This window comes from Schistocerca cancellata, chromosome 4 (assembly GCF_023864275.1).
Source record: "Schistocerca cancellata isolate TAMUIC-IGC-003103 chromosome 4, iqSchCanc2.1, whole genome shotgun sequence".
In the NCBI taxonomy this organism is placed as follows: Eukaryota; Metazoa; Arthropoda; class Insecta; order Orthoptera; family Acrididae; genus Schistocerca; species Schistocerca cancellata.
Window position 1 is genome coordinate 653,385,379 of NC_064629.1, and position 1,153,433 is coordinate 654,538,811.

Consider the following 1,153,433-nt stretch of genomic DNA (forward strand, 5'->3'; position numbering starts at 1 on the left):
AGGCCTACATTGATGTTTTAAGCACCTTCTTGCTTCCCACTGTTGAAGAGCGATTCGGGGATGGCGATTGCATCTTTCAACACGGTCGAGCATCTGTTCATAATGCGTGGCCTGTGACTGAGTGGTTACACGACAATAACATCCCTGTAATGGACCCTTCTGCATAGAGTCCTGACCTGAATCTTGTAGAACACCTTTGGTGTGTTTTGGAACGCCGACTTCGTGCCAGGCGTCACCGGCCGACATCGATACCTCTCCTCAGCGCAGCACTCCGTGACGAATGGGTTGCCATTCACCAAGAACCCTTCCAACACCTAATTGGACGTATGCCTGCTAGAATAGAAGCTGTCATCAAGGCTAAGGGTGGGGCAACACCATACTAAATCCCAGCATTACCGATGGAGGGCGCCACGAACTTGTAAGTCATTTTCAGCCAGGTGTCCGGACACTTTTGATCACATAGTGTAAATGATTGGGCGGACAGGTTGGGCAGTATTGCGGTTGTTTGCTGATGATGCTGTGGTGTGTGGTAAGGTGTCGAAGTTGAGAGACTATGTTGAATGACAACTAGCTCTAAATGTGGAAAAACGTAAATTAATGAGGATGACCAGGAAGAACAAACCTGTAATGTACGGCTACAGTATAATAGTGTTCTGCTTGACACAGTCAAGTCGGTTAAACGTTTGAGCGTAACGTTGAAAAGCGATATGAGATGGAACGAGCATGTAAGAACTATGATCGGGAAGGCGAATGATCGACTTCTGTTTATTAGGAGAATTTTTGGAAGAAGTGGTTCACCTGTAAAGGAGACCGCATATACGACGCTGGTGCGACCTATTCTGAGTACTGCTAGAGTTTTTGGGATCCGTACCAAACCGGTTCAAATGGCTCTGAGCACTATGGGACTTAACATCTGAGGTCATCAGTCCCCTAGAACGTAGAACTACTTAAACCTAACTAACATCACACACAACCATGCCCGAGGCAGGATTCGAACCTGCGACCGGAGCGGTCTCGCGGTCCCAGACTGTAGCACCTAGAACCGCTCTGCCACTCCGGCCGGGTCCGTATGGTGGCTTTCGGAGTACCTATGTAGATGCAGATGTAGATGCAGAGAGTTTACACTGACGTAATTATGATTTATGACAATAAAACTAAGCGCAACCTCCCAGTATTAAGAGACCTGGAGACACTGAAAGACTTCAGCTAAAACATGCAGGGTGTCCCAGGAGTCCTTCCCTGATTACAGACGTGTATGAGGCAGAAAATATGACACAGAAACACAAATATTTTATCTCGCAGTGCAGATAACATATTCAGATTTTTGTGTACACACACACACACACACACACACACACACGCACACACACTTAATAACTTTCGATGAGTGCACATGTCTTTGCCCGAAGAATTTGCAGTCCATATTCCACTTTATTCCACTTCCACCCATGTGCTGGTCAACATTTAGTAAGAGTTGGATGTTATGACATCAGTAATTCTGTACTGCAATGCTGCAGTTTCTTTCACTGGGATTTGGTAAACGTGGTGCTTGACATAATCCTAAAGGAAGAAATCCGGTGGCGTTATGTCCAGTGCTCGTGGAGGCCAGTTGAGGGATCACCACGCCCGGTCTATCTTCCTAGAAATGTTGTATCCAAATAGGCACGAACATCTAACCCCCAATGGTTCAAATGGTTCAAATGGCTCTGAGCACTATGGGACTCAACTGCTGTGGTCATAAGTCCCCTAGAACTTAGAACTACTTAAACCTAACTAACCTAAGGACAGCACACACATCCATGCCCGAGGCAGGATTCGAACCTGCGACCGTAGCGGCCGTGCGGTTCCAGACTGTAGCGCCTTTAACCGCTCGGCCACTCCGGCCGGCTAACCCCCAATGAGGCAGCGCACCGTCTCATTAGAAAACTAAGTCTAGAATGTCCTTAACCTGTCGCGCAACGAATAACTGCAACATATCAAAATAGGTATTGGCTGCAATCGTCGTTTCAATAAGAAAAAGGGTCGTATGATTTTATTGCGGTAAGGCTACGCAACACGTCCAGCTTAGGGCTGTCTCTGACAGTCTTAAAGACGGCGTGGGGATTCTCGGACCCCAAGATCCTAGCACTGAATAGGTTGACAACACCGTTCAAATGAAATGCAGCTGCCGGCCGGTGTGGCCGTGCGGTTCTAAGCGCGTCAGTTTGGAACCGCGTGACCGCTACGGTCGCAGGTTCGAATCCTGCCTCGGGCATGGATGTGTGTGATGTCCTTAGGTTAGTTAGGTTTAAGTAGTTCTAAGTTCTAGGGGACTGATGACCTCAGTAGTTAAGTCCCATAGTGCTCAGAGCCATTTTTTTGAAATGCAGCTCCGTTCGAGAGAAGGATACGTTTCAAATAGACATCATTTTTTCTAAACCTCAGCCATCATGGCAACAGCAATGTCATAACGAGCACTGTAATCTGTTGGTTGGAGGGACTGCACAATCTGGACTTTGTAGGCACGGAAAAGAAGTTGTTCATGTGGGATGCGCTGCACTAATGTCTTCAGAATCTGCAACTCACGAGGCTGTGCGGATCATTTCTTGGGACTTCCTTACGAAAGCGTCTCTCATTGTCTAAACTGCACACTAGGTCCAGGCTTGCCTGTTCTATGGAAATCACAGACGCTCCCTGTTTCCTTAAACTTCGCATACCACATCTTGATGCCTTTAACATCTGATGCCTGTCTATGGTATGCCGTCTAGAAGTCTCTCTAGACCGTTTTCGGTGACTGTGTCTTGTGATATTGTGGGGCGCCAGGTAAAATAGTATATAATATAAATCTCCGACGTTTACAAGAGCCTGAAAACTATCTTTGCGGTCAGCCAGAAAGCGGTGGAGAACATACTGACCATAATATCCACTCTCCAAGCCCACATTACTCTTCATACTCACTGAAAGAAAATGTTCTCACTTGCTATTTACTCAGAGGGATCAGGAACTAGGACTACAAATAAAAGTTTTGAGTTATAACTGATTAATATACTCAGTAAAAGTTCACACTCACAAAAAATAATAATATTTCTGATAATACTAATAATGTCTCTATCTGAAACAGCACTATTAACAGTTCAGGGGCGACCTCTACGGGAAGATCCAAGTAAAATAGTCTATCGCCCTGACTTGCAATCGCCAAAAGTTAATTGCCCGCCTTAAAAGTTGAAAATAATCTCGCCACTTGCCACGCAGGTTTGTGAACGTTATGGGGAGGATACAAACAGTTCCTTCCACAAAACTAAGGGATCCAGGACAGTGTACAGTCCTCACGAGTTCACTTCCTACTTCTCCCAAAAACATGCATTTGGCAGGTGCCTAGATCTGACATCATCCAAGGCTGGCATTTGACTGACGTAAATACACTCCTGGAAATTGAAATAAGAACACCGTGAATTCATTGTCCCAGGAAAGGGGAAACTTTATTGACACATTCCTGGGGTCAGATACATCACATGATCACACTGACAGAACCACAGGAACATAGACACAGGCAACAGAGCATGCACAATGTCGGCACTAGTACAGTGTATATCCACCTTTCGCAGCAATGCAGGCAGCTATTCTCCCATGGAGACGATCGTAGAGATGCTGGATGTAGTCCTGTGGAACGGTTTGCCATGCCATTTCCACCTGGCGCCTCAGTTGGACCAGCGTTCGTGCTGGACGTGCAGACCGCGTGAGACGACGCTTCATCCAGTCCCAAACATGCTCTGGGATGTCTTGCAACGTGCTGTTCAGAAGAGATCTCCACCCCCTCGTATTCTTACGGATTTATGGACAGCCCCGCAGGAATCATCGTGTCAGTTCCCTCCAGCACTACTTCAGACATTAGTCGAGTCCATGCCACGTCGTGTTACGGCACTTCTGCGTGCTCGGGGGGGAGGGGGGGGAGGGGGGGGAGGGGGGGGGGAGCTACACGATATTAGGCAGGTGTGCCAGTTTTTCTGGCTCTTCAGTGTATAACCAGAGTGTTTGACTCAACACGAAGAAACATTAATACTATCGAAAATGTTGACAGAAAAAATCTATTATTTATTCATTTGGGATCAAAAACTGGAACATTCCATTCCGTAGTCTAATACTTCCTGGAACACTTGTCCCCACTGCTGTCGTCGGGAGCTATTAATAGTCATGTGTCAGTGTGATCGGTATACCGGCGCCGCAGAACTAATGTAGAACCTCCCCACAGCTTTCGCGGAAAGACTGTGGTGGTATTGGAAATTGAATACGGTGCATCTTTCATCTGGTATGTGGTGCACATGTAGCTGTTGCGCTACTGGCGAGGGTGTCTCAGTATGCTCGCAGCCGCTGGCGGCAATTAGTCTCTCGAGTCAGGTTGCAGTGACAGTCACGCATCTGTGCGTCGGTGACTTTCCAAAGACTTTCTTACCTGCACCTTATCACAGTAACTTATGAGGGCTGTCCAGAAAGTAAGTTACGATCGGTCGCGAAATGGAAACGACTATGAAAATCCGATAAAGCTTTGCAAAGATGTGTTGGGCAGTGTCTCTAGTATGACTCTAGGTAGAATTATGTCGCTCTTTTCATTCCTGAGCTCTTAGTGAGCGCGTAAAGATGTGTCTCCCGCCAAGTACGAGGGCCTGGTGAGAATTTTCCCCTGAAGCTATGCAATCAACATTATATAACTGTCGTGCGGTTTCTTCTTCAAGACAATTCGCAGCCTCATTCTGCAGGGGCAATGAAGATGTTTCTGCATCGTTTCAATTGGAAATGTTTGGTTACCCGCAATACAGCCCGTAATTGTCTCCCACTGAGTTTCATCTCTGCTCAAACGAACCGCTGGCTATGAAGACAACATTTTGGCACAGACAACGAGCTTTAGTCCAGCGTAGAGAATTGGCGGAAACCACTGGCGGCTGCCTTCTATGATGAGGGTATTGGAAAGTTGGTACAACGCTACGACGAATGTCTGAGTCAGAACGGCGACTACGTAGAGAAGTAGCTGAAAGGTGTAGCTAACTGTTACAAATGAAACATTTCGCGTTCAATCGTAACTTACTTTCTGGACAGCCCTAGTATAAACAGGTTCATTGTTATTACTTGTAACGGTTACATGCATATACTACGTGTTGCAGAGGAGTGGAGCAGTCGTATTAAGTCCTGGTCCCTTGAGTCGTTTTATTACTGATGTTAGGTTGGTGGAGCGTGATTTTTCGTGTACAAGAGAAATGCTTTAATTGAATTCTGAAATATGTAGTATTCTTGCCAATAACATCAAGCTGTGAGTATAAAAATCTGCATACGAATAGAAGAACACAAGATATGGATATTTACTGTGAGTAGCACTGGAATGTGGTTACAAGTTGGTTTACTTCCAGAAAATGATTGATTCGTGAACGTTTATTGCATTAAATTATACAAGAATAACAGGTCACAGATTATACGATTGTCTTTGAGAAGGCAGTATTGCTAGAAGACTGTAGCAACCTGCAGAGGATATGTGATTGGTATACGGACTGGGAGTTCACACTGAATGTAAGTTAATGTAGCGTGGTCTGCATAAACAGACCGAAAAATCCAATACGGTGAGCTTGCACTATTAACGACAAGTCAATAGAAACAGTAACAATAGAAAAATACTTGTAAGTAACCATCCGGAGCGACCTTAAGCGAAATGAATACATAAAACAGAATGTAGGGAAAAGCATACGCCAGGCTAGAATTCCTTGTCAGTTTCGGACTCTTAGCAGGTTACATTTATGAAAGAGGTAGGTAAAAGACAACGCCTAGCGGCACGTACGCAATCCTTTTGTCAGCGTAAGATGCGAAACAAACTCCAGTGGCGTTAGAAGTTACTAGAGAGATGTTGCTTATCGCGAAGAGGTCTATCGTTGAAAATAGAACTCCAAGGGAGTACATTCCGGACAGTATATTCCTCACATATTCATCACACAAAATGATCACAACGGGAAAATAGATCCAATACGGAGGTTTACAGACAACCTTTCTTTACACGCACGTATCGTGAATGGAACAGGGAAGGAGGTTAAATAATAGAGGTATTCTGCACCACATACCGTAAAGAGCTTCCAGTGTTATCTCTTGTATTGTAAATAGCATGGACCCTATAATAATCCTTTGACTCGTAACTATGACTACACCTGTCGATTTCGTCCAAGTTTAGAGTTCCGAAGTTTGTACAGTAACGGAAAAAATCGCAACATGAAGGAGGTATGACGTAAACTAAAGGTGGTAGGCGTCTTTCTACATCTGAAAGATAAAGTCTATTCAAATTTCGAGCCATTTCCCTAACAATGGCGCCAGTAGTGTCACTATGAGGATGCAAATCAGGTTTGCTTAAACACACGCTGTAACGATCGTGACTGTTAGTCAGATTTGATATTAGTCAAGAATGCCTTTAAGGCGACAGAGACGCCATATCAACATCTCACTGTTTCCGAACGAGGTCGTGTAATAGGGCTACGAGAAGCTGGATGTTCCAGAAAGACTTGGCAGGAATGTAGCCACTTTATACGCAATGTGATCAAAAGTATCTGGACACCCCCAAAACCATACTTTCTCATATTAGGTGAATTGTGCTGCCACCTACTGCCAGGTACCCATTTCAGCGACATCAGTAGTCATTGGACATCGTGGGAGAGCAGAATGGGGTGCTCTACGGAACTCACGGACTTCGAACTTGGACAGGTGATTGGGTGTCACTTGTGACATAGGCCTGTACGCGAGATTTCCACACTCCTAACAATCCCTAGGTCCACTGTTTCCGATGTGATAGTGAAGTGGAAAAGTGAAGGTATACGTACAGCACAAAAGCGTACAGGCCGACTTCGTCTGGCCGGCCGCGGTAGTCTTGCGGTTCTAGGCGCTGCAGTCCGGAACCGCGGGACTGCTACGCTCGCAGGTTCGAATCCTGCCTCGGGCATGGATGTGTGTGATGTCCTTAGGTTAGTTAGGTTTAAGTAGTTCTAAGTTCTAGGGAACTGATGACCTAAGATGTTAAGTCCCATAGTGCTCAGAGCCATTTTTTTCGACTTCGTCTGATGACTGACTGAGACCGCCGACGGTTGAAGAGGGTCGTAATGTGTAATAGGTAGACATCTTTACAGATCATCACACAGAAATTCCAAACTGCATCAGGATCCACTCCAAGTACAATGGCAGTTAGGCGGGAGGTGAGAAAACGTGGTTTTTCATGTTCAAGCGGCTGCTCGTAAGCCACACATCACGCCGGTAAATACCCAACAATGTCTCACTTGGTGTAAGGAGTGTAAATATTGGACTATAGAACAGTGAAAAAACGTTGATTAGAGTGACGAATCACGGTACAATGTGGCGATCCGATGGCAGAGTGTGGATATGGCGAACGCCCTGTGCACGTTATCTGCTAGTGTGTGTAGTGCCAACAGTAAAATTCGGAGGCAGTGGTGTTGTGGTGTGGTCGTGTTTTTCATAGAAGGGGGCTTGCACCCCTTGTTGTTTTGAGTGACACTATCACAGCACAGGCCTACATTGATGTTTTAAGCACCTTCTTGCTTCCCACTGTTGAAGAGCGATTCGGGGATGGCGATTGCATCTTTCAACACGGTCGAGCATCTGTTCATAATGCGTGGCCTGTGACTGAGTGGTTACACGACAATAACATCCCTGTAATGGACCCTTCTGCATAGAGTCCTGACCTGAATCTTGTAGAACACCTTTGGTGTGTTTTGGAACGCCGACTTCGTGCCAGGCGTCACCGGCCGACATCGATACCTCTCCTCAGCGCAGCACTCCGTGACGAATGGGTTGCCATTCACCAAGAACCCTTCCAACACCTAATTGGACGTATGCCTGCTAGAATAGAAGCTGTCATCAAGGCTAAGGGTGGGGCAACACCATACTAAATCCCAGCATTACCGATGGAGGGCGCCACGAACTTGTAAGTCATTTTCAGCCAGGTGTCCGGACACTTTTGATCACATAGTGTAAATGATTGGGCGGACAGGTTGGGCAGTATTGCGGTTGTTTGCTGATGATGCTGTGGTGTGTGGTAAGGTGTCGAAGTTGAGAGACTATGTTGAATGACAACTAGCTCTAAATGTGGAAAAACGTAAATTAATGAGGATGACCAGGAAGAACAAACCTGTAATGTACGGCTACAGTATAATAGTGTTCTGCTTGACACAGTCAAGTCGGTTAAACGTTTGAGCGTAACGTTGAAAAGCGATATGAGATGGAACGAGCATGTAAGAACTATGATCGGGAAGGCGAATGATCGACTTCTGTTTATTAGGAGAATTTTTGGAAGAAGTGGTTCACCTGTAAAGGAGACCGCATATACGACGCTGGTGCGACCTATTCTGAGTACTGCTAGAGTTTTTGGGATCCGTACCAAACCGGTTCAAATGGCTCTGAGCACTATGGGACTTAACATCTGAGGTCATCAGTCCCCTAGAACGTAGAACTACTTAAACCTAACTAACATCACACACAACCATGCCCGAGGCAGGATTCGAACCTGCGACCGGAGCGGTCTCGCGGTCCCAGACTGTAGCACCTAGAACCGCTCTGCCACTCCGGCCGGGTCCGTATGGTGGCTTTCGGAGTACCTATGTAGATGCAGATGTAGATGCAGAGAGTTTACACTGACGTAATTATGATTTATGACAATAAAACTAAGCGCAACCTCCCAGTATTAAGAGACCTGGAGACACTGAAAGACTTCAGCTAAAACATGCAGGGTGTCCCAGGAGTCCTTCCCTGATTACAGACGTGTATGAGGCAGAAAATATGACACAGAAACACAAATATTTTATCTCGCAGTGCAGATAACATATTCAGATTTTTGTGTACACACACACACACACACACACACACACACGCACACACACTTAATAACTTTCGATGAGTGCACATGTCTTTGCCCGAAGAATTTGCAGTCCATATTCCACTTTATTCCACTTCCACCCATGTGCTGGTCAACATTTAGTAAGAGTTGGATGTTATGACATCAGTAATTCTGTACTGCAATGCTGCAGTTTCTTTCACTGGGATTTGGTAAACGTGGTGCTTGACATAATCCTAAAGGAAGAAATCCGGTGGCGTTATGTCCAGTGCTCGTGGAGGCCAGTTGAGGGATCACCACGCCCGGTCTATCTTCCTAGAAATGTTGTATCCAAATAGGCACGAACATCTAACCCCCAATGGTTCAAATGGTTCAAATGGCTCTGAGCACTATGGGACTCAACTGCTGTGGTCATAAGTCCCCTAGAACTTAGAACTACTTAAACCTAACTAACCTAAGGACAGCACACACATCCATGCCCGAGGCAGGATTCGAACCTGCGACCGTAGCGGCCGTGCGGTTCCAGACTGTAGCGCCTTTAACCGCTCGGCCACTCCGGCCGGCTAACCCCCAATGAGGCAGCGCACCGTCTCATTAGAAAACTAAGTCTAGAATGTCCTTAACCTGTCGCGCAACGAATAACTGCAACATATCAAAATAGGTATTGGCTGCAATCGTCGTTTCAATAAGAAAAAGGGTCGTATGATTTTATTGCGGTAAGGCTGCGCAACACGTCCAGCTTAGGGCTGTCTCTGACAGTCTTAAAGACGGCGTGGGGATTCTCGGACCCCAAGATCCTAGCACTGAATAGGTTGACAACACCGTTCAAATGAAATGCAGCTGCCGGCCGGTGTGGCCGTGCGGTTCTAAGCGCGTCAGTTTGGAACCGCGTGACCGCTACGGTCGCAGGTTCGAATCCTGCCTCGGGCATGGATGTGTGTGATGTCCTTAGGTTAGTTAGGTTTAAGTAGTTCTAAGTTCTAGGGGACTGATGACCTCAGTAGTTAAGTCCCATAGTGCTCAGAGCCATTTTTTTGAAATGCAGCTCCGTTCGAGAGAAGGATACGTTTCAAATAGACATCATTTTTTCTAAACCTCAGCCATCATGGCAACAGCAATGTCATAACGAGCACTGTAATCTGTTGGTTGGAGGGACTGCACAATCTGGACTTTGTAGGCACGGAAAAGAAGTTGTTCATGTGGGATGCGCTGCACTAATGTCTTCAGAATCTGCAACTCACGAGGCTGTGCGGATCATTTCTTGGGACTTCCTTACGAAAGCGTCTCTCATTGTCTAAACTGCACACTAGGTCCAGGCTTGCCTGTTCTATGGAAATCACAGACGCTCCCTGTTTCCTTAAACTTCGCATACCACATCTTGATGCCTTTAACATCTGATGCCTGTCTATGGTATGCCGTCTAGAAGTCTCTCTAGACCGTTTTCGGTGACTGTGTCTTGTGATATTGTGGGGCGCCAGGTAAAATAGTATATAATATAAATCTCCGACGTTTACAAGAGCCTGAAAACTATCTTTGCGGTCAGCCAGAAAGCGGTGGAGAACATACTGACCATAATATCCACTCTCCAAGCCCACATTACTCTTCATACTCACTGAAAGAAAATGTTCTCACTTGCTATTTACTCAGAGGGATCAGGAACTAGGACTACAAATAAAAGTTTTGAGTTATAACTGATTAATATACTCAGTAAAAGTTCACACTCACAAAAAATAATAATATTTCTGATAATACTAATAATGTCTCTATCTGAAACAGCACTATTAACAGTTCAGGGGCGACCTCTACGGGAAGATCCAAGTAAAATAGTCTATCGCCCTGACTTGCAATCGCCAAAAGTTAATTGCCCGCCTTAAAAGTTGAAAATAATCTCGCCACTTGCCACGCAGGTTTGTGAACGTTATGGGGAGGATACAAACAGTTCCTTCCACAAAACTAAGGGATCCAGGACAGTGTACAGTCCTCACGAGTTCACTTCCTACTTCTCCCAAAAACATGCATTTGGCAGGTGCCTAGATCTGACATCATCCAAGGCTGGCATTTGACTGACGTAAATACACTCCTGGAAATTGAAATAAGAACACCGTGAATTCATTGTCCCAGGAAAGGGGAAACTTTATTGACACATTCCTGGGGTCAGATACATCACATGATCACACTGACAGAACCACAGGAACATAGACACAGGCAACAGAGCATGCACAATGTCGGCACTAGTACAGTGTATATCCACCTTTCGCAGCAATGCAGGCAGCTATTCTCCCATGGAGACGATCGTAGAGATGCTGGATGTAGTCCTGTGGAACGGTTTGCCATGCCATTTCCACCTGGCGCCTCAGTTGGACCAGCGTTCGTGCTGGACGTGCAGACCGCGTGAGACGACGCTTCATCCAGTCCCAAACATGCTCAATGGGGGACAGATCCGGAGATCTTGCTGGCCAGGGTAGTTGAATTACACCTTCTAGAGCACGTTGGGTGGCACGGGATACATGCGGACGTGCATTGTCCTGTTGGAACAGCAAGTTCCCTTGCCGGTCTAGGAATGGTAGAACGATGGGTTCGATGACGGTTTGGATGTACCGTGCACTATTCAGTGTCCCCTCGACGATCACCAGTGGTGTACGGCCAGTGTAGGAGATCGCTCCCCACACCATGATGCCGGGTGTTGGCCCTGTGTGCCACGGTCGTATGCAGTCCTGATTGTGGCGCTCACCTGCACGGCGCCAAACACGCATACGACCATCATTGGCACCAAGGCAGAAGCGACTCTCATCGCTGAAGACGACACGTCTCCATTCGTCCCTCCATTCACGCCTGTCGCGACACCACTGGAGGTGGGCTGCACGATGTTGGGGCGTGAGCGGAAGACGGCCTAACGGTGTGCGGGACCGTAGCCCAGCTTCATGGAGACGGTTGCGAATGGTCCTCGCCGATACCCCAGGAGCAACAGTGTCCCTAATTTGCTGGGAAGTAGCGGTGCGGTCCCCTACAGCACTGCGTAGGATCCTACGGTCTTGGCGTGCATCCGTGCGTCGCTGCGGTCCGGTCCCAGGTCGACGGGCACGTGCACCTTCCGCCGACCACTGGCGACAACATCGATGTACTGTGGAGACCTCACGCCCCACGTGTTGAGCAATTCGGCGGTATGTCCACCCGGCCTCCCGCATGCCCACTATACGCCCTCGCTCAAAGTCCATCAACTGCACATACGGTTCACGTCCACGCTGTCGCGGCATGCTACCAGTGTTAAAGACTGCGATGGAGCTCCGTATGCCACGGCAAACTGGCTGACACTGACGGCGGCGGTGCACAAATGCTGCGCAGCTAGCGCCATTCGACGGCCAACACCGCGGTGCCTGGTGTGTCCGCTGTGCCGTGCGTGTGATCATTGCTTGTACAGCCCTCTCGCAGTGTCCGGAGCAAGTATGGTGGGTCTGACACACCGGTGTCAATGTGTTCTTTTTTCCATTTCCAGGAGTGTAGATTGAAAGCTCGTGTGAAGTGTCTCTTTTCACTGCCTCTCTGTCTGTATTTATATTTGCGCACAGTGGACCGCCGAACGGAAAATCTGCTGCCAACCGCTCTAGGCACAGGCAGCAGCATCTAAATAGCCTCTTTCTTGGACATGTATTAATTAATATCTTCATCGTTTAACAATTTACAGTCTTCATGATTTTCTTATAATTAGGGCTAAGTTTGCTTTAGTTATAGAAAAATTTTTGCTCGGCCTCATCTAAACAATGCCTGCTAGAATTTTTGGAATGGAACCGACAGTAGAACATAACCTCTGAACTGCCCTTTTAAGATTCCTTGCAGTGTTTGTTATGTACCATAAAGTCTTGAAACTTGGTACAGCTGTATTTTTAAAAAAATTTAATCAAGTGCTATAATTAGAAATATCTATAAGAATTACAAATTATATTTAACCTATTATAAATAATAATGTTTTGTTCCAAATATAGTTTTTAGTATACAACTTGAAAACTGATAGAGGTAGCTTAATGGAGTCACATGCTTAATGTTTGTATATCAAACTGAGACTACGAACGAATTTCATCTTTCTGAGTCTAATATTTAGCGTTTTCAAATTTTCGTAAAAACGCCAGTTTGACCAAAATATTGCTCCGATCAAGGTGAGACTTGTCACTTCAGAGTGTGACATACATTTGCACATTCTGAACAAATTTTAGCTTTCTGGCTTTATTATTCAGCGACACTTTATTTATTTCTTAAAATGATGTAGTTAGCAAAACGTATTCATTCTATCATTCTGAGACTTCACAACGTTAACATTAATATACTGAAACATACACTGACAAAGTTTGGAAGTTATTTTAATTTTTAATTTCACTCTTAGATTATGGATGAGTGACCATCCGGTCTGCCGACAGCTGTTGGCAAAAGGGGTGTACTCAGCCCTTGTGAGGCAAACTGAGGAGCTGCTTGATTGAGAAGTAACGGCTCCGGTCTCGTAAACTGACATACGGCTGGGAGAGCGTGCAATTCAACTTGAAAAGTATTTCTCTGTGTGTGTGTATATGGTCATATTTCATGTGTTATGAACGTTTGTAGTCAAGGGAAGACTCCTGGGCAACCCGGTACAATGGCCGGCCGGTATGGCCCTGCGGTTCTAGGCGCTTCAGTCTGGAACAGCTCGACCGCTACGGTCGCAGGTTCGAACCCTGCCTCGGGCATGGATGTGTGTGATGTCCTTAGATTAGTTATGTTTAAGTAGTTCTAAGTTCTAGGGGACTGATGACCTCAGATGTTAAGTCTCATAGTGCTCAGAGCCATTTGAACTGATACAATGGTAAGACACATTTACAAAACCTAATTTTAAACTATAAGGCATTTCCAAGGGTAGATGTGGATCCAATCATATTTAATTGGCAGAGAACTGCAGATAAAAACTAAAAAAATAGCATAAAAGTGGGAAACCTGGGAGATGAGATTTGGATAAACTGAGAGATTCAGAGGTAGTTGAGTTCAAAAATGGTTCAAATGGCTCTGAGCACTATGGGACTTAACATCTGAGGTCATCCGTCCCGCCGGCCGCGGTGGTCTCGCGGTTCTAGGCGCGCAGTCCGGAACAGCGCGACTGCTACGGTCGCAGGTTCGAATCCTGCCTCGGGCATGGATGTGTGTGATGTCCTTAGGTTAGTTAGGTTTAAGTAGTTCTAAGTTCTAGGGGACTGATGACCACAGCTGTTAAGTCCCATAGTGCTCAGAGCCATTTGAACCAATCATCCGTCCCCTAGAACTTAGAACTACTTAAACCTAACCAACCTAAGGACATCATACACATCCATGCCCGAAGCAGGATTCGAACCTGCGACTGTAGCAGCAGCGCGGTTCCAGACTGATGCGCCTAGAACCACTCGGCCACAGCGGCCGGCAGTAGTTGAGTGTTTCAAAGGGAATATTAGGGATCGATTGACTGAAATAGTGGGAAGGAATTAAACAGAAAATGACTGGTAGCTTCGAGACATTAAATAGTTAAGATAGCAGAGTATCAAGGGGGCAGAAAGACAAGGTCCATAAGAAAACCTTGGGTCACGTACCAGACATTGAATTAAATCGACGAAAGGAAACAATATAGAAATGCAGCACATGAAACAGGAAATTAGGGTTACAGATGTCTAACAAATAAGACTAACAGAAAGTACAAAAATAGGATTGACTAAAGGAAAAATGCAAAGCTCTAGAAGCATGTATGAACAGGAGAAAGAAAGATTTCGACTGCTAGAAAATTAAAGAGAACTGTGGAAAAGAAGGAATCAACTGTATGGACATCACGAGTATAGGTGACAAGCCAACAGTGTTTAAAGAACGAAAGGCTGGAAAGTATAAGGAATAGACATAAGGGTTATACATAGAAAATCTACGTCAATACACTATATCATAAAGGGAAGAATAAGTACAGTGAGGTGACAAATGTCATGGAATACCACCTAATATCATGTCTGACCTTCTTTTGCCCTGCGTAGTTCAGCAACTCGATGTGGCATGGATTCAACAAGTTGAAAGAGTCCTGCAGAAATATTGAGCCGTGCTGCCTCTATATCCGCTCATAATTACGAAAGTATTGCCGCTGCATGATTTGTGCACGAACTGACCTATCGATTATGTCCCACAAATGTTCAATGGGATTCAAGGGGGACGATCTGGGTGGCCATTTCATTCGCTCTAATTGTCCAGAATGTTCTTCAAACCAGTCGCGAACAGTTGTGGTCTGGTGACATGGAGCATTGTCATACATAACAGTTCCATCGTTGGTTGGGAACAAGGAGTCCATGAATGGCTGCAAAGGACCTCCAATAGCGGAAGATAACGATTTCTAGTCAATAATTGGTTCAGTCGGACCAGAGGACCAAGTCTACTCCATGTAAACACATCCCATATCATTATGGAGCCACCACCAGCTTGCAAAGTGCTTTGTAGACAACTTGTGTCCATGGCTTCGTGGGGTCTGCGCGACTGTAGAACCCAACCATCACCTCTTACCAACTGAAATCTGGACTCGTCTAAGCAGGCCTCGGTTTTCCAGTCGTCTAGGGTCCAACCGATATGGTCACGAACCCAGGAGAGACGCTGCAGGCGATATCGTGCTGTCAGCAAAGGCAGTCGCGTCGGCAGTATGCTGCCATAGCCCATTAACGCAAAATTTCGCCGCCCTGTCTTAACGTACACGTTCTTCGTACGTCACACATTGATTTCTGAGGTTATTTCACCCAGTGTTGCTCGTCTGATGGCACTGACAACTCTACGCAAACGTCTCTGCTCTCGATCGTTAAGTGAAGGTCGTCGGCCACTGCTTTGTCCGTGGCGAGCGGTAATGTCTGAAATTTGGTACTCTCGGCACACTATTGACGCTGTGGATCTCGGAATACTGAATTTGTTAACGATTTCAGATATGGAATATCCCCTGCGTCTAGCTCCAACTACCATTCCGTGTTCAGAGTCTGACAATTCCCATTGTGAGGCCATGATCACGTAAGAATCCTTTCTACATGAGTCACATGAGTACAGATGACAGCTCTGGCCAATGCACTGCCGTTTTGCAGCTTGTGTACACGATACTACCGCCATCTGTATATGTGCATATCGCTATCGTATGACTTTCATCACCTCAGTGTATATGAAGATCAAACAGGAGATATAACACTGCCAGAAGTGTCTGATGGAGCACTGGAAGACCTGAAGTCTTCCCGGCCCCTGCAGCAGACTACATTCCCTTAGAATTACTGAGACCCTTGCAAATTCCAACCATGGCAAAGTTATCCCACCACGAGTGCAAGATATTTGAGGTAGGCGAAATACCCTCAGACTCCAAGAAGAATGTAAAGAACCCTATTCTGAAGTACACAGGTGCTAACAAATGTGAATATTCGAGAACCAACAGTTTAAAACGTAATTGTTCCGAATTACTGACCCGAATTATTTATATAATAATAGGGAAGACTGGCAGAAGCCAATCTCGGCGAAGATCTGTTGGGGCTCCGGAGAAATGTAGGAACACTCGAGGTGATATTGACCCTATGAGTTATCTTAGAAGATGGACTGAAGAAAGACAAGAAGCGCCAAAGAAACTGGTATAGGTATGTGTATTCTGATTAAGAGATATATAAACAGGCAGAATACTGCGCTGCGGTCGTCAACGCCTGTGTAACACAACAAGTGTCTGGAGATGTTGTTAGACCGGTTACTGCTGCTACAATGACAGGTTATCAAGATTTAAGTGAGTCTGAACGTGGTCCCACGAGCGACGGGACACAGCACCTCCGAGGTAGCGATGAAGTGGGTATTTTCCCGTACGACCATTTCACGAGTGTACCGTGAATATCAGCAATCTGGCAAAATATCAAATCTCTGACATCGCTGCGGCCGGAAAAAGATCCTTCAAGAACAGGACCAACAACGACTGAAGAGAATCGTTCAGAGTGACAGAAGTGCAACCATTCCGCAAATTCCTGCAGATTTCAATGTTGGAACCCTACACGATATTAGGCAGGTGTATGTTTATGGCATTTGTAGAGTTAGAGAAAGGGTTTGAGGATGCTGACTTGAATACATCCCTTGAAATTCTGACAGTAGCAGGGATAAAGTACAGGAAGCGAGAAGTTATCTACAACTTGTATAGAAATCAGAGTGCAGTTATAAGAGTCAAAGGACATGAAAGGGAATCAGAAGACAGCGAGACAGGGTTGTATACTATCCCCAACGTCATTCATTCTGTACGTTGAGTAAGCTGGGAAGTAAACCAAACAGAAATTTGGAAAGCGTATTAAAGATCAGAGGGGAGAAATAGAGACTGAATACTTCCTGTGACGTAATTTTGTCAGATATGGCAAAGGTCTTGGAACAGCAGTTGTAAAGAACAGATAGTGTCTGCAAAATAGATTTTAAGATGAATATCAACAAAAATAAAACATAGATGATGAAATGTAGTCGAATTAAATCAAGCAATGCTGCGGAAATTATATTATGAAGTAAAACACCAAATGTAGTAGGTAAGTTTTGTTGTTTGGACACCTAAATAACAGATGAAGACAGAGGTAAGGGGGCTATCACTAGCAATAGCATGAAAATCATTTATGAAGGAGAGAAATTTGTTAATATAAAATAAAAATTTAAATGAGTGGAAGTCTTTTTTGAAGGTATTTGTTTTCACTGTAGCTTTGTACGATTGTGAAACGTGGACAGTAAAACGTTCAGACAAGAAGACAATAGAAGCTTTTGAAATGTGATGTTACAGAAAAATTCTGAAGATTTGATGATGAACAAGCAATAAACCGTATTAGAGAAATAAAGCTTTGTGACACAACTATACTAAAAGATGGGATAGATTAGAAGGGCACATCCTGAGACACCAAGGAATCGTCAGTCTGGTAGTGGAGGGAAGTTTAGGGTTGCAGGTAGGGGGAGGGGGGGGGGGGAGAAGGAAGAGTAAAAATTGTGGAGAGTGACCAAAGCTTGACTATAGTAATCAGTTTCAAAGAATCTGATGAGCCTCTGCTTACCGCTAGACTGAATGCCGCCTGGTGGCGTTCCGAGAAAGTGACGCGGTAAGGAAATTATTTATGCGGAGCAGACTCGAATGGTGAATAATTCTAGAGACGTTACGGGCCGGAAACGGGGATATCCACTGACATAAGCAACTTTAACGAAAGGCAAGTTGTTATGGCCCAGGGCCTGGGAACGAGCATGTCTTAAACGTTGAAGCTAGTCGCCTGTTCGCGTTCTACGTTCGTGAACATCTATAGAAATACGTTGAAGTACAGTAAAACCACGTGTTTTAGATGTTCTCGCCTCATCACAGAACGGAGAAATCGGACGCTTGCCCGCTCTATAAAGTAGGATAGATGGCGATCTGTGGCAGATCTGACGACAACGTACAATGCCGCTACAAGCACCAATGTATCGGAGCACACCCTTCATTGCACATTGCTGAACATTGAGCTCCGTAACGAACACACCCTACGTGTTCCCTTAGTGACGCAGCCACACCGTCAATTGTCAATTACGATAGTAGTGGACCCAGGATAATCGAGATTGAAACGTGGATTAATGCCAACGTGCCGCCTGATCAGATGAATCACTTTTCATGTTACGCCAAGTCGATGATCGTGTCCGTATACTCTGTCCCCCAGGAGAACGGCTGCTGTGTACACTACTGGCCATTAAAATTGCTACACCACGAATATGACGTGCTACAAACGCGAAATTTAACTTACAGGAAGAAGATGCAGTGATATGCAAACGATTAGCTTTTCAGAGCATTCACACAAGGTTGGTCCAGGTGGCGACACCTACAACGTGCTGACATGAGGGAAGTTTCCAACCGATTTCTCATACACAAACAGCAGTTGACCGGCGTTGCCTAGTAAAACGTTGTTGTGATGCCTCGTGTAACGAGGGGAAATGCGTACCATCACGTTTTCGACTTTGATAAAGGTCGGACTGTAGCCTATCGCGATTGCGGTTTATCGTATCGCGACATTGCTGCTCGCGTTGGTCGAGATCCAATGACTGTTAGCAGAATATGGAATCGGTGGGTTCAGGGGTAATACGGAACGCCGTGCTGGATCCCAACGGCCTCGTATCACTAACAGTCGAGATGACAGGCATCTTGTCCGCATGGCTGTAACGGATCGTGCAGCCACGTCTCGACCCCTGAGTCAACAGATGGGGACGTTTGCAAGACAACAACCATCTGCACGAACAGTTCGACGACGTTTGCAGCAGCATGGACTATCAGCTCAGAGATGGCTGCGGTTAACCTTGATGCTGCATCACAGATACGCGCGCCTGCGATGGTGTACTTAACGACGAACCTGGGTGCACGAATAGCAAAACGTCATTTTTTGGTTGAATCCAGGTTCTGTTTACAGCATCATGATGGTCGCATCCATGTTTGGCGACATCGCGGTGAACGCACATTGGAAGCGTGTATTCGTCATCGCCATACTGGCGTATCACCCGGCGTGATGGTATGGGGTGGTTACACGTCTCGGTCACCTCCTGTTCGCAATGACGGCACTGTGAACCTTGGACGTTACATCTCAGATGTGTTATGACCCGTGGCTCTATCCTTCATTCGATCCCTGCAAAACCCTACATTTCAGCAGGATATTGCACGAGCGTATGTTGCAGGTCCTGTACGGGCCTTTCTGGATACAGAAAATGTTCGACTGCTGCCCTGGCCAGCACATTCTCCAGATCTCTTACCAATTTAAAACGTCTGGTCAATGGTGGCCGAGCAACTGGCTCGTCACAATACGCCAGTCACTACTCTTGATGAACTGTGGTATCGTGTTGAAGCTACATGGGCAGCTTTACCTGTGCTCGCCATCCGAGCTCTGTTTGACTCAATGCCCAGGCGTATCAAGGCCGTTATTATGGCCAGACGTGGATGTTCTGGGTACTGATTTCTCAGCATCTATGCACCCAAATTGCGTGTAAATGTTATCACATGTCAGTTCGAGTATACTATATTTGTCCAATGAATGCCCGTTTATCATCTGCATTTCTTCTTGGTGTAGCAATTTTAATGGCCAGTAGTGTATATGGCTACAAAAGGAAGATACAAGAGTATTGCTCCAGTTTGATTCTCACACCTTTTTAAACGTGAATGATAGAGATAATAGTTGTCGTTAGTGGTTACCTTGCTCTGTACAAAATGCGACATAACTCGAAAATGTATAGAGCGTTGCTCAAATGAAAGTCACCATGGTTTTTATCGCGTGATTCCCTATCTGTATGACACGTCACATAACCCCTTTTCCTTTGAAAATTACATGTTGCATCAAAGATGACGGCTTCTAAAATGACCGTCATCTTGACAAATTTGCCTCATAGGTACTCCAACTCTCCTACCCCATAATACTTGACTTTAAATTTCTGTCTATGCATCTGGTTTTGTTTTACGAGGGTCACTCGAAAAGAAATGCACACTATTTTTGTAAAAATACAGTTTTCATTCTGCATGTGTGAAAGTTTTACAGTGTGTAGATACATCCTTCCCGCTTGTTTTCAAGCTTAGTTCAACCTGTTTCCGTGAGTGGCGCCATCACAGCATGTCTTCAAGATGGCTGCTACACTTGACGTTCGTCAGAAACAACGTGCTGTCATAGAATTCCTGTGCTGTGGAAACGAGACAGTGGGAAACATCCACAAGAGGCTGACAAAGGTGTATGTTGATGCTGCTGTCGATCGCAGTACAGTTAGTCGGTGGGCAAGCAGGTTACGTGATGAAAGCTGGCAACGCAATATTGAGGATTGTCCTCGCAGCGGCAGGCCTCGTACTGCACACACTCCAGACAATGTGCGAAGAGTTAACGAATTGGTGACTGCTGACAGACGCATCACAGTGAACGAATTGTCACGCTACGTTGGGATAGGGGAAGGACGTGTTTGCGGAATACTGAAAGTGTTGGCGTTAAAAAAGGTTTGTGCCCGGTGGGTTCCCAGGATGTTGACAGTGGATCACAAAGAAACAAGAAAAACGGTATGCAGCGAACTTTTGGAACGGTACGAGAATGGTGGAGATGAATTTCTTGGAAGAATTGTGACAGGTGATGAAATATGGCTCCATCATTTTTCACCTGGTTTGAAGATGATGACTCCCTTGTGCACGCTGCCAAACAGTGGCTCCAACAGGTTGGTCCAGAATTTTACCATGCGGGTATACAGGCGCTGGTTCCAAGATGGCGTAAGGCAGTTGAGATGGATGGAAATTATGTGGAGATATGAAAATATTGTTCCTAAAGGATGTATCTACACACTGTAAAACTTTCAAACATGCAGAATAAAAGATGGATTTTAAAAAAATAGTATGCATTTCTTTTGGAGTGACCCTCGTAGAATGGTGGTCCTACACCTGTAAATCACCTTATAGTTTTCCGGACAATATAATATCTCTGAAGTTGTTTCCCATAACCATACAAGGTGTGTTCAAAGTTTTGTACTGGGCTACAGCCTGCCAGTTTCTCTGTCCTGCTCTTCAAACTTCACAGAACCTTTTCTGCCTCGCTAGCTTGCTGGTGTAGATCTGTTGGAAAAAATGGCATTGCTGGGAAAGATCGTGACTACAGTCTAGGTGCACTTACCAGTATGAATCTTCTACTCTACAGCGGAGTGTCCACTTTTTTGTGATTTTCTGAGAGATTAAAACTGTTCGCTAGACTGGGACTCGAACACGGAAACTCTCCTATTCCTGGTGATTCTCTTCATTCTGGAAATAACACTTAGGCTGTGACTAAGCAAGTGCATCTTTTCTTGTAGAAGTGCTAGTCGAACAAAGCATGAATGGAGAGGCTCTGTGGACTTTAGGAAGCCGGAATTGAAGCTGTGAGAGTGATACGTGAGACATGCCTACATAGCTCACAAGTCAGTCCGTTACAGCATTAACCACTAACAACAAGGTTCCGGTTTCGTGTCCCTATCTGGCACACAGTTTTAACTGTAAGGAAGTTTCGGAATAGCGCACACTCCGCTACACAGTGAAAGATTTATAAAATTGGTTTGGAAAAGATTGTGAAAAACTGAAATTCTGATTCTGGAAATCAAACGTGTTAAAACAGCCGGTGAGACTACTGAAATCGTTTCTGGGTACAAGAGTAGAGCGGAGGTGATCAAAAGAAAGACACGAGTAACATCTTCGAGAGAGTTTTCGTATTCAAATGCCAGTGGTCTGACCAACTAGTGAAGAGGGTCTAACAGCTGGAGCCGTAGGATGATTCAGTGGGTCGATACCCAATCACCACCGGAATGAAATAGAAGAGGCCTTCAGTCAGCAGTGGATGGATAACATATAGAAACAGAGAGAGACAGACATGGAGGGAGAAAGAGAGAGAGAAAAATGAATACCTGCTTCCTCGCAGTACCAAATTCGCCAACATTTTTTTTTTTTTTTTGTAATACATAACGCAGTCATCGGAATTTACTATTTAAATGTCTCACTTTACTAAGAAACTTGACCGTGAATGCATAGGACTACTCATCACCGTGTTATAACAAAAGTTGCAGCATACGCGGTAATAATATACTCTAAGGAAAAAAAAAACACGACACACCACATAGGAATTATCCGAATGAGACAGAAATCGGTAGATGTGATGTACAGACAAACGAAAGATTGCTGTGTCAGAAAAACTGTATGATTTAACTCAAGAGAAAGAGCTTCAAAATCTGAGCAAGTCAATAACACGTTGGTCCACCACTGGCCCTTATGCAAGCAGTTATTCGGCTTAGCACTGATTGATATAGTTGTTAGATATCCTCCTGACAGATATCGTGCCAAATTCTCCTACTGGTGCGTTAGATTGACAAAATCTCGAGACAGTTGGATGGGCCGGCCCTTAATGCACCAAACGTTCTCAATTGGGAAGAGATCCGGTGACCTTTCTGGCCAAGCTAGAGTTTCACAAGCATGAAAACAAGCAATAGAAACTCTTGCAGTGTGCGAGCGGACATTATCTTGCTGAAATGTAAGTCCTGGATAGCTTGCTATGAAGGGCAACAAAACGGAGCATCGAACATCGTCGACGTACCGCTGTGCTGTAAGGGTGCCACAGATGACAACCAAGGGGACTCTGCTATGAAATGAAATGAAATGGCACCCTAGATCATCACTCCTGGTTGTCGAGCAGTATGACGGGCGACAGTCAGGTTGGTATGCCACCGCTGTCTGGGGCGTCTCGAGACACGTCTTCGGCCTGGATCTCGTTCACTGGATTAGAATTGCCTTTAGTGATGAGTCTCGCTTCGAACTGAGACCGGATGACAAGCGAAGACGTATCTGGAAACGCCCTGGCCAGTAATGAGATACCAAACTGACTGTCGCCAGCCAAACGAATGGACAACCAGGAGTGACGATCTAGGGTACCATTTCATTTCATAGCGGAACCTTTTTGGTTGTCATCCGCAGTATCCTTACAGCATAGTAGTACGTCGACGATATTCTATGCGCTGTTTTCTTGTCCTTCATGGCAAGCCATCCTGGGCTTACGTTTCAGCAAGATAATGCCCGCCCACACACGGCGAGATATTTTACTACTTGTCTTCATGCTTACGAAACCCCACCTTGGCCAGCAAAGTCGCCGAATTTCTCCCCAGTTGAGAACCTTTGGAGCATTATGGGCAGGGCCCTCGAACTAACTCTGGATATTGACGATCTCACGTGCCAGTGGGACAGAATTTGGCACGATACCCCTCAGAAGCACATCCGACAACTCTGTCAACGAATGGCAAGCCCAATAACTGCTTGCATAAGGACCATAGGTGGACAATGCATTATTGACTTAATCAATTTTTGAAGCTCTTTCTCTTGAATAAATCATCAGTTTTTTCTGAAATTGTAATAATTTGTTTCTCTGTACGTGGACATCTCTAAAAAGGGCAATCACAGAATTTGGAGGGACAAACGTAGGCATAGGGAAGGTAACTGTGAAGAAACCATGTGTAACAGAACAAATACTCATTTGGTCGATGAAAGAAGGAGGTACAAAAATGTTCAAGGAAATTCAGGAATACATAAAAAGAATTCACTTAGGACGGAAACAAATAAAAAGTGCAGGCAAGATGAGGCGAAATGGCTGTATGAAAAATGTGAAGAAATTGAAAAAGAAGTGATTGTGGGAAGAACTGGCACAGCATATAGGAAAGTCAAAACAACTTTCGATGAAATTAAAAGCAAGGGCGCTAACATTAAGAGTGCACTGGGAATTCTACTGTTAAATGCAGCGCAGGTAGCGAGTAAGTGGAAAGAGTATACTGAGGGCCTCTATGAGGGGAAGGACTTCTCTGATGACATGTCAGAAGAAGAAACTGCAGTCTATAGGGAAGAGATAGTGGTTTCAGGATTAGAATCGAAACTCAGAAAAGCTTTGGAAAACTTAAAATTAAATAAGACACAAGGGACGGATAATATGTCACCGGAATTTTTTAAATCATTGGGGGAAGCAGGAACAAAACGATTATTCACGTTGGTGCGTATAATTTATGAAACTGGCGAGGTACAATCAGACTTTCGGAAGAACATCATGCACACAATTCCCAGGACTGCAAGAGCCGACAAGTGCGAGAAGTATCACACAATGAGCTTAACAGCTCATGCATCGATGTTGCTGACAAGAATAATATACAAAAGAATGGAGAAGAAAATTGAGAATCTGTTAGATGACGGTCAGTTTGGATTTAGAAAAGATAAAGGCATCAGGTAGGTAGTTCTGACGTTGCGGTTGATAATGGAAGCAAGACTGAAGAAGCCCGCCCGGCTAGCCGCGCGGTCTAACACGCTGCTTCCCGAGCAGCCCGGCGGATTTGTCTCGAGGTCCGGACTGCCGGCCAGCTTGTGAATGGTTTTTAAGGCGGTTTTCCATCTACCTCGTCGAATGCGGGCTGGTTCTGCTTATTCCGCCTCAGTTACGCTGTGTCGGCGACTGCTGCGCAAACTCTGTCTCCACGTACGCGTACACCATAATTACTCTACCACACAAACATTTGGGGGGTTACACTTCGTTTGGTATGAGACGTTCCCGGGGTGAGAGGGGGGGGGGGGGGGTCCACTGGGCCAGAACCACGCAATAACCCTGGGTCCGGTGTGGGGCGGCGGTGAGGTAGGTGGACTGGTGTGGCCTGTTGTGGGGTTGTAAGCCACTAAGGGCTGCGGCGGGACAAAGCCTCTCCATCGTTTCTAGGTTCCCGGTTTAATACACAATACAGACACAAGACTGAAGAAAAATCAAGACACATTCATAGGATTTGTCGCCCTGGAAAAAGCATTCGAGAGTGTAAAATGGTGCAAGATGATTTTGAGAAAAATGGGGGTAAGCTATGTGTAAAAACGGGTAATACACAACATGTACAAGAACCAAGAAAAAACAATAAGAGTGGAAGACCAAGAACGAAGAGATCGGATTAAAAAGGCTGTAAGACAGGAATGTAGTCTTTCTCCCCTGCTGTTCAATCCATACGTCAAAAAAGCAATCACGGAAATAAAAGTAAGGTTCAAGGGTGGAATTAAAATTTAGGATTAAAGGATATCAGTGTTAAGATTCACTGATGACATAGTTCTCCTTAGTGAAAGTGCAGAGGAATTAGAGGATAAGTTGAATGGAGTCTAATGAGTACGAAGTTTGGACTGGAAGTACGTTCGAAGAAAGGCGAAAGTAATGAGAAGTAGCAGATATGCGAACAGCGGGGAACTTAACATCGGGATTGATGATCATGAAGTACAAGCATTTAAGGAATTCTGCTACTTGGGCAGCAAAATAACCCATGACGGATGGAGCAAGGAGGACATAAAAAGCAGACTAGCACTGACAAAAAGAGCATTCGTGGCCAAAGAGAAGTCTGCTAGTATCAAACATAGGTATTAATTTGAGGACGAACTTTCTGAGAATGTACGTTTGAAACACTGCAGAGTATGGCAGTGAGATATGGACTGTGGCAAAAACGGAACAGAAAAAAATAGAAGAATTTTTGATGCAGCGGTACACAATAACGTTAAAATTTAGGTGGACTGATAAGGCATGGAATGAGGAGGTTCTCCTCAGTATCGCTGAGTAAAGAAATACGTGGACAACATTGACGAGAAGGAGGGACAGGGTGATAGGACATCTGTTAAAACCTCATGGAATACCTTCCATGGTACTAGAGAGAGGTTTAGATGGTAAACACTATAGAGGAAGACAGAGATTGGGATATATCAAGGAAATAATTGAGGATGTAGGTTGCAACTGCTACTGGGAGATAAAAAGGTTGGGACAGCAGAGGAATTCGCGGCGTACCGGATCAAACCAGTAAGAAGACTGTTAACGCCAAAAAGGAGAACGTGTACATCATATTCACCGAGCTCCGTCCCATTGGGGTAATTTTTCGGTGGTCATTTTGTTTTGTTTTTGAGTGTACAGTATTTTACTTTTACCTGCACGAACTGATATCTTTAAAATACAAACAAAGAAAAACATAAGGTTCATGTAGGTATTGCTAATGATTTAATCTATTGTAGTACTGAGTCACGTAATAACATGGCTCATAATAATAATAACTAACTCGCATTTATTCAAGCAACTACGTTTTTAATTATGCACTAAACAACGCTTATACTAATACAACTGACACTGTACAATTAAGAAATCTATTATTTTACGGCAGTGGGTGAAAAGGACGTTTGCCAAACGATATATTTTAGCACCAAACTTCAGCTTACAATTAACATGACTTTATGATACCGTGTTCTAATATAGTCCATAAAGGAAGCAACTTCTCTACACCGTATTTAATTTTCAAATTCTAAAACATGAGCGAAAAGAATACCTAACATAGCTGAATTTTTGCCGCCATGGCAGTGTTAAAGACTGCGATGGAGCTCCGTATGCCACGGCAAACTGGCTGACACTGACGGCGGCGGTGCACAAATGCTGCGCAGCTAGCGCCATTCGACGGGCAACACCGCGGTTCCTGGTGTGTCCGCTGTGCCGTGCGTGTGATCATTGCTTGTACAGCCCTCTCGCAGTGTCCGGAGCAAGTATGGTGGGTCTGACACACCGGTGTCAATGTGTTCTTTTTTCCATTTCCAGGAGTGTATATCTTCAACTGATGATCCTCAAAAATTGTCTCAAAATGAGTTAAGTGATCTCTTAGAGATTTGGAGCTCTCTAAAGCTAAGGCTGACATTTTAGCATTAAGATTGCAGCAGCGCAATTTTCTGTAAAGCAATCAAATGTTTCATTCTATCGCAGAAGAGAGCAACAATTCACCCCTTTTTTTAACATGTAAGATAGTCTTGTGGCATGTGTAGACATAAATGGTCTAATGAAGGCTCTCAGAATTAATTACAACCCTGATCAGTGGAGACTCTTTATTGATACATCAAAGGTGAGCTTAAAATCAGTGCTTTTACATATTGGTAATGAGCCTTCTTATATTCCACTTGGGCATAGTGTGCATCTGAAAGAGTCATACCAAAACATGAAAATTTTACTAGAAGCCTTCAAGTATAATGACTCTCAATGACAGATTTGTGGTACTTGAAAGTGGTTGCACTACTATTAGGTATGCAGTTAGGATACACTAAATATTGCTACTTTCTCTGTGAATGGGATAGCCGAGCTCGTGGGTCTCATTACAGTAAACACGAATGGTCAACCAGAAAATCTCTTCAACCAGGTATAAAGAATATTAAGACTGAATCTCTAGCAGACCCTAAAAAGATTCTGCTCCCACCCTTGCACATCACGTCGGGTCTCATGAAAAACTTTGTTAAGGGAATGAACAAAGATGGTGACGCGTTTAAGTTCTTAAGGCAAAGATTCCCTTACTTAAGTGATTCCCAAGTAAAGGAGGGCATCTTTTTAGGCCTCCAGATTCGAGAGTTTTTGGAGACCATAATTTTGATGGAATCAACAAGGTGATGAGAATCGTGCATAGGAATGTTTTCAGGCAATCTGTTTACAGTTCTTAAGGGACAAACGAGCAATAAATTACAAGGAGATTGTAGACAACATGCTGTCACCTTGGTTGCAACATATCATTGAAAATGCATTTCGTACATAGTCATCTTCGCTTCTTCTCCAAAGATTGTGGTAAAGTAAGTGATGAACATGGGGAGCGATTTCATCAAGATATTGCCACATTTGAGAAGGGGTATGCCGGAAAGTGGAGCCCTACTATTTTAGCAGATTACTACTGGACTGTCATAAGAGATGTTCCCGAGTATGTGTATAGTTTGAAGCCAAACGAACACGGTTATCTTCTGAATTTATCTCTGAACTAAATATGTAAGTGTATATACTGCTCATATCGACATTTAACATTTGTAATCCCTTACATACATTTGTGACCAGTTAATTTATATATTTTATTTTGTGCTTTACATAGTTCTGGTACAAAATAGACTTACAAAGTATTTTCATTCATGTAATACACTACTGGCCAATAAAATTGCTACACCATGAAGATGACGTGCTACAGACGCGAAATTTAACTGACAGGAAGAAGATGCTGTGATATGCAGATAATTAACTTTTCAGAGCATTCACACAAGGTTGGCGCCGGTGGCGACACCTACAACGTGCTGACATGAGGAAAGTTTCCAACCGATTTCTCATACACAAACAGCAGTTGACCGGCGTTGCCTGGTGAAACGTTGTTGTGATGCCTCGTGTAAGGAGGAGAAATGCGTACCATCACGTTTCCGACTTTGATAAAGGTCGGATTGCAGCCTATCGCGATTGCGGTTTATCGTATCGCGACATTGCTGCTCGCGTTGGTCGAGATCTAATGACTGTTAGCGGAATATGGAATAGGTGGGTTCAAGAAGGTAATACGGAACACCGTGCTGGATCCCAACGGCCTCGTATCACTAGCAGTCGAGATGACAGGCATCTTATCCACATGGCTGTAACGGATCGTGCAGCCACGTCTCGATCCCTGAGTCAACAGATGGGGACGTTTGCAAGACAACAACCATCTGCACGAACAGTTCGACGACGTTTGCAGCAGCATGGACTATCAGCTCGGAGACCATGGCTGCGGTCACCCTTGACGCTGCATCACAGACAGGAGCGCCTGCGATGGTGTACTCAACGACAAACCTGGGTGTACGAATGTCAAAAAGTCATTTTTTGGTTGAATCCAGGTTCTGTTTACAGCATCATGACGGTCGCATCCGTGTTTGGCGACATCGCTGTGAACGCACATTGGAAGCGTGTATTCGTCATCGCCATACTGGCGTACCACCCGGCGTGATGGTATGGGGTGCCATTGGTTACACGTCTCGGTCACCTCTTGTTCGCATTGACAGCACTTTGAACAGTGGACGTTACATTTCACATGTGTTACGACCCGTGGCTCTACTCTTCATTCGATCCCTACGAAACCCTACATTTCAGCAGGATAATGGACGACCGCATGTTGCAGGTCCTGTACGGGCCTTTCTGGATACAAAAAATGTTCGACTGCTGCCCTGGCCAGCACATTCTCCAGATCTCTCACCAATAGAAAACGTATGGTCAATGGTGGCCGAGCAACTGGCTCGTCACAATACGCCAGTCACTACTCTTGATGACCTGTGGTATCGTGTTGAAGCTGCATGGGCATCTATACCTGTACACGCCATCCAAGCTCTGTTTGAATCAATGCCCAGGCGTATCAAGGCCGTTATTACGGCCAGAGGTGGTTGTTCTTGGTACTGATTTCTCAGGATCTATGCACCCAAACTGCGTGTAAATGTAATCAAATGTCAGTTCTAGTATAATATATTTGCCCAATGAATACCCGTTTATCATCTGCATTTCTTCTTGGTGTAGCGATTTTAATGGCCAGTAGTGTATTATTTTCATTTCTTCTTAATACTGTATTTCACTTTTGTAATTGCAGAATGGCACTGAAATTTATCAGTGCATGATACATAACATAATTCAAGTATTTATTCACTTAATATTTGTTATGCTGAATCTTGGAACATTAATGCATAGTTAGTGAGTTATTTATACAAAAATGTAGATTACTGTTTTTAAAAGAACTAGAGCTAAATATTTATGAAGATGATTTTGTATCATTTTATACTGAAATAAATATAACTAACTCAAAATCAAGCAATTTACACATTTTGACTTCAGATTTGTTGTTCAGTGTAACTGGCAACTCAGTCAGTCTCCTGTAGAGTTAACTGAAATTGTTCACAATATTTTCACCTCACTTTCAGGCCATCCATGAATTACTCGACATCCAGCCCAAATTTAACACTGCTTCTTGATGCCTGTTTGCAGTGGCCTCATGCCTGTGGTCTCTCTGGGCCCTTTCTTGCGACTCTCATCCGCCACTTTTTCCTTTATTGCAAATCATTCTTTGTACATCAGTTATTTCAATTAACCGATCATTTTATCTGAAACAAACTGCTGTCACTTCTTGCTGGCACAAAATGTACAATTGCAGTTCCCTAAAACGTCTGTTGCCGCTTTAATTATTCGTCGTACTTTGAATAGCCACTGCAGTTATCAATATTTGATCCTTCCTGTCCATTTAGTTTCATACACAGTTTTGCAATATTACAAATGGTTCGATTAGTACTGTTTCTCACTCATACCAACGCTCACACTTTACTTATTCCTAGGTATCTACAAAAATATAATATTTTCAGATCGTAAAATAATCATAACAGACCTTTGACATGATGGGATTCAGAACGCAGTGCTCATTGTCTTGCGTCATCTCATCACAAATCTTATACATTAACAATATTTTGCACTCAACTTATCTGTTCTTTTCTTAACACAGAATAGAGTGCTTTCCTTTTCTTGCTCATCACTGATAACTTGAACTACTTCTGTATTTATTGTATTCTGTCCTTCATTACTTTCTCATGTACCAACATCACCTGCTAGCTGATCATCCTCCCTACTTTCCTCTTCAATATGATCATCTGAATCTTCCCCATTGTCACTTAGTTCACTGTCATCACTAATATACTCTACCTTATCCTCTTCATGTTCTTCAATATTATCGGTCACACATCTCGAACCTCTCATTTCCTACTTCTCCCCTTTCTCCATAATATTCGTTAAGAACATCGTTTCACCTGTTTATCTCTTCCTCACAGTCATTCTACATCATTTTGTAAAACTAAATATTTAGAGGGGTACTAAAAACATTTACATTACAATCACTGTTTATGTCATCTACCTTGCAATTAATTACACCTTTATCCTCATCTCTCCTATTGCTACATTCTCCCTGTTACTACTCTCCTGAAAATTATCCCTGTCAATAAATTGACATCTCGCCACGTTAAAGTACCAATTTCTTTTTGTCTTTTCGTCTTCCCTTCTTGGCGGCTGAAACTCCCTCAAACCACAACTTCTCTGCTATTTGTTCTTTGTTTTTTCTAAACTCTTACTTCATTCCCACTATTTCTCATATACGTATTTTTTGAAAAGTTTAACTGTCACTAGTTGGTTCCCTGTACCTGTAATCACTGAAACTGTGCCAGCAACCCGCACCAGTTAGGCCCGTCACAGTTGCTGGCCGGAGTTTTCCTCATTACTTCTTTCATAAAGATGTCTATTTTTGCCCCTCCAGGACTTCGTAATTCTTCCTCTTCTTCTCCATGTATCTGCTCCTATCATATGTACACTACATTCTTCGTTTTGGTTGCCTTGACTATGCCACCGAGGATTACCATGAAATTTTCTGTCACCACCTCGGTTCCAGGTGTCTGTTTCCTCTAATTTTCTCAAAAAGGATTACATATTGCAAGCTCCATCACTAAACTACCTTCTCAGATACCATGTAAACTTTCTATGCATATTCATTAGCAAATATTCTTCAGGAACTGGCACGATAACATGCTCTAATTTTCTACACAGATCATCACAATACACTTTCATTTTCCTGCTATCCCCAAATCTATAAGAAGGTGCGTCTAAAAATCATTATGCGATTCCATCTGCCTACTCTGTGACCAGTATATTTCTAAAAACTTATCCAAAAGTTGTTCCAAACTACTACAACAGATCTGACTGCCCAACTTCCTGTGTCTCCTGTAAGCCTCTGTTCTGAAATTTATATTTTATCTGTTTTAGGATATGTTTGTGGAATCATCTCCCTACATGAATCCACGAAAATTACTGGGTGAAGGGTTAACATGATGCTAAATTTTTTAGTATCGATTCTTAGGTTCCCATAAAACGCCCCTCTAAACGGAAAAATATTGTTCGTTTAACGACATTTCTCTAACAAAAATATTTTCTTCGGAATTTTTGAAGTACCATATTTTAATTTTCCTACTTCTTGAACATTCAGTTGAGAAAGCTGTCTGTTGACAGAAGCTTCCAGTGATTTATTTCTTCCATAAACATCTGTTTTAGTGCTAGACACAGTGATGCCCATCTTTTCATTATCTCGTTTCTCTTAACACCGAATATTTTCATTAGAATTGCACTCTACTATCCCAGTCTGTTCCTGAGGTTCATTTACAGACTGAGCAAGCGCCGTGCCAGTTTCGATTTTATCTGCTTTAAGTTGGCCATTTATAGCTTTTATTTCGCGATCGACTTGCCCTCTAATGAATGCATATTATTGCCCATGATTTTCAAATTCTCATTTAATGTTCCTGTTTCCCCATGCAAAAATTCCATCTTTTTATTTAAGAAATGCGCTAACTTACTGTTCGATGATTTCATTTCATTCCTCATAGCTAATACAAGGGCTATTCGGAAAGCAAGGTCTAATCGGTCGCGAAATGGAAACCTCTCTGAAAATCAAAAATGTTTTATTTCCAACAGTTAGCTACATTTTCCACCTACATCTCTACATAGACGCCGCTCCGACTGAAGCAATTTTCGTAGCATTGCACGAACTTTCCAATACCCTCGTCATAGAAAGCAGATGCCTGTGCTTTCTGCCTATTCTCTAGGCTGATCTGTAGCTTGTTGTCTGTGCCAAAATGTTGTCTTCATTGTCAGTGGTTCATGTGAGCAGAGATGAAACTCAAAGGGAGCCAAATCCGGGCTGTGTGGTGGGTGATGAAACACCTCTCATCGGAGAACTTTGGAGAACGCCCTCATTGCCCCTACAGTGTCCGGCCAACAACTGTCATGAAGTAGGAAATGCATGACAGGTATGTTATGTGGGGTTGCATGAAATCAGGTGAAATCTTTCAGCGGGAACCCACATTGCCCCTACAGTGTCCGGCCGACAACTGCCATGAAGTAGGAAATGCATGACATGTATGTTATGTGAGGTTGCATGAAATTAGGTGAAATCTTTCAGCGGGAACCCACACTTGGTGGAATACACTATTGTTCTAGGTACTTTTACGTGCTCATTGTATGTTCAGAACTGAAAAGGGCAACGTGACGCTGTTAAACTCATCTGTCCAAAACTTCACCAGATTTTCACTGTTGTTTCCGTTTTGCAATCTATCGGGTTTTACTTTCTGAACAGCCCACAGAATTACTTTCGTCAGTTCGCTAATTTCATTGGTTAGGCTCGTTTCCGATTCTGTCTTTGTATTAATTTCACCTTTTCGATCCATTACTGAAAACATTGCTTCCCCTTGATCAAAATAGTTACTCTTCTTTTCCTGTTTTGTATCTGTTAGCACACCCACATCGTAATTTATCTCTTAAAAACTTTGTTACATCAAAAACTTCTGCTTTTAGATCATTAGTTATTACTTTGTCGTCCCCACCTAGTTGTTCCTTTCCCGCTATGCTATTCTGACACGACGACTCCATTGTCAGCACGCTACACACTGTTGTCATCTGTTAATATTTTCTGCCTCCTGCCAACATTTCCAATTTATCAATGAGTAAAAGCAAGTGCCAGGTCAAAATTAACTATTGTTCTGTACCCTTCGATTCCCATGTATAACGTGACTCTCAGGATTTTTTGTTTACTAATCCTGCTTTATTACCAAATGTGACTGTCACTGCATCTGACTACCCATCGCCTTCTTATAAAAAAATTTGTAGTACACGCTGTAACAATATTTTATTTGCACAGACTGATAACTTGAAAGTAAAGGCAAGGAAAACACTGACTATAATTGGAAGGTTCACGTAGGTATTCTAATGGGGTATTCGTAATATACTGTAGCATTGAATCACATAATAATATAGAATGATAATAATGAAAGAATCACTCATACTCATTCATGCAACTACATTACTAATCATGCATTAAACAACATTGATATTAATACAAAAGATACCGTGCTGTTAACAGATCTATTATTTTACTGCAATGGATGAAAAGGACATTTTTAACTATATTCTACACTAGTGCCATACTTCAACTTACAATCAGAATGACTTTATTGTGGTGGGTAGTAAAAGAGTCCATAAAAGAAGCTAGTTCTTTACGCCGTATTTGATTTTCAAATTCCAAAACATGAACAAAACGAGTCTTAGACAAATTGCACTTCACGAAAAGATATTGTAATTAGCTGGTCTTTTTATTACGTTCCACTGTTTTTGTGTTATTTAACTTTTGAGAGAATGGTTCGCAAAAATAAAACCTTCAGTTACTAGTTTGCTCAGACGGAAAAATTACAATATTTATGTATACAGTTCCTTATGCTACCATCAGATGACCTTACTTGTTACACCTACACAGCTTTGGTGCATACATTAAAATACCCCACACCTAACTATTAAATGAAATTAACAGACAAACCAAAGAAAATTATTTTGCACCTGTGTGTTTTGAAAGCGTGTACCTTAAATGTGTGTTAATGTCTTGAATTAAATGCGTCATTAAAAGTACTTGTTAAGTTCTCTCCAGCACTGTACATCTGATTACAGAGCGATGGGTAGCAGTTGCTTCATGATTAGTTGTTCATCTAAAACTGACTTCACAGCTGCTGTACCTGTCTCACGTCGTTTCCGTCACCTGGTAAAGCGTGACATGTGTACTGTCTTTGTTTAACCTGTTCTGGCTACAAAGCTAGATGTATTACTAAGCGCTGCTCGTTATAGTTAAGCACAAAGAGGACATTGTTTGCTATGTAATTTGTTGCGCAGGGTTACAAAGAGAACATTCTTTCCGGTGATATTTGTTGTATAGAGGAACGAAACAGCTTTCCGAGTGACATGTAACTCAGCAGTACGTTTTTGTGCCTGACTCATACCGCTCGCTGAATACAATGGCTAAAGTCTACTCAAATTCTCAACAATGAAATCACCGAGACTCACGTCTCTGCAGCTTATTTTAGGAAAGTGTTTTCCTTTGGGGAATCATGCGTCACTGAGTCACAACAAGTCGGGGACTCAGCCGAAACAATAAGATGGACAGCTGACTGGAGACTTACGTCTGCACATACGTAAAACAGACTCAAGCTGAGGACCAAAGATTACATAAAGCTAGCTACGTGTAATTTTGTTAGTTTTAACGACACGTATCGAAAAAATAACGTAAGACATGGTATCCGGGTAGAGGTGCGTGACCATTCAGTCTAGTACATAACGCGCAGTGTATTTGGTTGGTAGTTATTCGTTACAAAAACAAATGCACGGTCAAGAATTTTCCTTAATGACTCAAGTGGAGCTATAGTAAAAAGTTAGGATAAGGGTGTCATTTCAATGTAATGAGAGTGATGTTGATGTCTTTTAGGTGGTAAAATTTGTGGTATGCAGATGTAAGTCTTTTCTGATTTCGTCTTTTAAAAATGAGAGACAGTGAAAACCTAGTGCAAGTTTTCGTTCCAGTTGTGTCGAAGTGGTAGTTATCCTGTGCAAAAAATACTCATAGTATTATAGAAACAATTTCAGTAAGTTTATTATTGAAACACTTTCATATTTACCTCAATCTTATGAGAAAAAATTAGTACCCAGAAAGGAAGAAATTTCGATGACTAAGGCATGAAATTTCAAGAAAGGTGAAACTCATTTACTAACGTTTATAGATGAAACATAAAATTGTATATGTTATGGGAAATGAAAAAGTCACTGTGGCTACAGGATGTATGTTATAGGACATACATCCGATTTCATCTAAACGTCTGTACTTCACCAACCTTCAGTGCACACGTGAGGTTTTAGTAGATGTCTTTCAATATCGTCAGTAGACACTTATGACAGTAAAGGCATCATGATCAGCATTATCTGATTGTCTGATAATGATGCGGAACGAATCGACCGGAAACAGTAGTGTATATTGGGAATTTTCGAGGGTTAGCTACCGAAAACACACTGACGGAAAAAATCGCAACTCCAAGAAAGGGTTGTGTGACATGCACGAAAGTTGGTAGACGTGTGTCGACATTTGAAAGACGTCTGTTGAAATTTCGCACGTAGTAGCACCACTATGAAGATGCAAATCAGGGCCGGCCGGAGTGGCCGTGCGGTTCTAGGCGCTGCAGTCTGGAACTGAGCGACCGCTACGGTCGCAGGTTCGAACCCTGCCTCGGGCATGGATGTGTGTGATGTCCTTAGGTTTGTTAGGTCTAATTAGTTCTAAGTTCTAGGCGACTGATGACCTCAGAAGTTAGTGCTCAGAGCCATTTGAACTTTTTTTTTTTGTTGCTTTAAATACACGCTGTAACGGTCGTGAGATTTGGTTACCTTTGAGACTGGACGTGGTGAGTTGATGTTAGTCAAGAATGCCTTTAACGCGACAAAGACGCTATTATCAACACCTCATTGAGTTTGAACGAGATGGTGTAATAAGGCTACGAGGACCCGGATGTTGCTTTTGCTATATTGTAGAAAGACTTGGCAAGAATGTAGCCACTGTACATAATTGCTGGCAGCGGTGGGCTCGAGATTGTACGGTCGCAAGAAGACTAGACCCCCGACGGCCACATGCCACTACCGACAGGATGAACATCATGTTCGGCGTATGGCTCTGGCCAATCGTACTACATCTGCACCAGGAGTCTGAGAAGCAGTTGACACCACAGTGACACAACGAACTGTTACAAACTGGTTACTTCAGTGATAGCCCCGAGCCAGACGTCCTACAGCGTGCGTTCCACTGACTTCAAACCACCGCCATTTCCGACTTCAGTGGCGTCAAATAAGAGCTCACTTGACGTCTGTTGTGTTTTCTGATGAAAGCTGGTTCCTCCTTGCTGTCAGTGATGGCCGTGTGTTGGTTAGGAGGCGAGTTGAGGGCCTGCAAGCAACTTGTCTGCGTGCTAGGCACACTGGACCAACACCTGGAGTTATGGTCTAAGGTGCGATTTTGTATTAGTGCTGGAACACTCTCGTGGTTATCCAGCGCACCCTGATAGAAAACTTGTACGTGAATCAGGTGATTCGAGTTTTTCGGCTGCCATTCATGAACAGCATTCCAGGGGGTGATTTCCAACAGGATAACTCTCGCCCACATACCGCTGTTGTAACCCAACTTGAGCTATAGGGTGTCAATATGTTGTCTTGGCCTACTCAGTCACCATATCTGTCTCCTATCGAGCATATATGGTACATCATCGGACGACAACTCCAGCGTCATCCACTACCAGTATTAAACGTTCGTGTACCCGTCAATCAGGTGCAACAGGCATAGTACTCCATCCCACAAACTGACAGCCGGCACCTGTACAACACAATGCATGTACGTTTGCATTCTTGCATTCAACATTGTGGCGGTTACATCGGTTATTAATGTACCAGCACTTCACATTTGCAATGACTTGTTTCGCGCTTACATTAACGTATGATCTTGCAATGTTAATCACATAAATATGTTACCTAGGCAAATTTATTCCCGAAATTTCATTACTCTACATCAATTATTTTTTGGTTCTGCGACTTTTTTCCGTCAGTGTATTTAATAGCTGACCATACTAGCATTTCTAATGTTAAGAGGGCCTAAAATGTTAACAATTATACTCTGTTACTTGGACGTTAGCGATGAACTACAATAAAAAAGTATATAGGACGGATAACGTAAACTGAAAATGTTCATTGGAATATTTTCTGGAAGTGTTGCAGTTTCGAATATAAGAGTGAGATGGTCAACAATCTGATTCTACATCTACAACATCTACATCTACAAGACACTCCTCAAGCGACCGTACGGTGTTCGGAGAAAGGTACCCTATACCGCAACTAGTCATTTCCTTTCCTGATCCACTCGCAAAGAGAGCGAGGGAAAAGTGACTATCTACTAGTATATGCCTCCGTATGAGCCCTAATTTCTCGCATCTTTTCTTCGTTGTCCTTACGCGTAATGTATGTTGGCAGCGGTAGAATCGTTTGGCAGTCAGATTCAAATGCCGGTTCTCTTAATTTTATCAGCAGTGTTTCTCGAAAAGAACGTCGCCTTCGCACCGGGGATTCCCAATTAAGTTCCCGAAGCATATCGGTAACAAATCTAGCAGCCCGCCTCGGGATTGCTTCGATGTCTTCCTGCAACCCGACCTGGTGCGGATCTGAAGCACTCAAGCAGTACTCAAGAATAGGTCGCACCACCGTCCTGTATACGGCATCCTTTATGGGTGAACCACTCTTTTCTAAAATTCTCCTGAAACGGAGTAGTTCACGTAATATGAGAATTTGTTTACAGCAGTCCTACAAAAATGGTTCAAATGGCTCTGAGCACTATGGGACTTAACATCTATGGTCATCAGTCCCCTAGAACTTAGAACTACTTAAACCTAACTAACGTAAGGACATCACACAACACCCAGCCATCACGAGGCAGAGAAAATCCCTGACCCCGCCGGGAATCGAACCCGGGAACCCGGGCGTGGGAAGCGAGAACGCTACCGCACGACCACGAGATGCGGGCAGCAGTCCTACAATTTGTATGTGTGGCTATTGGGAATGTGGAGGTATGGCTATCCCCTTTTCTCACTCATATAGTGGTAGCCAGTAAAGGAAGGAATATTGGGGTTTAACTTCCCGTCGATGACGGGTCATTTGAGAAGGCGCACAACCTTTAACTGTGGAACGTGAATCCAGTGTTCCCGGTGGAAGCAAACAACAAACAAATAACCACAAAAGTTGGGTTTATAATCTTAAACGCCGTTTTCTCGCTGCAATCTGATACCTACTGAATGTTACACCGAAGTAAGAAAAAGGCGCCTGCATTTATAAAAAGGAATATTTACATATTTACTGCGGAAAGTGACCGCACCTAAAAACTTGAAAGAAATGCATGTAAATTAAATTAGTTACGTTAGTTTTGGTACAGTGAGAAAAAATTATACTTCTGGAGAGAAAGGAAGCCTGGTCGACGACGAGATACGAATCCTTGTTGCGAAGTTTGATTCCGCCAGAGCGTAATCAGTACAAAAATTTTAAGGTTTAATGTTAGATATTGTACAACATGTTACAACTAAATTTAGTGCTAGTGTAAATAATTCTGTTTAGCAGTAGCGAAAGTAATAGCGGAAAGTCGCGTAGTATCGAGCAGGGGACTGTATCAGAGGAGACCTATTACTAAACCTTAGCGCTAGTGACAGGACTTGTCACGTCACTGCAGTGTGAACTAGGGAGGATAGAGACCACTCACCTGATCTTGGATAAAAACAATCGTCCGTATAGGAGTGCCAACATATTATCTGTTTTTAGTGAGTTTTTTGGTGCACGAAATTAACTTTGAGATCTTGTGTTTAGTTTACAAGTAAGTAATATTATATTTTTTGTATCATTCTTTGCAACTGATATTATTGTCAGTATTGCAGGCTGTGACAATGTCTAGCTCAACTCATAACAACAACTGCCAAAGCGATATGTTTCGTTAGTATAGGACAAAGAAATTTCGGGTTGTATCTGACAAAACAGTTGGCATAAAAATTTATTTTTTTCTTTAAGAGAAAAAGATGGATATTTCAGAACATAAATGGCATGAAAATAATATGAATGAAGCTTTAGAAAATGTCAGAAATCTTGGACTGACAATTTGGAAATCGAGTGAGAATTGTTCAAAGAAGTATATTGCTTGATGCATTTAAAGCATTAAGGAAAAAAAAGAGGTTGCCATGAAACCTGTTTTACGAAACAAGTATTTTAACAGCATTGCAGGAGTGTGTTAAAAATTTAGACAGCCATATTATGCCTTTGGGTAAAGATGAGTCCTTAAATCCGGTGTACAAATATGCATAGCAAATGAAAATAAAGCATCAGTTCCGACAAAAATGAAAGACATACGTCTTGTATACTATGATTTTATGAAAAGACATGTAGACTTAAGGCTGAATACAGCTGAATCCACGAGTTTGCAAGCAGCAGGTTTCAGCAAGGAACGAAGCAAGGAACGAATTGATAAATTAACAATCTGATGATCAAGTTCAAATGTATAATCATTAACGATCCAATTAAAACTTTTTGCAACATCAATGATTTTTTTTACACATAAAAATTTTATGCTGAATTCAAACCTCCAAAAATTTAAACGACCAAAATGCAACGAGTGGAAAAAATATTAAAAAATCAACGAAAATATATATTACTCGAAGTTCCTCTAATTACGAACTGGATTCGCATTTCGTGAATCCGGATTGACGTCTGCCGTTTCGACACATACAAAATTTGTACCTGGCTGAGAGTTTAACCTAAATTTCCCTCTTATCGCGAGCAAGTCGCCTTAACTACTTCGGTTATCCGAGCACACCACCAGGATCGATCCAAACTTCCACAAGTGACAAAGTCCACAACCGTTACTGTCACACATTTCGTGATCCTCGCATAGAAAGGATCAAACAGCTGACGTCAATTCAGATTTGCGCAGTGTGAATCCATTTCGTAATATTTACCACAGCCGTAATCTTCAGAACAGTGTCTGTTCCTTCAGACATATACACTTGCCTGAAAGACATTGTAATGTGTAGATACAGACACTGTATAAACACAGACATTGTAAGCATCTACTTATTGTGATTGTAATAAACACGTTGTGCCGGTCCCGTATTGAGCGAGATTCACCTCTGTGGATGCTCATTTCTCAGTTATCTAAAATTTTGGTGCAAAATGTTTTGTGGAGATAAGACACGGACATAGTATGGATGAATACTAAGCACTGTACTGTAAAACAAAAACGTTAGTGCGTACGATGATCTTGGGGCAGTTCGTTTTGACTGTCTATGTATATTTCGTCGTAACACCATATCATCTAGAACTAGAACTGTTAGATGAAACTATACTACCAAACAATACTGAATAGAACGGATAGGAGGAAACTCCTGCACCTTGCTGTATCTTTTTGTTACTGATTTCAGAGAAAAATAACTGAATGTTAAATAATTGTGTGGTTCCTTCGTTTTTAAGTGAGAGTCGAGTAAATAATCGGTGAACAGTTTTACATAATTAAGATGATAACCTTTTCGAATATTCTGACAAAGGTGGACATCTTTGATAGTTTGTTTGTTTGTGTATTTTTGTGTCTGCTGTGTTTTCTGATATTAAAGTTCATTTGACGAAAGTTTAGTATCTTTTTGACATTTTGTATTTACTGTCGTACTATCATGACCTGAATTGCGTTTCGCCTGATATGCATGCAGCCCACATAACGTAGCTGTTTCGCAGGTGCTCTAATTTCTTTACAGTACAGATAGTTGACTATACACAATGGATTGCGCAAGAGATCACTAGAACACTGTTCTTAAGGTAATCAGTCCAGATGCGAATCAACACCACAATACTGCAAGTACCAGGAAACGCGTCATTACAGGTGAGGCAGTCCTTAAAGCTTGTAAACTCAATGTTATTGCCAAAAGTGACATTTCAGAATCACTACCACACTCATTAGAATTTGAGTTCAATAACCTGTCACATGTCATTCCAGCAATCTGTAGGCAAAATTAAATATTTTTATGAACAAAAGGTTTTCAGACGATATCTGGACTCCTAAAGTTATACGACAATTCGAAGCATTTTTGCTCTTTAAAAGGCTTTCTCACACCTGTGAAATGTCGTTCCTGATACGAGTGGTTTGTCGAAACAGGATGTGGAACTAATCAGTTGAAAGTAACGTGATTAACAGCGCCAAGCACTCTATGGAATCCTCAAAATTAACGTTGTATCATCTGTAATTTCTCTGTACCCATGACAGAGCAATTATTTGTACACATCTTTGAACTTTAAATGACATGACGAACATTTTTGTTCTGGATCTGGATTAAAAACAAGCACCTATAACCATCGTAATTAAGCAAAGGTTTCGTGCCTGACCGAGACTCGATCACAGCAACATAAGTCATTGGTGACTAGGCATAAAGAGTCGCGAAATATCGAAGTTTTAGCCAGTATCAGTTAGTATATCTGAACTGGAAAATTTTTGTGGTCTGCCTGGAACCCTGTCAAGAGCCTTAGTTCCCTGTTAACTAACCACGAAAAAGCTTTAACATAATTTCAAGTAACAAATATCGCACCTGTTTAAGACTAAGTGCCATGATGTAAAGTTTAATGACGTGGACAACAAGCCAGCATGTAATCAGATTGTTAACTAAGTGAAATCAGATGTCAGATATCGAATTTTTTCACCAGCATTGAGATGTCTGAATAATTTTTTTGCCTGATCGGGAATCGAAGCCGCCACCTATCGCCTTTGTTTTCGATCAACGAATTGCTTGCTTACCAGTAGTGAGATGAGTGCATGCTGGACTAAAAGTAGCGGCACCTAGCGTTATTGTTCACAACACATGTAGATACATTAAAAATGAAATTTTTTTAGGACTAGTAGTAAGGTGTGCATATTCTAGGGCAGGACTCGGACAGCAAACGTTCTCACGGGTAAGCTGTGAGCAGCAGGGCGAGTCGAATGGAGAACCGAGTTGGGGACAGAACAGTTGCCCTCGCATGTTCGTCAGTCAGTATCACCATATAAAATATTATTGTTATAAATTAAACAAATAAACAACAATGTACACGTACTACATAATTTTATTAACGTATACTCCTACATTTTTATCAGTTTACTTTGTGAGCTGTTAACAAAAATGAAGTGATTGAAGTGTGAGATTGTCGTTCCTCTTGCACTTGTTTCCCTTAACAATTGCCTCTGTGCTCGGAGTAACTGTACTTGTGCGTTGTAGACGCAGCATACGGTTTATATTATGATCGGACAACGAGTTTCTCAGGCGCGTCTTATTACTTTTCATTGCGGAGAACAGTTGCTCACAACGTGGAACCGAACATTCATATTATTGTAGCCGCCTGTTTGTGGAAACGAGGATATCTATCCTGAGAGACACGTCTATAGAATTCCAAAATGCTTTTCTTGTACTGACATTTCTATCTATATTCTCTGTCACACTGTATGTCAATAATATTTGCTTGTAGTTCAGGACGAATCTCTTCAATATTCGCTGTATATAGAGAGGAGAACAGATCAGAAACACTTTCTGATGCCGTCAGATTTTAAAAACATTGCTCAAATTCTTCATTAAGGGTATTAAAAATATGTAAATAACGTTGAAAGCCTTTATTGAGAACAATATCTTGCACGGATAATAATTTAGAAAAATGAGCTGGATCTACTTCTTCCAGTTGCCATTTTGCTTGCCTATTGTGTGTAAACAGGTAAGATTGTACTGATCTGTTCAGTGAAGGGAAGATGCTCAATTTAAGAGAAGACCTGCTCAGTATAAGCACTGACCAAGGAAATTTGTTAACAGAATTGGACATGGAGCATATGTGATGAGTTACCCAAGGGAAAGAGCAAATTTTATGTTCGTTTCTTGGCAGATGACTGGAACAATTTTATCAATAAAATAGATGCTCTGGCAAAAGGTGAAAAAGAAGACAGGGAATATGTGTATGACAGAAGGATTGTGTTCCAGGGAAGGGAGAAAATTGTGTGAAGAAAGACAGAAATGTGTCCAATGAATGGGACTATATGCAGTATACATAGTAATTACAAGAAAAGTAATGTAATTTGTGCTTATTATTTTAAATTGTATGTTAGATGTGAAGGGGATGGAGCGAAGGTTAACATCAGTGATTTGGCGTCTATTTTAGTTACTCCAGTTTCGATATTGAGGACGAAAGTGTTACCCGAAGTGAGAACAGGTATAGAAATGGATGTAAGGGGCAACTTTGTTAGTGTCATCGAAGTTATTAATAACAAATTACTGCTTGTGAGTTTCAGCAAAGGGAGAACGCCCTAGTACGTTTCTGGTGATGATATTTTTCGATTATTGTGTATTAAATTGAACTGTTCATAGGGAGAATGTACCTGGTGTTGAGGTTTTATTGGTGACTATGCAGTGGATGGTTGAGAATTCTTCGTTTATTATTATATGGGCCCATTCAGAAGGAGCATTGGCCTGATGGTGGTGATGCAGAGGATCATGTGGGTATTCTGCGAGTCTTATGGATTTGCTTGTGCCAATAGATATTGACTGAATGAAGTTAAAGTAATTATTGTGATGAAAGTGTTGTTAATGAAATTTGCCATGAAGTAGAACTGGAAGCACAGGGTTTTTCATGGAATGTGATTATTACGTATTTCTAGATAGATTTCAGGATTAAGTGAATAAATATGAAAAAATCAGAATGGATTGAGAAAAAAAAGGACGAAAGATATCAATTATGTTGAGGTACAGAATGGGTCAAGTAAAAGAGACTTGTACCGTTTGTGGCAGCATTAACGGAGGACGAAACAACCTACAGTTACTCCAGCAGGATGGAGGAACTACCCATACAGCTGACCGAACCTTGGAGCATATTTACAGCCTGACGTAGTTGATAGCAGAGGTCAGTATGGTCGCGGCCCTACCTTGTTACCCAGGTCAGCTGATCTATCAGTGTGTGATTACTTTGTGTGGGGAACACTCAAATCTAAGGTGTGTTGCAACAAACCTCGTAGTCTTCAGTAACTGCAGCAGAACATTTCGGATGAGACTGCAGCAATTCAAGCAGTCCAGCTTCGATCCGCCTTCAGCAACTTGCTGGCCAGGGTCAAAAAGTACGAAAAGCTGAATGGTAGTCACTTTCAAGATCTACTTTAATTAGTTTAGTACTGAATTTCCTTTCCTCTGATGTGCTTCTTTGTACCCTGGAACTCTGTTCTCTGGGGCACTTTTATTTGCCCCGCCCTGTATAGGTTTATTCATCATGTCTATGTGAAACTATAATTATATTGGGGGCTGATTCATGTCAACGTATATATGTCATTATAATCATTATGGGGCTTGTTCATACCACTTAACATGTATGCATGCAATTGTTTATGGGGCTAACTAGCTTCATTGGGTATTATTGAATTAAGTGAACCTGTTGTGTGATGTATTTGTACAATTAGTATGCAAATAATGTGAGAAGTATTAGATGTAATTAAGTGCGCCTGTTATTTGGTAAATTTGAGGAGCTGGTATCGGTATATCTGAAACCTTGCTTGCTGCAATCAGGTACTAGAAGGTTTCTAGGGGAATGGCAGCCCATTGTTCACAGAGTGCTGCACTGAGGAGAGGTATCGATGTCAGTCGGTGAGGCCTGGTACGAAGTCGGCGTTCCAAAACATCTCAAAGGTCTTCTATAGCATTCAGGCCAGTCCATTACAGGGATTTTATTGTCGTGTAGCCACTCCGCCACAGGTCACGCATTACGAACAGGTGCTTGATCGTGTTGAAAGATCCAATCGCCATCCCCGCATTACTCTTCAACAGTGGGAAGCAAGAAGGTGCTTAAAACATCAATGTAGGCCTGTGCTGTGATAGTGCCACGCAAAACAAGTGGTGCAAGCCCCCTCCATGAAAAACAGGACCACACCATAACACCACCGCTTCCGAATTTTACTGTTGGCACTACACACGCTGACAGATGACGTTCACCGGGCATTCACCATACCCACGGACCGCCACAATGTACCGTGTTTCGTCACTCCTCACAACGTTTTTCCACTGTTCATCGTCCAATGTTTACGCTCCTTGCACCAAGCGATGCGTCGTTTGGCATTTACCGGCGTAATGTGTGGCTTATGAGCAGCCGCTCGACCATGAAATCCACGTTTTCTCACCTCCCGCCTAATTGCCATAATACTTGGCGTGGATCCTGATGCAGTTTGAAATTCCTGTGCGATGGTCTGGAAAGATGTCTGCCTATCACACATTACGACCCTCTTCAACTCGGCAGTCTCTGTCAGTCAACAGACGAGGTCGGTCTGTACGTGTACCTTCAGGTTTCCACTTCACTATCACATCGGGAACAGTGGACCTAGAGATGTTTAGGAGTGGAGAGATTTCGCGTAGAGACGTATGACGCACGTGACACCCGATCACCTGACCAAATTCGAAGTCCATGAGTTCCGCAGAGCGCCCCTTTCTGCTGTCTCACGATGTCTAATGACTACTGAGGTCGCTGATGTGGAGTGCCTGGTAGTAGCTGGCAGCGCAATGCACCTAATATGAAAAAACTATGTTTTTGGGGGTATCCGGATGCTTTTGATCACATAGTGTATAAAGGGGGTAGAATGAATAATTGTGCATCAGGGTATGTACATACTTGGTATATTTCAAGAATACGAGGGATTAGTTTGATTCTGTGTATATGTGGTAGTATGGGAAAGAATTATTTTGCTTGTTTTAATATTTTGTTGGATCTGTTTTAATATTTTGTTGGATCTGTGGATGCACACAGAGGTTCAGTTTCTTAACGCGTTTGTCAGTTGTAATCAGGGAAATTAATTGTCTATGGAATTGGCAGAAAACAGGTCATCGGTCCCTAACCTTACACACTACTTAATCTAACTTAAATTGACTTACGCTAAGGACGACACACACACACCCATGTCCAAGGGAGGACTTGAACCTCCGATGGGAAGAGACACGCGGACCGTGACAAGACGCCCAAGACCACGCGGCTATCCCGCGCGGCATACTGAAAACACTTCCACGTATTATTTATTATGTATTATATATTATTATGTATTACAAGTTATTGAAATTCAAAGGCTTTTGTTTATAAAATGTAATAATCATTAGCAGACATGTTAATAACACATACAACAGGCCAACAAATAGTCGATAACTGCAGTTTCTTGATGAACAAGATTGTTCTATGATATGGGCGAAAACAAACTGTTAAACAAATTATTTATAATGTTAATTAAGCTGCGATAATATATAATTCTGCTAACAGAAACTATTATTTAGTTTCAGCATGTTAACATTCGAGTAAGGGCTATTATAACTTTCCATTTGATGTTCTGCATGCTTCGTTTAAGTGTCTACTGCAAGTCTATTTAGAAATGTATGGACATCTTTTCATACAAGTTGTCTTTTCTTTGATTCTTTTCTTGAAAGTAAATTTACAAGTCAAATTTAAACCAACACATTAAGCTACTTTATTGTCTTTTGGGATACTATACTTCATATCATTTGTTAGCAATTCTGATTTCGTATATTTGAAAACATAGGCTTAATTCTGTAAAATTCCACTGACTATTATGCTAAACCACATCAGTGTTCAATTATTTGGGCCAGCAGGCATCAGTGCACAACCGATCCTTAGATGCAGTCGAGCCAGGAATATTATAGGTTGTGCTCTTGCCCAGCCACTACAGGCTGCTACTGATATGACCTCAGTCAACATGAAGTTGGTTTGCTTGTCAGAAAGTACCAGTGAGCTCTCAAAGTATACAGCTGTAGGGACATGAATGAAAAATTTGATAAATTCTCCAACTTCTTTCAGTTCTATTTTGAACTGTGCTTCCCACTCAGAAAAAGGAAAAACATGAAAATAATACAAAAAGTAGATGGATCACTCCAGAAATATTAGTCTCACTGAAGAAAAAAAGATTTCTCTATCAAATAGCCAAACAAACCAAAACTAATCCAGAAGTTGATGCTTATTTTAAAAGAGACAAACGGATTTTAAATAAATTGTCAGAAGGTCAAAAAACTAATATATAACAGTTGCATGAAAAAAGCCACAAATAAAATGATAGCTATATGGGATATTTTTGGGAGAAAACTGGCAAAGCATAATAAGAAAGACATTGTAACATTAATCTGCTTGAAAATGGAGACAAAATTATTGATCCCCACAGAGTAGCCAATGTATTTAATGTATCTCTCCATCCACACAAGCCTCAGAAGGCGCATCGTTACATAACAACCATAGTGTCACCCTCAGACAGTAGGTGTCACTGGATGCAGATGTGGAGGGGCATGTGCTCATTACACCACTCTCCCGGCCATTGTCAGTTTTCGTGATCGAAGCTGTCATTTTTCAGTCAAGTAGCTCCTCAGTTGGCCTCACAAGGGCCCATTTGCATATTGTGTGCCAGTCACACGGAAATTAAAAATCCGATTTGATTTAGATTCGTGTTTTTTATTCGGTTTTTGGCCTCAGGACAACAAAACACAATTTTTCCCATCCTATGTGATGACCTTGCCGTGGTGGATGCGCTTACGTAACTAACAGTATCACATCTATACACCCATGCAAACTGAGTAGTACAGTTTGTTTAACCGCAAACGTACACCTTAGGCATTTTTGTATGATTCATTTGTCATTTGTAGTCGATCACTATTAAATTATGATGCTTATGCCGCCATCTATTGCTACGTTTCGTAACTATTTTCTTTTCTTCTGCCACATGTTTTTGCCCCTTCTGCGACAATATTATTTTGGAGTTTGACGTCATTCTGACCAGTGGTATTATTTCTACAGCGGTTTGAAAGTTTAACTTTAATTGTAATCACCCTGCATGTTGAAGTAAATTTAAATTGTTTCCCTCTTTGAGTTATGTGTCTGAAATTGCTTTTGTTATCTGTTGCCCTATATATCAGATTGTTCTATTATTTTAGTGCATTATATTGTGCTGCTTTGTTGTACTGTATTACATGCTTAAAATTATTTATGGTTGTGAATTAATTTTACTGTAATCTAGAATGTAACTAAAACTATATATTAATGCACAAAAGAAGTCATATCCTATATGTACGATTTAATTACATGGATGGTTAATGAATTAATAAAAATTTAATCCACCTAAAATGCAAGCAGTTTTAATTACACATGGAAGACTTATTACCCTTCATTTCAGAGAATCAATTCTATCCCTTACACTAACAGATACAGAAATAACTTTTCTTTCTTCTACAGAGAACTTCAGGATAATTCTGGATGACAGGGCTGAACACACAGCTTCTGCCTGTCAGAGTGTATCAGTAACTCTCCATATACCATATACTTAAACATAAGAAAGCAGTTCCTCCTCCACTTAAAAAGAAATTTGTACAATCACTAGTGTTCTCAACTCATGATTATGGTAATGCTATTATTTTAGGACTTACAAATGAGAGCTCATGCCAGATGCAACTGGCAATGAATGCTTGTGTGCAACACATTTGTAACGTTTGTTTTTGACCAAATCACTCCTACCTATGAACAAGTACAGTGACCATATGCAGAAAACTATACAAAATTTCACACCCTATGTGTGCTCAACCAATGAACTTCTTCTTATTCATCTTCAACTACAACATTATGATCTGAACTAATAATTTTTAAAGACTACACTCATATTACAATTAATTTCATTAGAGAGGAAACAACAGAATATATTACTAACGATGTTTAACAAAGAATTATTAAGTAGTTCTCTGAAAATGAACACTCCTAAATTTTGAGAAAACATACGATATTCTAATCTCTACACCGAATGGTCATACCAACAGTTACTGTAGCATGTGAAAAGGAGTCAATAAATAGGGTAGATGCGCCAAATTTTTGAGTGTACATATTGATGAAAACCTGAACTCAAAGAAGCATATTACTGAGCTTCTGAAACAATATTAAGTTCAGGTACTTTTACTCTGTTTATTATTGTTGGTTTTGCAATCAGATCCAGACATATTTTTTGTATTTCCTTTCAGTAATGTTTTATGAAATAATTTTCTGGGGTAACTCATCACTTAGAAAGAAAGTGTTGATTACACAAAAGCGAGCATTGAAAACGATATGTGGTGTTAACCAACAGTTGTCATGTAGGTATCTCTTCAAGTAGTGAGGCATTTTAAATGCGCCATCATGATACATATATTCGCCAATGAAACTTATCATAAATAATCCGTTACAATCTCAAAAGCATAGTGATATCCATAGCTACAACACTAGAAGACAATAAGAGCTTTACTACCAATTATTAAAGCTGGCAGTGGCTCAAGGAGTTCAATATGCACCAACAAAAATGTTTGGTCATCTTCCCAGTAACATAAAATATCTGGCAGGTAGCAAAGCATGTTTAAATCTAACCTAACATCGTTTCCCCTGGACTACTCACTCTAATCCATGGATGACTTTGTATTTACAAATTGGTAGCCTGTAAAAATTGCTCTACTTTTTAAGTTTAGTTGCATGAGCAGGACCAAAAAATAATTTGTTCATTAATGTTAACACTAATTATTTGTATGTATCCTGTAAACTGACTCATTCCACATCATTTCGATAACAGAAGCGTTCAGATAGTCTATGGGGTTGGGTTGGGTTGTTTGGGGGAAGAGACTAAACTGCGAGGTCATCGGTCTCATCGCATTGAGGAAGGATGTCGGCCGTGCCCTTTCAAAGGAACCATCCTGGCATTTGCCTGGAGCGATTTATTGAAATCACGGAAAACCTAAATCAGGATGGCCGGACGCGGGATTGAACTGTCGTCCTCCCAAATGCGAGTTCAGTGTGCTAGCCACTGTACCACCTCACTCGGTTGATGGTCTATGGAATATGTAACTAAGCATAACAGAAATACTAGTTCTCAATGAAGAAAAACCCTCTCTATGCCACAAAGCAACACAACTGTGTTTTAAAAACATTTTTGCTATCAGAAACCTGATTATGGAACGATCTTTCTCAAAATTTTAAAGAAATTGGGCTCCAAAAGAGAATTAATTGTCCATTGTCCGTTGCAATAGCTGTCTCTTCAACCGGCTTATTTACAACTCACTCTATTAAATCACAGCCCTACCCATCTTCCAAGCATCTACTCCCTCTATTTTTTGGAAAGATTTCTTTATGCCTTCAGCTGCCACTCTCTTTATTTCATGACATGAAATAAAGAAAATGATGGCTGAAGGCATCAAGAAGTCATTCAAAAAATTCATCGCAGTTATGGACCCTATCACATAAAAATTATATATTTCCTCTGTCTACCTACTGTCCTATTGAAACAGTCTGTTCTTTCTTAACAGTTTTCCCCTCTATCATTATCCCATTAATTTATGATAACACTGAACACAACATCAAAACTGATAAACTAATAAATATTGTTACTTTTAATATCTGTCATTATTATTATTATTCTCTATTTTTATTTTTAATGTAATTACAGTTAAACTCATAATAATGTCTCAACTGTACATAAATTAATCACAGATTACATTTACAAATTGAGAATGTTGTGTAGTACTTTTTGTTATTTTTAATTCCAGATCCAATGTAAGTGTGATCCTTAAAGCCTTAATCTGAACAGACTAAATCAAACAATATACAAATACTTGATCCTTTTTGCTGTTTATAATACTGTATTCTATCTCTACCCTCTCTGTGGGCCACATCATTCATTTACTAAACACATCTTGTTACGAGAGTAATCCCAAAAGTAAGGTATCTTATTTTTTTTTAGTACATAGACCTACTTCAGCAACATCATCAGTGACTTATAATACATAGTCATCATCAAATAACAAAATGCAGGCACAGTGCTATAGGGGCATTAATAATAATTTTTGAAAAGAATATTTCTTTAAGTGAGTTTTCATTACATGTGAAATCAGCTGATTTCAGGAGTAATTTATGACATTACATACTACTGAGTAATTACAGCTCAACCGCTCACTGTGACATGGCACCAAAACGCCAAAACCATGTATTTAATATTTTTTTAACTTCATTGATTGCCAATCACGAAATCTGTAGAAATAACCTTAGGGCTTACAATTACATACAGTCAAATGTTGACTAGAGAATGCTATATCTATTTAGTATCAAAATTAAGATGAGCCAATACATAAGTAGCGACCAATAGCCCTCGTGAGATAATACACCCTCATTATATCTAGCCAAGGGCGACTTCCATGGCAGCTCAACCAGCCCCTCGCTAAACACCTCCAATCCTAAGTTCGTTTAACTGTTGCCACTACTACAACAGATAAATCCACCATTAGATACAAAGCAAATATTCAGTCTACAACCGAAACTTTTGGCGAGCACATGGATGCAGGCTAGTGAACGGTGAAGGAGAAACAGAATTATGTAATGCAAATACAATTATATATTTTGCAGTGTTGACTCTCGTCCACTGGCAAGGGAATATGAACTTTCGTCTTTGCAGAGCGATATAGGTCACAGTCACTTCGGACTACACGTGAAGCATTGAAACCTTCTGGCAGTGGAGGAAACATTCACACTCCTAGAACTCGACAAGTATTCAGCTTTTGTTCACAATAAGATTGCTCTCGGCTCTACAGATTCCATATGGACAATGAACGTCGGCCACTACAAATTAGCTTAGGATCCTTCCTCCCTTAAGTGAAGATCCCTTCCGTTTCTGCAGCAGGTACTCTAACATTCCATATACAGGTACACAGTCGCCACGTGGCCTTTGCTTCCTCGTTCACGCTGCACCGCCAGCACGAGGAAGAAAGGCCCAATTCCCTGTAGCCACTTGCGTCGAGGAGGTCCACCTGTCAAAACCCCGCGCCCTGCCTAATTTCAACAGATCTGGGAAATTCCCTAGCAGCAAAGATAACTAATCGCTAATAGATAGAAGTATGGACTCCAACAGCTCATAATGATTTATTTTATACTGAGAAATTACCCGTATGAACATACAAATATTTCACAGATTATTTCATTAAAATTATTGTGTCTCCACTCTCACCCCATGTCCACACTAGTTCCACCCTCCCATATGTAGTGAAAGTAGAAATTTCTATTATTTGATGCGTGGATAAGATTTTGTTTGTGAGTAAGCTAGTATTATTGAATAATTTATAAATTTCTGCAAATGATAAAAATTATTGCAATACTGTCAACATAAATGCACTTACACCTATTCAGTGAATTTCAGAAAGGAAGTAACAAGGTTTCAACTTGACTGTAGATGTTAATAAATGAACATTAACATCCATCAAAAATTAAATTACAATGTCTTTTAATGCAGTTACAGAAAGCATAATTACAAAATTCGGTATAGAATAGCTTTGGTATTTGTCATTTTTAACTAATGTGGGCAGAAGGAGTGAAAATACCAGCTTTTAAATGAGCCTTCAAGGCTAAGCATCCAACTCTTCAAATAAGAACTCTGAAACTGTAGTTGTGAGAATGTGGTATAAATACTGGAAAGATGACTAGCAATCCTCAGATACCATTACCAAATCTTGAAATGTTACTTTTAGCTCCACTCATGCCAGGACTGCATCTCTGTGTGAGTAATGGATTTCTTAATAGAACTTGAGTCACACTTCCACAAGTACTCGAAATTGGCTTCCTTTATTCGATAGTAATTCACGAATGAGTCATCGTTTATGAGTGCTACGTCCAATATAAGTTTGTTTTATGTTCCTTTGTTATTTCTGCAAAGATTTCACTTCCAAATCCAAAATTTATTCCTTCTCTTCTCCTTATAAGATTTTTAGCTTAGTTATAATGTCATAACCTGATTGACAACAGCAGTGTCCACACGCATCATTCCAGCAGACGCCATATTGAAAGACAGTGGCACTGAATGTTAACAGAAGTGTGTGGAAACAGTAGCACATGGCGCCCCTGTAGTACCAGCTGTCAAGCTACTTGCTGTGGCTGCACTTTTGCTGCATATGGAAACCTGGTTTAATATTTCATTGAACTACCCATCTGTGTGATCTGGATTTTCCAAAATATCACAAACAGCTGAGCTATCGTTTCATATTCTATTAAACTGCTAGAATAACTTGTATAAAAAATGGCTCTGAGCACTATGGGACTCAACTGCTGAGGTCATAAGTCCCCTATAACTTAGAACTACTTAAACCTAACTAACCTAAGGACATCACACACATCCATGCCCAAGGCAGGATTCGAACCTGCGACTGTAGCGGTCGCGCGGTTCCAGACTGTAGCGCCTAGAGCCGCTCGGCCACTCCGGTCAGACAATAACTTGTATACACATCGTTTATATCTTGTACTGCACTCCTGCAAACCATCTGTCCAGATTCCTGCTTAAGGACACCTCACTGTTGGAATAGTCTTTAATTGGGGCAGAAAACGATCCTGACCAGATGAGGCAACCACTCTGATGGATGGCTCTTTAGGAAAAAATGTCTTGGATATAATTTAGAAATTTTAATTTCAGTGTAAAGTACAGTAGTAATATATACTGTCGCAAAAAGGTCGCTTTATATACCACTGATATACCTAATCAGTCACAAACAAAGGTGAAATATTAAGATTTTGCTTAATACTGAACGACATGTTATTAGTGTTCCACATTTCTCAGAATACTGGTCAAAGGTGGACCAGATTGTTTCATTTACTACATCTGTCTACATACCAGCGAATAATTTCTGTACCAACAGTTACAAAATGGAGACGCCATGATTTTGTTCACAGATATAAATAAAGCTGTCATCGACTCTAAAGGTGGTTTGAACACAGGAGTGCTTAACTAAGCATGCTCTACAGGGCATGCTCTACAGGAGAAGATGTTATACGTTTACCTTTCTTCATTCTTAGAACCGTCCAACTCAGCCAGTTACAGAGGTACTTACATTTTAAAGTGGTCCTCAAACAAGGGCCCAACTTGGCATTTCTCACGTTGACAAAAAATTGCCAGAGGTTAAGGAAACGATGAGAAACAGACAAAATCCTACCAATACACATACAAAATCCTGAGACTGACAGCATCGAACTGAGATATGTGAATTTATATGTTGACACCTACCTACTTAGTCACCAAACATTGTGTTAAAACACTGTGTAAGTAACAGTGTCTCAATACAGAATCAAATATTGAGCTTATAATCACTGAAATTAGCATTACAAATGCAATTATTATTAACATCTATTGCTCGCCAAATGGGAACTTCACTTCACTTCTTAGTACGTTCCAAAGTGTAAAACGTGGCCTTTATCTTGGTACAAAATCACTACTGCTGAATGAGTACTTAGCATTGATTTTATTGTAACTAGCAAAAGGGAAAGAACAATTGCTCAATTAAAAAAAATACTTCCTACTTAATGCAAGAGACAACAGGCCCGACAAGAATCACACGAATTAATGATACTGCCATGGACCAGATATTTATAAATAAAATTTACATAAAAATATTTTTTGTGTACATTAATTTCAGTGTTCTCTCAGGCTACTTATTGTCCAGCAAAAACACTAAAAGATGTACAGCTGTAAGAAAATTAGCTACACAGAAAGTGAAAATATTTGACTACTCATGACCATAAGAAAGGTAGGTGTAAGTTTCTCAGATTCATTATAGCAACCTAAAGATTTGAAAATAACTAATATTTTCAGTGATTATTGTGATATAGCACTTCACTAAATATAAATAGTCAGTGATGCAAGCCCAAATTCAATCTCACGGAATGCAACAGGCTCATAAATTTCCAGTTACACAAATATAGCATTGCTTATTCACTGAAAAACATCATAACACATCCCCTCTCCTTAAAATTATATTATAAAATATAAATTTATAGACCAGACAAAAAAACAGCCAATGATCATATTGTAGTCAGTAAATAAAAGGAAAGCAATCTGGAAAGTAACAAGAAAGCAAGCAAATGGTTTATTCCTCAATAAGCAAAATGTCAGTCTGAGTTGTGGTAACATAAGAGTTCAGACTCACAACAACTGAAAATCTCTTCAGGTAATACTACACATGTATTATAAACAAGTTATAATCATTAAAAAGAATGGTCTTCTGTACAATCATCAGAGCAAAACAAATCATTGGCAGAATGATATTTTCACTCTGCAGCGGAGTGTGCGCTGATATGAAACTTCCTGGCAGATTAAAACTGTGTGCCCGACCGAGACTCGTACTCAGGACCTTTGCCTTTCGTGGACAAGTGCTCCACCATCCGAGCTACCCAAGCACGACTCACGCCTGGTCCTCACAGCTTCACTTCTGCCAGTACCTCGTCTCCTACCTTCCAAACTTTACAGGAGCTCTCCTGCGAGCACTTGCCCGAGAAAGGCAAAGGTCCAGAGTTCGAGTCTCGGTCTGGCACACAGTTTTAATCTGCCAGGAAGTTTCATATCAGCGCACACTCCGCTTCAGAGTGAAAATATCATTCTGGAAACATCCCCCAGGCTGTGGCTAAGCCATGTCTCCGCAATATGTTTTCTTTCAGGAGTGCTAGTTCTGTTAGGTTCGCAGGAGAGCTTCTGTAAAGTTTGGAAGGTAGGAGACGAGGTACTGGCAGAAGTGAAGCTGTGAGGACGGGGCGTGAGTCGTGCTTGGATAGCTCAGAGGGTGGAGCGCTTGCCCGCGAAAGGCAAGGTCCCGCATTCGAGTCTCGGTCCGGCACACAGTTTTAATCTGCTAGGCAGTTTCATATCATTGGCAGCTTACTATCCCCAACTATGAAACAACTCTAGAAAAAATTATCATATTACGTCATCTATTTAAAATGTATCATCAAGAATGAACAACTTTCTAAAAGTCATCGAAAAACAAAGTAGAAGCAATTACAAAATGGCGATACCGTGATTTTATTCATAGAAAAGAAGTAAAGCTGTCCTCAGCTCTAAGGGTGGCTTAAATTCATCAGTGCTTAACTAGGCATGGTCCTACAGGAGACGATGGTATGGCTTTACACTTCTGCAGCCTTAGAACTGACCACTCAGCCAGTTATAACGGTATTATACTTTGATCTGGTCCTCAAACAACGGCCCAACTTGACATTTGTCACGTTGACAAGACATTGCCAGAGGTGAAAACTGTGATACGAAACAGACAGAATCCTACTGATATGCAACATACAAATTCCTGTCCCACAACTATTGTACAAATCGGAATTAAAAGACGAATCAAATCAAAATTATTAATCCCTACCTATAAATGAAATACACTCCTGGAAATGGAAAAAAGAACACATTGACACCGGTGTGTCAGACCCACCATACTTGCTCCGGACACTGCGAGAGGGCTGTACAAGCAATGATCACACGCACGGCACAGCGGACACACCAGGAACCGCGGTGTTGGCCGTCGAATGGCGCTAGCTGCGCAGCATTTGTGCACCGCCGCCGTCAGTGTCAGCCAGTTTGCCGTGGCATACGGAGCTCCATCGCAGTCTTTAACACTGGTAGCATGCCGCGACAGCGTGGACGTGAACCGTATGTGCAGTTGACGGACTTTGAGCGAGGGCGTATAGTGGGCATGCGGGAGGCCGGGTGGACGTACCGCCGAATTGCTCAACACGTGGGGCGTGAGGTCTCCACAGTACATCGATGTTGTCGCCAGTGGTCGGCGGAAGGTGCACGTGCCCGTCGACCTGGGACCGGACCGCAGCGACGCACGGATGCACGCCAAGACCGTAGGATCCTACGCAGTGCCCTAGGGGACCGCACCGCCACTTCCCAGCAAATTAGGGACACTGTTGCTCCTGGGGTATCGGCGAGGACCATTCGCAACCGTCTCCATGAAGCTGGGCTACGGTCCCGCACACCGTTAGGCCGTCTTCCGCTCACGCCCCAACATCGTGCAGCCCGCCTCCAGTGGTGTCGCGACAGGCATGAATGGAGGGAAGAATGGAGACGTGTCGTCTTCAGCGATGAGAGTCGCTTCTGCCTTGGTGCCAATGATGGTCGTATGCGTGTTTGGCGCCGTGCAGGTGAGCACCACAATCAGGACTGCATACGACCGAGGCACACAGGGCCAACACCCGGCATCATGGTGTGGGGAGCGATCTCCTACACTGGCCGTACACCACTGGTGATCGTCGAGGGGACACTGAATAGTGCACGGTACATCCAAACCGTCATCGAACCCATCGTTCTACCATTCCTAGACCGGCAAGGGAACTTGCTGTTCCAACAGGACAATGCACGTCCGCATGTATCCCGTGCCACCCAACGTGCTCTAGAAGGTGTAAGTCAACTACCCTGGCCAGCAAGATCTCCGGATCTGTCCCCCATTGAGCATGTTTGGGACTGGATGAAGCGTCGTCTCACGCGGTCTGCACGTCCAGCACGAACGCTGGTCCAACTGAGGCGCCAGGTGGAAATGGCATGGCAAGCCGTTCCACAGGACTACATCCAGCATCTCTACGATCGTTTCCATGGGAGAATAGCAGCCTGCATTGCTGCGAAAGGTGGATATACACTGTACTAGTGCCGACATTGTGCATGCTCTGTTGCCTGTGTCTATGTGCCTGTGGTTCTGTCAGTGTGATCATGTGATGTATCTGACCCCAGGAATGTGTCAATAAAGTTTCCCCTTCCTGGGACAATGAATTCACGGTATTCTTATTTCAATCTCCAGGAGTGTATGTTTTAGTACCATCATTGCCAGTACTTAACTGACATAGCTTACAATTCCCTGTATTGAATTACACATCCACCTAAATAAGTAACCCCCATGACAGCATCTTGTGCTGAGCTGTAAGCGAGCGAGCAGACGCTGCAGGTCATAAAAGCCAGTGAGAGAAACAACCTTCAGCCGAATTCGCAGAAAGGTTGCAAGTTCACAGCCGAGGGTCCTCCCTGAGTTGTCAGAGTGGCCACGCTCTTAGGAGCTGCTCTGAGCGACAAATGCTAAAAGTCACAATGAAGATTGTATCTCCAGTTGTGCTGGGACAATGGAGTCTGTTTTTAAAGATCTATGTGGGTCAGGAGAGTGCATACCATATTTCGCAGAGACCTAGAAGAATGCCATTGTGGACAGAAAGCAGGAATTCCTTGAAATATACAGACCGCTAAAGATAACATCTGAGAGTGGAATGAGGGAAAGCACAGTTAGGACGCCTTTGAAGAGTGTCGGATACCACCACTGAACTCAGGTCCTATAAGACAAAATGTTTAACACAATGTTAAAACCACTACAATTTGGTAACAAATAATTTAGAAGAGGGAGAGAGAGAAAGAGAGGGAGAGAGATGGCCGTGCTTACGGAGGTCATCCTCATTGGCCATACACAGATAAGGAATGAGAACTGGACACAGCATCAAGCGCTACAAAGCTTGTTACTGGTTAGTCGTCTGAAACAAGAGTAGGGGAAAGAGGAGATAATCTTTTAGACAACTTTTCTCTCGTTGGAGCTTGGAATATTTGTCGTTCGGCCAATCAAAGTTACATTACGCAAGAAAACCCCAAAGGCCCGAGCCCTCCTTGTGGGAAACAGATGGCACAAAATTATTCGCGAGCCAGGAGCCATCAGGAGTTAGGCGCCTCTTTGAGAAGACTTGATCAGCAAGCCACTTTTAGGCTCATTTATGGCTGAATTGAATTTAATCACAGATGCTAGTTGTTGGCATGAAACCAATGACCGATTTTTTCGCCACTACACCCACCATCTGCAGATCAATATGCTAACATTCGGTTGCAACAGAGAAAGTGGAGTCATTTTTAATAAGATTCAGTAACTTCAGACTTCATTCTGAGGACTTGCCTACAGATAAAGGATCAATATGTTCTCAACTCCAACTATAGGTGTAAATGCACACCCTTTGTAGCAGTTTCTGTCATTAAACATTAACCCTTTGGCTATAATGGCGCGACTTCATCAAACATAATTGTTTTATCAGGATATGTGTTCATTTGAATCATATTTCAGATCCGTTGCCCAGTCTTCCAAGGCATTAGTTTGTTATTTTTAACATTTCTCAAATCATTTATTATGCATTTTAATGTAATAAACTGAAGTAATTATAATGCTTGTTTGATTTTGTAGGTAACGGATTCCTTGATCATTATTTCTGAGCACAAAGAAGTAATCATGTCAGATAAACAGGGCCTCTTTCATATATCTGACTAACATTGCAAGCATCTTCCAACCCCAGCCACTTACGATTTCTATCCTGACTTCACTCCAAATTAATCTGTGGCTAGAATCATCTATAATTTTCTACAAAATGCACTAGGAGCAGTGGAGGAACAAGTTAAATGCCACTAGCATTTTCGAAAAATGTTGATATTTTTAACCATGAAATTCAGTTGCACTTCAAAAATGGAAAACAGTAAGCAGAAGTAGAATACAAGCAAAATCATAATACAACCATTTATTTCTCAGATTCTGAAACAATAAAACTAAATGCAGTATCTCAAAGATCTATAATTAGATCAATCATTTTCAGTTTGGAAGTAAGTGACTAACATCCAAATAATGAATCACAAACAACTGTGCTGTTGATGATTCTAGGATCTTTCTTATAAAAAAAACTTCCCTTATCATCTACAGGCAGCTCTAAATAGAGGTGCAGAACAACAAAGTGACTGGTTTTATGGAAATAACTTCTTACTAAACACAGTGGACATAAATATTTGTGTTGAAGGGAACGCTTATAACCTTTTGTGGTAATAAATGTGAGCAGAATTACACCCACTCTGTATACACCCACTCTGTATACCAAAATTTCTGGCATTTGGCTTCAAAACAATCTTAAATAATAGAACTTACAATCAAAACAAATGAACCACTGGAAAAAGTATGTACAGCTTAGTAATTACTTTCCAATTAAACAAGCTTTGTCAACATTTAAATTGAGCACGCCTACTCTTACTCAAGCATTCTCAGTTGTTGTTGTTGTTGTGGTCTTCAGTCCTGAGACTGGTTTGATGCAGCTCTCCATGCTACTCTATCCTGTGCAAGCTTCTTCATCTCCCAGTACCTACTCCATCTACATCTTTCTGAATCTGCTTAGTGTATTCATCTCTTGGTCTCCCCCTACGATTTTTACCCTCCACGCTGCCCTCCAATACTAAATTGGTGATTCCTTGATGCCTCAGAACATGTCCTACCAACCGATCCCTTCTTCTGGTCAAGTTGTGCCACAAACTTCTCTTCTCCCCAGTCCTATTCAATACTTCCTCATTAGTTATGTGATCTACCCATCTAATCTTCAGCATTCTTCTGTAGCACCACATTTCGAAAGCTTCTATTCTCTTCTTGTCCAAACTATTTACCGTCCATGTTTCACTTCCATACATGGCTACACTCCATACAAATACTTTCAGAAATGACTTCCTGACACTTAAATCTATACTCGATGTTAACAAATTTCTCTTCTTCAGAAACACTTTCCTTGTCATTGCCAGTCTACATTTTGTATCCTCTCTACTTCGACCATCATCAGTTATTTTGCTCCCCAAATAGCAAAACTCCTTTACTACTTTAAGTGTCTCATTTCCTAATCTAATACCCTCAACATCACCCGACTTAATTCGACTACATTCCATTATCCTCGTTTTGCTTTTGTTGATGTTCATCTTATATCCTCCCTTCAAGACACTATCCATTCCGTTCAACTGCTCTTCCAAGTCCTTTGCTGTCTCTGACAGAATTACAATGTCATCGGCGAACCTCAACGTTTTTATTTCTTCTCCATGGATTTTAATACCTACTCCGAATTTTTCTTTTGTTTCCTTTACTGATTGCTCAATATACAGATTGAATAGCATCGGGGAGAGGCTACAACCCTGTCTTACTCCCTTCCCAACCACTGCTTCTCTTTCATGCCCCTCGACTCTTATAACTGCCATCTGGTTTCTATACAAATTGTAAATAGCCTTTCGCTCCCTGTATTTTACCCCTGCCACCTTTAGAATTTGAAAGAGAGTATTCCAGTCAACATTGTCAAAAGCTTTCTCTAAGTCTACAAATGCTAGGAACGTAGGTTTGCCTTTCCTTAATCTTTCTTCTAAGATAAGTCGTAAGGTCAGTATTGCCTCACGTGTTCCAGTATTTCTACGGAATCCAAACTGATCTTCCCCGAGGTCGGCTTCTACTAGTTTTTCCATTCGTCTGTAAAGAATTCGTGTTAGTATTTTGCAGCTGTGACTTATTAAACTGATTGTTCGGTAATTTTCACATCTGTCCACACCTGCTTTCTTTGGGATTGGAATTATTATATTCTTCTTGAAGTCTGAGGGTATTTCGCCTGTTTCATACATCTTGCTCACCAGATGGTAGAGTTTTGTCAGGACTGGCTCTCCCAAGGCCGTCAGTAGTTCCAGTGGAATGTTGTCTACTCCGGGGGCCTTGTTTCGACTCAGGTCTTTCAGTGCTCTGTCAAACTCTTCACGCAGTATCGTATCTCCCATTTCATCTTCATCTACATCCTCTTCCATTTCCATAATATTGTCCTCAAGTGCATCGCCCTTGTATAGACCCTCTATATACTCCTTCCACCTTTCTGCTTTCCCTTCTTTGCTTAGAACTGGGTTTCCATCTGAGCTCTTGATGTTCATACAAGTGGTTCTCTTATCTTCAAAGGTCTCTTTAATTTTCCTGTAGGCAGTATCTATCTTACCCCTAGTGAGATAAGCCTCCACATCCTTACATTTGTTCTCTAGCCATGCCTGCTTAGCCATTTTGCACTTCCTGTCGATCTCATTTTTGAGACGTTTGTATTCCTTTTTGCCTGCTTCACTTACTGCATTTTTATATTTTCTCCTTTCATCAATTAAATTCAATATTTCTTCTGTTACCCAAGGATTTCTACTAGCCCTCTTCTTTTTACCTACTTGATCCTCTGCTGCCTTCACTACTTCATCCCTCAAAGCTACCCATTCTTCTTCTACTGTATTTCTTTCCCCCATTCCTGTCAATTGTTCCCTTATGCTCTCCCTGAAACTCTCTACAACCTCTGGTTCTTTCAGTTTATCCAGGTCCCATCTCCTTAAATTCCCACCTTTTTGCAGTTTCTTCGGTTTTAATCTACAGGTCATAACCAATAAATTGTGGTCAGAGTCCACATCTGCCCCTGGAAATGTCTTACAATTTAAAATCTGGTTCCTAAATCTCTGTCTTACCATTATATAATCTATCTGATACCTTTTAGTGTCTCCAGGGTTCTTCCATGTATACAACCTTCTATCATGATTCTTAAACCAAGTGTTAGCTATGATTAAATCGTGCTCTGTGCAAAATTCTACCAGGCGGCTTCCTCTTTCATTTCTTAGCCGCAATCCATATTCACCTACCACGTTTCCTTCTCTCCCTTTTCCTACACTCGAATTCCAGTCACCCATGACTATTAAATTTTCGTCTCCCTTCACTATCTGAATAATTTCTTTTATTTCATCATACATTTCTTCAATTTCTTCGTCATCTGCAGAGCTAGTTGGCATATAAACTTGTACTGCTGTAGTAGGTGTGGGCTTCGTATCTATCTTGGCCACAATAATGCGTTCACTATGCTGTTTGTAGTAGCTTACCCGCATTCCTATTTTCCTATTTATTATTAAACCTACTCCTGCATTACCCCTATTTGACTTTGTGTTTATAACCCTGTAGTCACCTGACCAGAAGTCTTGTTCCTCCTGCCACCGAACTTCATTAATTCCCACTATATCTAACTTTAACCTATCCATTTCCCTTTTTAAATTTTCTAACCTACCTGCCCGATTAAGGGATCTGACATTCCACGCTCCGATCCGTAGAACGCCAGTTTTCTTTCTCCTGATAACGACATCCTCTTGAGTAGTCCCCGCCCGGAGATCCGAATGGGGGACTATTTTACCTTCGGAATATTTTACCCAAGAGGACGCCATCATCATTTAATCATACAGTAAAGCTGCATGCCCTCGGGAAAAATTACGGCCGTAGTTTCCCCTTGCTTTCAGCCATTCGCAGTACCAGCACAGCAAGTCCGTTTTGGTTAATGTTACAAGGCCAGATCAGTCAATCATCCAGACTGTTGCCCTTGCAACTACTGAAAAGGCTGCTGCCCCCCTTCAGGAACCACACGTTTGTCTGGCCTCTCAACAGATACCCCTCCGTTGTGGTTGTACCTACGGTACGGCTATCTGTATCGCTGAGGCATACAAGCCTCCCCACCAACGGCAAGGTCCATGGTTCATGGGGGGGGGGGGGAATATATTCTAAGGTAACACATCAATAGCTGTCTTTTCTTGGCTCAAAATCGAACTCTTAGAGCAATACACCATGCTCAAGAAAATAATAATTATTACTGCAGAACCCTGTTTCAAAAGGGTTTTGATACTCTGTCTCCCTTTTGCTTATAAACTAAAAATTTGTAAACATCTGAGAAATAGTTTAAAACATTAAACTAAAAACTTCAGTATACATTAATATGACACTAGGTACTAGTAACATCTACTTCCAAAATCTTAACTGTAAACCATGCTGTATAACTTCATGTTAGTCTCACATATAAAATAAATACTACTTCTTTCTCTTCAGCAAAGCTTTAAATATGTTATTATTAGACCACTGCCATAGTTATGTTCACACTTTTTAAAGCATATGAAATACAATGAACTTGAAACAAGAAACTCAAGGGAAAAAACATTCCTTAGAGTATAGCGAGGCCTCTAAAGTCAGAATAATTAGTACATTTAATTTATCATAATATCAATGATAAGATATTTTCCTTTGTGTAACTTAATGTGTGTGTGTGTGTGTGTGTGTGTGTGTGTGTGTGTGTGTACCTTAGTTATAGACAACTAGTGTGTCCTATAACAATAATGTTTATTTTGGACTAATATAGAAAAGATGCATGTGAACTCACCTTCGTCTTTAAGCTTCACATTCCTTCAAGTAAATGAAAAAGCCCAAAGCAAAACAACAGTATCATCAAACACAACATTGGCTTATAAGACAAAGCACAAATATACTAAATACAGATAAATTTCTACCTGAACAGTTATACAATATGCGACATGCACTCTTGTACTCCATTTTTAGACCCATCCATAACTACAGTTTAATCTCTCGCCATGTTAATTAATTTTCTGATTAAATTTTTTTTAAGTTCATTTGCAAGAAAAACGTCTGCAATAAAGAAAATGCTTATCTCACATTTTTAAAAATTGTATCTTATAGCTAACAATCATACACCAGACCAGTAACATACTTTATGTAATTTCATTATTCTGTAAATCTGTAGATATACTATGAAATATTAAAAGACAATTTTAATTTTCTGGTAGCTAATGAAGTATGTGTACTTGATTGCAGCAACTGTAAGTGACTTTCCAAAAACTTATTTTTTGCACCATCTATAGGAAAAAGATAGAGTTACATTAAAATTACTCTTATTTCACATCAGTTTCTAATACTGAGCTTCAGTTGAATCTCATTGCTGACATCAACTTCTGATGACAACAGTCACAGCAAATAATTTCACAGTGCTGAAAAGATTGGGAAACCTTTTTCTTATAGTGAATATTTAACAAAATTGTTGTCATTCTGATCTTTATTTTGTGATAGTATTGCCGAGTGGTAATTGTTTACCACTTCAAGATTCATACAGAAAATTGGTAGACAGACTTCCACTCAGATGAGCTAATGTAACTTATTGCTACAAGATGCATTTACTATCCTCCAGGAAAGTTGTCATGCTTTAAATATTCTTGGAACAGAGAGCTGAATGAAACACAAAGGGGAAAACTTCAAAATATTTAACAAGGCATGTAGCATGTATTGAAAATACAGATTCGTTCATTGTAATCGATAATATCGTGTCTATCGAGGTCGAAACTGAGACTGGCTGCAAAGTTTCTAGTCTTGGTGAACTCAAGTTGATTATTTGTTGTTTATATTGGATACCTGATCTCAGTGTAACAGTTGTAGAATCGTTCAAAGAAAGTCTATGCTCAGTACGATGTAAGTACTCCTGTCACGCATTATTAGTAGAAGGCGACTCCAACTTATCAACAACAGACTGGGGCATCTACAGATTCATTGTAGGTGGTATGGATACACAGTTTGGTGAAATAATTCTGAACACATTTTCTGAAAACACTCTTGAGCAGCTACCTACACAAACCACACAAAATGAAAGTGTTTAAGACATAGAAGCTACATACATGCCTGACGTTTGCAACATTGTTAATAGAGAAAGAGGATTAGTGATCATGATATCATCGTAGTAATGATGTTTACTGAACCTAATAAATCCATCAAGAAGACCAGGAAAGTATTAAGACTGGAAAGAGCAAATAAGCAGTTATTAGAATTCTATTCAGGCACTGAATGGACATCATTTTATTCCAGTAGGTTGGAAATAGAAGAATTATGGGCAAAGATTAAATAGATTGTAAATCGCAGTGTGGAGAAATGTGTGTCGAGTAAGTGGATTAAGGACAGAAAAGACTCATCGTGGTTTAATAAGAGGATTAGCAAAATATTGACGAAACAGAGATTATTGCACTCTCTGTCCAGAAAAGAACATGGAAATGTCGACAGGCAAAAGTTGTTCGAAATTCGTGTACCTATAAAAAATTGGTGCACGAAGCATACAACAACTTTCACTGTCATACCTGAGTGAAAGATCTTGTTGGGAACCCGAGAAAATTATGATCCTACGTAAAAGGGGATCGGATATTACTATAGAGTAACTCGTTGACCAGTCTAGTGTGACAGTAGAAGATAGCTATAGGAAAGCTGAATTTCTAATTTCTACATTTAAGAAATCATTCACATAGCAGGGCGTACAGATGTATCATTGTTTGACTATCGCACGAACTCCCCTATGGAAGACATAGTAATAGGCGTCTCTGCCACATAGAAGTAACTGAAAGAGGTCAGAATGAATAAGCCACCAGGGTGGGATGAAATCCCAGTCCCATTTCACAGAGAGTAATGTATGGCAATGCCAATGCGAGAAACCCTTTGTTGCCTCAGTGAGCTGTTTACTTGTTATCTGTCGCCCATAGTGGTGTCTACTCAGCTGTTGTCACTATGAACTGTTCAGTCCTTGTTAACTGCTTCGGTCACAGCAGGTGACTTCTTTGTTTAGCACTCTCTGAAGGTGGAGCTGAAAACGTGTAAATTATGGTGGGTCAGTTGCAAGAAGACATTTACGGGAATCTCATGGGTTCAAAAAACTCACAGTAAAAAGACTTGATTAGTCTTACAAACTAAGTTTTCTTGCAGCCGATTTTCTTCCTACAAGGCATTGTCTCAATTCTCGAGTGGCTAACACTTGCGAAATTCCATTATGATTTTAACTTTCATTAATACATATAATAAGTCTCTCGTTCAATTGTTTCTTAATCGCTAATGTTTAACTAAATTACTGTAAATTCCCTTTCTTTTTTATTTCAATAAATCTCCTTTTACTTCCTTTTTTCTATCCTTGAACGAGAGTTCTCAGGCAAATCCTTTTTTTAATTGTAAGGGTGCCATTACCTGGATCAATAATTTTCTCCTTTCACATGATTCCTGACAGTCGCTGGAAATAACTGGAGGTCAAAACTGACACAATCATGATGGTACCCCAATGTTCAGCTCTTAAGTTTAGGAAGTTCAAAATGGTTCAAATGGCTCTGAGCACTATGGGACTTAACATCTTAGCTCATCAGTCCCCTAGAACTTAGAACTACTTAAACCTAACTAACCTAAGGACATCACACACATCCATGCCCGAGGCAGGATTCGAACGTGCGACCATAGCAGTCCCACGGTTCCGCACTTTAGCGGCTAGAACCGTACGGCCACCGCGGCCGGCCTGTTCAGAAAGTTTTGGATTCCACTTACACTACCTTCGAAATATAGTCAGACTGTGCAATCCTCCATGGTATAATTTGGTTATCCCTTTACTTAAACTTCAATTTCTCCATTTTACCATATGACTTTTCAGAGTGTTTTCCTTTATACTTTCTCCATGTTTAAAATATTGTCTTTGTTTGATGGTCCTTCTATATAATTATAATTTAAATATTTTAAAAGTTTGGAGTCATCTCGCCTTTCTCCATCCTTTATAGTGAGTATGTTGGTCTTATTCGATGTAGAATCTTATTTTTTTTTAATGGTTGGCCTCAGTGAGTGTTAGAATTTGTGTATGTATGTGAGTGTGTGGCCACTGTTGCCTGGTTGTCTTGTTAACTAAACTAATTTACTGTGTTGCAGATTGATTCTCATACACGATCTAATTTCAGCAAATAATTATGTTGGGGGGGGGGGGGGGGGCCTTCATAATTCACCTGTTACACCCACCATGCACAGCAGCCACCATTCTAGTGCCTCCTGCCTTTCTGCCTTTGGGACAACACCACTTGTACTTTTGCCACCCTCAGCATTCACCCAGACCATCTCAGTACATGTGTCAAATATTTCTGTTTTCCTTAACCCACCACTGTACGAAGTCTCTCCCCAACGATTTCATAAGCTTGTCATTACAGAGTTCTCTCTATCTCTTTCTCTCTGTTCGCATCTTGGCACTTTGGCACTGCCACTAACTGGACAGTTTCACATAACAGCATAAATCTTAATAGGAGGACACAATACCCTGTGAGTACAAAAACATAAAAGAAACACAACAATCTCACTATATATATATATATATATATATATATATATATATATATATATATATAAATATAATAGAAAGTTAACTACTCATGCAACTAGCACTATAATTACAAACAAAGGTGCTGAGGTCTTACCTGATGAACAGCTTACTGTTGCTACTATTTTAACTGCCTTTCTCAACACCTTTGTCCAGGTCGACACAAAGTAAGAGTGGTCACCCAGAAACTTCTCTGCCTGATAGGGACCATTTAATAACTTCCATAGATTTTCACTACTTGGACAGTATGTTGGACCAGTCCTCAGAGAACATCTGACTCTCTGCTGAAGTGCACACTGATCTAAGAATGCTCTGCTCAGTTGTGCAAAACTTGGCGAGGAACAATAGGTGATCTTCCATCGAAGTCTCTCCTTGGAACAAGGTGCTGCCAAAATGCATTCAATAGCTCATGAGGACTGATCCTGATGGTGTCATTCAGCCCTAAAACTTATGAAGGGAATCAGTTGGATGCATTCTAGAATTCATTCCACTGCTATATTCCCATCTAGGATGTGTGAGTGGAACAGGGGATACCAAGATTGTGGATTACTTCCTAATAGTGAATGGGACAGCTCGTTTCTGATCGAGTTTGATTAATTCATTTCTACAGAAACAGTCGTGAATCTCTCTATAGTAGTGGATGACCCAGTTAGAGTTGTTCATTCTACCCCAGGGCCTACGACAGGTGCAGAAACTATTCTAAGTGGTGCAGACGTGAGCAAAAGCTGGAGCAGGCCAGTACACATGACAGTTTCTGGCAAAGGGGCCTCGTGCAGAGCTTTTACTTCTAACACACTGCGTGGTTCTTTGTGGTTGCTGCCTGAAGGTCTGGTGGCTGAGAATATGACTCACATGTAATAATATAGCGTGAATATAGGTAATACTACTACAATTGTTAATAAAGTTGCTATATTAATTTTCCACGAGAGATGTTTTGTAAAAATCGATGGGAAGGTGATAATCTACCAAAGGATAAAAGTGATACAAATATTAGGGATTTAATTTCCACTTCCATATTTCTTGCTAAATACCTTTGATTGATAAAGAATAAATCTATTTGTTGAAGCAATAGGACTGTAATTAGTTTTATTAATGCATTAATAATGAAATAAATATCTAAAAAAATTACTCTGGCAGTTAATGACTGAGTCTCCTTATTTTATTTGTTTGTATATCTCGTTTATCAGAGAATTTTTTGGAGTTATAATTCTCCTTATTTATAATTATAATATGTTTCAGGTCACGGTGGAGCTTGTAGTTAAGACAAGGTGGGTTACAATAGATTTTTGTATATAACGGCTTTGATGATGAAAATTTATTAATTAAGGAGGATCTGTTAGCAGTTTAATCTAGTTAATTTAACTGATATTTACTCTAAGAAGTGTACACATCGACCATAACTCTCATAACTGATTATTCAATCAGAAAGATATAATTCATTAGTAAAGTATTTAATTCATACCGAAAATTTTTCCAAGCGATTCAGAATATCATGATTATTATGTCACATTTATTTTGTTATTTTATTACTTCATAACAATTACTTTATTAGGATTTTATAGTGTTAGCATATTTTTTATTTTTATATTATGTTTCCTGGTGATGTAAATGGTTCATGAAATATTAATGTAAATTTATTTAAGTAAATTTGGTTTGTTGCAAGATTTGTTTCAGGGTTCATCAAAATTTTACTCATCTCGATATAGGTTGATTTACAAATAAGGAATATAGTTTATGAATCTTAATTATTGTTGAGTTACTTGTGGAAATAAAATGTTAATAGTTTCCTAAGATATCCAATTTCTTAAAAGAAACATTAATTTTTTATAGTTGTTATTTTATTTATTTCTTTAGATACAAATATTAACTTTTTCTTTTGGGGATAAGCTTTAAAGTTATTAACCTATAATTTGTTTATTTTGAAACGTAACACTAGGCCTTAAACTGGCTATCTTTAAGATGACATTTCAGTTCATTATTTTAAAATTTGATTTCCTAATTAAGTTATGGTTGTCTTAAGATACTTGACTTAATTTCATGGTATTTGTTATAAAGATAAAATTAGTATAGTTACATCGTTAATTTGTTATAAGGAAGTAAGCAAAATTGATTTCCACCCATTTACCAAAAACCTCTTGATAATATTTTGAACTCTGGCCTGCTCACCAAGGCAATTTTGAAGAACCACACTATTTTTACTGTGCAAAGGTAGCATAGCCATCAGTATCAGTATCAGTATCAGTGATTGGAATGTATTGATTGATGAGAAATCAATGGTCTCTTAATAAATTTTTCAATTTAAGTTTTAAGTCAAAACGCTTAAATTTTTCTCTGGGACAGAAGGACCCTACAGTGCTTAACATTTTAATTTTACATAGTTTGTAGTTGGTCTTTCTATATTTAATAGTAATGTTTTGTTGGGGTGCCATGAAGAATAAGTAAACTACTCATCATTAAATCATTAATTTATGTTTATCATGATCCACAATTTATGATCATAAGGTCAACTTGCCTCAGGGATTACGGGGTAATTGTTTTTGAGAGCTCATATAGACAAAGCAGTCTGTGACCTCAATGTTGGATTAAGGAAAAATTTTTGCACAGAAGCACAATAATTACGTTTGTTCAACTTTAAAATTCCTACATGACTAGAGTTCAGACTAGTGTGTGGCAAGTCGTTTTCCATCATACGTTTGTTTATCCACATTAGTATGAAAGGACGACACTAATGAAATATTGTTTGTATTATTGATTAACAGGGGTTGGACGTCCAACGGGCCGACTTAGAGCAGGAGAGGCACCACAGGACATTTTAATTTCCACTGTCTATACTGTTACAAATAAATTCATACAACTTTGAAAGCTGATCAGGAAGGATTCAGGGATTCATACACATAGCAGTGGAAGCTCAAAAACGTAACAAAATAGATTTTTTTACATGTGAAATTTCATCATCTTGCCACTTACTACTGGCTGCATTTGTTGGTATAGGTACACTTTTCTTCCTAAGTAAGAGAGATTCCTCGGTGAATTTTGCACAGCATACAAACTATAGTTACATGTGTATGAAACTCTAGAGCTTATTTAATTTATGAAAAAAATTAATGAACTCTTACATTTTAAACTTCATGTTTAGAAAAAACTCAAATATTATAGTTAATTATCTCCATTTTTACCACAGTTTTTGATAGATTTGGAAAATTCTAGAGTTTTATACACCTGTAAGTACTGCTTGTATGCTGTGCAAAATTCATCAAAGAATCTCTCTTACTTAGGAAGAAAAGTGTACCTACAGAAACAAATGCAGCCAGTAGTAAGTGAAAAAATGATGAAATTTCACACGTAAAAAAAGGTATTTTGCTACGTTTTTAAACTTCCACTGCTATGAATGTGAGTCCTCAATCCTTCCTGGTCATGCTGATAAAGTTCTTGCCTCTCCTGCTCCTAGTAGGTCAATCTGATATCCTACCCCCTTTAATATTAGTTGATTACTATTTTGACAGATTAATATATTAATTTCTAGTTCATTTTGCAGACTTTTTTCTGCAAATAGTGTTGATAATTAATGATTAACTTATATTTATTTTGAATTTTCTTCTTTTAGTTATATGTGTTTTATGTATATTGGAATGGAAGGTATTGGGTTATGTTCAAAATCGAAAGGGCCCATATGAAGTAGGTGTGTTAGGTTTTGCTCAGCCTTTTAGTGATACAACTAAAGTGATTTTGTAAGGAGCAACCTATACCTGTTATTTTGAGTTATTTGCATTATTATTTTCCTCCTATTCTCAATTTAATAATTTTTTAGCTGTTTTCGTAAATTACACTATCTGAATTGTATATGGTTTTATTCTTATGCATCCTTCATTTTTATTTTACCAAATTGGGTTGTATACTGTAATAATTGCTGGTTAATTACCAAAAATTAACTTTTTCATTAGGTTATTTATGTTCTGCTGCTCAGACTATTTCATATGAAGTTAGATTTTATCTGATTGTATTATTTTTAATTATTTCAGCAATTAGCAGTAATCTATATGCATTTATAAATTAACAGATTTTTTGTTGATTTGTTATTAGTTCTTGCACTTTGTCTTTAACTCGTTTTACCTCATGTGAAATTAACTGTACACCTTTTGATTTTCCTGAAGGGGAGTCTGATTTAGATTCAGGTTTTTACACTGAGCATAGTGATGGTGGTTTTACTTTGATTATTTAGCATAATGTACTACAATTGTATTTATAACTATATTATTCGCTTTAATCTTCTTAGGTGGTAATTCTTATTCTTGTATGTTTTTCATTAAGATTGCTAGGATGTCCTCTGAATTTATTTTAGTTTGAAGGATTTTACCATGATTTCGTTGTAGCAAATTAATATGAGGGAATACTCAAAATATATGGAACAATTTTTAAAAGGCTTTATATTTTCAAATTGTTTACAAAACATCACTTTCGCCTTCAGAATACTTTCCATTACTATTAATACATTTGTCCCACCAGTGAGTCCACTGTTCGAAACATTTTTGTAGTCATCATTAGAAACAGCTGACAGCTCCTCCTTCGTGTTTCCTTGACATCTTCAGTGTTGTCAAACTGGTGTCCTTTCATGCCCCTTTTCAGGTGTATAAATAAGAAATCTTTGCATGGACCCACGCCAGGCATATAAGGTAAGTGGGGCAGCAGATACATGCCATTTTAGCCCAAAATTGTGCAGCAGAGATGGCTGTGTTTGCAGGTGCTTTGTTGTGGCTGAAGAACCAGTCTTCTGCCTGCCACAGATAGGGTTTTAATTCCCTGAACTGAGCTCCAAGATAACCTACCAATCTCTAATAGTTGATCAGCTGTCTGTCAACGGTCTGTCAGAACTAGCTCTCGAATTTTTTCAATACTTTCGTCGATTTGGACCAATTGATAGACGTTCAAAACGAAGTTTGTGATCAGTCGACATGTCGTCATTTTTAAATCGAGCAAACCACTCATACACTTGAGGTTCTCCCATAGAGTCATCTTCGTAATTTGTTACAACATTAAAACAGTTTCAGAAACATTTTCACTGAGTACAAAACAATATTTCATAACTTCATGTTGTTCACATAAACTTGTCATCATACAAAACCTTACAAGACAAAACAATGGTAGCAAAAACAATCACTGCAGATGATGCATACTATGCAAGCTCTTCCCACAGCAGTGTTATTCCAATTTTTTATGGTATCCCCTCTTACATTAAGCTTGAAAGAGTTTTTATCTTTATCTTCAAATTTTTTCTTTATTGATTTAATAGTTTAATTGATTTCATTCCATGAAATAAAAAGTTAATAGAAGATTTAATCTTATGTTTCAAAACATATGCTTTTCCTAACCTAATTAATGTATTTAATGTGTATTCCTTAATTAACTCAAATCACATGTTACTACATGAACTCTGATTAACTGGTGATGTTGATATTTTAGTTTCTATATCCTGAATGTTAAATTTTAGGGGTCGAAATTATATTTATTATTACGATTTTATCTCTCATTTGTTTGAGATAAAACATTTTACTGTATTAACTGTTTTAGTGGCTATGTCTATGAGAGCTCAAATTCCCATTCCTTGTGTACTTCATGCAGCCACAGTTGCTCCTAATCTTGTTTCTGCTTTTGTTCAGTCATCTACTCTAGTAATTACTAGTGTTTAAATGTTAATTAATTTTAGTCTGATACTTGATGCTTATAGTTTTGGTGGCTTGTTGTTATTAATGATTGTATACCTCTGATTATGGAAGGTTTATGAGTTAATTTTGAACATGATTTCGAAAAAAATTATTTTCCTTTCTACTTTAAGTCAGCTTTGGTAATAAGAAATTACAGTACGTTATCCAAAGCTTGACTTTTTCATTTGTTAGCTTGCAAGCTTCTCACTCTTTCAATTTCGATCAAGAATTTAATAAAATACCAAGGGCAATGTTAATCAGAACACTAGGAATGGTTTTGGTCTACATAACAATAGATTTATACATTCTTAACATCACATGACAAAATATGGTTAAGGAAACGCCACACAAACATTTTTATTAGACAAACGCTTTCAATAATACGCAATCTATGGTTAACAAAGTGAACAGCTGTGGACCAACGCACCACACTAACAAGAACTAATTGCTTTATCTGACTTCATAAATTTGAATCCGTGGTATGGCCATGAAACTACGCTACTATCAAGCATCTATACTCTACTATTCCTTAAAGAAAAATATGGTTCCAAAGAACAGGGTACTGAGAAGCACATCTTTGACCCCTATGCCGTAGCAGCGAATATTTTACCCTTCTGCAGGTGAGGACGGCACATCACGATGCACTCAGCAACTGCAGTAACGGACAGTGACAATCTGTTATAAATGATGTGCGCCCAGAAACATGCAAGTACGCGGTCTTGCATTCGGTTGATTCGGAACGTAGATACTTCCTTACGAGCCTCTGAAACCCCAGTGCATTCTAGTGTGCAGGTGGACCCGTTTACTGGTCTGCCAGACCAATTAGACTCTGTGACATGACTATGCATGACAGAATATGTCAAATGTTTAGACGGCCGACTAAAAACAAATAAGTACACCAACTCGTTGTGTGCGTGATGCAAGAAGCAGTACTTCTGACAGTTCAGATGGTGACTGGCACAGGCTCTAAGTGGCACACTAGCAAAGGACACAAGTCTCGCCGTTTAGGTAAAGACCTGCCATTCTTTACTAGCGAAGCACATGTACAAGAGTGAACCCTTCTCTTTCTCTCCAGCTTTCCTCCACAGCTCGGTGGCATAGCACATTTACATGCTCAGACTACACCCACTTTAACACAAGCCAATCACGAGCCGGAGCTCAGCACTCGAAGATGGGAGACCATCCACTTACTCTGCAAAAATGGTTCAAATGGCTCTGAGCACTATGGGACTTAACTTCTGAGGTCATCAGTCCCCTAGAACTTAGAACTACTTAAACCTAACTTACCTAAGGACATCACGCACATCCATGCCCGAGGCAGGATCCGAACCCGCGACCGTAGCAGTCACGCGGTTCCAAACTGAAGCGCTTAAAACTGCACGGCCACACTGGCAAGCGCACTTACTCTGCATACACAGATTTGACCAACCAGCGACTTTAAAAATTAATTGGAAGAAAGAAAAAGATGCAGTATCTGCCCATTTCCAATGCGTTTATGCCACGTCTGTACTAAAAGCATGACTTGGATGGAACCACAGCCCTCCATAAAAAGATAGTTATCTCTCCTGTTGCGCATAATTCTAAGTTTCCAAAGAATGGCCATAAACTCGCTGAAAGCCTCATGCCTTCACAAACATGTTTTGTAGAAAAGTCTGGACGCCTGGGTTCCACTGTCCTGTCCCACAGAAATTCGCAGAAACTCATAGCCGCCTCATCTGCTTTCTCTATGTAACAAGGGCCCATCCTCTGCTTTATTACTGGTCATCAATGCTCTCCTCATAGCTGCAGCGACTCCTTGGCGCTAGTCAGCCTACCTGGATGCGGCCGCCGCCCGACTGGCGCCATCAAATGCATCTGCACAATGAGACCAATTGACTTGGTTGTCTGCAAACGTTTTCACCAGGTTCCGCAGACGAAAAACTTTGCTCGGCCCTCAGCCACCATACACTTTAACTGCAATAAATTGACTCAGCACTCCCTTCTTTTGAAAGCAGGTTCAGCTTATCGCTATGCGTTCTCTAGAGCACACAAGCAAGAGTGTTAACTACTACCAACCATTTCATCATATGAATGAAGTCAGATCATAACAAACACAGCAACCAAATAATAAAGATCATTATACCTAAGAACATTAAGCAGCATGACACTGCATCAAAATGAGAGTGCCCTGCAATCCCTCAAGCTCATGTGTTATATAAGGCAATATTATTTATATAATCAGCTTCAGTAATTCATAATTTAAGGAATCCTCAAGATATTTGTTTTATTGGTTCTATTGTATAGTTTATACATTTAACTTCTGTTTGTTATAATGTTTTTAGTTTATCTTTCCATGGTACTACTTTTTATCTGGTTTTTATTGAAAGGATTTAATTCTTGAGATGGTATGTCTAATATCAGTTAACTTAATTTTGTTATATTTTTGCTACTGGTTTAACAACTTCTTCATAATCTTTTCGATTTTTTTATTATTCAGTATTTGGTCATAATTTTTATTCAAGAAAAGGGTTGTAATATTACTCTTGGAATAACTGGTTTTTTGTTAACTGCTTTTTTGATTGTAGGCTTTTATCTTGATTAAGTTTCCTTGTTCCTTAGATGATTGCTTTACCTTATTATTTTAGTTCCTGGCAGTTACTGCTGTCATTTTAGGTTCTTATTTGAGTTTCCTTATTTCTAAGTTTATTTTTTATAGGATTTATTTCCTTTCAGTATCTTATCTTTTTTATATTAGCTGGTTCTATATGAGATATACCTTTCCTTTCATCTACATTTGTTAGATATTTACCCTTAAAGATAGGTTACTATTAATGAAACTCTGTTGAGTATGCTTGAGGAGAGTTATTGGCTGGACAGGGTTTAAGTCGATTATTTATATAATTGATGACATTCAGGGATGGTATGACTGTAATTTTAAGATTTCTCTTTTGATTTTGATTTTTTGAATAATTATTTTAGCTATATTATTTTGGTATAGCACCTAAATAGCTTATGATGACAGTGTGTTACTGAATATGTTAAGGAATATTTTTATTTTTGGTAGTATTTATCAAAAAAATGTATTATTTTTGCAGTCAAGCTGTAATGTTCCATTTAAACTACTAACTGTTAGAAACTTCAAAATAATTTAACTTCTAATAAAAGAAGTTAGCAGCTTTCATATTGGATTTTCAGTTCCTTAACAAAAATGCATCTCATTTTTGCTTCCGTAAATATAGAATACTCCAGGTCACAACTGATTGCAATAATTCGCTTCTTATTCTGTACACGGTTGTTTCATTAATATCAATGCATTTTGTGCAACCCTTTACTCTGCTCAGTGTGGAGCTCCCTTACTTCATTCATAGTATAGTCCTTCTAGAAGAACTTAAATGAAAAATTTTGTAGATACTGTTAAACTTATAATATTTTATGTTTTTGTGATGATCAGAATTGGTAAAATTAATGCAATTCATGCAGCAAATACTAAGAAGGTATTGGTCATTAAGAAGAAACAATGAGAACAATGCACGAATTCTGATCCTTTTGGGTCAAATCCACAATCAGAACGTTATCTTTTTTCTTGGTCATTGATTTTACAAAAAGATTGTTGTCAAAAATATTATATTTATTCGTACAACAAAACTAACCAATATTTCAGATAAAACTAGATTAATAACTTAATTAATAATGAAGCTTTGTCATTACTACTCAGATCTACTATTCATAACAGGAAAAGAATTACCTGTCTCATCAGTAACTCGTAATATGCAGGAATAACCAAACTACATCCACAAAATGTCGGTATCATACAGCAGCTTCATATCCTAAGTGGTGTCATGGTGAGAACTGAATGCCATGGTGTACTGAATGCCAAAGTAAACATTATGTTAGAAAAATTGTACTAATAATTATGTGAAGTCCATGAGAGCCAGTGGCAACAAAATACACTGCTCTTCAAATGGCTCTGGAAATGGCAAATGTTGGTTCACAGTATTTGTGTGTTTGTGAGATAGTGAAAGAAAGAATTAATAATACTGTAAAGAACAGACACTGTATAGCTTGAATATGGTTTGATTCTGTAAGTCATGTTTACCCTTGATGCAAGGACTGCTGTATTAAGTAGTGAAGTTTGTACTGAGTTAAAAGGCTGAATTCGTACTGGTGGTCATAATATTCAAAATTCAGTACTAGGTACAAATCTTTGTCAAAAAATAGGTCTGTAGTAATGAAACAAAAAATAGAATTTTAGATGCAATAATTAGAATTATGCCTAATCATAATTCAGTTGAAACGAATCATGCAGGTTATCTTTGATATGTATCTTCTAGAAACAACATCTCACCATCAGTGAAATATTGGAAGTAATATAATTCCAAATTCTGTGATGAAGAGATTAATATGAAATAGGTGAAATCACGTGGCTAGTCCTGGTATTGGAGCTATTTCTCCAATTGCTCCTGCTAATAATCAATGTCTATAATCTACTAGGTGAAATTAGTAATTTGAGTGAGTTGTTAACATTATTTTAATATTGTTTTCTAGAATACGGATTTCTTTAAATTGAGAGCACATTGGCTTGAATTCCTGTGACTGCTGATTCTAGAATGACTAATACTATTCGTCCTGTAAGTAACAGTGAAATTAAATTTCTTGTTATTGAGGGTTAATAATAATTGTCCATCAACAACATTTGCCACTAGTCATGCTGGCAATGTTCCTGGTTGAATAATATTTCTAACTCTTGAAATTACAGCTATAAATTATATTAATATTTTAAAGGTTCATTGTGGTACTAGGTGTGAAAAATATGTGATTGGTGTGGTTATTTCATCCAAATATTGTAAATCTTGATAATACAGGTAAGGGATTCTGAGAATTGGCACTAGGTGTCTAGTTCTAGTAAAAATTTATGAAAATAGTTCTATAAAATTGTTAAACAATATTAAAATAGAAAATGTGATGAAGATGAATGTTGTCCGATTTCATTATTGTGGCCCTGATAGTGTTTTAAACTCAATGTTTAAGGTAAAGTTGAATTTCTTTCAGATAACATTAATCCATGGTGGTGCCTACTAAGTAATGAATGGATTAAGAACAGTATTATCAATGTATTAATTCAAATTAATGATAACTTGAAAATGTTAGTTGATGGATCAAATGTTTAAAATAGGCTTCTTAACATTAGCAGATTAAGTTCTTTCTGTCAATTGTTCTTTTTTCTCCTCTTTAAATATCATTTAGTTTAAATTAAAAGAAGTGTATTTGTTTAAATAGATTTAAAACAGCAGAGAATGTAATAAACAGAGAAAGTTATATGAGGGGTGATGTTTCAGGAATTTACATTAATATTTCCCAAACAGAAGTAGGAAATAATTTATTATTTTATTGTTTAAGAGACCAGTACCTACTTTCAGTGGCGTGATGTTTCAAGGTGTAATAAGTTTTCCTTATTTTAGAGTGACAGTCTTAAGTTATTTCAGTTAGCTCATTACATTTTCATAGATAATCATTGGATGAATAAATTTTCTGAAATCCTTTCAAATACTGCTGGCATGCTACACAAATTCCTCAACATTTACCAAAGAATGATTTGGGTCAGTTTAATGCACATGTTCCTTGGTTTAGTTGTGTCTGTGTGGTGTCAATCATAACACCTAATACAGCTACTGCTCATTAATTTAGAACATCGAAAGAGCTAGTTAGAACTTGAACTCTATATTTTCGTGTAAAATTGTTCAGTTATCTACAGCTAGTAGCCAAAATACATCATTCTCGAAGTCCTTTATTATTATGGAAGTATCAAATTCGACATCTATAAAATCTGAATCTACATGAGTTCAGTATCACTGTCGTCCAATTATTTGACTGTAATTATTGCATCTACTGACTTATCAACTAAACATAAGAATCATAGTGAAGGTAATGCAATAAAAAGTAAGGTAATAGCTGGTCTTGTTGATCAAATGGTTTTAAATACATGTCCATAAGTTTATTTCGATTTGTGTAAGCAATAAGTAATAGAGAACTAAGAGCATAAACTACTATTACTGTAACTAAAAATAATTTAAAAAATGGTATTTACATGGAATAACGGTAATAGCTCCATTAATGGTGCAGCGCCATCTTGGAGTGATAAATTTGGTCATGTTCCCATTTGAATTTTTTCTGGTAAAAGGTTAAACCAATGCTTGTAGAACTTAAATCTACTGGACTAACTTGCCATATAGAATCTAGGAATTAATTGTGATTCTGTATGACTATGTTCTGTAGCTGGATTATTTTATAGTCATTCAGTTGATCTACTTAATATTTTAGCTGTAAACATGTTTACTCAGTTTGTAATTATTCTTTCTCATATGATTACAGTGAATACAATAATATCAACAATTTCAGTTGTAGATCCAATACTTGATACTACATTTCATCATGTGTATGAGTCTGGATAATCAGAACATCGTCATCGTATTCCTGCTGGTCATAGAAAGTGCTGAGGGATGAAAGTAAGGTTTACTCCTATAAATGTAATTGCTAATTGGATTTTTAACCATGCATAATTTATAGATAGTCCTGTAAATAGGGATATCATTGAATGACACACCCTATAATTTGCAGATATCTCTCCCACAGCTACTACATAATGGAAGTGTGCTACAATATAATAAGTGGCATGTTGGACAAAATCAGGAAATGAATTTACTAATACTAAATCTGTTAACTCTCTAATTTTGAATAAGATAGTGAATCCTAGAGCTCATAATAATGGAGTGAATAAATCTGAACTTTGCTCCACATAATGGCGTTAATCACCTGGATACCTTAATCCCTGTTGGTACAGCAACAATTATTCTTGCTGATATGTAATATGCTTGTGTACCAACAGCCATTCCTATAGTGAATACAAGGTATGCTCATACAATGAATCTTATCAATTCAATTGATAACACCATGTAAATTAAAACTAATGTTCCAAATGATTCCGTTTTTCGACCTTATCGACATACAATGTGCAAAGTAAAACAAAATCCTGTTCAAATTAAAATATAGGTTTCTGGATAACCAAAGAATCAGAATAAGTGTTGAAATAAGATATTATTACCTTCTACTGAAGGATCAAAGAGTGTGGTGCTTATGTTTCAATCAGTTATTAGTACAGTAATTGCACCTGCTAAGACTGGAAGTGATAGAAGAAGAAGGGCAGTAATGGCAACTGATCATACAAACAATGATGTTTTACCTAAAGTTATTCTTTTTGATTGTGTATTAATTGCTGTTTTAATAAAATTGACTGCTCCTAAAATAGAGTAAACATCTGCTAAGTGCAATGAGGAAATGGCTAGTTCTACTGGGACTCCGTCACAAACAACAGCTCTTGTTAGTGGGAGGTAAATTGTTCATCCTGTACCAGTAGTACCATCTACCTTATAAAATTCCTGTTGTGATAATACATTATTTATCCAGGGAAATGCTATATCAGTTGCCAATCCCACCAATTCTAAAAGCTGTTAATATGAAGAAAATTATTACAAAGTCATGAATTATACTGATAACATTATAGATTTGGTCACCTTCAGTTATGAACTGTAGTTGATCTAATTTGGCACTAAGAAGTATTCTTATTGATGATTGTACTATTCTGGTTCATGCTCCAGACAGCAATATCAGGTACAAATGTCCTTACAGTTCGCTGAAAATAATCATTTTTTAGTAAAAAGGCAGAACTTATAGTTGGTAGACTACAAATCTATTGTGAGAATTTTCTCTCTTACCATAAGTTGGTCTTCTTTCCAGTTATGATTCTAGACTGACATTCTCAAGATATAAGAATTTACTAAAGCCTAAAAGATTATGGTGTTAGTTATAACTTTGAATGTTATCAGTTTTATTTAACTCCTTAGTATCAGAAATTAAAGTCGATGTAGAAATGAAACCTATTGCGAAAAAGATAATTGTTGCTGGTAGTACAAATCTTGTTTTTTGAGACTTAATGTTCATTGACCATGAATGATCTATGCAAGATATAATGAGGCTGTGAATATGATTTATATGTAATAGTAAAGTGTGCTAATTGTTAATACTACTATAGCTGTTTTTAAAGGTGAATGTTGATTTCCATAAGCGATTATACAACCATTCTTTTGGTAAAAATCCAAGAAAATTTGATAATCCACCAAGAGAGAAGAGTGATACATTTATATAATGAATGTAATTGTGGTGTTTGTATTTCTTGCTGGAGAGACTTGATTTATATAGAACAAATTTATTTTCTGAAGCAAGAGGACTACAATTAGTCTCAATAAACAATATATACTGAAAAAGGTGTAATTTATGTCCTCTAACAATTAATGATCTAATTATTCATCATAAATGTGTAATTCATGAATTTGCTAGACATTGTTGTAATGCTTTTTTATTTAGACCTCCAGTTACTCCGACAATAATTTTAATCTTTTTACTGCTGTGGATGTTTATACACGTCCTGCTATGCCTGTGTCCAGATGTGGATGTGTATACATGCACTGCTTGTTTTTTCCTACAGTGCTATGCACATCTGTATATACACTGAGCCACCGACCTCTCACTGCTGCGGGGGAGCTACTCCCATATCTTTGTGGATTAAAAAGTATCAAGTATGTAGCACATAACATATATGCTCCACTGTGTACTATCATGTGGAGAAACCTCGTTTCAGTATCTCTAATCGTTTATAAGACATTATTATTGTTATAACCAAATGAGTCTAAATGTGCAAGGTCAAAATAGGTGCATCGAGCACATGTGTTCTTCTGATACACAACAAATTAACTCGAGAATGAAATCATATATCGTTCTGCTCTCAATTTTAAATAAAATTTCGATTTCTTACTTAGACTTCAATCATGGAAAATCTTTAAAATTTCCTACAGTGTTTTCCTTTATTTGATCCAACACAGTAAGTATGGTGGATAATAAAAAGAAATTCACTCCTTTACTGAGTGAAGATATGAGATGGTAAGATCCGCAGAAATTAAATTTTTTCATATGATAGCTTTCGGAAAATCTGATAACTGGCATTTCATATCAGTGAGAACGCTGTCACAGCACAAACACCAGTATTTGGGGAGCAGTACAGCCATAGCAAAGCAACTGGAATCACTCAACAGAGGAAAGTCCACTGGACCTGACGGGATACCAATTCGATTCTACACAGAGTACGCGAAAGAACTTGCCCCCCTTCTAACAGCCGTGTACCGCAAGTCTCTAGAGGAACGGAAGGTTCCAAATGATTGGAAAAGAGCACAGTTAGTCTCAGTCTTCAAGAAGGGTCGTCGAGCAGATGCGCAAAACTATAGACCTATATCTCTGACGTCGATCTGTTGTAGAATTTTAGAACATGTTTTTTGCTCGAGTATTATGTCGTTTTTGGAAACTCAGAATCTACTATGTAGGAATCAACATGGATTCCGGAAACAGCGATCGTGTGAGACCCAACTCGCTCTATTTGTTCATGAGACCCAGAAAATATTAGATACAGGCTCCCAGGTAGATGCTATTTTTCTTGACTTCCGGAAGGCGTTCGATACAGTTCCGCACTGTCGCCTGATAAACAAAGTAAGAGCCTACGGAATATCAGATCAGCTGTGTGGCTGGATTGAAGAGTTTTTAGCAAACAGAACACAGCATGTTGTTATCAACGGAGAGACGTTACAGACGTTAAAGTAACCTCTGGCGTGCCACAGGGGAGTGTTATGGGGCCATTGCTTTTCACAATATATATAAATAACCTAGTAGATAGTGTCGGAAGTTCCATGCGGCTTTTCGCGGATGATGCTGTAGTATACAGAGAAGTTGCAGCGTTAGAAAATTGTAGCGAAATGCAGGAAGATCTGCAGCGGATAGGCACTTGGTGCAGGGAGTGGCAACTGACCCTTAACATAGACAAATGAAATGTATTGAGAATACATAGAAAGAAGGATCCTTTATTGTATGATTATATGATAGCGGAACAAACACTGGTAGCAGTTACTTCTGTAAAATATCTGGGAGTATGCGTGTGGAACGATTTGAAGTGGAATGATCATATAAAATTAATTGTTGGTAAGGCGGGTACCAGGTTGAGATTCATTGGGAGAGTCCTTAGAAAATGTAGTCCATCAACAAAGGAGGTGGCTTACAAAACACTCGTTCGACCTATACTTGAGTATTGCTCATCAGTGTGGGATCCGCACCAGATCAGGTTGACGGAGGAGATAGAGAAGATCCAAAGAAGAGCGGCGCGTTTCGTCACAGGGTTATTTGGTAACCGTGATAGCGTTATGGAGATGTTTAACAAACTCAAGTGGCAGACTCTGCAAGATAGGCGCTCTGCCTCGCGGTGTAGCTTGCTCGCCAGGTTTCGAGAGGGTGCGTTTCTGGATGAGGTATGAAATATATTGCTTCCCCCTACTTATACCTCCCGAGGAGATCACGAATGTAAAATTAGAGAGATTATAGCGCGCACAGAGGCTTTCAGACAGTCGTTCTTCCCACGAACCATACGCGACTGGAACAGGAAAGGGAGGTAATGACAGTGGCACGTAAAGTGCCCTCCGCCACACACCGTTGGGTGGCTTGCGGAGTATAAATGTAGATGTAGATGTAGATAGCAAATGCTGGCCTCAGCATGGCATGCAGACGGCATATCAGTATCAGCGAAAGGGTTAAGACAATGATCATTCATATAAATACTCTTAATAAGATACAATATGAAAGGACTATTATAGGAGCAATTTTTTGACCTATTATTAAAGTTAAACAGTTATTTCAATTGATGCTCCTATGACTTCTGCAACTTAGAAGTGGAATGGAGCTGCACCGATGTTTGACCATAATCTAAATCGGATTATTATAGATATCATGGATTCTCTTTCCCATCCCATTTTGTAAGAAGCAATAGAATTATAAATAATAATATTGTCAATATTATTGCTTGAACAATATAATATTCAACCGACATATCAATTATTATTAGGTTTTTATTTCTGTTAATATAGGGATAAATGACAGTGAGTTGATCACAAGTTCTAATCAAACTGCAAATCAGGAATCTGATCATGTGGACACGATCGTTACTATACAAATGTTGATAGGAAGAGAAGTTTTGCAGAGTTATTCGACATTAAAAAGGAGTGGACTGATACCTCTATAACTGGGGTATGAACAAATTAGCTTAGTTAGCTTAACATTTTAAATTAATATAGTTTGTAGTTGGTAATGTTTCGTTGGTGTGCCATGAAGCATAAGTTAACTACTAATTATTAAATCATTATTTTGTGATCCATAATTTAGGATCATAAGATCTACTTGCCTTAGGGATTACTGTGTAATTGTTTTTGGGAGCTGATGTAGACAAAGCAGACTGCGATCTCAATGTTGGATTAAGGGAATATTTGGGCACAGGAGCCCAATAATTAAGGCTGTTCAACATTAAAATTTTTACATGATTAGAGTTCAGACTAGGGTCTGGCAAAGTCAGTGTCCATTACAAGTTTATATATCTACATTAGTACAAAAGGAACATGTGGATAAAATATTGTTTGTATTATTGATTAATATTAATTGATTACTAATTTGACAGATTAATATATATGAAATTGATTCTTTAAGGAGCAAACTATACCTGTTATGCTGAATTATTTGCTTTATTATTTTTCTCCTGTTCTTAATTTAATAATTTCTTTAGCTATTTTTGCAACTTTACACTATCTGACTTGTTTATGGTCGTATTCTTATGCTTCTGTATTTTTTATATTTTACTATATTGGGTTATATACTGTAATAATTGCTGGTTAATCATTAAAAATTAAATTTTTTCGTTAGGTTCTTTATGTTCTGTTTCCCAGACTATTTCACATGAAGTTAGATGAGCTCTGATTTTATTATTTTTAATTATTTCAGTTGGTAGTGATAATATATTACATTTTAAAAATCAACAGCTTTTTTGTTGATTTGTTATTGGTTCTTTCCCTTTATCTTCAGCTTGTTTTTCCTCATGTTTGGCTGAAAATAACTGTACCTCTGCTGACTTTCCTGAAGGGGAGACCAACTTACATTCAGTTTTTTATACAGAGTATAGTACTGGTGGTTTTACTTAAATTCTTTTATCATAGTATACTAAACTGTATTTATGACTATATTATTGCTTTAATCTTTTTAGGTGGTGATTTTTATTCTTTTATGTTTTTTATTAAGCTTGCTGTTATATCTTTTGGATTTATTTCAGCTTCAAGGCTTTCAGCACAATTTCACTATGATAAACCTATATATTTAGCTTGTGAGAGTTGTTTTTTACATTTGTCTTTAAATTGTTTTCTTTATTACTATATAAAATTTACTGATTTCATTTATTTAGTAAATTTCTTAAGAATTAAAAAGCTAATGGAAGAGTTAAACTTCTAGCTCCCTGTTTAGAAAACATATGCTTTTCCTAAGCTCATTTTAATGTTTATTTGTAAATTGCTATATCTCATGTGATTCGTATATGAACATTAATCAGTAAGTAAGGAAATAAGGATTGTTTGGTTTTGTTGTGCTAAAATTTTCTTCAACTGATCGTTTCCACTACATGTCAACAAACGTACAACAACTGCTATAAATTCTAAATAAAATTTCATTAACAGAGTAAAATTGAATACCCCAAAATTGTGGTCTCTCGTAAAACATTAAAGTTATTCTGACTGATAAAAGTAATCCAGTAGCACTTCCAGCATATTTGGAATTGATCATAAAATTGTGTAGGCAACTAAGAACTACCATTCTAGTAGAATGTGAGCTGGTATCACACTCTGATTGATAAAATTAATGCAGTACCACCTCCAACATGCCTGGAAATGATCATAAAATTGTGTAGGCAAATAAGGACTACCATTCTGTTAGAATGCGATCTGGTATCAGAAGAGTGTTTCCTGGCGTTAAATAAGAATCATGGAAATGTCAACTAAAGTCAAACAAATCAGTAAGATATAACAGCAAGCTTAATAAAAAAAAAGAATTGAAATTCACACCAATAACATTAAAGTGAATAATATGATCATAAAAACAATTCTAGTATATTCTGCCAAAAAGTTAAAGTAAAACCAGTTGCAACATACTCAATATTAAAACCTGAAACTATCTCAGAGTCCCTTTCCACAAAACCTAAAGGGGTACAGTTAGTTTCACCCAAACTCGATTCAAAAAAGCTAAAACTAAAGGGAAAGCACTAATAGCAATTCAGCTGTAAAACTGATAATTTATAACATCAAGTATAACAAAACTACCAATTAAAATAATAAACTAAGTTCATATAAATAGTCTGAGCAACAGATCATAAGGAATCTAATAAAGAATAATTTAAATATCATGAACAGTCATCAGTTATTACAACATATACACCCAAACAAGATAACATAAAAAGTAAGAAAATACTGTATATACGTTATATAGCAAAAAAGTACACAAAAACAGGAGAACAAATAAAGCAAATAATGTGACAATAGAAATAGGTCGCTCCTTACAGACTAGATTAATTGCATCACTAAAAGTCTGAGAAATATCTACAAAACCTACCTTATCTTGACCCTATCAGTTTGAATATAACACAAAACCTTCCATTGTAATAAAGCTAAGACATCGACACTAATGAAAACACAAATAACTAAAAGGGGATACTTCAAAATAAATCATAAAGGATCTATACTATAAATTGAAAAACTAAATGTAAATGAATTTTACATCCAGTGCAATAACCAGTCAAAATGGTAATTGATTAACATTAATCAATAATATAGAAAATTTTCATTTTGAGAGACTGAAAGGCGATCTGTTTAATTGTTAAGCATCATTCAACAGAGAAGTTTGTATTAAACATGTTTTTAATTTAAAACAACCAGTTTCAAGAGTCTTTGCTGTCACCTTCAGGTCTTAAAAATTTCGTTGTAAAACACGGAAATTTTACACTGACCTCATGTGTCTTGTGTGTGAGCTCAACATAAAATGAACATATTTTACAACTAAATGTTTCTAAGGCCTCAAGATGGCAGAACAGTCTGTTGAAACTGGCTATCTTAAATAAAAAATATATTTTATGCAATGTAGGCTGGTGAATGGTTTTTAAAAGTCTACAATATAAAGAACAGTTTATCTACATGGTCCTTTTGTAAAATGTGGATAAATAAATGGCAGTCTGGTCGCAGATGCTGTAAGAATTTTGAGGTCAAACAGAGACCAAATTTTTCCTTATTCCAACAGTGAGGTCGCAATCTACTTTGTCGACGTGAGCTGTCAAAAACAATTAGTCTGTAATCCACAAGGCAAGTTAATTTTATGATCATAATTTATAGATCATAATAAAAATTAATTAATGATTTAGTAATAAACAGTTTACTTATTCTTCATATCCCCCCTCAAAACATTACCTTTAAAAATAGAAAGACCAACTAAAAGTTACATAAACTAAAAGTTGAACACTACAGTGTCTTCTCATCCACAGAAATATTTAAGAGTTTTGACAGAAAGGTTAATTTTGAAAATTGATTAAGAGATGGTTCATTTCTAGTCAACCCATTTATCCCAGCCACTAATTAAAGACTAACGACCATACTACATTTTCACACACAAAATACAGTGGTTCTTAAAAATTTTCTCATAAAGTAGGCCAGACTTCCAAATATTGTTAAGATCATGTGTTTTTTATAACAGCCAGAAATCAATGTTTCCTAGTTCCTTGTAATAAATCAACAATAACAAATAATAATAACATGATAAACACTAATTTCTGCAGAATTATAAAGATTATAAAATTAAACCTCACATCGTAAAAAAATCATAAAATATTTACAAATGCGAATTTTAAATTAAAAAGTTAAAAGTAATGTTAAAGATACGAGGCTTAAGGAATACTATTATATTTTAAAATAAACAAATTCCTGATTTATAACTTTGGAGCTTATGCTCTAAAGAATAACTAAGGTACTATTTAGATCTAAAAAATTGAATGAGAAGAAATAACAAAAACATAGCTTTAAAAAAAACTGATATCTCAGGGAGTGGTTAACATTTCATTTGTGCAAGTAGCTCAACAATAATTTTGACACAATATCTGTAAGTTATTTATAAATCAGCCAAAATTGAGATAAATAAATTAGTACTAAAATTTTCATAAACCCACAAAAATACAACAAATTTAATTTACTTTCATAAACATAAATTAATATGCCGTAAAACACTTACATCACTAGGAAACAATAATATAAAAAATAACATTTTAAGTTAATAACAACCCAAAAACCCAAATACATTTTCCTAGATAGACTTTCCATTACATCTAGTATATGATAACTTACCTCACCTTTACTGATGCTACCTAATCAAAGTGTTTTGATGGACTGATCAATTAGGAGACTGACAGGCGATGTATACACACCTTAGAGCCAGTATGAGTTAAATTAACTAAATTACTATCAAATCTACCTTTATTACTAGTTTTTCACTATGAAACCCGTTCTAAGCAGAAATCTATTGAAACCAACTTCCCTTTAGCCACAAGCTGCATCTTGACTTGAAATATTATATAAATATAAATAAAGCAAATCACGGGTTAGGTCCCTTTGAATGGAATGAGATAATACCAAAGTCCTTGGTTTTAAAGACCTTAACTAAATGTGCCCTGAAAGTTTAATTAAAATTAACAATAATAGTGTATATAATCCTAGTTTCTTACTTAAATTTCACCAACACATGAAAAAAAAAGCCATAAAAATTTTTAGTATTTCACCTTACAACTTTATAATGTAACTATTAAATTATAAATAACTACTTTAACCAATAGTATGCACTTGCATCCATCATATCAACTTCTCCATTCTATATAAACAAAGACCAATTGGGATCTTGAATATCAATATATGTATTATATTATTATATTTATTGTTTAGTCTTTAATTCCTAGTAATAATAACGAAAGATGTAATAATATAAATCATTTAAATTAACATAAGATAAACTTTAGTAAAATATGCTAATGGCTCACAGTTACATTCATTGTAGTATTATATGTATATATAAGTGTGTGTGTGTGTGTGTGTGTGTGTGTGTGTGTGTGTATGTGCATGTCTACATACATAAAACAACAAATTTCATTGAAGTAAATACATACTTATGTTATCATAAATAAAGCAATTATTTATTACCTGTAATGATATATTGAATGAAAGGTGATATACTGAATTAAATTATTTATAATGAACAAACATTTTAAATTTATATATTAAATATCAAATAGTGGAGCTCCTGGTTAAGCAGTAACTTTATATGGTGTATGAAGTTCATAAATTTTATCTCCAGTAATATTACATAAGATAGAATTAAACTATATCTTTTAATATCAAAAACTAACATACATCATATTGCTTTGTGTAACATAGGAAAGTTAGCTAACTAAGCTTATGGCCTCATACCCCATCTATAGGGATATCAGACCTTTCCCTCTTAACAACCAACAACTCAATATATCTTCTCTTCCTATCAGCATTAATGGGAATGAACTCCTTATTTCGTGTTTGAATGGGGCTACAGACAACTCACTCCTTTTATCCCCTAGTTAACAGTAAAAAAACAGTAATAAATAATACATCATTCAAATATTTTATTGTTGAAGTAATAGCTTTTAAATTTATTGTTCAAGTTATAGCTTGAACAGTACTGCCATTTTAAATTTAATTGCTTCATATAAAATATGAAATTGAATGTGGAAGGGAGTTCATTCCGCTTACAATAATCTGATGTACTTTACTGTTAAAAATTCGAGCAGCTCCATTCCACACTGATCTCCAAATGTCATAGGAGCATCAAGTTGAAATAACAGCTTTAGATTAATAACAAGACAAAAAACTGCTCCCTTTTATTTTTAATTGAACTGACAACATTTATTTTAATCATCATTATATTAGCCCTTTCGTTGCTAAAGATATACTCGAAACTGTGGATGAAGGGCAACAGGCAGATATCTTATTTCTAAATTTCAGATAGCATTTGGTGTGGTTAACTTTAACAAAGGTACGAGCGCATGGAATAAGTTCACAGCTATGTCAGTGGCACAGAGACCTCTTCAGTAATAGAACCCAGTATGCTGTCCTCAATGGCGAATGTTCATCAGAGGCAAGGTTATCATCAGGAGTGCCCCAGGGAAGTGTGATAGATCCACTGTTGTTCTCTATATATGTAAATGATTCGGCTTCCAGGATGGACAGCAATTTGCAGTTGTTCAGTGATGATGCTGTGGTGTATGACAAGGTGTCGAAGTTGAGTGACTATAGGAAGATACAAGACGACTTAGACAAAATTTCTACTTGTTGTGATGAATGTCAGCTAGCTCTAAATGCCGAAAAGTGTAAGTTAATGCTGATGAGTAGGAACAACAGCCCTGAAATGTTCGGATACAGTAATACTAGTGTCCTGCTTGACACAGTCAAGTCGTTTAAATATATGGACGTAACGCTGAAGTTCGATATTAAATGGAACGAGCATGAGAGAGCTGTGGTAGGGAAAATTTGTGGAAGATGTACTTCAACTGTATAGAAAAAAACAAATAGGACGCTGGTGCGACGTGTTCTTCAGTACTGCTCGAATGTTTGTGATCTCGGAGGTGTGCTGCTGGATTTGTTACCAGTAGGTTCGAACAACACATAGTTGTTACAGAGATGCTTTGGGAACTGAAATGGGAATTCCTGGAGGGAGGACGACTTCCTTTTCGAGAAACATTATTGAGGAAATTTAGAGAACCGACATTTGAAGCTGTCTGTCGAACGATTCCGCTGCCGCCAACATACACTGCATGTAAGGACCGTGAAGATAAGATTCGAGAAATTAGGGCTCATATGGAGACCTATAGATAGTCGTTTTTCCCTCGCTCCTTTTACAAGTAGAATGGGAAAGGAAATGACTTGTAGTGGTACAGGGTACCCCTCCTCCCCCACCACCAACACCACCTCCACGCACCGTATAAGGGCTAGTGGCGCTGTATCTATGTAGATGTAGACGTGCTCTCTGCATTCTGTGATGAGAGCAGCTTTTGTTATGGCTGTACTGCTCCCCAAACGCTGGTGCCTGAACTGACAGATGGCGTTCCGGCTGATATGGAATACCTGTCATGCGATTTTTCGAAAACTATTAGGTGAAAAACTTTGATTTTTGCACATCTTACAGTCTGACATCTTCATTCAATAAGTAACTTAATTTCTTTTGTTATTCGCCATACTTACTGCACTGCATCAAATTAACTCAAATGTTCAACGAAATTTTAAAGAGTTTTCAGAGATCTAAACTCATTGCATAAATTTTGCACATGGTTGATTTTAGCTCATATATTGCACTGAATGAAATATACATAAGGTATAGTTTCTTTTTTTTTTACTTATACAAATATGATATTTCGGTCTCGAATTATTGGTTTTACATCCCAAGGGCGGTCGGGTCGCGAATCATATGGTCGTTAAAATCGGTATATGTCATAAACCATTAGCTATATCGAAACGAGGTTGTTGCAGATGATTGCACACAATGAGACATATATGTTGTCTGATAAATACTCGAAACCTATTTATTCGCCGAGATATGGGAGTGGCTCATCCGCAGCAGTGAGTAGTCGGCCGCTCAGGCCGCATAGAGACGTCCATCACACAAGTGATGCACAGATACATGTCAACAGCACCTAAGGGCAAGGTAGCAGGACATGTATATATGCTCACAACTGGGTTAGGAATTAGTAGTGGAGGAGTAGGTGGTCTAACTTAAATGTCATTATGACAGCTTCTAGCATACTAATCAATTAGACGTCTATCTTCAATAATTAGATCATTAATTGTTGCAGAAAGATTTTTAGACGTGTATTTTATTATTTATTCGTTTTACAATGACTAATTATAGCCTCATTGTTTAAGGGAATAAATGTATTTCTTATAAATCATATCTACTCAGTAAGAAATATAAAAGCTGATAATAATCTCATAATATTATTATAGGTTTTATCCTTTGTTGGATTACCACCTTTCGTTCGATTTTTCCCACAAAAAATAGTTATAAGACCAGTTATGGAAACCACATATTGCCTTTAATAATAGTTGAAGTAGTGTTAACCACATTCAGAATTTAGTGTTATGTGTAATCCAGATTCTCAGCTCTTATTATATCTTACAGTGAAAATTCATGATCAATGAAAATTAAATCTCAGAAAGCAAGATTCATATTACCTATAACCGTTGTAACTTCAACAATAGAATTAGTTCTACATTAACTTAAATTTCGTAATACTAAGTACTTATCTTAAATAACCTGATTACGCTCAAAATCATTATTAACAGAATAATCTTTTAGGTCTTAGTAAATTCTTACACCTCTAGAACTACATTCTAGAATCATAATTGAAGCGGAGACCGATTAATTGTTAGAGGGAAATTTCTCGTGAGTAGATTTAGAGTCACCACCTACAACTACAGCCATCTTACCTCAAAGAAGATCATTTTAAATAAATAATAAAGACATTCGTACTTTAAACTTTCTATTTGGACCATGAGCCAGAATAATAGGAACATAAATAATGACATTTGTTCCTGACAGATTGTGTCAGTCTGGATCCTTAATTGGAGATGACCAAATCTATAATTTTATCATTACCGCCCACACATTCAAAATAATTTTCCTTATACCATTACCAAATTTTAATTTCTGGGTTTGGAAATTGACTTGTACCACTAATAATCAGGCACCAGATATGGCATTGCCCTGGATAAATAATATAATATTTTTATTATTTGCCACATCATTAAATCTACTCCATACATCTTGTAAGGTAGACAATTGTACTGGTACAAGTGAAGAGTTTACCTCCCACTAGAAGGAGCTATTACTCAGTGAAATCGCAGTAGACCTATCAATTTATTATCACACTTAGCAGTCAATTTTATTACAACAGCAGATAATAATATATGACCAGGAAGAATAACTTTAGATAAAACACAATTTCTTTATGATCAGTTGCCATTACTGCCCTTCTTCTTCTCTCACTTCCAGTCTTAGGGGGTGCAATTACTATTACTAACTGAAACGTTAGTATCACACTCTTTGCTCCTTCAAGAAGGTAATCCTATTTTATTCCAACACTTATTATGATTCTTTGGTTACCCAGAAGCCTATATTTTAGTTTGACCAGGATTTTGTATTACTTCACACATTGTATGTCAAGAAGGTTGAAAAACTGAATCATATGGAACACTAGGTATAATTTATACTGCATTATCAATTGGATTGTACTGGATTGTATTCACTATAGGAATGGCTGTTGGTACATAAGCATATTTCATATCAGCAGCAATAATTGTTGCTGTACCTACAGGAAGTAAGGTATCCAGATGATCAACATCACTATATGGAACAAAATTCAGATTTATTCCCTCTATTACTATGAGCTCTAGGATTAATTATCTTATTTACAATAAGAGGGTTGACAGAGTTAATATTAGTAAACACACTGCCTGAATTGTCCCACATACCACTTATTATGCTATAGCACACTTCCAGTATGTACTAGCTGTAGGAGAGATATTTGCAAATTATAGAAGGTGTCATTCACTGATACCTCTATTTACAGAACTATCTGTAAATAATGCTTGGTTAAAAATCCAATGCACAGTTATATTTTTTGGAGTAAACCTTACTTTCATCTTTCAGCCCTTCCTAGCTTCAGCCAGAATACCATGACAATGTTCTCATTATCTGGACACATACACACCATGAAATGTAGTATCAAGTATTGGATCTACATTCGCAATTATTGATATTATTGTATTCACTGTAATCATATGAGAAAGAATAATTGAAAATGGAGTAAACATATTTCCAGCTAAAATGTTAATTAGATCAACTGAATGTTTATAAAATAATCCAGCTACAGGCATAGTTACTAAGAATAACAATTAATTTCTAGATTCTAATATGGCGAGTCCGACCTTTTGCTAGAAAAATTCAAATTCCAACATGACCAGATTTATCACTCCAATATGGCGCTGCACCATTAATAGAGTTATTTTAATTCTTTCATGAAAATACTATAGTTTTACAATTGTTAGTACAGTAATAGCAGTTCATTCTCTTAGTTCTCTATTACTTATTGCTTACACAAATGGAAATACACTAATGGACATGTATTGGAAACCATTTGAATAGCATTACCAGCTATTACCTTAATTTTTATTGCATTATCTTCACTAAGGTTCTTCTATTAACTTGATGAGTCAGCAGGTGCTATAATTACAGTCAAAACAATTGGATGACAATGTTATTGAACTTATGTAGATTCTGATTTTATGGATGTCGAATTTGATACTTCTGTAAGTCAAGAAAGAGATTTCGAGAATGATGTATTTTGGGTACTAGATGTAGATAACGGAACAATTTTACCTGTAAATATAGTGATTGACATCACATTTACACAAATAAACCAAAGAACATGTGCAATACACAGAACCAACTCATTCTTTGGTAAATGTTGAGGAATTTGTGTAGCATGCCAGTTGTAATTGAAAGAACTTCAGAAAATTCATTTATCCAGTGATTATCTATGAAAACATGATGATCTAATTAAAATATAATGTTAGAGTATCACTCTAAAATAAGGAAAACTTATTACATCTTGAAACATCACATGACTGAAAGTAAGTACTGGTCTCTTAAACCAAAAAATAATAAATTATTTCGTACTTATCTTGGGGAAATATTAATCTAAATCCCTCAAACATTACCACTCATAGGACTTTCTCTGTTTATTATATTCTCAGCTGTTTTAAATCTATTTAATCAAATAAACTTCTTTTCATTTAAACCAAATAATACTAAAAGAGGAGAAAAAGAATAATTGAAATAGAGAACTTAATCTGGAAATGGTATCAAACTCATTTTCAACACTTGATCCATCAACTAACATCTTAAATTTATCATTAATTTGAACTAGAATATTTATACTATTATTCTTGATTCTTTCAATATTTAGAAAACACCATCATGGATTAATATTATCTGAAATCAATTAAACTTCTAATAACCCTCCCTTGGCCACTAGAAAAATTATTAAGTATTCCTTATATATATATATATATATATATATATATATATATATATATATATATATATATACATTATGAAGTGATAATATAAACTTAACCTTACACAATGAGTTTAAAACACTATTAGGTCCAAAATCATTTAACTGGACAACATTCATCTTGATCTCACTTGTTTTTGTAATGCTATTTAATAATTTTAAGGGACTATTTCCATGTCTAATGTCACAGCTGCATTACGTGAATCATTAAGATTTGTATTATTTGCCTGAACTGACCACACCAACCACTTATTTACACACCCGCTACCTCAAGCAACACCTCATATATTAATATCATTTACAGTTGTAACTGCAACACTTACAAGCGTTATTCCAATAGGAACATTAGTAATATGACTAGCTGCAAATGTAATTTCTGCACATTTACTAGTTCTTTATTAACAAGTATGAGACCATCAATAACAATAAATTTTATTTCACTACTAATTATTGGACAAATACTATTATTAATTCTAGAATCAGCAGTCACAGTAACTCAAGTTTCTGTCTTCTCAATCTTAATAACTCTATATTTTAGAGAAGTATACCAAACATATGTTAACATCTCGCTCAAACCAACCATTTCACATAGTAGATTATAGACCTTGACTGTTTGCAGGTGACACTGGAGCAATAGTTCTATTATCAGAACTAGCTAAATGAATTCACTTATTTAATATTAATGTCTGCAATATTCGATTCTAAATTAAATTACTTACAACAATTCAGTGATGATGTAATGTAGTTGTAGAAGTTGTATATAAATAATTACAACCAGGACTCATATCAATTGGATTGTAATGAGGAATAATTCTGTTTATTGCATGCAAGATTCTTTGTATCATTCTTCCAAGCTTTTTTAGTAGAAGACTAGCATCTACTACTGAATTAGGAATACTGTGAGCACTATTAGTAACTCAATCTTTTAACCCAATACAAATTCCACTGCTTAATATAGGAATCCCTCTTGCATTGGGGGTAACCATGACATAAGCACATCACAGACTTGTAGAATCTAACCATACTCAAGACTACAACTATATTTCACTACGTTACAAGGATATGAGTATTGATGAGAACCTTTCACATTTGCTGGTATGGTTCATGGATTGACTTTCTTTGTTGCTACAGACTTTCATAGATTTCATGTAATTATTGTAACAGTTTTTCTAACAACATGTTTACTTCGACATTCAAGACACCACTTTGGATCTAAAGCTTTCACATGATATTACCATTTTATAGATTTAGTTTGATTACTCTTTTACATTTCAGTTTACTGAGAAGGTGCATAATTGTTTTTCTGGTATAGGTAGTACAATTGCCTTACAGTCATAAAGCTTGATTATATTGAAGGAAAACGATCCTAGTTTCATTTACAAGAACTTTTTTCGATTCATTTTACCAATAATTCTTATAAATCCTGGCACAATACTTTCAAAATAATTAATTAATTACCAAGAAAGAAGATCACCATTTGAATGTGGATTTGACCCAAAAAATTTGGCACATATACCTTTTTCTCTTCGATTCTTCTTAATAGCTTCAATCTTCTTAATCTTTTTACATAACCCTGAGGTGTGTGGTTGTGAAATAATACCAGAATGATGGAACTGCACTGACTCTATCACACACACCTTTACACCTGCTATTACATTTTAATAGCTGAACAGAACCTCTTTCTCAAAAATAACCCTAACATGGAATCCTAAGGTGGGAAACTGCTATAAATTCCTACTGAACGACTGTTTTTTACTCAGCCAACAAACAGTAATAATAATGAATCTATGGAAACTACAAGTTACTTCCAATGAAGTACAAATAAAACTAAACTAATATTTCAATATATTAAAAGAAATGACACAGCATAAGATTCAGTGAAATGACCATCACAAAAAGTGTTTGCAATAAATGTATGAAGCAACTTGGGGGATGACTACTGTATTCTAGCAGCACATTCAATCACTAATATGAATGCAAACCACCAAACGTTTTAGTTACTCCAGTGGTATATTGAATAAAAATTGAAACTATACTATTCTGGAATTGGGATTAAGGGTTCTGTGGCAATGCTACATCCCCTTTCCAAACATCAATATTCACGTATTGCAGTGCTGATGCATTCTCTCTCCAATCTGCTGTGACTGTGCACAGTCATAGTAAAGAACCAGAATCTCGCTTGTCAGGACTCTGACACTGTGATGTCCCATACACTGTCTGGACTCAGAGTCCTTGACGTCTTAAACCAGCTACCTTCCACCTTACACATCCAAACCAAGAGTGCTTGTTTTCACGTGTCCCTGATTCCGACTCTGATGTTTGCTCCTTTCCAGGAGCAACTGCCAATTAGGTAATGTTAATATTTTATGCCAGGTGCGTTAAAATTGTCACGCTTAATAAATTTCCACTACAGAATGTCTCCAGTTCCGTGGCAAGCAGAACACATCTTCCTCGTCAGATTTCTCTTGAAATTCCCATCCAGCATCAGTAGGTGATTGACGAATCAAAGTGTTGTTTATTCACTTCTTAATTTCCAGAAGTCTAACCAACATGATGGGAACTTCCTGATGCTGCTCCTCCAACTGTGGTATGCCGAGACAGTCCAAGACTTGTGGTTTCTCACCATAATTTGTTAGATGGCAGCCAACATTTGAGACTACTGTCCTCAGCCCGCTACAGAGCCAAACTGTGCCGTATACAACGAACCCCGTCTTAGCTTCATTGGCAGGGAGTTCTGTGAGGCTTCTCAGGTGGTTTCTTGATATGTGTAAGCTGAAACAATGCCTCTGAATGACGTGTAGTCTTCCCTGTTGTTCTTAGAGTTGTGTGCGAACTGAGCAGTTCTCATGCATTTGTAGAATGGCATTACAAGCTTCGATGGACAACGGTAGCATGATGACACTAAAGCAGTCGTGACAATGGCAGATGAATTCAGCATACAAATGGAAGGAAACAAGCCAGATGGCTTTTAATCTTTCATAGACTTCGCAACTGATGCTTGGTAGTGGGACAATTCTAAGCACAACTATTAGAAATTACCACCTATCAAGACTGGTTGTGGCACCCATACAAAACACTGAAATTTGCAACACAGGGTGATATAACAGGGATGAAAACAGAGTACAGTCTCCAAGTTCAACAACCAGAGGATAGCCCTCTCAAGCACACAGTTTGAATAAATTTAAACTGATCTAATGTTAATTATATTCAGCATCTGCGCCAGCAGATTGAACTAGTTCAAACGTGATCAGTGTGGCAAGGTATGGCTTTTCTACTAGTACAATTACTAGATGTGTTGAGCTACAGTTTAATATAAAGTTATCAGCTACGACTCTGACATCGTTTTTTAATTACTGTTTTTCAAATATGTGTATACTATACAAAGGTGGCAGAAGATCTGTTTATACATGACTTCACAATCCAAGTCATTCTTCCTTAATTAAGTTATAATTTCTACTTCTTTCAAGTAGAAGAGCGACCAATACATGTCCTGATAAGCTTTAAGCTGTATTGTTTACTGAAATATGTGATACATATAACCTCTTGCGAGGCATAAAGAATGAGTTGGCTGTTAAATCGGATACTACAAATATGATGAACAGTAAGTGTCAGAAAATGAAGTTAGAGATGAACAAAATGGATTAGTGCTAAGTAATTTACTGAGAAAAATGAGGTACAGTTTAGAATCATGGAGCATTAAGTTGTAGATATACAAAGAACATTATGAAAAATCTCGAGCATGCAACAGTGAAATATCGCAAGCGTGATTACGATGTTGACTGATGGTGAGCACATTATATGATTTAGGTAAAAAATGGAAATGTCGTGTGACTAGGGCCTCCCATTGGATAGACCATTCGCCAGGTGCACGTCTTTCGATTCAACGCCCCTTTGGTAACTTGCACATGGATGGGGATGAAATGATGATTAGGACAACGCAACACCCAGTCCCTGAGTGGAGAAAATCTCCGACCAAGCAGGGAATCGAACCCGGGCCCTTAGGATTGTCATTCTGTCGCACTGACCACTCAGCTACTGGGGCGGACATGATGTAGGTAAATGACACATTATTAAACTAACACTGTAAAGATATCTAAGGTTGCATCAAACACAAACAGAGCAGCACAATATGAAAGCAAATTATAAGTTTAAATGTGGATAAAAAATGGTCAGGTTGTATTGATCATGACTGTTGGTTAGAAATGATTGTGGCAAGATTCTTGTTATAGATATTGGCATTTTCATGTCCTACTGTGCTACAGCTATGAACAATATACCGAAAACGATTTTAGTACTCTCGATAAAAGGGCGCTTTATGTAATCGTTCAGAGTCTAGCGTACACTGAGACTTTTGTCAAGTATATCAAGAAAACTAGATGTACTTATCACAGTTACACGATCGCACAGAAGGGTGTGGTTCATTACACTTATGGCGGTGTGCTTTTACACAAAGTGTCGTGAATCAGAGGGCTTCATACTGGTGTGTTTGGCATCTGAGTGAGGTTCATAGCCTCTATTAGCTGTTGGATTATGTGCAAATTTCTGGAAGCGGTCTACAGATCCTAGACCAGCACTATCGCAGATAGCAGTAACAATGACGCAACTGCATCCTTTAGTCATAGCAGCCAGCACAGATATCAGGATCATCACCTGGTTGCTGTCCTCACGGCATGCTGAGTCCCATCCAGGTCGACAGCACATGTGGGGTTAACTCGTCTGTACTAACAGAGAATTGCTGAGAGCACATGTGCAAGTCAAACAGGACATGAATTAGAGTAGGGTTCTCATCATGTGTGCCCTACCTAGGGGACTGTCACTGAAAGTCTGAATGAAAATGCCACCATCTCAGCGTCATTTACTAAGGCCTGTGATCAAGTTGCACTGTCCTTGCCAGCACATGACGTGGATGGGAGGCGTGAAGTAGTCAGCTGCCATTGTTGCTATCCATCCATCAGCAACATCTGTTTTTTGACGGTAAGGGGAACCAGTGGTTTGATGGCCGACATGGTGCACCTCTGGCGGCAGCCACCAACCCCGGTAGCCGCCTGCCAGGCCGCTCCATCGCCTTGTCCTCCCACTGTTCTATGTTCGGGCCAGATTAGTGTGAGTCATCCTTGCCAGCACAGTTTTTCAGCTGGCCGTCGTGTGGCCGAATCTGCACAATACTGCGCGTTAAGTTATGGCAAAGCTGTACAACACATCATGTGACAAGCTACATGAAAAATAACAGAAATACAGAAGCAGTAGAACTAATTCCAAAACTAGATAAATTAAGCTATGTCTACATTATAACATGTATGTGTTCACTCACACGTTATTATACTACCTGGATTATTACTACCGTAATTATTCAAGCCTTCAGTCCAGAACCGCGCCGCTGCTACGGTCGCAGGTTGGAATCTTGCCACGGGCATGGATGTGTGTGATGTCCTTAGGTTAGTTAGGTTTAAGTAGTTCTAAGTGTAGGAGACTGATGACCTCAGATGTTAAGTCCCATAGTTCTTAGAGCCATTTGAACCATTTGAATTATTCAACTACCTATAACTTACGTGTTAGACATGATACAAATGTGACCCTACAAATAGGATGACATGTGGGTAAAGCCAACACAACGAACATCTGTGACTTACTTCAGTCTTGTAGTGACCTTCTCTCCTGTGCTGACGTTGCTGTGGAGGAACTAGTATAAAACATATGTTAAAACATATCATTAGGATAGTTCTTAACCTAAGCAGTTGTGTAAAATGTTGGACTGTTTCTGGAATTAAAGAAAATGTAAACATTGGTGTATTGTTTCTACTCGTAGGCCGCGTCTCCTCACTTAAAATACTGAATATTCTCTTCACCTACTATGGGGATAAAATTATTTTTCTATTATACGTGCTTCCTGGCATGACACTACACAAAACACAACAAAATCTTCGCTCTCCCGGTATGGGACCACGCAGCTGTGGCGTGGATTCGTCTCAAATCAGTATTTAACATCCTGAGAACTCGCTACAGACGCGGACGTTGCAACAAACGACAAAAAAACCAAAACTTACGATTTAGGAAAGTTCATATTTGCTGTACACACTAAAGTTTCATCAGTATTATGTACAGAAATCAGATGATCCACCCCTTCGTCACAACCAATTCAATGATAGAGGTTTTATAATAGCTGTAATACCACAGTAAAGATAACAAAGATGTCAAACAGCACGTCTTCTCTCCTCCATCATTTTTTGTAGCAGTGACTGACGTTCCTTCCTGGCGCGTTCTAACGAGGAGACACATTACTTGGGGCTCCGCATTTTACTTGTCACTACCGCTCAAGTTCTGTTTACACGGATTGCAAACGTATATCAATTTTCACCTGACATATGACATATGATAGAGGTTGGAAGGAAAAAATCTCAATATTACCTACTTAACGTAATTGCATTCTATACTATGGATTCCTACGATGGAATACTACGCAACTCAATGAAGTGTTTCAGCTGGCTGATATAGTGAATTCGCTCGTACTTCCCTGATGATTGCTGTTCGGGTTAGGTGCGCAGCGTTCAACGACTTCCCTTTGTACTCTTTGTGCACGTTGCCAACTGAGGTTCTACCTCCATCTGCGTACCCTTCTTCGTGATTCTTTCTCGTCTGTCAGGTGTTGTCTTGGTGACCAGGCACACATCTTCTTTCCCTCGTGCTCTCTTCATCCAGTGTTAATTCTAATTATCGCAGGGTATCTTTAAAGGCTTGGATATCGTTGCAACATTTGCCAAGCAATAGTTCTTGGTGGCGTGGTGGTAGCTTCATATGGCAGAAGCGGATCACTTCGGCATCGCTACATGGATTGTCAAGGAACTGTTTCTTTCTGACCACATACTTGAAAAATTTGACAGGACTCTTAATAAACCCTGAGATGACCAGATCCATGCAAAACATGCTTTCGTGTTTGATGCGTTTCTACGTCTTGGTCGACCAGTAGTTCGCCAAGAATGCATTTCTGAATTCTTTGTATGACATGCATGTTGCAATGATCATATGCACTCGTTCTCCGACACTGCCAGCAAGGTGCCCACAGACAAAACTTAATTTACACTCTGAAGGCCACTGCAAAGGTAGCGAGAGGTCGAATTGTGAGATGAAGATCTTGGGGTGCAAGATGTTCCCATTATCTTTGTAATTCTGAAATTGTCTGATGGACACAAAGCGTTTGAAGTCAAACATGTCGTCCTTTCGTGTGCACAGTGTATCCGCTGAAAGGTTGTCATGTGCTGATTACCTTCTCACAATACTGGCGTCGCTTACTACAGGACCCGCCACATTGTTCATGTGCTCATTAGTGCTACACAGTGGTATGCAGCTGTCCGCACCACTCCTCGTTCGTTCATCTCGCGATATCTGTTCCATGTGTTTCCATAATTGTGAAACATAATTTGCAGTTTCGTACAACGGACGATGCATTTCATGCTCGCTTTGTCTCTTTCTTGCTTTAAGACCTCAGAACCCCGCTCTCTTAGCTTCTTGATCTCCACGTGAGCCTTCTTCGCCTCCGTTTGCTGTCGTTGCTAACACTTGAGCTTCCAGTGCTTTTTCAAGGCACACAGCTAGTATGTGGTTCTTTGTCCATTCCTCTTTCACTTCGGCTCTAGTTTTTTCGATCACTACCTGTAGCTGCTATGTTGTCCTTCTTTCTGCTTCTTTTTCCCTTTGTGTTACCGTTCCTTCTGCTTCTTTTATCTCATTTTTTAGTATTTTCTTGAATTCTAGTTCCATCTCTACTACCTTTTCTTCCATTTTCCAAAACAATATTAAAAGATCGCCCCGCTCTATTTGCTTTCAATGCTGATGTTTCATGAGGATGTGTGTGAATTTGATCATGAGACTGGTCGGCTAGGTGTGACAGAACTTGCTTTGTCCTGGGCCTTCCCGTCCGGTCTACCTTCTAGATCATTCTCGCGTCATGATGGGGCCTCATCATCATCCTTAACTGCATTATGGTAATCTTGGTGGGCATCACCTTCACCTTTGATGATCCCACTCAAGTGCATGATCGACCCCCTTGTTTGAGACTGGCTGTACCGCAGGGATGACCATTTGATCTTCCCCTGTGTTCATGACATTGTCTGCCTAATTGTACTCTATATTCGCTATTGTGTTTACTTTTATTAGAGCTTTCTCTCCCCAAGCCTTTCTACTTGTGACCATAACATTGAATAGTAATATACATCATAACAAAATTCGCAGCATGACACAACAGATTTGCCCAACAACTGATAACCCTAAAGATACCGGTACCTAGATAATATAAATGAAGAGAGAAAGGTTACAGTATCGTTCCAAATCTCACCGCAGGTATTAAGCCGCCGAGTAATGTAGAGATGTGGGGCATAACCCATGGAACCAAATTACATAGCAAACACAAATAAATGAAAAATAGGCGCCAGCAAACTAAGACTACTCTAATTCTAGCATGGATCTAATAAAAGTCACAGTTGGTCACAAAATAGAAATCAAAAAATTAACTGTTCGCCTGATCTACTAACTAACTGCTTGAGATATTATAAGAGAAAAAGTCGGTCTGGCCACAGAATCTCCCAGAGAGCGAAGGCCGAGTAGTGTTCGTCAATTTATGCAAAACACCATTGTGTGTGGTTGTGATATCGTACTGGAATGATGGAACTGCCCAGACCTTGTGACATACACACTAAAGCCCGATGTCCAGTGGATTTGCTATCTTAAAAATGACCCTAACTTATATGTGAGTGCAGGCTTTCTCGGCGAATTTCATATATGAAGTCTTCACGGGTTGTCAGCCGAGTAGCATCGTCGTCTCGTAGCAACGTTTCGATGGAATGCGTCTCCATCATCTTCAGGCGAAGTGTTGGGATATTGTCGGTCGCGGGCTCATATCTCTGCTGTACCGCTCTCCGCTTCTCACGACCGGCCAATCACGCGCCCGCGGATTCGAAAAGCTAGCACTGGACACTGCTAAACACAAGCCAAAAGCCCTCTACAGGTACGTTGACGATACCTTTGTAGTTTGGCCACATGGCACGGACAACAGCATACATGGAAACACCAAATTTACCATGGAGATAGAAGAGAACAGAAGCTTACCCTTTCTGGATATCCTGATCACAAGAAACATGGACACGCAGTGTATAGAAAGAAAGCACACACGGACCTCTATCTTAACGCCAAAGGTGCCACCACTCTGCACAGTGCAATGCTGTACTCAACACCTTAGTGCACAGGCCCAGGTCCATCTGCGATAAGGAAAGTTTGCCAGGAGAATTGCAACACCTAAAGGACACCTTCAAGAAGAATGGATACTGATGTGTTGGCAAATGTGTAGATCAGGCGAACAGTTAATTTTTTGATTTCTATTTTGTGACCAACGGGCCCAGACGGGCGTGAGGTCTGAAACAGGATACGTTATGAATGCTATAAAGAAAAGTACGTAGCTGCGGTTATACTTAACTTCAATCCATCATTTGTATACAGCATTCTTTATGATACAAGTGAGACTCTCTATAGATATGGTTAATGGCGCCTTGCTAGGTCGTAGCCATGGACTTAGCTGAAGGCTATTCTAACTATCTCTCGGCAAATGAGAGAAAGGCTTCGTCAGTGTAGTCGCTAGCAAAGTCGTCGTACAACTGGGGCGAGTGCTAGTACGTCTCTCTAGACCTGCCGTGTGGTGGCGCTCGGTCTGCAATTACTGACAGTGGCGACACGCGGATCCGACATGTACTAATGGACCGCGGCCGATTTAAAGCTACCACCTAGCAAGTGTGGTGTCTGGCGGTGACACCACAGATACAGTGAAACAAAAATAAGGAGAGCTCTGAAGACCGACCACAAGGAGAAGAGAGACCAAATGAAGACGAAGCAATGGACTGTGCGTTCTTGCCATACGCGGGTCCTCCGACGTCCAAGATCGCGAGAATTTTCAAGAAAGATAAAGTGAAGATCATTTTGCGCGCAGAAGGAAAAATCAAAGACCTTCTCGGTTCAACCAAGGATCCACTAGGTCTGATGGCACCAGGTGTGTACAAGATCAGATGCGAAAGTGGGATGCAATATATAGGACTGACGCAGCGTTGCATCTCACAACGCCGCAGTAAACACATTAGGCATGTAAGCTTGGGTCAGACCAACAAATCTGCTGTGGCGGAACATAATATTGACGGCACACCTTCGATTTCGAGGACACAAAGAAAATATGCAGTACAAACGGATTTTGGGACTCAGTAATCAAAGAGTCCATAGAAATACGATTACACGACAACCTAATCAACTGCGACAGTGGCTACCATCTCAGCACAGCCTGGGAGCCTGCAATCAGGAAAATCAGAGAAGAACGTTCCGTTCCACCAAGGGCCGCGGACGGAGCAGACAGAGACGGACGCCGGGACTCGAACCCCGCGCACGCGTCCCTCCTCAGCACCGGCCGATCCAGGCGCATCGGGCGATTCCGCAGGCGCGTGATTGGCCGGCCGCGGGAAGCGGAGAGCGGTCCAGCAGAGATATAAGGCCGCGACCGACGATATCCCGACACTTCCCCTGAAGATGATGGAGACGCATTCCATCGAAACGATGCTACGAGACGAAGATGCTACTCGCCTGACAACCTGTGAAGACTTCATATATGACCCTAACTTGAAATCCTAAGCTGAGGAACTGCTATAAATTCCTAATGAATGACTATTTTTACTCAGTAGACGAATAGTAATAATAATGAATTGAAGGAAACCATAAGTTACTGCAATTGAAATAAAAATAAAATTAAAATGATACTTTATTAAATTAAAAGAAATAATATAGTATAAGACTCAGTAACAAAGTGTTAGACAAAGTGTTATTAGACAAAGCGGTTGCAATAAAGGTATGAAGCAATTGGGGGGAGGACTACCATATCCTTGCTGCACATTTAGTCGCTAAGCTGAATGCAGCACAGCAAATATTTTAATTACTCCAATGGTTGACTGAATAATAAACGAAAACGATACTGTCACTGGAACAAGAATTATCAGTACTGTGGCAACAGTACATCACCTTTTCAAACATCAACGCCCACCTATCCCTGGTGTTGATCCATACTCTCATAAATATGTTGTGGCATTAAGTTATAGTGAATCACTAGAATCTCACTCGTCAGGACTCTGACACCTTGACATCTCATACACATTTGAACTCAGAGTCCCTTACGTCTAAAGCAAATGACCTTTCACGTTCCACATCCAAACCAGAAGTGTCTATTTTCACATGTCCGTGTTCCTGACTGCTGTTTGCACCGTTCTGGCGGCAAATGTCAGTCAGTAAATGTTCCTGTTTTGCACCAACAGCATGAAAACTAATACATTTAATAAATTCCCACAACAGAATATCTCTAGTCGTCGGCGAATCAGAGCACATGTTCTTCACCAGTTTCTTAGCAGTTCCCGTCTGATGTCATTAGGCATTGGGCGAATCAGAGCATTATTTATACATTTCTGAATTTCGGGAAGTCCAACCAGCATGATGAGAACTCTAGGGACTTCTCTTCCCACTGTGGTATGTCCAGACATTCCAAGACTTGTGGTTGATCACCATAAATTGTTAGGTGGCAGCCATCATTTGAGACTACCGCACTCAGCCTGCTACAGAGCCGAACTGTGATGATTACCTCGAACCCCATCTTAGCTTGATTGGCAGGGGAGTTCCATAAGCCTTCTCAGGTTGTCCTTGACCTGCATAAGGTGGAACAGAGCCTCTGAATGACGTGTGTTCTCCCCTGCTGCTCTCAGAGTTGTGTGCGAAGTGAGCAATTCTCATGCATTCTTAGAATGGAAAAACAAGCCTCGACTGTCAACCACTGCAATTTTATGAAATACATTCCCTAGCATTAAATAAAATCATGGGAATTTTCACATGATTAAACTAAAGTGGTCTGCCCACCACCAGTTGTGACAAGTGGGCACATGAATTCAGAATATAAATGGAAGGAGGCATACCAGATGGTTTGTAACCTTTCTGTTTTATCAAATGTAATCATTACGAAAAAAATCAACAATTGTAATTTGTACAGTATCAACAATATTTTTAAATTTAGTCCTACAACGAGGATGATATCATAAATGAAATCGAGGAGCTCTACAATGAGCAGAGAAAAGCATTGTTGTAAAATATAACATTCATGCTGTATTCAAAAAGTATTGATAGCAATTAATCTACCTTATACTGAACAAGAAGCGAATAACTGCAGCCAGTTTCGACCTTGAAGTTCGATAAATATACCATGACCCTATATAACTGAAGCTATTATTGTTAATAACATAATTGATCAAATAAGTTTCAGTTAACGAAATGTAAAGCCAATACGAAAGCTGATAAAATTTTATATTAGCAGTAAATTCAATTAACATTTCTAATACTTACATTTTTAAATGAAACATAAAATAAAAATAAGAAAATTCTTTAACATCTTCAGTAACACACACAACTAATAAGCTATTTAGGTACTATGCAAAATAATACAACTAAAATAAATATTAAAAACACAAAAATTAAAAGATATATCTTAAAATTAGAATTATATTACATTTGAGTATAACAAGTTCTATAAATAAACTATCTATAGCCCAGTAACTCTCCCACCTGTAATCGCAAGACATTGATGAATAATAAGCCGTCATTAAAGCTAAATATCTGAAAAATTAGTAGAACCATCAGATCTTTCTATACAGAAAGACAATAAATCCTGAGAGAAATAAGATACCCCAAATAAGAATGTACAACAACAGCAGTAATTTTTAAAAATCTTCAAATGATAAGGTAAGGCAATTATATGAAGAATTAATCATGATAAAAGTCTACCATCAAAAACAATAATGAATAATAAAGCAGTTATTCCATAAATATTATAACCCTTTCATTTGAAGAAAATCTTGAACCGAAATTATTTTCACCATATATTGAATAATGAAACAAAAGACAGAAATATTTAACTGTTAAGCGAATAGCAAAAATATGTAAAAAAGTTAAACAATTAATATGTCTTAAACAAACCATCTCAGGAATTAAATCCTTTGAATAACAACCTGCTAAAAACGTATACCACATAAAGAGAGAGAACTTAAAGTTGTAAAATTTAGAATATAACGTATCAAATGAGTATCTGGGGTCTCCTTTAAATTGTTTAACTTGCACAACGAATAATAATGTCTTAAATAAAGTATCAGCTGACAAATGAAACAAAGTGAACTCTCGGTAACCTATCGCCAGAATTGCTGTTATAACCCAAACTGACTTAAACTACAAAGAGTAATAATCTTTACCAATCAAATTCAAAATTAGCTCCTAAATCTGCGAAATAGTAATTATGTAACCAATTAATAACAAAAACCAATCACAGTTGTAAGTATCAATTATCAGACTAAAATGAATTAAATAATAAACACTGGTTGTAACAAGAGCAGATGAATTAACAAAAGCAGAAACAGGAGTAGGAGCAAACATAGCTACAGGAAGTTAAGAAGAAAAAGGAATTTGGGCTCTCTTAGTTAAAATCTCCAAAGCAATTAAAGTAGTAATAACCTTTTTCAAAAGATTAAAGGTAAAAATCATAATAAAAGTAATTTCAAGCACCAAAATTTAACATTCAACCAATAGAAATTAAAACAAAAAAACAGGAATAGGATGTGATAAAGCAATTAGTAATTGCTTTATCACGTTGTATTTGTGATTTTGGGACTTTAACCTGCACTATAAGATTTTACATTTTGATAATAAATAAGCAAACAATAAGAAACCAATACAAAACCATCTCAACCTAACATACTTAAATTTATGCTAATAACTGAAACCCTTATTGAGAGAATAAATGTCAAAACAATAACAACTTAACGGTTTAAATTTTTGTCCACCGGATATACAAGGGTGGTTGAAAGAGTTCTTGGAAAGGTATAAAAAAAGGCATTGTAACTTTTTTATTTTTAAATGTAGTCTCCTTCTAGATTAATGCACTTGGTCCAACGATGTTTCAGTACCTTGATCCCATCTCAAAAATGAGTTTCATCCAGGCCAGCAAAACAGTTGTGAACTCCAGCTATCAATTGTTCGTTTGACGTGAATCCACCAAGAAAAGTTTTCAGTTTTAGGATGAGATGGAAGTATGACGGAGCCATATCAGGTGAATAAGGTGGGTATGGCAACAGTTCATACCATAGTTCGTGTAATTTTGCCTTGGCGATGGCACATGTTTGCTGACATGCATTGCCTTGACGGAAGATGACTTACTTCCTTGATAAATCTGGTCTCCTTTTCCCATGTCTTTCGTTGCAATTTGTCCAGCATGTTAGCATAGTATTCTCCAGTAACTGTTTGCCCAGTGGCGAGATAATCTACAAACAGATTTCCCTTTGCATCCCTGAAAACTGATGCCATAATCTTTCCTGCCAAAGGAATTGTCTTTGCTTTCTTTGGTGGAGGAGAATCAACATTTTTCCATTGCTTTGACTGTTGTTTTGTCTCTGGGGCATAGTAGTGCACCCAAGTTTGATCTGTGGTCACCAATCAGTACAAAAAATCTTGTTCGTTTCTCCTGAAAAGGGACCAAATATTGTTCCCATATGTCCATTCTCATGCGTTTTGGATCCAGCATCATGAGTAACAACACCAATCTTGCAGATAATTTTTTCATTTCTTATTCTTCAGTTAAAACCTGATATACCCTCTCAGATGACAACTGTCAAACGTGAGCAGTTTCACGCACTTTCAATCGACGATCTTCCATGACCATTTTGTACACTTCTGCAATTATTTCTGGAGGAGTGATACATCTTGGCCGACTACTGCGCCGATCATCATCTAAGCTCTCCTGACCAAATTTAAATTCATTTGTCCACTTGGCAAGAGTTGAATATCAAGGAGCAGAGTCCTCCAGTGTATTCTGGAAATCGGCATGAGTGTCCTTTGAATTCATAACTTTCTTTATGAAGTACTGCTCAGACCTCGATTTTTTCCATCTTCGCAAATCACTACGCAGGAACAACAACGTCACGTCGCCGTCACGCCTCTCTTCCAAGAGCACTGCCTTGGCACACGTTTACAAGCAACATTCCAATGAATAACACATGAACAACTTGTTGGGCTCGCACTGACCACTTGTAGTGATTTCAAGAACTTTTCAAATCACCCTCGTATATGTCTCTATAATCAGTCAGTCCACAGTAAATACCTAAAATAAATTACGGTTCTAGATAAAAACAAAGAAAAAACTCAATGGAAAAAATATTATACAGCAAATTCATATCTAGAAACAGGCATAGTACAATGGGCATGAAGAGGTCTTGTTGTACATAATGCTACTTTAAATTTATGTGTTAGATTAGAGTTTGTATTATTTATTACAACAGCTATAGCTACAATTCTTTTTATTTCCTTCACCAAATAGGGTGACACTTTAGGATTAAATGAAGATATTGAAAAAATTCCATTTCACCCATACTTTACAATCAAAGAATAATCACATTCATATTAATAACATCAGTACCGGCTATATTATGCTTATTAATCCTTACCCTCTAGGAGATCCTAAGAATTTGGTACCAGGAAACCGTTGTTTGATACCAGTTCACATTCAGTCAGAATGTCACATGTTATTTGCCTACACAATTATATGATTAATTCCAAGTAAGTCAAGAGTTGTTATTGTAAAAATCATAATCTCAATAATTTTACCATTTCACAACAAAACACCATTGAATGGTATTCAGTTTATCCTACTAATTAAATATTATTTTGAATTGCAATAGTTTTTGTATAGTTATTAACATTAATTAGTAAACAAGCATTTCAAGAACCTTACAATTCATTATAACAGGACAAATCCTAACAGTCATGGATTTTACCTACTTCCTAACTAATATTCATGCAGAAAACACATAAGGTAAATTTATTAAGAAATAAACGTTAAATTACTTCATTAGCTTAGGAAAACCATATTTTTTGAAAATATAAAACTAGAACTTTAACTCTTCTATTAACTTTCATTTCTCAAAGAATTTCACTAAATAAAAAGTTTAAAGAGGAGGATAAAAACTCTTTCAAGCTACATATATTAATTTATCATAATGAAACAGTGGTGAAGTTCCTCAAACTCAAATAAATCCAAAAGTTGTAACAGTAAGTTTCATAAAAAAAACTTAAGAGAGTAAAAATCAACACCTAAAAAAATTAAAGGCAATAACATAGTTATAAATACAATTCTAGTATATGCTGCTAAAAAACATAAACTAAAACCACCTGCACTATATTCATTATTAGAAGCTGATATTAACTAAGACACCTGTTCCGCAAAGTCAATAGGGGTATAGTTTGTTTCAGCCAAATGTAAAACAAAATATGATAAAGCTAAAGAAGAAGTAATTATAATGAGTCAACAATAAAGCTATAATTTATAAAGTCATATATATTAAATATATCACTAAAAATAATTACTGCTAATAAAATCAAAGCTAATCTGACATCTTATGATAGAGTCTGAGCTACAGAATATAAACAACCAAATAAAGAGTAATTTGAATTTGACGATGAACCAGCTATTATAACAGTATATACACCCAACCTAGTACAATATAAAAGAGAAACCATAAGGATAAGATAATATTAAGTTAAATAGGAAAAATTACACAACCAACTAAGGAAATTTGTAAATTAAAAACAAGAGAAAAATAATGAAACAAATAATTTGACCTAACAGAACTTGGTGGCTATTTACAAACTAATTTAACTGCATCATTAAAAGGCTGAAATATGTCTACAAAACATACATTATTTGAATATAAACTAAAACGTTTTGTTTTAATGAAGTTAAAAAACTTTCGCCAATTAAAACATAAATAACTAAAAGCAGAAAATTAAAAAAATATAAAAATATTTGCAATATCATTTATAGGGAAAATCTATATAAATGAATTCTAGAGTCAATACATTCATCTGTCATAACAGTACGCAAATAATATTAATAAATAGTATAAGAAAAATTTATCCACATGGTCCTGTTGTGCTAATCTGGATACATAAACTTAGGATAAAAATGGACCTGGCTCACACTGGTCTGACCTCAGAGCATATAAGAATATAAAGGTCGAATAAACCTAATTATTGGGCTCCTGCACCCAAATTTTCCTTACTCCAACGTTGAGGTCACAACACACTTTGTCAATATGAGCTAATGATAATAATTATGTTTTATACCTAATGTAACTTAATCTGATGATCAAAATTTCTGGATCATGATAAACATATATTAATAAAAAGTTTTCTGTGGTGTTGAGCCACAGCCATATATTACTTTTAGAAAGAATACACTGCCATTGGACTGTATATTTCCTTTACAGTTTATATTTCAGCTTTCACACCATTATCGTGCACCATGCTAAAAGTGTGAACATGCAAATAGTAGGACACACGGTAAAAAATTGAAATTTATTTTAAAATGTATTAGCTGCTCCATGTGTCCCTACTTATTATTATACATGTCTGCCAGTTTGCCTCGCTTCATATTATTAACGGTCTGATGTTTACAGGTAAATGATAGATGGAGATTCACAATGCTGCCTCCAAAAGTAACCACTTACAGTCACATGAAACCTAACTCTGGTACGTTTATATCTGTCACACTGCTACTTTTTAATGGGTCATATCTTCTAGAGTCTACATTCTTTCACATCACTTCCATAGTTATGTCTTAAAGGCAGGTGTTACTGTTTTATTTACCTACTTTGGGCTGTCTTTCCCAGATATGCTGGGCTTATACGAAAATGTACTGCATTCCTAGAAGACGTTAATTTGTACCCATTTATATATTTTAAGCAAATGGGCTGAACTCTGTATTTGTCATCCTGTACATTACACAGCAAAAGAATGTTATTAGTCCAAAAAGTAAGTGCATTTCTCATAATTGTACATCAGCTTCTGTATTTGTCATCCTGCACATTACATGCCAAAAGGATGTTATTAGCCTAAAAAGTAAGTGCATTTGTCATAATTGTATATCAGCTTACATATAATATTTTTCATTTATGACCTATATTTTGCATATTTTGCTTATAGCATTGTACTGTATAATGATGAGAAATAATGTCATGCTTACAGTCTGGAACCACACGACCGCTACAGTCGCAGGTTCGAATCCTGCCTAGGGTATGGATGTGTGTGATGTCCTTAGGTTCGTTAGCTTTAAGTAGTTCTATGTTCTAGGGACTGATGGCCTCAGAAGTTAAGTTCCATTGTGCTCAGAGCCATTTGAACCATTTTTGAATGTCATGCTGTGCAGTACATCAATGGTCTAACATGTAAGTGCATATCTTGTAATTTTATATGACTATGAATCTAATATTTATTAAACATATTTCTATTTTCCACTGCATCTTACTATTTGTATATTCTTGCTTTTAGCATTGCACTCGATAATGGCATGAAAGCCGAAATCCACACAAAAAATATACTGAAATATACAGTCAAATGGTGGCATATTAAATTCAAAAAAACATAATGAGACAATATTGAATAGTTTAAGTGTTCTTCATGTCACCTGAACAGAATATTATCTTTAAAAATGGAAAGACTAACTACAAACCATGTAAAAGTAAATTGTTAAGCACTGTAGGATATTCTTGTTCTAAAGAAAAATTACAGACTATTGACTTAAAATTTGAATTCAGAAATTTATTAAGAGGTATTTGATTTCTTGTCAGGCCATTTATTCCAGCCAACAACTAACCGACTAACTTTTATACCAGATATCAAAACATTATCAATACCGCATGTATGGTAAACAGATGGAAATAAATTTATTCTAATTCCTTATAATTAATTAACAATAGCAAAGACTAAACACAAAACTATTATACTAATTTCAACATAATTATGAAGATTATAAAGTTAAATATAATATTTTAATAAAAACCCTAAAACAACTACAAAATTTAACTTTAAATTAAGGACTTAATAAGTACTCTTGAAGACAGTTGGTTTAAAGGCTACTACAATATTTTAAAACTAACTGATTATAGATTAATAACCCTAAACCTTACTTCCAAAACAATGAATCAGGTAATACGTATATCTAAAAAAGTAAAAACAAACGAATTATAAAAAAATTAAATATTTACTTAAGATATGAAATAGCTTAGGAAATGACTAACATTTCATTGCTATGAATATCTCTACAATAATTATGATTCATTAACTGTAAGTTGTTTATAAGTCAACCTAAATTGAGTTAAGTAAACAAATGCTAAAATTTTGATAAATCCTAGTACAAAATGTATAAGAAATTAAATGTAATTTAATAAATTTAAATTAATATTTCATAAAACAGTTACATTACAAGGAAATTATGATATAAATATCAACGCTACATAATATTCTAAGTCAATAAATCCCCAAGAAATGTACTTCCAGTAAATAATGAAATACAAAAAAATCTAATATAACATAATCAGAAATCAAGATATCGTGATTTGCACAGGAAAATTTGTAGTGTAAATGAAGTATTTTACTAAAAAGTTATATCTTGAACAACTTTGTAGATACACATTCCAGTACATCTACTATGTTACAAGTTATTATTTCATCTAGAATGAAGCTATGTTATCAAAAGTCGTTCATAGAATAATCAGTAATTAGAGCGACAGGCTATATGTACACTCCTCAGATACAATGTCATTTAAGTTAACTAAATTAAATTACTATCAAATCCATCTTCCCTAATAGTTTTTCACCATCAAACCCTGATCTGCACTTTGACTTGAAATATTTTATAATTATAGATAAAAAGAAATACAACTCTTAAAAAATTAGCTGATAACGGAGATATACAAGCAAATCAATGAAGTATAGTCAATCACAAGGCAGGTTTCTCTGAGTGGAATGAGATAATGCCAAATTCTTTGGGTTTAAGGACCTTAACTGTAAGTATTCTGGGAGGGTCTAATTAACATTAAAAATAATAGGGCATCAAATCCTAGATTTCACAGATTCATAAAAAATCTGTAAAAATTTTCAGCATTTCACCTGACAAATTTATAATTTAACACTTAAATTATGAGTAACGCATTTAACCAATAATATGCACTTGCATCAGTCATATAATTGTGGCTGCTGGTACTATTATACTGTATATTAATTACTTTACTAACTCCATGCTCACTTGATAATTAAATTAATTAAATCAAACTACTTTAAATTAACATGTAGGTAAACAAAACTTGCGTATAACACGAAGAAATATTGAATAAATAAGCAAGAATATAACTTTTGAGAAATTAAAAATACTCTCCTTAAGAAGATATAGTTTATTATCTTACAAAATTTCACGAAAATGTACAATCAAAATAATAAAAAAAATAGAGCACAAAGTCTATATGTTATCAACTTCTCTATTCTGTATAATCAGAGACAAATATGGAACTTGAATGCCAATAAATGTATTATATTATTGCATTTATTGTTTAAGCTTTCATTTCTATTAACAACAAAGAAAGACAAATTAATATGAATTGTGTATATAATAATATAATATAATATAAGAAAAACTTTAGTATAACATGCTGATAACATCCAATACTTTTATATCAGTACATACAATATACTTTGATTGATGTAATTTCATTCTTCCAATAAAAATAATTGATTAAATGAATAATTGTATTAATTATAGAATGGTATGTAATATAGCATCCATTTATATTGTAAGTATTTAATTACATTAATATAAATATTTTTGTACATTATTTTCTTCCTCTCTAATAAATACATTGCTACAACTTTCAATAAATATTTTAAAATAATCAATTAATATTCATAAAATAAAACTTGTAATATATGCAATTAAATGTAATACATTAGATCCAGTTCTTTATATTGAAATTTAACGAAAAGAAAAATGATGCTCCTAAACACAAAATACAATAAACCAATATAGCATTAAACTACCTTCTAACATGCATCATCCGCCATAATATAATATAAATATGTAACTAACTAAGCTAATGGTTTCATAATTCATTTACAGAGGTATCAATCCTCATCTTTTTAATGCTTATCAACTCTACAGAATCTCTGCTGGCACTAACATTAATGATAGGAATAATCCTGTCCATGTCATCAAACTTCTGATTTGGGATTTGAATAGAACTAGACATCAACTTACTCTCATTTATCCACACACTAACATGAAAAAAAACCATTATGTTTTTGATTAAAATGAAATATTCAGTAGTAGTGGAAAGAGAATACATTCCAGCTATTACAAGAAGATCAAGCTAAAGGTTAAAATTGGAGCAGCTCCATTCCCTTTCTGATTTCAAGAAACCACTGGAGCATCAAGCTGAATTAACCTCTTAATGTTAATAACATCATACATATTGCTCTTAAACAGTTCTTTCACCAGGTACTGAATTGAGTGTTTTTATTTGAATCATCAATTTCTTAAGAATTTTTATTGGAGCAATAGGAGGTCTGTATCAAACATCATTATGACGACTTCTAGCAAACACATCAATTAGATGTCTGCAATAATCAGATCGTTAATTATTAGAGAAAATATTTAGGATGTTTTTTTCATGATATGTTCAGTATAAAGATTAGTTACAGCGCTATTGTTTAAGCAAATAAATGTATTTTTTTATAAATCAAGTCTATTCAATAAGAAGTATAAAAACCGAAGTTATCTTCATAATATCTTTTTCAATTTTATCCCTTGGTGGATTATCACCTTTCCTTGTATTTGTACTAAAATGAGTTGTTTGTATAAACAGTTAAGGAAACCAACACATCAACTTTAACAACAGTTGTAGTAATATTAACAACTATCACAATTTACTGTTACCTGTGAAACAGATTCTCTGTTCTTATTACATCTTACACAGAAAATTCACAGTCAATGAGAATTAAGGCTCAAAAATCAAGATTTAAATTACCTATGACTGGTATAATTTCAATAATAGTGTTAATTTCTACATCAAATTTAATTTCATTTTACTATAGTGTTAAGTTATATAAATTAATAGCCTTTAAAGTTATAATTAACAGAATAACCTTTTAGGCCTTAGTAAATTCTTATGTATCTGGAACTGCAGTCTAGAATCATAATTGAATATGTGGCCTACATATGATAAGAGAGAAAATTCTCATAAGTAGATTTACAGTCTACCACCTATAACTTCAGTTGACTTACTCCAAAAATCATTATTGTCAACGAACCACAAGGACATCGCAACTTTATTATTCCTATTTGTAGCATGAGCCAGAATAGTAGGAACAACAATAAGAATACTTTTTTGTGCCAAATTAGAAAAACCTCGATCCTTAACTGGAGATGGCAAAATCTATAATGTAATCATTATAGCCTGTGCATAAGTAATAATCTTCGTAGTGATACCTTTTATCATTGGTGGGATTGGTAATTGACCTCTACCACTTATAATCAGGGCAACAGATATAGCATTTCCTTGGGTAAATAATATCAGTTTTTAATTATTAACCCAACAGGAACCATTCTTCTTACATCGTATGAGTTAGATAGTGATGCTGGTACAGGACGAAGAGTTTGCCTCCCATTAGCAGGAGGTATAGCTCATCATGTACTCTCAGTAGACCTAGCCATTTTCTCAATACACTTAGCAAGTGTTTCATCTATTCTAGGAGCAGTCAATTTCATTACAACAGCAATTAATATACAATCTCCCACACTGCCTCCTTCTTTGTTGTTGATGCCAGAAGTGATAGCCTAGGCAATGTGGACTACCTTTGGACATTCCATCAAACTTCTTCTTGCACCAAGGTCAGCCCTAACACGCTAAATTTTATTACTAATCTCATCATTTCATTTTAACTCTAACTTGGCATATTGCACCGCGTTCTTTCCTAGAGTGCTTGACATAAGTTCTCCAAGAAACCATCAGTTAACTCGAATCTTGTATCCATAGCACTGAACAGTTGAGAGTGGAATGAAATTACACTGGTAGCCTCCCTCACCCATTTACACAGTGATTCGAGCATAGCCTGTTTGACTTGCAGTTGTAACAGCCTGCTTGTCTATCCCATGAAAATTCTCATCACCTGTACTCCGCTTTGATTAGATGCTCTCCTAAATGCCCTTGTTCTCGATAAGCACTTAGTAGAATACTCCTCAATTTTTTTATAACTGTAGAGCCTGCGCATATAATCAACAGGAAAATTCATCATTGTGTGCCTAAAGGGCGTCTGATAATAAATTTTTAAGTGCATCTAATTCCATGATTGCTGCTCAAACTTTGCAGCTAAATCAATACTCAATTTTGAACTTTTCGCCTAATTCTGTAGTTAGAGCAGTGAGCACTTGTCTTTTGATGACTAGCATCTGCAAGCAGCAGCATCGAGGGCAATGTAGCCTTTCCCCTGTCTTCAGTTTGTTATGATACAGTGGTCTCGGTGGCAGTGTCTGCAGCATCACACTGCCAGAGTTAACATAGGGTGTTGCGGAGGCTATCTGCAGAAACTTGTGGAAGGAGATGAAAGAGAGAATGAGATGCAGGTAATACTGTACCTTGTCCATCGTCATGTATGTGTATAATTAAAGAAAAAGGTACAGTGGGAAAGCTAAAGAACAGTAATAGCCAATAAATGCGATTAACTTTGAATGTTCTGCTGAAAAAGGCACTAATGTAAGTTAGTCTTGTTACAATATTTTAACGAATCTACTTAAAGTTCTGAGTGACTTGAAAGGCTGACACCTTACTATAGGGCAAATAATGAAATAGAAAATACATTGACACACGAAGGAAACTCAACAAGTACACAATGAGTACCAACAGAGAGTGAGGATTGTTTAACCGATACGATTGAGACATGTTAGCCATGAGTTTCGAAATACGATCACAGAGACAGATGATGAACGATGTAGTTTACCACATTATGATGAGTGGAGTCATCATGTCAGATAGCACAGTTGCATGGTAGCAACTGAAATACTTGCTGCAAGGTTGCCCCCAAGCTAACAGAAGACAACGCTTATATATCAAAATGGCTTTAACTAATTGCACTACTAGTATCTGTGATGTGAAGATATATGTGATCTGCAAATGAAATGGGCTGGAGAGTGGTTATCCCTTATATTTCCAAAGTCAGGCACCACACTGCACTGTGTGGCCATGTTTAGTGAATAGGTTCCTCTATCATATATGATAGGAATTGTGGAGGCAGAATCATAGCTTCTGCCATGGCCCAGTGAGGCTACAAGGGACTCTTGATGCTCAATTTGGAACACCTGTCTGGATGCCAATTCTTCGATTGATGGAGGAATTAGTATGTCTCCACAATGCTGTGTCATTAACTTAAATTCATATTTGATGGTTCCACGATCCTACCGATTTTCACCATTGCATACTATCTAAAATAATAGAATGATGAACTGAAAATTACTTTGCATCCTTCAACCAGTGTTCCTCCAAGTATGCCTCCTCAAAGTCTCTGTATTATAATCGCTCTCTCCAAGAGTTCGGATTGGGGAAATAGCTGTCAAAAATATTTACACACTCAAAAAAAAGCTATGTTCCCTTCAGGATTATTGCAGTAAATAAAAACATTTACAAAAATTATAATCTATTTATATAGATGGTACCATGTACTATTTATGGTTTTTACTACATTCAGCTAAAATATTTACAAAACAGTTCTATTGAAACAAGGTAAATTTTTTTAAAAGACTCTGTACTTGGTTTATGAGGCTCACTAGAATTCGTAATACTTAATTCAGTAAAGACAGCCTGTTCCAAGAGCGTCCACTAAACATAGGTAAGGAAACTACTCTGACTCTACTATGAGTCACATAACGTAATGAAAATTAGCAGTGTCCAGGATACTTTTTGTTTCTCATAATCTTTTTCTACACCATGCCAGACATGTTCGCATTATCACTGGAATAGGGGTTAAAATTCTAATTTCCCTCTCTTTCTGGTAACTGTCAGTGTCGACACACACACACACACACACACACACACACACACACACAAGTAGTGGAGCAAATCAGCCATAGTTCCTGATCAGTGGCAAAGTCCCAGGAGTGGTGCAAGGGTGAGGGAGGCGGAGGGGAAAGAACTGCATTCAGCGTGAAAGGGCGGCCAGCCCACTGAACAGAGCTGTCTGGGGGACCATTGCCATCTGATCAGCCCACGCCATAGCAGCCAGAGTGCTGCAGCTGGTTCATGGTCGTGGGTAATGCAAAACTGCCTTGGTGCCTCAATGACCTGCATACTACTTGCCTGGCACCCTGAGAAGCGTCCCCTCACACCCAGCTGTTATCGCTTTGAACCTTTCAGATCTGTTCAGCTGCTTCAGTCACTGAAGGTCACTTGATTGTTTAGCATTTTCTGAAGGAGATGCTAGCATAACACAAACTAAGGTGGTTCAGTTGCGAAAAAAGTTCCCTCTGGTTCCAGGTTTTACATTTGCATAACTCTCAAGTTTAAAAAAATATCCACAATGAAAAGTCTAAAGCAAAGAAGTAGAAACAATGATGATATATCGCTTACTCCACAAGGGTTACTAGAAATTTAAAAAACCTTAAAAAACCTCGATGTCCCTTACAAATTGAGTTTTCCCACAGTGGAACCACCTCAATTCTGGAACGCCTAACCCAGTACCAATTCCCTTATGACTGACAATTCGTTAATACAAATAATAATTCTCTCTTTCAATTGTTACTTATCAGTAACATTAACTAAATTACTATACATTGCCTTTCCTTTTTGTTTCAATACGTGTTATACAGTTTGCTCGTCATTTCCCTTTTCAATATTTTTTCTTTATCTTAGATTGTTATACTTAAACGAGAATTTCCAGGCAGATGCTTTATTGATTACAGGGATACCTTTTCATTTTCTAATCATTGAATCCTTTTCTGCAATTCCCAAGGGTCGCTGGAGGAAACTCAGGGTCGAAACTGACACAGTTGTGGTGGTACCCCAAGTGTATATGTCTTAAGTCTGAAAAGTTGTGGTTCCCATTTACACTACCTTCTAAACCTAGTCAGACTGTATAATCCTCCACTGTGTCCCCTGGTAATCCCTTTATTTAAATTTCAGTCTCTTCCCATTTTACATTACCCTTTTTGGCTGTGCTCTCCTTTCTACATTCTGGATGTTCAAAACATCATCCTTCTTGTTCAAGGATCCTTCTGGAGAGTGATCAATGAAACTTTTCAAATACTAAGAGTCTTCTCGCCTTCCTGCATCCTTACTGACGAGTATATTTGTATTATTCGACAAATAATCTTATTTTTCTATAAAAGGTTGTCCTCAGTAAATGTTAAAATTTATTTCAGTATGAAGGTGTGTATCTACTGTTAGCTTGCTGTCTTGCAGCTAAACTAATCTACTCTGTTGGGAGAATTTCAGTATTGCAAATTAATGCTGAACCCAATCTGCCTTCGAAGTATTAGTGCAGATGGGGAGGGGCAGTGCGCTTCGTAGTGTACCAATTATTACAAATGTCATGTATGACAGTCACCTCCCAGAAGCCTCCTGCCCTATGGAAACAGCCCTCATCCTGTTACCACGCTCAGAACTCACTCAGCCTACATCACAACATGCACCCAGTACTTCTGGTTTCCTTCACTCACTACTGAATCAGGTCTCTCAACTGTTTCAGAAGCTTTTCGTTACAGGTTTCTCACTATCTTTTCCTCTCTGTTCGCATCTTAGCACTACCACTAACTGGACAGTTTTATATCACAGTATAAGTCTTAATCAGAGAACACAGTACTCTGTGAGTACATAAACATACAAAGTAGAACAGCTTCACTTTTATACCTATAAAATAACGGAAGTCAACTGCCCATGTAACTAGCACAATAATTACACAACGCAAATAACAGCTGAAATACTAATCTAAAGATATGGAGGTCTTGCCTGATGAACAGCTTAATGTTGCCAATATTTTTGGATCCCTTTTCTCAACACTATTGTGCAGGCTCACAACTAGATGTCGCCCACAACCTTCTCTACCAAATATGGGCTGTCGTATACCAAGTATAACTTAGCTATTTGTTCTCAATTAGGTCATGCTAGTGATGGTTCTAAGCACAACCAGATTTACTTCCTTAATCATTGGTAACTTGGTGGCACAGTCGTGCCACACATGTCTTAAAGCTTCCATTCATTTAATCCTTCTCAGAGTAACTGATCATTTTGTCTGTAAATCCTTTTCAGGCTAAGAGGGTAATTGGGCCACTGCTCTTACAGGCATGATTATTGGTCACTCTAGAATGAGTTTGGCCAGGGAATAACCCGTGGAGTCCTGTATTAAACTACTGAAATATCGTCGAACTGCAGAATGTACTTCATCCATTTTGAATGCTTCATTGAGCAGTGAATTCATGCCAACTTTTCGACTTCCTAGAAACAACATTCGATAGAACTTGTCACCACATGATATACACTCGTTTTTGACTGGGTCAGTTAGTTTTCCAAAGTCACCTCCATAGTGTAAGCTGTCGCCACTGGTGGCATACTGTCCCAAGCATTCTGAAGTGATACATGTCACCAGTTGTTTGCCTTTCGCTTCCCGCCCCAGGTGTTAATAAGTTGGATGGATGTTGTAACGCTGCAGCCTGTGGGTTTAAATGCATATATCAATCATGAAATGTGAAGACTAGGTTGAGTGACATACAGCTGGAGAGTGAGATGGCTATGACCGATCCACAGCTAGCTGTACAACCACTTCCAGGAAATCCTGCATCATTAAACACACTGCATGGCTAAGCATCAGCAGATGGCATGCAAATGTGGTGAGTTTCTGTGTCTACAGCCAAATTATATATCCACTAAAGAACACAAAAAAACTACAGAAAGTAAATAAAAAATCCAACAGTCTCCACCAGTCACATGTAACATAGATATTAGATATGTTATCAAAGTTTAGATATGTTGTTTGTGGGTCAATCTATATGAAATCAACAAACCAAAGTATCAATTTCAACCCCACCATTTTAGATTTTTATCAAACCTTGACACAAATATAGGGTATTATGACAGATTGCCGTGTGCAATATGTTACTTGAATATTTCAATTTTCTCTTGAGTTAATGATGTCATAAAATCTGGAAGATCGATAAAATTGTCAATGCATGCTATTAGGTATTTTGCCATAACTCATGACCTATTTAACCTAAAAATGTAGTTCTTTTTGAAACTCGTAAATTAAACTTTTTTCTTCATAAAACTGTAATGAAAATCAACCATTAATTCATTTATTAACCATGCAGTGTATTCTTTGAATTAACATTATACAAAATCCTACAAAATTAAATTTCAACAAAAAACGTTGTAATTGCTCTTACAAGATGAGTTACACTCCAAGTTTGAAGTTGGAACTTTCTATACTTTACAAGAAACTAAATATTATGCAGTGTGTCCTGCTTCAATGAATGTTTAACTCACTGTGCTAAAGTTAACATACTTTTGCAACCAGATAATCACATCCATGATTTATGTGAATGTTTCGACAAAATTCTTACCTCTTGTTGAACAAATATGAGCAGATTTATTACTTTATCAGTCTCCATAGTTGTAATATTATTTGTCCTTCCTGTTGTGGTATGTAAATCAACTTTGCTGATAATGTATTTCTTATTAAGCAGATTACTATTTGGTTTCATGGGGTAGGCATATGCTGAAGCAGGTCCATTAGGATGAAGAAAAATTACTTTCACTTTGTCAGTATCCTCTTCAACGCTTAAAAGACATGCAGTCCACCACTTATTATCGTAAGTACAAACAACAAATCTTGATATATCTTTAAAATTGATTTCTTCTTGCAATGCTGTCAAGTTTTCGACATTGAATTCATCAGAATTAGAGTAGATCTTCGTTATTAATTGCTGTGAAGTAACTGGTATGAGGGTATGCAGTTTCTGAATTCCTTCCAGTGACTTCACATTTTTGAAGTCTTCTAGCAGACTAAGTTCTTCATCCCAATGCTGTTGGTCTGTTAAGTATTTAGATGTACAGCTTTTTATGTTCTCTATACGCCAGGTATAAAGCAGAAAAGGAGTCGTACTTTGATTATTGTTAGGTCGCTAAAGACTGGCATGTGCAGTCAATAGCTTCACTATTCCTGCTACACAATCTCATGGACCCTTCCCATGAAATGTTGCTTAAAAATGCCATTCAGCAGTGACTCCAGGGTCCACCTCATGGTTGCAAAGATTAATGAAGTTCTTTTTATTCTTATATTATGCAGCACATCCAACAGTAAAATAATAAATTTGTTTTAAATTTTTTTAACTTCCTAGACGGAAACGGCTGAAGATGTAATTTGAAAAGAGGTATAGGAGTGCTGTTATATGTTAAATATTCTGAAATTATTACACAGCTCATGTGGTAAAAAGTAATACTTATATCTTTGTAATACATCACAAAACGATGTACTGTTCCTTCAGAATTATTCCAGTGGTATGATTGGATTTCATTTTGCAGAACAAATGAATAATTTACTGCAAAATCACACAATAGAATGAACTCATTTTAGTGGGGTTTTGATTTCAGTACAGTCTCGAAATATTCCTGTTGTTCTGCAGTGAATGAATGGTGTAACAGAGCATTTAGTTTTTCAGTTAAAATATGAAGAAATTCTTCTGCTGAATGTGGTATTGTTTCTAAGTTTGAGTTGTCTGTACGTATCCACTGTCTATAACTTATGTCATCAACCAAATTCAATTCAGACAATTCGTAAATACTGTTTTTATGTTTTTCTTCACTAGGACATTCTTCAAACTTACTAAAATATCACTTTGGTAGAGTAGAGTTATATATTAACTGTGACAGGCAGTCCTTATTCAAGTTTAATTCAGTTTCAGAATCTGAAGTAAGTTCTTGTAAATTAGCACCTATTACCATCAATTTTACATTCTGATGTTGGATACATACACACACAGAATGTGTACGTGATGCACCAGCTAGAACTACATGCTTTGGTCTTAACACGCAAAACGTGGTCAATTCTATCTTAGTTTCTGGATGCTGCTGTTAAAATACACATATACTTCATTTAAATTGCATAAAAGTAACCGATTTTGTTTCTGCACGCTCCTGCCATCTTCTTTTACAGAGACAAAATTGTTCTTTCCAGGCAAGCATCTGCTTAAGTCATCACTAGTATAAAGTGTCTCGGCCACTTTTTCAATATCTAAACTCAATGTTCTCCCATGTTTCGGATTCAGATTAGACGATAGACGTTTTTTTACTAGACATTTTGACTTTCTAGTCATATAGTTAGAAACTTCAAATTCTTCGGTTTTTCTAATACTGCAACACTTGGGTAGCATTGTAAGTATTTGAATTTGCTCATTCCTCTCTGTAGTAGATTTAAATTTATTTTTAAGTTATGAAATTATTTCAGAGTCATATTATGTTTTAACTTCTTCACATTCATTACAGAGAATTTTAAAAATGTTATTTTCCAAGACCTTCATCAACTTCTTTGCTTTTTTCTTAGGATACTGTTTCTCTTGCAATCGCTTCTTCTTAGTAGGGGATTCCCCCACAGCCTGTAAGCTACTATTGTGCAATTCTATAGTAATTTCAGAAGTTGCAGTATCAACAATGTCATCAGAATCCTTTACCACTATATTTCGGTTCCCACTTGTTCCAATCATCAATTTCCCTTTTTCTCAATTTATAAAGCTTCAGTCTGCATTTATTACAGACTTTACAGTTTAAGTTCCCATCAGTCACCAAATTCATCATCCATTCGTGAATAGGTCTTACATTTTTCAGATCATGACTGTGTGCCTCTTCTTTGAATGGTTTACAACAGAACGGCAGCTCACATGCACTCATTGTAACAGCAAAAATATTGCACTTTGCTGAGCAGTGTTGATACAAACATCACCTCCATATTACATTCAATTATGCTGCCACCTGTGGAAAAAGTTAAAAATAAGTTTTGATTTCATACACTGCCTATCTTTCAACACAGTGTCTGTATTTTTTAGGGCAATGAACATATCATTGGACAAAATTAATAATGACTTGAAAGCTCTTTTCAGTTACAGCTTGAAACTTTCAGGTTGTATTAAAAATATGTGGACTAATATTACATTAACTAAACAAATTTTCAAATTTGTGGGATTTTCACTAAAAGCTACTCAAAATTTTGAAAACAAAATTTTTGGACAAATAATTTCTTTGTCAAATTTTAAACAAGCCTACAATTAAAACCTTTCATTTTCTCTATAAGATAGGCAAAAAATCACATCTGTATATTAAGTAGAGCTAGATTTATATCACAATATATGAATGACAGTAATGCGAATTTTGGCTAGTTTATAATATCTCAATCAACGACAGGTCTTATAGCAATTAATACAGACATCTGAAACTTTGCAGACTTTCATATCTAACTGCAAACAAGCTGTACCTAAAATATTATTGAAATGAAACAAGGTGAGGTTGTGAGATTTGTTAATTGGACATGGATTGCCCCTTATAATAAAATTACTTACGACTACATGCTTTTCACTAAACAAAAAAATATCATAATACATTGACAGAAAAAATCGCAACACAGAAAACTAATTAATGTAGAGTATCCAAATTTCTGGAATACATTTGTCTAAGTGAATATTTAAGTGATTAACGTCGCAAGATCACAGGTTAATGTAAGCGCGAGATAAGCCACTGCAAATGTGCAATGCATGTACATTAATAACCAGTGCAACCGCCAGAATGTTGAATGCAAGCATAGAAACGAGCATGCATTGTGTTGCACAGGCGCCAGATGTCAGTTTGTGGGACGGAGTTCCTTGCCAGTTGCACTTGGTTGCTCAATAATGCTCGTTCTCGATCATGCTGCAGTTTTCGTCTAATGATGTTCCGTCTGTGTCGACTGGAGACAGTTCTGGTGACCAAACAGACCAAAGCAACATGTCGACACTCTGTAGAGCATGTTGGGTTACTACTGAGGTATGTGCCCGAGTGTCACCATGTTGCAAAACGCATCCTGGAATACTGACCACGATTGGCAGCACAACAGGCCGAATCACCAAACTGAGGTACAAATTTGCAGTCAGGGTGTATTAGATAACAACGAGAGTGCTCCTGCCATCATACGAAATCGCACCCCAAATCGTAACACCAGGTGTAGATGCAGTGTGTCTAGCATGCAGACAGCTTTTTTGCAGGCCCTCAATGAGCCTCTTTCTAACAAACATAAAGCTATCACTGGCACCGAGGAAAAACCAGCATTCATCATAAAACACAACAGACCTCCATCCTGCCTCCAATGAGTTCTCACTTGACACCACAGAAATCGCAAATGGCGGTGATTTCGGGTCAGTGGAATGCACGCTACAGGGCATCCGACTCGGAGCTACCCTTGAAGTATCTTATCTGTAAGAACTCGTTGTGTCACTGTGGTGCCAGCTACTGCTCAAATTACTGCTGAAGATGCAGTATGATGTTCCAGAGCCATACACTGAAAACCATGGCCTTTTCTTTCGGTAGTGCCACATGGCCAACCAGAGTCCAGTCTACTTGCGGTCGTACATTCCAGTGAACACCAATTCTCATGACCGTTACAGCACGCAATTAAAACAAACCTGATCCGCATCCTCTTGGTTGCGCTACTAGCGCTACTGTTATGCGACTAGCGTGAAATTGTTGCGATTTTTTCCCATCAGTGTATAAAGGTTGTGTCAAGGAAAAGAGCCCACCACAATTACACTCAAATCTTAGCCTCTGCATAAATACTGTAGTTATACAATTATCTGTATTATTTATATGTATTAATAAGGCAGTCTAGTAAAATATTGTTGTGCAATCGTCATTTGTTTGCAGCAGTACCTGTAATCTATGAGCATAAAAAATTAAACTGTGAATTTCGTTAGTTTCTTGCAGTTCCGATTCATAGTGTGAAAAGTAGTATATAAAAGGGAGTTTAAGTCGGATGTAGAATTAATCTATTAATTCATATAATAATGAAATGCAATAGGAGTATCGAGATCTGATTCATGTGTTTTATGTAAAATACGTTTAAAAATTGTAAATAATTTCAGTTGGTGGTATAGGAGTTAAACACTGATGTGGCTCAAGTAGTGATCACATGATCAAGTTGTGGAAGTGGAAAGCAGTTCATGTTTGCCATCTTTTGTCGATGTTTGTTGTGAGGGAAAGAAGTGTGCAGCCTATGAGCCGCTAGTCTTAGGGTGTGATAAAGTAGTCGTCGGTCTGGACTTATTCAGTTTTGATGTAACAGTTTCCAGTTGTGGAGATGCATTTATTCGTTGTGTTAACTTGAAAAAATATTGTTAGTCTTTATTATTGGACTGTATGAACCCGGTAACTACGACGAATTAATCGACATTAGAATACCTTTGCAAAAGTCAGACGTCTGTGTGTAGGAATTGTTTGCATGCACTGCTTTACGAAAATATTTATTAAGTGTGAATAATAGCTTCTGTACAGCCATCACTTGAGGGAATGTGTTTTGTTTGAAATAAAACTGAACTTGAACTTGAATCAGAGCTAGGATAAAGCTCTGTACAAACAGACCATTCTTAGATTACTTAATGTTTTTGTAGACAAATGTGTTTTAAATTATTCATTGACTGTTCATAGGCTGATATTTTATACTGTATATTGAATTAGTACAGGACTCAAAGCAATGATGTACAACTAAACCCCTGTTTAGACGAGCCTTCTAACAGGTTCTGCACTTGACCATTTGTAACATTGCAATTGGGGCCTCATTGGGGACTGAAGTGTTATTTTCATTCTGTTTCGTGATATATTTCGGCATTTGGTGTCCCAGTAAATGTTTGGGCTTATTAACAGTCAGTGTGGGGGCTGTGAGCTATAGGCAATGCGGTAGCAGCAGTAGCTGCAGTTTCATCATTATGATTATGTGTACGCCACTTTCATGCCACTATTGTTGCGATGCAGTTTATGCTTCAAGTCTGGACCACAACGTGTTCCTGTGAGTTTTCAGAACAGCTGTGTGATGTGTTCATGGCACCACCAGTCCACACATGAGTCATAGTTGGCCTGTTCTGCCCACACTGTTGCCTGCCGGTGTCGCTGTTCCATGGCACTCACTTATCACACCGTTGTCCAAGTGTTGCTGTTTCACTGGTGTGCTGTCGGCTTCACAATCCACAGTCAAGTCACGCTGCAGTATTCCAACTGCATCCATCTCGCTGCGTGTGCTGTATCGTCTCCACGCCACAGCATCGTAAAGTGCCTCCATCTAGCCACAAGCATCGCGTTGTCGCCATACCGAGTCCATACCGTCGCCACAGCTTCTCCTCACCACAGACGACGATTCCTGTCGCCTGGTGCAAGCTGACGCCACCTCATCAACTTGTGTGTCAATAAGAGGCCGCGCAGGGTAGCCGCGTGGTGTGGGGCGCCTTGTCACTGTGCGCATGGCTCCCTCCGTCAGACGTTCGACTCCAACCTTGGGCATGGGTGTGTGTGTTGTCCTTAGCGTAAGTTAGATTAAGTAGTGCATAAGCTTAGGGACTGATGACATCAGCAATTTGGTCCCACAAGTAGTAGTACGAGGTGCATTTAAGTTCTAAGGCCTCCGATTTGTTTTCTCCATACTGGAAAGAGATAGAAACATGTGCATTGTTTTAAAATGAGACCGCGTTCATTGTCAATACATCCCAGACATGGCAGCACTGTACGGCAGATGGAATTTTACCGCCAGCGGCGAGAATGAGAACTGTTTTAAATACTTAAAATGGCGACGTTTTCCTTACTTGAACAGCGTGCAATCATTCGTTTTCTGAATTTGCGTGGTGTGAAACTAATTGAAATTCATCGACAGTTGAAGGAGACATGTGGTGATGGAGTTATGGATGTGTCGAAAGTGCGTTCGTGGGTGCAACAGTTTAATGAACGCAGAACATCATGTGACAACAAACCGAAACAACCTTGGGCTCGCACAAGCCGGTCTGACGGCATGATCGAGAAAGTGGAGAGAATTGTTTTGGGGGATCGCCGAATGACTGTTGAACAGATCGCCTCCAGAGTTGGCATTTCTGTGGGTTCTGTGCACACAATCGTGCATGACGACCTGAAAATGCGAAAAGTGTCATCCAGGTGGGTGCCACGAATGCTCATGGATGACCACATGGCTGCCCATGTGGCATGTTGCCAAGCAATGTTGACGTGCAACGACAGCATGAATGGGACTTTCTTTTCATCGGTTGTGACAATGGATGAGACGTGGATGCCATTTTTCAATCCAGAAACAAAGCGCCAGTCAGCTCAATGGAAGCACACAGATTCACCGCCACCAAAAACATTTCGGGTAACCGCCAGTGCTGAAAAAATGATTGTGTCCATGTTTTGGGACAGCGAGGGCGTAATCTTTACCTATTGCTTTCAAAGGGCACTACGGTAATAGGTGCATCCTACGAAAATGTTTTGGAGAACAAATTCCTTCCCGCACTGCAACAAAAACGTCCGGGAAGGGCTGCGCGTGTGCTGTTTCACCAAGACAACGCACCCGCACATCGAGCTAACGTTATGCAACAGTTTCTTCGTGATATCAACTTTGAAGTGATTCCTCATGCTCCCTACTCACCTCACCTGACCTGGCTCCTAGTGACTTTTGGCTTTTTCCAACAATGAAAGACACTCTCCGTGGCCACACATTCACCAGCCATGCTGCTATTGCCTCAGCGATTTTCCAGTGGTCAAAACAGACTCCTAAAGAAGCTTTCGCCGCTGCCATGGAATCATGGCGTCAGCGTTGTGAAAAATGTGTACGTCTGCAGGGCGATTACGTCGAGATGTAACGCCAGTTTCATCGATTTCGGGTGAGTAGTTAATTAGAAAAAAAATCGGAGACCTTAGAACTTGAATGCACCTCATAGTAGCACTCCATCTTTAGGCCACAAGTGACCCATCGGAACCATCCATCAACTGAGGATGCGGATATGGAGGGGCCGCTGCTGTTCGGTTGAGTAGGTCCTCAATTGGTATCACAAGGCTGAGTGCACCCTGAAAAATGGCAACAGCCATGGCAGCCCGGATGGTCACCCATCCAAATGCCGACCACGCCCGACAGCGCTCAAATTCGGTCATCTGACGGGAACCGGTGTATCCACTGCGGCAAGGCCGTTGCCCGGACCCACAAGACCTTACCACATGTTTCCAATAAGAATGAAATGATGATGAAGACAGCACAACACCCAGTCTCCGAGTGGGAGAAATATGACCCCACCAGGTATCAGACCTGGTCCCCATACACAGCATTTGTGGCGGCTGACAGTCGGCAGGCTAAAGAAGTAGGAGATGGATTGATTGGAAAACTGGAGCTGTGTGAAGTGATTTTGTGGGGCAGGTTCAGGCACAAGAACGAAAATCTAGGTTATATGGAAGGCAAACAGATGCAGAGTTCAAGTCAATCCAAATAGACATACATGAATGCAACAAGGGTATTAGAAATAGTAGTACGAAAATAGAAGGGAAAGTAAGTATTTTAAAAGAAAGTATAAGTATTGTAGCTGCTGGACAAGGAAGTGTAATGTTAGGGTTACTTATGGGACAAGGATTTCATGCTAAATCTTTGAATGGAGAGCATAAATATCATGCAGTGGATTTCCTGACTTCTTTCAAAGACAGTTTTGTTTGTACCTGGCATTGCTAAGAGTGGTAAAGTAAAACTTGTAAAAAGGCAGTTAGGAGGAGCAGCTCAAACCTGGGCTGATCAACACGCTGAGTGATTTATAGATTTCAAGACAATTGGAACAAAGTTTTTGAGTAAGTATTGAAGACAAGCTAAGCAGCTGAGTCTACAAAATGGTTTTTTACATAGGCCATAATACATTTGTTGGAAGGACTGTATGAGAGAATTCTGTGTAAAGGAACTAAACTAATTGATTCATTTGGATCAGCCTCCAGATGTGCTAAATGAAATTTCAGCTTTGAGGAAAAGGCTGCCTAATTATTTAGAATGGGAGCTAATTCGTAGTCCAACTGGTTCTATGGAAGAATTTCGTAACTGTATTGAAAATATAGACAGGGCTCTCTGTTACAGGCAAATATATGTTGAACACAATGATAGAAATCAGAATAAGGTAAGTTATAACAACTTTAAGGAAAGCAATGATAATAGATGGAGGGATGAGACAAATGGACCTAGTGATCAAGTTAGGGGTTAGAGGAATAGACAGCCTGCAGAGAATAAAAATTTTGGAAGAAGAAGGGATAATTTTTGACAAAGAATGGATAATGGGGAACAGGGGGCAAAGCAGCAGGGACCACCAAATGCTAATTTACAGAACAGACAGTTAGAAAACTAAATGAGGCCTCACTCAATCTCCACAGGGAGGCTGGTGACAATACAATGAAAAACACCAAGCGGAGATGCAATACAACGAAAAATGGGTATCACAGGCATGGCTAAGAAATGTGCACATGTCACAGGGATGCTATTATACGAAGTGACACATTTTGTGGGGAGGGGGAGAGGAGACACAAGAAATATACAGGAATTGGAATAAAAGAGAAGAATATAATCTTTAATACAACCAAATCTAAAGATCAATCCAGTTTCCGTATTGCAGAATTGTTCGACAGAAATGAAGGGACTCAGCCAATAAATGCTGAAGGCAATGTAGGTTTATGCTGAGAAAAGATTATTTAAATGTTGGAAGCATATCTAGTAGTCTTGTCAGGAGAAAAGGTATTAGCTGATGTGATTCCAAATGACAAAATTATAAATAGCAGTGAAGGCGACTGGGGGAAGAGATATAAGTGCAATATTTAGTAATGAGGAAATTTGTGCGAGTAATGAGAGTGACCATATTCCAAGTGGAATGTCTGTAACAGTGATATTATAAATGATGAAATATTGGTTGATTGCAGGAATGTGCCAATGAATGTTCATGAAATTCTAAGGAAGGTAGTGCTATTGATTGCTGCTCTGATAATGAAATTGAAAGTCATATTTCTGGAATGCTAAACATTTAGTACTGTATGGGGATGTTAACTGTAACAGATTGGGAAGAGAGGAGACTGAGTATAATGTTAATGATTGGATATCTTATGCTAAGATTCATAAAGCTTTGATACCAGAGAAGTGAGATAAATTGACGATCAAAGTAGCCAGAAAATTGAAAGAATTAGAAGGAGAACCATATATTGTGGATGCATTTAATGAATTATTTGGACGAGATACAGAAAGAAAATATGGGAGGAAATGTATATGTATATGTATATGTATATGTATATGTATATGTATATGTATATGTATATGTATATGTATATGTATATGTATATGTATATGTATATGTATATATGTATATGTATATGTATATGTACATAATGGAGAAAGAGAGTAGAAAGGAGATAGAACATGACCTATTGGAGAAAACTAGACTAAACTGGAAAACAGTTAAAAAGGTTCAGCGAGTTATAGGTATTAAGATGGGAGAAATTGAAGGTATTATTAGATTCAGGTTCAAGTATTTCAGTTGTAGTGAATCTCACCAGCAATAGATTAGAAGCAAAGAACTCATGGAACTGCCTGTAACTGGTGTAAAGATTAGAACAGGAACAGGAGCTTGTAGCAAGCCCATCAATAAGGAAATCTTCCTGGAAATTAGGCTCAGTCGTCATTATTTGAACATAAATTGTTTTTTAATCGCCAATCTGGCAATGACTGTTATATTAGGCATGGACTCTTTGTGCAAGTATGATTTTAGCATCGTAATAAGGGATAGAGTAGAATTGGATGCTGTAGGGTACAGAAAAAAATCAGTTTCGAAGAGGAATAAAAGGGAGAAGAAGCAATGGCTCACTTACAGAAAGAAGAGGATGCCGGCTTTCAAATAAAAATGAGGGCCCTCAACTACGCACTCTGAGACTCAAAGTTGAAATATTAAAAGTTTTGGCTGGTTTCGATGTATAGGGGGTGGGATACATAGTTGCCGCATTACATGCCAAATACTGCTGAGTCTATGGTATACAATAGGAATACACACATGAATTGAATGATCAAAGGTTCCCATCACTCGGCAATTGCGAATTTTGAATGTAACATAGAAATTTATAAACGAAAGATTGCAATTAAATAAAATCTGCAGGTCCTATTTTAACGACTTTAAATGACGAGTATGATAGCAGAAGTACTTTTAAGAACGCCGTTTATTTCTGGAAAACATTTATTGGTGTCCATGGTCCAGCAGTTAAATAAAATAAAAGATGAGTAACAGGGAGACAATAGATTCCTATTTCACGTAATTAGTTATGAACAACAACATAGCTCGTGAAATATTCACTTCTAAATGCATACTACGTCTTCACTGCAGAAGCCACGGAAATCTCACAAGTGTACAAGTCGGCACTACGAAATATTTCTATCTCCCACGACCATGCGCAAACATCTCAACACTCTCCAAGTATTTCATGCGACCCTCCATCACGCTTTGCTGTCCAGAACTCCCCCGTGTCCTCTGCCACCCGATGCTCCTCCCCCACTTCCATACAGTCTCTCCATTGACTTCGGTGGTCACCTATCGTAATAACGAGCGCTGTGATTGGCTAGAGCACTCCCGCCATGTCTCCAAGTCAACGCACCCTCACAAACATATTGAAACACTTACGAAATACTGGATTTACATTTAAATAACTTGAAATTAAATAAATATTCCTATGGCTGGACCATAAACACGCTGTAACACACATTATTAAATACATAAACTAATCCAATAAACATATATCAAAGGAATAGAAACCAAAGTAGGCCAGTAGCCTAATGTCTCTGTGCTTTCTAAAACACAGTACGTATTTGACAAATTTCTTCAAGAATAGTATATATCGCATATAAACAAAGACATAAACGAATAAATATACTTATAAGCATGCTGCTACCGTTTTTTCGTGTAACTGTGGAGTACTTATGGTCTGCTGCGATAAATAGTAATAGACCGCTTTGACCTCAAATAACTCATGTACTATTCAAGTTACATGCCTGTAATTCATACCAATTTAGGTTTACACTAATAACTTTCTACAGACATGTCGATCGACAAAGTTGGATGAACCGTTTAGATTTTGGAAATTCGTTGCTGGGTGTTACCTGTATAATTTACAGTCACATACTAAACTTTAAACTAATAAAGATATAGAAAGTCTGATTACACCATCTGAATTGTCGTGTAAATAATGGTAATGTGCATGTTTCTTTTTGAGGTATCATGATTCCTATTAATTTCTACCTGAACTGTGAAATGTCTGCCATTATGGTTTCACAAAGTCCGCCATCTTTGGCACTCCCAGCATATAAATCTCCTTCATTGACACAAAGCACCTTCCTCGACACAGAGTCAACATGGAATTCCCAGCCACACAGTCGGCTTGGACCAGGCACTGGGGCTACCCCACTTGCTCCGGCTACTACATCTACATCTACATTTATACTCCGCAAGCCACCCAACGGTGTGTGGCGGAGGGCACTTTACGTGCCACTGTCATTATCTCCCTTTCCTGTTCCAGTCGCGTATGGTTCGCGGGAAGAACGACTGTCTGAAAGCCTCTGTGCGCGCTCTAATCTCTCTAATTTTACATTCGTGATCTCCTCGGGAGGTATAAGTAGGGGGAAGCAATATATTCGATACCTCATCCAGAAACGCACCCTCTCGAAACCTGGCGAGCAAGCTACACCGCGATGCAGAGCGCCTCTCTTGCAGAGTCTGCCACTTGAGTTTGTTAAACATCTCCGTAACGCTATCACGGTTACCAAATAACCCTGTGACGAAACGCGCCGCTCTTCTTTGGATCTTCTCTATCTCCTGAGTCAACCCGATCTGGTACGGATCCCACACTGTTCTGCACCACTCTGTTGCTGACAAGCCCCGGGTTCCCAAGCAGCTTGTGCAGCCACGCCAACTTCGAACTTTTCAGGGTGCAACAACTCGCCCATTACCTCAAAAGGAGGAGAGAAAAGACAAATGTCGACAGAGCAAATATATGACAAGATAAGTGAAATGAATCGTTTATGTGTGGAACAGAGGGAGGACCTTATTGATTTGTTACATAGGCACAGACATGTGTTTTCAGACAGGTTGTTGATTCAAGTATTCTTTGAGAGTGCTACCACATGAAATGATAAAGGCAAAACCATTTGCTATTGCTGTGGCATGTAAAGAGGAAGCAACTACTAGGGTAAAAATTATATTGGACTGGAATGTAATAGAACTGGGCAGAAGTGAATACTGTGATTCTATTGTAATTGAAAACAAGAAGGGTGGATCTGTAAGGATTGTATTGGATGCAAGAAGACTAAATAAAATAATGGTTAAGGAGAATGATCAGCCTTAAAATGTGAATGAACTACTGCAGAATTTCAGTAATGTGAAACTCATGTCTCATGTATACTTAACCTCAAGATTTTGGCAAATTCCATTAGCTGAAAAAAACAGTAAATAATCAGCCCCTTTTGTCTGCTTGTTCAGAATAGTACTGTTTGGATTATCAATATCAGTAGCTGCATTTGTCAGAGCTTCAAATCATGTCATTGGTAGTGAACTGATGAGGAGATTGATGGCATACATTGATGATATCTTAATTACCAGTTGCACATGGAATACGCATTATAAGCTGCTAGGAGATGTGTCTAAGGTAGTTCATAAACGTTGTATGACTTAAGTTTAGTAAGTGTGAATTTGTCCAGGCAGATCAAATAATGGCTCTGAGCACTATGGGACTTAACTACTGAGGTCAGTAGTCCCCTAGAACTTAGAACTACTTAAACCTAACTAACCTAAGGACATCACACACGTCCATGCCCGAGGCAGGATTCGAACCTGCGACCGTAGCGGTCACGCGGTTCCAAACTGACGTGCTTAGAACCGCACGGCCACACCGGCCGGCTTGTCCAGGCAGAGTTAACATACTTAGAACACCAGCTGACTCAAGAAGGCATTTTGCCAAACAGAGAAAAGAGAACAGCTATTGCAGAATGTAAGAGCCCTAGAAACAGGAAATAATTAAAATGTATCATTGGACTATGCTCTTTTATAGAAAATATATTAATGATTACAATTTACATTCACCTAATTTATGTAAATTATTGGAGAAGAATGCGACATGGAGGTGGAGACTATAAAAATAGCTTATGTAACACCAATATACTGTACTATCCAGACATGACTTGACCACTTTGGAACTGATATCTCAGATAATGTAGAAGGTCAATTTTAATCCAACGAAAGATAGAACACTGAGCAATTGCATTTGCGAGCAGTATGCTGCCTACGTGTGAGATAACATCTGGGATCTCTGAAAAGGAATTATTTTCAGTAATATTTGGGTTTCATAAATTAAAAATATATTTGGAGAAAAGAAAGGTAATGGTATTTACTGGTCACAAGGCATTGAGCTAACTGCAAGAATGTGAACTGATGAATAGGAGGCTTATGACATGGGTCATGTTCCATCAACAATCTGATTATGATATTAGGCATATTACAGGTAATGTAGCTGATGCTTTATCACAGATGCTATTAAAGCAGAACAGCTATGTGGAGGAAATGGAGGAGACAGAGTCTCAAATGCTGTGAAGGGTGTGGAGGAAGAAAAGGAAAAGAAGTCGAAACATAAAGACATGAGGGGGCTGCAGAATGGTGATCAGAAACTTAAGTTTATTAAAGTTAACTCTGGATGTAAATGCTATGAAAAAATTTATGTGTGTTTAAAATTTATAGGGGAATACTATTTAGATGAAAATCATTGGATAAGGAGGAATAAAAGCTGTGCTTCCCGAATCATCATGTAGAAACTTGAATTAATTATATTCGCCACACTCATGGACATTATGGAGCAAAAAACATGTTTGGAGGTCATGCAGGAATGTGTTATACTTAACAATATGACAAGCAGAGTGAGAAAACAGATATCATCAAGTGACAGGTGTCAAAAGGTAAAATATAGCATGGTAGCAGTACAACAGGAAATGTAAAACACTGTACCAAACAGACAGGTGATCTAATAGCTATAATCCTTTCTGGACCTTACCAGCAGGTTTTGGGGACTTAAATACGATTTAGTATCAGTTGTTGTTTTCTCAAAATTTGTCAAATTATATTCTTTGGAGGGACTACAAGGAATAGCATAATTAATAAATTACAAAAAGACTTACATGTGGAATGATCGGGTCTACTGCCGGATGTATGTGTCGCTCTGGCACAATATTTCGGCCACGTAACTCGTTGCCTTCTTCAGGTGCTACCTGAGACTGACATGTTGGAGGATCTTGTCCAGCATTTATGCCCAGAGGGCTCTGGGTGCTCTCTTAGCCGTCCGCGCCCGCCTGGCGCTGCTTGTAAAGTGTTGTCTCTTCCCTGGTGCTCACTCGGACGTCCGCGCCCGACTTGGGCGCAATCTGTGGCAGTTCTCTGAGGCCTGTCCTGTGTCGGACGTTCTGTACGCGGTCCGCGCCCGGCAGGTGCTGCTCCTGAGGTTTTGACCCCTCCCTGGTGCTCCCACGGACGTCCGCGCCCGGCTCGTCCACCATCTGTGGTCGTGGCAGCTGTCTGGGGCCGGACCCGCGTTTGGCGTTCTGTTCGTGGTCCGCGCCCGCCGGGCGCTGCTCCTGAGGTGTTGCACTTCCCTGGTGCTCCGACGGTATTCCGTGCTCGGCTCGTCCATCATCTGCGGTCGTGGCGGCTGTCAGAGGCCCGTCCTGCGTCGGTAGTTGCGTTTGCGATACGCGCCCACCTGGTGCTGCTCCTGCGGTGTTACTACTTCTTGAGGAGTTTCTTGGTTCATTTCGTTGGGCCCTGATAAGCTCCAGAGCCGGACTCCACGCAGAGCTGAGCTGGTAACCGCTGTCTCGGTTTATTAGGTTGTCTGTGACCTTGATCTCGATATCTTCCTTTATGACACTGTCCCAAAATCTTGGCGTCTGTGTCACAATTTTGGTGCTGTTTTAGTCCATTGAGTGGCCGAGGTCCCGACAAGGCTCCGCTACGTCAGATTTTGTTGCCTGTCCGAGTCTGGTGTGCCTCTGGTGTTCTTTGCACATGACATCCACCGTCCTGGGTTGTCTGGCCAATGTATGACTTTTCACACTGGCACGGGATGTTGTAAATGCCTGGTTTATGTAGCCCCAGGTCGTCCTTTGCACTCCCTAGCATTGTCCCAATTTTGGAGGGTGGACAGAAGATACTCTTTATATCATATTTTGAAAAAATTCTGCTGATCTTTGCCGAAATAGGTCCAGCATATGGCAGGTATGCCACCTTCTTTGCCTCCTCTGGCTCCTCTTGTGTACCCTGTGGTAGGGTGGTAGTACGAAGTGCCCTTTGGATGTCTGTGGAGGAGTATCCATTTCTGCTGAACACCAGCTGTAGATGTTGTATCTCTGTGGCCAGACTTTCCATATCCAACAGAGCTCGAGCCCTGTGAACTAATGTTTTCAAGACTCCATTCTTCTGTGCCGGGTAGTGGCAGCTACTGGCTTGAAGGTATAAGTCAGTGTGGGTGGGCTTACGATGCACACTGTGCCCCAGAGTGCCATCTGCCTTCCTCTTGACCAGGACATCCAAAAATGGGAGCTGTCCATCCTTCTCTAGCTCCATAGTAAATTTTATACTTGGTTGGCGTGAATTTAGATGTTCCAAAAAGTCATCTAGCTTCTCCCTACCATGGGGCCAGATGACAAAAGTGTCATCGACATACCTAAGAAAGCACTTGGGTTGGTAAGTGGCTGATGCAAGTGCCTCCTCTTTGTTCCTTTCCAGTTACCACTAGTGATAAAGGGCTGCCCATTGCCACTCCTTCCATTTGCTCATAAAATTGACCCCCATAAAGAAAATATGTTGAGGTCAGACAGAGTATCTTCTGTCCACCCTCCAAAATTGGGACAATGCTAGGGAGTGTGAAGGACGACCTGGGGCTACGTAAACCAGGCATTTACAACATCCCATGCCAGTGGGGAAAGTCATACATTGGCCAGACAACCAGGATGGTGGACGTCAGGTGCAAAGAACACCAGAGGCACACCAGACTCGGACAGGCAACAAAATCTGACGTAGCAGAGCACTGTCTGGAGCTCGGCCACTCAATGGACAACAACAGCACCAAAATTGTGACACAGACGCCAAGATTTTGGGACAGTGTCATAAAGGAGGCCATCGAGATCAAGGTCACAGACAACCTAATAAACCGAGACAGCGGTTACCAGCTCAGCTCTGCGTGGAGTCCGGCTCTGGAGCTTTTCAGGGTGTAACGAAATGAACCAAGAAACACCTCAAGAAGTAGTAACACCGCAGGAGCAGCGCCAGGCGGGCGCAGACCGCAAACGCAACTACCGACGCAGGACGGGCCTCTGACAGCCGCCACGACCGCAGATGATGAACGAGCCGAGCACGGACAACCGTCGGAGCACCAGGGAAGTGCCAACACCTCAGGAGCAGCGCCAGGCGGGCGCGGACCGCGAACGGAGCGCCCAACAAAGGACAGGCCTCAGAGAGCTGCCACAGATACCCAGGCAGTGGTGTTCACACGCAGACCACTGCCACCAGATCTTCCGCTAGCCACCGTCGAGGGAAGCCCCGTCCCATGGAGCAAGACTGGCCACTACCTGGGAGTCATTCTCGATCAGAAGCTAACGTGAAAAGCCCACATCGAGGACGTCAGGGGCAGAGCAATCGGGCGCCTACGCTTTCTGTACCCTCTGCTCAACCCGTCGTCCGCCTTGCCTCACCACCACGGCATCACGCTGTACCTGGCACTGATTCGCCCAGTGCTGGAATATGCGGCCGTGGTGCGGGGCAACGCGGCCGACACACACATCAACAAACCGCAGATGGTGCAGAACAGGGCGCTCAAGCTCGCTCTGCGGCTACCGAGGCTCTATTCGACCGCTCGGCTACACCGGCAAACCAGCATCCCCTTCCTCCGCAAGCGATTTAAACAATCGGCGCAGGTCTTCTACGAGCGGGCCGTACGGTCCGACAATAGGCTCATTAGGGACTTGGGCCATCCTGTTCACCACAGGCCAACCCCGCGTTGGCCTGACCTGTAACGAGAATAATATCTCGTGACAGAGAAAGGACAACTCCCCCCAGAAAACACCTCAGGCCAATTCGGACCACGAGGAAGCCACTTCACAAATATAGGATTATGCAGGTATAGCAGTATATGCTCAGCCTGCTCCATCACGAGTCAGGGCAGACTCGTATGGATAAATGACAGTGACAGCTGCCACAGATGGAGACCAAGTCGGGCGCGGACGTCCGAGGAAGCACCGAGGAAGAAACACCACCTTACAAGCAGCGCTAGGCGGGCGCGGACCTGTGCCTGCCGCCATTGGATAAGCAGCTGCCAGCAGCAAGTCGTATACTCCTAGCTCACTTATTTGTTACCTAGTTTAATTCTTAATTTCTTTGCGTGTTTTTGGTACTTCCATTGTTTAATTCATAAATTTCGGGCATATTATAGTATTTGAGAGTTATAGCATCGCGTTTTAGTACCTGAATAGTGTAAATTCACGTAGTCGACTGTCACCTGTTTTGGTTTTGAACAGCTAGTGTCGGTTGGTCATAGCCAGTGTGCTCCCTGCCACCGTTGGATAAGCAGCTGCCAGCAGCAAGTTGTATACTCCTACCTCACTTATTTGTTACATAGTTTAATTCTTAATTTCTTTGCGTGTTCTTGGTACTTGCATTGTTTAATTCATAAATTTAGGGTGTATTATAGTATCTGAGAGTTGTAGCATCGCGTTTTAGTACCTAAATAGTGTAAAATCGCGTAGTCTCCTTCCGCCGCCGAGTAGTGTGTCAGCAGTGCGCAAGTAGCAGCATTACTGCATTTACTAGGCAATCTTCTATTTTAATAACCGTTTAAATTTTGTGTCGAATTGTTTGTGCTCTCTGTAGATTAGTTCAGACATTCTTTGCACAACAGTTTTTAGCATGGTTAGGGACTGCAACTGCTATGTTCGGATGCGGGCTGAGTTGGCATCCCTTCGCTCCCAGCTTCAGGCAGTGTTGGCTTTGGTCACACAGCTTGAGGCTGTTGCCAATGGGCGTCACTGTGGGGGTCCGGCTTGGGGTTTGTCGGGGATGGCGAGCTCGTCCCACGCATCCCCCGATCGGACTACGACTGTGGCTGCCCAGGATACTGCCCACATTGAGGCTGACCCCTCACCCGTGGTAGAGTGGGAGGTCGTCTCGAGGTGTGGCAGGGGGTGAAAGACATTCCGGAGGGCTGAACAGAACGCCTCTCCAGTTTGTCTGACGAACCAGTTTCAGGCTCTGTCTCAGGCTGATACTGATCTTTGGCTGGACATGGCTGCTTGTCCTGTTCCAGAGGTTGCCCCTCAGTCTGCAAGATCCAGGCAGTCGCAGAGGGTGGGCTTACTGGTAGTTGGGAGCTCCAACATCAGGGGCGTAATGGGGGCCCTTAGGGATATGGCAGCAAGAGAGGGGAAGAAAACCAATGTGCACTCCGTGTGAATACCGGGGGGAGTCATTCCAGATGTTGAAAGGGTCCTTCTGGATGCCATGAAGGGTACAGGGTGCACCCATCTGCAGGTGGTCGCTCATGTCGGCACCAATGATGTGTGTCGCTTAGGATCGGAGGAAATCCTCTCTGGCTTCCGGCGGCCGTCTGATTTGGTGAAGCCTGCCAGTCTCGCTAGCGGGATGAAAGCAGAACTCACCATCTGCAGCATCGTCGACAGGACTGACTGCGGACCTTTGGTACAGAGCCGAGTGGACGGTCTGAATCAGAGGCTGAGACGGTTCTGCGACCGTGTGGGCTGCAAATTCCTCAACGTGGGCCATAGGGTGATGGGGTTTCGGGTTCCGCTGGCTATATCAGGAGTCCACTACACGCAGCAGGTGGCTACACGGGTAGCAGGGATTGTGTGGCATGGACTGGGCGGTTTTTTAGGTTAGATGGCCTCGGGCAAGTACAGAAAGGGCAACAGCCTCAAAGGGTGTGGGGCAAAGTCAGGACATGCGGGGACCAAGCAGAGATCGGTATTGTAATTGTAAACTGTATTGGTAAAGTACTGGAACTTCAAGCGCTGATAGAAAGCATCGAAGCTGAAATCATTATAGGTACAGAAAGCTGGCTGAAGCCAGAGGTAAAACTCTGCCGAAATTTTTAGAAAGGATAGATTGCATGCAACCGGTGGTGGCGTGTTTGTCGCTGTTAGTAATCGTTTATCCTGTAGTGAAGTAGAAGTGGATAGTTCCTGTGAATTATTATGGGTGGAGGTTACACTCATCAACCGAGCTAGGTTAATAATTGGCTCCTTTTACCGACCTCCCGACTCAGCAGCATTAGTGGCAGAACAACTGAGAGAAAATTTGGAATACATTTCACATAAATTTTCTCAGCATGTTATAGTCTTAGGTGGAGATTTCAATTTACCAGATATAGACTGGGACACTCGGATGTTTAGGACGGGTGGTAGGGACAGAGCATCGAGTGACATTATACTGAGTGCACTATCCAAAAATTACCTCGAGGAATTAAACAGAGAACCGACTCGTGGAGATAACATCTTGGACCTACTGATAACAAACAGACCCGAACTTTTCGACTCTGTAAGCGCAGAACAGGGAATCAGTGATGATAAGGCCGTTGCAACATCCCTGAATATGGAAGTTATAGCAATTTAAAAAAAGGGAGGAAGGTTTATCTGTTTAGCAAGAGTAATAGAAGGCAGATTTCAGACTACCTAACAGATCAAAACGAAAATTTCTGTTCCGACACTGACAATGTTGAGTGTTTATGGAAAAAGTTCAAGGCAATCGTAAAATGAGTTTTAGACAGGTACGTGCCGAGTAAAACTGTGAGGGACGGGAAAAACCCACCGTGGTTCAACAACAAAGTTAGGAAACTACTGCGAAAGCAAAGAGAGCTTCACTCCAAGTTTAAACGCAGCCAAAACCTTTCAGACAAACAGAAGCTAAACGATGTCAAAGTAAGCGTAAGGAGGGCTATGCGTGAAGCGTTCAGTGAATTCGAAAGTAAAATTCTATGTACCGACTTGACAGAAAATCCTAGGAAGTTCTGGTCTTACGTTAAATCAGTAGGTGGCTCGAAACAGCATATCCAGACACTCCGGGATGACGATGGCATTGAAACAGAGGATGACACGCGTAAAGCTGAAATACTAGACACCTTTTTCCAAAGCTGTTTCACAGAGGAAGACCGCACTTCGGTTCCTTCTCTAAATCCTCACACAAACGAAAAAATGGCTGACATCGAAATAAGTGTCCAAGGAATAAAAAATCAACTGGAATCACTCAACAGAAGAAAGTCCACTGGACCTTACGGGATACCAATTCTATTCTACATAGAGTACGCGAAAGAACTTGCCCCCCTTCTAACAGCCGTGTACCGCAAGTCTCTAGAGGAACGGAAGGTTCCAAATGGTTGGAAAAGAGCACAGGTAGTCCCAGTCTTCAAGAAGGGTCGTCGAGCAGATGCGCAAAACTATAGACCTATATCTATGACGTCGATCAGTTGTAGAATTTTAGAACATGTTTTTTGATCGCATATCATGTTGTTTCTGGAAACCGAGAATCTACTCTGTAGGAATCAACATGGATTCTGGAAACAGCGATCGTGTGAGACCCAACTCGCTTTATTTGTTCATAAGACCAAGAAAATATTAGATACAGGCTCCCAGGTAGATGCTATTTTCCTTGACTTCCGGAAGGCGTTCGGTACAGTTCCGCACTGTCGCCTGATAAACAAAGTAAGAGCCTACGGAATATCAGACCAGCTGTGTGGCTGGATTGAATAATTTTTAGCAAACAGAACACAGTATGTTGTTATCAATGGAGAGACGTCTACAGACGTTAAAGTAACCTCTGGCGTGCCACAGGGGAGTGTTATGGGACGATTGCTTTTCACAGTATATATAAATGACCTAGTAGACAGTGTCGGAAGTTCCATGCGGCTTTTCGCGGATGATGCTGTAGTATACAGAGAAGTTGCAACATTAGAAAATTGTAGCGAAATGCAGGAAGATCTACAGCGGATAGGCACTTGGTGCAGGGAGTGGCAACTGACCCTTAACATAGACAAATGTAATGTATTGCGAATACATAGAAAGAAGGATCCTATATTGTATGATTATATGGTAGTGGAACAAACACTGGTAGCAGTTACTTCTGTAAAATATCTAGGAGTATGGTTGCGGAACGATTTGGAGTGGAATGATCATATAAAATTAATTGTTGGTAAGGCGGGTACCAGGTTGAGATTCATAGGGAGAGTCCTTAGAAAATGTAGTCCATCAACAAAGGAGGTGGCTTACAAAACACTCGTTCGACCTATACTTGAGTATTGCTCATCTGTGTGGGATCCGTACCACATCGGGTTGGCAGAGGAGATAGAGAAGATCCAAAGAAGAGCGGCGCGTTTCGTCACAGGGTTCTTTGGTAACCATGATAGCATTACGGAGATGTTTAGCAAACTCAACTGGCAGACTCTGCAAGAGAGGCGCTCTGCATCGTGGTGTAGTTTGCCCACCAGGTTTCGAGAGGGTGCGTTTCTGGATGAGATATCGAATATATTGCTTCCCCTTACTTATACCTCCTGAGGAGATCACGAATGTAAATTTAGAGAGATTCGAGAGTGCACGGAGGCTCTCTTCCCGCGAACCATACGCGACTGGAACAGAAAAAGGAGATAATAACAGTGGCACGTAAAGTACCCTCCACCACACACCGTTGGGTGGCTTGCGGAGTATAAATGTAGTTGTAGATGAAGATGTAGAACAGAGTCCCCGACGCGAGACGGGCCTCAGACAGCTGCCACAACTGCAGATGGTGGTCCAGGCGGGCGCGGACGTCCTTCAGAGCACCAGGGAAGTGCCAACACCTCTGGAGCAGCGCCAAGCGCGCGCGGACCACGAACAGAACGCCAAACGTGGGTCCGGCCCCAGACAGCTGCCACGACCACAGATGGTGGACGAGCCGGGCGCAGACGTCCGTGGGAGCACCAGGGAGGGGCCAAAACCTCAGGAGCAACACCTGGCGGGCGCGGACCGCGTACGAAACGCCCAACACAGGACAGGCCTCAGAGAGCTGCCACAGATTGCGCCCAAGTCGGGCGCGGACGTCCGAGGGAACACTGGGGAAGAGACAACACATTACAAGCAGCGCCTGGCGGGCGCGGACGGCAAAGAGAGCACCCAGCGCCCTCTGGGCATAACTACTGGACAAGATCCTCCAACACGGCAGTCTCAGGTAGCACCTGAAGAAGGCAACGAGTTACGTGGCTGAAATATTGTGCCAGAGCGACACAAACATCCGGCAGTAGACCAGATTATTCCACATGTCAAGATCTCGCCGGGAAAGCCTGAAGAGTTACAAAAAGACTATTTAGTAAATGTTACAAGCAAGAACACATTTTGTCTCATAATGGAGCGTAATTTCTTTCTCTTATGTGTGATCAGCTTATTGAAAGATGAGGGGTAAAACATAAAAGACTATCAGAGTACCACACAGCAATCAATCATGCTGCAAGACCCATGGGAGATTGGTAGGTTCTGCAGAACATACTGCAGCCAAAAGCACAGTGCACTGATGATGGTTAAGAGGTCAGAGAACCCAATTGCTGATAAAATAGAATTTCCACCAAAACAAAACTTGATGAAACAGGAAAGGAAGATGTTGGCAAGTGTGTGAATGACAAAAAGGGGAATTAAGTATCCTTGATGGAGAGATTACAAAACTCTCTAGTTATGCCATGGACCATTTGTGATATCTGAATTCCGCAACCAAAAATATATATGTTAGTATACTCCAAATCATACAAATCATTTTACATAAGGAATGTAACAGATTTAAAATTATGTATTGAGAATTAATGCAGGGAATCACATATATAAAGTGTATAATCATTTACCATCTTTTTAAGGTATTAATTATTTTGCAGGTATCACTGTTTAAAGTTAGATTGTGTGTATGTTGGGTGTTAGAAATATGCACAGATGATACAAAGAGGTCAGAAGTCTTGTGTGTATGGGATATGAAACCTAATATGTATGTATATTGTCCATATTTATGTGTAAAGGAGTGAGGAAAGTAAGTAAGGAAGTGGGGAGAAAATCTGCAGATTGTTAGTTTAAGAAAATGGTCACTTAAAAAGAATAATCTTATGGTGTTGGCACTTGAATTTAAAACTGTTGCTTGGGGTAGAATTGTTGCTGGTATTAGTCATGTGGGATGTAGTAGTGAATGGAAAATAGTAGAAGCATGCAGATGTTTGCATTTATATATTATGCATTTTGTGATTGTTGCCTGAATAAGCCTTGCTTAAGACCAATACACAAGAGACACATCATGATCCAGGGATGGGCTCATACAGCTTCATCACAGGAGGGTCATGGGTCTATCTACCTGAGCAAACAGTGATTGGGAAATTGGTTGTCTTGTCTGATGGTTTACCTAACAATAAATATACAGCATTGATGACTGTAAACAAGAGTGGATGCAAACAACCTACAGTGAACTGATGCAAGATGTGAGCATCATGACATGCAGGGAACATTTGCAACATAGAGTTGAATTGAAAGTAGTGTTGGTGTAATATGAGAGATGTGCTCATAAGTTATAAATCAACTAATTACAATAACAAACATAATTAATGACTTGATTTAGAAATAGCTTATTTATCTCATAGCTTATATGCATATTATTTATCTCTATACATATATTAAATTTGTGCAAATCTTTCTTTTGTTTTACCACAACAAATTCCATACACATGTTTTGGCACAATAAGAAATTAGGCAGTTTTAAAAAAAATGACAGATATTCAGTTGGTTCAAATGGTTCAAATGGCTCTGAGCACTATGGGACTCAACTTCTGAGGTCATTAGTCCCCTAGAACTAGTTAAACCTAACTAACCTAAGGACATCACACACATCCACGCCCGAGGCAGGCTTCGAACCTGCGACCGTAGCAGTCTCGCGGTTCCAGACTGCAGCGCCTAGAGCTGCATGGCCACTTCGGCTGGCTATTCAGTTGGTGATCTGGTGCTACTTTAATCACATGAAGCGGGCTAATAAGATTCAAAGTGTAGGTATGTAATGCTACAGCCTATATGCATATATCAATTATCAAATGAAAAGGCTAAGTTGAGTGGCATATAGCAGATGAGTGAGATACCTAAGACCAAGATGCAGCTAGCTGTGCAGCCACTTCCAGGAAATCCCCCATCATTAAGTACACTGCTAAGTATTAGCAGATAGCATGCTAACATGACAAGATTCTGACTAACAAACAGAAAACCACAGAAAGTAAATAAAACGTACAATAAAGTCTCCACCAGTCATGTAATTCAGATATTAGTTATGTTATTAAAGTTTAGATGTGTTGTTTATAATAAAGCCTCTGCATAAATAGTTCTACAATTATCTGTATTTCTTATATGTGTTAGTAAGACATTCTATAATCCATTCATCATAAGAATAAACCTGATGTAAACATTGAAATGAAATGATCGTATGGCATTGCTGGCAGGGAGACAACCATGTGGTAAACATTGCACTATGTTGAAATTTTCACTCTACAGCGGAGTGTGCGCTGATATGAAACTTCCTGGCAGATTAAAACTGTGTGCCGGACCGAGACTCGAACTCGGGACCTTTGCCTTTCGCGGGCAAGTGCTTTACCGACTGAGCTACCCAAGCACGACTCACACCCCCTCCTCACAGCTTTACTTCTGCCAGTACCTCGTCTCCTACCTTCCAGACTTTACAGAAGCTCTCCTGCGAACCCCTATGCAGACGAGCCATCTAGCAGGTTGTTCACTCTCCTGCTGGTTATGTTGCTGCATCATGTTTCTGTTATATTGATTGTTCTGTCAGGAATTAATGCCCTGACCCCATCCAGACTGATCGTTCACCTGTAAAGACTTTTGCGAGTTCTTATTATTATTATTCTGTGATCCGTTACTACTATGACCTAACCCTTCATATGATGGAGGGCAAGGATTATGTTTCTAATGGAAATAGTCTAGAGTGGACAAAATCTCCAGAGACTCTTCTATGCTGACAATAAGGACAGTCAGCAGCTGTCTTCGTGTCTATTCCAACATCTGATAGTAAATCACGAGTATCATTCCGTCAGGGTTAATAAGTGGCTCCAGGTGTCATTGCTAACACCTCGCACAGCATGAACTTATGAATACTTCCAGCACTTGGATTGTTACATGGAACAGTCGTCAGAGGGCCTCTGACACAATGCTGATGTCTTCCATTCCAGTACTGAGCTAAGAACTCCCTCTTCTGTTCTTCGAAATCCATGCAGTAACGACCCATGATCATCCACTGAAGACTTGCCACAGATCGAAGTGCTGGTCAAATGTATTCAATAGCTGATGAGGACTGATATTGCTGGTGTCATTTAGTGATAAAGGTTTTGAAGGAAATCAACTGGATGTGTTCTAGAATCCATCCCACTGAAATGTTCCTGGTTATGGGATGTGTATTGAATGGAGGATGCCACGGTTGTGGATTACTTTCTGCTAGCAAATAGGACAACTTGTCTCTAACTGAGTTTTGCGATTTTGTTCCCACAAAAACTGTTGTGGCTCTCTCCAAAGTAGTCTGTAACCCTGTTTGACTTGTTAATTCTACAGCAGGTTAATAATAATAATAATAATAATCAACACTCACACATGTCTAACACACCACCTGCCATTGGCACCTGAAGCGACAACCTGGACTGTGTGGACTACCTGGGAACCTACCAAGAAAGGTTTTCCCACATTGTGCTTGGAGACCTACTAGTCAGCCGCAACACTCTGAATCACATTACAAATATTATCGTCTAAATTTAATTCTAACTCGGTGTACAGCACCGCGATCTTTCCTACAACACCCATCTTAAATTCCTCCAATTTTTCGTCAGTTAATTCGAGCATTGTATCCATTGCTCTGAAAAGTTCAGTGTGGCATGAAATCAAAGTGCTGGTCCCTCCAACCGATTTGTTCAATGATTCTAGTGTAGCTTTCTGTCTGTCCCCCTACCTTGCAGTTGTAACAATCTGCTCGTCCATACCTTGAAACGTCTCATCATTTGTGCTCAGTTCTTAATTCAGTACTCTCTCAGGCGTTCTTGTTCTCGATAAGCATTTGGTACAGCACTTCTCCCTTTTTTTGTAAATCTCGAGCCTGGGCGTCGGGGCGACAGGAAAACTCGTCGTTGTGTGCCTGAAGGGCTTCTCAAAATGAGTTTTTAATCACTTCTAATTCCCACGAATACTGGACGAGCTATGTGGCTAAGTTGGAACTCAGCTTCGAACTTAGGGTGTAATTCTGTACTTAGTGGAGTGTACTGTGGTCCCACTGCGGCTAGCAACCGATCCATCATTGCCTGCATTAGCAGCAACAGCTGGTTGTGCAGTGGTACTTGCGCTTTGGTGACTACGGCTTCTGCTAGCAACAGCATCGAGGGCCGTGCAACGTTCCCATTGCTGTTAGTTCGCTGAAAACTGATGTGACGCCGGCAGTGGCTGCATTGGGGTGGCGGTGCGGCAGGACTTGTGGTTGGGCAGCGTGCTGGCGTGAAGCTGGTCTTAATGTCAACGGTACAGACCGCTCCGGTACAAATACTCCGGTTTCTTCGAAGGCTGAAGGGTGGATCAGAGAGCGTCGAGTGCATCTGTCCGGTCCCCTTCTTAATCCGCTGAACCAATTGCACTGCTCTGTAAAAGTTTCCTCGTGGCTGGGAAGTTGCAGTAAGAAACGAAAGAAAGAAAAAGGACTCTCTCTAGAATTTTAAAACATGATATAGTAGTTCTGTCGCTATCTACAATGTGGCTCGTGGGAAACGGGTAGCACTCCTTCACTCCTGTCAGCCTGGTGGCTCTGTTAAGTGTTGCCAACAACAAGAAGAAGATGTCGACTTTCCATAGCTATGGCGGGATATGTACAATCAGTACTGCCTGGAGGATTTGGTGACTGTAGAACCTAGTCGAGTCCCGCCATGTTCACTGGTCTGTTGCGACTGGTGGGAGCAGATGAGAGATACATATATACAGATAGATATGGTAATGTTTCTGTTGTCACATCTGTGGCGACTGTGGGTAAAAACCGGGAAATGTGCTGCCCACCACTGTTTCCCTGTCAGACTGGACGTTTCACTTACCAACTAATCTTCTGTTCCCAGACTGTGAAGGCATCAGACTTTGTCACTTACTGCAGGTGTTCTCTTGCATAAATTGATAGTATAATTGAAGAAAAAGGGACAATGGGAAAACTACAAATCAGTAATAGGCAGTGAATGCAATTAACTTTGAATACATTACTGAAAAAGAGAAAAATGTGAGATTGCCCTGTCACAATGTTTTAATGAATTCAGTCACAATTCTGAGTGATATGGCGAGCAGCCCCCTTGCTGCACATTAGTAATGAAATAGAAAATCCATCGAGACACGGTGGAAACTAACAAGAATACGCCCACTTCCTAAAGAGAGTGACTATTTTTAAACTGAGCTGTATCAAGATAGTCAGAGCTGTTAGCCATTAGTTCTGAAACACGATCACAAACACAGGGGCCAAACCACAAAGTTCACCAAACTGCGATCGGTGGAGTCGTGTTGCCGGACACTCACGGAGCAAACGACCTAAGGTCATGGAAGCAACCAACACATTTGCTGCAAGCTTCCTATTCTGAAACATGCTGACGAAAATCAGATGGTCTTTGCACATGGCTGCTTTCGAGGTAGCGGAAGACAGCGCATGCAAATCGAAATGGCAGTAACTGGCTCACTACTACTGTCATCGATGTGAAGACGTCCAGGATCTGCAGCTAAATGGGACTGGAGAGCAGGCCTACGTGACATTTGTAAACTCGGATGTCACACCATAGTGTGCATCCACGGTTCATCAAATATTTCCTTAATCAACATGACAGGGGATGGAGGTGGAACCGTTGCTGCTGCCTTGGCTCGGTGGTTTGACACGGGCTCTTGGTGCTCGATTTGGGACACCCATCTGCGTGGCAGTTCTTTAAACAAGGGGAGGAATTATTTTGTTTCACGATGGTGTGACTTCAATTTAAAATAAAATGTAACGGTCCCACAACTTTATCATTTTTCGCAATATTGCGTTCTTTATAAATTAATTTTGTGGCAAATGTGAAAATACCTCACTTCATCCAACAAGTGGTCCTCCATGCAGGCAAGCCATCTGTGGTGTCCGTTGGATGATGAAAATTAATCTTAATACACTCCTGGAAATGGAAAAAAGAACACATTGACACCGGTGTGTCAGACCCACCATACTTGCTCCGGACACTGCGAGAGGGCTGTACAAGCAATGATCACACGCACGGCACAGCGGACACACCAGGAACCGCGGTGTTGGCCGTCGAATGGCGCTAGCTGCGCAGCATTTGTGCACCGCCGCCGTCAGTGTCAGCCAGTTTGCCGTGGCATACGGAGCTCCATCGCAATCTTTAACACTGGTAGCATGCCGCGACAGCGTGGACGTGAACCGTATGTGCAGTTGACGGACTTTGAGCGAGGGCGTATAGTGGGCATGCGGGAGGCCGGGTGGACGTACCGCCGAATTGCTCAACACGTGGGGCGTGAGGTCTCCACAGTACATCGATATTGTCGCCAGTGGTCGGCGGAAGGTGCACGTGCCCGTCGACCTGGGACCGGACCGCAGCGACGCACGGATGCACGCCAAGACCGTAGGATCCTACGCAGTGCCGTAGGGGACCGCACCGCCACTTCCCAGCAAATTAGGGACACTGTTGCTCCTGGGGTATCGGCGAGGACCATTCGCAACAGTCTCCATGAAGCTGGGCTACGGTCCCGCACACCGTTAGGCCGTCTTCCGCTCACGCCCCAACATCGTGCAGCCCGCCTCCAGTGGCGTCGCGACAGGCGTGAATGGAGGGACGAATGGAGACGTGTCGTCTTCAGCGATGAGAGTCGCTTCTGCCTTGGTGCCAATGATGGTCGTATGCGTGTTTGGCGCCGTGCAGGTGAGCGCCACAATCAGGACTGCATACGACTGAGGCACACAGGGCCAACACCCGGCATCATGGTGTGGGGAGCGATCTCCTACACTGGCCGTACACCACTGGTGATCGTCGAGGGGACACTGAATAGTGCACGGTACATCCAAACCGTCATCGAACCCATCGTTCTACCATTCCTAGACCGGCAAGGGAACTTGCTGTTCCAACAGGACAATGCACGTCCGCATGTATCCCGTGCCACCCAACGTGCTCTAGAAGGTGTAAGTCAACTACCCTGGCCAGCAAGATCTCCGGATCTGTCCCCCATTGAGCATGTTTGGGACTGGATGAAGCGTCGTCTCACGCGGTCTGCACGTCCAGCACGAACGCTGGTCCAACTGAGGCGCCAGGTGGAAATGGCATGGCAAGCCGTTCCACAGGACTACATCCAGCATCTCTACGATCGTCTCCATGGGAGAATAGCAGCCTGCATTGCTGCGAAAGGTGGATATACACTGTACTAGTGCCGACATTGTGCATGCTCTGTTGCCTGTGGTTCTGTCAGTGTGATCATGTGATGTATCTGACCCCAGGAATGTGTCAATAAAGTTTCCCCCTTCCTGGGACAATGAATTCACGGTGTTCTTATTTCAATTTCCAGGAGTGTACATAAAATGATGGGTTTAATTTAATGACTTTTTATTGATCAACAGTGCTGCCTAATATTACTATGAATTCACTCAGAACTTTGCAAGCAACTCGAATCTGTGACTGAAATTACGAAATTAATTTTATTCAGCTCTCTTTCTCTGTGACAGGGACTGGCTTAGACAGTTGTCATAGCCTCGTCACATGCGATGTATACCTTCAAAAAGTCTCCACGTTATACAGTGACTGTGGTGGTGTAGAACATGTAATAACTGCAGAGCATACACCATTTATCTTCATTTGGTGGTGGTGGGGGGGGGGGGGGGGGGGCAGGGGTTTCTGAGGTTCTGATATGTGTCAGCTGCAGGTGATGCATAGAAAACTTGGCAGCATCAAGTCTGTCAAGAATGTTTAATTAATAGCCAAATTCTATAAATTTAGAAGCGGGATCTTAATCAGAAGGCTCAATCAGAGGTTTCAACTAAAGTACGTTCACCCAGAAAACTAAAGCATATCTCTCTCATACTTCTTTTGCAGCTCAAGGAAACCTCACACTTGATGTACCTTGCTTTAGTTCCACCAGAATATGATTTCAACCTCACTAATCGACTTATTTGTTAAAATCTTCTATCACATGACATGATGCCTTCACCTGACTCCAAAACTAATCATAAAACGTTCCTCTGTAAAAGCGTTAATAGTTACGTTCTACTTCAACAATATCTTTTTCCAGGCTCAGGACATTTCGACATTGGGTCAGGTATTAAGGCAACAAACATTTGAGCAGTTTTGATGCATATAATTTTAGGATGAGTGTCCGCTAATTTCCATACTATTCATCCAAAGCTGCTTCCTTTGTAAGTCTTTGACAGTGTAACAATTACATTATTTTCAAAAGCAAACGCATCTTCCACAGTTTCACAAATATTATTCGAATTTTCGTATAGTTCTTGTTCCATTCCATAGCCTGATGCACTTAAGGGCTATGCTCATATTTCATCAATACCTAGATATTTGTTCCCTCCAATCTCATGTAAATGTTTCTGAGTTTAAGGAGGACTGAATCTCCTGTATGATATTCTTACACTGGGTGCTCATTTTCAACTGGCCTTGTTGTTTCTGGATAGCCACAAAGTTTCTGCAAATTTTGTTTCCATCTTCTTACTGTATTTTCTGCTTGTGTTACTCGGTTACCTTTCCATGTGGTAACTGTACAACTTAAATTGATTACCTGTTAACCTATCTGTAGCATCTGTGTTACCCCTATAGAGTCCAGCCCCAAACTTCTACAGTCGTCAGCAGAGAGCCAGGCAGGATGTGGTGGTGAGGTCCTAGTTACGCTCAAGAGCGCCAAGAAAACATCATTGACAGTGACATATTTATTAGGCAGTAATAAAGCATTGTCTTTCAAAGTACCACGCCTCAGCTGGGCTAGTGGAGTAGCGCCTGATGAGTGGTGGATGGCCGGCTTGCGTTCGTCTTGCAGTATCGCCGGCACAGCGAAGCGTCAGGTGGTGGTTGCTACATCATGGGGGGGGGGGGGGGGGCGTCGACCGCAGATTCCGGCGGCCTCCAGCTCTGCATATCGATCTCCTAAGCCCTCACATGGACATCGAAGATTTACGCTCAGGAGTCTCGTCCCAGGATCACCTGAAGTACTCGTTGCCACACAGAGCTCGGTTCTCAGCCCCCATTTCGGAAACGGGAGCCAGCAGCATCAGTATCTGCCAGAGGAATGGGATGAGCAGCAGAGTGCCCACCCACTCAAAGACAGATGACGGACAGCGTCCAGATCACACGGGTCAAGTGTCCAGCAGACCTGCAGGTTGACAATGGCTTCTGCGCCCCCCTCAGTGTAGCCTCAGAAGTTGGCATGCAGCTGGCAGCAGCAGCGTCCTTCCGGCCAGACTCGTGGTTCCATGGGCGATCGACAGCTAGGCAAGCCGAGGGTTAATCTCCATACCCTCCCCTTACAATGGATAATTGCAACTGATACAAGGGCTGAGACTACACTCTGGGCAGTTGGCAGTCGGCACTCAGCAATGATACATTTGTTAAGAAGGGCGAGGTACTTATGTTAGCCACACTGGACTCGCATTCGGTAGGACGACGGTTCGGCCATTCTGATTTAGGTTTTCCGTGATTTCCCTAAATCGCTCCAGGCAAATGCCGGGATGGTTCCTTCGAAGGGCACGGCCGACTTCCTTCCCTAATCCGATGAGACCGATGACCTCGCTGTTTGGTGCCCTCCCCCAAACAACACAACCCCAACTTATGTTAGCGGTGGCGGTGGGGAAGGCTATGACATCCTGTGCCCTGGTTTTTCTTCGCTGACAGCCCTGCTAGTGACTTCAGACTTCCGCAGTTTCATCTTTCAGAGGCTCTTTTCTGCTGACTGAACACCTGGATACTTAAAGTTGAGCTGTATCAAGCCTTTCTTACGAGACTCTGCTTTGCCCCTAGCATGATGGTATTTCTCGCCTTCCGTGATATTGTTATGCTTTGCTTGCAGACTTGGACCCTCCGTCATTCCCCTGTGCTGCAATAGCTTCCATGTTTGCCGCAACTCACTCAGCATTTTCCCCTAGCTGCCAGTCTACTTGTCGTTGACAATGGCAGTTCGGCTTCCACGAGTTGCAAAGGTATAGCTCTGACGAATTTTTAGTGTCTCCCGGGGATACTATCTTGGGGCGCAACACCCTATTTAAGGTTTGTATCTGTCTCATGACATCTATTCTTTATCCAGTCTTATTTTCCATATTTCTTATTAATTTCATTTCTGAGAGCCGCCCGGAGCGGCCGAGCGGTTCTAGGCACTTCAGTCTGGAACCGCGCGACCGCTACCGTTGCAGGTTCGAATCCTGCCTAAGGCATGGATGTGTGTGATGTCCTTGATGTCCTTAGGTTAGCTAGGTTTAAGTAGTTCTAAGTTCTAGGGGACTGATGACCTCAGATGTTAAGTCCCATAGCGCTCAGAGCCATTTGAACCATTTCTGAAAGGCCTATGTTATTGCTGTTAATGATCAACACTTCTAAAATTTTTCTCATTTTTTTATTGTTCCCACTGCCTCAACTGTTATCAACAGCTGCCTCTTTTCTGACTTTTAAAATCCCAGTGTTTTTCTGCTACATTGACTACATCTCTTTTAAACCTATAGTGCATACTGCAGCATTTTTACTACATGCAAAGGGGGATCTGGTTCCACTACTGCATAGCGCCCAAATTACCAACAGTATTGATGTGACGCATCCAACATCCCTACATCATACTGGCGCAAAACATGACTCGCGCCGGCCGGGGTAGCAGAGCGGTTCTAGGCGCTACAGTCTGGAACCGCGCGACCGCTACGGTCGCAGGTTCGAATCCTGCCTCGGTCATGGATGTGTGTGATGTCCTTAGGTTAGTTAGGTTTAAGTAGTTCTAAGTTCTAGGGGACTGATGACCTTCGAAGTTAAGTCCCATAGTCCTCAGAGCCATTTGAACCATGACTCGCCCATGTTCCTGCTGAACACATGGAACTGCATGCCTGCCACAGTCAACTGTCACGATTTTAAAGCGTCAGGCAAATGAATAAAATACGAGACCATTGATCTGGGTTCCATTCCTAGTATTCCCTTACCCCCAAAACCATAGTAAGAATTTCTGTTGCTATCTTTTCAGGGTATCTACAAGCCATAGTTTGTAGGCAGCAGTCATCAGCTGGTATTGTTGAGCATGGGCGAACATTACACGGCAGATCTTTTGTTTTAGATCCTTCAGTAGTGGTGGAAGGTTCGATTGACATAGCGGTTTGTTACACTTGCTTAATGGGGGCGACTTCCTATGCTGACAACACTTCTAGTCATAAATGACAGTGTACACACATTCGAAGCTTGAATCGACCAGTCAATACATGTTGACAGACTGAACAGGTTACACAATCTGCTTTGCCCCACTCATGATTAGACATACATTACGCTATATTGAAAAAGGAAGAATGCAAGTCATGAGAGCGCTCCCTGTATTTTAGCAGGGCTAAAATATAGGGAGCGAAAGCTTATTTACAACTTGTACAGATACCAGGTGGCAATGATAAGAGTCTACAGACATGAAAGGAAAGCAGTAATTGAGAAGGGCATGAGACAAGGTTTGTAGCGTATCTACAATGTTATTCGAGCTGCACATTGAATAAGCAGTAAAGGAAACCAGAGAAGACTTTGGAGAAGGAATTAAAGTTCAGAGAGAAGAAACAAATTTTTTTGATGATCGCCAATAACACTGTAATTCTTTCTAAGACAGCAAAGGACTTGGAAGAACAGTTTAACGGAATGGACAATGTCTTGAAAGAAGGATATAAGATGAACATTAACAACAGCAAAGAAAAGGTAATGGAATTTAGTCGAATTAAATCAGCAGATGATGAGGGACTTAGATTAGGAAATAAGACATGCTCATGCAGTAAAGTAACTGACGTTGGCTGAGGTAGAGAGGATGTAAAATGTAGACTGACAATGGTAAGAAAAGCGTTTCTGAAGATGATGATGACGTTTAGTTTGTGGGGCGCTAAACTGCGCGTTTATCAGCGCCTGTACAAATTCCCAACCTTTGCTCAGCCCAATCTTGCTACTTTCATGAATGAGGATGAAATGATGAGGTTAACACAAACACCCAGTCGAGGCAGATGAAAATCCCTGACTCCGCCGGGAATCGAACCCGGGACCACGTGCTCGGGAAGCGAGAACGCGATCGCGAGACAACGACCTGCGGACGCGTTTCTGAAGAGAAATGTAGTAACATTGAATATAAATTTAAGTGTTACAAAGTCTTTTCTGAAATCATTTGTATCGAGTTTAGCCTTGTACGGAAATTAAACGTGAGTGATAAGCAGTTCAGACAAGCAGAGAATAGCTTTTGAAATGTGGTATTACAGAGTAATTCTGACGGTTAGATGGGTACATTGTGTAACTAATGAGGAGGTACTGAATAGAACTGGGGAGGAAAGAAATTTGTGCCACAACAGCACGAAAAGTAGGGCTCGGTTGACAGGACACATTCTGAGACATCAAGGAAACTTCAATTTAGTACTGGAGGGAAGTGTAAGTGTCAAAAATGGCAGAGGGAGACCAAGAGACAAGTATAGTAAGCAGGATCAAATGAATGTGGGTTGCTGTAGTCGTTCAGAGATGAAGAGAGTTGCAAAGAATAAAGTAGTGTGGAGAGCTGCACCAAACGTCTTTGGACTGAAAACCACAGCAACAATGAGACTAGTGCAACACATTTTCAGCAGTTCATATTGGGAAGCAGTTGTAAAAATACGAATTTTCTTTCAAGAAGTCTCTGCAAGACAATACGTAAGTAACATCAGACGTAATCCTCTATTCTGGAAATAATATTCTTGTAAATTAAGTTTCTTCAAACTGATTCCGTACCCCATTACTGAACTGAAATATGGAAATATGTAGAATAAGGCAGTTTCTTCACTGGTAAATCATCTCTAAGAGCAACTGTGCATATTGGTAGTGCATATGTAGCTGAACTAAGGAGGTCACTAAATTGAAGGCTGTGTGTTTTCTGATTAAGACTATGATCTACCTGTAGTGTAAACAACTTAACATGATTTATGTACTTCTTGTACATCATTGTTTGAGGGAACCATTTCTATATATTATGGACTTCTGTGAGAATTACATAATTGATTCTCATTAGTCTCAGGAAAATTTTGTGATAATCAATTTGCCTTGAATAACATTGGTCATGTGTGACTTACTCTACCGCTCACTGTCTTGGATACTTTCTGCTAACCAAACCTGTACTACTGAATTTTTTAGATAATTTTTATCAAGAAAGAGTCGTATTTTACTACCAGCAAACTACTTAGCAAAAGGCCAATGACATTTATTTATGTGTAAAAACTAACCATTGTCTAAGTCATTTCCGGAAAGTTGTAGTCAGTACATTCTTTATTTATCACTGTACAGTGGAAACTAGCTGAGGAAATTATTTTCTGAGAAATCGGGAACAACTTTGTACCACTGACACGGCAGGTCAAAGAAGCACCATAGTATTTTCATTACTTTGTTTTAGACTTGATTCAGCTTTGGATGAATCTTAATATGTTGAAAACGATTATTTTGTTATGATTTGGTACAAGTGTAATCAGAAGCTAGGAGCTCGCTCATAATCAGATTACTGTGTACTGAATATCTGAAAGAATGTTCATGAAATGGAACATTGGCTTGAAATATCACGAAATGTTTCTACTGTGCATCAGTTTCCCCACTACCTTAGAAAAAATTATGAGTAATGAAATTGGTCTATAGTTTGTGGCCAGATACTAGTTAACAACCTGACAAGAGATAAATCCAGACAGTGCTTGATAATTCTAGTGATGAAGACCTGTTAGATGAATTAATTGTTGAGGAAAGTTCAGAAGAAGATTGGGAATCATGCAGATAAAATCAAATAGAAGAGCCAGCAGCATCTACTCAGAATGAAGAGACACTTTTAAAATTACACAAAGAGTTAAAACCAATCAGCAAACAGATTGGTGTGTTTAGGATTGTACTGTCGCAGAATAAAAATTACTTGGTGTTACTAAAAGCCTTAACGATGATGGAGTAGTTGTAAATATCATGATGCCCTCTCTCAATAACTGTAAATGATCTCTAACTAAAGATCTACTTTCTCATAAATGGGAGGATATATTTGGAGGTGGAAACCCCCCAAAAATCATTAAGCAAAAGAGGCATTTCCTCAGTTCCATTTTTGGCTGATAGTGGTGAATATGTGCAAAATATTTTCCTGGTCTAGTCGCTGACACTTTGAAAAACCAACATACCAACTTATGGATCATTGGCCTTTTCTTTATTGACAAAACACTGTAAATTCAGTATTGTTTTTTCTTATATGTTAAATAAAAAAACCTGCACAATCCTGATTTTTTCTGTTTTTGCTTGATTTCCAAAACAATACATGAATGTTGGTTTACTACGGTGTTATATGCCAACACTATAAACATTGCAAGGCAAGTGGATAACATTGCCTTAAAAGATTATTCTGTATCAAAAAAATGTTTGTATTAAGTGGTGCAAAGGAGCCAGTCCCTTTTGGCTACTTTCCTCCAATTTTTAAAATATTTTAAATTTAAAAAATATCTTTTTGATGTCTTTCTATGTTGCTAGGTGGTTTTTACATTGTTTCTGAATAGACTAACCTCATTTTCAAAACCTATTTTACAAAACAGCTAGGCTTTACATGGTTTTGCTAAAAACACTGTCCAAAAATTGTGCTTAGTCACCCCACATTATGGTACTCTCTAACTCCCATGAGTGGCAGTGTCACACCTTAAATAACTGCTATCAACCCAGCCAATTTCCCTTCCTTCTTGATATGAAGGCCACAACTCATAAAATCGTATCTGGCAGTGGCATCAGCATAAACTAAACCTATTTTTGACCCATTACTGAGAAAATACATTTACTGTTTCCCTCACTGTATGTAATTTATAGATGTCTATACAGAAATTAATGTACTGTTCTATTGGGCTTGCAGCTTTACTGTATGGTTAAATGATGATGGCGTCCTCTTGGGTAAAATATTCGGGAGGTAAAATAGTCCACCAGTCGGATCTCCGGGTGGGGACTACTCAGGAGGACGTCATTATCAGGAGAAAGAAAACTAGCGTTCTACGGATTGGAGCGTGGAATGTCAGATCCCTCAATCGGACAGGTAGGTTAGAAAATTTAAAAAGGGAAATGGATAGGTTGAAGTCAGATATAGTGGGAATTAGTGAAGTTCGGTGGCAGGAGGAACAAGACATTTGGTTAGGTGAATACAGGGTTATAAATACAAAATCAAATAGGGGTAATGCATGAGTAGGTTTAATAATGAATAAAAAAATAAGAGTGCGGGTAAGCTACTACCAACAGCATAGTGAATGCATTATTGTGGCCAAGATAGACACGAAGCCCATGCTTACTGCAGTAGTACAAGTTTATATGCCAACTAGCTCTGCAGATGATGAAGAAATTGATGAAATATACGATGAGATAAAAGAAATTATTCAGGTAGTGAAGGGAGGCGAAAATTTAATAGTCATGGGTGACTGGAATTCGGGAGTAGGAAAAGGGAGAGAAGGAAACATAGTGGGTGAATATGGATTGGGGGAGACAATTGAAAGAGGAAGCAATCTGGTAGAATTTTGCACAGAGCATAACTTAATCCTGGCTAACACTTGGTTCAAGAATCATAAAAGAAGGTTGTATACATGGAAGAATCCTGGAGATACTAGAAGGTATCAGATAGATTATATAATGGTAAGACAGAGATTTAGGAACCAGGTTTTAAATTGTGAGACATTTCCAGGGGCAGATGTGGACTCTGACCACAATCTATTGGTTATGAACTGTAGATTAAAACTGAAGAGACTGCAAAAAGGTGGGAATTTAAGGAGATGGGACCTGGATAATCTGACTAAACCAGAGGTTGTACAGAGTTTCAGGGACAGCATAAGGGAACAATTGACAGGAATGGGGGAAAGAAATAGAGTAGAAGAAGAATGGGTAGCTCTGAGGGATGAAGTAGTGAAGGCAGCAGAGGATCAAGTAGGTAAAAAGACGAGGGCTAGTAGAAATCCTTGGGTAACAGAAGAAATATTGAATTTAATTGATGAAAGGAGAAAATATAAAAACGCAGTAAATGAAGCAGGCAAAAAGGAATACAAACATCTCAAAAATGAGATCGACAGGAAGTGCAAAATGGCTAAGCAGGCATGGCTAGAGGACAAATGTAAGGATGTAGAGGCTTATCTCACTAGGGGTAAGATAGATACTGCCTACAGGAAAATTAAAGAGAACTTTGGAGAAAAGAGAGCCACTTGTATGAATATCAAGAGCTCAGACGGAAGTCCAGTTCTAAGCAAAGAAGAGAAAGCAGAAAGGTGGAATGAGTATATAGAGGGTCTATACAAGGGCGATGTACTTGAGGACAATATTATGGAAATGGAAGAGGAAGTAGATGAAGATGAAATGGGAGAAACGATACTGCGTGAAGAGTTTGACAGAGCACTGAAAGACCTGAGTCGAAACAAGGCCCCGGGGGTAGACAACATTCCATTGGAACTACTGACGGCCTTGGGAGAGCCAGTCCTGACAAAACTCTATCATCTGGTGATAGATTTATGAGATAGATTTATGAGACAGGCGAAATACCCTCAGACTTCAAGAAGAAAATAATAATTCCAATCCCTAAGAAAGCAGGTGTTGACAGATGTGAAAATTACCGAACTATCAGTTTAATAAGTCACAGCTGCAAAATACTAACACGAATTCTTTACAGACAAATGGAAAAACTGGTAGAAGTTGACCTCGGGGAAGATCAGTTTGGATTCCGCAGAAATGTTGGAACACATGAGGCAATACTGACCCTACGACTTATCTTAGAAAATAGATTAAGGAAAGGCAAACCTACATTTCTAGCATTTGTGGACTTAGAGAAAGCTTTTGACAATGTTGACTGGAATACTGTCTTTCAAATTCTAAAGGTGGCAGGGGTTAAACACAGGGAGCGAAAGGCTATTTACAATTTGTACAGAAACCAGATGGCAGTTATAAGAGTCGAGGGGCATGAAAGGGAAGCAGCGGTTGCAAATGGAGTGAGACAGATTTGTAGCCTGTTCCCGACGTTATTCTATCTGTATATTGAGCAAGCAGTAAAGGAAACAAAAGAAAAATTCGGAGTAGGTATTAAAGTCCATGGAGAAGAAATAAAAACGTTGAGGTTCGCCGATGACATTGTAATTCTGTCAGAGACAGCAAAGGACTTGGAAGACCAGTTGAACGGAATGGACAGTGTCTTGAAAGGAGGATATAAGATGAACATCAACAAAAGCAAAACGAGGATAATGGAATGTAGTCGAATTAAGTCGGGTGATGCTGAGGGAATTAGATTAGGAAATGAGACACTTAAAGTAGTAAAGGAGTTTTGCTATTTGGGGAGCAAAATAACTGATGATGGTCGAAGTAGAGAGGATATAAAATGTAGAAAGCGTTTCTGAAGAAGAGAAATTTGTTAACATCGAGTATAGATTTAAGTGTCAGGAAGTCGTTTCTGAAAGTATTTGTATGGAGTGTAGCCATGTATGGAAGTGAAACATGGACGATAAATAGTTCAGACATGAAGAGAATAGAAGCTTTCGAAATGTGGTGCTACAGAAGAATGCTGAAGGTTAGATGGGTAGATCACATAACTAATGAGGAGGTATTGAATAGAATTGGGGAGAAGAGAAGTTTGTGGCACAACTTGACAAGAAGAAGGGACCAGTTGGTAGGACATGTTCTGAGGCATCAAGGGATCACAAATTTAGCATTGGAGGGCAGCGTGGAGGGTAAAAATCGTAGAGGGAGACCAAGAGATGAATACACTGAGCAGATTCAGAGGGATTTAGGTTGCAGTAAGTACTGGGAGATGAAGAAGCTTGCACAGGATAGAGTAGCATGGAGAGCTGCATCAAATCAGTCTCAGGACTGAAGACAACAACAACAGCAACTATTGAGCAATATCATTCACAAATGTAATGTTATATGCAAGAATGGTTATCATATTTATAGAAGGCAGGGTCATCTACCTAATATTTCCTATTTGCACAGCATCTAGTTCCAAGTAGCATAAAAGGCGTAGGAAAGACTTTATTATATGGAAATAAATTAAAATATTCATAAGATTCTTCCAAATCTTTTAAAATGTGGTGTGTGTAACATCATTGTAAAATTCGAGGCAGTGACAAAGAGATCGCCGACAAAACTGTTACTAACCTCCTTGTTACTGCTACTGCTTCTATGTCTTCTACCATTGGGTACAAGTACTACTTTATGGCTTCTACCAAGGATGCTGTATTTAGCTACCATCAAAGACTTGTGTCTAAAACCTGATTTGCAGCTATGGCTCTACGGAGCCAATCTCTCATGGAGAGAGCCGAAGCTGTACAATGTAGCAGACAGAAAATATGCACTGTTCAGTGGATGGTTGCCTGATATCTAGTGGCGTATGTGGTCTGCTGTGTATCTGTCAAGTGTGTAGCTGTCGCTGTCATTGATATTTCTGAGATGTGGTGAAAGTGCAAAGATTTTCTCCTTCTTGAAATTGGACAGTACTATGAGAAATATGATGAATTAAGATAAAAGATACACATATATTTCTTACTAACCCTCAGTTAAATCTTAAAATAAAACCAAAACCTGTCTGTAAAACTGTGAGATTAATAAATAAACAAACAATGGAGACATACAGGCAGAAGACTAGTGGCCTAGTCTGAAATATATAATACAGCAGATATTAACTTCAAATAAAATGTGTTTATTAAATGAGCTACATGTCTTTCTGAAGCGTTTTCTAAGAAAAGTGTTAGACAAAACCAGCGTAACTCTATATTTAAGCCACTGATTACCCAGAGCATCAAAATTTTATGTAAAATGAAAAGGGAGTTGTATACATAAAAATCCAAAAGAGTGTACTTAAAAGAGGAAACTGAGAAATCTAAAACCAAATGAAAACCATATGGAAATGTATGAAAAATGAGACAGGGAACAGTTCAGCTGTCGAAAAAATGACTAGTATGAGGAATGGGTGCAATTAAATGCAGATCCTGAACTTGTGGCTAATATTTTCTACAATCATTTCTTAACAGTTACAAATTCAGTGGGGTGTTTGGGTTCTGTAAATAAATCTACAGAATTCTTATATAACACTTCAACTAACTAAATAGATGAGATGCATGTTCAGAAAAAAATGTGAAGTAAGTACGAAAAGTAAGTCTGTCTTTAAAAAGCAAAAATTCTGCTGGGGTTTATAACATTTTCAGTAAATTATTGAAATATTGTTGTAGAGAAATAAGTAAAGTCCTGTGGCCTTTTTTTATGTCACTTGAGCAAGGAATACTCTCTGACTTACATGATCAATATATAAAAAGGGTGAAAAGGCAAATGCTACAAACTATAGATTAGTTTCATTACTCTCAGTTTTTTCTAAGGTAGTGAAGAACTTGATGCACAGTGGAATGGTTGAACATCATACTAAATACAACTGCCACGAGAATAGCCAGTTTGACTGTATGAACAGAAAATGCAGTATATCCATCTGTTGAAAATGTCTTGCAATCCATAAATGACAACATGAAGACAGCTGGCACATTTTGTGACCTGTCAAAAGCTTTGGACACCATATTCTCCTGAATAAAGTTAAAACCTTAGGAATGATGGGGACATTGACTGTGTGGTATAAATCAGCAGGTAATCATGGAAGGAATGCATGGTGGAAATGTACCTTCAGACTAGCGCTCCATTGCCACTGCAGTGCTCAAAGCTCAGTATTAGGCTCACTGCATTTTCTAATTTTACAAATGATTTACGACTGTGCACAGAACACGGAAAGATCAACATGTTTACTGATGACACCTCTACATCAGTTAATAACCCTTCACGAAATATAATAAGTGAGATAGTAAATAAGGCATTTGCAGATGTGGTAAACTGGTTTGAAATTAATGGTCTTTCAGTCAATCTGAAAAACAAAAATTATGTTCTTTTTCCTCTAAAACACTAATGATGCAGACGAAACAAATCTAAAAATTGGTGATCAGGAGATTTTAGAGATTGAGTCCTCCTAGTTTTTGGGTCTGCATAGAGACAGCAAACTGAAGTGGCACTGCCAAGTTCTATGCAAAATATTAAGCACAGCAACATTTGCCTTAAGAATAATATTTGACAGCTTGGAGATGAGCACAGTAAAACAGCATACTTTGGCTATTTTTATCCGTTTATGACTTATGATATAACATTGTGGGGAAATAAAATGCTAGCATAGAAAGTGTTCTATGCACAGAACCAAGTTCTAAGAATTGTGTGTGGAGTCTCTACTGGTTTAAAGGTCTTCAGATCTTTCCAGTAGTTCCTCAATATCTTTTACCCTTACATGCTTTGTTATTACAAGTAGCAGATTACTCGAAACCAATAATTCAAATCATAATGATACCCAGAGGAAACTTGATATTCACTATGACGTAAAAAAAGATAGTGTGGTGCAGAAGGAGGTTCTGTACGATGGCACCAAGACTTTTAATGCCCTCCCATTACCAATTAAAAGTCTCGTTGGGAACAAGCGTACATGTAAAGAAAAACCAAGGCAATTACTATTATGTGGATCTTCTTCAGCTTCTTTTGTTTCATGCGACTTTGGGGTACATTAAACCAAATAATTTTTAATGTTCTGTGCCTTTCTATTAGCCCAGTATTGTTTTATTCTTTCTTGTCTTCTTTTACTTTCTTCTTCAGATATTTGTATCATTCATTTGATTTTCATTTTACTTGGGACTGTGCTTTCTTGTTGTTAGTTACTTTTTTGCAGTTTTATCTGTGAGCATATTTCCTTTGATTTGGAGTTCTCATAAGTCCTTCTTCGTTTCCTTAAACCAATCTGACTGTTTTTTTTTTGTTGCAGAAGTAATCAGAATTTATATTTGTTAATCTATTTGGGTTCAGTCTGAGAATGAGTCCATAAAAATTAATTCTTCTTTTCCTCATTGTGTCTAAGAATTTTTCGATGGTTTGGTAGATGGTTTTGTACCTGACATGGATTATTTTCTTTGTTATTAAATTTGGGGCGAAGGATTTTTCTTAATATCTTTCTTTCTTTCATCTCCAGCCTTTAAACTGCACCATGATTGGGGTGGCTGTGTTTAGGCTACATGCACTGCTTCTGGTTTGATTAGTATATTGTAATGTCTTTTTTTTTGCATTCCGTGAGAGGGACTTCTTGTTATACATGATCCAGCCACATTAATGTGGTCACAATCTGTGTTCGACCTCAATGTGTAATAAAAACTCACCGTCATCAGGTGACAGCGCCAGCAGTACATGGTATGTGAAGCATGTAGGGGAATGCAGAAAACAGGACAGTTGTTGTCATAATGCAGGAACAGAGCGATTTATCAGATGTCCAAAAGGGTATAATCAGTGGCTTTCAGGCCAAGGGTGTAAACCCTTCCAGAATGCATAAGTTTGTAAACTGTTCACATGCCACCATGGTTAAAGTATATCATGCAGGGCAAAATGGGGCAAAACCGATGCAGAGTCAACTGTAGTTTATCAAGAGGTATAGATGTCAGGGGTGAACGACGGCTCTGGAGAATTTTAGGGACAAATAGAGATACAACTGTTAAACAGTTGACCACACAGATGAACCAAGGGGCTACCAACAATGTCTCCTCAACGACCATACAGCAAATAATGCTGTGCATGGGCCTCTGCAGCAGGCCCTTAGTCATGCACCCATGCTTCCAGCTGTTCATCAGTGACAAAGGCTGGAATTTGCACGCCATTAACGCAGCTAGACACTCACTGAGTGGTGACAGATGACCTTTTCAGATGAATCACGCTTTATGCTCCACTTGACAGGAAGCAGAGACCCTGCAACAATCTTTGGAAGGATCCAGGCCGGAGGAGGGAGCATTATAGTCTGGAGAATGTTTTTGTGGCATTCTCTCAGTGATCTCATCATCTGGAAAGGCCCAACGGATCAACGCAAGTATGCACGTATTCTTGGGGACCACGTCCACCCTTACACACAGTTCGTTTTTCCTCGACACGATGGCATCTACCAGAAGGACAATGCAATGTATCACACAGATTACAGTGTATGTGCATATTCAAAGAGAACCAGCATGAGATTAGCAGATGCCCCAAGCAACTGAAATACCTTGATTTAAATCTAACTGAGAATTAGTCTGGCCACCTCGAGGGAGCTGTTTGTGCTGTAGATCCTCAACCAAGAAACTTAGTGCAGCTGGCCACAGCACTGGAATCCACATGGGGCCACATCCAGATCATCACAGACTCTCTTCCTGCAGGTCTTGCAGTTGTCTGTGCTGTGAAAAGTGGTTGTCCAGTATTTTGACAGGTGGTTGTTACGTTAATGTGAGTGGACAGTGTTTAACTTTATGTCTTCCAGATTCCTTTGTCTTTCTCTTGAGAGTATTCCAGCTGATCCATTCTTCAAGATATTTGAGTTCTTTGACGACTTCTAGTTTTTGTTCTCTCACTTTAAAATTTAATGGGAGGTTTTTGTGTTCGTCATTATCTTGGTCATTTAGAAGGAGATTTTCAGTTCTATTTTGTCTGCTTGTTTTTGTAGTTCGAATGTCTCTTCTTTGGCTTCTTCCTAGGTCTCTGCTAGTAGGGCCATATCATCTGCAAAGGCTGGACAATTGTGATACCTTTGTTTTTTGTTCCTCATGGGATTCCACTTCGGATTCTGGTATTCATTCTGAGTAATTTTTCTAGGGCGCAGTTAAATATCAGTGGGGAGAGTCCATGTTCGTGCCCTACAACAGTTTTTATCTCAAAAGGGTCGGAGAGTTCCCCCACGAGTTTGACTTTGGAGTATGTGTTGGTAAGAGTTTCTGTGACTAGGTAGAGGTGCGGAATTCCTCTCTAGCTGAAAACGTTTGTAGCATTATGGGCAAGGACCTCAAACCATCTCGGGCTTTCGATGATCTAAGACACCAAATGGACAGAATTTAGCACAATATCCCTCAGGAGGACATCCAACAATTCTTTCAGTCGATGCCAACTCGAATAACTTCTTGCATAAGTGCCAGAGATTTTTTCCTTGAATAAATGATGCAAATTTTATGAAATTTTAGTAATTTGTTTTTCTGCATATCTATATCATATCCACCGAGTTCCGTCCAATTAAGATAATTTCTTGCTGGTTCGTGGTTTTCTTTTGGCTTAGAGTGCATTTTTGTTTATTATCAAACCATTTCCAACGTGAAGTGTGTTTTTCAAAATTGTTTTGTCTACCTTTCCTTTGTAAATTCTGAAGCCTCCTGAATCAAAACCGTTTTCATCAATGAATCTATTTCTTGTAGGGCCATTATGAGAATTTTGTATTTCTTGAGAGTGTCTTTAAGATGTATTAATTTTCCAGGTTTTGAAGAGAATTTACTTTGGAAGTAGCTGTGTAACTTTGTTTTTCATACTTCATCTCACATAAAGTTCCAAGTCACTCTGACTTGTCTCTGAGTAATGCTGCAAACTCCCCTGCACTTTGGTGCAGTTGATTGTCCAGCTGGGGTAATGTGTTTGATGTATAATATTATGTATAGGGTTGCTGTTATTGTTAGAGCCACTGGTTTACGACAACAGTTGTTAGACCTTGAGGTTTTTCTCAGATGACCCAAACCTGGGGAATAGACACTGACCGAAGGCCACCAGATTTGGGGTCAGCCACCTTTGGATTTTGATTTCCATGTTGTTCCATTGATGGTATTTTATTTCCCACCTACCCTGCATATCTACAGTGCCTTCCCCTATCCACCACCTGAGAATGTATCTGGTAGGGGAACAGAAACCCCCTGGGTTCATAGATCTTATTATAGTACAGATTAATTTCGTGGCCACAATGCATATCATTCTAATACAACTGTAATTGAAACAGGTGATTTAACAATAATGATGAACAAAGACTGTGATATATATCATCTCATATGAAACATATGTTTGTTTGTATGTTTATTTTAAAAATATGTCATAACTTGAAACGACTGGTACGAGGAGTTAGCAACTGCAAAGTAGAGGACTTTGATGTCTGTTATGTTTTTAGATTGCCTGTAATTTTAAGAAGTGAACTGTGTGGGAATATATGTGTTTGTTGCCATAAAAAATACTATGTTTCTTATATTGCATAACTGCTGTCAATAGCTTTAAAGTAGTGTATATATTATCTCTTTAGTATGCATAACACTAATTTTTGTTACGTGTGTGGTGGATTAATCATGCTTTCTTTATGTGCAGCATAACTTAAATTCAAATATGTGTATTTCTGTATATTCCTAAGTGAAGTAAGGTATTGTAGCATATATTTCAAACTATCATAAGTTCAATGTACTTATGTACTAAACAATAATTTCTAAAAACTGACTTGTTATGTATTCTGTGATCTGTTCACATATGGATCTATGGAACATGAAATAAATAAATAAACAAAAATAATATATGTTCAGAGTACAGAGCAAGTTGTGATTATAACAAAAATCTGAGGAAACACGTATCACAGGCATGTATGGGAAAGTTAAGGAATATCACTCCACAATTAAAGAGGCAAATGTCTTGTAAATATTTGTGTAGTTCATATGGTAACCCGTTCAACCCGGTGTGCAGTTTAATATACAATGGAAGAAGTGGACATGCATCAATGAATAGTTGTATGAAAATGAAATGTCCATTGTGTGGTGTTCCAGTCCTTTCGAAAATATGCTATTGGCCTATGATCACTTGTCAGTGAAATAGTCTATGTCCATCATATCAGAAGAGACTGAATTTGCATATTTTTAGGAATTCAGTGACTGTAAACAGCAAGCAGAGAGAAACACAGTCTCACTTTCTGTCAAAAAGTATGCATTGTATTGTACTGACGACAATGTCACATAGTATTTCTTTCTATGTCATCATTCAAGACGAAACGTATCTATAAGTAAGGGTAAATGCTACATGAAAACCAAAAGGACTCACAAAAATAGGAGGAAGACAAGGTTTTTCTTCCAGCATTGAAGTAACTGAAGCTGAAGATAACAGGTGCAAAGTAGAACAAGTGTTTCTTCATGTGGAACATCAAAATTAGTTGCTTAAGTTTGACAAGTGTAGAAAGAAACATGTTAGCTGTTGACATTGCAAAAAGCAAACGGAATTCTATTCTATGTGATACTCAACCAAATAAGAGACAGTTTATCTGATTCCATGCTAAAACGATTCTGCCTGGTAACACATAAAATAAAAAGTGTACAACACTGAGCAGTATAACAATCAACATTTTGATGTCACAGGTCATAAAGACAATGGCACCAGTGTAGAAATATTTGTAAACAAAGTCAATGCTATCAATAAATATTCAGTGTTGTTCTGCAAGCCACAAGATACAAGTAGCCCATGTCATCCTCTCCTGAAAAAACAGCATTTTGTCATTATTGTGAATAGTGCTCAGTGAGAAATTTTGAAGAAGCATGGCAGTGATTGGATCTGCATTGATGGAACTAGTGGTTATGGTTTTAATTTAATTACACTTTTTGCACTTGTCGATATGAAACAAGGTTTTCCTTGTGCTTTCTTTATTTCAGACAGGTCTAACCAAGAGTTGCTATCACTATTTTTTTTAGTGGAACAAAGACTCAAGGAGAAAAAATATGTGCTCAGGTGTCTTGTATCACATTTATGTGAGCCATTTTATAATGCTTAGCTTCCACAAATGGAAGAACCAGTGGGAAGTTCGGAGTTTGATACATGAAGGAGAAGTTCTAACTTTTGAGCATGTATTTCCTTTATCACTGGAGTGACTGATTTCAGGTTTTGGTACAGCTGTGTTTGGGTTGTATTGCCAAGAATATTAGTGAAAATACAGCAAGTTGTGTGCATACGTTCACAGAACCAGCAACACACACTAGTACACATATTGAAAGAATCCACAGAACACCTATACATATATTTTCATGACAAAAATTTGACACGTCTCTGCAGATATATTCACACATTAATGTCAATTCACACTGGCTGTCACATCACGACACAGCACGTCACATCAAAATGTTCCACAATTCATTTCAAATGCTAGGATTCACACAGAACATCAGTGAACTGTTCCATCACATAAAGGTTTCTCGGGAAGAACGTTTTCACGGTGGCGTCGTTTGCTAAAATCGGAAGTTAACCTATTTTCGCCACATTCACTCATGTTGTTGTAGTAGATTTAGTGCTTTTGTATCTTCGCAATCTTAATCTTTTTTATTTTTTTAAGTTGCTTTGGCCTGCTAAGGACCACATGAAATAACTTATGTATTCCTTCTTTTCTCCTTTCTTTCTGCCCAGTAATTTCTCGTTCTTTTCCTTTGTTTTACTCTTCTTTCTTCTCTCCATATTGTATCTCACTTTTTTTGTTTTCTCCTGGAAACCCTTGAAACATTTTACTTTTGCTTTGAACCTTTCTCTTTCTCCTATTTCTTCCTCCAATATTTACATTTCCCTCGAGTCTGCTTTAACTTCTTTCACTTCATTGATGTTTTGGGGTTTCTGTCAAGGAAATTAAAAATTCTTTTTGTCACTTCTTTTTCATCTAACACTTATAGGCATCCATAGAATGCAGCTCTTCTCGTCCTCATAGTGTCCGATGTTCACTCAATTTTTTCATGAACTTCTTTATTTCTTCTTAATTTCCATTTCCTGTACTCATATTTTGAGCCCAAGACTTTCCTGATTATTTTTCCTTTCCTTATTTTCTATTTCACCTCATTGTTTGGCTATATTTAAAGAAATGCGTTCTGATACATAAAGGTATTCTGGTTTAATGAGAGTACTGTAGTGTCAAAGTTTTGCATTTATGGAAACAGATTCCCTGTTACACAAGATTTTTGTTAGTTGAAAATCCGCCTCCAGTTTCCTCGCCCTTGCTAGGTTAGCTTTTGAAGCCTTTTTTTATCCTACCATAATCAGTTTCCATATAATTCGGCGACTCCTCCACATCTGTCGTGTACTCTGCTTTTTCATAAGATATATGTAGGGCTGCTTTTGAGGCTGTCTCTTGTAGGAGATTTATCTGCATTGTTGCATCTACTTTGTTTTACTATTATGCTTTGCTTTCATGGCAACTTGAAGATGTTCCATGACGATTTCGATATTTTTTCCATCGAGTGCTCTTCTACAAGCGAGATTAGATATCTGAAAGCGAAAAATTATTTAGGTTTTGCAATAACAAAACGGAGTAGACACCCACACTACATACACTGAAACACCAAAGAACCTGGTATAGGCATTAGTATTCAAATACAGAGATACGTAAACAGGCAGAATATGGAGCTGCAGTCTGCAACGCCTATATAAGACAAGTGTCTGGCGTAGTTGTTAGATAAGTTACTGCTGCTACAATGGTAGTTTACCAAGATTTAAGCGAGTTTGAATGTGGTGTTATAGTCAGTGCACGAGCAATGGGATACAGTTCTGCGAGGTAGCGATGAAGTGGACCTTTTCCTATATGACTATTTCACAAGAGTACCATAAATATCAGGAATCTGATAAAACATCAAATCTCTGACATTGCTGTGGCCGGAAAAAGATTCTGCAAGAACGGGACCAACGATGACTGAAGTGAATCCTTAAACGTTACAACCTTTCTGCAAACTGCTGCAGATTTCAATGTTGGGCTATGAACAAGTGTCAGCGTGCGAACCATTCAATGCAACATCATCAATGTGGGCTTTTGGAGCCAAAGGCTCACTCGTGTACCCTTGATGACTGCATGATACAAAGCTGTATGCCTTGCTTGAGCCCATCAACATCGGCAATTGACATGACATGACGTGACTAGTAGTGTGAATAAGCACTGATGTGACGGTGCCATGATGTGATAATACTGTGACGTGATGGTGTTGTGACAGCCAGTATGATTTGACCTTAATGAGCCTGTCAAATAATTTGCCCCTGACGAAGCTCATTAAAGGCCAACTCACTCTGGATGTCACGTGAGGGTGTATTCATAGTGTTTATCCCGTCATGTCACTTCAGTTTGCTTAGCCCAGTTCCAAACGGTGAAAGTGATATTATGAGTGACCATCCATCCAAACGCTCATCATCATCATCATACAAAAAGTGAGGAACTGACAAAAATAAAGTTTATTGATGGCCGAAGTAAACTTCATAACATATGTCCTCGATCAGATTTCTGTGGTAAAGGGCTGAGAAGTGAAACAACATTTCAAAACATCGATGTATATTTTCTACCGAAAATACATAGATACAAATGCATCACACAATATTTAGGGAATAAATAGAGGCTACATACCTTATCCATTACTATTGCCTTATGTAGTTATTAACATCATAAACAACTGTTTTTCTTCGTCAGAAAAGCAGACTTATCACTTAAAATGTTATGTAATAAAAAATTTTTCGTCAACTTATGTTCTTATTTATATATAGTATGAGTGTCAGCTTTATTCTGTTATTGCAAATCTAAATAATTTTTCACTTTCACCTCGCTTGTGGAAGAACACTCATTGGAAAAAAATATCGAATTCGTCATGGAACATTTGCAGTTTTCCACAAAAACAAAAAATAATAATAAAAAATAAAGTTTAAGAAGACGCAAAAGTGCTAAATCCACTACTGTAACATGAGTGAGAATGGCAAAAACAGGTTAACTTCCGATATTAGCAAACGACGGCAGTGTAAAAACTTTCTTTGAGAGAAACCTTGACGTGACGTGACGGTCTGTTGACGGCCAATGTGAATATCCCATTTGATATGCGTTGTGGAATGTTTTGGTGCGACATGATTTCACGGCCAGTGTGAATTCCCTTTATTGTGACAAAGGGGAAACTCGCTGGTAAAGTCCAGGATACTTGCTGAAAACACAGATTAAATGCAGAGGTGATTTGTTAATGCGTGGTTGAATAAGGATAGTCTGGTTTGTGCATTTACTTCTGAAGTGAATATCATTTATTTTGTTCAGGAAAATTTGTGTGACTAAAGCAACAAAATGATTTATACTGCATGTCAAACCTTAATAAGTCAACATACTTGCCCATGCATAGATTTAAGTACGAGATGGAATATGTGAAGCTTATTCAGTTTGCTTACCTATATAAAATAAGACAGCCAACCAGCTCAGTGAGTGTCAGTAACTTTTATATTGTAAATGACGACGTCCACTAATATACAGGGCGAGTCACTAACTATTGCCACTTAGAATAACACCGGAAGTATGATAGTAGCTGAAAAGTTTGTTGGAAAAATGCTGCATTGGACAATGGGGGCCATAATATGACGTTGGTTTTTTAGTTGCTAGGTGGAGTCACGTCAGAGATATGAAGGTCAACTCTGCTTTTTTTTTAATGGTGTGCGATAGTTCGGTACTTATTTTCTGATAGGGGCAATCGAGATGAATCCAATAATGTGTAACAGTAAGGTCTTTGAATGTCAACGAAGTTTAAAAAGTTGGCATGAACGTCCATTTATAGAAGGTGTTCGAAGTGATGACCATTGGCATCAGTGCAGTGCTGCAATCTTCTTATCGTGGATTGAGTAGTGTTCCTTATCAGATCGGCACATATAGAATCACATGCTCTGACAATTCTCTCTCGTATATCGTGCAAATAGTAAATTTTCGCCGAATACAGCATATCCATCTCAAATGTCATTGACATGTAAACACCATTCGACGGTTTCGCAATACAACACTTATAGGAACGGTAACACTAGTATCGTCGAATCAAGCGAATGTAAATGACGTATTCCTTCGAAGAACAAGTCGATATGCTTCTCATTTATGGAGAATGCTAACGAAATTCAATGAGAGCTAGAGACTTACATGCTGAAAGCTATCCTCAATGTACTCACCCTACACGTCGTACCTTTAAATATGTGTATGATAAATTGAGAACAACTGGATCTTTAATGCACCTGAAACATATCCAGCATAGGAAAGTTACTAACGAGGAAACGAAAATTGTAACTCTTGCCACTGTTGTTCGAGATCCTTGTGTTAGTTCGTGTCAAATCGCAAGGGAATCCGACATGAGCCAGAGTAGTGTTGTTCGTGTTTTGCATCGCCATATCAGTCTCCACCAAGAATTAACCGGTATAAATTGTATGTGTCACATGAATTCTGCTGATGGGCTCAACTTCAGATTCAGAGGGCTGACACATTTATTAATTTGATTTTATTTACTGATGGGGCTACATTCACGAATCATGGAAATGTTTATTTGCATAACATGCATTATTGGGCAACTGAAAATCCATGTTGGCTGCAGCAAGTTGCACTCCAAAAACTGCGGTCGGTGAATGTATGGTGTGACATTCTGAGGAACAGAAGGCAATCTTAATGGTAGGAAGTACACCACATTCTGTTATTGGAAGAAATACCTTTAGGAACAAGGAACAGAATGTGGTATCAGCATGATGGGTGTCCGGCACATGTTTCGCTGATGGCTAGAAATCAGTTGCAGAGACAATTCCCAAATCGTCGGATTGGACATGGAGAAGGTGTCGTGGCTGGCTCGTTCACCAGACTAGACGCCTCTGGATTTTTTTATTCTGGGGATTCGTAAAAGACATTGTTTAAAAAGATATTCCAACTACACCTGAATTTGTGCGAGAGAGAATTGTGAGAGCATTTGCTTCAATAAGTGCAAATGTGATAAGGAATACCACTCAGTTCTTGTTAAGAAGATTGCAGCACCGTATTGATATGAATGGTCATCACTTCGAACACCTTCTTTAAATGGACTTTCATGCCACCTTGGTGACCTTAATTAACCTTCAAAGATGTTACTGTATAACATCATTGGATTCCTCTCGATAGCCGCTATCAGAAAATAAGAACCAAACTATAGCATCCCATTTAAAAAAACAAAGTTGACCTTCATATCTCTGAAGCAATCCCAGCTAACAACAAAAAATCAACACCATATTATGGCCCCTGTTGTCCCATGCAACTTTTGTCCTACAAACTTTTCAGTTCCTATCATACTTTTGAAGTTATTCTTGGTAGCAATAGTTAGTGACTCACCCTGTATATTAGGCCTGCATGTGTGTGATGAAGGGAAATCAATAAGTGGGAAAGAAAGCATATTGGTGGAACTCAGTAGACAAAATATTCAGCCTCCACATTTAAATCAGCACAAGTTGAAACTGAAGCAAAAATTTACTGATCAGACTGACACAATTTTTCCAAGGCAACAGGAGGTTTCAGAAAGTAAAATGTCAAACCTGAAAGCTGCGTTAGCTACTGTTGGCTCCAAAGCAAATCATCAAATAAATGGACCCTGCATTGCTGCACCGAGAAGGGAACATGATATACAGCCTCAGAGATGGCTATTCTCTTTTAAAAAAGTAGAAAAATAGTGCTCCATAAGCACTTCGATAAACCATGTACTGTTGAGTTACAATGCATTATAATTTCTCTGTTACAAGGCAGGCGATAGATACTGTCTTTTACACAATTCAAATTAATCTTAACGAATTTTTTTAACGTTTCTTAGTAGTTTGCATATCGTTCTAATGTTGCTACTATACTTCAATCATTGACATAAAAATGACATTTCTGCTTGATAAATTTTAAGAACTTGAACATGCAATGTTGTGTTTTTCCTCACTCTTATATGTTTTATTTTTTTGTAGGCACAATTAAAACAGTAAAACGCGACCTCAAGAAGTTAGAGTTCCAGTGACATGGAAGAAGCTATCGTATTTTGTGTGGGACGATTCTTGATTCAGCTTCTGACACCAATAGAAAACGAGTGAGTAATACAGTAAGAAGAAATCTCCACTTTACAATTTTATTTAATTTCAGTCTTCCAGTGATATTACAGCATAGTTTCTTTATTAAGTGTTCCAGTAAAACATGTTGTTAATATGTCAATGTGTAAATTTTACTAATTTTTATGGTATTATGTTAATAGTACTAATCAGTTACATATTACAGTATCTACAGCATAGGTTCTCTTACACAAACATAAAATAATAATTACAGAAAAAACAAATATTGCAGAAAATACGATATAGAGAAATGAATATTTTTGTAGTCATAAATAGACATGGTCATAAATAATGACCTAGGAATGTATCTGAGAGTTACATGTACATGATTATTATTCACTGTGGTTCAGGAACTCCTCTACAGCTCTACAGTGTAAAATTATAAATGACCCTTACAATAGGAACTGCCTTAATGGAGGGAGGGCATTCAAAACCTTACAGCCATTTAAGTGGGCTCCCTTATGTACCATACTCAGGTTTGCATCCTCATAGTGGATACTGCCTTTTCTTCTAATATCAAGATTATGGTACACACCATCATATTTGAAAAGGGAGTGTTTTCCTTATGGGGCACACCAGGTGCAATATATATTGTTCTGTGGATGTGAAGATTTCGAGTTCCTTGAAAAGATCTCTGTATGTGGCTCTTGGGTGGACCCACTCCTCTGTCTTACAGCTCTTTTCTGTGCACGTAGCACTTTTCTAGCAAGTGGCTGATTTCCCCAAAATATGATTCCATATGCCATAATAGCAGATAAACAACCATAATAAGCAGATTTATGGTTTCCATATTTCTGTAAGAGCAGACAATGTATAAAGAATCAGTTGTAGAATTCAGTGTTTTGCTCCGTTTATTTTGATATCAGTATGCAAGCCCAGGTATTTTCAACAAGTCGCTGTAGCTATCTACTGGTCACCTAGTTTTTCTCCAATTTCTACATCTTAAGAGGTGGTATGACACTGAATATAGTTTGTTTTACTGTAATTAACAGAAAGGCCATTTATGTTAAACTAGTTCACAATAGCCCTAAAAGCCTTACTAGTTGACACCTCAATTTTGTTTATTGAATTATCGATAAGTAGTATATGTCATCGTCAGAGATGGGGAATTTGCGATTGTATGTACAAAGAGGTAGATCATTAATAAAAATAATAAAAAGTGGAAGGCCCAGAATGGAGTCCTGAGGCACGCCACGTGTGATGATAATCCATTCTGATGACGATTAGACACCTTCTCCATTATCCAGTACAACTTTCTGCTTTCTGTTTGAAAGATATGACTAGAGCTACTTTCCTGCTGCAGCATTTATTCCTAGATACACTGAAGAGCCAAAGAAACTGGTATACCTACCTACTAGCATGTAGGGCCCCATCAGCATGCAGAAGTGTCACAACATGGTGTGACATGGAATTGACTAATGTCTGAAGTAGTGCTGGAGGAAGTTGACACAATGAATCCTGCAGGGCTGTCCATATATCCATAACAGCACAAGGTAGTGGAGATCTCTTCTCAACAGCATGTTACAAGGCATCTTAGATATGCTCAATAATATTCATGTCTGGGGAGTATGGAGGCCAAGGGAAGTGTTTAAACTCAGAAGTGTGTTCCTGGAGCCACTCTGTAGAAATTCTGGATGGGTGGGGTGTCACATTGTCTTGCTAGAAGTGCCCAAATCCATCGGAATGCACAATGGACATGAGTGGATGCAGGTGACCAAACAGGATGCTTACGTATGTGTCACCTGACAAAGACGTTTCTAGACGTATCAGGGGTCCCATATCTGTCCAACTGTACATATACCACACTATTACAGAGCCTCCACCAGCTTGAACAGCTCCTTGCTGATATGCACAGTCCACAGATCGTGAGGTTGTCTCCATACCCGTACACATCCATCTACTCGATACAATTTGAAACGAGTCTCATCCCACCAGGCAACATGATTCCAGTCGTCAACAGTCCAATGTCGGTGTTGACTGGTCCCAGGTGAGGCGTAAAGCTTTGTGTGATGCAGTTATCAAGGGTACATAAGTGGGGCTTCGGCTCCGGAAACTTATATCGATGATATTTCGTTGAACGGGTCACACGTTGACACTTGTTGATAGCCCAGCACTGAAATCTGCAGCAATTTGCGGAAGGGTTGCACTTCTGTCACGTTCGACGATTCTCTTCAGTCGTCGTTGGTCCCATTCTTGCAGGATCTTTTTCTGGCGGTAGCAATTTGATGTTTTACCAGATTCCTGATATTCACGGTACATTCGTGAAATAGTCGTACCAGAAAATCCATACTTCATTGCTACCTCGCAGATGTGTCGCATCTCTCGTGCTCCGACTTTAACACCACATTCAGACTCACTTAAATCTTGAAAACCTGGCACTGTAGCAGCAGTAACTGATCTAACAACTGCGCCAGATACTTGTTGTCTTACATAGACGTATTCTGCCTGTTTACTAATCTCTGTACTTGAATATCCATGCCAATACTAGTTTCTTTGCCGCTTCAATGTAAGTAGCTTTGTGTAACAGTAATTGGTGACTGACATAGTCAGCCTCTTTTGATAGGTCAGAAATATTCCAAATACCTTCATTTTTTTGTTGATGGGCTCCAGAATATTGACAGCAAATGCAAATATTGCGTCTTCTATTGATAATCCCATTCTGAAATCCAAACTGACTTTTGCTGATGATATTATGCTCACTGAAGTGCTTAACAATCCTGGTATGCATTAGTTTCTCTAAAACCTTGGAAAAATTTCTCAGTAGTGAGATTGGCTGATGGTCTCCAGTATCTGTCTTATCTCGCTTCTTATACAGAGGTTTCCCAACTGCATACTTAAGCCTTTCAGGAACTATTTCTTGCTTAAGTGATGCACCGAAAAAGTGGCAAAAGATTTTACTTATGTGGTTGCAGCATTAATTTAATAATTTACTAGAAATGTTGTGAACTACAGTAAAGTTTTTACCTTTCAGAAATGTAATGACTTTTCAATTTCCAGACTAGTGCTTGTTATTACTTCGATCTATTGTACTGTGCTAGGCACTGTGCTCTGCAGAAAATTCATGACTTGATTTATGGAGCCTTGCGATCCCATTTTTTCTGTTCTTGTAAAAAAATTGTTTGAATAAATCAGCAGCTATTTTTTATCGCTAAGAAGAGGATCCTCATTTTTTTTTATTTCGATGTTATCAGTGCTAACTGTACATTGCCCTGTTCCCTTCTGTACAAAATTCGAGATAGTTTTTACTTTATTGCCTGAGTTATCAATTTTTGCCTTCAAGAACATGTTCTTTGATACCTGTATGGTTTTGTAAGGATAGTAGTGGGTTGTAAAGATCAGATTGCCTTCGTGCTGCACATCGCACAAATATCACTGAAATTCGTATGTCCCATCAAATCTCGGTTTGCTGCATAAAATCTTTGCACACTTCAAAAGCATGGAGGCGTAGTTGTACGAAGGGCGCTGGACACAGATCACCAAATATATGTATGTTCCACATCTTTGGCTACTACTTTGTACAAAGATTGGATGTGTCATGCAGAGATATTGATCTCAGTGTGCACTGCGCAGAGATTACTTGGGACATCTTAAAGAAGATCTGTGAAAGACGCTGATGTGCGGAAACAGTGCTGAATTTGTGGTTAGGTTGCGGTAGTTCAGCCCCCGAAAACTAGTAGTACTCTATGGTAAATATTTTATACGTGTTTTATAATCTGCCGTAGTAAATGACGAGTTACGGAATGGGCCCAAGGACTGTATCGAAGTAAGTATTTCGCAATGAATTTGATGTCTTAAGTTCTTGTATATTATTTTCTACTTAATGCTGAAAGAACTGCGATACGAATCATTATGCAGATCCATCCGTGTTTTGTGATGGGTGTGATTCATTTTAGTTATATAATTGTATGACGTCTGTCCATCGAAAACACGTATTGCATTTCATCAAATTAGTTTTGTGTGACATTTCTAATTTGAAGTACTGTAAAACGGACGTTCGGTATTTTTTCCAATTTCATTCGACGTACGTTTCCAAATTTTTTCACGGCAGTTATGAAGCTTTATCAGAACTCTTTCCGGCTCAAATCGATGTATTACTATAGCATGCGTAACCGTCCTTCTGCTGCCGCCTCCCCCCCCCCCCCGACCATTTTTTCTGCCCACTATTATTTCTTCCCTTAGTGTAAGTTACGACATATAAAGACGGAAAATTGCAACGTATTTAATACATGTTTAGACACACGACCCTGGATACCTGATCATGTAACTTAATTCTTTATGTAAGAGGAAGTTAATTGTAGATAACCAGAAAGTGAACAAAGTTATTGATTTCTTGCCTTTTTTACTGTATCGTTGTTGTACCACGTTCAACTAGTGATGTTTCATAAATTTGCAATGTTGTGTGATAAGAACAATGTAAAAATTAATGTGTGTTAGAGACTTAATAAACTTGCAATATTATTTGCAGATACCATACATTCAGTTCTTTTACTATAGCATTCTGAACTTTTTTATAGTATATGGAAAAACAAATTTTCAGAAATGCTGATCCATAAAATTTTGATTTTTTTTTTAACATGAACTCAGCACTGATGGTGCTGTTGCTGTCTTGCAGCTGGAAACTTCTATCCAGCAGCTGGTTCATGTGGTAGCATAAAATTCACTACAATCTCGTGTAACTCATAACTGGTTTGTGTCTATAATCTCTGCAAACCATCAGTCACAGTCATACACACAGGCCACAAACATCCGCCTTCTCAGGATATGAATCTGAATATTATCCTGCTGTTTCTGAGGTGTTGGCTGAACAAACAGAATTTCTTTTCTTGCAATTAAAGTGCATGCAATATGAGTTCGCCCATCACTTTGAGTCCAAAAATGTGTCTTCTCAATTCCTGTCGCAGGAGGGGTTTGTCTGGACCAGTCTTCTTTTTTCTGCTCACAAATTGTTAGATTTCCTCTTTGGACAAAAAAAAAAAAGAGGGCTGTGGATGTTTAAGATTTCATGACTGTCGTAAAACTCTCAGCATTCTGAATTGCAGCTGTATTTGGTGCGGAAAGATTGATTTTTAGCATGGTGCTTCAGCAGGCCACCTACACCATCATAAGGTCCCTTCCTGTGACCAGTAGCACTATATACCCAGTCAGTTGCACTAGCGACTTACTCAGTTTGAACTGCTGATAATGATTTTTAAAATGACTAGGAGCACCATCAGAAATAATGAACTTCTCTGGCGCTGTTTGCAGTTGAATTTTGCACATTGCTAGCAAAGCATGTGCCGAGTCATGTCGTGTGTCATCACTTATAACTGCAATGCTTGTGGTCTTGTTTTCAAAATGTGTCACTCCTATAAAAATTGAAACCTGGTCACAACTGCAATAATAGCCTTGTACTTCTTGTGGGAGAATTACAGACCATTTCTCAGCAAAATCACAGTGACACACTAAACATAGTTCTTCAGCCTGTACACACCCTTTCACTTCTGCAATATGTTGTTGTTGCAATTTCTTCAGATGCTGGTGTGCTACTGCTTTCACTGACGATTTACCAAGTTCATCAATGAAACTGTCAAAGGCAACAGTTTTCTTAATTAGTTTATTTTCCTCCCATGTCTCATATGTAATTTCTGCAGAGTTATCTGCTATGTCTTCCAGGAAAAGTGTTTGTAAAGACAGCCCTCACTTTCCAGGGCAGTCACCACATTCTGGAAACAAACAGGTCTCTCGCTTTACATCACAGGCTACTAATGAGTTCACACACCCAACCAAGGTGTCATATGTCACATGCTCCAGTAAGTTCTTCAAAGTTACTACACAAAGTTCAAAATTCGTGCAGTACACACATAAACAGACATCTCTAGGTGGATGTGGAACTACCCACATAGGTCGTAGTGTATAAAATTTTGATCTTCCAATATGTGAAGTTGTCTTATAAACTGCAGAAGTATCTTGAATGTTGCGAGTCATGTACCTCTTCACTTTCACCACTTTTTGACCTTGAGCTGTTACAGTTATAGTGTCTTTTCACTGTGGCGAGAACAGTCCCATTTATCTTCCAGGTAAAATGACTGCTCTGTTTGAACTTGAGCTGCTTCTACAGGATGATCAGAATAGGGATCTGATCATCCAAAGACTCCTTTTACAATCCTCACGTTTCTAGATTTGTCTCACATGTACTTTGATACTTATGGAATAGGGTTCAAAATTGTTTTCTTTGAAAATGTATCTAGAATAATACTCAAAACTTGCACCTTTTCACTGTAGGATGCGCAGTATTCAACAGGTGAATTGAAATTTGTGAAAAATTCCTGGCAAGAGGTGCAAGAGTGCTTTGGTTCATTTTCTTCTGAAGATTGAATTTTTACTTTGAAGAGTGTGGTCAGTTTTGCTGTAGTGTATTCATCCATAGCTTTAGTAATTTTTCTGCACATTCTTCATGCATATAGCTTAAGACTCGACTCCACTGACCACGGTTTCTTAACAGGACTAACACCTACCTCTGTAGCTGACTGATTCAGGATATTTAATTCTTCCTCTATTGATGCAAAATCTGCATCAACTGCACCATGGGAGGCTTCATGTTGTTCAGACACTATCGTTGTTGTTGTGTCAAAACATTTAGAACACAAAAAGTTGTCACTGGAAACATCTTCACTTTGAAACAGAACAAAGTCAGAAGACATTTCAAACAGTTCTTTTCACAAAACACACTGCAATTGTGTCAACTGGCAAATTCCTTGTGAAAACACAGAACTCATTGGATGGTCCTAGATTTCTTAGAAGCCTCTTCAATAAACAAATTAGAACTGAACTACTACAATACAGAAACCTGCAATGAACAACTATGACATAGAAACTGACTAGAAACTACAACAGAGTGTTAAAAATATCTGCAACAAAGAAAGTGATAAGAAATAACTGCAACAAAGACAATAGAAATAAAAATCGTAACAAAGAAATTAGTAAGCAACAACTTCAGTGAAGACATACGTTACCTGTGAAAGTTAAAAAATGATTAAAAAAACAAATAAAATAAAATAGAACCTGTCCAACTTAGAAGTGGAAGTTCTCCTTTACAGAAAATATAGTACCAGCGATCATAAAGCGGTTACGGCATCGATGATTTCAGCCGTAAATAGGAATATTAAAAAGGGTAGGAAGATTTTTCTGTTTAGAAAAAGTGACAAAAAGCAGATTTCAGAGTACCTGTTGGCTCAACACAAAAGTTTTGTCTCAAGTACAGATAGTGTTGAGGATCAGTGGACAAAGTTCAAAACCGTCGTACATAATGCGTTAGATGAGTATGTGCCAAGCAAGATCGTAAGAGATGGAAAAGAGCCACCGTGGTACAACAACCGAGTTAGAAAACTGCTGCGGAAGCAAAGGGAACTTCACAGCAAACATAAACACAGCCAAAGCCTTGCAGACAAACAAAAATTACGCGAAGCGAAATGTAGTGTGAGGAGGGCTATGCGAGAGGCATTCAATGAATTCGAAAGTAAAGTTCTATGTACTGGCTTGGCAGAAAATCCTAAGAAATTTTGGTCTTATGTCAAAGCGATAAGTGGATCAAAACAAAATGTCCAGACACTCTGTGACCTAAATGGTACTGAAACAGAGGATGACAGACTAAAGGCCGAAATACTAAATGTCTTTTTCCAAAGTTGTTTCACAGAGGAAGATTGCACTGTAGTTCCTTCTCTAGATTGTCGCACAGATGACAAAATGGTAGATATCGAAATAGACGACAGAGGGATAGAGAAACAATTAAAATCGCTCAAAAGAGGAAAGGCCTCTGGACCTGATGGGATACCAGTTCAATTTTACACAGAGTGCGCGAAGGAACTTGCCCCCCTTCTTGCAGCGGTGTACCGTAGGTCTCTAGAAGAGCGTAGCGTTCCAAAGGATTGGAAAAGGGCACAGGTCATCCCCGTTTTCAAGAAGGGACGTCAAACAGATGTGCAGAACTATAGACCTATATCTCTAACGTCGATCAGTTGTAGAATTTTGGAACACGTATTGTGTTAGAGTATAATGACTTTTCTGGAGACTAGAAGTCTACTCTGTAGGAATCAGCATGGGTTTCGAAAAAGACAGTCATGTGAAACCCAGCTCGTGCTATTCGTCCACGAGACTCAGAGGGCCATAGACACGGGTTCACAGGTAGATGCCGTGTTTCTTGACTTCCGCAAGGCGTTCGATACAGTTCCCCACAGTCGTTTAATGAACAAAGTAAGAGCATATGAACTATCAGACCAATTTTGTGATTGGATTGAGGAGTTCCTAGATAACAGGACGCAGCATGTCATTCTCAATGGAGAGAACTCTTCCGAAGTAAGAGTGATTTCAGGTGTGCCGCAGGGGAGTGTCATAGGACCATTGCTATTCACAATATACATAAATGACCTTGTGGATGACATCGGAAGTTCACTGAGGCTTTTTGCAGATGATGCTGTGGTGTATCGAGAGGTTGTAACAATGGAAAATTGTACTGAAATGCAGGAGGATCTGCAGCGAATTGACGCATGGTGCAGGGAATGGCAATTGAATCTCAATGTAGACAAGTGTAATGTGCTGCGAATACAGAGAAAGATAGATCCTTTATCATTTAGCTACAAAATAGCAGGTCAGCAACTGGAAGCAGTTAATACCATAAATTATCTGGGAGTACGCATTAGGAGTGATTTAAAATGGAATGATCATATAATGTTGATCGTCGGTAAAGCAGATGCCAGACTGAGATTCATTGGAAGAATCCTAAGGAAATGCAATCCGAAAACAAAGGAAGTAGGTTACAGTACGCTTGTTCTCCCACTGCTTGAATACTGCTCAGCAGTGTGGGATCCGTACTAGATAGGGTTGATAGAAGAGATAGAGAAGATCCAACGGAGAGCATCGCGCTTCGTCACAGGATCATTTAGTAATCGCGAAAGCGTTAGAGATGATAGATAAACTCCAGTGGAAGACTCTGCAGGAGAGACGCTCAGTAGCTCGGTACGGGCTTTTGTCAAAGTTTCGAGAACATACCTTCACCGAAGAGTCAAGCAGTATATTGCTCCCTCCTACGTATATCTTGCAAAGAGACCATGAGGATAAAATTGGAGAGATTAGAGCCCACACAGAGGCATACCGACAATCCTTCTTTCCACAAACAATACGAGACTGGAATAGAAGGGAGAACCGATAGAGGTACTCAAGGTACCCTCCACCATACACCGTCAGGTGGCTTGCGGAGTATGGATGTAGATGTACCACAGGGTACTAATAAACAGAATAAATTTAACTTTTCTGGATTTACATTTTTGAAAAAAAAAATCTGTATATTATTAAAAAAATTCAAAAGGTGACAGTAAAAGAACTTTGACATATGTGTCCAAACTGAGGATACCATTGTAATCATAAAGCAATTATCTTTCAAATAAAAAAACTCTATCAAAATATGTAGAACTGTTACAGAGATACAGCATTTTAAAATTTTCCAAAATTCTCGTCCTCAAAATGGTGTCGCAGTGTCGTCTTTCGTGGCTTGTATATCAGGGAAGGAATTTTTTTGGAGAAAACAAAAAAATTACATGTTTCTTACTTACTCCTGAATTTTAACATATGCTAAATTCAATAACATCAGATACTATGAAGATAACCCCCCTCCCACCTGAAATGATACGGATTATGCTGGATGCAACTGTCGTATAACAAATTGGAGTTAATTTTTCCACTGGATTGTTTCAGAACCCCTATAACAACTGGGACATCAGTTATAGGAGTGAAATTTGATAGTGGAGTTGTAATCGCAGCGGATATGCTTGGTTCCTACGGCTCCTTAGCAAGATTTAGGAATATTTCAAGGATTATGAAGGTCAACAAAAATATAATCTTAGGAGCTGGAGGGGATTATGCAGATTATCAGTATCTGTGTGATGTCATTGCTCAGAAGATGTAAGTATTAATAACTGTTATGTATATAGGGTATGCTTGATGTGTTGTTCTGATGCAGTAACACCACATGTGCACTTTCAGTAGTAAAAGAGTAATAACTTTAAATTTCTGAAGTCTGTATATGCTGTTATGTATGTTTCTGTGTATATGCACTAAACATTATTGAGTGGTTGATCTTCCCTTGTTTGTATTTGATGTGACTTTAGTGTTTCTGGAAATGACTTATTTTTTAATGTCAGATATGTAATTAATTACACTTTCTGCAACCTTGCGAGTTGGTGGACACTAAATTTAAGTGTGATGAAGATCTGAAATTCTTATCTTACCTTTCAGTATTAATGCTTTCAGATATTTTTTTGTTAAGACAGGCAAATGCCATGATGTGTGGCATATTCAAAATCGATACAGAATGGCCTGAAGAGAACACTTGAAAGTTCAGATGATCTAATACAGTTTTCAATGATTGACATATGCTGTGTAACAAATGGCTGATATTTGACAATAAGTTGAAGTTTTCTGAAGGGGCAAAATTCAGCCTAATTATTGAAAAACCATCTGTACCAGTGGAAATGTATCTTACTAGAGAAGATAATGAGCTATGTTCTGTGGTGTAATAGCCAAAGGCAAAGGCCATTTAGGAGGTGTGATGTAATTTTGAAGACTTGGTACGTCACTCCTTCTGCCAAAGCTTTCTTCTCCAATTTGCTAGACCACTCACAGGTGGTACTTATCTCATGACACTAAGTGCAGTAGCACAGCTTTCACTGCTTAATATTTACTGTGTGTGTGTGTGTGTGTGTGTGTGTGTGTGTGTGTGTGTGTGTGTGTGAGAGAGAGAGAGAGAGAGAGAGAGAGAGAGAGAGAGAGAGAGAGAGAGAGTAAGTAAGTAAGTAAATGGTTACCAGCTAGTTAACATTTCTTGCCTCTTGGTTGGTCAGTGTTTACAAAGGATTATATCATGACTTGAACTGATAAACTGGTTTAAGAGGATTGCTGTACTACACTTTAGACTGAACTCGTGAGACACAAAAAGACTTTCTGAGGAGAAGTGCACTTTTGTGACATAATCAGTGTATAAAATTACATTACATGTAGTTGAACTCATATTCTTGAAAGTACCATGGCACAGAAACTTAATAACATATTTTTGGTATGCATACTTTATCTTTGTTATAGAATTGATGAGGATTGTTTAGATGATGGCAACCATTTGAAACCTAAATCACTGCACTGCTGGCTAACAAGGGTGCTCTACAATAGGCGCTCCAAGTTTGATCCATTGTGGACGTCATTTATTGTGGGAGGTCTACAAGATGGAGAACCGTAAGAATTTCTATTACTTTCTATCCCTCAGCTGAGAATCTGTGTTTAATGCTTCCTTTTTGACAAGCTGTAGGAAACTCTTATGGGTTAATGGTAACAAGAAATTTAATAAAAATTTGTTTCATATTGGCTTTAGGAAAATGTTCCTGGTTGTTTGCTATAGTAAACTGCAGATGGTGTCTGGTGGATAAGAGGAAATGTGAATTATCTGTGTAACAGTTAACTTTTTTTTAGTTTATAAAATTCTGTTTGAAGCAGTCTCATGTAAGCATATGTGGAAAAAATAGTTTCAGTGTAATTAATCGTACATTGTCATATAGTTGCTTATCAGCTTTGTAACTGCTTTCTGCTTCTCTCCTCTCACTGTGTTTTATGTAACAGACACCAATAAGGTGCGTGTCATCGGAGATGCTGCCAGTTGTGGATTTTTGTGTAATGAGCCAGTCACCTTCATCTCAGTCTATGTCTACTAAACATAAACAGAATGAGGCGAAAGATTCAAAGACTCTCCCAGCTGCACCTTAATTCCTCATGGTATCGCATATTGAAGACGATCAGTCCTTTGCTATGGTTAATCCATTTATTATTCAGAAAGGTGTTGATACAGTTGCAGGCCCTGTGAAATCCTGCTCTCGTTTACGTAATGGCACATTGTTTTTGGTGACTTATTGTGATTCTCAAGAAGATCTGCTTACAGCTTCGCTCATCCACGTCTATCCTGTTCATGTGAGAAGCCCATCGAATGCTGTCTCTGATCAGGATGTCACTGCAATCCATCAGGTCTTGAAAAGTGTTGATGCATCCTTAGTGTCTACATGCACTTTTTTGCCTCATGTTTGATAGAGTAGTGCTTCCACTGAAGATAAAAGCATGCTATGAAGTCATCACAGTCCGAACGTACATCCTGAATCCAATGCACTGCTACCAGTGTCAGTGTTACAACCACACTCAATTGTCCTGTCAAAACCTGGTCAAATGTGTTACTTGTGGTAGGAATGCTCATGAGGGTGACTGCTCGCCTCCTTCTCCCTGCTGTATTAATTGCAATGGCAACCATGCAATTTCATCCCGAGAATGTTCCGTGGATCTCGATGAGCAGCCCATCCAGGAGATGAGGGTGAAGGAAAAAGTGCCTAACCCTGTCACCTGCTAGTTGTTGGCTAATTGAAAGCCCTGCATTTTACCATCTGGCACTTACAGTGCCATTCTTGCTACACCTCACGCCACAAAGGACATGCCCATGCACACTTGCGACCTTAAATTCAACACCGCAGTTGTAAAATCTCCCAGTGTCACTGTAGCATCCCCTTCTCCTTCACCTCCAACTGTGCAACAAGCCACCAAATTTTCGCCTCTGGCAGCAAAATCACCTGCTACACAAATGGCACGCCGGAAGAACAGAAGGCATACTTGTCTGAAGACTTTTTACATCCCTCAAGCCAACAATCTGAGTCTGCATCAGCCAACTGCTAAAACTCGAAGGAATCAAAGGCAAATGATCCTCTGCTTTGCTGACTCACAGATCCTCTTAAAGTGTCACCACGTGATACCCTCATCCAGCCGACCTCTGTTTCGCTGGTTTGCACTGCCAACCATTTTTCTGCCCGGGAATCTGCAGACTGACTGAGGGAGAATGCCAATGCCTCTGTAGATCTTGTGGAGCAGATCCTCCAGCCTCTGCACCGTGTAGCAGTGAGTCTTTGAGGGCTGGCCGTCAGCAGCTACTGAGATGACAACCCTTCATCCCTCCCCCCCCCCCCCCCCTGCCTTGTTCCCCATCATGACTCTCCTCCAATGGAACATTGGCAGCATTATGTCGGACAAGGAGGAATTACGGCTGCTCTTGGAATCACAGTGTCCAGTTGTTTTCTGCCTCCAGGAAACAAAATTGTGTCCTCAAGACCACTTTGACCTATCACATTTTTTTCCGGTTCACTTTGACATTCCCCCGAGGATGGCATTCCATCACTTATGGGAGTCGTGCTGCTCATCCGGGATGACACTCATAGTCAAACCATCTCATTGAACACCTGGCTGCAAGCTGTTGCAGTCCACATTTTCTCTTTGTACCGTCTACATCCCTTCATCTCTCGGTGTCACCAGAGCAGACTTTCTCCAGCTTATTGGGCAACTTCTCACCCCTTTTTGCTGCTCAGTGACTTCAATGCATACCATCCCCTTTGGGGATCGCCAAGAACCTGTCAGAGAGGTGCCCTCTTGGATGACCTTCTCAATCAACTCAACCTCATCTGCTGTAACACTGGAGCACCCACACCTATTCTCATTGGGACCTCTTGTTCTGCACTGCCCAGCTTGCCTGTTGTCTCGAGTGGTCTGTTCTCTCTGACATGTTTGAGTGACCATTTCCCGTGTTCTGTCTGTCTGTTGACCCCTACCCACCTGCATGTAAACTCAATTGGCAGCTTTCTAAGGCCGACTGGAAGCTTTGCTCCTCCCTGGAAATCTTCAACAAAAAACATTTCTCCAGTTGTGATGACCTGGTAGAATACCTTACAAACATTATCCTTACTGCTACAGAACGTACCATTCTTCACAATTCACCTTTACCTTGCCATATCCTGATCCCTTGGTGGACTGATGCGTGCCATGACGCAGTGTGCACACTTTGGCATGCTCTCCCCATTTTTAACTGTCATCCTAAAATGGCATACTGGATTCATTATAAACAGTTGTGTGCACAGTGTCATTTCACTGGATAGAAAAGAAGCTAGCAGGATTTAATTTACTAGTTCTTTTAACAGTTCTGCTCCATCCGTCATGTGAGGCTCGACTGTAGCAGATGTCATTGTGGACCTTATTGCTATCACCGAGCGAGGTGGTGCAGTGGTTAGCACACTGGACTCGCATTCTGGAGGACGACGGTTAAATCCCGTCTCCAGCCATCCTGATTTAGGTTTTCCGTGATTTCCCTAAATCGTTTCAGGCAAATGCTGGGATGGTTCCTTTGAAAGGGCACGGCCGATTTCCTTTCCAATCCTTCCCTAACCCGAGCTTGCGCTCCGTCTCTAATGACCTCGTTGTCGACGGGACGTTAAACACTAACCACCACCACCTATTGCTATCTCCGATACCTTGGGGCACTATTTTGTGGGTATTTAGAGCTCCACACACTATTGCACTGCCTTCCTCCATTAGAAATGAGTAAAACAAAACAAAACCAAGTAAAGAAGAAAGCTGACCAAAGATAATAGGTTAAAACCATAAGATCACTAACTACTGTGCCTATCCTGTAGTGAAGGCCATATTACTGACATAACATCCCAATAGAGGAACCAAATAGCATGGCTATTTGTTGAGAGACTGGTAGAGTGATTGATGTATGCGACTTTATGAAGAAAGTAAACTACCGAATGGAACAGTCCCCAGAGGGAAGCTGTCATGGTGGATTGAACACTAAGGCAATATACAGGGCTGAGTGGACCACGTAACAAATGTGATCCACATGCCACTGGTTTATTTGACCCAAAGCCCTCAGGTCAAATTAGGAGGTAGGCTGTACCTTCAGTTGACATGAGTGGTGCTTAACAATCTGGACCAGGCTCTAATTTGACTTTTTAAATACTGACTAATGGCATAAAGCCTTGCAACCTTCCACTCAGAGCAAAAGGTCATCATAAATTTAAAAAAAAAAAAAAAACAATGAAAGGTCATGGGGATTATGCTTCGACTCAATCATTCCATCGGTTTCACTTAAGTATGAGAAGTCATCAAAAGATCTTACGACAAATGGAGTTGGTCACTTAGAGCAGCCATGCTGAGGCAGGAGTGTGAACTTTAGATTCAACAATTATGAGTTGTATAAGTGTCTCTTCATGTGGTAACTGAAATTGGTACTGCCTGAAGCTTGTGGTACTGCACCTGGTCATGACCAGGTCCAACACAGAATGATGTAATATTTGTTGAACACAATCAAAGAAAACCCAAGATTGTTCTAAACTGATGTGGCAGACAGGACTATTTTTCAGCTCGTGGAGGGCAGAAATTTGAATGTTCACCTGAAACCAAGAGGAAGGCCCAAATATGCCCCACTCGCTGCAGAAACATTGATGGAATAGTCTGTGTGGGGCCCTGGAGTAAATGATCAACTGTAATATGGTTTGGATCCAAGATCAGAACCTCATTAGCTGCTCCCAGTGTCGATTTAGAGGGTGTCACTCCACAGCTGACAATGTGTCCATGCAGAAGCCAGCTAAACAGTGTCCCTTCCTATGTAGATAGTATTACACAGAATTTTTTTCCATGAAGTATGTCATTATTTGGATGTGCAGCATTCTAGGACAGCTTGACACGTGGCGGTTCTGTGGCCATCTTCCTGTCTTGCAATCCATCTTATCACAACAATTCTTAAGTTTCCAAGTTAGTCAAGTTCTGCCTGATAGTTCTGAGCAGGAGAATGATGTCCCTTGCAGAAATATTATGTTTTACCCTCTGTACTGTTAACTTGCCAGTTGCAGGGAGCCATAATTAGTGCTCTAATTTTGCAGTTTTTTGTTTATAATTTATTATGGATGGTGGGGTGAGAAAGAGTGAGTTTTCTTGCCATATTTTTAATTTTTTGACTGTCAAATGGCGGACATTAGTCTCAGGTGTTAGGAGTAGACAAGCTGCAAAACAAAAAAAGCAAGAGAAATTGTTGCTCAACTCATTATAGCAGGCTGTACCACTTAAGAGGGCCCACAGTGGGGTAGTGGGGTACCTGCAGGCAGAAAAGTGGTTGTTACACAGCTGATGCATAGGCAGTCAGGCAGCTGCACTGTAGCCTATATGACCATATGTCCACAAGTAAAGTGTTCACATAGGATCTGCATGAAGCATGAGGTACACACACCTGCTGTGGGGCTAGTAAAAACCCAAACCTGGGACTGGAAGTGCCACCGTGGTTACTGAAGAGGCTCAGAGTATTTTTAGAATGAGGAGGTAAAGAGGAAACTCTCACTACCTCATATACTTTAATTAAATGATTAGATTAGTACTTGTTCCATAGATCATGAGTATGACACTTTGTAATGATGTGATGTGGAACGTGTCAGGTTAATAAAAAGTGTCTGTACAGGATATTACATTACACAAAATATTACGACACTTAATATTTTTAATTTTTTTTGGGGGGTGGGGGGTTGTGGAAATTACCCACTTACTATATCCAAAAATTCCATCTCCATGAAGTTTCCGTGGGCAGTAGAACTATATAGCTGTATTTGCAGTTTATCTCAACCCTGTGGTTTTCCCCGATTGTTTCCTCAAGATCTGTCTACCTGAAGAACTTACTGGATATAATGCAGAATTACACAAAATCTTGAGGCAACTGGAGCAGACAAAATATCCAGGATGCCCAGTTTTCCTTGCCGAGGCTGAGGAAGTATGTATCATTGGGCAGTATGAGGGAATACAAGGAAACAAATTAGCAGATATGGCAGCCAAGGAGATGTGTATAATACATTGGGTCAATGTGCTGACCCCTTACATGCTATTTTCATATGTCGAGACCCGCTGGACACCAAGGTTGGTGCTGGAACATTCATCCTCACATTTTTTAGTGGCATTTGCTTCTAGAGAGAGTCAAAATTGTGGCTTACGACCGCAATGAGAGTCCAGATTTCCAACCCCTGCTATGGTACTTTATATGACAGTGCTTCAGGGTACTTCTTCCCAGTGAACTTACGACCCGATTTATTGAGCCTGTGTCTTGCCACGTCATGAAAATTCACCTTATACATTACCATCTGTCTGGGTCAGTTACGGGAATGACCATCCTCTCCAGTCCCAAAGTGTGCTACCCTAATTAATGAATACATAATACGGGAACTGAAAGTCTTCATTTCTCTTTCATAATTTGAAGCTCAGAAGAGAGATAATCATTTATATCCTATCTTTATGATTTTGACGTTTGCCTCTACTCTGCCCAGGACATAGGCAATAACTGCTGTATTTACTTCCTCAGTGATGACCTCTGGTAGTTGCACAAATAAATTAAACATGGGGGTGATAGGCCCTCCCCTCACATTGTTCCTGCAGCACCATCGTTGGGAACCACTCCCCAACACCCAGCCAGAATGGCAGCAGCAGCAGCAGCAGCAGCAACCTCCTCCAGTGTCTACTGGTGACAGGCCCCCTTTTCAGGAACTGTCTGCCTGGAATCCTATAGACCAGTGGCCTGACACCAGCCAGTGTCTGAAGAAGCCACTGACGGTGAGACCCATGGTTTCCCACTCCTCTTTTGCTCCTTCACCCACAGGGAACTAGTTCTCACAAGATTCTTGACCACCACAAGAGTAAAACAGTTTTTTGTTGCCTTGTACAAGATTGACATCACTGCAAAAAGTCATGGAGATAATGGGATTCCTTGTTTCAGACTGTTTCTGTGCTTCATTTTTATGTGTGTAACAATGCCTTTCAGATAACAAATGTATATACATGCAAGTATTGGTTTTCAACTGTTCATTTCAGTAAGGTTAAAGTATTTGAGCTCTCTCTCTATTCTGAAAACTCTTTATTTCATGTAGGCTAAGTGCTCACACATGTATACGACCTTTTCTGCAATTCATTCTTTGTGAAGTCACACGTAGGCAGTTTAATAAACAGTAGCAGTAGAAGCTGATGGTTATGTTAATTGATAGTGAGTTTATACACAATCATTTTACTGGATTTTTTTTATTTTTGTGATAGGTTCCTTGGAGCTGTAGACAAGTTAGGAACTGCATATGTTGATCGGCATATTGCAACGGGATTTGGAATGCATATTGCTCTTCCTATGTTGAGAGATGCACTCGAGAAGAAAGAGACACTAACAAAAGATGAAGCTGTTCAGTTAATTAAAAAATGTATGGAAGTGCTTTTCTATCGTGATGCTCGTTCATTTCCAAAGGTGAGTGTGCAAACTTTAAATGATAGAAAATAATCTAACAGTTAACACCTACACCATAGACTTCTGCCAGTTATCTTTTCATTGTCCCTTTGATAATTGTACCAATAATAAACATTATACATTATAAAAATTGTTTCTGAAGTTGACACACTACCAAGACACACAGTATACCATGATGAGCTAGAACACTATGACCACCTGCTTAATAGCATACTGGTCCATCTTTGAAATGCATTATAACAGTGATTCTGCATGGCATCATTTTGACTGGTCTTCCATAGTTTTCCGGAGGTGTGTTGCACAACATGCCTGTGCATACATCATAATTTCCTGTAAATTATATACCAATTGCTTGAGAATGTGCAGCTGGTGCCTGATAGCATCAGAGGTTTGTTCCATTGGATTAAGATCTGACGAATTTGATTGTGAAGGCATAAATGTGAGATTACTGTCATGCTTCTCAAACTTCTATAAGAAAGATTCTGGCCTTGTGACAAGGACGGCTGGAAGATGGTGCTGCCACTGGGGAAAATGTCAAGCATGAAGGGATGCATATGGTCAACAATAATGTCAATGTAGTCCACAGCTGTCATGGTGCTTTCTATTGAGCAACTGTTCACGTGAATGATGTCATATCTGGACACAGTCAGCGACATACTGTAACAAGAAATGTGGGTCATTCAGCCTGGTGACACATTTCCATTGGTTCACAGTACAGTCTTGATCACATGCCCTCTACAATCATAATTGACAGTGTCACTGTGTCAGCATGGGTGCATATAGGGGTTGTTTTCTGATGTGTTCAAAATTGTGTGCCGAACAGTGTGTTCTGAAACACTTGTCTGCACCTTCAGTGTACTGTTAGGTCTGCCACAGATCACCACCCTTGTTGCTTTACCCCCTGTGGGTCTGGGGCTAGAATAGGCCCGAGGTATTCCTGCCTGTTGTAAGAGGCAACTAAAACGAGTCTCTCACATTTTCGCCTTTATGTGATGGTCCCCTGTAGGATTTGACCTCCATTTTCAAAATTTTCTTGAGAGCGAGCCAATTTAGGAAGGCCACCTTAGATGGTGCATCGTGTCCATTGTGCATTGAGATATTTAGCCCACTTTCTCATCGTCAAATTGCAGTCCCACCCATTCTCCATCTTCTGGGTGAGGACATCTTCCTGGGTGTGTTTTCCACCATGCACTATGCAGTGTCACTTTCTGTGCAGACAGTGACCATGGACTTCTTTGCACTTCATATCCAGCTCGGTAGCCAGTCCGTTGTGGTGGGTCTGCATGTACCTGTTAGCTGTAGCCCCCTGACAACACAGGGATCGCTGTGCTGATGCCTGCGCCATAAAGTCCCCATGTATGCCAAGGAATAGATGCCCGTCACTGGGGCATTGGGACTCCCAGCAATGGCCGTGCTGCCAGGTGGCCTTTGTTGCGGCTGGGTGGCGCCTGTGGGGAGTGCCCCTGGTCAGAGTGGGTGGCATCAGGGCGGATGACACACCATGAAGTGTAGTGTGTCATCTCTTTCTGGTGGTCCGCCACCAGTAGTCTCTAAGTGGGCAAAGTCTAACTTCAATGCTAAGAAATAAAACCCTAAGTCATTCCCTGCCCTGGCCACACCTTGGGAGGAACATCAGGCTAAGGATGGCAGTGAAGCTTATTCGCTCCAGTACCTCATATGTATGAGAGTTGATGGGGAATCTTTCATGTCCATGAGACCTCAGTTTTATTTGGAGCATTTGGAGGACAAGTTTGGGGAGGTGGAGGGCTTGTCCAAAATGTGCTCTGGGTCAGTTTTGATAAAAACAGCATCCTGTGCCCAGTCACAGGCATTACTCGCTTGTGGCAAGTTGGAAAATGTTTGTTAGTGTCGTGCCTCATAAGAGTTTAAATATGGTCCACAGGGACTTTCTTTTGCAGTCTGATGAGGAGTTGCACTCCAATTCAGAGCAGCGAGGTGTTCATTTCACCTGATATCTGTAGAAGAGTGTAAGGTTGTGGACTGGGTGTGGGAGAGTGATTCTTTGGTGGAAGTGGTGTGAAGGTGCAGAAGATGAAGGTAGCCCGCAGTGACAATTTTTTGACTTCTGTGTGGGATAGGTGAAGGTACAGTGCCCACAGGATGTAGCAGTAACAGTTGGTGAATCTCTGGCTGGGGCTGGCTGTCATTGGTGTGCCTGAGTCTGCACTTTCATCAGTATAGGGCTCAGCAACAACCTTGCCAACAGCCCTTCATACTGCCTCATTGCTGTGTCAGGTGGCAGTGCACCTACTCTCATATATGTGCGATCTGGATGAGCCGACCTGGTGGTGGCCTGAGCTCAAACCTGAGAGCAGTGGCTGGCACTATTAAATCCCAGCTGGTTCGGATCAGAGAAGACATTAGCCCAGCCCCCAGCCCATCCAGGCTGCAGCTAGACCCCTAGCTGACAGTCCAATCATGATGGCGGAAGAATGGTGGTGGCCTTTCAGTGGCAGGCAACATGCAACGGGCACTGATTCAAAGCCTAGCTTTGCAACAGGCCCAGCATGGCCGGACGGCCAATTTTTATACATGACAAAGCGGGTCTTGTAGCAGTTAAGATTATGTATGCAGCATGCCAAACTCATCGAAATGGCTTAAAATGCTCGTTATGACCCCAGCACCTGGGTTATAGTTACAGAACTGCTGGCATCGTGTAAATGTTGAGCCAGCAGGTGTCGGCAAGCACTTGGATTTTGGCATTGGCCCTTGACCTCCACTTGGATTCTGGCATTGGCCCCTGACTGGAGACCTTGTCACGACACTCTTTCCGTCTTGGATTGATTTGGCTCACCAAATTCCTGACTGGACAGTCTGGCTGATACAGATGTACTGTTACCTTTATAGTTCACAAACTCCCAGTCAAAACACAAGTCTGGGGTGCAAATTGTCAGTAAGCTTCTTTATGAATGTGGAATGGTGTAAAGAGTATAAATATAAAGAGGAAATGAAGAGTATAGCCATAGGGTACCACTCTTCATTCCCCTCGTTATATCTACACTATTTAAACCATTCCACATTGATTCATAACCTATGCAATACCTCACTTTAATTCTCCAAGGCATGGTCCTTTCCTAACTCATTCTGAGACTGTCAGTATAATCCCACAGGCCAAAATACGGGAAGGGTGGGATCTGGGCAACTCTACACTTTAGGTAACAATAAACAATACCTAGTATGACAAAGATGGTGAATGCACTGATGTGGTAGTTCCTACTGCAGTGAGCTGATGCTGATGTTTGGCAAGGTATATTTTCACTGGTCCAAGCAATGTGCCAATGATTCATAGCCATTCTGGGTGGTCAGCATCTGGTCCAGAGGGGCCAGAATGGTTAGGTTTAAGTGTCAACATTGATTTATTTTATTTATTCATTTATTTATTTATTGTTCCGTGGGACCAAATTAAGGAGAAGTCTCCATGGTCATGGAACGTGTCAATACATGAAATTATATCACAATAATAGAAACAGATAAAATGAAATATAAAAAAACATATTCAGGTGACAAGTCGTAAGTTTAAATAAAGAAAATCAACAATGTATCACTGGAATTTGCTTAATTTTTCAGCTCTTCCAGGAGCTCCTCGACAGAATAGGAGTGAGCCATGAGGAAACTCTTTGTTTAGACTTAAAAGAGTTTGGGCTACTGCGAAGATTTTTGAGTTCTTGTGGTAGCTTATCGAAAATGGATGCAGCAGAATACTGCACTCCTTTCTGCACAAGAGTCAAGGAAGTGCATTCCACATGCAGATTTGATTTCTGCCTAGTATTAACTGAGTGAAAGCCGCTAACTCTTGGGAATAGGCTAATATCGCTAACAACAAACGACATTAAAGAAAATATATACTGTGAGGGCAATGTCAAAATTCCCAGACTATTGAATAAGGGTCGACAAGAGGTTCTCGAACTTACACCACATATAGCTCAAACAGCCCGTTTTTGAGCCAAAAATACCCTTTTTGAATCAGAAGAATTACCCCAAAAAATAATACCATACAACATAAGCGAATGAAAATATGCGAAGTAGACTACTTTTCGTGTTGAACTGTCACTTATTTCAGATACTGTTCTAATGGTAAATAAAGCAGCATTTAGTTTCTGAACAAGATCCTGGACATGGGCTTTCCACAACAGCTTACTATCTATCCGAACGCCTAGGAACTTGAACTGTTCCATCTCGCTTATAATATGCCCATTCTGTCTGATCAAAATATCGGTTGTGAGTTAGAAACTGTAAAAACTGAGTCTTACTGTGATTTAGCATCAAATTATTTTCCACAAGCCATGAACTTATTTCATGAACTACATTATTTGATACTGTTTCAATATTACACACAAGATCCTTCACTACCAAGCTGGTGTCATCAGCAAACAGAAATATTTTTGAATTACCTGTAATACTAGAAGGCATATCATTTATATAAATAAGAAACAGCAGTGGCCCCAGCACCGATCCTTGGGGAACGCCCCACTTAACAGTGCCCCATTGGGACTGAGCATCACTACCACTCTCAATATTGCGGAGAATTATCTTCTGCTTTCTGTTCTCAAAGAGGTGAACCAATTGTAAGCTACTCCCCTTACTCCATAATGGTCCAACTTCTGCAGTAATATTTTGTGATCAACACAGTCAAAAGCCCTCGTTAAATCAAAGAAAACACCTAGCGTTCGCAACCTTTTATTTAATCCGTCCAAAACCTCACAGAGGACAATACTTCAGTATTCTGCTAGATACCCCGTCATATCCATAAGAGTTCTTGGTCTTTAGTGATTTGATTATTAACTCAATCTCCCTCTTGTCAGTATCATGGAGGAGCATTTCAGGTAACATTCTCGGAACACTTTTTTTTAAGAGCGCTATATGATTCCCTGTTGGGACTAGGTCTCTATTTAGTTCACCTGCTATATTCAGAAAGTGATTATTAAATACTGTACATATATGCGACTTATCAGTAACACGGACATTCCCACTACGCACTGATTCTATATCTTCGACCTGTCTCTGCAGACCAGCCACTTCCTTTATGGCTGACCATATGGTTTTAATTTTATCCTGAGACTTAGCTATTCTATCTGCATACCACATACTTTTTGCCTTCCTAATAACATTTTTAAGCACCTTTCAATACTGTTTGTAATGGGCTGCTGCATTTAGATTTTGCCTGTCTCTAACGTTTTGATATAATTACCACTTTGTTCTACAATATATTCTTATCCCTCTAGTCAGCCACCCAGGCTGCCTGTTTGTGCTAGTACCCTGTTTTGAACGTTCTAACGGAAAGCAACTTTCAAAGAGCACGAGAAAAGTCTTGAGAAAAGCATTATATTTATCATCTACTGTATCAGCACTATAAACATCTTGCCACTCTTGTTCCTGGATAAGGTTTACAAAGGTCTCTACAGCAACTGGATCAGCTTTCCTAAACAGTTGATAACTATATTTAACATGTGTTGCAGCACAAAAATCTTTGAGTTAAAATTTGTGCACCATGATCTGAAAGTTCATTCACCTTTTTGCTAACAGAATGCCCTTCTAGTAATGAGGAATGAACAAAAATGTTGTCTATGGTTGTTCTACTGTTCCCTTGCACTCTCGTTGGAAAGAATATGGTTTGCATAAGATTATATGAATTAAGGTGGTCTACCAGCATCCTTTTCCTTGCACAATCACTTATGCAATTAATGTTGAAGTCACCACATATAACTAACTTTTTGTATTTCCTATAAAGTGAACCAAGAACCTCCTCTAGCTTTAGCAAAAATGTTGTGAAATCGGAGTCTGGGGATCTGTAAATAACAACAGTTAGAAGTTTAGCTCCATTAAATTTAACCACAACATTATCAAAGTGATCCCTAACAACACTTAATCACAGCCTTCCCAAGACTTGACAACTCTGTAGTGTGGTGTTCAGTGGTTCCTTGGTTATACTTCATGCTTGCCAGTACCTGATACAGCACAAAGGATTGTTTTTCCTAAGTATTCCACATCAGTGGTACCTAAGATAGTCTTTAAAATCAGACCACCTGAGTTCATTCAGCCTCTCTCGTGTTGAACTCGTAGAATCAGTTCATAGTCTATAGCTGCCCCTGTAACTGTGCAGAGAAGAACCAGAACAGCTGGTACCCCGCTTGATTGTCATTCAACACTGTTTTATCCTGTATCATGAGTTGCAATTTAACAAAGATTTTCTCCAGTTTTTGAATTTTGTTTTCAACTGCCCGTATGTTAAAGTCCATTCATATTGCCCACTGATGGTCTGGCAGCACTGCATCTGATTACTGGGTGAACGGTACGCCACCATTCAAAGGCTGTAGCCTGAGAACCTGTAACTGCACAGCAGTCCCAAGACAGTCGCTATGGCAGTGTTCCTAGATTTCACAATTCGCTGCATCAGGTACTCCGTGGCCGAAGCAGTGCAGCCACCCGTCACCCCTGTGGATTAGATCCATACTGTGGTAGAGGAAAACACTATGTTAGCTTGCTAGGCCAGCCCCTGACTTTGGGATGTACGTATATATTGCAGTAACCACAGGCGTATCTTGTTCCTTTTGTCTGATCTTACCTTTCTTGCTTACCACTTTCCTCCCCACTTTCGGAGGAGTTCTGGCAACTGAGGCAATGTGTCAGGGTTGCCCTTAAACTGTTACACTCCCCCTAAGTGTAAAATGGTGACACAAGTCAGGAGTAGCAGTTTTAAATTAACCAGAGCTGTAATTTCAGTCATTTACTCTCTTTGCACATAAGGGTTAGAAAACATCACCCATTGTCCAATGTAATACATGGATAGCTCGCTTTTTGCACACCCTCCAGTGGCTCCAGGGTTTTCGTATTTATTTGAAAAACAGTGTAGTGTACAGTAGCGTCATTGCTGTCGACCATTTTATCGACCCTCGTATCGTACAGGCTTTTGTTTGTTTGGTTAGAACAGCTCAGTGTCAGCTAGACCATCAGTGAGAGAGCACTTAGATTTCCTGCTGCTAATAAGGCGAGTACACCATTCGTTTATTGCATTTTTTTACGAGCTGCAAACAGGAGTGACTGCAGTAATGGTTAGGAACTGTGATTGTTGTGTACAGATGCGAGCTGAGTTGGCGACCCTTCATTCACAGCTCTAGGCTGCTTTGGCTTCAGACACACAGCTTGAGGCTGCTGCCAAGGGGAATCACTATGGGGGATCGAATGCGGGGATGCGAGGGACGTCGAGCACATCCCACATGTCCTCTGATTGGTCCACTGCTGTGGCCGTCATGGGTACTGTGTGCACTGAGGTTGACCCCTCACCCGTAGTCGAGTGGGAGATCATTCCAAAGTCTGGCAGGCAGCGAAAAACTTCCCAAGTGGCTGATCGTAGGGCCTCCCCGGTTCGTTTGACGAACAGGTTTCGGGTGTTATCTGTCGCTGACGATGTCTCAGAGTCAGATGCAGTCATCCACCCTGTTCCAGAGGAAGCTTCTCAGCCCGCAAGGTCTGGGCATCCACAGAGGGTGGGTTTGCTAGTAGTTGAGAGCTCCAACGTTTGGCGCATAATGGGGAGGGGAAGGAAGCCAGTGTGCATTCTGGGGGGGAGTCATTCCGGATGTGGAAAGGGTGCTTCTGGATGCCATGAAGAGTACAGGGTGCAGCCAACTGCAGGTGGTGGCTCATGTCAGTACCAGTGACGTGTTGGATCGGAGCAGATTCTGTCTGGTTTCGGGCGGCTAGCGGAAATGGTAAAGACTGCCAGTCTTGCTTCCGAGATTAATGCGGAGCTCACCATCTGCAGCATTGTCGATAGAACCGACTGTGGTCCTTTGGTGTAGAGCCAAGTGGAGGGTCTGAATCAGAGGCTCAGGCGTTTCTGTGACTGTGTAGGCTGCAGATTCCTTGAATTGCGCCATCGGGTGGTGGGTTTCCGGCTTCCGCTTAATAGGTCAGGAGTCCACTACACACAGGAGGCGGCTACACAGGTAGCAGGGGCTGTTTGGAAGGGACTGGGCAGTTTTTTAGGTTAGAGGGTCTCGGGGGAACCACAGAAGGTAAGTCTGCCTAAAAGTGGGCAGGTAAAACACAGTAAGGCAGTTGTGGAAACGATCGGTCTTGTAGTTGTAAATTGTTGTGGCTGTGTTGGGAAAGAACCAGAGCTCCAAGCCCTAATAGAAAGTTTAGAATATCAAACATCTGAAAGAGTATTTTTATTACTCCATCCCAAACAAGGACATCAGAACAGGCCTTGAAAATTAGATGTCTGTCTTTGTTTTAGCTTCTGGGACTGAATTTGATTTCTGTGCGTGTTTACTCTGTGGTCAGCCTGCTCATGTCATGTAGAGATCAATTGATATATTATGTGCCAGATATGAAGCTTACAACTTATTTGTAATTTGTGCCAATAATTCCGGAATCTTGCAAATTGGAGTTGGTGTTCCTTCACAGATAACATTGATGTTGAGCAGGTGGTTTGTCTATGTCTCTCTGTGTGTTTTTTTTTTTTTTTAAACTTCCAATTTTTTCCCCTCATACCCCAGAGTTATTTAATATCCGTGTTTGGCTTTCAGTATGAGATTGGAGTTATCACAGCCGATGGTGTGGAGGTTATAGGACCTGTTGATGTTAAAGGCAACTGGGAAGTGGCACATATGATAAGGTAAGTTATGTATAAAGTTTCATAATAAAAATACCTAAAAAAACAGATTTTTTCCCCCCAATTTACGCTTGTACTTCACTGGTTTAGACATGTGTACATGTGCTCTTAAAGATTAAGAAAACCAGACAGAAGCTGTTTCTAAACTCCAAAAATCAATCTCTCTCTCTCTCTCTCTCTCTCTCTCTCTCTCTCTCTCTCTCTCTCTCTCTCTCTCTGTCTCTGTCTCTCTCTCTCTCCCCCCCCCCCCCTCCCCCCCTCTCTCTCACTCTCACTTGTATGTTCACTGTAGGGCTCATTACATTTTGTGCAAATTATGTAGCACCATTTGATTGCTACACTCGCTCACGAATTATAGGTATTTAAATAAGCAAGCACACCAGATATTGAAAAACAGTTAAGATTCTCAGTGTGCAGGGCTCCAGGCTGTAATTTAATTTAGATAACATTTTAATTTATTGCACTATGGAATTAGTCTCTCTCCTACCACTTTATTTTTTAGAATCCTTACTAAAGCAAATATTCCCATGTCACTGGTCACTAGGAAAGTGGAAGCCACTTCAGAGTGTAAAAGAAGTATAATGATGGATGAACAGAAATACAGAATATTCTAAGCTCAAACATCATACCTTCCTGGAGGAAAATGAGCTCCATTAAAAAGAATCATTGTGGGTTCAAAAAAAAGAAAACAAAAGAAAAAAAGAATGAAAGAAAGAAAAAACATTCAAATGAAACACTTAACTTACTTGCAAAATATCATGTAAAATAATAAATGCAGGTGGAAGGCGTTTAATATTATGCAATATTGTCAACAAATAACATATGGAGTATCTTCCTGATTTTCTTTTGGCCAGTTCAATGATTTTTTGACAAATAAAATCCAGTATGCTATGCTCATGGGAATATGTTAAAAAGAAATGAAAGCCACATCAGATTTATTCCAGAGAAGTGCAATGGAAATGATTATGTTCTCAATACACACAAACAATCTTCCAGAGTGAGTTGGCAATGCTGTGCTAGTTCATTAGCACTACTGCCTACAAAAAATTGTTCCGTAAGTCTGACAGCTGATATGAAAGGATGACAGTAATTAACATTGCACTTATCTAGTAGGATACTGGGCAAGCAATATTGTATCCACAAAACTACAAATCTAAGTGAAGCTGGTATCTGTACAGCTATTGTTGGGTAGAGAATAAATATTTGAGGAATGCCGTGTAACAGTTTTTCTGCCTCCATATCTCGCATAGTGTTTTGTGAAAATAAAATGAGAGATCACAATATATTCTGAAGCATAGAGGCAGTCAGCTTAACTTCACTATATACACAAATACACTCCTGGAAATGGAAAAAAGAACACATTGACACCGGTGTGTCAGACCCACCATACTTGCTCCGGACACTGCGAGAGGGCTGTACAAGCAATGATCACACGCACGGCACAGCGGACACACCAGGAACCGTGGTGTTGGCCGTCGAATGGCGCTAGCTGCTCAGCATTTGTGCACCGCCGCCGTCAGTGTCAGCCAGTTTGCCGTGGCATACGGAGCTCCATCGCAGTCTTTAACACTGGTAGCATGCCGCGACAGCGTGGACGTGAACCGTATGTGCAGTTGACGGACTTTGAGCGAGGGTGTATAGTGGGCATGCGGGAGGCCGGGTGGACGTACCGCCGAATTGCTCAACTCGTGGGGCGTGAGGTCTCCACAGTACATCGATGTTGTCGCCAGTGGTCGGCAGAAGGTGCACGTGCCCGTCGACCTGGGAATGGACCGCAGTGACGCACGGATGCACGCCAAGACCGTAGGATCCTACGCAGTGCCGTAGGGGACCGCACCGCCACTTCCCAGCAAATTAGGGACACTGTTGCTCCTGGGGTATCGGCGAGGACCATTAGCAACCGTCTCCATGAAGCTGGGCTACGGTCCCGCACACCGTTAGGCCGTCTTCCGCTCACGCCCCAACATCGTGCAGCCCGCCTCCAGTGGTGTCGCGACAGGCGTGAATGGAGGGACGAATGGAGACGTGTCGTCTTCAGCGATGAGAGTCGCTTCTGCCTTGGTGCCAATGATGGTCGTATGCGTGTTTGGCGCCGTGCAGGTGAGCGCCACAATCAGGACTGCATACGACCGAGGCACACAGGGCCAACACCCGGCATCATGGTGTGGGGAGCGATCTCCTACACTGGCCGTACACCACTGGTGATCGTCGAGGGGACACTGAATAGTGCACGGTACATCCAAACCGTCATCGAACCCATCGTTCTACCATTCCTAGACCGGCAAGGGAACTTGCTGTTCCAACAGGACAATGCACGTCCGCATGTATCCCGTGCCACCCAACGTGCTCTAGAAGGTGTAAGTCAACTACCCTGGCCAGCAAGATCTCCGGATCTGTCCCCCATTGAACATGTTTGGGACTGGATGAAGCGTCGTCTCACGCGGTCTGCACGTCCAGCACGAACGCTGGTCCAACTGAGGCGCCAGGTGGAAATGGCATGGCAAGCCGTTCCACAGGACTACATCCAGCATCTCTACGATCATCTCCATGGGAGAATAGCAGCCTGCATTGCTGCGAAAGGTGGATATACACTGTACTAGTGCCGACATTGTGCATGCTCTGTTGCCTGTGTCTATGTGCCTGTGGTTCTGTCAGTGTGATCATGTGATGTATCTGACCCCAGGAATGTGTCAATAAAGTTTCCCCTTCCTGGGACAATGAATTCATGGTGTTCTTATTTCAATTTCCAGGAGTGTAGCATAGAACCGAATGTCAGAGACATGTGAAAAATATCTTCTGCCACACACAGCACAGTTGTGTGCAGAGTATTTATGGTGATGCAGAAAATCCTCAAAACTGTCCCATGAGATCTTGGCCCTTGTGCTTTGTCCCAGAAAATTAGTGAAAACTGAAACTAGTAAATGTCTAATTTGTTGAGCAGTTCAGCATAAACAAGCCCTAGATCTGTTTGCAAACCTCAGCAGAGTTAATGTATCATGCAGCTTGGTAGCACAGTGGTAGCCAAAAATCTAAGTGAAGCTGGTATCTGTACAGCTATCATTGGTGATCTTACAGCTCTTGAGGAATGAAGTTATGATGAAATCTAGACCTTTTGCTGCTTACAGGCATTGATAAATATTAATGGGGACAGTTGAAAAATGTGTGCCCCGACCTTTCGCTGCTTGCAGGCGTTGGTAAATATTAATGGGCACAGTTGAAAAATGTGTACCCTGACCAGTCCAGCACACATTTTTCAACTGTCCCCATTAATATTTATCAATGCCTGTAAGCTGTGAAAGATTTAGATTTCATTATAACTTCATTCCTTGAGAGCTGCAAGATCACCAATGATATCTGTACAGATACCATCTTCATATAGATAAGGCTTGCCAGCCAATAATCGTCTTCAGTGCGGATGCACTCAAATTGCCCGACATCTTACGGGAATCGGTAGATTGACAGCCGCGAGTGATGAGTATGGTGGACAGGGGCACTAGAAATGTAGTGTGTGGACACAGGGTGTCTACGACCCGGGAGATCCGGGAAAAACCCGGGATTTTTTTCATCCGGGAGAAAACCGGGAAAAACCCGAGATATTTTTAGAATTCCGGGAATTTTACATTGTTTTAGTTTTCAGTTAAATTTTTGTAATTTTGACTAGTAAGAACCGACACGCTAACAAAGGATATTACTGTATTCCGCTACTGCAGAATAATACTTCAACAATAAAACATAAACGAGAGAAAAAACGAAAATTTAAATTGCAAAGGAAATGCGCCATATACAACGACGACACAAGTGCTCATGCAAGCGTCTGCCGACTGAAAATGTGTCAAAGGCTTTAGGAAGACTATGCAGTGCTCATAACAACAAATTGCCCCCAATGAGCGTGAAGTCGCAACTGTTTACATTCGATTTGTTTTAGCAGTTAACGCGCGGGCTCATGCGCATGCGCAGTAGAGTCACGTTTGAGTAGTAGATTCTCCCGCTTCTGTCAACAGGAATGTGGCTGTTGGCTGTGCAAGCAGTCGCAGCAAGCAGCTAGATACTTCCGGGAAAAGGGGGCGCCTAATTCATATTATTGAGGGGAAAAAAACTTGTTTCACAAAGCACCTAGCATCCAGCGCACATTTGCCTATCAATTAGTCATATGATTTTGAAACGCTTCTCTGTTGGTATTTGAACACATTTTAAGTTGATTTCTGAATGAATCATAAGCTGACTTTTGAATGCATGCATAGTGTACGTGATGTCTCTGTCAGGAGAATCCTGGTCGCATCTAGAAATAAACTTTCCACAGACAAAAGGGGACGAGGCTATACGAGCTGAGTGGAGTAAAGCCGAATGGATGAATGGCAATCACTGTCTGATTATGTGGCTGATTGGGTGTGGGAATGATCAGCGTTGTTATAATTGCTAGCGAAATCAATAGATTCATACTATCAGAATGGAAATAAACGACTGACAGGAATAACAGGTGAGAAAGATTATGTATTATCTTCTCGGTGTGTCCAAGAAAATGAAGTTTTGACAGAAAATGTTTGGCCAGATCGCTATACTAGTAAGAACCAGTAGTACAGTCCCCGGCTACCAGCCGCTTAAGTTCTATTATGGAAGTAACGCGGAAAACGTGTTGTACGAACATGTAAGAACGCCTAACCGGAGAATAATTGTGGGGGAACTAAACCAGTGATTCTGGCAGGGTTAGTGAAGTTAATCGGCGAACAAATTTTGACAGTGGCAGCAATAGCTACAGAATTGGTGATGACAGGATTGTTCGTTAGAACGAGAACGGAGAAGAAACGAGGACATCACACAAATTATGGAAGAATAAGACGATTACAAATTTATATAAAAATTTCGTAATACTAGTTTTCGATGTCATGCTAGGGAAGCTGGTGCATATGAATGAAACGTGAAACTACTTCCTAACATAAAGCTTTTTGCTTGTAGTAGGCCTAATAGGCATTTGATATTGATACTTATTGGATTATATTCTGTCGTGTTATAAAAATGACCATTTGTGCCAAGACAGTCTCGTTTATTTGGTGTGTTATAAAAGTGCTGCCGTATTAGAAAGGCCTATTTTGTTTTATCTAGCAGACAGTGACAAAATAGACGTAATCAGATCGAGAAACCACACCAGTCTTGGGTATTATTTGTATTAACAGCTTTTTCAGTATTAGATAACTACATTTCGATTTTCCATGTAGCAAAACGTTTGACAAACTTTGATGAGGTAAAAGATTCTTTCACAGAAAGGAAAACACGCCATGTAAAGCTGTAGCAAGATTAGAGAGAAAAAAATGCTAGGAGCTAAGGTTTGAAGAAATGTGTAATTTCTTGCTTATCTCTTGTCAGTACTGATTTTATATATCCTATATTTAATTTTAGGACACACAAAACAGCAAGTTATTAACTAATGGGCAATGAAGAGTTCAGATTTTCCGAAGAGTTCTTGTTCTCTCGATTACAAATAATCCCGCCCGCTATTAATTGCGAGATTTTTTTTTAAGAGAGGCAGGCTGCCAAACCGGCCGACTGGGAGCAGGAGAGGCACCACAGGACATTTCAGTTTCCACTCTCCTGAATATAGTTTGGACGTGCAGTAGAAAAATGCTTTATGAAGAGGCATGGAACTGCACTTGGGCATACTTAAGACCAAATAATATGTCTTACATTTCCTCGAATACATACGTTTTATGTTTCAGACTTTTCAGAAAGATGTGCGCTACAAGATGAACATATTTTGAAAATTCGATTTTTTTTAGTATTGACCCGGTTCGCAAATGTCGTAGATCCGGGGCTGATGCGCAGAGCAATCTGAGCTATAGTGGGTAGTCTCCACGTGACCCGTGTTTACGTTCAGTGATTTTGCTGTTTCCCCTTCGTTTACTCTCACGTCAAATGAAAACAAAACGGATATCCGTGGCCGGGAGTTATCAAGTGAATTAAAACACATTCACATAATTGCTAAAGGCCGAAATATGTCATTAGTTTCAGATTTTATTTTATTTCCACCTTTCTGACAGTCAAGCATTAATCGCCTTGCGGAACAATGGAGTTATTTTTGTCTGTTTGCTAAAGAAATTTGACTTTTACTAATCTTTTCCGCAGAGGCAGTCAATGTATCTGAAACGAAATGTTTAATTCCACAGTACTGGGTAGTTTTAACTGTTCGCTGCATTTCAAGTGCACGTTTTCATTTTCTAGCACGTATGGCATTATGCCATAATAAAGAACCAAACATGATATAATACAGTACTGGTGCTCCAAGAATATTTACATCCTGGAAACCACACTTAAAAGCTTAATATCAGGTCGGGGTCTACGGTACTTCATTGGGAATCTGGACATACGAGTGTGCCTTTAAGTATGCACTTTAAATGTGCACATTTTAATATGGTTCACGAAATTCCGATGCTCTTGTAGTATCATCTTTCATTAATGATCTCTTACACGTACGTACATACGGGCTTCCTACGTCATGATACCTACCCAAGTGCGGTGTCGCCTGTTACCTGAGCTCTCTGGCAACTGCTGAAACGAACCTATTTGTAACAGGTCGCGGGAAAATATTACGATTGGTAGTTTGAAAAGCGTTACTTTCAAAGTAAATATCCTTCTACGTAAGTTGAGCTACGTACAAGAATGGACCGTGAATTTATTAAATCACAAAACGTTTGACTCTCATTTAAAAATCAGGTGTCTGATGACGAGCCATTTTAGAAACATTTCGAACCCTCGAACCCTGAAGATCAGACATTTATGTCATTATTAAAAATTTTACAGGCACATTTGTATGATATCTCTTAAAGTGTAACACGCGCAAAAAAGATCAACAGTATATGCGAAAACTTAGCTTCTCTTGCAGCTTGAGACCAATATTTCATGTGAAAGCTTTTCTTTTCTTGTAACAACACTATGTATATTAATTTAAACTATTAACTTTCCCTTTTTGGCTCGCTACTTAACACTGATGTTGCTATTGGCTGACTACATCACGTGTCCTATGCTCTGAATATCCTCTGTCATCGGCTGGCGAGGTCACGTGACATGAGCTACGAACGGCTCACAAAAGCGCATCGAATCTCGGTTTCAATGGTTCGGAAAGTAACATGCGGTGTTTGGTGGATTTTCTAATGTATGTTTTCGTAATACGAAAATACGCAGCGTACATGTTGCTGCACATCAAAGATATTTCCAAAACGTGTCTTTTTCTCTGAGTTTTGTTTTCTAAAATGCCGGGAAATTGTACACCTGTGTACAAAACCATAACCAATCAGAGGAGTGATATGGGAAAATATACTGTCATCCGGGAGAAAGTGTGTTTTTATCCGGGAAATCCGGGAAAAATCCGGGAATTTTTTTTCCTTGTCCACGTAGACACCCTGGGACAGGAAGTTGGAAAGTGAGTGTCTCATGGGGAGCGTACCAGAGATAAGTCCCTGCAGTCACACTATCATCTGTGTCCTCGATGGCTCAGTTGGATAGAGCGTCTTCCATGTAATCAGGATGTCCTGGGTTCGAGTCCCGGTCGGGGCACACATTCTTCAACTGTTCCGTTGATATTTATCAATGCCTGTCAGCAATGAAAGGTCTAGATTTCATTACAAATCTAAGGGTCACCATTGTGATCCATGTTCAATCGTAAGATGTTTGTCTGTCACTCATCACGTCTTTTACTTCTGACAATGTTTGTTGCTGTGAAAAATGTTGAGTTGCGCCTTAGTTCAATGTCATTGTTAAGCAGTAGATCCCCATATAAATCTGGCTAGGTGTCAGTTCAAAGGTCGAAGAATGGGAAGTGTGTGTGATCTCCAGTAGGACCATGCTTAATAAAGCTCTGGTGTTGAGACTAACCTTTGGGTTGATGACAGCTGAATCTCAAAAAAAAAAAAAAAAATAAATAAATAAATAAATAAATAAATAAATAAAATAAAATTTAATTTAAAAAAAAATGGTGGGTGCTGAAGAACTTCACAGAACTACAGAATTTTAAGCAAGACTTTTTATTCCAGTGTAACTGCATTGTATTTTATCTTCCTTCAATATGTTTTGGGCATACCACATCAGGATGTTTGTGTATTACAAAATAAAGCTCTCTGAAGGTTCTGTGTTGCCTAATTTCACCTTGTATGGTCATAAAAGAATTTTTTTACAAAAAGCTTGAACATATGTCGTCTAAATGTTTTAAGAGTTAACCCTTTCACTGCTGTGGATGTGTACACATGTCCCACTCTGCCATTGCCCAGGTGCTGTGGACTTGTATAGGTGTACCGCTTGGATTTTGTCACAGTGCTATTGATATCTGTACGCATGCTGAGTCACCAACCTCTCACTGTCGGGGGATGAACTGCTTCCATATCTCGGTGAACAGAAAAGTTTCAAGTATTTATCATACTCTTCGCGCGTGCTATCTTTTGCAAAAACCTTGTATTCATCTTGTGAACCATTTATGAAATATGATGATCATTACAACCATGTAATTTCTCATTATCAGGGACAAAAATGAGCACGATTCAAATGACCACCCATTGGATATAAAAATCAATAACTTGAGAACATAATGAGATATTGTTCTGTGGTCAATTTTAAATAAAACTTTGATATATTATGTTCATTTCATATACTTCAGTATATGGACTAAAATCAAAAGTTGACGTAACAAGTTTTTACCTCTGCAAACTCTTTAAAATGGTGTGCAATATTTCACTTAATTTGATGCAGCACGGTGTGGCGAATAACGAAGAGATATTCAGTCCGTTAGCAAATGGAGGTATCGGATTGTAAGGGTGCAAAATCAAAATTTTTCAGCAAATAGTTTTCTTAAGATAAGTGTAGTATCGTAGCATGTTGATATTACTGGATCCAGCACCTCGAAGATTCATGTGGGTGCCACAAGCGGCTCTTTCAGCATCACCACCATTGAAGTACCTCTAGACTGCTGACTAATGAAGAATGCCAGGACGGTATTATAAGCAGTGGGCACCTGGGCCCAGTCTTCTATTTCAACGTTGCTTCTAGTCGAGATTATTTCTACCTGCTAGTTGATGCTGAATGTTACAGAGTTGTTGATAGATCTATCAGCAAACATTCAGTATACCTAAGAAACGCCTATGCTGGACCTCTGGTTATAGCTAGTCACATCTACTACAAACTGTCAGCAGTGAAATATTTCTTTCACACAAGTTGAGTAAAATATATTTATTTAAAGTGCACTTGGGTCAACTAATGGTTTGCTTGCGTGTCCAGATTTCTAAGACAACAGATCCCATTGGCCACCTCCCACCCATTTACAATTAGCAATGAGGACGTAACATTTGACTCCTCAGAACGTAAGTTACCAACTCGCATCGTAACAACAAGTGTGTCGTAATGAGTGGAACGTAATTTCTCAGCTTAGGTATTGGCATTTGACGAGCAGTACAGCCACAACAAAGCCATGTTCAGGACAGAATGTTGAGAGCACGTCTTTAGCAGCAAATGTGTTAAAACAGATATTCATATCTCCAGATAAGCCATTGATTTAGAATTACTTGCTGTATAGTGTGCTGCAATATCCATTGCAACAAATAGGATACGGCTTACAATATTGCCTCATAATGCACATATTTTGGTATGTCTCTGATGGGCAACTGGTTTGTATATGCAAAGGATGTTGAAGTTGTCAGTGTATTTTTATTGCAGAATTCAATCAACCCACTTGCAGTGCAGGTGCTTAGTCACTCTCAAAGGGCAAACTTCTCAAGAAGTCTGTATTTTAGAAAACTTGAGTTACTGGTATAATACATATCACCAATTTTATTGTTATTGGTAAATAAAAAGAAAGCACGGAAACAGGTGTTCAGAGCTAAGTAAATCACATGTAGCTACTGGAAACAATGAAAAATGAAACAGAATCAATTATTACACCATTAAAGAGTAATTAATCCATTTGATATGAACAAATTTAAAGGATGATTATGCAGACGGGTGTACATTGTGCTAGTTGTTCTGTCACCAGGTCTTTCAGGTGTGGCTAATTTTCTGACAAATTAAAATACTAGTTATTGAAACCACCTTATAAAAAGGATGGAAGGGATAGTGAGACAATTACCAGACAATTTCTTTCCTACCAGTGTTTTCAAAAGTTTTTGAGAAAGCGATGTGTACCTCTGTACATCTAGTTTGCTGTCAGCCCTTCTGTTTGGCTTCGAGAAAGGAGTATTCAAAGAAAACGCTATTTTTTGTGTGTGAGATACTAGCAGGGCTAAACAATATTTTGAGGACAGTTGGTATTTTTCTTTGATGTAACAAAAGCATCCCCCAATAAACTGTGAACCTTGGCAAGGGGGAGTGGTTTGTGTGCCTGTGTAATACAGATACCGTATTTACTCAAATCTAAGCCGCACGTGAAAAATGAGACTCGAAATCAAGGGAAAAAAATTTTCCTGAATCTAAGCCGCACCTGATATTTGAGACTCGAAATTCAAGGGGAGAGAAAAGTTTTAGGCTGCACCTCCAAATTGAAACAAAGTTGGTCCATTGTAATATGAGACACAACTTAGGTCGAATGAATGACTATACAGCTTCAGTAGTTTGGTTCGAGTCTTAAGCTTAGCAGTTAAGCTTTACCAGGTAGCCACTGCTATGCGTCAGGTGCTCCGTCCGTATTTATACGGGTACCCTTCCTTTTTCACATGCTTCGTCTCGTTTGAATCGATTGCTTATTTTGCTTTGATCCGATAAGTGCAGTTTTCTTTGTTATAGGTGATTTCGTCACTCTAAGCTGAAAATGCATTACTGTACTGTGTCGTGCATTGTTTGTCGCATTCTGATAATGCGTGTTTACGGCCTGTCGCCGCTCGCAGCATGGCTTGCTTTTGTGCGCGCTACCGCCACTTACAATTAAAAGAGAGAGAGAGAGAGAGAGAGAGAGAGAGAGAGAGAGGGAGGAATCGTCACATTAGCGAAACAATGGCAAGAGACTGCTATTTGTTGTTACGTACACTGCTGCTTTCTTTGATAATGATCAACAAGAACCAAATAATAGACTGCGTATGATAGAAGATGTTCTGAACGAGAGTTTAGCGAAAATTTTTCTCCGTTTGAAAATCTTTACAGGCACCTCTTTAGTACATTACATTCTACACAGAAATTAGTCATCTTAGATTTAAAAATCTAGTCAATTGCCGTGCTTCATTTCTGACTGTATCACTATTAGGAATAAGAATAATACGAATATAAACATGACACGATACGTATATTCTTCCGCGTTTGCTGTTGTCTCACTCTATAGTTTCGTAGTTTGTTAGGCAGACAGGATTTAAACGAGATAGCAACAAACACGAAAGAATACATGGCAAAATGTTTATACTTGTATTATTCTTATGGTGAAGAGAATACTGCATGTGATTCAAAATTCATCAAGCTCCTATTAGCAACCATCTCTTCTCACAGGTAGGAAAAAATTCAGAACGTAGAGTTGGCCATATTGACAAACATCCCAAACAGTCTTGCCAGTCGGATTTTCATAGTACATTGAAATGCTGCTACATTCGAAGATGAACAAACAATACGGAATTTGTATTTACTTCGTTGGATAATGAATGAAAATGCAGTGGTTGAAACTCGGGGCGGAGGAAAAAGCTCGTCTTCCACCTTTTTTTAAAATTTATTTACTCAGCAGAGGTTTTGGCACCAGCATTTATCTTTGTGCCTACAAAGCATGCCTGTGTAGCACTACATATATTCGACGGCAGAAGTTAGTTGTGGCGTCACCTACCAACATTTTTCAGAACTTCCGCTTGCTTTGCACTCGATTCTAAGCTGCAGGCAGTTTTATGGATTACAAAAACCAGAAAAAAAGTGCGGCTTAGATTCGAGTAAATACGGTAGCTGTAGTAGAGCTGCAACCTTATCAGAGGGGTAACTGTGGAGAGGCCAGACAAACATTTGGCTCTTGAAGAGGGGCCCAACCTTTTCAGTAGCTGGGGGGAAGGTGGGTGGCACCAGTCTGGATAATTGACTGATGTGGCCTTACAACATTAGGCATCATGGCCCTACTATGTTGGTACAGTGACCAGCTAAAAACAAGGGGAAACTATAGTCATTATATGTCCTGGGCACATGCAGATCTACTGTGTTGCTTAACAATGGTGGTGTCCTTTTTGTTAAAATATTCAGGAGGATGTTGTAATCAGGAGAAATATAAAAATAGTGTTGAGTAAAGGTAGTTGCAAAGATCTCTAGGCTTTGTTATGTCATCATTCCATACACATGCTGGAAAAGGTACATCTTAGTACCTTGTGCACAGAATGCAACTGTATGAAAATGCATGAAAGTATATATCAAGTTCATAAATGATGATCAATGGCAGTCCTGTATATGTCAAGCATTTAGCAGAAAACTGTTTAAAGGACACTCTAACACTTTGGGAAAAGGTCATAAATACAGTTAAAGAAGATCTAGCTGCAATTTGTTTGAACATGAACTTCTGAAAAAACACACAATAGTGACGGGAATAACTATCTGCTGATTGCTAAGATGTAAGTCATCTCAGTGTTATTTAGGTGTCACAGGAAGAGGAAGTTAATGTTCTAAAAGTAGATTTGACTACATCACATTTGGAATATGAAGACCATATGAAGAAATATGTAGTAGTAAAGATAAAACTGACAACAGTGTTCACAGTGTGGCTACGTGTGGCTACAAATGCCGATAACCACCACCTCATTATTATGAACAAGGATTGTGACTCTAGTGCTTAAAAAAAAAACTTCCAGGAATAATGTGTCCTGCCAGTGATGAAATGCAATCCCAACTGTAGTATAACTCCATCATCACACACCTCACGCTTTTCTACACAATGGAAAACTAAATTGCTAGCTAAATAAAGTGGCAATTCAAATAAAAAAGAATGAGGCAATAAACACAATGTGTTGTTTTTGGTGGACAGTCACAGCAGGACACTAGCTAGTGTATTAAATGACATAAAAAGTGGCATTGCAGATACTGGAATCATAAAACTGGGAGCAAAGAAGAATGCTGGGCTAGAAGACATCAGCCAAAATAAAATAAGGGAGCGAGAAATTATATTGTGCATTCAAGTGGCTCCAACAATGTGGCATGTAATGAAGCAGATGCCTGTACTACAGCTATAGAAATGTTCTTATAACATAACCAATCAAAAAATCCTGTTTTTGTTAACAGTACTCTACAGATATGATTTAACTTTGCATGTGTTAATAGAGAAGTACTTAAAATGAATACTCTGATCATACAACTTTGTTCACAGTATAGTTGTGACATTATAGATGTAGGCAATACTGATCACACTCTGCTTATCAGACATGGGATACATTTAAATTACAAAGGAAAACTACTTCTGTGTGAACAGGTTGACAGAATAATTGAAGAAAATACTCAGAAACAAATAAAAGAATCGGTTCTGCAAATTGTACAGTTGACTACCATTCTCTCTCTCTCTCTCTCTCTCTCTCTCTCTCTCTCTCTCTCTCTCTTTCTCTCTTTTTCCAGAATACTGTAAGCCTTTAGTTCCATAGTCCTCACAGAATTCAAGTATTTCATGTGAAAAACAGGTTCCTAATGGCTTAGAGAGGAAGCAAAACACATGCAAATTACTTACCCTCATGCAAGTCATCATTTGTAGTATTTGGAATAAATTAGAAGAGTTGGAACACTTTTCTAAGGTAAAAAAAAAGCGTTTTGTTGTGTATCTCAGAAGACTGGCTTACAGAAAGTAAAGTAGATTTTTTAATACCTAATGAAGTACATTGTATCGGCTATAATGTGTAGCAGTGTGAGAAGAAATGGAGGGGCTACAATATTTATCACACTATGTATAAAATTTTCTAAAATGGAAGAAAGCTGGTACTATTCTGAATTAAATGGAGAGTATAGTTGTGTAACACTGATTGACCAGACTATCATAATCGTTAGTTTGTATAGACCTCCAAATGGTGATGTTAATTTCTTTTTTTGATAAATTTGAATAAATGATATGAGAAATTTTAAAACCCAAAACAGATATTGCAATATATGATGTCCTCAACATAGAGCTGTCAGGCTCATCTGAGCCTAACTCAGAAATTTTTAAATGTACGCAGATCACTAAAGTTATATTGTACTAACAATAATCCTGCATTTGGGAATGCCTGTTTGGACAGTATTATAGTTTAATATCTCAAGAGACCTATACAATATCTGCATAGCAGATGAACGTTTCTGAGATCATGATCATCTGCTCCTAACACACCATTATGCACAGTCAGATAATGATTGTGTGGCTGCAAACAAGAAGCAGAACATGGCACAGGTTAGAGGTTAGAAAGAAGAATTTATTAAGTTATTTATTGACTGCCTGGAAAATGCAAATTGGACCTTTGTTAATGAGTACAGTGTTGACAAATCAACTGTTGAAACTGTAATACTTTCTTAAAGACATATATTAGCTTGTGGTACTCTTGCTTTCCACTGAAAAGAAACATTACCAAACCAAACAGAAAAGGTAATCAGCTTGGTCATATCAGGGAAAAGATACTTTAACTGCACAAAATGTATTAAAAAAAATCAAATATGGCACAGAGTGGTGTTACATTTCTTGTAAAGCTTACCTGGAAAAAAAAGCCAAACTTCAACTTACCAACCAAGCTGTCTGTGAAAATGACATTGAAAGAGCTCCCAACAAATGCAAGGCTGCTTGGGATATAACATAAGAATTCACTTCTGCCCAGACTAATGACGTTCTGATCAGACATCTTGTCATCAATGTTAAACTTACCACTAAATGTGATCAAACATCAAATAATCTGAATCTGAAAGGTTCTGAACAAGAGTGGCATTCTACATTTCAGTGTGTGAAATGTTAGATTTGTTAATTGGGTCACTAGGTTACAGAATTTTAAAAAGGAAATGAATAGATTGAAGTAATAGCAGAAATAAACTAAATGCTGTGGTAGAAAGAACAAGACTTATGATCAGGTCATTACTGTGCTGCTTACACTAAATATAGTTGGATAACTCAGGAGTAGGTCTGATAATGAATAAGAAAATAGGAATAACATAGTGAATGCATTATCTTTGCCAACATAGGTGCGGAGTGAACACCCATCCAAGAAAATAGTAACAGTTTATAAATTCCTGCTGGCTCTGCAGATGAATAGATTGAAAGAAAGGATGATGGGATTATTCAGGTATTTAAAGTAAACTAAAATTTGTGATGAGAGACTGAAATTTGATACTAAGAAAAAGACAAGAAGGAAAATAGAAATCAGATGAAACTGAAGGAGAGGAACAGAAAGAAAACCCACCTGATAGAATTTTGCACTGAGCACAATATAATAATTGCTGTATTTAAAAAAAAAAAAAAGAAAGAAAGAAAGAAATAAGGTTGTGTATATGTGGAAGAGAGCGAGAGACATCGGAAGGTTTCAAATAGATTGCATAATGGTAATTGATTACATAGACAGATTTTATATCTGCATAACATTTCCAGAGAAAGATATGGGCTCTGGCCACAATTTATTGGTTATGAACTGCAGATTAAAAGTGAAGAACTAGTAGAAAAGTGGGAGTTTAAGGCGACTGGACTTGGATAAGCCGAATGAACAAAAAAGTTTTGAGAGCTTCAAAAGGAGTGTTTAGACAACAGTTAATGAAATAATGGCAAGGAACACAGTGGAAGATAAATAGTTAGCCATGAGAGATGAAATAGTGAAGACAGCATATGATCAAATAGGAAAAAAGGCAAGGCCAAGTAGAAGTACAACAAAGTATAACAAAAGAGGTATTGAAAGTATGTGATGAGAGGAGAAGGTATGAAACTGCAGAAGGTGGAGACGGCGAAAGAAAATACAGACCTTAAGGGCAAACTGTAAACCAGGAATTGCTAGAGGACAGATGCAGGCCAGTAGAAGAAAATAAAAGCTAAAAGCTGCTTACAGAAAGAATTAAGACCCCTTCAGAGAAAAGAGGAACATCTATATGAATATGAAATACCCTTATGGCACATCAGCATTAAGCAAAGAAGGGAAGGCTGAAAGTTGGAAGGGATACGTAAAGGGTCTACATAAGGAAAACATACTGAAAGATAATGTTATAGAAAGAGGAGAGGAAGTAGATGATTAAATGGGAGATACGATACTGTGAGATATTGGACAGTGCTCTGAGAGACAAGTGCAATATCCTCTGACTTCAAGAATAATATAATAAATCTTACTCCACAGAAGGCAGGTGCAGACAGTTGTGAATATTACCAAACCATTTTAACAAGTCATAGTTGCAAAAGACACACAAATTATTTACTGAAGAATGGAAAAATTGGTAGAAGCTGATTTTAGGGAAGATCAGTTTGGGTTCAAAAGAAAAAATGGCTCATTGGTGTGATGAATGGCAGCTTGTGATAAATGTAGAAGAATGTAAGTTAATGCAGATGAGTAGGAAAAAGTCTTGTAGTGTTTGAATACAGCATTATTAGGGGTAATGTTACAAAGCGATATGAAATGAAATGAAATGAGCATGTCAGTTTGGTAGTAGGGAAGTCAAATGTTCGACTCTTGTTTTATTGGAGAATTTTGGAAAAGTGTGCCTCATTCATAAAGGAGACAGTGTATAGAATGCAAATGTGACCCAGTCTTGAGTACTGTTAGTGTTCGAGATACCCACAAGGTTGGATTAACAGAAAAGATTGAATCAATTCACAGGTGTGCTTCTAGATGTTTTACCAGTAGTTTCGATCAGCATGCAAGTATTACGGACATTTTTCATGATCTCAAATGGAATCCCTGGAAGGAAGGCAACAGTCTGTGAACAAGACATTATTGTGGAAATTTAGAGAGCCATCATTGAAGGCTGACTGCACTTGTTGTGTGATGATATATTTTGGGGCAGCTCTGTGTGTTCACCAGGAATATTCTTTGTCCAGGAGAAGTCGGATCTGTGGTCTCAGTTCGCAAATTTTGTCGGTCTTTGTTAACATTTCTTGAAATTCTAATTCTGCTGTCCTCTGTACAGATATTCCATTATGCGATTTCTTGTTAACAGTATTAACTAAATCAGAATAAAACTGCAGCATTCATTCAGCAAACACTAGAGGCTGAAATGATATGCAGTTGGATGACACTTCAAGCATTGCACAGGACGGCATTGCACTATTCAGCAGGTTTCATTTTCAATAAGCTTTCCGCACAACAGAAAAAAGTTAAATGATAATCCCAAGTTGAGTTTTTCTCTTTTTCCACACTCCTATTCTGTACTGGAATACTTTGCAAAAGCTGAGAACTTTGCTCTCTTATGTATTGTTCATCCATATACTGTCTCACAATTTTTTCTCTTTTATTACTACATCTACATTTATACTCCGCAAGCCACCGAACGGTCTGTGACAGAGGGCACTTTACATGCCACTGTCATTACCTCCCTTTTCTGTTCCAGTCGCGTATGGTTCGCGGGAAGAACGACTGTCTGAAAGCCTCCGTGCGCGCTCGAATCTCTCTAATTTTACGTTCGTGATCTCCTCGGGAGGTATAAGTAGGGGGAAGCAATATATTCGATAGCTCATCCAGAAAAGTACCCTCTCAAAACCTGGCGAGCAGGCTACACCGCGATGCAGAGCGCCACTTGCAGAGTCTGCCACTTGAGTTTGCTAAACATCTCCGTAACGCTATCACGGTTACCAAATAACCCTGAGACGAAATGCGCCACTCTTCTTTGGATCTTCTCTATCTCCTCCGTCAACCCGATGTGGTACACATCCCACACTGATGAGCAATACTCAAGTATAGGTCGAACGAGTGTTTTGTAAGCCACCTCATTTGTTAATGGACTACATTTTCTAAGGACTCTCCCAATGAATCTCAACCTGATACCCGCCTTACCAACAATTAATTTTATGTGATCATTCCACTTCAAATCGTTCCACACGCATACTCCCAGATATTTTACAGAAGTAACTGCTACCAGTGTTTGTTCCGCTATCATATAATCATACAATAAAGGATCCTTCTTTCTATGTATTCGCAATACATTACATTTACCTATGTTAAGGGTAAGTTGCCACTCCCTGCACGAAGTGCCTATCCGCTGCAGATCTTCCTGCATTTCGCTACAATTTTCTGACGCTGCAACTTCTCAGTATACTACAGCATCGTCCACGAAAAGCCGCATGGAACTTCCGACACTATCTACCAGGTCATTTATATGTATTGTGAAAAGCAATGGTCCCATAACACTCCCCTGTGGCACGCCAGAGGTTACTTTAACGTCTGTAGACGACTCTCCATTGATAACAACATGCTGTGTTCTGTTTGCTAAAAACTCTTCAGTCCAGCCACACAGCTGCGCTGATATTCCATAGGCTCTTACTTTATCAGGCGACAGTGCGGAACTGTATCGAACACCTTCTGGAAGTCAAGGAAAATAGCACCTACCTGGGAGCCTGTATCTAATATTTTCTGGGTCTCATGAACAAATAAAGCGAGTTGGGTCTCAGACGATCGCTGTTTCCGGAATCCATGTTGATTACACAGAGTAGATTGTGGGTTTCCAAAAACGACATGATACGCGAGCAAAAAACATGTTCTAAAATTCTACAACAGATCAATGTCAGAGATATAGGTCTATAGTTCTGCGCATCTGCTCGACGACCTTTCTTGAAGACTGGGACTACCTGTGCTCTTTTCCAATCATTTGGAACCTTCCGTTCCTTGCGGTACACGGCTGTTAGAAGGGGGGCAAGTTCTTTCGCGTACTCTGTGTAGAATCGAATTGGTATCCCGTCAGGTCCAGTGGACTTTCCTCTGCTGAGTGATGCCAGTTGCTTTTCTATTCCTTGGACACTTATTTCGATGTCAGCCATTTTTTCGTTTGTGCGAGGATTTAGAGAAGGAACTGCAGTGCGGTCTTCCTCTGTGAAACAGCTTTGGAAAAAGGTGTTTAGTATTTCAGCTTTACGCGTGTCATCCTCTGTTGCAATGCCATCATCATCCCGGAGTGTCTGGATATGCTGTTTCGAGCCACTTACTGATTTAACGTAAGACCAGAACTTCCTAGGATTTTCTGTGAAGTTCGTACATATAATTTTACTTTCGAATTCACTGAATGCTTCACGCATAGCCCTCCTTACGTTAACTTTGACATCGTTTAGCTTCTGTATGTATGAGAGGTTTTGGCTGCGTTTAAACTTGGAGTGAAGGTCTCTTTGCTTTCGCAGTAGTTTCCTAACTTTGTTGTTGAACCACGGTGGGTTTTTCCCGTCCCTCACAGTTTTACTCGGCACGTAGCTGTCTAAAACGCATTTTACGATTGCCTTGAACTTTTTCCATAAACACTCAACATTGTCAGTGTAGGAACAGAAACTTTCGTTTTGATCTGTTAGGTAGTCTGAAATCTGCCCTCTATTACTCTTGCTAAACAGATAAACCTTCCTCCCTTTTTTATATTCCTATTAACTTCCATATTCAGGGATGCTGCAACGGCCTTATGATCACTGATTCCCTGTTCTGCACTTACAGAGTCGAAAAGTTCGGGTCTGTTTGTTATCAGTAGGTCCAAGATGTTATCTCAATGAGTCGGTTCTCTGTTTAATTGCTCGAGGTAATTTTCGGATAGTGCACTCAGTATAATGTCACTTGATGCTTTGTCCCTACCACCCGTCCTAACATCTGAGTGTCTCAGTCTATATCTGGTAAATTGAAATCTCCACCGAAGACTATAACATGCTGAGAAAATTTATGTGAAATATATTCCGAATTTTCTCTCAGTTGTTCTGCCACTAATGCTGCTGAGTCAGGAGGTCGGTAAAAGGAGCCAACTATTAACCTAGCTCAGTTGTTCAGTGTAACCTCCACCCATAATAATTCACAGGAACTATCCACTTCTACTTCACTACAGGATAAACTACTACTTACAGCGACAAACACGCCACCACCGGTTGCATGCAATCTATCCTTTCTAAACACCGTCTGTGCCTTTGCAAAAATTTCGGCAGAATTTATCTCTGGCTTCAGCCAGCTTTCTGTACCTGTAATGATTTCAGCTTCGGTGCTTTCTATCAGCACTTGAAGTTACGGTACTTTACCAATGCAGTTTACAATTACAATACCGATCTCTGCTTGGTCCCCGCATGTCCTGACTTTGCCCCACACCCTTTGAGGCTGTTGCCCTTTCCGTACTTGCCCGAGGCCATCTAACCTAAAAAACCGCCCAGTCCACGCCACACAATCCCTGCTACCCGTGTAGCCACCTACTGCGTGTAGTGGACTCCTGATCTATCCAGCGGAATCCGAAACCCCACCACCCTATGGCCCAAGTTGAGGAATCTGCAGCCCACACGGTCACAGAACCGTCTCAGCCTCTGATTCAGACCCTCCACTCGGCTCTGTACCAAAGGTCCGCAGTCAGTCCTGTCGACGATGCTGCAGATGGTGGCAGTCTTCACGAAATCAGATAGCCGCCGGAAGCCAGAGAGGATTTCCCCCGATCCATGGCGACACACATCATTGGTGCCAACATGAGCAACCATCTGCAGATGGGTGCACCCTGTACCCTTCGTGGCATCCGGAAGGACCCTTTCCACATCTGGAATGAATCCCCCCGGTATGCACACGGAGTGCACATTGGTTTTCTTCCCCTCTCTTGCTGCCATATGCCTAAGGGGCCCCATTACGTGCCTGACGTTGGAGCTCCCAACTACCAGTAAGCCCACCCTCTGCGACCGCCTGGATCTTTCAGAGTGAGGGGCAACCTCTGGAACAGGACAAGCAGCCATTGCTACTTTAATTCCTTTGTTTATAAATTTTGTAATCATCATTCTGCAAACTAATTTACTGACTTGTTACACGACCAAGTATAAATAAAAAATTAGGATATTATTTGACTGCTCAGTAAAATGTGTGTGTATAGCTCAACTTTCAAAATATTCACTAATTTTACATTATCTAATATGTGAAGGATATGATCCAGTATCAAGAAGTACTGTTAAATTCGTTTATGAAGTATACCAAATTTGGGATTTTTTAAACTATCCCAGACTGTATTGTAATATAGTTGACAGGACAACAATCATTATTATATGGTTAACAAGTGTTAGTATTCAGGTGCTAGTAGGTCTGATGCGCACTGTGTAAGCTACCACTGACAACTGTTTGATAATTAATTGCTAGATAAGAACATAGAACAACAAGAAGAAAACTAGAACAGCAGTCGTCTGCATTTGGTTTTATCTTATCACAATTTTTTTTTTCTGGATATTGTTACATTTGAATAGCAAAATGCCAAGGAGGAAATAAAAACATAAATAATTGTATTTTATAATTACTTGCAGTAAACTTTTATGCCATTCAATTTTCATATTTTTTGTTGTTTGTGTGTGTGTTTAATTTTTTTGTGACAGAGAAAAAAATGGTTCAAATGGCTCTGAGCACTATGGGACTCAACTGCTGTGGTCATAAGTCCCCTAGAACTTAGAACTACTTAAACCTAACTAACCTAAGGACATCACACACATCCATGCCCGAGGCAGGATTCGAACTTGCGACCGTAGCGATCGTGCGGTTCCAGACTGTAGCGCCTTTAACCGCTCGGCCACTCCGGCCGGCATGACAGAGAAAACCACTGTCTTGTGACACATTGTCATACAAAAATGACTTCATTTCCAGAAACAGTATTTTTCATAGAATTTCTGATATGGTCCCAGTTGGCATAAAAAAAACTCCAACGCAGACATTAGCTGTAAAGAATAACCTTTATTCAGAATGTAACAGTACCTTTCCTTTTACAAAACGTCATATAAACTCTATTTCTTACAACATATGTTACATATTTCACCTCACTTTGCACTAGATCATTTTTAGCAGGTTCATCACCAGCAATTTGAAGACCAATATAAAAAGAATTAGACCCTTGAAACAAACGATTTTTAGCTCGACGAGGTACTGGCAGAAGTAAAGCTGTGAGTACCGGGCGTGAATCGTGCTTCGGTAGCTCAGTTGGTAGAGCACTTGCCTGCGAAAGGCAAAGGTCCCGAGTTCGAGTCTCGGTCAGGCACACAGTTTTAATCTGCCAGGAAGTTTCAGTATTTTTCATATTTTTAATGGCTTATGTGGTGTAATTGGTAAGAATTCGTATTTCAGTTAATTTTTATTGTGCATTTTTTGGGAAATGGTTTGATGCACTTTTTGCATTACTAATCAGGGGAGTCAGTTGGTGAGGTTGTGATGGAGAGAGTTTTCATAGTCCAATTACAATGAGTACTTTAATATTTTAAGAGAAAATATTACAAGTAAATTATATATGTAATACAAAAATGACATTTACACATTAAATATGGAACTTAAGAAACAGCTATCAGTCCGTTGTTCAGACATCTTTCATTAACAAGTTAATACCTAAAAGTACTTCTTCCTTCTGTGAACAAGACCTGAATCCATTTTTTAATGTTGTTGCCTGTATAAATTGCTGAAGAGTGAAGAGTGATATGATTCAACAACTCAACAGACATCATATTGGCTAGATATGGAGGACAGGATATCTTAGAAGACTGTTGCAGGCATCTGAGCTGAAATGTCAGAGAGAGAGAGAGAGAGAGAGAGAGAGAGAGAGAGAGAGAGAGAGAGAGAAATTCATCATGGGTTTATGGGTTTCATTTTGGAACCTGATTCTTCTAACAGAAGGCTTTCTTTAATCTGTTTTCCTGTTGTCATTTCACAACACATATCTGCATGTGGGAAATAAATCTGTTATGTCCAAACATATTCTAAAAATCATATTTAAAATTAGTCTTATTGCCCTTCCCATAATCATAATGTTACACAACAATAAAATGTTAATTAATTTTCCTTCTTACTGTGAATAATTTCATGTCACTTTCAATGAAACATGCAATAATGAAAATTTTGTATTCTTATGAAAAGTTTTGCCAAAGAATTCTGAAATATAAAGCAAAAGCATTTTAGTACTTACCAGAAATTATACTATTGTGAAACAGTGGGTCCAAATGTCATGCTGTACACAATTAACGACAGTGTGACTAGAAGTTAAAGGCACGTATGAGCCAAGTAATCGGTATATGACATCTTTTTGCTCACAGTAGATTTACATGTAATAGGTGACTGGTAGCTCTCATCACTGAAGCAGCATAAAACAAAAGGTTCTGAAGTATGTATGAAAAGTACATCACCAGGCAGCAATAGAAGTAATTTTTCTGTTCAATAAATTGCATCACTGTGCCACAAAGGTACAACACACCAAGCTGTTCTGTCATAACACAGGACTTCTTTTTGCTTAAATCCATCATTGTGGTACCTAAAACTGTCATACTCAAGATTGTGTAGTTCTTGAGTGTGTGGTGTGATGGGCAACTTTCATTGTAAAACTTGTAACAACATTGTGTGGTAATGTAACACTATTTTCTTACTGTGAACTTCCTACATGGTCCTAACTGGACTTTCTTGTAAGTCTTACAGATCACATAAAATACATGCTTTGTGATTAATGAGAGAAAAATTACAGAATACTGGGAAATAATATTGCAGAGTTCCAGATTGTAAATGTGTGCATAAAGTATGCTTGCCATGAATGTGGAAAATTATAGAACAAGTATGTTTTTCAGTATTTTTGTCATAAACAAATCAGTGACCTACTGTGTTTTGATTGAAATTTTGAGGAAACTGCTTGCAAAGGTGTAAAAGAGAGATAGTGGAAGGTGCAGCTCACAGGGCTGTGTTTTAGGAATACTAGTACAAAATAATTTTTTAGGTGGAGATGCAGTAGCAGTATGGTATAGTTAAATCTATTTTGGGGAAGACAGATGCCAGGCTGAAATTCGTTGTAAGGATCCTAATGAATTCTGGTCATTCAAGTATTACACAATAAAAAATCTCAGGAGGAATACAGGCTGTAGTATGAGAATAGACAGCACCTCTGCTGCGTTCTGCCTTCCTCTATATTGTAAGTTTTAAATTTTCACACCACACTTTACCATAAAACTGATTATTTGTGTATAGTCTACATTTATATAATTATCATAGTGTCTGTTTCTAATGAAGTCTTTAATTTCAGGGGCTATGAGTGATAACTGTATGCTGTTCTCCTGAGGCCATTCTTCATTTGGTTGTTTATATAAGTGGTAAACTAAAATGATTTTTTTTGTCAAGCTTTCAATAAAGTGTTTTTTCCAACACAGTTATTTTATTTATAACAGTTATTAAAAATTATGATGATTTATACTTAGTTTTGTCACATTTATTGCTGAAGTAACAATCGTACTTGCCTCTAAAGTTTTTGATACTGGAATTTTTGAAGGTTAACTGTAAAGAGCTTGTTCTGTATGGGTCATTTTTATAAGAGTGGTATAAAATGATGACTTGTAAATAATTATATATATATAAAGATGATGAGACTTACCAAACAAAAGCGCTGGCAGGTCGATAGACAAACATACACACAAAATTCTAGCTTTCGCAACCAACGGTTGCCTCGTCAGGAAAGAGGGAAGGAGAAGAAAAGACAAAAGGATATGGGTTTTAAGGGAGAGGATAAGGAGTCATTCCAATCCCAGGAGCGGAAAGACTTACCTTAGGGGGAAAAAAGGACAGGTATACACTAGCGCGCACACACACACACACATATCCATCCACACATACACAGACACAAATGTCTGCTTGTGTCTGTGTGTGTGTGGATGGATGTGTGTGTGTGTGCTAGTGTATACCTGTCCTTTTTTCCCCCTAAGGTAAGTCTTTCCGCTCCCGGGATTGGAATGACTCCTTACCCTCTCCCTTAAAACCCATATCCTTTTGTCTTTCCTTCTCCTTCCCTCTTTCCTGACGAGGCAACCGTTGGTTGCGAAAGCTAGAATTTTGTGTGTATGTTTGTGTTTGTTTGTGTGTCTATCGACCTGCCAGCGCTTTTGTTTGGTAAGTCTCATCATTTTTCTTTTTAAATATATTTTTCCCACGTGGAATGTTTCATGAAGTTCATTGATGGTGCCCTAAGCTTGTGCCCTAAGCTTGTACATTAAATATGAGCAAGCTAAGGGTGTACAAGCTAAATTCTTATTCTTACTATTCTTGTCTTTTTTCCCAATTTATGACTTGTTTCAAAATTCTTCTTGTGGTGTGTGTTTTTTGAAAAACCATAATTATCTATTAAAAGTATAGCAGTGTATTGAAATGTTCTGAAAGGCACTGAATAGAAACTATGTACATTGACGAGACAATACAAGCTATCGGTTTCCAAATAGTGCTCTTGAATACTAGGAAAAATCTTTTGCACAGATACAGTATGAACTAAATGAAGACGCTTAAGTAATATGTGAAATACAGAATTGATCTTCATTTGTACAAGGTGTATATGCCCCGGGAAATCCTGAAAAACCTGAGAATTTCTTCATCTGAAACAAAACTGGGAATTTTGCATTGTTTCAGTTTTCTGTCAAATTTTCATAATTTTGACTGTTAAGAACTGATACTCTAACAAAGAATTTTACTTTAGCCCACTGCTGCAGAATAATACTGCAGCAATAAAACATAAATGAGAGAATAGTGCCAAAATAAAATTTTAGTTGCAAAGAAAATGTCCAATTTACAACAACAAAACACATTGCACACACAAGTGTTTGCCAACAGCAAAATGTGTCAAAGACTTTACAGCAAAGACCGTGCAATACGTCATAATGGCAAACTGCTTTAGACAAATGTGATGTCGCAACTACATTTTTAATAAATCGTGGGAAAATATTGTAAATGGTGGTTTGAGAAGTATTACTTTCAAAGTAAATTTACTTTTATACAAGATGAATTATGTTAATTGTGAGAATGTGCTATGAATTTCTTAAATCATGGAGCATTTAAAACTCGTTCAAAAAATTTCTTAAATCAAGGATCATTTGAATCTCATTCAAAACTCAACACTTTAAGGATCAACCACTTAGAAAAATTGTGGGCCCAGAAGACCAGTCGTTAATGCCATTATTGAAAATTGTATAGGCACATCTGTGTTTGATATATCTTAAAGGGTAACACACACTAAAAGATACCAAACTTCAAGGTTAGTTTTTCATATTTATTTTAGTTCTTTCATAGATTTCAAATTATGCAATAGCAATGGCAGAAAGTACAATTAACGTTTAAAAAAAAGTGTGAGGTGAGTTCTTGAGCAGTTTCATACATATTTGGCTTTTCTAGGGGAAAGTGAAAGTGCTCGACGGAACATATTCAACCAGGTCACCGACAAAATATTTGGTACACAGCAGTGAAATTTATAATCTTGCTTGTCAGAAATAGTTAGCTTGCTGCAATGTAAGCTGTGATCTTAGGAGCTGGCCCAACCACACCCTCGGAAAAAAAAGAAAAACAGAAAAAAGTTTTGACGACCAATATATGTGAAAGCTTAGCTTTTCTTGTAGCAATACTGTATGTATATTAATTTAAACCATTAACTTTTCCCGTTTGTGTAGTGAGATCACATGACAGAGCAATAATTGTCTTGTGAAAGAGCATCACAATCTTGACTTCAGTGCTTCAGAAGCTACCGTGCTGTATCTGTTGGAATTAGTATTTATACTATTGTAATATGAAAACATGCACTGTATGTGTTGCTGCACATCAAAGATCTTTGCAAAATACTTTTTTAAAATTATTGTTTAAGTGTCGGTAAGTTCTACGCTGGTGTATAAAACCTTTTCCATTCAAAGGGTTGATAGGTTTTATAGCTCCATAGGAAATTATACTGTCACTTAACATGGGAAAACTGTACTTTTGTCTGGTGTGCACTGTATTTTCATCCAGAAGATTTTCACGTGGGGGCAAAGTGTATCTTTAACTGAGAAAAATCTGAGGGTTTTTTTCCTCACTTCCATGTATACACCCTGTTTTCCACCTCAGTTATTTGCAAGTTCTGTCTGTGGAACATATTTGCGACCTTTCGATATGATATCGAACGAGTCAGTTTTATAATTACAGAACAGTTTCTCAGTTGAAAATATGGCAACATGCTGACCATTTACATGGTTTTCCTCTACTACAGATTCAGAAATTCTGCTGTGGAGAATAGTAGTTGTCAAGCAGATATAATTTTGGATCTGTGTTTGAAGTTAATTTTATTAACTTTGTGGCTCAGTGGTAAAATCCAGACATCTCGGGTTCGATTCCAAGTCAGTCCTAGGATTTTTGTGTGCCACTTACTGCTCCTCTCATGTCTGACAATGTTATTTTGAAAAATGCCAAGTCACACTGCTATTCAGAATCCACAGTAAACTGTAGGTCTTCCTATAGTTGTTTAAGTGAGGTCGGAGAAAGGCAACGGCGTGTCGTCTCCAAAAGGTGATTTAGTAAAGCACTGTAGCATTCGAAACAATCTTCTGATTGATGACAGCTGTACTTTATTATTCGTGAGCAATGTTCTGGTAAGGCTGTGTTATTAAAGTAGTTTGATATCCACAGCATTAAGGTAATTATCAAGTGTATAAGTATTATTGAAAATGATAAACGTATATTTGAAAGCAAAGTTTTATTGTAGTTTATTGCCCTAGTGTCTGAGGTTCACAAGCAATACTCTTACTGACTGAGGTATCCAGGTCCATAGCTAAGAAGTCTAAAGTAATATTTTAGGAATGAAGAATATTCCTCTACCATTGAGATCGTTAACCTGGCAGATGGGTAGGTAAATCCTTAAAGCTACACACCGTAGCATACTCAGTATTTGTTTAAACTTCTGCAACATTTGGTACTCAGAGTTCAGGTAGTAATAAACAAACTGAAGCATACCAAACAGGCTTCGGAAACAAGAGAAACTGCTGTGAGAAGGTGCTGACACTGACATTTTACACTGACTCGAGATTGAAGAAGATTACAGAAATATTAGTATCATTTGTTAGCCCAATACTAAGTGTACTGTCACTTATATTGCAGTGCAAATGTACAGTATTGCTAAACAGTGGAAGAAACACCAATCTCCTAATTTACATGTAATGAATTCATTTTACTGTCCTGCATTAAAAACAATCATCGAGCTACTTCCAGAAGCCTGTGGCAAAATGTTGGCAATGAAGACATCGAAACTGACAGAATCGAATACTAAATGCTTCCAAAGACACTTAAACACAGGAAATGACACAAGTTAAGAATGGCACTTGGTATGATGCACTGTGTGTGTTTTTTTTTTTTTCCTCCCCCCCTAACAATTTCATATTTTCTGCTTTCTCTATGTGTTGATAGAGATTTGCAGTAATTCATCCCCACACAATGTTAAATTGTCTTCATACCAGAACAGCTTGTTTCCAGATGCATTCAGTTGATGTTAGCATGAGAATCAGACTGTTAAATGAAAAAGAATACCATAAGGGTTGAAATACTTGTTGCACATGTAAAATAAATGGCTGCTTGAAGTTTTATTTGTATTTAACACAATGTGTAATCTTTAATTATTTTAAGCACACGTACTTTATACATAAACTGCTTCTAAAATCTGAATCACATGTGCTTGTTAACGCAGTGATTCATCTCCTAAACAGATTTCAGAGCTGAAATATTTTGATGTCTGAATACATTTTACACCCAGTGTACAAAGAGATAAAGCAGAGAAATGTGAAATGTTTCCAGCACCTCCTATAGTTGTCATTGCCATGAATGTACACTGCTATAATGTTCAGTTTGCTATGAATATACACTTTTTTATTGTTCAGTACAGCTATTTCGTGCTTGCTCCAAAGAAGCTACTACTCAAATAAAATGAACAAATTTTCCTCTCACATTGTTCACCATTAAAGGACTTCCAGATTACGTGTATTCCATTTACTGTGAATACGAGGCCTCACCCTCATTTATGACTCAGCTTATTGGTCCATTCCACACGTTGGTTGAGCCTATTGTCAGCATCAACATGGAGAGCCACTGAATTGTAACGTCACAAGCATGCTTAAATTCTTGAGTCCCTTGAAGTATGGTTCATGAGGAATTCATTAAGAAGTTTGGAGTTTCTTGAGAGCTGCTCTCGTATTCCATTCCTATTCACAGCTACCATACTATAAGAAAGAGAGAACACATTCCAAGGAACTAGAAACTTTGAAATTATATAACAAGTGGAGACAGTCCACATCTATGTCAGAAGTACACTAATCAGCCAGAACATCATGACTATCAACCTACTATTGATATAAACCTGTACAGGTGTCACCTGGGAAGGAATGACAAATGTGGTGCCTGCAGTATCAGTGAGTGTGCTATCTGTGTGTAAAATGGGGATGGCGTGCAATCTGAGTTTGACAGAGGGCAGATTGTGATCGTCCAGAGTCTTGGCACGAGCATTTTGGAAACTACACATGTCAGGTGTGCAGTGGTGAGTGTCTTCAACATTTGGTGAAACCACATCCAGTCAGTGTGGGGTTGGTCTGCTAAACACACAATGCACCAAACACTTCTAACAATGGGCCTCCACAGCCAATGACCCATGTGTGTGCCAATGTTAAAACCATGACATTGGCAGCTATTACTGAAATGAGCATGTGACCATCAGCAATGGACTTAAGCAAAGTGGCAGAGTATTGCATGGTCTGATGAATCCTGATACCACCATGCTAATGAGGGTGCGAATACGTAGTCTTCCAGGTCAACAGCTCTTATGCTGCGGAGCTCTTATACTGCGGGGCTGAGACAAGCTGGTGGTGGTTCCATTATGCTGGGGGGGGGGGGACTTTCACATGGGGATTCATTCATCCAGTGGAACTTGTGCAAGGCAAGGAATATCACACACTTGTTGCGGACCACATACATCTGTTCATAACGATCATGTTTCCCAACAGCAGTGGCATTTTTCAGCAAGATAATGTGCTGTCACAAGGCCAGGATGTGATGGAGTGGTTCGAGGAACACACTGATGAGTTCCAGTTGATGTGCTGGCCCCCAACTCGCAAGATCTGAACCCAATCACATACACATCTGGAATGTGATTGAATGTGGTGTCAGAGCTCATCACCTTCTTCCCAGAATTTGCAGGTAGTATGTCACTTGTGTGTGCAGATATGGTGCCAACTCCTTCCGGTGACCTACCAATGCTTCGTTGATTCCATGCCACGACGTGTAACCACTGTTATACATGCTAAAGGTGGACATACTGGCTATTAGGTGGGTAGTCGTGATGTTCAGGCTGATAGTTGGTTTATTTGGGAGAGGGGACCAAACAGCAAGGTCATTGGTCACATTGGATAAGGGAAGGATGGGGAAGGAAGTTGACCATGCCCTTTTAAAGGAACCATCCTGGCATTTGCCTGAAGCAATTTAGGGAAACCTTAATCAGGATGGCTGGATGAGAGTTTGAACTGTTGTCCTTCTGAATGAGAATCCAGTGTGCCAGTTCTAGCTGATCAGTGTATATGTAATCCATTTTTACAGTAGAATGGCAAGGCAATAATTTAATGTTAACTTATGCAAGGAAATCGTTAAACATCATTTTAACGGTACATACTGCAGTATAACTTTAGACAGTTCCCTAACCTACAAAAAGTAAATGGAAAAATTCCAGCCAGAAACTCCTGATTTTGTCTCATGAAGAAACTGAACAGAATATCATAGGAAATAGATGCCTTTATTGTAGGTTTCACAGATCTCACCTTAGGGCACAATATTCAGCAGTTGTGTACACTATCTGATAACACAAACACAATACTAGTATGATTTACTAGAATGTGTGATATTAATTAAAGGGACACTGAATAAACTCCTATAAAATGTCTGCACAACAGCAGTAACCTCACACCTCCACAACTAGGGTAACAAGAAGCAACAATAGGGGATTTGAAAATGTTACCTAACCTTAACCATCAATCAGGCTTCTCAATCTGCAAAGCTGTAAATGAAATTTTTCCAAACTGACTTAACTCCAGGAAAAGTGTGTGGCACGGTATGAAGGAGAATCTTAAAATCAAAGATGTAGGGTGCCAGATGTGGAGCTATGCCACAAAGAATCATCAAATTGTTCTAGATAATTCAGGTAAGTTGCAGAGATTCAAGTTGAAGAGGAATGTGAGAGTTAATTGGCTGCACAAAAAAAGTGTGGCAGTCCAGCAAAACCTCACAATCATTGCACTTGTTCTCATCATAAATAAAAACAAACTGTGAATAGGTTGTGCTTCCCCACCCCACCCCCCAGTCCTAGCTTGTGGATATGCCTTTGAGTGTAAGCAGTCTTTTTCTGTTCCCATAGTAGTTGTTTCTTGGTGGAGCTCTCTTGTTGATTACATTTGAGATTATTTCTGTGCAAAGTTAAAGCAGTTCATGTGTCAAAACATGAATTACCATTGGAAAAACAATGGTAGGGGCACTATTCATTTTTCCAAGTGGGAAATGTGGTGAGAAGTACAATTTTCATCCAGAACATTTGATAAAAGTTAAAGAGAAATGGGATGCAATTTTGTTCACTATCTGATGACACTGTAATTTCAGCATTATTTTTAGTGTAGTACATATCGCTAATATAAAACTTCAACAGTCCAATGTAAAATTTATGAGCAATTTAATCAAACTTGAAAGTCTCAGATCTAAACACCTTTTTTTCTATTTTAGAGAGACACCAAGGTAGACTTAACTAAGAATTACAGGTAACTGGTGTTTAACACTTGTAACACAGCTCAAAGAGTTAAACAGTACAGATGAGGCAATTACATTGTACAACTTGGAACTGGAATTTTAGCATCTGTTGTCATCTCAAACCTACATTGTAAGTCTCGAACTTGAAATCTGCATTCCTGCAGATGTTGCTGTTTTTGTAGCCTGTGTGTTGTCTGGAGTGGCCTCAGTTCACTGAGAATAAATTCTGATTTCATGAGCTTGGAAACCAGGCTGTTGTAATAGGTTGGATCTGTAGGTTTTTAAAACTTGAATCTTTTCCGCCATGTAGGTTTGGTACTTGCTTGTAATCAGATGGAAAGCAAACATGATGGAACACACTCGTGGCGGAGTACATGTTAGTTTACATATCCCTGAGTAACTTTTAAATATGTTTAATTTATGGTATTTCTTCATAATCATATGTGTGTAGATCATTGCTGAACCTTTATGGTTTATTGAAAAATGTGATTACTGAGTTGCACATGGAGTCAGTTCATCACAGTCATAAAAATAGTATGCACTCGTGTTGTTCATGTACTAACAGCATTACTGAGCAAAATAGCCCAGAGATAAAACATCTGACCCTTATTCAGGAATAACTCAGTGTATCTAATTTGGTTCATGTACAGCTTTCCCATTTGATTTAATTGTTGCCTAGCAAGGTCTTGTCGCAGTAACATAGCACTATGTCCCTAACGATTGAAATGAGCTTTGAAGTAGAGATAGGTTCTAGAGTAGCAAATTTTGTTAAGGGAAAGACTTTGTTCCACTTGTGGATACTTAATGAGACATTTGATTTAGGAAAAGTTGATAGTATTAAAGTGCTTCAAACGCAAATCTCAACGATGTTCTGTAACATTATAGTGGTGGTTGCTTCGATGGCATCCAGGAACAAAGCCGTACTACTACTCCAGTGACCTGTGTTTGTGATAGAATGCTAATAGAATTACAGACCTGAGTATGGAACATGTATGTGGTGTTTAATATTAATCAAAAGTCTGATTTCCACGTGCAGCTATCTGGCACATCAGCTTATGAATTGTAAACATCAGACATGAAAAATGTTTTTGTGTAATTAAAACATCAACAAGTGGAAATGTTAGTTATGAACATCTTTGAAAAAATCTTGTTTGTTAATTATGTTTTTGTGCTATTGTCTATCACAGATGCACACGGGAAAACAAAGTTTAATGTCTTGTAGATAAAATTATTTTATTTTATGAAGAAAACAAATATACGGAAAAAATGGAATTGTATTGACAAGACAGTAAAATCAAATGAAATGTGATTTGTCATTTCATCTTATAGAGTAACTTCTGTTTGAATCTTTCACAGCTTGGGACTGTTCTTCAAAGCACTATTCAGTTTTTTTTGTTTTGTTTTGTTTAATAATAACTTTGGAGAACTGTAAACAACCATCAAGCAAAAATCTCACACTATGGTCACCTAGACAGAGATGACTCGCAAATAAATCATTTTGACATTGTATGAAGCTCTGCTGCAGCAGAAACTGTTTCTCTGTTTTTGTTTCTTTTTCATCATGTCTATTTTATGTGGTAACACAAGTGTAAGCTATATATTTTCTGGCAACTGGTATCTTGTAAGAGATATAGTATATGGAAGTTAAATATAATTTGTGATTTTGAATACATGGACAAAGAAAAATCCAATGCTGTGCATAAATAAGAACATACATAATCATCCTGGCTATGTTTTAAAAAAGACTGCTTCGATAATAAAACTGGCAGATATATTGCTGGAGAAAATTACATTTCAATTCTTTGATATTATTTAGCAATTGGAAGAAAAACAAGACCAATGCACAAAGCAAATGGTGATGTGTACTGTCTTTTAAGAACCGTATATACTCGAATAATCCGCGCACGCCAATTTTGAGGAAGAGGAAAAATAAATTATTTTTTGCTTTAATTTGTTTTATTTACAAAAAAGATTGTCCCAACGTTATGATGTGTTCAAAAGTATGTATAATAACTACTGGTTTGAAGCAACGCTGCTGTACAGGTTGATAAATCGTTTAAACAACCGATTCAGCAGTGTGCAGCTGGCCGGCTGGCCCATTAGACGGGCGGGTGGCTGGGGAACATTGTCACCGCCAGCCGGGACTCTAGCGTACCTACAATAGCGAAAAAAGAAATGTAAATTATCTTGTTTAAGAATTTGTTAATATGGTATGTGCAATAAAATATTTTAGTCAATACCGGTACGTTTCCTCTCTTACCAATCTATTCATCACTTTCATCGTCATCACTAGCGGGAGAATCATTGTCGTCTTCACCATCTTCTCATCTGTTCCATCCAGTGAATTTGTGATTCCACATTTTTTGAAGGATTTTTCCACCAGTGGTTGCGGAATGGAGTCCCATGCACTTTTCACCCATTCACAAATCTGGGACAAATCCAGCCGTTTGATTTTTCCACTAGGTGTGAACTTACGGTTTTCATCAGCCATCCATTGCGTATATCGCTGTTTAAGTGCAGCTTTGAAAGGCCGATTTATACACACATCTAGTGGTTGTAGGATATATGTTAGGCCTCCAGGGATAATGACCAAGTCAGTTTTCCCTTTTTGTAATTTGTCTCGCACTTCCTTAGTTGTATGTCCGCGGAAGCTGTCCAGGACCAACATGTTGCATAAATTCAGTAATGCACCAAGACGACGTTGCCAAACATGTGTCAACCAGTTAATTATAAGTTCATTGTCCATCCACCCTTTCGGATTCGCTCTAATACCGGTATGCCTTTTACTGATATTTTCGGAATAGTTTTCCTTTTAAATATCACATAAGGTGGTAGCTTTCGTCCATCGCCAGTTACACACAACATCACTGTACATCTTTGTTTCTCACTGCCGCCAGTTCGTATCATGATGCTGGATTCTCCTTTCCTGTTCACTGTGTTGTCGAGCGGTGTCTCAAAATAGACTGGCATTTGATCTGCATTACCAATTTGGATAATATATAGGACTGTTTACGGCACAGATTTATCACATAACGATGAAAATTCACTATTTTTTCCTCATAATCGCCTGGAAGCCGCTGAGTGATAGTAGTTTTCCTCCGGAATCCTAAACCATTTCGGTTGAAAAATCTTGATAGCCAGCCCCGGCTAGCTTTGAAACTGGTAATGCCTAGTTCTTTGGCTAAAGACAATGCTTTAAGTTCGCACATTTCACCTGTCACCGCGCATCCGTATTGTCGCTTCTCATCTACATAATCACAGAGCCTTTTCTCGAGGTCAGGATGCTTCGCCTTTTGGACGCGAAATGCCCGGCGATTACTATTAGTTTCTTGAAGCTGCGTTTTATTTTTTCGCCAGTCGCGAATACAACTCTCACTCAGTTCGTACTTTCTTCCTGCTGCACGGTCTCCAATATTCTCGGCTTCTTCAATAATTTTCACTTTTTCTTTAGAAGTGTACGAGCAATAACGAGAACTTGTAGCCATAATTAACAAGTTTGAAGACGCTAATACTTCACTCCCAACGTGCTACTGATGCGTCACAGACTGAGGCCGCAACAATGCAACAGTTTAATGGGATGTATTGTTGGAGGCGGAGCAGTACCAACAATGTTTCAAATAATCCTCGCACCTCAGTTTTTCGTCCTAAAATTCGGGAAAAAAAACAGGGCTTGGATTATTGGAGTATATACGGTACTATTCTGTTTGTAAGTACAGTGTATATTTTCTCAAAGAAATAAAATATTGTCTATTTCAATAGTTGCAGGACATTTTTTTTATTCTTTAAGATCCATGCAGTGTATAGAATTTACCCTGTTACCTTTGAGTAAAAAATCCAGTTTGAGTTTTGCTTCAGCCATTAATAATTTCAAATTGTGTCACTGCTGGTTCCTAAATGCTGAGACTTTTTTGTGACTTTGCATAACATGCATGATGTCCCTTTCACTGTTCAGTATTGGGCAATGTGACATGATGGGATTATACAATGTTATATACAATGTAGTGTAATCACCCTGTGATTTGATGACACAGTGCCGTGATGTTGTTTGACATTGATATACAGTGTGAACTGGTCTTAAAACTGTTTCTCTCATCTGTAGAATTTTCGGGAAAATTATGCAATATTCAGATTTAATTATCTTAGTATATGCAAACACAATAACCACTAACATAGTCAGGCTACATGTCTTCATCCAGGTTGTCAGTTTTGCCATCCACATGCACATTTAAAGATTTTTAGATTCTTAACAGTCTTCTCATATGGTGCACTTGATGCATCAACAAAGAAAATCATTTCTGTTAGCAGAGTGTCTCCAGTATCATTTGACTTCAAAACTAAGGTTAGTCTGTACTCTGGCTTTGTTTCAACTGCCTGGTGAACAGAAACATGATAGATGCCACTACACATCTGACAATACTTTCTAAATCTGCCTTCTGACATACCCATTTGTACTGAAGTAGAAATAAAATAGCTCTTCTCCTTCTAATAAGGCCAACAGTTAGTAAAATGGATGATGTCATCAGTTTTGTGCTCAAGGGCAACTTATACAGGGTGGTACAAAAAGGTACGGCCAAACTTTCAGGAAACATTCCTCACACACAAATAAAGAAAAGATGTTATGTGGACATGTGTCCGGAAACGCTTAATTTCCATATTAGAGCTCATTTTAGTTTCGTCAGTATGTACTGTACTTCCTCGATTCACCGCCAGTTGGCCCAATTGAAGGAAGGTAATGTTGACTTTGGTGCTTTTGTTGCCATGCGACTCATTGCTCTACTGTACTAGCATCAAGCACATCAGTACGTAGCATCAACAGGTTAGTGTTCATCACGAACGTGGTTTTGCAGTCAGTGCAATATTTACAAATGTGGGGTTGGTAGATGCCCATTTGATGCATGGATTAGCACGGGGCAGTAGCCGTGGCACGGTACGTTTGTATCAATACGGATTTCCAGAACGAAGGTGTCCCAACAGGAAGACGTTCGAAGCAATTGATCGGCGTCTTAGGGAGCACGGAACATTCCAGCCTATGACTCGTGACTGAGGAAGACCTAGAACGACGAGGACACCTGCAATGGATGAGGCAATTCTTCGTGCAGTTGATGATAACCCTAATGTCAGCATCAGAGACGTTGCTGCTGTACAAGGTAACGTTGACCACGTCACTGTATGGAGAGTGCTACGGGAGAACCAGTTATTTCCGCACCATGTACAGCATGTGCAGGCACTATCAGCAGCTGATTGGCCTCCACGGGTACACTTCTGCGAATGGTTCATCCAACAATGTGTCAATCCTCATTTCAGTGCAAATGTTCTCTTTACGGATGAGGCTTCATTCCAACGTGATCAAATTGTAAATTTTCACAATCAACATGTGTGGGTTGACGAGAATCCGCACACAATTGTGCAATCATGTCATCAACACAGATTTTCTGTGAAGTTTTGGGCAGGCATTGTTGGTGATGTCTTGATTGGGCCCCATGTTCTTCCACCTACGCTCAATGGAGCACGTTATCATGATTTCATACGGGATACTCTACCTGTGCTGCTAGAACATGTGCCTTTACAAGTACAACACAACATGTGGTTCACGCACGATAGAGCTCCTGCACATTTCAGTCGAAGTGTTCGTATGCATCTCAACAACAGATTCGGTGACTGATGGATTGGTAGAGGCGGACCAATTCCATGGCCTCTACACTCTCCTGACCTCAACCCTCTTGACTTTCATTTATGGGGGCATTTGAAAGCTCTTGTCTACGCAACTCCGGTACCAAATGTAGAGACTCTTCGTGCTCGTATTGTGGACGGCTGTGATACAATACGCCATTCTCCAGGGCTGCATCAGCGCATCAGGGATTCCATGCGACGGAGGGTGGATGCATGTATCCCCGCTAACGGAGGACATTTTGAACATTTCCTGTAACAAAGTGTGTGAAGTCATGCTGGTACGTTCTGTTGCTGTGTGTTTCCATTCCATGATTAATGTGATTTGAAGAGAAGTAATAAAATGAGCTCTAACATGGAAAGTAAGCGTTTCCGGACACATGTCCACATAACATATTTTCTTTCTTTGTGTGTGAGGAATGTTTCCTGAAAGTTTGGCCGTACCTTTTTGTAACACCCTGTATGTTTGCCCAAACCACATACAGGCATTTCTTGACAACGGCTGTTTAGCCACTGTTAAAATTATGGGTCTAGCAAACAGCACGTGGCAAGGGCATATTCATTGATGTGTGACATATTTTACATGGATGGCATCTGCAGTGTTTGTAATTATATGTTTCAGGTGTAAGCTGTCATTCATGTGTTTTGTTCACAACGTATTACTTTAGTTGTCATGGCTGTGACTTGGTGTATAGTGTTACTAGATCTACAGGGTGTTTAAAAAATGACCGGTATATTTGAAATGGCAATAAAAACTAAACGAGCAGTGATAGAAATACACCGTTTGTTGCAATATGCTTGGGACAACAGTACATTTTCAGGCGGACAAACTTTCGAAATTACAGTAGTTACAATTTTCAACAACAGATGGCGCTGCAAGTGATGTGAAAGATAGAGAAGACAACGCAGTCTGTGGGTGAGCCATTCTGTACGTCGTCTTTCTGCTGTAAGCGTGTGCTGTTCACAACGTGCAAGTGTGCTGTAGACGACATGGTTTATTCCTTAGAACAGAGGATTTTTCTGGTGTTGGAATTCCACCGCCTAGAACACAGTGTTGTTGCAACAAGACAAAGTTTTCAACGGAGGTTTAATGTAACCAAAGGACCGAAAAGCGATACAATAAAGGATCTGTTTGAGAAATTTCAACGGACTGGGAACGTGACGGATGAACGTGCTGGAAAGGTAGGGCGACCGCGTACGGCAACCACAGAGGGCAACGCGCAGCTAGTGCAGCAGGTGATCCAACAGCGGCCTCGGGTTTCCGTTCGCCGTGTTGCAGCTGCGGTCCAAATGACGCCAACGTCCACGTATCGTCTCATGCGCCAGAGTTTACACCTCTATCCATACAAAATTCAAACGCGGCAACCCCTCAGCGCCGCTACCATTGCTGCACGAGAGACATTCGCTAACAATATTGTGCACAGGATTGATGACGGCGATATGCATGTGGGCAGCATTTGGTTTACTGACGAAGCTTATTTTTACCTGGACGGCTTCGTCAATAAACAGAACTGGCGCATATGGGGAACCGAAAAGCCCCATGTTGCAGTCCCATCGTCCCTGCATCCTCAAAAAGTACTGGTCTGGGCCACCATTTCTTCCAAAGGAATCATTGGCCCATTTTTCAGATCCGAAACGATTACTGCATCACGCTATCTGGACATTCTTCGTGAATTTGTGGCGGTACAAACTGCCTTAGACGACACTGCGAACACTTCGTGGTTTATGCAAGATGGTGCCCGGCCACATCGCACGGCCGACGTCTTTAATTTCCTGAACGAATATTTCGATGATCGTGTGATTGCTTTGGGCTATCCGAAACATACAGGAGGCGGCGTGGATTGGCCTCCCTATTCGCCAAACATGAACCCCTGTGACTTCTTTCTGTGGGGACACTTGAAAGACCAGGTGTACCGCCAGAATCCAGAAACAATTGAACAGCTGAAGCAGTACATCTCATCTGCATGTGAAGCCATTCCGCCAGACACGTTGTCAAAGGTTTCGGGTAATTTCATTCAGAGACTACGCCATATTATTGCTACGCATGGTGGATATGTGGAAAATATCGTACTATAGAGTTTCCCAGACCGCAGCGCCATCTGTTGTTGAAAATTGTAACTACTGTAATTTCGAAAGTTTGTCTGCCTGAAAATGTACTGTTGGCCCAAGCATATTGCAACAAACGGTGTATTTCTATCGCTGCTTGTTTAGTTTTTATTGCCGTTTCAAATGTACCGGTCATTTTTGAAACACCCTGTATATACCTCTATCAAAGCTGGTGGTCCAGTGAGGGGGTCAGTGACAATGCTTGTGTTGTATACTACATCTACTGTAGGTTCTGGTTATATGGAAAATCTCAATAATGTTAATTCTGCTGTGACCAGTGACATTGGTGTCAGTAGTTTCACATTGATCTGTAATATAGTCTGAAGGCTAAGTTGGTTTAGAAGAATGTAGTTTTGTTGAATGTGACAATTCTTTATTTTTGTTTTCCTTCTCCCCCCCCTCCCCCCCCCCCCCACCTTCTGTAATGTAGAGTTACATTTATATTTCCAAAGAATGCTGTTTTCCCACTGTGGTCTGATATTTTCAAGCTTTTAGTGTGTTTAAAGAGTTAATAACAGCAACATCCCCACCCAAAAACTCCTATTCCCAGAGAGGTCCCATTGCATTCTTAGTTTTCGGTTGGTAATGTTTTTGTGTTTGTCGTGTCATCCCATGGTGGTTTTTGAGGACTCCTAGCTCCGAAATGTTGCAAAATTACCACATAAAGCTGAAAGTATGTAAAGAATTTGGTGTGATTTGTTCCTGAAATCTGATGTTAAGCCTCTATCTTTTCAGCAAAGCTTTTACATAAATAACATACCACCACTTGCAAATAACTTAAATAAATGAGGCGATAGTGTTCAATTTGTTTCTTAGGAGCAAATTTGTGAAGGATGGTGGCTGTGGAGGAACTTAAAATCTGGAAGTTAAGTTTTGTGGAAGTTGGATTAAAAAAATTCAGTGTCCATGTGTTACCAAATTTTAATTACTTTAACCTTTCCACACTCGTGCAGCATCTTAATGGACTTGACAGCTGCAGCACTAATAGCTGTTTCATTGTAAATGCTTGAAATTATTTAACTTGCTTTTTATACTCCACCTAGTTATGATACATGCATTTTATTAAAATATGGATATTATTAATAGCATATAGCTGGCAACTAGTATTGTTGTTCTGGAGGATTACTATGTATGATATAGTATTATGTTAATTGTTCCATTATCAAAAGCAGCTCCAATAAAATATTATTTTATTTTTTAAAAGTTGACGATTATGATCTTGGTCATTTCAAACACAAAATTATCATCAGTGGGTTTAACTGGCAGAATCTGAGACACATCTTGGTGCCTTGAATGCACACTATGAATCATGAAGACTCATTTATTAGATGAGCATTCGCCATTGGAATATGCTTGGCCAGCTGTATTATCATCCTTATTATCCAACTGTAACCTAATATAGTTCATCAGTAAGCAGCAGCACTGTATTATCCCATTCCAGTGACTTTTTAGTCAATATGATGTTAAAGGCTGCTGTCTCCACTGAGTACTCTATTATTTCTGGAGAAACACCTAGAAACATTAATTGGTTTCTCTTTTTACATGACACTTCAATAATGATTACCATGTGACAGAAACACTGTTACAGTGTCAACAACTTAGTAATTAGAAATTTATGTGTATCTGGAGAAAATGAATTTATGAAAGAATGTGGTGTCTTGGGTGTACCTTCCGTGTTATTCAAATTGAGTAAGGTGCTTAAGACACTGGACAGGCATTTGGGAAGAGCAGTGTTATAGTTTGTTGTGATAAAAATGTTACAGAAGTGTGGGAGTCATTCTCATGGTCTGTTGGCGTGGTGTAGCTACTCTCCTACAAGGACATTGGGGGTTCGATGAGCTGTCAGGGGCTACTTATATCTGTCAGAGATGAAAGTGGCCACAGCAGGAGTTGGAGTTAAGAAAAAGTCCTTATTATTCATCAAGCTAGGGATAATACGTGGCCTTATCTGATGGACAGCCTGATGTTGATCTAAGGTGTCTTCATATCAGTGTAGCATCAGTGGTCATCACTGAAGGCCATACTCACTGCTGGGAGGCAGTGAGCTGACCTAACACTGAGTAGCACCGGCCAGCTGTAGCTAATATAGCATTCTTGCAGACCGGAATGACTGTGCCTAACACAGCTGTCAGTGGCTAGGTAAGACTTCTCTGGATTCTAGAGGCAGCCCAGCGGCAAGTGAACTGCGAACTACAACAGGTGTGGCCGGTGGCTGGCTATAGGAGACTGTCTGACCTGATACTGTTGCTGAACCCTTTGCTGGCCCTGTCACTGTTAATAGGCAGCCGTATGTAGCACCCTCGTGCAGAGCGGATGTTAAACACTAACCATCACCTCACAGCTTAGTTATTGGATCAGCAATTCATCAAATGTATCACAGTCTCTAGCATAAAATTGCACATAGCAAAATCAGTAAAGTCAATCAGCATAAAAAACTGCATTTTCTAGTAAAAGGCACATCACACACAATTTTATTGTTTGTCTAAAGCACAACATAGACATAAATCAGTTCTTCTTCTTCTTCTTCTTCTTCTTCTTCTTCTTCTTTTACCTGCACCTTTGTCCCACAGTGTTTGCAGGGTCAGCATGGTAACAATCAGATTTGGCAAAGTTAATCTGAAGGGGTGGCCGAATGTCCTTCCTGCCACCACCCTGTACCCCCCAGGACGGAAGCAGTGTACCCCAGCTGTCTGCATCTAGTGTAAATCATGAAATAGTGCGAACGTGTTTCAAATGTCTGTGAGTCATGTAACTAAGGTGGGACGTGGGGACCAGCCCGGTATTCACCTAAAAGCCACATCCAGTCTGGCCAGCACACTGGCCCTCATTGTTAGTCCACTGGGCGGATTCGATCCGGGGCGGGCGCAGCTACCTGAGTCCAGGAAGCAGTGCATTAGTGCTCTAGGCTAACCTGGCAGGTACATGAATCAATTAATAACTAGAAAGATCATCAGTTGCCTCTGTTCATAGTACAGTGTAAATCTTAGCACAAACCATAACAAAACAAAAATTAATAGTTCATTCACTGAATAAAGCTAAGAAGAAATTTTTCAGTTCTCAATTTTTTATTACTTATTTATTTACATCATCATTTGCCTGTCTATAATGGCCTGTCTGTTATTAACTTATCTGTTGGTTTTTTGACTCTCGTAATTAATATATCCTGTGATACCCTTTCCATCACAATTCCAGCACTATCCATAATTGTGCTTTTATATTTTACAGCTAGTCTTTCCCTTAAATCTACTGGTACTGTCAAAGCAAAACTGGGTAAACAAACATGGCTCTATGTTCATATACTGAAGTTACTTTTCCCCCTTAATGTAACTGACAGGCCAGAATTGTATATTTTTTTCACAAGAGGCAAACATTTCACACAAATCAACATCATTTACTTTACTACCAGTAAATTCTTTTGAATGACTTTTAAACTGAATACAAAATTTGTTCTGATACCTCTCCCACAAGAAAAGAAGAACTTGTTTACAAAATTTATATACGGAAACTCTTCCCAGTCAGATTCCTTACTTGCAATAGATTCTGAATAATTTTTCCCACATAATCTTGAAAATTCATCCACTTTTGCATCCTCAAATACTACACTTTTACTTTCCCCTAACAAAAACTCGTCTTTTGAAACAATGAAACATTTTGTTTTCTCATCAGTGTCATCCACTTCAATCAAAACATTTCATTCTACATAATCATTAATAAATTATGCACATCAACAACAATGCTAACTACATCAAGTAAGTCAGCAATTTTAATGTTAATTATAGTATTTTTCTCTACTTTCAAGCCTAATTACACCTGAAACTTTGACTGTTTCTACCATGATTTGGCAGTAACTTTTAATTCTTGGATTGTTGATATAATGTGTGCAAATTAAATGCTGTTGTACTGAAGTTCACATTTCAATTCATTTCTTGCCTGCAAAATTTTTTTACTTGTTTTCTTTATCCAATTACTCAGTTCAATCAATTTGACTGTCTAGTTTTTTGTTCAGATTGTCGGCTTTGTCTGCTAGTTTACTATTTAGTTCCTTTTTAATTCTTTGTAAGATTCACTTATTTTTTACTCATTTTTTTAACAATGCACTCAAATTGTTTTCCATTTCTATTAGAATGTGGTGGTGTTTATGATGGTATGGATAAATAGTAGTTACATTGTTCATAATATTTGTATTCACACTTCAGGATTACATTATATATATCAGCACTCTCTAACATGTTATGGGCCCAGGATGGTAAATCTCTGCAGTGAATTATATATGTCATCATAGTAGGAATGTAAATAACTGAACAAGTGTATTAGGATATTTTACTAAATTGTTTGTGACACATAAAAAAGTAGTTGGGTCATTCAATGCCTGTGAATTTAGGTTTCCAAAAAGTCTTCAAATTTAAATTTGATGAAAACCACTACTCTGGTGGTAGACAATCTGAAGGCAAGGATGTTTACAACACATCGAAGTTTGTGATAAAAGTAATTCTAATGTGTGAAAAATTATGGGACTATGTCACATGTGCAAGTGCTGCTATCAATGCAGAGAAGTATACAGATGTGTGGACACACAACCTTTTGCATGTGGATATATCTCTGTGGATGCATATGAAAATGCAACATAGGCAAAGGGAGTGTGAGATATCCTGGAAAACCTGCCTGCTGGAAAGAATAATACTAGGTGGATGAATCTCTGAATTGTTCTGTTGGATGCCACATTAACCTAATTAGAATTAAATCTTCAAAATTGCATTACTCATAGTCTGGATGTAGCCAACAAAGCATGGGCAAATCAATTGATAATGAACTAATTGCACTCATAATGCTGAGAGTTTAACCATAAACTTGTCTGTCTTACAAGGTGGGTTTAGAGTCAAGTACAATAGATGAAAATTTCACATAAGAAAACATCAAATAAAATTTGCTAATGGAAGTCTGGAAGACTACCTCAAGTCTGAGCAAGGTGGTTCTGTTAGTGCTTTATTTGCAAAGCATTGTAAGAATTTACAGAAAGGTTTTTTTTTTCAAAGACAAACAAGAAAATAAGAAAATAAAATTTTACAGTTGCTGAAAACATAGTCACTTCAGGTCCAGTTGTCTCAAGAGGCAAGAATCATTAAGGAAGGATACCAAGGGAACAGACAAGTCATTGTTTTGTGCCTTTGGTGTCTCAGATTTCAAACAGAGTGAGTGGATAATTGATTATGGAGCATCATCCCACATAACTTCAAGAAAGGGATGGCTTTAAGATTTTGTACCAGAAAATTGCAAACAAAAAATTGCAAAATGTTTTGATAATGTTTAATTAGTAAGTGAAGGTAATGGAAATGTTACTGTCAGTTCATAGGTATATCTTCAGTTATAAATGTTATTCTTGGGCCTGGCTTAGCCATGAATTTATCACTTTCTGCTTTGGTTCAGAGTGGCATAAATTTTGTTTTTGATGATGGATATAAAATGATCAAAAGGGATGAACTAGTTTGTTCTGGATTTGAGTCAAATGGTATTTATAAGAGTAAAAAATTTTGAACATTTTACAACTGAACATGCTGTAGCTATTAGTAAAATGGAAGACTTGTGATGTTGTAGACTAGGTCACGTTAGAGTTGACACTAGACAAGTTGTGTTTACAGAGTGGAGTCATAAAACTGGAACATTCTGATTTTGAGACTGTTGACAAGTGTTTGGCTTTAGGGAAGAGAGGCAGTCCTGGAATTGTGCTTGGTAATGGAAGCAAGACTGAAGAAAAATTAAGACACATTCATAGGATTTTTCAACCTGGAAAAGGGGTTTGACAAATTAAAATGGTGCAAAATGTTCAAAATGTGGGTAACATATAATATGTATAAGAACCAAGAGGGAACAATAAGACTGGAAGACCGAGAATGAATTAATTGGATTAAAAAGGGTGTAAGACAGAGATGCATCTTTCACCCCTGTTGTTCAATCTAAACATTCAAGAAGCAGTGATGGAAATAAAATAAAGGTTCTAGAGTAGGATTAAAATTTAGGGTGAAAGGACATCAAGGATAAGATTCACTGATGACATTGGTATCCTCAGTGAAGGTGAAGAAGAATTATAGGAGCTACTGAATGGAATGAACAGTCTAATGAGTACAGAATATGAATCGAGAGTAAATCAAAGAAAGATGAAAGTAAAGAGAAGGTGCAGAAATGAGAACTGTGTAAAACTTTACATCAAAATTAGTGATCATGAAGTAGACAAAGCAAAACACCCATGATGGATAAAGCAAGGAGGACATAAAAAGTAGAATATCACAGATAAAAAGGGCATTACTGGTCAAGAATAGTCTGCTAGTATCAAACATAGGCCTTAATTTGAGAAAGAAATTTTGGAGAATGTACATTTGGAGTACATCATTGTATGGTAGTGAACCATGGGCTGTGGGAAAACTGGAACAGGAGGAACTGAAGCATTTGAATGTGATATAACTGAAGAAAGTTGAAAAACATGGTACTAGAGGGAGCTGTTGAGGGTAAAAACTATAAGAGAAGACAGATATTGGTATATATAACAAATAACTGAGGACTTAGTTTGCAAGTGCTATTTTGAGATGAAGAGGGCACAGCAGAGGAATTCACGAAAGTCACATCAAACCAGTCAGAAGATAATCATGCATGCTTCATAAAATGCCTTAATTTCCATTTCGTAAGGCTGGAGAATAACATGCATCTGAGATGCTTGGCTTGGTGCATATGAATTTATGTGCACTCTTGGAGCAAATGTCACACAATGTCTCACACAGTGAATGCATATACCAGTTGATGATTATTCCAAGACATTTTGTTTATCAATGTTAAAAATCAAGCATCTGATTTTTCTGTGATTTTAAAACTTGGGCAGAAAATAGTGTGGGAAAAACATCAAAGTCAGTTATATCAGACAATGGCACTAAATTTGTGAACTCAGAGTTTGATTCATTTACCAGAGAATGGGATCAGATTATTGTGGCCTGTAGTCCAGAACTGGATGGTCTTGTGTAAAGAATTAACAGATCAGTTTGTGAGAGGACAGGGTGTGTGTCCCTTGATTCTGGTCTACCTAAGTAATATTGGGCACATGCATGTAATACAGTTGTTCACACAAAGAACCACATTCCTTATAGAGAGCTTAATGATAAGACTCCACAAAAAGTGTGGAAGAGTGAGGTATGTTCTTTGAACCATTTAAAAGATTTTGGTTGTTGAGCCATTCTCCATGAACCAGTGGGATGTCAAGGTTAAGGAACTTGTTTGTTTAGATTATGACGAAATGATTAAAGGTTACAGACTAATTCATCCACAGAACATTAAGAAAATTGTGAAAGATAGAGGTGTAGGTTTTCTAGAGAATGAGTGCATGACTGATAGGAATGGGGCACTAGCTGAAATTGAAGATCATCGTAAGTTCTGCCTGAATGAACAGTATGCTGAACTAGGTGAGGTAGAGGAAGTAAAGGAAGTCAGCAGTGCTGAGAGTGACAGTGCAGACACTGGCCAAGACCCAGACTACCTCCCAGATGCTTGGTCAGTGGTAGGCATAAAGGAGGCTGAGATACTCCCAGTGAACACTGATACTCCAGAAAAGTGTAACGCAGCAAGTTATTATGAGATGACAGTTGTTGCAATAAGCACAAAGCTGTCTAGTACAATAGTGGCAGGATGGCTATGTTTTTTCACTTTGCTCACAGCACAGCTGAGGCTGCTTGCCGTGAGAACTGCATAGCGTAACATTTAGTTAATACAAAGATTCATACCCTCTATGAATCTAAATAATCCATATTAGTTATTATCTGATTTTGTTCAAATTTGGTACACAGCCTTTTGTTATTAATGGAATGATGCTGTGAAAATTTCAGAATTTTATTTATTATGGTGCCGGAGATAAAGAAAGTTACCTAAAAGTCCTAAAACCAATGCTTGTTTTTTAAAACCATGTTAGAAACAAATACAGATTGACTTCCATTATCATTTGAAGCCACTGAATAGTTATTAGTACATAAAAATCAATCAATTAGAATTTTCTTTTTCAACACTTTAGTCACTGTGCATTACGTAATACAAAAATTGGGCAAAATTATTATCTGATTATATTTTGTTGCGTGAGTGTGTGAGAATGATTGAGAGAGTGCATGTGGGACATACGTTAAAACTTAATGTCATTTTTCATAAAAACTTGTACAAATAGACCGTGGGAAAGTTATGGTGCAATCATGATTCAGATGACGTTTGTCAGTGTGAGCTTACTTTTGTATAAAAGCAGCCAGAATGAAAGTTATAGGGGAATATGTTTATTTATCAATTTGGAGAATAATTCATACTTTGCTTATTTTGATTAAACAATATACTAGAAATTGAAGTTTTAATGACTTTAATTACTATCAGATTATTGACTGGATAAGGCAAGTTTTGACACAAGAATGATCTGGAAGAAACATTCTAATTGCTCGTTTGGATCAACAGCCAATCAGAATTAAGCTGTTCCCACATGAATATAGTGGAATGGGCAGTGAGTAGGATTGTTTGAGACAGTCGCTTCCTAACCGACCTACAGATAACATCATGTTAGATAGCTCCATAAAATGACTCTGAAAAATGAAGAAATAGTGAGTTAATTGTGGTTCAAATACCTTGTGACTGAAGCGACTGGAGTTACAAACATTTTAATGAAAGTGTGGTGTTTCTAAATTAAATAGTTTGAGAGTTATGCGTGTGTGAACTTTCTGGTTGTAGTAACAATTCCGCATGGCATGTTTCGCGCTCTGTACAGAATACTTTGGCGAGCACTTCTTTCAAAGAAGACCACTGAACTGACCAAATGATTAACCATCGAATAGTTGTGGGTCGGTGCCTGGTAGAACATGAAAATTAGGCGGGTTGGACTTGCAAAAATTCTGGCTGCTTTTCAAGTGAAACTATGTTGTACAGACAGTGAACTTTGAATGATAGAGCATTACCATAGTAAATACAGACTTGATAGCCATTTCATGTGTTTCCATATGAATAAAAAGCAGATTCAATCTAATTTTAAATGCTTTCTGCAAGTAGACTGCATCCTCTGAATGCCCAATTTTTTAAAAATGAACTTTCAGGAACTGACTTTCAACTCAAGTTACGCGGTCTCTGTGTGGTAGGTATTAGGTGTGGTTTCATCAACACTGCTTTACACTGCCTAGTATGTATCTGCTACTACAGAGTGAAGGGATGTTGGAAAGGAGCATATCGAGGTAGGGTGACTTTCGATAAGTAAAAGAGAGAATACAGACGACCGACCCCCCCCCCCCCTCCGCAACAGGACCAACCAATCAAAAGGTCTGTCCATATATGTCTACCAAAAAGTAAAAGCATCATAGGTAACAGGTTGGTATTTGATTAAGATACACAGATGGTGCAGCACATTGTCATACTAGACTTGTTAGATAAGAGATTAGCTCAAAAGTTCATTTTAGATTACGACAAAATCTTTCCACCAGTTGCGAGAAGTAGTATTCCTAGAGCTCTCAATAGTTTAGCTTTAAATCTTGATGTTAAGATTAATTGTTTTGATATTAAAAGGGTTTTTCTGAATGGAAACTTCAAGGAAACTGATCACATGAAGCAACCAGATTAAGGTAATGAAGTTGTAGTGTGTAGACAATGCAAGACCATTTATGGTTTAAAACAGCCAGTTCAGCAGTGGAATGAAATGGCAAAAAATGTACTTTTAGACCTACGTTATGCTGTAACTACTGATAAAGATTGTGCTGTGGTGATAAGTACAACAGGTGCCACCAGTGACTTGGACAGCATACGTCATAGCAACAGTACACCAGTACACACGAAGCATAAATTCAAACCAGCCAACTTACTAGCAGATCAACAGAGTGTGACACCAGCAGCTGGGCCAGAGGCAGCTCCAAGGTATGTGTGCAGCCTGAACTATTTCCTAACTTCCGCTGAAACTAAGTCTGAGCCAACCAAACAGAAGTATTACTCTGCAAGATGGCTATTTGGGCCTGTGCAGCAATGGCAGCCAGCAGTTCCAGTGCAGCCAGGCACACTGGGGAGACCCTGTCCGGATGATGTGCTACCACGATCAATTCTTCTACTCTTCACTGTCACCATGAAGTGGGACTGGCCAAATGGAATGCTGCTGAGGGGAGAGGACTTGGTATTCTGTTTTGCTACATCTCCTATCCTTGGGATGTGTCAGACTTAGTGTCAGTATTACATTCCTACAGACTTTAGAGGGATTAAACCTATGATTGTTACTTTTTAGAACTACATTATTTGAGCATTCTCTCAGTCATGGGAGTTTTTATTTTTATTCTTCAGAAGTCAGTTACTGTTTCATCCTAGATCTGTGAATTTATTTCTTGTGTTCCAAATAAAACTATTTAATTGATATACCTGGTGAAGGTTTCATATGATATAACAGAAGGAAGGGACATATGAAATTGTGTGTTCATTGAAAGGGCAGTTACAAGAATTGCAATTATTGCTTAGGCAGCAAACAATGTGGTGTACAACACTGACAAGCAAACATACTGTTGTGTCAGTAGCCGATTTTGTTTAAACTCAGTACTCTTGTATAATGGTAAAAAATAATAGATGCACATTTTTTTGCATTGGCAGTGGTGAAATTTTAAGGGTGAAAAAGCTCTCTGAGAGGTACTGTGACAAATGGTATTTGGTTTTAAGTCAGTATATCTGAAACCATGAGAGATAAACAAAAATCTTTCAAATAGAAGTTTAATGGTAATCAACATTCTTAAAGACAGTATAATCAGATTTTACACTAATATGATATTTTGCAAAATTCCCCACCATCATCAATTAATTTTGCAAAATTACAAAATTATTAGGATAAAAATAAAAGAAAATATATTACATCAAATTCAACCACATATAACAATGTTGGTTTCCAAAATGTTATTTTTGGTAAATAATCTGTAAACCACTCATTATGGTGGAATTTTACAAAGTATCAAATTGGTGCAAAATATGATTATACCATTTTGAAGAATGTCAATTACCATTGAACATATCTCACACATTTTGGTAACTTTCACAGTTTCGAAGATATTCCACCAAAATCAAATATAGTAAATTACCTTTCAGGGGGTGTTTTACCCCTTAAAAGTAAGATAAGCCATGCATAAAAACCTACATGTCTTTTACAAGGAAATCTACCTTTGCATTTTGTGGGATCTACGTCTAGTATTTACAAGAGCGAGTAATTAAATTGTTGCACTTAAGCTCAAGTTATTAGAGAGGTTTGTAAAATCCAAGGAAATGTTTAGGGGTTTTTCATATCACTGAAAACAAATCTCATGTAAAAATTATAGAATTAAAAATTACAGCTCCAAAATGGCGATCTGATCAATCAAAATAATTTTAACTCTTGCTCTTTGCCAAACCCTGGAATAATCAATGGGGAGGTAGTGAGAATCTATTTCCATTTTGTTTTTTCGTATTGCTTTTCTATTTTTGTTTTTTTTTTATTTATTAGTCTCTTGTATTTTTATAGTGTTTCTGTTTGTAATGTTTTTGCATGTTTTACTAGTGTCTTCTGTTCCTTTGCAACTACACCAATTTTCACACCTTGTTTACGTTACTTTTTAATATTTGTATTCTTTGCAGAAATGACAGTTAAAAGAAATTCTTTTATGCACAAAGAATGTACACACCAAGCACACTATATAATTGCAATATCATTGCATAATACACATTTAGCTTCACAATTTTTGAAACAATAGTCTACAGGATTATTAAACTCATGTGACTTCTCTTGTAAAATCTCCATCTTTGCACCATGAATGCTTAAACACATTTATAAACTGAGGGGAGTATAGTTGATCATGGATGAGTAATTGAAGTGTGATGATGGTGTTTTGTATATGTAAGTTTATATTGTAGCTGTATAAAATAACTATATCCAAAAAATATCTATGAGAAATCTTCAAGATTATGAAGCTGAAAAAATCAAGAGGCTGAATCATTCTAGTCATTCCTGCAGGAACTGATAAAATTTTTGTATTTTTTGGTAATTTGTCCATGGTTTCAAATGTTCTCAAATTTTGGCCACTCCATGAGTCTAAAGGTAAACACTATTGTGGTTACAGTTAGGAAGATAAACATTTGTGAACCATATTTGTACAAGGTTCAGTGTCATCTTACCAGATTGTGAAGGTAACAGAAGAATGTTATCAGGCTTGAAGAGATTTTATTCTACTCAAGGCCTAAATTCTCCATCTTTTCTTGTAAAATAATTAATAGCGGTGACCAAACAGAACCAGTTGCTGATATGATAGGCTGAATTGTATAACTGTGAGTCATACAATTTGATGATTGGGCTGATGCTTCAATTTTTTCATGTCCTTTGAAATATAAAGTACTCATATAATCATTTCTAAATTGAACCCTGCTGAGTGATCAGAGTTAAACACATTGCCTTTCCAAATTAGTGAGAGTACTGTTTTTACTTCTTCAACAAATTTAGTTGCTTCTAGGTTTAGTTTCCCTATATCTGTTAGTTTTCTGCATTATAAATTTATTTACTTTTAGAGGGAACATGTGGTACTTCTGTTTGATATAATATATCCATTTTCCAGATACTTTAATGAAATCTGCCAATAGTTGTAATTGATTTCTAGCTTTCAAGGCACAATTATGAATATCCAAATCTTGAATCAGTAATGATTTTTGGAGAGCATCTTCAAACTGAGTGAATACATATTCTGAAATATTGTCACATAGAGGGAGGTGTAAGTACACTCATGCTCATAAATTAAGGGTAATGCTGATACATGGTGAAACAATGCTCTGGTGGGCAGTTAGGGTATATAAATCATCTCGGGGTATGACCATGTGGTGCATTTGACCTGCGCTCGTCGCACGGTGGCGCTGGCAGCAGTCCACATACGCAGAGGTGTGTTGGTGCATGTCAGAGTATGGTGGAGCGAGTAAGTGTGCAGATGTTTTCAGACATGCTAATGGTGACTGTGTGTTGCAAATGGCTCAAAGAACACATGTTGATGACGTTTGAGGCGTAGAATACTAGGGTGACTGGAGGCTGGTCTAACAAAGCAGATCGTAGCACAGGCCCTTCCATGTGCCACAAAGTATGATCTCAAGATCATGGCAACAACTCCAGCAGACAGGAAATGTGTCCAGGCACTACAGTACAGGATGTCCACAGTGTACAACACCACAAGAAGATGGATATCTCACCATCAGTGCCCACAGACGGCCATGGAGTACTGCAGATAGCTTTGCTCGGGACCTTACCACAGCCACTGGAACAGTTGTCTCCAGACACACAGTCTACAGACAACTGAACAGACATGGTTTATTCACTTGGAGACCTGCAAGGTGCATTCCACTGACCACTAGTCACAGGAGAGCCCGTAAAGCCTGGCGTCAAGAACACAGTACATGGTCGTTGGAGCAGTGGTCCCAGGTTATGGTCATGGACGAGTCCGGGTATAGTCTTACGTCTTAACAGTGATTCTCACTGGTTTTTCATCTGGTGTGAACGAGGAACCAGATACCAAACCTTTAATGTCCTTGAAAAGGATCTGTATGGAGGTTGTGGTTTGATGGTGTGAGGTGGGATTATGATTGGTGCATGTACACCCTTGCACATCTTTGAAAGAGGAACCGTAACAGATCAGGTGTATCGGGACATTATTTTGCACCAGTATGTCTGCCTTCCCAGGGGTGCAAAGGGTCCCACTTTCCTCCTGATGGATGATAACGCATGGCCCCACCGAGCTGCCATCGTGGAGGAGCACCCTGAAACAGAAGATATCAGGAGAATGAAGTGGTTTGCCTGTTCTCTAGACCTAAACCCCATTGAGCACATCTGTGATGCTCTCGGTTGACATATTGCTGCATGTCTTCAAACCCCTAGGACACTTCAGTAGCTCCGACAGGCACTGCTGCAAGAATGTGAGGCTATACCCCAGGAGCTGCTTGACCACCTGATCCAGAGTATGTCTACCTGTTGTGCGGACTGGGTATGTGTGCATGGTGATCATATCCCATATTAATGTTGGGGTACATGTGCAGGAAACAGTGGCGTTTTGTAGCACATGTGTTTCAGGATGGTTTCCTCAACTTATCACCAATACCGTGGACTTACAGATCTGTGTCATGTGTGTTCCCTATGTACCTATGCTATCAGTGCCAGTTTTGTGCAGTGCCACATTGTGTGGCACCACATTCTGCAGTTATCCTTAATTTATGAGCATGAATGTAGATGAATGATGAACACTAACCTCACTTAATGAAGGTTTATTCAGCACTCGCACATACAAAAGTGCAGAGCGAACTGGCTCCGGCCAGAACACACAGGGTATATATACAGCTACAGAACATTCCAGTACAATGATTCTTGCCATTTGTGGATACTTCTAGAATGTACTTGAACCAAACGTAGAAATTAATATTTCACAGTTCAGAGGAGTTTTGAACTCACAACTCTCTATGCAATAGTCTAGTGTCATAACCACTGCACTACGGCGACTGTGCTACTCTGCTTCTTCTGCAACATTGCTCCCTCCTTAAGAGCACAGCATCTCAGTGTTACGTCCTTCTAGTCCGGGAACGAGTCATCGGTCCTGCATATTCTGACTCCCGATGAATGGTGTTCACCCTGGCGGTGATCTTCTTAGAACTTCCCTTGCCGCTACATTCTTCGTCACCTTTCCGCATGTTACCTGTTGCTGGAGCTTCAAATTTACCCTGGGTTGCAGGATCCTTATAGGGCTTCATTCGAAGGACATGGACTGTACGAGGTGCATTCAAGTTCTAAGGCCTCCGATTTTTTTTCTAATTAACTACTCACCCGAAATCGATGAAACTGGCATTACTTCTCGACGTAATCGCCCTGCAGACGTACACATTTTTCACAATGCTGACGCCATGATTCCATGGCAGCGGCGAAGGCTTCTTTAGGAGTCTGTTTTGACCACTGGAAAATTGCTGAGGCAATAGCAGCACGGCTGGTGAATGTGCGACCACGGAGAGTGTCTTTCATTGTTGGAAAAAGCCAAAAGTCACTAGGAGCCAGGTCAGGTGAGTAGGGAGCATGAGGAATCGCTTCAAAGTTGTTATCACGAAGAAACTGTTGCGTAACGTTAGCTCGATGTGCGGGTGCGTTGTCTTGGTGAAACAGCACACGCGCAGCCCCTTCCTGGACGTTTTTGTTGCAGTGCAGGAAGGAATTTGTTCTTCAAAACATTTTCGTAGGATGCACCTGTTATCGTAGTGGCCTTTGGAACGCAATGGGTAAGGATTATGCCCTCGCTGTCCCAGAACATGGACACCATCATTTTTTCAGCACTGGCGGTTACCCGAAATTTTTTTGGTGGCGGTGAATCTGTGTGCTTCCATTGAGCTGACTGGCGCTTTGTTTCTGGATTGAAAAATGGCATCCACGTCTCATCCATTGTCATAACCGATGAAAAGAAAGTCCCATTCATGCTGTCGTTGCGCATCAACATTGCTTGGCAACATGCCACACGGGCAGCCATGTGGTCGTCCGTCAGCATTTGTGGCACCCACCTGGATGACACTTTTCGCATTTTCAGGTATTCATGCAGGATTGTGTGCACAGAACCCACAGAAATGCCAACTCTGGAGGCGATCTGTTCAACAGTCATTCGGCGATCCCCCAAAGCAATTCTCTCCACTTTCTCGATCATGTCGTCAGACCGGCTTGTGCGAGCCCGAGGTTGTTTCGGTTTGTTGTCACACGATGTTCTGCCTTCATTAAACTGTTGCATCCACAAACGCACTTTCGACACATCCATAACTCCATCACCACATGTCTCCTTCAACTGTCGATGAATTTCAATTGGTTTCACACCAGGCAAACTCAGAAAACGAATGATTGCACGCTGTTCAAGTAAGGAAAACGTCACCATTTTAAGTATTTAAAACAGTTCTCATTCTTGCTGCTGGCGGTAAAATTCCATCTGCCGTACGGTGCTGCCATCCCTGGGACATATTGACAATGAACGCACCCTCATTTTAAAACAATGCGCATGTTTCTATCTCTTTCCAGTCAGGAGAAAAAAAATCGGAGGCCTTAGAACTTGAATGCACCTCGTATCTCTGATATTTTGCTGCCTTGTATTGGATTCGAAATCTTCAACTTAATAAGTAACATCTGACAACTGTCTTACAACCTTATAAGGCCCAAAGTAGCGCCTGAGGAGCCTCTCAGAGAGACCAACGTTCCAAACAGGAGTGAAGATCCAGACAAGGTCGCCAGGCTGGTAGACAACAGGATAGTTGCTCGCATCATACCTTTGGCGATCGTTTTGTTGAGCCTGTAGCGTGTGGAGTCAAGTTAACTGTTGAGCTTCCTCAGCTCTGGTTGAAACCTGGCCAATGTAGTCGTCGTCCACGTCATCAGGTTGTAACGGAAACTCAGTGTCCATTGTCATCGTCGCCTCATGCCCATGCACCAGAAAAAATGGCGTAAATCCTGTGGTGTCTTGTTTGGTGGTGTTGTAGGCAAATGTCATGAAAGGTAGCACCTCATCCCAGTTGCTCTGCTCAACATTGACAAATATTGATAGCATGTCGGCCAAGGTCTTATTAAGGCATTCAGTAAATCCTTTAGTTTGCGGATGATAGGCAGTCGTCATGTGATGAGTAATGTTGCACTGACGGTTTATCTCTGTCACAAGATTCGATTGAAAAACTTTCCCTCGATCCGTAATTAATTACCTTGGGGCACCATGTTTTAATACAATGTCTTTTATGATGAATTTGGCTACCTCGAATGCTTCAGCTGTTTTCACGGCTTTTGTAATGGCATCGCGCGTCAGATAATCAGTGCAAACAATAATCCATGTATTGCCACTAGCAGACGTTGGAAATCATCTGAGGAGGTCAATCCCAATACGCTGGAAAGGCGTTTTGGCTGGTGGAATTGGTATGAGTCAGCCAGGTGGTTTCTGAAGAACTGCCTTTCTCCTCTGGCACTCTCGACAGTGCAACACATAGTGACAGACACTCCTAAATAAACCTGGCCAGAAAAGTCTCTCACGGATCCTATTGTATGTCTTAATAAATCCTAAATGTCCGGCCTCAGGTGTGTCACCGAATTTCTGTAGAACATCTAAGCGCATGTGTTTAGGAATCACAGGTAGCCACCTTTTTCCAAACGGATCGAAGTTTTTCTTGCGAAGTAATCCATTAACTACCTTAAATTGTCCTTTCACATCCTCTGACTGATTTAAGGCAAGGATAATTTGAGATATCTTGGTGTCCTTGTGCTGAGCAGAGAGATCCTGGAGTGCAGTGAGACAGTGCAGACAGTTTCTTGAAAGACAGTTGGCATCTTGGTGTTTTCTTCCACCTTTTTACACTGTGGTAACATCATACTCTTGAAGACGTAGTGCCCACCTGGCGAGATGCCCTGTTGGATCCTTAAGGCCTGTCAACCAACAAAGTGAATGATGGTCTGTTACAACTGTGAATGGCCTTCCATAGAGATACTGTCAAAATTTGAACATGGCCCAGATCACAGCAAGACATTCTCTTTCTGTAGTTGAGTAGTTTCTCTCCGCTTTTGTAAGTGTCCTAGAAGCATAGGCTATAACCTTCTCTTTTCCATCCGAAATCTGCACCAGAACAGCACCAATCCCATACCCACTGGCATCTGTGTGTAGTTCTGTAGGTGCTCTCTCATCATACAGACCAAGTACAGGGTCAGTCATCAGAGCTTTTTGCAGCACATTGAAAGAATCTTGTTGAGCACCACCCCAGATAAATTTAGCATCGGCTTTTAACAGCTCTTGGAGTGGCCTGGCTTTGATACAAAAGTCTTTGATAAAACAACGGTAATAAGAACTCAATCCAAGGAAGCTTCTCACATCTCTGATACTTTTAGGAATAGGAAATTCCGTTATAGCTCTCACCTTTTCTGGGTCCGGCTGCACACAGTCGTTTGACACAAGGTGACCAAGTATTTTGATTTCTTTTGCTCCAAAGAGACACTTCCTTGGATTACGTTTCAGTCTGGCTAGTTGGAGACACTTAAGAATGGCCATCAGTCTTTTTATGTGTTCATAAAATGTCTCTGAGAACACTATAATGTCATCTAAATAACAAAGACACATTTGTTCAAAAGTTGCTGATGCATTACACAAACCAAACGGCATTACCTTAAACTCATACAGGCCCTCAGGGGTGATGAATGCAGTTTTCTCACGATCAGCCTCATCTACTTCGATTTGCCAGTATCTCGAGTACATGTCCGTGGTTGAGAAAAACTTAGCCCCCTTCAGACAATATAGTGTATCGGCAATTCGGGGAAGAAGGTCAACATTCTTTTTAGTGAACTTATTAAGCTTCCTGTAATCAACATAAAAGCACCAACTGCCATTTGTCTTCCTGACAAGAACCACTGGTGATGACCATGGGCTCTGTGAAGGCTGAATGATGTAATTCTTAGTCATTTTCTCTATCTCATCGCGAATTATTCGACGTTCTGTTGCTGACACACTGTATGCTCTCTGGCTTTTTGATTGATGGTCTCCAGTGCTAATCCGGTGCTTCACCGTCAGTTTGTTAATTTACTCTTCACCTATGGACTGAAGCATTCAGGGAACTCTTGAAGAATGGCAAGTAGCTTCTTCTGTTGTTCCTTGGTGAGATCTGGTGACAGTCAAGCTAGAAGATCTTGTCTCATAGTGGTAACTCTAATTTCGCCCACAGACTCAGCATGGGAGGTTTCTATAACACTCAGCTGTTCAGCAATTAATGGCTCAGCGTTTGCTACACACATTCACCTTGGAAGGATCTGTGGTTCTCGGCGATAGTTAACTATCCACAATTCACCAAATCCATTCTTAAATGAGACAACAGAGTCTGGGATGACCAAGTTATTCTTCAGTGGTATGCTTCTCTTACAGTCCACTACGAGATCCATAGATTGATGCATGGCATGACACATGACAGCTACCTTTCTAGCACTGACTGCAGGAATGATCACTTCATCCAGCACACAGTCTCCACACACTCGGATGTGCATCTTCCTGTCCAAGTATCTCATCTCGTCTAGCATAATCTTCAAGCAATCACAATCTATAATTGCTTGAGAAGCTTTCAAAAAGTCCCATCCGAGAATGACATCATGACTACACTCTTGTAAAACAATGAATTCTAAGGGCTGTGTATGGGCACTTATACCCACACAAATGACTCATCTTCCTGTAGGTTTTACATATTTCCCATTATCCACCTTCAGCAGAGATGTTTTGCTATCGACGAATACGGTTTTCTGCAACTGGCGACAGTACTTCTCCGAAATGACTGAATATGATTCTCCAGCATCCACAAGAGCTTGGGCTTGTCAGCCATCCATGAGGATATGAACGTAGTTTCCTGTCATTTTTGTAGTAATCGACTGCGGAGGATTTTTCTCTTCGGTGGCCTCACCTCCAAGGAAGGTCGCACCCTTTAGTTTTGCAGGTTACAGTGGCTAGGTGATCAGCTGGAGCTTCTAAATGGTGATGGAGATGTTGTTCAGCGTGTTGGGGAGCATCCTCTCCCACGGCTAGCTTGCAGCGATGGTGACCTACGTCGTCCTGAACCCACATCCTCTTTTTCATCTTTTTCGTCCCAGAGATGGCATCGGCTACGATCGGTCTGTTGTCTTCTGGTGCGGGCATCATCAAATATCTGCCGCCTTTCTCAACAATAGCGCACCACATGTCCTGGTCGTCCACAGTGGAAACATACTGGTTGGTTATCCCGGGTCCTCCAGACGTCAGTCTTCCTTGGTGCCAAAACAGGTTCCTCATGCGCCATTGTAGGAATGTAATTACTTCACCTGGGTCTCGACTGTTTTTACCGTTTTAAAGGGAAATGAGGTTTTCCGTGATTTCCCTAAATCGCTTCAGGCAAATGCTGGGATGGTTCCTTTGAAAGGGCACGGCCGATTTCCTCTCCCATCCTTCCCTCACCCAAGCTTGCGCTCCGTCTCTAATGACCTCGTTGTCGACGGGACGTTAAACACTAATCTCCTCCTCCTCCTCCTTAAAGGGAAATGAAGGACAAGAGATTGGGTTCAATGTCTGTGCCACTTCCTCACTTATGACCCCTTGAAGCCTCTCGGTTTTTGCTCGCCGCGAAGAACACTTGCGAAATCACTTTCTTACTCCATCACAGACATTGATATGGTGTTTGGAAGCCATTCAAACTTCTTACGTGTAATTCTTTTTTGATGCATTGTCTCGATATACTGGCACCATTTTATGAAATCGTCTGCTGTCGAAACCTCCTTCAGGAGTAGGGCTTGATACATGTCCTCAGCAACACCCTTCGTGAGATGTGCAACCTTATCTTCCTCCTTCATTCTAGGCTCCACTATTGTACACAGCTCCAAGATGTCTTGAATGTAGGATGCTGTCGTTTTTCCTGGATGTTGTGCTCTTCTCTTTAATTTATTTTCAGCCTTGCACTTCTGTCATTGTGTGTCACCAAAATACTTGCACAGCTCTGCCTGGAATACTTCCCAGCTTGTGAACTTCTCCTCGTTGTTCTCATACCACTGCTTGGCAGTGCCCGTCAAGTAGAAAAATATGTTAGTCAAACACATGGTGTCATCCCATTTGTTAAATTTGGCTATACACTCATATACCTTCAGCCACTTGTTTGGATCTTGGCCATCATCACCAGAGAACCTGGAAGGATGTCTCATGTGATGGCACACAGTTGCTGTCATCGTAACGTCCTCTTCTTCTTCTGTCTCTGATAGATTGTGATCTTTTGAATATAACTCGAACTCGGATTTCTTGCCACATAAGCGTGAATCTGTCATGGCCTGATGGGAGCCACTGTGTCATCGATAATGTGCAGTATCACAAGTTCCAATACCCAGCACCTCCACCAGAATAATGTCACGTAGAGGAAGGTGTAAGTAGATGAATGGCAAACACTAACTTCACTTAACGAAAGTTTATTCAGCACTTGCACATACAAGAGAGCGAAGCGAACTGCCTCCGGCCAGAACACATACGGTATATATACATCTACAGAACATTCCAGTACAATGATTCTTGCCATTTGTGGATACTTCTAGAATGTACTCAAACCAAACACAGAAATTAAAATTTTACAGTTCAGAGGAGTTTTGAACTCATGACTCTCTATGCAATAGTCTAGTGTCATAACCACTGCACTACGGCAACTGTGCTACTCCACTTCTTCTGGGACAATATTATAGAGCTCTCCACACATACTTCCACCTTTTGAAATGTCTTTTTTCCATCTATATAGTTGTTTCTATGAAGTAACATGTTTAAATCTGGGTTAGACTGTTGCAAATTTTAATTTATATGTTTTCCCTGACCTCCGAAGTTCAGTAACTTTATATTTATGTTCTTTATCGCATTCTTCTGTAATCTGACAAATGAATTTAAATTAGAATTTGTTATATCCTTATTTAATCATCGTCATTTTCTGCAGCTGGAACTGTTCATGGAATAACACATGCTTCATCTAAATTTAAAGTGGTGTAAGTTTCTATGTACAGATCATCTGGCATGGCATCTTTCATCAGTTTCTCTAATTCCAAACTTTTTTCTAATTTTCATTGGTAATGGTTTTAACATTATATTGAGGCAGATCAAAGCCTATTGTTAACAATTTAATAATGTGCTTTTGATTTGGCACCATTTTATTTCCTAAAATATAGGTAACTGATGAAAAAACAGAAAAAAGAAAAGTACTCGAAGAAATACAAGTAGGTAGTGATTTCCCATATTTGCTGTAACAACGAATATTATGGCTTGAAAAAAGAAGTGCCACTATCAGGGGTGGGTAGTATTAAGGTATATGAAACTGTGCAGTGCTCAAGCCATTCAGATGGCTGCCCATGAATGGATTAGCAACGAGCCCTGACTACCTCCACGGGCACGCTTACGTACCCTCATCAGCGAGTGGCTGGCAGCCCCATTCACCATGCCACAGTGTCCTTGTAAACTAGGAGCTCCTGGGAGACTTGGACCCTCGGGCTGTGTCTGCAGTATGGCAAACCAATCTCCTGTGAGAGGTGTATGGATTCTTTTCCAAAAACAACATTTTGAAAACCAACATTGATTTACATGGTTGAATTTGGCATGATATTTTGTTTCATTTTTATCCTAAGAATTTTGTAATTTTGCAAAGTTAATTGATGGTGGTGGGGGTATTTTGCAGAATATCATATTATTGCAAATTTGATTATACTGTCTTAAGGGATGTTATTTGAAAGATTTTTGTTTATCTCTCATGGTTTTGGAGATACTCACTCAAAGCCAAGTACTACATCATATTACCTTTATGAGTGTGTTTCCACACTTAAAATTATACTATTGCCAGTATCAGAAATATGTGTCAATTATTTTTTTCTACTCTACAAGTGTACTGAGATTAAATAAAATTGGCGATTGACACAAAGGAGGTTTGCTTGTGAGTCAGATCAATGTGTTTTCGTTGTTTAATTCATCTGTTTGTGCAGTTAATTCATTTTACTCTTTTGTATTACCTGAAAACTTAAAAACAATTATATTTTAATGTTAGCTCTATATGTGATCACAGCTCCTCCACTACTTATAGCATTTATACGAGGGTTGGAACTTTAATAGTGGCAACTATTTATTTACAGCTCGTACAAAACAGATACATGTTTCAAAGTTTTACTGACCTTCAAAGTAGTCACCAGCATTGTGTATAACCTGTTGCCAGCAATGTGGAAGTCGTAGGATACTCTTAGCAGTGCCAGTTGTGTTGACAGTTTGAGCGGCGCAGTCTCTTGCCCAACAAATTTGTAGCAGTTCTGAAGAGAATGCCGTGAAGTGTTTCCTTCAGTTTATAAATCAAGCTGAACTCATGAGGGCTTAAGTCAGGGGAGTACAGTAGGTGGTGTAGCAGTTAGCAGCCCCATCAGTCAAACAAATCAATAACAGCTTGCACTGTACGTGCTTGAGCATTGTCCTGCGAAATGATGGTCAGGTCCTGCAGAAAGTGTCATCACTTCTGTCTCTATGCTGTTCATTTTTGGAACACACCCTATGACCAGCTTACACAAACCACTTATCTAGAATAATATTAAACTGCAGAGAACCAACAGGCACCTTTGTACTTGTTTATTAATTCTGAAAGCATAGCCAAAAATCATGAACTTCTTTTTTCACATTGGGCAATATAGAAGCCCTTTTATTATTCTGCATTAGGCTGTGGAGCCTCAGTCACAGATCAGCATTTGAAGTAGCATTTTATTCACAGTAGTAGACTTAGTGGGTGTTCAACAGTAGACAGTGCTTGAGAAAGATTCTGAGTTGCACATCAGCAACACTGAGTACGAAAGAATTTCTAAGCTGTGCACATTGCTTTGAACTCTGTTTTATTTCATTATTGACCAGAGATAGCTTTTTGCAAACTGTGCAAAACTTAAACTTTCTGTGGATGTTAGACTCCAAAGCAAGCTGAAATATTACTGTTTGCATTCTTTCCATTGTTTCTGGATGGCAGTGAGTAAGCAGTTAAGTGAAGTTGTACCTTCAGTTTTTATGAATTCTCAAAAGTTGTCAGGTGTTAAAGTTAAAAAGAAATTTACAACTATCATGCTATGCAAAAAAACTATGGCAAAAAACCATCCAATACAAGATGTAAGTGTGTAACAAGTGATGTGCTACCCGACAAATCCAAAATCATTGAAACTATTAACTCACTGCAAGAAATGGTGTGCAAATCAATGGAGAAAAACAAAGTGCAGGCTCAGAAACACTGAAAGTGAATCAAATAAACTAAAGACACCAGAAGGTCAAAGCCAGATCTAAACAAGGATAAGTGTATATAGCAGCCAAAGATAATATTACTAATACTTGAGCTCAAACGATGCTACTTGCTACACAGACCATAGCATATGTACTGCATTGTCTACAATAAAAAAGTCTCATGTACTGCAGTGAAGAACTTTATCAATAAATGCCAGGAGGAAAATGACACAAAAATTACACAAACTGTATGTCCATGCCAGCCAAAATGTGTTTTTATGGGGGGGAGTGATAATTAACTTACAGGTGTTGCCCATAAAATACAAAATACTAACAAAACAACAAAGTAAGTTGCGTAGGTTATATCAAACTAGATGTTCACATTGATTAAGTACTATCAACAGTTACTGATATTTCTTAAAAGGTAATGACGGAAGATTATATTTTGATTTGTGGTGGTTCAAATGATGTTGCACATAATGAAGGTTTGCATGCTTTTAATGACTTAAGAACAGCTCTAAACCATTTGAAGCATTGTAACATAATTGTATGTACTTTATGTTCCACACAGGCATCACTTAATAAATCCCCATGTGTAAACAAAGCTGTAATGGCTACAAATAGAAATCTGAAACAGTTTTGTGAATATTCATAGGATGAAATTTCATTTGGTAGTGAACTTTACACTACTCGTGGCCTTCACCTCAACTGGCATGGGAAAAGAAAATTCTAGGGATGAATGTAGACAGACTACAATGGACAATTGGCTGGTGGAAAAAAAGAAGATAAAACTGCTTGTCACCAGTCTACATCTCCATCTCCATAGATACTCCACAAGCCACTGTACAGTGCATGGCAGAAGGTACCCTGTATCACTACTAGTCATTTCCTTTCCTGTCCCACTTGCAAACAGAGCGAGGGGAAAACAACTGTCTATATGTGTCCATATGAGCCCTGATTTCTCGGATCTAATCTTCATGGTCCTTACACGTGACATATATTGGCGGCAGTAGAATCATTCGCCAGTCAGTTTCAGATACCAGTTCTGTAAATTTTGTCAATAGTGTTTCTTGAAAATAACATCACCTTCCTTCCAGAGATTTCCACTGAAGTTCCCATAGCATCTCTGTAACACTGATGTGCTGTTCACTCTTTCCTAAATTCTCTCAATAAACTGAATTCGACCATTTGACTTCCCTAACACAGTTCTCACTTGCTCAATCCATTTCATATCAATTTGTGATGTTATGCTCAGATATTTAAATGACTTGACTATGTTGAGCAGGACACTAGTAATACTGTAACCGGACATTATAAGTTTGTTCTTCCTACTCACCCACATTAACTTACATTTATCCACATTTAGGGCTAGCTGCCATTCACCACACCAACTAGAAACTTTGTCTAAGCCATCTTGTATCTTCCTACAGTCACTCAACTTTGAAACCTTACCATACACCACACCATATCAGCAAACAACCACAGATTGCTGCCCATCCTGTCTGCCAAATCTTTTATTTATATAGAGTACAACAGCAGCCCTGCCACACTTCCTTGGGGCACTCCTGATGATACCCCTGTCTCTGATGAACATTCACTGTTCAGGGCAATATACTGGGCTCTACTACTGAAGAAGTCTTCGAGCCACTCACATATCTGTGAACTTATTCAATATGCTTGTACCTTCATTAACAATGTGCAATGGGGCGCCACGTCAAATGCTTTCCAGAAATTTAGAAATATGGAATTTGCCTGTTGCCCTTCATCCATAGTTTGCAGGATATCACATGAGAAAAGGGAAAGCTGAGAATGCTTTCCAGAAATTTAGAAATATGGAATTTGCCTGTTGCCCTTCATCAATAGTTTGCAGGATATCATGTGAGAAAAGGGAAAGCTGAGTTTTGCATGAGTGATGCTTTGTAAACCCATGCTGATTCATGGACATAAGCTTTTCAGTCCCAAGAAAGTTTATTATATTTTAACTGAGAATATGTTCAAGAGTTATGTAGCAAACCAAAGTTGAGGATATTGGCTGTAATTCTGTGGATCAGTTCTTTTACCCTTCTTATATACTGGAGTCATCTGCATATTTTTCCAGTCACTTGAGACTTTGTACTGGGGTGAGATTTGCAATAGATGCAAGCTAGGTAAGGGGCCAATGCTGTAGTGTACTCTTTGTAAAACTGAATTGGTATTCCATCCAGACATGGTGATTTATTTGCTTTCAAACCTTGCAGTTGCTTCTCAACACCAGGAATGCTTATTACTATGTCATTCATATGGTCATCTGACTGATGGTCAAATGATGTTATGTTTGTCCAGTCTCCAATTGAGAAAAATTTCATGGATATTAGATTTAAAGCTTCAGCTTTTATTGTGCTATTTTCAACTTCCAAACCAGACTGATCAACAAGAGACTCAATGGAAACATTAGGACCACTTAGTGATTTTACATAGGATTAGAATTTTCTTGGGTTCTCTGCCAGATGTTTTGCTAAGGTGTGATAGTGGTAGTTGTTGTATGCTTCACGTATGGATCTTTTTATAGATGCACGTATCTCTGCTAACCTTCATTTTGTCATTATTTGTGCATTCTCATTTGAACCAAGGGTGCAATTTTGTTACTAAACCATGGTGGGTTTTTTCATCCTTCCACTTACTAGGCACATAATTCTCCAGCCCATGATTTACAGTCTGCTTAAACTTTGTCCATAATTCCTCTATGTCCATCTTACTGGAAATATGTGATGTCAATTCACTGTATAAGTGAGATACTAACAACTGCTTATATACTTTATCTAGCAGAAACACCCTCCTAGCCTTTTTGACTGATTTATTAACTTTCATAACCATAGTTGCTATAATGACACTGTGATTGCTAATCCCTGTTCCTATACTGACATTGTTGATAAGGTCTGGCCCATTTGTAGCTACAAGATTTAAGATACTTCCATTGTGTGTTGGCTGGTGAGCTAGCTGCTCAAGACAGTTTTCAGAAAATACATCCATGTGATCAAAAGTATCTGGACACCCGGCTGAAAATAACTTACAAGTTTGTAGTGCCCTCCATTGGTAATGCGAGAATTCAATATGGTATTGGCCCACCCTTAGCCTTAATGACAGCTTCTACTCTCGCAGGCATATGTCCAATCAGGTGCTGGAAGGTTTGTTGGTGAATGGCAGCCCATTCTTGATGGAGTGCTGCACTGAGGAGAGGTATCAATGCCAGTCAGTGAGGCCTGGCACAAAGTCGGTGTTCCAGAACATCCCAAAGATGTTCTATAGGATTCAGGTCAGGGCTCTGTGCAGGCCAGTCCTTTACAGGGATGTTATTGTCGTGTAACCACTCCACCACAGGCCGTGCAATATGCTGAAAGATGGAATCACCATCTCCGAATTTCTTTTCAACAGTGGGAAGCAAGAAGGTGCTTAAAACAGCATTGTAGGCCTGTGGTGTGATAGTGCCACACACAAAAAAAAGAGTGCAAGCTCCCTCCATGAAAGACACAACCAGACCATAATACCACCGCCCCTGAATTTTACTGTTGGCACTACACACACTGGCAGATGACATTCACCAAGCATTTGCCATACCCAAACTCTGCCATTAGATTGCCTCATTGTGTACCATACAACATTTTTCAACTGTTCAATCATCCAAAGTTTACACTCCTGTCGTTTGGAATTTACTGGTGTGATGTGTGGCTTATGAGCAGCCACTCGACCATGAAATTAAAGTTTTCTCACCTCCTGCCTAACTGTCATAGTACTTGCAGTGGATCCTGATGCAATTTGGAATTCTTGTGTGATGTTCTGGATGGATGTCTGCCTATTACACATTATGACCCTCTTCAACTGTCGGTGGTCTCTGTCAGTCAACAGACGAGGTCGGCCTGTACGCTTTAGTGCTGTACGTGTCCCTTCACATTTCTGCTTCACTATAATATCAGAAACAATGGACCTAGGGATGTTTAGGAGTGTGGAACTCTCACTTACAAATGTATGACACAAGTGACACCCAATCACCTGTCCACGTTTGAAGTCTGTGAGTTCCACGGAGCGCCCCATTCTGCTACCTCACAATGTCTAATGACTACTGAGGTCGCTGGTATGGAATACCTGGCAGTAGGTGGCAGCATAATGCACCTAATATGAAAAAACATATGTTTTTGGGGGTGTCTGGATGCTTTTGATCACATAGTGTTTGTTCAAAAGTATTTTGTATGACTGTCTCTCTGTACCCCCCCCCCCCCTCCTTCCTCACAATGAATCCATAGACATCCCACACTTTCTTTGGATTACTCTACAACTGCCACAGTGGAATCAGGTGGCTGGTAAAAACATCCAACAATTAACTTAGTTTCACTTACAGCTGTTATATGCAACCAGATGACTTCACTGTCACACTCAACTTTGACCTCAATACATAGAATGTTTTTGTCAACTGCAATGAAAAGTCCCCCTCCTGTCGTCTCTAATCTGTCTTTCTGATATACATTCCTGTATGATCTGAGGATGGCCTGAGAACCCATTCAACAGGTGTCATAGGTGGTGTTGTGGGCCACAACTTGCAGACAACTGCACTCTGCATGCTCAATAGCTGCTGGCAAGGCCACCTCCATATCTTGGATGAGGCCCCCAGCAGACATACCAAGTCTGTCATCCAAAGTCTTCCCAGGCCTGAGTGCCATCTGCCTGCTGGGCTCCATAAGGGTGGTCAGTCACATTGGCCCTCCACCTTGAGCTACGTGAATGTGTTACCACTTCCCACTCACCCTGCTGTGGTGGTGGATTCACTTCATGGGGTACATGAGGAGGTGCCTTGGAAGCAGAGCCTAAGGGCTAAAGAAGCAACACATGGGGTGTCCCAAGTGACTTGCCAGAATCTCCACCACTGCTACACCCCGAGGCAGCAGTCTGAAAGTAACTGACCATTGCCAAAAGCGCATTCAGCTGTTTGCGAACTGTGACCAACTCCTCCTGCATCCACACACAGCATGCACACATCCTAGCCCTCCTAGCAAGACTAACTGAAGGAAACTATAAAAGCAGACAGAATCCTAGATATGCAACTTGCTACCCTTCTGATGTGTCACCAATGGACTTTGATGTGTTAATGATGTATGTAGCTGGCTGCTCAGTGAGCAATTATTGTGTTACAGACTGAATGGATTCATCCTTACAAAACCACAAGATTGAGCCTATTAAACAGAAAAACACACACAAAATGTAATAAATATACTATGAGGAAAACATGGAAAAAGATGAACACTTAGTTTGCTGCTTTATAGATGTATGTCAGGCAAGAGCTGTGGCCTGACTGACTAGCTTACTAAATAAATGCATGGATAAATTCAAAATGAAACAAATGAGCAACTACTGCATTAAAGACTGAATGAATTTACACTTACAAAACACAAGATTAAACCTCTTAACCAGAAAAACACACATAATTTAATAAATATACTATGAGGAAAACACAGGAAAAGATAAACACTTCACTTACCACTAAAATGCCTTTCCCAGACCTCCAACTGAAATTTCTTTTTTAGAGAAAACTGCATAATTGTTTCTACAAAACAAAAACTAGCTATTTATCACCAAAACATTAGAGGCCTCTGCACTGAGATCAATAATCTTATAATCAATGTCCGTGAGCCACAAGATATAGATTATGTCTGTGTTATTTGCTTTACTGAGCACCATATTAGTTTTGGTATAGAAAAACTTGTGATAAATAATTATTACCTAGCAACATCATTCTGTAGAAAATATAAAGAAAAAGCTGATGATGCCATCTATGTTAAAAACAATGTCACGTGTAAAGCAATTGATGGGTAGAATTACTGTTTAGAACATTATTTGGAAGTGTGTGCCATAGAATTGTCTTTAAGTAATTCTTGTATATCAGTAGTAACAGAAGGCAGAGAATGTTCAGGGAACTTTAGTCTCTTTTTGAAGCAGTTGGATGCTCTCTTAATGTATATATTCAAACAGCAAAGATGTGATTTTTGCTTGAGGACTTCAATGTAAATTTCTAACAAATCCTAGAAACAGATCAGACCCAAAAAATCTGATGCCCACATATAATCTACCTTCTGTAGGTAGCTTCCCTGCTAGATAATTCCATGTACAAGCGCACTAACTGATATTATAGTTACAGACAAGACCAATATAGGGGATACAACTACCAGGCATGCCGTGAATGGTCTCTCTGGCCATGATGGACAATGACTCACTATTAACAGTGTAGATATCTATGAGAAAGAAAGTAGCCTCTGCTGGAAAACAGCTAGGATAATTAATGAAGATGCTATATCCAGACTCTTAAACATCATCTCCAGGACACAGGCTCGAGATCTGTGTATAGTTCAGATAATGCCAATTCCAATTACAATATTTTCAGTAATGAAATGGCACTGACTTTTGAAACTACGTTCACAGAAAGAATATGTAGGACCCAAACCAAGAAACTTATGAAAAAATCCTAGATAACCATTAGTATTAAGATTTCACACAAATAGAAATGAGAGCTGTACATTGCCTCAAACAAATTCAGACAAGCCCAACCAATGAAATCACTATAAATATATAGTAAAATACTAAGCAAAGTTATTCAAAAGTCAAAAAGTTTGTAGCTGTGCTCCAAAATTAATGAATCTAGTAAAAAAATCAAAACTGTATCGGAAGTGATAAGAACAGATACTGGCACAAATTGCCCCAATAGGACCCAAAACATTGTTAACATTCTTCTCAGCAATGTAGGGGGACAAGTACAAAATCAAGAGACAGTGTCAAAAAATCTTAATGAGCACTTTTTAAGTGTTGCTGAGAAAGTAGGACACAATGGCTCCTTAGGAAAGAGAATAAAATACTGAAAGATGATTTCCAAAATTCCTTGGAGCAGATATTTGTAGCACCCTATAACAGTACAGGAAGTAAGAAGAACCATAATTTCTTTGAAAAGTAAAAATTCAACTGGTGTTGATAACATTTCCACCAAATTGCTAAGAGCTTGCTGTAATCAGTTCAGTTAAGTCCTAGCTCATATATTCAATTCCTCTCTCAAGTGAGGTTTCTTCCCTGACTGGACAAAGTATACTATTGTAAAGTCCGTCAAAGAAAAAAAAAAAAAAAAAACAATACCTCAGATCTTACAAATTATCATCCTATTTCCCTTTTGACATGATTTTCTAAAGTTCTCAAAAAATTAACATATGCCAGGATAGTCAATCACCTGAAAAACTTTACAATAATGAGTAAAAAGTAGTTTAGATTCAGAGGAGGTTTCTCCACAACCAACCTATGTTTTTATTTACCAATAACATTTTGGAATGCCTTGACAACGAGACATTGCCTGTTGGCATATTTTGTGACCTGTTTAAGACTATTGACTCTGTCAAATGCAAAATACTTACAGAGAAAGCATGCCACCACGGAATCCAAGGAAAAATAGACAACTGACTCAAATCCTATCAACAGGGCAGACAACAGAAAATAGAGCAGTTAGATGTCAGCAGCAAATAGATAGGAGAGGTAGAGTCTGACTGGGGTCTGCACAGGATTCTGTCCTTGGTCCCTGCAATTTCTCATATATATTAATGACCTCTATCCTCAAACAAAACAAGCAACTTTACAATGTTTGTAGATGACACAAGTTTTTTGTTTGATAGACAATAAAACATCCACCAGTCAAGAGTTAAATGCCAACCAATTACTTGCAAATATTCTTAACTGATTCACAGCAAATTCTCTATCAATAAACATGAGAAAAACCAATTAAGCGGATTTCCATTCTGGCCACGAAAACCCACAGGAGATAAACATTGCACATGAGAGCCAGAAGATACAGAGGGTACACTGTTTGAAATTCTTAGGCATCCCTGTAGATAGTAGGCTTAACTGGGAACACCACATCCACCAAATCCTGAAAAGGCTTAGCTCAGCAGCACTTTCACCAAAATTGGAGACATCATTATCTCAAAATCTGTCCACTTTGACTGCTTCAACTCATTTATGTGTTATGGAATAATCTTATGAGGGAATTCACCAGCGTAGAAAAAGTCTTTGCAAGTCAGAAAAACGCTGTTCAAATTTTGTGTGGAGTGCCTCCAAGAACCTCATGTCATAATCTTTTTAAGCAAACAGGACTACTAACCACTACCTCACAGTATCTCTTTTCGATCACATCATTCATGTTTCCCAGTCCCTCTGAGTGTGAAATGAATGAGTCATACCATCAACATAACACAGGAAAGTAATGTCACATACACTATGACCTGAAAAATTTGCCTCTGGAGCAAAAAGATGAAAAATGCACAGATATCTTCAACACACTTCCAAGTAATATTAAGTGTCTATGAGGTAGTATTATACTGTTTAAAAGTGAGCTACAGGAGTTCTTGCTTGAAAAAAGTTTCTATTCTGCAGAAGAATTGTTTAGCGGAGATAGATAAGATAATTTTCCATGTATTTCTCTTTATTCCTGCTTTGATGTATCTTGCTGCCTTAATTACATGAATTTGTGTTCAGTAAGTCAAAAAGGTGGTCTTTTTTATTTTATAAATAACTGATTAGATAATGTTTAAAATGGTTATTAGAACTTACTGATTGTGTTTTTTATTATCATTTTATAAATTGTATTCTTAATCTTTGTTTGTGGTCATTAATGATATGAACATAATAATGAATTACATGTTTTGACTTGTTCCACATCCATATGTTACCATGCAAAAATGGACCTATGGAATATGTACCATAATCAAATAACAATGTAAAGATGTGCTGCTGTGAACTATAGTGTGTTTAAATTATTTTCTCACAAACTATTAGTGTCAATAGAAACCAAATAGATATTAATGCACAGTTCTATTACTGCTCTTCAGTGACTATAATGTCGTATAATGAACTTTAATTTAGGATTTTCTTAAATTTAATGCATTTATGGATTTTGAAATAGAGTGCCTACATCTGATGTTAACTTGGAATGGAAGTTTGCTATGTTTGGAGCAGATATATTTCTAGTTTTACTGAATGCATTTATAAACTTAGCTGTTTTATTTCATTTACTCTTGCAATTTATTTCAATTTTACTTAGTAAAAGTAATTTTGTTCAATTTTCCATCATAAATTGTTGTTGTCCTCATTTACTTTTAGTAACTATCCTATTTTATTAATTTTATTTACAGAAGCTGCCATATTTCATAATTATCATTAATTACTAGGATACTCAGTAAAAATTCATTGATTCTACAGCCAAATTGACTCAAACTTGCCAAATGGAATGATGTGTAACCACACGTTAGAAACGTTTTTAAACCAGATTTTTTACTGGGTTGTACAATTACCCAACCTTCTGCTGCTCACAAGCCCATGTACAGGAAAGGTGGTAAAATGGAACTCACTATCACTCTTTATCCTTGTTTACAGGTTTCTCTGTAATTCTAGAAAATGTTATACAGGTAAGACTTACTGAACCCTTTATGAGAAATGGTGTTCTCAACAAGAGCCACTTTTGCTTTCAAAAAAGCTGTTCAACAGGAGACACAATTTATACATTTGCAAATGCAGTCCTTCAATCTTTGAATGGGAAAATTACAGCAGCTGGTGTCTTCTGTGATTCATCAGAAGCTTTTGAGTATGTTGATTGTCATATTCTTTCGCACAAACATTACATTACATTTATGGATCCGTTGGAGAGGAGTCTCTGGGATGTGGAAAGAGTCTTTTGTTTTCCTCAGATACACGGATATTGTACAATCTAATGCAGACAGAGTAATGAGCTATAATCCTTGTGAAGATATTCAAAGCCAAAGTAATCAGAGTAAATTGTGTTGCAGGGGGATCTCTAGGATAGAAAACAAAAAGTAGTGTTTAAAATTTCAGATGACATATGTAACATCCCTGCTTAATCTGAATGTAGTCATATCAACAGTGGAGTGCCTCCAGGAACGGTTTTTGAGCCATTGTTCTTTGTTAGCCTTATAAATGATTTGTTTTGGAAAGAACTAAATCTATAAGTAACATCTATTAATTTTAATGGTGTTTTATTGTTATATTAAGCTGACATGTCTAATATCATTGCAAAATGATCTGTGGATAACAAACAGTTAACTAACTTACCCTATCTAGTCATTCCAAAAATCCTGAAAATGTTATGTAGAAAGGAATACGAGCCATCTTTTGACATTATTATAGTAATGGTTACCTAGTCTGGTTTACACGAAGGCCACTCTATTTTTATTGTATTTAAAGAGGTTAATTACATATTTATGTAGGCAAATTATCCATTTATCACTTCCTATTGTCTTGTCTACATCTTTGATCATGCTGTTCATAAAATATTGTGAAGTAAATTACAGTGTTACGTCATCAACAGCAACACTTTTACATGAATGAAGTCTGTATCATATAGCAGGAAATAAAGGGTCACATTAGAAAATTTCACAACAAATATTAAAATTTATCATGAATAGGTAAAATTTGAATACAAGGTGTGATTAAAAAGGTAATGGGAATTTTTTAATTTCCTGGCTTTATTCATCTGATTTTCAAAAAAAAATTTATCTCCTTCATACACATGTTCCTGATATATGTTTGCATTTTCAGCTGTTTTGAATATTTAGTTTAATGTTGACAGTTGAAAAGGTTATATGTATTTTTGAGTGCACAGCAAATTTTTATTTTGGAAAAAGATTGATCAAAGAATTTATATTAAATTTTGTCTGAAAAACAGAATAAACTGCAGCACTGTGTTTAAAATGTTTACTGTGGCTTTTGGTGAATCTACTATGAGTAAGGCAAGTGTTTACAAGTGGTATAAACATTTCAAGAGGGTTGAGAAGACACTGAAGACAACGAAGCACTGGAGACTGTATAACATCAATTACTGACAGCAATGTGGAAAAAGTAAAGAAAATGCTTCTGGAAAATCATTGAATCACCATCACAGAGGTTTCTGATGATGTCTGCATATCCTTCGGCTTGTGCCAAGCATTTTTTTGGATGTTTTGGGCATGAAACATGCAGCAGAAAAGTTTGTTCTGAAATTATTGAATTTTTACAAAAAGAATGTCATGTAGACATCAATCAAGAATTGCTGAATGAAGTCGACAATGATCCAGAACTTCTAAAGAAAGTTATAACAGGTGATGAAACATGTGTGTATGGGTATGACATCGAAACCAAGACCCAATTGGCCAAATGGAAGCTGCCTGAAGAACCAAGACTGAAAAAAATTTGACACGTTTGATCACATTTGAAGGTTCTTCTCACTATTTTCTTCGATTGCAATGGGATAGGGCATTATTACTTGCTGCATTATGGTCATATGATCAATAAGGAATACTACTTGGAAGTTGTGCAGTGTTTGCATAAAGCAATCCGAAGAAAAAGACTAGAACTATGGCAAAACCACTCATGGAAATTGCATCACGCTAATGATCCTGCTCACACCTCAACGCCTGTTTGTGATTTTTTGGCAAACAGCAAAACTATTATGTTGCCTCAGCTACTTTATTCACTGGAAATGGCCCTCTGAGACTTCTGTTGACTCCTGAGGCTGAAGAGAAATTTTACCACCAATGATGAGATAAAAACAAAATTTCTGAGGGAGCTGAATGCCACAATGAAAAGTGAATTCCACAAGTGCTTCCAAGATTGGTAAAAGCACTGGCACAAGTGTATTATATCTGAGGGGGATTACTTTGAATGTTGATGAATAAATGAATGTTCTTTGAGAAAAACAAAAATGTTCGTTACTTTTTGGTCACACCTCGTATAGCATCCCTCAAGGCTAAATGCTTCAACTTCTCTTGATTTTGGCAAATATAAATGATTTAGCAAAGACATTAAAGGGCTTTAAAGACGATGTGATGTTTATGGATGACAGTTGGGCTATTGCATACTAATCATAGACTCAAAATTAAACACACATGAAGAGTTGATTAACTCAACAGACTCACTGAGACAGATTAATTAAAGCTTTACTCTTGGAGATATCAATATTCATCATCATTATCAGCAGCAGCATCCACTTATATCTACTACTGGATGAAGGCTTCTTTAGAATTTTCCATGCAGTGGAGTCTTCAGATATAGTGATCCATGTTGCTCCTGCATTTTTTCTAAAGTTTTTTACCCACCTTCCATTAGACCATCACTGCCATTTTGTATCTCCTGGAATAAAGTAAAGATCTCTTCGTTGCATGTTTTTCCCACTGCCATTTCATTTTCCTTGTAGTCATAATCACATATTCCACTCCAGTTTATTCCCTGATCCATTTGCCTGTTTTCTTATGTTACCAACAAACATCTCTCCATTGCTTATTGAACAATCCTCAGTTCTTTCATTATTTTCAAGTTAAAAATTAATGACTGACTCTCATAAGCCAAAACTGGTAAAGCACACTGTGACACAGTTTTGAAAATCACATTTAGTTTATCAAAAGCACTCCAGGTTATTTAACTCTTTGCTGTCCAATGTGTCATTGATTGTCTTCCATTGTACCAATCCCCTACCACACCCTCACCCTCGTATTTTAAAAAATCAGCTGATAATATGACTCCATAATTAACATACTCAATTTTCATTTTGATGAATTGATTGTAAATTATTTTAGTCTTGTTGTAGTTGATCATCAGGTCTGCCTTGGAACTCACAGCATTGAGTTACTGGTATTCCATTTACTGCTTAAGTTTTTTGCACAAGAGGCAAATTATAGACCTGCATATCTGCAGCATAGAAGGTGGTTTTGATGTGTTCAGTTAACAGGCATTCATCTTCGTTTTCCCATTTGATTTTAAGGATTGGAATACTTCTTTTAGGATTGTTGAGAATAGTTTTGGGGACTGTGGAACTCCTGTCTGTGTTCTCTTTCAGTTCTGAATTTCATATTAACCTGATTAAGTCTAATACATGCTGCCACACATATATTCTTCAGGATACTAACAAGTTTCATCAATGCTCTGTTTCTCAATGGCTGTTAGTACAAATTTTATTGCAATCAATCATCTTTCACAAACTCTATGAATCTCTAACACATTTGTAATTTGTCCTCATTGTTCCATTTTGTAATTTCATTTACAGCTCCCAAATGGTCAGTTGTATCCTCTTCTAAAAGCAACTTGTTCCTTTACACAGTTGAAATCGGATATTTTTTCTTTGCAGTTGGTGATAAATTTTACAATATTGTTCCAGTTTTTTTGTTTTGTTTTGTGCTTTCTTCTAATTAAAAAAAAATGCAGCCCCGAAATATTAACTATCAGTACAAAAGTAAACTAAAGATATGAAACTCCTTGGGCTCTAGAGTGATTAACAATAGAACAGCAGCAAATGTGATGCTCTTATAGCAGCACAAAGGGATCATTTGACTTCTAATGAGATTTGCATTAAAAATCAACAACATGGCTAAAGCAAGATCTTTATTTCTTTCCATTTTTTATACTTCAACCAGTCTCTTACCTCTAAGTTCTAACTCTTTTAGATTTTCCTGTTTTGTATGCAACACATTGCATTTCTACCCAGAAATATGACCTATTTCTACAGTTCATAACATTTCTTCATTTATTTCCTTTATTTCTTTATAATAATTGAAATCACACTTTGAGCAGATTATCAGTATTTTTGTGCACATTTCCTGCAGACAGATGTCTTTGGTCTTGTTTCCCTTGTACGTTTCATCTATGTCTGCATCTACATCTACATCGGTACTCTGCAAGCCAATATAAGGTGCATGGTGGAGGGTACCATGTACCTCTACTTGTCATTTCCCCTGATATTCTATCTGCAAATAGAGTGAGGGAAAAACAACTGTCTGTACACCTCTGTATGAGCTCGAATTTCTCATATCTTATCTTTGAGGTCCTTACACGCAATTTATGTTGGTGTGAGCAGAATCATTTGGCCATCAGCTTCAAATGACAGTTCACTAAATTTTCTCAATAGTGTTTCCCAAAAAGAATGGTGCTTTCCCTCCAGGAATTCCCATTTGAGTTCCTGAAGCATCTCCATAACACTTAAGTTTTGTTTGAACCTACCGGTAACAAATATACCAGCAATCCTTTGAGTTGCTTCTATGCCTACCTTCAATCTGGCCTGATATGGATCACAAACACTTGAGCAGTACTCAAGAATAGGTCACACCAGCGTCCTGTATGCAGTCTCCTTTACAGGTGAACCACTGTTTCCTAAAATACTCCCAATAAACCAAAGTCTACCATTTGCCTTCCCTACTGCAGTTTTCATATGCTCATTCCATCTCATATCACTTTGCAACATTACCCCCAGATATTTAAACGACTTCATGTATCAAGCTGGACACTAGTAACACTGTATCTGAGCATTACAGGTTTGTTCTTCCTACTCATTCACATTAACTTGCATTTTTCCACATTTAGGGCTAGCTGTCATTCGTTCTAAGTCACCTTATATATTCCTACAGTCACTCAAATTTGACACCTTACCATACACAACAGCATCATCAGCAAACAACTGCAGACTGCTGCCCACCCTGTCTGCCAAATCGTTTATGTGTATAGAGAACAAGAGTGGTCCTATCCCACTTCCCTGGGGCACTCTTGATGATATTCTTGTCTCTGATAACACTTGCTGTCGAGGGCAATTTATTGGGGTCTATTATTTAAGAAGTCTTCAAGCCAGTCACATATCTGTGAACTCATTCCATATGCTTGTACCTTCGATAACAGCCTGCAATGGGGCACTGTGTCAAATTCTTTCCGGAAATTTAGAAATATGGAATCTGCATGTTGCCCTTCAACCATAGTTGTCAGTATATCATGCGAGAAAAGGGCAAGCTGAATTTCACAAGAGTGATGCTATCTAAAACTATACAGATTCATGGACATAAAGTGCTTAGCCTCAAGAAAGTTTATTATATTTGAATTGAGGATGTGTTCAAGGATTCTGCAGCAAACAGAAGTTTGGGATATCGGTCTGTAATTTTGTGGATCTGCTCTTTTACCTTTATTATATACTGGAGCCACCTGTGCTTTTTTCCAGTCACTTGGGACTTTGTGCTGGGTGAGAGATTCATGATAAATGCAAGCTAGGTAAGGGACCAATGCTGTGTGACCGATTTCTTGAACATAAAATTTAAAAATTCGGCTTTCATTTTACTATCTTCAACTGTCACATTATACTGGTCAACAAGGGACTGAATGGAAGCCTTAGACCCGCTTAGTGATTTTACATATGACCACAATTTTCTCAGGTTCTCTGCCAGATCTTTTGCTAATGTGTGATGGTTGTAATAGCTGTATGCTTCACACATAGTTCTTTTCAAAGACACATGAATCTCTATTAATCTCCACTGGTTGTCATTTGTTCATCCCCTTTTGAAACAGCCCCTGCTTCCTCACCATCTTATGAATTTCACTATTAAACCATGGTGGGTCTTTTCCATCCATTATGCACTTACTAGGCACATAACTCTCTACACCAAGATATACCCGTTTGGCCATAATTCTTCTTCATCAATCTTACTGGTACTAAATGATGGCAATTCAGTGTCTAAGTAAGATGTTAATAACTGCTTATCTGCTCTACCTAGCAGGAACACTCTCCTAGACTTCTTGACTGATTTATTAACTTTCGTAATCATAGTTGCTATAATGAAATCATAATTGCTAATTCCCATTTTTATGCTGACATTGTTGATAAGGTCTGCCCTGTTTGTAGCTACAAGGTGTAAGATATTTCCATTGCATGTCAGCTGCCAAGCTAGGTGCTCAAGACAGTTTTCAGAAAACATGTTCAAAAGTATTTCGTGTAACTGTCTGTATGTATCCCCACAATGAATCCATAGACATTCCAGCCTATACTCGGCAGGTTAAAGTCACCTCCAACTAGTGCTTGATCTGAGTATTTACATGCTATTGACCTTAGACTTTCTTTGGATCACTTTAGAACTAACACAGTGGAATCGGGTGGCTGGCAAAAACATCCAACAATTAAGTTACTTTCACCTACATCTGTTATACATGACCAGACGACTTCCCTATCACACTCTACTTTGACCTCAATAGAGACAATAATTTTGTCAACTGCAATGAAAACTCTCCCTCCTATGGCCTCTAATCTGTCTTTCTGATATACATTCCATGACTTACTAAATATCTCAGAGCTTTCCACTTTGGGTTTCAACTGGCTCTCAGCCCCAAGAATAATTTGAGCATGAGAACTTTCCTGGAGGGCAATAAATTCAGGAACAAATGCTTCACCAGTTTACTGATAAAATTGTGACAGTCAAGTCATGTGGGTTAGCCGAGCAGTCTAAGGCGCCTTGTCACGATTTGCACGCAGCTCCCCCTGTCGGAGGTTCGAGTCCTCCCTTGGGCATGGGTGTGTGTGTTGTCCTTAGCATAAGTTAGTTTAGTTAGATTAAGCAGTTTTTAAGCCTAGGGACCGATGACCTCAGCAGTTTGGTCTCATAGTCCTTACCACAAATTGTGACAGTGGACAACAGTTTACTGATAAAATTGTGACAGTCTACAACAGTTTACTGATAAAATTGTGACAGTTGAAGTGCCTTTATTATGAACAGTGTTTGACTTCCCTTGCTATGAATTGACTGGTGAGTGCTCATCAGAGCACCTCAAACTACTGCCTAGCCTAAAAAACCCTCATGTGCACTCCACAAGTACTCTGCTACTGAAGTAGCTGCTTCCTTTGTGTAGTGCACCCCTGACTTATTAAGAGGAGTGCTACAAATTCCCACACAAAAATGCAGGTATAGAAATCTGCAGCCAAGACTGTCACAGAGTCAACAAAGCCTTTGATTGAGACCCACCAGTTGGCTCCAAACCAAAGGACCCCAATCAACTCTTTGAACCATGCTACAAATTGCAAGCTCTACTTGCACCCTTTGGGTGAGGCCAGCAGTCTTCACTACCACCAACGTGTATCACAACTTGCAGAAGACTGCACCCTGCTTTCTTGATAGCCACTGGCAAGGCCACCTCCACATCACAGATGAGGCCCCCCAACAGATATACCAAGTGAACATCGGCTTTCTTTGCAGCCCTGAACATTATCTGCCTAAGGGGCTCCATTTGAACTCCCAATAACCAATAAACTCCTCCCACCGTGCACTTGCTTGGACCCTGCTGAAGGAGCGGCCACCTGTCCACTCACAGGGTGAATGGGCAAGGCTAGGCGCTCAGTCTCCACATTGATCCTCTGCCTCGAGTGCTGCGAATGCGTTACCACCCACCACTCACCCTGCTGTGAGGGTAGATCCAACGCATCATGTGCACTAGGAGGTGCCTTGGAAGCAGAGACCGTGGGCAAAACAAGTGACACCTCAGGTGTTCCATGCGAAGCACCAGCTTCTCCGCCACTGCTACACCCTGAGGCAGCAGCCCGAAGGTGACTGACTGATGCCAACAGCATGTTCAGCTGTTTGCAAACTGTGGCCAGCTCCTGCTGCATCCACACATAGCATGCACACATCCTACCCATGCTAGAGCAAGATAACTGAAGAAGTGAACTATAAAAGCAGAAAGTCCTAGATATGTGACTTGCTATCCTTCTGATGTCTCACCAATCGATGCTGATGCATTAAAGAGCTATATAGCTGGCTGTTCAGTGAGCAACTATTGCACTAAAGACTGAATGAATTGACGCCTACAAAAACGTGAGATTAACCCTCTTAAACAGAGAAACAAGCACTAAATTTAAAAAAAATATACTATGTGGTAAACACAGAAGAGGATAAACACTGAACTTGCTCTTTGTAGATGCACTCGTTTTACAGCTGAGTGCTGGAGCCTGATTGACTGTCTAACTAAATGAATGGACAGTTGCTTTCAAAACAAAACAAATGAGCAACTACTGCAATATAGACTGAATGAATTTACACTTACAGTCTGATATTTCTTTCACTGTTTTGATTTATCCAGTCCTAACTTCATGAAATTTCCATAAAGTTGAGCAAATTCAGCTAACTGCAGTACACTGTTTTCAAAAGCAGAATAACTGAGTATTAAGTCACAATGTTTGGTGGAAGAGTGTTAAAAAGAATTTGTTATTGCAAAAATAAAAGTTGAAAGGTTCATTTTGATCCCTTTTGCTATTCCAGTTCTAATAAACTTTTCAAATGTTTAATTATTTTTCTTTTACGTCTTGTAACTATGGAAGAACAAATGCTTTCCTCTTGAGGTTCTTTTTGGTCATTTGACTGTATGTGATCCATACATTTATTTCTGCCCATGTGTAGGATACTTTAGAAGACATGTGTTGGTCATTTCCTCCAAGTAACCTGGTTTGAATAGTCACAAATAATTTGATCAATGACATTCACAGCACACTTTTTTGTAATAGAAGCTAATAGTTCCTTTGTCACTCAGTGTTACTTCAAGATGTAGTGTGCTGGGACTAATGACATTATTCTTCTTCCCTTGATATGCTGTCAGGATGCAGTCTGGCTTATCAGTCTTTTCAAAGATTATAGTGGAATGTAATTCAGAACTGTTCTTCTTCCCACAGATGGGGTTTCACAGTGAGTTGTTGTTCATTGTTCACATTAATGATGTTCTCTTCGATTGAAATTTTTTTGCAAGCTGAAGGGACCTGAAAATGTTGCCTGTTGTCACATTCCTTCCTTAGTTTAGAAATGGCTTCAAATAATATTTTCACCAGGACAGTAACAGCAGAGGCAGGGAAATTGTTCCATGTTTCAGAAAGAAGAGTGAACTTGTCAGCAGGGATGCGTTAAGCTTGGGATGACTTCATATCAAATCTGAAAAGCTTGCAGAATTTGTCTATTGTCACTTTTCCCTGATAAAATGAGGCCACCAAGAATTTGATCCAAGGTCACTGAACAAAATGCCTTCAGCACAAAAAGCACCTCTGGCATACATGATACCAATAATTGACTCCAATCCTTGTAACAATATGATCCAAGTGATGTTTCTTATTTCATTCTGAGCATATGGTTCTGGCTATATTTTTTATGATACACAGCACAGCTCATCAGAATCAAGTTGGAAGGCACTAATGACTGAGTCATGAAATTCAGTCAAGAGAATGTGATGTCTTTGTACAAATGTGATGTCTTTCCACAAAAACAGTCCTTAGACTGTGCAAAACCGAAAGAGGTGTGAGAATAGTGTAAACTTTGTGGGTAAGAACTGCTATTAAGCACTAATTGTAATGAACTATGAAAACACAACAAATGAACGAAGTGCTCTAAAACCATCAGGAAATAATGAGGACAGTAACTCCTTGGAATAAGTAATGGAAACTGCAAGAAAGTGGTATACCAAAAAAAAAAAAAAAGTGCAAAAGGAGTGCAAAGTTAGTGGGCAACTGCTATGGTGTAAAAAGAGAACTGAACATGCTAAAATTTCCACATCACAGTTTGACTCATTCCAAAAAACAGACAGATAAGAACTCAAATGTGAATATGGTCAATAAAAATGTGCTGACCTTAAGTTATGCCAAAGAGTTGATTGATACACTCTCAGCAATGTTGCCTTATGGCTTATAATGAAGATGTGCAGACACACCATGACACTACTTTTGTTCCCCAATCTCAATCTAACCTACAACCAGACCTACAAAGGAAAGTAATCATCCTTGATGACAGCCACAGTAGTGGCATTTCTTCCCACATAGTTGAAACATTTAATATGAATGCAGCAGTGTCCATCAAGCCTGGTGCATCATTTACAGAAATTATCAAACTTAAAAAACCATCAGAAGTAGGTGAGCTGTCTTCCAATGATTTTGTTGTGCTCATTGGAGACTCAAATGATGTTTATAAGAATGAAACGTCCACAGCCACCTAGGAATTTAAGACATGTTTGGGTCTGCTGACATCTATCAACATCTTAGTTTTCAACATTATACAGTGCAATGATCTGCTGTAGTGGCCCTGTGTTAACCAGGAAATAACTGCAGCAAATGAACAAGAGTTAGAAAATATATGTAAACACTTCAGGAACATCACTATGATAAATGTAAATGGAACTGGGCACAGACTTCACTCTCACCATGGCTTATATTTAAATGGACTGGGTAAACATCTAGTAACAGGAAAGTGCTTTGTATAACACTAAACAAGCCTCACATACCAAATGCACAGAAAATAATGTTATGATGGGATCAAAACTCTCACAGTTCTTCTTCAGTTTAAGTATGGAGACTGACTGTGTTGGGTAAAGTACAAAGTGAAGTACAGTACATTCACATTGGACAGACTTCCCCCATCTTGTAATAACTTTATTGTTTTTTTGCAAATTAACATCAGATCTTTAAAAAATAAGGTAGGTGATCTTAGTATTCTACTAGGAGAAAGCAAAAATTCTATTCCATGTATTAATGAACACTGCCTCAATGAGAATCAACTATATCTGTATGAGCCATCAGGCTATGTTTTAGTATCAGGTTTCTGTAGAAGTGTGAACAGTTATGGAGGTAATTCGATATACATCAGCAATGATCTTTCACCAAAATGCACTGATGTTGACATCAATGATCTCTGTATTGAAAGTATATTTGAGGCAGCAGCTATATTATTCGAAGGTCCGAAACTAATTGTAATATCTGTATACTGTACCCCTGACAGCAACATTAAGTCTTTCACAGAAGTACCAGATAGAACCATTTCCAACTTGTAAAAATACAATCAACATAAAATTTTAATCTTTGGGGCTATTAACATTAACATGAAGGTCACAACGACAAACACTTACACTTGATTAATGTCCCTAGGTCACACAATATGTTTTGTGCAAATAACAAGCCAACAAGACAACTATCATGTCTGGACAATGTTATAACAAATGTAGAAAGAAATATGTATGAAATAGGGCTTTTAAATACCATATATTTGTCAGATCCTGAAAAGATGTGGTTAACATTACTGACAAAAAAATCCCACAGAGCAATATGAACAACCCACATATATTATAATTGTTATCAATGCTTTCAGATCACATGTGTATGTGCTAAAATGGTTCAACTTCCTGTCTCAATTTGCAAATGGTGATGAAACTTTTAAAAACTTTGTCACTCTTGTTTCTAATATGTTTAATAAGTGCTGTCCTAAAGTATTAATAAGATACAAGGGGTAACCAAGCAAAAGTAATCATAGAAGTTTACATCACTGGCTCACACCTGACCTCAAAAAATTAAGAACAGAGGTTTTGATTCTCTATAACATATCAAAGAACAGTGAAGAAGATAGACTTAAGTACCTTCAACCAAAAAAAAAAGTACAGATCAGAAAGTATAAAACAGAAATGAATGACAAATAATAACTATATTCAGCAATCACAAAAGAAATACAAGGCTGCTTGGAGAACCATCAAAGCAGAACTGGGCAATACTAATAGAGCCACTTGTGACACTATCAATATCAAACCTGATGAAAGGAACAACTTCTTTATTAATTCTGGTAACACATGACACAAAACTCAACAAAATGATGACTGTGAATCAGGCATTAATAAGCAAAGTTACTCATATTGCACAACAAACCTGCAACAACCTCATTCAAGTGGGTTTAAATTGCTGTCACTGATGCTTCAGCAGCTATAGCAAATTCAGCAGTTCAAACGCAGAATACTTGTATGGTCTGTCAGATTTTGTTATTAAAAAGATAGTAGACATCATACAGGGTGATTATAATTAAAGTTAAACTTCCAAAGCACTGTAGAAATAACATCACTGGTCAGAATGATGTCAAATTGCAATGGAATATTATCAGAGGAGGAGGAAAACGTATGACAGAAGAAAAGTAAATAGTTACAAAATGTAGCAATAGATGGTGCTGTAAGCCTCATAGTTTTAATAGTGGTCAACTACAAGTGAGAATGAATCCTACAACAATGCCTAAGGCATGCATTTGATGTTCAACGAACTGTATTACTCAGTGTGCATGGATATACAGGTGTGATACTATTACTTATGTAAGCCCATCCACCAGAGCAAGGTCATATCACATTGGATGGGAAAAATCAGTTTTTAATTGACCTGAGGCCAAAAACCACATAAAAAGCATCGGTTGTTAATTTTTCTGAGGCCAAAAACTGCATAAAATGCATGTCGTTGTTGTTGTGGTCTTCAGTCCTGAGACTGGTTTGATGCAGCTCTCCATGCTACTCTATCCTGTGCAAGCTTCTTCATCTCCCAGTACCTACTGCAACCTACATCCTTCTGAATCTGCTTAGTGTATTCATCTCTTGGTCTCCCTCTACGATTTTTACCCTCCACGCTGCCCTCCAATACTAAGTTAGTGATCCCTTGATGCCTCAGAACATGTCCTACCAACCGATCCCTTCTTCTGGTCAAGTTGTGCCACAAACTTCTCTTCTCCCCAATCCTATTCAATACTTCCTCATTAGTTTGTGATCTACCCATCTAATCTTCAGCATTCTTCTGTAGCACCACATTTCGAAAGCTTCTATTCTCTTCTTGTCCAAACTATTTACCGTCCATGTTTCACTTCCATACATGGCTACACTCCATACAAATACTTTCAGAAATTACTTCCTGACACTTAAATCTATACTCGATGTTAACAAATTTCTCTTCTTCAGAAACGCTTTCCTTGCCATTGCTAGTCTACATTTTATATCCTCTCTACTTCGACCATCATCAGTTATTTTGCTCCCCAAATAGCAAAACTCCTTTACTACTTCAAGTGTCTCATTTCCTAATCTAATACCCTCAACATCACCCGACTTAATTCGACTACATTCCATTATCCTCGTTTTGCTTTTGTTGATGTTCATCTTATATCCTCCCTTCAAGACACCATCCATTCCGTTCAACTGCTCTTCCAAGTCCTTTGCTGTCTCTGACAGAATTACAATGTCATCGGCGAACCTCAACATTTTTATTTCTTCTCCCTGGATTTTAATACCTACTCCGAATTTTTCTTTTGTTTCCCTTACTGCTTGCTCAATATACAGATTGAATAACATTGGGGAGAGGCTACAACCCTGTCTTACTCCCTTTCCAACCACTGCTTCCCTTTCATGTCCCTCGACTCTTATAACTGCCATCTGGTTTCTGTACAAATTGTAAATAGCCTTTCGCTCCCTGTATTTTACCCCTGCCACCTTTAGAATTTGAAAGAGAGTATTCCAGTCAACATTGTCAAAAGCTTTCTCTAAGTCTACAAATGCTAGAAACGTAGGTTTGCCTTTCCTTAATCTTTCTTCTAAGATAAGTCGTAAGGTCAGTATTGCTTCACGTGTTCCAGTAGTTCTACGGAATCCAAACTGATCTTCCCCGAGATCGGTTTCTACTAGTTTTTCCATTCGTCTGTAAAGAATTCGTGTTAGTATTTTGCAGCTGTGGCTTATTAAACTGATTGTTCGATAATTTTCACATCTGTCAACACCTGCTTTCTTTGGGATTGGAATTATTATATTCTTCTTGAAGTCTGAGGGTATTTCGCCTGTTTCATACATCTTGCTCACCAGATGGTAGAGTTTTGTCAGGACTGGCTCTCCCAAGGCCGTCAGTAGTTCCAATGGAATGTTGTCTACTCCGGGGGCCTTGTTTCGACTCAGGTCTTTCAGTGCTCTGTCAAACTCTTCACGCAGTATCGTATCTCCCATTTCATCTTCATCTACATCCTCTTCCATTTCCATAATATTGTCCTCAAGTGCATCGCCCTTGTATAGACCCTCTATATACTCCTTCCACCTTTCTGCTCTCCCTTCTTTGGTTAGAACTGGGTTTCCGTCTGAGCTCTTGATGTTCATAGAAGTGGTTCTCTTATCTCCAAAGGTCTCTTTAATTTTCCTGTAGGCAGTATCTATCTTACCCCTAGTGAGATAAGCCTCTACATCCCTGCTTAGCCATTTTGCACTTCCTGTCAATCTCATTTTTGAGACGTTTGTATTCCTTTTTGCCTGCTTCATTTACTGCATTTTTATATTTTCTCCTTTCATCAATTAAATTCAATATTTCTTCTGTTACCCAAGGATTTCTACTAGCCCTCGTCTTTTTACCTACTTGATCCTCTGCTGCCTTCACTACTTCGTCCCTCAAAGCTACCCATTCTTCTACTGTATTTCTTTCCCCCATTCCTGTCAATTGTTCCCTTATGCTCTCCCTGAAACTCTGTACAACCTCTGGTTCTTTCAGTTTATCCAGGTCCCATCTCCTTAAATTCCCACCTTTTTGCAGTTTCTTCAGTTTTAATCTACAGGTCATAACCAATAGATTGTGGTCAGAGTCCACATCTGCCCCTGGAAATGTCTTACAATTTAAAACCTGGTTCCTAAATCTCTGTCTTACCATTATATAATCTATCTGATACCTTTTAGTATCTCCAGGGTTCTTCCATGTATACAACCTTCTATCATGATTCTTAAACCAAGTGTTAGCTATGATTAAGTTGTGCTCTGTGCAAAATTCTACCAGGCGGCTTCCTCTTTCGTTTCTTAGCCCCAATCCATATTCACCTACTATGTTTCCTTCTCTCCCTTTTCCTACACTCGAATTCCAGTCACCCATGACTATTAAATTTTCGTCTCGCTTCACTATCTGAATAATTTCTTTTATTTCATCATACATTTCTTCAATTTCTTCGTCATCTGCAGAGCTAGTTGGCATATAAACTTGTACTACTGTAGTAGGCGTGGGCTTCGTATCTATCTTGGCCACAATAATGCGTTCACTATGCTGTTTGTAGTAGCTTACCCGCATTCCTATTTTCCTATTCATTATTAAACCTACTCCTGCATTACCCCTATTTGACTTTGTGTTTATAACCCTGTAGTCACCTGACCAGAAGTCTTGTTCCTCCTGCCACCGAACTTCACTAATTCCCACTATACCTAACTTTAACCTATCCATTTCCGTTTTTAAATTTTCTAACCTACCTGCCCGATTAGGGGATCTGACATTCCACGCTCCGTTCCGTAGAACGCCAGTTTTCTTTCTCCTGATAACGACATCCACTTGAGTAGTCCCCACCCGGAGATTCGAATGGGGGACTATTTTACCTCCGGAATATTTTACCCAAGAGGACGCCATCATCATTTAATCATACAGTAAAGCTGCATGCCCTCGGGGAAAAATTACGGCCGTAGTTTCCACTTGCTTTCAGCTGTTCGCAGTACCAGCACAGCAAGGCCGTTTTGGTTATTGTTACAAGGCCAGATCAGTCAATCATCCAGACTGTTGCCCTTGCAACTACTGAAAAGGCTGCTGCCCCTCTTCAGGAACCACACGTTTGTCTGGCCTCTCAACAGATACCCCTCCGTTGTGGTTGTACCTACGGTACGGCTATCTGTATCGCTGAGGCACGCAAGCCTCCCCACCAACGGCAAGGTCCATGGTTCATGGGGGGGGGGGGGGGGGGGGGGGGGGGATAAAATGCATAAATCAAAATAAAATTGGATTATAAATTTCTGTGTGACTGGTGCAAAACATGTTCAGTATGCTGCCCAATGTTTTCTGCTACAAGTTGAAATCAAGAAACAGCATGTTCCACAACTGATCAAAGTGTTTCCAGGATCTCATTCAGAATGTGTTGTGCAATGTGTGCCTTCAATGCAGCTAAGTTTGCAATCGGAACACTGAACACAGCATCTTTCAGATAGCCCCACTACCAGAAGTCACACGGATTAAGGTCAGGTGATCTGGATGGCCAGGCTGTAGGGAAAGTGCAGCTGATAATTCTAGCATTTCTGAAATGGCATGTCAGCAGCTGCTTAATTGGATCTGCAATGTGCAGAGGTGTGCCATCTTGCATAAAAATGATCCCATCCACACATCCATGCTGTTGGAAAGCTGGAATGACATGGTTGCGCAAAACACCCTCCCAGCACTTGCCAGTGATGGCACAGGTAATGGGACCAGAAGCACATGTCTCTTCGAAAATATATGACCCTATGATAAACAATGCCATAAACCTGTACCACACAGTGAACTTTTCAGGATGAAGTGGTACTGGTTGATTTGTGTGTGGATTTTCCATTATCCGTATTTGACAATTCTGTGTATTGACATATCCTGTCAGATGGAAGTGGGCTTCATCTGTGCACAAAATCTACCACAGCCAAACATTATCCACTTCCACGTGAGCAAGAAATTCTAAAGCAAAAGGTCTCTCTTGCTGGCAGGTCAACAGGAAGCAACTTGTGCACAGGGGTAATTTAGAATGGATAGCAAAGAAGGATGTTTCATAGGATTTTATGCACCGTGCTCATGGGTATGTCCAATGTTTGGGCAACTTTCCATGTACTAAAGGTGTGCAAACCACCACTTCCACCACTTGTCTCCTCCAGCATTTCTGTGGCCACTGCTTCCACTGACATTGAATCAATTTGTTTCCTCCCTCTACCAGGTTGCACATAAAAAGAACCATCTTTTCGAATTTCTGTGTCATTTTCTCCAGACATACAGTAGTCATCGGACCAATGCCTTTTTTCAAACCCTTCAGTGTCCGTACCTTCTGCAGAGCAACGTGTACACAGTCATCATTCTTGTAACACAGCTTTACCAGCAGAGTATGATCCTGCATTGAGACAGTCATGGTGAACGTCACAGATACGAAAGCATGAAAAGCCATGTATCCGACATATTTATACCAACTTCAATGGGTCGTATGCTTGACAGGTGTTTTCATTTATGTATTCTGACACATACAGCGCCATCTATTGATCCATTTTCACACTATTTTGGTCTTCTGCATATGTTTTGCCACTTCTCTGATAGTTTTCCATCACAATTTGAAGTCATTCTGATCAGTTGTTTTATTTATACAGTGTTTTGAAAGTTTAACTTTAATTATAATCACCCTGTACTACAGTAGAGTCTCGATACTTTGAGTCTCGATAGTTCGAGTTTCCAATAATCTGAGCCTCTTTTTTTCATCATCATCATCTTCATCATCATCATCATCATCATCATCATTTGAGACTGATTATGACTTTCAGCATTCAGTCTGGAGCATAGTCCCCCTTATAAAATTCTTCCATGATACCCTATTCAGTGCTAACATTGGTGCCTCTTCTGATGTTAAGCCTATTACTTCAAAGTCATTCTTAACCGAATCCAGATACCTTCTCCTTGGTCTACCCCGACTCCTCCTACCCTCTACTGCTGAACCCATGAGTCTCTTGGGTAACCTTGCTTCTCGCATGTGTGTAACATGACCCCACCATCTAAGCCTGTTCGCCCTGACTGTGAGTTCATTCCTCATTGTGGATACCCTCCTGCCATTGTTCCCATCTACTAGTACCTGCAATCATCCTAGCTACTTTCATATCCATAACCTCAACCTTACTGATAAGGTAACCTGAATCCACCCAGCTTTCGCTCCCATACAACAAAGTTGGTGGAAAGATTGAATGCTGCACAGATAACTTAGTCTTGATACTGACTTCCTTCTTGCAGAAGAGAGTAGATCACAGCTGAGTGCTCCCTACATTAGCTTTGCTACACCTTGCTTTCAGTTCTTTCACTATGTTGCCATCCTGTGAGAATATGCATCCTAAGTACTTGAAACAGCCCACCTGTTCTAACTTTGTTCCTCCTATTTGGCACTAAATCCGTTTATATCTCTTTCCCACTGACATTACTTTCGTTTTGGAGATGCTAATCTTCATACCGTAGTCCTTACATTTCTGATCTAGCTCTGAAATATTACTTTGCAAACTTTCAATCGAATCTGCCATCACAACTAAGTCATCCGCATATGCGAGACTGCTTATTTTGTGTTCACATATCTTAATCTCACCCAGCCAGTCTATTGTTTTCAACATATGATCCATAAATAATACGAACAACAGTGGAGACAAGTTGCAGCCTTGTCCTACCCCTGAAACTACTCTGAACCATGAACTCAATTTACCATCAACTCTAACTGCTGCCTGACTATCTATGTAAAGACCTTTAATTGCTTGCAAAAGTTAGCCTCCTATTCCATAATCTTGTAGAACAGACAATAACTTCCTCCTAGGAACCCAGTCATATGCCTTTTCTAGATCAATAAATCATAGATACAATTTCCTGTTCCACTCATAACACTTCCCCATTATTTGCCGTAAGCTAAAGATCTGGTCCTGACAACCTCTAAGAGACCTAAATCCACACTGATTTTCATCCAATTTGTCCTCAACTAATACTTGTACTTTCCTTTCACCAATACCTGAGAAGATTTTACCCACCACACTGATTAAAGAGATACCTCTGTAGTTGTTACAATCTTTTCTGTTTCCATGTTTAAAGATTGGTGTGATTACTGCTTTTGTCCAGTCTGATGGAACCTGTCCTGACACCCACGCCATTTCAGTTATCCTGTGTAGCCATTTAAGACCTGACATTCCACTGTATTTGATGAGTTCCGACTTAATTTAATCCACCCCAGCTGCTTTATTGCCCTGCAATCTATTGACCATTTTCTCCACTTCCTCAAATGTGATCCTATTTCTATCATCATTCCTATGCCATTGTACATCAAAATCTGAAACATCACTGATTGTATTTTCACCTACATTGAGCAACTCTTCAAAATATTCCCTCCATCTGCCCAAGGCATCAACAGGATTCACCAGCAGTTTTCCTGACCTGTCCAAACTACTTGTCATTTCCTTCTTACCTCCCTTTCAAAGACTGCTAATTACACTCCAGGATGGTTTTCCAGCAGCTTGACCCAAAGTCTCCAACCTGTTTCCAAAGTCTTCCCATGATTTCTTCTTGGATGCTGCAATTATCTGTTTGGCTTTGTTTCTTTCTTCAACATAACTTTCTCTGTCTACCTGAGTTCTAGTATGTAGCCATTTTTGATATGCCTTCTTTTTCTTTTTATAAGCTGCCTTGACTGTGTCATTCCACCAAACTGTTTGCTTCATCCTACCTTTACACACTACTGTTCCAATACATTCTTTAGCCACTTCTAGTACTGTGTCCCTGTACCTTGTCCATTCCTTTTCCAATGACTGTAATTGACTACATTCAACTAACTGGTACCTTTCTGAGATCACTGTTATGTACGTGTGCCTGATTTCCTTATCCTTAAGTTTCTCCACTCTTATACCCCTACATATGGACCTGACCTCCTGCACTTTCAGCCTCACAATTCCAATTTCACTGCAGATTAAATAGTGATCAGTGTCATCAAAGAATTCCCTGAATACACGTTTCCCACACAGCCTTCCTGAATTCCTGATCTGTTATTATATAGTCAATGACAGATGTGGTTCCCATGGCCTTCCCAAGTATACCGGTGAATGTTCTTATGTTTAAAAAAGGAGTTTGTGATTACTAAGCCCATACTGGCACAGAAATCCAAGATTTGTTTCCCGTTCCTGTTGGCCTCCATATTCTCTCCAAATTTACCCCATAACCTTCTCATGCCCTTCTGTTTCATTTTCAATCCTGGCATTAAAATCACCCATGAGCAGAACACTGTCCTTGTCCTTTTCTCTAACAACTACATCACTAAGTGCGTCATAAAAACTATCCATCTTATCTTGATCTGTCCCTTCACAATGTGAATATACTGACAAAATCCTAATTTTCTTACTAGACACTGTCAAATCTATCCACATCAATCATTCGTTTACATACCTTATTGCAACTATGCTGGGTTCCATTTCTTTCCTGATGTAAAGCCCTACACCCCATTGTGCTATTTCTGCTTTGACTCCTGACAGGTAGACCTTGTATTCTCCCACTTCATCTTCTTTCTCACCCCTTACCCGAATGTCACTAACAGCTAAAACCTCCAACCCCATCTTACTTGCAGCCTCTGCCAGCTCTACCTTCTTCCCAGTGTAGCCCCTAGTGATATTAATAGCTCCCCATCTCGTTACCATTCGTTTTCCGAGTCGTATCTTAGGAGTCCCTGGATTTTCAATTAGAGGTGGGACTCCGTCACCTCCCAAGGTCCGAGGCATTTTGCTCTGATTGTTGCCAGCAACATATTTAAAGTACCAGGGAAGCAGGTTGGTAGCCTGGGTCCAATTGAGTTTTACCACTAACGGTTGAGGGACCCACATCCTTTATATTTTCTCCTTTCATCAATTAAATTCAATATTTCTTCTGTTACCCAAGGATTTCTACTAGCCCTCGTGTTTTTCAAGGATGAAAAAAAAAGAAAAGAAAACAGCTACCACATATGCTATGATTGTTCAGAGTATTGGCAACACCTTACTTGGATTCAACTTCATTTTAAACTTCATGTGCATCATATGGCGTCAATTCATAAGTCAGAAGGCTAGAGGAGGAGAACAACTTACTGTCACTTAATGGTGTCAGAAGATTAATATGCAATAACTTCCACACAGTTAACCAATCTCGTTATTACACAAGATACTACTCTGTCCAAAATATTTATGCAGCTCTGTTAACAGTGTCACTTGGTTTGGTTTAATGATTTGGTATGATGCTCTTATTTTCACTGATCTAAAATTAAATTCTGGGCAATTGTGTTACATTGAATACGTGCAAAAGTAGCAAAATTCAGAAAAAAATTGAATTTGAGAGACAGACAGTTATAAAGTCTTGTCCCATGGCCATTTTGTCCTCTTTTTTTAAAAAAGGTTTTACGAAGTCTGTTTCATTCAAGCAGCCAGTTATAAAACTTTATCACAGGGTCATTTTTCCCACTTCTAGAATGAGTTTTACATAGTTCTTCAGTATCCCAGAGCAGTCAGTTGGGTAGTTGGTCTTTTTTGAATGTTTACTCAAACACTGTTTCTCAGTGTTCACCTCATTACTCAGTTATCAGAAGTTTGTACAACCGCTTCTGTAATAGCAAACTGAAACACTGAGGTGATCTAAATACAATTTAAAATTTTACCATAATATTAGAGTAGTCTGGAGTCATTCTATCAATAAGATATGGAGTGATATGTGAGTTATAGGTGTGAATGGCAACAAATTTTATGTAATTAAGAGTACTGATGAAGATCTGTGCATGGAAAGTATGGCCGGGCAGTTCTAGGCACTTCAGTCTGGAGCCGCGCAACCGCTATGGTTGCAGGTTCAAATCCTGCCTCGGGCATGGATGTGTGTGATGTTCTTATGTTAGGTTTAAGTAGTTCTAAGTTCTAGGGGACTGATGACCTCCGCTGTTAAGTCCCATAGTGCTCAGAGCCATTTTTTTTTGGAAAGCGTGAATAAATATTGCCGTGAGCTCTAGTGCATGCAGTGTGGCATAGTGGTTAGTGTCACAGGCTGGCTTGTTGCGGGTCACCAGCTCAAACATGGCCACTAGCAGTTATTTGTTTGTGTAGTACACTCCTGGAAATTGAAATAAGAACACCGTGAATTCATTGTCCCAGGAAGGGGAAACTTTATTGACACATTCCTGGGGTCAGATACATCACATGATCACACTGACAGAACCACAGGCACATAGACACAGGCAACAGAGCATGCACAATGTCGGCACTAGTACAGTGTATATCCACCTTTCGCAGCAATGCAGGCTGCTATTCTCCCATGGAGACGATCGTAGAGATGCTGGATGTAGTCCTGTGGAACGGCTTGCCATGCCATTTCCACCTGGCGCCTCAGTTGGACCAGTGTTCGTGCTGGACGTGCAGACCGCATGAGACGACGCTTCATCCAGTCCCAAACATGCTCAATGGGGGACAGATCCGGAGATCTTGCTGGCCAGGGTAGTTGACTTTCACCTTCTAGAGCACGTTGGGTGGCACGGGATACATGCGGACGTGCATTGTCCTGTTGGAACAGCAAGTTCCCTTGCCGGTCTAGGAATGGTAGGACGATGGGTTCGATGACAGTTTGGATGTACCGTGCACTATTCAGTGTCCCCTCGACGATCATCAGTGGTGTACGGCCTGTGTAGGAGACCGCTCCCCACACCATGATGCCGGGTGTTGGCCCTGTGTGCCTCGGTCGTATGCAGTCCTGATTGTGGCGCTCACCTGCACGGCGCCAAACACGCATACGACCATCATTGGCACCAAGGCAGAAGCGACTCTCATCGCTGAAGACGACACGTCTCCATTCGTCCCTCCATTCACGCCTGTCGCGACACCACTGGAGGCGGGCTGCACGATGTTGGGGCGTGAGCGGAAGACGGCCTAACGGTGTGCGGGACCGTAGCCCAGCTTCATGGAGACAGTTGCGAATGGTCCTCGCCGATACCCCAGGAGCAACAGTGTCCCTAATTTGCTGGGAAGTGGCGGTGCGGTCCCCTACGGCACTGCGTAGGATCCTACGGTCTTGGCGCGCATCTGTGAGTCGCTGCGGTCCGGTCCCAGGTCGACGGGCATGTGCACCTTCCGCCGACCACTGGCGACAACATCGATGTACTGTGGAGACCTCACGCCCCACGTGTTGAGCAATTCGGCGGTACATCCACCCGGCCTCCCGCATGCCCACTATATGCCCTCGCTCAAAGTCCGTCAACTGCATATACGGTTCACGTCCACGCTGTCGCGGCACGCTACCAGTGTTAAAGACTGCGATGGAGCTCCGTATGCCACGGCAAACTGGCTGACACTGACGGCGGCGGTGCACAAATGCTGCGCAGCTAGCGCCATTCGACGGCCAACACCGAGGTTCCTGGTGTGTCCGCTGTGCCGTGTGTGTGATCATTGCTTGTACAGCTCTCTCACAGTGTCCGGAGCAAGTATGGTGGGTCTGACACACCGGTGTCAATGTGTTCTTTTTTCCATTTCCAGGAGTGTATTTATCATTTGCAGAATGCTCTGGAATATCAGTTGTTTGCTGGAATATTCTATGTTTGTATAAATAGCTGCACTCTCTGTGCTCTGTGTTGGTGTTCATAATAAACATGTTTTCAGTGCTGTATGTTGTATTTTATTGATGACCCTGCTTTTGGATTTGAACCTGAATGTGTTTATGATAGGACACTGTTTGGTGGAAATGTTGGGTATTTCAAAAGCTGTCACTTACACAGACAGTAACCAGAATACAAGCAGTACAATATTCCCATGGTCTGTATAGTCAGGAGACCAATGAATTCCAAACCAGCAGTAAGTCAGCTGCAAAACATGTCTGTCAGTGTTCTCAGGAGACACTGGATCTGATGAAATGGCTGAAAGGTTTCGATTGAGTCATCAGATACAACAGGTGGAATGACAGGATGTGTTTGGCAAACTTATACTTTTACTTATCAGTGCAGCCTAGCAGTCATTTGAGAATAATGAATAGAAGCTCAATACCTGGGATAAATTCCAGGCCGAACTGAATAAAATGTTCGGTGACAATCAGTAACAAGTTTGCTTAGTGGAAGGTCCACTTAATGGAAGAACAATTGAAGAACAGGGCCAACATAGTAGGGAAATGACACAGACCTACATACACATGCTTTGGCCCTATGCCTATGTATTCAGACATGACAAGCTGACAAAATCTCACATTTTATGAAGGGAATTCCAGAAGACATGTATCAAGTTTTTCTAATGAAGTATGTCACAATACAGGAGTTCGTCAAGTGGTGCCAGTGCATTGATGAAATGCTGCAGAAAAGAATCAGATGAAATAGATATGACCAACTCCTGAATGTTGGCTCCATGGCAGTTGTAGAAAACCACCACAATCTCACCTCTCTTATACACAAGGTAGTGAGAGAACAGATACAGCATTAAATGTAATCATAACTGTCGAACCAATTAAGCAAGAGATGGCAGCTGTGGATGTTGACTCAACTTGTCAGGAGGTAACAGAAAATGTTGAAGAAGAGGTGTATTGCTCTTTAACACCAATCTTAACCAGCAGCCAAATGCACCAGGAAGAATGGAATTGGTCAACTTGGACACTTGCCACAGCCATCAAACAACAAACCAACACCTCAACAATGCATGTGCAACCAACTCCTACGCCAAGTATAGCACTCCACAAAAGAACACACAGTTGGAGGGAAGAATACAACACATCAGTGCATTACTGCTGTGGAAACCCTGGGCATGCTGTACACTATCACTGAGAAAGGTGGTGAATTTTTGATGACTACTATACCATCAGATGTCAACCATCACAAAATATCTATTATAGTAACAATGTCATTCTTGAATTGGACTTCTTACACGCATCACTAGCTGTCAAAGAGTGAGGAAGATCAGTGCTCCAGATTGGTGAAGCTGTTCCAATAAGCACGTACAACAAAGATTCCTCTGTGTGGTTGTTTGCTGTTGAAGATGTTGTTATCCTACCATCATCAACCAAATGAGTTCCAGTCATCAATCATGATGCTCAGTTAAATTATAAAGCTTTTGTTGACTGCAAAAAGCTAGCCAGGCTCACAAACGAAATCTACAAGCCAGCAGTGATTATAAGCACTGCAAGTGGTCAAGAAGAGCTATGAATCCCTAATTGTCATGAGTAGCCACTAGTCATCCTTAAAAGTAAGTGTGTGGTGACAGCTGAACCAGTGCAGGAAGGGCAGTTTAGTGTCAACAACTAAGAATCATGCTCCGCCACCACTCCAGACAACTCAGGGGAGGAAGCTACAATCAAACTGCCAATAGAACCTGGCCTGACCAAGGAACACTATTAGTGAGTGACAGCCATTATGCACCTGGTTTCAGATGCTGTCAAATTCGGTGGGGAAAGACAGACCAAGCAGCCCATGATAAAACACTCTATCAACACTGGGGATCATATACCAATTAGCCACCCCTCATATAGCATTTAGGTGGCTGGACAACATATAATCCAGGAGGAAGTTGAGAAGATGCTGTAAGATGATATCATTAGACCCTTAAAGAGTCCTTTTTCCTCTCGTATCATCAACCCACATTGTGAGGAAGGACTGGACATGGTGTTTCTGCACTGAATACTGGTGACTGAACAAAATCACAAAATAAAAATGTCTATCCATTGCCAAGCATTGTGCACACCCAAAGCCTGCTTGAAAGGGGTGATGCATTTCTCAGCCATGGACATGCAGAAGCTACTGGCAAATTGAGGTTGATGAGGCCGACCAGAAATACGCAATCTTAATAACTCCCGACAGCCTCTATGCCTTTGGAGTATGCCGTTTGGACTGTGTAACACTCAAGCCACATTTTTAATATATGATGGACTACCTGTTTTGATATACCTTAAATGAATGATAGATGCCATTTGTCATTTTTTCAGACATTTAGAGAACATCTAAGCCATCTGACAACCCTATAGAAGTGTGTTCAGACTGCAGGCTTCCTCCTGAACCTGACAAAATGCCTCTTCACCACTCAAGAAATAAAAATCTGAAGCATGTAGTAAATGGCGAAGGAGACCATCCCAACCCAGAGAAAATAAAGAGCAGTCACAGATTTTCTGACTCCTCAGCACATTTGTGATATGAGAAGATTTCTCAGAATGTGCTCATACAACCATCAATTTATAAAGGGCTTCTATACCAAGGCACATCCCTTGGGAGAACTACTGCAAGTAGATGCCATATTTTTCTGGGATGAGATGCAAGAAAGATCTTTCCTTGTCTTTAAGGAGGTGCTAACATTTTCTACAGGCCTAGCACAGTACTACAAGAATACCAAGACACACTTTCACACCAATGCTAGTGACTATAGGATAGGTACAGTTCTTGTGCAAATGCAGGAAGGCACTGAAAAGGTGATAGCTTATGCTTGCAGAGTACTCTACAAGTCCAAATTGAACTACTTTACAACTGAGAAAGAGTTCCTTGCAATTGTTTGAGCCATGCATTTATTTCCCAAACTGTTCACCATTGTGACAAGCACATTCTCTATGCATGCTGACTGGCCTGAAGGATCCATCATATGGACTGGCTAGATGGGCACTCAAGACTTCAGGAGTACGACATCACAGTGGTATACCAAAGCAGACACAAGCACAACAACTACCTTTCAAGGAACCCTTAAATGGAACACAGCAATGTGGACAAAATCTCAGTCATTGCTGCATTAAATGACATTGCTCAACAGAGGAGGACATGACCAAAGAGGAATTCCAATTACCAAACACAGCATTGTATAAAAAGTACTGTGATCCATGGTTGCTCATCATCCCAACTCATTTATGGCCAGCTATCAAGACATATTTCTATGACACTTCAACATTTGGTCACCTGAGATTTATGAAGATTCTACACAGAATGAGACACAGGTATCACTGGTCAGGTCTCTACTGATCCATTAGACATTATGTGAGCTAACATAAGGAATGCCAGTGATGGAAGCACATGCCACAATTACTTCTGGGGCATCTGGTACCAGTCCCGCTGGCAACAATTCCATTCCACTGAATTTGAGTAAACCTACAGGAGAAGTTCCTGAAGTTACTTGGAAGTACAGAGCATCCCATGTGATGATCTCTGCTCATTGATTGTGAAAAAGTTTTGTGAAAAAGTATCAGGAGTAATTTCACAGAACACCTAAATAAGGTGCTTGCTGATATGCTGATGTCGAACAGGGAGATTGGGATACAATACTCCCCATTGTGACATTCACATAAAACACAGCAAAAAAAGACTCTGCAAGCTTCATATCATACTTTCTGTTCCATGTTTGTGAGACCGAAACAAAAATAGATACACTAATCCCATTTCAACTAGAAGATACATAGGATAACTATATGAAACACATCATCACCAGGAGTGAAGAAGCAAGACAGCTGGCTCACCTAAGGACCATGGACACTCAGGACGAAGACCGAGAGCTGTATAATGCCAAACTATGGCCAGTGAGACACAGCCCAGGAGATGTGGAACTATCGAAAAAGTTACTGAAGTGCTACTTTGGTTCGTATTTTCTCCTTTGTCACTTGTTAGATTCACATGTGAAGTTGAGGATTATGACCCTCATCAAGAAGACAACAGTGCAAACACATCTTCTGTGTGAAGCCTTACTACAGTCTAGAGATGCATATTGATGATGGAAGGATCACGGAACTGAAGACCCAGCCAACAATCACAAAGCTTCGACTGGAGTGTCTACCTCCAATCCTCCCAATCCTCATCATAGTGAAGACAATGTAACATGACCAAAATGCAAGCATCCGCCAGTGCCACCATACAGAGGACCATTGACAGGATCTAGAAGCATGGTGCTACAGTTAGCTGCAATGAGAACTTCTGAAACAGTAGGTCACTGAAATGAAATGATCGTATGGCATTGTTTGCTGGGCGGCCCCATGTGGGGAAGTTCGGCCGCCATATTGCAAGTCCTTTTTAGTTGATGCCACTTCGGTGGCTTGCGAGTCAATGATGATCAAGAACACACAACACCCAATCCTTACGAGGCAGATAAAATCCCTGACTCCACCAGGAATCAAACCCGGGACCCTGTGCGTGGGAAGCGAGAATGCTACCGCAAGACCACGAGCTGTGGACAGTAGGTCACTGTTTTTCCAGGAGAGGAGCAATGCCATGAGCTGAGGTGCATGCAGTGCGGTGTAGTGGTTAGCATCGATGGCTAGTGTCCTGCGAGTTGCCAGCTGAAACCTGACCACCAGCAATTATTGATTATTTCTGGAAAGTTCTTGAAATATATTCCTTTTTAATGTCAGTATATTCTGTAATATTCAAGGTTTGCTGGAATATTCTGTTTGTATACATAGCTGCACTCTCTGTGCTGTACATGGGTGTTCATAATAAACATTCTTTCAGTCTAAGTGTTGTATTTCACTGATGGCCCCTCTTTCAGATTTGGACTCGAGTGTGGTTATGATATTACAATATATATTCAAATACATGATATTGTCTGTTCACATTACCGTTTATTCATACACCATACCATTGAACTATACAGAGTTGTGAGTTCTGTTGAGAATAAGTACACAAACATTACAAGATACAGAAGTCTGCGTGTTAAACTCTTGTCTTTTACATAAAATAGACAGTTTAGTTTTTTTACAATGTTTAGAGAAAAAGGAACTCTAAAGACAGAAGAATAACACCCAGTTCCATACGAACAAAGCTACAGTTTTCATAGTTTTAAGCAATTGGAAAGTAAATCGAAGTACAAACATCACTAGTTTAAATGCCCTTCATCCATTTACATACAAATGAATTGTACAAAATAATTTAATAATACATACTTACTAAAATTCAGGTCTTAATAAAAATATTTATTTCTTAAAGCAATCAGTAAAAAAATACTTTCACATATACATATATATATGTACACACATGCATGCATGCACACACATCCAGAACCAACCTCACTCCCTTTCACACTCACAATCATCCTCCGAAATGCACGTGCTGCACACGCGTGTTGTCATCCACACAGACATACCTGTGTGTATCCATTTCTGATTGCATAACATTTAGGGACCAAACTTCAGTTGACTAGAGTCCATCATACATGATGACAACAGTTTTCAATTCAGACTAAAATGACAGAGAAATTACATTAACAAATTAATGGATGTGATATGATGAATATGCTATATTTAAATAATGTCGATGATTTTATGTTGGTGATGGGTAGAAAACTGTTTCATGATGCATGATGTTCAGTCAATAATTTAATTTGTGTGTCACTTTGAGGATGCTGGCAAATAATTTTTACAAATAATATGGCACAATGTATGAATATATGGATAAAGGAACAATGTTTTATCTAAAATAAATATATGATAACTTATATGTATATATTTATTTTTGCACTTTTCATGACAGGCTGTCACTCAGCTCATCCAAGTTGGTCATTTCCAAGCTCCCTCAGGAACACAATGGCATTAAACAGAGACTGAAAAAGAAAAATCATATTTTAATGCAGATGAATGCTATTTACAAGCAATATAAATCATTCATTTCCACTTTGTATAAAATGTAGGTGACAATCAAAAACAAAATGCAAACCATTCAAAATAGAGATGGGGGGGAGGAGGAGGGGGAGGGAGAGGGAGAGGGAGAGGGAGAGGGGGAGAGAGAGAGAGAGAGAGAGAGAGAGAGAGAGAGAGAGAGAGAGAGAGAGAGAGAGCAAATAAAGTAAATATGAGCAATGTTAGAAGGGCAAGAAAGGCTAATACTGGAAAGTAGAAAGGGCACTGAGAGGTCCACATGGAGACAGTTGTATGAAGGGGTATGGGTGATAAGTTTCATTTCATGCACTGCATTGAGGATAAGTAACGAACATTTCATAACACTGGAAACTGACGAGCATTACAATGAGCAATATATAAACTAGACAAGCAGAATTTTATTTCAAATAACAAGATGCCTGCCTGCTGTTCAATGTATCTTCTGTTTGGTGAATAGCATCTTGATGCTAACATTATCCTATTTTTGTGAATACACAGAACAGAATCGACTGTGAGTTTTAAACTGTTGTGGTTCTGGTGTCAAAAGCATTATGAAGCATCAGACCAGTGATTAACTTTTGTGATTACAAAAGAAATGAATTTAACACTGAAAACTATTTTTCTCCAACTCCTGCTGTGCACATTTTATGGTATTTATCATAACTGATTTTAAAACTGATAATTACCAACTATTACAAGAATACAGACAATAATAATTTAATGTAGATCATCAATATCAAAATACTAACTGAATTACCTCAACAACAATGTACTTCGCTTACAACTAGTGGTATGGTCTTCAGAGTTCACCAGGAGGGCACACATTGAGAGCAAATGCAGCTGTAGTTTCTCCTTTCTTCCCTACAGCTTTTGCTGTGTACTGTCCAACATCCAGAGATGTACATTTTACTATCTCAAACTTGAACTTCTTTTTGCCATCCATAATGAACTGGTAATTTGAACTTTGTTCATCAACAGGTTTTCCATCCTTCAACCATGTCACTGTAAAATAACATTTGATTATTAGAATCAGCTGTCAGTGCTGTAATGTTGTGGCCAGTTTTCAAACTCAGTCCTGCTCAGTTTTCAATTATATGATAAACATAGAAGATTCCAAGACATACATTTCTGTAATCTTTTGTAGTGTGTGCAGTTTGTCATTTGGTTCAGCAACCACTACAGAAGATATCTATCATCTCTCTTTTCAGCCAAAAAACTCCTAGTATAATGTTTTAAAAATAATTTATTCACAGAAATTTATATAAATGGGATTGGGGTGCAGCCAATACCTTACACAGTGTATGAACTCACAATTGCTTGCAGAAAATTGGCACTGTCTGAAACATCTCACAGATAATGTTCTACTGCTCTTGCACTTTGGATGTTGTATGAACGCTCATTAAAAAGTGACCTTTTTCTGACAATTTTATTTTATTAATTAACTATCCTCAACCATATTTCCAGACAATCTTACACAACAAGAAACTCTGCAACTAAACCTGAGTTTTCCTTACATTTGTGCTGGAATAGAGTTATAAAATATGGATTTATCGATGGAAATACATAGAAGAAATCGATATTTGGTCATTAAAAGTCCACAAAACAGAATAAAATGCTGCTTGAATAAGATGCTGCTTGATTGGTGTCATGTGTGAGAAAAGAGGCAGGTTAATGATACTGCACATTGCCATGACCTATCAAACTGGTAGTGGATAATTAATGAAGAATGGAAAGCAAACAAAGAGGTTCAAAATATCCTCAGCTGATTTAAGAATGCAATATTCATTTTAAAAAAATGATATGATGGTGTGGCATTGTTGGCCGGGAGGTCCCTGTCAGGGAAGTTTGGTTGACAGGTTGCAAGTCTTATTTCAGGTAACGCCACACTGGGTGACTTGCACGTCAGTGTTGATGAGATGATGAGAGAAACACAACACCCAGTTCACAAATGGGGAAAATCTCCAAGCCAGCTGGGAATCGAACCTGGGCCCACTGCTTTGCAGGCAAACACATTACCACTTAGCTAAGCAGCCAGACTGCAATATTCATGGATATAAGTGAACTTGGACAAAGATTTCATGCAACTCACAGCCTCCATCTCAACAGCGGGAAAGAATTCCATTACAAGCAAGATTTTAGAAACAGCTGATAAAAAATTAAGCTTGGAGCACAATATTTCAGAAGTCATACCTCTCAAGGACAAAAGTGATGTGTGGTAACAGAAGTGATAACTCTCAAGGTCAGAAAAGAACCATTTAGCTGTAAGCCAGGTGGGACTGAAAACTATGAAATGGAAGCAGCCAATGATCTTGGAATCTGTGGAAATAATGGGGTGCAAGAATCCAACAACAACAGCAGAAATGAGGCAGCCATATGGATGAATATTCCAAGGGCAGAAAGAACTCTGAAGTCAGTGAGACAATAAGACTCCATGCACCTGCATGGCTGATTTTTTAAGGACAGACTCTCTCTGAACAAATCTGAGGTAAGTGATGTAATTACAATGCCCTTAGAAACTTTGGATGTTAATTTAAAATCTAGTAGACAAGCTGTGATAAATATCTCTACTTATACCACCACAATGTCCAGTCAGTCATAAACAAGGTATTCGACACTGAAGTTTTGATAAATACTGAACTTAATTTTGTCAGTGTCCTACATCTCTCCATACACTGATGAAAGCCAGAACAGATTGCTTCATTTTCGATATCATGCTATACACTTGCAAACTACTTCTGTAGAAGAAATCATAAAAATGGAGGCACTGTTGTTTTAATGAAAAGTGTGTTGAAATCCAAAACTATTGATTCTTTTCAGTACTTACTGTCATGGAACAAGCAGGATAAAACAACTATTTCTCAAACGAACAGATACTTTTGATTTAAACAAACAATAATAACCCTAACAAAAATTACAAAACTACTGCTACTGCTCTAGACCAAGTATTTGCAAACACAACCTGCACTGCAAAATGCATAAAAACAAATTTTAGTAACCATGAATCCCAAGAGGTAACCCCTCTCAGGCTATTTACTGCCCAGACAAAACCATAAAAGAACTGTGACTGCAAGAAGGTTCAACACACAGAGTGTAAAAACATTATCAAGAAAAAGGTGGGAAGTAGTTTCTCAGATGCATGAGACAAACAAACAGTTTGGAAAGTTCTCTGGCATTTTCCACTATTATTCTGAAACAGGACTTCCTTTCAAAACACAGGTGTGAAGGAATACAATCTAAAATCAAATACATGGATAACAAGAGGCAAAAAATCTCAAGCAATACAAAAAGAGAATTGCTGAATTACAGAAGAAGCCACAACGTATACCTTCTCCTTACAGTTATATTATAAAATCATTCAGATCTATATAAAAGTTGTATGCCACACAAAAATAATGGCTAACAGCAAGTTTATATCAAAGCTGGAAATAAATGCAAAGTAATCTGAAAACTACTAAAGCAGGATGGAAATTGAAAAAAGGAAAATATCACCTTGAATTGTGACAACAAGAGAGTTACTGACCCCCCAAAACAACGACCAGAACAAAGCAAAATTCTTGCCCCACATAATCTATTTCTATGAAAAAACTCTAAATGAAACTATTTACATTGCAAAAAACCTTCAAAAAAAATTGCTCAGGAATTGATTGTATTCCAGATTTCCTCATAAAGGAATGTATTATAAATACTGCCTTGCTGATGTAATCAACTTATCCTTTTTGTCAGGAACTTTTCCTGATTATCTTAAAATTGCCAAAGTGATCCCTATTCATAAAAAAGTGACAAAGCAAATTTGGAAAACTACAGACCAGTCTTTTTATTATCAAGTTTTGCCTAAATCACTGAGAGAATCATGTATAGACAAGAACTAACTCTTCATTTATGCCCAGCATGGCTTCCAGTAAAGTAAATTTACAGCTAGTCCAATCTATATTTTTCTACAAAACACTCTAGAAGCAATGGTCAAAAAACAAAATGCTGCTGGTATTTTAGTGAACCTAAGCAAAGCTTTTGACATCTTGAATAACAAAATTCTGTTGAAAAAGCTCCAAACTACAGCATTAGAGGCACTGCATTAAAATGGTTCTCCTCATACTTAACGAATCAGAAACAGAAAGTAGTAATAACACATGATCCACGTGATAGCACTAGAACATATTTTTTTCAGATGCAGGAAAAATAAACAGTGGAGTCCCTCAACAATCCATTCTTGGACCTTCCAGTTTCATTTTGCACATGGACGACCCAATCCAAATCTAAGCATTGATTCACAAATAAATATCTTCTTCTCAGATGAAGACCAGCTAAATGACTGGTTCTATACCCAAACCAACTGTTCTAAACTTCTGTTGAAATGGAAAAGCCTCCGTGATAATCAACTCCAGTGCAATTACACCCTCAGTGGAAACAAACTTTTTAGACATATGGCTTCCACGTGATTTTAAATGACAGACACACATAACGAAAGCGAATGCAGCACTGAAGAAAGTATGCTACAGCCTACATTTACTTGCCCACAAAGCAGACTTTCACACTGTTCGAATTGCACACTTTGCCCAGTTCCACAGCATTCTTCAAAAGCCTTTGATCCTCTAACTTCCCTGCTTTATTATTCTAGAGACATGTAAATATGTAAGAAACAATTTAAAAGAGATAATTAAAAACTTTAATATACATGAATGCAATACCAGGCAACTATGATAAACTCCATGTCCATTCAGTAAGGACATCAGCCTTTAAAACCTCCATTACAAATAGTGCTATACAAATGTAAGATAATTTTTCACATAAAATAAAAGTTATTTACTCATTTTCACTGCTTTATAAATCCCTAAGGGAATTCGTATTATATCATGGCTTCTATTCAGTCACAGAATTTTTAGACCATGTGAAGTATGTCTGACTTGAATCAAGAATGTTCAAAAACTGCTGCTGCTCCTAGAGCAAGACCAAATAGAATCAGTTTATTGTACTATTATCATGGTACATTTTGATGTTATATGTAATGCAAGTGCGCAGGTGTGTGTGTGTGTGTGTGTGTGTGTGTGTGTGTGTGTGTGTGTGTGTGGACACGGAAGGCATGTGCACGCCAGTGTGTGTGCTTGTGATTTTCTAGATGAATGAAGAATTTATATTGATTAAAGTAATAACTGCAAACTGAATCTAAATCTGAATTACCATTTCAGTCAATAATTGGTCTTGAAAAGCCAATAACAACCATCTCTGCCTCAAGAAATCCAGGGTGAGACTGATTTTGTAGCAATGTCATATAGTAGAATTTGGAACTTACACACACATGTTCAACTTGGAGAATATTGTTTTGATTAATATTTGAAAAATCTATGTTGAAAACAGTTTATCACAAATATAAGGTAAGACTGCACCCTTACAAGGAATACACAGTGGCCACAAAGCCTGTATAAATTTGTTGATGCATGTAGTAGGCAGAATGGCATGTCTGAATTGTACGGAAAAATACCACTGCCAACCTCAGCAACCTTTGTATCACAAAAGAAATCCCCAAATCTATTAAACCAATATTTGGCCAAAATAATGGTTATTTAACAACATGCAGCATGCTTTCAGAATATACATTTACAAGACATTGAATTCCGTAACGTATGTTATTTACATAACATGAGAATGGTGCATAATGTGAAACATGTGACTTTCTCTCATGAAGTATTTTTGATTGTATGAGATCTCCTCATTTTTCTTAAAGATAAACTGATAAGTAAAAAGCTATGTGTGCATTAGTTTTGTAATGATTTCCATTCATCAACCTCACAGAAGAGTCACATAATAATGCTTTTATTTTACTTGAAATATAAATCAACTACACAGAGAAATACACTTTACAGCAGTACACTTTCTTTTGATTTTAATGCAGATGGTCAAAGCTGCTTAGTGTTAGTATTAGGAACTTTACTGCAAGAATTTGAAGTACAATATGATTTTGTGGTTATATGACTTTTCTTTTCAAAGTCAGTAGTCATCAGTAGTCTTTTGTGGATGTGTTGTTGGCAAATATGCAGCAGAGAAATGTCAAGTGCCATTTTGGTGTTGGCAATTAGGTTTTTTACCAGAGTGTCCTTGAATTTAGATTCCACACTAAATTTAAGAACTTTGCTTAGTACTTTACCCTCAGCCTGAGAAAATACGAAGTTAGTCAGGTTTTCTACACAATGCAGTTATGCTGCTAAGTTCACTGAAATGCAACTGCTTTGATTTTTGGCCACTGACCACACTTTGTGTGTTTTCATTTCAACAGTTACACTATTGCACCTTAATGTGTTATGTACACTGGCACAATGACAAAACCTGCATAAGGGTTATGTTTTTTCCTGTTTTATATGTGGACTTCGATCCTAAGATAGTTGTTTCTGTACCTGCTACAGTTGTTTAGGGCTCTTAGGAGGGATACCATCACATGTTGCTTCCTCCACATTGATGTGTGGAACATAAAATGCTGTTGTTGTTGTTGTGGTCTTCCGTCCAGAGACTGGTTAGATGCAGTTCTCCATGCTACTCTATCCTGTGCAAGGTACTTCATCTCCCAGTACGTACTGCAACCTACATCCTTCTGAATCTGTTTAGTGTATTCATCTCTTGGTCTCCCTCTACAATTTGTACCCTCCACACTGCCCTCCAATACTAAATTGGTGATCCCTTGATGCCTCAGAATATACCCTACCAACTGATCCCTTCTTCTAGTCAAGTTGTGCCACAAATTTCTCTTCTCTCCAATTCTATTCAGTACCTCCTCATTAGTTACGTGATCTACCCATCTAATCTTCAGCATTCTTCTGTAGCACCACATTTCGAAAGCTTCTATTCTCTTCTTGTCTAAACTATTTATTGTCCACATTTCACTTCCATACATGGCTACACTCCATACAAATACTTTCAGAAACGACTTCCTGACACTTAAATCTATACTCGATGTTAACAAATTTCTCTTCTTCAGAAACGTTTTCCTTGCCATTGCCAGTCTACTCTGTATATCCTCTCTACTTCAACCATCATGAGTTATTTTGCTCCCCAAATAGCAAAATTCGTTTACTACTTTAAGCATCTCATTTCCTAATTTAATTCCTGCAGCATCACCCGATTTCATCCAACATTCCATTATCCTTGTTTTGCTTTTGTTGATGTTCATCTTATATCTTCCTTTCAAGACACTGTCCATTCTATTCAGCTGCTCTTCCAGGTCCTTTGCTGTCTCTGACAGAATTACAATGTCATCGGTGATCCTCAAAGTTTTTATTTCTTCTCCATGGATTTTAATTCCAACTCCGAATTTTTCTTTTGTTTCCTTTACTGCTTGCTCAATATACAGACTGAATAACATCAGGGAGAGGCTACAAACCTGTCTCACTCCCTTCTCAACCACTGCTTCCCTTTCATGTCCCTCGACTCTTATAACTGCCATCTGGTTTCTGTACAAATTGTAAATAGCCTTTTGCTCCCTGTATTTGACCCCTGCCACCTTCAGAATTTGAAGGAGAGTATTCCAGTCAACATTGTCAAAAGCTTTCTGTAAGTCTACAAATGCTAGAAATGTAGGTTTGCCTTTCCTTAATCTGTTTTCTAAGATAAGTCGTAGGGTCAGTATTGCCTCACATGTTCCAACATTTCTACGGAATCCAAACTGATCTTCCCCGAGGTCGGCTTCTACCAGTTTTTCCATTCGTCTGTAAAGAATTCGTGTTAGTATTTTGCAGCCGTGGCTTATTAAACTGATAGTTCGATAATTTTCACATCTGTCAACACCTGCTTTCTTTGGGATTGGATTTATTATATTCTTCTTGAAGTCTGAGGGTATTTTGCCTGTCTCATACATCTTGCTCACCAGATGATAGGGTTTTGTTAGGCCTGGCTCTACCAAGTTCTAATGGAATGTTGTCTTTTCCCGGGGCCTTGTTTCGACTTAGGTCTTTCAGTGCTCTGTCAAACTCTTCACGCAATATCATATATCCTATTTCATCTTCATCTTCATTCTCTTCCATTTCTATAATATTGTCCTCAAGAACATCACCCTTGTATAGACCCTCTATATACTCCTTCCACCTTTCTGCTTTCCCTTCTTTGCTTAGAACTGGGTTTCCATCTGAGCTCTTGATATTCATGCAAGAGGTTCTCTTTTCTCCAAAGGTCTCTTTAATTTTCCTGTAGGCAGTATCTATCATACCCCTAGTGATATGTGTGTCTACATCCTTACATTTGTCCTCTAGCCATCCCTGCTTAGCCATTTTGCACTTCCTGCCGATCTCATTTTTGAGACATTTGTATTCCTTTTCGTCTGCTTCATTTACTACATTTTTATATTTTCTCCTTTCATCAATTAAATTCAATATCTCTTCTGTTGCCCAAGGATTTCTACTAGCCCTCTTCTTTTTACCTACTCGATCCTCTGCTACCTTCACTATTTCGTCTCTCAAAGCTACCCATTCTTCTTCTACTGTATTTCTTTCCCCCATTCTTGTCAATTGTTCCCTAATGCTCTCCCTGAAGCTCTCTACAACCTCTGGTTCTTGCAGTTTATCCAGGTCCCATCTCCGTAAATTCCCACCTTTTTGCAGTTTCTTCAGTTTTAATCTACAGTTCATAACCAATAGATTGTGATCAGAGTCCACATCTGCCCCTGGAAATGTCTTACAATTTAAAACCTGGTTCCTGAATCTCTGTCTTACCATTATATAATCTACCTGATACCTTCTAGTGTCTCTAGGCTTCTTCCATATATACAACTTTCTTTCATGATTCTTGAACCACGTGTTAGCTATGATTAAGTTATGCTCTGTGCAAAATTCTACCAGATGGCTTCCTCTTTCATTTCTTCCCCCCAATCCATATTCACCTACTACATTTACTTCTCTCCATTTTCCTACTGTCAAATTCCAGTCACCCATGACTATTAAATTTTTGTCTCCCTTCACTATCTGAATAATTTCTTTTATCTCATCATACATTTCTTCAATTTCTTTGTCATCTGCGGAGCTAGTTGGCATTTAAACTTGTACTACTGTGGTAGGTGTGGGCTTCGTATCTATCTTGGCCACAATAATGCATTCACTATGCTGTTTGTAGTAGCTTAACCATTCATTGTTAAACCTACTCCAGCGTTACCCCTATTTGATTTTGTATTTATAACCCTGTATTCACCTGACCAGAAGTCTTGTTCCTCCTGCCACTGAACCTCACTAATTCCCACTATATCTAACTTTAACCTATCAATTTCCCTTTTTAAATTTTCTAACCTACCTGCCTGATTAAGGGATCTGATATTCCACGGTCCGATCTGCAGAACGCCAGTTTTCTTTCTCCTGATAACAATGTCCTCCTGAGTAGTCCCCGCTCGAAGATCCAAATGGGGGACTATTTCACCTCTGGAATATTTTACCCAAGAGGACACCATCATCATTTAACCATACAGTACAGCTGCATGCCCTCGGGAAAAATTACAGCTGTAGTTCTCCTTGCTTTAAGCCGTTCCCAGTATCAGCACAGGAAGGCCATTTTGGTTAGTGTTACAAGGCCAGATCAGTCAATCATCCAGACTGTTGCCCCTGCAACTACTGAAAAGGCTGCTGCCCCTCTTCAGGAACCACATGTTTGTCTGGTCTCTCAAAAGATACTCCTCCATTGTGGTTGCACCTACGGTACGGCTATCTGTATCGCTGAGGCACGCAAGCCTCCCCACCAACGGCCAGGTCCATGGTTCAAGGGGGGCATAAAATGCTATAAGCATAATAACTTTTATTATGATGTAGCTTGATAATGCCCAAGGGGGTCAAATCAGCTATTTAATAAATGATTAAATAAAGTGTTTATTTTAACATAAAAACAACCCATGCAAAAAATTACTTTGTTAAAGAAATTCAGTAACCAACAGTCTGTTTACCAGAGCAGGCACAATATCAGAGACAGTTTCAAGCAATGTTACTCAACAAATCACCCGAGTTCCCTTCTCCATATTTACTACACATACTGAATTCTCTTTGCTCTGAGTACAGTCATTACACTGAAACATTTTACCTCACACTAGGGAGAAGCTGGTTGTAAATAAGTGCTAGCAAAAATTTAATCTTAAGAATTCACAATAAATTATGGAATATACAGACAGCTGTGACAATGGATTCTAAATTTATAAAGCGTAACAAGTGCATAAATTTGGTGAAGTGTGCATGTGAAGGAATGAATGCAACAACTCTTGATTTCCGTCAAATATGGATCTGTAATTTTTTAATGTCATTTCATCTGATGTACAGATGGGAAGCTGAACACAATTGGATGAAGGAAAGTGATCAAGTATGGTTTAAATGAAAGGAACATGCATCAATAAACACTAATCCACGTGTCACATGTGCCACTGAAAGGCCTCCAGTCTACAAAATCAAAAGATATACTTCAAAAATAATTATATGAAGGGGCAATTATGACAATTAGAATGTGGTATAACTCAGTCTAAAACAAAAATCACTGTGTAAAATGATGAAGTTTACCTTTGACTGGAACTTTCTCTGTCTCACACTCAAACCTCACACTTTCAGCTTCTTGCACTGTGGCAGACTGTGGGAATGTTTTGAAAACTGGACTCTTTGGCTCCTCATTAGGAACTGAAACACATGAAATATAACATCGTAAGAGTCACTGTGGCATATTTTTATAATCTGTAAGATTTTGTCTGATCTTGAGAGTGTTCCCTAGCAGCAGAATACAACACAGTCTTTTTTTGCATATTTGTGCAACTTAAATTTGTAGCATATTGTAATTATGAACCTTCCTGCAAGATTAAAATAATCTGTTGACATGGATCTTTGCCTTTCATGGGCAACTCTTTTCCAATTGAGCATGGCTGAGGGATTAATTTAAAGTTTCAGATGCCAATAACCATCTCCTTATTTTCCAAATTCCATTGTTACACCACACAACAATAAATATAATGAGTATTAGATCAACTGTTTTAACTAGCACAACATAAACTTTTACTGCATATTTAGCCCTAATTTCATGCTGCAATTCATTTTGTGACAGAATAAAGGTAGAATATGAAAAAAAGTGAAAACAACATCAAAACTGAACTCCAGTCATCAATGCAGTGTGACAATCCTTATCCATTACATCACAATTATTTTTATCAGAAGTGCCATATTTTGTGTGTGTATTGTACTAGATATAGTGTGGAAACAGTAAGAATCATTTAAACAAATATATTGAAAAATGTAAAAGTTTTCTGTTGGTTTTGACACTCAGATTAATCTAGTTGACTACTAATTCATACATTTTTTCATTTACTCATTGAAATTGTGAAAATTTTCTCTTGAGATTTTATATGACTGACAGATCACAGAGCATAGTGTTAGAGCTCAAAATGCTTACAAATAAGAGAGCAATTGATATTTCATTTGTGCAGCAGACAAGCTGATTGTAAATGATACCTACTAACCTACTGAACCTGTGGACTTACACAAACAGTGTGCAAGATACAAATTAACCCAGTTGTATCTAGACAACAATAAAAGGAAATTAATGGACAGAAAACATATGTATTATATTTTATAATTTATCACTTTCTCTGGGAGTCAGGTTCTACTTACAGTGCAGACTCCAAGTTCCCAAGACCACCTGAAGTACGTTAGAATTTTGATTGCACATTGATGCAGTCAAATGTACTGCAGTCCATTCTATAATTTTCAGAATTGTAGACAACTTACAGTCTATTGAATGGATTTAATATTTAATGCTCCATCGAGAGGTTATTAAAGAAACAAAATGAACTGAGTTTTCGAGGGAGGGATAGGCTGTAGCTTTGATGGAGAAAGAACCAAAACTTTTCTGGAATGATTTAAGATTAGGGCTTACTGTGGAAACTTAAATACTGATGAGGGACTGGGATTTTATCCTGGCTCCTCCAGAATATGAGTTCCTGGCTCCTCCAGAATATGAGTAAACTGTCTTACCATTTTGGAGTATCTCTCTCAATTTGTCAACTTAGTACCCGGTACTACTAGGGGTTTTTCCTTAGAGGGTCGAATGGCACATGGTGGACTCAGCCTCGTGAAGCCAACTGAGGAGCAACTCAACTGATTAGTAGATGTTCCAGGGTCAAGAAACCCAACAACAAAAGGTGCTGACCACATGGCCCTCGATACCACATACGATGGTGTCACTGGCAGATCATGATATGATGGTCAGTTGGGTCTGTTTAGGGCCAGAATGCCAAATTTAGCCTTTTATTATTTTACACGTACATATTAGTATTCAATGATATATACAGTCATCATTCTCAAAGTACTGTCAGCTGAAATTTATATTAGACTTTTTCCTACGTGGTTTTATGGGTTTATTTATTTATCAGTCCTTAGAACACTTTATATGATATGATGTTAGACATAACAGTTTAAAAACAAGCAAGAAACAGCAGAGTTTTTTGTTTGTGGTCTGGTTAGACTTCTAGAGGTATACAAATGCAGAGAGAAATATTGATACTACTCACAAAATCAGTAAGCACATATATATCATTTGCATCCACATACAAAGTTTGTGTTCTTGGAGATTTATTCTTTGTATTGTACATAATTCTTCCACATACTTTATAGTACTATTTCATGTTTGTCTACTAACAATGGCAATATTTAAATACACACAAAAAGAAAAACACACATAAGAAATGTGCTAATATAACTGTATGAGGTAAATTTGCACTCTGTCACCAAGTTTTCACTTTAGTCACACACTGATATCCTGTAGGGACACATCTTAGTCAAGCAACATTTTAGTTTTTGTTTAAATGCTGACAATACTTTTATTTATACTTTTCTATGTATCACAAGGGAGTTTATTGTAACAAATACAATCTGCTCCTGCAGCGTTCTTATCCATTAGTTTCAGTCTTTTACTTGACATATGGAAGTATTCCTGTTTCTAATCATACGCATGTTGGTCTTTATTGAAGGCTATGGTGCAATGTTCCTTCAAGTACAAAATCACTTTACATATGCACTGTCTGACAGAAGTGAAGCACCATGAAGATATTGTCAGATGTCAAAATAATTTAGTACATGTACTCATACACACCATCAATCGGTATGTAAATGACTGAAGTTGCAATGCTCTGTGACATGTACATTGGCCACCATAGTGCATTAGTGAAGTTCAGATTTACTGCAGTTACTAGGACCGATAAGGTATATAACAGGCACGAGCAGCATCAGACGCTGAGTGATCACTATCAAGGATACAGATATGCCACATACTCAAGTGAGAGACCATTATCATCACTTGATGGGCCTCACTGTAGATCTCCATTTGGATGGCTTGTTAAATCATGCAATATCTACATATACATTTACATCCATACTCCGCAAGCCACCTGATGGTGTGTGGTGGACGGTACTTTGAGAACCTCTATCAGTTCTCCCTTCTATTCCAGTCTCGTATTGTTCATGGAAAGAAAGATTGTCGGTATGCCTCTGTGTGGGCTCTAATCTCTCTGATTTTATCCTCATGGTCTCTTCGTGAGATATATGTAGGAGGGAGCAATATATTGCTTGACTCCTCGGTGAAGGTATGTTCTCAAAACTTCAACAAAAGCCCATAGTGAGCTACTGAGCGTCTCTCCTGGAGAGTCTTCCACTGGAGTTTATCTATCATCTCCGTAATGCTTTCGCGATTACTAAATGATCCTGTAATGAAGAGCACTGCTCTCCATTGGATCTTCTCTATCAACCCTATCTGGTACGGATCCCACACTGGTGAGCAATATTCAAGCAGTGGGCGAACAAGTGTACTGTAACCTACTTCCTTTGTTTTCGGATTGCATTTCCTTAGGATTCTTCCAATGAATCTCACTCTGGCATCTGCTTTACCGACGATCGACTTTATATGATCATTCCATTTTAAATCACTCCTAATGCCTACTCCCAGATAATTTCTGGAATTAACTGCTTTCAGTTGTTGACCTGCTATATTGTAGCTAAATGATAAAGGATCTTTCTTTCTATGTATTTGCAGCACATTACTCTTGTCTACATTGAGATTCAACTGCCATTCCCTGCACCATGCGTCAATTTGTTACAGATCCTCCTGCATTTCAGTACAATTTTTCATTGTTACAACCTCTCGATATACTACAGCATCATCCGCAAAAAGCCTCAGTGAGCTTCCAATGTTATCCAAAAGGTCATTTATGTATATTGTGGATAGAAATGGTCCTACGACACTCCCCTGCGGCACACTTGCAATCATTCTTACTTCAGAAGACTTCTCTCCATTGAGAATGACATGCTGCGTTCTGTTATCTAGGATATGCAGATTTCTTAAGCATTTGAATGCGACTGTGGCCAGATGTTGGATGCATGGGGATGTGAGGTCAAGCATAATCATCATCAAGGTTCAGGTTGACCACATCTGACCACCACAACTGAGGATTGCCGTATTGTGCACCAGGCACATTGAGCCTCTTCACATCTGCACCTGCCACCCAATAACAAGAAATGGACTCCCTGCAACACTGATAAGAGATTAGCAGCATCTGGACTAAGGAATTAAGGTTCCAAGTGTGGGCTGCCACTAACACAACACAACCAACTCTGTTTGCAGTACTTCTGTGACCAGGAAGCATAGACTGCTGATGCATGGTTTTGCACTGTGTTCAGTGATGACTATCGTTGGCAAGTATGGGGGTAACCTGGGTAGAGGTCCCATTCTTTCAATGTTTTGGATAGGCACTTTGGTGTTACTCCTGCTGTCATGATGTTTGGGGGCCATTGAGTATGACTTAAGATCATTGCTAGTAGTAATTGATGGAACTGTGACAGCACAATGGTATGGCATGGACGACCTGCATCCTCATGAGTTACCTTTTATATGACAGTATTGTGATACCATTTTTCAGTAGGACAACACCCATCCACACGTCATGAATCTCAATGTACTGTTTGTGCATTGTTGAGGAACTCCCATGATGAACAAGATTGCCAGACCTGTCCCCCAATAGAACACATGTAGAAAGACCAGCTCAGGCATCAACTTCGCCCCAGCGCCAGTATCCAGGATATTGAGGAGCAGTTATAACAGTTGTGGGTCATCTTGCCTCTGGAAAGGATACAATGGCTCTATGTCACCCTTCCAAGCCAAATAAATGCATACTCCAGGCCAGGGGGGTGCAACATAATACTGATAAGTGGGCTCATACAGCCAAATTCTTTGTAAATTTGACTTGATTTTGTTATCTCTGAAATAACATCATATACCCTCTCAACCCATGAAGTTTCATTTCCTTTACCCCTCACCTTCTGGTTCTTCAGTTTTTTGTCAGGCAGTGTGTATATAGGTGGAACTGTTAAGATTTCAAGGTCTCTAAGTTTTTTTTTCTGCAAAATTAGTGTGGCTGTAATTTTACAATATGCCTTACAGCATTCTTCTGGAGCAACCAGTCTTTTTATATGAGTCTTGGCAGCACAACCCAAAAACAGTCTGCAGTGTGACAAGAATGTATATATGAGATCACAGAACATCTTTAGTAATGTGTCTCCATTTACTGTCCTAGACATCTTCCTCATTAGGAAGACATTTGAACTAATTTTTGGATATAATTATTTATGTGGTTTTCCCAAAACAAGTATTTGTCTACTACCACACTGAAGAACTAGTAATGCCTTGTCTCTTGTAGGCCTGCCTTCCCAACTTTAAGGCTGATTTTCAGTGTGCACATTTCTGCTGGCATGACTATCATTGTACGTTGTTATTATTATTATTATTTTTTCAGTTATGAACAGATTTTTACTACTGAACTACTGAGTTGCACTTTCTACAACACTGTTTTTAACAAAGTACTATATAATGTCAGCTACTTTTCCTCTTATATTGTAATGAGGAAGTTTGAAGTTTCTGCAACAGTGTATCATGACATACATAATCGAAAGTTTTGGATAGATCTTGGAACACACCACAAACTTTCTTTTGGCCATTTAATGCTGTCACTATGTGCCTCACGAAATTTGCAATTGTTGAGTTGGTTGATCTACATGTATGAAATGTTGGGCATTGCTTAGGATGTTATTCCTTTCGATGAAGTGTATCAATTTGTTTTTTATTAAGCCTCTCAATTACTTTTGACAACACTGAAGTTATAGTCATGGGTCTGTGATTTGCTGGGTTATACTAATTGCCTCCTTTTAAGTATTATGTTTCCATTCTTCATGCTACTTCTTTTCTATCTGTATTTGTGAAAGTCCACACAGCCTTTGCTATATAATGTGAACTTTCAACTCCTTTCTTGAAGTACGGTATTAGATTTCTCTTAATAATCTGTGGTAAGCTCTCTTTCTGTTCCTGAAGACTTCATTACTAGTTGAGTTTTTATTTTTTAAATTTGTTTTGGTACTACTCACACAAAAATTACAGTTCCTCTCTTGGTCATTTAATGTTTGATATGATCCACTTCTTACCAAGCTTTCTAATTATATTTTTGCTGTTCTTACAGCATGCAGTATTTATGTAATAGCATAAAGTTAAACATCTAACAGTGGATATTGCTATATAACATTACTCCATTTTTATTATGTAAGCATAACATTTAACCTTTTTAGAGTAGTCTCTTCCAACTGCCTTACTTCTGTGAATGTGACTTCATTGTGATCTCAGTTATTCATTATAATGGTCTGGAATTGCAGGTGATATGGCACAACAATTATTTGTGTGAATTAAGATAATGATAAATGATTATTCTTTGATTTATAATTATCATACAATTATCAGAGAGGTAGTTTCTAAATATGTGCTGTATTTATTAAAGTACTCATGCACTTACCTAGTACAACAAGTGTACAACTGCTGAATGATTCACCAGCATCATTGAATGCCTCACATGTGTAAGTGCCGGAATCTTCTGGGAATATTTCAGCAATATTAAGTTTGTATATATTTGCTTCATTTGTGTATTCAAAATCTTTACTTGGCTTAATTTCTTTATTATTGTGGAGCCAAATTACATCAAACTTTTTCGCACCTGTAACAACCAAACATGAATTACCAATTTGCTACTAATGTTCTGATAAATAACTCAGATGAAATCAGTACTGAAGTTACTATCAACTTTTCTTTGTAGGGTCTCTTTCTCTATCATCTTAAGTATGAAATACAGAATGAGTGTTTAGTTACAAGGAAACAAGAGAATGCTTGCTTTTGTATTGAAACATTCTTAGCACAAATAACTCTTCAATCACTGGAGTCATTCAATGAAATTGTTACCTAACAAAACATGTAGTCAGCACTTTTATCTTATAGTATATATATCTCTGTAAGGAATTAACTGAGATTTCCTGTGAAACTGAAGTGTGTTAGAGATGTATCAGAAGTACTTTCCACATAATATGTGTTTTTGAGTGCTGTCTGAGTGTGGGTAATATGTTAAACTGTACACAAATACTTACCAATAATCCTGCAGGACAATGTAACTGGCTCTCCATCTTTGACATATGCAGATTCTAAGTGACTCACAATCTTTGGAGCAGAGTCACCACCTTTGCTTTTGGCTCCAGCAGCTGACTCCATTGCTGAAATCATAAAGCAACACCAATTAGCTTCACAATGTACATACGAAACAATGTACTGCAGATATGTTCTGCATGAAAGCATAAAATCTCACAATATGAGATTAATAAATAATTATCTGCTACACGCAAATATACAAGTGTGTGTGTGTGTGTGTGTGTGTGTGTGTGTGTGTAAAAAGAAATAAATTTGTAGAAGATCATGAATTTAATCGGGTTCCTCTTTGTTCAACGACAGCTAAACTCTTTACTTGAAACTATATCTACTACACTTGTGTCCACACAAATTACTTCAATTGTTTATAGGACATTGTGCCAACAAATTTTGATTGTTGGGGAACGGCATGTGAAAGTTTTCAGTGCACATGGAAACCCAGCATAAAGTATGAGTAAGAAAAATTCATCATGAATTATCATCCAAAGAAAATGTACTGGCAAACATAACTAATGGCAATAAGTGATTAAAATGTGCTATTACCACAATTACATCTTTCTAAACAGTACATTTACTTTCTTATGACGTTTGTTGCGAATGATGAGACACAATCTAAAATAATAGTAGTATTCATAAACATAGCGCTTGGAGCAAAAATACCCTTCACTATCCACAAATTAACCTTCTTCTTACATACGAGGTAGCAAAGTAGACAGCACAAAAATATTTGACCACCTTCGTTGTAAGTAAAAGGTACTGGCAGATACTGCAAGTTTTAAAACAAACTGAAATCATTTCTGCTTCATAACTTCTTCCACTCCATAGATGATCTTCTAAATAGATAGTATCTGTATGTGTGTGGGTTACAGGTATCAGATTTGGTATATTAAGATAGAAAATACAGTTGTGTAGATGGTCAGCATTAAGTTATGTTTCCACAAATAAAATGTATTTTTATTTGTACACCTCCTGACACATTCCACTTTATAGTGAATTGATGCTAATATGATCCATGGATCATGCAAAAAAGTAAACAACTCTGTTATTTTTGACACCTTTTCAAATCACAACATACATATACTATATTACAGAAGTAAGCTGGAGTGTCATTTAATGTCTTACAGAGGCATTAGCTGACAAACTGTTACCTCTTAAGCCTCACATTAATCAGTACTAATTTCTGAAGTTGACTGATAACTGAGCTACCATGTGACTTCATTTCTATAACATGAGACAAAGCGCTAACAAGCTGTGGAAGAAATGTAGTATTCTATGCTATGAAGGCTCATACATTACAAGCAAGACGTTATGGGAAGATATAATTTTTGAATGAGGGCCCAGTGACATAACATTGCTCTCTAGAACATCGTCAGATGAGAAAGTGCAGCAATTACTTTGACTTTCTTTCCATTAATTTGAACAAGTGTGTTACTGAAACACTGGAATTGTTCAAAATCAACTACCTTCAACTATTTTTCTGGTAGAATACCTTACTGAAGATCCTCAAGATATCATGAGTAAGAATATGAAACAACAGCTCATTGACTCAATGCATATTTACTACACTCAAAAAGATTATACTACACACTGTGAGTGTGGTTATTTAGAGAGTTCTAGATTATACACTGAACCACCAAAGAAACTGGTACATACATGCGTATTCAAATAGAGAGATGTAAACAGGCAGAATATGGTGCTGCAGTCGGCAATGCCTATGTAAGACAAGTGTCTGGTGCAGTTGCTGCTACAAGGGCAAATTATCAAGATTTAAGGGAGTTTGAATGTGGTGCTATAGTCGGTGCATGAATGATGGGACACAACATATCTGAGGTAGCAATCAAGTGGGGATTTTCCCAAATGACAATTTCACGAGCATACCATGAATATCAGGAATCTGGTATAACATCAAATCTCCGACATCACTGTGGCCAGAAAAAGATCTTGCAAGAAAGAGACCAATGATGAGTGAAGACGATTTTTCAACATGACAGAAGTGCAACCCTTCTGCAAATTGTTGCAGATTTCAATTCTGGGCCATCAACAAGTGTTAGTGTGCGAACCATTCAATGAAACATCATTGATATGGGCTTTCGGAGTTGAAGGCACAATCATGTACCCTTGATGACTGCATGACACAAAGCTTTATGCCTTGAGTTCTGTAATGGTGTGGGGAATGTGCAGTTGGAGTGATATGTGACCCCTGATACGTCTAGATACGTCCCTGACGGGTGACATGTATGTAGGCATCCTGTCTGATCACCTGCATCCATTCATGCCTATTTTGCATTCTGACAGACTTTGGAAATTCCATCAGGACAATGTGACACCCCACACATCCAGAAATGCTACCGAGTGCCTCCAGGAACACTCTTCTGAGTTTAAACACTTCTGCTGGCCACCAGACTCTCCAGACATAAACATTACTGAGCATATCTGGGATGCCTTGCAACATGCTGTGCAGAAGAGATCTCCACCCCCTTATACTCTTATGGATTTATAGACAGCCTTGCAGAATTCATGGTGTCAATTCCCCCCAGCACTACTTCAGACATAGTTGAGTCCATGACACATCATGTTGGAGCACTCCTGCGTGCTCGTGGGGGCCCTACATGGTATCTTTGGCTCTTCATTGTGTATAGGGAAATGTGTTTCAACAAAGTTGAATAAATTATTGATGAAAATTTCATTCTTCCAGTCATTCTTCCAGATTTAATTAAAGTTTATGAACTGAGCTGCCCTGACTGTCTCATTCTACTATTACTGCTTCTCTACTGACAGCATATTCCCATATTCCCAGCCTTCATGAGTCCATAAGTTATACATCAACTACATTATCACACTCAAAATCTGTGCAAGTGGATTGAGAAAACAATGTAGAGAACTGTAAAAGATCCAGCATATGAACCAGAAACTATAAAGCAGAAGTTGTGATCAGCAGTAACATTTGATGTGAAAAGAAATGCAGTTGCACTGGTGAAATTATATCCCATAACAAGTTTTGGATTTTGAGGACGTTACAAAGCAAAGAAAAAAATGCTTGTTGACAAGGTGGGAGGCAAATGTGGAAAAGATAAAAGGTAGGGACTAGGATACTTGAGTTTGGATAGGTGTGTGTACAAAAGAATTTGCCAAATCAAGAGATTGTATTGAGCATGCTAGAACGACATCTTTCAGCAGTAGGTGATTGTGATGTGCTTTACATCATTCAACCAAAAGTATCCTGACATCTCTATGTAATATGAAATTAATCACTAGATGTCACAAGATGTGGACCCAATAGTATAAATGAAGGCTGGGAATCTGCTGTCAGTAGATAAGCAGTAATAGTAGAATGAGTCAGTCAGGGCAGCTCAGTTACTTCAAATGTGGACTTGGCCACTGAATGTCACATGAATAACAAATCCATCAGGGACATTTCAATCCTTCAAAACCAGTCCAAGTTGATTGGTGGTGATGTGACTGTGAAGTGGAAATGCAAAGGAACAATGACAGCTAAGCTGAGACCAGACAAAGCTCGCATGCTAACGGACAGCACCATCAAGCATTGCACAGGAAGGTTGTAAAAAATTGCATGAAATCAGTGGAAGGAGTCACTCATGAGTTCAAAATTGCTACTATCAGTTCAAGTAACACAAAGATCATACATAGGAAGTTACAAAGAAGGGGTACAATAGTTGAGTAGCACCTCATGAGCCACATATTTCTATAATTAATGCTAAGCAGCATTTGAGGCTGTGTACAGAGCAATGCCACTGGACAGTGGATGATGGGAAATGAGTGATTTGGAGAGATGAATCAATGCTGTCCCTGTGGCAGTCTGATCTGTGTTTGGTCAATGCCTGAAGAACATTACCTGCAAACAGGGAAGCACACAGAAGATGCTGTTAACAATATGAGAGGGTTTTTCGTGGCCAGAGTGTCATCCCCATAATTGAGCTTAAGAAATGTGGAAGGATATGAACATATTTTACAGCATAGTAGAGGAATATTCCAGAGATGATAATTGTTTGTATCATCATAACAATGCACCTGTCATAAAGCAGCATCTGCAAAACAATGGTTTTTGGGCAATATTCCTGAAATGGACTGACCTGCTCAGATGCCCAACCTGACATTTATTTACTGCATTTGGTGAGCAAAACCTTGTGTTTCTTCTAACTTTGTATCAAATTTTACTCAAACATCTAAGAGATACATTATGCATTAATACAATCAGGTTAATGTTGTAGAATAATATTATTTGTCTTTACTGCAAATACAAAAAATTGTGTTTATATGACAAAAATGAAATAAATATTAATTAGTCATTAAATAAAATGAGATTTTTTTGTTACATACACAGTCACTTCCACATGAAATGAATAAAAGTATCTATAATGTTGAAATGCTATTTATTTTTTCAGAAAATCTGAATTCAGAAATCTGAAACATGACACCTTCTCTCAGTGGCCTGGTTTGCTACCTGGTTACAGTCACTAGATCTTCAGCAACACAGCGTCTGCATAAGTTTTTCAAAAAGCCATGGAGTCAGAAATAAGTGACACTAGGATTTGACATAACACTGATGATGTGTCTTTGGAGAGAGAACACAATCTATGTTTGGATAACGCTAGTGAAGGAAATGGGCTATGCCTTTTGCAAAAGTACCTCCCTGGAACTGACCTTGTGTAATTTTAAAATCTAGGTTTGGTTGAATGGAACGGAACCTAGTGTCTACTGAATGCAATCAAGGTGCCTTAACCATTACACCATCTCACACAGTAACTGTTGAAAGTTGAACTAAAAACCAATACAATGGTCAGATTCTTTTTAGTGATGACCATCTATGTGAAATTTCATCCAGGTCCATCCCTCACAATTCCATGGTAACTGAGGCCCACTGCATTATCATATGTGTCATTTGCCCAGTATTAGCCTCCAAAATATATTTAGGAACATAACAGTTATCGAATGCACACAGAACACTTTCGAAACTAGGACAAGAGAGAACAATGTTACCTGTTGCCACCTCATAAGCCAACAGTTGTGTCCATATACTCAAGCTAATAGTTTTAAGTAACTTGCAACTGACCTAATGTTGATAACAACAATGTTTGTAACATTTGTAATTACCAAATGTAAAATCTTTAGTTTGTAACTTATAAACTGATGTATTCAGAAGAAGAATATTATGCTGTCCTGAAACTGTATTATTTCTAAGGATTATATTTGATTATTTGATGTTGAATAGATATTATTATTGTTACTATTATTATTATTCATGTCCCAGCTCAAACTTTGGAGTATTATACAGTCTGAACATTGGGCATAATTTTGCATGATGCCAATGCCTTGTAATATCTTGAGTGCTATAATACAAGCAGCAATGCTGCAACAGTTGCTGTAAGGGTCAAAGGCATACTTATCCTTTACTACATTTCTCAAACTACCTTATAAGACAATGTCCACCCATATGGTGTTTAGAACACCCAATCACAGAAAAAATTCATCTTTTGTAAACTTGTTTGTTATGTATTTCGCTGTGTGGACATGCATGTTTCGCGATTACTTGGCAACTGTCCCAATAACGTACTCAGATAGACAGTACCAACAAACTATGGACTCAGATAAAGGAAACATGACAGGTAACATTCTGGTCTCAGCATGTGGTTTCCTTAAGGCGTGAATATAAACTCTTATTACATCTGATCTTATACTAGGAAATTGTGGCTTTTAACAGTAATTTATCATACTTGCTGAAATAATTTAATTAATTCAGTAACATTCATAGGGCCTCTGTTGCACAGTCTGTAAATGATCCTTTTTATGATGTTGAAAATTTTGTCTCTTTGAAATAACTGAATTACATGGATCTTTGCTGAATTTACAGTTGAATAACACCAAATGTGCAGCACTTGCAGATTTACAGGCAGAGAGCAGAGTATGTCACTTCATGGCCCAGTTTCCTGATATATTGTCAGTTCAGTATGAATTAACTCTGAGCATTCTTCTGTGCATAATATCCTATCCTAAACTATTAAATTTGAGATCTGCTACTCACAGTAATTTACACATTATGACCACCTGTTTAATAGTGTGTTCGTTCACTTTTGGAACACAGAAGGGCTGTGATTCTGTGTGGTATTCATTCGACAAGTCTTTGGTTAGTTTCAGGAGGTACATGTTACCAGATGTCTATGCACAGGTCACATAAATTATGGGCTGGTCATTTCTGAGCACAGAACTGACACCTGATAGTATCCTAGTTCCATCAGGCCCAAAACAGGCAAATTTGCTGGACACAACATCAGTTTCAGTGTCACGCTCCTCAAAACATTACAGCATGATTCTAACTTTATAACATGGACAGTTATATTGCTGCAAGATGCCATCACTGTTGTGTACCACATTGTGCAGATGGAGGAGGTCCAAAATAAAGTTCATGTAGGTCACTGCTGCCATGGTGCCCTCAATTACTACCCATATTCAATTACAGCCCAGGTGAATGACTCCCTTCAAAGCATAACACAGCCCCCACTGGCCTGCGTCCATAGCAAAATGCCTATTTTGAGCACCCATTCACCTGGATGCTGGAATATATAGACACGACCCTTGGCCTGGTGTCGCAAGAAACATATTCAGTTTATAAGGTGACACATTTTCATTGATCAATAGTCCAATTTTGACGATCCTGTCCCACTGAAATCATATATGATGACCTCACTGAGTCAATGTGGGAAATACTAGAGGTTTTCTGTTGCAGATCTCCATGTTCGACCATGAGCACTGAACAGTGTGCGCCAAAACATACGTCCACCAGCACTGTACTCTGTCACCTGACCTGCCACAGTACAATGATTACCCTACTTTACAGAGACGGCAAGTATCTGACCTCCACATTCTGTGACAAAGTATGGGTGCTGAATGCCTTGTCATCTATTCACAGTTTCCACACCCTTCAACTGCTTTCCATAGATACTCATGACAGTAGCATGTGAATAACTGACCAGCTTTGCAATTTCCGAGATGGTCATTTCCAGTTGCCAGGCCATAACAATCTGTCCTGTGTCAGTGGGTTTCCCACATTTGTGGTTCTTATAGTTGCTAGAATGATTTCTCATGCTTCTCTGCTCCACTTATATACTTTTCGTATTGTGCCATGTGATCACAATGACAAAAGCAGCATTCAATTTCATGATGGGCAACACTCATAATGTTTTGGCTCACATAGGTTCATTAATGACACTTTCTTTGTTATTCCTCTTTCTTGGCTCTTCTTGGGAAACTGTTAACACTTATAGGATGATCACATAAACTGAAGTTGATCTGATTTGTGATGTTGTTAATACTTGTGAAAGATCCCCACTGCTTCCTCTTCACAGCCACTCATCCACTCGCTCACTCACTATTCACTCAGGAGTAGAGAGGAACTGCATTTCACAGGCATCTGACACTTCTGTTCATGTTACTTACGTTTAACTTTGAGTTTACACTTTGTCTTTGCAGTCCCTATGGAATTTGTAGCCTCACAGCAGTATTCTCCTTCATCTTCTGGGAAAACTTCATTTATTGTGAGGCTAGCAATGCCTCCTTTGTACTTCAAGTCAATAATGTCAGAAGAAGTCAAAGTCTGCAAATAAAAAGTAAAGAAATGGTTAATGTTGTCATTTACATAGTATCTGTATCTTATAATATTGATGTTCAATTGATTTTCACAACTATATCAAACATACACTAATCATTTATAATGAAATGTTTGATTGCAAGATGTTAAAATTTGTTAGAAATATTTTCTATGCTATAAGTGACCTTTTATTTCAATGAATGAAAAAAAAAAAAAGAAAAAAAAAGAAACGAAGAAGGAAAAGTGTTTTTCTGAATGTCATATAACTTTATAATAACCACAAGTGAAAGCAGACATTATCTTAATAATGTCTTGATAGGACACTGGATGTGAATACCTGTTTTCTGTATTGAATAACTAGAACCAGGCCAGGATTAGTTTTATATATAACTCCACAGTACAGTATTCACAAACTTTATGAGTAGTATATGCTCATCAGAATAATAATCACTGACCATGATACAACAAGAAACTTATTTTCCATGCATGCAACATGGGCTCAAAATGGTTCAAATGGCTCTGAGCACTATGTGCAACATGGGGTTAACAGCCAAGTACTACATTGCGAGTGAAGCTTTTGTATTTTCTCACTCATGCTACAAACTTCAATAGGCTAGCTGGTACATTTTATGAAACATAAGACAATGAATAACCAGATGGCTGCAAACATCTGCACTACCTCTGTGCTCAAATGTTCTTTACTTTCTTTGAGAGGAAAATGTGTAGTCATATCTACATTACAACTTGCCAGTACAGTAAATTAACTCATGTAACAGGGGCATAAGTATGTAATAATAGTTCATTCACTTTACTGAGTTTCAGTATCTGTCAGCTGACACTTTATATCACCAGATAAATTGTAATGTATACTTCACTTTGATGAACAGAAGCAGTAAATTGAACTGTGAATTTCTTGTGGTATTAAAGATGAGAAGCAATATGAATGTTCTGTGCAATTACAGAATAGAATTCATAGTTCCACAGTGATGCAGATAATACAAGAAGTCTGAATCCACACTGCATACAATCACTTGACAAACTATTACAAACAACTGTTATTCCCTTGATTTGTCCACACTTTGTCCAACTCACTAACCAAAGATTTCACCTCACAGTATGTCTGCCTTATGCAACAGAATTTCATATCTCTTCTGTATTTGCACTGAAATTTATTAGTATGTCACAGTACAAGATCCATCCTAATTTAGATATGTTATGATGCAGAAACTCAAGTTTATGGCTGTATTTTGATATCAGAGAAATATTAGATGCTATAAGTGACCACTTTTGTAGTTTTATAGTCGGCATAATGTTCATGCATCTTACCTCTCCATTCTTACTCCAGGTGATCTGGGGGTCTGGATCTCCTGTGACAGTGCAGCTCAACTGCAAATGATCACCATCATTTATGGTGAGATCTTCCAATTTCTTAGTAAATGCAGGAGCACACATTAAGGAATCATCAGGTGGCACTGAAATAAAAATGAGTAGAGATGCTTTATGAAATCAGAACAATGGAAATGAATAAAATAAGATACATGAAAGGAAAACCAAACACATAAATGTGCACAAAATGTCAACATTATGACAATACAAACACAGTATATCAATAAATGTGCCATTTGTTCTTTGTTTTGTAGAGCTCAGTGTTGTTAAAGTATAGCAGGAAGGATAAATCTAAGATTTTTTTGTGAACTGTATGTGTTTGTCATTGAAAAGTGACCCACCAAGTGAAAATGTTACTTTAATTATCTATGAGATGACATACATATGAGGAAAGCAAAATTCTTTCCTCTAGTGGATTCCAGACTAATATCTGCCATTGCACCACAGAGCTCCTTAGAAATATGATAATATATTTAATGAGAGTTGATTTGATTTGTTGAATACAAATTTTGCTATGTATTTTTGAGCATGATATCGTTAAATAATCTTTGATAAGGGAAAACAAACACTGCAATGAATTACTCTGTTCCAAGTTGAACATAATTTTGAGAACTAGTTATAAATTTAGTGTATTCCCTGACCTGTTTAATGTATAATAGTCATGAATATGTGAATCATAGTTTCAAGAATTAACATTCTACAAATGTGTTTGATGCTTACATGTGTCTTAAAGACTAATATGGCACATAAAAAGCAGTTATGTTAGGAAAGAAACACTTTATTTTCATGAGAAACATTAAAAACCATACAAGCTGGGATAAGCATAAGTAAATCATTATTTTGACAACATCATGACTTATAGCAGTGTTTTTTTGTTGTTATTATTATTTTATGAGGCAATCACAAACGGATTCTGAACTGTATCTAATGAAAATCTATAATTATTTCTGCCCAGTGATAAACATCTTACACATCTACTTTCAGTGACCTACACATCAACACTTCCTGCATTCTTTCAATGAAATATGTCACGTAAAATTTTTGAACTCCGCTATTACTTCTAAAAATGGCAGATTTTATACCAAAAATTATGTTATAAAGAGTTAAATATCAAATGAAACTGTATGGTTTCAGAGAACTTTTCAAGTCTCAGCATCTATGATGCATATATGCAGACTGAAGCAATGAATGAAAATTTGTACCAAGGCTGGGATTCAAACATGGGATCCTCTGCAATCCTGTTTGAGTTTAGGGGGAATATCAAATGAGCTGAGGCTTGAATGGGAATTTGGATTGTGGTGGGAGGTGTGCTAGAGTACACAGTGCAGTTGTGCAAAGCCACTGTCCCAGGGTTGCACAGTGGTTAGCACACCTGCCTACTGAGCAGGAGGCCCAGGTTCAAATCCTGACCTTGACAGAAATTTTCATTCAACACTTCAGTATGCATATATGTTGTTGTTTTGGTCTTCAGTGCAAAGACTGGTTTGATGCATCTCTTCATGCTACTCTACCTGTCCTGTGCTAGCCTCTTCTCCAAGTAACTGCTGCAACCTAAATCCCTCTGAATCTGCTTACTCTATTCATCTCTTGGACTCCTCTATGAATTTTAACCCCCATCTGTCCAGTATTAAAATGATGATGCCTTGGTGCCTCAGAATGTGTCTTTCCAACTGGTCCCTTCTTTTAGTCAGGTTGCACCACAAATTTCTCCCCCCCCCCCCCCCCCCCCCCCCCTTTTCTATTCACTACCTGCTCATTAGTTACGTGAACTACCCATTTAATCTTCAGCATTCTTCTGTAGAACCACATTTCAAAAGTTTCTATTCTCTTCTTGTCTAAACTGTTTATCGTCCATGTTTCACTTCCATACATGGCTACACACCATACAAATAATTTCAGAAAGGACTTCCTGACCCTTAAATCTATACTCGATGTTAACAAATTTCTCTTTTTCAGAAACACTTTTCTTGCCATTGTCAGTCTACATTTGTGCCCTCCCTACTTTGATCATCAACAGTTATCTTGCTTCCCAAACAGCAAAACTTATTTACATTCCCTCAGCATCACCTGATTTCATTCGACTACATTCCATTATCCCTGGTTTTCTTTCGTTGGTGGTCATCTTATATCCTCCTTTAAAGATACTGTCCATTCCATTCTACTGCTCTTCTAAGTCCTTTGCTGTCTCTGACAAAATTACAATGTCATTGGGAAACCTCAAAGTTTTTATTTCTTCTCCCTGCACCTTAATTCCTACTCCAAGTTTTTCTTTTGTTTCCTTTACTGATTGGTAAATATACAGACTGAATAAAACTGGGGACAGGCCACAACCATGTCTGACTCACCTCTCAACCACTGCTTCTCTTTTGTGCCCCTCGACTCTTATAACTGCCATCGGGATCCCTGTATTTTACCCCTGCCACCTTTAGAATTTGAAAGAGAGTGTTCCAGTCAACATTGTCAAAAGCTTTCTCAAAGTCTGCAAATGCTATCTTTTATGAGAAGTCTTACAGTCAGTATTACCTCACATGTTCCTACACTTCTCCGGAATCCAAACTGATCTTCCCCGAGGTAGGCTTCTACCAGTTTTTCCATTTTTCTGTAAAGGATTTGTGTTAGTATTTTGCAGCCGTGACGTATTAAACTGATAGTTCGGTAATTTTCACACCTGTCAGCACCTGCTTTCTTTGGAATTGGGATTATTATATTCTTCTTGAAGTCTGAGGGTATTTCACCTGTCTCATACACCTTGCTCACCATATGGAAGAGTTCTGTCAGGACTGGCTCTCCCAAGGCTATCAGTAGCTGTAACAAAATTTTGTCTATTCCCGGGGCCTCGTTTTGACTTAAGTCTTTCAGTGCTTTGTAAAATTGTTCATGCAGTACCATATCTCCTTCCTAATCTTCCTCTACGTCCTCTTCCATTTCCATAATATTGACCTCAAGTATACTATCCTCCTACAGACCCTCTATATACTCCTTCCACCTTTCTGCTTTCCCTTCTTTGCTTAGGATTGGTTTTCCACCTGAGCTCTTGATTTTCATACAGGCGGTTCTCTATTCTCCAAAGGTCTCTTTAATTTCCTGTAGGCAGTATCTATCTTACTCATGGTGGTATATGCTTCTACATCCTTACATTTGTCCTTTAGCCATTTCTGCTTAGCACATTTTGCATGTCCTGTCAATCTCATTTTGTAGACGTTTGTATTCACTTCCACCTGCTTTATTTATTGCATTTTTATATTTTCTCCTTTCATCAATTAAATTCAACATCTCTTGTGTTACCCAAGGATTTCCACTAGCCCTCGTCTTGTTACCTACTTGATTCTCTGCTGCCTTCACTTTTTCATCTCTCAAAGCTACCCATTCTTCTTCTACTGTGTTCTTTTCCCCTGTTGTTGTCAATTGTTCCCTAATGCTCCCTCTGAAACCCTCTACAACCTCTGGTTCTTTCAGTTTATCCAGATCCTATCTCCCTAAGTTCCAGCCTTTTTGCAGTTTCTTCAGTTTTCATCTGCAGTCTATAACCAACAAATTGCAGTCAGAGTCCACATCTGTCTCTGGATTTGTCTTACAATTTAAAATCTGGTTCCTAAGCCTCTGTCTAACCATTATATAATCTCCAGGTCTCTTCTATGTATACGACCTTCTCTCACGGTTCTTAAACCGTGAGTTAGCTACGATTGAATTATGCTCTGTGCAAAATTATACCACACAGCTTACATTCTCTACTTGTTTCTGACAGCATATTTTCATTTACTAGATACTCGAATCCCACTAATGATGCATGGTTTTTCACAGGAGAAAAGAATGTATGATGGTGCTAAAATTTTAAAAACACTTTTCTTGGATTATATGGTAAGTTTACACCGTTCATCTTTTCCACTATTTCACACATATTTTCTGTGTTTGAATTACAAAATTCATAACCTAACATCAGACCTTTTCATGACAGAAATATGCATTTCACCTCATTCAAGAGAAAAAAATAAAGCATATGTTGTTGTTGTTGTGGTCTTCAGTCCTGAGACTGGTTTGATGCAGCTCTCCATGCTACTCTATCCTGTGCAAGCTTCTTCATCTCCCAGTATCTACTGCAACCTACATCCTTCTGAATCTGCTTAGTGTATTCATCTCTTGGTCTCCCTCTACGATTTTTACCCTCCACACTGCCCTCCAATGCTAAATTTGTGATCCCTTGATGCCTCAAAACATGTCCTACCAACCGATCCCTTCTTCTAGTTAAGTTGTGCCACAAACTTCTCTTCTCCCCAATCCTATTCAATACCTCCTCATTAGTTACGTGGTCTACCCACCTTATCTTCAGCATTCTTCTGTAGCACCACATTTCGAAAGCTTCTATTCTCTTCTTGTCCAAACTAGTTATCGTCCATGTTTCACTTCCATACATGGCTACACTCCATACAAATACTTTCAGAAACGACTTCCTGACATTTAAATCTATACTCGATGTTAACAAATTCCTCTTCTTGAGAAACGCTTTCTTTGCCATTGCCAGTCTACATTTTATATCCTCTCTACTTCGACCATCATCAGTTATTTTACTCCCTAAATAGCAAAACTCCTTTACTACTTTAAGTGTCTCATTTCCTAATCTAATTCCCTCAGCATCACCTGACTTAATTTGACTACATTCCATTATCCTCGTTTTGCTTTTGTTGATGTTCATCTTATATCCTCCTTTCAAGATACTGTCCATTCCGTTCAACTGCTCTTCCAAGTCCTTTGCTGTCTCTGACAGAATTACAATGTCATCGGCGAACCTCAAAGTTTTTACTTCTTCTCCATGAATTTTAATACCTACTCCGAATTTTTCTTTTGTTTCCTTTACTGCTTGCTCAATATACAGATTAAATAACATCGGGGATAGGCTACAACCCTGTCTTACTCCTTTCCCAACCACTGCTACCCTTTCATGCCCCTCGACTCTTATAACTGCCATCTGGTTTCTGTACAAACTGTAAATAGCCTTTCTCTCCCTGTATTTTACCCCTGCCACCTTCAGAATTTGAAAGAGAGTATTCCAGTTAACATTGTCAAAAGCTTTCTCTAAGTCTACAAATGCTAGAAACGTAGGTTTGCCTTTTCTTAATCTTTCTTCTAAGATAAGTCGTAAGGTCAGTGTTGCCTCACGTGTTCCAACATTTCTACGGAATCCAAACTGATCTTCCCCGAGGTCGGCTTCTACCAGTTTTTCCATTCGTCTGTAAAGAATTCGCGTTAGTATTTTGCAGCTGTGACTTATTAAACTGATAGTTCGGTAATTTTCACATCTGTCAACACCTGCTTTCTTTGGGATTGGAATTATTATATTCTTCTTGAAGTCTGAGGGTATTTCGCCTGTCTCATACATCGTGCTCACCAGATGGTAGAGTTTTGTCATGACTGGCTCTCCCGAGGCCATCAGTAGTTCAAATGGAATGTTGTCTACTCCCGGGGCCTTGTTTCGACTCAGGTCTTTCAGTGCTCTGTCAAACTCTTCACGCAGTATCTTATCTCCCATTTCGTCTTCATCTACATCCTCTTCCATTTCCATAATATTGTCCTCAAGTACATCGCCCTTGTATAAACCCTCTATATACTCCTTCCACCTTTCTGCCTTCCCTTCTTTGCTTAGAATTGGGTTGCCATCTGAGCTCTTGATATTCATACAAGTGGTTCTCTTCTCTCCAAAGGTCTCTTTAATTTTCCTGTAGGCAGTATCTATCTTACCCCTAGTGAGACAAGCCTCTACATCCTTACATTTGTCCTCTAGCCATCCCTGCTTAGCCATTTTGCACTTCCTGTCGATATCATTTTTGAGACGTCTGTATTCCTTTTTGCCTGCTTCATTTACTGCATTTTTGTATTTTCTCCTTTCATCAATTAAATTCAATATTTCTTCTGTTACCCAAGGATTTCTATTAGCCCTCGTCTTTTTACCTACTTGATCCTCTGCTGCCTTCACTACTTCATCCCTCAGAGCTACCCATTCTTCTTCTACTGTATTTCTTTCCCCCATTCCTGTCAATTGTTCCCTTATGCTCTCCCTGAAACTCTCTACAACCTCTGGTTCTTTCAGTTTATCCAGGTCCCATCTCCTTAAATTCCCACCTTTTTGCAGTTTCTTCAGTTTCAATCTGCAGTTCATAACCAATAGATTGTGGTCAGAATCCACATCTGCCCCAGGAAATGTCTTACAATTTAAAACCTGGTTCCTAAATCTCTGTCTTACCATTATATAATCTATCTGATACCTACTAGTATCTCCAGGATTCTTCCAGGTATACAACCTTCTTTTATGATTCTTGAACCAAGTGTTGGCTATGATTAATTTATGCTCTGTGCAAAATTCTACAAGGCGGCTTCCTCTTTCATTCCTTCCCCCCAATCCATATTCACCTACTATGTTTCCTTCTCTCCCTTTTCCTACTGACGAATTCCAGTCACCCATGACTATTAAATTTTCGTCTCCTTTCACTGCCTGAATAATTTCTTTTATCTCGTCATACATTTCATCTATTTCTTCATCATCTGCAGAGGTAGTTGGCATATAAACTTGTACTACTGTAGTAGGCATGGGCTTTGTGTCTATCTTGGCCACAATAATGCGTTCACTATGCTGTTTGTAGTAGCTAACCCGCACTCCTATTTTTTTATTCATTATTAAACCTACTCCTGCATTACCCCTATTTGATTTTGTATTTATAACCCTGTAATCACCTGACCAAAAGTCTTGTTCCTCCTGCCACCGAACTTCACTAATTCCCACTATATCTAACTTTAACCTATCCATCTCCCTCTTTAAATTTTCTAACCTACCTGCCCGATTAAGGGATCTGACATTCCACGCTCCGATCCGTAGAACGCCAGTTTTCTTTCTCCTGATAACGACGTCCTCCTGAGTAGTCCCCGCCCGGAGATCCGAATGGGGGACTATTTTACCTCCGGAATATTTTACCCAAGAGGACGCCATCATCATTTAATCATACAGTAGAGCTGCATGTCCTCGGGAAAAATTACGGCTGTAGTTTCCCCTTGCTTTCAGCCGTTCGCAGTACCAGCACAGCAAGGCCGTTTTGGTTAATGTTACACGGCCAGATCAGTCAATCATCCAGACTGTTGCCCCTGCAACTACTGAAAAGGCTGCTGCCCCTCTTCAGGAACCACATGTTTGTCTGGCCTCTCAACAGATACCCCTCCGTTGTGGTTGCACCTACGGTACGGCCATCTGTATCGCTGAGGCACGCAAGCCTCCCCACCAGCGGCAAGGTCCATGGTTCATGGGGGGGGCTTATGTGAAGACAAATTACACCTGATGATGAACCAACAGGGTCTGAAATGCATCGTGTACTTAATACGACAAAAAGTTGTGAGTGAAGGTGTTTTTTAATTCATACTTCCAGTGTATTGAATACAGGCATATCTGAAGCTGCAAAATATGGACAAAATTAACATGGCACGATGATTTAGATGTGGCACTTGCATCTTATTTCTTCTACATTTTGTACCAGTAAATGTTTTGTAAATTATCTTTAAAATATCTTACCTTAACTGACCCATAGAGATGTTTCCCGAAAATATTTTGTTTATCCTAGCTATCTGAGCATGATTATATGAGCACATATTGACAGTTGTCTTAACACTTAATTGCTTGCTTTGAATTCCCCCTACGAAGATACTATAAATCTGGTTTTGACTATCTTGTTCCAAATATTATGTAAAAATAATAACTGGAAAAATGTGCAAAGCAGATAATGTTTTGAGACACTGTATGTAATTACGATATATTAGTTTGAAATCTATGAAAGTGCAGGTTAACCAATGCCTGATAACAGATTTTTAGATACCGGTAGTAAATTTCCTGAATAAAGTGATGATTTTATACATATTTTGTCTGCTTTTGGTTTTTCAATACAAATTGTTGCTCTATACATGCAATCATTTCAAGAAAATAACTCCAACTGACATTTTGTGGAATTGTTATACGAGTACAATATGTAAGCTAAATTAGTGTGTAAATCTTTTGCTAAACTTATTGCCCCTTGTGTTAAATGAAATGCTCTGTACAAAAGAGTTACTGCAAATAGTTTTAAGTGAAGTATGACTGACTTACATATTAGCTCCTTGGTGGCACTTCTGGACCTCGATGGGCTGCCTGTTGTATCGAGCTTACTGCCGTACTTCTTCATGACACGCTTGTCAGAAGACTGCGTTGTCTTGTTCTCTGATGAACTTGCACTCATAGCTATTGTTGCCGCAGACTAAAAACAAAGTATGAGGCAAAAAATTTAACTGACAGGCATGATAATGTATCAAATTCATAGGCAGGAAACTCAAAAACTAGAGTCGATATGGAGCATCATGTCTGAAGAAACTACAAGTTGGTCTTTATTTAACGTAAAACTATTGAGACAACTCAACTGAAACAAAAATACATGAAAGTGACAGACCTATAGTGAAATAATATTATCCAGACAACCTTTCAATTGACAGAAATATTATATTATACACAGTGTATATATCACTAATGTACACAGCTAATGGATATTATCTAAAGCTTTTACTTTTTCTACAGACTACATCAAATATCTATGTACTTGTCATTCAGAATCAATCCTATACTCATCAATGAGTGCTATGGACAATATAGGAATCTAAATTACTGTTTTGGAAAAGTTCCTAGACAAGTTTCTAGTAGAGATAAGTTGCCACTGTTCTCCTAAAATCTGCCACATAAAGAATGTGTATCTTCATCACATGGATAATAGTAAGAAAGCTTGTGCAATATAGTGTGATTGTTATGGGTGAGTAGGGAATCAAACAATGTGTGAGCTGGGACACATCTCAGTCTTCTACAATAGTATCAAGAGGTCTGCCAAACTTAACAACTCCATCCAATGACATACCACCACCAACAATGCCAAATTCCTTACTACACTCCTGGAAATTGAAATAAGAACACCGTGAATTCATTGTCCCAGGAAGGGGAAACTTTATTGACACATTCCTGGGGTCAGATACATCACATGATCACACTGACAGAACCACAGGCACATAGACACAGGCAACAGAGCATGCACAATGTCGGCACTAGTACAGTGTATATCCACCTTTTGCAGCAATGCAGGCTGCTATTCTCCCATGGAGACGATCGTAGAGATGCTGGATGTAGTCCTGTGGAACGGCTTGCCATGCCATTTCCACCTGGCGCCTCAGTTGGACCAGCGTTTGTGCTGGACGTGCAGACCGCGTGAGACGACGCTTCATCCAGTCCCAAACATGCTCAATGGGGGACAGATCCGGAGATCTTGCTGGCCAGGGTAGTTGACTTACACCTTCTAGAGCACGTTGGGTGGCACGGGATACATGCGGACGTGCATTGTCCTGTTGGAACAGCAAGTTCCCTTGCCGGTCTAGGAATGGTAGAACGATGGGTTCGATAACGGTTTGGATGTACCGTGCACTATTCAGTGTCCCCTCGACGATCACCAGTGGTGTACGGCCAGTGTAGGAGATCGCTCCCCACACCATGATGCCGGGTGTTGGCCCTGTGTGCCTCGGTCGTATGCAGTCCTGATTGTGGCGCTCACCTGCACGGCACCAAACATGCATACGACCATCATTGGCACCAAGGCAGAAGCGACTCTCATCGCTGAAGACGACACGTCTCCATTCGTCCCTCCATTCACGCCTGTCGCGACACCACTGGAGGCGGGCTGCACGATGTTGGGGCGTGAGCGGAAGACGGCCTAACGGTGTGCGGGACCGTAGCCCAGCTTCATGGAGACGGTTGCGAATGGTCCTCGCCGATACCCCAGGAGCAACAGTGTCCCTAATTTGCTGGGAAGTGGCGGTGCGGTCCCCTACGGCACTGCGTAGGATCCTACGGTCTTGGCGTGCATCCGTGCGTCGCTGTGGTCCGGTCCCAGGTCGACGGGCACGTGCACCTTCCGCCGACCACTGGCGACAACATCGATGTACTGTGGAGACCTCACGCCCCACGTGTTGAGCAATTCGGCGGTACGTCCACCCGGCCTCCCGCATGCCCACTATACGCCCTCGCTCAAAGTCCGTCAACTGCACATACGGTTCACGTCCACGCTGTCGCGGCATGCTACCAGTGTTAAAGACTGCGATGGAGCTCCGTATGCCACGGCAAACTGGCTGACACTGACGGCGGCGGTGCACAAATGCTGCGCAGCTAGCGCCATTCGACGGCCAACACCGCGGTTCCTGGTGTGTCCGCTGTGCCGTGCGTGTGATCATTGCTTGTACAGCCCTCTCGCAGTATCCGGAGCAAGTATGGTGGGTCTGACACACCGGTGTCAATGTGTTCTTTTTTCCATTTCCAGGAGTGTATATGATATACTTTGAAATGATTTGGTGACATGACATCAACACTGGGTCTGGCGATCAGAGACTGAATGCTGTGAGCCTCCCTTCCCATACTGGCTAAATTCTGGTGATGACATTTTCATCAGCCACCTGAAATTCATCTGGTTACTTCAGCAAACAGGTAAGGGGGTGCTCTGTTTAATGTAACAGAGAGTTACTTTTTTAGATCAGTTTATGTTATGTACTGCTCATTACGTGTTAGGTTTGCATTTAGTGTAAGCATCAGGCAAACATTATATTAACTGCGTGCCTCAGCAGTTTTATCCATCGAATAAATGATAACATTTACTGTACTGGCACTCCACTGAAATTCTTTATAGTTATTTATATTTCTGACTAAATGTAATTTTCTGCTGTTGTAGGAAACATAAAATGATTCAAAGAATAGTTTACGATCTGTCTGCAGGAACAAAATTATTCACAATTAATTGAGAAATTTTGGGAAATAGTATTTATATTACTCTTTACTTGGTAAAAATGGGATATTTTATAAGTACTGTGCCTACTATTAGACTAAAACTTTATTTTGCTTAACAGTATTTGTTTATAACTGAAAATTATAATGAAATTTTCAAAGGCATCTTGGGACCTCATGTTTCACAAGTGTAAAATATCACTTTCTGAAATCCATTGTATCTGTCTTTGTATCTGTAGTTTACTCAACACTGGCTTCCAACTGCACTGCATACTGTTTTAACTTTCCATTTTGGTCATTAAGGTAGCAAATGCTGTACTTTAATATTATTTAACACATCTCTTGCTGTGAAATTTTTAAGGTGAAGAGACTGAAAGAAAAATTTCCAGGATAGATATGAGTACTTGGATGTATTCTATCATTTATGTCTCATCTTTGGAAGTGTGAAACACTCCATTAGATATGGCAATCTCATCACTGTACAGCCCTGTGAAATATGCATTAAGTGAAAAAATAAACAAAATAAGAATTTCTATACCAGCAGCTGGATTAAAAAATATATGAATAATTTACTAGGTATAGCAGGGTTTCCAAAGGAATAGCAATATTTTAACCAAACTTAAATAACCTCATTAAAGCTAAATTCCTGTAATTTTCTTTACTATGTTATCTACCCACAAGAAAAGAAATTAGACAGCAGGGTTTCACAATAAAATGTAGAGAGAGAGAAGAATTTAACAATAATCTCCGTGAACAGGACAGAAAATCAAAAGAAAATAATATAAACAATGATGGAGGCAAATTTTCTGTTTCTCCAGTTACAGACATTGCATAATGAACAAATATTCAACAGCCTGTACCATTTGCTTGAAACAATTTGTGGAATGCACACCATTGGCTTTAATATAATATTTTGGTGTTGAATTCAGTAGAAATAAAAAAAATCTTAATAAGTTTGTTATGAAATAATTTTATTTTTTCTTGTAATGTTAGCTTTGCACATACCTTGTAATTTGAATGACTGGTTGAACTCTGTTTCACCGATGAGCTGGAACTACCACGGTAATCAGAACTGCTGTAAGTGTCTGAGGCTCTGTAGCTGGATCTCCGAACAGATACAGAAGGGCTTGCTGTAGGTCGGCTCGGTTGTTCAATATATCGCCGATCTGTCAAAGGAGTAATGAATGTTCAACAGTCTGAATGAGTGTCAATATAAAACTTCCTGGCAGATTAAAACTATGTGTCAGGCCTTTCTTGGGCAAATGCTCTACTGACTGAGCTATCCAAGCATTCATGACCTGCCTTCACAGTTTTACTTCCACCAGCACCTCTCTCCTGCCTTCTGAACTTCACAGAAGTTCTGCTGTGTACCTTGTGGGATTAGCATTTCTGGAAAAAAGGGTATTGCAGAGAAGTGGCTTAGTCAGAATCTAGGAGACTGTTCCCAGGATGAATTTTCACTCTGGAGGAGATTAAAACTGTGTAGCAAACTCGGACACAAACCTAGAACTTTTGCATTTCACAGGCAAATGCTCTACCTTTATCTCTCAGTAGAGTATTTTTCTGCAGAAGGGGAGGATTCTGGCTTCAAGCCGTGCTCCAGCATACAGTTTTAATCTGGCATGAAATTTCATATAAGTGCACCCTTGACTGCAGAGTGAAAATTCATTTTGGTGTGTCATATTCATAACAATGACTGGAATGCTTTAATGGGAATGTGTTTTCCAGACTAAGAAGGAAATATTAAAACAGACAGTAATAAGAATCAGAAGGGGAAGAAAGAAAGCAGGAATTTATCACTCGTTGCAACAGGACAGAGTAAAAGAATATGTATTCCTAACCACTGTTCATTAAATTTAATTAGCTAAACTACATTACATACCTACAGGAAAACAGATTTTACAGAAGGATATTACAATAACATCTTGGGAGAAAAGAATTAAGCAGTTATATGCATGAAAATAAAAGAGTGGCAGAAGATACGGTTTGTTTAGGAGAGAAATGCATTGTAAATGGTTGAAGTTGGTATAAAAGTATTTGATATTAAATTTTTCAAGACATTTATGTTCTAGCTTTTTCTGTAAGAGATTTTTTCTTTGAATTATTTTCTTTTTTAATTAATAAGAGAAACCTTTACTGCATATCAAATCAAATATCTAGTTATGAAAAAATTTTTGCTAGCAATGAACTTTTTAAATTATTATCCCACTAAATAGGCCTACTTTATGTTAAAGGAACTACAAAAATCAGTTCCATTCTAAAAGTTGCTATTCCATTAATTCAGTTGGGGAAAAAATCACATTAACCCTCCTTTATTCTACAATAGTAACATTAGCTTCTTATTTGCACAATATTCAATATAATTTTAGCTTCAAATGTGAATTTTTACTAGAATTCACAAATGTTTATCCAATAATGCCTATATACAATAATTTATTTTCAATTAACTACACAAGGTTGTAGCATTCTTTATTAGATGGATGATACATCTGTTTTGATTAATTCTTTTTCTAGCTAATTTATATGAAACATGTCCAGAGCAACAATAACTTTTATCCACAAAAATATTGTTGCTTTTTAGGCTTAGATAATTTCTTGCCATATATGAGTTACATCCAGAGTCACTGATAAATTAATAAGAATTATTAGACTTTAATATTTATTCTTAGTCTCCTCATGGTAGAAAGCCAATTCTTTAATGTGTTTGAATGAATACATCTCTCTAGTATCTATAATTTCAAAATGGGACTAACACATGTATTCAGATATTATAAAATGATTCTCTTTACGCAAATTTAAAGTCTCCTTTTTCAAGCACTGTTATTAAATGTACACTTATTTAATAAAGATATATGATAAATATTATGTTTGTTTGCATGGCCATCTTATGCAGCAGCTGTTAAAATCAGTTTCACTGGTTTCTCCATCTTAAGATCACAGCAGTTTAATTAAAGAAAGTTTTTAGACCAGATGTGTCTGGTCTAAAAATTCTCTTTAATTATATTGAAGTAAGCTTCAGACAGAGAAATCAGTAGTAACTGACCACAAATATTGTTTGCAACTTTTAAAAGACATCAAAATACGTATAGCTACTACTGTATACTTTACAATTAAAGATGGATAGTTTAGAGAAGATCTCCATATATTGTTAATACTACAATTATTAGTAAGTGAAAGGTTACCTCCAGAATACATCAGTTTGTTAGCTAACTCGGTTTGCTCTGCAGTAGATCCATAGCCTAGGACAGGAAGAATAAATACAGTTTTCAAACTGATTAATTATATTTCTACACTACTACACTTCAGTAATATTCTACAAACTGAAGCACCTATCAGTTTTTCAGCACTGACTAATATACATACATAAACAACACTTCAAAATATGTAAACTGTTACTTTTAAGTATTAATACATGATCTAGAAATGGATGAAATAGTTAACAGACAAGAAAAGTAGATCTGAATCATACAAATGATTTCTTTATAGACAAAACAAAACTGTCTGAACTGCTTATAATATGGATGAAAAATGATTAAAAAAAATTGGTACAGTGACAAAATAAAACAAAAATTTGTCAGCTAGGGCATTATGTTTAATGGTATTTTTTATTGGATCTATGACAAAATATGTGTGAATCAACTAACTGACTATAAAGGAACTCATGTGATCTGCCAACTTAGGTAACCATAAGACACAGTGCCATATAAGTACTAGCAATGCAACACAGTTTCCAATCAGGCTTAGCAAAGCCTCAGTGTTCTACTATCCATGAGATCAGATGAACATAACATGTCTTTCTCATAATTATACTTAAGGCATCATATGAAATGTGTTATTCAATAATTGGAGACCACTCTTTTCTGGTATTACAAAATATTTCTAACACAATATAGTATGTCACCTCTGTTTACAAATTGGTACCAGAAATTCCTGGTGCAGGAGAGTTGGCACAAGAGCTCCAATGCTCATAAAATGCAATGATAACTGAGAATGCTTGTGAAAGTAAATATCATTTACACATATTTTGATGTGTTAGGAACTCTGTTACTAAGATATTAGAAGTTGTGCAGAGAGCAGAAAAGAAAACAGGAAAATAAGACAGGTAAACAAAACATATTTAACATTTAAATTTCATTGGAAAAACAATAAAATACAGTACATTTTCAAAAACTGAATGCTTACCGCATTTTCCTATGGATGACATGAGGAAAAGCAAATTAAGTAAGGAACACAACATAGCAAATGTTGAGACTTATGTGTTGAATCCTATATGTTCCTAAAATTAAGAACATCTACCAGCAAAAAAATTATGATGAGAGGCAAATAGATTCAATTTGCAAGGTCCCATGAACATAGAAAAATTTTAAGTATTGAAAAGAGTTATGAATAGAGAAAAATGCAATAACTTAGAACTACTGGTAATTTGTACTCAAAAATTGCTGTGAACATAATATTAAGTAAAAATTCAACAATATTTAATGAATGTTTCTTATAGCCTAATTCAGTCAAATAAGTTAAAACAAGGACAACCACTATTACATGCATTTTCCTGGCACATGAGTATTTTTATGAACAATTATAAATTGTTATATCTTAATCTATCTATCAATACTCCTTGTCAGTTGTATGATACTAAACATAAAAAATCAATTAAAATAAATTCTCTTTTTGCATACCTTCTACAATAACAACACAACTTGTTTCATCAGTCCCATGGATATTTGTGGCAACACATCTATATTTCCCAGAATCTTCTGGTTTACAGTCCACAATTTCCATTGTTACTACACCATCTGCATGTGTCATAGTGTAGTCATATTTGGACAGTTCTCTCTTGTCTTTGTACCATTTTACCTAAAGAGAAATCAAGTTTGGTTATTTAACAACTAGCCTGCCAAGAATTTTAATCAAAAGAAAATTCATCTTTGTATCTATTGCAATAAAACATAAACTGCTCAAAATAAGATTTGCACCACCTCCATATCTGTAAATGTTTGTGGGCTTATATTCAGTGGGAGCAGTGAATGAAGAAATATTAGTCAATGTAACTATAGCAATAACTTTACTGTGAAATAAAAATGAAAAAAAAAACCAAAATAAAGGTAGATTGTTCAAAAGTGCACATCTTTGCAAATCCATAAAATCAAAACCAGTTGTTGGATAATATTCAATACTGTGTTGTTTCACCCTGTGCATTTCAACATGCTTGGATCCTCCTTTGTATGCTGTTCAAAAGGTGGTTAATAACTTGCTGCTCAAGCCTGTCACACTCCTCAAAAGTCAAAAGTAGCCCTCTTGAGATTATCATATGTGTGAGAAGGGTTCTTGTGATGACACATTATAAGTTGCAACTTGTCCAAGCATGCTCAGTCACGTTCAATGTCAACAGATTTCGCAAGCCATTCCATGCAGTTGATTCCTGCCTCCTGGTGGAAGGTGTTCATAAGATGGGCAACATGCTCTTGCATTATCATCACTAAATATCTGAACATAGGGCTGGACAATAGAGTGGAGGATCCGGTCCTATATACTGCAAAGCCCTCAATTTACCCTCAACACCAATGAGAGGTACCCAAAAATCCATACGTCATAATAGCTCAAAATATGATTGAGCCACCTCCCTGCTGTGTTCATGGGACTACATGTCCAAGACATGTACCCGTCCACCTCCACACTCTTCCATGATCATCATGAAATGTCAGATGAACCCTGCACTTGGTGAACAGAAGCGAACGCCTTTGATACAGGTTCCATTCTATGTGTTCTCTTGCCCATCTTCTTCATGTGCCATGGTGCTGGGCAAAAACTTATTTCTGCTTACTTTTAAAGTTGATCCGAGGGCAAATAAATATGATAATATTTCCCACTTTTTTAAATTTCAAATCCTTGCTTAAAAGAGATGAGACAATATTAGTTATCTGAGGAGTGAGTAAAGTAAAGTAACAAGGTGAAGTCATGTATTTTGCAGATGCATTATGTCATTGGTGTATTGGATCTGTTTAAAATGCAGTTCCTCCGTTTTTTGAGTGTATAATATTAATATACACTGATTATTGGCAATACATGGACCATTGCAAGAATAAGCATGCATACACCACAAAGAAGGTTTATTGTATGGCACAAACAAGTATGCACCAAATGTCAAATATAATTTGATTGACTCCATATGCACAGGTTGAGGGAAAGTGACTCTGGCCAATGTCATTCACAGTAACCATAGTAAGGCTTACTAGATACTCATGGCACTGTTGTCATTACTAGCTGTTAAAACTGTATGAATGTTGCTGGACCTGCTAGCTGTTCCCTTATATTTCACGTAATGTACAGGCCTGGCCAGTTGGCTGCACTACAGTATCTTCCAAAACTATTCTGATATGTGGGGTTATATTGATAATACTATTATTTACTAATTCAAGTAATAGTTGATGGTGTAAATGTTCTTGGTACACTTTTAATATTGTAATGTGGTACATTGTATGATTGCAGATGGTAACAGTATCATTTAGTTATCATTGGGTATGTGCTTAATACAGCAAAAGATCACAAATCATATGAGTAGAAGTTCTTTATATAGATCACTCCATCCATTTGGTTTTTGTTAAATTGACACACTGTACATTGTTTTCAGTTTCCAAGCATTAAATTTTTATCAGCAGACTATGGCTACTCTCAAATTGTGCACAACAAATGAGTTCACAATTAATATAGAAAATATTATTACATGTGGTATTAATGGCAGTTACTTAATGTGCACAATTGAAATCTTTTCTCTCCATGACCTCATAGTTATGGAAGTTTAGGACTGAACTAAAAATGTGAATAGCTTCTTTCTTTTATTAAAATGGATGCTACTAAATTTGATACATTACAGTCTGCAAAATTTAAAATGATGTTTTTTTCTATAAAATAATAATTTTGATACAAATTTTACTAATTCTCGTCCTACACACAAGGTTACAGTGAAGAAAAAAGATATTTTGATATATTTACTTTGTGATGAATGAAGATAGTCATCATGCAAACAGAGATTTCTGTAGCACAGTGCATGCCTACCTGAGCTTTTTCATATAATGTACTACTAGAAAATAAATCTCCCCCCCCCTTTCTCTCTCTCTCTCTCTCTCCCCCCCCCCCCCTCACACACGCGCACACACACACACACACACACACACACACACACACACACACACACACACCAAATTCATTTCTTTTTCAGAACCTGTGTGGAATATATTATCTCAGACAGCTAAATTAATTAACACATCAGAAAAGCAATTTTATTCCTACACTCATCAGGTTAAGTCCCCAGGTGTGGATATTATCAAAAGTCATACCGTTGGTACTGGTTTTCCGCTGAGACAGCACAGCAGTTTGCAAGTCTGTCGTATCTGCATGACCCTGGGTCGCAAATGGAATGTAAAACTTGGTGCACTCTCTCTTTCATCTTGCCACAGAGCATAGGACAACGGCTCACGGCGTCTTACAGGCTGGACTTCAGGTCTGTACTGTGGAATCTCTTTTGGAATGGCTGGAAAGTTATTATGAATGTATACATCTCTAAATATGTATCAAAAATAATCAGCCAGTATTTTGGTAGGAGATGCTTTACAAACATTCTCAAAAAAACTTATCAGTATGTCATAATTCACGTAGTTAAACATATGAGTAATGGTAATAGCACTAGCAGTTTTCTCTAAGTATTCTATAAACACAAGTTAAACTAGTAATAAATATAGCACACTATACATAGTTCATTAATCATTTTTAACTATTAATGTACTATTTTCAGTATTTACTAATGAAAATGCAGTACACTGAAATTCATGCTTACGTTGGACATTGAGGAATACGACTTCTTCACGATAGCCGTAGTGGTTCTCTGCCCTAATTATGTACTCTCCTCTGTCTTCCAGTTTAACTCTGTTGATAATGAATGTGTAATCATCACCTCCATAACGCTTCATGAATTTTACACTTTGTTTCAGTTCAGCATTGTTATGGTACCACGTCAATGTTGGTGTGGCTATTGCAATTACTCTGCAATAGAACTTAGCACTTTGTCCCTCATAGGCAAAAGCACTTTGTGGTTTGATTACGAACCTTGGGGCAGCTTGTCTGCGGTCTGCAACACACAATAAGACTGTGAGTTAACACATTCCTATGTAAGTGATGTTCCACAAGCTAGCTCCATTCTCTATATCACTAATGAGTGATGTGAATTTGTTTAAAATTCCTGTAAATATTTTAAAACCTACTTGATTACATTAACATGCACAGTCTACATTCTATTTTTAATATCTTGAGCTGCTCTTGTTCATCCAAGATACAAAATACTTACCAAATGAAGTGTCATGAATGCGATACTTGTCCACCAACAGTTTGCGTAGAGAACTGTACTCTGCAAGCCTACCAATAGGTAGGATGAATGCATCCCAATCTGTGTATTTTGCTCTAATTTTGTCACGTATATTCGTGTACCTTGAGGAACTGATGACATTAGTGCGTTTGCTGTGATCACCAGTAAGCCAGGCATGAAGAAGACATTCATGAGCAGTCATCCTTTTCCTGTATTTGAAATAAAAAATTAGATAAGAATTGCAAACAAAACAATAGTTTTACTTAGTGAGAAATCCAATCTACAATTTATTTCATGCATGTATTAAATTATTCGACTGAAGAAGAATAGCGAGATTATTAGCACAGACTTACTCTTTATTTTTCACTAAAAGCCTTCGAATGAAATCTTTGCCTTCATCAGATACATTTGCAAATGCCTCTTCATCGAAATCCCAGTCACAAGCTTTAACATTTTTCAGTGTTTCAATGTCATTATCTCCAGCAAAAGGTGACAGTCCACTTAGGCTGTAACAATAAATGACCCAGATCATTATTGGTCTAAAGTTGGAAAGAAACAGTCAGAATGTAGATTGATATTTTGCAAGTATAAGATTGTTCAGTTTTAACATTACTTACAGAACATATGCAAGTACACCAACTGCCCACATGTCAGTGTAAAATCCTACTGGTTCTCTTTCTACAATTTCTGGTGCTGCAAATTCTGCTGTTCCTGTTGATATTTTGACTACCTCATTAGGATCCAGCTTTGTTGCCAATCCAAAGTCTATGAGTTTAACATTTGTGCTGTTCCTTGTCTGGCACATAATATTTTCTGGCTTTATATCTGGAAACAGTGAGACTCAAAATGTATAATCATGAATCACAAGAACAGTAAAATGACAGCTTACACAACATCAATCATTCTGTAAAATTAACAATGAAACCGCTATAAGAAAAATATCCAAATGCTGAACTATCAGTAATTGTTTTATATCTAACATATTACTGTTGGTTTCATTGCTCTGTCCATTACATGAGAGAAACATAAAGTAGAGCATTTGTTTATAATCATTATCATTATTGTTGTTGTGTCAGCTTACCTAGATGAATTATATTCTTCTCATGCATATGTTTGACACCTTCACATATCTGCCGCATGTAGTTGATGACCTCAGCTTCAGACATTGAGTAACCCTCAGCAGTGATTCGTTCAAACAGCTCTCCACCAGACAAACTGTTTGCAGGAAAAGATTATTCAATTACAAAATAAACGTTTTATTATTTGTCATTAGTAGATGACTGACAGCAGGAACTGTTTTGACAATATAAACAAAACCATAAGCATAAGGATCCAATGGTCATTTGAATTTGTACAACAGCCCCTTCAAAACTTATTCTGCAGTTCCATGTTTATACATATCTGGGGAAAGTTTTTAATTAAAAAACCTAATATTTGATATTAATATGTTTGGTTACTGAGGAAATCTCTAGAATTTTGTTTGATTTATTAGAAGTATATGACCACTGACACTTACAACTCAAATATTAACACCATTTCATCATCATCTTCAAATGCATCATGTAAATTGATGAGTTTAGGATGATGCAGCTGATTCATAATATCAATTTCCTTTTTAATCAGTTCCTTCTCCATAGCATGGGACACTGGAATGAATTTTGCTGCAAAAATGTTGCCAGTCTTCCTTTCACGGCAGCGATGCACAACACCAAATGCTCCTGTGCCAATTTCTTCCAGAATGTCATAATAATCATAGACACTAGTTGTTTTAATTTCCACTGGTTGTGGCACATATTTAGAGTAGATATCGAAGACTGGAACAGAGGTAACATTTCATTACATGTATGAAACGTCAAATTACTAATAATGTAGCCTTTTTTCTTATATATTCTAAGGATGAGTTTTGATGTCATTTACATCATGATTAAGTATACATGAGATGATCATTATGTGAAAAGCTACATTACAATACTTTAAATTTTAAACAAATATCTGCTATTCTAGTAGAATTTGTGTTACCTCATAGTTCTTAAAAATATTTTGGGAATTTATGAAAGATGTAATCTACAAACATACTACAGAAATTTCATAAAATATTACAAAAAGAAGTATCCATAACTGCCATTCAGCAAAACATACCATACTGGTCATAATCGGACACTTTTCCATCAGCTTGTCCTCTGATCTTCTTACCAGTGGCATCAACTGCAAGATAAATTAAGAATATGGAAGTGAAAACTTAAATATAATTTTAGTTTAATATGGAAGAACTCCATCAGAGTTTTACTTAAATACTAGCAAATATGAAATGATAGAATGGTTTTTGTAAAGACTTTTGAGATTTTGATAGTGATGACTTGATAAATACTTGCCAAGAGTCACGTTACTAATAGTAGCAGGAGCAGAAGAACACAGACAACTAATTCACATTAAGCTATTGTACCTTCATATTTTTTCTTCCTAACAATCTTCTTTCCAGTGTCTTTCATTTTTATGAGGGTTGATGTTGAGCTCGGATCACTTCTTCCATAAATATTTTCAGCATACACTCTGAACTCATACTCATGACCAGGGCTAAGACCCGTAACTGCCATCGTAGTGAACCTGGTGTTTCCAACACGTATCCAGCTGGACATGGGATGTTCACGCTTCTCTACCAAGTAGTTCGTAATACCGCTGCCACCATCCCATGATGGAGGTTGCCATGAGAGAGCAAGGGAGTCATGTCCAATGTTCTCTGCATTGACGAACCTAGGTGGATCTGGCCGATCTGAAATATTGTACATAATATGAGTAATTAATTATATGATGATTAATAAAGACTTGCAGACACAGTGAAGTCCAATTACAGCTCATTTGCAAGTATGTATTCTAGGTTCAAACAAAAATGTTCCAAGTAGTGGGCAATGTTACCAAAGTTTTCACAAATCTAAATTAATATGACAGTTTGAAACTAAATAACCAAAATCATGTGACATTCCAAATTCTTGAACAAATCACGAGTGTAAAAAGCAGACTAGAAAATTTATGTGGACACATTTTGAAAAATAAATAAATAAAATAAAATAAATTTATTTCAATATTCATAAATACAATACTTGACATATAAATAAAATAGTCTGGTAATTTTAATGATGGTACCATGGAACAAGTGACAGGGATATGAAGAAAAACCCTTTTAGTTGTTTCATATATCCTTCTTCCTAAAGGCAATATCCTGCAGTAAAACTATTACAGGTGCATATTATTCATCGTTATTGTACTGTTTGAAAACCGAGCTGCAAGAAAAACGCATGCGACTGGATCGCAAAAAAGTCCTTTTCCATCACGACAACGCACCAACACAAACCTCAGTAGTTGTGGTCCCAAAATTAATGGCAATAGGATTCCAATTCATTTCACATCCACCCTATTCTCCAGACTTGTCTCCCTCAGACTACTATTTGTTCCCCAATTTGAAGAAATGGCTGGCAGGACAAAGATTTTATTCAAACGAGGAGGTGATTGCAGCAACTAATAGCTATTTTGCAGACTTGTACAATTCCTATTATTCAGAAGAGATCAACAAATTAGAACAGCACTGGACGAAGTGTATAAGTCTAAAAGAAGACTATGTCAAAAAATAAAAAAAAGGTTTACCCCAAACATGTAAATAGTTTCTATTTTTGCGCAGACTTTTCAAATGCCCCTCGTACAAGAACCTAAATCTGTAGAAGCAACTTTGAACATTCTTCAAGCCATATATACTTAAGAAGCACAATTTCAGTTTCTAATGTTTGCTAATAAATGTAATACTAGATAGACATAATTTGGAACAGATATTTTCTATCTCCTGTTCTACATTACTGTAAGGGTAAGAAAACTGTTAAACAATGGGGTGTTACTTTTTAAGACAAATGCAAGTTTTTGCTTACCACTAATCTGAATTTTGATTATTGCTGAATCCATTCCCAAGTCATTTTCTGCAACAATGCGATATGGGCCACTGTCGAGTTTGCTACCATCACGAATAGTTAGCACAGCATGCCTTTCCTAGAAAAAACAGTACACAGCCAATTAACACACCATAGGTCACAAATCTATCAAATCATCACAATTTTTTACCCTAACTGAAAATGTAGCTCTATATTTCTAAATTTATGCAGTTGCTGTGAATATTTTCCTTGGATATCTGCTGTACTTACAGTCAAATTATATGAGTATAAAGTACAATAACAAAAGATAATCATGCTTCATAAAATACCACACATCCAAAGATGAGACAAATACTGAGATGAGATGTTCACTTCACACCATGAGTACTACTTACTAGTGCCTTATTTATTATAATGTCTGTCTACTTGAAATATAGGATGATATACAATAATGAAGTATATGGAAGACTTACATAGTTAGAACAGAAATGGGATAAATTGTCAGCAACTAAATGCTTCCATCATGAACTATTTAATCAGATTTATAAATGTCAGTGGCTATAAAGTACAGACTTCATAGTTAATCACATATGCATAACAATTATGCAGAACTATTATTTTTATTGATAATCATTATAATTAAGAAAAAAATCATGAAATGTGTAAGGAATAATTACAAGTATATTCAGAATTGAAACAAAAGATTACCTTAACTTCTAGGGCAAAATGTCCACCAGACTCAATAGTTTCTCCATCCTTGGTCCATGTTATTCTTGGTTTAGGGTGACCAGTGAAAGGTATTTTAATAACCACATTTTCTCCTTTGTCAAAGAATGCTGAATCTCTGAATCGAGGTGGAACATTAAGCTTTGGTGGTGCTGAAGGAGAAGAAAAAAGACAAAATGTTGTCAAAACATATTATGGATGCATGCATTCATACAACAAAGAGACAGTTATACTTCAAAGTTAAATAAACCAATTCATGCTTCAGATATCACTTTGAAAAAATTAACAGTTCTTAAAAATATGTCAAAATCTTAACTTCTAGAGAAAAAAATGGAATGTCATACAAGAATGAAACTAGGTACATTTCTACAAAATCTTCACATGTCTGTGCCAAGGTGTCTTCTTATCATTATGGTTACATCTTGGTCATTCTGGAAGAGAAATAACTGGGGGTTTTCATGGGTACTTCAGCAGCTCTTTTTTGTTATATCTACATCTACATTTATACTCCGCAAGCCACCCAACGGTGTGTGGCGGAGGGCACTTTACGTGCCACTGTCATTACCTCCCTTTTCTGTTCCAGTCGCGTATGGTTCGCGGGAAGAACAACTGTCTGAAAGCCTCCGTGCGCGCTCGAATCTCTCTAATTTTACATTCGTGATCTCCTCGGGAGGTATAAGTAGGGGAAAGCAATATATTCGATACCTAATCCAGAAACGCACCCTCTCGAAACCTGGCGAGCAAGCTACAGCACGATGCAGAGCGCCTCTCTTGCAGAGTCTGCCACTTGAGTTTGCTAAACATCTCTGTAACGCTATCACTGTTACCAAATAACCCTGTGACGAAACGCACCGCTCTTCTTTGGATCTTCTCTATCTCCTCTGTCAACCCGACCTGGTACGGATCCCACACTGATGAGCAATACTCAAGTAAAGGTCGAACGTGTGTTTTGTAAGCCACCTCCTTTGTTGATGGACTACATTTTCTAAGGACTCTCCCAATTAATCTCAACCTGGTACCCGCCTTACCAACAATTAATTTTATATGATCGTTCCACTTCAAATCATTCCACACGCACACTCCCAGATATTTTACAGAAGTAACTGCTACCACTGTTTGTTCTGCTATCATATAATCATACAATAAAGGATCCTTCTTTCTATGTATTCGCAATACATTACATTTGTCTATGTTAAGGGTCAGTTGCCACTCCCTGCACCAAGTGCCTATCCGCTGCAGATCTTCCTGCATTTCGCTACAATTTTCTAATGCTGCAACTTCTCTGTATACTACAGCATCACCCGCAAAAAGCTGCATGGAACTTCCAACACTATCTACTAGGACATTTATATATATTGTGAAAAGCAATGGTCCCATAACACTCCTCTGTGGCACGCCAGAGGTTACTTTAACGTCTGTAGATGTCTCTCCATTGATAACAACATGCTGTGTTCTGTTTGCTAAAAATTCTTCAATCGAGCCACACAGCTGCGCTGATATTCCGTAGGCTCTTACTTTGTTTATCAGGCAACAGTGCGGAACTGTGTCGAACGCCTTCCGGAAGTCAAGGAAAATAGCATCTACCTGGGAGCCTGTATCTAATACACTCCTGGAAATGGAAAAAAGAACACATTGACACCGGTGTGTCAGACCCACCATACTTGCTCCGGACACTGTGAGAGAGCTGTACAAGCAATGATCACACGCACGGCACAGCGGACACACCAGGAACCGCGGTGTTGGCCGTCGAATGGCGCTAGCTGCGCAGCATTTGTGCACCGCCGCCGTCAGTGTCAGCCAGTTTGCCGTGGCATACGGAGCTCCATCGCAGTCTTTAACACTGGTAGCGTGCCGCGACAGCGTGGACGTGAACCGTATATGCAGTTGACGGACTTTGAGCGAGGGCGTATAGTGGGCATGCGGGAGGCCGGGTGGACGTACCGCCAAATTGCTCAACACGTGGGGCGTGAGGTCTCCACAGTACATCGATGTTGTCGCCAGTGGTCGGCGGAAGGTGCACATGCCCGTCGACCTGGGACCGGACCGCAGCGACGCACGGATGCATGCCAAGATCGTAGGATCCTACGCAGTGCCGTAGGGGACCGCACCGCCACTTCCCAGCAAATTAGGGACACTGTTGCTCCTGGGGTATCGGCGAGGACCATTCGCAACCATCTCCATGAAGCTGGGCTACTGTCCCGCACACCGTTAGGCCGTCTTCCGCTCACACCCCAAAATCGTGCAGCCCGCCTCCAGTGGTGTCGCGACAGGCGTGAATGGAGGGACGAATGGAGACGTGTCGTCTTCAGCGATGAGAGTCGCTTCTGCCTTGGTGCCAATGATGGTCGTATGTGTGTTTGGCGCCGTGCAGGTGAGCGCCACAATCAGGACTGCATACAACCGAGGCACACAGGGCCAACACCCGGCATCATGGTGTGGGGAGCGATCTCCTACACTGGCCGTACACCACTGGTGATCGTCGAGGGGACACTGAATAGTGCACGGTACATCCAAACCGTCATCGAACCCATCATTCTACCATTCCTAGACCGGCAAGGGAACTTGCTGTTCCAACAGGACAATGCACGTGCGCATGTATCCCGTGCCACCCAACGTGCTCTAGAAGGTGTAAGTCAACTACCCTGGCCAGCAAGATCTCCGGATCTGTCCCCCATTGAGCATGTTTGGGACTGGATGAAGCGTCGTCTCATGCGGTCTGCACGTCCAGCACGAACACTGGTCCAACTGAGGCGCCAGGTGGAAATGGCATGGCAAGCCGTTCCACAGGACTACATCCAGCATCTCTACGATCGTCTCCATGGGAGAATAGCAGCCCGCATTGCTGCAAAAGGTGGATATACACTGTACTAGTGCCGACATTGTGCATGCTCTGTTGCCTGTGTCTATGTGCCTGTGGTTCTGTCAGTGTGCTCATGTGATGTATCTGACCCCAGGAATGTGTCAATAAAGCCTGGGAGCCTGTATCTAATATTTTCTGGGTCTCATGAACAAATAAAGTCAGTTGGGTCTCACACGATCACTGTTTCTGGAATCCATGTTGATTCCTACAGAGTAGATTCTGGGTTTCCAAAAATGACATGATACTCGAGCAAAAAAAATGTTCTAAAATTCTACAACAGATCAACGTCAGAGATATAGGTCTATAGTTTTGCGCATGTGCTCGATGACCCTTCTTGAAGACTGTCTCTACCTGTGCTCTTTTCCAATCATTTGGAACCTTCCATTCCTCTAGAGACTTGCGGTACACGGCTGTTAGAAGGGGGGCAAGTTCTTTCGCGTACTCTGTGTAGAATCGAATTGGTATCCCAACAGGTCCAGTGGACTTTCCTCTGTTGAGTGATTCCAGTTGCTTTTCTATTCCTTGGACACTTATTTCGATGTCAGCCATTTTTTCGTTTGTGCGAGGATTTAGAGAAGGAACTGCAGTGCGGTCTTCCTCTGTGAAACAGCTTTGGAAAAAGGTGTTTAGTATTTCAGGTTTACGCGTGTCATCCTCTGTTTCAATGCCATCATCATCCCGGAGTGTCTGGATATGCTGTTTCGAGCCACCTACTGATTTAACGTAAGACCAGAACTTCCTAGGATTTTCTGTCAAGTCAGTACATAGAATTTTACTTTCGAATTCACTGAACGCTTCACGCATAGCCCTCATTATGTTAAATTTGACATCGTTTAGCTTCTGTTTGTCTGAGAGGTTTTGGCTGCGTTTACACTTGGAGTGAAGCTCTCTTTGCTTTCGCAGCAGTTTCCTAACTTTGTTGTTGAACCACAGTGGGTTTTTCCCGTCCCTCACAGTTTTGCTCGGCACGTACCTGTCTAAAACGCATTTTATGATTGTCTTGAACTTTTTCCATAAACACTCAGCATTGTCAGTGTCGGAACAGAAATTTTCGTTTTGATCTGTTAGGTAGTCTGAAATCTGCCTTCTATTACTCTTGCTAAACAGATAAACCTTCCTCCCTTTTTTTATATTCCTATTAACTTCCATATTCAGGGATTCTGCAACGGTCTTATGATCACTGATTCCCTGTTCTGCACTTACAGAGTCGAAAAGTTCAGGTCTGTTTGTTATCTGTAGGTCCAAGATGTTATCTCCACGAGTCGGTTCTCTGTTTAATTGCTCAAAGTAATTTTCGGATAGTGCACTCACTATAATGTACTCGATGCTCTGTCCCTACCACCCGTCCTAAACATCTGAGTGTCCCAGTCTATATCTGGTAAATTGAAATCTCCACCTAAGACTATAATATGCTGAGAAAATTTATGTGAAATGTATTCCAAATTTTCTCTCAGTTGTTCTACCACTAATGCTTCTGAGTCGGGAGGTCGGTAAAAGGAGCCACCTATTAACCTAGCTCGGTTGTTGAGTGTAACCTCCACCCATAATAATTCACAGGAACTATCCACTTCTACTTCACTACAGGATAAACTACTACTAACAGCGACAAACACGCCACCACCGGTTGCATGCAATCTATCCTTTCTAAATACTGTCTGTGCCTTTGTAAAAATTTCGGCAGAATTTATCTCTGGCTTCAGCCAACTTTCTGTACCTATAACAATTTCAGCTTCGGTGCTTTCTATTAGCGCTTGAAGTTCCGGTACTTTACCAATGCAGCTTCGACAGTTCACAATTACAATACTGATTGCTGCTTGGCCCCCGCATGTCCTGACTTTGCCCCGCACCCTTTGAGGCTGTTGCCCTTTCTGTACTTACCCGAGGCCATCTAACCTAAAAAACCGCCCAGTCCACGCCACACAACCCCTGCTACCCGTGTAGCCGCTTGCTGCGTGTAGTGGACTCCTTCATCCCTCACACCATTAGGGAGCTACATATTCGGCAATCAAGTACTACACCAATGCTTTTTCTTCTTGAAGGGAAATAAAAGACTGATTGTGCATAGAGTACAACTTCAGCAGCACCTGAGCTAGCTCTGCTGCCACGAAACTGAACATGTCAAGCTAGACTGTTACGGAAGAGGATAATCCTTATACATTAGATGCACCACATTCCATAGATTTGATAGAGAGAAGTTTCTAGGACATTAAATGGCGCCAGAAATGCTCATTTTGTTTACGTACAACACAACAGAATGCCTTAAATGTATGAAATATGAGAATGCTACAGTGTTAATATTACTTATACTGTAGGCAAGCACATTAATTTTAAGAGCCCTGTGAAAATACTCTTTAATTCACTCTTAAACTACACTACAATAAAATTAATATGACATCATAAAGGAATTATGTTGCAAAATCAAAGCTATGAGGGACAATGAAGGCGAACAAAGCAACAACCAAAAAGACAACATTGCTGTAAAGGAATTAAAATCACACAAATTTAAACAATCATTTCAAAATACGTTGCTGAAGAATAGTGAAAGGTTATGAGGAAAGAAGAACTAACTAAACATTTACATGAAAATGATGATGAAGATGACTCAATACTATCAAAAATGATATAGACAGATATGACACATTCAGAGTAATTTTAATCTATGAACAATATTACAAATGAAATATAAGTGATTATCCTGTATGTACATTCTATGATAGCAGTGAGACTTTTTATTGAATGGGCTCTAAATTTCTACACTGCAAGCTAAAATGTTATGGCAACAACAGAACCCCTCTGGCATGGATGTGTGTTATTCCTAAAAAAAGGCTGAGGTTAGATTAATATACTGCATCACTGATATTAAACTAATACCAAAATGGGGAAAGAATAAGCATGATATCTTACAGTGTTTAATACTGGGCTCACTCTTACACATAAACTACGCAAATAACCTTCCAGTGACTCTAAATTTTTAAAAGCTGTCATTTTTTCTGATGGAATAAACATACAAATCTAGAGCCTAAACTATATAATTCCCGGAAAAGTTTGTAACTGGTTCACAGCAAACATCTTTATGTCCCAATCTCACAAAAACTGACATTATGCAATAAAAAAAGAATGTTAGACCAGAAACAGACATTAATTTCCATATATTAAATGAAACACTGTGTGTTAAATTCTTGGGCTCCAGCTGGATACCAAACTATAATGTATGTGACAAGTTAAAACTCATAAGGCACAAAATTGAAAATCCTAACAATTCAAAGTAAAACCAAAACAATTTTTAGTAGCTACTGCTTCCACAGGTAGCGTTATGATAAGTGACTTGGTCATGTAAATATGAAACAAGCAGTACAAGAAGACAAAGAGCAGGTGTTAATTGCAACTGCAGTTAGAGTTTATTGCTAATATAAGGTAGATATTTTGTTTTTAATACTGCTTCTCTTTCTTTACTGTATACTGCTGAAGATTCTCCTTCATAATGGGATTTACAGTACACAAAGAATAAATTAACACATCGGCAAAATGTATGAGATGCCACCTATCAACATCATGAAGCTAAAGAAATAATACATACACTCCTATGAAAATTACTGGAGAATTAGAGAGACATCTCATGCACTTGATGTGGTATCTACAAACACAAAGGGAGAAAAAGATTTTGCTGATGAAAAGAAAATCAGTTAATTATTCATGCTGATAGGTTAGTAATACTTCAGATTGTTGTCTTACTCATAATGAAGAGTTCTGCACGGGTAGACTTCACTCCTCCTTTATTCACAGCTCTACATACATATTCATCAGCATCCTCCCCAAAAATGTCATTAATTATCAGTGAATAGCTGTCACCTTCAGTTAGCATATGATATTTCATACTTTGTGAAAGCTCTCTTGCACCCTTATACCTAAATGACAAACATTTTTTTCATCTCAGTTAGTATCAGATACAGATAATTTATCTATGTGGCACTATTAATTCTATGTCAAAGACATTTTGTTTCAGATAATGAATAATATCGTACAAACCATGTAATAACTGGTCTTGGTGACCCAGTGATGGTGCATTTGAATTCTGCATTTCGATTCTGTACTGCACTCACATTTCTCAACGGCTTCACAATTTCTGGTGGCTGAGCAGCTATAACAAATTCAGTTCATATAATTGCACTGTACATGATGCAAGTACCAATCTTAGTGAATGAAAATTATGCAATGTCTTACCATGTGGATCTTTTATTTTCACAGATGTAGATGCTGTAGAGGGTGGACTTATGCCCGCAACATTTTGTGCAAATACTCTGAACTCATACTGACGGCCTTCAATAAGATTGGAAATGTTAATTGTGGTTGCCACGCAAAGAGTAGCACTTACTCTTTGCCATGCTTCACTGCCAACCTCACGTTTATCTATCCAGTAACCTTGGATTCGAGAACCACCATCTGATTCTGGTTTCTCCCATGACAAATTGACAAAGTCTCCACCAACCTCCTTTACAACTGGTACGCCAGGTGCAGAAGGTGGATCTTTATGTTGGAACAGAGACAGATAATAAGCAAATGAAATGCATAAACATATATTTATATACAACCAGTGCATTTTAACGATAGAAATAGCTACCCTATTACAGGAAATAGTAATGAAGTACACAGAGCTATGAAAAAATTATTCCTTGTACCTACAGCACATAAAATGCAAAGTTGATGTGAAGTAATTTGTGGTACTCACCAAATGGAGCCTTTGCTTTGACTGGATTAGTGCCTTCAAGAGGTGGGCCCATGCCGTTATCATTGGCTGCCATAACTCTAAACAGATACTCCTGACCTTCAGTAAGTCCTTGCACAGTGAAAACTGTATCTTTGCAGAAGCTAGATACAATGATCCAGTGGGACAATGATATGTCTCGCCTCTCCACCACATAATGGGTGATGCGAAGACCACCATCATATGTTGGAGGCTTCCAACTGAGTGTGCAAGTATGCTTAGTTATATCAGACACATCCAGAGGACCAATTGGTGGACCTGGCAACCCTATAAGATTACAAAAATTATTAGTTAAAAACTGTAAATAAAAACTTAGTGTTCTTGCTTAAATACACTGTAGATTGTGCAAATGCAGGTTAAATATACTACCTGAAACGCTACTGCAAAGTTTTTAACAAATATATTAAAATTACACCAGAACGTTACTTTACCTGTTATATAAACAGTAAATGAAGCAGACACACTTCCACTATCATTTTTCACATTTAGTGTGTAAGTTCCAGCATCTGACTTCACTATTTCTTTGATAAATATTATGAGGTATTCATCGAATACAGTGTACTTTATGTGAGTTGTTTCATCAATCTTTCTGCCATCTTTGGTCAGAGTTACTTCCATAGGCTGATCACCAGAGTAATAGATTTTGATCTTTGTATTATCACCCTCTGGCAGATACAAGTCACCTGGCATCCTATCAATTCTTGGTGGTGCTGAAAGATAATGGAATTATGAGTTTTATTCCTCAACTATTAGCTGATCAGTACATCAAATATGTGAAACAAATCCACTTAAAACAATCAGCCATTGGAAGAGAATAATATTGCACAAAATATTTCTGACAACAATCATAAATAGAACTTTTTTCCTGGCAAAAAAACTAAAAATTGAGATGAAAATATATTTAAATTATACTTTCAGAGACAATACCAAAAATATAATACAATAAATATAAGTTATTGGGTGTAATTTTTGAAGCTTCTAGCCTTGGAAGTTAGTAATATCTCCCAGGACCTTTTCATCAACATAAACAACTTTTCATAAACATCAACTGACAGCTAGAATATATTTTCTGGTTTATAAATTTTAGAGGCATTTCTTTCCTCCAACAAGATGAATTACTGAAGCAGTGAAGTTGGAACTTGTATAAGGCAATTATCCTGGAAATATCACTTCAGGGCATAGTGTGACTATTAACTTAATTAAATAGGAGATATTATGTTGACAGAAGGGAAAGTACAGCAAGAGTTTCTTGTGGGTGAACATGAAAGCTGGATGAAAAGCTTAATTCCCCAATATAAATTTTGGTGTCGTTCAAAATGCTCTTATGGTCTTGTGATTCCATAATTAATAAATTAATTTTCTAAATTTCAATTAATAAAGTTGTTTAACACTTGTACAGTGGCATTTTGCACTGAATGTCCCAATTATTAATTTGAAAAATCAATGGTACATGGTAAACTGTGATAAAATATTTTTATTCTTGTTTGATATCATTACAAAAATGTTGTTAGTTTCAGTGCTGATTCTTTTAACTACATTAAGCACAACTCTTAAGTACTATGTTGCTGAATGTTAAACAGATATATATGTAGTGCCTGTTTTTCGGACACCAATTTGATCCTGCAGCCACTATGAATCAAAACACAAAGGAATTATGTGCCAGTGGCCACCAATTTATATCAATGGGGCAAGTTGAAAATTTGTGTCGGACTGGGATTCAAACCTCGGTCTCCTTCTTACTAGGTATATGTACTGACCATGATGCCATCTGGACAGTGATCACTATAACTGCATGAGAGGCATGATAGGGTAGTCTGTGCAGTTGTGGTAAGCACTGTGTACAGATGGTGTTGTGGTCAGCACATCTGTCTAGTATGCAGGAGATCGAGGTTCGAATCCCGGTCCAGCACAAATTTTCAACTTGCACCATTGATATGAACCAATTCCCACTGACAGTTAACATCTTTAATTCCTTTGTGTCTTACAGTTAACATCTTTAATTCCTTTGTGTCTTACAGCTAACTGACTTCAAGTGATAAACCTCAACTATCTATTGGACTGCTCCCTTTGACATAATGTTGCCCATTACAGTATAGCAACTTGGTAAGAAATAACACATATGTTTGTACTAAGGTGTGTGTGTGTGTGTGTGTGTGTGTGTGTGTGTGTGTGTGTGTGTGTGACTGCTCCATTTGGTGCTACACATTACTGCAAGGTAAGCAACAGTGGTCTCATAGCATAGCTCTCTCTTTTATGCTCATTTGACGTATTACCAAAGAAACTGTACCACATAACTGACACTTGGATGATTTGCTGTGTAAATGCAAAATTGCACACAGCAACTGCAAATTGTTACTGCTTGTTATGTATTTCCGTGTGTTGGAAAGCAATTTTGAGACTAGATTTCAGTTGATGAAAATATTCAGTGTTTCAGAAGACAATCTCTACACTAAGAAAGAATTAGTAAAAGCAGATGTGCTATCAAATATACCAATTGATCAAAATCTCGAAAATTGGAAATGTCTGTTATTTAGTTTTGTTAATTCAGTCATGATATAGCCTTTTCACACTTTATGAAGATGCAAACGGCTCTGACAGTTATTTTGTATAGCCCACATACATATGGAAAAAAGTCTGCACTTGTTAAGCAGTAAGCCTACGTACATCTATTTCTGCTGGTGTAAGTAGGCTTAGTATATTACTATGATAGGTAACAATGCACTTCACTGTACTCAGTACTTTTGTTCTTGTATTTAAGTGTTTGAAAATAACAGTTTGAATGCTCATGGCAAAAATACTCAAAGAAAAGGCCACAAGAAATACTTTAGCAAAATGAGTTATGTTTTATGGATGTGTGACTACCTTAACATACAATGATGAAAATTATTTGACTTTCCTGCAACTTTTAAATAATGAAATAAGAAAAATGTTGGTTTTATTTGCTAAAAGGAAGATGTTCAATTATCATTTTGCATCAGCCTACATATAAATATTATCAATAAGTAAGCAGCAAGTGAGCAACTATTTTGAAATTCATGACAAATTATGCTGTTAACCTAACATAACTGCTTGAGATCTCCAATTACAAGAACAAAATCAAACTAAATATGTATCATGTCAGTAAAATATCAAGTAAAATGCAAGTGGTGCTGTCCACATTTACAATCAATTGTTCATACATTTATGAAAAGCATGAAGCAATTTCATAATTTTAACAGACAATATTAAATATATGTATATGATATGATAAAAATCTACATTTTAATCCTGTATGTGATATATACTATATTGAGATCAGCTGTAATTACCAAGAGAACCTGATTATCACACAGTTACAGGTGCTGCTTGTCTACATTACACACTAACAACTAGATAAATCTATGTCATATGGTTCTGTGGAAACAGGAAAAACTTTCTCTCTTTTCTTATTCATTATATATGGTACCAGCTCGCAGACCTGTAATGGTAATGACTGAGAGGAAATCCATATGCATTGATACACAAGACAACATTGGTTGACCTGCTTTAATGGATAGCCCCTTCCAAATGTCACAAGAAGACTGAAAACTGTTTCTAGATGTCCCCAAAAGGATTACTATAATCATAGCTACATGAAGTCACAATTAATCAATGTGCTGTACAGAATGTTATTCCACAGTGTTTGATTTTACTGTTGACTCAGATGGTTTGTGTCAAGCTAACAATGCAAAATTTAAGTATACATCCTACCTACCTACTTGTGGTTTTCTTCTTGTAGTTTTTTTAACAAGCAGATTTTTGTGTATTTGTAAAAAGCCCAGAGGCACTATGGCCTGTTTTGCACTTTAAATTGGAGATTCTCTTATAACTGACAAGATGAGCTTATGCACAGTCCAGAGGGAGGAAAACACATGACTTCATTGGAACTATATCTAGAAGTGTACAATACTGTTCAAATGAATGTTAGTATTGATCACTACAGCCACTCCCTATCCCCACCCCACCAGCTTGTAATCCATTAATTTAGGAATATTGACTAATTTAGAAGCCACATGTACATGAATTGTTAGTGTACTATCAAATGAGTGCCTGTACATTGAGGCATGTATATTAGCACTACAATAAAAATATGTGATGTGAAGCTTATTTGTTAATAATTGTTCAACAAATGTATTCTGTCCATAAAGATTACTTCATCATTAAGATTTGTTTTTAAGTTATTAAATTACTAAACAGAGAGTTTCATTAAGGGATTCGATGAATTGAACTACATATACTTGCAAGTAGTGCTTACCTCCAATCTTTAATCTGGCAGTTGTTGTAACGAAGCCAATAGTATTATTTGCTTCACAGGTGTAGTCACCATCATCAACTTCCCAAACTTCTGAGATAATGAGTCTAAATACACCACCTTTGGACTCCATTCGAAATCTTCCACCAGGCATAATCTCTCGCCCATTACGAAGCCACCTTGCAGATGGAGGTGGCTTGCCAGTTGCTTCACATTCAAGTACAACAGAACTATTAAGTGGTACAGTAGTTGGAAGTAAATGTCGTACAAACTCCGGTTTTTCCCCTCCCTCAACTTCACATATTTTGACTGGTGTTGTACAGGAACTAGGTTCGCTGCGACCTGCAGCATTGACTGCAAATATTCTAAACTCATAGTCTGCCCGTTCTACTAAGTTTAGAACAGTGTAACTACAGTCTGTAACATTGTACTCATTGCAGCGAGCCCATGGAGGTCCACCAACTTCACGGCGCTCAATAATGTAGCCTGTTATTCTGCTACCACCATCAGATATGGGTGGTTCCCAGGTCAGATCGACATAGCTCTTTCCTACTTTCACTACTTTTGGTGTTCCTGGTGGAGAAGGAACATTGAATTTGCCCTTCAGTTGGAAGCGTGATGATGGTGGTGAAGGTTTGCTAAATCCTGCAGCATTCTTTGCCCTGACTCGGAATTCATACTCTCTGCCTTGCAGCAAACTATGGACAGTGTATGTTGTGTCTTTGACAAGATAGTCGTTGGCAACTCGCCACTGAGGATCTTCAGCCACATCTCTGTACAAAAAGAACACAGTAAGTATTACAATTTGTAAATAATTTTCAAAGTAAGAGATGTTAGTTACTACAACATATTTAAAATAAAGAATTAATATTACAAAACATACAGAAAAAAGTTCCTCACAGGAAACATTATAATTACCTGTACTCAACTTTGTAGCCTTGAATTCTGGAACCTCCATCACTTAATGGCCTGTCCCAGATCAGAGTTATATTTCCACTCTCCCAGTCAGTTACACGTGGCTGTCCTGGTGGGTCTGGTACCGTAAATGCAAACTTTGCTGTGATTGGCTGATCTGTTTCCAGTGGCTCACTGACACCATATTGGTTTTCTGCACGAACTCTGAAGCTGTATTTTCTGTTTGGTTCCAACCCAATGACATCATAGTGACAGCTTCTCACAAAACTGCTTACTTTGGTCCACAACTTAAAAGAAAATAAATTATACATTATTTTTTGACATGGCCATCTATTAAAATGATATTCCTTATACCTTTTCATTACCAATAATACAAGACACTTCAGTATGAAATATAATCAAATGCTCAATATTTTACCAAATAAAAAACTTAAGACAAAACACCTACCCATCAAACCTGATGTGAGTATAATCAAAGCTCCTCACAATTATATAACTCAAAATCTAAGAAATGTCTCAAAACAGAAAGAACATCAATTCAAGTCATGGCATAAGAAAGGAAGCAATGGTTGATAGTCTCTCAGAAACACATATCATGGCATTTTTTTAACCTCTTAGTCATTATTAATGCTTCTGAGGAGAACATAAAAATGCTACATATCTCAAACATAAATCATAGTATGTCCATAACAACAAAGATATAGTAGTATTATAAGGTGTCACAGAATCTCTCCTCTGGATATTCATAACAAAATCCAGGTGGAGTAGTATCAGAAGTACATCAACCACTGCATAAAACAGTAACATTGCCACCAATTGTAAAAGATTTATCTTCATTCTTTTCATGCTATGCCAAGATCATCCAATGATGATGACACTGACTATTAAATATTGTATACAGCTTAGTTTACCTGGAATTTAGAGTAATTTTATCTATCTATTAACAGAGAAACATGTAAAAATTCTTATTATTTGACATTGTCAAATTTGGAGATAAGCAATCTGTTGTGTTAAAGCTGTGGATCCAGAAAAATTACTTTATTTTATTTTTAGTTCTGACTTATCGACAAGCCATCTTCACATTTGTAATACAGAAATTGCAGCTAATAAGTACAGAAGATTAAGCCATTAGTATTAAAGTTCTCTCACATGATAATACGATATCAACATGAACTGATTGGTGTAAAACTCATCATAATTTGTGTAAGCAGCATCATCTGTTATATAAACAATGGAAGAAAGGTGTAAATTATCCTAAAAACATATTTAAATCTTGACAGTCCATACATATTACAAAAATTGGAGAAATTTCAAACAAACTTGGTATACCTACCACTTACTGTCTGGAAAGAATCATTGTGCAGGTAAAAAACACATACCTATCAAAGGGGGGAGGGTGAAAAAGCAGTGCAGCCCACTACCTGGGAAAACCCAAACTTTGGTCATCCAGTATTTGAGAATGGGAGCACTTAGAGACTTGCAACAGTCTTTACACATAATTTCAACCTGTACAAAACTTTTTCTCACTACCAATCCCCATAAAATGATGAAAGGAGAAAAATTTATTACTTACGACATTTTCATCATTCATTCAGTAAAACTGCCAAATGAAGCGTGACATTTTAATTTATTACTTCTTTACTACTAACTTTGTTTGTGACACACTTTGCAGACAGTAGTCACATACATTGCTGAATCTACTTGCAAAATTATATTATTGTATGACACATAGTTCAGGAGATGTGACATCATAAACAAAGAGACGTGTCAAAAACTGCCACATCATGAAAGACATTTAAATTTATTAATTTGCTGCTACTACCTCTATTGGCAACAGTTTTGGCAGACACTATCCACATCTGCAACTAAATGTATCTACAAAAATATGTGACACACAGTTCAGCAGATATGTTGTCAAATATTGAGATGCATGAAAAATTGCCGCATTGTGCATGATGTTTTAATTTATTACTTCTTTAGCACAAACTCTATGCACAACATATTTTGCAGACCTTAGCAATGTGTATCACTGGATGTACCTGCACAATTGCGCCAGTGTACAGCATATGGTTCAGGATATATGATGACATAAACACTGAGCTGCAGGAAAATGAAACTGCAGGGTGAAATTCGCTAGAGATAGAGGGGAGACATGTGTACAAATATGAGTGAAACATGTTAAATACATGTGAAATATATTTTAAATGTGTGTACATGAGTAAAAAGCTCATCATAAACCTCTGGAGTGTTTTCAGCCAAATTTGGTACACATATTAGTTACATTTTGGAAAGAAATACTGTGGGGGTAAGAATCATCAGTCTCCCGTTGATGTGAGCATGATAACTTGAGAGAGAAGGGGTGAGGAGGAGATGGATAGACAGTAAAGAGAAAGGAGGAGATAGACACAGACAGGGGTGAGGAGGAGATGGTCAGAGAGAGAGGGGGAGGGGGAACTGGACTGAGAGGGGAGATGAGGGGATGGAAAGAGAAACAAAGAGGAAGAGGAGATGGATAGAGACAGGGGGAGGAAGTGATAGGCTGAGAGAAATGGGAAGGAGGAGATAAACACAGAGAGAGGGGAAGGACAAAATGGACAGAGAAAGGGAAGAGAGGGAGATCGACAGAGAGAGGGGAGAAGAGGATATGGATAGAGAGAGGGGGAAGTTGGAAATGGACTAATTGAAGATAGCAATTAATACATACCTGGGCAATGCTGGGTACTCAGCTAGTACTATTATAGTGCAAGAATATATGACAAGGAAATGTACATTGAGACTAAATCTCTTACACAGAATAATAGGTCATCATATGCAATGCACACTGACAGTATCAGACAGTTTATGTGGACAATGTGATAATATTTGCCACATTACATTATTCTAAAGTAACATAAAAACAGTGACTGTTATGCACTATGTAGAATGATGAGCCCGTTCAACACTAGAAACATATACATAAAATATGTGTCAGAAATTTATTTATAATCAATATACTGTACTTTAATTACAATTATATATGTCATCCTCTTAGTGACAAATGCAAAACTGCATATGCTTTTATCACTTTACATCTCATAACAAAAATATACACAAGCCCCGTGAGCCTTGTTTTAAAGTAAATGTATTGGCTTGCTGATTGTTATTCCTCTGTTACGTCCATACATAAATATACGGGTCGGACTCCTCTTCTTTGAATATTGATGTCAAAACTACAGCACACTGCTAAATACCTTGCCATTAATGATCACATATCATGTTATTATATAAGAAAGTACTATAAATTTGTGCCTGTATTCTCCAATGCCTTCTCACTTGCTTACAGTTCAACTGAAGTATAATAATAATTAGTTAAATTTTAATATGTAATTATGCATTTACTGGTACTTCTAACACTTTCATGCCACCCTGCTTCCGACAGTTAGCAAATAGTAAGTATATTTTACTCTTTCATTTTATATAATTAGTTATTCATGTTGTCATTATATTAATTGTTTGCTACTTCTGCTAAGAGAGAAATTAGTTATTAGCACTGTCTGGCAGAACTTCCTGTAAGTCTTGACACGTAGCATCAGTTAGTTTTCTACCTGCTATAGCATGAGCACTTCCTTGTATACTGAGACTCGTGTAATGAGTGAGACATGATGTTCATGTTCACATATGGATGTTACATAGTATCAGTTTCTAGTGTGGAACCGACATCTCATTCTACAGAGTGCATAACAGTCACTGCTTCTGATGTTACTTTAGAATATTGTAATTCGGCAAAAATGGTCACTGTGTCCACAAATGTAAAATGTCTGGTTCTGTCAGTGTGCATTACATATGATAACCTATTACTGTGAATTAGAGTTTTAGTCTCAACTTATATTTCCTTGTTATGTATTCTTGCATAACAGTATTTTGAATGACTGAGATATGTTTCTGGGATAATTTACATCATTCCTACATTGGATTGTATAACAAACAATCCTGCTCACACAAATTATGATGATGGGTCCAACCTTATGGCAGTTGCATGCTAATCAATTTATTTTGTTATAGTATTTATCATGTGATTGAACTTTTAAATTAACAATTTATACTTCTGTACTTCTTAGATGCAATTTTCTACACTTCAAATCTTAAGATGACTTGCAGATATGCCAAAATTAGTAAACAAATAAAATTACATTTTAAATGTTGGATATTAAGAGTTGTTCTGGATCTGCTGGTGTAAAATTTCTACAGCTTATGCTTGATTGAGTTTTGGCTCATAGAGAGTGTAAGAGTCCACTGACATAAAGATCATCAGGGTGAAAATACACCATTTAAGTTATGAACATTACTTACTCCAGAAGTAGGGTCAAGTTTCTCCACTACATAGTTTGTGATAGGAGAGCCACCATCATCTAATGGGGGCTTCCAGCTCAAGGAACAAGTCTCAGGAGTGATGTCAGACACATCTAGTGGTCCCTGAGGTGGCAGTGGTTTATCTGGAAACAGAAATTTATTTTTAATTTGAGTGATTCAGTGGCACTATTGTGATATAGCAAAAAAATTGAAAACAATGAATAATTCCAATAAAGATAACTGAGTTATAGTTGAACAATGGAAACTGCAGGCTGGAATATCAATAGCATTACAAAAATGATAGATCACTACTCACCATAAAGATGACTCATTGAGTTCCACACAGGCATGGTGAAAAGAATGTTACGTATTATACCTTTTGCCAAAGCCTTCTTCAGCAGAGAACACACACACATTCACACAAACAAGCACACTTGATGCACGCATGACCGCTACCACTGACAGCTCCAAGCCAAACTCTAGTCAGAGGTGCCTATGGTAGTGGCCATGTGTGCATGAGGTGTGCTTGCTTGTGTGAATGTGTGTGTGCATTTTCTTAGCTGAAGAAGGCTTCGGCCAAAAGCTATAATGTGTAACAGTCTTTTTGTAGTGCCTGTCTGCAACTCAAAAGGTCTCCTTTACAATGAGTAGCAACCTATCCTTTTCCTCATATTGTTGAGTCATAGTTGACTGTGATATTAACAATACATATTTGGTAAACTGTGTCAGTACTGTAACCCTACTCAGTCATTGTATCATAGATGCAGAAACTTTGCTTTTTCAATTAGTACAGAAAAGAGGACTGAAATTGTATTTACCACTAATCATTTTAAATGGTATTTATAAATCACTAAAACCATTAAAGGAGCCGTGGTATTAAAAATGTTGCTAAAAATAATAAAAAAACATTACTCCAATGTGTACTTTGATTATGCCAGTTGTATAGAAAATACTAAAAAATTAATAAAGGTTCTGATTTTGTTTGAGAAACTGATGTGCAAGACAACAATCATGTAACTGGTTCGGATGAATTTGGTTTATAAGTTGATCTTCCACAACCGAGTAATAAAAAACACTCAATTTACTTTATCTTCCATTAACAAACTATTCAACATAGGTTCTGTCATGCTTCAACCTAACTTTTCTTTTATATCAGTGACAATGACTATGTGTACAAGGTTTTATTTTTGATAGGGCATGAGGAGTTGTGCTCTTTTCTGCACAATTAAAAATACGCTTCACTGAAACATAATAAACTTGTAAAATTTGGATCTTTTAATGCAGAGATCAATTCTTTGATGTGATATATATGATATATTTCTCACTTTATAAGAGGAACATGTTATTATAGTATTTAAAACAAACACCTAGATTGTTTATTGAATTCTGGTGATTTTGTCAGCCAGAAAAAAATGAAAAGAATGTAGTTCTCGATATGGAAATAAGAGTCCTTGCCAAAATACTTCAGAAATGTTATCATAAGTTCACTGCATTTCGGTTTAAGTTTAAAACACAATATAATGAAAATTATTTGAGGCATCAATTTTAAAGTAAATAAACTGCTGAGCTAGGCAAATTATATTGAGGCTTCTTGAAGTAGAGTCACATAAATTTAATATAGTTAGCAAAATAGAAGCAGTTAAAAAGCCACGTGATGGAATATCAGCTTAGTCAGAAACAAACAGTGCATGAAATTCAATGATTATTACAAATTTTTGCTCAAATTTTACATTTACTACGATCATGATTAGAATCTAATTTTCTACTTGAATAATCTTTCGCAGGTTTACATTTAGATTTGACACAAAAATTTACACACTCAGTAAAATTATAGCACACTGATTTCATGTGTCTAAATATGTACTTAGTTTTCTTTTTATTTCATGCTTTCTGAATATCATGGTTTTTAGGTGTGAACAGACATAAGTTTCAAAATGTTGCTCAGAAATGAAAAAAGCATACGTCAGTTGTACTCACCTACAACCAAAACCTTGCAAGAAGCAGTATCTGAGCCTTCAATATTCACTAACTGTATTGTGTAATTGCCCATATCACTCCTTCTTGCACATCTATTGTGGAATACTGTCTGGTTGGAGGTAGTTTCAAATTTGATTCTATCTCCTGGAATGACTTCTTCTCCATTAATGGTCCATGTGGGTTTTGGTACCGGATTACCCGTGAAAGGAACTGTTATAGTGAACTCTTCTCCTGCAATGACTGTCATGTCTCTGATGCTAAGATCGCTTGTGATCTTAGGTGAGCCTGTGAATAAGGAAAGAAGTCACACTTAATATGATTCATAACTTACTAAAATATAAGCTGCTAGAGTTACATTTAGAATACAGATGCATAAAACTATATTTTCATCCATTAGGAATTGTTAACTACTCCATTAATCATTTAAAATAAATGATTTCTGGTTACACTGAGATCAGTTTATATGAGGGTCTGTGATAGTAAAATTGTAACATGCCAAAGGGAGAACATCCATCATTCATTTGTGAGTGTGAAATGTAGAGAGGGTTATATAATTTTTCAGTACTTTTGATTCTGTCTCTCATTTGAAAACTAACTAAATGTACTTCAAAATTAAAGTGTTCCTTTATTTATTACAGAATTTGCGAGGTAAATATGATGCTGATTGATCAGTTGTGAAAAGTTAAAGCTGAATGCCCCTTTCTGCACTGCTCTTACAATTGAGGTATCTAAGCATAAGATACTAATCAACTCAAAACCTCAACTCATGATTGGCTGTTCACCATTTCATCCCTGTCTCAACTTGTGAGCTTGTGTTGCAGTCAAATTCTCCATTGTATCCATTCTGCTGGGTTTACTAATCACATTGCATTGTGCAAAAGCTTTTGTGGCATTTGGAAGGAACAGAAAGGAACCAGTGGCTTGTTCTATATATCTGGGTTGACTCACTGAGCCATGATCATGTAGCTCAATTCAAACAACAATGGCTCAATTGAAACAACAATATCCTTAAAAAGTTGAACCTCAGCAATAAATAAGAGTTACCAACCCCTGTAAGTTCAACTTTATAGTCTCATTTTAATGATGTGTTGAGACTACTGATCATTTTCTGCATTTAATAAGTGGATTTCTACAGACTCCAACATCCCTTCTGAGAACCATTTCCATAGTTCATTATAAACTACAATGTGCTCATTTTGAGTGTTGTTGCTCTCTCAGTAACGTCATTAAGCTTTTAAGAACAGTAACTATTAGGATTAAGGTTGGGTACCTTTCAATCCTCATTGCTGCTTTTAATTGCTTCGCAAATACTGTCTTAAGACACAAGAATAGTTGCAGTCCAAAGGGGCAATGAAATTATTTCAAACTTCCTGAAAGATTAAAACTGTGTGCCACACTGGGACTTGACCTTAGCCTTTCACAGGCATGTGCTCTACCAACTGAGCTACCTGAGCATGACTTACAACCCATCCTCAGAGCTTTACTTCTGCCAGTACCTTGTCTCTTACCTTCCAAAGCTGTGAGGATGGGTCGTGAGTCATACGCAGGTAGTTCAGGTGCTAGGGCACTTGCCTGGGGAAGTTTAAGGTCCTCAATTTGAGTCACAGTTTAGCAGACAGTCTTAATCTGTCAGGAAGTTTCATATCAGCATACACACTGCTGTAGAATTAAAATTTCATTCTGGAAATTATTTCAATGTTGGTATGTAGGTGCAACTATAGAAGTCATTCTACCATTTTAGTTACTCTGCCTGAGGACACATTGTATTCATGCAGCACTGCATCATCAGCTTCAGAAGCAGAGCAGGTTTCAGTGAAGTTTGCACACAAAATATATGGGGCTAATATTGAAAAAAGAGAGAGAGAGAGAGAGAGAGAGAGAGAGAGAGAGAGATTTTTCTACATCAGTTAACTCTGAAGAAGGATGTCATCTGAAAGCTTAGCAACATTTTTCAGTCTTGTTTATGTGCCTGCTGACTGGTCAATGCTACAACTGTATGATGAGATGTTACCTTTAGTCATTTCAGTATTTTAGTTCCACCCAGAACTTTCCATTATCATATTTATAAAATGCTTTATAATGAGATTACCTGAATCCGATTATTTTGAAGCATTACACAATATAAGTGCCATGCAGATGTGGTCACTGTGTAAAACTGGAAGCAGATTATCAAATTAGGTATGCACCATTGATAAAGACCACCTCTGTAGACAAATACTTAGCATAGCTGCCCTTAGAATGAAATAGCGTATGTTTGATCTCCCATGCCACCTCAGATTTTTCTGAAGTAGGAAAATCTGGAATGGGGTCAGTTCAGCTTCATAAGGTCAAATGAAGAACTGCTTCAATAAAGAAGCAACATCATTATCAGGATTCGTCTACTATCAACAATGGCTGGAGGTATTAGTGACATGCTGATCACATGTCTCATGATCATAGACCACTCCTCATATTGCCTTATGTGTAGCAGTTGGCCACTTGGAACAGTTTTTGAGTGGTGTTTATGTTTACGTCTTTCCATTGACAATAATGGTTTGGTAGGTCCAGACAGACCATAGACAAAAAAGACTGGAGTAATGTCATATTGACTTTAAGTAGGTAAGATGGCAGCTTGCATAGACACATGTGTTCAGGTGGGGGAAAAAAAACGTGCTAAAAAGCACTGTCTGCAAGAATTGTAGTGTTCAAATCAGAAAGTAAAATTATTGTATAAGTAGTCCTCAACTAACAATTAACATTCTAATGAAAGATATGAAGAAACTTATATCTGAAAAGTGTGAGCCATCACAAAAATCACATATACTTTTCCATTTGGAAAATGTAGAATAGTGGATATAGGTAAAATGAAAAAATGCCTACATACCAGACATGGGACGCATCTCTGTTTCAAAGGAAAGAAACTTTTATGTGAGAAAATAAGCAAAATTATCACAGAGAAAGACAACGTAAACAAAATTATCAAACACAAAGGTGATAGGTATGCTTTTTTAGAGTAAAATGTAAAAATTTAATCCTTACAAACCAGAATGTTAAGTATAAACCAGAATGTTAAGTATATAATGAATAAAACAGAGCACTTGGACATGTACCTAAATGAATCAAAACCACATTACTTCATAGAGAGAGAAGTAGGTTGCAAGGAAGAGGAAGCATATGGATACAGGCTAAGAAATAATGAACTTATAAACTTGTATTGTAGAAGGACACATAGAGATAGAGAGGTTGGCATTTATAGCAGAAATGATATAGCATGTGAAGAAATCAAATAGATTGATGATATGAGTAAAGAAATGATACTTGAGGTTTCAGCAATAAATTTAAAATGAGGGAAAAACAGTATGATTATAGCAGCTCTGTACAGGTCACTTGGAAGCAGGAAGCAGTATTGAAGAATAAGCCATCAGCGTATGAAAAACATGTGCTGTTTGTTGGAGACATCAACATAGACTCTTTAAATAATAGCAATGATTATTTATGTTATGTTGACTTACTTCAGTGCTATAACTATTATAATATAACCTCAGAACCTACAAGAATTACTGTAGAAACACAAACATGCATTGACCACATTCTCACAAATATAACAAAGGAGAACATCAACATAACCACCATAGAAAATGACTTATCTGACTACAGAGCTCTTGCTATGGAAGTTGATGTTGGGAGTGTAGATATAACTACAAGTGATACTGTTATGTATAAAAGAAAATTTAATTATAATAAACTTAAGAGGGCATTGGGCAATGAAATATGGGAAGCAGTTTACCATGCAACAAATGTGAATGATAAATGGGAAAATTTCAATAAACCATTCAATAAAACTTTAAATGAAATATGTCCTTTAGCAAACAAGGCTATTAATAACAAAGCTGAAAATTTCCCTAGATAAATCATTGAACTGAGAGAGAACATGAAAGATTGTTACATACTCTTTAGAGATACTAAATTACACTACTATTTAACAAAATACAAACTGCTCAGAAAAAAATACAGAGATTCTTTGACCTACCTTAAAACTCAGGAATAGGTCTACCAAATAAGCAACTCAACCTGTGTTAGTAAAATAGCCTGGAAAATAATGTATACAGAAGAAGAGTCTCATGAACACACCAGCATAACATTAAAATGGCAACATAACAAATGACCCAAAATAAGTGTGTGAGAAATTCATACATATGTTTCATACAATTGGCACAAATGAAACATGACTGGGCACTCAATTTAAATACTACAACACCTAGTCAATATTTTTTCATCCATGGCATTACTGAGAGGGACCACCTAGCAATCATTTCAAAACTTCTAGCTAAAATGTCTTGTTGCTGGGATGACATTTCACCTAAACTGCTAAAGGAATGCAGGAAAGTGAAGCCTCTGACATATCTAATAAATATCTCCCTCTGCCATGGAGAATTCCCTGTTTTTTTTTTTCCTTAAAAAAATCACTGAAATCCTACTGGTGTATAAGAAAGGAATAAAACCTGATGTAAGAAACTGTAGGCCAATATCATTAACTTCAGAGCTTGGGACATTATTAGTGAAAGTAACATTACATCAATTTGAGTCTCCTGGTTCCGATTCTGTATAGACTGGAGAAGCAGACCCATCCACTACATTGGAATCCGGGCGTTTTATTCTATGACATGCTGCCTTTTAGTGGTGTTTTGTTCTGACGGACAACAAACGTTGGATAAAAAGGTTCCAAGCTTTTTTGCTCTAATGTTTTAGTTGTATGCTCACCTGAAGATATGGTTTTTAGGGCTACGAAACCAGTAGTGATCCAATTATAAAGGAATAAATACAGTTGAATTGGTTATTAGTACCTAAGATGACTACTCATAGCTGTGGTTGCTCTGCCTACAAGGTTGTCTGCAGTAATTTATAAAAGGAATGAACAGATAGTAACAACCATATCAACCCACAAGGTACTTTAATGTGGTGTGCCCCAAGGAAGTATATTGGGGCCTTTTCTGTTTCTTGTGTATGTTAATGTATTTAATTGAATCCCGAAACTGCAAGGTTGTAAGCTATGCTAACAACACACCTTTTGTTAGCTTGGGCCATGATATGCAAACTACTACAAACAGTGGTGAAATCAATTATAATTTTCTGTGAAAGTTATCTTACTGCAAATAAGCTACTCGTAAATAAATAGAAGGCAATGACAATGCAATTTATGCTTATCTACAGTCAGAAATAAATAGAACTCTATCTACACCTCCATTGGCTCTTAGCTACAAAAACAAACACAATGTTTTGGGCATAATTGTTGATGGAACACCTGTCATGGAAAGAACATGTAGACCATATTTGTAAGAAAATCAGTAGGTACGTATATCTACTGAAAAGGGTCTCAGCCTTCCTGGACCATGATAGCTTGAGACAAACACAAGACAGCCTTATAGAGAAATCTTCAGAAAATATAAAATACTAACCATCTACTCTATGTACGTCCTGCAAGCAATAATGTTTGTGAAACGAGATCCAAAGTATAATGTAACACACAGTAGTGTAAATAGGTGCAATGCATGGGGAAGGGAAAATTATCATACAATTGCAAGTGAAAAAAAAGGTTGCAGACCATAGTCCACATATGATAGGAACCATCCTTTGTAACAGACATACATCTGACTTCAAGACAGATAATTTCAACACTTTAAAGAATAAACTTAAGCTTTAATTAATAGAGAAAAGCTGTTACTGAGCAGAAGATTTCAAGTTCTAATTTCCCTTTGTAAAACAGTGTATATAGCATAAGTTTGCTTTTGCACCAAAAAATGGTAATTTCTGATCTTCACTGTCTATATCAATGTGTGCTCTTATGTATGTTAACTAAACATTCGTACATGTGAACTAAAATTTATGCCAATGTCTGGAAACCTATTGTTATATGGACAGCAAACAAACAAATAAACGAAGAGAGGTTTCATAGAATTTAGACATCCAGAAAGCAGTGGATTTTATAGTGATGGCTGTTGCAGTATATTGCAGACATTTGCGTGATGTACTACACTTCAAATAAACTTCATTTTGGCTTCTATGTATTGCTTTCAATGTAAACAAAAATTGGAATGGTCACATGAGGAAGTCACTTGGCCAGTGACAGGTAACATGGTTTACAGTCACACACTTTTTATTAAAGTTCAAAGGATTAGTGCAATATCAGTGAGTAAACTACTTAAAATCCCTGGTATTTGTTTAGGGCATCTGAAAAATATATAAAATTGATTGCAATCCTGTGTCTTATTTTCCTTGATATTAATACTTAGGTTCATGATATAGGAAGACAAGGCATGCCCTCGAGCAGCTGATAGCCACAGGCAGCTTAGTGTTGTCCACAGCATTACTCTCTCTCTCTCTAACAAAAACGGTAGATTCAAATTAGAGATACGTAACTGAATGTACCTCCATCATGCAATGATTGAGAAATGTATATAATGAGTCAAGATACACTGGATGGATTATCACAGAGTGTCATCAGATACTGCAAGAGACCATGTCACATTGCTAGAAAAATAGAGAAGGTAACACAGCTGACAAAAATTATAAATTTGTTGATGAGTTGTATTAATATTATGTACAACTCACCCAAAGTATAAATAATTTAAATAATTCATAGCATCTCTCTTCTTTAGTATTAAAGTACACATTCAATTATTTACTTTATAATTTTAGGGGAACTCAGTGACTGACAGCAAAATACTAACAAAACTTTGTCAAGTTGTTTCTTTTCCAGAGCCAACTAGTGAACAGTATGGTGCATTATAGCCTCTACCTGCACTGTCACCACACTAACATTCTCATCTCAATGTGAAGTAACTGAAAATCTGTAATTCAGAAATGAAAGTACCATAATAAATGATGGTACATTTTTTAAATACAATATCTGTGCAGATGGTAATATGAAATTTATACTCAATGACATACGTTAACAGTCTTGTTAGTCGCATTCATGATGAAGAAGGAAAAAATTAGAGATGTGAAAAGGACAAAGAAGGGTAAAAAAAAGGCTCAGTCATCCATCTGGCAGCTATAAACTGAATATCATACATATCTTCTGCTGGATAAGAACATATAATATGTTGCAACAGGGGTATTAGTTACCTAACAGACCACTATTTCGGTGATGTATCTTAAATACTGTGATTATTTTCAATACAATCAGACAAAAGGGAAGGGGGTTGGAAACAAAACTCACTTGGAGGTGGCCTGCAACAAATAGCATCAGAGGCTGAACTCCATGGGCCTTGTCCAGCAGCATTTACTGCTGCCACTCGGAACTCATATTCATGATTTTCAATCAGACTGCCCACTCTGAAACAAGATAAAGTAATGGTAGAGTTACAATAATACACAAAACTTAGGAAACTTTCTTTGTCTGTGATTGATTGTAATGTGTACGCAATCAGTAATCAGTATTAGAAGTTATTATGCTTCCATAATCATAAAATATTTTCCAGTGTTACATATCACCATAATTACTTAGTTGTGAATCAAAACAGGAGGAATCATACATCAGTTGATGTAGTTTGGTACCTTTTTTTGTGCATGGCGGTCAGAATATTCTGAGTCATACAAAATATTTCCAAAAAAAAAACTATTAACTGATGAAGGAATTTGACACCCGATTTTTCTACTTTAAGACTGGAAGGGAAATTAATGGTAATTTGTTCTTTACAAGGTTCAGATACACAATGCATAAACACTTGTGAGACCATATGAGTGCACTAGATGCAGACAGAAGAGGTACATGGATTCCTCCCCGTGGAGTGGAAAGAAGCAGGAGGATTTGGGGGGGGGGGGGGGAGATGGAGGGAGGGAGGAACAACTGGCAGTAGTTTTGAGATGTGCTCCCTAAATAACATTTCCACACATGTAATGAAATTCTGCACTTACACCACAAACAATAATCAAGTATGCATGGAACTGAAATGGTCAGTGCAGCAATAGAGGGGTGTGGGGATTATAATTATATGTAACAACAAACTTACAATAATATGCAAGCATGATAATATGTTGTTTCTAGATCTTATGGCAAAAGAACCTGGAGAAAAGTAGTGCCATGTTACATTAAAACAATATCTGGGGATAAATTGATGCTCGTATAATAGTAATGCAAATTTTCCTATGAATACATAAATATACACTGATGGGAAAACCAGCAACACCAAAAAATAATTAATGTAGAGTAATGAATTTTGAGAATGCATTTATCTAGGTAACATATGTAAGTGATTAACATTGCAAGATCACAAGTTAATGTAAGTGTGACCTAAGGCATTGCAAATGTGAAATGCTGGTACATTAATAACCAGTGTAACTACCATAATGTTGAATGCAAACATGCATGCACTGTGGTGTACAGTTGCCAGATGTCAGTTTGTGGGATGGAGTTCCATGCCTATTGCACTTGGTCAGCCAATACAGGGATGGTTAATACTGTTTCTGAATGCTGCTGGAGTTGTCGTCCGATGATGTCCCATATGTGCTTGACTGGAGACAGATCTGGTGATTGAGCGGGCCAAGACAACATGTCAACATTCTGCAGAGCATGTTGGGTTACAAAAGTGGTACGTGGGTGAGCATTATCCTGTTGGGAAACAAGCCTTTGGCCCTCAATTGGCCTCCTACTAATCAAAACAAGGCCATTACTGGCACCAAGGCAGAACTAGCTTCCATCAGAAAACACAATAGACCTTCACTCCTGCCCACCACTGAGCTCTCACTTTACACCACTACAATCGCAAACGGCAGTGGTTTGGGATCAGTGGAATGCACACTACAGGGTGCCTGACTTGAAGCTGTCCTTGAAGTAACCGGTTTTTAACAATTCGTTGTGTCATTGTGGGGCCAAACACAATGGACTTCCTCCTCAGTAGTTCCATGTGACTGTCCCAAGTCTGGTCTTCTTGTGACCATACATTCTTGTGGCCACCACTGCCAGCAATCATATACAGTGGCTACAACATTCCTGTCAAGTCTTTCTGCAATATTGCAGATGGAACAGTCAGCTTCTCACAGACATATTACATTTAATTCAAACTCAGTGAGGTGTTGATTACGGTGTCTTTTTTGTCGTCTTAAAAGCAGTCTTAACTAACATGAACTCACCACATTCAATCTCAAAGGCAGCTAACACTCATGACTGTTACAGCGTGTATTTAAAGCATACCTGATTTGCATCGTCACACTAGTGCTACTCTTACATGACTGGTACAAAATCTGAATAGACATCATCTTTCAGATGTAGAAACATGCCTACCATCTTTCATCACAAAGTAAATAATATGAATGGGCAAAATCTGACAAATAATATTTTGCTATGAAACATACAAAGTGCTACCATCATAAATGTTCACTGACAATTTCTACTTGATTTCTACTATAGTTTAAGCAAATGAAGTACCCCTTATAATACATCTGAGTAACATTTCAGCTGCAAAGTAGGAGGGAGTAATTTAAATCAGAGTGAATGTATCAAAAACGGATTTGTGTATTCTTTTGAACAATGCTCAAAGATCTAACAGATGCAGTGCAGCTTAAATAGTGATAGCAAGAATTTTTTATGATATTGGGAAACGATTAAATCTAGAGAAACAATTATAGTTCACCTGACTATAATAAGTTCATGTCATACTGTTCATGAAACCAAATATTAGCCCTGGTAACCACATAACTTAATAATATTGTGACATATTCATCTAGTTTACTGCACTCTTGAACCTTTTATAATTTCTAATGTCTCATTAATTTTCATGGAAATCCACAACAAAAAATAAGGACATAATGTAGAGACATTACTATGAGCACAATTTTATGTGCATTAATCATTGCTTAGTAGAGAATGAAGAGCAAAACAGTGGACTGTATCACCATGATAGTGCTATTTCAACATCTTACAGCTCTCTCTGTCAAATACAAGTACTGTATACACATACAAAACTATCCACACAAATAGATGGTTTATTTATGTATCTATGTATACACACTTGTAACTTAGATCCTGAATCAGCACATGATTGGCTTTGGTCCACTTGTCTTCATTTATTAACTTCTTTTCTATGATATAGCCAGTTATAGGTGATCCTCCATCGTGGCGTGGTTTTGTCCATGCAATTGTAATAGAATCTTCTGATGTTTCAACTCCACGTGGTGCACCTGGTGCTCCAGGAGGATCTACAATAATAAATAAAACAAGTATATGCCAGGAACAAACACAAAGAAATTTAAGAGGGATAATGTTTAGGAACACAAGTGGATATTTAGTCACTTCAAAAGCACTGTAATGTAATACTGAAATGCTGATTTTTTTATCTAACTTTTGATGATGTAATTATCTGAACAGAACAACTGAAAAATGGATGCAATGTTACTTGATCCCTAAGCTAGTTCTGTAATGAAATGTATACTATTTGGGATTGTTGAGACTGTAGTAGCATACAAAAAATTTTAGGTTGATATGTAGGTCAATCCTGGATCACTTGTGCTTATGACAGAGACTATTTGTTATGTGGAGTAAAATGCTTTTAACAATGAAGCATATCTACATTGAAGGATATAATCCATAAGCCACCAAATGATGCATGGCGGAGGGTACCCTGTACCACTGTAAGTTATAGTCTTTCCTAGTCCATTCGCAAATGCAGCAAGGAAAATACAATTACCAATTTGCGTCTCTATGAGTCCTGATTTCTATTATCATGCTCTCAATGACCTTATGTGAGATGCATGTGGAAGCAGTAAGGTCACTTTACACTAGACGTACGTTACAAATGATGGTTCTCTAAATTTTCTCAATAGTGGTTTGCGATGGAGTGGGGGGGGGGGGGGGGGGCAGGGGGGGGGAGGGGGGAACAAACCTGCCCAACTCTCCCTCCCCCAGGGGTTCTCATTTGAGTCCGCAGAGCATAAAATATAAAATTATAAATTAATGTTGCTGAGTGAGTCTTTTGAACAATTCATGGATAAATGAAGGTGGCATTTTAAATGAATATTGTGTTTTTCCCACTTAAGCTGTATTTGTTGAAACCTAGTCTTTGTTCAATGATCAGGTTCAGCACATCATGTGAGTATGCTGTCATTTTCGTACTTACACCAACTTGTTCTAGTTAAACACTCAAGTGTTTTTGAAAATAAACACAACACAGCCTTAGTGGAAAAAAGTCATCTTCATTTAATAAATTCATGGCTGTGTTGGCCACTATGGAGAAGATGGTCACTGATAAGGTAAGATCTGTTTCATTTATTGTCATTGTGGATAATCAGAAACTTTGAAGAATCTACATGTTGTTTCTGTTAATATTACACTACTGGCCATTAAAATTGCTACGCCACGAAGATGATGTTCTACAGACACGAAATTTAACCGACAGGAAGAAGATGCTGTGATATGCAAATGATTAGCTTTTCAGAGTATTCACACAAGGTTGGTGCCGGTGGCAACACCTACAACGTGCTGACATGAGGAAAGTTTCTAACCAATTTCTCATACAAAAACAGCAGTTGACCAATGTTGCCTGGTGAAACGTTGTTGTGATGCCTTGTGTAAGGAGGAAAAATGTGTACCGTCATGTTTCCGACTTTGATAAAGGTCACACTGTAGCCTATCGCGATTGTGGTTTATTGTATCGCGACATTGCTGACAGCATTGGTTGAGATCCAGTGATTGTTAGCAGACTATGGAATCAGTGGGTTCAGGAGGGTAATACGGAATGCCGTGTTGGATCCCAACGGCCTCGTATCACTAGCAGTCGAGATGACAGGCATCTTATCCGCATGGCTGTAACGAATCGTGCAGCCATGTCTCGATCCCTGAGTCAACAGATGGGGACGTTTGGAAGACAACAATCATCTGCATGAACAGTTCGACAACGTTTGCAGCAGCATGGACTATCAGTTCAGAGACCATGGCTGCGGTTACACTTGACGCTGCATCACAGACAGGAGCGCCTGCGATGGTGTACTCAACGATAAACCTGGGTGCGCAAATGGCAAAACATCATTTTTTTGGATGAATCCAGGTTCTGTTTACAGCATCATGATGGTCGCATCTGTGTTTGGCGACATCGCGGTGAACGCACATTGGAAGCGTGTATTCGTCATCGCCATTCTGGCGTATCACCTGACGTGATGGTATGGGGTGCCACTGGTTACATGTCTTGGTCACCTCTTGTTTACATTGACGGCACTTTGAACAGTGGACGTTACACTTCAGATGTGTTACGAGCCGTGGCTCTACCCTTCATTCGATCCCTGCGAAACCCTACATTTCAGTAGGATAATGCACGACCGCATGTTGCAGGGCCTTTCTGGATACAGGAAATGTTCGACTGCTGCCCTGGCCAGCACATTCTCCAGATCTCTCATCAATTGAAAACGTCTGGTCAATGGTGGCCAAGCAACTGGCTCGTCACAATACGCCAGTAACTACTCTTGATGTACTGTGGTATCGTGTTGAAGCTGCATGGGCAGCTGTACCTGTACACGCCATCCCAGCTCTGTTTGACTCAATGCCCAGGCATATCAAGGCTGTTATTACGGCCAGAGGTGGTTCTTCTGGGTACTGATTTCTCAGAATCTATGAACCCAAATTGCGTGAAAATGTAATCACATGTCAGTTCTAGAATAATATATTTGTCCAATGAATACCCGTTTATCATTTGCATTTCTTCTTGGTGTAGCAATTTTAATGGCCAGTAGTGTATATCATCTTGGCCCAACTGAGAAGCAGGATACTGTGAGAAGAGAGTGTTTCTGTTTCAGGTCTAGTAGAATAAACCAATATAAGAGGGTCACAAATACCTAATTTGTGGATATTAAAAGGTTTCAGCTTTCTGTTTTTCAATTAGGAGTTTTGGGTGATCTGTGGAGCTGGTACTTTTAATCTTGGCATATGCATACAGGAGGATACAATTTATGACTTCAAGAAGCAACAGAGGACATGGTGTAGAATTTTTGGTATTCAAAAACTGAATGTGCTCTAGTCGAACTGACATTTCACCTGCATAATTAAATGTTCTCTCTATTTTCTGTTAATTATATATGACTTAATCTACACTGATATTCTCCTATAGAAACCACAGAATTCTTCTTTGGTTTCTGTGTGTATGGGGTCTAAGGGTGTGGCCATGTACTTTTGTGAGCAAAACACTCAAAAGTTTTAGACCAGTCATAAAAGATAGTGATGGGTGGTAATGAACTGATTATTGATTCAACAATTTGATTTGTAAAGTAGAATATAACTTTATCCATTGACATGGCTTACTGGATACCAAACTCGCATTTATTAGGAATTTCGTGCCTTCTCAGGTATCCTACAACACTCATACGAATCAATTTGCTAAAGTTTTTAGGAAACTAAAGTTGGATACTTTGGAACATTCATTTTGTGTTCCTTCTTGAAGAGTAGGTTTTCAATATGTTTTTCAATCTTTCTTGAAAAATTATTGCTGTAATGATTACTTCAATGTATCATGTACCACTTAATAAAAAACATGACAACAATTCCATATATTTATACAACTACTATCAATTTTCACAAAATTTTTAGCTTTCATACATTTGATAATTATTTTAGTTTCATAACAGGAGTTTTGTTTACTATGGTCAGCTTACTGAAGAAGATCCATAGATTCAACTCTTGCAGCCAATATTCTCTACTGCTTGCAAACAACTGACTACTGAAGGCACTTACAAGTGATTCTCAGTTACACTCCAAAAGCATACTGTATTAATTCTATGTCAGTCCCATTCTCTACTCTTTTCACTGTCTTCATTTCTACAGCCTCCCATATTATTTTTGTTTTGCAGGTTGAACTGTCATTTATAATTTTAATACACAAGCTTTTAAGGATTTTAAGGATATTTCTATGAACATGACAGTACAGTCTGTACCATACTGTTACATATATTTCTTGAGAAAACTGTTTTTCCATTGTATGACTCTCTCTCTTTTATCTACAATACATTACATGATATTTTAGTATCTAGGATTTAAACTGATCTTTAGTCAGAAAATTATTATTCTTTTTTGGCATTTTTTGGAGAACTGTTTCACACAATGACACAAAGTGATTGATACACATGTTAAATTTCTAATGAACATTTAATTTTCAATATACTGAATAAAAATGAAATGTTGTAAATAATGAATAGAAAGAAGATTAGGGTTTAATGTCCTATACATTAGGAGATCATTAGAGATGGAGCACAAGCCCGGGAAAGGAAATGGGAAGTCTGTTTCTAAGGCACCATCTCAGCATTCAGCTTACACAATTTAAGGGAACCATGAAAAACTTATATGTGGACGGACAGATGGGAATTTGACATGTACTCCTACTGAATGTGAATCGGATGTCTTGATCAATGCTTCATGTTAAGGGCCAGCTCGAGACTTTTTCTCCACACAAGCAACATATTATTTGGTGGCCTTCCCTTATGTCATTCTTCGCTACTAATTGATGATGCACTCTGTATACAAATTTTACACCTTTTGTGCCACTTTCTGCTTGGTACCCCAAGTGGCTGCTTGTGTCTTAAAATGGTACTGTTCATATCACTCAGCAAATAATTATTGGAGGATGCTATGCATTAATTATTGATTACCCTGGAGGACCTGTACAAGTGTATTGCATAAGTAGATGTAATTATGTCCTTTGTTGAAAGCAGTTGGCTAGTTCAGAAAAATAATTTATGACTTGTCTTAAGAGTTAAGCTGGCACTCTTACCATTGTGTGTGAAGTTGTTAATAAGACTTTTATTATTACTGTCACTCTTATCAGGAAACTGACCACTAAAATTAGGTTACACAATTCTTTTATGTGTTCAGATTCAACACTACTGCTGTTCTCTGTGAGAAAGCTGATAATGAAGGCTCCCAAGATGATTACCTCATTGATCCAAGGATGTAATCATGTTGAACACAAATCCAGTTGTTTAAGTAAATAATTCATTTTTCCTGAAGGATTTCCATATAATCTCATTACTATAGTTTAAAAATCATTTACAATGATTCTTGTTCCACAGATTTTACCATATCAGACTTTTGGTACTTTATTTTCCTTTCCTTCTACAGTTTTGGTACATGGTATGACAGATAATGTGCCAGGAAAGATAAATAATATTAACAGGAAGAAGAACAGAAAATGAACCTTAACTATAGTGTAGTGATGTATACAAATTCTTCCACAGCCAAAAACGTTTTCCTTTGGCAAAAGAAAGCCATCTGATGTATGCAAAGTCTTTCATAGCAGAGAAAGTGCCAGTTTCATTGTCTCAAGTGTGTCAACCATGTTACTGACAATCCCAAGAACAGAAACACTATCTGATATACATAACAAATGCCATGTTAACATACCAAATGGATGTCGTGCTCTGACTGGGTCTTTCGTTACAGCAGGATCCGAAACACCATATTGGTTTTCAGCCATTACACGGAATTCATACTCATGTCCAATAACCAAGTTTCGTAATCTACAGAATGGTGTAGTCACATAACTGCTCACCTGTAGTAAACAGAAATAAAAAATAAATGAATATTAAAAAATATAGTTATTCACCAAAAAATACTTCATTTATTTTTGATAAAGGACTTGTTATAGTGATTTTAAATTATTTAACCAGTAACATATGATAGTTTTACAAAATAGCAGATTCTATGAATCTTTAGAATAATATAGCTGATAGCTTAACTTTTCACCATTAGTTATATTGAAGTTAAAATCAAGTAGATTAAGTGTTACATACTTTTGACCATGTTGGTGACCTTGGTTCTTTCTTCTCTACAATATAATTGGTAATGTCACCACCACCATTATCCTTTGGTGGGTTCCAGTATAAAGTAAGTGCATCTCCTGCGAATTCATCAGCACGGAGATTTTCTGGAGGACCAGGTCGATCTAGCACACGGACATTGACTGTAGCTGTATCATATCCAGATGGGTTCCGTAGCTGAAGCCTATACTGGCCAGTATCTGATCTCTTAGAATTCTTGACAACAATGCTTGCAAAGTCATCAGCCAGCTATAAAAATGAGTGACTTATGAAACATTGCACAGAGTACCAAGATGTTATTTGTAAGATGTATTCTTATTTATTTTTAAGCCACAATTAAACTTACATTAACACAAATTTCCATTAATTGACACTTATATAACACAATAATTTATTATGCAGTTAAAAAATGAAAAAAGAGAGATTTTACTAACCTGGTGGAATACTCTAGTATCAGCCTCATCCAGTAAATTATCATTTGCAAACCAAGATGCAGTTGGCTTAGGGAAGGCAACATATGGCACATGGATGGAGAAATCTTCACCAGCACGCACCGTAATATCACGTAATGCTCCCAAATCCATACATGGTTTATTAGGCTGCTCCTCAATAAGTACATTCTGACTAGGTCTGCTAGGTTCTGATGGCCCTACATCATTGACAGCAATTACACGGAACTGATACTCATCCCCTTCTTTAAGATTTGGTACCTGTTAAAGTATTTGAAAATCTTAATGTTATGTACACTATAAGCACATAAACAGGAAGATATAGAAATCAAAGTTCAAATCACGTTCAGGATAATGAAAGTACTATAATTACAAAGGCATGATAGTGAGAGGTAACATGAAAGAATAAGAAAGAAGACGTAAATGAGAAACATTGGCTATGGGATGCAAAAGTTCAGAGTTCTGAATGGGGCATTCTTTTCTTTTTAAATTCCCATGAATTACCATTTGTACGATGGTTTATGATCATCCAATTGTCAACAAAGAACACAATAACTTAACTTTTTGGAACGGTTTTTCCACACTGATAAAAATACATTTGAATGTCAAGTGCCCAAATTTTCTGCTAAATTGTAATGGAGGTTCTGCCATGTTCATGTACAACTGACTGTAAACAGAGTTTATGAAATGTCACAGCGACTAAAATGTGACATGTAGGCCAAAATAAAGATGATTTCATCATAACAGTTAACACAATTTAGTAATTTCATTATATTCATCTCCACACTTCTCTTTAGCTTTCTTCAGTGAGTGTTAAAATTAATGAAATCATGAATGATCATTATCAAATGTCCCTGTTGTGATACCATCACTAAATATAACACATTGTTATCACATATCTAAAATGTAATTTGTGGTTTTGTTGAACTCTCATATCAAACAGAGGCTAAAATTTAAGAGGGATTCTGCCTTGTGCAAGGCACTCTTTTGTAGTTTTGTTTTCACCCAGACTTGTTTCACCACTTTTTGTGCTATCTTCAGTGGTTTTATTTGTTTATTTTCTTTCTGCAAAATAGTTGTATATGCTGGTAGCTTTACATCTACTACACAGTCTACAGATTTTTCAATCTTACCTTAAAGACTGTAACAGGAATAGGTGCTCCACTAGCATCTGACCAATCCTTATCTCCTTTTGCCTTCTTCTGTACAATGTAGCCCTTAATCTTAGCGCCTCCATCACTACGTGGCGGTCTCCAGGATAGAGTTACACTATCTTTAGTTACACGATCTGGTTTGGGAGGTTCAGGGGCATCTGGTTTCACTGTAAAATAATAACAATAAGTTACACACACACACACACACACACACACACACACACACACACACACACACACACAGAGAGAGAGAGAGAGAGAGAGAGAGAGAGAGAGAGAGAGAGAGAGAGAGAGAGAGAGAGAAAGAGAGATAAGATGTCACACTACAAATATCAGAGCAAAGACGTGTGTCTGGAAAATTGATTTGTGAAAAGTATAGTACTTTTGTATGCCTTAATGTTTCACCTGTGAGTCCTATGGTTCAAAGTGGCTTCAAAAACTGCTTGTAATGTCTAATATGGTGATATAATTATCTTAGAACTTCCTCTAAAGCAATAGCAAAAATATTTTTATGTCACATTAGAGAGCAAACACATATGCTTAGGAATTTTAAAATGAAAAATTATTAATTGACACTAAATCAGCGAAACAAGTGGAAGTTTATTTTTACAGTTGGTAAGCTTCAAAGACACAGAAATATGAGACTAATTATTGTTATTCATTATTTTATCATAAATTCAACTAATACTTACAGATTTCTTTTCAACTTATTTATAATTATTTAACTGGATTAAAATTCATCCCTTTCTCTACAGTTTATGTGTAAACTTGAATTTTTGTGCATTTCTACTACCATTATATGAAAATATATTCTTTTAAAATCAGCATTTGCTGGTGTGATTTCCAATTAATTGGAAACATTTCAAAATCGCTGCATATTTATTAAAGAGAAATATAAACAGGTGACATAAATGTCCAAAACTATTACAATGATATGGTCAGTTTAAAAGAAATTTAATGAAATTAAATGACATTTTGAATTAAAGGAATGATGTGAGAAAATGTTTATTACTTACATCTTTGTGCTTGAGCTGTAAGTGGTTCTGTTGGCTTGCTTGGTTTGCCAGGACCAGCTTCATTCAGTGCTACAACTCTGAATTCATATCTATTTCCTTCTCGAAGATCCTGAACAGTGTAACTGGTGTTTGGTGTTGGATAATTGTTTACTTTTATCCATTCACCACCACGTTCACGTTTCTCAACATAGTAACCTGCAGCAATAAAAGAATATAAGAGCATTAGTAACAAGTTGAGAACTACAGACCAATAGCCCTGTTGTCATGCTTTTTCAAAGTGATAGAAACAATAATGAAAAATAGGCTTATGAGCTATCTAAGTAAATTTAACCTCCTCTGCAATGACAAGCATGATTTCAGGCCTGGTAGAGGTACAGAATCTGCAATAGCACAATTTACAAAAACAGTTTTACATGCACTAGATGAGAACAGCTATGTAACTGGTCTCTTCCTAGACTTGTCTAAGGCATTTGATAGAGTTGACCACAAGAAGCTGTTGCATAAATTAGAGGCACTAGGAGTAAGGAGAGTGGTTCTCAAATGGTTTCGTTCATATCTAGAAAACAGGGTACAGTCAGCAGAGATCACACATGTCTCCAGTGGATCAAAATACATTGAGAAACATGTATCTGATCCACAATATATCAATACTGGGGTTCCTCAAGGAAGTGTACTGGGCCCAGTATTGTTTCTGGCATATATAAATGATTTCCCACAACACATCAGCCATGGAGAGAAGATATTGTTTGCTGATGACAGAAACATAGTAATCACCAGTAAGACACCAACACAAATGCTGGAAAATTCTACTGAAGTGCTGAAGGATGTTCACAAATGGTCTCAGGAAAACAAAGTAACTCTCAACATAAAGAAAACAAATAAAATATGCTTTAGAATGAACAGAAAACAGAGTCCCTTAAATTTAAAACTAGATAACTTCTCCACAGATGATGTACCTACAACAAAATTCTTAGGGTTGCACATTGACAGCCAAATGAAGTGGAGGGAACATGCTATGAAACTCTCAAAAAAGATATCCACAACATGTTATGCACTTAGAGTCCTTGCATCTGCATGCAGTAATGAATGTTTGAGAACTATATACTTTAGTTATGTTCATTCAGTAACCATTTATGGTATTATTTTATGGGGAAACAGCGCTCAGAATTTACAAACAGTATTTAAAATGCAAAGGAGAGCAGTAAGAATTATAACGAAAAGCAGTAAGTGGGCCCACTGCAGAGAACTTTTCAAAATGTTATAAATTCTAACTGTTCCTTGTGAATTTATATTCCAAACCATAGCATACATCAAGAAAAACATACAAAATTTAGCAAAAATAGCAGTTTTCATAATTATAGTAGAAGAACAAGTCACTGTCTTCACCTAGACAGGCAGAATAAACATAAGACTCAAAATAGCTTCTTGTATAAACATGTAAAACTGTATAATAAACTGCCACAGAAAATAAAAGAAACAGATAAGATGTACCGCTTTGGGAAAAATCTTAAATTGTTTTTGCAGGAACATTGCTTTTACACTATAAGTGAATTCCTTAGTACAAAATGATTGCAAATAACTCTTGTTTCACAATATTTAACTATATGTAACATTTTGATAAGGATTGTAAATAACTTATTTGTCACAATGTTTAACTACATGTAACAGCAAACTGTATGAATATACGAATGTACACAAACTGACAACATCCATACATTTTAAAATGTCCACGGATGGCTAAATAAATAAACTAACTTATACATACTCAAAGTCAGCACTGTCGCTGTGTCATTGACTCTGAAAGAATGCTCAAGAAACCGCTAGCCATGAAAAAGAGTAACTGTAGTTGATTGGAGAGTCTAAGCTGGAAGGGAGTATGTGTGGAAAATATGTTATATGACTTTCAGATGTCGATATATTACATTTTTCTGCAACTAATCCATGAAATAAGCTAATAGCTAGTGGTGTGTAATCAGAAGGCAAGTGGTGCTGTGACACACAGTGACAAGGACCATTATACCATGTGACACTGCAGCCAACAGCAACATTCTGTTCTGTCAATCTGTAGTGAGCACTCCAGAGTGGATGTAGAACATTTAGCATTGATTTTCATAATAGTTTTTTGTTGGGAGGTTACTTAGCCCTTACAATGTTTATTATGGGTGGCATAAAGCAAGCATGACAAGTATTATGTTAAGAAGCAACAGATCTAGTTTTCAGAGCAGATAAATTCTAGTATGTAGAGTCACATGCAGAAACAGTGGTTCAGTAAACCATTCACCCCAGCATTGCCAGTTATCAGGGTAGATAATGGCAGGAGCATCAGGCCAGCATTGCCAATTATCAGGGTAGGTAATGGCAGGAGCATCAGGCATGGGCTGGAGGGAGTGAGAGCACACTGGCAATGCTGAAAAATATTTTCCTTCTCTCTGAACAGAACGATTCATACTGCCACCTTGTCACAGGCACACCACTATAAGTGATGTCTAAAATGTACTTCAATATAATCTTTGCCTATTTTTATGTTTCTCTTCCCTCTTCAGTTGTAAAGGACCATAAATCATTAGCATAGTTTGGTGGTTGACTTGTAACTCTTCTTATAAGTTTGTTTCTTTGATCAGTTTAAAGAACTATTTTCTTTTCATGCTGTACAGAAGATTACCTTGGAGTCAACTTTCCTGTTTGTTGTCCCATTTCTCTACTGTTTTGAGTACAGGAGAACAGTGTTATCATAATGGATATATTACAAAAATAAAGTCATTTAAATTTGCATAAACTCAATCTAAGTTTCCATACTTCAGCACCATATTTTATAAACTTAAGTTTAGATATTTATCCTGTCTTTCCTCTTGTCATATACTCTGCTCATAACCATCAATCTTTGATGTTGCTGTCAATTATGACTACAATTATGCTGCAGTGATAATATTCTCAACAAGTGTGTTGCAATAATGTGACAGAATGTTGATTCTTACTTTGTTGGTATTGCTGTTTCACTGCACTCCATCACTCTGGTGGGTTGGTATATTTTTAATATTAAATTATAAATACTCAATAACTGCATAAGATGCACTGAGGTGACAAAAGAAATGGGATACCTCCTAATATTCTGTTGGATCTCCTTTTTCCTGGCATTGTGCAGCAACTTGATGTGGCATGGACTCAACAAGCCATTGGAAGTCCTCTGCAGAACTATTGAACCATGCTGCCTCTGTAGCCATCCATAGTTGTGAAAGTGTTGTCAGGTTTTGTGCACAAACTGACCTCTCAATTATGTCCAATAAATGTTCAGCAGGATTCATGTTGGGCGATATGAGTGGGCAAATCCTTCACTCAAATTGTCCAGTATGTTCTTCAAACTAATTGCGAGCAATTGTGGCCCAGCAACAATTCCATTGTTGTTTGGGAATATGAAGTACATGAATAGCTGCAAATGGTCTCCCAGTAGCCAAACATAACCATTTCCAGTCAATGATCAATACAGTTGAACCAGAGAACACAGTCCATTCCCTGTACGCACAGCCCACACCATTATTGAAACATCACCAGCTTGCACAGTGCCCTGTTGACAACTTGGATCCATGTCTTCGAGGGGTCTGCCCACACACAAATCCTACCATCAGCCCTTACCAACTGAAATCAGGACTTATCTGACCAGGTCATGGTTCTTCAGTCACCTAGGGTCCAACTGATATGGTCACAAGCTCAGAAGAGGCACTACAGGCGATGTCGTGCTGTTAGCAAAATGAAATTTGGCATTCTGGGCACACTTTTGAAAAAATAGGTAGTGTAAAAGATATTATAGCTCCTAACCAAACTGTTCATTCTAAAGACAATAACAATTCTGACCTTGAAATTTGCTACCTGAATATTCAATGAGTAAAAGACAAAGAATTTATTGTAAATAATTTTGGACTAGAGAACAAATTTGATATTTTTTGTCTGAGTGAACGCTGGGCCACAGAGAGTGAACTTACAGCTATCAAATTTGATAACAATAAAATAGCAAATGGTTACTGTAGAAAAGTGCATAAAAGGGGTGATATGGCATTCTATACGAACCAGTCACTCAGCCACTCCATTAATAGGTTGGATATAGACTACTTGTGAGATGAACAGAATTTTGAAGCCACTGGTATAGTTAGTGACAATTTTAAGTTAGTGATAACAGCCTTATACAGATCACCTAAGGGTAACATTAGTGTATTTTTAGAAAAAACTGGACATGCTTTTAGATGCATTTAGAAAGACAAAATGGTTACATTATGACATTGTAATAGGTGGAGATTTGAATGCAGATTTTGATGTAACAACAGCCAAACATGGTGTCACTGAGCTCAAAAATCGTCTAAGACAGTACAATCTGCACTTTATCAATAATAGACCCACAAGAGATGAAGCACACCTTGACAATATGTTTGTCAGTTTCACTACTACAGAAGAATCATGTGATGTGACAGTATTCTCATTCTCAGATCATGATTCTGTATCATTCAATTATATAAGTAGGTTCTGTGCTGATAAGAGTAACATTGATACGTCTGTCTCAAAAATGGTAATCACCAGATCGGTCACAAATGATAAAATTGACAGGTTTTGTAAGTCCCTTACTAACAGAGGCTAGTTTGGCCAAAGGTCTGGTGTCACAAATTATAGTCTATGTAAAGATCTGTCAGCAAAACTAATATTTGAAAGGTTTTTCAAAGCATTTTTGTCACAATTTAATGACTGCATTCCAATAAAGAAATGCAAAATAATCAACAAAGGCTGCAAAGGCAAGGGTATAAACAAACAAAACCCATGGTATACTGCACAGCTAACAAATCTGAAAAACCAAGTTATGTTGTTGTACAGTATATATAAAAATCTGAAGACCGGCCATGCCAGATCAGCCTATGTTCAATGTACAAATAAATACAAAAAAGCCATTGTGGAAGCTAAACATAGAGAAAATATACATTTCTACAACACTAGAAGAAGCAAATGCATTTATACTCCTTACCACAGACTGTCAAAGTCACTTAACAGCTATGAATTGATGGGGCACAAATTATTTGATAAGTTTCCAGAATATGTACAAGAACTACCTGAACAAGCATTCAATCAAAAACTGTATGAATGGCTAGTTGCTCACCCATTCTACGACATAAATGAGTATTTCAAATGTAATATAATTTTGTGGTATTAATGACATGCCTCTTGTTTTCTTTGAATTAACAGTTATATTGTGTTATATGCCTGATGTTGTCTATTGCTGTAATGGCAGAATGACAATAAAATTTCTATTATTATTATCATTACTGTGGACCTTGGAATATTGAATTCCCTAATGATTTCCAAAATGGAATGTACCATGTATCTTGTTCCAACTACCATTCCGGGTTCAAAGTCTGTTAATTAACGTTGTTTGGAAATAATCATATCAGAAACCATTTCACATGAATGACCTGAATACAAATAACAGCTCTGCCAATGCATTGCTCTTTAATACCTTGTGTACATGATACTACTGTCATCTGTAAATGTGCACATTGCTATCTCATGACTTTTGTCACCTCAGTGTATTTTGCATTGGCTGTACCCACAAAAATAGTAAAATGTTTGCTTTCTCATGCAATAATCACAATGACAAAGAAACAACAGTAAAGTAAATTAAAACTTCCAAAATGTCCCTAAATTTAGAACCATGTTAAAGTATTCAAGTACTTTTAGGTCTGTAAGTAAATAAATATAAAAAGAGCTAGTTACCTGTTACTGGTTTTCCTCCTGTATTCTGAGGTGGTGTCCAGCTGAGATTGCAACTGTTGGGGCTGTAGGATGTGATTTCTGGCTGACCAGGTGCATCTGGTGGATCAAATGGGCTCTTGGCAACCACTGGCTTGCCATCCAATGGTTCAGAAAGGCCATAAATATTTTCTGCACGTACACGGAATACATATCGTTTGCCTTCAGTCAGAGACTTTACTGTAAATGCTGGTTTTGGACAGAACCCTGGAACCTGCCGCCAGCTGTCAGTACCAAACTCAGCTACTTCAACTACATAGCCTGAAACATTAAATATTAATATGCAATAACCAGTACCATTATAGTTTTTGTCATTGACAATAAGCATAAACTTAGCAGTGGAGAATGATGGAAATGAATACATGGAATCAAATAATGGGTTAATGTCAAAAACAAGCAAATGCAGGTAACTGCTGTAGTAGAGCAAAACTAGACACCAAGACATGGAGGGAAGAAATATGCAGTAGTACACAAGTAAAATAAGGTATCTCATGATGCAAGGAAAAGATAGAAATATTTCTCAAATACATACACAATAAGAAGAATACGGTTTATAACATGGCAAGTAGTATAGAAACAAATGCCTTGAAACTGTCAAAAGATTAAATATGCATACAAGAAATTATATTCAATGAATAACCTGCATGAGACTCTACAGGTACAGGTACCTAATTCAGTTTCATTTATTCTCATTTTCAAGTTATAGTAACACATTTATCTATAAATGACAGCACATTTTTTACTATGTTGCAGCTTTCTAAGCTCCACAGTACTGCTTTGTACAACATTTTCATAAAACTTTTAAACTGTTACAAGACAACTAAACATGTACATGCTATGTCACTATGTGGGGTGTGAAAAATGGTTCTAAAAGTTTTGAAGTGTTAATTACAAAATGAATAACTCACATCTGATAGATACATCTTTTGTGGTTGAAAGGTATCTTCAAGTTTCTTCAAACAAAAGTGAACAAAAACTGTCAAAGTATTTACTACAGATAGTCTGCAAGTGTGTTTCACTTTTAGTATATTAACAAAACAGTGAACAAAATATTCCAGTTATTTACTACAATATTTAATGGAATGTTAGTTCAGCAGTACAGTTCCTACATTTTAAAAGTCAAACAGGTTTTTCAAGTGCCCTGACTCTTTTCCTAGGGGCATAATGATCCATATGTAATATGTTACTTTTTATCTTGCCTGCATATGTGCACTTGACACAAGAAACTAGCATATTTTCCATCTTAAAGCCTAATGAAATGTAAATGTGAGTCCAATGGTATTTAATGTATTTATGCAGTACTGGAATCACTGTTATCAAAATTACAGAACATTCTATCCATAAGCTTTCCTACAACTCCCAAAGTGATGTTGAGCTGTCCCCCAAATCTACAACATATTAAGCTATGTCCTTATACCACACCTACTCCCAACCACTAGCCACATGGGCCATACCCCGACTATTGTGCATGACCTTTCCTGCACAACCACCCAGCACATACTATTCCATTTCTATCATAGGCACATGTGATCCTACACGAATCAGGGCTACCTGTAAGAGTACCATTTCATATACCAGCTCTGCTATAACTTTTGCACATCCATTTACATACACATGGCCACCAATCACCCGTCCACCAAAATTAATGGCTACTATCAAACTGGCCAAGATCACAACTGATCACCCAGTGGGGTATCTGAATGGCAGATTGCCATCAGATCCTGATCCTCCTCCCCCCCCCCCCCAACCCCCCCCCCCAACCACCTCCACTCTCCCCCTTCTCGAACACTACCTGTCAAACACTACCTGCTTCTGTGAAATATATAGTTAAGAACTTTCCTTACAGCACATACTTTGGTTCCACATTCTAATAACCTCAGTCTCTGCTAGACTCTCTGCCACACCCACCTCCATCTCTGTCCATATGTCCCCACTTCACTCATTCTGCACAAACATCCTCCTCTCCAAAGTCTCCCTCTGCCTCTGTGCTACCTCCCTCTCCTAATCCACTCCTCCATACCACTGCATGCCACTCCAACTGCCTATGTAGGAGTGAGTTCATCAGTGCCATATTTCTATACAATGCACTTGCTGCCTCTCCTTCCCACCAGTCATCCACCCTACTCTCCAGCCTTTTCACCCATTCCAAATCCATTCCAGTTTTTGAACATATTTAGAAGACTTTTGGTTGATGTATTGGTTGGGTTTAATACTATCAATTTATTTATTTATTTATTTATTTATTTTACTGCTGGTATCCTTTAAATAATTAGTTTCTTGTATGCTGTTGCATTTTTAAAATAAGTTTGTTTTTTGTGTCCAAATTCTTAATCTTGCACATTTATACATTTGCTTCTCTGTATTATATGAACATTTTATTAAACTAAACATTCTGTTTCACAGTTATTAGTTTAAATAATCAACTGAAGTCTTAAATTATAACAATCAGCATAATTTATGCTACTGCCTATGCTCAAGTGCCTTCTTTAAACAGTTAATCATATTTTAGAGGCTGTATTGCTATTCATTATGTCCATATCCTTTGTTTATGAAAGTGTGAAAATTCATTTTTAAAGCTTTCATGTAATATGTAATTATTCTTGTCATAATTTTACTGCCATCACCAGGATGTGAGAATTTTCTTGTGGCTTTTTCTTTTTCATCAACATTACTATTGGTGGGAATCAACCACTTAAATTACATTTGTGTATACTGGTTTTTGCTAACACATTGCTTTCTTGTCGAAGTGATAAATAATAACATACTAATAATAAAAAAAACAACTGACAAATGATTACTTTATATTGGGGACTACCACAGAACAGGAACTGTATGAAAATGATTTACCTGTAATATCACCTCCACCATCATCTGCAGGTGGATTCCAGGCAAGAGAAACACTGTCCTGGGATACAGACGTATACTGAAGAGGTCCTTTAGGACAACCTGGTTTATCAACCACGATTACCTCTATATCAGCTGAGTCCTTTCCAAAATCATTCTTTGCTGTGACAGTATATTTTCCAGAATCATTACGAGTTGAAGAATCAATACGTAAATGAGTATTGTCACTTGCTGTTTCAGCCTGGAAAGTAAATACATATAAACACAAATCACTATGTGTTTTCACTTAAACCAGTTATGCCAGTCACTAATAGTTACTACCTGATAATAAGAGTGTGATACATTTTATTTTCATTTCTGTTGCTTCAATATGTTAATCATGAAAGAAAACTCAAAACAGGATTATTCTTGACAGAAAAAGTGTTCTTGAGAATTACAAGCTGGAAGGCTGTCAACCAACTTACATATACAATCATGGCCAACAAACAAAAATCTTTGAATCTTTCTGAACAGAACATTGGGCTAGCTAGAGTATTGCGCTCATGATTTGTTTAACAACTGCGTAAGAGTATGTACACCTATTCTGCCAACTTTGTAAGCTTTTGTCCATTACTCTCAGCTTCATTCGAAATAAATTACACATGTTTTATACTCACTGTTATTCTATTAGATTCTGGAAGTTTTATAGAATTTTTGGTCCATTCTACTGTTGGTAGTGGAGCACCAGACAGTGGGATCTGTATGTTTATCGGTTCACCTGCGCGAACCTTTAGCTTCCTACCAATCAGGCCATCTAGATAAAGTTTTGGCTTTTCTGGAAATAAAACAACATCATTATCTGTAGCAGAATACAACAAAAACATGTAATACAATTATCAAAAGAAAGACCATATTCCTGACCTGCACATGCATAAAAAATTAGTTGCCATCTGAAATAAATGGTTACAGTATTTTGGTAATGTATCGAAATACAATTTTATTATTCACAGTATGGGGGGATAATGGAGTGAGTGACTGTAAACACAAATCACTTTGCCTAAATTGTCATGGATTGCTATGTCATGAAAGGTATGACATTTAATCTTGTATCATGTAACATGTAAAATCAAATGTTTTTAGTGGCCATACATGGAAGACAATTCTATATTTTGGAAGAATCTATTGGGAAAGAAAGTCACATTACAATCGACAGACATCTATAGCAGTTACACAGCAGCTTATGTAGAACATGTATATCTTGAATCTATTAAGGTTAAAATATTAAGTCATTATACACAGACTGTGCTTCTCTAAACATCATTCAGATGTTGCACATACTTTCATGCTTCCCAAAATCCATCCCCAAAAGTGTGACTCACAATGTATCTAAATGGATAACAGTATCACCTCACACAGTTAGATGACTATATTATGGATTTATCTTCCAAAGTAGCCACTATGACTAAAAACAGCACAGAAAAAATATGACTTAGCATAACTGTGTTTCCATTTGTCTTTATGATATTGTACAGAGTGGTGCACAAAAGATCAGGCCCACGTAAAGACTGCTAGCCAATTACGCATGAATTTTTGCCTGTCATAAGCAGTTACAATAACAAATAAACATGTAATAATTACATAATAAAGAAATACTGAAAATACAAAACATAGTCACAACAGCTTTCAAACAACAGATGACAATGAAAATGCAACAATGAGCAGTCTAATACTTGGGGCCAGTTTTTCATGCACCATCCTGTAAAATGTGGATCCGTTAAGCCAAAAATAGAAACAGATAGCATCTTTTAAAACCAAAATTATACTCTTACAGATAACATAGAATTATGTAATGAAAGCATTATCAGCAAACAGGAGAATTAGCTCTTAACCCATTGTGCCTGGTGATATTGTAGTATGTAGCGGAGTGGAAACTGTATGGCATAGTTCTTTCAGAACTTTTCTGTTATGAGGTAAAGATTAGTGCCTCTTTCCTTTATTCTGGTTATCCTTTTTAATATACTACATACTACATAATTAATAAGTTTTTACCTCTCATTGACTTAGCATTCAGAACTTGTGATGTATCACTGGGCTTCCCTGGACCAGCTGCATTTACAGCTGATACACGATACTCATACTGGTGCCCTTCTTGTACACTGTCATCATAATACTCAGTTTGCTACAAGCAAAAAAATCACAAGGCAACTGTAACACTTTAGCAAAACTAATGAAATTTCATAATTAGTTGTATAATCCATAATGAGATGTGAAAATGTAAAATTATGTATGGCTATTTTATGTCATAATTCTCACATTTCTAACCACAGCAATTGCACTCATAATGCATCTCCAGTAACTTAAAGTATTAAAAAATATACATCTGTATTTACCCAATGTTATTAAATACTTATCTATTTAATGTATAAGTTTATTAATACTACGTTTTTTTTAAGAAGGTGATGAATTACAGCTTTTAAATATTCTTGAAAAATCGTAGTTTGGCACAACTGATGATGTCATTTTATTAAAACTACAAGGTGTAATAAATGACATTAATTACAGGACATACGCTCTCTTATGTTCTAGAACAACATTATAAATGAGTTGCATTGAAATTATAGAATTCAGGAAAGTACTCATGTATACATTAAGTAATATGTTAACAGGTGAAGCACAAGGCCAGACCAAAGTGGCATATAGCAATCATGTCAAAACACGATTTTTCAAAAATATAAAGTGTACAAATACAATCAGTTAAAAAGTGTATTAGCACACATTTTCATAACATTTATACCATCACTAATATTTTTTTAAACAAGTGAGGTAACTCTTTATGATTGATTAACAAAATGTAGTATTATTACAATCAGCATTTACACCAAATTCTGTGAATTAAAATGCATGGATCAAAATTTATGACTGGTAAACATTACACAAATGTTACTTGTGAGTTAAGATGTGTAATTACTGAACATACCCTAACAGGTTCCCTGTTAACTTTTATCCACCTTCCTGTCTTACGGTCTCGCCGCTCTACATCATAACCAATAATTGGTGAACCACCGTTGCTAATTGGAGGTGTCCATTTGATTTTGATATGATCTTTGTCACTGTCTACACCCTCTGGTTTACCTGGTCGTCCAGGAACATCTGCAAAATATCACATAACAGAGTTAATAAACAAGGAATTATGAATAAACTGGAGTTGAATAAAAGCATATTTTATGAAAAAAGTGACTCAATATGAAAAGCTGTGATCATATGTTAACATCTTACCAAATTGGTTCTTTGCAACTACAGGCTTTGTAGTGTTCAGGGGCTCAGAGCGGCCTTGAAGATTCTCAGCTGAAACTCTGAATTCATACTTTGTCCCTTCAAGAAGGCGTGGAACTGTGGCATGATTATATTTGGGATTCACATAATTTACAGCTGGAACCCATCCACCACCATGTGTAAGGTCTCTCTTTTCAATGACATAGCCCCTAAAATATTAAAATGTTTCTGGTAAATTAAGCTACATGGACCAGTCATAATATGAGACAAATAGTTTGTTTTGTCAATCCATCCAGTACATGAGAATAAAAATGGCTATATCAAGTACAAAACGTATCTCTTGTTTTCAACATCATACAGAAATTAAGCATCAGTACTAAAATACATACGTTATTTCACTGCCTCCATTATCTTTTGGTGGTTTCCAAGAAAGAGTAACACTGGAACTTGTAATTTCTTCATATTCTAATGGTGCTTCTGGAGGAGATGGGCGATCTGTCAACATAATATATTATTAACTACATACATAATTCCTATACATTTATTGGAGATATGCTAGAGATGGAAAGAAGTGCATTCAGGAAAACAATCACAACTGTATTCAGAATTTATGGAAATGTCATGAGCCTTTTTTAACTATCATGCATTCATATACGAACTGATTGATAAACTATTTACAAATATAAGTCACAGATTAACAAAGACAGTAACAAAGAGTTTGTGAACAGGATGCACATTTCTTTCCTATCTTTTAATAGCACCATAACATTATAATTGAATGAAAACTATTTTTTTGGCAGATTAGCATTGAATCAAGATGATAAAAAACTTGTTAAATGTTGGAGACATTGATTTATTACTCAACTCAGTCATTATCAGCATGTACAAACAAAACTTTATTCAAATGGGAGCACTTCAGAACCATTTATTTATTCACTATGTAAATAAAACTCCTGAGAGGCAGAAACTATTGTAGTTAACAAAATGTAAAGCAGTTAATTACGGAAATCATACCGAATTTATATCTGAATTTATAGTACAAGTTTTACAATGCAGTAATTACCGATTTCTACTTAGTTCATACATTGAAAAAAAAAAAAAATTGAAAAAACTGAATATATTTGTAAATTTTAAATAAAGATGATTGAAAGAGAAGATAAAGATTAATTATAATACTTTATCCTTATTTAGCTTGAGCTTGAGCCAATAAACCTCTTATGCACAGTAACAGAGTTGGATCATTATGTTATGGCTGCTATTATTACAAGTATTACATGATTTACGTACTGTATTACATACAATAATGGACTTGCAAATAATAATAATAATGCTAGAAAATGAGGTTTCTTACTTTTTCCAAGAAATTATGACTAAAGACCTAAACAAATACCAAATGTCAGACTTCTCACACTTCAGGAAGTAATTTGAATTCCTGTTTATATACTTGTTTGCTCAAATACACTAACATTCCAACAAATGTTCCAATAATACAAGAAACTATAATTTAGTATTTAAGCTCAAAATGGAATGAAATGATACATTCAAAGTGGAAATAATGAATGTAGTTGTGGCAACATGTACTCACCTAACACTATTACTTGGAATGATCCTTCATCAAGTCCAGAGTTGTTTCGCAACTGCAGGTGGTATAATCCACTGTCTGATCGCTTTGTACTGACAGTGTGTACAATTGTGTGGTAGCCAATTGATGTGATAGTTGTTCTTTCATCTGTCTTCAATGGTTTCCCATCAACAGTCCATGTTACTTCAGGCTGAGGTTCACCAATAAAGTCTATATCAACATGGAATATCTGTCCTGCCTTAATGCGTATGTCATTTAGTGGAGTTTTAATCTTTGGTGCCACTGAAATAAATTTAAATACATTATAAAATGTTATTGCTTAGTAGTAAACTATTTGCTAATTGCATGTGACTAAATTATGTTTACTCAAAAACAAAAAATGTAAAATTAATTACTGAGAAAATGAAACTTTAGTACATTATGTCTAAACATATTACACTATAGCACAGAAGCACTAGCCACTAACATGTAAATAATCAGAAACTTTCTGAAAACTAATATTTATTGGCAATGAGGGTTGGGCTATATGAGGTCTGTTCAAAAAATTCTGGAACTTTGTCCACAAAATTTTTCCACGCTAACCTTTTACATATTGTGCATGGTCTCATTCAAAACACTCTCCTCCACAAATGATACATTACTCCCAATGCCATTTTCACTTCCGGAAGCAGTCTTGGTATGCCTCTTGCTGGATCGTGCAAAGCGCCATCTACGAATTTTCTTTTATCTTGTCTATTGCTGCAAAGCTTTATCCTTTCAATGGGGTTTTTAACTTTGGAAACAGAAAAAAGTCTGCAGTGGCTAGGTATGGAGAGTACAGAGGACTAGACAACACAGTGATTTCGTTTTCTGTGCAACAGTCACACACCAACAGGGATTAATGTGCAGGTAACACATGTGTGTGCAGGGATGTCAACCGCATTTCGCTCCAGCACACAACTGGAACGAAATTACGAATGTTGCGGAATTTGCTGAACAGACTTCATACAAATATAAAATTTCATTCTGGCATACAAACTACCACAGGTCATGCTTTGAAAGCAAATACTAGTTTCAAGTATCTAATGACCATTAGCAGAACAAAGCAAACAAAATTTTAAATAGCGTTATGTATTGTTGTTGTTGTTGTGGCCTTCAATCTAAAGACTGGCTTGATACATCTCTCCACACTAGTCTATCCTGTTCAAGCCTCTTCACCACCGAATAATTACTGAAGCCTACACCTGTCTGAACCTGCTTACCGTATTCATCTCTAGGTCTCCATCTACAATTTTTACCCCTTCACACTTCTCTCCATTAAGAAACAGACTATTCCTTGATGCCTCAGGATGTGATCTATTAACTGGTCAATTCTTTTAATCAAGTTGTGCAAAAAATTCTTTTTTCCACATTTTGATTCAGTACTTCCTCATTAATTATTTTGGCTGTTACATCTAATCTTCAGACTCTCCTATAGCACCAAGCATTGTGCAATAAGTTAAATTTACTGTTACATTATTCAAACCTGATGTACATTTATTTTGTTCAAAAATATAGTATAATTCATTAACATCACTGGGATTTCAGAATACAGCAGTATGACAACTGCAACAGGAACAGCAGAAAGTCTTATATCTACCAATACAGCCAACAATTATAAAGATCTTTTGTATCTCCACATTATCATAAGACTATGCACAACACCACAAGACATAAGTATAACTTGTAGTTTCCTATATATCTTACACTACAACATCTAGCATACAAAGAAGGAAAATTAATTACATAAAAAATTTAAGAATATGTAGTAAAGCACATAACTGTGTCTTCAGTAAATGTATCTCATATTTTAAACTTGATTTTCAGATATTAGAAAAAACTGGAAAGTCCAAAACCTTTCTACAACATGAAAGATTTAATAAATAAACATGGGGCTTTCAAGGTGATTGAATGACCAAATTCTAAAATAGTAGGAGATGCAGATGAATCATCAGAATCACCAGTAGTCAAAACCACTTCACAAATTACAGATCCCTTGGTACTTATTGCTAGTTTATAATTCAATAAAGAAGAGTTTCCTAAAGTTCAGATATTTCAAAGGTGATATCACCGATCAACAGTGGTAACTACTAGGTCCTCTAGACCAAGGGCTTCAGTCTCATTTTCTCACAGATTACAGTAATAGATACAAGAAGACAGATGCCCAGAAGTTGGTCTTCGGTGATTTTGTCATACATTTCACATGTCTGTGACTGTGCTACAATATCTTCGGTCTTCTTTATGAAGAGAATTTTTACTTGTATTTTCTACCTGGATATGTTGCAATGTTTCTCCACCTCACTTTCATTCAAGTTCCAAGATGGGCCATGTCCATGTGATGCTTATGCCTTATGCAATTAGAACAAAGATAAGATGCTCAGGCCCTCAATGCAACAATTGTGAGAAAGGATCTTGAACATAGTGCTGATACTTATTATGACACCATGAGTTGCATTCAGCGAGATAAATCTGCCATTTTGATGCCACTAACAATCACATTATAGGCAGGAAACAAGCTTGAAATGTACAAGGATTGGACGAAAATCAGCCATGTCCTCACCAAAGAGAACATGACAGCATGTGCCTTAAATAGCTAAGGGAAATCACAGAACACTAAATCTGGATGTCTGTATGGGGATTTTAGACTGAATGTGAGTACAATATAGTAATCAATGCCCCAAAGTACTTAGATCATATATAAATGGCAATAACTTTGAACAGCTGTAAAGTGTATTTAAAATTTCAAGAGATTCTCCATTGCTAATTCATACCACTTTGTTGTCTGTTTTTTAGTTGTCGTCCATATTCAGAAACACTCAAAGTAATAATGAATAACTCAGTATCTCAGCCTCAGTATGATTAAAAAAAGGTATTCTCATTTTCATTAAAGATATTAAAGACAAGTAATGAGGTGCACAAGTTGTGGGCATATCTTGAGACAAGATTCAGAATATTAATGGAATATGTTCTGAGGCATTACTTACAGTGAGGCATTACTTACAACATTATAAGTGACCACAATCTAAAACTCGCATTAGCACTGATACACAGAAAATAACTAAACTGTTACATCCTGCTTACTTTCTGAGAGCAATAAAGCAATGATGTTATTTGTGTTACTGTATAAAGATAACTGTCTTGTCTCACTATACACCAATAATATTGCAAGTAAAATTCCAAGTAACTTACAGTATCTAGCTTTTGCAGTTACAGTGTCTGAAGGCTCACTGGGTTCACTCTGACCAGCAGAATTTGTTGCTACAACACGGAATTCATACTCCTGACCTTCTGTCAAGTCTGGCACAGTTGCCTACAAAGTAACAACACGTTATATTGTAACAAACAAAACATATCAATATTTGTAACAGGAAAAGAAAACCTTTAGATAAGTATGTGTGTATTTTTCTATACATTTAACTGCAGGATGAACTTACACTAGTTTTATTTGCTGGAACATGCACAGCATTCACCCAATATGGACTTCCTTTTTCTTTTTTCTGAATAATGTAGCCTGTGATGGGTGCTCCACCATCAGATTTTGGAGCTGTCCATTCCAAATCAACATGGTCCTTGTCCCAGTCCATGACTAGAGGCTTACCAGGTGCATCAGGTTCATCTGGAACATAGTGAGGAGTCAGAATTAGTTATTACAGCCCCTAAAACTTCATGGATTACAGTATATTTTATTGAACTGGGATTTGAGCTTCTTAAAAATGTTGCTATTTTTTAAGGAAATTTCTAAATTCTCCGTTGTAAAAGAAATAAAAACAGAAATAGTAGCTACAATTCTTCAAATGATATGCACCATTAAAGAATATTTATGTTATGTTTAAGACTGATGCGAACTCAATTAACACTTCATCAGAGTGATACCATTTGACATTTACTTACAAGGGAACCTCCCCATTGCACCCCCCTCAGATTTAGTTATAAGTTGGCACAGTGGATAGGCCTTGAAAAATTGAACACAGACCAATCGAGAAAACAGGAAGAAGTTGTGTGGAACTATGAAAAAAATAAGCAAAATATACAAACTGAGTAGTCCATGTGCAATATAGGCAACACCAAGGAGAGTGTGAGCTTAGGAGCACCGTGGTCCCGTGGTTAGCGTGAGCATCTGTGAATTGAGAAGTTCTTGGTTCAAGTTATGATCTGTCCGTTCGTTCATTGACATCTCTATTCACTGTAATAAGTTTAGTGTCTGTGTTTTGTGACTGCACCGCAAAACCGTGCGATTAGTAGACAAAAGGAGGTGCCTCTCCAATGGGAACTGAAAACATTTGATCGCAAGGTCATAGGTCAACCAATTCCTCCACAGGAAAATGCATCTGATATATTGTATATGACACTGGTGACGGTATGTGCGTCACATGACAGAAGTACATTATCGACCCACCTAACTTGTACACTTGGCGAATTGGTAAAAAGATTCTTCTCCCTTGCCCTATTTCGGTTTTCTTGTGGATGTGATCAAAAAGGTGATGAAAACATAAGAGTTTGTCACATAAACTGCAACAAATGAATACAACAGTTTCACAGTCGCACAGTTTTCCCTGTGCTCTGTCAAAACAAATGTTTTTAACGTTTTCACATTTTTCTGTGTGTACACCGTCAAATCCTGCATATGTCCAAGCAAATCTGAACATGTCCTGGAATTTTGGAGAGCGAAGTTGATTATGTGTGAGTGCCTGAACTTTGATAATTGTCTGAAAATAGAAAATTAAGCTTTTCATTCAAGGGCAGACTTGAACCAAAGAGCTCTCGATCGGCAGCTGCTCACGCTAACCATGGGACCAAGGTGCTCCTCACCTCATATTAGCCTTGATGTTGCATATCTTGTGCATGGACTACTCAGTTTGTATATTTTGCTTATTTTTTTCATAGTTCCACACAACTTCTTCCTGTTTTCTCGATTGATCTGTGTTCAGTTTTTCAAGGCCTATCCACTGTGCCAACTTATAACTAAATCTGAGGGGGGTGCGATGGGGAGGTTCCCTTGTTAGATATAAATTATACACTGAATAACATTTCATTATTTGAATTTTGGCACAAGATACCACTTCTGCATGATAACAGAACAAATCCTTGAAAAATGCTTCCTTGAAGTGGGAAAACTGGACAACCTGCAGTGTCACAGTGCTGAACGAATCTTTAGAAGCAATTAAAAACCATTCACAACATTTCAGGATATAGCAGAGACAGCAGGCATGTAGAATATTGAATGTTCTCAGTTGAAACTGCTAAATATAATAACTGATTTTTGTATAAATATGACAATAATAAGGAAATGAATTCCAACAAACACAAACTGGATTATCAGTTATTCAAAATATGCTAGACTTGTTAAAATACGTCATTCTGTTTAAAACTTTCTTTTGGTGATGCTCAATTTGTAAAGTACACTACATAAATAAACTTTAATGTTCTGGAAGTTATGAAATTATTTTCAAGTAACAAATTGATATTTCATAATAAAAAGTTTTCTATGGTGAGCATTAAAGAGCTTTTAATTACTTGTATTAGCACTTTATGTAAATAAACAATACTACCTTTACTATTGGAAAGCAAAATTATGACAAAATATTTCACATGATAATAATTTTCTTTTCCATTAAAAACATGAAAAAAGACACAAATTAGTTGCATGTTTCCAGTCTGAGTTGGCACTAAACGGAGAAATATCACTAACTAAATAGTCACCATTCAAATTTAACTAAGCCAGATTCCCTGCCTATATTATTTTCATGCAAAAAGGATCATGAATGTACCCAATACATACTAAAACACTAATATTTCGTGATAGAGGAAGAAATAGTGTTTGCTGAAATGCAGTACCACTAAGAAGATCAAAGATGTCATTCAGCTACTAATAGCACAGAGAATCACTTCTTAAAGACCAAAAGTCAGACTAACCAAATGAAACAAAGCTTTACTGATGAAGTGCAACATAATCACATTGAAGTATACAGTAAGCCAATGTTTAAAATTTTTAGAATTCCAAGAAATCTTTGACTGTAAAATGATTTCCTTAATTTCATGACTAATTTTGATCTATATGCACATCCGCAGATATGTCTGCCTTCCTAAACTAGCAAAAAAATCTGTAACCAAAGTAGGAACTATTTTGTTTGTGTAATTGTCTAGGAAGATTATATAATTCAAAACTGGTTTTGAACTGTACAAATTTCAAACAATTTTTGTTCTCAGAAATAAATTCTGAAGTTGGAGAAATGACAGAGGATTAGAAGCATCAAATTAATGGAATTCCTGCAGTGAACTGTATAAAATAAAAGAGATTGTGAGTAAATAAAATATAAGGAAGAAATTAATTCACAATGGAAATGAAATCATAGTGTAATGTTTTCTCTAATTATATAGATACTATTTGATACTAATGAACTGTAAAATAAGTTTTGAAATGTTCTACTTTGAAATTTTTATTGGCCATATAGTTAGTAGGGATTGTTTAACTACATTTTTTATTCTAAAGAATTAGAGCCTACATTTTTATGAAAAGACTTACCAAACTGATTCTTCGCAATTACACCCTTCACTGTCTCAAGAGCATCTGACTCTCCAATGCTGTTTACTGCTTTCACTCGGAAGAGATATTCCTTACGATGAACGAGACGAGTTACTTCATGAGTCAGTGATGTAGACATCCCTGCATCTGACCACGTTCCTCTAGACACGTCCATTTTTTCAATAACATAATGGAGAATAGGGCTGCCACCATCATCCAGTGGAACTTTCCATGATAGACGTGCACTTTCTTTTGTCACATCACTCACAATGAGGGGACCTTCAGGTGGCGATGGGCGATCTAAGAAAATATTTTGAAAACAATACCATTAACAACTATAGAACCAGTAAATTCTGAAACATTATTTCAGTCTTAAACATGTTTCGACAAGTATAAGGATTTTAAAAAAATTTTTGGCAGTTTTGGGATTTTTAGTAAAATTACACTGTATCATATGTTTGTTTGGAGGGCTCTTTACTTTATGATTTGTGATATAAATAGTACCTCATCCATTTATGCCAGAAACATCTATAAAAAACTGATCATAAAGCAACTTTTCATATCTAGAACATTTCAGAGTGAGAAATGAGGTGAGATTTGTAACACATTCCTGGAATTAGTCTTTCTTATTGAGAATTATAGTAAGTAATGCTTGTGTGTTAAAGTATAAATAATACAATGAAAATTAAATTTAATGCTGATTATTCAGAAAATGCTGGGGATGGACCAAGATGAAAGTTCTGTATTTCAACTGAGAAGTTACCACGATTTCACATGCTTTAATTTGAGAACGAAGTTGTATCAGATTTCTAACAGTCTTAAATGTGCCAGTATATTGTTCCCCATATTTTGCATGGCTTACACATATGGGAACATCCTCCTCATACCATTTACATTATAAAGAATTAAAAGCAAATTGTCCATATAAAATGTAATTCTGGTCCTTGCTGTCCATTTTTCTTACTAGCCTCAGTGTACTTACAGTTGTAAATCTGTCCATTCAAGTACTTATTATGTAATTCTGCAGGCTTTCTAGCAGTAGTGGACACCAGAAGATCCTGAGGAAGATCCCAGCAGAGGGGGTCGAAACATCGATCATTTTAGTAGAAATATGATGCAGCCTAATAACCCAGAAAATTTTAACTACAGTAAGTCCCAATTCTCTATTTCAGCAACACTACAGAACTTGTTGCCATGGAAGAAACTCACCAGAATGACAACAAAACTAAGACAAAGCCTGGCATAGCAAGGAACATGCTAGTAAGGACCAGAAATTCACACACGGTAAATAATCTCTGAATGTTTACTCAGACAATGCCACTGAAATTTTCTAAAATAAAACTATAGAACTAGTTCTCATACAATTCATTTTACAACATCAAAGAGACCTATGAAATGAACAATAATGACAAGTTTTTTGAAGCTGCACTCACTGATTTGCCTATACTGTTGTTACATACCCATAACAAAGCCTACATCATGCATATGATCAATGGCAAATGAGACCCATTAACTCTCCATGAGTAAATTAATATCTTTTATTATACATAATGTTTTATATTACATAAACTTATATTTGTTTTTGACTAACCAAGTACTGTGACATTAGCTGATGCTGATGCCTGTCCATATTTGTTTTCCAAAGTGAGAGTGTAACGACCAGTATCAGCTCGCACAGAGAACAATATTTCAAACACAGTACTCTTAGTAGTTGTATGGATATCAGCTCGGACACCAGGTTCCACTTTCTTGCCATTGACAGTCCATGTAGCTGTAGGCTTTGGTGAAGCTTCTATTGGGATTGTGTAATTTATTCTCTGACCAGCACGTACAATGAGATCCTGTAGAAGTGTTTTGTCAAACACAGGACTCTCTGCAATAGATACAAAAGCAGCTTAGTTTTTATTAATTACAGCACCAGAATAATATTAACAGAGCATCAACCAAAATAAAATGTAATGTGAATAACATACAAACAAATCTCAACAAAAGTATTTTTTTTTTCATTTAATTATTTGATGGAGTAACTTGAAGAAAGGAATGTAGAATTTAACAAACCATCAACATCTTTGTCATATGTGAAGGAATGAGTAGTAACTCAACTGCTTAATGATAAACTTCAAAAACAGATTAAAGATATTTTTTCTATGCCACTAGTTACTCAAATACCTTTGTAAAATTAACTACAGATGTTTCTAATGTTTCACACTGTATCATACTTACGGAATCTTGGCTTGGCAACAACAGAAGCTGATGGTTCACTAGGTTCACCTGGACCTCCTTTGTTTACAGCAATGACGCGGAATTCATATTCTTCGCCTTCAGTTAAGTTTGGTGCTGTTCCCTTTGTCTGGTTACCTGGAACTTCTGCAGCTTTCTCCCATGGCCTTCAAGAAATATCTTTTATTTTAACACTGTACTTTCAAAAATGTGTTATAGAGGTATTATATATTTTGTTGTAGGCATTGGGTGACATGTTGATACATACAGAAGCAATGTTTGTATATTTTTGTTTGGCCAATGATTTAGTCAATAATCAATTTCTACATTTTTCATTTATAAGAACAACCTTCAGAAATCACCTCTAGCCAAAACAGTTAGCTGCACGTGAATGCTGGAGAAAGCAGCTGCGTGGGAGACTTTCTAGTTGTTGACAATAAGCAGTGAATACATGCTGGGAAATGTATGCCACATCCACTCGATAACATATCCCAGGTAGCTCTGGGTGTGAAGGCCAGAGACATTACTTTCTCTAACATTCAGGTCATCCTTTGCTCGATTTACTATTAAACCTTTAGGGCAGTTTCATTAAAACTGTTTAATGTGATCAGTTTATATATGAATTACATAGTTTTATGATCTTCATCATTCATTTGTGAGTTGTTATAAAGTAGTGGTATCACCATAAATATTAGTTTCCACGAAAGATGGCACATAATGTTCCAGTCCCTTCCAGCATTATCTATGCATTGTTTGATGTTCTGTATACACTGAAAAGTCATCCTATATATTACACCATGATTCTTCTTGACATCAAAATTGTTTTCATTCATTTCTCATAATAATTTATTTTATAATCATATTTTATGAAATAATTACAGAATACTATGTGTTCGCAAGACAAACACACATTTTTGATACGGCTGTGTTAATAAATCAGGAAAAACTAGCTATTTTAGTATTCCAGACATTTAGAATGCCAAAGACAGGGACATCCTACCACTATTATTGAATTAGACACTAGCATTGCACTTGGTATCTCGATCTTGGGAATCAGTATACATGACTTCAATCTGGCTCTAAAAATTAGCTGCATACGATTCTGACTGCACAGCAATACGTCATGGATATCATACTTCACAAAGCTCTTTTCTCATAAAACAGTATTGCAAAGCAGCCATGGGGCAGTAGAATGTTATTTTTCTTGCAATCTTTATCAGTGAATGCTGTAGGCTGAAAATAATTTTACATTCTACCTTAATGAGACTGCATATTTTCCCGTATTGGTAATTAAATTATTTGTTCAATGTATTTTATAATCACTTGCTCAGTCACATGAAGCTACACCAAAGGCAGTTTTAATTCCTTTACTGTAAGCCTCTGAGACAATTAAGAATTTTTGTTGTTACCTGTTCTATATATGACAGGCAGACTTTGCATGATACATATGCAGGAGGTAAATCAGATAAAATTATCCACAACTGGTTTTATAATTAATATTTTTCTTTCCAAATTGTACAATGTAATTAAGATCCTTAATAGGTGATTACACCCATTATTTTGTTGTTGTTGTGGTCTTCAGTCGAAAGACTGATTTGATGCAGCTCTCACTAACAGTCTATCCTGTGCAACTGTCTTCACCTTTGCATAGCTACTGGAACCTGTAGCCATCTGAACTTCCTTACTGTACTTAAGCCTTGGTGTCCCGCTGCCATGTTTACCCCTCCATTGCCAAACTGAGCATAAATTATTTACTTCTAATAACATTAACAACAATCAGACATGGTTTCCTTGCCATAGTTTTCAAGCAGTTTTACATACCAATTCAGATGACAGCTTAACTGCTTCGCTTAATCGTATAATACACAGACAGCATCAACATGTTAGAAATTATATCTATAGCTGCCTCATGATACCTAACAATGAATCTCTCTGGCCTGTAGAAAACATAATTATAATTACAATTAATTAGAATGCCATGAGAATACCATCATGTTATTACTGCAAGGAGGTATGGTTAGGCACTCTTAGTAAAGCAAGATAAGTATTTATACCAAGTATAAACCAATGTTAATGCATACGAAAAATGACTTTTACTGAATTCCCTGATTTCTCAGTTTAACATAACTTTTAGTAATATCAAAGTTGAAAAGTATACACACGTACCCAAATCTTGTGCGCTTCTCAATTATGTAGGAGGTTATAGGTGAACCACCATCCTTTTTAGGTGCAGTCCATTCAAGGTCAACATGATCCTTATCCCAATCTGGAAGAATTTTGATAGTTATACAGATACATAGTTTAACAGAGAAATACAATGTGTTCTAAATTATGATACTGCATAGCTCCAATCATTACAAACTATTCATTACTATTATTGTTGTCGTTAGTCAGACTGAACTGAATATATTCCTTAAAATCAGTTCCATTACAATACCCAACACCTGTTACAATTTAAAACTTTCTTTTTCTTCATCTGTTATTAACAATAATCATTTAGCATGAAACAAAATTTTCATAGAAGCTCAATCTATAGGAGTAATTATACATTCAATAAACAAATGTTATTGCATTGAAATAAATTCATTCTGAAAATAAGAGCACAGAAAAGAATATTGTATTTCATATAAGGAATGCTCACTGAAGGTGTAAGTCCAGAATTAAATGACTTGGGCCAATTCAGATTATACAAGGATTAATTTTTAATGGACAGGCCATTTACCATGCACTAATATTTATGGCAGTTTTCCTTTATCAGGTGTGTATAATCCTGTGTGCTTCATCAGTTATCAAGGCTGAAGTTTCAAAGTTAGAGGTGGCCTAAGAGTGGATCATATGATTTGGACATGAGATTTGAAGCAACAGAAATATTCTAAGTATTATCACCAAATTACAGCGAGTTACTAATGTTAAAGTGAAATTACAGTAGATAGTATCCATGTTCACAAATTTCATTTGAATTTCTTTGTAGTCATTATTTCCAAATGATAAATTAACAGGAATTTCTTTTCAAATGTTTTAATTTATTTTTCTGTAGCATTAACTAAAATAAATGATCATAATTGAAATTATCACTTTGGCATTAAAATAAGTTCATTTATTAACTCCCACATGTACATATAATCACAAACACTGCCACTGTCATGTTTTGTGAGTCTTAAACAACTACCATACTTTCTCACACAGAATTATTGGCTCTTTACTACACAAATGTGCAACATACATAAAAAGCTGTTTGGTACATGAGACACTGGGAAACCATTGCACCCTACTGAAACAAATATTTATACTTCTTGTCAGAGATTCATTCTGAGGGAACCCATCCACAGAAAAACAATTCTCGGGTACTAAAGACAATAAAATGAGGAAAGGAAATGGCAGAGTATACGGAGAAAGACTTCTCTGTGTGTGTGTGTGTGTGTGTGTGTGTGTGTGTGTGTGTGTGTGTGTGTGTGTGTGTGCGTGTGTGTGGATGCAAGTGTACGTGTGCGTGGACATGCACACACACTCTAAGGGAATGCACAAGACATTTATGTGGTTTTCATTTTAAAAAATCCCTATTTACTCACCAACTAGTTCTGGTGTTCCAGGTTTGTCAGGCTTGGAGAAAGGATCTTTTGCAGTTATAGTCTGAGTTCCAGTCAATGGTTGAGATTCTCCTTGCTTATTAACTGCACGAACCCGGAAATTATAGTCATGCCCTTCTATCAGATGATCAACCCTAAAAGTTTAAGATTTGAAAGTGGAAGAGATTAAGCTCTCATTCATAAAATGCCATCAGAAACAGGGAAGTGTAAGATACTTACATACACTAACTAATGAATACTTAAAATAACTGCAAATAATAATGATCTTTCAAAGAGTCAGCTATCAAATACTTAGTACATGTATGAAGCAGATGAACACACTCTCATCAGATCAAAGGAACTTTAAGCCATCTGATCATGCAAAAAAATATAAATACATGCCAGATGTAATAACATTTATTATGTGGATCATAACTTAGATTTCAATGGAGGCATGTGTTACAAATCTATGGTTTTTAAATACATAGATTAGATTTATATTTGTCAGTGAGACGCAGAAAGATTTTAGATATTATAATTCAGACATATGCTTTGTTTATGAATTTCCAGCATGCTGGAATAATTGCAGGTCAGCAACTTCTGTTAATCAGTACAATGAAAATCCAGCCAAAGTTGCAAATTTCACTTTTTTTTATTTACTCGATGAATAGTTTTGGGTCAAGATCGACTTGGTGTGATGATTTGCAAATGGATCCCGACATGAACTAGTCATTGAATAAATAAAAAAAGTGAAATTTGTGACTTTGACTGGTTTTTTGTTGATATGCTTTGTTGTTAATTGGAGATGTAGGCACTAGTTCTCATTAGTAACACAGTAGCTGCCTCATTCTGCAAAATGCATTACATTTATAAACATTAATTTAAAGAGAAACTAACAACATACAAGTAACTACTGATTATATTACTATACCCTGCACCAATTCAACACTGAAGTTACAAATCGCTGTATCTTAGAGAGCACTGAAAATAAAGGATACACTCACACAATGGCTCACAAACATTTTTTTCCCCAGGAACAGGCTGTAGACCATAAATCTATATTTTATTTATTCATTTATTAGTGTGTATGCATTAAATACTGTTACAGCTCATAGTAGTAGTTCATGGATCAATGTCCAGATTATCAAAAAATTCAGCCTTTTTTTCCCATGAGAAACTCCACTGGAATGGTGACAAATCATCAAATTGGTCTTACGTGAATTAACTGATGGACAGGTTTTTTTCAGAATCAAAGTTGGTATTATGAGAAGGTTGCAAGCCAGTTATCTATCGTCACTTTACAGTTTTAACATGCCATGTACTCTCCAGTGTTGCTCTGCATTTCTTCCATTTTAATTAAGGGATTAACATTGTAAAGATTTTTTTTGCTGACACTAATGTCATGATGAGTAGGTAGGTGATACAGCTAGACAGCTTCCTTATTTCACAAATATGAGCACTTTCAATTACAGGAGCAGAAGTTCAGTTTGGGTGGTTGCAGGTAATTAGTACATGTAATTGTTGTGGTTATGACATCTAGTTTTATAGAGCTGGATGTCAACATATCTTGCATGGATGATGTTGGTCCCAAATTTAGAGCAATATTTCCCCACACAGTTCATCAACTCAGTGGAATGGCTTTCCAGTTCTAAATTGAGTATAAGCTCACAAAAAATTTTCAGTTTGAACATACCCAAAAACATTTGCTTTTGTATGTGGCATTAGTGCTACACATACACTTATCAGAGGAGACATTATGAGAAAACATGTGACAGCATTATTAAGTGCCAGTTGTGAGCCTCTCCTACCTTCTTTTTTCACATGAAATTAATTTATTTAAATCCACCTAATCTCAATTACATTTTTGTTTTGTTTTGAGCCAAGTGGTGAATAGTTTCAACACTACCGTTTGTCTCCAAACCAGATCTAATGAGGCTACTGGATCAATAAATATGACTGGTGTTTTCTGCTGTTTGAGCAGTTTCTGTATAGCTACAGCTATTGCTATCATTTATTTGTATGTTCATTTGTGGACAATGTTGTCTAATGTATGTTCAATGATTATATTTTTCATAAAATACAGATGTAGAAACAAGAACATATATCTATCGAACTACTTTATTTGCCAATGGGTTCACTGAGAAGAATAATTTTTATGTATGTCACTTGACCTACCATTTTCCACCCTTTTAAACTTGGGTGGTATGTTTTTAGTTTGTAAAATGCCTGTAAATAATGCAAATGGTCAACCATTTAGATAAATTTTCAATAAATTCTGTATGAATACTGTTAAAACTAAATGCTCTCCTTACTCTTATTCGTTTCTGAGCTGTTGCTACTTCCTTATGTTCCTAACAGGGCAAGTACTGTGCCTTAAGATTTAAAGGCTTCATTGAGTGCTCTCAATTCCTTTATTCTAATTATATGTGTTTGAATTGCAAGATTCTTAAGTGAAGGACAATGTTTATGAATGACAGTTTAGAGACTTTTCAGCAAGGACTAAGCATTCTACTTGAGCTATGGGCTGTATATCTATCGTCATAAACAGTCTAGATCATAAGTAACAAATACTATTTTCTTCAGACTACATAGCTCCTTTGTAGGTTTCAAAACAGAGTCTGGAAACAAAATTTCCAGAAAAGTAACAGAAAATACTCGGCCACTCAGTTTCATTCATAAGGCACAGGAGTCTGTTGGTACTAAGTGTTCAGGTTAACATCGCATTCCTTATTTTTAGTAAGCACATATTCAGTTTTGCTGTGGTGTTTAGTAAATAAAATGTAAGCACAACAAATATATGATCAGGTGTGTGACTGGATTGAAGACTTCCCAAGATATAGAACTTACTGTGTATACCTCAATGTGAAGACATCACCATAAGCAAACACAAACTCAGGTCCTCAGAGAAATATGATAGCACTGTTCCTACATCCAGTAAAAAGAAATAACTTAATGCATAAAATCAGTCTGTCTCTGAGATCCATTGCAAATTGTATTGTTGTGTGCAATCGAATGATACTTGGAAAGACTTGTAGCACAATACAAGAAAACTTGCAGAAATTCAACATTGCGTGAAATTAAAACTAGTAGTATAATACACATTAATAGATAAGAAGTGTTCTTGTTCGCATACAGCATCAGAGATAAATTATTAGAGCCTCTCACAACAACCAGATGAAACTGACAATCTGAAGAGAAATAATATAGTATGACCACACAGACTAAATACCAAAGACACAGTGGAAGAATTCTGAAATAAGTACCTCATATGTGAAGGAGGTCACTTAAAGTATCTTGTCTTATATACACCATCAATCCAAAAAGTTCTGAGAGTGCCATAACTATGTTTGCAGCTTGAACTAACAATTGTAAACAATAGGTGTACGATTGATCACTCAGCTGTGAGGAGGCAGTTTTAAATAGTGGATATGTGACTGTAGTTGTCAATGTTGTTGTGTCACAAAACACATTGGGGCAACATCTATAAATGAAGTGTCCAAGACATTCACCAGAATGTTTTGAAAAAGAGAACAATGTGGCAAACTTTGTTCTGCACACCTCGATTCCCAACCAAAAATGACAACACGTGAAAACATGCAGCAGCTTGGCTGAAATGCAAACACAGACAATTCATTTCCTACAAAATTATCACAGGTGACAAGACTTGGTGTTATAAATATGAACCTTCCACAAAACGACAAAGTCCATAAATTTATATATAGAGTCAAGACTTTATGATATGACTTACATTAAGTGTGATGAGCAAGTTGAGCATCTCAAAGTAGTATTTTTCTGACAGTTCCAATTAGTTTTATGAATATTCTGTGCATTCTACTCAAGTGGAGGTAGAACACCTGGAGCATTAAAAGCACCATATTAACTTTAGTCTAGTTTTTTATTAATCCAGTGTCAAAACGTTTTGGACAGGTGGGGTATTCCTGTGTTAGGGAATGTCACCAAATCCCTCTTCATCACAAAACTCCACTTGAAAGTTGCTGCAGTAACATGAGGGTCTTTTGTGAGGGAGAGGGAAGACTGAATTAATTCACTTATGACTGAAAGCACCTCTATATAATCAAAGAAAGAAATGAATCAGAGTTTTGTATGATAATGCACAGAAGTATTCATTACAAAATGCTATCATATTAATACCTAGTATACTTGTGAATATGAGGAGAGTTAAAGGAATGGTGCATACTTCTAGATCACTTCATCATGCGTCAATGTCATGGACTGAATTCCAGAACCTGCAGCAGTGTATTATTGATTATCATAAATTAATTAGATGAGGAAGTTGAACCAGTGGTTTGCTTCAAGATTTGAAGAAAACTGGTAGTCAACATGCATGTACAAAAGTTTACAGGTTGTTTCTTTCCATGCCACATTCAAATATGTTAACAAAACACAATGTCACAGTTGAATACACAATATATTAACAGATATGACATATTCTATTTTCTGAAGGTTTATATGTAACCATAATCTTATAACTATCTTATCATGGAACAAAAAGCAAATACTGTCACAATAAAAGTTATATTAAATACAATTACCTCATTGAAGTTCCATTACATTCACCTACAGGCACCCAACGCATATTTTCAGTATCAAGTTTTTCCACTGCATAATGTGTTATTTCAGAACCACCATCATCCTTTGGAGGTCTCCAAAACAATGAGCAAGATGATTTTGTTACATTGTCTGGTTTCAAGGGCCCTTCAGGTGGTGTTGGAACATCTGCAATTTTTTTTAAAAAATATTTTGTAACTCTATTGTTTAGAGCTTAATTTTGCACAATGAAGCAAAAAAGGGTAAAACTAACCAAGCACTGTAACATTAACTGTTGCAGTATCCACACCATTGATGTTCTTTGCAGTAATTGTGTATGTGCCACTATCTGCCCTTTTTGCATCAGTCACTCGAAGTTTTGTGTTGTAATCTTCATTGACAACTTTGATTCTATCAGTGTTAATCACTGCATCCCCTTTGAGAGACCACTGTTTGTTTGGTGGTGGTTCACCAATAACTGGCACATCAAATTCAAAGTTCTGTCCAGCCCGTACTTTAATATCCAGCAAAGCATTTCTGTCAATATGTGGAGCCACTGGAAAAGAAGAAAGCTTGGTAATATAAACTGTGTCTAAGAAAACAAATATGAATACATCCTTAAGAAAAATAACTGACTCTTGATATAATACTATAAATAACTTAAGCATAAATAAACATGTATACATGTGTTTATGTACGCACACACACACACACACACACACACACACACACACACACACACACACACACACAGATATATATATATATATATATATATATACACTCCTGGAAATGGAAAAAAGAACACATTGACACCGGTGTGTCAGACCCACCATACTTGCTCCGGACACTGCGAGAGGGCTGTACAAGCAATGATCACACGCACGGCACAGCGGACACACCAGGAACCGCGGTGTTGGCCGGCGAATGGCGCTAGCTGCGCAGCATTTGTGCACCGCCGCCGTCAGTGTCAGCCAGTTTGCCGTGGCATACGGAGCTCCATCGCAGTCTTTAACACTGGTAGCATGCCGCGACAGCGTGGACGTGAACCGTATGTGCAGTTGACGGACTTTGAGCGAGGGCGTATAGTGGGCATGCGGGAGGCCGGGTGGACGTACCGCCGAATTGCTCAACACGTGGGGCGTGAGGTCTCCACAGTACATCGATGTTGTCGCCAGTGGTCGGCGGAAGGTGCACGTGCCCGTCGACCTGGGACCGGACCGCAGCGACGCACGGATGCACGCCAAGACCGTAGGATCCTACGCAGTGCCGTAGGGGACCGCACCGCCACTTCCCAGCAAATTAGGGACACTGTTGCTCCTGGGGTATCGGCGAGGACCATTCGCAACCGTCTCCATGAAGCTGGGCTACGGTCCCACACACTGTTAGGCCGTCTTCCGCTCACGCCCCAACATCGTGCAGCCCGCCTCCAGTGGTGTCGCGACAGGCGTGAATGGAGGGACGAATGGAGACGTGTCGTCTTCAGCGATGAGAGTCGCTTCTGCCTTGGTGCCAATGATGGTCGTATGCGTGTTTGGCGCCGTGCAGGTGAGCGCCACAATCAGGACTGCATACGACCGAGGCACACAGGGCCAACACCCGGCATCATGGTGTGGGGAGCGATCTCCTACACTGGCCGTACACCACTGGTGATCGTCGAGGGGACACTGAATAGTGCACGGTACATCCAAACCGTCATCGAACCCATCGTTCTACCATTCCTAGACCAGCAAGGGAACTTGCTGTTCCAACAGGACAATGCACGTCCGCATGTATCCCGTGCCACCCAACGTGCTCTAGAAGGTGTAAGTCAACTACCCTGGCCAGCAAGATCTCCGGATCTGTCCCCCATTGAGCATGTTTGGGACTGGATGAAGCGTCGTCTCACGCGGTCTGCACGTCCAGCACGAACGCTGGTCCAACTGAGGCGCCAGGTGGAAATGGCATAGCAAGCCGTTCCACAGGACTACATCCAGCATCTCTACGATTGTCTCCATGGGAGAATAGCAGCCTGCATTGCTGCGAAAGGTGGATATACACTGTACTAGTGCCGACATTGTGCATGCTCTGTTGCCTGTGTCTATGTGCCTGTGGTTCTGTCAGTGTGATCATGTGATGTATCTGACCCCAGGAATGTGTCAATAAAGTTTCCCCTTTAAAAAAAGACAAAAGCTTTTTGTCATATAAAATATAATGTAAGCCATTCATGACCCTTCTGTAACTATTATTCAAAATCCAATTGGTTTCTATTTACACAATGAATAGATTTTGTATGGGTAATGCAATGTCTTCAGGCAAAAGTGACACTCTATAAATAGTGTCCTCATCTTTAAAACATTGCAATCAATGCACTATGATACATTGCAAAAATTTCGTGAATGGCATATGGCATTGAAATACTTAAATATAAAAAAAAAGAATTATCTAAAAACATTATTTTCATGTTGTATCAAATATTGATACCTGTAAACCTTGGGCAAAGAAAGACAAAAATAAAATTGTAGTAATATTGTTAATAACTGATCATACTAACTAGTGATGCTCTCAGTGAGATGACTCTGTTAACCTACAGACATAAGAGGCACACTAAAAACAGAAGTGGCAAAAGAGGGAAATATGATATGGTAGAAGCAAGTAACACAGAAGTGGATTAAGCTGTTACTTCTCTGGAGGTAACATTAAAACACATGGCATGGAAAAAACTGTCTATGCCAGTAATATAAAATTCTGTGCTTTAAAGCACTTTACTGTGGAATACTACTCTGTTTATGATAGTGGAGACTACATTTCTTGATAAAAATTACAACCAACAAACAAAGTTGATAATTTTGATAATAGTTCCACAACCAGGTAAGATGAGTGCAAGAAATTGATCCCTTATAGAAGTACATAAACTAAACAGTCACAAAGGAGTTTTAAAATGTGTAGTGTGTGGAATAATTGCAGGGTGTGCTGTGTGCCCTGATTTTATTAAAGTCTGCAACTATCCAGATTGTTTCCTCAATTTATTTAGTCTGAGTTATGCCTTATGTCTGGTCATCTTTCGTTATAATCACTTTAACCACTTCATTTTTCTGTTGCTGACTATCCCATCAGCACATCTAGCCATTCTTGTGATGTTGCTAGGATGGATTTTGTCTCCAAGTGCTTGAGATATAACAGTTCTGGTGCTACTAGGTTGAGTCATAAAGGAATCTTACAATCTCCTAAAAATTCTTCCTGAGAGTGAGCATGGCTCTGGTTTATTGAAACTGCACTTCATGCAAGTTTCGTGTCAGGTGGCATGCCACTCACACTTAGAATTCTGGAGATGCTTTGTTAACTGGATGTGTGAGTTCACGGATTTCCCCAACACTACAGCATTACATTCCATGGCAAGAACAGCAACTTGTATAGAATGATGCTAAGAGGTTTTGTAATGTTGATGCTAGGCTCCACAGTAGGTAGAGGTACTGTAGTTTCTGTACATGCTGGTGACAAGTTAACCAACAGTCCAATGTGGCAATGAGGTACCTAAAGTTCCACTTCATTGCACTGGGTTTCCATAAACGAGATGGTTTGCAGGTTGATTAAGATTGAAGTATTGTAGGTTATCAATAATGCCAGAGCCAGCACACTGAAAATTCCTGTGGGTGCTGTCAGCAGCACTTCGGACATCGCCGCCAATGGAGAACCTGCAGGTTGCCAACCAATGAAGACAGCCAAGACGATGTTATAAGCATAACAAAATAGAACACCTACCGCTGTCCTTTTCATGTTATTTATTATATGGCTACCAGTTTTGGTGATCCACTACACCATCTTCAGTCCATAACTAACACTGAGGGAGTTCAAGTTGTGTCACGATTCCATCAGTGGCTACCATCTATGAACCGGTTTCCATAGACTGTGACAATGATGTCTCCAACCACTTGGCCACTGATGGAATCATGTGTACGATTGGTGTTAACCCCTTCAGTGCCTGTTAAGGCCTGAAGATGGTGTATTGAAATCACCACATAATAAATAACATCAAAAGGATGGCTGTAGGTGTTCCATGTTATTATGCAAGTGAACAGCTGAAGTCCCTCAAATCTGCTGGTAACATGTGCCAACAATCAGAAGGATATTGCTTCTGTTGTGCACATTGTAATCTCCATTGGGTAAGTAGTGCTTTCTCTGCCCTAAAATTTAGTGGTTGTGGTGTGGATTGCAGCCCTTTCCCAACTGCTTTCCAGTTAGCATCCTGCAGGTCGATATGGAAATTTAGTTGTGGTATGTGATGCAAGTGGACTCTGAAAATCATTGGCATGTAATCAGAAGAGAGGGCATCAGGCATTATTGCATAGATGTGCTGTGGTAACCTTGTAATGATAGTAACATCAATTTCCTCAGGCACCTCTTTTTTGAATGGATGGTTGGGTCTAAAATTCAAGTGCTATGGTGTTGTGCCCCTTAGCAGCCCTGAGTAGGCAACTGCTACTTGTGTCTGCCATTTTGGAGTTCTAATCTCCATGTTTTGCACTGAAATCACTAACGATGAACTTCTTTCAATGGAGGCAATTTAATTAGAGAAGTCAACTGGTTCGAGTAGGACAACAGATGGATGATATATGCCAACATATGTAATTCACTTTTAGGATGTCCTCACAGTGACACTTAATGGTTCCACCTCTCTAGTGCAATGAGATGAATGTGGTGGTGTCACAAATGTGCTTTGCCATGTTGTGCAGTAAGTGGGTCAGTGCAATAACAGTTATAATTTACAGCTAGCATCTTGCTGCCTGATCTTAAGTATGCCTCACACACCAGGCACACATCAATAATGTCACTGTGGAGAAACTGCCTAAACTCTCCATATTCAATATGAACACTGTTTGCTTTTCACATGCAGATCATCAACCCATCCGGCTGCTATGCTGGGGTTCTGTATATAGCCTCCACGGCTGTCTATAATGCAGCTGTAACTTGTTGCTGCAGGAGGTCCAAATAAACTGTTTGATTGTATTTTACAGTGTGTTGTTTTGTCTCAGAGTTCCTCCAAAGTGGATCAGTGTGGGTATCAAATTGCTGACCAATGTGGCATCAGTCTTTTGGAACTAAAACTATGAGATTCTTGAGGTAATGCTTGTGATGTATATTTGTTGGCTGTCTCTACCACTCAAGGCATCATCTGAGACGCCAGTTGATTTTTTTTTTAATTTTTTTTTTCCTTGTCTGTGAAGAGCATATGTCATACTGCCTGTTGGTGGGTAGCTATTGGTAGGTCTTGTGTCAGATTAGACTGTGCAGGATGCAGACTCATCCATACATGTGACTCCTTGGTGTCTGGAGAAGCTTCTACACCATAGCTCATATCAGTTCCAGTTTTATTGCCTTCAGTGACTGAGTGCACTGATACTTGGAAATGTTCTTGAAGGAGTCACATTTTTTGTAACTGAAGTTGTGCACCTGGTGGTAGTTAGCACACTTGTGATGACTGTCAACACATTTCACAGAATGCATCAACATGGCACAATGATGCGACTGCTACTGGGAAATGTTCTTGAAGGGTTCACATTTTTTGTAACTAAATTCATGCACCTGGTGGCAGTTGGCACACTTGTGATGACTGGCAGTACATTTTACAGAATGCTTCACCCTGGTACAATGTTGTGCTAAGTGCCTGATAGCTTGCAACCTGAGCAGTTTGTTGCGTTCTGTTCAGCTTGGAATTTTTTGAGAGTCACTTGGCCAGTAAAAATATAAATCCCCAATATGATCTCCTTATGGTCTTCCAGTTTGTCTAGTGCAACCAAAAGCAACAGTAGTGGTAGCATGCCCATCCTTGTGCCACATTGTGTGTGGTGATACCAAGCCCTTCCAGTTTCTGTCATACATTGTTTGGTTCCATAAAAAATGAGAAGCTATTAAGGAACAATTTCAGCAGCTTTGTCAGTGCCAAAGTATGTGTGTAGCACAGTAGTTGTTTATGCATTAACATCTTTATGGCCATTCTATAGTTATTAGGCATACTCAGGTAAACTTAATACACTATTTTGCTCATTAGCAATTAACCAAAATTGTAACAGAGACTTCTGTACTAGTGCGGGTCTTAAGCTTCTTGTGCAGGTTCACATACTTGCATTCATATTTGTGCACAATTTGCTGTACCAGAGGTTTCATTTTGATCAAAGCCTCTTTCAATGGTATCCCAAAAACATCAACTATCAGGTAGCAGTTGCTTGTGGTGATAGGTGTGGCGCTGGAGAGCTGTGTTGGTCAGGCAGTGTGTTTTTTTTCTCCACATGTATGAAGTTTGCTACACCTTTACTCGTCTTCTGCTTCTACTTTTTCTTCTTCTTTCAAGCCACTGAGAAAAGTTGTCAGCATTTCTTCATATTTTCATGTGAAAATGTTTTTATCAGACAAATTTTTCAAATTTCACAAGAAGGTGGCAGGATGGGACATCAAAACTTTGCCAATAACATTGTAGCAAGTGTGTCATCTTTCCAAAAATTATTTTATCACAGGCTATTCTCATATCACTGTCTCTTAATTGTATGATGCTGCATCTTCCACGCTCTTCCCTTGTTCATGTATATCAAATCACAAGTAAATAATATTTCAGCATTGTAAATAAACATTCACATACTGATCCTGCAGAACATTTTACCATTGAAAATAAATATTCACAGATTGTACAGAACAGGTTACTTCATGACTAATTCATATGTTGGTAAACATGAACACACAAATTCCTATTGTAAGCATTTCACTTTACTAATATATGGGAAACAAAGAAGAGTTAATGGATGGAAATAAGAATAATAAGCAAATTGACAGACAGAAATAGCTAACTGATCAAATCAATTGCAGCCACTTTACGATACGTACTATAATATGCAGATGATAAAAATATGAGAACATTAGTTCTGAATTCTGACCTTTGATCTAAAAAAAAGTTCACTAATTTGTTGTATTTAATAACACACTTACAGTTCTTTGGTCGTGCTGTGTGTGGTTTTGTTGGTGCACTAGGTTCACTAGGCCCTGCTTTGTTAACTGCACGAATTCTAAATTCATATTGGTTGCCCTCAATAAGATCTGGAACCTTGCCTGTTGTAACATCACCTTCCACCTCAGCGCATTTCTCCCAGTTTGGACTATAACAGAAAAATATTGCATCATTATAGTTTTTGCAGCAGTGTCTTGGATGCCAAAAAAATTGTTGTTTTCTTGCAGTAACAATTTTTAGCAAATGAGGAAGTGTGTGAAACTGATAGAAAACTTTAAATAGTTTGCCTGGAATATTTAACAGAGCTGGCTGAGGCAAAATGGTAAAAATCTGACACTGTTCTCAGTTTTAGTGAACTATAATAAAGTACCTACAAAAAGATCACAATTAAATGTGGATCATAGTATTCCTTTACTACTGCTGGACAGACATGTATGATTTATTTCAGACTTTAATCAACTGGTTTTCAACAATACACAGTTTCACAATAATGTTATGCATGGAGCATTCTTATATATATATATATATATATATATATATATATATATATATATATAAAAGAATGCTCCATGCATAAGAGGGAAGGCCCTCTTTCCTGATGAGGCGACAGTTTGTTGCGAAAGCTTGAATTTTGTGTGTATGTTTGCGTTCGTTTGTGTGTCTGTCGACCTGCCAGCACTTTCATTTGGTAAGTCACATCGTCTCTCTCTCTCTCTCTCTCTCTCTCTCTCTCTCTCTATATATATATATATATATATATATATATATATATATATATATATATAGAGAGAGAGAGAGAGAGAGAGAGAGAGAGAGAGAGAGAGAGAGAGAGAGAGTGTGTGTGTGTGTGTGTGTGTGTGTGTGTGTGTGTGTGTGTGCAGTTAATTCGCTTCTCATATTATATAGATCACATGCATAGTAAGTTTTGGCGAGAATTTTTTCTGATGCTTAAATTTAGCAGTTTCTGTTCCTTAAGTGTTTGCTGATCATGAAGACAAAGGTCTCAGAATGTTAGCCTATGGTAACTTTCATATTTTTATTTATGAAAATCATAAGAAATAATATTTAAATCAGTTCTAAATTTAGACAGAAATTACTGGACTGTAGTCCAGTGTTCTGTGCTAAGCCCCACATGTTTTCATGGTATCTAATAGAGAGGCATAAGTGAAAATAGTGCTTGTGATGATAATCTGTAAAGATTGGTAACTCCTTGATTCCCAAATAACATCCAAAATTATGTTTTAATGTCCATATGAAGTCCTGTCAGGTGATTTACATTAGCTGTACATACAAAACTAACATTGTTAACACACCATAAAAAAATGTAATCTCAATCTTTAGAAATCCATGTAGCAATCTCAGTTGGGTGCATGCATAATTTCATGTTTTGTATAGCAACTTCATAAAAAATTCAGTTGTTTCAATGTACTGTATTTGACACACTAATCCAGTTTACATACATGCAATTTTATTAGCTGACGACAGTTAAAGTTATAGAAAGCACTTTACCTATATTTGTCCTTCTTTTCAATTATGTAGCCAGTAATGGGTGACCCTCCATCTTTTTCTGGCTTTGACCATTTCAGCTCAACAAAATCTTTATCATAATCTGTAATTTCTGGAGTTCCTGGCTGACTTGGTTCATCTGTAAAACACAAACACAAAAATTTTTAGGTGCCATGAAACCTAATCATCAAATTTACTCACAAATTAGTGGTAAAGCACGATTTTAGCTGTGTGTATGAAATATAATAATTACTGACCTCTTCATATTCAAAAATGGTGCTACACTGAATGAAAAATTCACAGACCTACATTATAAAACACTGCACACTCATCCTGTGAATGGATTGTATGAACATTCATAAAAAATTCAAATTATTGCAAATGTTGAACCCAAAACTTTGCAGTGCAGTAATTTATCTCTGCAATAGTCCTGTACTTTGAAAACTGAACTATGACTGCAGCATCTTTGAATTCTACGCATAATTTTTACTTTCAACAAAATGACATTAATGAAACTGAAAAACAACTTAATACAGCAGAACAATGGTAGATAACTAACCAAATGGATTCTTTGCCTCAATTGCTTGTGCTGTTGTTAATGGTTCTGATTTTCCTTGCTTGTTGACAGCACGGACTCTGAATTTATATTTGTGTCCTGGAGTGAGCCCATCAACCTCTAGAGATGTCTGAGGACCCTCTGTTTCTCCTGCAGGTACCCACCTTCCTGGAATTCCAAATGCAAAGTTAATAAAGGCAGTAAAATAGTTTAAAATATACTAGTTTCTTTTGGGTTTACATATAGGCAGTCAGAAATTTAGCTCAAGTGGATTAAAATCAGAGCAAATTCATTTAATCTTTTTAAAGTACTGACCAAACTATCATTTTAACCAAAATTTTCATTCATGCTACATCCATTATATAGTGATCAAGTACGTTAATTATTTTATTTAATAAGATAACGCCAAGAATATAGGAACCACAACAGCATCTTGGGGAAATCCATGAATAAGAACATTATATTCTTCCAATGTTAATGCATCTGTAACTAGTTAAGATTACTTGCATTGCTTACTGGAAATGGAAATGTCATCTGGCTAGGGCCTCCTGTCAGGTAGACCAGGCATGGTGCAAGTCTTTTGAGTTTACGCCACTTTGGCAACTTGCATGTTGAATGCATTGCTTACCCAACTGACAGTGTAGTTACTTCAATGACGCATGCCATTTCAAAGTTTGGGGTCAACTTGGCCAGAGGATCATAATGGAGAGACTATAATTATGCCAACAAATATCTGAACCTGCCTATTTCATTGAGAAAAAAGCAGGAGGATTAGTGTTTAATGTCCCAATGTCAATGAGCTCATCAGAGATGGAGCACAATCTCAGATAAGAAAAAGATGGGGAAGGGAATCAGTCATGCCCTTTACAAAGGAACTATCGCACCATTTGCCATAGTCAGTTTAGAGAAATTATGGAAAACCTAAATCTGGATGGCTAAATGAGAATTTGAACCTTTGTCTTCCCAAACGCAAGTCCCTTGTAAAACATGTCCATAACAAACAAACACAGCAAGCAAGGTACAAATTACAAACATAAATGTTTGAAATGAAGTGAGTTCTGGGAAGTAGTAATATGGTCTGCAGAAGCTTACACATTAATGGAGTACAAGGTCAGTCAACTGAGAACAAGACAGGTGGAAAAAAGTAAGAAAACTGTTTATTATTTTAAAGGTAATTGCCATATTTGTTAACACATGAACCCATTGTGAGACAAGACAGTCAGTGCCTTCAAGGAAAAATGTTTGCGGCTGCCTATGGGACCACGATTGTACCCAGGTACTCTCATCTTTGTCCAAAGCAAATCGATGGCAATGAATGTCTTTCTTTAGGGCTCAAAAAATAGGGAAACTGCAAGGGGGAGATCAGGACTGTATGGAGGATATGTAAGGACTTCTGCAGCATAGTTAAAACAACTTTGGCAACATACGGGCCCGTCCACTAGCTTCCAAGGTTGTTTCAACTATACTGCACAAGTTTTGCTGGGAAGCCCTTACACATCCTCCACACAATCCTCCATATTTTGGAGTCCTGAAGAAAGACATTCACTGCCATCAACTTACTTTGGACACAGAGGTGCACACCTGGGTACAATCATGGTTCTGCCGGCAACCAAAAGTGTTTTTCCATGAAGGCGTTGACTGTCTTATCTCACAGTGGGATAATCTGTTAACAGTTACGGCAATTACTTCTGAGATAATAACCAGTTTACTTACTTTTTTCAATATGTCTTGCTTTCATTTGACTGCCCCTCTTACAAGTTAAAGTACCAATGTAAACCACACTACATGGTGCATATTTCACAATTTATATACTGAATATTTGTAGTTGTTAATACTTTACCTGAAGCTTCGTCCATCTTTTCAACAACATATTTTTCAACAGGCTGACCGCCATCATCTGCTGGTGGGTTCCAGGCTAACTTGCAACCCTCTGCATGAATGTCGGATACCTTCAGTGGACCACCAGGTGGGCTTGGTTTGTCTAAAATACAAGTAAATATCACATCAACAATATTCAATCACAACACTGCTGAGTGACAAGTGACAACAAACACTTTTATGTGACCCATGTTATTAGGAACAAAGAAGTTTGTCATAAGGTTACTGGTTTTATTTTTAAATTAAATAATACTTTTTTGTATATATACTCTGCCAATCCTCCCCCTACCCTCCTGCCCTACTAATGTTTGTCACACAGCAACATAAACTGCATGAACTCTTATAATGGACACAGACCCAACACACAGATCTGCTATGATCATTGGAGTATCCAAGAAGGTGAAAATTATATGTGAATAGCTCATAAAATACATATTGCATCTTGGTCATTACTGTTATGCATGAGGCTTAAAAGATTTTTGGTATTACTGCTATTAAGGAGATGGTACGCAGGAATGTGTGCCCTAGTTCTGTTATTTCATTTGTCTACAAACATTCAACATTATCACATAAAATTAAACTATTAGGATACAAAACTTCATAGTAAAATCTGTCTACTGTCTTTATAGCTGTGACTTTGAAGTGACCACTGCCATAGCAAAAATGCTATAAAGAAAGTCGACAGAATTTATTATTAAGTTTTCCCATTTATTTCATTGTTTCTGTTTGCCAAAATAGCCATTATACGTAGCATGAAATTTTTAAATTACTTCACATCCCACTAATTAGACATAGTATGAACATTTTGATAATCCTTACTTTTATCTGATCTTACCTAAAACAATTACATTTACTTCTGCTTCATCACGCCCATTAATGTTCTCTGCCACAATTTTATACTTTCCTGACTCAGCTCTTGTTGCCATTCTCACATTAATTTTTGTATTATATTCTGCATGCTGAACTTTAATTCTGTCTGATGGTCTCACTTCTTTTCCTTGTAACAGCCATTTTGTTGTTGGCGGAGGTTCTCCACTAACTTTGACATCAAATCCAAAGTTTTGACCTGCTTTGATTCTTACTTCTATCAGATTTGTTCGATCTATTTTTGGAGCAAGATTACGTGGCTTGGCAATAATTGTTGGTGTGGCATCACTAGGTTCACCTGGTCCAGCAGCATTTACAGCACGAACCCTGAACTCATACGGCTGTCCCTCAATTAGGTCAGGCACAGTGGCAGTTGTCTGTCCTGCTGGAACCTCCAGAGCTTTCTCCCACTGTCCATACTTGTCTTTCTTCTCTACAACATAGCCAGTGATAGGTGAGCCTCCATCCTCCTTTGGTGGTGTCCATTTCAGATCAACATGGTCTTTGTCCCAGTCTGTAGCTTTTAGATCACCAGGTTTTCCAGGTTCATCTGTAAAACAACAAAGAAGAAGTGAGTAAATAAGTGAAATAACAATTTTAGTGCCACTGAAGCATTACTTTTGTAGAATTCTGAGATGTACATGTGATAGATTAACACACATATTCTTTTCCAAGTTTAATGTACTGTAGAAAAAGACAGAAAACACCCAAAGATATGAGTGAAATTTTGATCATTTGAAAGTTTTCTCTACAAGAACATGTGATTACAAGAGAACTTTTCTTCATGATGTAAACTGAATGACGTCAATCAACAACCTGGCAAGACTGTTGGAGAACATAAGGTAACATTTCATGGATTTGTGGCATTCTTGTGAAGTAACAGAAGAACTTCAGGAATATCCTTAATGATGATATGCCATTTTTGCAGGATACAGTGTGTTGTAGACTTCTTGCCTATGCAAATGCAAGAGGGAAAACACCACCTACAAAAGACTGTGTTAGGATAATTTTCCTGTTGTAAGACTCTTAGTACCTATTTACTTTATTTTTATTGTGAAGATCAAATCACTTAAAGCTTTCTATGTAATGATCTATTTAATAAACATTCCATGGCTCCTAAATAGCAAATCAATATTCCCATACCAAGGCAAGGAGCGAGAGGGAGAGGGCACACACACTATTGTGCTGCTGGGAGATAATAACATATGTAATATGAACCATGGACCTTGCCATTGGTGGGGAAGTTTGCGTGCCTCAGCGATACAGATGGCCGTACCGTAGGTGCAACCACAACGGAGGGGTATCTGTTGAGAGGCCAGACAAACGTGTGGTTCCTGAAGAGGGGCAGCAGCCTTTTCAGTAGTTGCAGGGGCAACAGTCTGGATTATTGACTGACCTGGCCTTGCAACATTAACCAAAATGGCCTTGCTGTGCTGGTACTGCGAACAGCTGAAAGCAAGGGGAAACTATGGCCGTAATTTTTCCCGAGGGCATGCAGCTTTACTGTATGGATAAATGATGATGGCGTCCTCTTGGGTAAAATATTCCGGAGGTAAAATAGTCCCCTATTTGGATCTCTGGGAGGGGACTACTCAAGAGGACCTCATTATCAGGAAAAAGAAAACTGGCATTCTGCGGATCAGAGCGTGGAATGTCAGATCCCTTAACCGGGCAGGTAGATTAGAAAATTTAAAAAGGGAAATGGATAGGTTAAAGTTAGATATAGTGGGAATTAGTGAAGTTCGGTGGCAGGAGGAACAAGACTTTTGGTCAGGTGAATACAGGGTTATAAACACAAAATCAAATAGGGATAATGCAGGAGTAGGTTTAATAATGAATAGGAAAATAGGAATGCGCGTAAGCTACTACAAACAGCATAGTGAACGCATTATTGTGGCCAAGATAGACATGAAGCCCACGCTTACTACAGTAGTACAAGTTTATATGCCAACTAGCTCTGCAGATGATGAAGAAATTGAAGAAATGTATGATGAGATAAAAGAAATTATTCAGGTAGTGAAGGGAGACGAAAATTTAATAGTCATGTGTGACTGGAATTCGAGAGTAGGAAAAGGGAGAGAAGGAAACATAGTAGGTGAATATGGATTGGGGGTAAGAAATTAAAGAGGAAGCCGCATGGTACAGTTTTGCACAGAGCATAACTTAATCATAGCAAACACTTGGTTCAAGAATCATGAAAGAAGGTTGTATACATAAAAGAATCCTGGAGATACTAGAAGGTATCAGATAGATTATATAATGGTAAGACAGAGATTTAGGAACCAGGTTTTAAATTGTAAGACATTTCCAGGGGCCGATGTGGACTCTGACCACAATCTATTGGTTATGAACTGTAGATTAAAACTGAAGAAACTGCAAAAAGGTGGGAATTTAAGAAGATGGGACCTGGATAGACTGAAAGAACCAGAGGTTGTACAGAGTTTCAGGGAGAGCATAAGGGAACAATTGACAGGAATGGGGGAAAGAAGTACAGTAGAAGAAGAAGAATGGGTAGCTTTGAGGAATGAAATAGTGAAGGCAGCAGAGGCTCAAGTAGGTAAAAAGACAAGGGCTAGTAGAACTCCCTGGGTAACAGAAGAAATATTGAACTTAATTGACGAAAGGAGAAAATATAAAAATTCACTAAATGAAACAGGCAAAAAGGAATACAGACGTCTCAAAAATGGGATCAACAGGAAGTGCAAAATGGCTAAGCAGGGATGGTTAGAGGACAAAAGTAAGCATGTAGAGGCTTATCTCACTAGGAGTAAGATAGATACTGCCTACAGGAAAATTAAAGAGACCTTTGGAGAGAAGAGAGCCACTTGTATAAATATAAAGAGCTCAGATGGAAACCCAGTTCTAAGGAAAGAAGGGAAAGGAGAAAGGTGGAAGGAGTATATAGAGGGTCTATACAACAGTGATGTACTTGAGGACAATATTATGGAAATGGAAGAGGATGTAGATGAAGATGAAATGGGAGATACGATACTGCGTGAAGAGTTCGACAGAGCACTGAAAGACCTGAGTCGAAACAAGGCTCCGGGAGTAGACAACATTCCATTAGAACTACTGACGGCCTTGGGAAAGCCAGTCCTGACAAAACTCTACCATCTGGTGAGCAAGATGTATGAGACAGGCGAAATACCCTCAGACTTCAAGAAGAATATAATAATTCCAATCCCACAGAAAGCAGGTGTTGACAGATGTGAAAATTACCGAATTATCAGTTTATAAGTCACAGCTGCAAAATACTAACGCAAATTCTTTACAGACGAATGGAAAAACTGGTAGAAGCTGACGTCAGGGAAGATCAGTTTGGATTCCGTAGAAATACTGGAACACGTGAGGCAATACTGACCTTACAACTTATCCTAGAAGAAAGATTAAGGAAAGGCAAACCCACATTTCTAGCATTTGTGGACTTAGAGAAAGCTTTTGACAATGTTGACTGGAATACTCTCTTTCAAATTCTAAAGGTGGCAGGGGTAAAATACAGGGAGCGAAAGGCTATTTACAATTTGTACAAAAACCAGATGGCAGTTATAAGAGTCGAGGGGCATGAAAGGGAAGCAGTGGTTGGGAAGGGATTGAGACAGGGTTGTAGCCTCTCCCCGATGTTATTCAATCTGTATATTGAGCACACAGTAAAGGAAACAAAAGAAAAATTCGGAATAGGTATTAAAATCCATGGAGAAGAAATAAAAACTTTGAGGTTCGCCGATGTCATTGTAATTCTACCAGAGACAACAAAGGACTTGGAGGAGCAGTTGAACGGAATGGACAGTGTCTTGAAAGGAGGATATAAGATGAACATCAACAAAAGCAAAACAAGGATAATGGAATGTAGTCGAATTAAGTCGGGTGATGCTGAAAGAATTAGATTATGAAATGAGACACTTAAAGTAGTAAAGGAGTTTTGCTATTTGGGGAGCAAAATAACTGAGGATGGTCAAAGTAGAGAAGATATAAAATGTAGACTGGCAATGGCAAGGAAAGCGTTTCTGAAGAAGAGAAATTTGTTAACATCGAGTATAGATTTAAGTGTCAGGAAGTCGTTTCTGAAAGTATTTGTATGGAGTGTAGCCATGTATGGAAGTGGAACATGGACGATAAATAGTTTGGACAAGAAGAGAATAGAAGCATTCGAAATGTGGTGCTACAGAAGAATGCTGAAGATTAGATGTGTAGATCACATAACTAATGATGAAGTATTGAACAGAATTGGGGAGAAGAGGAGTATGTGGCACAACTTGACAAAAAGAAGGGACCAGTTAGTAGGACATATTCTGAGGCATCAAGGGATCACAAATTTAGCATTGGAGGGCCTCGTGGAGGGTAAAAATCATAGTGGGAGATCAAGAGATGAATACACTAAGCAGATTCAGAAGGATGTGGGTTGCAGTAAGTACTGGGAGATGAAGAAGCTTGCACAGGATAGGGTACCATGGAGAGCTGCATCAAACCAGTCTCAGGACTGAAGACTACAACAACAACAACAACAACAACAAATATGATTAATCTACGCATCTACCAGAGACGTGTGTTTTATGTACAAACATTTCTACATTGCGTCTTCATCAGGTGACTTGTACCATACTATTAAACATAATGATGCAAGGACAAATAAATCTAATAATAATAATAATAATAATAACAAAATACAGATTGTCAGTAGCTACAGTAAATTTCTACTGAAGTTAGTGAGAGTCATATTTTCAGTTATTTAAAAGAAAGGCAGCCTTCACCACTTTCACTATATCAAACCTTGTTTGTGATGGTGCATGTTTTTTTACAGTTTCTGTAATACTATCAAGCTAAAAAGTCTGATTCCATTTAAACAGGTGGCATAATACAGCATATAGAGGAAAATACTGAATACAGCTTACTGGAACAAATTACCTCAGTTTAATATCACAAACCTACTTGTAAATAATCCAGAAGCTATATAACCATGAACAAATAGGAACAGAGAATTAAATTTAACACTTTATATCAACAACAATTTAAAAAATACACAAATTCTGTATACTCTAGTGTTAATCAATACTGAAAAATCAAAAAAATACAGGCAAAATGAAACCAAACTAGGAGTGAATACAAAACAAAATACCAGTGATAAAGTGATTTCAGAGATGTGATGTACATGTAGATCCAGCAATGCTTTTCTTGCTTGACCACAAAGATCAATGATACAGCTAACTGAGTCAATGAATCAGCTTTAAAAGAAATAGATATGTGATAGTATGATCATATGGGTTTTATTATGCATCTTAACACAAGTATATTTCTTAGTGTTGCAACTCTCACATATGTTAGTGTCTTTGTAGCTCCTTTCATTTTGAGAAAAATTAAGAGTATAAAGGCAATAAACTTAATCATTGGAAAAATCTGAAGGCTGTAATGATCAATTAAAAATAACAATATATTTTCAACAGCCTAGTATTAATGCAAATACTTACCAAACGGATTTTTAGCCACAATGGTCTCTGTAGCTACCAATGGTTCTGATTCACCTTCTGAATTCACAGCAGCTACACGGAATTTATATTCCTTCCCAGGTGTTAATCCAGTGACCTCCATAGCTACAAATGTAAAATGACAATTTTAAAATCAATTGTGAATACTAATAACATTGAATTATAATGCTTGTGAGGTTTTCAAGAGGTTGTATTCCTTGTCCTTTGAACTAAAATTTTTAATCACAAGTTTTAGTTTGCTAATGGTATTTAGATCAACATAATAATTATTCCACAGGTACAGCATATAGCATTAATATAAATGAATTAAAAGACAGTAACATTTGACCATTATCTCTGAAGCAGCCATAACTTCACTAAAACTGAAAATCTAGCTGTATTGCTAACAAACAAAAGACAAAAATTAACTTTCCTATTCAACAATCCAAATCATCCCAGGTAGTTTTTCGCTATTGTATATGGGATTAGATTTTTTTAGTATTGCTGAATATCAGACAAATAGGGTTTCTAATTCTTCTTGAGTAAGAATTTAGTCCATCAATGAGTAAAAATTTCATCATGCCTGTCTAGTGCCCTTTATCCAGCCAACACTAGGTAGTGATTGGTATGGTCCTTCTCCAATTTTGTGGAGCACCAATCATCCACTTTTATAGGCTATAATTATAATGAGGTCACTGCTCCCAAAGGAATTTTAAATCTACACCCCCCACCCTTCACCACAGCCCACCCCTTGCTTGATGTCAACCTAACTCTTGTAAATTCTTACAAGTGTTAGTACATATACTATATGCTCCTTTGTTTCGTCATGTTCTCTCATGTACCAAATGTTTCAGAATTAATCAACTGTTTCTGGTGTGATACCCAGTTGAAGTGAACTGTAAATGTGCACATCATTAGTACTGCTAAGCTTCTTTTTTTTCATTTTTATAATGTATGTTGGATAGACCGTCAGTTTAGAGAGCACCTTGAGTTCCTGCTGCTAATAAGGCAAGTACACCATTCGTTTGTTATATATTTTTATGAGCTTCCAACAGAAGTGACTTATTTACAGATAAATGTGTAGTTACTAGTTTATTTTTGTGTGTTTGAGTGCTTACTAGGCACAACCTTTTATTCTAATAACAGTGTAGCATACAGTACCATCGTTGTTATCGACCCTTGTATCAAACCTTGTATCATACAGGCTTTTGTACCTGCAAAGCATGCCTGTGTAGCGCTACATAATTCAACGGCAGAAGTTAGTTGTGGCAGCACCTACAAAATTTTTCAGAACTTCCACTTACTTTGCAGTTTGCACTCGACTCTAAGCCGCAGGCAGGTTTTTGGATTACAAAAACCGGAAAAAAAGTGCGGCTTAGATTTGAGTAAATACGGTACCCTGTTCCAGAGGAAGATTCTCAGTCCACAAGGTCTCGGCATTCACAGAGGGTGGGTTTGCTGGTAGTTGGGAGATCCAACATTAGGCATGTAATGCAGCCCCTTAGGAGCATGGCTGCCAAGGAGGGGAAGGAAGCCAGTGTGCAGTCCATGTGCATACCGGGGGGAGTCATTCTAGATGTGCAAAGGGTGCTTCCCGACGCCATGAAGAGTACAGGGTGCAGCTGCAGCCAACTGTGGTGGCTCATGTTGGTAACAATGATGTGTGTTGCTTTGGATCGGAGGAGATTCTCTCTGGTTTTGAGCAGCTAGCTGAAATGGTGAAGACTGCCAGTCTTGCTTGCGAGATTAAGGTGGAGCTCACCATCTGCACCATCATCAATAGAACAGACTGTGGTCGTTTAGTGCAGAGCCAAGTGGAGGGTCTGAATCAGAGGCACAAGCTGTTCTGTGACCGTGTAGGCTGCAGATTCCTTTAGTGCCATCGGGTGGTGGGTTTCTGGGTTCCACTCAATAGGTCAGGAGTCCACTACACACAGGAAGTGGCTACACAGGTAGTGGGGGCTGTGTGGAAGGGACTGGGAAGTCCTTTAGCTTAGAGGGTCTCGGGAAACCACAGAAAGCTTATCCGTCTAAAAGAGGGCAGCTAAAACACATTAATGTAGTTGTAGAAATGATCGGTCTTATAGTTGTAAATTATTGTAGCTGTGATGAAAAAGAACCAGAGCTCCAAGTGCTAACAGAAAGCATTGAAGCTCAAATAGTTATAGGTACAGAAAGCTGGCTAAAGCTGGAAATAAGGTCAGTGAAAATTTTTTCAAATGATCTAACAGTGTTCAGAAAGGATAGATTAAATACAGCTGGTGGTGGATTGCTGTCAGAAGTAGTTTACTTTGTAGTGAAATTGAGGTAGATAGTTCCTGGGAAATAGTATGTGTAGACGCTACACTTGACAATCAGACTAAACTATTAATTGGATCGTTTTACCAACCCTCCGACTCTGAGAATATATTTTCTGAACAGTTCAAGGAAAACTTGAGTCTCATTTCAGTTACACATATATACTCATAAAATTACAGTCAGTGGTGACTTCAATATACCCTCGATATGCTGGAAAAATTATACATTTAAAGCTGGCGGCAGGCATAAAATGTCATCTGAAATTGTACTGAATGCTTTCTCAGGAAATTATTTTGTACAATTAAGATCATGAGCACACTCGAAGCATAAATGGTTGCAAAAGCATACTTGACCTCTTAGCAACAAATAATCCTGGATGAGTAGGGAGTATTGTGGCGAATACAGGGATTAGCGACCACAAGGCAGTTGCTGCTAGGCTGAATATCGTAACACCTACAACCAACAAAAAGAAATGCAAGGCAAGCTGATAAAAATGCTCTTAACACCTTTTTAAGAGACAGTCATCACTCCTTCTAATCCAATCATGTAAGCACAGAAAAGATGTGGAATGATTTCAGAGAGAGAGTGTATCAACAGCAATTGAGAGACATATACCACATAAATTAATAAGTGATGGTACTGATCCTCCATGGTGTACAAAATGGGTCAGACCACTGTTGCAGAAGCAACGAAAAAAGCATGCTAAATTTAAAAGAACGCAAAATCCCCAAGATTGGCAAAGTTTTGCAGCGGTTCAAAATATAGCACATACTTCAATGCGAGTTGCTTTTAATAGTTTCCACAATGAAATTCACTCTCGGAATCTGGCAGAAAACCCAAAGAGATTCTGGTCATACATAAAGCACACCAGTGCCAAGACACAATCAGTACCTTCACTGTGCGATAACAGCAGTGAAGTCACTGATGACAGAACCACTAAAGCAGGGTTACTATACATGGTTTTCTGAAACTCCTCCACCAAAGAAGATGAAGTAAATATTCCTGAATTCCAATCAAGTACAACTGCCAAGATGAAAAACATAGAAGTAGATATCCTCGGTGGAGCAAAGCAGCTTAAATCACTTAATACAGGCAAGGCCTCTGGTCCAGACAGTATACCAGTTAGGTTCATTTCAGAGTACACTGATGCATTAGCTCCGTATTTAGCAATTATATACAACTGCTGGCTCACTAAAAGATCCATACCTAAATACTGGAAAATTGCTCAAGTCACACCAATACCCGAAAAGGGAAGTAGTTGTAATCTGCTGTATTACAAGCCCATATCATTAACATTGATTTGTAGTAGGGTTTTGGAAAATATACTGTGTTTGAACATTATGAAGTACCTCAAAGAAAACAATTTATTGACACATAGTCAGTATGGATTCACAAAATATCATTCTTGTGAAACACAACTAGCTCTTTATACTCATGAAGTAATGAGTGTTATCGACAGGGGATGTCAAATTGATTCCATATTTTTATATTTCTAGAACGCTTTCGACACCATTCCTCACAAGCGTCTTCTAACGAAACTGCATGCCTATGGAATATCGCCTCAGTTGTGTGACTGGATTAATGATTTCCTGTCAGAAAGGTCACAGTTTGTAGTAATAGATGGAAAGTCATCAAGTAAAACAGAAATAATATCCAGCATTCCCCAAGGAAATGTTATAGGCCCTCCATTGTTCCTGATATATATTAACGACATAGGAGACAATCTGAGTAGCCCTCTTATATTGTTTGCAGATGATGCTGTCATTTACCATCTTCTAAAGTCATCAGATGACCAAAATGAATCGCAAAATGTTTTAGATAATATGGTGCGAAAAGTGGCAATTGACCCTGAATAAAGAAAAGTGGGAAGTTCTTCATATGAGTACTAAAAGAAATCAGCTAGATTTTGATTATGTGCTAAGTCACACAAATCTGAAGGCTGTAAATTCAAGTAAATACTTAGGGATTACAATTACAAATAACCTAAATTCTAACGATCACATAGATAATGTTGTGTGTAGAGCAAACCAAAGACTACGATTCATTGGCAAAACAATTAGAAGGTGCAACAGGTTTACTAGAGAGACTGCTTACACCACACTTGTCCACCCTATTCTGTAGTATTGCTGTATGGTGTGGGAACCGCATCAGGACTGACAGATGACATCGAAAAAGTTGAAAGAGCAGCAGCTCATTTTGTATTGTCGCAAAATAGGGGAGATAGTGCCACAGACATGATACTTGAATTCGAGTGGCAATCATTAAAACAAAGGTGTTTTTCATTACGACGGGATCTTCTCATGAAATTTCAATCACCAGTTTTCTCCTCCGATTGCAAAAACATTCTGTTGGCACCCACCTACACTATGTCATCAAAAGTATCTACACACCCCCAAAAACATACGTTTTTCATATTAGGTGCATTGTGCTGCCACCTACTGCCAGGTACTCCATATCAGCAACACAGTAGTCATTAGACATTGTGAGAGAACAGAATGGGGCACTCCGTGAAGAATGGGCTGCCATTCCCCAAGAAACCTTCCAGTACCTAAGTGAACATATGCCTGGGAGAGTGGAAGCTGTCATCAAGGCTAAGGGTGGGCCAACACCATATTGAATTCCAGCATTACTGATGGAGGGCACCACGAACTTCTAAGTCATTTTAGCCAGGTGTCCAGATACTTTTGATCACATAGTGTTCATAGGAAGAATGGTAAAATAAGAGAAATCAGGGCTCGCACAGAAAAATTTAAGCACTCAATTATCCCGCATGCCATTTGAGAGTAGAATGGTAGAGGGACAGCTTGAAGGTGGTTCACTGAACCCTCTGCCAGGCACTTTATTGTGAATAGCAGAGTAATCACATAGATGTAGATGTAGACTTTAAATTGTTAACTGACAATATGTGACATACTGGTTACATACAAATTTTATTACCCTATAATCAACTATTATAAATGTATCATTCATGCAAATAAACACTGAGTCACCAATAAATCTAATAAAACACATCAGTTTTATTGTGCTGCTGACCCACAATTTGTCCCATTTCCCAGATGGTTCAAATGGCTCTGAGCACTATGGGACTTAACTTCTGAGGTCATCAGTCCCCTAGAACTTAGAACTACTTAAACCTAACTAACCTAAGGACATCACACACATCCATGCCCGAGGCAGGATTCGAACCTGCGACTACAGCGGTTGCGTGGTTTCAGACTGTAGCACCTAGAACCGCTCAGCCACTCCGGCCGGCCCCCTTTCCAGAGTAATAAATGTAATTAGTATTAACAGCATATATAAAAAAAATATCTAAATTTGTATGTGTACTTTTCTTTGTTATAGTATCCCAATTGTTCTCTTTGTGTAACTAAGATTGAGTAAATTCTTACAGCTGAACAGCATTTGAGAAAAAATACGGGAAGTAGATGAAATATACTATTAAAGTACTATGATTAAAACACAAAGAACGTAAATTTGTATTTGTATTTTTATGTGTATATTTATTGATTCACTCAATCATTTGACCTATAGAAGTGTAGAAAATGTTATGGGATAATTAGATACCGAAATTTTAAAAATACAGTATTAACTAATTTCCAGCCTTCCTTTCTGGTGCCCTGTATCTAGCCGATGTCAGGTCAGGAATGGAGTGAGACTTCTCCAATTTTGCAGAGAACCAAATATACATGTAGGTAAGTTATTATTATGACAGGGTCGCTCAGCCTAAGGCATTTTAAAGCTACTGCCAGTGGCTAACACAATGTCTGTGCAAATTATGATTACCTGTAATTCTGATGTGCTCACAATGAAAATATAAAATATCCCCTAGAAACAACAGACCAACATTATAAAACTCTCAATTAATTTCCAGTATATGTTTAAAGCAGTGCACTGAATACACAAAAAATGGGATGGTTATGAGATAATAAAATATGTATTTTTCTGTTCCACGATTACAGTGAACATGATTTGTAATGGAAACTGCCCAGTTCTCTGATGTATGATCTACAAACTTGCAAACACTGAAAGAGTGCGCCCTGTGTCACATGACATAATTTTGCATAATAATAAATCTCATACAAAAGGTTGTGCAGAAGGTACACTGTAAACTCCTGCACTATATGCTTTAACATGTTCTGAAACTGTTGGGTTGATGTAGGGTATTCTGGTATATAAGGTATGTCTTTAACAAATACCCACATTAAGAAATCATATACTGCAAGATCTGATGAACAGAGTCTCCTACAGGGAAGTTTATTATAATTATTAGCAGCACATTTCATCAAACATTGTGAAAGAATGAGGTTTTAGAGTGTTCAAGTTATTTTTTCAGAATGGAGAGGTTTTTTGACTAGGTGTCATTGCATCTCCATGAAATGCTCATACCTTTTCATTTTATGTGACAGTGCCTATGCCAATAACAGCTTGTATCATTTTAAGCTTGCAATATATACCTCTAGTTCATTTTGGCATACTAGGATTCCTCGCTCACTTCAAGTCACCAGCTTAAGGAATCTTTTTTATTCACTGTAAAAACTGATGTGTGTCTTTTGATATGCCAGTATTGATTGTTTTTTAGTATTTCATACTATAGTAATAGTTGTAATCCACATTTGTGATTTGTATGATTTTGGCAGTAGTATCCTTGATTAAACAATCATTCTCCATTATTGGGGTGATATATCTACATGAATAAAGGTACATTTTTGATAATTTTCAGAAGTTTGCAGGTAATGACATATTTCATAGTTGTCTGTTCCACAAATTTTAATCACAGAGTGGTTGTTTACATAATCAGCACAATATTTATGCCTTTTATCTCTCATTAACTACTTTGTTCTGGGGGAGTGTATGATCCTGAAGTACACATAACCCTTATGAAGCCGACTGCTGTGGCATAATACTGTACTCTACAGTGAATAATAGTACCCCTTGTGGAAGTGGCAGAAAAGGATGGGCAGGATCACCTTAGCACTCAGTGTGTATTCATGGAGGACACATTCCACATGTTGAAGAGGCTGTCCTGGCAGATACTGAGGAAACAGGATGCAACAACTGCGGAGTGTTCTGCACATTCAAACAAATTATGGTTATAATAAATCCCTCAACTTATGGACATGAGTGTACTTTTATGCAGCATTAAAAAATAATAATGCACTATACTCACAGACTGAGGTACCTAAACCTAAATAAATGAATAAACCAACTCTTTCTACCTGTGACATCATGCCAAAAAGTAGGTCAATGGCCATACAATAAGCAAGAGAAGTGTACTATTAGAAGTACATAAGAAACCATACCATAGCTGGCAGTACAAGTCATACTCATGTAAGATAAAAAATGACCTATTTATTTCCTTTTGAAACTGCATCATCTTTTCATGTACACCCACATAATGTTTGCATCACTATAAGTCAAGACAAAATCATATGCACCTACTGAAATGGTATGTATGGTTGTGTACAGCTGAACAAATTTTCAAAACTTGTGGCATGCTAAAATCAATGAATAATAAGTTCACGCCACAACAAAATAATACTGACACTTCATCAAGATAGATAGAGCACTTGCCCATGAAAGACAAAGGAGCCAGGTTCTATTCTAGAACTGACCCTCACATAGTTTTAATCTGCCAGGAAGTTTCAAAACAGCACACACTCCACTGAAAGTGAAAATTCATTCTGGAGACAATGCCCTAGGCTGTAGGGGTGTTTCTCCTGAAACTTATGCAGGAAAACTTCTGTTAAGTTTATAAAGTAGAAGATTAAGTACTGGTAGAAGTAAAGCTATGAGGTGCACTGTGAGACATTCCCAGATTGCTCAGTCAGTAGAACTTGTCCTGAGGGCAAATTTCGCTGGTTCAAGTCACAATCCCGAACACAGTTTTAATCCATTAGGAAGTTTCAAATCAGTGCACACTCCACTAGAGTGAAAATTTGATCTGGAACTTTTTGTTTGTTTGCAAGTACATGCCTGTAGCACTTGTATACAGTGAAACCCCTACACCAGAATACTGCATCATGCCAATAGAAGAGCTAAAACAGAAATGCGTTCTATCAATAGGCTGTGCCATTGACTAAATATGTTGCTTAGCATAAGTGCAGACTTTCGCATGGCATCATGGTAATTTTGTTCATAGGGACCCCATTGCAATACAAACTATTTTCAACACAATAAAGATTTCTTAGTTTTTGCTTTTCAATTCAAAGAGAAAAGTAACTACTTGTTTTCGATTAAACCAACCCTCTAGAAGACAGTTTGTGTACACAAATTAGATTACAGAAAACACTTGTACCTCAAGTGCTCTATCTATCTTGATGAAGGGTCAGTATTTTTTTGTTGTGGCATAGATGATTTTATGTGAAATCCATGATAGGTCACAAACAGTGTTAATATTATTCAAAACACTTAGAAGCTTCATTCTGCACTTACTAGATCAATGAGACATTACATTTTTGTGCCATTTGCTATCATGTGAGGTTATGACGCTATTATGTTGGGAAACATTATATATTGGGTTGGTGCATAAGTTCACAGCATTTTTCCGTAAGTTTAATAAACACAGCAGATATGTATAACACAGAATTTAGTCATCAACAATATATTCTCCTTCACTATTACAACAGTCTGCCAATGCTATGGTAACTTTTTAATTCTGCAACTGTAGAAATCAAGTTGTTCTGAGGTGAAGAACTTGTCCAGTCATGTTCAGAGCGCATTCTCATCCAGAAAGGAAGTTCCTTGAAGGCTGTTTGACAGAGAGTTGAAAAGGTGAAAATCTGAGGCTGCAGGTGAATATAGTAGGTGTGGAATGACTTCCCAATCTAACTCCTGTGTAGTGTTTTTTGTCAGTGTAGTAGAATGCAGGCAGACATTATCACGGAGTAGAATCATATCACACAGTCTTCTTTGTCACAGTTCTCAGACTATGTCTGCAAGACATCTCAGTTGTTGACAATAAATGTCAGCAGTGACTGCTACACCTCAGGGAAGCAATTCATAGTACACCGCACTGCTGCTGTTCCACCAAATGCATAACATTATCTTTCGTGGATGCACACAGATCTTTGTATGGTGAGCTGCTGTTTTGTTTGGGCTTAAAGATTTCTTTTTTCTTATATTAGCATAAAGACCATTTCTGATCACCACAACTAATACAGGATAGGAATGGTCAGTGTTATTCATGAGCCAATTGATGATGAGAAAGCAGAGATGCATTTATGGCCATCCACAGATTTTTGTGACTTTGGAATTGAGCACGTTGTATCCATACACCCGATTTTTGAACCTCACTCATTGCATGCAAATGTTGCACAATGGTGGAATGATAACAGTTCATCACATTTGCCAGTTCTTGAGTTTACTGACATGCATCATTATGGATTAATGTGTTTAAATGATCTTCATCACACGCTGATGGTCTTCCTGGAAGTGGAAAGTTGCCATACTCCATCTAATGGCATTATTCTCATGCAGAGCACAAATGTTTCTGGTTGCCTCCACTGCTGTCACTCCTCTACTGAACTCAAACAGAAGTATCTGATTTCTCCACTTGGCACTTCATTTTCTAGTGTCTACAGCTCCACTCACTAACTCCAAATGACAAAATGCCAATATGTAAACTCACATAGCAACAGTGAATTACAAATAAAATATTATTATCAATAAATGAAAACATAGCAACCAGAATATCAACATGCAAAACTAAAACACTATGAACTTATGCACCAACCTAATAAATATTTAATAGTGTGTGGTGGATAATACTTCAATTGTTGCAAGAAGCCGAAAAGTGAACTTATTGCGGTCATCTGGTGTACAGTATGCTCATGATCATTACACACCTACCTATAATTCATAGTACCACCTTGCCCTAATAATGGTGGCTGTGATGTCTTGTACTATGACCTCCACTAGGGACCCAACCCATTGTTGGAAGATCATGATGTATGATTACTCAATCACTGTCCAGAGTCAAGGACTAATTGCTCACAGCTCACTTATGATATCCCAAATATCCTCAATAGGAATAGCAATTAAACAATAACATAATTACTCATGAATGCAGCAATAATACTGAATGTGACTTCCCCATCAAGCAACAGCTCAAACTATTCCATTCACCTCCCTGGCAGAAGCACTTTTTCTTTACTACAGCAATTAAATGATAACATAATTACTCATGAGTGATGGCAGCCTAATGTCTGTAGAGTACTCCTTGAACCATTCTGATACAATTCAGCAGTGACAGAGTGACGAACTGTTTTGTGGTGTCTCAAAGGCAAACAAATTAATACATGTGATCGCATAGTATATTGCTGTATTTTCTTCGAATGAGAAACAACAGCAGACACATCAGAGGTATAAATCCATCTCATGTACATAGCTTTCACATGAGAGGTCTTCAATATGCTTTTATCCTGCCAATGGTGTATACCTGCATATATAGTGACTCATCAGTCCACTTGACCTTTTCCCTTACTCTGACGTTCCAGTGGCAATGTTACTAAGTCGATGTTAATTTCAGTACCATGTGATGTCTGGTGAGTACATCAACTTGTGCGTGGCATTGGATCATGTACCCCTCTAGTGAGGAGGTCATTATGTATAGCATGGTTACTGAATAATCATTGTTGTGCAGCTTTAACTGGTGGATGATTTGCTGCAGTGTGTCATATCTAATCTGTATAGTGTTACAATATGAAATATTCAATGGCAGCCCTTGTCATCAACATCCATAGCAATTGATTCCAGTGATGATGCTTTCCCTTAATCCATGATCTTCAGGTACCCCTTTGAAACTCCAGTGCCTGAATGATCTCAGATGTGAAGCATTCCATGTGCCACCACCTGCAATTGGGATATGATCGAATGCACTGATGTTACATGCTTTGATTGCCATGCTGTCAGACAGTACAAGGTCTGATGACTTCCCCATCAAGTGACAGGTCAAACTATTCCATTCACCTCCCTGGCAGAAGCACTTTTTCTTCACCATAGCAATTAAATGATAATATAATTACTCATGAGTGTAAATATAATACTGAATGTGATAAATTTAACAATACCATGGAACAAGGAAACCATCCTTCATTATGAAGACTAGATAATGCATGGAGTATAAACATCTGACAATGATACATCTCTTTCAATAATGTAAAATTCAAAGCTTAGCTAGTAGCCAGTAGCTGTCTTCCTCCCTCACAAATACCTCATCGTATTTACCATACAAATATGATTTCTCAGATGTCAATTTTTAGCATCTTATCCCCAAGTCTATTCACAATAAATTGATGAAAACAACTTCAAATAATGTTATCTCATGTTTTCTAAAAAGAGACTAACAATGACAGCTAAATCCTGTGAATTTGGATAGCCTGATGGAGAAGGGACTGTAACATCACAAATGAAGAAGCTTAAGGAAAATTTTTATAACTAAGTCAATGGTAGCATATTTAACACATTTTCCCCATTTTCCCATATATCTTAGTATAGCATTTACTCATGAGAGTAGACATTCACAAACATTAATCAGTTATATTAACCTGGTTCATTGGATCTTCCACAAGGTACCCAACAGCCTGTCTCTGGATCCATCTTTTCAACTTGGTAATATTCGATTGGAGTACCTCCATCATCCTTTGGTCGCTTCCATTTGAGTTTACATCCTTCCTTGTGGACGTCAGATACCTAAAGTGTAAAAAAGGAATTAACTGGATGATGGAAAAACCTGGTGGAACACAAAGATGACCTGAGAAAAAAACATCAAGACATAACACTGGACAGCAGACAGGCACAAGAAAAAGGAGTTGGGTATTACAGTTGTATTAGTATATTCCCAGGTGACAATATGTGAAGAGCATGTAAGAGATTTTTAAATTAACACTAATGATAAAGTGTCAAAGATTTACTTGCCAATGACAACTTAGTATCATTAGTTTTTAGTTGTTGGAGTTAACAGAAGTGCAGTATTCATTTCATGCTTCATTCATTGTAAAAATATATACTTTGTATCATAACTGAACCATGTACAAAAATACAGTATTGATATCCATTTTGGGGAGCTCTTACCTGAAGTGGTCCTTCTGGAGCAGTTGGTTTGTCTGTGACAGTCACATTCACAGTCACCGAATCCTTTCCAGATGTATTTGTGGCTGTTATTGTATATTCACCAGAATCACCACGGTGTACAGGACGGATTACAAGCTTGCTATTATAATCCACATTATCAACTTGCACTGTCTTGGATGACCTAAAAAGAATTACAATTTCACTTTTTTCACTATCACCAATTGCAACTACAAATTTGAAGACCTAAAGTGAAAATGAATACAGGCAGGGGAAAATCGGTGGGGGATTGAGGATGATGAATCCTATGACTCCCAGAATGTTGCAAGCCATTTGATGCCACTTTGTGGATCACATGGCAATTTCATTATATTTGTATCTAATAGCTTCTCATTTGGGCTTATGAGGTTGTGCAGATCCTGCTCCATACATTTCCATACCAGAAAAATCTGAGGTAGTTACCAGGAATCAAAACTGGAACCTCCATGATAATAGCCAACAACACTAACCACTACATCACAGGAGCAGCTCTAGTGGCTCCTTGATACTGGCTGCTGTTGGGCTACTGGTACTGACACAAAGTCTCCAGTCACACTCTTACTTAATAGATACAAATTTTATTAGACTTAGAATTCTGTCTCTTCAAATATATCATTAGAGCAGCTATGAAACAAATATACTGAAGAAATTATTACAGTTTTATTAATATTCAGACAAGACTAGTATAAGGTTATGGATTATAGGAAAGCAACTTAACAGTTTAATGAAATACTTTTTATTGAAAGTAGTTCAATAGTCCAAATTTAAACTGGCTTGTGATGATGTTATTGAACAATGGTTTCATTGGTTGAAATTTATTGATGGTAAATATCTGCATCATTCATATTTCACCACATTATACAAGAATGATGATTTAATACCCAGCTGCTATGCATGGGTATTGAAGTGTTTCGTAATTTGTTCCGTATTGACTACTTAGCCTCTGCACAAGAGTCCTATTGACACCAACAGATTTATCCCATTCCTTGTTTTTATTTTCATTTGATTAATACAACACAGTGAACCATGCTTCACATGCATTTATCACTGTTACTCCATGTATGCAAATAACATTAACCAAACCTAAGTTCAAAACAAAATATATCTAATGTCAAGGATTAGGTGTGCCAAAAGCAGATAGTCTTCCAAGTCCTGCAACTGAACCATTAAAAGACTTGCATACACAAAACAAATAATTATCTCAGATGATAACAATGATGACAGACAACAGTTATGAAACTTCCAGTACTGGATGAAAAGGCTGTCTGTGTTGCAAGTGTGTAATATTTATTCTGAACCAATGATACAGTAGATAATGTTGAAAGAAATAAAACAGAACACTGATCACAATTTTGCAAATCAGATGTAGCTCCTTAACATATAACAGTTTCAATAAAAAATTTATCAGACCTAAGTTATTATTAAGTATTCATTATCATACCCAATTCCTAAAGCATATTTCAATGTTCTGAAAAGCTTGTAAGGGTGTTGCAGGGGAGATTGTACTGAGAAATATTTGTCAAGAAAAAATTTGATATGTTGCACCATTCCCACATTATTTAGTACTGAAGCTAGCAAATCAGGTTGTTGCATACACAAATTCCAGCACTAGCATGCACTAAAATGCAGCATGGTAACACACAGGCATAAAAATCCAGAGATGCACAGACGTCTTGTTCGAATGCTCATTACCACTTAAAACGTACCTTTCTGGAAATGGCATATGCAAGCTTGGGAGGAAAAGTTATGTTTGCTCTGTTTGGGGAAACCAAATGAAGAACAAGTCTGGCGACATTGTCTCTCACAGGTTCTTTGAGTTTGAATGCATGATGACCTGACTGGTTCACTTTAATGCTACATAACTCAGAAATGGTGCAACATGTTGAACTTTTTTCCAAATGACTGAGGAGCATTTTTTTCAAAACTCTGTATATGCAAAAAATTAGGCACTGTGATGGCATGATGTTGATCTTTCACTTCAAACTCATGAACCAAGTTTTAGCAAAAGTCGACTACTACTGTGTATAGTTTCACAAGGTTTTAGCAACACTCGATACGTGCATTCTCACAGTTACAGCGTTAGTCTCTACTGTCTCGACTCTCTTTCTGTAGCAAGCAGTTAACAATAATGGAGTATATTGGTTGCTTTAAGCAATGTTACCCATTGTTGTAACAATACTTATTGGTGAGAATAGTGTTGCAACCAGACTTTACTGTCATAGAAACAAATGCAGCTTACTTTTAGACTAGTATTAACTTGATGCTCATGTGTACGTCTACAAAAAAGTATTGCGTGAGGAAGCAGAATGGATTATGAGCCTCACAATTCTGAAAATGGCATACAGGTCAAAGAATGTTCCAATGGGAGAAAATCTTGATTCAAGAAGAGCTTTCATTGACCTGACACACAAATCAAAAAGTGTTAAAAGGAACCTACCATTAAATGCAACCATGGACTAGAGATTTCACCTTCAAAAGCTAAAGAAATTAAAGAATGCAAAGCTGCTGCACTCTGCAACAAAGATATTTCCCACTTTCATCATCATATGACATCATTACATAAAATGGATGAAGACAATTTTCTTTTAAAATTTCTTTATATATTTTCACCCTAGCTCAGAGAAGTGGACCCTCAGAATGCAAAAAGGAAGAAAACAGTGACAGTGAAGTATACCATTAGGGAAAGGAATTATGAAGTGGTGCCCGTTTGTGCTGCAACTTTCCAGGAAGTATCTGAAATGTCAAAGTATAGGTTATACTATTTAGCAAGCTTGTCCCATGAAATAGGAAGGTCGCCAAAGCAAAGAAGGTGAGGTTACAGAACAGGAAAGGGACATAAGGAGGTAGTTGTTGCCACTAAGAATTGCAGAGAGAGCTATCATGGAAGCGGCAACTCTTCGAGAGGTCATTTGTCTTCAGCTCTCACAGTCAATACAATGTTCAAGAGATCCTGTGAAGAAAGGAAAAATTTAGGACTGAACAATGTTCCTTATCAAAGTACAAGCTTATATTTTACAAACATTTCAATCTATCATTCAGGACACCTCATACTGATACCTGCTCCACTTGTAAGGTTGGTTTAATGGAAATAAAAGCAGAAACATGTCTGCAAAAGAACAATGAACTACGAACTAGCTACAGGTTACATAAAATTCGTGGAAAGAGGTTTTATGATACAATGAAGGAAGATAATCCAACAGTCATTACGATTTGCTTTGACCTGTAGCAAAACCAGTCCATTCCAAAACTATCAGTCAGTGAGGTTTTTTACACTAGACAAATATGTTAATGCAATCTGTGCATTATGATCTATACTAAAAAGCAAAAAAAGAAAAAAGCTTCATGTTTCACACCTAGTTAGAGACAGAATCTTCAGAGAAGATGCAATCAAGTTGCTTCAGCTTTGCTAGACTTTCTTTTTGACATAGATAAAAAAAAATCACCAAATGATGGCATCTGTTATACATCTATTCTCAGATTCTTGCAGCAGCTAAAATAAAAACAGTTGTATGATGGCAATGCTTATTGTGTTCTTGGACAAGAGCACAAAATTAAATAATATTCATCACTTCTCACTGTTCGTGGCCATAGCGACATGCCACCAGACCTAGTGTATGGTAGAACCCCAGTCTTGCAGAAAAAAAGGAAGCACCTTGTCTCCTAAAGAATATTATGAAATTTTAGAAGAGAATGGTACTCTCAAAGTTCTAAACACAGACTGGGCAGTTAAAACTCTAAATGATAGTGTGCAGAAGGTACTAAAATCCAAGCTACCATTCAAAATAAACAGCCAGCATATCATTTCATACATGAAAGCAAAGAAAATTGTTAGTGTGTCAGTAAGCAATTCATACTCTGGAGATCCTGTATAAGATGACATCCTGAGATGAAAGAAACCATGCCATCCAACAATACTGACATTCAACCTTCTAAAAAAAAACAAAATATGAGATGCAAAGAAAAGGAGAAAGATGTGTCTGCCTTGATAAAGTATTTTGAAATTACATTTGATGCAAAAGAATTTTACAAAGGTGTCCTAGATGAATAATGTATAGATGTAAGAGGGAAAACTTGACAATAACAATTTGATTGTAACATGCAATATTTTTTGTGTTATTCATTTCATACTTCATGTAATATTGATGATAATGATATAAGCTAAACAAATATGTTAAAATAGTTATCTTTGCTATTATTGTATTATGCCACTGTATTTCTATTATTATTGTTTGAATTCTCAATAAAGTCAATAACTTTAGATTTAAAAAATTGCTATGTATAATAACATATGCAAAAATATGCATTTTACAACAGTGTAGGCATATAATAAACACTAAAGCATATAAAAAATTAATTGTGGAAAAAAGTACATGGAATTAAAGAAAGTAACATAATTAATACCAGCAATAATTGTAAGCATCTATCTACTTTTGACAAACACTGGAAAAATCACACCTTAATATACTGTTATAAAAATTAAATTTTAATATATTTCATTACAATGCTTTACTAATGTCAGTGATACCTAATACTCATGTAAAAATTCAAATGCTCCTACATATTTATCTAGGTGAAAGAGAAAAATTCATTTTATGAAAAACTGTACATGTTCCATTTATTAAATTTTAAAGAAATGCTCCACAATTATTTCCCAGCACAAAATCCCCTGCAACACCCTTTCAAGCTTTTCAGAATGTTTCTGATGACTCTGTATAGTCCACAGATAGTAAGTACATATTTGGAGGCTCACAGGATGAGAGAATTTGTATACAGATTTTAGTGTGTTCTTTGTAATTAACACTTCATTGCTACCTATCCAAGCAATGTCTCTATATAATATTTTTTCATCAAGACTACACACACAAAATGAATTAATGACTAAATGTTCTCATAATGCTGAAAAATTAATTATGCCTATCTCTCTCCATAAAGTTTCCTTATATTAAAATATGATCCTAGTGAGTTATGGTAACATTTATAAACACCAAGCCTAAGCCACATTTGCAACTACCATGGCTAAGGCTACATTAAATAATAATGTAATTTAATAAAGAGGCTTTGTCACATGAACTTGTTCTTTGTATGAGAAACCAATATCAAACAAGGTTGTGTTGTGAAACTTTTATCATAATTGGGATAGAGTCATTTCACTGACATATGCATGTATAAGGCACTTTTTCTCTCCAGATTCACTTTTAATATGCATTACTTTCTCTTAAGAGAGGGCCCTTTATCCATTTAGCATTTTGCTACTTCTGATATAATTGCTCAATTTTTAAATTAAATTATGACCTATCACTTTGCTATGGGTCCAGCCTCCTTTAATGCTGTTACTGGTGCATTATTGTTATAAATATCACAAACACGCCTGACATAAATGATCCTAAGAAAGGTATCAAGCACATAATCTGAAGAATGCAGTATGCATGGTAAAGTTTTCCTCTAACATTAATGGTGCTTTGAAAATACTCAGTACTGGTTAAAAAAATGAGCCATATACGAAAATGTATCCCAACAGGTACAAGATAAAAGTTGCAAATATCTATCTGAGTGCTCTGGTGGCCCAATGTATATGCATCAGATTACAAGTTGAAAGACTATGGTCTGGGAGCTTGTTAGTCCAAAATTTTTCTCAAGTAACTTGTATTTTACATTTAAAAACATTTTATGTGTATGAAAACCATGAAGGTGTGCTGCAGTTTGGATATCATTTTGAGCTATAGATGCCTCCAAAACTACTTACACCATCTGGTTCTTAAGAGTGGGAGAAGACAAGAACATACCTCTATCAACAAGATTACATACAGTAATCCACTGTTAAGTTGAAAGATACTTATGCTTTATGAACTGTTTACTTCTATCATACTTTTCTGTCTAGAATAACAAAATTAGGGCACAGATGATATTTATTATGCCCAACATTGTCAATCTAGGAATAAGTTATGAAGTATCTTACACTAGACAGATTTTATGAGACAGAACAACCTCAGTAGTCACAGTAACAATGGCTACAGTCATTTTAAAAATTTAAGATAGTTGTACATCAGTTAAGAAGACATAAACATACTGCCAATCTTTCAGCATTATTACTTTGGTCAATAACCCAAGTAGTTCTCTGAACCACTGTGTGGAAGGTGTACTCTTACATGAAATGTGGATTAGATTTTATCATTTACAAGTTTCATGAACATAGAATTACTTTTGTCATAAGTGACCAATGACCTTTTAAAAGAAAGCACTATCAGCAATTCAACAACTGATGACATGGTCTTCATCCAAATGTTTAGCCATGTGCTCATCACGCATGACCACAATACAAAGAAGAAAAGTGACAAACTGATAACAGAAATGAAATCCACTTCACCATGTGCTCATCACGCATGACCACAATACAAAGAAGAAAAGTGACAAACTGATAACAGAAATGAAATCCACTTACTTCAATGGAATGCTGCCATACCGCCACTCCACATTTGGTGGGGGTTCTCCAATAATGTTGACATCAAACTTCAGTGTCGATCCTGCAGATAATGTCACATCACGCAAATTTCTCCTGTCTATCCTTGGTGCCACTGTAAAACAGGCATTACTTTCAGTATACTGTGACAGCAATAATATTAGCACTATGAAACAGCAGTTGGACAACGCAATGTTGGAAAGTATTGGGAAAACTCTCTATTAATGATATAACACTTTTCACTAAGAATGAGTGTCTTGGTGAATGAACAAAGCTGGATATAGAGACAATAGTGTCATGCTTGCTGTAATGGATAAACCATACTACATTTACAAAACATTACAAAAAATTGCCAAGTTATACCACACGTGAAGCATTCAATGCCCAATAGTGTTTATCACCTTCTTGTGAACTTGCACTAGAGAAGCAGAGAGGAACTATCAACACACTGAGGCATTAATAAATCAGAATATTTGAAAATGGCAGCGAACAGCACATCTACCGTATTTTATGGACTATAAGATACACCTTAATTTTTAAGCAATTTAAAAAAATAACATTTCTACCATTTTTATTATTAGATTGCAAAGCCAGGTTAAAAAAAAAATCTTGGTTTATAAAACTGAACTGACTTCAAAATCCCTTAAAATCATCATCTGAACTTTCTTCTTCTTCTTCCTCTTTGTTATCATTGTCCTCTTTGTATATAAGATGGTCTTCACTGCCATCAAGAGCATTACTTATGCTGCATTTCTTGATAGATTTAACCATAATGTCTTCTGTCACCCTAGACCATGGCTGTTTTATCCACTGACACACTTGTTTGATTTTAGGTCATTTCAAACCTACCTTTCGCATGAATTCATGTTGGGTTTCATCCATCATCCATTTGTTCCATTCTTCTCTGATACACACTTCAAATGGTTCATCGATCGACACATCAAGAGGTTGCAATTGTGAAGTAAGTCTTCCCAGAATAACAGCAACCTTTTTATTTCCCTGTCTCAATTCTCATTTACAGAAGGTTTCAAATGACTACAAACTGATCTAGCACAAGAAGAGAACTCTTCTTCAATAAAGCACCTTTCCTCTTCTTCCACACTCTGTTAATAGATAACTTCATTCTAGCCTCATCCATCCAGTCTTTGTCATGTATGTGAACAACAGCACCCGGCGGTATATCAGAAGTTTTTGGAATTGTTTTGCGCTTGAAAATGGTCATTGGATTAAGTTAACTACCATCAGCACAACATGGAAGGTCAACAGTACAGTGCATTTTTTCATGTCCACTTGTTTTTATAGTTACAGTTTAGCACCTTTCATGGCAAAAAGTCTGTTACTCAGCACATCAGATGTCCAAGGAGTTTCATCCATATTCACCATTTGGGTAGTTCCACACTGATATTTTGATGTTGCATAATAAAGCAATGAAAAGATAATATTTTCTCTTCATACTCTTCTTGCATTTTCTGAGATATTTTGGTATTGGTTCGCATGCTAAGTCGATGATGCTTCATAAACCAATAACACCAATCAACTCCACCCTTTAAGTCTCTTAAGCCCCATTGTAGTGCAAGCTTATGAGGTGGTATTTTAATCATTTTCGTATTATTTCCAATGCCATTTTGATGATGTCCTTGAATCCAAGTAATAATTTCATCTTCTAGTTTTGGCCATTTTGCATTTAATCCTCTATTTGCATATTTAGTCTTCCTTTTTTTTTAGTTCTTCTTTACTAGCCCACCAATCACGAATTGTTTTTTCTGTTAGTGTAGGGCTGAAACACTGCTCAGCTGCTCTGTTCCCATGAACTTCTGCATATGCTATTACTTTCAGCCTATAGCCATATGCTACTACTTTCAGTTTATAGCCCACATCATATGAATATCTATTATTTTTAACCAATTACAAAACTAGCTACTAACAAAAATATTGTACTGTTACTGATAACATTATTCACTTTCAATTCAAATTCACTGGCATCAGAAACTGCAATGATGCACCATAGGCTAGACAGTGTCCTGGGTTGGCGATGGTGGGGCAGGAGGGCGACAGTGTTAGCAAGCTTGCGAGTCCCTGCAACTCATGTTCGTTGTATCGGTGCACTGCTGCTGCCAGCTGAATCCAATGATGCCAGATAGGTACATAGATTTCCCACAGCATCAAATATATGGCCATTTTTAGGAATGGCAGGAATTTTAAATCTAATACTGGACATTTTTATGTTAATTTCAATTAAAAGATACACCTGAATTTTGGAGGCAATCTTTTGAAGAAAAAAGTGTTTCTTATAGTCCATAAAATACTACTGGCTTCTGTTGTAATCTTTATACATGGATGCTTACATGCCATTTAACTTTTCAAAATGAAACCAAATTTTAAGTTGAGAGTCTGCAGGAATTACATTTCAACTGAAGTGAATGAGTTCTTTCAGGAAATGAAATAATTTGTTTCTTTTTCTTGGCCTGCCCATTTAATGCATCCACACGAAGGAAGGTTCACCAGCAGCAGCAGGCAAATTAATTTTCACACAGATACTGGAACATATAAGGATCATATTTTCTTTTTTCCTTTTCAGTGCCTTTCATCCAGACAATGCTGGGTCAGGGCTTCACAGAGAACCAACTATACCCATGTATATGTCATTATTACAATGGGATCGAGACTCCCCAAAGGAATTTTAAAGCTGCGTCAGCTACCCCCATGCCCTCCCGTGGGAGGAATCCATGTATCCCTTCTCTCTGCATCTAGCGTAATTGCATGGCCAAATATGTCTCATTTTTCAAAGCATTTGCACATTGTGTATCCAAGGCAGTACATGGAAAGCAGTCCAGAATTCACCTCAGTGGTGTGAAAAACCACCTAAAAATTGCATCCAGTCTGGCCAGCACACCAGTCTCTATCTTTAACCTACAAGCTAGATTCAATTCAGGGCCAGCGCATCTCCCTGTGTCCCAGAAGCAACTGTCTGTGTGGATAAGCATAATACTATGTTTCTAAACCAGACAATCTGTGATAGTGATCATTTTAACTCTATGAGTATGTATGAATTTTTGTTATCTCTGATGAACCTAAAAGCTCTAAATCTTTTTAAATGTGTGTCTATTGCACAACACCTCAGCTACATAGAGATACATTACCTTTCCTCTCTAAACTGTTCATTTATTTGTATTCCCTAAGGAAATTATTGGTCTCTAATGCAACAGATATCACTTTGCCTCCTAAAAATATGTGAATAATCTTAATATAATGATACTCATTGTCAGTGCACAGTTTCACACCCAGGGCATAACACTGTTCATTTCTTAAGCTATCAGTTATCCCACCAAGGTAATTACAGTGTGATGCATTAGATGCAGCTCTTGCTCTAACACAAATTTCCTGCAAAGTCAGTTCAATGAACTGTGGAGGTCATTATAAAAATAGTAAATTTCTATAATATTTTCTATGCAAAAAAATCTTGTCATATGACACTCTAGTAAAATTTTGTTAATGCTGTCTGTGATTACTTACAGAATCTAGGCTTCGCAACGAAGTTTTTGCTTGCTTCTCCAGGTTCACCAGGACCTGCTTTATTTACAGCAATGACACGGAACTGGTATTCATTGCCTTCAATTAGACCATGAATCACAGCTTGTGGTGTTGGACTTTCAGTCTCTAAAGCTTTTTCCCACATCATGCTGTTACACAAATATTAAGACAATACATATTATTTTCTTACTTTAAGATTCACAATTTTTATATACTTACAGAACTTCTATTAGATAATGGGGATGAAAAACAAATACTGCAGAAACATTGGATGATCAATATAGTGATACAGAAATTACAATATAATTATTAGAAAATTATTACTTAAATGACAAAAATATTTAGTGCATATCAACAAAGAAAAACAGACTTTTATAACCCACAATACTTAATTACATCTGACTGATGGGTCTGTCATCTTTTTATGTCCTCTCAATGGCGTAACTTTTTTAAACGTGGAATACTTTATCAGGTGTGTCTGTCAAATTCATTAACAGAAATGTCCCCATATTCCCATTTTACTCATTTATCACTATTCATTATCACAAATTCAATGAACAGATAAATGTAATACCTGTATTTATCTTTCTTTTCTATAATATAACCAGTGATTGGTGAACCACCATCGTGAGCAGGTTCTTTCCATACCAGGTCTACATGGTTCTGGCTCCAGTCAACAGGTTCTGGGGCACCAGGAGTACCAGGAGCAGCTAAAAAAAAGTCAATAACTTCCTTCAGTAGTTGAAGCATGGGTAGAACACCCAAGAAGTACCCAGTGCTTACTGAACTAATTAGTAATGACTATATGTTTATACAAATATAATTTCATTATCATTTCATGTATCCTGATAATATGAACCCACATGTAGCTGTAGCAGGAAACAATGATTTATGTATTCAGTTTTGACACAGTAACTAATAGATATTCCCTTTCAAAATATTTTATGTATATGAGAATAAAAGTAGAATAAGGAATAAGCTGACAAGTTGAAGAACAATTTTATAGAGTTTTAAAATGTGACATCATATGAGGCAGTATGATAAAACAGAATGATATCGATTATTTTACAATAATAATAGTGTTGCAAACTGCAGCTTATACCTAAATGTAATGGTCACACATGGAATGAATAATATGTAATATGTAAACAAAAATACAGTGATATCACTATACTTCTACCACTATTACATCACAGTATATAAGCATCTATGAAGGGAGGACAAGAAAAACAAACTGTCTTAAGAGGACTGAATTTTAAATTATTAGTGAAATCACATATAAAAGGACAATGATCTCTAGTGTAGTTCCTTAGCATGGTTTTCATAGAATAAATAGACGATTTTTATCACAAGTTCCTACAGTGTCAGTCCTATTTCTGCATCATCCTAAAACTTAGAGGTAAATTCTGACTGACACATATTATAATTCAAAATTAAATACTAATTTGATTGCACTGTAATACTTGAGAAGGTTCTGAAACTGGCAGATGATAAGTGAATATCATCAATATTTTGTGCTAATAACATGTAATTTTACTCCTTTTGATCCAACTTATTGTAAAAGGTTATCAGAATGTCTAATGTTCAAAAATATGCAGGAAAAACTATTCACTTCTCTCCATGTATGAATAAGTGGGCATTACTCTGTATTTACATAATCTGAGGAATTAGCAGTCTTTTTGTTGTGCCTGTCTGCAACTCCTCTATAAGGTAAGTAGCAATGTATCCTTTTCATAACATTGTCATTATTCCATCCTGGATTTTCCATTGTTTGATTTTACATAAACTTACAATGAAAACAAAAAAATGGAAGCTAACACTGCAGCAATTAGATGAATAAAATGGTCGCTGTCACCAAAGACTTTAAGCAAAAATATTTGACCAACAATGCAGAGGGCCTGGATTTGACCCCCGGGACTGCCAAAGAATTTTCCTTGGTGGGAGGACTGCTATGGGGAGCACTCAGCCTCGTGATGCCAACTGAGGATCTACTTGACTGAGTAGTAGTAGCTCCACAGCCTGGAACTACTTGAGTGAATAGTAGCAGCTCCACATTGGGAAAGTCCACAAAACAGCTGGGAGAGAGGTGTGCTGACCACATGCCTCTTCATGCTACATCCACATGGTTCTGCAAAGCAGAGGATGACACAGCAGCCAGTAGACATCCCTTGGTGCTCCCCAGCTTGTATGATGAGCTCATATCAGTCTAATTACTCATTTTTCTTTTTCTCACACAGAATGACACTCTGATTCATGCTCAATCTAATGTCTTGCTTTTCATGGGCCTATAGACTAGATCACATCCTTTATAACTATAGGTGAATATTTTCTTGCTTACATGTCAATAAAAACCAATGAATGTGCTTTCTGTAACTAATTTCACTAGTTAAAAATATAAATTTGGTTCTAACAGTAAACTACTTACTGAAGGGATCCTTAGCTGTTGTAGGTGACAGTGTCTCCAAAGGCTCAGATTCACCTTCTTTATTGACAGCCTTGACTCTAAACTGATAATCATGTCCAGGAATAAGACCTGTTACTTCCATCTGTGGCTCCTTGCTTCGGCCAACTGGCAGCCACACACCAGTATCTGTATCAAATTTCTCAACAACATATGTCTCAATTGGTTCACCTCCATCATCCTTTGGCTTCTTCCATTTGAGAGTACAGCCATCTTTGTGGACATCTGACACTTCCAGAGGACCTTCTGGTTTACCAGGTTTGGCTGTAAAATTAATTTTACATAAAGCACTTTACATTGTATAACAGCTGAGTCCCTGTATGGGTGTAGGAAGTTTCTTTTTTTTAAAAAAAAAAAAAAAAGCAGTACGTTCATATTAAATACTGTAGAGCAATTACATAAAATATTACAAACACCACCAGAGACAAAATATAATGAAACTTACATGTAAGTGTGAGTCACATGAATCAATTAATACAATGGAATAGTCTTCACAGGAGTGAAATCGCCCTGGTTAGTATAGCATTGTTATATTCTCAAATTCACATGGCACTTTCAAATATGAAATAACTATCACAAGAAATCATAGTGTCATTTAGTATTCAGTGTTTCAATTGGCTTCTGAACAGTGCACAAACACTGTTGTGACTAAAGTATTCATGCCTGAAAACCTAAGTATCCCTTTACACGTTTCTTTTAGTGCGCAACAGAAGTCTCCAGAGTTGCGCAAAACTGTTTATGTTTAAACTCATTACCCCCACACTGCTACAATACTACACATATCTTGCTGACAGAAGCTGAAGCAGTCACTCACAAATGTGCTGTCAAATGGGGAAGATGTCTACAACAGCACACTTCATAGCTCCAACAGAGCATTGACAATGTAATTTTGAGAAGAATGGACATGGAACATGCAAAGAACACATGACTGTTTTAACTGAACAATATGTGTGCCTTTTTGACGTCAGAAGTAAAACAGGAACAAATATGATACAGCATTAAATGAAATATTCTGTATGTAAAAAGACAACATTGGAGGAAATTAAAATGAAAATAAAAACTGGATTCACAGTACTGATGACATGTCATTGTGATCCTGAAGAGAAATTCTGCTAGCAGTAAGGAGGTTTATATACCAAAATTCTAGTTCTTTGACAGACTTCAATTCACCAGTGGAATGGAAGCTTAGAGTTGTCTTTAACTTCTCAGAAGAAATAACTGCTTTTCTCATCACAGTGTGCAGCTACATTAATTGCTGTTGCACGAAGTTCAGCAGGAATTGATAATTAGCAATTTTTATCTTCAATTAACTTTGAAACTAGTGTTTGCCTCTAAAATAAGTTATTTTAAGAGGAATGTGAAACTTTTCCTCTCCTTCCAATTGCTCCATAATGACCACTTTCTTTTCTTTTCATGTTGTTCACTGCCATGGTACAAAATGCAGCGGTTGCACCAAAATCAAAAATCACTGATTCTCTTTTACTACTCAGTGCTATGACAGCTTGATCTCTATGCATGCATTAGGGCCTACAGCTGTGCATTTTGTGGTGTATGTAATCATACATGACTTTCTTTTCCTACTCACTTTAGCACTCACTTCGCTGGCTGCTTTGAGGAACATGTAAATGGGCAGTAAAGCAGCAGACTAAATTTATGTGAAGTCATATGTGGGCTTGAAAAAAGAATGTGATTCATTATTGAGTGAGATCTGATAAGTACGTCCTACCATAGTGACTCTTTCCCTCTGCACTCTTTTGAAACTTCCTGGAAGACTAAATCTGTGTGTAGGACTAATTCAAGTCCTGGTTCATTAGATAGTTTTAGTCTGCCATGAAGTTGCACTTCCTACAATGTCATGCACAATTTCAATAACAACAATATTAAAAATCACATTTTGCACTCATGATTTGCTTTTGCACTTTGGGTATATGTAGCAATGTTAAAATGAGGATAGTATTCTCAAGAGCAGCACAACAGAATAAACAACACAAATCTGAGTATTCATGTATTATTTAACCACTATATTTCATATAACAGTAGTGTTCTCTAGGATCCTACACTGCTGGCAATCAGATGTGAAAATCCCAATATTAAGGTAGAATGATTTGTTTGTTGGCAGCTATCTGTCTAAAAAAAAACCCTAAAAATTACCATTCCACATAATGTTAAAAGTTATATATTAATACAGAAAATTATCGCAAAGTAGTTAATGAAGTACTTACACACAACATTGACTTCAACTTCAGCAGTGTCAGAGCCATATTTGTTGACAGCTGTTATTTTATAAATGCCACTGTCCTTTCGATCAGGTTCATCATTAAAGAACTTGGAATTATATGGCACATTTTCTATTCTACGAGTACTTGTTTGTTGAATTGACTTGTCATTCAGTGTCCATGTGACATCTGGTGGAGGTTCTCCAATAATCTTCACATCAAACAGTATTGGCTCACCTTGACGGACGGTGATGTTGCGTAAATTACGTCTGTCAATTTTCGGTGCCACTGAAATTAAAAGTGAGTCATTTAATAGACAAAAGCAATAACATAAAGAGCAGTATATAAGAGAACTTTCTTCTCAAACACAATTTACTTGACATACAGTACTTGCAACTGGAGAGTTCCCATTCACATAATTCCTCATTAGAGATACTGTCTGGTCTACAGAGCATGTACAAACCACTTATATAAATGATTGGCAACTAAACAGATTCACAAACTTGTATACTCTCATCTGATTTCTATGTAATGCAACTATCATATTAACTACTATCTAAGTGTTTGAGTGTGTGGTGATGGCAAATAGTGTATTACTTTTACACAGAGCTGATGGAATTTCAGTTTTGCAAAATAAATTTGGATTGATGCACATGTAAATATGTACGGCATCTGAGACATGCATATAGTGAATTTTTTTGTGGTAGCTTAAACTGCTTGCTGGGTTGCAAATAGCACTGCATGACAAAGTTTTGATATCAAGGATACTTACAAAAGTAACTTTCTCCAGTTCAATAAAATATTCTTAAAGTGTTTTTCCGTAATTTTATAACTCTCCTGAGTCTCACACATGTCTATCAGAATTATAACAACATGAAGATATCATAGGAAATGAATGAATCTTACGGGAAAAGTGGACTGTATGAACAAATAGTTAGATATTTAGAGTGGAAAATGGCACCTGAGATCTACACCATGCTCTACTACAGTTTGGCATGGAGTACAGAGAATATAGTAATAATAAGCTGACATGTTGATGTTGATCGCAGATAGTATTGCAGGTGTATATTTGACTATTTGGAGAAAGTATATTAAAACTGTTTGTGACCCAGACTGAAACACATATACTTAAAAAATCCACTGTGTCGTTTTTTGGGATGTTTATTGGTAAATTAAACAATCATGTGAATCCGAGCAAGCAATAAATTTCCCCTTAGAAGGGACTGTGCATAAATAGAGTCAGTGTGTCCTTTCTTTCAGGAGTGCTAGTTCTGCAAGGTTCGCAGGAGAGCTTCTGTAAAGTTTGGAAGGTAGAAGACGAGGTACTGGCAGAAGTAAAGCTGTGAGGACGGGGCGTGAGTCATGCTTGGGTAGCTCAGTTGGTAGAGCACTTGCCCGCGAAAGGCAAAGGTCCCGAGTTCGAGTCTCTGCCCGGCACACAGTTTTAATCTTACAGGAAGTTTCAGAGTCAGTGTGTGCCAAGCAAGCCAACTGCAGAGTCTTAATAATGACAAGTGACTTTTCTGTGAGAAGCAGAATCATCATAATATGATACTGCTACTAATATAGGGAATAATATCATGATGGTAATAAGCATGCATTAGTACATACACGTAATCCAGGATTCAAAAGAGGGCTTGAAATATATGTAAATTTTCTTCATTGTTCTCAAACTTGCTGATGTTACTCTACCTTGTTTGTTAACGCAAAAAGACATTGCGAGCATGATTTAGTGAGAACTTGTAGGTGGATTTACTGGGGAAAAAAAAAAAAAAAAAAAAAAAAAAAAAAAAAAAAAAAAAAAAAAAAAAAAAAAAAAAAAGAGCACTGAAATCAGTATGGAATGAAGAGACAAAACCAGTCCAAACTTGGAGTATAGACTCACTTTTACCTTTCCACTTTCAATAAATAGCTATCCAGATGTGGGTAGCAGTGTTTGGCTGCCAGGAATCTATTCAGTATTTAGTCATATGATAATTTAAATTTTTGAATTGCGACTGAACATTAAAACTACTTCAAGTTCTACCATTCACTTGAAAGTATTTTATATGGATCAGTTAAGTTCCAACCTTCTCTTGCTCCATGAAAGATGGGTTGCCAATAGCTTAATATGGGCAGAAACAGGTATTTAAAGGCTTCTTTAATGGTGTTCATGTGATTATGTAAAATTTAAAATATGTTTGATATACCAAAACATATAAATGAAATATGGAATATATTACTAAAATCCTCCCATATTTATATAACTGCCAACGTCCCATACTTCCAATTCCTCATAAAAGAAAACATGGTCAGTGTTAGGCTATAACATAAAGCATTCTTTATTTAAATCACAAAGTGATCTAATTTCGACCATAGGTCATTTTCAACCAGCTTGATATCACCTACTTCTGCAGGCACTTCTTACTGAACTGTATTCAGTGCATGTATATGGTTCAATAAGAAGTTTCTGGAAAAGAAGGTTATACCAGGTGCTTGAAACTGACTTATGGTCAAAATCAGCTAATCACATGGTTTACATAAATAATGTTTTATGTTACAACCTACTGCAGACCCTGTATTCTTTTATAAAGTATTTACAGGCTGTGGTTTCTCACAGAAACAAAAAGAAATTAGGTTCCAGTTCTGATACAATTTTAGAACATGGAGAAAGGTGAAATAAGCCCACCCGGCTAGCCGCGAGGTCTAATGCGCTGCTTCCCGAGTGGGAAGGAATGCCGGTCCCTGGTACAAATCTGCGCAGCTGATTTGTGTTGAGGTCTGGTGTGCTGGCCTGCCTGTGGATGGTTTTTAAGGCGATTTTCCAACTTCCTTGGCAAATGCGGGCTGGTTCTCCTTATTCCGCCTCAGTTACACTATGTCGGCAATTGCTGCACAAACACTGTCACCACATTTGGGGTTACACTTGTCTGGTATGAGACGTTACCAGGGGGGGTCCACTGCGGGCCAAACCATACAATAACCGTGGGTTCGGTGTGGGGCAGCGGTGGGGTGGGTGGACTGCTGTGGCCTGTTGTGGGGTTGTAAACAATGTGGCCATGGCAGGACAAAAAAAGTCTCTACATCATTTCTAGGTCCCTGGTTTAATAAACAATAAATACAAGGTGAAATAAAGTCAAAGTCTTGATAAATGAAATAGTGATGATCAGATAAACTTAAAGATGTTAAATTACTAAAGAAATAAAACACTTACATTTTCTAGGCTTGGCAACAACAGGCTTACTAGCCTGACTAGGAGCACTGGGTCCTGCTGCATTCACTGCTTTCACTCTGAATTCATACTCAACACCTTCTTCTAAGTTATCAGCAGTGCCCTTGCATTCAGGACCTTTGACCTCCCCGGCCTTTGTCCAGCGTGGTGAGCCTTTCTCTCTCTTCTCAATAATGTAGCCTGTGATTGGAGACCCACCATCTGAGGTTGGTGGGGTCCATCTCAGGTCTACATGATCTTTGTCCCAGTCAGTGGGTTCTGGCGCTCCTGGTGCATCGGGTTCATCTGACATTTGGAACAAAATAAATTACTTCTGGATTCCATTTGTAACATACATAATAAGAGTTTTAATAAAGTGAATAAATAATATGAGCCAAATTTTTTCCTCTATGATCGTATTACTGCTATCCATGGAAATTGTAGCAATTCAAATCTTCATTTACTTTGAATTACAAATAATTATGAACAACCAACTTTTATTTGCTTTGAATTGCATGTAATTATGAGCAGCTTAAAATTTAATAATTATCAAGATGTTTCATAGTGTAAAAGTGTCATCAAGTGCATATTTTATACATTTCTCACCATATGGATTCTTGGCAACAATAGCCTGGTCAGCTTCTAATGGTTCTGATTCGCCTTCTGCATTCACAGCCATGACACGGAATTTATATTCTTGTCCAGGCACCAGATTTGCTACTTCCATATTTGGTTCTTTGGATCTACCCACAGGAACCCAACGACCTGAAATTTCATATTATTTCTTTGTAGCACCTAAAAACTCAAGTTCTGAAATAGGAGAGCGTTCATAAAATTCTATATTCGTGTAGAGGATAAGAAAGCGAAAATGGTAGACATTAGTTACTTAAATACAGAAAATATACGTTTCCAAAGGGTATTTCAAAATGGCAGAGAACTGTGAGCTGGAGGAAGGCCCAGAAAAAGATATAAGTGTTAACAATGAAAGAAAAAAGAAATGTGACATCAGGATATGGTTCTGTGTTCCAATAACACAGACAACAATAGTAGCAAGGGGCCTACGAATTTCCATTCATCAAACAAACACCTACATATACATCTAAATCCATACTCTGAAATCCATGGTGAAGTCCATGGCAGAGGGTATGTCCCACTGCACCATTATTAGGGTTTTTTTCCTGTTCCATTCTTGTATGGAGCATGGGAACAATGATTGTTTAAATGCCTCCAGGTTTGCTGTAATTAATTCCATCTTGTCCTCATGATCCCTAAGGGAGGTATACACAGGGGGTTGTAATATATTCCCAGAGTCATCATTGCAAGCTGGTTCTTGGAATTTTCTCAGTAGGCTTCCTCATGATAGTTTATATCTGTCTTCAAGAGTCTGCCAATTCCGTTTCTTCAGCATCTCTATCACACTCTTCCATGGGTCAAACAACCTTGTGACCATTTCTGCCACTGTTCTCTGTATATGTTCAATATCGTCTGTTAGTCCTATTTGGTATGAGCCCCATACACTTGAACAGTATTCTACGTTGAGTCACACGATTGATTTGTAGACTGATTACATTTTCCCAATATTCTATCAATAGACCAAAGTCTGCCACCTGCTTTACCCACAACTGAGTCAACACGATCATTCCATATCATATCCCTATGCAGTGTTACATCTAGGTAATCATGTCCCTACTAAATGTTACATTGAGGTATTTGTATGAGTTGCCTGATGCCAGTTATGACTCACTGATGTTATAGTCATAGGATACAGTATTACTTTTTTTTTTCATTTTGCAAAGTGCAAAATTTTACATTTCTGAACATTTAAAGCAAGTTGCCAATCTTTCCATCACTTTGATAGCTTACCAAGATATGACTCAATATTGATGTAGTTTCTTTCAGACAGTACTGTAATATAGATAACTGCTTCGTCTACAAAAAGTCTGAGGTTACTATTAATATTGTCCATGAGGCCACTAATATACAACATGAACAGCAAGAGTCCCAACACACTTCCCTGGGGTACACCCAAAGGTTTTTCTTCATCTTCCTGAAGTTTCTTCTTCATCTCCCCAGCCAACTTGCTTCCTCCTTACAAAAAAATCTTAAATCCAGTCACAAATTTGCTTGATACCTCATATTGAGAAATATGCATCCTCCTGACTGCCTTGATAAAAGGCTTTCAGCATGTCATGTGAGAAAAGTGCAAGTTGGGTTTCACATGATTGTTTTCAGAATCCATATTGATTGGCATGAAGGGGGTCATTCTGTTCGAGATACCTCATTACATATGAGCTCAGATTTGTTCTAAGAATTTACAATAAATCAGTGTCATGGACACTGGATGGCGTTTTTGTGGATCACTTCTACTACCCTTCTTGTAGATGGGTGTGAACTGTGGTTTCTTCCAACTACTAGGCATTGTTTATTGTTTGAGGGATCTATGATAGATTATAGTTAAAAGAGGGGCTAATTCAACCGCAAACTCATCATAGACTCTGATGTGGATTCCATTGGGCCCTGGGGCTTTGTTCAGTTTTAACAATTTCAGCTGTTTCTCAATGCCACTGTCATTAATATCTGTTTCACTCATGTTTTCAGTGGTATGAGAATTAAATTGGGACAATATTTCTGAGTTTTCCTTTGTAAAGGAACATTTGAAAACAGAGTTTAGCATTTCTGATTTACCTTCGGTACCCTAACTTTCAGTTCCTGTCTTATACATGAGTGATTTAATGCTTACTTTGGTGCCCTTAACAATCATTACATGCAACTTGAATATCCTCAGATTTTGTGAAAGATCATTTGACAATATTCTGATACAGTAATCACTGAATGCCTCAACCATTGCTCTCTTGACTGCCAAATGCATTTCACTCGCATCTCTCTACCTATAGTCCTATGCTTTATATTACACCTATTATGCAGTAGTCTCTGTTTCTTTAGAAATTTCTTTACAGTGACTTTATACCAGGGAGCGTCCCTCCCATCATGGACTTTTCTACTGGGCACATGTCTATCCACAGCATGGTCGACTATTCTTTTAAGCTTGAGCCATAGTGCCCCCCTAGATGCTTCTGTCGTGTTCTAACAGTTTCTGTTTTGTCACTATGACATGACACTACTGATTTTTTTATTTAGTTTACTTAACATATAAATCTTCCTATTTGGTGAAGTTTTCCTCTGTGCTTTGATAATCATTGTTGACAGAACTGCTTACGGTTACTGATACCAGTTTTGTTGTGGACTTCCTCCGCAAAGAAGTCAAGTCTATTTGTTGTCATTAGATCTAATATACTTCCGTCATGAGTAGGTTTTCCAAACTATCTGTTCTAAGTTTTCCAAGATGATCTGCAGTAACATTTCACAGGATATTTTGTCACACCCACTGCTAACAAATCTGTAATCTCACCAACTGATTGTTGGATGATTTAAAGTCACTCTGATGGCTGGGGAAATTGGGCACTAGCAAACTGAGGTTTTCTCTAAAGATTTGTTTACATCAAGAGGCAAGTCTGGCAGTCGACAGAAGTGTCCTATTATAAGCTTATGCCCACCACTGACGCTGAGACTTTCCCAAACAGCCTCAGATGTAGCTTAAATTGCTATCTCATTGGATCTGAGTTTCTTGTCTAATGCAACAAATACACCACCTCCACTTCCCATTAGGCCATCCTTTCGATATATGCTTAACTTTCCCCAAAATTCCCATTGTTATCAACTTCAGGTTTTAACGAGGTTTTTGCACCTAATACTATGTGAGCTACACTGCTTTTCAGGAGCATTTCAATCTCTTGCACTCAGTTGTTAATACTCATCACTTAACTATTAGGATTTTAATACTTTCACATGTGTTGGCATTACTTTTGACATTACACTAATACTTCTAGATCTCCTACAGCTGTTGTTATCTGGACAGGATGGAGTCACCTAGTCTAAAATATCATTGTGTGCACCCCACAAAGTCAGCTACCTGAGTAGCAACTGTTGACGTGTACTGCACCCCTGACCAGTTTGTTGAGACCCTATATTTCTCAACCCTATGGTGCAAGTCCAGAAAATTGCATCCTAGCTTGTCACAGAACATTTGAAGTCTCTGGTTCAATCCTTCCTTTGAACTAAGAAAAAGGGAGCGACAATCAGTTCTGGCTACAATGCTACAAATTGTGAGCTTTGATGAAACTGCATGCACAAATTGGCCTTCTCAACCTTTTCTAACAGTCACTGGAATGATCCAAGTATGACCTTGGAGCCCAGATGAACATGCACCACAATCTGCAGTTGGTTGCACCCTTCCTCAATGGCTGCCAAAATAACCACTTAAACATGTTGAATCAGGTGCTCACACATACACACTGAGTGTGCCGGTAGTCCACCCTGCCTTTGCTGCCATTTCCGTAATGGGTATCAGTATTCACCATTCATTTGAACTGTTGAAAGTTAATAGACTACTATTCTCTTGTGTTTGCCTCTCCTTTACAGAGGACACAGCAGGTTTTCAAACAGGCAAAGCAAGTTCCACTGGCCCAGCTTCAGTTTCATAAAGTTTGACTGTGGTGTTCAGGACATACTGCAGTTCATTAGTACATAATCTGAAATTCCTGAGATATATAGGCACAAATACGGAGTATGCAATGTACTGAATGCATTGGCTGAATATATTTTTCATTCCATTTCTTCTCCAGTTTATAGTAAATGTACCTGTTTCAGTGTCCATTTTCTCAACAACATAATGCTCAATTGGAGATCCACCATCATCTTCTGGAGCATTCCATTTCAGATTGCATCCTTCTTTATGAACATCTGAAATCTTGAGTGGTCCCACTGGCTTGCTTGGTTTGTCTGTATGCAAAAAAAGTAACACACAATAACATAGCTACAATTAAATTTCTAAAAATTTGGCATTAATCCTAAAACAAATACTGACAGTTTTTTCCTCTTACCGAGTACAGTAATCTCCACAGCAGCTTCATCCTTCCCAGAGTTATTTTCAGCCTTGATAAGATACGTTCCAGAGTGCTGTCTTGTGGCAGTCTGAATAAGTAATTTTGTTCTATATTCTTCACTTTCAATAGAAATATCATCTTTTGATTCAAGCCGTGCTTTATTGAGGAACCATGATTTAGATGGTGGTGGTTCACCACTTATTTTTACATCAAAGCGAATCATCTGACCTGCTTTAATAACTGTATCCTTTAATGTGCTGCGGTCAATTCGTGGAGGAGCTGAAATAATTGAATGGAACATTAGCTTACATTAGCCTAATTAATTCAGAAAACTTGCAAATCAGATAGTAATTTAGGAATTACACTATTTAAAGTTAAAGAACATGTTACAATTTAAATTGCACTGACTTGTTAGAGTAAGAAGAAAGAAAGAAAGAATGAAAGAAATAAATTCATAAGGAGTGCCAAAATGGCTTGAGCGATCTTGCAATCTTCCTGTAATGAGAATTGCTCACTCCACATTGGCTCGTGTATTTTGAAGGGCTTACAGTGAGATACTGAAAAATTGTGTGCTGACACAAAAAACAGACAAAACATATAAAAACTGCCACCTTCTTTATGAAACTAAACCACATGAAAAACAGTTTGGGAATTCGTATGCTGTCTACAAGACATGGGGAATTTTCTTTAAATGACAAAATGTCTCAAAAATCAAATTTCTTTCGTCAACAATCAAGGTACTTCTTAAAGACAGTTTTATCACCAAAGTCTCTATTTTTTACTGAAGGAGCTCAGGCGTGATTCAGAACGCTTTCAATATGAGCTATTGAGTGGTTTGAAATCACTTTGCAGGTACCATTCAAATGTTGATTGCTCAAATTTCTTAACTACATAAATCACAAATCTCCACTTTGTCTGTAATGAATAAATGTGACACCATTTACACGTGTGCATTTTGACTACTTCAACAGTGAATTGCATTTCTCTCAGTAGGAAGTATATGTCTCAATGATGAAGCTGTGCTTTGAAATGTACGCCATCGATAAATTTGGATGAAGCTGATCGAAAAAGAAAGCTGAGCATACTACGTTATTTGACATCCATGGTAACTAAAATGAAAATTGGAGATAAGAGCACCATAAAATCAAGAACAAAATGAAACTTATTCAAGTATCATTAATGCTACCCACCTTTTATACATCAGCAATTGCACCTATGAATGCCTAGCCTTAACATACTGTGTTCATGACTATCACGATCAGTGTTAGTTACACTTATTCATAATGTTGTAGACTTACCAAATCTGTCCTTTGCAAGGACGGTGTCACTTGGCTCACTGGGTTTACTCTGACCACCCTTATTAACTGCTCGTACTCTGAACACATATTTCATACCTTCCACCAAGTCTGGCACTTTTGCTTCACACTTGTTCCCAATAACTTCAACTGCTTTTTGCCATTTAGAGCTGTGGGTTCCCAGAAAATAAAATTGTATGACTTTTTACCATTCACACTATTATTCAGGTCCAAAACATAATATTATGTAAAAAAAGGTCAAGGTTACCATTTTATGACTATGAAAATGCTGCTTCATTAAAATCTAGAGGTAGCATATTTTTCACACAAGTAAGTCCTACCTGTATTGATCCTTCTTTTCAATAATGTATGATGTGATTGGAGCTCCTCCATCAGACTTTGGAGGTGCCCATTTAAGATCAGCTTGATGTTTATTCCAATCACGTACTTCTGGTTTACCTGGTTTGTCTGGTTCACCTGAGAAGATCAACACACCATAGCTTTAATCATAAGGTACTGTAACACCAGAATTAAGTTGAGGCAATTAATATCTATGACACTACAACCACATTTTCAATTATGATTATAACACTTAAGAAATTGTGATCAATGGCAATTTGCATGCAAGACAATTATAACACTTGTGTAGTTGCTTCTTTAAAGATTTATTCTTAGAAGCAACTGGAGAGCACGTAATTCAGAAACAGTAGATTAGTTACGAGGGCAGTTCAATAAGTAATGCAACACATTTTTTTTTTCTGAAACAGGGGTTGTTTTATTCAGCATTGAAATACACCAGGTTATTCCCCAATCTTTTAGCTACACAACACTATTTTTCAACGTAATCTCCATTCAATGCTACGGCCTTACGCCACCTTGAAATGAGGGCCTGTATGCCTGCACGGTACCATTCCACTGGTCGATGTCGGAGCCAACGTCGTACTGCATCAATAACTTCATCATCCGCGTAGTGCCTCCCACGGATTGCGTCCTTCATTGGGCCAAACATGTGGAAATCTGACGGTGCGAGATCGGGGCTGTAGTGTGCATGAGGAAGAACAGTCCACTGAAGTTTTGTGAGCTCCTCTCGGGTGCGAAGACTTGTGTGAGGTCTTGCGTTGTCATGAAGAAGGAGAAGTTCATTCAGATTTTTGTGCCTATGAACACGCTGAAGTCGTTTCTTCAATTTCTGAAGAGTAGCACAATACACTTCAGAGTTGATCGTTTGACCATGGGGAAGGACATCGAACAGAATAACCTCTTCAGCGTCCCAGAAGACTGTAACCATGACTTTACCAGCTGAGGGTATGGCTTTAAACTTTTTCTTGGTAGGGGAGTGGGTGTGGCGCCACTCCATTGATTGCTGTTTTGTTTCAGGTTCGAAGTGATGAACCCATGTTTCATCGCCTGTAACAATCTTTGACAAGAAATTGTCACCCTCAGCCACATGACGAGCAAGCAATTCTGCACAGATGGTTCTCCTTTGCTCTTTATGGTGTTCGGTTAGACAACGAGGGACCCAGCGGGAACAAACCTTTGAATATCCCAACTGGTGAACAATTGTGACAGCACTACCAACAGAGATGTCAAGTTGAGCACTGAGTTGTTTGATGGTTTGATGTTTCGATCATCTCGAACGAGTGTGTTCGCACGCTCCGCCATTGCAGGAGTCACAGCTGTGCACGGACGGCCCGCGCGCGGGAGATCAGACAGTCTTGCTTGACTTTGCGGCGATGATGACACACGCTTTGCCCAATGACTCAGTGTGCTTTTGTCCACTGCCAGATCACCGTAGACATTCTGCAAGCGCCTATGAATATCTGAGATGCCCTGGTTTTCCGCCAAAAGAAACTCGATCACTGCCCATTGTTTGCAACGCACATCCGTTACAGACGCCATTTTAACAGCTCCGTACAGCGCTGCCACCTGTCGGAAGTCAATGAAACTATACGAGACGAAGCGGGAATGTTTGAAAATATTCCACAAGAAATTTCCGGTTTTTTCAACCAAAATTGGCCGAGAAAAAAAATATGTTGCATTACTTACTGAACTGCCCTCGTACATTAAATACAGGGAAGAGAAACATTTAGAGAAGTTTTATAAGGACTAATAATAATTTCTATCACTTACAGAACACCATGGGAGGCCAGATAATGTAAAAAACATAGTATTCTACAATAAAATATATTTACTATATGACAACTTAGTCAGTAAATACTTACTGTATGGATTCTTGGCTAATGTTGGTACATCAGTTTCTAGCGGTTCAGATTCTCCTTCAGCATTGACAGCCTTGACTCTGAACTGGTATTCTTTTCCTTCATTTAGCCCAGAAACCTGCAAGAAATATAAATGTATAAATCGCGTGTCTTACATCACAAGTAAAAATGAGTAATATGCTGATTGGTGCCAAACTAAATGTTTCTTAGTACCTTTCTTGCTGGCAAGTTTTTACATTTCATGTACATGGTAACAATCTTTGTAACATTTTTCTGTTAGGGGACACAAGTTTAAAAATGGTATTGTAAAAATCCTGGACATTATTACTGGCCTGCAGACACTTACAGCTGCTTAACATACAATCTTAAATTATGACACATGTAATCACAATATGCTGACAAAAATTGTGAAAAATATTTGGACCAGTTAGATTCATGTATGGTTCTCTTCACCAGCATTCTACTTCTAATGAAACCTATGACTGCCTCTGAATTAACTAAGTTTCTGTGAGCATGTGAAATACAGTAACACAGACAGACTCAATCTTAGATTGTATTTAAATGCTGGAAATAAACTGAAAAATAGATAAATGCACACAAAAATCAAAGTATCTCTACTTATTAAGTGTACACTCTTATTGAAAAGAAACATGTTTACACTTGTTACCTTTGTTAAAAAATCTTTCATTTTTTTACCTCAGCTTCAGGAGTCTTGCTTGTACCAACTGGTACCCAGCGTCCTGTTTCAGTATCCATACGTTCAATAACATAATGGTCAACTGGTTCACCACCATCATCTTCTGGTTTGTCCCACTTAAGTTTGCAGCCTTCTGCAGTAACATCTGATACTTTTAGTGGACCTTTGGGCTTACTAGGTTTACCTGCATGGAAATTATAACATTTTTTACTGTATGGAACAGATCTGGAATCACATTTCAATAACTTAAACTTGCACAAACATCACCAAACAGAATAAATAGTCTGCTAAATGTTATTTATATGACAAACATGTTTCTAGTAGGCATATACAAGATACTCTATCATATTAGGTTCTATGACACATCATAGTCTAAGTGACTCATGCCTATACATATGTACATGTTTTACTTCTGCACATGGTGACTGAGATTATCACTTGACCACAGAGGTCGCCATGTGAAATGCAAGAATATATTTATTAATATGTTATGTAAGTTCTTAACTATCTGATTCAATGTGAGACTTTCACAAGCAAATTCATTAATATAGCTAAATTATTGTTTTAGCTAAGAGTGTGTCTTTTCAAACTTTGTAATCTTCCTTCACTGCCTGCAACCTTTGCAACAAAATTTAGGGGCTATGTTAAAATTTCTTTCTAGGTTTTCTGTTATTTATTTTTATTGTATCCAGCCATATCTCCTGATCAATATAACAGTTAGCAATATAGTCACTTCCTGTGGGTTGCCTTGTTGCTGGACCACTGATGCTTCTCTTCCAGAGGTCACGGGGTCCTGGGTTCGATTCCCGGCGGGGTCAGGGATTTTCACCTGCCTCGAGATGACTGGGTGTTTGTGTTGTCCTCATCATTTCATCATCATCCACGAAAGTGGCGAAATTGGACTGAGCAACGGTTGGGAAATTGTACGGGCGCTGATAACCACGCAGTTGAGCGCCCCACAAACCAAACATCATCATCATCATCTTCCAGAGGTGTGCCAGCTCTCCACTAAGCTGCATGCACACCATCAGTAGTGGCACTGCAATCGTAGACCTATTCCTTCATTCATGGTACCGTGATTACAAGTGCATATCTGTCACCAGCAGGCAGATGGGTTCTGCTCTTGGCTTATGCCAGCTGCACCCACAGCCCATCAATCAGAGACAACTCACACCCCACTCTGGGCTTAATGCTGGCTGCATCCCAGGGCCCATCAGTCAGAGCTGCATCATACCTCGCTGGCCCACACGCGACTGTCAGTAGAGAGCTGCCTCTCATTGGACCCAATGCCTGTTGCTGCCAGCTCATCAATTTCACTGGTGCTGCCTCTCTTTCGAGGTGCAACTGTGCCCTAGCTGCAGCAAGCATCATGCCAGACACCAGGTGCACCTGTGCTGCTGGACACCAGCCGCGACCATGCCATAGCACTACACTGGATTCTTGCAAGGCTCACACTGTTGCCATTAGGACTGGCTGGTCAACACCCAGCCTGCCAGATCCAGAGGAGCATTCTCTGTTGTATTTTTAGATGTCATATACTGTAACATTGCCTTGCTTGTGCAATCAATTATAGTAGATGCTACCTGAGAGCTGTGCAACGACACCAAATTTTATGTATTTATTTTTATTTCTGAGGACAATAACTTGATTTCATTTTCTTGCTTGGGCATTGGCCAACATACACACTAATTATGTCTTTAAAGGAACTCTAATGTTCTAGTTTACTAAATTTACCTTACTTTACTTATAGTAAATGAACTCTTGTGACAAAATTACTTTAGTTTTTTCACTAACATGCTTTTTGTATTTAAAATTTAGTAAATCATAAAAATTGATTTTGATGAGTATGGCATCTTATGACAATTAATTCTATGCTACACAAGATAAATACTAATGCTCCACATGACATCTCAGACATCCTTCTAAGTGAGAAAGTGTTGGATTGCCATAAAGAAGAGTTTGTCATGCACTTATTATTTCAGAAAAATCCTTTATGTCCATGAGATTCACAAGATATACAACAAAAACAAGCCTAATAAATTTGGTTGTGTGTTCGTCACAGGATGGTATTGGCTGTGAGAGCCAAAACTGTAAGAAAAATAACATTTTGCATGGAAAGCAGCAACTATCAAAATGCTGCAGATTGATAAAATGAGTAGAATGATGAACACAGAAAAAACAGATATCAATGTCAACACCAACAAAACTATATCATTATAGCAGGGTCAGTGTTGTTTTCTCTCATGATATATGCTTTATTTAAAATTTTGGTTGTATTGAACCTGAGGAGAGAACTCCTGCAAGGGGAGAAAAAGTGACTCTAATGATTCTTTTAGAAGCTCAGGATACCGTCTGCACATCAAAAGAATGATGCTGCATCGCTCTACAGTGCACTGTAAATGGTGCAGCAACTGGCCACTGATGCAAGTCAACAGTGCAGCAACTTGCAACTGATGCAAGTCATTAGGGCATCATCTCTACAAGATTGCCACATATCTGGATGGTGACAAATAATACTCTACACTAAGTTGTTATCAGCAGATGAGATCAGTGCTCTCTCTTCCCAGAGAAGGAGGGCAATACTGACAAAGATTTGAGTAAGAATGTGAATGAGACATTGGACAATTGAGAAGAACATGGACAGTCTAAGTATCACAAGATTCATTACTTGATTAATATGAATTGTGTGTCATAAGAGTCATCAGGAGCATTTCCTGTGCTGTTTCAGCAAATGTTTGCAATTCCAACTTTGCAGAGTGTAGATGGAGTCAGTCCAAACAAATACCGCTCAATCAGTGTTTTATTTCATGCTCAGTGTTAACAGAAAAACTCTCTTTGTTTCTTGTTACAAACAAAATGTTTTTTAAGTGGAATTTTTGTGCCATTTGATAGAGCAGTCCCAAATTAGTCTTGTGTGATATTTAGTTTAACAGTATGTATTAACAGGACAACATTAACATGGAGAATAGCAGATTCTCCAGCAGTGACCAAGCAGCACTGCTGCATGTTGGTAGCAAACAAACAGTATGGCATGGGTAGGCCTGTAAAATGAAGCAAGTCAGGCAAACATGAAACAGTAAACAAATGTCTGCAAGTATAAGTGCTAGAGAACATATTGTTAAACCAAGCCTAATTTTGGATCACTCTACCAAATAGGCACATAATATTCCACTATAAAAACACTTTTGTTTGTAACAACAAACAAACCAATGTTTTCCGCTGATAGTGGGCATCACCTAAAACAAGTAATCAGTAGTATTTATTTGGATTGACTCCACCCAGACACTGCAAAAATGAAATTTCAATATTTCAATATTTTCTAAGACATCTGATAAAATGCATATATCAGCCACTGATTATATTACTGTCTTTAAGAGGAAAAAACAATTTTGAAATTTAAATCTTTATAGCTATTTTCTGTTGCCTTCAGTATCTTGTACATTGATCTTCAGACCTGAGGACTGAACCAGCCTCTCCTACACCTTCTTGCATATTTGAACTAGCTGTATATTTCCTTCATTTATGTACATAAAGCCTTTAGTTTCAAAAAGTTGAAACTGTATCTACAGCTAACAAAATCCTCTTGGGTTATCAGCTGAGTAACTATATTATCCTGAGGACATTTCAAATAAAATTTCCTGTTTTACTTGAAGATGATAACAGGAAAATTTTTCACCTACTACTTCAAGATGGCACTTTTTCTTGACTGATAAAATGAGAAGATGTCAACAGTGAAATTTGCTGAGAAAATCTCCATTCTTGCTTTCATTGGTGGTTATCTTTGTCATTGACTATGTGCTGATATGTGCTCTTTATTAGTGATGACTTTCTTACCTCTATTGAAAAGCTTCATTAACCAGAATTTATACATCTGGAAAAGAACTCTATATGTTTTAAATGTGCATATGTTGTGTAATACTTACTCAGTACAGAAATTTCAACATCAACAGAATCCACTCCAGAATCATTCTTTGCTGTTACAGTGTAAACTCCAGTATCTGCTCTCTTTACTTTCTGGAGGATGAATGTTGTTTTGTAATCTTCATTTTCAATTTTCAGTCTGTTAAAACAAAACATTGTTTAAAATAAACTAAAATCAAAACTAAAATAGCAAAAATGCCACCAATTAATTTCTCTGGCAATTCTCACTTTCTGAGCAAGCTTCTAATTATAAGAGTGAAATTACATACAGGTTGTAATGAATAGGAGTGCAGATAATTCTACTGTTGACTGAGGATGGTCTACTGAACAACATTATATCAGCATTTACATCATTTGCCGATTAATAATTACACCCGTTACAAGTCATATGTTTTTAGGTTGGATAGTACCTCCAAGTACATGTAGCAAGAGCAAGCATTTAATGCTTATTTTCCCCTGGGTAACAGGTCATGTGTTGAAGTGTGGACACAAACAGCCAAATTCTGTCCACCCAATTAAAATTTACAGTTTCTGTATAATCTGTACTTATTATTAGGGCATTTTTTTCCTGAAGATTTATTTTTAAGTTCTAAATACCCTTCAACTTCAATAGGTAGACCATGTGATGAGAATGAAAGAGGATCAGGTGCTTTAAAGAATAGTCATGGAGAAGTCATTTGGTAAGAGACTAAGAGGAGACCCACCAGTACTTTGGTAAATGAAACTAAAATAATAAGCAACAGGATGGGTGTAAATAGCTGTCAGCAGGTAGCAAAGATAGAACCATTTGGAGGCAACATGTGAGATTGTCATGGAAGCTTTGAGTCCATTATAAGCCTAGAAGAAGAAGAAGAAGAAGAAGAAGAAGAGTAACCCTTGTGTTTCCCAGTTCCCTGAAAGTAGACATAACACTCTGTGTCTCCATTTAATGCCATTTCAATTTTTCCAACAACTTTTTATTACTCAATATTTTATGTTCTCTTGGACCACTACCTCCCCAACAGCTGTTTACAAAAGTCCATACATCTCTTCTTTATCTTACTGTTACACACTGAGGTGGCAATGTCATGGGAGAGCGATATGCACGTATACAGATTGTGGTAGTATCATGTACACAAGGCATAAAGGGGCAGTGCATTGGTGGAGTTGTCATTTGTACTCAGGTGAATCATGTTTCTGATGTGATTATGTCCACATGAAGGGAATTAATGAACTGTGAATGCGGGATGGTAGCTGGAGCTAGGCCCATGGGACATTCTATTTCGGAAATCGTTAGAGAATTCTATATTCTGAGATCTACAGTGTCAAGAACATACTTACAATGCCTAATTCCAGGCATTACCTTCCACCACAGACAACACAGAGGCCAATGGCCTTCACTTAATGACTGAGAGCATCTGTGTTTCTGTACAGTTGTCAATGGTAACAGACAAACAACACTGTGTGAAATAACTGCATAAATCAATGTGGGACATAGGTTGAAGATATCCATTATTGAACACAGTTTTCCGAAATTCCTTCACCAGGGAAGATGAATGAAATATTCCAGAATTTGAAACACGATCAGCTGCTAGCATGAGTTTCTTAGAAGTAGATACCTTAGGGGTTGCAAAGCAACTCAAATCGCTTGATACGTGCAAGTCTTCAGGTCCAGATTGTATACCGATTAGGTTCCTTTCAGATTACGCTGATACAATAGCTCCCTACTTAGCAATCATATACAACCGCTCGCTCACCGATAGATCTGTACCTACAGATTGGAAAATTGCGCAGGTCGCCTACAGACCTATATCATTGACGTTGGTTTGCATTAGGGTTTTGGAGCATATACTGTATTCAAACATTATGAATCACCTCGAAGGGAACGATCTATTGATACGTAATCAGCATGGTTTCAGAAAACATCGTTCTTGTGCAATGCAGCTAGCTCTTTATTCGCATGAAGTAATGGCCGCTATCAACAGGGGATCTCAAGTTGATTCCATATTTCTAGATTTCCAGAAAGCTTTTGACACCGTTCCTCACAAGCGACTTCTAATCAAGCTGTGGGCCTATGGGGTATCATCTCAGTTGTGCGACTGGATTCGTGATTTCCTGTCAGGAAGGTCGCAGTTCATAGTAATAGACGGCAAACCATCGAGTAAAACTGAAGTGATATCAGGTGTTCCCCAGGGAAGCGTCCTGGGACCTCTGCTGTTCCTGATCTATATAAATGACCTGGGTGACAATCTGAGCAGTTCTCTTATGTTGTTCGCACATGATGCTGTAATTTACTGTCTAGTAAGGTCATCCGAAGACCAGTATCAGTTGCAAAGCGATTTAGAAAAGATTGCTGTATGGTGTGGCAGGTGGCAGTTGATGCTAAATAACGAAAAGTGTGAGGTGATCCACATGAGCTCCAAAAGAAATCCGTTGGAATTTGATTACTCGATAAATACTGCAATTCTCAAGGCTGTCAATTCAACTAAGCACCTGGGTGTTAAAATTACGAACACCTTCAGTTGGAAAGACCACATAGATAATATTGTGGGGAGAATTCAGACGCGACCTCTACCGGCATAACAACAACAACAACAACTCCAGCAGCACGGGCCGTGCCCAGTCAGTTAACATCGGGCATGCCTAGGACACAGTCCCGGTCTACGCAAAGTGAAGAGCGACGTAAACGTTAACAGTGTTACTACAGTTTAGCTGTTCGTTTTTCCCGCGTGCTGTCCGGGAGTGGAATGGTAGAGAGATAGTATGATTGTGGTTCGATGAACCCTATGCCAAGCACTTAAATGTGAATTACAGAGTAATCAAGTAGATGTAGACGTAGGACAGTGTGGTGAAATTTCGAGTTAATGGGCTATGGCAGCAGATGACTGATGTGAGTGCCTTTTCTAACAGCATGGTATCGCCTGCACTGCCCCTCCTAGGCTTGTGACCATATAATTGGACACTAGACAACTGGAAAACCATGGTCTGGTCAGATGAGTCCCAAATTCAGTTCGTAAGAGTTTATGGTAGGGTTTGAGTGTGGTGCTGACCCCATGAAGCCGTGGACCCACATTGTCAACAATGCACTGTGCAAGCTGGTGGTGCCTCCATAATGGTATGGGCTGAGTCCCAATTTCAGTTGGTAAGAGTTTATGGTAGGGTTTGAGTGTGGTGCTGACCCCATGAAGCCATGGACCCATGTTGTCAACAATGCACTGTCAAAGCTGGTGGTGCCTCCATAATGGTATGGGCTGTCTTTACTTGGAATGGACTGGAAATGGTTATGTTCAGCTACCTGGAGACCATTTGCAGCCATTCATGGACTTCATATTCCTAAACAACAATGGAATTTTTATGGATGACAATTCATCAAATCATCAGGTCATATTTGTTCATGATTGGTTTGAAGAACATCCCATTGAACATTTATTGGACATAATTGAGAGGTCAGTTCATGCACCAAATCCTGCACCAGCAACACTTTCGCAATTATGGATGGCTATAGAGGCAGCACAGCTCAATATTTCTGAAGGGGTCTACCAACGACTTGTTGAGTCCCTGCCATGTCGAGTTGCTGCACTATGCCAGAAAGAGGAGATCCGTCATGATTTAGGAGGCAACCCATTACTTTTGTCACCTCAGTGTATAGTCCAAATATAGTGTTTCTCTGAGATCAGTTCTACATCTACATCTACATCTACATGGATACTCAGCAAATCACACTTAAGTGCCCAGCAGAGTGTTCATCGAAACACCTTCACAGTAATTCTCTATTATTCCAATTTCGAATAGCACATGAAAACAACAAACACCTATATCTTTGGGTGCAAGCTCTGATTTTACTTATTTTATTATGATGATCCTTTCTCTCTATGTAGGTCAGCGTCAAAAAATATTTCATGAGAAGATTTTGCACCAACATAAAATGCCTTTGTTTTAATGATGTCCACCCCAAATCCTGCATCATGTCAGTGACACTCTCTCCCCTATTTCACGATAATATGAAACATGATTCTCTTCTTTAGCTTTCTCGGTGTACTCTGTTAATCCTATCTGGTAAGGATCCCAGACCATGTGGCAGTATTCCAAAAGAGGACAAACAAACATAGTACAGGCAGTCTCTTTGTAAATCTGTTACATTTTCCAAATATTCTGCCAATAAAAACTCAGTCTTTGGTTTGCCTTGCCCCACAACATTTTCTATATCATCTTTCCAATTTAAGTTGTTTGTAATTGTAATTCCTAGGCATTTAGTTGAATTTACAACCTTTACCTCTTACTGACTTATTGTGTAACCGAATTTTAATGGATTCCTTTTAGCACTCATGTGAATGACCTCACACTTTTCATTATTTAACATCTATTGCCAATTTTTGCATGATACAGATGAAATCATGAATCCAGTCACATAACTGAGATGATATTCCATAAGCATGCAATTTCACTACAAGCCACTTGTGTGGTAGTGTCAAAAGCCTTCTAGAAATCTAAAAATACGGAATCAATTTGAAATCTCTTGTCAACAGCACTCAACACCTCATGTGAGTAAAGAGATAGTTGTGTTTCACAAGAACGATGTTCTGTAAATCAGTGCTGACTGTATATCAATAGACCATTGTCTTTGAGGTCATTCTTAACATTCAAGCACAATACATGTTCCAAAATCCTGCTGCATATTGACATTAATGATATGGACCTGTAATTTAGTGGATTACTCCTACTACCTTTCTTGAATATTGATGTGAGCTGTGCAACTTTCCAGTCTTTGGGTACGGATCTTTCGTCGAGCGAGTAGTTGTATATGGTTGTTAAGTATGGAGCTATTGCATTAGTATATTCTGAAGGGAACCTCACTGGTCAAGGTCTGGATCAGAAGACTTGTTTGTATTAAGTGATTTACATTCCTTTGCTACTCTGAGGATATCTACTTCTAAGTTACTCATGTTGGCAGCTGTTCTTGCTCTGAATTCTGGAATATTTACTTCAACTTCTTTGGTGAAGACATTTTGGTAGGATGTATTTGGTAACTCTGCTTTTGCAGCAATGTCGTCAATATTATTTCCATTGCTAATGCACAAAGAAGACATCAACTGTGTCTTGCCATTACCACACTTTACATAAGACCACAATCCCTTTGGATTTTCTACCAGGTTTTGAGACAAAGTTTCATTGTGGAAACTAGTATAAGCATCTCACACTGAAGTGTGCACTAAATTTAAAGCGTCTGTAAAAGTTCACCATTCTTGTAGATTTTGTGTTCATTTAAATTTGGCATGCTTTTTTCATTGTTTATGCAACAGTGTTCTAACTCATTTTGTGTACTAAAGGGGATCAGTTCCATCATTTGTTCATTCATTCGGTATAAATCTCTCAATTGCTGACAGTACAATTTCTTTAAATTCAAGCACATCTGGCCTACACTTACATTGTTAATTTCGAAGGAGAGGGGATTGTCTCTCAGGAAGGCAACAAGTGAATTTTCATCTGCTTTTTTGAAAAGGTATGTATTTCATTTATTTTTTGAGGATTTTGGGGGTTACAATGTTCAATCTCTCCATGACAACCCTGTGTTCACTAATGCCTGTATTCGTTTTGATCTCGTTATTAGCTCAGGATTATTTGTTGTTCAGAGGTCAAGTGTGTTTTCAGGATCATTTATCGTTCACGTGGGCTCATGAACTAACTGCTCAAACAATTTCAGAGAACGCATTTAGCACAATTTCAGATGACATTTATGTGTACCTCTGGATTTAAACATGTATTTTTGTCAACATATTGGGGGTAAATTAAAGTCACCACCAACTATAAGGTTATGAGTCAGGTACACGTTTGAAATTAAAGTAAAGTTTTCTTTGAAACTTTCAGCAATCATATCATATGAAGTAGGATGTCAGTAAAAGGGTCCAATTTTTACCACAGACTAATGTATAATGAAAATTCATAGGTGTTTCCTCTCCTACAGAGAGACTAATAGCTGCAATCTTAAGCTGCAATAGCAACAATAGATAATGCACTATAGTATGTTATTCAATCTGGTTATATTTGTGTCTAGTGACCATATGAAGTATCTTTGAAGAGATATAAGTGGCTTGATGTATATTACAGGATGGCGAAGGTTCAACAGAAACTAAAGTAACATAAGGTGTGTCCCAAAGAAGTGTAATAGGACCTCTGATGTTCTCAATATACGCAAATGATTTGTCAGATATTCTGAGCTGCACTATAAAATTGATGGCTGATGATGATGCTGTTGTCTACAGGAAAGTATCATCATTGGATGACCACAAGGAATAAGATTAGACTTATACATACCTCTCCACTCTTTAATATGGATAAATGAAAGATAATGCTTACAACAAAGAGAAAGAACCCCATTGTATCTGATTACTAGTTCCATGCCGAGCTTCTTCAGTACACCACATTGTAAAAGTATTTAGGGGTAACACTACGAATCAATATGATACAGGACGATCATGAAAAATAAGTGTTATGGAAGGCAAATGGAAGACTTAGATTTTTTGGATAGGTTCTGGAAAAGTGCAGTGGATCTGTAAACGAAATTTATTTGAGATATTGATATGAATGATTTTGGAGTCTTATTCCAGTATCTGAAGTCCTTATCAAGTACACATGATAATAGCCATCAACTGAATCCACAGACATGGTTTTAGGATAATAACAGAATGGTGTGGCCTTTATGAAAATACAAAAAAATGCTCAGTGAGCTTAAATAGTAATCCTTAGAGGAAAGCCAACATAATTCTTGTGAAACACTGTTGGATAAGTTCAGACAACATGTCTTTGAATGAGACAAAGCAACTATTGTGAAGCCACCATCATATATTTTGTGTATGGATCATGAGAATAAGACATGAGAAATTAAGACACATCCAGGGGAATATACACAGTCACCTTCCTTACTCAGTATCTGAATGGAAAACAACAAGGAATTACTAATATTGGTGTGAAGTAGCCTTCACCATGCACTGCACAGTAGCTGGGGGAGATGTAGATGTCACAGTTCATATGTGAAGTCTCCCTCTTTAAAGTATCATTTTTTCTCTAAATATTTTTGCAGGATATATAAGGAGATTGTATTTCTTTCTACAGACATCATTTGCACATTTTGTGTTCCATATTTCTCCATCTATCATCCCTATCTTGTGCTTTCTTATTATGATCACAGTCAGTAGCTTTGTCTTAACATGTAATGGAAAACTAATTCTGAGACATCTGCTTTTCATGTATCCCAGCTGGGATGATCTTTATCTTCTGGCTTCATTCAAATGCACTTTATTGACTTAGGAAAAGTCAATAACAAGTCATTATAATGAAGCTAAGATGACATAAAACAGAACATTATCTTCTCTCCTTTGTCAATTCCTTTCATTCTCCTTCTGCACTTTAGAGTTCGTCATATTTCTAATAAAACTCATTCCATCCTTTCACAGTACACAGTTATCAAGTTTCAATACCTATCACACTCCACGCATATAAATTGCAACATTCATAATTTCATATTAATAGTTTTAAATATCGTGAGTGTGGTCTGGAAAATTGACTATGTCATTAAAGTAAGTCTATATTAAAATCTAAAATTCAACTTCAGTTATAAAATATTTTCATAAATTTACTGATAATTAAGTCTCTTAAATGTCTTTGCACAAGAAGACATAACTTCAAGTTAACTGCAGGCTATAAGAAACTTCCTTCACATTAATTCAGTTTCTTGCACATTTACCTGTCATGGGACTTCAGTACTGTTTCCTTGAGAGTCCACGTAATCTTTGGAGGTGGTTCACCCTTGACATCAGCTTCAATTCGTAACAACTGGCCACTACGTAGCACTTTCTTTTGCAAGTTTTTACGATCAATATATGGTGCCACTGAAAATTGAGAACAGAAAATCTTTTTGAATACATTGAAAAAATAGTATTCTGATTTCTTTGTGACTTCAGCAATATTTCCCATGTCACATTGAAAATTACAATTTAGCAATTTATATAATCAGAGAAATTTAGAAACGTACATACATACATTATATGATCTGTCATACTGTAAAGAGTCTATGTTCTCATACACTGTGTTATGCAAACATTTGGTAAGACTAGTGCCATGAAAGAAATTTCATAATTTATAAGCTGTTATCAACAAAATTATACTTACGGAAGCGGGGCTTTGCTACAACTGATTTTGAGACATCACTGGGTTCACTTGGACCAGCCTTGTTGACTGCAACAACTCGGAACTCATATTCATGTCCTTCAACGACATCAGTGACACGTCCAGCAGTCCTTCATAAATAACAGAAGACAAAATCAGAATTACACATCAATAAATTGAGCTTTAATTTACTTGTTTTACTGTGGTGCATTAGGTGAAATTTTGGTCTAGCATTTTCCTCCACTATTAGTACTTTGGAAGCCACAAATGATACATTATGTTTTAAGAGACTTCATTTTATTATTATCGTTAGATAGGGTCATTCAGCTGTTCCTACCAAACTTAGCTCATGAACACAATACACGAGTGAAGTCGCCATACTGTATGGTACTAATGTCCAGTAAGATCATCTTGCAAATGATTCTGAACACATCTGACAGTTGGTACAGTCTGTTTGCAAAACATAAATCCTGTGAATCATTTAACTATGTTAATGTCATGCCTAGTGGCCAGGTGTAGCAAAGAGTGTAATTAATGCTTAAAACGATGTAACAGTGAAGTAAATAATGTTCAAGCATTGAGCTGATGGAGTATGTTCTCCAACCTATTTGTAATACAATAATGTTCCCAGCAGTGTAGCATGGCACATGTGGTTAGGCATTAGCCAAGCGATCAATGAAAAGTATTATCAATGATTTGAATGTTGCAGCATTCAGAAATTTTTGCAATGGTATGATGTGTTAATACCAAAGCACAGGAAACCATTTGCCACATTCAAACAAGAAAACAATCCATATTTGTCTGGCTGCTGACAAATAAGCCCCTGGCCACAGATACTTTTATTCACAAACAATTTGCATAAAAAGAGGATATTTCCTGTACGTTATGTGCATTAAAACTGAATAAACAAAAAAATAAATGGAACCCTTGCCCCAGATTCAAATGTTGACCCTCACATGCAAGACCTCTCTGCAATGCTTGATCTGCCCTTATCAACTATGCTACACTTCAGTACAGCACACGTGATGCAGGCTATACCATGTATTAGTTTTAATGCTGTCACGGTATCACCTTAGTGTTCGGCAGCATTTTAGTGTCTCATTCTCTAGATACTTATGATTTTCATTTTTTAATAATATTATACCATTAAGACTTTCTACTATGGTGAGGAGGTAAATATCGAGACATCTGTTGTGTTTTCTAAGCATACCAGAGGGTCAAATGTTTCCAGGATAGATATAAAATTGCAGGTTGCATAAAACCATGTCAGTAAGGGCAGCTTAATCACCCTGTGTAAAAAGCAAATGATACATTATAATAACTGAAAATTTCCCAATTTCTAGTCAACAGATCACAAATGTGGAATATACTCTGTCCTCATAATTTAACACACATATGTGGTGTAAGATAAAGTCTGTGGCACAAGTCCGTAACCAGACTGTCAACCTGACTGCAGATAGAGTGCATCCTTTCTATTCACCATTGGACAAGCAGATGGAGGAGTGGCAGGCCCCTCACCCCGGACACCTTACACCCCTGAAAAAGTTCTTCCATAGTGATCTTGACAGCAGACTGAGTGATTTGGAGCATCCTGGAGGAAGCACAAGAAGGAAAAATCCCCACCCTACCCAGACTGTTTGTGGGACATCCAGGGCCAGAGTCTAGTGCTCCACCCACTAGACTAAGGCAGCCACTAATCTATGAAGTAGTCATATTTAATTTACCTGTGATAAACTTAATGCCAACAAAATGCACATGGAACATGCATACTGTTTTGACTGCAAGTTATGTGATTTTCATTTACCATTATAACTCATTTATCTCTTTTTTTATAAAGCATGTAATTTCAAAATCTGATGAATCATTTGTAATAATGCCCTGTTCCAAAAAAAAAAAAAAAAAAAAAAAAAAAAAAAAAAAAAAAAAAAAAAAAAAAAAAAAAAAAAAAGGCAGTATTCCCTCATATCTATGCCTACTTCCTATGGTATAATATACCTGTCACCTACATATTAACCGAGCGAGGTGGCACAGTGGTTAGCACACTGGACTCGCATTCGGGAGGATGACGGTTCAATCCCACATCCGGCCATACTGATTTAGGTTTTCCATGATTTCCCTAAATCGCTCCAGGCAAATGCCGCGATGGTTCCTTTGAAAGGGCATGGTCGGCTTCCTTCCCCATCCTTCCCTAATCCGATGAGACCGATGACCTCGCAGTTTGGTTTCTTCCCCCATACAACCCCCCCCCCCCCCCCTACATATCTGATTAATTTGTCAAAAAGAATTTATTAGCTGAGACTTTTCTATGTGGCAGGTGAACTCTACTTTTGAGTCTTCAGTGCACTGCTGTTAATGATATAAAAGTTAAAATTCAGCATCTGAATATTCAGGATTCCCTTCTAGCTGCATTCGGACATACAAATTCACTCATGAGTGTACCCTGTGTTTGTTTCTGTGTTTATTATCTAATGACATAGCTTTATAATATAATGCAGACACACTTTTGCATCGCACACTGCTTCATTTTTTTTAATGATTTTCTAAACATTCAATTACTTTCAGCATTCAGTACGTACTATAATCTATGAGCTAATAGCATTACAAAGTTGTAAATCACTGCAGGTCAAATAAATAAAAAAATCATGGTAATCTGATATGGCTTGGTGGCTTAGTGGGTAAAAAGAAGTACCAGACTACAAGCCAAAGGTCAATTGTTGCTTTGTTTACCTCTGCTAATGAATTGTTAAACTGAAAAATACAAAGTTTCAACATGGTTCCAAGACCACATTAAACTGTAGGTTCCCCTGTAACTGGCTGAATCAGTTATTTAAAAGGGCATGGGCAGGCAAAAGTATACCTCTTTCAATGTGACCATGCCTAGTAAAGAACTGTGGTATTCAAACCAATCTTCAGGTTAATGACAGCAGTATGATCATGGTCTATAGAGATAGCAGTTTGTGTTCCATGATATTTCTGCTCACATCAATGCAGAACAGGATCTCACCAAGCCCTGCAGCAGTAGCATCTGAGGTGACAGACAGATTGTCCGTTAGGTCGTGCAATGTCATGCACCTTAAGTAAAGTAATGGGTTCATTTGCTACATGACAAGTATCCCCACAGACTATGTGATGATGTCTGGAGCACCACAGCCTGTCAGCACAGCAACCACTCTTGCAGCTCCTCACGATGTGGCAGCAGAGAGAGGTATGACTATAGTGATGTGCCCAAACACAAAACTGAACACAAGAATGGCACCATGTCATCTTTTCAGGCAAGTCCTAGATATGCATGCATACTGTCCTGACCTACATCCATGCAGAGGATGTTCAACTGTTGCCCTGGCTAACATGTTCTCTAGATCTCTCATCCATGGGTAGCTGGCTGCCATCAATCAGTGCTACTACAACTGATGAACTTTGGCAAAGAGTAGAAGCAGCATGGCATGACATCCCCATTTCAATTGTCTAGGCTCAGTTTGACTTGATGCCTAGGCAGGTTACAGCTACTGCTGATGACAGAGGTGGCAGAACTGTGTATTAAATTTTGCAGCATGTACACCACAAAATCATTTACAAATTTAAACAAGTATTCTTCCAAGTATATGGTACGATAAGTAAAAATTTGTTATTTGCTTTCCTTCCTGGTGTTGCACTATTAACGGCCAGTGGTGTATTTACAGCAACTGTTTTCTTGGCACTCCCCTGACTGGAGACAGTGGTCACATGTGTATGAGTCATGCTTGTATGAATGTGTGTGTGTGTGTGTGTGTGTGTGTGTGTGTGTGTGTGTGTGTGTGTATTTTCTACTTTGGACGAAGGATTTTTGGCCAAAAGCTTAAATGTACAGCAGTCTTTTCATTGTGCCTATCTGTAACTCAACATCTCCTCTATATGGTGAGAAGCAATCTATTCTTTTCATGAAATTGTTCTTTCAGGAGTAGTGCATTTTGACAGTTCCAAGTGATACAATGGACAAATTATAGTTCTATGAAGAAAAATATTTAGCATTATGTAGCAAGCAGATATAGTAATTGCTAGGTTAAAGTTATGAGTCAAACTACCATTTTTATCTATGACCAACGTGATTCCATGATGACGTTACAAACCTTCAGGGATAATGAAGAAGGGTAAATGTATCAATGAGAGGTAAGGGACCCTGTTCTGGAAATGACCAACTCAAAAGTTATAAGCAAAAATCATTATGATACCTCTGACAGAGGAATATGTGTACTGGTACTGTTGGTGTTGCTATGATCGTAAAGCACATATTTAGTGTATGGGCAAAAGTACGAAAAAATGTCAAGCAAACATGGGCTCTAAAATGCTTGCCTTAAGAGCTATACACATTAGCTCATCTAGGAATTTGAGAAAAACATCTCTTCTACTGCAAGCTCTTTGGTTCCTGTATTTTTGGAGGAGGTGGTATGAAACAAAACAAGAAAAGAATGTCCACTAAACATGGACTCTAAGATGCATACTTTGAAGAGCTATTGGCATTTGTTCAGTAGAATAGATGTGTTTCAAAGCTGCGAAGATGAACATGTGCTCATAGCTCTTAAGGTATGCATTTGAGAACCCATATTTAGTGGACATTATTTTTTTGTTTTGGCCTAAACTACACCCTCCAAAATTATTGAAAGCAAAGGGCTTGCACTAGAAGAGATGTGTTTCACAGTACTGAAAGTCAACAATTGCTCATAGCTCTTCAGGTATGCATTTTAGAGCCAATGTTTATTAGATGTTTTTTCATTGTTTCGGTCCATATTATTACCTCCAAAAGTTGTACACCCTACAATCTTAACAACAATAGTACCAGTACATGTATTCCACTGTCGGAGGTATCAGAGCGATTTTCATTTATAACTTTCGACTCCATCATTTCTGGAGCAGTATCCCCTACATCAGGTTGATACATTTACCCTCCTCCATCATTCCTGAAATTCTTCAACATCATAACAGAATCACCATTTTGTCTTATGCACTTCTTCTGTAAACATATGTATAATGATGAACCCATGAACAAAACAGCTACATATGAATGACTAAATAAATAGAACATTAATACCATTCACATTTCCTCACTTAACCCATGGTCAGCTATACTTACTTTGGAATTTGTGGAAATTAATATATTACTATCTCAGTATTGTGTCATAAAGAACCTGATAGTAAGTACAATAAAATACAGAGCAGAAGAACAGGAGTTTACCTGTCTCCAGGAACTGTTAACGCGTCAACCCAGTTTCGTCCTTCCTTGTCACGCATTTGAACAATATATTTTTCTATTGGAGCTCCACCGTCACTCTTTGGTTTGGACCATTCCAAATCAACAAAGTCCTTATCCCAATTTCTTGGTTCAGGTCGTCCAGGCTTGCTTGGTTCATCTGAAGGTAATAGTAAAATAATGTTTTAACACAGTTTAATTTACTCAATTATCACATATGTATTTGACAAACAAAGGTATTATTTCAGTACTTCAAGAAAAAAATACACTATTCTAAGAGAAAGGATATTTTTCATCAAGTACTTGATTTGATCTCCATCTATGAATTCAGTAAAACATATATGATGAAGCAATTTTTTCTCTCTGTTTGTCAAGGATTCAACATCTCAGTGGGATCGAAGTGAGCAGAACGGAACACAGTTTCAGTCTTCAACAGAATGTAAAAGTGCCAGTTATGTTCTTTTTGAAGGAGGAATACTGTAATTTCACTGTAATGATTTATAAGAAAGCACTGAAACTTTAATTACAATGCCCACTTGAATTTCAGCTCTACTCTTTCTAAACGTCTTGTAGTCCATTCATTCCAGTATCTTGTTATGTACAACTGACATTAGTACAACTTGGTTTTACATGAGGTGGTACATTTTATTACTGAACTGACTGCATATGTTAAAATATTCTCCCTTAAAAACAAATCAATATGCAAATAAAAAATTAAGTAATGAAGTTTTCTGTACATGTATACTGTTGCACATATGGTACTGGGTATATCTATGTACAAAATATAAAAAAGGTTTTGTTACTTTCCAAAGAGACAAAATAGTAGAAGGTAAAAATTGAAAAGGCATATATTTACTTATGTGATAAAATATTTTATACATAAAATGTATGACAAATGTTTTATAAAATTTTATAGTGCAGTAACATTAGACAACTACTCTAGTTTGTTACCTATATAATCAGCACATTGTGAAAACAATTCTTTAATAAAAAATATGTGACAACTTCTATGAATGCATTTACTTGATCAGTGCTCTTAATAATTTCTGGCAGCTTATTGTAGAATGCTTCACCTGACTGATAAGCACTCTTTTGACACAGTGTTGTGCTGGAAAAGTTTAGATGAATATTTTTCTTTGACCTAGTGTGTTGCTCATTAAAAGCAGTGTTTGGGAAAAAGACATTCTCCATCTTAATCACATTAAAAAAAATGTTTACACCAACTTTTATTGTTTGCTTTTTATTATTCTGGTTATTCCCTTTTGCCTCCTGAATGTTGGTAAGGCATGAGGAGCCTTACCAGCATGTGCATCTGAGAAAAATACAGTTTACAGTTTTTACTGTTTAATGAGCTGCATTTCTTGATAGTAATCTGATTAAATACATTAACTTACAGAGTTGTGAGTTTAAAGATGATATATGAGAGTTCCATTTTAGATTTTCTTCCATGCAAAAGCCTTTGTCACAATGATATTTTGAAGTTCATGGTTGTTTACATGAATTACTGGCTTTCCTGCATTTTTATTGTGCTGGGTCTGAAAGTGTAAAGTAACACTTTCTGGTGGGGCTTAAGATGGGCCTGTTTGTAAAGAGCCACTGGGTAACTTCACCTGTGATGCATAAGTGGTACAATATTCTCTACTTTTTGCTTCAATAAGCAGGCTGCAAAGAGTATTACTTCCACATTCTTTACATGTGAGGTCAGGTCTTTTATGTGCATTAGAAAAGAAAAAGTTGCTAAGATAGGTCCCTGCACTACACCATGTGAAAGTAAGGATGACTCTGAAAAGTCATTCTGTGTAGTGCTATCATGCTTGTGTTTGACCTCTGTTATATGACATTGATTACTTAAGAAAGATTTCAGCCATTCATTTGGCACACCTCACACACCATAATGGTCAAGTCTGTTAAAGAGAACTGAATGATCTATAACAACAAAAGCCTGTGTCAAATCTAAGAAAATACATGAGATTTTTGAGTGTTTGTCAAATGCATTTAAGATGTGATTGAGAAGATTAAAAGTAGCAGTTTCAGTGGAATGCTGTGCTCTGAAGCCATGTTGATATACTACTTTTACTGAAAATTTAGTTAGCCAAGCTGAAAAGAGTTGTTCAATAATTTTTGAAAAGCCAGATAATAGTGCCACAGGTCTATACGTTGAAATTTCCTTGACATCTCCCTTCTTATAAAGAGGTATCACTTTATAATTTTTAGATCTGGGAGAATGATCTCTGACAATGAAGAATTGCATATGTTTAATAGGGGTGTGAGTACAAAGTTTGTTGCTATTTTTATCACGTGATCAGGAATCTCATCATCACCTGCCAAATGACCATTTTTTAAAATGAGTTTATGACTTCTAGTAGCTCAACTTCACAAGCAAGACAGATGATATGTTTTTTTTTTCTTTTCTTTTGTTATTTATACTCAACACATTCCCCATAAAATAAAATATGCTGACTAATTAAAAGCTGAAATCAATGACAATGAACATAGCACATTCAATAGAGTGAATGATGCATACTAACCAAATGGATTTTTGGCGATGATTGGTTTCTCAGTCTCCAGTTCTTCTGATTCACCTTCCTTGTTCACAGCCTTCACTCGGAATTTGTAAGGCTTTCCTTCCTGCAATCCAGTAATATTAGCCTCAGGTTCCGTTGAGCGCCCACAAGGGATCCATTGCCCAGTCAATGGATCCAGCTTCTCTATTTCATAATACTCTATAGGACTTCCGCCATCATCATCTGGTTTCTGCCATTTCAACTTGCAACCATTCTTTGTGACGTCGGATACATCTAATGGACCCTTTGGTTTCGTTGGTTTTCCTGAAAATATTTGTTTTGGCTCATAAGATTCAAGAAGAAAAATCAGGTACAAGTAAACACAGTTCTTGTCTAAATGTAGTGCAATATACCCAAACTAAAGATTTTCCTTTTTTGTTAGTATAACCTTTTCTTCCTTTTGCTATACAAGATTTAGTATTAACTAGTTGACAATAAACAGTGTTTAAAGGGAAAAAATATATGTCACTTAGCATATGAGTATGCAAGGATTTACTTGCAAGTTATTAAGAAATAAAATCAGAAAATAAATATCTGATGTGTCAAGCAAGGACTTCTACAAAACTTTCCATTGAAGTGGGTTTCACTAATTCTGGTTATGGGATTTTCTCATGTTTTTGGATAAAAGAAATACTTAAGTGTCTGTAATTCAATCTTCTAAGCAAGATTCAGAAACCCTCCTTTAGTTGTTAGATGTTACCACTCCACCATCAATTGCTATACATTGCTTCCTACTCATATTTTCTCTCCCAATCATCTCGCTTTGAATCCTTTCTAAATTTCTTTGAGCATATTATTATTATTCTGTTTCAATATGAGTGGAATTATGATGTACAATTTATTGATACGAGCAAAAGTTTTACATACACCAACTTTACTTCATCTTGGAGGTGTTTTAACATAATTCACAAGCAAACTTGCTGGATATTAGATGAAACTACAAGTGATAAAGATAAAAACATAAGTTTACAAAAGAGCATTAACATCATTTTGTAATGGTCTTTTATTGGAACCAGTAAACATAGCATAACAAAAATCCTCTCCATAAACAGAAGAAACTGTCTTCTTAACATTGCTTCTCTTGAGCTAAACAACAAAAATATCCACCCACCTTTGATAAACACATAAGGACCACAATGAAAAGAGGTGACCAAGGGCACACAAATCAGTAAATATGTGGCAGATATATATGGGCCCCCAAAGAAGATTTTTGGTTATTATGTTGCACAGCATATGATACTCATACCATGTACAGTCTACAACACATTAAACAGTTGTTTGAAGAGCAAACACATTTAAAATTATATGATTAATATGGCATGGCATATCACATTAAATTTTTAACCATTAAGCATTTAATCTTTACTATCTATATACATTGCAATTTAGTAAATGAATTTTTGTGTAAAAGTGAACAACTATTTAGGAAAATTCTTATTTTCAGTATGAATAAAAAGGGAATCTGAAACATATGACTGTGAAGCAAATTTGAGGTCATCTTGCCACATCAGCTACGGCAACTCTTGAATAACCCAAAGTAGGCTTATTTCTAAATCAATGGTTCCATATAAATTACTTTGTTTCACTGAGCACATATCACACTTAAAGATAGATCAGTTACATTAAACTCAGCCTTTTTTTCATTTATTCTCCACTTTTATTTGCTCTCTGGTTACCAGGTAGCCAACATGTACTTTCAAAATTCAAGAGCTGATTTTTTGGAAATGGTGTTTATACTGCCTATGATATTCACTATTTAGTTTCTTGTAAAATAACAGGTTATCAAAGCAAGCTGAAATATGCTAGGCATTTGGGTAACTGAATGGCAAGGGTCATGATGTGTTACATGTATTACAGTATATGCATCAGTCGACTGGTATGTGCCCACGATCATTCCAGAAAATGTATACCAGCAAAAAGTATCTATAAACTTGTGGGAAGACTACCATCTAATACACAATTTGTCAATAAATTGCTACACTATGTGATCAAAAGTATCCGAAAACCTGGGTGAAAATGACTTATAAGTTCGTGGCACCCTCCATCGGTAATTCTGGAAATCAATACGGTGTTGGCCCAGCCTTAGCCTTGATGACATCTTTCACTCTTGCAGGCATACGTTCAATCAGGTGCTGGTTTCTTGGGGAATGGCAGCCCATTTTTCATGGATTGCTGCACTGAGGAGAGGTATCGATGTTAGTCAGTGAGGCCTGTCATGAAGTCGGCATTCCAAAACATCCCAAAGGTGTTCCATAGGATTCAGGTGAGGACTCTGTGCAGGCCAGTGCATTACAGAGATGTTATTGTCATGTAACCACTCCACCAAAAGCCGTGCATTATGAACAGGTGCTCAATCACGTTGAAAGATGCCATCCCCATCCCCAAACTGCTCGTCAACAGTGGGAAGCAAGAAGGTGCTTAAAACATCAATGTAAGCCTGTGCTGTGATAGTTCCATGCAAAACAACAAGGGGCGCAAGCCACCTCCATGAAAAACACAACCACACCATAACACCACCGCCTCTGAATTTTACTGTTGGCACTACTCACACTGGCAGATGATGTTCACTGGGCATTCGCCATTACTACACACTGCCATCAGATCAGCACATTGTGTACCATGATTCGTCACTCCACACGATGTTTTTCCACTGTTCTATCTTCCAATGTTTACACTCCTTACACCAAGTGAGGCATCATTTGGCATTTACTGGCATGATGTGTGGCTTATGAGCAGCCGCTTGAACATGAAATCCAAGTTTCCTCACCTCCTGTCTAACTGTCATAGTACTTGCAGTGGATGCTGATGCAGTGTATAATTCCTGTGTGATGGCCTGGATAGATCTCTGCCTATTACACATTACAGCCCTCTTTAACTGTCAGCAGTCTCTGTCAGTCAACAGATGAGGTCGGCCTGTACCCTTTTGTGCTGTATGCGTCCATTCACATTTACACTTCACTATCACACCGGAAACAGTGGACCTTGGGGTGTTTAGGAGTGTGGAAATCTCACATACAGGCATATGACACAAGTGACACCCAATCACCTGACCACTTTTGAAGTCCGTGAGTTCCACAGAGCACCCCATTCTGCTCTCTCACAATGTCTAATGACTACTGAGGTTGCTGATATGGAGTACCTGGCAGTAAGTGGCAGCACAATGCACATAATATGAAAAACGTATGTTTTTTGGGGTGTCCGGATACTTTTGATCACATAGTGTATAAGTATCCTTGTACGTTATGTATGTCACTTAATGCATACTGCCAAAATTAAATGTGTTTGGAATTGAATATAATTTGTTCACCTATTTACATCTTAGACAGTGGATATAAACTCCACTGAGGTGTAAATTTAATTCAATAACGGCTTACCTAATACTGTAATGTCAATTTCAGCAGAATCTTCACCCACAGAATTTTTAGCTACAATTTTATATTTTCCTGTGTGGGCTCTCATTGCTTTCATTATGAAGAATTTTGTATTGTAGTCTATGTTATCAATTCGAATTTGATCTTCAGTCTTTAGTTCCTGCAAGCCATAGATAAGACAAAATAAAAATTTATGTAATAAGTGGAAAAATACAAATAACACTACTGTAATCATCATTCATCTCTAGAATAGACCATGCACAAGATTGTGACACACATATAACTATTGCTGTATGACCAACATGAACTTCAGATCTTATGGTGAGCTAAATTCCATTTTCATTACATCACACAAGTGGCTCATTAAAGACACTGATATGAAATATTTTCAAGCTAGATTTGCAAGTGTAAATTATGCTAAAACAACAACAACATCATACATAATGTTTCCTGTTTCATATCAATCTTTATTCACTATTTATCATACTGAATAGGCATTTAGGGAAACTGCATGGAAATGTCCATTGCTCCCATTACATGTATTGCAAATAAGTTCTGGGTTATTTAGCAGATCTGAATATAGGTTTTCCAGACAATGTACATCAGTAAATAAAGAACAGAAAAACTGGATGCTGAACCCAAAGTTCAATAGAATGGTTCTATACTAATGTAATCCCCAACACTCAGCAATGTTCCACATGTATCTACAAACTGCAGTGTGTCACAGGTGAGACCATATGGCAAACATGTGTATAAAGTTTGCCAATGGTTCTCTTTTTACCAGATTCTCATCTTACACCATGGCAAGGGAATGCCCCCAAGCAGGGGGCAGTATAATGTTAAACAAAAGAAGGTATGAGTTTCATTTCCATAGTCTAAAAAGTCATTAGAAATACAAGATAAAAGTGAAGCAGGTAGGTGTGTAGAGCTGTGTTTCTTATACGGAAAGTCTTGTTTAAAGTCAACAGTGTGGGACTCTGAAATTGCTTCCCAATTAATACAACTGTATATATAAGCACAGTGGACAGAAGTTAATCACCCTAGGATACTTCACGTTAATTCTGTGTGATGCTGTCTCTAGCCTAGTTAATGACCTCAATTCAGTGAAGAAGATAGTCCACAAGTTCTTGAGGCTAAAGCCACTCACTGAGGATTAGATCTCATTGAGTCACCAAATTGTGGGGATGTTGATTGCTACGTTTCACCCAAAGCTCCATATAGTCCCAGACATCTTCTACGGGATTAACATTCAGTGATTCAGCATGTCGGTCACTGTGCAATAGGGTGTCTCAGTGTTTATCAAACCAGGAACATAAATATGCAGCCTTGCACAGACATGCCAGGTGACAAATTGGAAGACAGTGTTGCATTCATTATTGTTCTGTAGGGCTGACATGGGTTACAACCTGATGGAGCCTGCTATAAAAAGTAATGTCACCCCAGACCATCACTCCTCGTTGTTGGGCCATATGGTCGAGCAAAAGTTAGGCTGGTACCCCACCACTGTTTGGGGCATCTCCAGACATGTCTTTGCTGGTCATCAGGGCTTAATTTGAAATCAATTCTACTCCAGTCAATAAGATTCTGGGCTGAAGATGTGTCTGGAGATGCTCTAGATGTAAACGTAAACATAAACTCTGTCCACGGGTCCTGGCGGCCCCATCAGTACTGACCGGCCACGTCATCCTCAGCCCACAGGTGTCACTGGATGCCGATATGGAGCGGGTCACTGGATGCCGATATGGAGCGGCATGTTGTCAGCACACCACTCTCCCTGCCGTATGTCAGTTTATGAGACCGGAGCTGCTATGCTACTTCTCAATCAAGTAGCTCCTCAGTTTGCCTCACAAGGGCTGAGTGCACCCCGCTTGCCATATGCACTCGGCAGACTGGATGGTCACCCATCCAAGGGCTAGCCCACCCTGACAGCACTTAACTTAGGTGATCTGACGGGAACCGGTGTTACCACTGCAGCAAGGCCATTGGCGGAGATGCTCTAGACAGTTGTGTGATACCAACCTGACTGTCGGCCACCATATGACCTGACAGCCAAGAGTAATGGTCTGGGGTGCCATTTATTTTCATAGCAGGACACCTTTTGGTTTTCATCCACACCACCTTTACAGCACAGTGGTATGTTGAGAACACTCTACGCGCTGTTTTGTTGCCCGTCATGGCAAGCCATCCTGGGCTTACATTTCAGCAAGAAAATGCCCACCCATACATGACCAGAGTTTCTACTGCTTGTCTTCATGCTTGCTAAACCCTACCTTGAACCAGCGAGGTCGTCAGATCTTTCCCAACTTGAGAATGTTTGAAACATTTTGTGCGGGCCCCTCCAACCACTTTAAGATTTTCATGATCTGACATGTTAATTGGAGAGAATTTGTCATGATATCCCTGAGGACATCCAATAACTCTTTATCAATCAATACCAAGCCAAATAACTGCTTGCATAGGGCCAGAGGTGGACCAACACATTATTGACTGCTCAATTTGTGAAGCTCTTTCTCTTGAATAAATCAATCATTTTTCCTGGGGCTGTAATCATTTGTGTGTACATGTATATCACATCTACCAATTTCCATCACATTTAGATTTTTTTTTTTTTGTTAAGTGTAAATGATGTACAAATCTGAATTATTTTTGATTATCCTAACTTGGTATACAGGATGCTCTGTTTGTAATTTTAAACTGGTGCAAATGAGCATAGAAACAGTGCTACTGAGTCTCAAGCTAAAGCAATAACAGAAAAATTCGTGTGAAGATATTACATCCGTATACCAGAACCAATCAATTATCAACATACAAGAACTAGTTATTGATGCTGTAAGTTCATTACTAACCTTATCTTTGAAGTACCAAGTGACTTCTGGTGGTGGCTCACCAATAATATTTATATCAAGACTCACAGTCAACCCAACTTTCAAAGTGATATTCTGTAAATTGGTGCGATCAATACGTGGTTTCACTGAAAAATAACAATTTTTAATTTTTATTTTGTTATTTAATAATAACTATTTGAATTGTTTAATATATAAAAAGGATTTTGTAAAGATATCATTCATGTAAGACATCTGTTACACAGTGTCACTGGCTACATATTGCAAATAGAAAAAGCTTCCACAAAAAGGAATGTACTTATTTCTGTAATTAAGATGACTGACAAAGATCACTGTTTCAAGAGAGATCACCAATGACTGGCCATGATTTAAGGGGGGTTTAAGGGAAATTAGTTACAATAAATTTCGACTGCACAACTACATTACAATTTCTTGGAACGAGTGACAATGGACATATAAAAATATAGAAAAACTGGCATACTTTGCTTGTTTAAACACTAACTTCTATATAATCTGCTTTTGTGAGTCCTTATTATTTCTGTGCGTTATTTAAACCCTAGCTGCTGATTGGTAAGAGAGGAGCACATGTGTGGGTTGCCAGTACTGACTGAGGAACAAGTAAACATTCCTGCTCTCACAACTCCTCTAGATCCATAGTCTACATCAATCTTTCTCTGCTTCTCCAATTCCCTTGCCAATTTGTCTTTTTTCCATATAAGCAGGAACAGAGAAAGACTATATGTCAACAATAGTATTGACTACTAGACAAAAATGTTGCAAGATTTTCTGATCAGGGAATTTGAACTATAAATATTATTTTGTGGGATTAATATTAATAACAGTGATTGCTGATGAAGTAATTCAGGAGAAACAGATGGTCAAGTGCTATAATATGGGAGCTCCTGGAAAATACAGTAGTGTTGTTCACCCTATCTACAGATATGTATACATTGTGGAAGGCACCTACATCCATTGTTACAGAAGCTAGAAATATATGTCATACATTTACTAAATATCATATTTTCTAGGTTTTTAGTTACTGTTTTTAATTACTGTAAGGAGTTTTTATTATAATACATATACTTACAGAATCTTGCTTTGGCAGTGTGTGGATTTGTTTCCTCACTGGGATCTCCTGGGCCTGCTTTATTAACTGCCCTTACTCTAAATTGATACTGGTTACCTTCCTCTAATTTTGGAACTGTCCCCTCACAAACATTTCCAGGTATCTCAGCACACTTGACAAAAGCACCTCCATACTTGTCCATCATTTCAATTACGTAACCTGTGAAAAAAAGTTCATAATAACTTATAACTTACACTTTTAATGGTTGTATCATACAGCTATCATTTCAACAAAGAGACCTGAGTAAGTTGATTGTAAAACATGGAAAGAAAATGTGGCTGAAAATTAGAATGAAAATCAGTAAAGTATAAAATAAAACTGCATAAAAAGGCATATTTCTGTACAAAACATATTAACATTGTTTCACTATTATTCAGTATTGTTTGTTTTCACAGTTTCCAAAATGTATGAATATAAGATATTACCATTATTGTTCAATGATGTTCCTTAAATCCAAAACTGCAAAGGAGATCCAAAGTACTATGTCAAAATTTGCTATAACATCCCAGAATTAAATATGTGTAATGGATATATTGTAACACTAGAAAAGCACTGTGAGTAATTATGTACTTACAGATGTGACATTGTAGCTCAAAAGTACACTAATACCCACAGATTGATTAATTTTCAATTAGTAATATGCCCAGAGGGGTTTTGTTTGAGAGAGTCCCAAAATTTATAAATTTGTACAAGAATGTCATCAATTAGGAAAATAAAGGTGTTGCTAGGTATCTGGTGACACCATACACAACAATTTATTCAAGAATAAAAGTGAATTTGTCAGCAGCAAACTTTTCTCCACATGACATAATTACACAGCTCATTTTTGGACACATTCTCAATTTTTTTTTTGTCCAACTAAACCCAAAAAGAGCAAGGATATAATCTGGCTGCACGAGTTGTAGTTTGCATATCTTTGGAGCACCATAAGTGCAGGAAAGTGCAACTCAGCTCAAGCACAAGAGTCCAACACTGCCACAGCAAGGCAAGGCAGCTCACTAGAGCACAAGCGACATCAAGCACTGCTAGGCTTTCCCTGAGTAGTGGTGGACATTAAGACGAATAAGAGATTACAGTAACCAGCACATGAGAACACAACTGCCTCAAAGTGCACTATCAGGCAAGGACATGACCTGAAGCATAAGTGATGCATGGTGATGAGGGATATCATTTTTAAGGTCCAAAAGACAAAAAAGTCCATGTTGCATGAACAATGGATTGAAAAGCTACAGGCACAAAGGTATGTTAATTAATTTATACAAGAAAAATTAATGTAACTTTTAAATTATACATATGATTATAATAAACAAAATGACTGTTCATAATTTTGAATTAGGACTGGAAAATATTGTTAATTTATTGGTTAATTAATTATACTCATAAAATTAACTTCCAATACTGATATATTCCTTTGCTGTTCCACATGGTATAAACATTTGGCAAAGCACAGATGTGAAAATCAGGACAAGCAGTAACAGCTGTAGTACACATTCAGACTAAATTTCACAATATCTTCAAGAAATATATGTCTGGGAAGATAAAAATCTTGCAATTTGTGCAATCACTGTCCTTTTCACTAAATTTGTGGCCATTCATAGCACCCATGTGAAGAGGACTGATAACATGGTGAATGCTGTAGTAAATATGGTGTTTCTTCTGGACCTTATAGTAAAAATAACTGCTACTTCAACCCACATTAGTGCCGGATAAGATGACGCTATAAGAGTAAATCCAAGTGTACTAATTTATATTTTTTTTCTTCTTGACTGCCTCATGTTTATACTTACATGAATAAAAAAGGACAAAATTAAACTTCAAACAGCATAACCAAAAATGTAAATATTTATTAAATTAATTGATGTACTGAAAAGTTGGGTTATGTAGTAGAGCTGTACTAATCAGCTTTTAATCACTGAGACAGTGGGGTCTGGTTTGGCATTGTTGGGTGGAAGACACTGACAGGTTATTCAGTCACCTTAATGGAAAGCGTTTCTTTCTCCGTGCACAATGGCCTCTCTGCATGTCACATGTGAGCGTTGTGTCTAAAGTGTATCTGTTGCATGTAGAAGACTGTAATGGGTGTCTGTACAGTTTGGTGCCAAGTATGCTTTGTATAATGATTAAGGAAAGAAGAGGGTGAAACCACATGCTCAAGCTGCAGGTAGTTACAATAGGCTGTTCGAGTAATTCACAATGGGACAACCATTATCTGCACACTGGGACATTACAAAGGATATTCCACAGGTTTCACTCCTGCCTCTACAACTGCTATTGAACTGTATCAATATTCTACCACTTTATTTGAACCAAGAGGCAGAATCAACCCTTATTACATATGATATGAAGGGTGTTTTCAAGTTCAGTACAGAAAAATTTGCAAAGAAAATAATAAATGATGTGAAAAATTGGAACTTGTTTTGCACAAATGGTCAACTCTAAACTATGCAAATTACAGTTCCAATTATTGCACTGTATTAATATTAAACCTCATAGTAAATTCATTCAATTATGACATTTTTCTCCAAAACTGATTAAGAAATACACAAAAAGAATACTAAAAGGAAGAATGATCTGCACTATCTTCTAGTGACTTTAACTTTGGCTCAGAAATAAGGGAAATACAAAATTATAATGTTTTTGACACTTAGCCTAGCGAAATGTGATAACAGTGTTTTAAAATGCAGGTAAGGATGTTCTTCTTAAGCATTCCTTCCATATCATGTAGGAATTCTTAAATACTATTAATTGCACAAAAGTGTGTAATCAGAATAATAGCTGGAGTCCATCCAAAATCACCTTGCACACATTTAAGGAACTCAGGATATTCACAGTACCTTCACAATACATACATTCACCGATGAAATTTGTTATTAATAACCCATTCCAGTTCAGAAATAATAGCAAAGAACATAGCTACAACACGTGAAGAAATGATGATCTTCATTATTCTGGGTTAAATCTGATTTTGGCACAGAAAGGGGTGAATTATGCTGCCACAAAAATCTTTGGTCATTTGCTAAATAGTATTAAAAGTCTGACAGATATCCAACAAACATCTAAAAACAAATTCAAAGAACTTGTGAATGACAACTCATTCTACTCAATAGATGAATTTTTAGATATGAGGTAGTGATTGTAAGAAAATTATATCGTGTTAAAAGGAAATTATATCGTGTTTAACTGACACATCCATATCATTACGAAATGTCGTATTCATGATTTATGGAATAATTATTAATTTAATGTATGAACAAATGTTCATGTGTCTTTTGTTGTGTACTAATAATCCCTGCAGATGCACTGCCAGTATATGCTTAGATGAATTGGGAGCACTGAATCTTCAAAAGCCGAAGTATCTGAGTATTGGTGACACATGGAATTAATTTATTATTTGTTTTTATGGTAGACCAGAATTCCTTATGAGGTTCCTGTTATTCGGGTGATAATTTATGTTGGATTACACAAGATCTTCCAGAAAATTTTGTCATTCAATAAAGACCAGTTTTAAATACACCAGGAAAAAATTCAGTACATGGGAGTCTTACTAGTTGATTGTGTAACAAAGAGTTCTTTAAATGTATAAATGTGTCTCATACATACAGATATCATGAAATATGTGCACATAGCAATTTTTATTTCTGTTCCCAATACATAATGCATTTCTATTATGATATAAATGATCATGGTGAGTGAAATAAACTAACAAATAAATTTGTGGAATAAACAAAATGTTCATACCAGTGATTGGAGCACCGCCATCTCGAATTGGACGTTCCCATTTGAGTTTCACCATGTTTTCATTCCAGTCTACAATCTCCGGTAAGCCAGGTGCAGATGGAGGATCTATAAATTTAAGTTAATTCACTGTTAAATATCATATAAACCATAATTATTTTGCACTACAGGATTGTTTAAATAAAGAAGGTATCCTTTACAAATCAAAAAATAGTACACAATATTGAAAATTCATTTTGTTTTAATATATTCATAATTTAGCATATTGCCATCACTAATAGCGTATCTCAACAGGAATTTTCTAAAAAATAATGATTTTGGCATTTGTTATTTATTTCCTTTCAGATACACTATTATAATTTCAGCTTTGTAGCCACTGTCAAGTGATTCATTATTGTCCTTTCAAAATTAGTTAAATTTCATATTGAAGTACAAGTCAAGAACATCACAGTCCTTATTTTGGCATAGAAAGATCATAATCTTGTTAATGCCATTTATAAGATATTTTTAAGTATGCAGTGAAAGTATCATGTAGGTTGAGTCACTCAAATGATGAAAAAATTAAAACATTATCATTTGGACAATTCTACATGATTGTGACTCCTAAAAATAAGATGATCGTCAATACCATTAAAGCATTAGAGGGTAGCAAAATTCATCAGAGAAGTTGATGTTCATATTGATAAATGGTGCCCACTGCATTATTCTCAATACTGTTCCTTTAATAGTTACAATTTTCATCCTATACAAATATGATGTGTGTCACATCTGGGGCTGGAGTTCTGCACAAGATTCCATACCATAGTATCACTAAAAGAATAATACTACCTGAAACTTTTAACTCTACAATATGTTGTGAATAACTGAGTGAAGGTAGAGGTAGCACAAGATAACTTGACCCTGTGCAGAAACACATTCTCATTGTCAGCACTAGGCAGGTCCACCCCTCTGTTCCAAAGGGGCAGTCACCTCAATTTGTTGCCACCTACTGAGCTGTGTACCTCATCTGTTACAAATGGAATATTTTCTGACACCTTCAGTACAACAGTACAACTGGTTAGTGACTCACTGCACTGTGGGAATGGATGTGTGCACATGCCAGCTGCCCCACAGTCTTCCTCAAATAATTTAAAAGAAACTATTTGGCGGGGGGAGGTGGGGAGAGATTCTCTCTCTCTCTCTCTCTCTCTCTCTCTCTCTCTCTCTCTCTCGCATCTCATAGTGTCATTTGTGAGCTTCATCGAAATAAGTGTCCAAGGAATAGAAAATCAACTGGAATCACTCAACAGAGGAAAGACCACTGGACCTGACGGGATACCAATTCGATTCTACACAGAGTACGCAAAAGAACTTGCTCCCCTTCTAACAGCCGTGTACCGCAAGTCTCTAGAGGAACGGAAGGTTCCAAATGGTTGGAAAAGAGCACAGGTAGTCCCAGTCTTCAAGAAGGGTCGTCGAGCAGATGCGCAAAACTATAGACCTATATCTCTGACGTTGATCTGTTGTAGAATTTTAGAACATGTTTTTTGCTCGAGTATCATGTCGTTTTTGGAAACTCAGAATCTACTATGTAGGAATCAACATGGATTCCGGAAACAGCGATCGTGTGAGACCCAACTCGCTCTATTTGTTCATGAGACCCAGAAAATATTAGATACAGGCTCCCAGGTAGATGCTATTTTTCTTGACTTCCGGAAGGCGTTCGATACAGTTCCGCACTGTCGCCTGATAAACAAAGTAAGAGCCTACGGAATATCAGACCAGCTGTGTGGCTGGATTGAAGAGTTTTTAGCAAACAGAACACAGCATGTTGTTATCAACGGAGAGACGTCTACAGACGTTAAAGTAACCTCTGGCGTGCCACAGGGGAGTGTTATGGGACCATTGCTTTTCACAATATACACTCCTGGAAATTGAAATAAGAACACCATGAATTCATTGTCCCAGGAAGGGGAAACTTTATTGACACATTCCTGGGGTCAGATACATCACATGATCACACTGACAGAACCACAGGCACATAGACACAGGCAACAGAGCATGCGCAATGTCGGCACTAGTACAGTGTATATCCACCTTTCGCAGCAATGCAGGCTGCTATTCTCCCATGGAGACGATCGTAGAGATGCTGGATGTAGTCCTATGGAACGGCTTGCCATGCCATTTCCACCTGGCACCTCAGTTGGACCAGCGTTCGTGCTGGACGTGCAGACCGCGTGAGACGACGCTTCATCCAGTCCCAAACATGCTCAATGGGGGACAGATCCGGAGTTCTTGCTGGCCAGGGTAGTTGACTTACACCTTCTAGAGCACGTTGGGTGGCACGGGATACATGCGGACGTGCATTGTCCTGTTGGAACAGCAAGTTCCCTTGCCGGTCTAGGAATGGTAGAACGATGGGTTCGATGACGGTTTGGATGTACCGTGCACTACTCAAGTGTCCCCTCGACGATCACCAGTGGTGTACGGCCAGTGTAGGAGATCGCACCCCACACCATGATGCCGGGTGTTGGCCCTGTGTGCCTTGGTCGTATGCAGTCCTGATTGTGGCGCTCACCTGCATGGCGCCAAACACGCATACGACCATCATTGGCACCAAGGCAGAAGCGCCTCTCATCGCTGAAGACGACACGTCTCCATTCGTCCCTCCATTGACGCCTGTCGCGACACCACTGGAGGCGGGCTGCACGATGTTGGGGCGTGAGCGGAAGACGGCCTAACGGTGTGCGGGACCGTAGCCCAGCTTCATGGAGACGGTTGCAAATGGTCCTCGCCGATACCCCAGGAGCAACAGTGTCCCTAATTTGCTGGGAAGTGGTGGTGCGGTCCCCTACGGCACTGCGTAGGATCCTACGGTCTTGGCGTGCATCCGTGCGTCGCTGCGGTCCGGTCCCAGGTCAACGGGCACGTGCACCTTCCGCCGACCACTGGCGACAACATCGATGTACTGTGGAGACCTCACGCCCCACGTGTTGAGCAATTCGGCGGTACGTCCACCCGGCCTCCCGCATGCCCACTATACGCCCTCGCTCAAAGTCCGTCAACTGCACATACGGTTCACGTCCACGCTGTCGCGACATGCTACCAGTGTTAAAGACTGCGATGGAGCTCTGTATGCCACGGCAAACTGGCTGACACTGACGGCGGCGGTGCACAAATGCTGCGCAGCTAGCGCCATTCGACGGCCAACACCGCGGTTCCTGGTGTGTCCGCTGTGCCGTGCGTGTGATCATTGCTTGTACAGCCCTCTCGCAGTGTCCGGAGCAAGTATGTGTGGGTCTGACACACCGGAGTGTATATAAATGACCTAGTAGATAGTGTCAGAAGTTCCATGCGGCTTTTCGCGGATGATGCTGTAGTATACAGAGAAGTTGCAGCATTAGAAAACTGTAGCGAAATGCAGGAAGATCTGCAGGGGATAGGCACTTGGTGCAGGGAGTGGCAACTGACCCTTAACATAGACAAATGTAATGTATTGAGAATACATAGAAAGAAGGATCCTTTATTGTATGATTATATGATAGCGGAACAAACACTGGTAGCAGTTACTTCTGTAAAATATCTGGGAGTATGCGTGCGGAACGATTTGAAGTGGAATGATCATATAAAATTAATTGTTGGTAAGGCGGGTACCAGGTTGAGATTCATTGGGAGAGTCCTTAAAAAATGTAGTCCATCAACAAAGGAGGTGGCTTACAAAACACTCGTTCGACCTACACTTGAGTATTGCTCATCAGTGTGGGATCCGCACCAGATCGGGTTGACGGAGGAGATAGAGAAGATCCAAAGAAGAGCGGCGCGTTTCGTCACAGGGTTATTTGGTAACCGTGATAGCGTTACGGAGATGTTTAACAAACTCAAGTGGCAGACTCTGCAAGAGAGGCACTCTGCATCACGGTGTAGCTTGCTCGCCAGGTTTCGAGAGGGTGCGTTTCTGGATGAGGTATTGTATGTATTGCTTCCCCCTACTTATACCTCCCGAGGAGATCACGAATGTAAAATTAGAGAGATTAGAGCGCGCACGGAGGCTTTCAGACAGTCGTTCTTCCCGCGAACCATACGCGACTGGAACAGGAAAGGGAGGTAATGACAGTGGCACGTAAAGTGCCCTCCGCCACACACCGTTGGGTGGCTTGCGGAGTATAAATGTAGATGTAGATGTAGATGATGAACTGCCTATCATTTCATTAATGGTCATAGTTGTTGTGATATTTTTACATTAAGAAGGCTACAATGCAAAATTTCAATAGTTTGCAATGAAAAATAGGGGTCACTATGAGTTTGTGTTTGGTGCATGTTAGATCATACACTGATGCATATGAGGTGTAGCTAACATACTCAATTGCTCTTTAAACTTGAGACAAGATTTATATCTGTATTCAGTCTCAAGAAAATGGTATTTATGTGGTGCAATCACTTCCACTTGTGAGTGCAAATGTCAGAGTGGAAGTGAAATATTAATAACATCCTTCATATCTCATAAATGGTTTGAGATATCAAAAACAGATTTTGGCAAATGATAGCAGGCAAAGCAGAGAGTATTTTTCCATATAGTTAACACCTGAAACTTTCTTATCTACCACAATACATGAGTTACTACAGTATTTTCAGTGAAATAGTATAATTGTGTTAAGTGCCTTCAACAGCTGGTGAAATGAGAATTAGTAAGTAAAGAAAATACACATTCATTTTAATTTACATCTACATCATTACACTGCAATTCACACTTAAGTGCCTGGCAGAGGGTTCTTCAAACCACCTTCAGACTATTTCTCTACAGTCCCACTCTCTAACAGCATGTGGAAAAAGTGAACATATATATCTTTCTCTTTGAGTTCTGATTTCTCTTATTTTATTATGATGATCATTTCTCCCTATTTATGTTGGCAACAATAAAATATTTTCACCCTCATAAGACAAAATTGGTGACTGAAATTTCATCAAAAGATCTCGCCACAATGATAAATGCTTTTGTTTTAACAATTGCCACCCAAACTTGCTTATCATATCCATGACACTTTCTCCCCTATTTCGTGATAATTCAAAATAAGCTGTCCTCCTTTAGACCTTTTCAATGTCCTCCATCCAATCTTCCTGGCAAGGATCCCTACCACACAGCAGTACTCTAGCAGCGGATGAACAAGCTTAGTGTATGCAGTTTCATTAGTAGATCTGCTACATCTCATAAGGGTTCTGCCAGGAAAACATAGTCTTTGGTTTTTTTGTTTAATAATAGACTGTTCCAAGATTCTATTCCAATTGCAACTGCATTAGCATGTTATTGAAGTGAAATTGTGTAAACCCCTCTTTTTTGGCAAAAGAAGCTACTTTTAACATATCAACAGATGATAATAAATTGCTCCTTCTCCTGCAGTATCAGTGTATGTTGAGACCCATTGTGTTTTTGATAATAAACAGATGACCATTCAGATTATTGGTCATACTGGCATAACCAATTAATACAACTGTTTGCCGACTCTTAAAAGGTCTGTTTGTGAATAACCTTCAGCAGTTGCACTGCATTTTTTCTAGCAAGCAGTGGCTGCTTGCAGTGAAACTCTCACCACAACCATTGTCCCCTCCCTTACCAGGCTATCCACAAAGGTATGGTCCAATTATTTTGTGAGCACTCTGCCTGGCTGTCTAATTATAAGTAGCTAAATGAAGCTGTCAGTCTTTTTTTTTTTTAACAGAAAGCTATCTAAGTATATCTAATGCTTTCTAAATACAATTTTCTCCAGCAAGTCAAAAGAGATTGTTGGCGTTAGATTGTACATTCATCATCTCATCAGCATTAACATTTTCAAAAGAGTAATTGTTATTGACGCTTCATAAATGTTATGCCAGTAACAGTTTATATATCCTATCAATAACAATCAACCCATTAGCTAGAATGAGAATCAAAGACAGCACTGGACTGGCACAGTGAGATTTAAAAATGTATTCATAGTCAACTATCCATGAAATGAGCATTGCAGTTGTGCATCAGAATAAAACAAATCTATCTTATCAATTTAATTAGTCACAAATTCACAACTTCTTACCATATGGATTCTTTGCAAGAATGGCTGTATCAGTTTCAAGAGGTTCAGATTCACCTTCCTCATTCACAGCCTTAACCCTAAATTGATATTTCTTGTTGGGTTCTAATCCTGTAACCTCATGCTCAGTTTTCTCTGGATCTACAAAGCCAGCTGGAACCCAGCGACCTGTAGTTGTATCCATTTTCTCAAGAACATATCCTGTTAGTGGAAGACCACCATCATCCTTTGGCTTGCTCCATTTCAGCTTGCAGCCTTCTTTGTGGACATCACTAACTTCCAATGGGCCCTCTGGCTTCCCTGGCTTGTCTGTACACAAATTTAACAATAAAAATATGTAATACTGGCAAATGAATTACTATCTGTTAATATTTTATTTAAAGGTTTTACAGAAATAAAAATAAAGAGTTTCATTAGTAATAATAGGATTCTAATAATAAAATAATTGTAATGAGATCAACTCCTTTTTATATAGTCACACACATTTTGCATGAATATTCCATCCTTTTTTGGGAGTCAATCTGGGATATTATTAATTGTACACTCTGGCTAAATAAACACACACAGTAAAATGCTCAATGAACTTAATAATCTTGCTTTCAGGATCTGTACCTTGTCCAGCCTTAAAAAGTGTTCAAATGGCTCTGAGCACTATGGGACTTAACATCTGAGGTCATCATCGGTCCCCTAAAACTTAGAACTACTTAAACTTAGCTAACCTAAGGACATCACACACATCCATGACCGAGGCAGGATTTGAACCTGCGACCATAGCGGTCGCGCGGTTCCGGACTGAAGCGCCTAGAACCGCTTGGCGACAGCGGCCAGCTGTCCAACCTCCAGGCATACAAAAACATCCTCCCAGAATAGGTATTAAAAAAAAAAAAAAAAAAAAAAAAAAAAAAAGATGGAATATTCGATCGGCAAGAAAAACTTCATGAAACACATGCTGCAAGAAATTTGTTTGTGCAAGGTAGAAGAAGGAAATACCATACCTACAACCAGAAACTATGTAACTACTTTATAGCTATAATGTATTTGCATGAAACAAATATTCCTTTTCACATAGAACAGATTTAAAAATAATTTGTGTATGTCACTGCATAACAAGATGATGGGACGCACCAAGAACAATAACGTCGACTGTGGCTTCATCTTTCCCAGAGTCATTTTCAGCTTTGATGGTATATGTTCCAGTGTTTTTCCTTGTTGTATCTGACAATGTCAGTTTTGTGTTATAATCTTCATTTTCAATTTTTACAGTTGGCCCATTTTCCAGAACTTTGTTAGCAAAACTCCACGTGATAACTGGAGGTGGCTCGCCCTTAACATCAACATCAAACTTCACAAACTGACCAGCTCGTACAGTAACCTTCTGCAATTTCTCACGGTTGATTAGTGGCTTCACTAAAAACAGGAAAAGAATTTAAACATTATCTTTGCAACTCAGTCACTGAATTAGTAGTAGCTGCAGCTTTAGACAAAAAGATTTATCACACAGAATTACAAATAACAGGCACAAAACTGCTGTTTACTTTACATGTAAAATCTGCTTAATAACTATGAAAAGACCTATAATATTTAAAACCATATACTTACCAACATGTACACACAAATACAATGAGAGAAAAGAAATCACTGTAATAACTACTAGTACTCAAAAATATTTGATGTTCATTTTACAAAACACTGTAATTTCTGTATCTGAGGATAAAAACATATTTTTTTCTTTTATTATTCTATGTTAAACAAACAAACCTGCAATGACATACTCTAGAATGATGAATGTAAATGGCATTATTACATCACATTCTTTTAAGACTGATAGTACACATGAGGCTCATGCAGGTTAGATATATGAAACAATGTCTAGAAGCTCTAGGCCATTAAATAATTGACACTTACAGAACCTGGCCTTGGCAATGTGTGGTTTTGTTGAATCGCTAGGCTCTGAAGGACCTGCTTTATTGACAGCTCTTATACGGAACTGGTATTGATTACCCTCCTTCAACCCTGGAACTCGGGCTTCTGTTGCAGGTGACTATAAGTGAGAAAACACAGAGAAATTAGTAGCAGAATTTCTTGGTTCTCTTGATCTTTAAAAAATGACTAAAAAATACGACGACTCCTTTGTTTTTGCCAAATACTTCCGAAGCAATGGTATATAACAACTCATGATTTCTTTAAACATGACAACAATGAAACTTAAATGAAATATGATTAAAATACACACACACGTTTACATGAGCATTCCTATATCATAAAATTATAATTAACTTGTTTCCTTGACTCACAAAGTTGTTGATAATGATGAATAGTGACAGAATTCTAGTGCAATTCCACAAAGATGGAAAGGTGTAGCGATTTGTGAGTGAAGAAGCAGTGTTCACATTCATTCAGAGTAACCAGGAAAGCAGTCTACAGTTGCAATGTAAGCTAGTCCCATTCCAAACACAATTTCATGCTCATCTTAATGTGCCACTATACAAAGCATGGAACAGTCTTTGACTTTTACCCATACAAAATTCATGGACTATAGTGATGTGTTTACCACTTCCTGATGTGGTTCAGGTCAAAAGAAAGGAACCTATCTGCAGAGGGTATTCAACTGTTCTCTATGCGCAGCATATGTTGCCCATAGAGGAAGCTTGTGTTATGGTTGGGAGTACAGGTCAGACATCTCTGCTTGATTGGAGGTGCGAACAACATATTTTGTTGTAGTAGAGGATTAACATGAAATGCTTAGTGGACTGTTGGCCATTCCAAATTAAATGTTTTTTTCTAGAACGTTTGGCAGAAGCAGGGAAGAAAGGCAAAAATTTAATAGGCATGTGACATTTTGAGTATCATAATCCAAAATAGAGGGGAGAAAGTCCCCTAGCAAACCATGAACAGCAATGAACAGCACTCTCACGAACATACTGGATGCATCCTTTCATGAACATACTGGATGTGTCCTTTCAGAATATGGTATACATATTGATGTAAACCACAAGCACTATGTAGCGGTAGGTCCTCTCACCAGAGGAGGAATCCAAGCATCAAGTGGTAATGCCAATCCGGAAGCATGCTTGCGGGACTTCATCTCACCTACATTTCTGAAAAGACTTAAGCCATTACTCTGCAGAACATTCAGAATTACTCTCAACTTATGAATTAGTTATTCACAGAAGACAAATATTGGAGAGACCTGCAGCTGGCAAAGCCAGCAAATATATATTTTATATGTGGTAGATCAGTTGTACAGCCTTTTTTTAATTTGATAAGATCATCCTATCATAATTCATACACTATAACAAACACATTTTTGATATTTTATCTTTAATGTTGTAAGATGACTGTGGTGTTTATGAAACTTCATGTACAACACTCTACCAAACAGTTTTCCATTAGGTTTTGTTTCTTACTGTTCCATACCCTACTGTGCTTTGCACAATCATACTTTTGACTGATGTACATCTTTCGTTACTGATATAGAATAAATATAGGAATATGTAATAGCCACTGATAATCAGTGCCAGAAGGAAATTGGTCACTGTTAAAACATGCAAAATAAGTGGGCATGGACTTACAGAAATTTTACATGAATAAAATGATGCAAGCACTTGCAGTTACGAGAATCCAGAGATGCCTACATAAAAAATGAAAAAAAGCAGTACAGTCAGAAGCCTCACAAATGCAAATTAAATACAGTAATAGTTATGGGTGCCAATGATATTTACGGGAACGACTTATCTAGTGTTGTTAAAAATCTGAAGGCTGTAATGGACTGTACTGAGAGTAAAACAAAGCTTGTTTTTGGAATACAATGCAGACATAACCCCATAGCTGCCTTATGAATGGATACGAAAATTAACACCAATAGACAGTTCAAGATGATCTGTAAAGTGTAAAAAAACACTTAGTTTTTTCCTGATAATTATCTGCAGAGAGAAAGTTACACAAGATATGGATTGCAAATAGACAAAAATGGCAAGAGACTTCTCAGTTATAAAATTCTGAAAGTGCTGAATGCAGCCACCTTAAAAGGAAATATTGTCTCCGTAACATTGTTATCGTGACAGTGCAATCAATAGCAAGACCAACATCATCACCCTAACCACAAATAGCAGTGCAGCAATCAGCAGCAACTGCAGCGTCACTATCATCACAAATTACACTAAAAGTGCAAATATCAACAGCAGAACCACCAACATTGGCTGCACCAGCTGAGCCATCTCCACCACTGGTAGGAGCAGTACCACTATCAGCACCATTTCAGCTGTTGTGGTGACCATTTATAGTCCACAGATGGCCATCAGAACAGACTACGACATAATCTATTGCAGCATGACATAATGATGACATATGCTTACTAATGACAAGCTTTATGGGTATTAATGTTGACGCAATAGCAGCCATGACAGTAAGTTTTTCCTGATAAAGACAATGAAGGATTTTATAGAAAGCTCAAAGCTTTACTCAATGCTGATGCAGTAAGATAATGGAGAATGTTTTATCGGATATTTAAGGTAGTTAAATTCACAGCAAAAAGGCCTGCATTTCTTTTCAGAGTTGAGATTATGCAAGTGAGAAGTAACTAATGGAAATGACACCAATGGCAAGTGAGCCACAGCTGATAGGCCTGCATTTCTTTTCAAATTGAGATTATGCAAATAAGAAGTAACTAATGGAAATAAAACCAATGGCAAGTGAGCCACAGCCGATGAAACAAAATCTGTTTGGTTCTCATGCCATTACAAAGTACAGCACTAAAGGTTGTTAGACCATTACAGTGTCCACAAGTAATGATCAAACTACTTGAGAAAGTTCTTGTGTGTATTACAATTTGCAAATAGTAGAAGATTTTAGTGATAAGTGAAAAGTGTACATATGGGAATCACAAAAGTCTATTAAATTACTTACAGTTGTGGTTAGAATTTCATCCCATGAGCTGCTGAATTTTTCTTTCTTCTCTATGACATATCCAGTAATAGGAGCACCACCATCTCTCTTTGGTGCTTTCCACTTAAGGTCAACACGATCAACATCCCAGTCAACAATTTCTGGAGTTCCTGGTTTTGAAGGGATATCTGGAAAAGAAGTAGATTGTAGTTATCAAGTTCTACATCAAATGCATGTATTTAGAAACATATGAATTAAGAAACAGTACATACCAAATGGGTTTTTGGCTAAAGTTGCACGTTCTGTCTCAAGAGGTTCACTTTCACCCTCTTCATTCACAGCACGGGCTCGGAACTGGTATTCGTGTCCTTCTTGCAGGCCCTTCACATCCATCTCTGGCTCCAATGTTCTTCCCACAGGCACCCACCTCCCAGTCTCTTTGTCAAGTTTTTCAACAACATACCCAGTAATTGGTTTTCCACCATCATCCTCTGGTTTCTCCCATTTCAGTTTGCAACTATTCTTTGTAACATCAGAGACTTTCAAGGGTCCTTTCGGTTTAGATGGTGCAGCTACAAACAAATTTAAAAAGGGTATGTCATTTTCTTCCTAAATTCACTCTCTGGACAAGTATATGTTTAGAATAAAACTTCCTCAAGCACATATATTAAACTATTTAACAAACAGAGCATTATTAACTGCTATTCAAAAAAGGTTTCTTTTTAAATATATGTACTAAACCAAACAGGTCTTCCTTAACCCTTAGTTTCAATTGATTCATTAGATTCTGGCCAATATATTAGTGCAGTCAACAGCAGCATAAATTGCCCAACTTAATATCTGAGGCATACATCATGTATGGAAACACTGACCCAAATAATATACTAGTAGACACTGGCTCGGTGGCTTACAGGTAAACGTCAGACTACAAATCTAAAGACTTGGGATTTAAACTCCAGGCACTCCTCCAATATTTTCTGCAGCATGAGATGTTTTTCATTTACTGCAGTGGTCTGTGTAACACCAAATAGCACATCAGTGAAATTCCAATTTCACTGCATACGCGGATGTTGGTTATCAGGTCAAAGCAAGGTGACACACCGTATTCAAAATATGACCAGATTTAGTCAGGTGTTGTGATGTTCAAAGAATCCTACAGGTTAATTACTTTTTTATATTTTCATTATAGCTGCATACGCACATGTATTATTATATCAGAATTATCACTGTTGAGTACAAATGTTATGATCACCTGCTTAATAGTGTGTTGATCCACCTTTGAAACACAGTACAGTAAATATTCTACATGACATGAATTTGACAAGTTCTTGGTAGTTCTGGAACTGTGTGACACCAGATTTCCTCACAGAAGTCAAACTGTTCCCATCAAGTATGGGCTGATGGTCTGTGGGCACAGAATTGGTACCCAATAGTGTCTCAGACATGTTTCACTGGTTTCAGATCAGGTGTCTTTGGGGCCAACACATCAACATACATTATCTATCATTTTCCTGGAACAACTATAGCACAACTCTGGTTTTGTGACGTGGACTGTCACCCAACTAGAAGATGCCGTTGCCATATAGGAATACATCGTGCGTGGATGGATGCAGGTGGTCTGCAATAATCTTGAAGTAGACCACAGCTATCATGCTTCCTTCAGTTACTACAAAAGGTCCCATGAGAGCCCAGGTAAATGTCCCCCACAGCATTATAATGCCTCCAACAGCCTACATCGAAGCAACCATTCATCAGGATGATGATGTATCCAGGAATAACAGCCACCCTGATGCAACAAAAAATGTGATTCATCTGACAAGGTGACAAGTTTCCACTAACTCACATCCCAATCTCAATTATCCCATGCCCACTGTAATTGTAATTGGTGATTCTGTCAATCCTGAGGGACATCTACTGTGGAGCCCCACGTTCAACAACATGCACAGAACAGTGTGTTCCAAAATACTTGTGCTTGCACCAGCATTGTACTCTGCCATCAGATAAGTCACATACCACAGCCTATGCCACTACGCAGAACAGATTAGATCCTGTGATGAGGCACGGACGTCCAACACCTTGTCACCTATTCATGATTTCACCATCCTTCAATCACTTTCCATAGATGCTCATGACAGCGTCACACAAACAATCAGCTTTACCACACTCATCCCCAGGTACCATATTAATCTGCTCTTTGTCAAAGTCACCAATGTCAGTGACTTATCCATTTGTGACACATATTGTCAACAGAATGATTCTCCATCTGTCTCTCTTCCATTTATATACTTTTGTTAACATGCCACACAGTTTTATGTATTTCCTGCATAACATAGCTGACAACACTTTTAATTTACTTTTAGTACAATTCCCAAATAAGACACAATAAATCTTACATTTCCAACTAAAAATAATCACATTTTCTTTGAAAATTTAACAGTAAAGGTTTTGAGGAATTACGCAGATTTTCTTGAAAGGGTAAGAAGTATGTGAATGAAAATATGTTTTTAGACACTTCCTATTTTGAAAGTTATTTTTTTTCACAAAAAGAAAGAAGTGCAAGTAAAGTATTGTTAATCAAACAAGTCATTGGTTCAGTGAGGTTTCATGTTAAACTGCATTCACACTACCTGCAATGCTTGGGCCATGGCCAGTATTTGGCATAGTTAAATGAGGAAAACAGCACTGCACTTGTGGAAACCATGGACTTGGTTCCAAGACAATTCTTAATAGAATGGAAGAAATCTAATCTGCTTAACAGCAAGTCAACATCAACATATTTATCCTTATTTGCAGCAGAAAGTTTTTCCTCCCTTCAGTTCAGTTTAACTGCCTGAATAATTTGATAAATGAAATCAAGAATCCTAGCAGACATTAACAATCATAATGTAAACAAAATCACAAACAATATTATATGTACAGTGATACTGAGTACAGTTTTAAACTAAATTTCATCAAGTGACATACTGTAGAGATAAAAAATTGAGAGGAATAAAATATTTGTTGTTGTTGTTGTTGAAATACACATAAAACATAAAGAATTAAGATTCATTAAGAGCACACAGTAGCTATGATGTACATGGTCATAAAGACACAGAAGAAATTTTATATCTTTTCTGAATTAATCACTGAAAATATTAGATTCTACCTCATGCCGTGAATTATATTATTTTTTAAAATGCAACAGTTGTCAAGATACAGAGTGGCCAAAGACTGATGATACTCTGGTGACACATGCAGATCATGTGTACTTGAAATGTAGTGATAAACTACCATAATATTTAACTTCAAAGTTATTTTACTTACAAAGTACAGTAATCTCAACTTCTGCCTCATCTTTCCCGTGTTGATTTTCTGCAACAATTTTGTACACTCCAGAGTTTTTCCTAACTGCATCATTAAGTGAAAACTTGGTATTGTAGTCAACATTTATTATTTCATAGTTGCCCTCTGATTTCACCTACAAAATCGAGAAACATGTATACATTAAAATTAGAACACGATGAGAGCATAATCATACATAATTAAATGTTATTACAAAATTACCTCAGTATCCTGCAGAAACCATTTAACATCTGGAGGAGGCTCACCACGAATATTGACATCATATTTGACACTTTTCCCAGCTCTAATAACAATTGGCTTCAGGTTTGTTCGATCAATACGTGGCTTCACTAGATAGGAGAAAATGATATATTTGAAGAAAACAGCAAGGCAAGTATAGTTAAAATGATTCTACAAACTATTTTATAAATGAATACATTACATGTAAACATTCAAAAAAACTGTTATGGACATACATGCTCGATGTTTGACAAGATGTGTCTTTGTTGGTTCTGAAGCTGGTGATGGCCCTGCTTTATTTACTGCAACTACTCGGAACTGATACTCTGCCCTTTCCTTAAGGTCAGGCACTTTTGCTGTTAACTGGTCTCCAGGAACTTCAATAGCTTTCTCCCAGTCTGGCTTAAACCTTTGTTTTAAAAAAGCAGAAAAACTTTCAGATGAAATTTAATGATTACAAAAATGATTCACAAACACTTCATAAAAATTCATTTCTTGACTACACATGGCATTTATTACAACTGGCATGCTGAAGAATTTGAAAATGAAGGAAGAAAGTAAAGTGAATGCCACCTCTGCCATGTCCATATTGTGTTAAGGAGCATACGAAGATAAGGTTCAACTTTACGAACAGAAACAGCACTGTGCACAGGGTAACATAATTTGCACTATGCCTCAGCAAACTATTTGTTGCCTGGAAGCCTACCAGATAGTTAAATTCTTTTCATGTAAAACAATTAATGTTTAACAATCAAAAATATTTACAGAGGGAATCAAGCTACAAATTATAAACATAGGCTTCCGCAGCCATTGTCACATCCAAGAAATTTTTTCTGAGTTTTTGACCACATTATCAATTTATATAAAACTACCAACGTTTCGGTCCCAGTTGCATGCGACCTTCCTCAGGGTGTTGACAACGTGGTCACAAACCCAGCAAAATTTTACTGAACGCTGCAAATTCTTCATTAACAATATACACCATGAACGGTTATTTGTTAATTGCAGTTACAGCCATACAGTCCGAACATCCAACAACAAATGTGAATAATGACACAAAAAAGGACACAAAATGCAAGGAAGTAGTTGCACTGACACATTCATATGATTACATGAGTTACACCACGGCTGTGTAATTATTTCATACTTTCTTGATTAAGTACATTTACAAGCTACATTTTACATTTTTCACCAAAATTTTGGGAGTCACATATTGTTTAAGAAAATAAAATAAAGCAACTATTTTACATTCACTATAGTGAAAGACACAAAATTTTATCCTTGGAAATTTACCTGTCTTTCTTCTCAATAATGTATTTTTCAATTGGTGCACCGCCATCACTTTCAGGCTTAGTCCACTTCAAATCTACACTTTCATTATCATAATCTGTTATCTCAGGAGTACCAGGTGCTGTAGGCTCATCTGCAAATGACAGAATTCAATTTAAACAAAATCTCTTTAGTATATCACATTTTTGCATACTTCTTCTTGTACGAAGAAATTATTACATGGAAATAATAGAGGGAAACATTCCACGTGGGAAAAATATATCTAAAAACAAAGATGATATGACTTACCATACGAAAGCCCTGGCACGTCGATAGACACACAAACAAACACAAACATACACACAAAATTCTAGCTTTCGCAACCAACGGTTGCTTCGTCAGGAAAGAGGAAAGGAGAGGGAAAGATGAAAGGATTTGTGTTTTAAGGGAGAGGGTAAGGAGTCATTCCAATCCCGGGAGTGGAAAGACTTACCTTAGGGGGAAAAAAGGACGGTGATCTCTGCCCAAACTCTTTGCCTCTGTGTATGTCTGCTTGTGTCTGTATATGTGTGGATGGATATGTGTGTGTGTGCGAGTGTATACCCATCCTTTTTTCCCCCTAAGGTAAGTTTTTCCGCTCCCGGGATTGGAATGACTCCTTACCCTCTCCCTTAAAACCCAAATCCTTTCGTCTTTCCCTCTCCTTCCCTCTTTCCTGACGAAGCAACCGTTAGTTGCAAAAGCTAGAATTTTGTGTGTATGTTTGTGTGTCTATCGACGTGCCAGTGCTTTCGTTTGGTAAGTCATATCATCTGTGAGTGTTGTGTTGTCATCATCATCATCACTGACATGCAAGTCGCCCAATGTCACTTCAACTAAAAAGACTTTCAGTTTAGCGGCTGAACTTCCACGGGTGGGGACTCCAGGCCATCAATGCCATAAGATCATTTCATTTCAGCTGAAGACAGCATGGAAAACATCACTATTTGAGCCAATCACCATATTTTATTTATATTTTGATTATCAATTTTGATCTGCTGCACAGATCACCCCCAGATCTAAAACTAGTTTGGGCAAAGAGTGAAGATGCAACAGTAACAATTTACTGTTACTGTTTCAGTGCAAGGACAGCAATATCATACAATAATAGTTCTCAAGTATTGTGACATGTTTCATTTCCTGACCATGTCCGTCACATTCAGTTGATCAAATGTGTACTAAATGGAAAAGGACTGCTTCTAGTAATATGTGGATTGGCGCAACTGTCTTCCTCTAAACTTTCCAGCCCTCTGACATCTTTACCAAATCACAGTAACAATATAAACATGAAATTAAATTATATGAGAAACATACAGTGCTAATGTCACATTAGCAGGATACAGCACAGAAGAAAGACTCTGTAAATATATAGACTACTTTTTCTTTCTTGTGCTTTACTCCTACTGAAATGTACACAAAAATATATTCTATGTGCATATATTCATTTTAATAAATAATACACAAATAAAACTTACCAAAAGGATTCTTTGCAATAGTTCCCTTTTCAGTAACAAGCGGTTCAGAATCACCCTCATCATTAACTGCAGTCACACGGAACTTATATTCAGCACCCGGTTCTAATCCTGTGATCTCCATTTCAGGATTCTCCCGGTCTCCAGGAACTCGACCAACTCTAACCCATTTTCCAGTTGCCAGATCCATTTTTTCTACTTCATACTCTTTTATTGGGCAACCACCATCATCTTCTGGTTTTTGCCATTTAACTTTGGCTGAAGTTTTGGTAACATCTTTCACTTCAAGTGGTCCTTGTGGAGCACTTGGCTTGCCTATAAAATTCATATATGCATTTTACAAAATATACTACTTACACTAAACTAATAGCTCCTCAAATTTAGTAGTTTAAATAAAAATTGCATCTTATTAGAGACATGAAGAGGGAACCCAGCATGAAGGTAATTTTACAGTGACGAACCACAATGGGCAAACATATTTTAATAATATTTAAACTGTTGTCATTGCTTTAAAATTATTAAAGAGTGTACGTTTATCAAAGACGTACCAAGAACTGTCAACTCCACTGTCTCCTGGTCCTTCCCTGAAGCATTTTCTGCAATCAGAGTGTATTTTCCCGTGTCTCGGCGAACTGCGTTTATAATAGTAAAATCAGTATGATAATCGACATTATCGATTTTAATTTTTTCTGTGGGTACAAGCTTAACAGAATCTTTCCAAAGCCATGTAACTGCTGGTGGTGGTTCACCAGATATGTCCACAGACCATTTATGAGTTCGGCCAGCCTTGATTGTAACACTCTTGAATGTTGTGCGATCGATTCTTGGTTTCACTGAGGAAAGGAAAATCATATCTTGCTACAGTCAAATATGTCATTTTTGTGTACAAGTATGTAAAGATACTTGAGAACTTATACTTCCAATTTTTAAAAATTAATTTGCAAAACCATGCTACAATACATCCATAATCAATAATACAGAACTACATACAGAAATATGTACACAATGTCAAAAATAATTTCACCACTTCAAAAACAAATATTACCTGGTTACCACAAATATATAATCATCTCTCTTGTGGCACTTACAGTGTTTGTGTTTGCAGACATGGGTGTCAGTGGGTTCGCTTGGCTCACTTGCACCAGCCTTATTGTGGGCACGGACACGGAACTGGTACACCATTCTTTCTTTCAGGTCTTCAACTTTTGCCTCACATGTACTATCTTGTGTTTTACAGACTTCTACCCAGTCTACAGAAAATTTGTCTTTCATCTCAATAGTGTAATGAGTTATAGGGCGACCACCATCACTTTCTGGTTTAGCCCATTTTAAGCTGACACTCTTGTTGTCATAATCAAATATTTCAGGTTTTCCAGGACGCCCAGGTTCATCTGAAACACACAATAAACATAGACACACCAATATTATGGGTGCAAGAGGGAGGGAGGGGGGGGGTTGAGATATCAAAGAATTTTAGTCAAACATCAGAGCTTGTGCAAACACCTTGATGGCAAAGTGACTGCTAAATGGTACATGAAGGTTTTGGAAGATGATCTCATGGCCGTCATATTCTCTGAATCTGAACACTCCTTTTTGTGCAACTATATTAAAGACACGATGTACAGCAATAGCCCCAAAACCACTGCTGAGATGATAACAGCCATTCAGGAGGTCATCGGCAGCGTCAATGTTCCGTCATTTCAGCTCGTCATGCAGAATTTCACTATTCATCTGTGCCACATTATCGTCAGTGATGGCAGACATATCAAACATGTCAAAACCTAAATCCGAGTCTTTGTAGTGATGTTCAGATATTGAATAAAGTGTGTGCACGCTGTAGTTTGTAACTAATTTATATTTTTTTAATATACTTGTTACCCTGTAGATTTTTAATTGCAAAGGAAGCAGAACTGAGCTTCTTGCTTAGCTTATCTAAGTGTACATGCTATCTGTTTTCATTAACATGGATGCACATGATCGTTACACACAGTTTAATTTTATATGTGCCCACTGAGTTCTACTTCTGGTATTTAGAAGTCATTTTTATTTGTCTGTACAATATGAGTTTCTGTAAGATTAAGGGTTAAGCTGTTTGCTGTGAATTAGTTATTGGCATCTGCCATTATTCGCTTTGCTGTGATTGGTAGGATTTGTTGGGACCTCTACCAATATAATTGTACCGTTAGCAAACATCATGGCTTTAGAAGCAGAATGGTAATGTATGAGTCTTCTGACAATACTGGCAGAAATATTTACTGTTTGTTAATATCTGAATTAAACACAGAGTATCACAACTATATTCAGTTACTTTTTTTTGTTTCTTCTGTTTATACTGAAGCTGCTCTCTGGTTAATGAGAGTCTGCACACTTTTAAAGTCAAGTCTCAAAATACTTTTCCTTGTCACTGAGACTCTTCGTCACTTGTTTCTATATAAGTAGAAATGTATATGTTCTTATATAAGTAACAAATATGATTTTAATTTATAGGGTAATCTACTGGAAGAGGCACATTCCACATAAACCCAGATTTGTGTCATGAACATCAGAGGAGCACAAATAATCAGTAAGTATTTCTTGGACAGAAAATACAAAGAGGCTCACACTGACTATGAATTTTAAGATGAAGGTAACTATAAACTTATGGGCCCAATTCTCACTGACACACAGAATCCCACAAATGTAACATGAAATGTAAATAGTTAATTCAACAATAGCTGAATATTAATTCATGTTTTTTATAGGCAACTGAACATTCTTGTATCAACATAAATTATAAATTGGATCCACTGTAAAACAACAGGTTTTGAAATGTTGTTCATCTCAGTTGGGTTTGTGTTTGTTCCAAAGTTAACCTCTTCCACAATTTGCTCAAGAAATTTATGCCTGCAGTAATTAATTCTAAGGGATCTGCAAATTTTTAAAATGATTATGAAATCACTCTACAAAATTCTTTCAGATGTACTTTCAAGAAATAGTTACAAAAATATCTCTTTGTTTTAGATAATAAAACTGTCAAGATGATCAATAATTTAATAAGTGTATGTTGTAGATCCTGTTAAAATGCACCACAGAAGAAAAACGTATGAAGCTGTGGTGAAAACCGATGTCTCCAAATTTTGTATGTGAAAATTCTTAAAGCTTTTTAAATAAAACAAACATTATTAACATCCTACATCTTTATTCTTCATGCCTACATATTTGCACCCCTCTGCCAGTAGAGTGCTCTGAACTGTTGCACGTAACATGGTGGTGTGCACTGTAGGCTAATTATGTTGGTGCATGAGAAACAGTGTGCTGTATTAAAGTTTCAAATTCGAAGAGTTCATCCACACATGGAGCATCCTCTCCTTCAGCACGAAAATGCCAGACCACACAAGAGCACCTGCAACAGGTCGATGCCTTGGGTTCACTGTCATTGGTCATCCACCTTACATTCCTGACCTTGCCCCTTTCAATTTTCATCTGTTTCCAAAATTTAAGGAACTCCTTCAAAGATTTCACTTTGATAGTGCAAGAAGAGGTGAGGTTGTTGCTCCGTCAACAAAGTTAAACATTATACAGTGACAGTATTAACAAAGTGGTCTCTCCTTGGGAGAAATGTGTTCATTGTTAGGGTGACTAAGTTGAGAAATAAATATGTAGACATGATGGCTAAAGAAGTAGAATGTTAAAAAGGTTTTTTTTTTACTTAAAGGGTTAACAGTTTTCACTTCAAAAATTTGGAAGCATTACTTTTCAGCACACCCTCGTAAATACAGATATAAGGAACCAGAAAGGGGCAGACTTTGAATATGTGGAACTGTGCAAAGCAAATATATATTGAACTGTTACTGTACTAATAAATCATAAAATTGTTTTGAAATAACTTGAATACAGGAAAAACATAACCGAGAAACAAGAGTAGTTCATTTTTAATATGAGGGAAAGTGTAAAGTTAACACTTTAAAAGGAGACAAAAAGTGTAATACAGTGATACAAACTAACGAAAATGTAAATACAATGCCTGACAAAAAAAGTAAAGCATTCAGAAGACATGGTCGGATATCACTGTAACTTTATACACATATGCATCATTGGAGGGTATGTAAATGATTAGAGCTGTAATTTTCTGAGACAGGTACAATGACCACAGAGTGCATAGGTGCTGTTCATGTTCAGCACTGTTGCCAGGCCTGGTAGGACATATAAGGGGTGTGAACAGCATCAGGCACTGAGTAGTCACTGTCAAAGACATGGAAATGTTGCATACACTTGTGAGACAGCATTATCAGCACCTGACAAATTTGAAAGGGGTCTCACTGTCAGTCTCCATTTGGCTGCCTGGTCATATCATGCAATGTTCAGATTTGTCGGGCATTCAGATGTGACATTGGCCTGATGTTTGGCAGCAAGAAAATGTGAGGGCAGGCATACTTGTTGCCAAGATTCCAGTTGGACATGTCTGACCACCACATGGAAGGCTTGCCACAGAGTGCAACAAGTACACTGTAAACCCCTAGTAAAAATTAATGGATTCTCTGCAACATTTTGTGTCATCTAAATGGTCAGTGACTAGCAGCAGTTGTCCCATGTATAGGCTGTTGCTACACCATAAAGACAAATGTTGGTGTTTGTAGTGGTTCTGTGACTGGGAAGCATGGACTGCTGATGAATGGCACTGGATTCTGTTCAGCGATGAATCGTGGCACTGCACTACTGTAGATGACCATCGTTAGTGAGTGTGGTGACAACTTGTGCAGAGGTTCCATTCTTCCAATGTTTTGAAGAGGCACAGCTGTGTTACTCCCGGCATGATGGTCTTGGAAGCTATCAGGTAAGACTTCAGGTCACTGACATCCTGCATCCTCACATGTTATCTGTCAAGCAGCAACACTGTCATAGTGTCACTTTTCAATAGGAAAATGCTTGTCTACACACGGCATATGTCTCTACAAACTGTGTGATGTTGAGATCCTCAATTGGCCAGTAAGAACACAGATCTATCCCTGATACAACATGAGTGGGACAAGGTTGGATGTCAACTCCATCCCAGTGGCAGTATCTAGGATATCAAGGACTAGTTACAACAGCTGTGGGCCAGCTCACATCAGGAGATGATACGAAGGCTTTATGACACTTTTGCCAAGTGAATCAGTGCAATCATCCTGGCCTCTATCCCGGCCAGAGGATGTGTAATGTCATACTGATAAGTAGGCTCATACCATCAAGTTCTTAGTAATTTTGGCTCAATGTTATAATCACTGCAATAATATCACATACACTCTCAGTCCATAAGTTTCATTTCATTTCATCCTCCCATTCTGCGTGTTTCACTGTTTTGTCAGGCAATGTATATGCAATGGAAAACACAAGATAAGATATAATAGAAAATATCACAAAAAGAATTTAAAATTCACAGTAAAAAATAAAACACTGTTAGTACATTTCATTGTGATTTTAATAATAATAATAATAACAACAATAAAATAATGCCCTTACCATATGGATTCTTAGCCAGTATAGCTCCTTCCGTTTCCAGTGGTTCAGATTCTCCTTCCTTGTTAACAGCTTTTACTCTAAACTTATATTTTTTCTTTGGTGTCAGGCCATCAAATGTGAAAGTGTTTTTATCTGGGCCCACCTGTTTAAATTTTTGTCACATACTTAAGTATTAACATATAAATTAACTAAGATATCACAAAAAAACTAGAGAACTATTTTTACAATTGCAAACATTAAGTATGATTTTCAGTACTGGAAGGAGACTGTATCACTTTTATTATATAGTCCTGAAATTATTCAATTTATTTTCCAGTATTGATAATACAATGAAGCATTACAAATTTTTTGTCTGTTCTAACCTCTCCAGCTGGAATCCAGCGTCCTGTATCCAGATCCATCTTTTCTAATACATATCCAGTAACTTCAGTTCCTCCATTGTCCTCTGGTTTCTCCCACTTAACCTTCACATGATTTGCTCTCACTTCCTCAACCTTCATTGGTCCCATAGGCATCGAGGGTTTGTCTACAAAAAGAAAAAAACTTTACATTACGGCAACAACAAGTTACCAATTTTATATAACAATGTAGCAGCAAAAAATACAAACAGTGCTCTACGGTGAAAACAGGATGAAATTTTATAAAAATATATTAGGTTAGTGAATTGATCAACCAGCACATGTTTAAGGAGATTTGAAAAACAAATCACCAAATAAATTTCTTCATTAAAAATCACAAATTTTTAGAAACAGTTTCACATCACCACTTCAGTCTCTTTATTCTGCCATTACTTATCTACATGATAAAAGCTGTGAAATAACATTTGCTAGAGTCAAACTACGTACAATGAAAACCCCCATGATGAGGTGATCATGTAAAAAATCTGGTAAGTGCTCAAAGTGGAAAATCTTGTCACTTTTTGACCATGGATGTATAGAAACAGAAGATAGTACCATAAAAGAAAATCTTAAATTGACATGTAAACTTGCACTTAGTAAAAATGAACTTTTTTTAGGTCACTGGTCACTCTTAAAATAGACCACCTCATGTCAATTAAACAGGAATATTGAAAAATCAAAAAACCAAGGTTTCAAATATCAATCACTAAGTGGTAAAACATTATTAAATTGAAACAGTACATTAGAGTCACACTATATCCAACTGTAACTGAACATGTGGAGTGAGAAAAAGGGAGGGTTGTCTCTCAGAATTTAATTTTTATGCAATTTGTTTTATTTCATCATTATTTAGTAGACTGGTTTGTATATTTCAGCAGAAAAGTGAAGCATTAGCTAAAAGAATGTGCACAGCAACATTTCTATACATGTAGTACAGATTTTAGGATTAAAAAGCAGAAAATTGTCAAAACAGAGAGACTAAAATTTTACGTTGTGCATTTGATATTACTGAGGAAACAAAACATTGGTAGTGAGGTAGCAAGGATTGATATAAATCTCAAATACTGAATATGACTTCAATAAGGAAAGCAAGTTTTACAAGCATTCACAAGGACATAACAATAAGAAAAAATCTTGCGCACACTTAAATGAGACTTAAATAATTTCATTCATATGAGCTACTATCATCATTTGATATAAGAGTTATTTGGAAACCACAATATTATTTAATATATTAATTTTAAAATAGTTTAATCTATAGTAATTAAAAATTATTTGTACATTACCCAAGACAACAACATCAGCCACAGATTCACAAATGCCTGTGTCATTTTTCAATATTAATTTATATTTTCCACTGTCAGCTCTACTTGTTCTCCTTACAGTAAGCACTGTGTTTCTCTCATATTTGTCAATGGTAATGCTGAAATGGAAATTAAATTTGCATTAATTACTTTCTTCTGTAAATGAATATGAGGTTAGAGAGGAATGTGTATTTATGGATATGATTTACAGTTAAAAGTTTGTTCTCTTTTTTGTTTCTACACAACAAAGTCATCCTTTGAAGCAAAGTGAATCTGTCTAGTCCCTCACTCTCTCAATTATACATTGTATTCTGTAGAATCAAATGTGAAGGAAAACGAAGACTGATGTGAATTGATCCAAGTAAAAAGAAGTTGTTGTTATTCTGGTCTTCAGTCCAAAGACTTTTTTGATGAAGTTTTCTGCACTAGTTTATCCCACGCAAGCCTTTTTATCCCTATATAACTACTGCAACTTACCTCCACTTGAAACTGCATACTGTATACAATTTGCATCCCCCACACTTCCCTCCATGATCAAACTGACAATCCGATACTCTGAAATCTAAGTAACTTCCCGTCTATTGAATTCAAGACATTCAGTCCACTCAATTTCAAGTTTATCACTAATCTTGTAATTGGATAATATAACATGCTTTCTCTTTGGCATTTTCTTGCTTTTATTCACATTTAACAGCAGCTGTCATTCAGTGCATCAAGTGAAGATACAATCAAAGCTGTCCTACATTTCCTTATAGTCATCCAGCAATGATAGTTTCTTGTTTACAACAGCATTGGCTGTGAACAATCAACACTGTTGAACCTAATTATCATTTATGTATATTGAGGACACTACCAGCACTTTTATAATTCCTAGAAGCATACACAATGTTATATTTGTTTCTGCTGAGCATCACCATCAAGTCTAACATATGGAAATATAGAGAGCTGGAATCTACATGTTTCTCTGTGTATACTTTTTGCTGTGAGAAGTCATATCTGAAAAAAGTGAGCTGTGTTTCATATGAGTAATGTTTCCTTAACCCACGTTGATCCTTTGAGTGAAGGTTAACCTCCTCCTTTCCCTTCTTTTATTATGTGTCCTCTATTCTTATCCACAGTATTTTTATACTAGTCTGCCTCTACCTCTGTCCCACCACATCCTACTCATTCCACATCAGTATTTCACTATACTTTCTTTGCCTAACCAAGTGTGATTTACCTCTGCATGTGTATTTCTCCCCTGCTGTCACTCCCTTTTATTATGGCTCATCTCTCCAAATTGCTGCATGAGAATGTAGTTGTCTCTCACTCCCCTCCTCCTCATTGTCTGTGTATGAATCCATGTTTCACCTTAATAAACCACTGGGACCTTTAATTCTGATGATACATTTCTTTTGCAAAAATCTAATGTACGAGGGTAATCCCAAAAGTAAGGTCTCCTATTTTTTTATAAGTACATAGACCTGTTTATTTCTAAAATGGTTTACATCAGTTTACAGCTTGAACATTTAGCTATTTTATGACATAATCACCATTTCTGTCGATGCATTTTTGTAGACACCGTGGCAGTTTTTGTATGCCCATTTCATACCAGCTCGCTGTCTAGTTGTCCAGAAAGTTATGAACCTCTTCTTTCACCTCGTCGTTGGAGCTGAATTGCTGGGACTACAATTAATCCTGACAGGTACTGTGAGACTCTGAAAAAACTCAAACGGGCAATTCAGAACCGGAGAAGAGGAATATTGAGCAAGGGCATACACAGTCCCCATGACAATGCTCGCCCACACATCGCTCGGCAAACCATTGCTCTCCTGCAACAGTTTCAGTGGAACATAATCACCCACCCACCCTATAGTCCTGACTTGGCACCCAGTGACTATCAACTGTTCCCTAAGTTAAAAGAAAATTTGGCCGGAAAGCGATTCAGCTCTAACGACGAGGTGAAAGAAGAGGTTCATAACTTTCTGAACAGCATGGTGGCAATCTGGTATGACATGGGCATACAAAAACTGCCACAGCATCTACAAAAATGCATAGACAGAAATGGTGATTATGTCAAAAAATAGCTAAATGTTGAAGATGTAAACTGATGTAAACCACTGTAGAAATAAACAGGTCGATGTACTTATAAAAAAATAGGAGACCTTACTTTTGGGATTATCCTTGTAAAATGCATTTTCTGAGACTATGGTGTTGTTTGAGTATGATGGTTCATACATCCTGTACCTTTTAAAACTAAATTCTACACACATAACAATTTCTCTCTCTTGCTAGCCTTGAAATCCAGTTATGTGCGATAAAAGCTATCAAATTTCCTCAAAGTTGGTATTTCTTTGTATTGTTTATAATGTCAGAGAACTGCTGCCTCAGAACATATTATCAATACCACCAATGAGATGTTTATTGTGCACATTTTACTTCTTTCTCTTTGAGATGGTTACTTGAATCCTTCTCCAACTGACATTGTCCTTCTTCTGCTGTAATTTGTACAGAATGTACTTAATAGACTTAATTTTGATTGCATATTTTGTCACATTTCCTGACAGCACTGTGGCTCCTTTCTCTTTCTTATCCTCAATAAATTTGATCATAGTAACGGCAAGCCATTGTGACTGCCCATGAAGCCACTTTCTACCATAACTTTCCATTCTTGCAATGTGCAATATCAACATGTGTTACTCTGAACCAGACAAGTGTTGTGCCTAATCACATGACCCAGATAGTTCCTGCTGCAGCTGAGTCTATGGTTTGTTTTGTCATGTAATACAGTGCTAAACCCCTTGTTATATGCCTGGCCATTGTATGATAATTGGTTAAGTTGCCTCATTTACTTGTTTGTAAGACAATGTGCCAGTTTGATCTGGTTGTCACAATGTGCATAAATGATAGGCTACTCACTGTGATACTCTTAGATGCAGTATGAGAAACATATCTAATTAATAATAGATTAAGAGTTTTAGTACAATACATTATTTTTTAATGTTGATCCTAAGATATCCAACAATATTTAGTTGGACTAAAATATATATTACAGAAATGCTGTAGTGATTGTGTTCCAATCCATATTTTCTGGTAGACAGAAGAGCATTATCAATGGAATGAAACTCAACACCTCCAGTTATAGGCATAATGGAGTGTTGAGTTCATCAGCACTTACATAATAGCACAGTGTAAAATGACACTACTCCATTAACGACAAATATCCATTTCTGTGTACTCATCTATATGAGACAGACTGCACATTGCTGTACTATAGTTCATTTATATTGTACATCTTCATGTGATGCTACATACATCTACTATGTTTAGGCATATTTTATATTGATCCAATTTTCTTAAATGTATATTCTTAACATATGTACTGATGATCATTCCAGTATTAGTTGAGAAATAAAAAAAATATAATAATTTGAAACTACTGGTACCCCACTGCATACTGGTAGCACAATATCATCAGCATTATCAGTGCAAAACTACTCTATTTTGTAATGTCATGTTATCAACTACCTATAGTTGAAATGGAGTGCTAGTTATAATTCAGTATTTAATTTTATCTTCTTTTCTCATTTTCAAAATCCTTCTACTTCCTTATCCTAAATAGCCTCTACCCACCAACCACCACAAAACACTCAAAATGAAGTAGTTTGTATTTGTGAAATGAAAGAGCTTACATTAGAATTAATTTATTAATTTTTTTACCGTTCTTCTTTGTCTTCTACAATTTCCTTTGTATCAACTTCCCAACGTGCTACTGGTTCTGGCTCACCACCATACTTTATATCGTATTTTATAACTTGTCCTTTCCTTACAACAATGTTGGTTAACCCATCACCAATAATAAATGGTTTCACTGAAAAATATAGAAAATATATTATCTTTCCATTACTTTCGAAGTATCTTTAAAATGTTTAGCATACAAGTTGTTCATTGGTTTGTACCAAAATTTTAAACCATGTAGTGCAGTAATGAATTTTTAAACAACAATACTCAATGAGAGAATGTTATAAGATACATTTTTACAAGAGAATGTCTGATAAAGTACACACTACAGCAACATTGCAGAATGAGGAACATGGTTTTATGTTATCTCATAACTCACATTTGAATGGTATAGCTATGGTTCATTCGATAAAATATAATGTGATGGTCCAAACTGTTTCAATAGGTTAACTCGTTAATGTTTTCCAATATTAAGTTTAATTAGTACTATATATGAAATGATTTTAACATTGATATTAAACTTACAATCCCTCATTCTTCATCTGTGAGATGTAAAGAAATGGTACCTCATTAACTTCAGCGTATTGATCACAGTCCATTACAAAGAAAAACATTGAAAATATTTCGATTAATCTACAAACTGTGTTCAAAATATATGTGTAGGGTGGCTGCATGGAGATGTTCTGCCATAACAGATTAGTATTGTGTCAATGACTTCAAGTGCCCTGGGGAAAAGTGTCTCATGATTTAAATAACAAGACCTCATTGACAACAGAATGCAAACATTGTGCACAATGAATCAACCTTGCCACTTAGATAATGACACACAGCAGGTCCATGATATTAAGGCACAACATTCATATGGATTCACAGCATTGATAATATATCTTCCTTCATAAAATGAGACTTAGTACGCTATTAATGTTTTTTTTTTTTAAATCATTTGTCTTTACCATAAATAGTCTCCCTACATGCAATATTGTGAATTATACAATGTTTTGACAGAGAGTATTTTTGTTTTTAAATTCATTGGAGCATCACATGGTGAATAGCTTGTATGTGAAATTCTAGATACTGTGCACATGGGGAAACTGAAGAATAATTTAATGATATACAGTCAAAACATATGAATATACAATACACATTGATGAAGAAAAGCTCACTGCATTACAATCAAAGACACTGTTGTGAAGCATAATGAGCAAACTGATTGCAAACCACAGTTAACACCTTCCAATCATAATTCACATGATAATTTTTGGGTTTTCAGGCTGACACCCATAGTTTAGATGTGCTACTGCTTTCCTGATGAGTTTATAATTGTGAAACCTTAGTGAGCAACACTAGTCAATATTTTTAGTTATCATATACCTGTGGAACCCAATAATAATTCAATCAGTTGGAGAATCCTTGTAATTCCTTCAACATTCACTTCTCCTTAGTAGCCTTTCATGAAACTATACAGTCACCCAGGTTTGCATATCACTTAAAAACAAAAAATACAGAAGACAAACTAATTCATTGCATTTACTATGCAAATCAGTTTTACTCAATGTAACTTTGATTCACTGTACCATAAACCAGTCTTAATTTTTTAATGTTTGACCCATTTTTACAAATATAGCATATCTATAATACATAAGTGAGCAACATCCAGTTATTAGATAAGATTTCATTTTATGAAACTGTGAATAAAGTCATATTACACAAGATTTCTTTGCTTTTAATTTTTTATTAATTTACTACATAAAAGGGCTGCACTTGTTATATGTATGTGGTGAGGTAAAGATAAATGATAAATGGTACTGCTTTGCCTCTCCCTCACCCTGACAGCAGGTGGATCCTTCTCATCCTATGACCTGAGTTATCAGCCGCCACCTCGCCACCCCTTTCTTCCAGTTTTCCCCAACCAATTCTCATTTTGTCACTAAAGACAGAACATTTGAGTTGCAAAAGCTACAATTACTATTTCCTACTTTAAGTGTTCCTGTTAGCAGTACTAGGATTTTCACCATCTGAATATAAGTATTGGCCAGCCACTCAACCTCCATGTAATTTTAACAATTACATATTTTATTCTTAGTTAGGACTTGCAACATCAGTATAAAAAGTCTTTATACAGAATACTACCTAAATTATTACAAGGGCAGTAGACAAGTTCAAACACAGCCTTAGTGCTGGATCTATTCCAAAATTTGTCAAGATTCATTAAGACAAACCATGAATACTGTGCACAATAATGGCTAAACTGAAAGCTAAATCATCATCCTTCCTGGCTTGCCTGCAGATTACTACTGCAATAGTTCACTTCATTTCTCTCTTTTTTTCCACAAATTCAGTGTTTCACACTATTTCTGTGGTGGTACGTATTCAACATACATGAAATAACAATATCCGTTTTTAAGATTTGTATTCCAAATTTGAAATTGATACCTTAACTTGAACCACACTCACCAAATCTTGCCTTTGCTATAATTGGTTTTGTTGCATCACTAGGTTCTCCAGGTCCTGCCTTGTTAACTGCTCTAATGCGGAACTCGTACTGTGTTCCTTCCTTCAGACCATCGATGGTAGCAGCAGTTATGTCACCATCCAGTACTTTTCCAGTTTGCCAGTCTTTTCCAAACTTTTCCTATAGAAGGATACATAAATCAGCATATCATCAGCATAATTATGCATTAAAGTACAGTTAAAGAGGAGTTGAAATGCCGTGCCCTGACAATGTTAAATTTAGTGACTTGGCTTCCCTGAATTTCAGGAACCACTGTAGCCATTGACATGAAACTTTTACAGGACCTTAACTGTATGTTCTGAGTCTACTGAACTACAATAATTGCATTTCAGCCACTGGTTTTGGTGTACATTTTTTGTACGTTATCCTAAATAATTTTAATTATACAAAACATTGTGTTCTTCTTTTAGTTCAGTAGACTCAGGGTATGTATGTTGTTAGTCCCTGAAAATTTGAATACTCTACTCAAAGTGGTTTCTGAGATTTAGGGAAAAATGCAACAGCAAATGTAAACTTTCAGGAATGGTTTCTAAAGTTTCAGAAGACTGTAACTCACTTAATATATGCTTAATTTTTTATTTTTAGTCACTCAGAAGCACCCTGCCCTATACTGTATATCATCCTCTTGACTTTTTTGAAAGTTTTTTCTTCTTTTCTTCTTTCTGGACTCCTTAGTGGCCCACTGTGCTGCATACTCTACTTTATCAGTGTGAATCTTGTCCATCCGTTCAAATTCTCTGATGCAGTTTACTCCAGGACTAATTCCCATATGCTGTAGCACTTTCATCCTACCAATGTTGCCATCATTAAAAGCAATAACAGCATCACTGACCCCCCACTTTAGTGTCTTCATTCCAACAAAAACATTTTCTGGTAAGCGAGTCCATATAAGATTACTGGACAACTCATTGGGATTTTGAGTCTGGCCAAGCAGACACTTCTTCGATAATTCAGGATTTGCCAGGTCTCTGTAAATAGGTTTTATGATATCCATGACTGCTGCTGGGATGGCATGTTTATGGCTGTATGAACTGTTTGAGTACTGGGCATTGTGGTAATTGCACCATGAATTAGGTCCAGGAGGGCAAAGGTGGCGTACTGGTTTTTCGTCAGTTGACAGTCTGTGGAAGAAGGTAGCCCATACTACCTGCTTCATTTTCAACAAATTATTTCTAATGGCCATGCCATAATACTGCTGTCATTCATCAATCATTTTGTCTGTCAGCCTGCCTCTTATGGTTTTACCATCAGAAAGTTTCTTGTCTCTCAAACTTTGTTTCAACGTCTTCAACCTAATGCCCATCCTCTTCTGGACATGACCTTTATAACACAGCAATCCACAGCCTTCTATATAAAAAATTACTGATTTTATTAGATCTTGAAGTAATGCACATAAAAATTTTAACATTTTCAACCAATGTAGATTATATTAAAAAAATACTTCCCATGTGAGTTTATAAGTGACATATATATCATTTTATTCAGATAATAGCAAATTTTATAACGAGTTAAAAATGCGAAAAAAAAATTTTTTCCATTCTAACCCCCATTAAAGACATTAGATTAATAAAATGTAATTCAGCCAAAAAATTCACAGAGCCAAATCTTGAGTACTGTTCATCAATCTGGGACCCTTACTGGATTAGATTAACAGACGACATAAAGAAGATCCAAAGAAGAGCAACAAGTTTCATCACAGGATCATGCAGTAAGCACAAGAGCATTATGGGGGTGTTCCACAAGCTCCAGTGGCAGACACCATAAGAGAAATGTTGTATATCAACAGAGAACTTTACTGGTGAAATTCAGAGTGGTTGTAGAAGTGTCAGATGTAATCTTGAGAAGTAGTATCACACACTACTTCAACCTTTAATAAATGCGCTCAGTAGGAATTGCTGCTTGCACTGATTAGACCAAGTGTCATCCCATTGTGTTTTACACAAGCTCATAGTGGCCAGGTCTGACTACCATGCTGTGCAAGAGTATTTGTGAACACTTATGTGAGGGTGATGGATAAAATCAGAAGTGTGTCTATGGGCACAATATCTGAAGTTGAATGTGTACATCACCAGGCTGCACAGTGACAGGGTGTGGAACATTGTTTTTAGGGCAGCTTCTAGCAATTTTTTTTTATAATGGTGTAGATCAGGCTGTTCCAATTTGAGTGCTGCCATAGATAGCTGGGCACCCACAAGTAGCCAGGCACCTGTGGGCAGAGGTGGACAGGTGTGAACAAACAGCTGAAATGCAGGCATAGAACATGGTGGTGGATAGTCTATACTACCTGCACCTGCCTTTGGGCGAATGACAAGCACTTGCAGGTGCCTGTGCCCCAAAGAGCAGCACTGGAAGAGCATGATATAGATTCTAGATTCATCTTGTTTGTACTACAGTTGCTGTGCACAGATCAATGATTCTTCATCTAAGATAGTACAGATCTGGTAATTTGATGACATCAGTACATGAAATATCCTCAACTATATAGTTAAGTGTGGTGTATACACTGAATAAAACTATTTGTACTTTACACTAATGTGCACACCTCTACCTATCTCAATTGAAAAGGAATAAATGCACAGAAAAGGAAATGAAAGTGATGACCCTCTCTAACTTCACTGATAGAACGACTGGTACAAATAACCCAGAGGACACATTTGTTAGCATGGCTTAGAGCATGTTTTTTAAATTTGTTTTTAAGATAAAAACAAATTAGACACAAAACACACTCAGATGTTTTCATGCAGTTATTTTCTTATGTACTCAAAATCAGTGAAGCAATTATCATACTTTAAACTCAATAACATATCCAGTTATTGGAGCTCCACCATCATTTTCAGGTTTTGTCCACTTTAGATCAGCATGGTCTTTATCCCAGTCCACAACCTCCACATTGTTTGGTTTGCTTGGCTCATCTGCAAATCAATAAATGTTGTTTATTGAGTAGGTAACAAATTTCACAAAAATAAAATGTTCAGAGAAGGCCCACTGCTCCGTTAAGAAGAACTTACCCCATGGATCTTTTGCCAATACTGGTTTAGCAAAAAGTGCTGGTTCAGAAGAGCCCAGTTTGTTTACTGCTCGTATACGGAATTTATATTCTCTTTTGTGAACTAAGTCCTCACACTTAAAAACTGTGGGCTTGTCAGGTGTGATTTCAGCAACACTGTCCCAACCACCTGGTAACAAATTCAAGACATATGTATATATGTTTAGTTTTTATACAAGGTAAGATAGTTTGAACAAGATGCATATCATGAGAGCTGCAGTACAGAAGAGGACAGCCACTTAAAAATGGATGAAATTTTGTTAACAGCAGTAGCCCCAAATGAGTGATGGGAAAAACAACAAAGCATCAATACTATCTGTGCCTATCATTTACTGAATTGAAGCAATTAAGACCTTTCTTAATCATAAAATTAGACTGTTACTGCTCTGTATCTGTCTTCAATGGTTACATAGAGAAGAAGGACAAGGAGAATGTAGAAATAATAAAGAGAAACAAAATACCTGACCTGTGTACAGTTCAGATATCTTTGGGTATTTAGTCATAGTGAATTTTGCAGTTCATTAACATGTTTCTCACTTTCATTAATTTCTTAACTTTCAAATAAACAAGCATGAATTACAGAAATTAACACTGTAAAAAAAGATTTTGTCACAACCTACACTCTCCACAGATCAGGCCATCTTTCTTACATTTAATGGGCTCTGGTTCAACTTTTGGTTGTCAATCTCTGATTTTTAGTCATTTATGAACAACTATGTATACAGGAATATTCTTTCTGCTCGCTACACAGTAACAGCAACTCTGTACATAGTAATCAGCATTTCAGACACAATGTATTTCTGCTTCATTACATGTTCAAAGGAGACATGATTCATATTAAAAATGGATGGTGAAGTTGCACAGAAATAGCACTGGTACTGACATGAAACTTTCATACCACACTATATTCTTATATGCGAGATGCATCAATACAAAAAAAGGACAAAAACAGACCAACAAAAAAATTTTGTTGCTGCCAAACCACAAAGCTTTAACATTCCACAAAGGGGTCAACAGTATTATTATAGTATGAGATTTAGGTGACTGCCAAAAGTACAGTATAAGTCTGGGAGATTTCTTCTGACAAAATATTCTTAAGGTACCCAACTATGAAGCATAGTTCTGTGGAGTGAAATGAAATCCTCCCAAACAATTTTGTACTGAAAAATACTTTCAAATTTAGAACGTAACTGTTTATGAAAAAGTAATAATAAATTTGGTCCAGTGAAATTTAGAAAAGTTCGTAGGGTTCAGTTTAATTTTAAAGTACACTGGAATAATTACAAATTCATTTATAAAGGAAAACCATATGTGACAACCTCACAGATACTTGCCTTTGACACTCATATCCAGGCGTTCAACAACATAATGAACAAGGGGGGTTCCGCCATCATCAGCAGATGGTTTCCACTTAACAACACATGAATTCTGGAATATTTCTGTAACAGTTACATCCCTTGGCGGTGATGGAACATCTGTAAAATAATAGGAAAACAAATGTCGTAAGAATTATCTTCATTTACCTAATGTTAACTATACACAATAACAATGAATTATATAGATGTCTCAAATTTTCAGTTAAAAACTGCAGTAACAAGAGGAAAAAATACTGTTATTTCTAAAATTCATTCAACAACAAATCTGAGAAAATTAATGTTTCTTATTGCTAATGTCAGTTCACCTGAAATGGTGATTTCTTAACCAATGGGCAAACAGATCGTGCACCAAAGGACTTTATATGCCACTGTCCAAGACTGCAGTTAAATATCTACTAAATGTTAGAAGACTTTATTAAATTTCTCAATGTTATAGCAGAGAGAGAGAGAAAAAAAAATACATATTTCAACATGGCACTAACTATACATTAAGCCCATTTTTGTAAGAAGAAATAGTCATAATATATTATTTGAAAACTTAAAGAGCTTCAAGATAGAATTAAAACTCCTTACAAAAAGAAGTACAATTTTTAACTTTTCCTTACCTTGCATATTGATCTTCACATTCTGCACAGCTTCTCCCTGTGAGTTCGAAATCTTTATCTGGTATGGGCCAGACAAATTTCTAGCTGGTTTCTTGATTTTATATATTATTTTGTCTTCAGCTACAACAACATCCACATCCTTCAGAGGTAGAGGTTTACCATCCTTTAACAGTTTTGCTTCTATCTGTGACTGCCTTGTTCCTTCCACTGGAAATGTTTTATAAACATTACTTTAACTAAAAAAGGCAAAAATCTAGTAGGAAAAATTGTGGTAGAATGTAAACAATTTAGGAGTATAGGAGAACACTCACCAAATAGCAGAAGCATTGAGTCATCACCAAGCACACAAGAGACAAAGAAAACTTGCCAGTTTTCAGAATTCATCCTTTCTTGAGCTTGAGCTTGTGTGTGTGTGTGTGTGTGTGTGTGTGTGTGTGTGTGTGTGTGTGTGTGTGTACATGTGGGTGGACATTTATTTTTACTCTAGCTTGAGCAGGGATTGATTCCAAAAGCTAGGTAGTTTCCTTTTCCTTTTGTGTGAGCCTCTTGTTGAGTCAACACTTCTGCTATTTATTGAATGGTCTCATTTACTTCTAAATTAGTTAAAGGCATAGATCTTTGACATATAATAAGGAAAATTTACTTGCCTTTGTATGGGACCTCAAATATTATAGGTTTATTACAAGGGCCATCAACTTCATCAGGGAAATCTATAACTGGTTTCGCTTCACCTTTCTTGACTGTAATTTTTGCAGTTGATGACAGTTTTCCAGATTCACACCGTATTTCTCCAGAATCGTCAAGCTGAACTTGATTGAAAATGAGTTGGTGCTTGCCTCCTCCCAGATTCTTAATTTGTATTCTGGGGATAAGAAAAAACATTCACAGAAGTTAAAACCAAGGAGAATAAATTATCTTCCATACCAATCTTCTTAACTGAAAGAACAGCACCATTTTAGTCTTGCAATAAGCATACAACTAAATAAATAATAAAATAAGTGAATGAAAAAGTTGAAATATTTGTAGTTAACCTGCCTGTTGAAAATCAAATCTAGAAACTAATTTCATTACCTCTACAAGAGATGGCATTGCACAATTGAATAAAGCTTGAAATGGAGAGTTAGACATATCTCAACAGTTATAAGCACAAAAAGTGGCTACAACTGTAGAATCTGGGAAAGTGTATACACTTGAATTACAAAATATCTGATGAATAAAGATCAATGAAAAAAATTATTCAAAGTATGGAAAGTAAGCTTCTGGATACACCCTAGAGCAAATTGCATACACGAAATGGAGGCATGTGCATTTACAAAGTACAATGTTTCTGAATGCCAGGTAAACAAATATCTTCAAATATCCATAGTGCTCACATCAAATAGAATATAAACTTCAATTATGCCCTAATTCAATGCCACGCCTTTCTCCAACAACAATTACAAACTAACATTCACATGTTTCAAAGCTTTTCTGACCAATTACCTGTAGCCTACTTACAGCCTAATTTGAAAAAGATAAAGTTCCACATTTGCCCTAGATGGGCACATCAGACATGACCAAATTCCATGTCATTCTCTGCCAATGGCATCATCAGATGCAGCATGAAGGTGCATGTAGACAGCATGCTGCTCTCCCAGTTGCTGTCAGGTTACTCGACCTTGTAACCACTACTAATCGGTTGAGTAACTTCTCAGTTGGTCTCCTGAGGCTGAGTGCATCCTGCATCAGTCCTCCTACCAAGGAAAAATCCCTGGCAATATCTAGAATTGAACATGAGGTCTCTGCATAGCAGTCAGCCTCACTGACCACTCAGTTAAAGAAGTGGACAGAACCCAATTAGAGCATCTTATTCAAATCCACTTTTGTTCATTCAACTACCTTAGATGGGTATAAAAAGACAGAATATTATGCCACATCACAAATTCATGTCAAATAGTATTCTCTAATTTCACAATTATGTATAAGACTTGTACTGTATCACAGCAACCAAGCTCTACATTCTGGTGCTAATGAACCAATCGGAACTGACCAAAGCCTTTGTCATCTTCTGCCAATGGCATCATTAAACGTGGTACAGAGTGTCATCTGGACAGCACATGGCTCTCACAGCCGTTGTATGCTTTCTCGATCTTCAAGTCACTATTTCTCATCAAGTAGCTCCTTAGTCGGTGTCACGAGGCTGCGTGCATCCCATACCAGTCCTCCTACCCTGGAAAATCTTGACAGTACTGGGAACTGAACCCAGGTATTCTGCATTAAAGTCAGACACACTAACCATTGAGCTATGGAGACAGACCGCCATACTGCATCGCTTAAAAAGTGTAAACTGAAGATTTACTGCAAGACAAGTTGTGAGTAAAGAAAGCCTTGGCATATCTGAGCCATGCATAAAGGAGATTTTTGTAATCTGAAGAATAATGTGCCAGTTGTTCTGGTATCAAAACGTGGACCAAATATCATGCTGAGGTAACAGTTTAAAATGAACACTACTGTAAGGTACACTATGTGACCAAAAGTATCTGGACAATGGGCTGAAAATGATATACAAGTTCGTGGTGCCCTCCATTGGTAATGCTGGAATTCAGTATGGTGTTGGCCCACCCTTAGCCTTGTTGACAGCTTCCACTCAAAGAGGCATACGTTTAACGAGGTGCCGGAAGATTTTTGGGGTATGGCAGACCATTCTTCATGGAGTGCTGCACTGAGGAGAGGCATCGATGTCGGTCACAGAGGCCTGGCCTGAAGTCAGAGTTCCAAAACATCCCAAAGGTGTTCTATAGGATTCAGGTCAGGACTCTGTGCAGTCCAGTCCATTACAGGGATGTTATTGTCATGTAACCACTCCGCCACAGGCCGGGCATTATGAACAGGTGCTCGATCGTGTTGAAAGATGCAATCACCATCCCCAAATTGCTCTTCAACAGGGGGAAGCAAGAAGGTGCTTAAAACATCAATGTAAGCCTGTGTGCCGGCCGGGATGGCCAAGTGGTTTTAGACGCTACAGTCAGGAACCATGCGACCGCTACGGTCGCAGGTTCGAATCCTTCCTCGGGCATGGATGTGTGTGATGTCCTTAGGTTAGTTGGGTTTAAGTAGTTCTAAGTTCTAGGGGACTGATGACCTTAGAAGTTAGGTCCCATTGTGTTCAGAGCCATTTGAACCATCTTTTAAGCCTGTGTTGTGGTAGTGCCACGCAAAACAACAAGGGGTGCAAGTCACCTCCATGAAAAACATGATCACACCATCATCTCCAAATTTTATTGTTGGCACTACACACATTTGCAGATGATGTTCAACGGGCACTCACCATACTCACACTCTGCCATTGGGTTGCCATATTGTGTACTGTGATTCATCACTCCACACAACATTTTTCCACGGTCCAATCGTCCAATGTTTACACTCCTTACATCAAGCAAGGCATCATTTGGCATTTACTGGCATGATGTGTGGCTTACGAGCAGCCACTCGACCATGAAATCCAAGTTTTCCACTTTGCATCTAACTGTCATAGTACTTGCAGTGGATCCTGATGCAGTTTTGAATTCCTGTGTGATGGTCTGGATAGATGTCTGCCTATTACACATTACGACTCTCTTCAACTGCTGGAAGTCTCTGTTAGTCAACAGACGAGGTCGGCCTGTATGCTTTTGTGCTGTATGTGTCCTTTCACATTTCCACTTCACTATCACATTGAAAACAGTGGACCTAGGGATGTTTAAGAGTGTGGAAATCTTGTGTACAGACGTATGACACAAGTGACACCCAATCACCTGACCATGTTCAAAGTCCGTGAGTTCTGCAGAGTGCTCCATTCTGCTCTCTCACAATGTGTGATGACTACTCAGGTTGCTGATATGGAGAACCTGCCAGTAGGTGGCAGTACAATGCACCTAATATGAAAAACATATCTTTTTGGGGGTGTCTGGATACTTTTGATCACATAGTGTATGATTTGTTTCACTAAAGGATATAAAATTTTACTCTTTGGTAGTCAGGAAAAATTTACTTGCACTTTTATGTCTACAGGAAACTAAGAATTTATCTGATATTTATAATGATCAAGAAGGAGTACATGTGACTACCAATAAGTATACTACCTTAACACTAAAGAGACAAGACTGCTTGGATTATTAAGGAAGTATTATTCATTGTGTATACTTTTTCATCTCTAGTAATGTTTGTTGTGAAAAATGTTAAGGTACACAGCAGTTCAGAATCTACATTAAACTATACTTCCACCAATAAGTGGCTGGGTAAGTCAGTTCAAAGGTCAGAGGAAGGCAATGGCATACCATCTCCAACAGGACCATGCCTAGCAAAGCACTATGGTGTTCAAAACAAACTTTGAAAATACACAATACATCCAATTTTCTGCTGCAAAAAGTACAGTTCCTTCAATAAGTATAACACATCAACAGACGTCAGTATACAGGGTAGTGCATACTAAGTTTTTGGGTGTACATATAGATGAGAATCTTAATTGGAAAATGCACATTTTGGATCTTATAAAGTGACTAGGTTCAGCAACTTTTGCAGCAGAATAATTACCAATTTTGAGGATACAGAAATTAGTAAGCTAACATATTTTGCATATTTTTACTCTCTGATGTCATACGGAATAATATTTTGGGGTAACTCAACATTTAGACAAAAAGTATTCACTGCTCAAAAGAAAGTGGTTAGAATAATGTGTGGGGTCATAGTCGTACATCTTGTAGGCATCTATTTAAAATATTGGGAATTCTTACAACAGCCTCATAGTACATTTACTCACTAATGAAATTTGTTCTCAACAACATGGACCAGTTTAAAAACAACAGTGACATTCATGATTATAATACCAGAAAAATGAAAGACTTACACTATTCTTTACTCAACCTATCTTTGGCACAGAAAGGGGAAAAATATGCTGCTATAAAAATTTTCAACAAATTACCGGAGGAAATAAAACATCTGATAGACAGCAGTAATAGCTTCAAAAATAAATTGAAATCATATCTCCTTGAAACTCCTTCTATACCATAGATGAATTCTTGGATAGGAATAAATAATAGATATATTAACCTATCTAAAAACACTGGTCCAGCAGATTAGTGAATTTACCACTTATGTACAATCAGGAGTGGTTGTCTTCAAAGTAGGAGCCACTTGAATCCCCACAGTAGGAGCCATTTTCATCTACACATATGTTTTCATTCCTTCAAGTGCCCAAAAGACTTCTTCTTTTGTGAAGCTGTGCTGGAGAATTGCCATTTTTGTCTTTCAGCACAGCATAAGAAACTGTCAGTAGTGAACAGAGTTGATTGGTTTTGATGAATTTTGTCACAGTGCAAGGACACATTCAAGACTGAGAAACAGACACCCAGTAATAAGCCCACATAACAAAAAATGGTTCCTTAGTAAAATGAGCTCTCTCAGCGATTCTAAATTGATGTAATACATATGCAACTTAATTTCTTTGTTCTTCCTCCAAACAATGAGATAACAGATGCTACTTATTTATAGTTCAGAGCTGAAAATTCACATGACGTACAAAGAAAACCTTATTATATCTGTACCTATCAGATTCCTTGATTGGTTCTCCATTGAAAAACCATTCAGCTGGAGCAGTCTGATCCTGAAGTTCAATGTCCAGCACAAGTTTTTCTCGTTCTACCACAGTGGTGTCTTTAAGTTTCTTGTTGAAACGATTTTGATCTGTGAGCACATAACATGTAATTAATTAATACAATGTTAACTTCTGCTTACACACTTACATATAGAGAATTATATAAGTAACTTACATCATGTAAAACACATTTTTTATCATTACTGTCTATCAAGACACAAAGTTGTCCTTCATACTGCATGTGATATATTCAACATATTCACATATGTAAATTTAATCTAAATGAAATTGTATTAGTACTTGAGATTATCTTTTGGGCACACTTCAAAATCTTCTATTGCATAGTGGTTTTTCTCTAAGCCATTTCTGGATAGTGTTTTTAAACATATTCAGTGACACATTGTGTGCTGACACTGGCAACATGTTAAATAGTTTCACCATCATGTGTTTGTAACTATGTTGAGTTTTCTTAAGTCTAGTGACAGTGATGTCCATCTTCTGTTTTAGGCATGTGTTACACTGATGGACAGCTTGTCATAGTTTGTAACTGTGTTGGTTTTCTTTTGTGTGTATTAGACAACTTATTACAAATAGGGGCATAACTGTTGGTATTTATAGTTTTTTTTTTTTAATGTGGTCCACAAAACTCATTATCTCTGACTCCATGGATACATCTGATTGGCTTCTTATGCCAAATGAGAACTTTTTTTGCCCCAGAGGACATCCCCCATAACTAAACACCATATGTAAAATATGGTGTGGAAAATGGCATAATATTAACTGAGCAACAGCTGTCACTAACATATGACCATAGTTTAAGAAATAAATACATAACATGTGCTAACATATTATAGATATAATTGGTACAATTCTTCCATGTTAATTCTGAGCCTAGATGGATCCCAAAAAGATCTGAAGCACAGTTGTTGCCATCATCATTAATACATAAACTAAAAAGAATATTTACAGTTTCTTCATGACTAATACATAATTCATTGATTTTGAACCACTTACTGGTTGCTCTGAAATGATGTCTACTTTTTTGCTTTAATGTTTCAAAGTCTTTCCTAGCTGTAACAAAAGTGGTATCATCCCACAATGAGTATGAATGTACACAACATAATATTTGGCATGTTATTTACACATATTATTAAGAGTAAAGGTGCAAACACAGGAACCAGTGGCATACCCTACGTGATATCCAAGACTTTTGGTCTAATATTGTTGAACTGCAGAATTGGTTTTCTGTCAGTCAGAAAGGATATGATCAGAGAGCTCTGAGTCTCTAAAACCAGAGAAGCATAGTTTTTCTAGCAGAATTCTATGGCTATTGTCCACTGTGCATACAAGTTCTTTGTTATGAATTTTGGGACTGACAGGCTGAGAGATTCAATTTGATTTGTTACAGCTAATGTTTTATTTCTGGTTATTTCATCTTAGACTATTCTCATGTAAATCAACAATAAAAACACTTACACTGGATAACTAGTTCAGCCTCTGTCTTGTCAGCATTACTGACACAGGAATACATTCCACAATCTGTTACTTTGGAGTCCTTAATTATAAGCTTTCTCTTCCTTCCGTCTTTCACAATATGTATTCTGAAAGAAGAGAAAAGTCATATCATTGAGCTATGAACAAAGTACACGAAATATGACCAATACCAACTGTGTATCTGGTGTACTAAATGGAGATGGAAATGTTTTCAATAATGCATTCTAAAATTATTACATGGTGACTTTTATAACAGTCAACAGTCACTAAGTATTGCATAAAGTTTGTTTTATAGTTCTTTCCATCCTTCTTTTGCCATGATGTGATGCAACTAGCAAATATCTCTCAATGACTGAAATACAGTTTGCAGTAGCAACACCTTATTTCGCACTTGACAATGAATACTGACACAAGGTCAGTGAAATTCATAAACAGAATCACAAACACAAGTTCTGTGGTTAGATCAAGTTTGTTTGTTTATGTGATTGCCATGAAATGTGCTTTGGGGTATTTTATTGATCATAATATACTAAACAAACAAAATTAAATTATTTGTGAAAATTGAACAAACATGGAAAGAATCCTCTGTTTATCAATTGGCAGCAGGCACAGAAATGACAAAAGTGTGAGACAAATGCAAGTTTTGAGAATTAGAACTTTTTAAACCTGCCCAGTGATAAGACAGGACTGGAATACAGCACACAAAACCTCTACCAGGGCTACTGAAAAAATTTTACTAGCATACTCCTTATTTTCCATACATAAAGGCAGCTTCTTGTTGACTTCCCAACCTCAGTAATACAGTAATCAGACCCCATGACTCCCATCTTCATCCTCTTCAACACATTATTTGTTTTCTTTAGTACCTGTTCAGATTTTCAAGTTTCATCTCTTTTTGCAGTTCATTGTTACTCTCCTCAGTCACCTTCTCAATAAATGCCTGACTTGTTCCATTGAATCAAGCCCTTTGATCTCTTCTGCTGGAGTCCTGAACATCTCGTCACATTTGTTTATGTTTGCTACTGCCAAACAAGTTAAATATGTTATATGTTTATTCTGTTATAGTTTAATTTTGGAGCTTTGCATACAACATTTATTACTGTTCATGTCACTGTTATTTATTAGCATTTGTAATTATAACCAGTCATAATTCGCAAGATATTACAGAAAAAAACATATATTTATTTCCACAAAGTTTTTAAAAATATATCTTCTTGTACAGCAATTACATTTGACTAAGGTCCCACTATCAAGTGCATTAAAATGATTCAGAAAAGTGTAGCCACTTTAAAATGTGCTGGAGCATGATCTATGTCAAACTGAATGTTACCTTTGATAATAAAATTGCAGCTTAAATCAACTTTTTACATAGTAAGTTTGCTACCAATACTTACATGAAACACTAAAAACATACTCAAAACACACATACAAGTACAGTAGTAAGTCAAACAGCGTTTGTGTGAAACACCTCAGAAATACTACTGGAATATGAATTAATGAAGAATTTGTTATAAAATGATTTAATTTTAGTCATAGTAACATTACAAATATTCTGACATTCCTATTACTACATCATAGCTTTACTCTAACATATTATTCACAAACTTTTTCACAAAAGTGTTGTATTACCTTTTATCTGGTTTCACTTCTTCATCACCTTTCATCCATGTAACTTCCCCTCCGGCATCATCAAGTTCACAAAGTAATGTGACAGTTTCCTTTTCTGTTATCTGTTGACTCTTCAACACTTTTACAAACTTGTAAGGATATTCTGTAATATGGAAACAAATCTCATGAACAGTTAACTAAATGGAGATTCATTACATTCAAACATTACCAAAAATTTGAAGAACTAAACTTTCTAGTCTTTTATCTTACCAATTATTTTAACTGTTGTCGTGGTTTTATCATCCTGCTTAGCAATTCGGCACGAATATTCACCACTGTCAGTAAGTTCACAATTCTTGATTGTCAACCGGCAGATACCAGCTAAGTCCTTGCTCATTTCATATTTATCTCCCTCCTTTACACAAAAATTAAAGTGTGAGTATAAAAAAATTAAATTGTTAAGTACAGTTAGTAATCTACATTAAAAGCCAAATTAATTAACTGAAGTTATACCTCAAGTTTTGTGTTTCCTTTGTACCAATGTATAATAGCCATGCTGCTGCTAACAGTACATTCCATGGATGTTTCATGCTTTGTGAAACCTTCTATTTTCTTGCTTAAAGGTTTCAAAAATGAGTATACTGGTTCAGCCTCTGTAAAATAAATATTGATCACAATGGTATTCATAAAACACTCATACTGTCTAATATGCCAAATGATTTACATACATAACTAAATCAACCACAATAGAAGAAGCAAGGGAAGTGTTTTGGTATGTTCAGATTTGATTTGCAACTAGTGCAAGTAACTGAAATGGGTGTGCTGTTTTAATAGCATCACCTATAGTTTTACAAAAACCTTGGAGTTACAAAAAACTTATCAGGTTATCTTCAGTTTGTGCTGATATTTTAATAAGAAACGACAAATGCTTTCATGAAAACACATTATTTATGTGTAAGTTGACTGCTGGTTACAGAAGTTGAGATTACTGGAGAAAGTAAATTCTTAAGTTATTTCACAATGCAATAAATGTAACATTTCTTTCTGTTTGTTTATGGAACACAGGAAAAACACACTTCATAGGAGCAATACTGGGAATGAAAACAAGTTTCTTCCAGGATGTGGGCAAAACAACATATACTGATGTTCATGAGAACGTTTGATGCTTTACATTCTTTCTTCTTAGGTGAATACCTGAGAACATATTTATTTGTAAAATAGCAAACATAGCATTAACGTTTATGTTCCAAAATATCATAGCTTACCTTCAACATTTAAGAATGCAGTGCATGAAACACCTCCAATTTCTACAGTATATTTTCCAGTATCTTCAACTTTGGGCATGTTAATGATAAGTTTGTACACATCATTTTCATTAACAAATTTGTATTTTGAGCCAGGAAACAGCTCCTGCATTGAAGAGAAATACTGGTAACTTATGAAATGCACAAATGAAAATTTACAGCCATGTCAAGGAAATTTTTCCATGTGAAAACTTGTCTCTATATAATTTAGACTTATTTCCATATTTAAACTTAAGCAGATATGATACATAATGATAACTTTGTTTTAATCATAATTCATGTGTTTGTTTTATTAATCACTCAATTACTTTTATTTTTGATGAATGAGTCAGTAGAGAATGAATGCTATGCTGTAGTTGGAAGTAAGTGAGCATTTAGGTGTGACATAGTGAGTAGCTGAAATGAACATACACTACATGAAACAGTATCAATTTAGATGAACAATCTAAAAGATGACTATGATGTCAAAAATACAATTATGAATCCTAAACACTGGTTGTTGTCACTAAGGGGAATATTTGGTTCTGTACAAATGTGTGGCTAGCATTATGTTTAACAACAATCAAACTCATATTTATATGTTATCAAAAGTTCTGGCAGAATGTTAACAATTTAGGAATAACATAAACCACTCATCTGACAGTAGAGGAGTTGATTTGTTGACAGGCACTTAAAAAAAAAGTGTAAACTTCATTATCCTTTAGATGCATAGAGCGAGGCAACACTGTGCCAGCTGAATATCAATCCATGTGTGCGTGTGTGTGTCTTCTATTTAAGTTTTCATTCTCTTTTGTGTCCCTGTCAATGACTCAATCTTCCAGTCCTCTATTACTCAGTGAGTTATTTCCCTTACTCCGAAATTATTTACAAACTTACATTTATTAATTACCAAGACTTTGGAGGAGTTTAGAAGGGAAAAATATGTGGCATAGTAGGCACTTACAGCAATGTGGGCATTTTTCTTTTAGTAAGCAAGCTTCTTTCAGTCAGATTTCCTTGCAAATCAGCACTTTCAAATCATTAGTGTCAGAAAAAGGACTATGTATTTATCACACACTGTTGACAGGGGATGACCCAAGGAAGCCATACTGAGACCCCTTTTATACATATTATATATGTGAGGTCTTTATGATTTTTTCTAGCTATGTGTAACTATCCGGCAGTTCAAAGATTATTTCTCTCTATATTCAACAGTCCTCTCTAAAACAGTGAAAGCAATTGTCAATCATATTGTACCAAAGCTAACAATTTAGCTGAAAGAGAAAAAAATAATCTAAAAATGTCATCAGTGGTCATTTTTACATGAAGAAGAGTTCTGCATTGTCCTGATATTATGAAGGATGGTGGAATCAAGGTCACATCCAAAAATCCCTTTAAATTTCTGATTACTGTGGAAAGCTCATATAGTTAGCATTTCAACAAAGACAGAAACACAGATGAATGCAAAAGATTCCTGAAAAATCATTCTTGGACTACAACTAAATAGTTTGCAATGGTAGGACAATTAACTCAATTAACAGACAAGTCATTCTCCAGTATCATTTCATTTGAACATGCCCTGTAGCCATACTCACCACTCCTGTGAGTGCTCTACATGCAGAGCCAGGCAAAATACCATTGGCTAGAAGGAGGGAAGAACTTGCAGATGAACTCATGTTGAAAGAAAATCCACAGGAAGACCATAGTTAAATAAACAGGTTATTGAAGTACCATTTAGAGATATAAAAATTCACCAATTTCATGACAGACATAAGAATGATGCTATGATTAAAATTGTTTAAATGGTGGGCCTTGCTTGGCAACAAAACACAAGAATACAAAGTCTTACCACAAATCCTAATTCTATTCAGTTACTGAGATGAAAAGCTACTAGTGTTTGATAACACTGATAAATGGAACAAAAGTTCTACAAAGCTGAATCTTGAAATCAACATATTACTTAATACCATACACCTAGAATAACACAGGCTTATATGGTTGGATCAAGCAAGGAGAAGAGTAAGCGGTGCAACATACAGCGCCACAGAAAATTTGCAATCTCTTTATTGCCTACCTAAAGAATCAACTATCTGTTATGCAAAAGCCATTGCAATCAGGGAAGCAGTAAAACATGACAGATCTTGGACACAAAGTAAGATAATGGTAATAACTGATTTCCTATTTATACTGGAGAGTCCTAAAAATCCCAGAAGGAGTACAAATGTACTGTCTATAATTATAGATATTACCACAAAAGCCATACAAATATGCCAGCAATCGTACTAAAGAACTTTTAGGGGATTCCAGGACACTGCAAACTCAAGTGAAATTCTCACCAATACAGTTCCTTATATAGAAATAATAAGTTTAATCAATAATAAAAGGGAGAAACAATGAGGACTGGTAGATGCAATTGAATTAAGTCACAATCACACAATAAGTGCATCATTGAAAACTGTAGCCCAAACGCGCATCACTTCCATGGTTCACAATTTGAAATAGAAATCGTCAGTGCATAACAATGATCATGTATGTGAAGTTAAACATTAGTAAATTTTCCACCCACCTATCCCATATAGAATTGTGGTTTGTGCAATGCAGAAGGGAATGTGAACCATGCAATATTTTCGTGCATCAGGTATAAGTCAAAACAAAAATATTTTCACAGATCCTTGCTGTTATCTTAGACAACTTACTGATATTAAAAGTGATGTTTAGTTACTTGAAACTATGTCATCTGACTGCATATAGAACCTATGTGACTCTGTTGGCTTTCCTGGCACAATAAGTCTTGAACGTCTCTTTGGGTTAGCTGCTGGATACTAATATATATATAATGATTTATCATTGCCGCTGGTGTTCTACTAAGGGTGGTGCCACTTGCCTGGTCTCAGAAGGCAGCAACTGTGATGGGCAGCACATGTGCCATGTACAGTGTGGAGGCCTATATAGATTGTCGATTCACAACCTTGACAATAGTTCTCAGTGGGACGCAGCTGCAGAAGCAGCATTCTTCTGAAGATGGCGAACAGTTGGATCACGGAAATATTGAATCTAGTTGATTTTAGTATCTGACAGCAAACCTGAAGAGACTCTCAATACATTTAGACCCCACGTTTGCAATGTACATGTACATTCTGTGATGATTTTATTACACATGCCTCCGTAGGAAAAGTTCCAAAGTCAACATGGTCACTTAACTTAACCATGAGAAGAAAGCTACTCCAGTGCGACATTAAAATATTTTACATGTTGGACTGAACTGTCACAAATTTAAACTTTGTGGAAAACTCTTAAGGGAGAACTTGCTGATGCAATAGCAGAAGCTGTAGGGTTAAGTGTAGTTAAGCACAAATAGGAAAGTTATTTTGCTGAAGCAGTTACAAGACATAAATAATTTGTTTAATGGCTCCTGGAGTACTTGTGTATGTAAATCCAGTACATGAGGGGTTGGTATTAATATCATTGCAAAATATAATTTCCACACTAAGTGGAGGTTAACAGTACCTTCCAAAGCATTTTACAACAGCATAATGAGTTATGCAATTATGATGGGTTTGTGTCTCTGTGCCCTTGGCTGCAACAACTCATCACTATGACCCACATACAACTTGTTCACTATATTTACCCTATATGTACAAGTTTGAAGAATTCAGTAGTGTTGTTTTTCACTTCTTTATAAATGTTCTGCATTTAGATATCAAGTTCACTTGTAGAAATCAAAATGAAGGACATGTACTTACATCTTTCCGGAACATCCACTTTGGTTTTGCATTTGGTTTGGAAAACACAGCATCAAATACTACTTTCTTATCTTTTCCTTCCTTCGCTACCTGATCCACTAATGGCTTCAAAAAGGACTCTTGTTTCTAAAATAGAAAGGAAAAAGATGTAAATCTGTTCAGTCGAAACTATGATGGAAGAAGAGCACAGCACTGATTTGCACAGTAGTTTCTTGCATCCACCAGTTTTCATCACAGCCAAATACAAGGTTCAGCTGTAAAATCTAAAAAAAAGACAACTAAGTGTTCAACAAATGATGTCACGGAAACTGGAAAAACTTCTCTGAAACTAGAAAGACGTATGTAGAATCACATAAGGAAATAATTAACATACACTGAAGTTTAGACAAAAGAAAAAATAACATTCATGACAGAGCAGAAATATGAATAAATACTCATACGTTTGTGGACACATGCATGTGTTCATAAAAGATGCACATTTGTGCATATCCTCTCTCTCTCTCTCTCTCTCTCTCTCTCTCTCTCTCTCTCTCTCTCTCTCTCACACACACACACACACACACACACACACACACACACACACACACACACACCTGAAATGCTGTTCTACTCAACTGTTTGATTATTTTCTACATTCACAGAGTATTCTAAAATAAGCTGTGCCTCAGACAGTGAAAGAAAGCTTTTATAATTGATAGTAAATTTTACAACAAATACAGTTATTAGCAATTATGAAAAAATGTGTTGTCTCTTCATAATGTTGCACTGAAATCCAAAATCTCAGTGGACAAGGATTTGCACTGATATTTATGTTTGAAACTAGACTGAAAGCACAACTCTAATACTGCAAGAGCCTCCAAATTATGAAAAACATACACTAATGGCAATGAAGAGTGCTGGTAGCAAACTGAATATGACTTAAGAACACTATGACACATTACGCACAGCAAAATGATATTTTTGCTACAACAAATCTAAAGCACATACACTCTAGGTTGGGAACAAAAAAATAATGATGCACCGTGAAAGAATTATGTGCATGGGACAGATATCTGTAGACATGATGTACATGTGCAGGCAAACAAATGATTACAATTTCAGAAAAAAATGGATGATTTATTCAAGAAAAAGTGTGTCAAAAATGCTCAAAATGTTCTCAACTGGGGAGAGATCCAATGACCTAGATGGCGAATGTAGTGTTTGTTAAGCATGAAGACAAGTAGTATAAATTCTTGTCATGTATAGGCTGGCTGAAATGCAAGCCCAGGATGCCTTGCCATGAAGGGTAACAAAACAGAACACAGAATTTCGTTGATATACCACAGTACTGTAAGGGTGCATGGACAACATCCAAAGGGGTCCTGCTTTGAAATGAAATGGCAACCCAGACTTTCTGCTGTGGCCGCCCACTTCAGACATCGTAGTGCCTACTGCATCGGCATCCCACTTCACGTCCAACCAAAATGGGATGCCTGTATCATAGGACATATATTCACCATGAAAATCTACATTGTCTGTGTTGTCAACACAAATATGTACTGGAGACCACAACACAACACAAGTCCAGGTTTCTACCAACGGCCGCCAGGGACTGCTACCCATTCATGGGGCCTGTAGAACAGCTTCACCAGAGGTTGCAGCTAGCCCAGGAACTACTTTGCTACGCCAGGCATGTGATCGCAAATAGTTGCGGTAGATACATCCACCAAACGGGCTTTATAGGATGGTGCACCACCAGCAAAGGGCAGTTCGACACACCACTTGGAAGCATGCAGAGCTGTCACCCCGGCAGCCCACGGCCAGACGCCTCTACTAGCGAGCCAATCTCTTGCTGATGGACTTGGGATAATCGATGAACATCTTGACATTGTATGATTGTTTGGTTGTGATCTCTCACCGCGAAGAGTCCAGTCTTTTCTATTATTATTTGTTATTGTACATTGGTGATGATCTACAGTTGGGATCGAGTCTGTTGTTCTTTTGGAAATTGTATTATTGTTTTGTTTTGGTGAGTCCAATAAATTGTTTTTGGACTTGTGTTATCCACATTTCTATTCTGCTAGTGCAGATACTTCATTATCACTCCTAGTTGTCAGGGTTTATGATGGGTGGCTGTCAGGTTGTCACTCCTGGTTGTTGGGCTGTATGGCGGGCAACAGGTAGGCTGGTATCCCATCCCTGTCTGGGGCTTCTCTGGACATGTCTTCACTGGGTCATCGGGGTTCAATTTGAAGTTGGACTCAACACTGAAGACATTTCTACTACAGTCAATATGGAAGTTAATAGGAATATAAAAAAAGGGAGGAAGGTTTATCTGTTTAGCAAGAGTAATAGAAGGCAGATTTCAGACTACCTAACAGATCAAAACGAAAATTTCTGTTCCGACACTGACAATGTTGAGTGTTTATGGAAAAAGTTCAAGGCAATCGTAAAATGCGTTTTAGACAGGTACGTGCCGAGTAAAACTGTGAGGGACGGGAAAAATCCACTGTGGTACAACAACAAAGTTAGGAAACTACTGCGAAAGCAAAGAGAGCTTCACTCCAAGTTTAAACGCAGCCAAAACCTCTCAGACAAACAGAAGCTAAACGATGTCAAAGTTAGCGTAAGGAGGGCTATGCGTGAAGCGTTCAGTGAATTCGAAAGTAAAATACTAGGTACCGACTTGACAGAAAATCCTAGGAAGTTCTGGTCTTACGTTAAATCAGTAAGTGGCTCGAAACATCATGTCCAGACACTCCGGGATGATGATGGCATTGAAACAGAGGATGACAAGCGTAAAGCTGAAATACTAAACACCTTTTTCCAAAGCTGTTTCACAGAGGAAGACCGCACTGCAGTTCCTTCTCTACATCCTCGCACCAACGAAAAAATGGCTGACATCGAAATAAGTGTCCAAGGAATAGAAAAGCAACTGGAATCACTCAACAGAGGAAAGTCCACTGGACCTGACGGGATACCAATTCGATTCTACACAGAGTACGCAAAAGAACTTGCCCCCCTTCTAACAGCCGTGTACCGCAAGTCTCTAAAGGAACAGAAGGTTCCAAATGATTGGAAAAGAGCACAGGTAGTCCCAGTCTTCAAGAAGGGTCGTCGAGCAGATGCGCAAAACTATAGACCTATATCTCTGACGTCGATCTGTTGCAGAATTTTAGAACATGTTTTTTGCTCGAGTATCATGTCGTTTTTGGAAACTCAGAATCTACTATGTAGGAATCAACATGGATTCCGGAAACAGCGATCGTGTGAAACCCAACTCGCTTTATTTGTTCATGAGACCCAGAAAATATTAGATACGGGCTCCCAGGTAGATGCTATTTTTCTTGACTTCCGGAAGGCGTTCGATACAGTTCCGCACTGTCGCCTGATAAACAAAGTAAGAGCCTACGGAATATCAGACCAGTTGTGTGGCTGGATTGAAGAGTTTTTAGCAAACAGAACACAGCATGTTGTTATCAACGGAGAGACGTCTACAGACGTTAAAGTAACCTCTGGCGTGCCACAGGGGAGTGTTATGGGACCATTGCTTTTCACAATATATATAAATGACCTAGTAGATAGTGTCGGAAGTTCCATGCGGCTTTTCGCGGATGATGCTGTAGTATACAGAGAAGTTGCAGCATTAGAAAATTGTAGCGAAATGCAGGAAGATCTGCAGCGGATAGGCACTTGGTGCAGGGAGTGGCAACTGACCCTTAATATAGACAAATGTAATGTATTGCGAATACATAGAAAGAAGGATCCTTTATTGTATGATTATATGATAGCGGAACAAACACTGATAGCAGTTACTTCTGTAAAATATCTGGGAGTATGCGTGCGGAACGATTTGAAGTGGAATGATCATATAAAATTAATTGTTGGTAAGGCGGGTACTAGGTTGAGATTCATTGGGAGAGTCCTTAGAAAATGTAGTCCATCAACAAAGGAGGTGGCTTACAAAACACTCGTTCGACCTATACTTGAGTGTTGCTCATCAGTGTGGGATCCGTACCAGATAGGGTTGACGGAGGAGATAGAGAAGATCCAAAGAAGAGCGGCGCGTTTCGTCACAGGGTTATTTGGTAACCGTGATAGCGTTACGGAGATGTTTAAAAAACTCAAGTGGCAGACTCTGCAAGAGAGGCACTCTGCATCGCGGTGTAGCTTGCTCGCCAGGTTTCGAGAGGGTGCGTTTCTGGATGAGGTATCGAATATATTGCTTCCCCCTACTTATACCTCCCGAGGAGATCACGAATGTAAAATTAGAGAGATTAGAGCGCGCACAGAGGCTTTCAGACAGTCGTTCTTCCCGCGAACCATACGCGACTGGAACAGGAAAGGGAGATAATGACAGTGGCACGTAAAGTGCCCTCCGCCACACACCGTTGGGTGGCTTGCGGAGTATAAATGTAGATGTAGATGTAGATGTAGATTTCAATCCAAAGACATTCCTGGAGATGCCCCAGACATTGGTCAGATACTGAGCAGACTGTCACCCACCATGCAGCCTGACAAACAGGAATGATGATTCATAGCAAGACCCCTTTTGTTGTCATTCATAACACCCTTATTGCACAGCAGTAAGTTGGCAATATTCTACACCCTGTTTTGTTGCCCTTCATTGTAAGCCATCCTGGACTTACATTTTAGCAAATAATGCCTGTCGCACATGGCCTGAATTTCTATTACTTGTCTTCATGTCTGCCCAACCCTACCTGGGCTAGCATGGCTGCCAGATCTCTGCCCAACTGAAAATTTTTGGAGCATTATGGGTAGGCCCCACTAACCAGCTCAGGAGTTTGACAATCTAATGCAGAAACTGGACAGAATTTGGCATGATACAGCTCATGACATCCCATCAACCCTATCAATCAATGCCAAGCAGAATAACTGCTTGCATAAGAGCCAGAGGTGGACCAACACATTAATGACTTGCTCAATTTGTGAAGCTCTTGATCTTGAATAAATAATCAAATTTTCTGAAACTGTAATCATTTGTTTATCTGTACATGTACATCACATCTACCGATTACCACTACATTTGGATAATTCCTTCGTGGTGCATTGTCTTTCTTATCTGTGAGTGTATTAAGATCAACTATTCCTTCCTCTTGGTTATCATAAGATATCATAGTAGCAGTTTTCAGTCAACAACACATCTGAAACTGCATTGTTGTTATGTATGAGATGGATGGCATTCTCATGTAGTCTTCATAAATATTTCAGAACTAAGAACTAATACCCATAAACAGCATTAAGGTACATCTTCTGTGTCTCCCAACAGCAACAAAAATATGCACAGACACATCAGAAAGGACATCCTTTAGTATTTCTTAAAACCTGTGAATAACTAATGAGATCATCATTTGTTCTCCACATATAGATCTCAAGACATGTTGGAACTGATCTGTTTCTGCCTCAGACCTTCTAATGTATGAACTATTTTAGTCATTTTGGTATAAAATAAATTACCCGCAAATTATATAACTTTCTTTTTTCAAAACAAAATTACTTTAATTTGGTACATACTTGTCAACTTATATGATATAATAATTTCATCCTTTCACTCACTAGAACACCCAATGTCTGGCCAAAGAAGCCTTCTCATCAGTTACCAAAATTTTTTGTGGTATTTAAGGCAACCCCACAGCTTGCCCTCAGAAACCTTACTATCTAGATACATGTAATGTAGCTTTTGTGATCCACACCCTCAAGCAACTATTTTTGTTGCCCAATTGCTGTTCTTCAATTGCACTGTGCTTTCTTATACTTATTCATGTGACTTTTTCTTATGTGTTCCATTTTGTATCAGTGTTCTCTCTGAATACAGATTATAGTCATGCTCCAAATGGAATATTCTTCAGATCCAAATGTTAGACAGTCATACCTTCATTTGACTTTGTGCTGATGATAATTTATATTAATCAAGAAAATGACTAAATTAGGTTTCTTGATAAATATAAGACTTTTGTTTTGCTGTAAGTCTGTTCACGTTCAATTTGTGTCAATTGTATTTTTGTGAATGATCTGTTTACTTCCTCCTGTTGTTAATACCACAATAACATCAGCAACATGGATCATAAAGAGACAACTTCAGCAAGTGAAACTATGGCCTTGTCCTTGATGAAAATAAAAACATATACATTATGTGATTTTTTTTTACATATTGCATTATATTAAGAGACCAAAATGGAATAAGCTTTCCAGTATCCAACACAATAATATGCTTGCCTAGTTATTCTTTATGTTATTTTTCTTTATTTTAAATATTTGTAAGATTCCCCAACCTTTGACTATAGATACACCCCCTTATAAAGTAGAGAGGGATCATCCACTTTATTCTACACTGAGAATTCCAGCTCTCCTACAACATATTATGAGTGAATTTATTTTACTTCTGATACACTACTGCACATCATAACAAAAAAGATGTGAAAATACAAGGCAGAAAGAAGAAAAACTACTCATTTAAGAGCAGTATGTGAACAGAGATCTTTAGATGTTACCTATTAGAGAATAGATATATTAAGTCTTCGCTGTATATTGCTGTATTGACTATTTCATCCTTCTCCACTATTAGAAGAGATAACACATTACCTTACACAGTATAAGTGAACAACACAGCTACACCTGCTGACAAGATATTGATCATACATGAATACAGTTATTCTTTCTAAATAAATTATTTCTCTGTCTGTTGTATGGAGCATTCAAAACACTTAGCTACAATTCAGCTGAGAAGATAGTTCATTAGCTGTCAGAATTGGAAAAATTAATTAACAGAAAGCTCTAACAAACAGACAAAGAGGGGATCAGAGAAAAACAGAAGGAAAAAAACTTCAGACCTCATTTATATGTTATGTTAGATCTGTTTCACTGTGGGCAGCATGAAACATGACACTTTCTTTAAAGAACTTCATTATACTGTAGTTCATAAATGAGACACAGATCTAGATTATACATTCATTACACACAAACACTAGCAACTGCACTCGTATTATGGAGCGTATATAATTCTAAGACATAAAATGTACAAGCAATAGAGACAACACATATAAAAAAGAAATGGGGACAATACATGAAGGCAAGAAGTAGTTGTTATATGACCACAGGAAAGCTAGAAACATAAATATAAAAAAGAAAGTTTACAGCAGCAGTTGCTGCACAAGAATCAAGAGAAAGTCAAACTGAAGATCAGCAGTTTCAAGAAGAACAGAAATCGACAGAACAGAAATTTCAGCACATATTAGTCCAACCTCCTTCTTCTGAAAATGGTGAAGCACTGGCCAATCAGGGATCAACTCAGCTAGGGAGCGGCGGCGCGATGGCTGTTTGACTACCCTCTCATTATTCTAAAACACAAAGTTTTCTTGTGAATAATTCACACAACTAACAGATGTTTCTCATGCAAAGAAGTGAGGACAGATTCCAAAGTGCCTTTATTAAAATGTCATATGGAGAAAGTTTTCACTTTTTTTGTTATGAAACATGCAATTGTTCCAAAATTATACTGTTAATTTGATTAGTGTTTTGTGGTAATCAGAGACTGAAACATCTATATTCAAATTAAAATTTGTGTACAAAAATCGCCTACAAATAGGAAGTATTCAGATTATAAATAATTAGTTGAAGACAGAATAAAAATGACAAGATCAGCATATGAGTTTCAAACTGAGCAGATCAGAAAATTCCAGATGATATAGAAGAAGATGAATATAGAAAATTAATTCCAGGCTTTAAAATTGTATATTTTTATACTAATTAATAATGTGACCTTGTATCAAGATAGGGATGGAAAACAAACACTTTAATAATGTGAATTTCTATTTATTGTTGAGTGTTATTATACTTGCAACATTAGTTCCAATTACAAATTTGGAAACTACAATGATTTAGCCAATCTGCTTCCAATTCTATAATACATTTTGTGTAACAGATCTTGTTTCAAAAACTGGAATGAGTTATGCCAACCTCTCAAAACAGCATGGGGAAACTCAGCAGCTTGTAAGAACATGAAAAGAAAGTTCTGCATTGTAGCCCAGATTTTAAACCTATGTTCTTCCCTCTCTTCTAGCACACTGATGATATGACAGTGATGATTGATTGGTTTTGATACAGTTAGTGCAATTAATGTGGCACTACATTCAACAAGCTTTATTTGTGCCACGGTAACAGGATTGTTGTGTGTGTGTGTCTGCACACTGTAGTAGGACACAAGTTCAAAAGCTGAGCTATAATCTTTAATTTCTTTAAAGTCCTCTTGGCTACTCAGCTTCACTGCTATTTGAGGACTCATGGACCTTACTCATTCCACTGTTCATATTCAAGCCACAATTTTTGATTATAATTTATTTTGTGGCAATTGTCCTCTTTATTGGCTAAAATGCGCAAAATTTGTTTTGGTTATCAAAGTCCCAACTTAAATTCCATTGTTCATTAAAATGAACTTAACTGGCAAATAAAGCATGAAAAACTCCTTTTCACTGATGAATTTTAAGAGAAGAAGGCAAATATGACTGCAAGTATATATGAAAACAATAAAATGTTGTTCTTTTTGTGCAAGTAGAAAGCTTCAATTCAGCCATGCATTTATAATTTGTTAATGCTTTCTACTTGTATTGGTACCAGGAACAATACATATTATGTATGTGCTGTTATTGTTTAATTCATGTCTTGTGGTACATTCCATAACCAAAAATGTGAAAGAATGTAATTATTTATCTCTATAGAACTGATATCTGAGTGTAATACCCTACATATCACATAAGGAATTAGAGCCATGTCATTATTTAACACTTTGTAAACAAGCAACCACAGATATTTCTCCCACTGTTGCTAACTTGACACCACATTATGAATTTTCTATCATAAAATAGTCTCTATTCTATTAATACTTGACACCATATTATGAATTTTCTTTCATAATGTTATTTCTGTCATGGAATATTCAGGGTTGATTCTATTTATTAGGTGGTTTAATTATCAACCAATTCTCAGGAAATGAAATTCAAGTGATGAGCATGATAATGCAGAGCTTGAGTTGTGTTGCTACATTACTGATATATATGCCAGGATGTTACATTAATCTACATTAGGTAGAAAAATAGATAAACAGCATTATGGTTCCACTACATTCTTTCAAACTTTTTTTAAGATACAAGTAAAATATAAACATTCTCATCTTACAGTCCATGAGTCAAAAAAGTGAACTGAACAGGGCCATGGATCTCTCTCGAACTCAACTATGAGAGTGAAGATAATGCTGTCAATCCTGTGACGGATGTGAACACAGTGCTTTCAAAGAGTAACTGCTTTCCCAGCATTCACTGTGTAACACATTGAATTTACCTCAAAATTAGATTATGATTAATTATGTATCACAAATCTGCATCCTGAACTCAAAATTAAGTGAATACCCTATCACAAGAGCGCAGGTTTTCTCTTTCTACGTCTCAAGATACGAAAGAGGTAACAGTAAAACCTGAAAAAGCCACTCTCATGATACAATGATCCACAAAATTGTGACTGACAATGTACTGCAATACATTTGTCAAAATTGCTTTGTTCATAAATTGCAGATAAATACATCACCTGACAAAAAAAACTGAAGCACCCAGAAGGGAAGGAAGAAAAGAAATGAAACTTTACAGGTTGAGAGGGTATGTGATGTTATTTCAGTGACTGCAAAATCCATCAAATTTATAAAGAACTTGACAATATGAGCCCACTTATCAGTATTCAGTTTCATCCCCTCTGGCCTCAATGGATGGACTAATTGTGTTTAGAAGGATACCATAAAGTTGTTGTATCATCTCCTGAGGCAAGTGGGCCCACAGATGTTGTAACTGATCCTTCGTATCATGGATACTGCCACTGGGATGGAGTTGACAAACAAGCTCTATTGGAGAGAGACCTGGAGATCTTGCTGGCCATGGGAGGAGCTCAACATTATGCAGCCAATTCATAAAGCATGTCCCACATTTGAATGAGCATTGTTCTGTTGAAAAATGGCACCACAATACTGTCAAGTGAGAGGTAACATGAGGATGCAGAATGTCCGTGACATATCATTGTGCCATCTGAGTTCCCTCAATCATTTGCAGCTCTGACTTGAAGTCATACCTGATGGCTTCTCACATAATGTTGACAGGAGTAACATCACTGTGCCTCTCCAAAATACTGGAAGAATGGAATCTCTCCACAGTTTACCACTGTACTGGCTGACAATGTTCATCTGAGGAAGTGCAGAACCATGATTCACCACTAACGTAATGCAATGCCATTCAACAGTAGTCCTGGTGACAGCACCACTCCAAAAGCAGCCATTTGTCTTGTGGTGTTAGCAGCAACAAACACTTAGGACCATAACTGCTTAGTATGGCTGCTACTATTCTTCAACTAATGGTGCAGAATCATGAAGAACATTGCAGGGATTGTGTTACTTCTTCTTGGATGGTAACCACAGATGTGAAGTGGTAACACTGTGCTTGGTGAACAATACGGCACTCCTTACCTGTGGTGGTCAGGCATGATTGACTGGAACCTTAACAATGAGTATGCCTGCCCTCACATTTTCATGCAGTTCAATAGTGGGCCACTTCCACATATGAATGCCCCACAAATTTCCATACTGCACAATTTGACCAGCTGGCCAAATGAAGACTTACAATGAAGTCCCTTTAATACACTTTCAGGTGTTGGTAATGCTGTCTCCCACGAATACATGACATATCCATGTCCTTCACAGTGATTACTCAACATTTCAACATCTGATTCTCTTTATGTTCAATATATACCCTACCAGGCCTGGCAATAAAACTAAACATGTTAACAATAATGCACTCTTGTTGCCATTCTGCCCATCACAGAGAACTGGAACTCTTAAATCATTTACATACCTGGCGATTGTGTGTGTGCCTATGTAGTTAGTTTGACATCAGACTATATTTTTTGGGTGCTTTACTCTTTTTGGCAGGCAATGTATTTTATGAAGATGAGATGGAAATTTTAGTGCAAAAAATAGGCATGTTGTCAGTATATGGAGTATCACTGCAGTACAGTAAAGAAAGAATTAGTGTTTCTGGATATGCATTATGCAGCCATAAAACTTTTGTTTAGTGCCAGCTGCCAACTACATGTACTACTCAGTGTAATAAATCTCGTACATGTATCTATACATTTTGCAGAATCGTTACTGACCAAAAACCCCTGAACAGTTTGCTTAAGTAACAGTTATGTATATATACCTCAATATACCTGAAGTTCTTTTTTTGTGATCATGCCATGTATACCTATCTAATTTATCAGTTACCATCGCACACAGCATCTGTAAAATTAACACAGCTTTTGTGACAATTTTTGTACAATATCTCAGTATTTCTTCATATCAAAAATCTGTACTCCAATTCTGCTGAACAAGCCTCATCCTGTGCTGGAGGTAATACTTCCTAAATCTAAATGGGTATTTCACTTCTCCAATGGTGGCAGTGACATGATGTGTATTACACAGCAGCAAGAGAAATGTGAAGAACAACTAAAACCCATATTATTAGTGTTACATGATGCAAACAGGACGTTTTATACCAGCAGTAAAGATACTATACAGCTGGTTTAAAGGCATCTTGACAGCTTTGGATATTTTCTAAAACTAATTCAATAGATCCACAATATTCTGTATCATAGTGACCTTTTGGAGAAGTTTCCAACTGCAAAAAGCTTTAAACAAGGTTGTGTGCATGTACCTATACATTTCGATCTGTATGTGAAAAGCATAATCCACGAAACAACATCCACATACCAGGTAAGGCTGGTGAAGTTTCATGTTCTGGCCCCTGAAGGGACTATCAGGCCTCACTATCAGCTGTGTCTTCTTCTGCCAATGGTGTCACTGGATGCAGTAAGGAGGGGCATGAGGTCAGTACACCGCTCTCCTGGTCACTGTTGGCTTTATTGACATTGTAATCACTACTAATCAGCTAAATAGCTTCTCAGTCAGCCTCATGAGGCTGACTGCACCCTGTACCATTCCTCTCATCATGGAAAAATCTCTCAGTATCAGAAACTGAGCTCAGGTTTCCTGTGTGGCAGTCAGCTACTCTGACCACTCAGTTACAGAGGTGGACACCCACATACAAGAGCAATTTCTAAATTAGGTATCAGTTTGATTTTTTTTTTTCATGTCATACTTAGCTTGAAAAGACTGAGCAAATTCTCCTAGGTAACATATGCAAATGCAGATGACAATGTTTCTGAAGCTCACAGCCTGAAGAGCTGCAACCATTTGTTAGCTTCTTCAGAGTTCACATACAAAATCTGGCATGACTATAAATACTATAAAAAAGTTTGCACAACTTGCTCCTGGAGCCACAGTCCTGGACTATGGTATTATTGTCCCTGATACATATTTTTGAGAGTTTTCAGGTAAATATGAGGTGTGACCTTCTTCATGATCATATGGTGGTATTGTTTTTCTTTGCAAAGGCTTCAGTAATCTTGACTGTTTATCTGGACATATTCAAATAATTTGACTTTCCACAGGTCGAAGTACTGCAACGTGATTTCATACTGCAGCAAGAAAGTACCACTCCTCACTAGGCCTTGGCCATTAGGAAGACTTGGATGACATAATTTCAGGTCATTGGACTGGCGGAGAGGGACCAAATCCCTGGTCCCCAAGGTCACCAGCAGTAACCCTGTTAGAATGTTGGTGAAGGATGCTGTCTACTGGACCCTGGGCAGGACCTGCAAGAGCTGTGAGCTCACAGTAGTGCAACAACTGCACATGTCAAAGAGGACATGCTAGGCCAAACGAGAGGAACTGGAATATTACTTACATAGCCTGCATGTTACAGATGGAGTACATAATCAACTCTGTGAAACAGCTGATAAAACTCTATGTGTGTGTGAACATTATGCCATGAACCGTAACTTTCTACCTATCCCCATTTCTGGAATCAAAGCTGCAAAGATCATTTTGGAACACCCAGTAGAATTCATTGGATCTTTCCCAACAAAGTTCCACAAACAGCCACCAAATTGGTGGTGCGCTAGACAGCATTTCTTTTATTCCTGCTTACGCGACATGGTCACTTTACTAAACATTTAAAAAATTACGCTGTGGGCAATTGCCTCCACAATTTAACACTCTTTTTCTTTACTGGTATAACATTAATTTAGTTATTCCCTTCCTTTTTTATCATCTTATCTTTTGTTCTGCCTACAGTTTGTGTTTTATTTCAAGTTTAAATCTTTCAGACATTTTAAATCACCACAGATTTACTGCACATTATATGTGTTCCTGACTTATAGTTGAATTGAAGTGTTGGTTTGTAACACAAACTTTGATAGTGATTACAGTTTGTAACATATCTGACTGTGGTGTCACAATACACCTGAAGATGGTCTGTTTATAATCAAACCTCACTGTGTTGTAAATTGATTAATACAGTTGTGCACATCCATGATTTTTCAACAATTTTTACAAGCTGTAAATCATTGCTTCCTCAAAATAACTAAACTTGGAAATTAAGAAATGGATTTACACCATAAAATCCAACTACCTGGCCACTGCTGACAAACAATGAACACTACTCCAACAAGGCAACTTTCCCAAATGTCAATAAACAATCTTGATGCAACTTGGTGGGCATGTAGAAGGGGCAAAATAGTGTAATACATTTTTTTCTGGTGCTTAATTTCACTTTTAAGGTGTAAAACATGCCCTGGAAGGTAATTTGACATTATTGATTTAGAGGGAACATTTCAAAATGATAGTATATAAAAAACGGGTTTTCCATATATAAGATGACATGTAATTAACATTCTTGAAAACTGTATAATCAACATATTTAATCATTTGAAATTTTGCAAAACACCCCACCACCATTAATTACTTTTGAAAAATGAAAACCTCTGTTACAATAAAATTAAACAAGCTTTCAAGCCACATGTCTCCTGTGTAATACAGGTTGTTTCTGAAACAGCATTTTTGGAGAATAAGCTGTACACAATGCACTGTTGGAGAGTTTTCAACATACCTAATTTAAGAAGCTAAACAGTCATTACTGTTCTAATTATTTATTTCACTTATTTGTTTTATGTTTTAAATTGTTATTTTATTTTTTACATTCTTTTTTTTAAAACTATGTCACATTTGCGTATTATGTCATTTGAAAATAATAAGTAACTAATTACTGAGATAGAAAATAATTGCAGTAATGATAATCGGTAAGTAACTGCTTAAAACATAGTGTTTTTTTACACCATGTGCATAAAATGGATGAAATTTCTTCATGTAAAATACTTGACAAAGAAGCCAATATAAAACAAAATTCAGCAGGATTTCAAACTGTCACAGATGGTCCTCTGAATATCCTAATTTGTATCAGGCATGTTTCAGTACATTGTTAAGCTTTGGAAAAGAAAACTGATTATGTACTAGTGATTGCAGCTTGATTGTATTGTTTCTCAAGTGGAGATTGACATCATAATTATTCAACAGAACTAGATCTGAAAATTTTCTCACAGAGTTCTTCCAACATCGAAAGCTATATACATTCCACAGCTGTATCTGCGTCATGCCCTTTGGGATCATGAGAAGTCTCTTGTCCTCAGGTAAAATGTTTGAAACAGTTTTGTGCACACCTACCACCCACCTTTTCATAGTTGTAAAGGAAACTAATGGTGAGTTTGGACCAAGACTTTAAGCTCTTTTTGAAATGTCCTTGTGACATTATCAAAATCTGGTAGATAAACATCTGACCAGGTTAAAAGATATTTTAAAGATGTTTCTTTCCCAGCAAGGGAGAAATATCTGTATTATTGTTACATTCTTGTAGTGGTTGATGTGAAAGAACTGTTTAAAGCATAAAGCATCATACCTCAGGATAAGGAACTTGCTCATCTGATGATCTCAAAGGGCTCAATGGCACAGGTACAGCTGTGGGACGTATATGGCTCTCGATGTTGGGAGAACTTTGTGAGAAAATTTTCAGATCCAGTTCTCTTGAATGATTATGATGTCAATGTCCACTTGAGAAACAATGCAATCAAGCTGCAGTCACTAGTACATAATCACTTCTCTTTGCTAATGCTTACCAATGTACTGAAAGACACCTGACACAAAGCAGGATATTTAAAGGATCACCCATGATAATTTGAAATCCTGCTGAATTTTGTTTTATATTGTGTTCTCTGTTGTGTATATTATGTGAAGAAATTTTGTTCATTTTATATGCATGGTGTAACAAAACACAGTGTTTTCAGCATTTCCTTCCAGATTATCATTACTGTAATTATTGTCTATCATAATAATGAGTTGCTGTAATTTTCAGGTAACAAAATACACATATGTGAAATGGTTAACTAAAAAAAATGAAAAAGATGTAAAATAATCATTTACAACATAAAACAAACATAAGTAAAATTAATAATTACAGTAGTAATGAATGTTTAGCTATTTTAATTAGGTATGTTGAAAATACTTCAACAGCACAATGTTTATAGCTTACTTTCCAAGAATGGTATTTTACAAACCAGCTTTATTACACAGGGATGTATGTGGCTTAAAAACTTCTTTAATTTATGTTGTAAAAAAAGTATTCATTTTTCAAAATTAATTAATGGTGTTGGGGTACTTTGCAAAATTGTGAAGTATTACAAAAGTTGTTTATACAGGTTTCAAGAACATTAATTAAATATCTACTTTGATGTGAAAAACATTTTTTACATCATCATTTCAAAGATATTCCCTCTAAACTAACAAAGCCAAATTATCTTTAGAGGTGTGTTTTACTCCTCAAAAGTGAAATTGGGCACAAAGAAAAAAATACAAATTGCACTATTTTGTCCCCTCAATGATGTGCCAAATCATCATGATTATTTATTGAGACATGGGAATGTTAGCTGGCAAGTGAATACCACACAAGGCAGTCACAGAATTCCTATTAGATTATACATTGAATAATTATACAATTAGCTTCTTTCCTAGCTCATATTCATCCATAATCACTTGTGCACCAAACAGTCCCATGGAATTTGAAAATAAAGCAGATTACTGTTGTTAATTTAAATGGTAAATGGTAGGGTACACAGACTTGCAGACCAATATCCCTGTTGCAGAATCATAGAGTATACTCTGATTTCAAACATCATGATAATCTTGGAGGAAAAGTAGCTGCTGTGAAGGAAGCATCACAGGATCACAAAAATCACTCTTATGAAAAACAGCTCATTTTTTTCACATAATATCTTGGATATAGTAGCCACTCTGATTGTTCAGTGACGTGAAATATGATGAACATGATAAACTAGTAAAAAGGAATGTGAATGACATACATGAGCTTTGTTGCAAGGCTTCTAAGAAAATGTGGTCCACATTTAAAACAGACAGCATACAACATGCTATTCAGACCAATTCCAAAGTACTTCTGGAGAAACTGGTGTCCTTATCAAATAAGCATGACACAAGCCATCAAATGAGTTTAGAGGCATTATGTCGGGATCTTAACAGGTCACTATGGTCAATATGAAAGTATAGCATACATATTCCGGGCGCTTACATGGGAATCTTTGGACAAAAGATATTGGTATACTCATGAAACCCTGTTTGGATAATTTAGAGAACTGGTATTCACGGACAATTGTGGAATAATTCTACTGTCACCATCATATATCTCATGCAGCGATCATGGGCATAAGATACAAGAAATTATAATATATGTTGAGATATAAAGACAATTGCTCCATAACTGAATGGAATGGGACAGAAATATTGATACAAAGTAAACTGCACCATATACTGAATAGTTACCAATTATGTTTGTAGCCAGCCATAGTTTGAACACGAATCACTTCATTTAAGAATGTGCACTGATCTGAATCAAATATGAATAAATAATAATTCTGTGTTTACATTGTCAGCAGTCATGAGGAAGTAGGGTGTATATCTATAATAAAAAGGGAAAAATAAGCACAATAGTGCATGATGGCTTGATTCTATTATTACATAAACAATTCCATCAAATTCATTTGCTATGAGCACCTGGTACTTAAATACATACTGCATGTCTTTCATAACTATACAAGATTATTAATGACAGAAAAAAAATGTTTGACACATTTGCTTTTTTCCTTCTGAGAAACAATGGCAATCATTGTCTTAATTTCCCACCATACATTTTTTGACAAATACACAAAGTACTATTCTAATACCTGACTCTTTTCATTTGAGGTATATGGAGAATGAAATTCTATAACAAGGCCATTACCCAATAGATCTTTCAAAAAGCAATGACATACCACAAGACATGTCACTAAATTTACAACAGACATCCACCTGCTCAACAATAAAAGCATCAATTAAAAGATACCATGATTCTGCTGAGACTGCCTGTTATTTGAATCAAAGTTTAACTTTTCACTACTGGCTAGTTTCAATCACATGGTCACAGTCAAGTGTCATGTGACTATGATCATATATAAGCTAGTAGAACATCATTCATAAAGCCACAAATAAAAAAGAAAATCAAGAGGCATGTCCAAATGCATCATGAAACCTGTAAATAATCCATCACAGATTAATATGTCCATACTTGCCTCCATACTGATCTGTACGTACCTCTGTAGCCAAGATACCTAACACTTGTCTGTATAATGGCACTTGAGTCGGAGGGAGCCAGTTTGAATCTTGGTGGTGAAAGAAATTTTTATCACCAGTAATTGTCTGCTGATGGTGATCCATCCATCAGATGGAAACATACGCTTGGTGCTATTTGAGAGGAGTGGACTGTGCACAAGCACTGGGTTTTACCCTCTCCCATTTCTCATCATCATGCACCACAAACAGGACACCATACTATAGGCACATTTATTACAATCACTCACACTCAACAGATACATTGAAAATCTAACTCCCACACACCTTCAGAAAATGGGCTATTGTGTATGGAGGAAGAAAAGTGTCACCCCTTGGGGGTCCCAGAATATGCCATAAAATTCTTTTTTTTTTTTTTTTTTTTTTTTTTTTACTGGTCAGTGATTTGTTAAATACTGGGTATCAGTAAACAATGCACTTGGACATGTCTTGGCATTTGTTTTATTTATGACTGCATGGAGACTCATCTACTAGCATATATATAACACTTGATAATGAGCATGGGGTGAAAATGGGCCAAAAGTGGTGAATGAAACATTTATAATAACAGACAACCTCCATGGCACAATGATGTATTTAACTGATGATTGATGGCAGTGGACAGAAGCGTAAGGAAAACAATAACAACACTATTGACAGCACTGGATAATCAACAATTTTTCTCAAATCTACATGAAGACTTAATGAGGAATGATACACCAGAAATGAATCTCCGTAAAATGTAATATATCCTCTATTACTGAATGAAGTTATTTAGTTTAGTATTTTTCTATCTCATGCCAAGAGAGAAAATACTTAATATCTAAAAAGCTAAGAACAAATAAAGAAAATCTGTTAAATAAGCAGAAAAGTAAAGAAAAGTGAAGAAAAACTGAAGTTGCTGGAGGTTAGAAAAGCAGTTTGCTCTTGTTGTTTCCAAATGGTGCACTGTAACTTATAAAACTCATTTAGACATGTATGTATCAGGATAGGGAACTGGGGCAATGGCCTACAGTTTTACATTATACAGTTAAAAGTAATATTTTAGAAAATAAATTTAGAACATTTTTAGGCCATAAGAATTAAATGTAAAGTACATACAAAGGAGAAGTGCTATGCGAACCTTGAGTAATTCTTTGTCCACCAATTGTAGTTTAGGCCAATCTGTTATTAGATCTTGAAGAGATGGCCGTCTTCTTATGTCAAATACATCCTGAGGGCATTTGGTGCAAATACAAATGTCGTTTAATTCATTACTCTTTAAAATAAGTGATTTAATTTACTCACCACCCAAGCAGAGTGTGAATTTACAAATGCAATGCTATTTTTTTTCACTTCACATGAAATTTGGAGTCTGTTGTTGAAAGTATTGAGGAGGTTTATATGAGTATGATCTACTGCAGATAAAAGGATCCAAGAATTAAAAAATACTGTTAACTCAATGCACAACAGTGCGTGATAACTGAGTGCAAGAATTTGAAGTGGTTTTAATAAACAGTCAAATGTCATATATCATGTGAATATTTTACTACAACTTTATTGTATGAATATCAAACAATAAATAAAGTGAACCTGTATCAGATCATATTGGAGGTCCACAGAAGCCTTTCATCACATTTAAGAATTATATTATGATGAAAAGTGTTTTAGCAACCAATCACAATTTATATGGGATCAACACTGAAACATTGCTAGTGTTGATAAACTGACTACTTCTTGTAAAACACATTTATAAGCAAAAGTAATTCACACTCTGTAGGTTTAATTTATTGTTTTCTGCTTGTTTTCTTTTAAATATTTGTTTTATAGTGCAGTCTTCTCATAATGAAACACTACGAATGGATACCTACACACCACATTGTGTTCAACAGAAATCAAAAGCTAAAAGCTGAGGAAAATGAGAAAAGTACATAAAAAAGAAAATGTCTGTCAGCTTCAATATTTGTGTTACTACCATATACAGAATTACGTAATTTTTATCCCAGAAATGCCATTTTCATCATTATGTGAGTCGATTACATCCACATTGAGTTTTGCAATTTTAATGTTTTGTTGGGTGAAAATTATCATTCTGAGTTTGCACCCAAAATTCTGTTGATATTCTGATATCATCAAATACTATAGAGATACTATCAGTCTCTTTATTTTGCTCTATTGCACTATTAGTTTGTGGTTCTCATTATGAACAGACTGCAAGCATGCAAATTTATATAGACATTAAAGAAAGCTGTTATTAAATACTGGTTTTTATTTGGCATAACATGCTGAATATAAACCTTTTTGCCACTCAAATTATTGATTGAATTTAAATGTCTTTCAACAATTTTACAATTAATTAATCATTTTGTTACAATTTTATATTAGGTTCAATTATAAATCTTAGTAATGGACTGGGTAGGAAAATAAGGATATATTATGATGGATCAATGCATTTTAATCTCATTTCATTATTTCCCAGAGCAATCATGATACGAAGCATAGCAATAAAGATGAGCCTCCAGCAATATACATATATTTAAAATAATGGTTAGAAAACAGTCAACAAATTTTTGTTTACATTAGAGATGATGACAACTGAAGAGTATCATTTTCAGAATGTTAACAGTGAAGACAATGAAAAATTACTTAGCAAAATAGAGAAAGCCATACAGTATGAAGAAGCATCGCCCATAGAAAAAGAAAGAGCTGGAATGAAGAACAAAAATATAAGAGAAATATTTGGCTGATTTAACGTCAGACCTCTGCCCTTCTTACAGCAACGGAATGGAGTGTAGGCCAGTCGGGAATTAGCTCAGCTAGTGACAGCCGCCTGCCAGCTCGTACCAACTGAGTTAAGTCCTCATCCTAGACAATATAATAATAAAATTTTCAGCTGCTCACACAGAGAAGAAGAAAAAAGCGACAGAGAGACTGAAGGGGCACAGTACTAGTAATAATGTAATACTAATTGTATTCATATCAGTTTGAAAAAGAACATTGGCTTGAAGACAATACCACAGTGAAACTGAATAACACTCTCGTACAACTTAATTAGAGGCACAATAAATGTAAATTCACAGCTTGTTTTGGGCCAAACAGTCTCATCGCTGAAAACTGAAACTAAAAAAAAAATTATTAATCTTACTAAATTAATTTCAAACATTTGTTGCAACAGTAACAATTAAACATAGAAACAAAATCACATTATTTTATTGTTCACACTACATTTAGTAATTATCTGCAGATTAACTGGAGGCACATTTGAATTCACTCCACACACACACACACTCACACACACACACACACACACACACACACACACACACACACACACACACACACACACACACACACGCATTTACAAACTTTTGTATACAGATTCTCATACTATATCCATAATAATATCAACAACGTTAATATGACGGGAAACCCTGACTTATAAGTCTTCTAACATTAATTATAAACTGTCTTAAGTTTTAACAGAATACAAAGCAAAAAATATATTGTCAATCAGCATTACACTAATCAGTGTAATAGTGTCAGTGTCATAACTTTCATTGTAATACAGATGAATACATTGGGCACTGTGTCTGTAGATGTGAGTGTTTGACCATAAAACTTTTTCTCACATTATATTGCTAAAACCTACTCAGTGCACACAAATTTTAAAACATTCAAATCATCTGCAGACATCTTGATAAAAATGTACTTTAAGAGATGTCCTTTATAAGTGGAAGTAAATATAATTTAATTATGCCTGCAGACTCTGATTAGTAACACATTACTTCTGTTCACAGAGACTAATAGAAACTCTTCATTGATATTATTATTCTAAAAATAGAAATTCCACTCAAATATGAACGGCTAACAATGGAAAGTACATGTTTCTTGAAATTGTTACTGAAGCATACAGTCTGAATAGAGAAACAACACAATAGTACAATAAGTATTTGATAATCGGCACTAGTATCTCATCCTTAGTTCCTTTTCCTTGAACAGAGTGAGTCACAATGACATGTCTAAAAATAATATTTAGAGGCTGGCATGTGCTCCATAAAAATATGTAATTCAGTGAAGCAGTTATGATGACCAACTACACAATCAGTTTCATGAAAAACTTAGTTCAAGAATATGCACACATCTGTCAAGAATGATATCCCTGAAGAATAAAAGCTTCCCAGATCAGCAACTATACACAAGTAATACCAAACCTACACTTCAGAAACTGAAATTTTTAAGATAGTCTGCTAAATGCATACAAAGGTGCAGCACTTTATATGACATGATATTCATGATAGTATGACAATTTAGGAGTGCATAATTTTGATGATGGGCTCCAACATATGCATAATTGTGATTGCTGTCACTGAGTGAGTGTAACTATCACCAGTATCAGTTGTTGAGCAAGTGCTGGAGACTCATCCTTACTTGCTATTTACAATTTTTCTTTCTTTATTTCTTTCTTGCTACAGATCAAATGGACAAGGTAATCTGAGAAATAAAACTGCATTGAATAATAGATAAAGTGAGGGGAAGGTGACAAGAAAAGGTACTGTTCAATTAACTCTTTTAAGCCATTATCAGCTACCTTCAACCAGCTCCAATATGAAACGCCTTTCTTAGCAGCTGGTACTCTGGCCACTTCTTGGCCATCCACTTTGATTACAATGCACCCAGATTCCTCATCTTCAAACCAACCTGTCTCCCCTGTCTGCCCTTCATCAGTCTGGAATCAACCACTCACATCAACTGACAAGTAATATATTTGTACTGTGAATGTAGAATCCAAAGAAGAATCTGAAATTTTACCAAGATTACTTACTATTGAGAAGAAGAGGCAAATAAAATTATATCATGATCATCAGTATGTGTGCTTGCACATATATGTATACATACATGTGCATGTGGGTGCGCACACCAACACACACACACACACACACACACACACACACACACACACACACACACACAGTCCTGTGGCTGAGTTAAATATTTTTGTAGACAATGTTTACTGTAAAATAAAATCATCTGTATAATTCAGTATATTCTTGTATGAAACCCTGCTAATTGTCATATTTTGAAGCCAATTTTATTAGTTAGACAAGTTTGGGAACAGTGATACACAGAACTATTTTAAAAAAACGTAAGTTTTCAGATGGATTGTATCATTTCCAGTAAGTTCTGTAGTTTCAAATCAAAGACTCTAAAGCAGTTAACTTCATCAACATTATACAGACATTAAGGAATATATATATATATTTTATATGTTCAGGGAGTATGCATAAAATACACTGTTTTGAAACAGGAGCATTACCTTTTCGACTTTCTTTAGTTTAGGTACTTCCTTTTCTACTTCCTTTAGATCTCCCCAGTCAGGTTCTTCTTTGTCTTTTCCCCACTTTGCATATTTACGCTTCTTTAACATAGCACGGAAGTCCATTCCACTGGCATCTGTAATGAATACCAGACAGGATATTTTACAGTGTTAAAAATGACACTACTAAGATTAACTGGCACAGTGTCATCAATGTGCCGCTGCAATTAACTCCATAATGAGAAGGAAGGTTCACCACATTGGATACTGACTTTTTGTACCTTCTATGTGATGTACAACCCAGTATTGAAGATGGTGTAATGTAACACCAAAATTCATTGCAAATAAAATAAGATCTCTAAATAGAGTTGAAAGTGTCATCCCTGTCACATAAAAATTAATTAGTGTGGTATGACTTTAGTTATTCTGACTATCACTAAAGGAAATAATTTCTCCTGAGAGTAGATAGCACCCACAAAATGCAATATGTAAGAGCTATACAGTATCCATTTATGGCTTTTGTAACTGTTTAAGATGAGTGAAAACATTTTCTGATCAGGAGTTCCTATGTATGTAAAGCTGGCTGATATCATATGGTGCTTAATCTGATGACAGAACATTTCCAACAATTTGTGCTTCAAATCTCCATTTCCACATCACAAAAGCTCCTTTGTGGACACATGCATTTTCTTGGTGAGAGGTAGATTTTTTATGTTATAATCTAGGAGATTTTTAAAGCATTATTTGGTCCAATTGGTCATATGGACTAGCATGTTTCCCAATTACTTTTATATCCTTTGCAAGGTAATCAGTGAGAAGAATCCATTTTGCATTCAAGAAAACACTGGATGTAAATTTTCCAGCAGATGAAATCAACATTGCCTTTTTTGGTGCACAGCCACTACCTCCCATTGAGTGCTTTCATTGCTGTTTCATTTCTGGAAAGAAGTGATGGACTAGCATGTTTCCCAATTACTTTTATATCCTTTGCAAGGTAATCAGTGAGAAGAATCCATTTTGCATTCAAGAAAACACTGGATGTAAATTTTCCAGCAGATGAAATCAATATTGCCTTTTTTGGTGCACAGCCACTACCTCCCATTGAGTGCTTTCATTGCTGTTTCATTTCTGGAAAGAAGTGATGGACTTATATTTTATCCAGAATGGCCAATGGGTTGATAAAATGAGTTGGAGTCTTTTGAAATAATCTGTAGAATGCTCAGAAACTCATTTTTGATCAGTTACCAACACCTATGCTATGCTTCTTGCACAAACCTTTCTCATTGTTAATCCTCCACATATAAAATTCCATATTGTTTCTTCTGATATGTCTATGGCATCAGGTATTTCACATATCTTCACCTGCTGATTGTCTAAAACCACATGTGTGCTATTCAGTGTTTCTATCTAATTTTTTATGCCCTTTGTACATATCATCCTCAAGAGAATTACCACCCATCTGAATTCAGCTGTTCAATTCCTACCTCCAAAAACAGAGGAACTGACTCCTTATAAATGTTCACTTACATTTGATGATTTTTCATTTACAACATTACATAAATAAATAAATCGAAACAAAGAATTTTCTCTTGGAGGGGTCATTGAACGAAACACACATCCATTTTCTACAAAGACAAATAAACAAAAAAATTCTGTAGATTAAGTTGACACTTGACTTTCATTATTGCACATTACATATAAACATAACAGAAACAAGGTTTCAGCATTATCTCTGTACCAGTTCAAGAAACACCCACCTATCCCTTAAATGGGAAATTCTGTTACAGTGTTAAAGAGTTCATCCAAGTCAAGGGAGATAAGCTATAATACAGTGGAGAAATGTAACATGCTAAGAAACAGGACTACTGGACTTGAAAAAGTTGGATTCTCAAAAATGTGCTTTTAAAATATTGGTTTAGACATAAGTTAATTCAAAGTCTAAAAGACTGAAAATCAGTATCTTTCTGAGAGGAACCAAAATATATATCCCAGAAATCATTAATTTTCTTTAGTCAAGTATGAAAACTCCTACAGCTTGGATCAGTATTATTAAATCCAAAATTAGCTATGATATGCATATATCCAATGACTGCCTTTGCTTACAGAGTTGCAAAATGTGTTCTTCCAAACAAAGAATACAGCTCGTGAATTAAAATGTCAGGAAGTACAAAAACAAAAACACAACAAGTATATAAGAAGGCAGGATTATGAGTCTCCAAGTTCATGTTACTGACAGCCAGAAAGTGCAGTCATTTATATATGCAATGAGAATGTGGAACACTAGGTCAGCAAAAAATTATTTCTACAGGAAGTGGAAAGGAAAATATAAATGACACAAAGCACACAATAAAGAGAGAACTGGATGTGAGAAGTAGTCAATGATTAATAAGTTTATAATGACAGGAAAATAAGTTTAACACACATGGATAACATATGAGAAACCTTAGGGGTGAAAAGCACACTATTTATGATTATTCCATCTGTGCATTTCAATAGAACTATCACAATTTGTGTGCTTTTCATATTATCATGGACAGACAGCAGAATTACTAGCAAGTAGTTTTCTTGTAAACTGTAGCCTCTACCTTCACATCAGGTGTTTTCATTGTTTCTACTCCAGCTTTAGAATGCACTGATGTAGTCTATATTTTGATAATATCAGTGTCTATCAAGGGCTGTACTCTACCAACTGTGTTTTCTACTAAATATTTAGAGCTACAATTGACTCCTTCGGTTGCTACTTTAACTAAACTTACCTATTCTCCACAAGTGTTCTAATTTCTTTTCCATTGTTTTAGTTTGCACCTTCCATGGACGAATTATAAGTTACAACTGAAAATTGTTATCTCATGTTACATTTATTAAAAGTCTTAAAACAGGACTTACCTGACACATACAACTGCATTTCTGCTGAATCTTCTCCATGTTCATTACTAACAACAACTTTGTACTTTCCTTCATCATTAGGTTTCACCTTCCTTATACATAGAGTTATTGAATTAGTCTCTCCATCAGTTACAAATTTAAACCGACCTCCTTCTATGTACAAGAGTTCTGTCATTCCCTAAAAAAATATTAAAAATGTCTCAGAATATTTGCAGTATAGACTAAAGATAGCATACTTCATTCATCAACATTAAATATGAATGGCAACTAATAGTAACTCATTACTGTAAGTACCTTGTAGAATTTGAAGGTGGGTGCTGGATTTCCTTCAACACCAATAGTGATATAACCCGTTTGATCTGAAAGAACCAAATGGAAACATTACTCCATGTTTACAGCAATGTCTTATTTAGCCATTCGAAATAATTACATATATGTAGAAAGTGCACAGTTACTGAGATAAGAAAAATGTGAGTATAATGAATAAATAAAACATATAAAAAGTTTATAATATGTCTTGAGTTTACTAATACAGAGTTTCTACAAGTCGTACTGAACATGTACTCCATCTCTCAGAATTTTTGACAAGTGGAGAATTGATCTTGTTAATTAGGAGTGGTGTTTTTTGGCAAACCATTAAGAAGCATTCATGCTCCATTCTCCTTTTCACTCCCAGTCATTTTACGCTCCCTTTCTTTCAGTCAGGATTTGAACTTAGAAAGTGATCCGGAATGTTTGAGCACAAATTTTTTGTGAGGCCATGATTATTACTTGCACGGCAATTGGAATAAATATATCTTTCTTCAGCAAAGAAGCTAGAACATTTTGTAGGGGTGAAAGTGCAAAGGACTTAGAATTATTCAACATTACACTTTCAAAAATTTCCTCATTTAAGTGTGAATCTGCCATTTCTTAGAATGTAAGAAAGATCATTTTTTGAATTAAAGAATCCCCTGACAGGCAAATGAATGAGTCTAAATGAGGAGAATTTGGATTATTATTTATGTATCATATGGCTTTTAGTGCCAGATGTCTCCAAAAAGATGCTTGGCTCACCTTCGATATGACTCATTTATTTAAGCAAATGGGCTGTATCTTTAAGGGAATTGGAATCTGTTAGGAAATAAAGGTATTTGGAAGGAATTGGTTGTGGCCTGTAGTAAGGGACCAACCCTGGCATTTACCTAAACCACTTTGCCTCTGGAATACAAAGATTGCTAGCTCAGTGGCTCAACATGCAGAGCGACCCCAAGTCAACAGTTATTTGGAAAAACTGGTTTTACACATTGTTTAAAAAATAAATAAAATGCACCACAACAAAAGACTGAATTCTGACATTGCATGTATTTTCTTTAATTGTGCATGTTTAGTCATCTGATAGTGCATGAATGCATATATACTGCAACGCTTAATTGTGCATGGAATTGCTGGCTTCAGTTATTATAGTATTACAACAGTGTAAATAGATATTTGAAAAAAGGGGGAAGGATGGAGGGATGCAGAGTGCAGTCGGCTCAGACAAATTCAAGAAGCCCACTGAAAAAATCTTTCAGAAACTAACTATAGAATGTACCGTCACTACATACTCCTCTCACTCTCCACAAACTCCTTCTCATTGTTTTGTATCAAATCTGTTTTTCATAATTGAGTACCACATAGATAAGCAGATTGGGTGATATTTTGTCATTTAGGCTGCTAATGATAGAATATTGAGCAAATATTTTAAAGAAATGCAACCACTACCATTTGAGTGACGCAGATAAATCCACGAGTATTATTATGCACTGATTTTAACTTGATGTTATTTGTAATATATTTACTACTTCACTGCCTTGTGAAATACTGAAATTCTGCACAACCAAAATTCTGCCAGCCTCCAAATAACAACTCCAGTGCTGCTATAGATAGAAAGGTAATAAGCTCTTATAGTAGTGTGTACACATTTTTAACTTACCATAAAGCTGCCATACAAATAAAATTCAGTTTTCCTCTTCTTTCTTCTTACAAACCTATCCATAATTAGGAACTCTCACAACAGCACACAACATAAAAACAATAAATGACAGCACTTACATTAAATTCAACAACTGAGCTCAAGCAAGGCCAAAAACTGTATTGGCTAAAATAGGGATGGGCAATAGCCCACAGTGCTACAGATATACAGCTGGTTTAAATCTACCATTGGCCTTGCTGACTATCATTAGTACATATTTCTTTTTCGTTGTATGATTTAAAATAAAAATAGCTTTCATTTTCACTAGATGGGAACTAGGTTGTGTGTAATTTAATTTAGGTGTTAGGGGTCCGGACCCCCTGCCCCCCCCCCCCCCCCTCCTCCTTTTGGCTAGTCCTTGCCTGAATTACTGCACATTTCCAAGAACTGATAAAAATATACAATAAAGGAAATAATACAAAATTAGACTACATATAATTATGCAAGTGAAACACTACTGCCCATTTTTGTTCTTACACACATTACCGTAAACACATTTTTACTTAATTGGCCTTGTAGAAAATAAATGATGAATAGTGTTGAAACTAACACTCTGTTATGCAACAATAGTTACATACTTTCTAGGCTCTATTGTTAGCTTCTAACAATGGTGACATGTCAAGCTTACAGCATTTGATATGACTATAGTGTGTACTTATTTCTTTGACTGACTACTCAGTTACACGTACAAGACAGAAGGAACAGCATACAAAAAAAAGCAATTGTACATGGTAAACCAATTCAGATACCTTCAACAGCAGAGTAGCTCTCCTGCACGTCAACAATAACAGGAGGTCCTGGACTTCCTGTAGCGCGCAGAGGTGTTGATGGCTTATCAATCATTTCACCTAGTTCCGCCACACTTGGACGTCTCATATCACCACTTGGTCTTCTACGCTATAGCAGCAGAGCCACAATGCTTAGAACATTCTTATCAATTATGACTCATAATATTTGAATAAAAAATCAATAAATACATTTCTGTAATTCTTTTGTGGGACATTAAATGAAATATGATCAAAAGAAATTAAATTATTCAAAATTTGTCTGAAGATGAAAATGCAAATTGAGATAGTATTTTAAAAATAAATTACTTATTGAAGTTAGAAATTTCTGACCATCAGATACTGCTGTATATTAAGATAAAATTCATGTTACAAAATAATAATGAATTAATGGTACAAAAAGTTTATGGCAGAAGATGTGAGACACAGAAACACATTCAAAACACCAGGAAATTTCTTTGTATAAGTTAGACAAACAAAAAAATTAGTCACAATAAAACTGGTGAAAATTAACAACAAATAAAAAAATTGAAAGATTAAAGGAAATTAAATCAGTTTTTAAGTATAAAACAATGTCAAATAAAATGAGAATTTTGCGACTAAAAAAAGAATAAGTAGAAACATATTATTAAACTGAGTTAATTAATAGTTTGGAAAGCAACACATTTTTAATCCTTGCTCTATTCTACAAACATATAAAGAACATGATCTTCCTACACAAGTTAGAGAGAAGAAACACCTTCAGAATCGACAGTCTAAGATACTATGAAAGATATAATTTAAGAACAAAGTATGGCTCTTGCACCTTTAATTTTTTTGTACTTTGCTATACTGATACCAAATAATATCTACATAATTAACCAAATTGTTATCCTATATCAGACTTTAAATTATAAGTTTTCTACTACTGTTCCTACAAAAGTCAAACACATTGTTAATAATAATAATGCAAAATATTGTCTTTGAATACAGGTAATGAAGCCAAGCATTGTCTAAGTTGTTATCAGAGGCTACAATGTTTCACATAATTAAATGTAAAAAAAATATGTCATCAGAGCATTATCAACCACACAACTGTGTACTAGAATTCACCAGAATGTAATTATATGTGAACTGTTTAATGACAGAAATATGTTTTCAGGAAATTGTGGTATCAGTAAATCAGGAAGTGTAGACTGTAAACCACACACTGTGCAAATACAGTATATCAAGGATCTCTTAACTATATATATATATAAAAATAGAGGCAAACATTCCACGTGGGAAAAATATATCTAAAAAGAAAGATGATGAGACTTACCAAACAAAAGCGCTGGCAGGTCGATAGACACACAAACCAACACAAACATACACACAAAATTCAAGCTTTCGCAACAAACGGTTGCTTCGTCAGGAAAGAGGGAAGAAGAGGGAAAGACGAAAGGATGTGGGTTTTAAGGGAGAGGGTAAGGAGTCTTTCCAATCCCGGGAGCGGAAAGACTTACCTTAGGGGTAAGCATGTGTATATGCGGATGGATATGTGTGTGTGTGTGTGCGACTGTATACCTGTCCTTTTTTCCCCCTAAGGTAAGTCTTTCCGCTCCCGGGATTGGAATGACTCCTTACCCTCTCCCTTAAAACTCACATCCTTTTGACTTTCCCTCTCCTTCCCTCTTTCCTGACGAAGCAACCGTTTGTTGCGAAAGCTTGAATTTTGTGTGTATGTTTGTGTTTGTTTGTGTGTCTATCGACCTGCCAGCACTTTTGTTTGGTAAGTCTCATCATCTTTCTTTTTAGATATATTTTTCCCACGTGGAAGTTTCCCTCTATTATATATATATATATAGTTTCACGCAGGACATGTTTGATTGGGAGCACAAACATTCAGTTTGAACACAATCACATCAGATTGTAAAGGAAAGGGGAACTCTAGGCAAATTAACAACAATAGAAGGCCTTCAGTGTCTCCTTGTATCTACACAATTGTCTCTTCGATCCAATTACAGAGGCACCTACAGAGATACCTACATATTCCACATCTGACATGTATACAAGTATACACTGATAAAGGACTTACAGCCTTATATTTCTTTATTATAGTGTAAAGAATTGGCCATGCTATTCATTAAGATTTGATTACATAAATTGTTGGAAACAACAAATGAAAATTGTGATGTAGCATCAACTGACATGGCCAGTGAGGAAATAACTGCACAAACAACCCCTCTCTTCATGGACTGGTCTACTAGGGACGTATCTAACCAGTACTTGGTCAATTATTCCCCTTAAATTGAGCCCACCCTAGATAATGTTTTTTGTTCATACGATCTTGCATGCAGCTTCAATTTCTGTTTCAGTGTGGAAATAAAAAAGGAATGATGAATTTATTTCTTGAGAGAAATTACCTTCTACAGATAGTCTACGAGAGAAGTGACTTTTTTTGGAAATAATTTTGGTGCTTACTTTAAATTAAATTGATTTGATGATTTGTAAATAATAGATTTCAGCTACCAGTTGTCCTTTTTAAATTTTATTGGCAGATCTAGATTTCAGCAACAAACTAGGCATTCTCAATGCACTATCATTTTTGATCAATGCATGAAATGCCTGTTGGTCGGCTTTCATCCATAGTTCATTGAATGAACTGTGGATGAACCCTGACCAACAGGCATTACATGCATTGATCAAAATTGATAGTGCATTGAGAATGGCTAGTTTCTGGCTGAAAATTAGATCTACCAATAAAATTTAAAAAGCATGACTGGTAGCTGAAATCTATTATTTAGAAGTAAATATAACAGTCGCTACATGCAACAGCCTTCTGAATGGAAGATAACCTGATGATTTGATGACATTAAATGGCATAGCTGTGAAATTTTGATGAATGCCCTAGATATCTAATAGCACTTCAACTGAGCTTGATAGTTACATCCCAAACAGAAGTGTACCACAAAAGTCTGATAGGCCCAAGATTTTATAAAGTAAGTTGTAAATATATAGAAAATTTCTGACAGAATGTAAATATCTAAAGAGTAAAGAAGACCACTCACTGAATAGCAGAGGTGTTGAGTCTTCAAGAGGCATACATAAAACGGAATGAAAACTCTGCTAGCTTTGAGAAAAATACTTAGACAAGCTAGAGAAAGAATAACACACACACACGCACACACGCGCACGCGCGCACACACACACACACACACACACACACACACACTTATGTTGTGACAGCTAGAGAAACATATATGTGTCTTTATACTGATTTGTCAGTTATAAATTACATATCTATCTCACCTATAAGCTACACGTTGGAAAAATCAAATAAATGTAACATCTCATAATGTATATCACTATAGTGTACACATAAACAGATCTATTGTTCACAAGTTTTGGGAAATGAATGTCGCTTTTTTAAGTCAAAGAGAGAGAGAGAGAGAGAGAGAGAGAGAGAGAGAGAGAGAGAGAGAGACATATTTAATGTTTTGTGGTAGAAGTTTCTTTGCATGTGTAAAAGATCTTATAAATTTACACATTAATTATGGCTTTGAAGTGAAGTGTAAAGTTTAATAAGTAATAATATGTAATGTACTTGTCAAATTAAAACACAGGTCAGACACATTTATGAGTATTTATCTAAATAGTATACTATCTAGTATATTTTGGAATATCTTCTGTAGTTGTTGAACACAGAGAATGAATGAATGCACAAATATCTGCTCCAGTCCCCCTTCTACTATCCCACTATGAAGATGCAAGAACCATACTTTATTGGACACTTATGGTATCTTTCTTTCTCTAGACAATCAATCAACAAAAATAACACATTGAGCCTTTATGACCCACAGTCATCTAACCTGTTTCTCTTCCAGTACCCCAGGACGAGAACCTTTCCTCTGTTATGTTCAAAAATGGAAACAAAAGAAAAGGAATGAAAAGAAGAAGTAAATAAAATAATTGTAAATTAAAAATAAGAAACATTTCAAAAGAAACAAAAGTAAATAAAACACATATAGGAAGCAAGCTGTTAAAAATAAATCACTCACTGAAATCATAAAATAATAATCAATGAAATTTTGAAACCAAAGGCTGGAGGTAAAACAAAATTAAAAACATAAAATGAATAATAAAAATAAACAAATAAATAAAAGACAAAATAAACAAATATTATGAACACACCACTCAGTCCATGGTAGAAATGTCACAAGGATTCCACAATGCAGGTGGGATCAGAGATTTCTCTAGCACAAAGCAAACCGATCACAGCAAAAATCTTACACTCTCTTTGGCATTTCCTGCAGCTATTACAGTAACTGTTCACCTTTAATACGTCATCCATGAAATGTGCTGTAATGATGCATCATATTCTAAACTGCTCCAGTCATTTCACCAGATATTGGGATGCACGTAACACTTGGGAAAGGGAGGGCTTCCTTTCAGGCATCAGTGTTTGAGAGCAATAACTCAAGAAATGAACTACATCACTCAATAATGTCTGCAAGATATTCTGACATAATAAGTAATCATTAACATTTATAAACATAAAAGCTTCAAGATATTTACAGGAAACAGAAAATAAAGTCCTGGTTCAATTGATTATAAAAAATTTAAATACTTGAGTCCTCAAAATTAATGAATCCCATATAACCTGCATGGAAAGACTGTTAACATATGATACATTTACGATATAAGGGAACAACAACTTGTTGTAAGTAGAAAGGGCTAAGATTCTACTTATGAAAATATACAATGAAAAAATTTCTCCTTTGTAAATGAAAATAGATCCAACAAGTAAATAGACATTGATAACTGGAGTAAAAAATGATCTGGATATTTAATTCTACAACCAGTTAGCATTCTGAGACATGATGTAATGAAGGCAGAAGGCAGGTAGTCAGCAGGTTTGGTGGAACAGGGGGGGGGGGGGGGGGGGGGGGCATGAAGAGAGAAGGAGGACAGAAAATTCAATAGTTGAAGTCAACTGCTGTGTTGAATGTTGTGTATTTACTACTTAATTTTCACTTCCTTAAAGTGCAGTTATTCTATTTCATATTTATGAGATGCATGATTATATAAGACACTGTATCAGAACATGTAATGTGCACGTTATTAATCACAGCTTCAGTAGTGTGGCACATATCTTCTTATGATGTATTCTGCAATGATTTTATATTTTAAAATGCAGAGTGACAATTGAGAACCATAATTATCAACCTTTTGATTACTAACTGAAGTAGTAATATGAGCGAAAAATATAACGTGTTTCATGTTTCATTTAGGGTAATGTAACATTGTGGGGAAAAGAAAAAAAAGAAAAAAAAGAATAACACATGAGATAGTCACAACAATTTTGTTGTAGATAGCGAATTCTTCATTACATAACACTTCATGGATATCTATTAGATACTTATTTTTTGCTTGTTTCACTTCTTTTATTGCACTCAGAATATTGAGCTCACCAACTGATAATATGTTACAAAAAGTCATAATCGATAATGCAGGAAGATATGAAACCAAAGAAGAGGTCAGCTTTGTGCCAGCTCTACAGGAGTCTCACCTTTGAATCTAAAACCTCACCAGGCCGCAATTTTCCAACCTGTAGAAAAACAATGTAATTGAGAGCAGTGTACGAACAATACAAGAAAGCGAGGGATGGATGCTCCCAGTGTGATTTGTAAGCCTCACACAGCAGTTCAGGGAAGGGATTTGCAGACAAATAAAAGTAAATAATAGATAATGCAGTCAGTATAAAGAAATTGAAGCAGCAAACCCTGTAGAAACAAAAAGATACTGAAACAAAAGCAAATGCAAATAAAGAAAACTGGTGTTTTCAGCTATGAAATTAAACCTGTAGCCATTTGCAAATAAATTTCTGAAAAACATACTGTAGAAGAAATAAAATCTGCAACAATTGCTGGGATGCATTTACATAAAAAAGAAACATAGATTAAAATAAAGTGAAGAAACAAAGCAATGAAGCAAAAATATTGGGCTACAATGATAACATAAAACATGGTGAACAAACACTGTAGAACAGAAGTAGGTGACCAGTGGTTACTATAGTTGTTTCTCACCTTTTTCTCCTCAAGGACTTCACCAGGGCGTAATTTTCTATTTTCCTAAAAGTAAAACTTTACTTCAGTGAAATGTCATCTCCCAGCAGAATAAGTATACAACCTATCAGTAATAATCACAGAAATGTGTAGATTAATGATTCTCCACTGCGTACCTAGGTGTCCTCAAGAAATTTTATTGATATTGATAATCAGTGATCTATTTCACTGCCCACATGAAGCGTTGGTATCATTCATATCACTGATCTGGGAATCACTTTAAACCATTTTAATCAAGACTGACTCTGGTCAACAATAAAGTTGCTTCTATTGAGAAATGAAGTCAATGGGCATAGCCTCTTTGTATTTGAAGACCAGACAGAGGTTTATGAGAAAACCTTACTTTTTGGTTATCTTGACAAAACAAAGCACGTTGGTGGAATGTGTCTCGACAAAAAGGATAGAAATTAAACAGTGAATAGTAAATAAAGAATAGTTCACTGTTTTGCACATTAAAGTTAGAACTAATATATTATTTCATATATTGGAAAGAGAATTCTGAGAATGGAAAATTTAAATTTTACATAACATCTGATTTGATTTACTTTCAAGCTTAAAACTTTTATTTTATTTCATTTCATTACTTTTCTTCTTCAAACTCTCACAGTGATTGAAAAATATCAGTTAAGCATGATCTGCTGATTCTTGGATTAATTACTATCAATGATTTTGGTGTTATAAATAGACATTTGAAAAAGTAAGGAAGGCTTCTCATTACTCGACAACCCACATTCACAGTTCAGTTCCCAGAAGTGTACCTGCTGCAATCTACTGAATCTATACTGTACATGTAAGATTTCTGCTATTTATATGAGTCTTCTGAATGTTTCACTCTATCTACAGACATAACTGAAACATATATGACAACAGCAGAGTTATTTAAAATATGTCAACTTTGGTAAAATTTCAGTCCTCTATAGCAACACTCAAAATACCTAGAACAAAACAACTGTAATTATGACAACAGCAAAAATATATATGTAATGCTTTAAGAACTTTTCCATGGAAATGATCTACTCCAATGAGATTTACCTGAAAAAGTAGAAAAACAAATAAAGACATAGCAACTGAATTGATAAACAGACTGCTGTGCCTTATGCCTTAATTCGAAGAACCTGCAACAATCAGAATAACAAATTCTGCATTGTTTCTCTGGTGAGTTACGCCATGTACGAGATAACATAAACATATGATAAAGTAGAATATTGGACTGAAAACTTTAATATGATCAAGAAGACTGAAAGAATGACATATTGCATATTTCAGAGATAATGAGCTTCTGCTGTCACCATCAAGCAATCTGTATAAAATAATAAACATGGCAGCATTATATGAAGGAGTCAGCATTATTAAAGACATCATTAACTAAATGAAAAGTTTACTAAGCATTCTTGTATTTTTCAGTTGGCTTTAGCTGTGGTCACATTATCAGTACTGTCACATGTATGTAGTAATTTGAAAAATATAGGAGTGACAGGTCAAAAATGTAGCAGAGGAGGATGGATCAACCATTTATAACACTGAATGAAACAAATGAATCAGTCCATCCTGAAAGGGTCTCAGTCCAGTTGAGTGACTTTTAGGTAACACAAAAAAGTTTAATACTCTTTAAACATCTCTTAAGAATTGTTATTCAGTAACATTGCTTGACATTCAAGCATTACATTACAAATATAGTCTGAAACGTTTCTGACTTCAACATGAAGGTAGCAACAAAAGTTGAGGAATTCTTTGTGCATGTCTAGTAGGGCACTCACTAAGATTTCAGTCATTTTGGATATGCAGTTGTTGCTTGACAGTTGTTTAAGAGAGTAGATGCACGTGTTTTTGTGAAAATTTTAAAAAAATCAACTATCGAGCTTCCATTAGATTTTCGTTTTTGAAAAGCAATACTCCAATCAACTTAAACACAAGTTGGTCACTGTTTATGGGGACTCTGCACCATCAGTTACCACCATGAAATTTTGGGCAGCTGAATTTAAACATGGCCATACCAGTTTGGTTTATGATGAATGTTCAGGGCGACCAAAAACTGGAACTATTGACAGTAACATGGTTCATGTTCACCAAATAGTATTGCCAGATTAAGGTCAGAGAGATAGCAGAGGCTATGAGCATATCTAAAGAACGTGTTGCACATATTGATTGAAAATTTAAGGATGAGAAAGCTGACTGCAGGGTAGGTGCCACGATTACTCGCTCTGTGCCGTCTCACACCTCAGCAGCTGCCATGGCCAAAATCCATGAACTACGGTTTCAACTGCTTGACCACCCTCCTTACTCACCAGATCTAGCCCCATGTGACTTTTTTTTGTACCTTCAGCTAGAAGTTTAGGTTGGAGGATAGAAATTTTCATCAAATGAAGAGGCCATCACATTCATAAACAACTATTTGCAAAGAAAGACATCAATCATTATTTGGATTGGTTAAATAGATGGGAGCATCACCGGAAGAAGTGTATAGACTTACAAGGAGATCATGTTGAAAAATAAAGATACATTTGAACAAAAATGTCATTTCTTTGTTAGGTTGCAAACTTTTCAGACTGTCCTTGTGGAGTGGGTGATGAAATAAACACAAAATAGTGGTGCCCTTTCTGCATGGCATGAAATATTTTGATGCAGTTAAGTATTTTTTGCCTATATTTCAACCAGAATACACAGAAAAATACTGAGCTCCAGAAGTAGTAGACCATACAGACTGGCAATGAGTATGAAAGAAATCACAATGCTGTTTATTTTCATGTGCTATAGTTAAACAAAGCTTTAAAAACATAATTTCATCATTCACTCCTTCCAATATCAACACAGTCTTTGAGATTCATAGGTGCTGAAACTATCGACTGTAATCCTTTTTGAGTTTTTGTGGAAAAACTCTAGTCATGTAAATTTCACTCACTGGACATGCACAAAATTCATCATAAAATTGGTATAGTATATAACAAAGCAGTTTTACTGAATCTCTCAGCTTGGCAGATTTAATTGGGAAACATGCTGTCACGTATGCTACACTAATGGGTAGACTAGGAAAAGATTATCCTGCTTGAGCCACACAGAAAGTAAGCTTGATCATATCATCAATGTAGTATTGGGATAACAATGCAACCACATAAATGAAGTGCCTGAAGCTGTTGCTGTTAAAGTGTCTCTTTTTGTGTTGAGGACACTTCTTTTAGCTCTTTCTCCTGACAGGCAAGTCTTTTTATAAAATTTCCAGAAAGCTTTTTTTTTTTAAAAAAAAAGAAAAGAAAAAAAAGACAAATTGAGCCCTGACTACAATATCCTTGTATTTCATATACAAGTCCCCCTCCTCTTATGTAAATCTCATCTCATTTTCTTCCCACAAGATTGATTTCTCAATCTCTCTTTAAACTTTATGTCAAGCTCCCTACAAGAAACAGTGGAAACAGAGAAAGTAAATATGTGCGGCATATGTCCTCAGTTTTGCCACTGGTGTACACAGAAAAGGCCTCAGGGATGTACTGAGACATTTTCTCCATGTAAAAATACAATGCATGTATCAATTACTCTGCTTTATGAGCACTGGATGAGAGGTCCTTTCATCATAGGACGTTAGGTTAGTCCCAAGGAATATTATTCCAGTAACAAGTCATTTTCTCAAAAATTGTGACTGAAGCCCTTTCGGTATGAACTAATTCAAACAAACAGGCAAAATTAAAGGAAAATGAAAGTAATTTACTTATAAGTATTGTCTATTTCTACATTTTTCATTCATTCTATGAGGGGGCTATCTACGGTAAATAAGATAATTTACTTTTACACATCGTCCATATTAGCAATTTTTTCCCTATCATTGGATCCAACTGTGAAAATATGTTAACCAAATCTGTCTTTTATTATCTTGATTACCTGCTGACTCATTTTTTATATTAGTTAATTAGGGATTAATTAGTATCACAGCTATTATGAATTCTCTCTCTTCACATATTAAGGGACAACACCATATAACTTGTTTATTTGTGCATTCCAATGGTTACTAGTAGTTACTTTATAGACTGAAATGTAACTTTTTTTGAATCTGATTTCATATCACAACAGCAAAAATAATACTTGGATGAATTTTTAAAGAGCTAAAGCCAAATAAAAGGGAGAGAAAAATAACTGTATCTTAGCAAAAGTGATGATGAAGTACTTTAATTACTTTATAAAATTAAACTGTGGTGAGTCGCATCATCTCTTCCCACATTATGATTTTAATTAGTCTGCTGCTACAATTTTGGATTCAACTGTGTATTATTCATGTCCTGCGGCAGCCATAAATCTATTTGTATCTATTTCTGCAAGCCATCCTGAGTGGAAACATACAAATTGATAATACAGAATTGATTTCATTTTTTTTTCTGTTGGTTTCATTGGTTATCAAAGTGAAAAAGAATTGTGATGTTTTGTTGATCTTTAAATGTGTCATAAAACACACCACTAAGTAGTGGCATCTTCATTTGATGTTTATTCAACACAAGTATAGCTATTCAGCATTTATTTATACATTTAGTGGTTGGTACTCCAAAATGGAGGAAAATTGATTGTGGGTCAGGTCACATTCCAATTATTATAAGAAAACTTCCTTATTTAAATCTGATTTTTACAGACTAACAAAGAAATAAACCATTCCTGGGAAAACTAAAAGTTTACACATTTTATTTATTCTAAATATACACCTAATAACTGTTGTGCAGCTACTCAGCCACTAGATATGTAATAAAAAAGAACAAAAATAGAGAAAATATCTTTCTTTTGGTCTTGTCACTGGAAATGAAATGAAAAATTATGGAAATAATACATATTATACATAGTTAAGAGATTACAAGTTAATACTATTTATACATTAAACATAACAAAACCAATCTAAATTATGTCTGAAACACTATAAATAACTCGATAAAAAAATAGTTTTGTAATCATCAGAATCAATCTCTGAATGCAAATTAGAACTATTTCAGTCTTAATTTCATATCTTTTCTGAATGATAAATGATCGTGATCTTTTTTTTTTTTTTAATAAGATTTTTTTAATTAGGCTGTAAAGTCCCGTTTGCATAGAAGTCATTGAAATGGTTTTCAAGTTTTACTATTATAAATAAATGCTAGTTAATCAAGATAAAAATGTGTTCTCACAATGATTGTGTACAAAATCCAAATAAAATTTTGTCTAAGGAAAAAAATTGTGTGAAAGACATCTAATAAAATTGTATCCCCTAAAGAAGACTTTTACATGTTAAACTATCTGCAATCATTAATATTATTGAAACATTTATATCCCAGACAGCATTTATCAGATAAATTAAAAGTTTTTTATTACATTTACCATTTTTATCGATTGAATTTCAGTTATTATTAATCAAAATATTTTTGTACAATTATACACTTAGGACCCAGTTTAACATCTGGTGTATGGAATACATTTAACAGATAGATCTGTAATCTTAAAAACCATCTTATATTGAAAGAAAAGTATTAGTAATTTAAGAAGTATACACACAAAAGGACACCTTTATGGGAAATAATTGCACAAACCTCAAAGCAATATCAATATAAAAGTAGGAGAGGCAGGTCACTACTCATCACATGGATATAGTCACAGTGATGAGCAGCATACTTTTAATAAGAAGGCAATTACTTAATTGCAGAAATTTAAGAGTGTCTTCTCAAAAGCATAGACAAATCTCGTACAGATTCTAAAGCTCTTTGTACTTGTATTTGTATCCCTTCATGCCCTATGTATGGATTTTCATTATTTATTTGACAATTATAAATATTAAAAATTCAAAATAGTAAGAACAGTAAGCCATCAGTCATCCATAAAAGTTTGGGAAGGCTTGCTATGGCTTCATAATCTGTATAAAAACATGGGAGGCTCTTTGTTATCATAAATATTTGTTGGATAAATTGAATAAAATTGTTTGGAAGGCAACTTATTTTTATGTGATATTTAAAATGCAACTAAGTGTATATATTAGACACTTTAAGTAACTGAAATGAACTGCAGAAATAAAATAAAGTAGCAAAAGTTTTAATAAGTCTTTCATGAGGATAAGAATGAAAAAGCTATTTATGTTCCAGTTTACATTTTATCCATGTTTTAAGTACTAGATATGTATGAAAGGTTTAGTATACACTAAGAATTTTGGCAATATTTAAAAGAAAAGAAACTTCAGTAAACTGCACTGACACAAGGTAAATATCAGTGACTGACAGTCTCTGAATTGCAATCACTAAAAGCATCTATGATTACTGATCATAATTCTATATGTACATTAATTATCATTTAAAAGTAACGAGAGCAATAAATAATTATCCAAAAGATGGTTGAGATGCAACAGCACAGGTCACAACTGCTACTAAATAAATGAAAGAATTCATGGAAACATATAAAGCTACAGATAGTTGCATAAATGTCTGCACTCCACAACAGCTGTACAAAAATTACTTTAACCTTAAGAATATTTACTACTTTTCCTTTTTATGTGAAAACCACAAACTTCTTCTGTTTCTGATAGCAATTCTTGGATAATATTGTACATAGTTGCAATATATATATATATATATATATATATATATATATATATATATATATATATATATATATATATATATACACTTCTAGTTATGATGTTCCACCTATGTTCTTGATTTTTTGATAACTGTAATTATATATAATACTAGTTTAAAATATTTTATCCATCTCCCTGCTGCTAACATAAATCTCAGGACATGAATGCATAGGCATGTGAAAGCGAATCAAAACTTCCATGAATCTATTGAAAAATTTTAAGAAACCTTCTTTTATTCAAGTCAACTATCTGTACTAACGGGCTGTCACAGCTGAGATTTTGAAATAAATGAGACAGTTGTAATAAATTATTTCATGTTTGTATATTGTTAACTTTCTTTGTCATGGTACTAATGAGACTAGAACATTATTGGTGTTTCTGCAGAGGTGAAACAGAAGTTTATTTTCCTATTAACTCCTCTTTTCAAGCATCCGAGTTCCTTTGTAGAGCTAATTTCACTCTATATTTAGTAGAACTTGCATTAATTTGTTAGATGTGCATTAACTGTATGTTCCTGCAACTCCAGCATGCACTCAAAACCAATCCTACTTGTGAGGACATCACAGTACAATTTTTATGTTCTCTACAGCTACTACAGCCTCTGAAATAGTGTACCTAGCAATGATCTGTAAAGGTACAACAAAGAGCATTGGCAAATTTTACCCTGCATACTACCAAAAACATTGCTACACACAATTCCAGAGAGCCACATAAGGACACTTACCTCATCACTGATAATGAGACTTGGCCTTCGTTGTTGGTCTTCTGGTGGAATAAGAGAGCCTCGGCGGCTTGGGGGCCCAGATCCTGGTGCAAGGGAGCCTTTCCTGCTATCTGTTCGTGTTGGTGTTTTCTCTCGGATCACTTCAATCTTGGGACCCTCAGGAGCTTTAATCTCAGGAACTTTCATTCCTGGTTTAGACTTGTCCACAGGCTGATAATGAGATAAATATTTTATGTCAAACACAGGCTGTCCTAACTGAAAGTAATTACTTCATATCCATCACTTCCCTATCAATATCACACTGCCCACCAGTAACAGAAGGGAGTTCTTGAAACTATGTGGCGCTGTATCACAACACTCATGAATTGATGATTTCTTTAATTTTACTCACCATTTTGTTTTAAATTCCAATCAACTGCACATCTCAAGTATAGCACACTGTCCCTATTACCACTTCAAACTTTCCGAGAGATAGCAAGCACACTCAACCACTTCCAACCATGTCTAATCGTGTTGTGAGCCAGCCAGCTCCTAGACAGAGCTGAGCAGGCAGATCTCATCAGCCTGACAGTCTGGGAGATTATTTATAAGTTTCCCTCTACACAATTCCCTTCTCATGGGAGATTGCAACGGAGTCATGGTGGGAACAGGCTCTTTCAATGGATGCCAACTGGCTCTGCTTTCAAGGCAGAAGAATTAAATAGCTGAGGGAACAGTGAGAGTAAAGAAGTATGAAGTGTTTCAAAACTAAGATGGTATAAATAGAATGGGCATGAGCTGAACATCAGATATGAGTCTAAACACCTGCTTCTGAATAAATCATGCAGTCAACAGTCAGCTATAATTTAAAATGATATTTTACACAACTACCTTTTCTTTAAAGCAGAACTAAGTATAACCACACAGAGGCACATGACTAAAGAATTTGACAAGAAGAAGTGTGACTACATTTATATGTTTAAATATATAATGAGCTAAAAGTAACATAGATCATATGAAATGTGAGACACATAAGTTATGCATTGCAAATCCTCCTTTACTGTTGCTGATATTCACTGCCTGTCAAATAATAAATACTGTACTGTGAGTGAAGTATGATGTATTTTTTGTAACAATAAAATATCAAAATATTTTACTATGTTTAATTTGATAGAAATGATTTTAAGAAGGCACTGTCTTGCTTGAAGCAGGTAGTGCACTTAAGTAGGTCTAAGCATGTGCTCTGTGAGGGAATGCTGTGATGTAACAGCCCTCACACAGCATGAAGCTATATTTAGCTGCCCTGTACAGAGCAAACAAATAGCATGTCGAAAATAAAGACCATGTGAGAAACAGGTTGCACATTTTCAAACTGGCATTTTGTTCTCCCTCATGAGATATATTCCAGGCTGTTGGATGTTACATTACTTATCCCAATTAATAGATAAAGGAATCTTTGAATCTAGCTTTTCTATCAGTACATATACTGTAACAGAATAAACTGAATCTTTCATTTAAGGAGACTCAACTCATTCAACACAAAATGATATAGACATTTGCAACATGTAAAAAAGAGAAATGTATGAATATCAGTAGGTGTGACTAGCAATTATTCTACTACAATAAAAGCACCTAAGGCCATTCAAGGCAGAGCTGTCATGCTAATGCCAATAAGTAAGAAAAAGTGGCCTTATGAAATCAGTTTTAATGTGTTTCTGTTGCTGTCAGCCAACTGTCTTCATGATTATAACACTAATATTTTACATATAAGCTTTCCTAACATTCATTTTATTCTGCAATAATTAGGCTATTGGGAAATGCATAAAAATTTTGTACAAAAAAAGTAAAGGGCATTATCAAAACTTACATGGAAATTTATCCACAGGGTACATAGCATCTGCACAACATATGATATCTGGACATACAGCAAAACTACTATTCAAACAGTTACTTTTATTGTATCATCCATTAGAGCATAACTGGTTTCGGAAGTGTTCTGTTACAAAATGCATATCACTAGGTACTGCATGTTCTGAAATCAGTCATGATCTTACTGATGGGGAAGAAAGGTAGTTGTTCAGCATTTTATTCAGCAATAAGTATGCTACTGAAAAATGTCTAATCATTTTGTGTGAATAGAAATGCAAGGCATTATCCATAGGATACACAATATCTGTTTAAAATAAGGTATTTGGACACATAGCAAAACTATTTTTCAAATTGTTACCTTTATATCATCCAATAGAGCATAACTGGTTTCAGAATAACTGTTGTGTTACAAAACACACATCATTAAGTACTGCATGTTCTGAAACGAGTCACACTCTTACTGATGAGAAGAAAAGGTAGCTGTTCAGAAAATATTTCTCCAAATGTTTATTCAAATGCAGACCCTCACAACTACATTATCACAGTGAATAAATTAAAGCCAACATAATATACTTTTGTGTGAGTGACTGCAAATAGTACACAGTCTCCTTTCAAACAGACTCTCAATAAAACCAAGTACAAGCTCAAAAATAAATAGAAAATGAAAAATAAAGATATAATGCTACAATAATATAACATCTGTGTCTACAACAATATACTCAAAGCTTCAGACTAAATCTACAAACAAAATTAACTCCAGGCAAAGATTCTAATCATCATAGTTAAAGAAATGAAAAACTAAATAGGCCAGCAGTCTACTTATCTACATAAGATTGCATTTAATATTACTGTTCTGTGTATCTGTTGGGGGTGACTACTTCATGAATTAGAATAATTAAAAAACTGATTACATAGTCTTACTCTTAGTATACTCAATATATCATAAGTCTGTCAATTTTGTGAAACACAATAAGGTATCCTAGTGACAGTGGTGCAATATTACCAACTTTCTATTTTCAGAGAAACTTGCTGTTTGTTCAATAATTCACATGCACTGACCTGGATTATTTGCAAATGCAACTATTTGTAACTTTATGCTTTTGTTGGATAAATTTTCAAATCAAATAACAATATAAAAAATGTTGTTGTGGACAGGAATCTACAAAATATGGGATAAGATTAACCACTTCAAATTCACAGAAACATTCTCAGATCAGCCTTCCACTACACAATACACAAAGCAGTATGGATGTTGCTTGCAAGAAAATGAGAACATTTTTGTGGAAAACTTACTGTACATATTCCTTTTTTATATTGTTTTTGCATTATTGCCTGTTCTGTCCAAGTTTTCATTTGTAATAATGTAATTAGACACAGACACAAATTCAAATCATGGAAGGGAGCTCATTAAAGAGTGCTGGGTTGCAACTCCCTGTCGAGCTACTCACATTTAGGTTTTTCATGGTTTCTCTAAGCTGCTTATTTCCAAAGCTGGAATGGGGCCTTTGAAAAGGACAAGGTTGATATCTTGGCCATTCTGAACTAGAACTCCATCTCTAATGATCTCATTATTGACAGACTGTTATACTCTAAACTCTCCTACTCTTTCAATTACACAACAAAAAAGCAGGAAGCAGAAAAGAACTTGTGGAAGGTACCATCTTGGTCCTCATCTAAATTAATTAATGGTAACCAAGGGAAAACAGATTTTAGAATGTTTGAATGAGGATTTTTATCATTTTGTATTGGTGCTGCACTTGTTGGTATAATTGCAATTTTCTTCTGATATTCATTATTAAATTGGATGGTGACCATATTTTAAATACCTGTAGTTATTTATTGTGAAGTTTCCATCAATATGTGCTCTGCACAATGCTTTTCAATAACCCAAATATAGTAAATGTACTGGAAATTTTTTCAAGAAACTACACAAATGTAAGGCTGGATATTGCTAGTACTGATGGACTGGAAGTACATGTTGTGTGTATACATACTGTTTTCACTTTCTCTAGCCAGACAGAAATAGTTTAAGGTATCCAATCTCAATTCAATAGACTTGAATAGCATTACTTTTTCCTGTGTAACCACTTAGTGGACAATATGTTCAACAACACTCCAAATCAACCAATTAATCAGCTATGTATACCTTTTACTCATTGAAAAAATGAATGCAGATTACTAAGTACACCAATTAAAATGTGGTACAAAAGACAAACTGCAATGAAAATATGTGAAGACTGATAAGCTACTAATAATTATAAAGTTGTTTCTTAAGTTTAAACTAAATGTAGGTGACAAAGAGGAGCCAAGTTCAAAAATAAATAAATCAATCAAATAAAATAAAAAAGGAAGACTTGTCTGGTTTCTTTTACTGTTTTCCTTGTTTGTTCGTATTTTCTTCTTTATGTTTTCAGTTCCATAGTGAATCTCCTACCTGAACTGAGGACTGATTGCTACAATGGTGTACTAATGTTTATTTCACTGTTGTAATCTCATCTGATGCTTATTTCTTTGCTTTCCGTTTATCTTTTTGTTCCTTCTTCACCCAGCTATATGCAGGAATCCATCTTTGTCTAGATATTTTCACCCATCACCAGAAAGTTTGTCTGGCTTAAATGTTAAGGCATTCTCTAATAAATTGCTGAATTTTTCTTCAAGTTTTTATGAAGTGAAGTGGGCTGTTAAACATCAATTTGTGTGAAAACTGTAACAAACGATAGTTATGGCTTGAATAAATACAGACTTGGAGGAGGTGTGTAACAGTGCACAAGGAATAATATACTAAGACTGAAGAGAGATGGCAAATACAAGCCAGTAATTTCCTCTTCTGAGTGACCTAAAATCATAGTTAAGCCAAGCTCAGTCAATGAAGAACCATCCAATAAAGTACAAATATGCAAGCAAGTGTCAGCATGACTGAAGTTAAAGGGCACTATACCAGCATGTACGCCAGTTTGAATGATACCAAGTGACTGATTTTCAGAAATGGGTTTGTTGTATTATGATATTTCATCATATACAGAGAATTATACAACAGTGATACAAGTGTGAAACAAGTGGATTAAAGAGTATGAGATGACTGCCATCTTCTCCAGATAACAACTTTGTGTACAGTGGTGGCTCAACACTAGAGTACTATTACAAGTGTGGACCTGTATGTCTTGACTGTTTGGCACCTTCTGGACCGATAGCCTTTATGTCAGTATCAGCTTCCATTATCACAAATGCCTCAGAATGGAAATAGGCATCTGAACTTTGTTGTTTGCATGCTGCATGGCAAAATGTTGTGATTTAGGCAGAGTTACTCACAAAACCGTTCTATAGTGTAAAAATGAGATGTTCTTCAGTGTATCATAGGTGACTGGTCAAAAGTCATCAACAGTCACTTTTATGAATTGCCACCATTAGTTCATGAGTCTCTGAATGTATCTGTAGAATGCAGTTCATGAGGTGAGCCAAATGATTGCAACTTCATTTACTCAGCATTTTAACTTGTCTGAAACTCTAGATCAAACATTAATGTAAATGTGTAGACTGTAAAATAGTACAAAGGAATATGATGTTTAATAAAGTTTTTGATGAATACATTGTTTGTAGAGGTGAAAATCTTGGAATTTGTAAAATAACTGCCTTCTTCTTGTGCTCTATACAGTTCCACAATTTCATCCACAGTGAAATAAAGAACGAGAGGGCTCATGTCAAATTCAGTGACCATTTGAAGTGCTTATCATGAAATGGCTAAGAAATCTGGAAAAGGTTACAATAAATATCAGTCCTTCTTTCAGACCTGTTGGTGCAAATGAGTTACTAACGCGCCACACAACAGTGGTATACAGGGCACTGACACACACTGCAAAAGACAGAATCAGATTAGCATAAAGTATTATCTGGACAGTTGAACTGATATGCACACAAATACCTCACTGTTCATCATACTTATGAGAGGAAACTGCAGTGTAGAATAATTAGTTACTAGGGATGCAGATGCTGGTACTAATGTTGAATTTTTGAAATTGTATGATTTCATCATAGATGAGGGGAAAAGCTGTACAAATGCACTGGATGGTTTCCACAAATCATCATACCTTGCACATTGCCTGTACACACTATGATTACAGGAAAGGATGCCAAAAACTTGATTGTGTGACAGGTTTTGAACACAAGACAGGCATTAGTAAAGTATTTCAAATATAGTAGTTTTATGCAGTCCCTACACAGTAGCCCAAAAAATGTGAGACTCACTGGAATACTATGATTAAAAAACAAGCTCCTCATCACGTTGTGAAGGCCCAGGGGATGTCTACCAGCTGCCGTGTCATCCTCTGCCTTGCGATGTCATGCAATGCAGTATGGGGGGTATGTGGTCAGAACATTGCTCTCCCAGCCATTTTGCATACATTCCAGATGGTGGAGCCAAGTAGCTCCTCAAGTGGCCTCATGAGGAAAAATTCTTGTTAGTATCAGGAATCCAACTCAGGACATCTGCACAGCAGTCATCTACACTGGCCACTCCGTTACAGAGGTGGGTGAATACTATGGTAGTTATGATGAATGCAATAAAAGTTCAGTGGCATGAGAAAAAGGGGAACTGTTAGATAAGAAGGGTAGATTTGATAGAATGTAATGCAGTAACTAGTTCCTGGTGCAAGTTTTAATAATTTTCCTTGAGACATAACAAAAAGCGATCACCATACTTCAAGCTGACAAGCAGCTCACATACCAACAATCCTCTCTTGATGCTTGCCTGGAAAGACGTATTCTCTCACTGTAAGTACCAAACAGTACAAGCTCATCAATAATATTGCACAATGATCTTTACTCTCACATCATTTGTGAGAGGTGTGAAGGAAATCAATCCACAAGAGAGGCATATGAAGCTTCATGTTTACTATGAACCTTTCGAAGTTGAGAACACTGTTCCTGAACCTCCTCATAAAAGAATCTTGTGACCATTGGATGATGTTTATGGGAAATGGATAGATGAGGCACTATCTTATGTTGAGCCTGATGAATTGTATACGTACACTGGGACTTTGTATAAGGGTTAGACTTTCTGGGCAGATCAAATTCTTTTACTATTCTTCAGTCTTGCTTAACTATATCTGTAGTGTTAATTTTAGTAACTTTCTGAACATAATTGCAAGAGCTTACTTCACTTAACTGAGTGGCATGTCCAGTTCTATGTATTCCAGCCACTAGTGCCTCCATCAACTTGTGTTTCAGTTTTGTCAGGAAATATTTTAAATGACAGGATACATCGGAAACACTGTGATTCAATGGATGGAATGGTGTATGTGGAATATCATCTAACAATTTAGTTATGCCATTTTCTCACAATTATACAATTTTTAATTCTTTATGATAGATTAAATAACCCAAATGCTCATAAATTAGACAGAGAACCTGAGCAGGAAAAAGGCTTTCTTGCAGTTTCATTCTTAACGTTACTTTCTTTTTAAAAACATATTCTACATAGAATTATTGGCAGCTGATTCTATTGAACTTCAAATGCTCCATTTTCCTTTCCTAGACATGTAGTCCCCATTCAGCTATCATATATTCATCTGAAAGTAACTTTTTATACTGCCAAAATAATACTAGCTCTGGAGCTTATCAAAATCATAATGCATGAAGTGTAAGCACATCTTCTTCTAACACAGCCATCCACTCCATAATTACTTAATAAATTGGTGCCACATGCATTGCAGATGGTTACACACTTGCATTTCTATTGGATGCCTATAGCATGAGAAGCGCTGTCATGTCATGTCCCCAGTTTTTCTCTGCTTGGACACTACCGGACATACCAACATGGAGTGGTGCAACAAAGACTGAGGCAGAGACATTGCCTGAAGAATTGCAAACACTATAATCAGAAGCATTTACACAGTCCTAGTGTTTTTTTGTATAAGTGCCCCAGCATGTAAGTAAGTAATTTGCTTCTTAAGGCATTTTTTTTATGAAAATTAAAAATCTAAGGTAATCTGATTTGTTATTTTTGTTATTGAAGTTGTCAGCAGTAATATAATAATTATTGCTACTGTTACCACTATTTTAGAATTTTAGAAAACGATTTAAGAATTTTGAAGTCAGTGACACAGTTGATTGAAAATCCAGCTTACTTGAAGAAAATGAATTGCCACAGAATTCCAGTACTTTCTCCATTATCCTTTCATAGTTTGTTTCTTTACAGAGGAAGTTATTTTTTATGTTTGAAAAAAGATGAACAGTTAAGTCAAACTGGCTCTGTGGGTGAATATAGTGTCCATGTCCCTTACATACCACTTATGATATTATCAGGGACACAGAAATTTGATCCTCATATTTTTTACAGTTTGCTTTATAAGCTAAAACACATCTGAGAATTTTGAAATGATTACAGAACTATAAAATTAAATCTACTATCTAAATGTAGTCGATTCAGAATTTACTGTGGAAGCTTGAAGCCATATCCACCTTACACTACTCACTAGCACTTCCTTCACTGTGTTTCATTTTCTCAATCTTCTACTTCAATCTGCATTAACACATCTCTTGCCCTGATATTCAGTCTTGTTCACACACTCCCTCACTAAAGCATTTCTTTTTAGCCTTTCACTTACTAAAATATGTCCCATCTTTCTTAGTATCATAACTGATAACCTTGCCAAGCCAAAAAATTGGTCTCACACTTTTTGGTCCAAAATCAAAGATCTAACACAACTTACATGCCAATTGTCCCTTCTTACCTATAGTATGTGCCATGTGGTTAAGTCATGTAATGGACAATAATTAGGTTTCACCCTTTTTTTATCATGTTTACAGAAAAGAATGTATATTTCAATGTGACCATTGTTGGTGTAAGTCTTCCCAGTTAATGGCACTTCAGTATATTGCACATCAAGGGTCTTAAATGTAACCGTCTCAGACATGTAACTGTGGCGAGTGTCTATATATCATACTGTCATGTTTATATTGTGGTTGTCATTATTGTTGCTGTTGTTGTTGTTGTTGATGATGATGATGATGATGACAATGATGAAGATGATGATGATAGAAGGGAGGGAGTGAAACCCAATGCAGGAAATTAACCAACTTTTTTCAAATGGCACAAAGAGGGCTGCCACATTTAATACTCCAGTCCAATGAATGGATCATCAACAGGATTATCAAACACCTGCACTTGATGAGACACTGTGTAAATGTTTGGAATTGAATCAGGATATTGAAGCAAAGACTAGTAATCAGGAATTTTATGAAACAACCTTGACTCTCCTTGCAGGCCAAATGCTGGTCATGTTTGTAAATTTTTTTTCCCCATTACCTGGATTTAAACATGATACCTTCATATCAAGCTCTGCAGCAGAAGATTATGTGTGGCTCTTATGCAGATGCAAGTCTTTTGGCTTTATATCAGTTCAGTGGCTTGAGAGTCAGCAAAGTTGATTATCAAGCCAAGCACCTACTCATCTGTCACAATGATGCTCAGTGAAAACTGTTCAGACATTCCCATCACACAAAAATCTGAGGTGGTAACCAGGAATCATATATTGGATCATCACATTAATGGTTAACCATTACAATCCAAGGAATAAATGTGCTGAACTATATAAAATTCTCAATCAGTCCAGCTCACAAGCTATGTCTGTCAGGCATGAGTAAATAAAGCCTAATTATCATTAAAAATCTTGGAAGTAAGAATTTATGTTGCTAAGATAGCCTAACAGTTAATGTTTTACTGTATTTTTTATTGTACTTCTATTAATATTTTATTTATTCTGCTCCTCATTCACTTCTATGCTACAAAGCCTTTTGTACCTTTTAACTACCATGCTCTAAGCAGATGCCTGCTTTTATCACCGATTTCAATTTACCTACTATTTCTCCTTAGTTTATGCTCTGCTGCTTACCTGTAATCAAACAGACCTCTGCTAACCTAACTGCTACAAGTTGCTATCTTATGTTTTGGAATCTTTTCTCATATTTCTTTTTCCACTCTTAGTTTCTCATTTAAAAAAGGACCCCATATCCTAAATCCTTAAAATTTAGCCCTTACTTTCTACTGTTTCTGTTCTCAAGTGAACAGTCTTTATGAGTACAGTAATGAGAAGATTGTTTAGCTACTGTTACTAGAGATTAATACTTAATAGTTTCTAATCCATCAACAAACTGAAAAAGTGGACATAACTATTCGTCATTATACTGCTATTTCCAGGCAGTGCTTACAATTCAGCAAGTATCTCTTAGAATTTAACTGCTATCAAAGCTTTTTCTTCATTTAAAACTGTGTTTTTGTGGCAAAAATCTGATAAAAATGTCAGTACAAATATTTCACTGTATGTATGACAATTCCATCAGATAAAATTACCTTTAAGGAAGCCAGATAACTTTCAAAGGTGTACGTCAGTGCAGGAAAAGTATCATCATGAAGTTATTTTAAAATAAAAATAAACTCAAGCTATCAGAAATTCTACATAACTGCAAAACAGCACAAATAAAACTGCCAAGTACTTTTTAGCTACAAGTAATCAAATTTCTACAGGCAGGCTGCTGTGATGGTGGATTTGAGGTGAATCCTGAGACTGCTGCACATTCTAAAGGAGGTAAGCCATTAACAAGAGGAAGATACCTTTTAAAATGTAAATGTTTATGCTATTGTGCTCTCAAATCCACCTATTCACTGGGATCTCAATAAGCGTTACAGCAATTACACCCAAGTTAAAAATTCTACTGAATCACCGCTGAAATACTGCAGTAATGCCACAACAGTCAGTGGCCTACACTGTGGCCAACAAAATGAGCTGGCATCAAAGGCTCACCTTCGGAGCTATGTCATTAAATGATTCCTCTTCCTTGCTTAAACCATCATCCACCTCTTCTTCAGACTCTTCCTCAGAACTACTAGGAATATATGCCATTGGGTCGTATCTACGAATCTACATGTAATTATAGGGGTGAATAATTTACATGTGACATGAACAACAACAAGAAATTTTTGAACATCACACTTGCTTCACCAAACATGAACTACTACAGTCACATGAAACTGATGACTTATAAGAATACATAAAGTTTTAATTTTTTAAGTTATTGGTATCAGTTACAAACTACCCAATTACAAGAGCGACTTTCAGGATCTAACACAAATACAGTTCATACTTTCTCTAGAGGCTCTTCATTGTATTGGGGTAACAGTCCCTATTTACAAGTGCTGAACCTGTAAATCTGTTTATCCAGAAGAGCTTTATCACTAAACTGATTTGGGTAATTTTACTCGTAACAAATTAGCAAGAGGATCTTTCTTATTAATAATGTATATGAAAGGAAATCAACATTAAAACAGATGTAATCATCCATCTAAAAGTTAAAGTTACCAAAAATAATGAATTTCAGAGAAACAAAGAGCTACTAACTCACCTTTGGTGGTTCAGCTGGTTTATCAACAGACAATTTTCTTTCTTCTTTTTTCTGGTGAAGAAAGAGTATGTTATAATCATTAAGTAAAAAGACTATACATTAAACAGTTTAAAATCAAGAAACTCTTAATGTCATATTGTAGACATAACAAGAATATGCTAATTAGTACCAATATGATACACAGCTACATGGGCTCTGGTTGTCATATCACATGTAGCTTAGTCACACAAATTTCTCATAAGCTTAATTTACAGTTTGAAATGATATAAACAAAATATTACTGGTTATTCTGTTCTGGCATTTTAAAGTGGAACATAACGACTTAATCATTGATTCCAAAAAATATAAAAAAAATGCAAAAACATTCTCAATTCTCCAAGAATGTTGTAACACTACAATTCTGTTTTGGAACTGAATGTGGAACTAAATAAGAAGAGTCACATAAATTGAATTTTTATCATAATGTCTTCTACTATGAGCCACATAACTACTATCAACATCAGCTTCTTAATACAATTTCATAAAAACTATAAATTACTAAAAATTCTGATTCTTACATGCAAACTATAGGTAGTTAGCTAAAGATGAACTAGTACTTAACCTTGAAATTATATAAATCTTTTCTTACATAAAATATTTTGTGATAATTTAAAAAATTAGAATCAATAATGCTATGAAAGTGTGGCAGACATCCAAATTACTTTTTAAGTACATTGTTTACTCGACCTACGTACAAGAAGATTTCTTGTTGTCTTCCATGACCTCAATCAACTATGGTCAGCAATAAAAAATGAAATAAATTTTTATATACATTCCTGAGAAGGGCTTGAATAAGACTACATTATGCTGACATATAGAATTAATAAGAACTGAAGTCATCAAGATGAAAAATTTAAATATTGAGAATTGTGATTTCTTCTTTGCAGAATTTCTAACATTCCGATGGGTCAACCGCTATTACCCTCACAGACAAGTGTCATGTTCTATTTTGGAGGAAAATAGGCTACTACTAGCCAAGTATGCTACGATGATTTGATTCACTTAGAATAATCAATCACAATATCAATCATGAAAAAAAAAATTGCTGGCAGTCATTCGCAAATAGTGCATGTACAGAGTACATTTACTATACTGTATCCCATCATCACATCTAAAACAGAAATGGAGACATAGTCCACCACATACTCAACAGAGTGAAAAATTCATAAAACTGTCATATAATATAGTAGTAGCTCTTTCAATACCAACTTTTCAAAGAGTTTCATACACGTTTTATCACAAGAAACCTGAAAGACTATGAGATGGCACTGCCTAGCAACAGAATGCAGGGTTGTGATTAAATACTCAATCAGCAGGCCATGCACATTACGTTTGCTAAAATGTTACACTTACTATCTGTACACTGATCTAAATCATTTTCAGAAGGAGGCCGTGAGAAGAAAAGGGATAAGCTCCATCTCACTGATGGAGTGCAGCCAAGTGTGATTGTGTGACTTGTCTTTTGTTGTTTGTTAGTTACCACTTATCAAGACTAAGAACTATTAAATGCTTAAAATGAATAAAAATTACTTCTTTCAGGATTGTTATTGACACGTGTATTGGGGAAAGAACTTTTCTATCATATACAAGATTAGGTAATGGCTACATAGCTGGTTATTTACACCAGTGTTCCTAGACCATTAGGTTAGCAAGAGCTGAAGCAAACATAATATTTTACCAAAGCCTTATTTGTTGATTCAGAGTCCAGGGAGTCAATAAACAAAGAAAGAGACTGATAATGAATGATACTGCAGTCACGCAGTCATTTACTGGAACAGCTATGTGTAGAAAAGCATCATTCAATAAAACCTGAGTTCACACTGGATCTCTTACACTGTAAAGTAAAACTGCAGTTTTGTATATTAGAGAATGAATTATAATTTACCTTTTCTTCAGTCACTTTCTTCTCAATCGTCGATGATCTTCTGGACTGAACTTTAACTTCCTCTTCTACCTGTTATGACAAGAAGGAATCATGAAAATAAATGAATTTTTGGGCACATAATGCATGAAGTATAATCTATCATTATGCACTTACAGTTTCAACAAATGGAGTTGGATGTCTCCTTAAATGATGCAGCAATTGTAGAAAAATCACTGAGAATTACATCAACAATTGACATTTGAAGAATGGGTCAATCAAAAATTAATTAACCATTTTCAAATCAAACAAAATGCAAAAAATATGGAAACACACATATGTTTAAAAATATTGTGTATTAAAAAGTGAAAAGAATAACTGTATATTTGTTATGTGTGTACTTGTAATACAGAATAAATAAAACTGGACACTACAGTAACAGAATTGTCACAGACAGGGTGAACACAAAGAACTGAGAAGCTTGAAATAAGTGATATGGGTTGTCAAACTGTCCTCTCCTTCTCTTCATTCTAGATATTTTCTTCTCCTTTTCCTGCATTTTCACATGACTTCCTGCTGTCACGTGTCTCAGAATTATAACATCTAGCATCTCCTTCACTTTATCTCAACAGACTACAGTTAATAATGTTGTATTTTGATCTCTCATAGATTATTTTCCATTGTGAAATTTTTCTTTTAAAACAATGTTTTATATTTTCTTTCATCTATCCTGATACATTCAAAATTAGAATTCTCCAAATTGTCCCCATCCTATAGCTAGTGCCAATACACTTTATTAAATTCAGAACCAAACCACTTCTTGAACTGAATAAGTGCCCACTAAATAATTGGTTACATTCACTATCAATGAAAGCTCAGTTTTACTACTATGTTAACTGCAATGGTTGTGCACCAGTACCACCAGAAAATTAGATACACTACTACAGAATTTAAACTTACAACATTAGAAAATTCAATATTTTATGTTCTGCCTCCAGAAGACACTTATTTAGCATTCACAGAAAAAACACAGTAACTTACACAGTAATTGCTGTTGGGTGCTTGCATCCACAGAGCCACAAACATGCAGCTTTTCATTCAATGGTGCATCACCTCATATTTGTTCCATTGTCTGATTCACCCTTTGAAATAATGAAACTACAGACCATCAAACATATTGCTCCCAGCAATGACTGTAGCTCTGCCCTTATTGATAATGTATTATAAAAAATAAAATGATACCACTTCTGTACATTGGCTAACAGAGATCGCTCAGTAGTTACAAAGCCTGGTGCAAAATCCCATATACTGAGACATTTCAGACAGCCAAGCAAAAAAGTTGAAAGTCTCACAACTACAGACCTGCATTTTGTAATACCAATAGAACACCCAAATCTTTATTCAATAGTAAAGACAAACTGCAACCAATGACAGAGAGCAGTGTATATAAAATCACTTGCAAGCAGTGTGAAAAAGTATACATTGGTCAGGTAAAGTTGTGGCAATTAGGCTATGTGAACATGAGAGAAGCTGCAGACTAAGGAAGAAAGATTCAACCTTTATTGATTATCTTTGAACAGAAAACCTTTAATGTGATGTAGAATGTGAAGTCTTACATTATATTAAGAAAACCAAAAAGATGACCCAACTGGAAATGAACAAACACATGACACTGAATGCAAGCCTAGTATTAAATGATTAGACTCAATTTCCATATTCCCCTTTATTAAACTAAGTTTTCATTACAAATACTAGATTGACACTATAACTTCATCTTACTTCTCATCAGCTGTTAAATTTATCTCTGCATAAAAACTTTGTTTATGCCCCCCCTCCCCCTCCTCACTGGTTTTATAGTTAATGTAATTATTTCCATGTGAAAAAATGTTTTCCTAAACAAATGCTGTCATTTTTGTACATTCTGTACAAATGATATACTTTCTCTATAAGATGGTCATGCACCTATTTCCCATGACAACAGTACTAATTTGCAAAACCATTAAAATCATTTTGCCTGTGAACAAAATTGCTTTTTGGTACAGAATCTTTCAGTTTACTGGTTCAAAGTTAGTGCAATACTCTCTATCAGGAAAATCTTTTGATATGGAAGAGCAATGCTTGTAAACAAAAATTGTAAGAAACTGAACAGTAAGACTTAGTATGCACAGCGAGCAATCAACAGAAGTTTATGATTTTTCCTTCTTAGGGGATGACAATGATGTAGAATTTTTTGAAAGGAATTTCCACCACTTGACCGTAAATTACTGTTAATTTATTTCACACCATCATTATTTCAGTTTTATATTATTATTATTATTTACATATTTTTTGATGCTGCTATGTCATTTAGGCATGTTGGACAGTTTCTGATATTTCAACTTGCACTTTAGAATGGCTATACAGCTGAAATCATGATTTTTCTGAAATAAATGAATACTAATTTACAGTCAAATGGCAGAAATTGCTTCCAATTAAAAAAAATTGCATGGAATTGTGAAGTCTGAGAAATTTATCTACATATAACTACAGGAAACTACAGTAAACACGTTCATGATATTCTGCAGAAATTTCTATTGCTATTTACTCATTACTGAGTTTTTGACTTGTTTGGTCATCAGCAGCTGACAATTTTCATTATGTGCTGCCAAGTACACTTACTGTTATTCACAAATAACTGTGCAAAAAAGAGCGTTCAATTCAGAAAGCTTTTAAAATCACAAAGATATAGAATGGGTGGCCACTTTTTTTTTTTAACAATGTTTATAACACTATCCGAATAATCCATAAAATCATAAAATCGGAATTGAAATATTCACAAATAACTGTGTAAAAAAGAGTGTTCAATTCAGAAAGCTTTTAAAATCACAAAGAGATAGAATGGGTGGCAACTTTTTTTTTTAACAATGTTTGTAACACTATCCAAATAATCCATAAAATCATAAAATGGGAATTGAAATTTTGGATAGTATTATTTGACAAATACTGCAAACAGTCCTTACCTTCCCATCTGCAGTCTGGACAATGGATTGTCTTCTCACATCCCTTGTTTCCTCAATCTGTAGAGAGAACCATTATCATTAGAATAAATGTATAGTAACAGAATACCTATCTTATGTGTTATACGAAAAATCTTGTAAACAAACTTGGAGAGGAGAAACCCACTCTACATTTATCATGTTGAAATCTATACTATGTGAGAAGTACTGAGCACATTTTCTCAGAAACCTATTAAACAGTATATTAATATATTATATGAGTCTTACAAAGCTCTCAAAAAATTTACAAGGCTGTCATCTAATGTAGTATGTTGTTTCACTTACCATAAAGTTTATATATTATTCCTTAAGGAAAGGAGGAGGTTGATAGTAAACTTATCATAAAACAATGTTATTCCCAAAAAATTGCTGGAGAGTTCTTGAAGAAGATATTATAGACAAATTTATAAATGGTACCAAAACTTCAAGAAAGCTACTAACACAGAAGGCGAGAGCACTAAATGACAAATATTTTATTTTATTTTATTTATTTCATTTTCCAGTATTTTGCATGCTATTGATGTTAATAGTTCATAAAAATTGAATAATATACAATGGTACAAATAAATATAAAGAAAACAGTTAAATCGTGTTGATTTGCATACAAACACACAATGAGTATACGTTAAAATTTTAGATCTCCCTTCAAACAATCCAAAAATTCCTCTATGATATAGAAAGATTTTTTTTAAAGCCAATTTTTCAGAACATTTCTACAAGTTTTTAATGAGGAAATGTGTGCTTCTGGTGACAGTGCACTGGGCTACTTTACTCCAAGGTATGTATAGTTATTGTGAGCCTTGCTTAGTCTTGTTAATGATTAGGCAGTCTTTTCTTTGTGACATGTATTGTGACAATGAAATGATTGTCTTAATCTGTATCTCTCTTAGTTTTTTTATGTAGAATATTAAATATAAGTAATGATGGGACTGTCATGACACAAAGTTTCTTGAGAGGCGGCCTACAAGATACACTGTTTTTGAATGGCTTGTCTCCTTTTTAATCTAGAGGGATAACTACTGTTATGTTGAAGCAGGCCACAAGAGAACAACTCATAAAAATCCAATTTATTAGTACACAGAGTGATTGTTGTCTAATGTCTGCTATCTTTTTAATAATAAAATTTGAAATACCATACAAATCTTCTGATTTTGAATTGCTGCATTTTGCAGCATCAGTGACAGTAATTTTTATCCACTAGAAAGAGGATGTTGCAGGTCTGTTTCTATTTTTCTAGATATATCTGATTTATAGCTGTCATTTTGTTGAGTCTGGTGTCCTTTGTTACCAGAATTAATACAGAAGTTGTTCATTTTGTGGTGTCACCGTCAGACACCACACTTGCTAGGTGGTAGCTTTAAATCGGCCGCGGTCCATTAGTACATGTCGGACCCGCGTGTCACCACTGTCAGTGATCGCAGACCGAGCGCCACCACACGGCTGGTCTTGAGAGACTTGCTAGCACTCGCCCCAGTTGTACGGACGATTTTGCTAGTGACTAAACTGACGAAGCCTTTCTCTCATTTGCCGAGAGATAGTTAGAATAGCCTTCAGCTAAGTCCATGGCTACGACCTAGCAAGGCGCCATTAACCATTTCTAGAGAGAGTCTCACTTGTATAATCAAGAACGCTGTATACAAATGATGGATTAAAGTTAAGTATTCCAGCAGCTACGTACTTTTCTTTATAGCATTCATTACGTATCCTGTTTCAGACCTAACGCCAGCCTGCGTGAGTTGACGCGTGCATTTCGGCCTCCTCTCTCAATTAGTGTGCGTTGTGTTGGCTAATCTGCCGACACAACAAAATTTTGGCGACGAGGCTTAAAAGAGGATTTTGCGTTCGTATTGCACTAATTTACTTGTGTCATGGCTTCGCCACATTCTCCAGATGTACTATCCCAATTTTATCGCTTGCAGAATCAGCAGACGCAGGCCTTATTGGATGCCCTTGGACAGCACATCCTGGGTCAACGTGCACTGCAACTCGATGCGGCCACCGCCGCTTCATCGCTACCGCAGCCACAACACGCAGTTGCACCACCATTCCGTAATTTTCAAGCGGACATGGAAACATGGATTCCATCTCGCCGCCTACAGAATTCAAGGTAACGAGCAGCAGCCTCATCTCCTTTCTTGTGTAGGTGTGTCTACCTACCGTGTGATAGTGAAATTGTTTCCCCGACGCGACGTAGCAACTCTGTCCTACGAAGAAATTTTGTCTGCATTGGATGCCTATTTCAAAGAAACAGTCAATGTCATTGCAAAAAGGTATACATTCTTTCGTACAAAACGTACGGCCGGTCAGACTAATAGGGAGTGGGTTGCAACATTGCAAGGCCTTACAAGGGATTGTGCTTTTGAGTGTGAATGTGGACTTCCTTATTCAGATACTATGGTGCGTGATGCAATTGCACAGAACGTTTCTGATGTTCGTATACGGGAACAGATTTTGAAACTAGTCAATCACTCCCTTCAACAAGTGATAGACATATTGGATAGGCAAGACACACTTGACTTTGCTCAGGAATCATTTGAAACTTCGCCAGCTGTGTGTCACATTAACCGGCCCGCCGGGCGAGCTGCACGGAACTGTAAACAGCCCTCGCGCCCTTCCGCGCAGCCACGTGTGCCGCGTAAGCAAGCAAATGCAGTGATAAAATCATGCCCGTGGTGTGCTACTAGACATTCGCATGAGAATTGCCTGTCACGCCAGGCTATTTGCTTTTTCTGTAATAAGAAAGGTCATGTTCAAAGTGTTTGCCAGAAAAAGCTTAGATCGGACTCTCACAACCATTTCCGGCCCTTTGCTTCGTGCTAGAATCGAACCAAGAATACTCGGGCTCGTGAACCTTCGCCCATGGAAATTCATGTAGTAACTGCCACTCCGCCCAGTGCTACTCTCTCTAACAGTGACTGTGTTCGTGCCACAAAAAGTGTGTGTCGACGTCGATGGAAATCCCGTCAAGTCGCCAGTGCTTCTGTCCTAGAAACAGTTCACGTTGCACGAGACGGTCGCTCTTGTCGTCAGCAGGACAATAAACTTTTTGTAGATTTGGACTTTGACAGACACGTGATACCATTCCAGCTTGATACCGGAGCTGCAGTTTCACTACTCAATCACGACACGCACCAACAGCTCGGCAAACCTCCGTTGCGTGCCGCAAATGTTAAGCTAACTACATATTCAGGACAGCATATCCCTGTGTTAGGACAGTGCAGCCTTCTTGCAACATACAAGGGACAAACAAAACTTGTGTCTTTTTACGTCCTTCATTCTTCTTCTGCAGTGAACTTGTTTGGTTTAGATTTATTTCAGTTGTTTAACTTGTCTATCGTAAATCAGGTCCTATCAGTGAACCAGACTGTGCCTTCAGCCAGTGTTTCTCGTCTATGTGAAGAATTTGCAGACATTTTTGCACCGGGCCTTGGTTGCGCTAAGAACTATGAAGCACATTTGGAACTGAAAGTAAACACGCAACCGAAATTTTTCAGAGCGCGCAATGTTCCCCACGCATTGCGTGATGAGGTCGCAAGAACATTAAAAGATTTAGAATCACAAGGTGTAATTGAACGTGTGCCGGCTTCTCTCTGGGCTTCACCCTTAGTCATTTTGCAAAAACCTTCCGGAAAACTGAGACTTTGTCTGGACTTCAAGGCAGCAGTGAACCCGCAACTAGTGATTGCCACTTTTCCCTTACCCTGCCCGGAAGATCTTTTTCATAAACTGTGCCCGGGTAAATACTTTTCGAAGTTGGACCTAGCAGATGCGTACTTGCAAATACAGGTGGACGAAGAATCCCAGCGCGTATTGGTGGTTAACACGCATCTTGGTTTGTACCGATTCAAAAGACTGCCATTCGGGTGTGCATCCGCCCCTGCGTTGTTTCAGCAATATTTACAAACTGTTTGTGCGTCGGTCCCTACTGCTGCCAACTATCTGGACGATATTGTGATCTCCGGAAAGACAGAAGACGAACATTTAGATCATCTCCGAAGATTATTTCAGCTCTTGCGACAAAATGGTCTTCGCTTGCGGAAGGACAAATGTGTGTTTTTTGCTCGTGACTTACCATATCTGGGACATGTAATCAATGCCCAAGGCATACATCCGAGTCCAGAGCACCTCCGTGCCATACAGGACTTGCCTTCCCCGCAGAATTTGAAGCAGCTACAGAGTGTGTTGGGAAAAATTAACTATTATCATAACTTTGTCCCGCATGCCTCTTCCATTTCAGCTCCGCTTCATCGCTTACGCCGTAAAGGTGTTCCGTTCGTCTGGACGACGGAATGCGAACGCGCCTTTCGCCAGTTGAAATCGGCGTTGCTTTCAAATATTTGCCTTACACCATTCGATCCCCAGAAACCCCTTTTGTTGATGGTAGATGCATCGGATTTCGGGATCGGTGCTGTGCTTGCGCACAAAGATGGTTCGCATGATCGCCCTATTGCCTTTGCGTCCAAATTGCTGTCGTCTGCGCAAAGAAATTATTCACAGATAGAGAAAGAAGCTTTGGCTCTCGTATTTGGTGTTACACTTCCCCTTGGCAACGCTTACACATCGATTTTGCTGGTCCATTCTGGAATGCTCGATGGTTGGTTGTGGTCGATTCCTTCAGTAATTTTCCTTTTGTTGTCCGGATGTCTTCCACAACGTTTTCTGCCACCATCCAAGCGTTGTCCGCTATCTTTTGCATTGAAGGTCTTCCACAGACTATTGTTTCCGACAATGGCCCACAATTCATGTCCGCAGAATTTCAGTCATTCTGCAAGGCTAATGGTATTCAACATCTGACATCCGCGCCGTTTTCGCCTCAGTCAAACGGTGCTGCTGAACGATTGGTCCGGACTTTCAAGTCACAGATGTTGAAGTTAAAAGAGTGGCATTCTCGGGAGGACGCGTTATTGCTCTTTTTGTCCTCGTATCGCTCTCAGCCCCGTGATGGTCGCTCGCCGGCTGAGTTGCTCCATGGTCGTCCTCATCGAACCTTGATGTCTTTGCTGCATCCGCCGCATCAGGTTCCTGTGCAGCAGCAGACTCCTGCTTTTGCTCCAGGCGATGTTGTATTCTATCGCAACTATCGCGGTTCACGGCGTTGGCTCGCAGGGAGCATTCTTCGCTGCCTCGGCCGCGTGATGTATTTGGTTTTGGGGGCCTCTGGTGAGGTGTGTCGGCATCTCAATCAGCTGCGCCTCTGTTGTCGCACGGGTTCTGCCGCTCCTCGTCTGCTTTCAGCGACGGTGCCGTCCGGTCAGCTCCCTGGGGACCCATCTACTGGCTCGCCTCATCCCCAGGTGTTACCGACGATGCCTTCCATTTTGCCCCATGGCGACGCGCCGCCGCCGCCGCCGCCTGTTCTCCCGCCGGCGCCGCCCGCAGTGGACGCTTCACTGCAGCCGCCAAGCGCCTCCCTGGGTCACACGCCGTCGATCGCTTCCCGTGACCAGCTGTCCTCCGCCATGGAACTCTTGCCCGCTCCGGACCAGCTGTCGTCTTCGCCAGTCGGGCGCTCTGACTCAATGGAGGTCAACCCCTCAGCCCCTCCTGACTATTTACGGGCGCATACACCGCATGTTGACGTGCACCCTGGACTAGGTTTTCAGGCGTTTCCTAGCTCCCCTCGGACCAAATGGCCGGGTGCGGGTGGCACAGCCTTGCCTGTTGTTAGGCTCCCCACCTCATCGCATACGTCAACATGGGACCCTCCCCACGGCGGGCGGAAGCCTTATAACACGACCATTTGCCGATTTGTGGGGGAGGAATGTGGTGTCACCGCCACACACCACATTTGCTAGGTGGTAGCTTTAAATCGGCCGCGGTCCATTAGTACATGTCGGACCCGCGTGTCGCCACTGTCAGTGATCGCAGACCGAGCGCCACCACACGGCAGGTCTTGAGAGACTTACTAGTACTCGCCCCAGTTGTACGGACGACTTTGCTAGGGACTACACTGACGAAGCCTTTCTCTCATTTGCCGAGAGATAGTTAGAATAGCCTTCAGCTAAGTCCATGGCTACGACCTAGCAAGGCGCCATTAACCATTTCTAGAGAGAGTCTCACTTGTATCATCAAGAACGTTGTATACAAATGATGGATTAAAGTTAAGTATTCCAGCAGCTACGTACTTTTCTTTATAGCATTCATTACGTATCCTGTTTCAGACCTAACGTCAGCCTGCGTGAGTTGACGCGTGCATTTCGGCCTCCTCTCTCAATTAGTGTGCGTTGTGTTGGCTAATCTGCCGGCACAACACATTTCATTGGGTGTGATATTGATAGTGTCACAAGTGGCTCTATTAGTATTGGCCAGTTCTGCTTTGATGATTATCCAAGTAGCCTTGCATTTGTTAGCTGAAGGTATTCACTGATCTTTGATTTGTCATAGAGACTGAAGACCTGTGCTCTTAATTTTTTGAGGGCAGGTGTGAATCATCACTGTAAACTTCTATGATTACCTTTGCTTAGTTCCACCTTGTGTCTTTTTAAAATTTCAGGACAGCACTTATTAAGAAACAATATTGGCAAAGCTGTCAAAAGCTTCATCAGCATTTGTAAATTGAGACAGGAAGCTGGACCATTCAATCATACAAAGCTCTGATCTGAAAGCATTGATATGAGAATCATTAACAATTCTAATGGACTCAGGTTGTTCACATTTTTGTCAGCAATTTTAACCATATCCCTTCATAATCTGATAGATACATGGTATTAAAAAGTTGTATTTCATAAATATTTCTTTCTACATTTGTTATAACATTGTCCAGACACGATAGTCATCTTGTTGATTTGTTATTTGCACAAAACATATTGTGTATACTGGGGACATAGGGCTTTGCTGTTGTAACCCAAATGTCAATATTAATATTCCCAACAATTAAAATATCATGTTGACAATATTTTTGCAAGTGGGAGATTGTTCTATCCAGTAAATCTGTGAAGACATCACTATTGCTGACAGGGGTATGGTATACAGACACTACAATTAGTTTGGGACCTAGAAATTACTGAAGTTAACATCAGTGCATTTTACCAAAACATCGTTCCTGACATATATCGAAGTACCTCCATAGTTACTATGACTTCTACAAAAGCTTGATACTAAACAAGAGGCTCATGGCTCATACAAATACAGTTGCTTCTCATTTAGCCAATATTATTTCATTCCTCATGTTAAGTTAATATATCAAATAGATAATGAAAACATATTGTATATTACATTTTGGTAGTTTTTCACTTAGTATTTCTAATTCTACTTCTAATTTTTCTAACCTTTTTTCATATGTCACATCTGAGAAACCCACAGTTTTGAAAAATGAACTCCACACACTCATTTAAACTTATACATGAACACCTAACCTGGACTTCAGGAGACATGTTTGATAAAGAGTTTAAATCTAAATTTTATCATTGGGTTTTATCACTACATAGAGAGACAAAGGGGTTTTGTTGATGTCATTTACATACACATAAATTTAGATTAGATTAGATTAATACTTGTTCCATGGATCATGAATAGGACACTTCGTAATGATGTGGAACGTGTCAGGTTAATTAAGGATGTCTGTACAAGATATTACATTACACAAAATATTGCATGACACTAATGTTTAAATTGTTTTTTTTCTTATTTTTTTATTTTTTTCCCTTAATTTATATCTAAAAATTCAGCCAATGAGTAGAAGGAGTTGTCATCTAGAAATTCTTTTAATTTATTTTTAAATGTTAGTTGGCTATCTGTCACGCTTTTGATGCTGTTTGGTAGGTGACCATAGACTTTTGTGACAGCATAATTTACCCCTTTCTGTGCCAAAGTCAGATTTAACCCTACATAGTGAAGATCATCCTTTCTCCAGGTGTTATAGCTATGCACACTGCTATTACTTTTGAACTGGGTTGGATTATTAACAACAAATTTCATAAGTGAATATATATACTGTGAGGTTACTGTAAGGATCCCTAGATCCTTAAATAGATGTCTGCAGGATGACCATGGGTGGGCTCCAGCAATTATTCTGATTACACGTTTTTGAGCAATAAATACTTTTCTACTCAACGATGAATTACCCCAGAATATGATGCCATACGCAGGCAGTGAATGAAAGTAGGCATAGTAAGCTAATTTACTGAGATTCTTATCACCAAAATTTGCAATAACCCTAATAGCATACGTAGCTGAACTCAGACGTTTCAGCAGACCATCAATGTGGTGCTTCCAGTTTAGCCTCTCATCAATGGACACACCTAAAAATTTTGAAAATTCTACCTTAGCTACAGACTTCTGTTCAAAGTCTATATTTATTACTGGAGTTGTGCCATTTACTGTACGGAACTGTATATACTGTGTTTTATCAAAATTTAAAGAGAGTCTGTTTGCTGAGAACCACTTAATAATTTTGTGAAAAACATCATTTACAATTACATCACTTAGTTCTTGGTTTTTGGATGTTATTACTATACTTGTATCATCAGCAAAAAGAACTAACTTTGCATCTTCATCAATGTGGAATGGTAAGTCATTAATGTATATCAAGAACATTAAAGGACCTAAGACCGAACCCTGTGGGACCCCGTACTTGATGACCCCCCAGTTTGAGGAATCACCTGTTGTTTTAACATTACATGAACCACTTATTTCAACTTTCTGCATTCTTCCCATTAAATATGAATTAAACCATTTGTGCACTGCCCCCCTCAAACCATAATGATTTAGCTTATCTAAAAGAATTCCATGATTTATACAATCAAAGGCCTTTGAGAGATCACAAAAAATACCAATGGATGACGTCCGGTTATTCAGAGCATTTAATATTTGATCTGTGAAAGCGTATATAGCATTTTCTGTTGAAAAGCCTTTCTGAAAACCAAACTGACATTTTGTTAGTACTTTATTTTTACAAATATGGGAGGCTACTCTTGAATACATTACTTTCTCAAAAATTTTTGATAGATATGTCAGAAGAGAGATTGGGCGGTAGTTGTTGACATCCAACGTATCCCCCTTTTTATGCAATGGTTTTACAATGGCATATTTCAGTCTATCGGGGAAAACACCCTGCTCCAAAGAGCTATTACATACGTGGCTGAGAATCCTACTTATCTGTGGGGAACAAGCTTTAAGTACCTTGCTGGAAATGCCATCAATTCCGTAAGAGCTTTTACTTTTCAGTGAGTTTATTATTTTACTGATTTCAGAGGGAGAGGTTGGTGGAATTACAGTTGTTTCAAACTGCACAGGTATGGCATCTTCTATTAGTAACCTTGCCTCTTCTAGTGAAGATCTAGATCCTATTTTCTCCACAACATTTAAAAAATGATGATTGAAAATATTTTCAATTTCTGATTGTTTGTTAGTGCACTTGTCATTCAGTTTTATGGCACTAAAGTCTTCCTGTGCTCTTGGTTGCCCTGTTTCCCTTTCAATAATATTCCAAATTGCTTTAATTTTATTATCAGAGTTACTGATCTCAGACATGATACACATGCTTCTGGACTTTTTAATAACTTTTCTTAGTACCGCACAATAGTTTTTATAATATTGAACAATTTCGGGGTCAGTATTCCCTCTTGCTGTTAGATACAGATCTCTTTTATGGTTGCAAGATATTCTTATTCCTTTAGTTAGCCAAGGTTTTTTATATGTTTTCTTGGAATTGTGTTTAACTATTTTCTTGGGAAAACAATTTTCAAATACCCTTAAAAATGTATCATGAAATAAGTTATATTTCAAGTTTGCATCGGGTTCCTTATACACTTCATCCCAGTCTAGCTGCTGTAGGCTTTCCCTAAAGTTTGCAATATTTATATTGTTAATTGAACACACTGCTTTGAAAGTCTGATTTGATATACTGCATGGAGCTATGTCATGTACTGTAACTAGCTGTGCACCATGATCTGAAAGACCATTCTCAACAGGATAAGCATTTATGTCCTTAAACTTATCTTGGTCTATAAAAAAGTTATCTATCAATGTACTGCTGTTCTTTGTTATCCGAATAGGAAACTCAATGACAGAGCTCAAATTGAAAGAACTGAGTAATACTACAAGGTCATTCTTCCTATTACACTCTTTCAGGGAATCAACATTGAAATCCCCACAAAGGATAATTTGCTTCCCCCTGTCTGACAGATAGCACAACAAAGCATCCAAGTTTTCTAGAAATAGCTGGAAATTCCCTGAGGGGGACCCATACACTGTTACAATTATGAAAGTGCCATCATTTAGTTTGTTCAGTGGCACATGCTTCAATATGTTGCTCTACACAAAATTTTTTAGTTTCTAAATTTTTTACACTGTGGAAGCTTTTGACATATATGGCAACTCCTCCTCTCATCATATTATCTTTACTTACATGTGCAGCTAATTTGTACCCATTGATGCTAACCTTTTGCATATCAGTGACAATGTGATACTCAGACAGGCATAGCACATCTATTACATTTTCAGTTTCTATATCTTCTAAACAAAGCAGAAGCTCATCAATTTTATTCTTCAATCCCCCAATATTTTGATGAAATATACTAACATTATTTTTCACTTTACTTTTGTGAGTATCTTGAACTTTTTTTAACATCTTTAGTACTTGCCTGGCTGAGTTTCCCACTGGACACTGATCTTACACTAAAAAATAGTTTCCACCATGAGATGTAGTTCCTCCCCCTTCCAATTTCCCAGCCAGTTTACCCTTCCCTTTCTTGTTGAGGTGTAGGCCATATCTAGTATAGTCCCACCTACAGAGTGAATCAACAGGAACCACACCGATGTGTGACCCCGCACCAGATCCAAGTAGCCGTTCCAACTCCAAATTAACTCTCCTGACAGAAGAGCTCAAATGAGGTCGGTCGTGGTGCTCCAGAACCGACACAAACCCAACACTGGTATGACTCAATGTTGATGCAATCTTTGCCAGGTCACACTCTATGCTGTACCCCGGATCTCTGTCAATACTGTTGCCCGGCCCACCCACAATAACCACGGTATCTTCCTTAGTAAAGCCTCTACATAGTGAACCTAAATCCTCTGTAACCTGCCCCAGTCCAGCACTAGGTTTGAAAAAACTTGTGACCTGGTATTCTGACCCTAATTCAACCTGCAGAAGTTGGCCCACACCCCTAGCATGTGAACTACCTAGCAACAAGACTTTCTTTCTCTTTGCAGACTTCCCTACATTCTTATTCAATTTGCTGCTGGAAGCTTGTTGAGCCCTGTCTACATCTACTTCTGTAAGAGGCTCATCAGTTTCTGACTAAGGCAACAGGTCAAACCTATTTTGTACATTAATAACAAAGCTGTCAGAAGAATTTCTTGGCCTGTTCCTAATGCCCGTTGCCACTTACCACCCCTGTGTACCCTTCTCCCCCCTTAACCTGCCCAGTTCTCGCCTAGCCTCATCTAACTCAGCCTGAAGGGCAGCAATTTTCCCCTCCTGTTCCACAATCTTTCTATCTCTACTGCATAGCCTACAGAACCACTGATGAGTCTCGCACATTTTCCCAATTCCCACGCCACTACAATCGCCTCAATGAAAGAAGTTACTACATCCATCACACCAGACCCCAGAGCTAACGATTCTACGGCACGTCAGGCACTTTACACTCATGGTACAAATCGATTTTAGTGACAGAAAGACAATTAAGTTACCGGAAAACAATGAAAATACGTGTACGAAAAATTAGGCCTACTCGCGACTATGTAAACAGTGGTTCAGAAGTTTTTTACTGGAAATTACTTCAGAGATGACGATACTCTACAGATATAAAGGGGCAGCAAACGTATTTAGCACACTAAACTATCAGTAAATGCACTTAAAATTGCGGTACGAAGTTTAATCTGAAAGCTCAAAAGCTCGGCCTGGCCGCGATATGCATAATTCTAGAAAAAAATATTTGTTGGTACTTTCCTGATTTAGAATTGTGTAAGTGCAAATCAAAACAAACAATTAAGTCATTATTCATCATAACATTTCTTCTATAGGTAATGCACAATGATAATACAAACTTCAGACAGTCAGTTCACTAGTAAATCTCCATGTTTTGTGAGGCTTGCAGAAAATTTCTATAGAAGTGTGTACATACTGTCACATCAAATGTAAAAGGACCCTTTTTCCTGTCATCCCACTGACACAGAGTAAGGTGGTGCAGTTGTTAAGGCACTGGACTTATATTGAGGAGCAGTAGGGTTAAAATTCCAATCTAATCATGCGCGTTTTTAATCCATGATTTACCTACATCATCAATATGAATGTTAGTACATTTTCTCTGAAAGGAATATGGCCAGTTCACCTCCATCCTCACTGTCACTGTTTGTGGCCTGCTTCCAATGACATCAGGTATGATGGGACATTCAACCTTAATATACTTTTGAAGACACCAGTCCAACATAAATAATAATTATAACCACGAACTTACATTCACCCTGCAAGCTTCATCCAACATTTACTCCACAGTATTCATTGTCTCACAATTATTCCTCACTATATCAAAGTCATCACTATAAACTCCTAGAAAAATAGTAACAATTTCAAGGCAGCCTTTTGTTCTTTTGCAGAGAAACTACACTGATGTTTATTTTATTTGATTAAGACAAACCATGGAAAACTTCATTTTCGATGTCCAGGTGAAGAATTGACCATGATGTTTCCCAATGTGAGTTCAGTGTTTCAACAACTGTCACCATACCCAGTTGTCCAAGCAGGATAATTTCAACAGACTCTCCATGGTATATTTTACATTTTTTTTATCAAATACGTTATTCTGTTATTGTAAGAACAAGAACTGTATCTGCTTGATAAAAATATCACCACACTCATTCGTACAAGCAGGATAATTTCAACAGACTCTCCATTATACATTTTACATTTGCTTTATGAAATACATTATTCTGTTATGGTAAGAACAAGAACTGCATTTGCTCAGTACAGGTAAATACTACATTTATGTGGTTAAAAGATATTGTTTCTTGTATTTCTTGAACATACCTTGACAGATTCCACTTTCTTTGATTCAGTTATTTTAATGGCTTTATCCTCTTCCAGTTTTGGTTCTTCTTGTTGAATTATCTAGCATGAAAAAACAGTCTTTTCAATATCATTTCATCACAGATTGCTTAGAAGAAAACTTCAGAGAGTATGTGATTATATGTTTAGTTAAAACTTTACTGAGGAAACTCTAAGCTTAAAACTGGTATGTTGGTTGTATAAATGGATTTGAGAAATTAACTGACAATTCCTGCAAAGTAACTCACATTTTTTCATCAGTCACATATCAGTACTATTCAATAAATGTCATTTTCAAAGTTTTCAGGGCACATCAATGCAAAATTCATATACTTAGGTCTAACTTACCATTCAATACCAAAACGTCATGTTACAGTACATACAGTACTATTAACAACAAGAAAAGGAATTAAATAATTTTTTATCTTACTGCTTCCATAGTCCTGAAAGAATTAGAATGTCAAACAGTAGATGTCTTATTACAAATAATAAAAACTTTTTATTCTCTTATTATTTTATACCCAATCACCTGTGTTGTTCCTTCTGCTGACCAACAGAAGAAGTTGTAAGTTTATGTCCATCCTTAGCACTGACTCTTATCCAGAAAATCTCAAATGTAATTTCAATTTCTATCTTATGTGATTTGAGTTCTTATCTACTGTGACAAATACACCAGCTTCACTTATGATTAGACTCTCCTCTCAATATACACTTCAATTTTCCCCAAAAATCCTACTGCTATCAATTTTGGATTTGACCAAGGTTTATGCATTTGCTATCATTGGAGTGTCACAGCTTTTTCGGGGAGCTTCAAACTCTGACACTTTACTCTGAATGTTTCAACAGTTAGTCATGGGGATTTTAATACTCTTTTCTGGGACAGTGATTTCTTTGGATTTTACACTGACACTTCTGGGTCCACTACAGGTGTCGTTATCTGGGTAGCAGTGTCTGATTTACAGGGCACACCTGACCCATTTATGGAGACTCAACAGTTCTCAACCCTATGACACAAGACCAGAAAGTCACAGCCTAACTTGTCACAAAACCTTTGAAGTCTCTTGTTTAATCCTTTCACTGTGCTCAGAGCAACGGCGCAGGGGGATGTGAGGGGGGGGGGGGGGGGGGATGGGGGGTTGCTTGATTAGTTTTCAGAACAAGGCTACAAACTGTGAGCTTCACTGAAACTCTTAGTGCAAGGCTGGTCTTCTCAACTGAATCTGCCAATAGCTGGAATGATCCAAATATGAGCTTGGAGCCCAGATAGGAGGAATTGTTTGTTCCAATGGGCACCACAATATGCTGTTTTTGCACCCTGTTCCCTCAATGGCTGCCGGATTAGCTTCTTCAACATGCTGAATTAGATCCTCAGGTATACACACTGAGTGCACCTATTGTTCCTTCCCAACACCCCCACTGCCATTTCCCTGAATCCTTCCCTTTCGTTTCTGCCTCCTCTTAATACTGATCACAGTAGGTTACCCAACAGGTGAAGTGAATCTCACTGGCTCAGTTTTGGTTTCAGTGGAAGATGTTACCTCTAACTTGTTGGTTAGACAAATTGATGTAACACCTGAGTTCCCCCCTAGTCTCTGTCTTCTCTATACAGGGCACTTAATGCTATCACTAAATTACCATTCACAGTTAAATGAATGAGTAGTAATAGATTTTGTACTTCCTGTAGAGGAGACAAGATCCACGGGAGAGGATAGTGCTTGAGGTATCTTTCATATCTCCTATATGTGACTCTCGGGAGCTCTCCCAACACACTCATTTGCAGCACTTTCCAAGTTGCTCATACCAGTTCGAGAAAATCTTTCACAGTGCGGCTGCAATGTCGCTGGTTCAAAGTTTCACAGAACAGTAGACAATTGAAGCAATTACTATATAAAATGAGGTTTCTATTAAGACAATGGAAAAAAAACTGGGATAAAAGTTATTAATTTCCTGAAACTTTTTTGAGGTTATATTCACTAACAAATGAGAAAATAGCATTAATTTATAATAAACGTAAACTCAAAACTGGCGAATAGCAAGGCCAATTATCCCGTGTAACACAATAAAAAAAGACCCATTGGGGTATCAGTATCTATTGATCACCATCTCAACTTCTCAGGTGGTGATTTACATATACCTTGAAGTATCAACAGCTGTGGAAGCAAAATGTGGAACACACATAAAATTGTTTCTTTTTGGGTTATCAGCCAAGTGAATGCATAGTCTGGAAAAAAAGAAAGATTGATAAGGCACTGGTGGCTGGAAAATACCACGGGGTTGTAAAGCTACCTAACAGGAAAGCATTTTCTTTCTCTGCTCACAATAGGGCCTTTCCTCACAATGTATGATATTTACATCTTAAGTTTATCTGTTGAGTGTAGGTGAGTATAATGTTCTATAAATAGCACAGTGTTATATATGTGAAGTAAGATGAGAGACAAGAGAGGGTGAAACCTAGTCCCAGCAAATGGCCTACTCCTCTTCAATAGCACCAAAGGGACCACAGATCTCAACATCACCATCTGACAGGCAGATCAACATCTACAATGTCACATGCCCTCACTCCATGACAAAGGTACAGAGAAATCTGGAATTTAATCCAGGACCTTGGTGGAAAGTCTGCTGATTAGGACCATTATGCCACCACCTCTAATCCCTTTGTGAACCAAATACTGGTGTCAAACTCCCTTTCACCAGCAGGATGCAAACTGGCTACTTCCAAGCTGAATGCAGCCTCACATGCATGCATTAGGATCTTGGCTATGAAGCACAGTATTTTCTTGAAGCAATATTTCAATGAATTTTCAAGTCATCATCTTCATTTGAATTGAAGATGACTAGGAGGAATCTAGCTGAAATATTGTTTCAAGATGACACTGCTCTGAGATATTTTTGTTATCGGAGATTACACAACTTACCCATATTATGTATTATACAACATTATGTACTGTACATCATTATTTGATGTAAGTTATAATGTGTTGTTCACCACATAATATGAACATATTCTGTAGGTTGCAAGCACAATTACTTGTCTTACATTATGAGTAGATAGTTTACAATATGTAATTTAAAGGACCAAAAATTAACAAATCTTTCATTAGAAAAATAATCTATTACAGATTTATATTTTTGCTTACCTTCTTCAATTCAGGCTTTTTCTCTGGTTCCTTTTTCTGAAATATGAAACAGATAATTAGAAACCTCATATTATCTTGTCTACCATATTTTTGTGGTGATGAGTAAAACGCTTCAATAAAGTTATTTATAGGAGAATATTCTCAAAATCTAAACAATGTGTGGTGACTGACAAGAGAAGCACACTGAAGAGAGGTACTATCACTCTTACTCTGCATCCTACACCAAAATGTCTTTGCTGGTTTTAATTTTATGTGTAATTAGGCATTGACTGGACTGGATGCCAACCTGTATTAACTCATACTGCATTACAAATGTAATAGCTTTCATCATCACTCCAAAAACTTTATTTTTCATATGGTTATGGCGTTATCTTTATTAGATAGTAAAAAATCACCCATGAAAATAATGGATTTCAACACTAGCATTCAAAATGGCCAGCATTTAGTCAAGGAACTCTCCAAACACATGTTGTTTAACCCGTAAGTTTCTCTAGGGATTGAGTTATTGTAGCCCTATGAAAGATGGGTGTCTTCAGATCATTTCTTAAAATACTTTTTAATTCAAGTTTCTCAAGACAGCATTACTGCAGTTAGCATTTGTATATACATAAGTAAATATAAATACAAACTGCCATGTATAGAAAATCAAGCATTTTCAGTTAAAATAAAATTTAAAAATTTCTGAAATTACCTAGCAATTGCGTATCTTAATCCCCACAAGAAATGTATGTGCTCATCTACACATAATTGTAAAGGCTCTTCATCACAGAGCAGTAAGTGTCAAACCTAGCAGTGAAATGAGTTCATTTGTTTGTTTCACAACTTAGGAAGGATGACTTCGTAATCATATGAATAACTGGCATTTGCTAGGATGATGAAAACTGAGCTGCTGCAGAAACAACCTTCAATAAAGTTGAGACAAATTGAAAAAATTACCCAAGGGCATCACAATCAATACATAATATTCACGGTATTAGGGTTGTGTAGCAAATGAAATTCTCTTCCATAAATTCATGATAACATGCCACTGTGAAACAACTGATTGATGATTTTATTCATAACTGTTATTTTTTCAGCAACTGTGTCATATATTTGTTTTCAGAATAAAATTCAGTTATCTGCCGCACAACTGGAATATTTATTCAAAATAATCTTATTTTCTGTCTGGTGATCACTGTTTTTATTTCAAACTAGCTGGTTTCTGACAATGTCACCTATCTGCAGTCATATCTCAGAGTTAAAGAGTAATCTGTCTTAACACAACTATCACTTCATTGTCATATACATGGTAGTGCCTGAAACCAGTCATTTTGAAATAAAAATAGTGATTGACAGGCAGAAAAGAAGTCTATTTTGTATAAATAAGGATCATGAATAATTCCCTGTCACAAATATGTCCACTTTGATGGAATATTTATTTCACTTAACTGGTTTCAACAAATAAATCTGTTATCTTCATAAGTTTGATGTTGGCTTCATAGACATCAATAACTTCATCAATGAAGGCTAGTGCCATGACATGTCACAAAATTTACTAATTGTATATGATAATTATAACCACAGACTGATAACTTAAGAGTGAATTAATTTGTACATAAGCATGATTCATTAACTCTAAGTTATCACTCTGTAGTTACCATTACTACATACACCATGTACATTCTGCAATATGTCGTGGCATTATGTTTCACTGATGAAGATGGTGACATCTGTTAAGCCAATATAAAAATAACTGACTGTATAAATCACACACCCATATAATTACAAAAATGTAATTATGACAGAATTCAATATTTCAGTGAGTGAGGAAGTGAATTGTTGAGAAATTATAATAATTAGACATGGAGAACATTATTTTGAGACCTGTACCAGGGTAAAAGAAAAAAAAAAAAAAGAAAAAAAAAGATCGCTATAATTCAGTTCACAGTAAAGTTAGTTTATGAGGAGAACATAATTAGCTTCAACCTAGAAAGAGAAGAAGGGATGAGAGTAGATGAGGTGTCCTAGGTTTATACTGAAGATGGATAATGGTACTCTAGAATGAACTGACAAACAGGGCATATGAAATAGAACAACAACCGAGCGAGGTGGCGCAGTGGTTAGACACTGGACTCGCATTCGGGAGGACGACGGTTCAATCCCACGTCCGGCCATCCTGATTTAGGTTTTCCGTGATTTCCCTAAATCACTCCAGGCAAATGCCAGGATGGTTCCTCTGAAAGGGCACGGCCGACTTCCTTCCCCATCCTTCCCTAATTCGATGAGACCGATGACCACGCTGTCTGGTCTCCTTCCCCAAACAACCAACCAACAATAGAACAACAGAAATTTTTAGCTTTGAAATTTGCCCAAAAGATAATGGAGCAATTATTGAAAGTGTCAACACACATGCTCTTTCATAATCATAGAGATATGATAGTATTATGACAAAACAACTGTCAAAATACAGTTCCTTGGACTAGTGAGAAAAAAGGGTTTATTCGAAACCTGAAGTATGTTTCAACTTTGCTCATTGCAGTCAATTCAGTACATACACCATTGTCTCCAAAGAGTGCAGTTTACTGTTGTAATTGATGAGGCTTTGTCAGTTTTTCTGCTGTCACTTCTTAAATATTGCTCTCTGACTGAAATTCACTTCTACATTCTCTGTACAATCAGAGCTGAGAGCTATGTTCTCAAAATAGGAAACAAAACTGGATCACCATAATTTCCAGCTAATAAATAAATATGTTAAAAAGTTGTGAATGTGAGAGGGAACAGGATTTGTTTGATTTATGAACAAATATAAAGCAGTAACCTGCAAAATGACTCCAGTATTTTAGAATTTGTTTCGTATTCTGTAATGAAACACTTACAAGGATAATACCAAGAGAGAGAAAGTCTGAACAGCACTTACATCCATGACGTGCAACTCCCAAAGGGATTGGTCACTTCTCCTCCATGAAAAAGAAAAGTATAGTACTGAGACCTACAAGTATGATTTTCTATTGTATTTCTACCAGCTTTTCTGTCTCTTTGTAATGGTAACAATTTTCTGTTATGATTGTATCTCTAGTGCATAATAAATGACTACAAGAGCTAATAAATATCAAGTAAAACACTAAAGGAAGGGGACCAATGACCGCAGCAGTTTGGTCCCTTTAATCCCCCAAACCAACCAACCCACTAAAGGAAGTGAGAACAAAATCTAGAAATGACTTCAGAGGGGCAGAGGGGAGGGGGGGAGGGAGATGGGGATGGATATGTGAGTGAGTGATTCATCAATGTCACATGAAAAGTTGTGGACAAATGAATACTAAAGATAAAGTATGTACCAAACTGCTGTTTATGAATGCAACTACACAACTGCAAAGACAAATCCAAATATGTGCAGCTTCTAATGGCAGATTGAAAAGAAGCAATATAAAACACTACTATTATAATTCCAGTAATCATTAAAGTTTCATCATTTCTTGAAAATTTTCATTTGGCAAGATGTTGTTTTAACACACCAAATCAAAACAAAGACACACCAAATGAAAATAAAGACAAAGGAAGTTTTTGCAAAACCATATAATACATTTATAAGACATGAAATAACAGTATCTATAAGATAACATTCCCTCTGCACAATTCTCATGCTCACATCTTGGGCTAAAGATGTAACTTAGAAGCATCAGTACAATGAACTTTCTCCATCCAGAAAGTTGACATTATGGTAGACAAAGTTATGTTTACTGCAATACCAACAGATAGGAGGTATTATTTTGCAGGTTTTGTCAAAAACACTGAAGCATTATGAACATAACAGTCAGTGTATTTCTTAAACATGAGTGACATCATGCACTGTCTTTATATCACTGAGTTGTGTTATTAGAACAAAATCAGAAGTCTCACTACACCTAGTGGAGCTGAATCCAGGTTTTGACATTATAAATGCACACAAACAGATTGTTAATGTGAGTCAATGTAAGATATATACACGGTGAAGCACCTAAACTGTATACCTGAAATAGCTTATGGCTCATTCAAGACATTTATAATCTCTTTTTATCTAGACAAGTAGTCACCAGGGACACACAAAACAAAAGTTAACACGTTATCAAATGTCATTAAAACTGAGGTACAGGCACTCACTTTTTTTAAGAAAACAATATAACTCTGCTTTTTTCCACCAGAAGGAAGATCTATATGAAACAAATACAATTATGATTTTTTGCAAGTCTGACAATAAATTATAGACTAAGAATTCAGCAAATACAGGGATTTCTGTGCTGTTGTTATGACAGTGTTTATGGTAGTTCAGAAGTTTACTCGACTCTCCACAAAACTGGTGCTGCTGAAGCCTCAATGGAAACTAGCATCATGAATGCAAGAGATACTTGATCAGGCTACAAAACAGGCCAATTGGCTTTCAGGGATATAACATTTTCTTTGATACAAAAAAATGTTTAAACTTTTGTAAACTCTGTTCAAGCATAACTTTCTGCCTCAACTCTGCGGTGCAAGTTTCCCTGAAGGGTGGTTTAAACTTCTAAGTGGCTACTCAAATGGCTGCAACAACAGCATAGAAATCCCCATATTCAATGTATTTTTAATTTGTTGTTTTCAGTGAACCCTACAAAAGAGTCATATTACTTAACTTAATGTGGTACAAAAAGTACCATAGTGAGATAAAAAAAAGTTAATGGCATTATCTTCATGACTAGTGACACAGCAAAATTTCATTGATTTTGTTTCATAAACCTCTGGTGACTATTCATCTATGCAAAAAGAGGTTATAAATATTGTCAATAATTTGAAAGTTGTTTAAAGTGAAAAAGATATCACTACTCTCTGTAAACCATTTGTTAAAGAAATTCTGCATATCATTCATTACCAGCTATTTAGTTTTCATGACCAAAATCCTTTCACATTATATATAGTTTGTGTAATGATTAAGCAGTGTGAACAGTGACAGAAATAGTGGAAGAATTTAGTCTTTGTTCTGCAGTATTACTGTTAGAAAGTTACCCAGAAGTTGTACCGTTGTAAGTGTGAATGCTGTTTACAATTACCTTCTCTGGCTCCACTTTCTTAATGGGCTCAACCTTCTTTTCTGCTGGCTTCTCCTCCTTTTTCTCAACTTTTTCTTCCACCTTCTATAGAGAATAATGTGTTACAGAGTTAAGTGACAAGCTGTGGTGATCATTATCGTAATACTTATTTCTGAAATGTTTCAAATCCACAAGATTCTATGGAACAAAACATGTTTTAAATCTAATCTAATTAGCAGAACCAGTAGTAGTTTTGGGGCAGTTAACAATGATATTCTCCTACTATGCCGTTACCAAACAGAATGTAACAAATATCAATGGAATGTTTTATACTGTTTCTGAATAGCTGGTTTCATTCAGATAACATACTCTGGAAATATACACTCTAGGTGTGAATTGGTTAAACACATGGCAATATGCCAAATAATGCTCCTTCCCCAAAGAATATCTATAGCAGTTTAAAAAATTATGTAGTTACTGCATAGATGATAATGATTGTCACTGATAACTAGCAATGCCAATTACTTCTGTGACACAGAAGAAAAATTTTGAGAAGCAGTAGTATGCAAAGGATTGTGTAATCTTCCACATAGTCATTTTCTGCAAGCGTTTTTGTATCTACTAAGACACTGAAGTAACTACAGTTTTTAAGACATGTTGTTTAAGTTGTCAATGTCGATGTTTGCAGTCTATTTTGTTCTTCTCATTATTAAATGCTGTCAATAACAAATTCTTGAATTTATATTTACTACATATCATATTAAAGAAACAGTAAAATTTTCATTTAGTAAAATCTCATACACTGGTGTTCAAAATTAAGGATGAGAGTAGCCTTCAAAAGTTACTGCCAAGTAACATAGCTCAATAAAATTTGGACAATACATAAACAGACCTGCCATTATAGTACATAAGGTAACTGAAAGGAACACACAATGAGACAAACAGAAATGGGACTTTTATTCAAAGACAATAATAACAATGAAGTCACCACAATTCATGACGGTACCCTGGACATTACAAAAGGTGGTTCTCAGTAAGGCATGTAATCACCATGGACAGCAATGTATACTCTACAGTGTGCTCCCACATTGGCCACAATGTTGGTAAGGAGTTCTTGTGGTACTTGGTTCCATTCCTACACCAGTGAGGTTGACAACTGCTGGATGGTCCTTGATACATGTGGACATGTTATAATATGTCTTCCCAATGCATCCCATGTGTTCAGTAGGATTTAAGTCAGTGGAACTGTGTCATAATAATGCACACATGCATTGCCATCGATAAAAATGAGGTTAGACATGCATGGGGAAGGAGTACAGTGTCATAATAATGCTGATCTGTGAGTGTGCCATGTTCAAAGAACAGGAGGTCAGTATGAGCATGCAACATTATGTCACACAACACCTAACACATGGACCACCAAAACAATCATGTTTGACAACATTCCTGGGTGCATTACGTGTTCCCACCTCTTGCCATATGAGGGTAGGTCCAGCATTCTCGAACATAATCATTTTGGTTGTGCAGTTATTATGGGAGTGGAAGCATAATGTTGTATGGCTATACTGACCTCCAGGTACCTGAACATGGTACACTCACTGGTCAACATTATTGTGAGTCTGTACTTCTTCACCATGTTTATCTTTTCAGGGATGCATTCGGTCCTGAGTTCATTTTTATGGATGACAATGCATAACAGCATTGAACAGCACATGTGGAGGAGCTCTTGGTAGAAGAGGATATTTGATGAATAGACCTGGCCTGCCCATTCCCCCAATTTAAATCCATTTGAGGACATGTGGGATACATTGGTGACACACTTTGTGACACATCTACATGCAGCAATGACCACCCAGCAGTAGTCAAACTTGCTGGTGGAGGAATGGAATGCCCTCCCACTAGAACTCCTAATCAACATTGGGGCCAGCATGGGAGCATGCTGCAAAGCATGTGCCCATGGTGATCACACACCCTGTTAAGACCCATGTCCCGCCGTCTGTAATGTCCAGGGTAACACCATGAATCACAGTGATTTCAGTGTTATTATTGCCTCTGAATGAAAGTGTCTTTTCTCTTTGCCTAATTACAAGTGTCATTTCTCTTTGCCTAATTGCACATTTCTTGCAGTTACCGTCTGTACTAAACTGTAGCAGTTCTTTCTCTGGACTGTCCAGCTTTCAGTGAACTATCTAACTTGATACTGACACAACATGCAAAAATTACTTTCATCCTTAAGCTTTGCACACCAGTGTATAATGAGAAAGTCAAAACACATATCTGTGTTTCATAATAAATTCCAAACAGCTTTCGTGAAGGTGACACAGCTTTGTACCCTGTAAATGATTATAGAAATTCCTGGCTATTATACCGGGTGATCAAAAAGTCAGTATAAATTTGAAAACTGAAAAAAACGCAGAATAATGTAGATAGAGAGGTACAAATTGACACACATGCTTGGAATGACATGAGGTTTTATTAGAACCAAAACAATACAAAGTTCAAAAAATGCCAGACAGATGGCGCTTCATTTGATCAGAATAGCAATAATTAGCATAACAACGTAAGACAAAGCAAAGATGATGTTCTTCACAGTAAATGCTCAATATTTCCACCATCATTCTTCAACAATAGCTGTAGTCGAGGAATAATGTTGTGAACAGCACTGTAAAGCATGTCCGGAGGTATGGTGAGGCATTGGCGTCAGATGTTGTCTTTCAGCATCCCTAGATATGTTGGTCGATCACGATACACTTGCGACTTCAGGTAACCCCAAAGCCAATAATCGCATGGACTGAGGTCTGGGGACCTGGGAGGCCAAGCACGAAGAAAGTGGCAGCTGAGCACACGATCATCACCAAACGACGCGCGCAAGAGATCTTTCACACATCTAGCTTTTTTTGTTCTAATAAAACCCCATGTCATTCCAAGCATGTGAGTCAATTTTTACCTCTCTATCTACTCTATCTACATTATTCTGTGGTTTATTAAGTTTTCAAATTTGTACTGACTTTTTGATCACCTGGTATTTTACAAAATTTATTCCTGCTACACTCTGAAAGTAGCTGTAATCAGTTGCTATATTACTATTTTAAATGAACCTACGTAGGACCTATTTTCAGAACACATTCTATTGTTGTGCAGTGCTTTGTGTTTAGACAGTTCAGAATATGATGATATGTGAATAGAATCTTCAGTGATATGGCAAAAAAGAAACACTGGGACGTGGGCATCAAATATTGTTTCTTTTCATATTAAAACACACACACATACACACATTTTTGCATTTGATGTCCATGTGCCAATGTTCTACCATGTCACTGAAGATTGTATTCACACTTTGTGTGTGTGTGTGTGTGTGTGTGTGTGTGTGTGTGTGTGTGTGTGTGTGTGTGTGTAAACAAATGACAAGCAATGTGTAAGTTGGCACAAAAAGATGAAATACATATTTTCTAGCAAAGTAATTACAGGTCAGGCACATACCTATGTCATTAAAAAGTACATTTGCACATTGTTAACAGAAGTATTGTTCAAGGAATTACTACATGCAAAAAGACAACTTTTTCTGCTTATTGTTCAGTGCAAATACAATATGTATATTGTCAAGACACCTACTTTCTAGTATAGTATGAACTGCAGTTAAAACAAAAATCATGTATATTAATACCATCACGCTAACAGCAAACTTACCAAACAATTTTAGTATATGCTCTCAGGCTTTAGTATTTTGTTAAGAAATACCTGTATGGTTAGTTTCTACGCTTAGCATTTCACAATAGAATATCAATGTGTTAGTATGCTATACAGATATAATATAAATTGCTTAAGAGGCACTTCTCCATGTAATAGTTTTTCTACCAGCACTCATCAATTACCTATGAAGTGGCTAAGTGTGGCTATGAAACGAAGTTGATTTTTTCCCATTTTATCTACAGAAAATATGAAAATACTGATAGCAGTTTTCATCAGTGCCTGAGAGAACATTGTCACAATTGCATATTAAACATTTTTATCTGCTTGGTCTTAGATCTTTAGCCTCATTATCAAATTCATAAGCCCGAAAAGACATGAACACAAAATGAAACTGATCTCTCCTTTCTCTGCTAAATCATATGGTACAAAAATGGCCTACCATAAAATAAAATGTTACAGAAGATCCCAAACAGACACTATGTTAGTCATATGGTACCATAAAACAGAAAAATGTGAAGTGAGTGTGGAAGCCAGTTACCTTTTGGATTATTTTTAAAAATAGATTTATTGGTAGCGAAGAGAGAAAGAGCAACTTGAAGAATTATAATTTATTTTGTGTGTAAAACATTACACTCCAGAAGTTAAATGTTGCTGCAAAACAGTGCACTTTTTCATGGAAATCAAGTGAAGGGAAGGAGATAAGTTTTACATTTACCTTTACAGTTTCCACTTTCTTAGGCTCAGGCTTCTTTTGTGTTGGTTTCTCTTCCTCTTTTTTCTCAACTTTTTTCTCCTCTTTCTAAAGACAATAATGAATTTGAATTACAGTGCAGAAAGTGGGTAACACTGGTTCAGTAATGATACTGTGCAATAATTTTGGTTTCAAGGTTAAGCAGAGTTGTTAAAGGAGAATCCCCCATACCCAACGAAAACGTTACCTAGGTAATACATTTATTATGTCGAATGGGCATCACTGTTAAAATAATATCACTGCAGAAACAGGTAACGAAATTCTGTTTACAGCAACTTTCATTCATTTGTTGCAATATTAAATACGATAGGAGCCTGAAAATCTACCAGAGTGTTACAGTGACGTATATAAAATGCATCATGACAGAACAGCATTCCATTACACCAGAAGGATTATTTAGTATCCAAATGGCATAAGTTCTAAGACATTAGCATGCATGATACTGCCACACTCTGTTGTTGAAATCTGTCTCACAAAAATATACTTATATTCATGGGAGGTGATTGTTTATCTTTGTAATCTTGATAAGTTTGAAAAGATAAGGTGATATAAAAATATCACAGCCTGTGACAAAGAGTGATGTGCTGAAATTAAATGTCGTGTGACGAGGGCCTCCCGTCTGAGGTTGACAGGAGTATAATTCCAGTTTTGCCATTTGGTGCCTCATAATTTTATTATTATCATTTCAAAATAATACTACCAGCAAACGTTTTCATTAGTTTTTATCATTTGTCATAACAATCATTCTGTTATTATCAGTATTCAATTTATATTACACATAGTATACATATTGATAACTTTTGCAAATATAATCAATACACATGTGACTTTTTCCTATTAAAATCACCAATATTCACTTCTTTAAGGGTACCAGAATCTTCCTGACTAGTTTAGGTTAATGATATGGAACTGCAAATTCAGTTACGATCCCAATATGATTAAAAACCACAATGTAACAGAATATCCTACAACGGGAGCTGCCAGAATATAGTCCTCGTATATGAAAGACAAATCTGTAAATTTGAGGGTCTGCCAGAGGGCCTTATCCCAGATGTGGAGGTGGCCTTGCCTGTGGCTACCAAGTGTGCAGAGTGCAGTCATCTGCATGTTGTGATTCAGGTCGACACCAATGAAGCCTGTCACATGGGTTCTGAGGCAATCCTCAGTTCATACAGGCAGCTGGTGGAGGTGGTGAAGACTGCTGGCCTCAGGCGTCACATCCAAGCTGAGCTTGCAATTTGCTGAATCATTCCCAGAGTTGATCACAGTCCTTTGGTTTGGAGCTGAATGGAGGGTCTCAACCACAAGCTTCGTTGACTCTGTGACAGTCTTGGCTGAAGATTTCTAGGCCTGTGTTACTGTGTGGGGATTTGTAGGGCTCCCTTTGATAGGTCAGGGGTGCACTATCCAAAGGAAGCAGCTACTCAGGTAGCAGATTCCTTCTGTAGTGCACATGAGGGTTTTTAGGCTAAACAGTCATTTGATGTGCTCTGATGAACACTTGCCAGTTGATATGCAGCAAGGTAAGTCAAATGGCATTCAGAACAAATACATTTCAACTGTCACAATTTTATCAGTAAACTGTCGAAGTACTCATAATAAAGTACCCAATTTACTCACCTCCAGGAAAGTTCTCCACTCAAATTATTCTTGGGACTGAAAACTGACTGAAACCTAATGTGGAAAGCTCTGAGATATTTAGTGAGTGATTGGAACACATATTGGAGAGACAGGTTAGAGGCCATAGGATGGGGACTGTTCATTGCAGTTGAAAAAAAATTGTCTCTATTGAAGACGAAATTGAGTGTAACAGCAAAGTTATATGGTTACATATAACAGCCGTAGGTGAAACCACACTAATTGTTGGATGTTTTTACTGGCCACCCAATTGCTGAGTTTAGACTAGAATGTCTATGGATTCATTGTAGTGGATACTGAGAGACAGTCATGCAAAACACTTTTCAACATGTTTTTTGAAAATTGTCTTGAGCAGCTAGCTCGGCAGCTGACACGCAATGGAAATATCTTACTCCTTGTAGCTACAAATAGGCCAGACCTTGTCGACGATGTCAGTATAGAAATGGGGAAATGGGGATTAGCAGTCATGATGTCATCATAGCAATTATGATTACAAAAATTAATAAATCAGTTAAAAAGGCTAGGAGACTGTTTCTGCTAGATAGAGCAAATACACAGTTATTAATATCTCACTTAGACAATAAATTGGGATCACTAGTTCCAGTAAGATGGATGTAGAGGAATTATGGGAAAAGTTGAAGTAGATTGTAAATCATGGTCTGGAGAGTTACGTGTTTAGTAAGTGGATAAAGGATGGAAAAGACCCACCATGATTTAATAACGAAATTCAATGGGTGCTGTGGAGGCTGTTGCACTCTTAGTTCAAAAGGAAATGCATAAATGGCAAGTGAAGGTTAATAGAGATTTGTGTGACTCTGAAAAGATCTAAGCAAGAAGCATACAACAAATACCACCATCACAACTTGGCAAAAGATCTGGCAAAGAACCCAAGAAGATTCTGGTCATTCGTAAAATCGATAAGCAGATCTAAGGCTTATATTCAGTCCCTTGTCAGCCAATCTGATGTGGCAGTTGAACACAGCAAAAAAAAGTGGAAGTTTTGAATTTCATGTTCAAGAAATGGTTCGCACAGGAGAATCATACAAACACAAACATATCATCATTTGACCATAGGACAGACTCCCATATGGATGACACAGTAAAAAGCATACCTGGCGTAGAGAAACAACTGAAACATTTGAAAGCAAATAAATCAACAGCTTCAGATGGAATACTAGTTCGATTTTACAAAGAGTACTCTACGGCATTAGTCCCTTACCTAACTTGCATTTATCATGAATCTCTCACCCAGCACAAGGTTCCAAGTGACTCAAAAAAAGTGCAGGTGGCCCCAGTATATAAGAAAGGTAAAAGAATGGCCCTAATAAATTACAGACCAATATCTCTAACTTCTGTTTGCTGCAGAATCCTCGAACATCTTCTCAGTTTGAATATAATAAACTTTCTGGAGGTTAATAAATTTATGTACATGAATCAGCATGATTTTAGAAAGCATCACTTGTGCAAAATTCAGCTTGCCATTTTCTCATGATATACTGAGAACTATGGATGAGGGGCAACAGGTAGATTCCATATTTCTAGATTTCTGGAAAGCATTTGACATGGTGCCCCATTGCAAGCTGTTAATGAAGAAAGGAGCATATGGAATAAGTTCACAGATATGTGAGTGGTTCAAAGACTTCTTAAATAATAGAACCCATTAAGTTGTCCTAGACGGTAAGTGTTCATCAGAGACAAGGGTATCGTCAGGAGTGCACCAGGGCAGTGTGATAGGACCACTGTTGTTCTCTATATACATAAATGATTTGGCTGACAGAATGGGCAGCAATCAGTGGTTGTTTGCTGATAATGTCATGGTTTATGATAAGGTGTCAACGTTGAGTGACTGAAGGAAGATACAAGATGACTTAGACAAAATTTCCAGTTGGTGTGATAATGGCAGCTAGCCCTAAATGTGGAAAAATGTAAGTTAATGCAGATGAGTAGGAAGATAAAACCTGTAACTTTCAGATACGGTATTACTTGTGTCCCACTTGACACAGTCAAATCATTTAAATATCTGGGCATAATGATGCAAAGCGATATGAGGTGGAATGAGAATGTGAGAGCTGTGGTAGAGGAAGCAAATGGACAGCTTTGGGTTATTGGGAGAATTTTAGGAAAGAGTGGTTCACCTGTAAAGGAGACTGCATTTAGGATGCTGGTGTGACCTATCCTTGAGTGTAGTTTTCATGCTCTGTAACAAACAAAAATATTTACAGAAATAATACAATTTAAAATGTCTTACTCATGAGTACTGCTTGAGTGTTTGGGGTTGGTACCAGGTCAGACTGAAAGAAGACATTGAAGCATTTCAGAGGTGGGCTGCTAGATTTGTTACCAGTAGGTTCAAACAACATGTACATGTTATGGAGATGCTTTGGGACCTCAAATGGGAATCTCTTGAGGGAAAGCAACTTTCTTTTCCAGAAACAATATTGAGAAAATTTAGAGAACCAGCATTTGAAGCTGAGAGCTAAATGATTCTACAAAAAGGTACGGCCAATCTTTCAGGAAGCATTCCTCACACACAAAGAAAGAAAATATGTTATGTGGACATGTGTCCGGAAACGCTTACTTTCCATGTTAGAGCTCATTTTATTACTTCTCTTCAAATCACATTAATCATGGAATGGAAACACACAGCAACAGAATGTACCAGTGTGACTTCAAACACTTTGTTACAGGAAATGTTCAAAATGTCCTCTGTTAGCGAGGATGCATGCATCCATCCTCCGTCGCATGGAATCCCTGAGGCACTGATGCAGCCCTGGAGAATGGCGTATTGTATCACAGCCGTCCACAATACGAGCACAAAGAGTCTCTACATTTGGCACCAGGGTTGCGTAGACAAGAGCTTTCAAATGCCCCCATAAACGAAAGTCAAGAGGGTTGAGGTCAGGAGAGATTGGAGGCCATGGAATTGGTCCGCCTCTACCAATCCATCGGTCACTGAATCTGTTGTTGAGAAGTGTACGAACACTTCGACTGAAATGTACAAGAGCTCCATCGTGCATGAACCACACGTTGTGTCATACTTGTAAAGGCACATGTTCTAGCAGCACAGGTATGAAATCATGATAACGTGCTCCATTGAGCGAAGGTGGAAGAACACGGGGCCCAATCAAGACATCACCAACAATGCCTGCCCAAACGTTCACATTAACTCTGTGTTGATGAGGTGATTGCACAAATGCGTGCGGATTCTCGTCAGTCCACACATGTTGATTGTGAAAATTTACAATTTGATCACGTTGGAATGAAGCCTCATCCGTAAAGAAAACATTTGCACTGAAATGAGGATTGACACATTGTTGGATGAACCATTCGCAGAAGTGTACCCATGGAGGCCAATCAGCTGCTGATAGCGCCTGCACACGCTGTACATGGTATGGAAACAACTAGTTCTCCCACAGCACTCTCCATACAGTGACGTGGCCAACGTTACCTTGTACAGCAGCAACTTCTCTGACGCTGACATTAGGGTTATCGTCAACTGCATGAAGAATTGCCTCGTCCATTGCAGGTGTCCTCGTCATTCTAGGTCTCCCCTAGTCGCAAGTCATAGGCTGGAATGTTCCGTGCTCCCTAAGACGCCGATCAATTGCTTCGAACGTCTTCCTATCAGGACACCTTCATCCTGGAAATCTGTCTTGATACAAACGTACCGCGCCTCGGCTATTGCCCCCGTGCTAATCCATACATCAAATGGACATCTGCCAACTCCACATTTGTAAACATTGCACTGACTGCAAAACCACATTCGCGATGAACACTAACCTGTTGATGCTACGTACTGATGTGCTTGATGCTAGTACTGTAGAGCAATGAGTCGCATGTCAACACAAGCACCGAAGTCAACATTACCTTCCTTCAATTGGGCCAACTGGCGGTGAATCGAGGAAGTACAGTACATACTGACGAAACTAAAATGAGCTCTAACATGGAAATTAAGCGTTTCCGGACACATGTCCACATAACATCTTTTCTTTATTTGTGTGTGAGGAATGTTTCCTGAAAGTTTCGCCGTACCTTTTTGTAACACCCTGTATATGTAGATGTAGATGTGGAACATCTGTGGGTTCATAAGGACAGACAGTATATCTAATTCCAGGTCCAGGACTACTTCATCTGGACTGTTTGTCTGCACGAGGTTCATTCCAATACATTTTCTTATGGTCTTCAGTCCAAAGTCATGTTTGAGGCAATTATGCATACAGGTTTCTTCATATCTGCATAAGTACTACAATCTACATCCACTTAAATCTGTTCACTATTGTCAAACCGAGGTCTTCCTCTATAGACCCCCCCCCTCTCCCCCATCTCTCACTGCCTTACATACCAAACTAATCATTGACTTTTTTCTGTAACACCACATTTCAAAAGTTTCTATTCTTTTCTTGTCCACACAAACTTTCTTTCAGAAATATGATGCTAAAGAAGTAAATTTGATTTCTGTATGTTTTAATTACTAAAAAGTGAAATATAATCTTTTGTATTCAAGACGAGTGCAAACGAGAACAGCAAGCATTCAATTGTTGTGCAGAGATCATCACATTTTTGTGTTATCTACACATCCTTCTGCCACATTTTCAATTATTGAACTTTATGCTGCTCCTCAGAATGAAGAAAACTGGAAAAGAGGAAGAGTCTTTAACAGAAAATTTACTTTGTTTCTTGTCTTCTTCTATATAACACTGACATATTGCCAAAAGGTTTATCCTTATTGTTTATGTAATAAAATTTCCTGTCAGAGTCTTCTTCTTTATCAAAAACAGCCTGTTATTTAGCTCTCTGCATTCATGCTTCACTTCACAAGACAGAAAATCATCACCACAGACTCACTGTCACTGTGTTAAATGCATCTGAATAATCAAGGGCTTTGAGTAACATCTTACAGTACTGGAATTAAGCATAACCTATGTAATGAAAACACGAGTGAGTTATTTTAAAGTGTTTTTTAACTTATTAATTTTGACCTTAAAATTAATCAAATAATACAACTCCAATTTCAATAAGTGGTAACAGTATAGCAATATTTTTCTGCATCATTGTTATACAATGAATAAAGGCTCGATCTGGATGGAAAGATTAGTCAACTTGGATGTTGAGCTGTCAAGTAGCAAAAGTATGATAGGAGGTTATAATGTGTTACAAAGGAATTGGGCACAGATTTTTGACTGAACACTTCTTTTATCTTGTATAGTACACAATCACATTCAAAACATATGTGAACTCGCATCTAAAAATTGTAAGATATTAAATTTCTGAATTGAAATATCACGATATAAACTGGTTACAGTGTTATGGAATTAAAAAGTCTGTTATTCGAACAAATCACTGCAGAGAGAGTCTTCCATAAAATATTTATCTTGAAAGAAGCAATGAAAAATATTTCCAGGCAATATGTAGAGTTATTTTTTTGTTATCAGCAGAATATGATGTAAAAGAAAACGAGGAAGTAAAATGCTTATAAATATGAAAAATATTAATGAGGAATGTTTGCAGCATAAATAAAACCAATAATTGATAACAAGAAGTGATAGAAACAGTCAGAAGAATTTTAATGTATGATTAATAATGATTAATTTGTAAGAAACAGTGACATGATCTGCTGGAAGAAATTTAAGGTGCCATATTAATGAGTATAATATCTTTTCAATCAAGCAATTTGGTAGAGAAATGTCTTCTGTTTAATGAAAAACAAATGAATACAACCAAAATAGCATCCAGGTTTACCTTTCCAGGTTCCACTTTCTTTGCAGGTTCAACCTTCTTTTCTACTGGTTTCTCATCCACTTTTTTCGCAATTTTTTTCTCCTCTTTCTAAAGACAATAACGAATTCAAATTATACTTATGGAAATGAATTAAGATACACTGATGATAATGTTGGGCAAATACAAATAATATTCTCAGAAATTCAGCTGTGTCTGCAGCAACAATGAGAGCTTCAGTTCTATAAAGATTTCCAAAAATTGTGATGAATAGCATGTACCCTTTGGACCGGGAAGGAATAGACCTTCCAGAAAATGACAGTCAAGTTCTGAATGTCCAGAAAAATAATGAAGTTTGGAAGCCTTACTTAATGATTCACTTAAATCAAAATTCCAGTTTATGTATATTATTTTGCATGTGTAGCATGACATATGTCAATATTATGTTTAGATGATTGTATGATGATAATACAATTCACAGTAACAAACTGTAATGCAAGTATGTTAAAACTGACAACATTTTAAGCATTCATATTTACATAACATCCAACATATACTCTACAAAACAGATGCAAGTTAAAAGGAGTTGCTGGTTGTACTTGACATGATCTCAGAACAATAACATAAAATGAGGAATCATTAGAAATAAACAGCTCAGTTTTATTGATTTCTTATGAGATCACATACTGACTGGAAAGCTGTAAGCAAGTTTGCATCCTTCCAACTTTATTTTCACATACTGTTCATGTTAGTTTTTGTCTAGCATTCTGAATTACAAAGATTCTATAAACATATAGGTAACACTATCAAGTGTAACACTACTAAATTGTGTATAAAAAACAGCTTACCAACCTACCTAGTATTTTGGAAAGATGTTTTGTGTGTGTGTGTGTGTGTGTGTGTGTGTGTGTGTGTGTGTGTGTGTTTTTGCTAATTAGTATATAGTTTTTTAAAAATTTTCTATGCAATTAGGATACTGCATAATAATATAGAACAAATGTCCATATGTTTTGCATTAATTAACAACAAGGTTGATATACCATTAAAGTGTGTCAACATATAAATTATTTTTAATAAGTATGAGTAATAGTACTTATTCACAAAAATCTAGTTGATGTAACTTCAAATATATTATTTAATATCTTGCTCGAATGAAGAAAAAGTTTTCTAAATACCTAGCTTTGGTAAGAGCTGTAAACAATTACTCCTGAAAGACTGTAACACATAATAAATGTGTGATATCATAATTATGCTTGAATTCACTCTTATGATTGCAGCATGCACTATGGTTTAGTAAATTAAACTTAAAAGCAAACCAGGTTTTGGAACAATTTTTGACAGTAGCCATCATTGATGAAACAGGTTTTTTGGAATGTTCTGTTTAGTGTGGATTTTATGTTATCTACAGGACTATAAGTAATGAGAGACTACTATTCATTTCACACTAATTAGTGATGTACAAAATCCTGAAAGTATCTCAACACTGTTCAACCTTTCACTTCAAAGTTGTGAAAGTATGTATATGTATTTTCTTTACTGAAATTTTAATAAAGAATATGTAGTCAGAAATTTAGCTAACTTTTCACCACTTTCAGTGAGTTTACTCATCACTGAGTACTTTTATCTCCAAACTGAGAAGTGATGGTCTGTCAGATAAGACTTGTGTTTCCCCCATGTAAGTACCTTGTTGTAATTATCAACAAGTATTACCTATTGCAGGACAAAGTTAATTTTCGCAGGCAAGAATCAGCACTGAATTAAACAAGTAATGCATGGCAGTTGGCAGAAAAAAAACTTGCTTTATAAATATTATACTTACAAGATAATATGTTAAATAATCAAATGCATGCTCAAACACATAAACTGCACAATAAGCTTACAGTAAGCTTTTTACACAATATCTGCCGGTAAATTCATAGCTTCACACTGAGAACATTCAGTTTGGCAAATGCAGTAATAGTGCAGGATTGAAAATAGATACTAATAATGAGTGGTTAACAAACAACATGCAGAATAGTTCTGTTGTAGTTTCAACACTGTGATGATTATCCATCATTGACATCACTAAAAAATTCATTGTGTGCATCACATTCAAGTTGTGACTTAAAGGAAATGGAGAATGGCAGTATTAGAATGACATGTTGATGCTGTCCTGCACTTCAGTTTATTAAGATAAGATTAGGCCACTTCTTTGAGAATGATATTAGCAATTGTATGACTGAGCCAGTTAGCATGAAACTGCAATCTGGATTATCTTTTCCAGTACAAGTTTCTTTGCTGGCTTAGCCTTTTTTCTGTGTGCTTCACTTTCTTATTTTCTTTAATAATTTCTTCCTCTTTCTAAAGATAATAATAAGTTTGGATATCAGAGTAGGTGTGAACTGACACTCCTTTAATAAGTTTGGTGGGAGGGGGAGCACGAAGGGGGTGAGGGGTGGGGGAGGGAGATTTTGGACATGCTGCGAGGTGTTGTCCCTTGTTGCAAGAAGTGAAGTCCAGCTCATTAATCCTAGGGGAACTTGGAGGTGGAATAAGTTCTGCTCATTATACTAAGGGAACCTGGAGATTAATGAAGACTTCACCAGTTTAATTTGTAATGCTTTCACAAGATGCAAGTCAAAAAGAATGGAGTATAAATCTTCCTGCATCTGAGCTGTTCCCCCTTTCATGGGAACATCAGTATGCAGAAAATGCATTTCGGAATAAATAAGTAAACTATTCTAAAAAGTTATATGCAAAAATTTACAGACTTTAGACAACTGAGGAAGAACCATTGTGTGGTCAGAATTCATTTGTATTGATTTCTCCATCAGTAATTTTAATAGGTTTGTTCTTGAAATATTTGTCAGTAACAACTTCAAACATTTTCATTTTGTATATACTGCTCATCGCTGCATTAATATTTTTAGGCATTCTTTTGTTCTTCTTTAAAAAACAGAAGAGAAAGGGAGAGAGATTTGTTTGGCTTTTGGATGAAAGTGGACTCATTAAGAAATCAAAGACTGTAAACATTCTTCTGGCAGAAAAAATCTAAAAGGGTCAAAATATAACTTTGGTTGGGGGTTCTCATTATTACCTCAAGTCATTAGAGAAAATGGAAAAAAAGAATTCTAAATGACAATGAGCACATCAAGATGTCAGGTTTGGTTCCACTGGATATGAGTCAGATGTTTAGTTCTACACTGCCTTACTGTATGATTAAAAAAAATGCAACTTCAAATATACGTTGGCAACCATTTCACTCCCTTCTGTACCTTCTCCTGCTCTTTGTATTATAAAATCAACTATACTTGATCCTCTAACACTGTGTCACTGCCCAGTTACTTCCTAATTTATATTTTTCTATTAATTTAAATTCTAGCTTACTCTGTTTAAATTATCCTCCAAGGCAGGAGAGCATTTCTGGGGATATCTTGGTTATTGCAGTAGAGGCCACAAGGTATAGCCCATGTTTGTACCTTTACATCAAATACCTTTTGCTGCTCATTTACACATTCATGTGATCAAACGGAAGAGCAAAAGGTAAATAAGAGAATGGAATCATTAAGAGATATATATCCTTAAACGCAGAATAAGATGGAATGTAATTTTCAGTTACAGTACCTGATGTGTCATCTAACTGAAAATTACTTTCCATCATACAGTATGTTCAAGAATATAATAACAAGGGTGAAAATTTACAGTTCCAAGCATATGATTTCCAATACTTATTCAATGAGGATTTAAAAAATGGAATTTTGTTTTGCTCTTCCAGTGCAATGCAATTTTTCATCAGAGGAATTATAATACAGTAAGACACAGATATATATTAATTTTTTATTAAAGCACCCAGACTTGAAATAACTGACCGAACACTTCATTATTTTTTTCATTATTTTTTCAGTGGTCTGGTGATAAACTTCTGCTTATTGGTAATGGAGCTATTGGAAGACTATTGCTTTCACCTATGGCAAACACACAAGAATCAAAGCAAATTTGTACTTCCAGACACTGAGGTCACTGTGCAAAGGTGAGAATAAACAAGAGGTACAGGAACTTAAGAAAAGGTTTTGTTGTCCATGACAATGTAATTGTTCACACTTGCAAGTAACATGATCTTTGGTTAAGAGTTTTTGATTAACAATATTAAAGCATACATGGTCATCCCCAATGTTGCACTTCTTAATCTTAATCAACTCAGCTATGTAAAAGAATTTATGGGTGGACTTATTTAAAAAATGGTCTTAAATATTCAATGAATTCATAGCTGAGTGGCAGATTTTTGTCTGTAAGCATTCAAAGAATGCAGACATGCCTTTATGGAGATTGGATAACTGTGCTGAAATTGATTTTTTAAATCTATGGCATACTTTATTCAAATGCCTTCTAATAAAAGATTATTGCAATGCAATAATCAAGCAATCCTACTTAATTTCAAACCTTATTTTTTATTCTGTCCATGTGCCATATCAGGTAGCAGAATAAAATTAGCTTCTCTTGAAGCAAATTCATGCAGCTTCATAATATTAGCAGTCCTTTTGTGCATTTCATATGCCCAATAACTTAATAAACATTTCCTTAGAACCAATGTGAAACATACTGCATAGAAATGACAGTTGGCACTAAGCCAGAATACGTCATGAGAGCTATTCCATTACACAGCGATTATGGGATAGCACTGTCATATTTTGAAAATATGAAATAAATTATAATAAAATATTAAATGAACACATTGAAAATGTTTACCACTACTACCCGATGATATATAAGAACACACTCACTGAACCACTCACTCACTCTCTCCTGTCCAATTACTGTCACACTGTTATTTTATCAGTTCAGCCTAGCTGCTTTGTAAAGCACACAGCGAACTAACACTTCACAGAAGCAAAGTGCATCAGTAGTCCTATTACATGAACACACAAACAGATTGCATTTACTTTTACATTACATTAAGCTAAAGCTATAATAAAAAAATTTTGGGACAATACAACGCTGATGAAAGTTTGTTTAAATAGCGTAACAACAGATCTAAGCAAAAACTGGCAGTTTTTAAACTCTGTAGTTATGCAGCAAATTTTGTTAAAGAGTAACTGCAGCAGTGCTACAGGGTGCAACCAAGTGGGGATTCAAAAAAAGTGTAAATTGATAGTGCACTAATAAATTACCTTATCAGGTTCTAGCTCATTTATGAGGTCAGCCTTCTTTTGTGGCACTTCCTCATCTTTAGTTATGTCAATTATTTCTTCCGTTTGCTAAATACAACAATATAGTGGAGCATAAGTGTGAGGGTAAATACAAATTAAGTGAATGAAAAAATGAAACAAAAATGATTATTTCTCAAATATCTTGCTTCAATGCAGCACCAGTTTCTCATCCGTGAAAATCACACTCTAAACAAGAGTACATCCAGCCATGAATAATATCACTTAATCTCATCTATTTTCTCATTCAAAAAATTAAATTGTATGATATTCAGATCCTCTGAAAAAATGGTAATAGTGAGACTCTGAGCATGTTGTGAAACAGACATTCTATACCTTAAAAATTAACTGTAATGCAGTTCACTAACAAATAATGTAGAAATTATGTACAGTAATTTGCAATTCCTCAGAATTACATTAAAACAGAAAAATGAATTTTCCTACTGCTGTAATCATATAAAGTTGTGACAGAATGGAATTAATTATCAGAGAATGGTACATGTCAAATCAGCAAATCAATGAATGATTTTAAAGAGGCCAACTATCAAGCTAATGCAAGTTAAATCTTTTTTCTTTTATGTCATATGTCACCAAAAAAATGAGGAAAGTTGTACTTAGTAATTCAACCACTTTAATCACGCAAGATTCTTCTGATGGGAGAAATCATGTATGGGGTTCCTCAAGACTCAATCCTAGGTCCACTACTGTTCCTCATATATACAAACAATCTTCTGTCTAATACACAACAAGCAGAATTTATTCTTTTTGGAGAGAACAATAGTATTGTAATCAATCAAAGGATACATACAGCAAGAGAAGAAATGGTAAACAATGTTTTTACAAGTATCATTGACTGGTTTCCTGAGAATGGTCTCACTCTCAATTTTATAAAGACACAAAAGATTCAGTTCTGTACATCTAGATGTACAACACCAATGATAAGTGTAACTCATGGTACGGAAGTAATAAATAAAGTGTAAACTTCAAAATTTCTACGTGTCCATATTAATAAGAATTTAGACTAGAAAAAGGACGTTTTGGAACTCCTAAAACAAATCAGTTCAGCCATATTTGTGATTAGAATAATTGCAATAACATAAGATTGCAGAAAATGTAATGTTCATTATTCCACATTAAGGTTGTCTTGAGGACAACATGGGGAGCACAAGGCTGCAACCAAAATTTTTTATCACTTACCCAGTGATACAAAATTTCTGACAGCAGAGCAACATTTGAAAACAAACTGAAAATGTTGACAACTACTTCTATTCAATTACAATTTATCCTGCAAATGATCCATGAAACTAACTCATTAGTCCCATCAATAAAGGAAAATTAATGCAAAAATTCGTGTACAGTAGAGCCCTGGTGATTCAAGTTAATTGGGGTTGAGGCAACCTCGAATTACAAAAAAACTCGGATAATATGGAAATATCACTAAATCAATGGGTAAATCAGGAATAAATGTTTAATGAGCACAACAATGATTAAAAAATAAATAAAAACAATACAACACAAACCTGCGTTATATGTACATATATGGATACATATTTCCAAGATGCAAAAGTACACGTTACATTTTAAAGAAACTGTCCATTGTTTTAAAATAGAACCTCGTTTTTTAACAACAATGTCATGCCATTTTCTAAGAAGTATGGTGTAATTGGTGTAGCTTCTGCTTGCTGCTCAATGTAACATCTAGCACTGCCAAACCATCGATGTAAGTGATGACAGGTATAATTTCTTCAGGCAATTACTCATCATGACTGTCTTCAGAGGGTTGACTAACCATTTCAACAACTGCAAAACCAGTCTCTTCAAACTGTTCAACCATTTTGAAATGTCACTTGCATTCACATTTTCACATCCAGAAGGCTTTTTCATCAGTTCTGCCAATGGTAGGTCATCTTCATCTGTACTGAAGGTATCCATTTCAAATTGTATAAAATCTGGTTCCATTACTTTTTTAGAGTCTCCACTCTTATTTCAGACCATGAATCGACTATTTAGTAAACTACAGCTTTTATCATATTCTCTCTCTCTCTTTTTTTTCCTTTTTTATTTTTAGAAATTCTGAATCAAACGATGAGGATACCTTTTTTTTTCAAGCATTGTAAAATGCCTTGGTTCTTAGACTGAATTAAACACATCATATTAGTGGTAAGAACAATGCGCAAGTACCTTCACATTGTAATTCTTCCTCATTATGGTGTGAAAAAGCATCGTCAAGCGTTAAGATTGCTTTGGAAGGCAAGAACACTTTCTTTGGCTATCTTTTGGTCTCTGGAACAAAATCTTCGAAAAACTACTTCTCAAAAATATTTTTGTCCATCCAAGCAGATTTTTGGTGGACATACGTAACAGGAAGTGCAGAAGCAGGGATATTTTTTAAAGCTCCACTTGCATTCAGCGCAGCAAGAACTGTTAAACTCTCTCTATGTTTCTTGTAGCCTGGGGAAGCCTTTTCTTCTTTTGAGGCTAGACTTTTAGATGGAAGTATTTTATAATTTAGCCCTGTTTCATCACAGTTATACAGCTGATCGAGGGTACAAGATTTTCTTCTTGTAAAAATTTTCTTAATTTCTCATAAAACTGTGTAGCAGTTTGAGAATCCACAGAAAGTTTCTCACCACAAATTTCAAGCTGCTTTATGCTGTATTGCTTCTTCCACTTATCCAATCATCCTAAACTTGCAGTAAAATCGTCATCACCTTCCTTTAAGTCATTTCCAAAAAATACAGCTTGCAGAATAGGCCCTGAAACGGGGTTTCCTTTTTCTCTTTGTTGAGTAAACCAAATGAACTAATCTTCACTCATTTTTTCATACTCAGATTTCTTCACTGACTTCTGTTTAATGATAAAACACTTCTTTGATGAAAATTTGTCAATTTTGTCTCTGTTTCTATGCCAGTCTCCAACTGTCACTTCACTGACTCCATACTCAGCATCAAGTTTTTAAAATGTTTCTCCTTTGTCTAGTCTTTTTTCAAAGCCTACAGTTTCACATTTAATAGCACAACTTTTCTTTTACTCCAACCACTCATTGTAATGTATGAATTAAAACATCAAGAAACACACAGTTACATGTACAGTACACAGTACATACGTACAACACTTTAAAATCAATGTGACATGTGTGGGCTCACTACAGTACAGATGGTACTTCACAACCAGCTAAAGTACATACAACAATGGCCAGCCAATGTTGTAAAATGTGTACTGTATTGTTACCTATGCATACTGTATTTTAATGAGCACTGTTGCTGAGTAGGCACAACACTAGGGGTAACAATAATGATGGTATGGACTGTACAATTAATTGTTATGTGGTCCCAGTTAGTGAAAGGTTGACAAAGAAGCACCCTCCTTGAAACTCAATGGTACCAGTCCATCTGTAATAGAAATGCATTAGCAGTCTGATGCCAAAGTTATTTCTGTGCATTATGAATGAAAACTCTAAGTAGGACAGCTTCACCTGTACTGTACATGGAAACTGAAAGAAAGTTCAAAATGTAACACATTGGAAGCTGTGTAAAGCATACGTATGAAAATGGGTTTTTACTCTCGTTTTATGTAAATTTTAATTTTCTTAAGACCAGCTCAAATCACATGGAACCTTGCAAATTTTGTGCAGTGGTACAAGGGAGTGCCATGAACAATACATTAAAAATACTGACCAATGGGTGTGATCACTGGGGTGGGGAGTGTTTAAAGGTCACTTCTTTTATGGTTGTCTTGAATAACTCAAAAACCATAGATTCTGATGAAATGTTCTCCAGAACAAAATCAAACTACATTAAATTTGTTACAAGAAAGGTCCTATTCATTTTTCTCTAGTGCTAGTAGTTTCTGGGTTGCAGGAGATGGAAAATTTTCTGCTTATTAAAAATATTGTTTTAATGGTCTAAAATTGATGTTTATCTTTAAATGAAGTGGGTAAAAACAAATATTAAATGTGTGTAACATGTCTAAGTGCAGTAGATCCTTATTAAGGGATAAACTGTATTCCAGGGTGTAACAGGGTGGATGGGGGAGGGGCAGGGGGGGGGGGGGAGGCACAGGGGAATGTGTGAAATGGAAGCACAAGGGAAGATAGGTCACTGGAGTGTGTTCATTCACTCCCCTTCTTCATAGGTCTAGAAACTTAAGATTGAGCAGGTGATTACCCACTCTACCTATCCCAGTATGTCAAAAGAAGCAACAACAGGACGTTTCACAAAGTTATACTGACCCTCCACAGTATGCCTTATTAATCACTGGCAACACAGTGTATAGACATGCAGGGTGTGTTTGTTTTCCACAGAATACATCAACACTACATGGAATGCAGATACGACTTTTGTTAATAATGCTAACACAAGGAGCATGTGTACAGAATCTACATAAATCTCTGCACACTGTTCTACATTAGTAGAGAGGAAAATGATTCTTAGTCATCCTATACGCCAGCTGTAGTTTACTTCCAGGAAAAGCAACTTCCCACACCATGAGTGTGGTTACAGTCAGACTTCACTTCCTGAGCATTTCTTACACAGTTATCTTGCGTGGACAAACAAAACAACTTCACTGAGCTCGCATTTATACAGTAGAGTTATTTTAGTTTATTAAATGAGTATTTATTTGCATTTGTTAAGTGAGCTTTTATGTAAAATACATTCTTGTAAACACTGTCTGAAAAGTTTTTAATTTGTAAGAATGTTGTTGTCAGTAATCTATGTAATGTTGGTGGAAAAGGGATTAGACTTGTAAATGTATCACCTTGCTGCTTTCTATCATTGGCAACATATTATAAAGCCATGTAATTTTGTTGTAGTCATTTGATGGTGAATTAATGAATGATCAGAAAGTTCTTGCACTTCTCCCATCTTTAACTGTTTTACTGGTAGACTGCATACATCTTTTTCATTCATGAATTTCTGGCACTTGCAGAGAGGGCAGCACTGAGTGGAGCCACTTATCACACATCCACAGTATATCTTCGAAGATGGGTATGAATATGTCTGATGGAATGGGACTGATCATGTTCATGTTTAGAACAGTAATATGCTGTAATGCACTGCTTGACTTATGTCGAAATTTTGGAGTTCTTTAATAGCTTGGTGACCTACCTCTGTTGCAGAGGGCGACAATTTCAGCCTCTGGGCCTCTTCAGATATTGGGAGAGCAGAGATTGGTGTGAGGCTTTTCATACCCCTCATGCTGTGAAAATTATTCCAGACAGTGATAGTCGAGACAATGAAACTGACATTACTGAATTGTATTGACAGCATGTTACATTTGGAACAAGCTCTCGAATATGGTAGACAGCTGACAGCTCCAACTGTTGAGCTTTTTTTACATAATAGCTCACTTAAATAAGTACTCATTTAATAAAAAGAAAATAACTACACTATATAAACTAAAGTTCAGTGAAGTTATTTTTTCTATTCACGTAAGGGAACTGAACCAGAAATGCTGAGGAGGTATAGTCTGTATGTAAACTGAAAATGCTAGCAGCACTTGTGGTGGGGGAAGTTGCTTTTCCCAGAAGAACACTACAGCTGCTGTACAGGAAAACTAAGAATCAGTTTCCCCTCTGGCAGTATAGGATAGTGTGCAGTGATTTACACAGATTCTGTCCACATGCATTTCTTGCATTAGTATTATTAATAACTCACATCTGCATTCCATGTAGTGTTAATGCAAAACAAAGACTCCACAGGCATGTCTGTGTACTGCATTGGCAATGATTCATAAGGTGCAATGTGCAGGGTCAATATAAGTTAATTAAGCATGCTATCACAATTTTCTGAGGTATTTCAGGGAGGATGTAAGGCAAAGTTGTCCAGATATGAGTCACAGAAACAAGGGGGGTGCTCTATAATGACAACACATGTCCAGATAAGTTGTGCATTGTGCAAGTTTCATTTTCTAAAAGTAAGATGCCAGCAGCTACCAACCCATTGTATGTATCAAGTATCAACCAATGTAGCTTCTTTCTCTTCCCCAAGAGGAAAGTCAGTTTGAAGAGGAAAAGATTTGATACAGTTCCTAAAATGCAAGCAGAACTGTAGAAAAGGCAAAATGCTCTAACAAAGTATCATCAGGAATAATTTCAGAAGTGACAGTAATTCTGGCAAATACACATGCTTACGGAACCAGGTTTAGACTGAAAGTAATGTTGTAGACCAAGTAAAAAGTAATTGTTGTAATTAATACATTTCAGAAAATTTTGGATAGATACTCTTAAATAATGGTGTCACCTTATTTTTAAATCACTGGTACAGACAAAAATATTTATTCACACATTAACAGGAAATTGTGCATCACAATATATTCATGGGCACAATAAACTCCACATCACTGTTGTGTAAAATTCATTTTCAGACATACAAATACTCCTGGAATATGCATGCAAATCAAACCTGAACTTAAGCTAAAACTGATTAGTTAACATATGCAGTAAAGTAATGTGATAAAATTCAGTATGCTTATTTATTAATACTAAGAATAGTATAAAATTTATGTGTCTGTCAATCTGATTCCCACATTGTGTTGTGTTATATCCTGTGACTAGTGTAGTGTCGCTGCGTATGCATGTTTGAATCAGTTGTCAACTGTATCAGTGCTGGCCAGTCACTGGAGGCTGCCTGTGGAAGGTGTGCACAGGGCTAGGTCTCCACCATAACGTCTACTGGCAACTCACGCATATATATGCGCAGAACAACACTATCCGTCTCTCTTGTGTGTCTTCCAGTGTGCTGTTCATATCAGTGTACTGTGTCTTGTTATGTAGGGATTCATTGGCTCTGTTGTCCAGTGTAGTTGAGTGCTTCATGAATAAAGCCATATTTGGGTTACTTTGGACTGGTCTCATGTACTACTTAGTTACAACACAATTGGATACCATCCTTGTCACCAACTGTGTCATAACTATGTATTACATGAGACCAGTCCAAAGTAACCCAAATATTACTTTATTCATGAAGCCCTCAATTACAATGGAAAACAGCCTCCCTTTAATCACCACGTAACACAACACAGTACACTGATGGGAATGGCACTCTGGAAAGGCACACAAGAGAGCTAGTTAGCACTGCTTGTTGCATATATATGTGTGAGTCACTGGTAACAATGTGCTGGAGACTGCATGCACACCCCCTACAGGCAGCCTCCAGCAGCTGGACCATGCTGATACAATTGGCAACAGAGTCAAACCTGCACACACAGTGACACCACACTCAGTGCACACATAGTAGTCACAAGATATAACATGTTGTGTTAATTGCAGTGTTTTTAATGACTACTTAAGTATAGCCACAGAGTAATCTAAATACATGTATTTATTTAAGGAAAACAATAAGGAATTAGACTATAAGCATGTATTCTTGTCAGGAGTTCAAAGGGCTTCTCTGTCTTCTTTAACAAGCTTCAAAACACAGCCACCAAAGAAAATTATTAGCCAAGCTCACTTCTGAAGCATCATACACCATCATGTAAGAATGTATAATTAGTAAAGATAGTTAGTTAATTATACTAGAAGAGTTTATAATAGCTGCTTCTCTCTAACAATGTATTCTACATGCTTACGAGTTCCACTAACGGACCCTAATGGACTGTTTGAAGTGTCTGGATTCTGTTGTATCTACATCACATTGTTGTGAGTAAGAGTGAGTCAGTGAGAATTATAAAATTGTATTACTCAATTGTAACTGAAGTCATACACAGAATTACCTTAAGAGGCTCCAATTTCTTTGTTGGTTCAACTTTGTTTTCTGGTGGTTTCTCCTCAGTCTTTGTCTCAATGATTTCCTCAGTTTTCTAAAGATATCAGTGAATTATGTTGTCAGTGTGAGCATAAATCAGTATTTACTGAGTGCAGACTGTGATTAAATCAAAATGATTTCACAGTTCTGAATAAGAACATGCTGACAGAATAGGGTAATTGTAACTTATGCCAAAATAAACAAAAATGTTCTATGATGTGCAGTCATATATGTCCTTCTATACAGGGAAAAGTATAAAAATTATGATTCATGTGTCTGTAAATGTTTTTTGCGATGTGTCGATGCAATGTAATCTTCACAGTTTCATTTCCACAAATGTTTCAGAAAGGCGTTTCTCTCTTTCTCTTTCCATGTTCTGGCAAAGTGCTAGAGTATCACAGACCAGCTCCTTATGTAGGTATTGCTGGCGAGCATTTAAATCTTGTAACAGTTACTCCACAACAGTTTAACAACGGCCCAGCTGACTGTTCATGTAGCTCGCAACTCGAGTGTGTCACTCACCACAGCTCTGCATGATGCACCTTATTGCATCAAAGTCTATGCCAAGCAGCAGAGATGGCAAAACTCTTATCTTCATTAACAAGATTGATCAATATTTGTATCTCGACTGCCTCCTTAGTAATGCCTCCTCAATAACTGCCTTCCCAAGTCCTATATTGCATACATGTTCACTGCTATGTATGTGATACAGTGCTGCAGTTGTTCCACATAAAATTATCCACATTTGCATGGAATGTGAAGGCCCCTAGAGTACAAATTCATAGATTATCTTCCACACTGCCCAAAAGATTCCTTATTTTTGCTGGTGGTCAAAATATGGGCTTGATAATTTTCATAGGCAGAGCATGCAAGGTTCAAAACGTAGTTCTAGTAAAACCCATGCCTTTTGGAGGGGAACCGTTGTGAACAATAAACCGACACCAAAAGTCACCAATATACCTCTAGTTTTTGGGATGTCAACAAGAAAACAACAACATATCTCACACGTGATGGAAACTACTATGAAAAAAATCATGGGGTTCCATCATCTGTTACGGTAAAGTTTTACATGGAAGAATTTGAAAAGATTGCACCAAGAACAGACCTACTACAGGTACACTGACAACATATTCGTAGTGTGGCAATATGAGAGGGGCTCTTTAGACAAGTTCTTCAACCACCTCAACAAGATTCATCAAAATAGTTGCTATACCACCAATGTTGAGGGAACAACTGCCTCTGGTTTTTGGATGTCCATGTAAAAAAGAAACCTGATGGCACTCTGAGGCATAGATTTTACAGGAAACCACTCACAAATCCTGTATCTTCCAGCAACTAGCTGCAATTATCCAGGACAGTGATACTCTTGTCTGACAGCCCTGGTGCCCAGAGCAAATGTCGTTTGTGATAACTGCAATGTATTGATGACACTGGACCATCTAAAAAAGACTTTTGCTTCCTTTGACGACAGACATGATGAAATTAAGAAGACTCTGGGGGCACAGAGACACAATGACAAAAGTAAAGAAGGAGCAAACAATGAAAGAGAAAAGTTGGTGCAGCCTCCACAAGAATTGGCCAAACTCTGCCTAAGAAAGGTGTTAGGCACATATTTCGAAAACTTGCAAATATAAGGAAGCTTCAGGGCATATATCATATTCCATGCAAACCCTGGAAGTCTTACATCAGACAAATGCAGCACTGTCTATCCTTGTGTTGCACTGTAAACATATATAACATAAGGTTAAGGCAGGACAATAAATATGCACTGACTGAGCACAGCTTAATGGAAAAGCACACATTCAGTTTCAAAAAGATAACTGTCAGCTGCTCAGCTAATGGTTTCTGTGAAAGCATTTTTAAAAAGGCAATCAACATAGAACTGTTGATAAATTTGTTAACCAAGGTAAGTGTTTTGCCCTCAGACCAGCTAAATAACCAACCTTTGAAGAAATAAGATGGCAGACTCAGTGGGGTGCATTGCACAGGGAAGTGGTGGATAGTGTGTGTGAATTGCCAGCTGTATAAAGGACTGGCCAGGCCACTGTTTAACTCTTGTGAAGCACCTGTTGCAAGATTTAAATGCCCGCTGCAGTACCTGTATGAGGATGTGGTCAATGATACACTGGCACTTTACCAGAAGATATAAAGGGAGAGAGTAGTGTTTCCAAAATGTCATACTTGCACTCTGATCTAATACAGCAAGAAACCTGTGAAGATATCATTACATTATGATTCTTACGAATATTTTTGTAATATCTGACAACGAACTGAAAAATATTATAACAGAATAGCTGTGAAACATACTGCTAGTACATTTACGCACTAGAAGTATATTTAATGTAACAACAGAAAAGATACACAGAACATTGATTAAAAACATCTAAAACAGTACATACTAACATCCTGCATGTTCTCAGAGTGAATCTTTCACTCTGCAGCAAAGTATGCACCGTTTTCAGAACTCAAACCCAGTATGGTACACATTTTTAATCTTCCAGCATGTTTCAGCATACTTATTATTAAGCATCACATTACATTAAAAGTATGTGTTCAGGATTTGGCGATTATTGATCAAACCGATAAAACATTTCCGAGAGCCATAGCATTAATTACATACTTCACAAATAAATCTACATGAGGTTGATATCATTAGAACAACACCAATAGCTGACATTTTTTACCTTCATACGATTAATTACAGATGAAATATGCTATACATTTGCCAAAACCTTGTAATATACTCTAATACATTTTATTCAACACAAATGTCAATTTTTATTGGTAAATAAAGTGCTGAACACACTGGGTAGTGGACTTAAATATATTTTTCAATCAGTAAATAAGGGGAATACCTACTGTTCACAATACATTATGTTACTATTGTAGTCAAAATTCCACACAGACATATCCTCCTGAATTCATCATGTGTGAATATGAATACAGAGATAAGTCAACAGACAATACTTCAGGATGTGAAAGGTTTATCAAATATATATTTTGTAAGCATGGAATCCATTCAAAGACTTTGCCAAAAAGTCATGGAATACAATTTAACAGAAGGGGCAAAAATTTATTGGGCCAAAAAATTAACTGCATGCTGAAAACTGTTAATTATAAACAATGTGTAGTTGCTGTTGTTTCAGATCCTACAACTATGCCAGTAGAATCTGTGTAAAAAGATAATTCTCCCACAACTGAAGCAAAATCTGCTACAAATTAATCATATACTCCATAGATAGTAATGAATTAAACTGTGTAAATTGTGGCCTGTTTTGGGATGTAAGATATTTGATGTCACTGACTACAATTTTACACTCCAGAAACTATATTTCTAGAAGACCCATGGAGCAGGATATGACTTGTTTAAATATTATCTTTCTAACAGACTTCAACAGGCAGATATACAACTTATAGATAGAGTTTAATCATCAGCTCTGCGAAGAGACCTTCGTTTTTTTCTTAATACACCGTTGGCCATTAAAATTACATCAGGAAGGATAACAAATAATGTAACTTTATTGCTTATGGATGTACAATACAGAAGAAGATTCCATGATTAAATTTGAAGCTTATTTGGGTTTATACAGGATATGAAATTAAATACACAGGGGTGTCATTGCCAGTAGCAAAACTGGCTCTTGCCCAGCTGGGCATCAGGTCAAACTAAGCTTGGATGACAGACAGGGGTAATGCCATTCCAAGCTGGTACAGCTCTTTGCCAGATTCCATTAATCTTATGTGGTCGGCAAGTGGTGGCATGCAAGTCACTCGACAACCCACAAGCAGATATTATCAACAGGTGAGAGATCTGGATAACATTCTCGACAGAGCAACAGTTGAGCACACACTGCCACAAGATAGGTAAGGACAACACGGAAAACATGGTCTTCTGTTAACTTGTTGAAAGATAACATTATGGAGACCTCAAAGATTGGCCACAGGTGCCAGCTAGAACAAGTTAGTGTGTTTTTCACCCAAAGGCAACTCACATCATCATGACAGCTGCTGTGCCCATGACATTAAAAATGCAATCTCACTACATTCTCCTTGGAGCTGCCATGCATTCATCATGATACTGTACACAGAACTGAGACTCATCTGAAATGACATCTTGCCATTCATTTGTTCAGTGTTGTCATCTACATCTACATGGATACTCTGCAAATCACATTTAAGTGCCTGGCAGAGGGTTCATCGAACCACCTTCACAATTCTCTATTATTCCAATCTCGTATAGTGCGTGGAATGAATGAATACCTATATCTTTCTGTACGAGCTCTGATTTCCCTTATTTGATCGTGGTGATCGTTTCTCACTATGTAGGTCGGTGTCAACAAAATATTTTCGCATTCGGAGGAGAAAATTGATGATTGGAATTTCGTGAGAAGATTCCTTTGCAACGAAAAACGCCTTTCTTTTGTTGATTTCCAGCCCAAATCCTGCATCATTTCTGTGACACTCTCTCCCATATTTCACAATAATACAAAATGTGCTGCCTTTCTTTGAACTTTTTTGATGTACTCCGTCAGTCCCATCTGGTAAGGATCCCACACCGTGCAGCAGTATTCTAAAAAAGGACGGAAAAGTGTAGTGTAGGCAGTCTCCTTAGTAGGTCTGTTACATTTTCTAAGTGTCCTGCCAACAAAACACAGCCTTTGGTTAGACTTGCCCACAATATTTTCTATGTGTTCTTTCCAACTTAAGTTGTTCGTAATTGTAATACCTAGGTATTTAGTTGAATTTACGGCCTTTACATTAGACTGATTAATCGTGTAACTGAAGTTTAACGAGTTCCTTTTAGCAGTCATGTGGATGACCTCACACTTTTCGTTATTTAGGCTCAACTGCCACTTTTCGCACCATTCAGATATTTTTTCTAAACCGTTTTGCAGTTTGTTTTGATCTTCTGATGACTTTATTAGTCGATAAACGACAGTGTCATCTGCAAACAACCGAAGACGGCTGCTCAGATTGTCTCCCAAATCGTTTATATAGATAAGGACCAGCAAAGGGCTTATAACACTACCTTGGGGAAAACCTGAAATCACTTCTGTTTTACTCTATGACTTTCCGTCAATTACTACGAGCTGTGACCTCTCTGACAGAAAATCACAAATCCAGTCACATAACTTAGACGATATTCCATAAGCATGCAATTTCACTACGAGCCACTTTTGTGGTACAGTGTCAAAAGCCTTCCGGAAATCCAGGAATACGGAATCGATCTGAAATCCCTTGTCAATAGCACTCAGCACTTCATGTGAATAAATAGCTAGTTGTGTTTCACACGAACAATGTTTTCTAAACCCATGTTGACTGTGTCAATAGACCGTTTCCTTCGAGGTAATTCATATTGTTCGAACACAATATATATTCTAAAATCCTGCTGCATATCGACGTTAATGATATGGGCCTGTAATTTAGTGGATCACTCCTACTACCTTTCTCGAATATAGGTGTGACCTGTCTTTGGGTACAGATCTTTCGTCAAGCGAACGGTTGTATATGATTGTTAAGTATGGAGCTAATGCATCAGCATACTCGGAAAGGAACCTAATTGGTATACAGTCTGGACCAGAAGACTTGCTTTTATTAAGTGATTTGATTGCTTCACTACTCCGAAGATATTTACTTCTACGTTACTCATGTTGGAAGCTGTTCTCGATTCAAGTTCTGAAATATTTACTTCGTCTTCTTTTGTGAAGGCATTTTGGAAGGCTGTGTTTAGTAACTCTGCTTTGGCAGCACTGTCTTCAATAGTATCTCCATTGTTATAGCGCAGAGAATGCATTGATTGTTTCTTGCCGCTAACATACTTCACATATGACCAGAATCTCTTTGGATTTTCTGCCAGGTTTCAAGACAAAGTTTCGTTGTGGAAACTGTTATAAGCATCTTGCATTGAACTCTGCACCAGATTTTGAGCTTCTGTAAAGGATCACCAATCTTGGGGATTTTGCGTCTGTTTAAATTTGACATGTTTCTTTTGTTGTTTCTGCAACAGTGTTCTAACCCGTTTTGTGTACCAAGGAGGATCAGCTCTGTCGTTTGTTAATTTATTTGGTATAAATCTCTCAACTGCTGCCAATACTATTTCTTTGAATTTAAGCCACATCTGGTCTACACTTATATTATTAATTTGGAATTAGTGGAGATTGTCTCTCAGGAAGGCATCAAGTGAATTTTTATCTGCTTTTTTGAATAGGTATATTTTTTGCTTATTTTTCAAGGACTTGAGGATTACAATATTCAGTCTCACTCGTTATTAACTCAGGATTATTTATTGCTAACAGGACAAGTGTGTTTTCACAACTGTTTACTATTCGCATGGGCTCATGAACTAACTGCTCGAAATAATTTTCAGAGAATGCGTTTAGCACAATTTCAGATGATATTTTAAGCGTACCTCCAGAATTAAACATGTATTTTTGCCAACATATCGAGGGTAAATTAAAGTCACCACCAACTATTATTTTATGAGTCGGGTACGTGTTTGAAATCAAACTCGAATTTTCTTTGAACCTTTCAGCAACTGTGTAAGTAATCTGCAGCCTACACGGTCGCAGAACCGTCTGAGCCTCTGATTCAGACCCACCACTCAGCTCTGTACCAGAGGTCCACAATCGGTCCTGTCGACTAATGCTGCAAATGGTCAGCTCTGCTTTCATCTTGCAAGGAAGACTGGCAGCCTTCACCACTTCTGTTATCCGCTCAAAACCAGAGAGAATATCTTCTGATCCAAAGTGACACACATCATTGGCACTGACGTGAGCAACCACCTGCAGTTGGCTGCACCCTGTGCTCTTCATGGTATCCGGGAGGACCCTTTCCACATCTGGAATGACTCCAGCCAGTATGCACATGGAGCGCACATTGGTTTTCTTACCATCCTTGTGAGTCAAGTCCCTAAGGGTCCCCATAATGGGCTTAGCATTGGAGCTCCCTACTGCCAATAATTCCACCCTCTGCAATTGCCCGGATCTTGCAGGCTGAGTGGTTTCCTCTGAAACAAGACAGGCGACAGCATATGGCTCAGTGACAGTGTCAGCCACAGACAGCACCTGGACCTGTTTGTCAGACAAACCAGGGAGGTCTTACGTGCGGCCACCTGGGAAGTCTTTCGCCGGCTGCTTCGCCCCGGGGCGACCTCCCACTCGACCACAGGTGAGGGGTCGGCCTCAGTGCAAGCAGTAACTGGGTTTGCCACCAATGAGGACCGATCGGAGGACTTTGATGTGCTGGTCATCCATTGGATCATCGAGTGCACTACTCTCAGCGAGCCTCAATTTGATGCCACATCAAGGGAAGCCATAACAATGGTTGCTGAGCAGACAGCTCCTAGTGCTCCAGGCACCATTGCACTGTCTGTATGCATACTTGTCATGCTATAAACAAGCCCATTTCCTGACTCAGGGTATGTGGCAAGGCTGCATAATCATACATGGTTGAGTGAATAATACACCTGTCCTCTCGAGTGCTAGTCATGCGGGGTTGCTAAGGTTAAGCATGGCAATGAGTATGTTCCTCCTGTACCTATTAATTGCATATTCACATGACAGTAATAGGACCAACCAACACAAGCAGCATTATTGTGGAACAACAAACAGCAATCAACACAGGCCATGATCCTGCTGCTGTCAAATTCTGGCATGCTGGTAGACTTTCTCATTCTTACATAAGGATTATCATGATCTTCTTGCAAACAAACAACATTCAAATGTTATTTTTGCACAAGATACCTGCTGTGTAATCTTTCCTTATATACAGAATGTAGATGGCATTATCCTTCCCTACTTTGTGCAATTGTGCTGAAATGCTAATCTACTGTGTATCCAAGTTGCATGCCATGGTGTTGCAATTTTAATGGAAAGCCATATATTTACAAATGACATGCCAAGCTCTATATCAGCAGCAAGTACAATATTGTTTGCAGATGACACCAGTCTGTTTAACAGGAAATGAATGAATCTGACTTACAGGAAAGTGCCACAGTGGCAACAGAAGAAGCCAACAATGGCTTAGGCACAAAAGACTGATTGTAAATGAAAAAAGGATTAACTTCAGCCATATGATGAACAAACTAGGAACCAATTTAACAGTAAACCTTGGGCAGTGTTCAGATCTGGCAAACAACTCACATTAAAATTTTGAAAAATGTGGTTGGGTGAACATTTAAGGCTGGAGAAATGTACGTAATTGTTAAACAACAAAAATTATGTCTGTATTGTTATGTTTTAAGAATGCTTAAATATTTCTGTAGTACTGATACAGTGCTGTGTACTATTTTGCATTCATGCATAGCATATTATGATAGGGCACAGTGTTTTGGTGGAATACCAGTCTGGCTAAAGACTCATATATACTTTAAAGAAGAGAAATAAGAATCATCAGATGGGTCACACCGAGAGAATCACGTACATATATTTTCAAAGAAATAATGACCTCAGCATTTTTCTATATTTATAAACGGTCAACTACATAGCTTGGAAACAAGAAATATTGACAATTTTCATAAACAAACACAAAAAAGCTATGTATCAAAAAAGTGCATTGTATTAGGTGAAAAATCTTTTTAGTGCATTTCCTAAGGAAATACAGGGTTTGTCTGTAAAGTAGTGAGACTGGGTCTGGTGAAAAAAAAAGTTATATATATTGATCCGAACAGTACATATTGTTAAAATTTTTCAAAATAGTCTCCTTGAGTATCAATACACTGCTTTCAATGCGATTACCAAACTGCAAAGGCTCGACAGAAGTCAGTTGGTGTCGCCTCTTTCAGAGACTCTGTGACTGCCTGTGGATGGCAGGAAAATCACTGAAATGGTGACATTTCAGGCTTCTCTTGAGCCTTGGGAACAGAAAAAAGTCTGGTGCACTCATATTGGGGCTGTACGGTGGCTGCTGCAAGGTTGCAACCCCTTTCTGGCCCAGGCAGGCAGTCACAACAAAGGTGGTGTGGACTTGAGCATTGTTGTGGTGGAATTTCCAGCAATCAGCAAGCTCTGGTCATTTCCATTTAAAGGCTCTGTGGAGCTGTGCAAGGACTTCTTTGTACAAAATGTCATTGACAGTTTCTCCTGGAAGTTCAAAGTCTTGTACTTTTTCCCAATTTTGGCCACAATTTTGTCCAAACCACTCGCTGCACATCATCCAGATTGCTCCGTGTCTTTAACAAATGCTGTCTGTTCTCGAACTCCTGTACAGCCTGGGTCCTTGACAGGCATTCATCTTTGCAAGCCTCCTTAGCCAAAGAAAATGTGTTGGAAGCAGTTTCGCCCAAGTGAAAGCACAATTTAATTGCATAGTGCTGCTCCAGTGAATGCTCCACACACACACACACACACACACACACACACATTCACACACACACACACACACACACATTGCTCTGCCGGAGAGTTTCATTGCTTTATGGCCAAACTCAGTAAAAATAATTTCAGAACTTCATAAATTTTAGAAAGAACTAAAAGTATTAATTAGCAACACACTATATTTTACTATCTTTTGGTATGGTTTGTAAGTATCAGGAAACTGATATAATACAGTATATTCTGAACAATGTATTTCCTCTATTTACTGACTGAAGAATATATTACTTTTCATTACCCACCGAGTCTTTTTTTTAAAATTATAGTTATGTTGAGAGTTTATGCAGACAATGGTTACATACTGGGATGACCATAAAAGTCATAGGTCAGTAAAAGCAATATGGTTGCCTGCATCACATAAATGCTAGAAAAAAAAATTAATAATACACCTGAGGCCAAAACTTAAGAAGCAACTCTTGTGGTAATGTACTGGTATGTATCAAATTCACCAGCACTTTAACCTTTCAATGCAATATATTTAGTACTCAACAGATAAATATAAGAACTGAAAACTGATCTTCAAACAGAAAGTCTATTGAACATATACATAGAAATATTATTAAATCTCATTTCACTACTCACATACACAATTATAATTAAATGTCCTTTCATTGCATACATAATTATCTGTTTGTGTGCTTCTCAAATTATATGGCATGTGGGATTTGTCCAACATTACAGTAAATATCTTGAACCTGGCATATCCTCACAAATGAACATTCATATCCATAATTTAAGGTATCTTAGAGATAGATGTAACAAAGCACAGCATCTAAAACAATAAAACTTTTCAAGGTATGTGACATCATCATGTAATTATATATCCCAGTGTTTTGAGCATTGTTGCAAGATGTCTTCAACATCAGGTTTACTACAAGGTCAATGTCACTTCAGAGCTTATATAATGAAATTTCGCCATCTCCAGTTATCAGTTGTCAAAAACATCACTGGGTCTAGATTTCTAGTTAGAGCTGTGTATGCTCCTAGATATGCTTATGCAAGTCCAATGTACAGCAGAGCAACATCAGTGAATCCTTCTGTCCCAGTTCAAGCATACAAGAGTGTGGTGAGAGTATTACCTTGTGCAACCAGGTATAGCACAAGTGTCCGATTACAGACACCCATTGGGTGCTTGCACCTAGATAGTTGACCACGAATTAGGATGTTGCTTCAAGCCTCAATAATTGTCTCTGGACTAAGAGGCCCTGAAGTAATTGGTGGAAGCTTAGCATCCAACTGCTTTCTCTGCATCATTTATTCCAAAACCATTTGATGAACAGGGCATGTATACCCCCTATGTGCTGGACAGGTGAGGGATCAACTTTTTTGTCCCAACAGTCCAAGGTCAAGCAGCCAATTATGGACACAGGGTGGAAACTGCGAGAAGGCAGACAATGTGAGATTACCTGATTTGTCTTTTCTGCTTGGCCTGAAAAGCTTTGGTGTTGGTTTGGATCTATGAGGTGAGATTCTTGGCTTTTTCTGGCAAGGGGGAACCTGGGCCAGAAAGTAGATAGAACTGGTAAGTGGAGACCCACCTATTAGTGTAAGGATCCTGTGCTTTTCTCATGGGAAATTGGAGACCATTGCAGCAGCACTGCTCCACATGCCTGTTGGCTTTGACCAGCAGGTTTCAAAATCTGTCAGCTAATGGCTACAGGGTCAGACCCAATTTTTCTGAGTTGCGTCATGGTGGCCAAATATGGAGGTCTGTAGGGTGTCAACCTGTTGAGATTGAGGCTGCTTTATACAACTGGACCCAGGTGTAAAAACCTTCCACAATTAGAAGTCACAATAACGTCAAAAATGTTAAAGAACTTGATTATTGGTTAGATGACTGGATAGGGTTAGGTTGAGAGGGGGCTGACACCCTGTAGAGCCGGGGCAGCCAAGAATTCAACTGGCAAGCCATTCTCTGGCTCACGTGCCATAGTGCTCAGACTGGCTGCACCCTTCCCCCAATGCCATGCCATGCTGTCAGAGCTTGAAGAGGGGGAAGAGGGAGAAAACCCAAACATGCCGTATTTAGATGGCAATGCAGTCACACTGCATATGATTTGGTTTCATATTTAATATTTCTCAACAATATAGATCACAAATTAAAGAAATGTTCAGTATTATTTAATTACTTTTGGCATGCTGAAGGCACAATTTTTATCTGGTACAAACTGTCAGCATATGGACAGACACAGAGAATTTCACAGATATTTGCATTCAAGTTGCCACATAACAGTGACTTATTTAGTTTCATAACTGAAAAAAAACAGCTTTCACACATATCTATTAATTGAAATATTGTAGCACTTTTGCAACCTCATTATGGAGGCCTGGAAACTCTACCTGAAGAAACCAAGGTAGACATTGAACTTACACAGCAGATCAATCAATCATGCTATCTGCACATGGACACGGACACTTTCAACTGAAATGGCAAACAGTCTCAAAAACTGCTCGAAAATAAGACTGGAAATGGCCTCAAAATGTATAGAAAATTATCCTTGTAATTTTTTTAAGGCCATAATGAATTCTTTGAAACGCCCATATTTTTTTAAAGCCAGTGAGCTTAGGGAACTGGAATGTATTTTTTGTCAGAATTTATCCCTTCTATAATGTGATTTTCTTTTTAAATGCATCTCCATCAAATCAGAAATACGTCATTTTGCATCTTGCAGTGTCTTACTGTGGGCAGTGGGCACACAATTAACATAAAATGTGAGGTCTGCAATCCATTCTGGATGTTCTAACTTTAGTTTCTGCAGTCTGTTTTCACTTGTAAATTCAATTATCAATGTACTTTGTAATAATATATAAAATCTCTATACATCTCATTCAGTTGCATCGAAAACTGTTGCAACTGACAGTGGAATAATCCACTTCAGGCTATGAAAGATGTTCATAGGTTCAGTGGCTGGTTGCACAAAAAGAGGTAGTCTAGTGATCTGTCATCAAAGACCTTTGCAAATGAATAGGAGTGGCAGAAGAGACGGATGATAGGGATGCAGACACATAATCAACAGGTACCACAAATCTGCTATGAAACGACTTTACAACACTGTGCAGAAAGATTTAAAAATTTAGTTGACAACAAAAGAGCAAAAAATTACAGTGATTGACAGACGGGGTTCATTGTTCTGTACATCAAGAAGTACTTGTTGATAAATTTGTTAAAATGGAGCACATGATGGAATTGATGGTTGAATAGTAAAATTCCTGAAGTCTCACACATTATTCCACTGTCACTTGCAACAGTTTTTGATGGAACTGAATGAGATACATAGAGATTTTCTATATTACTGCAAAGTACATTGATTAACTCGAGAGGCATCCCTGCTGCGATTTTTCAATTTAAAACCTGCTATTATTGAATTTACAAGTGAAAAAGCATCAGTATTTTACAGCGATGTATGGCACCTGACATTTGTAAGCACAAGCATTATTGTCTTGCAACCATACACCTCAAGTGGAAAGGATAGTTCCATGAAGAGATTGATGGTGTAGTTGTGAGATCCCTACTATCATCAGTTACAGCAGGCACCTTTATTGTGATATTCAGACTGCATAACAGTACCATAAATGTTGTTTTCAGTATACAGATAATATCTTTGTCATCTGTCCAATGGTGAAGTGGAACTAAATAACTACCAACATAATCACATTTTCTTGTTCTCAATGTGAATGTGTACAAAAAGCCTGACTGGCTAACAATGCCACAGAGTTTACTGGAAACACACCACTACTGACAGGTACCAGTACTCCACATCTCACCATCACCCTCGCCACGCACATCTCACCATCACCCTCACCAGAAGAATTCTACACTGCACATGTTGAAAAAGAGGGCACACTGAGTCAGTTGTCATATGACATTTGAAGGCAGAATTGCAGACACTATCATCTACTTTCAGAGCCAATACCAATGAGACTAGAACTATACATCACATTTTGGTAATGCAAAATAAAGCCTAAACAATCTCTTACCATGTGTGTAAGGAGTCTGCAAATGTGTAGGAAAAGTTTTTATTTTTGTGGACATTAAGTTGTTCTACCAAACAAATAAGAGAATCAAATATGTGTTTGGCTATAAGGAGGATACATCTCCCAAGCTTCATATGCCCAACTACAAGGTCAGTTGCAAGTGCAGAATGATATTTATCACAAAGATAGAGGGACCTATTACCACACACCAAATGGAACACCTACAGTAAATTGAGATAATGACCTTGCCATTAGGTTGTAGCATACGGTCTACTATATCCATATATCAGTTGAAGGTTTTCCTCTCCTGGAATTTTCTCCACAGCTATGAAATGACATTAGGACCAATTCAGCTACCATATTATCCTGCAATGATTGTGGGAAGCCATTTATCTGTCAGTGATTCACTCATACATAATATAATCCAAATGTGTTTACTACGCCTTTCTGCTTCCCTACAAATCAGATATCATGTGTTAAATGCACACAAGTAACTCTTATAATGATGCACACAATATTTGCCAGTACGGACTGTAGCAGGCAAACTAAGCAGTATTGTAATAGTGTCATGCATGTCTCATTTCTGTGTTGTGGCACCCTGGTTTAGTGTGTATATTGTTGCCATGATGCTATGTTTATCTGTGAATTTCAAAATTACCTTCACTTATGGATATGAGTTCCATATAAAGGACCTCCGTGTAACATAGGTATACCTAATATTTTGTAACTACTTTAAGACACAAAACCAAGGTTTTTACAAAACTTTTACGCCCAATGGGTTTTTGTAAACAGAACCCTTATGAAGAGCACATTGATATAAAGTTTGTTAAAGTTTACAGCAAAACTTTTCACATGAAAGGTGCACAATATTGCACAAATAAAGGCAAAGATTGTGATCCAGTGCAGTATTACATCCAATTCCTTGTAAACATTGCATGACAAGGCAGAACCATTATTATGGTCACATCCTTAGCTGCCTTTTAGGGCATTCCTGCTATTTTTTCCATTAAAGTTTCATTGCAAACTTCAACAAGCTTCATAACACTTTACTCATCTCATTAACTTTCAAGTGCTGTTAAAAACTATATAACTTAATTTATAATAAATAGCATGTGCGCACACCCTCTCTCTCTCTCTCTCTCTCTCTCTCTCTCTCTCTCTCTCTCTCTCACACACACACACACACACACACACACACAGTATCAACTTATTGTTTGGTTCCTTACGATACGTGTTGCACATCTGTTGCAAATTACTTTAGTATGGAAAAATAAAATCAGCTGTTATATAGGGCACAAATGTTCTAAATTAAATCATCATGTTAATTGATGGCCACACATAATTTGAAAGAGTATTTAACTATGGAGTAATTTTGTCAGGTAAAAAATAAAAGCAAAGACAGATAGTTTCTCAAGCCAGGTTTCAAAGTGTTGTAACAGTAAGAAGGGCTAGTCAGAACATTAAACATGTAGAAAATTTATTTTTGTTCTACCCACAAATAAATATAACAGCTAATGTGAAATTGTGGTTTAAACTTGGTTAAAGATAAATAAAGACTGTTCTTCTCATCAACAAGTAGGGAAAGTAGTGAAGGTACTAACACACAGGAAGTTGATAGGCACTCTAGCTTTCGGTAACAGATGTTCATTTGTGTTTCATTAAACAGGCACAGTGACAAACAGAAAAACTGGAGAAATCTGGAAAAGTTAACATAGTGATGGCATGAATCAGGAATACAGATCTGGAGAGAGACAGAAGGAGTGACTTGAAACAAAAGCAGTCACCCATTTCTCTTTTCTTCTTCATGACACAAATAATTTTCCATGAAGAAGCTCTAAGAAAATGAATATCTGACTATGAAAAGTCAATCCGCTAATAGATTTCTATATGTCTGCCTGGACTATTGGTAAAGGTCAATGTAATAACTACTTTATTTTTTGACATAGTTTAGATAAATACTCAAAAATGTGATAACATTTGCAGTAATAATTATTTTTCCACATGAATTTGATCCTGATCTCTTATAAAAGGAAGGAGAGTTGGGGTTTAGTGTCCTAATGATGTAAAGGTCAATAGATACACAACAAAACCTCAGAATAGAGGATTGTGCTTTGATTATTGTACCAATACAGCACATATTTAATGCAATAGAGGAAATACCATCACTCTTTGTGACTTGATATAATGGAGGACATGAACTTTGTTCTGTACTATGTCTTATAACCAAAGGAAAGTATTATGTGACTTTTGACAGGGTTCAGATTTCTGAAAATAAACTGGGACTGAAAATGTCATGTTAGAAAGATATTACTCTGATCTAATAAAATGAGACAAACTTATTCTTTAAAACATATTTTGAACATAAGGTATATGAAACAACTGCAGACTACATGAAACAACTATACGTACAAGAATTTTAAAGCATTCAAAAAAATATCCCAAGCAAAAATATTTAAAAATAATGTACAGAACATAATATCAGAAATATGAATCAGAGAGAGGAAACGCAGAGCTTGATCCAGGTGAATGCAGAAAGAAGCATGAAGTGTTGTCAAGATTATATCAACCTTTTAATAAGAAGAAAGAAACAAACAGAAACCATGACCAATAGCCCCTCAGAATAACAAGCAGAAAGGTAACTCAAATATTAATTTTCACACTGGAGCGACAGTAGCAGTAAGAAGAATTGAATTACTGCTGTAAAGCACTGTATTAAAATCTGTTGATTTGTTGCATTTAAGGAAAAAGTATTTTTTACGCACAAAATTGAACAGAAACTGGAGCTGAATATTGAATTACCTTCTGTGGCTCCACTTTCTTTATTGCCTCAGCCTTCTTTTCTGGCACTTTTTGTTCTTTCTTTTTCTCAACTTTTTCCTCCACTTTCTAAAGACAACAATGAATTTAATTGTAAAATAGTATCACTTGTTTATTAAGTAATTTTGATATACTTTTTGACTCAGTGTTTATGGAACTTAAGCAACTGATTATGAAAAATGAATCTTAAAACAGTCCAAGCCTTTTTTTTAATTTATTTCTGGTGACTGATTTTGGGGAAATCTTTTTTTGACCCAAATGCAAAGAGTCCACTAACGTCTCATTACGAATTTCGTTGAAAATGGTTTAATCAAACCGGTCACCAGAAATAAATGTAAAATACATAAAAATTGGCTTGGACTGTTTCAGGATTCATAATGATATAATTTAAATCCCAAAGAATTCTTACACTTCCAGAGATTAGATCAGAGATTACATATTTTTCATTAAAGAGCTCTTCATTATTGCAGCATCTGCGTTACAGACATGGAGTTAAAGTGCTATAATGAAGAATTATTTAGAGACTCAAAAGTAACTGAAACATTTAAAGCATAATCACTAAAACTTTCTTGGTGTTTGCAATACTGCAGATCAAAACCACTTGCTGTAAAAAGTTAGGCTCAGAATTTTTTAAATAGTTCTCACTCAGACTTTATATCAGTCTGTATGGTTTTAGCCAACGATCTTACTGACTTTGCAGCAAAATATGGGACACTTTGTTTTCAAAAGTTCCAAAATACATCATCCAAATGAAATTTTTTTCATGTATACAGTCTTCCTATTTTCTTATATCTCAAATAGTACTATTTAAATAGAAATGCAAATACTTTAAAGTGTTTAGTAACCTCAATTTTCATAATATGAATTCAAAATGAAATAAGGTTATTCCAGTCTGAAATTTTCACTCTGAAGCAGAGTGTGTGATGATATGAAACTTCCTGACAGATTAAAACTGTGTGCCAGACCGAGACTCAAACTTGGGACTTTTGCCTTTTGCACCCAAGTGCTCTACTGACTGAGCTATCCAATCCAAGCATGACTCAAGACCTGCTCTCACAGCTTTACTTCCACCAGTATCTAATCTCCTACATTCCAAACTTCACAGAAGCTCTCCTGCAAAACTTGCAAGACTAGCACTCCTGTAAGAAAGGATATAGCGGAGACATGGGATAGCTACAGCCTGGGGGATGTTTCCAGAATGAAATTTTCACTCTGCTGTGGAGTGTGCACTAATATGAAGTTTATTTACAAGACTACAGAGTTGATTGTGATATCCGGAATATTTTGGATCAGGCAATAAAGATCAAACAACTGCTAAAGGACTGCAAACTTTCTGAAACTTGGTGGGAAACAATGCCGAAAATAAAGATCAAGACTGGACCCATTCATCTTTCTGATACTGCACCACACTTGACAAACACCTTCATAGGACATTACAAGATCTTGAAACAAGCAGAATTTTTCCTCAATTGATAAATGATTATAAGATCCCTTACGAGTAATTTGTAAATGTAATATATGAATTCCATCCATTTTGCTAGTGCCACAACAACTAACCTTTTTTATTTTATCTTAGTTCTCATTACAAAACATAAGTACAGTCTTCCAACGAGAATGATAATGAGTGATTACTGAACTGTGACCACGTCACCAATGTGTAAATGCAGCCATGTAATTAAGCATGGAAAATCATCATGGAGACCCGTAGCATACTAAGATATGACTAAGCAGTCAGTAATTAAATAACAGTTGAGTGTATGGGCAAATTAAAATAATTTATTATTATTTGAGAAAGAAGTAATGGAGGGATTCAGCACAGCAGATATCAACATAGGGAAATCGTGAATTATAAAAGATGATAGCAAAGGCTCTATGACTCTTTGGGTCAGCTGTTCACTCAATGTTACCGTGATCAGCTTGATGCCATATCCCTGATGACCATACATTACAAAGGTGTTGCTATAGCAGACATAAATGATGCCATCACCACTTCATTTGAATTAGTTAGGAAAAAGTGACTCATTGGTGCTTGATTGCTAACAAAAGGTCTGTTCTTGCTCCACCACACCGTGGATATGCATCTGTATGTTTAATGCTGACAGTTTTTGACTTTGTTGCATTGTGCACAGTGTCATTTGCGAAAGCAAGTGGTAGTACTTGCGTTATGGGAAACATGGATTAATGATTTATGGTGGTACTGTCTTCCTACACAGTCTATGCAGCTTCCAGTGTTGCGCTATTTGCTGAACTATGAAGCCATCTTTCGTTTTAATGTACCAAATTACCAATCACATATTTTATTAGCTTGGTTTGCAGAATACTGGAGAGACTTCGAACATCTTGAATGTCCCAAATTCACTAGACTGAAATCCTATTGATCTGAATATTAAATGTAAGCCCATACCCAGTACCAATATTGGAGGTCAAATGTAATGCAGTGTGGATGGCCATACCACAAAGCAGCTAGTGGTGTCTTATTACAATGCTGTCACTGTTGTATACATAGTAAAATGATGACTTACACAGTACCAGACAGCTGGTGACAATTCAGTGATCACCCATTGCGTTATTGTCAATGAAATATCAAGTTACCTTTTCTGGTTCTGGTTTCTCTTCAACTTTCTTCTCCACACGCTTCTCTTCCTTCTTTTCCTCTTCTTTTTTCTATTATGATAACAGAAACAATCAAACACAATTAAAAACAATATTATGAAACATTATTTGAATGTTATATCCATACTGTAAGACTTGTAACTGGCTAAATAATCTGTGCAGATATTATAACTGCAATGGAGAATTTAAAACATGACTTATGTTGTTGTAGGAACAATAAACAGCTGCTACACACTTAGATCTGTAGTAATAGGTAATTAATAAATTAGATTGAAAAAAGGTTCAGTCTTTGTACTCAACATTCTTTTGCATGCCACATGGAACTGTTGCAATGTAATATATCCTCCTCTGTTAGTGTCTGACGTAAATTATTAAATGACACTTGAATATTAAGAAGAAAATGGATTATTGGGGCGAGGCAGGGTCAAACATTGTGTCACTCATAAACAAACTTGTAAAAATGTGTTTAGATGAAGATCTTCTTCATAGTTTGTCACAAACATGATATATGGAACATGTAAGTAATTTACCTGTTATGGTATAAAGAGCAAGTTTGCATCCTAATGTGCTAAACTATTGACATACATGATGAAATATTTGTTATTTTGGCAAAAGCAATGTGTATAACTTATTAACAAAAATGTTGTTGGCAACTAATCTAGATGTTTTGCAACTTACCTTTATTCGAAATTTATCATTCACAGGAAAAATTAGTGTATGGAAACGTCTGAGTGTCAGTACTACACAGAGTGAAATGGATTTGTTCTGACAGCTGAAATTGTTATACAGAAATGGAGGGAGCAGTATTGTACTGATTACATTTAAGTATTAAAAAATGTTATACACTATGCTGATCATTAAGCTCTATCAGCCCAGGAAAAACGTTGTGACATATGTGTACTTTGTGTCTATGGATGTTTAGCAGAAAAATTACTTGGAACTGTTATAATGAAATTTTGTACTACTGTAAAGGGAATTATACTGTACCTTCTCTTCAACTTTCTTCTTTTCTGTAAAAAATGGGAAAATTAAATATTAATTAATCAAATGAATGGAACACATGTAATGAATAAATCTTGCTTATTTTACACAACTGGTCCTAGTGAGCATAAAAGTCATGGCTAATCAAAGTGCAACAAGTGGTATTTGGACTTAAAAAAAGAGACCAAAGAAGAAACATTTCCTGGAGATACTTGATCTCCTACAGGCCCTTGTAGTTTTATAAAATTCTGATAAATACAGCACTGACTAGAAAAGTAATGAATATAATGATTTCCCCAGATTTACAATGTTAAGGATGGCTAGAAATGTAACACATTTGCATAAGATAAGAGCAACAGAAAAATCGAGTATAAAAAGAAATCAGTAGTGACACCTCTAGTTTACAGCTAAATATAACAAAATATAAAATCACATAAAGGAAGCTACTACCAAAGCTCTGTGCTCAAAATACTAGAAGGGAGACCATACAAAATAACTGTCTGTGGTCAAGGTGAAATTAAAGTATCACATGTAAGGAAAAAACAAATCATTCAGAAATGGAGATTTGAATAAATGAGCAGTTAAAAGTATTTGAGAAACACATGAGGAATTTCCTGTAGTTGCAAATATATGTTTACTAAAAAATTTACAATTTACTGTGTGGTTTGCAATCTATTGCCTGCTAAACAACAACCTTACACTATGGTTAACTTTCGTTATCAGTGATAACACAGACTCACAACTAGTAACAAATACTTTCAACTGTTCACCACAAGCTGCAGCATGGGTGCTGAAATTGCACACTGAGATTTGTATCCCAGTAAGTAACTTTATCTGCCAATGATACATCTCAACTCTCTCTTTTGATTCCAAATGACTCTGAGACATCTTGCTAGTTTATACCACACTAGAAACTGCCACAATTCTTCGTTTCGTGCTAAATCATCAATCGAGTTCCTTTCACTCAATATATAGCCTGTATTTAAATCACTTCTCTATTTAATTCAAGAACCTGGTTCCCTTTGATCCAGAGATCATATAGGTCTCTAAAGGAAGTTTGCTTGGGCCATTACTCTTCTTCATTTATGTAAATGATCTTCCCAATGGCATTTAAAATAAGACCATCCTTTATGCTGATGATACAAAGATTGTGATAAAGGGTGCACATTCAGAAGACTATGCTCTTAAAGCTGGAGGGGTTCTTTGTAATCTTGATAAATTGTTTTGCAATAATAGATTAGTACCAAATTACAAGAAAAACAATTTTATCTGTTTTAAAAATAGCAACACCAAACAACTGTCGTGTCATAAGCTCCACTCAGTTTGTTTTGCTATCAGGAAGTTAAGTGAAATTGTCAACATGGAAACCCTGATAAAATATTACTATGCACAATTTTATTCCAGTATGTCCTATGGGATTGAACTTTGGGTTAGTGCATTAAATAGGAATAAGATCCTTATTATACAGAAAAAGGCCATCCGCAAAGGAGATATATCACTTTAGACCAAAGCAACACTGTTACAACACTGTAACTTCATCAATACTGTAACTTCATTTGCTTTAAAATTTGGTAGTTGCAAACATCTGTCATTTGGCTGAAGTCTTCTGGCTTCTGCCAACTGAGAAATAATGAATAGCAGTTGTTATGGCACTTCTGTGACAAATCTCTCTCTCTTGACAGTACAATTCCCTTTTCTTCAGTCACAATGCGATTTTGGCAGTCTTAAGATGTTAGTAAAAATATTTTCATATTAATAAGAACTCTTTTTCACTATATTGCAGATTACACTAAAGATCTCTGTAAGAATAAGATTATAATGCAAACATACCTATCACTTTAAGATCAGCTGATGAGTCTGCTTTTCCATATTCATTGGCAACAGTTACTTTGTATGAACCGGAATGTTCTTTTTTACATGATGAGATTGATAATCTTATATACTGTCCATCAAAGCTGGTGCTGATTTCAGAGGATTCTCTGATTATTGTCGTGTTCCTGCAGTGTCAACAAAACAAAATTCAATTGAGAAACATGTACTTTTGTTTTTCAGTGCCTATGTAAAGCACTTAAGCTAATTCTACAAAATGCAAAAAGACAATGAAAAGTCATTATACACACAGTTAAATATTTAAAGAAAACCTTATAAATAAGGACTTTTCAACTGCAGCATCACACAAATACATGCTAATAGATAATTATCTTTGAATTAATTTTGACTCATTCAGTGTATTTTTCTCATACACATGAAGTCTTGTAATCTGTCTTAAATCTGTATTACATAAAAAAATACATTAATGTACTGATTTCTGGAAGAATAATTGTTTCATCCTTCTGGCAATGCATCCACAACTTGAGATTATAATGATTAAAATGACAAAAAGAACAAATTACTCTCACTGTTTCAAGGGGCACAGTAGACTTATCATTGCAATCATCATTCTTGTACAACAGAAATCTTTCTGTTAACTTTAAGTTAGAACTAAACTTTATATAATACAAAGTTGCCCTCTAAATACACTGGATAGTTTATAGCTGGAATTCTTTACTACAAATACAGTATTTAGAGTAACTCTCTGCCTTATCACTGTCATGATTATGTGAAGTACATGGCTCATATGCTTCTAGATTACTCTTACTCTAGCTCTGGAGAGCTGCTGAAAGAGAGACTTTTCCTTATTTCTTCCCGCACACATAGTATTCATATCCCCCCCCCCCTTGTCTCTCTCTCTCTGTATGTATGTGTGTATGCATGTAGGTGCACAAAAAACACATTTATCTGAAAAATACACTCACATTCAGAAAAAACAGCTAGAGATAGGACATTCATATTCAGGCATCGACGTGTATAAGGTGCAAATGGTATCCTGTGATATAGCCATCCATTCTACATTCAACTGGTCCCAAATTCCATCTGTGGTAGTTCGCAATGGGTCACAGCACTGCACCTGTCATTTCAACATATCCCACGTTTTCGATTGGCGACAAGTATGGTGAGCTGGCACGCCAGGGCAAAAAGCTAATATACTGTGACACCAAGAAGGCATATGTTCACACAGCAACAAGTGGTTGTGCATTGTCTTGCTGAATAATGGCATCTGGGTTGTTGTGCAACAAGGCTATGGGTCGCAGGATGTCATCCACATGGCTCACACTGGTCACAGTGCCCTGGTCATGCACTAACTGAGATTTGTGGTTGTACCCAATAGCACTTGAGTTGTAGGCCTTGAGCTGGCATTGTACATCTTGTGCAAATGCAGTCACTGTGATGCCAATCCCCCAGTCTGCCATAGCTGATGCCATTCCTGTCCTCAGTGACATCATTCCATATGCCATTGCCATCTAGCACATTTCTGCTCATTCATCAAAAGTAGACGGAGAAGTGGACAATGCACACATAGCCCATGCCATAATAAATGGTGATGTATTGTCACCCCTGACAGTGTATGATGTGTTATACTGCTCCACTGTTATGCCAGAGCTGAAGAGAATGCACATCTGTCCTGCAAAGCCTTTTGGATGAGGTGTCAGCCTTCTCGGTAGATGGTCTGGGTGGTGTGACCTGACCCATCTCATCGTGTTCTACAGCCTTCTGTGAACCATTCTGCACACACCTGTTGCACTGCCCAAACACTTCTTTCCACACGAGCAGCAATTTCTCAGACAGACGCATCGTATTCTCTCAAGCCAATAATGCCTCCTCTTTCAAACTCACTGATTTGACAGTGTGGTTTGCACATATGTCTGCAATGCATCCTGCATGTCTGCTCAAGTCACACTGATCCATTACCTCTGGTTTATAGCAATGAGAGCTGCAGGTGCATTTTACTGGTAGGTGGTGTTGAGCTGCAATATCGATGTTAACCTTGAACCTGTGAGCCAACATGGTTCAAATGCTAGCCATTTCTGCAAAACATACTAATGTACATGTCCTGTGAATGTGAACGTCCTATTTCTAATCAATTTAGGCATTATCTTTTTTATGAACATGAATGTAATTCAAGAATAAATTTTTCAGTTTACAGCAATATCTACAAATGTTGCAAATACTGAATGAAACTTCTGCACATATATAACATTACAGCCAAAATAAATTCCTTTCTCAAGAAGTGAGAAATTCCTCTTTTGATATTCTATTTATAAACATTTTATTCCACTCAAAAAAACAAGCCATCATTAACAGCCACATGTGCATTTTGCAAGCCACTATATGCTGTCTGGCCTCAAAACTTTGAGGGTGTTATTTTCTGTGGGAACAAAAACACATCTTCCTTTCAAGATTGTTCAGAAACCTCATAATAACAAACCTCTTCCAAACTTCACAGCTACTGCTTTCATCTGATCAGTAATCTAGTCAGTTTTGTGTGGTAACGGAGGTTCCACATACTTGAAAAATGATTGTGGAAATATTGCACAAGAATTTTTTATAATATTTTCCTTTTCTCTAAGAACCTACTGTTTTTTAATGGTAGTCATCATCTCCAATGTACTTCTACCCTTTCTGTAACTCTGGAGAAAGGTATGGGGTATCAATGCAGAACCTTGGAATCAGGAGTCATATGCCACTACTTCCCATCTTCTTACTGGCTAAATTCTAGCGATGATAGTTTCTTTCCCCCAGTAGGATCCAAATTTACTACCTTCTAGTCAAGCATCGCCGCACTCATAAGCATTAGTAAACTTATCTACAGTGCTGGTTGATAGAGTTGAGTACTTCTCTACAACAGTTGATGGTTTGCTACATTTTACTTACTACTGTTCCAGTGGTTGCAAATTCAGGAAACACGAGTACAGTCTTATTCTGATCATCAATATGCATCCAGTTTACAACATCATAAAATTAAAAAATGTGTCACAATATGCATATAGGAATGCTGCTTGTAAATGTGTATATTACCTCCATATCCTTAAAAGTCTGTATTTAATATCAACTAACCCACTGAAAAAGAGGGACACTGAAACTAATGTTTGTACTTTATAAACTGACATACCTGTACCACGTAACTTTCACTTTCTTGTCAATAGTAACCAGCTTTGCAACAAATTCAATAGATTTTCCCTCTTCCGAGCTCTGTGGAACAGTTCAAAGCTGGCATTAGTGTCTACACAGAAATCTCCTCATAAACATTCTTATTTCAGGAATACAGTGAACAATTTAAGGGTAAGCATGAAAACTTACAATAGAGCGGAGACCCAGAGCAAACTCTGGTGGTTGACCCTTTTCCTCCTCCTCTACTGGAATGTCAATAATTTCCACAGTCTGTGACGTTGCCTCTCCCTTTTCATTTCTTGCAACCAACTTGTAAGTACCTTTGTCTGATTGTGAACATGATGCAATTTCCAGTTTCACAGAAAATTCTCCCTGTAGATAAAATCAAATAGGTACTGCTATAATGACAGCGCCAATGTTGATACAAATATAGAACAAAAATGTAATATGTATTGCATTGATGTATCATATATTTCTACATGCTTACACATCTCAAATTTTAGAAAATTGCCTTAATATTAAGTACAATTCAATAATTCCCTAAATAAATTATTTGCTCCAGTGGCAATTACCTCACCAGAATGAACACAATGACAGTAGACAATCAGTTCTGCAACTATTATGAAACACAACCTGGTGCAGATGATACTGGATAGTAGTTATTTTGTTGTGTCGTATTTTGTTTTGTTTTCTACAGTGATTGTGTACAATACTAATAACGTGCGTGTAAAAACAAATAAAATAAAATGTAATTCTCATAACAATTTATTTCAAGTTCTGACAAAGAAACTGGCTGAAAATCGAGCCGTTTACCACCTGTTTACATGCTCATCCGTTTCTCAGTGCCACCTCTGATTAGTGAATAGTGATCTACCCCTTATTTGTATGTTATCCCTGAATTTTCCATTTTTAAAAATAAAATCAATCTTCAATGAATAGCCACTGAAGACAATTACTAGCAGCAAGTGTGTTGAGCAAAAAGAAAGATGTACAGTGTTAACCATTTATACAGATGAAAGAGTGGATATTTTTATGACCTATCACTTATAGTATGATATGTTCATTCCTACATAAATAGCTGTTACAGTGTACATAATCAAGTAAAAAGTACAGAGGAAAATAATAAATAAGTAACCATTTATTTTCTGACAAAGAAGTAGGGAATGCTGGATTGATTAAAGGAAAATTAAAATCTGACATTCCAAGTGCTTTTTAGTATATAATTGAAAAGGTTTTTTTTTTCCATTTGGAGTGTTTACAGGGGCGTTTTAATATTCTGAGCTCTATCTTTGTTACATATAACACCTGTACTCTTATTTTTAGTAACTATACCAGTAGCATAGTGATATTAACCTCTTATTAAAAATCAGTGTTGGTCATCTTTCTGTAAACTCAGTGGAGATGCTGCAAGCGGGAACTCGTTCCCAGGCCATGTTTGTGCCATATGACATGCCACTGTGCAAGCATATATTGAGTCACTAAATCATAAGCCAACTTGTTGATCCATTTAAGTCCTAAGCTGATAACTTAATGGCATTTTCTTGTCAAATAGTCATAAAACAGCACTTAAAAATAAAAGTAAAAATCCATCTATTGCAAGTATGTCAAAACAGTAATCATCAGTTTAAGTCATTTTTGGTTAATAGTATACTGTTGCTGGTATGACATCTTTGCCCTGTGGGTTGCTTGCCCTTGGGCCAGAGGTCTCTCTCCTCCAGAGATTATTTACTAATATCACAAGGACATCATATGTGATAGACACCATACTGAATACAGACTTTCTGCTGGTACACTGTCTGTTACAGGTGCCACCAGAGGGCACCACCCATGCTCCTGAGCAGTGTGCACATCAGGAAAGCGGCGGAGCTGCTATCGAGGACACAAGTACCATCTTCACATCACGTGGTCACAGATGTACTTCCACCTGCTGGATACTTAACGCCAAGCACAGCCTCCAGCAGTAGCACTCAGTTCTGGACCTACAGCCAGCTACACTCATTGCTTATCAATTGAGAACTCACCGAAACCAGCCTGGACGCTCCACTCTACACCATGCCATCCTCGCACTGCTTCACAGTACTACACATGGTGTGGCCCAGTGGACACAGCTTTCTGGCCACTTGGGATGAGGCTTCCCTCAGACTTAGTATCATGTCAGTGAAATTTGTTTCTGTTACTTTCAAGCGATCATGAACGATCTTTCAGTTGTTATTACTACTTTACTTATTGCAAACTTGTGCTGTGAATAAAGTGTTTTAAACTTTAACCTGGGAATCATCATTACTGCCACCATTTGCATCACCCAAATGGGACTAAACAGTAACTGCAATGGCTTCTACAATTATACTGTCAGAATATGTGGTAGAGTGAATCAAACCTGTACATGAAGAATGAATCTTAAAGTGTACATAATTAGGTACATATTAGTGCATACATAGTGTCACGCAGTCAAGTGGTAGATCATGTACAGTGTATGAAAATCATTTCGTAAAACAACTAGTATTTATATTATGGTCATAATACTTTTAGTTTAGTACTTCAAACACATAAAGATAGTGTTGTTTAAAGTTTGTCTGGGTAATTTAAAACTTATGACTGGTTGAATACGGGATGTACTTAACTGAATGGAAGCAGCAACAATGCTCAATGACCCTAATTTTTCTCAGCAAATCACAAAAAAACACAGTCCTACTTACTAGAGATGAGATTGACTCTGTGACTAATTATCAGGGAGTGAGGATCTACTTTTTGCAGAGGAAGAATGTGTGTACTGTTGTTCTGAGGTAACTGAGCATGAGTAGAGATTACATAGAGCAATATGTGAAAAACTGCACCATAGTGAATGACTTTATTCCTTTAGCCAAAAAGTTAATTTATCACTGTAGTCATACCTCTTTCACTTGCTCCACATGCACAGAACGTCTGTTGTCTTCCTTGACTGCTGTTCTCTCCTTGAACCATGTACACTTGGGTGCAAACTTTGATTGCACTGTGCATTCAATAATCACAGTCTTCTTTTTCACTATCTTAATAACCTTTGGCTTTTCCTTGATAACAGGAACAACTGAAGGCATTTTGAAAATGATTAAAAAGGCACTGCATGTACATACACACACACACTGTTTGCACTGAATAGAAAATTATATTAAAACAGTTACTCACTTTCAATGTTGAGTGTCAGGTTTGCATTTAGTTCTCCAAGGTCATTCTTTATGTTACATTTGTACAGCCCAGAATCTTCCAATTGAGGATCCTGTAAAAGAAATTTAAATGTAACACAAATACAGTTCTCCTCTGGAATTCAGAAGACTTTATGCTTTAATTTTCTCATTTCTACATACAAACTCTTGGGGAAAGGGGGGGGGGAGGAGGAGGAGGGGGGAGGAGAAATTAACAGGTGCGAATGCCGATATTCCATGCTGATTTTGCTTCATCTGAACAAATTTAAAGTGAAAGGCAAGACAACAAAATAATTCACAGATAATTGGAAGATAATGTAATTTTGTTCATCATAATCAATGTTTTAAGAAAGTTTGCAACTCTGTCATTTATGAACTAAATAATGGAAAACTGCACCAGTTACTTATTATATATAATATTCAAATCATAATTGGAAGAGTGTTGTCCTTGCATGGAAAGCATATTTGTTGTACGCTAATTTTCTGACTGTTGTACGACAACATAACTTTTTTTGCTGTTTTTTGTGTACTTTGAAACAAGATACACTAAACAAAATATGACTGCCTTATCTTCAGAATTTAGTACTCTAACACAAGTGACAGTAACATATGGGTACAAGTTTTGTTTGTTTTCATGAGGGAAACAGCTGGTATGGATTATGAAAATAAGGTTGTTATTGTGGTCTTTAGTCTGAGTATTGATTTCATGCAGCTCCCCTCACTAGTCCAACCTGCGCAACCCTCATTATCTATTTCAATCTGCTTACTGTAATCAAGCCATGTTCTTCCCCTATAAATTGACTGCATCCATTGCCACATTAATTATTTTTTGATTTATCACACTACTTCCTATCAACTTATCCCTTCTTTTAGTCAAATTGTGCCACAAAGCTCTTCTTTCCTCCAATTCAATGAAGTATCTCTTCACCAGTTACTTGATTAACCCTGCTAATTTTCAGCATTCTTCTGTGTCATAACATTTCAGTCTTTTTATCATCAATATTTCACTATGACATAAGGATACACGCCAGAAAAATACTTTCGAATACTTAAGTTTGCACTGAATGTTAACAAATTTCTCTTTCTCTGATACACTTTTTTTTCTACTGCCTGTCTGAATTTTATTTAATTACTACTTTGGCCACCAAAAGTTATTTTGCTCAATAAAGAGCAAAACACATCTTACTTTCTCAGTTCCTAATCTAGTTCCCTCAACACTGCCTGATTCAGTTTGACTACACTCTATTACACTTGTTTCCAACTTATTGATATTCTTTGTCTTGTTTCAAGACACTACCCATAGTACGCAATTGATATTCCAGGTCTTTTGCCAATTCTGAGAGAATTACAGTGTTGCTGACAAACCTTTATGTTTGCATTTCTTCTCTCTCAACTTCAATTCCTTTTCCAAATTTCTCCCTGGTTTCATTTGTTAGTTGCTCTCTGTGCAGACTGAATATCATGGGAGTCAGACTGCAAGCTAGTATCAGCCCCTTATCATGTCTTATGACTCTTAGAACTGCAGTCTGGTTTCGGTACAAGTTATAAAATAGCCTTCACTCCCAGTGCTTTATCCATAATAGCTTAAGAATTTTAAAGAGTATTGTCATAATATTTTTTGCCTTAATCTATAAATTTGGGTTTGCTTTTATTCAGACTATCATCTAAAAAAGAGTTGTTAAGTCATTATTGCTTCAAATGTCCTTACATTTCTCCAAAACCAGATTGATTTTTGTTTGGTTCAGATTTTATCAACTGTTCCATCATCAAGCACATGACTCATGTTAATATTTAACAATAATGACTTATTAAACTGATAGTTCAGTTATACTCAAAGCTGGTAGCACCTACCTTCTTTGATATGGGCTTATTACATTCTTCTTGAAGTCTGGCAGTATTTCATATATATTATATATCCTCTGTACCAGTGAAACAGTTTTGCCATCACCGATTCACCCGAAAAGCTTACCAATTCTGAGAATATGTCTTCTACCCCAAGTGCCTTGTTTCAATTTGGTTCTTTCAGAGTTCTGTTAAATTCTTCATGCAGTATTGCTACCCCCCACCACTGCATTCATCCACTTTCCTCTTCCATTTCCATAATGTCTCGAAATTTTTGTTCTTTATATAGCCTTTCTGTCTATTCGTCACACCCTGGAGTCTTCCCTTCTTTGCTTAATATTGGCTTTCCATCTGAGCTCTTGATATTCATGGAACTACTTCTCTTCTCTCCTGATGTTCCTTTCATTGTGTTGCATCTATCTTATCCACTCACCTCCAGCCATTCATGCTTTGCCATTTTGCGCATTAAGTCAATTTCATTTTTTAAACATCTGTATTCCATGTTGCCAGCTTCATTTGTAGAATTTTTATACTTTACTTCCTTTCGTCAACTGAATTAACATATCATGTTATCCAAAGAATTCCTAATGGGCCTTGTCTTTTTGCCTAGTTATTCCTCTACCATCTTGATTATTTTCCCTCTCAAAGTTATCCAATCATCTTCTATTGTATTCCTTTCACCTATTTCAGTCAGTTGTTAGCTAATATTTCCTCTGAAACTCTGAAAAATCTCTGGCTGCTTCAGTTCATCCAGGCCTCTACTCCTTAATTTCCTACCTTTCTGCAAATTCTTCAGCTTTCATCCAGGGAGGAGGAGGAGGAGGAGATTAGTGTTTAACGTCCCGTCGACAACGAGGTCATTAGAGACGGAGCGCAAGCTCGGGTGAGGGAAGGATGGGGAAGGAAATTGGCCGTGCCCTTTCAAAGGAACCTAAATCAGGATGGCCGGAGACGGGATTGAACCGTCGTCCTCCCGAATGCGAGTCCAGCTTTCATCCAATTCATAACCAATTACATTACATTTCATAACTAATAAATTATGGTCAGAGTCCACATCTGCTCCTGGAAACATTATGTAGTTTCTCAAAATGTATGCTGTCCTTATTTTCCACAAAATCTTGTGATACATAGATTGTCCATTGGTTAGAGGTCAAGCAATCTGACCAATCACAGAAGTGTGGCAATGATGTGGAGCATCCCTACGACACTTTCTCTGTGAAATTGTAATATATTGTCCTGGTGTGCTGAAAACTGATCTGCGAGAGTCAACTGTCCGCACCTAGTATGATGATGCCATTTATTCTTATATCATTGATAAAGATGATCATGTGACATATGTACATGATTTAAGAGAAATACAAAACTCACCTGCATTTGGACTTTAAATTAAATTTAATGGCAACAAGTGATAATTTGTACAAGAACCGGACTCAATGCAGATTTACCACTTTATGTGAGCAGTTGCCATAACTGCTTTGTCTATCCAGACATGATTCCCCTCCAACACAAATTATCAACTTGTTAAACACTACATATATAGTGTCCACTGACCATCATCCTCACTGTTTGCAGCTTCATCTGATTCCCTAAAGAGTTCAGACACGGTGTGCATCTGCACTTAAGTTATCATTACTGTCAAGGCATGTATATAAAAAAAAAGGATAAAATAATTTAAAAAATACAAATAAAAAAGGAATTATCTGAATGGGATGGCAATTGGCAGATGTGATCTACATGTAAAGACAAACAAACAATTATAATTTTGGAGTAATTTGATGACTTATTCAAGAGAAAGAGCTTCACAAATTGAGCAAGTCAATAATGCAGCAGTCCACCTCTGGCCATTATAAAAACAGTTATTCAGGTTGGCACTGATTGACAGAGTTGTTGGATGTCCTGAGGGATATCATGCCAAATTGTGTCCAACTGGCATATTAGACCGTAAAAATCTCAAGATGGTTGTAGGGCCCTGCTCATAACATTCCAAACATTCTCAGTTGGTGAGAAAGGTACGATTTGGCAAGCACGAAGACAAGCAGCAGAAACTATTGTTGTGTGTGGGCAGGCATTATCTTGGTGAAATGCAAGCCCTGAATGGCTTGTCATGAAAGACAACAAAACAGGGCATAGAATATCATCAACATACTGCTGTGCTGTATGTAAGGATGTTGCGGACAACAACCAAAGGGATCTTGCTAGGAAAAGAAATAGCACTTCAGACCATCACTCCGGGTTGTTGCACCATATATCGGGTGACAGTCAGATTTGTATCCCACCCCTGTCTGGGACATCATTGGACACATCTTTGCTGGTCAGTGGGGCTTAGTTTGAAGTGGGACTCATCACAGAAGACAGTTCTACTTCAGTATGTCTAGCAAAGCCCCAAACAGGTGTGAGATACCAACCTAATTGTCACCCGCCTTATGGTCCAACAACCAGAAGTGATTGTCCAGGATGGCATTGCTTTTCATAGCAGAAAATCTTTTATTGTCATCTGTGACACCTTTACTGCACAGCAGTACATCGACAATATTCTATGGCCTGTTTTGTTGCCCTCCATGGCAAGCCATCCTGGGCTTACATTTCAGGAAGATAATGCCCATTGGCATGTGGCTAGAGTTTCTACTGCTTTCTTCATGCTTGCCAAGCCCTGCCTTGGCCAACGAGGTCTCCAGATCTCTCCCCAATTGAGAATGTTGGTAGCATTATGGGCAGGGCTCTCTAGCCATCTCAGGATTTTGATAATCTAATGTGTTAATTGGACATAATTTGGCACGATATTCCATATGAGGACCTCAAACAACTCTATCAATCAATGCGAAGCCAAATAACTGTCTGTATAAGAGGCAGAGGTGAACTAACATGTTATTGACTTGCTCAGTTTGTGAAGCTGTTTCTCTTGAATCAATCACCCAATTTTTCTGAAACTGTAATCATCTGTTTGTCTGTACATGTGCATTACATTTACTAATTTGCATCCCTTTCAGATAATTTCTTCATGGTGCATCTTTTTTTTTTTTTTTCTTAGGGTCTAAATGCATGATTTAAGAGAAATAGAGATCTCATGCGCATTTGGGCATTGGTTTAAATTCAATGGAAGAAGTGAAAATTTGTGCCAGATCGGGACTCGAATCTGGATTTCCCATTTTAAGCCAGTGGTCATCTTAGCTGCTTCAGCTATCTGGACACACTTCTCTCCAGTCCAAATTCTCATCTTGTGACACACTACACATGTAGCATCTACTGATGATCATCCTCATCAAGAGTTCAGACATATTGCATATCCACAATGAAGTTATCATTACCAGCAAGCTGCTTATATACGTCCAACAGGAAGACACAATTTTTGGTACAGCAGGTGTATGATAAATCGGGCATTTTATGCATTTGCACTGAGGTTATCATTACCATCAACATGCATATATATTATTACACGTGACATGTGATAGCAGACAAGGTGAGCACTACAATATTGGTAGTGATGCATGTGTTCCAATGAATAAATATTTCAGACACTTGCTATAAGTCCTCTTGAAATATACAAATCAAATTGTAATCGCTTACTTGTTCAGTGGGTTATTTCATAATACTGTTGCAAATGGAAATAATGATAGTGGGTTTCATTAACAGGACATATCACACCCATTGGAACATCCAATGTCAATCTGTTAAGTACCAAACAATGAGATAATTATGTGGGTAGATACTAGGGCACATAATTGTGTCACAATTTGTGTCTGGATAAGAGACAATGATGTAATTCTTTCAAATTTAACTTTTTAACATATTAGGTAAGTTTCTCTTCAGGTGGTCTGTTCAAGATTTGTGGGAGCCAGTCAGTGGTTGTGTATGATCCCATATACACAATTGTGCCAACAGACAGGCTGAATGGCCTAGGCAGAGGGCAAAGTAGTGAACACAGCCATCACTGTTCCATGCTGTTGCAATTTTAATTGCCAGCAATGTATAAACTGCATTTTTGTGCTTTTAGCATGTGGTACTGCATCAGGCTGTAAATATATGTATGTATTCATTGTAATTATGCCTCAGTACAATTTAAAATGATAAATGCAGAGTGTAGAAGCTATATTATATATTCCATCTTCTAATATTATATTTTGTAAATGAAAACTGCAAACAATTGAATCTGGTGATACCATCAAACTCTTGTGACTACTTGTCTCATTTTATGTGGGATTTGGAACCAAACAACAGAAATAAAGCATTATTTGATATTTTCTACAAGTATTTTAATTTATTTCCATATCCCATTACTTTTTCTTTTGTGAAAGAAACTGTATTGTTGAGAAAAATTATGCTAAAGCAGAACTTGAAATGCAATTTACACCTTCAAAATAAATTCAAGTGATTAAATTCAATTTACATTTAACTATTTCCATTACTTCCAATTTACAATCAGTTTAATAATTTCTGTAACTTTTAGAATGAAATTAATAGCATGTCAAAGATTCGCTGTACATACCCTCACTTCCAGAATGATGTGGTATGTGTCACCTTTCTGGTCCACCTTCATTGAAATTTTTGAAGATTCTTTCACGACTTTTCCTTCTCTGTACCATACTATTGTTGGTTTGGGGTTTGCTTTGACCTTACATTCCATGATGACAAGTTTTCCGCCTTGTTCCGAGACAATACGTGGTTTTTCAATGAAAGTTGGACCATCCCCTTCAGGTTCAGGCTCTGCTTCTATGTTGAGATTCAAGTTGGCATTACTTTCACCAAATTCATTTTTCACATGACACCGATAAATACCACCATCTGGTCCAGTTGGATCCTGCGAAGAAAATACTATCCTTTAGGGCTCATGTACAGATTTTGTAATGTTATAACACAGTGATTGTCACATTTAGTCCCTTAATTACATAATACAGACAAAAAAACAATAATGGTGATGATTTTAAACGATTTTTTGCAATAATTAGAAAATAAGATGGGATTTTATGTGTGGATACTGAAAAAATTTTGATACGGACAAAGAACCATTAATACAAGAGGTTTCCACTATTATTCAGTGTTTAATATAATTTGGGACAAAGGACCAGCATCTACACACAGATTGCTGAAACAGGAACAATTCCATTATGAGTGACAGCCGATCAATTTGAGAAACAGAAAATGACTCCAGTTTTTAGAACTTCCAAGCCATGCCTTCACTAGGAGAAAGGGGCAGATAGGAAGTGTAAAATAAAAAAAATAAGATACATGAGTGTCGTAGTATAGGAACAGTTAGTCCAAGTTATTTATCAGCAGAGACACAAAGTATCATCAAGGAGTTGGAAGTAACAATGGACTAATGATTGAGATTAAATATCTACATACTCACAATGAATTGCTAGCAATCTATAGGTCAATGTTGAGAGGTAATCACAAAATAAATCACAGAGTGCAAATAGCAGTGAAGGATCACAGGGGACAACATGAACAGGGACACTGATACAAAAAGAAAAACATAGAAAAAATAGGTTTGCTGAATGTACAAACAGTAATAATAATAATAATAATAACATAAATGCTACAGAGCAATATATTTATTTGTCTTCAGAGAATCTCTATCAAGGAATTCACAATAGTGCCTGAAACTTTGCTACATCTTACAACTTGATGTGGTCTACAATCCAGAAGTATTTCATGGCAAATGAAAATAATCTCTATTTGCAACAAACTAAAAATGAAACCTGCAGTACAGCTAAGTAACTGTAAATTTGTCTTTTGTCAAGCAAACTGATAAAAAACCTGAAACATCACTGACTGGCAACTCAAAGTCAGGAATCACTGTATCAGTTATGGTATGTTACTTTTCTTGTGTTGGTGCCAGAAGCACTTGATAATATTTATCCCATAAACATACAGCTATTTAATTAACATTACAAGAAACAACATACCTATTCCAGCCTAAAGTATTGTCTAATTTTAATACAATAAATTTTACATCGTCAACTTCTTCCCCACATTCTTAGTTATGACTGGTTTTAATATATTGGTATCTTGGTTGTTTATTTCTGGATTTACCATATAGATTTCTGAAACAATTACTTTCAATCCATTTAAATGGAGCCAAGCACTTAGAATATTTCAAACTTTTGCTACAGAATCAAGAATTTTTTCTGACTGTTTGTTAGTGACAGTGTAAGTTATAAGAACAGGCAATAATTCAGACATTTTGCAATAATAGCTTCAGCATTTCTTGTGACAATATGTCATTTTTTTATTGTTAAGTGACTCAAAATTTTGAAATTTTGTTCAGTGTTTACATCTTATGGACTGAGAGGTTTGTACACTGACAGGAAAAAAAAAAAAACATTCCACCAAAAAACAAATAACGTACAGTAACGAAATTTTAGAAATACATTTGTCTAGGTAACATATTTAAGTGATTAACATTGCAAGATCACAGGTTAATGTAAGTGGGGATAAGCCTTTACAAAAGTGAAATGCTGGTACATTAACAACTGGTGTAATTGCCAGAATGTTGAATTCAAGCATGAAAACAAGCATGCATTGTATTGTACAGGTGCTGGATGTAAGTTTGTAGTAGGCAATTGCATGTCTGTTGCTCTTGGTTGGTCAGCACAGGGATGGTTAATGCTGTTCGTGGACGATGCTGGAGTTGTTGTCTGATGATGTCCCATATGTGCTCAATGTTCATAAATGGCAGCACAATGGGTCGAATCACCAGACTGATGTACTGTTTTGCAGTCAGGGTGCATGGTATAACCACAGCAGAGCTCCTGATGTCATAAAAAACTGCAACCCTCCATAATTCCTGGTGTAGGTCCAGTCTGTTTAGCATGCAGACAGGCTGGTTGCAAGCCTTCAACTGGCCGCTCCTAACAAACGCATGGCCATCACTGGCACCAAGACAGAACCAGCTTCCACCATAAAACACAACAGACCTATAACATGATCTCCTTTGAGTTCCCACTTGGCACAACTGAAGCCGCAAATGGCGGTGGTTCGGGGTCAGTGGAATGCACGTAGGCAGGGCACTGTCTCGGAGATATCCTTGAAGTAACCAATTTGTAACAGTTCATTGTGTCTCTGTGGTGGCAACTATTGCTCAAGTTGCTGCTGGAGTACAATGTGCCAGAGCCCTTTGCTGATCATGACACTCTTCCCTCTTGGTAGTGCCATGTGGCCTTTGGGAGTCCAGTCTTTTTTCGACCATACATTCTTGTGACCACCGCTGCCAGCAGTCATGTACTGTGGCTACATTCCTGCCGAGTTTTTTTGCAATATCACAGAAGGAACTTCCAGTTTCAGCCCTATTACATGAACTGACTCAAACTCATTGAGGTGTTGATAATGGTATCTTTGGTGCCTCAAAGGCATTCATCAGTAACATCAACTCACCATGTCCAGTCTCAAAGGTAACGAATGTTCACAACCATTACATTGTGCGTTTCAAGTAAAATTGATTTGCAAATGGCTCTGAGCACTATGGGACTTAACTTCTGAGGTCATCAGTCCCCTAGAACTTAGAACTACTTAAACCTAACTAACCTAAGGACATCACACACATCCATGCCCGAGGCAGGATTCGAACCTGCGTCTGTAGCAGTCGCGTGGTTCCAGACTGTAGCGCCTAGAACCGCTCGGCCACTTTAGCCAGCATTGATTTGCATCCTCATAGTGGTGCTAGTAAGGCCACTCTTATTCAACTGGTACAAAATCTGATTAGACATCATCTGTCAGATGTAGAAACATGCCTACCAATTTTCGTTTATGTCGCACAGCTCCTTCTTGGTACTGCAACTTTTTTCCGGCAGTGTATTTTCCAAAAATAAACTGCTCTATTGTTATGAGCTATGAGCTTTCTAATTCACGCTACAACACATTATCTGCTAGTTAAGCAGTTTCATTAACAGCAGTTTTCTATTATATCACATGTCATTATGTTAGAAAGCAACACAAAAGTTAAATTCAGAACTGGTCTTATTGGTGGCAATGAATAAGTCTAAAAATTAATTGGGTAACAATCAGAAAAGGAAATTTAACTGTGATCAAGGAACAAGCAAAACATTGATATACTCCTAAGTGTCGTTAGTTTGTCCACTGACGATGTTATCCACACTAACTTAAGTTAATAGATACACCAGATTTATGATGAGACTTAGGAAAAAGTCAAGATGCTGGATTACAGAGAACTGATTTATTCTTCAGTAAGTGCTACAGACATATTTGGAGCTCATGCCAATTTAAACTTCAGTGCCTTAAAGTATACTCTTTGGTTACACACACTTGCTTCACACTCATTAACTGTTGCTCTACTAACAATTTCACAATGGCTGTGCTGGGGAAAGCACAACGCCTACCAAGTCAATTTCATTCTATCATCTCCGTTTTTATGTTTGTTGATAAAAACCTCTCAACACAGATGTCCTCAAACACTGCCTAGAAAAAAGTCACAATCTGGTATCTTCTCAGTTTGCTCAATTAACGAGTTAATACCAGTATTCTTTACCTTAATCTCCAGAGTGAGTTCATAGGTATCTTCTTCTTTATCGACAGTCTGTATCTTAATTTTAGATGATTCTTTGATAACTGTTGTTCCACGGTACCAAGTAACTTGAGGCTTTGGCTTTGCTTTACATTTACATCTCATTGTGATGAGAGTGCCAGTTTCATTTGGAATAATTCTTGGCTTTTCTATGAAGGAAGGAGCAAATCCACCTTCATCTCCACCTATGAAGTAAATGGAAATTGTTCATAACCCATGAAAATTTGACTAAGTGCATAAGCTATAAATGTAGTAAACTGCTGAAAACACACAAAAAAATCAGCAAGCACAACAGAATACACGGGACAGTTTATACACAGAACAAGAGGGAAAATTTTAAGATTAGATTTCATACAAGAGTTTTCTGAATACCAGCTGTCTGACACACCATCAAGGAGAAATGGGAGGAGAACTCATGCAATGGGGACTTTGGGTTCAATAACAGGCTTCTTTTCTTCTTGCAGTGCATCCAGGGGTGAGCGAACATTATCAACTGAAAACTAGAAAAAGGAGGGCATTATCAAGATTAAATTTCACTTTGGAAAAGTATGTGTAACTAAAAATATGCAGACACATTCTAATGAAGACAACTGAACATAAGAAACAATTTAAAAACTGTTACAGCAGCATACCATGAAAATAATATAGTAAATAAATTAAAAAAACAATGAAGAGACTATCAGTACTCAGTAACACAGGAGTTTGGTAAAGCTGACTGTTCTGGTACACTGTCATTTTCTTCATGTATATGTTAGCATACCTTGGAAGTTCAATGCAATATTTGCATTGCTCTCGCCAAAATTATTGAAGGCGTTACACCGATAGTTCCCACCATCTTCCTTCGTAGGACCGGAAATTTCTAGTGTCAACAGATATGTGTCTTTGCCTGTAGCTTTCCGAGACATGCGAACACGGTTGCTATCTGAAATTATCTTGGAACCTTGGTACCAAGTTATCTCAGGAACAGGATTTGCTTCTAATATGCATTCCATAACTAACACTTCGCCCTCTTGACGTATTGTTGGTTTCTTTGGAAAACGAGGAGCTTTTCCATCAGGAATCCTGATAAAAACAGAAGAAATGTATTTGTATGTGATGCATTGAAAGCACTTTAAGTATAACAGTAACAGCAAAATTAACTTTCTGTGATGCAAAACACAGAAATTAACGAGTGAATGAAGCTTTATGATATTGCAAAAGTAAAATTCTGATGCAGAGATGATTTACTAAAGATGAAAAATAGTCTCCAATTTTGCAATGGTTTTACAAATAATTGACAACGAAATAAATGTATGGATATTGATTTGTGTTATTATGCATTTCATTTTCGGTAGATATTTGGATGACTGCTTTACCCACTCATCTGGCTGATGATCAGATAGCAATCACAGCTGATATAATTGTTGACAAATTTCAGATGCCTGACATTAGTAGTGATATATTTCACACCAAAATGAAAACCTGTATCTCAACTAAATAATGTGAAATTTATCTCTTCTCAAGCAAAACATGAAAAATCACTGCCTGCTAATACACAGAAAAAAATCACTGTATCACTTATATACAATAATTAAGGAATCATTAATAAATAAGTAAGGTTCATTTATTTCATGTCTGAGTTACAGCCCTGCAAAATTCAAATCTGTCTTACAAGAAACCCCTTGAGTGCAAGGTCGCAAAAGGACAACGATTTTTATGGCATTCAATGCCCCACATATTGTCTACCGTGCTACCACAATACTGGCTGCTAATGACAACAGGGGACAGAACCAGAGGTATTCAATGGTGGGCACAGCATGACACGACAGAGCATAGTTGAACTGTTTAGTCAATGAGTAACTAACAACAGTGCTACAGTGCTAGTGGTGTTGATACAAAGCAAAGCAATGGCAATGATAAAAAAAGCAAACATTGCATTATATCTACAACAACATTTTCCAAAGCTGCAATTTCATCAGAAACGAAGCCAAGGAATTTCGGAATGAGAAAGAAGTGACAGATGAAATATTAGTGTTTCTGCAAGATGAATCAGTGGAATGTGTGCTTTCATCTATGCTCCACTGTGCGGACAATGTATATGAGGAGTGTAATGATGACAATACGTGCTTAACAAGTGAAAGTGATACTGAAACTATTATCAAGCCATGTAGTTCATCATCCTTTTTGGACAGGGAGCCACAAATCCCATCTCCAGTGAAATGCAGTAACAGCCAATCGTTGCCCGAGGAGCAGGTACTAAACATAATTAGTACACGTAAGATCATTCACAGCATAGAAAAAAACAATTATGAACAGATTTCGAATAAGTCTGTAGCAATATGAATGTGTACTACATAAGAAAAACTACAGAGGTTCACAGTAGAAAAAGGCGCACTTGTTATAAAAGCTGGTGTTTTCGGATTTGAAGGATGCTTGATACAATTCACACAATGTACATGATAGTGGCCTACTACATAACGCATGTCAAATTGCACGCAAAACAGATTACAGTGATTTCAAGGGAAGCAGTGGATGGTTGCATAACTTCAAACAGTGTTACAGAACTGTAAAATGTAAGATAATGAAATTTTAAACAAAGTATCAACTTGATGATGCACAGCAAACTATGGAATCGGCCTAAAAATTTGAAGATGAGATAAACAAACATATCCAATTGTTCAGGAAAGAATTTGTTTTCAACTCCAATCAATTAGGATTTGAAGAGGAAATGCAGATGACAGGAACCCTGGAAATTAGAGGTACCAAGGGAGTTGTTTCAAGATCAACTAACTTCAAAATCTTAATGCATTCATATACAATTATGTTGACTAATAATCTGGATGTAAATTGGCCGGAAAGTTATTTATTGTGCTGTGAGAAGTTGGAGGTGCTCTGTCCCCTATGATTCCTTTTCGTGTGAGTGATCTTGCAAGTGCAGTATGGAATATTTACATTACAGCAAGCAATAGTGGGAAAATGGGCATAAGTCAAATACAACTAGATGGTATGAGCACTGATTTTGTCCAATAGCTGGTCAAAATAACTTGCTTCTGCTTGATTCCTAGTCTGTGTATAAAAATCATACTCCTTTAGTGTGAACTATTCCTCCTGATAAGTGTGTAACATTGCAGTTCATACCATCTGGAAGCACTGGACAAATTCAGCCTCTGGATGGTTGTTTTTTCCATGACTATAAAACATATTATTGCACTGTCTGCAGCTATGCCTTAAGGGACAGCCAATTTCACAGTATGCTCCACGAGAGACGGTTTTGCATTCGGTTGCATGCCATCACATTCTATCTGTTCTCATTACCCCATTACACCAATTTGATCCTACATGCATTCTTCAAGACTGTATACCTAGCTGAACATCTTGCATGGTTTGTAATTCCCATGGAATTCGCTTTTGATCTTGATGGTGCGAACCTTTGTGATCACTGTGACATGCCATTTTTCATTTGGTGTTCATGGTGCAAGTTAATGGTTTGTTTTGAACATTTCTTGAATGTTGACCATGTCCATTTTTGAAGTGTAATACATACACCCCATGGAGGGTTGATCTCTGCACTTTCCAGACATTTATTTTCTGTTGCCCTCCAGATACGTATGGTGAGTCATTAGCAGCTAATATTTTCCCACCATAGTTGCTAACACAAAACGTTCAAATGAGCCTTACCAAAGACTGAATTTGCGACTTCACATTCAAGGGGTTCCTCGTTAGCATTGGACTGTAGTGCAGCCAGATGAATATTCATTGTGTAGTTTATTGGTGAAATATGATAATTCTTGTCAAAACCAACATGCTAAATGTGAAAGAGTTGTGCAAGACAGCAAGTGACTCTTCATATGAATGCTAGAAAAATTCAACAAGAACTTCCAGCCATGCTTATGTCTTTACAAAATTGTGGTCCACAGGACGCACCACTTCAGTTACATGACAATACTCTGTTTATTGCACTTAGCATAAGATGGAAGTGCAGTTAAATATATGTGCAATAAAATTAACAACATGTGGTGAAGAATAATATTTGCAACTGTACAATTTATTTCAGATGCAGTATGACCCTAAAGATATTTGATGCTAGTACAGTGCTTTAAATAAAAACTGAATGGCATTGTACATATGTTACACAATACTTATAACAGTGAAAAATTTGCATGTGTGGATAAAATAAGTAAGCTTAGTCATCTACAGATTAACTGTCATGAATGAAAAGGGAATGCAAAATTCCAAACTTTGAAATAGCTAACCAGTTTGAGATTTCAAATATTGCAGTTTGGTTAGTGATGAATGTTCATGGTATAGTACATTGTCAGGCACATGGAAGGTAGCTTACTATCTTGTGAACTTAACATTTTTTCTCTTAGTAGTTGGTAAAGTGCACAATGAAGTGCACAATCAATTTTTATAATATTTCAATGTTAAAAAAAAATTATCATTAATAGCAGAATTCATCAGTTTAATCAACTTTTACTACCATAGGGAGCATATGAAAGTAATGGAAGACTGGATTGAAAAGACTTACAAGGTAATAAGACAGTAGGTGATCCAAAACAGTAAGAAATTTTCAGAATTTCATGATGCATAATCATTCAGCTATATAGCAAATGTTTATTTGGCAACAAGTTTTAGATTAAAAAGTCAGTCATTATCTATGTATTGCAATACTGTACACTACATTATGCTTGGCAATGTTTGGCTCATATATATTCTATTTTGTGTGTTTAATAATCGCTTAGATTTTACACTGTAACATTTACAATTCATCATCTGTTTCTGAAATCATTTATGGGGAAATAAAAGCACAACTAATGGCAATTTTATGGAAGTGCTTACTGATTAGCAAGGTACTGCATCATGTATGTATGTACAGCTATCATATATTTGCTTGTTTACTATTTACACAAGTTTCAGATGATGGTCAAAATATAAGACTGAAAATGATTGCAAAATATATGTTTGCACACAGATGAGTGACCAAGCATCACAAAATTCATAAAAGCCTCACAATTCTTTATCACAGGACTTGACAAACCATACTCATTGGTGGCAGAGAACTAAACTCTTGGTAGCAGGTGGAACATATTCCTTACAATTTATGAAAACTTTAAAAAATCAGTTCATTGGTTAGACCATGAGACCACCTGTTTGGTCCTTTGAAATGTGAGAATTACACATGACTCATTAAGTATTGATCTTGTGGTTATAAAATGTTATGATTCTGAATATAATGTTGAAGAAATGTGAACAGCTAATTAAGAATGAATTAAAAAAAACACCAATAAAGCAAAAGTAAGGCACATATTAGTGAGGCATAAAACAAATGGTGATAGGAAAATGTTCAGAAAAAGAAAGCTCAGTTACAGAAAAAAAACATGTTTGGACTAGTGGCAAAAAGCACCGAAAGAGACAAAATAGTGAGACTATAGCTTCCTCCTATTTTTTTATTTGCTGATATTTGTTCACTGCATTGCTCTTACTGATTTAAGTGATTCTTTAGTGTGTAAGGTACACACAAGAACAAGGTTACCATCAGTAGAGCATAAATTTACTATAAATTTTAATTTTTAATCATACCTAATAAGTGTTAAATTAATTTTTACCAGATATTAACCATATATCACATTCCAAATTTGATTTATATATTATGTTAATAGCTGTGTATAGAGCAAATCTTGTGTAGATGTATGATTCCCATAGCTCTTATTGTAACGTGTTGCAGCAACAGAAACTGAATGCAGCTGTCTCAATGGGAAAAAAATGTCTGTAGCTTCTGGATGCCACATACAGTGGTTTATTTACTTTGTATATGGACATTCCTCTGGATCATATGAACTACTAGCTCATGAAAATGATGCTGGTTAAGGACTAATTGTACCACAAAAGAAGACGATTGAAGAAATTTATTACCTCGAAAAATAATTTCCATGTTGTTTCCATTTTTTAAGTCACACATGTAAGTTGAATTTTTAAAAGTTCATATCGACAGGAATGTTAAAATGTGCCAAGTTGTTTGGGGAAAGACATTTAAGTGCAAATAAAACAATTACACTCATCAGCAGTGACACCACAGGCTAAATTTGTGCTTTGTTAAGAATATAGTAGCGATATGCCAGATTTAAATGTGATGAATTGCATAATCTTTTAAAGCTGTTATGATGATTACAGCTCCCCCTACGATGACACAGGTTGGCCAAAATAAATACCAATCTGACATGAAGGAAGTTACCCTACTTAATGACAGGAGAAAAGTCCTCCTACAAGAGGTGCTGAAAATAGTCACAGTTAATGTACATGCAGTTGTTGCTAAGCTCTAAGTTTTATTATCACAAAATGCTGAAAATACTTTTCAGGTCGGTTTAGTTTCAGCCACTCTGTATAATTTTTAGCACTATGTGTAACTTTACATGCTAGCTTGAAGTGGAAGCTTTTTGAATAAAGTTTCACACAGGCAAGTTAGTTCATTAGTTCGCTTTATTTCTTCTGTAGTAAAGAAATATAAGTGTAAGAGAACAAGGAAGCATATTCAGTTTTACAATAAAAGAGAGCAGTAACAAAGCATTGTCTTGTAACTAAAAAATATAATTATCAGTTAATGTGTGCAAAAACAAGGGTTATTCTTTTATGAAGTTTGCGTGTCTGTCAATAATATACTTACTTCGGTTTATCACCTCCTTCAAAATTCAAATTTATGGAAGCAGTACCTTCACCAAGTTTGTTTTTTGCTACAGCTTTGTATTCACCACCATCTTCAGTTTCCACTGAACTAATTTCTAACCTGGCTAAATAATATAGTTTCTGATCTTGTACAAGAGACATCTTATATCTCCCAGCTTCCTTTATCATTTTCTTGCCATGGTACCTTTAATACAAAAAAAATAAGGTTCATGAAACAGATATTCTACAACACCAAAACTTTGAGATTTGCATTAACAAATAGCATATTAAAATTTTAGGTGACACAGGCACAGGAGAAAGAGTAACTGGAGGCACAAGTCAATAGGGGCATTTTATCATTCATCTATGCCATGGGTGGGCAACTGGCAGCCCAAGGACCATATCTGGCCTGCAACTGTATTCAATTCAGCCCACAGAAGAAATTCCGTGTGGACCTAAAATAAAAGTTTTCTAGATAACAAGAGATTTGATGCATAATTTGTTAATATGCCACATCAAGAAAGGGGTGTAATTCATATATGCGTGTTACCTCATAAACACTGAAGTCACAGATGCTATAGTTTTGACTTTATGGACTTTTGTCATGTCGTGACAATACAGCCTTTGAGTTAAAGTATTTGAATCAAGCCCCCAGATCACATAAAGTTGCCCATGCTCAATTTATGTAGTAAGCACTACAAAGGTCAAAATTTCTCATACATTGTGGCAGCAATATATTGCTGTTCCTAATGAGGATAGTATTCATCAATGTGATTCCACATACCACAGACAATCCATGTGGATTGTCAGTAAATCAATTGCAAATTTTTGATCACAAGCATAAAAACATATATCACTCATTAAAACATGTAGGTGTCAAAAAATTTTATGAGGCAGAATCTCTGGTAAATGCTTACCTTCAGGAGCCAATTCCTTCCTCACGGATAACAGAGGAATAGGTTGCAGAAATTGAAAGGGGAAGGGCAGCTTACTCAGACTCCAGGATGAGAGGGACCAATCTGTAGTGAGTGTGCGGTAGACTAAGATGAAGGGGAAAATGTTACACAGAGTAGGTCAAAGATGACACATTAGTAAGCACTGTGTCACTTTAAGTCCAGGTGATATGAGGACAGTGAAGTAAAGATAGGTTAGAGCAAGAGAACTGAATATATGCACAAACAATAATGATAAACCAGGTAGTGGGGATGCGTTAACAGATGTGACCTATAGAAGTATGTCAATGCAAGGATATGGTAGAAGACATGTCACATTTCTGGAGTTTAGGGAAATAGTCTATGTGATCTGGCAGGCACTCGCATCCCTCTAGTAAAACTGAAAAGAATTTTCAACAACTGGGTACTAGGTACTTGCAATACAGACAGTTTCTTTATGCCCATTGATGCACTCAGCCAGGTTAGTAGTGGTCATTCCCATACAAAATGGTGTGCAATTGATGCAGGTTAGTTACAAGTTATTACATGTGTGGTTTTGAAAGTTGTTCTGCCTTTGATATTGTAGTATTTATCAGTTGTGGGGCTAGAGCAGATGGTAGTGACTGAGTGTGTGGGACACAATTTACAATAGGAAGGATTGTAGAGGTAGGAACTTTAGGCTAGGGATAAAGGTTTGGGAAAGTCATATGGTTTGGCTAGGATGTTTTGAAGATTGGAAGGGTGACAGAAGGTAACAATGAGTGGTGTGGGAGGATACCGGGAGTGAGGATCTCATTTCAGGGCTTGACTTGAGAAATTCATAACCTTGGTATACTAATATGCTGAAGCATTTAAGGCCAGGATGTTACTGAATCACAAGAGGGAGTGGGGTATTACTGGTTTTTCTGGAAGTGGACACTGTATTAGATAAAGGGTGAAAGAAGTGTACTATCCAGTAGATTTATATGTGAATAAGATCTTTGGAGTAACTGTGGGAGAGGAATGCCTGGGAGTGGTTTTCAGTGAAGGTATTGGGGTATTCAGTGGAGGAACAGGTACATTGCTGTGGATGTCTACATTGTAGCAAAGGAAATTTTTCATGTGGAAGGGGTGACCATTATCAAAGTGTGGGTAATGTTGTTTATTAGTTGGTTTTATATGGGCTGAGGTTTGGATGTGGGTTTCAGTTAGGAAGATTGCCCTACAAGGCGAGGTTAGTTTGAGTTGGGGAAAGGGGTTATGCTGTTGCTGTTGCAGAAAGTGGGGTGGTTCTTCTTCATCATGAGTTCACACCATGAAGGTTGCAATAAATCTGTACTGTGTCAGGTCTTGGTTGAGAGGCAATGCTGGAAGTGAGTAATTCCTGGAATGCTTGAAAGGATGATTTCAGGGAGGAGGAGAACAATGTCTTTGGGATTTGGCTTGGAACTGTTCTACGCAGAGTTTGATATTCCCTCTGTTGTTTGTGGGACATCCAGGGACTAAAAAGTAGAGTATTTTAAACAAAGATAACAGCTGTTGGAAGTGGTGGTTAGAAGAGGCAGTTATAAGCGAAAAGTAGGAAGCACATACACTTAAATAATTGCCTATTTGTCAATTACAGATAGTAACTGAAAATCAAATAAACCCACTAAAGAATAGTACTACTGAAATTATGTTCCAAATGACAATTAAAATGGGGATAAAACATGTTGAAATGGCATCATATCTTGGAACAGCATGTGAATAATCACATTTCTTAGGTCTGACTTTTCATGATTGCAACAGCTTTAAATTCATGTTCCTTTATATGTAGTCATTATGTCCACATTTCCTTTTTTTGGAAATCATATTTTCACTGTGTGTGTGGTTTTTTTAATTGATTCAACTGAGTGCTTGGTGAAACACACTGTATTGTATTTGCTAAGTGAAACCTTTTTTTCCATGTTTCACAAAACTTTATTATTTTTGTACAATCTAGGTTTCAAGCTGCAATCACATTTTCCAGTACACAAATGATTCCAAAGAAATTGGCATTAAATATTTAAAAAATAATAATACATTTGACAAAGTGTTTCAAGGATATGGTACCCAACACAATAATGATATTTATCTCAAAAAATAAATTCAGATCTCTGAAGACTTTGTATAATAGTAACACACACATATGAAATGATGTGCGATTACACTTACCATGTTATAGTAGGTTTTGGGTCTCCTACAAGTCGGCACTCGAATGTAACTTTTGCACCATCTTCTGACTGCGTTATTACAGGTCTCTCTGTGAAGGTTGGCTTGATTCCATCCTCAGGTACAGGTGCTTCATCGCCTATATTGAGAAAGGAACCTAAACGGACTATTTTATGAGTTCTTTTTTTTAAGGAAGTTGACAATAGAACTCTAAAATTTCACATTTCTGGGAGCAATTTTTGCTTCCTGACTAGTTTTTCTGAGAAGAAAAGAATGACAGATAGAAATAAACAAAACAGAGAAACAGAATGAAAAAGGAAAGAAAGAAACAAACAAAAACTACATCAGTTCCAGCAAGATAGTCCCACAGGACTGAAGGCTTTTCTGAAAGTTCAAGAAAGAAAAGAGTTTAATGTTATACAGAGAGAACTGAAAATTAGTGATAGTTTTCATTTGCTTATAATCAGGCAAAAAATAGAAGATAGAGAAACTTTTGTAAAATATGAAAAGATATGCAAAATACTTATATTTTTGTTTATAGTGCTGTGAAATGATAGAAAAATATTGTATGAACTTCCTTATTGTTCCCTTCATATCAGTTTCCTTCACTGTACATACAGGTGTCTTGGAAATTAAACTGTGTTAATTACGTATAGTATAATTTTCTTAAGCAAATGAGATACTGTTGTTATTTTTACATTTGTGGCCAGCAAAATGCATGTTGATTTCAAACCACATGTTGATTCCCATCTGTATCTTGCATCCTGTATACATCATTGCTATATTAAACATTTGAGCAATGAATTAAAATTTTCAAATTTTTCAATTGCTTTACTATCAATACTGTTTAATATTTAAATTTGAAACATGTTTTAAGGTTGCCAAGTTGTTTAATACTCAGATGACCTTCAAGATTTTCTGAAATATTTTGGTTCTAATCTTTCATTACAAGTCTTTAATTGATCTCTATGATGTTCTATTATTACTTGAGAAGTCCATAAATAAATTTTGTTTTCCTTCCTCATAGTACATCTACTCCTTATTTGTCTCTATTTTATGTATATTGTATTAATTTTCATGATCTTTGCAAGATTAAAAAGGTTGCCAGCTGCCTTCCAACACCTGACAGCCATAAATAATTTAAAGTAATGTGATTAACTCTTAATATCGAACACATTTTCAGAATATTTTTATGATCTTAGGAATTGTCATATATTATGGAACATATTTAAATCAGTCAGCAAACATTTAAGGATTAGAGTACAAAACACAGTTATTATTGTTTTCACAGTGTTCATTTTCACTGATTTGTAATAAAATTATACAAAATCAGGACCAGGTTATACTCTTCGCCAGACTGAAAATATGTGACAGAAACTGATAAATCATAAAATGTAGCTGTCATGAACATCACTATTCATGTGCAGTTTTTTATAGATTTTCTGAGCACAGTTCCCCCCCCCCCCCCTCCCCCACTGACTGTGACACCTGCCAGTTTCAACAGTTTTCCATATAAATATATTTCATTAATATTGCCGAAGAGTGACCTCAGCAAGATTAATGTGATGATGAGAACAGCTTAGTAATGAAAGCTTTTGATACTCATCATGAAATGAAAAAAAAAAAAAAAAAACCAGCATGAAAGATTGTTCTGTTAATGAGTATGAACCAGACGTGTTTGTCCTATAGTAATCTGCTACTGGTTCATACTGTTATTCCTATAAATTATATGGAAAGTTGTGTCATTATTTCAAGCTCCAGACACTTGAGAACCTTTCATGTTAGCTTTGATAATCACAAAGAAGCGTATTTGAGTTTTAAATTTTATCTTACTTGTTACTACTGATTCATTTTTATGAATTAACATTTTCCTATGGAAAATAACAACCAAATTTATAGCAAGAGTAAAATTACAAAATAAATAAGTACAACTATTTGGTGATAATCTCCCAGATGAATATAGCTTATCTGAAAATTCTAACACTGCCTTTACTGAAAATGAAAAGGAACAGTTTACTTAGTAAACCTGAAAAGAAAGATATCAAAACATTGAAATAAACACATAAAAACCAATAACATCCACTGAATATATCATGACATGTGTAATTATACACTGCAACACTGTAAAAAAGGTATAACACAGGCTGCATTCAAAATATGTACTGACAAATATATAAGACAACAAAAGCTTCAGAATATAAGCCTAAATCAGAATTAAAGAAACTGAAACATTCCTGTGATAAAACTACAACAACCATTTGAATTTGAGTCACATGAGGGTGGTATATTACCAATTCAAAACACTATAATAATCAGAACAAAGAAATAAAAATAATTGGGGACTTTCTTTTTATTAAACATTTTGAAACAGTTATTTCTAAAAATACAATAATTTAATATCACTTGTTAACTTTAGTAAGAAACCTCATTGATAGTGACTGATATGTAAACACAAAGACAGCCTGATCACATTTTTTACTCATTTTTCCATGAATAATATTTCTAATTTGAGAACTTGCAAGGAAGAAATAGGTCAGAGACAACTTCTGTAAAATTTCCATTTGCTTCAAATTCAAGGCTACTTGTACAATACTGCTTTCACCTGAACAGTTCATCTGCCACTTCAAGCTTAAGGCTATTTTTTTTATCATAATTATTCTGACTATTTTTAAGTCATTAATATTACGCTCATCCCCTGTTCATGCATACTGATTCTAAACCACTCATGTATCTATCTTAATGAGTTTTAATGTTTCTTCACTCCCTCAACTCAAGCAGGTGCAAACTTTTAGACAACAGCCACAGTACAAAAATGTATGGTCTTTCAACAATGTTGCATGAAGTGGTTAAATTTTTGTGAGCTTTCAACTGAATACTATTCAGCCATTGTCATGTGGTAACTGACTGACATGAAGTAATCATCCACATTCTTAATGTCATGTGCACAGTCATGAACACTTGAAGTAATAAGACAAGCCAGATGTTTTACTAGAGTATAGGTCCTCATCTCAGTGTTGTAGATGATAAGTCAAAGAGGTGACTCCTACATACATAGTTGAGGTATCTTCTTTACATATGCTGCTGTGACACTTTCTAATAAATTACCAGACAGACATAATAGTCTGACAGACATAATAGTTTCAAAAATAAATTGAAATCATATCTCCTTGAAAACTCCTTGCATTTTGTGTCATTTAATGAAATGGGATAGATAATTAAAAAAATTAAGGATTTTTTTTAAACAAAAAAAAAAAAAAAGAAAAAAAGAACCATGATTCATGTGTGTATTTGTTGTGCACTTGACACATTACACATCATAGCAGTTACTGTGGAATTGATCAATGGAACACATGACTGACTAATTAACTAACATATATAAACTGAAGTCCGGTGTCCCAAGTTCAGTCTGTACCCATGTTCCAATTTCTGCCTGTATGTTCAATTTCTGTCTGTATGTTGAGGCTAATCTCAGGAACTACAGTAAGGATTTTGATCCTGTTTTGACTGAATGATAAACTGATTTGTGAGGAACATTTGTGTATATAACTTCACAAATATTTCATGGAAATTTGCTGAACCATGGTGAATTAAAGACCCAAATAACTTTGATCCAGTTTAGACTGATTCAAGAGGAAGGTTTGTGTATATAACTTCATAAATATTTCATGGAAATTTTCTGAACTATGATGAATTAAAGACCCCAATAACTTTGAAAATGACATCATTATCACCGAGCGGTACAGCTGTTGTAACTATACAGAGCAGTGGAGCTTGAGTGAAACCTGTACTGGCCATGACAGCTAGCAGTTAACCTGGAAACTGAAAGGTTGCAAGATCATATCCCAGGTTGCTCACTTATTTTTCACTCTGCTTTTTAACCTACCATTCACCTCTCAATGATGTGGAGATGCCAAAAACAAAATGTGGTTTGGATTCCACAGTTAGCTGTGGGTCACATTTCCCCATTTTTCCAATTGGATAACTGGTCAGGGACACACAAATTGCCAATTGATGCCCAACTTAAACACTTACTTTAGGCCACTGAGCCACACGAAATTATTATTACCAGGATCTACACATCTATACATAATTCTTCTCCCATATATACATTTTTCTGCCTGTATGTATGGCTCATCTTCCTCAGGGATTTCTGTACAGGTTTTGATACTCACAGTGGACTGACAATGGAGCCTTCAAATTTTCTGGAGGCATGAATGTTATATGTTCCATATTTAATTGGCGTTTGAGTGATCTCTCATGGCAGTGATGGGAGGTGTGACCTACTGCGCCACCAGCAGTGGCAGGAGCAGGACTTGGCAGTGGGTTACAGCTACTGGGTGGCTCTTATAGCCAGTGTAGGGCACAAAGCAGGCCAGCATCTACCTCACTGGCAAATGAGCAGCTGTGGCAGTGTGGCACCTTTGATGCCCAGCTCATATTGATAGGCAAGTTGTGGTAAGTTATATGAAAGTGATGACATTCAGTTATCTAATTTTGTACTCTGAATTTTAATCATAACTCTATGCACTTGTCCATAAACGAAAATGCTGCTATGCCAGACAAGTTGTCTGGCTATAGACAATGTGTTATCTGTGTGAAGCGGTGGTGGGTCACTTATACTGTATAATGTATGTGTGTGGTGTGTCTCTGAGGGATGAGATTCTTCATTACTCACTCTTCCACTTACAAGTATGATTCAGAAGGTCAAAATGTATACAGAATATTTACCCATGCACTACCATCTGGTACAAAATAATACTGTCTTAAGCACTCTACTGCATCAAGAAAAAGTCATCCCACACGCCAAAAAATCTGCCACAAGAACTGAGCCATCTACAAAAACTGCTCCACAGAAAGAGTTACAACCCCTGTCAGATTTCACAGCCAATTTCAATTGGAGCTGCCAGCAGGACTCTACCAAGCAAGAGAGCAATAATCTTGCATTTTTACCATTTTGTGACTCAGTGACAGGGAAGGTTAGCAGATTCTTGAAGCAACACAACATCAAATCAGTCTTTAAATTCCCATCAAAATATAACAAGCTATGAGGCCTGAGAAGGATGGCATAGGAGTTACAGTGCTTGACATATGTAAGATACGTCATGAGTGTGGTTACTATTAGGTCAGATAGAAAATGAACACTTACAGCAGTGCTGAATAGAATATGAAAGATGAGTCAATCTCTGCCATCCTAAGAAATGAGTTGTGGCAGAATATGCTTTGCAAAGTGGGCACAGAATTATTTCTGGCAAGATATCCGTCATTTCTGGTATAGTTTAACAAAAAATGCAATTGACATTAAAAAATATTGCATTAAAACCTCAATAAAGATGGTAGCTTGCAGCTCACTACAGCATGGAATCCAGCAAATGAGGCTATATAATGACATGGCCATTAACTTCATGGGAGTCAGTACCAAATGACAATGAACAAAGAGTAATTCACCAAACACTCATGGAAATCTAATCATTTGACACAGTGGAAGCTTGAGAATATTGTTAATCTTTGACCTTATAATTATGATGGAATATGAGTTATCTTCTAACTTTGCCAAATCCCTAACACTAAACAGCGATTAAAACTAAATTAATATAAAATTTTGATGATTTTATTAGTCTTTAAGTCATAGTCCTACAAGTAATTGCACTTCATGATGGTCCTGTAACTACCAGCACACTATTGAACTATTTATCACTAAATCACCAGGAGTGTTTAATTTGTTATATGTCAGAATAAATAGAGAACTTCATATGAATTCCAGCAGACTTGGAAAATTTTCTTTCTTTTTTCCAAGTCAATTTCTGTTTAATATTCAGAGCAAATGATGCAATCAATAACTTTTGCTGGAAGTGAGAAGTAAAACAATTAGCAGATATAGAGTGGAACATAGCATTTAAATTTTTCTGTCTAGTGTAACATTTTACCAATCAGTGTATAGCTAAATATTTCCAGTGCATCTTTGTGTAACATCTTTTTATTTAGCAGTTGGTGAGAGATACAACTAGCATGGAGGTCCACATCATAGCCCACAAAAGTAATTTTTTTTTCAGTTATTTAGTAAGTATTTTTTAAATGTGGATATGCCACCTCTCTAAAGAATCATGCCTCATCATCATTCGTATAACAGTCCCATAATCTTAGTAGGTTACTAACATTTCCTGCTTACCATAGGTTAATCTCAAAGGGACACAACCCATTAGAACAAATCCATGATTATGTCAAAACAGTTCATGGGTGAACTATTGGATGCCAGTTTCCAACGGGCACAATGACTGTCGCACACTGACACCTGGCAGTTCATCTGTGACCTATTTTGACATAAAGTATGTCAGAAGAAGCTGACGAATCACAAGTCAGTGATTAGTTTTTAATTTCTGTAACAGTTTCTGTATGTGTCCTCCACTGAAAATTAACATATGTAATTCATGGTTACACATAATATGATCAATTTTCTGACCGCAAAATATTTGTTAAAACATGCTTTTTGTCAATATTGGTAATGGTAATTCCTAAACATAATAACTGTAGTCCCACACTACGTGAACAAGTGGCATCTTGAAGTGTTGGGTATTCTGGTGGATATCAGCATCATTTCACTCCACTAGCAGCATCCATAGGTGTTCCATTTTTGGTCCAGGGTGCCAGTCTGTGGGCTGACATTTTGTTTATGCTCTTCTGTAGTTCCAGGTGTTGTCTCTGTTGTCTGCTCCAACCAGAAATGTTCTTAGGCATTCCCTCTTCAGTCTAGCATGCCAGGCCAAATACTGGTGTTTCGTCTTTGATCTCGCACACCCATCTACACACTGGCATTCTCTTTTTGGTCCAGTGCAGTTCTAGATGTTCTCTTTGTGGTCCACTCCCATTAGGAGCATGCTGTGACACTCCACCTTCAGTACGGTGTGCATGGTGCTCTTATCTGGTGCTTGTTTCTCTTGTCCATACCCTCAGTTCTTCTTTTTGTGAAGTTCTGGTGCTGCACCCATTGTGTTTCAGCAATTCTGGTGCAGGATTCCAGGCTCTACTGAGTTGGTACCCAGTATCAAAATTCATGAGGTTTTCTGTTACCTTTGTCTCTATAGACTCTCTTGTAACACTGTCCCAGTATCTGGGGGTCTGTGACAGAACCCTTATTTCATCAAAGTTCATGGAATGACTGATTTCCAGACAGTGCTTGGCAATGGCTGACTCAGTTGCCTATCTTAGTCAGGTGTGCCTCTGATGTTCTTTGCATCTGATGTCCACTGTACTAGTTGTTTGGCCAATGAGTTACATGCCGTATTGGCAAGGTATATTATAAATTCTTGGTTTTTGTTGTCCCAGGTTGTCTCACATTTCCCAGTAGCCATCTTATTTTGTTAAGTGGACAGAACAAACCCTTGATGTTGAGCTTTCTGATAATCCTGCTGATTTGGGCAGAAATAGATTCCAAATGGGTTGTTGTCCTGTGGACCAATGTCTCCACAACTCAGAACTTTTTCAGTGGGCAGTGATAGATGCTGGCATGCAGATACAAATCAGTGTGGGTAGGTTTGCCACACACTCTGCCCAAAGGAGCCACTTGCTCTCCGTTTTGACAAGTACATCCAGAAACAATAGCTGACCATCTTTTTCCAACTCAATGGTGAACTTATTATTTGGAAGGCCTGTGTTCAGATATTCCAGGAATTCATTTAGCCTATCTATAAAATGAGGTGAGATCACAAAGGTATTGTCCACATACCTGAAGAAGCATGTGGCTTTGTATCAATCTGTCTTTAATGCCTCATCTTCAAATCTCTCCATGAACAAATTGGTAACCACTGGAGACAAAGGTATACCCATGGCTATACCTTTTCATAATATTGGCCCCATACTGAAAATCAACTGAGGTCAGTATATGCCTGAACAGACCCAATAGAGCAATGTCAAATTTTTCTGCAATCAGTTCCAATGAGTCTTTTAGTGGCACCCTAGTGAACAGGGATACCACATCAGAACTGACATATTAAATCTGATACTGTGATATGTAGTTGCATGAGACATTGCAAGATGTACTGCAAGTTGTGGATGTGGTGAATACACTTCCCCGCATATGAGAACAGCAGTTTCTTCCAGTACTTAACTGTTTGGTACATTTATGTGTCAATGTTGCTGAAGTTGGGAGAAGTCAATGTTGGGAGAAGTGACACACACTCTTTGTATACTTTTGGACACCCTTGATTGTACATAGTTGCTTAATGACCTTGTCAGGCAAGCCAGTTTCCTTCATGAGATTCTTGGTCGTCTTGTCCCCTTTGACTGTAGGGGCATATTGAAAAAGTCTGCATGCAGGGTGCCCCAGAAGTTGACACACTTTCTCATCATCCTGCACTCATCAGCCTGCTGCAAAATGACTGTGCAGTTACATTTGCCTACTGCCAACATCACAATGCTGCTGTCTTCCAAGAGCCTCTTAGAGATGGCTAGAACAAACCCACACGCTTCTTCAGGTGTGTGGTTGATACCTTTGTGATCTGGCCTCATGGTACAGAGGCTCAAGGAGTTTCTGGAACACCTGAACTCACATCACCCAAATATTAAGTTCACCATAGGACTGGAAAAGGATGGTCAGTTGCTTTTTCTGGACATACTTGTCAAGAGGAAGGTAGATGGCTTGTTTGGCCACAGTATGTATCGCAAACCTACACACACTGATTTGTATCTGCAAGCCAACAGTTGTTACCACAAAGTGCAGAAGAACAAAGTTTTGAAGACATTGGTCCACAAGGCGCACACCTTGCCACACATAGATAGTTTGGCAGCAGAAACAGAATATCTATGGTCAGTGTTTTCCAAGAATGGATTCACAACCTAACAGATTCAGAAGACCCTTCAACAAACTACTCCACCACACATTACCAGAAGAGGAGCAAGATAAGGCAAAAACTGTGATACATCTGCCCTATTCAGGATCTTTCTCTGCCAAAATCAGCAAGATTCTCAGGAAGCTCAACACCATGTGTGTGTTCTATCCACTTACCAAAATAAGAATATCAGCCCACAGATGGGCACTTCAGACTGAAAAAAGAATGACTACAGAGGCTGCAAGGAGAATCACGAGTGCAGACTGAATGCCTGGAATCTTGTATGGAGGGGGAAGAGCATAGGTATAAATTCTGGAACCATTCCATTCGATGGGCAGTCTCAAGTAGCACCTAATGAAGATAATGAGTCATGTTGTCATAGGTATTATGCAAGGACAATGCTGATAAGTGACAGAAAATTACTTGAACAAATGTTGGAGAGATCAAATTGTCTGCCACAATACATTTCAAAATTCTTGAATCTTACGTGAGTTTCCAAAACATTGCTCTTTGTAATGTCTGCAGGGCTTACACTCCTTAAAGGCTACTCTCAATGTTAAATAAATTCAGGTTTTGTTATTTACATCCCTCCCTCCCCCCCCCCCCTCTCTCTCTCTCTCTCTCTCTCTCTCTCTCTCTCTCTGTGTGTGTGTGTGTGTGTGTGTGTGTGTGTGTGTGTGTGTGTGTGTGTGTGATATTCACTGTGGAAGCCTGTATACAACAGATGTAGCGTAGAAAGTGCTCTGCCTTAAAATTATAATCATCATGCTTTGCAGCCACTCCTTCATGAGAATTACTGAAACTGTGTAAAGCAACTCTACCACCTTTGATGCTGTAGTGATATGTGCCACTTAGACACAAAGCAAAGAACTGTGGCCATTTATCAAATAAGGTTCCACACTGAAAACTGACTCAAAATCAAATGACTAACGCTGATAATCTTCACCGCATACTTCAATCAACAAAATGACCAAGGGACAATAGAAAATTAGACCCTGTGCAATGATTTCCTCTGATTATGAGATGGCTGACTGAGACACCAAACAAGTATAAGAATACTTATTATTCATATTTAACTAAACTTATTTACTTTTTATCTTTGCCCATGGACTCTTGTCTGAGAATTTTCTGTTGGGAGTACTGTGCCTGTTATAAATGGTTGTACATTTTAATATGTATGACTTGCACATATTTTACTTTGTTTGGTGGTTTAATTTTTAATAAAATTTATACAGGGTGATGCATCAAACTTTTTTTTACAGAAAATGACTTTTCAATCAAAGATATTTGAAATTTCTTCTCATGTAGACAAATATTGACCAAGGGCTCACAAAAAAATGGACTGTTGTGTTTTTACAACTTCGTCTGCCTTGATAGCTGAGTAGTCAGCATGGCAGAATGCCAAGTTAAGGGGAACAGCTTCGATTTCTGGCTGAGTCGGAGATTTTCTCTGCTTAGGGACTGAGTGTTGTTTTGTCTTCATCATCCTATCATCCCCATCGACATGCGACTCACCAAAGTGGCATCACCTAAAAAAAGACTTGCAGCAGGCGACTGGTCTACCTGACGGGAGGCCCTAGCCACATGACATTTCATTTCACAACTTCATTAATCACTTAGATACAGGCATCAACATTTTTCATGAAATTATGATATTTCTATGTTCCAGAACAGCAGAAAGCAAATTCAGTGATATAACTCTTTTGCAGGTCTGACAAGAAATTAAAGAGTGAAAGTAAATTGATTATGGAAATTTTTGTGTTGTTGTTGTTGTTGCAGCTAAAATGGCAGGCCACCTGCAAGTTCATGTCACTTTCCATCAAAATGTTTTATCATTACATAAGATTCTATGTCATGAATTATTTATCTGTTTGCTACAAATAAAAATGCAACTGCTGTCTTTAATTTATGAGACAACTCTGTCTGATAAACTGATCAAAGGTTGTTTTGCATATCACACTGATGATCAGTACATTACTCAGTGTGTAATAATGGTTTAGTGATCTTATTACAGAGGAAAATTTCTATAATATAACTGGTCAACTACAAAATTCAGAAGTATAGGTCAATGTATGAAGACCAAACTTAATAAAATACATGAGTGTAGTAATTTAACATTTTATGGATTACTTGCAAGATACTGCAGAAAAGTTTTAGAAGAGCATGAAGAACAAAATAGCTGTTCAGTACAGTGCCAAAATATGGTCTCCTGACGTTTATATCTAAATTTGGCACAATAATATAAGTTGTCATTAAATTGGTGTCGGTTTTTTCCTATCAAATGGTGATACTTATGTCATCACATTTTAATTTATGCAAGTTCCACTCTTTCCTGACAATCACAAGTCAATAAACTATAAACTGTTAGTTTAAGTTTCCTGGTTTACACAATGCTGCATAATACACACAGTTCAGGAGTTGAATGTCTACAAAATCCTTTGTATGCAAGTGTTGCTCAGTACAACGAAAAGGAATGATCATTCCAGTGGAGAACTTAACAGAACCCAAATCAAAACCCCACCATCATTACATTGGAGGATAGAGTCTATTGTCAATGTAAACTATGTGGTCTCCAAGGTATAAGATGTGGAACATTTTCACAATCATTCCTGAAGAAATATGACATGTATCTTAAATTATGCAAAGAACTGGAAAACATAAAATCTGTTCTAGGAATCACAGTAAAATCTCTGGTACTAATTGCCTGTTGTAAAATAAAAATAAGATATAGACACAAAGTTAATTTGCTGAACATAACCTGAAACACTACTGTAAAATTTAAGACACACAATGAAACAACTGCTTCAAGATAAAAACACAAATAAGACAAGAAACACACTAAACAGAAATAGGAAATGAATCATTATGCAAACAATTTTCATAAAGATAAAATAACAAATGATACAAATATATATTAAGTCACTGGATTCTTCTGGTGTTGTGGTTTCATGTACAATCTGGTAGATGGATGGTGACATCAGACAGCAACAGATAACCGTAACATGCTGCAATGAATACTATGTAAGATATAGCAAGCTTCTGAACAGCTAAGGGCTACAATGGAGTATATGGTGGTTTGCAATTGCATGAAAGTACATTTTATACATATCCAAAAACTGAGTATTATACACAAGTGAAATTAAATTAATTTGAAACAATATCTAGCAGTAAAACAAAATTTTTAAAAATGTTATAGTGCATAAAAAGTGAGTAAAGCATTTTTGTTATTTGCAAAGCGAGATAAAAGTTTCATTAAAGAAAGCAAAAAGACACGTAGAACCCACTATAGCATACCAACTGTCCATGTAGTACTCACTCTTTGCCTAATTTTATTCAGTCATCTGGTTCATTTTAAAGAAATTGAAATAGTAATACTTACCATAATTAACAAGTTATGACATCATGCTGATGGAACACTATTTAAAAAATCACTTAAGAACTCAATATTTAAATGAATGAAACTGTGTAATGATACTATGACAAAAGCTAACCTGACCATATACCATAATGCGTAATGCACAGTGTGTTAGCTTGAAAACCAAGGAGGTGAGCCAGACGTAGATCAAATCAGCACGGCAGATTAATTATCATGGGCCAGCCTGGGTATGGTTGCCCACGTAGTTTTAGGCAAATGCTACGCTGGGCCCCAAATTCCGCCTCAGAGAACATGATACACGAATAGTTAAAGTATGACAACACACAGAATAAAGATTACACAATTCACAGACAAATGGTGGACACAACTGCCCTCCCACAAGTTATCTTAATGACTGGGGTGTCCGGAAGGGCAACTGACCATAAAATTAAGCAATAAAAGGAAAAAAAGAGGAAAGAAAGTACTATGAGAAAAGCCATTTCAAGGCTTAAAAGTTCAAGGGATAAGCCCTTGCCAGAATACAGCTAACACAGCACCAGCCCCTGCAATACAGCTACTATTAATGCACGGAAAACAATTGTAACAATAAACTGTCATAAAACGTCAGGTTCTCAAACTTTATGCGAACACATAACGTAGAGAACTAACAAAACTGTACATGATGACAGAAAACCAATAGTGTTTCAAGGTGACTTGGTAACAATACTACTTTTAGTAGCTAAAAGCCTGTTTTACACGCACACGCAGGACTAACAGGGCTTATATCTTCAACTGTAAAGTAGTCCATAATGATCTAATTAACACGTTCCACATCATAACGGCTACCATACTGTGCAATTGATCAATGGAACACGCAACCAACTCAGTAACTAACTAATAATGGAACCATCTGTCATACTTGAGAGTGAATACCTGTGTAATACTGTTTCACAATGATGCTTTCTTATTAGAGGAGTAACAAATAAGTACAGGAATGAGGCAATACAGGACCACAGCTACTGAAGTACAGGACCACACCTACTGTAAATTGGTTATTGGTTATCATTATCTTCTTATAGCCATGACTCTACTGGAAAATGAAATCGGTAATTTTTTTACACTTACACTTTCTCAATCAAGCAATTACCATATGGCACTATACACCGAGGTAACAAAAGTCACAAGACAGTGATAAGCACATATACAGGTGGTGGTAGTACCTCATACAAAAGGTATAAAAGGGCAGTGCATTGGCAGAGCTGTCATTTGTACTCAGGTCATTCATGTGAAAAGGTTTCTGATGCGATTACGGCTGCACGGTGGGAATTAACAGATTCTGGATATGGAATGGTAGTTGGAACTAGACACATGGAACATTCCATTTCAGATATCTTTAGGGAATTCAGTATTCCAAGACCAATAGTGTCAAGAGTGTGCTGAGAATACAAAATTTCATGCATTACCTCTCATAGTGGACAGTTACGCACTTTTCCCTTAATTCTACTAAATTGATACGTAAAATAAACTAAGCAAACACAATTTAATTGCATCATAAAATTTGATACAGAATGCTGACAATCATGCCTTGTACATGAGATGGATTGTGTGTGTGTTTTTTAATTATGTATCTTAGTTTTATTGATTTAGTGATGGTTCTTACAATATGTTTTTCTTCAGTATTCACAATCTCTAAGTTCACTTTTTTTTTACATCAAATGAAGACAAATATGCAACTATACACACTTAGTAATAATGAGGCATAGATTTACGGGATCATTTCACAACATAATCTTTCAGACAAGTATTATAATTACTAAGAAAAGATATAAAGATGGAATGGTTCACTTGGAAGCCCTATGATTTCATTTTTGTTGTGGACAAGTACAAGCCACAAACACACACATCCAAGATAGTTTGCAAAGGTGCATTACAATACAGTGGCACCAAAATAAAGTAGCTGACTTAATCAGTGAAACAGTACTTACACAATAACAGCTGAGATGTGATGTGCCAATGTATCTTATTTCATAATTCATCAGTACAATGATTGGTGAGGACAACTACAATGTGACTTTTTCACAGCTGATCAACAATAAAGCCCAGTTAATACTAGAACATGCTGTCACATCTCGGCCATGCATGTTTGCATCAGAGGACTGTATCAATTTAATATAAAAAAAATTTAACTGTGTAGATATCATATTAACTTTTTGCATATTTACATGAATGTGTACAACACAGAATACAGTAATCCACCCAGGGCAATCCCGAACACGAGCAGCAATTACTAGTCTTAACTGGACTACACTCTCAACAGAGAATGGGAAAAAACATACAACTTATTTTGCAGCTGAGTGAGATTGCTCTAGAGAGCAGGCCAAACCTGACAGTCACATGAAGCAGCTCACAAAAATGATTAAATATGTTTAAAAAGGAAATGAAATCCAAATTCTTGATTAATATTCATACTGTTGTACTGTCACAGCCTTTGTACTTGTAGTTACCAGCTCCTGTAACTGCTCACTAAAAGCAACATATGATTAGAGAGCAAAACAAGAAAGATAACAAACTCACGATGATTCTCCCACTTGATGGCATGATTTTTTGATTGGTTACTGACAGAAATTCACTCACATAAAACGCTGTTAGAACACTTGGACACCCACATTATTAATTAAGCTGATTACATTTCTGAACCAACAAAATTAAAAACTGAAAACCAGAAGCAGAAAGCAAATGTACGTGAGAATGACGGATTCTTTGTAGACCCGCTAGCAAAAAAAAAAAAAAAAAATTATATATATATATATATATATATGCGTATATATAAAAATAGATATTCTTTTTCTCTCTCTACTGTTCTCCCAAATATATTTCACCAGAAGTTAAAAAATAAATTTATAAGTATATAAAAATTGAAAAACAAAAATAAAAAGTAAAAACTTCTGCACACAGACAATAAAAAGTGTATGAACAATGCACAATAAAATCTGCCTGACATTATGAACAGTACAAATTATGTGATAACAAATCCAAAAGAGCAAAATAAAGAAAACAGTAATGATTTGGCCTTTCTGTTCCCACAAGTTACTTGATAAAGCATAGAAATGTACACTACCAGCTAATTAGTTTGTTCATTTCACGTCAACACTGTTAAATAAGAAAATTTAGCAAATAATTCATTGGATGCACGCTAGGTACAGTCCTGTAACTAAAGATGAGTTTGTAAATCAGAGTGTTTGTTAATTCACTTTGTATTTCTCCCTCTGCACTAAAATTCTGGTATCTCAATCTCGTGTAATAAGACAACAGGTAAGTGTGAATGCAAAGAAAACATTCCAACAGAAAAGCCTCGAAAGGGTCATTACAAAAGCATGGATACTGTAACCTGTAACTGGAATAAATGGTTTACTATTTTTTTAATACGCTCATTGGCAAAGTAACTAAATGTGTATGGAGTGGCAGCAACGCTTGGCTGTGGTGCCAGTCACAGACACTACACAGTAATTTTTGCTCAATTACCAGTGCAGCAAATGGAGGGATAACATCTATTAACATTTTATACTTAGAAACATATTTCTTGACACACTGCTGTTCCGAAGACTTTTCTTCCTGCTGTGACTTAGTGATCATAATATGTTGTGTGTGTGTGTGAGAGAGAGAGAGGGGGGGGGGGGGGGGGGGAGAGAGAAAGAGAGAGAGAGAGAGAGAGAGAGAGAGAGAGAGAGAGAGAGAGAGAGAGAGAGAGAGAGAGACCTTTCATGACTACCAACACAAGCAACCTGTGGGAATATAGGAATCATTTTGAAAGCTGTTTTCTTTTTTAAAAAAATCTAACTGGGGTAAGCGAAGGATCTGCAAATTCTACCCCATTCCTCCGTCCCCAAAAAAACAGTTGATAATGACAAAAATAACTGGAAACAGTCTGATAATATAACACAATTATTCAAAACATTTTTTTAAAAAATAATTGTCAAATGACATGTCACATAATAAGCATCATTTGTACATTGCGTTCTACGTAGAAACCATCTTTCTCCACGGACAAAGTATAAAAGCAAAAAATACTTACTGTCAAAATTCAGGCTTATTGTTGCGTTACTCTCTCCTAATTCATTTTTAGCTGTCACTTTGTATTTGCCAGCATCCTCAACAGTGACATTTTTAATTTCAAGTGTTGCAAAGTAGGAATGACCATCCTTTTCAACAGACAGCTGTAAAACAAACCACAAGATGAAATTTTAATTTATTTTTCTTGCTGCAAAGATATCTGTGTGAATTGTCTTCTTAATGTTACCGCACTATAGCAATTCTACTGATCATAAAAAAAGCCCAACACCTCTGTGTCAGTCAGTTTTAAAAATAATAAACTCATATTGGTATGGTATATTAATTGGTCTATTGCAGGGATGCTCAACACGTCGATCATGATCAACTGGTTGATCGCCATAGCTTTATCATTGATCTCTCAAAACCTTTTTCCAAAATCTCTTGAAATGAGCTGTTTTTGTGAAATATCTGTTTGGTGACAATTAATGTTCCGCGCAGTAACTGTAGGCGGTAAATCACACAACACTATCTTCGCTCCTTTCATTCCCATTTCCATTTCACCACCTTTAATGCCTGCGCCAAGCAACAGTCTTTCCTCTTTCATGGTGAGGTTCCTACTTGCGAACTGTCAAATTGTAAGTTGCCAGGTTGTGACTGACAGATGCAGTGAGCAGGGAGAGCATTGAGGGTTTGTTGTGTGAGGAGGTGTGGTATTCGGTACGGGTGGCAAAAAGCTCCACCTCTAGTATGTAGCATAAACCTCTGTTTTCAAGATTCCACAAAACAACAGTGTGCATCACAGAGGTAGTGATCAGTTAAATACTTTGTGTTATCAAAACTCAGTTGCTGTTTGTGCTGACATGTCAAATAACTGCCTTATCACTCATTTTTTAAGCAATCGCAATCAAAATAGTGCAACAATACACACCACAACAGCACATCTCAGCAACAATGCATGTGACAAGTTTTTGTTCTCACTTAGTACCGTATTTGCGAAAAATGAGTGCACCTAAACACAGAAAAACATGCCACTTCCATGGTAAGTGGGAAGAACAGTGTATTGTTGCAGTGCACAAAGACAGTTGTTTATGTTTGACATCTAACGCTAGTTTAGCCTTATCTAAAAAGAGAAACAATGAATGCCATTTTAGAACAGTTTGTAAAGACTTCAAATTGGAAGCAGCTCTTGGTAGTGAGTTGAGGAGGAAGACACTTTCTAATCTTAACAGCCAATTACAATCACAACAGTCAATTTTTGCAAAACCTACCGAAAAAAAGCATCAATTGTAGCATCATTTTGTGTGTCAGAAGTAGTGATGAAACATGCAAAGCAATTTTATGATGGCACAGTTGTTAAGGAGTGCTTTGTGGCAGCTTGTCAGTCCTTGTTTTCAACATTTAACAACAGGTCAGAGATAATATTAGCTATCAGAGATGTGCCTCTGTTAATACCTACAACCAGACCAGTGGAATCAATGGTGGAAAATACAAAGTGTCAGCTGATAACAGATTAGCAATCCTGGTTGTGTTTCTCAATTCAGTTACACAAGTCATGCATTTCTGCTCACTGCAGACACTTTGTACATGATCTGTGATGATGGTACTGTACTTCCTGTAATGTTGCGGCATGTAGCTCAGAAACAATGTGCAAAATGGTGCCATGGTTATGACGCTGACTCCACATGATGCAGGAGCAGGGTTCAGATCTTCAACTGCCATTGAAATTTACATTCTTCATGTCTAATTGATTAAGGTGAATGCCACAAGGCATTTTTCATAAAGGCACAGCTGATTTCCTTCCTGCCCATTTCGAGCACATGCCCAAACTCTTTTGATCTCATCACCACAGATTCATTAAAATCTAATCTTCCTTCTCTCATTTAGTACCAATGTGTTGTAGGGTGTACAGGCATAGGAATTTTTGTCTTTTTTTGATCCAGCAAATCATCCCCTGATGTTCATTACACATATTTAGGAACATTCTGGACAACTTTACTAAACTACCATTGACTCATCTCATATTTAGTTCACAAGCTGTCAACGGAAATAAATGCAAGTGACAGATTTCAACTGCTAAGTAGCTGTCATGGGAAAACTGAGCACCATCTATTCTGATTTCAGGGTACATCGACCATAAGGTTTATGAACAAAAGCCACTAACTAAATTGCAATCTACTATGCCTCATTTTTTGTATTAGCTCTTTCTGCCTTGACTCAGGTAATAAATCTGACAAACTTATTAATGGGATATACTATAAATTTCCAAAATGGTATCACCAATAGTCTTCACTTGTTACTTTCCTTCCAAGTACCATAATATGCTAGCTCATCACCATTCCTAATTGACCTATCCCATTCACATTTCATGATACCTAATGCAATCTGAAGAGCACAGATGGTTCAAATGGCTGTGAGCACTATGGGACTTAACAGCTATGGTCTTCAGTCCCCTAGAACTTAGAACTACTTAAACCTAACTAACCTAAGGACATCACACAACACCCAGTCATCACGAGGCAGAGAAAATCCCTGACCCCACCGGGAATCGAACCCGGGAACCCAGGCACGGGAGAAGAGCACAGATCCAGTTTCATTTTAAAGTAATTTTCTCCTCTGCCTTTGTTACCTGTAATACCATAAGAGAGTCTCATTATGTGTCCCCATTTTCCTTTCAATTGTCATTCTAGTAGAGCAATCAATACAATCATGACATCTCAAAGTAACTGGTCTACAGCGAACTCCAACATTTGATACCCATTAACTGGAACTTCATAAGGCATGGTCCTATTGGAGGTGGTACATCCTTGCCTTGGAACTGGCTTATCCAGCCAATATAGGAGGACGTACAGTTTAATTTGGACTCTAAACTACCATGCAATTTTGATTTTTTGACAAATATGAAAAATTGCTAGAGGTGGAAGAAGCGATAAGTGGAGCAACAATCTTGGAGACAACTGAAGATTGAACATCAAATCTTTGGATCTATAATCTGGCATTTACCCACTTTCCCAAGAAGCAACAATATTAAAGACACTAAATTACGCAAAATATTTTCAGTATCTTGCAAAGAAAAGTAAGTTCATAAAATATCTGAAATAAAACCATCACATAAACAAAAACGATTAAAAAATTTGAAGCTCATTCAATATGAAAGGGTCTGTTATTTAAAAGTTACAAAAACTTCAAAAACCAATGAAGAATTGTAGCGTCACAGCTATTACACGATTGCAGATTTTTGCAGTAACTTTGTTACGTTATGGCAAGCTGTTTTGGGAGCCTGTAGTACAGTAGTGTTCAGTGGTGGCCGGCATGTGACATGCTGTATGTGTCATAGCCCCACCTGTCACTAAAGCGGACCATGAGAATGCTCACTGTGGCACATACAAAAAATCACTTATTCACCTCACCTAAGAAACTATGTTAAATATTAGCTGTTTTATTTCAAATTTGGTACATGACCTTTTGTTATTCAGACGAGCTTTGCATCGAAATTTGATACCGCTACATATAATAGTTTCAGAAATATAAAAATCCTATTAAAAAGGACTTAACCAACACTTAAGAAAATAAATTCAGACAGTAATAATAACAGTTTATATTTCTTTAGTTATTTGAAAACAGTAATAGCACTCTTAGTGTGCTGATTTATTTTATAAAGATTTTCAATTCTAAACTTTTGATAATTTTTCATTCGTAATGGAAATAACTGTTTAAAAGATAATATTTATATTTTGTGTTAGGGTGAGAGTAAATGAGAGTGAATGTGAGTGTGTATGTGGGACATATGTCAAATTTCAATTCTATATTGTATTATACCTTACGTAGCTAGCAAGGGTTACGCCACCAAGATGTCATGAAAAACTGTGAATCCCCCTAACTGGCGGATGACATATGTCTACGAGTGTTTGCTTTTGTAATAAGGCAACCAGAAAGGTAGTAAGAGGATAATCAGTTCTAAAGAATATTTCAAGTATATTTTTCTCTTAGTTTTCATTTCGTTTGGTTCAGTAGAATATTTTATAAATATTTGCAGCATGAAATGACGTAGATGCATCTGCGAATGTTGACTGGAGTAAAGCAGATTGAGCTCGAACATGATCATGAAAGATTAATCTGATTGGCTGTTCGTTTTCATCAACCAATGAGAGTAAAGTCTTTCCTGCACATTGGGATGAGTTATATGTCCTGAAAGCAATGGGACTGAAGCAGTCGTGGACTAGCTGCCGGACGAGAAGGTCACGTTAGACGTGTCCACAAAAATTATTTGTAAAATGAAGAAAAGACTGTTATATCATGTTCGGTTTGTATCGCTGTGCAAGCAGATGCAGCTACAGATAATTCTGTGAAGTTTGGGAGATTTTGGAGTGTTTGTTGTAGAGAAAAACTGCATTTGAAACTATTGGCCTTTGTAAATAATTCTGCGTGGTGTGTTCAGTATGCATTTACAGAACATTTTGGCGAGCATCTTCATTTGAAGAATCCACTAAAAATGACTGAGTGTGAAACTCACTTCGTAGCAGAGTATTGACTGTATTAATCTCGTAATATTTTGGGTTGGACTTAACACATTTCTGGCTGTCTTGCGTGCGACATAAGCTGCATGAACTAGTAGTGGATGTGTTATCAACGTAAATGTGGGCTTGTTGACACCATAGTTAAAAGACAATTAAAAAGAACATTAGTATCGATAAGCGGACATTTTCAATGCAGGAAGGAAGCATCCCCTTATGCCCGTTATTACTAGAGGTTTGCAGGTTCTTTTTTGTTACCTGAGTTATGGCGACTATGTAATCGTAAGTATGGACGATGGTTTTCTTCAATGCTGCTTTTAACATGCCTACGAATGCAGAGCAACAGATGGTGAACGAATGCTATACTGAGGTAGGTGGACATTAATTTTGCAGGATGCTTTACTCAGTGCTAGCAATCAAGAGACGAAACCGCCCCACCACAGTATCACTTAATTCAAATGTTTGTATAAGTTCAAATGAGCTAGAATTTTTAGTATTATGACCAAAACATTTACATAAAAGGTTTAAAGAAAATATCTCAGACTGATTTCTTGACTTGAGATAGCTGAGCAAGTAGGTACATTGGCAACACCTGTGCAGATACCAGCTGCATCAGTTAAAAGTGGATAGAGTGCAGTTTGAAAATCAAGAAAATGGTCAGATTGCATGCAGTGACATGGAAATTAATTCACAAAACTTACATCAAGAATTTTGTTGCTGTAAAACCAAACTGTGAATGTGGGTTTGGGATATGTAATCTGTAAGCAATAGTTTTATTGAAACACAAAGCTAATTTCAAGGAGTGTGTCATGTAACCACTGAAAAGATTCAGAAATATATGCAGACCCAGTGCAAAACCACAGTTTTAGTAAAAACAGGAGCACCCCTCAGTGAAGTGGTGGAAACAAAAATGAGAGCTATTGTGAGATAACTGGTGGAATAAATAACATCTAGAGAAATGAAGGTCACATTATCACATGAGTTTTAAAACGAGACAGAAAGAGAAAAAGTATGCAAATATTTTGTCATTAGTATTCAACTGCAAACTAAAACCGAATAAGCTGCAGAAGAGTTGGAAATTAAGGAGATGGAACCTGGACAAACTGAAGGACCGAGAGGCTGTTGAGAGCTTCAGCGGGAGCATCATGCAATGCTAGACTGAACTGGAGAAAAGGAATACAATAGAAAATGAATACGTAACTTTGAGAGATAAAATAAGCAAGGCTGTAGAGCATCACATAACATGGAAAAACAAAGAAGATATTGTATTTAATTGATGAAAGGTGAAAATATAAATACGTAAAAATGAGCAAATGAAACAGACATAAGGGTATAAAGATGTCCAAAAAATGAGACAAAGTACAGCATGGTTAAGCAGGAATGGCTAGAGGGTAAATGCAAGCCTATAGACGCATGCATAACTAGGGGAAAAATTGATGCTACCTATAGGAACATTAAAGAAACTTTTGGAGAAAAGAAAACCATCTCTATGAATATCAAGATCTCAGATGGTAAACCAGTAATAAGCAAAGACCGGAAGGCTGAAGACTGGAAGAATATACAAAGGGCACAAATAAGGGTAAAAACTTAAGGAGAATGTTACAGAAAGAGAAGAGGAAGTAGGTGAAGATGAGATGGGAGATATGATACTGCAAGAAGAATTTGATAGAGCAAGATACTGATGATACTGAAAGACCTAAGTGGAAACAAGGCCCCTGGATAGACGACATTCTCGCAGAATTGTTGAGATCCTCAGGATAGCCAGCCATGACAAAATTATTCTACCTGGTGTGTAAGATGTACAAAACAGGCAAAATACTCTCGGATTTCACGAAGAATGTAACAATTCCAGTTACAAAGCAGACAAGTGCTGACAGGTGTGAATACTACTGAACCATCAGTTTAATACATCACGGTTGCAAAATACTGACATGAATTATTTATAGAAGAAATAGAAGAAGAGGAGTTTGAGTTCCAGAGAAATGTAGAAACACTTACGGCAATACTGATCCTGTGATTTATCTTACAAAATATATTGAAAAAAGGCAAACCTATCTTTATAGCATTTGTAGATTTAGAATGAGCTTTTGATAATGTTGACTGGAGTACACTCTTTTTGAGAGAGGATGATGGTATTCAAACTGTACATTAAACAAACATTAAAGGAAACCAAAGAAAAATTTGGAGAAGGAATTAAAGTTCAGGGAGAAAAAAATCAAAAGCTTTGAGTTTACTGATTACACTTTAATTCTGTCATACACAGCAAAGGACTTGGAAGATCAGTTGAATGGAATGGACAGTGTCTTGAAAGTAGGATATAAGATGATAATCAACAAAAGCAAAAAGATGGTAACGGATTGCAGTTCAATTACATCCGGCAATGCTGTGAGAAATAGATTAAGAAATGGGACGCTAAAGCAGTAGATGAATTTTGCTATTTTGGCACTGAAAAAACTGATGATGGCCGAAGTACAGAGGACATAAAATGTAGCCCAGCAATGACAAGAAAAATGTTTCTGAAGAAGAGAAATTTGTTAATACCATATATAGATTAAAGGGTTGGGAAGTCTTTACTGAAGATATTTGCCTGGAGTGTAGCTTCATATGGAAATGGTATGTGGACAATAAGCAGTCCAGACAAGAAGATAACAGAAGCTTTTGATATATGGTGCTATAGAAGAATGCTGAAGATTATGAACATACCAAATCAAATTGGGGAAAAAATAAATTTATGGCATAATTTGACTCAAAGAAGGGACTGGTTTATAGGAAATAATCTGAGGCATCAAGGAACTGTCAGTTTAGTAATGGAAGGAAGTGAGGTGAGCAAAAACTGCAGAGGGAGACTAAAACTTGAATACAGTAAGCAGATTCACATTTATGTATGTTCTAGTGCTTGTGTAGGGATGAATAGGCTTGCACAGGATGGACTAGCATAGAGAGCTGCACCAAACAAGTCTTTGAACTGAACACCACAGCAACAACAATGGAAACAACAACATTCAACACGGATATGAACTGATGGGGAAATTCTGACCAAACCAGGAAATATTTGCAGAAAGCAGGAAATTTCAATAAATCTTTAGTACATTTAGACATGTGACATATTCTGAAGCAAGTAATGATGTGAAAGTTCATTTTACAAGGTATGCTCTCCATAAAAATACCTATGACAACTTGGAAATGTCAGGAGAGATATTAGAAGTAATAAGCAACATGTAAATGGTTGAATACCATCACCTGGAAAGACACTATCTGAAGGAAATGGATGCTTGGATACAACTGCCTGATCTTCTGAAACCTCAAACACAGACAAGCTGTGGAGAGGGAAATGTATTGCTACCAGGCACACCAGCATTACCAACAAGGCCATAATGGGGACTGCCAATAGAAACCACATGGGTGCCCAGAGGTAAAGGAAAAAGTAACATAGTAAACAGCAATACTGAGACTTGCAGTTGTAATCTAAGGATTTTGCATCAGAATCAAAAGATACAGAAATATTGTTACCTACTGATTTGCCAGACATATTCATTATGACAGGACACATTATTTAAAAAATTAAATAAAAGTTATAGTAGGCTATGAGTGAACATCACATTCCATTAAGTATTGGCACAAGGATGGTGGAGATATATGTAATCATTGGGATAAGGGATAGCTTTCCATGGCCCATTACAAAATGATCTGCATTTTTTTTCTGAGGCAGCTGCAGGACAGGTAAAGGTTCAAGGGGGAAATACTTAGTAATAGTACTATGCAAATCTTCTAACAATGACACACATAGTATTCTTGAGGAATTGGGAGCCATTTTGAACAAAGTAGTACAGGATTTCACTTGTATAGTTGTGGAGGGAGATACAAATATTAATATTTTAACGGAAAGTTTTATAAAAGGAGCTTTTGTGACCTGAACAGTTAATCTTAAACTAGAATTAAACTACTCTAGAGCCACAGATGAAACACACACCCAAATAGGTCAGATGATCTAAAATACAATTTGGTGTAGACTCAGAGTGCAAATCATAAATAAAGCCATTCTGGCCATTATGGAAAAGAAACTGAAACATTGGAAAATGAGACAAGTTAGCGTATGGTAGTTGCAGAACTTCGTCAATGAAACTGTCAGATTCAAATGTACTGGATGGGCTACTAGAATCAAAACCATAGGAATATGTATCCAGGACTGAGAGTATAGTTGCAATGGAATTTTTTCTGCTCTGAATTATTATATAGAATTCAGAGCATCTCAGAAAAATAAATAATGACAAGACAAGACAAGAAGTGGACCACGTTCTGATGGTCAAAGAAGAACTAAAATCAATGAAGGAGCAGTAGTATCACACAAGTAACCCAGAGGTTAGTTTTCTGACTTGCAAGAACACAAAGAAAGCATATTAGAGACAAATATGGGAAGCTAAATATAAATACCTTAAAAGAAAACAGATAGATCAAAATATTACTAGGACTTGTTGGTCATGTATAAATGCTGAAGGAAAAAGTTCAACTTGCTAAGCAACTGAAAACACAGCAATAGAAAAGGAAGGGAAAAATGTGAAGACCTGCATGAAGTCCACAATATTTTTAATTTACACTATGTTTCAGTATTTGAGAAACTCAAAAAGCAAAATCCTACAAAAGGAGAGCCTAGAAAGATCACCTCAGCAGTAACTTACAGCTTATTCCAACAAGTGAAACAGGAGTAAAAAAAATACACTTAGTCGAAAAAAGGGGTTGTATGGAATATGTACCAAGACAATTAAAGACAGTCCCCCATGTGTGATAAAGTCACATACTATATTAATAAAGCTGTCAATGGAAGAAGGAATATCCCCAGCATGTTTAAAAACAAGTAAGATGGTTCATATACAGGGTATAACAGAACAATTTTTTCAAAATTTGGGAGACTGTAGATGATGAAATTTCAAACATTTTGATATAAGGAATCTACAGTTAGTAATGTAAAATAAATGTTCTACAGCCATCACAGGGCTGTTGAAAATCCACACTCTTGCTGTATGATAAGTTACCAGGTGAGGTTCTCAGTGAACATTTGAACTGGAATTAATGGAAGATCACCATATTAGGCCACACATTTTACAAGATGGTGCACAGTACATGAACTTTCTGGACAATGCATTGCGTGAACTTCTGGAGCACATTCCCTTGAAGCTGTCCACTAGTTTATGGTTTCAGAATGATGGTGCTCCAGTGTTCATCGATCATCAGGATAGGACATATCTCATAGACAACTTCAGGCAGAGACTAACTGAAAAGGGATGCCCAGTCTCTTGGTCTGTGCACTTCCCTGACCTCACCCCTCTTCACTTTTCAGTCTGGGGTTATGTAAAGTCCTTTCTGTACTCAACACCAACAGGAACAGTTTCTGAGCTAACTGAGTACATTTTCACAGCATTTGATACTATCAATGGGGAGGGCAGAATCTTACAGAGAATCAGATAAAATGTGGTTTGGGATTGCACATTATGTAATGAAGTTGATGGTCATCACAGTGAGGCAGTGAAGACACAAATTCAGTTTATAGTATTTGATTGTATTCTACTTTTCAATAAACATTTTCCAAACTTTACTTCCAATAAACATTTTCCAAACTATAGTATTTTGGTGTTTCATTTAGCCTAGCAAATGTGTAGAATGTGCATAGTTCTGTAAAAACTGTAATTCACATTTCCAGTTATAAGTTCCTTTAATGAAAACATTCAAAATTTCATTCTCTACAAGCTCTCAAATTTTTACAATGTCAGATTCCTACACTACACATATATACAAGGGCAGTAATAAAGAGGATCGTATAAACTACAGATCCATCACTATTAAATTGTTTTATCCAGAGTCATGGAGATAGTCATAAAAGATAGAATAAGACATTTCATTGACAGAAACAAGATTTGCAAAAGGGGCAGCATGGATTTCGAAGGTGCAAGTCCACTACAACACAATAGGGAATTTTTTAAAATGTTGTATTAAGACACTAAACAAAACAAAAGTTTCTGCAGACTCTTACTCTGTCTTTCTATGGGTTTTGACTCTTTATCCCACAATATTATGTTAGAGAAACTTTAGAACTATGGAATGATGAGGAAATTATCTGTTATAATAAAATAATTTTTTCAAAGAGGCTGTATTGTGTTGCAATAGAATATAAAACTGATAACAGTCATTTTCTCTGACTTCTAAGAAATTAAGTATAGCATACTGCAGAGGTTGGTGCTGAGCCCATTACTGTTCGTTTCATAAATGAGTGACATGCCACTGTCAGTGGAACACAAGATAATTATGTATGCTGATGACATGTCTACTGTAATGAGTGGTAGCACTGTGGAATAACTAGCTGCAAAAATGTCATTTAAATAAAGAAATTATGAATATTTCAATGGGAATAACCTGTTTCTAAATGCTATAAGACAATGTACATCCACTTGACATCTAAACACCAGCACCAGTTGTCAAAATCAACCAATGGCTAGACAACTTCTTATTGTTCTTATTCTTAGGTGTTACTGTTGGCCAATATATGAGATGGCAACCATACACAGAAAAATTGGCTACATAAAGCTGTAAAATATTTATAATTAGTGAAACGTTCACTACAGTCTATGAGGGTAAGATTACTGGAAGTGTTTATCTTGCCACACTTGTTGTGTATATTCTGATTTGGATGATGTGCTTATCATTTTGACAGACAGGATCTTCTTTATATACATATGAACCAATTATGTTTGTGAATGTAAACTGCAATGCATTATTAAATAGGAATGTGCATTGCTGTAATACAAGCACAAAAAATTATTACCACACTGACAACAAACAAATACGACAAATAGATAAGGAGCAAGTAAATGCTGATTGAATTCTGTTCAACAAACTGCCTCAGTGGATTCAGATCATAAAGGAAGTGCAGGAGTTCACAAATAAACTGAAAAGTTTTATTTGGCAGTGTTAAAGAGTATTGAGGAAAATAGTATGATGGCTATATATTACCAAATAGCATAGAATTTGTTTTTGTGTAAGAAGACTACTGCTGCTGAAGTACTTTTATCATATAGTGTATTCAAGACTCTTTCTGTTACATGCAAACAAAATTCTAATGATGTATGTTATGTTCCGTGTATGATGTAGTGCAGTGAGGATGGTTTTTTTCTTTTGTGCATTTAATACATTCTGCATATTATCTCTGCATATAGAAATATGTAATTGTTTCTGCTTTTGTATTTTATGAAACATGTATGCACTGTACACATATTGCCTGACATTCACACAAAGTGAATTGTCTATAAATGAATAAATGAAATGAACTGAAAATGATACTGTATTTTCCTCACACTTCACAAAAGTTGTCATTTTCTCATTATCTGTACACATATTAAACAAACTACTGTGAAATACACAATACAGGTATAATTTTCAGATTTTATGGAAAACCACAGTCACCTCTTAGTGGGCAGTACACACCTGGAATGAGTGTGCAGAATGAGGAAAGATATTGAAAAGTGTGACTGTTTCACCAGTCTATATATCATAAACTGTCTTAAATCATGGGATTTCAAATCACTTTATTTTTATATTGACTTTATCTATTTATTTGGTTATTAAATAGATTAGAACTATATAACAAAATAACTATAACAAAATGTTAACATACTAACCCTGTGTCGCGGTGATTCTTTCACAACAGTACCACTGTGAGACCATGTTACTGTTGGTCGGGGATCAGCTTGAATTCGACATTCAAACAGAAGCCGCTTCCCATCTTCTTCTTGTCGTATTGCAGGTTTCTTGGAAAAAGTTGGGGCAATGCCATCTATTTGCCTGAGAATCATAACATGAAAACTTGGCACCAGATCAGAAATATTTTATGATTTAGAGTAAGTCTAGAGTAAATAAATAAATAATTTGAGTGCTACACCAAGACGAACTTTTTATTGTCCTTTGACAGATACAGTTTGATGAACACATCATAAAACATACAAACGGGAACATCTACCTTAAAAATGTTAATAATGAAATGACGCTGGTCATATTAAACTGATGTATTTGATTAGATAATAAAACACACATTTTGCCTACATTTTACAACTGATTTATTTTTCACATTCTAGGTTTTGAGTTACAAATCCATTTTCTAGTGAAGCTTTTGGAATGTGGTGCTACAGAAGAATGCTGAAGATTAGCTGTGTAGGCAGTATTATAATGAGGAGGTACTGAATCCAACTGAAGAGAAAAGAAATTCATGGCACAAGTTGGTTAATAGAAGGGATTGGTTGAAAGGACACAAACTGAAGCATTAAGGAATCATCAGTTTTGTAATACAGGAAAGTGTGTATGTAAAACCTGCAAAAAGGACACCAAGGCTTGGTTGCAGTAAGCAGGTTCAAGTACATGCATGCTGCAGTAGTTATGAAGAGATCAAGAGGCTTGAACAGGATGGAGTAGCGTAGAGAGCTGCATCAAACCAGTCTTTGGACCGAAGACAACCACAACAAGAACAACAACAACAAAAATAACAACACAAAACAAAGATTTTACTAACACCAAACAAATTTAATGGTAACTGGTAAATGTCAAGATCTTATAATATAAATAAATTAATTAATTAAATGATAATATGAGACATTAATTGTGTAATATCTAATAGATTAAAAGGTTAAAAATGGCAACAGCTAAAATGTAGTTTCTTATTACACAATTGTAATTAATGTTTAAACAATACATGCAGCCTGCTAAAATACCAACAGGACTAATCAAAAATATGTAAGACTGCACTGAAAAAATCAACATTTAGTTGCAGTGGAATCCTCATAGTAACTGGCTGTGGAAAATACGTGTATATGTACCTATTATGCTCCAATAACCCGCCCAGCTAGCCATGTGGTCTAATGCCCTGCTGAATGGGAAAGCGTGCCGGTCACCGGCACGAATCTGCCCAGAGGATTAGTGTCAAGGTCCGGTCTGCTGGCCAGCCTGTGGATGGTTTTTAAGGCAGTTTTCCATCTACCTCAGTAGATGTGGGCTGATCCCCCTTACTCCACCTCAGTTACACTGTGTCAGTGACTGCTGCTCAAACACCATTTCTATGTACACATACACCATCCTTACTCTGCCACATAAACATTTGGGGTTGCACCTGTCTGGTATGAGACGTTCCCGGGGGGATCCACTGGGGGCCGAACTGCACAATAACCCTGACATACATACATGCTCCAGTACCTGTACTCAGTGGTAACTGTGCAAGAATAGGATATGCACAACTTAGTTCTGTTGTAGCCTTCTTCCATTCTATTTCTGGAGCTGTATTCAAATAGAATAATGATTGCCCACATATTACATGGAATGTTGCAGGTTTCTCTAATTGAACATACATCTACATGTTATCTACCATCGAGATAGAATCTTTCACCAGCTTGCTCATGGTTTTAGCTCTGTTTGTATCCTGTACACCTGAACCTATGCCTAAGGAATTATGTTAGGAGTATGAGGTGATGTGATTTGAAGGGATATATGAAGGAGCAATTTGCCCTATACAATAACTGCTAAATGTTGACCTTTTGGTCTTAGTTATATCTGAAGGTCTGAGCACTGTGTACAATGCACTTGTGATAAACACTTGCACAACATAGTGGTGTTTGCACTGTTGAAGTTGAGTATAGGAAGGAAACACAGGCTCCCACATAGTCTACTCCTCTCAAATAACACCATGGACGTTAAAATAATAGTGGTTAACCATTAATAATGTCGTATGCTGTCACCCTACCACACTACAGAGGACTGGAATTTTACCCACTATATTGGCGCAGATTTGTAATAAGAACTTTGATTGCAAAAATGTCTTCCCTTGTTGGCTAAATACTAATAATGAAAATATTTCTCAGAAAACAAATTTGAACCAGATGCTTATGGATCAAGCAACACCACACAAGCATCCATTAGTGAACTGATGGCATTCCTGGCCAGCACTTCAACCATTCCTGATAAAAAGAACTGAAAGGGAATATTCTAAAGTAATGTGTGAACATTGGCTCCTCCACCTTGATGCCCAATGGACTGTAATATCGAGCTGTTACCGAGAAAGGTGATACCAGAAGAATAGGTTAAAATCCCTATCCAGCCATCCAGATTCTGTAGTTTGCCTGAATCACATTAACAGAACATCCAGAAGAATAGGTTAAAATCCCCATCCAGCCATGTAGATTTTGTGTTCTGTAGTTTGCCAGAATCACATTAACATAACTGTTCTAGCGACGTCACTGTCGACTTCCTTTTCCATTCTTGTCCAATCCCAAACTGCACTTCGTTCCTAATTATCCCACTGCAGAATGCAGCGAACTTTCAGCAAATGATCTGGTAGTGTAATTTGCAGTTTTTTTCAGCTGCATTCAATCAGGGTAGGCCCTAACTTTTTACCAGTCACGGTATCTTTGTACCACTTAATACTTTTGTTTCAAGCGGTTGCTGCTTCACCTGCTTGGTTTATTTTGTACCAAATTAATAGTTTTATTACCTGTGTGTTGTCTAGTTGGTATTTCAGTTGTCTTTCCACCTTCTTATAACCTCTCAGGCGTGTGATTATTCTTTAATTGCATTGAATGTGAAGAGAGCTTCTGGTAACAGTAATTTAAGTTGAAAAATGCCAGATCTATAAAAATATCTTGATACTTCAAAGCAAACCTGAAATACTGAATTGACACTATTGTTTTTACTTCTTATAAACACCTCATTTCCTGCCCAAGTGGCGTCCCGGGATGTATTGTGCGCATTATATGTTCCCCTGCGTCCATCAAAAGAAAATTTCTGTTACAATGATTTATAATATTGAATTAAAATTCAGAACAAAACTGTTCTTATTATTTCCCTGAACAAATATTACACATCAGTTGTTGGGAATTGGAGACAGAGTCACTTTAATCCCAATCAAGCTTTGCCGCAGACAGTAAGTTCGATCTCTTCGAATATGGTTGTTTGCACCGGTAGCTTCTTTGTGTGCAATGTTTTGGCGCTGTCCAGTATAACCAGAGGGCTTGTGAATGTAGGTTCAGTTAACGGCACGTGTCTTCAGGGGCTTGCACACGTTTGATATTTATTGACAATACTAGTTTGTCAAATGTTCAATATACTTTAGCAACCCACACACAATCACTATTATTGTTCGTTGGTAATGTAATTTTACACGTTTAAGATACGCAAAAGAAAGTGTGCGCCGCAATTTTATAAGCTACAGAAAAAGAGGAAAATGACTGAAAATGAGGAGCGAATTGTTTAATGTTAATTTATTGACTAAAATCAGAATTACGGCCCCGAAATATTAATAAATTATTTTAGGACCAGTCCCGCATCGTATGATAAATTACTAATCTCGACAGGTAATGAAGTAGAGAATACAGTACCACGTTAATGAGGAATCAAGTGCAGTCCACGAGAGATTAGGAATAACTTCGAGATTTCTAACGACAGGCTGATAATTCGAAAGCTTGAAGTTTTGTTCTGTAATATCTACAAACACAATTAGTAAAACTGTATGGAAACCTGTGAAGCAATTATATCTGCCTGGTAAGATATGTCAGGCAATTAACGCAAGTCATTTTTTCAAGTTTTTTTGATAATTTGGCGAAATTAGCATGCATTTTGCACATTTCTTACATGTTATTGCGGACATATGACGTATTTTTCGAAGTGGAAGGGTTTTTTCAAACTGGTATGTAATTCACCGTAGGCCTATCATATTTTCAGATTAATAGCGATGACCATCCTAAAGTGGTATATAGAATGATTACCTTTGTATAGACCTACTAAAATTGCTTTGTGTTACAAGATTACCGTATTTTACGGACTGTAAAACGCTATGAACAATGACACGCACCTTAATTTTTACCCTATTTTTAAATAACATTTTTACCATTTTTTCTATTGGATTGCAAAGACATGCTAAAAAAATCTTTGTTTATAAAATCGAACAGACCTTTAAAAAACCTGATAATCGTCATCTGAACCTTCTCTTCTTCTTCCTCTGCGTCGTCATCGTTGTCCACTTCATTTATAAGATGATCTTCATTATCATGGAGAGCGTTACATACGTCGCACTTCTTGAAAGATTTAAAAATAATGTTGTCTCTCACTCCTAGAGTGAGTGTTTTATCCACTGACACACTTGTAGGTCGTTTTAAAGTTCCCTACGGCGCGAATTCGTGTTGGGTTTCATCCATCACCCATTTGTTCCATTCCTCTCTCTTATACACTTTAAATTATTTATTGAGACATCAAGATGTGGCAGTTGTAAAGTACGTCCTCCCAGAATAACAGTAATCTCTGTATTTCCCTGCCTCAATTTCTCCTTCTGAGAATTTTTCAAATGACTACGAAACTGATCTAGTACAAGAAGAGAACTCGTCTTCAATATAGCACCTTTCCTTCTCTCCCACACTCCGTTAATCCATAATTTCATTCCAGCCTCGTCCATCCAACCCTTGCCATGTATGTGAACAACAAATGGCGGTAGACCTACTTCAGAATGTTTTGGGACTGTTTTGTGCTTGAAAACCACTGGATTAAGTTCAGTACCGTCAGCACAACATGAAAGGACAACGAGGTAGTGCATTTTTTCGTGTCCATTTGTTTTTATAGTTACAGTCTCAGCACCTTTCATGGCAACAGTTCTGTTACTCTGCACATCAAATGTCAGAGGAGTTTCGTCCATATTCGCTACGAGGTGCATGCAAGTTCTAAGCCTCCGATTTTTTTTCTCCGGACTGGAAAGAGATAGAAACATGCGCATTGTTTTAAAATGAGGCCGCGTTCATTGTCAATACGTCCCAGAGATGGCAGCACCGTACAGCAGATGGAATTTTACCACCAGCAGCGAGAATGAGAACTGTTTTAAATACTTAAAATGGCGACGTTTTCCTTACTTGAACAGCGTGCAATCATTCGTTTTCTGAATTTGCGTGGTGTGAAACCAATTGAAATTCATCAACAGTTGAAGGAGACATGTGGTGATGGAGTTATGGATGTGTCGAAAGTGCGTTCATGGGTGCGACAGTTTAATGAAGGCAGAACATCATGTGACATCAAACCGAAACAACCTTGGGCTCGCACAAGCCGGTCTGACGACATGATCGAGAAAGTGGAGAGAATTGTTTTGGGGGATCGCTGAATGACTGTTGAACAGATTGCCTCCAGAGTTAGCATTTCTGTGGGTTCTGTGCACACAATCCTGCATGACGACCTGAAAATGCAAAAAGTGTCGTCCAGGTGGGTGCCACGAATGCTGACGGACAACCACATGGCTGCCCGTGTGGCATGTTGACAAGCAATGTTGACGCGCAACGACAGCATGAATGGGACTTTCTTTTCGTCGGTTGTGACAATGGATGAGACGTGGATGCCATTTTTCAATCCAGAAACAAAGCGCCAGTCAGCTCAATGGAAGCACACAGATTCACCACCACCAAAAAAATTTCGGGTAACCGCCAGTGCTGAAAAAATGATGGTGTCCACGTTCTGGGACAGCGAGGGCGTAATCCTTACCCATTGCGTTCCAAAGGGCACTACGGTAACAGGTGCATCCTATGAAAATGTTTTGAAGAACAAATTCCTTCCTGCACTGCAACAAAAACGTCCGGGAAGGGCTGCGAGTGTGCTGTTTCACCAAGACAATGCACCCGCACATCGAGCTAACGTTACGCAACAGTTTCTTCGTGATAACAACTTTGAAGTGATTCCTCATGCTCCCTACTCACCTGACCTGGCTCCTAGTGACTTTTGGCTTTTTCCAACAATGAAATACACTCTCCGTGGCCGCACATTCACCAGCCGTGCTGCTATTGCCTCAGCGATTTTCCAGTGGTCAAAACAGACTCCTAAAGAAGCCTTCGCCGCTGCCATGGAATCATAGCGTCAGCGTTGTGAAAAATGTGTACGTCTGCAGGGCGATTACGTCGAGAAGTAACGCGAGTTTCATCGATTTCGGGTGAGTAGTTAATTAGAAAAACACTCGGAGGCCTTAGAACTTGAATGCACCTCGTATTTGGCTTAGTTCCGTGGCGGTTTTCTTTCGATGCTGGGAAGATAATATTTTCTCTTCATACTCTTGTGGCATTTTCTGAGATGTTTTGGTTTTGGTTTGCATGCTAAGTCCATGATGCTTCATAAACGTGTAGCATCCCACCCTTAAACTATTTTAAGCTCCACTGTAGCACTAGCTTACGAGAGTGTATTTTAATCATTAACTAATTTCATTAATTTCAATGCCACCTTGACGGTGTCTTTGAATCCATTTCAATATGTCATCTTCTAGTTTTGGCCATTTTGGATCCAGGCCAGTATTTTTGCACATTTAGTCTTCCTCATTTTTTTCAGTTCTTCTTTACTAGCCCCCCAATCCCGAATGGTTTTTTCTGTTGTTGGAGAGCCGAAATGCCGCTCAGCTGCTCTGTTTCCATGTTCTCCTACATATGCTATTACTATCAATTTACAGCCTTCATCATATGAATACCACTTATTTTTTTCCATTGCGAAACTAGCTACTAGCAATAATATTGCGCTGTTACCGATAACACAAATTAATTTCAAGTTCACTGGCACCCGAGACAGCAATGACGCATCATGGGCTAGACAGTGTTCTGGGTCTGTGTTGGTGGGGCAGGAGAGAGAGACAGTGTTAGCAAACTTGTAAATCACCGCAACTCATGTTCGTCGGTTCGGGTACTGTTGTTGCCAGTTGAATCCAATGTTGCCAGACAGAGATAGGTTTCCCGCGGTATCGAATATATGTCCAATTTTAAGCCTGGCGGGAATTTCACATCAAACACTTGGCATTTTTACACACTACTGGCCATTAAAATTGCTACACTACGAAGATGACGTGCTACAGACGCGAAATTTAACCGACAGGAAGAAGATGCTGTGATATGCAAAGGATTAGCTTTTCAGAGCATTCACACAAGGTTGGCGCCAGTGGGGACACCTACAAAGTGCTGACATGAAGAAAGTTTCCAACCGATTTCTCATACACAAACAGCAATTGACCGGCGTTGCCTGGTGAAACGTTGTTGTGATGCCTCGCGTAAGGAGGAGAAATGCGTACCATCACGTTTCCAACTTTGATAAAGGTCGGATTGTAGCCTATCGCGATTGCGGTTTATCGTATCGCGACATTGCTGCTCGCGTTGGTCGAGATCCAATGACTGTTAGCAGAATATGGAATCGGTGGGTTGAGGAGGGTAATACGGAATGCCGTGCTGGATCCCAATGGCCTCTTATCACTAGCAATAGAGATTACAGGCATCTTATCCGCATGGCTGTAACGGATCGTGCAGCCACGTCTCGATCCCTGAGTCAACAGATGGGGACGTTTGCAAGACAACAATCATCTGCACGAACAGTTCGACGACGTTTGCAGCAGCATGGACTATCAGCTCGGAGACCACGGCTGCGGTTATCCTTGACGCTGCATGACCGACAGCAGCGCATGCGATGGTGTACTCAACGACGAACCTGGGTGCACGAATGGCAAAACGTCTTTTTTTCGGATGAATCCAGCTTCTGTTTACAGCATCATGATGGTCGCATCCGTGTTTGGCGACATCGCGGTGAACGCAGATTGGAAGCGTGTATTCGTCATCGCCATACTGGCGTTTCACCCGGCGTGATGGTATGGTGTGCCATTGGTTACACGTCTCGGTCACCTCTTGTTCGCATTGACGGCACTTTGAACAGTGGACGTTGCATTTCAGATGTGTTACGACCCGTGGCTCTACCCTTCATTCGATCCCTGCGAAATCCTACATTTCAGCAGGATAATGCACGACCGCATGTTGCAGGTCCTGTACGGGCCTTTCTGGATACATAAAATGTTCGACTGCTGCCCTGGCCAGCACATTCTCCAGATCTCTCAGCAATTGAAAACGTCTGGAAAATGGTGGCCGAGCAACTGGCTCTTCACAATACGCCAGTCATTACTCTCGATGAGCTGTGGTATCGTGTTGAAGCTATATGGGCAGCTGTACCTGTACACGCCATCCAAGCTCTGTTTGACTCAATGCCCAGGCGTATCATGGCCATTATTACGGCCAGAAGTGGTTGTTCTGTGCACTGATTTCTCAGGATCTATGCACCCAAATTGCTTGAAAATGTAATCACATGTCAGTTCTAGTATAAATAATATATTTGTCCAATGAATACCCGTTTATCATCTGCATTTCTTCTTGGTGTAGCAATTTTAATGGCCAGTAGTGTATTTATTCCGAGTATCAGAAGCACCTAAATTTTGGATGTAATTTTTCGAAGGAAAAAGTGCGTCTTATAATCCGTAAAATACAGCAGTACTTGAAAAATTGAACCTTTGCACAATGGCGAACTGAAAACATGTAGCTGGTTCATGAAGCTCTCACACGTTCAGTATGTATTGACAATACTGATAATATTTTGTGTGCTATCTATATTCGTCGTCAATATTTCTAGTATAGGAATTACTTCAATACGCACCCTCAGTAACAATACTGACCGTTTGACAATCTTATTGAACGAATAAAGGGCTCCTTTATGTGCGATCGATTATGTCAATATAGCACGGCTAAAAGACAAAGAACTTAAAATTTAAGCAGTTACTGGGAGGAGCAGTATTGTTTTGTCGTATTCGGAAGAAAATCTTCGTGCTTATTATGAAAGGGTAGTGTGTCTGTTCACAAGAAAAGTAATGTAGAACATCATTTTTTCGACAAATCACATGAACTTCACTGTTCTGTTAATTCTGAATTACGAAAACGTGAAGTTAGAGACTTAAAATCCAAATTAGCTCAGCTCAACAAAATAGTAACGTGACAACAGCATCTTGCAAAATCTGTTGTGTGTCAGTGCAAATGGGGGAAAAAAAATTCAGTCACAGAAGCAATGATCAGTACCCTGGAATTAAAGGACATCTGTTGTCTCAACTAATTGTTGCTAGATTCTCGCTTCGGTTTGATGAAAGCAGTGATATCTCCGATATAGGAGAGTTGTCTTTATTTATTAGAATGGTCTTTCATGATTTTACGGTTAAGGAGGAGTTTGAAAAACGTACTTGTGGAGAAGATATATTTAATGCAATCCTGAAATCAACAGGTAGCAACGTTCCACACTCTTAACTTGTTGCTATAACAACAACTGTAGCACCTGATTTATTTCCAGTCTTAGTAGGGGAAAACTGGGGAACTATTCTGCATTTAAACTTCCTGGCAGATTAAAACTGTGTGCCCGACCGAGACTCGAACTCGGGACCTTTGCCTTTCGCGGGCAAGCGCTCTACCATCTGAGCTACCGAAGCACGACTCATGGGCGGTACTCACAGCTTTACTTCTGCCAGTATCTGTGAGTACTGGCCGTGAGTCGTGCTTCGGTAGCTCAGATGGTAGAGCGCTTGCCCGCGAAAGGCAAAGGTCCCGAGTTCTAGTCTCGGTCGGGCACACAGTTTTAATCTTCCAGGAAGTTTCATATCAGCGCACACTCCGCTGCAGAGTGAAAATCTCATTCTGGTATTCTGCATTCTTCTGTACGAGATAAGAGATTTTCTGAAACTATTTTCTGCGCAGTATTGTCAATAAGTTGACGAGATATCACGGCTCCTAGATTTAGGTTTCTTGACAGATACACCTCAAAATTAAATTAAATAAGCCTCCAATTGCAAGGGAAAAATCGCAGCATTTCAGTCATGACAAGTACAATAAATGATTTCCAGAGGAGGAAACTAAAATTATAGATTGTGCATTTAAAAAGAAACTCTCTATCACACTTTCCAGCTTGAATTACATCACAGAAACCGTAAATGTCGTAAATGTTGACGAATGCGATAATCTATCTTTTGCCAAGCATCTTGAAATCCCAGTCAAAGTATTTAGTAACACGTTTAGCCAGTTTTCAACACCCGAACCAGTGATTAAGTTTACCAACAATCCATTCGTTTCAGTTGACATTACTGAACGGGGAGGCAGGATGTGTGAGATTTTCGGAAATTACACTCTTGAAGAACTGTAAACGGAAGTTTTAAATATTCAAGAAGACATATCTTAGAAATCATGTTTCGCAACTTCAAGCAATTTCTCGACTCTGGTGACAGGAATAAATGTCCCATGGCCATTAGTGTTTGCTGTAAAAACTTGTTCTTGTTTTGTCTCTACATACTGTATCTTTGCGAAGTGACATTTTCGTCTGCGAACATTATCAAGAATAAATACCGATCAAGTCTGACAGGTTCACATGCAGATGACGCATTGATAATGGTTTGTTCCAGATTTTTCTGAACTTAAGAGAACATGCAGTGCCAAATTTCACATTAATTGTGTAAGTCGTAAATCGAAGCAATTTTAATTATAGTTCTTTCAAATACTTTTGGAGATTTAGCAGTAATAGTAGTAGTTATTGTTGTAGTACTAAAATAGTGATCGTGATGGCGGCGGCCACATCACCTTATGCATGAGTTAAATGTGCTCGAGGACATATTAAAGTTGTACAGCTATGCCCCGTAGCAACGCTGGTAAAGGTAGGAACTTCAGACATACAGTACTCGCAAAAATATGGGGCGAATTTGATCCTAAACGTAATTGTAGAAGGTTCCCTCATGATTATATGTGCATGCATGTAAAAAATATACATATATAAAATCAGATGGATCCTATAAAAGGAAAAACTTTGTGGCCCTATGTGTAAGTTAAAATTTACGCCAAGTTCCTATCTTCATTCATATAGAAGATATAGTCTTGTAAAATCGGATGAATCTTGAAACACCGTGCATATTCGCACATCCCGATACCTGTTTATACAGCCGACAACGAAATCATTTTATCAGCACACAGAACAGTGAACACCAAAAACATGCTTTAAAAGACGCCACGTGAAATTACTACTATATTTTCTGGTTGTATACGTCACCATAATAACTTCCAGTAGACGAGTAAAAACAAATTTTCTACCGACACACCAAGTGGAGGCCAGTTAACACAAATTTTATTTCTTTTAAGATTCTTTTTTGTTAACTATTAGTGGAGTCTACTTTTTAAGTCAAACAAAATAATGTGTTTAAGAAAGGTGACTGAACAACCAGTGTTATTATTTTCAAAATGCTGTTTGTTTTTAGTTTAATCTTTCCATCCCACTGTCAAGAGTTTAAAAGAGGTCATAGGAAACGACCGTTTAGAATTTCAAGTCAAGTCATCTAGGACAAAAGCTGAAAGAACATTTTAGTCATACAATAATGAGTAGAAAGATGACTGGAAAGCCTGAAGAAAGTTAAGAAACTCATAATGCAGTTTACGGTACCAGTATCGAAGGATAGTTCGCTTGATGAGAAAGACTGCAAGGATGATCTTTTCAAGCCCTAAGGTCAAACTCTGATACATAACCCAAAGATATCATGGGTGAAAAACTGATCACGACAGGCTGATGGTTCCCTTAACGACGACAGTGAGAAATTATGACGAAAGATGAAACCTAAGCGAATATTTTCCCCTAAAAACCGAGATATGGGCTATAAGCAGATAACGAATAACTTTACATTTTGAAAAACCCATCAGAAAGACGGGCGATCCTCACTGCTGCCGTCTGTTGGAGTTACTTATGAAAATGAAGTTTTCACTTTCTTCGAGTCCTACGGGAAACACCTATAGCAGCTCATCTGAGACCAGACATTGTGGTAACAGAGAACATTTTAATTAACTAGATACATATAGGGCATACAATAACGCAGATAGTACATGGAATGGAATATATTTTTATATGTTTACTACTGTAAACATATAAAAGGTTCGTCTAAATCCGTTTATGTGAAGTTATGAGAAATCGAGTATTTTCAATCTGAAACCTCCGCTACACGATGCTATTCTCTCATTGGTCCATCACGTTCCTACCGTTGCCGCCCGTGCTATACTTGAATCCCGAGAGTCTCGTTCTTACAATCACCCAATCCGTCAGACGCGCTAGTCTGTTATCTTACAGCTGCTTCAGTTGCAATTGCGAAACTTGAGATTTAGAGCGTAATGAAATTAATTTACGGAAATATAAGGAAATTCTGTGTTACTTCTGTACAGTTGTGAGAAAGAACCTTTTCCACCATAGTTCTGATCACTACATTTCGGTAGAAGTTGAAATCTTCATGTGGATTGCAGTTACTGCCAACGTTTGCTTATCTAACAGTACCGTAATTCTGCAAGTACCGCAAAACCTAATTCATGCCATCTTGCTTTTTTAGATTAAAGAATCGTATATTAATAAATTCTAAATTACCGTACTTTAAATGCATTAACTATACAAGGCGGTCAAAAACAATCTGAAAAGCTAGTAAGGGTGTTGCAGGGTAGGTTGTGCCGAGAAATAACTGTTAAGAAAAAAATTCGATACTTTGCGCCGTGCCCGAGTTAATTAGCATTGAAGTTAGCTAATCATGTCGCTGCGCGAGCCAATTCATTCAGCCCGCCAGATACATCTAGAGTTATTTGGTCTCATAGCGTAGACCTCAGCCTTTGGCTCGGGTTCTGTCCTTACTACCGTGCCACATCCAGTTTTTGTATCGCTCTCTTGTTCGATTTTAGGAAACCAAACGAAGTACACGTTTGGGCAGCCCTGGCGGGCCGCTGGAAGCGACTATCTGCGGGTGGGAGAGGGGCAAAAGGGTGTACTTACCCCCTGCTAGAATCTGCGTACAGGCTTTCAATTCATTACAGATTTCTCACAAAATCACTCTATATCTCAGATCTTTACGGTTGACACGTTGTACACGGGAAAGTATGGTGATTTCTAAGTGTGGCGTCGGTTTCTGCGCTGTTGTGCAGTCAAGACGGGTCACAGTCTTACAGAGCAGCACCGAAAGGGCGCACTTAATATTTTCTCTGTCGCCTCCTTGTACAGCCCTTTTGGAGCTGCAGGAAAGGACCTGTGCAACGCAGTGACTCGCGGATTCCCAGCACAATATGGCAGCAGTATACATGACCGTCATCCGTCCCCGATTCCCACAACGACACCCGCTCTCCTTCCTGTACAAGGGAATCACAACAACAGTTTACCGTTTGTCTGTGGATAAAGAAGCCCGGTGATGGCTTTCTGATTCTACATACGGTTTTACATGGCAGAAAAATTTTAGTAGACTCTGAAGGACGTGGCGATGTTATGCTCTATGTTTGTTCACCTGTGCTTTATCGATGGATTCGAATTTACCAGTGGCAAAACGAAAATACCCTTTTCTGTGCTAGAAGAGAGGAACACAATATGTGAATTTTCAAGGTCGAAGCACCACACTCTATGGGGTGCAACATAGCGTCACATACCGCCATATGGCTATACACTCCTATTGCTACAGATGCACAATAATGCAATAAACTGAGCAGCTGAGGACTGCACTGGTTCAGTTTTAGGGTATTAAAAGTCAATTCTTCTGGTAAATTTGATGCTGCTTTTGGAAGATTTCCCACAGTCGTCTATTCGTATTATTCTGAGTTACAATTTACGTAGCGCTCCAAACACGCTCTGTTCAGCTGTAGTCATGTGAGTCCACACTGCGAAATAGATTCCATGAAAGTACACTACTGGCCATTAAAATTGCTACACCAAGAAGAAATGCAGATGATACACGGGTATTCATTGGACAAATATATTATACTAGAACTGACACATGTGATTACATTTTCACGCAATTTAGGTGCATAGATCCTGAGAAATCAGTACCCAGAACAACCATCTCTGGCCGTAATAACGGCCTTGATACGCCTTGGCACTGAGTCAAACAGAGCTTGGATGGCGTGTACAGGTACAGCTGCCCATGCAGCTTCACCACGATACCACAGTTCATCAAGAGTAGTGACTGTCGTATTGTGACGAACCAGTAGCTCGGCCACCATTGACCAGACGTTTTCAATTGGCGAGAGATCTGGAGAATGTGCTGGCCAGGGCAGCAGTCGAACATTTTCTGTATCCAGAAAGGTCTGTACAGGACCTGCAACATGCGGTCGTGCATTATCCTGCTGAAATGTAGGGTTTCGCAGGGATCGAATGAAGGGTAGAGCCACGGGTCGTAACACATCTGAAATGCAACGTCCACTGTTCAAAGTGCCGTCAATGCGAACAAGAGGTGACCGAGACGAGTAACCAATGGCACCCCCTACCATCACGCCGGGTGATACGCCAGTATGGCGATGACGAATACACGCTTCCAATGTGTGGTCACCGCGATGTCGCCAAACACGGACGCGACCATCATGATGCTGTAAACAGAAGCTGGATTCATCCGAAAAAAAAGACGTTTTGCCATTCGTGCACTCAGGTTCGTCGTAGAGTACTCCATCGCAGGCGCTCCTGTCTGTGATGCACCGTCAAGGGTAACCGCAGCCATGGTGTCCGAGCTGATAGTTCATGCTGCTGCAAACGTCGTCGAACTGTTCATGCAGATGGTTGTTGTCTTGGAACGTCCCCATCTGTTGACGCAGGGATCCAGACATTGCTGCACTATCCGTTACAGCCATGCGGATAAGATGCCTGTCATCTCGACTGCTAGTGATACGAGGCCGTTGGGATCCAGCACGGCGTTCTGTATTACCCTACTGAACCCACCGTTCCCATATTCTGCCAACAGTCATTAGATCTCGACCAACGCGAGCAGCAATGTCGCGATACGATAAACAGCAATCGCGATAGGCTACAATCCGACCTTTATCAAAGTCGGAAACGTGATGGTACGCATTTCTCCTCCTTACACGAGGCATCACAACAACGTTTCACCAGGCAACGCCGGTCAACTGCTGTTTGTGTATGAGAAATCGGTTGGAAATGTTCCTAATGTCAGCACGTTGTAGGTGTCGCCACCGGCGCCAACTTTGTGTGAATGCTCTGAAAAGCTAATCATTTGGATATAACAGCATCTTCTTCCTGTCGGTTAAATTTCGCATCTGTGGCACGTCATCTTCGTAGTGTAGCAATTTTAATGGCCAGTAGTGTAATTCAGATCAATCTGTTAACATGATCAGATATGAAGTTTTGCAACGAAATAAAGTCTCAAAGTTAAATAAGCGTTTTTTTATTCATTCCCCGTTTCTCCACTTTGATGAGCATTAATATGGCATTTTAGTGGGTCATTTTTGTCGATATACAAAAGTATTTTTTCAGATGTCCTATTTTCTACCTCATATTTTTAATTTTCCGTTTCAACCTAACATGCAGCGGCGTCAACTATAAAATACCGCCAGTGTCGAACTTCCTGCCAGTGGTGACTGACTACTTGGCTGTGCCTGAGGAGGAGCAGCACTCGTCCAAAGGCTCGTAGATATTTAACTACTTGGCATGGCTGCGAGATCGAGAATATTAAATACATTTCTTTTACGGATATTTTCTAGCTTTACTTCATAACTCGTTGGATATTCTGAATTTAATCATTTGTTGTTGTTGTGGTCTTCAGTCCTGAGACTGGTTTGATGCAGCTCCCCATGCTATTCTATCCTGTGCAAGCCTCTTCATCTCCCAGTACCTGCTGCAGCCTACACCCTTCTGGATCTGCTTAGTGCATTCATCTCTTGGTCTCCCTCTACGATTTTTACCCTCCATGCTGCCCTCCAGTACTAAATTGGTGATCCCTTGATGCCTCAGAACATGTCCTACCAACTGATCCCTTCTTCTAGTCAAGTTGTGCCACAAACTCCTCTTCTCCCCAATTCTATTCAATACCTCCTCATTAGTTATGTGATCTACCCATTTAATCTTCAGCATTGTTCTGTAGCACCACATTTCGAAAGCTTATATTCTCTTCTTGTCTAAACTATTTACCGTCCATGTTTCACTTCCATACATGGCCACACTCCATACAAATACTTTCAGAAACGACTTCCTGACACTTAAATCAATACTCGATGTTAACAAATTTTTCTTCTTCAGAAACGATTTCCTTGCCATTGCCAGTCTACATTTTATATCCTCTCTACTTCGACCATCGTCAGTTATTTTGCTCCCGAAATAGCAAAACTCCTTTACTACTTTAAATGTCTCATTTCCTAATCTAATTCCCGCAGCATCACCCGACTTAATTCGACTACATTCCATTATCCTCGTTTTGCTTTTGTTGTTGTTCATCTTATACCCTCCTTTAAAGACACTGTCTATTCCGTTCAACTGCTCTCCCAAGTCCTTTGCTGTCTCTGTGACAGAATTACAATGTCATCGGCGAACCTCAAAGTTTTTATTTCTTCTCCATGGATTTTGATACCTACTCCGAAGTTTTCTTTCGTTTCCTTTACTGCATGCTCAATATACAGATTGAATAGCATCGGGGAGAGGCTACAACCCCGTCTCACTCCCTTCCCAACCACTGCTTCCCTTTCATGTCCCTCGACTCTTATAACTGTATGAGGATATAATTCGGAATCATAGGGTGGCATTCACATTCATATTAAAAATCTAATTTTGTATTTAACATCGGGTGTTGTCTAAGATTACAACAAAGTAGTAACTAAAATGAGCAGTGACTCTGTGCAGGGCCAATCTTCTGTCTATAAAAAAAAAAAAAAAAAAAAAAAAAAAAAAAAAAAAAAATTGAAGAAATTTACTTCACCCTGAAGTCATTCAAACAAGAAAGAAAATACACTCCTGGAAATGGAAAAAAAGAACACATTGACACCGGTGTGTCAGACCCACCATACTTGCTCCGGACACTGCGAGAGGGCTGTACAAGCAATGATCACACGCACGGCACAGCGGACACACCAGGAACCGCGGTGTTGGCCGTCGAATGGCGCTAGCTGCGCAGCATTTGTGCACCGCCGCCGTCAGTGTCAGCCAGTTTACCGTGGCGTACGGAGCTCCATCGCAGTCTTTAACACTGGTAGCATGCCGCGACAGCGTGGACGTGAACCGTATGTGCAGTTGACGGACTTTGAGCGAGGGCGTATAGTGGGCATGCGGGAGGCCGGGTGGACGTACCGCCGAATTGCTCAACACGTGGGGCGTGAGGTCTCCACAGTACATCGATGTTGTCGCCAGTGGTCGGCGGAAGGTGCACGTGCCCGTCGACCTGGAACCGGACCGCAGGGACGCACGGATGCACGCCAAGACCGTAGGATCCTACGCAGTGCCGTAGGGGACCGCACCACCACTTCCCAGCAAATTAGGGACACTGTTGCTCCTGGGGTATCGGCGAGGACCATTCGCAACCGTCTCCATGAAGCTGGGCTACGGTCCCGCACACCGTTAGGCCGTCTTCCGCTCACGCCCCAACATCGTGCAGCCCGCCTCCAGTGGTGTCGCGACAGGCGTGAATGGAGGGACGAATGGAGACGTGTCGTCTTCAGCGATGAGAGTCGCTTCTGCCTTGGTGCCAATGATGGTCGTATGCGTGTTTGGCGCCGTGCAGGTGAGCGCCACAATCAGGACTGCATACGACCGAGGCACACAGGGCCAACACCCGGCATCATGGTGTGGGGAGCGATCTCCTACACTGGCCGTACACCACTGGTGATCGTCGAAGGGACACTGAATAGTGCACGGTACATCCAAACCGTCATCGAACCCATCGTTCTACCATTCCTAGACCGGCAAGGGAACTTGCTGTTCCAACAGGACAATGCACGTCCGCATGTATCCCGTGCCACCCAACGTGCTCTAGAAGGTGTAAGTCAACTACCCTGGCCAGCAAGATCTCCGGATCTGTCCCCCATTGAGCATGTTTGGGACTGGATGAAGCGTCGTCTCACGCGGTCTGCACGTCCAGCACGAACGCTGGTCCAACTGAGGCGCCAGGTGGAAATGGCATGGCAAGCCGTTCCACAGGACTACATCCAGCATCTCTACGATCGTCTCCATGGGAGAATAGCAGCCTGCATTGCTGCGAAAGGTGGATATACACTGTACTAGTGCCGACATTGTGCATGCTCTGTTGCCTGTGTCTATGTGCCTGTGGTTCTGTCAGTGTGATCATGTGATGTATCTGACCCCAGGAATGTGTCAATAAAGTTTCCCCTTCCTGGGACAATGAATTCACGGTGTTCTTATTTCAATTTCCAGGAGTGTATGTCAAATTGCTGGGATTGCATTAGATCAAAAACTTTCGTGGAATATATACCCAAATTACCTATGTTGCAAACTTGCACGTACTCTCTTCCTACTGCACAAGCTGAGAAATGTTATTCATGAATTTCAGCATACTTTTCTTCCTTTCAGTCACAACTGCAGTATTGAGCACAACTTTGGGATGGCTCAGTGGGTTCAAGTACCGTCTTCATGTGGCAGAAGAAAGCAATTAGATATACAGTGGTGTGACAAAAGTCATGGAATACCTCCTAATATCGTGTCGGCCTTCCTCTTTCCCGGCGTAGTGCAGCAACTCGACGTGGCGTGGACTCAGCAAGCCATTGGAAGTCCCTTGCAGAAATACTGAACCATGCTGCCTCTATAGACGCCCATAACTGTGAAAGTTTTGCCGGTGCAGGATATGTGCACGATCTGACTTCACGATTATGCCACATAAAGGTTCAATGGGATTCATGTCAGGTGACCTGGGTGGCCAAATCATTCGCTCGAACTGTCCAGAGCATTCTGACACGGCGCACTGTCATCCATAAAAATTCCACCATTGTTTGGAAACATGGATCGCTGCAAATGGTCTCCAAATAGTTGAACATAATCATTTCCAGTCAATGATGGGTTCAGTTGGACCAGAGGACCCAGTCCATTCCATGTAAACGCAGCACACACCATTACGGGACCACCACTAACTTGCACAGTGCCTTGTGGACAACCTGGGTCCGTGGCTTCGTGGGGCCTGTGTCACACTCGAAGCCTACCTTTACCTCTTACCAAATGAAATCGGGACTCATCTGACTAGGTCGCGGCTTTACAGTCGTCTAGGGTCCAAACGCTACGGTCACTAGCCCAGGAGAGGCGCTGCAGGCGACGTCGTGCTATTAACAAAGACAATCGCGTCGGACGTCTGCTGCCATAGCCCAGTAATGCCAAATTTCGCCGCACTATCGTAACTGTGACGTTCATCGTACGTCCCAGATTGATTTCTTGGGTTATTTCACGCATTGTTGCTTGTCTGTTAACACTGACAACCAAACGCAAACGCCGCTGCCCACGGTCGTTAAGTCAAGGCCGCCGTCCACTTCCACTGCGTTGTCTGCGGTGAGAGGTAGTGCCCGAAATTGGTCATTCTCGGGACTCTCTTGACAGTGTGGACCTTTAAATATTGAATTCGATAACGATTTCCGAAATGGAATGTCCTATGCGTCTAGCTGTAACTACCATTCCGCGTTCAAATTATGTTAATCACGTCGTGCGAGCATGATCATGTGGGAAACCTTTTCACATGAATGACCTGAGCACAAATGGCAGCTCCGCCAATGCACTGGCCTTTTATACTTTTTGTACGCGACACTAACGCCATCTGTACATGTGCATATCGCTATCTCGTGAATTTTGTCACTTCAATGTATATTAGGGCTAGCACCAAGCCAAGGCTGCAAAAATCATTTTAAAGTACTCAAGGTAACGACACTACCTAATACGTAATATAAAATTGTTTACTATATAATCAAGAAAACGTAAATAATTTTGACTTTAGAACCCACGTGCATGTCAGTAATACTCGAAATGATAGTAACGTGGAGCATCCATGCTCAAGTCTGACATTAACACATAACAGCCATGGGTACCTACAGCTGAAATGCTATAACGAACTCCTAAAGACAGCAAGTGATCTGCTCGTGAATATCTTTAAGCATACCATGGAATTGTGGTTAAAATGTAGACCATACTACTCAACTGACCAGTTTTTACTCAGCGATACATTACAGATATGCAATAAGCAGCCGATAACTACATTATAAACTATGGGTATATGTGTGTGATAGTAAAGTATCAGCGTAGATTATTTACCCTGTTTTCTATATGAATACTCAAGTTAAAGCACAATTTTGTATGACACTATAGTATATGCGATTATTATAATGTATTATTATAATAATAACATTAACACTGTATACAACAACTGTTACTCTGTTACTACTAAAATATGTTAATCGTTTAGGTATCAAAGTAATCGACCTCAAAAATACGAAGTGGATAATCATCAGTTGTTTGAGATACAACATATTTTGTGTACTTCTTGTGAACTTTTAGTTCCTTTGGCACGATCTGTTTTTCCAACTCACTGAATCTGTTATATTAAAATGGCAATTTTAGAATTTTGCCCCCTTTGATAAATGCCTGCCTGTGGTGGAGGCCCATTGATTGTTAAATTGCTCGAGTCACTGCTGGCCGACGATCTCCTTCCTGGTATAAGTTCTTAGAAGCTCTGTATAGTGTCACTGGTACCAACCGGTGTCCCTATTACTGCCGAGGACATGAGTCTTTTGGAGCAGATAATTCGTATCACAGCAGCACGGGCGTCCGTCGAAATTTGTCTAAGAGGGGGCAAAATTCTAAAATTGTCACTTTTTATATAAGTGATTCGATAAGTTTGAAGATGTATAATGGCCCAAATAATTTTGATAGGAATTACCAGACACTTGCCGGCCGCGGTGGTCTAGCGGTTCTAGGCGCTCAGTCCGGAACCGCGCGCTGCTACGGTCGCAGGTTCGAATCCTGCCTCGGGCATGGATGTGTGTGATGTCCTTAGGTTAGTTAGGTTTAAGTAGTTCTAAGTTGTAGGGGACTGATGACCACAGATGTTAAGTCCCGCCGGCCGGAGTGGCCGTGCGGTTCTGGGCGCTACAGTCTGGAGCCGAGCGACCGCTAAGGTCGCAGGTTCGAACCCTGCCTCGGGCATGGATGTGTGTGATGTCCTTAGGTTAGTTAGGTTTAATTAGTTCTAAGTTCTAGGCGACTGATGACCTCAGAAGTTAAGTCGCATAGTGCTCATAGCCATTTGAACCATTTTTTTTGTTAAGTCCCATAGTGCTCAGAGCCATTTGAACCAGACACTTATTATATATCTTAAGGTTTAATAGTTACCCAACAATTTTTTAAATGTAGGTTATTTTGATACTCAAAAAGTTATGTATACTTCCGTAGCCTTGCTAAGTAAACCATTTTTATATTATTAATATGAATGTGGATGCCACCTTTTTGAAATAAGAATCTCAAATTACATCCATATCGTCAGCGCATCTAACGAGCTCGAGAATATAAAATATTCACAGAAGCTACATTTATTTATGTAATAATAAAGTTGGTTTGATACTGAAAATTAAACGTCAGAAATTGAAAAAATTCGATTCATTGATGAAATACTGTTACATATCAACAATAATAATCTGCAAAAAACGCCACCCCCTCTCAGAGTGGAGAAACTGATAACTTTAAAAACTTTGATGCCATCTGTACTACTTTTTTCTCTTACAGAACTTAAAATGTGTTCTTGTTAATGGACTGAAGTATTATTTTCATGTCTTCCATTTCTTAATGCTGACAGACTTAATGAAAGTTGACCCAGATATGTTCTGAATGAGACACCTTTTTAATTTTTTGTGGAGAAGTGAAACACAGGGCCAGTATTCTACTAGATGAATACGGGTAACCTTCCAAAACAACCCTCAATTTGACCGGTAGAACCAGCTCTTTACAGGCTAAGATTAAGCCAAGATGACACTCATCTCCCCAGCTTGACACATTATTGTGCAGCCTTGCCTTTCGGACTGAAGAATTCGTAACTGTACGGTTGCATGTTGCGCCTTGTTGCATCCTGTACTATTGGGAAGGCGAAACTCTAAGAGACATCATCTTCAGAGACTACTACAATCGCTCTGCTATGAGTGTAGTCTCAACATGCCATGTCGAGTTATCTTCCTCCGCAGATAAATGATAAACTACGAATGTGATTAAGCTGTGCAGCAAAGGAAAAGCTACGGGCTATATATGCTTTGTGACGGGCGTTGAACTGTCACTTTCTGCAGCTTTATAAGGAATGTACGGGGAATCGACATAGATAACAACGGCGATCTATTTGGGTATTTTGGTGTAAAGGTTGATATCTGTCATGACTGGCAAACAGCGCCGAAACCATTGCCACGACAAGAAATCGATACAATATGCTGTGAATAGCCAGACAACCAAAGAAACTCAATTTACATAGCGCTTGCTAAAGCCATAGTGTTTCTCGCCAGCATTCGGTGACGCTAAAAAATTTCCAGTAGAATCACAGAGAATCTTTTCTAGAAATCAACAAAAGTTCTATAATTAATTAAGACTGTACCCATACCCAGATTCCAGAACGGACAAGTGACCTCTATTCGCCCCCCCCCCTCCCTCCGCGCTTCGGACGCTTGTGCGCAGCAGACAATCTATATGTGAAACCGATTGCACAGTGTAAAGAACAACGTGATTAGGCGGCGGAACAACAGAGACGAGCTGACTACTCAGATGAATCACTTCGTCTCGCTGGTTGTGTCAACATTCACTGTCTTCCATAAGGTACACCTGTGGCTGTTATAGAAGGTAAAATGAAAGCAATGTATTATGCTATATTATTTCTGACCACTTGCATCTGAATCTAATCTGAAACATTTATACCTATGATTCGCTAGCCACTTTACGATAAATGCAGGAGGGTGCATTGTGCACCGATCACGCCCTCCCGTCCCTGCGCTTACGGCGAATGGAGCGTGGGAACGATTCTTGGCGAATCTCCGTATGAGCTGAGATCTCTCCCGAAATTTTAACAGTAAATCCCCCCGTGATGCACAACGTCTCTCTTGTAGCGCCTGCCACTAGAGTTGGATGGGCATCTCCGCGACACTTTCGGGCTTATTAAACGAATCTTTGACGAAACGCATTGCTTTGCTTGCGATCTTCTCCATTCCTTCTGTTAATCCAACCACATAACAGTCCCTTACTAACGAGCAATATTCAAGTATTGGTCGAACGAGGGTTTTTGTACGCACCCTCCTGCGTGGGTGGACTACACTTCCTGTGCATTCTTCAAAATGATCTCAGTATGACATCTTCTTTTCCTAAATTTAGTTTCACAAGGTTGTTCCACATTAAGTCATTCTGCACGCGTACTCCCAAGTATTTAATGGACGTGATTATTTCGAGCGGCTGTCCGCAATCATGACGTTTCCTTCTTTATGTTTGGTTTGGTTTGTGGGGCGCTCAACTGCGCGGTCATCAGCGCCTGTACAAAGTCCCAATTTTTTCGCAGTTCAATTTTGTACACAGTCCAGTCTATTCACTGTCATGAATGATGATATTTGTTTATGTTGAGGGTCAACTGCCAATACGTCGATCCTCTGCAGGTCTTCCTGCATTTCGTGACAGTTTTCTAGCGGTGCAACTTATTCATAAACAACAGCATCGTCCGTGAAAAGCCTCATGGAGCTTTAGACTTCATCAATTAGGTTATCTATATATACGAGAACTACTTTGTTTCAAGCTCCGATTGGTCACGAAACAGAAATCACAGAGAAAGTAAAAAATGTTTCATTCACAACATTTAGCTATATCTTCCTGCTACTTCTGTACGTAGTCAACGCTCCGGCTTAGGCATTCATCATAACGTGGTACTAACTTTCCAGTACCCTCGTCATAGCAGTCTGTGACTTGCGCCAGTTCCCTATGCTGGTCTGCAGCTCCGTGTCTGTGCTACAATGCTGTCTTCACAGCCAGCGGTTCAAGTAAGAGAAGAGATGAAAATCAGAGGGAGCCAAGTCCGGGCTGTAAGGTGGGTGATCAAACACTGCCCACCGAAAAAAAGGCAGGAGCACCTTCGTTGCAGCTGCAGTATGCGACCGAGAATATTGTCATGGAGAAGGAAGCGCATGACAGTTATGTTATGTGGGCTGCATGAAATCAGGCGAAGTCCCTCAGCAGGACTTCACATTTGACGGAAGACACTATTTTCTAGCCATCTTTACGAACTCACTGTGCGCTCAGAACTGAAACGTGCGACATAACGCAATAGATGGGCACACTAGAGAAACTGCACAACACATCTGCGCAAAGTTTCACCGGATTTTCACTATGGTTTTAATTCCGCGACCGATCGGAAGCTGAAAAAAAAAGCAACAGACCTGTAACACTCTCAGGGGGTATGCCTGAAGTTACTTTCATACCTGAGATTTGTTTCTGTTAAAAGTAACAAATTGTGTCTATTTACAGGAAATTAACCCACTCAGTTAGGTGGACTGACACTCCGTATACATGTACTTTATTCACTACGCATCAGTGTGGAGCTGTATCGAACACCTTCCGTAACTCAAGGAGTATGTCATCAGTCTGGGCGCCAATATCTACTGCCCTCTTAGTCTCGTAGACCAACAGAGTGATCAACGTTTTACAAGATCTTTGTTTTGGGGAATCCGTGTTTATTCCCACAGAAGAGGTTTTCAGGTACCAGATTTGGCTCGATAGTTGCGTGCATCTGTTAGACGACCCGTCTTGAAAATGGGAAATGATCTACACTGTATTCTAATAATTTGAACGGCTTCGTTCTTGCAGCGAACAACGTTACACTGTTGCTAGAAACGGAACAAGTAGTTTCACATGCTTCATGTAGTATCAAATAATTGGTTTTCTATCCCGCAGTCACTCTTCTCAATATTGTGTTCGTTCGTCAACTGGAAGGAGCTACTGTAATACGATCTTCCTTGGCAAAACTATTTTGAAAAATAAAATTTAGCACTTCGCCCTTCTGTCTGTCACACTTCGTTTTGGTTCCAGTATGGTCACTGTGTGACTGGATAGATTGCTTTGATCCTTTTACTGACGTAATATAAAGATTTCTTACGACTTTTTGGCGAATCAGTCAGAGCAATTTATTTTCGAATTCGTTGGACACCTCACGCATGGATCATCATGCATTCATGTTGCTTTCGTTCGGTTTTTATCTATCGACAAGACACTGGGTATGTTGAAATCTTTGATGAAGTTCTCTTTGCTTTCGGCGAAGCTTTTTAAAGCGGCTGCTGAGGCACGGCCTATCTTTGAAACGTCCCTCATACATACCTGTCTATGGCGTATTGTACAATATTCTTGGATTTTATCCATTTGTATTCAACATTTCCAGCCTCAGAGATAGATGTTTGGTACCGATGCTCAGGTTTCTTGTGGAAGAAATATCTTTCAGCCTTTCTTAACATTCCTATTGACACCTGTAGTCAGTGATGCCATAACGGTCTCACCACCACTGATTGCCAGCTCTGCGTTAACTGAATCAAATAGTTAGGACCTGTTTGTAAACAGGTGATTTAAGGCGTTGTTCTGACTATTTGGTTCTCTGAATAACTACTCAAGGCAATTTTCGGTAAGGTATTTGGAACAATATAACACGAATCCTTGTTCCTACCACCCACTCGAATAACTTGAGCCTCCCAGTCTAGTGAGGATAAGCTGAAATCTCCTCTAATACTATATCATTACCAGGATATTTACACATGACCTTCCACAAATTTGATAACTAAAGAAAACTTCACAAGCCAAGATCGCTAAAAAAACGTTTTATTGGTTGACTTGTTTCGACAGAGCTGTGCTGTCATAATCGGATCTTATGCTTTTGAACTTTTACATGGCTGGCTCTGAGCACTATGCGACTCAACTTCGAAGGTCATCAGTCGCCTAGAACTTAGAACTAATTAAACCTAACTAACCTAAGGACATCACACACATCCATGCCCGAGGCAGGATTCGAACCTGCGACCGTAGCGGTCGCGCGGTTCCAGACTGTAGCGCCTTTAACCGCTTGGCCACTACGGCCGGCTGAACTTTTACAGTATCCGTAAGTGTTACACGTCGGTTTACATTCGCTTGTAACACTGATGAATAATTTGTTGTAAAAATTCAAAAGCATAAGATCCGATGGCGACAGCATAGCTCTGTCGAAACCGATCATTCGACAAAATGATTTTTTAGCTATCTTGGCTTTTAAAGTTTTCTTCGCATACCATACGTTGCAGATCGCCACCTGACTGACCATGTACGGAATATATTACTTCCCCAAGTTACCCCTGAAATGTTCCGCCACTACGAATCTAGAGGAAGGGGATGCATTAAACCACGTGATTACCACGTTTGATTCACTTTCAACTCTTATATTCACCCAAATTATGTCACATTTAGAATAAATAGCCCCGGTGTCCAGCCTATTTTTGTGATATACATTTCAATCGACAGTAAAAAGTTCGTTTCCGTTTAGGTCTCGTTTCAGTCAATTTTCTGTTCCTTGTGCTAGGAGAGTATTAACACCGTTAACCTGTTCATGGACACTCCTACAGTCAAATACACACATCAAAAAAAGTTTTGCATCACCTCGGTTCCGAGAGCTCCGGAACCTGTACAGAAAATTGGAATAGACATCAACATAAACACATAATGCCACCCCAAAACGTCAGGGAGCCTCCACCTTGCTGCACTCGCCGGACAGTGTGTCTAAGGCGTTCAGCCTGACCGGGCTGCCTCCAAACGCGTCTCCAGCGATTGTCTAGTTGAAGGCATATGCGACACTCATCGGTGCAGAGAACGTGATGCCATTCCTGAGCAGTCCATTCGTCATGTTGTTGGGCTCATATGTACTGCGCTGCATGGTGTCGTGGTTGCAAAGATGGACCTCGCCATGGACGTCAGGAGTGAAGTTGCGCATCATGCAGCCTATTGCGCATAGTTTGAGTCGTAACACGGCGTTCTGTGGCTGCACGAAAAGCAGTATTCAACATGGTGGCGTTGCTGTCAGGGTTCCTCCGAGCTATAATCCGTAGGTAACGGTCATCCACTGCAGTAGTAGCCCTGGGGCGGCCTGAGCGAGGCATGTCATCGACAGTTCCTGTCTCTCTGTGTCTACTCCATGTCCAAACAACGTCTCTTTGGTTCACTCGGAGATGCCTGGACACTTCCCTTGCTGAGAGACCTTCCTGGCACAAAGTAACAATGCGGAGGCGATCGAACCGCGGTATTGACCGTCTAGGCATGGTTGAACCACAGACAACACGAGCCGTGTACCTCCTGGTGGAATGGCTGGAACTGATCGGCTGTCGGACCCCCTCCGTCTAATAGGCGCTACTCATGCATGATTGTTTACACCTTTGGCCGGGTTTAGTGACATCTCTTAACAATCAACGGGACTGTGTCTGTGATACAATACCCACAGTCAACGTCAATCTTAAGGAGTTCTGGGAACCGGGATGATGCAAAACTTTTTTTGATGTGTGTATTACTAAAATAACATTTTCTTTCTCCTATATTCAGTGACGAATGCTGCCCTCTGTGATGAAATGAAATGATCGTATGGTATTTATTGGCCGGGATATCCCCTTCGGGGTTCGGCCGCCGTATTGCAAGTCTTTTTAGTTGACGCCACTGCGTGTCAGTGATGATGAAAGACACACAACACCCAGTCCCCTGCCAGGAATCGAACCCGGCGGACCCCCTTGCGTAGTAGGCGGTAACGCTACCGCTGCGCTACGGAGGCGGACGCCCTATGTGATTAATGAAGATGATATTCTTCCTTCTCCGGAATTAGTACTTAGTTTTTTTATCGGAGGATCTAGCCATATGGCTAAAATGTGCAGCTTTCTTATCTACCGTGGTATAGAGTAACTACTGATTTTTTGAATAAAACCGAGCGGGGTGGCGCAGTGGTTAGACACTGGACTCGCATTCGGGAGGACGACGGTTCAATCCCGCGTCCGGCCATCCTGATTTAGGTTTTCCGTGATTTCCCTAAATCACTCCAGGCAAATGCCGGGATGGTTCCTCTGAAAGGGCACGGCCGACTTCCTTCCCTAATCCGATGAGACCGATGACCACGCTGTCTGGTCTCCTTCCCCAAAACCTACCTACCTACCCTTTTGAATAAAATAATGTAATCTTTTTAAGGGCCATCGACAGCTGGTGAAATAGGAATAAGTGTGAGTTTGCAACAACACAAGTGAAGAAATAACATGTTTATTTTTATATGGAGAATGAGTTTTTTCATAAGCTATTGGCCCGTCCTGTCTCAGATCCCCATTGTATAAAACGGCCTTACACTGTTTCAGGATTCTATAGCAACAGTAACTAAGTTATCATGTTAGCCAGACGAAGTTGTGTTAAATATGCTGTGTTTTGGTTCAAAATGGTTCAAATGGCTCTGAGCCCTATGGGACTTAACATCTTAGGTCATCAGTCCCCTAGAACTTAGAACTACTTAAACCTAACTAACCTAAGGACACCACACATATCCATGCCCGAGGCAGGATTCGAACCTGCAATCGTAGCAGTCCCGCGGTTCCGGACTGTAGCGCCTAGAACCGCATGGCCACCGCGGCCGGCCTGTGTTTTTGAAAAAGAAGCAAATTTTAACATGAGAACAAGAGAAATGATGGTATTACTCAAAACTTGCCACTGATGATGCTTATCTGAAGAAAAAAAAGGGGAAGAAGCCTGGGAAAAATAAGTCGTTCTTTGTGTTGTAATTTTGGCAGAATCCTGGAACCCAGTGCATTTTTAATAATGAACAGCTGGGACTGAAACTTGACAAAGTATTTTCCTTCTTCAGTTCAATGAGCTGAGAAACATGAAAGCAAAGGACAAACAGCATAGGGGTTCTTTTTGCTCCTATCACCGTAAGGACTGGATGACTACACCTATTCACCACACATACATTTTAGGTCGTCAAAGAGATTGATAGCGTAGAATGAATTTTCGCTCTGCCGTGCAGTGTGCGCTGATTTGTACCTTCCTGACAGACTACAACTGTGTGTCGAACCGGCACTCGAATCCAGGATCTTTGCGTAAAGCAGGCAAGTGCTCTACTGACTGAGCTATCCAAGCATAACTTACGATCCGCCCTCACAGCTTGACTTTTCCCAGTGCCTCATCTCCTAGCTTCCTAAACTTCATATAAGTTCTGCATACCCAACGTGACTAGCACCCACGCAAGAAAGGATACTGCGGGGACATGGTTTAACTGCAGCCTATGTGATTATTTCCAGAATGAATTTTCGCTCTGCACTGGAGTGTGCCCTGACCTGAAAGGCGCCAGGTTCGAGTCCTGGTCCGGCACGCATTTCATTTCTGCCAGGAAATTTCATACTGATAATGTATTTTCACCTTGACGACTAATGGACAGGATTCTGCAAGTACCCGGAGTGATTCACAACCTCAGAGCTACAAAATAATTAGTCTGTCTCAACTAGAACTGCGGTTCTAAAGCCAAAAAGGAGCACCGCTGGATTCGTTAAAACGCGGTTGATTCCTTTTATCAGCGGCTTGCCACGGCTCAGCAAGATGAAAATGAGTTCGGTGAGGTACAGTAACAAAATCCTTTGGCAAGTTTCAATCTCGACTGCTCATTACTAAAAACACATTGGGTTATAGGATTCTGTAAAGAAGTGAACTTTCATGCATAAAACAGCTTCAAACCTCTGATTACTTGAAAATGAGTGACTGTGTTAAATATTTGGCGTTAAGCACGTCAGCGAGAAAAAGTAAAAGGCTTGAAATTATGCTCAAAGTTGTAAGTCGCTGAAGTGTCCTCATTCTCAAATACTGGATGAATAAAATCCAAGTATTTCCGCACCATCATTTACGCTACATCATGACAAAAACACAGATTCTAACTGTAATACTTGTCTTATAGTGTTAAACCTTTGACATAACTTTATATCTCTATATGGTTAGATTGTGACAGCATTTTAAATTCAGTCAATAATTAAGTGAAATATTGGTACAGGATTCCAGGTTCTGGGACACTCTGTTAGTAATACATATTCCAACAGAAGAAGAGATTTATTTTCCTCGGGCTCCTTCCACTTTTTTCTTCAGAGAGGACTATAAGCACCATGCAAATAAGGGTTAGCTACAGGAAAAGGCATCTGCCACTAACATCGCCACATCCAAAAATTAACATGTCGACCACGCGAAGATACGGGATAAAGGCCAGGAAAAAGAAGAAATAGTGGAAAAAGAAGTAGCAGTTTTGAGTCGCTTTAGCCGGCGCAGTTGTGGAACTGTGCAAAATTCCATGAGATCGTCGAACAACGAAACTGAGGTATCAAAATGTTAAATTTACATGCGACAAACAGTATCAAGTAAAACTCAACGCTTACACCAAGCATTTACTTAAAATAGATATAGTAGTTAATTATATACGGTTAATGTATTCACATCAATATGAATCTATCTATATTTATAGCAACGTTACCTTTCAACAACGTAATATTTTAATACAAAAGTTCCGAAATTCCGCTTACAAACTACTGTGACGTGTAGAGGGCGCTAGCAAAAACAAGAAAAAAAAAGTATTCCGCTCGCCCGCGTCTGCTGAATGAAATACCGATATATTTTACTGTGACTCAAGTAATTACTTTATTTTTAGCCAAGTAACTAATGCCCAGTACTAAGGTACATAAGAAAGTACAGTAATGGCGGATCACATCACACCCTTCGGTTGTCTTCGTCCATACATTCCGAGACCACAACAGCGGTCAGCATTGGGCATGGTTTCCACGTTATTTAGTTGATCATAGTTACCATATTCATAATAAATTAGTATCACTGCTTCACCCAGTAGATGCGAGGGAGTGGCACACGTCGTATTACATGTGTGCGTCAAAGAAAATTTGGTACCATCATCTAATTAGCTTCCCAAGAGCTTGAAATGGAGATTTAGAAACATAGTATATTGTGTGAAATATTATTTTAATAGTTCCAATATATTTACTGGTTTCTTATGTCTACTATTTTTACGTGTGTTTTCAGCAATCTATACGCTCTGCTGACTCGATTTACGAATGAATGTCAGTTGGCTATAACACAACCATTTCCAAACAGCGAAATTTTATCTACCTTCACCTTCAATACAGCTTGTTCTGTGTATGCAAAGCACAAATGAGATACTGTGTTTGGGATTAAACGTGAGAGTACAAGTCTCCGCCATGCGCATAACACAGTGCAACATAGATTGTGGAAAATAATGAAATTTAATCTACGTCAAAACTGCGCAATCGACAGTCCAAATTTTGAATTGATCTAGGTGGAAACATGTATTGTCTTTCGGAGTCGGAGGTCCACTCGTGTACCCTTGATGACTGCACGATACAAAGCTTTACGCTTCGCCTGGGCCCGTCAACACCGACATTGGACTGTTGGTGACTGGAAACATCTTGCCTGGTCGGACGAATCTCGTTTCAAATTGTATCGAGCGGATGGGCGTGTACGGGTATGGAGAGAACCTCACGAATCCATGGACCATGCATGTCAGCAGGGGTAATTCAAGCTGGTGGATGCTCTGTAACGGTGTGGGGCGTGTGCAGTCGGAGTGATATGGGACCCTTGATACTTCTAGATACGACTACGACAGGTGACACGCACGTAAGCATCTTGTCTGATCAACTGCATCCATTCATGGCCATTATGTATTCCGACGGACTTGGGCAATTCCAGCAGGACAATGCAACACCCCACGCGCCAGAATTGCTACAGAGTGGCTCCAGGAATAATCTTGCCGGCCGTGGTGGCCAAGCGGTTAAAGGCGCTACAGTCTGGAACCGCGCTGCCGCTACGGTCGCAGGTTCGAATCCTGCCTCGGGCATGGATGTGTATGATGTCCTTAGGTTAGTTAGGTTTAAGTAGTTCTAAGTTCTAGGGGACTGATGACCTTAGAAGTTCAGTCCCATAGTGCTCAGAGCCTCGCCAGGAATAATCTTCTGGGTTTAAATACTTCCGCTGGCCACCAAACTCCCAAGACTTGAACATAATTGAGTATATCTGGGATGCCTTAGAACGTGCTGTTGAGAAGAGATCTCCATCCCCTCGTACTCTTAGGATTTATGGAGAGCCGTGCAGGATTCATGGTGTCAGTTCCCTCCAGCGCTACTTCAGACATTAGTAGAGTCCATGCACGTCTTGTTGCAGCACTTCTGCTCGCGGGGGCTCTACACGGTATTAGGCAGGTGTAGCAGTTTCTGTGGCTCTTTATTGTGTTATAATGCACATTAGTGGGTCTACGGTTTTTCTGATATGGACGGCAGGATTATAGACTAGGAAAGTGAATTGATGAGACAGGAAAAACGGAAATTCAGAAAGGTTCAAAAAATGATTCAAACGGCTCTGAGCACTATGGGACTTAACATCTATGGTCATCAGTCCCCTAGAACTTAGAACTACTTAAACCTAACTAACCTAAGGACATCACACAACACCCAGCCATCACGAGGCAGAGAAAATCCCTCACCCCGCCGGGAATCGAACCCGGGAACCCGGGCGCGGGAAGCGAGAACGCTACCGCACGACCACGAGCTGCGGGCTCAGAAAGGTGGATTGACGATGCTGTGCTAACAGTTGTTCTACTCTGAAGTACGCAACATCTACATTTAAACCATTTTGAAACGCGTGGCAGAACATACTTTCCATTCTACGAGTTATCGGGACTTCGTTCCGTCCCATTCACGTATGGAGCGCGGAAAGAATCCACTGCTTAAATGCCTCTGTGAGAGCTGAAATTAGTCTAATTTTTTCTTCGCCAACTCTATGGGAACGATATTTAGGGCGTCGTAGGATATTCCTAAATTCCTCACTTAAAGCTGGTTCTTGAAACTTTGTGTGATTTCCTGGTATGGTTTACGTCTATAATCGAAGTGTCCGCCAGCTCAGTTTCTTCAGCATATCGGTGACTCTCTCCCAGGGGTGAAACAAACCTGTCACCATTCGTACTGCAGTTCGCCGTATACGTTCAATATCTCCTGTTGATATCTGGTATGGATTCCACACACTTGAGAAATATTGTAGGATGGGCCGCACGAGTGATCTGTAATCATTTTCCTTTGTAGGCTCATTGCATTTCAGTAGTATCCTACCGAAGTCGGCCACCTGTTTTACCTGAGATGAGTGCCATGTGATAGTCTGTGATATTGGGTATATGGTGTGCTGTAATAAAAATAAAAGATGGAGAGATGCAATTACGTTTAGTCCTTATACATACTCACGACCAGCTGAATTGGAGACGGTGATGTATTGCACGGCAAATACAATATCCATCCCTGCGTGTAACGTGACTGCTTTTGTCAGACATTCAATGGATCGCAGGATGGAGCAGACACGCAACATCTAAGTTTTATGTTAGACAGCGACCAGCTCATGGGTGACCGTCACATATGACACTTCATTTTCGCGTGCCACCGTGTCACAGCTGTACCATGGGAAACAAAGTGTTGATGACATGAGGCACCAAGTACCACTGCAATTTTTACTAGCTGATAAATGGGCAATAAAGTAGCACATAACTCTTAATACTCACACACACGTGTGCTTCTGCTCACAGCAAGCTAAAGGGCCCTGAGAATAGCACGCGCGCTGGAATGAAGCTAGTGGACGTTCGAAGCTTGAAAAAAAATCACCAGGGTTAATGATTCGCCATACATGTTGGTACAAGGCGATGGCAATGTAGATTACGAGTACGTTGAAAATTACTCGAGGCGATGCAGCCTACACGTCCACAGCGCAACCGTTAGGGAGGTGGTGGCGGTATTCTTGTGTTGGTAACTATTATATGGGACACAATGGGGCCTCTGACAAGTTTTTCCATCGCCTCTGACTGGTGAACCATATAAGTGCATACTTTCATGTTATTTTCATCCGTTTACACGTCTAAAATGCTCTGCAGGCGAGTAGTACGTGGTACAATTTGGAGCGATGCAGTGCTGCACTGTCTTAGTGCAGCACTGCATCGCTCCAAATTGTACCACAATGGTATGAGGAACACTGCAAGGACATGAGTGTGCTTGTGTGGCCCCAATGTTACCTGACTTCAGTCCTATTCAGCACACCTGGGACGCCTCACACGATACGTGTGCGGATTGGGCACAGTTCCAAGTTTTCTAGAGTCTGGCGGCAGTCGGTTTACTGCGGTCATGGGTTATGAAGCCCTTCATTCACTCCCCCCCCCCCCTTTTTCAAAAATGGCTCTGAGCACTATGGGACTCAACTGCTGTGGTCATAAGTCCCCTATAACTTAGAACTACTTAAACCTAACTAACCTAAGGACATCACACACATCCATGCCCGAGGCAGGATTCGAACCTGCGACCGTAGCGGTCGTGCGGTTCCAGACTGTAGCGCCTTTAACCGCTCGGCCACTCCGGCCGACCCCCCCTTTTTTTTCGGTGTATCATGGAGACCATGTATGGACGCGTCAACACCGCCAGCAAGGCGAGAAAGTAGGTGCTACACACCCCTATATACATAAATAATCTGACGAATAGGGCGAGCAGCAATCAGCAACTGTTTGCTGATGACTCTGTAGCAAAGTGTCGTCGTTATATGACTGTAGGAGAATACCGGATGACTTAGGCATCTTGCTCTAAAGGTCGAAAGTCGTAAGTTAATGCAGATGGGTAGGGAAAACAACCTTATGATGTTTGAATGCAGTGCTGATGTGCTGCTTGACACAGTCACGACGATTAAATACCAAGACGTCACGTTGAAAAACGATATGAAGTGGAACGAGAACATACGGTCGGTAGTAGGGAAGGCGAAACTTCGATTTATTAGGAGAATTAAAAAAGAAAAAAAGGCTCTTAGTGCTCTTATAGAACACTAGTGCGACCCATTCCCGAGAACTGTACGAGCATACACGGAGGAATGAAGAGAAATGTTTGGTAATAGTTCTATGGCAAGTAAATTATACGCAGTCATGAGCAACATAGACGCTCGCAATATTTTATAAATGGTTCAAAATATAAAACTACGTTTCTGGTAAATGATATCTAGCAAAGGGAAGAATATTTTTCTACGCGGTTACGGTGTATAACGCATTTGTCTACACTGAACTTCAAGGTACTGAAGCAACTTAAATTCTTATACTTTCCATGTCTCTGAAAATTATCAAAATATCAAAGGTATCTTTTGTTATGTAGCACATACTGTGTAATTTTACTAGTAGTTAACCTGGAAATACAATAACTAAGTGAAAACAGTCGATCAAATGACACACTTTTAGGTTAAGCGTACCTATGATTTAAACTCCGACTGAAATGCCAGATATTTGTAAGTAGTTACGTTATTTGTAATTCGAAGACGTGTTTCGGAGCCTTTTATCTCCATTATCGGGTAGATTCAGTTACAATTAATGTAGCATACAGCTTTGGAAGCAGTGTTCAAACGCTGCTTGCCAGCCGTATTAACTTCATACACTTTACTTTTCACAGATAGCACGAAGATTTTTTACTAGAGCACTGTCTGCGTCATGGAGGTAAGAATAGAGGGAGACGCCGTGACGTCACAGCTGTGAAGCTATGTGAAGCCGAGGGTAGCCATCTCAATCCGACCAAAACATTGCTGCTGTAAGCTTGTGTGCATAGGCTTGTCGCTCGCTTTTGGAAGGATTTTGCGCTATTATGGTGACTTGTGTGGTGTTCGGATGTACGAATCGTTCTGATTATGATGCGAAATCGAAGGGAATAACATTTCATGTGTAAGTTGTCTCGTTAAGTGTGATTTTACAACTTCATTGTGAATGAACGTGTGCTACATCGGTACTTGTACTATAGCGTGTTTTTCTCCTGTATGATTTTAGATTTCCTAAAAATGAAAGTCGGAAAGCTCTGTGGGAGAATGCCGTGAGGAGGAAGAATTGGCGTGCGTCTAAATGGAGCACTATATGTTCTCAGCATTTCCGAGAAGAGGACATAGACCGAACTTCCCTTTCAACAGTAAGGCTCCGAGAAAATGCTGTACCATCAGTTTTCCCTACACACCCAAAACAATTGCAAAAGGTATGTTAATTCAAAGAATTAAATTCTTAGTTTTCAAGTTCACGTTTCAGTATAATACGTACGTATCGTCGATAATCGAAGTGTTTAGTAACTCACTTTGTCTTCATCATGTACCAAATTAAAAGCTAACACTACATTAACTGGCGTAAAGTATAGGCCTAAACAGGACACAACAGTGTTTCCCAGTAGTGTAACGTAACTGAAATGTCCCAGTACGTATTACAAACAAGATGTATTTATGGGGCTTTGGAGGGAGGGTATAGCTAACTTAGTTTTCAGTTTCTATTATTTAGTTTGTGATAAACGTTTATTACTGAATTAACAAAATTGTATCGTTTACATTGAAGGCTAGCTATTCGTAATATTACATTAAAAACTATTTTTAATCAGAAGACATGCGGAATTTCGCCTTTACGAGATTTTATTTTAAACAAAAACTTTGAAACAACCAATATGATGACGTTACATGCATATATGGTGCAATTAGCGACTGTAATACACGCAGCTCTATAGCACACTGGCAATGTTTTGGTCAGTGTCATGGCAGCGAGCCACGCCCCCATGGCTTCAAAACGTAGTACGGCTGGGATACGAAGCGCCATCTCCCCTTATTCTTACCTCCATGGTCTGCGTAACACCTCAACCACAGTTTGCCACCGTAGAGTAAGAAAATCTATTATGTGTGCAAAGCGTAATACGCGTCACCAACATAAAACAGAAAATGTCACGTATTTTTGATACAACGCTGCTGTTTACACTTCGTGCAACAACCGAACCTCTAATTTTATACGTATTTGTCCAGTTTTACACATTCATTTATTGGTAACACCAGTCTTGAATAACTGTTGCTGCTACTGTGGTAAATGGATATATATCACTAAATGTACACTTACTTTCCATAGGTAAGCGCCACAATGTCACGTGAGCTGGAAGACAATGCAGTTTGGCGACAAAAATCTTGTTCTGCACATCTGAATGATCACTCCACAGATTTTCCTACTCTAAGGGAGCCACAACGTCGCACACATAAAATCAACATTTACTACGTATTAACTACAATTGGATCCATCATAAGATGATACATGTAATAAACGAAAGCGCTTCGTAGAATCGTAAACAATTTGACTGGTTACAGCTATTTCTGTATTTCGCTAACTGTTGTTGTTTCGAAAGTTTTAGTGGTAGGTTAAGCAAAAAGAGGTAAGTAATGCTCTAAAATAATAATAATAAATTTAAGTATATTTACCAAGCAGATCCCTTTTGTTCCTACTCTTGTTTCTTCAGTTCTTTCTGAAGTACGGGACATTCTTAATAAATATGCCAGTATTGTGTTTCTCTGTACCTGAAGGTTGCCCACTGTCATGCGAGAAATTTGCAATAGAAACATAATGTGTGTTAGAAACACTGCGATGCCTCGTTTAGACTGGTCGCAGCACAACTGCGGACTGCCCTACTGCTCACATGAATGACGCAATAAGGTAGTTTGGCCCATAGCACACCAGCTGTCGCTGTTGGGCTTCTGTTCCGCAAGCGAGCGTAGATGTACTGTATCTAGCAACCACAGATGAGCGCTGCAGTACAGGTAGGCTTCTGCAGTTGGCGAGGTATTCACACCGCCAGCAATTAAGGAAATTTCCGTTTTTTTCATAAACAGCAATACTGAGAATAAATTGCTAAACGAGGAGCAAATAATAGCTACGAAGTAACAACCAATTTACATAACTATATGGGAAAACCATCCCCATGAGCTCTTGTATGATGGCTCACTTGCGCTCCTAGGAGTGGTATGATAGCCGTTCAGTTTCGTAAAAGGCGCTGGCTTTTACCTATGGCCCTCGACTCAGTGAAACCGACGAAATAGTCAGTGGAGTACGAGAGAAAGAAAAATAAGCTATTTTAAACAACTAAAAAAGCTCAACAGCGCAAAACTACAGAGAGTTTCGAGATATGCAACCAATGTGATGAGTAGCCTACAATCTGCAGTTTACAGCCGAGTGTGAGCTCCAGCGTAGTGGATGGCTGGCTGGAAGTAATGCAGAGTCGTTCGAGTCGTAACAAAAATTCCCAAACTCTTACAATGCAAATGTCTCAAAGGGAAGAATGTGTTTCTACGCGGTTACGGTGTATAACGCATTTCTCTACACTGAACTTCAAGGTACTGAAATGCAAATGCAAATGCCTCAAAGTCCTCCTAAAGGCGCCTACACAAGTTCTGCCAACTTGACAAGCGCGCAGTCACGATCAAGCACTTCGTGGAAGCGTGTCTGAGCGCCTGTAGGGCAATTTTGCAAGCACATGGCTTGTTCAACCTGCTTGAGGCTTCATCGATGTCAAGTCATCCAAGGTTGTGCGAACAGTGCACATGCTTAAGCGTGTGTACCGTCAGTGTGCATGCTTGTACGAGGAAATGTCAGTTGTGAGGCAGATTTCTCAGCGGCACTACGTCGAGCGACATAAAGGGAATCAATCGTTAACTGCGAAAAAAGTTTATTCAAGTATATGAAAACAAAGCTTGTTTCGGAAGGATTAATTCGAAAACCCGTCACAGAAAGACAAAGAGGGATGTTGCAAACTTAACTCTTTTAATAAAACACATGGAAATTAACTCTGTCACAGACAAACATGTCGTTATTAAAAATATATTTTTTCCCAGAATCAATTATAAAATGGGAATCTATAACTGTATACAGGCTGAGTCATGAGAGAAAGTACATGCTTCGAGGGGTGGCAGTATTGGTGATTCTGAACAAAGAACTTCAAATGAACGTATATCCTTTTCTTAACTGTATCCAACAAGCAGCGGTTTGAAAATGACGGGCGTCAGTCGCATGTTCGTCTCAGCACTCATATGCGAATAGAACCAAAGTGACATTAAGCGGCCTGCCGGTGTGGCCGTGCGGTTCTAGGCGCTTCAGTCTGGAACAGCGTGACCGCTACGGTCGCAGGATCGAATCCTGCCTCGGGCATGGATGTGTGTGATGTCCTTAGGTTAGTTAGGTTTAAGTAGTTCTAAGTTCTGGGGGACTGATGACCACAGATGTTAAGTCCCATAGTGCTCAGAGCCATTTGAACCATTTGACATTACTGGCCATTTCAATGCGCACTCCACTTGCACATGTTGGGCGACGAGTCTTGCAAGGGTACACGTTGTTTACCTCACGTCTCAGCACTACAGTGGCTGCAGCAGTGTACTACTATGTTGTTACGTGTACAGTCAAAACAGTATGGGTCAGTTTAGTGAAAATGCCACAGGTCTTCACACATGTGGAGAATGATGACACGATCTTTGTCTACGAGTTATGCAGTAGAAATTTCACAGCCGCTGTTCGCGAATACGGACACAGAGTTCCGGATAGCAGTGTATTTAACAAGATATTTGACAGATAACGTGAGCGCGGAACGCTTCCCAGCGTATATATTGTGTCTGAACGTCTCGTCCAACAAGATCTTAGTGAAGCTGAGAACATTCTTGAAATCGTAGAACGCAGCCCAACTACCAGCTCTAGAAGAATTGCTGCACAGCTTGGTATTCCACAATCACTGTTTGATTTGGGGGAGTGGACCAAACAGCGAGATCATCAGCCCCATCGGATTAGGGAGAAAAAGGGAAAGAAGTCGGCCGTGCTCTTTCAAAGGAACTGTCCAGGCATTTGCCTAAGTGATTTAGGAAATCACGGGAAACCTAGGTCATGATGGCCGGACGCGGGTTTGAACAACACCGACTCAAAGGAAGGCCTCGGCGCTTGTTGCTGACGTCACGTCAGCTAGGCACGGCGAACGCCAGGTCCGTTGCAGGCAGAAACGCCTGGGCGTGCTTATCACTATAAATCTCTTATTTTTGGACAAAATGTTTGGTATTGTTTTGCATTCTGCAGTTTAGATGAAAGATTTTATTACTATCGTAAAGCTACAAATGAAGATCATAGTTCTGTATTACTGAATCCTGTCGAAACAAACGTATATCAATATGAGAAGACGCTTTGCCCCATTGCAAGCTTCGGAAATTTTACATTCAAGTAACTATATTTACTTGATACATTTTGTTATCGAAACTTACCCCAACCCCCTTACAATGAACTCGTTTCTTTTATTTATTTATTTATTTTCGTTTGACATCGTCACTGGAAATGTGAACTAATTTACATGTGTAAATGTCCAACTGTTGCCAGTCATTAGATTACAGTCGTTTTCAACGAAAGGAATTCTAAACAGGAAACAAAATAGCTTCATACATCGAAAATACTAATGAGCTTAACCTTTTTTAAACATGCACATTAGAAAAGATAATTATTCCCTTCATGCAACTGAAAGGAGAAACTTTATAAGATAAAAAAAATTATTTGATAAAACAAGTATCTCTCTTTTGCCTCTTCTTCTGTCCCTCACCGTCCGCAGCTCGTGGTCGTGCGGTAGCGTTCTCGCTTCCCGCGCCCAGGTTCCCGGGTTCGATTCCCGGCGGGGTCAGGGATTTTCTCTGCCTCGTGATGACTGGGTGTTGTGTGATGTCCTTAGGTTAGTTAGGTTTAAGTAGTTCTAAGTTCTAGGGGACTGATGACCATTGATGTTAAGTCCCATAGTGCTCAGAGCCGTTTGAACCATTTTTTGTCCCCCACCCCCTCCCCCTACTTGTACAATAGCAAGATATTTCATTAACATTCAGTGCTCCTCACCCCATAGTCAACCGAGATACCTAAAGAAAAGCACCAATATGTTCACAGTTTCTTGTAAAAGCAACCCAGTACAAACGTAACTTCCTCAGATTTACAAATAAGGTAAAGAAGCACGAATTCTGTTGCTGCTGGACCATGAAGTTGTTTTTGTGTGTCAATCCTTAAAACAGGTGGAAATTTAAGTTCAGGAGTACACTATTTGTTAAGAAGTGTAATGAATTGCACAATTAATTGATTGCAGAAATCTCTCAGAACAATGTGTGTTGGTCAACTTCCGCCAATAGTTTCACATTTTCCTGTGTCAGGGAGGGAGACACCATCATTATGAGTATGCCTGCAACAGACCTGGCGTTCGCCGTGCCTAGCTGACGTGACGTCACGAACAAGCGCCGAGGCCTTCCTTTGAGTCGGTGTTGGTTTGAACCGCCGTCCTCCCGAATGTGAGTCCAATGTGCTAACCACTGCACCACTTCGCTCGGTAAACGCGAGTGATGCGCACAGTACGTGAGCAGCCACTGTATCCGCATCATCGGCGAAGTGTGCAACGCCTACATTTAGGGGATGCCAAACGAATGGAATTCTGTCAGTGGCTCACTGCCCATGAGCGCTTACTCCACGTATTCTGTTCACTGATTAGACAACATTTATCCGCAACTGCATCAATAACACGCGCAGCTATCGTGCGTGGGCTGCTGAAATTCTGCACACTACTGTGGAAACAAGTTTTCAACGACGCTTCTCAATGAACGTGTGGCGCGGTATTACTGATGACCACCTCATCGATCCATTTGTTTTAGATAACCGTTTTAACGGAGTACGGCATCTTGATTTCCTTCAGAAAGTGTTACCAAAATGCTTGGAGAATATTCCTTAGGCAACACGCCGTTGTATGTACTTTCAACGCGACGGAGGTCCTGCACATTCCGTACGGCCAGTGACAGTAGCTCACTGAAACGTATCTTGGGCGTTGGACCGACTACCGTAGAGTCCTCCTTAGCCACCGAGGTCACCATATCTTACTCCATTAGACTAATGTTTGTGCATTTGGCTTAAGAGCGTATCTCGAAAAGTTCTTGATCCATTTACTTCAGATTTTACATGATATTCTAATAAACATTTGGACGGACACAGACTATATATTTTAATATATAAATACGTAATATATAATAGGGCGACGTTGTCAGCAAAAATCTCGAAAAGTTCTTGATTGATTTACTTCAAATTTTCATACGATACTCACATAAATTTTCAGGCAGACATAGGCTACATATTTTTTGAAACAACAATGTGCAGGTTTTTTGTTAAAACCAACTGCGAGACTGAAAACGATGTGCTACGCTGTTTTGTGAAAATGGGCGGTTTTGTTTTCTTTTACGCTGTCAAGTTTAATTACGATAGTAGGTCATTTAAACTGTTAGACAATATACTGTATATTCTTTCTCCTGATATATAGTTTTCAACAAAAATTGTATACGCAACTGTGTGCTGTTTTGTTTTCATCCTCACAGTCAGTTTTAGCAGAAAGCAGGAAAGTTGTGTTTATGGTTCATCGGCTTATGATTAGAATACTACAACGGAATTTGAAACATCCGAAACCTTGTAATCCTAAGTGCGAATTACTGTGACTGAAGCTATTATCCTCACAGATCCAGCAACAGGAGAGATCTTTCATACCCCATATACCAATGATCCCAACCGATTTACCCAGCGACTTCAATTCCCAATTGAAGTTTTGTTGGCATAACAATCAGCAAGGCAAGCGTCAGAGAGAGGGGAAAAGAGGAGATGGACAGAGAGGGCGAGGGGGGGGGGGGTAAATGGATGTAGGGAGGAGGGAGGAAATTGGAAATTTGTGGTAAGTTCCTATGGGACCAAAGTGCTGAGGTCATCGGTCCCTAGGCTTACACACTACTTAATCTAACTTAAACCAACTTACGCTAAGGACAACACACACACCCATGCCAGAGGGAGGACTCGAACCGCCGACGGGGGGGGGGGGGAGACCGCGCGAACCGTGACTAGACGGCCGAGACCGCGCAGCTACCCCGCAAGGCGAGGGAGAAGGAGGATATAGGCAGAGAGAGGGGGGGGGGGATGAAGAGCTGGAGGAAGCTGGGGAGAAGGAAAAGGAGGAGATGGTGGACAGAGAGAGGGGGGAAGAGATGCTGCACAGAGAAGGGGGAGGGGGAGAAGATGGACAAAGAGAGGGGGGACGAGGAGAAGGACAGAAAGATGGAGAGAAGGTAATTAGGACGTATATACAATTCCCATACATATTTAGCAATTGCGATGCGCTGCCGGGTTCGCTAGTAAAGTGCGTAAGCCATCGCTTCGTTCTGTAGATTCGTACGTATAGGTGCGCAATTGCTTACATAAAGCCTTCAGCTCGCGAGAAATCGCTGTAGTGCTGTCACTCTTTCGTGTCGTGTTATAGCTTCTTTCATGATTGAGTGATACTTTTCAATCAAAGGTGTTACAAGTAATGTGAGTTTCAAATATATTTTTCTATTAGTCCTGAAATAATTATCCCAATCATGAGGATACATCTTCAGTACAGAGTAACTTACGTGAGAATACGTTTTTCGGCTCATTAACCCAGTGGTCGTCAAACTGCTGCCCGCGATTCTCAGCTGTAATTATTACACTGTAATATGCGTCTAGCAACCGACAGCTGAATCCAGAAACATCAAATAACGTCAAGAACTTCTTAAGAGTGTAATTTTCTTGATCAGAAATACATAGACATCAACATTTTAAGATGTTCTTCATTTTTATTGACGTCGGAATGTGCCCGTACAGCCATCTCAACAGTGGGAGATACGACAGTCTGTTGCGACAATTCAGGACATTCATTAGGACCAAGCCATAACTTGATACGAGGTTACATATGCTTAGACTTGTCATGTGACGCAATGTTGGCGATTTTAGTGTCACTTACGATAGTACAAAGATAAGGACAACAAAACACCCAGTACTCGAGCGGAGAAAATCTCCGACTCGGGCTGCAATCTGCCGCAGTGACCCCGCAGATACCGAGGCGGGCTTGGTATTCGTCAAGTTGGCCGCATACCATAGTGGCAGAGGTGTCAAGTGCTAGCGCGCCCATTGCAGGTTTAGAGGATGTGGTAGGGAGAATGTTTTACTATTTGTCTTCCACTACCGACAACTCACTGACGTACATGGTAAAAATTGCAAAAGGAAGTAGTATGGATTCATGAATGCGCGTTATAAAGATGGTCGTCTTGAAATGCGGTACAGATTCGTAACAAGGAATATGAAATTAAATTAAGGCTTTTGTAATACAACGCAATGAGTAGAAAAAAATTATATTCCAAACATTTAGTAAACAGTTGTGGTCGTGTCTAATTTTGTATAATGCGTTAAATATGAGTACAGTCAAATATTAGTATAGTGTCCGCCTCCGTAGCGTGGCGGTGGCGGTAGCGTGACAGCTTACCACACAGGGGGCCCGGGTTCGATTCCCGGCAGGGGACTGGGTGTTGTGTGTCCTTCATCATCATTGACTCGCGAGTCGCCGAAGTGGCCTTAACTAATAAGAACTTGCAATACAGGCCTCCAGGCCAACAAGGCCATACGCTCATTTCATTTCATATGAGTACAGTTACTATTATTAATCAATTAGTTATCCGCTCAAACACAAACCACAACAAAAGTTCGTCAGCCAGTTACAGTGTCACACTTGCACTTTCTGTGGGTGGCATCAGTCTGACACAAAACGACCGACACGAAATGTGTGCGTATAGTGACGACTGTTAATGCTATTTTGTCAAAAACTAACATTTTGAGCCCGTGGCTGTGCACAAAATCAAGGTTGACTTTTACATAGAAAATAATAGTAACCAGTCACTTTTTACAATGCTATTTATTTATTTAAACAGCGCGTTACCCGTTTCGAACCGACAGATTCATCTTGAGACGGCTAGCTCACGTTTTACATTAGCTTTTTCCTTTTATTTCCCCAATTGACGAAATTTCCTTGGGGTTGTGGTGCCCTACTACCGAAACAAGATGTGAGACAATGTCTTTTTAACTGTAATTGTGCCTCACAACGATTTTAAGTGATGTAAACAAATTAGTAAAGGGAAGATGTTTCGGTTAATTACGATGAAAAACCCTCGCCATTATGTTCCATTGTAGACTGCTTATTATCTTACAGCAGCGAAAACTCGCACATTAAGAAGTTTCAACACATGGAGGTATGTATACAAAGATGGCGATATTACAACCATAAAAATGTCGAGGACTGCCACTCTCAGAGATATTTCGTTATGCACTTGTATGTGACGGTAGAAATTTACAAAATGCTAATGTTACATTAAATACTATTTACACTGAAAGAGAACTGGTTAAAACCAAGATACACGAATAAAACAGTCAGTTATAACGTGTTACTGCAGTGAGGTTATGTAAATATTATGGTATACATTGAAAGAACAGTAAATGATTTGGGGTGGATGTGCATCTATAAATACTACAACAGTGGCCATTTCATTGGTTCTTTTTTTTCTTCATAAGTAACCGAAACATCTTCCCTTTAATAATTTGTTTACATCCCTTAAATCGTTGTGAGGCACAATTACAGTTAAAAAGATGTGTCTCACATCTTCGTTTGGTTGTAGGGCACCACCACCCCAAGGAAATTTGGTCAGTTGGAGAAACAAAAGGAGAAAGCTAACGTAAAACTTGAACAAGACTAGGGTGTCCATTTCATTTTCATTGAAAAAGGGGACATTTAAAATGAATTAGAGAAAAACCTGGGACAATGAAGAGAAAAAACGGGACATAAATATTGTATTGACTAAATTTAATACACATACAAGTTTACCTTTACAACGTGCACTCAGATGATCCAAATCAATTTTTACAATTATTCTGCCACACTATCACCGTACATTTCACTTTCATGTACTTTATCAAGAAGTGCATTTTCGTTTGAAATTGTATCATAAAAGTCAGTACACGATACACCACTAAAGTGTGTTTTGACAGTGAGCAAGGCCCTCACTGTTTCAACTTTCATTCTGTTTTTTTCATCTGACCACAATGAGTTCACTAACGAAAACACACGTTCCACAGAAGCATCTGACCTAGGAATTGCCAGACAAAACTTCACCAAATGAATCATGTTTCTCATGTTAATGTTTTTACTTTTGAAATAAGCAAATATTTCACATCACGTTGCACTAACACTTTCTTTGTCTCCTTCTTCACTTTTTATGAAGTTCTGTGCACAAGAAAATTCATCGAACAGTTCATCTTCATCAACAGGAAAATTTGGTACAATACTTTTAACAAAAACACAACAGTCCTGAATATCCTTCCACTGTAGCTGCTCCTTTTGAGTATTAACCCAGTCAAATGCTTTAAAAGGTATGAGAAATGGTAAACACCATTCTTTAATATACTCAGTGGAAGAGTCATAGAAGATGTCAGCATAAATAAGAAATTGTTCTACAGTAATTTCACCCTCTTCTTCCAGCTTTCTTAGTCTCATGTACAAAGAATGTGAGAAATCTTTCAGATTTTCTATATCGTAATTTGCCCAATAATTTATTTATTTCTTGATAAACTTCCACTATAGTGATTTCTTGTTTCTCAATACATTTAATTGTTGTGAAGAAAGGTTTTAGCTGGCTAACAAGAAAATGTAGAAGAACAATAGACAAAGGGTTATCAAAGAAAGGTTTAAGGATAACAGGACACTTATCAAGGGAAATGAAATATGATTTCAAAGCAGGAAATATCTCTACAATTCTTTCCAATGCTGGTAGCAGAGATAGCCACCTTGTCTTGCTGCGCCCAAGTACAGTTTTGTATTCAGTTTCAATAAACTTACAGAATGACTTAAGAGATTCGACCCTTACTGTATATATGTGGAAATGCTGGTAGATTTTGTTTACAATTAATTGGCAGTAGATGGGTAGGCAATCTGAGCCAGTTTGTAAGGAATTGTGCACCACATGTACTGGACAGCCAACATCTACTATATTATTCACTGTGTTCTGTTGCAGTTTATAGAACAAATTGTTTTTTCCTTTCCTCTGCTTACCCCCAAAATTGGTGTTAGTGTTGTCTGCAGAAACTGAAATCACCTTTCCCTCAAGATCATATTTTTTTAAAACCTCCAGCACATAATTCTGAAGTAAATCTGAAGTTTCTCCAGCTAAATTAACCAATTCGAGCACTTTCGTCGTGATGCCATTTTCAGGGAGAAAATACCTGATAAGGAGAGGAACGGACTTCAAATCCAGATGATTCGATGTATCAATCATTACAGAAATGAATCGAGCACTTTTCTGTTCATTTAAAACCTGCTGAGCTGCATACGGTGCAATAACATCTGAAATGATTGCATTACATTTTGTGTGTCCACATGTGAATTTAGGATTGAAAAGTTTTTTAACAACTGCTGTAGCATAGTCCACTGACTTAAAGCTATGGTTATGCATTGCACTGCAAACGTAGCTTCTTGTGCTGCCAACTGCCTATCCATTTCTGTTACTGATTTTAAGTTTACATAGTAGTCACTCATGCAGTTATTTGCTCTTTTCGTTTGATCACTCATGCGATGTTTCTTCGTCTTAATGTGATTCACAATGTCAGACCTTCCACCATGACCAGTAGCAAATTTTGATCTGCACAACGTACATTCTACAGTTTCTCTACTAACAGTGATAAAAGGAAACTCGCTTTTTATATTGCTGTTAAAATTACGCTTTTGTTTTGGCATAATGAGACAGTGATTGCACAGTGCAAAACGTTAACATTGTGGTGACGAAAGCCAGAGAACAAGTATCAGTGATGTAGAGTATCTCTGGACCGAAAGGACGGATTCAGTGGATCGATATAGAAGAGAAGAATTTTCGTTGTTATTTGTAACCTATAGTGCGTTTAAAATTACTTGCGATTTTTGACAGTTCGGTACATGTTTGGGCTATGCTGAAAGTCATCACACGCTTCCTAGAGTAAATAATTGCGCAGTCAATAGCAAGTCAAACAATCAGTAGCGTAAAATACTCTACCCAAGCGGAATCATAAAAAAACGGGACATTTCAGCGTCCCCAAAAAAACTTTCGGGGCAGCGGGACATTTTGGTAAAAAACGGGACTGTCCCGGGAAAAACGGGACGAATGGGCACCGTAAACTAGATGCCTTAGATACACGGCTCATATTTTACAGCAGTGTGATGCCAGAGTAGTGTTGTCGTCAACATTGCTGCTATGTTTGTAATACACGGCGATATTACGATATGGCCTTGTAATATTGCTGATGGAACAGGCTGTTGCAGGTAATTTCCGAGGTATGCCCGATGTATTGCAGATGTTGTCAAGAGATGGGCAATGACTGGGCAATGTCTATCTCTATTCTTGTCTGTAAATGATTCCCTCTCACTCTCCCCGTGGGGCTGAAGGGCGCCCGTACGATAGTTTAAAAAAAGGGGGGGGGAGGAGCTAGACCTCGGGGTATGGAGCATTTTTAATATTTTGGAAGACAAATGACGATTTGTAAATAGCTATAGAAAAGTTCCATTTCCGACCTGTTAAAAACCTGCATAATACCGACTTTTCAGTCGTTTTCTTGAAAGAAAAACACCTGACTACATTATATTTTTTCTTTTTCCAGATAGTGGAGAGGGGTCCGCGGGCCCCCCTTGCCTCCGGGTACGGGCACCCTTGGCAATACTTCCTCTTTCTCACGCCGGCAGTGCTGCAGCGCCAAGTTACTTTAATTCGAGCGGTGAAACGGCATTATTTCACTTCAGTCCTAACGTTGGCGCGCAACATAGAGGCGCTCGATCTCTTTGTTTATCTACAAGAATGTCGAAGTGGACAAACAAGAGAACCAAGTATTTCATAAATGTCGTACATTTGCGGCCAGAGCTATTAAACACAGTAATATGTGCGAAGATCGCAGTCTGAAAACGGACATTATCGCTGCTATCGTCATAGTACATCTGCAGTAGTAAGCCATAATTGTATTCTACATAGGTTACGACTTCTAACCTTTATTTCTCACGTCCCACATCTGTCGTCGTTGATGTATCGCATTTATGATATTCATGGTTCTCTCAAAGCACTGATGGACCACAACAGAATATTAACGTAAACGTTTGTTTCTTATTTCACACTTAATGATTTTATTGAGTCGTTATATCAAAGCGTGACAGACGTCTGGTGCCAAAAGGCATATCGATGAGAAGTGACCTCAGAAGATGCACATCGAATGTCTGTACCTGGCGAAAAAGCGAAGGGCGATCGCCATTGCGGTTGAAACTGGTGTACAGTCTTTCATATCGTTATTGGTCTTACCAGTTCTCGGACCAGTTGCTTTTACGATATATTCAAAATAGCGTTTCAGCATTCTGGAAGAGGTATCTATCTAGCTTGAGTTCACGAGTTAAAGTTTAGGAAGCAGTTCGCTTACTTAAGAAAGGACGCACCCACAAAGCTAGTTTCTTACCAACTATTTCTTTCGTGTGCGTGTGGGGACGGGACCAAGCAAACCTATTCACTGATTTCATCTAATATGAATCACACACTACACACACACAGTATATATATATATATATATATATATATATATATATATATATATATATATATATATATATATACTGAAAAAAATTTCGTTTCTGGTAATAGTGTAGAAGCTCCCACAACCTCTTGCAGTGTTTTTAATTTTGAAAATGATATCATAAAACTCGAAAGACTTTAGTTCTACCATGCTACGAGGCCGCTTTCGAACGTAAGTTCAGATTTACTTTAGACCACAATATTAACCGGCCATAGATAAACCTCTTATTGTTATTATTTTTATTATTTTACAAACACTGTGCATCTCATCTTAATGGAAAAAAGAAAATCACAATTTCTTTGAAAGAGAAGAAGGCACTATTTTCTATCTTTTTTTACTCCAAAATTTTACATACGCTTTCCGATTGTATTTTTCTTTTCCACAGTTCAAAAAATAAATTCTTTTATGATATCCGTAAGATTAGTTTTCCCAGCCCTGTACTGATAAATATGAACGAGGATTAGATGATTGTCTCTCGACAGCGACACTGTTGATCTGAAGTCGTCGCAAGTAGGTAAACGACCTCTCAGGGGATGCTGACGATACTGGAACTGTCATAATCATAACTTTCTGAAACATGGTTCGCAACTTTTCGAGCTGTGCGTGAAGGCTGAAGAAACACTAGAGAAAAATCACTTGTTGGGCTGCATACGTGTCGATCTGCCAGCATTTAAATTGCTGACCCCGTACAAAGACTTGGAAATCCATGACATGTGGATCAAGTTGGATTATATTTTCCCGGACACACACAGTCTATCGGCAAGTTGGCCGATGGCCACAATATCACCCGTGCATTCCCTGAGTAATCTATATCATAGCTGCTGACGGAACGAGGCGCGCGCACGCCGGCTTTGTCAACAAACAAGGGAACATTCTCCCTCTCATGACGACTTACAAAATCTTAACGATTATTAACGATACATACTTTCGCAAGTTGGTGTATTGCGATATCGAGATATTGTGTTTGTGGCGCAGACGCGTGTAGTGAAACATACACTTCAAGGTTGGGTTGGCTGCGCACAACTATCTGGTGAGCGGGTCGGCGGAGCGATGCATGCGATCGTCGATCGCCGGCGGTTTCTCACTGTTCTCAATAAAGAAATATGAAAAATATGTGTGTAGGAGAGCGTCTTAAGCGTGCTTCCTGTCTTTTCTTTTTTTTTTAAATATAAAATGAACGAAGCAACCTACGCACTAGTCCTCAATTTGTGGATTTTAACTAAGATTTATTAAAATCAATTTATTTCCAATAAATAGAATTTATCCAGACACAAAAAAATGTATAAAAGCCTCCTCAGAAACCCCGCCCCCCCTCCCCGGGTGCTCTCAAAACTACAACAAATCCGCGAAAGCCCGGACATGTGGCAGCCCAACATTCGTGTCACGTTTTTCACCAGAACAATGTTTGGCGGTGTAGCTATGGCGTGAATTGAGGGAGAGGAAGGAATATCAGGAAACTACCTGCCCTCACATTTAGGTTACCACGTCGATTTTATTTGTTTTAAACGTTGGATCCATGTTAGTGCGGGGCCAATTGTCATTTCGACCGCTGTTGTAGCGGCGTGCCACAACAGACGTACCGGCCGCTGTTTGGGCATTGTTGGCTAGTGTGAGTCGTTGTCGAATGAATGGCTTGCGCTTGCGTGGCCGCGAGACCAAACTGCTCAAAAAAAGTTTTGTGCTGTCTACATACCTGCGAACGAGAGTGGGCTTAGATTCAAGTGGATCAGGAAATGAAAGAGTAAGTCTTATAAAACTGAAACGTTAAAATAAAGACACCTATTCGAGTTACGATGGTGGTGCAAAACTTGTATGGAAGAAAACATTACTACACGGATCAGGAGAATAATTGTTACAACGTAAACAGACAGAAAAACCAATTTGTTGAAAATTTGAGGATTTTTACTCCCCAAAATCGGTCGCACTGGGCCGACAGAGCTTGTCTCTGACTAGAATTTTTCTTTATGGGAAGTTGAGGGGCACGTACTGAAACATGCGATGAATGGAGAGAAGAGGAGGAAAACAGGACAGTATGTGGTTACAGTTATAAGACTGAAGCTTCAAGGATTTGACGGTTTGATTCATTGACAAGCAAAAACTGCTGTCAACCAAAATACTAATAGCATGTTAACTGACGTGCAGCATAATTTTAATCGCTATCTCTGTGTGCAGGTCATATTCATATCCAAGTGAGCTTGGGGGGGGGGGGGGGGGAGGCAGAAACCGTATCTTGACCCACTCCGGGTTTGAAGTGGGCGAAGGAGGAGGCCTCTGTCCTTAATCTCCCCCCCCCTCCCCCATTTCCTCCGGCTGATACGACGTTGCACGAACCCCGATTTCTCATTTTCTTGCTATATTTTTTCCTTGTGTAAAGCAAAAACAGGTGAGTCGCACTCACTTCTAGTAGCTCACTTTCGACCACCTCGGAGCAATACTGTGGACAGTGTAAACACTCTGGCCCGGAATTGTATTGGCACAAACGTTCCTAGGCAATAGTGGCCACTAGTGTTGCCGAGCATGTGGCTGTAATTCGTGTTGCCGGCAATGTATCTGGCAACATTTCCGGGCTACATTGTCGATAATATGCAATTTTTGTGACCCATGCAAACGCACCTTTAGACTACGTAAATGTACATCTGTATCTACTAATCAACTACTGTGAAACGCATAGCATAAGGTATATGACATCGTACTAGTTATTACGGCTTCTTCTCATTCCAGCCACATATGGAGCGTGGGTAGAATGAGCAAATACCTCTGTGAGCGCTGTAATTAATCTAATCTTGCCCTCAAAATCCCTACGGGAGCCATAAGTAGGTTGTATTATTTTCCTATCTTCATTATTTAAAGCTGGTTCTTGGATCTCGTAAGTAGGCTTTCTCGGGACAGTTTGCGTCTATCTTCAGGTGTCTGCCACTTCAGTTGCTTCAACATCTTTGTGACCCTCTCCCACTGGGTCAAACAAACCTTTCACCATTCGTACTGCCCTTCTCTGTTGCTTGTATGTTCAACATCTCCTGTTAATCTCATTTGGTATGGGTTTCACGCACTTGAGAAATATTCGAGGATGGGTCGCACGAGTGATTTGTAAGCGATCTCCTTTGTAGATTGACTGCATTTCGCTAGTATTCTACCACCTACCCTAAGTCTGCCACTTGCCTCACCTACGACTGAGTGTATGTGATCGTTCTATTTCATATCGCTACAAAATTAGCAGACGTTGAACGGAAGAAACAAAAGCCAATTTTTGATGGTTAGTAATTTTATCCTGCTAGTTATGCGAGTTATTGGCTCCATAAGGTAAGTTGTTTTCACACATTCCATTTGTTAATAAAGAACTGACGTTCAATCTTCTTGTTTGAAGACAGAAATATCAGCCCCAATATATGCCACCTAATTACCAAAAGAAGATTACGACCCAAGAACACTGAATAATTATAGGTAAATCGTGAGCCGAAAGATTAGTTTTTTAAAAAGGAATAGACGTCAAAATCACACACTGGAGTGCGGTTAGGTTCTTAAAGTGAATTGGACGGTAAAAAAGTTGAGAAAGGAAGGTACTTACTTTTCTCGTGGTTCATCGATCGCTGAAAAAAGATAAAAAAAACAGATATCAGAAACTTTATAGTACAACCAAACACTGTACGTAATAAAAATAAAAAGGAAGCATTCTTATTTGAAGAGTGATAGCCCTTGTAGAATTTTCGTGAAATATTTTGTATTGTCTATCTGTCAAAGCACTCTATACCATAAATCAAAACACAAGAAAAGAACCTTTTGAATAGCAAAAAAGATGATAGCGATACATGTTAAGAATAAAATTATATCGCAGGATGTATTGGAAGCACAACTGTGGAACCGACAGTCTCTTAGCTACTAAGGAGAATTTTAAAACACTTATTATGGAAGAAAACTATGTTGGTAGTATGTAGTAACGTTGAGTTAGAGGCAAACACTTAAAAGAAAAACGCTTGCAAAGGACCCCTTGCAGAACCAATAGACATAACTAAATTTGGCAACAGCAACGAAAGTCACGGACTCTACTTCCATACTTCATTTCCAGTTTATTTTCGTATTTAATATTCTTATTTCGGTATCTGAATCGGCAGGATGAACAAACCAGTAATATGGAATAGTCCAAGTAAATTAAAATCAGTGACAACGTAAGAGGAAAACAGACACGCCAGGAACGAAGACTATAAACCCAAACCACGCTTAATATAATCCACTGTTGGATCATAGAGCCATTATTCGTAGGATAAAAAAAATCGGAAAACGAGAAAGTGATAAAGGTAGGGTGGCTCTTCATGAAATAATAATGGACGAATAAAATATAAAAAATATGGATGTTCAAATTTTGTGATGGACTAGACCTGTGTACTGTGTAGTAAAGGACTGCCAGGCAAATCTCTTCTACATGAACGATGTGAAGTCGTCGCACAATCCGTCCAAAGGTGTAATTTGCCGTAAATATTATTGTCGATTACTTTTCCCACTTTGAGAATATGAACTTTACCTATTCTCTAGCTTTTTGTCGTAATGGGCGTCGATGTTTAGCAAAAATAAAGGAAACAGATGAGACCTCCACTGGGGGTGTCACTGTTCGCTCAATGACACGAAGAAAATGGTAGTAATTAATTTCTTCAATACCAGCTTTGTTCTTGAGTGATGTCTCAAGATAGCGACAGTACGAGTACCTTCTAACTAATTCGAATCTGCCACGTGATATACTTATGGTCCTTATGTCAAATATACAGTATATTCGAGGCAGAAAAAAAATTCTGGAAGTCTCTGCGCTCTACGAGATTTGTGCCCCATAAGCGCCTCTCTCCTCTCCCGTAGTTTTGCATCAAAATCTCACTCTCCTTTTGACTGGAAATAGTATTTAAATTAAAGAGGCACATTCAGGCGAATATAATCTTTTCACGCCGCAAGATAATGGTATCTATGAATAAAACAACAAAAATCTGCGTTTGTAAAATGTTTTTGAACTTTACTTGTATATTTTGTCTAAAATATTCAGTTACAGTGGACATTAAATAACTGAACAAATAACAGATTCATTAGAAATTCTGGGTCGCGTTCCAGTATATTAAATAATAAACTGAATGACTGTTGTAATGTCACTGTATTTAATTAATAATGCTTCTAAATGTCATGAAGACGCTCAGACGATATCGGGGCAATTGGATGTTTTTACGTTCTACATGGACTGCGCTGTGAAATACAAGCTGTTTTACTGGAATTTAATGTACTGTCGAAAGTTTATATATGCCGAAAGGTTTTGTAGGCCGAGCACTAGCTTGGTTTATGAAGCATCGTGAGTCAGAAAATTCTTATCTTTAACAGTGAAGTTCAGAAGAACGTTTCTCTGTCTATAAAAATAATGGAAATGTTCAACTAATCTCCAATATATCTGAAGAAAATGAGCACTACAGCTTATTTTTCATTACATTGGTGTTAAAACGCCGCCCGTCCTTGAATATAAAGTTTTAAGTGATATTAAAATATTTCACAATTTTACAGTAGCATTAACATTTTTATTTTTCACTAAATGTCACAAGAACTGATTTTCTTCCGATGATTTGTACTGTGAGATTACTTTCAAATCCACCTCTGAGTAGCGAATTATTATGGAGCGTCCCTATGCTGTAGTTCTATCTTTAATTTCTCTTCAGAAGTAACAATTTTCAGCTATCATTCCATTTTCAGACATCATTCGCACCACGGGGAGTGTAGTTGATCTACTTGTCCCACTAGAAATGGAAACCAGCAAAAGAAAAAATAATGTCTGTTTTCTCATATAAGCATACAAGAAGAACATATTTTAAGAGAAAATGAAAATAAAACTATGTTTGTTTGTTTAAAACTAAGCTCCGACTCTGTGCCATCTGAGTATTAATTAGTAACATTTTCAATAATGTCGGCTTTCAGCGTTTCTTTGTTGTATGAACATCATATTACACATAAGGATAAAGCAGAAAATGCTCAACAAAAGTTGGAATTTTAAAGGGACTTTTCAGTTTTGCTCTTGTCAAGTCAACTTAATTGTAAAGTACTGTTTCCCCTGTAACGTCAATAATGCGTATAAAAGAAAACAGAAATTATAACCTCGGTTAACTTTTTTTAAATGAGTGATAACTTGTCTTTATACAAAATTTCTATGCAAGCTTAACTTTCTATTTAGAAACGTCATATCTTCTATTATTATCTAATCCCTATGCTAATATAATCAGCTGCCACGAATATCAGTTGTCATACGACAACGATCTAAGATGCCGAAAACCAGTTCGTGAACAAATAAGAGTTGTTACTGAATATCAAGTATTATCATATTCTGACAATCACCGGCAAAAAAAAATGAAGTAATGTCAGCTATGTGGAAAAGCTTTCAAAAAATACCAAAAACGAAAGAAAGTTTCCTCGATTTCGACTGACTGGAGGAGGATCAAATATCACTCTCTTCTGAATGAAGTTATGCAAGCAGCGGATGGAGATAGGCTCTGCTTCTATATCACACACGCTAACAAATTCAGTTTCCATTTCCGCGGATACGGTTGTTAATTCTGTAAATTTCAACGGAGAAGTAGCCGCTTGGAATCCTGGTGGTGGAAGATATTATTGTAGCTAAAATTTGGCTAGAATCGGGAGGATATATGATGGCGCGTAATTTTTACTCATTTCAGTATGAGATATCTCGCATCTCCGCTATGCTCAGTACTGAGCAGAAGTAACCCATCAGTCAGAAATCCAATTACGTGTCCTAATTACATGAGGTACTGGCAATGATACAGTACCCTTCATCCCATGTGCGTGCTAAATCCAGTAGGAAGTCAGAAAAGTTAAGTCTATTATTCCTGGTACGACAGGTGTTAGCCAGATGTGATGGCGCGAAGGAGAACGGAGACTGACGTAGGTATGGAACAAACTTGTCAGTATAAAGAGGTCTCAGTTCTTACGCACACCACCAGACATTGAGACTGTTTAATGAACACGAAAAGACGTGCGCACTTTTGCAGCGTCTCTGTTTGTTGCTAGATGCTTGTTTTCTTTCCCTCGGCCGCTATTTCCGCTAGCACGCAGATTTTTCTGTTTAAACTGCGGTGGACTTATTTACAGTTTCAAGTTGTAAATTAGGACTAGTTCTGTTTTACGCTGTAGTGGCAAATCTGGTGTTTAACATCATCTGGCGGAAGCGTCATTACATTTCTGTTTTCTGGCTGGCTTTTCCAAATAACCTGCCGCTGAGCAATTAACTATACGCCTACATCAATATATTTAGCTGGCATAGTTTGGAGGCACAGCGCTTGGAGGCATTGCTCCTTATCTTGGGACTGTTTTCTCGCTGCCTAAGGGCGGAATTAGATTCCTCGCCCATTTCTCTTCAGCTATTATTCCATTTTCAGCCATCACTCGTACAACTAGAAGTGCGCAGTCTACTCGTCCTCTCTCAACGAATGGAGACCAGCAAAAGAAAAAAAGAAATGTGTGTTTTCTCATATAAACATCCACGAAGTTACTCACTGGGATGGAGGAAATGACATCTACATCTATATCCACACTCGCAAACCACTGTAAAGTGGATAGCCGAGGGTACTTAGCATTGTACCACATAATTAGCTGAAGAATGATTGTTTAAATGTCTCTCCGAACGCTGTAATTAGTCTAATTTTATTTTTTTTCTGCTCCCAGTAGAGCGATACATAGGGGGCTAAGGATTCTTCGCTGAAGATTGCTTCTTGAAGCTTTGTAAGCAGACGTTCGCGGGATAGTTGCCCTCTATCGTCAAGTGTTAGCCAGTTAAGGCTTCTCAAATGGCTCAAATGGCTCTGAGCACTATGGGACTTAACATCTGAGGTCATCAGTCCCCTAGACTTAGAACGACTTAAACCTAACCTAACCTAAGGACATCACACACATCCAAGCCCGAGGCAGGACTCGAACCTGCAACCGTAGCAGCCTCGTGGTCCTGGGCTGAAGCACCTAGAGCCGCTCGACCACAGCGGTCGGCTAAGGCTACTCAGCATTTCCGTTACGCTCTCCTGTGAGTGAAACAAACCTGTGACCATTAGTGCTGCCTTTCTTTGAATGTATTATCCCCTGTTGGCCCTATCTGGTATGGGTCCCAGGCGCATGAGTAACAAAAGATGGGCACACAAGTATTTTCTAAGCAATCTGCTTTGTAGACCGATTGCATTTTCCCAGTACCCTGCCAATGAACCGAAGTCCGCCACTTGCTTTCCTTACGACTGAAACTATGTGATCATTCCAATTCGTATCCCTATAAATTGTTACATCCATGTAGTTGTAAAAGTTCGCTGACTCCAATTGTGACTCATTTATATTATAGCCACAGGATAGTTGGTTCAAATGGTTCAAATGGCTCTGAGCACTATGGGACTTAACATCTGAGGTCATCAGTCCCCTATAACTTAGAACTACTTAAACCTAACTAACCTAAGGACATCACACACATCCATGCCCAATGCAGGATTCGAACCTACGATCGTAGCGGTCGCGCGGTTCCAGACTGAAGCGCCTAGAACCGCTCGGCCACCATGGCCGGCCACAGGATAGTCTTCTGTGTTTCTGTGAAGTGCAGAATTACATATTTCTCTGTACGCTATCTGATCAAAATTGTTCGGACACTTATTGGTGGACATTAATGTAGGGCGTCCACCATTTGCGTTTATGGCGTCTTTAACTCTGCTGGGGATACGTTCAGTGAGGTGTCTGAATGTCTGTGGAGGAATGGTTGCCCATTCTTCCTCAAGAGCCGAAACCAGAGAAGGTAGTGATTTAGAAAGCTGAGGTCTGAAGGGAAGTCTACGTTATAACTCATCCCAAAGGTATTCCATTTGGTCCAAGTCGGGACTACGTGCAGTCCAGTTCATTTCAGGATTGTTATTGGTCACAAACCATTGCTTCACAGATGCTACTTTATGACAGGGTGCATTGTCATACTGACAGAAACATCGTCTCCGAGCTGTTCCTCTACTGTACGCACGACACGTTGCTGCAAAATGTGTTCATATCTTCCCGCATTTAGAGTTTCCTTGTGCGTAATAAGGGGACCACACCCTAACCACTATAAAAAAAACCCGTTTCGTAACACTACCTCGTCTTTTCTTTATTGTTGGCACTACGCATGGTGACAGACAACGTTCCCTAGGCATTCACCAAACCCAAGTCCTTTTATCGGATAGTCACAGGGAAATCACTCCTTTACAATCATCCACTGTCCAGTGCTGTCGCTCTTCACACCAGAACAAACGTCACTTAACATTGACTACAGAAGTGCGTGGTTTATGAGGAGCTGCTCGACAGTTGTACATTGTTTTTAATTCCCTATGCAGAGTCATTGTGGTACCTGGACCGCTGGTAGCACTTTGGAACTCACGAGTGATCTCTTCTGCAAATTTGATGCGATTTTTTACAAGCACATTCCACAATGTTCGACGGTCCTTGTCCTTCAGCAGATGAGGTCTATCTGGCCTTGGTTAAGCTATGGTTGTTACTTCGCGTTTTCTCTACACTATCACATCACCAACAACCAAATTTGGCAGCTTTAGAACAGTTGAAACGACCCTGATGGATATATTACTCAGGTGATTTCCAGTGAAGAGTACAAGTTCGAAGTCAGTGAGCTCTCCTCACCGACCCATTCTACTGTTACGGTTTCTCTAATGACAACACAGTACTCCCCGCTTCGTTTTATACTGGGGGAGGGGGGTTCGCATTTCATGACATTTAGTGGCGAAATCTCCATTAAATAGGGACGTGCGGATATTTTTGATCTGATAGTGTATTTAAAAAATGGTTGAAATGGCTCTAAGCATTATAGGACTTAACATCTGAGGTCATCAGTCCCCTAGACTTAGAACTACTAAAACCTGACTAGCCTAAGGACATCACACACATCCATGCCCGAGGCAGGATTCGAACTTGCGACCGTAGCAGCAACGCGGTTCCGGACTGAAGCGCATAGAACCGCTCGGTCACAGCGGCCGGCGATAGTCTATTTAAAGCCAGCTGCACTACTTTGAATTCTTATTAAGAGCTCGCTGGATGCCTGCGCAGATTTTTTAATTAGTCCTCTGTTATACGTAGGTTGGAACTTAAATTGTGGCAACACTGCTGTGGAGACACTATGCAATGAAATCTACTATTGTTGCTGATAGCACACGTTGTTGACATACCTACCTTACCTCCGAGCAAATGGACTCCCCCGTCCCACGTCTCCGGCGTGCGCATAATCGAGGGAAACACAGTCACTTGTGAGCGAGCGGTCTAACGTAACGGTGTCACTATGTTTTCGAAACAGGAACGACTTAGTTGGATCAAGAGCTGAATGTGCCAGAGGTCGTACAGCACGACAGTGTCATCAACGTCTTCAAGAGGCGTGCGGGGAATCGGCATTGCCGTACAAAACAGTGGCACGTTGGGTAAAAGACTTCAACGAAGGTTGGCAAACTATGGCAGACATGCGTCGGCAGGTCGCCCTAGCGTCTCTGAAGAAGAAGTGCATGCTGTTGCCGCGTTAGTGGACAGTGATCGACGCCATACGATTTGTGAGCTCACCCACGATACCGGATTAGCTAATACGACTGTGCTTCGCATCCTGAAGGAACGCTTGGGCATGCGAAAAGTTGCATCACGACGGGTTCCCCATGACTTGACGGAAGTGCAGAAATGGATGCGTTACGACGCTGCTCAGACGCACTTGGAGCGCTATGAGCGCGAAGGAGAGGCTTTCTTACGCCGTATCGTAACACTAGATGAGACATGCGCCACACGTACGAGCCAAAACTGAAACGCCAATCCAACGAATGGCGTGATTATGGGTCGCCGCGAAAGTAGAAAGTGCGTCAGAACCCCAGTATGATGAAAGTTATGGTGATTCTCGTGTACGACTGTGACAGTGATATCCTAACGCATTATGTTCCTCCACGGCAGACCGTCAATGCACCGTATTACTGTTCGTTTTTGGAGCATCACCTGCAACTAGCTTTGCGAAAGAAGCGGCGACACTTTCTGCGCAACCCACCCATCAGCAGCATATTTGCATCCTTAGGCTTTTTTATAGCTTATTCGTATGATTTGTTTCTGAAGTAACTGTTCGAACTGTCTTTCGACTTAGTTTCCCAAAATGTGGCAGTTTACGGAATCCATTTATGCAAACTCCAAAATATTGTTGTGTGTGTGTGTGTGTGTGTGTGTGTGTGTGTGTGTGTGTGTGGAGGAAGGAGGAGGGGGACTGGTTGCAGTACTGGAAGGACATGTGGTCAGCACATCGATCACCCTGACTTGACATCAGCTTTAGGAATCGGAGCCACTACGTCTCCTACAAGCTTGTCTGCCGTCGCCACAGGGATAACAGACCCATTCCAATTTTATCGGCAAGAGAAAGTCTCCCGTTAATGGCGGGGATCAAACGTGAGTCCTCTACCTGTCAGACATATACAATGCGAGTTTAGTGACAGAGACACACCTCCTGTAGCATTTCTGCTGGAACAAATTCCGGGGGCCGGCCGCAGTGGCCGAGCGGTTCTAGGCGCTTCAGTCTGGAACCGCGCGACAGCTACGGTCGCAGGTTCGAATCCTACCTCGGGCATGGATGTGTGTGATGTCCTTAGGTTAGTATGTGTTCAGTACTAAGTAAAAGGTTTCAGATAGATTATATAATGGTAAGACAGAGATTTAGGAACCAGATTTTAAATTGTAAGACATTTCCGGGGGCAGGTGTGGACTCTGACCACAATATATTGGTTACGAATTGTAGATTAAAACTGAAGAAACGGCAAAAAGGAGGGAATTTTAGGAGATGCGACCTGGATAAGCTGAAAGAACCAGAGGTTGTACAGAGTTTCGGGGAGAGCATAAGGGAACAATTGGCAGGAATGGGGCAAAGAAATACAGTAGAAGAAGAATGGGTAACTTTGAGGAATGAAATAGTGAAGGCAGCAGAGGATCAAGTAGGTAAAAAGACGAGGGGTAGTAGAAATCCTTGGGTAACAGAAGAAATACTGAATTTAATTGATGAAAGGAGAAAATACAAAAATGCAGTAAGTGAAGCAGACAAAAAGGAATACAAACGTCTCAAAAATGAGATCGACAGGAAGTGCAAAATGGCTAAGCAGGGATGGCTAGAGGACAAATGTAAGGATGTAGAGGCTTATCTCACGAGGGGTAAGATAAATACTGCCGACAGGAAAATTAAAGAGACCTTTGGAGAAAAGAGAACCACTTGCATGAATATCAACAGCTCAGATGGAAAACCAGTTCTAAGCAAAGAAGGGAAAGCAGAAAGGTGGAACGAGTATATAGAGGGTCTATACAGGGGCGATGTTCTTGAGGACAATATTATGGAAATGGAAGAGGAGGTAAATGAAGATGAAATGGGAGATATGATACTGCGTGAAGAATTTGACAGAGCACTGAAAGACCTAAGCCGAAAAGCGGCCCCGGGAGTAGACAACATTCCATTAGAACTACTGACAGCCTTGGGAGTGCCAGTCCTGACAAAACTCTATCATCTGGTGAGCAAGATGTATGAGACAGGCGAAATACCCTCAGACTTCAAGAAGAATATAATAATTCCAGTCCCAAAGAAAGCAGGTGTTGACAGATGTGAAAATTACCGAACTATCAGTTTAATAAGTCACAGCTGCAAAATACTAACGCGAATTCTTTACAGACGAATGGAAAAACTGGTAGAAGCCGACCTCGGTGAAGATCAGTTTGGATTTCGTAGAAATGTTGGAACACGTGAGGCAATACTGACCCTACGACTTATCTTAGAAGCTAGATTAAGGAAAGGAAAAACCTACATTTCTAGCATTTGTAGACTTAGAGAAAGCTTTTGACAATGTTGACTGGAATACTCTCTTTCAAATTCTGAAGATGGCAGGGGTAAAATACAGGGAGCGAAAGGCTATTTACAATTTATACAGAAATAAGATGGCAGTTATAAGCGTCAAGGGTCATGAAAGGAAGGGAAGCAGTGGTTGGGAAGGGAGTGAGACAGGGTTGTAGCCTGTCCCCGATGCTATTCAATCTGTATATTGAGCAAGCAGTAAAGGAAACAAAAGAAAAGTTCGGTGTAGGTATTAAAATCCATGGAGAAGAAATAAAAACTTTGAGGTTCGCCGATGACATTGTAATTCTGTCAGAGACAGTAAAGGACTTGGAAGAGCAGTTGAACGGAATGGACAGTGTCTTGAAAGGAGGCTATAAGATGAACATCAACAAATCCAAAACGAGGATAATGGAATGTAGTCGAATTAAGTCGGGTGATGCTGAGGGAATTAGATTAGGAAATGAGACACTTAAAGTAGTAAAGGAGTTTTGCTATTTGGGGAGCAAAATAACTGATGATGGTCGAGGTAGAGAGGATATAAAATGTAGACTGGCAATGGCAAGGAAAGCGTTTCTGAAGAAGAGAAATTTGTTAACATCGAGTATTGATTTAAGTGTCAGGAAGTCGTTTCTGAAAGTATTTGTATGGAGTGTGGCCATGTATGGAAGTGAAACATGGACGGTAAATAGTTTAGACAAGAAGAGAATATAAGCTTTCGAAATGTGGTGCTACAAAAGAATGCTGAAGATTAGATGGGTAGATCACATAACTAATGAGGAGGTATTGAATAGAATTGGGGAGAAGAGGAGTTTGTGGCACAACTTGACTAGAAGAAGGGATCGGTTGGTAAGACATGTTCTGAGGCATCAAGGGATCACCAATTTAGTACTGGAGGGCAGCGTGGAGGATAAAAATCGTAGAGGGAGACCAAGAGATGAATACACTAAGCAGATTCAGTAGGCTGTAGGCTACAATAGGTACTGGGAGATGAAGAAGCTTGCGCAGGATAGAGTAGCATGGAGAGCTGCATCAAACCAGTCTCAGGACTGAAGACCACAACAACAACAACAACTAAGTAGTTAGGGATTTCGTTAGGGGGAGAACACATGGACATTACCGCTTTCTGATGCCACAACACAGCGGTCAAGCCACATGTTTCCACTTCCTAGACCTATCGCACTACATGCCACGCTCCTTTCATATAATCTCTATAATTATGCTTTCGAAATACGGCGTATAACAAAAAGGTATGCCCAAACTCAAAGGAAATATTCCTTACACACAGAGGAACAAAATACGTTATATGGACATGGGTCTGGAAACTATTTATTTCCATGTTAGAGCTCATTTTGTGCTTCTCTTCACAATCACATTCATCATGGAAAATGTACAGAAACAGACAGCATTATACGCAACGGTTTCTTATATGAAATGTTGAGAATGGGACGTTTAAGCCTACTAGTCGCTATGGAGGACGCCTAGAAGGATGAGCACACCTCAGTTGGAGGAGGAAATTCTTCGCGTAGTTGACGACAACCCTAGTGTCAGCTTAAGACAATTAGTTTCAACAAGTAATGTTAACTACGTGGGTGTCTGCAGAGTGCTACATGAGAACCTGCTGTGTCCATACCACGTACAGCGTATGCAGACAGTATCGATAGCTGATTTTCCTGCTCGGGTACACATCTGCGAATGGTTCACTGAACAATGTCAGCCCTCACTTTAGTACCAATGTGCTGTTCGCTGATGAGGCTTCATTTCAACGTGATCAGATCGTAAATTTTATGTATGGCTATCGAGTATCTTCGCGAATTTGTGCAATCATGTATCAACAAAAATTTTCTATCAACAATTGGGCCGGCATTGTTGGTAACTCTTTGTTAGAGCCTGATGTTCTTCCACCCAGGCTCAATGGAGAAACTCATCAGGGTTTCTTGGAGAACACTCTGCCTGTTCTGCCGGAACATGTGCCTTTACGATTGCAACAAAACTTGTGTTCATTCAGGATAAAGCTCTTCCTCATTTCAGGGTAGAGGTGGACCAGTTCCTTGACTTCCACGCTCTCCGCACCTGAACGCATTCAGCGCGTCAGTGGCTTAATGCGACGGCAGGTGGTTGTATCATTGCTAACGGAGGTCATTTTGAACATTTCATTTAGAAAAGTGCTTTATACTGTGCTGATACGTTCTTTTCCTGTATGTTTCCATGATTAACGTATTGAAGAGTTGTAGAAACAGAGCTCTACCTTCGAAGTACAGCGTTTCCGGACTCATGTCCACAATAACATATTTCCTTCCTCTAGGGGTGAGAAATTTTTCTTAAAAGTTTAGCTATACCTTTTCGTTGCCATCTTTGTGTAAATTAACTGTGTACTATATCAATGTGTAAATATTTCAGGCCACTGGACTACGTTCAAAGTAACAGTACAGAATGACATGCAACTGAGGATGGACGGGACAACACAACAAAGAAAGTAGTAATACTTACGGCTGAAATTGAGGTTGATGGACGCAGCCACCTCCCCCATCTTGTTTTTGGCCTTGACTTTGTAGAGGCCCGCGTCGCTCTCGATGACATCGTCGAGTTCGAGAACGACGAGGAACTTGTTGGAGCCGAGCGCCTGCGTGCGCATCACGGTCCTGTGGTCCTCTGCGAGCTGCGTGTCGCCCCTGAACCAGCATATGTCTGGCTTGGGGGACGACAGCAGCTGACACTCGAAGATGAGCCGGTTGCCCTCATCTTCCTGCCGTAGCTGCGGCTTCTGCGTGAAGCTCGGGGCGAAGTCCTCCGCCACCCCCATGCCGCCCGGGGTGGCTTTCTGCAGCGGCGAACACTACCACCCTGCATACCAACAGAACTGTCACTTCACTCGTCACTTAATCTACTTCACCATTACGCCAAACACGTCCATGTGTAAACGTTGCCGACTTTTTTTCGGAAAGTATTTCGATCAGTTCTCATTTAAAATGGTTGTACAGATCCGTAATAAGTACACGACAAAAAATAGCTGGACTTAATGTGACAGATTCCTCTACTCGACTCAAGAATTTCTTGCCAGAAGTGCAGCTTAAACTGAAAGCATGTGCCAAATGTTGATTAGAAGCTTCCCTGTGCCCTTGTGAAGTATTTAGAGAAATAAATGGATCGAAATAAAATAAAAATTCCTTTCTCTACTAGTCTGAATACATCCAGGATAAAATCTGGAGCATTTGGTGATACATAAGGAGAACTATTAAGGATGGGATTCATCTATTGAAAAGATATTTTGAGGAAATATAAAAACGTTTACACATGGTCGCACTTTGCGCCAAAGTTATGTTACCACGCATATAGAACAAATAATAATAAAAAGTAACTGTTTGTTGATCTTTTATTAATGGCTTCCCAAACTCAGTTAATGTAAAATTTCGGAGTGATTTATTCATACACTTCAGTGTTTTCCGTTAAACTGAATTTCATATAACGTTTTAAGTTTAATATCCTACGATGTTCGAAGGGACATCAGATAAATTAATTTTTAGTTCAAACCACAAACTCACTGTTCGACGGTAAATTTCGTTCCTTAAAACATTAGTGCACAGATGAAATCGAATATAAAACAAGGAACAAATGTCTATGGTCTTCTAATCATACCAATTTTTTGCGATAAATGTAATTTTTACCCGCTTATGTAGTGAGTGAAAATAAAATCTTGAGCCCCTACGGGACAGTTCCCTCTACTGGACTTCTGATGGTCCATAGTAATCTTCAAGAAGAATGTTTTTGCCGTTTACGCGAAAATATAAAGAACGTATATCAACAGGTGGAACTTCTGACGTACCATCGGAAATGGCTAGCGTTATTTGTTTGTTTTATGAATCCAAATTAATTTATTAACTACGAGCAATAGACGCGGTAGCGTTTTAAAACCTGCACAAAGGTCCCTAAATGACAACTGTGATAACTGGACTTTGAGCAAGATTTTTCTGTCAATACGTCTACAACAGTTAACTTTTATCTCACTTCCGGGTACAATTTTAGATCCTAGTTTTCGTATCCCGCAGTGTGTTAAACACTTTCCGCAGAGCGACTCTTTAATCATCTTCAACCGTTTTGTTATTTTATGATGAAATTGGGACTCATTAGAAGTAGATAATGCCGTATATTTGTAAAATCTAGATTATATATTTATGTACAATCAAACATAAAATGACGTAAATGCTATATCTAAAAATCAAACGCTATGCGGACACAACAGTAATAGCCACATGCACGACAGACGTTAGTATTAAACGTATGCGATTAAATACGTTCACTGAAATGTACTAAAATGCCAAGCAGAGTAAGTGAAGATCAGTTGACTTGTAACGGCAAGGTCTTGCAATATCTTCTAGATATATACGTAAATGTTATTCCTATGCGTTGCTCACTTTATTAAAGCGGAAAGCAATACCAACCAGCCTTCAAAGACTATTGGTCAGGAAGCAACAGGAGACTGTAATTTCTGCAAATAGATAGCAATCTTACAATATCTTTCTTCATAACGTCAGTTAATCAGTTACCGATAATTTAAAGCCACGTATGTATAGAAGTTTCATTTTGCATATTTATACTAGATGCTGATATCTGCATTTTAAAGACTGACATCTTAAGTACAGGAAAGACATAATGACTGATGTGATGTTATATATGTAGCATTTTATGAATTCAGAACACAATACTAACGTGACACATAAATATAAATGAGCATAAGAATTATTAGACACTCTTGGAACGGTACAGACATCGTTATGAGATCAGTCAAAGATATAATGGGCCAACTGAATTGTTCAATTTGATCATTCGGTACCGAATACTGTACGATAGGAGTTCAATTAGTCATTGATTATAAAATAAGGTATTTAAAAGATAAAATAAAATCGCGACGTACGTCATTGCCCTAGTCTAGAAATTCTCGTTTGCTTGTGTAAGAATATCAGAGGACGTAGCAATCAATGACAGACATCGTAGCGGCTATGCATTTTCTACATTGCTCAGTCCATGGTAAGTGATTTTTATACGTCTGAACACTACCATTCCCACTTCATCGTTCTTCTGCACATTTACTTTATATTACCTATCACGTTTACTATTTCCAGTTTACGTAAATGTTGAAGGCATCAGCATAATCATCATAAATGAAAAGGAGAGGATATAATGGCTCTAATACCCTGGGGTCAGCGGTATTTTAATACTGTGAAATGCAAAAGGTGATAATATAGTAGTTAATCAAAATATCCACGGGTATGCTGCCGGTCTATAGTGTCCAACGGGCACAATATTTCGGCGATCAAACATGTCGCCATCATCAGGTGAACTGACGGACTGAGCTCCTGTGAACGTACCGGCACGGAGATCCGTACGCTATGGCTGCTCAGAGGGAACTGGGTTCGGTCGCGGCGGCGGCCGATTTAAATACCCGCCGCCGCGACCGAACCCAGTTCCCTCTGAGCAGCCATAGCGTACGGATCTCCGTGCCGGTACGTTCACAGGAGCTCAGTCCGTCAGTTCACCTGATGATGGCGACATGTTTGATCGCCGAAATATTGTGCCCGTTGGACACTATAGACCGGCAGCATACCCGTGGATATTTTGATTATCAAATACGCCGGGAGAAACTCAAGAATCACAATATAGTAGTTGATATCTGTAGATGTGCCACAACATATGCTTCCCAATTCCGTCTTTCGAATGTCTGTAACTATAGTGGTTTCCTTAAATTGTGTTCCCAACATCACGTCTCTTCTTCTGGTGAGAGATATTTCCATATGTATCTTAACCTCTCATAGCTTACTTAGATTATTTGAACTACGTACTTTCATCTGTCCATTACATATTTTAGAGTTTTATGCAGCATATGTTCGATTCCGCGACTGAATTGCCATAATGTTTTACTACCTCACGAAGGACCCGGGTTTGATTCTCTGTCTCGCCAAGCTTCGAAGGACTAATTAAAGAGCTCCGTGAAGGAGAATAGCTGTTCCTCTGGATTCGAGCGCCAACGACACGGAGATGGGCGTGCTGACCAGTAAATTCTACAACACTACTTTATCAAGGCACTTTACACATAGTATTAAGTAATACAACGAAGTTTAGTTGTAATTAGTTAATATAGTATTATATTTCGACATTTTTAATGGTTTCAGTATTCCTTTTAACCGCAGCATTCCAACACAGTCTTTAAATCAAACTTTAATTGATCGCTAAATGTTTATGAAGTTCTGTTTCTAGTTAAAAATTTTAATTATGAACCTTTAAGTCTTCCTTAAGCCGTCTACATGTTCATTCAACCATGTTTTATGAGGATCCAAGGTTGATGAACAATTCTTACCAATGCATCGGACGGGGTTTTGTATGCCGTCAGTTACATCACAGAATTATTCTAACCAGTCAGTTGGGCGTTAGTCATCCCCAATATCAGATTTGTGAGAACGTTCCATCGTATACAATTTCAAATGGACACGACTAAATATTTGACCCTTTTGACAAATCACGATTTCTCGTTGACCTTGTAGCAAAACAATAACTAATGTCTGCGGCTGTTTACGCTTATTATATATGTCTACACTGACAGTCAACTGTCAGTCCTTTGTAACAAGCGTTGATTATCTGTAATTTTTGGTATATTTTGCAAAAATCTTCTCACAACAGTACCTCTACATTTACAACACCGTCGACCATGAACAATGTCAGAGAATAACTGATGCAATGTAAATAGTTTTTTACATACGAAGGAAAGGATCCATCTTACCTCCTTATATTAAGCCCATCACTTAACTGCTTATGAGAAATGTGCAGCTTAAATAACGAAACTTTGATAACTTTTTTATCATTTTCTAAGTAATTTTTCCACATTCTCTCCATCCATAGAGATAATGGCAGCCATCACACTTTCAGTATATAAAGTTGTGTTTTTATCGAATGCTTTCATATAATAGGTCACAGATGCGCAGTCATTAGAAGACATTAATCCGTGCAACACCCTGTCAAATTATCTTTATAATAAATGCAGACAAATACGAAAATGTGCCTAAGACTTGTGACATTTCATCAATATTCCAATCTTGTAATAAGAACTTACGAATGTTCCCGTTATTAAATCTCTCAGTTTAATAAATTACTGTAAACAACAGTAAGCACAGTATCCTGGAAAGCTTCGTGGAAATGCAAATCGCATTTTATAGTCGTAGCAGCTCAATTACGAACGCCTATTTACTAGGTCGTGGCTCCCATTACCACTCTGACGCGTCTTGGAATGGACTCCACGAGGCCCTGTATTATGAGCCACGTTGCTCCATGACCATTCGACCGCCATCCGCAACTAACGGACAGTCGGAACTGCGTCCAAGACGGCAGTAGCGATCCAGATGTGCTCAATAGGGTTGAGGTCAGGTGACCTCCGTGGCTGCAAAGGACAAAGGGCTCGTGGACTGGTTACACGCTGTCTACATAAAGGTGACTAGTCGGTTCTGTCCGATTACGTTATCAGTGGGGTGATTTGCACACGATTTGCTGTGGAACGGAAATAAATGCTTACTCTTTTTACCTGTTTCACTATCCTGTCACACGAAGTACTACAGTTGCAAAAATAATTACCTGGCATTATTCTCTAGGATTTTAAGGTTTATGTTCATTTCCTACTGACTCCTATAACATATTATTCTTGTCTTAACTGCTAATAGTTAAATATACACTAAATGTTTAGCAATTTTCACTGTCACTTTATTATGCGACCTGTAGCATATACTATGTCACAGCAGGAGATTATGCAGAGTATTAGTAGACAGTATGCTGCTTGAGATTTCATTTTTTTATATAAACTTATTTCGGCTTTATTGCTTTCATCAGTACATCTGCTGACAATCTCTTTTATTTATATTTTTCGTAATATATATCCGCCCCCGGTAGCTGAGTGGTCAGCGCTACAGAATGTCAATCCTAAGCGCCCGGATTCGATTCCCGGCTGGGTCGGAGATTTTCCCCGCTCAGGGACTAGATGTTGTGTTGTCCTAATCATCATCATCATTTCATCCCCACCGACGCGCAAGTCGCCGAAGTGGCGTCAAATCGAAAGACTTGCACCCGGTGAACGGTCTACCCAACGGGAGGCCCTAGTCGCACGACAATCGAAATATATGTATAATTTATAAAGGTTTTTTACATTGGATATTCACGTCCTGACGGTGTATACGGACATATGTCAACTTTGAGTAAACTATTACTGCTGTCCGTAGTAACATTTTTTCCGTAACGTTTTAAAATTGTTCGATGATAATAGGAATAACTGATAACCAAAACACCAGAGATTACAAACACATAATAACATTATCATAGAAACACGACCCGCAACAACATAAATATCTTTTAGTAAACAAGTAGATGACGCACTTTAAATTCTACGACTGTCAAAATAATAAAAAACGTATTATAATATACGTGCAACATAAAATAATCGGCCGGCCGGGGTGACCGTACGGTTCTAGGCGCTACAATCTGGAACCGCAGGACCACTACGGTCGCAGGTTCGAATCCTGCCTCGGGCATGGATGGGTGTGATGTCCTTCGGTTAGTTAGGTTTAAGTAGTTCTAAGTTTTAGGGGACTGATGACCTCAGAAGTTAAGTCCCATAGCGCTCAGAGCCATTTTTTAAAAAAATAATCGAACATATCGACAGAACATCCCATATAAAGAAGACTCGAAGGAACCTTAATCGTTATTCATTACTAGAAGTACGAATAAAGATCAGTATAAAGAAGTCACTCTTAGCTGGCCCTTGTAACTGCAGTTTTAATGGTAATAACCGTGACTTGCAATTTAATGAGTAGCATGAACGGAGAAGTTACCTTCAATAATTCTTTTCTTTTACATATTGTCAAGAACGATGTTGCAAAACAACAGTACTTAAGTTGACTACGTACAGGTAAATTTCGCCTTACCTAATACGTTTTATATGTAACACTTCATGCTGCGGCCGTGCGGTTCTAGGCGCTACAGTGTGGAACCGAGCGACCGCTCCGGTCGCAGGTTCGAATCCTGCCTCGGGCATGGATGTGTGTGATGTCCTTAGGTTAGTTAGGTTTAATTAGTTCTAAGTTCTAGGCGACTGATGACCTTAGAAGTTAAGTCGCATAGTGCTCAGAGCCATTTTTTGAACTTCATGTAGCGACTGGAAATAGAAAATCCGGGTGTTACATAATCTAGAAGTCTATTACGATTTCAGGAAACATCAGTAACATATTTCGTATTTTCAACGGCTGTTACCCCCAGTAAAACCTTTGAAGTAACAGTTTGCTTCTCCTTGGCAACGGTAAACATACCAAAGTGTTTCCCTCGTGAATTACAAATATTCTGGCGTGCAAGAGGGCCTATAAACACGCGGCAAACGTATCCACAGGGACGCAAGCTGACGAGGAACAGCATCTCCCTAGAACGGATATGTGTCTGAATCGCTTGAGCTGCTGTTTGCCTGTTACCAGTCAAGCTGTATACTTTTTAATTCACAAGCTTTTTGCTCACCCGTCAAATGATCGATTCCGCAAGTATGAATAGGGATGAAGCTCTTCAGAGAGATATATCGAATGAAATGAATGTAACTGTCAGGAATGGAAAATCAAAATCATCCAATGATGAGCTCACAACTTCAAACTAGAGTCACCTGCTCCTAGCATATGACATTAGCAGCAGCTAAATTTTTAATTCGTAGAGGAAAGGTCTTTCTTTTTGAAAGTCTCTAATATCGGTGAAAGAAAGTATGGAGCTGTTACAGCCCGCGATCAGAGGGTGTTTGAGAACAAATGGGGAATACTGGAAAATTAAAAGGTTTGTGTTCTGGTATCGTAACAGTACCAGCAGCTCGGTGTATATACTCTTACAAAATTAAGCTCAGGAGATCTACATTTCATCACTTTATTTTATATTTTTTTCGCTGTGGTCCGCACTACAATCGTAATATATTTATGATATTACAACATTTTCGTCACAGAAATATAGAAATATGATGTTCACCTCTCTGATACTCTCCAAATCGTATGTACAGATGTGAACTATGATGATGTCAAATATTATGGCGCCTTGTGTAATAATTTAAGATTATGGAATGTAATAAGGCTTTTCTAAACCACCTGAAAATCACTTGTGTAGAGAAACTGTTTAAAGAATAAAACTGTCCGTAACTTACAGAGAGAAACCTGACTCGTCTGATTGGATAATGTGTTTATAGGTACCTACAGTCCACTTTTGGCATCTCCGGATTCACTGTATCCTGGAAGCTTATTTAGTCTGGAGTAAACAAGGGTCTCTAATATGGAACTTGGCTCCAAATCTCGATATCATTCCATTAACTGTACAGATTGCGTCCTGGAAAAGTTATTAAAGAACCAGGGACGACTTACTCCATCGACTTATTCCTCTCAGGCAAACTGATTTTAGGCTGTAGCTGTTTCTTCCTGTGGTTACCGCATCTTACGGCCACAATCCTTAGACCATGAAGTCTGCTGTTGCCAGTAAACCCGTGGAATAGTTCATGGCGATAGACCAACGAAACCTTCCACCTGACCCATAGTAGGACGCTCGGTGCGTCGGAGTGCAATCACCCTTTTTGGAACAGTACCATATCGGCCTTACACTTGACAAAGTATTGTGATCAATGTTCTACCCTTTCCGAGCACTTGAGTTTCACTTTCCCTTCTTCTAATCGACCTTTAAGTGTCTGCAGCAGGCTTTAGTTTCGACATGCTAGGTGGTGAAATATTTATATGGCGATTTTACGTGAGATGCTTCAGCGAAGCTTGTGTATATGTGTTGTTTCAGTGCCTTGTATTTCAGTAAAGAGGCCCTCTGAACGGTTTTATACCGAACTAAGCGATTTTCATATTTTTATACTCGATTTCATTACTTGATGTGTTTGATAAGAGAATTTAACACTTCCTTATTAGTTAAGTTTTATAATTATATGCTCTTGTATTTGAAATTTCTTTAAGTTGTGTGATCTCAGGATTAAATGATGGACAAGTTGTACTTCTGTTCAACGAAAACAAGGACGTATTTATCAGCATCAAATACCAAGGGAACATAGTTTGTTACAGTCATAGCTAAATCACATGTCACTACGTCACATTTCTCGGAGAACGTAATATCTTCGTACCGACACTACACACATTTTTCGCCGTTGAATCGCTATCACTGGATCTAGCAGAATAAATTGTTGGGCGTGTCACAGGTTTTCTTTGTAAGTAAATGGTACGAGTAAGACAGTCCTGACTTAAGCATAATAATCATAATGAAATATGGTAGGAAAGACAGTGAATGACATGTGTCAAGTCAGCGAAAAACAAGAATTAAGAACTTAGCGCATAAAGAATTCTCCGAGACACATTAAACGGTACTTACAACTGTCAGTTGATTGGTCGTCGAATATTCCACGTATAGCAGCTTAAAAGACATTCAGTTTTCTGTCACCATTTGTCGCGAGACGAAATTCAGTCTAACGCGTTTAACAAATGTTTGTCGCTCAGTGTCCGCCGGTCGTATGGCATTATTCGCCGGGAAACCCCCTCTTGTGTAATTGTTTTTGTTTGACGCCACTTCGGCGACTTCCACCTCGATAAAGATGAAATGAAATGTTTTGAACGGTACAAATATCCAGTCTCCGAGCCAAGAAAATCTCTGACCTGACAGGGAGTCGAGTCCAGGACCCCGCGATCTAGATGTAGCAATGCTAACCATTAAACAATGACCGCGAACGACAGGGTACTCATTATCAACAAATGAAAGTTATCTTTCACCACCGACGCTGTCCGTTTGTGGAAAGAGCGAACATGTTGAGTTATATGTGTTAATTAATAAAACGGAAGAACTAGGCTTCATAAAACGTTCACGTTTCCTTTAGGTGTGCTCAGAAGATCGCTTGTTAAAGAACTGTGTGATTGGTTGGCGAAAAGGAACCCAATCTTCTCCAAGCTATACATACTTCTGCAATTACGCTGTGTCTCCTCAGCCAGGGAAAGACCTCATTTAATTAACTGAACTGTTTCTTTAGGTCTTCTCACTGTAATTTCGCCGCAGAGAAGTGAAGGATAGTACGTTACCTCTCATAAATTCGCATTTTGTATTTACACCGATTAATTGTCCGCCCCAGTAGCTGAGTGGTCAGCGTGACGGATTGCCGTCCTCCGGGCCCGGGTTCGATTCCCGGCTGGGTCGGAGATTTTCTCCGCTCAGGGACTGGGTGTTGTGTTGTGTTCATCATCATTTCATCCCCATCCGGCGTGCAGGTCGCCCAATGTGGCGCCGAATGTCATAAGACCTGCGCCAAGGCGGCCGGACCTGCCCCGCGAGGGGCCTCCCGGCCAATGACGCCAAACGCTCATCATCATCATCATCACCGATTAATTACTAAAAGTAAGTAACAGGATAGCGTAATTATTTTATAAAAGTTACTTTTTAACCTTTAGGAAACGAGTTTCGTAACGTAATGTTTGCACATTGAACTATAATGAGATAAATATTTCGATTTACTTCCTGTAATTTCAGTGTTTACATTCAACTGTCATCAAATTAGAAGAGGGTAAGCTGACTGAAGGGCGACTTCCAGAAAAATTTATCCTTTGCATATGGGAAAATTGTATAAATCTTGAAGTCTATCGATATTTATGTCGATAAATCACATTCATCCTTGACGTCAATTGGACATAGAGGAACTATTAACAGCCTCCCTTTGACGGGAGAAGTGAGGCTACGGTTGGGGTTTAGATTATCTCACATTTCTACGTGAATTTTTGTAACACATGTTTGGTGGGTTCCACTTTTAATTCGTGATTTTGTGGTTTATTTTAGTGTTTAATCTTTTAATTCCCAGCCGACGCAAGCTGTAAAGAGAAGGACCACTCTTGCTCGTGCCCAGTGAACAACCGGGAGGAATGTGATAACGAGCATGATGGAAGTGTATAGCCATTTCACCACTAATACTTTGGAAAATGACAGATGACTTAAATTAAAGCGGTTAACTAGCATTAGTGGCTCTCAAAGAGATCGCTTACATGTGTTGATCGTTTCTGTGTACAGGGCATTGTAATATGTCCAACCAACCTTTTCAAAAGGGAATTCTGAAATCAAAATATTCTTCCTCAAAATTTTATAATGCTTTTTAGAGGAAACATCTGATAATGTACGCAATGTAGGAACAATGCAGCATGAGGAAGGTTGTTTCACTTTATCTCAGTGCTCACAAACATAAAAGGGTTCGGTTTTCATTCAGATATAATTAGAAGATTGCGTGTTAAAGAACTATGTGTCTGGTCGGTAAACAACTGACTTGCTGTCAGTGAAAGGTAAATTTTTACTTCCTATTACGGATGATGTCGAGTTCGGGCCGCATCAGTTCCATTCGTTGCACTGTTTAAAGTTCATTGATTTAATTCTTAATTTGTGTGCCAAACGAAGGAATACCTCAAAGCGTGCAAGCAGACTGCGTTTCCCAATGTGAGCGAGATCGGGCAGAAATATAACCACTGATGATGTTTTATTTCAATAAAATGAAATGCGTTTGGTAATTAAAACTACATGTTCTTGCAGTTGCGAAGACGGATTTAAAATACCGCGATAATCATTGATGTAAGCTTACTTAGTTCCACACATGAACTAATTCAGAAACGAAACTCTAACTAGCTTCCGCACTTTATTCGTGACACATATAATCGTACATATAATGTATATAATTTACACATATGATCATACATAGAATTCGATGCATTTACAATCACCAAATATGAGGCAACAGTAATGCTACGAGAGAAATCCTCAGCTGCCACCACAATTAGACACTCGCTTGTAGTCGGCCGAGGTGGCCGAGCGGTTCTAGGCGCTAAAGTCTGGAACCGCGCGACCGCTACGGTCGCAGATTCGAATCCTGCCTCGGGCATGGATGTGTGTGATGTCCTTAGGTTAGTTAGGTTTAAGTAGATCTAAGTTCTAGGGGACTGATGACCTCGGAAGTTAAGTCCCATAGTGCTCAGAGCCATTTGAACCAACTCGCTCGTAGCCGGAAGGTCGAAGTATTCTGAACGTACCCCGAGTCGCCGCCACTTTGTTACATCTATTAGACGTAACTAACGTAGCTGGTCCCGTGAAGCTGGCCTGCGAGGAGACGGCCTGCACAACATGAAAGGGTAATCTGCGGATTCCAAGCCTTTGCTGCGAAAGAGGAAAGCAGACGTCGCGTATTTTAGAGACCAGATTACAAGGACAGAATATTCATGGAACCCGTCGCCATTGCATAACAAGAAATTTACCTCCTTCAGTCACTGTTGTGGATCAAGATGTGCAGTTGCCCGATGTATGCACAATTACTGCCGTGCGTTATCTGTACAGTGTCCTAGATCTTACGTTAACTGGCAGTGTCTTTAAATGAAAACTGCGGCACGAGCTCAGCAGCAAAATACCACACACTCAAAGTTGTTTGATTAAATTATAAACGTTATTCAGAATTGATTCCATCAGCTGCAATACATGTTTCTGAACTCGGAATGAAATGAGTGCGGACATTCTGTAGCGTGTCCGCACTAATTACAATTATAGCTATACGGAGGAGTGCTGTTTAGTCAGACACCGTGTCTGGCTTGTTGCTGCAATAAACTAATGACTTCACATGAACCCACGGGAAGAAACCCATGATACCTCACAGTCCACCGAATGGTACATCACATCCAGTCCACTCGTCATTTACATAACGTCGCAAAGCAGGCGCCCGCTGCGCGGCACATCATCCTTTTGGATCTACAGCATTGTTAACGTTAAACATGGATGTCTTTACAAAATAAAATTCTGTTAACTACTTCCGGTTATGCGGTATAATTTATCAGTGCTGTATGTGAATCCCTAAAATGCAGTGTGCTTACTTCGCGAACTTTATTGGATTTGTTCTCGCGAGTAGTGGATCGTGTGACGTTTTGCGAGATCTCGTCGTGAAGAAATTTCCGAACCCCTCAATATTTTCTTAATTTTTGATATTTTTATTCGATAAAATATATAGAATTTTCTAAATGTATATGTAAACAGTGCGTGTCAATATAATTACTGTGCTCATTGAGGGATTCGTTTCCGTACTGAACCATCTTATCCAAACTTCCCGAAAGAAATTCGTGAAACATAGGTACCTATGCCAACTCGGTGATACGGGAGGTTGCCTTCCGTTCATGCAATGATTCGAGGTCCCGATCAATCGTCAAGTCTGTAGCACATATGACTATTTTTTCTTGCAGAATATAGAGAACAGTTAAACCCTGATTCATTAAAGAGTCCAAGACCCATGAACAAAACGACTGCGAACATCTGGCTATTTTACAAACGATTTAACGTCTTAAATTTTTGCCTTTAAGCATGTAAGAGAGAAAAAGGTTAGGAAAGGTTTTAAATTATGTTTTGAAGTTTGTTGGAAGTCACAAAGTCCTCTCATTATGAATCACCAGATAAATATAAACTGGGTAATTTGGGCTCCGTTTTAAACAAAAGCTAGTTTTTCGCGCATCCTAATGTCTGTGGCATCATATGTCCTGAAACATGTGTTAAGTTATAAGTTAAAACGTCGTTCCTAATACCGAACAACGAAAATGTAGTAAGCGATAAACTTTTTTCCTTTCGGCATTTCTTGGGGGCGTCAGCAAGAAAAAGTTTCGTAAAGGTTTGAAATTATGTGAAAACGTTTTTGGAGATAGGTAAGTACTCTCATTGTCAGATACTGGGTGAATGGAGTCCTTGAATTTGCGCGCCGACAGTTATGCGGCCTCAAGTGAAACACATTGTTTCTGACTATAATACTTATCATCTTGTGTTAAACTTTCAACATCAGACTATACCTCTTGACGAGTAGATTATGATAACATTTAAAATTTTTAAATTCCGTCAGTAATTACGCGAAATACTAAAAATCAATTATTTTTAAATCTTATTTCCTTAAGGTATTACGCGATCATCAGCTTTGAGTAGAGCACTGTTTATTATTTTTTACTTTGACCTACACATGTCTTAAAATTGTTTTATCAATCTCAGTGGGTTGTTTTATTACCTGGTTCTACCTTTGGTCGAATATATGACTGTCAGTTATTATGGGTGCAGGCTTACTTTTACCGCAGTTTATTGTTCAGCCCCATTCTTATAGTAAAAATCATTTTATCGCCGTCTTCTCCGGTGTGATAACACATGCCTTAGTTTTCGCTACCAAAAAAGTTTTCACTTACGTTCTCTTTTCTGCTGTTTGTGGCGGTGCTATTACCGTGACAAAGTATGGCACTACGTACAAAAGCAATGCTATGTTGTACACTTTACACTCGTATGCGTCAACGATATTTATTATATTAGAGACGATGTAGTGAAGCTTGCATCGAAAATTTTGTGAGCACCTGAGGATGTCGTTGTGGGCTCGCCACTCGTGTGGACATTCACTCCAAGTCAAGCTTCCTGATTTCACAGCGTCACTTGACAATCTTTTTGTTAGCGTCTCGAAACAGCATGCCAGTTCTATATTTTCATTCCCATAGTTTCGTAAAATTTGTCGCAAAACAAGTCCTTCGTTCAAGGTTTGAACTTACCCCTTATCTAACATTCTGGCGCCGTTGTTGTTTCTCTTTCACAAAGACTACGTGCCGACAATGTGCTTTTAAACCAGTAACGGCGTGTACACTCTATTTTTCTTCTCGGTTAGAGTTTCTCAAACAAGAAGCGTCGATGCATGTGGAAAACCGCCCAAACTATACGTACTGAAGGGCTGTTGCTCGATCTGAACAGTCCGCAGCTCTGTCACGCGGTCGCGTTCTCGCTTCCCGAGCACGGGGTCCCGGGTCCGATTCCCGGCGGGGTCAGGGATTTTCACCTGCCTCGAGATGACTGGGTGTTTGCGTTGTCCTCATCATTTCATCATCATTCATGAAAGTGGCAATGTTGGACTGAGCAAAGGTTAGGAATTTGTACGGGCGCCGATAACCGCGTAGTTGAGCTCCCCACAAACCAAACATCATCATCATCATCATCATCATAATCGGTCTGAACACCCTGCTGGCTACCCTTGCCATTTCTTCTTAGTTAAAGATACTAGTATGTGGGAAAGTGTTTCGACTTATTCGTTTTCTTGAATGAAACAGGATGTCTAGAGTTGGGTAATCTTTTTAGAAAAACGCCAAGCTTCAAAATTTAATAATTGCGGAATACTGCCAAGGAATCCCATTTAGATAGAACAGCATGTCGGCTACTAAACTCCAAGCCACGATAAAATAAAGAAACGTCAATACACGCTTAGCCATCGAGACAATAGTCACGGCTGAACTGAAAAACAAAGCAGTAATTCTAGTCATCTTTCCGAGTCCTCTTTTCGGATCACAGGATCACATGGTGCAGACATCAGCAGCTCTCAAGGTGAAGTGTCACTTACGCTGTGTACATTTCTGCGTTTGCCTATTGTACGAACTGTTCTGCTTATGGCACCCAGTTCGACATTCAGGTGGTAGCACAAATTAGTGTGTTTTAGAGATGATGTGGTTGTCAATGTTAAAAACGATTTCTCTCTTTCTGTTTTGTCCTAATAATTGTTGAATGGATTATTAACAGTTACCGTTGATTATTCTTTCACCGATATCGGGCATATTCACACAACTTCTCCGTTGCTAAATAATTCCTTCAGTCCATCAGTTTCTTTATTCCTTTACTCTCCTTTTCTAAACAGCACTAATTCACAGTGATCTAATACCTCAATAAAATTACTAAATGCTCAACCTGTAAGTACCTAACTTACATTATACTGAAAACCACATCACCTACATTATAATGAAAACCACATCACCTACATTATAATGAATGAAATAGTATATTCGCAACAGGCATGTGAGGTATACTAGACGGTGAGCATCAGAGCACTCCTTCGTTCCTTTATTCTTCGCCTTTATATTCAAATAAAAATGTGTTATAGCGGCGTGTTTTTTTGTATAGCGGTTAAGTTTAAAATAGATCTACAGAGTCTTCAAGCTAGGATGACCTAAATGAAGTTCATTTCAGTTAATTAGTGCTATTGGTACTGGTTTTAAATTTCAGCCGAGTAGGAGACCGTTGTGTGCGGAACCTAGCTCCTCCGAGCTATAAACATTTTTACATCAATCGCTTCGTGGTCTTCTCGCGAAACAACTACGGCAATCAGTAATTTAATACACATAACGCCTCTAGGGCCGCTCATTGAACCAACAGTAAAGTGACTACTATAATTCTCTTCATCCCTGAGCTGTGCCGAACAGGGCGTGACTACAGCTTCGTCTCTGTGTAACACCACACCCAGTAAGACCAGTTACTCTGAAAGAATTTTAATAGAATAAATTTGTCGTATTATTCCCTGACCAATATCTTGATGTCTCGGCTCGTTTGATGAAAGATTCAAATTAACAATAAATCTAAATTAATGGTAAAATACAAAAAGTAGGCCTTCAGGAGGAAAAGCGAGGTCAACTATCAACCAGCTCTAGATTTCCCAATATGCTGTTTTGTAACTGGTTTCGCTTGGGATCTGATGGCATATCATTTAGTTCTTACGTTCATTGGTCTTTGTTACCCATATTCATATTAAGCAGCAATACAGCTGACAGTAATATAAGGGCCTGCAGGCGAAATATTAGATTGGAACGTATTTGCCCTACTGTGTTTCCAGTTTCCTTGTCAAAAAATTGTCTTTATTTTGTATAGTGAGAACTGTGGCGCAAAGGAGATAGCTTTGGCTCATCTGCAATATTTTCCAGTAAAAAATCGTCTTGAAACACTGCTTGTAGCTTTGTGTAGTTAAATGTGCGATAGTTATTGATTACGTTCTCGTGTAGAGCGAACTTGTCTCATCACGCGAATGTTCTGCAAGGAGTAATACTCACAGTTACAGTCTACTATCGGCCAATAACCGAGGTAAAGTTTTTCCCCCTCTATGCATTTCTGAATCACAAATGCCAAATATTGAGTTGGGAAAGTCTGCACGGTAAGAAGTCGGTATGCATGCTACGGGGTGTCTTGACGCTTCTCTCAGGAGGCATGCGCTTCCCTTGATAGACATTGTTGCTATAAACATCTAAGAGTACCTAAAATTTATGATCTGATTGAAACTGCAAGATGAAATTTTGTGCAGCTGCGCCTGATTGCACAATCAGGCCATCTAGAATTCGTCCGTGAGAGCGAATTTTAGCCCATTTTCTACATCATACAACGGAATGATGTGACAGTATGTACTTTAGACGTCGTATGTTACGTTCACAGAGATGCAACGTAACAGACGCGGTGGTTGTAAGGCTTGAGAAGCCAAAAACCAATCGGAGCTTTGTTTACGGTAACTGGCAATAACTCTCACATCGAGAGATACACTGAATTTATGTCCCGATACGCTCTATTTACATTTCCTTGACAACCTAACATAGTTTTCCTAAAAATCGTAACGTTAGGCACTTTCTTTAACTCACATATCCACTGAAATAGCATAAGCTGTTCCCAATGTTTACGAGGAGTAAGTTGTACATCTTGTGGAGACAATTTCTTCTCTTACTCCGAACCATTCCAGAGAGCACATGAACGGCATTTTTCGAGTTAACACGCTTTCCGTAGTAGAATCGATTATAGTCTGACGTATGACCCGAGAATCGGAGTGCATATAGCTTCGTTCGCGTAGAACAATCGTTTCTGCAAGAGACGAATGAAGTTTAAATTTTCTATCGACAGAAGAAATTTGTTGTTAAGCTAACAAACCCATAAAGGCATATATTCCAGACCTAACAGCAACATAACTTGAAATAAGAACAACACTGTTATCCGTTTAAACTCACTCATTCACTAAGTAGATGCACGAGGATCTTTCTGTGACCAATTCACTTGTGTAGAATGAGCGATGTAAGACTGAACGTTCATCCAGAGTACAAATTTATGACGTCCAGCATTTCATTGTCCAGTGATGTAAACATTTCGGTAGCGAGGAAAACACAGTAGACTATACGATTTCCAGCAGATCTATATCTAAACAAATAATACAGTCTTTTGTGGCTGCAGGCAGTTCTTCTTAGTCCTTTGAGATCTGAAGTTTTAACTGAGGGCTTCCAGCTTGGTGGCGCTGGGGTTGTTTTCCCCGCTCGTGCGAATCTGGCGTGCAGAAGGAATCTCGCGCAAATGCACAAAAGACGCCACGACTAACATCTAAAGAAAGCACTTTTATGTAACTCAGCTACAGAGAATGTTTCTAAGCGTAGGCTGCTTTCTTAGGTGGCTTAGGTTACTTGATAATTTCAACCTGTTTATTTTTCTCATCCTGTACACCATTCCCTGCAACCATCATGCGAGTATGCTTTTTAGAAAGCTTTGTGAGGCATATTTTAGTGTTTTGTTACAATTAATTTATTTCTCACCCTTCTGTTTCATATAAACAGCGCTGACGGGAGGAAAACGGAATCTAAATGATCAAAATGTGCGGGATGAGGCTGCCTCCACTCTCCACGTTCCGCAGATATAATTTTTCCCAGAATGTTGCAAATGCTTTCGTATCAGTTATCTGTCATACACTATCGGTCCGTCTTTTATTCCGTTTAATTTCATCTGCGTGACTCATCGAGATCGCTCTGAGCTAAGGCAATGGACATGCAGCCTGGAGGAACAGGGCTGAAGTCCCTGTCCAGCCATTCAGATTAAAATTTTCGGTTGTTTACGTATACCGGTTAAGGCGAATGTTGGGATGGCTCCGCTGTGCAAGACAGCCGATTTCCTTCTCCATCCTTATCCTATTTGAGCTTGTACCTCGTCTCCCATGACCACGAGTCGATGGGTCATTACATCCCTGTCTTTCTTTCTTTCTTCAATGAGATCAAACCCCGATCATTAGAACAGAAATCGAGGATTGGCAGCACGCGCTTCGTATACGGGGCACTTTCCAATAGCGCATCCGGTGACTGGATCCATGGTGTTATTCATATGTCGCAGTTACATTCGATTCCGTTATTTCTACAAGTTCATTGTTCCTCTAAACTTGAACCGCACCAGCTCTGTGACATATATTACAAATTTAACTTCTGTTTACAAATGATTATCTTAGTCACGATTGCCGAGAATTGCATCATTACACTTTTCATCGGAAGCCACCATCTCGCGATTTCTCAGTGATGTAGACGCACTTGTATGTATACAACACGAGTATCTTTAATGATACACAATTTTATATTCGTTAAATGTCCTGTAACTTGTAAAGAGTTACCGTTACCAGTAGGAGGGCTCGGCGAAATGCACGATGCTATGCACTGTCTTCCTTTGAGCAGTGGCTATCAGTCACTGGAAACTCCACAAGGCGAGAGTTTTAGCGTGTGTAGGTTTGTGTGTCACACGAGATCTGTAAGTAGTCCGTGGCACGAACCTACAGCGACACGCCCTAGATTTATTTTTAAACAGCTGAACCATCGAAAATCTGTTTCAACGCTTTTAGAACTAGGTAGTCACTGTTTATTTCTGTAGGGGATCCTGAAGACAGACGAATTGTCAGCAGCTGGAGGTAACCAGTGGGTGCTTCCACGGCGAAGCTGGGCTCCTCAGACTGAGAGAATCCGTTGCGTAACACACACCCTGGGGAGCACAAGGCGGTGCCGAAGGACGCCACAGGCCTTCCTCGTCTTCGCCCCAGATGCACTGTTCACACACATTTCTTGACAGTTTCACTTTCGATGGGAATGCCTGCACTACAAGTGGAGCCTTCTGCACGGTTTTTTATCACGAAAACTTCAATCTGTGCAGGTGTTCAGTTCCTTTGCCAATAATCGATTTTTTGGATACAAAAAAATTTACTTCAGCTACGACAAGGTGCACGCAGAAAGAAATATCTGTACGGCACACTGAACCTACTCTTCTTCCTGGAGCATGAAACTATGGCGCTGTTAACTGACATTGAGTATCTAATAAATTAGGTATCACAGCAGTCTGATATCGATTGAGGTGCAGTTTTCACATAGTCCAAAAGTAACACTTCCAGATCACACATTTCTTCCATATTGGCTCGCTGACTTAATATTCTACGATCTTTACTAATGGAAACGAGTAAGTGAGGGCCGTGCACGACCACTATACGCTAAACTTTCTGATCAATAATTTACCTACAAATCCACTCACAGCCAGCACATGTTTCTAGACATTCACAGTTCTATAGCACTTTCCTTTGTGTTGATCTGAAATAAACACCACGATAAAGTCGTCAACACAGGGTTTTAAAACGCACTCGCTACGAGTATTGCTCCGATAATGAAAAAAAAAAGTGAGATTGGATGTTACGAGCAAGAGTAGCACAATTCTTAGTCATTTACGTGAAAAAGATACTAAGTTAATTAGTTAATAGGAGTTAAATCACAGAGAATTCTTCCATTTCACTCGACAACTAAGTAGCGTACAGGTTAGTTATTAGGGAAAGCTTGCAGGAAAGACGGAGATGTTACGGGAAAAAGCAGTGAGCGGGGCATGGATTTTCCTCTCCACAGGAGCTCAAATTCATCTGTATCCGCTCAAGAGGGCGGGCCAATTGCCACCAAACTGTCGGGACTCAACAGCCTCGTGGAGACGTGGGTAACGTGCCCTGCAATATCATACCATATTCCCACGTCACGGCACAGGACTCGGGATTCAGGTGAGTGAAGCAGTGGAGTGGAGTAGGATGCCACAGTAGCGTTTAACGATATAGACAAACAAACAGAAAAAAAAAACTTTTCATTCTCTCGCCGGAGAGCTGGCGATGCTAAGTGATCACCACTACACAGGTTGCGGGAACATACAGAATGGCTCCAGAAAAGCGTTAGCTCCGGCACAGTCGCACAGGCATTATGGTGTGGCGTCCAGAGAGACAAGCACAAGCACAAGCACAGAGAAGCCGGTACTTATCGCGACGCGCACGCGGCACTCACACTATGTCTCGGAACAGACGGCTGCGCTGTTCGGGAGGGCCGGCAGAAGTCTGTGAGCTGAGCGGCCGCTCGCCGGCTCGCCTCCTCGCGGCCCGCCTCTCCGCCGCGCCAGGAATAGCGCGTCGGCCCACGCGCGCCCAAAATTATTGTTGCTGCCTCATTAGCCGTGCGCTGGCATGCCTCGTGGCGTTTGTTTCGCGACGTTTGGTAACAAACAGCCGGCACGCCCCACACTTGGCTGCTCGTCATCGACGACTCACCGCCATCGACATCGGTCGAGGGTGGCCACCCCCCCCCCCCCCCCCCCCTCACCTGACGACCACTTCCGCCCGCGTCGACCGAGCATCTAGCTCTCGTCCGCAAATTATTGCAGTACTTTCTTTTCATTTTTCTATTCATCTGAGGTTTTAATACGTTGATTACTCACAGGAAGAAAGGCCTTTTTATCCAAGGAGATTTGAATTGTATCTGGGCTACGTGACATCCAAATAATCACAAGCTAACCACTCTGATCGTTGAGTTCAATTCACAAATATCTGTGTGCGAAATTATTGCTAACTAAGAGCTGACGATGCTGATTTACAGTCTACGAGCAGGTCACACGAATATTATTTTTCAAAATTAATATCCTCTCCAAGGTGTGATTCCTGACTCATTGAAGAAAACATAATACATACAGTACATTAACAAACTGTGATAAATACAACTATCTACGAAAACTTGCAATACACAGTAATTTAAGAATTAAGCGATATTTTTCTCTTAGAGTAGCTCTTAAGTTCCATGAATAGGCCGGCCGCTGTGGCCGAGCGGTTCTAGGCGCTTCAGTCTGGAACCGCGCGACCGCTAAGGTCGCAGGTTCGAATCCTGTCTCGGGCATGGATGTGTGTGATGTCCTTAGGTTAGTTAGGTTTAAGTAGTTCTAAGTTCTAGGGGACTGATGACCTCACATGTTAAGTCCCATAGTGCTCAGAGCCATTTTTCCATGAATAGGTCAGTTGCCAAAAGTATTTCCCTTTTCATCCGTCTTCGTAAAAAGAAACTTTAAAACTTGGGGGCCTTTTCTTTTCTTTATTTCGTATACTTCTGTATAATTAGATTTTATATTAAAAATGGTTGCTTTTATTGTAATGATGCTGTCAGACTAAAGTACTTTGCAGACTAATTATGACACACAGGTGTTCACTCGTCACTATACAGTCTGGCTATGTAATACATTGTATTTCACATCTGCAAAAGTTAGACAAATGACCTGTTTGTATCAATATGTGGCACAGGTCTATCTGATTAATTCAATGGCATACCAATTTATTTTGTGTGTGTGTGTGTGTGTGTGTGTGTGTGTGTGTGTGTGTGTGTGTGTGTGTGCAGAGTGATGGGGGGGAGGGGGATGGAGGGTAGGGGTGGTTGAGGTCAAACCTATTAATTGATTCTCTTTTTTTGGGGAGGAGGGAGGACAGGACAAGCAAGCTACTTAATGATTTCGTCTAAAGTGAATTAGACATACGTACATCTTTCAACAAAACCGGTAAGCTAATATATAAATCGATAGTGTGGGATGATGTGTTAAGGCACTCACTTTGTTCTACAGAGAAGAAAAAGTCATTAATATTAAAAGATGTGAATATTGGCCCTAGGGGCCCAATTCTGTAGGCCCCGTTTCTTGGAAACACTTTCGTTCTTTCAGTTTTGACACAGACATCACACTCTTGGGAAGACATTAGTTCTACTTTTCTCTGAGACCACTGTCAAACAGTAGTTGGGATTTGCTGTAGATCGTAATAACAATCGGTCATTGGTAGACGTCTCATTCAAATGGTTCAAATGGCTCTGAGCACTATGGAACTTAACACCTGAGGTCATCAGTCCCCTAGACTTAGAACTAATTAAACCGAACTAACCTAAGGACACCACACACATCCATGCCCGAGGCAGGATTCGAACCTGCGACCGTAGCGGTCGCTCGGTTCCAGACTGCAGCGCCTAGAACCGCACGGCCACTCCGGCCGGCAGACTTAGAACTACTTAAACCTAAATAACGTCAAGATATCACACACATCCATGCCCGAGGCAGGATTCGAATCTGCCAACTGAAGCACCTAGAACCGCTCGGTCACAGAGGCCGGCGTTCTTTGTAGAATCCAAAAATTTTACATATAATTCCCGAAAGTTGTTTTCGTTTCCACAGTCGGAAAACAAATTCCTCCATGGCATCCATAAGATTAATTCTCCCAGCACTGTATTGATAAATATGAAGCAGGAGTAGGTGAATGAATCAATATGTCATTGTTGATCTCAGGCAAATTTTAAGTCGTCGCAAAGTGCTGAATGACCTGTCAGAGGATGCCGGCGGTAATCAGACTAATCACACGAATAACCTCCTGAACATTTCTTTAACCCTATCACTTCCAGCAATAAGTTATCTACGAATAGAGAATACATTACATGGTTATACACGTCGCAATGGTTCCCAATATTTTCGAGATACGCATGAAGCCTGTGTAGGTTAAAGTCTGCTGTGTGTTGTCCAAGCAAGTCTTCTGCACGTCGTGCACATGGACGTTTTGTTTGGGGTGACGTAACAAGTATGTCTTCCAGATGTAATAGTCGCTTTAGATCCTCTTGGTTGAATCTTATTTCAATCAAAAGACATGAAGAATTTCTAACACATAATTTTTAAATCTTCGATCATGAGACAGTTATTCAAGACCGGATGATGTTTGTGCGTGTTATAGTCTCGCTGGTATTCTGCTTTGTCGTGAGATATTTGGATCTTTCAGATTTAGGTTCTTGGAATAATCTTCGACTTTCTCCAACAGAATATCAAATGCTTCCGCTGCCCTAAAATTCGCAAGAGCTCCTTTCAGAACATCTACTGGACGCTTCATCCCGGCTTCATTAAAATTGCGATTCTGTAGAGATCTAGCCAAACACTTCGATAATGACTGTCATATAAAAAAAGTAGTGTCCAACGTCTCGCGCCACTAAACTTAGCTCTACAGGACTGACTGTCTTTCGTTTCTAATGGAATTTTGTGCATTCAGTACTTCGGTCACTGTTTCCTGGACCTGAAATGTTAGAAAGATTTTACTCTTACAGCTCATCGAGTGGGACACATTGGTACCTGCGGTTAAAATTTCAGATTTTCATTACTTTTGTCGACACAATATTTGCGTGAACGTTTTTCCTTTTTGTAGATTCCAGAATCATAGCTGACGTTATCACAGTTACCAAGACTTCGCACAATGGATCACTGCTTCTTGAAACTTCCGGCAGTGCTAGATCCAAACAATGATTACTTCAGTGGATATAACAGTTCTTTGGCTGGTCTTGAGGAAGCTACACCATCGAAACAATGGTCGTGTGAAAACACAATTCCTAATGAGAATATTAGAAGGATGCATTTAATAGCAGATCCTAGAATTTGTCACCTGGAGTTCGTCGGACTGTATAAACCAGAGAAAAGTTCTTTTGCTTCGAACGTCTCAGGGTCGACGCAACATACACAAAGAGTGAACTACTCCTGGCTAACCACGTCCGCCGTTGACCGTGCCACAGTTACTTTTATTGCTGCACAAAATCTAATGTCAGCTATAATTTCCAGTATTTCGTTTTGTATCTCTGGCGCCATTGAAGTAACGCGGTGCTTCAGCCAGATCTTCAATTCTGGTACATCATTCTTCTTCTAATCGAGAATCGTCATGAGGCTCCAGCGAACTGTCAGTGCGTCTCTGTGGTGTCTAGAAAGCCTGCATACTCGGGTTCGTCAGACAAACATTCAAACAAATCGTATTAATGAGTTTTATTGCAAAAAGAAAATTACAGTACATAACTTTTGCAATTACACTGATGTGTCGCAAGCGAAGGGCGACATACAAAATAATCTTCTACAGCATAGACAATTCCAAGTCTGTGCTACATAGAGAGTACAAGCGAAGTGGTCTATCTTGAAGTTGCTATAGAAATGTCCGTCACCAGTCGGTCGCGGCGCTTATGTCCTCTTCACATAGGGGCCGCTGCTGTCGCTTTGTCGTTCTGGAGGAAGGTCTGGTCAGCGTGCGATTGGTTGGCTTCCTCTCACAGCCTTCTCTTCCCCGTCGTTCCCGACTGGCGTGCCGGTGACTGACTTTGCGCCGTAACAGTTTCCAATCCGATCCAGGAACCCGAGTGAACAGGTAATTATTAGTAAAGCACTTCTGGTTTTCTCCTGATCAGCCAGCAGATATCATACGGCTTGGTCGACGACAGCTGTGCTGATTTCACGTTGCTGAATAATCTCGACAGACTCTAGATGAAAGGGACTCTTCTCGTGTGATTTGAAGTTTTATGTAGATTTTTCCAGTTACAGAAACCTTATTTGAGAAAAACAGGTTGTTTCTGTGGTCTTTTATTGCTCACTATGTGGAGAAATCTAATGCAGTCACTCCTTTCTCGTAATGTAGCCACAGATAAGACACAAACTATTTCGATTTATAAGATCTTCCATTCCTTCATACAGACTTATGACAGGCCGGGAAAGAATGTAGTTTGAGTTATAATTATTTTATTTTTGTCTGGCAGATATTAGCTTTAAGGATGCAGCAGTTTGATCAATCATGAGCAAAGTTTTGTATCTCGCAATGTGAACTGGAGGAGGAGGAGGGGGGGGGGGGGGTGTCAGAACCTGTATCTCGACTTCCCCGGATTTTCAAGTGGGGGGCAGGCCAGTGCCCCACTCACCCCTCCGGTTGGTATGCAGTTGGGTGAAATAGATTTTGTCTGAAACCTGTAAAAAATAGTTGAGTGTAAAATTTTTTAACGATATGAAATGTGTTCACATAGGCTCAGCTGTAGGTAAAGCAGGTGTCAGACTCCGGTTTAACGGTAGGATATTAGGAAAATGCAATCAGTCTACGAAGGAGATAGCTTATAAAACACTCGCGCGGCCTATCCTAGAATATTGTTCAAGTGTGTAGAACCCATACTAAATAGGACTCTGAGAGGATATTGAACGTATACAAAGAAGGACAGGACATATAAGTGTTTGACCTATATGAGAACGTCACGGAGATGCTGAAAACTTTAACTGTCAGATACCGGAAGATAGGTTCCAACTATTCCATGAAATCTAACTTAAAAAGTTTCAAGACACAGCAGTATTTGAGGAATTAGGCAATTTTCATCAACTCCTTGCGTATCGTTCTCGTAAGGATTGTGAAGACAAGATTAGACTAATTACAGATCGTGAATGTAACAGGAAGAAGTTCTAATAAGTGCTACAACGAGAAGTACCCTTTGTCGTACACTTCACAGTGGTTTGCAGAGTGTTGCTGTAGATATTAATAGAAGCTGGTGTAACGCATGCCCCTCCTCTTCTTTTAAATCTTGTGAATTTCGCTTCTATTATTCTCTGGCTTGCAGCCGAATGATTTTATTGAAATACTTCGCTAAATAACTCTCCTCACTTAATTAGATAATGCGAAAAAATTATTAAGAGTCAAGAGTTTCGTCTCCGTTGGCCCATTCACAAATGTTTGTTTAAGCAGGTGGCTATTCGGAGTAACAATTGCAGTGAGCACAACCAGAAGGTGAGCTTAAACAACAGATGAAACACAGGACATTCCGCATGACTGAACTTACAGAAAGAACCAAGTTAAGAACGAGCTGCATCTCCTGACACCCTTCCGATACTTAATTCTGTTAAGGGTAATCCAGGTCTGCGGGTAGATGGCGTGTATGAGACCTCTGCTTTGGCCATCAATAATATACACGTCCTCCACCGCCCAGTAACTTCGTAACTGCCGAGCTTAGCTCAACCGTGGAAGTGTTTTGAATAAAACGAGTTATTTAATTCATTTTTCTCAATGCTCGAATACTTCACTTTAGGTAGTGAATACGGTGCGTTAAACAACAGGTTAAGCAATAGGCCAAATTTTAATGGTTTATTTCAAATTTATTTCTTTGCTTAAATTGCTAAAACCCGCAAGATTGGTGTATCCTGGAGACAGCGAAACACCTTTTAACGGGAAACGCTCGTTAGAGGAAGGAGGTGCCGGAGGTAGAATATTCCATTCAGTGATGCCCTTCTGTAATCGTTGCGCAAGTGTATAAATCCGCAGAAGTGTCTGTGGCTATCATAGGTATCAAGCCTTCTGCGGCGATGTGCCCTAGTGGCAGTGTATGGAATCAATATGAAACAGGAGGAGAGAGGAAAGTTAGTGTTTAACGTGGCGTCGACAAATGCATCATTAGAGACAGAACACAAGCTCGGATTAGGAAAGAGTGGGAAGGAAATCAGCCGTTTCCTTTCAAAGGAATCATTCCGTCATTTACCTTAAGTGATTTAGGGAAATGACAGAAAATCTAAATTTGGATGGCCAACGAGTATCTGAACTGCCGTTGTCCCAAACGCGAGTTCAGTGTGCTAACCACGGCACCACCTTAATCAATCATTACGAAACACGAACCGTGGATAGAAAAACAGAACCCAGATGAAATATCGCAACAAGCTCTGTCATTTTGCATTGCGTCGTGACTGCACATCATCTTAGTGAATGTCAAGTATGTTCGCAATTGATTAACACTAGGACCGGCGTTAGCCAACGTCCTAGGAAGACAGACAGCTACCACTCATTTTGACCGTTGATGTTTTCGTCTTTCGTTTTTTTCCGTTATATTTGTTAAATTAAATCAGTACGGTGTCTTTAAATGTCACTATTGTGTTAAGTTTACCCTACCAATGTGTTATGCTTAAATTTTTCTATATAAACTGTGCTTAATTAAAGAGAACAGGATCGAAGTAAAGAATACATCGTAAGTACAACATTCATTGAAAGTAAACTATGATACTAAACTTACAAGTACAAATAAACATACGATTATAAACACTTTTTATCTCTATGGGTTGCACTCAAATCCCAACGATCCATAAACATATATTTATTACGCATTAGAAAGAAATATGGACATAAATTTCTTTGATAATTATGAGCAAATAATATTGCTCAAATGTGCAAATATGAGTGAATTCCTAATTGACCACGCTGCTGAGGTCATCGGTCCCTAGACTTACTCACTACTTAAAGTAAATTATGCTAAGAACAACACACACACCCATCGCAGAGGGACAACGCGAACCTCCGGCAGGAGGGGACGCACAATCCGTGAGTAACATGTTTTTTTTTTTTTTCTCGACATGTTTTCAGTCAAAGTCACAATCTTTATCACAGCACTTTGCACACATGTACTGAACATATCCAGCACATGGACCACATAAAAACTTTTTGCACTGCACACACAAGTTTTTGGTTTTGTTTGAACTCTTGTATCCTCCTACCTGGCTGGTTTCCCGTACCAGTACGTTACACATTTCAGTGGTAGCAATGATTATATGAACAGGCCTTTTCCTTGATTGTACATATGTAAAGGAGAGTTCCTCTGCTGGTCTGAAAAGAAACATTCGCCAGGTAACAAGACAACTTTTTGTCCTGTTGTCCCTTTATGAAGGATCCAGGCGTTGATTCCAGAAAGGTCTAGCACGATGAAAATAAAAATCGTGTATAGGTCATTTGAGGCAGCCAAACTTGACAGTGTACAGACGAGAGATCTGGTCCAGAATAACAACTCCAAATTTTGTGCAATTGCAGAAGCTCATCTGAACGAAGATACCAACATACCATAATAATGATGAATGCTAAACTTCTGCAGAACGTAACAAGGCTTTGGCAGATAACTGTAACTAAATTATGTCTTCCAGTAAATAAAGTAAAATGGAAAGAAAAAGAGGGAACGAGATCAGAACAGTGAAATAAAGTGAGCTATGCGGATACAAAAATCTATTATTGCGTCGTTGGAGACATGAAACAAAAAAAAATTCACACTGGTCAAAATGATCAGCTGCCGTCCTTTAAGGTAAAGATATTTATAATTCGTTAATTTTTTTGTAGTAAGTGAGAGTCTTTTACATAAATTACAAACCACCAAACTACATTAAAAGTCATGAAATATAAGCTCCCATAATTAAAACGTACGCTATTTATTTTATGTTAAACAACGCTCACCGGTCAGATTGATGTGCACGGTCGTTCTAGTGTTAAACACATGGTTTAGTCATTACCTACGACATGACAGAAAGGCAATTAGCCGTAAACAGAAGTTTAAAGGAGTAATTTCATAATAACAATTACAGAACCAGTATTTTACAAGATTACGCATTCTGTAGAGCAGTAGAAATTGCCCAATATCGTGAGGATATTATCACTGACATTATCGACGAGATACGCAATGAAAAGTTTGTTGTTGTTATAACACACAATACTACAACTATGCTGTCTGCAGGGCAACGATATCCGCATATCGCCAACATACGCTGATCAGAGCACAGCATTATCAACTTACTCGTAAAAGAAGTTATGGCAGTAGAAGTACTGCATCTAATTAACAGTACAGCCGAAAAGATAATTAAAATTTCAAATTATACCCACGTCGCCAGTGCAATATTCGAAGCCAGGAGGAATTATCTGTCACACTCAAACTTCCATATTGAGCGCGATTGATTGCTGTAGCAATATGTTTTGGTAAATTGTTAAAAGACAGGGAAGCTATACTGGAAACAGTTGGTTTGTTTCAATGTGCAGTTCGACAAGACCGGAAGAATCGCCGTGCTAGAGGATGAGGCATGAGAAAAACTGGAAGAGGCATCGCGGTTACTGAAACCTATGCATGACACTATAACGTGAACAGAGGTAGACAATAACGTTCTGTCGGAAATAGGTGAGTTTTACTGTGATTTCAGCTAACGTAGAGGTAGTGATGAAGGACAGTAAAGAATTTTCTGAAGACCAATAAGTTATGCAATCTGCTGTAAAAGTAGGAAAAGATCCACGCAATAGAAAAACTTCTGAATCACAGTATGTGGGAGGACTGCTTACTGCAAATGAAGAAAGTAAAACAATGGATTATGTAGTAACACTAATTAATTTGCTTCAACTCGATTCCGGAATAAATGCAGCAAATCAGATGTAATTTCTTTGTCTTTGTTCAAGTTCTTAGGGAGTATTATTATCTTTTCTTTCCTATAGTTATGTCTTTTAGGCCAAGTGTAAAACTGTTGCCTTGAATAATGGAAACAAGACATTTAAATAACACTTTTGGATTTAAAAGAATTACTTTACACAAAAATTATTGTAGATTATGAGACTGAAATACAGAATATAAAATTCTGGATAAATTGTTTTGTGATATAATTTTCACAGTCCATGCCGTTGTATTATTTAAAATCGTTATAAAACTGTTTCCTTGGATGAAACATTTCGGAAAACGGAATTTAGTATTTCGGCCTTCTCTCTGTCATCTTCCGTTACGATGCCAGTATGCTCGCTGAGTGACTGGGTCGTGATCCATTTACTGACGAAACAAAAGACCAAGACTTTTATGATTTTTAATCAGATCAGAACATATAATTTAACTTTCAATTTCGTTGAACGCTTCACGTATGACTCTCCTTGGCTCATTTTTGCGTCGTTTAGTTTTTGCTTATCAACAAGTCAAGATGGAGAAAATAGACGTAAAGAAAACCCAAAGAAAAACTTGAAGTTTAAAGTTCGTCTTCTACAGGAAGGAATCATAAGGAATTTATATCAACAGACACATGCGAAATTCGAACGTTTGAAACTAAAGATGATATTGAAGAAGAATGGTAAAAATTAAAGTTAGCAATGTTGAAAATAGCTGATGAGGTACTTAGGAAGAGTAAAAGTCAGATGAAAAGAGGAGTCTGAAAATATGTAATACAGAAATACGAGTAGCTAACAGTATTAAAGAAAAACGAATTTCCTAAATGAAACAAAAGACTTTAATAAAAAGACACGATAGTGAATCCTGGAAAAGATTTATTGCTAATGTTGAACAAGACATTCACGGAAGACATAATATAGTGTTTAAATCTGAGAAACATATGAATAAAAATAAGAGAAAATCCATGGATACACTATTACAGAAATACGTAGTATGATGACGACAGTCAAGAAAGTTATTATGCAAAAACTGATAATGACTTTGTATATCAAACAGACATAAGAGAATTAAAAGCATCCTTAAATGTAACAAAAAATTGAAAAGCTACTGGACTAGACATAATTGATGCTGAATCAATCAAACACAGACGCATAATTTTAGAATTTTGTTTTCGCCAATTTTTGAATATGTGTTGAAAGAGGTATTCAGAACCTGAAGAATGAAACGCAGCTGAAGTTATTTCTATATTTAAAAAAAGGCAGTAGGAAAGTTCAAGGAAACTATAGAGTATAAGTTTACTAAATACAGGATTTAAAATTTAATGGAAAATTCTTAATCAAAGATTTACAAACTATCGCTGATGCAATAATCTCCGAGGAACAATCGGGCTTTAGAACGGGTCATTCGTGTAATGATAATGTATTTATAACTGAGAAACCCGGAGTTTCCCGGGAATTTATTTATCCCGAGGTTCTATTAGTCTATCTCCTCTCCCCTCTTCTCTCTATCCATCTTCTCCTTCTCCTTCTCTCTGCCCTTCTCCTCTTGCTCCCTCTATCTATCCGTCTCCTCCTTCTCCCTCTCTCTATCCTCCTTCTACCCTCTCTCTCTACTCATTCCTTTTCTCTTTATCCACATCTTCTCCCTCCTCTCTATATACATCCATCTTCCCGACACCCCGTCTCCCTGTCCGTCGTCCCAACCGACCCTCTCACCCCCTTTGTCTGTCCACCTCTTCCACTCCCCACTATCTCTCCACTCCTCTTGCCCCTCTGTCTGTCCATCTCCTCCTGCCTCCTCTCTCTGTCAATCTGCACCTACCCCTCTGGCCATGTGCTCCTTCTCCTGCTGTCCATCTGCTCTTTCCTCCTCTGTCCATCTCCTCCTCCTCCTGTAATTCTATTTCCTCTTGCCCCTCTCTCAGTTCATCTCCTCCTCTCCCCTCTCTCTGTGTTTTCCCCACTTCCTTACCTTCGTCCATCTCTTCCTCCTCCTGTCTGTGCCTATCTCCTCCTTCCTCCTCGCTGTCTGTCCATCTTCTCATCCTCCCTTCTCTCTCCACTTATCACACTCACCCCAATACGAGGCTGGTGGTTCTTGCACCTACAGCATTTCTTACCACACTGCAACTAACACGTGTACCAAATTTGATTGAAACAGTTCCAGGGATTTTGGATGTGCTTTTTAGCCATAACTTTGCTCACATAGGCACATGTCAAATATATTTTACACATGTTTAACATATTTCATGCTTATTTGTACACACATTTCACCTGTATGTCTAGCGATTTTCGCCCTTTAGTTTCATTTTCTCGCACTAAATATTGATGACGTCGTATCTCCTGAATTATGTGCTGTACAGTGATATAATTTTGCAAATACATTCCTCGATATATGTCCCTACCGTCTGTGAAATGTGTTTTCAATAGAGTTGGTAGTAAGAAGTGATAAATTGAACCGTCATGCATGATGCGGCAGTTTCTCACCCATGTTTATGACATGATATCTCCTGAACTAAACATAGTACAATGATGCATTTTTCTAGGTACATACAGCGGCATATATGGATACCGTCTGCGAAATGTGTTGCGAATGGAGTTCGCAATTAAGAAGTAATAAATCAAGACGTCATGCATGACGCGGCAGTTTTTCACGCAACACGGTCTTTATGACGTCATATATCCTGAACTATGTATCGTAAAATTATCTATTTTTCTAGGTACGTTCTGCGGCATATGTGTATTATGTCTGCGAACTGAGTTGCGAATGGAGTTAGTAGCACCGAAATAATAAATTAAAACGTCGTGCAATGTGCGAGAGTTTTTCACGCATCTCAATGTTTGACGTCATATCTGCTGAACTATGTGCCGTATTATGATATATTTTTGTAGGTACATTCAGCGGAAAATGCGGATACTTTCTGTAAATAGTGTTGCGAATGAATTAGTAGCAACTAAGTAATAAATTTAAATTTCTTGCTCGATGCAGGCAGTTTTTCATGTATTCTGTGTTTATGATTGAACTACGTGTCGTACAATGATGTAATATTTCTGGTACATTCAGTGACATAAGTGAATAGTGTCTGCAAAATGTGTCACCAATGAAGTCAGTAGTAAAGAAGCAGTAAACTAAAATGTCATGCTTCATGTGGCAGTTTTGCTGCACGAACAGCGAAAATATAGTAAGCGACAAACTTTTTTCTTTTCACCATTTTGTGGGGGACGTCAATGAGAAAAAGTTTCATAAAGCTTTTGAATTACGTGTAAAGTTTGTTGCAATTATCAAAGTGCTCTCATTTTCTGATACTGGGTAACTAAAGTGTGGGTATTCTCGCGTTGTGGGCTACACAGGTTCTCCCCCCCCCCCCTTCCGCCCCCATCGCCACCTCCGCCCCCCCCCCCACCACCATCCCTTTGATAGGGGGTGGTTGTTACGTCTACAATGATTCTTTCCAGACAGTAAATTATATATGTAACAAGAATGGTTGAAATTGGTCCAGCAGTTTCGGAGGAGGTGTGGAACTTACACATACATGAGTACATCCACTTTCATAACTTTTATGGATAAGACTAATTATCTAAAAATCGGGAATTCCCTATAGAAACGCATTTAGCATTTATTAATTGCAAGAAAGCCTTTGATAAGGTAAAAATACCCCTTTTGTGGAAAATACTAGGAATAAAAGGTTTTCATAAACGCTTTATTAATACCATAAAGAGCCTCTACCTAAATACGAAAATAGCTGTAAGTTCAGGTTCGAAAATGATGGACGAAATTTTAATAAATCAATGGTGTAGTTTATCATCCACTTTATTTAATTTATATATTGACGACCTGGCTATGATGTGGAGAGATGAAGTACAGTTTGGAATTAAAATAGGATGTAGCATGCCATTAAATACTCTGTATATGCTAATGAGGAAACAGAAGATAATTTGCAAAGAGCAGGAGCGATCAAAAAATTTCCGTCTGAGGGCATTGCTGCATCGCATATGCAACCCAGCACAACTCCGATGCTGGTATATAAGCACTAACGTGTGGGCAAGAGGTTGTTCCCCTTTTTTATCGCCTTATATATGTAGCATTTTATTCTTGTTTTAGTTGGCATGTCACTCGGCTGAAGAGCGGCGGATTGTGCCGCTGACAGCCCTCCCCTACCCATATGGGGCAGGGGAATGAAATCACAATAAAGAAATAAAAAAAAGGCAAGAGGTTAGTGTGGCCTTCGAACAGAAATTTTTTGATTGCCGTTATAGATTGAGCCAAAACGTAATAGTCTCTAACTTAACTCCATCTGCAAATAACACAAAGATAATGCCTTTCAAAGATAAGAATCAAGTCAGGTCGAAAATAATAATAAATAAGAAAATTTTAGAATAAGTACACCACTTCAATCATCTAGCATGTTATGTTAGTTTTAACTATGTCAAAGACGTTGAGAAGAAGGTTAATATATATCAAGTTATCTGAGAAACAATTGGATGAACATTCGGCAAAAAACAAAGAAGGGAACAGAAATGAAATCCTATAAAGTTATGGTTGTACCTAATCTTGTATATGGTTCAGAATCATGGACAGTAACAAAAAAAAAAAAAAACTCGCGTATACAGGCAGCAGAAATGAAGTTCATGAGATATGTAAGAGGCTGCAATAAAGTAGATGAAATAATGAATTAAATAATAAGCTCAGATTTAAAAATCTTTCCCATTAACGACAAGATAGCCGAGAATAGAATGAAATGGAAGAATCATGAAACTTCCTGGCAGATTAAAACTGTGTGCCGGACCGAGACTCGAACTCGGGACCTTTGCCTTTCGCGGGCAAGCGCTCTACCGCCTGAGGTAGAGCTTCTGTGAAGTTTGGAAGGTACGAGACGAGGTACTGGCGGAATTAAAGCTGTGAGGACGGGGCGTGAGTCGTGCTTGGGTAGCTCAGTTGGTAGAGCGCTTCCCCGCGAAAGGCAAAGGTCCCGAGTTCGAGTCTCGGTCCGGCACACAGTTTTAATCTGCCAGGAAGTTTCATATCAGCGCACACTCCGCTGTAAAGTGAAAATTTCATTCTGGAAGGATCATGTTGATGCAATGGTAGATGACGGATTGCCAAGAAGGATAATGAATTATCAACTGACTGGAAAGATAACCAGGTGGATATCAGAAGAGATGGATGGATGGATGATAGAGACCGAAACAGGTGACTATGACATCTAGTCCTTGGAAGGAGATTATGATGACGATGAAGATGTATAAAGCTGTGACGACGTTTAAATATATGGTGAAGTTGTCTTTACTTTCGAAGCAACTTTCTAAGCCTATGTTGAACCACCGGTAGAGTATGCGCCGAACAAAGTTATGATGGATGTGAATCCATCATAACTTTGTTCGGCGCATACCTAAGTCGTATTGTACAGAACACCAGAATTTTGCCCATTTATACTCATCATTTTCGTATTTCGGAGATGAATATTTAACGTTGACTGCTCAGGCCATTAGAAATATATTTGTTCTTACACTTATTAATCAGAAACATATAGCTACTTTTGTTAACATTCCTACTGCCAGTGAGGCTATAGTGCCCTTATGATTACTGATTACCCGCTATAAGTGACTAGAGTCGAAATGTTCTTGCCTATTAATAACTAGGAGATCTAAGACGTTGCCCTCACGAGTGAGTTCTCTGACTAATTGCTCAACTCAATTTTCGGATAAGGCATTTACAACAATATGACACAATTCTCTGTTCCCAACCTCCACCTTAACCACTTGAGCCTCCCAGTCTACGGCTTCAAGATGACATCATCCTCCAGTCGTGCAACATAATAAGGAAGTTTTTGCACAAACTTCTGCAAGATTTCCCTGAGATATTCCACAACTACGGCTTCTGAGGCAGGGGGCTTACAAAAGCATCCGTGTGCCATGCTTCATCCACCTTTAATTCTTATACTCACCCGAAATTATTTTGCTGTACTAATTCCATTACACGCTATCGCACTATTTAGGTTATAAACACGGCTCCATAACCGGCCTCCAACTTTTCTTTGTGATATACAGTCTACATCTGCATCTACATTTACATCCATACTATGTAAAGATCTGTGAAGTGGTGAGGGTACATCCCATTGTACCAGTTCTTAGGCTTCTTCCATTTCCATTCACATATGGTGCGTGGGGAAAATTACTTTTCCAATTCCACAGTGTACAATGTAATTAATCTAATCTTGTCCTAACAATACCTACGGCAGCTATACTTATGGAGTTGTAGTATATTCCTAGATTTATCATTGAAAACTGGTTCTTTAAACTTGGTAAGTAGGTTTTCTCGGGATAGTTGGGGTCTATCCTCAAGTGTGTGCCAATCGGAATTCAACAATCTGTTGTTATTCACTTATGCTTTCAGCCTATTCTCTGCTCCTAGTAGTATGTGGGTATTATTACTCTTTATAAGCGAGACTGTTTCTCGGAATTTTGCATAGGTGCTTCTGCAAATAGGTAATTATTTATTAACATATTTTTTTCTCTGATGTGTTATTCTCAGCTCTGCGAAGTTGGTACGTAATTTATCGAGTTTTTGAAGGTATTTCTCAATCATAAAACGCATATATATATCACTTGCTGAGTTATCCCGTAGCCGCTTCTTGCAAGCAGTGTACGTCTGACCTAATAAGGGGGTCCTACACTTCTCCACTCCCTCCGAGATCGTCACAGAATAATCTGAGGCTTTGGTTTAAGCTGTCGATACAGATTCAAGCCGGAGGACGACGATCGGTTCTGAGAACGATGCTGCAAAACGTCAGCTCAGCTTCCACTCTGCGACAGAGGGTACCTGTTTTCTACAAAGCACTTAGATCCCTGTAGGAACTGAGAATGACCTCTGAAGCCAGGTGGCAGAGATCATTTGTGCCGGCATGAGCCAAGATTTGGATCCATTTGGACCCAGTTTCTATGCTCGAGACGACCCAGGAAGGGCACATTTCTAATTGTGCGAATACCGCGTTGTCCCTCTGTGCTGTCGACTGCTCGCACTGAATACGTAGTTTCGTTGTAGTGGCAGACATTTAAGTTTCTGCCGCCGACATTTCCCGTCGTTGTCCTCGGAATTTCGAGCTGCTCATCTCACGGTGGTGTAAGTTGCAGTTTCTTCTGAGAATCCTTGTTTACAAGAATGCTAAAACTTCAAATGGGTCTCGGGAACTGGACATTTATCTGACAACACATCTGTAAAATTCAGAATAAAAATCTGTCCCCTACAACGAAAAATGACGAGTGCCGAGGTTCCAGCGTAGCCAAACACACAGCTGTCAACTTCTTTTTCCTAAATTTTTATAAAAGTAAAGTATAGGGCCCATGCCCACAAATGAAATGCATCATCTTGACGTAGCATGTCGCAGATTCTACTAATGTGGGCATAGATATCTTGTTGTAATGCTGAAAGAAGTTTCTGGGAAAACGTGGAGAGTACGTTGATCATCTGCGTGTGCCAGTGATTTGGTACAGAGTGTCAACGTAGCTGTCACCTGTGGAATATAGTTTGTTCACGACATCATTGTCATTTTACATTTTGTAATCTTACCCTCCCACACATCACCATTATAATTCTCTGTCTCTGCACAATTTTTGAAAGCTTCGAGAGGCGTAAGATGTACAAAAGAAAAACTCTTTACTTATCTTGATTATCTCGTTGTTGTTGTTGCTGCTGCTGCTGCTGCAGCTGGTTCTAAATCTTGTTGTGTTAAAAATGGCTCTGAGCACTATGGGACTCAACATCTTAGGTCATAAGTCCCCTAGAACTTAGAACTACTTAAACCTAACTAATCTAAGGACATCACACACACCCATGCCCGAGGCAGGATTCGAACCTGCGACCGTAGCAGTCCCGCGGTTCCGGACTGCAGCGCCAGAACCGCTAGACCACCGCGGCCGGCCTCTTGTTGTGTGTAGGGGTACAATCTCGCTGCTGAAATTTTGATTAAACGTTCTGGGTTCTTGAAGACGAAATAACTGATGAAGAGTTGCCTGTTGCTATGAATATCTTTTTATTTTAACCAATTCTTCAAAATCACACCGTCTTTACAATTTTCAGTCCTATCACATCACAAATTACATTATTTTTGACACAAGCAAAAATACGTCTGATTCCATCAGACTTACTTTTTGCAGTACTCACAATTTCCAGAGAGCTTACAGAGCAAAAGAGTTTACAAACTTTCTCGACAGGAGAAGAATCTTTACCAAATTATATCATTATTTTATAAATACATCCAGAAATAAATTTAATAATTTGCGTTCGGTTTTACAATTAATAATATGAATTTTAAGTATGCCAGAAATTTCTTAATTTCAAATATTTTTAAAAGAAGAGTGATTTTAACTGTTAGTACATATCGATTGTAACACATTAATTTCTTTTTATGCATTTTAGCCTGAAATATAATACATCGTATACAAAATAATATGATGTTCATTCAGTTAAACAGCCGAGAATGTTCACGTATACAAGGATGGAGAGTATACATGGTATCAGTTATTTCTATAGAAAAAAAGGTAATGTTAGAGAGGGGTGACCCATTATAATTTCCAATCATCTTAATAAATATACACCATCTGACGAAAAGTATTCGGAAACCTACTAGTGCATATTAATATAGAGTTCAAATGGTTCTGAGCACTATGGGACTTAACAGCTATGGTCATCAGTCCCCTAGAACTTAGAACTACTTAAACCTAACTAACCTAAGGACATCACACAACACCCAGTCATCACGAGGTACAGAAACATATATAGAGTGTGTACATCCTTTAAGGAGGCTTGAGTTCTTCTGGGGACGGTTTCAGTGAGGTATCTGAATGTTTAGGGAGGAGTGGAACCCGATTCTTCCTCAAGAGCCAAAACCAGAGGAGGTAGCGATGTTGGACGCTGGGGGTCTACAGCGAAGTCGACGTTTAAACTCATCCCAAAGGTGTTGCGTTGGGTTCAGGTCTGGACTTTGGGCAGGCCAGCCCCTTTCGGAAATGGTATTGTCAACAAACCCTTGCCTCATAGATGCTGCTAAATGACAGTATGCATTTTCATGCTGATAAAAGCAATCATCGACTCTGAACTGTTCCTCTGATGTACGTAGCACACATTGCAGTAAAAAGAGTTCATATCCTACCGTACTTAGCGTGTTCTTAAGCGCAATGAGGATACCACACCCTAACTGCGAAAGATACCCCCATCCCGTATCATCACATCCTCTCTTCTTTACTGTTGGCACTAGACATGAAAATGGAAATGCCGTGTGTCTAGGGCCTCCCGTCGGGTAGACCGTTCGCCTGGTGCAAGTCTTTCGAGTTGACGCCACTTCGGCGACTTCCGTGTTGATGGGGATGAAATGATAAATGTAAATGACTTTAAGTGTGGCTTAGCATTGACTACAGAAAAGTGAGGCCTACTAGGAGCTGCTCGGCCTTCTACTTCATTCTCTTAAACTCCATGTGCACAGCTTTTGTGCTAGTTGTACTGCTGGTAGAACTCTGCAACTCACGAGTGATCATTCCTGATCTCATGCGACTTCTAACAAACACCCTCCGCAAGGCTCGTCGGACCCTGTCCTGTAATACAGGATGTCTGCCTGTTGTTGATTTAACTGTGGTTGCTCCTTCACGTTTCTACTTCACGGTCACATCTCCAACAGCCGACTTGGGAAGCTTTAGAAGGTTTATAATGTCCATGATGGATTTCTTACTCAGGTGACATCCAATTACTAGTCGATTTTCGAAGTCACTGAGCTCTCCTGTCCGACCCACTTTGCTGTTACTGCTTACTACTGACAACACAATACTCCTCACCTCCTTTAAATTGCCGGTTCCGCATTTCGTGAAACCTGGTGATCGATTCGGCATTACAGGGGGGTGTCCGGAGACTTTTAATCACGTAGTGAATACTGGTTTATTCATAAGTAGCCTACCTTTGGGTTTTCAAACTCTCTGCACGAAAGCTACAGGACATACAGAAAAATGACACATGTCAGTGTATAGAGCATCTCTTCAAGTTTCCTATCATAACAAGTGCCGTGGCATAGTTTCATGGCGCACCACTAGGGGGCAAGCTTGTTAGAACATGTAGACAAATCATCTGCTCCGTATTGTCGTAGCGAATAAGCTCGCCGTGTGCGTAGAAAACCCAATGTGAAGAATTTCAATGCAGTCTGCTGCTGTTGGGCCTTTCTGAACTACGTCGATTTCGATTAAGAGCTCGTATTGATTTCATACCCGTATTGACGTTTGCCATGTCACAAACGGTGACCATATTGAGAACCTGTAACGTGAATTACGCCCTATCCACTGATATGAGTCTATTTTTTTATGTCTTGTAGTTCTCTCGCACTCGTCTTCTGAAAACTCCCCGAAGCTACTTATGAATAACCCTGTATAACCCTGTGTGAAAAGTCGACAAATAGCATTGTCAAATATTTCCGTTATTGTTGTTTCATACCTCACCCTGTATATGTGCTATCAGCAGTTAAAATCATATCACCCTTCAGCCGCATACACGGTATAGAAACAATATAATTAAGAAGATGATACATATACAATGTTTCTTTCATTTTATTGAAAGATGATTTTCATAGATGTTATTGAAAATCTTATACATGATTTTCATAGATGTTACTGAAAATCAGCTCTTCCCCTGTGGTTTCGTTGCGTATGCTTTCAACAAATACATTGCACACACCTCTTCTTCCCCCCTATCAGTATCCATCTCTTTCTCCCCCCCCCCCCCCATCTCTCTGTCCACCTCATCTTTCCACCACAATTTGTCTGTCTTCTTCTCCCCATTTCCTTTGTCTCTCCATTTCCTTCTTCCCATCTGTCTATCCATCTCCTACATCCCCTTGCTATGTGTATCTCCTTTTCCACCTCTCTGTCCATCTCCTCCTCCCCACCTCTCTGTCCATCTATTCCTCCTCCCCCTGTTTCTATCCATCTTCTCCTGCCTCCATCTGTCTGTCTCCTCCCCCCTCTCTCTCCATCTCCTCTTTTGACCCTCCCTCTCTATCCATCTTCTCCTCTGTTCCCTCTCTGTTCATCTACGCCTCCCCCTCTTTTTCTGCCCATCTCCTCCTCCCCACCTCTCTCTCCATCTATTACTCCTCCCCCTGTTTCTATCCATCTCCTCCTGCCCCCATCTGTCTATCTCCTCCCCCCTCTCTCTCCATCTCCTCTTTTGTCCCTCCCTCTCTACCCATCTTCTCCTGTGTTCCCTCTCTGTCCATCTACTCCTCCCCTCTCTCCCAGCCATCTCCTCTTCCTCTCCCTCTCTTCGTTCATCTCCTCCTGCCCACTCTCTCTATCCACCTCCTCCTGCCTCCTCTCTCTCTTCCCATCTCCTCCTGCCCCCGTCTCCCAATTCACATCCTCCTTGCGCCCTCTGCCTATCGATCTCCTCCTCATCCTCTCGCTTCCATTCCCTCCTCTCCATCACGACCTTCCCCCAGCTGTGCCTACCGTATGTGTAGTCCCTGCAAAACAGGTCCATAAAGCAGGCCGATAGTAATCTCATAAGACGCCTTTTCTCTAAAGTAGCCTACGTCAGGAGTCTGAAATCCGTTTTTTGGCACTGACGTATCTGTTGCTACGCCAAGAAGGCCGATATTACACCAACACAACACACCTGTCATACATGGCAACCTACACATTGGGGGACTGGAAAACCGTTTCTTGACCTTGACGTGTACATCTTAAAAAAAAGCATTCTACATTCACTGAAAGTTCAAGATCTACACCGAGAATGGATAGTTGGAAAAGGAAAGGTTAGACATACTGTAGGGTCGCAGAGTGACAGTGTAAGTAAATGATCTAGTGGGTTTAAATTGTAGGTATGATGGTAGGTGGAGGAAGGTGTGTGGCTAGAAACAGACATGGTGAGGTGGGGTGGAGAACTAGGGTGCAGGGTGGGCCAGAATATGCAGAGGTAAGGAGCAAGGAAAATGGAGACAGAGAAGGGGAACCCTTACTTGAGGTAAGATAGACAGGGAAGAGATAGAGCTGTGTCTCCATAGGTGTGACAGTATACCAGGATTTAAAACTATTGTTGAAACAATAATGTTATTCGTTTAAAATTTATGAAGGTGTTGTTATGCAGATATTCGTTTAAAATTTATGAAGGTGTTGTTATGCAGATATACAGAGGTGTTCTGTGTGAACGAAGAGAGGTGAGAATTCGATGAGATGGTAAAGAATACATGTAGGCAAAGATAAATGGATGCAGAAGGCAAGGCGGAGTTCATGGCGCTCAAAGTATTGAAGGAAACGACAGACTACTGGTGTAGGAGAGGATAGGTCGGATATTGGTAAAAAGTGGAAAGCACCGTTTCATCACCAATTACTGATGATAGCATAGTAACTCTTATTGGTGGACTACGTTAGGGTGAACGAAACTAAGAGTTACACTGAAATGTAGATCGTTTGACATCTCTGGAAAAGACTGATGCTAATCGTGAGCAACAAGAATTTATTCACAGACAGGTATGTAGAAATTGGCATGAAGATTCAACTGGCAGACGGGTCTTTACCACACCTGATTAACAAGTTCGAAACGAGAGCATGTACCTTTCTTAAAAGTTGTGTATTTTAAGAAGTTAAGCATGGATCACTTCGCCTAAAATGATAATGTCACATGTTATAATAATAATGCCAATTGATTTTTTCTGCTGTGTTCATCGTCATTAGCCGCGTTGTACTGGGGTCTTTGGCGCAAGTATTCGACTGCCGAGCACATTTGCAATGTACTATATTTTTCACACTTCGCAGGCGAGTCCTACCTCTTTTGATGTGTTCCACCAAGCGTCCTTTAGTCTGTCGTCTTCTCTTGGTAGTACGCATACTACTCGTACGGCTATTCGGAAAGTAAGGCCCGATCGGTCTCGAAATGGAAATCACAGTGAAAATTTAAAAAATCTTTTATTTGCAACAGCTAGCTACATCTTCCAGTTACTTCTCTACATAGTCGCCGCTCCGTCTGAGACATTTTGTCGAACCATTGTACCAACTTTCCAATATCCTCGTCATAGAAGGCAAGCGTCTGTGCTTTCTGAAAATTCCCTACGCTGATCTGTAAAAAGAGCGACGTGACGCTATCAGCGGGTGCACCAGAATCATTGTCCAACACATCACTGCAAAGCTTCATCGGATTTTTCACTGTGGTTTCCATTTCGCGATCGATCGGACCTTACTTTCCGAACAGTCCTCATATTTTGTCTAGACTTTCTGTTAAGACAGTATTACGTTGATCAGACTTGTCTGATTTTCTCATATATAGCAAACAGGTACGGAATCTGTCTCTCCTTTCGTCAACTCTTTTGTATCCGACTGAATATTTCGGATTTTTTTTTCTGAGTTAGTTGAGAAGTTCACCCACTTATTTTTAGTCTGGCAAGTTTCTACCCCGTACAGCAGCGTTAAGGAAAGCACAAAGCGCCATAAACTATCTCAGGACAAAGTCAGTGACTAGAAGAAGGTAGGTGAGATTGATTAGTTTCGAAACTTCAGGTAAGAGATCTTCCGAGATCCGCGATATCTGGTGTTTTCAATATTTCCTTCACTCATGAAAGTCTGATGCTTGCTGTTTTCCTTAAATGTAAAGTTTACAAAGAAACTTTAAAATATTACTGCAATAATAGTTGTTTATATTTTTAACGAGTTGAATCTAAAACCTTGGTAATAGGGAGAAAGAAGCTAGTGAGGAAAATTAAAAATATAATGAACAAACGTACAGAATGACTCAAATTCTCATTATTTAAAATAGTATGTACATTGCATTCAAAATCAATAAATGTATACTTATGTCGATCAGTTTAACAAAGAGTTAGTTTCATGTTTTGCACTTCAAACATTATTGGGATTGACGGCGGTACGTTCACACAGCAACTTCGTGATTAAAGGTTTAGCTGGAGTGCTGTCAGATAAATGCTTCACCCATTCACTGACATATTTATTCCTCCAGACATGGGTAAAAGTTAGTAATCAGCAGATGTGGGATATTTAGCTTGCCGTTCCATCTGAGTCACTGGTAACCGACCACAGTCGTTTTTCCACAATTTCATGCTACTAGCTAGGACATAGTCCTAGGTATCAGAATATAACATTGTGTTTGTTGATCGATTTCATCAAAGTGATCGTACGTTTTCTCCCTTATTCCACAAAGATTCTGATGAACAGTTCTTTCCTGGACTTTTGTTAATGTTTTGAATACCTCACGATACACTGGCTGTGACAGTGGTGTTACATAAGGGAGACAATTAACTTTTATTTCCCTACTCCTGTAAAACAACGCTTTGTCAGCAAGTGAATCAGCTTTTATGGCAGACTATATTCTCTGAGCATTCTCCTCTCCATGAGAACAGACTTCTCCGGAAAAGCTATTACAATTCAAAAAAACTATCCATACATATACTTATTTGGGTTTTGTTAATGACCAGTAATGAAGCATTATAAACGTTTTTCAGTGCAGAGGCGTTTTTTGATTTTCCTACTGGGAAGACGGAGTGTCTTTGTTTTCCCCAATAATTAATACAAAGTACAGTAGTACTTATGCTTTTAGTTTTTGTAGCTATTGACTGTAATCTATGAAGTGAAATTATTGGCTGGTAGAATCCAACAAATAAACGGCGGTTTCGTCAATATTATAAATTTGGTGATATATCAATTTCCCCATAAAAATAAACCGTTCAGATTGTCTTTTGAATTTTGCACTGCCAATGGCATCGATCGAGAAATGCTGCAGTAGGTATTGTTAACGAATTACGTGTCGATTATTGCATCGTTGCATAGTACAGTAGTACGGGTACAAGCCCTCCAGTTGCGAATTCCGCCACTGATAGCTCCACTTCTGGTATGGAAGAATTGGTGTTCCGCTCCCATATCTCCAGCATCTCTTTATTGATGTTGAAGTAACACCTGCTGTGAGTTACTACGAATGAGTATGAGATGTGATCATATGATGAGATATATTACTTGTTTTTTGTTGTGCATGTGTATGATCGTTTATTTGTGTGTATGTGGCTGAGTGTGTGGGTATATGTCTGTGTGTAGAAGTGGCGGGACATGGGTTGAGTTTTGTGGTCCTCCAGCTGTAGGTAAAGGAAGTGATGTCTAGTGCGGAAACAAGTGTGTGTAAGTACGTGACTAGTTTCCTCCTGAATAAATGACAGTTGCTGTCCATATCCAACTCCTATGAAAAAATGAAAATAAAACTAAGGATAGCCGGCCGCTGTGGCCGATTAGTTCTAGGCGCTTCAGTGTGTAACCGCCCGACCGCTGCGGTCGCAGGTTCGAATCCTGCCTCGGGTATGGATGTGTGGGATGTCCTTAGGTAAGTTAGGTTTAAGTAGTTCTAAGTTCTAGGGGACTGATTACCTCAGATGTTAAGTCCCACAGTGCTCAGAGCCATTTGAACCAAAACTAAGGATAATTTGTAATGTATAAGTGCAAATCGGAGACGCTGAAGCAAAAGCACGATAGGTGCTATGAAGGAACAAGGAACAGAATAGTGGAATAGTCAACCTTACTGTCTTGGACGGCGAATGCTCTCGATGCAGCACGAAGATTAATGTTTGATACATAGTATATTAGTTGAGATCACAAAAATGTTCATCCCATGAATTTTAATAGTTCTAATTTCAGGATTTTTTGTATCACTGAGCACCACTGGGATCATAAAGACCTCAAGTAATTACACAGGATTATTGGCTGCATTTTAATGCCTCACGGATTGGCCGTGCGGTCTTAGGCGCCATGTCACGAATTGTGCGGCCCCTCCCGCCGGAGGTTCGAATCCTACCTCGGGCATGGGTGGATATGTTGTTCTTAGCATAAGTTAGTATAAGTAGCGTGTAAGTCTAGGAACCGATGACCTCAGCAGTTTGGTCCCTTAAAATTCACACACATTTGAACATTTTTTATTTTAATGAACTAACATAAAAACATACTCTACAGTTGTTCAACATAACAGTCATCATTATATTTTCATAAATGTTAGAGTTAAGAAACAAAAATAAATTTAGACGTCGATCATACTGATCCCAGTGGCGCTCAGTGAAAAAAGCTACGAATAAATTTTATGTATTGTAAATATCAAACAGAACAAAACATCATTGGAGACAACTGACTAATAGGGAGAAAGTCGTATATTTTGAAAATAATAGTTTTCATAGCATGGGAGATATATAAAGGGTTTACCACTGGGCAGAAGTGTCAGTATTCAGGTATATGACAGGAACGAGTATTTGAAGCAAAGAAGTCCAGTAAATATGGGCTCTTAAATGCATACCTTAAAGGTATGAGTACATTCTCATCTTAGATACTATGAAACAAATCACTTCTACTGCAAGCTCTTTGCTTTCATATTTTGAGAGGTGTTAGTATGGACCAAAACTAGAAAAATATGTCCAGCAAACATGGGATCTAAAGTGCATACATTAATAGCTATGAGCACTTGCTCATCTTCACATATTTTCTGCTGAACAAGTGATCATAGCTAGGTAAGCATTTTAGAGACCATGTTCACTAGACATTTTTTCTTATTTTGGCCCGTGCTACCTCCTCTCAAAATATGGAAGGCAAAGCACATATTTTCTGCTGAATGAGTGATCATAGCTAGGTAAGCATTTTAGAGACTATGTTCACTAGACATTTTTTTCTTATTTTGGCTAGCGCTGTTCATTCTATTCCGGCCGGGGTGGCCGAGCAGTTCCAAACGCTACAGTCTGGAACCGCGCGACCGCTACGGTCGCAGGTTCGAATACTGCCTCGAGCATGGATGTGTGTGATATCCTTAGGTTAGTTAGGTTTAAGTAGTTCTAGGTTCTAGGGGACTGATGACTTCAGAAGTTAAGTCCCATAGTGCTCAGAGCTATTTGAACAATTTGTTCATTCTATTTTCACACGTGTTACATTCAAGAAATAAACAAACAGTTTAAACTGGGGTCATATTGACCACAGTGGTAGTCGGTGCAATAAACATGAATAACTTTTATTGTGATGTAAGTATAAAAATGAACAAAGCAGTAATTGATACAATTGACTCAGGAGGTGAAAGTCATATACACTCTAAAAAGGAATCCCTTGCGTGCGAGGTCACGAAAGACCAATGATATTTGCGACGTTCGACACCCCACATATTGTCTACCAACCACAATATTGGTTGCTAATAGCAATAGTGGGCGGAACTGGATGTATCCAATGGTATGCACAGAATGAGGCTCCGAAATGTAAGTGAACTGCTTAGTGGACAGGTGTGCTACAGTGCTAGTGTTGTTGATACATAGCAGAGCAGTGGCAACGATGAAACAAAGCAAAAATTGCATTATATCTACAACAGTTGCCGAATTTGTCATTTCGTCGGAAACGAACCCAAGGAATTTCACCGAGTGAGAAAGACTTGACAGATGAAATATTAGAGTTTCTGCAAGATGAGTCAGTGGCGTGTGTGATGTCGTATACCCTCGACTGTGTGTTCAAATGGCTCTAAGCACTATGGGACTTAACATCTGAGGTCATCAGTCCCCTAGAACTTAGAACTACTTAAACCTATCTAACCTAAGGACATCACACACATCCATGCTCGAGGCAGGATTCGAACCTGCGACCGCAGCAGCTGCGTGACTGTGTGCACAATGTACATGAGGAGTACAATGATGACGATACTTCCTTAAAAAGTGAAAGTGATGCTGAAACAGGTATCGAGCCATGTAGTTCATCATACTTGTCGGACAGGAAGCCACAATCCCCGTCTCCAGTGAAACGTAGTAAAGGACAATCGTTGTCAAAGGAGCGGGTGCCAAACGTAACTACATACCTGGAAGATCATTCGCAGCATAGTAAAAAAACAATTAACAATAGATTTTGTAACGAGTCAGCAGCAATATGACCGTGTAATGCACAAGAAAAGCTACGGCTATTCGCGGGAGGGCAAGGAGCACTTGTTACAAAAACTAATGTTTGCGAGTTTCAAAGACGCTCGACACAGTTTACGGGATGTGCATGACAGTGATCTACTACATGATGCACATCAAATTGCGCGCGGCGTAGGTTATAGCTTCAAACATTGCGACATAATTGAAAGATGTAAGGTATCGAAATTTGAAACAAAGCATCAACTTGACGATGCACATAATGCTGTGGAATCAGCTCGAAAATTTGTAGCTCAGATAGAACAAACTTATCCCATCGTTCTATAAGGTATTTGTTTTCAACTCTGCCCGTCGGGATTTGAACAGGAAATGCAAATGAAAGGAATCCTGGAAATTATAGGTACCAAGAGAGTTGTATCAAGATCAACTAACTTCATTGCCTAAATTCTTACATATACAATCATGCTAGATTGTAAATTGGCTAGAAAGTTATTCATTGTGCTGTGAGAAGTTGGAGGAGATTTACCCCCTATTATCCTTTCTCGTGTGCGTGATCTTGCAAGGGCAGTAGGCAATATTTACGTCACAGTAAGAAACAGTAGGAAAATGGGCACAGGAGAACTATAACTATGGTATGAGCACTGTTTTGGTCAATAGCTGGTCAAAATAGTTAGCTTCTGCTTGATTCCCGGCCTGCGTATAAAAAGCTTACTCCCTGATAGCAAACTGTCCCTCCTAAAAAGTAAATGACATTGCAATACAAACCACCTAGAAACATTGGACAAATTCAGCCTCTGAATGTTTCCTTTTTCCGTGCCGATAACCATTTTATCGCAGTATCTGCAGCTACGCCTTAAACGATAGCCAGTTTCACAATAAACTCCACGACAAACTGTTTCACTTTCGGTTGCATGCCATCACATTCCATCAGTCCTCATCACCCTGTTGCACGAGTATGGTTCTACGTGCATTCTTTAAGAGTGAGTGCCAAACTGAACGTCTTCCACTTTTTGTAACTCCCAAAGAGTTCGCCTTCCATCCTGATGGTGCGAAACTTTGTGATCAGTGTTGCGCGCCATTTTTCATCCGGTGTTCATGGCGCAAGTTAATGGTTTGTTTTGAACATTTCTTGAATGTCAACAATGTCCATTTTGTGACGTGTAATACATACATCCCATGGAAGGTTGATCTCAGCACCTCCTGGACACTCATTTTCTGTCGCTGTCCTGATGCACATGGTGAGTCATTAGCAGCTAATATTTTTCCTGGCATAATCGTAACACAACAGTTTCAAATGAATCTTATTAACGATTGAACTTGCAACCTAGCACTCAAGGGGTTCCTTGTAAGACAGAAAAAGCGACGCACCAAGAAGGTTCAAATGGTTCAAATGGCTCTGAGCACTATGGGACTCAACTGCTGTGGTCATAAGTCCCCTAAAACTTAGAACTACTTAAACCTAACTAACCTAAAGACATCACACACATCCATGCCCGAGGCAGGATTCGAACCTGCGACCGAAGCGGTCGCGCGGTTCCAGACTGGAGCGCCTAGAACCGCTCGGCCACTCTGGCCGGCTGCACCACGAAGGAATTATGCAAGTTGGTCACAGATCGTTAGTCATACAGGTATCGACGGAAAATGCAAAACTGTAAATTTCGGCAGTGCGTGTGACGCTGCAGTGCAATTTTACCGCGCTGCGGGTAAAGAGAGTAAACAGGGGACATGTCGATACCAGGGCATAAAAACTTGGTGAATTTCATTCTGTGTACTCATTTGGACAGTAACTATGCCTGGCAGACAGGCGCTTGAACAATGTACGCAGATGTCAGCAGTTGAGAGAGGACTTATAGTTGGGCTCAAAGAACTTGGTTATATTTGAAAAGGAGCGATACCATTATTCGACGATATTGGCAGGAATGGCCGAACACAGCGTGAAGAAGGAAGCGGTCGATGTAGAGAGACGAGAGAACGTGAGGACCGAGTAATCGTCAGACAGGCACTCAGAGCCCAGGATTCATCATTATCGTCGATTCGATGTGCAATTGATGCTTCTATGATCACCATTAATAGGCGGCTCGCAGAAAGCGGCTGAGTTTAAGCCCCCCCCCCCCCCCCCCTTGCGTCGACTACCTTTGGCCTCTGTACACCAACAAGCCCATTTGCGGTGGTGTCGGGAACATTAGGCCTGGAATCTCATTGACCGGAGTGGAATTGTCTTCAGTAATAAGTCGACGATATTATACGCCCCGCTGTGTCACCCTTCATGGCAAGCCATTCTGAGCTTACATTTCAGCAAGATAATTCCCGGCCGCACACAGCGAGGGTTTCTATTGCTTGTCTTCATGTTTGCTAAACCCTGCCTTGGCCAGTATGGTCACCAAATTCCTCTCAAACAGAGAACTTTTGGAACATTATGAGCAGAGCTCTCCAACCAGATCGGGAGTTTGACGATCTAACGTGCCAGTTGGCCAGAATTTTTCACGACATCCCTCAGGAATACATCCAACAACTCTGTCAGTTAATGCCAAACCGAATAACCACTTGCATAATGGCCAGAGGTGGAGCAATGCGTTATTGCCTTTCTCAATTTGCGAAGCTCTTTCTCTTGGATAAATCATCCAATTTTTCTGAAATTGTAATCATTTAATTGTCTTTACATGTACATCACATCTACCGATTTCCATCCCATTCGGATAATTCCTTTATGTTGCGTCGCTTTTTTTGTAAACATATTCGGCGTAAGTTTACGCTCAAACGTATACATTCCATCATAAAATGAGCTGGATAATCACAGCAGATCTTAGCTGTTAAGAGGTTGTTGAGTCCGAGGGCCGCAACCATACATGCCATCATGAGATGTTGAGTTCATTAACATGTTAAAAATATTATAAATATATAAAAATATCATATATGTAAATATATTATAAATACATAAAAGTACTATAAACTAATATGCAGATGTGTGCAATGGGAAACCAGGTCGGCCCCTGACTGGGTAGCATGGCAATTCGCTGTGGTCCCCAAGCTCAGACGCCACGACATTCATCCCTAGGAGCTGGAAAAATCAGATAGGTACAGATGACTCTGATGTTCATCGGAAAATCTGTTAGTTTGAGTGCAACACGTAGGTGAGATGTGGTACAGTAATTGTGATAATTGCATATAGCTACCCGCTCTCACAGATCTATTAGGTTGGTTCATAAGTTTGTAGTTTTCGTTTTGCATGTTGGTATTGCGGTTGATATGGGTTTATCTATCGATTGTTATTTTTATTTGTACTTCACTGTTGCTGTTTGAATTTACATGTCATCATTTTGTCATTTGGATGGTATTGAGTGGAGCTGTGAGCGCTAGAAAAATGAGCGCCAAGTAGGGAAATCGGAACATTTCCACTATATTCTTCTGTTTGAGTTCAGTAGAGGGGTAACAGCGGTGGAGGCAGCCAGAAACATTTGCACGGTAAGAAAATTGTTTTCTCATTTTAAGAAGGATCGTTTCGGCGCTAGTGACTTTCCTCGTTCAGTAAGACCTTCGGGGCATTGAAGATTGTTTAAACGCATTACCCACAACGAACCACGTCAGTGCAAGCTAGAACTGGTATATATAATGAACTGTGATCATTCAACCATCGTGCGACATTTGTTTGCCACAGGGAAGGTTCAAAAATCGGGTATATGGGTACTACATGCGCTAAGCCAAAATCACAAAAATCAGCGGTTAGTCATATGTGCATATCTGCTTGCTTGTCCTCAAATGGCTCTGAGCACTATGGGACTAACATCTATGGTCATCAGTCCCCTAGAACTTAGAACTATTTAAACCTAACTAACCTAAGGACATCACACAACACCCAGTCATTGCTTGTCCTCAGTTGGCTCGAGAACATCACCGATCATTCCTCTCCTGTATTGTTACTGGTGACGGGAAATGGTGTCTTCATGGTAACGTAAGGAAAAGCAAAGAATGATTTAGCCCAAACAAATCAACAATTCCCCGTATCAAGACCTACACTCGTCCATAGAAGATATTGTTATGCATCTGGTGGAACACCGGCGATTTGGTGTACTACAAATTGCTTCCCCGAGGTGTAATCACCACTGTCGGCATTTATTGTCAACAACGGAAAAGTCTTGCATACACAGTCTAAGAACAACGATCAGGAAGACTGCTTGAAGTGATACTACTCCACGATAACAACCCCCCCCCCCCTCCCCCTCGAATTCTGCTAGACTGACAAAAAAATCACTATACAGGAGTTGGACTGGGAAGTCATTCCGACCTTATTCACCTCATCTTTCGCCTTCAGATTTTCACCTTTTCCATTCTATATAGAACAACCTTCAAGGAACTTCCTCCCCAGATGCAAATGCGCTCCGAACATGGCTCGACGAGTTATTCGCCTCAAAACCAAGTGATTTCTACAGTCACGGAGTCGAAACTCACTCCGGCGTTGGCAGACTGTTTTAAGTAGTGAAGAAGAATATACTATTGGTGACTAAAGTCTGTGTTATGTGTATTTGTTAATCTTATGGAGAAACTCTACGAACTTATGCACCAACCTCCAGTACCTCTTCCTACCTCTGAAACTTTACAGACGTTCTCCTGCAGATCTTGCTGGACTGCCACTCGTGGTAGAAAGGATATAATGGAGGAATAGCTTAGCCACAGCCAGGGAGACTGTTCCCAGAATGAATGTTAATACTGCAGTGGAGAGTGCGCAGATTTGATACTTCCTGGAAGATTATATCTGTTTTCCGGACTGGGGCTCGAGTCTAGGACCTTTTCCCGCGTGAGTGAATCTCTCTACGTCACCAAAAATGTATGCTACAGCCTGTTTACCAGTTCTCCACACCCATTACGTGTATCAGATACTTGTTTTGCAGATTTCTTATAACCTATTAACACAATGACTACAATGGTCAAATTAAGAAAATTTCTGTCATACCTCACGGTAAATGGTTCATTCAGTTTGATTATATGATTGGCAGTCTACGTGTGCTATCCGAATATAAGAAATACAAATATTTTGGCTTGAAAAATAAGAACTGTGCGTTATGTTGTAATTGACGTATGAAAATAAAAGGTCTAATCATGCACCAACATGGAGAGAACTCGTTGGCAATAATCAGTCATTAGCTTCTGTATTAGTAGCTGTTATAGTACATGGTTGGCTGTAATTGATAGTCGGCCGGGGTGGCCAAGCGGTTCTAGGCGCCACAGTCTGGAACCGCGCGACCACTACGTCGCAGGTTCGAATCCTGCCTCGGGCATGGATGTGTGTGATGTCCTTAGGTTAGTTAGGTTCAATTAGTTCTAAGTTATAGGCGACTGATGACCTCAGAAGTTAAGTCACGTAGTGCTCAGAGCCATCTGAACCATCTGAGCCAAAAAGTTCACGTAGGAGAAGAATACAGGGATCAATTTCCAAGCACGAAAAATTAGAAGAAACGGACATGAGACTTTTTCTAAAGTGTGTACAATTTTCTTCATTAATGAAAAATTCTTTCTCGACGGCATTAATGCTTGGACTATGTCCGTGATTTTGGTTCTTGGATCATTGTAATCCCTATTGTATTCATTTACAAACAGCAACAAAACTTTGTCTCTTAAATCATCCCACATGAATGGCATAATATTCCCTTGAGACAGGTCATGACCGATTTTTTGTCGTAGTCCAAGACACACAGGACTAGCTCTCCATGTCTCACGACTCCGCTGCAGAGATGACATCAGACATAGAATAAAAAATAAGATATTTTATGAACTGTTTTGCGGGCTCTTTTATGCCATTACGTCCAACTGAGTGCGCTTTCTGTATTTTCACCTGTGTAAGGAAGTTCATGTAAGTTTATGTTCAATCGGATTTAGCTGAAAAACTGTTCACGATCTTCATGCTTGGTGTCTCTCGCTCTGCAAGGAAGAAGTTACGTGCTTCGGTAACGGAAATGACGATGTTCAATCTCAAAACCATCCGCCAAATAACTGAAAGATTCCTTACATTACCACCACCGTGACAGGAGTGACAATACCAGTTTCTTAAGCTTGCGTTCTACAATGCGCAAAAGGTGTTTGTTTTGTTTTATGGCGCAAAAAAAGCTAAGGTCATAAGCGCACAAGGCATAACCTTAGAGCGTCAAGAAGTAAAAGAACTTAAAAGTGACTATACGTTAAGTCCAGTCGAAGGAGGGAAAGCGAGCTAAGAACAAGGATTTCCTAGTGTATAAACGCCCACAAACTACGCTGTAGAGACAGTGGGGAGGGGGGGGGCTCCAGAATCAAAGATTAAATGTCTTTCGTCTTATTGCTACGATAGATAAAAAGGAAAACGCGGTCAACAGCCCGCGCGGCGTTCGCTAAAACAGCCGATAACTCGGACGGCAAACATATATGAGAACGTAAGTGGTTAAAAAAAGGACATTCTGCCAGGGAGTGGGAAACCATCAAAGGTTGACGACAATGAGCACAAAGTGGTGAGGGATCACCACTTTACAAATTGCAATGGCTAAAAGGACAATGACCAATACACAGCGGCGAGACGGCCGCGTCGAGGTCGGGCAAGCCACGGGGAGAGGTTTAATTCCCTGGAGCTTGTTCCTGTGAAGAGAAAACCAGTGGTGATACTGAAGTGACCACACCTGCCGACAGACGACAACACGAAGATCCGGAGATCATCCGAAAGGATGAAAGAGCTAGCGGACCGAGGTAAGAGAACTGCAGCCTTGGCAGCAGTCTCATTTCCCGTCAAACTGACGTGACCAGGAACCCACATGAACATCGCAGTGACTCCCTCAGCAGCGAGCAAAAGGAAGCTTTATTGGACTCGTTGCAATAATGGGTGGACTGTGTGCAGCGCACAGAGGCTCTGAAGGGCACTGAGACAGTTGGAGCATATGACACAACTAAAAAGACTATGTCGCCTGATGTGCTGTGTAGCCTGATAGAGGGCGAAGAGCTCTGCTGTAAATAATGATCAGTGTTCTGGAACCCGATATAGGAAATGGTCAGTGCCAATGACGAAGGCACACTCGACACCACGGTCGGTCTTAGAGCCATCTGTGTACACGAAGGTTCTGTCACTAAGTTGTGAGCGAAGGTGGAGAAACTTACTGCTTTAGATCGAATCCGGAGTAGTTTTCTTAGGAAGCGAATGAAGTCCAAGATGAGCACAGGCCGCCGCACGAAGCCAAGGTGCGCGCAGAAGGTGGGTTAATTAGATCACTTTGGCACCAAATTTCCCCACAGTACTGCCAAACAATACCGTGGGCGTGTCACTCGATGGGAAGGTCGTCACATCCTCGAGGCCTTTTCGTCTGGCTTGTGAGCGGCTGTGTAGCTGAAATGTTTTCCTCGGAAATACAAAAGGAAACTGCGCTGTTTCAATGCTGTGGCGCGGTCCTGACCTCCATCGCAAAGGCGTGGACGAGGGTGAGGGTGTGTGTGATGACCATCCCATCGGTGTCGTTGGGTAGAATTATTGTTAAATTTGGTGCCAATATTATCTCATTAACCCACCTTACACCTCACACGAACTTCTGAGCTCTGGCCTTTTTTTCGCATGTGTTTACACCTTGGTGTTCGAAGCGTCGCCGCGTCTGAGATCGGAGGGCGCCACGCTTTTGCACCATTACAGAGAAAAGTTGTAGACACCATCGGATCCAAATTTCAAACTTCTACGCCACAGTGGGAGAAGATGACGAGGTTTCAAAAAAGTGATCCTTTAATTCTTTCGCAGTGTATTTGTTCTTCTTCTTTCAACTTTTTTGACTAATTATTTCTATGAACGGATTTTTCTGTGACACGTCACCGAAATATTGTGTTTTAACAATATCACAGCACTTGGTCCTGACTTTATTTCATTTCCTAGTGAAAGAATGATAGAGGTGAATGTGACAGAAAGTAGATCCACGTGGGGGTGTAGTGTGTGTTCTCTTCCTTAGTCCCCTCATAGTGGTGGGCGCATGGAGCTGAGGAAGGGAACTACGCACCTCACACCAACTGCCACGGAGAGAGTTGCGGTGCCTCCCGCATCACAGCACACGCATTATAATTAGGCTTATACGTTGTGCTTTATACGGAGCGAATGCGGAAGGCAAAGTGACAGAAGTGGCAAATGCTTAAATGTTTCGTGAATCTAAACTGGAATAGGCCTCCACATCAACAGATTCAATAACAGCATACAGAGTTGGAACACCGTCTTTTAACATCACTAGCGTCAAACGCTTCATGGATCCCCAGCCGGGAATCGGAACCCCGTGACTTTTTGCCACATGAAAAAGTGCTTCTTTTTATCTCCTCTCAACACTCTAACATTTTGTATACATAGATTTCTGCACCCTGTATATTGTTACACGATGTACATTAGTTCTACATCTCAACGATGCTGTTCGTGTGCAAAGTTTGAGAGCGACCGGATAAAAGAACACAATCATCGCAGCCTTCAGACTTGGACCTGTTGAGGACTACAGAGCCTTGGGGTATGCGGTACATTATTTTATTCTTCCTTTATACACTCCTGGAAATGGAAAAAAGAACACATTGACACCGGTGTGTCAGACCCACCATACTTGCTCCGGACACTGCGAGAGGGCTGTACAAGCAATGATCACACGCACGGCACAGCGGACACACCAGGAACCGCGGTGTTGGCCGTCGAATGGCGCTAGCTGCGCAGCATTTGTGCACCGCCGCCGTCAGTGTCAGCCAGTTTGCCGTGGCATACGGAGCTCCATCGCAGTCTTTAACACTGCTAGCATGCCGCGACAGCGTGGACGTGAACCGTATGTGCAGTTGACGGACTTTGAGCGAGGGCGTATAGTGGGCATGCGGGAGGCCGGGTGGACGTACCGCCGAATTGCTCAACACGTGGGGCGTGAGGTCTCCACAGTACATCGATGTTGTCGCCAGTGGTCGGCGGAAGGTGCACGTGCCCGTCGACCTGGGACCGGACCGCAGCGACGCACGGATGCACGCCAAGACCGTAGGATCCTACGCAGTGCCGTAGGGGACCGCACCGCCACTTCCCAGCAAATTAGGGACACTGTTGCTCCTGGGGTATCGGCGAGGACCATTCGCAACCGTCTCCATGAAGCTGGGCTACGGTCCCGCACACCGTTAGGCCGTCTTCCGCTCACGCCCCAACATCGTGCAGCCCGCCTCCAGTGGTGTCGCGACAGGCGTGAATGGAGGGACGAATGGATACGTGTCGTCTTCAGCGATGAGAGTCGCTTCTGCCTTGGTGCCAATGATGGTCGTATGCGTGTTTGGCGCCGTGCAGGTGAGCGCCACAATCAGGACTGCATACGACCGAGGCACACAGGGCCAACACCCGGCATCATGGTGTGGGGAGCGATCTCCTACACTGGCCGTACACCACTGGTGATCGTCGAGGGGACACTGAATAGTGCACGGTACATCCAAACCGTCATCGAACCCATCGTTCTACCATTCCTAGACCGGCAAGGGAACTTGCTGTTCCAACAGGACAATGCACGTCCGCATGTATCTCGTGCCACCCAACGTGCTCTAGAAGGTGTAAGTCAACTACCCTGGCCAGCAAGATCTCCGGATCTGTCCCCCATTGAGCATGTTTGGGACTGGATGAAGCGTTGTGTCACGCGGTCTGCACGTCAGCACGAACGCTGGTCCTACTGAGGCGCCAGGTGGAAATGGCATGGCAAGCCGTTCCACAGGACTACATCCAGCATCTCTACGATCGTCTCCATGGGAGAATAGCAGCCTGCATTGCTGCGAAAGGTGGATATACACTGTACTAGTGCCGACATTGTGCATGCTCTGTTGCCTGTGTCTATGTGCCTGTGGTTCTGTCAGTGTGATCATGTGATGTATCTGACCCCAGGAATGTGTCAATAAAGTTTCCCCTTCCTGGGACAATGAATTCACGGTGTTCTTATTTCAATTTCCAGGAGTGTATATTCTTTTAGTATTATTGTGTAGCTTGTCAGTTAGATACAAAAATGGCTGGGATGATGCTACAAAGATGAACTATGTTTGCAATATTTACTTCTGACCTCTTGGCCCCGCAGAAGGCGGATTTCCGTCTGCCACGGAACGGCCCTCTACTGCTGACAACCACTGCGACTTATCTAATCTTCTAATCTACCCTCAAAACTGTTTAGTTCCATTTAATAGTCACCATACACAAAAATACATGGTATACTGGCTGAATTACCTAAAACTTGGACCGCAAATATTGCGGAAATGAAAAGTGCTATTGATGTGTTGAATTCTCAGGATGGTTTGGTAGTCAGGGGCTCGTATTGTTAGTCAATAAACAGATTGTAATAATACTTAGAAAGTATATTATTTGTGCAGACATACACTTTTAATGGGATAAGGCCTATTGATCAAAATGGTCTAAATGGCTCTAAGCACTATGGGACTTAACATCTGAGGCCATCAGTCCCCTAGACTTAGAACTACTTAAACCTAACTAACCTAAGGACATCACACACCTCCATGCCCGAGCCAGGATTCGAACCTGCGACCGTAGCAGCAGCGCGGTTCCGGAATGAAGCGCCTAGAACCGCTCGGCCACAGGAGCCGGCTAAGGCCTATTGACATTAACAAACTAAAAGTAGGGTAAATTAGAATTTTAGTGGTGTTTGTTGAAGGATTCAAGTGCGAGTCGTTTACGAGACACTGCATTTTGAAAAGTTTCCACAGCGACAGTTGTTTGTGCCATTCAACCTGCGTAGTTGCTAGTTACGATGTTGTTATGTCTGTTTACAGTGTGCTTGTGTGTTCCTTGAGTGCACTGCGACTTGCTAGTCAGTTAGTCTGTGACAGTCCAAGCAGTAGGTCGTGAGTGGACGATAGGATTTACCAATGCAGAAAAAGCCGACACCCATGGTGTATGCGGCAAGATATCCCAATAGACATCAACGGTCCCAATAGACATCAACGGTCCCAATAGACATAAACCATCCCAGCAATTATTTATCAACCTCTTCAACAAGTTGCATGAAAGTCGTAGTGTAACACCTAGACTATGTAACAGAAGGGTATAGGTGACGACAGAAGAGGGGGAAATTAATGTTCTTGTTGCTGTTCGGGTTGTTCCGCACGTTAGTTCCCGCGCAATCGCACGTTGAAGCGGCATGAGCCGGGCAAGTGTCCTACGCATTCTCCATCGACAGAGGTTCCATCCATAAAAACATATCTCCCCATCAAGAGCTGCACGGAAACGATTACGAAAGCCGTGTTAACTTCTGTTCATGGGCATTAAGACAGGATACACTACATGCATCATGTACGTTGTTTAGTGATGAAGCCTAATTTACCAATCATTGTAAACATGCGCTGTTGACAGATGGAACGTCAGCGTCCATTGAGCGTAAACATGTGGTGTGGGATAGTGAACCATCAGCACACACGTCCGTTTTTCATGGATGGAACATTGAACGCGCACCAGCATCGCAGCCTCCTTACAAACCATCTCCCGCAGATGCTAGGATACGTTTCTCTGCAGGCTAGGAGGAATCTGTGGTACTAAAATGACGGCTGTCTAACTCATGGTGCACGAAGCACTACAACATGTCTTCATGAATTGTTTCCAAATCGTTGAAGTGGATGCAGAGGACGTGTCTCTTGGCCGGTCCGTTCCTCCGATGTGAGGCCTGCAGACTTTTTTTCTGTTGGGAAAACTGAAAGACGCTGTCTACAAGGTCATACCAGATACACCCGACGATATGCAACGACATATTACTTCAGCCTTCTCAGATATCTTCGTTGAAATGCTAGCACGTGTGCAGCAGTCGTTTCACATCAGACTGTAATTGTACTGCCGCTGCCGGTGGTCATTTTGAACACAGCCTGTGATGGTCAACTGTCTCGTTGGTGGTCAGAATCCACATAACTAGTGTATGCACTTGTCTGTTCTTTAGTGTGTGCTACCACACGTATTGTACAAGTGTCGGTGTGGGAACCTTTCGAAATACAGTCTCTCGTTAACGACTAGCACTCGAATCCTGCTACAAACGCCACTGACTTTCTAATTTACCCTACTTTTGGTTTTTTAATGTCAATAGGCATTGTTCCATTTAGCAAAGTGTATGATCGCACAAAAAGTAAATTTACTAAGTATTGTTACAACCAACCGATTGACTAACACCGCCGGCCGCGGTGGCCGAGCGGTACTAGGCGCGAAGTCCGGAACCGCGCGACTGCTACGGTCGCAGGTTCGAATCCGGCCTCGGGTATGGATGTGTGTGATGTCCTTAGGTTAGTTAGGTTTAAGTAGTTCTAAGTCTAGGGGACTGATGACCTCAGATGTTAAGTCCCATAGTGCTCAGAGCCATTTGAGCCATTTGATTGACTAACAATACGAGCCTCTGACTACCAACCCATTCTGCGAAAACTGCACATCAATAGCACTTTCAGTTTCCGCCATACTTGTAGTGGAAGTTTTAGTTGATTCACCCTGTATAGCTTCATAATTAGGTGATTAGCACTCCACGATATTTGAGCGCACAAGGCTCATATACCGCATTAGGTAAAATATTATACCGTAGGTAGCGAAATAGTAATGCCATTTCAAAGGCATTTTTCTGGATCGATTTCGGAAAATCACGGAAAGCATAAAGCTGCATGGCCTTCCGAATGCGAGTTCATCGTGCTAAACCATTGCGCCATCTCACTCGGTATTTGGTTCATTCATAGCGACACCTGATATGTTTTTAAACAGCTAGAGATACATCCCACACCTCTCTTGAAATTATCTGCAGTCGCCTATTCATCACAATATCCGGACCCAGTCCATTGCTAACCAGCGGGCTGTAGGACGACGTTTTGGCCGTATAACTCTATATACACTGCCTGACAAATATGTGAAGCTCACAGAGGACTTCGTCAGATGTCAGTGTACGCATCATCAGTGGGTATTTACATGATTTGAGTTGCAATTCTCTGTGACAGATAGAATGGCCACCAAAGAGCAATAGTGTTATTTGTGTTTAGTGTTGTTGCTAGGCCTGACAAGGTATAGAAGGGGCGTGAACTGAAGAACTTGAAAATTCAGTGTAATCATGTGAGCGAGCGTTATCAGCACCCGACAGTTTGAAAGGGGTCTCATTGTGGGTATGCATTTGGCGGGCTGATCGAATCGTGCACATCCAGATTAGTGGGGCATTCCAATGTAACAGTGCCTCGACGTTGGACTGCAGGGGAACGTGGGAGCAGACATACTCGTCGTCAAGGTTCAGGTCGACCGCGGCTGACCACAAGGGATGATCGCCGTATTGTGCACGAAGCACATCGTAACCCTTTCCCATCTGCGCTTGTCATCCGAGGACAAGTAATGGACTCCCTGTAACGTTATGTATTACCTCGCGCCATTGTTTGGAGAGCAGCAGCAGCCATTCTACGGAAATACCAGTCCACGCGTTGACTGCCGTTAACACCACAACAAACGGATGAGTTGGAAGTGGTGTCGTGACCATGAAGCATGGACTGCTTATGAGTGTTGTCGCATTGCGTTCAGCGATGAAACATGGTTCTGTACTACCCAAGGTGACCATCATCGGCGAGTATGTAAGGTGGCTATAAATTGGCACCTTACAAGTGCTCATCTACATACTTTGCCGTGATCTACAACCACAATTAGGTAGCATTTGATAGGTTGTACATCGTATATATGCATATTTAAAGAAGACTGACATTGTCATGTACGCCTTGTAAATAATTCTTAACGCTTTTGCATGAAAAGTGGCGGAGGGTCTTTATTGGAAAAAAAACGGCGTAATGAATGATTGCCTTTACTAGTAGAGGTTGGAGCGCCAGTGGAGATGAAACAGCTGGCGCAACTCAAGCCCTGGGTGGAAAAAAAGCCCGCACAGGTGTGCTGGTCCTGCTTGACACAGGAAGTGCCAAGACGGACAGCCTGGACACCTGGGCGCGGAAACACAATACAGCGGCGGCTGGCCGCTTTTGTAGCCAGGCCAGAAGGATTATACGCTGGAAACTACGAAAATCTTGGACGAAGCTGAGAGGAACGGAAGCGTCACCTCGGAAATCACGCAGGCTGGGTTATTTCCGCAGACTTTTACTCAGAAGCGTACCATTGTATGAGTGTAGGTATTTCCTCGCCAACTTTCCGCGCTGGAAGACAAAAGACTAAAATATGGCTGGTCGCCGTTCAGAAGAATCTGTCGAGAGGGAGAATATTCCATGGTTTCTAGAAGATGATTCGTTCTCTGAGTTACGAGGGAGGGGGAGCCGAGCTGTGCTGGGAGGCTAGCGGTGTAGAGAACTGGTCTTCCGTTTTTGAGCACCTGTGTGTGAAGGTCGCTCAGTAGCAGCTTTGTTGGTACAGGAGAACTTCCTGTCTTTGCTCTCAGGAGAGTTTATGGTTAGAACGGTAGGCGTTGTACTGTTGGGAACTTATACGATTCTGGACTTCGCCTCCGGGTTGGAAGTCGTCGTTGAGTACGCAGCATTCAGTGATACAGAGCACTTCTTCTGCCTATACTTACGTTGAGACGGTATTTGAACTCTGTCCTTGTGGCTGGGAGTTTGCGTTTCTCGTCTGTAGAACACAGAGAGGAAAAGACAGTATTAGAGTGTATTAATCAGAGGACCGCCTTCTGCCGTCCTAGTGTTTGAAAGAGTTCTTTTTTGTGGCTGGAGTTCTTCCATCGTCGCAGACATGTGTGAGAACCATCACTCCGACGAACCGGATGCAGTACATACGGTGATATTGCTAATTGCTTCGGCTTATTACGGCTATAAAGCTAAACAGCTGTGATCACGGTCGTATATTTCCACTGAAGTTCTACACCACCGTAGATCACCTTTCAAAGTAGTGTCTTCTACTGTTTGGTACATAGATGATGTCGGTCATTTCGCGTTATTTATGTTCGATCACGTGGCCATAAAAAGAGCACAGTTGGGCAATTGATCAGCAATTTTTAGTCAGGAAATATAGACAATTGTAATATAAAGGGTTGTTTTTTAATCTACAATAAATGTATATAATAAGAAAAACGTTTCTCATTTAATAGTATTAGTTGCCTTAATCATTCATTTATGTTGAGGTTGCAATTTTTTATGTTAGAGAGCATTAAGAGATCCTAAGATCTGCTTCAGGGGGTAGTCAAACAAGGCCAAAACATCATTTTAGCGTTCAATATTTTCCGTTGTGCACATGCATTTTTACGCCCGCCTGGAGGAGCATCTTGTAAGTATGCCAGCGACCTGGGTAGAGGTCACATTGTCCCTGTGTTTGGAGAGGCACAGTGGTGTGTAGTGTGGAGAGCCATCGAGTATGACTTCAGGTCACAGTTGGTAGTGATTGAGGGTACTCTAACGGCACAACGTTTCATTACGTACTGCCTGTGTCCTCATGTATTACCTCTCATGCGACGGTACTGGGGTGTCGTTTATCAACAGGACAGTCACACAAGACACGTGCCTCTATGAACTGTCTGCGTAATGTTTACGTACTCCCGTACCTAGCAAGATCTCTACATCCGTTCCCCATAGGAAATGTGTCGGACCACCTCGACAACAGTTGTGAACCAGATTCCCTTAGGACAGGATACAATGGCTTTATGACAGTCTTACCAACCGAATCAGTGTATGCACCCAGGCCAGAGGGGGTGACACGTCATACTGGTAAGTGGGCCCATACTGCCAAGTTCTTTGTAAATTTGACTAGATTTTGTGATGGCTGCAATAACGTTACATACCCTCACAACTTGTGAAGTTTCATCTCGTTTTCTCCTCCGTTTCTGATTGCTTCACTTTGTTGGTCAGGCAGAGTACTTTCATGTCATCTGCTTGCCTAACGAAATCTTCTAGACTCTTTTCGAAGTTTGTTATGCTAGGCCTTTAAAAGTCTTCCAGTTATCATTCTCACGTACTGTGTCGAAAATATTTCTCCCTCTTAATACCTTCCCCCATGACAGGCTACTTGAGTTTACTTGGGTCAAAAAAATGGCTCTGAGCACTATTGGACTTAACTTCTGAGGTCATCAGTCCCCTAGAACTTAGAACTACTTAAACCTAACTAACCTAAGGACATCACACACATCCATGCCCGAGGCAGGATTCGAACCTGCGACCGTAGTGGTCGCGCGGTTCCAAACTGTAGCGCCTAGAACTGCTCGTCCACTCCGGCCGGCTTACTTGGGTCATTAAAATACGATATGATCTGGTGTATCCAAAGGAGAGTCACGTTCACAGCCTCGCGTGGGTCATCTCCCAACTCGACATAGAGATTAGAGGGGGGAAAAAAGCGCCCACTGTTATAAGAAATGAAAGCAGATGTCAAAAGGTCAATGAGAGATTCTTTTAACGAATTTGAAAGCAACATTTTATCTGCAGAGTCTAAAAATAATCCCAAAAAATTTTGGTCGTACGTAAAATCTATGAACGCTACAAATAATTCAATGCCATCTCTTGCTGACAGTACGGGTAATGTAATGGATGATGATAAACAGAAGGCCGAAATTCTAAACCTAGCTGTCAAAACTCGTTTACGGCAGAGGACTGCAGCACCATTCCCCCTTTCATTTATTGAGCAAACGCAAAGATGACTGACATAGTGTTTAGTGTATTTGGGATTGTAAAACAGTTAAGATTCTTAGACGCCAGGAAGGCATCTGGCCCAGACGGTATCCCCGTACCATTATGTGTTGACTATGCTACAAGTATAGCACCATTCTTGTCCATCATCTATCAGAGATTATTGGAACAGCGGAAAGTTCCACGGGACTGGAAGAAGGCCCAGGTCATAGCAATCTATAAAAAGGGGAGAAAATCGAATGCACATAATTACCGGCCAATTTCACTGATCGATTTGTTGTAGAATCATGGAACATAATTTGTGTTCAGAAATAATGACCTTCCTAGACTCTGAGAAGCTCATCTGCAGAAAACAGCACGGTTTTAGGAAACAGCGGTCATGCGAGACACAGCTGGCCCTCTTTGTGCATGATATACAACAGGCTCTAGATACCGGCTCCCAGGTTGATGCCATATTTTTCGACTTTCGAAAGGCGTTCTACTCAGTTCCGCACTGTCGCTTGCTCCAAAAAGTGCGCGCTTACGGTCTATCCGATGACATATGCGGTTGGATAGAAAGTTTTCTAACAGACAGAGAGCAGTATGTCGTCCGGAATGGGGTAATTACGACAGAGACAAGCGTAACTTCAAGTGTGCCCCAATGCAGCGTAATAGGTTCCGCTTTTTTTTACGATTTACATAAACGATCTGGTTGATGGTATTGACAGCGGAATTAGACTGTTTGCCGATGATGCTGTACTCTAGAGGAAAGTAGTATCACACGAAAGTTGTGAACAAATCAATGAGGATTTGCAGAAAATAAACGCATGGTTTAATGACTGGCAGTTATCTCTCAATATTAGTAAGTCAGTATATGCACTAATTTGAGACAGACTCTATCGTTAATAAGTTAAGATTCAGATTATTACTATCGGGTAGCTACGTTGTTTAGCGGTTGCCGCCAAGTATGCTCATTCACAGTTACTAGGCGGCCGATTCGCGTTTCAAAATGAATTGATATCGTTGATTTGCCTAGCACATGAACACTGAATTAATTCATTTGAGCCGGCCCATGTGGCCGAGCGGTTCTAGGCCCTTCAGTCTGGAACCGCGCGACCGCTACGGTCGTAGGTTCGAATCCTGCATCGGACATGGATGTGTGTGATGTCCTTGGATTAGTTAAGTTTAAGTAATTCTAAGTTCTATGGGACTGATGACTTCAGATGTTAAGTCCCATAGTGCTCAGAGCCATTTGAACCAATTCCTTCAAAAGTCACAGGGTTCATTTAACATTGCACTATGTTTTGTACGTTGAAAATTAACCCCCTTAATATTAATGCGGAATAAACTATTATTATTATTATTGCCCAGAGATAATCCAACACACCGTTCAATTCTCGTGATACTCTATTCGAAATGATAGGACGTTATACTTTTTCCTTAACTCGGTTTTTATTAAAATAGTTTCTTTGATATGATTCACTACTATGAATGGCCACACATTAGCCCGATAATAAATGTCCAAACAGGGTCTATTACCGAAAGTCAAGTTGCGGCGCAATGTTTCAATAGTAGCTTCGACGACTACTGAAGTTCTTAAATTGGAATTAAAGATCTCGATCTTTTATCGTCTGAGATGTTCGTTGGATGTTAGCGTTATCTCAGTTCCGTCAATTTTCGTACTTTCGACAGAAAATTAAATGAACAGAAATTTACTTTTAACTTTTCCGGCTTCAATGAAGTTAACAATTTCACTCAGTGGCGCATGAACTTAAGAGACACGAATACTTAGCACTCAGTCGCTAAAAGTTCGGACACTAAAATCTCGAACACAAAGACTCCTAAATGCTAAAGACTCCCAGACGCTAAAGACGTTAACAGTACTTGGGTTTATATAGTAGTTGTGGAACAAAAGGGACGTTCGTTAGAAACTCTTTGAATCAAGCCCCTTGCTACTTTGCATGTAATACTCTATTCCATTGGCTCTTACCATTCTTTTATTTAATTTTATCTACTTTAAAACGGGAATTTGTGATTTTATATGAAATATTGGAATTGTTCATGGCCTGTTCGAATAAATTTTAGCTTCAAAAACGACCAAATAAGTAACACAATGCACTTTCGAGAGTGCCCGCGGAATTGCGAGACATGTCATCATCATTTTAAAAAAATCTGCAGAGACAGCGTTTGAATCAGGTAAGAATGCTAAGTAATAAGAACGACCGGTAGGACTGGCTCTATCCAAGTAATTTTCCATAATTTTGAATATAGCTATGAACCGTGTTTCAAAACTGAAACTACTATAAGCTATCGCTTGTTACCACTTCCCAGATTTCAGCCTCATGAGCTTGAACTAAAATCAGCATCTAAGGACAAAACCTGGAGATGCGAAGCAGACTTTTGTGAAACGCATCTCTGAAGAATCCTTTTAAGTCATCACCACTACGAAGGCTGAAACATTGTATTGTTTTGCGTCACGACGTAGTCACTCACCCAAAACAAATTTACCGAATGAGTCGAAAGCGGTGACTGGCTGTACTCGAAATAAAGCATCAGTTGTGAGAACAAGTGGCATGGCGAGTGTCGGGTTTCAATCCGCGCATCCCGAATGGCGAGGTGTAGGGCGCGGCGTGGCGTCAGCTTACTCAGCGTGTGCGCGCCGCCGGCCGCTGGGCGTTGGGCGCTCGGCGCACGGGCTCCAGTGCCGCCACCGCCGCCGTCTTATGCAACCATCGGCCGCCCGGCTAAAACAAGCGCGCTGCCTCGACGCCGGTTTTAGCCAGCTACCGAGAGACGCCAAAGCCACACTCCGGAAATCAAGCCGCGAAAAAAATTCTCTGCTTCGTGTCAAGGCCTTACTGGTAGATCGGTCGTTGTGATTTAATCCGCGATGTTTGGACAATTCCACGATCGTTTTGAATTAAAATGATGAGATAAACCCTACAACGTCGCAATTTCATCGAATGAATGTTTTTTTTAGGTGTAACTGGTTTCCGGCTTAAATCCATCCTTTGTGCAAATTGCGTACTGTTTAGAATACAGAGATTTTTTTCCCAAACTGCTACAGAAGTAAAGAAAATTATGTAGGTTGAAAGATTTAAATTCCTGGGACAATGGACAGAAATTGGTCTGACAGAAGAAGAAACTATGGGAGCACGAGCAAATAAAAGGAATTTATCATAGAAACTCAGTGCGAATATTTACAATAAGAAGAATCTGTCGAGCAATGGAAAGTTAAGACTGATGCCTGATACGTAGCAGAATGTCTGAATCTCGTAAGAACAAAATTGCTTCGGAGGCTAGGTCTTGTGGAACGAAAGATTCTCAAGATGATATTGGTATCTAGAAGAAAAGAAGGCGTTCAGTACGGAAGACGAGTGAACCAAGAACTGTAAACCCAAGTAGAGATGATCTTGAACACCGTCAGGTAAACAAGGACTATGTTCTTCGGACATATGCTTGGAATGGGCTAGACCTAGGACAAGACAATCATGGACACAAAAACATACAAGGTTGCAAAGTCTGAGAATTATGGACAAGGATGAAAACCAGAAGAAACGAAGGTGGTCCGAATTAACGTGGTCATCAGATGGCTAAAATGAAGAGAAGAAAAATGCAGAATACAAAAGCTAGAGGTCTTGAATTGAGAATTCTAAGAAAAATCATGGACGCAGTTCGGGCTGACAACGGATGGAAACTGTGTAAAAACAAGGAATTGTACCATAATTTGGAAAGAATTTCGGAGACTATGCGAACTATGAAGCTATACAAAATCAACTAAAGGAGTTTCACCAAATATATGTTCAACTACCACTGAAAGGAAAAACCACTAAAACATGGGTTAAGGAAGTCAGGAAAGATTTAGAAAAGTCGACTGTTACAGAGTCCCAAATTTCTGAAAAAGTAAACATTTGAAAGGGTTTAAAGATGAAGGAAGACTTAAGAGAAGAGCACGAGCTTGGACTGAAGAATAAAGCAAGCCGGCCGCGGTGGTCTCGCGGTTCTAGGCGCTCAGTCCGGAGCCGTACGACCGCTACGGTCGCAGGTTCGAATCCTGCCTCGGGCATGGATATGTGTGATGTCCTTAGGTTAGTTAGGTTTAAGTAGTTCTAAGTTCTAGGGGACTGATGACCACAGATGTTAAGTCCCATAGTGCTCAGAGCCATTTTTTGAATAAAGCAAGCAGGTCAGCGAATGCATGAAGGAGTACAGGAGACAGAAAAAGCTCCAGACAAAGAAAAAGAAAGAATTAAAATCTTACAGTGATCTTGTGATAATGATTATAACAAAAATAATACAGAGTCAATGTATTCAATGCAACGTGCTGGCTCTCGAGTGAGAATTCAGGCTTGGATCGATTCACACTGTTAGCGGTTCCTTCTCAGAACAGTCGTAATGTGGAAATGCACTAACAGCAGTCACAGCACCTGTACTAGCATGCCGTTATTGTGACATAATTTATGTTGCATCAGCTCTAAAGTGGATGCAGTACTTTAAAGGAAAACAAATTACAACTCCGTAACCCTACCGCGTATTCTGATACATTACCTTTTCCCCTCTCTTCATATCGTACTTACCGCACCATGCATTGGAACTTGTGGTGTTCAGCCAGTGATTTCCCGCGATTTTGTTTTCACATACGAAAATACGGACGTGTGATTTGCAGTTTCGAAATTAAGTGAGTGATTTCCATGCTGAAAAATAATAATTATCTTATACCATTTATTTAATTAATAGTTGGCCGCTGTGGACGAGCGGTTCTAGGCGCTTCACTCCGGAACAGTGCTGCTGCTACGGTCGCAAGATCGAATCCTGCCTCGGGCATGGATGTGTGTGATGTCCTTAGTTTAGTTAGATTTAAGTAGTTCTAAGTCAAGGGGACTGATGACCTCAGATGTTAAGTCTCATAGTGCTTAGAGCCATTTGAACCATTTATTTAATTAATTGGTTGTTTCCTATAGTATACTGACGTGCAGAAGCGTACGTATAATAACGGAATTCTGTACAAGATTTTAGTGGAGGAAGGGTGTGTGCTTGAAACAGCATTTCACTAATCTCCATAGATGTGAGTCAAGCTAGAATAGGTAGAATTTTACTTGGTATTACTCCTTCACTGCCACTGTTTTGCCACTGTTGGCAACGGACTGCTACAAAAAAAGAAGGGTCTGGTCGAAAAATCACGACAGTGTTACTTCTAATCATATTAAATAGGTAAAATGCTGCAAAATACCAAGTGAGCTAAGTGTGCGACTTATTATTTTCACTATCATCAACATGTTAAGCTTTCAGTTACTTAACAACGCCTTTGCTTACAAAATAACTGGTGAAGCCAGCTTTAACTAAAACTGTAATACATCCAACGCTGAAGTGAATATTAGATTAGTTACTGCTGTCAGAACCAAGCTCTTGCTGCTCAGTAACCAGGACTGCCTTCTAATTTGTTTATATTGTCTGTTTGTGTCCAAGGCACAGAAGCAGGTATGTCTGTCCTGAATATTATCGTACGCAGAAAAACGCGTCTAGCTAGACTGCTTACTTTTCGTTACGTTTCTATCATCAGTTTCTTATTTTATTTCGTCAATCTGTCTGGTTTCCTATCTTATGTGGCCGTTACCATTTCATTATTATTACTTATAGTTAAATCCCAGATACATTAATACTACGATTGCTGTTTTTGTCTCATCTTCAGTTCAAAGACTGCTTACTGTAATCAAACCTTGGTCTCTCTCTTCAATTTTCCTCCCCCACCCCAAAACATACACACATACACACATACGCTTCCCTCCGTCATCAAATTTACAATTACCGGATTACTTTGTGACTCGGGATTTATGTCCTATCAAATGTGTATACCACTCACAAATGTCTATGTGGTTAAATGAACTTATATGTTACATATATACACCTACTAATAATGACAGAACAATGTACATCTGATAACTGTTATTCCACTTACGCAAATGCATGGCTGACATGGGTTTTGGAGCCGATGATGGTTTGATCCTACACCAAAATCTATCGTCTCTAATAAAATATACTGTTACAGATGTGTTTTGCATAGTGTAGTTCTTAACATACACAAATTTCCATTGGCCTCCTGATTTGTTGGACGGATTGGGTGCACAAATCTTACCTCCCTCTCTACATGTACATCTGTACTCCGCAAGCCACCTTATTGTGTGTGGCGGAGGTTACTTCGTATTCTACTGTCACTTTCCCTCTTTTCTGGTCCAACTGCTAATGGTGCACGAGAATGACTGCTGGTACGCCGTATGGACTTGAATCTCTCCAATTTTACCTTCGTGATATTTTCGCGAGTTATTTGTCGAAGGAAGCAAGATCTTGGTTGACTTTCCCAGGCCGGCCGCTGTGGTCGAGCGGTTCTAGGTGCCTCAGTCCGGAACCACGCGGCTGCAATGGTCACAGGTTCGAATCCTGCCTCGGGCATGGATGTGTGTGATGTCCTTAGGTTAGTTAGGTTAAGTAGTTCTAAGTCTAGGGGACTGATGACCTCAGATGTTAAGTCCCATAGTTCTTAAAGCCATTTAAACCATTAGACTCTCCTAGGAACATACGTTCTGGGAATTTTCCCCTCTGGATTAACGTGACAGCGTGTTCTCCAATATGTTTCAGCAACAATTATTTTGTTCGCGCTGGAAGTCTAACCTTGACTGTTAATATGGTCGGTGAACTAGTGCAACCCTCACCCAGTTTATTGAAAATCAAGATCTCTTATTCTTATAAACGCATGGGAGGCATGTACTTTTATGAGGACTAGGCCACTTCCTTAAGTAACTGCTAAGAGCTCACAGTTATATGTCTATTCATGATAACATATACATTTACATGACTACTCTGCAATTCACACTCAAGTGTCTGGCAGAGGGTTCTTCTAATCACCTTCAGACTATTTCCCTACCGTTCACTCCCCAACAGCATGTGGGAGAAACTAACACTTAAATCTTTCTCTAGGAGTTCTGATTTCTCTTATTTTATTATGATAATAATTCCTACCTATGTAGGTTGGCGACAATAAAATACTACCTTTGTCAGAAAAGTTCCAGGACAGGGCTTTTTTTATTTTTTATTTATTTTTTTATTTTTTTAGTAGAGATTCCAAGTAATGATCCTAGCTCCCATCGAAGTAGTGCCCTTCACTGTCTATACGCAGTTCCCAACGTGTCTGAAGGTCTTGGAAGCAAGCGGGGAAATTTTCAACTCTGACGCTTGTAAGCTCATTTGTCACAACCCCTTAGATGTCTGCGATACCTTGATAAAGCTTTCCTTTTAGTCAACTTTTCACTGGCGGAAACAAAAAAAAAGTCGTAATTCGGGATATCAGGCAAATATGGCGGATACGGGATGGGAATAACAGAATGTCTGACCAGATACTTGGTAACAGATAAAGCAGTATGGGGTCTTCCATTGCCACGCAGTAAGAAACCGTCCTGAGAATGCCACAAATTGGGGCAGAGACATCGAATTGCTTGTCGCAAACGTTTCAAGACTTCGATGTAAAGAGTTTGGTTCACTGATTGACCTGGAGAACTAAATTTTTACTATCAAAGAATGCGATCAGCATTGCTTTCGTCCTCGAGGGTTGTCGTTTGACTTTTTTCGAGGATAGTGATCCAGCACTCCTCCATTCACCACACTGACGCTTCGTGTGAGTGTCATACTGGTAGCATCAAATTTCATCCTCAGCAGTAATATTCGACAAAAATGTGGGATCACGTCTGGCTCTATCCAGTAGTTTAGCAGAAATTCTTCGTCTTTCGTCTTTCTGTTCGTCTTTTAGTGCGGGACAGACGAGTTTTTGCATTAAGTTTTTACGTAATATCTTATGACACACATCAAGATTCTTCTTATATCGCACGCACAGGTACATGACGGTCTTCTTGCAATAATTGCCTTACACGCTCTACGTTTGCATCTGTATGTGCTGTAGATGGACGACCAGCTCTGGGGTGTCTTGCACTGAATCTCTGTCTTCACGGAACGTTTTCTGCCACTCGAGAACACGACTTTATGAAAGTGCCTCGCCTGCATATGCTTGCTTATCATTGTCCACGTTTCACTTTGGGAGCTTAACGTAAAACTTAATTTCACTCTTCGTTCACAATCAATATCCATTGTGTCACCGTATCTAATGTATATAGAACCAAACAGTATGTTGCTAAGCACAGTCCTGCCATGTAGTAAGTTTGCTTGGAACATAGCCAAGGTCATTTCAAGGACGCACACGTACGAGGTAACGTATAATCAACATTTGTCCCTTTTTTGTATTGCAAACTCAGATATAAAAAAATACATGTCCTGGAACTTTTCCAACAAAGAGAGTATTTTCACATTCAGAGGAGAAAGTTGGTGACTGAAATTTAGTTAAAAGGTCTTGCCGCAAGGAAGAACGTCTTTGTTTTAATGATTGCCTTCCCAACCCACTTACCATATTCGTGACTGTCGCTCCTCTATTTTGCAATAGTACAAAACGAGCTGCCCTTCTTTGAACTTTTTCAATGTCCTCTATCAGTCCTATCTAGCAAGGATCCCATACAGCACAGCAGCACTCTAGCAGAGGACGAACATGCGTAATGTAGACAATATCTTTAGTAGACTTGTTGCATTTTCCAAGCTTTCTACCGATAAAACGTAGCCTTTTGTTTGCTTGCTCCAGAGTGTTATCTATGCGATCGTTGCAAATGCTTCAAATGGCTCTGAGCACTATGCGACTTAACTTCTGAGATCATCAGTCCCCTAGAACTTAGAACTAATTAAACCTAACTAACCTAAGGAAATCACACACATCCATGCCCGAGGCAGGATTCGAACCTGCAACCGTAGCGGTCGCGCGGTTCCAGACTGTAGCGCCTAGAACCGCTCGGTCACACCGGCCGGCCAGTCAGACAGGCGCATGACACTGTTGAGGCAGGTGACGAAAGCTGATGCGCGCTGTACTCCGCGGTATTGATTAAACAAAGCTAAAGTTTAACTGTTTAATAGATGTGAGTGAAGGGGAAGTGCTACAGTACAAGTTTGCAACGCTTTAGAGGAGATATAAAATTACGTCTGCAAAGAGTGTTGGTTCCTTGATGTGAAATGGCCTAAGGCATCCATTACTTAGACTGACGCAGATCCCCAGGAAAGCCAAACTCATATTTGCGATGGTATAAGTCGCATAATTCGACGCCACGAAGACAAGTAATAATCTCCGTCGCTGCAAAAAGGTACGTGCCTTCAAAGCACCTAAATCTCCAGCAACTGTGCTCACGATGACGCTACTGAAATTAACCACCCGTAGTTCTGTGTACGAGCTGTGTTGACAAGTTTCTGCGTGTTTTGTTCAATAATCATTTAAGTGTTTTTTTAAGCAAAACTTCCTATTTAACCTAATGTGTTCCAAGTAGGGCTCCTTTCATATACTAAAGAGAATGAAACCGAGAATCCACTGGTGTGAAACATTATTGCGCAACTGAGTGTTTTCTTGAAAGTAAATTTAAATTATCACTCAAGTGCAACAATTAAAGTAAATGTGGAGAATTGTAGATTGCCTTGAAGGTAAGTAAAGTAAATAACAATTCTACCTAGTGTGTGAACTTGGTTACTGGGACCTTCTGTCCAAGAAATTACGTAAAGTAACGATTTCAGTAAAGCTGAGAAAAACCAAGTATAAAAAACATTTTGCAATCATAAAATATTTCTTGTGTATAATAAATGTTTTCAGAGGCAGTGTTGCTGATCTTACCTTCAGAAACGTAAGTAGGCATTATTGTCGTTCTTGCGTTGTTTTCATGGACCAAAACTTTCTTTCTAAGTGTGTGCGTGTGACCAATTCTGAAAGCAGTCATTATTCAGCTATCTACGCGCATTGACCTGTCCCTTCAGTGATAGAAATTATTAAAAGAGAAAAAGTTTTAATAAGAACCAAAATATAGTAAAGACCAAATTTGGTGAATTTGTTGAATAATGTCAATCGATTCGTCATTCTGGCTGGTGACCATGCTTTTCAGTATTATTATCACTCGCAAGAAGTAGTTTGATGAAAAAGGAAAGCTGCAACGAAGATTATACTATAACTTAACATTTGACCGAGCTTTATCCATTACGCGGCATATGAGGTCACTAGCGGTTGCTAAGGAGATAGTTGTGTTTAAGTGCTTCAATTACCGAAGCTAGAATAACATCTGAAGTACTAAACGTAATTGCAGGAGAAGAAACCGTGAGTGTTGTAAGCGGGCTTTAGACAGGACTAGAACATTTACTACGTCTACATACTATATAGGTCTTAAGGTGACAGAACAGCAATTACTGCGCCATGATACCATTATACGGGGTCGTTGAAATCGAATATAATCGTATTTGTAGGAGTTTAGAAATGAATGAAGAACTGTCAGGAAAATTCTAAATCAGTCGACTTCTTCAACTGGATTTTACCTCATACGCATTAACATTATTCATGTAAGTACATTGTATTTTACGGAGAAAACAGGACTCTCTTCTTGCAAACAAATTATCACATACTTAAGTGTTCATGCCTTAAAACTCAGTTGTTGTTAAATATATCACCGCATGCACTGTGTTGTGTTTGTTTATAGCTTGTAAAAGAACGATGGAGTACCTTCAGTGTACTCATAGCAGAGTTTAATCATTATGCTTAGGTTGACATTATTATTAATGAGACAGACATAGAAAATTGGTGGGAAAGCCTTCACTGTATTTTTACATGTTGATCAAAGGCCATTCATTTTTAATGTTAATACTACTACTACTACTACTGCTGCTGTTGTTGTGGTCTTCAGTACAAAGAATGCTTACTTTAGTCAAACCTTGGTCTCTCTCTACTGTTTCCCCCCCTCACCCCACACCCACCCATGCACCCAACCACCCAACAACCCCACCCCCCACCCCACATGTACACGCAACACACACACACACACACACACACACACACACACACACACACACAGACTCACACACACACTCTTCCTCAGTTACCAAATTTAGTGTTACTTGATTACTTGGTGCCACGGGATTTATGTCCTATAAGTTGATCCCTTGTTTTAGCCACGTTGTCCCACACACTTTTTTTCAACTCAGTTCGAATCAGTATCTTCTCATTAGTTATTCGATCTGCCCTCCAATTTTCCGCATTCTTCTGTAGCACCACATTTGAAAAGCTTCTATTCACTTCTTGCCTGAATTCTGTATCGTCCACACTTCACTTCCGTATAAGGCTAGACTCCAGACAAATACTTTCAGGAAAGATTTCACAATACTTAAATTTATATTCGACATTAACAAATTTCTCTCCTCAGTGAAACTTTTGTGGCTACTGCGTCTGCATTTTATATGATTTCTATTCGAAACATTATATGCATCAAAGCTCTTGAAGATGTAAGTTGGAAAACAGGATCGGAAAAGAATATGGAATTTTGATGCAGAGGAAGACATATAACTTTAACATGCTGATACATAAAAATAACTAACACCGTGCACAAGGGATTAACGAAACTGTATTGCCATATTTATGGAATCAACACCGATAGACCAACCAAAAGAATATTCAACATTATTATTTAAAATAAGGTCAAAATATACCGGTTATAAGAAACCAGGGAAGATTTACAAGTCGTGAGCATTACAGGAGAAATCATAATAAATCGTCTATTCTTTGCAACAACAGTAACTAAACAAAAATTCACAGAGAAGCTTGAAAAGAAGAGTGGCAATAAATAGTTAAAAGAATGGAAGGAAAAGACTTAACGAATTCTTGAAGAGATATTGGGAGGATAACCATCAAACCAACTAGCAAGTTTAAACGTGCTGCATAAATGGGCACAACAAAGAAACAAAGAAGGAGATAAAATACTAGAGTCGGATAAGGTGATGAGTGCGGTATTCGAAATGGGTAAGGATGCAGATGGTGTGGGCTGCTGATAACATTTGCTGGGTTAGGGACTTGAATGCATTTAGTGTTGGAGAGGAAGCGATATGAGAAAGGGTACATGGAGTGTGTTGGGAAGGGTCAAAAGACGAAATGTAGGTGGCATGATGCAGATAGGAGTGCATCATGCAGGAAAAAGGGTGATTTGCGGCCTTCATTTGGAAAGGAAGTGTTAGGGTAAGTTATAACTAAATGGTTCAAATGGCTCTGAGCACTATGGGACTTAACTTCTGAGGTCATCAGTCCCCTAGAACTTAGAACTACTTAAACCTAACTAACCTAAAGACATCACACACATCCATGCCCGAGACAGGATTCGAACCTGTGACCGTAGTTGTCGCGCGGTTCCAATCTGAAGCTCCTAGAACCGCTCGGTCACTGCGGCCGGCTACGTTATAACTGATAAGACTGGTACATCAAGAATGTTTTCATGGTCTGTAAAGCAAAGGCAGTTGAAATTATCTAGGGAAGGGACATAGAGTGTGTGGAGATCTAACGATCGTGGGACATGGCAGTAAAGGCGCAGCAGCAGAGTGAGTTCTCAAGGCTGTGGGATACACTGGGCTGTTGAAGGTTGGTTAAGTGGGAGACATACAACTAGCGAAGGCATTTCAGGCTTTTGGGGAAGTGGTACAGGCTACCCGTGGGGAAGGTTAAACAGATACAAAAGGCGAAGCTGAGTGAGTGACGTTCTATGGTTTAAAGGGAGTGGTAAAGCTTGGGTAGGGCAAGATCTGTAAGTGATGATGGGGGTAGATGAAGATCTTTTAGATATCTGTGATAGCCAAGTGACTTAGTCCTCATGTGCTACTGGTCAGTTGGTTTAGTCTTTCGATTGGTTAGTAGGTGAGGGTTTCAAGCTAACTTTGGTCGAGCGTTAGTCCAAGTCATTTTACAGTTTTAGTCAGGTGAACTAAGTGTGGATGTAGAGGTGGAGCTTGCAGGGATATTAAGCTCGTGTGATATTCTCTATAATTATTGACTGGGGCTTTGAAGGATTGATGGAGAGGTACCGCTGGTTACACCACGAGATTAAGTTATTGGAAAGGAGCTGGAAGGGTGTTGGGACGAGTAGCATATTGGTTGAGCAGCAAACGAAAGCAGTATCTTCAGCATACTGGAGTACGCCAGTGATAGAAAAGCGACACCCTGAAATTGTACAAGAAACACTGAACAAGAAACGTTACACTCATCACAACTTTGAAAAAGTGATCTATAGTTTCCAACATTGAACGAGGTTAGTAAACTTGTAGACATGTAAGTCTGTGGTTGGGGATCACAGAACGTGTATTTAAGTGAATTCTCACTATAATTTCACTGAAGGTTTGACAGTCGTTCGAAATAATTACACAGAAGGCCAGACATACGGCGTCAGTTGTGTATCAGTGTTATCGCCGGTGTTCCAAAGATGTTGCACAAATGAATAGTGCTGTCTGCGGCTGGCAGCATAATACATTTTCATACCTAGTTCGCCACACCAAATGATGGTCATTGCTGGTCGCATGGCAAACTCGGCACAAATAAGAAGAAATGTTAGGTCCAGAGGAGTCCCATAAACCACTATGCAGAAGCTGGATAACGAGGAAGGGTGCCATTCACTAGTCTTCCTCTCAACCTCGTCACCGTTTTGTCTCACAAAAAAAAGGTGTAGCTGGAGTGATCACTGGCAAAATATTGTGTACAGTGATGAGAGTGGATTTTGCCTTGGGATCGCTGACTGTCGTCAATGAGGCCAGCGTCAATCAGGTACCATCATGTAGCGTTGTGTATCGGGCAGTGACATACAAGAGCCAGTACCTACATATACATCAGAAGCCACTGTACGGTTCCTTGATGGAGGGTACCCTGTACCGCTTCTAGTCATTTCTTTTTCTATTCCACTCACAAATGGAGCCAGGGAAAAGCGACTGTCTGCATGGCTCTGTATGAGCCCCAATTTCTCGTATCTTATCTTACAGACAGAGGAAGATCTGCTGGCCCGAGTTCTGACCGCTGCCCTAGAAACTGAAGAGACGCCGATGGAATAGAGAGTGTGTACCGGAACATGCTTCGTAGATATAATGTCTGTAACAACGTTGGTGGTGGCCACATCAAGCCACTGTTGTAATGCATCAGTACTATTCTGAACGTACAATATGCTGGATTCTTTTTGTTTTGGAGTAATGTAAACACGTAATGTTTAAGAGAAAATACAAAGAAATGTGCTTAAGTGATAAATATATGTTTCCTTATATTTCCTTTCGAATTATTACCTAATAATTGTATTACGTCATGTCTGATTCAGTTCCTCAACCAGAAATGGATGAGTTAAACATCTGAATTGTAACCGTCGTAGAACGGAAACAGTAAGTTTCTGGACATGTGTTCCTATACAAAATATTATGTACTCACTCACCTCTACAAGGCCTAGAACCGTGCGTGGTAGCCGTGCGGTTTAAGGAGCCTTGCCACGGTTTGCACAGCTCCCTCCCGTCAGAGGTTCGAGTCCTCCCTCGGACATGGCTGTGTGTGTAGTCCTTAGCGTAAGTTAGTTTAAGTTAGATTATGTAGTGTATAAGCCCAGAGACCGATGACTTCAGCAGTTTGGTCCCATAGGAACTTACCACTTACAAGGCTTAGGAGTCTGTAACAGGAACTACCGAACACCCTGTACATCAGTGCTTTCTACCTCTGGTTTCAGCTAGCTCTCGGTCCCAAGTATAGTTTGAGCACGATAAATTTCCTGGAGGGCAGAAAATTCTGGAACTTTGTTACGATTACTTCGACAGTTTACTGATAAAATATTGACAGTCGAACGCGGTCTGATTTGACTATCTGTGTGTTGTCTGACGAGTGTTCATCAAAGTAACTCAAACTACCGCCTAGCCTAAAACACCTCCAAGTGCGCTCCAGAAGTTCTCTGCTATCCGAGTAGCTGCTTCCTTTGCGTAGTATACCCCTGACCTCACAAGGGGAGTCCCACAATTCCCCACGCGATAAAGCAGGTCCAGAAATCTGTAGCCAAGACCGTTACAGAGTTGACGAAGCCTTTGGTTGAAACTCTCCATTCGGCTCCAAGCCAAAGAATCCCTTTCAACTCTGGGAACAATTCTGCAAATTGCTTATTTGCTTGCTTGCTGCACACAAGGCCAGCAGCCTTCACCGCTTCCGGCAGCCATCTGTACGAACTGATAATGACCTCAGTACCCAAGTTACAGGCGGCATTGGCGTCGACGTGAACCACCACTTGCAGACGACTACACCCTGCTCACTTGCTAACTGCAGTCAAGGCCAACCCACATCTCGGATGAGGCTTCATGGGCATCATGATAGTAGAGAACACTTGTCGTACCCATCCACTTTACAGCTGGTAAATTCAGTGGTACAAGCAGGTTGTGGCTACCATGTAGCCTGTAGTGGACATCACTTGTGACTGCATGCAATTATTCGCGTAGCCATGATAAAGTTTTTCAACAAGTGCTGGAGTGTTAGCAATAACCTGGCGTCAAGGGTTAGCACTAACTCAGCGTCTTCTGTAGATGATCTTGCAGATCATTGTCCCTGTTGCCCAGAAAAAGTGCAGACTGCTGAATGAATATCGGGGTGAGACAGTGGTTTTGTGCTACTATAAAAAACGATCTCTACTTTGAATATCACGCACTTTTATTAACTGAAAAGTACAAAAAACCAAAAAATGTTCATAAGACGATTTAACAGTTACACTACGTGAAGTTCTAACTATAGTCAGACCACTTCGCCTAAATAATTAACGTTCTTGAGTAAGAAAATTACATTATAGGCAGAAACAAGTCAAAACGTTCCGTTAACTCATCTTGAAGAGCATTCCAAGTGACCTTACTAATGCGCAGCAGTCTCAAACATCATACTGCTTCATGTGTCTGTTAACAATTTGTCGTAATAATTCTAGTTACTTTTCAGAATAAAATTCAGTCGCCAGTTGCATGAAGCTTAATTTTACTCTAGCAGATCTCAATAAATGTGAAGCGCGTGACCGCCGCCAGGAAACATGTATTAGAAGAATTTCTTTATCTTAAAGTAGAATTTATTGTATTTTTGAGTATAATTAGAGTCAGCTTAACAACTGAAAAGAATAACTGGAATGATTTGTTATTTTATTCATGGCTATATATCTTTTTCTGTTTTCCTTCACTTCACCGGTTTCGACAAACTAATTTATCATCTTCAGAAGCTTAGGGGTGGTTTAGCAGATGTCAACATCTTCTTCATAGAAGCATAATGCCATTACACGTCCAAAACTTCACACATACAATACGTACACATACAATATGTACATTTTTTAATATAACACAGAATTTTGCTTCTATGAAGATGAAATTGACATCTGCAAAATCGGTACTAAGCTTCTGAAGATGGCAAATTAATTTTTTGAACCTAGTAAAACGAAGAAAAAAAGACTCGTATATAGCTATGAATAAAATAATAAATCGTTCTAGTTACTCTTTTGATTTGTTAATTAACTGCAAGTTTCCTTAAAAAACAGGAACTTCTGCTTTAAGATAAAAATCCTGCAACACATATTTCACGGCAGTGGTCGCCCGTTTCACATTTAGAATCATCAATATTGTCACAAAATACTGCCTTTCTCACCAGTGGTATGTGTTTCACCTCAGCCTCTGCGAAGTAGTGTCACTCCCACGCCGCTATCGCAGGTGAGCCATACTCATTGCCACTTTACGTCCTTAATCAAGGATGTTTGGGATCGTATTGCCAAAAACCGTATAACCTCTCATCAGGAGCTAGCTCGGTCTGCCAGACCGACGGACTACTGAGAAGATCAATAATGATTTCATAAATACTGTGGGCAGCATAGCTGGTAATGTCACAGACATTTGGATCCACTGCTTCTTTCTTCTTTCTCGTTTATCCCCTCAAGTGCGGGGTTCACTTTTTAAGGACTTCAAAATTTTATTTTATTCGGTTCGATTACTGGGCTACGTTAGGGACACGCAAATCGCCGAAGTGGCATCCAGTTGAAAGACTTGCACCAGGTCAAAGTGTCACACGAAACTGTGTTATTATATACTTTTATGGCCGGATGGACTACCTAACGCCACAACTGTCTAGCCAACCCAAGGGAGGGAAGATGTGTGCACCATCTGTCTATGAATCGAGTAAACTTTGTTCTATGTGTTATCGCATTTTAATTGTTTGTGTAACGTATTCATTGAGGCAGAACTCTGGGACCAGCCCAGTATTTGTCTAAACGAGCGTAGGAAAGTACCTAAAAACCGCATACAGGTTGGGGGTGCACCAGCCCAAGATCGTTAATCACATCGCGGATTCGATGCGGGTCTGGCCCACCTACCTGTGTCGCTAATTAGCGCTCTGGACGTTGCGCTATACGAGCTGCTGCTTCGGGAAGTTTATTTTCATTTCCTAACAGTGTATCCACATTTACGTGTGCCGCGCGGGGTAGTCGCGCGGTCTAGGGCGCCTTCTCACTGTCAGTGCGGCTCCCTCCGTCGGAGGTTCGAGTCCTCCCTCGCGCATTGGTGTGTGTGTTGTCTTTAGCATAAGTTAGTTTAAGTTAGACTAAATGGTGTGTAAGCTTAGGGACCGATGACCTCAGCAATTTGGTCCCGTAAGATAGAAATAAATTACGTGTGTACTCCTTCAGTAACCATGTGGCGTGTGATGTAGTGTACGTAGTACTAGAACCAGTCCCCTCTCCCTCTCTAATTTCACGCGTGGATGGAAGGAGGGGTGTCGGCATCATCCTATACACAGAGGTGACAAAGGACATGGGATAGCGATATGCACATATACAGGTGGCGGTAGTGTCATGTACCGGCGGGGTCAGGGATTTTCTCTGCCTCGTGATGACTGGGTGTTGTGTGATGTCCTTAGGTTAGTTAGGTTTAAGTAGTTCTAAGTTCTAGGGGACTGATGACCATAGATGTTAAGTCCCATAGTGCTCAGAGCCATTTGAACTGTTTGTACCAGTATCATGTACACAAGGTATAAAAGGGCAGTGCATCGGCGGAGTTGTCATTTGTACTCATGTGATTCATGTGAAAAGGTTTCCGACGTGATTAAGGCCGTTCGATGGGAATTAACAGACATTAAACGTGGAATGGTAGTTGGAGTTTGACGCATGGGACATTCCATTTCGGAAATCGTTATGGAATTCAATATTCCGAGGTCCACAGGTTCAAGAGTGTGCCGAGAGCCGAGAATACCAAATTTCAGGCATTACCGCTCACCACGAACCATGCAGTGGCCGACGGCCTTCACTTCACGACCGAGAGCAGCGGCGCTTGCGTATAGTTGTCAGTACTTATAGACAAGCGACAATATGTGAAAAAGCGCAGAAATCAATGTGCGACGTACGGCGAACTTATCCATTAGGACAATGAGGCGAAATGTGGTGTTAATGGGCTATGACAGGAGAAGATCGACGTTAGTGACCAGGGTAGCAAGGGCTAGTTGGAACCGTTGTGGACCGTCTTCTTTCAGGAGAGGATACAACGGCTGTCAGACACCCTTCGAACCGCTTCAGTGCATCCATACAGGCCAGAGTGGGTGCAACGCCATGCTGTTAAGTGAGCTTATATTGCCATCTTCTCTGTAAATTTGATTCGATTCTGTAATCACTGCAATAACGTCACATTCCCTCTCAACCCGTGAATTTTCATTTGCTTTCCTCCTCCCCTTCTGCGTGCTTCGCTTTTTATATCAGGCAGTGCATCTAGTGTGATCTACGTGGTAGGAATTTAGAAACTACGTTATAGACTTGGGCATCTTGGAGTGGAATGTTGTACAGTGCGATTCAAAACTTTAGGTTATTCTATACAAAGTATCGTTACGCCAGCGGACAATGGACTCAAAACTTCCAATACAGTGAAGAACGAACACTAGAGGTACTATAAAATCCAAATGGCATTCGAAACATGGACGTGCCATCGTCCACAAAATAGGCAAAGATAAAGAAAAGAGAGAAGCTATGGGGAGCGTAGAAAATGAAGGAGAAGAGACTGGACTGAAGACGAGTATAACTAGAGAACATAGTAAGTTATACGGAGTGTAGTCGCGGACGTTAAGTGTGTGCGACTGACGTAAGCTAAGGAATAGTACTACATTCTAAGACAGTGTAAACAACTTCTTATGTGTTCTAATGGCTACAAAAGCAGGAAAACATTGCTGTGCGGGACAGTTTCAAGTAAACATACATAAATATACTAAGAGGACTGTGACTAAAAGAATGAGAGTATAAGTAAAGGGGATTAGAGGTTTTCGTGCCGTTAACGACGAGATAGACAATGGACTTGGTTTGGGTGAAGCGTGGGGAATTAATCGGCCGTGCCTTTTCGAGGAAACCATCCTGGCATTTTTCAGGATAACTATTAATAGCCAGACAATAGAACAAGACAGCAAATCCAAATACTTTGGTTGCACATTACATATCATTCGGTTATGATATCAGCTCTGTGTTTCAAAATCGAAAGGAGCCTCAGAAACAGCTGAGAGGAGACAATGAATGCATTCTCTAAAATAATGGCAGTATTATAAAGTTTTACTGATATCTATGTTCAACCACAACAAAACGGCGCATAGGAATAAAGGGCATAGAAATGAGATTCCTTAGAATATTGCGAGAGCGCAAATCTTAGAATAGAAGATAAATTAATGTGCCACATAAAATCTGAAGATACGTGACCTGATGTTCAACTTCCGGCCGATATTAAGGTCTTGAAACGTGGAGAGACTTTGGTGGACAGGAGTGGGAAGAAAATGGGCCGTGGCGCGCATTCACCACATTTGGTTTGAATGAATCATGAGAAACCTAAGTCTGGATGCTCGGATGAGATTTTGAACCTAATTCCTTCTGAATATAACTCCTAGGTTAAGCCTGTGTGGCCCAGCGGCTACCGATGATAACGCGAATGACGTACTTTAATTGCCAAAGTAGTGGACTGTAATAGACCGTATGCGTAAGGCCTTGTTAATAATTCTTACCTAAAAACAATTCTGTTGAAATTAACACGAAATATTGGCAGTAGATTTGCAGCCACGTTGGTCTACTTCTACGTTACACAAGTTAACCCGTTAACTCAATGCCGGATCATAACGTCGTTGAAATTTTCGTCATAGCTGCAATGCTTAAGTTAAGCCGGCCCCTGTGGCCGAGCGGTTCTAGGCGCTTCAGCCCAGAACCGCTGCTGCTACGGTCGTAGGTTCGAATCCTACCTGGGGCATGGATGTGTGTGATGTCCTTAGGTTAGTTAGGTTTACGTAGTTCTAAGTCTAGGGGACTGATGACCTCAGATGTTAAGTCCCATAGTGCCTAGAGCCATCTGAACCATTTTTGCTTAAGTTAACCAGTTAAATAATGCCGGGTCATAACGTCGTTGAAACCTTTGTCATAGCTGCAATGCTCAAATATCTTAAATAAATGACAAATGTGGGTGAAATGAGGACACCCCATGCCACATTCTCGTTTGTTATATGCCTTTAGTGTATACTTTATTTGTGCTACGTGGGAAACCTAGTGTGTTTGAAATAAGCCTTGGTATATAACCTTTGGCGGCACCAGCAGCGCTCCACTGCGTGTTGGCAGCAGATGCGTACCTGCCAGAGGACAGAGGCCGCTTCTCTTGGCACGCGGTGCTAGGAACCGCTAGAGCGCCCCTGGAAATGTGTTACGACCTCCTGCCCCCTTAATTTCCTGCTCCACTTCTTTCGTGTCTTAAAACTGGTTTCAGCCCACGTTCTCGTTGCCTCTGAATTGCGACACAACAGTGATCATTTAGTTGATAGTATTACATTCTTCCCGTGTCATCTGATGAACACAGATGCAACCTCCTTATGTACGACCTGCCCTACTCCCTCCGTCATATCCCAAAAGTCCCCTTTACACAAATTAAGTGATTCATTTAATCCTCATGGATTCAAAGGAAGTGAAAGGAAACCTTACTCGAAACAGAGAATGCAGTAGATATTTTAACATTCTGTCAGAGGTGAATGCGGCATCTCGCCTGCTCTCACTATTCATTACTTGCGACGGTAATACGTTCTTACCACATAACTCATATTCCATAACCAATGTACAGTACGACAGTTGCCATGTCTACAGAAGGTGAACAGACACGTCAATCGGATGGAAAGTTTATAATTCCGTGGGGAAAAAATGGGGTACGAGGGAGATTCGAATAAGGATCTCCCGCTTTACAGCCAAACATCACGATCACACAACCACGACGCCGTCATTCTCGTAGCCTCCTCGACGTTGCAGATCTTGGACCATTCACTGTTTCTATTTTGTTTCTATTTTACAGTATAGTACACCTCTTGCCTATACGGTAACGAGTTTCTTAAGAGAAGAATTGGCACCAGGAATCACTCTCTCCCTTCCTCGCTCTCTGAACTCAGCACCACACTGCAGACGTTGCAGACGTATTATCCCACTGCACTCGCTATTAGGTCGCACCAATTTTGGATTTAATGTGTCTACCTGACAGTTTATCTGAACCCCCAATCCAGGCGCCGGACACTGTGTCCTCTGGGACAGAGCAGGTTTCATACTGATACAAGTATCTGTGAAGTACATGAAAAGAAAGCTGATGACATTCCACTGAAAATCCAAAAAAGAAATAAGAGCTTTTTTGTACGAACTGTAAAAAAGAGGAAGCGTAATCAGAATTTAACTTCTTGTCGACCTCGAAGTCATCAGAAACGGAATTGTAGCTCACTTGGACATGGACTACAGTGCGAACTGACAATGAACTCTTTTAAGGCAACATCCCTGCAGTGATAGGGAAACTCCAGAAAAACAAAATCAGGACGGAAAGACGGGAAATTAGAGCTCACTCTCTCCCGAATGCTCGTAGAGGTAAGTTTCGAGAGCACTGCTGTATGCTGCTCGTAATTAAGAGCAATGAATTTCATACAGATTTTTCGATCCCACAAGTTCTTTTCTGAAGCCCGGCATGTACCAAACACACGTCTTTGTCAATAGTATTTTTTCCCAGCAGAAGCAGCAGCGGTCAGTCTAATTTTCGCTAGTCATAGATGTGACGCGCCAAGCCAAGGTCCATTCGCGGTGCAACGGTGGCCAGCGACCGTTGCACAACCCTTCTCTCCCGCCAGTTGCGTCTGGCCCGGTCTGCAGCGGACCCCGCCCCAGCACATGACTGCTCATTCACAAGCTGCGCCAACAGCCTAGGTCGTAAACTAGCCACACACAGACGAGCTCCCAGGTGTTGCCCATTGTTCCGTGTTCCCCGCGATGTCCGTGCGATCGCCTTGGATTTGAATGTCCTCCCTAGCAATCAGCATCCAGAAGTTGAGTGGACTCTCTCCAAGACCAGATAGGAATCTTCCTCGTCGTCTGGCAACGAGCCGCGCCACTGTTCAGATGACTGTCGCTTTCGTTCACACCCACCTGCGTAATTTATGAGTCTATAACCCACTGCCTGTCAAGAACGCAGTACAACACGAGTGGCATACAACGTTGCCGTATCAAACGTGTGCAGCCAAGCGTGTTTCCGAACACAGAAGAATTTCAAACATGTTGTTGTGCCCACTCTGGTTCTCGATTAACTGCAGTTTAAAACTGTTGAGAGAGACCGCAACAATCTTCAAAAGTAAAATAATCAGAGACAACTGCTTTGGAAAGATCGCCCAGTTGTGTAGCAACGTCGTAGAGAAATAACATAATCTAAAAAAAATTTTAAAAATGCTGTCGTCTTGGATTTCCTCCGTTTTGTATAAGCTTACTTCAGTTTCGCTGGCGTGTTTTATACACTACTGGCCATTAAAATTGCTGAACCAAGAAGAAATGCAGGTGATAAACGGATATTCATTGGACAAATATATTATACTAGAACTGACATGTGATTACATTTTCACGCAATTTGGCTGCATAGATCCTGAGATATCAGTATCCAGAACAACCACCTCTGGCCACCGAGCGAGGTGGCGCAGTGGTTAGCACACTGGACTCGCATTCGGGAGGACGACGGTTCAATCCCGTCTCCGGCCATCCTGATTTAGGTTTTCCGTGATTTCCCTAAATCGTTTCAGGCAAATGCCGAGATGGTTCCTTTGATAGGGCACGGCCGATTTCCTTCCACATCCTTCCGTAACCCGAGCTTGCGCTCCGTCTCTAATGACCCCGTTGTCGACGGGACGTTAAACACTAATCACCCCCCCCACCACCACCACCACCTCTAGCCGTAATAACGGCCTTGATACGCCTGGACATTGAGTCAAACAGAGCTTGGATGGCGTGTACAGGTACAGCTGTCCATGCAGCTTCAACACGATACCACAATTCATCAAGAGTAGTGACTGGTGTATTGTGACGAGCCAGTTGCTCGGCCACCATTGACCAGACGTTTTCAGTTGGTGAGAGATCTGGAGAATGTCCTGACCAGGCAGCAGTCTAACATTTTCTGTATCCAGAAAGGCCCATACAGGACGTGCAACATGCGGTCGTGCATTATCCTGCTGAACTGTAAGGTTTCGCAGGGATCGAATGAAGGGTAGAGCCAAGGTCGTAACACATGTAACTCAATGCGAACAAGAGGTGACCGAGACGGTAACCAATGGCACCCCATACCATCACGCCAGGTGATACGACAGTATGGCGATGACGAATACACGCTTCCAATCTGCGTTCACCGCGATGTCGCCAAACACGGATGCGACCATGATGATGCTGTAAACAGAACATGGATTCATCCGAAAAAATGACGTTTTGCCATTCGTGCACCCAGGTTCGTCGTTAAGTACACCATCGCAGGCGCTCCTGTCTGTGATGCAGCGTCAAGGGTAACCGCAGCCATGGTCTCCGAACTGATAGTCCATACTGCTGCAAACGTCGTCGAACTGTTCGTGCAGATGGTTGTTGTCTTGCAAACGTCCCCATGTGTTGACTCAGGGATCGAGACGTGGCTGCACGATCCGTTACAGCCATGCGGATAAGATGCCTGTCATCTCGACTGCTAGTGTTACGAGGCCATTGGGATCCAGCACAGCGTTCCGTATTACCCTCCTGAACCCATCGATTCCGTATTCTGCTAACAGTCATTGGATCTCGACCAACGCGAGCAGCAATGTCGCGATACGATAAACCGCAATCACGATAGGCTACAATCCGACCTTTATCAAAGTCGGAAACATGATGGTACGCATTTCTCCTCCTTACACGAGGCATCACAACAACGTTTCACCAGGCGACGCCGGTCAACTGTTGTTTGTGTATGAGAAATCGGTTGGAAACGTTCCTCATGTCAGCACGTTGTAGGTGTCACCACCGGCGCCAACCATGTGTGAATGCTCTGAAAAGCCAATCATTTGCATATCGCAGCATCTTCTTCCTGTCGGTTAAATTTCGAGTCTGTAGCACGTTATCTTTGTGGTGTAGCAATTTTAATGGTCAGTTGTGTGCTTCTGACGCCGCGCGGAGTGGCCTCGCGTTTAGAGGCGCTATGTCATGGATTGCGCGGCCCCTCCCGCCGAAGGTTCGGGTCATCCCTCTGGCATGGGTGTGAGTGTGTTGTTTAAGTAGTGTGTAAGTCTAGGGACCAATGACCTCAGCAGTTTGTTTCCCTTAGGAATTTACACACCTTTTTTGTACTTCTGACAATATGATTTGGCATCAGTCACTCTTTCCATATCCTTGGTGTAAAAAATGTTTCTCTTGAATAAGGTGACGCGTAACATGCGCTGAAACAAATTACGTTAGACCCAGGGAGGTTAAAGTGTAACGTACACTCGGCGTCGTCAGATCCAGAGACGAAACACATGCTAAGATGGAATAATGGAAGAAGGAATGGCCAACGAAGGAAATATCCTGACATTCGTTTTAAGTAATGTGGGGAAACCACGCCTGTTCCTTCCTATGCCTCAACCGCTGTGCAACCTCACTTCGTGAGGTTGTCAACAAAGAACAGTGAGTCTGCTTACCCTTCATTTTTGCAGCATGTTATTCTTGGTAAACACTGACTGCTTCTCCAGGCAAACTTACATGTGAGAATGTGATTCAGTGTGGACGCAGATTCGAACGGGACTTAAAAACACAACACATTGCCAAGGTTGTTTCGTCTACGCTACAGAAGTTTCTCTGGGAAGCCGATACACAACCTCCATACAATCCATATCTCTGATTTCCATATTTTTGGAGCAGCAAAGAAAGACATTCGTGACCGTCGATTTGCTTCGGTCGAAGATGTGCACGGCTGGGTATAATCATGGTTCCGTAGACAACCGCAAACATTTTTTCATGAAGGAACTGACTGCCTTGTCTAACAGTGAGATAAATGTATTAACAGTTATGGCGATTACTCCTGAAATAATGAACAGTTAACTTACTTTTTCCATCTGCCTCGTTTTCATTTGACTGCCTCTACAAAGGACAGTCATGGTTCATGTCTTCTTTTTATCCACAAGTACAAAAGACGCTTTTAGAGCAGCCCAGATGATGTAAGTATTGTTTAAAACGACCGTGACTAAATTTCATTCGTGCATGGTCGTACAATATCCTCTTGACTCCCACTTGCTTCATATGCCAATGAGTTGTCGGGATCACAGCGTATATCGCTCTATTATGTTTTCCTTTAGTGTTGGTTCTTTTTCTCCATTTCTCGTGCCCTATCATGCACATCTTTCTTGTAAATCTTTGTATGAAATCCGTGTGCGGTTCTTTCGGACAACATGGAGTTCCTGAAGCGGCGCCTTGTTTAGCCAGTCGTTCGGCCTGATCGTTGTCGCGGATGCCGCTGTGGCCTATGACCCAGATTAATGTGTCTTCTTTTTGTTGATTTTGTAGCCTACTGATTTACTAAATAATCTGATAAAAGACTGGTTTGTTGTGTCGCAGAGTAAAATAGTTTTTCAAGATAACGACTGGTGTCCAGGGGTCTTTTAAGAAAATAATTTCGCCATCATTGCAGTTTTCTGGGTACTCAAATTCGTCTAAAATAGCTACTAGATCTGCCATAGTAACAGCAATTTTTTATTGATATCACAGGTCAACAGTGATTTTGCTATTTTAGATTTCGAGGTATTTTTAAAGAAATTTACATTTCCTGGGTCTGATAAAAAAGCCCATATATTCATAACACATACCACTTATTTCAAAATTAATATTTTCAGATTTTATTTATTTGACTGTCTTATGTGTCAGCATGAACCATTACATCATTTCAACAATGCATTCTATTGAAATAAATCAACTTAAAGGAACTAGTTGACCGATTTAATGCAGGCAGGAGCACAAGCTATGCTGCTTACATAATTTTGTATTGTGAACTCATCTATACAGGCCATGATAGTTGTTCTATAAATCAACATATAAATAGCCTACGACCTTTATCACACGTGAGTCAATATAAAATAATGGAAAGGAGGTGTTGTATAAATCATCTAAATTCATTTTGCTATATTTGTGGTAGTTTTATTCTGAATAAACAGTGAAAAAACATATCATCTGTAACAAAGACTTACAATGTGTACTTCGTAAACAACTAGGAGATCGATCGAGGACTTCAAGTCCGCATATTGTGTACAATATTTGTGTTGAAGCCTTAAGAAATTGGAAAAAACAGAAAGAAACAATCACTAAGTTTTGATATACCAGTGGTGTGGCGTGAACTTCAAAATCACAGCAATGACTCTTACTTTTGTACATGTAATGTGACGGGTTTTAATGCAAAGAACAAAACAGGAGTTATGTGCTCAAAACTGCCATCTGCTATGTGATCAGTAGCACGTGGCCCTAGTGTTCCTATACCTGAGCCAATTACTGACAGTAGTGGACCTATTTCAGACACAGCCAGAAACAGTTATTTTCGTCATCAGTTGCGTCCAACGAGTTCGTTCCTGAAATGTCAAACGGGCCACAGTCATTATCACAAACCAAGCTAAGTGATATAGTAAGCGATTTAAATATTCCCAAGGACGTAGCTGACCTGTTAGGTTCCAGACTACAGGAAAACAACTTACTTGCGGCTGGTACGTCAGTGTCTTTCTACAGGAACAGAGACGAAGATCTCTTGCATTATTTCAGTGATGAACAAAATTGGCCTACTGTAGTAACATTTCATACTTAATAAACAAACTGGTTTTTGTTAAATATGATCCAATTGACTGGAGACTAATTATCGATTCTAGTAAAAGACGTCTTCAGTGTGTGCTGCTGTGGAATGGTAATGCTCTGCCTTCAGTTTCAGCAGCATACGCAGTGCAGCTGAAGGAGACAGCGCCCTCTAGCAGGCGCTGTTCAGCTCTACCCATCTGATCAAGAGCAGACGGCCGGGACACTTCCCTTCATATAGAGACTTTGCACCACTTACGACGGGTCTAAGTCTTCGCACCTACGTTCTCATCTGTACAGAATTATGTATGCCTCTGTATATATTCATGTACCAGTAAACTACTTTTACGTACTTGCACTACCGACGTGTTTTACCTCACCTGCTCTTACTCGCTTCCTTCATTCGGCCAACCTTTCAGTTTTCAGGAGCAGACCCACGCGCCGCCTTCCAGGCGGGATACAAAAGTAAGAACATATAAGCAGTAGCTTAGTGAAACCTAAGAAAATTCTTTGAGACCTCTTCATATAAAACTGGTGTAATAAAAGGGCTTATGAAACCTCTTGACCAAGATGGTAATTGTTTTAAACATCTCAACGATAATTTCTTGATCCGTCTGAAGCCAAAATAAAAGAAGGAATCTTCGTGGGTCCTCAAATCAGAGCTCTAGCTAAAGATATAAAATTTGAAGCTATTATGACTTCTAAAGAGAAAAGTACTTGTGATGCATTTAAAGAAGTCAGGAAACAATAAACATACTGCTTATGTCAGAATTGTGAACTACGTGTTACAGAGGTTGAGAATATTGGGGTACAAGATGAGTCTCAAATTGCACTTTCTGTTTTCACATTTGGACTTATTTCCTAACAACCTGGGGGCAGTCATTGAGGAACAAGGAGATAGGCTCCACCAGGACATTCTGGAAATAAAGAGGAGATACCAAGGACAATGGAATAATACAATGATTGCAGATTACTGCTTTTTACTGCGCTCACAGCGATCCCATATGCTAAACGCCTTCAGGCAGTACGTGTGTTTACCATTGCTGATGCTATAACTATGGATACTGAAGTCACAGATCGCGCAATAGAAATCTGTTCAAAAATAGCACAGGATGCTTCTCCCTAACGATCCTAACGGAACATACAAGTTGTGTCCAGCTGTACTTACCTGCCCCAGCGTCAATGACACCACGACGTGAAATGTCTGTATGGTGACTCACCATCTAAAAGGTTCTCAATGTTATTCTGACGTCACATGACTATGTAAAATAAGAGTCAAGTCGACCTCTCGGAAATTCTATATTGTCCCAGAAATAGTTAATGCTCGATTTCTTGATGTCTCAGCTTGTATGCACGGAAATTCAGTGGCAAAAATAAAAACTATTTTACACAGATCGCCATATTGCACCAACAATTAAACCCTGCAAAGTGCCCCTACATATCGATAAATATGGAAAGACTCTTATTCAATTACACTGCTCTCCACTGAGGACAAGAGCTTGAATATTAGAGCATGAAACCGACCTCCAGCCCAGCAATATATCACCACATACTGTGTCGATGTAGTGAACATACAATTCATATCCTGTGTAAAACAAAATCGTCTGTCTTACATCATTCGTACATATGCCGTGAAGACAGCACCATATATATTCCTCACAGCACTAGATATTTTCCCACAGCCGATGGTCGCAAGTCAACCTTGCCCAATGTGTGACCAGAGCGGCCTCAGCAGACCAAAGTGACTCTCAGAACTGTTCTACAAATTCGGGCTCGTTTCCCATTGTCACAAATGCGTTATTGTTTCTGGTCTGAACCTGATTCCTTGCTTGCTCGCTTTTCTACACCCATCTCCAGACTCTGGGATTACAAGAACACATGTATCTTCGCATGGTTTGCTAGAATATAACACCATCTTCGCGGTTCTTCTCGATATCAAGAACATAGCAGTATCCTACTGATCACTTCCGTAACATAATTCCAAAAATATTGACCAGAAATTATTTCTCTAGAAACCCGAAACTTTAGCTAGTGGAGCATGCTGTAAACCATAGAGTAACTAGAAACTCATCCCATCTGCTAAGACGTTTATGTGATAAAAACTCGAGAAAAGAAAACTATAGTTAACTGTGCAGTACTGCAATCCCATGACAGACGTGGCGTTTACAGAGTTAGTGGCGGAATGACTTGTAATTTTCACATGTTGGACAGTGCTGCTATGCATCTGTCCTCTGATGCACTATGATCGAGATGTTAGAAATATGTAGAGCACTGTCTGATATACTTTGATGGTGTATGTGTTCGAGAATCAACAGTGAATGGATGTACTGCACAGTCATCTATCCACATTCACAATGATACTCGCAAAGTGCAGAAGGGGTGGTTTAGGCATGATACTGAAATTGGGAAACATGCTGTCACATCATTGGTTAGTCTTGAAATTACTGTAGAATTGCTAAACTTGTTTGCACTATCAACTGTGATACTTATTATTAGAGAACATCGATGGTGTCTTTTCCATCCCATTCGTCCACTGCCACACTTTTGGTTAGCAAATAATGACTGACTGACATTGCTTGTTTGACTTGGAGAAAGAGTTTTGGTGGAGGGACAGCACCTTCTGGGGCGGATAGCACCGAAACAGTGGTCGTGTACATGATTGCAACATGATGAATCAGTTGAAACAGAACATAGAGCCATCAGCTATTCCGTCACTATGATAGATGAGTTTAAATGTAAAGCTCGTGGATCACCTTCAGACTGTAGTTTGGAAACTCGCCACAACATGACCAAACTCTTCCAGTTTCCTTACCTTGTACTTGTCTTTCATTTAAAATCATCCAGTGTGTGTGGAATGTTATGGTAGCCACAGTAACAATATTATTTACACTGTGTGACATCTAGTTTTCTGCAAGAGGCCATGGATCAGAACGTCTTAATGTCAGCTTAGAACCTGACACAGACCTTGAAGACGTGGCAGAAAAACAAAATGTATGGCAGTGTACAAAGCGTGCTAAAGCAGAAAAAAACAATGTTTCAAACAATGAGACAGGGCCACTGGCAGCGTTTCTTGCGATTTACAGTATAGTCCATGGGATATGATCATCCTCCTGCAGTACACGTGATGAAAATTTAAACTGGCCTCTGCAGTGGATCAATACCTGTATATTTAATAGGATCATCCCACACTGGCAGCAGCAGCAGCAGCAGCAGTTTGATGGGTGAATTCAGTGACAGATGGGCTGCCCCATTAGGATTTCTAGGAGGGATGCACTTATTCTGGGAAGCGTTGTGACATCTCTGTCTCCGTGCTGGACTCCCGCTGCAGCTATGTGTCATCGCACCAGTATCGGTGCTTATGTGAGTTCTATATTGGATGAAGTTAGTGGAGCTTTTACTGCTCATAATTTTTCTCTGTTGGATGGTGCAGAATAATGATGGCAGCATGTTGGGCTGATAGATGTGAATGGATGCAGATCTGCATCGGACTGTAGTACCTGTAACTGGTTTGGAGACGCACCACAATGCGCGCATTTCCACTGAATGGTCAAAACACGATCCTGTTGCAATAACTCAGGTCGTTCTGTTTCCAAAAAATGGCTCAATTGGCTCTGAGCACCATGGGACTTAACATCTGAGGTCATCAGTCCCCTAGAACTTAGAACTACTTAAACCTAACTAACCTAAGGGCATCACACGCATCCATGCCTGAGGCAGGATTCGAACCTGCGACTGTAGTGGTCGCGTGGTTCCAGACTGTAGCGCCTAGACCCGCACGGCCACTCCGGACGGCTTCTGTTTCCACATGGATTGCAGAAGGTGGTGGATATAGCTTATTCTTCTACTGTTCCGACTTACATTGGAACAATTACATGCGCAAAGCTACAGCGACAGTAGCATAGAATCTGAGGAGTAGTTGCAAGATGCATAGGGGCTACCTAAAACCATATTGGAATTTTACTGTAGCAGATAGATTCGAGAAAGGTGGCTCGTTTCGAGATATGAGACTGCTAGAAATATGATTCACTAGTGACTGTAATCATTACAGGACTTCTCCATAGGATCCAATCCAGGTATGTAGTTGAATAGATAGACTTTTCCAAATCATAGACATCATTCTAGCAGATAGCGTAACACTAGAGACCTTAAGACCTCAATCAGCACAGCATCTACTACTGTTTGTGATCCTTCCCAATCAGTCATCACCTATAACTCAGTGGATATATCGCAGAACCTCCGACATGCTTCAGCGATTTTATGACGAGCTTGCATCTTGGGCTACACATAGCTGGGCTACTGGTCTGATAATATACACTCCTACGATCACCATCTCGGTATTTGTCTGGAAAAACCATGTGATTTGTAGGTAATGCCATACGTGGATTTATAAAGCCAGTATAGCTTTTAACATGGGTACATGTGTGCAGATGTAGAACCAAGACCACTTGCGACAGTAACATACAGTAGTTGTTGGATTCGGATTTTTTAACATCTGGTGGTTTGTAAGACGATTAAATCTCACTTTCTAAGACAAAGTGGTAGAACTCACAAGAAAAACTTATGAGACATATCCACCCATCATTGATTTTTGGTCAATATTATTTCGTATCACCAGCGATCATTTATTGATGAAGTATTATACTTACTAGTGGGGTGTGTGTGATAGGTTCGCCTTGAGCATCAGGATTGTAAAGTATGTGTTTCTGTTCAGACATATGGAAAGGAAGGTACGGATTTGACGTGGAATACTGTGACAGCACAGGGAAGAGTATGTCGTCGTAAGAATGGCACTGATATTTCTATTTCCAGAGCGACAGCTGTCAACAGGATGTATTTCTGATACTTCACTGATTGTCGATTGGCATTCAACTGAGGCTACGATCATAACATTTAGTTGTAAGTACAAGGATAAAATATATATGTGACCGACTTCTTAGGATGATGATTGTACCTGTGCGTGCTTGGCATGCAGTGCTGGTGACCTGGGAGGGGATGATTCACATTTCCCGTTAACAGTAGGAGCTGTCTCAAAGGAGAGGCCAGTTGGAGTGTAGGAATGTAGATGTCTTAACCGGGTTGTCCTCTAGACGACCAAATATCGAACTAATACTTAGTATGTGTTGGATAGCTTTCGTGATCGCATGGGAATTTGAGAAGATTCAATGTGGACGTGTGTTTGACCTGAGCCATTATTCCCACCCATGTAAACTGTTTGGTTGACTGCTTCTCCACATTTCATGCCTTTATTTAGTTGAGAGAACATCGATTGCGGTGTATGCATCTAGCAGGTGGAATACAGTTTTGCTGGTTCTCTAGACATGAGGAAGTCGTTATTTGACTCTGTAAATTATAGGGATGATTTGGAAACTGTTACATCACCGACATCAGTATTAGCGAGTGGAAATATCGGTTTACTCTAGTTTTCTTTTGTTGAGTTTTTATCACGTAAAGATCTTCGCAGATGGGATAAGTTTCTAGTTACTCTATGGTTTACAGCACGCTCCACCTAGCTAAAGTTTTGGGTTTCTAAAGAAATAATTTCCGGTCTACATTTTCGGAACTATGTTGCGTGAGCGATTGGTAGGATACTGCTATGTGCTTGATATCGAGAAGTACCGCCAAAATGGTGTGATATTCTAGCAAACCATGCAAAAATACATGTGTTATTGTAATCCCAGAGTCTGGAGATGGGTTTAGAAAAACGAGCAAACAAGGAAGCAAGTTCAGACCAGAAACAGTAACGCATTTGTGACAATGGGAAACGAGCCCGAATTTGTTGAACAGTTCTGAGAGTGACTTTGGCCCACTGAGGGTGCTCTGGTCACGCGTTGCGATTGGATGACTTGTGACTGTCGTCTGCGGGAAAAATCTAGTGCTGTGAGGAGTATGCACGGTGCGGTATTGTATGAATGATGATTTTGTTTGGCACAGGATACGAATTGTACGTTTACTACATTGACACAGTACGCGGTGATATATTGCTGGGTTGGAGATCGGTTTCATGCTCTAATATTCAAGCTCCTGTCCTCAGTGGGAGAGAAGTGTAATTGAGTAAGAGTCTTCCCGTATTTGACGATATGTAGGGGCACTTTGCAGGATTTAATTGCCAGTGCAATATGGCGATCTGTGTAAAATAGGTTTTTTTTTGCCACTGAAAGTCTCATCTGCAGAAAGAAAGAAAAGGCAGATAGAGCTTCCACACCGGCTGCATCAGTAATTCGGAGTGTAAATTCGATAAGAACCAATCATAGTGCTCAATACATTCACATGAGATCCTTTGTGCTGGGATATAGGAGTCTCTACATGGTGCTGAGAATGTTTGCATATGTTGAAAGCAGGACGGGTAACACATGATGAGCGTTGTGCCACGTTAGGACCGCGAGGAAGAATGCATTTGGCGTTATTCCGCGCTATTTTCGTGAACAGTTTCTGTCAGGGGAAGAATTTCCGTGCATACAAGCGGAGACATCAAGAAAGCGAGAGTTAACTATTTCTGGGACACTCTACAATTTGCGAGAGGTTGACTTGACTCTTATTTTCATGTGACATCAGAATAACATTGAGAACCTTTTAGATGGTGAGTCGCCACACAGACGTTTCGGGGCGAGATGTTGCAGAACTAGCACCCCTGGAAGAAAGGGGTCCTAGTTCTGCAAGGTTCGCATAAGAGCTTCTGTGAACTTTGGAAGGTAGGAGACGAGGTACTGGCAGAATTGAAGCTGTGAGGACGGGTTGTGAGTCATGCTTGAGTAGCTCAGATGGTAGAGCACTTGCCCGCAAAAGGCAAAGGTCCCGAATTCGAGTCTCGGTCCGGCACACAGTTTTAATCTGCCAGGAAGTTTCATAACAGGGCTCACTCCACAGCAGAGTGAAAATCTCATTCTGTATGAAATATTTTATTTGATTTTGTTTGAAAATAATGCATGTAAACTTACACTGGGCTTCTATGTCTGTAAGATGTTTGCCAGTGGACAATCTACATCTGAATGATACTCCCCAAGCTATCTAATGGTGCGTGGTGAAATATACTTCTGGTACTTTTATTTACTGATCCTCCCTTCCCTGTTCTACTCGTGAATGTCGCATGGGGAAATGATTTTTGGTAAGCCTCTATATTAGCCCTACTCTCGAATTTTCACACCGTGATCATTTCGTGAGGTGTATATGTGAGTAAGTAATATGTTTTCCGACTCTTTCGGGAAAGTGTTGTCTCGAAATTTCAGTAGTAGACCTCTCCGTGATGCACAACACCTCTCTTGTAAAGTCTGCCACTGGAACTTGCTGAGCATCTCTATAATGCTCTCACGCCGACTAAACGGTCCCATGACGAAATGCGATGCCCTTCTTCGGATCTTTTCTTTCTCTCCTCTATAAGTGCTACCTGCTAAGGCTCATAGATTGATGAACAGTCCTCAAGAATCGGTCGAACTAGCGCCTTGTAAGCCACTTTCTTTGTGGACGAGTTACATTTTCCTTAAGATTCTTCCTATGAATCTCCGTCAGGCATTTAATTTCCCTACTGTTTGTTTTATGTGGTAATTCCAGTTAAAGGTCGTTCTGTTAGTTACTCCTAGATATTGTACGGTAGATACTGTTTCCAGTAATTTGGCATCAATAGTCTAGTCGTAAGTAGTGGATTTCTTTTCCTATAACTAATATGTTACTTTTATTTACGTTGAAGATCAACTGCCAGAGCCTGCACCATACATCAGTCCTCTGCAGGTCATTCTGCAAATCGATACTGTCTTCTGGCGTTGCTGCTTCCTTATAGACAACCACATAATCTGCCAACAGTCTTAAAGAGCTTCGGACGCTTTCTACTTGATCATTTGTATACACTGTAAACAGTAACGATTCTGTCACACTTCCTTGGTGTATTCCAGAAATTACGCTTACATCTGTCGATTTTGTTCCACTAAGAGCGACGTGTTGAGTTCTGTCTGTAAGGAAGTCTTGAATACAGTCGCAAATATAGTCCGATACTCGATAATTCCGTGTTTTCACACTAAAAGACAGCGCGGGATGGTGTCAAATGTCTCCCTAAAGTCAAGAAACACGGCGTCAACCTGAGCGCCGTTGTCTACGGCTCTGTGGCCCTGATGGAGGAACAGGGAGAGCTAAGTTTCGCAATATATCTGTTTGCAGAATCAATGTTGAATCTATAGATTTTCGTTCTCCAGAAACGGTACAAGTACTGAGTATAAAACATGTTTTATAGTTCTACAACAGCTTGACATCAATGATATAGGCCTATAATTATGTGCATCTGTCCTACGACTCTTCCTGAAAACAGGAATGACGTGAGCTTCCTTTCCAGTCGCTAGGTATTCTTCGTTGCTCCAGCTATCTACGATAAACTGCAACTAGATTGAGACAAAGCTCTTTCTCTTAATCTTTGTGGAATCTTATAGGTATCTCATCTGGTCCTGATGCCTTTACACAAGCGGCACCAGTTGCTTTTCTATTCCATGATCGGTTATCTCAAATTTCTGCCGTTTCGACGTTCGTCCGATGATTGACAGACGGTGAAACGTCCCCCTCCCCCGTCTCCCCCTCTCCCAACGCCCCACAGTCTCTATATGAGAGCCAGTTGAGGCATTACTCAAAGGAGCAGAAGAATTTAACTGTTTACAAATGGGACAAATTAGAAACAACAGAACTACCGTAACACGGAGAGAACGTTCATTGTAAATGTAAATGTCGTGTGACTTGGGCCCCCGTCGGGTAGACTGTTCGCCGGGTGCAAGTCTTTCGATTTGACGCCACTTCGGTGACTTGCCCGTCGATGGGGATGAAATGATGATGATTAGGACAACACAACACCAATCCCTGAGCGGAGAAAATCTCCGACCCAGCCGGGAATCAAACCCGGGCCCTTAGGATTGACATTCTGCCGCTTACATCTGTCGATTTTGTTCCACTAAGAGCGACGTGTTGAGAGAACGTTCATTGAGGGTGGATGATTTTACTGAAAAATACACAGTGTAGTGCGTCACAGAAAAATTTCCTGCTTTAACGCGACAGTTTACCTTATTTAACTTGACCCGCTTTATTTTTACCTGCAGATCTATGTAGTGTTAGGCCGTTCAGTAGGCTGCCAGACGTCATTGCTCGGTAACATAATCCGATCAGATTGTAACACTACCGCCCTGTCGGACGTGCGTTAGCTCTTTAAAGCCTGTACTGTAATAAGTTCACGGGCTTCACCTTGTAAACAAGGATTTTAGTACATGAATTGACCGCGTGTACCTAATGGAAGCAAGATCGGACTTATGTTCAGTCAGTAACTACAGTGATGCGTCAAGCAAATGTAAAGTACAATTACGTGTTCGCATGGACAAGAAGTACACACAGTAGATATTACCAATGATTAATAATTCGGTCGCCAGCCTAATTAGGCATTGAGTGAGTTTTTCCCTGTACAAGTGGGTGCATGTACAAGCATAATAACACGTAGTAATGTTGCGTTTTATGGCAAAGTTTGGAACCAGAAAGAATCTACTGAACTAAGGTTTTCTTCTTTTGTACTGAGTTGGACAAGCTAAATTTACACAACACCACACAGCAATGATTACTACGAACTGCATTTGTATATTAATCAGACTGAAATCGGGCATAGATTACCCTAGAATCAGCAATTTTAAAAGCATACATACAATGTCACTATTAAAATTGGAAAAACACTAATACACATAGGTTAAATATAGAAATTAACTTTGCTGAGCAAATCTGATCAGTACACTTCAAGATGTGAAAGAACGGGCAAGAGAAGAGGGGGGGGGGGGCTGAAACTGTTATGGTCGTTATACTGAAACTAGTAAGTCCTGAAGGTAAATTAGCACTCAAAATTATCAATCTGTGGATAACTACTCTTTTGTCTTATTTTTGAATTAATTAGTTATCATTATTTCAGTCACAAATCAATTAAATAACATTGCTAGCTCCATTTCAAAATTTATCTTTCAATTTAACCACACTGTTGTTCTTTACTAACATTTACATTTGCACTCCTAACTTTATACGCCTTTATAGCATAGATTGGTCTGCAGATAATTTAATACTAACTGTAAACTTACAGTTCGGGATACTCGGGTTGCACAATATGTGGTAAGGACCCTATCTAGGTCAGTGATAAGGATAAGTAACGGCTAAGGCAATTCTGGTAAAAGTCACGTTATTATTGAACAGTTAGAAACAGTTTCGACACTGGTCCACACAGATACACTTCTAAAGATGAAATAAATGTTTGACCTGTGCACGTCGGTACGGCGGATGGCGGGCAGCGAGATAGCGGGCAGCACAGCACACATACAAGCACGGCTAAGGCTCTCACAGTATCGGCACTTTCATTCTTCTTGGCGTCGTAATCTTTCCACTTTTGTGCCTAAGGATATAGCCATGCCAAGTAGTCGTCGGAATCGGCCCACCCGAGGCTTAATGGAATCCACTTTTCCTAGATAGCCTCCTCGGTACAGTACATGTTCCTCTGACCGATGCCCAACTCCGACTGTTTTACTGAGCCCGTTGTGCCGAACCGCGCCAGTGTGCGTTTTCCCGCGCTCGCCTGCATCCACCTTTTCCCGCGCCCCTACAGGTAGGGTATTCACCACAGGTTTTCTACTACACATATTCTAATGCATTACCTACGTATGGACCAAGTGTTTAAATTACAATTTTCACATTTTACAATAGTTTTAACATTAAATACATTTCCTTTTGGTTATCAAATTGTTTGAAACCTAACATAAATAATAACATTCATTTCAAAAGTTGTTTACAGTTTCTTTAAGATGACACGAAAAGAAAAAGAAAAATTTATCTAAATTCATAAAGAAAAAAAATTATTATAGGTACATTATTGTTACAAGATCTGCGCAGTTTTAATTGCAAAATATTGTAGATAGCCGAGAAATGATCGGAATGAACATCTTAGAGAGCTACGAGCACGTAACTGGAAATTAATTAACGACAGGACACAAATTATGTCCGAACATTCGTGTCCGAACAGTCCGATGTGAACTTCGCCTATTTTACCTGTAACATGTGAAAAAAACAGCATAAATGATTAAAATACAAGTGCCGGCCGGAGTGGCTGAGCGGTTCTAGGCGCTTCAGTTTGGAACCGCGCGACCGCTACGGTCGCAGGTTCGAATCCTGCCTCGGACATGGATATGTGTGATGTCCTTAGGTTAGTTAGGTTTAAGTGGTTCTAAGATCTAGGGGACTGATGACATCAGAAGTTGAGTCCCATAGTGCTCAGAGCCATTTGAACCATTTAAAATACAAGTTAATTGGTCGAATTAATAACGGAGCCGACACAACGGATAAGTTTAAACAACCAACGACAGAAAGGTGATAGTACAAGCAGAAGATAAAAGAGCATCGCTCTTTCCTTACTTTTCAGCTTTACCACTTTGACAACTTATGTAAGTTTCGGTACGTCAAAAGTAATCTTTGAACATACATAAAAATCGTAGTTCCTTTTATACCTACATTTCAATCATGAGAATAAAATTATAAGGATAAAATAATGAAACATATTATCGCTCTCTTGAATGCTCATAGTTATCTTGTCAACAGCATACACTACGTGCATTCTGCAGAAGTAGGGGTGGAAGTTATCTCTCAGCACGTTACTTTCATGTTACCTTTTACGAAATGAACACAGAATGGAAGATATGAAATAGAAAATAAATTATTTGATCAATGAAATGTTAAGGAAAATTTACCAAACAGTAATTTCTTGAAAATAAACTCAGGATAATTGCTTGAGTGACTAGTATGCCAGTGAAAACAAAATTAATTTTTACGTTTCAGAGAACGCAGTAGTCACTCTAATGTCCCTTGCTTATTTATGGTTTTTAGTTTCCTGTCCCTCCCTAGCTGGGATCGGCTGACGGGAAAATAGAGCCAAGGAGAAAAAGCCATCGGAACTAGGGACATTATCATGTGTTCTACACATTTAATACTGTGACTCAAAATTGTACATTTAGTAATGTCTTCATGAGTCACAGTCATGTTTATTGTACACACTGTATCTCAGGTTTTATATATTTTTCTCTATTTACACACATAGTGTGTTCAAAAAAAATTTTTATCCACACAATTGACTAATAAAGTGGTAAAGTCTTTCTGTTTGTTTAACTTCGATATTTTTTTCGGAAGTTTAGTTCTAAAGAAATATTTTGTACATAACAATAAAATGATGTCGTGAAGAATAGAACCAAAGTTGCCACATCATTGTGCAGCGGCGAGTAACTGAAGTGGACGTCGAGTGTTGCCAGGCGACGACAGGTAGGAGGTTCCGTGTCAGCTGAGGTGCGAGGGCGTGATCAGGCGCAGCCGCCGCGGAAGACAGCTGCCGGTCGCTGTACAGGTCGGCTGGCGTGTTACATAGTTTCCAATCGTACGGACATGTCCGTACACTTGGGAAACTTAGCGCTTCCCGTGCCGATAAGCTGGTACCATCAAATTTCGTATGGAAGTAACATATTACAGTTACTGGAATGCGCGTTCATCATTTTCAAATGCGGAACTTATTTGTAGGAAAGAACATAAATTAAACTATAGTTGTTGCAATGCAATTATTAGAAGAAAATGACCATTGTTGAGGTTCAAAATGGTTCAAATGGCTCTGAGCACTATGGGACTCAACTGCTGTGGTCATAAGTCCCCTAGAACTTAGAACTACTTAAACCTAACTAACCTAAGGACATCACACACATCCATGCCCGAGGCAGGATTCGAACCTGCGACCGTAGCAGTCGCACGGTTCCGGACTGCGCGCCTAGAACCGCGAGACCATTGTTGAGGAAACCCTGACATTTGCAACAATCGTGAATAGAAACCAATCAACGCGAAGTGCTCTGAATGGGGACTACACGCTTCCTAAATAACATAGTGAATATTTTGTAACGTTCAGTGTACAGAATTGTTAATAAAGGGCGAGTTTCACTACCCTGTACGTGATAAGTTTTCTTTTTTACGGTCTAGAATTTTTTGCGACTGTAGGGAATTCAGGGTGCACGTAGGGACTTTTTGCATGTCGTATTGGGACACGATCGAAAGTGAGTTGGCAACACTGGCGTGATATTCTTCTAACAGCTCGTCATGGGATACATGAAACATTAATTGGGGCAGTATCAATTTTTCATTTAGACTGGACACGCAATACTGCCCCGTGATAAAACTTATGAATAGATTCATGTTACATATAAATTACAGTTCACACACACACTTGGGGGGGGGATGTTTTTCTCAGATGATTAACGCATAAATCATTTCGTTGCTTAAAAGTCACTTAAGTGTTCATCACTAGCAACAAGCAAATGTCAATGTACTGTATCTGCGTGATTGGCATTTAATGCAGTCACATATAATTCAGTTTATAAGATATACGTCGACAATTGGATTTTAAGTTGCGTTATTGACACCCACTGTTTGGGCAGGAAATTTGTTCGTGTCCGTAGCTTGCACCGCAGCTAGTATCTGAAGCAAGGAATATTTACAAGGCAGTGCCGGCGTTAATTCTCTTGTGGAACTGAATGGGCTGATATAAGTAATTCCGGTTTTTTCTTTACTTTTGTATATGAAACAATACACGTATAAATTCCAATACTTGGGATACTATTGTTTTATCGCGAAAGAGGTCAAAGACTAGAAATTAGAGTGAAACACTCATTGAAAAATTTATAGTTCGCTTTATGTCGAGTGCTGTGTCATTGTGCTATCACCATTCTATGAAACTGAAAACAAAGGCATACAAATGATAATAAAATCTTTTCATTCTCTTGTCTTTACTTATTTCATACTTAACAATATATTAAAATATTTCCTTTTAGTACAGCAACTAGGCTTAAAATTAGTGTGAATGTCTTCTCATTTCTCCTATATTACACGTTGTATGGACAAATACACACCTATGTATTGTTTTAGTTCCCACTTTCAAACTTATATACATATATATGTTTGAAAGTGTGACTAAAACACTATATATACAGGGTGAGTCACTAACTATTGCCACTAAGAATAACTCAGAAAGTATGATAGGAGCTGAAGAGTTTGTGGGACAGAAGTTGCATAAGACAATGGGGGCCATAATATGACATTGGCTTTTTGTCGCTAGGTGGGATCGCTTCAGAGATATGAAAGTCCACTTCGTTTTCTTAAAATGGGATGCTATAGTTTGTTACTTATTTTCTGATAGCGGCTATCGAGACGAATCCAATGATGTGTAACAGTAAGGTCTTCGAAGGTCAATGAAGGACACAAATATGGCATGAACGTCCATTTACAGAAGGTGTTGAAAGTGATGTGCTTCGATAAGTGCTGAAGTGATAAGGAATACCACTCAATCCACGATAAGAAGATTGCAACACCGCATTGATACCAATGGTCATCACTTAGAACACGTTCTGTAAATAGACGTTCGTGCCACCTTTTTGACTTTCGTTGACCTTCAAAGACATTACCGTTACACATCATTGGATTCGTCTCGATATCAGAAAATAAGTACCAAACTACAACACAGCATTCTATTAAAAGAAAAAGACAGTCGACGTTCATACCTCTGACGCGAACACACCAAGCAACAAAAAACCGTCATATTAGGGTCCCGTTGTCCCATGCAACATTTGTCACACAAACTTTTGAGACATGCAATAGTTAGTGACAAAGTTATATATATATATATATATATATATATATATATATATATATATATATATATATATATATATATATATATACTCCTGGAAATGGAAAAAAGAACACATTGACACCGGTGTGTCAGACCCACCATACTTGCTCCGGACACTGCGAGAGGGCTGTACAAGCAATGATCACACGCACGGCACAGCGGACACACCAGGAACCGCGGTGTTGGCCGTCGAATGGCGCTAGCTGCGCAGCATTTGTGCACCGCCGCCGTCAGTGTCAGCCAGTTTGCCGTGGCATACGGAGCTCCATCGCAGTCTTTAACACTGGTAGCATGCCGCGACAGCGTGGACGTGAACCGTATGTGCAGTTGACGGACTTTGAGCGAGGGCGTATAGTGGGCATGCGGGAGGCTGGGTGGACGTACCGCCGAATTGCTCAACACGTGGGGCGTGAGGTCTCCACAGTACATCGATGTTGTCGCCAGTGGTCGGCGGAAGGTGCACGTGCCCGTCGACCTGGGACCGGACCGCAGCGACACACGGATGCACGCCAAGACCGTAGGATCCTACGCAGTGCCGTAGGGGACCGCACCGCCACTTCCCAGCAAATTAGGGACACTGTTGCTCCTGGGGTATCGGCGAGGACCATTCGCAACCGTCTCCATGAAGCTGGGCTACGGTCCCGCACACCGTTAGGCCGTCTTCCGCTCACGCCCCAACACGTGCAGCCCGCCTCCAGTGGTGTCGCGACAGGCGTAAATGGAGGGCCGAATGGAGACGTGTCGTCTTCAGCGATGAGAGTCGCTTCTGCCTTGGTGCCAATGATGGTCGTATGCGTGTTTGGCGCCGTGCAGGTGAGCGCCACAATCAGGACTGCATACGACCGAGGCACACAGGGCCAACACCCGGCATCATGGTGTGGGGAGCGATCTCCTACACTGGCCGTACACCACTGGTGATCGTCGAGGGGACACTGAATAGTGCACAGTACATCCAAACCGTCATCGAACCCATCGTTCTACCATTCCTAGACCGGCAAGGGAACTTGCTGTTCCAACAGGACAATGCACGTCCGCATGTATCCCGTGCCACCCAACGTGCTCTAGGAGGTGTAAGTCAACTACCTTGGCCAGCAAGATCTCCGGATCTGTCCCCCATTGAGCATGTTTGGGACTGGATTAAGCGTCGTCTCACGCGGTCTGCACGTCCAGCACGAACGCTGGTCCAACTGAGGCGCCAGGTGGAAATGGCATGGCAAGCCGTTCCACAGGACTACATCCAGCATCTCTACGATCGTCACCATGGGAGAATAGCAGCCTGCATTGCTGCGAAAGGTGGGTATACACTGTACTAGTGCCGACATTGTGCATGCTCTGTTGCCTGTGTCTATGTGCCTGTGGTTCTGTCAGTGTGATCATGTGATGTATCTGACCCCAGGAATGTGTCAATAAAGTTTCCCCTTCCTGGGACAATTAATTCACGGTGTTCTTATTTCAATTTCCAGGAGTGTATATTGTGTGTCCCTCAGTTGTTGATGCTCAATGTCTTATGTAATATCAATACGTGCGCATGCTTGTATACACATCCATAATCTGTGTATGGACCTGTTCTTTCGTTATGAAAGTGCTGAGAACACAGGTTCCCATTTGTTATTCTACATCTCAGCTTTTCTACTCCCATGTGCTAAATGCTATAGCTCGTCTAATCGTCGTGTATAGTACACGTCAGGCTCCAAAAACTGACAAAATGGAACCGAGATCTTAATCCATTGTTCTGTGCACACAGTACCCAGTGGGTTCAGCTGGTTGAGCACCTAATTGTTCAAAATAAAAGTGCCCGTGTGGTTGGCCGGACAAGGGCATGAACTTGCCTTTGCTCCAGTTGCCCTTGTTCTATCCAGGCCCTGATAACGCAGAATAAGTGCAAGGATATTACCCTGTATACAATGCTATATTTTTCAGTGTGTGTGATTATGAATTTGCTTTCTTCCTTTCCTTTATATTTGATAAAAAAAATCCCGTTATTGGTTGAATGTATGAGATAGCAACTGATAATTGACTCCTCACCCATCTCATCACACAACACAATTACACATTGAGAACACACACGACTTATACTACGTACACTCTTCACTTTTGTGTCAAACCTCATCCTGGTTACAACTGAGTACTCAAATAACTTGTTATGTATTTGTCATTTTTCGAGATCTGGTACCTCTGTTTTCTTCAGGGTTGGGTTGTGATATGCTATATGCTTCAATGTATTTCCTGAGGATTTCTTGCTCCACCAGCCGCTATGTATGGGGATAATACAGCCGGACCATACCAGACTATTGCCCCCTTTTGGGGATCGAATTTGCTTGTGTACACCCTAGGAGAACTCATCGTTGGTCTTAATTCAGTTAACTGGCTGACAAGTTTTACCATGATTTTAGTGGTTTCTCTTTCACTAGTGTTTGACTTTCTGTACAATCCTGTCTGCATTATAATTATGTTTATGAGATCTATGGATGCGGTAATACTGCTCAATTAATCTGTTTCAATACGCGGTAGCTACGACGCATAGGACCACGTGGGACCTTAAAAAAGTTGTCCACAGCGATCCACAGATGCGGAGTCTGTGGTGATAAGCCGCTAGCAGTAATGGTCACCTGTGATGTAGATAGAGTTGGCTGACACCCACCGTGCAGTGTCATAATGCGCGGCGCGGCGCGACGCACCAATTTTTGGGACTATTTTCACATCAATCAGCTGGTGTTTGGAGAATCGTAATTTTCGGATCACCCTTCGGGACCCTGGAATGTGCTATTCGTGGACATTTGTCCTGCCGATGCACTCTACTGCACATGTAATCTCCTTATACACCAACATGTGATTTTCTATTTATCTTTAATTTGACACTCTTTTCCTCCAAAGGGATAATTTCTGTTACAGCTATACACTCTTTGTTGTTGTCGTCGTTAGAGGGGTTAAAGTGTACTCATTCCAGTTATGGTTCGTGATCATGGTACAGATCCAGTCAGTTAACACGAACATACATGCAAACATACACACACATATCGTAGAACATCAGGAATCTTTTTAACTGATTACAAAACAAAAGAAAGTAACCATTACAGAGAAGATCAGTGGGAAAATTTATCTGTCTCCTTAATTTTGTCCTTCTTGCGACCTTATAGGGAAACAAGCCCAACACTGCCATTACTTCAGATATTCGATTAACAAGCTCAGGGACGTTTATTTCGCAATTTCTCTTGTCTTTTGCACTATTAGGCGCAACCTTCACATGTCATGGTATTTCTTTGTAGGACACACACATCTTGGGAGCCAAATTTCCTTAAACCTGTACACGTGTCACCAGCACTCTTATCACTATAATCCGCTAGCTGTCCACTCATTTTAATTATTGACTCCAAGGGGAGCAGCCGTGCCTACCAAAATTTTAATTGTTCTACCTTAAATCTTGCTCTTACTGTTTTTAGTTATTGCTGCACTGTTGGAAATTTCTAAACTGCCTATAGGGCCTCTCGTCAACAGGCCAGAAGGACTCCACAACAGATACGATTTGGTGAAGAACGCGTCTCAAATTTGCTAGCCACTTGATCGATTTCTTTCATGTGTGATGCGAATATATGCGAAAGGAAGCAAGCTTAAAATAAGACCGGTATGTTGTCCCCCTATTCACTTTTTCACTACACATTTCCATTATATACACACTTGTTTGATCTGCTCTCCTGAGCAACGTATATTCATACACTTGCATAAGTTTTCTTGAATCATCTACAATAAATTAGTAATCTTTGCATTCACTCATTTTACAATATTTTCCGAGGAAGCCATGCTTCGAGCAACCTCGCTATGTCTACGCACTTACACGCATTTTTGCTCCTGCGTTTTCCGGTATTCATATTTGACAGTTAGGCTGTTCCTGTGCTATGGTACTGACGCTTCGTGTACCTCATCTGGCAGCCATTCATGTGGCATTTTCTAACATCTCACACAAACACGTTCTAGCATACTGACCCTTTTGAAGTATTCAAATCTCCCCTGAAATGCCTCTTTCTGCTGAGGAGATATCCTGTCAACTTATGAGTCATTTTTATACACTAGGTCTGTTATGACCAATGGCAATCAGAACTTGAGTGGCCTAACTTCCCGCAACAGATGCAAAAGGGAGCACGACTCATTTCAGTAGTAAGGCGGTACTACACAGGGCCGAGCGGATACACCTCTGCGTGGCGTCAGATAGTTGCTGGGAACCTGTGAAGCATGAACGACGCTAGTAAAAAATTTTTGGCAGTTGCACGCCCAGGGGAGGTTAAGCGACAAATGGGCTCCGGCGAGTTGCCGACGAACAGGCGCGACCATTGTCCAGCACGATGTGGCCTGGGGCTGGCTACTGGAATGTCCTCGGTCCCACTCCCAATTCTGCAATGACCCTTGATGACGCATTCACGATGTACCTGGTGTCAGTAGTCGTGTCGTCGGTTGATCTCATCCCTACCCATGGTAGGTTTCAGCACCCGGAGGTGTCTGGATGTTGAACAATAACATGGACTCCAACAGGCCTTGTTGCTGGCTTCTGCGTTGAAGTTCAGTGCTGATAGCACTCTGCAGTGTGTGCTGTTGGAAGACAGTCAGTTCCTCCATCAGTAGCTGGTAGATGGCGAGCAGCATAGAGTTCATTAGGTGAAGCCATCATCTCAAGTACATCTTCAGCTACTTCTTAGACTGTGCTGGAGCATCTAGGACATAAATTCAATACAGTATCGTAATCATGGAATCGAGTGCTATCACTATAAATGCCATTGATCCAAATGGTCACCTCATGACGAGAGCTGGGGAGCTGTGGTGTGTAAAGGGAGCTGGCGTGAGGTTACGATGCAATGCTCTGGTCGTAATGACTGCATATGTCCTCCTTATTGTACTATATTCACATAATAGGCTGTTAACTGCAGTGTCAGTTCCTCGCTATGTACTCTTGTAAAAGAGAGTTTCTTGCAACATGTCTTGTGTGCTAACAAATATCCTTGTCTTGCGTCCTTTGGTCTTCTGTTGTAGTGTCCTTTCTGCCGAATGCATATCCTCACTCAACAGAAAGTGTTGTAATGTGTTGGCGACCTGACACACTTGCGACACACTGTCTCGCTTCCTCCTTCTGCCTCTGTCTCTGGCATGACTTGATTTTGTCTACGGCAATGAGAGTGAAGAGTTTTCTAATTTCTACCCCTTACTGTTCTGCGATGTAACAGTACTTTCTAGAGAACACACATATGTACACATACATTTATACTGTCCTATAGGAATAAAAGACCAATGATTGTAATCCGATTGCAAGATGGACCATAGGTCATACATATGATAGTGCAGCGCCTCTGTTGTTCAGAACTATTATGTCAAGTCCCTTCTGACATGTATGCATGTTCTTCTTAACAACACTGGCACTACAGTGACATACTTCACTGGGGGACTAACAATGTTAGCTGCAAGGTGGGGTGTTGGACCGTTGTCTCTCAAAATTTCCTTGGTTAATCATGGGCTGCGTCTTCCCATTGGTGGAGAAATAGTTGTGCAGATCTTTTGTGGGACACACTGGAGTTGAAGAAAAATGAAAAAAATGTTTGGAGGCACTTGATCGCGGGACAGAGACGAAGACACTCGTTCAGGGGATGTGGAAGAAGGCACTTATTTTCGAGATGTGGAAGAGAGCTGCAGACTTGAATTTCGGGAATGAGTTCATCATTCCACGACTGATGGGTTGTTGCTGCCAGCAGGCCACAACGGACACAGCCCTTGTCACTCTGAGTCGTCAGTTCCGGTGAGAATACCCCATATCGTGGGCTATCACGGAAGTAGAATGATTAGGTGCTTTCGAGCATTTCTTTAACGCTGATTAAACAACACAACCTGGCATTTCGTCTGGGAGTATGGTGGTGTTTCATGATTGAGCGAGCTTAAGTATTTCCATATAAAATCAGTTTCATACATTCTGGTATGATCAGAGCATGTCAAACCTAGTTAACTACTGGCTATGGATAGTGAGTGAACAGACTCACTCTTTGGTTAGTCCTAACACTTAAGAGGAGATTATACATCGTAGGGGGCAAAATATCAAAAAACATTTTTTGCTCATAAACATTCCTTGGAGCGTATTTTACTAAAGAAATATGTTTTCTAAGGGCCTTTTAGCCATTAGAGGCCTTAAATATTCATTTACTTTAAGAGCAGCACATGTTGCCACACCCCCCTTTTTGCCTTCTGTCAACTTCTTGAACTTCTAAAACCTAATTTACTGATTTGTGAAAATATTTCGTGCTCACAGATGGCTGTCCTGTTCGTGCACTTCACTTGTTCCTTGTGTTTCCGAACCGTTTTCTGTTGGTTGGTTGTTTGAGGAAGGAGACCAGACAGCGTGGTCATCGGTCTCATCGAATTAGGGAAGGATGGGGAAGGAAGTCGGCCGTGCCCTTTCAGAGGAACCATCCCGGCATTTGCCTGGAGTGATTTAGGGAAATCACGGAAAACCTAAATCAGGATGGCCGGACGCGGGATTGAACCGTCGTCCTCCCGAATGCGAGTCCAAACCGTTTTCTGTGCTTGGTTATATCGAAAAGTTAGTTTTTGTGATAAGGTGCCTTGAATTGGAAGAGTATCAAGAAATGCAAAGGAGGGCCTGGAAGAAACTCGAAAGCAAATGTAGCTAATGATAATAATAGTGTAAATAATAGGGATTTTGTCAGTGAGAGTGCTGCAGGCTGTTCTAGGTTAGATTCAACTCCAACTTCCTCAGTGATTGCGAGTGATATTTCTAGCAGTGAAAATACGAGTATTAGGACCAGTGCTTCCAGAATAAAGCTGAACACTGATTCAAGTGTAGAATCGTTTGCAAATACTAAATATAATAATGAACAGATAAGTGGCCATATTGTAATAGATACTGAACTATTATCGTCTGCCATATCTTCATTTGCAGTTTGTAAAATTCTTCATATTAGTGACAATTTATTTTGCTTTGAAGACACCACTGCAAGATACGGACTTGCAAGTAAAGCTATTTTTCAACTGCAGAAACTGTAAAGCTCAGTATTCATTTCGTCAGTAGGAAGATTGACAGTGGGTATGAAACTAATATTAGGTTTGTGTATGGATTGCGTACTATAGGTAAAGGTGAATTAGCTGGTAAGACACTGTGTGCAGTCATGAATCTCCCAAGTGGCCCAACAAGATTTCAGAAGTATACAGGTACGTTATATGAAGCTCCTAAGAAGCCTCTATGAAGGCTGCTCTCAATGAGACACCTGAAATGAATGATAATTCCACGAGTATTGATGTGGCTGTTGATGGGACATGGCAGCGTAGAGGGCATGCAAGTCTGAATGGTGCAGTAACTACAACAAGCATGGATAATGCCAAAGTGTTAGATGTAGAGGTTCTGAGTAAGTACTGTCATAAGTGTGGATTTATAAAGGTCAAAGGAAAACGTAAATCTCATAAAGAAACTTCTGAACGTAGTGTACATTTTGAAGCGTCTAGGGGGAACGTGAAAGCTGCAGCTGCAGTAAACATTTTTTTCCAGGTGAGTTGATATGTTTAGGGTAAGGTGTGTAAAATATTTAGGGGATGGAGACAGTAAGATCTTCAAGAGTGTAGTAGAAGCAAAACCATATGGATATGTCAGTGTGGAAAAGCTGGAATGTATTAGGCATGTCCAGAAAAGATGGGAACCAGTCTTCGCAAGTTGAGAAAAGATATGAAAGGCATAAAATTACCAGATCGAAAACCACTATCTGGGACAGGTAGGCTCACAGACAAGGAGAAAGACAGTCTGCAGAGCTATTGTGGTATAGCAATTAGAAGGAAATGTGGCAGTGAGATGAAAACGAAGCGGGATATCTGGGCAACTTATTTTCATAAACTATCTACTGACAAGGAGCCTTGTCATGCCTTGTGCCCAAAAGGACAAACCTCATGGTGCAAATACAACTGTGCTCTAGCAGCTGGTGAACAGTACAGTCATAGGCACTCATTGCCTGTTGAAGTGTGCAAAGTATTTTTTTTTCATAAACTTACCATCATAGAACAATGAAACTTACACAACTTACAGAAACAGGGCTGAACATCAATTACGCATTTTTAAAGAAGTTCAGTTTAATATTGTAGAAATTATGAATAAAGCTTAAAAATGTGGAAAAATTTTACAACTTGTAAAAAATTATCTAAAAATAAATTATGCAAGAGACTTACCTACAAAAATAGGTCAATGGAGAGAGACTCTTCTTCCATAATCCATTAAAATTTTATGACATTATCATGAACCATTCACGAGATAAAGGTACCTAAAATTGATAAATTTAACATTGTAAGTATATAAGGTACATTCTCCCACCTAAAGAATGCTGTATTGAGCAGTATTGTTTTTACACGCTACTGAGAGTGTGAGAGTACAATTTCCAGTACTGTCGATCTGCATTGTGATTCAATATCAGTTGACAACTTAAGTTGTCACTATCCATGTTTTGTACCCTCCCCTGTGTATTTACTCTGTCGCCACATACCATTTACGCTCTCGTTTTTATTTTTGTGACGTGTGAAGGACAGCTCACACCCATACCTCCCGACAGGACAAGATTTTCTGTCACATCTTTTCCACTAATACACACTGAAGCGTTGCGCTTCTCTTCTGTCCAAGTTCAATCAGTACCAGTTCCATGGCTCCATCATTAAGGAGTGAACTCTTGCTTGGTCCTTCTACACCTAGGTAGTAATTTTGTGTGAACCTTATAATACACTCCTGGAAATGGAAAAAAGAACACATTGACACCGGTGTGTCAGACCCACCATACTTGCTCCGGACACTGCGAGAGGGCTATACAAGCAATGATCACACGCACGGCACAGCGGACACACCAGGAACCGCGGTGTTGGCCGTCGAATGGCGCTAGCTGCGCAGCATTTGTGCACCGCCGCCGTCAGTGTCAGCCAGTTTGCCGTGGCATACGGAGCTCCATCGCAGTCTTTAACACTGGTAGCATGCCGCGACAGCGTGGACGTGAACCGTATGTGCAGTTGACGGACTTTGAGCGAGGGCGTATAGTGGGCATGCGGGAGGCCGGGTGGACGTACCGCCGAATTGCTCAACGCGTGGGGCGTGAGGTCTCCACAGTACATCGATGTTGTCGCCAGTGGTCGGCGGAAGGTGCACGTGCCCGTCGACCTGGGACCGGACCGCAGCGACGCACGGATGCACGCCAAGACCGTAGGATCCTACGCAGTGCCGTAGGGGACCGCACCGCCACTTCCCAGCAAATTAGGGACACTGTTGCTCCTGGGGTATCGGCGAGGACCATTCGCAACCGTCTCCATGAAGCTGGGCTACGGTCCCGCACACCGTTAGGCCGTCTTCCGCTCACGCCCCAACATCGTGCAGCCCGCCTCCAGTGGTGTCGCGACAGGCGTGAATGGACGGACGAATGGAGACGTGTCGCCTTCAGCGATGAGAGTCGCTTCTGCCATGGTGCCAATGATGGTCGTACGCGTGTTTGGCGCCGTGCAGGTGAGCGCCACAATCAGGACTGCATACGACCGAGGCACACAGGGCCAACACCCGGCATCATGGTGTGGGGAGCGATCTCCTACACTGGCCGTACACCACTGGTGATCGTCGAGGGGACACTGAATAGTGCACGGTACATCCAAACCGTCATAGAACCCATCGTTCTACCATTCCTAGACCGGCAAGGTAACTTGCTGTTCCAACAGGACAATGCACGTCCGCATGTATCCCGTGCCACCCAACGTGCTCTAGAAGGTGTAAGTCAACTACCCTGGCCAGCAAGATCTCCGGATCTGTCCCCCATTGAGCATGTTTGGGACTGGATGAAGCGTCGTCTCACGCGGTCTGCACGTTCAGCACGAACGCTGGTCCAACTGAGGCGCCAGGTGGAAATGGCATGGCAAGCCGTTCCACAGGACTACATCCAGCATCTCTACGATCGTCTCCATGGGAGAACAGCAGCCTTCATTGCTGCGAAAGGTGGATATACACTGTACTAGTGCCGACATTGTGCATGCTCTGTTGCCTGTGTCTATGTGCCTGTGGTTCTGTCAGTGTGATCATGTGATGTATCTGACCCCAGGAATGTGTCAATAAAGTTTCCCCTTCCTGGGACAATTAATTCACGGTGTTCTTATTTCAATTTCCAGGAGTGTATTTAGCATTAGACGCGAAATATTTTGGCGTGAATTATGGGCGATAGCTGCGATCCCGTAGGGACGTCACACAGGGAGTCGCATTTCGGAGGACGAAGGTTCAAATCCGCGTCCGACCAACCTGATTTAGGTTTTCCATGATTTCTCTAAATCACTCCAGGCAAATGCCAAGATGGTTCCTTTGAAATGGCACGGCCGACTTCCTTCCATATCCTTGAATGAATTCGGACTTGTACTCCGTCCTTAATGACCTCGATGTCTCCGGGACGTTAAATTTTAGTCTTCCTTCCTTCTCTTCTTATGTTGCACAGTCAGTAGGAACAGTAGGAGGTGGTAGCATAGAGTAATTCGAATAAAACATTGTATATAACACGTGTCCAATTTTTACTGTTTACGGATACACAGATGGTTACAGAGATACTTTTTCATTTCGCATGTTGGTACTCAAGCTGCTAGCAGTTTATTTATCGATTGTTATTTTTATTTTGCAGTTCTAGTTGGAAAGATATACTTGAGTTTACATAATACAATTTTTCAATTGGTCCAGTCATCTTTGAAAGGGCCTTACTCCATATTTTCACAAAATAAGTCAAGGACGGTACCAGTTCTGTACACATACACTATGTGATCAAAAATATCCGGACACGTGGCTGAAAATGACTTACAAGTTCGTGGCGCCCTCCATCGGTAATGCTGGAATTGAGTATGGGGTTGGCCCACTGTTAGCCTTGGTGACAGCTTCCACTCTCGCACGCATACTTTCAATCAGGAGCTGGAAGGTTTCTTGGGGAATGGCAGCTCATTCTTCACGGAGTGCCGCACTGAGGAGAGGTATCGATGTCGGTCGGAGAGGCCTGGCACGAAGTTGGCGTTCCAAAACATCCCAAAGTTGTGCTATAGGATTCAGGTCAGGACTCTGTGCAGGCCAGTAAATTACAAGGATGTTATTGTCGTGTAACCACTCCGCCACAAGCTGCGCATTATGAGCACATGCTCGATCGTGTTGAAAGATGCAATCGCCATCCCCGAATTGCTCTTCAACAGTGGGAAGCAAGAAGGTCCTTAAAACATCAATGTAGGTCTATGCTGTGACAGTGTCACGCAAAACAACAAGGGGTGCAAGCCCCCTCCATGAAAAATATGACCACACCACAACACCACCGCCTCCGAATTTTACTGTTGGCACTACACACGCTGGCAGATAACTTTCACCGGACATTATATTAGCCATACCCACACCCTGACATCGGATCGCCACATTGTGTACCGTGATTCATCACTCCACACAACGTTTTTCCACTGTTCAATCGTCCAATGTTTAGGCTCCTTACACCAAGGGAGGCGTCGTTTGGCATTTACCTGCGTGATGTGTGGTTTATGAACAGCCGCTCGACCATGAAATCCAAGTTTCCTCACCTCCGCCTAACTGACATAGTACTTACAGTGGATCCTGATGTAGTCTGGAATTCATATGTGATAGTCTGGATAGATGTCTGCGTGTTACACATTACGACCCTCTTCAACTGTCAGCGGTCTCTCTCAGTCGACATACGAGGTCGGCCTGTACGCTTTTGTGCTGTACGTGTCTCTTCACGTTCCCACTTCACTATCACATCGGAAACAGTGGACCTATAGATGTTTAGAAGTGTGGAAATCTCGCGTACAGACGTATGACACAAGTAACACCCAATCACCTGACCACGTTCGAAGTCCGTGAGTTCTGCGGAGCGCCCCATTCTGCTCCCTCACGATGTCGAATGACTGACTACTGAGGTTGTTGATATGGAGTACCTGGCAGTAGGTGGCAGCACAATGCACCTAATATGAAAAACATATGTTTTGGGGGGTGTCCGGATACTTTTGATCAGATAGTGTAGATACATCTTTTTGCATGAAAAGAGCTTTATTCCACACATTGTAAATGTGTTTTTGCGACTTTGCTACAATGACATCATTTCTGAAAGTGTTTTACTCCTGGAGTAATGCCCTTCCACTGGTGATCATCTTCACGTGCCGCCTATCGAATACCTAATTCACTATGCGCTACGTTTCGCTTTTCGTATTTCATGTATTATATTGAACGATACTGCTAAATTGTATGCATTACGTGAAGAATATGAGTCTGTGATGCATGTATACCATACAGGCATTGGGAAGAAGGAGCAAATGAAGTGTCTTCCTTCCGATTTATGTGCCATAAAATGTCACAGAGCTAGGTTTTTCTTCTGGCGGTTGCGTTGGGCGAAATAGGAATCACTATAATACGTGCCTCTTTGGTGAAGACTACACAGTTTGGAAACGTGGATCAGTTTTTTTCAAGTCATGGGCATCCGTGTAACGTATGTGACAGGAAATGTTCATTGGTGGAACAGGTAACAAGAAAAGCTCATATGGTATTTATGGTGAGAGAATATTGTGAATTCATTGAAAGTGCTTCCAAACATCGTAGGCTTATTATGAAGCTAATAGAAATTGAATATGCCTATAATTTCGGTAAGTGGTAGCCAATATACTACAGGGAAGGCCTGTTATCGAACCGGTCACAACGTAGAAATGTTACTAAATACTAGAAAGTAAGGTTTCATCCATGTTCCTTTATGAATTTTAAACATAGTAAGGAGTAGCCAGGTGTTGTGGTTTCTGAATACATTGGAGGATTGCTGAAGCATAATTCGAGCTTTTATTTCAGGAAGTGTCTGTTGTTTTTAATTTTGAAAAGACTTGACCAGTGGCAATAAATAGGAACAAAATGCAAGACCTTCAACGTTTACTTACTTATGCTCTTTATTTCTAAGATGATTGCAAGAAATGGCTTGTATGTAACACTGCTACTGCTACTGTTGCAGATGATCATAAAGGAAACCATTTCGTGTGTACTTTGATTAGAATTACAATACTGTGGAAATGTATAAGTAAAAGAAGAAGTAACCTAAAACACTACTAAAACGTAACATGACCATGCATATGAATTACTTCCTCAAGAAAACTACCTTATCCCAAGATTTTGGACTTTTTTCTCAAAGATATTGCAAAACGTAGCACCTGCATAACTGTAAATTATACATTTTGTTCTGTTTTTTAACCATTGAGAATCCCATCCTGTTACCTTGTATTTACTCACCCACAGATTGTTTTCCTTCGTTTCTGAAAGCTTTTGGAGTAAGGTCCTTCCAAAAATAACTGTATCAACAGATTGTGATTTGTTGGCAAATTCTCCTGTATCGCCTAAGCGTGTCGCGCGTATTTACAAATCCTGAGTTTGCCAATATGGTATCTGTATGTGGGTTTCGTAATGGAAACACTACTGCTTGTGGAGAACACGGTAGACGATTTTCTAACCGCCGAGTACCAGAATCGTGAGTGTGTACACGGGTATCATTACGTTCTGTGAGACTGGTGCAGTGCCCAGCAGTCGTACCTGAACGTGCAAATGAGCAGAGTATGGGTGAATTAGGAGGCATTATTCAGTTAGTAGTACTTAGTCCTTCAACAAGTCAACAAGTATTTAGTCCTTCAACAAGTTTTCCACGTATCGGTGTTCTACATACAATAATATGACCTACATTACGTATGCACGGTCTCTACACATATCATTTGCCGGCCGCGGTGGCCAAGCGGTTCTAGGCGCTTCAGTCCGGAACCGCGCGACCGCTACGGTCGCAGGTTCGAATCCTGCCTCGGGCATGGATGTGTGTGATGTCCTTAGGTTAGTTAGGTTTAAGTAGTTCTAAGTTCTAGGGGACTGATGACCTCAGATGTTAAGTCCCATAGTGCCCAGACCCATTTTAACCATTTTAACTTATCATTTACAGCATTTTCAACACCATGTAGAAGTATATTAAGGTAGACAGTTGTAATTTGGACGTCGGCTAATTGCAATTCGCCGAGAATCCCATTAAGTTTGTTTACTGATGAAGTCACTTTCGCTCGTGACGGTGTCAATATCACTCATCGGTTATCCAAAAGAAACCTATATGTCTTTGAGGAGACACATTTTCAAGATCTGTGATATACTGACGACGTATTGACTTATACATTGTTAAGCATAGGGCTGTTGGAAGCCGTCGAGGGCACTCCAAGGTAGGAAATCAAAGATCAAAGATTGTGCGGGATGCCTTTCCGAGGCCTGAATGAAGGCTACCAAAAGTTGAGACAGGCAGTCGGAATGGTATTCGGATTCGTGTGGGTATTCTGATTCGAACTTCTACTGGGTGGTGCTACCCTGGACTCCTCGCTCGTAAGTGTTTTTCTTGACTGCCAAGTCTTAGAAGTTTCATTATGAATTAGCACGCGTTCGCGGGGAGTAATCAGGGTGATGATGAGATCCGCGATTCGGAATCTCATCACATCAGCTCAGCCCAGCAACAGTTAACAGTAGACGCAGTTCGTCACACCCCGACTTGTCGGCAACTACGATAATGGCAATCACGGTAAGATCGCATTTGCAATGAACACTCCCGACTTCGGGAATCGCGACAAATGAGGGAAGAGTTCATTCCTGGTTTCTATTTTTTAGTCTTCCTAACTTGATCCACGCGCTTCACGCACAGGCATTCAAGTTCTTCTGAAATCTAATTCTTGCTTCAAGGGGGACTTTCGTGGTAACCACTCATGTTTCTTTCGCTATCGAGTTAACTCATTGGAGCTCACCCTCTTAGTGATTTTTCTGTCTAATTCTTCTATTATTCAGCGATCTGTTGTATGCTCTATTCGAATTCATATCCTTTTGAGTAATTTTAAAATTTTGCAATCACGTTGAAAGCACAATTCACGTCCGTTATGTGTCTGTGCATCATCTCAACTGTAAGTGTCCAGTGGCGAACGAAACAACCATTCATTTTCTCCTCATTGTTCTATTTTAATTACGTAAATTCATTCTCAAATTGTATTATAACCTCGACGTTCACGTGCCCTGAGTAACTTTTACACCAATTTGAATAAATTTATTTTGCCAGATCAAACTCTATCATTCAGCAACCATTAAAGTAAATTATTCCATTGGAATGCCCGGATCCTCGAACCATAAGCTATTGTCGACGCCCCTGGCGGGTTCAGGAACTTATCAAATAACGTTTTCCGATGTGCGCGGTAGTTGATTTTCAAGTAGCCTATTAGCTTCTTGAGGGGAATCTATCATTTTACATATCTGGGGTGACAGAATCAGCATCAGATTAATGTGCATACCCACGGAGCACCTGATATTCATAAGCAAGAGGTCGTGTTCACAGCACACCCGGCTTCTGGCAACATCATCTAAATCAGATATTCCACGGAGGATGTGTCTGCGGAAATTGTGACGTAAGGTTGATACGCGATCTATACAAAGAAAGTAAACACAAGAGATAGACTGATCGTTCGGATTATGAGTAGCGCTGCCCTCAAAAAAGAATGCTAAGACAACCTCAGTTGAGCTACATGTGATGCTGTTAAGAGAAACCGAAATTTTATTGAAGTTTGAGGTTGTATTTATGAAAATCAACTTTAATCATGATAATTTACCTTTGCTTGGCACCTTCTGTAAGTATTTGTTTGGGTTACATTCTAACAACTGCATCCCTGTAATGAATAAAAACTGGAACACACCACACGAAAATTTTATTGTAATTAGGCTATGCTACCACCTCCTAAAATGTTTACTATTGCTCCTCAAACACCCAAAATTTGTGTCCACTGAGACATATGGGAGACAAGCTGTTCGTGGGAGGCTTGCGGAATTATTGCGTTGTACATTTTTACGGGCAGAGTGGCTGATGCAACAGTGACAAGCGTATTTTGACCAAGGTGTGTAACGGTCTTGTACACGTATGTCAGCACTGCGAGGTGGTTGTAACCCAAAATATTACGTACAGCATTTGCACAGCAAATGTTGTTAATAGTTTCAGCAATTGAAACTTTGACGAAAATCTACATCTATTGCAGACGCCAACACGTGTCGCGTAGGACGATTTAAAAAATTACTATTTGACCACTGCAGTGAGTGGAATTTTACACAAAAATTATCGACTTCCCTATCAAAGTCATATCACCACAATTGTAAAGTGATCTGTACGATTTCTACAAAGTCTAATTCGCTCTCTCGACTGTGCCGGCCAAGAAATTTATATTATACTACCTATTCAAGCTTATTTGCGTTCCGTCAAGAATTAAAATCCACTTGAATGGTGTGAATATTGCTCAAAAATCGGAAGATCAACACAGTTTCCGGTTGTATGCTCTGGTGTCGTAAGCACAGAACGCACCCCCGGGCAGCACCAAGGCGTAGATAGGTCGACAACCCACTCCAGAGACGGCCTATAGCCCAGCGACTGTCGCACCAACAGGTCGCGACGCTGGCGCCGCTATAGAAGTGATATGCGCCGGCGCCACATCAGGGCGGGCAATTCCAAGCCAGCTCGACTACCGAGAAGACCGCCTCACTTGACTACTTCGCGCCTCATCGACTGCTTCTAGCGAGTCCACACCATCCCGTCTTCAGTGGACATTCTAGTGGGACAAGAACTGTTTACTATCCAGCCTTAGCTTCTGGAATAACAGTTGAACTTCAGGATCTGCTGCCTGAGCAAATTTGTACGAAGTTGATTATTCGTCAATAAATATATGTGTTCTTGTCACTAATCGTTATCAGTGTTACACTGTTCTCCTCGGCCTCCTCTCACAGTGCTTCCCTCAGCGCACTGTAAGTAGCTGAGGGTGGTGACGATGAAAATCTCCGCTGGTTGTATCAAAAGTGCGATACAACGTATGCCTTGAATGTTATTAAAGTATTTGATCAAACTAGACGAGTAGTTTTATTTCACGTTTACCACATTTTCGAAGGTTCAGTTCAAGTGCCGCGCGGGATTAGCCGAGCGGTCAAGCCGGCACGGTAGCTCAGCGTGTTCGGTCAGAGAGCCGGTTGGCCTCTGTAATAAAAAACTGAGTCGAAGGATCAACCACCGAACTTGAACAGGATGTCTTGCGACGTCCGCAACGACCAAACACAACGATAAAAAAAAGCGTGTTCGGTCAGAGGGCTGCTCGCCCTCTGTAATAAAAAACTGAGGAAAAGGAATCAACGATCAACTACACTCCTGGAAATTGAAATAAGAACACCGTGAATTCATTGTCCCAGGAAGGGGAAACTTTATTGACACATTCCTGGGGTCAGATACATCACATGATCACACTGACAGAACCACAGGCACATAGACACAGGCAACAGAGCATGCACAATGTCGGCACTAGTACAGTGTATATCCACCTTTCGCAGCAATGAAGGCTGCTATTCTCCCATGGAGACGATCGTAGAGATGCTGGATGTAGTCCTGTGGAACGGCTTGCCATGCCATTTCCACCTGGCGCCTCAGTTGGACCAGCGTTCGTGCTGGACGTGCAGACCGCGTGAGACGACGCTTCATCCAGTCCCAAACATGCTCAATGGGGGACAGATCCGGAGATCTTGCTGGCCAGGGTAGTTGACTTACACCTTCTAGAGCACGTTGGGTGGCACGGGATACATGCGGACGTGCATTGTCCTGTTGGAACAGCAAGTTCCCTTGCCGGTCTAGGAATGGTAGAACGATGGGTTCGATGACGGTTTGGATGTACCGTGCACTATTCAGTGTCCCCTCGACGATCACCAGTGGTGTACGGCCAGTGTAGGAGATCGCTCCCCACACCATGATGCCGGGTGTTGGCCCTGTGTGCCTCGGTCGTATGCAGTCCTGATTGTGGCGCTCACCTGCACGGCGCCAAACACGCATACGACCATCATTGGCACCAAGGCAGAAGCGACTCTCATCGCTGAAGGCGACACGTCTCCATTCGTCCGTCCATTCACGCCTGTCGCGACACCACTGGAGGCGGGCTGCACGATGTTGGGGCGTGAGCGGAAGACGGCCTAACGGTGTGCGGGACCGTAGCCCAGCTTCATGGAGACGGTTGCGAATGGTCCTCGCCGATACCCCAGGAGCAACAGTGTCCCTAATTTGCTGGGAAGTGGCGGTGCGGTCCCCTACGGCACTGCGTAGGATCCTACGGTCTTGGCGTGCATCCGTGCGTCGCTGCGGTCCGGTCCCAGGTCGACGGGCACGTGCACCTTCCGCCGACCACTGGCGACAAATCGATGTACTGTGGAGACCTCACGCCCCACGTGTTGAGCAATTCGGCGGTACGTCCACCCGGCCTCCCGCATGCCCACTATACGCCCTCGCTCAAAGTCCGTCAACTGCACATACGGTTCACGTCCACGCTGTCGCGGCATGCTACCAGTGTTAAAGACTGCGATGGAGCTCCGTATGCCACGGCAAACTGGCTGACACTGACGGCGGCGGTGCACAAATGCTGCGCAGCTAGCGCCATTCGACGGCCAACACCGCGGTTCCTGGTGTGTCCGCTGTGCCGTGCGTGTGATCATTGCTTGTACAGCCCTCTCGCAGTGTCCGGAGCAAGTATGGTGGGTCTGACACACCGGTGTCAATGTGTTCTTTTTTCCATTTCCAGGAGTGTAGATAGGGTCGGGAGAGCCATACTGAGCGCCACACAGGATGTCGTTGCCCCAGGCAACTAGTATGTGATATATTGTTCGCTCAGCTGTGCAGAATCGTACACCCACGTTACGTCTCTTGAGTCAAGATACTTTCAGTATCTGCTAATCTGACATTAGGTCCATGTTGATATCTACTACTAACGTTACCCACGGCCAATTGGTGCTGGTGCTAGTGTAACTCAGCCTCGGTATCTGTACATGTTTAGACGTTCCTACTGTCAAACACAGTTTCAATTGGACTTACCAGGGCCGGCCTAAGTGGCCGTGCGGTTAAAGGCGCTGCAGTCTGGAACCGCAAGACCGCCACGGTCGCAGGTTCGAATCCTGCCTCGGGAATGGATGTTTGTGATGTCCTTAGGTTAGTTAGGTTTAACTAGTTCTAAGTTCTACGGGACTAATGACCTCAGCAGTTGAGTCCCATAGTTCTCAGAGCCATTAGAACCATTTGAATTTACCAGGTTTTAGCCAAGCTATACCTAAGATCACCTGCATTCTCATATTTCCAGTGAACGACTTGTAGCTCGTGTTGGTGTGATTTTTCTCACCATGTTTGATGGGTATCCATCGAGGGCGCTTGTGTGTTACCTTTGCCGCATATCTCAAACTGCTTGAAAGCAACCATTACCCTGGGATCTGTGGGTGTGGTCTGCCAAGGGGTTGCAGCGTGTCCCAGAAGTGAACTTGTGTACTCCCATGCATGGCTCTCCACCTCAAACGACTGTCCGAACTGCTACCTCGTGTTTCTCTTCTGACAAAAAGAAGATACTGGTGTCGGAAAGATTCCTCTCACCACTTTTGGTGAATCACTGCCGAGGACGCCTTCACTTTACTTCTACCACACATCACATTCTACCGAACAATGCCCGTTGACCAGATTCTTAGGATTGGGTAATTTTCGAGTAGTTTTATGAATAAACACCCTACCGCCTTTCTAGAGCTCGGATACTGGTAAATCTCACGCCACCGCATGACCCAGCACCTCAAACGACTGTCCCAGTATTTACCTCTTTTCGTATAGTGACAAAGGAATATTGGAGTTAGCAAGATACCTCTCTTAATGTTTGACGAGTAACCACCGAGTACGTTACCATGCTGTCTAAGACACCTGATACCCTACGATATGCGCAGCGTAGGGATTAGATAGAACAAGACAACTTTTTCGATAATCGCCGTTCATTGTACCAAGTATTGCATTTTCGCCATATGACAGTTCATACTAGCTTTCGACTAACTATTGAATCCCACGAAGATTCTTGGTTCGACGCAGCAAATGATGGCCAGGCCAAATTACCCAGATCTTGTGGCGCAGACCAGCTCATTCAAGATATTCTGTGGCAGTCACCTATTTCTGGGGGCTTCTCCTATCCTCCAGCTGGAGATCCGTCCGGTGGCGAGGTGTGCCTTCCCTGGCTCTCCGACTACTTTGGTCGTGCCCCCAGTTCCCAAAAAGAATTACTGTCCAATGGTGAGCCATCTCAAGGGCGAACACCCACAAGGAAGTGCGACAGTGACTGGTTCACCACTGACTGTAAGCACTACCGCAGCAGAGGGGCGCTCCCACAGTGTCGCGCCGAGCCACATCGCTGGACACAGGAGTGGGATCACGTCGTCTCTTTCCGACGAGTCCTGATCCTATGCACAGCATCGCGATGGGCTTGTCACGTGTGGAGTCTCCGAGGAAAAAGAACGTTGCCAAACTGCATTCGACACCATCATATGGGCCCAGCCCCAAGCACATCGTCATATGGGCCCAGCCCCAAGCATTGTGGTACGAAGTCTTATTGAGTGAACGTAACGATTAGCACTGGTTCACATAGTCAGTATTTGTACAGCACAAATTACATTTTTTATGTCATAAGGCTGGTAGCTGTGTCCTATCTTCGAAGTGTCTGTGACATTATCTTTTAATGAGGAACGCATGATGCCCATGCTATTCTGACTTGATTCGATGGAGAGAGTATTCGACCGTTCCCTGACCAGCACTTTCTCCAGATCTCTCACCCGTGAAAACATCTGCTCAGAAGTTGTTGAAAGACTGGCACAGCACCACTCACTAGCCGCTACGACTGACGAACTTTGGTATCGACTTGAAGCAGCATGGAATGAGTATCTGTATCTGTCATCTAAGGTCAGTTCGACGCGATATCCATCTGGGTGAAAGCCACCGCTGTTGCAGGATGTACTAAATTTTGCAACCTGTATACCCCGAAACCATCTACAAATTTAATCATACTTTAATCCTACTACAATATGTAGGGTGATCAGAAACAGTATGAAAAGCTTGTAAGGGTGTTGCAGGGTACGTTGTTCTGAGAAGTAATTGTTTTAATTAGCGTTGAAGCCAGCCAGTCATGCCTTTGCGCGAGAAGGTTCAGGCGGCCCGCCAGCGACGATGTCGCCAAACGTATTCTTCGTTTGGTGTCCTAAAACCGAACAAGAGAGCGATACACAAATTGGACGTGGGAAGGCAGTAAGGATCGAATCTGAGACAAAGTTTGAGCAGTCTCGTGTGATATCACCTACGCTATGAAACCAAGTGACACTAATAACAGCCGTCCGTGGTGGCCGCGCGGTTCTAGACGGTACAGTCTGGAACCGAGCGACCGCAGGTTCGAATCCTGCCTCGGGCATGGATAATTGTGATGTCCTTAGGTTAGCTAGGTTTAAGTAGTTCTGAGTTCTAGGGGACTGATGACCTCAGATGTTAAGTCCCATAGTGCTCAGAGCCGTTTCAACCATTTGACACTAATAACAGCATCTGGCGGGCCGCTTGAATTTGCGCGCGCAGCAGCCTGATCGGCTAACTTCAATACTAATAAGCTAGGAAACGACGCAGGATATCGAATCTTTTCCTTAACAATTATTCCTCATCACAACTTACCTTGCAACATGCTTACAAGCTTGCCAGACTGTTTTTGATCAGCCTGTATGCATAAAATTAGTAACATTTTCTGATTCACTATCTTTAGTGGTGCTGTAGTTTTAATGGCCATCAGTTCACATACAGCGTTTCAACCAATTAACACTACTTTAAAATTTTTGGTTCTCGTTGTTTCTATAGAGGCAGTTGCCAACGCCCTTGCCGCAGTAGTAACAACGGCTCCCGTCAGATCACCGAAGTTGATCGCTGTCGGGCTTGACTAGCACTTGGATGGGTGACCGTTCGGAGTGCCGAGCGCTGTTGGCAAGCGGCGTGCACTCCGGCATTGAGGAGCCACTTGAATGGGAAGTAGCGGCTCCGGTCACAAAATTGACAACGGCCGGGAGAGCGGTGTGCTGACCACATACCCCTCCATGCTCTCACCCAGTGACGCCTACCGGGTGGGGGTGACACGGCGGTCGGTCAGTACCGCTGGGCCTTTCGAGGTCTGTTCGGACGGAGTAGTACTATAAAATCAGTTGTAATGAAATATGAAATGTGTGTTTGGCTAAGGCCTCTCATAGGGGAGAGCGATCGACTGGTGCAAGTCCGTTTAATTGAGGCCTCTTCGGCGACTTGCATATCGATGAGTACGAAATGATAATGAAGACACCGCAACACCCAGTCCCCGAACAGAGAGAATCTTCGACCTGGCCAGGAATCAAACCAGGCCCTTGGTTCAAATGGCTCTAAGCATTATGGGACTTAACATCTGAGGTCATCAGTCCCCTAGACTTAGAACTACTTTAACCTAACGAACCTAAGGACATCACACACATCCATGCCCGAGGCAGGATTCCAACCTGCAACCGTAGCAGCAGCGCAGTTCCAGACTGAAGCACCTAGTACCACTCGGCCACAGCGGCCGGCTCCAGGCCCTTCACATCACATTCTGCTGCGCTGACACTAAGCTATGTAAGCGCATAAAGCAGCTATAGAGGTAGATGCATACAGGTATAATGTCACTTTTCTATCGAAGAATTTTTTCATTTAAAGATACGCTTCTCTGTTCTTATAAAAACGTTTTCTATAAAGGTACAACTGCTATTATTTGTTACAGACGCTAGAATATAAAGTACGCAGGTCACACAAATTGTATTGTAGACACGCATCTGTGAAAAGTAATTGCTGCAATGCTTCGCAAAAGTCTCTTACAAACACTCTGCAGTCTCTGATCGTCGAATCACTAAGAAGATTCGACGATCAAGTTCTTACGTCAATAATTTTGTGAAGTTGTGAATAAAATATGGACAAAACAGAGAGTAGAGGTAGGCAAAAAAGCTGACCAAGTGGGATAACCAATTAACCAGATGTAAAACGGAGGGGCAAAACATGCATTTAGCTCAATTTGCCTCTCATTTGATGCTATCAACCACAGAAAGATGTGTAATACAAATTAGAACAACAGACGAAAACGTGGCATTTAAGAAACATGTGTGTGAGCACAATTTGAGAAGTGTGCACTTAATGTTTCTGTCACTCCCACTGAGTTTCAAAGCAACGAAAATTGCATATCTAACACACCAGCGAAAAAGAAGAAATGGACCTGTTATTAGGCACCGCCGAAACAAGAAGACTATCTAAAATCAATAAGCGAATTCCATCTCTTAGATCTAAGTGAATGAATGATATCTATCGGTTACAATTTTTTTAAAAGAATACGTTACTTTTGAGCAACCCACCTATCTGCAATAACATTCTAACTTCAAGAAAAATGGTTTTGCAACCATATGGTTAAATCTAAAAAATAGCCAACGCTCATAAAACACCAAAAACTCACCATGTAATGGATACAAGATGTGTTAGAAAAATATATATCACAAATCCAATTCGAACCTTAATGATTATGACAGGTCGCATCTTCACTGTAAATAGCGAATACTAGACATACTAACGAGATCACGTCACTTATTTTCGAACTGCACAGTTGTGGCGTAACTGAATAACGGACATAACTTCAAAGAATTACAGAAAACAGTAGACGAAAAAACCTTCGTCCAGAGACGTGCTATTTTTACATGTTAAACTAGAGAAAGCAGTTGGATCTCTCATGAGTGATTCCGTTCATAATGTATCCTAAAATAACACGTCAAATACTCATAAAAAAGTTGTTCCTAGTAATGTTTACAATATTACTTTGTTATTAGGACTCTCTCACATGCCATGGGACTCTGGTGGCGGCAGTGATATTCAGTGTATTGGTGGAACGATTCGGATAAACCAAGGCTCGAGTCTTCCGCATTTCGGTAAAATGGACCGGAAAAAATTAGTACCCTATGGCAAGTGCGGTGAAAAATATTGTAATGACATCGGACCGTGAGTAGGCTTATGGGCGTTACGAAGGCACCAGAGTATTTCTACAAGATCCCTAAACGAAGGGGTTTGCATGACGATTCGCGGAAGGCGTCTCTTAATCACGCATATGCTCGCTCATTGGCATCAAATGTGTGAGAAGCGCCGCAGTCCAGTGACTGAAAAAATTCTTTGTCAGCTGACTAAATCAGGAAAGTCTGTAATTACCTTCAAAGCACCAGACTAGAGAAGTCACAGAGACTGCAAAGTAGAAACGTATACCCAGGTCGAAATAACGCGTTCGCAATTTCACTATTTGGTCTAGAATATGAAAGGAGGGTATTGACGTGTGAAAACGTCGAGAAGTGTGGGAATTTAGCTGTCACTGCGTGATATCATAAACATTGATGTATGAGGAGGGCCAAGAGGATATTACTACTTACCCACAGTACTGTCAAACCAGTGCAGTTCCTTATCATTTGAGATATAAGTGCCATACTCTTAACTGGCTTGTATACCCAGTACAAAAAATAACTGCATCTCAGAGGAGGCTGCGTAGTGATTAGAGACATCGCCTCGGGTGGTCCAAGCCCGCAGAATGGGGGCTTCAATCTCAGTCAGGATTGGTGGAACACTTGTGTAAATGAAAAAGCAAATGAAGTCGTATCTGAAAGCCGATCGACCTGCACCAGAACACATGAAATGGATTTCATCTACCAGAAAGGCTATAGCCAATGATTTTTGGGATGAAAAAGGAGTTTTCAGTTATTATTGTGCAAAGGGTAAAACAAGGACTGCCGAACATTATGGATGTCACCTGGATCAACGGGATGAAAACAGAACAGAAGTAGGTTGGTTTTAAATTTCACGTTCAAGAAATCGTTCACGCAGGAGAATCGTACAAACATACCGTCGTTTCACCATCGAACAGACCCTCGTATGGACGACATAATAATAGAATCCCTGGCGTAGAGAAACAACTGAAGGAGTCGGAAACAAATAAGTTATCAGGTCCGGAAGAGATCCCAAAAAAAATGGTTCAAATGGCTCTGAGCACTATGCGACTTAATTTCTGAGGTCATCAGTCGCCTAGAACTTAGAACTAATTAAACCTAACTAACCTAAGGACATCACACACACCCATGCCCGAGGCATGGTCGCTCGGCTCCAGACTGTAGCGCCTAGAACCGCACGGCCACTCCGGCCGGCTCGGTTTTTCAAAGAGTCTCTACAGTACTGGCCCCTTACTTAGTTTGCATTTATTGCGAATCTCTCGCCCAGTGCAAACTCCCAAGCGACCAGAAACAAGTGCGAAGTCCCAAGCGACTGGAAAAAAGCACAGGTGACTCTTGTGTATAAGAAGGACTAAAGGACGAACCCGCAAAATTACAGACCAGTATCCCTAACATCGGTTTCCTGCAGAATCCTTGAACATGTTTTCAGTTCGAATATAATACATTTTCTTGAGAGCGAGAAGCTTATGTCCACGAATCAGCACGGTTTTAGAAAGCACCGCTCGTGCGAAATTCAGCTTGCCCTTTTCTTATATGATATACTGCGAACTATGGATGAAGGCCAACAGGAAGAGTCCATATTTCTAGATCACCGGAAAGCGTTTGACACGGTGCCCCATTGCAGGCTGCTAAAGAAGATACGAGCATATGGATTAGGTTCACAGATACGTGAATGTCTCGAAGACTTCTTAATTAACAGAACCGAGTATCTTGTCCCAGACGGCGAATGTTCATCAGAGACAAGGGTATCATCAGGAGTGCCTCAGAGATGTGTGATAGGACCACTGTTATTCACTACGATTTTGTGGAAAGGTTGGGCAGCAGTTCGCAGTTGTTTGCCGATGATGCTGTGGTGTACGATAAGGTGTTATCGTTGAGTGACTGTAGGAGGATGCAAATGACCTACACAAAATTCCTGGTTGGTGTGATGAATGGTAGCTAGCTCTAAATGAAGAAAAATGTAAGTTAATGCGGATGAGTAGGAAAAAACCGTAATGTTCGGATACAGCATTAGTAATGTCGTGCATGACGCAGTTACGTCGTTTAAATATCTGGACGTAACGTTGCAAAGAGATATGAAATGGAACGAACATGTAGATTGTGGTAGGAAAGGCGAATGGTAGACTTCAGTTTATTGGGAGAATGCCAGGAAAGTGTGATTCATCTGTAAAGGAGACCGCATATGGGACGCTAGTGCTAACTACCGTTGAGTACTGCTCGAGTGTTTGGGACCCGTACCAAGTCGGATTAATGGAAGACATCCAAGCATTTCAGAGACGGGCTGCTAGATTTGTTACTGGTAGGTTCAAACAACACGCAAGTGTTGCGGAGATGGGAATAGCTGGAGGGAAGGTGCCATTCTTGTCGAGGAACGCTACTCAGAAAATTTAGAGAACCAGCATCTGAAGATGACTGCAAAACGATTCTGTTGCCTCCAACAAAAATTGGGCCTAAGGACTACGAAGATAAGATACGAGAAATTAGGACTCATACTGGAGCATATACACAGTCGTTTTCCCCTCGTTCTGTCTGCAAGTGGAAGAGGAAAGGAAATGACACGTAGTGGCACGGGGTGCCCTCCGCCACGCACCTGGAGGTGGATTGTGGAGTATCAGTGTATATGGTAAATGTTACAAAAGGGAAACAATTCACTCGCCCACAAAGGTGCTTTTGCGACTGGAAAGCTGAGGGATTCGAAGTATGGTTTCTTGGAATATTTATCTTAATCACCAAACGTGCCACTCAGTACCTTCCACATAGTCGAAAAGCAAAAGAAATTTATGGCCGGAAAACGTCTGAAGTTCAATACACAACTTGTGATGGTCGTAGACTGATATTCTCCAGACCTTCTAGGAACGCACATCAGGGGTAAAATTTACTACCTGGAAAAATGTTAGAGGAAATGCATTGATCTGAAGCAATTTCGACCGAAAAACAGTCCTTTACTGCCGCGCTGGGAACTTTCATCTTACGTCGTAAAATCGTGCAGAGTGATGCAGAACGTCTAAAAATCTACTTTCTTAAGTAGGTCCCAGGTGACTGCAAAACACGCACCTGGTCAAGGCCAAATGCTGCAGACTGGCACGTGGCTCCAAAACACACAAATCTCCTGTCTCTTGGAATGGGAACAGATGACAGAACATTCCAAGGCCTAAAATAGTTTGATACGCGGTAGTCCAGAACCTAGGTTCCACCAAAAGCATACAAGTCGACATAGACTGTACGCTATGGAATACAAAATTACTAATCTATGAGACAGGAAATCTTTAATTACGTAATTTCTAAAGATTTAAATAACTGCGGTCAAGGCAAAAGTTCACTACGAGGAAGACATTATTAGAGACGTTTAAAAATCAAAATTTTTAGCTCAATCTCGTCTTTGAAATACGTTTAGAGAAAAGGTTGTGAAACTGAACAAAATGGATTTTTCGTAGGAGAAATAGTAATATACTAAATACATGACCCTGGAAGTATAGTACTTCGTTATTTCAGTTAGAATAGATTCCACAGCCACCGCAAATTACACGAATGACAACCTTCTGCCACTTTGGTTGGCACTGATTGTATTAAAATAGCCTTTTATTTGGAATTCACCACTGTGATGCTTTCATGAAGTCATACAATGGCTTTATAATCAAAGACATGACACCAAATGTTTCTCGAACAATAGTGATGCAGCGTGCCATTAGGAGCGTAAGATTCTACTGGGCAATGTGCCGTAACACCCTGCGACCAACTGATGAAAGATAAATCTGGATTAACGGTAAAGATAGGCAAACCCTTAAAGATTTTTGCCATTCTGTGACGTGGTGAAAGCCATACTTTAACCATAGTATTGACACTTATTAAGTTATATTAAACGATCATATGGAAATGACTACACCACCGACATTACACAGCTGTGAATGCAAAATAAAATGTCCGCCATGTTTTGCGTTGCGAATATTCCTTAACCACAATAATAAATTATTGTATTTCTAGACCAATTTCCCAACTCCACAGTTTTTCTACTGCATTAATTATTATTTTCGTAATTGTTAATTTCACACGTGAAACTCAAGTAGTTTAGATTTTAAAAGCTATTCTTCTCCATGTTGGCCTTCTGTAATATGCTAGCCACTGCACAACCCTTTCCGACCTACCCATTATGTATAGTGTCTTTTCTGAAAACTTGATGCCTAAATTACTTTTATGTCTGTTGCTTACTTTGGTGCTGTTTGGTACCGTATTTTACAGTTTACTCTGGGAATCACATATTCCAGTGAAGAGAAGTGATGTATCAATTGTAACAGCTCTTGTATGTGCATGATCTGATTTTAAAAAGTTATCATGAAGGTTTCTTTTGTTCTGTGTATGGCAATATATGGGCTGTGTAAGAAATGTATGCTTAGAGGAACTCATACTTTGCTTTTTACGTGCGATGCTTCACTTCGTCCGCAGATATAATATTTTCTGGCTCACCTAATAAACATACCAAGGACTTCAGTGCATGCAATGTAACCAGCAGAGATGGCGGCGACAACTCTAGGAAATCCACTGGAAAGATCCGTGCATCCTACATACCCTTCGAACTTACAAATTTCTGCACGCAATCCTAAGACGTGATTCACACATAAGCTCGAGATATCTTTCAAGAAGAGTGTAGTTGGACATTTCCTACCCTTGGATAATAGCGTGCGTGAAAAACGAGCTACCGAGGGCTGCACTATATCACCTCAATATCCATGTGTACACCACGATAATGTACTCACAGGACAATGGAATTCTACGAAATGTACCAGACAGTCGTAATGGACAGAAAACTCTGATTCCCCATTGTAACAGAAATCTGCATTCCAGCCTGGTAAAGGCCCTGGACAAGTCACGATTCAGATTGTGCCAATTATTTCATATATCAGTTACACAACGTGTGATTATTATTTGTTAGTGGTTAATTTTTTGCAATTTCATTTGTTGAGGCTATTGTCTCTGGCACCCCGCTTGTATTTCAGATTGATCAATAAATCATTTTACTTCAGTCGCTCTTGATAAGTATGTTACTTATTTATTAAAATTATTAAAATAAATAGGTAACTGTAATTATGAGTATTGAGAAAAGGCATTGATTTTAATGTACTTGTAATTCTCCAAGAGCAGAAAATGTTAGTAGCTGTTACTTTTATCAATCTCATTCTTTGATAATAATATTATATTAATGATTTTTAAAGTACGACAGTCCATGTGCTACTGAATAAAGACAGTATTTGCTTTTTCATGTTTGTTTCGCTTCAGTTTATTAAGGTATCATTAGTGGGCTTAAATACATACATATTTTCATTAGTATGTAGCACATTCAAAAAAATGGCTCTGAGCACTATGGGCCTTAACTTCTAAGGTCATCACTCCCCTAGAACTTAGAACTACTTAAACCTAACTAACCTAAGGACATCACACACATCCATGCCCGAGGCAGGATTCGAACCTGCGAACGTAGCCGTCGCGCGGTTCCAAAATGTAGCGCCTAGAGCCACTCGGCCACACAGGCCGGCATGTAGCACTTTCAACTTACGTATTCTGATACTGTGAATGTAAGCTACAAACAGTTCTGATCTGGGTTCCATTTGCACAATATCTGTTTTATTACTTACTGTCTGTGTCGTGTTGATATTGCTCCACATGTGGTCTTACTTTACTGCTGGCAAAGCTGTCGTTCTGCTTTTCAGCAAAGGACACCGACTGCACATAAACTTTTCCAAATTATTACTCTGTTTACTGTTATCTACCGTTGACAACTGACGAACATATTTTTTGAAGTCAGTGGTGACAGGATATATATATATATATATATATATATATATATATATATATATGTGTGTGTGTGTGTGTGTGTGTGTGTGTGTGTGTGTGTGTGTGTGTGGGTGGGTGGGTGGGTGGGTGGGTGGGTTAAGTTGCTGTTTGTTTATGTCTGGTCTTTTGTCAGTTACTTGTTCTCTGCTATGGCGTTTTGAATGGAGCAGTTTTCTTTTATCGGAAGTCTTATTTATTCTGATTATTTATTATGACAATTTGCATATTTTAGTCTATGTTTGTGTGTAGATAACAATATTGCTTTAAATGTTCAACAATTGGGACGTCATTAGTGTCACACTACCTTTAGCTGATATGTTTTTTATGTCTTATACTAAAAGTTCTGCTTGTCATTGCAACGTACATTGCATTGTAGCTTTGAAATTTTAGTTGGTACATGACTGGTCGTTGGAATTTGTCACTCATGGTCACTGAAGTGACAGAACTGTCACACATAAAACGTTTGCAATTAATATAAAAACGTTAATACCAAATAGTGACCAATAATATTGTTTTCCAGTTCTTTATTTACTCCTGGACTTGTGATGTGGGAAATAAATTTATTCTATATTTTTACTCTACAATTAGAATTAATACAAGTTAAACAATCTTTTCCAACAGTAGAATTATTATCTACAATTATATTACATCTCTGCTTACATTCTCCTAATATATACGAAAATTAATATAATTTGTTAAATATTTAATCTTTTCTTCTTCATTAAAAATTCCTCCAAAATTTTGTATTATATGTAAATTTAATGAGAATAATTTTATTTTTTAAGTGCTGTTAAAATTTCTGGTAATTCTCTTAAAAGTGTTTCGAGTTTAACATCTTCTAATCCTATCTTATAAGGAATAGCAATAGGATTCGAGTATTTTTGCTTTATAATTGCTGTATCTTTATTATTAATAAGTTGAACACCTTTATTTATTTATGTGTTGGAAACAAATAAATAAGGAATTTTTGCTTTAACTTCGTGTCCTCCTAAATTAAATTTAGAAAATCTAGATCTTAAAAACCGATTATAATTTCCACAAGCTTCCTTTTTTACAAGAAATTTGCTATTTCTCATTTCTCCTTCGCAATCCATAAAATCTGTATTTTAACAACCATAATGTCACTGCGAAAAGGATCTGTAATTGGTATAAATTCTTGTAATTCTTGTAGATTTTGTTCTTCATTTTTATAGATAATATCCCCAATATTTGTAACAAAATCATTGTTATTCAATTTTTCTGTGAGTAACTATTAGCCAAATCTTTCATTAGTTGGTTTCGGTTTATTTCCAAGTATCTGTTACAGAATATTTCTTTTTGTTTATAGTAGACATTTTATTTTCATCTTCCATTTATAGAAGCGAAAAAACATTAGATTTGTGAAAATGTATTTAGAAAAATTGAAATGTCATTGAAACAGGGTATTTGAAAATAAAGTGAAATCCATTTCATACCTGTCTCAAAGTTTTGTGGTGTTATATTCGTTAATTGATTTAGAAACTAAGTCAACACATTTATAATTTCTTTTCTTGTTATATTAAATCTTTCAACAATAGATACTTTTAATTCACTAGAAGTTGAATAATGATTAATATTAAATTTCTTTATTAATTCTTGAAATACTTTATCACAAATTTGTTTACCGTAATCTGTTTGCAAATTTTTCAATGCTCTACTGATAAATATTTTTTCGAAAGAACCTACTGTATTTTTACCGGTCTTATCTTTAACCAGAATTGCCAAAGCAAATTTAGAAAATACATCTATGACAATTAACAAATATATATATCCTTTATTTTCGAAGTTCCTCTCCAGAATTCATTTTGTCTATATCAGCTTGCCATAATTCATCTATTCCAAAAGAAATTACATTTTTTTTCTTTTGAAACCCAATCTAATTGGTTTATCTAACTCATTAATTAATTCTTCATTGGTGAAAGATTCGTTCACCTGAACACTTGCTCTAGTACTTTTTAACACTCTCACAGAGACACCATCAAGTTAAAAAAATTTTTAATGTATGTCCTCTTTTTAGTTTTACAAATTCAACAAAAACCTTCAATTCTTTGTTTTCCATTATTAGTTATTAAATATTGCGTATGATGTAGTGCAGTAAATGTTTTGCACTTGAAACACTAAATCTCATTAAATACTTCATTTATACAGAATAGAAGGTAGTTGAATTGTTTCATTAAATATAATTATCTTTATATCAACTGGAACAGTTTTAAGAGAATCTTTTAATGTCATAAATAGAAAATTTGATTTTTGAACTATTGTTATACCCAGAACTTCATGATTTATTTTATGAAGTCTGTTTCCAACACTAATAAAAATATCAAAATTATCAAATGGTCAACCTCTGTTTATGTCTTCACCAACACCAAGCATTCTTATAAGAATAAAACCATGTTCATTTAAACTGTGAATTTTTTGTTCACCTCCAGTCATAAAAGTAAGTTTGATAATCTGTTAATCATATACTTTCTAATTAAGTTTTTTGAGTCATTTAAGTATGGAGTTAAATCAATTAATGAAAAACGAATAAAAAAATTATGTCCTTATTTTTATAACAAGAAATCCAGTGAGTTCTGATATGATCAGAAGAATCTATCTTTGTTATTCAACATTCTAAATTTTTCGTTCATTAGGTAATTAATCAGTCTTAAAAACACCACAAAAAAGATCAATCTTCAATTTTGTAACTAATTATTCTATGTTGAAAGTTTGATAAACAACTAATAATTTTGTTCTTTGAAAATTTTTACTCTTCTCCATTTCTGTTTCATTTGCAGATTATGTCGTTTTTGTTCTTTTAATTCTTTACCACCTTTTCCTTAATATTGCATTTGCAATTGCTGCAAAACCATGAGCAAGTGAACCAATTGTTGCTAAATAAGGTAATGCAGTTAATAATATTAGAATAAATCCATGTATGTGTTTTGTTAGTCCAGAACCTTCTTTCTTTTTTGTTAGATGTCCAATAATTTTCTTCACAACAGGAAACATTAATTAAACAAGTAAATCTCCAAGAAATTCTTTCCATTTCTTTCTTTTCTGAACATCAGATAAAAATTGTTCAATAATATTTAATTGTTCATTATTGAGTTTAAGTTTAATTGATTTTGGTTTTGTTTTACCACTTGGTAGCAAAATATACTCAATCAAAAGGTTAGCCATTTAAATTTTATATACTCCATAAGTTTTTATTAAATTCAGCTGGAGGTTCTTCTAAACCTATTCCTAATATGCGTTTTCCATACATAATTCCTCTAACTTCAGTTGCTACTATTTTTCTCCTAAAGAAGCATCTTTTGCATGCATTCTTTCTTTTGCAAATAATTTCTTTACCTGCTTCGTGTCTCTGTACTAAATCGTTATTATCTCTATAAGCAATATCATGTTCTTTTCATTTTTCATCTAATGAATTTCTTCTTTGATCTCTTCTAGCTGATCTTTCTTATAGTTAAGTAAAATGCCCACAAAATCTTTAGCCTGGAAGATGCAGCTTCGGCATTGGTAAATTATTTAAAGTCCAATTTACTAATCCTTTACCATGTTTCTCATTGTTGCAAAATTACATGGTAAATTATTCAAAACTCTGATTCAATAAGGAATTACTTTATCATTATTAATAATAAAATCACTGAATTTATTTGTTAACATTAGATATTTCTTATTTCTGGCTAATTTTTGTCTATGAATTACTGTTAATGTATCAATGAAGTCTCTAACATCATTAGGGACCGATGAACATAGCAGTCTGGTCCATTTAATCCCACAAACCAACGAACCTCTAACATCATTCATCCGATCATCTTTGACTGGTTCTTCTAATTTTTGTACCACACTTTCTAAACTTTTTATAATGAATCATTAAGAGTTCTTTCTGAAAAACTTGGAAAATATTATTCAACAATTGTTTTAATCAAATGATTATATTTTGTTCCAATACTTGATTCAATTTCATTTCGATTACTTTCATTATATACAGATTTTGAATCAAATAAAAGTATTTCATGATTTTTAAAATCAAGAGAATCAAATTCTGTCACTAAATCATCCAAAGTTATTTGTTTTTAATGGAAGTTTCATTGCTCCATCTGTTCCTTTACATTCTCTTCCACCAATTTTTATTTTATGACCAGTGAATTGTAGTAGTAATTTATCACAATGTACTGGTCTTAATCCAAAATTACGATCTTCACTATGATTCATAAATTGTGAAATTATTCCACTCTTTTTTTTAACATCATTTTCTTTTATTTTTCTTACAATTTCTTATCGTTTCCATAATTCTCTAATAAACTATTTGTTTCTGATTCGATTAATGTGTAGTCATACTTAGCGATATTATTGTCAACCCATTCATGTAGTGGAAATCATTAAATTCATCTAAATGATGCTGATCATTTGTTTTTAACTTCACTATTTTCTTCAGTTGTTTTTTTAATCTTTTTCTCCTAACCTTCAATTCCATGGTTAACTTTTTCTATTGTATTGATAAATGGTTGTTCTTTCTTTCTAAATGTTTTGTATTCTGTTATTGGTTGTTTTTTCCAGTCCTTATACTCTTCTTTTAATTGTTGTTTTACTTTTTTATTTCGTTTGGTGTTTTGAACAATTTCTGGATTGTATTTTGCAAACATTTATTTTTAATATTTGTGTTTTAGTATACATTTCAGATTTTTTTTTAGTATATACATTTTATGTGTATGATTAATGTTTGTGTAACATGTTTGAAAAGTTCTTAATCTTTTGTCTATAAATTCCTTTATTATTTTTTCTTGCCATATGTATTATTATAAAACAAAAATTTATACTTATTCCAACATTTGTTACACAATTCTTTAAATTCATTAAACTTTCAATCTCCACTGTCAACTGTATCATAAATATGATTTAAATTTGTATCATCTTGTCTAAAAATATTTAAAAATCTGTAACTAGTTGTTTTGTCTTCCTTTATGTCTTCCTCTAGTTAAATATTCTCTAACTATATCTTGATTTTCGGGAATTAAATCATCAAAAACTACAGCTGAATTTTCTTTACATTCATCTAATGGAATATTTTCATCTTTATTTTCAATAAAATGAACAATTTTTTCCGTAATTTTATCCTTAATTTTTTTACATCTTTTTAAAAATTCTTGATCTTTGGGTTGCTTTGAACTTTTGGAATAATCATATAAATAATTAATTTTTTGCAGTTTAACCATCCTAGTGCTAATGTCGTTTTTCCACAACCACTCAGTCCAATAATTGCAAATTGATTCCAATTTTGTAGAAGTTTAAAATGTTTATTTTCAATTTGTTTTCCAGAATACTTATATTTCGTTCCCAATCTGTCGTATATTTCCATAATGTTTCGCCTATAAATGACTAGATTACTTCAGTTGAGTGATAATTCTTCTCTTATGAAACAACGATTAACTGTTCCTGTAAGAGAAATGTATAAATACATTTCAATTGTTTGTTTTTAATCAACTTTTGTAACTCCCTATACTAGTTCGAAAAATAATAACTTATATTATGATGCGGAAACAATAGAAATTCATGTTGATCAATAGAGTTTAAAATTTAGAAAAAATTATTCATTCGAAAATGCCAAATACTCATCTTAATGGGGATAACATTTTAACTAGAATTGGTGTCAAAAGCGATAAAAAATTGTACGTGGCTAAAGAAGATTCTGTTGGAAAAGTTTTAGAATTTAATAATCAAATTTTTGAAACAAATAAAATGACTGCTGAAGATTCCATAGAGCTATTCTTTTGAATTAATTAATGTAAATTTTGATTTGTCTGATGGAATGTGCATTAAACATAATAACCATTTTCATTGAGAAACTAATATTAGTGCTTCAAAGAAACCTAATTCTTAATTTTGTTCCCCAATAATTTATGAACCAAATCATCCTACAAAAATTCTAAACTTCAGTAGTATTAAAAATTTATAAATTACTATAACTGATGAAAATGATAATTTAATCGATTTTAATGGTGCTAATGTAACAGTAATTTTAAAAATGATTTAACGAATTTTTTCTTTATTAAATCATAAACCAAATGGAAATTTATCAATTTTATTCATATCCTGATAATGAGAAATCAAAAACTAATTCTTGCTAACAAGGAAACTGAAATTAATATTAATATTGGTGGTGATTGGATACAGTTTAATTTCCACAACTTTATGTGACTTTTGATGTTATTCATACAGATGTAACTTAATTTCCTACATATGATGATAAATCTAATATTAAACTAATTGATAGTTATGTTGCAAAATTGTTTGATGTTATTACTATTAAAAAAGGGAATATGATTTTTTTTTTTGAATTGAAGATCCCTTTATTTCTTCTTCAACTCTTATTCGTTTAACATCATCGCTTTATGAATAAATTAAATATATAAGGCCACAGTTGTAATAATGGAAAAATTAAAACCAAACAAAATGATGTTCTTCATCCTTTAGGATTATTTGGTGGATTTTTTAAAGATTAAAAAGGGTTGTGTTTGAAGGTGATTTATCTGTTATTTTTACTTGGAGTTTTGAGAAAAAATCAAAAACATTTTATTCTTTGTCAGACTTCTGATAATGATAATTCTACTCTTTAAAGGAAGGTAAAATGGAAACTTCCTGGGAGATTAAAACTGTGTGCTGGACCGAGACTCAAACTCGGGACGTTTGCCTTTCGCGGGCAAGTGCTCTACCCACTGAGCTACCCAAGCACGACTCACGCCCCGTCCCCACAGTTTTACTTCTGCCAGTATCTCGCCTCCTATCTTCCAAACTTTACAGAATCTCTCCTGCGAACCTTGCAGAACTAGCACTCCTGAAAGAAAGGATATTGCGGAGACATGGCTTAGCCACAGCATGGGGGATGTTTCCAGAATGAGATTTTCACTCTGAAGCGGAGTGTGCGCTGATATGAAACTTTCTGGCAGATTAAAACTATGTGGCGGACCGAGACTCGAACTCACGACCTTTGCCTTTCACGGGCAAGTGCTCTACCACTCTAGTACTTGCCCGCGAAAGTGAAAGGTCCTGAATTCGCGACTTGGTCCAGCACACAGTTTTAATCTGCCAGGAAGTTCCATATGAGCGCACCCTCCGCTGCAGAGTGAAAATCTCATTCTGGAAGGTAAAATTGTTGTTAAAAATATGAAAATTCGTGTTTCTGCTGTAAAATATGGACCGGAATATTCACTTCAATTAGAATAAGAGAGACTTAAAATCCAAAAATTCTAATTGCTTTCTTTGAAATACAAACTACTGAATTTGCTGGTCTACAGGAAAAAAGAAACTTTGTACTAGGTATTACTAATTATTATATTCTACAGAATTTGACATATCTTACTTTACTTTGTTGTTTTCCAAACTAATCGAAATAATAACCAATTACAAGTTTCTTCTTTATTTGATCATGTTAAATTACAGAATATCTGTGTTAAAAATGGAAGAAATGAAATTTTTCCACAGGAACCTTGGAATCTTGGTCCAACAAATGACTTCTTAAAGGTTATGACTATTTTGGAGAGTTTAAAGTGTAAGTTTCTTATCGGCAACGTTACGTAGCGCTCGGTATGAAGATCACTGGCTGTGCTGTGTGCAGTCTGTAGCTAGTTTGCATTGTTGTCTGCCATTGTAGTGTTGGGCAGCGGCAGCTGTATGTGAACAGCGTGTAGCGTTGTGCAGTTGGAGGTGAGCCGCCAGCAGTGGTGGATGTGGGGAGAGAAATGGCGGAGACTTGAAATTTGTAAGACTGGATGGCATATATATTATGATTATTAAGGTAAATACATTGTTTGTTCTCTATTAAAATCTTTCATTTGCTAACTATGCCTATCAGTAGTTAGTGCCTTCAGTAGTTTGAATCTTTTATTTAGCTGGCAGTAGTGGCGCTCGCTGTATTGCAGTAGTTCGAGTAACGAAGATTTTTGGTGAGGTAAGTGATTTGTGAAAGGTACAGGTTAATGTTAGTCAGGGCCATTCCTTTGTAGGGATTTCTGAAAGTCAGATTGCGTTGCGCTAAAAAATATTGTGTGTCAGTTTAAGCACAGTCGTATATAATTTTTCAAAGGGGACGTTTCATATGTCGACCCTTAGCCGAGGATACCTCACTGGAAAATTCTGATTTTTTCTTGTAGTTTGTGTAATTAGTGTAGATTTTGTTTATTGGTATTGCATAATTGTAGAGAGAATCTCCTTTGTAGTTGCAGTCTTTCATTGTTGTACAGTAAAACAGTTGTGGCATGCATGTAGATTTGCACCACGTATTTCGCAGCTGCGCTTGCAATTAACTAGATATTATTTTCAGTGCTATGTTAATGTGTTCCCCTATTTTTGCTCTTCAAATTGTGTTTTTCTGTGTTGTCGTGTGAAATATTGTGACAATAATGGCGTGTGAAATACGTAATACTAGGCTCCAAAGTAAACTGAGAAATGACAGTGAAGACGAAAGCAGTGTGTTAGCGCCACCATGTAATGAATTAACTAATATTCAAAGTAGTAATTTGGTAACTGTGCATAGGGAAATGGAGCGGGCGTCAAATAATGGTGTAGACAGTGAAACAGGTAGTAAACAGGGAAGCATTATCGATCGATCGGTCGGCAACAGCTCGCCTCAGGAATCGGGAATGACAGAACACAATATTGCAAATACTGTAGACTCAGGTTTTGGGTTTTCACCGCTTTCTCAAATGAGTCAAGACACATTTTCCGCTTGTCAAAATGTGAATGTTGCCAGTGCAAATTCACTGCCGAAAAGCACTGAGGAACGTGTTTCAGACACCAGTGGATTGTTATTACAATTAATGCAACAATTGGGACAAAAGCTTCAAAAGTTAGAAACAATGGAACAAAATCAGAGACAAACACAGCAACAGTTAGACACAATGGAACAAAATCTTCAAAAGTTAGACACAATGGAACAAAATCTTCAAGAGTTAGACACAATGGAACAAAAGCTTCAAAAGTTAGACTCAGTGGAACATAAGCTTGAACAAACACGTGAAGGTTTAACTACTGAGTTACATAACATTGAATCGAAATGTCAAAAAGTCTGTAATGATGTAAAAACACAAATTTGTGAGCATTTTTAACCTATTTTTTCGCGGCATGAAAATGCATTACAGAATCACGAAGCAGCCATAAAAGTACTCCAAACTATTGTTCATGAAAATCACAACACCTTGGAAGCTAAAATTGACTCAGTTGCATCTGCCGATTCGGTTATGCAACTTGCAAAAACTCAAGAAAACTTAAAGGGCACAGTAGATACGATTTCAACACAAATAGACACTCTGAAACTTGGTTCAGAAAAACACACTGAGGAAATAATTACACTATCGGAGAAAGTAGCGGAACTTTCGGATCAGTTCACTAACTTATCTGCAAAGGTAGATGATGATCTGAATGACACAAGACCTGTAGCCATCACTGACACAGAAGAGTGCGAACAAATTAGGAAATTCAAACAAAATCAGAATCAAATTAATAGGCAACACCAAAGAGAAATCCGGGAAGTACAAGATCAGCTGACACAGGTAATACAAGAATTACGTATTTCAGAGGCCACTCGCGCTCCAATACGGGAAGAGGGACATAGAAATACGGAACAGCCACAAAATAATAACTCAGGGCACTTCGGAAATTATGAAAGAAATTGGCAAGGTACACCGAATTTTGAGATGGAACCGCCGACACGACGTAACAATGACCGATATGCTACTCGCCTACACGATGATTTTGACTATAAGCTGTTCATTACTACACGTAAATTCAAAACGTTTAAGAATTCTGCCAACGACATTCATCCACAAGCGTGGCTCCATCAATTCTCTCATTGTTTTCCTCCCAACTGGTCATTGGAGCACAGGTTAGAATTTATGTGTGGCTCTTGGAGAATGAACCAGCTGTAAGAATGCGATCAGTCATTCACGATTGTCACAGTGAAGGAGAATTTTACCATGCGTTCCTCTCAGCATATTGGTCTCAAGCTACACAAGACCGAGTAAAACATAGCATCATAATGATGAAACATTTCGAACAATCTGAATTTTCCAGCCTTGTGAAATATTTTGAAGACATGTTGCACAAGAATCAGTACCTGTCAAACCCATACAGCCCCTCAGAACTCATACGCATTTGCTTAATCAAATTACCTGAACATTTACGACATATTATTTTGGCAGGACGTTGCAAAGACGACATCGAAGCTTTTCAGGGACTGTTACAAGAACTGGAAATTGACACTGACAATCGCGGAACGCGAAAACAGGAGCACAACAATTACAGATCACATCCATCACAATTCCGCGATGACAGAAATAATATACGACAAGGCTATTCTTTCAATGTAAATCGTGACCGAAACAGACACCACCCGTATGACAACCGTTGGCAGAGTAGTAATAATTACAGGGAAAGGTCACCTCTCCGCGGTAATGACTATCACAGAGACAATCAGAGAAACAGACAATATGGGAACCAAAATAATTATTATCAAGGGAGATAGAATAATTTCAGACGCAACGGTCCAGCACGCAGTTACGACTCAGGGAGAAATTCTCCACCACGTGACCGACAAGAAAGAAACTATGGAATCTACCGACATAACGACAGACGATATGATCGTAACGACAGACCTGAACTGCATCAGAACTGGCGGGATTTAAACAGGGCAGGGTCCTCTCATCACGGTGAATTTGTAGAAGTTAGGTCTCCAAATCCCAATAACGACGCGCGCCAACAAAGAGACAATAGGCAATGACTCACACCGCTGGCAGCCACAAAACGTACTTATGAAACTGACGACGCAGCTGCCGTAGCTAGTAATTACGTAAAAATGGAAGATATTAGGGACATCTTACTCCAGGAACACGACGTAAAACATAACAACATTGCATATCCTGTGATTCACATTACTGTAAATGACGTAAAATTTACGGCAGTACTTGACTCTGGCAGTCCCATTTCAGTAATTAGTGAAACTGCTTTTAGCAAATGCAACAAATCGAACGATTGCCCCACATTTCCGTTACGTAAGATTAAATTACAAGGTGCAATCTTTGGAAAAAGTGTAGATGTACGCCAACAAACCAATTTAGAATTCTTTTGCCAAAGCCACAGCTTCTCTATGAACTTTCTTATTGTTCCATTATTGTCGACGGAAATTATACTGGGAGTAGACTTTTTGAATGAATACAAAGCAATCTTAAGCTTTCACGATGCTGAAATAAATTTAGAGAAAGAAGGTAAGTCAATAGCTTTGAAATTTGAAGACTGGCTCTCAAACCATGATGAGGAAATTAATCGGCTTTACCTTCTGTTAGACAACAGTTCGGAATTTTCTACGGAACAAGACACTAACAATCACTCTGCAAGTACTGACAGGGATGATATCGACGGCATATTTGAAACTAATGAGTTAATTCAGAATAAAATTCAAACAATTGAGAATTGTAATGACATTGATAGGCAGGACCTTTTTGAGATTTTACAAGCACATTCCACAGTTTTTACTCACAAAACAGGAACAATCAAGGGATTTCAATACCAATTTCGTGTTCGTGAGCATACTAAATTTTGTGTTAGACCATACGTAATTCCAGCACATTATAGGGACTGTGTTAGAACAGAAATACAATCTATGATTGATGAGGGCATTATTGAGCCTGCAGTAAGCTCATACAACAATCCGTTACATGTTGTTGAGAAGAAAAATGGATCGATCAGGCTTGTCTTAGATTCGAGACAAATCAATACTATCATTATTCCTGAAACAGACAGGCCGCAGACAATGGAAGAACTTCTTCAAAATTTTAATGGTGTAAAAGTGTTGTCTTCCATTGATCTCAGATCCAGCTTTTATCAGATCGAACTTCATCCAGAATGTAGAAAATACACAGCTTTCCTTTGTTTCGGTGTTTGTTATCAGTTTCGGAAACTTCCTTTTGGTTTGAACATTTCTTCGGCAGCATTCATTCGTGGGCTAAATTCCATATTACCTGAGTTCTTAAAACGTCACATCACCTTATATGTGGACGATATTCTAATAGCAGAAGCTTCATGGGAACAACATAACCGCATCCTCAACAGTTTGTTACGTATTTTTGCAGAATCTGGAATTACAGTTAACTTGGAAAAGTCTGAATTCGGTAGGTCAAAGGTGAGGTTTTTGGGACATATTATTTCTTCTGAAGGCATTCAGCCGGATCCTGAAAAGTTAGAAGCAATCAGAGCCATTCCAGTTCCATCCACAAAAAAAACAAGTCCGCAGTTGTCTAGGTCTCGTAAATTTTTACCGTCGTTTTCTGAATATGCAAATTCTTGTTACACCAAAACTTTGTTTTCTCACTGGAAAAAATACTATTTGGAACTGGGACGAACAAGCACAGTTGGAATTCAATTCTTTAAAGGAATCGCTACTTACCGCGCCAATACTAGCTCATCCAGATCTGTCCCAAGATTTCTGCCTTAGCACGGATTCTTCTAAAGTCGTTCTTGGTGCCCATTTATTTCAAGAAGCCATAGAAAATGACACTACCATTCAGAAAACCATTGCTTTTGCTAGCCGAGTGTTAACAAAATCTGAAAAAAATTATTCCGTTACTGAATTAGAAGCTTTAGCTATCGTTTGGGCATTTAACAAATTCCGTTTCTTTCTTTCTGGCAAGCACGTAAAAGTATACAGTGATCATCGTGCATTACAATTTCTTATGTCTTCAAAATTAGATCATGACAGGTTAAAACGTTGGGCATTGTTTCTGCAAGAATTCCGCTTCACAATAGTCTACATTCCTGGCAAGGAGAACATTGTTGTGGACGCGCTGTCACGCGCACCGGCTGGGCTTGAGAAAAGTAACACAGAAGGCAACCTTGAGAAAAATTTCAGTATTCTTTACATTCAGAAAGTCGCCTTTGAAAACTTCATCACCACATCATTAAAGGACATTGCTCATGAACAAGATAAAGATCCGATTTGGAAAGACAACAAAAGTAAATGGCATGAAATGACACACACTCAGATTCGGCATTATTACCTGGTTAGAAACAACATACTCTTCAAACACTGCAATGTTGATAACAAGCTATGGGTACTTTGCATTCCAGACGATTTTGTTAATAAGCTCATTTGGTACATTCATTTCAGCTACGCACATTTTGGCCCACGAAAATGTTATCATATTCTTCGAACGACTTGTTATTTTAACAATATGGAAAAGCGAATTCGAAGAGTCTTGTCTATTTGTAAACTTTGTCAAAAGGCGAAACCATCTACTATCTCACATCGTGCTCCGTTGTTTCCTATTAATCCTTCTAAATTAAAAGAATTTGCTGCTGTTGATCTCTTGGGACCGCTTGTCAGAACATCTAATGGATTTTCGTACGTTCTAGTCGCTGTTGTACTTACTTCAAAATTTGTTTCTTTCACACCGTTACGTAATGCCACTGGACGGTCTGTATCCAACGCCTTCGTTAAAAATTTCTTACGTGAAGTTGGACACGTCTGTAAAGTCATTTCAGATAACGGACCGCAATTCAGATCTGCTGTTTGGTCACGCATGCTTTGGAACCATAAAATCAAACCTGATTTTATTTCATTGTACTCACCACATTGTAACCCGTCTGAAAGGATTATGAAAGAAATCAATAAGCTTTGCAGACTTTATTGTCACAGAAAGCATCAGCATTGGGACAGATATTTACACTTATTTCAAAACGTGCTGAATGAAATGCCTCATGACTCCACTGCTGTACCACCTACTCTTGTACTGAAGAATGAAGAACCACCGAACAGAATCAGAGAGCTTGTACCTTTCCCGAATACACGTAAACTTCGACACAAGGACATAATTGATTTGGCTATTGCAAATATAAAATCTGCAGCAAACAAAAGGACAAATCTACACGGTAAAACAAATGCAAAGAAATTATACATTGGTCAGAAAGTTCTCATTAAAGCTCATTCATTATCACATAAGAAGAAACACTTGAGTCACAAATTCTTTCTAGTTTACAATGGACCTTACAGAATCCGACGTATACCACATGATAATTGCGTTGAAGTTGAAACTCTGCGTACTAGGAAGAGTAAAGGTTTACACCACATTTCACATGTAAAACCATTTATTGAAAGATAATCTGCTTTTTAACTTTGTCTTTGTCATAAAACGTTTCACTTCACGTTACTAGTATGCTTTAGAAATTGTTACCATGCAACAGTGTTTGAAGTTAAATATCCAGTCTCGAACCTAGGGAACATTTTTAAACAGATATTGCGAATGCATTGTTATAGTGAACAGACGACACAGTGGTTAGTTTATGTGACAGCTACACGATTTTATCACGACGCTACTAATGAGTGACAATTTACATTGTTGGTTTTGCAGTGTTTCTGTTTCATATCTGCACAGTTTTTCTGAATTATTCTGGAAAGTAAAACATGTTTTAGTAGTAACTTTTGTGGTATAGCTACAATGAGACAGCCTTTTCCGTAGCACAACAATACGTTACAGCACAGTAATTTCTTCATCACAACAATAAGCATAATAACTAAGATATCTATACGCAAAGCATTTCACTTTTGTTTATCATGAGCTTTCGGAGGACAATAACTACGACACTTCCACAGAGATTATCTTACAGCAAGACGCACATTTAGTGCTACAGTACACGTATTTGATTGATTAATTTTGTAATTAAATCATTTATTTTTAAAGATATTTTAAGTACAATGATACAAAGGTTTTCCATAATACATTTCATTCCATTCTTGTAATCTGTAACACCTGAGGGTATAATTACATTAATCCTCAGGGGGGTACACGCTTACTTTGTGTACCATGTGTGTGGCAAGCACAAGGAGCCCTAGCTAATATGGTATTTGCTTATGCAACTTTACACATCGGTACCATATTTCTCTAACACTGAATTACACAGCTATCTGATCATTTAACTGAGAGAGACAAACCTTTTTACTACGTCAGTGACAGATGTTTACGCAATTACACAGTTGGATAACTTCACACTTATGAAATTGTATTTTGTCTGTACTTTGTGAACTGTTCATATTTTTTTGGACCCATTGTGGGACGTTTCATATGAAAAAAAAGCCATTAGTAAGGGGCTTTTCAGAGGCACAGGTAGGAAAAAAAAGGGAGGCAATTATCCTCGCTATTGACATTCCTTTGTAGAAAGCATCGCAAATACGACACACTCAAACTTGAAAACATATAATAATACTGTGGAGCTCTTAATTTATGATATTTACTGAAATGCCTAATAAAATGACGAGAAATATTTTTATGTCTATACACCTGATTATGACTACTGTCTTTCTAGTTGAGAGATTTTTCTACTAACTTATGAAATGCCTCATGACTACTGAATGATGTTCTTATGCTTTACTTTGTACATAGTTGCTTATTTCATTTGATATCTGGTTTCCAGCTGTCTTGCAGCATTGGTTTCATAAAATAAAATTAAATGCATTTGTTATGTGAACACTTTCTGTCAACAGATCTATTAAATAATTATTTTATGATCCACATTCTTCGAAATAGGAGCTCTTGGAATGGAAAGAACAATAAGATGGGACTAATAACAGTAACTGCATATATAATTTTCTTTTCAAGTACTTGGAAATTTTTTGTAGAATTAGTTTTTGTGGTGCACCACTTTAATTACTTAGACATTAAGATGTGAATATACATTTCCCTTGTCTGCACTGTTGTCTTTAGTGTAATATTTTTTTCTGCTTGAGCTATGTCATGTTCAGATATAAGTTATTTAATTTGCTGCTGCTGTTTGCCAGGCATAATGTTACTGAATTTGACTTTGTATTACGCTGTTAAGCCAGTTTACTACTGATTTATTTTTCTTGTTTGCTGCACAGTGCCTTATATTAGTTGTAATATTGCAATTGCTTTGCCAGTTTGAATTTTTTGTCAGTGATGTTTGTGTTAATTGTTTTGTGCTGCTGCATTGCCTCGTCCCTTAGTTTAGCATCTGAGCTCAGTAGATTTAAGTTAGCTTAAGAGGGGGTAGACTATATAAGAGAATGAGTTATGACGAATTGGAAGAAATGCATTGAGAAGCTATAAGAAAATGGTTGGGCCAAAAAAGTAGTGTACAGTGGAGAAAAACTATTTTTGAAAGGATATGAACAAAAAAGTAGGGTTTAGTGACAACAGGTTTAGGTAGGATTTTCTTGGAAATAAATAATGAGGTAAGAAATATGTGAACATATAAATACAGAAAGCATGCTTGGATAGGATTTTTTTGGTGGAAACAAAGCTGAAATAAGATGAAAGATCTATGGAATGAAGTTTTAGGTTGGACTGCAGTACCAAATGTTACCCTGAAAACGAACCCTGTCTTTCCTTTCGTATTATTCCGCTATGTGTTTATGTATCCTTGTGTATTTGTCTTTTTCCTGTCTTTATGTGTTTAGCTAATAAGATTTATGTTGTAGAATTTTTCAAATACTATGTTATTTTCTTTGTAAAGATGTTTAGACATTATTTATTCTGTTTTGTTTTAATGCTCATGTGTAAAGTTGATGTTTCAAAAGTTATTCTGATCTTTTATGTATTGACTTATGTCATAATTCCTGTAACACTGATGTATATGTTAGTTTGATTCTGTTGTAAAGCCTGTACCACAAATGTTATCTGCATTGTTATGTTTTTAATGATGTATTTTGTACCTTTGTAATTGTATTCTCATGTTATAAAATTGTAATTGACACCAGTTCATCATATTATTAACTTGTAAGTTACATTTCACTGCACACGTTTCTGTTGGTCATAGTATATGGACAATATGTGAGAAGTAGGGACTGTTAGTGTTTGCACGTGTGTTAATAATTTAGCAAGGGACTGGATAACAGCATTGCTGGTTCTAAGGACAATTCCAAAAAGTTCGTGAGTGTACAAGTGGTGGTTTATGGACTTGCTATATTGTCTGCAAGACTTCTAAGGACAATTCCAAAAACTTTGTGCGTGCACAAGTGGTGGTTTATGGACTTGCTATATTATCTGCAAGACTCTTCGATGGTGATTGTGCACCTGCACAGTTGCAACAGATGGCTGCTGGCCGTCTCTACAAAGACTACAGTGGGTCTGCATCTTTGATGACCCACCAATACCATTATTTCTACAAGGACTACAGTGGGTCTACACCTTTGCTGACTCACCAGTACCATTATTTCTACAAGGACTGCAGTGGGTCTGCACCTCTGGTGGCCCACCAATACCATACTCTCTACCAGGACTACAGTGGGTCTACTCGGTGATGACCTACCTACCAATATTCTTCAAAACTTCGACTGACTCTGCTGTGGGTTTGCTCTGTTGTGGCCCATTACCTGTCTGCATGTCAAGAGTCAGCACTGTCTTTCCGTTGGAAGGACAACACTACTTCTTCAAGACTGCATGGAAATCCACTACTTCTGTGTGCAATTTCTTTTTTCTTTTACTAATGAGACTTTGTGAAAAAAAAACTTTAATTCCTATTATGATGAATGATCAGGATTATCTTTATGGACTGTGAGAAAATTTTAGCTTTTGACCAACATTGTATCAATAAGTGTGTGCATTTGATTTCATTGTTATTGTAATTATGAAAAATTTTATCAAATCATTATTGGCCACTGCCCAAAACAATTTGTAAAATTTTTTGTGGGGAGCATGGGGGCTATGTAAGTAGGCTGTTTATGTTTTCTTATCGGCAACGTTACGTAGCGCTCGGTATGAAAATCACTGGCTGTGCTGTGTGCAGTCTGTAGCTAGTTTGCATTGTTGTCTGCCATTGTAGTGTTGGGCAGCGGCAGCTGGATGTGAACAGCGTGTAGCGTTGCGCAGTTGGAGGTGAGCCGCCAGCAGTGGTGGATGTGGGGAGAGAAATGGCGGAGACTTGAAATTTGTAAGACTGGATGGCATATATATTATGATTATTAAGGTAAATACATTGTTTGTTCTCTATTAAAATCTTTCATTTGCTAACTATGCCTATCAGTAGTTAGTGCCTTCAGTAGTTTGAATCTTTTATTTAGCTGGCAGTAGTGGCGCTCGCTGTATTGCAGTAGTTCGAGTAACGAAGATTTTTGGTGAGGTAAGTGATTTGTGAAAGGTACAGGTTAATGTTAGTCAGGGCCATTCCTTTGTAGGGATTTCTGAAAGTCAGATTGCGTTGCGCTAAAAAATATTGTGTGTCAGTTTAAGCACAGTCGTATATAATTTTTCAAAGGGGACGTTTCAAAATGAATAACTCAATTAAATAATGATGTAAATGTATGTCCTTTCAATTTTATTCAAAATTGTCCCATTTATTTTATTGATATGAGTAGAAGAATGAATGGTTTACCTACTCCTAAAACAACACTGAAATTAAATGCATTATTTAATGAGAATATTCCAGATGATACTATTGCATATTTTATTATATATGGTAAAAGGAATATAATTTATGATTGCCAACATAGAATGCCTACTGAAAAGTTTTAATTAAGTAAATGGATTTCTTGTTTCCTTTTTCTTTTGAAATATTATTGTAAAGCTAGAAAAGATAAAAACTGAAAACTTTAGTTCTTGAAAAATTAAAATGTTCCTCTCTTTAAATGTTTTAATTTTTTCATTCCTTAATTTTTTCTATATATGAAAACTGTCCATGAATGGTAGCACTGAAAGTCTATTAACTATAGTAACAGTTGTTCAGAAGTGTTCACTAAATTATCAGAACATAAATCTTATGTAATTTCTGAAGCTGAACTTTTACCTCTCAAATTTGGAAATAAAATTTTCTTACTTGTAGATGATAACTATAAAATTAATCTTGCACATCGTTATACTAAAATCTTTAAAAACAGTAATAATAAATTAGATAAACTTGTCAATTTACGTTTTGTTTATCGAGGTAAGGAAGTAAATAAAGATCATCCAATTCATGGTATCGAATTTTAAAAATTTGCTATTTTTCTGTTAGTTAAATTATGATTTCTGTTGCTGTAATTTTCTAAGTTTTTTGAATAGGTCAGTTTTGTTCACCATTCTTTATTTCCATTATACTTATGTAAAATTTAATTTTTCGAAATGGGGGAAAAAAGATTTTTTCCTTGTGGGGGAACTGGGAAATTATATCTTTGGTTGCCATTCTGGAAATTTGACTCGGGAAAGCTCTTTGCACTAGAACTCTCGTAGACATACTACTAATACAGACAATTTAAACTGGAAATAATAATTAAATCTATACGGCCACATATGAAAGTGTAACTGAAATTGTGAAGGCAGATGGTGAGTCATGCCCTCGCTGAACAAAAAATTCAGCCTAGAGTTTTTGTATGGCCAGTTGTATTGACCGTGAAGCTAACTCTGAACTGTTGTCAGTTAAAGACAGTACGTTTAGACCACGCAAATACAGAACGACAACAAGCTGCAGGGAACGCACTAGAAGGAGAAACTTTCGGTACAAAACTCCATGGTGCATTATGACGTTAGCCTAGAAATGCAACAATTCCGTATTAGATAATGTAATTTCAATAGGTACAGCTTTAAACGGTTTTATATCAGGTTTGTTTTGTTGTCTAATTTGCTGCAACCCACAAGACCTATTTGTCCTAGGGCTAGCGAAACGTCTCTAGACAGGGACACGCTCATTGGAAGAGGTGCAAGAGCTGGAATGTCCTGGACATAGAACATTCGATCCAATGACGCACTTGTTTACTTACTGCGCAGGTATATAAATATGCAGAAGTGTCTGTTGTCATTGTAGTTATCAAACAATTTGCAGCGATGTGGTCTCGAGACAGGGCACGGAGCAAGCAGTGAACACAAAATGTTGATGGGAAAACAGGAACCATCTGTAAATATTGTGACAAACTCTAATATTATGCAAAGCTGTTGCAACTGCTCTGGCATCTCAATAAACGTCAGATATGGCCACAACCTATCAAAAGCATGGTTACGTGACAAGCTATGACAAGGAAGGAAAAGTCGCAAATGGAAGTTGAATGAAGTACTGATAAGTCTACACCTTCTGCATCAGTGGAAACATCGGGCTCTGTAGAGGCATTTAAGTTGACTGGTGTATCTTTGAGCATACCACCGTCTGACAAAAATATTGCTAGTGCAGTGGATACAACATTATGAGCCACACACGCGTCATGCACATGGAGAAGGCCTCTTAGATGCTGAATACCAATGTGTGCAGGCAACTGCTATACAGCAGATCTAGAAGTCACATCAGCTCGATTTAATTGTGGATGACTGGACGGGTGTTGCAGGCACGAGAGTGGTAATTTCATAATAACTACTCCAGAACCAGTATTTTACAAGAGTATTTGACCTGGAGAGCAATATCGAACTGTCCAATATAGTGACGGTACTAATACCGACGTCATTGTTGAGAATAGGCAATGAAAAGTGTGTTGCTGTTATAAGAAGCAATGTTCGAGATACGCTGGCCACAGGTAATAATTTACAGCAAAAATATCACCAACATACATTGCGCTGCACACAGCGTCACGGCATGTCATATTGGAATCCTGCGCAAACTACTAGCGAAACCGAGCCGTACAAGGAAGACAGGTCGCAGCGCGTACGTTACAGCACCTGACGCTACAGGTCTTAAACGACTCTCAGCTGGGTGTTCCAATACGGGGAAGTTGTCGACAGCACACAACAGAGTTGAGACCTTTAGTGGATACCTTTACAGTTGATATATTGGTTTCCTCTTCACGAAGCCGAGCGTCCGCGAGGTATGGCGGGATAGCTGACTATTGTGACGTCAAAAGTTCGTTGCGGGGTCCTTATTTCTCGTGGGCCCTCTGGCGAAACGGCGTGACGTCATTAGAAATAGGGAAAGCGAGAAGTGTAAGAGAGAACACTACATGTACATTGTTAATGAAAGCAAATTCCCAAATCCCTCTGTTTAAATAAATGGAATGCTGTTGCTTGTTAGCTATTCTTGCTGCTGACCGTTTTGTAGTATTATGAGTAAATGCAGAAATCATGGTACTGTAGCTGAATGCAAAAATGCTTCATACTAAACCTGTGGATGTCGTTTATCAGCGATTTCCGAAAGACAGAGAATTGTAGCGCAAACGGATGTCACACTGTGACATAGCTGACTCTGTCAGTGTCAATAATGCAAGGATTTGTTCAGATCATTTTCTCCCCGAAGATTATGAATGGTCTTAAAAGGTGAGCTGCAGAGGAAATTAAAAGGTAACGGTGTGCTATCATAATATGTTCCTAACTGGCATGGACATGCATTCATGGTGGTCACAACACCAGCAAGGACAACGTACAGGCAATTGCCACATAGTAATTCTCTTTAGAAGCACAAGACTTTGAAGTATTGGCTTTGGAAGTATTCATATTGAAGAAGAGCAGTGGATAAATTATTACAAAGCATTATGATATGATGATACAGAACAAGAAACTGAAATTAAAACAATAGATGACTAGGGATTAGAGATAATATAGCCTGACGAAATAAAATCTGCCTTAACATCACTTAAGGACAGAAGAATGACAGGAAAGGATGGTATTAATGCCGAATTGGTAACATACCTAGGAATATTGATATATCTACGACTGGGACGTCTCTTAAACGAATATTGAAAGAGCAAAAGTTTCCCCAAAGACTGGAAGACTGCAAGAGTGATAACAATTTTCGAAAAAGAAGAAAAAAGCTTATGTACCAACTACCGAGGAACAAGTTTGCTAGACTCGCCATACAAGATGTATGCTAAGATAACATAACGGCACCAGTACTGCATAAGGAAAAAAATGGGTTTTAGGAAAGGACGCTCTACCACAAATGTAGTTTTTATTTTGCAACAGATAATATAAAAATGCAGAAACTGTAATATAGAGACACACATTATTTTTATCTATTTTAAAAAAGCTTTTGACACTGTCAATAGACAGAAACTTTGGAAGATAATGATGAATCACGGATATACAAATCTTCTAATAAAAGTGATGAAACCTATGTTTCAAAACACGAGCATCGCTCTAGATTTTAACAGAAAAATGACTAATGAGAAAGCAACTAACAAAGGAGTACGACAAGGCTGCTGTATCTCCACAATTTTAACATTTTCAGGCATGAAATAATACATATATGGAAAACAAAATTTCAAAATTTATATACCTAGACAGAACGACTGTTTTAAATAACTTACTAAATGCCAATGATGCAGTGATCCTAGCAGATAAATAAGAGGACCTTCCGAAAGGAAATTACTGAAATTTAACATAAAGATATCAACAGAAAAAACTAAGTCAATGGTGTTCGTGGCGAAAGAACACATTAGAAACAAAACAGTGATATATCAGAAGATTTTAGAGCAAGTAAACCACTTCAGATACCTGGGTTGTGAAGTGACATATGGCTACAGTAAAGATATATAAATTAAGCTTAGTAAATTTACCTGGGTATGTGGAACAGTTAACAGAAACCTTAAAAACAAAACGAGGAAAGATACTCCAATTAAATTCTACAAAACAGTTGAGTCCCCTCACTGCTCTATGGAAGAGAGACCTGGGTGGTTAGCGAAGAGCAGGAAAGGCATGTTTGGATCAAGAAATGAAATTCCTGAGACGGTTGAAAGGTTGCAAAATAGAGGAGAGACTGAGGAATCAAGATATTATAGAAGAAGAAAAAATCTTTATACTAAAAATTATAAAATTGTTGAGTGTAGGAGAAAATGGAACGAACACCTAAAAAGAATGGAGATTGCCAGACTCCTCTTAAAGGCTAGAAAATGTAAGTGCCGATGAAGAAGAGACAGAGGAAGACCCCGCCCAGCACCGATGGGTACCATAACAGGCAATTCCGCCTAATACCTGAAGAGAAGAAAAAAGTAATAATAATAATAATGCTTTTTTAAAATAGATTTGTTTTATGAATACATAACATCAGCAAGAGATCGCCAATGTGAAAAAGAGAAGAGTACGAAAGAAGGTGATGACTGCTTTAGAAGCTTTATCTCTGAAGAAAATTAAATTTGATCAGCACAGGAGTAGTTCTTGACCTAGACGTTATGCTAAAGAGGAAAGTTATAAAAAACTTGAACAATACTGCTGATGAAAAAAACTATTGTTTCAAAAGAATTAACAAGGTCCTGCGAGCCAAGTATTCGAAGTATGTTGTGGAAGTAAATAGATGTGCTGCTTCTGCAATAAAACAACAAATTAGAGATAATATAAATAGCATTTTGTCGAAGTGTTTCAGAGTAAGTCAGACTAGATCTTTACTTAGTAATAAAAAAGGGAGTGAAGTGGGGCCCAGAGACATTCGTGTGGGTATAAGTGGCCATACACAGCCCTTAGAATTCATCTACTTACAAGAGTGTAGTCATGACGTCATTCTCGGATGAGACTTTTTGAAAGCTTCTCAGGCAATTATAGATTGTGGTCGCTCGAAGATTATGCTAGACGAGGTGAGATACAGTGGACAGGAAGATGCGCATCCGAGTGTGTGGAGACTGTGTGCTGAATGAAGTGATCAGTCCTGCGAGCATCACTAGGATCTTGTAGTGGAATGTAAGAGAAGCATACCACTGAAGAATAACTAGGTCATCCCAGCCTCGTTTAAAAACGGATTCAGTGAATTGTGGATAGTTAACTGTCGCCGAGAACCGCACGTCCTTCCAAGACGCGTGTGTATAGCAAATGCTGAGCTGTTAATTGCCGAACAGCTGAGCGTCATAGAAACCTCCCATACCGAGTCTGTGGGCGAAATTGGCGCTACCACTACGACTCAAGATCTTCTAGCTCGACTGTCACAAGATCTCACTATAGAACAACAGAAGAAGCTACTTGCCATTCTACAAGAGTCCTCTGAATGCTTCAATCCACAGGTAAAGAGCAAATTTGACAAATCGATGGTGAAGCACCTGATTAGCACTGGAGACCACTAACCAATAAGTCGAGAGAGCATACCGTGTGTCAGCAACGAAGCGTTGAATAATTCGCGACATGGTAGTGAAAATGATGAATGATTCAGCTTTCGTAGAGCTCATGGTCGTCACCAGTGGTTCTCGTCAGGAAGAAGGATGGCAGTTGGCGCGTTTGTGTTGATTACAGGAAGCTTAATAAGATAACTGTAAAGGGCGTTTACCCTCTTCCACGGTTTGACGATACACTAGATTGTCGGAAGGGGGCTAAGTTTTTCTCAACCATGGATATGTACTCGGGATACTGGCAGATCGAAGTATGTGTGGCTGATCGTGAGGAAACTGCATTCATCACCCCTGAGGGCCTGTATGAGTTTAAGGTAATGCCGTTCGGTTTATGTAATGCACCAGCAACTTTTGAACGGATGATGGATAATCTTCTAAGTCACCTGAAGTGGACGATGTGTCTTTGTTATATAGATGACATTATAATGTTCTCAGAGACATTTGATGAACACTTAAAAAGACTGAGGGCCGTTCTGAAGTGACTCCAACAAGCCGGACTGAAACTTAATCCAAGGAAGTGTCTCTTTGGAGCAAAAAAAATCAAAATACTTGGACAGCTTGTGTGAAACGAAGGTGTGCGGCCAAATCCAGAAAAGGTGAGATCAATAACGGAATTTTCTATTCCTAAAAGTATTAGAGATGTGAGAAGCTTCCGCGGATTATGTTCTTATTACTGTCGTTTTATCAAAGACTTTTGTATCAAAGCCAGGCCACTCCAAGAGTTGTTAAAAGCCGATGCTAAATTTATCTCGGGTGGTGCTCAATAAGATTCTTTCGATGTGCTGCGAAAAGCCTGTACTTGGTCTGTATGATGAGAGAGCACTTACAGAACTACACACAGATGCCAGTGGGTATGGGATCGGTGCTGTTCTGGTGCAAATTTCGGATGGAAAAGAGAAGGTTATAGGCTATGCTTCTAGGACACTTACAAAAGCCGAGAGAAACTACTCAATTACAGAAAGATAATGTCTTGCTGTGATCTGGGCCATGTGCAAATTTTGGCAGTATCTCTCTGGAGGCCATTCACAGTTGTTACAGGCCATCATTCACTTTGTTAGTCCGCCCCGAGAGCTGAATGTTCAGCCTGACGTACTGCCGTCCTAAGGGTCCCAGCTGGGTCAGGGATTGTCTCCTCGCAGGGACTGGGTGTTCTGTTGTCTTCATCACCATTTCATCCCCATACGGCGTGCAGGTCACCCACTGTGGCATAGAATGTAATAAGACCTGCACCAAGGTGGCCGGACCTGCCCTGCAAGGGGCCTCCTGGCCAATGACGCCAAACGATCATTTCCATTTTCCATTCACTTTGTTGGTTTGACAGGTCTTAAGGATCCAACAGGACGACTCGCCAGGTGGGCACTACGTCTTCAAGAGTATGACACTACCACAGTGTACAAACATGGAAGAAAACACCAAGATGCCCACTGTCTCTCAAGAAACATTGTGCAAGACCATCAAGACTTTGATGAAGATAGTGACTGTCTCGCCTGCACTCCAGGATCTCTCTGCTGATCAGAAGAAGGACACCAAGATATCTTAAAATATGCTTGCCTTAAACCGGCCAGTAGATATGAAAGGACAATTTAAGGTAGTTAATGGATTACTTTGCAAGAAAAACTTTGATCCGTTTGGAAAGATGTGGCTACCAATGATTCCTAAGGTGTTCTACAGAAATTCCATGACACAGCTGAAACCAGACATTTAGGATTTATTAAGACATACGATAGGATTCGCAAGAGAAATGGTTCAAATGGCTCTGAGCACTATGGGACTTAACATCTTAGGTCATCAGTCCCCTAGAACTTAGAGAACTACTTAAACCTAACTAACCTAAGGACATCACACACATCCATGCCCGAGGCAGGATTCGAACCTGCGACCGTAGCAGTCCCGCGGTTCCGGACTGCAGCGCCTAGAACCACACGGCCACTATGGTCAGCGATTCGCAAGAGATTTTTCTGGCCAGGTTTATCTAGGAGTGTCCATCACTATGTGTCGCACTGTAGAGAGTGTCAGAGGAAATAGGCAGTTCCTCAGAAACCACCTGGCCGACTCATACCAATTCCACCAGCCGGAACGCCTTTCCAGCTTATTGGAATTGACCTCCTGGGACGATTTCCAACGTCTGCTAGTGGCAATAGATGGAATATTGTTCGCATTGATTATCTGACACGCTATGCCATTAAAAAAGCCATGAACACAACCGAAGCATTCGAGGTAGCAAAATTCATCGTGGAAGACATTGAATTAAAACACGGTGCCCTAGGATCGTTAGTTACCAATCGAGGGAAAGTTTTTCAATCGAATCTTTTGACAGAGATAAACCGTTGGTGCAACATTACTCATCACATGATGACTGCCTACCATCCGCAAACTTAAGGGCTTACTGAACGCCGTAATAAGACCCTGGCCGACACGCTATCAATGTTCGTCAATATTGAGCAGAGCAACTGGGATGAGTTGCTAGCTTTCGTGACGTTTGCCTACAACACCGCCAAACAAGACACCACAGGATTTACGACATTTTTCCTGGTGCATGATAGTGAGGCGACTACGACGATGGACTCTGTGTTTCCGTTACATCCTGATGACGTGGACGACGACTACATCGGCCAGGTGTTAACCAGAGCTGTGAAGCTCGGCAGTTAGCTCGACTCTGCACGCTGAAGGCTCAAGAAAACGATCGCCGAAGGTATGATGCGAGGCACCGCCCTGTTGTCTACCAGCCTGGTGACCTCCTCTGGATCTGCACTCCTGTTCGGAAGGTTTGTAACGCCGGAAATGCATATCCTCCTATTTCCATCTATTGTACTATTTTTTTTCCTTGCTTTGTTACCTCAAGATATGACATTTCTGTCTCTTTGTATATTGTAATTGTTTTACTATTTGTATATTTATGCATTTATGTCGATGTATAATTGGTTTGTTTCGTAAATATTATTTGTATTTTTACGCTGGGTCTTGCCTAGGGAAAACTGCTATCGAACGATTACGTCGATAGGTCGTGTGAAGAATCAAAGTGTGTAGGATCTTTGGTAGTGTTAACTCTGCCGCGTGGAGCGCGGGCTGAGGGAAGGGTCTGGCGGGAGTAGCGAGTGGAGCAGGTGTGTTGTGTGACACTCCCGCGAGTTGCCGCGCTTTCGGGGTTTGGCAGCATGTAATTGCGCTCGACTTGCGATGATAGTTTCTGACATGGTGTCGCGGACGGGAAACATTAACTAGCGCACATCAAGAGCCCGTTTCGTCTGGTGACCGTGTCGAGAAGAAGGCGCGCCAACATCCAGCTTCTGCAACAGCGACGGCCGACAATGAGTGACTGTCGCCACCTCCTCGACCGACGGCTTCAAACCTTCAATCAACCGACGAGGAAGACTGGACGCACGTAAAGTTTTAGAACTGTATGGCAGACCTCAGCTTTTCAAACTGTTCCATTTTCGTCATTATAATTATAGCAACTTAGCATGAACGTTTGTTGCTCATTGTCCCAATTGCATTACCAAGCAGAGTCCCTTCCTTTTCCGAAATGAACCCGAGTGTCGTTGAAATTCAAACGCCAGCATCAATTTATTTCACTGCTTTAATTTCAAAGTTCAGTCATAGCTGGCTACAGTATTTAGATTGCACAAGCACAAATTAAGAGTGCGAGTTTTGTTACCGTATTTTAGTTACCTGTGACTGCAGCTCAGCTTGGTACGTACTAAATTTTTCTATTGTTAATTGTTCAGAATCATTTAATTCAAGCTCAAAGTTAAATCTCTTATTTCTAAATTGCGCATATTCAAGTAGCTTTTGAAATGATTGTTGAGGTAGTCCAAGACTAACCGTATTTTACTGAATTTCGATGTGCTTCAGAAAGCAAGCTCACTATTAACTTCAGTCACTAAATTAACTTTCGATTTTCCGGTTTTATTAATTCTTTTGCTAAATTAAGTCAGGGTGTAGCGAAATTTATTACTTCTGACAAACTTTCAGTTTTCACACTACACGTGTCAACCTTCAGTTGCCACACTTCTAGTGCTAATTATATGTGTAATAACCTTTCTTTTTCAGTTACTATAGTAATTGTCCTTAGGACTGGCGACCGTGATTTCCCCCAAATCTCAAATACCTAATTACCGCTAGTTAATTGTTAACGTAACGGCTGCACATTTACTTTCTTTATTAACTTTACCCCTTTTCAAAATTAATTTCCACCAGTTTCATTAGCACATTTCCTTTCATTTAGATGTAACACTTTCCTCCCTCTTTACCGACACGTTAACTTCGGTGACGATTGCTTTTCCAAAACTCCCATTAGGTACACGCGGTTTCATTTTTCACTGTCATTAAGGTCGGTAAGTGAGGGGGAGGTTACACGTGGCGACCTGGTGACAGGACAATCTTCAGATTTGAGGTTGTTCTGGACACGAATTTTGCATTGTGCAAATCTCGTAACAAAGTATTGGTTACGTACAGGCCGTTACGTCAGCGAGAATAAGTAGTGGGAGTAATCCTAATTATATTTGAGATTTGGCATTTATATTGAAAATTATTAAAATGAGTGAAGGCAACAATTGCCAAAATTTGGTAGACTTGGATACGGAACAATCGGTCGAACAGTGGGAAACGCGCACCGCGGTACCCATTGTTCAGGGGCAGGCGGCTAGCATGAAAGACGCGACCACCGAAACGCAACAAAGAGCAGAAATGGAATTCCAAACTTTAGAAAATGTTTCGGAATCGGAAGTGAAAATCAAACCTGAATCCCTTTATGACGAATACGGGGGGACAATTAAAGAGGAAGTCGCTACGGAAGTGGAACCGGTAGTTTCCGGGAATTTAACTGATTTATTGAATGTTTTGATTAACGAAATCAAGAGTCAATCGGCCAAGCTAGACAATCAGAACAAAGCTATTAACGTTGTTAACAACAATGTTGGAGTTGTTAATACAAAAGTTGATAAAATCAAAGAAGATATTGTTGTAATTAATACCGAAATCGGTAATCTTAAACAGGAAATGATAGGCGTTCAGGCGGAAATTGCGAGCATAAATACTCGTTTTGATTCCGAAATTAGCAGAATCGAGAAAAGTGTAGGAGAAGCAGTTGCTCCGATCATCGAGAATAAGGTGACGGAACAAATTCAATTAGTGAAAAAAGAGGATCAACAGAAGGTGGAAACTTTAAAGGCTTTAGTGTCCGAAGTAGACACTAAAGTGAGGGAGCAGGCTAATACCTGCGAAGAGAAAAAGAGGGAAGTGGAAACGCTTGCGACAACCACTTGCCAAGTAATTACGAGAGTGTCGGAATTAGAAAAGAAACTTGACGAAAAACAGAGCTATGTGCCAATCTGTGCACATAGTTCGGAATTGTTGACGAAAGAGGAGCGGTTCGACCCCTTGAAAAAAGGCGGTATACACGCGACGGATTTCATTAAAAATTGTGAAAGAGTTTTACCCAGATCATGGACTAATGAGAGAAAAATTAATGCGGTTATTGATGTGCTGGCTGGTGATGCCAAGCGTTGGGGCTTAAACCTCAACATTACGAACCTGACTTTTGACGAGTTTAAAAATTTGTTTCTGGCTGAATACTGGTCAGAGCAAAAACAGCAAAGTGTTTGGCGCGAATTTGTCGTATCGAGGCCTTTCGATGCGAATTCCCGCGGCTCGATGAAGGAGTTTTGTGAGGGCTGGATCCGCAAGTTGGAATATTTGCGTGATCGCCGCACGGAATCCGAAATAGTCTGGGAACTCTACAAGAAGCTTCCAGATGATACAAAACGCTACGTAGGAAGCAATTATAGGACAGTGAATGATTTCCTGGAAAGAGTTGAGGACGAGGACAATTGGCGCAATAATCGCGACAGTGGTAGAGGCCGTGGTAACAACAACGAGTACCACAGCAACCACAACAATGATAACCATGGGAATAATGCATACCGCAGCAATAACAATAATGGTTCGGACCGTAATAACAATCGGTACAATGCAAATAATAACAGGAATGACAGAAACCAGTATCATACTAACGTGATACGGGCTTCACAGAATAGTAATAACGCCAGAGGGTGTGATCAGCCGCCTCAGCAGCATCCGGGGAGCGTATCTGCTGGGACGAGACAGGGAAACCATTAGCCGCGCCGGTGAGGGGCCGAGCGGGCGTGGAGAAATTTTGGCGGCCCAATAACAAGAGAAAACCCAGGTGTCGCCGTTATGAAAATTCCGTATGGAATAATCAACGGCGGGAGAGTGTGCCAGTGTTAAGTGAAAAGAGTGCGCCCACAAGTAGTAGATCAGCTGTATACACGGCAGTAGAAAATACATTCGCTGTCAGTGAGAACAATTTAAGTAGTGTTCCGGAAATCGATCATAAAGTGGCAGCTGTAATACCCACAGCGGAACTGGAGATTGAGTTTAAGAATGATTCGCAATTGTTGAGAGAAGATCAGATGTCGGATAACACGTCCGTCATCGAGCGAGGGGATGCAGAGAGGGATGAGGTCTGGTTAAGGCAGTTCGGTCGCTTATACGACGAACTAAGAGATTATAGGGGTCTGTATGGGAGAAGTGTTTATGGGGAGCGCGTGCAGGATTTTCCGCGTCTCGTCCCGCAGGAAGATAGTGTTTGTGAAATGATAGAAAGTTCTGGCCCTAATCGGCAGACTTTACTAGAAATAGTTGATGTTAAGGGGGAGCACGAGCAAGATTCGTCGTGTTTCGTCCCGCAGGAGTTAGATGTTGAAGTAGTAACGGAAAGTTCTGGCCCTAACCGGCAGACCTTACCGAAAGTTTCAGTGGTAGAAGTAACCGACCCATCCGACGCAAACCTCCAGTTTAAACATTGCGAGAGTATTAAGGAGAAAGATTGCGAAAATTTTAGTGATAGCCGGACACGATTGGTAGAAAAGCACATAGATTACAACGTGTATGAGGTTAGAGCTGACATTATACGGTCAGACGATAGCAGTGTGGGTTGCGCAGATCTAGCGGAAGTAATTGCAGAAACTACTGGACACATTCCTCCAGGTAGATTGGCGGATGAGATTAATCTGACCAAAGTGGAATCAACGAAGGTGACGATTAATGAATTGATAGCAAAGCAACACTCACTAGTTGACGAGTTACAGGAAAAGGTTTCGGTATTGGAGACGAAGCTACAGGCTAAGTCTCAGGACAAACGTGTTGAAATTAAAACTGTATGTGAACAGAGGCTGAAAAAGCCGCCAGATAAGCCGGATTTAGGGTCAAAGCCGGATGGTTTTTTCTGGAATGACCTGGATATAGACGAGGATTTACTGTGGGAAAATAAAGAAACAGCCGAGGACAAGTGTAGACAGATAGTAGTGTCTGTTAATATGCATGGCCTACAACTAAACGTGTTGATTGACACCGGTGCAGAATTGAGTGCTGTATCTGGGAAAATATTTGAGTTACTGAAAGACAGACCTGGTATCGTAGTTATGCCAGTAACAGGAGTGAAAGTTATCGGTGCTACTGGGAAGGTCAGTAAACCGGTCACAAAACAGATTTTTGTCAACTTCGAGATATGTGGGGCACGATTTGAACAAGAGTTTGTCGTCGTGCCAGACTTGACTACGGAAGTAATTATCGGGTTAGATTGGCTATTAAAGTTCCGTGCAGTGATTAATTGCGAAAGCAAAACTTTGACATGTATGTCACTAGATAAAACAATAGTAGTTAGCTTTGACGAGGCAGCAGACGGTGTGCACAGGCAATATCAGCCTATACACATTGTTAACTGGCCGGATGACATTGACGTAGGAATGAATTTGAACTGCCGTAACGTGAGGAATTTCGGCATTGACAAAAGTAAAAGTTTAGTGGAAGAGATAATCAAATTCCCTCCACGGATTGACATTAGTATTGGTGTGAAAAAAGATCGTTTGCGAGAAGTAATGAAGCTAAAAGCCGATGCTCGCATACGTCGTCATGACGCTAAAACGCGTTTTGCTAAGTTTGCAATCGGAGACTTAGTACTTGTAAAAGCTCATGAGAAATCGAGCGAGATAGACAATGAAATCTCTAAATTTAAGTTTGTTTATAATGGACCATATAAAGTCATTGGTATACCTCACACAAATGCTTATTGCTTAGAGTATCCAAGCTCTGGAAAACGATTAGGTATACGGAATATTGTAGACTTGAAATTGTACCAACCTAGGATCGATTAATACCACACAATGGGTAATTTGTACAGTATGTAAATATAGAGTGTAAGATTTAAGGATGTGCCATGTTACGATGCTTTTGCCTGACCTAGAGGTCATTAAAGAAGTTGTAATTAATAAGTAATTAATTTTGACTAAATGATTTAAGAGTAACTGATTAGTAATCATCTGAAAAATCCAAGCTGCTAGTTTAAGTTTTCAGCTGAGTCACAGTAGATTAAGCAATGTAAATATGATTTTGTAACTAGCTGTCAGATTTCATGAATGTGTGTTTCATTAGTCATTGCCGATGTACTTAGACGCTGTTTTAAGTTTCAGGCTAGTACATGCGTGTCATGATGGACAGTGTTGAGTTATCCGCTGTGATAGTGTTTATGGACTCCTTGAGATTACTCGGGAGTGAGTTTTTCCGAAAGAATTCAGTCAAACGGACGTTCTGGAAACGCCGTTACAAGGGGGAGTGAGATCAAGCGTGCCGCACCGGCGGGCGCAACAATAATGGAAAGACCGAGCCGCTGTCGGCTCTTGTGTCGCTGTCGGCTCTTGTTCCGCTGTCGGCATTCTTTGTACTCGCGAGTATGGAATGTGGAGTTGCTTTTCTTCCCGGACAGCTGATGTGAAAGGATTCTGCTGTCAATATTTATGTTTTATTTTATCTGCTGTATATTATTTTCTTGTTTAGCGTTAATTGGACATGACGAGAATATTAATTATGAAAAGGTTACATAAAATTGTGTATTCTATGTAATTAATTATTAGTTTGCGTATTTTGATATACCTGTTTTTTATGACCATGTACTCTGATCAATTTTGCAAATAGTATTCCATTTTTTATAGTGTTACGAATTTTAATGATTTTGGAATAGCTAAACCATTTTCTATGTTTTCTATGAATTTTGATATGTTGTCAACCTGTTTTATTTTGTGCAAGATGACAGAGTGGAATAAGATTAGGAGTGTCTCCACTCAATTATTATTGTCTAAAAATTGGTTTATGATTAATTAGACGAATGCTAAATTTTTTTGATGTTTTGAGCATATGCATTTCCGCTGTTCCTTTTTTGGGACATTTTCTGAGTCTGTTTACGTTACACGAACATCCTCAGACAATGTGGGGCACGTGTAACGCCGGAAATGCATATCCTCCTATTTCCATCTATTGTACTATTTTTTTTCCTTGCTTTGTTACCTCAAGATATGACATTTCTGTCTCTTTGTATATTGTAATTGTTTTACTATTTGTATATTTATGCATTTATGTCGATGTATAATTGGTTTGTTTCGTAAATATTATTTGTATTTTTACGCTGGGTCTTGCCTAGGGAAAACTGCTATCGAACGATTACGTCGATAGGTCGTGTGAAGAATCAAAGTGTGTAGGATCTTTGGTAGTGTTAACTCTGCCGCGTGGAGCGCGGGCTGAGGGAAGGGTCTGGCGGGAGTAGCGAGTGGAGCAGGTGTGTTGTGTGACACTCCCGCGAGTTGCCGCGCTTTCGGGGTTTGGCAGCATGTAATTGCGCTCGACTTGCGATGATAGTTTCTGACATGGTGTCGCGGACGGGAAACATTAACTAGCGCACATCAAGAGCCCGTTTCGTCTGGTGACCGTGTCGAGAAGAAGGCGCGCCAACATCCAGCTTCTGCAACAGCGACGGCCGACAATGAGTGACTGTCGCCACCTCCTCGACCGACGGCTTCAAACCTTCAATCAACCGACGAGGAAGACTGGACGCACGTAAAGTTTTAGAACTGTATGGCAGACCTCAGCTTTTCAAACTGTTCCATTTTCGTCATTATAATTATAGCAACTTAGCATGAACGTTTGTTGCTCATTGTCCCAATTGCATTACCAAGCAGAGTCCCTTCCTTTTCCGAAATGAACCCGAGTGTCGTTGAAATTCAAACGCCAGCATCAATTTATTTCACTGCTTTAATTTCAAAGTTCAGTCATAGCTGGCTACAGTATTTAGATTGCACAAGCACAAATTAAGAGTGCGAGTTTTGTTACCGTATTTTAGTTACCTGTGACTGCAGCTCAGCTTGGTACGTACTAAATTTTTCTATTGTTAATTGTTCAGAATCATTTAATTCAAGCTCAAAGTTAAATCTCTTATTTCTAAATTGCGCATATTCAAGTAGCTTTTGAAATGATTGTTGAGGTAGTCCAAGACTAACCGTATTTTACTGAATTTCGATGTGCTTCAGAAAGCAAGCTCACTATTAACTTCAGTCACTAAATTAACTTTCGATTTTCCGGTTTTATTAATTCTTTTGCTAAATTAAGTCAGGGTGTAGTGAAATTTATTACTTCTGACAAACTTTCAGTTTTCACACTACACGTGTCAACCTTCAGTTGCCACACTTCTAGTGCTAATTATATGTGTAATAACCTTTCTTTTTCAGTTACTATAGTAATTGTCCTTAGGACTGGCGACCGTGATTTCCCCCAAATCTCAAATACCTAATTACCGCTAGTTAATTGTTAACGTAACGGCTGCACATTTACTTTCTTTATTAACTTTACCCCTTTTCAAAATTAATTTCCACCAGTTTCATTAGCACATTTCCTTTCATTTAGATGTAACCCTTTCCTCCCTCTTTACCGACACGTTAACTTCGGTGACGATTGCTTTTCCAAAACTCCCATTAGGTACACGCGGTTTCATTTTTCACTGTCATTAAGGTCGGTAAGTGAGGGGGAGGTTACAGGTTGGTCTCTCTGTGAAGCTCCTCACGCGCTATTTTGGACCTTATAAGATTGTAAGACAGTTGTATGACGTTACTTATGAATTTGAAGATTTCGACCCCAACACAAGATGATGATACGGTCCACGTCCTTCGAAGGAAGCCCTACAAGCATCCTGCAGCCCAGGGCAAATTCGAAGCTCCTGCGACAGGTGACGAAGAGCGTAGCGGCAAGGGAAGTTCTAAGAAGATCACCGCTAGGGCGAACATCAGTCATCGAGAGTCAGAGTATGCAGGACCGATGACTCGTTCCCGGACTAGGAGGACTTAACACTGAGACGCTGTTCTCTTTAGGAGGGAGCAATGTCGCAGAAACGACTTAGTAGAATAGTTACCCTGTTGTAGAGGTTATGATACTAGACCGTTGCATGGAATGTTGTGAGTTCAAAACTTACATGAATTGTAAAATTTTAATTTCTATATTCGGTGCGAGTACAATCTGGAAGAATCCACAAATGTCAAGAATCCTTGTACTGGAATGTTCTGTAACTGTATATATACCGAATTTGTTCGGGCCGGAGGCAGTTCTCTCCGCGCTCTTGTATGCGCAAATGTTGAATAAACCTTCGTTAAGTGAAGTTAATGTTCGTCATTCATCTGATTACACACTCTTCTACGTGACAATATAATTTTATTAGAAATTGTCCTATTTATATCATAAACAGGATCCACTGGAAAGATATTGTAGCAACACAAAAACTACAGTGAATTATGTACTACTTTTAATGTTAAAATACCAGTGGATACATTTTTGTTTATAAGTTTATATGAAACAAAGAGTTTAACATGTGACGCACAACACAGGATATTATTTTCGAATTTTTAATTTTTTCTTATTTTTTTACGTTTTTTAAAGGTATGAACATTTCTTAATCTTCTATTATGTTCTTCAATTTCATGATAAAAATGGATTTTTTTATATTTTTTATATCAAATTTGTTAAGCAGATCTACTATCTCTTCAACTGTGCAGATTTTTGGTTTTGATTTTTCGTAGTTTTTTTTGAGCCCATTTACAATGACAAAATATTAATGAGAAAAATATATTTGCACACATTTGTACATAGAAATGTAAATAATATATACACAGAAACAAAACGTTTCAGTGTAAATGGTAAATGATTTATTGGTAAATTATGATGATAATCCGATTTTTTTGCCATCATGCAAAAGAGTGAATTTGGCTTTTGCGTTTCTTCCTAAATATCTATAAAATTTTCATTATAAATCAAAAATACAAATTCATATACATCATCACTACAAGTATTTTTAATATACCGTATATTACAGACTATAAGACACACTTTTTTTCAAAAACTTGCATCTAAAATTCAGGAGCGTCTTACACTCAAAATTAATATAAAAATGTCCAGTGTTTGATTTAAATACCCACCAGTCTTAAAAATGGCCATATATTTGATGCCACAGGAAACATCCCCCAGGCTGTGGCTAAGCCATGTCTCCGCAATATCCTTTCTTTCAGGAGTGCTAGTTCTGCAAGGTTCGCAGGAGAGCTTCTGTAAAGTTTGGAAGGTAGGAGACGAGGTACTGGCAGAAGTAAAACTGTGAGTACCGGGCGAGAGTCGTGCTTCGGTAGCTCAGTTGGTAGAGCGCTTGCCCGCGAAAGGCAAAGGTCCCGAGTTCGAGTCTCAGTCGGGCACACAGTTTTAATCTGCCAGGAAGTTTCTATCTATGTCTGCCAACACTGGATTCAACTGGCAGCAACAGTGCACCAATGCAACGAATATGAGCTGTGGGGACTCACAAGCTTGCTAACACTGTCTTCCTCCTGCCGCGCCTTCACAAACCCAGAACACTTTCTCGCCCACGTTGCAGTGTACAGTGCCAGTGAACTTGAATTAAAAGTGATTTGAATGGGAAAAAAGAAGAAAGAATGTATATGGAATTAAATAATGAAATTTAAATTATTTTACCAGACAGTTACTTGAAGCTAATACAAAATTGGGATTAATATTTCTTTGAAGATAGAAATATTAAACTGAGGTGTAAGGGAAGCAAAAAAAAAATATGATTGTAACAAATTTCACTACCTAGAATTTATAGTTTGAAATATTTTTATTTAATTTTCTTGTTAATATATTATAATAATCTTTTAATAATTTATTAAAATTTTTGAAATCTTATCAACATTTTGAAGGAAAAAAGAGATGAAAATTAGGAAATGATTTGAAACTTATATATATAGATTTTATACTTGAAATGACACAATTTTTCTTTGAAATATTTGGAACATATTTAAAAAATATTTGGACAAATTATACAAATGTTCGAAATTGTTGGGATAAATGTTCTAAACATGACGAAAAATCATTTACATTTGTGATTCTAGAAGTACAAAATAATTGTACATTCTGGGTAATTTTTCACAAAAATTGGAAAAAGTAGTGAAATTCCAAGGGAATTCTGAGGAATTTTGTGATTTTTGACGATTTAGGAAAAGTAAGTTAGAACATACATTTACATTCTACTAGTAATCAAACCTTAGTCGCTGTGGTTTAGAACTTCCAGATAGCTCTATCTGTGTGTTTCAAGGCAAACTCAAATCTGTGCAATGCATTTTATACTCAGAATCGATATTAAACAATCACTGTTTTTTGTTTGCTTTGGAAGAAAGGTATCTTTATCTCTCATTAAATAAATTTTTTTGTCTCAGAAATGTTTATAATGTGGATGAAATGCTTAATGACATTTCACTTTTGAAGAATTCAAATAAATAATTAAATGATTCGCATTACAATAATTCTGGTGACTGGAGTTGCTGTGGTGACCCTGTTTCTGTATACAGTATAGCTAAAGTAAGGATGCAAAATATTGAATGTGCTGGCCTACCATATTGCGTTCTTCATGGGTAACACCTACACATTATACCGAACAAGCTGCAAATTTGCTTCCTATAGCTAACTGAGTAGAAAGCCATCTTATAAGTTGATCGACGAAAAATTTCTAGTTAAGTGACTCGGAGCTAGTGTCTTCACTTTGTAAGTAGGCTGTTTAGTTTAGATTTTTATATGGGTAATGCCACGTAGCGCTCTATATGAAAATCACTGGCTGTGCTGTGTGCAGTATGTGGCTAGTTTGCATTGTTGTCTGCCATTGTTGTCATGAACTGCTACAGCTGGATGTGAACAGCGCGTAGCGTTGGGCAGTTGGAGGTGAGCCGCCAGCAGTGGTGGATGTGGGGAGAGAGATGGCGGAGTTTTGATAATTTGTAATACTGGATGTCAATTATGAATATTAAGGTAAATACATTGTTTGTTCTCTATTAATATCTTTCATTTGCTAACTATCCCTATCAGTAGTTAGTGCCTTCAGTAGTTTGAATCTTTTATTTAGCTGGCAGTAGTGGCGCTCGCTGTATTGCAGTAGTTCCAGTAACGAAGATTTTTGTGAGGTAAGTGATTTGTGAAAGGTATAGGTTAAAGTTAGTCAGGGCCATTGTTTTGTAGGGATTATTGAAAGTCAGATTGCGTTGCGCTAAAAACATTGTGTGTCAGGTTAAGCACAGTCGTGTATAAAATGTTATAAGGGGACGTTTCATATGTCGACCCTTAGCCTAGGATACCTCACTGGAATCTTCTGATTTTTTTCTTGTAGTTTGTGTATTTAGTGTAGCTTTTGTTTATTGCTAGTGTGTAATTGTAGAGAGAATCTCCTTTTTAGTTGCAGTCTTTCATTGTTGTACTGTAAAACAGTTGTGGCATGCATGTAGATTTGCACCAAGTATTTCGCAGCTGCAATTAACTAGATATTATTTTCAGTGCTATGTTAATGTGTTCTCTTATTTTTGCTCTTCAAATTGTGTTTTTCTGTGTTATCGTGTGAAATATTGTCACAATAATGGCGTGTGAAAAACGTAACACTCGGCTCCAAAGTAAACTGAGAAACGACAGTGAAGACGAAAGCAATGTGTTAACGCCACTGTGTAATGAGTTAACTAATGTTCAAAGTAGTAATTTGGTAACTGTGCATAGGGAAATGGAGCGGGCGTCAAACAATGGCGTAGACAGTCAAACAGGTAGTGAACAGGGAAGCATTATCGATCGATCGGTCGGCAACAGCTCGCCTCAGGAATCCGAAATGATAGGACACAATTTTGCAAATACTGTAGATTCAGGTTTTGCGTCCTCACCGTTTTCTCAAATGAGTCAAGACACATTTTCTGCTTGTCAAAATGTGAATGCTGCCGGTGAAAACGCACTGCCAAAAAGCATAGAGAAACAGATTCCAGACACTAATACATTATTATTGCAATTAATGCAACAAATGGAACAAAATCAGAGACAGATGGGAGAAAATCTTCAAAAGTTAGACACAATGGAACAACACCAGAGACAAACACAGCAAAAGTTAGACACAGTGGAACAAAATCTTCAAAAGTTAGACACCACACTTGAACAAACACGTGAAGATTTAACTACTGAATTACATAACATTGAATCGAAATGTCAAAAAGTCTGTAATGACGTAAAAACACAAATTTGTGAGCATTTTCAGCCTATTTTTTCGCGGCATGAAAATGCATTACAGAATCACGAAGCAGCCATAAAAGAGCTGCAAACCATTGTTCATGAAAATCATGAGACCATGTGGGCTAAAATTGACTCAGTTGCATCTACCGATTCGGTTACGCAACTGGCAAAAACTCAGGAAAACTTAAAGAACACAGTAGATTCGATTTCAACACAAATGGACACTCTGAAACTTGGTTCAGAAAAACACACTGAGGAAATGTGTTCACTATCGGAGAAAGTAGCTGAACTTTCGGATCAGGTCACTAACTTATCTACAAAGGTAGATGATGATCTGAATGACACAAGACCCGTAGCCTTCACTGACACAGAAGAGTATGAACAAATAAGAAAATTCAAACAAAATCAGAATCAAATTAATACGCAATACAAAAGAGAAATGCGGGAAGTACAAGATCAGCTGACACAGGTAATACAAGAATTACGTATTTCAGAGGACACTCGCGCCCCAATAAGGGAAGAGGGACATAGAAATACGGAAAAGCCACAAAATAATAACACAGGGCATTTCGGTAATTATGAAAGAAATTGGCAAGGTACACCGAATTTTGAGATGGAACCGCCGACACGACGTAACAGTGACCGATATGCTACTCGCCGACACGATGATTTTGACTATAAGCTGTTCATTACTACACGTAAATTCAAAACATTTAAGAATTCTGCCAACGACATTCATCCACAAGCGTGGCTCCATCAATTCTCTCATTGTTTTCCTCCCAACTGGTCATTGGAGCACAGGTTAGAATTTATGTGTGGCTACTTGGAGAATGAACCAGCTGTAAGAATGCGATCGGTCATTCACGATTGCCACAGTGAAGGAGAATTTTACCATGCCTTCCTCTCAGCATATTGGTCTCAAGCCACACAGGACCGAGTAAAACATAGCATCATGATGACGAAACACTTCGAACAATCTGAATTTTCCAGTCTTGTGAAATATTTTGAAGACATGTTGCACAAGAATCAATACCTGTCAAACCCATACAGCCAGTTAATCAAATTAAGTAACTTGTAAGCATTCATTTCACTGCACACTTTTCTGTTGGTCATACTATATGGACAATATGTGAGAAGTAGGGACTGATAGTGTTTGCACGTGTGTTGATAATTCAGCAAGGGACTGGATAACAGCATTGCTGGTTCTAAGGACAATTCCACAAACTTTGTGAGTGCACAAGTGGGGGTATATGGACTTGCTATCTTCTCTGCAAGACTCTTCGATGGTGATTGTGCACCTGCACAGTCGCAACAGATGGCTGCTGGCCATCTCTACAAGGACTACAGTGGGCCTGTCCACAATTTCTACAAGGACTACAGTGGGTCTGCACCTCTGGTGGCCCACAAATACCACAATCTCTACCAGGACTACAGTGGGTCTACTCTGTGATGACCTACCTACCAATATTCTTCGAAACGTCGACTGACTCTGCTGTGGGTTTGCTCTGTTGTGGCCCATTACCTGTCAGCATGTCAAGAGTCAGCACTGTCTTACCGTTGGAAGGACAATACTACTTCTTCAAGACTGCAAGGAAATCCACTACTTCTGTGTGCATTGTATTTTACTGCTCAGACTTTGAGCAAACAAACTGCAGGTTTACTCTTATGATGAATGATCAGGACTGTCTTTATTGACTGTGAAAAAATTTTAGCTGTTGACCAACATTGTATCAATAAGTGTGTGCATTTGATATCTTTGCTATTGTAATTATGAAAAATTTTATCAAATCTTTATTGGCCACTGCCCAAAAATATTTTGTAAAATTTTTTGTGGGGAGCATGGGGGCTATGTAAGTAGGCTGTTTAGTTTAGATTTTTATATGGGAAATGCCACGTAGCGCTCTATATGAAAATCACTGGCTGTGCTGTGTGCAGTATGTGGCTAGTTTGCATTGTTGTCTGCCATTGTTGTCATGAACTGCTACAGCTGGATGTGAACAGCGCGTAGCGTTGGGCAGTTGGAGGTGAGCCGCCAGCAGTGGTGGATGTGGGGAGAGAGATGGCGGAGTTTTGATAATTTGTAATACTGGATGTCAATTATGAATATTAAGGTAAATACATTGTTTGTTCTCTATTAATATCTTTCATTTGCTAACTATCCCTATCAGTAGTTAGTGCCTTCAGTAGTTTGAATCTTTTATTTAGCTGGCAGTAGTGGCGCTCGCTGTATTGCAGTAGTTCCAGTAACGAAGATTTTTGTGAGGTAAGTGATTTGTGAAAGGTATAGGTTAAAGTTAGTCAGGGCCATTGTTTTGTAGGGATTATTGAAAGTCAGATTGCGTTGCGCTAAAAACATTGTGTGTCAGGTTAAGCACAGTCGTGTATAAAATGTTATAAGGGGACGTTTCATAACTTGTTTAAGTGGAAGGAGGTGCTTACTTTGATATGATTGGACAGGGGCTTGAAGATCACTCTCACTTTGATAGGTCTGTTCCATTCCACATGACCCTTCCTGCTAAAACCATTCACAATTTTTTTCTTTGTGAAGGGCATCTATTTACTTTAGACAGGTTTTAGAGCAAAGATACTAACCCTGAGTTTATTCTGTTCTGTTCCGAAATAGCCCAGACACAGCCATATTGCATCTAAATTTTTCCTTATATGGCTATGTATGGCACTGACCAGAAAAGTAATTGGGCTCGAACAAACACAAATACACCAAAATCGTGTGAGAAATAACCTAAAGGTCTCTTATTACACTAGTGATACTCCCGCATCTGCAAAACTCTGCACTCGTCCGTTAGAGGCCTCTACGTATGCCATGCCGCATTGCACATTGACCTGCCGGTACGCCAGTCGGGACCAGTAGGGACGATGCAGTGTGCTTCTGAAGTTGCGTTTTGTGACATTATTTGTGTATTGAAGCGTCAGATGGCTGGCGATTGGTAATCAATCCTGCTAATGTATTGCGATTGGTTGAGATCAAGTTACGAAGAACCCTTCTTCGTGAAGATGATATTGGTGTAGAAGACGAATCATTCGCATGTTTTCTGGTATCTATTATAGTGCAGAAATATGAGCATAAGTTAGAAACAGATACTGTTGTAACACTAACACATAATGATGATGATAGGGATGATAATGACGAACAACTCATTGCAAACGGTAGTGCTACGGCAAGTGCGGGAAGAGGCGATGGAAGCAGTGACAGTGAATACCAACCGTCTCTTAAGAAGAAGGTTAAATTTGCAAGTATCATCACGGCGTTTGATAACAACACTCTGGAGAACATGTACGATGATTATTACGTAAGAGGTTTCGACACATACGACAAGCTTCTGAAAAGATACCCTGAACTGAAGTCTAAAAACAATATTAAAAACATACTGGATTACATGGCAAAGAAAAGAGAAGGAAATACAGGAGCGTGTAATGGCGAAATTCGATGAAGCGCGAGAATGCGGTTCCGCCGTTCATTATTGGCATTTACAACACTGGGCATTGGACGTAGCCAGAAATCTCGGGTGTACAAACTTTACAGCTTCACTAGGATTTATTGCTAATTTGAAACAGGAGTTTAGGATAACATCTCGCCGTATCACTATGCTCCAAGCACGAAAAGATACGGATGACAAAGAAGAGCTGATTGAAAGAGTTCAAACGTTTGTTGCTGACGTCAGTGAGCATATCACGATATCGATATTAGTTCTGTATGGAACTGTGATCAGAGTCAGTTCAACTATGAACTTTCTTGTGACAGAACACTATCCATGAAAGGGGAGAGAAACACTGTCGCGATGTTGCAATCAGTTAACTGTGCAACACATAGTTACACGATCGATGTTGCTATATCAATGGATGGACGATTGGCAGACAAACTCTATATTTGCTTCCAAGAATCCAGTGGAAAGTTTGGACCCCGCGTATCAAGGGAAATAGAATCGCGGTGCCCTCCAAATGTCGTCGTCGATGCAAGTGTGCGTGGGAAGATGACGAAACAACATCTGAAGACGTTTTTTCTGTCAGTTCTGAATCCACATTTGTCGAGAAAGTCTTTAGTACTTTGTGACTCCTGGTCTGGACATAAGGATGAACGAGCACTACTGGAAGCATCTGGCGGAAAACATGTAGATTTAAAAATCATTCCGCCTAAAACTACAAAATATGCACAACCTCTGGATGTGTATTTCTTCAGGCAATATAAAATATATGCCAATAGAATAACAGACTTCATTAAACTACGTTCCAGTAATATGCAGCCGAAATTGCACGACAGATTCTTTATCATGAATATGCATTCTGTCATTTACAATCAGTTATCTGCGGGAGTATACAGACCAATGCTTCGTTACGCGTGGCAGAACGCTGGCTACGATATTGGTGAACCAGTGAACAACTTCAAAAGTGTCATTGACGTGGCGTTCAACACTGATATTATAGAATGTGCAAATACGCCATGCGATCAACTTGCATTTCTTCACTGTGCGTTTTGCAGTCATTCGTGTTGCTCGGAGCATTTTATTGACATTCGCATTTACATTTATAGTTAAGATTGCTGTATTGCGTATGGCGTCTACAATTACATCTGCAGTGATATCTAGAGCATGACAGCAGAGTTTTGCAGAAAAACGACACCCACCAGCACATTCAGAGGTGCATAATGGTCCTGTAACCAAACGTTCATACAGATCTGTTTGTTCGAGCCCAAGTACTTTCCTGGTGGGACTGGAGACAAAGGAAGCTAATTAGCTCAAACCTGTCATTGGGTGACCAGTTTTCAACTACACGTAAAACTTTATGCAAATAAAGATTTATTAATGTAATAAGACTGTTCAACATCTACTTTGCTTTAGAAGAATTGAAGCCTCATATAGTTTCGTGAACCTTCCTATGGTGTTTTTCACAAACTTCTTTATGCCTGAAACTCCTTTGACTTGACTTTCAGTCATAATCAGGAATGAATAATATTAAGAAGACGTTATGGTACTACAACATTTCCATTGCGTCTAGTATAACCCCAAACATCGTGGGGAGGGGGGAGGGGACACTGGCCCCCTTGGCACACTCCTGCGTCTGGGCCTGGCTGTAAGATCTGCATCAGATGGGACTGACAGACGACATCGAAATAGTTCAATGAAGGGCAGGTCATTTTGTACTACTACGAAATAGGAGAGAGAGAGAGACATGCGTATCATATGCGAATTGGGGTGGCATTATCGTTGTGGTAAGATCTTCTTATGAAATGTCAGTCACTGACTTTCCCCACAGAGTGTGAAAATACCGGGTGATGAAAAAGTCAGTATAAATTTGAAAACTGAATAAATCACTGAATAATGTAGATAGAGAGGTACAAATTGACACACTTGCTTGGAATGACATGGGGTTTTATTACAACAACAAAAAAAAAAATACAAAAGTTCAAAAAATGTCTTACAGATGGCGCTTCGTCTAATCAGAATAGCAATAATTAGCATAACAAAGTAAGACAAAGCAAAGATGATGTTCTTTACAGGAAATGCTCAATATGTCCACCATCATTCCTAAACGATAGCTGTAGTCGAGGAATCATGTTGTGAACAGCACTGTAAAGCATGTCCGGAGTTATGGTGAGGCATTGGCGTCGGATGTTGTCTTTCAGCATCCCTAGAGATGTCGGTCGATCACGATACACTTGCGATTTCAAGTAACCCCAAAGCCAATAATCGCACGGACTGAGGTCTGGGAACCTGGGAGGCCAAGCATGACGAAAGTGGCGGCTGAGCACACGATCATCACCAAACGACGCGCGCAAGAGATCTTTCACGCGTCTAGCAATATGGGATGGAGCGCCATCCTGCATAAACATCGTACGTTGCAGGAGGTGTTTATCAGCCAGGCTGGGGATGATGCAATTCTGTAACATATCGGCGTACCTCTCACCCGTTACGGTAGCACTGACGTTTTGCTGTCCAGCGCCATCTGTCGGACATTTTGTGAACTTTGTTTTTTTTTTTTTTGTTCTAATAAAACCCCATGTCATTCCAATCATGTGTGTGTCAATATCTACCTCTGTATCTACATTATTCCGTGGTTTATTAAGTTTTCAAATTTCTACTGACTTTTTTTTTCTTTATTGTATTTCAATTCCCCATCGGGGCGGGCTGGCAGCAGCATATGCACTGCTCTTCAGCCGAAAGACATAGAACAAACAATAGAAGACATTTAAAAATATACAAAGGAGAGAATATGGTGAACATAGAGATAAAAAAGGAGGATCATCATGGAAGGCAATAGACAAAACACGGGGTGACCGTAAAATGGAGATAAAAAACTGTTAAAACTGTTTAAAAGTAGCACACACATAAAGCCACACACTGCGACAATTAAAAGAATACTGACTTTTTGATCACCCAGTATTTTATTGGCACCTTCCTATATCAGGAGGAATGATCGTCATTACAAAATAAGCTTACACATAAATTTTTAAGTGTTCGTTATTCCCGTGCGCTGTTCAAAAGTGGAACGGTAGAGGAATAGCTTGAAAGAGGTTCGATGAACCGTCTGCCAGGAACTTAATTGTGAATTGAAGAGTAATAATGTAGATGTAGGAAAATACGTAGAAGTCCATAGGTTCGCCGTTTCCCCACAAGGTGTCCTTGAAGGGTTTGACGTTCTATTTCCCTTAGGCCAGGGCCGTCCACGACGTGCCAAGCTTCACGCGTGCTGCGTGTGCAGTCTGCGGGTGGGCTGGGGCCCGGTCTGTCATTCGGCTTTGCTTGTTCGTTCTTGGAAGTACCCGAACTGCGCGACATTTCATTTAGCACTGCGGTGCAACATTTTGCGATCGACCCAACTCTCTGAGTTCGGCAGAATCGGGGTGTCAGCGATGTTTACCCTTCGCTGAAGGATGTTCCCAGGTCCAGCGGCTGTTTGCACTAAAAGAGACAGCTGTCGGTCTGTCGCCACAATCTTGTAAAATGAATGGGAATAACAGAAGAGAGGGATAAGAATTCTCAGTTCGCACAAGCGATGGGTACTGCTTATTTATTACGAAACGACATTATAGTACCATGCAGAAATAATTTAAACTTTTTGATGACAATGAAAGAACAAAAAATTACAACGATCGACAGACGAGATTCATTGTTCTGTACATCAAGAAGCACTTTGTGCTAAATATGAAGGCATAGAGCACTTGAAGAAATTGGTGGTACGAATAGTAAAATTTCTGAAGGGGCACCATTATCCCATTTTCAGTTGCAACAGTTTTCAATGGAAATGAACGAGAAATATGGAGACTTCATGTATTCTTGCAAAGTGCGTTGGTTAAGTCAAGGAGCATGTCTGGAACGATTTTTCGATTAAATCTTGATATTGTTAAATTTATGAAGGAAAAAGGTGTGCAGGGAAGAAAGAGTATACGGAATGGATTACAGACTTGACTGCCACTACCCACAGTACGACATTGCAAGGTAACTTCTTTCTGACTTGATGGGGACGTATCTAAAAAGAAAATCGCGTTGGAGATGGGACACATTCTGACAAAGACAATCCAGTTGCTAAGCTCACTGGCGTTAAGGAAAGCTCAAGGTCTGAAGTATTCATTGTGGACTTGCAAGAATTACAACACTAGTTTTATAAACGATTTGAGGAGACTGTCAATCTTACATCTGTTTTCGAGATGTTTTCGAGACCGTTTGTCATTTCAATTGAAAGCACCGCTGTGTATGGGCAGATGTAACTGATTGACCTGCAAAGTTAATTCCAGTTTCAACTACAAATCTTTCTACGTTAAAACTGTCCATGACGTCTGCGTTGCTTTTCTCATGTAGATTTTCCATGAGCTTACAAAAGCGCTACAACATTTCGATCGACGTATTTGTGTGAAAGACGTTCTTCGATTATGAAACTAAATAACTCACGATTACGTGACAACTTGAATGTGAAACTCTGTGAAATTATCTGCATCTGTCTGCATGCCGACAGTTTGTGTCAGATAAAAATAAAACACAAGATTTCAAGAATTCATTGTGTTCTTAAAACAGTTGCAAGGATAGTTTCCCAAACGTTTTTAGGTGACCGTCAGTCTTACATGTGTTTTCGAACTGTTTGTGAGTCCGTTTGCCCTTTATGTTGAAAGCGCCCCTGTGTATGTGCGGATGTAACTGATTTAACTGCAACGTAATTCCCGTTTTAATGACAAATGCTTTTACATCGAAACTGTCCAGGAAGGTTATGTTGTTTTCTTCGGGTAGAGTTTCCATGTCTCCATAATGATGTGCTACAATATATCGATTGACATATTTGTGTGAAAGATCTTTTCTCGATTATGAAACAAAATAAATCACGATTACATGGCAAACTGAGCACGAAACTCAATGAAACTGACTGCTCCAGTCTGTAAGCCGTCAGGTTATACCAGATAAAAATTATATGATGTCTTCAGCGGTCAAAAACTAATTACTTAATACTGAAAACTGGTTTTGTTTGAGACCTGTGCTATTGGTTTTATATTTCTATAAAAACCAAGTCATATGCAGCACGTCCGTACTGCCATTTAAATGCTGCGCGTTCTCTGCTTTGCTCTCTCCCCGCTCTTCGCGCTCAGACAGCGCAACGCGGCGGTGGATGAAATGTGAAGCGAGTCTTGACGTGTGAGAGCTTTGGCCGTAGTGCCCAGGCATGGTCTGCAGGCCGAAATCTTGGCCACTCCTGCCTTACGCCAACGTTCGCAGAGCCACCTCTGGGAGTTGGAGTTGGGGGGTTGATTTGGTGGAAGAGATCAAATTTCTAGGTCATCGGTCTCATCGGATTAGGGAAAGATGGGGAAGGAAGTCGGCCGTGCCCTTTCTAAGGAACCATCCCTGCATTTGCCTGAAGCGATTTAGGGAAAGTACGGAAAACCTAAATCAGGATGGCCGAACGCGGGATTGAACCGTCGTCCTTCCGAATGCGAGTCCAGTGTGCTAAGCACTGAGCCACCTCGCTCGGTGGGAGTTGGAAAATCCAAAGGTAGCTCATGTATTCCACTATCAACAGAAATTTACCATAAATGTGTGGGCTGGTATTGTTCACGGTGATGTGATTCGGGCTTATCTTCCACCGAACACGTTTGGTAGAGTAAATTACTGTACAGTGAGGTGACAAAAGTCATGGGGTCTCTCTTAATATCGCGTCGGACCTCCTTTTGCTCGCCATAGTGCAGCAAATCGATGTGACATGGACTCAACAAGTGACTGGAAGTCCCTTGCAGCAATATTGAGCCATGCTGCCTCTATAACCGTTCATAATCGCGAAAATGTTGCCGGTGCCAGAGTTTGTGCGTGACCTGATCTCCCGAGTATGGTCCACAAATATTCGATGGGATTCACGTCGGGCAATCTGTGTGGCAAAATCATTCGCTGGGATTGTCCAGAATGTTCTTCAAACCAATTGTGAACATTTGTGGTCCGGTGCATGACGTATGTCATCCGTAAAAATTCCATCGTTGTTTTGGACATGAAGTCCACCAATAGCTAAAAATGATCGTAAGTAGCCAAACATAATTCCCTGACGATTTCCGGAATAGAATGTCCCATGCGCCTCGCTCCAAGTACTATTCCGCGTTCAGAGTGTGTTAATTCTCGTCGTTGGACGATAATTACGTTGCAAACCTTTTCACAAGAATCACCTGATAACAAATGACAACTCCGCCAATGCTCTGCCTTTTTAAACCTTGTGTACGCGATACTACCACCATCTGTATATGTGCACACAGCTATCCCACGACTTTTCTCACATGAGTGTATCTTTCTCCGTGAAGTACTATTGAGAATATTCCACTAGCAGTCAAGGAAAGATTATGATTCCAGTTGGACGGAGAACCACCTCACTTTGCTATTGATGTCAGAGAACATTTAGATAATATTTTCCGCAGTTGTTGGATTAGGAGACGTGGGCCAGTAACGTGGCCAACACGTTCTACCGACCTCTCTCCAATCGATTTCTTTTTGTGGATGGATATGAAACATTTGGTGTGCAACGTTCCACAACAGTTGGTTGTCCGTTTGGCAAAAACTACAGCCGTTATTCGTGAAACATCTGGCTGTCTTGGACGTGTTAGACAATCACCAGTAAATCCCGATTCCTTAAAGAATCGAACTCTCATACATAAAACAGCTTCAAACGTCTGATTACTTTACAAATGTTGACGTAAGATTGTAAGTGAGAAAAAGTTCAGAAAAAGTTTGAAATTGTGATTAAACTTCGCTGGAATTCGCAAAGGGCTCTCATTATCAAACACTGGATGAATACAGTCTGGGGAATTTGGGCTCTATTTTAAGTAAAAGCTAGTTTTTCCCGCATCTCAATGTCATGAGTCATACTTCCTGAACTATATGTCGTACAGTGGTATGTTTTTGCACGTACATTTAGTGATATATGTAGAAACTATCTGCAAGAGGTGTTGAGAACAGAGTTCGTAGTAAAGAAGCAAAAAATCAAAACGTCATGTTTGATGCTGAAGTGTTACTGCATGAAGACCGAAAATGTAGTAAGTGATATACGAGGGGAGGTTTATAAGTCCGTGCAAAGTCCGAGAGATGGCACCACCCTCGCGTATCGAGGTCGTGTTTAGTTAGTAGCATCTTTGGAAAGAATGCACACCAAGTTTCAACCATTCTTTGTGTTTGGCATTAGTGTGAATGAAGGAAGTCGAGTGATTGTCAAAAAATGGACGAAAAAGAATTTCGTGTGGTGATTAAACATTACTTTATGAAAGGCAAGACGCCTCAGGAGACTAAAGGGAAGCTTGATAAACATTACGGTGAGTCTGCACCTTCGATTAGAACAGTTTATAAGTGGTTTCAAAATTTTCGGGGTGGCCATATGGGCACAAGCGATGCTGAACGTTCGTACTTCCCTACTTTCATCATTTTATGGCAGGTGTCAGGGAAAAGAAGTTTAAAATTACACTGAGATGACAAAAATCATGGTATACCTCCTAATATCGTGTTGGAACTCCTTTTGCCCGGCGTAGTGCAGCAACTCGACGTGGCTTGGACTAAACAAGTCGTTTGACTTCCCCTGCAGAAATATTGGGCCATGCTGCCTTAATAGCCTTATGTAGTTGCGAAAGTGTTGTCGGTGCCGGATTTTGTGCACGAACTGACCTCGAACTGATGAGGTACCATAAATGTTAGATGGCATTCATGTCGGGAGATCTGGGTGATCAAATCATTCGCTCGAGCTGCCCAGAATGCTCTTCAAACCAATAACGAACAATTGTGGCCTGATGACATAGCGTATTGTCATCCATAAAACTCCATCATTGTTTTGGAACATGAAGTGCACGAATGGCTGCAAAGGGTCCCAAGTAGCCAAACATAGCCATTTCCAGTCAACGATCGGTTCAATTCGACCAGAGGACTGAGTCCATCCCATGTAAACGCAGTCCGCACCATTATGGAGCCACCACCAGTTTGCACAGTGCCTCTTTCACAACTGGCGTGTGCTCTGCATCACACTCGAACCCTACCGTCAGCCTTTAATAACGGAAATCGGGATCCATCTGACCACGCTACGGTTTTCCAGTGTGTAGGGTCCCCCGATACGGTCACGGGCCTAGGAGAGGAGCTGCAGACGATGTGCTATTAGTAAAGGGACTCGCGTCGGTAGTCTGCTGGCATATCTCACTGACGCCAGATTTCTCCGCACTGTCCAAGCGGATACCCAAGCAGATACGCCCGTCGCACGTGCCACATTGATTTCTACTGTTATTTCACGTGGTGTTGCTTGTATATTAGCACTGACTTCTCTACGCAAACGTTTTTGCTCTCGGTCTTTAACTGAAGGCCGTCGGCCACGGCCATGCGTCTAGCTCCAACTACCATTCTTCGTTCAAAGTGTGTTAATTCGCGTCGTGCGGCCATAATCACGTTGGAAACCTTTTCACATGAATCACCTGAGTGCAAGTAACAGCTCCTACAGTACAGTGACCTTTTATACCTTGTGTACGTAGTGCTATCGCCATCTGTGTTTGTGTACATCATATTCCATAACCTTTGTCATTTCAGTGTACATGTGTGGTGACTGTCCTGTCGGACATGTCCGAATGAACAGACACCACAAATTCATATAACTGACTCGTCTTTATGGATAATGAATCCACCACCTTCAGTGCGGATGCACAATTACGTTCGACCTCCTGCAGGAATCTCAACGTAGCGAACTTTTAGGACACGGACAGGGACTGCTGATAGATGGCGCTAGGTGGTAATGTGTGTGTCGGCCGGGAGTCGTTTCGAGATAATGAGCGCAATTGCACTAAACGCAGCGTGCGGCTGGCGCAGTGGTTAACGCAACTGCTTTCTAAGCAGAAAGTCCTGGGTTCGAATACCAATCCACCATACATTTTTCACTCGTCGCCGCTGACGTCAATAGTTCCTTTCCTTTCCTTTGTTACCGCCTGCACATTCAAATTACATAATATGTAATACTATTCTTCGCGTGTTAAACTTTTAACCTAAGATTATTAGTCTTAATGAACAGATAATGACAGCACTGCAAATTTTAATTTTAATTCTTAAAATCGGTGAATAAATACATGAAATAATGAAAATCAAATTTTTGTTGCTTTTGGAAGCCGCTAGATAGGCATCCTGCAACTGGTTCCGGGTTCCACAATAGTCGCTTAGTAACATTTATTAGTAGCCAGTTGTACATTAGTACAAATAGACGACGTTTTCAGCAACATCTCTAAAACAAATTTCATCACACAGCAGTGTGAACACCGTCTCAGAACACCACTCGTTTCTAAATCTTCATGGACCCCTAGCGGGTGATCGTTGCTCCTGTAGTCCAACATTGAATTGACGAGCGATTTCCTGCTCTACGGCTCGTCTGTCAGAAAATTATACACTCCTGGAAATTGAAATAAGAACACCGTGAATTCATTGTCCCAGGAAGGGGAAACTTTATTGACACATTCCTGGGGTCAGATACATCACATGATCACACTGACAGAACCACAGGCACATAGACACAGGCAACAGAGCATGCACAATGTCGGCACTAGTACAGTGTATATCCACCTTTCGCAGCAATGCAGGCTGCTATTCTCCCATGGAGACGATCGTAGAGATGCTGGATGTAGTCCTGTGGAACGGCTTGCCATGCCATTTCCACCTGGCGCCTCAGTTGGACCAGCGTTCGTGCTGGACATGCAGACCGCGTGAGACGACGCTTCATCCAGTCCCAAACATGCTCAATGGGGGACAGATCCGGAGATCTTGCTGGCCAGGGTAGTTGACTTACACCTTCTAGAGCACGTTGGGTGGCACGGGATACATGCGGACGTGCATTGTCCTGTTGGAACAGCAAGTTCCCTTGCCGGTCTAGGAATGGTAGAACGATGGGTTCGATGACGGTTTGGATGTACCGTGCACTATTCAGTGTCCCCTCGACGATCACCAGTGGTGTACGGCCAATGTAGGAGATCGCTCCCCACACCATGATGCCGGGTGTTGGCCCTGTGTGCCTCGGTCGTATGCAGTCCTGATTGTGGCGCTCACCTGCACGGCGCCAAACACGCATACGACCATCATTGGCACCAAGGCAGAAGCGACTCTCATCGCTGAAGACGACACGTCTCCATTCGTCCCTCCATTCACGCCTGTCGCGACACCACTGGAGGCGGGCTGCACGATGTTGGGGCGTGAGCGGAAGACGGCCTAACGGTGTGCGGGACCGTAGCCCAGCTTCATGGAGACGGTTCCGAATGGTCTTCGCCGATACCCCAGGAGCAACAGTGTCCCTAATTTGCTGGGAAGTGGCGGTGCGGTCCCCTACGGCACTGCGTAGGATCCTACGGTCTTGGCGTGCATCCGTGCGTCGCTGCGGTCCGGTCCCAGGTCGACGGGCACGTGCACCTTCCGCCGACCACTGGCGACAACATCGATGTACTGTGGAGACCACACGCCCCACGTGTTGAGCAATTCGGCGGTACGTCCACCCGGCCTCCCGCATGCCCACCATACGCCCTCGCTCAAAGTCCGTCAACTGCACATACGGTTCACGTCCACGCTGTCGCGGCATGCTACCAGTGTTAAAGACTGCGATGGAGCTCCGTATGCCACGGCAAACTGGCTGACACTGACGGCGGCGGTGCACAAATGCTGCGCAGCTAGCGCCATTCGACGGCCAACACCGCGGTTCCTGGTGTGTCCGCTGTGCCGTGCTTGTGATCATTGCTTGTACAGCCCTCTCGCAGTGTCCGGAGCAAGTATGGTGGGTCTGACACACCGGTGTCAATGTGTTCTTTTTTCCATTTCCAGGAGTGTAGTACGTTCTTGTCATATGTACACTATCTGCCGAAGAGAGAGAAGCACCAAGAAGAGGAGGACTAAACGAAATGAAGCTTCACAGGCTGGAAACTTCATTACCTGAAATTTCTAACGCAGCCACGAGCAGAGCGTCGGATATGTGACAAGAAAAGTTGGTGGGAGACATGGTACCTACGAAACTGAAATAAAGGGGTTTGACGGAAGTGTGGAAACACCGCGAGAAATGCGTCCTTGAACATTAATGCATATGCTAGCCAAACATACAGGTTACTCGGTTGTACGAATATAGTTGTACACTACTGGCCATTAAAATTGCTACACCACGAAGATGATGTGCTACAGACGCGAAATTTAACCGACAGGAAGAAGATGCTGTGATATGCAAATGATTCGCTTTTCAGAGCATTCACACAAGGTTGGCGCCGGTGGCGACACCTACAACGTGCTGACATGAGGAATGTTTCCAACCGATTTCTCATATACAAACAGCAGTTGACCGGCGTTGCCTGGTGAAACGTTGTTGTGATGCCTCGTGTAAGGAGGAGAAATGCGTACCATCACGTTTCCGACTTTGATAAAGGTCGGATTGTAGCCTATCGTGATTGCGGTTTATCGTATCGCGACATTGCTGCTCGCGTTGGTCGAGATCCAATGACTGTTAGCAGAATATGTAATCGGTGGGTTCAGGAGGGTAATACGCTTGACCTTTTTGCTGCATGGTGTAAACAGTGGCTCCTGAAAATCAATCCTTCCAAGACCCAGGCAATCATTGTAGGTCGTACCACTCGCTCCTTCCGGCTCCTGGATTTCTGCCTTACTGTCTGCGCCCGTCCTGTCCGCCTCACCCCCACCCTCACCTACCTTGGCCTCACCATTGACCGTCACCTCACCTGGATCCCTCATCTCCGTTCCATCCAATCCAAAGCCCACAACCGCCTCCGACTCCTCAAACTCCTCTCTGGCCAGACATGGGGGTTGCACCCCTCTACCATCCTCCACACCTACAAATCCTTAATCCGTCCCATCCTCTGTTATGCCAGTCCTGCCTGGATATCTGCCCCCACCAAATTCTATAAGTCCCTCCAGATCCTTGAGCGTCATGCACTCCGCCTCGCCTTCCGTATACGCCTCCCATCCCCCACACGGATCCTCTATGATCTCATTCCTTTCCCCCATCTGCTCCTCTTCCTCGAACATATCAGCATCCTCTACACCTCCCGCCGACTTGAACCCCCTCACCCCCTGGTTGCTCCTCTCCTCTGCCATCCCCACCCCCTGCCACGTCTTCACTATTGTATCCCCCCTACCCTCCATCTCTACACCCTACATCTCCTTTCCCAAGGTGGCTTCCGTCAACTCCCCCTCCCGGATGGTGCCCTCTCTCCCTCCATTTATCCCTCCTATCAATTCTGATCCTCACCCCCATCTTTTCCTCCGTCCTTTCCCTGGGCTCCCTCTTCCTCCCCCCTTCCATCCTGTGTTTTCTCCCCGCCTACCCTCTCCCTATCTCCTTTCTCCCCCCTCCCCCCTGAGTCCTTTTGTACTCCCATCCTCTGCCTTCCCCACTCCCTGGCATGTCTGCTCAGCACCCCCCACCCCTCCTATGGATCCTCATCTTCCATTGGCTCCCCCCTCCCCCTTCACTTTTCCTCTCCTCCCCCCCTTTTTTTCCCGTCATCTGACCAGTTTCCCCCCACCTGCTCTCGGGAGTGGTATGTCATATTTGTGCCAACTTTTTAGTGCAGTGTTTAAGTGAGTGTTCAGTGTTGTGCGTCTTTCCACAGTGTTGCGAACAGAAATCATGCTGTCGCTGGGTGTGCATTTTATATCTCTTGCGAACAGAACCCAGACTGTCACCGTGTTTTTTAATTGTCTAACTATTATTTTTCTGCTTCCTGTGTATTTTATTAGCATCATCAACCCTGTGTTTTATGTTTTCAGCTCCAGAATTTTCTGCCATTTTACCTTTAAGTCACCGATTTTATCGCCAACTGTTATTATTTTTTTATTATCTTCATCTTTTTAAAACAAATTCTGTAGGCTGAAGAGCGGCGTAATAAGCTGCTGCCAGCCCGCCCCCTTTAGGGGGAATCGAAACTCAATAAAGGAAAAAAAGGAGGGTAATACGGGACGCAGTGCTGAATCCCAATGGCCTCGTAACATTAGCAGTCGAGATGACAGGCATCTTATCCGCGTAGCTGTAACGGATCGTGCAGCCACGTCTCGATCCCTGTGTCAACAGATGGGGACGTTTGCAAGACAACTGTCTGCACGAACAGTTCGAGGACGTTTGCAGCAGCATGGACTGTCAGCTCGGAGACCATGGCTGCGGTTACCCTTGACGCTGCATCACAGACAGGAGCGACTGCGATGGAGTACCCAACGACGAACCTGAGTGCATGAATGGCAAAACGTCATTTTTTCAGATGGATCCAGGTTCTGTTTACAGCATCATGATGGTCGCGACATCGCAGTGAACGCACATTGGAAGCGTGTATTCGTCATCGCCATACTGGCGTATCACCCGGCGTGATGTAATGGGGCGCCATTGGTTACACGTCTCTGTCACCTCTTGTTCGCATTGACGGCACTTCGAACAGTGGACGTTACATTTCAGATGTGATACAACCCGTGTCTCTACCCTTCGTTCGATCCCTGCGAAACCGTATATTTCAGCAGGATAATGCACGACCGCATGTTACAGGTCGTGTACGGGCCTTTATGGATACAGAAAATGTTCGACTGCTGCCCTGCCCAGCACATTCTCCAGCTCTCACACCAATTGAAAACGTCTGGTCAATGGTGGCCGAGCAACTGGCTCGTCACAATACGCCAGTCACTACTCTTGATGAACTGTGGTATCGTGTTGAAGCTGCATGGGCAGCTGTACCTGTACACGCCATCCAAGCTCTGTTCGACTCAATGCTCAGGTGTATCAAGGCCGTTATTACGGCCAGAGGTGGTTGTTCTGGGTATCGATTTCTCAGGATGTATGCACCCAAATTGCGTGAAAATGTTATCACATGGCCGGCCGCGGTGGTCTAGCGGTTCTGGCGCTGCAGTCCGGAACCGCGGGACTGCTACGGTCGCAGGTTCGAATCCTGCCTCGGGCATGGGTGTTGTGTGATGTCCTTAGGTTAGTTAGGTTTAAGTAGTCCTAAGTTCTAGGGGACTTATGACCTAAGATGTTGAGTCCCATAGTGCTCAGAGCCATTTGAACCATTTGTTATCACATGTCAGTTCTAGTATAATATATTTGTCCAATGAATACCCGTTTATCATCTGTATTTCTTCTTGGTGTAGCAATTTTAATGGCCAGTAGTGTATTTGTTCACGAACGACACCTGTGCAGTGTCCTCAATCCGTTGCAAGTGTCAGTCATCGTCAGAACAGTGTTCTGTCTAGTTGTGAGTGCATTATGTCGGAGCTTAGTTCGAACGTGAGAAAATTGAATGTAGCCATAGTGTTTGGTGTTTCAAGAGGCACCAAATCGACTATCTATACTGCATACAGGGAATGCAGATAAACATCGTCCACTAAATTAGGACCCGGACGAAAGTGTATGTTGAGTGAGCGTGACGGACGGTCACTGAAGAGAATTTCCATCAAAAATAAGAGGACTACAACTGCAAAAGTCACTGCAAAACTGAATGTCGCATTTATAAACCCTGTCTGCACCGAAACAATAGGAAACGAACTCTGTAAGCAGTGAACTGCAGGACGAGCTGGAATTCCGTGTCCAACAAAACAGACAACACTCAGTTACACTAACATAATCGAGCACGACGGCTCCATGACATACAACGGCGTAAAAAAATCGCTACAGCAAGAAGGTGCTGTGCGAAATGAACGAAAGTTGCTAGCCTGTTTCTACATCTGGAAGATGACGTCTATTCAAATTTTGCATTAGTTGCATAAGAATGGACCTACTAATGGCTCTATGAGGACCCAAATAAGGTTTGCTTTAAATACATGGTGTGATGGTCATAAGCGTTAGTTACCTTTTACATTGGACGTGGTGAGTTTGTGTTAGTCAAGAGTGCCTTTAAGGCACAACAGACGCCATTATCAGCAACTCATTAAGTTTCAAGGAGTTCGTGAAATAGGGCTACGAGAATCAAAATGTTCCTTCTGCGATACTACAGCAAGACTTGGCACGAATATAGCCACTGACAGCAGTGATCACGAGAATGTACTGTCGCAAGAAGACCGGGCTCCGGAGGGCCACGTGGCACTACCGAGAGGGAGGACCATCGTGTTCGGCGTATGGTTCTGGCGAATCGTACTGCACCTGCAGCAGCACTTTGAGCAGCAGTTGGCACCACAGTGACACAACGAATTGTTAAAAATCGGTTACTTCGAAGACAGCTCCGTGCCAGACGCTCTGTGTAGCGTGCTTTCCACTGTCCTCGAACCACCGCCGTGTGCGACCTCTGTGGTGTCAAGCGAGAGCTCATTGGAGGGCAGGGTGGAAGTCCGATATGTTTTCTGATGAAAGCTGGTTTTGTCTCGGTGCCAGTGATGGCTGTGTGTTGGTTAGAAGGAGGCCAGTTGAGGGCCTGCAGCCAGCTTGTCTGCGTGCTAGATACACTGGACCTATACACCTTGAGTTATGGTCTGGGGTGCAATTTCTTCTGACAGCAGGAGCATTCTCGTGGTTAGCCCTTGCACCCTGACTGGAGATTTATTCGTCAGTATGGTGATTTGACATGTTGTGCTGATTTTCGTGGACAGCATTTCAGGAAGTGTTTTCCAACAGGATAACGCTCGCCCACAGGATAACGTACGCCCACATACCGTTATTATAGCTCAACATGCTCTACAGTGTGTCGACATGTTGCCTTGGCCTGCTTAATCACCAGATCTGTCTCCAATCGAGCATATATGGAACATCATCGAACGGCAACTACAGCATAATCCCCAAACAGAATTAACCGTCCCTGTATTGACTGACAAGTGAAACAGTCATGGAGCTCCCTGCCGCCGTTGGATAAGCAGCTGCAGCAGCAAGTCGTATACTCCTAGCTCACTCATTTGTTACATAGTTTAATTCTTAATTTCAATGCGTGTTTTTGGTACTTGCATTGTTTAATTCATAAATTTCGGGCGTATTATAGTATTTGAGAGTTGTAGCATCGCGTTTTAGTACCTGAATAGTGTAAATTCGCGTAGTCGTCTGTCTTCTGTTTTTGTTTTGAACGGCCAGTGTCGGTTGGTCAGAGTCAGTGTGCTCCCTGCCGCCGTTGGATAAGCAGCTGCAGTAGCAAGTCGTATACTCCTAGCTCACTTATTTGTTACATAGTTTAATTCTTAATTTCTTTGCGTGTTTTTGGTACTTGCATTGTTTAATTCATAAATTTCTGGCGTATTATAGTATTTGAGAGTTGTAGCATCGCGTTTTAGTACCCGAATATTGTAAAATCGCGTAGTCTCCTTCCTCCGCCGAGCAGTGTGTCAGAAGTGCGCAAGTAGCAGCATTACTGCATTTACTAGACAATCTTGTATTTTAATAACCGTTTAAATTTTGTGTCGATTTGTTTGCGCTCTCTGTAGATTAGTTCAGACGTTCTTTGCACAACAGTTTTTAGCATGGATAGGGACTGCAACTGCTGTGTTCGGATGCAGGCTGAGTTGGCATCCCTTCGCTCCCAGCTTCAGGCAGTGTTGGCTTCAGTCACACAGCTTGAGGCTGTTGCCAATGGGCATCACTGTGGGGGTCCGGATGGGGGTTTGTCGGAGACGGCCAGCTCGTCCCACGCATCCCCCGATCGGACTAAGACTGTGGTTGCCCGGGATACTGCCCGCATTGAGGCTGATCCCTCACCTGTGGTAGAGTGGGAGGTCGTCTCAAGGTGTGGCAGGGGGCGAAAGACATTCCGGAGGGCTGAACAGAAGGCCTCTCCAGTTTGTCCGACGAACCAGTTCCAGGCTCTGTCTCAGGCTGATACTGATCTTCGGCTTGACATGGCTGCTTGTCCTGTTCCAGAGGTTGCCCCTCAGTCTGCAAGATCCGGGCGGTCACAGAGGGTGGGCTTACTGGTAGTTGGGAGCTCCAACGTCAGGCGCGTAATGGGGCCCCTTAGGGATATGGCAGCAAGAGAGGGGAAGAAAACCAATGTGCACTCCGTGTGCATACCGGGGGGAGTCATTCCAGATGTGGAAAGGGTCCTTCCGGATGCCATGAAGGGTACAGGGTGCACCCATCTGCAGGTGGTCGCTCATGTCGCCACCAATGATGTGTGTCGCTATGGATCGGAGGAAATCCTCTCTGGCTTCCGGCGGCCATCTGATTTGGTGAAGTCTGCCAGTCTCGCTAGCGGGATGAAAGCAGAGCTCACCATCTGCAGCATCGTCGGCAGGACTGACTGCGGACCTTTGGTACAGAGCCGAGTGGAGGGTCTGAATCAGAGGCTGAGACGGTTCTGCGACCGTGTGGGCTGCAGATTCCTCGACTTGCGCCATAGGGTGGTGGGGTTTCGGGTTCCGCTGGATAGGTCAGGAGTCCACTACACGCAACAAGCGGCTACACGGGTAGCAGAGGTTGTGTGGCGTGGGCTGGGCGGTTTTTTAGGTTAGATGGCCTTGGGCAAGTACAGAAAGGGCAACAGCCTCAACGGGTGCGGGGCAAAGTCGGGACATGCGGGGACCAAGCAGCAATCGGTATTGTAATTGTAAACTGTCGAAGCTGCGTTGGTAAAGTACCGGAACTTCAAGCGCTGATAGAAAGCACCGAAGCTGAAATCGTTATAGGTACAGAAAGCTGGCTGAAGCCAGAGATAAATTCTGCCGAAATTTTTACAAAGGAACAGACGGTGTTTAGAAAGGATAGATTGCATGCAACCGGTGGTGGAGTGTTCGACGCTGTTAGTAGTAGTTTATCCTGTAGTGAAGTAGAAGTGGATAGTTCCTGTGAATTATTATGGGTGGAGGTTACACTCAACAACCGAGCTAGGTTAATAATTGGCTCCTTTTACCGACCTCCCGACTCAGCAGCATTAGTGGCAGAACAACTGAGAGAAAATTTGGAATACATTTCACATAAATTTTCTCAGCATGTTATAGTCTTAGGTGGAGATTTCAATTTACCAGATATAGACTGGGAGACTCAGATGTTTAGGACGAGTGGTAGGGACAGAGCATCGAGTGACATTATACTGAGTGCACTATCCGAAAATTACCTCGAGCAATTAAACAGAGAAACGACTCGTGGAGATAACATCATGGACCTACTGATAACAAACAGACCCGAACTTTTCGACTCTGTAAGCGCAGAACAGGGAATCAGTGATCATAAGGCCGTTGCAGCATCCCTGAATATGGAAGTAAATAGGAATATAAAAAAAGGGAGGAAGGTTTATCTTTTAGCAAGAGTAATAGAAGGCAGATTTCAGACTACCTAACAGATCAAAACGAAAATTTCTGTTCCGACACTGACAATGTTGAGTGTATATGGAAAAAGTTCAAGGCAATCGTAAAATGCGTTTTAGAAAGGTACGCAGCTGCGAAGTGCCTCGGAACATGATATACCCGTTGCAGAGCTTTTTTTTGGGGGGGGGGGGGGGCGTTAGAGTTTGGTGAGACGAGTCTTCGTAGCTGTTTCCCAGACGGGGCAGGTGTAGTCCGTTATCGGCCAGATGTAAGACCTATAAATATGAAAGCCATATGCATTGATGAACGGATAAAGAGCGCCCACGATGTTGGTCGTCTTCTTGCGGACTTCATCGACGTGGTGCTTCCAGAGGAGTTGGCGGTCCAAAGTCACACCTAGGTACTTCACAGTTGGTGTCCATGAGATTGGCAAGCTAAAGAGCTTAATGTCAGGGATGTTCGGCGGACGCCTCCTAGTCTCAGGAGTAGAGATTGACATTTCGCAGCATTACTCGTAAAACACATGCGCGTGTCTGTTGCCCATCGATGTCGGAGCAAGCAGTCTGTAGTCTTCGCTGCACAGCCACTGACCACCGACTGTGGCAGTTGAGTGCAGTGTCATCGTCGTAGACGTGTCCGGTAATCAGCGAGTAACTTCAACCGCGATTCCGCTATTCTTTGTGTGTAAAGATTGTACAAGAGCCCATGATGACAGACACTGTCAAATGCGTGCGTGACATCTAAGAATATTACGCAACAGTGTTCCTTGTTGTCGGAGGATTGTTCGGTTTCTTCTACTACTCGCAGTAGCTGCTGCGATGGGAAGTCCAGGCCTGAAACCAAATTGCTCTGCAGGTAGGACGTCGTCTTGGTTAGCGTGGCTGTTCAGTCGGTGAAGGAGAATGCGCTCAAAGGCCTTGCTCACTGTTGGCAGTAGGCTTATCGTTCGGTAGCTCTTTGGATCTGCCCGATTTTTGTCGAGTTTGGGAACCGCGCCACGCCATTGGGTAGACTCTTTGCTGCATAATGTTGCAGAAGGTGCAGAGGAGATAGTCGATGGCTTCTGGGGGCAATTCTTTTAAAATGACAGCTCCGTCAATGCACTGCCCATCTGTACCTTGTGTACGTGATATTAACGCCATCTGTATATGTGCATATCGCTATCCCATGACTCTTTTTTTTTCACCTCTCTGTATTATATCCGCTGCTCGATAAAGGCCTCACTAGGTTTTCTAATGCATTGCGAACTTGAGATCAACACTTCCATGTTGTTCCTACTTGTTTTCTAATGTTATCTACTCAATTGCCATTAGGTCATCGTCAAGGTCTTTTCTTATGTTTTGGAACAGAATAAAAAGTTTTCTTGGTCTATTTACAGTCAATTCACTTAGCGTCATGTCCAAACCAACTCCATTCGAGTTTCATTACAACCATAATAACGTCTGCTACTCCAGTGTTTATTTGTTTTCCTGTAATCTATCTCTCCATTGATCGCTGAGTAACTCTCAGTTTTTGAATAGTTTTCATATCAAAAGTATGCGTCTCACGGTCCCAAGTCAAAACTGGTATTGCCTAGTGATCGTACGCTTTCCTTTTCGGACATATTAGAAGCTCGGTTTTGAAAATCCTGCTTACTTGCCAAGATCACTTCAGCTCATTCATACTTTCTGTTACCGAGCGAGTGGGGACTCGCATTCGGGTGGGCGACGGTTCAAATCGTGATGTAGGTTTTCTACGTGTTTACATAAATCTCTTCAGGTAAATGCTGGATGGTTCCTTTGAATGAGCACTGCCGATTTCCTTCCTCAGACATGAAGCATTCCGAGCTTGTGCTCAATCTCTAATGACATCAATGTGACGAAACGTCTGTCCATAACCTTCCTTCCTTTCTATACTTTCTGATTTTGATCATTTGCCCGGTAACATAAAATACCTGACAGGTTCCACTGACAAATTGTCGCCATAAAAAATCTTATTTTTAAGCGTAATTGTATGAGCAAGAATAAAATGATAATGTGTTCATTAATGTTAGCAGTAATCATGTACACGTATCCTGTAAACTGACTCGTTCCACATAATTGTCATAAAAGAACCGTTCAAATGATCTGTGGAACATGTAACTAACTAACTAACTAACTAGCCATGTATTTCCAACTTAATGAACCCATATCTGCTTTGTGAATGTGATTTTCCCTATACAGGTCTGAAGAAAAGAAAGCAAGATACTGTCTACACACCAAGTCAGTAAGTTAAGATAATCCAGGAAACTGACAGCAATATAAGGGTTGTTGATGTTGAGCGCTCTATGATCAAAGATTCCAAAACCTACTTCTCCAGCTTGAAACAATCTGTTCCCCTGAGAAATAAACAGATCAACAGATGTTGAAAGTGACGATGTATGAAAGCGTTTAGTACCATAACAGCTGTGTGACTGTAAGCAACACTGGTCACCGAAACATTACAGCTCCGACAGAAACGGATTCTTAATCCTCGGTAGCTTAAATTTTCTTATGAAGACGATATACCAGTTACTGCCCCTAGGGCAAACGACATTGAGAAGCACAGTCGGCTCTCCACAATTTGACACTCGATAATTTGATACTCTCAAAAATTTAAAATTTTTTGCCAGACCCTTGAAAAATATACGACAAACTGAAAAATATCAATTAGTTTTGGTCTCTTCTGTAATTTGAAGCTTTGGTGGCTAGGGCATCTCGGTAACAATTTATAGTTTGAAGGCAGGGCTCCTGCACTTTCTATAATTTGAAGTCTTCTACTTCCCTGCTGTATGGGCTTAGACCACCCGTCGTTTGATTCTCCCATCTATATCCCGTTCAGTCTTCAGTCTACATTCAAAAATGTATCCACTGTTTAAAACTCCATAACTGGCAAACTAATTGACGGAGTTGTCACATTTTTGGTGAAACTGCAGCTTAAAGTTCAACTTAAAGATATCACTGTAAGTGTCCGAAATGCTCACCATTAACATCCACATACAAACGATGCCGTCGAACTGCAGCACGAACTACTGACTGCAACGTATTCAGTTGGATATTTGCACATGAATGTACGATGGATTCTCGAAGTTCATCCAATGTGTGTGGCTTTTGTCGGCAAACAACGTCCTTTAGTGTTCCGCACAGGTAAAAGTCCAGAGTACCTCTACGGCCTATCCATCTTCCACCAGCACGGTTACCGGTGAGGTGTACCTTCAGAAGCTTCAGACATCCATTTTACCTGCCATCTGAGACTTGTATGGAGACGGAAAAGTTTACTTTCAACAAGATGGTGCCCCAGCCCACTACCAAAACCGTGTTAGGGCGTATCTCGACGAAAGTCTACTAGCAAGATGGATAGGCCGTAGAGGTGCTGTGGAGTATCCACCACGTTCCCCAGACCTACCTCCTCTGGACTTTTACCTGTGGGGAACGCTAAAGGACGTCGTTTATCGACAAAAGCCACGCACATTTGATGAACTTCGAGAATCCATCGTACATTCATGTGCAAATATCCAACTGAACACGTTGCAATCAGTAGTCCGTGCTGCAGTTAGGCGGCATCGTTTGTGTGTGGATGTTAATGGTGACCATTTCGAACACCTACAGTGATATCTTTAAGTTAGACTTTAAGCTACACTTTCAACAAAAATGAGACAATTCCGTCAATTAGTCTGCAAGTTATGGACTTTCAAACAGTGGATACATTTTTTGGACCCCTCTGTATATATACATAAGGACGAAAAATGTGATGGAGTAAATCTGAGTAAGGACAGAATAACTGACTTTCTAGCTTGTGACATGGATGGAACCACTCATAGTAGGCGAAACAACGCTGCTTCAAGGGAATAAAAACTCTTCCCACAACTTATCATCGCTCAAACAAAAAAAATCATACATGGTGACAAAATTGCTTAACGAATGGCTGACCTTCGTTAAGAGTGACATGAAAACGGAGAAACACAAAATTTTGCTGTTTTTGGACACCTGCGCCTTATATAACAACCCATCGCCATTAAATCACCTAAAACTGAGTTTTGTCCTCCCAATAGGACATCAAGATTGGAACCATTGAACCAGGGCATAATGAAAAATTTTAAAACTCTGTACTGCAGAGAAATTGTTTCATTTGCGCTGGACAGCATTGTAAAAGGTGAGACGGCGATCATAACAGTTTTGACCGCTATGACCATGATTGATAAGGCCTGGAAAAATGTCAGCTTTAACGAATTCAGTTCCTCAGACTCAAGATGGGAACATCTACCCAGCTGTGGTGAGTTAAATTTTGAGGATTTCGTTCACGTTGACGATGTCATCGGTGTACATGATGTCCTAACCGCTGCTGAACTGTTGGTATGTCAGGAGGTAAACGAGGGAGATAACTAAGAACAACTGCTAAGTCCAGTTACACAGAGCGAGGCAAGGTCATCTGTCCGTACCCTAGGCTCCTAAACCCTCAAAACGGTAATGAGTGCTCATTTCGTCTCAGCTCTCATCACCATCGAAAATTCCCTGGACAGTGCTAGATGAAAGTCGCTCTCTAGAAAGAAAATCACGGAATTTGCAAATACGAGGCTGTGAAAATCCGACGAGGCTTTTCACAGACGTTTTGGGCAGTGTCTCTAGTATGCCCGTCGATCGCATCAAGACGCTCTTTTCAGTTGTGAGACACTGTCAGCGAGTAAAAGTGCCTAGGAAAACAATGTCTCCCGCCAAGTAGGAACGCTCGCCGAAAGGCTTCGCCTTAATGAATGCAGCCCATCTAACACAACTGTCACACACTTCCTTCTCCATGACAATTCTCAGCCGCACTCTGCAGGGGCAGTGAAGACACTCCTGCAGTCTTTTCGATGGGAAGTGTTCGATCACACATAACACAACCCTAATTGGCTCGTCCTGAGTATCATCTCTGTTCACATGAAACGCTGGATTCGAAGACAACACTTGGGCGCAGGCTACGCGCTATAGACCAGAGTAGAGAATTATCAGAAAGCATAGGCGGCTGCCTTCTATGACGATGGTGTTGGAAATTTAGTATAACGCTCCGACAAATGTCTCCTTAGCTAAATGTGTTATTTTCCGAACAACCCTTGTACCTTGGTATCAGCTGTATTGTTAGGTATAGATATACGTCGATATCGAACACGGCTGACGCCAAGATATTCGCATTCAGCGAATTTATTTCGTATTAACTCTGGACGGCTGTCAGTCGTCATTAATGTCTGATCATCCGTACATGCAAATAAATATTACATGGCGAGGCGGATACAAGAGGGTAATATAATGTGTCTCGATTCATCATACTTTCGTTCTCACTGGTGCGAGAATACAGTGCAAAGCTGCAAGCATTAAAGTGATGAATGTGGGGACTATGGTACAGGGATGCAGATAGCGTGACATACGGAAGTTTGGGTCTGTCCCGGAGGCATGAATGGATAATCGAAGTAGTTAAGAAGACCGCCCGCAATGAGCGGGAAATCCGGGTTCGAGTCCAGGTCTGACACAGATTTTCGTATTTCACTAATAGTTAGTACGTCCACCTAACGCAGCTGATACCAAGAGATTCGCAGTCAGCGAATTTATTTTGAACACGTAATCTCTTAGCCATCTTTGAGTTTGGTCTAGCTTCAATCTGAAAATGGAATTTCATCGCGGTTCATCTGGCAAATGACGTCTCGACGAAGTTCCCACTTGGCTACCACAACTGTCTTCTGTCACTCTCACGTTACCAACACCTGTCCTACTGCCAAAAATTTAAATTGCCTGACATGTACAGATGACGTAAGCGAATTGCAGCGCCGTTGGATTACATGAGGTATATTTGTGCGGTGCCACTGTCTTAACAATGGCCTGATCTTTCGTGTCACTCAAGTCTTTGTGGCTTGTTAATATGCTTGTGATGTTTCGTACCGTATGAAAACCAGCATACGGATTAAAAAATCAGTTTTCAGTGATAAGCTTTTAATCAGATAACACAAGTTTTTAATATCGCCAATTTCGTACATTGTCGGCGTTATGGACTAAAGAAAGTCTCTCATGACGTTTCTAGCAACTGTCTTGATGAGAGTAAGCGTAGGCTTACACACTCACAGTCAATAACATTCCTCTGGCTGAAACGTCGGAAGTTTTGCACATTGACAATGCGGGGAAAGACCCAGAAGAATTATATTGACTGTTTTGATGAGTTTTCATAGCTCCAAATAACATTTCGCATGTTTAAAAAATTACTATTCGGATTGCAACGAGTATCTTAAATCTTAGTGACTGAAGATGTGTGGTTATTTCATTGCTGATCTTGACATACTCTGTCTCTGTAGCCGAGGCCACAAAGGTTCACTAGTGCAGTAATGCTCGATGCGGACGCAACAAAACATGATCCTACTGGTGTAAGTTTGTTTTTGATCACTTCTGAGCCAAGTTTAAGTCTACACCTTTCCGAGGTATCCGTTAACAAGCTCGGCGGTTCCCTTGATTCTATTTAAGAGGAATTTGCAGGCTATGTCCACTCATAGTCCCTTTCTTTAATTCCACAATCATCCATGAAACATTACACAACTCAGAACTCATCAGCCATCCATACGATGTAGGTATATGTTTTACACACTTGTCTATCTAATGATTTGTGATCCTAAATCAGTGTTTCCCTGTGTCCCAAGAACGCCGTGAATATGTTATGAAATCTTCTCGGGGTATCAGCCGAATGGCGTCGTCGTCTTGTCGCAGCGCTTCAGTGGATTCCGTATCCATCATCTTCAGGCGAAGTGCCACAGTCGAACTTGAGAAACGCGCGCGCGCACACACACACACACACACACACACACACACACACACACACAGCACTTAATGACACGTGAAACACTGAAATGACAATATTTCTGTTGTTCAGTGTAGGGAATTTAAGTCGCCGTTTTTATTGACAGACTATATTTGTTCTACCAGTTTAAGAATACACACCTGAACAGCAACCATAACCTCCAATTCTTTGTAGCAGTCTTCCACTGCGCAGAATGGCTGCTGGTATTATATAAAGTCATGTTTTCGTCTGATACCTGTGCTCTATGCAAAAAGGGAACGTTGTTGTTCAGCGAGACAAAAATGGAATGGTAGTTGCGTGCGGGTCAAGGGGAGTTGGCCGTCATTCGCAAACAGCTAGGAGGTGAAATGGCCCGGTCGACATGCTTTTGGTTGCTGCGCCGGGTTGGAGGGGTCTTAGCTCCTTATTGTGACGACTCTGTCACCTGAAGTGCCACAGTCGTCGCTTGGGTCCCGGATGCTTCTCCGTCTGTCGATATGCTTGAGCTTGCCTGATCTTATTCCCTCGAAAACGAATGATGGACAGTTGGGCGGTCCTGGAGTTCTGAGCTTTAGGAAAATATGGATACCTGTTAGAAACTGCCCTGTGCGCCTTAACAAGAGAATGAAATATTGGCTGTTGCTGATAAGTTTGTGGGACCAGTACAAGTCGCTTCATCAGTTGGTACAGAGGCCGAGATTCCGGCAATATCCTGATTTCACAGAAAGAGAGAGAGAGGACTGCTCGTCAATGGGAGCTCTAACGTTACATGGGTGATGGAGCCCTTTCAGGGTAGTTGAAATTAGTTTGAAAAGGAAGAATGTTGTCTCGGTATCATATTAGTTGGGGATGGAGGTTGTCAGAGATGTGGAGGAGGTTAAACTGGCAGATGTCGAAGACAGTGAGTGCAGCCAGCTGTGAGTTGTACTTCATGTCAACACCAATGAGGTCCACTGGCTCTGTTCGGTGGCTGGCCGAAGTGACGAGGACGGATACCGTTGTTCGTTAGGTGGGAGCACAGCTCGAAATTTTTAGTATCGTCCCCAGAACTGATGGCAGTCCCTTCGTTTGCCTTGAAGACTTAAATAAGAAACGTTGTCATTTCTTTGGAGCATGCAGGTTTCTTGACTAGCGCTATCAGATAGAGCTTTTGCACTGTTCCCCTGAATAAGCAAGGCGTCCATTACAGTCAGGAAACAGCTAATCGATAAGCAAAGTACATGGGCTAGGAAAATGCTTCCGTAAGTCCGATAAGCAGTTATACGCAGCACACTACAGATTTACGTTCTTGCAGGACAGAAAATGGGATGTAAGCCTGATATTAGTCTACTGCCAAAGTGGTCAGGGCAACGGCCTTGCCGCAGTGGGTGCACCGGTTCCTGTGAGATCACCGAAGTTAAGCGGTGTCGGGCGTGGTCGGCACTTGGATGGGTGACCATCCAACCGCCATGCGCTGTTGCCATTTTTCGGGGTGCACTCAGCGTCGTGATGCCAGTTGAGGAGCTACTCCAACGAATAGTAACGGCTACGGTCAAAGAAAACCATCATAACGACCGGGAGAGCGGTGTGCTGACCACACGCCCCTCCTATCCGCATCCTCAACTGAGGATGATACGGGGGTCGGATGGTCCCGATGGACCACTTGTGACCTGAAGACGGAGTGCAAAGTGATCAGGGTAAGGTTGTAGAATTACTTGCACTTAGTGATGGTAGTTACGTGCACATAATTCCTGAAACAGAAAATGAGGGAAACCATAAACAGAGAGCAATTAAATCACACATTTCGAACGTAAAACATACCGAAAAAATTAGCTGGACGCTAATGGCTGTGTTGTATTAATTACTGCGAAAAAGTCAGCAATGTTTAGTGAGATAAATACAAGAGTTATAACGCAAACCTGTGTCAACATAAGAGTCAAGGTTCTGCCAAAATTATATCTGGATGTTCCTATTGACAGTCAGGTTGGTATCCCACCGCTGTCTGTGGAGTCTCCAGACACATCTTCGCTGGTCATCGGGACCTGGAATTGCATTGACTGGAGTAGAATTATCTTCAGTGATGAGCCCCGCATCGAATTGAGCCTCGATGACCAGTGAAGACGTGTCTGGAGACGCCCGGACAGTGCTGGGATACCAACCACAGTCACCCATCAAACGGCCCGACAACCAGGAGTGAAGGTCTTGGGTGCCATTTCATTTCATAACAGGACCCCTTTGGTTGTCAGCAGCGACACCCATACAGCACAGCAGTACGCCGACGATAGTCTACTTCCCGTTTTGTTACTCTTGATGGCAAGCCGTCCTGGGCGAACATTTCAGCAAGGTAAAGCCCGCCCGCAAACGGCGAGAGTTTCTACTTCTCGTCTTCGTGCTTGCCAAACCCTATCCTGGCCATCAAGGTTGCCAGATCTCTCCCCAGTAGAGAATGTTTGGAGCACTATCGGCAGGGCCCTCCAAACAGCTCGGGATTTTGATGATCTAACGCTCCAATTGGACAGAATTTGGCGCGATGTCCCTCACGAGGACATCCAACAACTCTACAAATCAGTGACAAGCCGAATAACTGCTTGCACAAGAGACAGAGATACACCAACACGTCACTGACTTGCTCAGTTTGTGAAGCTCTTTCTCTTTAATGAATCATCCAGTTTTTCTGAAATTGTAATCATTTGTTTGTACAAGTGGATAACATGTAACTGTTTCCGAGCCATTCGGATAATCCCTTAGTGGTGCGGTTTTCCCTTAGAGTGTAATTAGAAACTCCCTGAGCAGCCAACAGCAAACATTCATCTATGGGGAAAAGAACATGGACGATTTATGCCATCAATCCAGAAATAAAACCGATATGTAGTATATAAGTTTATGTTGAGAAAGTTAATCAGGGATGGGAAGGACCCACGAGGGACCTGTGACAATATTAGAGAGATATTGCGAAAATACAGAGAGCTGTACAGCAGATTCAAATGAAGTCGAACAGTTGATAACAGACAAAAGCTGAACTAAGTCGAAACAAGGAAAACCACAACTTTGCAGTAAATGTTCAGTAAGTTGGAAAGCAAGAAATTACATGGCAGCTTGTCAAAACACACTAAAAAGTTTTGATAGTACTGAAATCAGTCAGTTAATCAAACTTATGGTCCATATTCTCGCTGATCATCATGTTATCGAAATGGAAGGTGATAAAATAGAGATTGTCTTCGGAAATAGTTTCACCGATATAATTAGGACACAGATTCTATTTACGATCGTCACACGACTGCTTAAAATAATGGATATAGAAACAAATGGGCGAAGAACTATGAGTAAAATTGTAGAGCTACACATCTCCATCAGATTAAGCCGAACGACAAATCATTTTAAGGTCGAAATACAATCAGAAAAGCACGTCTCGCCTGTGTCTCATTCTGTAACGTAACAATGCAAGACTCTATACTGGGCAGAGAATAGTTGTATCCGTAGACAGTCTGCGTTTTGAATTACTTCCAAACACAGAGTGCCAATTGGGGGAGCGGGCGGAATGGAGGCTATAGTTGTCAGTAGCGATTTATGGTCGTATATTCAAAGAAAATATCTGCGTTTGTTGCAGATTCGGTTTACAAAGGGATCCTCCACTATATACAATTTGTATTTCGCATAGGCATAGGTGGGTGGCCAAAAGTTAAAAGATGTTAAAAAGCAACCATTATATTAGAGGGAGAATGTGGAATAACAGAAAGAGACTGTGACAGACGCAGGGTGCAAGGCAGACAGAGGGAGGCTCAGTCTACAAGGGAAGCAGGGGCAGATGGCTGAAGCCATTTGCCCTGATGGATATCGACAACAGAAGAAAGTGAAATTCACGTGTGTTTCTCTTCCAAGCCTCCTGGTTAGTTAATCACAGAATGCTGCGCTACGCTGTGAGTTAGTACGGGTTCTGTCTTGCCCTAGTCCAACAACTGGACACTAGTCCAATAATTCATCATTCATGTAGCGGCTTGTGTACCTAGCTGGAACGTCTGCGTATTGGATGTAAATTCGTAACTAAGTACGATGACACTAAGAATTATTAACTTGTAGCGGTCCATATTGCGATTGACCTCCCCCTTTTGAAACGGGCAGTGGTACATGAGCGAAGGAATCCTATGTGGGACTTACAGACTAAGGGGAAAAAAAGAGTTCAGTCAATGTTTTAGATTGCATTACATTAATGCAGTAGAAATATAAAAATTGCGTACAGAAAATGATTATTTTCTGGAATTTACAATAGACGGGTTCATTGGTGTGGTATTACAGAACTTGTGATAGCTGATGAGGCAGCTCTGTTAGACGTGAGCTGCTAAGGAAAGGCAATACCTGAAGCACACGTAGAGGAAACCTTGACGAGAATAATAGAGACTAAAATGATATGTGAATGGTGATGACTAGATGTATCAAAGTTTTGTTTTAATTGTGGCAGTGAGTATTAGTCAAAATTTTAAACCCCACAAAACAGAATCAAAATATAAGTCTCTATTTATTCAGCATGAAAACATCAAAAACTATAATTTTGTAAGATGAGGTATGAATTTTAAAGATTATTTAGGCAATGTTAAGCCAGCACGGATAACTGTACGCGTTAGCAGGCCGCTTCCGTAATTCGGGGAGAAGCGTTGGCTGGAAATCAATCCGCTCGATGGATTAACGGTGAGGGCCGCTGTGCCGGCTAGCCTGAATGTGGATTTTAGGGGGCTACCCAGATCCGACTAGGTTAATACTGGGTTGGTATCCATGTCCCACCTCAGTTAAACGATTCGAAAACATTTATAAAAGGTTCGCACTCTTTACATGGAATGACATAAGACACAGACAGTGGGGGTACACAACTTCCGTCCTGAAGATGGGAGGGGGGAGGGGGGGCGACACGATGGGCATCCGGCCACGCCACTGACATTGTCAAAGCTAATAGTTAACAATCTCTCCGTGGAGATATGGGATAAAGGCGAGGAATAAGAGAAATATTAAGCCAAAGTTCAATTCATAATACTATTACATTAACAGAGAAATTCTAAGAAAACTACACTAACACAGTAAATCAATTGTCCACATCATTAAAATACTTCAGTGTTATAGCTCCCGTAACATAATCATTAAATGAACAAACTCCTTGAAAATGCATAAGAGAAAATGAGACTTAATCTATCTTCTCATATAGCATTAACGGAGAACAGAAAACTATGACCCATTGTGCAGATTCATGAAAAATCATTATACTAATAGCCATCTCAAAATATGACTGGTACAGATATTAAGTAAAAGAGCAAACCATAAGTTTAAGCAAACGAAAAAAAGGATGTAGCCTAAATGTACTCACAAAAAAACGGTAAGCAGCATATCGCTCTTCATGTCATTTACACAACTAAAAATGATCTAATCATTTCAGAGAACGATCTTCACATTCGAACGAGAACACGTTAATAACTCCTAATTCACTTCACAGTTCTTGCGAAAGTTGCAGAAAGAGCACGATTAATATAAGGAATCAAATATGTTGGCTCAACACTGAACAGAAATTCTAAACTTAAAAAATTCTTGTTATTGTATTATTCTCCTTCAAGTACAAATTCAGAATAAAAGAATCTAAAACATGCACTAATCACGAACGTGTAGTAACAGGCAAAATAAATGTTAGTGCCAACATAGACTCTCATACAAAAATAAATCACTAAAAATATCCAATAATTAAAAATCCTAGGAAAAGTGGCAAAATATTGAGAAATATTATACAGAGGAGACGAAGGAGTCACCTAATTTCCAAGCACTGTCCACAATATTAAAAAGTTATTTCCATAAGTGACACGGCGCGGTGAGAGAATTTGCACGTGGTTGCTTAACTATCAAATATTATTCACAAGTATGCATCAACTAAGAGTCACGTGTAAATAAGGAGCAAAGAGTAAGGTAGGAGGTGGTGGTAGGACACTTTTCACTCATGATGGTTGCTTAAGAAAAATATGAGGAGGGTGGCAGACACTTCATGGCAGTAACCTACGTTTCGAGCGACGTGAAGCGGTAATGTGGGGTGCTGCTGTAAGTGCTGAGGAGTAAGGAGGGAAGACTGTCTTGCAGTGTTTGCGTGAGAGTGTGTGCTCGCCTCGAAACTGACATTGAGGAACTGCTTAGCTGTTACCTGTCCATTTGTTTATGGACAACGAGGGTTTAGAGAAATATCAACATCGGTCATGAAATGTAGATATTAATTTTCCATATAAATCGAAAGCTCTCAACCTTCACTCTTAACAGTTGTAGGTAGGCTGTTTAGGTTTTTATGTTGGTAACGCCACGAAGTGCTCTGTATGAAAATCGCTGGCTGCGCTGTGTGCAGTCTGTGGCTGGTTGGACTCATAGTTGGAATACTCGCTTGTGTAGTGTTGGGCTGTTGGATGTGAACAACGCGTAGCGTTGGGCAGTTGGAGGTGAGCCGCCAGCTGTGGTGGATGTGGGGAGTGAGATGCCAGAGTTTGGAGAGCGGAGGATCTGGAGGGGGTCCGTCAGAAAAAGGAAATTTGGTTCAAATGGCTCTGAGCACTATGGGACTTAACATCTGAGTTCATCAGTCCCCTAGAACTTAGAACTACTTAAACCTAACTAACCTTAGGACATCACACACATCCATGCCCGAGGCAGGATTCGAACCTGTGACCGTAGCAGTCGCGCGTTTCCGGACTGAAGCACCTAGAACCGCTCGGTCACCACGGCCGGCCAAAAGGAAATTTGAAAGACTGCATGTCATGAACTGATATATATATTATGACTTTTGAACACTATTAAGGTAAATACATTGTTCGTTCTCTATCAAAATCTTTCATTTGCTTACAATGCCTATCAGTAGTTAGTGCCTTCAGTAGTTAGAATCTATTATTTAGCTGGCAGTATTGGCGCTCGCTGTATTGCAATAGTTCGAGTAACGAAGATTTTTGTGAGGTAAGTGATCCATGACAGGTCTAGGTTATTGTTAGTCAGGGCCATTCTTTTGTTGGGATTATTGAAAGTCAGATTGCGTTGCGCTAAAAATATTGTGTGTCAGTTTAGTGATGATCAGAATAAGTAAAGAGAAAACTGTATGAGTACGTCGAGTTTTTCTCAGCTGTTTGAAAATCAAATAATGTAGAAGTCATTCTTAATTTTGCAAATGGGACGTTTCACAGTTTAGATTTTTCTCGGGGACTTAATGAGTTTCAGTGTGAAGTAGCAACACGTACGAAATTCAGTAGACGTTTGCCACCATCGTTAGAAGGAGTATCTATTGAAAACAAAGCAGAGAGTGGATTAAGGATCGAAAAGGACCGGCATCTGTGGCCGAGCGGTTCTTTGCGCTTCAGTCCAGAACCGCGCTGCTGCTACGGTCGCAGGTTTGAATCCTGCCTCGGGCATGGATATATGTGATGTCCTTAGTTTAGTAAGGTTTAAGTAGTTCTAAGTCTAGGGACTGATGACCTCAGATGTTAAGTCCCATAGTGCTTAGAGAAATTTGAACCATTTGACTAAGGAAGCAAAGGCTGTTGCACTCTCGGTTCAAAAGGAAACTCGAAAATAACGACAGGAAAAGATTAGTACACATTCGTGCATCAGTGAAAAGATATATGTGCAAAGCGTAGAACTACCACCGTCATATCACAGCAAAAGATCTGACCGAGAACACAGCAAAATTCTGGTCCTTTGTGAAATTGCTAAGCGGATCCAAGACTCCCATTCAGTCATTCGTTTACCAGTCTGGTGTGGGAGTAGAAGACAGTAGCAGGAAAGCCGAAGTTTTAAATTTCATGTTTAAGAAATCGGACACGCAGGAGAATCATACAAACATACAGTCGGTGTTCTACTATCGCTCATATTAATAAGCAAGCCTGACGTAGAAAAACAACAGTAAGAATTGAAAACAAATAAGTGTCCAGGTTCGGATGGAATCCCAGTATGTTTTACAATGAGTACTCTACTGCACTGATCCCTTACTTAGCTTACATTTATCACGAATCTTTCGCCCAGCGCAAAGCGTCAAAAGACTGGAAAAAAGCGCAGGTGACTCTGATACATTAGAAGGGTACTGGAGCGGACACGCAATAGCTTATGACCATGAATTAGCACGGTTTTAGCAAGCATCGCTCGTTTAAAACTCTGCATGCTCTTTTCTCACATGATATACTGCGAATTGTGGACGAAGGGCAACAGACAGATTCAATATTCGTAGATTTCCGAAAAGCATTTGCCACGGAGCCCATCTGCAGACTGTTAATGAAGGTACGAGCATATGGAATAGGTTCCCAGATTTGTGAGTGACTCGAAGACTCTGTAAGAACTAGAACCCAGTATGTTGTCCTCAACGGCGAATGATCATCAGAGACAAGGGTATCATCAGGAGTGCCCCAGGAAAGTGTGAAAGCACTATTATTTTCTATGTGCATAAATGATCTGGTGGAGAGGGTGGGCAACAGTCTGCGGTTGTTTGCTGATTATGCTGTGGTGTATGGGAAGGTGTCGATGTTGAGTGACTGTATTAGGACAAAATATGAGACAGAAAAAATTTCCGATTGGTATGATGAATAGCAGCTAACTCTAAATGTAGAAAAACCTAAGTTAATGCGGGTGAGTAAGAAAAACAAACCCGTGATGCTCGGATACAGCATCAGTAGTGTCCTGCTTGACACAGTCACGGTGTTTAAATATCTGCGACATGAAATGGAACGAGCATGTGAGGACTGTGGTACGAAGGCAAATGGTCGACTTCGGATTCTTGGGAGACCCTTAGGAAAGTGTGGTTCGTCTGTAAAAAAGACCGCATATAAGGCTCTAGTGCGACCTATTCTTGAGTACTGCTCGAGTGTTTGCAATCCGTATCAGGTCGGACTAAAGGAACACGTCGAAGCAATTGAGAGGCGGGATGCTAGATTTGTTACCTGTAGATTCGAAAAACACACAGGTATTGCGGAGATGCTTTGTTGACTCAAATGGGAATCGCTGGAGGGAAGGCGATGTTCTTTTCGAGGAACAGTGTTGAGAACATTTAGAGAACTGGCATTTGAAGCTGATTACAGAACGACTCTACTGCCGCCAACAAAAATGCCGGTGAGCGCAACAAAGATAAGATATGAGAAATTAGAGCTCAAAAAATGGTTCAAATGGCTCTGAGCACTATGGGACTTAACATCTATGGTCATCAGTCCCCTAGAACTTAGAACTACTTAAACCTAACTAACCTAAGGACATCACACAACACCCAGTCATCACGAGGCAGAGAAAATCCCTGACCCCGCCGGGAATCGAACCCGGGAAAATTAGAGCTCATTCGGAGGCAAATAGGCAGTCGTCTTTCCCTCGCTCTATTGGCAAGTGGGACGGGAAAGGAAATGACAAATAGTGGTACAGTGGCTTGTGGAGGATGTATGCAGTAAAGTATATTGCAACTTGGTTCTCAGGTGAAGTGAAGTTATATCACTTGGCGGGGGGGGGGGGGGGGGGGGAGGTCATTCATGAAAAACACACACTTTAAAAGATCGACCAAATCCACAATGAAATTTTCTACCGTGTTTTACATAAAATCTACACATTTACTGTTAGGTTTCTTGGGTTATATATATTTAACTTTTTTATGGAATTTATAATTTTATTTTCAAGGAACAATATATGCCCTTTTCCTCAGAAACTATTCAAGAGATTTCTTCAAAATTTTCTCTGTTTAATCTCTTTGCATATAGTAAGCTTCTCACATGAGGTTTTATGAATATATCGAATGAGAGAATTTTATTTTAATTTCTTAATTATAATTCTCTGAGTACGATCTTACGTTATCTCTTGAGAAGGCTCTAGATCTGTACTCAGGGTCCTATTTCCCTTCAAAGTTTCTCTTCTGGTTTCTTGTTTTTCAGCTTCCTTCCTTTACCAGGTCTTCAATTGACTTTTCAGCTGAGGAGAGGCGCTGATAATCTAATTTTGCTCGTGATGTCTTCGGTGAAGTTTCTTATCTTAATGCCCATTCTCTCTAATACCTGCATCTTCTCTACGTTTCCATTATTAAATATAAGAACTGTATCATAAGTTGCAATTGCGGCAACTGTGGCAAATGAAAGAACACTGCAAAACAAAAATTTCTTTTTCATATACAAAGCAGCTGGTTTATTATTGTTTCTAACAATAAGATGCGAAACAGAGTCACAGATGATATGTAAAACCAAAGAGTATATATCACAGCCTTCTAGATGGATCCCATGCAAGCTTGTTTGAAAGTAATCCACGGAATCGTTGTTCATCGAGCGAGTATTTAAGTGTTGCTTCGCAAGAGTGGGTGTGGGAGGAATGTCACGTCACACACTTAATTATTTTTCAGACACTTCAGATGCTTTCATCACTGAAACTTTTGGAACTTCTTGTCTATGAGTTGCACTAATAAATAAAACATAAAGTGAAAATTGATATTTTCGGTAAACTTCATGAACGTTCCTCCGCGGGTGGAGACAGAGTGCACTTTAATGTAATTGTTCACCAGTGCAGGGAAGCTTACGCTGACATTAACGTTACAAAGACCCTAGAAGTGAAAGGGTCGTTCGTTCGAATGTCGCAGCGGATGTAAAAACGAAAAATATTCGCAGTATTTTCAATTGTAATGAGTAACCCTTCGAAAAGTGAGCAGAAATAGAAGTTTCAAATAAGGAGATAGACTCGATTTAATTTCATAGAAATTCAGCATTAAATCGTACATATCACTGTGTGCTTCAGATACGAATTACCATGAAGTATTGAAAATGTAGTCAAACGGATTAGAGCGGGGCCGGCACCGGTGTGCCAAACTACACGCAGACTATATGTGCGGGGCGCGTGCGAGCCATGGGACGGCCTACTTCGGTTTCCTCGCTCCTTTCCGGAAGTACTCGGCACAGTGCGACATTACATTTAGTAATTGTGAAGTGGCATTTTCCGGTCAGCACACTTCTCTTCAGTTTCGGCAGAATCGTGGTCTCAGTGCTGTTTACCCTTCTCTATTTGTTCGTAGTATAAGGCAAGTTCACAGGTCCAGTGGCTGTTAGCAGAACAGAGGAAATTTAGCTATCGATCGTCACAAGCCTTCAAAAGTGAATCGGAATGGCAGAAGAGAGGTATGAGAATCCTCAGTATATATTATGCAGTCGCATAAGCGATGGGTATTGAAAATTTGCTATTGAAACGATATTACAGTACCATGCAGCAAGAATTTAAATATTTAGTTGGTAATGAAATAACAAAAAATTGCAACTCTCGACAGACGGAATTCGTTATTCTGTACATCAAAAAACGCTTTTCACTAAATTTGCAGGGATGCAATGCATGAAGAAACTGGTGGTCCGAATAGTAAAATTTCTGAAGTCGCACGCATCATCCCACTGTCATTTGTAACAGTTGTGGATGGAATTGAAAGAAGAGCGTGCAGACTTAATATATTACTGAAAAGTACGTAGGTTAAGTCAAGGAGTATGCGTGAAACGATTTCTCGATTTATTGTTCGCTATTGTTGAATTTCTGAAGGAAAAAGGAATTCAGGAATGAAAATTAGAACATACGGAATGAATTGCAGATCGCACGTTTTGTGTGGACTTGACTGCACCCTCTCCACAGTAAGACACTGTAAGGTGAGAAACAGTTTCTATCTGATTTGATGGAGATGCACTTAAAAAAAATCGCGTTATAGAAGCGACACATTCTGACCAACACACTCCAGTTCCCTAAGCTCACTACTGTTAAATAAAATACAAGGTTTCAAGAATTTATTGTGTTTTTGAAAGAATTGTAAGTATAGTTTTCTACACATTTTTAGGACACCGTCAATCTTACATGTGTTTTCGAACGGTTTGCGAGTCCATTTGACTTTCAGTTCAAAGCGCCCCTGTGCATGTGCGGATGTAACTGATTGAACTGCAAGGTAATTCCCTTTTAATGACAAATACTTTTACATCGAAACTGTCCAGGATGACTATGTTGCTTTCCTAAGGTAGTTTCCATGTCTCCATAAAAAATGCTACAACATTTCGATTCGCATATTTATGTGAGAGACCTTTTCTCGATTATGAAACAAAATAAGTCACTATTACATGACAAACTGTGTACGAAACTCTGTGAAACTGATTGCTTCTATCCATATGCCAACAGTTTATTCCAGATAAAAATTGTATGATGTCTTTAGCGTGTCAAAAATAAATAAATAACACTGAAAACTTGTTTTCTTTGTGATATGTGCTGCGAAATATGAAATATAAAGTCAAGTCATACGCAGAGCGACTGAACTGTTATTTAAATACGATGCGTTCGCAGTCCCCCCCCCCCCCCCCCCCCCCACACACACACACACACTCCCCGTGCTCAGACAGCATGCTCTAGCTTTGGAAGAAATGTGCAACGAGGCTTAAGCGCCATGGCACTCGTGCCAGGGCATGGCTCGCAATCCGAATTCTTGGCAATCCCTGGGTTAGAGTCTGCAGAAAGAAGGTTGCCATGTCCAATAATCGAAACACACAATAGTTGTGAAAGGTAGCTGCAGAGAAAAACTACGGAATTCCTCTCGCAGGTATGACTACATATTAAAAGAAATTCCAATATTTGAGAATACTCGCAGATAAGTAACGTATTTCAAACACACATAGATTGCAAGACAGGCTTGATACCTCCTTCTCACTTCCAACACATGCGTAATGCGTATAATATCAAAAAAAGAAGAGTGTTCTTCACAACCAAAAAAGAGGCAAAATTAATTCTGATTCCGAACGGACTCCATAAAATAGCTAGCGAACATTATAGAGGGTGGCATAACCAAACTGGGCTTCTAGCGCTTAGTAGCTTAAAATATCTTCCACAAAGAGCATTAGGAAGTAATCAGTATGAAATCTACAACGTAGGTAGTTTTACTAGTTAAGAAAGTTGAACCACTCGATTTAAAGCACATGAGGTCAGAAATACATCCTATACACGCTGAAAAGAGCGCCTGATCTTCGAGGCTGTTCATATATGTGTTGCATTACATAACATGTCTGATAAAAAAAAGATTTGGGATGTTTGCGGTGCTACCCAGATGATTCCTCCTGTAAGAGTGGGTAACTACTAATTATTCTTGATTCTTATCACGGAGGCACGTGGTTTAGTTGGAGTTCGGAACCAGGCAATTTGTCCACAACATCCTCGCGAACTGCGTTCTGCAAGGTGGTCCAACAACCTCGATCGAGGGTAAACGTCGTAGTTGTTAATTGGTTGCTAATTATGTGTGCCGAACTGAGCAGTACAACAACATCACTATGGATCTGTGTTGAGTGGGCTCACAGGATTGCGGAAGAGTATTTCAAACCAAATGAAGAAGAGTTTCTGTAATTATCTCTGTGTTCGACAAAACTATTTGTTTTTTACCCAAGTCACAGACAGGGAAGCTTTCATGGGATGACTCAACTGATTAAATACATTTAAAAAACTACCTATTCTGGCAGGAGAAAGCACAGAATGTAACTTCCTGGAGCGAGGATAATCATTCTGGTTGTAAAATTGAGGCTGATAATGTGTGCAGACGTGAGAAAAAGATCAGTGTGGCTCTGTGTTGAGCAGGCTTTCAATATTCCAGACGATTATTCCAAACAGACTGAAGAAGGAAAGGGAAACCAACATTTCCGTAATTATTCCTGTGTTCTATACACCTTCTGTTCTACGCCAAAGTCACAGACGGGTTTCATGGACCTCATAATCAACGATTTGAAGCAAGGGTAGCTTGCATGAGATGCCTGAGCACATGAAGTACATTAAAAGGACCTATCAGTTCTGGCAAGTTAAAGAAGCACGGGGTATAATAACAATTGCTGGTCTAAAATGGAACATTGTTGTAGAAAATTTACAATGTACGTAGTCGCATTAGTTAACATAGTTGTGTCTTTCTATTTAAAACATCTGTAGTCAGAAATACCGCCCAGAAATACTCAACAGAGCTCCCAATGCTCGAGGCTATTCAGATACGTCTAGCATTACATAACATATTGATAAAACAGACATTTGGGGTACTAGTGGTGACACTCAAACGATTTTCCCTGTATCACCGGCTAACTCCTAAGTATTCTTGATTATTATGACGGAGGTACGCGATTTGATTGGAGTTAGGAACCAGACCATCTGTTCACAACATCCTCGTGACCGGCATTCTGAAGGCGTGCGCCAACTTACTGGAGTCGAGAAAAACATCGTTTTATTAACATGGATGCTGATAATATGTGCAGATTTGAGCACTTTGGATCTACGTTGAGTGGGCTCTCACTTTCGTGTTTGTGACAATTGTGCAGACTGTATTTGTGCGGAGATGGAATGTGTTGACATTTCTGCGGATCTCGAGACAGTGCAAGTAGTGGACCACGAAACAGGCTGTTCCAGATGCTGGATAAACCATAAACCGGCAGGTTCGTCGCTACCTGCGACTTACTACTGGAAAAGAGCAAACTGTTTGAATAGTTGCTTCTACTTTACTCCGATATTACAAGTTCTTGGAAGGAAACAAACACTACTCCAGCTGCCTACGCTTTGCTATCGAACAAAAAGCGAGAAGCATATGAACATGTTTGAAAAGTTACTACAACATGTTGCCTGGACGTAACCCTGCATCTCAATTAGCTAGACGTTTGTTTGCCAAAACAGAGATTATGGGTTGCACGTATCATTTTAACGGATATTTGTGGAAACAACTTTAGTATGTCTTGTTCCTGTCTGTAAGACAAATGAAGGAATGCACTGGTACATAAAAATGTGTTCAGCTTTTGCATCTCTTCTCCTGTAAAGGTTGGATGATGATTCTATTGTATTCAGGAGAGCACCCCTGAAATCAAAAGATTCAGGACTGCTGCGACTATTTTGTGAGCCAGTGGTTCGATAAAGAGTATATGACAACTGATATATAGAATTGCAGTGGAAGGCGCCATCGCACAAAAAATGTCTCTGAAGGATGTAACTGAAGGATAAAAACATTAATATTACAAGTTCATCCAAATGTTTACTCACTAGTAAAATATCTTCGAGAGGATACAGAGTACCATGGCCATGAATTTCACCTATTACATTTCGATGGGAAAAGAAATAACAAGCCACAAATTAAGCCTGGTAAGTCTATTGAAAATGGTTTAAAGAGGCTCTAAATTGATGGTTTTTAACATGTGTGGCCTGCGCATATAAATTACAATGAAGTGAATGTCACAATCATTAGAAATTACGTAAATGCTGAACAGAATGTTAATGCATGCCATGCTCATTCGCAGTCTTGTAAATATTGTAAATAAGTTTAATGGTGGACGAAAAGGGGAGTTGTATTTCTTGGAAACTACACAAAATCGGATAAATGTCTCTGCAATATGTAAAACATTAGCTAATAAAGATCGACAAGACTAACTCAAAGGCAATAACTTTTCTAAGTAATCATTGCGGTATTCCCCTTGAGAGATTCCTAGAATCAAAATCTGTATGGGTGAATACAGAAACAAAATCATTGCAACGGAAACGCAGACATATTGTAAGTAGGCTATGTAAGTAGGCTGTTTAGGTTCTTATATTGGTAACGCCGCCGCCACGTAGCGCTCTCTGTATGAAAATCACTGGCTGTGCTGTGTGCAGTCTGTGGCTAGTTTGCATTGTTGTCTGCCATTGTAGTGTTGGGCAGCGGCAGCTGGATGTGACCAGCGCGTAGCGTTGCGCAGTTGGAGGTGAGCCGCCAGCAGTGGTGGATGTGGGGAGAGAAATGGCGGAGATTTGAAATTTGTAAGGCTGGATGCTATATATATTATGACTATTAAGGTAAATACAATGTTTGTTCTCTATTAAAATCTTTCATTTGCTAACTATGCCTACCAGTAGTTAGTGCCTTCCGTAGTTTGAATCTGTTATTTAGCTGGCAGTAGTGGCGCTCGCTGTATTGCAGTAGCTTGAGTAACGAAGATTTTTGTGAGGTAAGTGATTTGTGAAAGGTACAGGTTAATGTTAGTCAGGGCCATTCTTTTGCAGGGATTTTTGAAAGTCAGATTGCGTTGCGCTAAAAAAAATATTGTGTGTCAGTTTAAGCACAGTCGTGTATAATTGTTCTAAGGGGACGTTTCATAATATCTCATACAACTACATCCAGTTATTCGCCAACTGAGAATACATCCTGTTTTGATAAACAAAAGTGAAATATTAAACATTATTTTATTCTTTTTGACAGTTTTTTCGACCTTTCAATATATATTAAAATTAATTCCTAGTAACACGTGTCGTAGACTACAGCATGCTCGACAGGATAAAAATCTTTATGGTGCCCCTGTGCTCCCCACAAGAGTCAAGACCCCAGGCTCGTCATAAATGCATCTCTACAGAAGAATCCCTCCACCAAACCCTAAAAAAGTTTAGGAAACTGGCAATGCGATTTAGATTCAACACTTATAATTTATGTTAAACATATTTTTGAACAAATAAAACAAACATAAAACCACTTGGCTATATTCAGCTTGAAACATATTAAAGATACATATCTGCTGAATTCATTCTTTATTTTCGAACATTTGTTTCATTTTCTCATAGAAATGTCTTCAATTTCCTATCAAATACTTATCAGCAATACACAACAGAACAAATTACAAACACTGGTAATGGGTTTGGTGTATGAAATTTCTATTGTTTCTTGTGAGCCAGAACGTGTTTGATGAATATGACAGCGAGGAGTATCATGAGCAACATATGACTATGATACCGAAACTGAGACCTTTCCATCCTCTCTTACCAGATCAGTAGAACAAGGTTCCATTTTCAGATCAGCAATTGTTGTTACACCCTGTGATTCTTCTTGTTGCCATAATTGGTAGTGTTGTCAATGTACTTCATAATTACTTCTCACGAAAGCTTCCCATACACCAAATAATTGATTGTGAATTCCATGAAACCTATCTCTCGAACATAGGGATAGTTACGGAAAGGTTGGTTACCTTTTGTTCATCAGCCATTTGAAATACTCTTCTGCAATTCTGCGAGCCTACACATCACAGAGCCACAGCGGTCGTGCTACATTTTTAGACATCTGCGCACTTTATCAGCATCCGTTTTACAACTTACAATGTTTTACCGCGCTCCAGGAAGTCGGCGCAGGCCTGCAGAACGTCGACCGCGAGGATGTTGTGAACAAAGGGCATGGTTCCGAATTCCAGTCGAACCGCGCACCTCCGTCATAAGAATCAATGGTACAAGGGGCGATCAAAAAGTTTCCGTTCGAAAGCCGTACATTCCAGACTCGGTTTTCCAGTCAGGCAAACTCGCCGTGAACATTGAGACAATCATCCCTCCGTCGCACCTGGTTGAATATACACATTTGGTAAAACACTGTATGCTGCTGCGTGTAGAAATCCATAGCAGCTTGCTGCACATCGTCGTCCGACAGGAATCTTCGATCATTCAAGACCTTTTTTAAGAGACCGAAGGTGTGATAATCGCATGCGAAAGATCAGGACTATAGAGTGGGTGCTAGAGTGTCTCCCATATGAGTTGGCGAACCTCGTATATTACGGCATTTGCCTTATGGCTCTAAGCACTACGAGACTTAACAACGACATTTACCTTATGGGGACGTACGTTATCATCAAGCAGCAGCATCCCTTGTCGCAGTTTTCGTGGACGTTTCGTGTTAACTGCAATAAATGGTTCAAATGGCTCTAAGCACTATGGGACTTAACATCTGAGGTTATCAGTCCCCTAGACTTTGAACTACTTAAACCTAACTAACCTAAGGACATCACACACATCCGTGCCCGAGGCCGGATTCGAACCTACGAGCGCAGCAGCAGCGCGGTTTCGGACTGAAGCGCCTAGAACCGCTCCGACACAGCTGCCGGCTGTTAACTGCACATGGTAGTTTTTCCAGAGCTGCGCAGTATCGTTCCCCAGTGACTGAGACACAAGTTTTCTTGAAATCAATAAGGAATGGGCCCCAATAATCAGATATCAGGATGGGAATCACCTTTCCCGCAGATGGCCGACTTTTTTCACTTCCTGAGACGAGGGGCGATGGATGACACCACTACGTCGTCGACGCTTTCGGCTCCGGTTCCCAGTAGCGGCACCAGTTTTCGTTGCTTGCAACAGTGCTCTCAAGGAACGTGTTGCCTTCGACACAGGCCGGCCGCTGTGGCCGAGCGGTTCTAGGCGCTTCACTCCGCAACCGCGCTGCTGCTACGGTCGCAGGTTCGAATCCTGCCTCGGGCATGGATGTCCTTACGTTAGTTAGGTTTAAGTAGTTCTAAGTCTAGGCGACTGATGGCCTCAGATATTAAGTTCCATAGTGCTTGGAACCATTTCAACCATTCGACACTGGAACGCATCAGGTGCTTCAGGCAAACAGCCATTCGGTTTTCTTTTTGTTCGGCATTCAAATGGTTCAAATGGCTCTGAGCACTGTGGGACTTAACATCTATGGTCATCAGTCCCCTAGAACTTAGAACTACTTAAACCTAACTAACCTAAGGACATCACACAACACCCAGTCATCACGAGGCAGAGAAAATCTCTGACCCCGCCGGGAATCGAACCCGGGAACCAGGGCGTGGGAAGCGAGAATGCTACCGCACGACCACGAGCTGCGGACTGTTCGGCATTCAACATCCTGGATATTCACTGGCTGCAGACCTTACGGTAGTGCAGGTGGGCGACTATTGGGAGGCGTGGCAGATGGATGGTGTGTCAGGAGGCACTCTCCCAGTTCGCCACTTGCCGGTTCCTCAGGGAAAATTGTAAATTTGTGGTAAGGTCTTATGGGACCAAACTGCTGGGGTCATCGGTCCCTAAGTTTGCACACTACCTAATCTTACTTAATATAACTTACGCTACGCACGATACACACACCCATGTCCGAGGGAGGACTCGAACCTCCGACGGAGGGAGCTGCGCGGATCGTGACAAGACGCCAGTAGACCGCGCGGCGTTCCTCAGGGAGGAGGAGGTGGTTGTAACCTGTGTACGCCGGTGGGCGCAGTAAAAGAAGAGTGACTTTTAACCATTTATTTCTGCAAATACACCTCTCCTTTTGCGATGCTATGGCGGTCCTCTGCCGCTGCTTGTCCGGGTGCGCCGCGAGCACTCTGCAGCTACTCAAGAAGTGGATGCTGCGTCTCCACCCTTGGCACTCGAAGAAGGTGGCGCGCGCGTATGTGGCTTACACACGCCGGCCTAGGAGGTCCTCGATCCCCTCCCAGTTACGCTGTGCCTCATCTCTGCTCTCTGAAACGCGATGACGGTTGTCGTGTAGTCGAGAAGTGCGCCTCACTGGCCTGCCGTGCAGGTAGGCGCCGTGGCTCCGTTGAAGTGTCAGGAACGCTGGTGTCCAGGCCCAAGTCGACACGGAAGACTACCAGGCCTTCCTATCTGCGTTGGAAGCTGTCAGCAGCGCCCAACTTGCGACTGGTGCTTACGGAGAGGAAGACAGCTCTCCGGCGGTTGTTGACAGTGTTGAGTACGAGCAGAAAATCTGCAACAGACTTATACTAGTGTTAATACCGTGTCAGAGCGTTAATCTACACCTATATCTACATGGATACTCTGCAAATCACATTCAAGTGCCTGGCAGAGGGTTCATCGAACCACTTTCGCAATTCTCTATTATTCCAATCTCGTATAGCGCGCGGAAAGAACGAACACCTATATCTTTCCGTACGAGCTCTGTTTTCCCTTATTTTATCGTGGTGATCGTTTCTCCCTGTGTAGGTCGGTGTCAACGAAATATTTTCGCATTCGGAGGAGAAAGTTGGTCATTGGAATTTCGTGAGAAGATTCCGTCACTGGCCTTGTGGTCGAGAGGTTCTAGGCGCTTCAGTCTGGAACCGCGCGACCGCTACGGTCGCAGGTTCGAATCCTGCCTCGGACATGAATGTATGTGATGTCCTTAGGTTGGCTACATTCAAAATGGTTCAAATGGCTCTGAGCACTATGGGACTTAACTTCTGAGGTCATCAGTCCCCTATAACTTAGAACTACTTAAACCTAACTAACCTAAGGAGATCACACACATCCATGCCTTAGGCAGCATTCGAACCTGCGACCGCAGCGGCCGCGCGGTTCCAGACTGTAGCGCCTAGAACCGCTCGACCACTCCGGCCGGCAAGGTTGGTTAGGTTTAAGTAGTTCTAAGTTCTAGGGGACTGATGACCTCAGATGTTAAGTCCCATAGTGCTCAGAGCCATTTGAACCAAGATTCCATCGCAACGAAAAACGTCTTTCTTTTAATGATGTCCAGCCCAAATCCTGTATCGTTTCTGTGACACTCTGTCCCATATTTCGCGATAGTACAAAACGTGCTGCCCTTCTTTGAAATTTTTCGATGTACTCTGTCAGCACTATCTGGTAAGGATCGTACACTGCGCAGCAGTATTGTAAAAGAGGACGGACAAGCATAGTGTAGGCAGCCTCCTTAGTAGATCTATTACATTTTCTAAGCGTCCTGCCAATAAAACGTAGTCTTTGGTTAGCCTTCCCCAAAACATTTTCTATGTGTTCCTACCAATTTAAGTTGTTCGTAATTGTAATACCGAGGTATTTAGTTGAATTTACGGCTTTTAGATTAGACTGATTTATTGTGTAACCGAAGTTTAACGAATTCCTTTTAGCACTCATGTGGATGATCTCACATAATAATAATACCTTGTCAGGGAATCGAGTACGCGCGTCCGGTACACCATCGATCCTTCTGACCAACTCCCCTCTGAACTCAAATGCTGGATATTTATAGTGTGAAATATCGGCTGATGTTGCTTAACATAGGATCAGACTGGTCCGTAACAATATTCAGTACGCCTTCTTGCTTTAGCGATGCGGCTTCTTACTTCACTTAACAAGGTGATGTGATACTTCTCAGTCGTATTGCCTTACTAAACTTCTGCTGATGCTAGCTACCCAGTTCGCGCAAAGCTTTGATGTCCTGCTTTCTGCCTGACCTGACGCTGTCGTTTCGTGTTGCGCTTGTTGACATTTCTGCAAGGAACGCAAAGTGAACAAGGTCTCGCAATTATGAAATTCTGCGGCCAATTACCTGATACAGGGTTGGTACGTAACACTAGCCTAACTGCTGCCAGATAATGTGTTGTACGCTACCGAAGCTGATGTCGAGATCCTTTGCTAGCGCACGAATGGTTATGCGCTGGCTCGCCCTAATCGCATCATCAACCGCTCGCTTGTTGTTGTCCGTAATGGATGAGGCTGGCCTCACAGATCGGCCGGCGTTTGTTTCAAATTGCGACCAGCACAAACTTGGCGCACCATTACACAAAGGTAGTTTTCAACAGACATGCTGTCTCATATACAGTCTTCATTCTCATGGATGTCTACCAGTGACTGTCCTTCGGCAGTCGAGAACAGAATAACAGCACCTCGGTCCTGGGTGGACGTATTTGATAACAACGTCGCCGTAGTTCCCGTTTCCGCATTTACCTGACGCTCTTCGGAAAGACAAAAATGCCATACTAATACCTTGTCTACAAGTTGGTGGTTATATACCCGCATAAAATTCGCGCTGTGTTGCATATACGCTGCAGCAACGCCCTCAAAACAAATTGATCGCCCTTTATACATGGGAGTTACCCAACAGAACAGGAAAAATCTTTTGGATAGCACCACTATGATCACGAATGTCTATTCTGTCACACGTTATGTAATGCAACAGGTATCTGAACAGCCACCAGTATCAGTTGCCCTTTTCAGTATTTCTTACTTCAGATTTTTCACATCAAATGACACTTCTGTGTTAACTAATGTAACTACCTACATTGCAAATTTGATAGTAATTACTTGTTAAAGCCTTTAAATATCACTTTATTCTTATTGGTTTTAAAAAGAAAAATTTATGCGTGTTATCTGTGATATTATTAGTACAGTGACTGTTTCGTTCATTGAACTGTCTAATTACACCGAGGTGACAAAAGTCATGGGATACCTCCAAATTCCATGTAGGACCTCCTTTTTCCTGGCATAGTGCAGCAGCTCGACACGACATGGACTCGACAAGTCGTTGAAAGTTCCTGGCAGAAATATTGAGCCATGCTGTCTCTATAGCCGTCAATAATTGCGAAAGTGTTGCTGGTGCAGCAGTTTGTGCACGATCTGACGTCTTTAACATGCCCCATTAATGCTCGGTGGGATTCATGTCGGGCGATATGGGTGGCCAAATCATTCGTTTGAATTGTCTAGAATGTTCTTAAAACCAACGGTGAACAACTGTGGTGCGATGACATGGAGCATTATCGTCCATAAAATTTCCACCATGAGTGGTTGTCAGTGGTCTCCAGGTAGCCAAACATAACCATTTCAAGTCAATGATCGGTTCAGTTGGACCAAAGGACCCAGCCCATTCCATTTAAACATAGCTCGCACCATTATGGAGCCACCATCGCCTTGCACAGTGCCTTGTTGACAACGTGGGTCCATGGCTTCGTGTGGTCTGCGCCACAGTTGAACCTAGCATCAGTTCTTACCAACTAAATCCGGACTAATCTGACCAGATTACAGTTTTCCAGTCATCTAGGGTCCAACTGGTATGGTCACGAACCCAAGACAGGCGCTGTTAGCAAATGCACTCGCGTCGGTCGTCTGAGCCATAGTCCATTGACACCAAATTTCGCCACACTGTCCTAACGGATACGCTCGTACGTTCATCGTAGGGTTATGTCAAGCAGTGTTGTTGAAACAAAATGATCGTATGGCATTTATTGGCCGGGATATCCCCTTCCTTGTGTTTCCAAGTAGAGAGGATGAACACGTGCTCATAGCTCATAAGGTATGCATTTTAGAGCACATTTATTTATTTTTTATTTATTTATTTATTGTTCCGTGGGACCAAATTAAGGAGAAGTCTCCATGGTCATGGAACGAGTCAATACATGAAATTATAACACGATATTAGAAACAGATAAAATGAAATATAAAAAAAAACATCTTCAGGTGACAAGTCGTAAGTTTAAATGAAGACAATCAACAATGTAACACTGTTAGCTCTTCCAGGAGCTCCTCGACAGAATAGAAGGAGTGAGCCATGAGGAAAGTCTTCAGTTTAGACTTAAAAGAGTTTGGGCTACTGCTAAGATTTTTGAGCTCTTGTGGTAGCTTATTGAAAATGGATGCAGCAGAATACTGCACTCCTTTCTGCACAAGAGTCAAGGAAGTGCATTCTACATGCAGATTTGATTTCTGCCTAGTATTAACTGAGTGAAAGCTGCTAACTCTTGGGAATAGGCTAATATTGCTAACAACAAACGACATTAAAGAAAATATATACTGTGAGGGCAATGTCAGAATTCCCAGATTTTTGAATAGGGGTCGACAAGAGGTTCTCGAACTTACACCACATATAGCTCGAACAGCCCGTTTTTGAGCCAAAAATACCCTTTTTGAATCAGAAGAATTACCCCAAAAAATAATACCATACGACATAAGCGTATGAAAATATGCGAAGTAGACTACTTTTCGTGTTGAAGTGTCACTTATTTCAGATACTGTTGTAATGGTAAATAAAGCAGCATTTAGCTTCTGAACAAGATCCTGGACATGGGCTTTCCACAACAGCTTACTATCTATCCGAACGCCTAGGAATTTGAACTGTTCCGTCTCGCATATAATATGCCCATTCTGTCTGATCAAAATATCGGTTCTTGTTGAATTGTGAGTTAGAAACTGTAAAAACTGAGTCTTACTGTGATTTAGCATCAAATTATTTTCCACAAGCCACGAACTTATTTCATAAACTACATTATTTGTTACTGTTTCAATATTACACACAAGATCCTTCACTATCAAGCTGGTGTCATCAGCAAACAGAAATATTTTTGAATCACCTGTAATACTACAAGGCATATCATTTATATAAATAAGAAACAGCAGTGGCCCCAGCACCGACTCTTGGGGAACGCCCCACTTAACAGTGCCCCATTGGGACTGAACATCACTACCACTCTCAATATTGCGGAGAATTACCCTCTGCTTTCTGTTCTTAAAGTAAGAGGCGAACCAATTGTAAGCTACTCCCCTTACTCCATAATGGTCCAACTTCTGCAGTAATATTTTGTGGTCAACACAGTCAAAAGCTTTCGTTAAATCAAATTAAACACCTAGCGATCGCAACCTTTTATTTAATCCGTCCAAAACCTCACAGAGAAAAGAGAATATAGCATTTTCAGTTGTTTAACCATTTCTAAAACCAAACTGAACATTTGACAGCAAATTATGTGAATTTAAATGCTCCAGTAACCTTGTATATACAACCTTCTCGATAACTTTAGCAAACACCGATGGCATAGAAATAGGTCTAAAATTGTCAACATTATCAATGTCTCCCTTTTTATAAAGTGGCTTCACTACCGAGTATTTTAATCGGTCAGGAAACCGACCACTCCTAAAGGAAAAGTTACAGATATGGCTAAGTACTGGGCTAACATACATAGAACAATACTTCAGTATTCTGCTAGATACCCCGTCATATCCATGAGAGTTCTTGGTCTTTAGTGATTTAATTATTAACTCAATCTCCCTCTTGTCAGTATCATGGAGGAGCATTTCAGGTAACAGTCTCGGAACACTTTTTTCTAAGAGCGCTATATGATTCCCTGTTGGGACTAGGTTTCTATTTAGTTCACCTGCTATATTCAGAAAGTGATTATTAAATACTGTACATATATGCGACTTATCAGTAACACGGACATTCCCACTACGCACTGTTTACTGGACATTTTTTTTTCTTGTTTGGGTCCACATTACCATTTCACAAAATATGGAGCGCAAAGAGCTTTCAGTAGAAGAGATTTGCTTCACAGTATCGAAGATGAAAAATCACTCGTAGCTCTTAAGACTTTTTTGCTTCTACTGTCGTGTATTTTCAACTGTATGCGTTTACGCCATTAATTATGACACACACTATAGAGAACAACAGCGGTCCTATCATATTTCCCTGTGGCACTCCTGACGAAACCCTTGTCTGGTTCAAAATGGTTCAAATGACTCAGAGCACTATGGGACTTAACATCTGAGGTCATCAGTTTCCTAGAACTTAGAACAACTTAAACCTACTAACCTAAGGACATCACACACATCCATGCCCGAGGCAGGACTCGAACCTGCGACCGTAGCGGTCGCGCAGTTCCAGACTGAAGCGCCTAGAACCACTCGACCACAGCGGCCGGCCAAACCCTTGTCTGTGATGATTATTCACCGTCGAAGACAACATACTGGGTTCTATTACTTAAGAAGTCTTCGAACCACTCACATATCTGTGAACCTATTCCATATGCTCGTACTTTTGTTAACAGCCTGCAATGGGGCACCGTGTCAAATGCTTTCCGGAAATGTAGAATTATGGGATCTGCCTGTTACCCTTCATCCATAGTTGTCAGTATATCATGTGAGAAAAGCGCAAGCTAAGTTTCGCACAAGCGATACTTTCTAAAACCATTCAGATTCGTGGACGTAAGCTTCTCAGTCTCAAGAAAGTTTATTGTATTCGAACTGAGATTATTTTCAAGAATTATGCAGCAAACCGAATTTAGAGATATTGGTCTGTAATTTTGCGGGTCCGTTCTTTCACCCTTCTTATACACTGGCATCACCTGCGCTCTTTTTCAATTGCTTGGGACTTTTTGCTGGGCGAGAGATTCATGATAAATGAAAGCTAGGTAAGGGGCCAATGCCGTAGAGTACTTTTTGTAAAATCGAACTGAGATTCCATCCGGACCTGGAGATTTATTTGCTTTCAAATCTTTCAGTTGTTTCTATATTCCAGGTATGCTTATTACTATGTCGTCCATATGGGAGTCTGTCCGATGGTGAAATGACAGTATGTTTGTATGATACTCCTGTGTGACCGATTTCTTGAACGTGAAGCTTAAAACTTCGGCTTTCGTTTTGCTATCTTCAACTGCCACACCAGACTGGTCAACGAGGGACTGAATGTAAGTCTTAGCCCCTCTTAGCGATTTTACGTAAGACCAGAATTTCCCGGGTTCTCTGCCATATCTTTTGCTAAGATGCGATAGTGGTAGTTGTATGCTTCGCGCATAGATCTTTTCACAGACGCGCGAATCTCTACTAACCTTCGCTTGACGTCATTTGTGCGCTCCCTTTTGAACCGAGAGTGCAACAGCCTCTGCTTCCTCAGCATCCGCCGAATTTCGTTATTAAACCATGGCGGGTCTTTTCTACTTTTTTCTGTCTCGTTAAGATTTTACATTGAGTGCACCTGTGGGGAAATCTCAGGTCAAAGAATCCTTTTAACAGGTGTCTGCTACAAACATGGAGACTGTTTCAATGGTAGTAAGTTAAAGGTCCATTACGTGAGTCTACAGACTTGCCAAAGCCTGTAAAAGTTCCTTTGGGGTGTTATATTACTATTGTGTATTAATCTTCTTAGTGTTAGTCATCTGTTAATGTTTCACTTCGCTGTCATATTCATAAATCAGGTTCTCGTAAGTAACTACAAAAGTTTCACATACAAGATCCGTCATCAGTGTTTATAAAGTGTTTTATAGTGCATTGTAGGTAAGTGTCTTGCGTGAACTCCAAGACTTTCTGTGAGAAGTGAAACAAGTGTGCGAAAATAATAAATGAATTCAACAGATATGTATCTTTAATGTGCTGCCACCTGGACATAATCGAATTATTTTAATGCACATAAGAATCTCGCTTATCCGGACAAGATGTGAGCGAACTTAATCCGGATTATCGGATTCTGGATAATCCGGAAATATTCCACGAAGAGCAAAACTCTAATATGTACTACAACATACCAACCTTTTATTTTTGCACTAACAAAAAACACTTTCTGGCAGTTACACTCTATAGTAATATAGCTTACTCACATTTATTTACTGAAATAGTGTGTAAGTTTCTTTCGTGTCAGTCTTCTTTGGCGTTTGAGAGCAGCACGATGGCGTAGAAATTTCACTAGCATCAGTTGGCCTGGAGTTGTTTACGGCTGACATTCTAGGTAAATCATTAGCTTTCCATCGTTCCAACCAACCTTGGCTGGCTGTGAAGTTAGGATCGGCATCGAGTAGCTTGCCCTTTAAGTTTCCTGCAGGATTGGACCGGATTTCAGAATACTATGCTCTCTTTTCTCACTGAACCAAACGAATAATGCTTCGTCCATCGTATCTCTTCTTGCTTTTTTATTATGCAGTGATTCTGAAAACTCTCTTTTGTTATCATTTTGAAGCATAAGTCTGCAATTTATTTTCGGTCCTTTATCCAGTCTGACAATTGATGGCACTAAACCACATTCTGCAGTTATGTTTTTTAGCAGTTCTCCTTTGTCTATTCTGTTTAGTGCTTACAACTGTTTGTCCATCGAAACAACCACTTTCTTTTCCTTCGAAGCTATTTCACTCATGCACACTCAAAACACGGGAACAAAAATAAAAGAACAGTACCGTCACAGTGTCTTAACTCCATAAGGAACAGATACACACTGACCGTAGTAACGGTAGCTGGCAGCGTGGGACCGGCGACCTCTGTGCTACCTGCGGTGTCAACGAAACAGCTGCATGTATACCGTACCGTAGCAACTGTACGCTGCACAATCTCACGTTAAAAACAAAAGAAAAAAGAAACAAAAAAGGAATCTGGGTAAGTCGAAAAAATGTTCAAATGTGTGTGAGTTCCTAAGGGACCAAACTGTTTAGGTCATCGCTGGCCGTGGAGGCCAAGCGGTTAAAGGCGCTACAGTCTGGAACCGCGCGACCGCTACGGTCGCAGGTTCGAATCCTGCCTCGGGCATGGATGTATGTGATGTCCTTAGGTTAGTTAGGTTTAAGTAGTTCTAAGTTCTAGGGGACTGATGACCTTAGAAGTTAAGTCCCATAGTGCTCAGAGCCATTTTTTTGTTTGTTTAGGTCATCGGTCCGTAGACTTACACACCACTTAAACTGACTTATGCTAAGAACAAGACACACACCCATGCCCGAGGGAGGACTCGAACCTCCGGCAGGAGGGGCTGCGTAGTCTGTTCATGACGCCTAAAACCATGCGTCCATTCCACTCGGTGGTAAATCGAAAACTGTGATTAATGAGGGCTGGGTAATCGATGTTCTCTTGTACGTGTTATTTATTCAAAAATATGTTTAATTATCGTAGTTGATAAATGTTAAAACAAAATCCGATTGTTAGTTTCCTAACTCATCTTATACTCTTGTGAGGAAAGCTCAAGTCACAGAATCCTTTTAACAAGTTCTGTGGCAATACGTTTGAGTTTCAGTACTTCAGTCTAAGGCCTTCAACCATCGTTCATCCGTATTGCATGGACTAGGCATGACTTACACCTCGTTAACGTTTATTAAGTTTGATGGTAGTCTCATTAAGTACGAAAAGAACTAATCTACAGAATGGGATTGTTTTGACTGTAAATCATTAAAAATAATGCTTTGCTCTTCAAATTTCTAAGTGTCGATTAACTACGGTCCTTTCACTTAAATGCTGTGTATTTAATGTTAAACTGAATTTGGAAAATCATATCCCAATCCAGATTTCTTGTGTATCCTCAGACAGTAAAGAAATATCTAAGAAAAATCAGAAAAAACAATAAGAATAAATGCTTTTTATGCGGTGACTTCAAGTCTTTTAGTTATTATTTATAGCTGTATTTCAGAAACGCATTCTACGCGTTGGCTTCACGGGCCTGAGGAAGGTAACATTGGAAGGATCGTTTTTAGCTTCCAATAAAAACTTCACAAACACCTTTGTCCATGTTCGCTCAGATTGTTGCATTATTTGATAACCATCTCATTCTCCGTAAGTATAAATCGGAGTGCCCCTTCAAAATTCGTCTACATAAATGATGAGAATCTCTTACAACGCCACGGTGAAGTGCGCTTTGCAGGCTGTGGGCGCGGAATTTCTACTGAGTCACGCGACATTACATAAGACACGAGAAGCATGCGCCTAACGCAGCCAGTTGACGCGGTCACGTGCTGTCCATATTTAACTCCGCCACTTTCACGGGTTCGTAAAACGTTAAATGGCCCGCGCAACATTTCCTTGGACTTCTACTGCCTGGCAGTGAGGCGGTCACGCGCTAATTCTTGTTCTTAGAAAGACGTATCGTCTCTCCGGATCTGCTTCACTTTCCGCAGCGATCTGACTGTCGAAGATCTAGCAAATGTGCGTGAATTTTTAGTCCCTTATCCACAGACTTCTAGGTACAGTCAAATCTTCGCCCTTTATTGTGCATCCTCTTAGTTGTACAAATGAACAGGAATACCGAATGCCGGCCGCGGTGGCCGAGCGGATCTAGGCGCTTCAGTCCGGAACCGCGCTGGTGCTACGGTCGCAGGTTCGAATCCTGCCTCGGGCATGGATGTGTGTGATGTCCTTAGGTTAGTTAGGTTTAAGTAGTTCTAACTTCTAGGCGACTGATGACCTCAGAAGTTAAGTCCCATAGCGCTCAGAGCCATTTGACCCATTTTGAATAACGTCAAGGGGCGCTACTCTCATATCCATGAGGTACTGCAAGGCTTGTGAATGGGAATGAGTGACCACAAGGACCATTAACAGGCGGCTCACAGATAGGGCGTTGGTCTCATGGTGCTTCTTGTGCCGACTACAGTTGAACTCTGTACACCAACAAGCCTGTTTGCAGCTATGTCGGAAACATTCGGAGTGGAATCACATTAACTGGAGTAGAATTCACTTCAGTGAGGAGTCCTGGTTCGAAATGAGCCCCGATTACAAGTGAAGACGTGTCTCTAGACGCCCCAGACAGTGATGGGATACCAAGCTGACTGTCGACCGCCAATAGGCCCGACAGTCAGCACTGATCGTCAGGTGTGCCATTTAATTTCGTAGCAGGACCTCTTCGGTTGTCATCCACTGTACCCTTACAGCACAGTGGTACGTCGATGATTTTGTACGCCCCGTTTTGTTGGCCTACATGGCGAGCCATCCTAGGCTTACATTTCAGCAAGATAATGCCCGGCTGCACACGGCGAGATTTTCCACTGCTTGTCTTCGGGCTTGCGAAACGGTACCTTTTACAGCAAGGTCGCCGGATCTCTCACCAGTTGTGAACATATCGAACATTATGGACAGGGTCCTCCAACGAGCTCGGGTCTTTGACAATCTAACGCTCCAATTTGGCAGAATTTGGCAGGATATCCCTCAGGAAGACATCAAACAACTTTATCAATCAATGTCAAGCCGAATAACTGCTTGCGTAAAGGCCAGTAGTGGACCAACGCGTTATTGACTTGCTCAATTTGTGAAGCCTTTTCTCTTGAACAAATTATCCAAATTTTCTGAAATTGTAATTGTTTGCTTGTCAGTACACGTACATCACATCTACCCATTTCAGTCCCATCCGGATAACCTGAGATGTTAAGTCCCATAGTGCTCAGAGCCATTTGAACCATTTTTAGGAATACCGAAGAAAAAGGAAATAGTAGTATCACTTTGGCGTTCCCTAAGACATATTGATGCTACTATCGTTCATTGACACGAGTTTACTTTTTCATGGTGGAATTTAGCTAGGCTAGTAGCAGTTTAACCATGTATATGGCTACCATTCAACTCAAATACTAAAAAGTAAAACTCTCTAACAATCAGAGGAAGTCACTGAACGCAAGCTTTCATGGCCGGTATTTGCATTATTACTGATAATTTCTCTACGGGTGTAAGGCCTGCTGAACTTGTGTAAGATTGTATCTGCTTTCCGAGTCGTTTTAGCCTTTGATGATGTTTCCAGTATTGGAAGATGAAACGCTAGGCAGATAATTTTATTATGCCTTGGACAACGGCCTTATGCTCATAAAAAAAATCTTTCAGTTATAATCAGAGGAAACTTTCACAGAGGGTCCCTTTGTTTCGAAGTTTTCGTAATGCACACTTAATACTGCAAAATAAGATAGTTGTGATTTCGCTCGTTAGATATGTGACATTAACAAAAAGTTCGTACATTTTGTACGCATAAGAAACGTTTACTTTGGCATCGAACTAGATAATGCAATTGTTAGAAAAAAACTTTCCAGCTTGGAGAACATACACTGGAACGGCTATTGACTTCTGAAAAACCTTAATTTGAAGTATTTTCGATTTGATTAAAAGGAATACACCAAGTGTAGGAAACATAGAGGCTGTTGGGAGAAATGCAGATGCTGTATAACTAATTTGAAATTTTGCCTGTTTTTCGGACAGCTATTTTCTTACTTCTTAAATAATGTCTTCCCTCCACGAAGAACAAAATGTTACGTTGTAAGTTTAATGAGTATGTACCTTCATTATTCACTGAGGCACACTAAGGAAGAATGGTTAGTGTTCAACGCCCGGTGCAGTATCCCTGACAGCATGTTTTCCACATGAGGTGGCTAACATACCTGTCGCCATTGTTTGCAAAAAAGGAGAACTGTCCCTTTCGCCGCGACGAGAAGGAGAAAATACACAGTCCATTCACATTAATGTGACCACTGCCTGTGTTCGACGTCAGCGTGCAGCAATCACTCAAAGATGGCAGATGGCAGCACTAGCAGTGGAGGGTGTACAACTTGTCCCCCGGGGGAGGGGGGGGGGGGACGCGGAAAACAGTGCAGTCGTTGCAATGCGGAAACGAAGCGATTTATCTGACTTTCAAAAGGGCATGATAATTCACTTTCGGGCCGATAGTGGAAGCATTTCCGAAACGGTTAAGTTTGTAAACTGTTCGCATGCCGCCGTGGTTCAAGCATACCGTGCATGGCAAAATGGCGGTATCCAGAACCGTCGCCGAAGCAACTGTGATGCACCACGGGCCATAGATGACACGCGTGACCGACGGTTGCAGCGATATGGACGGGCATATAGGCTTGCAAGTGTTGAACAACTGACCGCCCAGGTGAAATTGGTTCAAATGGCTCTGAGCACTATGAGACTTAACGTCTGAGGTCATCAGTCCCCTAGAACTTAGAACTACTTAAACCTAACTAACCTAAGGACATCACACACATCCATGCCCGAGGCAGGATTGGAACCTGCGACCGTAGCGGTCGCGCGGTTCCGAACTATAGCGCCTAGAACCGCTCGGCAGGCCCAAGTGAATCAAAGGACTACCAATGAAACATCTCGATGCGAACACCATACAACAATAGTCGGAATGGTCCACAGCGGAGGGCATTCCGTGGGTGATCTCGTCACTCTGGAAGGCACAATGGATCAATACAATTATGCAACTATCCTAGGGGGCCATGTGAACCCCTGTGTGCAGTTTGTTTTCTCTCTGCTCGTTGGCATCTACCAGCGAGACACTGCAACGTTGCACATAAAAATGGTTCAAATGGCTCTGAGCACTATGGGACTCAACTGCTGTGGTCATAAGTCCCCTAGAACTTAGAACTACTTAAACCTAACTATCCTAAGGACATCACACACATCCATGCCCGAGGCAGGATTCGAACCTGCGACCGTAGCGGTCGAGCGGTTCCAGACTGTAGCGCCTTTAACCGCTCGGCCACTCCCGCCGGCAACGTTCCACATAGGTCGCAGTATACGTGCGTGGTTCGAAGAGCACCAGGATGAGTTTACCGTATTCCTCTGGCCACCAAACTACCCATATTTAAACCCAATAGAGTATGTGTGGGGCCACCTCGATCGTGCTGTTCGGATCCTCAACCGAGAAACCTAGCCCTGCTGGCCACGGCACTGGAGTGGGCGTGACTCCACATCCCTGTCGGTACTTTCCAGAACCTCAATGACTGTCTTCTTGCACGTCTCGCTGCAAAACTTAGTTATTCAGGCACTAGATAGCTGGTCACATTAATGTGATTGGACAGCGTAGTTGTCCGTTGTTAGGAAGCGATACACCTATAAAAATAATAAAATAAAAAAAATTGCGCGTCGTGATATAACTGTATAATGATCGCATCAGACGAAAGGAATTGAAATTTGTGCTGCGGCTGGGACTTTTAGAACTCATTTTGTTCTATATTGTTCGTTTAATTTGTTCGGGGCGGACGTCCGATGACACCCGTTCAGGTTCTTTGTTGATCCGTTCACTCAGTTCTTTATTAAAGAGGGCTCTGAGCGAGCACGCTGAGCTACCGTGCGGGAAGGACTCGAACCCGGGTCTTCTTGCTTGCTAGACCGAAATGCTAACCATTACACCACCGCAGTAAAGTCAGCACTGCTGCACGAACTACCTAAGCTGAGTGCCCTCCGCAGCATCGTAGTGCGGTGGTGTAATGGTTAGCATTTCTGCCTCACAAGCAAGAAGATCCGGAGAACAAGACGGCCCAGTAACACGGGCGCTACCGCGAGAACTTCAGAAACTTCTTGCAGATTCCAGTGCAGACAGCGATCGCCAGAGTCCTCCCCAGCCTGTGCCCCCCGCACGTCCACCAGCCACCTCACCACACACACCACAAGAAGAAAGTGTGCAGTGGAAGTGAATAAGTGCAACACAAAAGATAAAGTGCTTCTCCTCGCGCCTAGAATAGTGAAGTATAGTAGTCTAAAGTGTTTCTCCTTAGTGAAATCAGTGATACAAAGTGCTTCTCACCAAACATCTGTCATGCTTGCAGCCAAATCAGTGTCAAAAGTATGCCCAGTAGTACTAACAGTGATTTTTTTCCCTTCATTATTTGTATTGTACTGTCTAGGATACAAGCAATACTTAGTGGAAAGTGTCAAATACTCATTTTTTAAAATGATTTCCTATACTATGTGCCCTATAAAATTTATATTGTGTACTCACACTTTCCTCTCTGCTTCTCTTTAATATGACATAATTTTTTCTTTCTTCTTCAGTTTATGTATAATCTTTAGTATATGTAAAAAAAATTCTCTTCCACTTCTGCTCTATCTATCATGCTGATGTTTTCCCTCATACTGTCCCACCTAACAGTGCAAACTAGAGGAAGAGATCAAACCAGAATACATAATGTGCCTGTGGCATCACAACTGCATGACGTACAGAAATTTGAGCTCAAAATCAATGTGTCGATGCTACATATAAATGATTATGCCTGTCCTGGAATGCTTTACCCAAAGGGTAAGGGACAACAATAAGGAACAACAATAAGAGTAAAACGAAAACGAAAAGAATACACAAACGAAAACCTATAAAATGACAGTAATGTTAACCAACTCTAGAAATAGGTTAATAAAATGATTTTTTTTAATATATCGTTGTTCATATACACCCCTGGAAATGGAAAAAAGAACACATTGACACCGGTGTGTCAGACCCACCATACTTGCTCCGGACACTGCGAGAGGGCTGTACAAGCAATGATCACACGCACAGCACAGCGGACACACCAGGAACCGCGGTGTTGGCCGTCGAATGGCGCTAGCTGCGCAGCATTTGTGCACCGCCGTCAGTGTCAGCCAGTTTGCCGTGGCATACGGAGCTCCATCGCAGTCTTTAACACTGGTAGCATGCCGCGACAGCGTGGACGTGAACCGTATGTGCAGTTGACGGACTTTGAGCGAGGGCGTATAGTGGGCATGCGGGAGGCCGGGTGGACGTACCGCCGAATTGCTCAACACGTGGGGCGTGAGGTCTCCACAGTACATCGATGTTGTCGCCAGTGGTCGGCGGAAGGTGCACGTGCCCGTCGACCTGGGACTGGACCGCAGCGACGCATGGATGCACGCCAAGACCGTAGGATCCTACGCAGTGCCGTAGGGGACCGCACCGCCACTTCCCAGCAAATTAGGGACACTGTTGCTCCTGGGGTATCGGCGAGGACCATTCGCAACCGTCTCCATGAAGCTGGGCTACGGTCCCGCACACCGTTAGGCCGTCTTCCGCTCACGCCCCAACATCGTGCAGCCCGCCTCCAGTGGTGTCGCGACAGGCGTGAATGGAGGGACGAATGGAGACGTGTCGTCTTCAGCGATGAGAGTCGCTTCTGCCTTGGTGCCAATGATGGTCGTATGCGTGTTTGGCGCCGTGCAGGTGAGCGCCACAATCAGGACTGCATACGACCGAGGCACACAGGGCCAACACCCGGCATCATGGTGTGGGGAGCGATCTCCTACACTGGCCGTACACCACTGGTGATCGTCGAGGGGACACTGAATAGTGCACGGTACATCCAAACCGTCATCGAACCCAGCGTTCTACCATTCCTAGACCGGCAAGGGAACTTGCTGTTCCAACAGGACAATGCACGTCCGCATGTATCCCGTGCCACCCAACGTGCTCTAGAAGGTGTAAGTCAACTACCCTGGCCAGCAAGATCTCCGGATCTGTCCCCCATTGAGCATGTTTGGGACTGGATGAAGCGTCGTCTCACGCGGTGTGCACGTCCAGCACGAACGCTGGTCCAACTGAGGCGTCAGGTGGAAATGGCATGGCAAGCCGTTCCACAGGACTACATCCAGCATCTCTACGATCGTCTCCATGGAAGAATAGCAGCCTGCATTGCTGCGAAAGGTGGATATACACTGTACTAGTGCCGACATTGTGCATGCTCTGTTGCCTGTGTCTATGTGCCTGTGGTTCTGTCAGTGTGATCATGTGATGTATCTGACCCCAGGAATGTGTCAATAAAGTTTCCCCTTCCTGGGACAATGAATTCACGGTGTTCTTATTTCAATTTCCAGGAGTGTATTTAAATAAATATATATGTTTACAAAAAAAATAGAAAAAAGTTTGAGGCCAGACTGCAGCACAAATTTTAATTCATTTCGTCTGCTTCGATCATTATCGTAGATAATAAAAAAGACATAATGTCTCAGGGAAACATTTAATTATAACTGTATAACGTGATTCAAGCCGAGAGGCATGATATCAGTGGCCATTCAAGAGAATGCGACGTACTGTACCTGTTGTGACTGTGGAAATCAATATTTCCTGCAAAGATTTGAAGTTAATGCGTAACAGTAAGTAATAAGGATCTGCCTACTGAATAGCCAGCAAGGTGTTGGTTGAAAAAAATATCACGTAACAGGCAGTGTGTTGCGTCAGAAGGGGGTAAGTGGGTCACTCCTGCCAGGTGGGACAGGCGGGAAGTACTCATTCCAAAGTAAATCGTACACATGACTGCGAAGAAATCCCCATAGTTATACATAGTTCAGTTGTTACAAGAAATCAATCCGGATGATACACCAAAAACCTTGGGAAAAAAATGGTTCAAATGGCTCTGAGCACTATGGGACTTACCATCTGAGGTCATCAGTCCCCTAGAACTTAGAACTACTTAAACCTAACTAACCTAAGGACATCACAAACACCCATGCCCGAGGCAGGATTCGAACCTGCGACCGTAGCGGTCACGCGGTTCCAGACTGGAGCGCCTAGAACCGCACGGTCACACCGGCCGGCTAAAAACCGAGGAATTAGCAATACTTATTGCGGCTCTGGCTCTGAGCACTATGGGACTTAACATCTGTGGTCATCAGTCCTCTAGAACTTAGACCTACTTAAACCTAACTAACCTAAGGACATCACACACCTGCCCGAGGCAGGATTCGAACCTGCGACCGTAGCGGTCACGCGGTTCCAGACTGAAGCGCCTACAACCGCACGGCTACACCTGGCCGGCATACTTATTGTAAACAGGGTGCTAAGTTTCAAGCTATGAGGCAGTGTACTTTCTGGCCTTTATTACAAACAGACGTTTTAAGCATCCGCGCGTTATTGGATTTGTATGGAGGACAGACCCACATTAAATGTTTGGGCTGCTTCCTCCTGAGAGCATGATTTCCTTGGCATCTTCGAAATGTATACTATCCATCAATTACAATAAATTTAGCAAAATGTAGTGGTGTACTGGATGGTTATGTTGACTGTTCGGCTGGTTCTTCATGACAATTTTTCAGGCAGATAGATTGGTCGAGATGGGTTGCTTCCATAGTCCTACTGGCCCCAGACATTTCCGTTTTGCACTTCTCAACATAGGTTTATATCAAAGACATTGTTTACAACAAGAAAAACCAGGGTACAATTACTGCATAGATTTGAGGGGACTGGCATGGTCCTCAAAATGTTGAGAAAATTTGTGAATAAATTTGAAATTGCGAGAGTTTCTAGGTATTCCATAGAGGCATTGTTTGAAATGACCAACAACATCCAGTGGAAGCTTGTTGAGGTAATGTATGACATAGAACGTGTCTCTTTACCTCCTCTTACGTTACAGTACCAGCGCACTAATCGAGCCTGCTAACTCGCGCCTGTGCGATGGCGCTTGACTCGGCAGGAGTCCTGGTGGTGGACGGAATCTTCGTAACCAGTATATGGTCGACAGCGGGGGAGAGCTGGTGGCGTAAAGTTCCTGATCGCCAGACTTTATACCAGTGCCCTGGATCCAAACTCATTCTTCTCCGCAGAGTCTCATGGAGCGAGGGAATGTTCGTCAGATAGGGACGTCAAGCTCCGCGGCCCCACTGGTTCTGTTCGTCAGATAGGGACGTCAAGCTCCGCGGCCCCACTGGTTCTGTTCGTCAGATAGGGACGTCAAGCTCCGCGGCCCCACTGGTTCTGTTCGTCAGATAGGGACGTCAAGCTCCGCGGCCCCACTGGTTCTGTTCGTCAGATAGGGACGTCAAGCTCCGCGGCCCCACTGGTTCTGTCCGCGGAGGAAGAAAACATCTGCAATTAGCCGGCAGAACCTACCCCTTCAGCACCTTCGTGCCAACACTGCAAAACGAATTTTTCTTTCTTGATTACGTTTAATACATTATTATCTATAATCTAATAACTAAATCTATGGGCAATCTGCATTTTATTAAAGTCCTTGCAGTTCACAACTGCGGTTCCTTCATATCCCCTACTTTCCAAATTTACTTCTAAGTCCCATTTACCTTATCCTTTTCCAGTGTTGAAGTGAGTCAGTGGTAAAATGTGGTAGACAGCAGAAACCTCTGCAAACAGAAAGATGTGGAGGTAAATTTTGTTTGTTCGCAACCACAAAAAATACTTAATGTAGAGTAATGAAACTTCGGGAATGTATTCGCCTACGTTACATACTTAACTAATTAACATTGCAAGATCACAGGATAATGTACTCGCGAGATAATCCTTTGCAAATGCGAAATGCTGCTATATTAATAACCGGCGTAACCGCCAGAATCTGGAATGCATGCATGCAAACGTGCATGCATTGTGCTGTACAGGTGCCGCATGCCAGTTTGTGGGGCCGAGCTCCATGCCTGTTGCACTTAGGCGCTCAGTACAGGGATGGTTTAATGCAGGTTGTAGATGTCGCTGCAGTTGTCGTCCAATGACATCCAGTAAGTGTTCGATTGGAAACAGATCTGGTGATCGAGCAGGCCAAAGCAATGTGTCGACACTCTGTAGAGCATGTTGGGTTACAACAGCGGTATGTGGGCAAGCGTTATCCTGTTGGAGAACACCTCCTGAAATGCTGTTCATGAATGGCAGCACAACAGGTCGAATCACCAGACTGTCGTACAAATTTGCAGCCATGGTGCGCGGGATAGACACGAGAGTGTTCCTGCTGTCATACAAAATTGCACCCCAGAGCATAACTGTCGGCCGGGGTGGCCGAGCGGTTCTAGGCGCTACAGTCTGGAACCGCGCGACCGCTACGGTCGCAGGTTCGAATCCTGCCTCAGGCATGGATGTGTGTGATGTCCTTATGTTAATTATGTTTAAGTAGTTCTAAGTTCTAGGGGACTGATGACCTCAGAAGTTAAGTCCCATAGTGCTCAGAGCCATTTGAACCATTTGACGCCAACGTCCACGTATCGTCTCATGCGCCAGAGTTTACACCTCTATCCATACAAAATTCAAACGCGGCAACCCCTCAGCGCCGCTACCATTGCTGCACGAGAGACATTCGCTAACGATATAGTGCACAGGATTGATGACGACGATATGCATGTGGGTAGCATTTGGTTTACTGACGAAGCTTATTTTTACCTGGACGGCTTCGTCAATAAACAGAACTGGCGCATATGGGGAACCGAAAAGCCGCATGTTGCAGTCCCATCGTCCTTGCATCCTCAAAAAGTACTGGTCTGGGCCGCCATTTCTTCCAAAGGAATCATTGGCCCATTTTTCAGATCCGAAACGATTACTGCATCACGCTATCTGGACATTCTTCGTGAATTTGTGGCGGTACAAACTGCCTTAGACGACACTGCGAACATCTCGTGGTTTATGCAAGATGGTGCCCGGCCACATCGCACGGCCGACGTCTTTAATTTCCTGAATGAATATTTCGATGATCGTGTGATTGCTTTGGGCTATCCGAAACATACAGGAGGCGGCGTGGATTGGCCTCCCTATTCGCCAGACATGAACCCCTGTGATTTCTTTCTGTGGGGCACTTGAAAGACCAGGTGTACCGCCAGAATCCAGAAACAATTGAACAGCTGAAGCAGAAATCTCATCTGCATGTGAAGCCATTCCGCCAGACACGTTGTCAAAGGTTTCGGGTAATTTCATTCAGAGACTACACCATATTATTGCTACGCATGGTGGATATGTGGAAAATATCGTACTATAGAGTTTCCCAGACCGCAGCGCCATCTGTTGTTGAAAATTGTAACTACTGTAATTTCGAAAGTTTGTCTGCCTGAAAATGTACTGTTGTCCCAAGCATATTGCAACAAACGGTGTATTTCTATCGCTGCTCGTTTAGTTTTTATTGCCGTTTCAAATATACCGGTCATTTTTGAAACACCCTGTACAAATGCAGTACGATGCACCAGAGCCATACGCCGAACTCTGTGGTCTTCCCTCTCGGTAATGCCACGTGGCTGTCCGGAGCCGGTCTTCTTGCGACAGTGCATTCTCGTGACCATCGCTGCCAGCAATTATATACAGTTGCTACATTCCTGCCAAGTCTTTCTGCATTATCGCAGAAGGAATACCCAGCTTCTCGTAGTCCCATTACATGACTTCGTTCAAACTCAGTGAGGTGTTGATAATGGTGTCTTTCTCGACTTAAAGACATCCCTGACCACCATCAACTCACTACGTCCAGTCTCAAAGGTAACTAAGGCTGACGATCAGTACAGCGTGTATTTAAAGAAAACCTGATTTGGATCCTCATAGTGTCGCTACTAGCGCCACTCTCATGAGACTAGCTCAAAATTTGAATAGATATCATCTTTCAGATGTAGAAACACGGCTACCATCGTTCATTTATGTCGCACAATTCCTTCTTTCTGTTGCGATTTCTTTTTCCATCGGTGTATATGTAACTGATAGCTTTGGTTCACTATTACAAGGCTATAATTAATGTTACTTTCAAATTTGGTTTCCGAAATGATTGCAACAAGATACAATTTAATACCAAGAATATATGTAATAGTGCATTACTTTCGATGAAGTATTCTGTCAAGATTATTCTGTCTATTCAGCTATCCAAGGCTGTTGTGACATTTGATGAAATTATTCTTGAATCTGGAGACTGTTTGCAATGCTTGGCACTTCATCAGGAGACGGTGGTTTGGCCGATACAGCGTCAAGCTTTGTTTTTCTTGTGTTTGCCAGTGTCAGTGGGAAGCATTCGAATATGTGAACACGGAAGGTCTGATAACTTCTGCTCATCATGGCATTTGAGAATATGAAACTGAACTCTGTGGCCACAGTAATAACTGCGGTCGGCTGTTTTTAAAGCACCTTCCTCCACTATTGTTGGTGAAAAATAGCTGCTAGAATAAGCTTCCTTCCTCTTCTTGTCTATGACCCACCTACCTTCTCAGACAGCCTCTTCATTGTGACTGTCTGAAACTATTTACCTTTTCCCTCAGTCAGGATGGTTTTTGAAAAATAATTTTCATATGATTTTGCTCTGTCATTTCGCTGTGGCCGAATGGTTCTGGGCGCATCAGTCGTAGGTTCGAATCCTGCCTCGGGCATGGATGTGTGTGATGTCCTTAGGTTAGTTAGTTTTAAGTAGTTGTAAGTTCTAGGGGACTGATGACCTTAGATGTTAAGTCTCATAGTGCTCAGAGCCATTTGAACCATTTCGCTGTGTCTATTAGTCGGTCACAATCTCTTGTGCTTGTACTGAAGAGTCCTCAGAAGCGTTGCATTTTCCTTTTATTTTAACGCATGTCTCATTTTGGCTGCATTGTTTAGATGCTGGAACGAAGCCATGATCCCATTTTGGCCGTGTCTATTGTCGCGTCGTTTCCTCGGAGACGTGCCTGCTTCGCGTCCTCATTTCGCTGCATTTCCATTGTATCGTAACAGAAGTCCTTGCTGTGCTCCTGTTTTTTTTCAAAGGCTATATCCACTCGTTTGGGAGCATAAATCTTTCTAAAGACATTCTCAGCTTTCGATGGTTCGTTTACTGACATTCTTGAAAATGTCACACTTACGATGTCTGTTAGGCACTTAAATTACCAATTTTACCGGAGTGGCCAAGCGGTTCTAAGTACTTCAGTCTGGAACCGCAGACCGCTACGGTCGCAGGTTCGAATCCTGCCTCGGGCATGGATGTGTGTGATGTCCTTAGGTTAGTTAGGTTTAAGTAGTTGTAAGTTCTAGGGGACTGATGACCTCAGATGTTAAGTCCCATAGTGCTCAGAGCCATTTGAACCATTTTTACCAATTTTACACGTGCAGTTTTACGACTAGTTTCCTCAGCAGTGAACACAAATCATCGATTGACAATTTGAAACGTTTCTTGTATCTCTGGGAATCACAAGAAGCGCCGCTTCCGCAAATTGGTCAAGTTACTAAACTCGGGATTCACATAGCAGTGATTCTGATTTATCCTAGAACACACTGTGACCCTGAGCAAAAGGAATTCCATTTAAATATATGCTGTCTGTTTACTAGACCAAGCGTCAAGTTCGCCACTAAGGATAAGTAATTGACAAACTCAGAAGCGATAGTTTACGAACTGACGCAAACACTCTATTGTAGTTGTTAATTAAATGTTAATGACTCTCGAGCAATTTGTATGACACGCGTTATAACTTACAGAGCAACGGCAGTCAAACCTTTTAACGCCGGAATCCTTATGACATGCAAAGAACGAGTAATAGCTATTTCGTTGGTAGCTCTGTACTTTTATCAGCATCATATTCTCGTCGTCAACTCGTATAACTACATGGGAAAGGATTCTCCACAGCGCTCATCAACTTTAAAGTTTTCTCTCAGCACGAAGTATTTTTGTGAGTTTCTTGCTTCCACTGGCCCGAATTGCAGCATCAGAAAGATGGGCACAGCGCCCTGTCTTCTCAGCTCATGTCGAAATATTTGAGAAAGTGAATTGCGACATGGTCCGCATTCACAAAGATAGTTCAAGAAACATAAATTAACACGCGTGGCATTCCAGGAACTTAGACACTCAGAGTATGTATATACATTTATGAAAACTCGTTAATGTGGAATGGATCGTTAGAAAGACAGGAATAATTTTTTTAAAGTCAGTACCGCCATTAGACTGTTTTTTATTTGCAGTGTTACATTTACACGATTATGATTTCGGCTTTAAAGTGCCATTATCAAGTGTTTAAAGTGTTATACAGCGCCTAAGATGGCAAATAAAAAACGGTTTAATTTCGGTACTGACTTTAAAGAAATATATTATGACTGTGACCCCACATTATGAAAAAATAATTAGACAGGAATAAAACTGATGCGAAGATTTTAATTGCTAAGACATTCTAGAGGTTAGTAAGCAGTTGCGAATCAGCACAGATAGGATGATAATAATGTGTCAGAGAAAAACAAGGCAGAACTAAACAGTAATAGCAATCCCTACCACTGAAGAAGACCAACAAGAAAAAGAAGTAATATCCCCGAAAAACGCTCATTCGATTAATAACTACAATTATGGTATGCGAGTGGGTGATAATAATGCAAAAATATGCTGACAGTGAATTTCATGTTGCATTGACAACCCAGTGAAAAGAAAACCACAAAAATGTATGCAAGCTCAGATATTTCTGTACTTTTAATATTTTCAAAATTATAACCAGTCATCTTAGGAAGAAAAATTTATGAAATAAATATTCTTGTTAATTATAATTATTTTCGTAGAGTTTAGTGCAATTCAATTATTTTGAAGAGCAAAATGAACCGTTACACCCTGCATTCACCGCTTATGGTTCTTCGTCAAATAAATTCACGCGGAATTTTTAGTGTTTCTGTTGCCACAAAGATAATATGTATATAGTCATTAACGTTATACTTTCCCTGCGCTCAGTTTTTCGCTGAAATCAGTTTTCATTCATTCGTCGAGATGATAAGTAAGTAGATTCAAAATAATGAAGGGGTAGCAAAAAAATGGTTCAAAAGGCTCTGAGCACTATGGGACTCAACATCTTAGGTCATAAGTCCCTTAGAACTTAGAACTACTTAAACCTAACTAACCTAAGGACATCACACACACCCATGCCCGAGGCAGGATTCGAACCTGCGACCGTAGCAGTCCCGCGGTTCCGGACTGCAGCGCCAGAACCGCTAGACCACCGCGGCCGGCAAAAGGGGTAGCAGATCACGTGCATTCCTTCGTAGCAAAATTACTACGATCATGTTAACACTGCGGGGGAAAGAAGACAAGAAACACTGAAATGGACAAGAATGATTTTGAGGAGACTACATGGATCGGAAAACCATAATCGAAACCAACTGTCCAGTGCGATAAATAGATTGAAGTGACGCAATAGGCACTAATTACGAGTCGGCGACAGTGCTAAGCCATTTCAAAGCAGAAAAGGAAAAGGGGATACATGGCTAATACCACTAGTAAATCGAACCACATGTGTAAAATACTAGAGAGGCCAGGCAAAGGAGGAAAAATATATCAAGTAAGCAAAGAAATCCGTAACAAAGAGTCTCTGAAATCAGATAACGGTCATTTAAGTTGAAATGATCATCTATGTAGATGCCCACTACGAAACAACAATACTAGTGGGACTACGAGGGTTCAACCTCAAAGGGTCCATTGTGCTCATTATGTAAACAAACCTACCAGTTGCCCTAAAATCCTTATGTAAAGAAACCGCTCACTTGGGCTCGTTATTTGTTTATTTGGACGTAGTTAACAGGCACCAATTGTCATTATAATTAAAATTAATGGTCGATAGCTGTCAGTATAATTATCATTATTTATAGTCAATATGGCGACAAAAGAGCGCATAGAGTTCATACTTATCCTGTTGTCCAAAACCTTAGTAATAACTCTCTTCATAAAGACGGTAACTTACGACCAAAAAATTGTGTCTCCCTCTCCTGCTAGTGCACTGTGCGCCTACTGTCCCAGGCCCCACCACCGCCACTTTTAATGTCCCCAGCATACTGAGAGGCGTCTTGGCATTCTTAGTCTGTACGTCACTCAAGCAGCAGCACCACCATGAAGCGTCAGACATCATCCACCTCCTTCGAGGAGAATAAAAAGAAGAAGACTGTTTCATTCAAATATAAGTATTATTCCCTCCATCTCTCTCTCATTATTATTATTTGTATTATTTGTCATTTAGGAACATTTCCTTTCTTTTACAGCGCTGCGGACTCCTGATAATAATGCAGTCCAGTCGGCCAGACTCATTTATGGAAGCAATTAGATTTTCCGCCACACGTACCAGATTTATCGGAATTCACGTTTTCACCACCTCCTTCGTCCACCTTCGAGACTGTAGAACAGCAGCAGCAATGGTCCGCCAGCGACAAATTGCAGGACGATGTAAAACATCTGTTCTTCTATGGCGACATATTCCATCATCCACAATAGTGAAGAAAATCTCATTAGTTTTGAGACCTATATGGGAACAGCATATGGGCAGATGAAACGTTACCCAAATTTCAATAAACTGTTTGGTAAGATGCTCGATATAATTTTTGAGAAACAAGCGGTAGGGTAATTCTACCCGCCAGTACGTTTAAAGAGTGTGCCGTCGGTACATAAATATAACCGTGGCAGAAGACTGACACAACTTCAAGATACGAATACTCAGTAAGCGGATAACTTCTGCACCAGTATTGGCTTTCTACAACAACAATTTTCTGGATCTGATAGAAGCGGGTCCTAGACACCTCCACAACAACGGCAAGACGGTTATGCTCAGCTTTTGCTACGTTCATCGCTAGATGTGCTACAAATATAGATGTCTTGATTGAATCCTTGCCAAACGATGCTTCGTCAACGGAATTGCAGTGTAACAGCTTCCTCTTGTTGGGACCGGAGACCAAGGAAACCGGAGAGCAGCTAGCAGAAGAGGTACGGCGTGATGAGGCCCTGCTGCAACAGATCCACGATGCACTTGCAGTCATTAAACAGCGCCGCCTAGACATGCGACAACTTGCTGCAGCTGATAGTTAACAGTGCTCGGTGGCTTGTGACAAGCCTGTCTGGACATGGAACTGCCATTATGGAGTTTTTGATGTGACGACTGAGTCAGTTTGTTATTTACAATATTTGTCTATGTAACTGCTTATTACAGTTTTTCAATAAAAAAAATGGTGTAGTGGTAAAAAAACTGTGGCAGCATACTTTCCTGCGAAAGGCAAAGGTCCCGAGTTCGAGTCTTGGTCCGGCAAAAACAAAGAGAAAAAAATGGCTATGAGTTACTGCTACCACCAACATGAGCACCACCGTCAAGTGTGCGGTTACAGTGGCATACCTAATGTATTAAAATGTTTATATTCACAGTTATGCACAGATGAAATATGAGTGGTAGTAAGTGTGTAGTTGTGTGCACGTCATCTGGTCATGAGTTCAATACTCTAATAGTGTCTGAAAACCCTCAACATAGTGGCAAATGTGATGTCATACGAAGATAGAGATCCCAGGTTATAGTTGGTACCTCATAACGGCACCATAAGCTAAAGACAGTCGCTGTCTGACGTTGCAGCGAATAAGAGTTATCGCAGAGTACACGCCCTCAAGAGGTTCCAGATGCTGCCGCTGCCAGAAGATTACTTACGTCAGAGCGGAGCACCACTCACCACACTCTGTAATTCTTCCCTACACTGACAGTATCGTCTTATATCAGGTCCAGTTGTGACTTAACAGAACTATTATTCTGATATGTGAAACTAAATTTATAGTCAACTGAAGATTCCTTACTGAAGCAAATGATAACTGCTAAAATGTCAGCGACAGTGATAAATACAGGGTGATTCAGGAAGATATTCAAATAATTTACTATGTTATTCTATAAGCAAAACAAAAGAAAAAAGTTTATATAAACATAGGTCCGCAAATATTTAGTTACGGAGTTACGGCTAATAAAAGATTTTGCCAGAAATTTAGCAACTTCGCTGATATGAAGTCATCGCAAAACTGTACGAGATTAAAGTAAAGCACGATTTCCATTTATTTGGTTGTTACTGGTCTGGTGAATCTAAAAAAAAACACATGTCCCAGACGTGTATCTGCAGTAGTTTTCCAGAACATCCAGTAAAGTAAATTTGTTTACCTTCCATTAAGAATGTACAAAACGTTTATTTCATTGTTGGCAACCGTTAGTGAGTTGATTCAGTCACTTTCTAACCTTGAAACGAATTAGTTTTCTGTATTGTTCAGTGAAAGAACATAATAACAACAGTGTGTTTAAATGAAACCACATAGTAATTGTTGTAGTTTGCATATTTTTTTATGAAATAGGGATGCCTTTCAAATTTACAACAGAAGAATACGCCGATATGGTGTTTATTTATGGCAAATGTGATGGTAAAGCTACGGCTGCTGTTAACGAATATCGCGCACATTATCCAGCTCGGAGGATTCCGAATACACGAACCATTAGTGGAGTAATTCTAATGTTGCGGGAGACAGTGTCTCTACTTAGCGTTCATAATCAGTACGAGCGCTCGATACGTGAAGACGATGATGAGGATATTATTGATGCTATTCAACGTAGCTCAAGTACCAATACACGACGTACCTCTAAACGATTAGGCATTTCACAATCTAAGATATGGCGTACACTAAAGTACAATAATTTGTATCCTTACCATAAACAAAAAGTGCATCATTTACATCCGGGAGATCCTGCCCTTCGCTTGGAGTTGTGCAACTGGTTAAATACTAATCGGCAGTTTCACATATACGTTTTATTTCCTGACGAGGTACAGTTTACTCGAGATGGTATTAACAATTTACATAACGAGCACGTATGGTCTGAAGCAAACCCACATGCAACAGTGCAGCGCAATTTCCAGCACCGATTTAGCATAAATGTATGCTGTGGTATAATCAACACACACTTTATTGGACCATTCATTTTCTCAGGACGTCTAACTGACAATATGTACTTACAGTTCCTTCAAGAAGAAGTGCCCCGCTTGCTCGAAGGTGTTCCACTTGCTACGCGATTGCAAGTGTATTTTCAACATGACGGCGCGCCTCCACATTTCATCAACTGTGTTACTACACATTTAAATGAACATTTTCCCCAGAAATGGATTGGTCGTGGTGTTACACGTCTGTAGCCACACTGATCGCCCGATTTAACACCAATGGGGTTTTGTGTATGGGGTGGATGAAAGACATGTTTTATGAGGACAAAGTCAATACACGTCAGGCATTACTTGCTCGTATTATGAATGCAATAGACGAAATTAAGAACAACCCTATGAAACTGAAACGAGCAACAAAATCTGTTCATACACGTGCAGCTAAATGCACTGAACTCGGTGGAGACATTTCTGAACATTTATTGTGAATGTATTGTGAAAGTGTATGTGCACTGTACAACTTCCTTAACTCTGAGCTTTGTTTTTTCCTGTTTAACATGGATTCACATGTGCTATGGGATTAATAAAAGCAGATTATCTGACACATTCATACAGTTTCAGTTAACATTATTACCATCATTTTTCCAAAATTAAGTTCTCGACAACTTCTGTTGAAAACTTTGTGCAGTTGTTTGGAATTTAAAAAACAAATTGGGCCAAGTAGTTAATAGATTAAAAATTTTACGAAATTACTTCTTTGCTTCTCTGGATGTTCTGGAAACCTACTGCAGATACACGTCTGGGACATGTTTTATTAGATTAACCAGATCAATAACAACAAAATAAATGGAAATCGTGCTTTACTTTAACCTCGTACAGTTCTGCGAGGCTTTATACTAGCGCAATTGCTAAATTTCAGGCAAAATCTTTCATTGGCTGTAACTCCGTAATTAAACATTTGCGGACCTATGTTTGTATAAACTTTTTTCATTAGTTTCACTTGTTATAAAATATTTGCATATCTTCGTGAATCACCCTGTATATGTTATTCAGGTGGACATGTATTGTTTTCATGTTAAGTGTTTTAGGTTGTTCAAATTTTAATAAAGTGATCTAACATTTTGTGTGTGTTGTATTACCCGCTCGACCTCCTCCAGAATGAACTCTAGGCTTGCTATGACACACTACATTGGCGGCAAGGATGGTTGCTGGTGTGCTTCAACAAGTTGTTCCGTCCGCCATCTATTTCACATGGTGACAATAGGTTCCCACACTTGTCACGAGTGTTTAGTGTGCCGCTAGAATCGGCGGCAATAATATTTGTATATTTTTGTGTATCCTATAGCGTGTTTAACCACGTCTGAACCCTCACCGGGACTGTCTCTAATGGAAGTTGTCCAGTTTCAGGTGCAGCAGACGGACGATTGCTGCTCACTGTACAACAGATGGCAATCTTATTGTCGCAACAAGGAGCTGCATAATAGACTGCGCTCCTAAACTTTGCCACTTTACCAGTAAAGAAGAGGACTGGTGAGAATACTGCACCCAGCTCGAAGCACACTTCACAGCATACGGCATTAAAGGCATAGCGTGCATTGCTTTCTTTTTGTCAACTGTCGGTGCCGGCGTGTGCAGATTGTGCATCAAGTTGTTTCCTGACTCTCGTATGGGAGATATTGATTAGGAGGAATTCGTTCGCAAACTCGATGAACATTACAGGGCACAGATTCATGTCACTGAGGCGAGATTTAAGTGTTTTCGTCTCAAGAGGCATCCTCAACACCCATTAAAACAATGGATTGCCAAACTCAAAGGGCTAACAAGACACTGCGGGTTCAAGTGTTTTTGCGAAATAACAAGGGAAACTCCTCATCGAACCCCCTCAAGGTTAGCGATAAGATGGCCCAGTGGATAGCCGCTCAAAATCTGAATACAGATCAAGTATGAAAACAGGAGGGAAGCATACTAAACTGTGAAAAAAATGTAAAATAGAAACAGTGAACTGTCGAAGCTCAAAATGTGCAGCCTCGAGTGAAATGGAAGAACCACGACATAGTAGCTGTATGGGCACGGTGTTGGATTACAGAGTGGGAGATCCATGTTCAAAGCTCTCTCGGCCACCACTTTTTTTTTTATAAAACTAAGACCTGTCTATCCGGTCGTTGATGTGTCTGTTCTTCTTCTGTAGTCTACGCAATAGTATGCACTGGTTATAGTATATGAGTAATGCGGTAAGAATATACACTCCTGGAAATTGAAATAAGAACACCGTGAATTCATTGTCCCAGGAAGGGGAAACTTTATTGACGCATTCCTGGGGTCAGATACATCACATGATCACACTGACAGAACCACAGGCACATAGACACAGGCAACAGAGCATGCACAATGTCGGCACTAGTACAGTGTATATCCACCTTTCGCAGCAATGCAGGCTGCTATTCTCCCATGGAGACGATCGTCGAGATGCTGGATGTAGTCCTGTGGAACGGCTTGCCATGCCATTTCCACCTGGCGCCTCAGCTGGACCAGCGTTCGTGCTGGACGTGCAGACCGCGTGAGACGACGCTTCATCCAGTCCCAAACATGCTCAATGGGGGACAGATCCGGAGATCTTGCTGGCCAGGGTAGTTGACTTACACCTTCTAGAGCACGTTGGGTGGCACGGGATACATGCGGACGTGCATTGTCCTGTTGGAACAGCAAGTTCCCTTGCCGGTCTAGGAATGGTAGAACGATGGGTTCGATGACGGTTTGGATGTACCGTGCACTATTCAGTGTCCCCTCGACGATCACCAGTGGTGTACGGCCAGTGTAGGAGATCGCTCCCCACACCATGATGCCGGGTGTTGGCCCTGTGTGCCTCGGTCGTATGCAGTCCTGATTGTGGCGCTCACCTGCACGGCGCCAAACACGCATACGACCATCATTGGCACCAAGGCAGAAGCGACTCTCATCGCTGAAGACGACACGTCTCCATTCGTCCCTCCATTCACGCCTGTCGCGACACCTCTGGAGGCGGGCTGCACGATGTTGGGGCGTGAGCGGAAGACAGCCTAACGGTGTGCGGGACCGTAGCCCAGCTTCATGGAGACGGTTGCAAATGGTCCTCGCCGATACCCCAGGAGCAACAGTGTCCCTAATTTGCTGGGAAGTGGCGGTGCGGTCCCCTACGGCACTGCGTAGGATCCTACGGTCTTGGCGTGCATCCGTGCGTCGCTGCGGTCCGGTCCCAGGTCGACAGGCACGTGCACCTTCCGCCGACCACTGGCGACAACATCGATGTACTGTGGAGACCTCACGCCCCACGTGTTGAGCAATTCGGCGGTACGTCCACCCGGCCTCCCGCATGCCCACTATACGCCCTCGCTCAAAGTCCGTCAACTGCACATACGGTTCACGTCCACGCTGTCGCGGCATGCTAGCAGTGTTAAAGACTGCGATGGAGCTCCGTATGCCACGGCAAACTGGCTGACACTGACGGCGGCGGTGCACAAATGCTGCGCAGCTAGCGCCATTCGACGGCCAACACCGCGGTTCCTGGTGTGTCCGCTGTGCCGTGCGTGTGATCATTGCTTGTACAGCCCTCTCGCAGTGTCCGGAGCAAGTATGGTGGGTCTGACACACCGGTGTCAATGTGTTCTTTTTTCCATTTCCAGGAGTGTATTACCGACGCAAGTAAATGTGGTGAAGAGTGAGGGCAGGCGACATGCCGCACAGACCTCTCACAGAAATGAAAATAACAAATAAATGGTTGTGAACTATGTTAAAAGACAGAAATTCAAGAGCCATAACGTGTGGTGCTTTTGTAGAGCAAGTAGGAGGTACATATGTCTGGAGGTCCCTTTCTTACAACTCGCTGTTGAAAACAGACGTTACAATACGACACATACATAAATTTCATGAATACAGCGAAGAGACAAGTCAATCATCGGACAGAGAGTTCATAATTTGTGAAAAAATAGTATGTATGAGGCACTAGCGAGATTTGAACACTGTTCTCCCCTATTGCAGTCCAACCCTATGACCGCATGACCACGACCTTGCAGCTATTCTAATTCTCTCGATGTTGCTCACCTTGGGCTTGGCGTATTCACTATTTCTATTATACATTTTTCACAGTTCAGCACACGTTCTTCGAATTGTCATCCTTGATCTGTGCTCCGTTTTTGACTGGCTATCAACTGGCCAGTCCACTGAATCTGAGGGCGTTGCAGCGGGTAGTTTTCTTGTAAGTAACGTAATGTTACATGATGCAATCATGCAAACTGTGTCAGACACATGCATGCGTGATGATATTCTAAAACTGGAAGATCCATATCTGAAAACAGCTTTGTCCATTGTAGAGTCTTCAAGTATTGTGAATACAAAAGAAGTTTATTTTGAGGCTCCGTCTACTTCTCTTGCTCATAGTCCATAATGTTCTCAGTCTAATGCTAATGTTAAAGTGAATAAAAGCGCGGCTCACACTAACAGAAAAAATAAAGGAAAGATTTTTCAGTCCAGTGGTGCATGAGGGGTATGTCAGAAAGAGGTAAGAAAGTCTTGTCCTCGCAAGACTACACTGGCGTTGAAAGGCTACAGGCGACTATAAGTTTTGCCCTCACAGCAGTCATTTTAACTTGTAAGCCTTCCCTTATCTACCTGGCCACGCATCTGCTAAACAGATTCTGCCCTTTGACAGTGGTTGTCATTGCTAGCCTGCGTTGAAGGTTATCACTTCTACCAGAATCTTAAATAAAACTTGAATGTTGAAATAATTTAATGAAATGATGGCCCTGTCATTGTTATAGTCAATTATTAATGGGAGATTAATATATCGACATGGGATTAATCTTTTATAGAAAATTATGTTAAAAGTTTATTGATCATAAAACAGGACAAACAACACAAGTTAAGCGAGATGACAAATAAATCATGAACTGTAGGCAACACAAATAGATACAAAAAAAATCTGCACCCCCACTGGTTGTCAAAGACTAAGATTTATCTGTTTAATCTGCTACCTCTAGCTCAAAACAAGGATAACGCAATCTGAAATTATCTAATGCTGAATAGACTCTGATGCTTTTGTTCTACATAGGAGTTATACTACCTTGATGCAGCTGAGAACAAGTGGAGAGACTGTGATTCTGTCTGCCTTAACAATTTGGAGCAGCAATACTACACCCCTTTTTCGGTGCATCGCACTATCTCAGGTGTTGGCCATGGTGTAAGCATCTGCAGAGTTGTGACGTGCAGCGCCAGCAAACGCGGAAAAAGCACTCACACAACTGTCTCTACAAGGGTTTCCTGCCAGTCACAAGACTCCATGAGCTCCATGTTTCCTCTCTGACTTGTCTGCTCTATCCTTTGGCCAATCCTAACCAAAGTTAATAATATTCTTTTCCCTGTTGGAGAAGGAGCCATTCACTGACTCAATAATTCCCATACAGAAAGAAGAAGTTATGCTTTTGAATTGTTTTTCCTGATGGCCACATTCGGCAGCTTGTTTTGAGTTTCTGTTTAGACCTGAAGTGAACAATACATTTATTGCAGAGATCATTATTTGGACAGGTCAAATGTTACAGCATGTCCGACCAGGGGCATCGGCTAAACTAAGAGAAGTGCTTTTGGGTCCTAACATAGACCTTTCAAGAGCCGCCGTAAATGATGTGTTCCATTCTAAAATTCTTCCAAAAGCCTGAGGCTTCCAGAAAAACTCAGCAGAGGGACGACACCACCTCACGGCCCCTTGATAATGTCTGATCCAAGGTGAACATCGAAACTCGTGAATTTTTATGGCTGCCGTCCCTTTACACAATGGGCCTTTATGACACAATCAAAACGCCTTGGCTGAGCGACATACTTCTCTTCTGCATCCCTGCCCCTGCTGTGGCCAGAGGCGCCTAACAGGTACATCCAGGTAAGTAGTTTTTCTGCCTCTTCGGCCGAAAGCGTTGTCTGCGCACCGGTGCGAGAAATTCTTCGCACTAGCGTTCTGTCACCAGTAAGTGCTTCGAGATGTTCCTCTCCCTTATAGCTGCATGTGGCTCCCAAGCCTCAAACGTCCAATGCGAGATTTACTGTTAAATAACCAAACTGGCTGCTTGTTCTACACTCCAGAAAATACAATTAGAAGGAGAGCCAGCATAAAGATCCTACATGCATTAACAATGTATATGCTCCCATCAGTGCCTGCTGATGTTGATAAGTTCAGATCGTCTCACAAAAATTATGTCTAGGGTGTAACAACAACTTTACAGGGTAGCCTTGAGTATAAAAGTAAGTGAGAGGGTACTAGTCCTGCCTAACTGCACTCCTACCTACAGATGATTTCGTCATGTATAATGGTTCACTTCAAAATGTCATAGTGTGACATGGAAAAAAGAAAATCATCTAATAGGATTGAGATCTCACAAGTGTTGGAGGCAACTTTGACAACCGAGACCGAAAAAAGCATCATAACTTCACGTCATTCAGGACAGGGGTGACTCACACACACAAAGCTGTATGCCTGCAAGAAGAAAATATGAACACTGCTGAGTGTAGTATGATTTATGTGGACCCTAGGTTCGTTGCTACACCACAGCCTTCAGATAAACTGTAACTAAGCAGTTAAAAAGGTCTTGTATCAGTATTTTTGCTCACTCATACAATTTCTGAGGTCAGAAACAACTAATATCCCGAATCATACTACAATTCCGTGGATTTTGATCCGTCCTATGCCTCAGAAATTGAACCAGTTTCACAAGAAAATATATAGAATTACATGAGAATAAGAGTTACAAAACATCCTGTCGTTCTCTCTACAAGGGTCGCTGTGGAGACAATTTACATTTACAAAGTCACACAGATAGAACATGGCACTAAACACACACAAAAATGGTTTCTGGACTGGCTGGAGCCTCAAGGTGCAGCGAGGTTGCCCCAGAGTGAGGGCTGCCCTTCACTCAGTACATGATGTAGGAGCAGCAGCAGATGGCTCTGGTCCCCCATCTTGTTTATGACAGCGTCAGTACGGCATCTGGACTGTTGGCATCTTTTCGACTTGGCAGCAATTGGCAGTCTAGCATTCTGCCAGGTTTGATGTGCATGACATCTGGTGGAAGGAAATGAGACATCAATATTGATGGATGGCGCCCAACATCTCCAATTCAGGAAGTGATGTCTCTGCACCATCCTTGTCTCTCGACCCGGTAGCTTGTCTCTCAATGTGCCAGTCGGTAGTGGGTGATGTCTCCACGGTCGCCAGTGCCCATCTGTCTCATGGAGCACGACTGCACGAGCAACTCGTCCGGATTGTGGACATCCAACTCTGCATGCCGTCTGTGGATGGACAATCCAGGCCTTGTTGTGGCGCCACCTTGTCTACAGGACCTTTGAGGGTGCGGAGTGACGTCAGGGACGAGCCTCCAGTCCAGCATGTCCCATTCACAACAGCTCGGTGAGTGGTTGCTGTCAGCTGTAAGTTACTCGGGCCAGGTCGTCCGCCAGGCTGTCGAAGGAGTGAAATTTCATCAATAGTGGGCCGCCCTTGTCTGGCAGGTCGCTTCCATTCATAACCACCTGGGATAGGCTGGTTTATGGTTGCCACGAAGTGTGGGGCAATTCACCCTTTGCTTTTATTCTAGTTAGGCTGCAAAGGCAGCTGGCTGGCCCCCAGCTGTTCTGGCATTCATTGAGCGCTGCCGACCAGACCTACACTTGGCAGGTCTCTGGGCCACCCACGCCGCGGGTGTTCTCCTTCAAGCTGCCACATGGATGGCATCGCCAGCTGCAGGGTCTTGCCTCAAGACGCCATACGGGATGCATCAATAGCAGGCTTCACAGCTCCCAAGATCCACACAGTCCTCATAGTATGCTTTAGTGACAATATTTTACATAGATTTTTTACAAATAGCTTCCTATGAAAAGAACAACAACAAAAAATAAATTTTTTGAATTAATACAGTATGAAAGCATACATGATTATCTGAGTGATTGTAATAAAAAATAAAAGAAGAAATATATGTTACTGTATTGACTAAACATGACGTTCTTAACGGTTACAATTGTCTTAAAAAAGGGTGAGAAGTGTCTGTGGTCTGTGTGTGAGAGTTGTGTTAGTACCAATTCCCGTCATGCGTACCCCACACTGCATCCACTGTTCACCCAACATGCTCATTCCATTTACTACACTCCTGGATATTGAAATAAGAACACCGTGAATTCATTGTCCCAGGAAGGGGAAACTTTATTGACACATTCCTGGGGTCAGATACATCACATGATCACACTGACAGAACCACAGGCACATAGACACAGGCAACAGAGCATGCACAATGTCGGCACTAGTACAGTGTATATCCACCTTTCGCAGCAATGCAGGCTGCTATTCTCCCATGGAGACGATCGTAGAGATGCTGGATGTAGTCCTGTGGAACGGCTTGCCATGCCATTTCCACCTGGCGCCTCAGTTGGACCAGCGTTCGTGCTGGACGTGCAGACCGCGTGAGACGATGCTTCATCCAGTCCCAAACATGCTCAATGGGGGACAGATCCGGAGATCTTGCTGGCCAGGGTAGTTGACTTACACCTTCTAGAGCACGTTGGGTGGCACGGGATACATGCGGACGTGCATTGTCCTGTTGGAACAGCAAGTTCCCTTGCCGGTCTAGGAATGGTAGAACGATGGGTTCGATGACGGTTTGGATGTACCGTGCACTATTCAGTGTCCCCTCGACGATCACCAGTGGTGTACGGCCAGTGTAGGAGATCGCTCCCCACACCATGATGCCGGGTGTTGGCCCTGTGTGCCTCGGTCGTATGCAGTCCTGATTGTGGCGCTCACCTGCACGGCGCCAAACACGCATACGACCATCATTGGCACCAAGGCAGAAGCGACTCTCATCGCTGAAGACGACACGTCTCCATTCGTCCCTCCATTCACGCCTGTCGCGACACCACTGGAGGCGGGCTGCACCATGTTGGGGCGTGAGCGGAAGACGGCCTAACGGTGTGCGGGACTGTAGCCCAGCTTCATGGAGACGGTTGCGAATGGTCCTCGCCGATACCCCAGGAGCAACAGTGTCCCTAATTTGCTGGGAAGTGGCGGTGCGGTCCCCTACGGCACTGCGTAGGATCCTACGGTCTTGGCGTGCATCCGTGCGTCGCTGCGGTCCGGTCCCAGGTCGACGGGCACGTGCACCTTCCGCCGACCACTGGCGACAACATCGATGTACTGTTGAAACCTCATGCCCCACGTGTTGAGCAATTCGGCGGTACGTCCACCCGGCCTCCCGCATGCCCACTATACGCCCTCGCTCAAAGTCCGTCAACTGCACATACGGTTCACGTCCACGCTGTCGCGGCATGCTACCAGTGTTAAAGACTGCGATGGAGCTCCGTATGCCACGGCAAACTGGCTGACACTGACGGCGGCGGTGCACAAATGCTGCGCAGCTAGCGCCATTCGACGGCCAACACCGCGGTTCCTGGTGTGTCCGCTGTGCCGTGCGTGTGATCATTGCTTGTACAGCCCTCTCGCAGTGTCCGGAGCAAGTATGGTGGGTCTGACACCCCGGTGTCAATGTGTTCTTTTTTCCATTTCCAGGAGTGTATTAACGTACTTTCTTTACCCACACCTGTCAGCTTTACCTGTAAGCCCTCTCTGCTCTTAAATTGTGACTATGCTACATACACTCCTCCTGTCCGTAGTATTTGTTGTCACCCAATGCCGTAGTGGTCTGACACCATGCTCCCATTCGTCTGCGCAGATGTTCTGTCTCATAACAACTGCTCCTGCATTTGCGCATCTGAAACTTACAAATGTCATTATTGTAGTTCCCATTTATGTGTTGCTTTACATGTTACAAAAATGCCTCCAGTCTTTCTCGTGTTGAATCTTCGCTGTAATAAAACACAAAGAGGTAAATTAGTTCTCCGATGTAGGTTGATCCTCATTCTCACCAACGGTCACCTTCTTACTACTGCCTTCCTTTTCCTGAGCCTGAGGTACGCCACAGCACCGTCACTCGCACTGTATGTGCTCATGCCTCATACTAAATTTTGCTTGCAGCACTCTCATGGCATCAGCAAAATACAAAGACCTCGAGAAAGATTTCATCGCACGACTGGCGAAGGCCCAGAATCCCAGTAGAATTAACGTCTCCATGCACCTAATGCGTGGGCAGCTAATACCACTCATAACACATCCGAAATCGAGAGAAACATGCGAAGTGGCATGGCCGCAATCTCGTCATCGCTAAACATCGGAAAGTAACGTACACTCGCCTCTTGGGCAGTGGGTAAGATATCGCGGAAAAGGACAGAATTAATCTGACAGACTATATTAATATTATAGAAGATACTAATACATGAATTATACAGCAGAATTAGATGTTCGTAATGCGATCGTTTCTTGACCAACATTCTTGTTCTCCTTGGATCTGGACAATGAAAATGGGTCCAAAGACATCATGGCCATTTATCACATAGGTAAAATGCTGATTGGACTCAGCGCTTAGTTAAGTCAGCATGCATGGGTTAGCGTGCAACAAAAAGTTGTGTTTATATGAGGAGTGTTACTATAAGATAATAAATGACAATTCCAGATACATTAATTACAGAAATTCAATAAACGGCAATCTAGACTACGCTACAATATCACCTAGAATTTGCTTATCCAGCGGGTGGAGATCTCTTCTGAACAGCACGTTCTAAGGCATTCCAGATATGCTCAATAATGTTAGTGTCTGGGAAGTTTGGTAGCCAGCGGAAGTGATTAAACTCAGAAGAGTGTTCCTGTAGCCACTCTGTAGCAATTCTGGAAGTGTGGGGTGTCGCATTGTCCCGCTGGAATTGCCCAAGTCCGTCGGAATGAACAATGAACATGAATGGATGCAAGTGATCAGACAGGATGCTTACGTACGTGTCACCTGCCAGAGTCGTATCTAGACATTACAGAGGTCCCATATCACCCCAAACTGGTGACATGCAGGGTCCATGGATTCATGGTTGACTTCATACCGGTACAGGTCCATCCTCTCGATACAATTTCAAACGAGAATCGTTCGGCCAGACAACACGTTTCCAGTCATCGACAGTCCAATGTCGGTGTTGACGGTCCCAGGAGAGTCATAAAGTTTGGTGTCGTGCAGTCATCAAGGGTACATGAGTGGGCCTTCGGGTCCGAAACCCCATATCGATGATGTTTCGTTGAATGGTTCGCACGTTGACACTTGTTGATGGCCCACCATTGAAATCTGCTGCAGTTTGCGGAAGGGTGCACTTCTGTCCCGTTGAACGATTCTCTTTAGTCGTCGTTGGTCTCGTTCTTGCAGGATCTTTTTCGGGCCACAGCGACGTCGGAGATTTGATGTTTTACCAGATTCCTGACATTGACGGTACTCTTGTGTAATGGTCGTACGGGAAAATGCCCACTTCATCGCTACTTCGGAGATGCTGTGTCCCATCGCTCGTGCGCCGACTATAACACCAGGTTCAAACTCACTTAAATCTTGATAACCTGCCATTTTAGCAGCAGTAACCGATCTAACAACTGCGCCAGACACTTGTAGTCTTATATAGGCGTTGCCGACTGCTGCGCCGTATTCTTTCTGCTAACATATATCCGTATTTAAATACGCATGCGTATACCAGTTTCTTTGGCGCTTCAGTGTATATTAACATGTTGATGTTGCTCGTTCCGATAGTTCCTTCGGCCTTGTTTAGAGCTGTGTCTGCATCTGATGACCGTCATTTCTATATGGACTTCTGCTCAGTTTCCCCTGTAATCTGGATATTAAGACCTTGTCGGTTATCTTACAACATTGACTTTTCTCCCAGTCCGCTGGAACTGGTTTGGATTTCCTTGTACTCTCCAGTTCCCGTTTTTCCGTTCGTTTTAATTATTGTTGTAATTGCCTCTTCTACCCCTGTTCTCCCACGTTGGATGGTTATTTCCTCTTCGAGTTGTTGTTTCCTTGTGACAGATAATTTTCCCCCTTTCGTCTGTTGTCGTTCCTTCCTGACGAGCCTTGCCAATTACGATCATTGTTTCTGTTCCCGTCTCTCTCGTTTTCTATTTCGTTAACATATCCTAATTCTAGTAAATGTTCTGACATTGATCCATTTGTGACGAGATTCTAATAATCTCACTACTTTAGAACAAATGTGCCTTGCTTCTAATGAGCATACATTCAGGTTCCTACTCCCGAGAGCTATCAATTGCTCCTCATCGAAGTGCCACACAGTTCTACTCTGAAATTCGCTGTAGCGATCCACTAATTCTAAATCACTGACAACGAATATCAAATAAAAACAACCCTAATCTACAATAACATAGATGAGCCTCAAATAATCTATTATCACACACGTTAACACAAAGCCGTTCTCAGCCACGAATAATCAGCAAGTGACACAGAAATCACAACAACAAATAAATGAAAATACAAACTTACAACACATACAAATTTGCAAACCATCAATGTATTTAGTGCCTGTAATTATTATCGGTACGCAAAACTAATTCACCTCAGTGCAAAAACTGAATTTCAACATAGCAAAACAGAAACTTTGTAGCGGAAATCTCATCTGATGGTGACAGAACGTGCCATCTATTCAGGATCCTGGTAGCGTCACCAAATTGAAGACTAAACTGGTCTTGCGGTTTGATTGAAAGACTGCAGCAGACTATAGCTTGACGACCTGACGGCAGTCACTTTAACATGTAAGCCTCCAATTTCCTACGTGGCCATGCATCTGCTAAATTGATTCCACCCTTTGACAATGGTTGTTGTTGCTAGCCTGCATTGGAGATTATCACTTTTACCAGAATCTTAAAGAAAACTTGTATGCTGGAATAATTTAATGAAATGGTGGCCCTGTAATTGTTGTAGTCAAATACTGATGGGAGATTAATACATCAACTTTGGATTAATATTTTATAAAAAATCGTGGCAAAAGTTTATTGATCACAAAATGGAACAAACAACACAAGTTAAGCCAGATGACAACTAACTAGTTAGCAAAGACTAAGGTTTATCAGTTTAATATGTTTACTCTGTCTCAAAACATGGATAACGCAATCATTAATTATCTAATGCTGAATACTCTTTGATGGATTAGGTCTGCGCAGGAGTTATACTACATTGGTGCAGCTTGGAACGAGTGGCGACACTGTGATTATGTTTGCCGTAACAGGCTGGAGCAGCAACACTATACCTCTTTCTCAATGCATCACACTGTCTTAGGTGACGGTCGTGCTGCAAGCACCTGCAGATTAGCGACGTGTGGCGCCTGTAATTCATTATCATGGGCATGAAATATGCAGAGTCGTGGACTTGCGATCTGTTATATGGGTTGCAATTATTCTCTGATGGAGCCCTGAAACCTCGGCAGATTCCAGCATGTGACATTCCCCGTTCAGCGGTCATACCACTGACGAATTTGAATCACTCGTACAGCAGTGTGGACAAGGTTCAAAAATGGTTCAAATAGCTCTCAGCACTATGGGACTTAACATCTGAGGTCATCAGTCCCCTACACGGAGAATTACTTAAACCTATCTAACCTACGGACATCACACACATCCATGCCTGAGGCAGGATTCGAACCTGCGACCGTAGCAGCAGCGCGGTTCCGGACTGAAACTCCTAGAACCGCTCGGCCACTGTGGAAAAGGAAATCAAATGTCAAGGCGGCAGACCTCATATGAATAAGATTTCCCTCAACACAGTGAGTTGTCCAAATTACTGAGGTATAAACTGTCGGTACAGCTAAGACTTCACCACAGGTTCCCCAGTCAAGATCAGTACCAGTGTGAAGTCATGCTGAGTATGAGCGTTCCAGGAGCAACCCACTCATAACAAGAAAGTCAAGACCAGAAACAGCTCTCCAGACTGGAGTCCGAGTCAGAAGATCAAGTTTCTCTGATCCTCCCTTTCCATCAAACCTCGGTAAAGTCGAAAAAAGCACTCACACGACCGCACCCCACAAGGTTTTTGCGCCAATCACAAGACTCCATGAGCTCCATGTCTCCCCTCTGCTCTACCCTTCAGTCAATCCTGACCAAAGTTAGAAATATTCTTTTCCGTGGTGGGAAAGCAGCCATTCCCTGACTTGTAAATTCCCGTGCATGGAGGAGAAGAAATTATGCTCCCGTATTGTTTTTCCCATGGCCGCTTTAGGCAGCATGTTTTGAGTTTCTGTTTAGGCCTAAAGTGAACAACACATTCACCACAGAGATCATTATCTGGACGGGTCGAAGGTTTGTGACACAGTCGAAACGCCATGGCCGGGTGAGCTACTTCTCTCCCTCATCAATGTCCCTGGTGTGGCCAGAAGGCTTAACAGGTACGTATATCCAGGTGGGCAGTTTTTCCTCCTCTTCAACGGAAAGTATCGTCTGCCCACCAATGCGTGAAATTCTTGGGACCAGCATTCTGACCCCAGTAAGTGCTTCAAAATGTTCCTCTCCCTGATAGCTGCATGTGGTTTCCAAGCCCCAAATGTCCACTGCGAGATTTACTTTTAAATAAACAAACTGTCTGCTTATTCTCAACTCCAGAACATACTATTAGAAGGAGTGCCACCATAAAGGTCCTGCAAGCAATAACAACGTACATGCGCCCATCAGTGCCTGCTCACGTTGATAACTTCGTGTCATCTCATAAAGAATGATGTCTAGGGTGTAATAACGACCTTAAGAGTAGCCTTGAATATGAGAGAGTGACTCGTCCTCTCTCATCCTCACTGTTTATCAAAGCAGTATAGAAAAGCTTGCACTTATCATGACATTAAGTGTTTCAAGTGTGGTAAGCAAGCTCATATCCAGACAGTTTGTCTACACGGCATGTATGGCAGACACCGATCAAATGCATGGCTTCATTGTAGTTTTTAGGAAGGCAATGTTGTGGCAGCTCAACCATTACAGCTGGTGTCAACAAAAGCTCACTTTTTCACTTCACCTTCTGACAGAAGAACAAACCTTTTGTCCAATTAAAAGTGTGGCTCAAAGGAGAACTAAATATTAATTAGACGCAGGTGCATCTGTTTTCCTAACCAGTAAAGACACCTATGAAATGACTGGTATCCCACAGCTACAGAAGCCCACTTCTGTACTGTCTGCATATAACAGACATATAATACACTATATGGCATGTGTAGCTTGCCAGAAATTTTTACCGGCGTTACCAAAAGTGTTTCATTTCAAGTACAACGTTCTAGACACAGAGCAAACGTTTTTCGTATAGACTTGTATCATGTGTTCAACTTGTGCATACAAGAATTTTTTTTTTGAATCATCAGTCTCCTGTGTCAACCTCCTCATCTCTGAGTAGCACTTGCAACCTACATCTTCAATTATTTGCTCTATGTTCCTCTACAATTTTTTCCCTCTCTACCTCCCGCCAGTACCATGGAAGTCATTTTCTGATGCCTTAAAAGATGTCCTGTCATTCTGTCCCTTCTCCTTGTCAGTGTTCTCCATATATTCCTTTCTTCTCCGATTCTGTGCAGAACCACCTGATCCTTACCTTATCAGTCCACCTAATTTTCAGAATTCGTCTATAGCACCACACCTCAAATGTTTCGATTCTCCTCTGTTCCGGTTGCTCTACAATCCATTTTTCACTACCAAACAATGCTGTGCTACAAACGTACATTTCCAGAAATTTCTTCCTCAAATTGAGGCCTATGTTTGATGCTAGCAGACTTCTCTTGGCCAGAAATGCCGTTTTTGCCAGTGTTAGTGTGCTTTTGATGTCCTCCTTGCTCCGTGCGTCATTGATTACTTTGCTGTCCAAATACCAGAATTCCTTAACTTCATCTACTTCGTTACCATCAGTCCTGATATTAAGTTTCTCGCTGTTCTCATTTCTGCTCTTCTCATTATTATCATCTGCCTTCGAATTACTCTCAATCCATATTCCGTACTCATTACACTGTTCATGCCATTCAGCAGATCACGTAATTCTTCTTCAATTTCACTCAGGATAGCAATGTCATCAGCGAATCGTATCATTGATATCCTTTCACCTTGAATTTTTATCTCACTTCTGAACCTTTCGTTTATTTCCATCATTGCTTCTTTTTTGTTGAGATGCAACCGTGCACTAGGGATAGCGTCTATGATTGGTAATCGAAACGTTCGCGGAAACGAGTTCCAAACCCACCACTGCATAAATTTTGATTAATAATCAGCACTGGCGGCTGAAGACTTCCGGTGTAAGAAGTCACCCTCGTTCTGTCAACAGCCTTCTCAAAGAGGGCGGAGGAGTGGACATAGGCTCAGGGCACGCTCTTGTCCGTGGGGTGGGAAACTGCCCCTAAAGGCGGGAGGATCAGCAATGATCAACGGTATGAGGATGCAGAAGGCAATGGAAATCACTGCATTAAAGACACATAACGTGTATGCACGGGACATGTGGCCTGTAATTAAAAAAGTGGCATGATGATCTCTCCATTTGCAAAAGATTCCTTAGTTGTCCCCCATTCTGGACAATGTGTTACAAACAAGATTTTCACAGCCTCATTCTAATATTGTGCAACAAGTACAGTGAACTTTTTTATTCGGGATTAGGAAGGGATAACTATTTTGAGGAGCATATTACTGTTAAAGCCAATGCATAACCATGATTACACGAGGGTGAGTCAAATAAAAACCTAAATTTGTAATAACAAATCGAAATTTCGTGCCGTTATCCTGTAATTTGGTAAGCGTGCTACAAACAGCGTCAGAATGGCCTGCAGGTGGCAGCATAGTGCAGATGCACACATACTGTCGCAGTATCAGTATAAAGATGGCCGCCCCATTTGCGACTTGCACCAGGGAAGAACAGCGTTCTGCTATTCGGTTTTTGCGTAGTGAAGGTGTGAAACCTATTGAAATTCATCGACGAATGTAGGTTCTGTACGGTGATGCATGTCTGTCACAGCAGCAAGTCTACAAATGGAGTAGGAAGTTCGCAAATGGTGTGACTTCAGTGGAAGATGCTCCTCGCCGGCCGGGTGGCCGAGCGGTTCTAGGGGCTACAGTCTGGAACCGCGCGACCGCTACGGTCGCAGGTTCTAATCCTGCCTCGGGCATGGATGTGTGTGATGTCCTTAGGTTAGTTACGTTTAAGTAGTTCTAAGTTCTAGGGGACTGATGACCACAGCAGTTAAGTCCCATAGTGCTCAGAGCCATTTGAACCATTTTTGAAGATGCTCTTCGTCCAGGTCAGGCACAACGAGTTGTGACTCCACAGAACATTGCAGCAATTGAAGCCATAGTGAAGGAAAACCGCCGAGTGACACTAAATGACATTGCAGCATGTTTACAGATTACTCATGGGTCAGCACACCACATTGTGCATGATGTGCTCCAGTTTCACAAAGTGTCTGCAAGATGGGTTCCACTGCAGCTGAATCCTAAAATGAGAGAACGACGCGTTGATGCTTGTAAAAAACTTCTTCAGCACTTTGAACGAGAAGGTGATGGCCTCCTTGCTAGAATCGTTACTGGGAACGAAACCTGGGTTCACTTCCACCAACAGGAAACGAAGAGAGCGAGCAAGGAATGGCGCCATTCTCATCATCAAAACCAAAGGGCCACTCAAAGACGCAATGGGAGGAAAGAAGTTCCGTTCCGATGAAGAGGTACGTCACGCAGTGTATGAGTGGTTGTGCAGACTACCAAAAGAATTATTTTCTAAAGGAATTTATGCACTTTGTAAGCGCTGAAGGACTTGCATTGAGCGTGGGGGAGATTATATTGAAAAGTGATACAGCTTTGTACCACTTCTGCACAATAAATAAAATTTAAAAAACTATTTTCATTTGACTCACCCTCGTCTAGGGCTAGGCTTGTCCCCCATGTATTACTTGAGCAGGTTACTCAAGAACTGCAACTATCGAAACACTATGGGGTCATACAACCCATTTGTGCAAGTCAGTGGGAATCCTCATATTAAAAATCCATCAGGAAATATATGTCTGTGTGCTGATTTCGAAGCCATGGTAAGCCCAGAAACTGTCGTGGATTTATTTCCTCTCTCGCGACCGAAGGAACTAATCAGCAGACTGGGACAGAGCAGATTCTTTACCAAGAGTGATTTACGTGAGGCATACTTACAGTTACCGCTGGACGAGCAGTCCAACATTTTGTGATCATCACGCATGTGGTATTGTTCCAGTTTCAAACACTACCATTCGGAAGTGCTTCAGCTCCTGCTATTTTTCAACGTTTGCAGGGCCAATTAAAAGCCAAGGTCATTTAATGTACAAACTATCTGGATGATATTGTTGTCACGGCTCGTACAACTGTTGATCATTTGGCAAATTTGGATAGTTTGTTTAACATGCTTTCTGTGGCTGGCATAAAGTGTAACGGGGAAAAGCTCTCGTTCTTCCATGAAGAACTTGAATATTTAGGACATGTTATAAATGCAAAAAGTATTTATCCTGTTTATTCGCACTTCTCTCTGATTTAAGATTTGCCTGAGTCCCGTAACATCAAGGAGCTACAGGTCGTCATTGGGAAGCTGACATATTACACTAAGTTTACTGCTAATGCTGTGCAAGCTGCTACCCTATTGAACTGGCTGCTCTGGAAAGGTTTTTCATTTTTATGGTCCCCAGAATGTCAGGGCACATTTCAGAGGCTAAAGGACGTGTTATTAAGTCATCGTTGTCTGATTCATTTTGATCCAGCTAAGCCTGTAGTGTTACTTGTGGATGCACCTTCTTTTGGGATTGGTTCTGATAGTCTCACTGCTTTTGCCTCTAAAACTCTCAACAAAGCGCAGTCACTTCGAAAAATATGCACTGCCTATTATCTATGTTGTTAACAAATTCCACCAATATTTGTACAGTAAAAAGATCTATTTTATTGCAGATAATTGTTTGTTCAAGCCTTCCTAGCCTTTCCACCACAGACAGCACAAAAATTGCAGCTTTTGGCTCTGTTATTATCTAATTATCAATAAATGTACAGGCCCAGTTGCACAACATTCGAACACCGATTTGTTTTCGCGGTTCTTCGTTGGTACTGACACAATGTTTGATTCATCTGAGGAATCATGTTATTGAGATGATACTCAATATTTTGAAATTATTCAAAATTTTCCCCCGATTTTAGGCATACTGCTTCCGACCCAGCTCTTTGGGTAGTTTTGCAGTGCATGTGCCAGAGGTGGCCACGTAGTTTGAAAGAGATATCCGACTCTGTGGCGCGTCACCACGTTCGTATCATCATGGACAATCTATGCGATCAAGTGTTCTGCTATTGCATACAGAGAATGAAGATTCACTGGGTGTGGTTCCTCATTCCCTTTAGTGGGAAGTTTTTTCTTTGTTGTACCATGGGCATTGGGGCATCGTTCACACAAAGTGACTCGACCGTCATTGTACTTGGCAGGGTTTGGACCCCCAAATTTATCAAATGTCCTCCTATTACAATCTTTGAGCAAAGTATCAATCCGCTCCACCGCAACGCTTTTTTCAGTGGCCACGTCCGTATAGACCTTGACAACGTATACAGACACATACTATAAATTTCCTTTTGTGGTACCCATGTTATTTACCCCACTTTCAGTACTGTGTCGACTTTCTCGTCGACCATGGCAACATATACAAGAAGGGGGGCAAGCTTTGCTCTGGTGCATTTTGTTAGTATGGGTTGCCTACACCAGGGGCAGGTATGCACTCAGGAGCAAACCTATTGTTCTAGTTTGATTGACAGGTACTTAACCTATTATTCTCGTTTGATTGACAAGTACTTCACCTGTTGTTCCCCTTTGATTGACAGGTACTTAACCTATTGTTCTCCTCTGATTGCCAGGTCCTTAACCTATTGTTCTGCTAAAAGGAGCCTTCGTTTTGATTGACAGGTCCTTAACCTATTGTTCCCTCCTCCCCCCTCATCCACCTCACTGCTACAGGTACACTTTCAGGTATGAGTTATTGGAATAGTCCCCCTCAATCTTATCAATTTGATTGATTACTTCATTAAATTGACCATTTAATTTAACTCTCCCCCTCTGGTAAACCTCCTCCCCTCCCACCCTCCCTCCCAGAAATTGCTGGGAAGTTCAAATTTTAGCAAGGAAAAAAGGAAACTTGGGCTACCTCCATTAACCCAAGTCATCCAACCGCCATCTCTTCCTAGGAATTGGAAGGAAGAAGACTCAGTCTGTGCTGAGCTGCTGGACAGGATGGACACAAGTCTTTATTTTGCATGCAGTGTTTATATAAACAATCTGAGGTAGTAGCTCCAGCCAGTGTGTTCACCATGAGGTCTGGAGTCCAATTGACGTAGTGCACAGTACCACCACCAGAGGGCACTATCGTCCCTTCTGTGATGTAATCCAAGATGGCGGCCTAGTGGGGGGGGGGGGAATGGCGGGAGAATGCCTCAGAGACTGGAGAGAGGAAGGAATCTACTTTATTTATTTTGGAACAATTTATTTATAGATGGATATCGTGTAGTTCATTTATTATACTGATACAAAGAACTCTCCCTGACGTTTTTGGGGTCACACTACATAGCCCACTAGTACTTGTAAATTATCGAAATAATGTAGTACACTGATGTGCAGACACGAAAACAACTCGAAAATTGTCCAAATAATGCATGTAAAAGGCTCTGCAAACAGGCTCACAATTCTTAAACAGTCGAAAATAATGCAGTGCACAAATACTCAGTGCACATAAAAAACGCTTTTGAACTATCGTCAACTGCGACGTATCAGTGAACTGTTCCAATGCGCACGCGCCGACGCTGTCGCTAGCCACTGCCAGACAGACGAATTCAGAGGCACAAGCTATTGCTCTCAGGCCACTAACAAAAACAGCCAGTAGGTGAAAGTTGTGTCTATTTTCGGGTATACAGTTACAGTAGAATGGGATCCGCGAAACTTGCATATTCACAGCTATTCAGAAAACAGAGCAAACGCACTGCAAATGTGGAATATATGGGGTGGAGGCGATTGGATGCAATCAATTACAGTGCTATACTACACCTCCTGATCAGTGTATTTACGCTGAGTGTTGGCAGCTGTACTACATTTACAAGCAATTTTAGAACACGGGAAGAGACATCATGTCATGATCGCATGGGTATAAGTGCCATAAAAAATCGCTAGAATTGCGGAAGATACGTATAAACTGAGAGAAAATACACTGAAATGTTGGGAAATTGAGAATGTACTTGTGTGTCTTCTGGTTGGTGCAGAAGAATTCTTGTACTTAGGAACGAGTATGTAACAGCAATAGGAATTTGAGAAAAAAGTTTACATGGAAGCATCTGGAAACAGGGAAACCGTCATTTTTTTCATCGAGGCAGCATCCTACTGTATGTCTGTTGAGGTAATAGTGATACACATGAGTTGACTGCTGTCTTTTATGCTTTCCTGGAAAAACAGACAACAATCTGCCTCTAAACTGAGTTGCATCTGCGTTAAAGGATCACATAGAGTGGATGGAGTGGTCAGCTGAGATGGAATTGTAACGAGGTATGATGCATTCTAGAAAGAGAGAGAAGGAGAAGTTGCCGCAGGTCATTTGGTCATTTTTTCCCGATGTTCTGTCAGCATGCATCAGTTGTGTGATATAGGACATGTTTGACTTGTATATAACTGCGTGTTCTGTGTGGGTCTCCGAGCAGTTGTAAGTAGCCTGTTTAGATATTTATGTTGGTAACGCCATGTTTCGCTCTATATGAAAATCACTGACTTGTGCTGCGTGCAGTCTGTGGATGGTTTGTATTGTTGGAATTTGCTATTGTAGTGTTGGGCAGTTGGCTGTTGCAGCGCGCAGCATTTCGCATTTGGAGGTGAGCCGCCAGCAGTGGTGGACGTGGTGAGAGAGAAGGCGGAGTTTTGAGAGCGGATGATCTGGACGTGTGTCCATCAGAGACAGTAAATTTGTAAGACTGGATGTCATGAACTGATATATATATTATGACTTTTGAACACTATTAAGGTAAATACATTGTTTGTTCGCTACCAAAATCTTTCATTTGCTAACTATGCCTATCAGTAGTTAGGGACTTCAGTAGTTAGAATCTTTTATTCAGCTGGCAGTATTGGCGCATGCTGTATTGCAGTAGTTTGAGTAACGAAGAGGTAAGTGATTCATGAAACGTATAGGTTATTGTTAGTCAGGGCCATTCTTTTGTAGGGATTTTTGAAAGTCAGATTGCGTTGCGCAAAAAAAAATATTGTGTGTCAGTTTAGTGTTGATCAGAATAGGTAAAGAGCGAAATGGTTGAGTACGTTCAGTTCTGCTCAGCTGTTTGAAAATCAAATAATGTAAGAGATTTATCAGCACAGTCATTCATAAATTTTTCTAAGGGGATGTTTCATATGACGACCGTGCCAGGGTACCTCACTGGAATCTTCTGATTTTTCTTGCACTTTGTGTAATTAGTGTAGCTATTGTTTATTGCTAGCACGTAATTATAGATAGAATTTCCTTTGTAGTTGTAGTATTTCATTCTTGTTCAGTAAAACAGTTGTGGCTTGCATGTATCTTTGCACCAAGTATTTCGCAGCTGCGCTTGCAGTTAACGAGATATTATTTTCAGTGCTACGCTAATGTGTTTTCTTAATTTTGCTCTTCAAATTGTGCTTTTCTTATTTTCGTGTGAAATACGTGATAACTATGGCGTGTGAAAAACGTGACACTAGGCTCTAAAGTAAACTGAGAAGTGATAGTGACGACGAGCGTAGCTTATCAGCACCACCATGTAATGAATTAAGACATTCAAAGCAGAAATTTGGTAATTGTACATAGGGAAATGGAGCGGGCGGCAAATAATGGTGTAGACAGTGAAACAATTAGTGAGCAGGGAAGCATTATCGCCGGCCTCGGTGGTCTAGCGGTTCTAGACGCTCAGTCCGGAACCGCGCGACTGCTACAGTCGCAGGTTCGAATCCTGCCTAGGGCATGGATGTGTGTGTTGTCTTTAGGTTAGTTAAGTTTAAGTGGTTCTAAGTTCTAGGGGACTGATGACCACAGATGTTAAGTCCCATAGTGCTCAGATCCATTTTTGGAAGCATTATCGATCGATCGGCCGGCAACAGCTCGCCTCAGGAATCCAAAATGACAGGACACAATCTTGCAAATAGTGTAGATTCGAGTTTTGCGTCCTCATCGTTTTCTCAAATAAGTCAAGACACGTTTTCTGCTTTTCAAAATGCGAATATTGCCGAATCAAATGCACTGCCGAAAAGAACAGAGGAACATGTTTCAGACACCAGTGCATTGTTATTACAATTAATGCAACAAATGGGGCAAAAGCTTCAAAAGTTAGACACAATGGAACAAAACAGAGACAAACACAGCAAAAGTTAGGCACAATGGAACAACACCAGAGACAAACACAGCAACAGTTAGACGCAATGGAACAAAATCAAAAACAGTCACAGCAACAGCTTCAAAAGTTAGACACCACGCTTAAACAAACACATGAAGGTTTAACTGCTGAGTTACTTAAAATCGACTCGAAATGTCAAAAAGTCTGTAATGACGTAAAAACACAAATTTGTGAGCATTTCCAACCTATTTTTCGCGTCATGAAAATGCATTACAGAATCACGAAGCAGCCATAAAGGAACTGCAAACTATTGTTCATGAAAATCACGACACTTTGCAAGCTAAAATCGACTCAGCTGCATCTACCGATTCGGTTACGCAACTTGCAAAAACTCAGGAAAAGTTAAAGGACACAATAGACATGATTTCAATACAAATGGGCACTCTGAAGCTTGGTTCAGAAAAACGAATAACTCTGAGCACTATGGGTCTTAACATCTATGGTCATCAGTCCCCTAGAACTTGGAACTACTTAAACCTAACTAACCTAAGGACATCACACAACATCCAGTCATCACGAGGCAGAGAACATCTCTGACCCCACCGGGAATCGAACCCGGGAACCCGGGCGTGGGAAGCGAGAACGCTACCGCGCGACCACGAGCTGCGGACTCAGAAAAACGCACTAAGGAAATAAGTTCACTATCGGATAAAGTAGCCGAACTTTCGGATCAGTTCACTAACTTTATCTACAAAGGTAGATGATGATCTGAATGACAAGACCCGTAGCCTTCACTGACACAGAAGAGTATGAACAAATTAGAAAATTCAAACAAAATCAAAATCAAATCAATACACAGTACAAAAAAGAAATCCGGGAAGTGCAAGATCAGTTGACACAGGTAATACAACAATTACATATTTCAGAGGACACTCGCGCTCCAATACGGGAAGAGGGACATAGAAATACGGAACAACCACAAAATAATAACACAGGACATTTCGGAAATTATGAAAGAAATTGGCAAGGTGCACCGAATTTTGAAATGGAACCGCCGAAACGACGTAACAACGACCGACATGCGACTCGCCGACATGATGAATTTGACTATAAGCTGTTTATTACTACACGTAAATTCAAAACATTTAAGAACTCTGGCAACGATATTTATCCACAAGCATGGCTCCATCAGTTCTCTCATTGTTTTCCTCCCAATTTGTCATTGGAGCACAGGTTAGAATTTATGTGTGGCTACTTAGAGAATGAACCAGCTGTAAGAATGCGATCGGTCATTCACGATTGTCACAGTGAATGAAAATTTTATCATGCCTTCCTCTCAGCATATCGGTCTCAAGCTACACAAGACCAAGTAAAACATAGCATCATAATAATGAAACATTTAGAACAATCTGAATTTTCCAGTCTTGTCAAATATTTCGAAGACATGTTGCATAAGAATCAGTATCTTTCAAACCCATACAGCCCCTCAGAACTCATCCGCATTTGCTTAATCAAATTGCCTGAACATTTACGACATATTATTTTGGCAGGACGTTGCAAAGACGACATTGAAGCTTTTCAGGGATTGTTACAAGAATTGGAAATTGACGCTGACAATCGCGGAACGCGAAAACAGGAGCACAACAATTACAGGTCACATCCGTCACAATTCCGCGATGACAGAAATAATAACTGGACACGACAAGGCTATTCTTACAACGCAAATCGTGACCAAAACAGACACCACCCGTATGACAACCGTTGGCAGAGTAGTAATAATTACAGGGAAAGATCACTTCTCTGTGGTAATGACTATCACAGAGGCAATCAGAGAAACAGACAATATGGGAACCAAAACAATTATTATCAAGGGAGACAGAATAACTTCAGACACAATGGTCCTCTGCACACTTATGACTCAGGGAGAAGTTCTCCACCACCTGACCGACAAGAAATTGATTACAAAAACTACCGACATGACGACAGAAGATATAATCATAATGACAGACCTGAATTTCATCAGAACTGGCGAGATTCAAACAGGGCAGGGCCTTCTCGTCAAGCTGAATTTGTAGAAGTTAGGTCTCCTAAGCCTAATAACGACGCGCGCCAATAAAGAGACAGACAATGACTCTCACCGCAGGCAGCCACAGGCGCCGGCTGGCTCAGAGAAAAATAACATAGACGCTAACCTTGAGAAAAATTCCAGTATTCTTTACCGACGTATACCACATGATAATTGTGTTCAAGATGAAACTCTGAGTACTATGAAGAGTAAAGGATTGCACCACATTTCACATGTAAAACCGTTTATTGAGAGATAATCTGCTTTTTAACTTGGTCTTTGCTATAAAATTTTTCACTTCACGTTACTAGTACTCTTTGTCACACTTAGAAACTGTTAACATGCAACTATGTTTTAAAGTTAACTATCCAGTCAAGAACCTAGGGAACTTATTTAGACAAGTAATTACAAATGCATTGTCATAGTGAACAGAGGACACTGTTATTGTGTGTGTACATTCTTGCTTGTTAGTTGCACGATTACGTAACGAATATAAGGCTTACATACTTAGAACATATACTGCTAACGAGATTTTAATGCAACATTTTGGTTTACTTGAAAAGACATTCTTTATTTGAAGTACTCTCTGTGAGATTAAAGATGACTTAGTATTTGGTTTCTTTGACAGCTACACGATTATATCACAACACTACTAATGTATGACACAATTTACATTGTTGCCTTTACGCTGTATCTGTTTTACATCAGCACAGTTTTTCTGAATTCCTCTGGAAAGTAACACATGTTTTAGTAGTAACTTTTGTGGTTTGGTTACAATGAGACAGCCTTTTTTGTAGCACAACAATATGTTACAGTATAGTACTTTCTTGATCACGGTAATGTACATAATAACTACGATATCTATACGCATAGCATTTCACTTTTGTTTATGATGAGGTAAGTACATTGACTTCTGCATAACTTAGCTTTCGGAGGACGATAACTATGACACTTCCACAGAATTATCTTACAGTAAGACGCACATATAGCGCTAAAGGACACGTATTTGAGTGATTAATTTTGTACTTAAAACATTTATTTCTAAAGATTTTTGAATTATAATGATACAAAGGTTTTCTGTGATACATTTCATTCCATTGCTGTAATCTGTAACACCTGAGGGGGTACACGTCTACTTTGTGTGCTAAACGTTTAGCGAGCGCTAGGAGCCCTAGCTAATGTGGTATTTGCTTATACAACTTTACACATCGGTACCATATTTCTCTAACACAGAATTACACAGCTATCTGATTATTTAACAGAGAAACAAACATTTTTTTACTATGTCAGTGACAGATGTTTACGCACTTACACAGTTGGATAACTTCACACTTATGAAATTGTATTTTGTCTGTATTTTGTGAACAGTTCATTTTGTTTCGGAAACATTGTGATACTATGAGAGATTTGAATGATGTATTTGGTATGGGATCACGATTTTTAAAGTACGTTTCAGGTAGATGACACTATTAAAATGAGCAAAGAACTTTTTTTAGGTTTTGAAATTATTGCAGAAAGCTACGACGTTTTTGAGATTTGGCTGAGGTTTTATGATATTATTATGACGACGATGTGTATTATGCTGTTGAGGTATGTTTATGATCAATAAGCTGATGCTATATGAGTAATTTGATTATGCTACATATTTATTATGATGAAATATTGAAGAAGTGTCGACGAATATGTATATGTGTAATAAAGTAAGGAGTAATGAGTAGTAGTTAGAGGCTCTGGTTTGTGAAAAAGGATGTTGGAAACCAAGAATCGTACTTTAAGAGTTATGAAATGTGTGTATATGAGTGAATGTATCACAATGCCGGCGAAAATTTTTTGGACATTGTTATATTTATAGGATTTTGTTTCTACACATTTGTAACGCAAATTCTCAACCTGTGAAATTTTTTTATATGATACTGTCACTGCTGTCGTAAATATTTCGGTAAGAAAGTTAAGTGACCTTCACGTAATGCATCGCGGGCGCCGAGCTGTGCCACCTGCCTGGAGAAAAAGCCATTAGGTGGAGAAAAAAGAGGCCATTAACATCACTATTGACATTCCTTTACAGAAATCATCGAAAATACGACACGCTCATTACTTGGAAACATATAATTATATTGTGGAGCGCGTACTTTGTGCTACCTACTGAAATACTTATGAACTGATGGGAAATATTCTTATATCTGCACACCTGATTATGACAAGTGTTTTTCTACGAGAGTTGAGAGAATTTCTACTGATTTATGAAATGCCACATGGCTATTGAATGATGTTTTTATGGTTTGCTTTACATAGTTGCTTATTTCATTTGATATCTGGTTTACAGCTGTGTTGCAGCATTGGTTTTATAAAAGAAAATTAAATACATTTGCTAATGTGAACACTTTCTGTCAACAGATCTGTTAAATAATAATTTTATGATCCACATTCTTCAAAAAAGGAGCACTTGGAAAGTAAAGATCAATAAGAAGAGACTAATAACAGTAACTGCATACATAATTTTCTTTTCAAGTACTTGGTAATTTCTTTTGTAGAATAAGTTGTGGTGCACCACTTTAATGACATAGACATTAAGATGTGAACAGACATTTCCCTTATCTGCATTGTTGTCTTTAGTGTACTATTTTTTCTGCTTGTGGGTTTGTCATGTTTAGATATAACTTATTGCATTTGCTGCTGCTTTTTGCCAGGCATAGTGCTACTGAATTTCACTTTGTATTACTCTGTTAAGCCAGTTTTACTGTTGGTTTATTTTTCTTGTTTGCTGCACATTGCCTTATATTAGTTGTAATATTGCATTTGCTTTGCTAATTTAGATTTACTGTTGCGAGCTTTGCCAATTTGTATTTTTTGTCATTGCTGTTTGTGTTAAATTGTTTTCTGCTGCTGCATTGCCTTGTCCCTTAGTATATATATCTGAGCTCAGTAGATTAAAGTTAACTTAAGAGGGGGTAGACTATATAAGAAACTAACTATGAAGAATAGGGAAAGAATGCATTGAGAAGTTATATGAAAAATATTTGGGCAAAAATGAGTATTGTACAATGAGAAAAATTTATTTAGAAAGAGGATATGAACAAAACAGTAGGGTTTAAGGACGACAGGTTTAGGTAGGATTTCTTTGGAAATAAATGATGAGGGAAGATAATGGAAAATAAATAATGAGGTAAGAAATAAGTGAACATATAAATACAGGAAGCATGCTTGGATAGGATTTTTTTGGTGGAAACAACTGTTGAAATAAGAGGAAAGATCTATGGAATGAAGTTTTGGGTTGGACTGCAGTACCAAATGTTACACTGAAAACAAACCCTGTCGTTTCCTTTTGTGTTATTCCGCTGTGTGTTTGTGTACTCTTGCATATTTGTGTTTTTCCTGACTTTATGTGTTTAGCTGATACGAGTTATGTTGTAGAATTTTTCTAATAATATGTTATTTTCTTTGTAAAGATGTTTAGACATTATTTATTCTGTTCTGTTTTAATGCTCATGTGTGAAATTTAATGTTTCGAAAACTATTCTCATTATTTTATATATTTACTTATGTCATAATTCCTGTAACACTGATGTATATGTCTATTTCTATTCTTTTGTAAAGCCTGTGTTACTAAAAATGTTACCTATACTATTATGTTCTTTAATGATATATTTTGTACCTTTGTAATTGTATTCTTATGTTGTAAATTTACAATTGTATAGACACCTAATCTTCAAATTAAGTTTCATTTCAGTGCACACATTTCTGTTGGTCATAGTATATGCACAATATGTGAAAAAAAGTGACTGTTAGTGCTTGCACGTGTGTTAATAATTCGGCAAGGGACTGGTTAACAGCATTGCTGGTTCTAAGGACATTTAAAAACAATTTTTTGTGAGTGCACAAGTGGTGCTTCATGGAATTGCTATATTGTCCGCAAGACTCTTCGATGGTGATTGTGCACCTGCACAGTCGCAACAGATGGCTGCTGGCCGTCTCTACAAGGACTGCAGTGGGTTTTCACCTCTGGTGGACCACCCATACCGTACACTCTACCAGGACTACAGTGGGTCTGCTCTGTGATGACCTACCTACCAATATTCTTCAAAACTTCGACTGACTCTTAGGTGGGTTTGCTCAGTTGTGGCCCATTACCTGTCTGCATGTCAAGAGTCAGCACTGTCTTTCCATTGGAAGGACAACACTACTTCTTCAAGACTGCATCGAAATCCACTACTTCCGTGTGCATTTTCTTTTACTGCTCAGACTTTGAGAAAAAAACACTGCAATTTTATTGTGATGAATGATCAGGACTGTCTTTATGGACTGTGAGAAAATTTTAGCTTTTGACCAACATTGTATCAATAAGTGTGTGCATTTGATATCTTTGTTATTGTAATTATGAAAATTTTTTTCAAATCCGTATTGGCCACGGCCGAAAACAATTTGTAAAATTTTTTGTGGGGAGCATGGGCGCTATGTAAGTAGGCTGTTTAGGTTTTTATGTTGGTAACGCCATGTAGTGCTCTATATGAAAATCACTGACTGTGCTGTGTGCAGTCTGTGGCTGGTTTGCATTGTTGGAATTTGCTATTGTAATGTTGGGCAGTTGGCTGTTAGCAGCAGTTGGAGGTGAGCCGCCAGCGGTGGTGGATGTGGTGAGAGAGTTGGCGGAGTTTTGAGAGCGGATGATCTGGACGTGTGTCCAGCAGAGACAGTAAATTTGTAAGACTGGATGTCATGAATATATATATATATATATATATATATATATATATATATATATATATATATATAATGACTTTTAAACACTATTAAGGTAAATACATTGTTTGTTCTCTATCAAAATCTTTCATTTGCTATCTACGCCTATCAGTAGTTAGTGCCTTCAGTAGTTAGAATCTATTATTCAGCTGGCAGTATTGGCGCACGCTTTATTGCAGTAGTTTGAGTAACGAAGATTTTTGTGAGGTAAGTGATTCATGAAAGGTATAGGTTATTGTTAGTCAGGGCCATTCTTTTGTAGGGATTTTTGAAAGTCAGATTGCGTTGCGCAAACAAATATTGTGTGTCAGTTTAGTGTTGATCAGAATAGGTAAAGAGCGAAATGTCTGAGTACGTTCTGTTCTGCTCAGCTGTTTGAAAATCAAATAATGTAAGAGATTTATCAGCACAGTCATTCATAAATTTTTCTAAGGGGATGTTTCACAGTGTCTACTTGCGATCATTGACACCAAACGTCGCAGTCATCAGAGGACTTCCATCTCATATGTGATGAAAAGTGAAACATTCCTCTAAACGAACGAAGATTTATGTGATGTACTCCATTCCCCTGTTGCATCTTGGGTATAAAATCAAGACTTCAGTTTCATAACTAAATGATCCTAAGTTACCGATAGAACTTTGTGAGGCACTGCAATCCCCGTGTATACATTTGCTTGACAGATGTCCTGTTTACAGAGTTTGTGGCGGCTTGACGTATAATTTCACATGTCAAACGCCGCTGCTGTGCGTTTATCTGTTTCCTCCTAAGAGGTATTCTCTGTTACTATTTTATATAAGACTTATGCAGGCATAGTATAATTTCTAAACTGTGATCGGATGTGAACAGTGGACGCTATACATCTCTGGAAAGCTATATTGTGAACGTATCACACAGAATCTTTATTTTAAGGAAGTAGTTTTTTCATTTTATGGTTTGTTACCATAGTTTATCCGTTACATTCCGTATGAGTAATAGGTCAGAAACTGAAGCGATCTAACATTACAGCCTGTTTTAAGTGCTGAACCTTGTAACCTTAGGAGTGTGTGTGTTCATGTTCTCTCTTACCTATAGTTTCTAGGTACTGATCCCAGAATCTAGAACAATACTTTAGAGTTGATAGCGTGGTTGATTTACATAAAAATGCTTCGAACTCCATCCGTCTGGAGCTCCAACATGCACAAAAACCAGTTATTTCTTGTTCTTCTTAAACATCTACTATTGCATCATAACACTTTCAAATATGTTAGTATACACCGATAAGAGGTGTTACCCTCTATGACATGGATGCATCTGGAGAAATCTTGTGTACTTGGATGGGCGAGGACTCGGCTAGCTCCATTCATTCACGAGATGCGGAATGTAGTGGTCTACATCTGGTCAGATGTAGATTAAATTGGTAACAGTGCTGCAGGGTGGGCTGGTCAAAGACAGTGCGAGGGGGTCTTTCAATCTCTAATTTTACCCAAAGACTGCGAGAATGCTCAGTGACTCCCATCGGCATAGAGATGCATCGTAAATTATGCACTATGCTCGAAGAGCTAGAAATATGTAGAACTCTGTTTGCTATACTTTGATGATGTATGTGTTCGAGAATTAACAATGATCGACTTACTGCATAGTCATCTATCTACATTCGCAATGATACTCGCAAAATAGAGAAGGGGAGGTTTAGCTATGATACTGAAACTATTTGCACTATCAACTGTGATGCTTATTATTACAGTATATCAACGGTGTCTTTTCCATCCCATCCGTCCACAGATACGCTGTTGGTTACCACATAATGATTGAATGACATCGCTTCTTTGAGATGGAGAAAGAGTTTTGGTGGAGGGGAACACCTTCTGGGGATGGCTAGAACCGAAACAGTGATCGCGTACGTGACTGCAATATGAGGAATCAGTCGAATCGGAACGCCTAGCCATCAGCTATTCCGTAACTATGACAGATGAGTTTTAATGTAGACGTCGTCAATCACCTTTGGACAGCAGTTTGGTAACTCTCCACAATGACACCAAACTCTTCCAGTTTCCTTATGTTGGAACTGTCTTTTATTTAAAATCATCCAGTATGCGTGGTGTGTTATGGAAGCAGCAGTAACAATATGACTTATAATGTGGTCCGCAGCTCGCGGTCGTGCGGTAGCGTTCTCGCTTCCCGCGCCCGGGTTCCCAGGTTCGATTCCCGGCGGGGTCAGGGATTTTCTCTGCCTCGTGATGACTGGGTGTTGTGTGCTGTCCTTAGGTTAGTTAGGTTTAAGTAGTTCTAAGTTCTAGGGCACTGATGACCATAGATGTTAAGTCCCATAGTGCTCAGAGCCATTTGAACTTATAATGTGTGATGTCTAATTTTCTGTGAGAAGCAATGGATCAGAGCGTGTTAATGTCAGTTTAGAACCTGACATGGACCTGGACGTCATGGCGGAAAAAACAAAATGTATGACAGTGTACAAAGTGTGCTCCAGAAGAATAAAAACCACGACACAGAGTCACAGGGAGGGTCTCTTTGACTTACAGTATAGTTTGTGGGATACAGTCATCCTCCTACAGCACAGGCAATGCAGCTTTACACTGGTCTGTGCAACGGAGCAATACCTGTATATTTAATAGGATCGTCACATGTGCTCGATGCTGGCATGTAGACAGTGTTTTTTCTCGATATATGGGAGGAGAGAGATGCAGTAAAAATCTTGTCAAGTTCTATATCGGATGAAGTTAGTGGAGCTTTTATAGTTCGTAATTTTTCTCTGTTGGATGGTACAGAATAATGATGAGAGCATGTTGGCCCCTGAGGGATGCGGATCTGTATCAGACAGCAGTAACTGTATGTAGTTTGGGGACGCACCTCAATGCTGACGCAAAATCCTCGTCCTTCCCCCAGTTCCCCTACTGTCTTTTATACTGCCTAGTGTTGCAGGAGCAGGCTTCGTTTGGCGCTGACCTTACCCATCGTACACTGTTGGTGGAGCTATGACAACTTGGTCCCATTTCCACCGAATGGTCAAAACATGGCCCCGTCGCACTAACTCGGCTGACTCTGTTTCAGCACAGGTTGCAGAAGGTGGTAGACAGAGCTCTCTCTGATTTCTGCTCAGTTCCTACTTTATTGGAACAATCACATGCGCAAAGATATAGAAATGCCAGCAGTTGCAAGAGGCATAGGGACTATCTGAAATTTTAATGTGGCAGATAAGTTCGAGAAAGGTGTCTCGTTTCGAGATAGAGTGCCAGAAATATGATTCACTAGTGGCTGTAATCATTAAAGGACTTCTCCATCGGATACAACACAGGTATGTGGTTGAATGGAAAGACTTGATTCAAAATCATAGACATAATTTCTACCAGAAAGCGTAGCACTAGAGATCTGAAAAGCGAGTGTACATTTATTATGACCTCAATGAGCACACCTTCTACTAATTGCGATCCTTCTCAGTCAACCAGTCGATATATCAACGAACCTCTGACGTGGCATCAAGACATAATGCATTACAAATACTGGAGAAATATCTAGTGGTGGTATGAGGGAGTTGCAAATACTGGCTTCATATCACGTTCCTTTGCTACATCACTTTTTAAATTCGGTGATTTTACCACGAGGTTGCACCATCAGCGACTTGTAACCGCACTGTTGGTCTGATAATATACACTCCGGCGATCACTGACTATATTCAGTGTCGCAGTTTTTGTCTAGAAAAACCACTTCAATCGTAGGTAATGCCATGCCTCGATTTATAAAGCTGGTATAGCTTTTAACATGGGTACTTGTGTACACCTGTAGAACCAAGGCCGATTGTGATAGTAATATGGTCGTTGCGATCGTGTTTTTTAACATCTGGCGGTTTGTAAGACGATTATGCCTCTCTTTCTAAGACACAGTGGTACCACTAGCAAGAAAAACTTATGAGACATGTCCACACATCGCTGATTTTCTCTCAGTATTGTTTTGTATCGGCAGCAATCAGTTATTAGCGAAGTATTATACTGTGTACTAGGGGGTGCGTTATAGGTTCGCCATGAGCATCCCGCGTACAAGGTATGTGCGTGTGTTCTGACATGTGCAAAGGAAATTACTGTCGTTAGGAAGGTATGGATTTGACTTGGAATACTGTGATAGCAAAGGGAAAAATATGTCAAGTCATTAGGACTGTACAGATATTTCTATTTCCGGAGCCACAGCCATCAGCAGGGTGTATTTTCGATACTTCGCTCCTTGTCGAATGTCGTCCAATTGAGACCACGATCGTAACATTTAATTGTAAGTATAGCGATCAAATATGTTTGTGACTGGTTTCCAATGACAATTCTGTCAACGGGTGCTTGACGTGCAGCGCCAGTGGCCTGTGGCCGGAATGATTCACGTTTCCAACTAGTGGTAAGAGCTGTCTGAATGGAGAGTCCTGTTGGGATGCAGGAATGTTGCTGACTTAACCATGTCGTCCTCTAGACGGCCGAATGGTGAACTAATACTTAGTATGTGTTGGACAGCTTTCGTGATCGCGTGGAAGTTTGAGAAGATTCAATATATACATGTGTTTGAGCTGGACCATTATTCCCTGCCATGTAAATTGTCCTGTTGACTGCTTCTATACATTTCGCGCCTTTATTTAGTTGATAGAACATCGATTGTGGTGTGTGCATCTAGCAGGTGAAAGACGGTCGGAAGACACAATTGCAGGTGCTCTAGACATGAGGAACACCTTAGTTGACTTTGTCAATTATAGGGATCATTTGGAATGTGTTACATCATCGACATCAGTATTCGCGAGTGGAAATATCAGTTTTCTGTATGTCTTTCGAGTTTTCATGTAAAGATCTTTGCAGACGGGATAATTTTCTAGTTACTCAATGGTTTACAGCACGCTCCACCTCGCTAAATTTTCAGGATTCTTGAGAAATAATTTCCAGTCTATAGCTTTGGAATAATGTTGAGCGAGCGATAGGTAACACACTGCTATGTTTAGACATCGAGAACTATCATGTAAATGGTATAATATTCTGGCAAACCATGTGAAAATAAATGTGTTCTTGTAATCCCAGAGTCTGGAGATTGGTGTAGAAAACAAGCAAGGAAGCAGGTAGGGACCAGAAACGGTGACGCCTTTTTGTGGAGGGAAACCGACCCAGCTTTTGTACAACAGTCTTCACGGTATATGTACAAGTGTCTGGCGGTCGATAGCTATATGAATGATACAAAAGGGGCGATTTTGTAGGGCACAGGATACGAATTGTATGTTTATTACATCGACACGGTACACGGTGAGACATTGTCGGAATGGAGATTGGTTTTACGCTATAATATTCAAGCCTCTGTCCTCAGTGGCTGATCAGTGTAATTACGAGCCTTTCCATATTTGACGATCTGTAGGTTACTTTTGCAGAGTTTAATTGTCAGTGAAATATGGCGATCTATACAAAATAGTTTTACCGCTGAAAGTCTTGTCTCCAGAAAGAAAAATAAAGGGGGATAATGCTTCCGCACCGGTGGTGTCAGTAATTTGGTGAGTAAATTCTGTAAGAGCCGATCGTAATGCTCCATTCATTCACAAGACATCCTTTGTGCCGGGAGATAGGAGCCTCAACATAGCGGTGAGAGCGTTTGTATTTCGGAAATGTTTGTTGAAAGCAGAACTAAACGATTTCCAGGAAGGTTAACACATGATGGACGGGGTGCCACGTTAGGACCGTCAGGAGGAATGCATTTGGTGTTGCTCTGGGCTATTTTTGTACACACGTTCTGTTAAGACAAGAATTTCCATACGGATCAGCTGAACATCTCGAAAGCTCCTACAAAAGCGACCGTTAACTATTTCTTCGACATTTTACAATTTCGAAGAGGTCGACTTGGCTCTCATTTACATAGCCATGTGACATCAGTGTAACACTGAGAACCTTTTAGATGCACCTGCACAGGTGAGCCGCTATGCAGACATCTCTCGCTTGACGCTAGGCTTGTACGTAGACGTCAGTCACAGTAAACACGTGCACGGCCAGAGGCGTCTTACATGTCCCGTTAGGACTGCAAGGAACAATGCACCCTGTGCTGTTCTGGGAAGCATTGGAACAGATTTCTATAGCGCGACCTGTGACGTCAGTATAGCATTGAGAACCTTTTAGCTGTGTCTGCGAGGGTGAGTTGCTTGGCAATTAGGTCTTCACTGGACCACAGGTAGAGAGGTTTCGCGCCAGCAATGGTAAACACTTGCGCGTCCAGAGGGTGACTTGGCTCTTATTTAAATAGACATGTGACATCAGTATAACACCTGAAGAATTCTGACTGTATACCCGAAAATAGACACGACTTTCACCTACTGTTTATAACTGGTAGTGGCCGGAGAGCAATAGCTTGCACCCCTGCATTCGTCTGTCCGGCAGTGGCTCACAACGGTGTCGGCGCATGCACACATTGGAACAGTTTGCTGATACACTGCAGTTGACGATAGTTCAAAAGCGTTTTTTTATGTGCACTGAGTATTTGTGCACTGCATTATTTTCGACTGTTTAAGAGTTGTGAGCCTGTTTGCAGAGCCTTTTACATGCATTATTGTGACAATTTTCGAGTTGTTTCCGTGTCTGACATCAGTGTACTGCATTATTTCGGTGGTTTACGAGTAATTTGCAAGTCTGTGTGTTGTGTACTGCATTATGTCGGTAATTTACGAGTTGTTTGTGTGTCTGTACATCATTGTACTGCATTATTTCGGTAATTTACGAGTAGTTTGCGAGTCTTTAGGCTATGTAGCGTGACCCCATACATGACAGAACGAGTTTTTTGTATCAGTGTAATAAATGAACTACTTGAAATCCATCTCTATATAAATTGTTCCAAAATAAATAAAGTACACTCCTTCCTCTCTCCAGTAGCCCAGCACAGGCTGAGTAATTTTCTCGACATTTCCTCACCCCCTAAGACCTCCATCTTGGATTACGTCACGGAAAGGACAACAGCGCCCTCTGATGGCAGTACTGTGCACTAGATCAGTTGGACTCCAGACCTCATGGTGAGCACACTGGATGGAGCTACTGCCTCAAATTGTTTAAATAAACACTGCATGCAAAATAAAGACTTGTGTCCATCCTATCCATCACCACAGGACAGGCTGAGTCCTTTTCCCATCAATTCCTAGGAAGACATGGCAGTCTGATGACTTAGGTTAATGGAGGCAGCCCAAGTGCCCTTCTTTCCCTACAAAAATTTGAACTTCTCACCATCTTCTGGGAGGGAGGATGGGAGGGGAGGGTGTTTACCAGAGGTTAATTAAGTTATCAGTTTAATGAAGTAGTCATCAAATCGATAAGATTGAGAGGGGCTACTCCAGTAACTCAGTCCTGAAAGTGTGCCTGTAGCAGCACGGGAGGGAGGTTTCCTGGGGGACTGGGGCAGAGGGGGAGGGGGCAGTGGAACAGGAGGTGAAGAACCTGTCAATCAAAAGGATCCAGCCTTTTAGCAGAACAATAGGTTAAGGACCTGTCATTCAAAGGAGTACAATAGGTTAAGTACCTGTCAATCAAAGGGGAACAATAGGTTAAGTACCTCTCAATCAAAGGAGAACAATAGGTTAAATACCTGTCAATCAAAGGAAAACATTAGGTTCGCCTCTGAGTGCATATGTGCCCCACACTAACAAAATGCACCAATACGAAGCTTGTCCCCCTACCTATACACATTGATTTCCCTGGTCGATTCTGGAACACATGATGATTGTTGGTGGTAGACACATACAGTAAATTTCCTTTATTAGTCCCCATGATATCCACCACTATTGCTAGTACTGTATCAGTTTTGTCTTCTATCGTTGCAATATATACACTTTGATTTCACTGGTCCATTATAGAATACGTGATGCTTGTTCGTCGTAGACATGTAAAGTAAATTTCTATCACTACTCCTAGTATTGTATTGCTTTCGTCTTCTATTCTTGTCTCGTAGGTCTTCCTGAGATCCTTGTCTAGGACAATGGACTATAATTCACACAGGCGATTTTCACCAGTTTCGTATTCCCAATGGCGTACACCATGTAACTAATGATCCATTTCACCCTCGGTCTAACGGTGGAGCTGAAATTTTCTTTCGAACATTCAAAAGTCACATGGAGAAATTGCGCCGCAGAATATTTGCCAGCAGACACAGCACTCCGTTGTGGTCCACAAACGCAGTCATCTCTGCCTCTCTGCTAACCACGGTTGGTGCAATCCCGAGTGGAAATCGACGTCGAGCCGCCGCCGTCGTCGCCGTCGTCGTCGCCTACATCGTTGCTGGTCCTACTGGCTGAGCCGATGTCCGTGGAGGTGACACCCCCGGACAGGCATCACGACACTCCTGCAGTACTGCCTGTTGTCCATCCACACACAGCTTGTGTGAACCTGTGGCTCGTTTTCCGGCCAATCTTTCCAGTCACTCGCAAAAGTGAAAATTTGTGGTAAGTTCCTATGGGACCAAATTGATAAAGTCATAGGTCCCTAGGCTTACACACTACTTAATCTAACATTAACTTAAACTAACTTACGCTAAGGACAACACACACGCACACACACACACACACACACACACACACACACACACACGCACATACACATACACATGCCCAAGGAAGGACTCGAACCTCATGTGGGGGTAGCCGTGCGAACTGTGGCAAGGCGTCTCAGACCGCACAGCTCGCAAAAGTGGATATCGGGTGCGGACAAGGAGTTACCGTCGGCCATCGTTATAGTCCATGTCTGTTAACCTACGTCCGCATTCAGGTTTCCCTCCCCCCACCCCCCCCCCCGCCGCCCCTTCCCGCTCTCCACCCCCCACACCCCCCGGCCGTCGTAACGTGACAGAGCACTAAACAACGACAGTGCAAAGATTTTGGGAAGAGGAATGTAGTGTCATCTGAATGAGGTCCAGGATTACAGTTGGTGCCTCACAATGTCACCATAAGCTAAAGGCAATCGGTGCCGGGCGCGACAATGAATGAGAGTCGTCGGCGAAGACACACCCTCAAGAGGTTCCATACACCACTGCTGCAATAAGATTACTTTCGTCAGAGCGCAGCGCCGCTCACCTCGCCCTGTTATCATCGCCTATGACAACAGCATTGTCTTGCAAGGAACCCCTTGAATGCGAAGTCGCGAAAGGTCGGTGATGTTTATAACTTTCAACGCCCCCCATATTGTTTATAATGCAACCACAATATTGGCTGCTAACAGCAACATGGGCAGGACTGGAGCTTTCCAATGGTGAGCACAGCATGACGCTATGAAGCGTAGTTGAACGGTAGATTACACTGAGTTTAAGGGAAGCAGTGTATGGTGACATAACTTCAAACAGTGCTACAGAATTGGAAGACGGAAGACAACGAAATTTCAAACAAAGCTCCAACTTGACGATGCACAGCGAGCTGCGGAATCGGCTAGAAAATTTGTGCAGGAGATAAACAGACTTTTCCGATGGTTCTGTAAGGAACTGGTTTTCAATTCCGACCAACCGAGATTTGAAGAGGAAATACATTTGAAAGGAACCTTGGAAATTAGAGGTACCAATAAAGTTGTATCAAGATCAACTAACATCAATGCCTTCACACATTCGCATACAGTTGTGCCGACTGTTGACCTGGATGGTAAATTGGCTGGAAAGTAATTTACTGCGCTACAAGAAGTTGGTGGTACGATGCTCCCCACGATTCTTTTTCGTGTGCGTGATCTTGCAAGGGCAGTAGGGAATATTTAAGTCACAGCAAGCAAGAGTGGGAAAATGAGCCTAAGAGAACTACGACTATGGTATGAACACTGCCTTTGGCTGATAGCTGGTCACAATAACTTGCTTTGGCTTGACTCCTGGTCTGCGTATAAGAATCATTCTTTAGAGCAAACTATCGCTCCTGAATAGTGTGTGATATTGCAGTTCATACCACCTGAAACCACTGGATAAATTCAGCCTTTGAATGCTTGTTTCTCCCATGCCTATAAAATATATTATGCAGCTATGCCTTAAAGGATTGCCGGTTTCACGACAAGCTTCACGATAGACCATTTCGCATTCGGTTGCATGCCATCACATTCCATCAATTCTCATTACCCCATTACACCAATATGATTCTACAAGCATTCTTAAAAAGTGGATGCCAAGCTGAATGTTCCGCACGGTTTGTAAATCCCAAGGAGTACACCTTCGATCTAGATAGTACGAACCTTTGTGATTACTGTGAGACGCCATTTTTTTATTCGATGTTCATGGTACATGTTAATTATTTGTTATGAACATTTCTTGAACCTCGATGATTCCATTTCGTGAAGTGTAACTCATACATCCGATAGAAGGTTGATCTCTGCACCTCTCAGACACTCATTTTCTCTCGCCCTCCTGCTGAGTCATAAGCTAATATTTTTCCTGTCATAATAGTTAACACCACACTTTCAAATGAGCCTTACTGAAAACTGAACTTACGACCTCGGACTCAAGGGATTCCTTCTTAGATCAGATCCGGCTGAGACCTAAGACACCTATTAGTCACAACTGTGTAAGTTTATAACCAATTATGTGTGACATTTCTGTACTGAACCAAATGATACCTGTGAAATTGTCCGCGAGAGTAACAAATATAGCTCATTCATGTGGATATGGGTTGGTTGGTTCCAAGTTAAATATTTTAGCTTGCTTAAATCGTAATAAAATGATCTAATATTTTGTGCATGTTGTGTCATCTTCACCTCCTCCAAAAGTAAATCTAGGTTTGCTATAGCACACTAAAGCAAGAATGTTATTCTTTTATCAAATGAGTGGTGGCAGTTACGTGAAAATTTCTCAAAGGTTGCTTCTCTGTTCAACGATCAAAGTGCACCCCCGGTGTTAGTGGGCTGTCACGCAATGTGTGGCAGTGACAACCCAAAAACAGTTAAAATTATCAATGATGAGGATAGGTTAGGAACTTGGTGTGTGCTAGTACTGTCGTGAATGGCGATGGCGAGTGGTGGGATTATGTATAAGGATTTTTTTGGCCAGATTTGGTATGTTCTTTCATAGCTGACTAATGCGAACACTTCTGAGTATGTATTCACTAAAACCTTTGATGTGTGCTGTGATGCTGTACACAGCATGTATAGTGTTCACCGCTACCTGATAAGGGCAGAGAAATGCGTGCATACTTACGTAATGTTCACCTTCCTCACAACGTTATCCGAAATGGAAAAAGAAAATAAATCATCTGTATAGAATGCTGTTTACTTTATTTCAAATAAAGAAGGAGTGCCCATATAACTCGGTCAGTGGGGTACTTGCACAAAGAAAAATATGAGAGTGCTTCCACTATCAACTGACACTAAGCTAAGTTGCATGCTGTGGAACTACCCAAAATACGAGATAGGTTTTTTGTAAATAAAAATATCATGAGAGAGAGTTAGGTGTATTTGATAATTTATTCACTAGATATACAATAATTATTCCGTACAGAGCATTGACATAGCATTGACTAGTAATTACAAGAGATACTTTTTTCTTTGGTGGATGTCTTAATCACTAGATACTACTGAGTAGAAAATATGTTACAGAGATTCATTTCAAATGACTATAAAAATTTTTTTCACGCAACTTCTACGCCTCCCATGGCGGTTTAAAAGAAATATTAGAGAATTTTTTTTATATAGCTGGTATAATATTAGATGTTCCTTGCGATATATATGTTTTAATGCAGATATTTTTCGTGTCGTTGAGAATAGACTTTGTATTTTAAAATGGGAGACGAATACAAATATATACACTAATAACACTGGGACCGTTAACAGCAGGCGAAGAAAAAAGGAAGATCTCGTATGCTAGGTATCCTAGTATTACTAGTGTACATGAGTGTATATTTTATCATTTGTCTCCGTTGTAAAATATAAAGCCTGTTCTCAAAGACGAAAAAAATAATAACTGTATTAAAGCATTTATATCAAATAGAATCGCTAATATTGTATCAGCCATATGAAAAAATATTCTCTCCAACATTGCATCAGAAAAAAATTATATAGGGTGAGTCAAAAAGGACTTACAAATTTGGACTGATATAGAAATTTATTGAAATAACTTACAGAATCGGTAGATGTTTCATTTTTTGGCAAACAACAAGTTCACATAAAAGTGTCAAGTGTCATTTTGGTTCTATGTGACTACTATTCATGATGCGCGAATATCCAACTGGTAATCAATTTCTTCCCACACACATTGCAGCAAACAGGGCTAACATGTACAACGGCAGCATAGATTCGACTTCTGAGGTCGGCTAAACTGTTTGATAGGGGAGGAACAAACACAGGGTCTTTAATGAAACCCAAGAGAAATAAATCCAGTGATGTCAAGTCTGTGGAGCGAGATACCCATGCAACTGGCCCTTCACAGCCAATCCACCGACCTGGGAAGCAATTATCGAGCAAACCTCGAACTTCCGTGAGGAAATGAGGTGGTGCACCGTCTTGCTGGTGGTAAGCTATCCCATCTACGTCATCTTCATCGATCTGTGGAATTAAAAAGTTTTAAAGCATATCCAGATACAGAATAGCACTGACAGTTATCTCTATAGAGAAGAAAGCGCAGTACAATTTCAATTTGATAAGGGCACAAAACACATAACTTTGGCGCAGTCACGAATGAGTTGGGTTGCACGTTGATTTTACACCGAACAGCTGTTGCAGAGATCGTTTCATGAAAGCAAAACACACATCGAGCACTCTCCGCACCGTTCAAAGTAGCCATTTTAACTGTGAACTACGGTGGCTTTTCTGGTGGTGTACTCCAGTACTGATGCAGTACAAACTTCAGGTTGTTTGCTACAAAATGACGAATCTACCGGTTCTGTAAGTCATCTCAATAAGAATCTATACCATTCCAAAGTTTCAAAAGTCCTTTTTGACGCAGCTTGCATTTTAGATCACCATGGGAGACGTAGTAATAGTGTGAAAAAACTTTCTAGTCATGTGAAATGAATCTCTGTAATATTTTTTCTAGTCATTACTGTGTAGTTACTAAGACACACACGAAAGAAAAATGTGTCTCTTGTAATTTCTTGTCAATGCTATGTATCTTTGTACAGAATAATTAATGTATATCTAGTGAATAAACCAGATATTAACACATTTATATAACTGTCTCTTGATCTTTATATTTAAAAAAAAACTATCACATATTTCAGGCAGTTCCACTTTAAAAATGCACAGCTGTTATTTAGCTCAATGTCAGCTGCTAGTCGTGGTACTCTCATGTTTTTCTTAGTGCAAGTACCCTACTGACCGAGCTACAATGCTACTGCATCTTTACTTGAAATAAAGTACAAATCATTCAGTACATGTCATTTATTTTCTCTTTTCATTTTGGAGAACATTGTGGGTATGTAAATATGCACGCATTTCTTTGCCCACATCAGGCAGCAGTGATGTACCATACGTGCTCTGTACAACTTCACAACATATATCAAAGTTTTTAATGAATACAGTCTTAGAAGTGTCCTAATTAGCTTTTAAAGAGCGTACCAAGTATTGTCAAAAAACCCGTATAAATAATCCCACCACCTGACACGGTCGTTCACAGCATGCTGGATGACAGAACAAACACACGCCAAGTGTCTGGATGTTGCCTTCTGTAAATGAGTGTACTCTAACCTATCCTTATCACTGATAATTTTATTTGTTTACGGGTAGTCACCCACACATATTACGTGACAGCCCAGTAACACAGGGGGGCATTTTGATAGTCGAATAGAGACACTATCTTTGAGAAATTCTCACGTAACTGCCACCACTCATATGAAGAAAGCATAACATTATTACCACTAACCTCAGGATTTTCAAACACTATTAGAATATTGAACTCATGACAAGAGGACATGCCCACAACTACGCGCTTATTGCCACTCACATTTAGATGTACGCAACTGCAAATAGAAACACATTAATACATTTTGAGGCCATCATAAAATTGTTTGTAATTCGTGATATATGCCACTGTAGCCGCGAGGCTAGTGCCGACGTCGGTTATAGCGGTAACTCTCGGTCATAAAGGAGCAGTTCTTTTATATTGTCCTGCAATGTACCGCCTGTGGACCACCACTGCTGCTGCTGCTGCTGCTGCGCTGGAGGCTCAAAGTTGGACGAACAGGTGGTGGAAACCTGGTGTCCGAAAAATCTGGTAGGTGTGCGGAAAATCGAATTGCTCCCAAAAATCATGCAGGTCGACTGGACTGCATTATAATCAGGAGATTATGAAAAAAGAAATATTGCTAAATAACAAATAATTTAAAAAATAACAATGAGAGGGAGATGGAGGAAAAAATGCTTGCATTCGAATGAAACAGTCTTCTTGTTTTTATTCTTCACAGAGCTGCTAGATGATCTCTGACCTTTCATGATGGTGCTGTTACTCGATCGAATTACAGTATAAGCATGCCAGGTCCCTCTCAGTACACTGGGGGCACTAATGGCGGCGATGGTGGAGGTTATACCAGTAGGAGCACACTGCATTAGGAGGGGAGGCGAGACGCCATTTTTTGTCATAAATTACCGTCTTTATGATGACAGTTATTACTAACCATTAGGACAGCTGGGTAAAAATGAACGCAAGTACGCTCTTTTGCCTCTATCTCGGCTATAAATAATGGTAAGTATAAACACAGTTATGGACCGTTAATTGTAATTATAATGACAGTTATTACCCATTAATTACGGCCTAAATAAACAAATCATTGGCCCAAGGAAGCTAGGAAAAGCGGCTGGTTGGTTTATATATATAAAAAACAATGGGCCCTTCAGACTGAACTCTCATAGCCCCGCTATTAACAATGTCACAGTTTTATCCTTAAAGGATAAAGCGTAAAGATGTGAATATCAAACTAATAACTACAATAGGTATAACTTTGACGCCAGAATTTCTAGCCAAGAGCCTCGCGCTGTCACTACAGGCACAGATTAGATTAGAGATCAGTGATAGTTACACAGAGATATCTGCATTTATAATGTATCGTCAGATGTTAGATGTACTGATTATTAGAGATCTGTTATCAGAAAAGGAAATGGTTTGTGTTTGGAGGACACCACTATCCGTGAACTGTTTTTAAAAGTCATAACGTATCGATGGGAAGGTGATAGCGTCAGCATACCTGTAAGGAAGAGCAGGAATGAGTAACAGAGGAACAATATAAGGGTTAACAGAGCTGTTTATCATGACCACGGGAACGCTGAATTATTTATGAAGATAGATTGACGAAGTGTTGGATGTTGTAGAGGAAGGAATCAAGAAGAATGAGGTCTTCCAAGAGGAGTAAAGTAACTGCTTAAAGAAAGTAGTAGGAAGACACAGGTATGCATTTGCATATGTGCCGGTAATATTAGCACATTATCACAGAGTATTCGTATGCTCTATGGGAGTGGTCCGACTGTAAAGTCAAATTCCATTGCGGCTGGTCCCGGCGGAGGTTCGAGTCCTCCCTCGGGCATGGGTGTGTGTGTTTGTCCTTAGGATACTTTAGGTTAAGTAGTGTGTAGGCTTAGGGACTGATGACTTTAGCAGGTAAGTCCCATAAGATTTCACACACATCAAATTCCATTACTATAGAATACAGTGAAGCTGCTAGGATACCATTACGTGTAAGGCAATAGAAAAATCAATAGTATAATGTGCCGTTTCGGAAGATATAGTTCCGATCACAATAGCACCAAAGAAAAACATATACCCTAATTGCTTTAATACAGGTGAGTCCTTGACTCTTCTTACGTCTGGCTGCGTGGGTTTGCCGGCCGCTGTGGCAGAGCGGTTCTAGGCGCTTCAGTACGAAACCGCACTGCTGCCATTGTCGCAGGTTCGAATCCTACCTCGGTCATGGATGTTTGTGATGTCCTTAGGTTTAAGTAGTTCTAAGTCTAGGGGACTGATGACCTCAGATGTTAAGTCCCATAGTGCTCAGAGCCATTTGAGCTGCGTGAGTTTCTCCCCGTAACTGTACTGAATACCTAGTAGATATTATTCTCAATTCGAACTCATGACCAGAAACATACCATTATAAGGGGAGCACCGGCACAGCTATCGTTGAACGTCAGCCACAAGGAAATAGGTCCACTTCATGCGAAGTCTTCTTGCTAAGTGGGATACATAACCTCAGGTTGGTTTCTATGCCACTCATTAGTCGAAGAGAATATGCTAGTACTTCGAGTGTCCAATGGCGGTGATCCTAAGTGCGTACTACCTGCGCTGAGCAATTCGAACGAGCATTAACGCCAAATGCAGATCTCTGGTTTCTTCGTCCGCGATAATCTCTGTATCCTATGACATGCGGTGATGAAGGGGACACGTCTGGGGTAGTGGCTTCTGTATACCATTGCGGGCAAATTCTCCTGGTCTGAATGGCTGCTCACCGACTGGTATTATCAAACACTGAAGTGACGAGTGATTTTCTGCTTTGCTGCTCGTCTGTCAGAAAATAATACTAAGAACTAGTCATGTACACACGGCCTGACAAAAAATACAAAGCACCGAAAAAGGGAGAAGTCTACGAAATGAGACTTCAGAAAGTGAGATGGTATGTGATGTTATTTCACTGATTACAACATTGAGTCAAATTTACAAATAACTTAACAGGATGAGCTCACTTATCAATATGGAGTTGCACCCGCTCTAGCCTGGCTGCATGTAAAGATTCTGTTGGGAAGGGTGTCATAAGGCCGTTGTATCCTCCCCTGAGGCAAGGTGACCCGCAACTGTTGTAATTGGTCTTTGATACCCTGGATATTGGTGCCTTCAAAGAATTCCTAAAGGCGTTCACTCTGCACTATATCGTCGTCTGGTAACCAAGATACCATCATACGCAGTATATTCATAAATATGTGCTGGCTCGACGAGTATTTGAGTAACAGAAACTAGTACGGTTTACTGGACGGTGAATTTTCCACAGAATTAAAGTAACATAGGGTTTGCCCGAAGGAAACGTAATAGGATATCCAATGTTTCCAACATCAATAACGATTTACCAGATAGGATCAGCAGCACTGTCACAATGTTCACTGACGATACTGTTGGCTACAGGAGAGTTTCTACATCTACATATATACTCCGCTAGCCACCAAGCGGTGTGTGGCGGAGCGTGAAATTCGCACCAAAGTCATATTTCCCCGCCTCTGTTCCACTCGCGGATCGCACGAGGGAAAACCACTGGTCTGAACGCCTCAATACGAGCTCTGATTCCCCTTATCCTTGAATGGTGATCATTGCGCGATTTGACAGTTAGTGGTAATAATATATGCTCTACATCCTAGGCGAAGATCGGAATTTAGTGAGCGGCCCCTTCCGTTTAGCGTGTCGTCTATCTGCAAGTGTGTCCCACTTCAAACTATCTATGAGATTTTTAACGCTCTCGCGATGGCTAAATGTACCAGTCACGAAGTTTCGTCGCTGAACGATCATAAGGAACTGCAGAAAGACTTGGATAAAAATTTTACTTGGTGTAATGAATAGCAGATCTCTTTAAATGTATATAAATTGAAGCTAGCGTCTATAATAAATGGAAAGAATATTTATAGAATAAAAATCCGCTGCAGTTGCCAGCTGGAAAGTGAAGCGGATTTTTATTCTATAAATACGTTCCTCAGTTGCGGATGTTCACCTGATCAAATATTTTGGAACTAGAAAGAACTCGATAATATCTGAATGCATCTTGAGCCCATCGCGACGTGTAACGAAGAGAGCTATTTTTTTTTGAGCCTCCAGCCGATAGCGAAATTAAAAGCACAATGAAAATCTGATGAAGCTTTGCGCAGATTTGGAAGAAAGAATATGTAGTTCTCGCTAAATCCTGTTGCGTAAATTCAGGGGAGCTGTATTCGAAAAAGACTGTGAGACCAGTAAGTTGCCACGACCATATATCTCACGTAGGGATCTTGAGAATAAAATAACAGAAATTAAGTCGTGTGCAGAAGCATATAGATACTCTTTTTTCCCTCGCTCAGTAGCAATCCGCTATAGTCATTGGCGCCCCCTATCAGCACCCAATCGAAATACACACACACACACACACACACACACACACATTCAATAGTGCCGCACATACAAACACACACACACACACACTCGCACAAATCCAGAATAGGTATGCTCAGTTTTCATCCCAGTAAAATCCGGATCGACCCAGAAAAGAGTTGTTAAAGTTGGCTCTACAGACAGCTCGCTTAACCAATTTGTTTTGCTGTTAGTATGTGGCACTTTGTCAGTTGTTGTATCCTTGAGTGTTCCGGGGAATGGTCGCACTAGCCCAACGAAGATGAAAGAATCAGGGGACAGAGATTGGAGGAAGTTTTGACGTGCGTGTCGGCAGGTGGAGCGCCGGCCGTCCGCGGAGGGCGTGACGCCAAAGGCCGACGTGTAACCCGAGTACAAGCTCTGCTCACGCACCTATCGGATTTCACACCTCGCGGAAATAGTCGCATTGTAGAACAACACGTAGGAACGCATGAAGCTGTTAATGTACCCACGATTGTTACCAATGCATGTCTAAACAGATTCTTCATTCTTGAAATTGCGAAGCCAAGTATGCGTTGCCGAGATGGTGCCAAGTCGTTCCTAAGCCGTCTAAAAGAAATGAGAGTGAAAATTTTAATTGGCAGCTACAAACGTATCCACTACCTCGAATCACTTTCCTCTAATGAAATATTTCTCTGTGCTTTTTGTTTCTTTCTGTTGAGACGCAGATTTGCTTGTACATCGCCCAATACTGAAATGTTGACAAGAAAGCGTATATGATGCAGTGTCTATGGGCAAGTGTTGAAGGAATGTTACTAAAATGAATCACGGTGTGTTACAACATAACAGCATAAATTCGATATAGATGATTTAATTTCTTTGTAGCATTTTTTCACTCGAAGCTATTGATTGTTGTTGTTGTTGTTGTTGTTGTTGTTGTGGTGGTCTTCTGCCTGAACATTGGCAAGCCTCTTTATCTCCATATACGAGGCGTGTTTTTTAAGTAAGGTCCGTTTTGTTGTAGACACTAGTAGTTCACGCGCATACCTCAACGAACGCAAGCGTCGTGTACCGGCATGCCTCGGGAACAACTGTGTTCAGTTTCAGCTCTGTAGCTGACACGTACGGTTCTGTTCTGTGATTTCAAGATGTTTACGACTATCAATACGCCCGCCACGTATGAGGTTCGCTCAGTGATACGGTTTTTGTCAGCAAGGAACCTGTATGCAGCAGAAATTCATCTACAGATTTGCGAAGTGTACGGTGATACTGTTATGAGTGAAAGCAAAGTGCGTAAGTGGGAAAGAGAATTTAAAGATGGCTTGACACCGTCCATGATGAGGACCGCTCCGGCCGCCCTTCTTTGGTTACAGACAATTTGGTGGCGAGGATTCGTGAGAACAGGCGCTTCACAGTAACAGGTCTCTCAAACGAATTTCCTGACTTGTCGAATCAGTGCTTTACAACGTTGTTTCTGAACACCTAAAGTTTAGGACACTGTGCTCCCGTTGGGCCCCGAAACTCTTAACAGAGGACCACAAAAACCAAAGATTTGAGTGTGTGATGAAGTTCTTGACTCGTTATCACGAAGAAGGTGACGGCTTCTTGAGTCAGATCGTAACTGGAGACGGAACATGGGTTTTGCATATCACAACCGAATCGAAGCAACAGAGCATGGAATGGAGACACACACACTCGCCTGTAAAGGTGAAGGCCAAACAGACTGTCCCAGCGCAAAATCATGGCGTCGGTGTTTAGGCGTGGTGTTTTCTTGGTCGACTTCATGCAACGAGGAACCATTATCAATGAAGAAGTATACTAACAAACCCTGAGAAAGCTAAGCAGAGGGTTTCAAAACAAAAAACGCGGCATGCTGACAAAGGGAATTGTCCATCTCCATGACAATGAAAGACCTCACGCTGAAGGTCAGACCCGCGATTTATTGGACAGTTTTGGCTGAGAAGTTTTAGACCACCCACCCTACAATCCTGATCTTGCGCCGAGCGACTACCGTCTGTCCATCCACCTCAAACAACAAATCAGATGCAACCGTTACAATGATGACGACGACGTGAAAACGACTATGAACTCTTGGTTATCGGAGCAGAAGTCAAGTTTTTATGAAGAGGGTATTTTACATTTGGTTGAGAGGTATGATACGTGTTTCAACAAACTTGGAAACTATGTCGAAAAATAGAGTGAAGTATGTACTTTCTGAAAATAAATTTACTTTTTTGAAATAACATTTCGTTGCGTACTTATGTTCAAACGGACCTTACTTAAAAAACACGCCTCGTAACTGCTGCAGTCTACGTCCATTTGAAACAACTTACTGTATTCAGGCCTTAGTCTCCCAATAAAATTTTTATCCTCTTTCTCCCATTTCTTTCCATTTCCAAATGGACAACTCCTTTATTCCTCAGTGATCTGCTCTAGCAATCGATTCCTTCTTTCAGTCTAGCTGTGTCATAAATTTCTTTTTTCCCGAATTCGATTCAGTACCTCCTTATTTGTTATTCGATCTACCCATGTAATCTTCAGCATTCTTTTACAGCACCACGTTGCAAAAGCTTGTCTTCTCTTCTTGTCTGAACTGCCAATTGTCAATGTTTTACTCCTGTACAAAGTTCTTAAGGCAAATACCTTAAGAAAGCACTTCCTAACACTAAATTTTATGTTAGATGTTAGCAAATTTCTCTTTTTCCGAAATTATAGGTTTGCCTTTCTTTAACCTGTCTTCTATGATAGGCACTTACGTTTGAGTTGCAGAGTAGACGTAGATGTAGATATGTCGTCAGGTCAGTATTGCCTCGTGTGTAATGCATTTCTCCTGAACCCAAACTGATCTTCCCCGGAGAAGACTTCCACCACTTTTTCCATTCTTCTGTAAATAATATGTTTCAATATTTTGCAACCAAGAGTTATTAAACCGATGATTCGGTAGTATTCACGCTTGTCAGCTCAAGCCTTTTTTGGAACTGACATTATTATATTCTTCTTGAAGTCTGAGGGCATTTCAGGTGTCTCATGCCTCTTGCGCACCATATGGAATGATTTCGTTATGCCTGGCTCTCCCGAGGATCTCAATAATTCTGAGAGAATGTTGTCTATTCCAGGAGCCTTATCTCCACTTAGGTCTTTCAGCTTAATGTCAAATTCTTCACGCTTGTCATACCTCCCATTTTGTGTTCACCTATTTCCTCTTCTCTTTAAATAATATTGTCCTCAAGCTTGTTTTCCTTACGTAGCTCCTCTATATATTCCTTCCACCTTTCAGATTTCTGTTCTTTTCTTAGTATTGGGTTTCTGTCCGGGCTCTTGATACTCATAACTATTAATTTTACACATGTATTATACTATTCCTACAGCTCTGGAAGAAGCAACAGAAGTGTAAATTACAAGCCAGGGGAGGTTGTAATTTAAATACCCCCAAAAAAGTAAAATGTCTACTACTCTTCTATTCTTGGCTGAAGTCGCTAAAGCCAAGAATTCTGATAACACCACTGCTATGGATTTCCAGTACTGTCTTTTGCAAATTATTAAGGTATGCATAATCTCTCATGTATTGTCTATTACATTACTAGCTACTTACGTATTTTTCAACATCAGAGTATGTCAAGTATTCGACATTGGAATTAATTTCTTAATAGCTTCCAACAATTTCTGTTACAGACTTACGCACTGTTCTGCGCCTCGCCTACGTCAGTTTTCTGAACTGTTGTGCCCACTGCGAAAACTACGAGGCATGGCGGCTTCTTGTTGTATTGTTTTCCCTCCCACTTTTCCGAGAATTATCTAACTGATTTTCGGAAGTGACTATCTGAATTTCCGGCCGCTGTGTTGTGATGTATCCGGGATCTTGAAGCTTTCTTTACCATTTTCAATGACAATTTTAAATAGTCTCGAGCAAATACACCCGTCTTTGGCTTATGTCTCCACTGCACGACGCTACCCAAATAACATTCACGTTTAAAGTGAAGTAAAGTCCATAAGTTCAGGGAGCTTCGTGATGTACGGAATCACGGTTTTATTGTGTGCACTAGAAGGTGCCCTAGGGAAGATGGCACGTGACATAGTGGTAAGACACAAGACATGTCGGACAGCCAGGACTACGATTGCTGCCTATTCTGCTTTACATCTTGTGGGTTGTTAGCAGCTTCACAGCTGTTTTTCGCTTTCTACAGGTGCTAAAGATAACAGCATCTGATCCTCGTCGAACAGACCAAGCCATTTCTGTGGTGGTCGCTTTCTGCTATCGGGCTTTCGAGATTCTTCACGTCATCGGAGTCCCTTAGATAAGCTTTCCCTATTCTCCTCATACCAACTAGAACAAATGATTTTTCTGTATCTCTGATACCTTTGTCACACCTGCCTTCGAGGCATTTCCACTTCCACGGCAGGAGGTTTGTGTGGTTTTTTTTAAGTGGAATGGATTCGATCTCCTGATATGTGTAACTGACCTATCTACACGGATAAGCTGATGATGGTCGGTGCGAAAAATTAAGTTTAGTTCCATCAACTGCATCTATTATTTTATTCTCTTTCTGGAAGTTTTACTTAATTCATCATTTTTATGACGCCCTGGATGCTCTATCGCCGAGTTAGTGCAGGCAGTGAACCTTTCAAGTGTCGCCATATCGAGGTGTACTGTGAGTAGGAAAACCGCTGCCACCTGCGTCAAATGCCATGGCCAACAATGTGCTGCTGAAAGTGGTCGCCGTCGAATATCGAAGATTTTACGTAGGATAGATGTAGCAGTCTGCAAACAACTCGTAAATTCATTAGGTAGCCATACCACCCAGAAGAAATGTTGACCGCAGTAACTGATGATCAACCTATAATCCAGATCAATGCACTCACTTATGGGGACCATTAAACCAACGCCCCGCACTTTCACTCAACGCACCTCACAGGGCTCAGACATCAGCACTGTTGTAGGAGCACTGTCGTTGGATAAATCCATTTCTGACAAATAGCGGTATACATTTGTATACATCGATCCGTCTCTAACGATCTCGATCCGAGCAAGGTGGCACTGTTGTTAGCACACTGGACTCGCATTCGGGAAGATGACGGTTCGATCCCGCGTCCGGCCATCCCGATGTAGGTTTTCCGTGATTTACCTAAATCGCTTCAGGCAAATGCCGGGATGGTTCCTTTGACAGAGCACGGCCGACTTCCTTCCCCATCCTTCCCTAATCTGATGAGACCAATGACCTCGATGTTTGATCTCATCCCCCCAAATCAATCCAAATGTAATGATCTCGATGTCTACGGGAAGTTAAAACTAGGCGACATTCCCGACTTCCCAACAGGGCAAGTTGTAGATATATTCTGTAGTCGGGTACTTTTACATGAGGTGAAATGTGATCCTAATGTGTCTGCCACCATCTCTCACCACCAGTGGGAGAATGTGTGAACTGTCCGATCATTTGTCCCGTTTCTTCGCCTACGGTATCCCACACGTCCAGCTGCCTGTTCTCAGCAGCCAGAGCCTAGTGCAATCATCTCAAATAAAATGAGTGCTACATCATATGTGATTTCTTTTAAAAATCATTAGAGAGAGAGAGAGAGCACAAGCTTGTATTGGACAAGTACAGGGACTGTGTCGTTTTCATAATAATCAGCGTGCTTTTAGCCTTAAGTGTTTTAGCGAAACCACGAAAAACATGAACCTGGATGGCTAGACGGGTAATTTGAACTCTGCTCCACACGAATAAGTGGCTCATACACTCGGCTGCCTGGATCGAATATAAATTGAAATTCCGCAAAAGAGGGCTCTTTTTTATGTGCAGAGACTTTAACAATATAAGAAATGAATTTCGCTAACAGTCTGTTTTTAAAACAAAACAGGAAATATGGTTCAAATGACTCTGAGCACTATCGGACTTAATTGCTGTGGTCATCAGTCCCCTATAACTTAGAACTACTTAAACCTAACTAACCTAAGGACATCACACACATCCATGCCCGAGGCAGGATTCGAACCTGCGACCGTAGTGGTCGCGCGGTTCCAGACTGTAGCGCCTAGAACAGCTCGGCCTCTCCGGCCGGCAAAATAGTAATTATATTTGAAATTGTACGTCATCATAAAATTCACATCTTCCTTTTATTTGGCAGTTGTGATACTAAAACTATTCTCCCTTGACGTCACTAGTTACAAGTATTCATTATAGATCAAGGGTAACAGAAAATGTTTAAGTTGAACGACGATTGCTCAAATGTTCAAATGTCTATGACGTCTTATGGGACTTAAATGCTAAGGTCATCAGTTCCTAAGCTTACACACTACTTAACCTAAACTATCCTAAGGACAAACACTCACACACTCACACACCCATGCCCGAGGGAGGACTCGAACCTCCGCCGGGACCAGCCGCACAGTCCATGACTGCAGCGCCGTAGACCGCTCGGCTAATCTCTCGCGGCAACGACGATTGCAGGTGGGTATAAATATGATGTGAAACATACATCCCTTGTAGAAGTAAATTTTCGTAAGCCATGATGCAACATTGATGCAGCTGCATTTCAATATTATTTACTCCGACTGTGGCCGTAGTGCTCCTGTGGGTAGAGCATTGAACTCCGGCCGTGGAGGTGACGGATACGGTCCTGGACAGGGGTGGGAATTTTTCTTCATTCCATTCGCTCCAGGACAGCCGCAGGACAACTCAGTTGCTATAAAATGAGTACTGGGGAACTTTCCTGGGGGGTGAAGTTAATCGGAGATATGGGTCGGCCACCTTCCCTCTCCTAGCGCCGCAGCAAAGAAATACTGCACTCTATAAACTGGAAGTCAGGGCAATTTCCTGTACAGGGATTTGCTCCACAGACCTTATTCCAGCTATCAATTTCAGTACTGCTATCGTTATGTATCTCCAAACTGTAACATGATTTTCATATATAGCTTTTGCGATTTAGGTTCAGTATTATTACGATTACGTGACAGTTAACTGTGTGAGATTATCTGAATTTGCTGAGAGTGGAAATTATTCGTTTTCTCGGCATTAAGGAGTGGGTCTGGAGGACTTGGCAGTCCTGTAGGGTCGGCAGAAGGCTTTTCACGGTGCCTCAAAAGCAGCGAATGAGCATCTCCTGGATGGCAGCTAGTTCTCGCTGAAATGGTCATGTTTCCTGAAATGTTTATGTGGGCAGTTTCTAGCACTAATCGGCTTGCCACAGGCACGGTGCTACTGGTCACCACAGCTTTCCCCTGAGGTGCTGGACGGTGAGATTCGCCTTTCTCTTCGCACTTGTAAGTGTAGCCGCCTAACGGTGCTTTACTCGCCTGAGAAAATTCTTTGCTTCTCTCCAAAATTACGGCGTGTCCAGTCATAAGTGATGCCACTGCCAAGAGACACTGCGTACGGTGCTGACAAATGGAGAAAGACTGTTCGAAATAATTGCCAACCTCATGAATTATAATGATGCATTTTGCAGAGTTTTTTGAGTTGGAAATTACCGCTGCTTTCTCATGTTTATTCACAGAAACGGGAACATATTCGTTAATCAGAATGGCAGCAGCATTCAATCTCGCCTCCAAATGGAGCTTGGGAATTTTGGCAGTTCAGGAGAGAACTTGGACTGGAGGAGGATTCGCTTTCCAGCTCCCGTCTGCTACTAACTGGTGCCTTCTCGCTGCGCCGGGAGAATGAAAGTTTAACTCAGGCAGTAGCGTAATCCATCTTCTGTGCAGGTCACATTACCTCATTTGGTTATGCATCTTCAATGCTCAGTTATTTATATTTATCTCATTTATCCTAGTGTTACGAGCTGCCCAGACGTGGAAGTCTTAATCATTTTTGCTTCCTGCGGTCTTCCAATTATCTGCAAGTCCCACGAAGTTTAGAGTCATTTTATTTTAGTTTACTTCAATTTTCAGAACGTTGTAGAGTGTTCACTTGATTAGATTAAATAAAAGTTTTCTATTCTCGATACCTACACTTTGAGATTCCTAATGCACTACAACTTACATAAGTCTAGGATACCCTTAAATAAGAACTGCAACCAGCTGATTTTTTACAGTGTTTGCTTGACTGTGACGAGTTTCCGTTGCGTGCAGTGGTCAACATTTATTTTGATATGAGATGTGCAGAGGTAGTAAAGAGTCTTAAACACTCAATTGTTTTTATAGAAGGAGTAGTTGGTGCACAAGCTATTAAGCCTTATTTCGACCTCTCTTCCACGTCTGTTGTATGTCGCTATTTACGTTAACTGTCTCATGTGTCACGTGTAGGAACATTTTGCATGCCTCGCATTTAATTTCCGCAGGAAGCAAATCATCTAATTACCTGCCGATATGCGACTTCTTTACAACACGAGGCATTTTATTTTCAGTACATGATAAGGGAAATCTATACTACTGTATAAAGAAAAGTCATATATCCGAATGTTCATTATATATCAACTAAAAATTTGAAGTAAATCGGTCAAGAACTTTTCGAGATTTTTGTTAATCACCTTTCCCCTGCGACTAACAAAAATCTCGAAAAGTTCTTGACCGATTTGCTTCAAAATTTTAGTTGATAACTAATGAACATTCCGTCATAAGGTGAAAAGGAGAGGTAATATCTTGCTTAAGTTTCTTTGGTAGGAGATCTCTTATAACCTTGAGAGACACCCCAAAAAGGACAACGCATTTCTTCTTATGCCTCCCACTAGCGTTTGTTGAGCTTTTCTACGAGGCTCTCATGTTTAACGAACAAGCCCATGACGAGTCACGAAGGTCTTATGTGAATTTTCTGCATTTCTTCCATCAACCAATTTGATAAAAGTTCCAACAAGAACAGGTCGAATGAGGATTTTCTAAGCAGACACTGTCACAACAAATCTCACAACCTACCGTCTGCTTCCCCACAGTCAGATTAACGAGATCGTTCCCCTTTAAATCGATACTGCTACATACTTGATTACTGTGCTCTATTCCGGTGACAGATAGTGGATCTTCTGGAACAAAATGACGATTACGCATTCCTGCATACAAAACAGGTGATTGTTCTGGTTTCATTAAGCTCTATTGCGAGTTGCGCTTCAGTTTTCATTCCAATCACAGTTAGTGGTCGATTGCAACGAACTACACTACCTGCCCAAAAGTATCCGAACACCCTTACTTAATGAGGAATTGACCACTAGACGTCACGAGAGCAGAAACGCTGGTATATAAGAAGGCGAAGAGCATTGTGTTGTCCGTAGAGACCAGCGTCAGCAGAATGGGTTGGTCGTGAGAGCTCAATGACCTCGAATGTGAACTAGTCATTGGATGGCACCTGAGTAACAAATTCATCATGGACATTTTACTCCTTCTAAAGCAACCCGTCGGGTGATGCTGAGGGAATTAGATTAGGAAATGAGACACTTAAAGTAGTAAAGGAGTTTTGCTATTTGGGGAGCAAAATAACTGATGATGGTCGAAGTAGAGAGGATATAAAATGTAGACTGGCAATGGCAAGGAAAGCGTTTCTGAAGAAGAGAAATTTGTTAACATCGAGTATAGATTTAAGTGTCAGGAAGTCATTTCTGAAAGTATTTGTATGGAGTGTAGCCATGTATGGAAGTGAAACATGGACGGTAAATAGTTTGGACAAGAAGAGAATAGAAGCTTTTGAAATGTGGTGCTACAGAAGAATGCTGAAGATTAGATGGGTAGATCACATAACTAATGAGGAAGTATTGAATAGGATTGGGGAGAAGAGAAGTTTGTGGCACAACTTGACCAGAAGAAGGGATCGGTTGGTAGGACATGTTCTGAGGCATCAAGGGATCACCAATTTAGTATTGGAAGGCAGCGTGGAGGGTAAAAATCGCAGGGGGAGACCAAGAGATGAATACACTAAGCAGATTCAGAAGGATGTAGGTTGCAGTAGGTACTGGGAGATGAAGAAGCTTGCACAGGATAGAGTAGCATGGAGAGCTGCATCAAACCAGTCTCAGGACTGAAGACAACAACAATAACAAAGCAACCCAAGTCGACTGTTGGTTTATGAAGTGCAGTGCAAAAGCGAAGGAAAAATCTCATCTAAACCAAGATCAGGCAGAGCTCATGAACATCTACATCTACATGGTTACTCTGCAATTCACACTTGAGTGCCAGGCAGAGGGTTCATCGAACCATTTTCATACTACTTCTCTACCATTCCACTCTCGAATGGCGCGTGGGAAAAAGGAACACCTAAATCTTTCCGTTCGAGCTCTGATTTCTCTTATTTTATTATGATGATCATACACAAGTGGGTGTCAACAAAATATACTCGCATTCGGAAGAGAAAGTTGGTGATTGAAATTTCGTAAATAGATCTCGCAGCAAATAAAAAAAAAAAAAAAAAACGCCTTTGTTTCAGTGACTGCCACCCCAACTCGCGTATCATATCAGTGACACTCTCATCCCTATTGCACGATAACACGGAACGAGCTGCCCTTCCTTGTACTTTTTCGATGTCCTCCGTCAATCCTACCTGGTAAGGATCCCACACCGCGCAGCAATATTCCAGCAGAGGACGTACCAGTGTAATGTAGGCTGTCTCTTTAGTGAGTTTGTCGTATCTTCTAAGTATTCTGCCAACAAAGCGCAGTCTTTGTTTCGCCTTTCCCACAATATTATCTATGTGGTCTTTTCAATTTAAGTTGCTCGTAATTGTAATTCCTAGGTATTTACTCGAACTGACAGCCCTTAGATTTGTGCGATTTATCGTATACCCAAAATTTACCGGATTTCTTTTAGTAGCCATGTAGATGAATTGGCATTTTTCTTTGTTTAGTGTCAATTGCCACTTTTCGCACCATACAGAAATTCTCTCTAGACCATTCTGTAATTGGAACTGATCGTCTGATGATCTTACTAGACGGTAAATTACAGCGTCATCTGCAAACAAACTAAGGGGGCTGTTCAGATTATCACCTATATCATTTATGTAAATCAGGAACAGCAGAGGGTCTATGACACTACCTTACGGAACGCCAGATATCACTTCTGTTCTACTCGATGATTTACCGTCTATCACTACGAACTGTGACCTCTCTGAGAGGAAATCACGAATCCAGTCACACAACTGATATGATACTCCATATGTACGCAATCTCATTAATAGTCGCTTGTGAGGAACGGTATCAAAAGCCTTCTGGAAATCTAGGAATATGGAATCGGTCTGAGAACCCTTGCAGACAGCACTCATTACATCATGGGAATAAAGAGCTAGCTGTGTTGCACAAGAACGATATTTTCTGAATCCGTGTTGGTTATGTCTGTCTCAATAAGTCATTTTCTTCAATTTGATTCATAATGTTCGAGTACAGTATATGCTCCAAAATCCAACTGCAAATTGAGGTCAGTGATATGGGTCTGCCGGTCGCTGTGGCCGAACGGCTATAGGCGCTTCATTCCGGCACCACACTGCTGCTACGGTCGCAGGTTTGAATCCTGGCTTGGGCATGGATGTGTGTGATGTCCTTAGGTTAGGTTTAAGTAGTTCTAAGTCTAGGGACTGATGACCTCAGATGATAAGTCCCATAGTGCTTAGAGCCATTTGAAACTTTGTTTTTAATAGGGATCTGTAATTCAGTGTGTTACTCCTACTTCCTTTCTTGAATATTAGTGTGACCGACGGACATGGACAGTCGACACTGCGGAGGGTGGTTATAAAATTCGCATGGACTGAACGGAATAAATCATTAGTGAGTTAGAAACTGCTACCAGCTGTCCAGCTCCATACGGAGTAGAAAATAATGGGGTACAGTGGTCGAGCACCTTCTCATATGGGACACATTTCTGTAGTAAGTGCTAAGGGACGCTTGAAACGATGTAAAGAGCCACGCGGCTGGACGGTGGATGACTGCAAACGAGGTATTTGGAGTGATGACTCACGTTATACCCTGTGGTAATCTGATGGAAGGGTCTGAGTGTAGCGAATGCCTGACTATCATTACCTGCCATTCTGTGTAGTGCAGAGAAGGTGGTATTACGGTAGGGTGGTGTTATTGTGGTTAGGATGTGATGGCTCCGCGATCGAGGAGAGGATTTCTAACGGAATTGAACGATTCGTCGAATTTTCTGACTGTTGTTTACAGAGAAACTTGGTGATTTGTTCAAAAATAATGTCATAGATCTGCTTAATGAAGTCATAACGATTTAGTCTGTTAAAATATTATTCACTGCGAGTGCAATTTCGACACATGGTGATTGTCAAGCATTGTGGGATGTTGTAATCCACACAACAACAAAAAGCTGTGACATGCTGGAACATACGTACCAGCAGTGTAAAAGCAAATTCATGTACAGGTGTAAATTCATCCACTGTTCCATACACCAAGCGAGTACACGTTAGAAGGCTGGTGAAATAACGGCAGTTATGATTAACACTTAACTCTAGATATTGTGTAGCAGGCGTCGTAGATAGATCACAATCAACATGCATAAAAATTGCAGTCGCAGTAACATTTGAACAGCCTAAAGCAGAATGACATCATTCAAAAATTTTACAAAGCCTATGGACCCAGTCCTCATCAAAATTCATACATCTGTGTCATTTTAATGTGTACTGCAGCATCAACAAAAGTTACTTGGTCTGCCATAATAATGTATAACTTACTTTTTGAAGTCTCTTCGCATAAATTTAATGGTATGTAAAGAAGACATCTGTATTAATACCGTAAATTGTTGAGTGTACTAATAATTCTTACAGTGATTCGGTGAAGTAAAATGTTTATTTAGTTATTCTATTGTTTACGTTCTCCAATATTATTGCCATCATCCCTCTCTCAAATCGGTCGAAACACTCCATAATTTCCAACGTAGACATACATACTTTTCTGTAACACCTAATAGCAATACATTGTAGCATGCTGTTTATGCTACGGTAACTGAAATACAAATTAAAAGCGTGTGGCGAAAAGAGAAAAAGGAAAAGAAAACAGAAAAAAGACAGAGATAAGGAGAAGATAAGGAATAACATTTGTCTAAGACTATGGGTAATACTCTTCAACCTACAAGCTTATGCTGTGCATGGACACCATGAGAATTAAAGGCAGCACTATCATTGTGTCAAGAGATAAACCATTAGCTCATTTTTGAAACTTAGGAAATTTGCAACTTCTTTGATGTCACAGGGCATAAAAGGACTAGGCCTAAACACTATTAACCCGAGGAGAGACTGAAAATAATGTAAGGACCGTGTGTAAAATGAGTACTGTTGATAGACCAATATTTTATTCGAGGACAGATATTTGGAGTTGTGATTACTGAGGAGTCGACGTATTGAACAGCATGTGTAGTAGTCGCACCTACTGACTTTTTGTCATTATAACAATTCTCCGTAAGAAGACGTGATTTCATTGTGTGATGATATACTGGTTATGAATCTGACGTATTTACCTTGTAACACATACATATCTTCTGTAACACAGATAAGGCACTTTCACTTCAGTTTCAAAGCTCATTAGATATTACAGCAACATCAAAATAGCAACATCTCTTGTTGAGAAACCCAAAGGTAATTCTACTTTATTTAGAAAGATAGGGAAATAAATTGTCGCAAATATATATTGATTCACTTATGACCCAATGCGTTATGACTGCCCGCTTAATAGCGTCTTGGTCCATCTTTGGAGTACAGTGCAACAGCCATTCTGCTTGGCATGGATCCGACAAGTCATTGGTAGGCACCAGATGTCTACGCATGTCATGATTATGGCGCCCGGTATTACCCCAGATGTGTTTTGTAGAGTTCAGGTCACGCATATTTGCTGACCAAGACATCAGTGTGAGTTCACTATCATGATTCTTAAAGGATAATAAAACGATTCCGACCTTGTCAGACGGGCAGTTACCCTGTTGGAAGATGCCATAGCTGTCGGATAAGACATCAAACATGGTGTGGTCAGCAATGACGTTCACGTAGTCCACTGTTGTCATGGTGGCATCGATTACCACCAAAGGTCCATGGATGTCCGGGTGATTGTCACCAATAGTACAAAACCGGCGTCACCAGCATGTGTCCGTGGTGCGGTGCATGTTTCGTGCAGCCATTCGCTTGGATGACGGCATATCCGGACACGACCATTGGCCTGGTGTAACAAGAAACGTAATTCATCCGACCAAGCGACAAGTTTGCATTGATCCATGGTCGAATCTCGATGATACTTCTAGTCTCTGATGTAGCGTGTGTGTACAACTCCTTGTCTTCTACTCGTGGTTTCACCGTCCTTCAGCCCTTTCCATAGATCCGCACGACAGCAGAACGGGAACAGCCGAACAGCCCTATCCAAGCTCCACATTCCCTGATGCCGGGCCATAACAGCTTGCCCTCTGTCGAAGTCGCTTATGTCAGTGGATTTGTTCATTTGCGTGGCGTATTGTCGCTAGAATGATTCACCATTAGTCTCGGTTTCACTTATATACTTTGAAAGATTCTCATATGTTTTCTGCTATTGTAATAGTGTACTGGAGCAAAGATGAATGATCGCACTGCATAAGTAATGAATAATATCCGTGACCCTGCGTTTAATTTTATCTGTGGTTGACTTGCTTGTGAGTCAGATGTGCAGCGTGGTAGCATTCTTATTTAAGGTATACTAGCGAGTAGTTGAGTTCTTCAGAGAAAGAGATATGTTATTTCTGAATCTGGAGAAACTCTCTGGAATGCTTTATTACGGAGACGAAAACTCATGTATAATACTTTCTTGTCCTTCATACTGACGGAGAAGATTCTGGAGGAATTGTAAACGTATGCTTGTAGTTTCTTTGTAACGACCGACTTTTGTAACTGTTAGTCTTCTTTTGTTGTACAGTCTTTTTGTCAATAATAAGAGCTAGACTTCTTAAAAATGATTTTCTTTGAAGTAAAACTCATCTCCATGATACATAGTGAAGTTTTTAACATTCTGTCGTGTGTGCATTGCACCTTACGCCACACTTAGCAACAGATTGTTGCAGTTCGGTTACATGGTTTTCACTGAGCACACAATTAGTTCCTTTTGGCATTTAATTAGATTCATTTTCTCCAGTTCAAACTTTGCATTCCATGAAGTCTAAAAGTTTTATTTCACGACACTGTTCATATGTTCAACACAGGGCCAACAAATAGTCAGATTTGTTCAGTAATCGAATGCGACAACTAAATTACAAGAGAAGAAAGTTTTTGAAATATATATATATATATATATATATATATATATATATATATATATATATATATATATATATATATTTAGTAGGAGGCTTACAACTTTCCTTGTCGAGTCTCATACCCGCAACGCCACCAGGCAGTGTTCAATCTCAGTGGTCATACAAAGCTTTGGCCCATCAGCCTTCTATTAGCTACACAGAAAGCTTCCCGATTAGTAGGTTTCGGTTCAACACCAGTTTTGTTTGTTCATACGCAAACGCCTTTTGAATTCAGTTAATAGAGTCTGTAGCTACCTCGAGACAGACGTAAAATTTCAGAGGACTTGTTGAAAGTATAGAAAATAACATGACACCGAGGTGGTTAGCATCACGCGATTTCTATTTACATTTCATATCGCATCGGAAGCTATACTTTTGTGAATCGAACTTTTAGCATTTGTCAAGGTTCGGCAAACATTCTGCCAGTCTTCTTAGTTGGATATAGGAAAACGCGAAAAACTTGAATACGCCTGAACGATGAATCGAGTCCAACTTATTCGTTTAAGACTGTTCACGCATTTTAAGAAAATACTTGTTAGAGGACTGTGAATTTCTTTTACATGCAGTGCAATAGTTAAATTACAAGAAAGAAACTGCTATTGTGTTTCTGGATTCATCTCTCTCATCCATTTTTATTAATTCTTTGACGCCTTTCTTATAGTAACAACAGGAAGGTTTTCATCTGACGCTTCGGTGCAAGAGCAACCTCCAAAAGCTGTATAACTCGCCATACCATACGAAAAGGAGAAAATGTGATCAATTGCACGGATATTTTTCTTGTAATTTTGGAGCAATGAAACCGTTTTAGAAAGCCAGTTTATTTCGCAAAAAAGCTGTAACGTTAGGCAGACGGCTATATTTCTCGAGGAAAACAGTAACGTAAAAGACGAACTACTACAGGATTAAAGTAGGCCTTTCAGTAGCACTCAAGCAGCTCTATAAACGGAAGAAAGTTCTTCAGTTCTTCCGCTCTGGCAACTGGATTACGTTTTGTTGTTACGTGTTTCCATTCTCTCACAGGTCCTATTAATATCATGGCACCCTTCTGGCACTTAGCGATAAACCGAAAATAGTGAATTCCAATTTCTGCAACTGTTGCGCAAGTTTATTAGGATACGAAAATATGAATTTTAGCAGAGCCCAGTTGCGGATTGTACAGAATTCTTCTTATTTACTTGTATGAAAGTGAAAAACATATAACAAAAGTACAATAACTGCTCCCTTTAAAATTGTTACCGTTAAATTAATACCACTGTAAAATCTTGTCTGCAAACCACTAAAAATGTTACATTTTTTTAGATTTTTTAATAAACTAGATACTTTATGTTTTTTTGTCCTTTCCGACAGTTATTGTGTATGAAGAATTTTAAAAGTCTTGTTATAAAAACAATTGCTACTTGGTGATTCTTAGTATCGGTTCACAGTGCAATATAATTAGGTAAGTAAATGAACAGGAAAGTGGCTACAAGCTAAATGGACAAGAAAAGGACTCAGTTGCTGCAACGAGATATAATAATTATCCTTCGACAGTAAATCCACGTGTGAGCCACGAGACGAAAAATTTCTAGCTAGCAAACTCGTCTGATTTCACTAGTGCATGGTTCTATTGGCCCACATTCTGCATTAGTACATCGTGGGCTGCGACATGACTTTTAGAATGGAATGAAATTCTAGGAATCGGGGGAAAGTTTAATATCAATTGTACTCCAATGTCATGTTGTAACTGACTTCACCTGTTGGTGTAACTAACGTTACGAAACAGTCGTGATTTTTAAATAAAATAACCATACAGTTGCAGCGGTATTTTTTACTCGTCATAGAGTTTTTAGCTGTGGATGTCCATTGAATAAACTCTTGTGTTCTAGCTTATTCACACTGAATTATGTGTGGCTGCCTACCTTAGTTGATAAACGGCCATGATGAATTTTCATAGTTTCCTATATTCAATATTAACGAAACTTCGCCTTTTTAATTACATTGTGAATGCAACCGAGAAAGTGGAACCAAAAAGGAAATTAAGCAATATGACGGAGCAAGGTATATCTTAAAATGTGGAACAGAAGCCACCTTCACTCACATATCGTGAGTTTATTAGAGCGGAACGATGCACATACATCTATGAGCACTCCTCTTCAGATAGTTTACACCACTTTTACATAAATGCCGGCATGCAGATTTTGCTCGTTCTATGAATATACACACCTTAGATAAGATACAAATGGTAATAATACGATCACTTTTCGCAGAAGCAATAGGTAGTTTTTGTAGTCGTTGGACATTAAATGGTTCAATTGGCTCTGAGCACTATGGGACTTAACTTCTGAGGTCATCAGTCCCCTAGAACTTAGAACTACTTCAACCTAACTAACCTAAGGACATCACACACATCCATGCCCGAGGCAGGATTCGAACCTGCGACCGTAGCGGTCGCGCGCTTCCAGACTGTAGTGCCTAGAACCGTTCGGCCACTCCGGCCGGCGTTGGACATTACTTAGGCACAAATAACTCGTACAGAATTAGCAGTTTTTGTGCACTACTATATTTTATGACGAAATGGTAACACGTTCTGGCTCTATGCACATTGTGTAAGAGGATATGAAGTAGAATGATCGCAGAGGCATAATTTTTGTTACAGCAAATAACGGTAATGAACTACAGTTTTTTTTTTTTTTTTTTTTTTTTTTTTTTTTTCGAGAGAGACTGCTTACAAAGCACTTGTTTCGTCAGTATTGGAATAACGTGTAACAACGTGTTTTCCATATCACGTCAGACAAACACAGGGCATCGAACGTTCACAAAGAAGGACAGCTCGTATGCTCACTGACCTGCTTAGTTAGTGGGAGTGTGTAACCGAAACAGGCAATGTGTCATCTGGTGGACATACGACTGAAGACGCCTAATATCTCTCGAAAACCTATAATAATTCGAAGAATGTGTTTTCGGAGCAACATCTACGAGTATTTTGCAGCCCTCTACATATTGCTCCTGCAGAGACAGTTAAGAAATCTGTGAATGAAAAGGGAGCAAACCTCAACATATGGCAAAATGAAAGAATCCTCTGCCCCACATCCTGTAACGATCGACAGAGGATGGATGAAAAATAAATTTTAACATTCAAAAGAGTAATAATAATTTCATGTGGCTCACTGGCCTGGTGCAAGTCTTTCAATTGGTCGTCACTTCGGCGAGTTGTGTGATCCTAAACTACCCCAGTTATCCAACCGGGGAACGGGGTTCCACAGTTAACGTGGAATTCAAAACCACGTATCGTTTGTGGGGAATCTCTACATCACTGAACGGTGACTGCTAGGATAAAAGCAAAACTAAAAGACCCGTAGTCTAAACGGGATTCGGTCGCGCGACTTCTCAGTTTCGACGCACGCGCTTCTCCACTAGACAACCGTGCCGGACTCTCCACAAAGTAATTATATACAAAGAGAGGGGAAAAAATACTCCTTCAGCTGTTTCACTAATTAATTTTTTACGGTAAAGGTTTTGCGATATTAGACCATTGTCTAATCACATTGGAGCTAATAAATTTATAATTATGTCGTAAGGACAATATATAATTAGTTAAAATAGCAAAAAGCGTGCATTGCTCCCTGTAATTATGTTTCACAAAATACTCACTGTGAATTCAACAGAAAAAAATGGCTCTGAGCACTATGGGACTTAACTTCTGAGGTCATCAGTCCCCTAGAACTTAGAACTACTTAAACCTAACTAACCTAAGGACATCACACACATCCATGCCCGAGGCAGGATTCGAACCTGCGACCGTAGCGGTCTCGCGGTTCCAGACTGTAGCGCCTAGAACCGCTCGGCCACCCCGGCCGGCGAATTCCACAGAAATTATAAATCTTTTCGTATTATAAATTCACTTTCTATGAGGTGGTAATACTTGCAATTTCAGTCTTTACTGATATGTTGCACATGTTTACCATTTTCACTTTTAAAACCACTCCGTAAATTTACTGTAATAGGTCATTTCTTCTTACCCCGTGCCCTCATGGGGTCGACAGAATAATCTGGATACGGGAATGTTAGTGCTAGATCGTGGTCGGATACCCTTTCTGTCACCACCCCTTCCCACCCAGGGCGAAATTAATGTACCTCATCTGTCTGCTTCCAGTGTTATCCCATGTGAAAGTGTGAGAACGTTTTCAAATGTTTGCGAATCCTATAATTGAAGCGGGACGTGGGTGCCATCCCCCTACCACATCCAGGTTGACCGGCAAACCGACCCTCGTCGTTCGGTCCGATACTGGCGCTTCACCCTGAATCCCGAAAATGACGTGCTAAAGCGCGCAGCAATCCAGAAGGGACATTTATTGCAATAGCTTTGGCAGTTACATTCGATTTGTTCGATCAACATGGTTTCTGGGAAACACCACCAACTCAAAAACATAAAATTAAAAAAAAAAGAAAAAACACGAATTGTATAGATACGTCGGTAACATGCGATGTATTGAGTGCTGCGAGATTAGAGACGTTCAACATTTCGACAAACAGCTCAGCTCATCCGGAGCAGGGAGCTTTAAGAACGAGGCCAAAGGGAGATCGACAGAGTCGGTGCGCCAATGTATTGCGATATTTTTAGAGGGGGACAAAAGTAGAGAGTCATATTTGTAGCAAGGACACCGGTCGGCAGTGAGCACCGGCGTGTCGCCGCTGTGGACGCATTTAGAGAGCAGACTGCCTCTCGCTAACACGCTGCTTTCTGTCCTTCGCTTCTTATTTCTTCGCCTTTCCTCACGGGAAGAGAAAGCTGCCGCCAAATTACCTGCCGACGGACTCAACCGTACCTTGTAGCTCACCCGCTCTGAAATGGGCTGACGCGTGCAGTAGTAGCGGAGAGGTCTGTTTTACTTTGCCCTATCAGTAGGCACTCATTTTTTTTTTAACAGAGGAGGTTAGTATTTAGGATATATCTTTGTTGAGGAAGAGAGAAACGTCAGATGTGTCGGGATAAAAAGCTCTTACGAGAAAGTGGTTGTCAGAAACGAGACCGGCAGTTCGACATCTCACAACGCGACAGCCCGAGGAACAATATCGGAAGGTGGCCACAACCCGGTACGCCGTGTTTAGGAGAACGAGTACGCTTTTCCGATCTTTTCTTTTCAGGAAACCGCGAACGGGGAGTTCGAAGTAAACGGCGCTACGAAACTAAAGAAAGGCCAGCCGCCTAGTTACATATATGGCGCGCGGATAGGGTTACGTGCGGCGCACTCAGAATACACGTCGGCGCTGCCAAGGTGCTATTTTAAGATGTTTGCGATCGGGCTGGTGCTGGTGTGCGCGCCGCAGCCGCCGCCGCCGCCACCGCCTCTGCCGTGGGAGGCCGCCACGTGGTCGCACCGCCCCCGGCAGACGCCTCCCACCCCCGCTCCGCCCCCGCTCCACCCCCGCTGGACCGCTCCCCACTGTCTCCCCGCAGCCGCGCTACGCCTTCAAAATTTTTTCTTCGCTTTCCTTTTCTTTTTCATACAACGAAGAAAGGCCGGCACGGGTTCGCGTCAGTAAATGATTTCTTAATGACGCAGCCCGAGGATGACTAACGGACAATGTCAAACACGTCAGTGCTCTAGCCCGTCGCCAGCTTTGCGCGCATGCGTATAAGAGCGTGCGTGTAACACGGTTATGCCTAGCTTCGCAGCCAAGTCGTATAAATACTGCAGCAATGCGTGGAGCGTGGGCCGTCAGCGTGCTGCTTGAAACTGGAGAGGTTTCCCTATTTAAAAGAGCGCATTACGGATTTCATCCGCGTATCGAATTTCAGTCGCGGCTGTCGATGTCTTCCTGTCCCTAATGGTGGCGAAGATTCCTTATTGGTGTACACCAATTCTTTTACGATATCTCACAGAGCGTGGTGCTGCAACGCTCGAGCCACTTGACTCGGATTCGCAAGGCGCGGGGTTCGGACCCCCATCTAGTTCAGTGAGACGGAAATTCGAGTCCCACTCACTCCGAATACGATTCCAGACTCCAAATCTGCCCTGCCAGTCGTGTCGAGCCTTAAAGCGCGCATGACGCTGGTCGTTCTCAGAGAGAGGGTTGCGACGGATATATCCGTTCACAGAATCCTGTAAAGTATATTCGTGTTTCATGACTGGCTGGGAATCTCAAGGTACCTTCACACCGAAAACCAGCTCCAGCAAACTCAGTTGACAACTGTTTTTAACCCAAAGTAAGACTTAGTTTTCAATGGTTGTCAACAGTTGTTTGAAATCGGGAACCTGGAAAACTAATTGAGGGAAGTTTTGTCTCGAGTTTGTTGTTTCCGACCGGCCGTTGTGGACGAGCGGTTCTAGGCGCTTCAGCCTGGAACCGCGAGACCGCTACGGTCGCAGGTTCGAATCCTGCCTCGGGCATGAGTGTGTGTGATGTCCTTAGGTTAGTTAGGTTTAAGTAGTTCTAAGTTCTAGGGGACTGATGACCTCTGAAGTTAAGTCACATAGTGCTCAGGGCCATTTGAACCTTTTTGTAGCTTACGCTCAGTGAGTAGAAAAAAGGGCAGAGCTGAGTGACTGGCGCACCCGCACTGCTGTGTCCTCCGCTTTGTTTCTTTCTCGAATTTATACAAATGGCGGTTTCCGAGTCGTCCATAGAAGTAACTATTCAGTTTTTATTAGGAACTGGGTAACTATTCAGTTTTTATTAGGAACTGAAGTTACGAACTCTCTGTGGGAGACTTCTGATTCCGCCAATAAAGACCTATAGAAACGCAAAGTTTTGTTTACAGAAGCTTCTGAAAAAAAATTGGTGTATCGCATGTCAAATACTAAAGAAAATGGACCAATGCGAAAACGCAATATCATCGTAGCATTCTAAAATGCTCAAAATTGAAAGTGGATCCGGCACAGCTAATATCTACCCTCCAAAATGGATGTTTTCCTATCACATGAAATTTTGCAAGGCGTGAACAAACCAGGGAAAAAAAAATATTTGCAATCGTAACTAGAGCTGTAAGGTGTTTATTTATTTTCATATATTTCTCTTGCCATTTCACTTGACCAACATTCGATACAAAGTAGCTCGCAAATTCATGCCTTATATTCTTTGCGGTGGTTATTGCGTTGCCTCCCTTTCTCTGAAGACAATTATTTTGTGGAGACTTCATCCAACTCCCATCTGCAACCGTGTCTGTTTATGATATTCCACATGAATACTGCCAGGTGGTAAGTAAACTGTGGCGCTTCCCTACATCTTCCAAGAAAAGACACAGCACCAGAAGTAACTGATGTGCCTTTTTCACCGCGGTGGTCTCGCGGTTCTAGGCGCGCAGTCCGGAACCGCGCGACTGCTACGGTCGCAGGTTCGAATCCTGCCTCGGGCATAGATGTGTGTGATGTCCTTAGGTTAGTTAGGTTTAAGTAGTTCTAAGTTCTAGGAGACTGATGACCACAGCTGTTAAGTCCCATAGTGCTCAGAGCCATTTGAACCATTTTTTGCCTTTTTCAGGAATTAGTACATAGTTGTTCTCAGAATCCGAAAAACGACTGACAATATTCCAAAAACGTTCTCCATATTTCTTTTAGCGCAATATATCCGATTATTAAACAGTGTCTCTTGACTACCTTTCTCTTTTCCGCCCTGCATATGGTTTCATTATGTACTCTGAAAGAGCAAAAGCATCAGCTCCCACCATAGCAATGGACACATTCTCATTTCTTTCAGGAAGAGGTCTTGGTGTAGATGGAGCAATCTTTCCCTTAGTAACCTGCTCACCAATCTTCGAGCGGTTCAAGATGCCGCCATCTAAAATACTTCCTTGCATACCTACTTGGTAACTGATTACATAGTAATGTGTGTTTACCAATGCTAACAGCACAACTCTACCCACATGTCATGCTGACAAAATTCTTGAAAACTCGCCTGTCTTCGATACAGAGATCCTTCAATACAGAATTATAGGATCCATGAATTTATCTTTGTCAAAAACTTTCTAGACCACATGCATCTGTATTTTTGGTCTGATATTCGTGACAAACAATTACACCAAGAATCTTATCACTACGTGCTAATGCATCTACACAGACAGAATCCAATTTCCTTTCTGTAAGAAGAAAAAAATCGCCTAATGTGTGAGTCTGCAAGAGTTTAGATCTGTCGTCAACATTTTGCAACAGTTGACAACAGTTGCAAATTTGCCAAACTGACAACAGTTGTGTGTTTTTGCTTGTCGTAGTTGGTTCTCAGTGTGAAGGTACCTTAAGTGGGATGTTCAGCAGCCTGTTTGCAAATTCTTTCTATTCGACGCCACTTCGGCAACTTGCGCCCCGTTAACTTACACCAGTAATAGTACCGGAGAAAGGGAATTAGAACCACATGTCGATCTTGCCATCTCTTAACATCATTTAGAGATTAAGACAGCGTAAAGGCAACCTGAAATATTCCGATGTCCGACGAGGAGTCTCCAGACTCGCATTTTACCGCTTCTTTTTTTATCCTCACCACCAAACCCGACAACATGTCAAAAATGTTATAATGCCAGTAGTTGATGCTTCCTTCACTAGATCGTACCTATGTTCAGTCGAGATAATGTATCCTCAGTCAACTGTAACGATTTTCACTGTTTATGCTGGTACGGACACCAGTTATGCCAGTTATTGTCTTGAAGACGAAGTAACTTCTCAAACTCTTTTCGAGTGTCTTTCTCGGAGATGGTTACTATACGAGACCGTGCTGAAAACTAATACCTCTGAATTTTTTATGTGAAAACTCATAAAGCTTTGTAAATGAAAAAAACGTTATTAATAGTCTACATCTTTATTCTTCATGTCTACGTATTTAAGCCCTCTGCCGCTAGAGGGCTCCGAATTGTAGCTTGTAACATGGCGGTGTATAATGTAACTATGTCAGTGCGTGAGAAACGGTTTCCTGTAATCGAGTTTCGAATTAGCAGAGTTCATCCACACATTGGGCACCCTCTCCTTCAGCATGACAACGACAAACCACACATGAGTGCTGCGACAGCTGAAACAATCGGACGCCATGAGTTCACTGTCATCGATCATCCTTCATAGAGTCCCGACGTGGCCCTATCCGATTTTCATCTCTTTCCAAAACTTAAAGAACACTTTCGAGGACTTAACTTTGATTATATTGAAGAGATGCAAGCAGAGTTGATGTGGCCCCGTCAACAAAGTCAAACATTCTACAGTGACGGTATTAACAAACTAATCTCTCGTTGGGATAAATGTATTCGGCGCCTGGGTGAGTATGTTGACAAATATATATGAAGACATATAGAATAAAAATGCAGAATGTTAATAACGTTTGTTTCATTTTAAAAAAACCTTAAGAGTTTTTATGTAAAAGATTCGGAGGTATTACTTCAGCGCGCCCTCGCATTTTAATTTGTACATTAGTCCACATTTGGCTGACAAACTAACGAGGCAGAACACAGACGTTGCCTGCACAGTGTGGGAAGACTGAAAGGAGTTCCATGACTTCATGGAAAATGAAAGAGGGCAAAGCGCACAGAAACATGCACATATTGATGAAGTGGAGGGGCAAGAGAGTTGTCGTGATGGTGAGCACGTTGTATGAGTATTCATTTCAAGATGTAATGGCGTATTGTAAAAGTCAAGTGTTGTCAGCTATTACAACAAGAATCTGATAGGAGTCGATAGGAAAGATTCCAGTTCCAAAGTTACCAAACGGCCAGAATCACTGAAAAATGTTGTCTGAAGATGTTTCGCCGTTTATTGTACGTTGAATGCTTCAATGCATGCGCTCTGCACAATAAACATTGAGGCGAAGAAAGCAGATTCGAAATCTTAAACTGAGTCCAGGAAAAACATAACACATTCAACGACTAGAGATAGAACTTTCATATTCACAGGACATGTACATTAGTATGTTCTGCAGAACTGATTAGTATTTCAGTCACCTCGGTTCAGCATGTATGCTGTTGCTTAGTAGGTCCAGGGTCCGCCATGGGCCTTAATAACTTGTTTCATGCGTGATGGCATCGACGCGTATGAGACACGAATGGCGTCCTGTGGTATAGCCATCGATGCTGCATTCACCTGGTACCAAAGTTCATCTGTGGTGGTTGGCATTGAAACAAAGCGCTGCACCTGTCGTTTCACCATATCCCACACATTTTCGATTGGCGACATGTCTGGTGATCTGGCGGGCTAGGGGAAAATGCTGACATATTGTGGCAGCAAAAAGGAACGTGTTCGAGCAGCAACATGCGGTCGTGCATTGTCATGCTGAAAAACTCACCAACTGTGACTTGCGGTTGTAATCAATGTCACCCCACACCGTAAGGCCAAAATGCGGCCATCATTTTCAACAAATATAACCTAGATTCCTCCCAAACACTATATGATGCCGTCCCTGTCCCCAGTGACGTCGTTCCATACACCATTTGTCGTTTAGCACGTTTCTGCACATTCGTCAAAGGTAAGCGGAGATGTGGACTACACGCACGTAACCCGTGTCGCAATAGACGGCTATGGACTGTCAACCCTGATAGTGTACGACGTGTTACACCGTTTCACTGTTGCGCCAAAGCCGAGTAGGACGCAGATTTGTCTGCAATGCAATTCGTATGACGTGTCGAACTTCTCTGGGTAGTGCGACCTGACCCATATAGTCGTGTTCTATGGCCTTCCGTGAACCATTCTGCAAACTTCCGTTGTATTGCCAAAACATTTCGTCTCACACGAGCAGCCATTTCCCGGGTGGATGCATCATATTCTCCCATTTCAATAAAGCGCCCTCTTTCAAACTCACTGATTTGACAGTATGGCCGGCCGGAGTGGCCGTGCGGTTCTAGGCGCTACAGTCTGGAACCGAGCGACCACTACGGTCACAGGTTCGAATCCTGCCTCGGGCATGGATGTGTGTGATGTCCTTAGGTTACTTAGGTTTAATTAGTTCTAAGTTCTAGACGACTGATGACCTCAGAAGTTAAATCGCATAGTGCTCAGAGCCATTTGAATCAGTTTTGACGATATGGTTCCCGCATACATCTGCGAGGCATCCTGCACGTCTGCTCAAGTCACACTGATCCATTACCTGCGGTTTATAGCGTCAACGAGAGCCGCTGGTACATTTTACCGGTAGGTGGTGTTGCGCCACGATTCGATGTTAACCTTGAACCCGCGGCCGAGATGGTTCAGAACATACTAATGTACATGTCCTGTGAATACGAACGTCCTATCTCTACTCGTCAAGGTGTACTGTGTTCGTCTGAACATGGGTGTATTTAGTCTCGAAGAACAGTTGACTGTAGTCTCTCCAAAACTAAGGTCATTAATTGGACGCCCACCTTGAACACCAAAAGCGACTTGTCTTGTGGCTGGGCACTGCGCAGAATTTTTGCCACGCACGAAGAAGAAAAAAATCACAACGGTGTGAGGAGTATGCACAAGAAAATAGTGCCTTTGAAAAGAGACATCTTATTGATATACAGATTGTGTAGTTTCTCTCTGTGGAGCATCGTGTGTTAAAACATTTCACACAGTAAGCGACCTGTAATTATGCGAAGACAAATTTCACTCTCTTCTTCAATATAGCCTTTTCATCATAATCCACTTTTGTTTTGGTGAATAAACTAAAATCAACAAGTATTTATTTTGATGAGTGGGCAAGGCACGTGACGCCACTGCGGCAGCAGGTTCTAGTGAAAGTTACCCACTGAGGGAGCACGCTCGAAAAATACCCAATTAAGGGGTTAATTGTCTCCCCTATTGCAATAAAGGGCGCTGCAGCGACGTAGTATTTACTTACATCCCTTTTTAGTGCTGTATTTAAATTAATTGCACTTGTGGTGAGCAGAACAGGATGTAAGTGAACCTCTTTGAGATATTAAAATTGTGTGCCCGACCAGGACTTGGAAGAGAACAGCTTCATGGCCCGACTCAAAGCTATCAACCATTAGCTCCCTTCTGCTTCCCAAGCTTCAGACAGGTTATCGTACATGCTTTACTGTAGTAGGCAGTTCGGAAAGCACGAGAGAGGTCCTGGATAGATGAAAGCCTTGAGGCGGAACGAGTGCGGCATGGCTGCATAGCACAGCTGTTAAAAGCGTTGTCTGGAAAGGAAGGGTTCCGTTTGTGGTCCTGGCCCCGCATACAATTATAATCTCTCAAGCAGTTTCATAGTACAGCAGCTTACACTCTGTTTCAGGCTGAAAGATTAATTTCACGTTTGCTAATGTTTGAAAGCTGTTGTGAATCTTAAAACACGTCATTCCTCAGCCCTCCTCCCATTTAATTAATAAAAAAACTCTGGAACGGTAGCTCGTTTTTTGAACGAACTTGAAATCAAGTGTTATTTTATCTCTACTTGTTTATTTAAACCAGTTTCTTACTCCCATTTGAGTTTTCTCTCTGTAGTGACGAAAAATTTAGAAATTGTGGGTCGCGAAACAGCTGCTTTTGAATTACTGCTTGTTCAGATGACATTTATGGAAACGGTCACTCAACAGTGACTATATATGACAACAAAATGTTGACTAAATGAAGTAAGGGGGAAGGAAGATTAGTGTTTAACGTCCGGTCGACAACGAAGTCATTAGAGACGGAGTACAAGATTGGATTAGGGACTGATGAAGAAGGAAATTGGTCATACCCTTTTCAGACGAACCATCCCGGTATTTCCCCTTAAGCGACTTAGGGAAATTACTGAAAACCTAAATCTGGATGGCCTGGCTGGGATTTGAACCATCGTCTTCCCGAATGCGAGCCGAGTGTTCTAACCACTGAGCTCGGTTTGTTTAAAGGAACAGATTGAAAGAAACATAAAACAACGTGTTTTCGAGCCTCATAGAACTCATCGACAGCGGGCATTACAAGCTCTGCTTGTTTCAAATATAAGTAAAACAATACGTAAAATTATATATGTATAAAGGCGTAGTAGAGCTGCCAAGGCATCAAATGAAAGTATGAAAGTAATTATTTATTCTGCATGTGCACGTAAAAGGCCGTTTGGTACTATCTATCTCTGTATTTTAAGGGTCTAAGGCGCTGCAGTCTTGCCTGGGCGGCTGATCCCGGCGGAGGTTCGAGTCCTCCCTCGGGCATGGGTGTGTGTGTTTGTCCTTAGGATAATTTAGGTTAAGTAGTGTGTAAGCTTAGGGACTGATGACCTTAGCAGTTAAGTCCCATATGATTTCACACACATTTTTTTTTTATTTTAAGGCTCACGATGCTGTGAACAACAGTCTACCAAATATACTTGAAATCAATATCATCCAAACCCAGAGAACATCGCACCATCTATTGAGAGAAGTGATGTAGACCTGCAAGCAAAATGCAAATAATATTTATATTCTTGGTCTACCTCCATGGATAGTTTTTCCTTGTCTATTCTTCTTCCTTAAATTACGCCACTCCACTTCCTTTTAAACCCTTGTTAAATGTAAGGAAATCATTTCTTTATATTAATTTCACTAACGACGGGGCATTAAATTGAAATGTGAGAACAACATAAAGAAGAAGCTGACTCTGCGGTACCCACTGAGCTTATTGTCAGTGAAGGAGTAACTTGTTTTATGAAGGGAAACTGACGTGCACTGTAACGGGCAGAGAGGCAGGGTCAGACGTCCTAACCTCATAAATCTAAATGTTAAGGACAGGTAATACTCCCGCTGGGTAAGCACTCTAGGCCGATGACCTCAACAGTTTGGTTGGTTGGTTGTTTTTGGGGAAGGAGACCAGACAGCGTGGTCATCGGTCTCATCGGATTAGGGAAGGATGGGGAAGGAAGTCGGCCGTGCCCTTTCAGAGGAACCATCCCGGCATTTGCCTGGAGTGATTTAGGGAAATCACGGAAAACCTAAATCAGGATGGCCGGACGCGGGATTGAACCGTCGTCCTCCCGAATGCGAGTCCAGCGTCTAACCACTGCGCCACCTCGCTCGGTTAACAGTTTGGTCCCATAGAAACTTACCACTACCTAAAAAGTCTACCGGAATGTCTGAACCTGTGTAAAACAGTCAGAAGAACAGTAAATCTTCCAAAGAATACATTCTTTTTATCAAACAATCCATATCCTCCGACTTGTCGTTTGGGGCTCATACTCCTCTGCTTAAAATGTGTCGTCACTGGAAGTTAAATTCAGCTGAACTATATTAGAGATAGGCACGGCAGGTGCACTGAGTTTCCTTACCTATACTCGTCTCTACTGCACTGGATAGTGGATCATTTTTGTACGGAAAAACGTGTTCATTGATTGTTCGTGTGGTGTGCCACACAAAAATAAAAGACACTTCTCTGTTATTGTTGGTGTGCATTCGTCTTCATCTGCCATTTTCTCCCCTTTTCCTTGATGCCTTTAAGATACGTCCTATCAACAGATCCCTTCATTTAGTCAATTTGTACCATAAATTTCTTTTCCTCTCAGTTAGATTCAGCACCTCCTCATTTCTCTTCAGTCGGCAAGTGATGATCGAAGGAATCACTGTGTCAAAATTCTACAGATACCAGTCACTGAATGCTGGCCGCTATTTTGACTGGATCAGAGGTGGGATTCTTCCTATACGTCGGTCAGGGGGCCTGAAGATCGCTGAAACTGGTTGCTCAGATAACATAACAATTAAAAATTTAGACGGCTGAAGATGTTTTGGTTCGACTTTTTGTATTGAACAGTAAAGTTCTCACAACCTTGTGTATAAAGGTGGACTTACAGAGGCTCACATATTTACTTCCACCGGTACCTCATCTCCTACCTTCCAAACGTCACAGAAGCTCTCCTGCGAAACTTTCAAAACTAGTGCTCCTGGAAGAAAGAATATTGCGGAAACATGGCTAAACCACAACCTGGACGATTTTCACAGATTTAGATTTTCATTCTGCAATGGAATGTGCGCTAATCTGAAACTTCCTGGCAGATTAAAACAGTGAGGTATGAGTGAAGTATGAGATATAAGCGACAGTAAAGCTGAGAGGGCGGGTGAAACGTGCTTGGGTAGCTCAGTCACTGTCACGCACCAGAGCTCCACGTCCGCCCCGGTAGCTGAGTGGTCAGCGTGACAGACTGTCAATCCTAAGGGCCCGGGTTCGATTCCCGGCTGGGTCGGAGATTTTCTCCGCTCAGGGACTGGGTGTTGTGATGTCCTAATCATCATCATTTCATCCCCATCGACGCGCAGGTCGCCCAAGTGGCGTCAAATCGAAAGACCTGCACCAGGCGAACTGTCTACCCGACGGGAGGCCCTAGCCACACGACATTTCCATTTATACCAGAGCTCCACAAGCGAGGCACGTGTAGAGTGTTGTGTTTACTTCTGCTGGTGTTAAGTGCCGTCTTCCTTACAGACCAACACGGCGCACAGCTATCGCAAAACGACTTTACGTTTCACCTTTTGTTCAGATTTCGGCCGTGCCATGGTACTTGACATCGAACGATTTCTTCGCGACAACATTAAAATACTACCACAGGACATCATAGGAATCAACCTGTGCATAGTATTACCGTGTACGTCATGATGATTAACGACGCAGAGTGCGACAGGGTGCTACTGGAGGCCAAACGTGGATTAAGCTTGTCATTCCGACGACAACGTAGGACGCGTTACCGTCGATCATGGCGGCCTCGGCGTACGAACGATACGGATATTCGAACTGTCTATCGAACTACCAGTGGACGCCGTCGTTGCGGACCCCCGAGTCTACGACAACGTCGTGGAACGTGTTACCCAAAGATGGGTAGAGTTCCAAACCTATCCCGTCTTAGAGGGCAGATTCGCATAGATCTGCTGAGTCACGTGTCCTCCTGCCTTCGTATCGGAGGTTGCGTGCCATCATAATGTATGACGGTCAGCCCCGCTCCTGTTCCGGTTGCGGGAAGGAAGGCCATTTGCGGGCTGTCTGCGTCCAACAACGTGTCGCTTCCGTTGTCATAAACGTCAGTGCCACCTACACTGACCGCAGCATCAGTAACATACACGGCTTCCCGCAGCCCTTCGCATGGTCTCTCCGATCGGCACCATTCTTTGGACAGTGCAGTCGCTGCAGCCGACGACATGGACGCTACCCGAACTCCCCCGACGGATAACGCAAAGAGGGGTACCTCTCCACAGTACCTGCTTGACTCGTTCATTGTCCTACCCGAGGCCTTCTACCAAAGCCGACGCTCCTTCCTGCCATCGTCCGACACTGACGAACACGTGTGCAAACAACGCTCACCGCGTCGACGCAAAATTCGATGGCCCTCGCTCAGGGGTTCTCAGGACACTCATACCCAAGGCAATGATGACGCTGCCGAACCAGCATACGGTCACGTGCAGATGTCGGTGGACGGCACTAGCGATGACCAAAACATGCCGGATGGGCAACCACGAACATAGTACCGACCAGTGTTCAGACTGAAAAGTCTGTCTCCCTGCCAACGCCTCATGATCTCTCTCACCGAGATGACGTTCATATGGACACTGGACAGACCCTCGGCGCCGGCCGTTGTGGCCGAGCGGTTCTAGGCGCTTCAGTCCGGAACCGCTCTGCTGCTACGATCGCAGGTTTAAAATCCTGCCTCGGTCATGGATTCGAGTGATTCCTTAGGTTAGTTAGGCTTAAGTAGTTCTAAGTCTAGGGAACTGATGACCTCAGATATTAAGTCCCATAGTGCTCAGAGCCATTTGAACATTTTGAGACCCTCGGCACAGGGGCGTGGGGTGACGACATGGAGGACGAAATGCCTTCTTCACCGGACTGTCTACCATCCCCCTTCCCACTTTCCAACGAGGTTACTCGTTAATATTGGAATCGACGCACTGTGGCCAGCGGGGTGTGCCTCCCTTGCGGTTCCTGCCCCATACCGCCTCCGGCGAAGATAGGCTTGCGTCCACAATTGCAAGGACAGACGTACCGGTTCGCCACAAAGAACATCAACATGATCGGCACCACACTAAAGCTGCAGCTCCTCGATAATATGCTTCGGGCCTCCTACGTTTATGTCGTCCTTCTTTGGGAAGCTCGTATTACCACGCTACCACCAGTTTACAGCTATGGCCATGACTCATACACCTCATACACATCTATAAGTGCTCACTCGGGGTGCGTAGTGGTCTTCTACATACGCGAAGGGATCCTCGTCATGGACGCGACAGTCCTCCTGATTGGTCGGGACATGACTGCAAAGATCTTTGACACGTCGTCAATATTTACACCCCGTTTGGCTCCACGAATTGTCAGCAGTTGTCAATTACGCAGTGATTCCGATCATCCCCATTCCTAAAAAACAAGACTAAATAAAAATTCTATGCGATTTCTGAGAGCACAGGCTCCAGTGATCTGCACCTTGTATATCGGCACAAATTTCAGAACAGCCTCTCAGCTTTTTGTTGTCATATCGCCTGTTATATATGATATATAACGTTTTTACGTGATGCTGGTATCGTTCAAAAGGGAGTATGTTTTATTGTCTGATCATCTACACAGAAGTCATGATGACGCTGGATCATCAGAGGCTGTCTGGGTCTCAGGATGCAAATTACAGCGAAAATGTATGGAAAAAATATGTATCTTCGAATACAGAGCGTATGTTGTCAGAAGGCAGACTCAAGTACTTAAGGGTGAAATTACCGTCTCTGCAATTGAAACCCATGGAAATATTGTAATCTGAAAAAAAAATCGTCTCTTGTTCACAGGAGGGTCTTGTATCGAATTTTTGAAAATAATATGCCTCATCTGTGAGACGAACCCATAAGCCTGGGGACAGAAACTCAAGAATAAGTGGTCCAGGAGATTGAAAGATGTGCTGCCCACATAATTTGAGTTGTCTGTTCACCTTGCCGCTGACGCCATGATACTGCTTTATTCCTTCTAGACGTTAACCTAACTTTCCCATCTGTCAGAGTTTTGTGCATGTTATAAAAGCAAGCCCCACTGTGATTTGTATTTCAAGTGCATATGGTTGTCGCCCTACAAATGGCAAAGTGTGCGGGTTCTCAAATTATACGAGGGTTGGAACTTAAATAGTGCAACTATTTATTCATAACCGACACAAAAGAGTGACATGTTTTCACTTGTTACTGTCATTCAAAGTAGTCACCAGCGTTGTGTAGAACCAGTTGCCAGCGACATGAAAGGCGTAGTACACCGTTAGCAGGGCCTGTTCTGTTGATGGTGCGAATGGAGCGGTCTACTGCCTGTCGAAGATCTGGAACAGTTCTGAAGCGAATGCTACCGTCAGTGCACAGTATTACTGTTAGTTTTTGGAGCATCGCCTGCGACCAGCTTTGCGAAAGAAGCGGCGACACTTTCTGCGCAACCCACCTATCATTTTGCACGACAATGCGCGAGCGCACACAGCGCAAGCTGTGGCTGCTGTGTTAGGTCGATGGGACTCGGAAGTACTGTACCATCCACCATACTCACCGAACTTAAGTCCTTGTGACTATGATTGGATTCCGAAGATGAAGGAATCACTTCGTGGCATTCGCTTCAGAACTGTTCCAGAGATTCGACAGGCAGTAGGCCGCTCCATTCGCAGCATCAACAGAACAGGCTCTGCTAACGATATACTACGCCTTCCACATCGCTGGCAACGGGTTCTACACAACGCCGGTGACTACTTCGAAGGACAGTAACAGGTGTAAACATGTAATTCTTTTGTGTCAGTTGCGAATAAATAGTTGCCACTATTTAAGTTCCAACCCTCGTATGAAGACGTTGTTGTATGACTTTTAATAGAACCACGCAGACTAAAGGTCTGTAATGGCCAATCGTCACATTAATCGCTGCCATACTTTGTTTATGCCATAATATTTTTTTGTGTTCTAAATGACATTAGATAGAAAATACACACATCAAAATAAGTTTTGTATTACCCCGGTTCCCAGAACTGCTGAAGATAGATGTAGACTGTGGATATTGTATCACAGACATACTCCCTTGACTGTTCAGAGATATCACTGAACCCACACAAAGATGTAAACAACCATACATGAGCAGCACCTTTTAGACGGAGGGTGTCAGACAACCGATCAGTTCCAGTCATTCCACCAGGAAGGAGGTACATGGATAGTGTTGTCTGTAGTTCAACCATGCTCAGACGGTCAATACCTCGGTTCGATCGCCTCCGCATCGTTACTTTGGGCCAGGAACGGCTCTCAACAAGGGAAGTGTTCAGGCGTCTCGGAGTGAACCAAAGCTACGTTGTTCGGACATGGACAAGAGACAGAGAGACAGGAACTGTTGATGACATGCCTCGCTCAGGCCGCCCAAGGGCTACTACTGCAGTGGATGACCGCTACCTACGGATTATGGTTCGGAGGAACCCTGGCAGCAACGCCACCATGTTGAATAATGCTTTTCGTGCAGCCACAGGATGTCGTGTTACGACTCAAACTGAGCGCTATAGGTAGCATGATGCGCAACTTCACTCCTGACGTCCATGGCGAGGTCCATCTTTGCAACCACGACACCATGCAGCGCGGTACAGATGGATGATGATGATGATGATGTTTGGTTTGTGGGGCGCTCAACTGCGTGGTTATCAGCGCCTGTACAATTTCCCAACTTTTGCTCAGTCCAATTTCGCCACTTTCCTGGATGATGATGAAATGATGAGGACAACACAAACACCCAGTCATCTCGAGGCAGGTGAAAATCCCTGACCCCGCCGGGAATCGAACCCGGGACCCCGTGCTCGGGAAGCGAGAACGCTACCGCGAGACCACGAGCGGCGGACACGGTACAGATGGGCCCAACAACATGCCGAATGGGCCGGTCAGGATTAGCATCACGTTCTCTTCACCGATGAGTGTCGCATATACAACCAATCGTCGGAGACGTGTTTGGAGGCAACCCGGCCAGGCTGAACGCCTTAGACACACTGTCCAGCGAGTGCAGGAAGGTGGAAGTTCCCTGCTGTTTTGGGGTGGCATTATGTGGAGCCGACATACACCGCTGGTGCTTATGGATGGCACCGTAACTGCTGTACGATACGTGAATGCCATCCTGTGGCGGATGGTGCAACCATATCGGCAGCAATTATCGAGGTATTCGTCTTCATGGATGACAATTCGCGCCCCCATCGTGCACATCTTGTGAATGACTTCCTTCAGGATAACGACATCGCACGTCTAGAGTGGCCAGCATGTTCTCCAGTCATGACCTCTATCGATTATGCCTGGGATAGATATAAAAGGTTGTTTATGGACGACGTGACCCACCAACCACTCTGAGGGATCTATGCCGGGTCGCAGTTGAGGAGTGGGACAATCTGAACCAACAGTGCCTTGATGAACTTGTGGATAGTATGCCACGACGAATACAAGCATGCATCAATGCAAGAGGACGTGATACTGGGTATTAGAGGTACCAGCGTGTACAGCAATTTGGACCACCACCTCTGAAGGTCTCGCTGTATGGTGGTACAACAATCAATGCGTGGCTTTCATGAGAAATAAAAAGGGCGGAAATACTGTTTATGTTGATCTCTGTTCCAATTTTCTGTACAGGTTCCGGAACTCTCGGAAACGAGGTGAGGCAGTACTTTTTTTTATGTGTGTAGTTTTGCAAAGTGTTTGGAAAATTAGTAATTGGTGGTAGACATTTGACCCAAAAACTTGAAGTCTGGGAATTTATTTATCAGATGGGTCAACAATATTAATACAGTATAAACCTTTGATTAACAGCAGGTATCTGTTTCTACACATGCTTGAGAACCATATATCTTACCAGAGAACATAGGGTGCAGTATTGAATCCATTAAGTGAGATTAGACCATTATGTATTGTTGTTTGTCAATTATTTCTTGACCCGTATCGCCTTGTCTCCCAACCGAATAATGCTATTTGGCCTACAGTTGTATGAGGTCTGTTTGAAAAGTGAGATTAAATAAGAAAAGATGTTTTACTAAATTATGGATTCTTTAAAAATTCTTTAGTTTATGTTTGGCGTCAATGAATCCCTTCTTTTTACATCTCTCTCCTCCATAGTTTCTCAAGTTAACGTTCTAGACTTTTCTTGTAAAATGTATCTATACGTTTAGTTACTTTAAAATACAGACTTTCCCTTATAATGCATGTCAAAATTACCAACTATCCAACTTACCGCAGTGCTTACAGTCTTTCAGTTCCATTAAGAATGACCCGAATACAAATCCCCTACAGGGCATCTTGATTCATATTTTCTGTCGCCTACTACACAGTTTCAAGCGAACTTAAATGCTGATACTTGCACAAAATCACAGTCAGTTGTATTCCCTGTTCTTCCTCAGTTGAACTTGAGCTTCGTCCTTAATGATCTTGAAGCCGACAGTATTAAAGTACCCACTCTTTCCCCAAAATTCTATCTGTCTTATTTAACAATCTGAGCTTCCAACAGCCGGCCGCGGTGGCCGAGCGGTTCTAGGCGCTTCAGTCCGGAACCGTGCGACTGTTACGGTCGCAGGATCGAATCCTGCCGCGGGCATGGATGTGTGTGATGTCCTTAGGTTAGTTAGGTTTAAGTAGTTCTAAGTTCTAGGGGACTGATGACCTCAGAAGTTAAGTCCCATAGTGCTCAGAGCCATTTGAACCATTTTGAGCTTCCAATAGCGCTTCGACCAAAACACATACACATATGACCACATCTCCTCTATCCATCATTTTGCTGGCACTTTAGGCTTCAACCGATATCTTGAGAGAAGTCATTTTTCAGCGCAGGCTGTTTTATTTTTGGAATAAATACTTTAGTTCATGCTTTTGCTATCTTCTAATGCCGCCACCTTGGGCATTTTCAAGCAACCTCTAGTATTTGTGTCACAGTGAAAAACTATGTTCAGAAACCTTTATTAAGGACACCATTAGAGCGATCTTCCTCCACACAAATGCGTGGAAAACAAGATATTATGTGACTACAGTCTTTCACTGTGACACAAATACCAGAGGCAGCTGGAAAGTGCCCAGGAGGGTGAAATTAGCTAATGACAAAAGCGTGAAATAAAGTGTTTATCTCAAAGATAAAAACAACATTCGCAAGAAAATGACTTTCCTCGAGAAATGCGCAGTGGCTGTGGACCCATTCACACAACAGATTAAACCGATATCTGTCAGTGGATTCCTGCAGCATTTTATTTCAAAAGCGTTATTCACTACAGGTTTAAAGTTAGTGAAGAGACATACACCGAGGACTGTTTCTGATATCGATAACTTCAATCAAAACTATTTTGTAGTTTTATGTTGCTATGAAAATTATACTTTCATGTTAAACTGTAAAAATATCCTCGCCATTTTATCACTCAAGATCTACCGGAAAATAATTTGCGTTGCTGTTCCCACAGACCATTAAATGAGCTTCATCTTCCTTTTGACTATCTCCGTGTTCACTGTGCCGTTCAACAAACCTGGTGGAACGTCGCGAAACGAATGACATCATTTACCAATTTAATTTAGTCGTAAAACAAGCAAGAAAGGATTGTTATAAATGATTATGCATGAAAACACCGTTTTTCGATACTGTCATACTTGTATAACCATAAGTGCACCGATCCCTCTGAGTTGGATTGGATGTATTTGTTAGGAAAAGAAGAAGTGAACTGGGCTGCTCGGAGCTCTTACATTGAACTTTCGGTAATTTATCACTTCTCGCGTCAGCCTCCAATATCCTGGCTGTAGAAAGGTTTATTCCCTCTGTTATAAGCTCACAGGCCCACTAGCAGGAACATCTAATTCAAATTTTGTGAGCAAAATTTTTACAAACTGTCGTAGTGTATACGGTTGTTAATACGTTTTATCATAAGAATGTAATGTCCAGAATTTCACGATGGAACATTCAGTTTTCAAGAAATAAGGCTGTTATGATACACTCTGAGTTCACGGTTTTGGCAGTGTTATTCGGAAGGCAGTTTTCTGTCTAGTTTTACTTTGGTATGCTTATGTGTAGGTTGGTGGTGAAAATATTCCTATCTTCAAATATTCGATGATTTAATTTTTAAATGGATGACAGGAGCCTGTGTTTTATTGAGATCCTCCTCCAAATGCTTGTAGCCGTAACAGGAAGGAATGAAGTTCTGAAAATCCGTATTAGTAAATAAAACATTAGATATTTCAAACCCAGTAGGTTAGTGTACCCAGGAACACACAATGTTTTTTGGTCAGTGTTTCAGTCTAGTGACTGATTTTAGAATCACATGAACGAATGAGCCTTAGAGACCTCCATAAGCAGTTTTCGCCATTTTCTATAACTTTTGTTGTCAGACATGAGGTTGTGATTTGGTAGCACTTGCAAATATTTCGCGTTCTACACATTTAAGTGTTGTATAATACGTTAAAGCTACTTGGAATAAATTGTTAGTTCTTCAGGCACAAATTTTTTTGGTGAGTAAATAGCTACATGTTTTGAGAACTGTTCATGTAACATGTGGCAGTTAAGCCATATTTCGTCGGTCATGCACCGCCTTGTGCTTTCAGCGTGGAACACATGGTGCTTACAGATGTTCTGAGATTCTTTAATGTCTCAACAATTCTACCTGTCTTGAAAATGGAAATTTGTGTTAGTTACTAATTGTTTCCACTTCAAAATGTACCAGGTGATCAACAAGTCAGTATAAATTTGAAAACTGAATAAATCACGGAATAATGTAGATAGAGAAGTACAAATTGACACACATGCTTGGAATGACATAGGGTTTTATTAGAACAAAAAAAATTACAAACTTTCAAAAAATGTCCGACAGATGGCGCTTCATCTGATCAGAATAGCGATAATTAGCATAACAAAGTAAGACAAAGCAAAGATGATGTTCTTTACAGGTGATGCTCAATATGTCCACCATTATTCCTCAACAATAGCTGTAGTCGAGGAATAATGTTGTGAACAGCACTATAAAGCATGTCCGGAGTTATGGTAAGGCATTGGCGTCGGATGTTGTCTTTCAGCATCCCTAGAGATGTCGGTCGATCACGATACACTTGCGACTTCAGGTAACCCCAAAGCCAATAATCGCACGGACTGAGATCGGGGGACCTGGAAGGCCAAGCATGACGAAAGTGGCGGCTGAGCACACAAACATCACCAAACGACACGCGAACTTTATTTTTTTTTGTTGTTGTTGTTCTAATAAAACACCAAGTCATTCCAAGCATATGTGTCAATTTTTACCTCTCTACATAATTCCGTGGTTTATTAAGTTTTCAAATTTGTACTGACTTTTTGATCACCCTGCATTTAAGTTGTAACTGGTTTATGATGACACATCTACTTAACTTTATTCCTCTTACTGATTATTGGCGTGTATCAGAGTAATAATGTAACAGTTAAACTATTAAACACAGTACTGAAGACATTTTTTAGACGGCCATGTTTTTAAATTTTAGTCGAATATTTGTTCCCAGGTGTATGATCACGTTGTACCTTGAAACATGTTCGCACATTTGGAGAAATCTTTGTTTTCCAGAGTAATTTTTATAACTTCACAAAAAGACTAAACCATATAAAAATTGTATGCCACAATTTACAATTGGAATAAGAAAATACATTATACTTTTACGAGGCGTATTCCGAAAGTAAGGTCCGATCGGTCGCGTTCGAATCCCGCCCCGGGCATGGATGTGTGTGATGTCCTTAGGTTAGTTAGGTTTAAGTAGTTCTAAGTTCTAGGGGACTGATGACCTCAGATGTTTAAGTCCCATAGTGGTCAGAGCCATTGGAACCATTTTTTTGATCAGTCGGGAAATGGAAACCACAGTGAAAATATGGTAAAGCTTTGCATAGGTGTGTTGGACAGTGCCTCTAGTACACCCGTTGATAGCGTCACGTCTGTGTCTTCAGTTCTGAGCGCCCGGTAAGCGCGGAGAGATGCCTAGAAAACAGTGTCTCCCGCCAAGTATGAGTGCCCGTGAGAGATTTCGCCTGATTTGGTGCAGCCCACACAATTTAACTGTCACGCTTTTCCTTCATCATGACAGTTCTCAGATACAGTCTGCAGGGACAGTGAGGATGCCCCTGCAGCGTTTTCGATGGGAAGTGATTGATCGCTCTCCATACAGCCCGGACTTTGCTCCTTCTGATTTCCATTTCTGTTGACATAAACCGCTGGCTATGAAGTCAACATTTTGGCACAGACAACGAACTGAAGATCAGCGTACAGAATCGACGAAAAGTGCAAGCGGCTGCATCCTATGACGAGGGTATTGGAATGTTGGTACAACGCGGCGAAAAATGACTCAGACGGACCGGCGACTATGTAGTGACGTTACTGGAAGCGGTGGCTAACTATTGCAAATAAAACACTTTTGATTTTCACTGTGGTTTCCATTTCGCGACCGATTGGACCTTACTTTCGGAATACGCCTCGTAGTACAGAACTGCATAGAGGCGAAGTGTACCAATGTACGACATGATCCGCTAATGTTCAGACAAAATGAAAGAAAGAGAGTTCTTTACTAGAGTCAATTCCCACCCTTATATGTAAATTGAAGGGGATTACTTGCTGTCAGCTGCAGCGGGACATTATGTGGGATCAGCGGCGACGAGAGAAAATATTTACCAGACAGGGATTCGAACCTGGGATCTGGCGCATAGTAGGCTCATGTGTTAACCATTGCGCGATCCGGGACACAGCGACATTGCAACTGCAAGGACTATATCGGAATGCCTCACAGCCGATTCACACACTCACCGAATGCCACCTATACGCGGTCCCTGTTCATTGACCCCATGTTAGCTGCTCTGAAATTCCCACAGGAGATCAGACCTAATTGTGCATCCGCACCGAAAGAGGTGGTGGTGTTGTGTCAGTTCTTTCGGACAAAGAACGGACATCACGCATACATTAGCACTACTGGCCATTAAAATTGCTACACCAGAAGAAATGCAGATGATAAACGGGTATTCATTGGACAAATATATTATACTAGAACTGACATGTGATTACATTTTCACGCAATTTGGGTGCATAGATCCTGAGAAATCAGTACCCAGAACAACCACCTCTGGCCCTAATAACGGCCTTGATACGAATGGGCATTGAGTCAAACAGAGCTTGGATAGCGTGTACAGGTGCAGCTGCCCATGCAGCTTCAACACGATACCACAGTTCATCAAGAGTAGCGACTGTCGTATTGTGACTAGCCAGTTGCTCGGCCACCATTGACCAGACGTTTTCAATTGGTGAGAGATCTGGAGAATGTGCTGGCCAGGGCAGCAGTCGAACATTTTCTGTATCCAGAAACGCCCGTACAGGACCTGCAACATGCGGTCGTGCATTATGCTGCTGAAATGTATGGTTTCGCAGGGATGGAATGAAGGGTAGAGCCACGGGTCATAAGACATCTGAAATGTAACGTCCACTGTTCAAAGTGCCGTCAATGCGAACAAGAGGTGACCGAGACGTGTAACCAATGGCACACCATACCATCACGCCGGGTGAAACGCCAGTATGACGATGACGAATACACGGTTCCAATGTACGTTCACCGCAATGTCGCCAAACACGGATGCGACCATCATGATGCTGTAAACCGAACCTGGATTCATCCGAAAAAATGATGTCTTGCCTTTCGTCGTTTAGTACACCATCGCAGGCGCTCCTGTCTGTGATATAGCGTCAAGGGTAACCGCAGCCATGGTCTCCGAGCTGATAGTCCATGCTGCTGCAAACGTCGTCGAACTGTTCGTGCAGATAGTTGTTGTCTTGCAGACGTCCCCATCTGTTGACTCAAGGATCGAGACGTGGCTGCACGATCCGTTACAGCCATGCGGATAAGATGCCCGTCATCTCGACTGCTAGTGAAACGAGGCCGTTGGGATCCAGCACGGCGTTCCGGATTATTCTCCTGAACCCACCGATTCCATATCCTGCTAACAGTCATTGGATCTCGACCAACGCGAGCAGCAATGTCGCGATACGATAAACCGCAATCGCGATAGGTTACAATCCGACCTTTATCAAAGTCGGAAACGTGATGCTACGCATTTCTCCTCCTTACACGAGGCATCACAACAACGTTTCACCAGGCAACGCCGGTCAACTGCTGTTTGTGTATGAGAAATCGGTTGGACACTTTCGTCATGTCAGCAAGTTGTAAGTGTCGCCACCGGCGCCAATCTTGTGTGAATGCTCTGAAAAGCTAATCATTTGCATATCACAGCATCTTCTTCCTGTCGCTTAAATTTCGCGTCTGTAGCTCGTCATCTTCGTGTGTAGCAATTTTAATGGCCAGTAGTGTAATTGATATGCCTAGATGGTCTGTGGATCTTTCGGACAAAGAGCGGACACCACGCATTTATATAATTGATACGTCTAGCTGGGAAATGGGTCCACCTTCTTCACTGCGAATGCATAAATACGTCCGATCTTCTGTGAGAATTTCAGAGTAGCGAACATGGGGTCAATGGACAAGGGCTGCGGATAGGTGGCGCACGGTGAGTGTGTAAATCGGCCGTGAATCGTACCGTGGGAGTCGGCGCTGTGGCGATAATGCTGTGTCCCGCAGGACGCAGTGATTAATGCACCTGCCTGCTAAGCGAGAGATCCCAGGTTCGAATCCCAGTGGGGTATGCATCTTCGCTCGTCGCCGCTGATTCCGCTTAATGTCCTGCTGCAGCTGACAGCAAGTGATCCTCTCAGTTTATATATAACGTTTCAATACTGTGGATTCTGCGTGGTGTCTGTTCATTCGGACATGTCCGTTAGAACAGAGACCACGCATTCGTATAGTTTTCACCCTGACATAATGTGATCCTGTCCTTCAAAGATTTTCTTGTACTTATAAATTATAAGTTGTATGCCACTTCTGCCAGGTGGACAAGAGTAAGGGCAATAGAAAGAGAACGCATCTCATTTCCACCAGATTTCGTCAAGTATTTTGGAAACGGCTCTCCACTCGCCACTGCCAACTCTTGCGCATAAGCTGTCGTCCGAGCAGATATTTTTCGCTGCCCGAAATTAGGTAACTGCTGCGAAAGAAGGAAGCCAGACTAGAGTTTAACGCCCTGTCAAGGACGAGGTTACTAGGCACGGAACCCAAGCTCGGAAATTACAACTATGCGGGGGGAAATCGGCCGTGTCCGTTTCAAAGCAATCTTCTTGTCATTCGCCTTAATCGCTTTCGAGAAAACGTGGGAATTCTGAATCAGGACAGCCAGACGATATTTTAACTCTGGTCCTCGTGAATGCATGTTCATTGATCACTGCGCGCCCTCACTCGCTCGTTTTGGTACAATCGTGTACTTATTGGATACATTTCACTTTCCACCTTACTTGCTAGGCGTCTTATTTTCGCATTAGACGCTTTATCTCTATAGGGGAGAATATTTTACATTGATACGCTTTGCCTAGCAAGCCCTGTAATGGAAGTCTAATTATTTTCTTATTCCATTTATAAACCCTGACATCAACATCTTTTCTACTGTAGCCTTTTGATGAAATTACGAAAATTACTCCACAAAATAAATGTTTTTCCAAATGTGGAAAGATGTTCCAAGATACAACGTAATCACGTATCTAAGAGCAAATATTCGAGTGAAACGCAAAAGCGTTGCAACCGAGAAAATCTTGTCAATATTGTGTTTAATAGCCTAACCTCCTGTATACCATTAATCAATTAGTGAAATCACATTAAGCAGACGTATTATCAAAAACGAGTTACAGTTAAATACAGTATGAAATATAAGGTATTGGAAACTAACACAAATTTTTAAGACAGGCAAAATTCTTAAGAAATTGAAGAAACTCAGTGGCATTTTAGCCACTCAGTGGCATTTAGCCAATTCCAAATTGCTTTAATGCACACTGGTTTCAACAATTAAAGCAACAAACGGAAATTTTGCACGCTTGCGTTTATTTTGCCACAAAACCGTATAAACCTGTGACAGTAAAGTAGAAACAATGTGAAGAATACAGAACGTAATCAACTGCAACATACGTAACGGTAGACAGAAATGTTCTTCGGTTTCTTCCGACTGAACAGTTTTGCACACACATGTTGACAACTGGTTAATGTGATCAGTTTGGGGTGTGACCACCTCTGGCACTAATACAGGCCTGGCAATGACGAATCATGTTGTGAATGATGTCATCAATCTCACGTTGAGGCAGTAACGCCCATTCTTCCTGGAGAGCTGGTCACAAGTCTTGGTGAGTGGTTGGTGGATGCTGACGTGATGCAACCAGTCTCCGTAGTGCATCCTAGACATGTTCTATGGATCCCAATCAGGAGAGCGAGCAGTCCACTCCATGTGTGCAATATCTTCCGTTTCCAAAAGACGTCAACCACCCGTGCTCTATGGGGCCGAGAATTATCGTCCATCAATACGAAGTTTGATCCCACAACACCTCGCGACAACCGCGCATCAGCTCCCAAGATCTCCTCACGGCACCTAACAGCAGTTAAATCCTGATGATTCACCCGTACAATTTCATGAAGAGGTGATCGAGTGGTCAACATAATCCCTGCCCACGCCATTAGGGATCCTCTTCGACATCGGTCTCTTTTTCACAATGTTTCGGTCCCAAAATCGTGTTCCACGTGCCCTCTGGATGCGAATCCGTCGAGAACCACTCTCCAGACCAAATCGAGACTCATCTATGAAATGAACATTGGCCCATCGTTCGACCGTCCAGGTAGCACGTTGACGGCTCCACTCTGGACGTTCACTTCTGTGAAGACACGCCAGAGGCAAACAGACAGCAGACCTCCAACAATAAAGGCCACTCTGCTGAAGCCTTATGTATACAGTTTGCCTCGATGCTACGCGTCCAGGTGTTCCTGCGAGGTCAGATGCCAGCTGCAGTGCAATGGTAAGGCGGCCCCGTCGTGCCCTTGCCAAATAACGGTCCACTCTTTCTGATAACACAAGTGGTCGACTGTGTCCTGGTCTCCGGGGTACAGTTCCGGTCTCTACAAACTCTCGCCTTATCCAAGAAACAACAAAACGATTCACATTGAATATCAGTTTGCGACTCTCCTGCTTTCATTCTTCCTATGGCCCTCAACAGTGGAGAGTCTGTAGTCGTCTTCCCTATGCCATACTGCACTGTCTGTGACTGTGTACACAGCGATTGTGAATGTGGAACTACCCTGCGAACACTACCCCGCTCAAAGGTGCCCTGACGTCATTGCTGGCGTGGTTGTCCGTTGATCGTAATGCTATCTTCCGTGCATAACACGTTCGTAACGACATCTGTTGATAGTTTATATGGTTGGTTTAATTTTGGACACCAGTGTATTATACAGTACTTAAACGTGTAGAACGCTAAATATTTACAATTGCAGCACAAAACACAACCTCATTTGTAACAAAAGGAGTTGTAGATAATGGCGGAAACTGCTTATGGAGGACTCTAGTGCGCATTTCTTCATGTGATTCTAAAATCAGTCACTAGACGGAAATACCGACACGTTTAAAACAGCCTCGTTCTCTCGAACTATAAATATATCTCTTCTTTCACATGACGGCCTTTCTCTTGACGTTTCCGGATGAAGTGCCCGAAATAAACGAGAAGCGTTCACAAATATTTTTGGATAGGGGATACTGGTTACGCAAACAACACAGCCATAATAAACCTTTGCCTTACACGCGACATATGCACTCAGTGGAAGTTTAGACTTGGTCAATATACAGTCGTCTTTATTACCTCCCGTGTCATTGTTTATTAGTAAAATACTCAGCTCATTTGAGTCAGTTTCCGGGGAACCTCCTACTGTCCATATGATCGAAACGACAAAGCTGCCTTTGTTCTCTCGATAGCTGCCAGTGTCCTGATGAAAAACTACTTTTTCACAAACTCTTATCACATAATAATGTATGTACAGGCCAAGAAGATAATGCATAGCTATACTCCAAAGAGGAAAGCTCATGGTCTCTTGGGTAGCCGCCCTGATGTCGTGCAAGTACACACAGTGTTTCCTACAACATTTCAGATCGAGAAGACCTAAAAAATGAGCGTAGTCTACTTATAGGAAAATCTCTCCTGAAATAAAAACTTAAGTCTGAAGCTTCGGCACTTGGAAGTTCACCTCCACATGAAGTGCAGTTTCAGTATTCATATTATTACCACGATGAGGGCGAGAGCGAGTGTTATGTTGTACAAGACGTAATTCGAAAGATCTGACGAATATCGACTGTCTATATTAGAGACGATAGTCACCAGGGCCCCATATTTTCAGCGATAACCGGCTTTGCTCCTAGCGTGTGCAGTTTCTCACTCTGTTATGCGTGGGACAGGATCATCTCATGATGCTCGCAAAGAAGTAGAAGCTCACTCGTTATCTTTAAAAAAGTTACCCAGAACCTGCTGAATACTTCTACTATCGTCCAAAAAATTCATGTCTAGCTAACCTATTTTCATTTAAAAACACATGTTTTCTAATAAATTATTTATAAAATTAATGGAAATGAATATTTTTTCGAATCACATTCACTTATTATAAAAAAAATTGTCATACAAGAGCTGAACGTAAGAAAATAATAAGTGAATTATGGTTAATGGAGAAAAAATAACATTTTTATGTGTTCTGTTCTTTACCCAAAATTTTCCTCATTCTTTCTTCTGAGCAGCCATAAGATTGGTATGAACTGTTGACTTTTCTTTGTTTTTTTATGTAAGACTTGATTATAGTTCTACGATATTCTCACATAACGTAAATTTTCTGATATTCTTTACTACATTCCTTACACATATTACAATATCCATCATTTCGTTACCTATCTTTATGATATTCTTCAATATTTTTTTTATCCATACAATTATTCGACTGCTTTAGCTGTTTGTTATTGTCTATTTAAAGAATATGAAATTTAATATGAAAAAAATTTTAAAAAGGTTTTCACAGAGTAAATTCCAAAGCATCCAATTCATTATCGTTAATTTGTTATCATTTCTTCATTCCTTTATATCTCAATTCAATATTCTCTTCGAAAACTGAAGATTCCAGTTACTAATTATTTTTATGTATCTATAAGGTTATATAATTTTAAAGTCATTATTGAGTTCCAAACATATTTTAACTCCATATCTGGTAGGTCCCACCCCATGAACCATTGTCCTTGCCGTTGGTGGTGGTGGTGGGTGGGGGGGCTTGTGTGCCTTAGCGATACAGATAGCTGTACCGTACGTGCAAGCACAACGGTGGGGTATCTGTTGAGAGGCCACACAAACGTGTGGTTCCTGAAGGCAGCAGCCTCTTCAGTAGTTGCAGGGGCAATAGTCTGGATGATTGACTGATCTGGCCTTGTAACATCAACCAAAACGGCTTTGCTGTGCTGGTACTGCGAACGGCTGAAATCAAGGGGAAACTACAGCCGTAATTTTTCCCGAGGGCATG

General features: G+C 39.4%; 2 protein-coding genes across 34 annotated transcripts; one reads left to right on the forward strand and one right to left on the reverse strand.

Moving 5' to 3' along the window:
• The first annotated feature begins 182,585 nt into the window (after window positions 1-182,585).
• Window positions 182,586-229,982, forward strand: LOC126184690 (proteasome subunit beta type-4). The gene is made up of 6 exons (XM_049927184.1): window positions 182,586-182,790; window positions 188,754-188,960; window positions 190,137-190,283; window positions 196,971-197,169; window positions 205,722-205,810; window positions 229,868-229,982. The coding sequence occupies exons 1-6, from the start codon at window positions 182,753-182,755 to the stop codon at window positions 229,878-229,880; spliced, it is 693 nt and encodes a 230-aa protein (XP_049783141.1). The 5' UTR covers window positions 182,586-182,752; the 3' UTR covers window positions 229,881-229,982.
• Window positions 229,983-306,580: 76,598 nt separating this feature from the next.
• Window positions 306,581-828,388, reverse strand: LOC126183349 (twitchin). Of its 33 annotated transcripts, none has more exons than XM_049925234.1 (149): window positions 828,310-828,388; window positions 807,854-808,207; window positions 796,073-796,094; window positions 743,216-743,378; window positions 731,060-731,201; window positions 714,814-714,949; window positions 711,711-711,914; window positions 705,831-706,132; window positions 705,035-705,255; window positions 701,036-701,347; window positions 694,694-694,784; window positions 694,423-694,595; window positions 691,721-691,903; window positions 691,533-691,612; window positions 688,373-688,539; window positions 686,549-686,571; window positions 685,541-685,612; window positions 682,931-683,017; window positions 666,754-666,840; window positions 659,005-659,091; window positions 653,882-653,968; window positions 646,469-646,552; window positions 642,085-642,168; window positions 637,049-637,084; window positions 633,894-633,974; window positions 620,885-620,941; window positions 617,910-617,978; window positions 615,986-616,036; window positions 615,388-615,504; window positions 604,742-604,951; window positions 597,408-597,452; window positions 591,325-591,472; window positions 588,877-588,941; window positions 588,583-588,760; window positions 585,697-585,833; window positions 562,787-562,912; window positions 559,026-559,170; window positions 558,274-558,413; window positions 558,031-558,175; window positions 557,782-557,923; window positions 556,135-556,259; window positions 554,609-554,747; window positions 549,695-549,909; window positions 549,048-549,254; window positions 548,401-548,541; window positions 547,029-547,196; window positions 546,808-546,932; window positions 543,963-544,140; window positions 541,488-541,638; window positions 537,771-537,907; window positions 536,449-536,612; window positions 536,087-536,228; window positions 531,697-531,999; window positions 531,157-531,441; window positions 530,612-530,923; window positions 529,122-529,251; window positions 528,065-528,237; window positions 527,811-527,938; window positions 527,571-527,724; window positions 524,540-524,839; window positions 524,289-524,455; window positions 521,289-521,424; window positions 520,509-520,790; window positions 519,387-519,692; window positions 513,346-513,450; window positions 509,569-509,766; window positions 508,485-508,609; window positions 505,642-505,798; window positions 502,232-502,531; window positions 499,689-499,863; window positions 494,483-494,610; window positions 494,058-494,202; window positions 486,340-486,476; window positions 482,416-482,600; window positions 481,723-481,837; window positions 479,842-479,977; window positions 479,504-479,670; window positions 478,203-478,484; window positions 477,961-478,101; window positions 473,869-474,027; window positions 473,266-473,568; window positions 470,079-470,360; window positions 467,821-468,120; window positions 465,970-466,105; window positions 465,378-465,544; window positions 461,847-461,979; window positions 455,372-455,552; window positions 454,846-454,990; window positions 443,006-443,128; window positions 437,512-438,093; window positions 436,639-436,779; window positions 434,802-434,966; window positions 434,246-434,381; window positions 432,718-432,884; window positions 426,035-426,316; window positions 425,766-425,949; window positions 421,216-421,367; window positions 419,813-419,912; window positions 417,650-417,813; window positions 417,018-417,299; window positions 415,427-415,726; window positions 412,338-412,519; window positions 412,093-412,213; window positions 408,889-409,167; window positions 407,693-407,798; window positions 407,307-407,512; window positions 407,008-407,180; window positions 406,080-406,209; window positions 404,708-404,865; window positions 404,055-404,292; window positions 401,172-401,468; window positions 395,424-395,618; window positions 394,387-394,574; window positions 393,239-393,514; window positions 392,778-393,053; window positions 392,389-392,536; window positions 387,023-387,209; window positions 384,232-384,347; window positions 377,034-377,318; window positions 375,057-375,199; window positions 370,731-371,014; window positions 369,816-370,585; window positions 365,974-366,252; window positions 365,507-365,809; window positions 365,002-365,304; window positions 364,807-364,918; window positions 364,513-364,685; window positions 357,903-358,072; window positions 357,195-357,312; window positions 355,724-356,050; window positions 355,420-355,485; window positions 354,797-355,094; window positions 354,362-354,495; window positions 353,898-354,105; window positions 353,634-353,786; window positions 353,263-353,489; window positions 352,756-353,046; window positions 352,259-352,452; window positions 349,601-349,778; window positions 348,107-348,163; window positions 345,930-346,090; window positions 342,228-342,375; window positions 334,052-334,197; window positions 332,575-332,731; window positions 325,068-325,190; window positions 324,446-324,643; window positions 318,135-318,248; window positions 308,390-308,634; window positions 306,581-307,577 (listed from the first exon to the last, which is right to left on the reverse strand). In XM_049925234.1, the coding sequence occupies exons 2-148, from the start codon at window positions 808,164-808,166 to the stop codon at window positions 308,432-308,434; spliced, it is 26,259 nt and encodes an 8,752-aa protein (XP_049781191.1). In that variant the 5' UTR covers window positions 808,167-808,207; window positions 828,310-828,388; the 3' UTR covers window positions 306,581-307,577; window positions 308,390-308,431. The 33 variants fall into 33 exon arrangements, with proteins under 33 accessions (XP_049781191.1, XP_049781190.1, XP_049781189.1 ...); XM_049925233.1 differs by lacking the exon at window positions 597,408-597,452 and adding an exon at window positions 595,191-595,229 and having other exon boundaries at window positions 714,814-714,967; XM_049925232.1 differs by lacking the exon at window positions 597,408-597,452 and adding an exon at window positions 596,891-596,929 and having other exon boundaries at window positions 714,814-714,967.
• Between the last annotated feature and the right edge of the window lie 325,045 nt (window positions 828,389-1,153,433).

Excerpts from the sequence above, each read along its gene's own strand:
- LOC126184690 (XM_049927184.1), top strand. The coding sequence starts at position 182,753 with ATGACGAGTTACGGAATGGGCCCAAGGACTGTATCGAA. Across the intron at positions 182,791-188,753 it reads GGCCCAAGGACTGTATCGAA|AACCCCTATAACAACTGGGA; the intron begins GTAAGTATTTCG and ends GGATTGTTTCAG. Across the intron at positions 190,284-196,970 it reads GGTCTACAAGATGGAGAACC|GTTCCTTGGAGCTGTAGACA; the intron begins GTAAGAATTTCT and ends TTTTTGTGATAG.
- LOC126183349 (XM_049925231.1), bottom strand. The coding sequence starts at position 808,166 with ATGGGGGTGGCGGAGGACTTCGCCCCGAGCTTCACGCAGAAGCCGCAG. Across the intron at positions 558,176-558,273 it reads AAGGAAACACAAAACTTGAG|GAGGGAGATAAATATGAAAT; the intron begins GTATAACTTCAG and ends TTTTGTGTAAAG. Across the intron at positions 549,255-549,694 it reads ATTTGAGGTCCCATACAAAG|TGGAAGGAACAAGGCAGTCA; the intron begins GCAAGTAAATTT and ends AAACATTTCCAG.